The sequence below is a fragment of the Camelus ferus genome, chromosome 33, assembly GCF_009834535.1.
Source record: "Camelus ferus isolate YT-003-E chromosome 33, BCGSAC_Cfer_1.0, whole genome shotgun sequence".
In the NCBI taxonomy this organism is placed as follows: domain Eukaryota; kingdom Metazoa; phylum Chordata; class Mammalia; order Artiodactyla; family Camelidae; genus Camelus; species Camelus ferus.
Window position 1 is genome coordinate 902,101 of NC_045728.1, and position 933,462 is coordinate 1,835,562.

The window sequence follows — 933,462 nt, forward strand, 5'->3', positions numbered from 1 at the left end:
GCCCCCTGCCCGTCCCCAGCGGTGAGTCTGCCCCACCCCAGTCCTCGCCAGCTTGTAGGTCTCTTGTCCTGAGAAGTGCCCCAAGCCCGTGAGCCTTTCTCCTCCGTCTCACACATGAGCCTTTTTGCTGGTCACTGACCAGAGGGCTCCTTCCCGGCTGTGCTGAAACTGCTAGCGCCCCGTCTTCCTTCCTTCCCCATCTCCTTCATGGGCTCAGACCTGCGTGAGGGTCCAGCAGCCCCTCGGCCTCCATGACTCGCCTTTTCCTCCCAGGTGTTTCCCTCGACAAATCGCCTTCGCATCTAAAGCTGTCTCGGCGTCTGGTTTTTTGGAAGCCCCAGACCAAACAGGACTAAGACGTACGTTGCCCTCCTGAATTCGCTCAGTGATGTTCTCAGAGCTATTTTTAATCCTGTCCTCAAAGGGAGGGGGCCGTGAAGAGACAGCCAGAGATTTGCCTGAAGTCACACACACAGGAGGTAGTAATTGGGATTCAGCTCTCGACAGACATCCAGTTGGGCAACGATTGCTATCGTGGGCTTCATCAGAGAAGGGCGTGGGGGCTTAGCAAGATGATTTTGGGGGAGCAGGGTTTTATCTTAAGAGATGGGTGGAAGAAACAATGAACAGAGACAGGACGAAGCGAGCTGCATGTCTGCGTGTGTTTCCTGTGCGTGCCTGAGAACTTGGTGTGCACACACGTGTGTCAGGAGGACCCGACATGCACACCCGGCGTGTTGCAGGCCACGTTCGGAGCAGGGGCACCAAGAATGAGAAAATTCTGCCTTGGATAACCTTCTCTGCAATGTTGTAACATGCAAAATCTGGGAAAAAGCTATTTTAATTTAGTACACATTCAATTCTTCGTTTAAGTTTAGAGCTATGTTTGTGATCAATTTTATACCGGTTTTGTGAACAGGGGCCACCCCAGTCTCCTCCAGGCCTGGAGCCTTCCCCTTCCCAGTCCTGCTCAGCATGCAGTGGGAACAGGAGGGGCTCTGCGTTTTCCCGGGGACGGAGGCCTCTGGGTGAAACCACGGAGCCCTGAGAGGGACTCGGGGGCCCTGTCCCTGAGCACGTGACCTTGCTTTCTCTCCTGTGGGCTGGGCGCTGCTTCCCTGGAGGACTCCAGGTGGGCGCAGAGACCCCGAGCAGTGAGCGGGGGGACAAGCATGCCTTGTCTGTGACCATCTCCATCACGTCTGAGACCCTGTGGACTCCAGGAGGGGCAGACACCAAGCCCCACCCACCCCTGCTCCCCCCCGCTGCCCCCGCTCTGAGCTGCAGCCGAGGCCATGGCGGTGGCCATGGTGGCTGTGGGCCCTGCACCGGCGGTGTCTGCGGGGAGGGGAGGCTGGCAGCTCTGGGCGCACGTGACGGGTGGGAGCCGGGTGGGCGAGGGGAGAGGTGTCGTCACTCCATATGCAAGTCACTTAATGAGAGAGTCTGCATCTGCTGTGCGGCCCCCACCCGGGGAAGGCTGCCAGCTCTGCTGGGGCGGGGGCGGCTGTAGTAAGCCTGCTGGAACATGGGCGAGTCCTCCAGGCTTCCCGGAGCAGGAGTAATCCCATGGGGTGGGGGGCTGGCACTGCCCTCTGGGCCACGGGGATCCCGGGTTCTGGCCCCGCTGGCCCTGGGGGGCCTTACCCCACTGCTGCCCAGGGTCCAGCACTGTGAACACCATGCCCACAGCCACTTCTCTCCCTTTGTTCTGCCAATGGCAGGAGGTCAGGGGGCTTGAACAGTACACCCCCGCCCAGACCCCCTCCTTCTGTGACCCTCACCCTCCACTTTGTCTCCATCCCTTCGTGGCCAAACCTTCTGAGTCCTGGGCTCACCTCCCTCTCTGCCGCCCCAGCAGTCATGGCCCACCCACCCTCTGATGCACACCCACTGTGTCACCACTGGCAGCCCTCCCTCGGTCCCTTCTCATTCTTCCCCAACCCGCGTGAGCCCTGGGGCGCCGCCTCAGACCCCTCTCTCCCCACTGCCCCCTTCTGTGGCCACGTGGCCCCCGAGGGCCTGTCCCTCTTCGCTGGGCACCTCGTGTGTCTCGGCGGGTCCCTCTCCGCCGACCCTGCCCTCCGAGCGTGCTGCTTCTAAGGCCCAGTTCTCTGCCCTCCTTTTACTGCTTTTCTTCTTTTTTTCATGGATTTTAGATGACACTCAGAACATCTGTTCAAAGAGCATTTACAATTTTTTTGCACAAATTTAAAAATACAGAGAAGCACAAAGAACAGCGCACCTCACACGCGTCTCACCACCACCCTCATCAGTACCCAGAGCCAACGGCTGAGGCTTTGTCTCCTTCGCGGCCAATATGCTTTTTTTCTTTTTTTTTTTTTGAAGAAATCAGACATTACAGAGAAAGTGAAGGTAAAGTTCCCTTCAACCAGGACCCCGTTCCCCTCTCTCGCCAGGGGCCCCGAGGCGACACCACAGCTTGTGTTTGTGGCTTCAGGGGCCCAGGCCTCCACCAGCGACTCGCGTTCGCCACCGGCCACTTGGTTGTTCACAGAGATCCGTGTTTATTCCTTTTGATCACTGGCTGCCATTCTGTTGTTAAATACACTGAATTAGGCTGTGACCTGCTGTCCTATCTACAGGCATTTGCATTCTTTCCAGTGTTTTGCTAATAACAAAAAACGTGCTACAGTCAACATCCGTGCATACGTCTCCTCACACACGTTTGTGGCGGCTTCTCCGAGGCGCGCACTCCGAGTGGGATTGCTGGGTCCTGAAGTCAGCGTATTTTCAGTTTTGTAAAATATGCCATTTTCCCCTCTAAGCTGGGTGTGCCAACCTCCGTCCCTGCTCGGAGCCGATGCCTATCGCTTCACCCAAACCCTTTGTCAACACTTGATGTTCTCATACTTTAAAATTTCTGACACCCTGTGGGTGAAAAATTATATCTCATTGTTACTTTAATTTGTATTTCTCTGTTATTAACAATAGCTAACAATTACACGGTGCTTGCTCTGGGCCAGACCCCGCTCTGAGCAGTTTGCGTGTGTCAGCGCATCTCGTCTCCCCCAGGGCCCTTTCAGACGCTGCTGCAGCTCTCCTCCTGCAGACAAGCGCCTGGCCCGCGCCTTCCCGGCTCCCACGCAGCGGTGCCCGCGCCCAGGCCCACGTCTGACTGTCCCCTCCCCCAGGTCCGAGTCCTGGCGAGGCCGGCATCTCCTTCGTGTGCTTTTGGGCTGTTTGTCTTCTCTCTTCCACCAGGTTCCCTTTTTATGTCCTTTGCTATGTTTTGATTAGGTCATTAGTGTTTTTTTTTTCTTTTTCCTTTTTCGCGAGAAATTACTTACATCAATGCTTTTCCTGTTGTGCAGGATGCAGCAATGTTTCCCAGGATGGTTAACCTAATTTATAGTCGTTAAGTGTGGTTTTGTATTTGCAGTTAATTTTTTTTCCCTCCGTGAACCAGTCCTGCTCCATTTCCACCGTGTCTGGTCTGGGGACCAGGCTGATGTCAGCTTCCCATACACGTTCAAGAACTGGTCTTCAGGTGCTTCAGGGCGACCCTGCGAGTACATCCCTGGTCCCCTAACTGCAGACGTCTTGCAGGATCCTTCTCCTCGGTTACACCCTATTCTTATGAATGATGCTCCATCTTGGAATCACTGGGCTGTAATTCTGGACCATTTCTGCTTTTCCCTCTCCTCTGTCTCCTGTGCTGAACCAGGAAAGAAATCACAAAGATCTTTCAACAAACAGTTGCTGTTCCTGTGGCCGGTGTCCCCGCTCAGTTCTGTGTCACCCAGCCCTGCATGCGTAGCAGGCTCCAGGCTGCCGTCCTGAGATGTCGGAAGCCTTCAGCGATTCCCGGTGTCTCCTGGTGCCTCCTGGTGCCTCCTTTTTAGCTCCCCCATGACCTGGTTCCATCACTAACTTACTTCTTACTGCTTTTCCAAAAAAACTTTCTGTTCCAGTCGAGGACGGTGGTCTCTCGCTGATGCGGGAAACTGCCCCACCTCGTTCTGAGGCTTGGCTCAGCCGCCTCCTCTGTCTCCGTCTCTCCTCTGTCTCTGTCTCTCTGTCTCTATCTCCTCTTTCTCTGTCTCCTATGTCTCTGCCTGAGCAGCGCTGTCCCCCACTGTCCCGCTGTCCACCGCTGCCCCGCGGGGTCTTCTCCACCGCTGCTGCGCCTGCTCTTTCTCTGCCCCCGTGAACTCCTCCAGCACCGTCCTTGGGGCCACCCGTGGAGCGCTCAGTCACACGTCCCCTTGAATTGTTATTCAGTGGCTTCATTAAGCTCTGTTGTTGGATCCCGTAGGGGAGGGACTGGGTCTTAAATTTCCTTTGTGCAGCCCTGCACACCTAGCACACTCTGGTGCACACACGCACGCACACGCACACACACACACGACTTTCTGCGTGTGGGGCGGCTGGGGCACAGGAGTGCTTTTCTCACCAAGATGTTGGTGAGTAATTGCATTCTCGACCCTCAGCTCTCTGGCAGGGACGTGGAGTTTTGAGGGCAGTGGGTGGGTGGACCCATCCAGCACCCTCTTCCCGAAGCACAAGGGTGATCAGCGCGATGGGGCTGGGGAAGCAAAAGCCTCTTCTCTTCTGCTGCCTTGATCCCCACTGCGGCCGCCTGGACCCTCACGCTGCCCCTTCACCCAACGCCAGGTTCCTGCACACGCGTCAGACGTGGCCGTGGAGGAACGTTTTATAACCTGCGATGGCAAAGGAGCCGGGGCACCCGGGGCGAGGGCAGGGCTCGGTGGCAGAGCACGCGCTGCGCGTGCACGAGTGCCGGGGCTCCCTCCCCAGCACCTCCATTAATAAATGAATAAATGCAGCTAACCCTCATTATCTCACCCCCACGTGCAGACAAAAAAAAAGTTAAAAGGGAAACATGAGCACCTATTTACGTGGTTAGAAGGAAGCACTGTGAGCCCTTAATTGACTTGCTGAATGAGTGAGAGTCTTTGCTGGAAACATAAATTCCTTTATTTCAATTTTTCTGTGTAGAAAATGAAAAAAAAAAGATTATAATCTCTGCCTCTTTCCTGACTCCGAAAGTGGGTCCCCTAGACGGTTTCCAGGGTGGAAGCTCCCTCCCTCCCCAGCCCGCCCTGTGCCTGTGCGGGGCCCTCCCCGGGGGCAGGACGCCCCCACCCGCCCAGGCCGGGCCTGCGCCCTGACGCCGCGTCACCTGTCTCTGCCTTCCCGTCTTGGACCCTTGCTCTTGTTCGGCACCTGGGCACCCGGCCTCCTTCGTGCGTCCCTGCCCCAGGCAAGCCAGGCGGCTCTGCTGAGGACATTGAGCCTGTAGTCGGTGGCACCTGTGGGCCGGCCTGGCGCGTAGATCCCAGCCCGGCCTCTCTGGGAAGGTGAGTTCACGTCACGAGGGCCCTTAATGAATCCATTTTTGCCTTTTCCCTGAAACATGTTCACACGTACAGACCCCTTCAGGCCTGGACGTGGGATGACGAGGTCCCCAGGCAAGGGACCGGGTGCGGAAGGGAGCTGACCCCCCCCCCCGCCTCTTCCTGCTCTGTCCATCCTGTGCAGCTCGCCTCCGCTGGCCCTGGCAAGGGGGGGGGGCTGCTTCCCTCTGAGGCCTGCTCTCCTCCACCCCGCCTTTCAGCTAAGTGGCATCGAGCCCTCCGAGCCCGGAGACCCCCCCGCAGCTGAGCCAGCGTTTCTGGAGGGAGGAGGGGGCCCCGCGACTCGAGGGCAGCATCTTGCGGGGATGACCCTGGAGATTCTGCACAGGACGCAGCCCTGCGAGGCTGACCCTCGCCTGAGCTGCGGAGGAGAGGGGCCTGCAGTCCCGTCCGCAGTGGACCCTTCTCCCCACTGCCTCTGCTCTGCGTTCGTGGTCCTTTCCTGCAGGAGGAACCGCTTTCTGCATCTTTAATAGTAAAAACAAAATCCTCCAAACAAAAAAGCCCACTTTTTCAGCCTCTTTTTGTGGCTGTTTTGACACAGACAGAGCTTTACACGTCAGTCATCCTGAGAGATGGTAACTTCATTCACACACCACGGAGTGCAGGAGTGGTGTCCTCGCGTAATTCTCAGATAAGCAGGAAGGCACACGCTGGCCGGGTGGTGTGGGGACCAGGGTCAGCAGGACCGTCGGATCCGGGGCAGAGGCTGGGAGACGCACACTCGGCGTGATGCTCGGGGGAGCCACTAACCCGGGTCTGAGGTCACCCACAGCCCGGCCTGGTGGCTCTGAGCAGGTTACAGACCTTGAGTGATGCCCAGGTCACCCAATGCACCACCTCTTCCTCCAGGAACTGGATTGTTTGTCTCTCCCGTCCGGCCAGCCCTGGGCTCTCCCCGGAGGAGACACTGAATAAATATTTAATGTTTGATGAATGAACACGTAAATAGAAACACGGGGAGCTTTTGTTGCTGGCATGTTAAAGACAGGTCGAGGGGCCTCCTGGTCCTGGCTGTGTCGCGAGCCCGGCTGGTCGCTGTCAGCCCCCCAGAGGGTCTGCCCAGGGCTACTCCGTTTTTAGGGGGAGAGTGAACTGGGTGCGGCGAATCACATGCTGATTTAAGAATCTCAAGCTGGAAGTTTTCTTCCCATCCCCTTATCTCTCTGAGAGAAAGGAATGCGGCAGGAGATGGTGACAGAGCCGGCCAGCCGAGGGCAGCTGCGTGGTCCCTTCCCGGCCTCCCTTGCCGCGAGGGCCAGTCGGGTACCTGAGAATTGAATACGGCCAGTAGAAAATGAGTGAAATAACTTACACCACATGCAGGCCAACTCTGCTTAAACAGAGAAAGAATCTCACACTCGGCCCCCGGGTTTCTTCCCGTCTGGCTTGGTGGAGATGCGTGTGGGGCTTCCGGGGTGTGAACTGGGAGACGGGACACAAGCTGATGGGAGCTGGGTCCCGACTCCCCACCTGAAGAAGAGCCGTCTAAGGACCAGCTGTGCCAAAGCGTTTGCTTGGCTGGTTTGTGTCCCTCCGGTCAAAGTCTAAAGAAAGCGCCAAGGTGGGGAGACGGGCACGTGGCGGGTGCCTGAGGCGGGGCTTCCTCCGGACGCAGCTCTCAGCTGATTGTGAGAGTCTGATGCTAATTTGTGGCCTGATTTGGACTCGAGTATCCTGCATCTCTGACATTGGCTTGCAGACAGAATTCAGGACGCCCAGTTCCTTCTCCCACTCCTCGTACCAAGCTGTTTTTAGTCACACCCTAGTAGCCGACAGAGGTTGGTAACTTGGCTGAGTTGATTCTGGTGCTCCTGACTCGGGGCTTGATCCAGACTCAGGTTAGGCCAGCCGGACGGATGCACCTGGGGGAGTGGGTCCTCCTCGCTTGGCGAGACCTGGGTTTGCGCTGGTTCCCTAAGCGATGCCTGGGAACGTGCTGACTGGGCAGGGGTCAGACATAAAGCGTGAAGGCAGAGGTACGCCGTGCGCCCGTCCACTGCGCCCACGCTCGGATCAGTTCTACGTTACGCAGGACGAGGGCTTGGATAGACGATACGAGTGACAGCTTCTCCTTGCGAGGGGCTCCCAGCTGCCGCCCCCACGCCTTGTTACCAGGATGTGCTCACCGTTCTGGAGCCACTGTCCCCAGGAGGAACCCCGCTCTGGGTAGTCAGCTGCATCCTGAGGTCTGGATGGGACTGAGTGTTTACAGTGGAGTGGGGCAGCTGGAGCGCAGGGACCCAGCCTCTGATCTGCACGTCTGTGCACAAGACGAGGCACTGAGACAGAGCGCGGAAGCGGTTAAACACCTACATTAAGTACCTACCGTGTGCGACGCATGGGATCACGTGTGCAGAGGGTGCCCGGAGACGGTCAGGGGACCAAACGCTGTCCCTAACTTGAAGGACCTCAGTGTCTAAAGCGAAAGAACAACACAGAGGCTTATAAAAGAAGGCATACCTGTAGCAATAGAGACACGACAGGGGCTGCTGGATGGATGGGAAGGACTTTGAGGAGGAGGTGAAGCGTGCGCCTGGCGGGACGAGCAGGTCAGAGGTGAGGGCTGGTGGGTGGCGGTGTCCTGCAGCCTTAGACACACGGCCGAGCTTCAGCCAAGACGTGAGATTTAGTCTACATGCTAAGTTATATACATACATGCATTACTGTGCACACGTATGCATATTAACATGGTGCACATTTACAGCAATATATTCAGGGTTTCTGTGGGTTATCTCACTTTTGGGAAATTATATTCTTATAAAATGATTTATTAAATGATTAAAAGTGATTTTATTGAATATAGTATATTTAATATCTTGTAGTAACCTATAAAAAAAGAATAAGGAAATGAATATCTGTATGTATATGCGTAACTGAACTGTTATGCTGTGCACCAGAAATTGGCACAACAGTGTAAACTGACTATACTTCAAAAAATAGTGCAACAATGAGTGACTTTATTTTGCTTTTCTATGATCTCCCAGATTGACTGCTTCAAATAGGGAAAAAAAATGCAGTCCCTTGTCGGTTGACACAGCCCAGTTTGCGTTCAGACAACACGTGCCGTGTAATAACCGCCACGCGTCCAGGACCTCCTGCAGGCCAGGCTCACGCGTGGTCACAACAATTTAACGAATCGTTTATTATTATTGCTATTTTGCGTATCAGGGCTTTGAGGCTCAGAGAGGTCAAATGACTCCAAGTGACCATGCAGCTTAGAGATGAAGGAAAAGAATGGAGAGTCCAAAAATGGACCCACAGAGATGATCTGTGGGCGGGAAAGGAGTCCTTGAGACAAACGGTTTGAGTCGGTTGAGGATGCCTGGAGGAGAAACTGCCAGTTTGAATCTCTGTGCAAACATGGTGACTGGACCTCCCGATGGTCATTGCTGGTGTGTGGGTCCCGCCGATGGAATGCTTTTGACAGGGGCGCCTGGTTTCTCTGTGGTTGTTTGTGGTAAACAAACCCGGAATTTATGGTTTTCTGCTAGAGAATGTTCCTGTCACCGAGCTAATTACTAGGCGATTCTGGAGTATAAGACGGAGATGACTCAGGAGCAAACTCGCTCCCTCTGTGTACGTGGTGCCCTGCGGGCCACACGTCACGTACAAATCCTGTATGTTAATTCTGGGGTGGCAAGCATCCCAGTGCAGCAAGAAGGAAGTATTGACACCTACAACTCTGTGTGTGGCTCTCCAGAAACTATCCTGAGCGAGAGATGCCAGTCTCAAAGGGCACATCCGTACAAGTGCGTTTATGTAACACCTTTTAATGAGAACGTTTCAGAAATGGAGAGTAGCTCGGTGGTGGCTAGAGCTCAGGGAGGGAGGGAGAGAGCCGGGTGTGGTTATGGCAGGACAACATGAGGGGGTGGTGATGGAAGTGTTCTTTATCTTGAGTGTGACGGCGGATACACAAACCTACACATGTAATAAAATTGGACGGAACTAAATACACACAGAAATGAGAACAAGTAAGTCTAGGGAAATCTGAGTAAGGCTGTGGATTTGAGCACTGTCGCGATCCTCGTTTTGACACTGTACTGTGTTTTGTTAAGTTGTTACCTTTGGGGAAAATGGATAAATAGTACAGGGCATCTCGGTGTCATTTCTTGCCACGGCGTGCAGACCCACAGTTCTCGCCGTTAAAATTTCAGTTGAGAAGTCTAAATTGAGTCCATGTTGTACCGTTTCGTACACTTGTTACCTATCATTTCAAAAATGTAGTGACTATATGGCAATATAATTCCATTTACCCAGCTGCTGACTTTGTGCTGCTATTTAAATCCCCTTTCCTTCTGTGTGCGTTATAAATCCCGCCTTAAGACGCGGTACCTGCTTCCAGGCATAGTTTTGACATGCCCACATTTCAGGTATCGCATTTATTTAATTAATCCCACTCTTCCAACAACACAATTTACGTATCAGTTGCCAGTGTATTAAGCGTGAATAATTGTATAAGATACAATCTTCACTCCTAGCTTCCCCAATCACAAGTCGCAACATGATTGACAGGTGCACCTGTGGTTGGTAACCAGCCGTGTCACTCTTCACAGAGTCTGTGATCACGGCCTCTGTGCCTTTGTGCACAGACCGCAAGCGTGTAGGTCTGTCACCTCCTTGTATCCCAGTGACAAACCCACATCACGTGGGACAAAAGTGGGTCATCAAATGAGGAAGTCGTCCGACAAAGATAAATGTGCAGCGAAGAAAGGAAACTGAAGAAATAGTGGCCCAGGGGACTGGCGGCCCTGCCACTCTCTGAGAGGCTCCAGCTGTCCACCCAGAGGACTTGGTGACGACAAAATCACCAGCATAAATGAGGAAAGCGGTTGTGATAAAAAGGGTGACCACGTCTTAGAAGAAGCAATGCCAGCGAAAAATATCACATAAAAAAACCCAAAACGAACCTTGGAGATACTTCGTGCGGTTGAAAGCACGAAGACTTAATCAGAAATTGATTCAAACTTAAAAAAGGAGCTTACTTTTTTCTAAGGCACAGGAAAGTGCTCACTTTGTGCTGCAAGTTACGCGATGGGAAGACGGAAACCACTCCTCAGACGACCCTTGGTAATTTGTGTGTTTTAGGGAGAAAATGGTTCAGTTCTCAATGTTTCTGATGCTTTAAACCATAGTATACCTAAGAGCTATTAATTTTACTCTGTTTTTACTTCCCTAAACGTTTGTATAGTCGGCGGTAAGAGAGTTAGTATTTTGACAAGGAGTTTTAAAGTCAGGGAACCGTCTGAACCTTCCCGTTGGCGGTTAGCAGCACTTTGCGCGGCTTCAGCGTGCTGATTTTCATGGTCCTCGTCTGCCACGGAAAGAAAGGACTGCCCGTAGTCAGGTATTTTTTCAGGAGGTAGTGAAAAGGGAAAAACAGGCACAGTGTTTTATGTTGTTGACCGTTTCTGCCGCTCTCTTGCCTCCGAGAGCTGGGTTTCCACCTGGTACTCTTCCTACTTCTCTGCTCTCCTTGAAGCTGCCGGTGAGAAGTGCCTTCAGCTTTAGTTTATTTAAATGCCTGCGTTTCACCCTGACTCCCAAGGGGTCTCTTCCCTGGGTGTGGGGGTCTAGGTGGCGAGAGTTTCCTCCAGCTCTTTGAAGATGTTCCACCGTCTTCTGGCGTCGGTTGTTTCTAGGTCGGAAGTGAATCTGATAAGTCCGCGTAGCTGCTCCCCGTCTGCGCTGGGCACCGCCCTCCCCACCCCGGAGCTGCTTCAGGCCTCCCTCTCTCTCTGTTTGCAGCAGTTTTGCTGTGCTCTGCCACGCGGTGGCTTTCCTTGCATTCATCCTGCTCGGATTTGTTGAAGTTCTTGGTTTTGAAGCTTAATATTTTCATCAAATCTGGTCAATATTCAGTTATCATTCTTTTCAAATACATTTTCCGCTTCCTCCGCGTTCTCTTTGCTCTCGGCTTCTCTCACGTGCGTGAGACTGCTGGGGTTAGTCCCAGGGATCCCCGTGGCTCTGGTCGCTCGCCTTCCATCATTTTTCTCACTCTCTTCTCAAAACCGGGTGTTTCTCGTTCCTGTCTTTTCAGGTTTGCTGGCTCTGCGGTTGCCTCCAGTTACTCAGTCATTTAAACAATGTCTGTTGTCCTTCTTTCTTACAGAGTCCCCTTTGGTTCTCTTTGTTTGGTTATTATTTATAATTTTCATTTTTCTGCTGAGAACCTCCATCTGTTTTCTCATTAGACACACTTTCCTTGACATTTTAAAGTTCTCTGAACACACTTATGGAAGTTGCTTTAAATCTTTGCTAAAGCCAGAATCTGGGTCATTTGAGGATGTTCCTATTAACTGCTTTCCCGCCTCTGCGATGGTCATAGTTCCCCATTTCTTAGCAATTCCAAGACTTTCTGTAGCTTGGAGGGTATTGTTGATGGCACATTCTCCTCTGAAAAGTGATAATTTTATTCTAGAAGGTAGTTCAGTTACTGACGGATGGGCTTGAACTTTCGCAGAGTTGAGTTTATGCTTTGTTGGGATGTTTCCGAAGCCCCTCAAACGCAGCCACACTGGTCCAGATCCTCTCCCGGGCGGCCTGTGGCAGGGCTCGCGTGTGGACCTGGCGAGGGCGGGTCTGCCTCGCTCGCAGGCTGGCCCTTCATCCTGAGGCGCAGCCTCTCTGGAGTCTCAGCTGGATTCCTGGAAAAGTAACCAGATGGGAATGAGGTCTCTCCGCTCAAGTGGGGCAGTATTGCCAGCACTCCGGGAACTGCGTTCACTTCACTGTCGCTCTTCCGTCCTCAGCCTGCGGAATTCACCCTCTGGTAAGGCCCGTCTTGTCTGACCCCGGGCGCGCACAGCCCAGACTCTGGCTGTGGATTTTCGGGGAACCCCTGTACTCTCCTGGCAACTGTCTCCTCGCAGATGGGCCACTTCCCCGTCTCTGGCGCTTTGCCGGAAGGACCCCAGCCTCTTCAACTACCCGACATCCTGAACTCTGCGTCGTTAGCTCATCAGGGGTTCCGGGCTGTGCTTGGACCCCAGCTTGAGGCGCTAACGCCGGGAGCTTACCCGCAGGCAGGTCTCAGAGGCTCACGAGGCTCACGCTGTGGGTCTTGCTTCTCTCAGAGGTTGGGGTCTGGGGCTGCCTGTGTCCGAGGCCTGAAAACAACTCCCAGATATATTTCACTCATTTTTTATGGTTATTTAAGACGGCAGGGACAGTGCATTACTAATGAATATGTCTCGGTCGAGGGGTGGCCTCCCATTGCGTTTTGAATTGACCAAGGCCTGAAGGCCAGAGGCGGAGTGCACGGAGAAGGAAAGCTAGTTTGGCCTCATTACGGTCCCTGGAACGCCGTCTACACGACACTCCTGACACCGGGCCGTTGATTTTATGCTCAGCCCGAGATTTTCTGAGAACATCATTTTCTGTGTGCGGTGTTTACGGATCTACGTGAAGTCACCCCAGCGTTGAGCGGACCCAGGAAACGAGCGCTGGCTTTCACGTTCTGTGTGGCCACTGCACAGTTTCCTGAGATTATTAGTGTGACAGACAGTGAAATAAACAAAGTCAAACGAAACCATATTCCACGAGCTGTTGTTTTAGTGGCTCTGAAATGTTGATGTGATGTGTCTTACAGTAGAAGTTAATTTTTTTTTTTGCCACCATGGAAAGCTAAAATAAAACCGATGATTTGTCTTAAAACCAATGGAATTTACAATCAAGAAAAGACACTTGTAGGCACCTAGTAAATGGCCCTCCACTCAGTTACTATTTCATTTGGCTCCAAATTTCCAAATACTGTCAAATTCTTTTCCATACAGTGTCAATAGAAATTGCCTCTTTTCTTCATGGAAGATAAAACAATAGGAAATTGATTTTTTTTTTTTTAAAGTCAGTGGATCTAAGGAAAGATATCCTGACCTCAGCGTGGCTCTGAGATGTTGAGATGCATCTGCGTATAAAAATCTAGGGGAAAAAGGGTCTTTTCTAAGTTTGCTTCATTATCAGGACAGAACACGTTGACGCAGGTGGTGATAGACGACAGTGAGTTTAAAGGGGTCTTATCTGGGAGGAAGATTGGCTTGAAGACCCCGGGGACTTATTTCTGAACTCAGAATTCCCTTCCCTAAGTCCTGATTTTAATTCCCCGTCACCAGGCATTTCCTGACCCGAGCAGATTAGCTTGAATGCTGACAGTTTGCTTCGTAAGATTGATGACAGGCGTGCTGTTCACCTACCACGGCACAGCACTTCCTGCCGCAGCCGCGTTCCTTGTTTCAGGGGAGAAATGGTTCTCCTGTCTTGATGTGTCTATCACCACGTGCTCGAGCTAATTATCTCCAGGGCTCAGCGTCACTCTTGAGACTGGCAGATTATTATCATGTCCTGTGCAAACGATGTTGGCCACACGTGTGCAGCCGTGTGCCGGAAGCAGGCGTTTTCTGAGGTCTTCATCTGCGGCGTTTACTGGCAACTGTGTTCAAAAGACCACTTGGGTACGTGGCAGCGTGCGCTAAGACGATACACAGAGTCATCGTGTGTAACAGGTGGCATCTGTTAGTGTCACGTGTGTGTGTCGACCTTGCTTTTTATGTAGCTCAAGGTCAGGGATGATCCCACCAACGTGGTCTCTCAGCTGCGATCTAAGATGTTCTAGTTCTCATCTGTTTATCTCTGATTTTTCTCTATGTCAGGTTCAGAATTTAATAACTCTTCTCTCGTTCTGTCTGTCTTCTAATCTTACCCTTAAGGCGTCTTAGCAGCTAACAGGAGAGGTGAGGAGCAGTCTTTTTTCTGTAACTGGAAAGTTAGGGTGCTCCATTTTCAGCACGATGCCAAAGCTGCCCAAGCCGGCCTGCCGGCGCAGAGACTGGGGACAGAGCGCCGCCGGGGAGGGTTCCACCCGCACCTCCGGCTTCCCTCGGGCAGAACCCGGACCAGCCGCTTGCAGTTGGAGCTGCCGGCTGTTAAGCTTTGGGTGGGAACCAGCATTCAGCCTTCCCACAAATGCTCCTTGGTCCTCGGGTTCCTGTGGACGTCGTCTGTCTTCCCGTCTCCAGGAGTCACACCTACAGCCTGGTCTGGCTCACGTGCTGGATGACTGACGGTGTCCCCAGCCGGCATGACTGCCAGCTGGGAGAACTGAGGCATGTCCACGTGGCAGACGGCCCTTCTGAACATTATTTAAGCTCTATTTCTCTGAAAAAATACTACCAGACCCAAGAAATGTATCTTGGTGCTTTTAAAGACACGGAATGTGGTAGTTACGACCTGTGAAAAATGGGTTGGATGGAGAAGGAGCCCCACAGGAGGCCTCTGGGGCAACCCCAGCCCTCAGCTCTGCCGCCGGCTGCTCGGACGCCATGCTCCGCACGCACGTTCTCCAGGCTCAGAGACCTTTAGGTCCCCTCGCCTCCTAGTTGCTTATATGCTGTGTGTTCTTTTCATCCCCCTGGCAGACAGTGTCTCATACATTTGGAGGTTAAAAGGAAGGGGAAGGAAGCCCTCTAAAACATAAACCCCAAACTGAAAAACACACGTAGTATATGTCGAAGCTGGGAGCCCGGTTACCGTGGCAACTCGGGTTTGCCAAGTTCCCCTCGCAGAAAGCTGGACCTTTGCTCAAATCGCTTGTTTCTCGGACGGGCCTCGACCACTCGCTGTGTGGCCCCAGCCAAGTGTTTTGGAAGGGAAAACTGGGTCTGGAACGGTGCTGTCTCCTGGGGACACCGTCTGCATGAGAGCTGGGGATTCCTTCGTGTGAGTCCATTTCCAACCCACGTCCTCCCTCTGGGGAAGGGAGAGCGGCCAGGCGCTTCTTGGCCGTAGGAGCTGAGAAGAGACTTAAGAAAAGGAAGGAATTATCTGGTCTCGACAGGGACGAGCCTGCAGAGCCCTGGGGAGACACTTCTGTGCTGCTGGCGTTCTCCTCAACAGGCATCTTCGGCATTTTTTCCGGGGACAAGGAACCACACTAGTTGTCAGGAATAAACGTAGACCTTGCCCTAGAAGTCCTTCGGTCCCGCTGGAAAACCACGGCGTGAATAAGGAAGCAAGCGGTAAGCACAGAGCGCGTTTCCGGAGGAGCTGGAAGACATCGAAGGCGGGCGGCGGCGCGGAGCAGCAGCAGCAGTGGGGCCTCCGTGTGGAAGGAGAGCGAGCCTGGGCCCGAGCCGCACCGGGGGGGGGGGGGGACGCAGGCTGGAGGCCAGGCCGCCTGGGCGCCGGGGCTCCCGGAGGAGCAAGGTTCTGGGTTGGGTGGGGGTGGCGCTCTATTCCACGTGCCTCTGAAGTGAGACTGAAGACTTAACGAAGCATCACCGAAGGCTTTCTTAGCAAAGAAGCAGATCGATGAAGTTAAACTTGGAGGAAATTTACCCCGGATGGGGGCCTCTCACACAGAAAGCTGTTGCCAGAGAGGAACCCAGGGAAGGGAGCTCACGAGAGCCCTCCTCCTCGGAACTCTACGCCAGTCTGGACGCTCTGCAGAGAAGGCACAACCATTTCTGAGCCAAGTTCTCACGGGTCTTTCTTTCTCTTCCGTGAAGCAACCTGGAGTCCGTTGGCTATGTCTTCGGTTTGTGTGTCTCAAGATCCACCATCCATCTGTCAAAAACTAATGTCTCCTCTCACACCGATATTATTTAGCTTGGAAGATGGAAGTTGGGCATCCTCTCTAGCAGGAAATTGCGTCTTTCACCCCATTAAGCCCTTTCTCCTCGCCAGCCGTGTGGGAGTCCAGCCTCTCACCGGGAATCGGGCCCCGCTGTGAAGCTCCTTTGCGCGGGACACTGTAGGGCCCCACTTTGACTGTTCAGGAGAAGCGACGTGGGTTCTCCGTCACAGGCTTGTTGCAGATTTTATGCAAAAGAAACATGTTATCATTATGTTATTCCTGTTACTACTAGGGAGAAAATTACAACTCGGTTCTATGATATTTTTTTATTTTCCAAGTACTTCTAAATAAATAATGGAGCTCTCTAAACATCTACCAGTTGTGGTAAGCACCAGTGTGAATGAATGGAACATCTGAATGCTAAAACACATTTTTAAAAAAGAAATGCCATTAACAGGAAAAATCTAATTCTAGCCATCGCTGGTGGGGGCTGCCGTCCTGCTGGGGCGGAGTAGCGGCCTCTCTCGTGTTCAGAGCAGTGTCGCTGCAAGGCCCCCCAAGTAAGTGAGGGTTTCCATTTCAGCCGACATGACGGGCAGGACCAGCCAGGCCCACAGCAGGCTGGGGCTGACGTGGGAGGCCCCACCGCTGGGGGACCTCAGGTCTCCTGGGGGTGCTGTCCACGCCACAGTCCCGGTGGTGTCGGCGAGAAGGTTCCTTTCTCGTCCCAGAAAGAATTCAGAAACACGGAGAGACGCGGAGGTCAGGAAAGCAAAGCGAGGATTATTAAGGGGCAGACAGTTTGCTCTCAAGGGAAGAGCGGGCAGACCCAGGTGGGAGCTGCCCGAGTCCCCCTGGCAGGCTGGCTGTCGTGGGTGTGAAAGCGAGGGGGCAGAAGAGCCACTGGTGGGGAGGGGCGTGGGGTCCTCTTTCCTGGTCTCCATCCCAGCCCCGCCTTCCGGGGGGGAGGGGTTTTTGTCCTTATTTAGTCTTGGTCGGTCGGGAAGTCGGATGAGGTCATAATGACAGACAGGTCATATTTGGGTGGTAGGGATTCCTGTCCTGTCCCACCCTTCAGCCTCCAGGACACTCGACAGCCCAGAATGTCTGGTTTCTTATCAGTTTCTTATCAGAAAAACAGAGGTTCCTGTTTTTCTTGGTCGTCCAAGGACCCCCGTTATTCACAAGATGTGTGGTTTTCTGCCGTTTGGCCCATGCCCCCCTCACTGTGCTCATGTCTAGCCACCTGCCTGCTCGAACTGGTTCCCTGGCGGCTGACATTCTGCGTAGTGTGACCGTGTCAGACATGGCCGTGGGAGGGGAACAGACACAGGGTGAAGCAACAGGAAGGACAGGGCAGGAGCGGAGTTCTGTTGCTTAGCGAGGACCCAGTCCTGGTCCCTCCCGGTTACCCTACACTCGAGAGCATTGCTTTCAAATGTATCCGGCTGTGGCTCAACTACTAAGGACCCTTAGGGGAAGAAAGGTTGTAAAAAAACCATGATTTTTATGACCTCTATTTAAGTACATCATCACTGGAGCCCAGTGTTACAGATGGAAGAGCGGATGCAGAAGGACACCGAGTAACCGTCCGAGATCGCACAGCCAGCGGGTCTGGGGTGAGGATGCAAATGCACCTCCGACGTGCGCCACATGGCTCTGCCTGTTCAGCGAGCAGGACCGCAGAGAAGAGTTTGCAATTAACATCTAAGACGTGCTTAATTAATGCTTCTGAAGAGCCTGGTGAGGCTTGGATAGCCTGTGCCCTCCTGGGAAGCAAAGTATTTCCCCAGCGGTTCCTAATTCAGAGAATGGGAGATTCAAAGCCCGCGTGTCCAGACGGGAGTGTGAGTGTGCGGACTGGGCTGGGCGAGCCATCGTGAGAAGCGGAGGGAGTGCACCTGCTAGGGACGGCGATCCCGAGGCTTTCACGGGCTCTGTGGTTAGAGAGGAGGTTCCCGCTCACGCCCCAGCCTCTGGCTTCTCAGCTGAGGAACGCACAGGGTTATCACACGCATTCCTTTCCATCAAATGCGTTAAAAAGACCGTAACTTTGTGCAGGTGTGAATTCGTCGGGACCAAATCCGAGAAGCCTTTTTGAAAACTGAGGTCCACGGCCATGAAACTAGCTACACTGGGAAAGCGAGCTGAGACCCGGTGCGGCTGGGCTGACGTGGAGAGCCCCGCGCCAGGCGGCACGGCCGATCGGTCATGAGGTTGGCGCCAAGGCTCGGAGCGGGTGGGGTCCAGGCTGCGACGGGAGGCCTCAGTGCTGACAGGGGAGCAGCCTTGGGGTGCCTGAGGGACGGGGCAGAAGCTGCATAAACTTTGGTGGCCAAGGGCACACTAGGCCACCCATGATGATGAAGAAGGAACACATCCAATCTCCTTGAAAGACTGAAAAACTGTCTTAGAGGATTTGAACATAAATACAGGCGCTTACCCCTTTATGAAACCAAAGACGTCAGTCCGGTGGGAACGTGAAACAGTGCGGTCGCTGCAGGGGACCCACGGCCTTGCCCTTGGGTGTGTGCCCCTCAGGGTGAAAAGACAGGTGCTCAAAGGCCACCTTGTCCGTGAGAACTCACAGCAGCTCTGTGCACAGTCGCAGAAGGACAGAGTCCACCCGCACGTCCACCAACGAGCGAATGAGTAAACCAAACTAGACACTTGCCTCCGATGGGTGTCTTGGAAAGGAGCGTTACCCGTGTCGGTGCTTGTGGATAAACGTTGTGCTGAGAGAAGGAAGTCAGGAAAGACTGTATCACCGGCTCCCACTGCTGTGGACGGGCTGGAACTGGTGGGTCTGCAGACGGGAGCAGGTTCGGGGCTGCCTGGCCAGGGTGGTGGGAGGGGGAAGGTGGTCGTGACGGGGGTGAGCGGGGCTTGTGGTGCAGACCTGTGAGCACGGTGGAGACCGCGGACGTGTGCGCCCGGAGTGCCTACCTTGGATGGTAGGTGAACTGTGTCCCAGTAAAGATGTCTTTAAAAGAACGTGGGTGCCACGTGGGTCTCCTGCCGTGTCAGACAGTCACCTCCTCCCTCCGGGCATGTGTCCCGTCAGCTGACCACGAAGATGGCCAGGCTTGGGGCCACCCTTCTTTTAAGGACGTCAGGCAGTTTGCAGACACGGGTTAAGCCTGTGCTGCTGCCAGTTGGAGAACATCATCTCACCTCGCAGACAAGCGGTCAGGAAAGCCACTCGGGGCGCCTGCGGAGATGCGACGGACGGAGCCCGCTTGCCCTGCTCGTTGCCTCTGGGACATCTGTCAGGGTGTAGGAAGGGGTCACACGGCCGGAACGTCCACCAGGAACTTCCTGTAAGCCCTGCAAGCCGTCCGCCTCTCCCACCAACTCGGGCTCCACTGTCCTGCTGTCCCATGGAGGAGCAGGCAGGCGGGTGGGTTCCAAGTGAGAGAGCTCAGCTCCGACTGGCCACAGCTGCCAGGGGTTTTACAAGGGTACCTGACAGCGCCCAGACCACTGGGAAGTTTGGAGCTCAAGGCCGGGGCCGAGGGGGGTGAGGACGCCGATGGCACAGAGACCGCACCTCCGGACCCCACCCGCTGTGTGCCCACCCACTGCGCGCCCACCCACTGTGCGCTCCTGTCTGCCGCTGCAGGTGCTGCAGGCCCTGGTGCTCGGGCGCGACTCCCTGGTGCCCTCAGTAAACTGCCCCAGGACCATCTGACCGCCCCTGTGCTTCCTTACGCCCTTCCAAGAGTCACAGTTCTGAGCCCACACATCTGGTTTGCAAAGCTTAAGTCACACGGCTTCCCAGCATGGCCGAGGGTGCAGAGAGGGAACGTGTCCCCAGTTTACTGGGGAGGGAGGCCTAGCCTGGCCTCCCTGGAGCAGGGGCAGTTCAGGTGCTGAGCAGACGAAACAGCACAGACTGCGTGAAGGCAGGTCTTCTGCGTCTAAGCCCAGGGCTGTTTCTGTCACTGCTCGAGCTCGACTTCATCTTGTCCCCTCTGGTCTCTCTGGGCCCTGGGTGGCTGCAGAACGAGTCCCGCTCTCAGCCCCATCGGGGTCTGGGCCAGTGGAAGAGACCAAGTGTGTGTCTGCGGGGCCAGTGGAAGGGACCAAGTGTGTGTCTGCGGGGCCAGTGGAAGGGACCCAGTGTGTGTCTTCGGGGCCAGTGGAAGGGACCAAGTGTGTGTCTGCGGGGCCAGTGGAAGGGACCCAGTGTGTGTCTTCGGGGCCAGTGGAAGGGACCCAGTGTGTGTCTTCGGGGCCAGTGGAAGGGACCAAGTGTGTGTCTGCGGGGTCAGTGGAAGGGACCAAGTGTGTGTCTGCGGGGCCAGTGGAAGGGACCCAGTGTGTGTCTTCGGGGCCAGTGGAAGGGACCCAGTGTGTGTCTTCGGGGCCAGTGGAAGGGACCAAGTGTGTGTCTGCGGGGCCAGTGGAAGGGACCCAGTGTGTGTCTTCGGGGCCAGTGGAAGGGACCCAGTGTGTGTCTTCGGGGCCAGTGGAAGGGACCCAGTGTGTGTCTTCGGGGTCAGTGGAAGGGACCAAGTGTGTGTCTGCGGGGCCAGTGGAAGGGACGGTGGAGGGAAGGCACCTTAGTCCGTAACATGTCGTGTGCGGGTACCTCCAGGGATCAACAGGAGTGCTGGGGACGGGTCCCGCCACAGACCCCAGGGAGTCGGGGAGGTATGGACCAGTCTGTGGATTTGCTTAGGCCCAAATCTTAGCATCTGAGAAACTCCCTCTCCTGGCGATCACATGGTCTCATCTTTCCTGGTGGGTAGTTGCCCATCTTAGTATATTTGTTATTCTTAATGATAAGGAGCCTTAGAGCAAGAACACGGCGCGTGGCGGCAGGGACGGGCTCCTGCTCACGCAGGCTCCGTCAGGCGGCAGCGCTCAGCCATCCATGCCAGTGTTCAGCAGATATTGCAAGCCCAGGTCTAGGCACTGAGGATGCACAGTAAACGAGACAAAGTGTCGCTGTGTCCTGGCGGGGAAGGCGCAGATGGACAGACAGATGTGCAAACTATGTCAGGCACTGAGTGCTGCGATGAGAACTGAAGCAGGGACAGACCAGAGATGACCTTGGCGGAGTTCCGGCTGCTTTAGGTGGAGGGTCACGGACAAGTGGTCAGTGTCCTTGAGGTGAGACCAGGAAATATTTCTGGCATCTCAGTGGAGGAGGGAGGCCAGCGCTTAGGGCTCTGGTGGGAGCGACATTCCTCGGACTGGGTCAGGTTGGATGTTCTTTACAAATGACATCTGGCCACTACGCATTAGCTACTCTGCAAGTGCCCATGTGGTCCAGGGTGTGGGGAGCGAGGGAGACCAGGGCCAGACACTGGCGGCCCAGGCTCGCCTGTGACCCTGGCGATGCTGGGCACACAGGTTTGCGGGACTCACGCCCACATCGGGCCCTGGGAAACACCAGGTGGGTGTGAGTGGAGGACGAAGGTGGGGCCGGATTTGTGTCCTGAGAAGGGTTCATTTAGTGGCAGGATGGAGACGCTGTTTGAAGCGGGGGCAGGATTGGAGTCAGGAACGCTGGCTGGCAGGCTGCTGCAGGGCCCGGACGGGGGACGAAGGATGGTGAGGACGGGGCGGGGGCGTCCAGGTGGGGTGGGGGGCGCTGTTCTGGCCCGGCTGCTCCGTCGGGTGTGCCCGTGGGCAGAGAGAGAGGCGACAGGACCCCCGTCTATGGCATTTACTGAAACTACAGGAAAAGACAGCCTGCTTTTCTCATGTGGAGACCCACAGAAACCCTAAAGTATTTCAGTGTACTCAGTGATGGTTTTTTCAATAGATTTCTTATTTTTGCAAGCCTCGCCCTGAAACGCTGTCTGAGGTGGACTCTCTCTAAGACTAAAGAGGGGATCTTTGCCTCTCACTCTGCTGTCTCGTGGCTTGTTGGGCCCTAGCCAGAGTCCGGGCGAGGACAGCCTTCACGAACACCTTCCTTTTCGTTATTACCTCTCACAGCACCTTCACCCCTCGGGTGGCGGAATCCGGCGTCCCACCGAATCGCCCGATGGTGTTCTGTCCTCCTGGATCAGAGCTAATTCATTCGAAACAGGTCCCACTCACGAAGCCGCCGTCGGAGCAGGAGGACAGCGGTTTGCAGGGGCTCCCTGGTTCGGTTCTGCTGGAAAAGCAGCCCCCGCTGCCATCACCCACAGCCCGGGCTGTCTCGTGGGCAGCACCCCCGTCCCTGTTACCGTCAGGGGTCACCCAAGCACACTGTGGGCGGGCGAACCTTGCCTCCTTTCTGGGCTGGCTGGGGACGGTCTGCCCTGTTCATTTGGGGCCTGACAGACTAAGGAGAACCCTAGACTGGGGTCTTCTCCTGAGTGGGAAACCCTTGCAGGCTCCAACGCCAAGCTTCTGGCTGTGGTGACTCCTCTCTTCTTTCCTCGCCTCCGTGGATCATGGTCCACGATGCACCAACGTGGCAATAGGCACAAGTGTGCAAAGAAAAGCGAACTTGGCTCCTGCCCTGAAATTGCTCACAGTCTGTTGTTGGTAAAGAATGATAAATAAACAGATGACTAAAATATAGGAAACTAAGAGCCATGGTAGAGATTTATCTTTTCATTTTTGGAAGGTTTTTTAAGAAAAAAAATCAGAGAGGCTTATAAATTTCACTTTAATTTCCTCTTAGAGGGTTTACAGATACATTTTAATGCTGCGCCAACCCCACGTCAAGAGAAAAGATGCTGCCCCAATCTCTGCGCCTCTATTTCTCCCTCAGGGTCAGCCGCCTCGCTCAGGAGCCCGAGACGCACGTGCCTTCGAGGGCCAGGCGGGTGGCGTGACTCAGTGCTGGGCCTCGGGGGAGGGGCGGGGTGCGCGGTGCGCGGGGGACCGCTTCTCTTCCAACGCGGGCAGCTGCTCCTCGGAGCAGGCAGATTGTCGCCGGGCAGAAATACGCTTCTGATGATGCCAGCTCTGAGAATTTCTCAAGAGAAACTGGGTTTTATGTGAAATCCCTGATTTCTAAATGTTAGCAATGAACTCAGATAAAAGAGGACGGGGTGCGGTGCAGTGCGGCTCTCCTGGGGCGGGACTGTCCAGGGCGGCCGTGAGCATAGCTGGAGAAAGCTGAGCCCCTGCCCCCGGGAGGCAGGGACCGCGGCAGGAACGCTGCAGCCGCTCTCCTCACTGAGTAACCCTTTGTTTGGGGGAGACAGCAAGGGGGACTCAAATGCTTGTCACTTGCTTTCTTCTCTTCGTTACCGCGAAGGACTTTGGAACACAGTTCAAGGAAACAGTGCTATGTTTCTCTGAAGGTGAAACAAATCCAGAACCAACCCCTGGAGACTCTGACCCAGGCTGACGGTTCTCCTGCCCCCCCCCCCCGACACCGGCGCCCTCCTCGGCAGAGGCAGCAGCAGGCCGAGGGGTAGTGGCTGTGGCTGTTCTGGGACGGGTCCCTTCTGATGGCAGGTCCACCCCGCCTCCTGGTCCTTGGACTCCAGGGACACTGCCGTCCTCCCACGCCGTCCTCTCCCCCGGAGCTCCGCTGGAAGGAGCACCTGGGGTGGAAGGGGGCCCCCGGAACCGTGCCCCTTCTGCGCCCATCCCCTGACTCTGGGCATCACTGAATGTTCATGTCTGGCAGCTACAGCCCAAGGGAGGGTGACAGGCTCGATCTTGGACTATTTGAAACATAGCGGATGTGACTTTCTTGGAAGACGAGGAGGGTCTCAGCTACTGTGCACAGGGCACCTCCTCGGGCATGGGGTGCAGTGGGGAGGAGACCCCGGCCGGGCTGTGTTCCCCCAACCGCCAGCGGGGGCCAGCTGACCTTTTGCTTTGCACCAGCCAATGGCTATAAATACAGTCACATTTCCCACATACTGTATTTATGTTTCAGAAAATGTCTGCGTTGCATACGTAATGGAGGAGATATAATTATAATATTTCAGAACTGGCCAAATTTCGTGAAATATAAAATAACAGATGGCATCCCACAATATTGGTGCGGTGAGCTTCATTTAAATCATAACTCGGGCCTGAAAACGTTCCAGTTGGTGCGGGTGGGGACGAGGGTGCCGGGAGGGAGGCAGGGTGGCGTGTCCCCCTTCTTTGTCCTCCCAAGCTTCCCTCTTCGGGGAAAGCAGAGTTACAAGGAGGCGCGTTCCCAGGAATCTCAAGCTGGGTCTTGTTGGTCTACCAGCTTTGGGTTTCCTTTCGCTGCAGAATAGAAACTGTGACGTCCAAACTCGAGCTGCGGCTCGGACACAGGCAGCCCGCCGGACAGCGGGGCCCGCGCATCGTGGCTGGTGCTGGCGCCTCACAGCCTCTTACTTACCCACCCAGACGCTGTTACTCACGTTTAAAACCCTCAGATCTGTGTTTTCCGTCCTCGGCTGCGGCCGCACCCGGCCTTCCTGGGCTGGGCTGGGCTGGGCAGCCCCGAGGGTGAGCAGGCACCGCTCTGATGGACTCCATGGCTCACCCCTGCCCTCCCCCAACGCGACACAACCCGAGACCCCCTGAGTCTCCCCCGGCCTGCGGGGCGCGGGGCTGTGAGGCGGAGTGAGCGCACTGTCAGGGGAGCAGGCTTGTCCGGAAGGACGGCCTCACTCACGTCCCCTTGGGACTCAGACCAGGGCTCACAGGGGCGCTGTGAACAGTCCGGATTCTCCAGCTGCGAGCACTGGTCCCATTTCCTTTCCATCGCGCTTTGCAATCCCGTCTCGGTGAGGACGTCCTACAGCTCAGCAGCTTCAGCCTCCTGAGCTGCTCACGATCCCCGCCGCCACCCTCCTCCCTAGCCATGACTTCTCACGGCTCAGCCTTTCTTCACTCAAAGGGCAGCAGAATCCCCAGGGCCTGGGCCTTCCCTCTGGGATCTGAGCACTTTGTCTCAGTCCCTCCTTAGAGCGAGCTACCAAGAACCTTCCTCAGAAGTTAGACGAACTTACAGTGCCTTCCAGGTAACAGCTCAGGGAGGTGGAGGTGGCACCTCATTGTGGTGTCAGTTTGCGTTTCTCTGATAATTAGCGATACTGAGCATCTTTTCATGTGCCACTGTGTGTCTTTGTTGGACAAATGTCTGTTCAGGTCCTCTGCCCATTTTTGGATTGGGTTGTTGGTGTTTTTGTTATTGAGTTGTGTGAGCTGTTTGTATATTCTGGAAATTTAGCTCCTGTCGGTTGAAGTGTGTAGAAATATATATGCATATAAAACTGAATCACTCTGCCGCACACCAAAAACTAGCAGAACGTTGTAAATCAACTGAACTGCAATTAAAAGAAAAGAAAAGAAAAGTAAAGAAAAGAAAAAAGTAGCACAAGGAGATGGGAAGGTGAAGGCGCTAATTCTGTCCCTCTGTCTTCAGAGAACAAACTCCCCAGCGAGGTCCGGGGCGGCCGTGACCGGCCTTCTCTCCGCACACTGGCACGTGCCATTCTCTTCCTGAGCTTCCCTCCCTAACAGGCCCTCTGACCGAAGCTGGGCAGCATGGCTGTTCTGTTGAGCTGCGATAAACTGCAGTGAAGACAGCAGACCACTTCGGTGTGCGTCCCGGGGTGTCCCCCGTGACGGAGCAGGGCCGGTGCAGCTCCAGGGGAGGGGTGGGCTGACTGGGGCCGGGAGGCGGGCTGTGAGTCGTCTGCGTTTATCTGGGGAACCCCATGGAAGTACGTCACCAGAGGGTGCGCTTCTGAATTCTGCGTGCACCTCTGAAGGGAACCGTTCTTCCCGGTTCTGCCCCATCTCAGGTACGTGGGAGTCAGGGCGTCAGGAAGTTGACCTCTGACATGCTACGGTCACGCTCACAGGTGTTACTTGGGGTGCGTTTCAACCCAGTCTTGAAAGAAAAAAAAATTCTTGTGAGCATTGTTCCTGTGAGTCGATGATGAAACAGAGCACGGGGTGGGGTGGGGGAGTTACACGCAGAGTCGAGCTCTCCCAGGCCAGCTGTGAGGTGCGGGCGGGGGGTTCCTTGGGACAGAGACCTCGGTGGGGTCTGGAGGTCGGCCGCCTGCCCAGAGCTGCGCTTCTGGTGGAGCCACCTTCCTGGGTTTGCTCTTTATCCCACGGTGGTTTGGCTTCTGTCCCTTTTTTTCTACAGAAGAATCTTCACCAAGGCAGTTAATGGCCTCCCTGAAAACAGTGTGATGGAAAAATGTTAATACTTGTCGCTCCGATTTCCCGGCAGCCTTCTGCCTTGCTGGTCACCACCTCCTCCTCCAGATTCTCCTTTTGGGTCGTGTGGCCCCCTTTTGTCTTAATCCCCCCCACCCTCGCCCTCGGCTAGTCCTTCTTCAGCCAGGACATTAAACAGGGTTTTTAGGACTCAGTTCTAGGTCCTCTTACCTCTGACTGTTATTTTCCTGCGATTATCTCCTAGACGTCAGTGATTGCTTCAATTACTGTTGGGATTAAAAGGCACAATTGATCATTTCTCTCCTCCACTAAGGTCTAAACCAACTGAGAAAGCCAAAGTCAAGCAGGCATCAAACTCTCCATTTTATTACGGGTGAAGCGGAATCGCAGGGCGCAGCCTTGACTCGGGTCCAGAACGAGCGCCTCCACTTAATACCCTTCTTTTTCCCAACTGGTTTTATTCACTCAGCCGCGGGCAGAATAATCTGTCAGCTGTAGCTGTAGGCCGCCCCCCGCGGAGACAGGACCTGCCTGGGGCCTGGCATCGAGAGGGGAAGGAGCAGGAAGGAAAACACACAGGTGCTGCAGCCAGTCTGGGGGAGGGGTGCGGGCGGGGTGGGGGGAGACTGAATACGCATCAGCCGGGCTGGCAGCACGTTAGCTCTGCAGTGAAGGAACGGGGACTCGGACCCTCATCACCTCTCTAACCAGATAAGCCGGCCTATTCTTACGGGGGAAAAAGAGTTCACGAAGCAGAGACTGCAACTCCTTTTGGGGGGAGTGTAGCTCAGGGGTAGAGCGTGTGCTTAGCATGCACGGGGTCCTGGGTTCAGTCCCCAGTGACTCCACTTAAAAAATAAACGGAATTACCTCCCCGCAAAACACGAAACAAAAGACGACGACTTCCCTAGTACTTTTCCTGGGAGGCAGAAGTTTCTCTGACTGGAACCGGAAGAAGCCCAGAGAGGAGGAAGCTGGCCCCCCAATGACCCTGCACGCACGTGTCCCCAGTCCCCAGTCAGAAGCCCCCCGGAGCTGCAGATTTGTGTATTCAGCATCCTAAGTGATGTCTCCACTTGGATGTCTCCCAGGCAATTGCAATTCCACGCCCCAAATGGTCACCCTGGTGGCCCAGTCCTGACTCCCTACAGGGGCCGGGCGCTGTGCTGACCGCTTATGCAGATGGTAACTCTGGACCCCGTCTGTAGGTTTACACAGGCCTTTACAGGCCTTTATATGCCCTTCGAGTCAGCTCTGTGAGGTCGGTGGGGCTCGTACAACGTCCCCATCTCAAGACAGTCATCGCAGTTGTCACTGAGAACGATGTGTGTGGTCATTTAACAGAAGTCTGTCTCGCTCAGATTTGAAACTTGGGCGGCCGCGGGCCCGACTGGCGTTGCTGTCCACTGTGCGCCACGTGCCCAGCGTAGGGTCCCGCGCGGGGAGCGGGCCCATGAATGCGGATCGCAGCGACTGTAACAGCTCACCCTGGATGGGCGTTTCCTACCTGCCGGTGAGGCGGGAAGCCCCATAAAAACACCGGCAGGACCCCCAGGGTCTCCTGCCAGCACCGTCTGGTTCCCTGGCCCAGAGGCTCTATCTCACTTTTTGCCTCTGAAATGGCTAACTTACACCTAAAATTCTATTGGTTCCCTGAGCTCACTTCTGATTGGTTATTTCCTTCACTCCTGATTGGTTATTACTCTCATTTCTGATTGGTCCACTTCCTTGACTTCTGATTGGTCCATGTGTAGTACTTCATTTGCATGGAGCTCACTCCTGATTGGTCTATTTCTACAAAGCTTGTTCCTGGTGGGTCAACTTCTGTTATACTTTATTTGCATATGACGTTGCAAAGTGTCGAACTGGCAGCCTAAAAAAGGCCTGTGTAAACCTACCGACGGGTGCCACAGCTTGGACTGTTAAGTCTCCTGTACCTGCTGGCATAATAAACCTGAGTTTTCCAGCTCTCCGAGTGCTGCTTGGTCTCTCGCCCGGATGCAGGCTGCTGTCACAACTGAGCTGTGACACATTTTTCCGTGACACCGGGTTTCTCACAACAATGTGGAGGGCGGTCGCATCCCTACCTCCACGTGACGGATGAGGAAGCTGGAGATGGGAGAGGCCTGGCCCCGCCTGGAGCCAGACTGGATTCCAGGTCTGTCTGGACGTTTGCCTGAGGACCTGCTACCTCTGCAGTGCCGACAGCTGCCCACCGCATGCCACGTGCCCAGCATAGGGTCCACCACCGCCTTGCTCAAGGGCTTGGAAAAAGAAACAGTTGGTCGTCCACGAAGTGACCCGACTCTGAATGCATGTGTATCGTAAGTGTAATGTCACTTGACTGCAACGGAAGTTGTCTGTGACTGTGTTAAATGTAAGTTTTCATACTTCTGACTTTTTAACGACTAGAACAGGACAACGAGAAAAACCAGCCGTGGAGCCAGGTCTGAAGTGCCTGAGGGCACACCATGGGGGACACGCTGGGACAGAGCCAGGTCGGAGAGGCAGGTAGCGAGGAGGCTGAGGCTGAAGATGCAAATTAAGGCATAAGGGAAGACAGAGCTGCTCGTCAGCATGGCAGCTCAGGGGGCGTCTGACAAGGAGTTGCAGGCCTGACTCCTTGGGAGGACGTCGGCACAGGGTCGCCGGAGGGTGGGGAGTGGCCTCCATCTGCATTGTGGGCCCGGAGGTCCACCCAGATCTACAGGGTCACCTGAGGTGGGACTGGATGGGCAGCGGGCAGCCGGGCGGTCGCAGGGCTGGGGTCATGATAGCAGCTTCCCTCCCTGGGACACAGAAAGCGGTCTGAGGGTCAGCTCGGGGCTGCAGGCTGACAGCTTGCAGGCCTAGAACACACTCTGTAGGAAAGATGTGGGACACTGCAGGTCTGGCTCCTGGGCCACCTCCTGCGGGCCACGGTTGCGTCCTCAGTCCTTTAATGAAGGTGCCCAGGGACGAAACTCCTGGTAGTCAGAGCTGAGTGCCGGCGTCTCATGGTCCTGATGCTCTGAGGTCGTGGCTGGGAAGTCGTGTCTCAGACCAGGCTGGGGGTGCTCTTCGGCCCAGCTGGACCCCGTGTCCCTCGGCTCGGAACACCGGCCCTGGCGGTTCCTGGCAGAAGGCTCCACTCGCCGCCTTCTACCTGAAAACAGTGTCGAGTGGTGAGTGGGGACAGCCTTGTGAGGGCTTCGGAGGCTTCGAGCACTGAGCTGGGAAGGTGAGGGGGCCCTGAAGGGACACACGGCCACCGTCGGTCAGCTAGTTCCCAAGTGGCCGCTGAGTCCTGAGCAGCTTCCTGGGGGCGGGGGCGCCCCGTGCGGGGCCGGGTTACGCGTGCCTCCTGGAGACGGAGGTGTCCTGTGCAGGGCCGGGTTACGTGTGTGTTTAGCAGCAGTAACCAACCCCTGACCCTGTTTGGTGTTTTGACATAAATTAATGAAGCCATTTTCTCCAGCCGCACATCCCTGGTAAGACGCATGCCTTTGATGAGGCCCTGGAAATGTTCATGTCGGGCAGCGGAGAGGCATCCTGGAAGGAGGCCGAGGGCGTGGAGATTCATTGGCTTGATCACCCTCCTTGCTCTGGAGCAGCCGTGGCCACAGGCCCAGTTTTCCTGGAGAGTCCAAAACCTTTGTTGGTGGCAGAAGTGATGAGGGGCCCACTCAGTTCACGGAAAAGACAACAGAAGAGGCGTAGTGCCCTGGAGACCTGCCCCAGCTCCCCTGGCGACGTCCTTGTGGCGCCTTCTCGGATGCTGGCCTCTGCTTTCAGCAGCTCTGTCTTCCAGGCGTGGCAAAGATTTGGGGGAGAATCGTTCATTCCAGGGGTACCCAGCATGCTCCTCACCAAAGGGAAAGCCCAGTGAGCTAGAGAGTGGTGTTCAGGGCCTGCCTGGCGGGGACCCGGCTCACAGCACGGCCCCCCGCACAGGGGCGCCTGCAGGTGCGTGTCCTGACTGAGGCTCTAGTTCAGCTGAACTCCGAGGCCTCAGAGGCTCCTCCATCCTTCAAGGAAATACTGAAAGCAGAAGCGAGGGTGTTGAACACAGGCACCCAGCGAAGCTTGAGGAACCTAATTTTGCAGGAGGGCGTCTTCACCTCAGTGCTGGGGCTCTGCTGTGTCATCAGTCAGCCTTCCGCTGAGGAGGGAAATCAGATTCATTTCAGTCTCGAGCGATCCACAATTTCCAGGCCAAATAGATGGGGCTGGAGTTTGTTTTTCCCCCTGTCATTACTGCTCGGTCCAGTGTTTCCATTTTAAAAGGCCTGCACGTGGACTGAAGCAAAGCAGGGATTATTTAAAACACTGCCTGCTGATTTCACGTAAACGGCCCCAGTACCTCTGGCTGAGGGTAAGTGCGCTTTTTGTGAAATGCGCAGGGTGGCCGGGCCTGGCGAGTTCATGGCAGCAGCACAGTCATGACCGGGCGTTTGTGTGCCTGCTTCCTGCTTTCCGGGGTTTTCCCAGGTGTTCCTTGGTCTGCTCCCCCTTCCAGGAACAGGTGCAGGACATCAGGGCCGTGGCCTGTCTGCAGGGGCTCAGTCTCCTGTTCGGACCCAGCGTCCTGTCCTGTGTGATGGGCCAATTAAACGCTCAGTAAACATTACTTGAAAATAAGCCGACATGGCCTACGAAGAGAGGCTGACTTAATTTCCCACGTAGAAGGACACGCGTTGAGCGGAAATGATGTCTCACTGAGCACAAGCTCCCAGCCCCCTGCAGGGTCTGCCTGCATCTCTGTGCGGCCTTCGACGGGTGCCGGGTGTGACCCTGGAGGGGGCAGGTGCCTTCCCCGTGCCTGCCTGTTGTCTCTGGGAAGAGGCGAATGTGGGAGTAAGCATCTCACGGCTGGAAACTGTCAGATCCTGCAGCGTCACCTAGGTGTGTGGTTCCTAGGTGCGTGCTTTTTAATTACGTGGACTTTAAAGTTGTCAAGAGCGCCAGGCATGACTCTGGAGTCATTGTCACGTGGCGTCTGGGGCAGCCTTGGCTAAGAAGCCTGCTGGCCTCTCCCGAGCGCCTGTCCTGCAAGAACACTTCCTCGGGTCTTGAGCCTCACACAAAGGGTCAGTGTCAGCTCATCCGTGGAGGAGGGGTGGAGACTGAGACGGGGTCTCTGTGCCGGGCGTCTCGGAGCACGTGGGCCCGGGGCTGCGTGGAGCCGGGGCGGCAGCTGGTGATGGAGAGGCTGGCGGGCTTGGGGGAAAAAGAGGCCCAGTTAAAATCCTCCGCCCTGGCCTGAGCACTGCCCCCTGGTAGCCATGGAGTCAGGGGACGTGTGACTCTGTGTTTCTCTTTTCTTCACTCCCTTTCTCTCATTCTTCCTCCAAATGCAAATCAACAGACGTGTATTCACAGCCCAGCAAGATGTCAGGGGGAGAAGAGTAGCCTTTTCATCCGGAGATCAGGGCAGGGAGGGAGGGGACAGGAAACAGGAGGGGAGGGGACGGGGCGGAGAACAAGGGGGACCGGGTCTGGGGAGGAGACGTGGCCGCGTGGCCTGGTGGGAGCGGTCCTTGCACTCCGCATGCCCCCCCCTCCCCGGGGTGATGACTCCTGCCCCGCTGGCTAGAATTTCTCAGGTCCTGCTCAAAAAAACGTACAATGGGTGACAGTCGGGTGCCATTTTCTCCGGTGATGAGCCGGCATCTGGGCAGGCGTGCTCCGGGGAGGCCTCCGTGGTGGCGTCAGGTTGGGCGTCGTATGTGGTCTTGCGCAGATCAGCCAGTTCTGGGCTGTGTGTGAACCAGGCTGAGGCCCACGTGATTCGTAACAAGAACAGTGATAATAGCTGAACGGAGCGTCTGCCGTCGGGGTGGCTGACGGGAGGACTAAACCACGGAGATGTGGCTTCTTGTCCTGGCGTCTTCCGTGCCTTTCGGTCTCTTGGGACACATTTTCAGCGCAGTCCTCCCTGCTGTCTACCCGGGAGGTGGGGCTGCGTAACCCCCTCTCTGTTACCGCGCTACCAGGCGAAGCCAGGAGCGGCCCCTACCGTTTCGGTGACTCCAGCTTGTGTGGGATGTTGGCGTGGTGTGGAAACAGCCCGAGGCCCCAGGTCTCTGGGAATTTCTGTGTCATCCCCTCTGCTTCTCAGCACTGACTGCAGGGACTGGTATGTGTTAGTCCCGGAGGACGGACCTCCATTTTGGCCTCTCGCACCTTCTCAAATCCCACAGAAATGGAGCAAAGAGTTAAAAAGGTATAAACCCCAAGGACAAAAAAAAAAAAAAAAAAAAAGGAAGAGAAAATAAAAGTGGCTGGGAGATGGGGTTTTTCTTGGAAAAAGAGTAAAATGAGTAGCAGCTGATTGTGAAGGTCACTGGGCCTTGCGGGTCTGCAGAGAGTGAAGCTGGGCTGGCCGGGCAGGCTTGTGTTTCAGAGCCAGGGCGGCCCGGTGGGGACAGGTGCGGGTACCGCGGGAGGCAGGGCTGGGGAGGGGCTGTATTAGACACGCCCTGCCCCTGGGCTCTGCTTCCCCTACTTTTGCATGAGTGGGATGTTTATTTTGCTGAAGGGGTTGAAAAAGAGGCTGTGGGCTTAGCCCCAGAAGAGTGAGGACCCCCCCTCCAGAGAGGCTGAGGGTCTCATGCTCAGTGGTGAGACCCCCCCCCCCCCGGTCTTCAGGGTGTGAAAGCCAGGGTCTTCCTGTCTGGCTGGAGAATGGAGGACTCCTCCAGAGAAACCTGACTGTCTCAAGACAAAAAGACCTACATCTCTGACACCAGGGAGATGGGCCCAAGGCCAGTCACTGTCTTAACCTTTAAAGGGTCCGCCAGTGGACAAACTCCCCTGAGAAACACGGAGATAAAGTCGGGCTTCTATTGCTTTGCTCTTAAGTATGGAAGGAAGACCAGAGGTCACCAGACAGGTGAGGCTTTCCCACCTGAAAGACAAAGATGAAAACAAATGAGCAGAATAAAAAGACTCCGAGGAAATGGAGACAAAAGGAAACCTCGGAAGCTTGGACTGATGTCCTCAGGGAGATGTGAGAAGATGCTGTGAACGCGGAACAAGACCAGGACGCTGTGAAAAATCAGGCCACGGTGGGGCGGGAGGTACAGCTTGGGGGCAGAGCACGTGCTTCACATGGACAAGGTCCTGGGTTCGATCCCCAGCACCTCCATTAAAAAATAAATAAATAAACCTAATTGCTCCCCACCCCCCAAATCAGGCCGCAGGAAGACAGTGATAAATTAATAATTTGTAGTAGAATTTTTAAAAAAAATTAGCAGGGGAATTAGAAATTAAAATCAAGGGCATCTTGATTAAGAGAGTGGAAAATATAAGAAAACTGGAGAACTAATCCAGAAGATTAACATCTGTTTAAAAGGAATTCCACAAAGAATGAATAATACAGAGGACAGACAAATTTCAAAGACATATTACAAAAAGTATTTTTTTAAATCCCAGCATTGGAGAGCATGAATTTTCTATATTGAAAACGTATACTGAGTGTCTGACACAATGAAAGACGAGAGATTTGCATTAGGGAACATCTTTGCCAAGCTTCGGGCAGCTGTGGGGAAGGAACCCCCCAGATGCTTACCAGGACAGAACAGAGCCATTTCACGTACAAAAAAGTGCAAATTGACATTCGACGGACTTTTCAGCAGTAATGCTTAAACTCAGAAAAAGAGAAGTGGCTTCAAAATTTGGGTAGGATATTAATTTTAAACCTAGAATTCTACTTGCAGCTGAATGAACTGTGTATAAATTAAGTGAGATGAGAATAAAGCCATTTTCAAATATGCAAGTCCCCCCCAAATGACCACCTGCGTGTGCTTTCTTCACAGGCTACTTGAGAGGTAGGTGGTATTAAAGCAGGGGGAGCACCGAGGAGGGAGGAACCTAGATCCGGAAAAGCAGAGAGAGAGGTGGGGTCCTGTGTGCCCTCTGCAAAGGGAAGTCCGAGACCGCAGCCGAGGACCAGGCAGTGAGGGTCCCGGACCGCAGCCGAGGACCGTCAGGTCCCGGAGGGGATACTTTTAAAGCACGATGCCTGCAGAGGACTGGATTTATTTGACTCCAAGGAGGGGAAGTTTACAATTCTATGGGGAGTTTGGGGAGATTTAATGAAGTTTAAGCAAATGAAACAAAAAATTAAGCAAATGAAACAAAAAGGCAAATACTATTTCTGGGAAAACCAAAAAGTTGCACAAGAAAGATGATGGCTAAATAATCCTAACAGTGTTGACGCAAAAAGTGGACGTAGTTGAAAACTGACATTTCTCGGGGGTCGACGGAGCCGCGAGACGAGTAGGGGGTGGGGTGATCAGGACTAAGTCCTCCTCTGCTGTAGAAGGAGGTCAGTGGATAGTTTTAAGAACTGTTAAATCAAGAGATCAGAATACGCACATTTTTAGAAAGAAAGAAGGAAGCAGATAGCGGACAGTGCAGCTGAAAGGTGGAAGAGGCTGTCCCTGAGGACGGCGTTTGGAATGCTGCTTCCAGTCACGAGCTTTCAGTGCTGGTAACTTGAACAACATGCACGTAACGTTATTCTGATCAAAGGTTTTCAATGAAGAAAACAAGTGTGATGCTGGCAGCCACGTGGTACGTCTTGATGACGGCGCCATGGAAGTGCACAGGGCGGGGAGGGCATTCAGTCTATGGAGTCGGCTCTGCGTGCAGCCTCCACCCGCCCGCTCTGCGGGGCTGGCACCCTCCTCGAGCGGCTGTGAGATGCGAGGGAGTGATCCACGCACATCAGCCGCCTCGCGGGGAACTGACACTCAGCGGGTGTGTCAGAAATGGTGTTCATCGTTCAAACTCCCATGCGCGTGGCCGAGATACCTTGTGAACATGCTGGAAGTTTGGAGCGTGAGACCGGAGGTGGGTCCCCATTGTGAGTCCCTGGGCTTCAGAGGAAGGGTTACTCTTCGCAAGGCGTGAGCCCATCGCTTACAAACCCCTGCTCCTTTGTGGCTCAGAGGAGTTAACGGCCTTCCAGAGTCTCTGACTTGCTCCCAGGGAGCCACGTAGACCCCGGAGGCTCCAGGTCATTGCAGAATATTTAGAGCTCAAACGATAGAGTCAGATTTTAATCTGTGGTATTTTATCATCTTTTTATCTATTACGGGAAGAAGACCCAGGGTTACGTACATGAACCTGTATCCTTCCTTGTCCTTCAGTCAGGCTCCAGGTGCTCCTGTCCAGCACCTTAAGGCTGTTTACTGTGCTGATTTCAGAGCCAAGTGGTGAACAGGAAACGTGGGAGCCACCAGCGTCTGGCAGGCCGAGTCCCCGCCCGGGGCTTCTGCGTGCTCTGTGCCCGAGCAGTCTGGGCGGCTCTGCTCGCGGGCAGCGCCCACCCCGGCCAGCCTGGAGGCCCCTCTCGGCCGTCTCCCCCCGGTCTCCACCCCTCCTGCACCAGGTGTGCTCCCTTAGTTTGTGCTGTCCTGTCAACCTGTATTTTCCCTCCGTCGCTGATCACAGGGGTAAGCATATGATTAACGGCTTAGTTTGTCCCCCGTACTGCTCGGCGAGCTTTCGGTGGTGAGAAGCCTTTTATCCTGCTTTATGTTACTTCTGTGCAGCACACATAGCAGGTGTTTGCCTGGCCCGTAGTGGGCACACAATGACTGTTTATCCCATGGATGGATGGATGGATGGATGGATGAAGCACCAAAAGGCAGCCTCTTTGTCAGCGTGGCCTTTTGTGTAGACACTTTGAACACGTAGACCAGAGGGAGTCCTTGTGCATCTTACTGAAGGTCGTGCCCCTGGAGGCAGAGAGGCAGGCGTCCCCGTTTCCCATCCGGCTCCGAGAAGCCCTCATCCCAGCCTGGCGTCTGCCCCTGGCCCAGAGGGAGACGCGCAGGCGGAGGTGGGCGTGCACCAGGCCGCCTCCTCGCACCCCTGCCTGGTTTCGGATGGTTTGTTTCCCTACCTTATTGCTATTTAAATACAGTTTTGATGATTTTGTTTGCTTTAGAGGAAGAGAAAAAAGGATTAATAGAAGGTATAAAATTGCATATTATTTATCTCAGAGAAGGAAACACGCCCCCTCGTCAATATGCATTGAAGCCTTTTTATTTGTATTTGTATTTTTTAAGGTGTTTAAACAGACTCAGTGGGCCGTGATGTCTCGTCTCAGAGTTGGGCCGTCTACTGATTAAATATGTATTTATACATTTCTTTCTCTATCTTTTTTTAAAAAATAAAAGAGACCTATTTTAATCATGTAATAGACCTAGAAGAATTGATCAGTGAAAATACATGTTTACGTGTTCCTTTAAGAAAGATTTTATTAGGCACATGCATTTTAAAAACTAAGATATTTCTTGATACACATTGATGGTTGTTAAACCTGAACTTAAAGGTGCAGGGCGTGTGCATGTGTGAGGGACTAGTTTGACTGAAGACATGGGATGTTTTAACACAGATGTAACTGATGGTAAGTAGAGACAGAGCATGAAGTCTGGCGTCAGGAAGACCCGGGCTCCCCTGCCCCTTACCAGCCTTGGAGGAGGAGCCCGGTCTTGTAGAGCTGGCCTGCGTCTTCGTCTGGGGAAGGAGGCGGGAATCCGACAACACGCCCTGATGTGCCCGTGGCTCCCGGCACCGGGTCTGGTCCGGGAGAGGCTGGTAGAGGCCGATTCTGCCCTTCCGTCAGCTCACCGAGGGCAGCGTGTGTGTCCTCCCGGGAGCGCTTAGGGGCTGTGCCCCCCGAACCTGTCAGGACACTCGGGGCTCAGGGATGCCTGCTGAGTGCACGCGTGCTGAGCACACGCTTGGGTGTGGGAGGCCGTGCCTGTAGCCCCGTGGTATAGCCGCAGTGGTGACGGCAGGCCTGGACCTCTGCGACACTGGGGAAGTCGCTTAAACTCTCTGAGGACCGTGGGATAATGGTGCCTACCACACTGGCTGGTTGAGATGATAAACACCGGGTACACAGGCTGGTAGCAGAGGGCCCGGCACGTGGATGAAAATCCCAGGGCTCCGTATTCATCATGTCCTTTTAGGGAGGTGTTCACTTTGAAAAACAGAAAAACCTGGGTTTGAATTTCAGCTGTGTCACCAACTAGCTGTGTGACCTTGAATAAACGACCTAACTGCTCTGAGCCTCAGTTTCCTTATCTTTCAAAAAGATGTAACTACACCTTCTTGGAAGACAAGGCTTGGGATGAAATATGACATGAAGCCCGTGGTCCCCCGGGTGCAGAAATGACCTCTGCTATTTGCATGGGGCCATCAGTCACCAAGCCTCCTGCTCCTGCGCGTCACCATCCACCCTCTTTCCTCTTCCCCAGCGGCCCCCTCGCCCCAGGGCTGCCGGGTCTGTATCTGCCTCCAGCTCACTCCTGCCTCAGTTACCCAGATTCACTTCTGGAAGCTCCTGCCCCGCGTTTGTGGGGCTCCCCTGCTCAGAAGGAGAGTGGCTTCTTCCCTTTTCACTCTGCCTTCCGTCCACTCCCCCAGGTCCTCTCCCGGCTTCTCCCTGAAAGGCTTCAGTCTGTTTCCTCTCCTTGTAGCCTCCACCGAGTCTCCTGAGCTCTCTGACCCCTCGCACCCATCTCAGGCCGGTTCTGTTCTGCAGATGGAGCCACCGGTGGTGATTCTGATGAGCTTCGGTAGGATCCACACGTGAATTTGCTTATGAATGAGACGTTTGCAACCACTGGCTTCGTAGAACTTGACGTTAATATTTAATACGTCCACGTCCTGGTATCTTTCATGTGGAGTCCAACGTATGTTAATTTTTGGAGGGTCTCTTCAGATGTATGGTGTGCCCTTTTCAGACAAGAGAGAATCATGTTCTTTATTCCCAGCCTTAAAAAGAGGACTTTATATTAAGTGCCTCGTAGGTGCCAGGTGGTGAGGCTACCACCATAGTGGAAAAAAAAGCTTCCAGAATTGTTTGTAAGGAGGAAAGTGACTAATTGTTTTACTTCTTTAAAAGCAAATAGGCTTAGTTTTGTGTAAGCTGGGGGGACAGTCAGACCCAGAGAACTCACTCGTAGGCAGTCGGTTGTATGCATAGGTGCTTAATAGCACCCGAGAGGATTCTGCCCTGGGACAGGTCTGGGTTTGAATCCTGCCTCTTTCAGCTGTGTGGCCTTCAGCAAGTTGCTGAACCTCTCTGGACTTCAGTTTTAGCCTGTTAAAGTCCGGGGTGATCGTGGCTGTGTGGAGGGGCTGCAGTGAGGATGAGCTGAATGCTGCCTGTGGACCCCACGCCTGCACCTTGGCGGGCTCTCGGGAAGCATGAGCAATTACGGTGAAGGAGGAGGGCGGCCACTCTGCCAGGGACGGCCACTCACAGACCTGGGGCTGGAAGGCGCCCAGACCACCGCGGGTCCGTGGAGGGGACCCGGGGCAGAAGTAGCTGTGCCGTGCGTGGCCAGTCCCTTCTGCGAGGCCTACCTGGCGCCCTTCTCGCCCGGGCTCTCAAATTTGGGCAGATACAGCCGAGGGCACCGCCCGCAGCGGGCCTGGTGGGGGGACTGCAGGCCTTGGGGGCAGGTGTGGGGCAGGGGGAAATGCTGCCTCAGTCATGCCCGGAAGCACCGTCCACGGGCACTGCTGTTCCAGGGGAAGGGCCGGACTGGGCTGTGGCTTGGAGAAGCAAGAAGTGAGGGCAGGAAGCCATAGGCACCTCTCCCAGTGGCCTCCTCGTCTTGGAGACTGCCAGTGACTTCAGCAAGTTTCCGCCTTCTTGCGGTCTAAGCGGAATGCCTCCCACCCGTGCTGTAGTCAGAGCGATCGTGTGGGCATCAGGGGGGGTCTTGTAGTTTCAGGGTGCCCTAGCTGGGGGCAGCTGGCCTTTTGCATCCTTGGTGAAAAAGCCCTAACACACCCATCTTCCTGCTGGGAAACTAAATCACTTCCAAGGGCTCCTAACAGCAGACTGGGGGAGTGGGCGCAGATTTAAACATCTGTGTGGTCCCCGTGGTCACCTCCCTGCCCGGAGAACAGGAAGAGGGACGGTGCTGAGAAATTGGCGTGAGCATTGGTCACACTACTTTCTTGTCGCGCCCTGAGCCGTGCTGGGGGAGGATGGTCTACACCGACAGTTGCAGCCCCTCCCACGAAGGCGCTCAGGGTGCCCACGGAGCAGCCAGAGCGCCGTGCACACCCTGTGCTCCGGGCGAGGGCGAGGGCCAGTGAGGGCCAAACTGCAACTCCCCCGGAGCCCAGCCTCCCTCCCGGAAAGCAAGTGCCCGCGTGTCGCTCAGGCGAGGGGAGCCAATGTGTGCCTCGGAGGAGGTCTGCTCTGAGCCCCACGCACGCTGGTGCTGATGGTTCTTACCAGCTGTGTGTCTGTGCAAGGAAAAGCCAGAGACGCTGCCTGCCTGCTCCCTCTCTCTTCTGCTCTCTCCCTCCCTTTGCAAACATTGGATTTAAACCTGCTCAGAATTCAGCACAGAGGAAGGCGGCCGCGGCGGCAGCAGCAGCAGCAGCAGCGGGAGCGAGCCCAGCCGCCGAGACACCGCAGCCTCAAGATGCACCACCCTGCCTGGTGGGCCGTCTTCTCGGTGACAGTCGCCCTGCTCTTCATCCCAGGTACCCGGGCGGGGTTTTCGGCTCCTGGGGCAGCTCGGAGAGCTTGGAGCAGGACCGGAGGGAAGGAGGGGAGCCCGGGGAAGGGGGAGTGCGAGATGCCCGTGAGGGGAGAGGTGGGCTTGCTGTGTGCACGCACACGCGGAGGCTCGCAGCAGGGGTTTGGGGTCTGCCCTCCTTTCCACGGTGCATCGGGTGAGCTGGATTCGAGATCTGCACCGTGCTGGGAGGCACTGCCGTTTCTGGGGAAGGTGCCGGCTGGCATTAACCAGTTGTGGTCCCAGGGGTAGGAGACGAGGGGCTTAAACTCCCAGCGATAGATCCTCGCCGCTTCTGTTGGGACCGGCAGGCTGGGGGGCGTCCTGCTCTCTCTCCATCGTTGCCGACTCCCTCCTCTCTGCATCTCCCTGGCGGCTCTGTTTTTCCTGTCTCTCCTCCTTTCTCTCTCCCGCTCCTCTCCTCCCCGCTTCCTTCCTTCGCCACCTCTCTCCCCTCTCACTTAAGCCCCTTCCTCTCCCATCTGTCCTCCTTTGCTCCCGCATCTCTCGTCTCAGCTCTGTCCTTTCTTTCTCCTTCCACCAAATGGGCAGATTGTGCCTTTGAAATTCAGAATCCCATTTCTCCCCCCGCTTCCCCCCGCATCCGAACCGTGAATTTCCCAACAGAATTTGGAATGTTCATACGGGGGAGGGGTGGGGACCCGCGTTTACCTGGCTCTCCTCAGCACCTTCCCTACCTCACCGAATGGTTTAAATGTGGTCCCACCTATCACAGCAGTTACTGGTTTGGGGAACAATTCTGCAGCGACCCAGGTGAGATGCTGCAATCCTGCCCGAATGAGCTCAGTGGAAGTGTTGCAGAACCCAACGCGTTTTAATAGGGTTGATAATTGCACGTGTGTCTTTCGCAAGCAGACAGCTGAATGCCTGCAGGCATCCTTCAAACAAGCTGAAGGGACTGGGCTGGGCTTCTGAGGTTTTAGCAGCACCAGAGGGTCTGTGGGTTTCCATCCTCAACCCCGGGCCAGCAAGAATTTTCTCTTTTTTTTTTTCCAAATTGAGATACATGCGTTTGGTTACACGTTAGCATCAACCCAAAGTCCTGGGGATAAATATGCAGACGTAAACACTAAGGTTCTTAAGCCTTACAAGTCTTGATACAGGTTAAACACAATTTTACGGTTTTATATTCAGAATTACTTGGTTTTCGTTTTGAAGAACGTGAAGCCCTAAGTATTTCTGAGCTACCAAAGTGAAATCAGAAAAATGAAAGTTTATTGGGGAGAAGGAAGAAGAGGACTGACTTAAAAAAAACCTATGGTATAATGTTTTGTAATGCTGTCTTAAAATTGTGCTCCTAGCAGAGCTGGGCCCTGCACAACTACGTTCGGGGCTGTCTGCTTCAGGTCGGGGCGTCGGGAGGGGGTGCTCCCCCCTTCTCCCAGGTTCCAGCCTGGGAGGGGGTTTCAGCAGGATGGGCTCAGAGGAAGGCAGCAGCATGCTCAGTACCTGCTCCTGCCTGGTAGAGGGAGCCAGGTGGGCGCTCCGGGTCCAAGAGAGGAGACAAACTTTCCCGTGTGTGCCAGCCCCTCACCTGGGTGACAGCTCGGGCCCCCCAGCACCCAGCCTCCCCCCTCCCGCTGAGCTGGAGCACAGCCGGCAGAGCAGCAGGGCTCAGACCCCCGCCCCCAGGGGTGCCGGCTGCATCTGCCGTCCTCCTGGCAGGAACGGGAACGTCGCACTTTCCAAGGGGAGGGCTGGGAGTGCGCGGTGAGCGGGAGCTGCATTGCAGTGCATCCTGAGGGGTGGTGCCTGCCTCCTGGAGGAGCCCCGGGGTCCTCTCCATCAGTGGGGAGCGCTGACCTTGCTGTGGGGGGCAGTCTGCACCCGGGGCCTGCTGTGCTCCAGGCCGTGACCTGGCCCCAGCCCCTCGGCCCTCAGGGAATGAAACTCCCTGGGGAGGGCGGCCATCCCTGCTGGGGGTGCTGGGACCTGGCCTGAGCCGCCCAGCGGGAGGAGGGCAGCTGGCCTGGGGGGTCCAGGGAGACCAGGAAAGCACCACTTCCGGAGGGCTCCGGCGGGGAGCGGGGCCGGCCGTGCCCAGAAGTTCCGGCGACCCCGGGGCTTGCTTGTGACTCCTCCTCACAGCCCTGAGCTCCTCTGTGATGTGTTCAGACTTTTCCTTTTGTTTGTAAGGATGCGTTTCCTCCCGCCAGGGGCTGATACCAGCTCGTTGGCCGCTTACTTTTCCTGCGTCTAAAGGCAGAGGCCAGGGTGAGAGGTGGGCCTCGGTGCCCTTTCGTTCTGCAGCTTCTGTCTTTTGGCAAAACACGTTTCCATCCCAGAATGACTTTAAGGCGAATGTTGTCGCCTGGTGCCTTCCGGTGGGGGTGGGGGCAGACTGATGGCCATGAACTGCTTTTCTGGGCAGAGTCTCTGACAAGTGGGACCTTGAACGAGCCTGCACCCAAGATGGGAGCGGCCCCCATTGACAATTTAGTTTCACCCCAGGCTTAGGGCGCTCCTGTGACCCTGAGCACAGAGAGTGAGGGGCGGCTGTGAGCCCAGGCAGGAGAGACCAGCCGTGCAGGAGCCTTTTGCCGCGGGTCTGGGGGCTTTGCAGGAAGAGGAGCAGGATGGGCGAAGCAGGTGGAGTGTGGGGTGCAGATTAAAACGCAGAAACCCTGCCCGCACTCAGACCTGCATTTCCAGCGAGCACCCCAGCTCCTTCTCAGCCCACTTGTCCCTGAGAATCTGCCCCCGCCTTCGAGCCCAGCCCCCCTCCTGCTGCCTCTCCCCTCCAGCCCTGAGGGACGGCAGGGCAGCAGGGGTGCGCGTGGGGGCGCTGTCTTTAGGGCCCAGGCTCAGCTTCTGAAGCTCAGCACAGCCCTGTACCGGCCGGGGGCGGCCCGCTGGTGGGGGTTTGGCTCTCAGTGTGGAGGGCTCTGTTGTCCAGGACCACGTCATCACGTCCTGTTTGTCCCCCTCTCCTCGGCCCCCCTGCTGGGCCGCTTCTGTCCTGACTCCAAGCAGGGAATTGGCTGTGAAGACTGCCCCTCCACCAGGACTGGGCTGTGTTCAGTCCCACACTCAGGCTGTGAGCCTGGGCTCCTCCCACGTCCCACTCAGGCTGGCCTGCTGGGCTCAGAGAGCCCAGGACTTGCACAGACGGCCGTGAGGTGTGGGCTTCCCCTCCCCCAGCACACACCTTCCTTCAGGCAGGCGGGCTGGGGTGCCTGGGGGGCACGCCCTCCCCTGCGGTGTCGAGAAGCCTGTAAGAGGGCCTGGTCTGCAGCAGGTCGGGTGGGAGAGTCCCCCAGACTCACAGCAGAAGAGACGTGAACGGGGCTGGGAGTCCGGGCACCGTCACGGCCTTGTCACCCTCATGACAGACACAGATCTGCACCCACTCCCGCCAGCCATCCTGTGGCCCCCAACCCCCTAAAAATGGCAGACGTGAGAATAGGGCCAGACGCGTGCTGTCAGCACCACCGGGCTGTGTCTCTGAGAAGCTGGGTGTTGGCTGTGGGGCCCGGCGCTGGGCAGTGAGGCTCCGCCTGAGGTCTGTCAGGGACACCTCCTCCCAGCGCACTCTGCTCTCGGCCCCGCTGCCCGTCCTGTACCTGCAGGGTCACAGGAGAGTCCTTACACGGCTGATGCATGCCTGGGCCTGTGAGTCAGCAGCTCTGGGCCTGGCCTCTCGCACCAGCTGCTGGGATCTACGGCTGACGGTCACACAGACCACAAGGGTGGCCCCCCCAAGTCCCAGACGGGGCTGGAAATGGGGCGCTGTGCCCACTCGGAGCCCTCTGGGCCTCAGTCTAGCCCATCTGTGGAGTGGGTTCCAGTGGTGTAGGCTTCTTGTCTCCAGGTGGCCGGAGTAGCCCGAACGTAGGTTAGGTATGGCAGGGTGGACACAAAAAACCCAGCCTGGTCTCCCAGTCACCGGGCAAGAGGAGGGGAGGAGGAGGGTGGGGCAACCATGCCTGCTCCTGCGTGCCAGGTTTTGGGGTGACGTGGAACCTGCCACTCCAGCCCCCGCTCATTCACCCGAGACTGTGTGCAGGCTCTGATAGACTAGTGCCTGGAGCAGAGGGCTCTCCTGGACCCGATGTCCTGGGCCTGCTGACTTTGAGCGTCCTGGGCTGGGGTTCCCTGCACAGCCCGCAGACACGGCCCCTCCGGTCCTCCATGTGGCTTTGCAGTGTCTTTGGGAGTGGGCTTGTGCGTCAGCCTCGGACTGCTGGCACCTCAGGAGCCCTGTCCCCAGGTAGCCTCTGGGCGGGGGCTTCCCTGTCCCAGGCTTGCTGGGCCGGAGCCCGGGGGCTGCGCCCGCCCTGGCAGCTGCCTCGGGCTGCAGGGCCTTCCAGACGCGGGGCCGGGCAGGGCTCGGAGGAAGGAGGCAGGCGGCACCAGCTGGGGTTGGCCCCGCTCCCCTCTGCCCCCTGCTGACCCCCTGAGGGCGCCGAGCTCCGGCCCGTGGGCTCCGGCCCCCCCCCCCCCAGCCTTTCTGTTCTCAATGGAAAACTTAGACTTTGCTTCTCTTCCTGCGAGGCCTCGGTTGCCTCTGCCTTTCCTGGACGGGTGGGGAGGCAGCAACACGGCAGGGCGTGAACACAGTTCCGTTTGCTAGATTTCTACCCGCCTCGACTCTGGGCCCTGAGACGGAGGAGTTTGTAGGGTCCAGGGCGGGACTGAAGGCAATTCTGAGAATGGAGCAGGAAGAAATCCTGTAACCAGAGATATACCTGCAGACAAATGGGCTTCCTGTTACCTTCCCGTAGAGTGAGAGTACAGTTTCCCCCTCTCCTCATTTCCCCGACTCACGTCCCCACACACACACAGACACACAGAGACACACACACACACACAGACACAGACACACACAGACACACACACAAGCACACCCCGAGCCAGAGCTAAGCCACCCTCACAATCACATGTGGCCTCTTAAGGAGAGCAAGCCCCGCCCTCTGGACTTGCCCGTCCGGCCTCCTGGGCTCCCTGCTGAAGCCGCCAAGCCGTGATGCTCCCCTGTGGACACCAGGGCAGCAGACCTGCACGCTGCCCCCGCCGTACCCCGCCATGGCCCCACGTGTGAGTGCTCCCCGGGGGCCACGCAGAGACCTTGCAAGTCCTTCCGCCGCCCCAGAGGCCGGCCTGGCACATTTCCCGGCTCCTCCCTCTGCCCACACCCCTCGGTACAGAGAGGCTGGGGACGCCCCTGCGGTCACTGGACCGATAACTTAAGTGTTTGCAAAATGCTCTGAGACCCCCCCCCCCCGGGCCACGTGCTGGGTGAGTGTGGCAGCAGTCCTTTAATGAGCAGGGACGCTGTGCTGAGACCCCCTGGAAGGGCCCTGCTGAATCCCTGTGTCGGGGTCCAGGCCCAACTGGAGTGGAAATAGCACGGGACAGCGGGGGGCCCGGAGACACCCGCCCATCCTGCTTTTCGAGGTGCAGACTCTCTGACATGGCCTGAGGGGGCGCCCTCGAACATTCATCCCTGGGCATTTGCCCTGGGGTCATGCAGAGTATAAGCCTCGTGGTTTACCTGGAAGATTTATCTTTGGTCTTGTTTGTTCCTCGGAAATCGTGAGATCAGGAGGGCAGAGGTCGTCCAGTTCTGAGCTTGTCTTTGCGTAAATCCCTGTGTAGACGGGGGCGGGTACAGCTTGGGGGTCGAGAGCGGGCCTAGCCTGCACAAGGTCCTGGGGTCGATCCCCCGTTCCTCCATTAAGAAAAAGAAGAACCCTGCGCAGACTTCTGGTTGCCTTTGGAATGGAGTCCAAGCACCCAGCTTGGTCCCCTCCGTGGCTGGCCCCTGCTCCACCGCCCTCATCGCTCTGAGCACAGCGTGCTCGCTCCCTCCTCAGGGGCTTCCCCTGGGAGGTCATCTGAGCCTGGAAAAACCTGGTCCTCCCCTGTGACGTTTCTGGCCGAGCGTCCTTTCCATCCTCCGGGCTCCGCTAAGTCTCTCGTTCTCAGGGGAGCCTTCTGGATGCTCTAAGGGAGGGTAGGTTTCCCCCCTTACCTTGCAAATCCAGGACGCACGGTTTCTCTTTCCCAACACTGTGATCCATGGTTTTAAAGTGATCCTTTGTTTTGTGCCTCTCTTCCTCCCCAGACTGTGGCCCCTAAAGGTAGGGGTCACACACGCTTTGTTCTCCAACATGACCTCAGTGCCCAGCGCAGCGACAGATCTGGAGCAAGTGCTCAAACGTGTTTGCTGAATGAATGAGTGGACAAGCGCACGGGTCACCAGCCCGTCACACAAGCGCTAAGTGTCACCTTGTCTACTCCGTCGTGCTCTCTCTGGGACCCTGGGTCTCGGCCAGCCCACCAGCACCCCCATCTGCAGAGTGAGGACAGGGGTGCCTTCTGCTTACGGGAGGCGGATGTGCAGAGAACGTGTGTAGCGGGTCCTCCCTCCTGGGTTCATGCTTGTCCACAGACACCAGCCCCGAGCTGCCAGCCAGACATGCGCGGCGGCTCAGAGCTGGAGCTCACGTCTCCTGAGGGTGAGAGTCTCTCCATAAACCCAGATGTGGGCCCCGGTGTGAGCTGCTGGCTTCGTGTGAACCCAGTTTCTCAGGAGGTTTAATCCAATCAGGGCCCCAGTTATTTGAAATTTAGGGTCTCGTCTGCAGCGCTGGCAAGTACGCACTGTACCAACCTGGCACAAGGAGGAGCTGTGCCCACAGGAGGAGGAGGAGGATGAGGGCTTGGCGACAGGGACGCGGACAGCCCAGCAGGGGACACTTAAACGGTTCCCTGGACGGGGCCAGATGGATCGGCATATCAGAAGAGGTGGAAGCAGGCTCGCTGTGTCTTGCAGCAGGTCCTGCGTGGCCTAGCCTGTCTCATCCTTGCTGCTTCGTGTCCCCGGGGCCTGCACGGCAGGGATGCCCGTCGCTCGTCTCTGCGCTGCAGCCCCAACACAGTCCTGTCCCTGGTGGGTTTATTGAGTGACTACTATGCGATCCCCGAACAAAAATCCTTATGGTCCTGACTCTCAAGAGGGCTGCTGCCTCGTGGGAGAGACAGACAGGCTGAGATACGGGCGTCAGGGAGGTCGCAGCTGACGTGTCTGCAGGGAGCGGTGTGTGCTGCGTGTTGGCCTGTGGGAAGGGCTTGGTTTGCCAGGGGGGCGAGGCCACCTTCCTGTGGAAGTGACAACTGAGCTGAGATCCCCAGGACGAAGGTGGAAATTACCAGAGCCCAGGGGATGGCCGGGGGAGGCAGACTGAACGGGATGTGCCGAGGCCGCGCAGCAGAGAGGTTCGGGGACGTGTCCCGTGGGGCTGGAGCACGGAGGAAGGCGGTGTGGTCCTGGATGAGGCTGGGGGCTGGGCGGGGCCAGACGATGCCCGCAGCCCTGGAAGCTCATGTCAGCTGTTTCGGTCTTGATTCCAGGAGGGATGGAACGTCACTGTGTGGCGTGGGGGGTGCCGTGACCTACACTCAGAGTCTTGCTCTTGTGCAGTCTGCAGAGTGGGTTCGAGCTGAGCGGTCATGGAGGGGAGGCCGGATGGGAGGCCGCCCAGCTGCTCAGATGGGAAACGGCTGGTGGTGTCAGATCCGGGAGACGTGGATGACGTGGGAGCCTCTGTAGGAAGGTCGTAGGCGCACCAGTGCATCTGAAGAGTCCAAATCTAGAAGTAAACCGCCGTTCGCACTGGTGGCCCCTTCAGGAGCGTGGGGAGGAGAATCTGTCCTCAGGGTCCTGCTCACGAGACGCTTCTTTCCGTGAGGGTGTGATTCTGCCCCGGGACGAGGAAGAAGCTGTTTTGGAGATTCCATCAGTCCTGAAGCCTCATAATCTCAGCCCCTTAACCGGCGTCCTCTCAGGGTCTAACGTGGGAGCTTAGAATTGCATTGCTCGCTCCCCATCCATCAAAACAACTGCCAGGGCCCTGGTGGTGGTGTCCGCCGGACTCTGCCCACGGTGACTTCCTGCTGAAAGAAACCAGGCGTTTTAGAGATGCTTTGATGGGACGCCAGAGTGATTTATGGGGACGAGGACACAACTGTTGCACAAACATCACTGTGATGACGGGGAGGCACCCGTGACCTCCCCCTGGCGCCCCCCGGACGAGTCGCACTGGTTTGGGTGGGAAAGTCGAGGTCCTCAGAACTGAAAGGGACACTGGAGATGGCTGGGTCCCTTCCTTCCATGACACGGATGAGGACACTGAGGCACGGGGAGTCTGAGTGTCTCACCTAAGGCCACAGCGTCAGGTAGGGGCCGGCCCACATGGCAACACAGAGTTTTCAGTAACTTGTGTTCACAGCACATGACGGGCTGAGCTGGGCTCTCCTCCTCGGCTGGCAAATAGACCTGTAGCCTCGGCCACTGCTGTTCCCTGAAGCCCTGTGCCCTCACTGCCCGGGGAGCATGTGGATTAGGGTGACTCCCTGGTACCTGCTGCCCGAGGACCAAAGGGGCAGGTCAGAAACCAGAGAGAAGCCTGTCCCTGCTCAGAGACACCCTCATCCTTTGAGTGACCTTTTTAAAGGAACCGGGAGACTTCTAGATACCAGTTGTTCCTTGCTGTGCAGAAGGGTGTGCGCGGCGTAAACGCCAAATCCCAGATGTGTGTCCGCTTGACTTGTCTGGCCTACACGCTGCGAGGGGCGCCTGCCTGTATCCTCACTCGGCCCTCAACACCGAGAGAAGGTTCCCGCTGAAGATGCACCGTCTGCGCACTGACGATGCAGGGCCAAACGGTGACCGACAGTGTGCACAGTGCGGCCACGTGTGCCCTGACCGCCCCGCGTGACGGTGAGGGGAAGAGCCCCGGCCCCTCCGTTCCCCAGCCCACAGCCCCCGGCCTCCACGGCGGGCTGCGCAGGGGCCGTAGGCAAATGCAGAAAGGGGAGCCGGGGTTCAGATGTGACCAGACACGAACGCAGGGGCGTGGCCAAGGGGGCAGAACTGCCGAAACGTGACCGTGCCGGGGCCAGGCACCTGCGGGCATCTTCCTTCTAGGGAGCGAGGCCTAAGGCAGCCGTGCTTCTCTGAACACGCCAACCTGGTTCTTCTGAAGAGCCCAGTGCCAAGGGATTCCCCAGCTCCTGGAGGAGAGGAGAAAGCTGGAAGAGGGAGTGTGGAGATGGAAATAGCCCATCGGCCTCCAGCCTCCAAGGGAGCTGGCGTTTCCTTGGGAGTCCCCTGGCTGCATCCCATGGGGACCAGAGCGCCCAGTCCTCCTTGGCACAGGGGCGGTGCCTCTGCGTGAAGCCCGGACGGGGAGGGACGGTGAGTCCGCTCTCAGGGTTCTGCGTCTCTGCCTGACGGGCCCGCCTTTGCTTGGGGAGAGGTCCTGGGAGTGAGGGGTGCTGCCGACAGCCACCCCCACGGTGTCCCTGGAGGTTGGGTAGCCCCCTGTTGTGACCCCACAACTCTTTCCTTCCTTCTTTCATTTATTTTTAAAGGGGACACCGAGCCCTTCTGCCGTCAGCTGGTGGGAGCTCGGCAGCAGAGGCCTCGGAAACCAAGACGTGGGCCCCGGCTCTGCCTCTGCGCCTGCGAGCTGGGCGGACCTGCACGAACCTTTCCACGGCTCTGAGTCCTCCCGGTCACCTGGGAGAGGACACTGGTTTACCTGCCTCCCGGCCAGTTGTGAGCCAGCAGGGCTGCGGGGCAGGATGCGCTCCTGTGCGGGCTCGGCAGCTCCGGGCGGGCAGGTCTCACGGCCTCACTGGGTCAGGCTCCTCTCTCCGACCGTCTCGCCGTGGCTGTAACTGACATGGAGAACCTGCCAGAGTCCCGGGAACATGGCTCTGGAGGACGCTCTGTCAGGGATCGACCGCGCTCACGGCCCAGGGTGGAGCAGCGTTCGGTTTGCGTCTCCTGCTTCCACGGAGGGTCCTGGAAGGTGGTCTGTGTTTCCCCAGCTGAGCTGCTCCGGCCCCACCAGGGGACGCGGCCTCTGCTTTTTTGGGTTGATACGAGAGAAACCTAAATGGGGCTGAGAATCGCTCAGTACGGAGGGGCCGAAATCCAGGTGAGAAGCGCCCCTGCTCTGAGAGCCAGGCCTGCCGCCATCTGCCTCCTAAGCTCGCGTCGCTGCTGAAGGTAGAATTTTGGGGAGCAGTGGGGGTGCAGGGGTCCTCCTTGGTGCTCCTGAACACGCGCTGGGGAGGGACCGACTAGCTCTCCCCCCATGGGGTCATCAGTGAGTCCCTGGTGACCCGACTCCCTCTGCTCAGGCCCCAGGGGAACCCCAGCGTCTCACGTGCCCCTGAAGCCTTGCAGCTGCGCTGTGCTGACCCAGGTTAGACCCACCGCCTGCTGTGGGCCTGGGCGGTGCAGCGGGGTGAGTCCCAGAGTTGCGCTCCTGTCTCGTGCCTGCCCGAGTCCGACGTGCCCGGCTTCTCGGGAGCCTCAGGAGGGGCCCGTCCTGAGTGGGTGGGGACGGTGAGCTGGCTCAGGGACCTGAGAGAAGCCTTGAGACCGAGGACTGCCAGGCACACCGCACTCCGAGCGAGCCTCCCTGTCCGTGTCACCCGGCTGCCTTCCGTGGCTCCGGCCCGCGGGGCCCTGACTGTGAGCCGATTACGGGAGGAGGGCAGAGCCGCCTTATTCCCTAACCGCCTGCTGAGTCTTTGTCTCGTCTCGGGCGGGGAGCTGCTCAGGCCCTCCTCTGGAACCAGAGCATTGGTTTTTCATAAGATTTTAATGTTGAAAACCAGGTTTCATGCTGCAGTGGGAGCGTGGAAGTGACGGGAGAGGTCGGGGGTGGGGAGAAGCCCAAGGACAGCAGGGGTGAGTCTTCCCTGCAGGAGCGTCCGGTACTCTGTGTTCTTCATTTTCGATTTTTCACGACAGTTCTTTGTTCTGCCGCTTTCCGTGGTGACACCTGGGAGGGAGTGGCAGTGGGCGGTTTCGCACCAAGAGAAACCTTCAGCTTCACTGTCCTGGACGTGGGCTCTTGGGCCAGTGGGCCTCTCGGCAAGGCTCGTGCTTGGCTCTATTTTGCTCTAAGAAATGGATACACGAGAAATATCTTAATTATTCTCTCACTATCCTGGCGCCTCCCGTCTTGCATTGTGTTGGAGCAGGGTCAGCGTGAAGGCCACCGGCCCAGCTTACAGCTGGAAGGGAAGTCAGGAGGGAAGTGGAACTCGGAAGGCCTGGAGGCCAAAGACAGGGAAGGACATGGGCCACGCACCAGGCCAGCAGGCGAGAGGGGCCGGGGGGGAGGCTGAGGCAGAGGGCGTGGTGGCCGCCCAGCGATGGGCATCGGGAGCAGGGGTCTGAGTCCGATGCTCCTGCCTCGGATCCGGGACCTGCCAGTGCTGAGGTGGCCGACAGGTGCTTCAGGGAGCAAGCTCTGCCACGGGCAGCGCCCCCAGGCCCTGGAGGGCAGGACCAAGCCCCGGAGAGACATCGGAGACCCCGGGAGCCAGCACAGTGCGTCCGGGGGCCCTACTCCCTGACCCCAGCTGCCTCTGACCAGCCAGAGTTCCACTCTCTCTCTTCACTTTCTACCATTTAAGGGAATGAAGACCTGTGTGACGCTGGTCTCCAAACTTTGTTTTCGAGCCTGTGCACACAATGTGTTTATTTATGCAGAAATTGTATATATATATATTTATGCATTCATACATTGCTGTACATACGTGATAACAGAAAGGATAACATGGAAATGAGTAAACAAAGACAGGAACTCTGATATCCCTTCCCTTCACTCAAAGTGACTCTCAGCGCATCCCCGGGGGTGAGGGCCACTGGGGACCAGTCAGGACAGAAATGTCCAATCATCGTTGGCAAAAGGCTCCAGGGGGCCCTGGCCTCACCGCCTCTCCCTGGGGTGCAGCGGGGGGCTGTCCTTGGCCGCAGACCACTCTGGAGGCTGGCTCGGTGCAGTTGCTATGGAAGGCCCGTCCGAGAGCAGCTGGTGGCCTTCAACAGTGCTGTCTTTGTGGTGAGGACGAGGACCATGGCAGTGGTCACAGACCCGCACCACGGATAGTCTCTTGTTTATCAGAAAAGACCATTGAAGGGAAATGAACGCAAGACAGTCTTTGTGGGGGAAGAAGCTGAGCGCAGGGACCCCCCGTCCCCGCTGCGTATGGTCCTCATCTCGAGTCCCCGCCCCGTCCTCCTGCTGTCACGGCTCTTCTCCAGGGACACCTGCTGCGAGGTGCTGAAGTCCTGGCTTGGAAGGTGCCCTCTCCCCAAGGGGAGGTCCAGCTGGGGCAGGGCTGTCATGAGCCCGCAGTAATGGAGACACGGGAAGGAGTAACACAGGAAGCTGGGCAGTGGGAGCGTGTCCCCGCACGTGGTCCCAGCCTTGGCGGCAGCCGGGACCAGGGGGGCCTCGGGTCTCTCTGGCTGCAGGAAACACACTTGGCCAAGGCCCCGGCCTCTGCTCTCTGGCGGCCATGGCTGTGTTGGTTTTGTGGCCACAGAGGGGCCGGTCACGCCTATTCTGGGGAGACACGGCCTCCTTGAGGGGCGACTTTGGCTTGAGGCTCCCCAGGGTCTTTGCCAACCTTCCTTAGAAGGACTCGCCTTCCCAGTCTGCCCAGCCTTCCTGCGGCCTCACCCTCGCGCCCCCCGGGGCCAGAGCTGCACTACAGTCCAGCCTTTCCGGCTCCGTCCCCACCGTCTCTCCCGTTGCTGCACATCCAGTCCTGTCGTGACGTCTCGGTCTGGACGGGTCCAGGCTGACATCGTGCTGCTGGGATGCCGGATGAGGCCTTGCTGCCCACTCCAGCCCCTTCCAGCCTGCACCCCCCACACCCTCCACAGAGCCCAGCGGGTCTCCCGGCAGCGCCAGGAGAGCGACGCGGTCCCAGCACCAGGAGAAGCCTGCGTGTTTGGAGTCTCCTGAACAGAGCGCGGGAAGCCCTCCCCAGAGCCTGGGGAGTGAGGCACTTTTGTAACCGGCCCCACTCCCCTGGCTCCTCACTTGGGCTTCTGGGTTTTCTCGACTGATGGTAAGGAGGTTTCCTTTCTCCCTCGACTTGAACCACATCCGTGTGGCAACGCCACTCACGTCTTCTGCTCGCGTCTCATCTTCCTGGTCTGCGATCTGGGGCACGCTCACCGTGTGGCTCACCAAGCTGGTTCCACCTTCAGTGACGCTTCCGTTTTTAACTGCTGTGGTTGCCTGTCAGCCTTTTTTTTTCCTTTAATTTTTAATGCATTTTATTTTACTATTATTTTTATTGGAGCACAGTCAGTTACAATGTATCAATTTCTGGTGCCCAGCACGATGTCCCAGTCATGCACACAGCACAGGGAACTGCATTCGGTACCTTGTGGTAACTTTTAATGGAAACGAACATGCCCATGAGCTTCTTGAACTCGGTTTCCCTAAAGTCCCCGTGCCACCGGCACTCTGGACCCTTCTGGGCTGTGGGGTCTGCAGGGGGGTGAACTGCATCCCTGGCCTCTCCCCACCAGATGCCAGCAGTACCTCTCCAGCTGTGACAACCAAGCGTCGACAAGTGTCCCCTGGGGGGCACAGCTGCTCCCGGCTGAGCGTCACCGCTCCGTGCTTTTACGCGTCAGGACGGCCCCTGCGCCCCGACTGTGTCAGCTGTCCCTCTCAGCCCCTGAGGGGCAGCCTCCTCTTTCATTCCACAGCTGGCACCGCTTGTCTGCGCTGGTTTCAAGTCCGTGAGAAGCTTCTAATTCTCAGTTTGTTTGTTCTACTGAAAATTCGGTTTATCTGAAACCTGTAGATCGGGTCACTGACTGCCTCGTCAGTGCTGTGTGCTCGCTCAGGAACGCTCTACGGGAACGGCTGACCCGAGGGCCGTGCTTGATAACAACACTGTAGGCACGGGGTAAGGCTGGTCTCCGGAGGGCTCTGTCTGGAGCGAAACAGAAAGGAAGGGTCTCAAGCCGTAACCGCAGTCTCAGTTTAGCCGGGCTGCCCCTCGCTGAGCATGTGCAATTCTTATTGGCCGAGCTGTTTCAGCAACTTTTCTTCAGGGCAGACTTAGAGTTTACTTCGCTCGCTCGAGGGCAGGCTGGGGTGCGAGTGGCAGCCTGGACCAGGCTCCTATGCACGGACACTTGAACCTCAGCTAAAACGAAGTGTCTGAAAATTAGTGGGTTGTGAATAGTGTAGACCGACCCACGAGGACGGCGGTGGAGCTTTGAGGTCAACGTAAAAGCTGAGCCAATTTGAAAGAAAAGTTATTTCCTGCAGCGGAGCAGTGAGAGGGGCCCTAAGTGTCGGGGCTGCTTGGGGGGAGGGGGGGCTTGGTGCAGCTGTGTTTAGGTACTGGCGTGCACTACGCAGAGTTCTGTATACACCACCGGTGCGCCCTGTAGTGAGCCGCAGCTCTAAAGGCTGCACCCGCCACAGTCCTTGTACAACGGGCTGCTTCTTGACGCAAAGGCGGGACCTTTGGCAGGACACTCAGCCCTGCGTCTGCCCACGGCCGTTCTGTGACTGGGACGGCCGGGAGCTCCAGTGCAGAGGACGGGAGCGGACCAGGTGAGCTGGAGTGGAGGTGGCAAAAGCCAGGTGGGAATGTTTGATGGGTCCCTGCCTCTGCCGCCCCTGTTGGAAGTGACTCACGGGCTGAAGCACCTGGCCCGTGTTCTAGGGGCTAGTGCCTTAGGGCTCCAAGCCTGCGGCGCAGCCAGAGTGCCGCCTCTGTCAGCCGCTCGGCAGAAAGCAGACCCGGCGCTGTTCAGCCCCCGGCCCTGCTCTGGCTGCTCGTTTGCCTGCGGCTCTGTGGCCCCCTCCTCAGCCACCCACCGCCAGCGCTGGAGCCCTGAGGCCTCACCGACACCTGGCGATGTGACCCGTGTCCACAGTGACTTTCTGGTGTCCTGACCCGTCCAGGGCACCTGTGCTCCTTGCAGACCGTGCTGTGCGAGCCCCCGACTGCTGCGGGGAGAGCCCTTCCCAGCCCCGGAGGGGCCTGGCGCGAGAGGACGGACGCTTTGGGATGCTGAATCGTATTTCCTTTCCACTGTCAGCTGACCCTGCTGGCCTGATTTCTCTGCTGCTGGGTTGTTGACGACAATAATTTTAGAAGCTAAACTGTTAATTCCTGCGGCCTGGCTCGCTGATTAGGGCCTTTTCATGAGCCCCACTTGTAAACACCAACTGTGGTTTAGGTGAAACTGCGCAGGCAGCAGTTCATTCTTCAAGGTCACACCTGCCAGGGCGTCTGGCCAGCGCCCACTCTGAACCAGGCACCGCAGGCTCGGGACAGGAGGTGCCTGAGCCAGGGCCACTCGGGAAGGGCCGCCCTGGGAACACAGCCACTGAGCTGTGCCCTCCCCAACCAACATGAGTGGGTCTTTTAATGGGAGAGTCTGCCGTGTGGAAGCATCCTGGGCCGGCGGGCCGGCCGCACAGGAGACAGCCAACGACCCGTGTAACCTTGGGCACCTTCCAAACCTTCTGTGACTTAGGTGGGAGCTGCTGCGGTGGATCGTGGGCGGAGGTTCACGGAGGGAGCGTAGTCAGAGGAAGCCTCCGAGGATCTCAAGGCAATCTCAGTGCAAATGCTGAACAGCACTGCCACCACTGCCACCACTGCCACCCTGCGGAGTCAGGAGGGGGTCTTGTGGAGCACAGCCTCCTTCTGCCCCTCTGTCCCGTCGTCCTGACCGGGTGGTGGGAGGTGGTGCCACACAAGACTAGGGAGGCTCAGCCAGCCCCAGCCCCCACGACCACAGCCATCCGCTCCTCCCTGCCCGCTGCCGTGTGCCAGGTGTGTCCGGCACCAAGGGACCAGGCTGCCGACCCGGGCAGGTGAGGTCTGTGGCACAGATCCAGGGGAGGTGACCCTTGACAGCCCTCTGGGAGTCCCTGTCCTCTCTCTGTGTGATTAGGGGGCTGGGGCCAGTTCCCTGCTGGGCCGGAGAGAGCGTCACTCACAGCAGCCCCGACCCCAGCTGATGCCCATGGGCTGGACTCACAGGGCGCCGCAGGGCTCAGCCGGGCAGGGCTGCCGACCCGACCTGAAGGCGTCTCTCTCTCCCCGGACGTGGGCTCCTTCTAAACCTGCCTCACCCTCTCCGGTGGGGAACCGGGGGTGGAAATCTCCCTGGACCACTACACTGAAAGTGGACGCAGAGGCCAGAGAGAGAGGAAGCCAGTGATTAACTGCCCCCGAGGCCCAGCCCAGATGCCTTCTTCTCCAAGCAGCCTCTGGGCACTTCACCCAGGAAGCAGCTCTTCCCTCCTGACCTCCCAGCACGATGGTGAACTTGTCTGCGCATTGGGACCACGTGGGGGGAGCTGCAGACCAGCCCAGATGCCCACTCAGGCCCTGCTCCCTGAGACGCTGTTGTAAGTGGTCAGGGCACAACGTTGGATGTTCAGATTCTTTGAAACCTCCCCTGGTGACCTTGATACTGGCCGTGGCTCATCTGGGATTTTAATGGTTTACTGTCTTGATGATCACTTCTAAGCACGTTTTTACCTTGTCTGTGATCAGGGAGTGAACTCCTGGGGGTCAGGAATCCTCCTCCTGTTCCCCAAGAGTGAGCCGCGTGGGGCCGCCGAGGGGCCACCAAGGGGCTGCGAAGTCCAGACCCCAGCCTCTGTTCTCTCACCGCAGCGCCGGCTGTGTGACCTTGGGTGGGTCACTGGACTGTTCTCAGCCTCAAATGTCTTCTTTACAAAAGCAGTTTGCACTAGAGGACCCGTAAGGTGCCGGCGGCTCTGATGGAGAGCGGGGCTTGATGGCGTTGGCCCGGCCTTGAGGCCCTGTTTGACCGGCTCTGGCCTGTCTCCACCACCCCCGCTTCACAGGGTGAGTGCTGGCGTCTTCACCTCTGAAGACGCGTCTCCTCGGCCGGAGGTCATCCTCTCATTGGGCTTTCCCACCACGCCTTCTCTGATCCCCGTGTTGCCCGGTCCGCACTGCGGCAGGCAGTCCCTCCAGCCCTCCAAGCCGCTGGCCTGGCTGCAGGAGGAGGGCTTCTCTGTCCCGAGCCCCACCCTATGGAGGGATGGGAGAAGCGGGCCCACTTTCTGAATCCAGATTCTCGAGTTTATAGAGGAGAGTGGGAGAAGGATGCTAGTGCAGGAACCAAGAAGTCAGTGCCGGAAGCCTGCTGGGCGTGGAGGGAGGGGTGGGCGCCTGGGGCCCCGTGGGAGGACGTGACGGGTCTTGGGGAAGGCGGACGCCGGCGGTGGAGACGCGCACAGGACGGGGTCGCCGGCCCCGCCCCAGCGCAGAGCGATGGCTGTAGCTTTTGCACAGGCCGACTGAACGGTGACTATTCTGCCTGGGGCGCCAGGGTCAAGGTTTTCTGCTTCTGTGGTTCAGACAACGCCCTTAGTGGCCTCTTGCAGCAACCGCCGTGTCCGGTGGCTGGAGGAGGGCCGGCCCCACCTCCTCCTGCCTTCTGCCGGCCTCCGGCCTCCGTCCCCTTCCCAGTCTTGTCCTCCCACCCAGTTCTCCCAGAAATGCAGCTGAAACAAAACAAAACTCAACCAAACATCCTGCTGACCCATCCACACGGTTCCTGAGGGGTCGTGATGACAGGGCTGTGGAGGAAAAGGCAAAGACAGGCCGCCTCCTGCCGCAGAGGGAGCCAGAGGCTTTGAGGGGTGAGCCCGAGTTAGGGGGACGCTAACAGGGTCCTGACTGTCTCCGCGCTTCCAGATGGGCGGCTCATGCTGGTAAGACGCTTGCTGTGTTTGGGGCAAACAGCAGCCCTGAGCCCAAGGGGAGACCTGGTGCCGCCTTCCCGTCGGCAGGCGGCAGCCCCCGGGCCGGCGGGCTCGCCGGGGGGAAGCCAGCGCTGGCGGGCGGTGTCGGTCCCTGCGGGGAAGGCGGCTGAGGCAGGAATTCAGCCTCAGGTCACGGCGCCTCCGGGGACGGGCTCCACACGGCCTTCGTGGGTGGGGAGGCGGCAGTTAGCGCGCCCGTCCTTCCTCGAAGCAGCCAGGGGAGGTCGTGTTCCCTTCCTTCGGGGCTCGGCTCACACCAGTTGTGGCTCAAGTCCGTCATGGGCAGACGTTCACCAGGGGGATGAGAAACGCAGTAGGTCGGCAGTGTGTGGCCAGGGCCAAGTCCACGGTGCCAGCGAAAGTGGGTGTGGGTGAAAGCAGTGGGGTCGCAGGGCAGGTGGGTGAAGCAGCGGAGAGCAGAGGGACCGGGCGGCGGGGGTGGGGGAGTGGCTGTGCCCCCGTGGACGGTGGGGGGTCGAGGTGATGCTGAATTGTAACCTGAACCTTGTCCCAACGTCCCGCACCTGGGCTCCCTGTGTAACGAGCAGGACCCTGCGGGGCCTCCCTGGACAGGCGCCCCCTCCGTAGCCTCTGCGTCAGCGCCTCTCTGAAGTCCCTGGAGAACAGTACCTCCTGAGTCGTCTCACAGGTGCTCAAATGCCTGCCAAATGGAAGAAATCAACTACTTAGTGACCAGGAGCACCTACCCCCGGACCTGCTGACGCCTAAGGGTGGATACGGTTAACCCAGCGGCCGTCAGCCGACAGGGAACTGTGCACCAGCTGGTCCCTCACGCCGGGGGCCCCTCCCTCACCTGGCCTGTAAAGCTGCCTCCCTGAAACCCAGGGCGAGTTCGCGTGTTCGGAGCGCTGGTCGCCTGGGCTCCTTGCCTGGCGCCTGCAGTGGCCACTGCACTTTCCTTCACTGCGACCCGCGTCCGTGGCCTGGCTTCACTGCGCGGCGGGTGGACCCCCTTTTGGTTTGATGACACTCGCAGGAGCTCTGCCTGTGGCCACAGCTCAGCCTCTCGAGAAAAGCAGCGGCTACCCTGGGAGGATGCCCTGTCCCCGCTCAGGGTCGGTCACCTCTGCCCAGAGGGGCTTCCTGCCCCTTCTCTGCAGGGCACCGTCTTCAGCACAGTTTCCCACTCAAAAGACATTTCTTTCTACTCAGATGTGAGGCTCTTAACAGACGTATAAAAGGTGAGGTCACTTTCTTACCTTCCCAGAGAAGGAACCCTGGGGTTGGTGAGGCCAAGCGTCCTCTCTAAGGCTGCACAACATGGCGGAGGACTCGCCGCCCTGGCCTTGGCGCCCATGCTGTTCCTGTTGCCCGTGTGCGGCTGCGCCAGCTCCATCCATCTCTCCTGACTCCCTCGGGGGTGTCTCAACCTTTCTTAGTCTGTCTCATGTAAGGTCCCTGTTGGCCATTTTTGCTTCTGTATTTTAATGGTTTGGACTAATTTCCACTTTATTTTTGTATTTATTTTAACACAATCACTTACAATAAGGCTAATGACATTTTGTCTCCATGGTGGTGCATTTTAATTTGGTCTCGGAAATGTCAGCGTGATCGGGCAATTTGGTATCTCGGAAACAACACAGGCAGGGCGACAGGCTCCCTCCGCCCCTCCGTCTCCTTGTTACCTGCCGGCCCCTGGGGCCGTCTGCCCCACGCGGCCGCGGCTCAGCGCCGGCGGGACGGAGACAGCAGTGAGGCGTCTCCAGGACAGAGGCCCTTCCCAGCGCGCGCAGCGGACCCGATGAGTCAGACCTCAGCGCCCGCGCACGGCGTGCAAGGCGGAGGCGGGCAGTACTTTCCGGGGGGCATGTTTGTGCCACCCGTTGTCTTTCCCTCCCCGCCAGAGCTTTCTCTCACTTCCCCGTTCTGGGAGACTGGCCGCTGACTCTTTGCTGTGAAGGAAATATTTCAGGCGTTGCGGGCCGCACGAGGCCTCGTCTCAGACTCTTCCTTCACAGCCCGTTAGAAACGTGAGAGACGCTCTTCGCTTGTAAGCCACGTGAACTGCCAGGCGACCTTGGATCTGAGGGTGTTTGGGAAGCGTGTTTGGGCATTTGGATCGGAGGGTCGAATCCCACTTCCTGTAGCGTGAGGTCACCGCAGCGTCTGCTCTGCAGAGCGGAGCCCCGGCGAGCGGCCTGGGCGAGGCTGGGGGAGGGCGGACTTCTCTGATGGCTGAGCGTCGGCAGGTGTCCACTTTGCCTTTGCTCTGACTGTGGAATTCTGGGCTTGGCGGGTTTCCATGTCGTCCCACGCTTGTCTGAAAGCCGTCATTGTTCGGTCTGAGCTCGGGGCTCTCGCTCTAGACCACCTGCCCTGCCCCCTGCCACCCAGCGCCCCCTCCCCGATGAGCCTCCTCTCCGCCTGCTCAGGCCCTGGAAGGACAGACAGCCAGGGCTGCGCGCTCGGCTCTGAGAGCAGCCGCGTTTCTCTCTCTTCAGCACCAAGGCTCGTTGCGTGGAAGCTCATCTTTGAGGAGGAGCCGCAGCAGTGGAGAAATCTTCGGGGCAGACCAGGGAAACTCCGGCCCCACCCCGACGCGGCCTGTGTCCCAGGAACCGCCTCTCACAGGCTTCGATTTAGAAGCCCCTTTGTCAAATCCTTTGCCAGCTTTGCCACTTTATCTTTATAACGCAGCGACCAGCGGGCAGTGTGATATATTTCACTTTTAATAAGGTGTTGCCAGTCGCACACTCTGTGGAGCAATTAGTGTCAAAGCGCTAAGGGATGGCGGGGGCTGGGGCTGGGTGTTTACAGATGGGCAGGATTTACAGCCGGGTTCAGAGGAGCCGTGGCCACAGTGCGGTGGGCGGGGGAGATGCTGACCAGCTGAGGTGACGTCCACTGGCCTGCGTGTCTCTGAGCTCTCGTGGCAGGCCCCCGACGGTGCGGTGGTGTCTGCTCGGGCAGCTGGGGGACCTGATGGTCCTCACGGAGATCCGAGTTTCCAGCTCAACTCTGCCACTTACACTTGACTCCGAGCAAACGTATTCCCGTGAGACTCACTTTCCACAGCTTTAAAAAGAGATGAAAAAATCAGCGAGTCTTGAATGTGGAGGAGGCTCTCTGCGGATTCTAGCCCTCAGGCCCGGCTGGGCTCTTACGCAGTGTGTCACGCCCGCCCCGTCCGTGCCATCAAGGCTGCGGCCAGGTTTCCCAGTCAGCCTGGTTTGCCCAGAACAGCCCTGGCTTTAGGACTGGGAGCCCTGCGCCCGGGGCCCGTCCAGCCCAGGCGGACCGGGACGCTGGTCACCCTGATCTCGTCTGGAAGTGTCCCCCCCAACAGGGGCGGGCTCAGTGTAGCTCAGCACTCAGACCAGGAGTTGTGGCCGTGTGCGCCAGCACACAGAGCACAGGCACAAGGGGGGCGGGGGGTGGGGGGCTGGTCAGCAGTGACGGGCCCAAGGATGTGGACAGAAGTCAGGGGATCTGGCCCAGAGTTCTCAGATCAGTTTCTTCTCTGAACAGGGTGTTACTAGATTGACCCTCGGGAGGGAGAACAGGCACCTGTGTGTGTGTCCGTGTGTGCATGTTTCCTGCTTGCTTCCGCGTGCTGTGGGCGTGTCCGTGGAATCACACACACCTGTGAGCCACCGCTCCGCAGCTGCCCAACACCCGCAGCCCCACCCCAGGAGGGGGAGGGCGGGTCACGCCCTCAGCGCCGTTCCGGGTGGGGCAGGGGTGACGCTTCTCCCGACTCGGGGGGCCTGTGCCCCAGTTGGGAAGAGAAGCAGCAGGGCACCCCACCTGGCCTGGGCAGCCGGCCCCTGGTGCTCCTGTGGCCCATGGCAGGCTCAGGCCAGTTTTCCACACGTGGCAGATTAGGAAACAGACAGGAAAGTTAAAGAAAACCGCAGGTCAGCTGTTGATCAGGGTTCAAGCCCCGGTCTCGAGTCCGGAGGGGGCAAGCTCCCGCCCACTGTGTGGTTTACAGTCCACGACCAGACGCGGACGCCGAGCGGGGCGGAGCCTGGGGGTCAGGGGAGGTGGGGAGGAGGACGCCGGGCTCTCGGGACAGGTGGAGCGGCTCCCGCAGGAAGGGCAGGTAGGGTGCCCAGGGGACGGGGGGGCAGGCTGGAGCCCGTGCCGGGCAGGCACCTGGTGGGTGAGGGAGGAAGGACGGCTGGCTTCTGCGAGGCCCAGGGTGCCCGGTCCAGGAGTCACTGACTGCTGGGGAGAGGGCACAGGCCCGCGAGACTCAGGCTGGGCCTGGTGCTGGAGTTCCCTGGGAGCCCCCTTTCCGTCCCTGGAGGGTGGGGGGAGTGTGGAGGGTAGTTCTTCCCAGTAGCTCCTCATCTAGCTGGTGGCAGGGGGGGCGGCCTCACTGGGTTACTGTTAATGCTGTGTGAATGTCTTTTTCTTAAATTACAAGGCCAGCTTTACTGGACACCTTATTTAAACCGTTGTTTCAAGTATTTCCTGAGCACCTGCTTTATTTGTGTTCTGTGGGGGACAGTATGCCAGTGTAAAAGGTCATGTAATTAATTTCGACCAAAAAGCATAAACTAGCCGGTACTTGGGGAATTTTGACAGAGTTACGAATCCCGGCGTGGGTTTGGACGGCCCAGGCTGTGTGGCACAGGGAGGGGGGTGGGGGTCTCCAAAGAAGCCTGTGGGGAGGTGACCCCCACCTGCCCCAGGTGTGCTTGGCTCCCGTGACCACCAGCCGCCTGTGGGAGCCCCTGGGGCTCTCCTCCTCCATGCCGCACCCTTGGACCAGATCCCTGCAGAGGGCGAGGGTCTCCCTGCAGAGTCTGCAGGCCTCTGCGGCCAGCGGGGGGGAACTGGGCTCCCAGGGCTCTCTGACCAGTTCAGGGCTCGGTGGGGTGGAGCTGGAGTTCTCACCGGCCTGCGAGAACGGTCTCAGGTCCACGCGCCGGCCCCCCACCTGTCTGTGGTCCTGGGGGCCTCTGGGTGGCCGTCTCTGCAGCCGCCTCCCTGCCCCCCACCACCCCCCTGCTCCCCAGACTCCCCCTCTCTTCTCTCACCTTCCTTCTCAGTTTAGTTAAGTCCCCGTCTGTCTCTGGGTTTGTTCTCAAAATTTGGAGGTTTCTATTTTCGCACCTTGGTAATTGGTGCTATCTGTTGAAAGTAACTCTGGAACTCAGCCTGCTGGGGTCAGGAGGAGCTGGACTGAATTAAAGGGAGTAGAAATTGGCTGGAAGCGGGAGGCGGACCTGAGCGGTGTGATTTCTCTCCTCCAGGCGTCCGGCGGCCTGAGCCTTCGGGGCTGGCTGCGGGCTCCTGGCTTTGTTCGCTCCTTGGTGGGCGCCCCGCGGCGGGGGCAGTGGGGGGAGTGAGGCTCCTGCCTGGCCTCCCCCAGCCTGGGAGTGGCACTGAGCACCCAGAAAAAAACGTCATGTCAGTGAAACGACACTGGAGCTACTGAACGTGGAAAACAGCCCCTGTTTTAACAGCATGGTGTCGGGGAGAGGGGCTGACAGGGGCCAGAGTCTCTTGGCGACAGCAGCCAGTGCAGCCCCAGGTCATGGCTGAGCGGCGGCCACGGCGAGGCGGGTCCGGACCCTGATTCGGGCACCTGGATGCGGGGGAGCAGGGGTCTGCTGTTTCTCCTCTGAGGCTACTAATGAATCGAACCTTCGGTTTTAGACAAATTACTATTTTCTGCCAACGTTGTCGACCATCTGTTTTTGACCTCGTGGGAGATTTTCCAGGGCTGGAGATAACCCGTCCACTGCAGGCCACGGGTGTGCGGCCCTCGTCCAAGGCTGTGAGACACTTGTGCTCACCCCAGTGTGTCGCTGGGTGTGCCTCCCGGATGGGGGCGATCTTTGGGTGTGATTCTCAAAGAATCTCAAAGAATGCACTTCCCTGGGGGCCGAGGAAAGTCCAAGGCCGTGAACTTCCGCCGTGGCTGGAGTTCGTGTTCCCGTCCCGCACACGGAGGGCGGGGGGTCATGAAAATGTACACACGTGTGTAAGTTCTGGTTAGGATTGTATCACACGTTGATGGTAGCAGATTTGAATAGTGGGAGAAAACGCGAACAGAACAGCAGTGTTTTCTCGACTGTTCGGACGGCTGATAGAACTCATAGAAGGATACTCGCCCCCCCTCCCCCCCGCGATGTGCTGGCTCCAGAGGCCTCTCTCCACTTCCTGCCAAAGTTGGCGTGATTCCGGTCCAGCAGAAAGGTTGGCGTCGGGAGGGGCTGGCTGCTCTTTGCTCCGTGACCGTGGCGGACAGCGGTGGTCACGCGCATCTGAGGCCGAGTGCCGGCCCTCCCATTGCTGGCTGGGGTCTGCGGGCGTGGATGAGCGCAGGGCTGGCCGGAGCCTTGTTCCCTCACCTGTACAACAGCAGTGGCGCTGCCCCCGCCACTTGGAGCTCTCGTGACATCGGACACAGTGTCCACCGGGCCCGTGGCCCCGTCCGTGGTGACGGAAGCTCCTCTTACAGGGAACATTTCTGCAAGGCCACGCCCCGTCCTGCCTCTTCCTTGGAGGTTTAATTTCTGACACTCACCCCATCGGGTTTCTTGGGGGCCCTCCCAGTTCCTCTCTTCATCCGTGGTATCAAGTGGAACAGAAAACTGGGCTCACGACCAGCTCGACGGCCTCTGGTTTGAACGTCCGCCAGGTGCCTGAGATCCGTCCACCTGGTCTGGAGTAGCTGTTACGCTGCCGGCACATCACGGGGGTGACGGGCGGGGAGGGGACCACGTGAGGCCGTCTGGGGTCCTGGGGGCCCAGGCCGCACGGGAGAGGCTGCTGGTGGGCTGTGCTTTGTTCCCGGTGCTGCTCTGGTCCCAAGTCTCTCACTCAGCGGCCTCGTCGCCTGCCGCTGCACTTGTGTTACTTTTTTAAGTAGACATTGATGACATTGGCACCTCTGTTGTAGTTTTTACCTTAGCGTGTGGGCTCTGTCCCGTTTGTCACTGTTAGCTGTGTGCATGCAGACGTCCCTCCTTTACGCTGGCCTCTCCCTGCTTTTCCTGCCTGGTCTGTCTCCTTTCTGTCTGTCGCTGGTCCTTCCGCAAGTGGCCTTGATGCCGCCCGGGGAGAACGCTGGTTATTCCTTGCGGGCCTCAGTCTGGAGCCCCGCGGAGCGCAGGGGAGCCGGGCGAGCTGCTCTGGGAGCCCTGGCCCCCGACCTGGCCCCGACTCTGGACTGGACTCTGAGCGCCTGGACCCGCTCGGGTGTTGGGAACAAAGAGGGCAGCCCCCCAGCTCCCCGCGCAGAGACGCGGCCCTGGCCCCGCACAGCCTGGCCCCGGGTTTATGCAGGTGCGGCCCATCTTCTCTTCTAAACTGACGGGGCAGAGGGCGGAGCCTGGGGAGCCCGCTGGCCTCGGAGCCCCCGTCCAGGGAACGACCGGCCGTCGTGATGTGCCGGTGGTGGGGAGACGTGGATAATTTATCCAGACTCAGAGGTGACCGGGTGTAATAAAGAGGATTACTGGATTTGAGCTAAAGGTCCTGGCTGTTTCAGGCAGATAGCGGCTTCCTTCTAAGACAGTCTGCAGCTTCTGTTCAGGGGCTTCTCTTCAGGGAAATGGCTCGCGCTGCCTTCTCAAAGGGCCTCCTCCGCCGTCCCTCCTCCACCGACCCGCCTGAGGTGGCCTGCGCCCTTCAGTGTCCTCACAGCCAGAGGCACCGGGGCCTCCCTGTTGGCTTCGGCAACAAAGAGGCCACTTTTATTCGGCCGGTGGCCGACACCACCTCTCTGAAGAGCGTTCTGGCCACAAGCATCCAAAGCTTTAAAAATACCACATACACCCTTTCGCACAGCGAACCGACTTGCAGAACTTTATGCAGAATAATTGAGGGGCCTGCAGAGAGATGCCTGGGAATGGTGACCAAGGGGGCGTCAGGAGGGGAGCAGTTAAGTGCCTTACGCTGCGTTCACGCAACAGGGCAATGGTCATTAAGAAGAGCTGTCATAGAAGCGTTTTGACTTGAAATGTTTGTAAGTTCTAAGACACTAGGCAGTTAAGCTCATTTTTGTGGGGAAGCGTGTGACACGTGTGTGCTCAGGCGCGGGACATGCAGCAGAATGGCCGGTGACGTCCAGCGCGGTTTTGTTCATCCTCACTCCCTGATTATTTCCACAGCCGTGTCACCCGTGTGGCAGGGGCAGCAGGAGAGCCCAGCTCCTCCGGACGTGCCGCCTGCCCAGCGGGGCTCCGGGCACGGCTGCTTCCTCTCCCCTTCCTCCCCAGCGGAGCATGGGTGCGGCTCCCGGCAGGTGGGAGGTGGGGCTCTGGGTGACAGAGCTGCGAGCTGCCCCAGGTGCCAGGTGGGGACAGGCTGGCCTTTCCCAGAGGGAGCAGATCTGATCGAGCCCCGGGCTGGAGCCCCGTGGCTCCTTCTGGCGTGTTCGCCTGGGGTCACCAGTGCCCACGTGGGTGATGCCCCCGCATCCCTGAGGATCTGCTCTGAGTCCAGCAGAGGCTCTTGCCTGTCGTGGACCCCAGCCTTGGTCATTTCCCCCGAGTCTCCACCAAGCACTCGGCACTTCCACGATCCCGCCTTAGCACTCATCCACGATTTTAGTGGGCGCTGAGTCTGGGCCCTCCTGCGGTAACTGCCCGCTCGCTGCTTCTCTCCGATAGTAATGCCAGGGTTACTCTCCATTTCCCCTCTTTGGCAGCTTGGTGTCGTTGTCTCCGGCTTAGTTCTCCTGCAGCCTTGGGGCGTGTCTTAGTCTCTAATGGCCTCTCTCTCTGGGCTCAGGGCCCTGTCTTGGTTTGCCGTCCAAAAAAGTCTTCTGAGCACCGTTCTCCCAGAGATCTCAGCCTTCACGGTGTTTGTGTCCCTCCTCTTTGCTCTTACCCGCTCGCCGTGGCCGACGGTTGAGAAAGGATGCAGAGCTGATTTGGAATGAGCTTGCCTCCTGGGACTCGGTACTGAAAGGGGGGAGAAAAAGGCAGGGCAGGCGGTCAGCGCTGAGCCCCCCGGGACGTGGCCTCTCCTGGCAGTCATGGCCACCAGGCGGGAGGGCACCACCAGCCGTGCCGGCAGCTCGGGGGTGGGGACCCCTCGCCCGCACCCCTCACGTCCACGGACTCCACGAGGGTGGCCTGGCTGGGCGTTTTCTTAGAGCAGGACGGAGGTCATGAGGGCCACCTGCTGCGAGGACGAGCGTATCTGGACACGGGTTGGCTCTCCCGAGTTTTCTGCGAGATGCAGGTTCACGCGTACTTACTGCCGCTCCCCTGCTGCCCCGGCGGTTAGGGGTTAACCAGCGTGCAGGAGCCCGTGAGTCCTGGCAGAAGGACGCCGTGCGCTGTTCCAGGGTTTCCCTCGCCTGAGGTCCTGGTCCTCTTGCTTTTCTGGCCCCATTTTCTCTGGACGAGTCTGTTCTGTTCGCTGACTTGCAAACGCCCGATCCTTCCCCTTTTGAAATGCCTCGCCCATTTCTCCCTGTGCCCGGGCGGAGGGTCATCCCCGGGGGGCTCCACAGCCCACGGCGCTGGGTCACGTCTGGGTCGGGTGGTTTCCTGGGTCCGTGTTCCGTCTCTCCCAGGCCCCCTCCTGTCCGTGATGAAGCGGAAAGGAGGATCCGTGGGAGGGGCACCGACGCGTGACAGTGGGAGCGTTCTGGCCCGGGAGCTAAGCTATAACCAGGTAGTGGGCCTGTCCCCTCCGCTCTCCTCCCTGGAGGCCGTCACAGGGCCATGGGTCAGGGAGGTGCTTTCTCTCCTCACCTGTGTGTGGTGACGCCCTCCGAAGACGAGGGGAGGAGGCCCTTCTTAAACCAGGTGATGCTGGGGTGTGGTGAGATGGGCTGTGAGGAGGGTGGGCCGACAGCCAGCCCCACCCAGGTGGCGAGTCACCCAGGGACCAGCCGAGCGTCCAGGCTGCCTTCTGCACGGTTCCTGCTCCCTCACCTCTCCCCCCCGCCCCCGCCATAAGCCCACCCCCTCCCCCCCACGTTCAGAGCCCAGCTCCCTTTCAGGGCTTCCCACGCTGACCTGCACGCGTCCACTCATCCCGCGAACGCTCACTGACACCTGCCTGCTCTGTCAGCACCGTTCTCGGCACCGGGACTCAGCTCGGTACAAGACGATGCTCCTGCCTTCGTGGTGCCTCCGTTCTAGTGAAGAGGGACCCCACAAAGTTCATACTGGGGAGCCGAGTGATGGTTACTCCAGCAACGGTGGGGCACCTCTGAGGGGGCGGGGGGCGGGAGCCGGGGGTGAAAGTGGACTGACGGGGGGCGACTCAAGGTTGTATTTTAACAGAGATCCACCGGGGGCGCGGCAGGAAGCAGCCTGCCTGCTGCACGTGGGCGCGTGTCTGGAACGTTCGCAGGGGGCCTCCGTGATCAGAAAGAAGCAAGCAAGACTGCACATGTGCTGGCCTTTGTTCCAGCTGAAATGGGAAACAACTGCGTTGCCCGGGTTTGGGATCTTTTCTGCAGAGACGAGGGGGGCTGGCCCAGGCGCCAGCGCAGAGAAGGGACGCCGCACCTGCAAGCGCCCCCGCCTTTCCTGGGGGTGTCCTCACACTGGCTCCACGGCTGCTCTCTGGGGCCTTCTCTGACCGCGCATCCGGCCGCCGCCTCGTCCCCCCAACCCGTCTCGCCAAGTCCCTTCCAAACTTACTTCTTACAGAGTATGCGACGCAGAAGGGGAAACTCAGGAATATAAAACAAAGTTACTGGGATCTAAACACGAAGACTCACAGCATGAGGAAAACACTGAGCTGCGTACAAAAAAAGCAGGTCCTTTGGAGTTAACCCGCCGTTCACGCGTGCCCGGATGGAAGTCCCAGGGGCGCGGTGTCGGCGGAGCGTCACGGCCTCGCACCATCTCGTTTCCAGGCCCCACCTCGGAGCTTCTGCTATTGTGGGTCCCTGGCCCAGTGGTGTGCTGGTGACAGCCAGCTTTCTGAAGGTGGAGAAACAAACCCTGACTTATAATTTCCAAAACTTGGAGGTGACCAAGATGTCCCTCAGCGGTGAGTGAGTGGACTGTGGTCCGTCCAGACAGTGGCTGTTACTCAGTGCTGAGAAGGAGCGAGCTATTAAACCATGAAAAGAGACACGGGAAAAAAAAACAACATAAATGCATATTGCTGAGGGAAGGACGCCGATCTGAGAAGGCCAAATACTGTGCACTCCAGCTGTGGGGCTTTCTAGAACGGGAAACTGCAGCCAGTGAAGGGTCCGTGGCTGCCGGCCGCTGGGGGAGGCGCAGCCCAGAGGGCTCTCAGGGCAGCGAAACTGCCCTGCGTGACATTGTAGCGACGGACGCACGTCCTCCACATCTGTCCAAGCCCGGGGAATACACACCAGGAGCGAGCCCCGTTTAAACTGGACTCTGGGTGACGCTGGGTCCACGCGGGTTCAGCTGCAGCAAACGTACCATCCGGGGGGGTGGGTGCTGATAATCCGGGAGGCTGAGCGTGTGTGGGGCAGGGGCTTTAGGGAAGTTTCTGAATCCTCCTTTCAGCTTTGCTGTGAATGTAAAACTGCTCTGAATAAGTAAGTCGTAAAAATAACCCCTGATCTGAAGCATTTGGTGATTCCAGGGTCCAAACCTTCTTCCACGGCTGATCTTAAGCCACCAACGTACGTATGTGAGGCCCCCAAGGCCCCACTAGCACGACAGTCACTTTGCCGTCCGCCGAGCTCCCACACGCACGAGTCTCTTTCTGGACTGTCACTCAGACGCCATTGATCTGTGTGTCCCCACGACTGAACCGGAGTGCTTGTGATTATGGCAGCTTGGTTAGTTTAATAAATGTTCCTCCAAACTAATTTCTTATCGATCAGCCAAGCACAGGCTCACTGGGATTTGGATTTAGGTTACTTTAAATGTGCACACACACGCACACGCGCACACACAGAGCGAGCATGCCCACCGTACCGAGACTTCCCAGTAAGTCCGCACATCCAGTCGGTGTTTATTTAGTCTGTTATGTGCCAGAAACGGCCGTTGGCTCTGGGACGGGCAAGACCGCCGAGTTCCGGCTCTTACAGACACTTGCGTCCTGGGGCGAGGTCGGGAAGGTGGGGGTGAGCAGAGGGTCACGCCCACTTCGAACGGGGTGAATTCGGCGACGGTGTGTATAACAGAGCAGGGCCAAGAGGGAGTGTCTGCTGTGGGTCGTTCACTCGGAAGCCTCGCTGAGCGTGACGTTTTCGCTGAGGCCTGATCACAGGCAGACACGGAAGGAAAAACCTGGGAGGGCCCGGAGAGAACCGCTGGGCAGAGGCCCCACGTGGGCACCTCCTTGTCGGCTTCGAGAGATTGAAAAAGGCCGGCGGGGAGCGTGTGCGAGTGATCAGAGAAGGAGACAAGACGCACTCACGCAGGGTCTCTGGGCCGCAGTGAGGGGTTTGGACGTTATTCTAAACACGACTGAGAGCCTGTGGAGGGGTTGTGTGAGGGGTGCGGTTCCGTTTACGACTGAGCAGCTCACTCTGGTTTCTGTGACAAGAGGAGGCGACGTGTGTGTAAGGAGAGGAGAGACAGGCATTCAGGGGTGGCTGTGTGATCAGGGCAGAAGGTGGCGGCCCGGGGAGCAGTGGAGGTGAGAGATGCCAGCGGGTTCGGCGTATATTCTGGAAGACGGGCTGGAGAGCTTTCCGACGCACGTGCTGTGGGGAATGAGGGGCCAGGGACGAGGCGTGGCTGCAATGACTTCAGGCTGAGAAACGGCCCCAACAGGAAGATGGGAGAGGGGGGCACAGTCCACCCGCAGTCCTCTGTGGGCGCTGTGTTTGCTCAGAGTCACCATCCGAGCAGGGGCGTCAGGACGGAGGTTGGCGTCCTGTGTACTGGGGAGGGTTCTGCTGGAGGCCAGGGGTGGAGATCAGGGCTCTGAGGATCCTCAGTGCACGGCTGCCCTTAAGCCTCCGGTTTGGACGAGGTTCCCCAGGGAGAGGCCCACGAGGTCTGAGGACGCCCACGTGGAGGGTGAGACGGCAAAGCCGGCTGTGAAGGGTCAGGGACTGAGGCGGGAAGGAGATGGCAGTGCAGCTCTGAGTAAGACGAGGAGGGGATTTGAGAAGAGGTGGCCCCTTAGGGACATGGTGACAGCCAGGCTGGGTGAGAGCAGGGAACCGGTGATGGGGAACCTTTCCCGGGGTCACTGAAGTGAGGTGCTGAGCTCAGAAGCTTGACGGCCATTGAGGACAGAAGGGGCATGACGAAGCTGAGACCCAGCCCACGCTCGCCGGTGGCAGTGGCTTTATTCCGCAGAGTCCCTGCGGACACTGTGTCCGCGACTGTGGGACCGCTGCTCCCGGAGGGGCTGAGGTCACGTTTCTGGGACCCTCTGGCTACAGCCCTCCCTCGGCTGATCCGCACAGAAATCGCACCCGTTTCTGGTGAGGACACCGTATTGATTCATTACCACTGAAGTCACGGCCAAAAGCACTGAAGCTTATACCCGAACGGAGTTATCGGACACACATCTTCTCCAGAAGGCGCCAGTCGGCTTTCTTGCTCTCGGGGACTCTAGAAGGCACTTCAGCACTGTGATTGGGGGCTGTTTTAAACAGTGGAATCACCAACAAACGGCACCAAAATGGGGGAAATGTGGTGCTAAGTATTCTAAGGAAAGGACACTTGCTTAGCATGTGGTCGCTGAGACGAGATGGCGTGAGTCAGAGTCCGTGCTGCTCCGCACGTGCCCACGGGGGCCTGCAGACGTGCTGGGGGTGTTGATTCTGGGGCCACAGGCAACTTGTAGCCAACAGACGGATTTGCATGAGTGGAACCCGTGCATGGCGAGGCCTGGCTGCACTGACCAAAGGCCCCTGTCTGGGGACGTGTTGCTGGAAGGTGTGGCATGGCAAAGGGGCCTTCTTTTATTTTGCTTTTAAAAACCTGGGTGATACTACAGTGTGTTTTCAGGGTGGGAGGGCTCACCCAGGACAGAGAGAAACCTGATGGTGATGCGTGGCCAGCACAGTCTTCAGTAAGATGGGGCGAGGGGTCCAGGTCCTCGCTGCAGGAGGACGCTTTGATCAGAGAAGAAACATGGCAACGTCTGTCACCCAGGGCGCCCTTTCAGTGTCCTCTTGTATGTTTTATAACTTAGTTCACATGGGTCCTTGCATTTCTTACTAATTCCTAGGCATGCTGTATCACTTCTGATGGGAGACCCAAGGTCTTACATTTGCTTTGTTTTGTTGAAAGGTTATGAGCCCCACCCCCTATGACTTCACTTCCCCCCGCCCCTTTTCCCATTTCCTAATCTCAGCCTGTTGAAATTCCAGCGTTTTCTCAGTCTTGCTGCAGACAGACCTCCAATGCTGCACTTGTCGTCCCAGCCGATCGCTCACACCTGGATGGAACTTTTAAATAAACGGTGGTTTCGGCCGAGACCGAAGGGGCGTGGTGTTCCGTGGACTTCTCCGTCGGAACAACGCCCTGGACGGCCTGAGCACTTTGCTTCCTCACTAACGGCTCCGTCGGTTTCTGTGATCCTAGGGGGCGGGTACGATGGGCAGACCGTGGTCCTGGTGCCGGATCTGCTCAGAGAGCTGTGTGGCCGTCGGCCAGTCACGTCCCCTCTCTGGGCTCTGCGTTCTCTGTTACAGGACGAGCTGGTTAGACCCCTCTAAGGACTCGTCAGGCGCTGATGTTATTCTGATTACGGGAAACCCTTTGGGGGCAGAGCAAGTCGTGCATTTTTGCAGCAGAAGCTGTCCAGTGAACGTCTCCTGAATCGAATTAGCTTCATGGTGAAATCCGGGCCCCAGATCCGTGCTATACGTTCACGCCACACACTTAACCTCTACAAGGCTGTTAGCAGCCGTGGGTGATGTTACCTTAGCAGTAACCTCACTCCTCCTGTGACCTGTGTCTGCGCAGCCCTGGCCGGGTCCCCACGTGTCCTTGCCCCCGCGGTGCGAGCACAGGCCCTTGCGCTCTGAGTAACCCAGGGAGACGAGGTGGTGAGGCCTGTGCAGACCCTCAGACTGAGCAGCTCGTTTAGATACGCTATCCAGTCGTCTTGCTCACGTTGTGCCAGCTCTGCTGGGGCCCTGCGGGGGTCATCGTCAAGCTTCAGAAAGACCACCGTAGCCTGAGCCCCTGTAAGCCGTGTGCGGTCAGCGCAGGAGGTCAGAGCGGAGCATCCACGCGTCGCCCCGCGGGGCGCCAATTTAGTGGGGTGATCTTGGGGGAGCGGTGGTGCTGCAGGAAACGTGGTCGGCGAGAGCTCCGTGGGGGTGCCTGTTTACTCTAGACTTGGGGAGAATGTTAGGGTTTTATCCTCAGAAAGAGATGAGAGGTGCTGCCTGAGAGCGTAAGCGCCTCCCGATGAGGGGGGAGCAGTGCACAACCCGAGTCACAGCGAGGACCGTGGGACCAGCTGTCGGCAGGTCCCCGGAGGCCTCTTGGCCACAACCGTGGTCAGATACAGGCGGTGCCAGTACCTGGTGACCTGGAGCCCAGAACAGGTTGGGGCAGGGGTTCAGGTGAGGTTCGGAGGCTGCTGCCGGGTTTGAGGCCTGGGTCTGCCCCTCGTGGATGTGAATGAGGGTGCGTCAGGGAACCACGTGGACCCCAGTCTCCTCGTCTGTACAATGAAGCTGGGTTCAGTGGTGCCACCCTCACAGGACGTGAGAGGCCTCAGGATTGACAGGAGATGCCTGCCCACCCCCGAGGGATCGACAGACAAGCCCTGAGCAGCTTTAGATCCAAGTGACCGAGACAGACCCAGTGATCAGGGTGGGGGGCAGCCAGGAGGTGCTTGGCTACTTGCCTCCACAAGGAGAGGGGTTGGGGTCTGCGTGCGGAGCCCGGGGCGCTGGGTCTTGGGCCGGGGCTCGCAGGCAGGCAGGCAGGCAGAGACCCCTGAGGTCAGGAAGAGCCCCCTGTGGAATGTCCCTCCCTTTCCTGCTGATGCAGTGGCAGGACGACGTCCTGGGCTGGCTCCTGGCGGGGAAGCTTCGGTGTCCCAGGCCTTCCCGAGGCCAGGCCGGGTCACGGGGCTGTTGCTGAGTCGCTGCAGGGTGTGCTTGGAGCACTGCCTCCTGGCCTCTGAGCCCCTGCCACACACGCAGGGCCCTTGTGCGGGGACCCCCCCCCCCCCGCCGAGCACCAGAGTTTAGGGCGTGGCGTCCTGCCGGGCTGCAGTTCTGGTCCCCAGGGCGACACAGACAGTGGGGAAGCCCAGGGTGCTAACTTGCCTGGCCCAGCTCCTCCTTCAGCCCCCTCTGCTCACAACCCAGGGGGAGGTGGGAGAGCCCGGCCGAGAGCGTCCCTTCTGCTTGGTGTGGCGAGCCGACACTGGTGCCCAAAGACAGCTGTGTGTTGCAGTGGCCCTGAGCTGTGCGCAGGAATCATGCTTGTGGCCTTGGCCCTCGCTCTGACCCTGGGGGTCTGGGGTGGTGTGCAGGCGTGGGCCTCTGCCGTCCACCCCCTCGTGGCTCAGGGGCAGGTGGCCACAGGCCACCAGGGGGGGGACGGATGACTCTGAGTCTTGCCGTGGGCCACGCAGTGCACTGAGCTCGAAGTAAGTTACTGTTTTTAATCCTTATGCATCCTTTAAATTGAGTACCGTTATTATCTTTATTTTACAGATTGGGGAGGGGGGAAAGCAGCCAGACAGCCCTGAGGCTTGGGCAGATTAAGTGATTTGCCCAAGATGACAACACCCTGAGTGACAGGCTGGGGCCCGCTTAGCGGGTGAGCCGCCCTGCACGTCACTGCCCTCAGGAGCTGCGGTCGGGGAGTTCATTAGGTGGCGGGGAACAAGGACCAGGGTGAAAAATGGACACGGCTTCCGCTCCCAGGGGATTCACAGTCTAAAACCAGAGGCCCGGCAGAAGTTAAATGAGGAAACATGTAATTGAAATGTCAAAATAGTGTATCAGATGGAAACATGGGGCAGAGATGATTATTTTTTTCCTGGTTTGTCTATAGCTCAGGTCGGTCTCGATGGCCTTTGAAGGTGGGAGATCCCGTACTCCAATTACAGGTCTGTCATATGTCTTACACAACTCCTGGGAGGAAGGTGGCTTGAAAGACATCAGTCACTCGACAACACACAGTGGTCCCTGTGAGCCCTGGCGGCCCCGCCCCCGCGGCATCTCGGACGCCCGCAGGGTCCGCTCGCTGGGGACACTTCCACCTCTCTCCTCCCAAATCCAGGCTGAAGCCCCGCGGCCCGACGGCGGTGGTGTCTCCATCGGCCTCTTCAGTAACGCAGACCCTGGCCTCTACAGGCACCCTGTCTGGGCACATTTGCCCCTTTTCCAATAAAGACAAACCAACATGAAATCTATAATTATCACTACTAATTCCACTTAATTAGTCACAAGCCAGCAGCCAGATTGGCTTTCTCATAATTATCTGATAAGCAGTAAGCACATCTCGTAGATTATAATTAACACTACTTAATTAAAACCTAACGTACGTACACCCTTTCCTCAAAATACATCTAATTGGGTTCGTAACAGCAGCAGACAAGAACTCTTCCTTGGCCCCCCCCCCCAGGATTTCGCGTATCTGTGCTTTCAGCCCCCGGAGAGAACCGAGACGGGTCACAGGCGCTTTGGCTGATGGATTCCTCGTGGCAACTTACATACTTACTCCTCGGGGGACGGAGGAAAGTCGCTGGTCTCTCCCCCTCTCGAAGTGTCTCCCCCAAACTGAGAAATGCCCGGCCCCTGACGGCCACTCGCTGGTTCAGGCCGCACGCCAGGGACACTTCAGCTTGCCGCCTGGGCTTCTCTGCCTCTGTCCTGCCGCAGGCAGCGTCAGAAATCCCTGTCCACCTCTAAACTGGGAAAAAACCCCTCTCAGACTTCCTGGCAAGATGTTTGAAAATGAATGGGGTTCAAAGCTGTTTTGAAGTTCTGAGTGGCGGTGACGGCATCTCCACCCACTTCCATTTCGGGCTGAGCTGAGGGCGGCAGGCGTCTGGGCCTGCGGGCGCTGGCTGGGGTGGGAAGGCGGAGACCGTTCAGCGTCTTGAAAGTGCAAAGACTCTATTCCTGGTGAGAACGCGGGCCACCCGTTCCTCAGAGACGAGTTCAGAGAGCGGGTTCCAGAGGACCCCGACGGTGGTGACTTCCTGGCCTTCGTGAGCTCGTGTGACACCAACGGGGCAGCAGGGAGCCTCGGCCACGCCCCACCCCGGGGGGAGGTGGACTGGGGGACATGGACCCTCCTGGCGCAGTGGCCTGCGCCGAGGGTCCACGCAGACGGGAGGGAGGAGGGAGGTGGCGCCCACCGGCGCCGTGCGCTTCCTAGGCCGTCCTGCCGGGCTTGGCGCCTCTCCCTGTCATCTCCTGTTTGTCTCACTTTTCTCCATGCCTGCTCTGGCACCAGGAAATGGAAGGCAGGAATGCGTGGTTTCTGCTTCGATCCCTGGTGTTGGGGGATTAAGGCTCACGTTTCAGAGTCTCAGACGAGGCCTGGGACAGTCAGCTGAGGTGGGGCGGTGGCAGGAGGACTGGAACCAACTGTCCTCCGGGCGCTCACTGCTCACCCTTCTCCCAGACACTCCTGCCGCCGCGCGTCGCTGTCCTGCACCTGCCCCTCCGGTTCTCAGGGCAGCGCCTGGGTTAGCGCGCCCGCTGCCGGGCCCTCACCCGCTCCGTGCGGTCCAGCAGCTAATGAGTGCCCCGCGTGTGCCGGTTAATGGGTGGACGGATGAATGTCCCATGGCTACTTTCCTGCTGGAATAAAAGGGCAAATTACTGCACAGGGAAAATATTGCATCCCGAACTGAGATTGACGTCATCTTCACGGCTACTAACTTTCTCCCCGGATCCTGTCTTGGCTCAGGAAAGTCTCACCCCCGACAGCGATCGGAGGGGCAGTGTCCGCCGACAAAGTGTCCTGTATTCCTCCCCACCCGCCTCCTTCTCTCTGTCCTCGGTCAGACCATTGGGCCAGTGGGCCGTCGTCGGCAGCGTAGCCTGGCTTTGGGGAAGGAGTCAGATGTCGAGCTGCCCGTTTGTTCGTGGGCCACCGGGAGGGGCTGCAAAGGCCTTGGAGGATGAGCCTGTGTGTTGAAAATTGCCTTCATGGCTTTCGGCCCAAGTCCCATTTTCTCCTTGTATCTTGGGTTCCTGTTGCCTCGGCCAGGCTGTGTGGTGGTGACAGCTGTGTGGACACAGGGAGGAGACTTCCGTCTGGGCCATCGTTTCGCCGGTGGCCCTCGGCGTCTTTGAAGCCTTGCTGTCTTTCATCCTCATCCGCCCCCGCCGAGCTCAGCTCGTGCTCACCGCCCGCCGCCCGGGAGGCGCTGCCCCCGTCTTGCCTCTCTCATCCTGCCCCTCACCCCGCAGGGCTTTTTCAGACCTCCAGTGTCTTGGCTGCAGGCATTCCCCTCCTCTGGGAGGGGTCTCAGGGGAGGCCCTCCGTTCATCCCGCTCCTTTGACTGCAGATGCCTGTGCCACCTCCTCCCCCCTCCACGCTGGGCACTCCGTGACGCGCTGGGCTCGAATAAATTACGTTTCCAAAGGTTAAGACTGGATTTCAGTAGTCGGCTCCCCTCTGATGTCTCTGTTACTTTCGAGAGCTGGTGGGTTTGCGAAGGGAACAGCTCTCTCCGCGGGGTCGCCGCCGGGAAGGGGCTGTTGGGGATTCTGCAAAATCCTGAAGCCCGTCTTCTCCTCCGTGTCACTGCGACAGGGCAGGAGGGCTGTTTCTGCCCGGTGCTTCTTGTTTTGAAAGTCCACGAGCAAGGGACTTGCTCTGTCTCTCTGCAGAACCATTGAACGCTGGAGGGAAGAAATGGATGAAAAAGAAGATGGGGAGTGGGAGGGGGAGGCAGGGGGACAGAGAGGAGGAGAGACAGGCAGCCGCCTCCCCCGTGGCTGCAGCCCCCGGGGAGCAGGTACCTGGGGCGCGTGCGACGTATTTGGCTGGGCGTGTCTGCATTCTCCTGGATGTGGTACTGAATGGCAAAAAGAAAACACCCCCCCCCCAAAAACACAAAAGCACGTCTGAGACACCCAGCTGTGCCGTGATGATGTCATCAAGAGCCGCAGCGTCTGCCTGCACCTTCCTGTGGGAGGGCGGCCGAGCACGGCTCGCCCCAGGGCTGGGAGCCAAGGTGGGGCGTCCCCGGCCGCGTCAGGAGCCTGATGGCAGCCTCGGGAGCTACCTGTGCGCCGCGCAGGGGCAGGTCCTCCCGCGGCTCCTCAGCACCCTGGACTTCATCTCTGAAGGAGGCAGGTGCTTGCTGTGCACACACACAGGGCAGGGCCAGCACGTCCGAGGTCCGCGCTCTCGCCTCGCCCTGCCGTCTGTCCTCCGTGCAGAGAGAGGGTTGAAACACGCAGGCCGAGGTTCAGGCTGATCTCAGAGCTCAGGCAGGGCCACCTGGACCCCGGTGTTTTCAGCCTGCTGGCTTTCGGCTTTAGTGTCCTGAGGGGAGTTTGTGGTTGTGTGGACCGGTGACGGCTCGTGCAGCAGTCAGGCTGCACAGGTAGAAGAACCTCTCGGCCCTGGAGTTGTCGAGAGCGGTGACATGATACTGAGATTCAGAACTCAGCGGAAAGCGCCTCCTCTCCGCCCCTCGCCGCGCTCCCCCCCGCACCGCGTCATCAGTACTGATCCCGTCTCTCGGGTGTTTGTGGAGGCGCTCTGCTCCCCTCCTCACCCCCTGCCCGTATCCTGGTTCACTCCCCATCACCCTTGCCTTGTTCAGGGCAACGTGGTCCTTCCCCGGGGGCCCAGCACACCCAGGAGGGGCGGCTGCCTGTGTCTCTCCCCTGCTGCCATCCGTCAGGGACTCCGGCGGCCTTCGGGGAAGGACCTCCGCTCCAGAGCTTGGCACCTGGTCTGGCCCTGCCCACGTCACAGCCTCGCGTGTCTGCGGTCTCCCCGCCCCCGCCGTCACCCTGAATACGTGGGTTGGACTCCTTGTGCTCCCGTTGTGTCCATGTGTCTTGTCCCTTAGGACCCTGGTTCTGCCGGGCCCCCGGCCCCCCGCCCCGGCCTGGGCTGGAGACGCCTGCTCTTTGCTTCCAGGGCAGCCTTCGGCGCACCTGCCCTGGAACTCACCACGGGGCCTTAACCTGCCTGTTCCCTGTTTCTCTTATACTGGACTCTCATCTCTTTGCGGAGAGCCACGCTCACCTGGAGCAGCAGCCCACGCATGGAAGCTGTCTGAATGCGCGGGCCTGGCAGCCTTCGGGGGTCCCCTAGAAGCAGTGCAGGTCTGATGAGATGACAGAAGCGTGTGGCGGCCTGTGCTTCCCAGGCTGCGCCAAGTCTGGGCTTTCTCATGAGGGCGCTGCTGGGGCTCGGAGATGCTCCCATCCGTAGCTTGAACCTCATGCCACGCGCCCTCGTTCAGGGACCCGCAGACCAAGAGCTCCCGGGAATGTTAAGTTAACGTTTACGTAAAGAATGTAACCGTTTATTCGTAATGGCAAGACAAACCCATTTACTTATCAAACAAAACTAGATTAACTGAGAGCAAGTGGAACAAAGGAAACGGCAGGTGAAGGGGGGCGTCCTCCGGGCAGCAGGGCGGTCTCCGTCCTTAGCTTTGACGCCGCTGCTTCTAGCTCAGCCCGTTTTCAGCGATGTTCATCTGTTCCCATCACGAAGATCACGTTCTTATTAAAGTGTTACTTTCTGAAACGTTGTGCTAAGGACAGTGGGCATTTGTAAGTTCTCACTGGAGGTGGTCTGGGTAAGGCTCGCCCTCCTTGAAGACAGTCCGTCCTCTTGGAGCTCCCAGGACGGCAAGAGGGAGAGACAGTCCCGGAGGACGGGGCGGAGAGAGCAGCCCGCACAGCGCTGCGGCCCTGGGCGGCTGGGCCTCCGGGCCGGGGGCGGGCGGCAGGGGACTGAGGCCGCGTGCCTGGCCCGGGGGGAGCCTCAGGCCGAGGTCCACGGGTGGGGGTGCTGCCGGTCCTCGGGGCCTGCTCGCAGATGTCTTCAGCCGACCTTGGACTTCCACTTTGCAGAAACATGCGAGGACGTGTCCTCACGATGAGGGAAATAAAAGGATTCCTTGCAGGGGGAAGACCAAATAGAGTGGCCACGGCACTTTCTGGAGGGATGGGGGCCCCCTGCGGCTCTGCTGGCGGGCTCAGCGCTGGTGCTCAGCCAGGCTCCCTGCAGGGGGGTGACGTGGCCCTGACAGTGCTCCCCGCCCTCCGAAAACTGAGCAGGGCCGGTGGGGCTCCCCACCTAGGACGGGCTCGGCCGCCCTGGGCCTCGTGGTCACGGCAGGGAGAGGGTGTGGTTCTGAGGGGAGACTGCCCTCAGCTCTGCCCGGGTGGCCGTGACGCTCTGAGGTGTTGTCCCTGTACTGGCTGGGGCCTGCCGGGGGCGTGTAGGTCACGCTGCTTCCTCCGGAACGCACGGCCCCCGCCTCCTGTCGCTCTGCAGTCGTGGGCGGGCGATGGTGAGAAGCGCGTCCTGTTGAAGAGGCCTCGCTGGGCTGCGCACAGTCTCCCCCGAGGCCTGGCCTGGCTTCTGGCGTCCGCAGACGAGTCGAGGGTTTGTGTGGAGAGTTGTGTGCAGACAAGAAGAGCAACGAAAGGCCCTTGTCTCTGGAAGAAGGGGTGCTGAGGGGGTCGCTGCCTTCCTGCCAGTAGCAGGAAAAGACCACCCTCACCTCCATCTCCAGCCCGCCCCCCCAGCCACGTCCCTGGGCCCGAAATAACCTACGTGACCTTGGCCCACCTTCAAGGGCACCCGGGACCCCTTTCTGTTTGCTGCTCTCTTTCCTGGGTCCTCCTGGCACAAACTCTGTGTTCCAGTTCTAGGTGGTGGTTAAGATACACCGACCTTTTATTTTTTTTCTTGTTTCATTCCATTTTTTCTCTTTTTTTTAAACACATGTTTAAAGATTCCAGAGGCAGAGAAGGGATGTGACACACCTGTGAGGGGTCCTTCCATCCCCACGCCCCGGGTCCCCTGTTCCCCTTCCTGAAGTCTTCCCTGTGCTTCCCAGCCTCTCCTGTGCCCGCGCGAGCAAACTCTCTCTCTGTTTCTCTCTCTCTCACTCTTACACACACGCACGCACGGCAGCATGTACCGTACCCTGCTCTGTGTCTTGACCTGTCACTGGACGATATTTCTCGGAGATGATTCCAGGTCAGCGGATCAAGGCCCTTTCACGTGCCCCTTTGATTGCATCTCCCTTCCCTTCTTCTCGGGTTCTGTCCTCGACGCCCCTTCTGTCGTGAAGTCTCCCCCCATTCGCCGCAGCCTCCAGTGGCCGCTGCCTGGCCGAGCCGTAGGTCGTGTGATTTCTGAGTGGCTCGTGCTCCGTCTTGCTGCCCGTGTTAACGTGCTGGGGTCCCAGCTTCCCAGGTAGATGGGGACGTCCGTAAGGACTGCAGCACTGCCCACGTAACGGGTACGGCCTTGTCCGGAGCAGGGAGGCAGGCAGTTTGCTGATTTGACGGGCGGCTCAGGGAATGGAACCTGCCGCCTGTGCCTTGTCAGAGTCTGTGTCCGGGACCAGGTCTGTTTGCCTCGACCCAGAGCGGCTTCCCCAGTGTCTCTGGGGATGGTCGTGCGTGTCCCGAGCAAAGCGAACAGAGTGGCGTGTCCAGGCTTGTTTTCCTCCAGAGCCAGCTGCTCTGCCCACTTTTCCTGCAGAAGTCAGCGGTGAGAGGGTCTGCCAGAGCACAGGGCGCAGAGCAGTGAGACCCGCCCTCTTGGTCAGACGTGCTCGGGGTCAAGGCCCGTCCGTGGTGGCCTCGAGGACTGGCGGATGCACAGCGCCTTCAGGTGTGCGGAAGCACTGTGCTGGTCGGGCCGAGGAAAGGAGGGAGGTGATGCTCTGTGTCCGGGACCCGCCCTGACTCCGGGGAGCGGGGACCGCGGGTCGGGGCGGCTCTGCTGCTCTCCCACCCTCTGGCCACTCCTCCCCGGGGAGAGTCTCCCCCGGGACTGGCCCCAGATGAAGCACATCACTCCGCATCAGCCCAGCGAACTCTCCCAGACTGGCTAGTTCAGGCTCCCCGCTGCATTCCCAGGGGGGTGCTGGTGCAAAGCCGTCAGAGTGTTTCTTTTGCGAGAAAATCACGTTGCTTCTTTCAAGTGGGGAATGCAAACCTGGCTTTTGGGACTTAAAGACAAGCCTCCAGGTTCTCGGTGCAGACGCGGAGTCAGCAGCCCTGGGAAGCGGCAGGCCGGGCTGAGGGGCCTGGGCCGTGCTCCAGAGGCCTGTTGTCGCCTGGTTCAGGAGACAGAAAGGAAACGCAGGCCGACGGCCCGGAGCGATGCTGTCCGGGCGGGCAGTAAACATGCGCACCTGCTGCGGGGTGGGAGCCGAGATCGAGGACTGAGACGATTCAGGAAGTTTCCCTGGGGGTGAGCCGGGCTTTGCAGAGGAGAAAGGAGGGAGGGGGCGGCACAGACGTGTGGGCCGGGGCGGTGGGGGTGGGGAGCGGGACGGAGCCCGGCTTCCAAAGCCAGCTGGGTTCAGACTGAGGAGAGCTACGCTCAAACTGAGAACCGTGGGCTCTTCCCCAAAGTGACCAGAGGGCATGGCTGTGGGGAGGACAAGGTTGGAGCTGTTGTTCGGGGACAGAAGGGGCTGCAGCGGCCTGCGGTGGTGGGGGGGTGGGGTGGGTGCAGCCGGAGAGGGAAGAGCAAAGGGCCAGCTACTTCGGTTATCTCAGGCGATTCGCCCGCCCCCAGGGAGGCACCAGGGACAGACATTTCTGAGAAACGGCTCTTCTCTCGTCATTCTCAGTGTGGGTGAGCCGGTCAGTGTCTCTGCTGGGAGAGGGGGCCATCAGCCCCTTCTGGGCCAGGTCAGGGGCCCGGGGCCAGGCGGGCCTCCTGCCCCTGGGGCCGACCTGCCCTCTGGCCCCACGGGGGAGCTCAGGATTCCTAGCTGTCGATGTCCTAGAGGCACCCTCTGCTCCCCCCGGGAGAGAGAGCTGTGAGCACTTCACCCTGGTCACTTCCCCCGGGGGAGGGGCTGCAGGTGAGTCCAAGATGCGGGGGGAGGGCCCGGGGTCGGGGGGGGGGTGCGCGAGAGTCGTGGTGGAGCATTCTCCCGGGTGCCTGGCAGACGCCTCTTCCTGCTGGTGTCCCAGTGGAAGCCCGTGGTGCCTGGAAGGGCTCTCGGCCAAACGTGCTTTTGTCCTAAGCCCGTTTGCCCTGAGAACGTTTTCTCCAGGCCCCCTGTCACTTGTGGGTCTGGTGCCGGGCGCCCACGGGCAGCAGGCGTCCAGCTCTGAGTGGACCTGGGGCCCAGCAGCCAGCGTTGCTGGAGGCTGAATCCTGGAGGGCCTGGGAAGCCCTGCCCACGTCTCCCAGTCAATCCAGGGCCGCGGGGGGTGCGGGGGCCTGGGAGAGCCTGTGCCGGCGGGGCCCCTCCTCCCGCAGGAGAGGGACGGGGAGGCCCAGGTCGGGGGGCGCCAGCCGAGGGCACCTGCCGAAGGAGCCGAGTGCTGTGGATTCAGTACGTAGCTTTTCACGTGTTTTTGCGAGAAGGGTGTTTCTCAGCTTCGTGAAGGGGCAGGACGAGCCTGGGTTTTGATTCGTGAGCTTTGGCTTTAGTGCTGTGCTGTTGAGTCAAAGGAGAACATGTTGTTAGTTAGTAGTGGAAACTTCCGAGGGGAAAGGTAGGTAATCCTGCTGGGGGTGGGGGAAAGCTAGCCCTGATGTTCCTTTTCTCTCTCTGAGTAAGTGATGGAAAAAGTTGAAATCTTTAAGGGCCGTTCATTCCTTTGATTGGAGTCTGGACCACACCGTCCCTTTTCACAATATCAAAGAAGGGCATGTTGGTGGGTGACAAGTGGCATCTTTGACATCAAGAAGCGTTTTTCTCTGTCCAGTCAAGACAAACGCACGTTTGACCTGCTTCCTAGAGGTCTCCACAGAGGTCATAGTGTCACTTCCCTGGAATGAGTGATCCCTTCCGTCATGGTTGCCGTCAAGACGGAACGTTCTGCTTTCTTCCTCTTGCCTTTTCCCCGTTTAGTCTGCCCTCTGGAATTCAACTGACAGTAATTGATCAGCATCTTAAGACAACTTTTATGCATTAGAAAATAGTTGAGTTCTACCCCAGACTCCTGCTCCCCCAGCTACGTAGCTCCGAAGCCCTTTCGCCTTTTCCAGCCAGTGGTCAACACTCACTAAATATCGATGCCGTTTTTCAACATCCTACGCGCTTTTGACTGGAGGAACTCTTAGCAGCGTACCTGGGTTTGACCGCATTTGTTTTGTTGCCCCTTCAGGGCGGAAAGCGTCCGTGCCCTGTAAGACCTCTCACAAACAGCAGCACAGGGCTGGAGAGGTGCTGCACCGCGATAACCCTGGCATTTGGGGCCTGACCGATGGACACAGCGTTTTCAGCACTTCGTATCTGCGACGTGGTGTCAGTGAACATGTTCCAGGTGAATCTTTAGAGCCCGGAATTCAGGACCCTGAGGCAATTAAGATGCAAACAAAAGGAACCGTGATCTCCAAAGCTTTGCAGCTTTGATTACTCTGGTAGCGAGGCCCCTTAACGCGGCTCCTTGGCAGGAATCCCTAAAATCCAAAAGAGGATTGCCAGCTCTCAGGGTTCCTGCTTGGGGATGTAGTTGGATTAGATGGTTTCCAAACTGCCTTCCACACCTAAGCTCACGTGTTTCCGGGGCCCCCAGGGGACAGAAATTCCGTTCTCCCGCCAGATCCCTGTGTGCGTGGATCTCCTTCCGTCTATATCCGAACACCTCATGAATATCGCCCCTTCAGACACCCGCGTGTTTGCGTTCGCGTGTCTGGCTCTGTCCCCAGTCACTCATATTCGTTTTGGCTTTCTTCCGTCTCCCTCTACACGACAGATTTCCGGGTTAGCCTCGGACACACAGGGCTCCTAACCTGTGGTGCGGCTTCTGCCACATGGGGCACGGCCGTCTGGAGAACATCTGGGGGTTCGGGGATGGTGGCGGTGCCCTGGACCCGGGAGAGACGCTGCGGCAGGGCTGGGGAGGCCAGCGCAGCCCACAGAGGCCCCCAGGACGGCCGGGCTGTCGGCTCGGTGCCCTGAGATGAAACACAGCGAAGTTGTAAAGCACACATCCATTTTTAAGCGATCTGTGTGTTTGGCTTCTCTTTATTTTTGGCAGTTGTTTGTCAGGAGAAAAAAAAAATTTTTGTAGGGAAATTAAATAAATAATTACTCCCTATCAAAGGGAAAGTAAAGTAATAAATTATAAGTCTTTCTTTCCCCCTGTCAGAGTTCAACATTTCAGCATCTGATCAAAAGTTTTAAAATCCCATTTTTAGGCTTACAGTACATTAGATAAATGGGTTCTTAAAATGCACTTACAACAGAACCTCATTCTGATTAAATTTTCAATTCAGCCACCACTCACTTTATTTTTTTATGGGCTTCATTAGAGAGACTTAAAAAAAAATTGTCCGGTGCTCCAAGCATTGCTGGAACTTGGTGCAGGATGAATTGTTGGGGTTTCCAGCTACGATTCTGCTGGCTCTGGATTGGGAGAGAAGTAACCCCGAGGCTGCTTCTCAGCCAGACACCAGTCCAGGGCTCCCTTCAGCCCTTTTCATGAACCACATTATGGGGTCTTTGCAGGGTGGCCGGGGCCTGGGGCTGGGTCTCCGTGGCTCTGGGGAAATCACTGAGGGGACGTGTGCTGGGTGGAGAGCTGGCTGCGTTCAGTGCGGGCGCTTGTGGTTAGTGGGAGGCCTGCGTGCTCATCTTCACTTCGTACTAACTAGTTTGGGGCTGTTGGCAAATCACACCTAGATCTTCAGCGAATCCTGGGAGGAGCTCTGAAGCCAGCCTCACGCTTGGCGGAGGAACACAGCGGTGTCCACTAAGGCTGAGTGCCCCACTGGACGTCGTGGGGAGACGTCTGTGGTCGCGGCTGGGTTTTTGACCCGGTGTACAGCCTGCCTGCTGCCATGCTGTTCGAGCTGGTTGAGCTCCGAGATAGCGCACAGTGACCTGCTTTACAGCATTAGTTTTTTATTAAGAACATAGATGTGGAGTTATTTTCAAAGCTACAAAGCAAATCATGAAAACGATGAAGTGACTTGTGCGTTTTTGGTGTTTGTTTCTGGGCTGAGATCCCCATCGGCTCAGGCATCTTCCTGCCTCTTCTTGAGCGTCGTGACGAAAGATGCTTCCCAGGCCCTGTCCCCCGTCCCTCGTCTGCGCTGTCAGCGGTTTGGTTTTCACCGATGGCCTGTCCTCTGGATCTTGGGCCACGTTTTCCTGTTTCTCTGTAGTCTGGTGATTTTTACCGCGTTCTGGGCGTTGAGGCTGGTGCAGAGTCTAGATGGCCTTGTGCTCTCTGAATATACTGATTTTCCTTAAAGCAGGTAGTCGACTTGGCAGGATTCAAACTTCAGCCTGTCTCCTCTGTGGTGGGCACTGATAAAAATTATCGTTCAGTTCTTCTAGCCTGAGCTGGGTGACTTGTAATCTTCTCTGCGGATGAGGAGTTGAGGGATCAGCTAGAAATTCAAACAGGTTTTTTTTTTAAGGCAGATTTTAGGACTTTTCTTCTGTGAATATCTCTTTTATGGGACTTATCCCCTCAATTTGTAGCTGCCGTGGTCACTCCAGACTCCCTTGCTTCTGCAAGACAGTAAGACTATAGGTGCCCTTTTCGGTTTTAGTAACATCATTCGGTGCTGACTGGAGCTCCCTTCAGACAAAATTTCATGCAATATTGGACATCGAGCGAGCGCCATTCTGCTCCTTTCTGGTAAGCTGAATTCTCCTCCACTGCTTCCTGCTTTAGTTTCTTGCCATCGTCTCCGGGTGCTGTGTTGCTGTTGCTGCCTCTGCAGTTTAATTGTGTGTGTGTGTGTCTGGATTGATTGTTATTATTTGTGTGAAGGTTAATCTGTTAGAAGCTGCTCCTCCATTACCAAAAAGAGGAGTCGACTTTTTTTTAAACAAATTTCTTTCAGGAGTAAATTTTTTAAGTTATTTTCAAGTCTCAGAGTCCTCTTTCCCCTGTTACATACAAATGAACACTCCTAGTATAAAAATGGTAGAGAATGCTATGTTACATACGTTTTTATTGTATAGAATGCAGCCCACATATATGGCATATTTGATTTTTTTCGAGTTCTTGCTATGGGTCAGCAAGGATTTGAGCCTCTTAGTAACTAAGAAGGAGGTACCATAGCCAACCCATTTTATTATTTTTAACACCTCCATTATGGTGTGGTTCCCGTACAGTAAACCGCACGTATTTGAGCTGAACAATTTGATGAGTTTTAACAGATGTATGCACCAGTGAATCCGCCACCACAATCAAGACAGCTAACACTTCCATTGCTCCCCAAGAGGTGCGCATGTTGCACGTTTATGCTGAATGTACGCAGTAAGTATGGAGGACACACATGCGTCATAGTTTTAAGAACATGTGCCGTGGACTGAACGCTCTCTCCCGCTGGCTGGGCTGTCGGCCATTCCGCTTTGTCAGCATCGCTGGAACCTCCCTGTGTCCCCCGGTGACCCAGGGCGACTGGTTAAACCCCCGTCTCTTCTCGCCTCTGCTCTCTCTCCACTTCTGCTTGCCGCTGTGACCTCTTTATTTTTACCCGTGGAAGTTCCAGGATACGCAGGAATTGCTGCCTACCCGGGCTAACCTTCAAAGTCATCGGAGAGGGAAGAAATCTCTCTTTTAAATTTCCAGTTTTACTCCCCCTTTCTCTCTGGACTGTCCCAGTTTTTCTCTGAGAATTGTTCCCATCCCCACAGGGTGTCCCCGGGGCTCTTTCTGCCCTGTCTCCATGTTCTGTCCCAGAATTAAATTTGAAAGGTTGGTGACAGCCTGTTTGCTGAATTGAGTCAGTGTCAAGGTGAGAAAATTTGAAAGGAAATGGGTTTGTACTGGTGTGTCTTCTGTCGCTGGAGGGCAGGTGAACAGCCTCCAGGGTCGCCGTGGCCTCTGGTCCTTGCCTCCTGAACGTGCCTTGTGGAGCAGTGAGGACGACTGGGCTGCGAGTGGCAGGAACCTCACATCAGAGGCTTCGTCAGTAGGAGCTTTATTATCTCCCATGACAAGGAGCCCTGGAGTCAGGAAATAGCAAGGTTGGTCAATTCAGCACCTTCGTGATGTGACGACTTTGTATTAGCGTCCCTGCACTTCTCCCCTTCTCCTCACTCAGCTCTCAGCATCACACTGTCACGTGGTACCATCCAGAGACGGGAGCGAATAGACAGAGTTAGGCCTGTACTTCTAAACAAATCAAATAGGAACACGTTTTTCCCAGCTCACGCAACGACTTTTTCAGTCTCACTGGCCAGATGTGAGTCAGGTGCTCCCAGCTAGATAATTAACGAGCTGCCATTTCAGTTCAAGAAGACAGACACCAACAAAAGTTGGCGAGGGTGCGTAGAGACTGGGACCCTCACACGCTGCTGGTGGGAACGTAAGAGGCTACGGCTACTTCGAAAAGAGCTTGGCAGTTTAACAGAAATTTCAACATTAGCTTGTCTTATGACCCAGCGATTTTATTCATAGGTATTTACCCAAAAGGAATGAAAATGTATGTCCATAAGAAGACTTGTACCCAACAGTTCACAGTAGCATCATTCATACCAGAAAACAACTGGAAACAAGGCAGACGTCTGTCAGCTGGTGAAACAAAGTGTGAGCTGAAACACGTAAACGTGAATGAACCCGGAAAACACTGTGCTATAAAGGGCAGCAGGTGCACGTAGCAAAAGGTGGCATGACTCCATTTTCATAAAAAGTCCGGAGAAGGTGGATCTGTAGAGAAGAAGGCGATTAGGGCTGCCTGCGTCGGGTGGCAACGGGAGCAGCAGCGGGTGGGGAGTCCCGTCTTTCAGGCTGTTAGGAAGGCTCTGAACCTGGCTTGTGGGGACTGTAGCACGACTCTGTACTTTTACTACAAACCATTAGATTCTTCTTAAAGTGAATTGATTTACGGTACGTAAGTTATGCCTCAATAAAATTGTCTAAAAATATATAGCACGGAAATTAAATAACCTGCAAATAGCCGGCAGAAAACAGATTTCGTGCTGAAAAGTCTGTACACGATCTCCGTTGCTCTCTCAGCTAGAAAGCCGATTATAGAAAGGCGAAGAGGAGACAGGATTCTTGTTCTCAGGGGCCGCCCAGCCCTGCCCACCGCTGGTGTGGCTCGAGAGGGGACGCCTGACTCTACTGGCCCCCCACTGGTCCAGTAAGCAGAGTCAAAGGTAAGAATCCTATTAGCTGAATGAGCAGAACATACTTTCATAGCTTTTCTCTTGATTTATCTCTGTACCATCCTGTGAGGCAGGCTGGACGGATATTTCGGGTCCCTTTTAGATCATAAAATGGCAGACCTGTTACTAAGATGAAGTCACGTCTGGCTTTCAAACAGCTTCCAAGCCCTCTTACCTTCCGTGCTCAGCCCCGCCTTCCTGTCTTCCTGGGCAGCTTCGCGTCTAGTACCAGAGTGACATAAAAGTCCTCCTCCTGCTCCTTTCTTTTTCTCCTGAGAGAAGGAACAGTGAGGCTGTATTCCTTTTTATTTGTCTTTTTATTGACGCATAGTGGATGTACAGTGTGTTATTTCCTGGTGTGCAGCCACACATACATATATTTTGCATATTTTTCATTATAGGTCATTACAGATACTGGATATAGTTCCCTGTACTGTACAGTAGGACCTTGCTGTTTATCTCTTTTATATGCAGTAGTGTGTATCTGTTAATCCAAAACTCCTCACTTACCCCCACCTTTGCCCTTTGATAACCCCCCTGTAAGTTCATTTCCTATGTCTGTGAGTCTGTTTCTGTTTTGTAAATAAGTTCATTTGTATCATTTTTGAGATTTCATATATAAGTTATATGGTATCTGTCTTTCTCTGTCTGACTGACTTCACTTAGTATGATGATCTCTAGGTCCATCTGTGCTGCTGCAAATGGCATTATTTCATTCTTTTTAATGGCTGAGTAGTATTCCATTGTATAAATACACCACATCTTCTTTATCCAGTCATCTGTCGATGGACATTTAGGTTATTTCCATGTCTCAGCTATTGTAAATAGTGCTGCTGTGAACATTGGGGTGCATGTGTCTTTTCAAATTAGAGTTCTCTCTGGATAGATGCCCAGGGGTGGGGTTGCTGGGTCACATGGCAACTCTAGTTTTAGTTTTTAAGGAATCTTCTCCATACTGTTTTCTATAGTGGCTGCCCTGAATTACATTCCCGCCAGCAGCGCAGGAGGGCTCCCAAGGCTGTGTTCCTTGAGCAAATCTGTGTTTAAAGTCTGCTCAGGAATGCGCGGAGAGCCAGCTCCAGGACAGCCTTTTTAGCCTGGAGGGAAATCACGCTTCTGAAAACGATTTTGTGAGCTGCCCTCCTTTTCCCAAGCTGAGTCTAATTTAAATTGGATCTGACCATATTCTCCAGACTATGAGTGATGACGGAACCTGGTGCAACGGCCACAGCAGTTCTGAGTCTAGTAAACACCCCACTTGGCCCGTCTCCTGTGCTCATCACTCGGGTCCCAAGGAAGGCACAGCTGTTCCCCTTCACAGGTGAGGGCGCTGGGGCTTCGGTCAGACTTAGCCGAGAAGTGGAGAGTGCAGACTCCACCTGGGCTGTCTGCGGGGCTCTGAGCGCGTGCCCGTGACCCTGACCCAGGACTGACCTGCTCCTGCGCTCGCAGGTGTGGAGGGAGGGGACTGAACGGCATCCCGTCCAGGGGTCCCCTCACTCAGCTCCAGTCAGCTCAGGCTGCAGCAGCAAACAGCACGGACGCGGAGCCTTAACCAGTAGACGCTTATTTCTCGTAGACTGGAGACCCAGGAGTCGAGGTCAGGGAGCCGGCAGGTTCAGTGTCTGGTGGGGCCTCTTCCAGCTTGGCGGGCTGCCGCCTTCTTGCTGTGTCCTCGCAGGGCCCTGAGGGAGAGAGGGAGAGAGGTCTTTCTCATATCTCTTCTTTTTTTTTTTTTTGCTTTGCGTTTGTTTGTTTTTTTTTAACATTTTTTTTATTGAGTTATAGTCATTTTACAATGTTGTGTCAAATTCCAGTGTGAGCACAAGTTTTCAGTTATACATGAACATACATATATTCATTGTCACATTTGTTTTTCCCTGTGAGCCACCACGAGATCTTGTGTCTATTTCCCTGTGCTGCACAGTGCCTTCTGCACAGTGCCATCTTGTTTACTCACGACTCTTCTTACAGTACCCCTGCCCCAGTCCTGGAGTCTCCACCCTTCCCATCTCGTCTGAGCCGCCCCACCTCCAAATACCACTGCACAGTGAACCAAGGCCTCCACACACCCATCTGGGGGACGCAGGCACCTGGGGCACGGCGCCGTGTAGTTCTGGGCACAGGTACATGAGTCTCCACCCACCGTCCAGAGACCACTGCGCACACAGCTGTGAAGGAAAAGCAGTCTCGGCGTTAGACAGAGACAGACAGTGACCGCGGTGTCCTCGGTGTGGTGGCCGGACGGTGTCTGCGAGGCCCCCATGGGCCTCCCTGGGCTCTGGGGGAGGGGTTCCTTGTTTGACTCGCTGCTCCTCATTGAGCAGGACACGTCATCACTCTGTGAGGGCAAATACTAACTTTCGTAAAACCAAAGTCAGTGAAAACGATCTTGTCCAAAGCAAGGCGGTGGCCCTGGATGTCGCGGTCGCCTTGCCCCGCGGGACTCCAGCCAGCATTGCCGCTAGTTCAGCAAGCCTGTCTGAGCGTCTCTGCGGAGCCCGCGCGGAGCTGCTCAGCCCCTGGGGCCGTCCTCACGGGCCTCTCGTTAACAAGTGAGATAAGTCTTTCCTTGGCCTCACTTAACGTTTGCATAAAGGCACGCTAATGTTTTGAAAATCATACTCTTTAAACTCATCAAGAACAAGAAAAGGGATTATTTTTCTACGTGACCAAGTAACCCGTGAAGTTCGCGAAGTGCTGCCCCGTGTACTCCTGCTGCTGACACGTGCTCGGAGGTGGCAGGAGGCGCCCTGTGTCCCGTCCTCTCTGCTGCTGCCGCTTGGAGTGTCCCCTGTCCCCGAGGTCCCGCCTGCAGACAGAGGAGGGCTGGTGTCCGGGTGCTGCCGCCCGCCCCTTTGTTCTCCTAGGTCGCAGGCGTGTCGCAGGAACCGTGTTAACAGGCCCCCGGGCTCCCTCCCTAAGGACAGGGCACCGCCGTGGGCCATGCACACCCCGGCTCACCCACAGGGACGGGCCAGCCGCCTGGACGGCCTGCTCCTGACACGACGTGCGGGTGTAGCCTGCGCAGCCCGCTGCGGTGCTGAACCAGCCTGGTTGCCGTACTTGTGCCGGGACGTAGCCGGTGTGAACCGTGGCAGGAAAGCCGTGGCGCCCAGCTGCTGATGCACACGGGCCCGACGTGCACCGGGATGCAGGGGCGTGCGGCTGGTGACTGCAGTGAGCGGCGCTGTCATGCGTGACGGGAGCCAGAGCCACTCCTGCCGCAGCTCCCTCGGCCCGTCGGTGGAATTAACTCAGGATCAGTCTTGAGTTAAGGATGCTGCGGCTCCATGTGGGGAAGCTGATGGGAACCTCAAACTCCAGTCTGAAGTGCCAGCCGACCTTAGCACACGACTGGGCCCAGCGTGGAGTCCAAGCCTCTCCTAAAGCAGGAAGATGTTGCGAAGTTTGTATAAAAGGTCGATCGAGGCTGTTTTTTAAAAAAGTTGACCAACCCTGGACCCCAAGAGTGGTTCTAGATGTTGGATGCCCCCACCCGGACCCTGGAGCGGGGCATCCCATGCAGCTGTGTCGATGATACGGTGCCCGGAGTCCTCCTCTCCTCGTCCGTGGTTCCTGTGGATTCAGTGTCAATTTCATCACTTTCTTCAGTATTCTTTGCGCTGCTGTTTACGTTGCGTGAGCATCTCACCCTGAAAGATGGTGGAAGAGCTGTTGATGTTGGGTCCCCATGAAAGTGTGTCTTTCTCCCCTCCCTGCCTGCAGCCCCTCCCGCCGTGGCTCCGCTCTCCGCAGGAGCCACCGTGGGGGTGAAGACAGCTGGGTGTGTGTCTTCGCGTTCCTTTTCTAAGGAGCTGCACTCACACGTTCAGACCTTCCTTCCTCCCCACTCCCTCCCTTCTTTCCTTCTAAAAAAATCATAAATAGGGTTCTTTCTGCAACTTTCCGTTTGCAAGGAACAGCAGTCAGGGAGCTTTGCAGTCACTCCGCAGCAGTTCGCGTGGCCTGCGTCATGCTTGCTGGAGGCCGAGTGCTGTCTCGTTGTGCAGAGGGTCCCCGAGTTGTTTACTGACAGATGTGTTGATTCCGAGTTTCTGCTCTTACAAATATTGCTGCCGTAACATTCTTTCTTAAATCTCTTTGACGTATGTCAACTATCTGGGAAGTGGAATTCTTGGATCTGCTTTAAAATGCCTTTGAAGAGTCTGCCTTGCCTGCCCTTCAGAAAGCCTTCGTCAGTTTATACCTCCGCCAAGAACGTCTGAGAATAAACGTTTTCCCTCATTCTTACCAACACTGAATGTTAGCAACCTTTTTAAAAGAATTACACCAACTCGTGGTTTTCATTCATCAATGAAAAAAAATATGGCAGAGGAGTGAGCTGTTTTGGGAGCCAGACTGATAGGGTATAAATTCAGACCCCCCACAGCCAACCGTGTGCAGAGGGCAAGTTCCCCCACTTCCCCGGGCTCCGCGCCCTGTCCTCACCACAAGGCCTTTGATCGTCTGCACAGGCCAGGCCCTGAAGGGGTCGCTGGGCAGCGGCGAGCGCTCAGCAGTTGTCAGCATTTTATTGATTTTGTTACGACTTCATTCGCAGTTATGTATTTACTGGCCACTTGAAAATCTTACTAGAGATACTTAATGTCATTTGTGTTCTGGTAGGCTCTCTTTTCCTTAAAAATTTGGAATGCTTTATGTACACACACATACGTATATGTATGATATTAAATATTTAACTGTTGTCTGATTCTTTGTTAAAAATATTCTCTGGAGATATTCATACGTCCTGTAACGTTGCACAGGCTGTTCTATAAGGCGACAGAAGTGTCTGCCTTTTCCACTGTGATTTGCACTGTTGATGACGAATCAGGCAATCTTCCCCAACCAAGATCTTTGGGGAAAAAAATCCTAAAGACTTACTGGTGGGTTGATTATCTCCTTAATCCTTCTGAAATGCTGACATTCATTGTTAGCATTCAGTGCGAGGTACCTAGTTTTCCTTTTTTAGATGAAACGCGTTTGTGTGAATAGTGTATCTTTTCTGTACTTACTTGAAATGACACCTTTATACCTACTTGTAAGACAAATACCAGAATATCCATGGATGTGCTTCTCCACTCTCGAATTCTGTACCATTTGTGATTTTTTATATTATTACTCCGAGTGCTTTTACAAGTTTCTTTTCCTTTTTGATATGGCGGATAGTAAACGGAGAGAGCAACAGCAACGGACTCCTAGTTTCCCTTCTCCCCCAAACGTCCATGTCCCCGCTGGGCGTCTTCCCCCAGCTGTTCTTACCGGGTGTGGGTGTGTGTGCGCGTCATCATCAGGGTGTATTTTTCCAGCATGTTTTCTGGCTGACACCGTGTGCTGACCTGTGAGGCAGCGGCCGACTCTGCGTGGGGTGGTACTCACGGAACTTTTCTCGTTCGAATCGTCTGTCTGATTTGCATGGTTTGCCCTTAGACTCTGCTGATGCTTCTGGAGGAGGGGGTCTTGCCGAGGAAGATTAGGGCAGCTCTGCCCAGGCCTTCGCACTCCTCATGCCCCTCAGGTGTTTACGTCGGCATTTTCACTGGCGAGGCCTGCGATGCAATGCTGAAAAGGGCTGTCTCTCTCCTTTTTCTTTCCCCTGACTCTAGTAGGAATGCTGCTGGTCAGTCATCTTGCATAGCGTTGCTTTAGGCTCCTGTGAAAGGCCTTTGTAACTCTCAAGACATTTCCATCTATTTCCAGCTTGCCAGGAAGTTTGTTCACTGAGACATGCCCGTTAGATTTTATCCAGTGCTGTTCGGCCATTATTAAGACGACCAGAGTGGGTTTCTCTTTTAATCTGCTATCATACACTGGTATCTTTTTTTTTTTTTGATGTGAAACCATTTTGGTATTCCTGAGTTAAACTTAATTTGTCCTGAAGAAGTATTCTATTAATTCACAGCTGGACTTGATTCATTCATATTTTATTTAGGAGTCTTACGAAAAAAGAAATTTCCCCTTTGAGGTTTTTGCTTGATTTTGGCATCAGAGTTGGGCTGGCTTCATAAGAAGGTCCTATTTTCTGAAACAGTTGGAATTTTTCTGATAAACTGAGGTGGTGTGATTTTGTTGTTTTGTTTTATTTTTGATTGTTAAGGGCAGCTCTGTTCTTCTAGAAAATTTTGAAAGCATCTGAGAAAGTCACGAACACATTTCCATTGTTTCGCTTTGTTTTTCCAGGTCTTCTCAAGGGACTTGAGTAAGTCCCCCTTTTCCAGAATGTTCCCTCTCTCCCTCGGTCTCGCTCCTCCCCTCTCCGTCTCTGTCTCTCTGACTTCAGCTGCCAGCTGTCAAGAGGCAGGTGTGGCGGAAGCTCCTGCCTGTGGATTTTCCAGCCTCTCCTTGTGTTTCCATGAGATTTTGTGTGCACACACACGTACACACTCGTTTGTGTAGATTTAGCTTTGTAGTTTGATGCGTACGAGGTTATGACTGTTGCACCTTCTTACTGGCTCGAACGCTGTATTGATGCTGGATGCCTACTTTACCCTATTCAGTGCTTTCTACTTTGTTTTCGGACATCAGTCTTGCTATATACCACACCATTTTATAATTTTCATTATCATTTGCCTGGTTATATATTTTTGTATCTTTAAAAAAATCCATTTGCCTTTGAATTTCAGTGGGATCCCTCTCACAGTCTACATACAGCTGAATTTTGTTTTTCATAGTTTAAAATGGACATTTTTGGTGACTGTGGTACACTTTGATTATACTAATTTTATTTGTTTCTGTCTTGCCCTTTGCTGCGCTGATTTTTTTACACATTTTGTTTCATTAAGTTTCCTCCCTAGTAATTTGGAACGCGCGCGTCTCTTCCTGTTCTTCCAGCGGTCACACTTACATTTTTAACAACCTCAAGGATCCCGCCAGCAGCTACAGTACCCATAGCTCCCTGTTACATGAGAATGAAGATGCTCGTGTTCTTGCACTCCCCGCCCCCCGTCTGGCAGACTGCACTGCCGAGAACATCTGGGGTTTTAGTTCCAGATGGTTATTTTATACATTTGTAAAATCTCAAGCACCAACAGTTATTTAAACTTCACTGTAGCTTTCAGTGTTTCCTTTGATCGCGCGTCGTCCTTGTATCCTTTTTCTTGGTTTTGTTATTTATTTTACTGGATTATCCTTTCCTAAGTTTTTTTTCAGAAGTATCTGTGGGTGGCACGATTCCCGAGTCTTCGTGGGTCCAAAAGTCTTTATTTTGCCCCAAATACTTGAATGCGGGTTTGACAGGGTGTGGTATCTGGGTTCAAAATCACAACGTCGGTCTGTTTCCTTCCTGCCCCCAGTGTTGCTGTGGAGAATGAATTATCAGTGTGACCCCTGTGTCTTTGTGAATGACCCACTGTTTTGCCTTTGGAACTTTTGAGGATTTTTCTTCATGTGAAACGTTCAGACGGTCCATAGTGATGTTTGAAGTCACGGGCCTTTTAAAACTCGTTCTTTGGCACAGAGTGGGGCCTTTTAACCAGAAGAACTGGGCTTGCCTTCAGCTGTAATAAACTTCTTCAGTTGCTTTGATCTTCTGTTTACTCCTCTTTTCCAGAACTCTTCTCCGTGTCTCTCTCTTTTTTCTCTATGTATTTATGTATATATTTTTATTGAAGTACAGTCAGTTTACAGCGTTGCGTCAATCTGGTGCACAGCACAGGGTCCCAGTCATGCGTATGCAGACATATATTCGTTTTCATGTTCCTTGTCTCTTAAGCTGTCTCTTGGACTTTCTGTTTCTTAAGATTTTTCTGGGAGGAACCATCCACTTGGTTTTCTGGCTGATCAGGTCACTCAGCTGCATCCATTCTGGTGTCGCTCGAGCACTCATCTTACCGTGAAGACCGCGTTTCCTGTCCCAAGGTCTGGCTGTTTCTGACTGGGGATCGGGTATTATTGGGAGTAGCCCTGAGGGTGTTAATGGGATTTAACGGCTTTACCTTTGTTCTCCTAAGTCTCTGGGAAGTGAGCACTGGTTCCCTTCAGGTGCGTGAGTCCCGGTTTGGGTGTGTCTCTCCTGATCTGAGTCTCCGTCTGGTGCTGCGTCTTCCTGACTGTGTTCCAGGTCGTGAGGCTCCCGTTACGATGCTGAGCGTGACGTGCCCGCTGGGGTTTGGCTCTGGGCGCAGGGATCTTCCGTCCTGGGAGAAACCACCCCCGAGGTCTTAACTTCTTGGTGTCTCTTCGGCTCAGTGCTCACACAAACGCGGGGCCGGCAGCCTGCGTAACTCTGAGCACAGCCTCGAGTCCCCCGCTGCGCGCTTTTTCTATAAGCTCTGTGCTCGGGACTCCTTGGGCTTCTCCATCCACAAGCCTTCGCTTTGAGAGGAATGTACTTCGGGACCCGTCTCCCTGGTGTCACCTGTTTTTCACAGCTCTGATCCCAGCTTTGTGCTGTTCAGAGGACCACAGGACACTTCTGGCTCACTGGTGCAAGCCCTGTTCTTCAGGGCTCTCACCGGCTTCCTCCTTCTCCCCCTATGTGTCTTCCTGTCGCCTCACAGGATATGGGATGGGTAAAGGGCCCGCGTGGCTCAGACTCGCCTTCCCAGCCGAGCCTCCGTGCTGTCTGTCCGAGGCGGCCTTCCCCTGAGGAGCAGGGACTCGGTGTCCTGGCCCGAGGCAGAGTGTCTTCCGTTTCCCACTCGCTGACGTTCGCGTGTGCCCGTTGTGGGTGGAGTGTGGGGCCGGGGGCAGATGTCACACCGTGAACCTTTTCCTTCAATGCCAGCCCCCCGTTAGTGTGCTCCTTGAAAAATGCCTCATAGTGCGGAAAGAGTCATGGGAAAAAGGGTGACAGAGTGACAGGACCGTCCCCTGGGGAAGGGGTGGGGGGACCAGCGTGGACACGGCGGCGTTGAGCTGCTGCTGCGAGAAGTCGCAGTTTGCAGTCGGAGAAGGGAGTGGCCTGAGCAGTCCTGGGCGGGGGGCGGAGCGTTGCAGGCAGGAGCGCGTAGCAGCAGGGCCAGAGCGCGTGGTCGCTCCGCAAGAGTCAGGTGCTCTGCTCTGGTCACCCCGGATGTCTGGGGGAAGGCTAAGGGAGGAGCCGCCGGGGGAGGTGAGACAGGGCCCGAAGGCAGGGTCTGGTGGGCGTCGGTTGTCCCCGGGGGGTCTCTATGGACGGACCCGCAGCTTGTTTACCCTGTGGACCCGGTGGGGCCGCTGACTACCCAGGAAGCTCCTGAAAGGGTGTGCAGGCAGTGGGCGGCGGCGGAAGGCGCTCTGCTCTCCGGCTCAGCAGGGCCTCTGTGGACGGGCCGACGGCGGCATCTGTCTGTGGTGCAGACCCCGTTGTTCAGCGCTTCTGTCTGATGACGGCGCGAGGCTCGCCTGACGCACCACTTACCGCCATCTGGGCCCTGGTCGTTGGGCAGCATGGCCTCTAACTGTAAATAAATGCTGACTTGCTGTCAGAGAAATGGGGCATCGCGGAAACGAGACAACTGTGCTAAGAAAGCGAGCGGTCGTCAGACTTGGATGAAGGGAGATGGAGCCGAGAGCGTGTGTAAATGAGCCCACGGCTGGCGCCACCGAGGGGCAGGACCCAGGACTCTGCAGGCAGGCGAGAGGGCTCTCACGGCACGTGCCCTGCTTGCTTCTCAGACGCGCTGTGGCGGCCAGGCTGTTGTCACCTCGCTTCACACTTGAAGGGGCCCTGACGGCCTTAGTAACTTGTCGAGGCGCCACAGGTAGCGAGTGGTGGACCAGGCCAGGGCCCATCTCTCTCTGTTTCTCTGACTTTATGTTCCTCCGTTTTCACACTGTTCCTTGCTACTGGACGCACCGTGTGCCACGTGAGTGTGGGGACTCTCACTCAGATGGTGGCCTTGCGATGACATTTGTGAGCTTTGTGGATGAGAACATTCAGATCCTGAGGAAACTTACCTTCCAGGGAGAGGTGAGCAGGCAAAGTGTCCGCTCACTGGACACGGGAACTGTGACGTTCACTGCACTGCGTGGCCAGCCTTCCCTCAGGGTCGGGGGCTCCACGCGACCCCGCCCTGTGGCCTGCCTTCCACCTGCCCTGTGCCAAGTCAGAGGTAAGCCCTGGTGGAGGCTCCGGATGTGTCACCTGGCTTCCCCCACGGCCACCGCCCTCTCGACGTGCTCCTCGTCTCTGTGCTGTTTCTCTCTGAAAATGACGGGAGAAGAAATGCACCGCTTCGTTGTTCTATTGTTGCAACAGATGTATTAGCTTTTTTTATTTTAGGAAACGAACAGTTCATTCCTGGTTCAGAAAGCCATCTACAGCTCAGCTCTCCATCAGGCGTCGTGAGAGCCCTCGGTGGGGCTCGTGTGTGTGTGTCTGCGCAGGGAGCGTGGGGGGGGGGTTCTTTGCAGCCCGTCATGGGGGTCTCTGCAAGGAGCCACACGGGCCCAGTGCCCTGCTTCCCGAGGCGAGCAGCTGAAACGAGCCCCCTCTACCTGGTGTGAGCAGAGCTGTGGGGCCCAGAACGCCCCCCCGGAGGGCGGGGGCGCCCGTGGACGTGGTTAGTCCTCTTCACGGGGGATGAAGTGGAAATTGAGCTTTGCCGGCCCAGTCAGAGATAATTTCCCATCTTCATTATTTATGGAAATCACTTACTTTATTTTAATTATCTGCTGTTTGTATCGTCCACGTGAAATGCCTTCTCTTTTATTTAAACGGCAAATAATTGCCAGTGGAATTATTCACTGGAAACTGGAATCCACTTTTTTGATGGCTAGAAAGCCTATTAATAATGAATGAGGGTGTTATTTATTTGTTACAATTGCACAAATGGACACTGAAGGAGGACTTCCTAGCCACCGCTTACCCCCCGACTTCACTTCAGTAAAACCACCTCAGAAGCTCAGAAGGACGAGGACAAGCGGCAGAAAAGAGCAGGAGCACTTCCTTATGTTCTTCCTTTTGTCCCTTCTTTCCTTCTTTCAACAAATACTGGTGCCTCGTTACTCTGGGAAAAGCTCTGTTAGGAGAAGCAAGGGAGAGGCGTTCAGTGCCTCCCAGGACATAATCAACATTCACAAAAAACAGGACACTCACAAGGGATACGCCCTGAGACCTTCAGGAATCCTCATGTTCACAAATCTTAACTACAGCATATAATTTCCTACATAAAACGCAATAAAATATAACTGAAAAATTTAAGTGACCCTTTTGGACTCTCAATGATTCTATAAATAAATGACTCAAGTAATTTATAAAGCCATTAAAATAAATTTTGCCTGTTAAGAGAAACCATCCCCTATGTGGCCCTCACGTGGGCCGTTCCCAGCCACCCAGGGCACTTGCTGGAACAGTTTCGTGAGTCTCTTCAGCCAGTTTCCACACAGAATGTGCGGAGGGGTCACTCGAGTCTGAACAACCGCAGAATCTGAATCTTTGCTCTTAAGTTTACTAAAAAAAAATGTTTCCTGGCCTCGGCCGTCACTTGATCGGATGTCTCCCTTGTCTCGCTCTGCTCACCACCAACAGCAGACACCAGTTTTCCTACGAGAAACTTTCTCCCCCCTGGAGAGAACGAACGTTTTGCCGCCTTTTCAGCACGTGTAGGGAGATAAACGTGGGTCAGCGTGGAGACGGATGCCCTGGGCCTCCCCAGCTGCCATCAGGAGCTCCGGGAGTCACTTCGAACACTAGCCCTGGAGTATTGGATTCAGATTCTGGCCTCGGCAAAATTGCAACATAATATCAGTGATGAGACTTTGAAGACTTTGCATGTGGTCAAAGTGTTAACGTCAGTAATCACCAATGAAAAGTGTCTGCTGTAGGTAGATGGTCACTACCAGAAGAGAATAAATCCCCAGAGGAAAGGCGCAGATAAGACTCTAAAATCAGAGCGCCAAGAAAGATCACAGAAGGCTTCCTGGAAGAGGCGGCATTTCCCCCAGACTTTGAGTTACAGGGAAAACTTAGAAATGCGTCAAAGCCTTTTTCAGTGGAGGAAACAGAGTGAGCAGAGGTGGGGGGGGGGTGCGGGGACTTACGTGGGGAAGATGAATAGTGACTCCCTCCTGGTTACAAGGGCCATCGTCCACGTGGCGGGAAGTGGAGGACATGCTTCCCTTCTTTCAGTGACACAGCAGACTCCGCGTACGCAGAAACTCTCCCAACACAGAATATTTTAAAACCCTGGGAAAATATGTTAAAATAAATATGTTAAAATGCGCAGTGATTTGAAAAGCAGGGAAAACTTCAAGGAGCACAAAGCCGTGCAAACTTCCTCCTTCGGGGAGAGGAGGCACTGAGGCCAGTCTCGCTCTGGGGCGCTTCCCGGGCCTGTGTCTCCCGGAGCTTGGATGTGAAGGACGACGTGTGGACTGTGGATAAAGCCTGAGACTGGGGCGAAGTGGGGGGTGGGGTGGTGGGTTCCGTCCTGGGGCCACGAGCCCTAAAGGCAAGACCCTTGAGGGAGAAGACGCGACAAGACCCGCTGTGTAGGTGGAGAGGGTGGGGCCGCCTCCGGCGGGGAGGGGAGAGCGCGGCCCCGGGGACGGAGCTTCACCACTAAACTGCCTTCACAGGCGTCCACGTGCGGGTCACCAGTCCCGTGTGGCTCTCAGAATTTGTAAGGTAGGATTTTGGTAAGAGTCTGAAGAAGCAAATGCAAGCCTGCATCGAAGGAACGTACTTAGAGTCAGACATCACCAGCATTTCCACAAGTCTCTGAGAGGTGCAGCTCGCCATGCTCACGAGGAGACAAACCCGGGGAACAGAAGTCAGCGCAGACAGTGGTGCAGAACAGAACTGCAGAAACTGCAGGGGAGGCGCCGCTGTCGAATGTAAGCGTAAAACGTGTGTAGTTACGCTAAATGTAACAAAGTGACCGCCAGGGTGTAACTAAAGGACCAGCGACAGTTTTCAAATAACCAAATAGATTTTCTAAAAATGAAAAGCACAGTGGAAAGTAAGATTTCCATAAATGGATGGAAAGTGTATGAGTCTCAGTGATAGAAAGAATTAGCGACCTGGAAGATAGATGTTAAGAAAGTCAGATCGTTCGTTCCAAACTCCCTCGGTTTATGGCCCTTGTGTCTCAATGCTTTTTTTTTTTAACGGCACCCCTAGATCAAAAGAAAGGCCTAACTTAAAAATGACCCAGTGTCTAGGCCCGAACAGCTTCTAGTGTTTAGCACGGTCTCCCATGGACACTGGTGCTTCCCGCGAACATTTAAAACTCGGCAGCGCCCGTCCCTGTGCATTCCCTGTGGGTCCCCAGCACTCTCTGACCAGCAGTTTGGCAACTGAGGATGTGAAATGAAGAAGTGAGACTGGAGAATGTTAAAGAGGAGTGAACGCGACTTCACGGGCGGGTCTGACCTACGTCTGAGCACAGTCTGGGAGTCGGAGGGGAAGCGTCACTGCAGGCGACTTTTCCAGTTTCAGATTCGGGAAGCAAAGCAAATCGCAAGCAGGATAAATAAGGTTAAGTGCGTCTCCAGACACGCTGTGCCCGACCTGCGGAAACCAGAGACAGAAAGACCCGAAAAGTGGGATCGACTGAGCTGCCTTCACAAGGGCAGAGATGAGTGCTCTGACCAAAGAGGACCACAGGTACTTTAAAATACTCTCCTCCCTGTGTGAACTGTGTAAATATTATTTTCAAATTAAACTCCACCTGATAGTTTTGCGTCCTGCTCTCCTAAGTTAACACAGTGTGGCTATGTCATTCACCATTGAACAAAGTTTGATTTTTGAATGAATACATAACAGGTGCCAGGCGCTGTTCCAAGCTCCCCATGAATGTCCGTTTACTTAATGTTAATACTGATTCCATGAGGCTTTATTTCCCCCAATTTGCAGGTGAAGAAACGTTGGCCCAAAGACGTTAAGTAATTTCCGCAAGGACCCTCAGTCAGTGAGCAGAGTCAGGATTCAAAACTGGGCGGTCTGACTCCAGATCCCGTGTTCCCAACCCTACGCCACGTTACATTCCATTTTTGAATGCCCTGTTGAACAATTCTAGAAAATGTGAACTTTAATATTTGTACAATGTCCTCGTTTGCATGTATAATAATTAAATAGTTCCTTATATATGGATGCAGTTTTTTTGGCTAATTTTGTTTGTTTTGTTTGCGGGGGGAGGAGGTAATTAGGTTTATTTATTTATTTTACTGGAGGCACTGGGAATCGAACCCAGGACCTCATGCATGCTGGGCACGCGCTCTACCACTGAGCTGTACCGTCCCCGCTTTTTTTGCTAATTTTAAGCGTTACAAATACATGTCCTTTTGTCCACCTATTTGCCTGACTGATTTGTGTATTAAGATGCATTTTTAGAAGTTTAAAAATGTTTAATGTTTAAAACTCAGGAACGTCCTAAAGGCACCAATAGAAACGTCTGCTCTCTGGTCAGATGTTGTCTCTAACCCCGAGACCGCGCCCGCCCTCAGCAGAACCTTGCCAACAGTGAGTGTAAGGGCTTCGAGTTTCACATTCTTCGGATTATGATTTGTGATGGTTGAAAGCTTGTTTTACTGTGACGGTAATTCCTGATTTATGGGTGATTTTGAACGCTTTGCACTGTGTGCTGTAAGTCCGCTGTTTTTCTTCCTGCCTGTGATCTCTGCTGATTTTCTCTCGGCGTCTGTGATTTTTCTTGAAAGGCATCGGTCTGCGTGTCTCCCTGACACGTGCTACGGCGGTCATTTCACATGATGTGTTTGCATCATGTGTTCCTCAGAGAGTTTGACTTTTTATTTATCTCGTGGTATTTCTGGCGTTTTTGCCTTCAAACAGATCTCGTGTGTGCCTCTTTCGGTCTGCTGCGTTTACGCGACCCATTCGCACGCCCGCGTTTCCAGGACAACAGTCTTACAGGTGCTTTAACAGTCTGTTACCTCACATGGAGCCCTTAGAGCCGTCTGGACTGGCTTCTGCAGCGTGTACCGACGTGAAGCTGCTTCAATTTTGTCTTCCCAGTGTTGCACCCTGCCGGGACCCCCAGCTTCCTCCAGCTTCTGCTCTTTACAGGGTTGTCCTAGAGAGACGCCACCTTCTCGTCTGCTTTTCCCTGAGCCTGTCCACAGTCGGCCTTTGTATCCTGTCTTTCCACCCAACCACCTCTTACCACACCACCAGTGAGACCCATGCCTCCAGGTCCGTCGGTCCATTTCGGGCTCAGACAGTGTGACCCGCCATCACCGTGTGCGCGGCAGGGTCGGTCCCTTCCTCCCCCACAACCTCCTCCCTCCCTGCAGCTCCTTCCCCGTCCGTTTTGCTTGTTCCACCTCGTGATCCCGACTCTCAGTCTTGCCAGGCCCCAGATCTCGGTCGGATACTTCCTTCAGCTCAGTCCCCTCATGGTTTCATCCAGACACATGGCTTTGAATAAACCCTGTAATTCTGACTCCCAGACGTGCAGCCTGGACCTCTCCCCTGCTCCCTCCTGTAGGTGTGCCGGGCTTCTCAACATCTCTGCCTGGTGCGGACTCCTGAGCCCCCTCCCCAAACTGCGCCCTGTGAGGTCATCCCAGGGCAGCAGAGGAACCCACCTCTTCCCGTCCCAGGCCACTCGAGGGTCCCCAGTGACCCTCCCTCCCTCCCATTCCTCACTCTCACCCCTTCAGGGTATCCTGTTGGCTCCACCGCCTCCAAAGTCAGCCTTACCATCCTCACTCTTTTCTGTTCGCTGTATCTTGGGTGGATTATGGCAGTAATTCAACAGATGGTCCCGTTTTCATCCTTGTTTCTTCATGGTCTGTTTTTAACTAAGCAACCAGAGTGAACACTTTAAAATGATAGACCGTGTCCTGCCTCTGCTCTGTGCCTTCCAGTGGCTTCTTGTCTTACTTGGGGTAAAAGCTAAACAGTGGCGTAGAAGACCTTTGTATCCCCAGGACCCGCCTGGCCCCATTCCTGCCCCTCCCCTGCCCTGTTTGCTCCGGGGGCAGGTGGCTTGGTCTGCTGGCTCTTCCTGAAACACATCATCCACTCGTCCCTCAGAGGCTTCGCAGATTCCGTGCCCTCCGGGAAGGCTCTCCTCGCCCCTCACTTCATCCTCAAGTCTTGTACCTTCCAGTGACTCCCCCACCCTGTTGGAGAATTCCACCTCCCTCCACGCCGCCCCCCCTCCGTGTCTGTCCCGTCACCCTTAACGTCCAGTAGGTGCTCATGTGTGTCAGAGTAATTCTGAGCGAAGCTCATCCCTTTGACTGGTCTGTCCTCAATCACTGAGCCAAGTAGAATCTGAGTTAATCATCGTGATTCTGTCAAATGTGGTGCGTGTCTGGGGAGGAGAGCCTTCTTTATTATTATTCTTTTACAAAATTCTCTTGGTTTTTCTTAGCTTTTATACCAGCTTAATTTTAAAAGTACTCTGTCATGCTATAAAAAAAAATCAAGTTGAGCTTTTAATTAGGATTTCATAATAGATGGAAATTAATATTTCATAATACGTAGGCATTTGTTTGGAAAAAAATGCCTTTATGGTTTTCACTCTTCCTTTCTGGGATCGTGGTATGTTTTCCCATTTATTCAAGTCGGCTTTCTGTCGTCAAAGTTCTACAGGTCTGTGTTTCTTTATAGTTCCATGTATTTCTCCTTTAACTCATTCCTTTATGTTTTACTGTTTTTTCCTTCCAGTATGCTTCTGTTGTTGATAACTGTTTCCATTATATATTTTAACAGGTTATTTTCAGGTAGATTTAAAAGAAACTGTATCTGACAAGGCTGCGCAGCCGTCGCGGCTTCGGCCGCAGCTTTGACACTGACGCGCCTTCCGCACCTGACCGTGGGGCCGGCTCCTCCACGTTCCGCCGCCTTGGGTTTTCTAAGTGGACGTGGTGACGGTTCCGTCTCGGGCTGCAGCGCCTTGGCCGGGCTCCACGAGGGTGCACGGAATTGCAGGGGTAACTGCCCCTTCTCTCCCTGCCCGCTCCTCAGTGCGGTGGCCGTGGGGCACCTGCTATCATGGTAGGGAAATATCTGTACCCATTTTACTGAAAACTCTTTAGAAAAAATACGGAAGCGCTGAGGATCTCGTCGCGTGTTTTTTGTTTGCATCGGTTCAGTGAATATTACCTTTTGGTCTGATTAACAGATTTCTCAATATTAAACCACAGAACCAGTGGTCCTGAGTGGTTTTAAAAACACACAATTGAATTTAATTTACTGATATTTAAAGAGGACTTTGCATCTGTATTCGTGTCCCTGGTCTACAGTTTTCATTTCAGCGCTATCTTTTGTAATTTGTTGGAATTCGCATTACGGTATTTTTATGAAATAATTTGGGAAGCAATTTATCCTCCACGCTTGGGGTAGACAGCTCTGTGTGTGTGTGTGTGTGTGTGTGTGTGTGTGTGTACGTGTACACAGATACGTACGCAGATATTTGTATGGAGAGTACCTGCTTCTAAAATATTTCACAGCATTTGTTCTTAAAAACCGCTTGGTCTCAAAGCCCCCGAGCCGTTCTGACAACCGGGTGCCCTCTCCCCGCGGTTACTGACGGGTTCCCGTGTTCCACTGCTTTTAAAGGGGGTCTTAACAGCTGCTTGCTTTTGCAGTAAGTAGCTTGTTTCAACTGCGTTTTCAGATCCTGACTGTGGGGTTGCACAGAGCACTTTCTTACACGTAAGGAAGTGTTTTCTGAACCTGCTGCCATGGCCCTTTCTCATTTCTAGTTCTGCTTACTTTTAGTTTCTCCATGTTTCTTAGTTTTTCAAAAGGCATGATGCCTAATTTAAAAATTGTCTTTTTAATAGTGAAGTATTTAAGGTCTGTACCCCACCATTTTGGTAAGTTTTGAATTCAGTCTTTCGTCCCCCAAAACTGGCTTCCGCTTTGGCTTGTCTCTGAGTCTGTGTTCCTTTAGGAGAGTAATTTCTGGTGTCCCGCTGATTCCCTTTTCATCTGCTTCCATTCTTGTTCCGATTTCCTCTTCGTCCTGGAGCGTGGTCAGAGGCTGTCACCGTGCGCTCCTGACACAGAGTTTATTGCAGCTGCTTTGTGATCTGGCAGACTCAGTTTTCTCGTGGTCCAGTGTCCCCTGAAAACAAGGTGCCTCCCTGGCTGTGGGGAAGAACGTGTTGTCAATTCAGTCCTTTGAATTGTGCGATCGTGTTCTCTGTGTCTTTATTTTGGGCGTCGACCCTGTTTTAAAGTGCCGTGGCCCTCGCAGTAGTGTTTCTGCCTGTTTATCCTCATTTACTGCCAACAAGTTATCCGTGTCAGTTTGTATATTCTTTTTTAAAAACTGATTTTTCTGCATAAACCTTCATTAAAAACACCTATTCATTTAGAAATGCACTTATCCTCACTGTACTCTTTGGCCTCTGTGGAGGCGAATTCTCCTTTGAGTGATGCTCATATTTCTAACCCTTCTTTCTGTTTTGGAGCCGTGAACACCAGGCTCCGGCATCTGCTGCCCCTGGGGTCCGAGCTGACATCCCCGGGGGCGCCTGCATCTGAGAGCAGGTCCCTCTGCGTCCGCCCGCGCACCGCTGCTTCTGTTCTGACAGTGGCGCTCTCTGAGCACGCCGGTGGTGCGGGCACCGGGCCGCCTTGCGTGGTCTTCAGTTGTTATGGCTCCCGGGCCCCTGCAGCTTCCCGTTTCCCGTGGGTCCCCCAGGTCACAGCAGACCGCACCCTCCCCGGCTGTCCCATCACGTCTGCTGCTCAGCCTCGCGCCGCGTGGAAGCCACTCCCGGGGCCTGGCCGTGCGGGAAAGCCTGTCCGTCTGCTTTTAGGGGCTTGTTTTGCTTTCCTTTCCATCCTCTTCTCTCCAGCATCTTCACAGGCATTTTTGTGGACCGTCGGTAGAGACATCAGGGGCTGCTAGTTCAGTGAAACAGAACAGAGTCTGCTCCTGGAATGCTCCTCGCAGGCGTGGTCTGTGCGGTCAGCACTGTGTGTTAAGAACTCCCGTCTGGTCAGAGTGTGAGCGCTCACCTTGGGGTCGCTGATGGAGTCGCAGAAAGCCGTCAGTCTCCCGTGAGGGAAAGGAGCAAAAAGCAAGCAGACAGATGGCTACCACGCGGCTGCGCCCGTGGCAGGGGAAGTGCACCTGTACGCACGTGTGCGGCTGTGAACTGAGGGCACGGTGGGGGAGCTCACAGCAGGCCTGAACTTGCCAGCGCTGAAGAGTGAGGATTTCTGGCCGCTTGCTGCAGGAGGAACGGTTTTGGGGAGGAAATAGTTTTTATTACATAGGAAAAAGGTTTATTTGATCTCATAAAGAAACATGTAGGGAAGAAGAATGAAAATGTGGGAAAATGGATGCATTTAAGATGAAAGTATATTTAAAACGGGGGAGTCAAGCAGGCGGGTGTATTAATGTCAATTTCACTCTTTCCTTCTATGTACGTGGAGAACATTTTCATAGTGAAAAACATAAAGAAACCAGAAGTGGGGAAAGGTGACTCATTTGGGGACACCCTCTCTGAGAGTGTGCAGGGTGCTGGGTGCGGAGGAGCAGAGCCCCGGGATCAGGCGGGGAAGGGTCGTCAGTGTCGAAGCTGTGGCTGACGCCGTGACAGGCCAAGGCCGAGCTCAGAGAGCCGCTTCCTGAATATGTAGTGTCTGGCCCTTTGGGCCACTGCACTTAATCCACATGGGTGTTTGAGGATGACTGACATGATGCAGACAGAGGTCCTGCACACCTGCCTGCATTGCACCTCCCTGCACCACAGCTGCCTGCACCGCACCTGTCTGCACGGCAGGCAGGGGCGCCTAGCCAGGGCTCCCATCCCTACAGAAGGTGGTGGGGCCACCGGCTTCCTGCAGAGACCACCAGAAAGACTTGTGGGCTCGGTGGAGCCAACTTTACCGCTTACTGCAGGACGGAAGAAGGCTACCTTTTCAGCACTGTTTCTAAAAAGGAAGGGAACAGCGGGAGTATTCATGGGATTTGAGGCTGGGGCGGGCCTGCTTTAAGGCAGGAGTTTCTGTGAGGGGGCCCAGCTGGGCCCGGGCAGGGCTGTTGGGTAGTTTATATTAGGATCGTGTGTGTTACAGTAGAGTTGGTGGACTCAGAAAGGAGGATTTTGAATCAAGCTTCAGAGTAAATTGGTGATCATAGACGAACAGTCTGTTTCTCTTAAAAGGGGCAATTTAGCCCTGTTATTGAGATCAGCAGATTTTCAAAATGTTCCTAAAACAAAGTTACTTGCAACTTTATTTTCTGGGTCAAGAATTTTCGGGAATAGTGACCTTCTGTGAACGTAGCGCATCAGGCAGTAATGTCTGGTCCACGGCAAGCTGTGTGGCCGTGGACAGCGCCAGGTCACGGGGACACTGTGGTGTGTGTCTGTGGACTGTTTCTACTCGATGTTGGTGTCTGTGGCACGTTGCTACCTTCGCAGCAGATGGATGCATTGTTTGGTGAAGTTTAATGACACTTGTCACCCGTCTGGCAATATGTAGCCAAGGTCTCAAAATAACCTTTGAACCAGCAGCTTAAGTCGCAGGAAGCAGCCGAGACCTGGGTGAAGATGTGAACAAAGACGGTTGTCACAGCGCTTCCAGAATAGAAACGACAAACAAAGTGATCTCAAATGGGCAAACAGAAAACAAGTTGTGACTTAGCCAGGGGGTAGGAAGCGATGTGTAACCAGGACAAAGCACGCTTTTTGTCAGTGTTTAATACTGTGGGGAAACACCCCAAACTAAACTAAACCAGGATATAAAACTACGTGAAATCGTAGCACACGGCTGAATGGAAATACGCCGACTTTCTGCGGGTGGTCGTCTCAGTTGTGAGACGGCTGATTAACTTCATTTTCCTATTTGAACTTTTGTTTTCTACAAATGTTTAAAATGAACGTTTTTCTTATCTGAAAATAAACACTAAGTAATGATGGTGGTGATGATACTGAAGTGATGGAAGGTGGTCCAGCTGCGTTCCAAAGAGGAGAGGCTCTGTCTGTGTCTCAGCAGAGCTAATGGTGCCGTAGAGGCGGGGAGGTCAAAGCGAAGGGCGTGTGGAAAGGGGGGTGGGCTGGGGGCTCACACTGGTGCGCATCCCTGGACTCGACTGTGTTGCTGCTGATTAGTGCGCAGTGACGGAGGCCGACGTGACTGCCTGTCGGACACGCTGAGCACCCCCGGGGCCCTTCAGCCGCGGGTAACGTTGACCATCCATCCCCCTGGTGCTCAGCAGGTTCCCTCTTCCTCCTTGACTCCCCGTCCTCTACCGTCCCGAGCAGGCCTGTTGTTTCCCCGCCAGGGAACTGGGACCCCCCCCCCCCAAGGACTCGTCCTTAGCTGCTCCCTTCTCCGCTCTGCGAGCTTCTGTGACTTCTTGTGGCCGGGACCTTTGTGAAACAGGGCCCAGAGAACTCAGACGGCCCGCCTGCAGGTGCTAGGGTGCAGGCTGCGTTCTCCGGGTCAGCGGCCGTGCAGGGGGCTTACTGTCCCTGCTGCCCGCAGGCAGCCGCAGCCCCTTGGCCAGCTGTGCTGAATGCTGCCTGGGAGCGCGTCAGAGCTGCATTCTTCCTGCCTAAAATGCTGGCTGCTGACATGAAGGAGATAAATAATAAGATAGGAAAACTCCAAAATGAGGCAATTAAAGCGATCAGGGGGATGATTGGGTCCTGAAGCAAAGGATGCAGTTTTTTTCCAGGATGGAGAGACAACTGCCGACAGAAGATGAGTGTTTATAACATGACACGTATAAACCCCGTCTCGGTTCTGGGACACGCTGGAGGCGAGGACTTGGAACGTCAGGGAGGGGAGGGGGCGGGCAGAGCCGCTCGGGTCCTGCAGAGGAGCAGGAAGGGATGGGAAGAGGGGCAGGAAGGGACGGGAAGAGGGGCAGGAAGGGACGGGAGGCGCTGCACACGCCCTCTCAGATGACAGGCAGAGCGTCTTCTGCTGCTCCGGGCTCTGCCGCTGGCGGCCACGTCTCCTTCCCCTTTAGGGCTCGGACTTCTTTGTCTTAATTGAAGTGTAGTTGCTGTGCAACACTCTGTAAGTTGCACGTGTACGGTATAGTGAGTCACAGTTTTTAAGGTTACACTCCATTTATAGTTACTGCAAAATACAGGCTCACTCCCCGTGTTGTGCAATAATCCTTGTGGCTTACTTTGTCCCTAACAGTTTGTACCTCTTGGCCCCTCCCCTACACGGCCCCACCCCCGTCCTCATGACCAACCTCCGGTTTGTTCTGAGTCTGCTTCTTTTTGTGTTGTATTCACTAGTTTGTTGTATATTTTAGATTCCACATAGAAGTGACATCATATAGTATCTGTCTCTGTCTGACTAATTTCACTTAGCCTAGCACCCTCCAGGTCCATCCACGCACTTTGCTGCAAATGGCAAAATTTTAGTCTTTTTTATGGCTGAGTACTATTCCATCGTGTATATGTACCACAGCTTCTCCATCCAGTCGTCTGGTGAGGGGCACTTAGGCTGCTTCCGTACCTTGGCTGTTGTAAATAGTGCTGCCATGAACACTGAGGTGCGTGTAGACTCTCAGATAGAATTAACTGGGCTTCAGAAAGTTTTCTGATCCAAAGTCCTATTTTATAATAAAATGTAAATGTGGCATTCATAATAATAATAATTTATAATGTCTCAAAATATTACACAGACTCAGAACGTAAGGAGGCTTGGGAAGTGTTTGTGAATATCTGAGGTTGCCTGTGACATGTAACAATCATGCGAAGGAGTTCAGTGGTTCCTAACAAGACGTGAGGGAGTGTGGCGAGGCGTCCTCTCCGTCTGTCCCCAGGCGAGGACAGGCACATGGTGCAGCATCCGTCACTGAACCTCTGTTTACGTGCACAGTGGCTTTGGCCTGAGAGAAGCTGCAGCCTAGTGTTGTTTTAGAAGGATGACATGAAAAAATGACTTGAAGTTCTGCTCTCACGCCCTTACCCACATCTTAGTGCCCGGCAGTGATTCCCAGCACACGTGCAGCGAATCACATCCCTCACACCGCTTCCTCGGTGTAAAAATCAGTGAAGAACCAAAGCTTTTTTTTTTTTTTTTTAATTGAAGCACCGTCAGTTACGATGTGCCCATTTCTGGTGCACAGCACAGTGTCCCAGGCATGCGTATACGTGCGTATGTTCATTTTCATACTCTTTTTCATTAAAGGTCATTACAAGATAGTTCCCTGTGCTGTACAGCAGAAACTTTCTTTTTAAATCTATTTTTATATGTAGTGGCTATTATTTGTAAATCTCAAACTCCCAAATTTACCCCTTCCCACCCCTTTTCCCCGAAGAACCAAAGGGTTTTACTTGTTGGGAGCTACAAACCCCACCCCCGCGGCTATGAATGACAGTATAAGCGGTGCTGACTCTAAATGCTGCTTCTTCCTGGGGCCAAAAGGAGCCCTGGCCCAGGGCTGACTGGGGCTGCTCCCGTCAACTGACCGTTTTCCTGGTTCCTACCTTCCACCTCCTCTTGGGCCCAGAACCACTGAGGCTGAAGGCTGGAGCGAGATTTGCCTGGCAGTGTAGTCGCCCCCAGAGGGAAAGGCGCTTAGAAGATATTTGAGAAGCATCACTATTTCAAAAGAAAGATAAAATACCAGGTTGTAGATTTCATCAGAGGCAAAAACGCTAGACTTGGTGAATAAAAATTAAAGTGAGTTTGACAAACAAGAAGAGAGATTAGCAGTTTGAATCAAGAACAAGAAGCATAGAACCCAGAAAAATAGCCAGTATGACAAATATAATAGTCAAATTTAAAAAGAAACTAAATATGAAAACAAATACACGCATGTATGTGCATGGCTGGGACGCTTGCTGGGCCCCAGGAATGGACACGTTGTAACTGACGACACTTCAGTTAAAAAGAAACGTACTTCGATAAAAAAGAGACAGATCTGCTTTAAAAAAAATAAAAAGAAATCACGGATGGACAAATAGAATGAACACCAAGGAATCAGGTCTTTTGAAACAGGAAAGGCAAACACTGGGGGACACAGGTGTGGCTGAGACACGCAGATGGGCCACAGCGATGGCTGAAAAGTGGGTCTCAGAAGGAGAGTCTTTTTAAAGGAAGTGAGAAAATAATTGAAATCACACATTTCTCAAAATCAAAAAATATTATGGATGGAAATGGTTCAAAGGACGTCAAAGGGGAAAGAGAAGAAAAGATCCACTCCTAGAAACATAATGAAATTTGGAAACATTAAAGTCAGAAAATTCCAAAAGTTGACAGAGAAAGAAGTAAGAATCATGCTGACAGTAGATTCGTCCACAACGCTTGCTGCCTGATGACAAGCATCTAAAACCTGGGTGCTTATATACAGCTGAATTTTCAGTCAAATATTGAGGGTATGGTAAAAATATTCTTAAAATTACAGAATACACAACTTTATATAAACAAATATACCTAACTAAAATTCATTTAAAAGGAATTAATCAGTAACTAGTAAAGAAACTGCGGAGGTTAAGACTCTCTCCAGAAAGAAAACAGTATGCCGGTGTGGTTTTGCAGACAGTTCTTTCCAAAACTTAGAGGAGAAATCTCAATTTTACATAAACTTCTCCAGAAAAGCAAAATAAATGAAATACTCTCAAACTTATTTTATAAACATGGCGTTATTCTGTTACTAAACCTAGAAAATAAAGGAAAGGAAAACTAAATGCATTTTATTCTTTTAGATAAAAGCAAAATTTCTGAGCAGTATATTAGCGAAGTAAGTCCCACAGTGTACTTTTAAAAAATTGCACTGTCCCATAATCACAGTGGGTTTATCCCAGGTATTCAAGAATTATCTCTTAGAAAATTCATAACATAATTTGTATTAACAGGTGAAAAGGCAAAAAGCTGTATGAACATCTCAATAGACACGTAAGCGTTTAGTACAGTTCAATGCTCATTGTTAATTAAAAGAAAAAGCTACTAGGAAGTTAGGAGTGTTTGAGAACTTCCAAAACCTGATGGAGTGTGTTAGTGAGAGTTCTCCAGAGATGTAGTGCAATGAAATGTGTTTATACAGAAAATGTTTATTATAAATAATTGACTCGTGAGATTATAGAAGATGGAAGAACTGACATCCGCAGGCGGGCCGGCGGGCTGGAGAGCAGAAAGAGGTGGTGGTACCCGTGAGCCTGGAGGCCGTCTGCCTGAGAGCCCTCTCTCTCGCTCAGGGGACGCTGGTCCTCTTGTTCCCTTCAGGCCTCCAACTGATTGGGTGAGGCCCACCCACATACACAGAGCAATCTGTTTTACTCAGAGTCCGCTAATTTAAATTTTACTCTGACCTGAAACACCCTCACAGTAACATCCAGAATAATGTTTGACCAAATATCTGGGCATCCTTTGTCCCAGCCAAGTTGACACATACAATTAACCATCACAAAGAATATCTAAAATATAAAACGAATGGACAAACAAACAAAAAAGGAACAGAACAAACATTAAAGCAAATGGAAAATGTTAGAAGCATTTGGTTTAATACTCACCTGAGATGAAGACGCTATCAGGACATGTATTCAAAACTGTATTGGCAGCCCTTGCCAGCACAGAGAAACAAAGCTAAAGAAGTCAGAGGCATGCAAATTAGAGCTGAGGACACAGTGTCACTATTTGCAGATAATACAATCATTTATGTAGAAAACCCAAATAATCAGTAGGCCAATTATGATAAATGTTTGGGAGGAGGACTAAAAAAGTAGCTGGATATGAAAATACAAAATGTCTGTTGTCTTTTGCACATCCGTGGCTAGAAAATAGAAAACACAGTTTGAAAGAAGGTAGCGTTTACCGTAGCATCAGAGAATGCCAAGTACCTGCAAGTAAATCCATCAGAAGACGTTCAAGGTAAAGAAAAAGGTATTTAGAAATATTAAGGAAGACCTAAATAATTGGAGAACTGTGCCATGTGGATACAAACACAATACTACGTAAACATCAGTTCTCCACAAACTCACCTGGAAATTCAATACAGTTCAGTTAAAATGTCTGCAGGGTATTTCATCAATTTTGTTAAGAGTTTTCTAAAAATCTGTATGTTTGAATAGAGGTCATAATTAAAAGAGATCCGCTATAATGAGAAATTTGCCCAGTCACAGGATTTATTACGAAGGTATAATAACAAAACAGAGCAGTGTCTGTGCACTGCTTTGTCTCTGAGCCGCCACGGAACGGCTGGTGGGAAACACACACGCTCAAGTCTGGTTACTGCACGATGTTGGATGTGGCTCCCTGGGCTGCACAGTAGGACCTTGCTGGCGATCTGTTGCACATATAGTAGTGTGTATCTGCAAATCCCAAACTCCCAGTTTATCCCTCCCCACCCCACTTCCCTCTGGTAACCATAAGCTTATCTTCTATGTCTGTGAGTTTGTTTCTGTTTTGTAAATAAACTCATTTGTCTCTCTCTTTTTTTTTTTTTTTTTTTTTTTTTTTGGAGATTCCACATATAAGTGAGATCGTATGGTATTTTTCTTTCTCTTTCTGGCTTACTTCCCTTAGGACAGTGTAAAGATACATATCTTTAAACGCACTCCCTGAGGCTGGCCACGCTCTGCAGCTAGTGTTTGTCCCCACATCCGCTCAGCAGCCGGGGCTGACCTGGGGCAGCGGGACCGGACCTTGCTTCCTGGGGCCCTTGCTCTTCTCCTTGGGTCTAGGACCGCCATCATAAGCTTTCTCATCTAACCCTCTACTGGGGGATGCCGGATTCCACCTCAAAGGCTGAATTCAGTTACTTCATAAACCTAGTTGCCAAGCCCTTTGGCGTGCCCCCAAATGATTCGTGGACTGCCTATATTTATCCTTGGTCCACTTGCTGATTGGAACCCAAACTTCCTGATGCTCCCACACCCTTAATCCCATTTCATCACCGAAGATAATGACACATTATAATGTTTCGGTGTTAGTGAGGGAGTAAATAGCGTGTTCATGGCATTTGCAGATGGATTTAAATTCGGAGAAGTTGTTAACACCAGTGAGGCCAGAAAGAAAACACTGAAAGTTCTGAACAAGTAGAAATGCACAAAAGGAAAAAACAAAAATGAAAACAGAGATGCAGCCGACGTAACACCTATTATTGTAATGAACAGAGAGCTAATTTACAAGGACCGACGGCACACTGTCCTGGACGCCGAAAGGAGGAAGGAACAGCAAAGTCTATCCGCAGGGGATTTTATCCGCGGCTCGAAGGACTTTGTACCAGGGACTTCCAAATATATCCTTGGATCTGCACCCAGCTGTGCTGATAAATGTTTAACAAGTGAACTTGTGGCCAAAAAAAAAAAATGTACACAGACAATGATTATGAAGCTTAACTGATGTGAAGGGTGTTGCACCCGACAAGTAACGGAAGTATAATGCTCTTTATTGTAAATTCAGTACAGACAGTTCATTCTCACAGATTACTCCCCTGATTTTTACCAAACTCTATGACCGGAGCCCACCTGGGACGGACAAGGGTGGCTCCGACGCGGGCGACGGTTGTATTTCCATTTCCACCGGATACAGTGAAAAAGCAGCAAAGGAGAGTGTCGAACTTCTTTTGTTTGCAGTGACTTAAGCAACTTCTTTGCTGAGTCAGATAATAGTCTTTGAACACCGCAAGAATGGTTCCTCAGTTTGTGTGCTCTTCACAACGTAATGGCTGTAGACGTGACAAATTTTTTTTTTTAAGGTGAAAAACACTTTTTTCATTGAGGTGGTTGATGTACAGTATTATGAAGTCACAGGTGTGCGGACGGTGATCCCCGGCCTTAAGGCTACACTGCGTTTGCAGTTACTGTGAAATGCTGGCTGTGCTCCCCGGGGGGCACCGTGTATCGCAGCTCATTGTACACCTGGTCATTTGTACCCTTCACTCGCCGACCCCCAGCCTCTTCTGCCTCCCCACTGGTAACCACTCGTTTGTCCTCTGTATCTGTGAATCTGCTTCTGTTAAATTTAATCTCTATTAACTTTTTCTCCATCATTTTCTGAAGTCCAGACAGCCTTAACATAGTCCTAACAAAGCAATCAGTCAGGCTCAAGCCCTGTTGCGTTTCATGGTGTGAGGACGCCCGCCTGGACAGTGTCAGGCTACCCGCCCGACGTGGCTGAGCACAGACCTGGAGGGGAGGCAGGGAGCCGCCCGCTGGGCAGTGTTTTCACACGTGGAGACGGTGGACACAGCTGACTGAGAGCGCAGAGGACAGACAGAGAAAGGGAGTAACATAGCCAGGGAGTGAGGCTTCTGTGTACTCATTGCTTTTAGAACAGTGCATTTAGTAGAAAGTTTATATAATTTAATTTTTAATAATGGTGGTCTTTAAAAGCTGGCTCGTAACATTTCTGGGAGTTTAACAACCGGCCATCACGCGCCGTGTGAACCGGCTCCAGCACGACCCCTGCAGCAACTTGACTCCTGGGACTCAGGCCTCATTTCCAGTTTGTGCTGGACGTTGCAGAGGCAGACTCAACGTGCTCAGACCCAGACTCACCCACCGTCTGCGGGATGCTCCCTCACCCGCCTGACTGTGTGAGCAAGGAGCACGGAAGAGCCCGGCTCCTCGGCTCTGAGAACCGCCGGCCGTTCGCCGGTACGTGGGCACGGCGTCTCTGAGGTGGCTCTTGAAATCCGTCCTCCCCGTTGAACTCAGAACTGCACGTCTCCTCCTGATCGCGAGACCAGCCCCTCCCTCGTGAGCCCCCATGTCGTTCCGGAGCCGTGCTGGCCGCGTCCTCGGCCCGCTCCAGCCCAGGCACAGCGCTCAGTGCTGCCAGGGGACACCCCGTGCCCCGCTCTGCGGGCAGCTGGGCCGCTTCCCTCGTCTCTCATCTCCTGCCGCCCCCCCCCCACATGCCACACCCCGCAGCTCTGGCGGCGCATTTCCCAGGCCGCGCTCTGAGTCCAGGAAGTTCTCTGCCTCGTATGGTCTTCCCACTCCTGCATCAGAAGAAACTGCGTTTGTCTCTCGAGCAACTCAAATGTAAGGCTCTGCTGGACTTTCTGGAAAAAGAGCAACTCGTTCCGTCCTCTGGACGCCCTTTACCTCTGTTCACACTGTTCCTGAAACAGCACATGGAAACGAGGGCGGTCTCGCCCCCCCATCTCCCACTGGCAGGAACGTGAACTTTAGAGTCTGGCCCCGGGGCTTTGCTGGCTCTGTCGTCGAGGGCAAACGGTACCACCTCTTCACGCTTCAGCTTCTTCACCTCAGAACGGACTGGCGACGCTGCCTCTCAGAGTTGCCGGGGAGACAAGCTCAGCTATTTGTGGCAAAGCACCAGGTCCGTTTTAAGTGCCCGATACCCTGGGTCCTCTTTCCCTGGGACCCGTTTCTTCACACCGCGTCCGGGTTGCTTGTTCTCGTCGGCAGGTTTCTCGTAACCGACTTTCTCGGGAGCTGAGGCGCCCTCCCTTCTTGTTCCGTGCGCCCTGCAGACCCAGCAGTTGGTCCGTGCTCCCTGCAGACCCAGCAGTTGGTCCGTGCTCCCTGCAGACCCAGCAGTTGGTCCGTGCTCCCTGCAGACCCAGCAGTTGGTCCGTGCGCCCTGCAGACCCAGCAGTTGTTCCGTGCTCCCTGCAGACCCAGCAGTTGGTCCGTGCTCCCTGGCCGTTCGGGGGGTGAGTAGAGGGGCCGCAACTTACGCCTCCCTCTTGTGTCTGGGCTTGGTGGGCGCAACCTCGAAGTCTGAGAGCAGGTGGAGCGCCCCGGGTGAGCCGGTCACCTGGTGCTGGGGGGGCGTCTGCCGAGCGCCGGGCACGAAGGAGACGGAGGTGCAGCTACTGTCCCACGTGAGCACCGTGTGAAAATCTAGAAAGCGTGGGGCGAATACTGGGTGAGCTCTCCACATGCAGAACGCTTCGCTCTGACAGAACGTCCAGTGGGACACGGGGCCGGGTACGTCCGTCCGGGCCGAGGACATTCAGGCGCTGGCGGAGGAGGCAGGGGCTCAGGGCCTCGAGAGCCCCCTCGGGTCGAGTGAGCTGTTGACGGTTCCTGACCAGCAACACAATGTGATGAAAACCCTTTCGACAAATGAACGTGTCCAGGTTCACACAAGAGTCTGAAGGAATTAGCTGTTTGGAAGGGAGTTTTATTTAAAAAAAAAAAGAAGCCTGAACGTTGTGAGTTGATTTGTGTGCCTCCAAAATTCCTGTGCTGGGGCCTGACCCTCGCTGCCTCAGAACGTGGCTGTGTTTGGAGACAGGCCTTCACAGAGGTGGGGAAGGTAAACTGACGTCAGAGCTGTGCCCTCGCCCCGAACGGCGGGTGTCCTCATAGGAGAAGCGACTCGGACACCAGCCTGAGGCAGGACCGTGTGGGCGTGCGGGGAGGTGGCGGCCATCGGCGGGCCGGCCCTGCTGGCCCCTTGATCTCGGGTTTCCAGTCTCGAGCTGTCAGAAGCCGGTTTCCGTTGCTCAGGCCGCTGTGTCTGGGGCGTTCGCTGACACCCTGCGCGAGGTTGGCGGCCGTGGGAGGGGGTGGGAGCTCTTCTCTGCAGAGGAGCCCTGAGACGCGCCCACGAGACGCTGGGGCTGGGGGGCAGCTCTGGGGACACAGGCTGCAGCAGAGCCAGCAGGAGGCTGAGGCCCTGAGGCCTTGTCCCTCACAGCGGGTGCAGGTCACTTCCTGACGCCCTCCAGCCCCCTCCCCGCCCGTCCCACACTCCTGCCGTGCGCCTCTCTCTTCCTGAAGTCCGCCCAGCTAGGCCTGCCCCCGTCCACCCGGCAGGGCGGCTGGTCCCCGTCTCGCTCCCGACTTCTCTGGTGTCTGGATCTGTGTCCTGATCAGGCCCAGCGCTGATGGAGGGGGTCATTCTGAGGCGCGTTTACAGATCTAGGGCCAGACCCGGCCCGTGACTGCAGCGAGCGCTCCAGACGCGTTCTGGCTGCGACCGCACCCCGGACATGCCTCGCTCGCCGGGAAGCCCCGTGCGTCTCCCCTGATGCCGACTCTGCCTTCACACACGCCTTTGATATGTGACGTGTGCTTTGACGGCATAGCTGATCAGCACCGGGGCGGCTTTATGTCTTCCTCCTGTTGTTTCTTTTGTCCCTTTCGCCACCTCCTCCACCGCTGGCACCAGGGAATCCAGGCTGTCACGGACGGCGGAGTGTGCCGTCCCCCGGTCTGTGCCCTGCTGTCCCCTCCCGTCCCCTCCCATCTCTGCCCCAAGCATTCCACCCCAGGCCGTGGCCACTGGAGCAGTGGACGAAGGTCGAAGGGACTCCCCAGGGTGGCTTGCAGACTTTTCCTTGGTGTCTCTTGTTCGTGGCATTTGGGAGACAGAACTCAGTTTGAAACCATTGTCACACTGAAGGGTGGATGATCGTGCAACTAAGGTTTGCTGGGAAACTGTCATAGGAGCTGGAGACACGGGGGGAGGAACCTGTTGTCAAGAAGCTCAGGGTCAAGGAGGCGGTGGCAGCAGAGAGGCAGCGTTGAACAGCGTTGAACTGACTCCTCAGAAGGCGTCAGCAGAGGTGGGGTCTGAACAGGACAGTCCCGAGGGATGAGGCCGCGGGGATCTGGTTTGGCTGGAGAGACGGTCCTCCCGGTCGGCACGGAGCAGGTCGCTCAGGGGGCAGGTGCAAGGTCACTTCCACCCGTGTCCAGAGCGGAAGCCGCTCAGGAGCTCCAGAGCGGGTGGGGCCGCTTCTGGTCCTCGTGGGACTTTGGCGAGCTCTCCCCGGCGGCTGTGTGGGGTCCGTCAGTGAGAGAGAGAGGCCAGAAGCAGGGTGGGGGCCAATTTTTGCTTTGTTTTGAGGACACAGGAGGACTTTCTTGTACTCGCATGGCAGCCAGACGGGTAGGTGTTCGTGGCTGCAGACCACACACATTTATTTCGCAGGTCAGGAGTCTGGTAGGTGTCAGTGGCTGAAACGAGGGTACAGACAGTGCCCCCTCCTAGACCCCTTCGGAGAGGGCCGCCTCCATGCTCATTCAGAGCAGCTCAGGGCCGTCGAAGCCGCCCCACACCTCATCCTCTGAGCCGACCAGGAAAGGCCCTCTGATTCTGAGGCTTCGTGTGGCCACATCGGACCCACCTGAGTCATCCAGGCTGGCCTCCCATCTCAGGATCCTTCACTGACTCGCATCTGCAAAGTCCCCATGTGGGCTCCAGAGCCCAGGGTGTGGGCTTCTGCGGGGGCGCTGTTCCACCTGCCACAGGGGGTGGCCTTCTGTCCCCCCCCCCGATGACCCACATTGCCTGTGACGCTGTCTCGACTCTTGACCTGCAAATTGACCGCTCTCCAAGTCCTTGCCCCTTGGAGGGTGATTAGAAATGTGAAACTCTGGGTAACACCCGAAATCTAGGGAATGAAAATCAGCCTTTCAGCTGCGTTTCGCGGTTATTCACATGGACTCACAGCTTGAGAAGCACTGCTCTCACTAACTGGGCCGGCCTCAGCTCCTTCTGTGCTTAGGACACTTGCGTTCTTGTTGTCTCGTGGACTTGGGTGGAGAGGGGGCTGATCAGGCAGATACCAAGTGCTGGGCACCCAGTTTCCTTTTGGCTGCTGACCGCCACCACCGCCCGAGGTCACTCCCCACCTCTGCATCTGTGTCTGCATCTCTAGAATCACAGAACCTCCAAGGCCAGGACGTCACTGCCAGCGGAGGGGGAAGGGGGAGGGCAGGAGGCACAGAGAATCCTGGGGGAAGGAGGTGCTTTTAGATGACGTCGTCTGTTCCATCACTGCGCTGTTGAGGCCATGGAGAGCAGGGGGCAGCGCTGTGTGAATCCACGCTGGTAGCTGGGTTTCGCGGGGAGTCCTCAAAGCCTGGGGAACGGCCACATCTGAGAATCTGGGGGGGGGGGTGGAGGCTTCCCTAAATTCACAGGGCCAGAGTGGTTTGCTGGAGGCTTTGTGTAAAGCAGGCTTTATTTGGGGGCAGTGATTTGGGGTTTATTTCCATCACTGCCAAACCTGAGGACCCAGACACGTGTCCCACCAGCCGCAGCCCCATGGGCTCAGCTGGGTGTGGGGTGGAAGAGGGGCTGAGCACCACGTGAAGCGGGTGGGGTCCTCCTCGCACGCCCTGCCTCCCGCCCCGCCCCGCCCTCCTGCAAACGTGCTGTGTCCACGTTTCTGAGAACCTGCGGCATAATTCTAAAAAGCCATCAAAGTGACTTTGATAAACCCCTACCAGGGTCATGCTTGCCAAGGGTTTTCTTTGGATTGATGTTTCGGGCTGCGAGGTCCCACTGTAGGCCGTGGGGGCTCCTGTCGGCGGGGGCTCCTGCCTTGATGGTTCAGATGCTGCTATTCTGGAATATTCCAGCTTGCTCCTGCTGGGCCCGTGTCTCCCGAGGAGCAGAGGGCTCTGCACGGAGTAGGCACCGGGGAGGTGGCTGCAGAAGGAAAACCTGGGAGTGGGTGTGAACAGCTGTGTTCCTGCTGATACTGTGGGGGGGAGGGGAGGGGAGGGGGAGGGAGCACTTTCCTCGATCTTCCGGCCGTGGACGCAGTCCCTCTTTGCAGCCTCTGCTTCTCTCCAGCAGCCATCCTTGGGCTGCCCGCTCGTTGGCCTCGATGCAAGGGACTTTATTAGGGTTCCCCTCACGCCCTGACAGGTGCCATCACTCTTGTAGGTTTTAATTAAAATGTTTAATTAAGCTCAGTTCTAGCAGCAGAAAGTCAGCTCTCCTCCTGGCCGAGTCCCCGGGCGTGGGGTTGAGGCAGGTGCGGGCGGCGGAGGTGCTGGCCGGGCCTGCAGCCTCCTCGGCTGCACAGGAAGCTGGGCGGGGGGCTTGAGTTCCCTTTGTTTAACGTTTATTTTATTTTTTTAATGGAAGATTAGTCAGTTACAACGTGTGACGTTTCAGTCGTACGTGTACATCCATTCGTTTTCATGTTCTTTTCACTATAGGTGACAGCAAGACCCTGAGTAGTTCCCTGTGCTGTGCGGTGAGACTGTGTACCTCGTCTGTGTGAGGTAGTTAGCACCTGCAAACCCCGAACTCCCCATTTACCCCTCCCACCCCCTTCCCAGACACAGAAAGCACACTTACGGTCCCCGGGGGGAGGGGGGGGAGGGTAAACGGGGAGTTCAGGACTTGTGGGTGCTCTTCACTGAGCCCGGCTCCAGGTGGAGCCAGGAGGGAGCCAACTTTGGCCTCTGCAGTCCTCGGCCCCCACTGTTACCCCGTCCCCAGCGGCCGTTCTCCGGAGCCCGCACAGCAGGCTGCTGATTCTGTCCACGTTCTGTGTCCTGACCTCCCCGGCCATCGCTGCCCTCCACGCCCCCCGTCCTTCCCCAGACTCGCCCGTCCTTGTCCTTTTCTCTCTGGCCTCTGATGACCTCATGGTCTCAGCTGTGTTCCGAGCCGGCTTCTAGGTCACTTGCTGGTCTTTGAGGACGACAGACCTTCTGAAAGAAACCTTGCAGGTTCTCTAAGATCAGGGGTTTTAGCCTTAAGGGAAGATAGTTTCGGTCAGAAACAGCCTTCTGGCTTTCCTCAAGTCAAGTCAAACTTTAGAATGTTGTGTCTTGTAGACAGTAGTCACTCAGTAAAGGAGCTGCTCAGACGCCCCATCCCCCTTCCCGGCTACTTGACCCCAAACACAGACGGTAAACCACAGAGGGACCTTGTCCCGGGTCCGGGGAGCAGACAGGGCTGCACGCGCGCCGGGCTCTCTCCTTGTCTGAGAAGCTGGGTGGCGGTAACGAGACAGCCCCATTTGTAGGAGCCAGTCCTCAGATAGAGCCCCGAGAGCGGTAGGGCCCACGATGCAACGAACTGGCAGCGGGCGTTGAGGAGGGTGTTGCTGAGAGCCCTCCACGTCCGTCTCAGTGGCCTGGACGGCGGGCCTGGTGCCCTCCCACCCGCTGGTCCCCAGCTGGCTTGGCCAGTGAAGACAGCGGTGGGGTCAGGAGGGGAGGGCGCGGTCTGGGTACCGGGTCTTCTGATTCCTCCTTCTGAGTAACTGTGGGTCACAGCTGCTCTCAGACAGGCCTTGCCAGCAAGCCCCTTGTTTTAGGTCACTTTCCAGTGACTGTTCCCACTTCGGGCCTGGGGTGCGACGGTGTTGGAGGGGCCAGTTCAGTGGGCTGCACTGATGACACATTTCCTCACCACCTGCTCGTGCTTCTGTGGACAGTCCCTTCACTACCTTTGCCTCAGATGAGCCCACTGGAGGGTGCCCTGAGCAATCCGTGGTGGAAGGACAGGTCTGGAGGGATTGGTCAGTAAGCGGCTGCTTCGGGGATGAAATTCCGGCGAGAGGTGACAGCAGTCCTGCCGGGGGGAGGGGAGACCCCTTCGCCTGCACTTAGGTTGTCTCACCAGCACTGGCGCCGTCCACGTGGAGGCAACGCTGGGAGCTCACAGCAAAGGTGGAGGTGAACCTTCCTTTGTTTCCACCACAGTCAGTGGCAGCAGAGCTGTCGGGGGCTGGCAGACGTCACGCTGGGCCAGCCCCGCCGTGGCCCCCTAGTGGAGCCTCTCCCACACCCGTCCACCTCCGCAGGGCCCTGGTCTAACCACGTGGGCCGCTCTCCCCTCCCCTCCCCCTGTCCCTGCTCCCACTCCCCTCTTCTCTTCCCTTTGATGTCTCATGAGCTTAGGCCTCCAGAGGGGAGGACAGGAGTCTGTCCTGGGATCCTTTGGCCCGAATCACAAACCTCCCCCTTCGGCAAGGAGGCAGGAGCTTGGCGGCCTTTTTGGAACGCGGCTCAGAGCAAACGCAGGGAGAGTAGATCCCAAACAGCGTGCAAAGCAGCTGTTTCCTGGACGCCACCTGCCTTAAAGCAAGGAGAGCGAAGTGCGAGGATGCTTGGGAAAGAATGACAAGCGTTGGGATGGCTTTTGGGGACCAGCCCCGGCTTGGGTGCCCCTCCATAAGGCCATGGGGATGGACGGTCCTAGAGTTTCTAAGAGTTTGTGCAGCTCTTAAATTACTTGCTTGCAGGCCCAGGAAAGTCTTTCCTTTGCAGGAGAAGGGTGATCAGGACGTGTAACACATCCACAAGGGAAGCTTTCTGCTTTAGGGGGCTGTTTAACATGCGCCTCCTCCCAGGCCCGTTCCGAGACCTGCTACTACTCTCTTTGTCTCTCGTAAGCATCAGGAGAGCCAGTGAGAATGACATTTTTTTTCCTTACTGTGTGCTTCCACTCAAGGAAAAATAAAGGCAACAAAACCCCTGCAACTTCTAAATCAGTTCCTGAAATAGATCCAGAGAGAGAGAAACCAAAGCGTGCCCGCGGCCCTCCTCGAGGGGACAGGTGCAGTCTGGAGCAAAGGGCGCGCTGCGGCAGGGCTCCTGGGCGCGGCCGGGCGCAGAGCCCCCCACCCGCCCACTCCCGCCGGCTGCAGGCTCTCAGCACAGCACAGACTCTCCCTGCCCCCGACTCGTGCTTCCCGGGGCCCTGAGGAGGCGGGGGTCTTGGGGGTCTTAGGCTGTCAGAATTCTGGACGCTCACCAGGCCGGGCGGCAGGGATGGGACTGGAATCTAGAGGCGGCCTGACACCCGTGCCCTGGGACACCCTCCCGCAGGCGTTGCGCTGGGCGCTGGCGACGGGCCTGGAAAGCTCCCAGCCGCTGAGTAAACGCTCCCTCTGCAACCTGCGTCACCTCCGTGTGTCGCAGCGTGTGGCCCGCCCGGCGAGGCCGTCCCAGGCTTCCGAGCTCTGTTGCTCTCAGTTTCGTCCTTGCGGGCTGTGCTTGCTGTCCCCACTCCTGGCGCCCTCTGCTCTGGTAACCTCCCGGGGGCTTCGCCCAGTCCCGGGCCGACCCTGCAGGTGCACACATGGCCGACCTGTGTGCTCCCGTGGGAGCCGCGCCCAGACGATGCCGAGTTCTCCGTCGGGCTCTCCCCCCCCCCCGGTCTGCAGGACCCACAGCACAGACGCTCTCTCGGTTTCCCGTCCGTGTTCTGCGGTGCCTCGTAACCACTCCGCAGTTACTTGCTCGAGGTTTGGTTCAGACGTTAACTCCAGAAACAAGAATCCTTGTTCCAAGTAGGCTGAGGAGACGTTCAGACTTCCCGTCTGTGCTGTTTCATCAGCTAGAAATCAGGGACAGTACAAAAGTGTACCTTTTACGATTGGTAGAGAAATCTAAGGGAAAAAATACACAGGGCACCACGCTGAGTACCTGTCACATGGTAGGAGCTCGATGGTAGTAAATATTACGAGGCTTAAAGCGAAGATGGAGGAGAATTTTGTTGCTGTTTGGATTCTTTATTCCCAGTGGGAAACTAGGTGATTTTTGTTTCCATTTATGAAGTAAACATTTTCACTGACAATATCAACCTCTTATCACCTTAATCCAAAGAGTTTAAAAAATTCTCCTCTAATCAAACCATAGCTGCTCTGTCAAGTTGAGTAAAATGCCGTGTGGCCAGCGTACAGCCCCGGGAGAGACCTGGGGGCCCAGCGAGTGAGACCGCGGGCTCTGGGGTCGCCCGCCTGGAGCTGCGAGCGACCGTGTCTCCTGGCGCCTCGGGGTCCTCGTCTGCGAAGTGGGTGTCGCGCTGTGCTGACCGCTTCTTTGGGGGGGAGACCCCTGCTCTGGAGGGTCCCCACTCCGTGTTTTTGGCCACGGAATCTGTCTTCAGAATTGCCCCGTCTAGTAGATACGTGTGCACTTTAACACTGTTTTCTCTCTCAGTGAGTCGCTCTTCCTAGAATAAACTTTGTTTACGCCACTTGCGCTGCAGACAGAAAGTGGAGCTGCATTTTCATCGTCCTTTAGTTCAGAATGTCTTAAAATTATCAGAGAGTCTTTGGACCCACGGGCTGTTTAGGACTGTGTTCTTCCATCTACAGACGTTCTGAGATTTCTAGCAATCTTGCATTAATGCCTCTTCATTCTCTTGTGATCTGAGAAAATGATTTGTAGGATTTCTTCTCTTAAATTTGTTGAATTGCGCTTTCTGACCCACAGTGTTGTCTGTCTCAGTCAAACATCCACCGGAGCTTGAAAATGTGCGTTCTGCTGTTGCAGAATGAAGAATTGTGTAAGTCTTACAAAAGCAAGATAGCAGCTAAAAAATAAAAACACAAACAAGCCGGCAGAAGAACTGCCGGTTCTTTCTCTGGGACACACGGACCTGCGGCTGTCTCCCGCCTGGTCGGGGGCACGGAAGCCGCTCTGGTAAAGCCCCACGGCGGCCGCAGAAGGTGCCCGGGGCTGGCAGAGATGCCTGGGGACTCGTCAGTCGCCGGGGGGGGGGGGGGGGCGGTCGGACTGAAGCTTCCAGTCCTCAGACCCTGTGGTTTTTTTCTGGGGTGGCAGATTCTGGGGCACGTGGCGCGTGTGCGGCATCGAGAAGCAGGCCCCAGCTGAGGTACATGGAAGGGCTCTGGGTTTGTCTCGTCCCGTGGATCCTCACGGGGGGTGGCGGAATTCCCACGAGCCTCAGGCCCTTGAATCCTGGTCCAGGGGGTCCGAGGAGGGTATGAGTTCACGTGTTTTTAAAAAGCACCCCAGGTCGTCTGCTGCACCCTGTCCGACCCAGACCACGCTCCCCTCCGAGGAGAGCCTCCGACCTGTGCAGCTCGCTCTCTGGGGAGCGGCTGTCACGGGGAAGGGGAGCTCAAAGCGACACACCTCCACGCTGTTGGGGCACAGGCGCCCCCGCATGCGTGCTCCTGGGAGACCCATCCTTTGCTGTGGGGGGCTCTCCACCTGCAAATCCCCGGGTGCCACGGCGGACGAAGTGACGGCGTCCCATCCCTTCACAGCGCCCCGCGCCGAGGACTGGAAGGTGCTCCCCCCTCAGCCCACCGGCGGGCTGGGGTCCGCCTCTGTGACGAAACACTCGCAGGCACAGAATGTGCATCTGATGGAGGGTCAGCTTTCAGGGCAGCAAATCCTCGCTTTAGTGCGTCCTGTCACGAGGTGTAACTGTGTCTGAGGACTGGTGACCCCGCTAACCCTCTAACCCTAATTCCTTAGATCAACGTTGGCTGTCCATTCAGACTCTGTCTTCCCGGACGAACCCTAGACTTCGATGTCTTGAATGCTGATAGAAGCCTCACGCCCTAGAATTTGTCCTGTGGCCCCCACTCTCAGGTTTAGGCCCACCCTCCTCAGACAGGCTCGGGTTCCCCGGAAGCGGCAGGTGGTGGGGTTCGCCTCCGGCCTGAAGGGGAGAAGCAGACTGCTTAGCCGTCCAGAGGGGACTGGGGGCTGGCGAGCCCGGCCGCCGTGTGGGTTCCACATGGTTTCGAAGTTGAGTGGAAGGTTCGGGACGTCGTGGCTGGAAAAGCAACCTCTTCCAGGTTGCCTTCCGTCAGGTGGTCACTGATGTATTTATTTCCCCGATTAACGAGCTTCGCAATTTGACCTCTTGGGTCCTCTGCAATTGCGATTAAGGTTTCAAAAAATCACTTAAGCGTGCGTTTCCGCCACTCCCGAGTCAGTTCCAGTTGGACGGCCAGCTCTCTGTGCTGATCCCACCAAGATAGTGGCAGTCTCCTGACCTCTGAATTTACAATTAATTATTGCATTCAGCACCCAAATTACCCCCAGTCTCCACGTGCCCGGCTTTATCTCTCTGCACACACAAGCCTGGCTTTTAATTAAAGGCCCTCCAAATGAAATGAAAACAAATTCAATTATTACATCTCATTGGAACAGCTCACAGCACATCCTGACAGCATTTGTCCAACGGGCAACCGGGGAGGGCTCGGCTCCCACACCTGAGTCGACGTGCCCAGTAGCGACTTTCCTTATCTTTGCTTGAACAGGCTTCTCGCCGCTGGGTCAGCCCAGCTGCGGTCTGCGCTGTCTCTAAACAGACTGCGGCCTGACGCTGCTTCTCTCGGCGCCGTCTTTTCTAATCTCCACTCGCTCTCAGTCACTCCTCCTGCAGGGAGAGAGAATGGTCTCATGTTATGCTCCCTCCGAGGACAGAAGGTAATTGCCCTCTGATCTCTGCAGGTTTGGAGATGCAGCTCAGAGACGCACCTTAAATGCAGATCCTTACCCCGAGCTCTGAGGGGCACACGGGGGGCTGTGTGTGCACCTGGGGCTCCAGGCCGCCCGGAGTCCAAAGGCGTGTGCCCTGGACGGTGCTTGTTGCATGACAGATCATGACGGTAATCAGAGCGGGGGTTTCCTGGGGCCCTCATGTCCCAGGCAGTGCAGACGGCAGCAACGAGACACAGCCCTGCCCAGGGGGCCTGTTCTATTAATAAGCAAGGCGAGACCGAACAGAGGGGACCATAGGAGTGGCCCTGAGGGAGGGTTGGGCAGGGAGGTCAGGTGACTCCCCCTGACGGGGGGCTCAGGTCTCCATCTCGCCGGGGCCATGGAGCTAAGGCTGCACTAAGGGCAATGGTTTCTTTTCGGTAACAAACTCTCCAGGGAGTGGCGGTGAGAAGCGGGGCCCAGGGCTGGTGAGGACGAGGATGTCGGAGTGGCGGCAGGACGCTGGGACTTCTCGCCTCTGAGGGGCTGGCATCATCTGGTCTAGGTGAGGCTCTGGAGTGTTCTGGATGTGGGTGCAAAACATGCTGGCGGCCCAGGCGGCCCACAGTGGCGCCCACCTCTGCTCCCACAGGCTTGAGGCCCCGGCCATGCAGAGCAGACAGCTGAGGGGAGAGGCTGCAGGCAGCGCTCAGGGGTCTGCGTGGAGAGGAGGCCTCCCCAGACCTTGTGGCTCGGGGTGTCTCTGTCCCCACGTTGACCAGATTTGACTCGCACCCCGTGTTGTGCGAGACGCAGTCCCACTGCTGATGGGAACAGAAGGAAAACACACAGAGCGTAAGGACTGCCCATCCACCGGCAGAGCAGGAGCGGGGAGAGGGGCGCGGGCGCGGGTCTGCGTCAGCCCCCATCCGCAGCACTCACGTGCCCCAGGCCAGCCCGACCCCCAGACGAGGCGGCTGCTCCCAAGAAGGCCCCGGCCAGCTAGGTCCTGTGCCTCACACGGCAGGCGTCCGCGGCCTCTCCCGGGCGTCGGCCACCTGGGAGAGCAGGGGCCTCGGGGACAGCGCAGGGCGGGCTCTGTCATCTCTTCCACATCCCTGGTGGGACCAGCAGCCTCCAAGGGTCTTGCCCCGAGTGCGCTGTGTGCAGGGAGGACTGCAGGAGCCTCCGGGGGGCGGGGAACCAGAGAAACGGGGAGCATCTCCGAGGTTTTTGTAATCCGATGGGGAGCTAAAGATACACACACAGAGATTCTGAGAAGTCGGGCTCCGTCCTGCCGTGACGGCTTCGGCATCTCTGCGTGCGTAGTTCACCCCAACACCGCGCGCCCCTAGTGTTTGTTTACACCTTCTCGTTCTGCTCTGGGTGGAGCTTTGTCAGAGCAGGGCCTGTGCCTTCGTTTCTCTTTTGTTTTGTTTTTTAATTTTTCATTTTATATTTCCAAAAATTAGTGCTGCCTCTGGCTTCTGTCTACCTATGACCTGAAGGAAGTGACGGCGTGGTTCAGGCCCCCGCCGGCCCCGCCACGCTTCGTGCCTCTGCTTCTCCTGCTGTCGCTGTTCCTGAGCCAGACCACCCCACCCCCAGCCCTCCAGGGCAGCGCAGGGCGAGGAGGCCACACCAGCACCAGGCTGCGGGGTGCGGGCGAGTCACCACTCTGGTCCTCCCGCCTGCAGATGGTGGGAGGACCCCGGTGCTAGCTCTGCAGACTGGGGACAGGGCCTGGCCCCCGCAGGGCGTCACAGAGCAGTCGGCTTTTCTTATTGCTGCATCCTGGAACGGTGCTCTTTCTGGGCTGAACTCTGTCCTCCAAAAAGGTGCGTCTGCGTCCTGGCTCACAGTGTGCATGAACGGGACCTTATTTGGAAATAGGGTCTTTGCGGGTGGTGGCGTCAAGATGAGGCCGTACTGGGCTGGGATGGGCCCTGATCCAGTGACCCATGTCTGTGTAAGAAGAGGGACCCTGGAACTCAGAGACGTGCGTAGAGGGAAGATATAAGGACCAGACTGACAAGGGTCAACCACGTGAAGATGGAGGCAGAGATGCGAGGGATGGGTCTACAAGCTGGAGAACAGCCAGGATGCCCCTCCCGTCAGACGCGGGGAGAGTGGTGGGGAGCAGGTGCCCTCAGCCCTGCCCGCAAGCAGGTTCCGAGCTGCCTCCAGACCCAGGAGGGAGGGAATGTCTGCTGCCATAAGACTCCCCACTGCGGGTAACTTACAGAATGGCTAAGCTTTATTTTCTGTAAACCACCGAACACAGCACCTGGTGGAATGCTGGGAGGTGGAAGATTCTGGCCAACCAATGCTTGTTGAAATGAATGGAATGAGCCGAAGGGAGGTGACAGTGAGTCCAGGGTTATAGACGCTGTTAGCGGAAGCAGAGCACCCCAGCTTGTGCTGGGCACTTCCTACGGATAAAGGCGCGTGTGTGTCCAACTCAGCGGGTTACTGGTGTGATGACATCACATGCAAATGATAAGAACGGAGGAAAGGAGGTTGCCGTGGGAGGGCGGTGCCCTGTAGGGACCAGTCCTCGGTTTACTGTGTCCAGTCTGCCTGCTGTGGGTTCTGGTCCCTTTCTGCGCCCCGAGGAGCTCCTTGAATGATGACCAGTAACTCCAAGTAGAAAAAATTTAAGACAAATCAAGGTAGTGTGTATGTGTATGTGTAGGATTGCGTTGGTCTTGAACAGGATGTCATTCATAAACGTTTTTCAGGCGGTTCATTGGGTACCTGGCTCTGTGCTAGACACAGACTGAGAGCAACGGTTACCGTTTTCTGAAGCCTCCACCCGGGGCCGGGCCGCGAACCTGTGACCGAGTTGGCGCTTCCAGGGGCTGAGTTAGGTCAGGCCATTTCATAGGTGGTGAAACATGCTTAGTGCGATTTGGACGCTGGCCCAAGGTCGCCCAGTGAGTGGTCGAGACCCAGTCGTGTCCGTGGCGATCTGACCCCCGAGCTCTCCGTCCACTGCACAAAAATTAGCCTCCTCCTGTCCTGCCAGAGCTTAGAGTGTAGCAGTGAAGACACGGGGTTGTGGAAGGAGCGTGAGTGCGGACGCGGGCAGAGACTCTCACCCACGGTGTCCCTGGAGTCCAGCCGCGTGGCAGTTTGGGCTGAGGAGAGGGGCGAGCCATCACCTGTGGCTGACTGGCCACTAGGAATCCTACCCTGGTGTGGCCTCGGGTGTCAGCCTCCGCAAGGGCTGTGTGGTCCAGTTTCCGCGGACGCCTGCTGGGTGCACTCCGTGAGGCCGGGCTTCTCGGCAGTTTCCAGTGAAGACGGGGTTGGTGGCGTCAGCACCCCCAGCTCACCCCAGGCTCCGGCCACTTTCTCACTGAGTCTCGCTGCCTTGTTAGGAACTCCGGGCAAGGCCTGATTTTAATGGGAAATGGGAAAATGCCCCGTGTCCTTGCGAGGAGATGGCCATCCAGGCTGAGACCGTGCTCTCTGGGGGAGACGGGTGGTCCACCCGGCGAGGCTGCCGTCCTGCCCCAGCTTGGTGCTTGGATGCGAAGAGCCTTACGCTGCTCCGTTTCTGGGACCCTTTTCAGTCTTCGTGGAGTCTCTCCTTAGACGTGCCGGCGGCCCCGGTGGCTGGGCGGCTGACCGTCAGCGCCGGCTGTGTCACAGACACTGCTCCCCGCTCGGCTGCTGCCGCCCGGAGACCTTCCTGATGTGGGCGTCGTGTGCTGCCGCGGACGTCCCAGTGGACTTGCCCGGGGACTTGCCTTTGAAAGTCTCCCACTCAGCCATTTCCCACTCACCCAAGGCTTGAAGGAGGACGCAGGCGTCCGAAAGAGATTGGCTGTTTTAGTGGGGAGCTGGTGCTAAGGAGATCGTGGGGCGGGTGGTCAGCCCGTGGGAAACTCGCGTCCTCCCAGCTGCTCTCGAGGGTTTTGTGTTTTGCTTTGTTTTGTATTTGTTGGTGGTCTTATGTTCAGGTGAATCCTCCAAGCCTCGGTCGTAGTAAAACCCGTCCCGTCAGAACTCAGCTTGCACAGAGTTACTGTTGTCTGCGGTAATCTCAGCACAGCGTCCAGAAACAGAAGACCCGGCGTGGGGTCCGCCGCGCCGGGGGAGGCTCCGTGACCCCAGGCCGAAATGCAGACTCTGTGCGCGTCTCCACTGTAAAGCGAGGGGAATCATCCGAGCAGGAGTTTACATCACAGGGTTTTCGGAAAAGTCAAATGAGACGATGTGCGTGAGGGCGTTTTACAAATTGTAGAACGCTGTACGGAGTGCGGTTGTTTTCACAGAATATGCATGTGGATTCTCTGCCCTTTTGAATTATTCATTTCCTGTTTCTTTCTAGTGGTCTGAACCACCGGGCGTTTGACTTTTACCTTCCTTCCTTGGAGCTCTGTGCACGCGCACCTCAATTGCTTCGTTGTATTTTCACACCGCGTCTCTCTCACCCAAACGCGTGGGGTGCGGTTGAGTGTGTGTGTGTGAAATCCGCCAGGCTCTGCCTTCTAGCCTCTGGGTTTTTATTTTTTGGTTCCCTTTCTGATACGAACTTGGGGACATTTTTAAGGGTGGGTGTTTGGATGATTACTCATCAGAGCGGGTCGACTTAGGGACTTCATTTCCTCCAGATGCGGAGCGTTTGTGGCAGGGAGGCAGTCGGGTGCTGGCGGGAGCGCCGCCCTGTCCCGCGGCCACGGCCGGTGTTCCTCCAAATCCCCCGCACTTGCAGACCCCGTCAGGCAGTCGTCTCAGGATCTCACCGCCTCACGGGCCTGACTTGCGTTCTGGTGAAACCAGCTTTGTGAGCGGGGCGGTGGCGGGGTCCAGAGGCCACGCGCGGCGCTCGGGGAAGAGCTTTGTGCTGAGAATCAGAGGCCGCCCCTCGCGGGGTCCGCTCCTTGAGCACGTCACTGCCTTTTACAGATTCCCCAGCTCCCTCAAACGGTGCTTTACTTGTACGTAATTGCTGTGCTAAGACAGACACGACGTGCAATGTACTGCCTTAACCATTTCCAGCTCATTTCAGTGGCGTTAAGTACATCCTCGTTGTGCGGCCATTGCCACCAGCCATCTGCAGAATTGCAAAGGGTTGCTTTTAGAGTAAAACAAAATCACTTCTGGAAAAGCCCTTAGAAGACCGCTAAGCAAAACAAATAAAATGCAAACACTGGGACTCCTTTTGCCTGGGTAGGTCAGCAGAGGGGAGAAGTGAACTTAAAAGGGCTGCTTAACTTCCCTCTGGGTCGAGGAGGCCAGTCAGCTGTGACCCTGGAGGACTCAGATGAGTGGAGATGCCCCGTGGTCGGGGTCGTGTGGACACACAGTTTACGGCCAAGGAGGAGCCATGGGCCACCTGTACACGCGTCACGTCCGACCTGGACTTTTGACACATGTGCAGCCATCACTTCTTCACTTGAGTCTGAATTAGAAGATGTCACTTCCGCCTCCTGGGCCCTGGGAACGTGGGGGTCAGGTACGCGGAGCCCACGGTGCCAGGGCAGAGGTCTAGGAGCAGCGCAGGGAGAACTCTACCAAGTACAGGGTTTCCGCGTTCTCGCAGAGGACGGTCCCTTCTAACTTTGTCCACACCAGCTCTCTCGCCCTAAACTCACAGGAAGGCTTTCCCAGCCTGCCAGGTGCAGCGTGGGGAGACCTGTGCATTCATGAGTAGATAAATGCATAAAAGCATTTCTTCATTCAATGATATATACACTTCGCTAATTGGGTTAAGTTTAGGAAACTGGATTAAAGAGAAGACAAATCTAGAAATTACATGCTGCTTCAGGGAGGCGGAATCCAGCGGTGTGGGTCCCTGTCTGGGGCGCTCTGCCTGGGTTATCTTGGGAGCTGCTGTTCTCTTGTGGAAATTAAATTTGCAGACAGAGCAGGACTAATGGCCACTTGCGTCCGGCCACCTTGTCTTTGCTCTTCCAGATGAGTAGCGGCGAGGTGGGGTGCGCGGCGGCGGAGTCCGCTGGGGTCCCGCTGTCCTGAGGGCGCGTCCCCGGGCGGGCTGATGCCAGGTGCGCTGTGGGAGGAGGAGGTGTGGATGACGGTGGTGATGAAGGTGACAACTGGCATTATTAAGAACCTCCTGTGCACACCCCACTTTGCTGAACAAGTTAACTGTGTTTTTCTGGCCATTTAATTACTGAGTTAACTGAAGCTTAAAGAGGTTAAGGAAAATGCCCGAGGTCCCAGAACTCATCTGGGGAAGAGTGGGCTCGGAGCCAGGCCCGTCCTCCTCCTCAGCCCCAGGACCACCGTGTGCTCTCAGTGGAGGTTTCACAAGGTTAGAGAACAGAGCACGTTCCCTTCTGAGCTCTTCCCCTTTATATTGTGGTTCCCTTTCCTAAGCTTCCTTCTAGTAGGAGGAGGGGTAAAAAAGCAAACCTGAAATCATTTCAGATAGCAAAGGGAAGCAAAGAATGATGTAACAAATGCCAAGATTCCCACTGAAGAGAGTTTCTTTCTTATGCACCAGCACAGGTGCACCCTGCCCCCGGGTGCATCCTGCCCCCAGGGTGGTGCATATAATGAATGTGGGGTTTCTTTGCTGGAGAGAGGTTGCTTTTTGGCAGCAGGAATTCAGTTAGCTTAAAGAGGTCTTGCAGAACTTAAGCCCTATGTTCTTTGGAAGTTTTTAGAACAGGAATTCCCAAGTCACACGGGGGAATCGTGCAAATAGAAACTTAGATTTGGTGAAGATGCGACCACGGTGGGGAGACAAGAAGGAGTTGGTCAGTGTCTGTAGTTGAAAGTGGAGGGAAGGGACCTGGATGGAGAAACATCAGGTGAGTGAGGTCTGAAGAAAGGTTTATACTGGGGTCCCTGTATATGTGTCCCAGAATGTGACAACAAAGATGCTTTAATTGTTTAAAACTTGGTTTTGAACGGTGCATCTAATCTGTTTGCATCTCTTTAGATAGTTTTATTTCAGAGATGTTCATAGTCGTGTCCGTCCCCTCAGATAGAAAGAAGGACCATGATTAGTAAATCGCCCTGTGTCTCTTCCTGGAGGAACAGAGAGGAAGCATCTCATTCATTCAGCGATTATTAAGTGAGTCCGTGCCGTGGACCAGACGCCGTACGGAGTGAGTCCGTGCCGTGGACGGTTACAGGCACAGGGAGTCAGGAGGACAGGTGCTCTCACTGCCCTGACCAGTGTGCCATCCAGTGATTCTTTGAGAGATCGTCCTGTCTTAAGCCAGGCAAGAGATGGTTCACGTGGACCTGATGAGGGCGCTCCTTTCGGAAAAGGCCACACTGGACAGCACCAGGGCAGCTGGGAGTCTCCATCCAAGGTGGAGATCAGAGACAAAGCTTGGGAATGTTGGTCAAATAATCCTGCTTGCCATGGGGGAGGTCTGGGTTCTGTGCCAAAGGGTGCGGTCTTGGTAGGGGTCTGTGTTCCCAGGCTGGCCCCCCTGGTCGGCAGGCCTGCCTCCCTTTGTTTCAGAGGCAGTGGAGGGGGTCTCGTCGTAAACAGGCTTCTGCAGAAGCTTGTCCTCGGCAGCATAGGGGACGGTTTCAGTGTAGGCCTGGGTAGGTGCACATCCATCGTGACCACTGGAAAAGCATCTCAGAAAACACGCCATTCTGATGATGGGCGAGCCGCCCGTCTTCTGTGAGGAGATGCCTCCCCACCCCAGGAGTTACTGCGACGTCCTCCGTTTCTGTGTGAGTCAGTGTGAGACCTGACAGTCGAACCCCATCTTTCTACCACTTATAAAAATGCGGCGGAAGGTGTTTTTTCACCGTGTCACCCAAAGTCTTTTTTGTAAATCCTGTAAATTGCAGCTCCACACTGTCTCTCACAGTAAACTTCTGTTTCAGTTGAGTTCCAGGGAAAATGCTGCCTTGACGGATGAATTTGTGTGCGTTCTGTTTTTAGAGAGACAGCGACATAAACCAGCGTCCACAGCCAAACTCAGAGCCGGCTGTGTCACCCACGTGTCACCTGCTCAGCCCAGGTGCCTGGGCCCTCCCTCCGGCTGCCTCCAGGGGGTCTCTGTCCCGACTCAGCCCCCAAGGACCTGCTCCGCCTGGCGGGGCACCTGAAGTCCACTCATTCGGTGAAGATCTGAAAGCCGGGATGGTTTTTGTGTGTTTCCCTGTATGTTTTTCTCCTCTCTGTCGGGAGGACAGCATAGAGCCGAGTAAAATCAGTCCTTCTTGTGTGATTGGAGGTGGGGCAATGCCTTTCTGGGTCTTAAGGATAAAAGTTACAGGAAATGAAACATTGTTTGAACGTTGGTGACTCGGTCTCTTTAGATGAGGTGCTGAAGGGGCACACGGAGGAAGGAAGAGACTTGGGGACGTTCACCACTGTCTGACAGCAAGCGTGGGTCACACAGCTCCTCACGACTGAGAGGATCCCCCAGAAGCACGTCTCTGAACCCACGGGTGGGCGGCCCCGCTCTGCTCGCTGCTGCGGGGTCAGGACGAGCCACAGAGGTCTCATCCTCAAGACCTGACAGTCCAGGAAGGCGTGAAGACCACCATCACGCTCCTGCGTCAGGGCGGAGTGGGCGCTCCTCAGGAGGAGCAGGGAAGGAGGCCAGTCCTGACCCAGAAGGGCAGGTGGCCGCTTCCTCTCGTTGTTGTTGGGAGATCAGGAAAGGCTTCCTGGAGGAGGCGGCAGGTTGAGGACACAGAGGGGAAGGAGAGCAGGTGCGGATAGTGGTTCAAGGACGGCGGAGGCCCGGTTGTCTGGTGGGCGCCTCCGGGGCGCAGAGCAGGAGGAACGCGGGTCAGGGAGGGCGGCACCGCATCGCTGGGCGAGTTTGTGCTTGATGTGATCAGAGGGGAGCTGGAGCGGGTTCGGGGTCAGGAGCGAGACAGGAAGGCTGAGTTGAGCCTCGGGGTGGAGAAGTGCCAGCAGCGGGGAGCCCGGGGAGCGCTGGTCACAGGGACACAGGACAGACACTACCCTCAGCCAGGCTTGTTCTTGCCGACGGGAAGAGAGGGAAGAAGGAGGAGGGAGGGCCGCCGACTTGATCTGACAGCTGCTGGCGTGGGGCAACGCGCAGCCCGGTGCGGCGCCGCCTCGGAGGGGTGACGGGGGCCGGGGCGGAAGGGGTCCGGGGGCCTCCGACGCGGGGCAGCACGTGTGGCAGACGAGGGGCCTGCGGGAGTTGTCCCGAGGAGAGAACACGCCTCGGCGGGGGGAGCCAGGGCTCCCTGCTTCTCAGCGCCCGGCACCCCTGGCAGGGGTGAAGCAGGGGAGGCGGAGGGGCTTCTCCTGCCGGTGGCACAGGGTCTTGGAGACTCCGGAGCCCGATGTCAGGGAGAGAGTCGGCCAGAGCTGCGGCCGCTGCGTCTCCATTGAACTGGGAGGGGACAGCCCTCCAGAGCCGGAGCTGCTCCTAGAGTGAGCTTGGTATCCTGGCCAAAGTGCACACAGTCTGGGGAGCGTGGAGGAGGTCTGTGGGGGGCTTTCGGGAGGCTGTCCCCAGCCCACGGAGGGCACTGGTGACAACAGCAGCTACAGCAGCCGGGCTGCGCCGACCTGACCTACTGTGCGCCATGCGCCACACCCTTCACCCCCCGGACTGTTGCGGCAGCAACGCCTGCCGGGGGGACTGCCCGAGGCGCGTGCTGCAGGCCCGACAGGTGAGGCTTGCGCGGGCTTCTCGGGGCGGGCAGCTGCTGAAACGGGCCCGGGGCTGCCGGGCGCTGCCTGGGTGGGCGGCCGGCCCGTTACCTGGGTGGCTGCGCCCTGTGAGTCGTCTCAAAGGCTGCGTTCGCGGGCCTGAAGCTCCGCTCCTCAGGGAAGCAAAGGCTTAGGTTCCTGTGAGCCTCTGGGCACATCTTTGCCACCGACCAATGCACAGGCTTGCCGCACGCGCCTGTCTGTTTAGAGCCAGCGTGTTCCTCTGTCCTGTCCGCCGTGAACAGGGCGCTCGCGGCCAGCAGCACCGGGACTCGGCCTGGACAATGCTCGTCTACCACGCGTGTTTCCACGCGAGGCGTGCATAGCTGTCCGGCCCTCGGGGCGGGGGGCGGCCAGCCAGCCCTGCGCGGGGCGGGGGGGTTTAAACAGCGAAACCACCAACAAAAAGCCAAAACTATGATCCTTCAATTAAAAAAATTTCTTTAAAAAGGTAAAATCCGAGGCAGTGGGTCGACCTCAGGAAGGACACAGAAATTCACGTTCACGCAGCCACTCGCGGTTGTGGGTCAGCCGCAGAGCGTGGCGGCGCAGGCTGACGTCTCTCCGTTCACCCGGGTTCTGACCCGTAACCCACCGCGTGATGTCACGTAACTGCCTTAGTCTGTTCAACTTTCGGTTCCGTCATCTGGGGGATGAGGGTGAGAGCTGCCTGCTTGGGTTTTTTGTGACGATTAAATGTATTCATTCACGTAAAGTGCTTGGCGTGGTGTCTGCTGCTTGGTAAACACTCGGTAAGCATTAGCTTTTAGGATTTTTAAAAAAATTTTAATTTATTTTTTGTTTTCCTAATTGAACTATAGTCAGTTTACAATTAGAATTTTATATGAAATTTAAAAATTAGCCTCTCGTTTTTTTCCTCATACAATCTAATCACCAAGAACGGACCTTGGAGTCGGATCACCTCGTCCCGTCTTCTCCTGTCTCTGTCCGAGTAACTTCGGGCAAATTGCTGATTCTTTGAACCTCAGCTGCACGATCGGTTAAAGAGCAGAAAAGAGTCTACATTTCAGACTTTTTACATCGAAGCATAATTGACTTACAATTTTATATTAATTTTATATTAATTCCAGGCGTACAACATAGCGATGCGCTATTCCTATACGTTCCAAAATGATCACCAGGATAAGGCCGGTCACCACCGTGCACACAGTTGCTGTGCACAGTCACTGCCGGGATGCCGACTGCGCTCCGCGTGCTGCGCGGCCCCATGACGGAGTCACTGTGTAACTGGAAGTTTGTGCCTCTTGGCCCCCTTCACCCATTTTGCCCGTAATGCCCCCTTCCTCTCCGGGGCGGCCACCTCCTGGTTCTCTGCATCTAGGAGCCTCCTTGAGCCTCAGACTGTTTTGGGTGCTGAGTGACCTGATGCATTCAGGAAAACTTCAGCCCTGGGTCTGACGCATGGTGATCCTTGCCGTCACCGTGGTTACTGCTAAGGACAGTGTGGTAACTGCATTTCTGAGAGCGCGTTGCAGTTCATTCTGTAGATTTGGGACTGACGCCATATCTTCCTTAACACGCTTTTTTCCGACAAAGTGCATCACTGGAACACACCCTGCTTTTGGATGGGGGTGGTGGCTTGTGTGGTCCTGCTGGGCGCTCCGGGTGGTGAGGGCTGAGGGTTCAACAGGAGAAGGTTGTGTGGAGCTGAGGGGCCGGGGGAGCGTCGTGGCGACACAGCACGCGTTCTGCTGGGAGAAGGTGTTCTGCTTCCGGTGTGTCTGGGGCTCCCGGAGGACAACCGCTGATTGTGTGTCGTGTGTCTGTCACGGGGTCGTAAGATGCTCAGAGCTACTGGGAGACCAAGTGCGACCCCAGGCGGGTCTCCCGTGGGCTTGGAGAAGCAGGCAGAGAGCCAGTGATGTGTCTCCATGGGCACGTCTCACTGCAGGGTGATCCCCCAGGCCGCCCTGTGCACGGCGGCTCGGCAGGATGGCCACGTGCACGCTGCGCCTTGGCATCACGCCATCCGTCACAAAGCCATTGTCATTCACCCCGCACCTGACCTCTCCTCCCCTCTCTCTTCCCCGGACTTCTCCTTGCACAGGTCCCGCCAGTGGGTAAATCTTCCCTGGCTGCACCCCTGTGCTGGGGAAATTGGCTGGCTCTGCTAAGTGTGATTGGAGCCGTTTGTTTTTAAGCTGCACGTAAGCATCGGGTGAGATTTATCGCACTTTCCTTCTTGCAGAATCGACCCACTGGGAACCATTAAAGTTTTATTGCTCTCTGCAGTTGCCTGGCCAGAGTGGAACTGGGGGGACCTGCGGTTGGAAGAGCTTTTCCTCCTATTGGCTAATTCACGGGGAACATGGGGGCGAGGAACAGAGGGGGAGCTTCTTGTGTTCAGTTCCCTTGTTTGGTCCCGATCCTTTCCCAAACTGCCCTGAACGTTCGGGGTGACGTCCCCCCATGTAATTTGTGCTGTGTGCTAACCCCCACCCCCAGGACGTCCCCAGGGTCCCGGCTCTTCCGGGAAGTCTTGTCTTGATCCAGTGAAGGCCGAGGGTGTCCCTGCTTCTCCCCTCAGCCCCCTCGGCTGGGCCCTGGCTGCTTCGCTGTAGGGACCTTTGTCGCAGATTTTGATACTTCTTTTCCTTCTGACTTGCGGCTGCCTCATGTTGTCGGCAAACGCACAGGTGGGCTCGTCATGACCCTCCAGAGGCAGATCCCTGCGTCTGGAGGAAGCACTAGAAGCTTCCAGTTTCTCAGGTTCACGGCATGATGGAGGCACCTCACTCCTGCCCCCAGGGCAGCGGGGCGGCCAGGGCTGTTTCTACTCCAGGTTAAGAAAGGAAAATGCTCGGTGAGGACGTCAGCTGCCTCCCGCTCTGACCGGGCCTTAAATGGAATACCAGACACGCGGACGTGGCCTGGGTTCTGCTGGGACAGGCGTCCTTATTCAGTCCATCAGTAACAGCTGTGTTTACCGTGTGCCGGGCCCCTGGGACGTCCTGGACCACAGACACACAGGCCCTGAAATGCTGTCCCCGGAACAGCACCTGGAGGGAGAGGACGACGGTCTTGTGATCATTTACTCAGATGTGGGGGCTGAGCCGCAAGCGAAGTCGATCTGCAGTGTAGTGAAATGCGTCTAATGATGGCAATAATCACCATTTTTGAGCATCTATTTTATTTAGATTCTACACTAAATGCATAAATCATTTTATTTCAATTCTGATGAAAATCTCCCAAGATGGCTTTCAGCTGTGTGCTGTCTAGGAGAGTAGTGCTGAAAGGGTTTGCTGATGAGTCCAAGGGGCGCAGCCAGCGGGCGGTGGAGCCGGGCCTGGCAGCTGGACTGGGGCCCACATGATCTGATCCCTGCACTGTGTCCTGTGTCTTTGCACACCTGTCTCTGCACACCTGTCTCTCTGCACACCTGTCTCACTGCACACCTGTCTCACTGCACACCTGTCATTCTGCACACCTGTCCCACTGCACACCTGTCCCTCTGCACACCTGTCCCACTGCACACCTGTCCCTCTGCACACCTGTCCCTCTGCACACCTGTCTCTCTGCACACCTGTCTCTCTGCACACCTGTCTCACTGCACACCTGTCATTCTGCACACCTGTCCGACTGCACACCTGTCCGACTGCACACCTGTCTCACTGCACACCTGTCCCTCTGCACACCTGTTGGCTCCAGGAAGGTTCATAGTCGGCGATCCCTCAGTGTGATGTTGAGCTGGTTCCCTCTTCCTTACCTGCGTTTTACAAATGAATGTTTTTGGTGGGTTTTACCGTCAGGGGTAGGAATTTTGACATGAGCACCTTGGACAAGGTCACTCCCCTGGAGGCCTGCCCCATCAGCACAGCGCTTGTGGCAGTGCAGACCCTCCCTGTTTCCTGGGGGGTCACCAGCAGTGTAGCAAAGTGGTAGACAGCTATGTGCTGGGGTCAGAGTTCAGGATTCCATTCTGGCCCCACACTTGTTATGTGCTAGGTGACCTTTGCCCTCTGTGGGCCTCAGTTTCCTCATCAGTACCATGGGGATGACTGGGAAAAAAAAAAAAAAAAACACCTGCCATACACGCGCTCTGTGAGGCCAAATGAAACCAGTACATCTAAACGCTTAGTGCGATGCCTGGCACATAACAAAGTCTCAGTAAATTTTGAGTTTTCATCTCTTTTCAAGTGTCTGAGGTCATCCACACTTACTGTCACGCTAGCCTCATAATCTATCATTATGCAGTCACTTAATTAAGGAGGCACCTCAGTAAGGAAGACGTGTAACAGGTACTGGAGTTTAACCCTAACCCCCAGAGTTGTTGTGACGAGGTGGCCTATCCAGGACTCTCGTGGGCCCAGCGCACTGCGGCCCCCGACCTCCAGGGCCAGGAGCGAGGGGTGTGCCCCCCTTCGCAATAGCTCTCGAACTCGCCCACTTCCCAGGTGTATTGATGAGGGTCAAACTGGCAAACCAGACAAGTAGCGGGAACTCTGAGAACGTAGCAGCTCCTCCAGGTGAGACTCTGTGAGCTGCACAGAGCCCTCTTCTCAGCCGTTGTCACAGTGTGATGATTATGGTTACAGTTTCCGTTGTAATAATGGTCCTGGGCGCCCGCTCCGTGTCAGTCATGACCCGAGGCGGCTTGATCCGGGGGAGGAGGCCTCCCCGCCGTCTTACGGGGCAAGTGCACCTGTGGCCGTTCCCTGAGGACCCCGAGTCAGAGCCGAGGATGGGGTCTGGGGCGCACGCGCGTCCGGCCCTCCGGCCCCGGCCTCCTCCGCCCACCCTGCCGGCCGCCGTCGTCCCCCGCAAACCCGCAGAGCTGCTCCTGCTTCAGAAGCTCTGCACCCGGAACCCCTCCCCCTGGAGAAGCGCCCCTGGAATTCGGGCATTTTTCTTCCTTTTCAGAAAATGTTCTTACTGAAGTCCAGGTGACTTGCAGTGTCGCCTTCGTTTCTGGCGTTCAGCGTGGTGATCCTCGTGCTGTTTCTCCTGCTCGTTCCCACACGCTTTACCACAGGGTGTTGGCTGCAGCCCTGTGTGCGCAGCAGGACCTCGCTTACCCGTGCGCGTCCTCCAGAGCCCGGGCCCCGGCCGGACTACCCTGACCACGCTCCCGAGTCGGCCCTTCAGCTTCACGCGGGGCCCTCTGCTCTGCGTGTCACGCCGAGTGCTTGTCCCACCGTCCACGTCTTCCTCAGGCCGTGCGCCCTGCAGACAGGGACCTTGAGTGTCGCATTCACCCCGAGTTTCTCTCCAGGGAGGTGCTTAGAATACAGCGAGCACTGAGTAAATATTTACTGAATAAACACAGACACCGAAGCGGGTGGCTCAGAGGGGCTGATTGCCCTCCCACACACGCGCATCTGGAGCGGCTGTCGGGTGACGTCTCGTGGGAGAGCCCTGGGGACGCGCAGAGAGGCCGTCCTCCCGCCGTCCTTCCCTCCCGGCCGTCCGTCCCTCCCAGTCATCTGTCCCTCCCGGCCGGCCGTCCCTCCTGGCCGTCCGTCCAGCTGGAGCCACCCCGGCTGCAGCAGACGTCGGGATGGGGACGCAGGTTTCCTGACTCCCGTGCTTGTTACCCCTCGCCCGTCCTGCGGGTCTGTGATCCCTGCCGTCGGCTCAGGGGCCGGCCTCCGGCCTCCCCAGTCATCGGCCGGTTCCTGAGTGGAGGTGGGGCGGAGTGGGGGGAGCCCCCCCAGGGCTCGGGGCATCCGAGCCTGAATCCTGCCTCACACGTAAGCCACGATGAGTCCCTTCTTAGAAATTGTCCCGGAAACCCGAGCCACGTGCTTGAAGGGCGGCTGATGGAGTGTGGTGCAGAGCACAGACTGAGGCCAGAATGTCTGAACGGAGGGGGCCGCCTCCCTGGCCAGCCTAGAAAAAGCCCTTCGTCGTCCTGAACCTCAGCCTCCTCGGATGGGATGTGGTGGGCAGCGGGACCACCGTGGCCTCCAAGGCTCCTGTCTGCTCTGCGGGACCCCTGAATGTCCACGTGGTTCTGCTCGTGGCCCTGCTGGTGCAGACCCGGTGCGAGGGGCAGCCGGCTCATTCTGCGAGGGGCCCGGGCCGCGGGGTGGTGGGGGTCGGTCACCTGCCAACCACCCGCTGCTTCAGCCTGATGTGTTAGGCTCCTTCCTGGACCCAGTTAATTAAGAGGACGTCTCAGAGGGAAGATGGAAGCAGGGGACTGGAAGCCGCGTGTGAATAAACCATTTACAAGAAACTGTGATTGTGGGAAACACCCAACCACGTCTAGAGAGACCCTGCTTGTTCTGGGCGTGTGGAGACCCACCAGGGTCAGGGCAGAGGGCAGGGAGCCCTTTTGAGGGAGAAAGAGGAAAAACGAGTTCCTTGGAGCTGGGAGCTGGCCTGCGTGTCTTCTAATTCAGGTTACTTGTCTTCCCTCAAACTGTTTATGGCGCCCCAGGCTATTAAATGCCCCGCGAGCAGGCTGCTCTCGGAAGAAGTGCATTTGTTTGTCTTCCTTACCACGCCAACAAAAGTCTATGTCTTCCGCTAATTAAGATTGCATCCGCTAATTTAAATGTTAGGCTAATTAAAGTGTAGTTCTGAAAATGTAAAAAGAAGTTAGAAAAAAAGGAAAGAAAAGACTGGGCTGGCCTTTCGGAATTACATTAAATTTACTGCGTTGTAACAGTGCTAAGCTGGCTAATTACTCCATTCACCCCGCGTGCAGGGCTGTATCCACGCTTCGGCGTGTTCTCACACTTCAGCTCATTAACACACACTCACCTCTCCGTCTAATAGGCGTTTTCTTGTGATGGTTTAAGATGAGTTGTGAGTTAGGTCCTTGAAGCGATGTTTAGAATTTCTTCAGCGGGGCCGCCCCACGCGTTGCAAGCTGCTGCCTGATTTGATGCTTCAAGAGAGAAAAAAAGGAAACATCTGGATTTCTGCTTCGTAACCGCTTTCCGGAGCCAAGTTGCTGCCTGCTCCAGCCTCTTCTCCATCCTGCCTAGAAGACTGGGCGCTTTGCGGAAGACAGAGATCGTAACATGTCACGAGACAGAGGATGGCCTTTCTCGGCCAGGTTGGTGCCTGGCGCTTCTGGTCTGATTTGGGGACGGGACTCGGTGACCTCTGTGCATGTCATCAGTGGGCTAACCAGTCACCTCCCCACCCTCAGCTTCCTCCCCGGGCACGTGGAGGTTGCTGGGAGGATTGAAGGTCCTCAGGCTTGTGAAGGCGCCCACGTGGGGCTGGGACGCGGTGGCCCCGCACTTCCTGATGCTGAGGCTGGGAAAGTGGGCTGGAGTTTCCTTCTCAGCCTGGAGTTGGTCTTCCGGGTGATCGAAGGAGCGGACATGCAGCTCCTGCCTCCTCTGAGGCAGCACACACGCAGCTGATTACTGCTGCATAACAAATCCCCCCAAACTTAGTGGAATGAGCAGCCAACACTGATGGTCGCGGGTTCTGTGGGTGAGGATCTGAGCAATTCTCTGGGCGCTTCTGGCTCGGACTCTGCAGAGACCTCGCCGTGAACACGCCAGTCGCGGCTGCAGCCGCCCGTGCCCAGGCCAGGCCTGTGGACCCAGGGCCACACTGTCAGAGGCCACTGACTGAAAGCCTGGCTCCTCAACACACGGAGCCTCTGCATGGGCCCCCCCAGCCAGCCATCCAGTGTGGAGAGGGTGGCAGTCTGTGGCTTCTCTGCTTCACACCCTCGTCCCCCTTCCTCACTCAGTCGCCAAACACCCGGTCCTCCCGCCCGCAGCGAGGAGGGGTGAAGCGGGCGGTGGGGGGGAGCCCGGGAGGCAGCCTGCGGCCCTTCTGGGGGGCGGCCTCCTGTAGGGCCCACTCCCCTTCTGAGGCAGCGCTTTGCTCCGCCTCCCCGGCCCTGTCAGAGGGCTGGGTCTTCAGACCCTCCGGGGGCGGTGGCTCTGGTCCTGCTGGGGCAGCCTGCGACGGGGAGCCTCAGGGACGGACTCTGTCCGACCTGCTGTCCTGGGAGGGGCCCCGTCGCCCGGACAGAGAGGGGTGGGGGCAGCCGTGCAGGGGTGTGCGGAATGCAGAGTTGCGTCCAGAGAGCCCGTCTGCTCTCCAGGCGGGTCTGATGGTGCTCGCGCTGCGAGGTGTGGGGAGAGGCTTGGGAGCAGAGGCCCTTTGAGGGGCAGAGCCAGGATCACAGGAAGGGAAGCAAATGAAGACAAACCAGCATGCGGTCAGTCGGAGCCTCAGGGTCTGAAGGGAGGAAGACCACCCCGAGAGAACGGCCCTTCATTTCGCCTCGGGCGTGGTCGGCCCTGCTTAGCGTCTTCTTGCCAACTCTTGAGGGAGACGTGGCGCTGTCACCCCAAGGCCAGAGTCTCCAGGAGGCCAGCAGTCCCTGCCTCCTCTGGCCTTTGGCCCGGGGGCGGGGGGGGCGCGGGAAGCGGCGGCTCACGGCGGGGCCTTGGCTTCCTCAGGCACAGTGGCCTTTGGCAGGTGTGTTATCTACGGGGCCGTCGGAAAAATTCTGTCCAGAGTCTCCCCAGAAAGCAGACACGTTGCTGTGGATTCAGTCGCAGGGCTGGGCAGCTGGGCCCTTGGGCCGGCTGACCACAGGCTCCAGTCTTCCCCCCTCAGGACACCGGGGAGACGCCCAGGGGGCGAGTTGTTCCTTTCAGAGCAGGTGAGGCTCCCCTGGGGCCCCGGCCACGCGCACCTTCTGTGCGGGAGCCTCGGGCCCGTCTGCCCACGGGTGCGGACTCTGCTCCCTGCTGCCCGGCCGAGGGATGTGGGGACACAGTGCCACTGCCTGTCTGTGTTTGGAAGGAGCAGGGATTCTCACAGTCACTGGGGGGGCTGGAGAGATGAGGTCACCGATGAGCTCTCGCCGTGGTCTGGACAGGACGTGTCCAGAGTCTGAAGTGGGATGGCGGCTGGTGGAGGCGGCGCACGGCTCAGGGAGCAGCAGAGAGAGGAGGTGCAGGATGGAGGCGGAGGGTGGAGGTGGCGCCGGGCTGAGGCCTGGGCGACGGGGTGGCTGCCAGGGTAACTAAGGTGGGGGAGGTGGGACACGGGAGGGGGATGGCGGAGAGAAGATACTCAGCACCTGCATTCTGGGCGAGTCGTGCTAAGGGCTCCTGAGGGTCCCTGGTGACCTGGGCTCCAGCTCCAAAGCGAAGGAAGTCACCCAGCATAGCAGAGGGTCAGGACAAGCCGCCGGGGAGCAGGTTCCAGTGCAGTTGCAGAGCTCCTTTCACACGCTGGGGGGTAAATCCGGAGTGATGCCCTCCTCCCCCCGTGGAGGCCCCTCCAGGTCGGGCTGGGAGGAGAGGGCGACAGGACGTCGATCAGGACGAGACAGGCGGGGGACGCAGGCCTGCTGCCCGCTGGATCAGTGCTCCCCTGAAGACTGCAGCCAACAGGCCTCAAGGCTGGGAGACATTTACTGAGGGGCGAATCTGAGTGTGTGTCTTACTCGTCAGCCACGGGCCTGGGTTTACAGACATGCCCAGCCCTGTCCAGCCCAGAGGCTGCCAGGAGCAGTACATCAGGCCTTTCTTCCTTGGCCGGCTGCCGGGACGAGACGAGGGGACCGGCGACCTCAGGCCAGAAGGATGGAGGAGTGTCGACTCCAGTCCACTGGGGTGGGGGCTGGCCGGGGGCGGGGCGAGCAGGAAGGACACGGCGGGCTGCTCTGGCCACCACCCCCCATCGCACGAGAGACCAGACACGCTGGCCACATGCGTGGGTGCCTCTGGGCCTCTCAGAATTTGGGTGCTCCCCACCCTTCCTGCCAAGATCATTTGCCAGACCTTTTGCTGACAGACTCAGAAGCTATAAATGCGCGACATCCACACAGCTGGACGTTAACTGGTGGCCAGAGCTGATTAACGAGCACTGTGCTCATGTCGGGTCAGGGGGCAGACTGTGTGTAAGGGGCCAAGGCACAAAGCCAAGCCAGTACACCACCCCCCATCCGCCTCCCGGAATCATCTGGCAGCTGGAGGCAGGGGGAGAAGGTGACCTGATGTGGGGGCACATCGAAGTCTGGCCCCCACGCTGCATCTGCTGGGACTGTCCCTGCCGGCGAGGGCAGCGGGCGCCCTGGAGAGGAGCTCCGACCCTGAGCTCATCCCAGGGAGGGGCCGGCGGCTCTGGGGTGGGGTGTGATTAAATGCCCATGATGGACGTGTCCACGTAAAGTGTTTGTGTCCAAACACTGACATGAACTTGGGCAAACAAATCCTGAATCAGCTGCTCCTCGGAAACCTTACCTCGTTCAGCAGGGAGACCCTGCTCACCTCGGCCCCGGGGCTGGCAAGGATGCCCCGCTGTCTCTCTTCCTCCGGTTCCTCCTCCTGTCTTCTGCCTTGAGTTCAGAAGTTCTTGAAGTTCCTCCTTCTTCCCCTGCTCTTTTTTTCTATAATTTTAAGTTGAAAAATTCTTTTTTTAAAATTCAAGTATAGTCGGTTACAATGTGTCAATTTCTGATACACAGCACAGTGTCCCAGTCATACGTATGTGTACATACATTCCTTTTCATATTCTTTTTCATTAAAGGTCATTATAAGATATTGAATATAGTTCCCTGTGCTGTAAAGAAGAAATTTGCTTTTTTTAATCTGTTTTTATATATAGTGGCTAACAGTTTCAAATCTCAACTCTCAAATTTATCCCTTCCCACTCCCTTGCCCCTGGTGACCATAAGATTGTTTACTGTGTCTGTGAGTCTGTTTCTGTTTTGCAGATGAGTTCATTAGTGTCCTCTTTTTTTTGTTGTTTTTAAGATTCCACATATGAGTGATATATGGTATTTTTCTTTCTCTTTCTGGCTTACTTCTCTTTGACCATCTCCAATTTCATCCATGTTGCTGCAGTTGGCATTATTTTGTTCTTTTTTATGGCTGAGTAGTGTTCCATTGCGTGTGTGTGTGTGTGTGTGTGTGTGCGCGCGCGCGTGCATGTGTGTGTACCACCACTTCTTTATCTGGTCATCTGTTGATGGACATTTAGGCTGTCTCCATGTCTTGGCTACTGTAAATAGTGCTGCTATGAACACTGGGGTGCAGGTGTCATTTTGAAGTAGGGTTCCTTCTGGGTATATGCCCAGGAGCAGGATTCCTGGGTCATATGGTAAGTCTATTCCTAGTCTTTTGAGGCATCTCCATACTGTTTTCCACAGTGGCTGCACCAAACTGCACTCCCACCAGCAGTTTAGGAGGGTTCCCCTTTCTCCACACCGTCTCCAGTGTTCATCATTTGTGGATTTTTTAATGATGGCCATTCTGGCTGGTGGGAGGTGATACCTCAGTGTAATTTTGGTTTGCGTTTCCCTGATAATTAGCGACATTGAGCACCTTTTCTGCGCCCATTGGTCGCCTGTGTGTCTCCCTTGGCAAGTTGCTTGTTTAGGTCTCCTGCCCATTTTTGGACTGGGTTGTCTCCCCTGCTCTTCGTGCTCCGTGCCCTCTCCTGGGCCAGGGTCCCCCTGCATGACGTCAGTTACCAGAGACGCCTCCCCAGCGTGCACACCAGGGCCCACCTTCCTCCTGCGCTCCGGCCTCACCCAGGGAGGTGCTGCCCACACCGCCCCCGTGAATCCCACAGCGTCCCTCGCTCTCTTGCTGGGTGACTCGCACAGGCTCGCTTGCTCCCAGTGCAGAGACAGCAGCTTCGGTTTGGGCGTGCCCCCCGACTTCTTACACTGCCTGACACTTCCCTTGATCAGGAAGGACGAGGAGCCGGGGCGGGAGACGGGACGTGCTGGATGGCAGAACCAGAACACGAGTGAGCGAGTCAATGTTGAATTTAGCGGGGATACAAAGTCACCTTTTGCAGGGTTAGAAAACAACGTGTCTAAGATCCTGGGTAGGAAAGGTGTGGTTTGGCTGAATTGCCAGCTAAAGATGCTCTACTCGTAGTAAGTAACTTAACACAATACAGAAAACAGTTATCCAAAAAGAAAACAGAATTTCAGGCAATATTGAAACAGTCTCCCAGAAGCTTGGTGTGAATCCTTGTTACAATTTCAGGCGTCTTACAACTGGAATGTGGTGTTGCACTCAGAGTACCAGACTTCCTGAAGAAATTAGGCGAAAAGGCATGTTTAATGAATATTAATTCAGAAAATTAAAAAAAACCCACAATATATGTGAATTATTGAAGGAATTATCTGCCTCAGTACCCCTTCCAAAACCGAACTGTGTAAGTGACCTTCCCCCCCACCGCCCCTCCGAGGCCCTTTGACATTTTCTCTCTTTTTTGGATCTAAAGGAAATGTCACCTCTTTAATCCTCCCCAATACACTTCGTGTGAATTCACTGCATCCACTTGGATTGTGCCACTGAATTCTGCCTGATTTTCTGGCCAGTCGTGTGTACTTCTGCCTTCTGCCCCCAGACTTCAAGCGATATCTGGGCAAGGACTGTGTGTTCTCATCTTTGTCTTTGGGAAATCAGCACATAATCAGTAAATACGGAGCAGACTCAGGCGCACAGACAAACTTGCCCTTTAAACCAGGACTGTGGAGCTGGGTCTTAGCTGTGTCTCCAGGCTCTCAGAGGAGCCCCGTTTCAAAACTGCTAACACACATTCCAGGAGGTGCTCTGTGGCTGAGCTGGCGAGGCGTCGGGTTAAAGTCGGCGAGCTGGCTTCTTGACCACAGGGTGCTTTGGAGGGTTTAATATATCAGTGTAATGGTGAATCCCCAAAAGCCAGCTTTTGCGCAGGTCCCACCAGTCATCTGACTGCAGAACGAGCTGTCACACATCCCTGTTTCATGTTTCATGGATCACAGTTTGAGAAGTGCTGATCTCAGGGTTCTTTCAGAGAAACGGCACATGACCTGTCCCAGAAGTGCCAGAAATTAAGGTAGAAGCCCCAGAACTGGAAACACAGCTGATGAGGCCAAAGAAGGGGGTGCCAGACCAGACGCGCATTCTAGACGTGCAGACGATTCATACTGAGAAGCTGGCAGAAGAGCTGGCCGTGACGATGGCTGGGAAGCACTGGGACGCTGCACAGTGATCGCAGAGATTCCTGGGAAAGAGGAAAGTAAGTGAAGCTGTTGGAGAAACCACGGCGGGAGCTCCCCGGGGAGCTCGGCCCCGAGAATGCAGTAGAGACGGAAGTGCAGGCTCTGGGGTCACACGAGAACGTGGAAGCGGGGTCAGCGCACCGGCCGCACGGCGGGGATGGCCCAGGCAAAGTGGGTGATCTTAGACAGAGCATTAGTGCGTGAGCTAATTAGCAGGCACCCAGGGACGCTTAAGGGCATGTGAGCAACCGGTTTTGAGAGACTGCTTTGCAAGAGCATCACCCAGATTTTTGATGGAGCCTCTGTTTTCGGTTCTGCCCTGACAAAGCCTTTGACAAAAGCCTTAAATGGCGAGAAGCCGTGATTATCGAACTTGAATTTTGCAGAAAGCAAAAATCATACAGAATCACACAGTCAGCATGTGAACTTAGCCGTTCCCCCAGAAGCTTCCCCCGCCCGGGTGGTCCCTCCCCTTGCCCCTCCTGCTCCCCCAGGAAACACTGTCACTTTCTACCAGGCTGGACCCCTGTCTCCTGGAGTTCTGTGTGGAAGGGATCACGCCGGGCGTGTGGTCTGTGTTCAGCTTCTTTTTGTTGCCGTTGCGGGTGACCATCCCGAGGGTCGCTCACGCTGTGTGCCTTTGGGCTCCACGGTACGGCGTGCCCAGCTCGTGTATGCGTTCACCTGCTGAGGGACTGCTGGCTTGCTGGCCGTTTGGGATTTTACAACCAAGGTTGCCGCGGACGTCTGTGTACTATCTCTGTATAGAGTCTGCTTTGGTTTCTCTTGAGTGGAGACCCAGGGCAGGGCGGTCGCATCACAGAGTACGTGTACGTGTACGTGTACGTTTTTAAATAACCAGCACAGCACTTTTATCAGTAAAACATCAGAACTTAAAGTAAGACGTTAAATGTATTATGATACATGCATGAGACAGAAAACTGTGAAGCCTTTTAGAAATGATTGTGAATTTGCATTTGAAAGAAAGAGGATCTCAACACAAGGGAAATGGCGGGTGATGGGCTGTTGTGTTCGTGGTCATCCAGACGTCAGTGACATTTGCTTTATGTCGTGTAATTTTGATAAGATGTGCGTGTGCTTCCAGGTGTCATTTAATTTGTTTTCAGGGTGAGCAGGAGTATTTCTCACAGTCGCCCCCCCCAAAACTAAGGAGGCTCTTCTAACACTGGAGCTCGGGAAGGAAGGTCAGACTGGCCCCACTAATCACGCAGGCACAGGCGGAGAGGCGCTGTGTGGAGCGTGAGGGTTTGTGAGGTGGGAAGTGGGCGACACACATCACAACTACATTATTCTGGTTTTGTTTTTACTTCTTGAACTCTTTGCTTTTACCTGAAAGAGAAGAACATTACATTTTTTGTTATAGAGGAAGGAAAAAAAAAGGAATGAGGGTTAATAATAGCTTGATTATTTTCAAGCCAAACGCCTAAATAAAGTGACAAATAATGTATAACGTATGCAGATCTATGCAAACGATTATTTAAATTGGAAGCGGAAGATGGAACATTGAGACGGAGACATTTGTGGGATTGTGAATGTGCCAGGCGGGCTCATTGGTGCAAGGCCACGGGAGTGAGGACTGAAGGGCGTCTGGCTGTGAGGAGACCCAGCCCGCCGTGGTGGGGCGATGCTGGGGGCTTCAAGGTTAACCCAACATAATAATCATCCTTCACGAGGCATTTCACCGTCTCTCAGACGCGTGCATGTGCGTTAGCTTGCTTAGCTGGTCCCGTGCAACTCTGTCAGGAGGCAGGAGAGGGTGTTAATTTAGTCCCCACCGATACAGCAGCAGGGTGAGGTCCGAAGCCGTCCAACAGGTTAGCAGCAGATGCTGGGAGAGTGCCTTAAAGACTCACCGAGAGCTTGCCGGGGCTCGCTGATCCCGCAGAACCACCTCAGGAGGAAAGGGGTAAGGGTCTGATTTTCTTCCTCCCCACCCATTTTTCAGATGAAGAAATCGAGCTACGTTAGACCGAATAGCTTGAATGAAGACACGGAGGGTGAACTGGTTGATACCAGATTTGAACGCCAGACTTCAGTTCTAAAGCCAATGTTCCTTAATTCACGCCTGTGGCCACGTCGTGCCTAAAACCACGTGCTGGTGGACAAGGAGCCAGTGCTGATCTCAGCCTTCCGTCTCGGTTTAGCGCTCCTTCCCCAACGCCACGTGGTCAGGGAAGCGTCCGTGCGTGCCTTCCTTGCCTGTCCCTACTGTTCAGTTTACTGCTGGCAGAAAGCTGAAGTGTGCGTGTGCAGTGTGCGTGTGCGCTGTGCGCATGTCGAACGGCAGGAGACTCGGGGACTCCTTCCAAGCCCACGGAGTCTGGAGTGCGTGGCGTGGCCTTGTGCAATGATGTATTGTTCCATTACAGCTCATGACTCCTGTGCTTTGCGACAATGTCTTGAGTCACGATGAAGTATGGTGTGTGTGCTTGGAGAAGTGTAGATATGCCAGCTGGCCCTGCGCTTTGATTCAATTAGTTACTTCTCCTGCTCTCATCTGGCTAAAAGGCTTCCTCCTCCGCCGCAGGGCTCCATAACGCTGATGACTTGGCCTCTGCCTTCCTTTGGAAATTCCTTTCCGGGAGCTTTTCCACGCTGACAAGTTTGCATTTCCCTGTACTGTCGCCTGCTAGGAGTAAAGTCATTGGCTTAACATTAAGTGTTTAGTAAAACATTTCTCATTTGCATTCACTCCGAAGTATTTTTCTACAAGGACAAGACACTCGCACGCTAACATGATAATCCATTTAATTTACGGCACAACAGACTATTACTTCTGTTACAGGCTGAGCCGGGCCCCTGCTTTCCCCTGTTCTTGGAAACAAGAGGGCAGCCGGGTACCCTGGGCGCTGATTTAGTCTTTTCAGTCACTTAAGACTTGGCTGCACCCGATCTGACGGGTCTGAAGGCTTCGAGAGGGGACCTCCTGGCCTCCTGCACACGGTTAAGAATGCCTTTGATCGTTAGCTTCTCCCTCGTTCTAAAAATCCGAAGGGGGTTCTTCCAGAAGTTTTAAATTCATTCAGTGGGAGGGCTGTGTTTGTCTGACAGAGAGCAGTCAAGTGAGGACTCAGATACCAGGACGGAACTTGAGTCTGAACTCAGTCCCTGGCCGAGCTGGACAGCCTGCAGGCGACCAGCAGCCTCGTTCTGCAAGCCGGTCACGGCCAAGGTGGGTGCCCCTTTTCTGCCCGCGTATCTGCACGTCGACTTTCTTAATGCGTCTCAGGAGTTCTGGACTGTTAAGGGTTACAGAGGCTGTCGACCCTTCTCTCTCGTGATCCTGCAAGTGCCCTGCGGAGGGACGTGCGAACCGGGCATTGACTGGCTGGCCTTAGTCTGCCCGTTGCTTTGTAAAAAGTTAATACCCGTTTTGATTAGTTGCTCATTCTTAATTAATCACAGGCTGCCCGCTGCCTGACTATGGCCTTAGCACCAACACTGAAAATAGAGACTGCGGTAAATCAGCAGATACGGTCGGTGCAGGCAAAGGCGCAGTGGGGTCGGTGCCTGGACCCCACGCACTTCTCACCCTGCAAGCGGGAGGCTCACCGCTGGGCGCCCGGAAAACAGAACCCGGCAGAGCCCTCCTGACCCCGCGCGCCCGGCTCCTGGGCAGGCACCGCCGTCGGTGCCGCGGGAAGGCTGGGAAGGAGGTGGCTTGTTTGGCTGGGGCTGGGTATTTACTGAACAAGACGGGCGAAGAAGAGGAAGAGCCCAGCCAGGAGCCGGGTGGGCTGTGGTCCGGGGGCTCGTATTTTGCCTCCCTGGGTGCTCAGACTGAGGGGGGCCCGGGGGGCTGGAGGGGCGGGGCTGGAGGTGCTTCTACGCCTCTGAGGTGCTAAGTTCCCTTCGACCCTCGTGGTTGATCCTGGCCCCCATCCCGGTCCTCCCGCTGCCACCCCCCATGCTCAGAACCTCTCTTCCTTCCCCCGTCTCCATCCCCTCCCCTGCTTTCTCTCCGGACTAGTAAGAACCAAAGGGATGGTGAGTGTGAGGATGTTTATCGCTGCTCCCTGCCTGCGGTGACATCACAGACACCGCCATGCCTGCCCTGCAGGGGCGCCTGCCTCCACGCGCTGCCCAGGGACTTTGCACTAAGTCTCACCTAGTTTGGGGTGGGGGGCGGCGGGAGCAGCAGAGAGTGCGATTTCCCATCTTTGTAGCTGGTGAGACAGGCTGCAGGCGCTGCGGACACTCACGCTGAGTCAGGGAACAGGCCCAGTGTGCACCCAAGTGTCCCCGCACTGGTGCCCAGACGCTGCGCTGCCCCCTCCGGAGAAGCGGCTAATGGGGCGCTAAGTCAGGAGGCAGAGGTCGCCCGCGGGGCGCGGAGCCTGTGGGAGGCGGTGGAAGGAGGGCCTGCCAGTCGAGGGAACAGGAAATAACTGGCCTTCGGTTCTGCGGCGCTCCTCGGGCAGAGCCAGACGGGACCCGCGTCTTAATCGAGCTAATTAGCTGCTGAGCTGGAACCGCTCTTAACTCCGCCACCTTCCCTTAAAAGTGCCAGTTGCCTCAAAAGCCCGATGGTGTTTCCGTGGCTTTTGGCAGAGGTAAACTGAATGTGGGCAAAGATGACTGATTTCAATTGTCCGTTTTTTTTAACGTCAGCTGCTGAAAGAGGCTCCATCTTCTCAGAGAGACAGACGCGGACCCTGAGGGTGGGGCTCCCAGAGGAGTCAGTGAGCTTCGGGTCGGGAAGGGTCACGTCCACCCTCAGCCTCCCTGGATGTGCTGATGGTGGTGGGGGGTGTGTGCACGTGTGTGTGTCTGTGTGTGTGTCGGGGGAGCCGGTAACATGCACGCTGTGTCCTTAGGTACGGCCGAGCTTTTCCTTTCAACCGGAAGGTGCCTTTCTGACGCGTGTGGGGGTGACTAGCGCTCAGCTCCCGCGGTGGGGGGTCCTGGCCCTGCTCCTTGTGAGCTGGGGCTGGACGTGCGGTGGGTGGAACCTCGGAGGGTCGTCGCTTTGTGGTCCTCGCTCAGCCGGGAGCGCGTACCTGTGAACGGTGGGAGGGCCCAGCCATCTCCACACGAGGTTGCTCTGGAAACGGAACGTCACTTCCAGATGCACACAGACCTTGTGGGCGCTGGCGCTGCGGAGTTGGGGCCAGGTCTTTCTCAGAGGGCCGCTCCACCGCACACCTGAGCCGGGAGCCGCGACACCCGCTCTGGAGACGTGTCCGCGTCGTCGGGCCCCCGCCTCGCTGGCTCCTGGTCCCTGGCATGCGGGTGGGGTTGTGCACAGAGGGAGGAGGAGGAGGAGACCCCTGCCGCCTCCTGACGCCCCGGCCGGGCTCAGGAGAACCTTGGCCTTTGTCTTGAGATTTTCCATCATGTTCTTCAGACGCGCTGAGCTCTGCCTTCCCCACAGGGAAGGGGTGAGAGGTTCAGCCTCGGCTCGGGCCGCGCTGCCCCCCTCCTCTGACCCCCTGGACAGAGCCCGACGCCCGTGCTGGTGGCGCTCAGTCACCACTTGGTCACGCAGCCCCGTCCCAGCCGCCCACCTTCCTGCCCCAGGGGCGCAGTGGCCAGGCTCCCGGCAGCTCCAGACTCGCCCAGCAGGGTCGGTGTTTGTGACCGGATCTACGCTTTTCCTTTCCTGCCAATGATTTGTGAGGCATTTGTGGAGAGTGGGGTGGAGGCAGGTGGCACAGTCCTCGGCCGTGCTCCAAGGTTGGCGCACATCGGAAGTAAAGTGAAGGGGAAGAAGTGACAAGGGTGTGGAGGGAAGGGAGCGGGCGGCTCGGGGCTGCGCAGTGTCGGGGGCTTCGCCTCGGTCCTCAGTCTCATGCTGGGTCCTGTGGTCTCCTCCCATCTCAGCCTCCTTGACATCTGCTCTCTGGGCCCCCAGCCTGAGGCAGGGTGGGTGTGTGTGACGGATGCCAGACGCACGCCCACCCCTCTGGCCCCGCTGCGCTCTGTCCCTGCTTCGGCGCTACGTTTGTCTCCATCAGAGAGAGGGAGTTTTCCCGGGGGCCGCGGTGGCTGGACAAGCTTGCTGTCATGGTTCTGTTCTGGGAATAGTTCGCCTCCCCAGGAGACCCAAGCCCACGAGCCTGACCCTCCCTTGGCGTGTCCGGGCTCGGGTCCTGTCTGATGGCCAGCAGGCTCCCAGGGGAGGTGGGGGGTGGGGCTTCCTTCCAGCCATGTGGGCGGGGCCGTGTGCAGCTCAGAGCACTCCCAGTGCCCCGCCTTCGCGGGCATCCTGGAGGGAGCTCGCCCGGCGCACGGCTGGGGTGAGGCTGAGCAGACACATGTCCTCTTCTTCCTTCTGCCGTGACCGGCAGGTGGGAGGAGACGTCAGGCCCAGGATGAAGGGCTGGGGGAGGGGGGACGAGGCTGTGGGGTTGGTAGCGCGTGCAGTCGGATCCCAGCCCTGCTGCTCACTTCCTCGCGTTTTCAGGACACACACTTACCTTCTCTGGGACTCAGTTTCCTGGTATTGACAGTCCATCCCGGATGGGTGATTAAACACGAAACAGGCATTGCGTTTCTAGCGCAGTCCTTGGTGCGCTGTGGTGTGAGTGAATGTCTCCTGGAGGCTGAGATCCCTGGGGTCAGTGCTCACAGTGCAAACTCGCAGCTTCGGGAGTCGGATCACACGGTGTTGTGAAACAGACAGACACAGGAATGAGAAACTGCATGACAAATGAGCAAACGAAAAATCTCTTATGGAAGACGCGTCTGAGGCTGCCACCTGGTTATCATTCTCAGAGTTTCATTTTATTGGCAAGTAATTATTACCAACCCTGCACGGAGTGGCCACATGTTTATCCCTTCCCTGGCACAGATGGTCGAATGAAATTCAAATAAATAACCTGCATTTCTCAGTATAGCTCGATGTGGCCATTCGGTGCCCTTTGCTTTGAGTGGGACTGGCTCCTGGTCTAGTTTGGAGAGAATGAACTCCGAAGATGACAAGGAAGTTTGTTGACTCCTTCCACAGTGAGGCCCTTTGAGATGAACAGACTGTCTGCCAAGCCTGGCCAGCAGACTGTTACACGGGTACTTATTAAAAAAAAAAATCTAAACCTGACCTGGATGAGACCTTGAGGTTCCAGAATTAATACATATCCTGTTCCTGCCGCACCTGCGACACCGTGAATTTGTAACCACACACGGAAACTGCACAGACTCCACGCCAGCCGCGACTTTAATTAAAGCTATCTGGAGGGGCTGAAAGCTAATTTAAAGGTGATTGCCAGGCGGGTTTTCTCAAGTCTGAAAGTGCCCGTTTGACAGGTTGTGACAGTGCAGGGCTTGACTGGCTCGAGGTAAACAAGGGAAAAATCAACAGCAAGAGAGCGTATGCTGGTGCCCCCGTCCCCGCGGGGACGGTCGCCTGAACCCACTGAGGTCCTCTGCCTGGTCAGAGGAGGGGAGGCCGGCCAGCCCACTTCTCCTGTTCACATGTGCGGCGGGACCTGCCGTGACACCACTTGCTACGAAGAGTCGGGAATCCGGTAGCTCAGGGCGTGGACTGCGGGAGGTTACGCGCAAACCCCAAACGCCCCTCCACCCGAGTCGGGTGTTAGTTCTGGGTCCTGACCCGGCATCCAGAGGTGCCCGGTTATGTTTCTTAACAGAAGAAACTTAACGGTGACGGTAGAGACAGAGCCCCCTGCAGAATCACTCTATGAGAGGGATTCCAGCTGGCCCCAGTCATTTCTGCTGGTGCTGAAACTTGCTTTTTGCTGAGTCAGACAGCCGAACCCCTCCCCCCACCAGCCTGCAGACTCAGCAGACTCACCAGCAAAATCAGGTCTGATACACTGGGCGCCCACTGATCTCAATCCCCGTGGCCCTTCCTCTGATACTGAGAGAGGAAGAAAGCTGATTAGTGGAACCGTTAGGAACGCAGGTCCCATCTGCACAGCTAGATTCTGTAAATTGTAGACTTACTACAGCTGCATATTTCTGTAATCTTTAGGGACCTGTACCGAATTTGATGGAAATACGTTTTAAGTGACAGAAGAGTTGGCCACTTCAGAATCCTGTATCAGCTGTCATCTTGTTTTGAGGAGGCAGACTGAACCACTTAAAATATTTCTTGGACCCCAGGAGCTAAGAGAAAGCACCGAGGCCCCGTGGCGTGGCGGGAGGGCCCTGGACCACGGGTCAGCAGGGCTGATGTCCAGCCCTGCTCTGCCACCTCCTTAGCTCTGAGTCCTTGTGCTGACTACTTCCCCAGACTCTCAGCCCTTCGGCTGAGTGCGGGCTTGGCTCTGAATGGCCCTGCCTGTGTTTCTGTAACTCTGGTTCATGGTTGTAAATTTAGCTCATGGGTGGCTTGCATCTAGACCAGTGGATTTCCTATCGCAGTGCTCTCTGCATTCTGCTAGGTAGACATGAGTTATGGCTCTGAGTGTGTTGTTAAACAGGCTAACTGCACAAACAGTTACTGCGGGGCAGGAAAACAGGAAACGTCTGGCAGAGGAGCCCAGCAGAGGCCTCGCTGTGTCCGGTCAGTTAGAAAATGCACAGAGGCTTCCAAATCTATCCCACGTGGGCAGCTGCTATTAGACCTAATTTGAAGAGTCATTGGCATTGACTCTGAATTTGTAGACGCTCTCTGTCAGTTACTCGCAGCACTTAACCTTGTGTTAAGCACTCATTACCTCTGTCCGGGAGGGCAGACCTCCCGACCCTCCCTCACAGGCAGGTGGAACCACGGGCTGGGTGGGCACGTGTGCAGCGCAGTAGCTGGACATCTTCTTCCAGCCCTCCCATCTTGTCCTTCTCTGACTCACTCAGGCTTGTTGCTGGCGCTCTTTAAGAAAGCTTGGAGATTTTTCTACTTTTTAAACAACTTATTTGAGGAGAAGTTATCTTCCTACAACTCCATGCTCGGCGTGCCTGTCATGCTATTTTTATTGCTAAGCATTTGCAAAGCCAACTTACTGAATTGAGTACCTTTCCTTTTGTAAACACACATGTTGTGTCATTCCTGCAACCACTGATCCTGGATTTAGAGAGCATGCTGACCTCTAAAAACATTTCACTGCTGACTGTGCATCTTTCTTCCATGGTTCTCAAAATACCCTGTACATAGAGAGACACTGCAAGTAGGAGGTGACAACTATTACCACTCTCAATGAAGAAATGACAAATTAGAGGTACTTGTAAATTTGACCAAAGTTAAAACAGTCTCTTAGTCAGGAGTTGGTATTCTGGTGTGAGAATGAATAGATTGGAATCCAATAGAACTAAAATGCTCTCCAGCCAAGCAAGTTATAGGACATCTCTGTGCCTCTCTATTGTGTCTGCAAAACGTGGATAATAATGCCTCCTTCATAGACTTGTTGTGAGAGTTATGTTTTATTGTGAACATTCTGTATGTGTTGGTTCTTTTCTTCTTCCCTTTATCATTTTCACTGCTGCCACCATCACCACCACCATCATCACCACCAACATCACCACCATCATCACCATCACCACCATCATCACCACCACCACCATCATCACCACCACCACCATCATCACCATCATCACCATCACCACCATCACCACCATCACCATCACCATCACCACCACCACCATCACCACCACCACCATCACCATCACCATCACCACCACCATCACCACCATCATCACCATCACCACCATCATCACCATCACCACATCATCACTGTCATCTGTTCAGTGATTGGCAGCAGTGCACACGGGACATATATAGCTACTTAAATTTTGAAAAACCAGACTGTGAGTCCTATAGACCTAAATCTGGAACACTCTAGAGACATGGCGGAGACAGACTTTGAGAACAGATTTTGGGCTGCAGCAGAGAGAGACTTTGCTTACACTCTGTGGAAAAAAAGACAATCTGTTCCACAGCTGATAGTAAATGGGCAGGAATGCGACACACGGGATGATTTTTAAAATCCTTTCTGGGGGGTGGGGTGGGTGGAGGGTGTCATCTAAGCCACTGTGCCCACAGGAAGTGTAAAATTCCAATAATAACTTGAACCCTTCCTGGGCTCCTTCCTGGAAAGTTGGGGAAACACCCGGCATAAAGCCAGTAATTTTGCTTTATCTGCGTTGCCCAAAACTTTGCATCCCCTTGATGCCCTGGGATGAAGTCAGTCGAGAAGGACTCTGGCTTGGCGGCGGAGCAGCCGGAAGCAGGAGCAGCGCCCGCCTGCCAAGCGAGGATCAGTGCCAGTTAGACGACGGTGGCAGAACAGATGAGCGAGCTCACTGACTTCCTCGGAGAGGAGGGACCAGAGGATTTGCACAGCCTGGTTTCTTCCCCCTCGTCTGTCTCCACCACCCCCACCGGCGTGGAGACTAAGCACTTAGAACACGCAGTCAGGCCACATGTTCTCTTCCCTCCCTAATGAGAACTGGCCAACATGGGGGCCCATAGGACAAAGGCAGGTGTAGTTCTGAGACAGAGTCTATGGAAGAGGGTGAAGCTGCCCCATTCAGACATGTTTTTAATACGGGAAAGGTGTTTAGACAAACAGCCCATGAACGAGACAGAGTGTCCCAGTGCCTCTTACAGCATAGAAACTGTGGCCATGAGCACTTAACGGGCCCTCACAGTGAGTGTAAGAATTATTACTCTCACTTAAGATGTGAGAAAACCGAAGCCCGTTGTTTCCCCAGATCAAACAGCTTGATGTGAGCTTGGATCCACGATGTCACGGCCACCTCGTCAGGGATCCCTGACTAAGCCCTCGGGAATGGAAGCCGACCCTCCCCAGTCCTCCAGCTCTCCCGTCTCTGTGTCCAGGATGCTGCGTGCATCCACTCCCTCGTTTACTCGTTCATTCATTCATCCACTAATGTAGGATCGCCTGCTGCTCTGCGGGCATAGTGAGTGCAAGGACGTGACCACGAGGAAGTCCAAGTCCTTACCCTCGCAGGGGGCCCCCCGTGTTCACTGATGTGAAGGATGCAACAGACACGCAGACCACGTGCCGAGATGACCTCCTGTGAAGGAGGCAGTGGTAGCAAGAGTCCCTGGTGATGGGCCTCAGCTCCCAGCTCGGGCAGCCAGAGGAGCCCCGTGAGGCCACTCGGAGGAGACAGCTGCGTCGCAGCGTGGTCGTGGTGGAGACTCCGACAGGCGAGCAGGGGCAGGAGGCAGGGGTGGCGCTGAGTGTTGCCTGACTTGGAGGAACAGAAAGGAAGCTGTAAGGTGGAAACATGATGACAACGGGGAAGTTTTAGGAGGTGGGGGCCCCACAACTGACGCGAACCAGGTCACCTAAGGCCTTGTGAGGCCCTGCGGGAGATTTGACGTTATTCTAAATTCAGTAGAAAGGTATTGAAGGTTTCAAGCACCAGACTGAAGGGATGTGCTCTGAATGTTAAAATGGCCCCTGACTGATCGACGGCGAACAGATTTCACCTCGGAAAGAGGGAGGTAGGTGAGAAGGCTGTTTAGGTAATGCAGGTGAGCGACCGCCACAGAAACCAGAGTGGCAGCCATTTCGACAGGAGAAGACGAGGAGCTGCGGTGGTTTTTGGAGGTAGAATGGTGAAGACCGACCAGGGGTTTGCTTACAGAATGAGAGCGAAGGAGGGAGGCTGCGGACGATCCCTCGTATCAGGCCAGCACATCGGTCGGAGGTGACGGTGCCACTTGCTGGGATGGGAGCATCTCAGGGAAGGAGGGGGTGGGAGGCGGGTGCAGCCGGCGTGGGATTCCATCCTGTGTGCGTGTGTGAAGACTGAGAAGCCTGCTGTGGGCTCTTAGAGGTATGCATCTTGTGCTCTGGAACCCGCACCAAGTTGAGGATACAGGCCTGGGCGCAGGTAGGAGACGGACGCATCTGAAACCAGGCTGTTGCACGAGGCCCGTCCCGGGAGACAGTGTGAGGACGGGAGAGTTGAGGACTGAGGACAGAGCCTGGGGACTCCTTTCAGAGGTCAGGGAGGTGACCAAGGAGGAGCGACGGCCTGTAGAACACAGGCATCTCTCTGTGGGTCATCTCACTGCCTCCCTAGTGGACAAGAAGGGAACCAGCAAGCGTGCGGGGGCAGGAGGCGTCACGGATGCCTGGTGAGGAGAACGCCTCTGTTACAGGCTGCGGGGAGAGGGGACACGGCGACATCGGGCAGTTGGGCCGTTTGGTCGGATGGGGCAGCTGATGACCTTGATAAGCCGCTTTGCGGGATGATGAATCTGAGAGCTCAGTTGTGGTGGGTCGAGGGCGAACGGGAGAAAAGGGGGCGATGGGAGTGCAGACAACACTTCCGAGTCCAGTCCTAATTACATGCCGCCCGCGCCGCAAAAGCTGGATATCGACAGAGCTTTGAAAGGCCATTTGCTGTTCCTAAAATAGCTGTGGCCGGTGGGGGAAGCTGGTTTCTGTGGTGCTTGTTTGAAACTCGAGCCGCTTTTAAACAACTTTCATCATCAGCAAGGTACTCCATCTGCTGACCTGAGAGGCTTTTCATCTGGTTTAATTTTATGGAGATGGAGACATACTAAGAGCGTTAGCACCCCGCGCCCACTCGGGCCCCGCAGCCTTTCCGTATCTCCGTTGTCTCCCAGACTCTCCGTGACTCTCTCTACATGACCCCCGGGCGGTCTCCAGACCTTACGGGTGCCCGTGCCCATCCGCCGGGCTCTCCCTTATGGGTCCGCCCAGAGGGAAGGGGGCCTGCTCTCAGGTGGATGTGCCGGGTGCACGGGAGGGGCCCGGTTTTCATTAATTAACTGATTTTGAGTAATTTATCTTTAATCTGCGTTCATTTGCTTAATTCTTTAGAACAATGGTGCTCTGAGCCACTGAGCGTGGAGTCCGTGATACTTCACGTAAAACAGCAGTTTGGGGAGGAGACTGACGGTCTCTCCATCCCCCCCAGGTTCCCTGACCCAGCTCAGACTCCGGCGGGTGGTCCTCCAGGGCTGTCCTTTGCTCTCCTGTCACATTGCGATGCTCCATTTCTGGAAAAAAGAGAGAAGCTAATTTTTTTTTTTTTTTTTACAAATACCTTGCTTTTTCATGTCCTACGGATGTCGTCAACCTAAAAAGAGCTGGGGGTGGGGTGGGTGATCTACGTGATTCTCCACTAAAAGTGTGCTATTAAAATTGTCAATTTCCTGAACTACATGGTTGAAAAACCATCATTTTTCCCCACTGTGTGTTACCCCAAACTATAGGCCTGTCACCAGGTGGTGTTCTGCCGTGTGGGTGCAGAAGATCCAAGCAGCACTTACATTACATTCTCCCTCTGATTTTGAAGACAGTTAGTGCCATTTCGTAGAATTCCCGTGCCGTTGGTTCCACGGAGGAAGGAGCTGTCCCTTTTAGAAGTGTCACCATTGCAGTGACGGAGGAAAAGAAATGAAGCCATCAAAACAGCAGGATTGGCTTTTCCATCCAGATCTTCATGGAATTAAAAGGACGGAGCCATTCTGCCGGCTCCGCAGTGGTGGTCACGGCTTCACACTGGCCCCGGCTCTGGGTAGACCAGTCAGCCCGCATCGTGTAGCCCACCATTCAGGCGCCACGAGTGTCCCAGTGGGAGGTTGCTTCTTACAAGATCGGTGTAGAGGGAAGACATGGATTTGGGGCAGAAAAATTGTTCCTTCTCTCTGGTAGCTTCTAGAGGAGTGTGCTCTGTGTATAAGTCAAAATATTTTTCCTGACTACTTACATGTTCTGTTTGCATTTGGGGTCTTCCTGCCTCAGCCCTCACCTTCAGAAGGAAACTCCAAGGGGAACGTGGTGCCACAGGCTGCGCAGAGACCAGAGGCAAGGGAGGCCCCGTGTCTGGCCGCCCAGGCGTCGCAGATAGATCCTGCAGAGATCACGGAGGTGTGGGCCGTGTCCCTGCGTGAGGAGGGCCCGCTGGCGTGTCCCCGGCCGGCAGCAGCTTCCACCTGTGATGGGGTGTCTCACTCGGGGAGACCAAGCTCAGAGCCCGTCAGAGGACGGGTTTTGTTTGCCTGTACCCCAACCCCAAATACCACTTACGGTTTCTGAACCACCTGGTCCGGGCGCTCCGATTGCAGTACCTGAAGGAGTCCTTTCTTCAGGACTAAGAGAATGAACACGTAAGGAACCAGGACTCAAAACGTTAAACCTGTCCTCGAAACCGCAGACGGCTGAGTAAACAGTTAACCATCAAACACGCATGGCCCGCTTTGCAGACCCACTGGCGTTAATTTCCAGTCCTCCCTCGAGAAGGAGCTGTGAGCCGCTCACCCGGCTGTGGCGAAGGGGACACGGCCTGGGCCACCTGTCGTCGTCTTATCCTCTCGTCAGAGCAAGTGCTCAGGCTTACTGAGCTGGCCGCCATGCCCTTGCCCTGCTCAAAGGCTCGGCGTTCATCGAGTGTGAGGTGGATACTGATGTGCTACTTTAGGTGTTAGAAAGTGGAGCTGGGAGAAGCCAGGCCACCTGCCGAAGTGTCTGGGTCACTGAGGTGCCCGCGTGGGATTCGAACCCGACTGGCCCTGCCTTCAAGGTCCCCGTGATGAAGCTTCCTGCGCTCGCGTGTCCCGCTGGCCCTGATTCTCTCTCGCTGGACTGTGAATTCTTTGATGGTCACGCCCATGTCTTCTTCCTCTTTGCGTGCGGCTTGGGGTGGGTGCCTCCTGATTCAGCTCAGATGATGAGAGGCCCTGCCCCGCACGGTCTGCTTCCCCGGGATGTGGTCTGACTCGTCGTCCCCCTGAATCAGGGCTGTTCTACTAACTGAAAAGGGTTTGTGATTTCTTTATCAGGAAACGCACACAGGTCGGGTTGGAAAATGGCTTTTTTCTATCAGTTACTATTGCCATTAATGCTGCATCCACCACTCATCCTTAGAGCGTGGCAGCGACGCTCTCGGGCCTCTCGGAAACGGTGCGCTGGCCTGTTTGTAAGTGGCTGGCTCAGTAGCAGCAGGGAAGGCGGGGGAGGCAGAGGCCTCCGGCAGGTTGAGAGCCTCCTGAACGCACCTGCTAAATGCTCCCCTGGGGTGGCCTCATGGGCTGTGTTGCCAAACTGCCTCCCTCCGGTGTGGAAGCTGTGCCCTATCAAGCGCCACCCAGCACCTGCTCCACGCGAGGCATCGGACTGGTGCTGCGGGGACTGGCGTCCAGCCTAGTCCCTGCCCACAGGCAGCTCCCAGCTGGCACGCACGGCAGGAGCCTTGGTGGCGTCTGGGCTCTGGAGAATCGGCAGGTCTCTTCTGCAGTCAGGGATCCTTCCGTGAATGGCACTGAGCACACACTGCAGTGACAGACTTCTGTCACGGTGACGCATCGAAGACGACGAATTCTATGGCCTTTCCTGCCCTGAGGCCTCCCTCCCTCCCAGGGAAAGGACAGCCCTTGTCCACTGAGCGTCGGAGCCCACGTACGACTGGCCATTTCATCAGATACAAAGGGCGGCATTTATGTGGGTTTCATCACGCTTTGTGCACTCGGCTTTAAATGTAGGTTGGCCAACCCCCCACGGTGTTTTCAGGGTTCTCCTCTCTCCGTCGTTCCTCTGAGCTCGTCACTGTGTTATGGACACCCACACACTGGGACCATAATAATTCAAGTGATCTGAGGGTCGTTCTTTCTTGTCTTGCCCTGGATTTCTCCCCCAAGTGCATTTACTGCTGAGATGAATGCAACTGCAGCTCCAGCAAGACGAGGAATTTGGCTAGCAGGAGCTCTCCTCTCCCCGTCGAGATAATCTTTCTGCTAATTGGGAAATGAAATTAATAGCTTGTTACTGTGTCCAAGTACAGACAGGGTCTTTGTCTGCTGGGGGCCCCTGGTTCCCATCTGTAGCCTGGATCTCAGAGGTCGCCCTGCGTGCGGCTGCAGTGCACAGCGAGTCAGGCGCTGCACACAGGACGGCGTTTCCATGAGGGCACGTGAGTGCTTCATCCTGTTTTGCTGCTTTTCATCGAAGCCTGCCTTGGGTTTCCAAAGTCCTGTTGGTCCTGTGATCTTCAGAGGGTGTGTCCAGGCAAAGCCACCGGTTGCAGTGGCCTCCAGAGAGCTATCTTTATGATTCTCACGTGTCAGAACAAAGGAGGAGCAGCTCCCAGGAGAATGGCTGTGGTGGGCAGGCCTGCCCTGGACGGGCAGGGTGAGGAGGGTGGCCACGTGCCCCCCACCCCAGCCACAGGTGCTTCCTAAGGGCCTTAAAGCTGGAGCTCAGGTGCAAGCGGGCAATGAGCGCTGAGGAAAACACACACACACACACACACACACACACACACACCACAAGCAACGAGGTCCTGGTGACAGCAGTGACTCACGTAAACAAAGAACACCACGACGCTGTGCCCCCCACGGTGGGACTTGAGCTGAGTGTGTCCTCTCCGTTGCCTCCGCACGCCGTGCACCCCAGAATCCTGCTGAGACAATGTGGAGCCATTCCTTCTGGAGGACTGGCTGGACGGCAGGAAGCACGGTCTTCCGGAGGAGGGATCAGGACAAATCACAGGACATCTGCACCAGAAAGACCTCAGCTGGCAGCCTGCGCAGAACTCTGACGTTACAGATGAGTTTTTCAAGAGCGTAAGTGAATTACCAGAGCTCACAGCAAGTAAGTGGCAAGACGCAGGCTGAAAGCAGGCTTTTGGATGCACGTCTTCACGTTCTTTCTGCTGCCATGATTTTGTTCTGAATTCTCTTTACGCCCACTTGAAGATGGATGTGGGGAAGTGCCTGTCCAGCCCACCACGGCCACGGCCATCCCAGAAAGCAGATGGGGGTCCCACAGAGACCAGATGCCCGCGGCCGCATGTCTTCCTCAGTGCCTTGGTGTGTTCTGGGAACTGTTCCGTGGGGTGCATTTCCAAAACCATATTTGCATTTCCATTCTTCTGTATTTATTTCTCCAGCACTAATCACGTCTCGGAATATTGGCCTGTGTTCTCTCTTCCGCGTTTGAAAGCAAGAATTGCCCAGCAGAATGACGGCGGTTGCCTCTCGCCCGAGGCTGAGTTTCTGGCGGGGTTTGGCGGACTCCAGAGCACCCTCCTGGCATTCGGGGCGCTGTACCTGCTGAGTGTGGGGGAGGGCCCTCCTGGGCAGACCCCTCAGCTCCCATTAGGACGCTGGCTCCTCGCCCGCGACGGCGGTGACACTGACAAGCCCAGTGCGTCCCAGCGGTGCCTAAGTCACGCCTCGTGCTCTCTGGGTCTGCACACATCGTCCAGGGTCTGCACTTAGGTCACCCTTCTCGGGGAAGAAACCAAATTTCGTTTGTCTGGATGAGCTACATAACCTCACCTCTGGGTCCGGAAAGGCTGTAAAGTAGGTAAAATGCCAGGTTGTTCCGGTAGCACCCCCCAGCTTCTTACTGGTACCCGGCGTCCAGGGCTCAGGAAGCGGTAGTCTTGCTTGGGTTTAGGTGTCTGACCAGCTGCACAGGGTGTGTTCGCCGCGGCCTCCGCACCTTATGAGCAATACTGCCAACTGACGAGAACGGAGGAGAAGGGCCAGGCTGGCGCTGGAGCGCAGGCGTGCCGTCCCTGTCATCATGGCGGGCCTGGCCGGCTGTTAGCCTGGGGCTGTGGTTAGAAGAACCCTGGGGACTTACTTTGCATATTTGTGGGGTGACGAGATTGCTCCATGTGCCCTAGAGGACAAACCAGAAAGTCCAAGGAGGAAGTTACAAAGCGGCACATTTTGTGTCCAGTGCAGCCGAGCACACGGTGGCGGGTAAATCACACAAGCGGCAAATTCTCTCGCAGCGGGAGACGCTCGGGGACCAGCTGTGAGCCCGGGGTGATGCTGTGGGGGAGACACAGTGTCTGACGAAGGGTCAGGGCCGCGTGATTTCAGAGGAGCCCGCCTCGTGGAGCTGCGGGAGTGGAGGCTGGACACACACGTTTGGGGAATAAACATACGGCATTTATTCCTGCAGACACGTGGTCAATATTAGGTTAGAAACAGTCAGTGCAGTTGTCTAATTAGCTTATCCTGGCAAACGCGTTTGGTTATTGTGACCGGCTGTTTTTTAAAGTGATCCCTAGTTATACCCTTTGAGTGATGTAAGGGGACTTTGAATACCTCCCTACGAGCTGGCTTCCTGCCCTGAGAGTTCATGCATCAAGAGACCCCAGTTCTTCAGAGCGGGCGTGACTTCGAGGTAACACGGCGCGTCTAGATGGTGTGTTTCCAGGAAGAACCGTTTGCTGCTCAGGGCACGGGGGTTGGCGGGGGGCGGCTTGTTGATGTTATTTGAGATAATCTGATTGTGTAGGTTAATTTGGCAAGAGATGGTGGTGGCAAGGAAGAACGCAGGTTTTAAGAACTGATCTGTTCGAGGACCTTGGTTTGGGGCGCCCTGGGCAAGCCCAGCCACCTGCCAGCAGCATCTCTTTGAGTGCTGACCGGGGCGGCATGGCCCCGGGAGGCCATCCACGGGCCCCCACACACGCCTCCCTCCGCGTGCTGAGGTCTGTGACCCGAGGCCCCGACAACACTCGTGGACGGAGGTGGCACGGTCTGCGGTTTTTCTCTCAGCTGGATCCTCCACATTTTCACTCACGCGAATGACAGGAACGCTCCCTGTTTTCCGGTGAATTCTGATATGCCGAGCACCCCTCTTCATACAGTCACAGTGTAGAAGGAGGTTCACACAGAGAGAGGAAGGGGTCAGGTCTAAGGTAATGGCCACGCGCGGCAGGTGCGTTTGCTCAGTCTGAGGCACGCTGTCCCGGGCACAGTGCGCGAGGTGCTGGTGACACTGAGACGGGGGGCAGGGATGTCCTGACTATCCGAGCGAACTGGGGTTTGTCCTACCGTGTAGGACAAGGTGTGGTGGACAAAGGTTATTTGGGACATTAGGTGGACAAGACAGGGCTGAGAGAGAGGAGAGCTGGAGCCAGTCTCCCCAAGCGTGCACCCCTCTCCATGCCAGAGACCGGGGCTCGGGGGCTCAGCAGGAGCAGGGCACCGGGACTGCGGGTCCTGTCCGCTCTCCCGCCTGCGCGGTGGGGGTGGGCCCACACCGAGCGTGGGGGAAGGCAGGCTGCTGGCCCGCCGAGCCCGCGGGCCCTGACTCCCAGAGCAGCAGGCGGGTGGGACCCAGAGCCTGCAGCCCACCTTTTACGCGTGTTTCCTCACGGGGTTTAACCTTCCGTCGTGAGGCCATTAGGGGTTTCACCACGTGCTGCTCTGGCAGTTAATTCAGAGTAGACTGAGAAACCTGCCGGGACGCGGCTGGGGAGACCTTCACCTTTGCTTTCCAGCAGTTTTTTTTTTTAAGTGAACTAATGGCTGTGTTTAAACTGTACAGGGATATTTATAAAAATGACAAAGCCTCAGGCTGTTCTGAGCAGACGCCGTGCGGGAGGGGAGAAGGGAAGACACGCCAGCTCCCCGACATCAGCCCCTTTTATTCCGTTTGTGGAGTTACTGGGTTTTATTTAGACATGCGTGGTTTCTGTTAAGTCCGCTACAATGCTAGGCAGAGGGCTGAAAATAAGTCAGTGAATCTGCACATGTCGGTGAAGTTTAATCCCACCGCTCCCCATTCTGAAGTGACTCTGCTGGCTGCCAGCAGTGGAGAGCCTGCCCCCGCTCAGGAGGGACCCCCAGGGCCCGGCCGGCCGCCTGCTCTGACCTCAGCACCAGGACACTGCAGTGGGAGGCTTGGCTCTGTTTCAGTACGCCTTGTGGCCTGATCAGGGTAATTGATTTCCATTACCTTAATTAACAAAATTTAATTTTTTATCTCATGAGGGAGACAGATGTGAAGTGGGTAGCCAGCAAGGTGGCCAGGCTGGTCCCGTGGTTACAGGGGAGCAAGGGGTGAGGGGCCGCGCGGAGGACGCTGAGCCACGAGTCCCTAGAGACAGGTGGGGACACCGGTGAGCAGGGCACGCCGCCTCTGAGAGCTTCCCCAGCCTCACTGGAGAGGACTTGGGGTTCCTTACCCTTGGCGATGGTGGATGTCAGAGATCCACCCCTCCTTCCCCTGAGACCTCAAACTAGTGACTTGGCAGAAGTTCCAGGAAGGCCTGAGGTGCCCCTCCAAGCTCCCCGACCTGAGCTCCAGGCCCTCACGCCTCTCACCGCCACCTGCCTTCTCCGAAGCCAGCATCAGAGAGCCAGGCCTGGCGCGGCTGCAGGAGGCTCGGCCTGCGGCCTCTGTCTTGGCAAACGCAGGGTAGGGGTCCTGAGCTGTCTTGTCCTCTGAAATGGCCTCTCTCCCCTCCCTGTCACAGCCACAGGCTCCCGAGTCTGCCCGTCCTCCCGACCTCCTGGGGGTGGTGCGCGTCTGGCCAGGGGGCAGCAGAGAGGGCTGCGCCGCGTTGGTTTGACCCAGCTGTCTGCCGTTGAGGCCTCTCGTTGGGCAGGGATCCCCGTGCCTGCGCAGGGAGCTGCAGACGCCTTCCGTCTCAGGGCCTCAGTCTTCAGTCTCTGACAAGCGGAGACGCAGAGGCCGGGCCGCAGGGATGGGGAGCCAGCACCATGGTCCCAGCCCCACGTGGTGGGCTCCACGCAAGAGCCCCACAGCTCCTCAGCGCCTTTGTTCTCCCCCTCGGGGTCTCTGAGATCGGAGGCCTCGCGGGACAGTTGAAAGGAGAGCAGTGAGACCCAGTGATTAGTTCTGACGCCTTAGCACTCAGCCAGGAGGTGTCACGGGAGCCATCTCTGTCTCCCTGGAAGCGCATTTCCATGCTCCTTAAATTCGGTTCAGACAACTTCTGGGTTCTTCTCCGTGACACCCAAGAGGGAGCCCTGACTCTCGGCTGCAGAGCATTAGCTGCAGGTTCCGTTCATAAAAATAACTTTGCAAAGCCCTTGCAGGGAGGCCACTCTTCCCCCTGCAAAACGAGAGGGCAAGACCCGGGGGCGTCTGCCAGCAGGCGTCCGGCAAGCCTCTCCCTGGGCGGGTTGCTACCACCCCGACCCCGTGGGCGCAGGGACACAGCGTCCCCCAAGGCCACTGAAAGTCCCTGGGGGGGCGGGACCCCAGCTCTCGTTCACATCAAGGGATTCAGGTCGACGTGGGCACGTTGCTGGTCTTATGCAGGGAGCAGCCTCGCTTTCCAGACGAGGGAGGGTCCCGCGGAGAGGAGGTCAAGGCCTGAGGCCCCAGGTTCTGCTCCCATTCGGGTAGGGTTAGCTCCAGGACCCCTGTTTGCTGGTCGTTAGGGTTCACTCGTGTTGTTTAACAGGTTAGACTGACCACTGAGCACTCGTGACGGGCCAGGCAGGCAGAGGTCCTGGGCTTCCAGAAACGCCTGAGATAGATGGGATCTCTGCGCTCATGAACCTTGCACTCTGGGATCTGCATGAAAGCAGAGAGCCCAGTAGTGAATCCCAACAGTGCCAACAGTCAGCCGTGAGAAGGCGGCCGGAGGGCCCTCGTGCAGGGGGCACTGGGGCAATCTCTCCAACACCGCGTTCAGCAGCGCCGGGCAGACGTGGGGGCAGCCCTGTGGTCCTCTGGGGGGAGGGACTGCAACTGAAGAGGTTCTGAATTCATGACTGTTTTTTTGACCGTTCATCACAGAAACAGGTTCTTGGAATTTATATATTTTCTTGTGCACATATTCCGGCCTCTTTCTTCTCCCCGCCTTTCTTGCACACAGATACACACAGACGTATGGTTGGTTAGTGGGCTGGTTGGTTACAGAGGGATCTGTTATTTAAAAAGGGGGGTGAGTGGGTGGAAATGTGCAGGGTTTGCCGACAGTCAGTGGGCCTGGGGTGGGCCTGCTTCTCACGTCCCCCTGCTTGGGGGTGGGCCGGCCTGCAAGGGGACTGACACGGGGTTTCTAATGGCTGGACTTGGCCCGAATCCCACTGTGTGCTTCTGGGTCCTCTGAAGAGTAAGTGATGCTCTTTGGGGCCTGGAAGCTGGATCGCAGTGTCTGTTCCTCATGTGCCCCGAGACCAGGGACCGCAGACCGGGGGAGAGGTGCCCCAGTGTCCCACTGCAACCCCCAGACTTCCCACCGCCTCGTGGGCAGCACAGTGCTTACTGGCACGCGGGGGTGCTTCGAGTTAGGAGAGAAAGCCACCTTTTCTAGCTGCAAACAGAGCCCCGACTGTTCAAGGGAGCAGAGTTGTGTGTGGTTTGATGCAGCCATGAGTGGCGTTAAAGCACAGGATGCGTGGCCAACCTGCTCGTTCCTCCTGCAGCTTCTGTGAGCCGTGGTGGGGGGGTTCTCAGGGGCCCACCCTCTGCTGATCTAAGTCAGCTGGGCTTCTGTCACGTTTCTCATGTTGGCGAGATTCCACAAGGGGACAAAATATTAGACGGCTCCCCCCCCACCTTCAGTGGCTCAGAGTCTCTCCTACCAAGGCAGGGGCCACACAGTGCCTGGGGCGGTGCCGAGGGCCCAGGGAGAGAAGAGGCCGGGGTCCCTGGGGCACGTGGTGGGAAAGGCTGGACTTGAGCACATTGGACGAGTGGGCCAGGTTCAAGTGAGCGAAGGCAGAGCAGGCCCCGTGGGGCGGGGTGACTCTGAGCCTGTCTGTTTTATAGGACAGTGAGGAGGGCGGCCTGAGGGGGGCCAGGGCTCTCTTTGGCACAGAGGGAGCCCGGGTGGAAAGGCTGGGGGGTTGGGAGAACCGGGCAGAGGTTCAGTGTCCAGTGGAATGTTTGGTCGTTAAGAGCGGGGCTGTGGGGTCCACCAGCTGGTTTCGCATCGAGCCTCCGAGACTTACACTGTAGGACCTTGCCAAACTCTGTATCCCCTGAGAAAATCTTTTCTCTTTTTTCATTTTTAAAACGAAGAAAGTGATAACAGGTAATTTAGAAGGTGGTTGTGGGAATTAAGTAAATTAACACACGTGAAGTACAGGCACTAGCACTGGTGCACAGAAAGTCAATAAAGAGTCGTTATGTCAGTAATAAAATCAGATTTTGCTCACGGTGGGGACAGGAGGCGCCGCAGGTGGAGGAACGGAGTGGAGGGCAGGGCAGGGGCAGAAGGGGGTCTCGGTGTCTGAGAAGGAGCCGGCAACCCCTTGGACACCTTCCCCGGCTGGAAGACTCACTGGAGGGGCGGGGACACGCTGAGGACACGCGCGCTCCTCACTGCCGGCCGGCCCAGCCACGGGCCTCCGACCGGGTGGGGGCACTTCTCTCCAGAGCTGCTTCCCTGCCCCCGAAGGGACAGCGTCCCTGCAGGACTCTCCCCAAGGCCCGGCCCAGAGCAGCCCTGCGGCGCGGGGTGGTCCCAGAGGCGGGAGGGGCCCCCTGTGGGGCCTCCTTATGGGGAAACATCAGAGCAGAGTTCAGGAGGGCAGGTGGCGTCACCCCACAGCCCTGATTCCACCCGGTCTGTGTCACGATGCCCCAGACCTCACGGCACAGCCCAGTGGACAAGTATCGCCTGGCTGGGTTCTCCCCCGGGGCCCAGGGTGACCGGAGCTGGGGCTTCTATAGGCATAGAGCGGTGGCAGGCACCTGCCGTTGTCCACGTCACCTCTGAGACGAACGCAGTGTCTGAGGACCCGCAAACCGCAGCCCTCACTGGCTCTCATCCCAGCAGCCGCCCTGCAATCGGGGGGAGAGCGGACTCCAGGCCCCGGCGGCCACCATGTGGCTCTGCAGGGGCGGGGGCTCAGCTCACGGAGATGGGAGAGCACGGAAGCCCTCTCCCCGGTAACCGAGGGCCACCCAGACTGGGCCCTCGCCTGGCGCAGATGGGCCGCCGTGGCCCCAGCGGGACCCGGCGAAGCAGCTGAAAGCTTTCTGGTGGGAGACCAAAAAGGCTTCCGACACCTGCGGGTCTGGACGTGGCTGGTGGGGAACCGTGTGTGGGGCTTGGCGGTTTCAGAAGAAAACCTAGATATTTTTACCACCTTAAATCGATTGAACGTTCTCCCCTTTTTGTTGAAACCCAGTGTTTGCGAAATTCTAGAGCGACGCTGGGGCCTCCCTTGCACAGGCTTTGCTGCGGGCCGAACCGCACCCGGGTGGCCTTCCTCTGAGTTCTGTCTGGAGGCCACTTTGACGTGGAACTTTTGATGGAGAACGGCTGGACAAAGGGCTGGTGAGGCGAGAAGTGGGACTTAACAGAGGCGAGAGCCGGCTTCCTCCCCCAGAAGGCAGCTGACTGCAGGCCAGGGGAGGCCTCTTCCCCCGGCAGACACGGGCGCCAGAGTGACGCTGACTTCCCCAGAAAGCTCAGGAAGCCACGTCACGCGTCGCAAGCTTAGGGCCACGGGTCTTTCCACCCCGTTGTCCTCTGGGCCCCGAAGGTGGACCCGCCAGCCTCCTGTGTGGACCCTCGGTTCCCCAGGCAGCTGGGCTGCTGTTTCCAGTGCTTGTAAGACCAGACAGCCTTTGAGGGGGTGCTTTCGTCAGCACCGCGGTGGGAGAGAGGGCCGGGGTGGGGGCATTAGGAGACCAGGGGAGTCTTTGCGGCTCTGAGACTGGCAGACAGGCCTCAGCAGGTGACAGGTGTGCAGGAAAGCACTGCGGGGTGGCTGGATGACTCAGGGGGGTCACGGCTGTCACGTCTTGTTCTCACATCTCAGGAGAGTGGTCTCACCCCAACCGCCGGGGCTGCCGGAGAGCAGCTTCGCGGTGTCGCGCGAGGGCTGTGCGTGCCTCGCTGAGCCTCCGTGACGCTTCGCCCATGTGAGGTCGTCCTGCGTCAGACGTGCACTTGGATCTGTTGAGCTTAGGGGTGTCACAACCTGAGGAACTGGGTGCTTCCCACTGGCTCTGTAATGAGCAGCGCTTTGTCTCCAGACCCGAATCCAGGTGGGGCTGTGCTGACCTGACGCCCGGCCTCGAGCATCTGGAGAATGGTGAATATCTCTGGGTGCACGGAACCCTTGGATGACACCAAAAGAGGTTAAAAAAAAAGGTCTTTTAATAGCGCGAGGAGGTGCGAGGAAGTGAGGAGGTGAGGGAGGGAGAGCGAGGACGCTGACTAAGATAGAACCTCTGACAGCGAGAGCACGCCGCCCCCGCCCATCTGCCCCCGCCCCCGCCCCGCGGGGCCCGCAGTGAGGCTGGGACGCAGTGTGTTCTCTCTCAGGTGGCTGTTCCCTGAGTTTTCGCTCCATGTCAGGCACTGGCTTTTCTGTTTCTGCTTCCTCATTTGAATTTCCCGACCCCGTGAAGGAGATGCTGTGTTGACCTCCATCCTAGAAGGGGAGGCCCCGCGTCTCAGCGACATCCCAGTCCAGCATGTCAAGAGCGCACGCTGACGAGCGAACTCGTTTAATCTGTTCAGACGCTAGGGTCCAGCCTCACCCAGGCTGCACCCTGCTCTGCGGGGCCTGGGTCAGCACAGAGAGCAGGTCGTGTGTGGGCAGACGGTCCCCTCCGCTCCCCCCAGGCCCCACCCCCAGGCACCCCGAGCCCTCTCCCCGGAGACTGGGAGGACGCGGGCCACCCTCACCAAAGCCCCGAGTCTCTGAACAGCACAGGGGACACTTGTGACTTACCAGGGCGTGTGCTGCAGGCCACCCTGGTCTCTGACCTCTGCACCCCCTGGATTGAGGAGATGCCCCTTTCGCCAGGAGGTTAGGGCTGAGTCCGAGCCCTTCCCCTAACCAGCTACGCCAAGACGGGCAAGTCGTCAGTCCTGAGCCCCGGGCAGAAGACACACTGTCCAGCGGGGCCCCTGACGGATTGGCGCTGAGTGGGAGCAGCAGTTGAAGTCACTGGTTTTACTGTTACTGGCAATGCTAACACCGTTTCCATCCCCGCTGTGAACTGGTGTCGTTTTACCTGCTCGAAGGGAGGCCAGACATCCAGGGCTTCTCCGTGCTGCACGTGTCATAGAACCTCCTGGAAATCTCTTTAAAATATGATCCCCCAGTTGCTGCCCAGTCAGCTGCTTCCCTGGAGGGCCGGCCGGGCACAGGCCCTTTCTGCTTTGGTTTCACTAAAGCTCTGTGGGTGACCTGGATTGAAACGGATTGTTCTATGCCGTAACCCTGGCCTGACCTCCCCGGGAACCCTGACGGCATTGAATGTTCCGATGGACACAGGGCAGGGGTGGGGGGGGGTCTCTTCTGAGGTTCCAGGGACTTTCCACACCAGCAAACTCGCAGGAGGCCCCAGTCGGTGTGCAGCGCCCTGCGGCCCGGCCCCTCCTTATCAGAGGAAGGTTAGAGCTGGTCCAGCAGCTCGAGCCCGTCCAGCTGCCGTGGTTACCGTGACTTACTAACAAGATGCTCCGGGTGTGCCGAGCTTTATCGATTACTCCCTTCACGCTTCTCAATTTACTTAATGAATGAGTGGTCTGAAGTCACATGTGCCAGTGAATTAAAAGCTCCCCCTGCGGAGAGTTAGGGCTTTGGCGAGGACTGACCTGAGGCCTCCCCGTCTCTGGAGCAGAGGGTGTGTGGAGGCCGGTCTTCAGCTGGTTTGGGGGGAGCCTGGAGGAGCCGTGGGAACAGCTGTGTGATGACGCGGCTCCCTCTCTGCTCTGACCCCTGGTTAGGCTCCGTGAGAGCACGGCTCGGTCCGGTTACTCTGGCCTCTGACAGCTGGAAAGAGCCTGACAAAATAAAAAAAAAAAAACAATTACCACTATCACCATGCTTGTTTTGGTTGGTTATTGTAAGTACAAATCAAACATAGGAGAAGTTCAGGAAACAAGGAAAGGGAAAATGTTTTTATACACACGTGTGTGTGTGAAAAAAGTAAGGAAATGGGGAGTTCCCTGCAATTGCTAAAACTGCAAAGAGAAATGCAGCAGAATTTTAAAATAACAGAGCCCCAGTCACCACAGAAATAAAAGGTGAGAGTCACGTAGCACCACGAGGTCTGGAGACGGAGGCTTCAGCGGCCAGCGCGGCGTGACAGTAAAGGGTTAAGACAAACGGCCAAACACGCAACAGAAAAACTCAGAAACGAAGTGTATAGGATTAAGAAGATGAAATAATTTAAAAAGACAGTAAAATTTTTTAAATGATAGAAATAATTGTAGTAGTTTTTTAAATGAGATGTTTAGTTTGGTTTTCTTTTTTTTTTTTCAAGGAACTAGGCTAGTACATGAAAATTAGAATGAGGAGGGAAACAGGCAGCCTCTACTTAGAAGCAGACGTGGGGCGAGGGCTGTGACTGAGGCGGTGGGTCTGGCCGTCCAGCGGAGACGCGGCGTCCCTCCTGGGCGGGAGGCCGCTGGGCCCTGCTCTCCCCTGCACAGCCCGCAGGCCGCCACGTCCGTTACCCGAATCAGGCCTGCGGTGAGGCGCGGAGAGATGGGGTCAAGCCAGAGCCCGTGGAGGTCACCAGCTTGCCAAGGGCCGGCGGGGTGACGGGGCTCCAGGTGCTCTGGCCCCACGTGCCCCGTTCTGCTGCGTCTGCTCTGCGTGGCTGCCTTGCTCATTCTCGAACCTTCTGTGAGAGCTGAAGTCTCAGGAGCCACCAGACCCCGTTCTCTTCTGCTGCCCTTCCTGCCTCCTCACTATCCCTACACTAACGGCTGTGGAAAGCAGACAGGATGCTCTGTAACGGCTTGGACTTGGGGTCGAATCCTAGCTTGTTCAGTCCTGGCTGTGTAACTGTCAAACAAATTCATGAACTTTGAACCCCAGTTGCCTTATTTGGAAGGAAAAAAGGAGAATAAGGAAGGTCTCTCTCTTAATGATGCACAGGCGCTGCTTCCTAGATTGCGAGCTCGTCAAGGCCTGGTCCGTGTCTGATGTGCCCTTGTGTCCCCAGTGTCTGGTGCCCTGCCCTGTGCACGCTGAGCGCTCAGTGCCTGTCTGGTGGTAATGGTATCAAAGCTGATCTAATGATATCAATAGCTGATCATCGCTACCTGCCAGGAATTACGCCGTGCGTTTTACTCTGTTTCAGTCTTTGTAACACACACACATGCACACACACACAGATTTATAATGTTAATATCCCGTTCTGCAAATTGGGCTTCAAAGTTAAGTCGCCCAAGGCCACCTGCCTAGTTGTGAGTTTTTGGCCCTAATTTAATGAATGTCCAGGCTTTCAGTAAGCGTGGAGCTGAGGCAAGGTCAGCGGGCACTGAAGGATGCTGAGAACACCTGGAACACCCTCATCGTCAACAGGGCTCCTCGGCTGTGTCCCCAGAACCTCAGACCGCCTTACCGACACTCACGGTCACAGCCCTGAAGGGCAGCATCCCAGCTTGAGCCCTGAGCTGGATTCATCCGGACCCAGAAGACGTGATTCTGTCTGGGAGCAGATGGGAGCTGTGCCCGTGGGTCCCGGGCCCTCCCCGCCGCCTTCTTCTCCGGCCAGTGTAGAGACCGTTCCCTGTCTGTCTCCCCGGGGATGCGGAGCATCAGTGAAGCTCAGAGAGTCCGGAAGGATGAAATTCAGGCCCTTGGCATCCCCATGTCCACTTGGCCCTGGAGGAGAAGTCCAGTGGACGAGCTGATCGGGTCAGAAGGGACATGAGTGTACATTGAGGAGGGGGCAGACAGCTGTGTGGGGGTGGGTCTATCAGAGCCTCAGAGCTCCATGCCTTTGGGAGTCCAAGGCTGACCCTGCACGTTCCTTCTCCCACCTCCCTGTCTCGGAGTCCGACCCGGGAGGGCTGCTCTGAGCTGCCACCACTTCCGAACAGAACTATAAGGCCATCTGATCCCTGCAGGTCATGTCAGCTGAAGCATAAGCACAGACTGCAGCGTCTGGGCACAAGCCTCCTGCCAAACGGGCCAAGCGGACCTTCCAGTGTGCTAGGACTTTGTGAAGCGAGACACCCGCCTTCCTCGCTCCTGCCAGCACACACGCACATACACACACACGCACATACATGCACACACACACATACATGTGTGCGCACACACATACACATGCACACATACACATGCGCAGATACACAGACAACACACACGTGCATGCACACACATGCACATACACACATACACATGCGCACACGGCATGCACATGCAGACGTAGATACAGATACACAAGTGTGCACACACAAGCACACATGTATGCACACACACATACACGTGCGCACACAGACACACACACACACACCCCGTCTTCTCCTCCTCAGTTGCCCGCAGGAGGGAGGGTCCCCGTCGCTGGAACACAGCTATCCTAACCGTCTTTTGAGGAAAAGAGACGTAGTTAGGAAACAACAGGAGCTGGAGCTGTGAGAACAGGTTTGGGATTGCGCTCAGTTGTGCTGAGGAAAACAGGAAAAGTTGAGAAAGAAATGAGGCTTAATTTTAATGAAGGGAAATTTGCGGCTGAGTAAAGAGATTGCAGGAGGTGGGGGGGCGGGCTTCCGCGGGGAGCAGGGCTCGGGATCTGTGGGGACGGACAACATCTGACTCTTCAAGAAACAGCCTTAGCGCACAAAAGCCTGAGAGACGGAAAATGCCGGGTGTAGACGACAAAACAGAAGTCTGCGCCGCAGGCGAGAAGGGACCCGCTTCCTTCCCAGATGAGCTCTGAGGGGGTCGCTTCAGGACACGCCTTCCTGCCTGGGCGATGCCTGCTTCTCTCGCACGCGAGGCCTGCGCAGGCGGGGAGACGCTGCGGGGCCTGGCAAGGAGCCTCTGCCTCTCCTCCCTGGAGCAGCTTGATCAGACTTTCGCATCTCGGGTTTCCAGGGCATCTTAGAAACTTCATGACCATTTATTGACTAGTCATAGAATTTTTAAAATTACGTATAAACACATGCGTATTCTGATGTACTGAAAGTAGGAAATAGATGTACACGCATATGTATACATATGTGTCTATATAACGTCTCACTGTGTTTTGGTTCTTTCTACATGTTGATAGCTGTTACAGTTACTTCAGTGGGAATGGAGTTTTGTTGGAGTAAAAAGACAAAAGGTGAATTGTCTCCATTTGCTAGTTCAAATTAGTAAGCTAACGTCCAAGCACAATTGACCGTTCGCAGCTGCCGGGGTCTGCGCCCGCAGAGGGTCGGGGTCGGCAGGGAGTCGGCGTCCGCAGGGGGCCAGGGTCCGCAGGGGGTCCGCAGGGGGCTGGTGTCTGCAGGGTGTCGGGGTCCGCAGGGGTCTGCATCCCCTGATGCAGCCAACGGACGGGCATGTGCTGTGTCCGCGGTTTGCGGTTGGTCAAATCCGCAGGTGTGGGCTCTGGGGATGCCGGGGCACTGCCTCTGAGACTCGAGCATCCACAGTGTCGGTACCAGGGGCGGGTCCTAGAACCAACCCGCCGCCGATACCAAGGGACGACGGTGATGACGTTCGTAGGTATTTAAGCAGAATTGGCCTGTTGAGAGAGAGCTGCATATGGAATGACTTCCTCCCCTCACACCCCCAGATAACACCACCCAGTAACCTGATGCTCAGACGGTCGAATACAGAGGGCGGAAAAGGCTGCTTCGGTGTGTATTCAGCCAGGTCAGGGCTTCTGTTGTTTCCCACAGGAGGCAGCCCAGAGTGGAAACTTCTGGTGCTTTTAATACTGGAAATCCCAGGACGTGAGGAGGCACAGACGGAGAGGGGATGTCGCCCTGCGTGCAGAATGTGTGTGCTTACGTCTGTAACACTGTATACTCCATGTGTATCTATGATGCTAGATGTGACTTGATACATAGGTTGAACACATGTGTTAAATACACATATTTACAAATATGTATCTAAACTAAAATTTGATATTTTGTGAGCAAGAAAGGGTTAGCATTTAGTGCCCTGCTGAAGAGTTCGCCCTGGTTTGGGGCGGTCGGTGCGCACCCACCACTGCAGACGTGGGGAGGAAGGTGGCCTGGGGGGCTGGGCCTGGAGCCGCGGGGCAGCCCAGCCGGGGAGAGGCCAGCCGGCTGGGGTGGGGTCGGCTCGTGCCAGCTTCCGAGTGGTTCCTTCTGAAAATGACTTCGTCTCTTCCAGAGCAGTAGTGTTCCGTGCACACCCAGAATCCCGTGTTCCCTTAGAAGTCCTATAGAACTTCAGACGGCAAAGTTTTTCTTCATCTCGATTCCAGCCCTGCGTTCTTAGATAATTGACTTTCTTCTCCTTGGCTGAGCATAGGCAGCACCGTGGTGACTACAGAGGGGTGGCCTGCCATCCTGAAATTCTTTCTTTCTTTTAAAATTCTTCCTGGAAGTGGCTCACACCTTGGATTTGAGCGACGTGGAGGCAGTGTCTTCAGACTGCGGGACAGGCAGGGATCAGACAGCGTCTGCAGTAAAGGGGGGGAGAAAAAGGACCCTCTTCAAATATGCAGGGAGAGCCACAAAATGCTGAAGTAAATCCGTATCAGGAATTTTAATGAGCAAAATAAAATATGAAATCTGTGTGATTAAAATCAAATCTTCCCCCTTCTGCTCTGCTGGAACAGGCTGCCAAACGCCGGCGCAAGGATGGCGCTGGGAGCCCTTTTGTGCTTAATTACTGCCAGGGCTGCTTGGAGGCTCAAAGCGCTCCCCCAGGCCCCGGCGGGGTGGTGGAGGGCTCCAGAGGGCTCCCCTCCGAGTGGTTTAAATCTTGGACAACAGACAGCGCATGTGTTAGCTGAACTAGAGAGAGCCAAGCCAGTTTGGCTTAACATATGTGTCCCTGTTGTGAGGGGTACAGGTAACTGTGGGGGAAGCTGAAAGGTGGACCCCCTGTCTTCTGTGCCAGGACCACCCCTCAGCGGCCCCTCCGCTCTTGTTGCTCTGTCTCCTCCTTTAATCACTCCGTCGTCTCTTTATGGACCTCAACCCCTCAGGCTTGGGCGGTGGGTGGGGGAGGCATCCATCCACGAGCCGGGACAGCTGGACCGTCCTGTCTCCCTCCCCTGCCGAGTGGCGTGGTCGGTGCCCCACACGTTGGGCGGAGCTGCTCCTGTCAGCTCACCTCCTCAGCTCCGGTGCTGCCTCCACGGCAGGACAGCCTCGACCCTGGGGCCTGCTCCTCCCGGCGGTCACAGCGGCTACCTTTCCTGGGTGCCTTTTGGGGGCATGTGAACTTGAGACGCTGTGTCTGCCTTGCGGTTCAGACCACGTCACCTTTCCATTTACATTCAGAGTTATTTCACTTCACCTGTGACTTCATCACCTTTGTCCTTGGCCAGGAACGAGGCTGCTGTGCGTAGCCTTTGAGCTGACGGGACACAGAGGACTGTGGGGACCCCTCGGAAGTCCGCTCTTCTGCTTCTCGGGGAGGGACGTGATAATTGGTGTTTTGCCACCAGGCACCCCCGCTGGACCGGGAAGCTGGTTCCACGCTGGCACACGTGTTTCCCCGGCCGGTTGTAAGTAAGCGTGAACGGGGGCTGGTGGGCTGGACCACGGGTGTGCACGTCTCCGGGCACTCGAGGGGCCGCGGTGCCACTGGAATAGTTCTCGTCACTCGTTTTCAGTCCAGCCCAGGCTGTTTGTCTTATAATTAGACATGTTGTGAGCCTTCATCTCTATAAATTAAAGTGTAGTTGGTTTATAATGTTGTGTTAGTTTTTGGTGTAGAGCATAGTGACTCACTTATGCACATATATAGATTCTTCTCAGATTCTTTTTCATTATAGTCTATTAAAGTTATCGAACGTAGTTCCCTGTGCTGTATCGTAGGACCTCGTTGTTTATTTATTTGATACATAGTTGTGTGTTTTTGCTCATCCCAAACTCCTAATTTATCCTCCCTTTTCCCCTCTGGTAACCATAAGTTTGTTTTCTGTGTCTGTGAGTCTGTTTCTGTTTTGTAAATAAGTTCATTTGTTTCATTTTCTTACATTCCACATAGAAGTGATACTGTGTGATATTTGTCCTTCTCTGTCTGACTGACTTCACTCAGTATGACGATCTCCAGGTCCATCCATGTTGCTGTAAATGGCTTTATTTCATTCTTTTTTATGGCTGAGTAGTATTCCATTGTATAAATACACCACAGCTTCTTTATCCAGTCATCTGTTGATGGACATTTAGGCTGTCTCCATGTCTTGGCTGTTGTAAATAGTGCTGCTGTGAACAATGGGGTGCAGGTGTCTTTTCGAATTAGAGTTTTCTCTGGATAGATGCCTGGGAGTGGGATTGCTGGATCATATGGTAAGTCTGTTTTTAGTTTTTTAAGAAACTTCCATACCCTCCTCCACAGTGGCTGCACCAAACTGCATTCCCAGCAGCAGTTCAGGAGGCTCCCTTTTCTCCACACCCTCTCCAGAACTTGTCATTTGTAGACGTTTTGATGGTGGCCCTTCTGCCTGGTGTGAGGCGATACCTCATTGTGGTTTTGATGTGCATTTCTCTGATTATTACCGGTGCTGAGCATCTTCTCATGTTCGTCAGCCTTCCTTTTGCTTCGATGTCTGTTAGCTCACTTTTGTGTGTAGCAGCCATTGTGCAAGTCATTGTTGAAAAATACCCTGCTTGTGGCTGCTCAGCTGTTTGCTTTCCTGCAGCAGCTGCCTGCTGGGCAGGTGTGGTGTGGCCGGCGCTGTGCCGTCTCCCGGAGCCTCGGGGAGGTGGGGAGATGGCAGCTTGGACCAAGGTGGTGGCGGTGACGTGGGGAAAACACAGACGCAGCTGAGAAGTGTTCTGGAGATGGAGCCAGGAGCACGGAGTGACGGTTGGATGAGAAAAGTCGGAAGGCAAGGGTTTTCTCTGTGTCGCTGGTGTTAGCAGTTGGGTCAGCAGTGGTCCCCGCTGGCCTATGCTTGGGAAAGACAGGACTCTTCTCAAGTTTCTGAACAGCTGACATTTACAACGCATTTGTCTTTAATGCAATAGCTTAACTAGTGCCTCTAAGAATTAACTGCTAAGGTTAAAAAACGTGTTTTAATTGCAATTGCAGGGGACCCACCCCAGTCTTACTCACCAGATTATTTGGATAGTGGGGCCTAAGCTTCTGTGTTTGAAAAAGATCCCCAATTGATTTTTTGCATATTCCCAGTTTAAGAAGACACTGCTGAGACGTTCACAGTCAACAGATGCGGGGATTACGTGTTTGCGGGCGTGAGGCGCACACGTGTCTGTAGAGTTCGGCTGTGATATATTTTTAATCTCAAACTGAGTTCTCCCGATCCCTGCCTTTAATTAATCCCTGCCCAGTTACCGTCCGTCAGTGGCTGTTTAGAGAATGAAAACTGGTTTCCGTGTTGGTCCAAGCAGAGTAAATAAGTGAAGGATGTGCTGAGTGCGGGAGACGCCGGGTGCACCTGAGAGCCGTCGGCCTTCTTTCAAGAGTTTGGACGAGTTTTCTCTTTATCTCTTGTTTTTTTGATTAGCAGATGACTTTCATTCAAATAAATAATTGAACACCGATGATCTGTGTTATTATAAAACCACACGTATCATGTTGAGCACTTTTCCGCAGAAGGCTTCTGTTTGGTGCTGTAGGTTTTAAGATCTGTGGTTTTGGAATTGCCATTGTTTGCACTCCGTGGTCATGAGCACTCACACCGACCTGCGTATTTGAAACAGGCAGTGATTTTCCACAATCACCGCCCTGGGAATCCAGGGAATCGAACGTGAGTCCCTGAAAGGCAGCTGGCATGTGGCATATATGTCTATTGCTGTATATTTCAACTAAGCTGGGGTCAGAAGCTAACCCGCATTAATATAGGGTGACGAGGCGGGTGGGGATCTCCCGCGCAGGAGACCGGGAGCGGGGCCGGGAGCCTGGCTTCGTGCTTTGACGAGACCGAAAGCACAGTATCTCACTCCCATCCAGAAAATGTCTTTTCAGTCCCCTTTAGAGGCCAGATCCCACTGAACTATAAATAGAGGAATTTGGGACCACACGCACATGTGCACGTGCGCGCACGCGCACACACACGCACGCACACACACACAGGACGGGCCTGCGCTCCCCGCCTCTCTGTGCTGACAGCCCGATGCAATCTACCTTCTGAGCGCACCATCCAAACCAGCTATGAATAAAATCAATTTAACCAAAATCGACGCTCTCTTGTAGAGCTGCTTAAAGCCTGAGTGGAGGAACCGGCACTCGCTGAGCCTCCCGAGGCCGCCGGCACCTGTGGGCTCTTCCAGGTCCGGCAGGGCCACACCTCCGTCCCAGGGGCCGGCGAGGAGCTGGGGAACGGGCAGAAAATGGACAAACCGTCTATGGGTCTGTCTCCTTACCACGCGTTTCCTCGTCCGCAGTCCCGAGCCAGCCCGGGGCGGCCGTTGCTGGAGTCTGCGTGTCTGGATATTGAGAAGATGTTACCGTTTTGGAGTCGGTGAAAGTATGGACATGTTTAGCGCGTGAAGGGGGCGACGCTGACGAGAACTAGCATTTCTAGGTGCTTCTCATGTGCTAGGCACGCGGTGAGGCTTTGTGCAAATGACCTGATTTAACCACAGCAAGAAACTGAGTCCGGTGGGGCCATGAGTCCCATTTTATGTGTAAGAAGCAGATAATGAATGTCTCAAAAAGTCACAGAATGAGTGGAAAAGCCAGGAATCTAATCCAGTTCCATCAACCTGGGATCAAGAAAGAAAGGTAGCTCCTACTGAAAGGGAGGAGGTGGAGGAGAAAGGAGAGGAGGCGGGCGGGGAGGGGGAGGGGCAGAAGGAGGCGAGAGTAGAGGAAATGGTCCAGATTCTCTTTCCAAGCAGATTGTCTCTGCCGATCAAATTAACCACGTAACTGGTCCAGTTATAAAACCAAGTGTGTCATTCGGTGAGTCTCGGTACATACTAGGGGCGAGGACCGCTTGTCTGGAGTTAAGCGTATCCAAAACGACCAGGGGCCGTGAGGAGCCCCTCTGCGGTGAGCGCTCTGCCCGCCGGGCGTTCGCTCCCTTCGAGCACCCAGCAGATTCAAAACCAGGCTCCGCGGGGCGTTTCCTGGTGAGCTTTGGACCCAGGAGAAGGTGGTCCCACCAACCTAACGCAAACGCCTTGGGAAGTTCAGAGAATGCAGTTTGCTCTGAACACCTGGCGGATGACTTTTGTCAGCACAGAGGAGTCACACGGCCATTTTGTCGCAGCCCCACCTCCAGGGCTGGGGGCCCTGTGACAGAGGCAGCTCTGTGTTTCCTGCTGTGTGTTTTAATCTCGCGAGACTGTGGCGTTTAGCGCAGGCTCAGACGCACAGCGGTGGGAGCTGTGGCAGAGGGCAGTCCGGGGTGAAAACAGACAAGTTATTTTCTTTCTTTCTTCCTTTTTTTTTGTCTAGTGATTCGAGCACCCAGACAGTAGGGGCTGGAGTGATGCTGGCTGCCGGTGGGTGACGTTTTAATTCGTGGGTGATCTTCCCTTTTGGGAGATCACAGCAGGGTTGCCACCAAGTGCAACAAATTCCAAGCGGTTTTGAGCAAAGAATTTTCACCGCGCTGGGAGCTCAGAAGAAGCCTCTGGCTCTTGGAAGGGCAGTTAGGGAGCAGCGGGGTGGCCTGGGGACGGTGCTGGGAGCCCCTTCTGGGCGGTGCTGCTGAGAAAGGCCTCTGATTTCCCATCCACAGGCTTCTCACCCGGGCTCACAACCAGCCGGGCAGCTTGACTGTCTTGACTTGTCAACATGATGTGCTGTGAATTTTAAAGAGAAGGCGCTGCTGGAAAGGACAGACTCTGATTGCTGTTCTGGGTAAAACGATCAGGTCTGAAGTGCGTCTTAGACGCGTGGCGTCACCGAGGCGGTGACAAGCAAGTCTGTGCCTACAGCACACCTAGCTCGGCCGTCTGGTCCCGTGAGCTTGCAGGCTGTGCGCTTCATCCATGCCTGTCCTGGGTGGGGCCGGGGTCCTGCAGGTGTGTGTGTGGGGGTTGTTCTGTGATGATGCTCACAAAACAGCTAGAGCAAAGCATGTGATAGAAAGTGTGGAGCCGCTGACCCCCACGACAGGCGGGCTGTGAACGTGGGTTTTTAGTCCATCGACAGATAACCCAGCCGGTCTGTGCTTCAGTTTTCTCGTCTGTAAATGGGAATAATAATCATGGAATCTAACTCATAGGGCAGCCCTGAAGCTTGAATGCAGGCGATGTGCTTAGAAACAGGCTTGTTACACTAGCAATTAATTTATAGCAAAGGGTTATGTGGAGCTGTCTGCTCTCCCACGAGTTTGCGGTTTCAGACTAACACACTGGCACCGGCACGCGTACACCCTGCACACGTGAGAGGTGCTGAGGGCACAGGGTTTGGATATTCGGCTCGAAACTACTAATGTGGATGTGAAATAAAGAGGACAGTGCAGGCACGGTTACGCCGTGCTGGCTGCGGTCGACCCTTCTCATCCAATTCCAAACTTCCACGTGGAGTGTGGTCAGGCAGAGGCAAGGGGCAGAGACAGCATAAATACCCCATAAATACGCGGCAGGTCCCGTCACTGATACGATGCTCATTTCTAGCTTCGCTGCCGCGACTCTGGTTAATCGCCGCTCCTGCTGATGATAAGGAAGACCGCCGAGAGCAAGTGACGCCGGGGCTAAACGCGCTGTCTCCCACCTAATTGGGCCAAAGGAAAGGAGATACAGATGCAATGTCTTGCTTTGAGTCAAGGTTAACAAACAAAACTTGTAAAAGCGGTGCGCCAGAAAGAGTCCACTGTGCTGCACTTTGGAGGTCAGGAGAGGAGTGAATGCGCCGTGATCGGTTCATTCACAAGTCTGCAAATTGAACGGCACCTCTGTAATCGTGACCCGCCTCTGGTGGCGTATTGCAGGTTAATTGGAAGTTTTCTGTTGTTTCTTAGAGGATTGTAAACTGGTGGAGTTCTCAGGAATGCATCTTGATTCCATTAAGTACAGTAATTGAGCTGAGTTTAGGAGAAATAGCAATTGAACATCGAAAAAATGTTCGCGTGAATCTGGGTGGTCAAGGCGTTACTTCTCAAATGTGTCTTGCTTTGCCACTGACCCCTTGTGTGCGGGACACACGTGCCCACGCTTGTGCTGTGTTACACCCCACGCATATTGCCATAAACAAAAACGACAAGAAGCTGGGTGTTCAAGGCCGACGGGCAGAATCAGGAGACACAGTTGCGGCTTCGTGCTTTCTTGCCCCCTGGTCGAAGATAACAAGCGCTCCTTCTGTGTCTCCTGTGATGCGTGTGCTTCCACGCTGTCGCTGCCTCCGCCCTCCTGTCTCTCCGTCCGGCCTGCCTGGACCCCAGCCTCCACACAGGCCCACGGGACCTGCCCCGGCCGCCCCGGCCGCCCCCGCCCTGCACACATTTCCTCCGAGGGACCCTAGACCTCCTGCTGGGGGCGCTCTTCCTGATCAAGTGGTCCCTCCCTCCCTGAACTCCCTGCCCCCCGCCCGCACTTAGTTTTCTCTGTTCGGTGTTTGTCGATGCCAAGAACGTTGTCGACAGCACTGATCAGAGGAGGGCTCAGACGAGAGCAAAACATCTGGAATATTTTGTTCTCACTCGCCCCCCAAACCTAAGACGGAGACTCCATGCGTGTTTGTTGGATTCGATCGCTGATGGCTGAAGACAGTGGCTCTGTGCTTGTTTGTGAAACAGGAGGACGAGGCGGGACACGGAGCTGTCCTGAAGTCTCTGCTCTGAGGGGACCTCAGGCGCGAGTGTCGCTCTGGGGGTCTCTGGAAAGGAAGAGGCTTCCTGGCTCAGTGTTGGTGGGTTCTGCCGGGTACCAGTCCAGCCCCTGTGCCAGGGCGTCCCCTCTGAAAGCGAGTCTTTTCCATGGTCAAGGGGATTTTATGAGCAAGGGGGTCTGGCGGCATTGAAGTTAACATAATACCCCGAGAGCGATGGGTCCAGTGCCGGCTGGGCCGCTTGACTTCACTGCCTTCAGATTCCGCTTTAGAAGCTGCACATGCGTTAGGGTCGTGTTCTAGGAGAGGAAAGGCAGACACGTGGCTTTTCCAGACTCCTTTGAAGCCTTCATTTTTTAAGGGTAAATAAATACGAAGTGAAATAGTGCTAGAAAAAGGCTCAGGAGACAAGCATCTAATTTATTTTTAATGAACTTGCAAGGCTCCGCATTCTGCCTTATTCAGCTAGTTTCTGCTTGATTTAGTCTTTAATTCTGTGCCCTACCCGGCACACACGGTCTCGCAGCAGAAACACGCGTGCGCACCCCGAGGCGTGGTTTTCAAGGTCCGATCGTGTTTAACCAATACTTCAGACGCGCTCATCTGTTCCGCTGATTGCCAGGAGCCCTGCACGACAACAGCAGCTCGTGAGGGATGGCGGCTAGGATGACAGCCGCTCTGCTGTCTGCAGCGGCGTTCGGGTGCACGTGGATCTTCCGCGGGGATGCCGGGCTCTCGGGAGCTCAGGCCCCCAGGCCCTGGCCTCGGAGCCGCCAGGCGGCGGCTGGGTGTGGAGGCGGAGGACCCGGGGGCCCTTGGGAGGCGCCGGGCGCGGCCAGGGAGGCACTAGCAGTCAGCACGGGGAGTGCGGAGTCGCGTGAGATGGTGGCAGCATGAACTGTTTTTTCCTTTTTGCTTGTCATGGAAAGCAGCATGGGAAGCGGCAGCCGAGGACGATTTTGGCTCCAGAAAAATTCTGCTTCCCACTGCTTAATGAATAGCATGTGGAAGGCAGCCCACATTCCTGGAACAAAGAAAATCAATGGAGGTTTCAAAGTTTTCTCGTGAGTGCATGTTGAGAAAACAAAGAAAGAAACTTTTACAGCTGGCCCCGAGTTTTAAATCGTCTAATCTTGGCCTTAAGTTTGGGGGGCTGTTAAGAAGGTGGTTTATTGAATCCAATTTTGTTTTTTTTTAATTTGAGGGCAAGTTTCTTCTGATGTCTAAAGCCAGATTCTGGTGGCAAAAGCAGTGAACTTCATCAGACTCACAGCTGGTTTCTGTCGCTGCCAGAGCGTTACCATGAGCTTTGTGGCTTCAAACTGCACGGATTCGCCGCCCTGTGGTTCTGTGGTTCAGAAGTCTGACTTGGGCCTCCTTGGCTGAAATCAGGGCTTTGGCAGGGATGCGTTCCTTCCTGGAATTCTAGGAGGAAACCCTTTTCCAGGCCTTTTCCCCCACCTTCCAGCGGTGCCTGCATTCCTCGGCCCACGGCACCCTTCTTCCACCTGCAGAACCAACAACGCGGCATCGCCCCGACCGGCCTCACTCCCACACCTCTGTCTCTGACCACAGCCTCGGAAGGGTCTCTGCTTTTAAGGACCCGCATGGGCAAACTGGGCCGCTGGGCAACCTGGCATAGCCTCCCCGTGTTTCTGCTCCAGACTGAATCACACCTGCAGTGTCCTTTTGGTGATGTAAAGAAATGCACCCTCAGGTCCCGGGAATTGGGGTGTGGGCGTGCTTGGGGTGGTTCTGTCTGCCAGACCCGGGGCGCTGTTGGCGCACATCTGCTCCATCGTTTCAGGGGTTCATTCGTTCTTGAGGAGTCAGTGTGTCTTCGTGGTTAAGGCGCAGGCTCTGGAGTGTGGCAGATCTGGGTTCAAAACCTGCCTGCCTCATTCATCCATCCATCCATCCATGTCGCCCACGTTCGCTGAATGTCTGACAAATGTAAGCTTTGTTCTGGTCCCGGGGAAATAGCAGTGAACAAGGCCAACTTGCTGCCCAGGGGACATTTGTATCTTAGTAGGGAAAGCAGATAGTATGTAAGTAAAGAAACGTGTAAAGTCAGGTGGTGATTGAACACAGTGAAGGCGAAAGGCAGGCTCGTGGGTCCACGTGCAGAGGCTCCTCAGGGAGGGTCGCCGTGCATCCAGTCATTCATTCGTTCATCCTCTTGCATCAATGTCGCGTGTGTTGTTGGGGTACTTACTGTGTAGAAGGAGTTTAAATGCACATCTCACCCTTTTGTCAACATAAACCTGAGAGAGAGGTGGTGTTTCCTGACTTTGCTGCTGAGAAAATTGAGGCTCAGAGAAGTTAAATGACTGGTGGTCACGTGGTCGAACGTCCCGTGGACTCAGTTCCAGCTGCCATCAGTCTTGAAGCATGTGTGTTAATTCTCCCCCTTCTCTGCCTAATCAAGGAGCAGCCCCTCGTGGACGGCAGACTGACAGGCGGGAGAGGAGAGCCTGGGCTGGGGTCTGAAAGCGTTACTTCCCTCCCAGCCTGAGATGATACGGTTTCTTTGAGCTCCCCTGGTTTTCTTTTGATCGTTACGCGGCTGCTCCACCTTTGATCAATCATTCATTCTGTGTTTACGCAGGCTGAGCCAAGGGAAGGTCTAGACAATCGCCCAAGCCTTCAAACTAATTTCAACAGCCTGTTCAGGGCTCAGCTCGCTCTGTTACGTCATTCTCTCTGCTCGGATACAGCCGCCAGTCCAGACAGGGGGCGGGTGGGCGAGACGAGAGGGAGCGGAGAACCCTCGCAGGACAGGAGTCTTTCTAGGAGGTGCTCTGTGGTTGCTGACGGGGCGGGCGGCTTGCGGGGTGGTCTCCTGCAGGTTCACTAGGTGGGCCTCGTTAGCTGCACACGTGTGTTACTCGAACGCACTTGCTGTAACATTTTGGGAAGGATTTGGCTATGAATGCGTTCTCGGTCTCTGCTGAACAGAGGGCGGGTAAAGATCTCCAGCACGTGCGTGTCCAGCTGGCCTCCTGCCTCGCGCCGTCTCCTCCTGTGATCTGACGCATGGACATCTGAGAGGTCACGGCCTGGCCGGGCCCCGAGCACGGGGTGGGACTCTGCGGTGGGGAGCAGTGGATCTGCGCGTGAATTGCCTGTTTCCGCCCAGCCCCACTTCTGCGCCCGTCCTGCTCTGACCGCTGCCCAGCCCTGGTGGGGAAGCATCGTGACGTTTCTGTCACAAGCGTCCGGCTGTCACACTGTCCTCCGTCTGTCCTGCCCGGTTCTGTGCCCGAATGCCTGCTTTAATGCTCCAGCGGCTCTGAAGCTTGGCCGTGGCCCTGACTGGCCCCCGACGCTGAACCCCACTGCGTGGAGGGGCCCCACCGCTCTGCTGCCTGGCCGCACCGCAAATCCCATCCCAGCTCCTCAGCTCCTTCTGGATCAGGCTGCTTTTGGCCAGCATGACCTGGCTCCCTCCTGAGAGCTCCTTTCACCTCCCTTGGCTGGTACGGCCCCGAGCGCCCATTGAACAAGGCTGGGCCCTTTGCTCTCAGAACCCGGACGCCACACGTGATGCCGCGTCCTCGCTGACAAGCTCTGGAAAGTCTGAGCCAAACTCTCAGTGCTTCCAGCAAGCGGAAGGGAAGCAGCACGCTCTGTAATGAGAACCGAACCGCCCAGAACCCTTTCTTCTGGTTTTGCATCTCCCCCTTCCCTGCTGGCCGCCCTCCCTCCCCGATGTCCACCCCTGGAAGAGCTTCAGGGAAAAAGCAATGAGGGCAGAGGTGATGGATTAACGATCTGCAGCAGTATTTCAAAATGATTTTTTTTCCTTAAAACGTTAGCACGAGAAACTAAACCTGAAAGAGGGGAGGGAAGAACCAACCCCGCAGGGACAGAACCGGATTCTGCACGGGGTCCGCTGCACGGCACACGGAAGGGGCTGGAGCTCGTATTGCCGTTTATATTGCTGCCTGCCATCTGGTCAGCAACTGTGAAGCCTAAAATATTCAGTTAAACGCGATTTTCCCAAGTAGTGCGAGGTAATGAGAATTTTAGCAGCCACTTGTCTTTTTAAATATCATTATATTTTACTGTTTTCCAGAACAAACTGTGTTAGTGGTACATTTGCATAGCACACGGGGAGTTTTCCGAAGGCGCCGGGGAGCGGAGGCAGGGACTCTGCGCTGAGGGGACGTGCGGAGGGGAGTGGGTCCTACGTTCGGTTTGAGGCTGGAGGTCAGGTGGAGAATTCTCAGTTGGTGTGGGCTGAGTCCTTCCCCCCGAATTGTGGCTGGAAACAGTCCACTCAGGGAAGAATGACTTTTCCACATTCAGCAAGGATGGTTGGAGTGCAGTGAGCGCCTGTGTTCTAGACAGGACCCCCCGCAGAGCAGAGGGCTCCAGGCCACGCATTTCCTACTTAAAAAAAAAAAAAAAAAAAAAAACCTAAGACTGTTTCTCGATGGTTTTGCTGTCCTATTAATGTGGTGAGGGAGATAAATAGATCCGATGTAACCTGATTTTACGCTGTATTTGAGGGATCCGTTCTGCCAGTTACTTGCAGTTTCAAACTAGGGAGATGCCTTTTAAATAACACCTGAGATGCAAAGAGGGTGACTAAGACACACTCAGCGAGAGGAGTGAACGTCTGTGGACTCTTGGTCTCCAGGGAGGATGCACTTTCCCCTCCATCCGTTTATGGAAACGGCATTCGCCCTGCACAACCTAAGTGGTGACAACACAGAAATGAGTAAGCCGTGTCCCCTGATCCACAAGGACGGGTAAAGGAAGCCGACTGTGGACAAGAGGGAAATTTGATTCCATGCTGCAGACCCTGTGTCTTCACCCTCCGTGCTGCTCCTCTGTGACCCAGCCCTTCTCACGCCTCTGAGGAGCTCGGAGATGCTGACTGCTCCGCAGTGATGCTCTCTCTCCCTTAGACTCAGGACACACTCATCCAGCTGTCTACCTGGCATGTCCACCCGATGTCCCAGGAGCACCTCAAACTCAGTGCGCCTCAAGGTGAGGTCCTCGCTGCCCTCCACACCTGCGTCCCCAGGTCACCTCCCCGGTGGCAGGCGACACCACCCAGCCTGAAGCCTCTTCTCCCTGACCCTCCGCTGGTCATGTACGCTTTGCCTCCTGTCTCTCCATCTCCAGTCCACGGCCTAGAATTGCTTAACTTTTCTCTTAGAAATAAATTTAAGTTCAGAAGAGTTGCAGCAGAAGTACAGAGCATTCCAAATACCCCGCCCCCAGTTTCCTCTCCCGTCAGCATCCTGCACCGTCAGAAGCTAATTATCGAAACTAACAAGTTCAGGGCTCTGTTAACTGGTACACGGAGCATGCTCAGGTTTCACCAGTTTTCCCAGTAATGCCAGTTTCCTGTTCCACGATCCAGTCCAGGACCCTGTGTTGCGTTCAGTGTCGTCTTAGTCTCCTGCTGCCTGTGACGGTTCCTCAGTCTCTTTACCCTTGGTAACCTTGACACTTTCGAAGAACACTGTTCATTACTTTGTAAACAGCCCACAACTTAGGCTCTGCTGATGTTTTCTCACGACTAGTCCGAGTCGCTGGGGAAGAGCCCAGAGCGTCGCGAGCTGCTCCCAGGCCTTGGTAACAGGCAGGTGCCTGATACTGACCGTGTCAGTGGCCGGCAACGTGGCCACTGGTGCTGTGAAGGTTGTGTCTGCTGGAAGTCCCCTTTGGAAAGTTGTTTCCAAATATTTGGAGGGAGAAACATCCCCTGTTTCTGCCTAAACTTTTGCCCATTAATTTTAGCCTTGAGCGGTGGTTCTTGCAGGAGCAACGATCACTGTCGGCTTCTAACAGTGATTTTGCTGTTTCTCTGTTCTTTTCTATGTTTGCTAATTGGAATTCTTCTGAAAGGAAGACCCGTCTCCTCTATTTGTGTATGTATTCAGTTACTTATGTCACTAGGGACTCGTGGCTGTTACTTCCATCTGTGTTATTTATTTTGTTTCCCAAGTTGTTCCAGCTTGAGTCCTTGGCTGTTGGTGGAGGTCAAGTTGGCGCCTCTAACTTTTCAGTCCAGACACATCCCTCTCTCTCCTTTAGAGCCCTTTCTTACTTGCTGGCACTGGGGAACGCTGCAGACGCATGTGATGTTTTTCCTTGAGCCTGCCTGCTCAAGGAGCCCAGGTGTTCTCACTGGAGAAGCCAGGGGCTCGGGGCTCGGTGTGCTCGGCGCTGCTGTGGGGTGACTGCACCTGGTGGGTGGGGCCGGGAAGGAGAGGGGCGTGCAAACTCCTGCGCGGGACAGCCACGTGCTCTCATCGCTCTATATCTGTGTGTACGTATGTGCGTGTGTGTGTGTGTGCGTGAGGACCCCATGGGCCCGTAATGGTACCCCCAACACTAACAACAACATCTCCCTTTCTTTGTCTGCAACCTCTTCCTGCAACGGCGAGAACCTGGCTGTCTTTGCCTACAATTTATTTACTTACTCGTTCAACCTTAGTACTCAAGTAAAATTACTGCAGAGTTGCTAATCCATGCCCCTGGGAGAGAAAAAAAGTGCCACCTAGATGGAGTATCGTATTTGGGGCTAGTTCTTTTGTTTTTTATTCTTACAATCGTCCGCTGCCTAAACTGAGCCTTCCTCATTTCTCTGCAGCTAGACCCTGACACTGGAATTCCTAGAGGTTTTTTTCCACCTCTGATCCATTATTCACATGGAAGTCAGATTGATTCACCTAAAATAAAAATCAGATTATACCACTCTGCTGCTTAAAATTCTTCAATATCTCCCTTTAGCCCATAAGATAAGGCTCACGTTGCTGGAGTTGCATAGAGAGTGCTTCCCAACGTGCTTCTTATCTCATCATTGGGTTATTAGTTCGTGAGCTCCTTGCACTGAACCTGATTCAGAATTCTATATATGTTCACTGACTGAGAAAAAAAAAACCTATTAAGTCTTTTGATTAATAAGAACACTCTGAGAGCAGTAAGTCCATGATGATTTTCCTGGGAGACAAAACAGAATCGGGAACTTGGGAGTGAGAGAAGAGAAAGAAGGGTGAGTGGGTGTCTCCGGCGGCCCCAGCACTTCCTGAGGGCGCCTCCTTCGGCCTCACTGGTCATGCTGAAGGCGGCACAGCCAGCAGTGCGGGCATTGGAATCAAAGCAGACCTGAGTTCAGTCCCCGTCCGTCCGCCGTCTGCTGCCTGCGTCTGAAACCAAAGTCGACATTACCGCCTTTTCACCACACCCCCTCCTCGGATGGGGTTAAGGTGGGGGCTCAGAGGAGGGGACATGTGACCCAAGTCGGGGAGGATAACGGAGCCTGCTCCGTAGGTGCATGAGCAGCTGAAGGGAGGCTCAGGAAAGGGCGAGTGGACGACCCACGAGCAGGCTCTGTGTTTCAGCCTTTTCCCAGCTGCTCCTGTGTGCGTGTGTTGTGTCCTGCATGCCGCGTGGAAGGAGACTGCGCGATGTGATGTAGCGGAAGGGATACAGAAACCAAAATTGGAAGTTCCATTCCAGTCTCGTCCGCGTCCCTGATGAGCTGTGTGATCTCGGTCGCGGCCTCTCCTGGCCTCAGTCTCAGGTCCTTCCCGCCCGAAACCCTAATGGCTGGAGTCGACGCCCTCACCTCCTCTCGGCTGTGGGAGCGTCACGCGCTTCCTCCCGCCGTGGCTGCCACTGCTCACCCTGCTTTGCTGCCTCTGTGCTTGTTTGCTTTTACTTTCAAAATGGACTTAGACGTGCTGTGAGATGCCGTGCCAGTGGACTCAGCGACGGAGGGGTGGTGGGCGGGGGAGCAATATGCCAGAGGGCAGAGTTGTGGCCACTTGGTGACATGGTCAGCGGCCTCGCTTCACGTCTGCATGATTTCCCAGCTGCCGAGCATCGGAAGGGTATGCCCGGCGCGTCCACGGTACAGGGGTGCAGGGGTCTCTCTCTCTTAGCCACACAAATACTGCCCTGAAGTTGGCCAGTTTTCAGTTATAGGACAACCCATCGCGTGGTCAGTTGTGTGTGTCTCTGTTAAGGATAAAACTGGAAGAATTAGAAGGCCTTTGTGGCAGGACAAACCTGTGCTGACCGTAAGGAGGCACTGACGTCAGGCAGATGGTGAACCAGCATCGAACTGTGGAACCTGCTTCTCCTTCCCCTTTCGTCCTTTAGCCGAACTGCCAGGAGGGAGATGGGCTAGGTCTCCCCCGAGGCCACCGATCCCATTTCATCAGATCAGACTTTTCTGCAATTATGTAACATTCACTTTGGCCATTGTGTGTTCACAAAAGCCCCCTACAGCTCTCACAGCGAAGGGGGACCGCAGCTCACAGGTGCGCTGCGCATCTGGCAGGCTGTTCTGTGTACCTAAACCTCGCGTTTTATAGCAATTCCATGACAAGAAGATTTTCCTTATAAACTGAAGTCAAAGTCAGCTCTGGACTGGCTGAGTCAAAACATCATCAAACGTAAGCACCGTCGTCATTCTCCCAAAGTGATTCTGTTTAGGAGTGGTCCTCGTTTTTTGATATTTTACATTGCTTTTCTTTTCGATCTGTGGCCCTTCTGAGCCACTTCCCTGTGGTACTCATCGTGGACCCGGGTACTGTTTATTGGCTCATGAAACAATCTGCAGAGAGACACGCAGACGGAATTTCAGGACCAAGAGCAGTTCCCATGGGCCGGTCTGCGGCTGCTCAGGTCGCCATTGCGCTGACTGTGACACTGTGACACCATCCTGCTGCGCACGCGGCTCGGCTGCTGCGATTCAGAGAGCAGGAAGGTGCTTCCACTGTGATGCACGGAGCAGCACCCTTTCTGCTCTGAAAGGCCCCTCAGGCATGCCCTGGTGCTCTTGCCGGTGAAATGAAGACGTGAAGGTCCTTATTATTTAAGACTTCTAAATAAGCCAGATTTACCAATGTCAAATTACTGGCGAGCCATTTGACCCCGTATTTATTTCTAATTTCCACAAGCTGTTGGTAAGAGCGGCTGTAAATCAGCTCGCCATTGATCTTGGCTCCTGCTCCTGTAATTCTAGGACGAACTGTTTATGATCAACAGAAAAAGGCCATGGTTCTGAAGAGAGCGCCTGCAGGCGTTCCCAGGATGCCCTGGAGACGCGTGGGTGTGCCTTACCAGGGGACACACCTGGGGGTGGAGGGGGACCGCGAGTGGTGGGATTTGGCCTTAGGGGACGATTAGGGAAGATGATCCGCGGGGTGTAATAGACATCGCTTACAGTGATTGATTTAATTAACAGGGACTGAGTACCCGTGGGCTAGGCACTGAAATGCTCGCAGGCAGCCTCTGGGCCTCCTGGAAGCTGAGTTCTACGCTTTCTCAGCTGGAGGGAAGGGAAGGCTCTTCAGCTCCCGGTGCAGAGAAACGATTTCTGAGCCCGCCAGCCCCCCACCGTCCTGCTCCCCGTGCCGCGTGGCCCTCCGTGAGGGGCGGGGAGCCCACAGGACTGGAGAGCGGTGGGGCAGTCGTGCGCCTTGAGCCCCTCTGAGGCAGGCGCTGTGCCTTTGGCTTCAGGTCTCTTACCTTGCTTAATTCTCACAAGGAGGGTTTTCCTCTTTGGATGGGAACAGGAGCAAGGGGACGAGGGGGGAGGGCAAATTTAGGAATGAGGTTCTGGGTGAGATGCTGCAGGGGGAGGGGTGTTACCCACCTGAGCCCCACGGCCGCCACATGGTGACATTTATGGCCCAGGTCTTGCCGTCAGGGGTCTCCTTCCACAGAAGACAGAGTTCAGGAAATTTGGTTACAAAGCAAATTGCCTTAAGTGAGTTCCGTTTTCCTGTCAATCTCCATTATGTTCTTTAAGATGCATTCTTGCTAGGAAAGACTCCCCACGGGTACTCTGGGGAGGAGGAGCTGGCCGGGGGATCAGGACTGTGCTTCAGGGGACCCCTTGTTTACCTTCATGGCGATGTCTGTGCCCTTCGTCCGCTCTGCTGCAGCAGTGGATTCAAGGACTGGGGCTGTTCATCTTTTGAGGAAGCCTGAGCGTTGGTGTAATGGCTGCGTCAGCGGAATCCAAGTGCACGTTGTGACTTAGAGATGCGCACTCTGGGGGCGGCTGCTGCCTCTGTGGAGTGGGAACCCACCAGCTCCGAGCTCGCGGCCTGCTGTAAAGTGTTCAGTGTTGCGTCTGTTGCTTGCTGAGTTGATTCTGTGAGTTTTGTGGCTTCTCGGTCTTCGCTGTTCCTTCAAGGAAAGGGGCCAGGGCACTGAGTCTCATGAGTGTCACGCGTTAATTCCCAGCTGGTTTCCTCCCCGCTTCTTGTGATCTTAGTGCTGAAGGGCTGAGGGTAGAGTGAATGGCGGCTCCATTTCCCAGCAGACATTTGCCGCACGGATGAGTCCAGACGCGTCCTACCTGCCAGCTGCGGAATCGTACCTCGCGGGCGGATTCAGCCATCTCACCGCGTCCTTCCTCGCGTGAGCGTCTCCAATTTTCAAAGAGCTTTGTAAGATGCAAAGGAAGGCCCTCGAATCTGCCGCCTCCATCAGTTAACAATTTTACACCTAAACCTGACTGAGAAAGAGCTGTGCTCACACGAAGCTGTCCTGGTAGTTACGGAAGTTTAGGTCTACAACTGGGAACATGAGGGAGAGTCCTGAAGTTTCCAGTCTCCCTGGTTCACTTTGACTCTGGGGGTAATGCAGAGAGACTTGCCACAAGCAGTATTCTCCTTGGACACCCTATCCTGCAACTTTCCTTCTCCTCAGAATGCCCTCTTCCTGTGGTTGTTTCTTCATACCTTCTAGAGCTCTCCTCTCCCCCAAATTCCAAGCTGCTCTCTGACCACTAATTTATGCTAAGTTGTAAATGACTGATAGCAGCCCGTCAGTAACGCACCGTCAGTGACAGGTCAGGGTCGCTCCCAGAACTAGAGTGGTGCCACGTCTTCTGAAGGTCCCATCCCACATCCCACGGGACTCACACATCCTTCGTGATGCTCTTATTAACAGGGCCCAGGTCTTCTTTGTTTTCTTGAGTGACATTCTAGCTCCTTTACCGAGTGAAACTCTGAAGAACCCACCTGCCACCAGCCGTGATGTGCAGACTCGGGGATCAGCAGCTGGAGACCAGCAGCTTGTCCTGTGTGTTCTGTGTGCCGTGGGCTGTTGGAAGAGGGGTCCGTGCGGGAGGCACATTTCTGAGCATTTTCTCTTCTCGTGCCGCACGTGGGATTGCCTCCCGGTCGTGAAATCATTGTACGCGTTTAAGTACTTCCCACCCGCCACCCTCCCTGGTGCTGGGGAGTTGTCCTCCCTGTGCACCCCAGGGCCTCGCTGCCTCCCTTTGCCCCAACTCCCTTATCCAGAAGCAGACAGCAGTGCGTTGGCTTTTGGGTTGCATTTTCTTTATTTCTCTCTCTCCCTCTCATCTATTTGTCTATAATCTATCTATCTATAATTTTTATATTTTATATATATATATGTATATATATATACACGTATACATATATATATTTTGCTTTCTTCCAAATGTTTACTTACTGGTGAATGCTTCATAACCAAGATGAGACCAGACCATCCGATGTTCAGGTACCTTGAACAGTAACCAGTATCCAAGCACGCTGCCTTCATGAGGAATGTTGTTCAGTGGAGGGGCTGGCGACTCCAGTGTGCTCACAAATTATCTAATCCTTCCTGCGTTGCTTATAGTTCAGCAGTAATAGAGGAAAGGAAGGGCGCTGGGTGATCTGGCCTAATTAACTTTATTTGAATGAGTTTCCGTTGCTCCACCCCAGCATGTGTAAACGCACATCCCTTTACCTTGTGAGAATTTCATCGAGTCAGCTCAGCTCTTAAGAATTTCGTTTCAGAGGATAAGTTGAAATTTTCATATTAGACCAAGGAATAGAGAGAGTGGGGAGTTTTAAGTTCCACGGGATTTCAGAAATCTGACAACACACCCTCTAACCCAGGGTTGGCAGTTATGGGATAAGACAGAGGTGGCCCTGCCGGCCCTTCTGCCCTGCCCGTGGGCGTTCCCGTGGCGTCCTGTTCCCCTGGGTCAGGCCTGTGCACCTCCCATCCTGGCCCTCTAAGCAGCGATGCAGATCTGTCACTGTGTTCAAACTCCAGCTCAAACCACACGTTGATGAAGCAGTTAGCCATGATCTTAGCTCACAATGGACTGTCCCTTCTCCTCATGTTTCTATAGTCAGTATCGTACGACTTAGAGAAGTAAAGCCTTGCTTTGATCTTTGGTTGGTTGAAGCCGTCACGTCTTTCCCAGCCTTCCGTGTCCCCATGGAATTCTGTGCGTGGATGGGATCTTCTGTCTTTCTCCAGCGCCTGGTGCGGAGGGACTCACGTTCATGCGTGTTCGCTGCTTGATCCTCGTGACCCCGGCTGCGGATCCTGGGGGTATTGTTGGCTGGATGATTGACTTTTGTTTTTAAAAGCATATCCTCCTGCTGTTTCATTTATACTCAGCATCCAGACGAATTGTTTTCCCACCAGCCCCCTCCCATAAACTTGCACAAACGAGTAGCTATTTCCTCTCAAGGAGTCCAGGGGCGCTAAGCTGTGTGTCAAGAGACCATCGTGAGTGGAGGCTGCCAGCTCCCCCTCCAATCTCATCAGATAAGTTTACGTAGACATTTCCTCTGAAGTAACACCAAGAAGGGCTTAAAGCCACATTTACCTAAACACGTGGAACGTGCCCCTCATGCTGTTGCCGGGGACCAGGTTCTTGTCCCGTCGCAGAAAGACTTTACAGACGGGAAGCGGAGGTTAGGAAAGTAAAGTGGGGATTTGTTAAGGGCTGGACGGCACACTCTCACGGGGAGGGCGGGCAGGCTCAGGCGAGCGGCTGCCCTGAGTCTCTCTGGCACGTCGGTTACACAGGGTGTAGAAATGAGTGGGCGGAACAGTCGCTGGGGAGGGAAGGGTCTGGGGTCGCATCCCCTGATTTTCCTCCCAGGTCCCCCTTCCCGAGGGGAGGAGGGATTTCTGTCCCTATTTAGTCTGGGTCGGCAGTGTCACGGCGTCGGTGCATCGTGGGTACCTCTACTCTGCGAGGCTGATTGTATTGAAATGAGGGCACAATGAGCAAGAGATTACAGTCAGACCCTGGAGATTCCTGCCTTTTCCCAGCTTTCTTTGTCAGCCTCCAGGGCACTTGTCACCCCAAAATGTGTGATTTCCTATCCGCCCAGAGGTTCCTGCTTTTCTTTCTCTGCCCGGGGACCCCTGGCGCTCACATGATGCAGGGTTTCCTGCATGTGGCCGGGGCCCCTCCTTTCTGCCCCGTTCCTGCCGTGTGGCCTGCGTCCCCGGTTCTCTGCTCGCACCTAGCTGTCTGCCTGCGCTAACCATACCTACCAGAGGTTCTCAGTGTTACTGATGTTGGAAATCCGGGCTAGGATTAAGACTTTTATTCATTTCAAGACCAACCCCAGATCAGCATTTTTGGGGTGAAGCCAGAAGGAGAAACCTCATCTTTAAGCGACAGGCATCTCTGGGCATGTTCTCTGCTTAGCCAAACAGGGCAGCTCCTTATTTCCAAAATTTGGACAGAAGATTGTCAGCACAGTATTTCTAATATGACAGAATTTTTCCTCTTCACCTCGGATACTCTGCTGCTTGCCTGCCGTAAGCATGGCCTTGCGCTAACTGTACTGAGGACAAAGCAACAGAGATTTAGTACCATCCATGTCTAGTGACCTCGTAACTCACGGCCAAACTAGACGCTGGGGGAGTGAAAGGGAGCTGCCGCAGTCCTGCCGGGACGAGGGGCGTAGACGGGGGCTTCCCAGGGAAGCTCTGGGCGGACGGTCACCCCACACTCTGTGTTAGTTTCTCACGCCAGCTGTAACCGACTACCATAAACCTGGTGGCTTGGAACAAGAGGAACGTCTTGTCTCCCACTCCAGAGGCGGGAGGCCCACCGTCAGCAATGCTGGGCCGAGGTCTGGGGGTTGGCAGGACTGCTCTCCAGGGACAGCCGGGGAGGGTCTGTTTCCTGCCTGGCCATCCAGCTTCTGGTGCCCGCCGGCGCCCCTGGGCCTGGGACTGCTCCACTCTGGTCTCTGTCTGGTCACAGAGCTTCCTCCTTTCCATCTTTTAAGAAAGTTCCCTCTGCCTTCCTTGTATAAAGGAAACCGGTGAGGGCAGGTAGGACCGCCAGGATAACCCAAGCTAATTGCTCAATTTTAACTTAATCTCATCTGCGAAGACCCCCCCCCTTTATTTTTTAATGTAAAGTGGTATTTACAACCCCCAGGCATTAGGACCAGAAGCCACTGTTCTGTCTGCTCACCATCCCTGCCCTCTAGTGTTCACGATGTTACTCAGGGTACAAGTACACCCTCGGGGATTAGAGCCGCGGCAGGAGGTACGCAGGGCTCAGTGCCTCCTGCGGGCACCGGCCGCAGGATGGGGCTGGGGCAGCCTTGCCCTTAAAGAAGATTGACGGAATTTGGAGAACTGAGAATATGCTGCAGACAGACACGGCCTGAGCAGAGGTCTGGGGAGGGGCGAGCGGGATGTCTGGGCGGCATAAAGGAGCCCACTGCCTCGAAAGCAGAGTGTGCATGCGGAGCAGCGGGATGCGTGTGGGGTCTGGCTGACGTCGGAATGTCGGTCTCTCCTGAGGCCGAGCTCCCCACACGCCCCTGCGGGGTACAGGGAGGCTCCGTCAGTTCATCCCCTTTGCATTTCCATGGTTCATCAACTTTGCTTCACGTCCCATCCGAGTCCACCCACCCTGTCCTGCAGGGATGGGGTCTGCGTCTCTGCACCTCTGCTCTTCCTGGGCTTGCTTGGCAGGCTGTCCTGTCACACTGGGAGCTCTCTGAAGAAGGGGTGGTGGTGTTTGTCTGTGTCTCCAGGACGATCAGCGCAGGGAGTGACCTGCGGGAGAGGCTCCCCGAGCACTTCCCGAGTGAGCAGAGCCTTAGACCTGCCCCAGGGACGCCGAGACTCGGTCGGGGGTCGTCGGGGATTGGAGTCGCGCTGGTGGTACTTGGTTTTCGTCAGGTTCTCACCTGCCAAGGACGAGTTTGCAACGCCTCCGGCTCCAGCTGGGCCAGCCCTAGGTTCACCCCTCATCGGCTTGGGGGCAAGTACCAAAAGCGTCAGTGTTAGAAGCTGTACACGGTGTGTCCTTTCTGGAGCTGCTCGGAGGTGGTGATTCTCCTTTGTCAATTTCAAGTTTATTTTCTCACTAAGAAGTGAGAAATTCGTATTAACCCACTTTGACAATCTACCCATTTTCTCTCGTGCCTTCAGGCAGCTGGGAGGTACGGGGTGGCTCCCTTGATCCTGACGGCCCGTGCGTGATGTTGGCTTCTGGTGGCTGTAATTAAAGGCGACTTAAGGAGAAGAAATTAGGCGTCTGCCTGTTAATAATCAAAGTGATGTTCGTAAGTGGCTCCGCCACCCCCGGTGCCCAGACCCGACCCTGAGGGCTGTCCATTAGAGCAGGACTGACCGTCAGCACCGCACGGCGGAGGGGACCGGGGCAGCCGCTCCGTGGGCCCCGACAACAAATTACTTCCGAATCAAACCTCTGATTAATGGCTGCAGAGTTGCGTCTCTGCTCTGCATAATGAAGCTGCACGGAGTGTTACCGTTAAGAGCCTTGCCGTCACCCAGGCAGAAGCAGCCAGCGTGGGTCTGGCCGGCAGCGCCGGGCAGCGCGGGGTGGTGACAAACAGGCATTTATAAGCGGATTAGGTGAATTCCGGGCCATCAGTGGAATAGGCTGTAATTACCTCCCACTAAAAGGCTGTAAAACTACTTCCCCCAGGTCTCTTGTGTTTCCTCCTGCTGATGCGGCTCAGAGACCTCCCTTCCCTCTGCCTGAAGCCGCGGCCTGAGACGCGCGGAGACCAGCGCGGAGCAGGGCGGCTCTGCTCCCCAAGCCTCCAGGGTGTAGCTTGTTTTATGCCATTTACGACGGCTGCGTCTGTCAGACGTGCGACGCAGACGTCGGGTGAGCTTCAGACCCTGGAAGTACCCGGGAAGGAAGCCAGGATGCCGCCAGGGGAGCGGGCACCGCAGAGCACGGCCAGCTTCGCGGTCGGGGCGCGGGCCAGGAGTTAACCGCCCGCCAGCGCCAGGGGCTGAGACGTTACACGTGACCAGCAGAGTTCCTCTTAGAGGTCTTTTTCCCTTTTCCCTGTAGAGTGACATTCCTCTGACCCAGTCACCCCCTTGACCAGCAATATTTAGATGTTAGGGCAGAAGGGCCCATAGTGGCCGCCGTGGGGAGGGGGTCTGGTTCTGATCACATTTCTCTTTGATCAACAGATGTAGAGGAAGGAATAGTGGCAACTCCTCCCGGGGAGACCTGGAGCGTCAGGGTCTGACGCGGACACGTGCATGTCTGTTTAAGGAAGAACTTGCCGCGGGACGTGCGCTTGGCTTCCCCTTTTCCTGCTCGTCTTACTCCTCCGTCTCCCTCCTCCCTCCCCAGTTTGCTCATCCCTCCCTCTGCCTCCTCCTCCTCCGGCTTTTCTCTGCGTTTCTTCGTTTCTTCCTCGCTGCCTCTCTGCTCCGTCTGAAACTCGATCCAGAACGAACAGTGGGAAGCCAGGAGAACTGAGCTCAAGTCCTGAAGCTGTCATTGCCCGCAAGTGTGATGCGGGGCAAGCTGATTAATTAAACCGGGCCCCAGGTTATTCACTAAAATTGGAGGAAGGAGGAGGGAACAGGGGAGGGGCCCACGGGGGGCAGGAGGGGGCGGGGAGGAGGTGATAACACCTGTCCCAGTGCAGTGAGAGGAACACCCGTCCCGCTACAGTAAAGTGTGGCCGTGAGAATCTGAGGAGACCGTGTCTACGAAGGCCTCTGTGAACTGTGTAGAACTCTACAAATGTGACTTGTTTTTTCCAACCTCCTAATAAGTACTTTCAGGAATTTTTCTAGGATTTAGAGCCAAGCATATTAATAAAAAGAAAGAAAGAAAGAAACCGCAGGCCATGCTCTAAACAAATTGGGTTTCTCATTTTGCACTTACCAGGAGGAAAAGGCTGCCACTCCTTGCTAAAAGCCCATTTGTCTTGCAAATTTCTAGAATGAACAGATTTTGGAATAAATGCCACATAATCTGTGATGACAGGCCTCTCATCTCTTTTTTATTAGCTCAGTCTTCCCAGCGTCAGCCACGCAGCAGCAGCACCACTTTGATCACTCAGGCAGCGGGGCCGCGTGCGTCTCCCCCGCTCACGGGCACGGAGCCGGGTCCCCCGCCAGGCTCTCGCTACGTACGGCGCCCGTGTTCTGGCCGCTAAATGCACCTGGCTGGCCGGAAAAGAAAACCAACAGGAACCACACGGCCTCTGCGCCTGCGTGTCCTTCTCCCCACTGACCTCCACCTGCGCGTGTTTGATGCCTGAATTTGACTCGGAGCTTGTGGGGAACTTGACTTGCATGAAACACCCCTTTGCTTAAAACAGGTGGTCTCCGTGGGGCAGTGTGATGCGGTCAGCACTAACCTCTCTCTCCGCCCTCCTCCCTTTTGTCTTCCCCTAGGTAAGTGACGTTTGATTATTGTTTTGAGCGTCTTCGAGAGAGAGCTCAGAGGCCGACCCAAGTCTCAGTTCCCATGGAAGTCTTTGGCCGGTCACTGGCCACCTGCCCAGGTGGCCCCGCGGTGTGACGGGGCGCATGGAGGTATGGCCGTTCACTGCTTCTGGGGTTGCGTCTGCTCGTGCTGAAGGGGCTGTGAGCGCTGGGTCGGTGTCGGGGATGCAGACAGGGAAGTTGCTGGGAGGTGGTGCTGAGAGGCGGGCGCGTCGCCTCTGTGCCTGTGGGGCTCCTGAATTCTGTTGCTCTCCTCACCGAAAATGGACTTCATAAAGCATCTAAGTGAACGAGGATAACTTTAGTTCTGCTGAGGACTCCACAGATAGCGTCTGCCTGTTGTTGGAAGAACACAGGTTCACGTGTATTTTGTGCGTGCACCAGCTGGGGCGGTGACTCGGTCTGAGAAAAATCAGTCAGTTCCGTATTCCCAGATGGTGGCCTTCGGCAGGCTTGAGCATATGGTTGAAACGCCGCATAAAACACGAGGAGAAGTGCAGGGGGCTGTGGGTGATGCAGTCCTTGGGACGACGGTGCTCCGTGCTCCTGTGTCTGTAGCTTCTGCTGCCCTGAGTCAGTGCAGGGCTGTTCTGTCAGCTCTGGGCTCAGACACCTCAGTGGAGCTGTCGAGGGGCCGTGTGGGTTGTGAGTCCCGCCCTAGAGCCTGGAGGGTCTTCTCCGCAGGTCGTGAGGGTCAGACGAGGGCTGGGTGACAAGGGCTGAGTCTGCACCAGGAGAGGCCACGACGGTATTGTAAACAGGCAACCCCCGACCTCGATCTATACACAAGGCAGGTGCAGCTGCAGTGCATTTTGAGAATTTCCACTGGACACCCGCTCGGCCTGCTGAAGTGGTGGGAACCTGAGCAGGTGTGGCTGAGGGAAATCTCTCGCTCTGACTTGAGGGGAAGGCAGACTCTTCCTCATCTCCCTGCATCTCTGCCGTTCGCTGACACCGGTTCACATTCTAGGATCGTCTGTTACTCGCTTTATTGGGCTAAACTCATGGAGCATCCCTGTCTACTTGTTAAAAGACAGAAACGGTAAAATGATGGTTCATGCACAGATAGAAAACGAGTAGTTTCATTTAACTCATTATTCAGAAGGAAACCGGGCCGATGGCGCGTGTGCTTCAAAGCGGAAGTCAAGGAAGTGCAGGCGTACATGGGACGAAGGGAACTGAAGCCAGTTTCCAAATGGACACGAAACTGGCTTTCTCGCGACGTTGGGGGGGGGGGCGGGGCGGGGGAGGGGTCTGACAGACCTGCTCCTGATGGAACTCACTTCCTTGTCTGTAGACAGAATTACTTTGCATTGCCACCAATTATCCGTGATTTACAGAGTCGTGAAAGAACTCAGAAGCTGGGGAAGTCCGGAACGGGGCAGCCCAGCAGGCGATGTCCTGTTTTCCATGAGAGACACCTGGGGGTCTTTTTGGCTTATTTCTAATTTCCTCACAGACTCAAGAGTGTAGGTTTTTGAACAGGAGTTCGTCGTGCACCTTATTTTCAGTTTCTATCTAGTGTCCCTATCGACTCAAGGTCAGGTCTGCGCCAAGTCTGGGACGTCAGACGGTTCAGCCTCCCTCTGACGGAAACACGCCTACCGCTGCATTCTGTGACTTCCCTGGAATGCCCGGCTTTACCGCTGCTGGGAAAGAAACTTTAGTACTTCCCCGAAAAAGTACAGATTCTTAAGAGACATTTGTTCAATGAACGGGATCTTTAAAGCTGAGCATTAGCTAGGACGTCCTTTCTTCTTTGGTTATTGGTTCAAGGACCTCGTCAAAGGGACCCCCCCCCCAGTGGAAGAAGCTGGATTTGGAACTGCCCGTTTGCAGTCAGCCCCTCTGCCCTTGACACACGTCTTGTCCACGTTAATTCATCTGCCTAAGCAGGGCGGTGTCCGCAGGCCTCATGCCGGGTTAAGGTCAGTGGGACTGTTCCTCGGCCGTGGCACGTTGCATCTCAGCTCCGTGACGGCCTCTGCCAGATGTGGACGTGCTTCAAGGTGTCTCATTCACCTGCCTGGGGGCACCTCCCAGCTCCCAGCGGGAGCAGGGGCCAGCGGGGAAGGTGCTCGCTGAAGGGGCAGAGAGGTCCGACTGGCTGGACGCCTCCTCCGTGCAGCACCGTGGTGGCAGCCCCAGTCACAAGCTCCAGGCTGTGGGCGCGATTGCCTCTGGCAGACGTGAGCGGGGGCTCCCCGCGGCCCGTTTGCCTCCGCAGACTGCCTCCCGCTGTCGTCACGGATGGGGACCCGGCGTGGTCCGTCCGGAGCTGGGCCCCGCGTGGACCCACGGTGACGGCGGTGCTCCCCCACCCACAGCCTCCCAGGAAGTCGGGTCGTTCCCCAGTTAGCAGCTCCCTGAGGTCTCCCCCTCCTCTCACATAGGAGGCCCAGCTGTGCTCCTAGGAGAAGTCTGAAAGGCCTGTTCCAGTATTTTTCTTGCTCATACACCATCTGGATTTTTTTTGCTTTCTCTCTCTGAGGTTTTTTCTTTGAGGGCGTAAGGAGGAAGCGCCCACAGAGAGCAGACTCTCAGCGGAGACGTCCCACGGGGCTCTGCTCGGTGGGCGCCGGGCGCCGCCGGAGTCGCCAGGCGGGTCTCTCCTGGAGGACTTGGGAACCGCCCTGAGACAGCTCAGCCTGAGCCCCTCTTCTGCGGGGTAAACTGGAACTGGAAGGTTCCGCTGACTCAGGCGATGCAGTTGGCCAGCGGTGCCGCTGAGCCGGGCCGTTTGCTCTGTCACCTCTGCCCTCGCGTCTCCACGGCGGGCACGACGTGAGGGGAGAGCCTGACTGCTGGTCGTGAACTGGGTTAGGAGCTGGTTTGTCCTGCCCGTCGCATGACGGGCCCCAGATCTCGAGGGCGAGCAATCAGGCATACCCCGGAGCAGGCCCCGCCAGCCTGGCGTCTGGTCACTCTCCCGAGGGCTCATTGCATCTGAGATAATCCACTTTCTGGCTTTAAATTCTTAAACACAAGCATGTTTTGTAGATTGAAACACAAAAGCATGACCAGAGATGCTGGCTTCTTCCTTCGGGTCGCAGAGGGCGTGTCTCTGGGAAAGAAGCAGGGGTTGAAAGAAGGGGGCGAAGGAGAGACGCCCGGGGTGTTTATTGCGACCGTCGTTCTTGCGTGTTTGCTGGTCCTTCCTTCCGCGTCCACCAGCTCTCCCCAGACCTGGAAGCCGCCGGGTCTCTGGGAGACGTGGCGATGCAGGCTGGGCAGCCCCTGGCTGCTGCGAGCTCGCCGCCGTCCCCGTGCTCAGACTTGGTGATGGAGCAGGTGGTCCCCCTGCCCACCTCCTGTGAGCCTGTCCTTCCTCCCTCCTCTGCCCTCTGGGTACCACGTCATGCCCTCCCGCAGCCTGCAGCCCGGAGAAGAGCACCCTGTGTGCAGATTTTAGCTGCAGACTGAGGTCTAGAGCTGGGATGACGAGGTGCACGTGGTTGGCGGCAGGTGAGGGGTGGGACCCAGGTCCTGCTATGACCCTCTGTGGCTTGTTCACTGAACCTCCCTCTTCCTGGAGCCCACGTACTGTGTCCCTCTGGAGGATGCAGTGAGGCAGGGGAACGGGAATCTGGAATGCAGATTACTAAGACATGTTTGGGGCCCGTTCAGGGACTTTGGCCGGAAATGTCCATCCGAGTAACAGGGGCTGTCTTGACTGCTTCCTCTCGCCCCTGAACTGGGCGCCGGGCTGCCGGCACCCCCAGTCCCACCACGATTGTGCTGATGGTCCCCCTCCCTGCATGTGCGCAAGTTGTCCCTTTTTTATTTATTGGGAAACCAACAAAATAATATTGAAGGGACCACAGCACACATCACAGTGTCATACGTGGAGTGAAGACAGGGGCTCCTGGAGGGAGGGAGGGCCCCTTGTGAACCTCCAGGAGGTTTTCTGGGTGCTGGGAAGGAGCTGAGAAGCCACAACGGGAAAAAAGCGACATCCACCCACCTCGCAATGAGCTTTTCCGGGAGCTGCAAATGGCATTTTTACTCTCGTAGAAGAGGGCTCTTTTCTCCCTGCCCTTTTGATTTAGACTTCTGTGAGCCGAAGTGTCCCGGTGTTTAATGGTCGGTTTTAAAGTGGAAAGGGCCCGTCTGTGTCAGAACGCAGGCCCGGCCCAGCCAGCACGGCGCTTTGTTTGATTCTGAGGCTTGTTTGGGATAGACGGTATTTCTATAGCTTCTGCTTTGCTTCAGCGATGGCCGTGCGGACGTGGCCCCCCAGCACGGGCTTAACAAACAGTGGACAGAACCGGAAGCCGTTCTCTGGGGGAAAGTCGCCGCTGTGCCCGCACCGACTGGGAGCTGCACGACCAGGCCGAGCTGGCTCCTCACGGCCGGCCTCAGGCCACTGGGGAGGGGTTCTGGGGTGTGTGTGTGGGCGGGGGGCCTTCAAAAGAGCCAGCTCGATTTTCCTGTGAACCCTTCAGAGGAGCAGCGGCGAGTGAAATGCTGAGATGGCGTTTCATCAGCGTGGTTCAGTCTCTGCTCAGATGTTGTGGCCGCGGGGAGGGCTAGGGCTTGGGAGAGCAGGGGACAAACCTCCCAGGGAAGTTCCAGCCTCTGTGACCTCACCTTCTGCCAGATGAATCCAGAAGGAGAGGAGGGCAGGGTGGTGAGAGGGACTGGCTGGCACCTGGGGTGGAGGTGGTGGGGGGAGGCAATGCAGAGCCCAGCGGGGCCTTTCAGGTGCCGCTTTGGAAGTTGGTAGATGCCAGCACTGCAGGGAAGGATGGGGCTGTGCCCACCAGGGTGCCCAGGGCAGCAGCACCCCGAGGACCAGGGGCACGGGCGGATGAAGACATGGGAACAGTAGATGAACACGGACGGAGGAGGGGGGCTCTGAGGTCTGGGAGGCACGAGGCTCAGCCCTGAGGGTCGTGGAGCGCTGCACCAGGGCACCTGCCCCAGGGTGGCTGCACTGGGGCATCTGCACCGTGGTGGCTGCACCAGGGCGGTGACCGTCAGCAGCTCTGGGTCAGCGTCTACCTTGTTTAAGGGCCATGTATTATCACGATCCTGTAGATGAAGAGGTGCTGTCAGAGAGGATTACAGAATAAACAAGAACAGGGAAGAATAACAACAAATCCCTAAAACTTGCCTCCCGGTGGCGGCACAGCTGGTTAGGGCAGAACACGGCCCTGCCCGGGGGCTCTGTGTGGTATGACCAATGTGCTGTCGACTCACCTATGAGATGCGATCTTTAAACTGGGGGCCACGCCCTTGCCCCAAACCCTCACCATCCAAACACCGGAGCTTGCAGGCTGATGGCTGAAAACACACCTCTCAGTTTGAGGGTTTGAGATTTATTAAAACTCAAAGGTCCCCAAGACCGAGAGCACCTTGAGCTGCTGTTTATTCTGAAAACGCCACCCCTTGGTCACGATAGCAGTTTAAACCAGGCTCTCTCAAGCCCTGAGTGTGGGAACGCTTCCAGAGCCCACCAGAGGGTTCTGGGAACCCAGGGCAAGTAGCGTGTGCCCCGTGGAGCAGGACTCTGGGCCTCTGGGGTGTCCCCTGCGGTGCCCACCTGCTCCCACATGACGGAGGGGGGAAGCCGTGTAGACGCCGCAGTGAAATGCAGAGAAGCTGCAGGCGGCGGGTTTCCCGAGGCCCCCGTTCTAGGAGCGGCCGTCCCCGTGGTGTGAGTGGAGGTACTGCCCGTAGGCTGCCCTGGTGGGTAGGAAGGTTCTGGAAGCTGGAGTCCTGGGAAGGGGGCCTCTGAGGGTTGCCACGGCCACGTCTTGCCGGGGCCTCCCCCACCGGCACAGGCCTGGGTGGTCTGGTCAGGGCAGCTCGGAGGGTGAGTGGGGGGCAGCGCCCGGAGCCTGTGCAGAGCCCGAGTCCTCCACCGTTGTCTTTTGGGGAGAGTGCTGTCAGCAGGCTTCTGTGGACCCTAGAATTTGAATAGCCGAGGACGAGCAAACAGGAGCGTCAGCTCTTGTCCAGCTGGCGCGTTGACTACCTGCGAGGCCTGGGGGACGTCAGCCTGCCTCCCCGACCCGGGCTCCCTCTGTACGCGTGCCTGGAGGGCAGCGGCCCTGCCCCTGCCCCTGAGACCGGACTCGCTGGTAAGTGTGGGAATGAGGGGGCATCACTCAGAGTCAAACTGCCACCAAAACACGAAGGACGAAGAAGCTTGGACCCGTCAGGTGTCTGGTCGCTCATGAAAATTTCGTACATCAGGGTCCATCGTCCAAACGGGCGCAGAAACAGACTGTGAACCTCGCCCTCCTGCTCGTCACACCCTCATCTCGACAAGCAGACGCTGCCGTCCAGGGTGGTTCTGGTCCTCGCTGTTTCTTACCTGTCACTGCGGGGTGTCCTCGCCGGCCGGGCATGCCTCCCACTCGTCTGTGATGGGGTCGGGGGCGGTGGTGGGCCCGGCCTGTGCCGGCCCAGCTGCTGGGGACACGCAGCCGAGCCCTCCACGTGTGCAGCATCCGAAGGCTGCTCTCCTACCTTTTATCCCCGCCCCCCCATTCCCAAGAGAAAGGGCCGAGGGGCCGAAGCCGGCAAACGCACCCCTTCACCCCGAGTCTGGCCTGAACCCCGTCCCGTGCAGGCTGGCCAGCTGGTCCAGGGCTCAGGTTCTGACTCTGGCTGTTTGTGAGGCTCACGGGGAAGATGGGAAAATAAAAACCAAAGAAGAACAGTGGCTCTCAGGGCTGGCTCCGCGGGCTGAGGTTTAGCCGGCCTGGGCAGAGCCTGGGCGTCCCATGTGACAGGAGGCCCCGCGTGGCTCTGCCGTGCCCGTGTGAGCACCGCGTGGGGAGGGTCTCTGCACCGGCCATGCCTGGGTTGGCCCCCGACAGTCTTGGCTTCCTGCTTCTCCCAGGCCGGCGGCCGAGCCTGTCTCCTCTGTTTCTAAAGAACTTGGCTTGAGAGGACATCACCACCCTGGGGGCGGGACTGCCGAGGGACCTGCCGCCTGGTGGCCTGTGGGGATCTGCCCAGGGCTCAGGGCCTGGCTTCAGGGCGGGGCAGCCACGTGCCCTCACCCCACACTCACAGCCTGGTTCAGCCCAGCGTCAAAACTGAACTGTGGGAATCAAGTGAAACCGAGCTCCCCTCTCAGGTGGTGTCTGGTCCTTTCTCATGGCCGGTGGGTGAGCGGGGGTCTGACTGCCTTCCTTCCCTGACCCCGACCCAGCTGTGACCCCCGGTCCCTGTCCCCTCCCTTTGATGGTCTCCACCCTGCTCATCGCACAGGCCGTTTCTCCAGCCCTCAGTGACCTTCTCCCCACACGCCTTCTGCGTTCTGACATTTTCAGTGTCTGTTGCCAGGACCTGCTGTGATCGGAGTGACACGGTCCGCGTGCGGACTGGAGACAGCCAGACAGGCCTGTGACGGGACGGGCCATCCCCGAGCCTGTCTGGACTCAGGGATGTAATGAGTTTGCCATTTGAAAGTCCGGGATCGCAGGTTTCCTGTGGGTCCCTCCTCCCCCCCGCCTCCCTCGCCGACTGATGCAGATTGGCACAGACCTGGTTTTTCTCGGTGTAAGAACATGAGGACATGAAACACTCTCCGAACAGGAAAAGGCCGCCCAGCTCAGCACACTGACCTCTCCTAACGTTAACGGTTTCAGTGATTCTCCGTTTTGCTCCAAGAGCTTTGCTGGCAACTGGCGGCGGCAGTCGGGGTGAGGGTGCTTAGGGACACAGCTTTGGGTACGGGTGGTGCGAGGGCTCGGCGAGGGGGTCAGGCCAACTCCCCACTTCGGGGACGAGCAGGAGAGGCTCCGGGAAGCTGGAGAGTCCTCCCCCAGGCCCCTGGGCGTGCAGAGCTGCTCTCGGACCAGGGGCGGCTTCCTGTCATCTACCAGCCTCTAATGCAAAAGAATACGAAAAGGAACATACGTGTGCACATGCATGACTGAAGCATGATGCTGTGCACCGGAAACCGATGCAACATTGTGAACTGACTGTACATCAATAAAATCAATCAATCAAAAAACAAAACAAAAAAAGAAAGAAAGAAAGAAAGAAAAGGCCTTCTTAAGGCCTGGGGCCGTGTTCACAGCACTGGCCCGACCCGCTGCCCCAGCAACATGAGCCTCGTGGACGGCGGGCGGGTCTCCCCACTTCCAGTTTAGAACTTGTGAATGTGAGGCTCAGCGCTCTCCGTTGACCTGTGTTGAGGGCAGAGCCGTCCGACCCCGAGCACAGTCGGACGTGGCTGTGGTGCCGGCCACACAGAGTGCACCCACGGCTCGTGTCTCCAGGCAGGCTCCCCTCTCTCCGGGCTTCCTGCAAGGATCTCCGGCGCGAGGGGTGACCCCAGGACGGGAAGGGTCTGCGGGACAGACCAGCCCACAGTGGGCGTTTTCTTGCTCAGTCACTTGGTCTGATGCCCCTGGAGAGACTCTTCAGCCACCAGGCTGGCGTAATCTTCCCTAACGGAGCAAAATGCACCCAAGACGTTTAGGAAGGAGAATGCTGTCGGATGGACTGGATGGAGTGGCCAGTTGCGTGTGCTGAGACCTCAGATTGCCAGTTGATCCCAAGTCACAAGGAGTCCTTACTCTCTTAAATATTTGTCACTCTGCACCACATCCCTGGGGGATAGAGTGGATCACGAAAGTTCTAAAACACCACCTTGTTTTTGTGCAACCAGGGTAGCAACTTAACCCAGCAAACCTGTCTCCCATGCACCCCACCCCGACTGCCCCCTCCCTCCTTCCTGAAGTGTGCGGCGGTCGGTCACTCACGCACCGCAAGGCACAGAGAATGCGATCACTCAGACCTGGCACCTCCTAGAGCTGCTGGCCGGCGGGGCCGCTGTTGAGTGGGGTTGCAGAGGGGCACGTGAACAGGAGTGGCTTTGCTTCGTCTTGAACGTGGCGGGGAGCAGAGGCGGCCCTTCCTACTGAAGTGCTCCTGCAGAGCCCCCTGGTAACTGGCATTTCAGCCGAGGTGACAAGACCCCTTCGTTCCTTCAGGTCACTTTCTCCCTTCCCACGGGGGAAGAATATTTCGGTCAGTTTCGGCTCAATTTTTTCTACTGCAACATCAGGTGTTTATGTTCTTAAGTCACTGCCGTGGATCCTCCGAACGGCACGCAGAGTTCTACACAGGCTACTTCTGAAGAGGGAAAAAGGTTGGCCAAAAGTGGGAGTTTACTTGCAAGGCTTAGGCCAGTGGAAAGATGTGTGAGTCCTGCAGAGCGGTTTCCCGTGGGAGCGCAGGGCGGAGTCACTCTTGTCTGCCGACAGGCGCTCACGTGGGGCAGAGCCCTGTCTGTCTCTGCTCTCCCGGCGCCGGTACCGGTTCAGCCGTTCAGGGTCGGTAAACACTGCTCTCCTGTCGAACCCACTTCTCACTGTGGCCTCTCGCTGTTCTGCCTGCTCTTTTGTGTTTTTCTGTGTTCGGGGGAAGGGAGAGTGGCTGGAGGAGAGACACACAGACCCCTCCCCCCTGCCTGTTTCCCCCCAAACCAGCGATTAACTCACTGTGCACCAGCATTTGCACACTTTCAGCTGCTCTGCTGAGTTTTGAGAGAAAATTAAATTTTTAAAACTCTGGACTTCCTTTCTTATTATTTATGAGCAAGGTTGTTTTTCATTTCTTCACCTGAGTAGAGGAAACAATTGAAATGGGGAAGCATTTTCATTTCTCTGCCTGCCGTGGAAAGACATGTTTCGGCAAGGACTGAGATTCTGGGGGTGGAGTGTGGCCGGCGGGCCAGGTGGCATCAGAGGCAGCCGGAGCCCCAGCAGGGGTGGGGGGAGGCCGACAGCTGCGGGGGTCTGTGTGGAAAGGGGTCCTGACCCCGGGCAGCAAGCAGCTGGAGGGGAGAACTCAGCGTGGCTCCGTGGTGGGCTTGCTTGGACCAGGAGCCAGACTCTCGGGCTCCTGGCCCAGACGGCCGCTCACCAGGAACCCTCGGATGGAAGGCAGGAGAGGAATGCTGGGCTGCGGGCCCTGGTGCTCAGATGCCCAGGGCTGCGCGGAGAGCTGGGGACGCTGGGCTCCAGCAGCACCCGCGGAAGGGAGCTCTGTCAGTGCGTCAGGTTAACTGCTCATTGCGGCCCGGCCCAGAAATGTCCTTGCGGCATCTAAAATCATAGCTGCCTCTCTGACCCTCAGGGTGGGAGACGTAAGTTTGAAAGACGCGATCTAAGGCAAGTGTCCCCAGGCGAATTGAGATAAATGACACTCGGGGTTTCTGAGGGAGGGAAGGGCTCCGGCTTTCCCGCTGAACTGCGTTTTCCTTTCATCTCTTGGTCTCTCATGGTGTTGGAGGTGGGAATTCAAGGGACAGGGGAATGGTGGGGTTAAGCTGGACAAATTCTGTTTAAAAGTGTGGTGACTCGGTGCGGTGCGGCACGTGGGGGCCACTGACACTGGACTCTGAGCACCTGGAAACGGGGGGTGGCCATATTAACCATGTGTCCCCCCAGCCTAGCATTTTAGCTCTGGGTCATTTTCCTCGGGCGGCCGTGACAGAGTGCCACCAGTGGGGGCCTAAGCCCACAGAACTGGACACCAGTTCTTGGGGCGGGAAATCCAAAATCCAGGTGTTGGCAGGGCCGTCTGCCTCTGCAGCCTGTGGGGGGAGGGGTCTCCTTCTGCGCGGTTTCCCAGCTCCTGGTGTTTGATGGAAGATCCTCGGTGTTCCTCGGCCCTGTCTCCGCCTCCGTCCTCACGGGGCCTCCTTCCCTGTCTCTGCCTCTGTCCTTACGGGGCCTCTGTCCTCACGGGGCCTCCTTCCCTCATGGGACTCTGTCCTGCATCACCTCTCTTTTCTTGTAAGGGCACCAGGTGTGCAGATGGAGGACCCCTCCCAGCTCTCGAGTGACCCCGTCTTAACTAGGTATGTCCACTGTGATCCCATAGCCAAGTAAGGTCACAGCTGAGGTCCTGGGGGTTGGACGGCAACGTAACCTTTTTTTTTTTTAATTTTTTTATTGACATATAGTTGATTTCCAGTGCTGTGTTAGTTTCAGCAAAGTGACTCAAGTCTGTGTGTTCTTTTCCATTATAGTTTATTACAGGATATTGGACACAGTTCCATGTGCTGCGCACTAGGACCTTTCGTTTGTCAATTTTATATATAGCCGTTTTATATCTGCTGATCCCAAACTCCCAGTTCATCTCTCCCCCCTTTCTCCTTTGGTGACCATAGCTTGTTTCCTGTGTCTGTTAGTTTGTTTCTGTTTTGTAAATAAGTTCATTTTAACCATTTTTTTAGATTCCACATATAGGTGATATCATATAGTATTTGTCTTTCTCTGTCAGACTTCACTTAGTATGATCATCTCTAGGTCCATCCATGTTGCTGCAAATGGCATTATTTTATTCTTTTTTATGGCTGAGTAGTATTCCATTATATAAATACACCACAGCTTCCTTATTCAGTCATCTGTCCATGGACATTTAAGTTGCTTCTGTGTTTGGCGATTGTATAGAGTGCTGCTTTGAACACTGGGGTGCATGTGTCTTTTCAAATTAGAGTTTTCCCCAGGTATCTTTTGGAGAGACACAATTCAGCTCTTGGAGAGCGCTCAGCAGTGAACATATGAATACGTGATTCTTGGAAATGCACCCGTTAGGAGTTGGTTGTGGGCATGACAGACTGAACAGAGGGGTGTGTGCTTTCCTGAGCGCTAAACGTAGGTGTGTGTGTATGTAAATGCATTTTACATGTTTGTATAGCACACGCATATACTAGTTAAAATTGTACTAAAATTTCAGCGTGTGCTTTTGAAAGACCCTACGCACGGGTTCCCGAGCAGTGATGGTGGAACCCGCACGGAGTGCAGCCTCACCCCGTGCCCTGCCGCGTCTCACCCTGCTCACATCTGCCCTTCCTGAGAGGTTCTGCGATGCTAAGTGACCTCAGCTTGAGGGGGACCGTTTCCTCCTGGGACAGTCCAGCGTCCTGAGGCCGAAGGTGGCCTCCAGGCAGGGAGGTGGCGCTTTCTTAGGGAACAGCGCTCATTCTTCCTGCAGAGGGGGGGACCATGGCTTCAGCTGCTGCCTTGGCGGCTCCCCGAGGGACTGTTTAAAGCCCAGGAAGAGTTTTCACTGATTAATTAAAAAGAAGTTTCTGTGGGAGTCTGAGATTTGCAGACCCTAACTACTACATATAAAATAGATACACAACACGGTCCTACCGTACAGCACGGGAACTATATTCGATGTCTTGTAGTGACTGTAATGAAAAAGAACACGAAAGGAATGTGTGTCTGTACACGTGTGGCTGAAACGGGATGCTGTGCGGCAGAAATTGGCACAGCATTGTAAACTGACTAGACTGCAAGTAAAAGACATCTGCCCCCCGCAGTCTTCTGTCTCCTGAACGCCGGTGCTGCGAGAGAAGGAGCATGCGGTCCTCACTTGATCACAGCCTTGACCTGTCCTGGGGCGGCTTCCGTGCTGGGGGTGCTGCTGGACGGGAGTGGGGCCTGGCGGGCGGCGGGGGAGCTGACCCTGGGCCCCCACCCCCACCGGGGTCACTCGCCTTGTCCTGCCAGAGCCCGGGCTGCCTGCTGGTCTTTCCAGGATGCCCTCAGGGCTCCTTCGTGCCCTTGACCCTCCCCATCCTTCTTGCTCACTGCAGGTGCCCGGGGGAAGGTGCTGATGTGTCTGTCCTCTGACTCCAGCTAGAATAAGCTGGAGAGGATGGCCGTGCATATCAGCAAGGTCTCGTTTCCTTGTGTGGCCGCCCCACTGCTGTCTCTTGCTCTGCCCGGCTCTCCTCGAAACCCCTGGCCGCCTTCTGAGATTAAATGCAGAGCTCTTGAAAAATCTAAGCCCAGCAAGATGTCGCCGTCTCAGCGGCAGGCTGAGCGTTCCAGGCTGCCGTCTTATTAAGAGCTAAGGGAAATTTTGATTTAAAGGAAGGCCCTTAATTTCCCAACAAGGAGTGGAAGTGGTTTAACATTTCTTCCACCCCTGCTGACTCACCACTTTGCAGAAACTTGGCTGCACCGTGTCCTGCTCTGTCCTTTATGCTGGGATGTTCTGTCTGAGTCTTCCACAAAGAGACGTTCTTTAATAAGAAGTACGTCGATGCTGTTGAAGGGAACAAATTGGTGGATATTTGTGAGTTTGGTTAAAATAAGAAAGATGTGTTCTCAGCGCACGGTCATGCGTGTTCAGGCCTAGCTCACCTGCCGCCCCCCCAGCCACCCCCGCCCTCGGCACCAGGGCGCCCCCTTGCCGGGCTGAAAGGGCAGGGCCGTGACCGTCGTGTGACCGCAGAGGGCAGCCCGGGTCAGACACACACGCACAATCCCACGGCAGGGAACACCGCTTAAGAGCCGCGCTCTGCGTGTGGGAAGCCTGCCTCCTGGTGGTGCCCCGAGAACAGGATGCTCCGCGGTTCTGGACGCAGCGCATCTGTTTAATCAGTAATCCTACACGATGCTGTCCGGCAATAACTGTAGCGTGCGTGATGTTCTGGGCTGTTAGGAGTTTTTCTTGTTGTTCTGCTAGCAAACTGCATTTATCTTTCACTTTTTTTTTTTTTTTTGTCAGTTCAAACACCTGCTTAAATACAGGCCAGTTCACAGCGCCGTTCACCACTTACCCTAAGTGTCCCGGCAAGAGCATGAGAGCTGAGAGGCAGGCGCCTGTAAGAAGAGGCTGGTCTGTGGGCCGGGAGCTGACGGGCAGGGGGGTCTGGATGTAGAGAGCCCGCTCCCTCAGGGCTGGTCCCTGGGCTCAGAGAGCTCAGACCCCCACTGGTGAGCAGGGATGGGGTGCAGGTGGGTGTCTCGCCCAGGCCTGCCCCGCCCTTCCACTTGCTGGCTCTCCTGGTTTGCCTGAGCGACTTGGGTTCAGGGACCACGCGTCCAATCTCTCAGCTCCTGCGCTCAGCCTGCGGCCCGTGCGTGGGGGGTGCTCGCCGAATTGTGTAGAAAAGCCGGGGCACGAATGAATGAATGAATGAATGAGCAGGTCACTCCAGCGTCAGCGCAGCACATCAGTGCGTCTGAGACTCAGCCTGAGGGGCTTCCTACTTGCTCTCCTCTCAGGAGAGCTGCCGTGCGGTGGTGACACTGCGCGGGGTCGGGCACCAGTGCCGGCGGGGGCAGCTTCTGAGCTCCAGCGTCTTCCTCTGTAAAACAGGGGCGACGGTGCTGCCCTTCCCTAGCGCTGGATGTGCCCAGTGAAGTGGCGCTTGTGACGTGCTCAGCAGGGGCCACCGAGGCAGCAGGTGCGGCTGGAGGAAAAGCTAACTGGAGCCATCGCCATCACTGACGCCCCTGGTGGCGCTCGCTCCTCCTGCCACTTAATCCCACTGAGATTTTATCTCGAGTGTATTTAGGGCCCATCTACCCTCACGTGTTTGGTTTAGATTCAGGCAGCGCAGATCCAGCAAGTGTCAGGCAAAGACCCAGGTCATGAGGACTGCGGAGGCAGGGGTGTGTGTGTGTGAGATTCTTTAAAACCTGAACGTCGCCCAGAGAGGACGACTGTTCACCAGGCGTTTGCTCTGCGCTGGGCTCGGGGCTGGCGCGATGCTTTATCTTTGTCTCCCCTTTACTTTCTGCAAAGTGTTTTGAGGCAGGCGTCATCCTTCCCCTTGTTTCACAGGTGAGGAAATTCAGGCACAGAAAGCACATACAGCTCGTTTAAAACCGTGAATTAAGAGCAGGGTGGATTCGGGCCTCCCCCGGACGCAGAGTGCGCGCTCCGGGTGCTGGGTCACGGCGGCGCCTTGCTCACCAGCCTCACCCTGAGTGACGGGCTGGCGCCTCTGCTTCAGGACGCAGCTCAGAACTGCACGCACGGATCTCAGCCAGGATCCAGGGGCCCGATCCAGTCGACCGCGTCCTCAGGCTGAAGTTCCCGGTGACCCCTCTGGGCCCCTCTGCACCCTCTGGGGGGTTGCAGGCACGGTGGGGATGGCGGCGGTGCACTCGCGACTCCCTTCACTGCCCCGTCGCCGTGGCTCCAGGCTTGGGAGGGTCCTGTGTGTGGAAAGAAGATGAATGAACGTGACACTGACTGGGAGGGAAGTGTCTCTTTTCCTGGCCGTCGGAGGCCCTGTGAGCCCTGCGTTGTTTAAACCTACCCCACTAAACCCAGCCGTTCATAGGGCTCTCAGTCTCTCAGCCAGCGAATTTCTGTATTGAACTAAACAAGGAACCACCTGGGAATGCAGGCATCCGAAAGAACAAACAGATACCGGGCCGCGACTTTAAGTGGAAGCCCCAAATACGTCAGTTGGTGCTCAGTGTTTCTCTTCTAAAATGCTCCTGCGACAGGTCTCTAGGAATCAGGGAACCACAGCCGTTCAGACCCAGAGGAGACCTGAGAGCATTCGCCCAGCCCTCTGGTTTCCCAGATGAGCAAGGAGATCCTTTCTTTTCCCCAAATGCCCCCAAATTTCAGTTAACTGCCGCCCAGCTAATGCTCGTGGCATTGGGACCACGTGGATGAAGCTTTGAGAGCCTCACACATCCCAGAATATGCCAAGTTGTCCCACAGATCAGCTTTGCTCTCTGTTCTCTTTCAATAATCGATAATTGATAATCAATCAATCCAACAACAAAAAAATCCCCATCAAAATAACACCTAAAATTGGGAGTCTGAGGCTTGCAGATCCACAGTGCGACATATAAAGCAGATAAACAGCAGGTTCACAGTGCGCAGCACAGGGAACTGTATTCAGTATCTTGGAGTCACCTATAATGAGAAGGGACGTGAAAACAAACATGTGTGTGCACACGTGTGACTGCACTAGGAATGCTGTGCGCCAGAAATTGACACGACAGAGCAAGCTGACTAAACTTCAATAAAAAAATGCATAAATAGAATGTACAAAACCCTAAAATTAAACACAGAAACGAACCAGCAGCGAGTCTGTCTGGTGTCCTTCCCGTGGTCCTTAGCGCCTCTGCACTGGGAGGGCCGCAGGGCTCAGATGTGAGAACTGGACCCGGCGTCCGTACTCGGAACCCCCAAGTGTCGTCTCTGTTTAAGCCTTGCTGTGTTGTTAACTTACACCTCGTAGTCATCCAGCTTTGGAAATAGGATGTACAGAATCACACCCCCTGAGGAGCCTTCCTTTTGTCCGGTCCTCTCACTGCGGTGAAGGACGTCCTGCAGGCCGTGGCCCGCCCAGACCCTCGTGCAGAGCTCTCCTCACGGTGAGCGAGGGGGCGTTCCTCCCGCTCGTACAGAAAGGGGGTCTCACCCACATGCTCCTGCTCTCACCGCATCTTAGCGGCTGTCCCGGCCCCCGGACGTGGGACGCGGCCCTGTGCACACCTTTGCTCAGCCCTGTTCATGTCAGTTTTTGCCTTTGCCTGAAATGCGGAGCAGGTGGGTTTAAGTGAAATTCACAGTATTCTCCTTTTTTAAAAAACCGTCGTTTAAAAAAAGTAGAATCCAGTCTAAATGGAACACCAGCCGTCGGTGAGCAAGGACCCCGGGGGCCCCCAGCTGCTCCGTCTTCCTGGGTGCTCCTGAGGGCTTTGGGGATAGTGCCCCTCCCTGTCAGGAGTCCCACACAGCTGCTTCCTCAAAACGTGTGTCCCGGTTACTTGGCCCCCCCCCCAGGGAACCCCCAGTTTGGGGGCTGGGAACTCCCGTGTTTGTGGCGTCACTGAAGACTGGCAAGTACGTGGAGTGTTTATTCCTTTCCTCCCAGATAAGTGAACCGTCGCTCTTAGACATAAAGAGGGTTTCCAAGCGGGAGGACTCGCAGGTCTTCACGGGTCCGAGACTTGCATCTGAGCCCACAGAGCTGGCCGTCTCTATGAAGAGGAGTGGACTCGCTTGGTCCAGGGCCACCAGCCTCTCTGCACCCGACACGCAGAGACGCTGCTTACAGGCACCGCAGTGCGAACAGCGCCCCCCAGACTGCAAAACCACGACCTGTTGGTTCTGCATTTTGCGTCGAACGCGAGTCATTGGGGCCAGCACTTTCTACAGGGAGGCCTGAACGGCAAGGCAGGCAGAGTTGCCTTCAGAGGAACGCATGCGTCACTTAGCAGTTTAATTTCTTCCCAAGCCGCGGGAGAGGTTACCTACCCGTATCGCGCTCAGAGCTCTTCTGTCTCGTTCCTGCCAAGTTATTATATTTGGGATCTACAAGTTCTCTTTCATAAAGATGGTGAATTCAGCCTGCTCAACACTAATCAGAGTTTTGGAAATGCCGGTTTTAATATATGTATTACCTAAAAATTATTAATCTATGGTTTTGCACTTTTTTCTGTCAATCTATAATTAAATCAGATGGAAACATGCTGATTTTACATCATTATGATAAAGGTGTCTTCTGATATCTCTGATGCCTGTGGCTCCCTCACATTCTTTCTTTAATTGCCAGACACTTTACTATCAGCGCAGATGATGTTCATCTAAATTAATTGTGAACGTTAATACACTGGGTCTGAAAAGGAAATCAGCTGTCTCCTCCAGAAAGAAGGCTCAGGAAGCTGAATAGACCAATTTTATGCTAACAACTTAATATCCTCCTCCAGTTAGGAGCAAAATCTGAATGTTTAGGGAAATACCCCTTTCAGTTTATAGGAGCTTCTAAATTGTGACGCTAGTCTATCAGCTGGGTGGAGAGAGCAGTGTTGTATCCAACTGTGTGGGAACGGAATTTCTAAATTAATTTCAAGACTGCAAAGTCAGTGGGCTGCGAGCCGGTCCCTTAAATGTGGCCTGAATACCCAGGGCTCTCGCGTGGCCTCAGGCGCTTGCTGGGAGCCCTTGGCTGGTCTGGGAAGGGGGCTCGGGAGGGACGCAGTCCAGGCAATGCCAGGTCACTCACTCGGCATCACGTCAGAGGCTGGGGGCGCCGCAGGCCCACAGAGGGAAGCACATCTCCCGGGTGCACCGGAGAGGAAGGTAAAGATCAAAAGGCCGAAGACGGGCGCGTTCTGCCCTGGATCGGGGCACAACCGACTTGACACAATCTCGTGTAGTCAGTGAAAAAGGATAAAGATTTCTATTCGTTGGGCGTCTGTCACGACTGGAGGAACTCCACAAGTATACCTCATTTTATCCTTATGTTATGTGTGCAAAGAGGGTTTGATCGTCCCCATTTTATAGATGAGAAGACCGAGGCTTAGTGGGATCAGGTTACCTGCCCGGGAGCGCACAGCTAGGGAGCGGTGGAGACAGGACTCCGTCTCCTGTTGATGAAATTATTGAGGCCTAAGTCTGTAACGCAGCGTTAACCTGTGCAGCCCCGTAGCCGTGCTAGGCGGACGCTCAGAGCGACTGCAGCTCGGTCCAAGTCACGCTGCAAGTAAACGCAGGGCTGGGAGGGGAGCCAAGGCCACTCTCATCCCAAAACTTACGCTTTTCCAACACACACGTCCCACCGCCCACAGCGTCCTCTCGGCGATGCCGAACAGCCTCTTTGGGGAAACAAACGATGGCTTTTCTGCTCCAGGTGCAGGATCCTGGTTCTGCCCCAGACGGACCACAGGGCAGACGTGTCTTCCAGGTCTTCATCTGTCCCAAGGTTGGCAGGCCGGTCTCGGGTGGAATTTAAAAGGGGCTTCCCTGGGATGTCTCCGGCCCTGGAACCTGGGGGTGCTCTCCAGCTGGAAAGGGGCCCCGGAGGGGACCCTCCCCTGAAGCAGCAGCGGGCGCCGTGGTGGTGCCAGGATGTCTGCTTTGGGACCTTCAGACTTGCTCCCTGTGTGTCTCACCTGCTTGAGTGCAAGCGTCCTCTAGGCAAGGAGTGTGTCTCCAGCTCCTCAGTCCGCACCTGTTTGCTGAGGTCCTCTGCGTGCCAGGGACTGTTCCCGTCCCGAGCCGCGCAGACACAGTTCCTGCCTGTGCGTTTCAGGGGAGAGACCAACACGCAGTGATGACAAGAGTGTGATGGGAAAGAGCAGCGTGTGGTCGGGGAGGGACAACCCAGACTCAGAGATCAGGGAGACTCTCGAGGGAGGGTCTAAGGGAAGCGCAGAGGGACCGGCCGAAGTCAGGCACGGGAAGCTGGGGCCTGGAAGGAGCAGCATGTGTGAAGGAGTGGAAATCAGCGTTCATGTCAGTGACAATTCAGTGGGAGGGGTCGGGGGGGATGGAGACGGGGGGCCTGGGAGCCAGTGGGGGCCGCCCCAGCTCACAGGCCCCCGCGAAGACCCCTGTGTGCATTTGTGTGTTGGATTTGCTGGCTGGTTTGTTTTAAAGACTTAGGACTTGTCCCTCCCCCTTGGGGTTTGGTGCCCGCTCTTGACCTCGTGTGTGGGCTGCTGTCAAACTGCTGTTTGACCCTTGGCCAGGTGGCCTCACGTCGCTGCGCTCCCTACGGGTCCTGCACACAGAGGTCTGTTAATGCTTTTTTCACAGCGACATTGCTGGACCAGTTACCTGATGCCTGCAAAGCCGTGTGAGGTGACTGGCTCAGAGGCACCCTGACGTCTCGCTGCTCCTCAGAAGCCCTGACGGCTTCCAGCACGTGTCCCTTCTGTTTGGTGGGACTGCGGCAGCTGGTTATCCCAGCGCCTGGTCCCCCGAGTCTGTTACTCCCCGGCCACCGGACAGCTGGGAGGGGTGAGGGCAGCCCCTGTGACACTCAGCCGAGTCCTTCTGACGGAGCTGCACCGGCAGACGGGAGGAGGGACGCTGACCGCCCCGCCGTGCGGGGGACGCGGCCCACGTGGGCCAGAGCCACCTTCCCTCCTCCCCAACCCTCGCTCCCCTGTCTCGTCTCAAGGTTATCAGACCCCTTCCTCTTGCTCCTGGCTGTCACTTCCTTCAATGCTTGTCAGAAACAGCGGTTTTATTTCCCCACCTGTTTTCAGAGGAGAAATGAATAGTTCACATTCAGACCTCTCTCCTGATGTGGCGTTTTCCAGACGACGGGAAACAGAAAGTGGCAGCTCACAGACACTGGAAGATGCGCTTCGCTCAGGGTGAAGGGTGGGGGCATTGGTGCAGGTGACAGAGGCACCGGAGGCCTGAGGAGCTGGGGAGAGGGAGGAGGTCTGTTCCTCTGCTCACGGCCCGTCCTCGGCGCCCCTGGCAGTCTGCTGCTCACAGAGCTGCCGAGTGGTCCTCACCTCTTCCGGGAAGTCCTCTTGAGTCGTGTCATTCAATGTCCCTCCCCAGCCCTGTATTTTTACAGCAGATGGTTTGCAAAGAACACGGCTGGGCTCAGGCCTCAGCCCTCTGATGCGCTCTGTCTGCAGGACCCCGAGCAACTAAAATCTGAGCTTTGCTTCACTCCCGTGAAAAACGAAGACGGGGACACGAAACCGAGAAAGGTGGCAGAGGAATTCTGACACACAAGTAACTTAAAGAGTCCATGACATGCTGCAGATACCGGGGTCCTCCCCCGCTGACGTACTGGGTTTACTTTTTATGTGCTGTTTATATTTAGTTATGATCCGTTGATGACAGTCACATAGCTGTGTACGGTTTTACAAAGACGTATTGCATGTACTTTTTCTGTTGATTTGCAAACGAGTCTTGTGAATTAGGACAGGAAGGTGGTGTTGCCATCTTGATTCCAAAGTTGAGGACTCTGAAGTTTGCGTTGGTTTCCAGGTGCCCTCACGCGTCTGCCATGTGTGTTTCGTTTTATGGTTCCACCAGGACTGAGAGAAGGGCCCCTGTCCAGGAGCCCACAAGCCCGTACTGGGTGCAGGGCCAGACGGAAGGTCTCAGGCCGGCCTCACTGAAAAGACAGGGAAAACCTTCTGAACACTTCCCAGCTTGGACAGTTACCTACTGTGTGACCTTGAACAAATTGCTAACCCTCTCTGTGCTTCCGTTCCCACTTCTGGAACCTGGAGAAGGTGATGATGCTGTCAGTCACACAAGCCCATAAATGTGGGTTGAGGATTAAATGTGTTTACACTTGGAGAGTATTCAGGGCCAGGCCCAGCGTGCAAAACTGTTTGCTGAAGAAACAAACCCTCACGGGGCACTTCCTCCTGCTGCCTCTGGGACGGGCGTCGTCCCCGTCCGGGGCCTCAGGGTCCCCGACTGTGGAATGAGAGCCTCAGGGAGACTGAAGGCGTCCCAGCTGTGATTTTATCTACTCTGAAATTTGAAATCTAAGGTGAGGCTGTCTCAGCGCCAAGAAGACAGATTCTGTGCTTCTGTGTTAATTTAATTTTTACATTAGTTCTGCCCAGGCCTTGAGGTTTCAACTGGATTATCCAGATTTCCAGCGCAAAGCCTGCCAACGCCTTCTGTTTCCCCTGCAGTTTTTCCCGGAAGCGCAGAGCAGATGCCTAGAAGTGTTCTCCGCAGACCCTGCGGGCCTCGGGCAGGGCCCCGGGGCCCCCGGCATCTGGCCCCTTTGGCCGTCAGGCGTCCTGGTGGCTGGGTCACCAGAACTGGGTGGGCGGAGGGTGAGAGGCGGCTGTGCCACAGAAGGACTTTGCAGAAGGCACCTGCCCGCTGTCCCCAGGATGGTGCCGGGAGGCCCTCCCATCTGAGCGAAATGGAAGCACAGAGCCTGGGGTTCCTGCTCCCTGGGCGCCTGTGTCGCCTCGGGAGGATGTGGGCAGAAGCTGAGGCTCTGTGACGTGGGTGGGCTGTCTCCTCCAGGCAGCAGGTGTGTCCCTCGCTGCTGGGATGAACGGTGTGTGTGGTGTGTCTGCACCACACGAGCCCGCAGGCGCGCCCTGACACACAGGGGCCTGCGGCTCCCCACGCGTGCAGACGAGTGCTTGTGTGCGAGGCTCGCCCGCCTCCAGACCCGCCTCTCCTCCTCAGCAGACATGCTTGTTTGTCCCTCCGAGCCCCACTCCTGGGCACCGAAGCACGGTTGCTCCATACGGACTGTGACTGTGACTGTGTGGCCTTCCCAAGCTGGACGGCATTCCGCTGGCAGGGCCTGGGGCCAGTAGGTTGTGCCAATGACCAGCCTGTGTGAGCTCAGGCCTGGGGACCCCGGGGAGGGGCTCTGGAAGACATCGCTGTTGGTGGCTGTCACACGGGCAGGAGCACAGAGGCCTGGGGGCCACGCTGAAGCGCCTGAAATTCTCAGCAGCTGACCACGTGGAGGCCTTCGCTCAGCCCCAGGTGCCATCCCATCGCAAATCCAAAGGCCATCAGTGGGATTAATAGTCCTGGCCTTGTGTCTTCCAGAAGTTGCCCCAAAGGTGTTCAGGTAGATTGGTGTCCATGAGGAAAGAAAAGGGAGGTCGGAGGAAGGAAGGGGAGGAAGAGGAAAGGCTGGAACAGCTGGCGTGGAACAGGTGCCCGGTTCACGGTTGTCCGGTGGCCGAATGCATGGATGACGCAAGTCGCGAGGTGGTTACGGATGCAGGAGTGGGGCCGATGCAGACTCCCCTGGTCACACAGCAGAAGATGCACACTGAGAATCAGACGCCTGGGCTCCCACCTGCCCGCTGCCGTCTGACGGGTGTGCCCCCTGGAAGAACCACCACCTGCACTGGCCTCATTTCTCGCCCATCACGTTAGGGAGTCAAACAGGAAACTCCTACGTCCCGCTAACTAGAGGGGTGTTGGCGTATTCATCTACTCAGCAAACGACTGTCGCGTGTGCACACCTTCTAGACCTGAGATAGGAAGGGAGAAGACACTCAGGGCTTGAGGAAGCTGCAGCCATGTGGACGGGGAGGTGCGGCTGCGGGTGCGAGGGCTCCGGTAGCCCTGGGGCACGGAGGACGGGCTTCCGCTCGCGGAAGCCACCACACCTGCGCGGGGTGCAGGTGCAGAACCCCCGACCACGGCGCCTGCCGTTTGTGGCGTCATGGCAGAGTGGGAGCCACCCCGCAGGGAGAGCTTTTCCTGGAGTTTTGCCCTCCAGGAACCCTCAGCCCTCCCGAAACACTTGGACCCCGTTCAGGACTGGTCACTTCTTACACGTCTTTGAAACTTAAGGTCATCGAGACAGAAACACAGCCTCGAGAGGGAGAAATGGGACTTACTGGCTTCTGAGCGCTGTGTTCATGCCTGGTTTTATCCACTTCCGTTACCAGGATGACCTCAGCAGTCCAGCCTGACACGGAGCTGGTGCCTGTGGGTATGTGGGGGCTGCATGCTGAATGTTCAGGAATTCTGCCGGCCAGGTTAAAGCACCGGCAACATCAGACTGGCCCTGGTGGGAGTATTCGCCTCGCAGAAACCAGCAAACAGTGCATGTAAAGACTTCTTTCTTTCTTCTTCCTCTTTTTTTTTTCAGAGAGCTAGTTTACCAGCCTATTACCGGGGGCAGGTGCTAGTTAATAGAATTTACCCAGAGGAATTTGTCATAACAAATGTATAGAGAAGAACTGAAGCATGCATGATAATAATACGAGAACCCTAGAGCCAGAGGTAAACGGTGCATATACAGTCAGCTCACATTTGACAGGAATTCTCAGTGGAGAAGAGACAGTCTTCAGTAAGTGGTGCTGAGAAAACGGGGTAAACACACGTAAGGGAATGAACGCAGACCCCTGTCTCACATGACCCGTGCAGATTAACTCAAAATGGGTTAAAGGCTCAAGTCTGAGACCTGACTGCCGTGAGACCCCTTGAAGGACTTGTGGGAACAGAGCTCTCTGGCGTAGGTCTTGGCGATGATTTTTTTGTATACGACACCTAAACCACAAACAAAAGCAAAAGCAAACAGGTGGGACCACATCACAGTGGGAGGCTCTGCACAGCAGAAGAAACGACCCGCAGAGTGAAGGCAGCCTGCAGAATGGGCAGGCTGTTCACGAATCACGTCCCTGATAAGGGCTTAATATTCAAAACGTGCAAAGAACTGACGCAACTCAATAGCGAAAAGCCCCAAAATAGTCCAGTTGAGAAGTGGGCAAAGGATCTGGACTGACGTTTTTTCCGAAGAAGATGTATGCATGGCCCACAGGTTGATGAGAAGGTGATCAGCATCACGGACTCTTCGGGAAAATGCAACTCAAACCACAGTGAGGCACCGCCTCGCGCCTGTCAGAATGGCCAGCACCAGGAGGACGTGAGAGAACACGTGTCGGCGAGGATGTGGAGAAGGGAAACCTGTGCGCGCTCGGTGGGAATGTAAGTGGGTGCAGCCACTATGGAAAACAGTGTGGAGACTCCTCAAAAAATTAAAAATAGGACCACCATGTGATCCAACAGTTCGGCTTCTGGGAATGTGTTCAAAGGAAACAAAAGCTGTATGTTGAAGAGATGCCTGCACCCCGGTTCCCTGCAGCATCATTTACAATAGTCCACACGTGGGAACAAGCTGAGCACTGACAAGTAGGGAGGTAAAGAAGTTGTTATAAAGAATTCTACATACACGTTAATTTACTTATATGGTGCGTGTGTGTATATAAATAATTCAGCCACAGAAAAGGGAATCCTGCCATTTGCAACAACATGGATGGACTTTGAAGTTACTACGCTAAGGGAACTAGTCAGACAGGGAAACACAAATGCTGTATGCTCTTACTTACATGTAGAAGCTAAAAAGGTAGCCCCACAAACTCGCAGAGAAGGAGATCAGACTTGTGGTTACCGAGGCGGGGAGCAGGGGGAAGAGGAGTTGGATGGAGACGGCCAAAAGGAACAGACTTCCAGTTGTGAGATAAGGCAGCGCCGGAGACGTGCTGCTGACGCGGTGGCTGTGTGGTGTGCTTGAACACGGTTCAGACTGCGGATTCCAAGGGCTGTCACCATCATCTCCTGAGATGACGGGTGTTGACGAAACTCGTGGTCATCACATCACAACAGATTTGAGTCAAGGCGTTACGCCATGCACTCAAAGCTCACACAGCGCCGTGCGTTGACTTTATCGCCATAAAGTGGGGAAAATACGTGAAAACACAGAATTCCAGTTATTCCCAAACTTCGCAGTTTTTGCCATGTTTGTGTATAACCTGTATCAACACAAAGGTTTTCTAATTTAGTGCTGTTCACCTTTTACTCAAACTTACTTTTAAACAAATGCATATTACAGCTGTAAATGGACAGAAGTATCTTTTGCTCTAATATATTGGGATTAATGAATAACATTAAAATAATCTCATCTGTGTACCTCCTAAAATCATCCCACATTCAGCTAGAAGTGTGTGCAATGGACAGTGAAGGTTATAAAATGAGACCTGTTGATTTTATAGTGTGTTGTCTTTCTTTTTTTTTAATTGAAGTACAGTCAGTTTACAATGTCACGTCAATTTCTGGTGCACAGCGTGTTTCAGTCATACATGTGCACACATACATTCGTTTTCATTATACGTTACTACAAGATAGTGAATATAGCTCTCTGTGCTCTACAGAAGAAACTTGTTGTTTATCTATTTTGTATATAGTGGTCAGTATCTGCAAATCTCAAACTCCCATTTTATCCCTTCCCACCCCCTTCCCCCTGGTAATCATAAGTTTGTTTTCTATGTCTGTGAGTCCGTTTCTGTTTTGTAAATAAGTTTATTTGTGTCTTTTTTTTTAGACTCCATATATAAGCAATATTATATGGTATTTTTCTTTCTCTTTCTGGCTGACTTCCCTTAGAATGACAATCTCCATGTCTGTCCATGTTGCTGCAAATGGCATTATTTTATTCCTTTTTATGGCTAAGTAGTATTCCAATGTCTTTTCTTTAAGGAGTAATAACTGTAAATGTTATGGTGACTTTACTCGAAGGAGGCACCAGGAAATCCAGACACTGTGTGCATATAATTACACGTACAAGTGCATTGGGACATACACTAACTCCTAATCATTGTGCAAATATCCTGTGAGGAAGGGACGCACGTCCCACCGCTGCACAGAAGGAGGCTGAGGCAGAGTGTGTAGTAAGTTCCCAGGATCAGTGGCCAAGCCGGGGGGAGCCCAGGCGGCTGCGTTCTTCATGGCTGCACATCACAACCCTCACCAGCCTCACCTGCTGAAACCAGAAGTCCGCACAGCCCTGGGCTGGCTGCAGCGGCCCTGCCCTCGGAAGACCGGGGAGCTGCCCCGCAGGACTGGAAGCTGTGTGCTTAAGAGTATACATTTATGGTTAAGTTACTCCAGCTTTGGTAGCAAAAAATGTGGGCCGCCCACTGGTGGGTGAATGGCAGCGTAAGCTATGTTGTGTCACGCTAGGAATTTGGAGAGTCTTCTGAAAGGATCATTCAAACCAGGACAGAGAATTTGGAGGGATTTCCGGTGGATTTCCTTGAATAAGAAAAGGAAGACGTGGACAAAGTACGTACATCCATCCTAGTTTTATAAAATATGCCTCGAAATGATCGGTATTAGGTTATATTTAAATCTTCATTATATCCTGTTACCCCCGTGCATTTTAAAAGGTCTGATGTGCTTTGAATCCAGGTGGACTTGTAATTCGGCTTCGCTGCCTGTTGACTTGTCTGCGCGCCGGCTTCTTCCCTTTTCGAACTTGGTGCTGCGTTTAAGGGGCTTGTCAGACACACGGTTAACTTGACGATTCTCGTGAAGGTCCTCTGGGGCCCCGTGAAGCAGTGGACGGCTTATGGGCCTCTGCTTACGGTCACTCCAGACACACCTGCTTCCTGCCAGCTGTCCCCAGATGCCCGAGCCTGGACCTGTCGGCTCTCCTTTGACTCCCCTCCCTCCCCCCACGACGTGACTTGTGGGCCAGGGAGCCTATGGAGCGCCTGTCCTCCCCCCGGTCAGGGTCTCTCGTTCGCACCCTCCCTCCTCAGCCCGGCTGTGGGGACAGCACCGGCTGCCCGGACGCCTCTCCATCCCGGGCTCCCTCTGCTGCCACAGCGGCCTTCCTAGAAAACACACCTTTCCTTTCCCCGTTGAAGAGCCTCAGACGCCTGGGAGATGACACCATCCAAGTTCCTCAGCGCGGCCCCCAGATGACTCTGTTCTCTGACCCCGACCCACCACCGCAGGCTCCTCACCGACTCCTCCCTACCCGGCCGCGAGGCCCCGGGATGCTGAGCGGAGTCCAGGTGCGAAGTGACAGGCGCACGCCCCGCTCTCCGCCGTCGCGGTCTTGGTGGGGCTGCACTCAGATGTCCTTCCTCCTCCTTGTCACCTCCTGTCAGAAGCTTTCCTAACATCCTAGTGACACTTAATTCCTCCTTTTCTGATGCTCTGTGGTCATTTTTAACACCCTGACTCTAGCATCTGCGTTAGTGTCTCAGTGAACTGGGGTCTTGCTGTCCCTGGATGGAACGCATCTTCGAAGGCAGAGCCAACACCTGGGGCAGCGTCCTGGCTTCGGCCCACGGCTCCTGGGACACGGCGTTCCTCAGCACCCGTTTGTGGGAGGGAGGTGGGGAGAGAGGGAGGGAACTTGGGACCCTAAACACGCCCGCCCTGGGCTGAACGCACCGCCTGAGCCCCTGGGCTCCTTGCCTTCCTGCTGTGTTTTACTTGTCTGCTTACTTTCTTACTTGCTTGTGGTGAGGATTTAAAAAGTGACTGGCACTGTGTTGTACGGATGGCGGGCGTCCCAGGGGATGACGTGTCATTGCTGTCGTTCTTCATCGTATTACTGGCTCTAATGCGTGCCAAGTGCAAGGGGAAGGAAGGACTGTCGCGGAGAATCCAGGGTTAACTGGTCTGTGTTCCTTCTGCTCCACGATGGTGGAATCCGTCCTGTCCCACCTGCTCCCCTCCCCGGGGTCGGAGAGGGTTAGGGGAAGGGGAAGAGCTGAGTCACTGGCACGTGAGGGACGGCGGGGGCCGCACTGGAGGTTTTATAGAGCAAAGCCCAAGGGCTAATATTAATGAGATTTCTGGAAGATTTCTGGGACTGAGAACACTCAGGGTGAGGCCGGGGCCCGTCTGAACCGAGAGAGTGAATCAGAAATGGGACCTCCAGTGGGGAGGGCAGCGCTCAGGGGCAGAGCACACTCAGCGTGCACGAGGTCCTGGGTTCAGTTACCCAGTACCTCCATTAAAAACGTAAGTAAATAGACCTTACTCCTGCCCCACCCCCAAATTTAAAAAGAAGAAGAATAATAATACTCATAAAAAAGAAGTGGGCCCTCCAGAGGCCCGCCCGCCTCCAGCTCAGCACCCCGGCCCCCGATCGGGCGGCTCTGGTTCCTGACGGGCGACAGCGTGATTCACAAGAATGCCGAGCGACAGCAACTGTGAAAATCAACCGAATACACACGTTGTCAGGAGAGGGAGCTGGGATTCACAGCTTCCCCGGAGCCCCACCGACCCCATAATCAGGTGATGGCCAACGGCATGGACGTTCATGTTAAACACTCTGAGACGTTATGGGGGCTGAGCTGCGCCTCCTGTCTGTGTCCCTGGTCTGCTTGTCTCTCATTCAGTAGGGGCTGGATTGGTGTGCATGTGTGCCCGCACTCAGGAAATCTCCACCAGGCGTTAATTCTGAGGTCTTCCTAGACTGACCTTGCTGGTACCTGGTATGATTTGCTTAAAAAAATGAAATCCGTTCTGCTGCTCAGATTCTAATGGGTGGCTTTCCTGGTTTCCTTGAAGAGCTCTCCCTGCCTGCGGCTGCAGATTTCCAGAGGGCTCGCTCTGCGGCTTCTGGTGGGAAGCTCGCCAGCACGACAGCCGGGAGGTCAGCCGGGGTTCTCCGGGTCTCTCTCGGACGGAGGGAGGGACTCGCATCCTCCTGGGCGCCCTGCGCGGGTGCTCTGAGGTGACCTAGCCTCTCAGCAGCGCAGCCTTGCACGCCGCCCTGGGCGACCGGGAGGCAGTTTTCTCTCCTCTGAAGGCAGAGACGCATCAGCCCCCTTGTCAGGACCAGAGTCACAACAGCGCCAGCGCCCCGTGCTGTTAGATTCCTCGAGACAGGACGTCAGCAAGCTCTTCTCGGACACGGACTCTTCTGAGAAGGTGTGAGTCCAGCGATCACATTACTTTCTTTATGCAAACCTGAGAAAACTCTGCTGGGGTTTCCAAAAATGTAAAGCCAGGTCTGGTTCTTGTGGGCTCTTGGAGGGTGGAGGGTGGGGAGGACGGTCAAAGCTGGGGGGTCCCGTGGCCTCCTGTCTCACGGAGAGGGGCACAGTGCTCTGTTTCCTAGCAGATTCTGAAAGCCATGCTCCTCTCTGACCATCTGATAGGCGCCAGGACGGAGCCGGTGACCAGGATTTCGTGTCCTCTAACGCCCAGAGCGCAGTCAGCTCTGTTCCTGTAGCTACGGCTGCTTGTCTGTTTGGGGCACAGGGGCATCTGCTGTGTCCCCAACTCTGCCTCCCAGCCCTCGTCTGCTGCCCGGCAAAACCATTCATGTCCAAATTCAGAGCATCTTAAGCAACCGTTACAGTCTTCTGTCATAACGCATTCTCTGGAAACGTGTTTTACTGAACACCTTGAAAGTCCCTGCCTTTGGTGAGGAGTTCCCTTTTCCAGTCATCTTCCAGCAACACACATCTGAGTACGGGATTCCCCGTGTAAACCTGACAGGTTCGCAGGATGCCCCCGGGCCCTTCACTTCCTTTACTTGAAGGACGAAGACTTCACTGGGGACCGTCCCCGCCCCGGAGGCACGCTGGGGCCCTGGGCAGTGGCGGGGTGTCGCGGGACGCTCGGGTGCGTGGCGTTGGCAGGCGCGGCAGAGCTGAGACGTGGAGAGGGAGTCGGTCCAGGACCCGCAGCAGGTTTGAGTTCTCGAGGTCCGTTGCTAATGGCGGTCGCGGTAATTAAATCAGAGAAGTGCTGTCAACTACAGTTCTTCCTCTGCTCTTTAAAAAATGTTTCCTCTCCTCTCAGGTGGCCTTTTTACGAGCTTGAAAAAGTTCTAATTAAGGAAATCTCTCTTGATTCGTTCCTGGTCAACACCGTCTTCTTTCAGGCTCACGGAGCTAACATTAGGGGGGTTGTTTGTCTCTCTTCATCCACTGTCACAATGAGCTGTGCTGAAAAGTGCATTTTCCAAAGGACTTTTTGTCTAATGGCTTCCTTCTTTCTTTTCCTTTCATCTTTCCTACTTCCGTTGACTGAAAATTTATTTATTTCACCCAAACCCTAGATGGATATTTTGCTTGATAGGGAATTACAGCTTACCGCATAAAACACTGAAAACTTCTCTTTTGTAAACCTCTTCTTTTTAAAAGTTTTCATTGAAATGTAACAGAAATGCAGACAAGGGTAGACTTTATGAGTGTAAACCGTAAAGAAGGTTTTTTTTTAATAATTAACTCACATGACGTCAGAGGGACTTGTGGTTACATGGGAGGGTTTACTACTTTGTTATGTTTAAAATTTTTTAAATTATTTTAGAGTTTATTTTTTAAATATTTAAAAAATTTTTGGTTTTTAAAATTTTTTATTATATTATGTTTTCGAGCACCTGTTATGCGCAGGAAAAAGAATGTGCTAACGAGGATGCTCTTTGAGCCCAGCCTGGAGACCTGGTTGGTTCCTGCGCTGGCTCTCGCGAGGGCACCTGGGGCTCGTCAAGCAGTGTCTCCCAGGCTGCGGGCTGGTGGCTGAGCCCCGACCTCGCTCCTCGGCCTGGTCCATTTCCTCTTCTCCACCCTCCTGACGCGTCCTGCTCAGGTTGGTCTGCCTCCTGCGTCATTACGTGGGAAAATTAATCAGCATTATCCTGAAGGGCTTTGACAAAGAGCGAGGGAACCGCGGGACAGGGTGGAGTCACCTCAGGGGAGCTGTCTGGCTCCAGTCACCTCTTCGGAGGGAGGCTAGAGGGATTGACAGCCCTGGTCGGAGACGTTTAAACACATGAACTGTCAAAAAGATCAGAAACGGGCGGCGACATTGTCCGCACTCCCCTCGGCTTCCCCTGGGCCGCCTCCACCCGTGGCAGGATGTCTCGTCTGGAGCGAGGCGTGCGTCGGGTCTGTTAGCGGGTCCGGTGGGGACCGGCCAGCAGCCACTCCTGTGGCGGTTTGGCTGCCTGGCCTCCAGGCGGCCCCACGGAAGGGACCAGCAGGAATGCCTGATTTTATGCCCAAATAGCTCGACCGTGTCAGGTAATGAGATCCTGCCATTTCTGGGACACAGCCACCTCCAAGTCGATGACACACAGGGCATCTGAACGACATCTCCTGAATTCCAGGGACCCTCGCCTCCCCCCGCTTCCGTGGGCCACTCTGCTGGCCACACCCTGGAGCCTGCAGTTGCCTGGGGCGTCTGTGACCTTCAGCTCCACTCTCTGAGACCGTGGCTCCCTCTCTCCAGGGCCCCTGGTCTCCTCTCAAACCCCAGACTCCCGTTCCCGGGTTACTCCCGTCCGTCCAAGCCTGTCGCATCCTCTCCGCTTCACTTAAGTCTTCCTCTCCCCCAGGACACCCTGCACTGACCCTTCCCCACGGAGGCCTTGAAGCCTCGTCCCTGAGCTGCCGCGTCTTCACGCCTTCCTCACAGCCAGGGTCCTGGCTCAGCGGCGGGGAAGGTACTCGCCACGTAGACGGGAATCCTCGTAATGCTATGGCTTTAGGTTGAACGTGCCCTTTGCATTTCTCGGGGTTTCTCTACATTGACAATTGGAACTCTACTCAAGCCGTTCAGGCTTCCTCCGTATCCTTTTTTCATCCCCAACAGATGGCCCCTCCCCACGTTCACAGATGAAATAATCAGGTATAAATTCCCTTACATTCTGTACCCGCCTCCCACTTACAAATGTGTCTGCAGTCTGACCCACCCTGTCCCCCTCCTTCTCGCAGGGAAGCCCTACTTCATGTGAGCCTCACCCCACGAGTGAACCCATGAGCTGGACTTTACTTTCAAAATCATCTCTTTAGCCATTTCCTGCAAAAACAAGATGATGTTCAAGTCTCTCCCATCTTTGCAAAAATCCCCTGCAACTGTGCAGTCCTTGCTCCCGGGCGGTCCCTCCGTCCCTCATAACCCACTGCATGGACAGGAATCTGCCCTCATCCTCCCAGCTGCCCCGAGAGACACAGCCCTTTAACTTCCGCATGTCCAGCCGACTCAGAGTCCTTCCCCCGAACTCCGGACGGGCTGGCACCCGGGGGCCTTCACGTCCCTCTGGCATCGACATCGTCCATCTCCCTTCCCTCTTCCCTTCACAACTCCACAGTCTCCTTCCTAACGTTGTTTGCCAAAACCTGTACACTGATGTAGTTATTTAGTAAATCTCTGCCTCCCACGACGTGCTGTGTACTCAGTGGAGGGAGAACGCGCGTCTTTTCGCTGAGCGTGTTAGCCTAGCAGTGCGCACGTGCCAGGTGTGCAGTTACACTCAGTTAAATGGATGCTTTCGTGAAAAATGCAGCGCCGTCCTCCCCACTCCTGGTGTCCGGGGGACGTCACTTGCGTTTCATTCTTGGTGCCAGGCTTATCTGCTCCGCTCTGTCACTGTGGTGCCACCTCTCTCCTGTGCTTTAGATTTAAACAGCCCACACTCTTCACTTGAATTTCCATAGGCCCCTTAAGCTCCTGCTGCAAAGGCTGAGGGCATCGCCCTCCATGCCATCCGAGTCCCGTGTCATAGTCCGGTCATCGCTGTCGGCATCATGTGCAGTGTCCCACCCAGGATGCCGGGCGGACGCTGTGAATGACTCGTTTTCTTGTCCTCCGGGTTAATCGCGGCTACTCCCGCTGCTGGACCCCAGGAATTCTGCCTGTTAGCAGGCTTTTAGTTTGTCCTCTCCTGACCGTCCCCAGTGGCAGTGTCCTTGTGACTTCCTGCTGGGGAACCAGATTCCTAACTGGGCTGCTTCCGGTTTTCAAACACCCCACTGTCGATCTGTCTATTAAACCGTTAAGTGTTTTTTTTGTTAAGTGTAACAAAATTATAATAATAATTACTTGCTTTGAAACATTGAAACAAAAATGTGAAGACTTCTGGGTACTTTCTGTAAGACACACCTGACCCTGCGTGGCGTTCAGGTCCCGCGTGTTTCCCCTGCCTGACTCCGAACTGCGTCCTCACCTGCCTGGGACACTTACAGGTCCTCACGTGCCCTTCCTTACACAGGCGGCTCCATTAGCCTGAAGTGTGTGGATTTGGCCCCCACACAGCTGTCCTGGAAAATTTCCCTTGCTTCATAATGTGGTTCACGCATCGTCAACTTAGGGAAGACTTTTCTGAGCTGCCGTGGGCTGAGCACCCTCCTTTGCACGTCCAAGGATGCCCGGCGGCTGCTGCTCCGTGACGCCCACACTGCTGTGCGAGCGGTTCACCTCTCTGGCCTTCACTAGACTGAGCACTTGAAGGCGGTGGCTCCACGTCCCTGATGCCTAGGACACACGGTTTCCGTCACATGAGAAGAATCCAGTAAATCTACATCGATTGGCTGTTGAGCGCTTCGTATTTGCGTTCCTATCATGAAACGTTGGGCTGTTTTCCCATTAAGCCTGTTAATTTGGGGGGGGGGTGGACGTGGCATTGGTTTGGGGGTAAAAGAATGAACGCACGTCCTGCCGCTGTCCGAGGGGTGGGAAGGGTTGCTGGAAATCCCGCACTCCTGGGCGGCTCGGACGTGACGGCGGGTGGTTGCTGGGCTCAGACACCTAACAGTCTCGTGTGAACGATGGAGGAAGTGTTGGTGATGCAGGAGTCAAAGGACGCAAAGTCTCGTCTTCAGGGTTCAGGGGAGGCTTCTCTGGGGGGGTGATATCAACACTCCCCAGAAAAGTGACGTCCTGTGTGCCCCAAGCATGACCCCTTGTTTCCCCCACTGAGCATGAGAGAAAAGGGGGGGGTGCGTCTCATCTGCCGACACTGATCGGGTTCCAGAGAGAGCAGAGAAGGAGGAGGTTTGGAAATACTCCGAAGCTCTAAACTGCCGAATAAACGGGGGAGGTGCTTTAAGGAGAGAGCTGGCGGGCTGGATGTGCAGGAGCGGTGAAGGCGGAAGTGGGAGTGGACTTTAGGGTTCCACCTGGAAAGTCGAAGGTCTGGGAACCCTTCCAGTTCTGTGAAGCGGTTTGGGCAGTGACACTGGGTGCGGAGAAGGGGTGAGACGGGAGCGATGCTGAGTTTTGAGGTGACCTGAGTACATGATGAGGCCATTGGAAATGCAGGCCTGGAAGGTAGGGCTTGGCTGGGGAGAAGGAATTGTCCACAGAAGGGGGCTGGGCTCTTGGAGCAAGACTGGTGTTGTGACAACGAGACGCAACAGAGCGCTCCTCATCCCGTTTCTAAGAAGAACGCCGGGACGCGGGACCTGTAGTTCCGTCCCCGCCTGGTGGGCCTGTAACGAGGTGCTTCTGAGCTGCAGGATTAAGGCCGAGTGGGGAAGGGGGAGACCCAAACACGGCTGCCCCGTCTCGTGAGCCGGCGGAAGGAGCCTGGGGGAGACCCCGCAGTGGGGGCAGGGGCTAGAACAGTCGCGGGGTGGCGGGGGAACCTTCATGGAGCGACGCCCTGGCAGGAGGCGGAGGTGCACGCAGGCAAGTCTGGCTTGCCGCCCCCTTGGCGTCCGAGGGTGAGGGTCCGGGCCCCTCCCAGACGGGCTCGCTGCAGGAAGGGGCAGGGCTGGCGGGGCTTCAGCGGCAAAGGCAGGGCTTCCTGGTGGCCTGTGCGGTGCCCACGTATCTGTGCTTTTGTTGAAGCCATTTCCACTTATTTAATGTTTGAATCTAATCATTTCCTTGATTTAGCAAATCAAAGATTTTCTTCCCTCAAGGGCAAACTACCTTCATTTTATTTTCTTCTCCATAATTAAGTAATTTCTTAATTAGTAATGTTCGGCTTACTCAATCCGAAATGACACATTTTATTCCTTTTTATAAAAAGCTTGCGCGCACGCACCCAGCCCCCCCCCCCCACCGTGGGGGGTGCCTGTCACTCCCAGCTCTTTGTGCCCCGGGCGCTCTGCTCCCCCCTCACTTGGTGCGAGGGGTGAGGCCTCTCTGGCCGTCCTTCCTGAGCAGTGGGGCCCCGGCTGCGTCATCACACCGCCTGGCTTCCTGGTGGCTTTCATTAGCATAAAGGAACTTCCCCTCGGAGGGGACGTCACACTGTGGCTCTGCGCCTGGTGGGCTCCGACGTTCTGGCCTCACGCTGGGGGGCGCCCTGAGCAGCCGGGGCTGTGACCTTCCTCCAGGCCTCCGGGCACCTGGCCCCTGAGGTCGGGCTGGGGCCAGGCCGCAGGGACACAGGCCCCTCCGTGCCCCTTTCTGTCTGTGCAGGCTGGCACGATCTAGTGACTAAGCATGGCATCACGTGCCATTTCCTTCTTGTCAACCTGCTGCAGACGGCAGAACATGGTCAGGGGGGCCCAGTGAGGGCGGGGCTGCATGGGACGAAATGCTGCATGCCAGCCCCGGGGCGCTCCTGCCTCTGGCTGCGGCGTCCACCACCACCAGGACAGACCTTCTCCATGGAACGGCTCAGCGCGTCGGCACCTGCTGGGTGCGGTGCCTGCTCAGCTCTGCAGAAACCCTGCAGGGAGGGCAGAGAGGGCCAGGGAAGGTGCTGAATGGTGGCCGTCTCTGGGGTCGTCTTCCAGGGCACCCCTCTTCCGTTGTAGGAGAGCCCAGCCCCGAGTGAGCCTGGCCCTGGCCTTGGCCGGGAGCCCTCCCCACCGACCAAGGCCCCTCTCTCTCTCCCACCAGCTTCTCTGGGCCCGATGGCCAGAAAGATAATGATCCAGCGCCCCAATGAGGCACAATTAACGTTAGGGTAATGGAACAGCCCTGCCTGCCTGCGATGGGGACTTTGAAATCCCCAGATGAAAGGCCCACAGTGGTGCAGTGGCCGTTATTAGCATTTATGTAGCACATTTCATCTTCAAAGCACTTGGCAAATATTAACTAATGAACACAGAACACCCTCCTTCCCCCTCCAGGATTGGGCGGGGCAGCCTCTGATGAGTCTTCACTTAAACGGAACGCCGCTCCTTTGCGTGGAGCAGAGGACACCCCTCTGCAGCAGGGGCTTCAGGCCCTCAGGGAGGGCTGCTCGGACGGCCAGGCCATGGAGCCGCCAGCCTGTGCTTCCAGCCAGACCAGTGCTGCCCACTGGAAGCGCAGTGTGAGCCACATTTCAAAGTGAATCAGTGAAATTAGCTTTAAAATGCTGTAATTTCAGCCAGTAACATAAATTTACTGAGATCCTTTCTTTTGGTACAAAGTCTTCAAAGCTAGCATCTATTTGACAGGGAGATCGCATCTCAGCTGGCAGCCTCGTTTCTCAGGCTGTTGCCGCACGTGGGTGACGGCCACCGTGCAGAGCAGCCCTGGCGGAGACTGACTGTGAGGAGGAAAGTCCAGGTCTCCGTAGCTCGCAGAGCAGAGTGGGGCAGTGTTCAAGTCGAAATTCACGCTCTGATGCAGACTCGCCACCTGGCTGTCAGTTCCCTAAGTTGATGCACCGAAAGTGGCCGTGGCTGGGAGATCGGTCACCAGGGCAAGGAGTCCTTCTGGGTCCCCGGGGTGTCTTTATTTGTGTGGAGCCACAAGAGTGACCTTGCAGGGGGCTGAGGCGGGGTTCGGTTTCCCAGCAGCCTCAGGTCCCCGGCTCCTGGGAGCAGGTGCACGGTGTGTTCTGGTGCTGCCCAGCCGGGAAGCCAGTGCCGACACAGGCCTGCCTTGTTCCGTGGTGGGTCTGCGTGAACACACTCGATGCCTTCCGAGCTGCTCTCCCTCCCCCCTCGCTCCTCCTTCCCCTTCTGCCTTTTATTCCCCTGTCTCCCTTCTCACTTCCCTCCCCCACGTGAACGTCTGCTGCTCGGGTTACATAAATCATCACCTGCCTCAATTTTCGGGAGAGCAACCGGGCCGAGTCCATCTCCTACAAGGGTTCCCGCCTCCAGGAATTTCCTGTGGGGTACTCTGATTCAGAGGAAAACACAAAGGCACAAAATGCGACTGACTGTGCAGAACCGTTATCTGGAGGGAAAGCAGCGGGGCTGGGTGAGGAAAGGATTCTCGGCAACCCCTGCGGCGGCCGGCCAGAGCCGCGCAGCCCCCGAAGCGTGAAATGCGATCGGCTTATCTTGGCGCACAGCTCCCTAGCGCGGCTGTCCATCCGTCATTCAGCTCCCGGGGACCTGATGGGCCACGCATGGCAGTCAGAATGGCCTCAGGGTGGGGCGCGACCTTCCTCGATCAGTCCCACCGTCGAAGGGGCTCAGCCAGGCGACTGGGGCTTTGATTGCTCCCATCAGATGACATGGGCCCCCTGCTCAGCCTCCCCAGGCTCCCTCCTGGCTCCCTCCTCGGCTCAGAGAGCTAAGAATGGCGTGGAGAAATTCCAAGGTGATTAAGGAGTTTAGAGAATAAAACCGCCACGGAAAGGCTAAAGAACTGGCACCATTCAGGAGATGGACTGGGGCGATTTAATGACTGTCTTCATTGCACAGAAGGCGGAGGAGGAGGGGTTGGTCAGCTGCCTGCCCACCCTGGCGGAGCACGGCAGACACTGCCGGGCTGGCCCTTCCGGAGACCAGCTCTGCCCCGTCCCTTAGGTGACCTGTGTGGCCTCGGGTGCCTCCCTTAGCTTTCTGGGCGTCACACCAGGAGGGCGCTTCCCTTCCTGCATTTTTTATGATTCTGAGTCATTAGGTTAAAATGGTGCTTAGATGGGAAAAGGGCAGGTTTTCACTGGCTGGTGTGGTTTTGCCTGGAGACAGAAGAGGCTGCTGAGTTATCCTCCAAAGGGGTTTGGGGGCAAAGTCCAAAGACTTTTGTTAGTCATTAAAAAAATGGAAACTGGGATATTTTTGAGAAAACTGAGTATCTGGACTCTTCAAAGGGTTGGGACGTAGGAGCCATGCCAGCGTCTGTTAAGAAGGACAGGCAGCCAGTGGCTCTGATAAATTTCTTATAACTCTGCCCCCACGGGCTCCATGTCCTCAGGGGCACCTGTCTGGGCATGTTGCTCTTCTCCAGGTCGGTGCTGACGCGGCTCAGCTCTGCAGTCACTCAGATTGTCCAGCGTCGGCTGGGAGTGCAGAGCTGTGGGACCAGCTGCTGGTCTCCATGGGCAGGCCGGTGGTCCGGGTGGGTGATCCTCCCAGGGCATTCTGCTCTCATCTGTAGGGGAGGAGAGCCTTCCTCCACCTCTTAAGTTCTGTGACTAGGGCCTGTGAATTAAGCTGACAAGAGACCCATTAACAGGAAAAAAGCATTCAGATTTTACTTGATGTTCATATTTGTATGTGACCTTAGGGGCTTCATAGACCATTTTAACAAAGAGTGATAAATAGTGGAGACATGACAAGACAAAAGGGCACTTGAACCATGGCTGGTAAGTTGTGGGACGGGGACTAGGACGCTAGCATACGGGGAAACCAGGGGAGGATCTGGGGCGTTCCAGGGGGTCTGTTCGCTCGGGTCCTTTTTGGTGCCGACTCCCAGTCTCTGGTGATAAGGGTGTCCTTCCCGTCCTGGTGCGTGGAAATTTTCTTCCGGGAAATGTCATGTCCTGCTTTTAGGTAGAAAGGGGGAGGGCAGAGAACCCTTCCTGCACCTGCTATTTCTCAAGTGCCTTCAGCTCAAAATACCCGATAGAGGAAAGTGGCATATTTGGGGGTAACATGCCCTGAACCCCTTCACCCCTCCGACAAAGGACAGAGCAGCAGCTGGGGATGCAGCTGCGTCTCCCCCGTCCTGCCTCCCCGGCCCGGCAGGAAGTGCGGCATCTCTTCTGGTCCACACGGTCTCTAAATATATTTCTGCAAAGGTTGCTATTGGTCTTTCATAAAAGAACCTCGGCTGCTACGCTGTCCAAGGTGGTGTTGCCCTCGGTCACCTGCCAGACCAGGCCAGGGGTGGGCCCAGAACAGGGCCCGCATGCCCAGGTGCCCTGACGGTGGAAGCGGGATAGAGGAGTCCCACCTCCAGAGGCACTACAGCCTATTTAGCCACAGACGCCTCGCTCGTGAAGCTGTCGGCGCCAGGCTCTCATGTCCGCAATTTTAATGATGCGTTTGATTAGAAGGTAATTTTGTTCACTTGGCAGCAGTGGGACCTGTTTGGTGAGGCTCCCTTTCCTTCTTCTTTCCCCACCTTTTCTCTCCTGGTGGAAACAGCTATAAACCCCTGATGTCTAAACTATCTAATAAGTCAAGTGATGAATCTACAAAGTAACGTCGCCAAGTCCCCTCGACACCAGCCTCTGCGTGTGCGTGCGTGTGTGTGCGTGTGCGCGCGTGTGCTACGTATAAACAGAATGAAGCAAAGAGTGAGCTTTCCTAATTCCTCGTCGGGTCCACACCTGGAGTCGCTTCCTTTCCAGCCTCGTGTTCTCCTCACCCCGAGTCCTGATCATCGACAGGGCTCCGAGGGCAGCACGCTTTGCAGATGGATTCCAGGTTCTTTTATTTCACTTTGTCTCCTAATCAGCCCGTGAGACAATTACGCCTCTGACGAGGGACCCCGAACGCAGGGATGGGTCACCTGTCCCGGGGACCCTGCCCCCATCAGTAAACCAGGAATCCAAAACCAAACCCCCGTGGGAACCCAGCAGCCCGAGGCGTTATTTTTCTGGTCTCGTGAATTGATCTTCTCCCCATTCTGGGCAAAAATCTTAGCAGGGAATTTTTATGAAATGTCAGTGTTGTCAAGGCACTGCTTTAGAGGCTCAGGTGAGAATATATGTTATGAAATGAGGAAACGACGCATTCACGCGTGAGCTGCGCTCGGGAAGGGCTTTGGGCTTCATCGGCAGGACCGCGCCTTGGGAGCCTTGGAGCTGGTCTGGGAGGGCTGCTTGGAAGAGATAAGAACAAGGAAGGGCCTTCGAGGTGGGAAAACCGGGTTCAGCCTCCCCTAGGCTTTGCGTTCAGAACCACCCTCCCACTGGAAATACGTTGTAACCGGGGCCAACCTTGCCCTGGGCCACCTGGTAGCAGCGACTTTTAACAAGAAAAGCGATTAAGCGCTGGGTCCCTGGGGCGCCCTCTGCTGCCCCTCCTTCAGCCCTGGGCCCAGCGCAGTCCCTCCGTGAAGCCTTTCTCGGCTTTCTGGATTTTTTTCTTGTAAAAAGAGAGCAGGCGTGAGGTGCAAAGCTGAGAATTGTGGGGTGCCACTGGGACCCTTTGGTTTTAAATTGAGGCCTCAGCACATAAAAAGGCTGCCGAGATGCAGAGATTTGGCTTCAGAAATTAAGGGCTGTCACTACAGCCCGATTTCCTCTTCTCCGGGCCTGCTCGCCTGGCCCCGCTGGAGACAGAGACGGAAGAGAAGGGATATTTTACAGTGACAGGTTTAAACAGCCTCCATGTGTGCGGCGCCGTCATCTTTCATCTGAAGCCTCCTGGGCTCGTGCTGAGGGGCCCTGCTGGGTCCAATCTCCCTCCATAAATTCTTGGGAGGCCCCAGGGCTGCCTGGCAGCCACAGCCCACAGGAGGGGCTGCCCAGGGCCAGGGAGGGAGCAGACTCCTCCCACCCCCTCCCTGAGAAAGGGAGGCCCTGCAGGGCAGTGTGCCCTTGGCTCTGCACACACCTGCGGGCCCTGCTGGGCACCAGTGGGCAGCTCAGGCCGGACCCTCCCAGAGTGGACTCTTTGAATGAACTTGAAACTCCTGCCTGAGATTCCGCTTCCCTGGGGCCTAGTGGGAAGGGAACCGGACTCAGAACCAGAAAACCTGGGCTCTGGTCCTGTTTCCTTCTGCGCGGTGCTGGGTGAGCTGCCCCGGGTTAACCTGTCCCACTCGGGCGCCCAGAGCTCCGCAGGGCTGCTTCAGCTGGTGCACCGGGGGTGGCGATGTGGCCATGCTCACCTCCAAGTGCTCCTGGGAGGGGCAGGCTGCCGTCCGTCTGGAAGTGTTCACACAAGGTGTGCCGTGCCGCTGACTGGCCTGAATCGCGCTGTCCCCACAGCGACTGTGGGAGCGGGAGCCTCGATGATGGGGGTAAGAGTCACCGGATGCGCTGTTCTCATGGCAGAATGTGGGTATCAGGCTTCACGGCGCTGACTCCGAGCCATTACTGTAATTAACGAATGGGGTCCCTCCCATCTGAGGGCAGAGGTCCGCTCGTAAAGATAAGAGCCTCAGCTAAGGCCCTGAGGAGCCGGCAGCCCCGGTCTCCAGGCTCAGTCCCCAGGGTCCAACAGGAAATGGACCCGGGGCATGCGGCTCCCTGGGCGGGAGCCTGACCCAGCTTCCCCTGGCAGTGGCCACAAAGCCGGCTCCTGCGCGTGGGGAAGTCTCAGACGGAGAGGTGGCTTCATTTTTTGCCTGGTTCCTGACACAGCTGTGCCCGCTGCTCCTTGTGAGGAGGAGAAAGCTGTCTGGGAGGCAGGTGGCCTCCTGGCTACTGTCTGGCTTTGCTGTGCAGCCGCCCTTCAGGCTGGTGGGGGCGGGACTCACAGACAAACTGCAGGCGACCCAGGCTAGGTGGGGGCGGTGGGGCGCGGGCCTGCCTTTCCTTCTCCCCTTGCTTTAAACTCCTGTGATTTTCCGAGCGATTCTCAGCTTGCTGGCTGAACTTCACAGCCACCGATCTATTTAAACTTTCAGTATTAAAGATCTCAGCTGCCTCTCCTGGGAGGAGATCACCCCCCAGTTCAAGAAAGGCAGGTGCCCCCTCTAGACGGGTGGGGTTCGTGTCCCAGCAAAAACCTCTCTTTTCAAACTGGGGGATGGAGTACACAGGCCTATTATTGGAAACAGATGCATTTATGAATTTCAACATCCTATTAGTGGTGATGATCTCACAAAGTCACGAGAGTGGAGATACGTGGGTGCAGCTGACAGGTGATTTATGTGCTGAGGTGTCAGAGGAAGAGCGCGTCTCCAAGAGGGCCTCGGGGAGATGTGTGGGTGCAGCCGGGCGGCTGGGTCCCGTCAATGTGACCCAGGCTGCTCCCCCGAGTGCCGGGGACCCTGGGGGGCGTCTGCAAGGCAGCAGCAGAGGGGGCGTGCGGAGCCAGGGTGGGGAGGGCTTGTGGGGGGCGTGCCCGCCGCGCACACGGCAGGTCCGTGGCACGGGTTTGGGCTGACACAGGCAGACCAGCCAAGGTAAATCTCTTCTCCTCGATGTCATAATTTAACTGGAATTGATAAAATGAAATGTATTCGGAATCGCTCTCCATGCCACTGAGATTGGATCACGACAGGATGTACTGAGTTATGAATGTCTAAGTGGAGTGGGACTCCAGGGCGTCCCTGGATGTGAGCCGTGCTGCCGCCGTTCGTGGCCTGGCGGGTGCCGGCTGCTCCGGGCCCTGGTGGCCGTGCACCCAGCCCTGCTCCCTCCCCTCCCCCAACCCCACCCCCCACCTCCGTCCCCCGGAGCAGAGTGGTTCCTGCGTTGCCGCTGGTCCGATGCCCTCACAAGCTCCAGCCACGGAGGGGAACTGAATCGGTCCCATTAGCTTGACGTTAGTAGTGATGGAGAAGGTAATGGACTCCAGGCATTTAATCTAGATGTTCATATGTCACACACGATTGACCTACATCACCGCCGCGGCCAGAGAGGGCACAAGGAAGCGGGGTTGGGCATTTGTCCTTGGTGGCTTTTCTTGACAATCACCCTTCAGGTGTACAGGGAAGGGGGCTTTGTCTGGGCTACAATGGACACACAGACGGCAGCATTTTAGAACCGAAGACTGCAGCTCTCCAGGGCGAGAGTCACCCCTGCCGAGATGACTGTCCACCCTCGGGTCCATCCCAGTGCCTGCCTGACAGGTGTGTGGGTGGGGGTGGGCTGGGGGGAGACAGGGGTGGAGATTTGGAAGCATTTGTTGAAGGAACCACAAGTTTGGTAAAGAATTTCAGGTGCATCGAATCTGTCTGTCCCTCAGCCCAAGCCTCCTACTCTCGGAGGGCTCTGTGGGCAACCCAGAAAGTCTCAGATCCCAGCTTTGCCACTTAACTGCTATGCAACCTGGTGCAAGTAACTTAACCTCTCTGTCCAGGTTCCTTGTCTGTAGAATGTCAGTCCCAGTAATGCCTGCTTCATAAGGCTGACTGTGGATACAGTGACTTTGCATGAAAAGCTCTTCGAAGAACGTTTGGTATCTGTTACGGACACAAGTGCTGTTTGCTGTTATTATTAGAGGACGCTCCCGTCCTGCTTCCCATTGCTCTGTCCTTGTGCCTGATTAAGATGTGAAACTTAAACACGAAGGCGAGTATATGTCTGTGCGTGCGTGACCGGCACAGGACACTGTGCACCGGAAGCTGGCACATTGTAACTGACTGTACTTAAATTTTAGAAAAATATACGAAACTCCGCCTAATAAAAATGTTTAATCTATCTGCTATAACATCAGGCTCTCTTTCTTATGCTGACCTCAGAGAGGTGACACAGTTGCTCCGTCAAAACTGCCCTGTGGCCGCGGTCACACTCACAGTCCACGTGTTACGTTGCTGGGCGCTGGTTTACCTGCTTTACTTGGGTAAACTCATCTAATTCACAGTCATCCCATGGAGGAAGTTGAGATTACTGTCTTCACCCTAAAGATGGGGACGCTGAGGCCCGGAGGAGTCAGGTAGCTGGCCAGGGTCACCCGGTCAGTGAGCGGAAGAGCCAGTATTTGGATCTAGGAGACTCCACGGGCTGGTGGAGTGGAATCAGAGCTTCTGTGGTTTTCCTGTTACCGTGGTTTTACGGATCTTCCTGAACGCAGGGTGAGCCTAGAAATCAGAGTATCTGTATTCGGTTCGCTTTATACAGTGACCTGACCTTGGCATCAAAGAATATTTTCCAGCCATAAATAGCAAAGCACATGATTGCCAAATAAATGAGAGAATATTTGCTACCGTGAAGATGGCCCAGCAAACTGAATTATCATCACTGTGTCTTGATTATAAGAAGAAGAATGTGTGTTTATGGAGTAGTTCCTGTCCCCCGAGCACTTCACGGCTGTGCTAATTAGGCAGCCTGTTGACACGTCCAGGAGAGATGGCTCGGCCGTTTAGTTCCATGGAGCTTAGAAGGACCTCGAGCTTGGGATGGGGGGTCCGGGAAGAGCGATGGGAAAGCCGTCAGGGCGGAGCCCAGAGGAATGAGGGAGCAGGATGAGCACCTCGTGTGCCGGGATTCAACCCTGTATCCAATTCTCTCTGGAATGTGTAAATCAAAAGCTAATTACCGGGAGGGCTCCATTGTATTTTTATTGCTCTATTTACATTTTATGAAACCATCTGGTATCATTAATATGCTCAAAGCCAGTTTAGTTTTATTTGTAATTTTACAGCAAAAGAAAAAGCCCCTTCCTTCCCGAGCAGGGGATACCCAGGCCGAGGGGAGGCCGGTGGCTGGTGGGGGTGCGCCTGGGGCTGGGTCAGTGACTGCTGGGTCGGCTCCTCGCGGGGTCCGGGCTGGCTTTGGGGAGGCGGGGGGCTTTCTAGCAGGCTCAGTCTCTTGGAGGGTGCCTGGGCCAGGCGCTCTGAGCTGGGGGATAATGTGCGTCTCTGGGACTTGTTACGAGTTGTGTGGTGACAGGCTGGAGAACCGGGAACAAGCCCACCGGCTGCCCTTTCCGGGCGCCGAGCGGCTGTGAGTTGGGCCAAGGCGTCGCTGTCTCCAGCCAGGCCCAGCTTCAGGCCTCCCGGAGGCCTGCATACACGGAGGAGCCTGGGCGCCTTGTCCTTTTCCTCTGGTCCAGCTTCCCTAGGACTCAGCGCAGTGACCCGCTCGGCGGTGCCCGGGAGATCAGAAACCACCTCCAGCCACGCTTGGCTCAGGGCTGATGGCAAAGGCTGCTTCCCCATCTCAACCCAAAGTGAGCAGCTGCGGGAGGATTACAAGCGCTGGACCTTTTCGTTTTCATTTTAAACGTTATCTCAGCCGGGCAGCTCTTGCAAATGAGGGCAAAGCTCCCTCCTGCTGCCCCCCCCCCGCCCCCCTGCAGCGCACGCGGGCAAGACCAGGGCCTGCAACTGCAGCGCACTGGCTCCCTTGGTGCTGCTCCCAGACTGACTTCCTCTGGCTTAACACTTGGACGCTCATGGCAGGAGCGGGTGGGTCAGATGTGAGGGGACAGCCTTCAAAATCGAGAGGGCGAGCGAGAGTTAGCAACCAGGAGGCTCAATTTTAGGCCAGTTCCTGGCCCCGTAAGTAAGCGGGTGTGTGGGGAGCAGGGGTCCTTTTTTTTTTTTAAACAATGGAAACGTCTTTCTTTCCGCTACAGAAAAACTTGTACCTCGTAACTGTCTGCAGGCCTTCCCTGCAGGTTTCAGAAACACAAAACAAAACCTTCCATTGATTCTGCTGAAAAATAGCCGCCGTTTCTTTCTTAAAGCGCCTCCCCCGTGCGGCTCCCGCCCCCGACCCGTCTCCGTGGTTTCCTGACTCTGCGTCCTTCTCCCTTCAGTCTGTCGTTTCTACGAGACATGAATTGGGGGGAGGATCGGAGGCTTCGAGCAGGAAAGACAAACAAATAAGCAAAGCCGCAGAAATGCTGCTTCTCCCAGAGGCGACCCCGGCCGGGGCGGACAGAGCGCGTCGTCCTCCCCTCCTCCCCGCCCCTGCTCCCTTCAGGCCGCCTTGCTGGCGCCCCAGAACCAGCCACAGACCCTCCTGCGCAGCAGGCTCCTGCCCGAGACACTCCCGCACCGGGCGGGCGGCGAGCAGGATCGGTGGTCAGGCCGCGTGCTGGCTGACCTCGCAGGGCTGAGAACTCCCTTCCAGAGTCGGGCCTGGTCTGGAGCCCCATGCGGGCGGGCGGTCGGGCCCCGAGCCGTCTCCCCACCCAGCGAGGCCCACCCCTCACTCCCGCTGGCACCAGTTCTGCCGAAGGACCCTGCCCTTTGCCCCGATGCTTGTGGTTCTGAGGGAGGGGGGTGCCCGGCCGTCTCCAGGGACGTGAGACTGGGCCGGGGTGCTGATGGTGCTCTCACACCCCGTCCCTCGGCCCCGCCCTCGTCTCCTCCTGCACCGCCCTGCCTGTCTGATTAATGACGGCCCGCCCTCCTGCCTAACACCCCCACCTCACTGCTCCGCGAGTCCACAGGTCCATTTTAATTCTCTCCTTCTTTTGGCATCTAGTTTACTTTGTATATAAACTGCTGATGCAAATGTCCAAAATAAATTATGCTGAATAATAGATGAAGACAGCTACATAATTTAGAACACTGGAGGCCAGACAGCGCGGGAGGGGCCGTGTTTCAGCCCGAAGCCCCTCCTCAGCTGCTTACCGCTGCCGGCTCGCCGGGTGTACAGCCTTCAGGCTGGGAACCAACAGAGCAGGGTGTCCATGGCTCAGGGGCACTTCTCTGAAGTGTGTGTCTGCCCCAGCAGTGGGCCCGTCCATGTCACACAGTCCTGGAAACAGTGTGAGCCACCCACCCCTCGGCCGGGACGCCGCGTCCCTCATTGCCCTCGGGGTAGCCCCAGCCCGGCCCTCACCACCACCCGCACCCCTGAAGCTCCTTCAGGTTCTCCGTTTCACTCCTGGGCCCTGAGCTGTCCCGGCGTCTCCTGTGCCCTCCCTGTGCCCCCACGTGGCGTCTGGTCATCCAGGGGCCTCTGAGTTCACTCAGGCTCCATCTTCCCCGTCTGGTGGCCTCAGCCCTGTGCATCCACAAGCTGTGAGCCGCCTTGCGTCTCTGGTCCTGAGGGTCCAGAATGACCTCCGGCTGCACATCTGGGGGCTTCGTACCCTCGCCCGTGCTGCTCTGACCTCAGGAAGCTGTAGGTCCGGGGGAAGCGGGTGGGGGTAGACCCAGTGTTAACAAAGGGGAGAGGGATTTGCAACCCCTGGAAGCCAGCTCTGCCCTGGAGGGCACGTTCAGAGGGGTCGTCCCATCCCATGTCCGCTCTGATCGCCGTGAGTGTGACGTGGCCGAGGCCGCAGCGTTGGTCTGACTGGCTTGCAGGGAATCTGGGTTGTGTGATTGTGAGCCCAGACTCGCACAGGTCACCTCTCACCAGACAAAGTGTAAAAACAGCATTCTGTAACGGCTTCCTCTGGATTATCATGTGCGGCAACCTGAGTTCCCTCCAGGCCTTGGGTGACGGAGGCAGACGTGGCCTCCCCCCTGCAGGCCTCACTCCCGCCCAGACACCTGGGGGCCTCTGGTCTGGGAGCTGTGGCCCAGGGGCGTGGACGCTGCTCTGGGAGCTGTGGCCCAGGGGCGTGGACGCTGTACTAACAGACTCAGAGGTGGCCGAACGCCCATGATGGCTGAGGTAATGCCCCGGCTTGTGGGTGAGTGTCTGATTCCCAGGGAGGCCAAGCTCCCTGCTCCAGACCCGGGAGCCGAGTCAGACCGACAGCTGTGCTCCCATCCCCCAGCGGCACAGGAAGGAGAGCGAGGGCTCAGGAAGCTGCGGAAAGGGCTGGAGAGCACGAGGCCCCAGTGCCCTCGGGACCCGGGTGCCCCTGGGGGTGCCCACCGCTGCTCCTCGGTCAGTTGTCCGGAGGACAGGACTCCTTCCTCGCCTGAGCCCGTCCCCTTGTGCCTGCACTGCCACGCGGTCGACAGCCCGCCCCTCGCCGCGCGGGCGGACGAGTGTGACCAGGCAGCAGCTGCATCAAGGGAGCCTTCTGAGCATCGTAACGAGGTTTTGGGTCTAAAAACGGACAGTGAGGTCGGGCCATGACAGTCCTTGCTGAGTGAGTTCTGATTCTCATTTCCAACAGAAATGACGGAGGGGCAGTGTTGCCGCGAGTTGTTGTCTACTCTCCCGTCTGTGACTCACCAGCCAGGCCAGGAGGTGGAGGGTGGGAAACGGGAGTCGGGGCCTCAGGACTCGGGGGCTTTCGTGCATTTGGCGGTTCCTGTGTCTCCCTTGGAGTCTGGGGCTTCAACCTGGAGAAGGGCGAGACCGGGCGAGGCTTCAGAGCCCAGATGCACGGCCTGGGGTCATTCCAGACCCTCAGGGCCGGAAACACAGAGACCCCTGGACGCTGCTGTCTGTGAGGGAGGAGGCGAGAAAGTAGCAGTGATGGGGTGGAGCGCTGAGTGGTTCTAAGCCCTGCGGTGAGGACAGCTGGGCGGACAGCGGTGCCCAGGGGGCCTGCATCTCATGCCCCTTCCTGCGTGGGAGGCACGGGGCTGCTCGGGGCCCACCTGTGCTGACCTCACACCCCTGGGCTCCAGGCACCTTCTCTGCTCTCCGGGAGGTTCCCGTCTGACAGCTGGGGTATGAGAGCTGCCGAGGGGCTCGTCCACCCAGAGGTGCAGACGCTGTTCTTTGGGAGAATAACGGAAACCTTGGCCCTTCTGGGTCCTTCTCCCCTGTTCTAGTTCCTAAAGCACTTCTCAGGGTAGCGCCTCCCTCGGGAAGCCGTAGGTCCCGGGGAAGCGGGTGGGGGTAGAGCCGGTGTTGACAAAGGGAAGAGGGCTTTGCAACCCCTGGAAGCCAGCTTTCGCCTGCAGTGTCCCCCATCTCTCTGCCCACGAGCCCTCCCGTGGGGACAGGGCGCCCTGACCCACACTGGCCCTCTCTCCCAGTGTGGAAGCTGGGGGAAGACCTGTGCCAGACTCCACTGCCGGCTTCAACCTCCCAGCTTGGAGCCGTCTCAGGGCAGCAGGGCAGCACCAGTGTTCTGATGCTTGGTCAAGGCTGCAGGGTGACGTTGAATAGAAACGATGTCACCGCAGCCGCCGTAGTGGCCAGAGCTGGCAGGCTTGTGCAGGGAGCAGGTCCCAGCGCTGGCACGCAGGGATGCGGAATTGTGTGATGCTTCGCTGATAGTGGGGGTGCTGTCCCATCCACGGGACACGCACGGCACCCCTGATCTCTACACAGCAGATGCCGGCGGACCCCTGCCCCCAGGTGTCACCACCAGTGATTTCTGCAGACGTCACCCTGTCCTGCATGAGGCGCTGCTGTCCTGAGTGCTGGCCACTGAGCCACGCAAGCCCAGCCCTCTCTGCTGCGGCAGCTCAAAGCCAGGTCCTTGTATCCGCCCCAGCGGTGTCGTCCGGGGCTGTTAGAGGTGCAAGTTTTCACGTCACACGCAGACCCACTGAGTCAGGATGTCTGGCTGGGGGACCCGGGGGTTACGCATCGACAGCTCCCCTGGTGATGCTGATCCACGCGAGGACTCGAGAAACACTGTGCAGGGGAGCCACTTGCCACGCAGTTACTCGAGTCCTTCTGGTTAACTGCATCAGCTAGCACGAAAACGTCAGTTTCTCAGCGGCTCCAGCCGCATGTCAAGTGCTCAGTCGCCACGTGCAGCTGGTGGCCCCAGATTCTGGCTCAGGCGTCGTCATCACTGCGGAGAGGTTGCTTGGGCTGCCCTGGCTTCCACCGCACTGAGGGGCCGGCAGAACGTGGCGCCTCCAAGAATCGTAAGACTGTCCTTCCTGCTTCCGGCCAAGTTGCCGGAACACGTGGCGGCTGCCTGAGGGCAGTCTGTAGCCAGGTACACAAGGGGACCGAGGGAAGCCACATTTCCTCCTTTGTGCTGAGACAGACGTCCCGGCACTCACCTTCCCAGAGCCTGTCCGTGGGAACAGTCAAGGCAACGGGGCAGAGAAGCACAACGGTGGAGGCAAAATACGCAGCACAGAGCAGGCGGGCCTGGGCCTCACCTTATGGCAGTACCTTAGGTGCGGAAGTAAAGGCAATCACGAGTTCATCCTGCCGCACGATGGCAAAGACACAGGGGCTTGTGGCGGCGCGTCCTTCCCTGGGGCCCTGGGCTTTACAGTGGGTGATGGGACCAGCTCGTTCCGTGCCTCGAAGGGCCCGTGACAGCTGATGGGCCCGGATGAACACAATCCCAAAGACCTCTGGGACCTCTCTGCGGGCTTCTTCCTCTATCAAAGCCACAAACGGAGCTCAGCAGCTCCAGAGAAGGACGTGATGATCCCTGTGGCACCAAGCTTGCGGGCAGCCCCTGCAGCAGAGCAGCCCATTGCACGTGCGCCCATACCTCTCCGGCCATGCCAGCTGCAGACATCACTAGTTAATCCTTCTCATCGCTCCCTTGCATCCTGGAGGCAGACAGTACCAATCCATCCGGGCTGGCACTTGCTGGAGGACCGTCTTTGCCTCTGAGTAGCTGCTTCTCTTCCTGGCCTCAGTGCCTTTTGGGAGAGCCTGTACGATTTCTCCTGCAGGGACTCGAGAAGTGTCTCTCGGCTTCCTGAAGGAGATCACTTAATGTTTACAGTCCTCCCTCCATCTCTCTCTTCAAACCCTGTGTTTCAGCCTAAGTGTAATCTGCTCTCTCAAAATCAGTTATCAGGCACCAGTTACCATCAGAGGTGCTCCTGGGTCGGATTTTGCTGCTGCTTTTAACGTGATTCAAATCTGAACTATACCAAGGCTGGAGTCGTTTAGAGCTTACTCTCCACTGAAAATAAGATAAAATAAACTAAAGTAGTGCACACAGCAGTCCCACCCAGACTTGCAGTGGTTCAGCAAGACCTCCTTGGCAGGAACCCAATCTTGGGTGAAGCCGACCGGACGAGGGAAGGTCTTAAGCCTCCTGCCTGACAGCCCAGCAGGTGCAAGGATTTGTCCCGGCCTCGCTCGTCTCCCTGAGACAGGCTGGCCGAAGGCGTCACTGAGCAGGAAAATGTAAAAGGCACCGACCCTCTCGGCCTGCCTGGCCAGCTGGCCCAGCACCTGCCACCCAGGGAGATGGTTCCTGCTGCCGCCAGCAGCCCTGGAGCCGGACGGGGGAGGTGGCCACAGCCGGCTCCTTCCCCCGGTCACATCTCAGGTTCCCGGGTCCTGTGAAAAACATCCTCTTCTCGACAATCCCCTGCCCACTCTGGGCTCAACTGCTTAAGTCAGAAATACCTGGAAGCAAAGACCAGGCAGTGAACCCCAGTCTGCTCATTTGCTGGGGCCCCAGGGGTCCACGGGCTGAGGACAAGATAATGGGCCTCTAATTCTACTCATGGGAACGGGCAAGAAGATGAATGATTTAAAAAATTAGTTTGACTGAGGAGTGGTGGTTTATGGGGGAGCCCAGGGGGCAGTGAGGGCCTAGGGAGGGTGCAGGCAAGAGACACTGTCCGGGTTCCCAAGAAAGTGCAGGTGTCGGTCTGGGCTGCAGCCCTAGGCTGAGGGCTGTCCCCTTTCTCTGAAAAAAATGACCGAGTTCTTAAGAAGAGGAGGGACGTCTGGTCGGTTGATTTGGGTGAAAAAGTGAGTCTTTGACACACTCTGTGGATTAAACCAAGTCAAAGCACACGCGCTGGTCGGCTGTTTCTGAGACTCGCACACAGTATTTACTTCTAGCTACAGACATGTTTATACGATTATTTTTATAATATGTATTTATACACAGACCACATATGCTTACTTGTATATAAATCACCTACATACACGTACATGTGTGCGCGTGAGCACGTGTATTTATTTCTGTATAAGTATATATACACCACGGTGAGAAGTTTTGACTGCAAGAACGTCCATAGAGCCGTATCTGTGAAGAAGTCCGTGCATCGCATTATGACGCGATCACCAGGAAGGCCTAGTCCGTGCGAGACAGTTCTCTCCAGCCCCTGCTCTGTCTCTCAGGGAGGGTGTTCCCTTCAGTGGATCACTTACCTGAGCCTCGGTTTCCCTCCTGGTACGTGTGCACCTGGGACAGATGTCACAAGGACCAAGATAACGCAGGGGAGGCCGTGTTACCGCGTCGCGTCCCTGCTCCTGCCGGTGGGGGCGTGGCCTCGCTCTCGTGGGCGGGGGCGGGCCTCCGGGCAGAGCAGGGGGCGCTTCTGTCTGAGGCGTCCCCAGTTGGTCCGTGTGGACCGCCCACAGGGCTCATAAGGGATTCTTTCCCCCTTTTAACCGCGTTGCTTCTGTTGCAAGAACGACTCAGTCCTGTGTTCTGACTGGGAGCTACTGGAGAAGCCCCGTGCTGGGGTGGCAGCACCCCGGGGAGCAGTGACGGCCATGACACCCGTTTCAGGGAGGTTCGCGTGGATGCCAGGCGCGGCAGCGCTTCCCCGGAAAGCGCCTCTGGAGGGGTGAGTGCCCGGCACAGAAGGCGCTCCAGCCTGGGGGCCCGCGCCACGTGAGGGCTGCGCTGCCCCTCTCCTGAGGTCCCCTGGCCGCGGGAAACCCACGTGTTCTGTGGCTTTTCTAGACAGTGCCCTGAGGACGTGGCGCGCTGTGGACGTCGGGTCACCGGCCCAGCCCCCCCTCCCGTCCCCCCTCCTGGTGGCCTCCACTCATCAGTTACAAGGCCCTGAAGAAATCCAATAGCCAGGAGAGGAGATTACATTCCGAGGAAACATGTAAACTGAAATGGGCCTGGGATTGAACTCAGCCGGGCAGCCAGCTTCATCCAGCGGCCGACGCGACGTCTGATGAGGACGAGGCGGCGACCCAGATGGTGCTCACTGGGGCCACGGGGTGGACGGGGAGGGCTCTGTGCACGGCGCCCCCTCCCCGCCCGCAGCCCCCTTCGTGATCAAAGCAGAGGTCCTGGTGCGGCCCAGCCCCCGCCGGCTGGCTGTCCTCCGGAGGAGGGAGCCTCCCTCCCTGCAGGGTGTCCCTGCCCTGGCCTCACGGAGCCCCCCACCCCCCCACACCCCTGTCTTTGCTCCTCGTCCCCCGTCTGGACCCTGGGAGCGTGTTGGGTGCCCTGGAGGACGTGGAGACCCTGAGCATCGAGATGAGAGCCCATCGGGGTGGAGGGACAGGAGGACCACGTGTGTGGGGAGCATTTGGAGCAGCCCAGACCGGGTCCCCAGACCAGGACCAGGAGGGGCGCAGCACAGGCAGCAGCCACGGGGCTCGTCTTGCGGGAAAGGACGGTTGCAGCCCCAGCTCTCAGTGAGCCCGCCGTCCCAAAGAGGTGGTGCTGGTGCAGGCCTTCAGTCCGCCCCAGTCCCTCCCTGTCCCTCTGTCCCTTTATCTGTCCTACACACACACTCACTCAAAACATGACCTTCTCGTGAACTCCTTGGTGCTTCAGAACCGTCAGCCTGGAACGAGGGGCCTGCTGAAGCCCTTCCCATCCGTAAACAGGCAGAAACGCTGAGAGAGAGCGCGAGGTGTTTTTGTGTCTTCGGCGAGTTCCGAGATGGATGCTTATACGATTCCAAAGGCAGCCTGGGCGATTTTCACATGACAAACGTCACAGAAGTTTGAGCGTCTGCAATTATCTGTTTATGTGCCAGGGAGCCTCAACGAGGAGGCCAGAGACGGCCTCGTGTGCCGGCGGTGGGGCTGCTCATGAGCGAGTGCGATGCGATACCCGCCCCGCGTTGGCTCGCGGGGACGGAAAATTAGTTGTCACATCTGAAAGCCATTTTACATGCATAGGTCATAAACCGGGAGGAAAAATAACCCAAAGTTTCAGGATTCAATTTGTTTGCTCTGAGCCAAATGCAGCCTCTTAAGCTGATGAGAGGAGGAGAGACGGCTTTTAGGAGCTCACTTTAAAAGCTCAAAAGGTGTCTGGGACATTAAATAGCTGTTAAAAGCTCTAGTTGGATAATTTAAGTGTAAATGAGAGTGAACTGTATGGATTAAATTTGCCTTAAAATGCCAGTCTGAAAAATTAAGGCAAGGCTATTGGAGACAAACACAGTTTGCCTTTTTTCAAAACCTGAATGTTTTGAAAAAATAATTTCAGAGTCTCAGGGAACCTAAATGCAGTCGGATTCAACTGCTCCTAATAATCTCTCCATTAAAAGCCGCAGTTCGGCGATAATCACACCCCCGTTAGAGGAAGTGCGTGTGTTTGTACACACGCCGTGTAGAGCGTGTGAACTTAGTCTCAGCTTCAAAAGCCCTTTTCTATCATAAGTGATAAGACATATCCAGAGGAAGCTATGTATATGTGCAAAAATCAGCCTGTGGATCTGAAACTGTGGGTTAGAAAGGCCTTTACAATTTGATTCGCTGGTTCATCTGATCCTTCTGGGCACTGTCTGTTGTTCTTCTGATTAAAATTGGAATATTTTATCTTCATAACATATTTCACCCTCCAATTATGACTTGAAGTCCTCCTTTTGCTAAATTACTCCGTGAAGCGTGTCTGTGTTGCCTCCTGAGGATTGTCGCATTTGAAATCACGTTACTCTCAAATACCAAGTTTTCGGCTCCAGTTGTCACCTGCAGAGCTATATCTCCACATTGCGTTTGTCATGCAGGAAGGTTACACTTGGAAAAGCATCTTTTTAATTATTCATCAATATTATTATCATTATCGCTCTATTAAGGCCATACTTTTCTTGACTTTAATATGGTTTTCTTTAGAATTTAAACATTGTGAGCAACACTTGGCAAAAAATAAAAAAGTAAAATAAAGCCTGTGAGGAATGTCACCTGCTCTCTGGTTTTTAGAACACAGGGACTTTTCTGTTTTCTGAGTCTCCAGGGTGCCGTGGGTTCAGTAGGAAAGGGAGCTGAGCTTGAGAGACGAGAAGGCTGGGGCGTGGGAGCGCCCACGACGGTGCCCTGGGCTGCACAGGCAGCTGGGGCGGGGGCGTGTTCGGCTGTAGGATCATTTCCTACTCTGTTTCCAGGGTTCCTTTCCACACGCCAGTAAAATTCAGTGTCTAGCCCACAATCATCGACATGACTCGGGAGCTGTCGTCAGACGACAGTCTGACGTGAGGTTGAAAACGACGCAGATGCGCACGGGAAGCCGCGGAGGTGCTCGCTGAGGACGCTGGGTCACGGAGTCACCCTGCCTCTTAATGGTTACGGGGCCAGGCTCCGTCCCAAGGGTCTGGAACCTGCCGGGCATTCCTGAACCTCACGCCAGCGGCTCAGGAGGCCTGTGGGGGCGGCTACAGCAAGACGAAGCCCTGCCCGGCCTCAGCCACGCTGCCCGTGAAGTCACGGGTTTGATGTGCCAGCCACCCCTTTACAGTGTTCCCCAAGGCAATGTACGGTTTTGTGTGAATTTCCGTTCCTCCACAGACCATCTAAAATTATTGTGCACGGCAGGTACCCGATTATTTCTAAAACACTGGTCAAGCCTGTTTGTCTGATAGAATATCTTTGATTAAACCCAGTTAAATTCAGCAAACATCAGTCTGCTGTGTGGCAAGATCTCAGTCCCCGCTGGGGAGTCACAGGCGCCGAACACCCATTTCCTGCATTTAAGGGGCTCAGCGCCTCCTTATATTCTGGGAGTGACCCGTCTCCTGTGCCACTTGGGTTTCCTCTGTGATAAATTACTCCAAGGCTTAGTGGTTTTAAGCAGCAACTGACAATTACTTCCCAAGGAACCTGTGGATGGGCTGAGGCGTGTTTCTGGTCTAGGCCAGCCCAGCCGGTCTCCGGGGTCCGCTGGAGGCTCAGCTGGGCTGGCTGGTCTCGCTGTGACTGGCCATTGGCTTGGCTCCAGCCGAGGTCCTGTGGGGGCCTTGGCCCCGCATCCCCCCTCATCCCGCAGGCTGGCAGAGCTCATTCCCGTGGTGGTAGCCACAGTGTCCCAAGGGCAGTAGGACAGCAAGCCCCAGGGGACAAGAGCTGTCAGACCCTCTCCGGGAGCTGGTCTGCTGGTGTCCCGTTGGCCGAAGCAAGTCATGCAGCCAAGCCCAGCTTCGGGGAGTGAAGAAGCAGATGGCACCTGTCATCGCAGGTGGCAGCAGAGTCATGTGGTGCAGCTGCTTGCGCAGGGGGTTGGCGGGAATCCGTGGCCACCTCTGCAGTCTGCCACGTCGCGCCCCCACACCGGGCGTCGTTGACCATCCCAGGGTGGAAATCGGTAGAAGGAACTGAAAAGGGAAGAGCCTTGATGTATTAAGGAGGACCCTGTAGAGCTGACGGCTGTGCATAATGTTAGGAGGACGAGAGGAAGCTCTTTAAGAAACCCGGTGAGAACCAGATCGGGAAGGACAGGTGCGGAGGATCAGGGTCAGGTGCACACAGGAGGGCGGCGGGCAGACGCCACCGCCCTGGGGGGAGGGGAAGGCTGCGCTGCCGTCGGATTGTACCTCAGGGGCGGCGGCGTTCTCATCACTACTGATTTTATTATTATAGGATTTTTATTTCGATTTTAGATTTTCTCTCAACCCCAATAAAAATTAAATATCTTTTTTTTTCAAGTGTAGCTCTGTCTTTTTGTTTTCTGAGTTGTTTTGTTTGCAAGACATCCTTTGCAATTAACTGTGAACATTGCACCTGAGAGGGCTGCTTTAGAAGGAGCATGCAATCAAACCAAGACCTGGGTCCTTTCTAGGCCGCGGGTTCTCAGAGCTGCGTTCTCCCGGGACCTTGTCACTCATCTGTCCCTGTTCGTAAGGCCTTTCAGATGCTCTCCTAACCATAACTTCAGACTCACCCCAAATTGCAGCCGGAGCTTCCATTCTATTACTCAGAGTCCCGAGTGTCTCACGGAAGGGTTAAGTGAGAGTCCTCAGCCCAGGCGTTTGCTCAGACGCTGCTCTGGGCACCTGGACCACAGGTCATGGGCTTCTGGACTAGCAGGAGACAGACGGAAGCAGTGTTTATCGTGAGGAAGGGAGTCACAGAGGCTGTCAGGTGCCACGTGCTTGGGAGAGCAAGGGGACCTAGCGGGCAGCGCGGGGGGCGGGGCGTTTGCAAGTGTCCACGGAGTGTTCAGGGCGGCTTCCTGGGCGAGGAGACTGTTGAGCAAAGACTTGAAGAAGGTGAGGGGCTGGCCAAGCAAGGGGAGGGAGCCTTCCTGGGAGAGGAAGCAGGGCGTGCAAAGGGCGTGCGGCAGAAACGCAGGCACGTGTGCCGGACAGCAGAGCCGTCAGCGCGGCCAGGTGGGAGTGGGGGCTGAGCCGGCGGAGGCCGCGGGGCAGAAAGCAGGCGGCGCCTCCCCAGCCTGGTGGACGCTGGGGCCCCCACGCTGCGCTCTGACGGGGCGGGGTCGGGGGGCGGTGAGAGGAAGACGCTTGCTTCACTGCTGTCCTTGCTGATCTGGTGGGTGGACGGCTGGTTGTCGCGCTGCTGGGACTGGCGGGGGCGTTCACGTGGGGTTTGAGCACGTGAAGACTCCCGGCTCCCCGTGCCCCTGTGCTGACCCTCGCCTCCTTGGAAAGGCCCTGCTCACGGCGACGCGCTGCTGGGAGGGTGACGGTGGGCACGGCCAGGTTTGTGTCGTCAGTCTGCTGTCATCAGAGGCCCAGGGCCCATGGGTACCTGAACGGCTTTACGTCCTCGTCCTCACAAGTCGTAGCGTTATCTGCCTTCTTTCCCTCCCTGCCTGGGTGACCTGGGTCAATGCCTGCACACTTGAGGCCTTAGCTGTGTCTGCTTCACTGGGGTTTTGTGAGCCTTGAAAGCGATGCCGCGTGAAGAGCGTGACGTGCTCGTGTTGAGGATGGCGATGACGCTTTACTGCGCACCCTCCGTGCTCCTGCACAGCCGGGGGGGCGCCCGGCCCTGGGGACGCATTTTGGTGCAAGGTTCCCCGCTGTGGCTGCAGGGAAGGGCCTCTGAGCCCCTGGGATTCCTCCTGCGAAATTCCCACCCTCTCGATGCCACATCAGAGCACGGGCACCAGGCCCGTGAGAGTTCAGGGTTGTCGCAGCCCCCGACACACACAATACACTCATCTCTTCTGCTTATAGGCCGGTCACGTGTGGAAAACATCACCTCCCAAGTTCTGTTTGTCAACAGTGCCTCATTGCCGCGTGTGTGGGGTTGGGGGGCGCCCCTCGCAGGCGCGGAGCTGCGAAGCCCCTTTGTTCCAGGCTTGAGACACAGGAGCCAGGACTTCCGAGGGTCCAGTCGTTAGGGGAGCCAGAAGGGCGCAGTGCTTGGAGGGTGGAGTTCTGGGTGCAAGGAGCTGTGGGCTCCCAGTCCCTCAGATGAGTAACAGCCGCTCTGCTCCCCCGGCTCCAGAAGGCAGAGCCTAAAGGATCTGCACTGAGCTTTCAGAACTTAAAGGGATGTTTGACTCCGATCCGACGGCTGAGGTTGCAGTGGGCAAGTCTCCATTTGGAATGACGCTTGGTCTCTGGTATCAGGGGGTCGTGGCTTGCAGAGAGGTCTTCCTGCATAGCTGCTTTTATTGTCGTTTTCAGCTGCGTCCTCTCTTCCCATGGCATAAGGGAACTGCGGTGGTGACTGAGAGGCTGGGGCGGGGACACGCCATTCGAGGGCATCGGGGGTAAGGGGCCCCCGTCACGCTCCCCGGGCGCGGTTCCTCGTCCTCACTGCCGGCCTGCTCCGTTCCGGGCACCTCAGTGCATCTTCGTGAGTCTCATAAAAGCAGTAAATCCAGTAAAGCAAGTTCAGGGAAGAGACGTGACCCTAGCGAGACCGCACAGCTCGTGGGAGACAGAAGTGGAGTTTGAGTTCCAGTCTGAGTCAGGGACCAGGCTGATTTTCAATAGGAAAAAAAGCTTCGCTCCGCCCCACCCCCTCCCCTGTGGAGAATGAACGCTGACGCAGGTAGAAACCCCAGCTCCTCTGATGGCTGTGCTCTGCGTGCTCCCCTGGGGTGGGGCTGGCGCTGAGGAGCCGCAAAGAGGAGATGCCCCTTGGGCTCAGGCTCCGTGGCTTTGCCAGCAGAAGGAAGAGGACCCGTCACGGCAGCCGGCGACGCACTGGCTTTCCCTGCAGAGGCTCAGAGGCGGGTGCGTCAGAGAGGAGGGCGGCCGCAGATGGAGGCTTCCCGGGGCTCTGCTGTGTCAGTGACGGGGGTCGCGAAATCCCACGGGGCGGGAGGGGGCGGGGCGCTGAGGGGGAAAGAGGAGACAGGAGTGGGGCACAGCGCCCTTTATCGTCCTGTCCGTTCGCCCCATGTCTCCCATGTTCTGTCCCTCAGATGCTAACAGCCCGTTCTCTGAAAAATAAAACCAGCTCGAGCAAACTGAGGGGAATGGCCCTGGAGAGCCCGCTGGCTGCGCGTCCCCCAGACGCCTGGAAATGGACTTCATTTCCCCGTCACTAGCAAGACGGTGCGCGACAGCCTGGCCCAAGAGGGCGCATCCCCGCGCCGGTGTCACCCGTCAGGCCCACGCGGAGAGAGGAAGGCTGTTCGGGCTGGGCTGTCACTGCAGTGCCCCCGAGCATGTGTGCACATGTGTGTATGTGTGTGTACACATGCGTGTGTGTGCGTGTGATGTGCACATGCTCATACTTTAAATTGAGAGACACGTGTTCCTGGAAGAGCTGCTGTTTTTTTTTCTTCCCAATTCATCATAGCAGTTGCTACCACCTGAAAATCTAGTAGGTCTCTGAGAAAAGTTATTTTTATCAGGGAAGTCATTTATTAATAATAAATAAAGGTGAAGCTCAGAAACAGACATATTTTTTTTCCCTGCACCTAATGGGAAGGCGCTTGTGGGTAACTGACTTCTGCCTTGCAATCTGGGGTCATTGCTTTAGTTGCTTCTCTAGAGCTCTCTGGTCCGTTCGTTCATTCATTCAACAAACACTTCGTGACAGTCTGCGCTCAGACCGTGATAGGTGCGAGGTGCCGGCTACGCCGAGTCAGCAGTCTCCCACCACGAGAACTCCTCTCTGGCGGAGACTCCAAAGCCAACTGCCCAGAACACAGTGTGTTACACAGGTTACTGGAACCTTCTGTCTGAGGAATAATATAATGTCTTTCAAATTCAAATTGATGTGTTTGCCCCCAAGTGTCTATTCTGGTGGGTGAGCTGGTTGTCAGAGTCCATCTCAGAGCGTGCACACCCACATTTCTATTTTAATCCTAAAATGTGGATCAGCGATGTGAGCCTTTCATTCGTACACCTCCCAAGACGTAACTTCACACTCATCCTCTCGGCGCAGAACTGCTGGTCCCCTCTGCCGTCCCGGGTCCGAGGCAGATACTGGGGTGCCGGGGCTTCCTACCGCCCTGCCTCGTACAGTTGTAATCTGTCAGGGGAGACAGGCATTAAACAAAGGTCTACACCCTAATTATTTAATTGCAGCTGTGATTCAGCGGCATGACGGAGAAGGGCAGAGTGCTGTAGTGTGTGTGACGAGGAGCTGGCGGAGTCTGGGGGAAGGGAGAGTGTTCAGCAAAGGCCTTCCTGATAAATGAGGTCTGCAGTGAGCGTTAGTCCCGTGAGAGGACAGAGGGCAGCTGTCCTGGTGAAGACGTGCTGCCGTGGTTGCTCTCAGATCGGTCCGTCCTCTTCCTGCTGTGGTGGCTTTGGTCCTGAGGCATCCGTGGGAGACGCTGGGCTCCCCTGGGAGACGTGAGGACACGTAGCCGGGGGCGGCGTGGTTCCAGCGGGTGGGAAGCCCTGTACCCTGCGCTGTAACCTGCTCCAGCCTAAACGTGCTCCTGTGGTCCTAGAGGAAGCAGTGACCTAGGTGAAATGTCTTTACTCACACGGCCATCCTTCTGGGAGGGCCGGCACTGACGGGCGAGGAAGCACGGGGTGCAGGGAGCCTGGGAAGGTGCCGTGCAGGGGAGCGCGTCAGAGGCAGCGTCTCCTGCTTGCTGCTCGGCAGTGCAGACGTGTGGGCGCCAGCCCTGGCGTCAGACTTCTCATGCCCCCCGACGTACTTCATTTAACCTTATCTTCCCAGTGTGTTCGTGCAGGAATCGAGTGACTAAGAGAGGCTCAGTGCATTGCTCTGTGACATGTCCTCTGCCCGAGCTGACTCCAGGGAGACCCACTGGTCTGTCCACTGTGGCTCGGTCGTGATTCTGACCACATCCTTCCCGCGTGAATTCAGCCACTCACGCTGTCTTGTCCAGGGCACCTGCCGCACCGTGGCCTTTGGCGCCCCTGCCCCCAGCAGTCGGGGACCATCGCTGACACAGTTTTCTCTGAATGGATGGGTGGTCGGAATCGGAACCTGAAGGGATCTTGGCAGCTAGTGGGCTCTGCGGGCCCCACCCAGCCCCGCCACCTCACAGATGGAGAGCTGGATCTGGGGCTCATGCAGCTACAGGCCGAGCTGGAGTCACGGCGGTGCCGTCCACAGCCTGTCAGAGCCGCCACCGTCACGTGCGCTGCTCCTCATGGCCGTCCTCTGGGAGACCCCCTGGAGGGTCAGGTGAGCCCGCTGCGGGGACACAGAGGGCAGCGGAGCGTCACAGTGGGTGCTCTGTTCATTAACAGATTTGATGACCAGGAGAATTTTCCAAGTTAGTGCGTTTCTTGTTGTTGTGGCCCCAGGGGTCAAGCATACCGTGACCCAAGGGCAGACGGGGCGCAGGGTAAGAGGACTCGTGACCTTGGGGCGGCCCTGGTGATCTCTCGGAGTAACCCTGGGCACTCGCTTCTGGGCCAGCCTCTCCTCCCAAACCCACCAGCCCTACTCACTTCCTGGCTTAGGATCGTGGGTTCCAGGAGCACGAGATGTTCAGGGAGTGATGGGGAACAGTACCTTCTCCCTCCTGTCTTTACACACCCTGAGCGCACACACTAAAGAGTCATAGGGTCCAGCAGGTTCACAGCTGAAAGGCCCTGATCATCCAGCGTTTACACCTTGCAGCTCAGGACGCTGAGGCCTCCAGCTGGGCGACTTCCTGAAGGTTCCAGGGCTACTTGGTGGCAGAGAGAGAACTGAATGTGCCAGCGTCTCCAAGAGGGGGCAGCACGGACAGACAGGAGTGTGGGCGGCTGCACTCGCGTCTGCAGCTGCTCTGGTCTTTGATGATAGGGGTCCCCCCGTCCACCTGGCGTGTCTGTTGTGTTAGGCTCTGTATGAAGCATTTTTTATGCATTGTTTTTTTAATATATGTATGTGTGTATATATATGTATTTATTTATTTGTGAAAATTTTTATTGATTTATTAAAATAAAAATTTTATTTTTATTGTGCTGTAGTTGATTTACAATGTTAGTTGCAGGTGCACAGCAAAGCGATTCAGTCACATGTACCCATACGTACGTATTTTCTTTTCACGTTCTTTTCCATTATATGTTATTGCAACATATTGAATATATTTCCTAGTGCTATGTCACAAGCCCTTGTTGTTTGCATATTTTATACATAATAATGTGTGACTGTTAATCCCCAACCCCTAATTTATCCCTCCCTGCCCTTGCCCCTTCGGTAACCATAGTTTGTTTTCTGTTTGTGAGTCTGTTTTTGGTTTGTTAGTAGAACTTATATCAATTATTTTTAGATTCCACGTTTAAGAGATACCATATGATGTTTGTCTTTCTCTGTCGCATGATTTTCAAGCCTTAAGACAGCATTCCGTGGTGTAGCCGTGCCACTACCAGCCCTTGTACAGGGAGGAGGTGACAGTGTGAGGTGCCGACCGTGGGCGCCAGGTGCCGTTGGAAACCTCGCCGTGCGCCAGCTCTTGCAGGGCTCAGGACGGTCCCAGGGTCTGCCCTCCCCGACAGGAAGCCGAGCCAGCGCGTGAAGTGACTGCCCCGGCGATCTGTGGGGTCTGGGGTCCGTGCCAGAGCCATCTCTTCCTCTGCCTTCACACCGTGACGTCTTGGGGAGGCAGGATTTGAACTCGGGTCTGTTAGATCCCAGAGCCCTTGCTCGTTCTCTCTGTGCGTGGCTCTAGGTTTTGTAAACACAACATGTAACTTGTACCAGAGAGCATCTTCCTGGGATTCTCAGTCACCAGGGATAACACAGATGTGACGTTTATCTCAGGTCAAAATCAGCTGTCGAACTCTGACTTTCACGCTTGCGCAAAACAGCAGCTGCAGGAGCTCGAGCGTCCTCTGCAGTCCCTCCCCATCGCTCTCCTGCCCTTTGAGAAACTGAGATTGCTTTCGCTCCCTAGGAAGCGTCTGTCGTCCTAAAGCGTGTTCCCAAGCCCCCAGCGTCACCCCACCAAAAATACATGTATGTATAAAAGGCACTCACTCTCCACCTGGTTCTGCGCGTCTGCGCGTTGTCACAGAGGCTGGCGCGGGCCACGCTGCAGGGCTGCATCGGGCCATGGGGGACCGTGAAGGGCCAGCTGCTGGCAGCCTTCACGTCATCCCTGGTGCCCAGGTGTCATAAAGTCCTTCTTTATAAAGACTTGCTGTGCATCGCACGATTAAAAGCCAAGTAATGCAGGCCTCTTCCCTGTGCAGAATCACAGAGGACGGAGTGAGGGTGGACTTCAGGGCTCGGGGAACACGACCCTCTCACGTGAAAATCCAGGCAGACATTTCAAACCTGGCTTTACAGACGATTTTCGTGTTAAGTGACCAGTTTGTTGGCTTTCTTTTAATTTGAATTCAGATAATCACCTTGCCCTCATTCTGCTTGACCTTTGATTTTCAGAATATGTATTTTTGTAGCATTGAAGTACTTCCTAACTGATGATGCCAGTTCTGTTCTGATGAAAGACATTCCTCTTTCCACTGCAACTTTTTAAACTCTCCTGCAATAAATAGAAATTATGTTATTTAAAAGCACGTGGAATAATCTGGCAGGTAGATAGAGCGACGTGTCACTAACCTGGCCTCCAGGAGTCCCATGTGGGTCACAGCTCACAGACAGGTCCAGCCAGAGATGGAGGATGCCTTACCCTTCCCGCTAGTTCCACCTCCCAATCTCGCATGTTCATTTCTGTCGTATTTCACACCTGCCTGTTGGCTGTAATTTGAAGGAGAAAAGCCTTGTGCAGAAAGTCTGTGAATTGAGTAGCGGCCAACAGCTTCTCCGTGCCGAGCTTTCCAGGTGCCCCATGACCTTCACCTGAAGGCAGAGATGCTCACTCTTGGCCGAGGAGACGCGCGAAGGCAGTGGTTGAAGGAGGGAGGAGCAGCAGAGGGAACTCATGCCCAGCTCCCCTCCCCGTGAGGGCTAGCTTCCGGTCCACAGAGAACCCAGCAGGGCCTGTGTATTTGTTCTTCTCAGCACTCCCATTTTACAGATGAGGAAACTGAGGTCCAAAGAGATTGTGTAACTTGCTTAGAAAGTGTATAACTGAAAGCATGAGGTTTGGGGTTGGATGTGGGTTTGCATTCTGACTTCATCACCAGTCACCACCAGGATTTGTGGTCTTGAGGAAGTTGTTCACCCTCTTTCTCGGAGCCTCAGTTTCTGCATCTGTCAAGGTGACACGGCGGTGTCCCGGGTGCCTGCGGCCACACACTCTCAGCACTGGCGTGTGGAAACTACTAAACCAGAGGAGTGAGCTTTAATTGTTCAGGATCACGCTGCGAGTTAGAGACGGAGCTAGGCTGGAAGGCGGGGCGGGGCGGGGGCTAGTTCCAGGGTCCATATGGTTTCCCGACCAACCTCTCCCCCAACACCGGCCCGCAGACAGACAGAGCAGTGTGCGGTCGTGCCGGGTCCTGACGGGGCCCTCGGGGGTGTCACAGAGCATCCTGGTGCCCACGTGGTCACAGTGTCCTCGCTCAGAGGGGCTGAGCAGGCTGTTGCTGGAAGGAGCGTTCCCTCGAGATCACGGAGAACAGACGCAGGGACGCTGTGCCCCGTCCTCTGTCTTGGGAACCTCGGCAAAGCAAGGGATGTAGGGGCCGCCGCCTTCTGCTGCCAAGGGGTCCACAGGGCTCTTGTCTTGTTTGGGGAGGTATGTGGAGGGACAGTCATAAAGATAGCGAGGTCCCTCAGACAGCACCTCACTTTGCAGAAACACAACACTGTAGGTTATCGGTGGGGGGACCACAGAAGCCAACATTTTAATTCCTTATTGTACAGGTGATGAAAGCAAGACAGAGTGTAGAATTATCGCCCACACTCTCCCGTCTAATTGGTGTCAGAGAGGAGAGAATGGCGGAGGGGTTCTGTTGACGGCGGTGGGGAAGGCAGAGCCCCAGCGGTCTCCACACTCCGTCTACCAAACGAAGGAGGAGGGCTTTTGCCGGACCCGGGCATGGCCAACCTCTCACTGCATTCAGATCGCTGGGCAAATGTCACCTCCTCAGAGAAGCCTTCCCTGATGGTTCTGTGCAAATTACTCCTATATCTTTTTCTGTTTCTTTCTGCTTCCCTCTGTTTCTGTATGTTTTCATAGTGTGGAGATGCTTTCAGACTACCTCACAGTGGCTGGCAGTGGATTCTGTATTTGACTCCGTATTAACCATCTGCTGTTTCCTGGAGTAGGAGACCCATCACGGGGGGCTTTGCTTTGATAACAGCTGTGCCGCCAGCACACAGAACGACTCCAGCAGCACAGCCATTTACAAACATTCAACAGGTGTTTCTTGAGTCAGTGAATGGTGTGAAAGCCGACCCAAGGATTTGATAAGTCGGGGTCACCACTCTATTCGGGGTATAATCTGCCCCGTGGGAAAGGGCACACTGGGAGGTGGGTTTCGGGAGGCAGTGAGGAGGCGGGAGAGGCTCCTGTCCTGGCCCCTGGGGTGACGGCCCTGGGGGAGCTGGACTTTCACACCTGCAGACACGGCACAGGGATGGAGTCTTCCACGTTACTGCTCCGTCTCCTCCGCTCCGCGGCCTCAGCTCTCTGGAAATCCGGAAACTCCCACCTTTTCCCAGGTTCCCTCCTTTGCTCCCCGTGCTTGGCCTTCCTTGCGCCCTGCTTCTGGTTTAGAACGCCACAAATTCCAGGTAGTGCACTGTCTGGACTGTCAGCAGCCCACGCACACGCTCCCACCTGCTCGCCTGTGATAAACCAGCACGAGACAGGTGACCTGATTTATCTCCAGAGGAGCTCAGAGCACCCGGAGAGAAATATTCATCAAAACGTTCGCCCGCAGTGAATTATAGGTAGGACCTGGCCACTTATTGGGTGTCAGGCGTTGTGCTAAGCCCCCGGGATGCAAAGGAGATTAAATTGCATAAAATATATGTCCATGCTGGGATCCTATTTAGCTGTAAAAAAGCTTGTGCTTTTTTCTGTGCACACTGACACGGAGAGGTCTGGGACGTGTTGTTAAGTGGAAAATGTGAGTCGCAGCTTGACACGCGTGGATTAAATCGTATCACTGTGTATCTATATCCGCATCCACATGTCTGTGTCTGTATCTGTGTTTGCATCTATGAATTAGACATGCACCCAGGGCTTTTTGAATGCATGCGCAGAAAAACACTTTTGAGAGGACACACCACTTTGACACAAGTGGCCACCTCTGAAAGAACGGGGTCGGTGAGGGTAGAGTGTTTGCTTTATTCACTTTGGTATTTTTCCTAATCATTTTATGTAACGAGAAAAACATTTAGACTTTAAAATCAAGACAGCAACAGCGTAAAGGCTTGTGCAGTGAGCCCCTGCGGGACTGCCCCCATGTGCCTCCAACAGGCCGTGGCCTCTCCGTGGGGAGACGGGCACAGGTGAGTCATCGCAGACCCAGACCTGGGTGTAGACCTGCACACATGCCGAGGGGTGCGGAGAGGGAGGGGCTTTCCTTGCAGCCGTGGTGGGCCATGTGGCAGAGGTAGGATTCTTGAGCTGGGTCTTGCGGAGTGAGTAGGAGTCCGGCAGGCACGTCGGGCCTCCATGCGGATGGAAGCTTGTGTCCAGGCTGGGCAAACGGAGGTCGTCCGAGCACCAAGCGCATCTCAGTGAGGATGGGGTGGGGATGCGCTGGGCAGAAGCAGGAGGCGGGAAAGGTGGGCTGGCTCCAGACTGCACCGGATTAACCGTTCAGGGGGCTCCCTGGGGTCAGTGCAGACAGTGAGGCACTTCATCCTTTAATTTCACACGTCGTTTCGGGGCATCTGCAGGTTTTTACTAAATCTGGGGATTTGCTGATGAACATGAAACATAGGGACTTGGCCTTTTGTGTTTAGAGCATTTTCTTCTTCTTTTTTCTCAAAAAAGACGAGGGCTAACCAGATATGACACGACTTGTCGGCATTCAGCTTTCATTAAGAATCGGGGCCTTAGGCGGACTGAGGTGTTGGTGGAAGCTCGCGATTCGGTCGACGATCAGCAGCAGCTTGGACTCCCCGCGCCGTGCAGAAAACGCGGGGAGGGCGAACGCGTGCAGGCAGAGCCGAGGAGTCTGGAAATCGGCCTGAAGCCGCTGCGCACTTGCTCCCTTCTCGCTGTCCCGGGGGGTGGAGAGTCGTCTGTTCTGCCGGTGCGGACGTCTGCCTGGTGTTCGCCTCTCCTCCGAGTTATCGGATTTCCGTCCCCAGGCGACAGCAGAGCCACGCGTCTGTGCTGGAGCAATAAACCATGAGTCTTCCTATTTTAAAAAAGGATTCTCTTAAAACTAAAAAGAAAAAAATCAATGACCTGTTAAACAGTAACTGAAGCAAAGATAGTTTCTAAAGCCCACCAACCTCAGGTCTCCTGAAGAACTCGGGTAAAAATTCTCCCCCACCCTGCCCCCCTGCGTAAGGTCGGCTCCGGTCATTCTCGTCCTGAATTTCTTCTGCCCTTGAAGACCCAGGTGAGCCCCAGACTCCGTGTAAGCTGCAGCCTCCTGTTCCTTTCAAGGAGCCGGCCTAAAACTTTTTTCTCTTCTCCTGGTTTAAATGCGTTATTTTTCCTCCGAGGAAGAAATCCTGCTGTTCCCCCGTCCATCATGCTGTTCGAACGTTGTGTGTGGGGGAGTCGGTTCTTTATTTAAATGCCTTGAGTTATGTACCTTCTTGTAGCAACTATTTTAAGATACAAAGAGATGAATTCAGAGACTCACATGCTGTCATTACCACAATAAAGCTTCCAGCTCGTTTTTGGCGCTCTGTCCACCGTGCACGCCTTCTACAGCCTTTCCCCCAAGTGCTCAGGAGCCCCCGTGACCGTCCCGAGGACATCCCCGCCGCTCACAGCCAGGCGGCTCAGGAGCTGGGCCACCACCTCCCGGTGAAGTCCACCCACTGACATTGCCTCCACCCCGGAGGCCGCATGGAGCAGGTGGGACTCCACGTGCACCCGGCACCTTCCTCAGAGAGGCAGCCTCGCTGTCTCTCTTGACGCAGCCCTTGTGCACACCTGTCCAGAGCCTGCGGGGCCCCCTCAGCCCTGCGTGTTGTGCGCCCAGTGTCCCTGAGTACACGGGCCTCGCCGACGTGTTGTCCCCAGACGCCGTCCAACCAGAGTCGAGCAGAGGGTGAGTCTTATTTCTCGTGTGTTCCTACTTCACTTTGATACTTAACGTCCCTACTGTGTAAATGAAATGAAGTCTCTGAGCCAATTGACATTTTAAACAGCCCGTTCACTTTCTGAGCTCGGGGCTGGGAGGGTGCTATAAAACTCTTGAGGATTTTGCACACACATTGCTGTGAAAACACACCTCTCCCCTGAGTCCTTAAGTCATCGTGGGAGAATCTGTAACAATCAAAAGAGAATCGGGCTTTAAACAGCTTCCCCGTGTCCAGCAATACACAGATTATGGAAGAAGACCAAGATCTTTTGAACGCATTTTGGAAAGATATTCAAGTGAGTTTTTGTTCTGGGAAAGTTGAAAAATTCCAGCTTCACCCATTTCTCCGCTCATATAAAAAGCGTGGCTGCTTTCTGGGGGGCAGGAGTGCTTAACGGACGCCACCTGGCTGCGGGCAGAGCCGTGTGCCGAGGAGTCTCCTGGGAGAACCGTCCGGGGCGGGCGTGCCTCTTCCCCTCGCCCTGCTCAGGCCTGAGCTGCCCGGAGAAGACACCCGTTCTCTCCTCACTCTCCTGCCCTTGGACCAAGAGCCGATTTGGAAGCCATCCCGCCCGGATGCCGCCTGCCCCACTTCAGCCACGGCTGCGTGATGTGGAGCTCACACAGGCGCCGGGCGGAGGGCTGCTGGCTCAGGCTGCTGGACCTCAGGCTCTTGCTTGGTCAATGCCCCCTGCAGCCGCATGGCTACTGGCTGGGACTCCATTGCCCTGAGCCCCGGGGTCAGCCTTCCAGAGAGAAGAGCCCCTGCAGGTGGCCTCACTCTGGCGGTTAGTCCTGCCCAGCTAATTGCCAGAGGTTTACTATCTTGGCATCTCCAGGCGCCAGGCCCTCCTGAGAAGCAGTGAGGTGTGGACCTGAGCCTGCGCCTGCAGACCTGGAACTGCGGTCGCTCTCTCATCCGCGTCACGTCTGTTCGGCGGGTATCTGCCCTGGATGTGGCACAGAGCTTAGAAATAATGTGAGTAAACAGATTGGAGTTTAGTGACCTTTTGCCAAAGAGCTGATCCTTTCCTGGCAAAGGACAATGTACTGTCAGCCTAGAAGTGAAGTCACACTTCAGCTCTCAACCCCCTCGGATTTCATGGAGCCGAGTTTCCAAGGATCCATCGGACCCTGAGGGCGTCACTTAGGCGGCTAATGGGGAAAGAGGTGCTCAAGTGGAGGGAGAGCCTTCTGCCCACGCGCTGGACTGTGTGTGACGGGAGCACTGTGTGGTGATGGAGTCCGTCTTCCCGGGCAGGAGCAGCTGAACTCAATTTCATTTAAGGCGGTGCCTTTCTGGTCGCGTGCCGATCTGGGTCAGGATGACATGCTCAAGGCAAGTCGTCATAGGCTGACTGACTTCCTCAGCTGGGTGGTCCCCGCGCCGGGCTTTATCGGAAAGGGCGACATGCCCGCTCTGAGTAATGCCAAATCGCGCACAGAATCGCGTCTGCTTCCAGGAGGCCTTTGGGGAGGTCGCGGCAGTTACAGGCACAGGTCCTTCGGCCGCAGACATGTAAACAAACAGCCCCTTTGTGTCTCAGAAGCCCGTCAGTTACGAGCGCCCCGCCTGGGGCGGCGGGACAATCACCGTGCGTCTCGGCTTACAACGTGGGCTTTGTTTTATTTTCTCCAGCGCTGGTGGGGTCTCCAGTGTTCCAGACTCTCCTCGCTAACATTGCCCTTTGCCTCCATTATTCTGTTCTGGCCTCTGCATGAAAAGGAAGAAATAATATTTGATTGTCAATAAAGCTTTCAGTGAGCGGTGCTATTAAGGGCGAAGTATTTCTACTTGAAAGTCTGATTCTGGGCAATGGAGACTTTTCAGAGTTGGTGCCTAGATGACCAAGCTGTCCCCTCCGGGTCAGGAAACAGTCTGCCTGCTGAGAAAGCGAGAAAACAGCCTTCAGCGGGGATCATGTTTTGCCATCTTTGCAACGATTAACATGCAAGAGGCATTTCCATGAGCCTCTGGAAGAGCTGTCTGGTCGGGGGGAGAAAGCCGGTCTTTGGAGTCCCCGCGGAGGGAAGACAGAGTCCGAGCGAGACGTGTCCCTGAATGGATGCTTTCGGCGGGTGTGAAAATCACGAGGTGGTTGAGAAATCCACTAATCACACCTTGCAAGGCTCAGGGGCAGAATCGATTCAGGGAGTTCAGGAGCTCCACACCTGGCTTGGTGCAGTAAACCCCAAAGTCATTATGAGGAATTAGTTAAGCCTCCTTGTTCCTCATGCATTTATTTTCCCTGATCCTATTTGGCACTTTCTTCAATTTGCTGAGACACAGGTGTACACCGATTTCTGCAGCCCATGAATATTTGAAAACTCAACTTTCTAGCAAATACATTTAAAGTCCCAAATCACTGCCTTAAATTTATGTTGTCTGATCACTTAAGGAAGTCTCTGGGATTGCTTCAGTGGAGGGAGAGAAAAGGTAGGAATGTTCTGGTCTGCAATTTTGCCTCCGTAGGGGGCCGTGGCTAATTCGGTCTATGATACACTTCGTCCGTGTAACGAATACTCGCTGAGCATACGCTAGGCATCAGGACTCTGCTGGCGCTGAAAACAGGAAGATGAAGGTAACACAGGTAGCCCCTGCCCTCACGGAGTTCATAGTCTAACGGGAAGAAAAAGACACGTGAGCCGGCACTTTTAGGATACGGTGGTAGACGTCATCCTTTTGGAGATAAAGACCGTTTTCATGATGACTTTTAGTCCTGTGGGTCTGCTTCCCAGACGAGTTCAGTCCTGTGTGGACACTGTGGAGGTGTTTTATTAGCTGTGTGATTGACGACAACGGAACCGTTGGTTGCTGTCAGTGGTACTTGACTGGGTGCCGTGATGAGTGTTGGAAGCAGAATCCAAAAGAATGTCGCCGTGTGACAGGAACGTCTGCCACGTGAGAGAGGCTGGGCGAGGACACGCCGAGATGGCTCATGGGGCACAGACTGTGTGTGTTTTCTCATGGGTGCTCGCCCTGTGTTAGTGATGGGCTTTCAAGGAGCATTTATAGACCACCTACTGTGTGCCATGGACCATCCATGAGGATGTGTTTACATACTCGAGAAACGGTTGTCAGTCTCAGGGTGAAACTATGTAAGCACGTGGCCAGGGTTTTTCTAAAAGGTGTAGATCATAGAATTTCCAGATATTACCTTTTTTCCTCATGGGCGTCCTCCTCACGGTAGCACTAGAATTCAGTGAGTATATTGTAAGCACCTACTCCATGCAGAACAAACATGCACTCCGGAATCTTACAAGGTTCTAGGGGAGAACTGTGTATACATTTAATTCTATACAAAGAAAAACTAAAGAAATGCTACAAAAATGCGATGATTATGATTCCACTGGTGTAGAAGGGAGTCAGGCAACCACACTAAATAAAGGAGCCACAAAGGACGGTGTGAAGGAGCTGACATCTGCGCTGCGCCTCCAAGACGCATCTCAGCGGGAGGTGAGGTGCGTTCCCCACGGGAACCAGCCTGCGCGAAGGAGCCACTGGAGGAGGGGAGCGCGGGAGCGCGGGGGGCGTCAGGAGGGAGTCGGGGACAGAAGACTTAGCGAGGTGCGACGCTGCAAGCGAAGGTGGGGACAGTTCATCAGCACGGATTGAGTCTCGTTCTGCAGGGAACACGTAACCACTGAAGGAGCCTGGCAAGGGGCTCTTGGGTGTTTTCTGAACCTACTTGTGGAGGCAAAGCGAGGGCTGAGTTAATGAGGAGTCTGGGTGTCGGAGGTGGTCCGGTGGTTGTAACTCACTGCAACCTCGTCGCTCTGGGACGATGCGGCCAGAAGTAAACCTAGGGCCGTCCCTGCTGGTAACAGCGGACGTGAGCTTCCGCCGGTGGAGGCAGGTAGGTCTGGATGGACCAAGGGAAGTGGACGGAGGTGGGTCAGCTTCTCTCCTCCCCGAGCTGGACAACCTGCCTCCTCAAGGAACAAACTGAAGTAGATGTTTCTGTCTGGGACAGACCTTGTTCCTGAATCTAGTAACTTAGAAGCACTCATGGAATCCTCCTCTGTTCCTAGAATAACAACACTTGTTACTCTGGGTGTTGTTCTTTCCCTTCCTCCCTTCCTTCCTCCCTCCCTTCCTTCCTTTCTTGTTTCTTTCTTTGTTTCTTTTTTATGGGCCATATAGGACATTGATTATTGCTGTTATTTTAATTCTTAAAATTACATTTTTTTCATCATAAATCAATAGATTGTCTTCCCTCAAGGCACTTCTTCTATTTAAAGAGCCAGATCGATTTTTACAGGCTGTGCCGACAATAAATCTTGAGTCTGATTCCTTCCTCCTGAAGACTTTTGGATCAGGATTATTATTACCATTATTTATTATTTATTGAGTGCTGTCAGTGGGCTCAGCAGTGCACAGATATAAATGGATAAACATCATCATTAAATCTGTTTCCAAAAGGAGCAGGTGTTTATCATGAAAGAAAGTATTTGAATTACCAAAATAATACCCATTAGTGGTTTTCATTTCCTGGAAAATACCGTCTTCGTGGTCATTCGACTCCTGTGGCATTTCTAGCTGAACAGATGGACGCAGTCTCTCTCTTCTAGCTTGTTTCCAAGCTGGGAATTACCTCCTGGGTTTGAAAGCTATCTTTGATTTTGCTGGATCAGGTTTGGCTTGATATCTTCTAAGATTTTCTCTTCTTTCTCTTCATTAGTGACTTAAGCAAAGCCCAGTTCGCTCCTTCAAGGCAGAACGTTTCGCTTGTGTCTTGGCTTTGTCCTCTTGGCCAGCTGAGAAGAACCCAGCCCATCCAGGAGCTGCCTTCTCTTACTCCGTTTATAATGGGTGTGGAGAGGAGGGGGTCCAGCCTGGAAAACGCCGGCTCAGGATTCTTGGTTCCTCCTGCTGTGAGTTGGAAGGAGGCGGGTCCTGTCAGGTGCAGCCCCCATATCTGGCCGCTGCCTCAAGGACCACCACCACTGCCAAGAACACCGTCCTCCATCCTCCTGGGTCAGGTTTAAGCAATGAGCTGTGTTTCCTCAAATTCTCTTCTGTTCTGTGTTAGCAGATAAGGAACAAGGACTAGAAGATGTAATTTATCTCCCAACTATTATTTTAGTTATTTGTTTTGAATTCTTTCCAAATGTCATGCTAACAAGTGCTGTAAAGGGAAAAAGGAAAAAGCAGGATCGGCGAGCTGACCGATTCGAGGCCACCCAGCAGGTGGAGCAGCCCCAGCTGGCACTGTTCTGAGTCTTGCACTTTGCGAGGAACTCTCCCCACTGCCTCAGTTTAAGGTTCACGACAATCCTGGAACTGGGGGAAACACACGTTATGTTTAGCATCTCAAACCTGTAAAAGAGGAGACCGACTCAGAGAGGCTGAATAACTTGCCTCCGATTAAACAGCAAATATGTTACCTACATTGGAGCTCTGTCCCTTTTTGTTACTCGTAAGTGCATATGACCAAGGAAGGACCAATGAGTCGGCACCCAGATGCAGAGACGGAAGACACGTAAGGAGTGAGCTCACCTTCAGGGAGTGAGTGAGAACCCCAGGGGCAGTGGGGTCGCTGCGTGAACGGCTCTGCGCATCCTGCTGCCTTCTAGATCCGTGAGTAAGCCATTGGCCTGATGATCACATAGGACTCAGATCTGTTTGTCTTCCCAGAACTAGATAAGCACCATCTCACGTATACAGTACGACCTGCCCTGGGAAGTGGACCCATCTGTGGCTTGGGTTATCAATCAGCAGACGCGCTTCTGTCTTCGCCCAAATTTGGAAACACACTCAGGATTGTGAAGACGTTAGGGTTCTTGGCTACGGCTTCAGAAGGTCAACGACTCTTTGACCAAGAAGGCAGTAAGTCTTCCCCTCCATCTGTGCTTCTAAATAAACAAAGCCAAGCACTGAAACCCAGTGCCCCACAGAGGCCTCGGGTGCCCTGCATTCCTTCAGCCGGCATTCAGCGAGCACCTGCCCCATGAGGTGATGTTCATTGCCCTTTTCACTGCACCTTACCTCAAAGGACTATGACTTCAGATTTGCCTCAGGACTAAGTAGTGGACAATTCAGGTGGTTCTCTACAGGTCTAAGGTTTTTCGTACTTTGAATTAGTGGGTTTTGACAGGCGGACCGTTCACCCAAAGCCTTACCCACTTACTAACATGAGCAATGACGTGCTCGGGATTCAACATGCAAACGTTTACGGCCATGTCGTCAGGGGTCCGCGAGGCTGTAGATGAGAAGGGTTACACACAGATGCTCTCATTCTCTGGGAGAGGTTCGAATTTACTTTGTTCTATGATTTTTAATGCTGTGAAAAACACATTTAACTTTCTAAATTGCCATCTAAAATCATTAACAAGAAAGCACAGGGAAGGGACTGTTACAACTCTTATTAAAAAGACAACCCAGTTTTTAAATGACCAAAGAATCGAAATAGACGTTTCCCCAAAGAAGACGTACGCATGGCCCGTGAGCACACGGAAATGCTCCGCAGCGCTGATCGTGAAGGAAATGCAAACCGGAACCGTGGTGAGAGGTCACGTCACACCCACTAGGGCGGCTATAATCGAAGAGGTAACAACGGTGTTGGAGGGAGGTAGAGAAATGGGAAGCCTCATATAAACGGGCGCATAAACGTGTGCAGCCGCTTTCAAAGAAGGTCTGGCAGTTCCTCAAAAGTTTGAACAGAGTTCTCACGTGGCCCAGCAGTTCCACCCCTGTGCGTCTTCCCAACAGAGATAAACACATACGTCCACACAAACACTTGTCGTAAAAATCAAAGAGGAAGGCAGCAGGGGCTGTGAGCGCTGGTCGTTCTGAGACATCACAGAGCATTTGCGATGCACGTCGGATTCTCTCCTTCCCTCCCCTTCTTTAGTGTCCAGGATGGTTCTGGAAAGGCAGCAATCACGTCTGCATGTGCCGCCTGGCAAGAAGGAGCCAGGCGGGCTGACAGCGCCTCCATCTCTCGTCTCCTCGGGGACATTTTAGGGGGCGGGGCCCGGTGACCGCTTAGAGCAGACTCCCAGCTGGTCCCAGCGCGTGTGGACGTGGGCTTTCGGGGCTGGAACTGACCAGGAGCTTCCGTGCCTCCTGCCGTCTGTGGGATGGCATCTCTCGTGATCTTGCCTGTCTGTGACCGGTGGGAACTACGTGGGAATGACCAAGCCCTTTGGAATGAAAACTCGGAATCCGGTGAAAATGCAACCAGGTCCCACTAGGGGAGGATGAAGCGTGTGTGTGGAGTCTGCTCAGTACAGGGCGGCAGCCCCTCCTTGCTTCCCCCGTTCAATTAGAAAGATGTTCCACCGCCCTCACTCTAGCAGCCCCCCGGGACACATGTGAAGAAATGACGGCTTTTTCCCAATTACTTAGAAAATTGGTTTACTCTGGAATCAGCCACGAATGGACTGTAGCCCCGCCTGGCGTATATCCTCTAATTTATATCAGAAAGTTGGTAGCCTGTTGTGTGATTTTAGCTGGCAAACGGAATTGGGAGGCCCGGCCCAGCCTCAGGTAGACCAGATGCCTGACATGCTGGCCTATTCTGAAGGACGCTGGTTTATAAGAAGAAAAGGAACAAGAACGGGACCGCATGACTTTTCAGTAGTTCAGTGTTTGTGACAGTAGACGCTGTGGTTACTAGTCGGGTGGGATTCAGCCAGTGCCATGTAGACAGTACCTTCCCATTAAGAGGCCACTTTCTAGGTAGGGGTTAAAATGTAAGAAAAGAATATCGAGAAGGTCAGTAGGCGGCAGAGGTGGCCAGGAGGAAGGAGGGCGCAGCCTTCTCATCTATTAAAACATGAGGATTTGGGCCAGTGAATCTTCAAAGTCAGCCACACACCTAGCATTCAGGTTAGGCAGGTCCATAGAAAACCGTGGTGTTTTCTCTTCCTTTATTACCTCACGTATTTAGCAAGACTCAATGAGCAATTAACTACATGCTGGCCGCAGTGCCAAGAACTGGGGCGCAGAAGTAAGGCTGGTAGACAGAGTCCCTGCCCTCGCGGCGTGGACTCTAGAAGGTAAATAAGAAAACGCACGCATGGCCCGTCCGCGGAGTCGGGTGTTGCCCCAGAGGGAACAGCAGGTGGCGTGGAGCGGGGGAGCTGAGGGGCAGGTAAGGCTGCTCTTGAGGCTGAGTTAGTGCCGGAAGCCCCCTCTGGAGAGCTGCTGCCTGAGTCAGCCCTGAAGGAAGAGAACCGGCCAGTTGTTTGAAGCGTTGAGGGACCCAGGAGGCAGGAGGGAAGTGAGTTCATGGGCCCCAGGGTGGAAGAGGACATCACAGAACAGAGAGAACATGGGCGGCAAGAGCCTGGTGCCCGCGTCAGGGAGGGCTGGGGGTGCCGGGGAGGCAGGCAGCGGGGAGGCCACCGGAGGCCTCGGAAAGCAGGGCAGGCTGGGCGGCTGTGACTCCAGGGGGTGACGTGAGCTTACATTTAAGAGCGGTCACTCCAGCGGCTTTGTGGACGGTGACTTTGGAAGGGGAAGCTGGGCCAGAGAGACCAGCTGGGGGGCTGCGGCCTTAGTCAGGGTGGTGACCGGGTGGGAGGAGGCAGATTTGAAGCACACGTTGAAAGAAGAACTAACAGGGTAAGGTAAGTGGGGAGTCGGGAGGAGGGCAGAGAAGGAACCAGGATGGGCCCTTGACGGGGGCCGGCAGGCGGGTGGAGGTACCACTTTACCAGATGGAAAGGAACTGGGAGGAGCCTGTTTTATAAGGGGTGGGGGGTGGGGGGGCCGAGGCCAGGAGCTCCGTCATGGATGTGCTGAGTCTGTGCTGGTGTGGCCTTGGAAATGCAGGTGGAGACGTTCTGTGCCTCCACGGGCGGCTCTGGGCACAAGTCCCTTGTGAAGGCGGCTCTCCTAGGGTCCGAGGGCGGCGGCAGCCCGGTGAGGAGCGAGGGACGGAAAGGCCGTGTGTTTGGGGTTGGGACAGTATGTCACAGCCTCACTAACGGGGACACGTTAGGGACGACCCCTCTGTGATCTGGGGGAAGATAAGTACCTACTGTTAGAAACAGGAAGTAAAAAATTCTCATTACTTCCCAGTTACTAAATTTCCTTCCCAAACTCTGGGTGTGCAATATTCCTTGTTTTAGAAAATGTTTTCACATTGTGAACCAATATTCTATCCCCTGCACCTGTGACAATTTCCTTTTATCTTTCACATCAGACACATCTTAAATGATTTTTAATCCAATCTTCTATTTTCTATGGAAGAAGAAATAAACATTTCCTCCCTTATTTTTCCCCCTTTTTGAGCGAAACTTGTGGCAGCAGGAGAGCCCTGGGCTTGAGAACAGCAGGGCGGGCCTGAGGCCCTTTCCCACTGTTCCTGAGACTAAATGATAGATTGTCTTATCCTGACCGTTGACTTTCAAGGCCACGTCAATGGTAAAGAGAGACGTGCCCAAAGACGGGGTCTGAACGTTTGCTCCCGGAGGTGGACGAGGCTCCCAGGAGCCCTGTGGTGCGTGAGGGCACGTGGGTGAGGACTGAGCCAGTTCCTGGTGGGAGCTGTGGTCCGGCTTCTGGGGGGGTGACTCCACTCTTTGTTTCTTGACCAGAAAGAAAGCTTCTCTGTGGTGACTGGTGTCATTTGCTCCTGAGAATAAAAGGGTTGTAAGTTTTAGAGGTTGGACACTCGGTGGGAAATCCTTGGAGCTTCAGCTGGGACGGACGTTCTGAACACCTGTTTTCTGTTGTCCCAGAGCTGACTCAGGGCTCTGGAATGCTGTGTTCCAGGAGCAGAGCGTCTCAGAACTGTGTCCTGGCTCCGCCGCTCGTCCACTGTGTGATCTGCGTGGTTTACTTCACCCTGTTCATCTCCAGTTCCTTTATAAGTCAGAAAGAATGTTAAACCCTGGGACAGTTCCATCAGCACAACGCACTTCCCAGGGATGTTGCAGAGGTCACGGGAAGTGAGAGACATCGCGGCCCTGGGACGCCATGCACGGTGTGCGCGTGATGGCAGACCTAGCCCTGGGGAAGGAGGCGCCGTTCAGACCTCCTCCCTGCAGCAGCTGTGGCGGGCGCCGTGGCACAGGTGACAGGTCGCTTTTTGAGAGTGGAAGGCCCAACCTCTCTTAGCTCTGGTGCCCTTGGCGTCTGCCCCTGTCTTCGTGGAGCAGAAAGGGAGGGTGGTTTGGGGGAGAAGTGAGCAGGGGAAACTCGCCAGGTCAGGCAAGCATGAGACTGGGTGGGCATCTCAGCTTGGGGCAGGCAGCGTCTGACAGCGGGAACTCTCCGTGGAGAAGATCAGGGCTGAAGCGAACACCTTGCAGAGCTGTTTCTGAAGTTGGCTGTGACCCACCCAGGACCTCCCTCTGGAGTTCCTGCCGGACACCCCAGGAGAGGCAGTCTTGGTGAGAACTGCTCGTGACGGGGGTGGGTGAGGGGAGTGTGTTTTCAGTGAGACCATGAGCCCCAGTGTGTGAATGTGGCCTTAGGTACATGTCCGAGTGTGGCATCACTTCCACTCCTCACCTGCACCGCCACCTGCCAGCCCAGGGACCATGGTTACTTCCTGACAGCCTCCCTGCTCCTCCTGCTCCCTTGGGTCTGTTCTCAAGACAGAGCCCCAGACAGTGCAAGTCAGATTGTGTCTGTCCTCCACTCAGAGGCTGTGCTGCCTGAGGGCCCAGATCCTCCCGGGCTCTGTCTGCATCATCTGTAATCCCCTCCCTGCCACACAGACACACACGCATACACACATCTGCCCACCACACACTCACTCACACACACACACTTCCCCACCACACACACACACACACACACACACACACACACCACACACACTCACCACACACACACACCACACACAACACAGACACACACCACCATCACCACTGCCATCAGGTCTCTTCGACCGCCTTCCCTGCCCCCTGCACTGTTCCAGCCACGCTGCCTGCCTTGCTGCGAAAGCCCACAGTGGTGGTCATGTCGTCACTGTAATAAGGATGCGTGTCCTCAAAGTGACTGCTTGGGAAAACAGTACTCATGTGTGTCTGCTGAGAACTTAATTCAAAAATCACTATTCATGCATTTTATGGGATCATAAGCTGTCGTGTTTAAGCCCCTACGTCTGTGGAACGGGAGTTAAGACCGTCTTCTCTCCTCGTGGTGTTGATTCTGGAATAAAGTCGTCGTGGGGCCAGAGTCTGCCCTGCTCCTCACCCCCACCCGTTCTCTGCCCCCCCTTCCCCTCGAGTTTTCTCGGTGGATTTAGCCTCTGGACTGTTCTCCGGGCGCAGATGTCTCTAATTCCTCCCGCCCTCCACGTCCCACTGTGCGACCAGTCTCTCCTCCCCCCGGGGTCCGTTGTGGAGTGTCTGCCCTCCCTGGGGCTGGCTGAAGCCCGCAGCCGCTCTGGCACGGGGGCCCTGCTGGCACGGGGAAATGCAGGCGGAAAGCTGGATTAATTTCAGTGGCTTTTCTTCACACTTAGCACTGCTGTTACGGTGTTGATGGTTGGTCATAAAAGACCTTTTAGTGTGGGAAGCCAGATAATCTTACACAAACACGAATGGGCCTGGACCGTGATTATCCTAACGCAGTTGGAGGAGCTCTGATTATGGGTGTCGGTTCGTGTCTTTCTTAAGCTGTCGTGGGCCTCATCTAGGGAGCGCTGGCTGGTGCTGCCTCGCTGAGAGGTGTGGAGTTTATCATTACTGTGTTGCGGTTCTTACCTTGGCGTCTCTGCACCCAAGACTTCCAAGAGTGAGGTTTGAAAGCTCTGTAGTGCTGGCTTTGTAGATATTTCCAGAAGTGTTCTGCAATGAAACCTGTTAACGTCAACATCAGGGGGAAAAACCAAGCTGGTCACCAAACAAAATTTCCACAGGCGAAGTCGGCTTACCCCGCACGCAGGGCCCCGGGGAGCGAAGGAATCCAGACTCGGGAAGGAAATGCTTAGAACGAGGTGGAAATGCGACGTGGGAACAGCTCCCCGCTTGTCACCTGCCCGGGCAAAGACGCCCACCCATCCTGGAGCGTGTCATCGCTCCACATTAAACGAGGGTGCTTAAGGACAGACCTGGGGAGATTTAATCACCTACAATCAGTGTCTTCTGTGAATAGCTGCCTGCTCGGTAACAAAGCCCTACTGTCCCACTGAACTGAAGTGCGGTTCCCTGTCTTAGTTACTTTAAGGAGACGCTCATTTAATGGGCCTGGGTTTGACAGCTCTGTGGACGTGGCTTCACGCGCATGGAGCGGCGGGCCCGCGGAGCGCCCCTCTGTCTGCGCCGCCGGACGCGGCTGCCCCGCCCTGCTCGCCACTCAGACCAGCTTGTCTTGGCTCACCTGCCCCCTCCTCGCGGGAAGCCCTCTCCCCTGCAGCTGCCCCTCCGCTCGCCCTCCCAGACTGCATCTCAGGCACAGCCCCTCATCCTTCAGGCCCGGGAGCCCGAGGGCCACCTCGCCGCGGAGGCCTCATCCGACCCCCGTAAGACGCCAGCCCCTTTGCACTTGAGCATCACGCCTTGCCCTCCAGTGGTGTCTGGGCACTCGATGAAGGCTGGAGAAGCGAGGAAATAGACTGATGAGTGAAGCTCAGACCACGGATGCCGGCTGCTCCTGGCCTGAAGCATCCGTCATTTGAACCCCCTTCCTTCTGCTCCAGGACTCGGGTTGCTGGCTGAGACCTGCCTCCCCCCTCGCTTGTTCAGTCTCCGACCTCCTCCGCCGCGCTGGACAACGGGGCTGGATGGTGTCAAACACGGCCGTCCTGGTGACCGCCGGGGAGGCGTGTCTCCACGTGTGGAGTCGAATGTCATCGAAAACCAAGCCGCGTGTTCAGAGTGTGGACGTGCAGGAGTGCCCTGCGGCCCTGGGGAGTCTTCACACGCTCACTGTCTCTTCGGGGGATGGCTTTCTCTGAGGTTCATGAGCGTTGTAGTTCATTCTGGTACTAACTCATATGCCACCTTTTACCTCTCGTCATGCTTTGAATGTCTGTCTGGTATCTCCACGTAGATTATAAGCACCTTGAAGGCAAAAGTTCAAGCTGTATAATTCTTTGTATCTCTTAAAATAACATGACCGTGGTCTCCTATATGACACATTCCCAAAAAATTAGGGTAGGATTTTTTCAGGTTAGTAGGTCCTTAATCAGTGAATAGAAGAGTGAGGTTGTGCAGTGATTGTTTTTTAAGGAGGTGGTACTTATCTCACAGAATCTGGAAGAAGCTATTTTGCAGTTGTGAGACTGTGATGCAGTAACACAAGTGTCTTATTTCTCAGCTGCTATCAGCCAGGATGTTTTTTCTTCAGGAAGTTCTGCGGGTCTGCGGACCCTCCTTGTGGAGGAGAAGTTTTCCTGGACGGTGAGATGTGACTCTGCAGAAGGAGACTGGATTTAGGGCACAGTGTGAGATTGTTAAGAGTTCTCCCTCTGCTCTCCCCAGCAGAAACTGTGCAGCAAGAGAGCGCTTCCTGTTTGCTTTTGGCAGAGTTCAGGCGGCTTTAGCTCAACACTGATTTTATTCTCAGAGTTCCCGTGTCTGCCCGGGAGTCCCATGAGGCTGGGATTCGTGCGGTTCCCTTTTCAGTAGACACACCTATAATCGGAGCTGTGGCCCCACAGGAAGGTCTCATAATGAGGTTTTGTTTCGCGCTGAAGATGGCACCACGTGGCCTCTTTGCCGGCCCCGTCATGTGACGGGCTTGCCGAGATTAGCGCCTTTTCAGTTTCCTTGGCACACTCGGGCCCTCGCGTTGGCAGGTCGTGGGCTAGACTGGCTAATTGAATTGGTGGTGGTCTCCCCTTTGGTCCTCCAGGAGGAAAGGGTTTCCTTGTGCTTTGCGAGGACAGGGGTCTATGACAGCTCTCAGTGTCCCCCGGCCCCTCCCACACACAGTCTTTTGCTTCGGTTCCTCCTTGATCCCTGTAACGGGAACCTTCACTGGCCGCGGCGCTGAGCAGCACTTAAGCAGGACCTTGGTTTCCCTCTTCACTTCGCTTTCCTTGAAAGCGGGCTGCCCTTTGGCATCTTGGCTCTGAACCCCTCACTTTCTGACACGTGGCTTTGCTGGGAAACTCCCAGCACCTGCATCTCTTGCTGGAGGTTCCTGGTACCTCCTCAGAGACGGGCCGGGCCGCGCTGAGCGTTCCCTTGGCCGCCGCCTTTAGCTGAAGGGTCCCTCCCTCCTTCCTGCTCTTTTGTCCTTGGAGGGCACGGCTGGTGGTCAGGGAGCCCCGGTTGGTATCGGCAAAGAGCAAGAGATCTGCCCGGCTTAGAAAACCACGCAGATTACATTGCTGCACTTCTTCTTTACATTTTAAAGAGGGTGAGGTGTTTGTGTCTCACCAGAAGCGAGACATCGTGGGAATGGCTAATCTCGTGGGCCCTCCTCAGCGCGGATTTCAGCCCTGAGAGATCCGCCATCCCTCGGAAGAGTCCCGTCTTGCAAAGGAAGACTTTTCTCCTGTTCCCTGGGTTTTCCTCCGCGAGCCCCTGAGGGCGCGCCGTCCGCAGAGAGCAGGGCAGTTATTTAGCACTGGGGGGCGGGGGCACATTTCGTCTTGGACGTCCCAAGGTGTCAAACACAGGACGGAAGACACGGGAGAGCAGAATCAGCGCCTTGGGAGGAGGGCGTATTTCAGAGCTTCTTGTTGGGAAGACCCGGGGGGAGGTGGGCAGCGAGAGTGGCCCCGTGTGCCGGGCCGTGTGGGGACCCCTTGGAAGTGTGGACTCCGAGACCCCGCCCCCAGAGACACCCAGACGAGCTGGGCTTTTACAAACCTCGTAGGTGTTGGTGACGGACGGCCAGAGCTGGGGCGTTCCCTTCTTTAACGACCGAAGGACCAGGCTCCCCACATGCTCGTCTCATTCGCTGCGCGTTCTCACTGGCCCGTAGGTTCGCGGGTTTCGCCTACAAAGGAAGACAGAGCTGGGGCTCTCGGTGCGTCCGTCTCATCCTGCTCCCCGTCCTGAGGGGCTTGGTCAGCCTGGTGCCGACCACCAGACACACTTTAACTCCAGACTCCCTTGAAACACACACGCACACGCACACGCACACGCACACACACGCAGTCAGTGAGTTACAGGATTTCCTTCGGGGCGCGTCATCCTTCCCTGTCCTTCCCTTTCAATTCCAAGCTTCCTAATTAAATGTGTGAACAGAGGGACTGTGTTTTTGATAGATGCTGCCTGTCACGGGCTGCAGCCCCTAATGGAAAAGCTAGTTGTTCCGTTTTTTAATTTCTTTCCCTCTCCTTCCGCTACTTGTAAAGCTATACACCAACGTAAGTAAGGTACGAACATCCGTAGTAACGGTGACATAAGTAAGCAGCAGCGGAGGTGACTCGCTGGGCTTTGAGCGAACCCGCTCACCGTCAGCCCCGAAACAGACGTGCCGCGTCTGCACGCGGCCCGGCGGCCCCGCGTGGGCCGGGCCCTTCGCTCGGCCACCTCCTTTCTGGCCGCTGCCGCTTCCCCCGAACCGAGCTGTGGTCGTCCTCCGTCTGCCCTGCGCTGACCCGGGCCCACCCGAGCACAGCCTGGCCTCCTCTTACGGCTGTCAGGCTGGTCCTGCACACCGAAGGTCTCTTCACGGCGCCTGCGAGCTCGTGACAGGCAGGTCCCAGTTCTCCCTCCAGGACTGTGGTGCCCCCCCTGTAGTCTTTGTTAAGACTTCTCTTTTGGTTCTTTTTTCCAGTGCACGAGAAATAGGTATTTATCATAAACACTTAGAGCATAGTTTGATAGACTAATAATAGAGATCAAAATACAGGCAGACATAGTTTTTTTCCCCCCGAAACACACAAAAATTCAGCTGTTCAGCCCTGGGGGATTTTCACTAAGCAGCACTCCGGGAGCTTTCCTTGGCACACAAGCATTGCTTTCTGTGCCGGTGGACGCTCGCATTTCCTCTGCTGCTGCGGCACAATTGCTTTCCTGTCGCTGGGTCTCTGGGTGGTTTCTAGTTCTCTGCTATTACAAGGGGTGATGCTCACAATTCCTTTTGCATCATGAGAATTAAGCATGGATGCATTTTTCTACCTTTGCTAAGAAAACCGTCGTGCCTCTGTCGCAGGGGTGAGGGCGTGTTCCCCTCTGTCCCTGTGAAGCGCAGAGAAGGGTGGTCCTGGGAGAGCACAGTGGCTGCGTCATCTTACCTGGAACCTGGCTTCCCCGTGAGAACCTGTCCTTGTCCCCTCCTCGCTGCGCTGGGGGGAGATGCTGCGAGTCCTGTGAGTCCTTCTAGAATCTTCTCTGGTGCCCCATTTCCTCCTTCCTTCCCTGGTGGTAGGGAGGGGCCCCTCTCTGCGCCAGGGAAGGGGGAGGCTTGGGGACTGAGCCTGACAGCAGAGAAAATGCTGACATAAATTAATCAAACGAGGCATCTCGCAGGATTGAATTAGTTGCTGATTTATGGGTGCAGCGCCGTGGCTGCCAGGCCGTTTCTCCACACTCATCGTCCCTGCCCGATTTATGCCAAAGTCGCAGTGCCGCGGCTGACCAGGGCTCCTTGCAGGGCGGACGGAAGGAAGCGGGCCACTCCGGTCCTGGCCGTCCCCGGTCCAATCTTCATTCCACCCCTCCTAGTGCAGACCCATCCGTCAGCTCCATTATTTGCCTCATAAACTCAGCGTCTGCGTCTTTAGGCTGTTACAATGCCGTGGAAGCTGGGGTAGTGACAGCAGAAAAAATCTGTTTGTTTTTTTTTTAACTTAGAGATTCTTAAACCAGGACAGGATTAGAGCTAAGTCAGTGCCTGTGTCTTGTGATGACTTTTAAGAACTTGCACACCCTGTGGCCGCCTCTTTGAATTACTGTGAATTTTTGTAATGAGGGGGTGATTTGTAAGACAATGTGGTTTGGAAGTTGGTGGCTTCCTCTGAGAACCTATTTACCACGGTGACATTCCTTTGTCCGAAAATGATTGCACGCGGGACACTTACTGCTCCTTCTGGAAATCTACCTGTGTCCGAGAGGATGTGCGTTCATTTTTTTATCTCCTCGTTCTTCTTTTTTCCTCTCAAGTTCCTCCTACGTGCCATATACTGACTCCTGTACTTTTGTCTATATTGGCTCTGAGTCCCAGCCTGCAAGGATTTTGTGGAGATACAGATATAAAACATACTGTCAAATAAATAACCGTCTGATTATAGATGCATGATTGCTAATGATAATAATTCTGATAAGTGAATCCGCACTTACATAAAGTATTTCTGTTTTTTTGAGCACACACTGAAAGGAGTCATCGTCTCCTTTCTAAGTGGCACCGACCTCACACGGGCACTAACAGGAAATGACGTGTGGGTGGGTGACTGAATCACCGTGCTCTGCCCCAGAGATGAACAACCGCACGGTAAATCAACCTAACTTCAGTTAAAACAAGTGAAATGAGGTAACGTACTCAGCATATTTAGCACAATGCTTGCCTCCGGTAGGGGTCTGACACGTCTGTGGTGGTTTTGTTGGTCGCTGGCCACCTGTTACTATTTTATTTCTAGCACAGATATTTCTTCTGTGTTTCAGAGTCTCACATCTTTAAATAAGAGCGCTTGGCTAGCCTACAGAAACTTCAAAATCAGAAAGGTAAACAAATCTACTCCCACCGCTTGCCCCCGGTCAACACACAGCCGCCACCGCCTACACGATGCCCAAGTCAGAAGTCTGGCTGTGGTCTCGCGTTCATCGACCACGTCCCCGTCCCCTGCATCTTGGTTCCGGCCGTACGGAGCCCTTTCCCTCCCTCCACCCTCCCCGGGAGCCTTTCCCCACATGGCTCCTTCTGCCGAAATGAGTTTGTCTTTCCTCATTCTAGCTGTTCACTTCCTGTGCATCCTTCAGGTCTCAAGGAGAAGTCGCTGCCTCCAAGAGGCTTTCTTACCCTCATCCGTCTCTTACGGGCTGCTTCTAAGCGCCCCCTGGTGTCTTGTGTTATTCACATCTAGCACTTGGCGTGTTATATAGTAAGTAACTCCGTATTTTTGTACTGGTCCGTGATCTCTGTGCTTGGGTGACTGTCGTCCTCAGCACACTGTGTCCCCGGGCCCTTCACGGATGGCGGGGTGGCCGCCTGGCACTGCACTGCTGAGCGCATGAGTCTGTCTTCAAAGTCAACTCTAGCAGAGTGGAGTTTCGAAAATAATTTAAAAGATGTTTTAAATTAAGGGAGAGGTGATCTTCCATTGGAGTTCAAAGCGTCTGCCTGTATATGCTATTTCCACATGGGAGCTGATGTCACGCATTCAGATAGGTCCCAGGATTCACATTTTGCAGAAGGAGCAGACCAGCATTAAATCGATTTCCGTGAATTTCTCCAGGAACGATAAAATAAGCCAAGAACGCTTGTAGCAACTAGATCCTCGCCCGGACGACTCCTCAGAGCTATGCCTCCTTCGCCCCTTCTCTCCCTGAGGTGGTTCCTAGAGGGGGAGAGAACGAAGGTTCTCCATGATCCCCCACCTTTGCTGTGTCTCTGCCGTCTTTCGAGTTGTAAAGGGCACTTCCGAAGTTTTGACCTATCTCCCGGGAGACCAGACCTTCAGAAGCATTCTTCACTAAATGTTCGGGAGAAGATGAGCCGTCTCAGACTTTGCAAAAATTTCCCTCCACAGCCTGGCGTCTGCCACAAGAGCAAACAGTGGGAGTGTGTGGCTTCCTGCGGGATATTGATTTTCCCTCCTTGCTGCAGCTTTTTCCTCATCCCCTTGGCATCCTCTGCAAAATGAAAAGCATGAGGTTTGAAAAGCTAAAAATACCGCAAGGGACAGGTTATTCCGGCATCCGCGGGTGCGTGAGGGCCCCACCTGAGGGGGCCGCTGTCACACGCTGCTGCCCTCTGGGGTCGCCAAGTGGACTTTCTGACGGGGGAGCAAATTGAAGTAAATGATAGGTATTAGGGACGGCAAGATAAAAGGCTTTTGGGAAAGTAGCTAGAAAGAGCGTAAAGGAGCAAACCCGGGAGATGATGGAAGAGCAGGATAATGGCCGCAGGGTGAGCAGGTGCCCCTCTCCAGGCTCCACCGCCAGGCCCCGCACGCGGCGGGCGCGGGAGTCCGGGGGACTCGGCAGTGAAGCAGCTCCATGTTCCACTCTGTTCCCTGGAAACCCCGTCGTCAGCTTAGCCAGTGCCATGGACCACCTCCAGCTCTCCATGGTCCTGGCTGGTTGGCCGTCCTCACAAGTCAGCCCCGTCCCCATTGGCTGCGTCCACTCCTGTCGCACAGAAGAGGGGCTCGGGGACTGTTGCTTAATGCTCAGGAACTCTCTCTGCAGCCCCGTTGGCTGGCCAGCTGGCTTTAAGTCAGCGTCCGTTTCAAGGACCGAAGAGAACTCTCGCCCCGGGTGTCGGCTCCCCTCGTCCTCCAGTTCTGACTCCTGAACTGGAGCCTTCCCCGCGCGCAGCAGCCCCCCTACTGGAGCTCATCCCCCTCCTGGGCCTGCGGCCTCCCGACCGGCTGGCGTGTTCGGGCTGCTACCTGTGGTCCCGCCCCCCAGCCACGCCGCCTGCTGTTTCATTCCTTAGGTGTGAGTCGTCTTGAGGTCGTACCGGCTCCCCGCCAGGGCCTGGTGACCTCAGTGGAGGCTCCCTTCCTGGATTTGAGTCCCTTCTGGCTGTGCTTCAACGCGCCTGGACGTCGACACCGGTCTGCCCTGCTTTGCAGGCTGATTGTTTGGTCCATTATTGTTTCAGCACGTTGTCTCCTGACCCGTTTGGAACCGTCTGCTGGACGTCTCCACCTGCACTTGTCCAGGGCAGCCTGACCTCCGTGTCTGTAAGTCTGTAAGAAGGTGTTGGTTTCCTTCCACGTCTGCTTCTCCTCCTCCGCCTGCTCTTTGGTGACTTCGCCGTCTGACCCCTTGCCCCAGCCGGAAACCGGGGCGTCAGGTCTGCCTCGACTTCTCCTTCCGTGCCCTTGCCCTCCGCGGCTGTCCCCGTGTGTCTGTGTACTGTCCACGGGGGAGCCCCTCTGAGCCCACAGCTGTAAGTGCCACCCGTGTGGTAACGCGGTCCAAACACAGCACGGAAGAGTGCGCGTGTCCACCTGACAGCCACGCCTGACTCAGAGATCTGTCTAGCTCACTTCAGACTTACATTCAAAACAGAACCCTTGCTGTCTGACCTTGACCCGAGTCTGCCCTCCCCAAGGCCTTCTCCCCCATCAGGGGGCATCGCCGTGCTGCTTAAAGCCAAACTCCCACAGCTCCCTTTAACTCCTTCTTTAAAAAGATACCCTCCTCTCCCACGTCCCGTCCAGTGCAAAGTCCTCTTGGGGCTTCTCCCCAAAATGCCCAGACCCATCCCCTTCTCTCCGCCCCACTGCTGCAGTCCCGACCCGCCTGCCAGGACCGCCTGGACCCTTTTGTATTTGTGTATTTTTACTGAAGTGTAGTCCGCCCGCAGTGCTGGGTCTATTTCTGGTGTACAGCACAACGCTTCAGTCATACGTGAACAGACACACATTCATTTTCCTGTTCTTGAAACGGCTTCCTACCCTGTGTCTCCGCTCCTGCTGGTCCACCGTCCATTCTGCACTCAGCAGCTAGAAAGGCCTGTTGGTAATGAAATCACGTCGCCCTCTGACGTGAAGTCCCTGTCTCCTTGCAATCATGCTTTAGGTGAAGTCTGGCCGGCAGCGTGCTGTCCTGTCTCAGCCCCGCCTCGTGCGGCCCTCCCGTCCTCGCTGGGCCGCCGTCGCCCTGGCCGCTGCTTCTCACTCATACCTGTGCCCCTGCCAGGGCTTTGTCCCTGCTCTGCCCTCTGCTCCCTGCACCCCGACTCCACAGCCTGGAGCCTGGGTGTCGCTGTGGGTCCGTGGACATGCGCCGTCCCTGTGATGAACCAGCCTGGGCCCGTGTCCTCTCGCTGAGCGCCGCCTTCCCCACCAGCCGATTTTATTCTCCTTCGGGAGGCGTTGCTGTATGAGAAGGTCTTGCTGGGTTATTTATCTTTGAATTAGCTGCTTCATTCCACTGAAAAGTAGGCTCCAAGAGAACAAGGCTTCATCCAGGCTGAACGCTATCCCCAGTGCCCACATACAGCAGGTACTCAGTAAATATTTGTGCAATTAATTGATTGCTTAGCCAGTCCCCATATCGCTGTTTGTGAAACGAATGATTGTTGTCTCTTCCTGTAAGCAACAGATCAGCCGTGCTTAGAATTCTTAGTTTAGCTGTGTTGAGGATTCTCAGGTAATGGTTAAAAGTCCTAAGTGCTTTCTGTTTCCCATTTATCGTCTGCAGTTATCCTAATGAGGTGGGTGCAGGTATGTCCTGGGACATCACTCAGACACCCAGTGACAGTGCCAGGACCCACCCCGAGCCCCGAGGAGTCTGCATCCAGGGTCCCTCTCCCCCAGTCACGGCTCAGCGGCCCGGCTCGGCCCCCGTGTCTCCACCAGGCTGTTGCTCCTTCTAGACCTGGGGGCTTGTGGCCCTGGGGGCCCCGCCTGCTTCCAGTCTCATAGCTTCAGTGGCCTGTGGCTTCCAGCCCCTCTGGGCTGCCATACCTCCTGATTACATGCGAACCTCAGAGAGACAACAAATCAATTTTTAGTGTGTGTCCTATGTGTTTAATCTGCAACGCAAGTTGAATCACACATCCTGTATTCTCATGTGCTAAAGTGGGAGGCCGCCCCCCACCCCGCCGCTCGCCGGTGTGCTTGTCTCCTTTTCTGGCCCACGAGACATCTGGCTTGTTTTCAAGAGTAAGAAAATGCACATTGTTCATTACTGCTGGGTGTTCAGAACGGAGGGCGGGTTACAGCGTGTATTCACTGCAGTGCTGTCTACTTCGTATTTTTTAAAGTGTTTCTCAGCCTTATGTAACTCTTTTCCTCTTTATAAACAGAAAAACTCATACAGTGTCCCTTCATCTTCTTCATGTCACACCAGTAAAAATGATTTTATTTTGCTTTCAAGTTTGGTGCCAACGTAAAAGTAATGTTTGTTTTGCTTTTCAAGTATAAAATTTTTATAAGATGTATTTTTCTCCAAATAACATATCTCGCCATTCTGCCAAGATGAGTCACAAACCTTTTCTTGAAAGTGGGTCTTAACTGTGCCTTCTCCAGGAAACCGTCCCGGTCTCCCTCGGGGGGAGTCCCTCTCCGTCCTCTGGGCCGCCGGGCGCCTCCCGCCCCGCTGTCGGCACCCACCTCTGCATCTGGGGGACAGCTGGACACTGAGATGCTCCTGGCAGAATTTTTTGTTTTCATTTCTATAATCCCAGTCCTTTGCAAATCCAACAAATACGTGTTTTCAACAACCTTACTAATAGTACAAGAATAATGAAGGTCGATATTACAGGAGCAAAACTTGTATCCAGAGTAAGAAAAATCAGCTCTCCAAAGTGAGATTTTTGACTGAAAGCTGGCAGAAAGTCGTGCCAGGCGGCCACCCAGACTTCCCTCATCTGTGCTTGCGACAGGTTTGTTTGGCTTTTGAACCCAGACAAGGAGGGTTGACTCTTCTTCCTCGTGTAGTTTTTGTGAACTAATGTGACAAAATGACGAAGCGGTGAGCCTCTGGACCCAGCGGGCCAGGGCCCACCCCAGACTCCGTCTCACTTCCCAGCTGCGTGATTCAGGACGGTTGCTTCAGGTCCCTGTGTCTCGGTTTCCTTGTCTGTAAAGACGGAGTAGTCACAGCTGCTTTCCCAGGGGGCCTGGTAATAAGACGATGGGTGAGTGAGTGCGTGGAATGCACCTCAATTCCTAGAACGCGGTAGTGAGCGTGACGTGTGAGACGAGGGCCTGCAGGTCTGCGTGGCCCCACTCGTTTGCACCGTTGAGATTTAGAAGAGCTGTTGGTTTCCAAAGGCCTCTGGAAGGATGAGGGCCACGTGCTCTTGTGCAAGACGGCACCAACCAGAGCTTGCTATCGAGCCATGCATCATTAATTTCCCAAATTGTTCCCAGAGTTTGTATTTCCTTATTTTATTATTTAAAGCTCTGTCAGCTTGGCTCGGTTTTGTTCCCAGCCTTCAGCTTCCTTTGGTTTCAGGACACGGTTTTCTGTTGCTCGCTGTTGGCCTCTGCCCACCCCCAAACACCATTTGCTTGAGAACTAGCTCTTTCTGACAATGTAGTCGGAAGAAACAGGACCACACTTCTAGAACCACCTTCCGCACGTCCCTTTTCACTCGCCGACCCTCCTTCCACCCCCATGTCCCTGCAGTTGACTTTTTGGAGGCCGTTCGGCTAACAGCTCTTCCTCTGGCCGCAGAGCGTTCGTGGTCGGGGAGGAACTTGCAGCCCTGGCGTCTCTCTCCGATGCCACTGCTGCTGCCGAACAAGCCAGGGAGGCAACCCACCTGCTGGCCCGGGGAACCAAGAGCGACGTAGAGCATTCTGGCCCCCACCCCGTCAAGTGAGGACTCTTCCCATTTCTCTTGCTGGGACCAGCCCCCAAGCTGAATCCCCTCTCCTTTTTCCATGGGGATTCGTGGGCAAGCCTTCTAGTTTTCATATATATATATTAAAAAACACGAAGAGATAAGTGAGTGTAATACCCTAAGGGGGAAACTTTTTCTGGAGTTTCCTTGGAAGAAGGAGCAAGAGCGGCCTCCACGCGGATGGGAGTGGGGAGGAAGGGGGGCCGGGCAGAGCAGTGCGCGGCTTCTGGCTGAGGAGGCTGGGTGGCGGGGCCGACGCCGGCGGAGGGGGGCGGCGAGCAGGCAAGCCGTGGGTGGACTGGCTGCGTCTGTTCAGCTGCTGTGGGAAGGAGAGGTCTGTGCTCACACGGACTCGGGGTATCCAGCGTGTGAGTGACTGCTGATAACCCCGGAGTGGATGCCATCTGCGTGGAGGTTACTCGGGAGACAGAGCCCTCTAGGTGTGGCCCAGGAGAACACTGAGATTGAACTGGGCTTTCCCAAGGGATGGAGGCTCTCAGGCATGTTTACAGCCCGAGCAAAAAGGAGGAGGAAGCAAGTTGCTGAGAGATCCCCGGCAACGTCGCGCACTGACGGCGTGAGCCACACGTGGGGTTCGCTGTGGTCAGACCTGTGCCCCAGATTAGAAGGCTGTCGGCTCTTAGATCTACTTGGAACGTAACTGAGTTCAGCACGAAAATGGATCGTGTTCACCAGTAGGACCGAACGGGGCCCAGCGGTTTCCCTTATGTTACTTATTTTTCATTTCTCATCAACTCTGTCATTTAGGAAGTATGAATCCATCATCACTGATGAGGGAAACAAACAAATAAACAAAGGCCCGGGGTGGGGGTGAGGACGCAGGTGTGGTCAGTGCCCCTGAGGCTTCCTGCCCCCTTCACCCGGCTCTAAGTCTGACGGCTTTTAAAGAAGACACTGTTCTTTCATGCTTTTTCAGCTCCTCTTCCAAATCGTTTTGAGGCCGTTTAGTGTAACGCCTTTTACCTCTTGCTTCTCTGTGCCACTATTTTACTATTCTGATGAGGACCCTAGACGGATGATGAGAGGACAGGGACAAGAAAACATGGGTGAGAAAAATGCAAGCCTGTTTGCCATTAATCACACCCTTCTCTTCTGGACACCATGCCGGTGACAGTGACAGAGAGAGGCGGTGATCCCAAACAATGCCAATACTCATTGAACGAGATTGCTAAGAGGCTCAAATGCTTTCCCTGAAGAGGACAGGACTGGTAATTGCAAATGAGTTTAATCTGTTACACATCTGAATTATCCTGGGCTTAGTATCCAAATTGGCTCATTTCTCGAGTTCGTCAGGTCTGCCCCCCTGCACACTCTCCCTTGCCAAGGGAGAGAGCGGTCTGGGGAGGACCGGGCACGGCTGGGAGCTGGTCTGCTTGTGAAGCCGGTGTGTGTCGCACATCTCCTCCCTCAACTCAAATAGGCTCTTTCTCCACAAATCTCCTGCCACCCCGCCTCTCCTCCCTGCAGAAGCAACTGCTTTTCCCTCTGCGTTCCACTGCATACGCCAGCGTCACACCTCTGTGTTGCACAGGGAGTACTATGAAGAGGCAAGGGCAGACCCTTCCTGCGTTGACTGTGATCAGCCATGATTCGCTGTGTCCCAGCCCCGTCACTTAGAACACGGGCTGTTAGTGATACCTACCTCACGTGCTTCTTACACAGACTGAACACGTTAGTACCTGAGGGGACCCAGAGCGGCTCCCGGAGCCTCGAAGTGATGGCATGAATGTAGTGTCGACAGTTTCTTTAGAACACTGCCTGCCTCACTGACCTGTGAGAATCCTTTAGGCGGTGGTCGTTCCTGCATCATCTTGTGTTTTCCCCATAGCATGATGTGAAAAAGAGGGGATGCTCAGGTGCCACCGGTGGAGAGAAGAGACCAGGATCTGACTGTCAGCGTCTGACGACTGAGGAACCGCGGGAGTGAGTGAGCGAGTCGTGGTGCGTGGACGTAAAGCCCGTGGGCCAGCGACCGATGCAGGGCGGGCGCCCAGCCTCTCTCAAGGTTCCTCGTGTCCGTCTTCAAGGGCGGGCGCCACTGTCTCCCGACCCCTTTTGTCTAGGTAGTGTGCAGTTGGGCTACACTGCATGAGAGGCTCTGGTGTTGGAGTCCAGGGCCCAGGGACCAGTTGGCCTGCAGCTATCCAGGAGGCGTCCTGGAGGAGATTCCGGGGGAGCCTTGAGGGACAGACAAGCATCAGAGCGCAGGGGCGGGGCGGGGCGGGCGCCGCCACGGCGCGCACCCTCTGTCCTTCTCTTGATGCTGTGGTGAAACAGGCACAAAACCCCGAGTGCACAGCCTCCACCCTCATGGAAAAGGCTGTTGCGCTAATTAGGCAGGAGCTTGGAGGCTGTTTATTCCAACAGATTATTTAGACATGAGAACTCAGAAAACATTTTAGAACTCTGGAAGTGGGGAAGCTCTATGTTCAGAAACAAAGAAGGAGTGAGAAAGGCTGCCCCTCAGTATCTCCAGGAGGCTGGTTCCGGGACCCCACGGATGCCAAAACCTCCAGACACGCAAGCCCCTTCTTGAAAAACGGCAGCGCGTTCACAGAGAACCCAAGGACACCCTCCCCTTTCCTCAGTGGAGGAATAGTTGACTTGCAATATTACACATTAGTTTCAGTTGTGCAAAACAGTGATTCAAACCTTTTGCAGACTACACGCCATTTATAGTTACCATACAATGTTGGCCAAATTCCCTGGGCTGCACGGTACACCCTGTGGCGTGTTTATTTTGTCCATAGTAGCTTATACCTCTTAATCCTTTACCCTATTCCTCCCCCTCCTCCACTGGTAACAACAGTTTGTTCTCTATGTCTGTGAGTCTGTTTCTTTTTTGTTATATCCACTAGATTGTTTTATTGTTCAGATTTTGCATGTAAGTGATGTCATACAGTATCTGTCTTTCTCTGTCTGACTTATTTCATTAAGCACAACACCTTCTAGGCCCATCCACGTTTTTACAAATGCCACAATTTCATTTTATATCTGTGATACAGGTATATTAATGGATTTTGTCCATTTCTACTAGGCTGTCCATGTTATTGGCGTATAGTTGCTCCTAGTAATCTCTGATGATCCTTTATATTTCTGTCTTGTCAGTTGCAACTTCTCCTCTTTAATTGCTAATTTTATTGATTTGTGCCCTCTCTCAAAATACATAGAGTGGCTGAATGGATAGAAAACCAAAACAAATATATGTGCTTCCTGTAAAAGACTCCCTGCTGATCTAAAGACAAACACAGACTGAAAGGGAAGGGATGGAAAAAGGTATTCCATGCAAAGGAACTAAAAGAAGAAGAACAAACAAAACCCCAAATTAATAGGAAAAAAGAAATCGTACATTTCAAAGCAGAAACAAATGAAATACAGAATAAAAAAATTAAAGATTAATGAAACTAAGATTTGTTTCTTTAAAAAGACAAGTGAAATTGAAATGCTGTTAGCTAGACTCATCAAGAAAAAAAGTTTTCAGCTATTAATTCTTCCAATATGTCCTCTCCCCCTTCTCTGTCTCCCCTCCTTCGGGACCCCCATAACGTGACTGTAGTGCACCTGCTGTTGTTCCAGAGGCTCTCATACTGTCCTCAGTCCCTATCCTTCTGTTTCCTGTCCAGCCTCAGTGGTTTCCACTCCTCTGTCGTCCACTCACTGACCTGTTTCTCTGTATCGTTTAGTTTACTGTTGACTCTTCCCAATGTAGTTTGCACTTCAGTTAGTATATTCTTCATCTCTGGTTGTTCTTTATATTTCCTAACTCTTTGTGAAGTATGTCAGACAGAGGAAGACAATTTTTTGACATCACTTGTATGTGGAATCTAAAAATATGATACAAACAAATTTATTTACAGAACAGAAATAGACTCATAGAGATGGAAAACAAGCTTACGGTTCCCAAAGGGGAAAGGCGGAGGGAGAGATAAATTAGGAGTTTGGGATTAACAGATACACAAGACTATATATAAAATAGATAAACAACAACATCCCACTGTACTGCACAGGGAACTATATTCAATATCTTATAATAACCTACAATGGAAAATGATCTGAAAAAGAATTTGTCACTTTACATTTGAAACTAGCACAACGTTGTAAATCAATTATACTTCAATAAACAAGTTTTTAAAAATTAAAAAAAATTTCCTCTTTGTTAAAAATTTCTAAGTGCTTACTGTGTTCATCCATTCTTCTCCCAAGTTGTTCCATTATCTTTACCATCATTACCTTGAACTCTTTCTCAGGTAGATCGCACATCTTCAGTCACTCAGTTCTTCTTCTGGGGTTTATCTTGTTCCTTTGTTTGGAACTTGTCCCTCTGTTGCCTCATTTTGCCTAACTTGCTGTTTTGTTTCTGTGTATCTGGTAGGTTGGTTGCATTGCCCGACCTTGGAGAAGTGGCCTTTTGCAGGGGACGTCCTGTGCATCCCAGCAGCTCACTCCCCTCTCATCACCCGAGCCATGTGCTCCAGGGGTTCCTGCTGTGAGGACTGTGTGGGTCTTGCTGCTGTGGTGGGCTGACCATGGGGGTGGTCCGGTAGGCATGCCTGGTGCCTGGTCTGGCTGGTTGCCAGGTCCTGCCTTGTGTGGAGGCTGCCAGCCCCTGGTTGGTGGGGCTGGGTCACGAGGTGGTTGGCTTCAAAGCCCGTAGGGGCCCTGGCGCTGGTGCTGGCCCGCTGGTGGGCAGATCCAGGGTCCAGGAGACCCTCGGGCTATTGCCTGCCCTCTGGTGGATGAAGCCAGTCCTGGGGCTGGTGCTGGCCCGCTGGTGGGCGGATTCAGGGTCCAGGAGACCCCCAGGCTATTGCCTGCCCTCTGGTGGGTGAAGCCAGGCCTGGGGCTGGTGCTGGCCCACTGGTGGGCAGATCCAGGGTCCAGGAGACCCCCGGGCTATTGCCTGCCCTCTGGTGGGTGAAGCCAGTCCTGGGGCTGGTGCTGGCCCGCTGGTGGGCAGATCCAGGGTCCAGGAGACCCCCGGGCTATTGCCTGCCCTCTGGTGGGTGAAGCCAGGCCTGGGGCTTGTGCTGGCCTGCTGGTGGGCGGGGCTGGAGCCCAGCCAGTCCTGGGGGTGGGCGGGCTAGGTGTGCCGACGGCTGTCATCCTCCAGCGGTGTCCATCCACTGGTGTGTGAGTCTGGCCCAGAGGCCTGAACAGGCTCATTGGTGGGCAAAGCTGGGTCCTGGTGTCTTTTGCTGCAGAATCCTGGGTGTCTCAGATCTAGTGACTGTGCCCTTGTGTTTGGAGTTGGATTCTGGGCCCTCTGGTGGGCAGGCCCGTGTCCAGCTATGAGCTCAGAGGGTCTTAAGGCAGCCTGTCTGCTAGTGAATGGGGCAGTGTCCACACCCCTTCAGTTGCCTGGCCTGGTACGTCCCAGCACTGGCACCTACAGGCTGGTGGGCATGGGTGGGGCCGGTTCTGGAGAGAGGCTTCCAGAAGGGCGCTGGCCAGCACCAGTGCCCATGTGGTAGGACGGGCCCCCCAAAAGGCTGCTGCCAGTGTCTGTGTCCCAGGTGAGCTCCAACTGCCTCCTGCCTCCTCCCAGAGGCTCCCCGAGATTGGCAGGTTGGTCCAACACAGGCCCCACTTGGATTCCTGCTTCTGCCCCGGGTCACAGAGCATGTGAGATTTCGTGTGGCCCTTCCAGAGTGAAGTCTCTGGTCTCCCGGCAGAAGCACCACTGGCCTTCAGAGCCAGGCGCTCTGGTGGCCCGTCTCCCCATAGCAGGCCCCCCGGGACCTGGGCCCTCAGTACTGGTGGGGGGAGAGCCCCCCCCGCAGTTCCAGTTGCTCTCCCGTGTGGGGCTCACTCGCCGGGGCTGTGGGACGTTCTGCCCCAGCCCCGCCCGCCTACCCGTCCCGTCCCTCTGTGGTTCCCTCTTTGTGTCTTTAGTTGTAGGTTCATCGATGGCTGTTCTGTAAAGAGCCACCTCCCTGAGAGCTCAGGGTCTTTCCACCGCCGTCTTCTGCGTGACCCCCCCCCCCGTGAACTTTACGTTCTTTCTAGATTGCTTATAACACCCCATATGGTGTAAATGCCTCGTAAATCGTTTCCCGAGTGGGACAGATTCACGTTTTGCTTTCTGGAACTTTCTGGATTTGAGGGGAACGTTTTTCCACCCGTGGTTGTTGGAGTCTGTGTGTGGAGAGCCCTCAGGCTGCGTTCCTGAAAACTAAGTGAGCCCAGGAGCTTGGTGGCAGCAGACCCCTGCAGGGAGCCTTCCCTCCAGGCTCCCGGCCACCACGCGGGGCAAACAGCGGGCGCCTCCTCTGAGCTCGGTACAACAGGGCCCTCGCGGTCTGAGCAAGCAGACCTGTTTGCGGGGCCTCGGTCGCCCGGCCCTGGGATGGTGAACCCTCGTCCTCCAGCGTCTGCAGGACGGATGCCCGTCAGAAGCCTCTGTGAGCTTTGCCCAGAGCCGGGCCGCGTGGCTGCGGTGGGCTTGCTGGAAGGGGCTCGGATCACGCTGCCAGTGTTCCAGCTGCCACCAGATCCCAAATAGGTTTTGCTCTGAATGTGTCCCCCCTTAATTTTTAAATGTGTACGTATTTCAAGGGAAATTAAATCCATGGGTTTCTAGTTCATTTCCCCTTAAATCATTAAAATGCTGTTTAAGAACATTAGGCATCCAAGGAGCTTTGCGAGCCATTCTCATAAGTGCTTGGGAGACTCCTTTCTCTGCTTAGCAGCAGTTTCATCCACAGCAAATGGATGTCTGCCCGCACCTGCGGTTCCCCAGGCCGGAGTTTGGCTCGGAACCCTGAACCGGCGTTCTGTGTCAGGCTCGGGACCCTAAAGCTGTGAAGTAGGCGGTCCTCTCAATACAGGGGCCACAGCGTGGCTCTGCTCCTCTGCCGGAGGTTTTGCTGTCTATCCCCTGAATTCTTGAGCCACTGGGCTCTGTGCCTCAGTGTCCCTCACCCCTGAGCACACAGGGGAGGAAGTGTCCCCCGTGCTCTAATGAGGCTCAGAGCCATGGGCCCTCTCACCTGAAGCTCAGCGGGTGGTGCTGGGGCCGACTGTCCCGCCTGGAAGGCTCTCTCTCATCCTGCTCACCTGGGGCGCTGTCCTTGGGTTGGAGCTCCAGCTGGCTCTTTAAAGTGCTTACAGTGTGCCCAGAACTTTACCAAATAATGTATTCAGCATTTATTCATTCACTGGAGAGGCATTTGCCACAGGCCTCAGGTCCAGACACTAAGTGAGTTCTTAGCATCACCCGCCAGGCGGGCGCTAAGGTCTCCATTCATAAACGGGGAAGGGACCTGGGCCCGGGGGACGAGGCGGAAGGCGCAGTCCCTTGTCTAACCTGCGAGCCCTCTGTCACTGTGCCCCGCCCTGCCAGACGTCACCACCCTGAGCCTGCTGGTTTGGACGACTTTGCTTGTAGCAGCTTGGCCCGAAGTCACTTAACAAAGGGCACATGGGCTCCTGGATTTGAGTGGCTGGAAGCCGCCCTCAGGAGCCGCAGAACCGTGTTGAGTAGCCGTGTTGGATGAGACATGCATCCCTTATTCGTAGAAGGCGGGGAGCCTTATCGGTTCATTAAGAGGAGAGAATTTATCCGCATCCCATGGACACGAAGTTGAAAGCACACGAGAAGCTTTCAGTCAAAGTCTGGCCTGGGGTTGCTGCGACAGCAGACGCAGAGTGAAGTCCGGGAGAGGGTGAGGGCGCCCTCTCGTCTGCGCTGGGGCCGCTGTTTCTCTGTCTAGCACACGTGCGGCAGAGCAAAAGGATGCTCTGGCTGCCTCGCATAGAAACGGTGGGAATTAAATCCAGTCTTTCCTTCCACACCTGTGCTGAGTGTTGGGGAACGAACGAGGGGCCGGGCAGCAAAGAGACGGGAGGAGGGAGTGGGGACCGGGCGCTGAAAGGGCTCAGGAAGAAGCTCCCGCCTGTCACCTTCAAACACACTCACTCCCGAGTCACTCCCGCCTGGCGGACTTTCCCGGACACGCCCCTCTCTCGTCTCTGATAAGCAGGATGCAGGCAGGGAACAGCTTCGCCTCCGAGCACCGCGCCGCGGTCCGCGAGCAGGTGCTCCAGGCTCAGCAATGCCGGGCTCATTCCGTTTTCTATCAGCCCAACTTTGGCCCTGTGGTCGTCACATTGCAGACTTAACCTTGGCCGGGACAGCGGTTCCAGAATGTTTTATAAACTGGCCTTCCAGGAGCAGGTAGCCAGTACCTTCTGGCCTTTATTGCCCACCTTGGGCTGATTCTCAGCTCCTCTCCCTGGATGGCCGGCAGCTCACTTCTGCTCATCACAAATCAAGAGGTCTGGGGACCCAGTGGGACGTGTGGCTACGCGTCTCACGGAGAAGTTCTCACGGCAAAGTGAGTGTGATTGTGAATTCCGGAAGTCAATAAAACCCCATGGTGACTACATCCTCCCTCCTGTGGGGCTTGTTTGGAAAGTAAGATGTGAGCAAACCAGCGTCCTCCTGCCTCCCCTTGGCCAGCGTGGGCTTCTGCTCGTCAGCTCTCCCCCCGCAGTCTGTGTTCTGCTTCTGCGTCTCTGTTCCTCTGACGAGGCTGCAGCCGCAGGGGCCCGGTCAGGAGCCAGGTGGCCAGGGCTTCCCAGAAACGAAACCCGCTGCTGACAGCTGGGCTCTGGGGCGCTGGGGGTCGGGCGGGGCATGGTCCTGACCTTGCTTGGGCCTGGGCTGGAGGACAGCGCTTTGGGAGGGAGCCCACGCTGGTGGATGTCCTGTCTTCCGAAGGCAGCTCAGTGGTGTCCGCAGACGTCTGCCTTGCTCTTGGCGGGGAGTGAGCGCTGGCTTCCCCGTGGAGCTCGGCGTGGGCACGTGACTTGCTGTAGCCAGTGCGGCACTGACGGTGTCAGCTCCAAGGAGGAGCATTCCCTCGCCACGCCTCTCATCCCTGTAACATGAGGCCGGCAGGACCCCTGAGGGGCAGCGCCGCCCGTCTGGCTGCAGAGTGAGGACTGTGCGTTGACATCAGCAAGAGACAAAGCCTCGCTGGGGACCTCCTCCAGGACGCGGGCTCATCTGTTACCACAGCGTACCCTGTCCCGTCCTGACTGACGTGTGCTGCACCCCAGAGACCTCTAACCCCCTCCCTTTGCCACAGGACACGTGTGGAACGTTCCGGGAATAAAGCACCGCGTTCAGAAGTGCTTGCCAGCACGCAGGGGATGTGCTGGCTGTGTTTTCCAGCGACCAGATGTGTGAAGATGTTTAAAAATCTCCCCTGTGGCATCTGTCTCACCTGGGGTCCGGCACAGACCTTCATCGCCTCCCGTTGGCTTGCGGGGTGGGGGAGGCAAGGAGGACCTGCTGGAATCGGGAAATAGCGCCACTGTTCTTAACAAACCCGTGACAAGTGGCACGTGGCACTCAGGGTGTTCGTGGGCGGCATTGTTTCCTGGTGCGGATCAGATGCACAGGCCGGTCCTCCAGGCCTAGCGGCTGCACGTCCACAAGTGCTCGGCTCCGCGGGACCTCCCTCCCTTTCTAACCAGGGGCTTTCGTGCCTCTGGGAGCTTGTTTTCCAGAAACGAGCCTGAGACACTCAGGAGTACGGTGTTCATGTGCTTCCCCCCCACCTTGTAATTATCATTTGCTGATGAGGGTGGGTTTTGGTGTTTGTTTTCTCATCTAAGCCTCTCATTTACATTTTGTTCTGAGACGCAAATTGTCTTTGGGTACCAGGGAGGGCCTTCATTTCAGGAGTCGAGAAATTAAAATCTGAGAAGAGGCTTGCCTGCCTTTCTGAGCCAAGTGCGCAGGATGAGGGATCTGATAGCCCAGGTCCCGCGAGGGCATCCCAGACAAGGCCGAGCGTCCTGCCCCGGCTTGGAAAGGCCGGTCTCCGCCTTTGTCTCTCCCCAGAGCCAAGTCCCAAACGCTCATGCAAGACAGAGCTGAGCTGTTTGTCTCCTTGCCCCGTGACTGTTCAGCTCCCCGCGGCTCTGCACCTCCTGCCGGCCCTCGCTGGGGACCGGAACGCAGGTCCTGGACAGGCAGCGCCCGTCGGCAGCACCGGGGCCCGTGGGGCTGGCGGAACAACTTGTTTTTGGAGATGTGCTTTTTTCTCTTTTCGCATTTTCTTGGACGAATCTAGAGGGGGCGGCAGTCCTGGGTCTCAGGTTTTTGGAAAGTGAAATTAAATCAGCAAGCCAGGTGGACACACCAAAATTGCACAATTCAGGTCTCATTTTCCGTGGGTTGTTTAGACAGATTGGTACAATTTGAGTCGGCAGTTTGATCCAAAGGGGGAGTTGGTTACTGGCTCTGAAACGAGCTTCCTTCATCCCTGCGTGAGCTGGGTGAGAAGCTGTGTCTAGCAGCAGCCAGAGGAAGCCTGCTACCCGACGAGGGAGGGGAGACGGGGAGGCGGGGAGAGGGGCACCGAGAAGAAGTGGGGAGGTCGTGTGCTGCGAGGACGGGCAGCCCCGCGGGGCCTGCGGGTGATTTACCCAGTGATAAAAGTCAATTCTGGGAGGCGGGCCAACGCGAATCTGAGACAGTCTCCCTTTGCTGAGAATTCGGCAGCCGGTGTTGGTCCCCGCCCGGAGCCCGTAGGAGGCGGGCTGGCCGAGCCAGCGTCGGGGACCAGTCCTGCCGGTCCTGATGGGCTGCAGGGCGCTGCCTACACACGCGATGGGGCAGAAATCTCCTCTGCAGCTCTTACTCCGGAAGGTCTGCTGCGGTTCTCCATAAAGATGACACCTGCCCGTGGTGTCTGCACCGAGCTCGCCCGCCTTCCCTGTCCTTCAGCGACAGCTATTTTGCTCATTAGCTGCAGAAGAGGGAGAAACTGCCCACCCCCTCTGAGGAACTTGCCACTGGGTGACCTGATAAGCAGACTGCAGATGTGCAAGTGGAGCAGGTGGAAACCTCCGCACGGCTGCAGGGGTGCTCCTCCCTACATGATCTCTCAGACGGACCCAGGGGTGAAGGGGGAGCAGGCTGACCGGGGCGCCTGTCGGGGGTGGAGAGACCCGGACTCTCCCAGTTTCTTCATCTGCGCTCTGGTGGGATAGAAATCCTGTGATGTCTGGGTCAGACCTTTTGAGCAAAATATTTGTAACAACAAAACAAAACTCTAGTTTTAGTTTTGTTTTGTGTGTGTGTGTGTGTGTGTGTGTGTGTGTGTATTTTAAATTAGAAAGTAGATTTTCCTGCTTTGGGGATCAAACTAGCCGTTGACCCAAGGACCTGTATTTGGAAGACATCTTTTTAAAATGAACATTGGATTTCTTCATAATTCTTTATAGGTAGCCTTGTGGTCGATGATCAATATTGTGTTTATTTTATAAACAGTTCAACAAGCACTTTATTAGCTCCTAGGATGTGACAGACACTGTACTAAGGGGTACGGAACTGAAGTTCTTGCCCCAAGAAATTCTCAGCCAGTGGGACAGTCAGACGAGCAGACAGAGATGCCTGAACCCGAGCTCTCCCAGAGGCCGCCTCTGGGAATTAGAGGGACGTGCAGAAGGGACCCGGAGGGGCGGTCCTTCCTGCAGACAGTGATGGGAGACTGACCTGTGCAGCTGAAATGTGGTCAGCTAGGTGGGGGGGGGGGTCCCCGTGGGAACACATGCCTTCCGATTGCTGCTCAGATCTTGAGATGGACCGAGGGAAGGGTACAGGTAAGGGGCGGAGCAAAGAGATGCGCACGGGCGTTAGCTGGGATCTTGTGAGAATGGAAGCTCTTCTGCCACGCTAAGGAATCGGGCTTTGGTCCTCCAAAACCAAGGGATACTTTGAAAAAATTTAAGCAGGCAGGGGAGTGAAATGACTAGATTTGCATTTGTGAAAATGCTTTGACAGTCAAGAAAACGGACTGGAAGAAATGAATCCAGGTGGGAAAGCGTGTTGGTAGTGGCCTGTCGGACAGGTTACCTGAGAAGTGATGCGGGCCTGACCCTGGACAAAGACCGTGGATTGGAGGAGAGGGAGGTCTGAGGGCTGCTCCACGAGTGGAAGGGCCAGGCTCCGTTAATGCGTGGGATCGGGGCGACGAGAGGGACATGCAGGCAGAGACGGCCCCCAGGATTCTGGCTCTGCAAACAGGGTGAGGAGCGGTGTTCAAAATGGGGACTGGGGTAGGAGGAACGAGCTGGGAGCAGGCACTGGGGGAAGGTGAGGGTGTAAATTTGGATCCGCAGCGATGTCTAGCAGGCAGCTGAAAAAATCTGAGTTTAGAGAAGAGTTCCAGCCTGAATATAGATGAGGAGATGTGTGGATGGTGTCCAGCAGATGGATCGGCACGGTTGATGACGGGGGTGTGGCGTGGGTAATGAACGGTGGTGGGCGAAGGGACAAGAGCTGGGGAGGAGCAGGGTGTGCGGCGGGTGGGGGGGGCACACATGTGCCGGAAACAGTAGGAGTCACAGAAGACAAAGGAGGGGTGTGGCCGAAGGACTGGGAGACACTTCAGGAGATGATTTCATGGAAACCCAAGCAGGAGAGGGTTTCAAGGACAGAGCGGTCAAAATGGTCACTAAGAAGAAAACAGGTGGTAAAAACTCGTCTTTTAAACGTCATACCCTGGGGCTCCCTGGAGGTCAGCTTTGTGCAGGAGTGGATTCTGGAAGGCAGTCAGATAGGATGAAGGGCGAGGGAGGGAAGAAGAGCCACGGGGTGTCTCCGTTGAGGGGAGGAGGAAGGGTGATGTGGTTGAGACATTAAGAACCTCAAGCACAGGCAGAGCCAGCATCTTCCCTCCCACGGCCTCTCGGTCTTGCCCTCATTCCTGTCCCACGCTCCACTCCGTCTTTAGGGGGCTTCCCGTGGTACAGGAGGCAGCGCCCCCTCAAGGGCACATTCATAGCACGCCTTTTTTAAAAAAAATTTTTTAATATAGAAACCCTCAGCAACCTATGCTAACCAAACAGCCGGGTAAACAGAGTAAGGTCATGTCTCACCTGGGGCACAGTTGTAGAGACACGAGAGACAAGCCGTGCACAGCTCTCCAGGGCAGGAAGCCGGGCTTCAGGGCAACGCGGTGCCCGTTCCCAGAGCCTGCTGGCTCTTTTTTTTTTTTTTTTTTTTTGCAGCGTTCAGCATTTTACTGCCCTTGTGACCGTTCTTCCTTCCTGTTCTCTGACTTCACATGCACCTGTTCTTTCCTCCTCTTCTGCCCGTCGCCCGCCTCTCAGACTGGATGCACTCTCAGCTCCTAACTGAGGCTCTTCAACCTGCTCATGACATTTTCAATAGGACGTTTTTCTCTGATGTGTTGCAGTTGCTTCCCTGATAAGTGTTTTTTTTCCCTTTAATTTTCAGGCGGCATTTTAAGGCATTTTAATGCTGATAATTAAAAACAACAGTAGGCGAGGGACACCTTTTCCCCAATGCATGAAGTTTCCCAAATATTTGGACGTAAAAAATAAAACTAAATTCTATGTGGGTGAATAGTCATAATTGCAGAGTCTAATATAAAAATAAAGAGTTTGCAATGACATGAGAAAGCAAAGAAGGGCTAAGACCACTGAAACCGTGAAAACGTTGTAAAATTCAGAGGAAAAAGTCATGATTAGGAGGCATTTATCAGTCTCTTGTTTCATCACACTTTTTTGCCAGGTCAGCCTTTTCATGGAAAATACAAGTGAGTGACATGGTGCAGGGGGTACGGTTGTGAAGACGGCGACAAATGGGACCGTCTCCTTTCTGGTCTCTGTCTGCACGGACTCTTCCCCGTGGAGCTGGAGCCTGACGGCCGGGGACCCTGGGGTGGCTGGGGCTGAGCATTCGGGCCGGAGCTCTCTGCGTGAGCTGCGTCTGCGTGTCATCTCCGCAGGGCCACCTGGTGACTCCCGGGCCCGAATCAAGCCCCTGCCTCCCAGCGCCCGCTCCTCCTCCCCCAGGTCCCCCAGCCAGAGCAGGGACCTCCTCTTCTCTGCGAATGAGGGAGAGCATCAGCTGGCGAGAAGGTGTCTCCTGCAGAGAGAAACCAGCATTCGTCTGTTTTTCTTCTTGCTTTTAACCTGGGCAGTCAGGAGAGGGGAAGGTGGAGGCCCGAGAAGAAAGGCCCCTGGGGTGGAGCCTAGAGACGTTCCCCAGGTGCATCTGCCTCCTGCTGTTGGACTGATGCTTTGAGGGAAAGAACTGAGCCAGGTGGTCTTGGATCCTTGCTAGAGGAAGGGCCAGCTCTCCAGGGAGGAGGAGGCCGTCATGTGGGCAGGCCTGGGTGTGGCGAGCTTTTGAGCAAACCAGCAGGAGGCCATGCCATCCGTGGTTGGGAATCGGTCTGAGCACCGAGAGGCACTGGCTGATTGTGAGGAGCCCCAGCCCTTGCCTCGGTGTCACTGCAAAGAGCCGGTCACAGCTAAGCCTGCCATTTGGTCAGCTGGCCCCCCTGGCCGGGGCATCAGCTCCCCTGCGGAGAAGTCTTCCTCCGGCTGGAAGCCCTCCCTGCCGCTCGCCTGAGGCAGAGCCTGGCCTTTCCCTCCCCCTCGTAGACAATGGCTGAGGCTGCGGGCCGGCCGGCTCTCCCGGCCCAGAGGCTGCAGGACTCCGTGGTGCCTCTCTCCCGCTGCAGCAGGAGGAGCGTGGGAGGCTTGACTCCGTCCTGACTCAGCTGACAGAGCGGACCGCCCCCCGCGCCTCCGTGTCGCACCTTCTCCCCGCCCTCCCAGGTCAGGCTGCAGGGCCCCCGGGAAGGGTCACCTGCTAGGCCCCAGCCCTCTGGTCCCCACTTCCTCGCCGACGCCTGCCAAGGTATTCAGGCTGAGGGATGAATATTTCATTACCTTAGGAAGGGGAAAGATTAAATTAGTAAAATGACGATTAAAAAAAAAAAAGATAACCTGACTTCAACCCTTTTATTATGCTTCACACAACTAGACAGCAAATTGCGTTCTGGGGCCCCTGCTTAGGTGGCTGTAAAGAATCTAACTTTTGCTTTCAAATTAACCTGTCAAATCACATATTTATAAAGGAATGAAGGGAGGAAAATGAGGGGCCCAGGTAGTCCTACGCACCAATTAGAGGGAAATTAATTACAATTTACCTGCGGTAGCACATTCATACTCCCAGGTTCCTGGAGGGGTGTCTCTGTACCGGGAAGGGAGTCAAAACAGACCGCTCAGTGGGGGGTGGAGAGGGAAGGGGCCACCCTGGGCCCACGGCGAGCGTGGAGGGTGGGGGTCGCTGGCGATGGGGGGACGCTGGGCGCTCCATGTCCTCCCCGGTGTGCGGGGTGCGGAAGCCTCCAGGGATGACATCTTTTGATGAAGCAGCTTCTCCCAGAAGCTCCGAGCTCTGCGGTAAAGAAGTGTGCGTTCACACGCAGCCAAACCGCAAACTCGGAGAAGGGTGACGGCCCCTCTCCGCCCACAGAGTCACAAAGCACGCTTTCCTCTTCCCCTGGGGCACCGGTAGGTGAAAGGTCACAGCAGAGAGGGTGAGGCGGGGCTCCAGAGGGATGTCTCGCCCCGTTTAAGCAGCCCCTCGGTTGTGTGGAATGACGGGATTCTGAAGGCGGGCCGGGGTGGTCGGGGGCGCGGGTTCCGGACACCGAGGTGGAAACAGCCCGTGGAGGAGGAGCCCGCTTCTCAGCAGGTGGTACTTGAACTCCTGGTCTCTGTGCCCCCTTAACTGTGAACAAGGGTCTTGCTTCGTGCAAGCCTCCCCAAGGGCCTCTGGAGGGCCACGAGGAGACGCTTTCATGTCCCCGGGGCCTCGCAGCCGCTTCCAGCGCTGGTTGGGAAGGCCGGGCTCCGTAGCTCTGAGGTCTGCTTTCACCCCCGGGACTCTCAGCCGAGACTGTGCGGAAATCCAGAGACCCCGTCTCCCAGCTCTTCCTTCCAGACGTGCTGACACCCCTGTGATGGGACAGGAGCCGGGGGCACGAGGGGCCCCTGGGGGGAGGGGCGGAGGACCACGTCTGGTGGGCGGCAGGCCCCTGGGCTCTTGAAGGCTGTTCCCTCACCTGAGAAGTCGGGTAACTGAAAGCTGCAATGTGCTCCCTCAGTTCTCCTTCAGAGCACAGTGTGTCCATGAAAACTGTAGACCCGAAAGCGCTGCAGACGTGGGTGCGCGGGCCGGTCGTGGCGGGCGCCCTCCCGCTAGAAGGTGTGCCCGTTGCCAGGCTGGTACACCCTGCCCCGCGTCCTCGCCCATCTTCCTGCTCTCCAGCAGCAGAGCGCGCGCACAGACTTTGCCACGTGTGTGGGAGGCTTGAAGCCCGTTAGATCTTTGTTCTCCTCTTTTTAAAATTGTTCCTTCACCTCTGGGGTTGGTGAATTACTAATGTCTTTGAAATGGTTTCAGACGCCACCATATCGAGAGAAGGTGGCGGGGGACCGAGTGGCCTCCTGGTGGTGCGCCCCATTCTTCTCGGCTGCCCCTCGAGCTGGTGCCCCCACCCCCGTCAGGCTCTGCAGGTGACCAGCCCAGATGCTTCCCGTGGGAGTGCCCGGTTTGTTTACGTGACTCGGACCGCGGGGTCCACTGGAGGGCCCGGCAGCCCTGGAAGGACCGGGCGGGGAAGGAGGAGGCGGAAGGCTTCCTAGGGTGCTCAGGCCTCTTTGCAGAGACTTGGAAGATGGGTGCTGGGATGGGGTGAGGATCATACGGTGTCATAGGTGGCCGGGATCCTGCATTTGGGGGGCTGCTGGAGGCCAGGTGATGCCCCACACACAGGCTCAGGACCGTGCCCGGCTGGGGCAGGGCCCAGTCCCCAGCAGCTGCTGCTGTGCCTCGTCATGAGCCTCCAGTGTGGACTTGAAACCTCTGTTAAGCCGTTTCCTCACGTGGGAGGTGGGGATGCGGAGGGTCAAAACGCCTGGGAAGCGCTGCCGGAGGCCGCAGTGGACAGGTTAGGGAGATGATGGAGGAGAGGCCGGGCCTGGCCCGGGGGGGGGCGGCTGAGCACCTGCGCTTCCCAACGGCGCCGGCCTTCGTCCCACCGGCTGTGCCCCTCCTCAGGCAGGGGTGGGCTTCGCCTAGCAGACAGGCTCTGGGCGGTTCCCTTCCCCGGTGCCGAGTGGAGGTGCGGGGGTCTAAGCATCGAAGGTCCTCACCCTGCGTGTCTTCCCTCCCCGACACTGCCGCCCCCCTACGGCAGCCTCCTCTGAAGTCAGAGGCCGGGCTCCAAACTGGGGTCTGCTGCTCAGGCCGCAGGCCCACTGAGCTGATGGGCTGAGCTCCGGGCAGCTGCGGGGGCCACCTGTGCAGCTGCAGGGAGCAGGCAGGGCCTTCGGTGAGCAAGCAGCTCCAGCCACACCGGCAGGAGGCTCTGATGCTGAACAGACGAGGCGTCCACGGCGGATTGTTAAGCTGAAAACAGGCATTTATTCACCCAGTGAGAGCTGCAGATGTTGGGGTGGGGACTGGGGAGTTTGGAGGAGGCGATGACTGGTGTATCAGTAGAAAGCTGAATCGTAGAGGCGATGGAAAAGAGGAAACAGATTTTGCGAGTAAATTAGCCGTCGCACTTGGGGTGGGAGGGGCAGGGGGCACGTGGCTCCCACACCCCGTGCCTCAGCTCAGAGGTGGGCTGGGGAGAGCAGGAGAGGATTTGGGGGGACTGGGGACGTACGGGTTTTATTCTGCAGTGTTGGCAGTGCAGCGGCCGCAGGCCCATCCCAGCTGAGCACGATGGTGCTAGTTTACGGCTCACACGTACTTGCTACTGTCCAGTAAGTGCTGGGCAACCAGAATTGGCCTCTGTCCTGCTCAGGAGGCGTGTTCTCTGTATTTTAGCAGGTGGGCATTTCTCACCCACCTGTCTGCTCAGAAGGTACCTCCCTCCCCCACCTGCCATGTGCTGGTCAGCCCGGACAGCCCACCTCGTCCTCCAGCCCGTCAACACCTCATAACGCATCAAACCCCGCGCGACCTACTGCCCTCCAGTCACCGCCGTCCTCCCCTGCCCCGTCTGGATGGTCAGCGGGCTTGCCTTCCACACTGGGCTTTGCCAGAGGTACTGAGGCCGGAACCTGCCTGCAGGACGCGACCCAGCAAGTCAGGCGTGAGGGTTTCAGCCTCAGAAACAAAGACTTCCCTCCGACCAGCTGCTTGAAGCGCACACTGGGGAGCGGGGGCCTGGCTCGCAGGGCCGGGGCCCTAGTGCCGAGGGGGTCTGCTCCTTTAGCATCCGAGGGGCTGCCTGGAGACGCTGGTGTAAGGAGGGCTCCGTTCATCCAGCCCCTGCAGAGCAGAAGCGCGCTGGAGGTCTTAGCAGGTCTTAGCAGAGGTCAGGAGGGCAGTGGCTGACAAATTTGACAGCCCTTTTTAGACGTTTAATCTCAAATGAGACTCCCCCCAGTTTGTCTATACTGGACACGGGCTCCAGCCCTGTCACATCACGAGGCCCGGACAGGGAGTCCTCTGGGTTAGCGGGAGACAGACCAGGGAGCGGTGAGAGCTCTGCATTCTCGTCGGCTGTGGCTTCTCCTCCCGGAGCTCTTAGCCTCTTTCTCGCCTGGAGGCCCGCTCACGGCTCATCCCCACGGCCTTACCAAGTAGGCCATTACACGCCATCATTAGCCCCATTTTTCTGTTGTGCAGCCGGAGTCCCAGAAAGGCTGAGGACGTATCTGGCGGCACACGGACAGTGAACGGTCAGCCTGGAGTGAAACGCTCAGGAGTTTAGTCCGCCGTGTCGATCACGAATCCACGCTGACATTTGTAAATGGGAACGGTGCAGCCTCTTCGCAGACCCGCCACCATTAGCGTTGTATGAAGTCCTTGATGCCTTGTAAGGTGTTCACTGGTGTCACGTGGTCTTGGTCGTCTCTTTACAACATATATTTGAAGTTTAGGGCAGAGGCCTCTAACTTGTCGGGTCCAGGAGAAAACACGTGGACACTTGTAAACTTCTGGAGATTAAGGCGCTGACTGTGGTCCTGAATCCTTTCACTCTGTCCATCACCTGCGTCCTAAACGGGGCTTTACAAATTGTCGGGAGTTCTGTGGAAAGCTGTGAGACCTGGGGAGGCTGCACCCGGCGAGACTCTGTCCCTAGGCCGGTTGGTGAGGCTCTCTGAGGTGGGCCATGATGTGCTTGGATGCTGGAGGAGAGAGGGCGCGTCTCCAGGAGTCCACGTCCTCCTGGTAGGGAACCAGCCAGCTGTTGGACGGAAGCTCCATCAGCAAATGCAGCTCACGATCTGTCATTGAAATTCAGACGTAACCAGGTCTGCAGAATAAAGGACAACTCTTCATTTTTTCTCCTCTAATCAATCTGCTGTTAAATTCACAATAGTACCTTCAAACACTTGTCATTTTTAATACCCCCCAATCCATCTCTGTCTCATTTTTTCAGCTCCAGACTCCTGCCCTCATGCTACAGAAACAAATTAGTCTACTTAGCGTGAACACACTCTCCCTCCTCCCCCGGCTTTCTTAATGCCATCCTCCTTCCCCTTGTCACTGTGGCTCCAACTCCTATAATTTTTCTCCACTTCTGTTATCCTCACGCTCAACCAGCCACTGTCTGCCCATCTGGCTCTGCCTTTCAGCCCAGACCTTTCCCGACGCACTGCCAGCAGCATTGCACCATCTCAGGGCCTCGTGGTCCTGCCTCCACCTTCAGCCCGGTCCTCCTGCTCCAGGGCCTTCCTTGTACCACGCACCTTGCACACTGCCTGCCGCTCATCTTCCTAGAACACAGGTTTTGTCCAGTCACTCTTATGCTCACAAGAGCATTCAGAACAAACACAAATGCTTAAGCCTCACATTTAAAACCCTCAACGATGTGACCCTTCCAAACTTTCCAGTCTTCTTTTCAGCAAAGCATTTTCTCCCCTCCCACACCTCATTCCTTTGCTGACCAGTTCAGTGACTGCCTTTCTCTGGTGAGCCGTTGAAACGTTCCTTCTTTGTAACCTCCTTTCCTGTCTTGTGCTGCCAAAGCTGCCAGTCAACATGACACCTCACTCAGGACGCTCATCTGCCTTAAGAGTCCTGTCGTACACGCCGCCACCCCACCTTGATGAAGTGTCTTTCCCCGGCACTTGTGTAATTCCGATGGGCCACTCATCATCAGTCGCGGTCAGCCTTGGGTCAATTAGCTGTAGCTGTCTCTGTTCCTCCCGTTCCTTTCACAGGTGTTGGTGAACAAAGCTCTGGTCACTCTTGGTTTCCCCCTGGAGAATCAGCCAGGCGTAATTCAGGAGCCCAAAACGTGTCTGCTGAAGTGAATTCTCACCTGGCCTTACCTCCACTTCCCGCCGGTCCCCACAGGCTACCTGGAGACCCCATTCCCGTCTGGTCTCCTGTGGTTGCTAAGAGCCCAGGAGTTTTCTTGCCTGGATACCCGAGAAGTGGCTGCTTCCTGCTTCCCAGGAACTTGAATTAACTCCCCTCCCTGTCTGGCTAGCTTCCCTTTGTCTCCCTCCCAGATGCCTGAGGATTGGTTTTGACTTTTTTGCTTGAATTTAGACCCAGAACTCCTTTTATTCACTAGAAAATGGTAGAAGCATGTCTTACTTACCTATTAACAAAGAACACGTAACAGTGAGTGGCCGTTGATGGCGCACCAACATTTGATCATTTGCCTCAGTCTGTTTGTCATGTGATTGGATAGCAGGTGATAAACACACATTTATAGAAAGACGGTAATAGTCATCCATTCACTCATTCACGCAACGAGCATTTATTAAGCGCCAACTGTGTGCCAGCCCCCGGGGTGAGTGCTGCTGGTGGGTAGGAAAGTGCAGGGGGGCTTCCCTGAGCTCACGGGAGGATGCCCCTGACGGGTCTGTCGTGCCCATTCTGGGTTTGGAGGTAGTTGAAACTGGCACACCAGCCCCTTGAAGGAGTGAAGTCACCACTGCTGAGAAAGGCAGAAAGGGGAGGAAGACGGTCGGGGGGGGAAGACGGTCAGGGGAGGGAGACGGTCAGGGGAGGGAGAAGGTCAGGGGGGGAAGACGGTCAGGGGAGGAAGACGGTCGGGGGAGGAAGAAGGTCAGGGGAAGAAGAAGGTCAAGGAAGGATTCCGCGTTGCTGGGTGGCGTTGGTCACAAGCCAGGCTCCACTCAGGATGTGTGGCTGGGGGACCGGACCCTGATTAATCCCCGGCCGCCATCCAAGGGAGTGTGCAGCCCAGAGAGGCGGGCTGCTGCATCTCCCCGTTCCTGCCAGCAGCCCCTCTCCTTCCTGCCTACACGCACGTCTTGAAATTCCCCTCCAAGTCCTCTCGTCGGGAGAGAGAGCAGGATACGAGGAGGCAGGCGGCCCCAGCTAAGTGGCGTCTCTTCACTTTGAGAACCAGAACAAGAACCAGACAAGACAGCAAGTGCGCGAGGGCCCGCCAGCCGTCCCCCGTCTTCTCTGAGCGGCGTCTCGAGAGCCCTCCGCCCCTGTGCTCCTGCCTCTTCCCGCCTCTCGAGAAGAGCGACGGCGGGTCCCCCGGAGCTGCAGGCCGGCGGCGGAGGGCGGGAGGCCGTGGAGGAGGCAACGACAGTGCCCGTGACCGGCTTTCAGCGCCGGGGAGCCTGTGGTGCAGCGGAGAGAGAAGCACACAGGTTCTCCTGCGGAAGTCCTGGCTTCTGGTGGCGAGGCTCGGGCCAGGCACACACCCCTCTCCTCACAAAGAAAAGGGCGCAGTCAGAGTTCTCCCTCCTTCATCCCGGATTTGAGAAGTGCTTTGAACAGTGTCTCTGAGTAACTCTAAGTGTAACAGGGAACAGCCCACAGATCTTAGCACTTCGGGCAAAAACACCTGTGTCTCCCCGCCCCCATGTCACTGTACCCGGAGGGTGATGCTGGGCGTCAGGCCCCTCCAGCCGTGGCTCTGCCGCACTCGGACAGTGAGCCTCAGGGCCGCGCGGCCACTCGACCAGCGAGGCTGGGGGGAGCGCGCCCGGGCCGGGAGCTGCCGCGGCGTCTCGCTCACGCCGCTTTCGGGGGAAGTGATGACGGGGTCTGCCTAGGTTTAAGGGAGCTCGGCCGTGCACCTCTTGAGGCCCCTGCGGACCAGCGAGCCCACCCCGGCTCGGTCACGGCACTGTTCTACTCAAACGTCATCGTCATTCTATCCAGCAAATGGGCGGCCCCGCCTCCTCCAGGCGTCCGTGCAGGACCCGCTGGGCTCTGTGGTCAGACCCACCGCGAAGGCCATCCCTCAGAGCAGGTAACCAGGACACACTGTGGCTGCCCTGTGGTCCCCAACCACGTCTGGGGACTTTAGCCAGCCTGGCCCGTGCCAGGCCTCACAATTCTGTTCACGTCGAAGGGTGTGGCGTCCAGGGGCGTGAAAAGGCCCTTAGTGTTCTCTGCCCAGAGCGTGTCCCACAGCCAGTCCTGGAGAAGAAGGGCTGGGATGGGGGCCTGAAGCCGTCAGAATGCCATCATCGCAGCTGCCTCTCCACCACGCCACCTGCACGTGGGTCCCCTTCATGCCATGGCCTTGTCCATCGACCACCTAGGGTTTCTGTAGAGATAAGCATCTCATTCACCTGTAACAAAAGTCACTGAGCGCCTACTGTGTGCTGCATGCTGACAGGGCCACAGCGGTGAATAAAGTCAGGTCTCAGAACCTCTAGGCTTTGTTGTCTAGAGATAAAAACAATGGAGACAGTATGTGGCTAGCACCAAGTCAGCAGTGCTGATGCAGACACGAAACGGGGCCAGAGGAGGGAGGAGAAGTGACCGCCGGGGCTGTCGCCACACAGCTTTGCGGTCCAGGCTGCATCTGATGCGGGGCTGACCTCGAAACAGCAGAGGTGGCGTGGACACCGGCCCTGGGAGCCGTCAGCCGGTCACCGGGACCCGAGCGGAGCAGAGACAGTCGGGTGAGGGGACGTGCCGAGGGGACGCCGAGTGCCAGGCCGCAGGGTTTTCATTTTATTTATTAAACATTGGGGCAACTTTTGTGGTTTAGATTAGTGAAGTTGTATGGTCAGAAAAGCACGTTGAGAAGATTATTCTTTTGGAAGACACGAAGGATTGGGAGAGATGTGAAGACGGAGAGAAGCAGTAATACCGGTGGTGACTACTGATGCCTGAGAAGGCGCCGTGGGACTGCTCCATCACGTCAGCCGCTCGGGGTGGTCTGCACCACTGCTATTTCGCTGAATTGCTCTAAGAAAGGCAGAGTGTGGGCTCTGACCCACCAAGGCCAGGCTCTCAAACACCAGGAACTTGGCATAGTGATGGGAACAGCCTGACGGTCAAGGTGGTGACAGTGAGAGACCGGGGAAGACGGAAGAGGCAGAGATGGTGCGGGAAGGTTGGGTCAGGCTCGGCGACAGGTCGGATTTAGGGGATAAAGGAAAGGTGGAGTGTTTATCCACATTTTCATCCTGGACGATTCTAGAAGCAGCATATTGTTAAGGAAATTAGGGGGACAAAATTGTAAGGAGGGGGAAAAGGTAATTCTAGCCTCAGGTGTGCTGAGTTTCAGGTGAGAGTGGATGGAGGTGGTGGTCATGCTAATGGTTGAGGAGTTTATCCTCCGGGAGCAAAAGCAGGTTTCAGCTCTCGGCGGGGAGCGCCCAGCTGCAGCGCCCAGGAGGCAGGGACGTTTGGGGCCCCCGAGAGACGTGTGGAGTCGTGGTGTAGAGGTGACGGTTATGGAGCACAAGAGTCGTAGGAAATGAGGGGAGTGGAAGAGAGCTGGGCGTCCTCGTCCAGAGCGGACCCAGGGACCCACGGGGAGAAAGTCTGTGTCGTCCTCAGCACTTGCATACCTGCTTGATCCAGCTCTGCACACAGAGGGTCTGGTCCGAAGGTCGAGGGAGAACAAGAGAGAGAGAGAAAGCACATGTGCGTTTTGCAGGGCTGGGTCCACAGGCAGGAGTGGAGGGTGCCAGTCAAGACGTGTGTGGTGGACGCGCGACTCCAGGGAAGGTTCAGCCAGGACGGGGACCGTCCTTCCCCCCCTCCCTGCCTCCCTCCACCCCCTGCAGTGACACTTCACAGTCTCTCCTCAGACTCACGCTGTTTCCTCCTTTCCTTCGTCTCGCTAAGACGTCCAGTCACCTCAGGAAAACCACGCCTGCCCCCCTTAATCTCCATTTGCAGGGAAGACGTAAAAGCCTGACCGTGACTGGCCTGGGGACAAGCCTTAGCCCGGCACTCGGGTGGGAAAGCAGGCGCAGCAGCAGCCCCCCGCCCACCGCCTCTGCGACACCAGACGCTCCCGTGGAAGGGCCAGCTCACCCGCCCCACCTCTCCCCAGCAGCCACCCGTTTCAGAGTGTCGGCACCCAAACGGAAGCGCTTTTTCACGTCTCTGTGCTCAGCAGGCACCTCTGTAGTGCTCTTCCCCGCCGGCCCACAGTCCAGCTTCACCGCGTGCTGACCATCGAGCACCCGGCGACCGCACCTGCCCGGGGGAGGCAGCACGGAGCCTCGGCCTCGTTAGGTCGGCGGAGGGTTCCATTACTGCGTTTGGAGCCTTCGGACAGGACGTGGCGCGCAGTCCGGCCTGTGTGGGGGTGTCGCTGCTGGTGAGTCAAGCGAGGAAGGTATGATGCAGTTTCTACCCTCAACGAACTTTCGAAGAAGGGAGATTAATTTAGTTCATTGTTTTCTCATGTTGCTTAATTATTAGTGTAGCAGGACTACATGAGAGTCTTTCAGTAATATTAAGGGTTAAATCACTAACAGCCCAAGTCCACACTGTGCTCCGTACAATCAGCGAGCAAATTCCTACGAGAGGCGTCCTTCTGTAAGTTGGGGAACCCTCCACGTACGTAGCATTCAGGGGCTGTTCCTTTGACCAAACAGGAGACGCTTAGGTCGTGGTGACACTCTGTGAGTTTCTAAATGGGAAGAGACTTCCTCCCACTGGAACAGCCCCGGAAATGGTGCAGAGCCCAGCAGAGGCAAGTGCGTCACACGAGCATCTCCAGGAGCGCCGTCGCGGGGGACCTGCCGGCTTCCCTCTAGGGCGTGGCTTTGGAGCCTTACAGCCTGTAGCACCTGCTGGGGTCGGGGGAGCGGTGTTCCCCCACCCATGGGAGGAGAGTCTTTCTTTCAGGCATGAATAGGATGCGGTGATCCAGGTTGAGGAGGAAGAATGGTGACGGAAGGCATGTTGTATACCGTGGCGTCGCAAGCAGAGAACTGAGCAGGTGGTCCTACTTGTCAGATGAAGAGACTTGATTTTGAGAGGTTAGGGAGCGCTCTGCAAATCAGAAGCAAGTCCTAGCCGTCCGGGCCACCACAGAGGATCTGCGCTGCGGGGTCCAGGGTCAGGGGGGCGCAGACAGGAGGCTGCCAGGATCCCCCCTTCACAGCTACCTTCCCTGCACAGAGACACCCCCACTTTCTCACAAAGGACTCTTACAACGAACCTGTTTTAACTTTACGTGCGTGTAATTTTCTGTTTGCAAACCTCTCTAGACTGTTCCCACTTTCTCTGGGGGTCGGTCTTCCTGGCAAACTTAAGAGCTTCTGATGTTGCTAGGAGGTGCGATTTACTGCTGAAGTGTGAGACTTCACCCCAAATGGAAAGGGGAGGAACATGACGTGAGCACACACGCGGGCCTTTTTCCCAGGAGGAGAGAGAATGTTAAGTCGCATGGAGCCTCACTGCAGACCAGGCCGTGGGCCTGATTCGTGGCCCCTTGGCATTCAGAGAAGGTTCCCAAAGCAACGTGACCTGGGAGCGGGGGTGTGTGAGCTCAGGGTCAGGAACCCGGCAGACACGGCCAGCACGACGCGCCTGCGCCCGAGCACCGAGCCGGTGGGAGGCCCCTGGAACTCCCTGACCTGCCTTTCACTCATTGGTCAACCCTCCTTGTTTAAAACACACGAAAAAGCGAAAACATGTCAGCACATTTAATAGTGAAAATACAGAATTATTGTTCTTCTTTGTGCCTGAGTAGAATTCCAGAATAATGTAGACCTCGATTTTAAACAGAGTTAAAAAAATAAATGAGTAAACAGAATAAGAACACCGTTTATCCCAAAGAAGCTCCTTATCCTCCCAGAAGTGTGCGTGCTTTTTCCAGGCAGATAGTCCATCAAACGTGACCTCATTAGGAAAAGCCAAGAATGAGAAACATTTTCCAGGAGAGGCTCAGCTAAACGCTCCATAAAAATATTCCTCTCTCCCTCTTTCTTTTTCTGGGGGGACATTTCCACAAAAAAAGCTTCCTGTTGTTAAATGGGCCCTGAACCAGTGATGACAAAATCATCCTTTACACTAACGGTGCTTTTGGCCTTTTGGGTCCTGGAAGTAGGCAGATTTTTTTGAGGGCTTCCGTCATAATTGTTTTCCCAAAATAGTTTACCTTTTTAGAGGCAGGTTTCTGATGATCATTCTCTTTCACTGAGAAATAATATCCCCTAAAACACTCTCACAAGGTGCCAGCCTCTGCACCAAACACACACACATATGCACACGCACACACGCACACACACGTGCGCACACACACACACACACACACAGTGCAACGGTTTTCCTTAACTGACACCTAAAGCCCACACATTCAGGGTCCTGCGAACTCCAGTCATACCCTAGATTTCCAATGTGTCTTCCAGTGTGGCCCCAACCCCTCCCTCCTTACTTCTCTCTCCCTCCCTCTCCCCTGAGAGCGCCTTCTCCTTCCAGACCGCATGCCCCTTCCTGGGGTACCGTTCCCTCCACCTCCGTCGCCTGAAAGCTGGCCCTGCCCCGAGGAGGCAGCGCTATTACTAGTGCTGGAAGATTCCGTGCTGCCGTCCACCCCTCGTGTGCCGCAGGGCCTTCCGTGACCACCTGGACCTGCAGTGGTGGGGGGGGCGGCGCTCACACACGCCCCACCGCCGCATGCTCAGTCCCCTGCCCTGTCTGAGGTGGGCTTGGGTGTGGCCGTCGGGGCTGGAACCTCCCGTCCAGCGCGTTCTCCCCTTCCTGCCGCCCTCCTCCCTCCCAGCACAGCGTCCCACATCACCCTGCGCCCTCGCCCTGCCTCTCCTCCTCGCAGGAGCCCCCTTCCTGGGTAGAAAGGGGACGCGGCGCTGATTCTTGTCCCCGCTCCCGCTCACTCGGCCTGACACCGCCTCCCGAGCTGCAGGCAGTGAGGCCCTCCCGCCAGGCGGGGAGACGCGCAGGTCTTCTGAGTAAATACGGGTGGGGAGCGAACGATCAGAAGGGGCCTGCGAGGGGGCAGTGGTGTTTCCCGGCCGGCAGCGCTGTCGGGCCACCGCGGAGCTCTCCAGTGGCCGTGCGTGGCTTGCTGCCGTCTGGGTGACCGCGCTCGCTTACCTCTGTTTCTCTCGTCGCTGGAAGACAACTTGTTCCTCGTGTGATTTTCCTAAAGAAAACAAGGAAGGCTGCTTTGGGTGTCGTGTTGGTGGAGGTGTCGGGGCGGATGAGGCAGCAGAGCAGAAAAGGACACTGAGGACAGGGGAGGGGGCACAGCCCTGCCCTGCGTCCTCACGGTGGCCCTCAGCGCCGCAGCCTCAGGTTCTGCGTCCGTATTTTGGGAATCTTATTCTCCATCCTAAATGGTTGCAAGAATCACACAGGACAGGGCAGGTGATCTGAAATACAGAACATTCAGCGGGTCAGGGGCCGCCCGAGCAGAGCACCGCGGCAGGAGAGGAAACCCTCCTTCCGTCCGCAAGCTGAGCCCGGTCTCTCCCAACTCTTAGGAGAGAGCGTCGCTGGGAGGCCGAGGGAAGACCACATGATGCTGTGGAAGGAGGAACAGGGGCCACGGGGCTGGCGCCTGGTCACCCAGCCGCTGACCCGCCGGCTGCCTGTTAGCGTAGGGCCGCTGTGTCCGTCCCCAGCCCCCCAGCAGCAGGCAGGTGTAAAAGCACTTCAGCAGTGATTGGTCATTACGGACGCTGTTGAGAGGTCAGGGGAGACGGCCCGGCCTGGAGCAGCCACTGGTCACGCGCCCTGTGTGCTTTTCTTCAACCGGGAGGAATCCAGCCGCAGCAAGTCAGCCTCACCTGTGAGAGCCAGCCCTTCCCAAGCACTTCTTGCAGAAGTTTCCTCCTGGTGACTGTGCGGTTCTGCCTGCTTCCCCTGATTCTAAAGTGAGCCTGAGGCTGTTGTTCAATAAAGGAAGAGAATTGGTCAATTTTGGGTGAAATGTGCAGTAAAACAATGTGCCAGAAAGAAGGCAGGTCTGGAAACAGAAAACAAAACAAAACAAAACAAAAAACTCCAGAAAGCACAGGTGAAGGAAGGCGACCGTCACTGAGCACAGAGCTGCGAGCCTGAGCCCCTCGCTGCTGTTCCCTGCCCCGTCCTCACGTGGGGGGCCCTCCTGGCTGAGGGACCTTGGGCTAGGGCGGAAGAGCCCCGGCCGAGCTGGTAGCAGGACGCCTTCTCAGCTCCCGTGGCCTCGGAGAAGGTCACACACGGCTCCCAGCAGAGCAAAGAAGGCAGAGGACCAGGGCTGGAGCAGACGTGTCAGGACAGACCTTACGGGCTGGCACGAGCAGAGCAGGAGAGAGGGCTGGGGGTGAGTCTCCAGGAGGGACCGTCGGCCGCCCTCCCCCAGCCCCGTGCCTCCACTTCTCTGATGACCAAGAGCACAGGAGGCCAGTGCACCCACAGCCGCCCGGAACTCCCAGGGGGGCCTCCCTGGAGGACGGCGGCGGCTCACCACTGAAGAGCCCCCTCTGTTATTTGATGTGGATTTCGTTTCCGGGACTCTCGAGGTGGCCGTGGCCCCTGTCCCTGGGCACGTCTGCAGGCGGGCAGTCAGGCAGGCTTTGCGGTGCCGGCTGTGTGAGCAGGAGAGGGGCGTGGGGACCCGTAGGAGGGCCGTGAAAGGCCCGGGGAGCCTTATTAATAGCTGAGTGGACAAGGCTGATAATGGGGTATCCTTTTATTGGCCCAACAGATAAGTCACGATGCACAAGCCTGCAGGCGGCTGCGGTGATTTGTGTTGATACAGTTCAGGCTGCGGCTTCCATTCCACGGCAGGGATGATCCAGGCGCTTGTATTATCACAGGCGGCTGAAAGGACCGCGAGCTAACTCGCCTTCTGCGTGTGCATATTCATCAGCGGTTAGTAAGGTGCTTTGTCCCGGGCGGTGTTGGATGCTTCACAGCGAATCATGAACAACTCGAACAGCTTCATACACACGTCTTACTGATGCGGAAAGTCATTGTGGCCCAGACGTGCTTGCTTTTTCTTTCTTTTCTGAATGAGTGAGTTCTGCTTTACTTAGGATTCTGCAGAAAGCCTCGTAACCTTTTCAGTGCTTCAGGGGTCTTGTGGACGGGAGAGGGCTGCTGTCAGGCCCCCCCTCAGAAGCTGACTGTCCAGTTGAAGAGAAAATGGGTTGATAGATGTTTAAAGAAATAGTCTGGGGAAGGGATAAACTGGGAGTTCGAGATTTGCAAATAGTAACTACTGAATACGAAATAGATAAAAAGCAAATTTCTTCTGTACAGCACAGGGAACTGTATTCAGTATCTTGTAGTAACCTATAATGAAAAAGACTATGGAAACAAATATCTGTGTGTGTACGTATGCCTGAAACATGGTGCTGTGCACCAGAAATTGACACATTGTAACCGACTATACCTCAGTTAAGAAAGAGAGAAAGACATAGTCGGGAGCAGGAGCTCGTCTGTAGCTGCCCCTCAAGGGGAACAGAAGAGGGGCCACCGCATTGCCCTGGGGCAGCAGAAGGGGAAACTGTCCCCCAGGGTACCCGTCAGCCCTTGTAGAAAGGGGCTTTGTGGGAACCCGCTGTCCATGGCGAGGCAGAGGGCCAGAGGGGAAACTGAATGGTCAGCAGCCCGAAGCTGAGTGAAGGGCTCCGTGAAGTCCGGGAGGGAAGATGCGAGAGGACAAGAGGAGACAAAAATGTTCAGCAGCTGACAGTGAGGGAACGCGGGGCTAAAAACAAAGGAGGCGAGGCAGCTTTTCCTGTCTGGGGACGGGGAGAAATGGGATCAGTTAGAAGCCAATTATCTCTGATTGCACAATCAGGACCCGGCTTCCAAACCCGGCTGCAGCCCCACCACCCCCAGGGCCGGGGCCACCTGAGGATGATGTCAGAGCTGGGAGCTGGCACCTGTGAGAGGACTTCAGCCCTGATTAGCGCAGGCGGCATTTGGGGGCCGTCTGAGTCCTAACAAAGCCGAGAACTTCCTGGCGGTGCCGGGCCTCCTTGGCCAGCAGAATTTCAATTTCTGAGTTGTCAGCTGCCAAACAACCTGAAATAAACTTTCTGATTTCCCTGGCTTTTGTTCTCAGCCCTCAAGGAGCGTCCTCAAAAGTGCCAGCCCTAAATCCACCAGCCCCGCTGCCCCCCCACATCGCTGCCCCGAGCACCTAGGTGTCTAGTCTGCGTGAGGCCAGCTCTGTCCTCCACACGTAACCAAGTGCAAATCCCGTGGGGCTGCTTCGGGGTCTGTTTTTGGTTTTGCCTTCTGTTTTATTTTGTTTACACTTTAATTGAGATATAACTGACATACAATAGACCTCCCATACTTAATGGGCACAATTTGACAAGTCACACCAAGTATGTACACCCACCAAGCCATCACCACCGAGATAATGGCCGTAGGACCCCACAAGCTTTGGCAGCTCCCTTTGTAATCTCCTTCTGGACCCTAGGGAACCAATGACTACTTTATGCTTGTAATATTTTTTTTTCTTTTTTCTTTTTTGCAATTTATTGCTAGGAATTTTATCTGATTGTTACAAGATCTGCAAGGGTATATACATTTACAATTGTAATGTCTACTTTTATAAATGGAGTCATGGAGTGTGTACTCTCTTTTGTTCTGGCTTCTTTCATTTATCATAATTATTTTGAGATTCAGCCAAATGTGTCTATCAATAAGCCATTCCTTTTATTACCAAACGGTATCTCAGTGCAGAGACGCACCACACCTGGGTCACCCATCCACTCGTGGATCAATATTTGGGTTGCTTGCAGTTTGGGGATATTAAAAATAAAGTTGAGGTGAACATTTGTGTACAGGTCTTTATAAACACATACCTTCATTTCTCTTGGGTAAATACCTAGGCCAGTAGCTGGATCATCTGATATCCAGGTGTGTGTTTCACTGGTTAAGAAACGGACAAACTGTGTTGTGCCGTTTTCCATCCCACCAGCAGGGCAGGAGCGTTCCGGTTCCTCCGTATCCTGTAGACACAAATACAACGGGTGTCTCTGATTTTAGCCGTGTGAGTAGGTGTTCGTGGCTTCTCACGGCAGCTCTGACTTGCATTTCCACCCTGGTGGCAGGCGTCTGTTCACGTGCTCGTGTGCCATCAGTGTATCTTCTTTGGTGAAGTGGTTTTCAAATCTTTTGCCAATTTTTAAATTGCGTTGTTTGTTTTCTTGCAGTTGAATTATGGGAGTTTGTCTATATTCTAGACGTGAGTCCTTTAGTGACCATATGATATTTGAAAATACTTTTCTGCCAGTTTTTTTGTTGCGTTTTCATTCCCTGAACAGTGTCTGTCAAGGAGCAGCTTTTAATTATAATAAAGTCCAGTTTATCCATTTCTCCCTTATGGATCCTTCTTAAAGGTTTATAGCCTTAGGTTCTGTGTTTAGATCTATAACGCAGTTTAATTTTGGTGCGGGCTGTGCGACATGGTTTGAAGTCCACTGTTCTGCGGAAGGACACGCAGTGTTTTCAGCACCACTTGTTGAAGAGCGTTCTTCCTCCGGGAGTTGCCTTCGCACATTTGTCAGAACCCACTTGTCCGTGTACGTGGGGGCCTCTCTCTTCTGTTCCGCGGACACGTTTCTCCGTCTTTACACCAAGTCCACACTGTCGTGGTGGCTCTGCGATAGTCTTGGAATTAGATGGTGGTAGTTCTCTACGTTTGTCCTCCTTTCTCAGACTTCCTTGGCTGTGCATGGGCTTGCCTTTCTATGTGAACTTTAAAACCAGTTTGTCAATTTCTACTTAAAAGGAAAAAAAACACCTAGCAGGATTTTCACTGCGAGTGCATGGAATCTATAGACCAGTCTGGGGAGAATTGTCGTCTCTGACATATTCTGGCGCTGGGCTTGACTTACAAATTGAGTTGGGAAACGTCCTCTCCTTTTCAAATTTCTGGAAAAAGCTTTTGTGTGGAATTGGTATTACTTCTTTGTTAAGCATTCGATACATTTTACCACGGAAGTCATCTGGGACTGGACTGTGGAAAGATTTTTAACTGAAACTTCAGTTTCTTTAATAAATATATTCAAATTTTCTGCTTCTTCATGAGCACCCTGTGATGGTTTGTGTCTTAGAGGATATTTTTTCCACTTAAGGTGTTGGTTTTATTGGCATAAACGTGTTAATATCTCCCTATTACCCTTTAACCTTTTGTAGACTCTGCGGTGACGTGACTTCTTACGTTACGGGCCATCTCCCTCTCTCTCTCTCTCTCTGTTTTTCCCTCGTCAGTTTGGACTTGATCCTTCGGGGTCTTGCTTTTAAATTGTTAGGGAGAGCTGGAGTCCCGCCTAGCCTACGTTCTTCTGTGTCCTCTGCCCGCTCTCCCGTGGGTCCGGGCTCTTCCAGCCTGGAGGTGGGAGCAGACGCTCTTCCTGGTGCGGTGTGCCGCTCCTGCTGGCCTCTCTGAGTCAGTCTCCCCCGCCGTGGGTCCCTTACACGCACGGTCTGCTCAGCGCTCAGCCAGGAGCCCGGGGAGCTCTGCGGCCCCCGGGCATCCCCTCTCCACGTAGTAAGCCCTCTCCTCTCTAGTTCTCTGTTCTGCAAACTAGCTGCTGTGGTCTCCCCAGACCCTCGACGTCTCTTCAACTCAGACAGGCCTGACGGCTCCGTCAGCTTCCGCAGCCTGGATACTCTGAGGCAACAAACAGCAGGGGTTAGGGTCTTTGTTCTCCGTCTCTCCTGGGTCACTGTCTCTCGTTCCCTGGGGCTGGGGGCCACGGAAATCATCGTTCCGTATGTTCTGTCTGTTTTTGGTTGTTTCAGTCAAGGGGGCAGAACTGGCCCCTGGGAGTCCACTGTGGCTGAGGGGAAGTCCTCTGATGCGGAGAAGGCCGCCAGGGCCCTGGGGAGGGAGGTGGGCTGCGCCTCTTCATGCTGGTTGGCTGCACATTTCCACCCCCCGGCCCTTCCTGAGAGCGCTCCCTCTCCTGTGTCCATGAGAAGCTGGTTCCAGAGACGCAGACTTTCCCAGGAGCTGTGCAGGTGGACCTGGGACCAGCGTCCTTCCCACCCTGGGGTTCAGAGTCAGTCTCAGTCGGCAGAGAGCCGGGCTGGGATGTCCGCCCGGGAGCCGAGCTCTGGGGGGGGGGGGCTCACCCTCTGACTCCCCTCCTCCTGAGACTCCTCCCTCCCTGTGTTCTCCTCACCGCAGGGGCCCCCGCGTTGGGCAGTCCGTCCCCCCAGGAGGGAGAGCCCATTTGATGGAGCAGAGAGCTTAGTGCAGAGAACCACACAGAAAACGTGACTTTAAAAGGAACAAAGGGAACCGTTCTCTGAGGAAGGTTTCCCTTCCTCTGCTCTCTGCTACTTTTTATGTTTGAAAGGGATGGAGAGGCTGAGAAAGGCGTCTGCCAGACCCTTCAGGCTGACTCTGCAAGGCCGGAGCGCGGGCGACCGCAAGAGCAGCAGTGAATGCGAGCTCCGCCTCCGCAGGGGCGGCTGGTAGCTCAGGCTCCAGCGGGGGGCCCCTGACCCCGCTTACCAATTCCTTCCCGCCCTCGGTCTGGCCGTGCCTCTGCGTGCTGCGGTCACCGTGAGATGCTGGGGACAAATGAACGGAAGAATCTGGCATAAAAGAAAGTAGCAGGAGTTGGGGCAGAAACGAGAGTTTATGGAGTTTCTAGAAAAATTCAAAGGGAATTAGTTCTTTCGTGCTAATAGGGACCAGCAGTTACTCACACTCCAGAAACAGCACATCCGAGGACTCACAGTGTCCCCGAGTCTGCAGCAAAGTCCATAGGCGCCCCTGTCTCCCCCGGCCCCGAGGGCTCAGTCTGGGCGCCTCTCCCTCTGGTGCTGAATTAGGTGCCGGTCCGTGATGCTCACACGGAGCCTGGATTTCTGCACCTCCACATCTGGCTGCTGTTGTTGTTTTTTGTTTTGTTTTTTTTTTGTTTTCTCTCAAATAGGTCGTAAGTGTTATGCAGACAGCAATTGTCTTGTTCGGCCATATCCCTGCTATGAGCACAAGCCTGCATGCTGCAGATAGTTGGTTACTATGTCTTAAATAAGTGAATTTTGACTCATTCAGAGGAAATACGACTCTGTGACGTGGGCAGAGGACCTGTGACTATCATCATTTGACAGGTCATGCAAAAAAAGGCCCAAACGGTTGGATCTCGAAACCTTAGAATAAAAACGTTTTAAATTACTAGGGATTCTGAAGAATGTTCACTGTGGGACGTGCCAAGATCCCTGTAAGCTTAGAAGGTACAAGAAGACTGATCAAAAGAGGGAAAGAACCACATCTAAGGACAGTTCAGTGTTTGCCTTCTTCCCGAGTTTCACGGACACTGTCGTGTTCTTGGGAGAATCTGACACTCTTGGGAGGTAGGAAAGGACATGCCCGTAGGGTCGGGAGTACTGTGGAGACGTGGAAGCCACCGCAAAGCCATCCCGAAGTCCAAACACTGTTCTGCCAGAGCTCTGGGTTCCAAAGAACGGTGTCTTTCGTTACCTGCTACCTGCTGAGACGCTCTCTTTTTTAAAGATAATTTTGCATCTTTTCTTTTTCCACCTTCTGTGAGCCTCCCGCGTGTGCATATGGTCCCCCCGGCTCAGAATCCAGGAGGGAGCCAGGCCTCCTCGTCCCGGTTCCTCCCTTTAACTGGGTGACCCCTTGGGCGGGTTCCTCGGCGTAGACACGAAGGAGGCAGGTCGCCTGCAGCAGAGTGGCTGGCTCTGCAGGACTGGGGGCGAGCTTCAAAGGGGGTTGCGACTCTAAGACTCTCATTCCTAAAAAATATTACAAAGGAAAGGAGCAAAATGCAACACTCATTGATTTTACATGCAGGTACCTGAGTATTTGTCCTATGAATGTAGTTCACATACAACCTTGGGGCGGTGCGAGGCCGACAGCACAAACGCCTCACGGAGCTGGTGTAAGTTCGGGATGAAACATGGAGACACCAATGGCACGGTGTGCGGTGTTGGGGCGGGGCCGGGCGGGGGAGACAGAAAGTCTGAGTGGTGACGCTGAGGTGGGACGGCTCTGACCCGTGAGCCACAGGAGAGCTCGGGGCAGGGGCCACCTCACGTAGGGACGATGGAGGCCCCGTGGGTTCTTAGTGTCTGTGCGACACCCCGTGCAGGAGCGAGCCTCAGGCTCCCTGGGTGGGGAGCTCTCGTCGCACACCCTGAACGTTGAGAAGGAAGCCGCCCCCAGCTGTCCTCTGGCAACCAGGGATGTGACCCTGGGTCCAGCTCCCATCCCCAGAGGCTGCCGGCACAACCGAGGGCTCCGACTGCCGGGCGCTTCTGCTCTTACTCGCGTCAGTTCCCGGCCCGCGGGGCTCAGGCGGAGATGCGTGCCTGGGACGCCCAGGTGTGCGCAGCCGTGCGGCGGCTCCCAGCGGGGGTCTGCGGGGAAGACTGTGCTCCCTGGTCTCGCCCGGCTCGTGTGGGAGGCCAGGTCCGCAGGAGTTGAACGCGAGGAGCGGTCAGGTCTTCCTGCTGCCGGTGAGCAGACTGCAGGCAAGGTTACTGTTGTGCGGGAGATGCTGGGGAGGGGAGTGGCGTGAGGACAGAGGTGAGGGCAGCGTCTCAGGCCCCCGAGCAGGAGCAGAAAGGGCTCCACAGAGGCGCATGCGCCCGCCGGGGCTGCAGGAGCTGGTGGGGGGTGTGACACTGAGGGTGACAGCTCAGTCCCAGGGCCACCACGCCGCCTGCTGGGTCAGCGGTGGGGCTCTGTGATTGGAACGGGGACCTTTGCCCGCTGGGGATGCTCAGCAAATGTCAGTCTTTAATGAGATTCCCGCTCCGTCGAGGGCCTCTTGTGAAGTGTGCGCCTCTCACAGCAGGGCGCCGGCTGCAGGTTCCATCACCTGCCACCCTGGGACAGGTGCGCCGAACCCGCCGTGCAGCAGGGAAGGTGTGGAGAGGCCCCAGGCCCCTGGGTGGGCTGCCAGACCCCGGGCCTCCTGTCGGGCTGGGCCTTGCGTCTGCTGAGAGCTTTGCAGAGAGCCCAGCGGTGGGGCTGCTGGGCTGAGAGCCAGCTGTAAATGCCCAACTGCTTAACCTCTCCCTTCAGGAAATGCTGCACTTTAAGAGAATCAGAGAACACACGCGCTTCCTTCAAAGTCTTCTTTTCTTCCTAGAGGGTGACTCAAGCCCTGGGGAGAAACGGAACAATTCTCCCCCTCATTTGCACTCTTCCCTTTGAATCCCCTTCCCTCGGAGACCTTAAGCCTTCGGGTTGCCCACCTGCAGAGCAGAGATAACGCCACTCTCTGTGCCTTGAAAGCCTGGGAGGTGTTGCGGGCATCCCTGTTGAGGGTCAGGCACCAAACTGAGCACCTTGGACGCGGGCCCTCTGAGCCCATCTCACCTCGGGACCCGGCCCTGCCTTCTCCTGGCAGAGACCACTCAGCAAAGCCCATCCCGCATCTCAGTTTTGTTTTCTGAAACCTCAGAGGAGGTAGCAAGGCTGATGTCAATGACATTCGTACTCAGAGCAATTATAATAACACACTAATTAATACCCACAACCCCGGAAAGCACCAGGGTGCTGGCTCTAAATGAAAAGCCACACAGAGAGAACCAGGAGGGCCGTCACGCAGGTCGAGGTGACCTTTTGGCATATGGCGACTCCGGGGTTGGGTGCGCGGGTTTCTAAAGAACTCTCCAAGATCCCATCCATCTGGCCCCCCGCGCTGCTCCTCCAAGCCTGCCGCACTGACCAGATGGCCCCTGATAAAGCAGCTTCAGAGGGGGAGGCAGGGCGCCCGTCCAGAGCAGCTCGCCGTCCAAGGAGGCTGCTGCCCTTGGTGGAGCACGGAGCTCACTTCAATCTTAAAAACTGAAAATTTATTTTTGTTTTGTTTTGGTTTGGTTTCCATGTGTGTATGTGTTGTTGTTTCCACTCGGGCAAACGCGAAGAAGATCGCCCAGCAAATACACGTCTGAGTAAAACACAGAAAGATCCTTGATAAACAAGGATGCGGCCTGCAGCATGAGGATTTCTCCACCCGGGTCTCTGTCTGTTTAATATTCATGATCTTTCTGAAATCTTTCAAAGCCCGCGGAATACAAGGGTATTGCAAGGGCAGGAATCATCTGTCACCCAAACGAGCTGGCTGATCCAAAACCATATACTCAGTAGAGCATCTGGAGCTGAGGGGGTTTCTCACTGCATGATGTCATAGGAGAAGGTTCTTCAAGCCCGTGTCCTTGGCGTTGTCACGGTGAGCACGCTGTCTGAGAGGAAACGGCTTCCATGGCTTGGAATATTTTTTTCCAGGTCACCTCTTAGGCAGAAGTTGGGGAGAAACATCTTTTCTGCTTGAAGAAGCCTCTGAGAAAACTGCAGAGCATCTTCTTTACAGTACTTTTGATGCGTTTTGCTAGTGATTTCCAAATGAAAAGAGGGCCTAACTACCTCACAGGGGAGAGAGCAGCTGGAAAATGGGAGAGGAGCGTGCTGGTCAGTGCTTAGAAAGCCACAGCGGTGCGGGCGGGCCTCCGCCAAGCCATCTCAGAGACAGACGCTGGATTTGCTGTTTACCTCTGGAAGCGGGTCTGTTGGCCGTCCTAGTTGGGCTCCTTTGAGCTGTGCCTGGGAGATGCCAGAATCGTCTGAAAAGTAACAGGGGGCGGGGTTGGGTGAATCAAGGCTGCCTCAGGCTGGGTGAGGAGGAGGGTGGCGGAGGGAAGGTCCACGTGGACTAAAACCTGATTCTGATGGGCTCTCTGGCTTCCACGTCCCCTCTCTCAGAACCACCGTCCAGCTACGCTCAATGTGCAGGAATGTGCTCGACCTAGTAAGCCAACAGAAAGTGAACCCCAGAAGCGCAGGGGGACGCAGTGCTCGTGTCTTGGAGCTGGAGACGCTAACCCCGAGTCAGGGTTCCCGTCCTCGAGCTGTTACTGACAAGCGGGAAGACATGGCAAGGCCCATGTGCATAGATGGCTCCGCTCGGCCCGACCCTCCTACTGGGGACGGACGCTGAAGTCCCAGGAGGCTCCCCACCCCGCCCCCGCCCCCCTCAAGGTCAGGCAGCCAGTCAGCAGAGCCGGAACTGCGCTCCGTTCACGCCCACGTGGTTACCACCACACATGCTCTTTTCAAAAACGTCGCTATGAGCAAGAATGACTCTCTAATCCGCTAGGATTATCTCTGCTGTTACGAGGAATCCTAGCTCCGCTGTCCCCAAACTGCCCCTGCAGGCATCGTGTGGACAAGTGTGAGGACACGGGGAGCCTCGACAACATGCAGCTCAGACAAGCGCTCGACCAGGCCCCGGTCAAGGAGTGCAGCTTGGAAATAGTCGTTGGGAAATGGCACGAGGGTTTTGTCATTTCTGAGGTTAAGACAAAACAAAACATTAGACGTGATCACACTTTCCTGGGAATGAAAATTAGCATTTGAAGTTCCTCGGGGCATTTTTCTGAGACTGCTATTAAATGTATGTGCTCACATAAAAGAATTTTTTGTTTTAATCTTGAAAATTTGAGGCGGTCTTAAGGATTGTTCAAGAAATGAAATGGTATCCACCTGGAGAGCAGGCTGGCAGATTCCAAGGGCCTGAAATGGATAAGAAACTTCAGTGTGATTGAGGGTAAGTTAATAGATGTAGGTGAGTGCAGCCTAACCTGGTAACCCGGCCCCCAGATCTCACCAGCCGGGGGTAAGCACAGGGCTGTGTGGGGGGCGATGAACAGGTCAGCTGTCCTTCCCTGCTTCCTGCTGCCCTGGGCCCAGGACTCCTGCCGCAGTCCTCCCCGCCCCGGGTGTCCCAGGACAGCTCCATGGCTGTTAACCCCGCCAGGCACTCGCTGAAGGGGAAGATGAGTAAATAGCCCAGGTTTTGATGGTTTAACAAAATGGAAAGACTTTCCAGAAAGTCCCTGCCAGCCAGAGGAAGTGACTCCAGTCACAGACGAAGTGGAACGCTGCGGCGTGGTCCTGCACTCCCACATACCAACCGGCCCAGCGGGGCGCGGGGTGGGTCGCAGTGAGTGAGTGGGGCTTCGCGCAGCTGTGAGAGTGACTGACGGTGGCTAGCCTCCGCCCCGTCGCTGGGAGCTCCTCTCCTGGGCCAGACCATCTCGCACCCACGGGGGACCCTCTGGTGGGAAGTGTAGCTGTAACAGCAGAGTCGCCAAAGCAGGAGATTTTGAGACAGATCCTAATTACTGAGTGATGCTCACAAAATGATTCAACCTTCTCAGAGTCTTGGTCTCATCCTTGGGGAGACCCACTCTCTTCCTACTTAAAATGTATTCAGTAGGCACCCTCGTGTGTCTTTCCTACCCTGCACACACTTCGCTTTACCTAGCGTGGAGGTGGTGGTGTTTACCTTCCAGAATCGTGAGAATCAGGGCAGTCGGTTCGTGTAAAATGCTTAGATCAGTGCCTGGTGCGATCCTTCCTGCGTGTCTTCACCTGCTGGGGCAGCGTCGTGACGGAGCAGACTCCTTGCTGATGGGAAGTGCTCAGTGAGGACTCAGCTCTTGTGATTTTTCTGGCTAGATTTTAAACTCCACGACGGTGTGGCCTTTGCTGTGCCCCAGTGTCTAAAACAGTGCCTGGCCCATAACTGTGCTTAGTGAGTATTTATTTATTAACTGAACTCGTTTTCGAAATAAGAACGATACCATCATGTATCCAGATGCAAAACACTTTGGTAACTTTATGAATATTTTATTCACATATGTGGAATATATATATGTATATAGTTCAACAGCTGAACAGCTGTGCCCCAGGGAGACCAGAGGCGGAGAGGTCGCCGGGCCTGGGCTCCAGTTCCCGGAGCTCAGAAGCTCTGAGGAGCAGCCGTGCAGCGGGGCTGGTGGTTCTGCTGCGGCTGGGTCCAGACCTCCAGGTCCGGTCCAGAGCTGGTGACAAACAGAGGAGCTGGGCTGAGAGCGTCTGTTTCCTGGGGTTCCACACGCCTCTTGACAAGCCTGGACTGGTTTCCCAGTGCTCACAGGGACTTCCCTCGCCCTCCTCCAGCGCTGCCTGGACCCTCAGCCCTCGCCCTCCCCGCCCCACCCCGAGGACCTCCGCCTCCCCAGCCCTCCCCGTGCCATCTCTCCTCTGACTCGCACGCGGCTCCGTCCCTCCTCCTGTCCTCGGTGAGAACTTTACCCCTGGAAGTGGCCCCCAGACTCTTCCCTACACCTGTAACCGGCCCGCTGCTGTTCTGAGTAGGTCACTGACCTGGGTGTGCTCAGTGCCTCGTCCTGGGCTGGCGCCGGTCTGGTACTTCTAACATCGTCTCCCCCGAATCAGGGAGTGGATATAATTCCAGATTTATCTTTGAGGCCATACAGACCCACAGACGTGGCCCTGCTGGCTGAGTGCACAACACAGGGCTCTGAGAGGAGCCAAGCGGTGAAGGTCTCCAGGAATGAGCCAGGCCCGCACCTCACATCCCTCCCGCTGAGGTGCGCTGAGCGGGTGTGGGGTCACGGCTCCGCACGTACGTGCTCCCGCCCCACAGTGTCACCTGAATGCAAAGCGAGGGCACACCCAGCATGGGAGCCGCTCTGCGAGTTAACTGGCCCCTATCCGAACAATCGCTAAGGTCCGGAAGAAAGCAAGCTTGAGGAGTGGTTCCAGACCACGGCAGACCAACGGCACTTGGTAGTGGAGTGTGCTGAATTTTTGTAGACTGGCTCCCGAACCTGGAGGTAGAAAGCCACAGGGTATTACTGAAAAAAATTGATTAAATTTGCTTTTAAAGCACAAGATCGTAGTACTAGGTTAACACTCACATTTTGATTTTGAAAATCGTGCTGTGATTAAGTAAAGAACATTCTCAAATCTAGGAAGCAAATGCTGAAGCATTTTAGGGGCAAATGGGCACAGTAGCTCAAATTTATCCTCGATTAATTAGAATAGAAGAGAGTAATGTGCGAGCACAAATAGTAAGGAAAATTAAGCAGAATGTTGGATGAATCTGGGTAAATGCAGGTGGGAGGTTTTGTAATATTTTTCTCTAAATTAAGCTTCTCTAAAGGTACACTTAAAAAAATTGCAATACGGTGACAATTTGGCTAAATGTGTCTCCCCTAGTTTTTGGCCTCAGGGGTCTGGTTTCATCTTTGATTTTCAGTGGGAAATGGAATATTTCTTGAAGTGATGCAGAGGAATGAGCTTCTTACGTCTCAGGCTTACACATGCACATTTAAAAAACTCCGCCCACTTTTTGCCGCCTGAGACCTCGGGTAGCCCTGCGCTCCTCTCGGGATGGGGCAGAGCAGGAACTCTGGGCGTTGGACACCAATCCCGGGGCGGTCGCCTTCTCAGGCACCCTGAGTTGCCTGCAACCCCTTACTCTAGGCTGGATCCGCCGGGGGCTCAGAGCAGGCACTGGCGGGCTGCTGCTGCCAGCCAGGCAGGGTTGTGTCTGCCCGCGCAGCCCTGTAACTGCCCGGCAGTGAGCTTTCACCGTCTCAGACAAAGGTAGTAATTCCAGTCGTGACCAGAGTCAGGACAGCATGTGACCTTGCTGGGTGGCCTCAGACCCAGGCTGTAGATGGAGCAGCTGCAAAGAAGCAGGCGGCAGGTCCGGACGCACTTGTCAGTGCTCGGCCCCACCCAGCCGCACATGAACAGTGTCGCCGGAGGTGAGCGGGGGGGGCCCTCCACGGTCCAGACTCTGAAGAAAGTCAAGTCCAAGGCACGGGGCCTGACCCAGGAAACAGATCGGGGGTGGCAGTGAATGTAACGGGTGTGGAAAGATTCTGGATTCATCTCGAAGGCAGAGCCGGCAGGAGTCGCTATTATGGGTGGGGAATGAGGTGTGAGAAAACGAAGCCACCAGCACCCCCAAGATTTTGGCTGGAGCAACTGAGAAAGATCCTGTTGCCACTTCCTGAGGTTTGGGAGTGTGTGCTGAGGGGGCAGGGTTCAGCTGGGGCGCCTGTACACACCCGCGAGTCCAGGTGAGCTGCTCAGGGAGCAGCTCCTGCTGGAGGTGTCACTGGGCACAACTGGAGTAAGTCTGTCCCGTGAGTTCTCAGTGAACAACACTAAGTAAGTCATGTGGAAATTCTTCAGCATCTGTCAGATGTTGTTCTTTTTCATCTGATGGAAGCAGAGCTTACATAGACCATCTTGTGTGTCGTGGTCTCTTCCCCAGCATGGGTCCAAATTCCCGCCAACGTCACAACATCTAAGATGCTCACTGCTTTTTATAAAAATGAGTATTTTAGAGAGGGGGCAATGCGTTGTTTAGTTTTATGCTGATGAGGGAAGAGTCCAATGTGTCTGAAGCTCAGAGATGGGGGCACTGAACTGGCTAATGACATTCACACTCCAGGACAAGAGTCACAGATGCTTCTTATTTGCGGTGGTGCAACAAAGAAACACCAGGATATTTCTTTGGGGTCGGTTTACGCTTTGCCCTTAGTCATTAGTAAGATGGCCTTCTCCTTTAGGAGAACAGGGAGTTGGTTAGCTGTTGTCGGCATCAGGCCTTGGCCTCGGTTCGGATTTCCTGTACCTTCTTGAGCTATGCTATTGTGAAAAGAGTCGTGAACCGTGAGTCAGAACACCTGGGTTTACGTCCTGGCTCTGCATGACCTCGGAGCTTCACTTCCTTGGGTCGGATGCAGTCTGTCCCTGACTGGTTCTGAAAGAATTCAGTGATGACGCACGGAGAACAAAAGCAGTTCTGCTGTTTCCTCTCCTTCTTCCTTGGTCCTCCCTCTCCTGCTCAATGTCAAAATCCTCAGGTCTAAAACCATCCTCTAGGCAAATAAAAGAGAATGTGACCAGTGGGTTGATTTTTTAAGAGTCTTTTAATGAATTGCATTTGCTGAAAATTCTCCATTCCACTTAATGGGTGATCCCAAGGTGGAAAAAAAAAAAAAAAAAAGAGACAAAGTGGCAAAACAGATTCAAAATCAGGCAACTGGAGAGCCGTCGAAGAAATTTTTATACCCATCCAGTTCAGCTCTGGGCACACAGCGCCAAACAGCGCCTGCACTGCGTGGTGCCTGGGTGCAGACTCAGCACTGCCACTGGGCTTTCAACTAGGTTTAAAAATGCATTTGGTGTGTTTTCCATTTAGCTGGGAGATCTGGAAGATGAAAGGGCATATGTGTTCCATTATTGCAGACAGTCTGCACGTGGGGATTGTAAATCCCAGGACCTGCCCAGGTCTGGCAAGGAGGAAGGGAAGACGTATGTCCCAGCGTCTTTCCTCAGGGGCTGCTGGCCGAGGCAGACACAGTGACGTCCCCCAAAGGGCGGGGGCCGACAGTTCTCTGTTCCTCCGTGTCCTTCACTCACCTGCCCTTGGCCCTCCTAGACGCTCGCCCTGCTCCCGAGACGCCGGTGCAGGGTGCCCGCTGCAGAGAAGGGGTGGGAGGCGGTGCTGAGCCGCGTGCGGCGGGGGACAGGATGCACCTCTCCTCCCCCGCCGCCGGGACTCGCTCAAGCTGGGGACATTGATCCATCAAAGATACATGAGGCAAACAGCCCTCCGCTCAGGCCTGCTCTCGAGACATCTTTTGTTCTAAGAAACCCAGTCTCCTTTTTCCCTCCGAGAAAACAAAATGTCTGAAAGACCAGTCTCTTTGCCCACATCTGGAAAACTGTTTGCAGATTGTCTGATTTGGGAAAAAACAAGACTGATTCCGTGGTATTTTTTTTCTTAATCTTGCTCATTATGAACTAACCTCTTGTCTGTCGTACTGTCAGCATCATAGTAACTGCTTTCTAAGACCAACGTTCATTTCTGTGTAGTTACACTCAACTTGGTTTCCAAGTGATAAGAAATACTTTGTTTCTTTTAAGAATTTTTGTTTCCTTTCTTTTTTTTTTTTTTTTTTTGGCCCAAAGTCAATGACCTAGAATGTAAAGAGGTCTGAGACCTATTCAAAAATTTTAAAAAGTACAAAGAATAATTTTTTTAAAAGATTGGAATGAAACCAAACCCCTAAGATTCATATAAAGAAGAAATAGCTTTGTCTGCCAGCTGCCTATCACCTTATCAAAACCGGGGTGATAGAAGTTCATAGATGCATTATTTGAATATTACTTACAAGCCTGGCAATCTATTTCCTAGGAACCCGCGTGCAGGTGGCTGAGCAGGACAATTTCCCCCGCCCAGCGTCTGTGGGCCCACAGCAACGTCTTAAGAAAAGACATAATATCCTTCACTCCTGCCCTTGAGTGACAGCTGATGAGAAATAGAGTCCCAGACACCGGTGGCTGGCGGTGCGGGCCTCCCCCACGCGTCTCCCAGGTTATTAACAGCCGTCAGTCCCAGGTGGGGGTCTCATCAAGTATCAGCGTGTTTTCCTAAGAGGGGACGGGCCCAATATCGCCTGTGAAGGATTAGCCCTTCCCTCACCCCAAGAAAAACAGAACTGAAAACAGAAGGAGACCCTTTCCTGGCACTGAGGGTGCTTTATGGGAGCCCTGTCAGCGGAGGAGAGGGGTCACCCAGGCACAGTGCTTGCCCAGGCAGGCGGTGCCCCCTGGGTTTAAAGGCAGCCCCAGAGGGACAGATGACGAGGACCCACCCGGGTGAAGCCCGTCCTTCCTGGGCGTTGGATGTGCCCCGGCTGCATGGGAGCTGGCCCTGCCCTGACGAGCACAGGGACACGTGCCAAGTGACCGCTGGGGGGGGGGGGGGCCGGGGGCGTGCGCTCTGGGAAAGCCCTGCTCCCCAGCCACAAGGCAGAGACAGGGACAGATATTTGCCCAGGGACGTTGAGCTTCCATCCGAGCCACAGGGAAGGGACGTGTGGAACCGGCACAGACAGGGACGCCAGCTCCCGTGCCAGGGCGCGTGGGCCAGGGCGCATGGCTTGTTTTCAGCCACTGCACTGCACGGGGCACAGCAGTGTTCTGCGGGGGTTCCTGCACACGTGCGTTTTCCTCACCCACGACCCGGAACGAGGCTCAGCGCTCTCTTTCCTGCAGAGCACAGACTGACCGAGGGAGGAGGACCGTACTCCTCACCCTTGACCCGGAGACCAGATCCCTGGGTTGGGCCGTGACGTAGCTCCGTACTTTGGGGCCGTCCCAAACCCTTTATGTGTGTCATCTCAGTTCCTCCTGCCAACAGACACACAGGGGGTGTTGTCATGACGGTTCCCACCTCCCAGATGAGGAACCTGAGGGTTTGGGAAGTCAGATAACTGCCTGACAGCGTGAAGGCGATGACGGCACGGCCCCAGACCCCCCGGCCGGCGTCTGTGCTCCACGCCTCCCTGCCCCTAGCGCCGAGCCTCACTGGCAGCACCCCAGGGAGATGCTCTTGCACGGCCGGGTGCCCGCCTGGCTCAGAGCCGGGAGCGGGGTGTCAGGGAAAGAGAAAGAACCCTACAGATGATCAGAGCCGGAAGCTACTACCTTTGAGGTCAAGGTCACCATCACATTTAATGGAGGAAGAGGAATCCGGGCCCAGGATGGAGAAGACATAGGTTGTTCCAGATCACATGACAAACTTGTTCAGAGCCCGACCTCCTGACTTTCAGGCCCTTCTCGAAACACTGCACTGCCTTCCTTGCACGGCAACCCAGTTTATGGCCTTAAGAAGAATGTGGCATCACCCACAGGGCCTGTCACTTCTGTTTCGTGCTCAGAGCCTGAGTGACCCAACGAGGTGCAGAGCTCACGGTGTGGCAACGCTGGCGGAGGCAAAGCACCGGTCACGCCTTTTCTGAGCCTGATGGGTATGAGGCTTCCTTGCTGTCACGTAGGCACGGTCACAGATCCTCACTGCTGAGGACACACATTATCCTAAGCTTTCTGCTCAGTGGAGGATGTGTGCTCCAGAACCCAAAACGCAAAATTTACCTTTTTTAATCCCATCCTTGTCTGTTGGCTTTGTGTTGCCTTAATGGACCAGCCAGGGTTTTCAACTTCAGCACCACTGGCGTTTAGACTGAGTAATTCTCTCCAGTGTGGCCTGTCCTGTGCCTGGTGGGAAGTTATTAGCTGCCCGGCCCCTGCTCACTAGATGCCAGTAGAAGCCCCGCCCGAGTCGTGACGATTCTGAGTTGTGTCGTTTGAACATTTCCAAATGTCCCAAGGAGGGCACGCTGCTTCTGGTTGAGAACCGCTGGGCTGGAGGCTTCCCGAGAGTGAGCACCGGGCATCCTGTCGCTCTCTGTCCCCGTCTCACTTCCTTCGGTTCTGAAACAGAAGGGCTGGGTGACGTGAACGCTGACGTAGCTTGCTCCCTCAGATACGGTGTCATGTCTCCTCCTCTCGGTCTGGTCTTGCCGTGCTCGGCGATGCTGTGTGACAGGGACAAGTCAGGGATGCATCCTGGGCACCGCCGAGGGGGCCATTTTACCAGGTGTGCTAAGGGCCCCTGGGCACAGACACGCTGCCGGAAAGACTCCGCAAAGGCTTTTCCCCGCCTGGGTGATTCGTAGGACGAGTTCCACTGTGTATTTAACACATAGTTTCAACCACTGCATAGAAGTGCCGGCTTCGATAGCGTGAGTGATATGAGGATTAATTAAGTACGGTCTCTGTCTCAAGGGGTCTGAAAATCCAGTAAAGGTGCCACATTCGTCTTCAATCCGTAGAAGAGAGTAAATGCAGATCTGAGGAGAGCCTGGCAGGCGCTCAGGGTAGACTCATTACGGAAGAGCCAGGCACACGGGTGAAGTGACTTCTCACCGGGACACCGGCGTTTCGGCTTTGCCCCCTGGACGGCTCTGGTGCAGAGAGTTCCGACCCGGTGGGGCAGCAGCCTGCAGGGCCCTTCCTCTGTCTTCCTTGAGGTGTGATAGGCTGTTGGCTGCAATTTTAGTAGGAAGGGTTAAATTTTCATTCTGAATTCTTAGACGAAAGTCTGACAATAGCCCATCGAGTCAATGTGCAGCCAGATGTCTGTGCGCCTTTAGTCTTACAGCTTAGTGATGTATGTCCGCCTGGAAGAATTAACAACCTTCTAAAGACTAGGTCTGGAAGGAGAGGTGCGTATTAACTCACAGCAAATCCGCCTCTTGGCTCAACCTGAAAATGTGCCTTGACGCTGATCAGCAAACGCGTAGCAGCCTTTTCTCTGAAACTAGAAGACAAAGGAAGAAAGTATTTTTCAAGGCTTATTTCCTTGTTAATGTACTTCTGTCTTGATCTGAAGTGAACCCTCTCCTGCCATAAACAAGAGTAATTTGGCTCCTGTGCTTGGAGCACCCTGAACCTTTTCCTCCAACAGCCTTGATGAGCGTGTGAGGTGCTGTGCTGCAGACCAATGGCCACGCCGAGCCTGGAAGGGAGGTAGGCAACCCAGCCCACGCCATCTGTGGTCTCCGCTAGATTTGTGACATGTCTCCCTGAGCTGAAGCAAACCTCCCTCTGTCTCGAGTACACTGAGAATCAGAAATAAAAAAAATAAAGACAAGTAGGCAAACATTAAAATGAGTTGTTGCAGAACATTTGTGTAGATTCCAATCTTCTGTGTCAAGAGAGCATCGTTGTGCTATAATGGCGTCTTTTCCTGAAAGCCCTCCATGCAGTTAGCCGTAAATAAGCAGCCAGGGAAAGAAATGGTGAGATGAAAATGGAAACTGAGTCACTGGGAATCTCCGTGATCTTTAGACGGAGCGTCTGTGACTGTGAGGAGGGACAGGTGAGCATGAACGATGAACAAGACGAGTTCGCACCACAGGGTCGCTGTCTTGTCCGTGTCAACGGAAAGCCTCTCCCTGGTTGGCTGACAGGTTGTCTGGATAAGCAGGTTCTGGCCAGAAGTGCTCATTTGTGACGAGACGTCCCTCACAGCCTGCGTCAGGAGCTCCCGAAATGCCGACAAGGGCGGTGGCAGCTGTGTGATTCAGTGAGGGCGTCCGGGCTGTCTGAAAAGCATTATCTCAGCTTCTGTCCAGGCGATTTTGAAGGGCTCTCTCCCTCCCCTTTATCAGAGAGCAGCAGCTTTAAATGCAGACAGATCCCCTCTAACACAAATGCAAGCAGAAGTCTTCAGTCCGTGTGAGTTCTGGTGAATGATCTTGTACGTGCCTTGGCGTATCTGTCTAAATTTGGAGCCGTTCATGTACCAGGGACATTCCAAGCCTGGTCACAGGTCTACCCAGGGAGAGGTGTCCTTCACAGCCCTTCCCTCCAGTGGAGACAAGAAGCCTGTCTGAGGTTACAGAAAGTTCTCGGTCCTAAGCCAAGCGTGACTCACATGGAAACACTGGCCCGATTTCCCCCCATTTCCAAGGTGGGTGCTGGAGACTGGGCCATATCACAAGGATTGTATTGCCTACTGAGTCCCAGGTAGCTGTTCTTGGGAGAGTCTCCTCTCCAGGGCAAGGGATAAAGACCCATCTCCTCCTCTGGTGAGGAGGGTGGTCCATGGGCTCTTCCATGTTGCGTGAGCTCCGGAGGGAAGAGGGAGGGACGGAGACGGAGAGGGAGAGTGGCGACTGCTTCTGAAGTGGAGTCATGCATTTGTATTTATGTTTATGGAGCGCATATTTACTTTTTATTTCTGTCTCCCCCTCCCCCGTCCCCAGCAGCTGACTTTGACATGTGCTCCATTGTCTGGTCCTGGGTCTGTCGCCTGTGCTTGCGCTTTGCTATTTGAAGTATCATTAGTTGCTTCCTCATCCTGGCTTTGCCATCATCCCATTTGCCATCTGGATGGAGCACATTGCTGTTAGCGCTGCCGCCCCACATACACAATTATGTAGTTCCTTCCACTGCTGGGGGGTGGGGGGCGGGTTCGTTATTTCTTTAGGAAACAAGGATGTGATATGCATAAAAGCTTTCACTTCGATTTTACCCTCTAAGGCGTTTGATAAACCCTTTGAGACTATTTCTAGTTGCCGTCATCATTTCTTGCAGAAATGTTTCTGCGTGGCGCTTTGCAGGCTGCGACAGTTTTCTAAATGGGCGTGATGCTTGCCTTCTTGAAACCCGCATCTCAAATGGATGGTCCGAGCACATGCTGGTAATGATGCCCACTGCACAAAACATCTTTGTCTCCAGTGAGTTTTTGTCTGGAGTAAATTGGTAAAATTATTGTTCAATTGGTATAAGAGAATATAGGTGCTATTTAGCAATTGGAGCGAACGTTAGAATGGGGAGATAGGAATCTAAGACGTTAAAATCGTTTAGATTGGCCAGACCCATGTGGATCTAGAAAAAATATTACGCTATTTGAAAAGAGCGTCATTGAACATGTTGATTTTTCCACAAAAAATGATTCCTTTTCTATTTATGACCCAATCAATAACTTCAGTTGCCCTGGCTAAGAATCTCCAAATCCTCTTTGAGTCTTTCCTCTTTGTCTTCTACTAAATCAAATCTGGCATCAAGTCTTAATATTTTCATTCAGAGTATGTCTTAACAGACATATTCTTTTCATCTCTATTTTGGACCTATTTCTGAATTTCGGCAGCTGTCTCTCGGGAGATCTCCTTATCTTGGGTTTCTGTTCATTTCAATCCGTCTGCCCATGGACACCAAACAGTGGCTCTGACACACAAGTGTCATCATTGGTTATACAGACCCCAGCCTTCCTTTGCTTCCTGGGCCTGGAAACCCCCTCCTTGTACCATCCAATGACGGACATCGTGTTTATGCTTCATAACCTCTTTGATGAAGCCCTCAGCAACTACACTTGGTCTGAATGAAACTTTCTCCCCCTTGACTTGTGCTTCTCGTCTGCACCATACATAGTTTCATAGTTAATTGTTTTCTTAATTATTTCAGATGTGCATTTGCCCCTCTATGTTAGCTCCAGGTCTTATATTTAATTAATATTTAGCACCTCACCAGGCATAAAGTTGATTGAACGTGCATAGTAGGTGGACAGTGAATCTTTGATTGTTTTTCCAGGCATATCTCTAAGCCATACATTTTGAAGGTATATAGAAAATTCTCAATGTGCCCAACAAACTACTATACATCTATAGCATATAATTTGCTCAAAATTATTTTGGCCAATTAATATTTTGCCTTCTGCGACATTTTGGGTTAGTTGGCATTAATGGCTGAGTTCTGACTGAGACTGACCTTTCTAGGAGAATTATGCCCACAGTTCCTGGTTTTGATTTGGACCTTTAATATTTTTGTCTATACCTTGGTTGTGAACCGTGATCCATTTAATTAAAATCCACTTTTAGGTACAAAAGGAATCAACAATCTGAAGGAAAGTGAAATGTCACGTTCTTCAGCCCTCTCCCTTGAGTGTTCTGAATGTCTTCTTGAAGCATTTACTGAAGGCATTTATAGGGCCTTTTCACCAGAAATAAAACCTAACACCAGCTGAGTCAGAATCGAGATTAATTCAAATCTTGGACTTGTTTTAATTTCAGTGTTTTTCTATCTTAGCAGCACTATAAGAGCATGTTTTAATTACCATATGCATCTAGGATGTATACTTTCCAAAGCATAGAGAATATCAAACCACCACCAAATGGACAATGCCCAAGAAAATGGAAAGCATTGCTAAAGAACTTGTTTTCCGGAAACATCCTCCTTTTGCCAGGATCCTATGAGGTTAGGGTAAGTTTGCTCTAAGTAGGTAAACATTTGGATGTGCTGGAGAACTGGGCTCTGAGCTCCTCCAGATCTGTGGCTCTCCGGCAGCCCCAGCCCCAGCCTGAGGAAGGGAAGGGGGAGGAATTTATGATGACTCTTCAATACCTTGGACAGCTCCTGCTGCCCGCCTGCCATGGAAAAGCTTCATCAACAGATTGCTAATTTCCCTCCTTTCTCCCTGAATAGCATTATGCCTTCTGGCAAGAAGCAGTGTGTTGCATCTATCCCGAGATCTCACCTGTGGACACGCGAAGCTGTCTAATGGCTTCCTGCTTCTTGCCCCACTGGGCTGCGGCTGAGCAGGGAGGCAGAGCTGCCCAAGTTGCTAATTGTCTCAGCCTGTAACTCTTGAATGATGAAAAAGATTAAAAGGGAAGGAAAACAGCTATTATATCTCTTTCTTGAAAAAACTTGCACGGCGAAAGGCTCATTAACATCATTAGTGTTCCATTAACCTCTAGCCAGACAAATAAGCTGGAGGTAATTTCAGAGCATGGGGAGAGAGAAGGAGGGAAAAGAAGGAATTTAAAAATTATCTGGGTGTAGGTGACGTTTTCCAGCTACCTCGATTGAACAGTTGGACAGCCAACAACTTTACTTACTTTAATGCCAGCCTGGTACTTGGAGTGAAGCCAGAACCCTGGCTGCTAGGAAGGGCTGTAGGTAATAGCAAGTGGGGAGACTCATTGACTGGGACAAAATGAAATCCATTTTAACACAACACGTGAAATCTCGCAAAGGAACACTGTGTGATACAATACGAGCTTTAAAAATGTCTACCCCAAAATTATGTTCCATTGTATGAACAAAAGGGCTTTCTCACCTTGTAATTTTTCCCCGTCACATTTTGTTTGATTCTAATCCACACCTCCCTACCTGGCTCTCCTCCTTTGGTCTCTGCTTTCACAAAGTCGGCAGCAAATCTGGAAGCTGAATGCAAAGCATTGTCAAGGCGATTAGTCTTTAGGTTTCCTGGTGTAGAGAGGGCGATTTGTAGGTGGAGACACATCCTGGATTTTGTTCGGGACTCAGTCTCAAAATACGAGGTGGGTTTTGGTGATCTGGTTTCCCCTTCTGTGAGAAGAGTCTGCTTTAAGTTTTCTCAGGTGTTCTGGTGAAATGCAGCAGATGTGTAAAGTTTGATCAAAGTGGAATAAGCAGTAAAACTTAGTTTCACAAATATCTAAGAGAAGACTAAACAAATACGTAAGTTAAAGTGACTATCTCAAAACAGGAGTCCCCAGATCACTGTTTGAATAAAGTGGCATTGTAGCTTATCATTCATTTTAGATAGAGTAATAATTTGCATTATGCCCTTGCTTTTGTATCCAAGAACAAGAGGCCATGACAGTGATTAAGGCACCTTCACAGAGACACTTCCCCACTAGCCACCGACCATTCTTTCTCCTGCTCCCAGGAGAGGGGGTGCTGGCTCCCTGTTCTCCTGCTCCATAACCCAGGGTCATAAACCTGTCTCATTTAGAGAGATTTCAGAGTTCCCGTCTGTAGGGACGTTAGCCTTGGAGAGTCAAACCAAAGTCAGCTTAGTCATAGAGAACGTACTTCTCTGTGCATTTGAGTCTTTCTCATGCTCCGAACAATTCTCTCCGCTTTGATGGAGTGGTTTAACCTTTCTGATTATAATTCAAGGCCACTGCATCAGTAGTTACAGACTAAATCTTTTTCATTCACATGAAAGATAAATTTTCTCCCCTCCGCTGGGTCTGGGAAGTAAACTTTGAACTCATCTCTGCCTTCGGAGACTCAGGGAAGGTCGGAAGCATAAACAGACACACTTCCCTGAATTCCCCTTGTAGCTATTAGGCCCTTCCTTCCACTCCACATGTGTTCACGCATTTTCCCCCTCCCTAAAAGGAGCCTACTCATTATTAGGTATCTTGCAAGACTAATGACATCAACACAGCGAACCCACCCTGGTTGCTCCCCACAACCCAGTTCTGAGATGAGCTCACTTCTCTCTGCCTTCTTACGTCCCACGCTCTTTCTTCCTCCTGGTTCCTCTGGCCAGAGACAGAGGTGCAGTTCAAGAAGCATTTCCATTAAAAAAAAATAGCAATCCTCTTAGCCTCAGAAAATCGGGCCAAGAGGACTGTCTTATGGGAATATGTGGCTAGTAAACATCTTGCTTGTTCGAGGAGGGGATGCATGGCCCTCATTTTGTATTGATTTAGCGCGGCGCTGCCGGCCCCGCTGGGACAGCTAGTTGAGCAGCGTGCCGGTTTGAACCCTGACACACCGCCGCACGTGGATCTCCAGTATCTATGACGCTGTTGCTTTCCCCTTGGGAACACACGAGAGGATGCTCTGGTGTCCGTCCATGCATGCATTATTGAGCTTTGTGTTCAGTGACGCCAACAGCCAGGCGAAGGCAGATTTGCACAAACCTGGTGGTGCGGGACGCCTAGGTAAAAATGCAGTGTGGCCTCCTGATACTCTCTTTACATTCGTGTTTTCCTGAAGTCTCCTTCCCAAGCTCAAACATCTGCTAGATAAATGCTTCAAGACCCTGCTGTTGCTAACTCGTTTCCAGCCTCTCAGGAGAACTTCGAGGCAGGTGTTTGAGTGTGTATGTAAGCATATAGCTCATTCCAGACATTGATCCCCTAATATGTTGTCATTTCGCACCATCATGCTCTCTCCTGCTATTTGAGCAAACAAGGAATCGTCCCTTGGCTCTTGTGATTTGAGCGTCCATCCAGACCCTTGCATCAATATAGAAGGAGCAGAACTTCATTACTAACAAGATAAACAACTAGAAAAATGCTTCTGAGAAACTTGCATTTCTAGAAACCCCACAATGCTATGTGTCATCTGCTGGGGGTCATCTAGCTGAAGGCGTTGCAAGGGCCGGCAGGTGGGAGTGATTTGCGGAGGCTGGTGAAGGTGCCTTGAGCTCTTTGGGGCGACTGTCACCTGATGTTGACAGTGACTTGAAAGTGACAGCTGAACACTTGTGCCTGGTTTTGTGGGTTTTCGTTCCGGAGTTTTCAGCATCCTAAACTTTGTCTCGTACGTTCGGCCTGTAAGCAAACTGACTTTAGAAAGCCAAGTGTGTTTATTGTTGCCTGAGTGCTCTGTGCTCAGCCTTTTCCTGTGACGATCTTCCGGATGGGAACAAGAACCACTTCTGCGTTGAATGAAGCTTCAATCTGAGCACCTCAAAGGCGCAGGGGTGCTCACCACACCCGTCCACGGAGGCACTTGTGGCGGCACCTGTTTTTTCTCAGAAAGTTTACGCCAGATCCAGGTAAGTAGAATAACGTTTTTCTAAACAGAATAAACCTAGTGCTCAGACGCCCCGGGGCTCCCGACTTCCAGCACTTAGACCCCACCTGCAGCCACTGCGCCTCTCCCTCCACCCGTATTCTCGACTTTGAGTTAATTTTATGTTTCCTGTAAGAGAAAAATTAAGGTTTGTCTATTCTGGTTTTCTTAAGTGAATTGAATTGAATTTGCTGAAGTGAATGCAGAGAAGGCATTGCCTTGGGTCCTTTCAACAGCGCTTTTAAGAACTCTAATGGCTGCTGTTCAGAAAGTGAAGTTAGCAGGTCCCTCACTTTGGCAAAAGACCCCGCTCAACATGAGTCTGCTGCTTTCCTGGAAGCAACCTCTCCGCTCCAGTAAATCTGTATTTTTAAAGCTAGATTTAATGCAAGCAAAATAGTCACTGGATTTTGAGATCAAATTGGATTTGAATTCAGGTCCCATCATATTCTAGGAATAATAACAATCTCCTAGGTCATTGTGAGAAGTACACAAGATTCTAATCGTAAACTGTCTTAAGATTGTGCTGGACATGTGACTGGTGATTAATAAGTTATGTTCAGTAGAGTTAGCGTGCATTTGTAAAGATTTTTGGTGGCAAGTTACAGAATCCAATTCAAACTAGCTTAGAAAACTTGTGAGATTTATTGGAAGAACGCTTGATACACCAGACTGTGGGGTAAGAAAGGCACTGGAGACTCAGGTGCTGTTACCCGAACTCATCTCTCCCTCCCTCCCCGCATCTCTCTCCATCTCTCTCATCTCTCCATGTCTCTCCATCTTCTCTCCTTCCTCTCTCCATCTCTCCATCTCTCCCCATCCTCTCTCCATCCTCTCTCCATCTCTCCATCTCTCTCCATCTCTCCATCTCTCTCCATCTCTCCATCTCTCTCATCTCTCCATGTCTCTCCATCTCTCCATCTCTCTCATCTCTCCATGTCTCTCCATCTTCTCTCCTTCCTCTCTCCATCTCTCCATCTCTCCCCATCCTCTCTCCATCCTCTCTCCATCTCTCCATCTCTCTCCATCTCTCTCATCTCTCCATGTCTCTCCATCTCTCCATCTCTCTCCATCTCTCTCCATCTCTCTCATCTCTCCATGTCTCTCCATCTTCTCTCCTTCCTCTCTCCATCTCTCCATCTCTCTCTCTCTCCATCTCTCTCTCTCCATCTCTCTCCATCTCTGTCTCTCCATGTCTCTCCATCTTCTCTCCTTCCTCTCTCCATCTCTCCCCATCCTCTCTCCATCTCTCCATCTCTCTCCGTCTTGCCCCCTCCCTCTCTTTTCCTCGCTCTTGTGCCCTTGCTTTCTCACCTTGTCTTTCCTTTATTACTTCCCATGTGTTGGGTTTTTTTAATTTTGTGCACTGACCTCCTCCACATGGAAAGAACACGACAGTTGAGAGCTCGAGCTTTATTTCATGACTGACTCACATTCTCTGTGAGTCTCAGTCCTAGAGTTTCAGGGACGGTTTCCGTGTTGTCCTGAGCCAGTTAACCGTGGCCAGGTGGCAGGGCGGTGGAGCACACACAGGGACACAGATACGAGCGTACACTGAAGGCCCCTCCCAGAAAGAAAAGGGATTGCTGCTGGATGGCACTTGCCGAGGATTATCCATTATAATGATTTTACAATCTGTGCCTATAAAAATAGCAAAATTAAATCCCTGTCCTCAAATTGCTGAAAGTTATGTGTTGAGAGGTAATTCTGAGAGAGGTGAAAAGGTGAAACTACAAAGGTGCTTCTAACCGTGAGGCGAAGAGGAAGGCAGGGAGGGTCGTGACTCACGTGGAACGCGAGCTGAATGTTGAGAGTGTGTGTGTGTGTGTGTGTGTGCAGGCGTGTGAGCACACGCAACTGTGCAAGGAAGGAGTGCTGGGTTGAGGCATTCCAGGCAAAAAGAGCTTCATTTGTAAAAAGTACAGAAATGTGGGGAATCTGCAGGACTCCTGGCGGTTTACACGCTGTTTATAAGGCCTGTTAGGCCCTGTGGACACGAAAGAGTCTTGGCCTGAAGAGCCGGGAGGGTGCACACTGTGAAGTGCCGTTCCTGAGTGCGAGGGGGCTGCACGATGGGTGACGGAGGGAGGGCCCCGCTCAAGGGTCTCAGCTCGGGGGAAGGCACGGTCGGGTCTGCTGTTTGGAGAGAGCCTTCTGGGAGTGTGCGGAGCAGGTCGGGGGAAGCAGGCGGAGCACCGAGGATGATCTTGTTAACGTGGGTGAAGTGTAATGAGACGCTGAACTCTGACAGGTGGCTCCAGAGACGGTAAAGAGGCAGGAGAGATGAGGCTTGTGGACAAGACTTCGGGAGAAGAAGCCATGTGAGGCGCGGGCACGGGAGGCAGGGGCCGGGACACGGGGACGAGACCCGGATTTAGGAGGGGAAGACGTGGTGCTCATACTCGGGCACGTGGGGTCCGGGGTGTCTGTGCGGCACGGCTCAGCCCGGCCGCCCCACTGACTCCCCTGCAGTGGGCGTCACGACACCCCCCCTCCTTCAGACTTGCCGTGGGGACCTGCACAGACCCTCCGCCTCTGACTGCGCCGCCACTTCCCCTGTTTCTCACCACGTCAGGTGCAACTCATCCCCAAACTGCAGTCTGATAATTATTTCCTCTGGAAATTCTCCCTTGTGTCTCCGTATCCTGTGGTGTGATGGCCACAGGTACCTCTTCTTTTTAAGCTGATCACAGTTATAATTTCAGATTTTGTTAAAGAGGAAAATTCACCAGATGCTGTTGGAAACAGCAAGGAAGACCTGACTCAAGGTGATCGCACAGGGGGTCAAGGCCGTTGGAACAGAGACAGACCGAGCGCGGCTCTAAACAGAGCGGGGCCAAGTCGGGGCTCGCAGCCACTGGGCAGGTCGGGGGGCGGGTGGAGAGTCCCTGAGAGCAGCTGGATCAGCTGTCAGCGTCGGGGTTCCTTCCAGCTGGCTTCAAGGGACGCGTTGCTAAAGCTGCATTTAGCAGGTCAAGGGCGGGGCCAAGCACGGGGCTCAGAGGAGCCCGACTACGTTCTGGTCAAAACGGGGTCCTTGCCCGTTCATGTGGGTGATTTCTGGTGATTATTGGACCCCCCCTCCCCCCAGAACGTGAACTCCGTCAGCATGGAGAACGGCGTGGGCTCAGGAAACATCTGTTATTAAATCATGGAACCTGATATCAGATTTGGGGTCTTCATCAAACTTTCTATCGCAATGTTTTCTGCTTTCATTTCCTTCCCCAGTGTCTCTGTCCAACCATGAGCCACTGGGCTCTTCCCAGGGCTGCTTGAATCCCCCCTTGTCAACAGAGCCTTTGCCGATAGCTTCCGTTCCAGTTTTCCTGAACTTCAGCAAGTAGCTGTTTCTATTTTGCTTCTCAGGCACTTAATCATATTCTTCCTTACTTCTTAGTGGGTTCCGCGAGGTCACAACTAGGTGGTGTGTCCGTGGAGAGCGAGACACTCGTGAGAGCCTGGCGTTTGCCATCAGCACAGAGCGTGTTGTTTTCACTGGTGGTGATCCAGTCTCCGAATGAGTACCTGATCCATTAATTAGTACAGTGAATGCTCAGCCCTAAGGAGGTTTAGAATCAATAAAGAGCGTAGGATAATCCTTATCATTTTACATAATAAATAATAACAGCTCCCCTGTTTAAGTGAGTAAAATTCCCTTCACAGAGTTTACCTTGGGAGGGACACCACTGTTGTGAAAACACTCTCACTGCGCGGATGTGCTGAGCACCCTCCTCGGGCGTGACGCCCGCCGGCTGGACACATTCCAGGTGCCTTCTCTCTGTCTGTGCCTGTCACCTGGCAGCAATGGCCTCAGCAGCCAATCGGTCCTACTCGCTTCCTATTCTCGGGAAGCACGGCTCAAGATCTGCTGTTTATATATTTTTGGCGCTTACCCTTCAAAATTTAATTGGCCGAGATCCAAAAGTTCTGTATCGTGGGTCAGGTAATGCCATTACTTCGTGATGTATTTGGCAATCACTCCGTATTAGCAGGTTCACCCAGAAGCCACATTACTTAATATCAGCCTTTTTATGGGAACTTCCAGAGATTTTTTTCATTGCTGTGATGGACGATTGCTATCGCTCGCTTTGAAATTTTTCTGGTGTAAGATGACAGCGGCCCTGCTGTATGTATTCAAACACAGGGACTTGCTCTCCTGTTATTCCTGCTTTGAAAGCGTTGCCAACGGGACCCGTCACTAAACGGCGGCCGGAGCGTCTGGATCGTGCTGGGGAGGCGCATGGACCACCCGCATTCCAGGTGCTCGCCAGAAACGCATCCTGTCCTCTTCCGTTGTTCCGCTCTCACTGTAAGTCCAAGTGCAGGAAGAGCTGTTTGCCCCGGGGGTAATGCATCCAGCACTCGAAATACACTGAGACAGCTGCACGCTCTAGCTTGGGGTCAAATCGTCTGGCAGTCACCCGCGTGGTGCTATTACCTGGTCCAGTGTGAGCCGTCGGCGAGGGAGAAGGTGCTAGCGGCGGCTGTCCCCGCGGAAGGGCACCGCGGAGGCAAGTGTCCGCCGCGGGCTACAGCCTTCAGGGTGTTTCCGCACTCCCGCCTTCCGGCGGCTCGGTGTTGCGTGTGTGACACCGCGACCTGCCCTCGTGTGGAAGAGGGAGCTGTGGCCTGTAGAGACCGCGCACTTAGCTCAGGTAACCGAGTGAGAGGTAAGGGTGGACCCCCAGCCGGGTCCGCGTGGCTTCAGAGCCTGCGCCCTTGGGGGCTGGTGAAGGGCCGTGGGGCTTTCTGAGGGCGTCAGGACTGAGGCGAGCTGGGGCTCTCCGCGGAGCGGACTCACTTTTGCTTCATCGACGACTGGCCTGGAGGACGGGAGGGCGCTTTCCTCCTAGGCGGCCGGCTGGGCCGGACTCTCTTCCCACCGGTCGCACCCAGGAGAGGCTGGGCAACGTGCACTTTTGTACTTTTTCCGCAGTTGTGTTTTGTTTCTCGTTCCTGCCTTCCACGTGCGCGTGTTTTCTTATGTATTTCCTTTATTGTGCCGTCTCGTGGATCCTTCTGCAGGCTGTGGCAAACCCGCTTTGATGAGTATGGTCTACACCATCGCCTAACAACCCCGTAAGGTGAGTCCTAGTTGTGCAGGTGAGAACTCGGGTCCGCAGAGTGCAACCTGCTCGCACGAGGTAGCCCAGCCAGTAAGTGTGGGCGAGGGCTCGTGGCGTCCGCTGCCAAACCCGGTCCTCCTTTGCGGTGTTAGCAGATGGAAGCCTTTCCCAAGCGCTGTTCTCTGGTAAACGAGGGCCTGAGGTGTAGTCCCAGAGGCTCATAAAAGTCATTTTTAAAAGGCCTGTAGGCAAATAGGTCGGCCAAACTGTGGATCACATGTATCTCTCTCAGGGAGCTGCAGTAAGTGAGCATTTGAACTCTCTGTGAAACCCCGCAGTAAATTAAGCTATTAAACAAATTTATAAACCTGGTGTTTTATAAATTTATTTGGCCCAGAACATTCGTTTTCTTTTCATTTAAGATACCTAGTAACATCTCCCTGAAAATTGGCTATTTTAAAAAGCATGGCTTGGAAAATGTTGGTAAATGAAATAAAAATGTCAAAACAGAAATCCAGGCAGCGGCTAAACGTTAGCCTGAGCGCTCTGCTAACCAGCGCGTGACATTCCTCCACCGCTCACCCCCCTTGGGTCCTAAGTTCATCCTGGGTTAAATTACGAGTTTGACCCCGACGCCCTCCGCTCCTCTCCGTGCTGGCGTCTGGGATGTCTGACTGAGTGCAACGCCGTTTCGGGCGGGTTCGAGTGCACACGGAGGCGCGAGGGCCAGTGTACAGGAAGCCCGGAGACAGCAAGGACTCAGCTCACGGAGACCCCTCGGGGCAGCGCTTCAGCCGCCGAGGGCGAAGAAGAGGGCTGCCGGAGCCCAGCTACGGGGCCAGGGAGCCGGGGCAGCGCTGAGCCCCCTTCTCCAGAACGAAGGCGGAAGCACGGGTCTTCGCGCAGAGTTTGCAGCTGCCAGAAGGCGATGGAGTAAAGAGGAAGATACTTATCAGACCATAAATTGACTTTTTATTGCAAACTGGGAGTTGAATTTATCTGCATTTCTTTTCCTGTTTATAATATCCTCCAAGTTGTGGGGACCTCAGAGTTCGGAAAACAAAAGACATGAAAAAGTTGATGTCCCTTGCAAAGTTAAAAAGAATCACATTTTATGTTAGGCTTTAAAACGGAGGAACAATAGCCACACCTGGAACTGGGAACGTGGTTTGACTGCAGAATCTCTGTTCAAGTAGATTCTACGAGTTCCAGATTTAGAACGTGAAAACGTGTTGATAGAAACCATCGGGGCAAGGCAGGTGGAAGAAGGTATCTGGGAAATCTTAAAGCTGCACCTGAACGATCACCTTTGGGTCTGCAGACTTGTAATATGCTATTAGAAGCCTTTCTGTAGCACTGGTCTGCACCATCTTCTGAAACGTGCGGACGGGCATCATTCACTGTGCTGTTCTCTCTGAGGACGGACTAAGGACAGGAGAGGATCCAGCAGCAGCAGGAGGGAGCTGAGCCAGACGTCACATGAACCCACAGGTTCATCAGCCCTCTCCCCAGGAGGCCTTGATCGCAGCGCATTCGACGTGTGCGCGGTTGCCTGGATCCAGGCAGGGCCCGTGGAGGCTCTCTTGATTTCTGGTTCCCTCCTGGAGTCCCTGTTTAGGTCTGCAGCCGAAATCCCAGCAGTGGCCTGAGGTGCGTGTAGACCTCTGGCACAGCGGCCCGTTCCCCGTGAGGCTCTGCACCACATCGGGCTCCCTCCTCTGGGCGTCCACCGCGGGTGCTCTGGGGCTTTGTCGTGCGCGCGTGTAAACGGAGCCAAGTCGGCTGGCGCTGCCTTACGAGTTAGGTGCCAGCTGCGGTTCGTCCCGCCGAATGGACTGGGGGCCCTTCCAAACCAGCTTAACCCAGAGGGTGTCTGCTTTGGGGCTGGGAATGGAGGAATCACAGAGATACAGGGAACACCGCCCCAACCTCACGGAGCGGAGGGTCAGTGGGCACCCTGGGCACGATGCAGCTGGTGAGAACACAGAGCAGCCCGGAGCGTGGGTGGTGCAGAGAGAGGCAGGCGCTGGGTGTGGGGGTGACGAGCGAAAGCTTCCTGCAGGCGAATTAGCAGCCCTACTGTGCGGCACACCGGCGCGTAGTAGGTACTCGTGAAATGCATCTCATTGCATCAACAACTGAAGAGATGAATATATTTTGCAGGCAACTGCATGAGGGATTTAAAAGGAGGAACAAACCCGAGCGTTCAATAGCGAGTCTGTTTAGCTGGCCTTTGCATGAAGGGAGGTGAAGGGGATAAACCTGGAAAAGTGGGCGGAAACAAGCTATCTGAGGCTTGATGGTGTAAACTATATTCTGAGGTCGTGGTAACAAAGGTGGACTGTGAGCAGAGAAATGACCGATGGAGGCTTTGATGTCACTATTTTTATGTCATGACTCCTCATTCAATCTGTATCGCGTGGTAGGTGATCACCAACACCTGAGTTACCATTTGAATTCTAGCCAAAAATGGCAACATTTTAAGTGGGAAATACGGGAGTCACGTTTCTGAAGACCGCTGTCGGAAGAGGCAGCCTCGCCCTCACCGTAGGGGGCGCTGTGCAGGCCGGCGAGGCTCAGCCGGGGCGCTGGGGCCGGGACCCGGCCTCCTGCTTCCGGGCCGAGCATCGTGCCCCCGACCGCCTTTGCCCCGTGGTCCTTGCACGGTGGTGTCCCGCACACCCCTACGTGGGCTTCCCCGCAGAGCCTAATCTCCTTCGATTCCATTTCAAAGAACGGGAGGCCTCAAGTCTTCAAGCTCAGACACTCTGCCGAGAGTCCTGGGTCAATATTTGCCTCCCAGGTATGAAGTTCCCTGTGTCTAAGCTGGGTCTCTCAGCGGAAGCTTGAGACCAGTTTATGGGAAACCAAAACTTGAATTTGAAAATGGACCTTCATCAAATTTTAATTATGCATCTTTAAACATCGACGTTTGGTAAGAGTGATGAGACTCCAAGGCGGGGTGGCTGCCGAGTGCCTGGGGTGTGCTGGTCAGCGTGCGAGGGTCTGGGGTGGGGGCGGCGTCTGGAGCGGAACCAGTCTGGCGTGAGTCCTGGTTCTGCCACTTCCCAGCTGCTGCTTCTTAGACGAGCCATTCCCCTGAGTTAGCCTCGTTCCTTGTCTATAAAACGAGACTCATAAAATAATAAATTATGAAATAATAAAACCCACTCTCCAGGTCTCTTCTGCGGTTGCACGCAACGTGGAATCCGGTCTTCTTGCCAGTTAAAAATAGCCAAGACAGGTCTCTGCTCTCAAAGAATTTGCCATCTAGTTAGGGAGCCGAGGCAGGAGCGTGAAAAAGTTAATTAGTAACAAAAGATTAAAATAACAGTTCCAGACAACAATAGAGAAGATGTCACAGGGCTGTATAAGATTAATTGCCAAATGAGTTCTTTCCACAATAAGAGTTCAAAGAAAGGGGAAATCGTCTGCTGTTGGGAAGTCTACCAAGTTCATCGTCAGCCCCGTACGTGGGGGGAGCCTTCCCGCACCCACAGCAGGTCCGCCCGGACTCTCCCCGCCCTGCCGGGCCCCAGCCTCCCCCTGAGAGCATCTGGCATGCGACCTGGGGCCCCTTAGTGGGGTTCACCCTCTCGCCCCCCAACATCAAGGGCGTGTGCGAGCTAATCTCCAGGACACTGCGAGCATGAGACACCTGTTCCGTTGGCAGTGCGTCACCAGGTCATTTCTGACTGCAAGTGGCAAAGGTGCAACTGAAGCCAAGCCAGCTTTTGAAAATGTGGATTTGTTGGCTCAGCGGTTGTGGCTCCTGCCTCCAGGCACCCCGGGTCCATGGGGCCAGGTGGCCTCGCCAGGACTCTGTGTCCCTCCATCCATTTGATCTGCTCTCCTCACTGAAGGGGAGTCTCTCCACAAGGCAGAGAGGCCTCAGTTCCCCCATCACAACGGCCAGAACCCCAGGCAGTGAGCGTTTCCCCAGCCTCAGGGGCAGTCCCTCCCAGGACCGTGTGGCTGGCTGAGTGGGGACGTGTGCGTGATGGTCCCTTCAGAACCCTGGGGAGGGGTCTCCAAGGTAAAAGACCCACGGCTGGCAAGACAGCAGTGCGTGTCCAGTTCCTGGTGAATTCGAAGCCTGTATGTTTTCTGTATCAAGGGACAGAGAGGGACGTTTACAAAGAGAGTTGTGGTTTAACGCCTGTGCCTAAAACTCACTGGCACGTGTGAGTGTGTGTGTGTGACGTGGGAGTGTGTGGTGTGTGTGCCCGTATGCACGCATGTGTAGAGCATATGTGTCTGTTATGAGTGTGTGTGTGTGTGTGCATGTGTAGCAGGTGGGGAGGGGCGGGGGAGCCCAGCCCTGGTGGGGAACGTTCCCCCGACGCAGACTCACCTCAGGCTTCTCCGTCCTAAAGGGAAAGATGCTGTAAACTCATGGAGTCCTTTCTCCTCCATCTCTGACCCCTGTGCTGTCGTGAGGAGATGCTAAGCTTGGATGTCCCGGCACCAGGAGAAGCCTCTGGCGGGTGGGAACAGGGCTGGGCCGTGGTGAAGGGGGGCCGGAGGGTGCACGGAGGCCCCCGCCCAGGCCCCCCGCCCAGGCCCCCACCTTGCGCAGCTGCTTGACTGGCTCACAGGGTGCCCGTCCGGGCCGGGCTGTCCTTAAACTCCTCGCTCGTGGCCGTGTTCCTCTCCGGCTGGGGCTCTTGTTGCTACAGTGGGAGCCTGGTCCAAGGCGGATGTGAAGAACAAGGAGCCGCAGAGGTGCCAGGGCAGGGAGCGCGGGCACGCGGGGGCCGGCAGGGCCCGCGTGGGGCTGCAGTGGCCCCAGGCAGCCGGTGATGGGCTGATGAGGGCCCGTCACCAGGGAGGTGTCGCAGGCGTGAAGCAGCCCCCCTGCCCCTACTCTGCGTCCTCACGTTTGGCTGGAAGGTGGGCGACTGAGGCGGTGGTGAGGGACTGCGCAGACGACCGCGGGTGGGAGGGGAGGGTGGCCGGCAGGAGGCCCCGGGCTGTGTGGGCCTCAGCCTGAAGCGCGGCCCCAGGTGGTGAGCAGGGGCTGGGGAGGGGCGGGCCGTGCACATTGCCGGCTCCTCCCGGGACCGGCAGACGGAGAACTAGCCCCCAGCTGCCCCCCACCCCCACCGAGAGCTGTCCTCCTGCCCAGGGGGAACCTTCCCCTTCTGTGGGTGGGGGGTCCAGAGTGCAGGTGCGGGCCTCCCTTGGAGGCGGGAGCTGAACCGCTGTCTGGGGGCAGGGGGGGGGCAGGCTGTCCCCTCCCCTGGCCTGCCCAGGAAGCACTGCGCTGGGCCTGGGCTCCAGGGCCAACCAGGCGTGACCCCGTGATGTGCAGGCGCTCTCGGCAGAGGAGTGAGCTCCAACAAGTAACTGGGCGCAGCACACAGCAGTGAGGCCCAGGGGAGGGGCCCGAGCTGCTCCCTGGGGGCCCTGGGGGCCTCCCGGGGGACAGTGGCACCCGAGTCGAGGTGGAGGATGGGCCGCAGAACCTTCCAACGGGGGGGAAGGTGGCTACAGACACAGAGGGCGGGAGGCTGGTGAGAGGTGGGCTCAGGCCGAGGGTGGGCGGGCGTGCAGTGGGGCCCTGGCCCTGGGTGTGTGGGGTGCAGGGGCGGCCCGTGGCACAAGCCTCTTGCCTGCTGGTCAGCACCACCGACATAGATGCCACAGCGACCCGTGGCCCCCACACTCCCAGCCCCCCTTGGGGCAAGAGGGCAGCTCCGACAGGACCCCGCGCAGGGGTGCCTTCAGGCCTTTTCAAAGTTGACCTGGGAGGTGGGACAGACGCTGCCCCCATCACCCCGGGAGGAGGGGGAGACACCCAAGCCCGTGCGTGCCGTGTGGCAGCCCCTGCCCTCCCCACAAGGTGCGGACCACACCAGCTGCAGATGCTCCAGGGAGCTGGTTACAGCCAAGGGTCTCGGACCCACAGGAGCAGAGCCCCGTGGGGGGGTGTGCACCTCAGCGTGTGGGGGACACCGCCCCATGGCCCTGCTTTTGTCGATCAAAGGTCAGCTTGCCTATCCAGCTGTCCGGCTGTCCGGCTGTCTGCCTGTCCGATGGGGGTGCTGCAGCTCTGCCTGCAGACTGGCCAGTGGGTCTGGCGTGGAGGGTGGGTGAGTGAGGACCCCCTTCACGGCCGGGGTGGGTCTCTCCCCCGGCATCCGTGGGCTCCGGTACCTCTCATGTCGAATTCATTCTTTGAAACTGCGCGGCCAGCACGGCTAGCGTTCACAAGGCATCCCTCGGGGCGGTTTGCTGAGGGGAGGGAGAGCCGCCCTCGGGCCTCTCAGAGGGGCCACCCCGTTCGCCCCCAACGTCTTCAAGGAAGCGCAGGCATCTCCTGCAGCCAACTGAGGGGGAGGACGTGGGAGGTGCCTGGGGCCCCGGCCATCTCCTAGTTCATTCCCAGCAGAGGGTGGCGACTGCATTTAGATCACACGGTGACCTGGTACCAGAAAGGAGATGTGACCCGGGCCGTCCGTCCAGGGCCCCCGTGGTCATCGTGGCGCAGTGCCATCCCTTCCCTGGCTGGCCCCTTAACAGGTTCCCCAGGACAAGCTTGGAGTACTCCAGGTAGAATTTTAAAGGGAATTTAAATTATTTTACAAGGAATCAGATTGGAGACCACAAGTAGAACCCATTAACATTAAAAATTAATGGTGGGAAATGGTTTTAAGTGCCATGGACCCCAGCTGCCCATCAGAAAGGCGGACCCCTTCTCCAGCTCCTGCGTGGTCGGCCTTGAGCACCACCAGGGAAAGGGAGATGGCCGTGCCGTGACCCAGCCCTGTGGTCAGCTCTGACGGTCACTCCTTCCTGCCTCAGCTTCCACGGGCACAAAGTGTGCGTCTGCAGTGACCTGCCAACAGCAGATGCCTTCGTGGGGTGGGACAGCAGCTCAGGAGAACGGGGGGTGGGACAGGCGGGGGCCGTGCTGGGCAAGCAGGACACGGGTTGTGGGGGGAGGACAGGGCATGTTTGAGGGACCCGGGAGGCAGGGCCACCTGAAAGAGGCCGTCTCTCTGGACTTCTCTGAAACCTGCCCTGAATGACGGTGTGCGTGTGCTTCGTGTTTCTCTAGCTGAGTGACAGCCTGGACTGAAGGATGTGGGGCGCTGTGGGGGGTCAGCTCCAGTTTCTGGTCTGATGCTCAGTTTGAAGGGACCGCAGGATGTTTAAAATCCACGGCAGGGAGCGCCCTCTTGTGTCCGAGCAGCACCAATGCAGGTGGGTGAGAGGAGCCTGGCTCAGGGACCCGGGGCAGGTTAGACTGGAGGTGACTTCAAGGGCTGCCTGCCGCCTCCTCTGTGCGGAGCAGACAAGGGGCCCGGGCAGGGAGGGGAGACTCTCAGCTTCCAAACCTGCTGCCTTTCACCGGCTCCTGCTTTGCTCAGGAGCAGGGAGTGACTCTCACACCCTCCTCCTGCCGGATTATCCCTGCTGGTGTGCGCCGGCCCCTCCGGTCCCTGCACCCCTCCCTCCATGTCCTTTCATCTCGCTCCGCACTCGGTCGCTGCTCCCAAGCAGTGGGTCTCGTCCCCGCTCCGGTCACGTGTCTAGTGTGACGTGTGTGCGGACATGTGGCTGCGGTCAGTTTCTGTAAGCGATGCTGTCTGGTACCTCGCTGTTCTGTCTGCCTCCCGGCCCCGGGGGGCTGAGCTTGGGCACGCTGCCCTGTGTGCACTGAGTCCACGGCTTCTCATCCTGCCGTGTCTCCACCTGTGTGTCCACCACCTGTGGCCTCCCCGTCACCCAGCTGACAGGTGACCTGTACCTTGAGCGTTTCCGGTCGCCTTCACTGCAGCAGCACTGCGGGGGGTGTCCCTGCAGACGCCCCGTAAGGACACGTTCATGACTGGGGGCCGATACAGACCCAGAAGTCAAAATGTGGGTCACCAGACTAGTACATTACACGCCTTACTTGGCCGACCGGGAGCTACCAGGCCCCGCCAGGTGAGGGCTGCGTGAGGCCCTCACACCTCCGGTTCACACTGCCCGGCCTGCCCGGCCTTTGCCAGGCAATTATGTGCAAAGTGGCTGTATTTCGCCTTATTGTCGTCTTAATCTGTATTGATTTGATCACCAATGAGATAAGATTCTCTTCTGGTGGCTGACAGCCGTTTGAGTTTCATCCTTAAATTGTCGGCTTGTGTCTTTCAGCCCATATTCTAGTAAGAGTCTCTTCTTTTTCTTAACGGCCTGAAGAATCTCTTCGTGGAAACATAGCATTTTCCCCCGGTGTTTTACACACTGCAAGTATCTTCTCCCCGTAAGTCAGCTGCTTTTAAACCATGTACCGCGTTTCCTTCATTGAGCAGAAAGTCTTAATTCTGACAAACTCAGAGTCATCATTTTTCCTTGTGCTCTTTGCCTTTGAAGTTATTTATAGAAACTCAGAAATTCTCCCCAGTCCTAGTTCAGAAGAGCTTGCTCTGACATTCCCTGTATTGATTCTATCATTTCACATTTCACATTTCCTTTTCTCAATTGTACAGAATCAAGCTTTGCAAATGACGTTAGGCAGGCATCATGCTTTATTTTGCTTTTTTAAAAAGTATTTTTTATTGACTTATAATAATTTTACAGTGCTGTGTATTTTGCTTTTGACTGCAGACTGCTCTCTCTCTGCCCCTCACTTACACAAGTTACCCCACCAAGCTCCCGGGGAACGTGGGGGCAGCTCGGCCAAGCTCGAGCCTCATTCCATGTGCTCAGCGTCCCAAGTCTCGGGAACAATCGGAGCACCTTTCCCCGGACATCCCCAGTCTTCCCGACACCCTGGCAGGCATGGGGCTTTTAGAAGCTCACCGGGCGGTATGAGAAGCTTGGAAGGTGGCCGTGTTGGGCTTCCTTCATGTCAACTAGGGGACCCAGGACTCGGACAGAAACTGTCTCTGGGTGCTCTGGGTGTCCTTACATAAACCAGTGATCCTGTCTGTTGTAGAATTCCCTCAAGGAAAAGGCCGAAACCACCTGCTGTAGGTAGATTAACAGGGAAGCGCAAAGTAAATTACGTGCATTACCCCAGTCCCCCAGCGACCATCACTAAGTCACTGACTGATCACCAAGTATTTCCCCACACTGTCTTTTAAATGTTGTGCCACTAACAGTTCATCAGAGCTGGCAGGAGAATTGGAATCCCCTTTGCTTGGACTTCACCTGCTTGAAGAGGGGAGACCTGGGTGAAGTTTGTGTCAGAATGCCAGTGGTTACTAGTGGAGCCAGGGGATAGGTTTCTTTAGCTCTCATGCAGCCTGAGGACTGAGAGCCACTTAGTGCCTCTGAACCCCAATATCTTTGTGACAGTAATGGTGGCTATGATGGTGGATGACTGATGGTGATGGTGATGACGATGGTGATGGTGATGATGGTGGTGGTGATGGTGATGATGGTGATGGTGATGATGGTGAATGATGATGCTGGTGATGATGGTGATGGTGATGACGATGGTGATGATGATAATGATGGAGATAGTGATGATGGTGATGGTGATGATGGTAAAGATGATGATGGTGAAGATGATGGTGATGGTGGTAAAGATGATGATGGTGAAGATGATGGTGATGGTGGTGACGACTGGTGGCATCCTGCATTCTTACATGATTTTATAAGGGTGATCCTTTGAAGGTGACAGCTTTGGAGGTCGACATAGCACGGGGAAGTGGAAAGAGAATAATTCATTTCAGAAATGACCCTTTACTCAAATACCTGAGTCATTTAGATGGAAGTATTTTTGGAATTGGGGTGGGGGTAGCAAATTATGTGGAAAAGTGAATTGTAATTAGAGGTAGCTAATTGTTTGCTAAATACACACATGTATTGACCTGAAGGGATATCTATGTAATATTAAGTAAAGTATAAAATACTACATATTCCATTAACCTGTCTGTAAAAAAGGTAAGTGCACAGGTTTTATATATGAAAGAATAAATTATGGAAGAATACACACTGTATTTTAAAAATTCTAAAAATTAATGGCATAGGTGGGAAGAGGCAGAGACTGGATTTTACATTAAGTGTCTTATATTTTTCAAGACATTTTGGTGAACATGCATAGTTTTATAAATCAAATAACTGAAGAAATAGGAGAAGAAACTGCAGGGTGACTGGAAGCCGGGGGCAGGTTGACTGCTGCCAGCTCTTCCACGTTCCCCGAGGGCCTTGTCTTTGAGAGGGCCCAGCTCTCTCCAACGCAGAGGGTGCCTCAGACACGGGCGGGGGGGGGTGGTGGTGGTGGCGCATCCATGTGTCCGGGGCTGGTCCTAACTGAAGACCCTCCCCGTCCGGGCCATGTGCTCAGCGTCCCCAGGCAGATGGGCCATGTGCTTTGTTGGCCACGCCTTCTTCACGGGCCAGGTGAGAGGCAACGCTGACAACAACGCGGTCCGTGTGTGCAGCCTGGGGTGTGGTCTCCCGCACAGCTCACCATCGCCCCCCACCTGTCTCCTAGTCCCTCCAGCGGGGAAAACGCCGTCCGCCCTTCAGAGGCGCAGGGAGGGGTTTCGCCTGTTACACAGCCTCGTCCCCACCTGTGTCTTCACGAAGGCGAAGGCTCTGCGTTCCGAGCAACCTAGCGTCAGGCTCCGTCTCTGGAGAAGCGTGGCCTCCTTCTGACCCCGTCATGAAAGGCTGGTAAGCATGACGGCAGATTCCCAAACCAGGCCTGACGCTGTCACGGAAACACGGACCCTACAGTTACCTCTGACATCTGTCAGCGCCAACAGTGGCGTCCTCGCCGCTGCTTTGAGAGAGAGAGGCCGCCCTCACTCTGTCTGACGACACGCAGCTGAGGCTGGCGGGAAGCGGGGCGCTTGCGGGGCTCACATCCCTACCCCTCGCTGCTCTCTTCCCTCTGCTCCTGGCTCCATCCTGAGCTTCTTGCTGTAGACACGCCCTCCTCACCAGCCAAGGATGCCCGAGAGGAAGGGGGTGATGGGCGCCCCGGGGCGGCCGGGTTCTGTGCACGGGTGCGCACATCTGGACCCTCCGTTGACAGGTTTTGAAATGGGCGGGAAGATGCCCCTGCTCTCCAGCCGTGCCAGCGGTTTAAGGCTGAGCAGCTTTTCTTGCAGAGGGACTGGGTGAAGACGAGTGACCACGGACAGGGCCAGGTGCATTGTTGCTCACAGTTTTGTAAGATAAATGAGCAAATTAGATTAGCAGCAGCAGGAGTGTCCTGTCCCTCAGCGTCTGGGGACCAGTCCAGTCTCGCCAGCTCCGTCGGGGCCCCTGGGGGGGGGGGGGCGGGCCAGCGACTGGGTGTCATCTTCTCCACCCAGCTCTCAGCTCCCGTCTTCCTGCAGCTGGACTAGAGCTCGTCTAAGGTCCAGGGATGCAAGTCTGTGCACTGCACCCCGCCAGGCGAAGGCCTTCAGGCGTTCTTCTCCACCTTAAAGGGAGATGGAAGCCCAAACCAACACGAGACACACGGCTAGGAGAGCCCCCGGCACTCCTGGCCGCCCAGCCGTCAGAGTGGAGGGAGGCCCCCCCGCCCCAGCCCCGGAGGAATCCGGCCTCTGAGCCGGGTTCCCAGTGTCACTCCAGCAGGGTGCACAGCCCCTCAGGGAGCCCCTGGGCCGGACGTCAGGGAAGCCGAGCAGCTCTTTACGTGGTGGTCGTGGGAAAATGAAAGATTACCACTTGAGACGAATTCTAGAAAGCACAGATGTTTCCAGGGAGATTTGCATGTTGAGAGAAAGAACTGCGGGCTGACTTGGTCCGCGTGGCCCCAGGGGCCTCTAAGGGTGGAGCGAGCTACCCGGGCAGACGGTGAATGAGACTTGCCCTCCTGGAGTTACTGGCGTGCGGGGCTCGGAGGGCGGGTTACCGTGTGGGAACGTCCGCCTTAGACCAGGAATTTAAGGATAAGTCAAAGCGGTTTTGAATCCTGGCCGTGCCGCGCAGGGTCCTGTGACCTTGGCCGCTTTTCTAAGCCTGTTCCTTTGCTCGTGAAGCAGACGTGGTGAGTCCTCGCTCTCCCCGCCGGGGCCTGTTGTGGCTTTTCACGGCGACGGTCTGTGTGGAGCGCGCAGCGGGGGGGGCGGGGCTCTGCCGCTTTTACAGCCGCTGTTTGTAACGGGTCGGCAGAAGCACGGCCGAGACCAGGAGACCTTTCACTCTCCTGGGGGCCGTGAGTCCGCACCCCCGGCTGCTGACGGGGCCCATGCCAGTGGGCGACACTGCTGGGCACGGGGAGGCTGGGGACCCCGGGAGCAGAGCGGGCGTAACCCCCGCGCTTGCTGCTGCCTGGTCCCTGGGAGCGGTGGTCGGTGGCGGGAGGGGTGCTGTCCTCAGCTCGGGGTCAGACGCTCTGGAGGTGCTGGAGCCCCCCTCCTCCCACACGGCCCCCGTGAGGCCCCGGGTCCCCGGGGTGGAGCCTCGCTGGTCTTACCGTCCCTCGGCATGGCTTCTCTTTGGTCCCAGAGGACCGTGACAATGCACCGTGTCCAACACCTGCTGTGTCCCCACTCGCACCCTTTCCGCCCACCTTTCATTCCAGCCAACGCTGAGGTGAGAAGCTCTCCCAGATGAGAGTGGGGAGCGTCTGACCTCAGCCGCACCTGGCTCCTCCGCCCCAGGGCTTGGCAGGTGCCTGCGGGAACCTTCCAGGCACTCAGACATTAGCCTGCGTGGGAGGCAGGTAACAAGGTCGGTGCCGCCGGCAGGTGGGGACGTGGATGTGGAGGACGTCCCTTCCTCTCCACGCAGGAAAAGCGCAGGTGCGCGACGCGGCTCTCTAAAGCCTCTGCGGGCCTGAGCTCTCCTGTCCCCAGCATAGGTCTGCGGACGGACTTGAGATCTCTGCTCTTGGTCGGCCGTTCCCCTATCCACGGTTCCCTCTTCCCGGCCATTCCACAAACGGCCCGTCTTCGCACAGTGTCTGTCTCCGGCTCTGCTCTCCCGGCTGGGTCGCAGCACCAGAGATTCTGCTAAGTCTGTCGCCCGCACCCTCGTCCCGAGAGCCCAAGGTTTGTTGAGGGAGAGGATGTGTCAGAGGAGGGTCGCCCGAGGGAGACACATCAGGTTGCTCAGCGCTCGGGACCCTGCCCCCTCCGCCGACCAGCTGTGCTCAGAGGTCGCTCTTGTCAGATGCACAGGGGACTGCGCTCTCATCGGCGATTAACATGGTGGCTCCCAAACCCAGCGTGCTGTACATTCGTTTCCCTGGCTCATCCGGCCGTCCCTGGAGTCGGGGGGTGAGTGTGACAGCCCGCAGGTGTATCTCAGGACAAGCTCCTCCTGCTGCGATTTACCACATCGGCTTCTCTGTCTCCTCTCTCTGAGCACCTCTGCCCCTCCCCCAGACCCACAGGGGCGCCTGTCGCCGTTTCCTGTGACTTATTGTACATGTTGAGTCTCCCATTTAGTTTCCTTAAATAAAGTTCTTCAATAGCACTTTGAGTGATTATCATAGTAAGATTTTTAAATTAAAGTAGAATTCACATACCATAGAATTCATCATTTTGAAGTGTGTCATTCAGTAACTTTGAGCATCTTCACAAGGCCGTCCAGCGTCAGCACTGGTGAGTTCTAGGACGCTTTGTCACTATTTAAGAAACCTTTGCCATGAATATTCACACACCCCCACATGCATGCACGCACACGCGCGCGCACACACACGCACACGCGCGCGCACACACACGCACACACGCGTGCACACACACGCACACGGGCGTGCACACACACGCACACGCACGCGCACACGCGTGCACACACACGCACACACATGCACGCACACGCACGCGCACGCGCACACGCGTGCACGCACACGCACGCGCACACGCGTGCACGCACACGCACACACGCACACACGCGTGCACACACCCGCACACGCACACGCACCGCGTGCAACAACACACGCCCACACACGCACGCGCACACAACGCACACACGCGTGCACGCACACGCACGCGCACACGCGTGCACGCACACGCACCACATGCGCACACGCGTGCACACACACGGCAACGCACGCGCAACGCGCACACACGTGCACACACGCGCACACACACGCACGCACGCGTGCACGCACACGCACACGCACACACGTGCACACACACGTGCACACACACGCACACACACGCACACGCGCGCGCACACACACGCACACGCACGCACACGCGCGCGCACACGCACCTGCAGGTTCTTGTCTCCCCGCTGCTCCCCTTTGTTCCCTGTTCCCGTCTGAGTCCCGTGGGCCGGTGCAGACAGCTCTTTTAGGAACAGAGCGACTGGGCACACGGGACTGTCCTGGATGCACAATCTTGACCTCACCACGCCCCAGCTCTGACTCTGGACAAGTGTTTTGTCCTTTCTGAGCCTGTTTCCCGTTTATCACATGAGAGGCCTGGGCCACATCGGGGAGGTTCGCTCTTGGATTTGCAGGATCTTAGAAATAGAAGATTTGCAGGAGGCCCCTGAATGCTAACCCTGCAACAGTTTGAATGCATGTTTGATTGGTGCGTTTTTCCGGGGAAGAGTCCAGACATTTAGCGAAACTGGAAGAGCGTCCGGCTTCCTTTCATCACTTGAGAAATGAACGCTTGACCAGCGGGCACGGCGACCGAGCACCTGCTCCAGCTCTGGCGTCCCCATGCTGCCCCTGGTTCACTCGCGTTCCGGGGCGACGTGGCCCCGTGCCACTGCAGGTGGCAGGGACACACGGACGCGTGCTGACTCCCGGGCCAGCGGCTTTCCTTTACGCCCCTGTGGTTGCTTGGAAAGAATGTGTGTTTTGGAGTCAGAAGGGTCTTTGAGTCTCATCACACCCCTAGACACGCAGCTCGTGCTTGCCGCTTGGGACAACAGGAGGGCTCGGAAAATGGGTCCCCGAAGTAGTAAACACTCAACAAATCGCATTTTTATCCTCATCCCACGTGTGAGACAGGGTCGCGGCTGAGACTTTTACAAAATACACAGCACAAATATTAATATTTATATACGTATAGAATTTTTTCTGGCCGCGCGGATTGCCCGGATGTCTGACCCGACACCGGGCTCCTGGGAGCGCAGCGGATCCCTCGTTGTCCCGGTCACCTGCCAGCTTGGCGGGGCACAGCCCTCCCCTCCGGGGGGGTCTGAGGGCTGTGGACATGCTCCTGCCTTAGAGCCTCACGCACGTCGACTTGGCAGATTCTGTTTTTGCAGAGGAAGCGCATTTCTGCACGTTGACAAACGTTCCCTGTCGTGCGGCTCTCTGAGCAGGGGCACCGCACCCCAGTCTCTCTCCTTCGCTCCCGTTGCAGGGGAACGTCCACGTTCATCCTGAGGGCTGGGAAGGAGCCCGGTTCCCTGGGGAGGGCGAGTGCTGCATCTCAGGAGGTGGGCGGCTGTTTGCGGAAACTCATGGAAGCTCAGGGTAGGACCTCACTGCCCACCTCCTGGTCCTGACAGAGTTGGGAAAGCCAGCCTCCGTCCACCCTCAGCCCAGGTGCCCTCGGCATCACCCCTGGCCTGGTTTTCGTCCTTGTACATTGGGCTGGCCGCCCTGCGCTGACCACCCAGCTGGCAGGAGCCCAGGCAGTGGGAAGGAGATCATTGCGACATTAGCTTAGACACAACATAATTATAAAGGAAACTGCTGCTAAACAACAGGGTTCGTGCCTCCAAACCTTAGGAATTAACCACCGGCTCGTTCCCTCCATGGTGTTTGACAGCTGAGTGGACAGTGGGTGTAGCCGTGTCCTCTTGTCCTCACACTCAAGGACCTTGGGATGGCTTCTCCTCACCCACGTCCCCAGCTGGGGCCCGGCGTCCCCTCCCTCCCGCGGGGAGCCGGGCAGAGGCTGTGAAAGTGTGAGCCTAAACGCACCAGTGGAGAGAACTTAGGAGCCAGCAGAAGCAGGGCCGCGGGGTTCCGGGAGCTTTAGACAAACAGGGACAAGCAGAGAAGCACAGAAAACTGACATTGAAAGTTGCCTGTTTGAAAGACACGGGGCCCCTGCGTGCCGCAGAGCTAATCGTTATGCAAATTTATGCTAATAAGCCGTGCCTCGCATGCTGTCCAGAAGCTGCCTTTTCCAGTTAACAGGGCTGTAATGAGAGGTAGATCTGTAATGCAGCCGCCCGAGGCGATGGATCCTAAATCACTTCAAGGTGTAAAGGAGTCTCTCTGGCCCGACCCGGACACAAGTGTCAATTTAAATTAGTCTTTGCTTTGCATATTTATTGAAGCTTTATTTATTGTTAATATGCACTCAGGACACCAGCTAAACAGAGCCCGGACTTGTTAGAGTGGGATTTCGCGGAGCCGGGTTGGGGTCTGTGCACCCGCGGAGGGTGGGGCTTTCCTTTCCTCCCCGCTGCCCGTGTAGGCGTGGACGGTGTCACGCCGCTCCAGGGTCTCCGACCGGTCGGGCTCTGCAGGGAGAGGGCAGTTCTGCGGTGACAGTCCTCGTCGCCACCGCTTCGAGCGTAAGCCCACCCCAGGCTGCGGAAGCCCCCTCCTGCCGCACCAGCTGTCCCCCGGAGGAGCCACACACACCCTCACAACGAGTGAGCTTCTGGCTCTGGTTCTGGTTCTGGTTCTGTCCCTGTGTCAAAAAACAAAGCGCCTGCTCTGTGCCAGGGCGTGACGCCCGGCGCCTCACTCGCAGTAGCTGTTAGTTTGCTGTCTTTATGCTGTTTGGGGATCGGGAGACTGAGGCTCCGTGGGCCTCAGTGCCCCGCCCGCAGCGGCCCACCTGCTGCGCACGGCAAACAGCCAAGTGTGTGTTGATGAGCCTCCAGAGCGCACGTGCCTTCCATCGCCCCGCTCTGTTCTCTAGCTAATATTGCAGCAAATTGGAGTTAAACGGTCTAAGAAGTTGGATTTGATGATCTCAAAAGTTCTCTGATCCCTCCAGCTCCAAGTTATCTTGTTCTTTGATGTCCTAAGTGATCATCTCCTGAAGCTGATTAACTCCCTTTGTCTGTGACAGTGAATGAGTGACTTGGGTAGGGGGTCCTGACTGTCGCCCACCTCTTCAGTCACTGTGGCTTCGTTCCAGGGCACCTGGCCCTCAGCTGTTCTGTCTGACTCCAGTGTGGAAAACGGGTCCGTAAAGAATCTGGGCTCACTAAACACGGGGTGTGGGTCAGACGCGTTCACTCACGTGTACGCAGAGGCAGGGCTTGCCACGACGTCCGTCTGTCAGCAAGCACCCCGGGACTCGGGTGTCGGGCACCTAACTTTCCCCATTAGCGCAACTCCTTTGAGTCGCGTTATCCTGCGGCCCCTCTGCGAGCACGTAAGTCCACGTGCCGTGGGGCACCGCAGACAGTCCGGGGCGTGCACTCGTCAGATACCAGGGGCTAATAGGGGAGCGCCGAGGGGGGAGGGGCCCAGGATTAGATGAAGAAGTGGGCTGAGAAATGGCTTTGTTTGTGCATTTGGACAGAGAGGAAGATTGCCGCCATCCGTCTCCGATATGTGAGTAAAACTCCTACTAAGGCGGCTTTGTTGCGGGGGTTCAGGTCTATAGGGGAAGCAATCGCTTCGTGGCAACTACCCGAGCAGGGCTCGGGGCCAGCCTCAGCTCGCGCCCGCTGGCCCAGGGCCGAGCCCGGCCCCCGCAGGCCTGGAGCCCTGACGCCCCCTTGGCAGCGCGGTGCTTTGGCTTCAGGAACGTCGCTAGGCTGTCGTGCTGTCTGGCTTCAAAACACAGCCTGTCAGCGTCAGTGTTTGATACTTTAATATAAATAAGCTTATCAGATCAACTTGAGTTGTGACAGTGTGCTGAGAAAAGGCTGAAAAAGGTGTATTATTTCATGTTTAGAAAGGAAATTTTTTTAATGAAAAGCAGTGGACGACACAGGGAAGGGAGCAGCGGAGGTCCCCCGCTCCACCCCCGGCGCTGCCCGGCTCCCAGCACCCCCGTGCCCCGCGCCGGCGGGGTGGGATTTGCACCCGTGCACCGGGAACGTTCTCCCAGGGAGAGCAGAGTCTGAACGCAGGATGGACGGCGCCTCGCCCTGGACACGGGCGGGCCTGGGGGTGAGGCCCACGGGGCTCAGGGACGGCCTGCCGGTCCCTGGGGGGAGAGGCCGGGGGACCGTGGGGTGGGACAGTGGCCGAGGCGGTGGGAGGCTCAGGTGCCACCTCGCCGTTTTGCACTGGGCACGTTGGCCCAGGAGCGCGTTCACATGACTGACTCAAACCCTCCTCCTCTCCGGGGCTTCCTTTACTCCCCGGGGAAAGACGGAAGTCAGACCAGTGCGGCTCCACATCTCCCTTCAGCCGGCGGTTTGTTCCACTGGAAAAAGTAGCTGAAACTCTGCCGGCCCTGAGTCCTTCCAAGGGTTCAGCCAGAGTCAAGCGTGTGAGCTCCCAGATTCGAGAGTTCCTCCTTCCAAACCCTGGGGAGCCCCCCAAGACAGATGAGAATTGATGGCCGTTGAAGAAACAGGAGCAGGGATTAATTTGCAAGAGGAAGACTGGAACCTGGGTCCAGACGGCCCTCTTCAGGTCCAAGGTCACCCTGAACTGCTGTGCGTCCCCCGGCAGAAGGCAGCAGCTTCACCTCTCTGAGCCTCAGATCCCTGGGGAACGGCCCCAGCCGCACATGCTTCCGACGACTGCTGTGAGGGTGGGTGACTGTGTGCCTGTGGCCACGTCTGCAGTTTCTTAAGCACTTGATCCCGTGAATGAGCAACGAGGTAGAGTGAGAGCTGCTTCCTTAGAGCCCAGCGTGGTCACTTCTTAGTAGTTTTTTTGTTTTACTTTGCTCAGTGGTGTCGCTTCGCAGGTAACTTTCACCTGCGTCGCCTCGGTGCACCTGTACGAGGGGCTGGGCGTACGCAGAGCCCGGGGCGGCAGCCTCTGCCGATGGACCACGGCCCGGGCGTCCCAACGGCTTGCACGAGGGTCCACGGGGACTTCCTTTTCGCCTCTTCCCAAGCGGGAGCCCAGGACTGGACTTAGCCTGTCGGCGTGGAAACATTGCAGGTCGCAAAGCAGGGACTCTGAGCTTGGTTCCCTGAACCGACAAGGACCACGGTTGAGTCTCAGGCTCTCTGGGCTGGGGACGTCTTCTGTGAAAGGGTGGGGTGGGGCTGGACCTGGCCTCTCCTAAAGGCTCTTCTCAGCTCCATAGGCTGCTCTTTTGTGTCCAAAGAACGTTTCTGCTGTTTGGGAGGTGGTTTAGGGACCCCATTTGCTGGCTGGTCGTAGGGTTGGATTCCGTCCAGGGGCATGGCCGCTGGTGCGAGTGGAGGGGGGGCAAGCTGGGCCCTCCCCTCGTCACTCACCTGCACAAGGTCCCTCCTGGGCGGGCATGGGCGCACACAGAGCTGCTGGCCCAACAGTGCTCCGAGGGAACAGGGCGCCAGGCCCCTCTGGTCCTGGTGCCCGCACAGGAGGGCTCTTCCTGCCAGGGGGCAAAGAGCAAGTTAAGCTGGGGAGAGAGGCCGCAGCCACAGGAGGGCGCGCACAGACGAGGCGAGTGCCCCACTGCGAGTCAAGGGCGGTCAGGAGAGGCTTGATCTAGGATCTGAAGGGTGAGGGGTTTAGGTGGTTGGAGAGGACAGAGGAGGATGCTCTGGGCAAAGCAGCACAGCTGTGAGCACAGCCGGAGGCAGGAGGGGGCTCGGCACGCCTGAACCCGGGCGTCCTGGGCCTGGCGACCAAGGCAGGGTCTGGGCTTCAGCCCTGCGGTCGTCCGTATCTGTCCTTGTGCATCAACGCAAAGCCCCCGTCCACGCCGAGGGGACACGCAGGGAGAGGCTGGCAGGTGGCCTTTGGGAAGCCAGCTCTCGGTCTGGAGAGACAGCAGACGAGGGCCAGGCTGTCAGGGACCACCCCGTGGTCAGGTGCACCCACGTGCCCGTTGGAGCCAGGCTGGGCCCCTGTGCTCAGAGAGGAACCGTAGCACCGTCCTGCACAGCAGAGACGGCATCCCACACGCACAACTCGTTCTCAGCATCGCCGCACACTCTGGGCCCTCGGGGCTGTGGGCACGCCCGGAGGGCGTCCATCTCGGGAAGGAGGTCCGGTTGGCAGGTCCATGCCCTGGGACATGGGCATGGGGTGGGGGTGCCCTGGTGACATCGCAGCCCCCTCTTTAATTCCACTTCTCCACCTGACCTGCTGAACCTCGCGGGCGTCGCACACACGGCTTAGAAGTGCGGTTTCCCAGCTGTCCTGTGTCTGTGGCTTGAGTTAAGCCTCCTGGCCCAGGGCTCAGCACGGGGCCACCTTCTCTCACAGCAGACCTCACCTCGGGGGGCCTCACGCCTGCTCCTGCGCACCCACCTCTTCCAGGTGTGACACCAGGTGTGCCCATCCCTGGGGCCTCTCCCCACCTCGGACCCATGGAGACCCCTCCTCCCCCCAGTTTAGCGTTTCTCCTGTCCTTACCACCACGGGACATACCTCATATGTCAGGTGGGGTCTCGGCAGTCCGCTGCCTCGGAGACGGAGCGCAGGCTCCACCTGCAGAGGTCGGCGCCTGTTGTTCAGTGTTGTGTTTGGCACATGGCAGGCTTCTGAGAAGTGTTTTTGGAGTAAATCAGTACCTAAACCTTCCCACACCCGCCACCGACTCTACGTCCGGCATCGTGGTCATGGGGGCAGATGAGCTCCCGGCCCTGCCCACGCGGGTCTGCAGTCTGCAGGCTCTTCTCACTCCCCCTCCACCCCCCGGGGCCGCTCACCTGCTCTCCGCAAAGGGCCTGCCTGGGAGCCGGTCCCAGGGCAGCTGCGGCCAGTCCAGACTGGGGGCCTCCCATGGCCACACGGGGGCCCCCGGGAGACACAGGCTCTGCTCCGATCCAGCCTGCAGCCTCTCTCCCCGTTGGTCTCGGCCCTCCGTCCATCCGCAGCCACAGGCCACGCAGCCCCTAAGGGCTTCTCCTCCTGCGGGGAGGGCCATGCACAGGGCGCCTCCGCCGGGAAGCCTGCGGGCGAGGTGCAGTGCCAGCAACTGCCCACCAGGTGGAGGCAGAGCTCCACGAATGAGAGAGACGGGCGGCCCCGGCATCACTCCTGCCGCCACTTTCATTTCAGGGCCCTGCTTTCCTGGTCCCCGTCCCGGGTCCCCTCTGCCCCTCCCTGGGGTGTCTCATCCCTCCCCGGCTCCCCTCCGCTGCTTTGCATCAGGGTCACTTCCTCCCTCTGCCTCAGGCCCCCTCCCTGCAACGGGCCCAGGCAGGAGGGGCTTTGGGAACGGCACCCACGCGGGAGACGGCACCGAGCACGGGCCAGACTGGGTGTCACTTCACTCCCACTCCTGGGAAACATGCTCTAAACCTTTCCTGAGCGCCCCTTCCTGCGGCCGAAGACACCGGTGCCCCCGTTCCACTGGGCTCCCTCTAAGGTTCCACTGAAATTCTCGAATTTTCTGATTCCCACCCCCCTTTTCCATTTTACCTTCTCGTGTCATTTATGAACGGGCCTAAAAGTGCAGGAAGGGAGAAAGAAAAGGAAGGAAATCAAGGGCCCCGCGAATGGTACTTGCGGGGAAGTCTGGGGGCGGGGGGTGGGGCGGGAAGATTCCCCCTGCGCAGCACGTTAAAATAATTTACGGAGAACCTCTCCCTTCCAGCCAAGGAGGTAGTCAAGATGAGAGGATAAGTCTTTACAAGAATAATCTTTCCAAAATCAGGCTCCTTGTCCTCGGATCCTCTGATGTATGAGTGTCAGAGTGGGCAGGACAGGCAGTGAAATACGCGGGAGCCGCCCGTGGAGGGAAGGGCAGCGCGGAGGGGACCTTAGCGCTGACATCAGGGCACAGTTGCAGGACGGGAGGTGGCTATGTCAAAGGCGATTTTGTCCTGTGAGGCTGCTTCCCTCCTGCCTCCAGGACACACCCCACCCCCACCAGGTGTGACACCCCACATCCGCAGTGGGGTTCCTCCCTGTGGCCGTCCGTTTTGCTGACTGCATAGAAGTTGAACCCTCTGGACACTGCCAACCATTCCAGTTCCCTGGCTTTTTGGAGACTCAATCAGACAATTATAAACAGAGAAGAAATTAATATAGAGAGGACTTTTTTTTTGCAGAAGATCAACCAAAGAGGTCAGCCCAAGTGTGACTGCCCCCTCCTCCCGCTCCTCGGCCTTCATCTCTCTTACACACACCTTGAGGGAACTCAGCCATGGCGAAAGCTACGTGGTGGCCCAACAGACCTCGTGGGGGAGGCCTGGCTTGGGAAAGGCAGCCTCTGCAGCCCCCGGGGCAGGGGTCCCACTGCGAATGCAAGCGTGGACGCAGACGGCGTTTGGCAGGAGCCCCGGCTCCGCAGGCAGCCGGTCCAGTCCCTCTCAACAAGCATTAAGCGATGGACGGCTGTGGGCAGGTGTGGGGCCTGAAGGGGTGTGCTTTTGACACATTGTCAGCATCCTTCACGTGAGCTCGGCCTCTTGAATTGGGGGGCTTCCTCCCGGAAGGGTGCCTGCCTTTCTCACCTGGCAGCTTCTCTCAAGCTGCGCCATATTGGGTGCAAGTGTCTCATCATCCCGGGTGCCTGGGACCCGGGAGGCTAAGGCAGGACGGCCGCCTCCCCCCCTGCCGCGCCTGGCCCTCCCCCCGCATCTCCCTCCATCCTCCATCCTCAGGACTGATGTGCGTGCGTGGAGCAGACAGGTCTGAGCGCGAGCCTGCAGGCAGGGACTAAGCTCCGGTTCAGGAGTGGAGGAGAGCGCCTTCGACGTGTGGCTGCAACACAGCTAATTTCTTCTGTGTAGTGAGTGTAGACATCTTGCCGTTTTATTTTCACTTTTTTTCCCATGAAATAATTATCACAATGAATTTAGTGAACATCCATCATCTGATAGAGATACGTAATTAAAGAAAGAGAAAAAGGAGTTTTTGTGTACATGATGAGAACTCAGGATTTACTTTTTTAACAACAGCACAGAGCAAACAGTTGTGTTTATCATGTTAGTCACGCTGTGCGTGACGCCCCTCGTGCTCACATTACACCTGCAAGTGTGCACCTTGCGACCACCTTCATCAGTTCCCGCTTCCCCTACCTCCCACCTCTGGTAACCGCAGACCTCATCTCTTTTGCTATGAGTTTGTCTGTTTGTTTGCTTTTGAAGCATGATTGCCCTGCAGCACTACGTTAGTTCCTGTTACTCAACATAGTGACTTGACAGCTGTGTTCATTTCAAAGCGATCACCAGCGTCCGTCCAGTTATGATCCGTGACCACACAGAGATGTCATATAGCCATTGGCTGTGTTCACCACACTGTGCATTTCACACCTGTGACTCGTGGATTTTGCAGCTGGGGGGTCTGTGCCCTTGATCCGCCTCACCTGTTTCCTTCCTGCCCCACCCTCCTCCTTCTGGCAACCACTTGTCTGCGCTCTGTCTGTAACTCTGTTTCTGTTTTGTTGTTTGTTTGGTGTGTTTTTAGACTCCAATGTATAGGTGAGGTCATGCCTTTCTTGGGCTGGCTTGCTTCATTTGGCATAATACCCTCCAGGGCCATCCGTGTTGTTGTAAATGGCAGATATCACTCTTTTTATGGCTGAGTAGTATTCCATTGTGTAATACACCACACGTCATCTTTGGCCGTTCACCTATTGATGGGCACTTGGGTTGCTTTCATATCTTAGCTTTTGGAAGTGATGCTGCTCCACGGAGCTGTCTCCTCACCTCCGCCCAGTTTCAGGGCATCAGAAGCCCCAGGGGCTCACCTGCCCCCTGCCCTCCACTTGTCAGCAGCCACTGCATCTTCCAAAGGGAACATAGGGGTACATGCATCTTTGCTAATTAGTGTTTTTGTTTTATTGGGAAAAACAACCAGAAGTGGAGTTGCTGGATCCTATGGTAGTTCTATGTTTAATTTTTTGAGGACTCTCCATACTGTTTTCCGTAGCGGTTGCACCAGTTTAGTTTACATTCCCACCAAAGCGTACGAGGGTTTTTCCCCTACATCCTCGCCAGCACTCACGTGTTGTCCTTTTGAGGGTAACCGCTCTGACAGCCACGAGGTGGTATCTCACTGGTTTTAATTTGTGTTTCCCTGGTGATGCTGAGGATCTTGTCCTGGGCTCATAGGCCATTTGTGTGTCTTTTTTGGGAAAACGTCTATTCAGAGTCTCTGCCCACTTTTAATTCAGGTGGTTTGGTTTTCTGATGTTGAGTTGCATGAGCTCTTTGTGTATTTTGGATACTAACCCTTCATCAGATACGCCGTTTGCAAATACCTTGTCCCATCCCGTAAGTGGCCTTTTCGTTTTAGGGGTAGTCTCCTCTGTACAAAAGCGTGTTAGTTTCATTAAGGCCCGTTTGTTTGTTTTTGCTTTTGTTTCCCTTGCCTGAGGAGACAGAGCCAAAAAAAATACTGTTAAGACCAGCGTCAAAGAGCGTCCTGCCTTTGCTTCCATCTTGAAGTTTTATGGTTTCAGGTCTAATATTTAAGTCCTTAATCCATTTTGAATTTATTTTTGTTCGAGATGTGAGGAAGGAGTCCATTCTGATTCTTTTGCATGTAGGTGACTTTTTATTAACGTTAAAGATAAACCAAGAGAGAAGATGTAAAACGAACAAAACAAAAAGCCAAAAAATAAACAAACACCATTTTAAACGGTGCTGGAAAAATTGGAGCCCTACGTGTTTTCACTTTTAACGTTTAAAGTGCTTGGGCTGCGGGTCAGGTCTCAGCTCAACTTGTGCAGAAAGTGGAAGTGGCCGTCCCGCGGCGCCCCCGGGAGGCGGCAGAAGCGCAGAGGGACGCACAGACGGGGGAGGGGTTGTCCCTCTGTGAGGCAGGCGACCTGTGACGTGGGGCATCCCTCTTGAGGGGGCTGGGCTGGGAGGGGACCAGCTTCTTTCTGCTGATGAGGGGAGGGCCAGGACTTGTGCCCAATTAGAAGTGGGGGCACCAAGAGGTTCCCTAAGTCACCCCCGGCGCCGCGTGCCCCAAGGAGCTGTCTCCTCACCTCCGTCCAGTTTCAGGGCATCAGGAGCCCCGGGGGCCCACCTGCCGCCCCAACCCCCCCGCCTCGTCAGCAGCCACCGCGTCTTCCACGCTCCGTCAGGCTCCTCCCCGGTCGGGAGCGCTCTCCGTCTCCTCTCAGGAGAAGCTTCTGCTCAGCCTTTAACCCTCGTGCCGCGTGTCACTGGGTCCCAGGGCCTGCTCTCCCCCGACCGCCTCGGCGTCAGGCGCCCCCTGCGCATCTGACGACTTCAGCCGGGCTACGCTTGACACGGTGCATCAGCGGGGACGGCCCGCGCGGCCTGGCTCGGCCAGCGGCCACGCGCGGGGGTGGGGGTGGGGGTTGGGGGGGCGTCTGCTGAGGCAGCCCCGCCCGCTCCCCGCACAGGCGCCGCGCCGGGCCGGCCAGGAGGCCGACAGTGGACCAGTGGGACGCTCGTGCCCCGGGATGCGTCACGAGGGAGACGGGCGCGCGGCGTTGGGGGCGTTGCCGCTCACTAGTCTGGGCGCCGCAGACGTTCGGAACAGTGCCCTGTGCCGGGCAGGAGCGGGGTGAGGGCGCCGTCACTGTGCCCTTGCGGGCCCGGGGCCCCGCAGAGCCCAGTGGACCTGGAGGAAGAGTGAGTGATGGGGGACTGTTCCGAGATGCGGGCAGCGTTCAGGAAGCAGGTGGCAGGTGGCAAAGGCTGATGCGCGCGGGGCAGCTTTAGAAGAGGAGCTAGGCAGCAGGGCTCCCAGTCCTCAGCACCCCCACTGTCTCCTGCCAGGGCACCCACCTGCCAGGCCACATGGAAGTGGGTGTGTCTGTAGGTCGGTCTCCAGGGCACAGAGCAGGTCAGAAAGGGTGGAGGGGGGCACCGAGAGTCTAGAGCAGAGTCACCAGCCCACGTGGTTAAGCGAGTTTGCACCAGGTCTGGCCCTCAGCCTTGCATAATTCCGACTCAGACTCCATGCCGACTCATGGTCTACACTGCCCTGTCTGGTGATGGAGTCTGTGCGAGGGGATTCCCTTAGGTCTGAGGCCAAGAACTTGGTGTACGATTGTGGCTACCTGCGTGCAGGGCGCAGAACCCGGGTCACGTAAAATTAAAGGCAGAGGGCAAAAGAGCCTGGAACCTCACGTCCCCCCGCCACTGGAGGGGCTGTCCGTCTGTTTTAGGAAGGAGACAGTGTCCACCAGTGAGATTTCACACTCACTGTGCCACAAACAATTAAAGATTCACGTAGCGTCGTCTGAGTCCTGAGCACACCTGAGGGCTTGGCGGGGATCTGGTGTGATCAGAATCAGGTTGGCTTAATCAGGCAATGATGTCTTGGGTGTAGGGTGAAGTCCACTTAAACTGGGTGTAAAGGAACAGCGCCCCACTGTACGTGCAGACGTCTTCCCCAGACGCTTCATATTTGGAGGAACCCCTAAAATTACAAGTTGATGTCATGGTAGACTTGCTGTTTAATGTGTCCTGGTTCACCTCCACCGTCACAGAAAGAGGCATTCTCTCCACTCCTAGAGGTTCACTGAGTCTGGGGGAGATTCGGCACTGAGCTGGCTGACCCCGTCAATTTCCGATTCCTGGAGACTTTAGACTGCGTTGACCGGCACGTTTATGCAGCTGATCATCCTGTAGTCACATGAGCTGTGCCTTTTGCCTATTAAGACACGAGATAGTTCATGAAGTTACAATCAATTTTATATCAGGTGTTCAAGAATGACCACGTGGTTTTTTAGTAGACGTCAAATGCAGCATGAAACTATTAATAACTCACTCACCTGCCAACATTTCCACCCCACAATCCGTAAGAGCTGAGTTTATCGAGTAGCTTGAAGGACAAGGTTTTAAAAATTATTCATCCATTTACAACAAAGGCATCCTGTCCAGGGGGTGGTCACCACTCGGAAGTATGTTCCTCAACTCCAGTTTCCTAGAGCCGAGGAGGGAGATGGTGGACGCCGAGGTGTGAGGAGGAGAGAGAAGACGCAGATGGTCCCCGGGGACTGCCGACAGCTCAGAACCGCCCTCGCTGGTCCTTCAGATCCAGGCCCGTCTCTCATCTGTGCTGTGGGGTCGTGCACCCCACCGGGGAGGGCAGCCAGGCAGCCGGCGAGCTTAAAAAAGAATTCAGTGACTGAAAGAAAGCAAGAGCACAGGGTCCTGGCTCACTCCCCAGCACCTCCATTAAAAAATAAAATGAAACAAACAAATAAATAAACCCAGTTACGAACCCCACCAATAAAAAATTTTAAAAAAATTTCTTAAATAAAGAAAATAAGGCAGAAGCGAGGGGGTGAACAGGGGGAGGGAAAGCGGCGTCTCTGGGCGGCATGGCCGGGCGAGACCTCTCTGGGGAGGTGGTGTTGCAGCAGAGACACGCGGACGAGGGGCCAGCCTTGCGCAGGCGAAGGAGAGCGGTGCTCCCGGCAGAGGGAAATGCAGGAAGCGGTGCGCTGCGTGAGGGCCCGTGCGTGGGCACCGGGTGTGACCAGGGCCACCGGGGAGGGTGGGTGCAGGTGACGGTCGGAGCAGCATGGACGCGCCCGTGGGACGGGGTGATGTCGGGATTTCATCAAGGTGCCACGGGAGGCCCCTGGAGGCTTTGAGGCGGCCAAGGTGCGACCTGACCTGTCCGGCTAGGGGGCAGATGTGACCCTGGTGGGGGGCCTGTGGGCGGCAGTGACATAGCCCTGTGCTGGGCTGCAGGTGGGAGGGGCGGAGCCGGTGAGACAATCAGACGCAGGAGGGGTCAAGTCAGAGGCTGCACCTGCGGATGGACTGGATGTGGTCCTGAGGAGGAGAGGGACCCAGGGTGGTGTTTGGGGTTTGTCTCAAGAGACTGAGAGTGACCATGCCGTCCACCTGGAGGGGCTCCGGGAGGAGAAGTGGGTTTCAGGCCGGAGCAGGAGGCGTTGCCACGTCGGCTTTGTCCGTTGGGGGCCCTGTTAGCCGTCGGGGTGACCCTGTCGGGGGATGGGGAGGTCTAGGAACCGGCCCCGGGGAGAGGCTGGGACCAGAGGCCCACGTTTCAGAGCCACAGGTGGGTGAATGCTTTCCCGGCCGTGGACTAAGCAGGGAGACCCCGGAGCGGGTGCGGAGAGATGATCCTTCTTGGAGGAAGAGCCGGTGAAGACTTGGGGGGATGGCGGAAGGCCGGCCAAGGGAGGAAACGGCTTCAGGAGAAAGGCCGCGCCACCGTGACAGGACGGACGGGGCAGGACAGTGGCAGGGGGCATAATCACCGTCTTTGGCCTGACACAGCGCCCCAGCGACCTTGACAGGAGCGACGCCAACAGCACGATGGGAGCAGAACTGACGGGAGTCACGGGCTCGCAAGTGGAAAGTGCGAACCAGAGAGTACGTGCTTTTTTAAGAAGAGTTGTACTGTGGAGCGGAGCAGCGGACCAGGGCCGTGGCCGGGTTGGGGTGGCGTGGGGAGGGCATGGCGCCCAGGGAAGGTCTTCACGTTTCCGGTGGTGACTGTGATCACAGCCAGCATCTTCGCCGTCGCAGTGGCCACCACTTACTGAGGTTTAACACGGGCCAGGTTCTGTGCCGAGCGCTTTCCACGTGGACTCTTGTTGCTTCTTTTGGCAAAGCCGTGGAGGCTCTGCAGTTGTTGTCAGTTTAGAGGCGCGAGAACAGAGGAACCAGGCCCTGAATCTGGTGATAGAACTCAGCTCAACCTAGACGTGTCCGACGCTAAACCAGAGTCAGTGTCTCAAACACAGTGGATCGGTGTGGCCCCTCTAAGTGACCAGCTGAGGACGAGTGAAGTTCTCGACTGTACTTAGTCAAGACCTGCTTTTGTTTGCAAGGAATAGAATCCCAACTCAAACTGACTTACGCACAGAAAAGTGAGAGCATTTAATGCACGTATCTCAAAAATCCAGAAGTAGATCTGACTTCAGGTACAGCAGGATCCAGGGGCTCAAGCTGGGTGACCAGGTTAGTCTCTGTCTGAACCGCTGGGTCTGCTTTCCTCTCTACTGCCTTTACTCTCAAGCAGGTTTCCCGTGCGTTGGTCTCATGGCTGACTCCCAGCAGTTTGGAGAATGCAGGTCAAAGGGGCAGGTGTGGGTGGTTCTCAGTGCGTCACCTGCTCATCCCTGCAGCGATGTCTGCCCCGGGGGCACCCGGTGACGTCGTGCCTGCCTCCAGAGTCACGAGGACGGGTGCGGATGTAGCCAAAGGAAATGACCAAGTGCCAGGAACCCAGAGAGGGAGGCGGGGCAGGGACAGCACAGAGCCCACGAAGCCGCGACGCCCTCTGGTGGCCGCCCCCTCCCAGTGCCAGATGTCCTCCCAGAAGGTTAGTCCTGTGAGGACAGAGGCGTTTCCAGGCTTGTTCATCAAATACGGCTCCCAGAGGAGTGGACGGCACGTCCCAGGCTCATGTTTAAAACATGCCTTAATTGAATGAATGAGTGAGTTTAAGTGGTGCCCTGTTTCTTTTGACTTATTTCCATGATACTAATTGTAGCTGGAGAGCTCCTCATTGCGCCTGGAATTCATTATTTTTCCAGCCTATAACCACCCTCCCCAACGCCTAGTTTACATGGAGATAGTGCAGTCAGTAAATATCCGATTCTTCAGAACAGTGTTTTTGATGTCTTTTTTTTTTCAAAGGGGAAAAAGTAGCTTGTTACAAAAAAAACCCCATCTCTCTCTGCAACGTCCCTGGAGGGTAAGAACCTGGTGGCTTTGCGGGGACTGAAATCCCCAGGAATTCTAATGAAGCTCTGCTTTGTCTGACCCTCCGGGGTTTATTTCCTCCCCACTGACTCTGGACGCGGAGGTCTGGGGAAAGACAGGTACATGACAAAGCCATCTGGGTGTGTTTGCTTCCACGCTGCAGTGCCTGCGGCACGGCCATCCATCTGGAAAGCTCTCAAGTGGGTGGGGATGTGAGCGCCGTGGCCCTGGGAGGTGACTGATGCCTTGCACTGTGTGGGACGAGGCGGAGGGCCTTCAAGTGCATGAAAAGAAACTTATGTTTTGTGTAATGATTGTGCGGAAGGGCTTACAATAAAGAAACATCAGGAGGGTGGATCTCGTCCTATGTGAATGTAATGCCTTCTCCCCAACGGTCTTTTAGAGGCCTTTTTTCATGGCAAAACCTTATGGGGGCAGATGGGAGAGAAGCATGGCACAGAGTGAGTGTCCTGGGTGGGGTGGGGCGGTTCCCCATAAAGGTCAGAGCGGGGGCTCCAGAGATGCACCGCCTGGGTTCAGACCCTAAGTCTCCCCTTCCCTGGATGACCACAGCACGATGGGAAGGGTCTGCTTCTCGGTTCCCTCACTGGTGAGATACGGGTAATAAAACAGTGCTGCTTTGTGGGTGCTGGACATGGGCCGGTCTGTTCAGAGCATTTGAAACAGCACTTGGCGTTTGTGTTTATTTCTATTGTTGCCATTTTGCACGGGAGAGGTGGGAGTGCAAGCAGGGGTGTGCGTGGAGGACACTACGAGCTTTGGTCTGGATACTCGGAGGAAGCAGGCGTGGTCTGTGTGTGTGTTGTGTGTGTGTGTGTGTGTGTTGTGTGTGGTGTCTGTGTGTGTGTGTTGTGTGTGTGGTGTCTGTGTTGTGTGTTGTGTGGTGTGTGTGTGTTGTGTGTGTGGTGTGTGTGGTGTCTGTGTGTGTGTTGTGTTTGTGTGTGTGGTGTTTGTGTGTGCTGTCTGTGTTATGTGTGTGGTGTCTGTGTGTTGTGTGTGTTGTGTGTGTGTGGTGTGTGTGGTGTGTGTGTGGTGTGTGTGTTGTGTGTGTGTGTGTGTGTGTGTGTGTGTGTGTGTGTGGAGGAGGAGGAGGGAGGGGCGGGCTGGTTCTGAGACAGGTCTCTCCTGGCTCTGTGCAGAGTGTTTTAATGCTCCAGGAACCGAGAGCACCTGTTGGATGTCTCGTGAGTTTAAGAGCAATTGCTCTGAAGTCAGAAATGGAATTAATGTCTTGGAAAGAACCAGAGGCTGATGTGAATAATTAAGCCTCCTAATGAGAGCATTAATATTTCCCCTGTAGATTGATTCAGTGCTTCTCTTGCTGGGACTGTTGTACAAACTTACCTGAGCCGGTCATTTGTCTTGATTGTTCAGGACAATCTGCTCTGGCCCCCAAAATAAATAAATAAAGCTGGTGGACCACCTGCTTTCACAGTGAGAAGCCTTGGAAGGCAGGAAGGGAGCACCGCCCAGGAGACCGCGAGCCCGAGGGGAGTCCCGATGGTAACGATTTCTAGGTAGCCATCCCCGGGCTTCGCCTGGTCATGTTTCTTCATTCTCGTGTGGGGACGGGCTTCCTTGCTCAGCCCGCTCCTCCAGCACGTGATCAACCGGAACCAGAGGCAGCTTCGCCCCCGTCCGTCCGTCCGGTGTCTGGATGGCTCTGGGTGGCGTGTGCTGGCCGCTGTCTTTGGGGGGTTTCTGGGGCTCTCCCGGGGCGGGAGCTCGTGCCGTGGTGGCCAGGAGGGGTCGTGGTGGCCAGCAGCTGCTCTGCCGCCACCCGCGTGCCGCGGAAGCGCATTTCACCACTTACTGGTTAACGGACTTGGCGCACTTGTCTGCATCTCTGTTTCTTCTCTGATAAAAAGAGGAGAGTAAGAGTATTTGCCTCGTGAATTGTGAGACTGAAGATGAGTTAATTACAGAAGGCACCTCGAGCAGCGCCCCGCCCGGAACAAGCCCCGGGAATGTTGCCGCGCTGGCAGAGGGTCGATAACCCTCACTGAATTAGCGGGACGTTGTATTTGGGGAAGGGGTGACTTTCACTCCCTTAGAATCCCGGGGCCTCGACCTGCGGGAAGCCTGGGGAGGGGCTGGGGGCGCTGGGAGCACGGAGACCCAGGGCCTGGGTCCACCGGGGGTGTCCGGGCCCCCTGCCCCACCGCCACACGTAGCCCCTGGGGAGCAGGTTACAGTGTGGGGATGGACACCTCTCACTCCCACGGGAAGCTGGCTGATGCCTCCCGGGGGTTCTTCAGCTTCAGAATTCAGACAAATTGCTGCTTCTTAATTAACAGAGCCCAGCACTCTGTTATCTGTCTTCTCATGGGTCTGTTTTCCTCTAAACCCTCCCTGTCTGCTTCCGAGCTGTAATCTTCTAGGCGCTTCCCGGGGAGTGAGGGGGTGCGAGGGGGCGCGAGGCGGGCAGCGGAGGGTGGCCCAGTGACAGATGCTCGCGGCCAGTGGCCGGCCGGCACCCAGCTCTGCCCCAGCTGCAGACTGGAGACCCAGACCCCAGGGGAGGCTGGCGGCTGTGGTGTCATCCCCACGCTGGGGGTTGTTAAGGGCCTGGCAGAGTTCCCGTGACAGAAACAAGTGGTTGAGGCCTGCAGGAGTGTCTCCCAAACACCCCAGGACTTTAAGTCTCATAGGACTGGATAATAAACAGCCACCAAGTCAGGGAAGCGTGTTTACCGAGGACTTGGGCCCAGGTAACGCAGCCGTGGCTGCAGCAGTCCAGTGTGAAAGCCGGATCTCCACGAGCAAGTCCCCTGTGGCTGCGAGGAGGGCTCCGTCCCCTGCCGCCGGCGCCCCGGCGTTCCCCTGAGGGTGGCACGTCTTGTTCAGGCCGAGGTGCCCCCCACCCTGCTGCGAGGATGACACTCCCGTCTTCACACCGGGCGGGCCGAAGCGGGGGTCGGGGCTCACCTCCCCGAGCATCCTCGCAGGGCGAGGGGTGACGGAGGTGTGAGACATGCTCACCTGTCTGGCCACGGTTTCGGGTCCCACCGACACCCCTGAGCTGTCTCAGTTCCCAGCAAACAGCTGCTTTCCAGCTCCATTCCCGGCGGGGCACATCAAAATGGCTTTTGAGAAAAAAAAAAACGTAAGTTAAAAACATCCCGTTCCATTTGCCTGCTCCTAACTTACTAGAACAAGGCCCAAGGCAGCAGGGGTGTCGCTGGCAGTTCTCCGTGTGACGGGGCTGGAGGAGTCGGTATGTTTATGAATATTCACGTCTCCACGAGGAGGCTCCTGTTAAGTGGAGTCCTTGTTAGTTCTTTAAATCCTCTCATGACGTTCAGATGCTATGGGCCATAATAGGCAGAGGGGAGAATGCAAAAAAGAAGAGATGGACCCTCTGTGGGCACCCCAAGCCTGCCCTGCAGACCCCAGGGCCAGGGGGTGGGAAAGGGCTGGCCGTAGACCCCTGGTGGGCTGCCTTCCCTCCGCTCTATTTTCCCTGACGCATCTGACGTTTTGCGGTGGGGAGGACGCTGGGCGCTGGAGTCCGTCGGCAGAGGACCCGAGGAGGGGGGCTCGTTCGTGCAAGAGCCGAGTGAGGAGGCGGGAAGGCGGCCGTCAGAGAGCCAGGTGGAAGGGGCACCGGGGGCGACGTTCTGGGGTCAGCGAGCTGCTCTGAGGTGGAAGGAGCGGCCTCTTTCGGGCTGTCAGAAACGAGCCTCTGCTTCTTCCTCGCCCGCACGTTCATGCGGTCTCCTTCCAAGGAACTTGAACATTTACATTTTTGGAAAAATGTCAGAGGGGCGGACCTGATACAAAGGAGGCACGATGCCCCACTCAGTCTCCTGGGGAATCTGAGGACGCCACCGGAGCGCACACGGCGAGTCGGGAACGAGAGGGCGGAGGGCCCCCTGGGCTCCTCAGGCCAGGCCCCCCTCAGGCTGGCGTCTGCGACTGCGACCAGGACGGAACCTTGGCTCTTGCACCTCGTCCGCAGGGGAGCAGGGAGCGGCTGTCTTCCCTCCCACGGCCCCCTCAGGGCGAGGGTCCCGATGCTCGTCTGTTAGAGGAACAGCCCACAGGCTGCCGGGGGTCTGGCTCGCCTGCTGCTTGACCATGGGGGCGTGTGAAGCCGGTGACTGCTGAGCCATTACTGTGCCCTAATTTGCAAGTTCCTTCGCAGAGCAGCCTTCCCCTTGGCAGGCCGGCTGCCGCTATGAAGCTGTCTAGCAGTAGGCAGTCTTGTGCACATCTCTCAACTAATTTAGAGAAGCCAGAGTAAATGCCGCTCGCGTTCCAGAGGACGCAGACGTCGCCGGATGCGCCTGTGCAGGAAATGTGGTGCCCGAGCTTAGGGGGAGGCTTCTGGGGGGTGAGGGAAGGGAAGAGAAGGCAGAGGTGACGCACAGGGCACAGCTGTCTGCGGGGAGGGGGCACTGGGACCCTGGCTCCTTCCCTCCCACCTCGACTTGGAGAAACTGGGTTCCCCACGCCTCCCCCGCGATGCTCCCGCTGCTTCGCTGAGCAGCTGTCACTCCGTCTCAGGGATCCAGCCCAGCAGCCGAATGAGATGAAGCCATCAGTCATCAGTGTCTGTTCCTCTGAGATGAGCAGGTCCCTTGTTTATTCAACAAACATTTATTAAGTGCCGGCTGGAATGCAAGACCTGAGAAAGAACTGACCATTGGGTGGAGGAGACACAGGGGAGATGGCTGGGGAAGGATCAGAATCCCACCTGTGAGCAGGCACAGAACAGTGCGGAGTGGATGGCGTAGACTCTCCAGGGACCACAGTCACCAGCCCGACTTGGGGGCGTCTGCTGGCCGGCAACCCCGGGAACCGGAGCCGGCTGGTGGACAGCCGCATGTGCTTTCCTTGAAGACAGCGCATGAGCATCCCTAACAAGGGATGGTATCTCGTTCACAACCACAGGTTGGGGAGCTGAGACGGTGGAACGCTTTCCGGATCATCTGAGGCTCAGGGCTGGCCTCCGTTTCCTCGCTTTGAAGTAAGAGTTATTTCTAAGGCCGTCCTTTCGCTGGAGCTTTGTGATTTTGTGACTGTTCCATTCTTTGGGACTTTCCCAGGCTCCAGTTCAGGGTTCTCAGCCGGGCTCTTCAGCTGCTTCCTCTGTGACCTTGTGCGAGCTCCTTAACCTCTCTGTGCCCCAGTCCCTCAGCTGTAAAGTAAGGATGGCAGTAGCACCTAGCGCTTCTAACAGAGGGTGGGTTGAAGGGGGAGGTTCAGAAGCTGCCCAGCAGGGGCGCAGCCTCACTCCCCATGGGGGCTCCTCCTCGCTGGGCTTCGATCCCAGGAGTGGCTCAGGCCTCAGAACCCAGCTGGCTGGTTTCGCCCCCCTCCCTCCCGTTCTAGACTAACCAGCCGTGTGAGCTGCCCTCCCAGTTGTCAGCTTGCTCCCACGCTCACAAGTCCTGACACTTGACCTTCAGCCTGCGGCGTGCTGGGGCGGGCCCACGCGGCTGGCTGGGCCACCCCTTCCAAGGCCAGTCCCACTGACGGCTCACTGGTGGCGTGACTCTGGCTGTGGAGGGAGGACACACAGTGCGGAAAGGGGCCAACGCTGAAAGCCAGGCTTTCGCCACCCACCATCCAGAGCCAGCTGCTGGACGTTTGCCTGCCGCACCTCCAGCCTGCGTCTCTGACCCGAACATCCAGCAGCTTAAATGCTGCGTCCACGAGCTGTTCCGTGGACACTTGAGCTCAGTGTATCTAGCCCTAATTTGTTTGTTTTCTTTATTCGTTCCTCCTTTGAGTCCCTTAGATAATGGCGCCCAGTCGGTCCTACGGCAGCCGCGGAGCCACCCGCGGCCAGCCCTTCTCCCTCACCTCCCACCTCCCATCAGCCCCAGACCCCACTGGTTCTGAGCCGGTGTGTTTCTTCTCCTTCTCGGCCTCCGTTGCCCCTGCCCTGGGTCAAGACTGCCGTCAGCGATTGCCAGGCCAACACTGTAAACCTCCAAAAGGGTCTCCCTGCCTCCAGCCAAGCCACCTCTCACCAGGGGCACACTCGGCAGCTGGCGGGGTGCTGTCAACACCGCACACCCAGCATGGCACTCCTCGCTTACCTCGCCTCCCCAGGAGGCTCCTCAGGTGCTCCTTAGGGGTGGATCCCTGTTTCCAAACTGTTACAGCTTATAAAGCCCTGCCGGTCCCACTTCCCAATGTCTCTCTGCACACACTCCTCGCTCCCTTCCTCCTCACCTCGAGAGGCAGGGTTTCTATGGGTGTGCACCCACATGTGCACACCCACACTCCCTGGACACCCGCACCTGCACGCACGCACACCTGCACACACGCACCTGCTTCACCTGGCCTGCCTCTACTGACCCCTCTAGCTTCAGCTTACACTGGGCTTTCTTGAGGCAGCCTCTCCTGATCCCCTCCACGTGGCAGCGGGAATCGGGGTTGTCTCCATCACGTCATGTGACTCCCTGCTCCAGAAGTCTGGCCACACGCCTGCATTTCCCGCAGGAGAGCAGGCCTGAGGAGGGCAGTCAGCCTGGACCCCCCACTCCCCCCACATGCACCTGCACGCACACCCCTGCGCCTGGCAGTGTGTGCGGCACCTGGTGCCCGGAAGGCGACCATCAGGTGTTTGCTGGCTAACTGAACGCGCGCACGAACGGGGAAGGTGCGGAGACGCCAGCGGGGAGCTCCCTCCGGCCCTTTGCTGACTGCTCACCGGCTTGCGGTTGCTGGGAACGGCTAGTCTTGGTTTCTCCCCTTTGCTCTCTGTCCCTTTCATCATGCGTGACACAAGCAGCCGTGTGCAACCACGCGCCGCCGGGAGCACCAGCGGATGAACGCACGCGGGGGAGGCTCCCACTGTCAAGCCGCGCACGACCCGCACTGCGGCCTGGGGCGCGGGGCCTCCCGCAGCCAGAGGTCGGCCGAGCTGGAAGCCTCTTCTCCAGGGTGTGCGCAGCTGCCACCTAATATTCTGGGGGGCGGACAGGGGGTTCACGAAGGAGGCAGGAAGGGAAGGCTGGCTAACTTAGGGGCTGAGGAGCAGGGGCCTGGCGAGGTGGAGGCCCCGGGCCAGCTCGGCCTCCTCCTGGGAGGAGAAAATGAGAAGCACGGCCCCTGGTGAGGCGGGAAGCCCCATAAAAAGACCGGCAGGACCCCTAGGCAGGGCCGCTGCTCTCTTCCCACTAGCGTCCGGTTCCCTGGCCCAGGGGCTCTATCTCACTTTTTGCCTCTAAAGCGGCTAACTTACACCTAGAATTCTATTGGTTCCCTGGGCTCACTTTCCTTCACTTCTGATTGGTTATTACTCTCACTCCTGATTGGTTATTTCCCTCACTCCTGATTGGTTATTACTCTCACTTCTGATTGGTCCACTTCCCTAACTTCTGATTGGTCCATTTGTAGTACTTCATTTGCATGGAGCTCACTCCTGATTGGTCTATTTCTACAAAGCTTGTTTCTGGTTGGTCAACTTCTGTTGTACTTTATTTGCATATGGTGTTGCAAAGTGTAAAGGTGGCAGCCTATAAAAGGCCTGTGTAAACCTACCGACGTGGCCCAAAACTTGGAGTGGTCACTTTTCTGGGTCCGGTGGGGTAGTAAAGCCGAGTTCTCCCATTGTTTAAGTGCTGTTTGGTGTGTCGCGCGGATCCAGGTTGCTGTCACAGTTGAGCTGTAACACGTTTTTCTGCGACACTGGAAGATGCATGGCGGGAGCTCATCCGTGTTTTTTTGTGGTCAGCTTTAGAGAGAGGAGTTCAGGCAGGTTTCAAGTCGCAATAGGATTTCTCGGGCAGCCAGAACGGAAAACTGCACCTGGACGCACCGTCCCAGCGGTGCTCTCGCTGGCTCTTGCGTGGTCTCTGGTAATAAAAATGCTTGAGTAAGAGGGTGGTGATGTGGGAGAGGAAGGGGAGCCTGTGTGGGGTTTGTCTGCGCTGTCCTGGCTGCACAGGCCCCGCTGTCCCCACTGCGCGAGGTGGGCGGTGGGGAGGGTGCGTGGAGCTGTGCTCACGGGGAAAAGGCAGGGTGACTGCAGGTACCCTACGGAAAGGGGCTTTCTCTTTCTGAATCTTGTTCTTTCTGAATCTTGTTCTTTTTTTACCCCTTGATAATTAAATTACAGTAAGGAGTGGACACCGACAGAGGGGGTGGCACAAGTGTCTCCCAATTGGACCCATCCCGGGACAGGACATGCTCGGGCGATACCTAGGCGTTCTGCTTCGGGGGTGCTGAGGGTCCCAGTGTGCCCCTGTGCTGCTGGAGGTGCCTCTGACACACTGGGAAACTAGCTGAGGTCTCACTTACCCTTTGGTTTCCCGAAGAAGTTCACAGCAGAGCTGGCCTCGGGCAAGACACAGGAAGAACAGGGCCCGGTGAACCTTGGAGACGCTCACTGAGGGTGTTCCTGGCAGCTTCGAGAAGCCCACGTGGGGCGGCCTTCGGGCCTGTCCCTGAGCCTGCGGCCCCTGCGTGTCTGGTCATGTTGTTCTGGTCCCTCTGGAGGCTCTGCAGCCGCACCCCTGAAGCGGCGACATGACGTAGCTACATGGCCACGTTGCTGGAAAGATGGAGGACGCGTGTGTGAGGGTTTCTGACTCGTTCTGCGCTGGGCGTGTGGTGGCAGCACGGGGTCCATCTGCCTGGGACACGTGAGGCTGTTCCTCCCCATCCAGCTCCTGGTCTCTGATGAACGCTGGACGGAGCCCCGTCATGGGGAGGTGAAGGCTGGGCCATCGTCCCGCAGCTCCCGCCCCAGGAGGAGTGGGGCCCCCTGCACTCCCGGGTCACACAGGAACGTGGGCCTGATGGTCGTGATTAGTCAGTGTCCCGGGAGGGGACGCACGGGCTCCCCCACCCCTCACTCCACACAGCACACCGGCGGGGCGTGGAAAGGTCTTAGCCAGCAGGGCTGGGCATTGATCTGGGAACGAGGTCCCTGCTCCTCCTTGTGCAGTTCAAGCAATGACGGCTGCTTGGAAGACGCCGCACTCCCAGTGGCCACGGGGACCACTGCCCTTTGGGGGCGAGGGGCCCAAAGAAAGCCCCCTAACCAGGCCCAGCTCAGCCTCTGACTGCATACAGTGACGTCACTGATGCTGTGAACTCGAGTGTTCTGTCTTTTTAATAGACTCCCCCTTTTTTCGTCTTCCCATTGTTCACTCATGCAGTTGAGTTCCCGGGAGATGCTGCCCCCGGGGCAGACCGACAAGCCTGTCCATCAAACGGCCTGAGTGGTGCTGTGTGTGTTCTCTGAATAACAGTGAAATGGCACCATTGAGAGCGGAGAGACTGTGTCCCCCTTGTGGGAGAGGACAGGCAAGGACAGTTGTAGACCCAGGCCCTGAGGCCCTTCTTTCCTGGAAGAGGTTCCTTCTCTGCTTCTTGACAAAGTGGTTTGAAGGCAGTTTAAGCACCAAAGGGAAGTGCAGACGGTGGGAGAAGCGACTGGAGCTCATGGAGGCCGGGGCAGGTTCCGGGAGAGCCAAGGTCCCTCATCGAGAGGCAGGTCCAAACCGTAGGGTTTCGCTTCTGTTAGAAAGCTGGTTCTGTCGACGAGAATGTTGCCGTCACCTAAGCTTTGTTGACACGTCAACCATTTGACCGAATGCGACGTGCTCTGTCTGCACCGCCTGGTTTAGTCCTCATACCCCCCTCGGAAGGAGGTGCTAGTGTGCCTCCCACCACAGATTTAAACCACCACGCGCACACTCACTCACACCCACACACCCACGTAACTGCAGTGGACAAAGTCTAAGTAAATTTCCCAAGGTCACCAGCTAACAAGTGCTTGGGGCTTAAGTGAGGAGATGGGGGATGAACTCAAGCTGTCCCCAGAGTTAATCCTTTCATCTGGCTTTTTTTCACGCCAGCTTGCAGTGTTTCTTAGCCTTTTATAACCCAGGCCCCCACAAAGCGCTGTGACTCCTTCCCTGCTGGTCGCTACCAGGTGAGGAGGTGCTCTGTCCGGGTGGCGCTCTGCTCTTGGTGTCGTGAGGTCTGCGAGGGTTGTGTGGTGCTGCACGAATCACTCCCCAGAGCGTCTGCTGAGCCTCCCTTCGCCGTGCTGTGGTTTTTACCCACGTCTTCCCCAGGAGCATCTCCGGAGTTCTTGTGGTTTCTACAGGGAGAGAGAATCACGTTCGTGTTCGTGATGCCCCCAGGGCGAGGGCCCCGGTTCTTGCGGCGGGCAGCGTTCCTGGTGGGGCAGGGCTGCACGTGCTCCCACCCCATCTGCACGAACCGATTCCCCCCTCATCCTTCCACACTCACTCCAAAGCCAGCGCCTCTCTCCACACACACGGGAATTCAATGAAGCGTTCCTAGAGGGACGTAGTTGAAAATCAGTTTGGAAAGACGGGTGGGGCTTCAACCGACAGCAGGAGGAGTTTGGCCTGGAAACAGCAGGACAGGCCGAGGACGTCTGAGGAAGAGAGCGGCCTTCTTGGGAGATGGGCTTGGGCTGCGGGCGGTGGGGCAGGTTGGGTGAATATTAGGAATGAGTTTAGGAAGAACCAGTGCAGGTCGGGGGGTGGCTGGGGAGGGGGGTGGGAGGCACCTTGGGGAGGGGAGTGTTACCGGGGGCAAGCAGCGTGGCTAAGAAAGTGCAGTGAAATTGACACCTGTTCAGCCACGTCTCAGGATTAAGGAGCAGGCTTCGGGTATCGATGAACCTGGACGTGCTTCGTTCCGGGGGGGGGGGGGAGGAGGTGAGGAAACAGAATCTCTTCTCTCCCAGACCCTCAGGTGACCGACGAGCCTTCCTTTGGGTCCGTGAGACCTGCCCTCTAGCAGTTCAGACGCGCCCACGCAGGCTTCCGAGATGCAGGATGTGGCTCATGGCCTGGGCCCCGCAAACCCGCACTCCTGGCTTCCTTGTGCGGTGCCCAGCCCCGACCTCTGAGCTCTTCCCAGCACCCGAACAAGCACCCTCCACCCCTTCGGGCTCCTGGCCAGCCACCCCCACCCCAGGCGATATGGTCCCGTCCTCAGTGACTCCAGAGGAGAGGGCCAGTGTGAACATCTCACTCTAATGCCCCTGAGTGGCGCTGCAGGGCTTTGAAGGTGTAAGGTGAGAGGTCAGGGGGAATTTAGTGAAAACTGCTCCCTCGTTCCCCCCACCCCTCCCCATGCCCGCTGAGGTTGCTTTGGCACAGTGGTCCCAAAGGGCAGGAGGTGGGCACCGGCGCCAGGCTTGCAGTGACTTCTCCACTCACCTGCTCGGGGACACAGCGTGAACATCAGGCTGTGGTGACAATGAAGTCTGGTCTGTTCCCCTCCCTGGCATCTCCCTTCTAATCCTCTGCCTATGGAACTTGGTCTGAAGGCACCGAAAAGGCCTTGGAATCCCACCATCCCTAAACACGGGGGTGCGGCAAGGAGCCCCGGCCCGCGGGGAGGGAGCGGTCGTTTGCCGCTTGGCCGCTGACTGCTCTGAAAGGAGGGAGGTGTGGGCCCCGTTGATTCTGACACTGTCGCAGATGAGAAGCAGCGTGAAATGGCAGGACGGCTCTGTCGAGCTCAGTCTGGCACCCTCGCCAAGATCACAGAGACCGGGGGAGGAGCTGTTTGGCAACTTCGATGCAACAGTGAGTCAGAAGAGTAAGACCAACCCTGGCTATTACAGCTGATTTTTTTTTACCTTGGCGTGTAGTCCTTCAGGCCACGGGAAGCTGTGGGGCCCGATCCCAGCGCTGCCGCTGGCAAGCTGTGTGACCTTGGGGATTGTGCCCCACCTCTCTGGGCCAAAGCGTCACCTGCAATGAGGAGCGATGATAAAACCTCCCACAGAGGGACTTCTGAGGAAGTTATGCCTCTGGCCATGTGCCTGGCGATGCAGAATACCTCTATTCTAGTTGCCAGTATTTAGGGAAAAAATGTTTAAATCATACATCCTTTTATAAAGGTCAAGTGGTATGTGTTGATAGCCACAGTCTACTGATCATGAGGCAGGGAAATGATGGCTTTCTCATGTTTTATAGATAAAGACGCTAAAGCCGAGGATGTTCTGTAGGACGGGGTGAGACGGGGCGAGGGAAGGCTAGGGGGCGGGGTCCTCGCTGCGCTGTGAACGGCCTCTGACCTCTGGGGAGATGCCCCGCTGAGAAACTGGCCCCAGCGCCCCACCCAGGGCCGCCCCACTCCCCGGCCCCCTCCCACCTGGCTGCGTGAGCACCAGACGTGGCGTGAGAGGCGGCCGCAGCCGGCTGGCGGGGACACTGGGCCGGCACGTGAAGTGTGTTCGTGAGGCTTCACACCCCGGTCCCCATCCGGGTGGTTGCGTTCACCTGGTGCTGGGGGTGGGGCAGGGCAATGCAGTCGCATGGGGACAGTTCTCAGGCCCCCCCCCCAACCCCACGCAGCTAGAATGGGCCCCTGCAGAGCGGACACTCAGAATCACCCGTTAAGACCCAGGGTTGCCTTCTTTCCCCCAAACTGCAGCTGTTCCAGAGTCCTGGCCCTCTTCCTGCCCCCGGGGAGCTCCAGCCTGCACAGCCCAGGTGCCAGCTCGCTTTTCTTCGAGGTCGGGGCTACTGCAAGGTGACAGCGACCTTGGCAGCTCAGGAGGGTGATGAGTCAAAGGCAGCTGGGGCTGCTTCTCCTTCAGCAGGGTCTGAATTTCCTACCCGGCAGCTGTGGGAGCCCAAAATTGATATTTGCGCTAAGTATAAACTTCACTAGCTCTCCAAAAAGGTGGCAAAATGAACCCGTTGATGGGAGCTGCACTTCCCACCCCCGCCTGGCTCCTGAGAAAAGAGGGTCCAACTGGGTTGGAAGAGAATCTAAAATCTGGACCCAACTTTAGGGGTCATTCCGGCCTGCCCCCCGTCCAGGGCAAGCACCCCTGTCCCCTCTGCAAGCCCCCAGCCCTGCCTCACGCTTCCAGGAACAGAGGTCTCAGGCCCTGGACAGGTCACCAAACCCAACTTCGAGCGTTTTTTCCCTGAAATTGGATCTCAGCTTTGATTCCCCGTAACTTTCACCCACTGGTGTTGCTCCCCGACATGAATACGGCTTCGCCCTCCGGGTGGGGCCCTGAGTTATTTTGAAGTTAGCTCTGTTGAGCCGAACAAGTCTTGTGTTTTCACTTTCGTTCACTTTTGCATTTATTTGAAAGTGTAGCAAAGTGAGAAAGAGGAGGAGCAGGTGTGGGGCGGGTCAGGGAACCAGGCCGGTCCTCACGCTGACGGTCAAGGCCCCTCCTCTGCGCAGACGGCGGCAGCTGCTGCTGCTTTGTCCGGAATCAGTTTCACCGAATTAATCTTGAACCATTTTTCCCGGAGACAAAGATCTTCCTGACTGCCAAGTCCGGCTGCCTGGGTGTCGACTGCTCAGATTCTCAGCCCCGTGGGGTCCGTGGGAGACGTTCGGATGCGTCCAGCTCCCCTCAGGCCGTGGCTTAAACGAGATCCAGTGAGACAGGCCCTGCGTCCTGAGCACACCCCTGCACTTGGCAGGAGTCAGACAGGCTGAAACACACCTGTTGAAATGTCCCTGAGTGAATGTGGGTCAAAGGAATGACAAGAGGCTGAGGGAGACATGAGACCATCTGATTCCAGCACCAGGACGTGTAACCAGACGCCAACGGTGAAACCGAGCGCTTCCCTCACGGGGTCGTGGAGAGCATCTCGTTGAGCTTGCCTTCTGGGCAGCTGAGCAGTGCCTGGCTCACCGTAAGAGTTTGCTCCGTGTTAATTTTTTTTTTCAGTGAACACACACAGCGCCACACCGCCCTGGGAAGGAGTGGGGGTCAGAGACGCTCTCCACCACGTGTCACTGCAGTCTGGCAGCGACTCCGCAGAGCAGCCCTGATTCCCTGCCCCTCAGCCGCCCCGCTGACAGGCCTCCCCTCTTTCCCACCCTCAGCTTGTAAACAGACGTTGGATTTCCGGTTAATCGGGGTCTCAATGACCTTGACAAAGCCCGTGAGTCTGCGCAGACCGCGATAACAGAGCGCCGCAGGACAGGCAGCTTACGCGGCAGAAGCTTGCCGTCTCCCGCCTGGAGGCTGGGAGCCTGAGGCCGGGGTGTCTCCTGAGGGTCCTCTCCTGCGCTGGCAGAGGGCCGTCTTCCTCCCGTGCCCTCCCCTGTCTCTCCTTGGTGTATGCGTCCCCGTGGGCGTCCCTTGTCTTGTGAGGACACAGTCGGTCTCCGCTAGGACCCACCTTCGTAGACTGAACTCATCTTAACTCTCTAAGGACCTCGTCTCCAAATACTGTCATGCTGTGAGATACTGGGCTTGACACCTCCACACGTGGATTTTGGGTAGACGGCCCAGCCCACAGCAGGGAGGCATGTAACAGAAAGGCAGGCTGGGCCGAGAGGCCCCAGGCGGAGGTGCTGGGTCTGCGAAGGGGCGTTCACACGGGAGTGGCTAGATGATCTGCCCAGACCTTCTCAGGTCCGCTTCCCGACGTCCCAGCCCTGACCTTTGTTGTGGGAGGGGCCCTGGCACCCACTTCCCTCTCATCGGCCTGATCTGGGACGTGCTGCTCAGCTGAGGGCCCCCTTGTCCTTTCTGCTGCACCCTCGATCCAAAGATGAAGCCTGGAGACGGGTTTGCGGGAGCGGCCTGTGGACACGCCCCTGCAAGGCGATCTGTGTGGCTGAAGGGGCAGAGCGTGTCTCCAGGGAGAGGAAGGCTTGCTGCAGGCTCGGCGACTCCTAGGAGAGACGGGCCTGGTGCCCTGTGTGTCCCGGCCCCGCCCGGCTGCCGCAGACAGGTGAAGGTAATCTCTGCGCAGGAGTGCGTGTCAGTGCTGCCCCCCCCACCCCACCCCACCCCACCCCCGCCGTGTAAGCCACAGGGGCTACTGCTTGTGAGAGTGACGCTCCCCGTGAACCCCTGCACTAGTCTGGGGCGCTGTCCACCTGGGTTCCGGTCACATCAGCCTGGCGAGGTGGGGTGGAGGCAGAGGAGGGTACCGGGGTGGTGCTCACTAAACCAGACCCAGGGTCCAGAATGGAGGGTGTTTCCACCTCCCCTAGGCTCGGCTCTCTGGCCTTAGTAACAGTGGACACAAGCAACAGAAGCCCCTATTTATCAAGCACTCGCTGCCTCTCAGTCCCGGCTTGCAGGGCTCCTTGCATCTCACTGATGCTCCTGGCTGTCCGCACCTGCGTCGCTCCTCCTCGAAGGATGCTGGGGCACAGAGAGGCTAAGCGGTGTGCTCAGGTCACGGCGTCAGAGGGACATACAGCTGGCCTTCGGCCCCAGGCAACCAGCCCCAGCCTCTATGCTCCTTGGGGCTGGGCCCCCACGGGTGTGAAGCTCGGGTGTGCGGGGGCGCTGGCCAAGGTCTCGCAGGTAGTGGCGGTCTCTTCCGGGTCAGCGGACAGGCTGCTTTCTCTCTGTTTGCACCCCCACCAAGCCCCTCTTCTACTTACAATGACGCCCCTGTTGTTGGGGTAGCTGCCTGGGCTCTACGCCCCCAAAGAGAACCCCAGGCTTCGGGGGAGCGCGCGGCAGAGGCGTGCTAGGCCCTCGGGACCGGCCGAGCGCATCTTCTCCACCCTCTCCCCCCAAGACGGCACTTTCGCAGCCAGAAGGGAGCAGGGACTCTCTCTCACCTGCTGGACGTGACCTGCTCCTCAGCCAGCCGCAACTAGGTCTGTGCTGTTTGCATCAAGGAGGCAATGCAAGATGCCGCTAGGACTTGTGTTCTCGAGGACGCTCAGACTTGGCCGTCGCACGCCTCGTCCGTATCAGGGCCTCGGCCCTATGCAAATAGGTACTTTACTTATTTTGTGAGCTGCGGTTTCCTGGTCTTGAAGTGGGAGTGTCGTGTGTACCGCAGCACTGCCGAGAGGCGGACCCCACGACCGCACGGCCGGGAAGATGCAGGGGGAGGATGCAAATCCAGACGCGTCTGTTTCCACAGCCATAGCCACCAACTGAATGTGGTACTTCACCTGCTTTTAGGCGCAGTGTCCCCAGTTACAAAGTGGCGTGTGTATTCTCACCGCACTTCTTTGTGGTAACGAAGTGAAATCGCACACGTAAAAGGCAGTCCAACACGAGAGTGGTTCAGCGCGGCGGCTGCCGTGGAAGAATCACCACCAGCCACAAGAGAGGCCGTCTTCCCTGCAAGCTGTACACGAGGAGATACTTTTGTACGATTATCTTCTTAGATCTGCTTCCATTTGTAACCTCCAACGTTTGGATGTGGGGGAGCGTGTGGTTTGGGGCGGGGCTGAGACCTCACAGCAGCCGGGGAGCTGCGCTGACGGGAGGAGGAGAGGAGACGTGACAGGTGTGGGGGGCTGAGTGAGCAGTCTCTCCGCGCCGCGGCCCCGCCCTCTGCGGAGGACGGGTGCCTGGGCTGCTGGGGGACCGAGCTGCCCGCGTGGCGTCGGAGCCAGCAAGGCGCTCTTGTCCCGTCGGCTTGCAGGCGCTCCGTCAGGGAGAATAAACGCACAGAGGGCCTGGTGTGACTCTCAGCCCCTCACCTGGGAGGCTCAGCTCCCGAGACGGCGGGGACGGAACCCAGGCGGGGACTGACGGGGTGGACGAGATGAAAGGCTTTTCTGTGCTCATCTCTCTGCTGTCTTTCTTTTTTATGAATCCATTTTTAGTCCTTGAACAAATGGACATAAATAATTCCAACCATTAGCAGCTAAAAATGGACAGCCATTTCTGCTCAGGAGAGAGACAGGCTAATTACATTAATGTAGAGTAATTAGGTGTATATTTAGGCTCACGTCCGCACTGCACTTCGGAGATAAAATTCTCCTCGGGAGGGGAGTCAGCGAGGTGAGGGAGCCGTAGGCCACAAGGTGGGCATCGGGGAGATGGTGGCTTCTGAGAGCGGGAGGAGTGTCCGCCTTTGGGCCCCTGACTCGCACCGCATGTCGGTCAGCTGAGAGCACTGGCCAGGAAGGAGCCCGCGGCAGGTGACGCTGGGAGATGCCAGCTGCTGTGACAGTCCCGGGGAGACCTTTCCGTTCATAGCTGGGCTAGGCTCTTGGTTTACAGGGTGGAGCCCCACCCCCACCAGGCGCCGCTGTGGGGGTTGCTGCTGGAAGAAGCAGAAGTTGCTTACGTCGAACCTCTGAGCGCTAACTGCAGGGCGTGCTGGACCAGGCTGCCCCGGTTCTCACACACATGAGGATTCCGCCACCAGTGGTGTCCCACAGCCAACGGGAACACGTGACGACTTCCGTTCTCCGCTGAGTCCCCTGTTGCTCTGCAAGGGAAATGTGCATGCTGGGCTGGGCTCAGCTACACGTCCTGCACGATGCCCGTGTCCACCACGATGCCTCCGCATGTCTCAGGACAGGTGCGCGGGTCTGCACCTCACTGCCCCCGTATGGGTGCGGGGGAGCCACCAGGCCTGGGGCCCTGTGGACGAGGAAGATGAAGGATGTTGTCTGATGGGTCAGACTTGGGTCCATCACAGGGGCCAGAGAGACTGGAAGTATGACTCAGCAGGCCTGGGTCCCTGCTAACGAGGTCCGTTCTGTCTGGGAGAGGACTGGCCCCAGTAGAACTGCAGGGGCAGGGGTGGGATGAGAGGATGTCTTTTCAGAGCAAATGGAAGGAAGGGATGTCGGGCAGATACGGCCACTAGCTGCCATTCCTGCAGTCCTTCATCGTGCGATCCTGGGCGGCGAACGTAACCTCTTTTCGCTCAAGATAAACGGTAGTCCGTAGTTTCTCCCTCGTAAGGTTGGAGATTAAATGAGTTAGCACATATAAAAAGCAAAGCACTGTGTTTGGCTGAGAGTGGGTGCCCAGTAAATGTTAATTCTTTTGGTCCTAAATGGATATCTATATCTTAATTCTCTTTAAGAGTCTTGAAGTGCTAATTTCAAAGCTTGGTTCTAATGTTTCTGGCGGGGCTGTGACTGAGGGAAGGCAACAAGTGGGAGAAATTTTTTTCCTGCCACGCCACCCTCTAACTGTCCCAGTAATTCAGAATGTCCCTGGGGCCCTCGGCAACCATCACAGAGGCAGAAACTGGCTGCACCTTCCTTTAGCACACGTGCTCCCTGGAAGCCTCTTTCTTCATCTGTCCGTCCGTCCGTCCGTCCGTCCATCCCTCTCTTCACGCAGTATTTTTTGAGCACCTATTAAATGCCGGACACTGAGCTGAGAGCTGACCACACAGTCACGTTTGAGCCAGAGCCCGTGCCTTGTGGAGCTGGACCGCAGGCGGCTTTGGAACCCATGTCCTCCTCGGCTGTCTTGTAGATGTTGGGGTGGGGACTGGGAGGAATAGGAGAAAGACCGTCCCCAGTGGGAGTCAGGGAAGCTTCTCTCTGTGTCGTTGCCATGGGGCCTTCTTTGGAAAAAGGACAGGTTCAGACTCTGAGCCCAGTGCAGAGGTGACTGGAGTGGTTTTGGAAACCTCTGCGTGGTAGAGAGAACTTCATTCAGGCGAAAGGACGCAGGGGCTCAGGTTTTCCTGGGGAGCTTTTGAAGAGGCCCTGAGCATGGCGTCGTCTCCAAACAGCCTTTAAATCTAGAAAGAACCGTCCTGTCGATTAGACGTTTAGTGAACATTAGAGCTGGTGTATCAGTTTTAGGCAACATTTATGAAGCCCTGGGCTGCGTCTTCTACGCCGCATTATTTTATGAGTGTTGTGAACATTAATGACACCTTGCACTTCCTGTTGTGTGAGTGTGGGTCCTTTTCTTGGAGACTCCTGGTGACTCTGTGAAGTGGACAGGGTGTGTTACAAGTCCGGGGCCCAGGCTCGGAGGCCTAGATACGCGATGCGGGTCGGAGGAGGGGTCGGGGGCCGGGCAGCAGGGATGGAACCTCCTGGGCTGAAACGCCACCCGTTTCCGGTTTGCTGCTGTCACCCCTGGGCGTTGGGAGTGGGTGGGCATACACGTCGCGCGCTCTGGACACCTCTGACTGTGCTGCTCCAACCCCATGTCTCAAGGATTTGCCTTTGCAGCACGTGGTCGGTCATGTCCTAGACGCCTTCAGTGCTGCGACCTTGGTGAGAGCGTGGCCTGGCATCAGAATCGTGTTGTTGCTCTAACCAGGGAGTTCATCTGCCTCGGGGGGACTGCAGATACCCCACTCCCAAGATCTGTTCCTTGTGTTAACGGGGATGGTGGAGTGGATGGAGGTCACCCTGGAGCCTCCTGCGAAGACGATGGGGACCTGGAGGAGTGACTCTCCTCCCCCTGCACCTCTCCTCCCTCTGCAGGAGGAAGACAAGGTGCTCCCTGCTTAGGTGTTTCCGGATGCTGGGCGAGGGTTATCCCCGTGTGGGGGCTGGGCAGTAAAGGTGTCCACTCAGGGGCCGTGCTCGCCCTCCTCCCCCTCCCTCCCTCCCTCCCTCTCCCCCCACCTCCCCCTCACACACGCCCCTAACCAGGTAACTCAGGCCTGTGTACATATTGCAAACAGGTTGTAAATGTTTGCGCCTCTCCAGAAACGATGTGTGCACTTGCCGGGATGTGTAAGACAATGGAGTTGGGATGGGAAGTTACCTCAGGGAATTTCACAAGAGCAGCTTCAGGCGTCGGGGCGGTGAGGGGGCCGCCCTCCAGGAGCGCCTCCCCATCCGGCCGCGGGAGGGAAATTCCGCTGTTGGTCCATTACTCCCTGGGTCTTCGACGTGTTTTCTCTAACGGACGCCCGAGGTGCAACTCTCCTCAGAGAGCAGGTTCTCCAGAAGGACAGCGGTGAGCGGTGCCTAAATTCAGAGATACGGCCGCGAAAACCACTGGTTGAGGAAAGACGGGGGAGAGCTTGCAGCTCAGAGATAAATTCTTCAGACTTCACTTTTGCACCTGAAGGAGGGGCTGAGTCCTCAAGTATCTAGAAAGTTGCTTTTTTCTTTTTCCCTTTTCTTAATTCACGCGCTGGATGTGGGATTCGGGAAAGCACGCTGATGACACCTGCTCGAGTTCTGACTCGGGCTCTGTCAGCCTCCTTCACACGGGAGAGCTCTGGTGGGACGGAGGTGAATCGCACGAACCCCACTCAGGCCGTGAACACTGCAGGGCCCCACACACCACACGCCTCACACGCACACCACCACAGTATTCCGCACGCAGTGCACAGACCACACCGCACACACCCTGCCTGACGTAGGCCCTGTGCGCACGCCCCCGCCCACACACACACACAGGAAGGAGCCGAGCTTCCGTGGACCCTGACCTCCACACTGTCACTTCTTACTGATGCTGCACAAGCCAGGGCTACCTCTGAGCCTCAGTCTCCTCCTTGAGGCATTAGGGTATCATCACCTTCCCCACCTCTGGCAGAGAATGGGTGTGGGGACCAGGGTCACGTGGCAAGGCTCTCTGGAACCAGGGGGCCCCTCAGGACAGCCAGCAGGGTTCTGCCATGAACGGTGGGCAAGCCTCTCCTCAAGGCCCCCACCGGGGCATCCAGACCGTCCACCCTCTCTGCCTGGCCTGGGGCTGGATGTCGGCAGAATGACTGCTTCATGGATGCACAGCCCTGGATGCCAGGGACCCCCCACCCAGGGCCCTGACTGCAGGATAAAGTCCTCGAGGCGTAAGTGCATCTGCCCTGAAGGCCTCCTGTGAGTTAGACACTGTCTCGTTCTGCTTGGACCTTCCATCAGCAAGTCCCTGCAAGCACCTTTGTGCAACCTGCACGGAACGCACGTCATAAAACAAGAGATAAACATCCCTCAGCCCTTTCTTATGACAAGTTATTTCATAACCACCATCATGCCCTGTGCTAGGTATGGGAAGCGGGGCAGGCCGCCGACTGTCTGGGTTTGCCAGGGACTGAGATCGTCCCAGGAGCAGGAGACTTGCTGTGTTAAAACTGTGGCACCGTGAAGTTGGGGCCCAGAGAGCCTGTGTCACTTTCCCAGGGTCACACAGCTAGTCAGTGGCAGAGCTGGGATTGGAAGTACCCAAGCATGTCTGTTGAACATCCCATCTGTGCTCCAGAACCTGTTTCAGCCCTTCCAACTCCCACCGTGGGGAGTTTTTCAAGGTTAATGGTATGCAAATACAAATTAAAATTAAAAATGTATCAAGGTTAATGATGTAGCTCATAAATTATTATGTACATCAGGGCATTCTCATCTATTTGTCCAAACTACCTGTCAAGTAAGAATAGGAAAAATCTATTAAATCTACCCAAAATTTTAAATACAAAGCATAAAGACCACCTCTGCAGGCAGAATATGCAGTCCTGAAAAGGTAAGCTGATTAGACTGAAAATGAATGATGACTGAACACATGGGAGTGCAAAGACCAGGCAGAGAGGCCAGAGGCGGGTGAGACAGAAAGCACCGTGCAGTGTGGGGCCTGAGCTGGAGGGATCCCAGCGTCACCCAGGCTGGATTTAGACGTTTGGAAAGGAGGGGTTTCTCGGTGGAAAAACAACAGGAGAAGGAGCAGCCAGGACAGGACTTACTGATCCAGGGGTTCCCAGTGAGGCTGGAACGGCAGGAACAGGGGTGGGAGCAGAGGGGAGCAGCCTCACTGAAGAAGGGACAGGAGTCTGTGCACCGTCACCTGCCAGATGCCCAGCCTCAGTTCGTGGCCCCCCCAGCACAAGCCAAAACTCCAGGGATATTTTGACCCTTTTTGACATGGATGTATTTGACTATGGCAGGGTTAGGGGGGCTACAGTCCACTTCTATCCTTGGGCTCAAAAACTTCATGGGTTCTAATTTCTCACTACTGTGAAGGCTACCAGAGGGAACTCTAACTCGGAAAGATACGTGAACTCCAGTGTTCACAGCAGCATTATTTACAATAGCCAAGACATGGAAGCAACCTAATGTCCATCAATAGATGACTAGATAAAGAAGCTGTGGTATATGTATACAATGGAATACTATTCAGCCATAAAAAAGAAAATGTCACGTGCAGCAACATGGTTGGACCTGGAGGTCGTGATTCTAAGGGAAGTAAGTCAGAAAGAGAAAGGAAAATACCAGATGAGATCACTCATATGTCAAATCTAAAAAAAAACAAAGACACAAATGAATTTATTTACAAAACAGAAAGAGACTCACAGACACAGAAAAGAAACTTATGGTTACCAGAGGGGAGGAGGGAGTGGGAGGGGATAAATTGGGAAATTGAGATTTGCAGATATTAACTAATACACATAAAATAGATGAACAAAAAGTTTATACTGTAGAGCACAGGGAGCTATATTCAGTATCTTGTAGCAAGTTATAATGAAAAAGAATATGAAAAGGAATATATGTATGTTCATGTATGACTGAAGCATGATACTGTGCGCCAGAAATTGACACAACATTGCAAACTGACTGTACTTCAATAATACATACATACACACATACACATACATGCATGCATGCACACACATACACACACATACACACATACAACTAAAACAACAAAAACAATATTCCAATACGTGGTACTTCCTGTAAGTTTTTATGTGCAGCAGGAAACTTTAACACATTTGCCCAAACTACTCAAGTCATGATGAGGAAAAGAATGACCCATTCAAAAATCAAATTAAACTGGCACAGAATTACCCAAACAACTCACTCTCTTCCAGTTTCCCAACTTGCTTTCAGCTGGGGAGTCCGTGTTCCTGAGAGACGCTGCTGACTGATGTGCCAAACAGCTGAGGCCTGTAAAGTTTGAGTTTCTTAAATGTAGTTTTCCAGACTCGACTTGGAGCTCAGATGTGGGGAGTGCTTTTGCGCAACAGTGTTTCAAGCCAAGAGACACTGAGCCGTATCAGCAAGAACTTAATCACAGCCGTAATCACCCACAGAAATGCCAGCATTAAAAACAGACATCCTGTACTTGGAGGTGCAATTCGCAAGTGAGAAGAGACTGCATGTGTTTGCACAAAGAAAGATGAGTCACATCTCTGCGAGCTGTAGAATGAATGTTCCATGCTTATCTCCCTTGCTCACCGCTGGGCTGTACACTGCAGCCTGATATTCTAATTACTCCCAAGTCAATTCCCCTTTTCTCTCTGTGGAGGGAAAAGAGCTGTAAGCTCATCAGTGCATATTCTGCAGAGAGACCTCAGCTCATCACCCTGCAAGGCTGTCTTGTGGCTGGAGGAGTTTCCGGTGCAGAATCATGGAACTGGGCATTAAATGCAGATTCACAGGACCTGAGCTGAGCATGTAGACCTGTCCGCCGGGGGTCTCTGGGCGCTCTAGTTTGGACCGTCGCAGGCACACAAGGTGCGAGAAAGCAGGTGTCCCTGTCGGCCTCTCGCCCACGGCAGTGCTGGGACCGCGGACTGGACGGCCCACCCTAGACCTCTGACAAAATGGCCTCGCTGACCCAAGTGCGAACACGAGAGGGCTGGCAAAAATGCTTGAGAACTGTCCCTCAGACCTTTCATTGATGAAACGCCTTCACCGCTGTCAGAAGTGTCCAGGGGAAGCATGAGACTGGCTGGGCGTGCTTTGCAAGGTGCAATTAAATATTCACAGGGCGAGATTCACACGTAGTTCTTTGTTGTACATGAGTTAAGGGCCAAGGGGCCATGATCGCCGGCAAACAGCCTTTCTTGAACCGTCAGTCATCGTGGCCGTGGGACCCAGCCCGCTCCGCCCCGTGGGTGCTTCACCTGCTCTCCCTCCGTATTTACACGCCTCCGGAAGCCTTGCCTGCTGGGGCCTTCAGACCAGCGGGTGGGGGTACCGCTTCCCCTGTTCAGAACACCTCCATCCCAAAGCACACTCCCAGCTTCTGTCAAACTCTCAACCCACTGGCTCCGGGAGCCTTCTCCTACTTTGCCCTCCTCCGCACCAGCCCGCGGAAGTCTCTGGCGGGCCCTCGGCTCCCCGCCAGCCACCCTCTGTCCCCAGCAGCACCGCGTGGGGTGCCCCCACTTGCACGCACAGGTTTCTGTACCACGAGCTCCCGTGAGCTGGTTTCTTCTTCCCTTCCCCACGGGCCACACGGTCCCAAGGCACGAGGCCTCCACTGCTTCCGTCCTGGGCCCTGGCGATGCCCACTCAGCCTTGTGCACAGGTAGCTCCGGCCTCTTCTCGGACTGGGCTCGCCATCAGTGCTGCCAGTTACCGGCCCCGTGACTGTCTTCCTTCCCCTCATGATGCTCCGCGACACCCGCGGATAGAAACCCGGCCTCCCCCCAGCGTGAATGTTACAAACCCAGGAGAAGCGAGTGGACGTGAGTCGGCCGGTGTGAGTCGGCCTCCTCGCTCTCAGCACATCCACTCAGGCCGGCTCTCCGTGTTCTCCTTTCCTTTTCCTCCCGTCACAGCTATTATTCAAAATCCTCAGTAAATATGTTTAATAATCAGTTGGTGGGTTAGCATACAAAACCCGTCTTAACTAACTTTGAATTCAATCTTCATTCGAGGCAGTGACGGGCAATATTGACCGCTGCGCAGAGCTATGAGAAAGCCCTGAGCAGTCAGCTCCTGTGGAGCCGGGATCTATTTCTTAAAACTAGTTATTGATTTCTGCAAAGAAGCTTTGCTCGAGGCTCCAGGAGCGCAGGGTCTCCCGGGGACGTGTGGCGGGGTGATGGATAGGTAGGGCGACCACACTCCCCTTTGTTCATCTACATTTTCATTAATAATAATATCTTTCATTTACACCCTCTTTCATCCCTGAGCGCCGGGAAGCGCTTTGCAGGCGTAGTGATTCCGTGTGGGGAGATCTGTCACCCAGCCCAGGGCGAGACCTGGCGGTCGCCTGGCTGCCTGGCTCCGCTGCACCGCAGCTGGGGACATCACGCCCTTTCAAGAAGACAGTTCCAGGCGCCCAGGTGGGCGTGGGGCTGAGCCCTTTGACCTAACAGCCACCAGTGTCCTGATGGGCTCTGCACCGTCCAACAGCCCCGAGTCCCCGACCCCCGCCCCAGGTCAGGGTGGCAATGGAGCTGGTTATTTTGAAGAGATGGCCCATCTAAGGACAGTGCCTAACGTCTCCCTTCCAAAAAGATAGGGAGTAAAACGTTCACTGGGAAGCGGGATGTGCTGGGCTGTGTGGAGGCGTGTCTGCCCTCCAGCCGTGGGCAGGTGGGCAGGCGGGGCCGCGATCGCGTCTTCCGGAGCCTGTGTTCGTGCCAGGCTGGTGGGCATCTCCTCTCCAAGACTTGCCTGGACTCTCAATTGCAAAAAGGCAGACATGGAGGAGTGACGCCCTGGGCTCAATGGGCAAACCTCTGAGGGGAGGCTGAGGTCAGACGGTCCCTGTCACTGGTCGTGTGACCTTGGGCTTCACCTCTGAGCCTCAGTTTCCTCGTCCGTACGAGAGTGACGCAGACCTAACCTCTTAGGGCTGTTTGAAGACTGAATGTGACAGTGTGTGTTGTGTGCTTAGCAGAGTCCCCGCCACGCAGGAAGCGTGAAGTGCCGGGTGGTGTACCGCTGTCACTCCCCAGGTGAGGTCACAGCCCGTCCAACATTGTGGCGCCGTCTTTGAACCCCTGACGATTAATTTTTTATCAAGATCTTTTCCCCGACATTGGTGGATTGCACATTCTAAGTATTAAAAATACGTTTTTGGTTAAAAAGCAAAAGAAGAGGACAGAGGAAAGGTGTGAGAGGGAGAGAATGGGAGAGTCCGTCCTGTCCATTTCCCTCCACGGGAGTTTGCCGTTGGGATGGGCAGGTGATTCTTCCTAGCGTTCATCATGTGGAGTCGTTTTTCGGATCATAGGAACGTCTTCTGAAACCCGCCTTCTTGCTGTCTCTGCCAGCAAGGACGCCGCTGGCCTCTCCCAGGCCGCACCCCGAGAGCCCATGGTGATTCCCTCAGGCCCGACTGCTAAGTAGCACCCCAGACTCTCCCCGCGCCCGGGAACCCTGGGTCCCGGGCAGGTGTCGGTGGCTCTCTCTCATGTGTGGGTGAGTTTAGTAGTTTTACTTCACTGCAGTCTGACCTGCCCACGCGTGTTCGGATCGCTGCACGTGCTTAGAAAGCAGACTCTTGGCGTAAGCGTTCCTCCGCTGTCTCCCAGCACAGGACCTGCACACTGTCGCGTCGTGGGAGACTGGATGCTCACGTGTCCCCGGATGCAGTGGTCCCGGGTGCGCCATCCTCTGTGGGCCCCGGGCGCCGATTATTCCCGACCAGCCCAGCAGCAGCTGTGCGAACAAGACGCAGGCTTAATTACATCTCCTACCACTGATCAGGGCCAGAGGATGGCTGAGCTGGATGCTGAGTGGCACCAGCTGCCACTTCCCAGTTTCTTACTGTCCCCAGTCTTGTCCATGAGAGGCAAGATCAGAAATGACATCCACTGATTGCCACCTTTTCTCCAGGGACACGTGGCTCATACCTGTAAGTGGCCGAGGGAGGAACCTCTGTGCATCCTGCTTGCCTGGTGGTCCTCCCTCCGGCTGAGGCCCAAGAGCCCAGTTACTGCTGAGCAAATCCCACCTGCAGCTGGGACCGTGGCTCGTGGGCCAGGATGTTACAGAAGCTCTGTGGGCGCGCAGATCTTCTTGAGTAGAGGGGTACACTGAGGGCTCTCTCTTGGAGTCCCCACTTGCCTCTTGAGGTTGCTAATAAAGACAGCCTTCTTTTATTTTAATGAAAAAGACCTTATTGCCAAAAAATGCTAACCATCACCTGAGACTTTAGCGAGTCGTAGTGTTTATGCAGTAGAGACATCACTGATCACCAATAACAAATATAATAATAACGAAAACGTCTGAAATATTGCAGAAATCACCAAAATTTGACACAGAGACACCAAGTGAGCCAAAGCCTGGGCTTGCTGGACACGGGGCGGCCACAAACCTTCAGTCTGTAAAAAAACGCAGCGCCGGCCAAGTGCACTACACCAACGCACGGCACAGCGAGGTGTGCCTGTGTGACTGTTTCTAAGAAGATGATCTGGCCTAAAAATTAAGAATGATTTGTTCCAGCATCAGACGTCGGTGACCTCTCACTCTTCTGCGCTCATTTGCTTACACAGTTGTGCCTCTTCCTGGGCTGTAAGCCCCACAGGGCCGTGTGTTCTCCACAACCAACGTCTGGTCTGAGACAGGTGATTGATGGGAGTTTGTAGACTGAGGACACGAGACAGGAGGAGTGACGCCCTCAGCGGATGTGCAGGGACGTTTTTGTGTCTTAGGCTCCAGGTCTGTGATGCCCGCCGGAACCGTCCACACGAGAAGCCTGTGGAGCAGGGTGCGGGGCTGGGAAGAAAAAGACGAAAATCCACTCCTTGCTCAAGTCACAAGTGCGACATTTCCCAAAAGACACAGGAGAGGAAAGAAGAAAATTTCTTAATGGGGCTTCTGGAGATAGGTGTGCATAAATAAACCCACATCTTAGGAGGAAAGCCTGGCTCCTCCTTACCATCAGCCATGCTTTTGACCCTGACATTGCTGGTCTCGGAACAGCCGCCCTCTAACGTTCCCAGGGGCCAGGCCTTCAGAGCTGGTTTGCTTTTATGGGTCTTGAACGCCACCCTCTGCCCACCCTCTGACCCCGAGTCCCCAGAGAGGAGAGGAGGAAGCCCAGCTGCTCGGTCCCCAGCCCCCGGCGCACACAGCGCAGGGCCGGGGAACACCTGCTGGAGAGCAGCGCGCCCAGGGCTCAGACCCCACTCCCTCAGGGCCACTCCGACTCCCTCCTTCTCAGGAGGCTTCCGATGGGCAGCGCCCTTGAAGTCGGACTAGGGACCAGGAACGAGTTGGGTCAGAGGCAGCCCAAGGGTTTTCAGGGCTTGCCTGACGGGCGGCCGTGTGCAGTGTTGGTGGGGGAGGCGGTGGGAGGGCAGGTGGAGGAGGGAGGGCAGCGGAGGAGGCCCAGCCTGTGGACAGGAGCTGCATCCATCCTCACCCGGGCCGCACCGCAGGCCGGCTGTCTCGGAGACGGTCTTCCTGCGCATCCGTGTGTGGAGCGCCCCGTGTCCCTGCCAGGCGTGCTGCTTGTTATTTTGACGGATGGCCGGCCAGTGACGGTTGCAACGGCAGCAGCCACTCATTAGCTCAGACGGGCCAGACAGAAACCATCAGCTCATTCCGGCCACATCCGCCCCTGGAGGTGAATATTCAACAGGAATTGATCTCCTTAATGAGAACACAGCCCGCGCGCTTCGATTAGCGGCCCTGGAATTTTAAACAGTTAATTATGACAGAGACTCAGCCTGTGCACACGTGTGCACCGGGGTGGGGCGTGCGTGAGTGTGAGGGAGTTCACTCACAGAGGCGGGTTGGCACTCGGCCAGCGCCTGGGCTGCCAGCCATGCAGTCCGTCCGGGAGGGCAGCACCGAGCCGCTGGTGGTTGGAGCCAGAGGGGCTGGCCATTGGGGAAACCCCTTAAGGGACATGCCTGAGGCTGTGCCCTTCGCTCTGTGCCTCTGGGGCCGCCTGGGAGGCTCCCCGCGCACTCTGCCCAGAGCCTGCTCCGTGCTCCTTTCCTGTGACAGCCGGCCAGGGGCCCAGGGGATGATGAAGATGGATGCTGTGGTCCAGGAGAGCAGATCTGCCTTCCAAACAAAATAGCTCCCTTTTCTAAAACTTGGCTGGAAGACCTCCCTTCCCAAACCCAAGGAACGTAATTAAGAACTGGCTGAAATGGACACGAAGACACGATAATTGATTGTGGCCTTTCTGCCTGGCAGCTGCACTTAATTAACCTTTAGATTCAAATATCAAGTGGTGTCTGGGTGGGGAGGCTGGGGCAGGAGCCGTCTGACCACACTCATGTCTGCTCGCCCAGGGGCTGGTTCAGACGTCCGCTACCCGCCCCAAGCCCCACCCACCGCTGCTCAGGCACCCAGAGCTTCTCCCCCGGTGCGCCAGGTCACGAGTGCGTCCAGCGTGGGGTGATTCTGTTGCCGTCAGATCCGCAGCTTTTTCCCTTTTATTTCTCAGTGGTCAGTTCACAATGTGTCAGTTCCTGGTGTACAGCATCGTGTTTCAGTCATGCAAATACACCCATATATTTGTTTTCATGTTCTTTTTCATTGTGGTTACTACAAGATATTGAACGTAGTTCCCTGGGCTGCACAGAAGAAACTTGCGTATCAGATTTTGTGAGGATTTCCTTGTGTTTCCGAAGTGAGAGATACTCTGCCAAAGTTCAGTAGGTGTTCCAGGTGAACCGTTCCGTACGTAGGTGTAATTTTTGGTGTATTTGTGGGGGACGGTGAGCTCTGCGTCCTTCTGCTCCACTGTCTTGGCAATCCTCTCTGCTCTGCAGCTTTGAGTCCTGATGCCGGCCAGCCGATGGGAGTCCCTCCTTGGGGTCTTCTTGGCTGGACCCGCAGGAAGTAACCGAAGGCAGAGCGCGTGGGCTGGCTGCCTGTGTCCAGAAAACAAAGACTGACAGTCCCCCTGGTCCTCTGTCTCACGAGCTGCGGGTCACAGTCACTCAGAGGAACTTCTCTGAGGATGAAGGCGAGCAGAGGTGAGGACGGCAGGTGGGCTCAGGGGTGCAGGACTCCGCTCACCCTCACTCGGCCAACCGCAGAGGCCGACGGCCAGTCCAGTGGCTCCTGGGAGCTGGACGCAGTTTGGCTTTGTTGGTCCTGCTGTAAGGGCTGACCCCGGCGAGGCTGCATCTGCTGCGCTGTCTTTGAGGCTTGTTGCCCAGGGAGGACACAAAGTGTGCCTCGGGCACACGGGGCCAGGGGGACGCCCGGTGTCCCCAGACACTCCTGCCCTCGGGGGTCGGGGGAGACTGTTTCCAGCCCAGGCGCGGTTGGAGCTCTTTACTGCGTGGCTTCCTGGGGCTGGGGCGAGGCCAGCAGCAGCACAATGGACTGCCTGACCTCTCGACACAGCTCGGAGCACCATTCATGTCTCTTCCTCCCACCTCACTGGTGATGTGGCTTCAAAAGAGGGCCAGACTTTTCTGACCTGCAGACGGGCTTGTCTGTGCGTTTTGAAGGTCGGTGGTGGTAGCGTTTCTGGCTATGTTCGTGCTGCCCTGGCTGGACACGTTTCAAAAAGAGAGAAGAGAAACAGAGATAAAAAATAATAAGAATAAAAGAAAGGAAAGACACTAGGAAAGAAAGAAAAGGGGAGAGCACAGAAAAGAGCGAAACAGTACAGTTACTCACATTTTTTCCTCTTATTTCCTGCACCCACATCTGGTCCCAGAAGTTTCTCTTAACAGAGGAGCTGTTCCTCCCCCTCCAGATCTGGTGGGCACTCTGTTTTTTTTAGGGTTTCCTTAGTTCGTGGTTTTATCAAGGCAGAGTCAGTTTACAGCGTTGGGTCACGTTCTGGTGCGCAGCACAGCACATCAGTCCTACGTGAACACGCATGTATTCGTCTTCATATTCTTTTTCACCGTGAGCTACTACAAGATATTGAATATAGCTTCCTGCACTATACAGTGTACACTTGTCGTTTGTCTATTTTATGTACATTAGTTAGAATCTGCAAACCTGAAACTCCCAGTCTATCCCTCCCCACTCCGTCAGTTTGTTTTCTGCCTGGAGTCAATCGAAAAAAAAAGACAAACGAACTTACTTACAAAATAGGATTTTTTTTTTAAGTAAAAATAACAACTCAGACTCTTAAGTAAGAGTGTAATTACTTTTAACCACTGGCAGTTTTAGCAGGACCCCAGGGTGTCCCAGACAAAGCAAGATCTCAACTCCTTGGGGACGGTGGTGCCCCCCTTGTCATGGCTACGGTTGTCAAGCGTCCGGGGCCAGTCTCTCCTGGTCTTTGGACCAGTCTTATAGGGGAGCCGAAGGCTGTCATTCAAAGTGACGCCTGGTCGGTCACACTTCATTCTCTCCAAGTCTGTGTGTGGTCACTGCTCCAGCTGCTGGGGGCCGTGAGACTGCGGCGGGGTCAGCTGTCTGCTGGAATCCAGGTGTGAGGAAAAGCCGGGCACCCGCTGCCCAGAGGAACATGGGCTGGTAGCCTAGATAAGCACTAAAGAAAAAAGTGTCCTCTAAAGGGGACAGGGACCCAGAGTGGTGGCTCTCGGTTCTCAGACATTGAACTCCCTGAGAGTCACGATGGGAGCTGGCTCAGAGCATATTGTCAGGTGCCACCCTCCGAGATTCCGACTTGCCATGTGCAAGGCGGGGCGCAGGCCTCTGACCTCGCACTTCAGCAGGGATGCGGGGTGACTCCCGTGAGCGGTGCCCAGGTCTTACGTGGACAGACGTTAGGGGAAGTGAGCATGTGTCCTCACTCTGTCTTTTCTGAGGACGTTTCTCCAAACAGGCCACCACGGACTGGGAACACAGGTCCGGTCGTAAAGGAGCAGGTGGGCTGGGCTTCCTGGCGCATCCGTGTCTGCAGTTGTGGGTGGGGTGTCTGAGCGACCACACGTGGGGCACGCGGGAAGTGCTGACATAAGCTTTGGAGGCCTCCTTTCCTCTCTTCTCTCTTTTCTCTGGATCCTGAAAGTGGTGGGGAAACTCTCCAGCAGGGCCTCCTGGAGATGCTCCATCCTCATTCCCGGTGGCTGTGACCAAGCGGGGACACCTGCCACCCCAGTGATTGTGTTATGCTGTGCAGCACCGTTCACCTTAAGACACAAAGAGCATCCTGGATTCTCTAGGTGGGCCCAGTGTTGTCACATAAACTCTTAAAAAGCAGAAAGCTTTCTCTAGCCGGTGACGGGAGGAGAACTTAGGGAGACTAGAAGCCCCAGGGGAAACAGGCTTTGAGGATGGAGGGTACCTGTACCAGGGCAGGCAGGTGGTCCTTTGGAGCTGAAGAGTCAGGGACCTTGGTCTCACAAACGCGAGGACCTGAACTCGGGCAGCAGCCTAAGTGAGCGCAGAGGCAGATTCTTCCCCCAGAGTCTCCAAGCAAGAACCCAGGCTGCTCAGCACCTTGCCTGGAATCTTGCAGGATCCTGAGCAGAAAAGCTCACCGAGCCCACCTGGGCTTCTGACCCACACACCCATGAGGTGACAGTTTTAAGCCACTACACTGTCGGTAATTTGTCAGCAGTGTAAGATGCCTACACCTGGGGATACAAAATGAAGAGAGGGACTATGACGTCTCCTTCAGGGTCTCATCAAGCCCCAGAGGCCAACAATGCACAGCCGGCTCAGGCAGGGTGTGCTGAGCACTCCTAAAGGGAACTGGGAGCGGGGTCCCCTTCCGGTGTGGCGGGGCAGAGGGAGGGCAGCGGTCTCAGGGGACAGGCAGGCTTTGGTGGGGGGCACAGGTGGAGGAAGCAGCAGGGCCAGAAGCAGAGCGGTCAGCTGGTCAGGGGTGGGGAGGCGGGCAGCCACGCAGACGCCCGTGGAAGTTGGGCAGCGGTCAGCGGAGAGGTTTTTCCCACCACAGCAAGCAGATCAGGCGGCATCTTGCATTTGCAACGGGAAGCTTGAAGATGGCAGGCACGAGGGCGGCTAGTCAGGTCTTTGTTTCTACTGGGAACTCTGAGGCCAGAACTGGCTTAATTGTAACTGTGGTTCACGCCACAGTCTCCCGATTGTTATGCACGCGGCTTCCCCTCATTCTTCCTCCCTCCCTCCTTCTTTCCTTCTTTCCCGCCTTCCTAACATAAGGGAAACTTTTGAGCATCCCCTCTGCGGACGCAGAAGCCCGAACACTGACAGCCTGGTCTCCCAGGGGCTCCCCTCCTGACCTCCAGCTCCTATTTTTGTAATTGAAGTACAGTCAGTTTACAGTGTTGTGTTTATTTCTGTGCACAGCGTAGTGATCCATTTATACACACATACATTCCTTTTCATGTTCTTTTTTTGTTATAGTCTGTTGCAAGGTGTTGGATACAGTAGGATCTTGCTGTTTATCCAACTCCTACCTGTTGATCGATTAACCCACCACTTTTTCAATCTCCCAGTGGATCTACCTTGCAACCGGCCTACCTGTTTTTGCCATTCCTATGCCTATTTCTCAATTGTATACTGTTTAGGTAACTTTTTGTCATTTAGAAGATGTCGTCATGCTGTCTGCGGTCTTTGGTGTTTGCAGGAGCGTTGCTGAGTTTCTCCCTCATGTAGCTTGTGGCCGTAGCGCATTCATTTTGATGGCTGCGTGCTATTCCACCAAGGGTGAACACTGAGATGAAGTGATCCGTTCTTCTCTTCTTCCAGCTCTGGGGACATAGGAGTCTTATGCAAGAGTTCTCTTAATAGAAAATACAGCACTGGAACTAGGGCAGCAGACGAGGGTTGCTGAAGGGAGGTCGGGCTGGGAACGTACAGGTAAACTGGCCATGATCAGTGTTCACAATGGCAGGCATAGGAGATATTTTCTTTCAACTCAGATGAAAATGTTAGACTTCCTTCTCCTGCATCTCCCACTGGACCTCGCGTGCCCACGTGGAAGGATGCCTCGCGTAGCTGAGCCCTGGGTTCCAAGAGAACAGAGCAGAGCAGGTGTCTCGGAGTACCCCTGCCTTCTGTGCCTCGCAGAGGAAACGCCTTGAGCTTTCCCTGCGTGGAAGTACACAAGCCCTCTGTGGCCTGCGGGTGGACAGTGGTGGCAACTGAGTGAGCTGGGAGACCCTCCTGCGTAGGAAAGGGGCCTGTGATGGGACAGCCATCTGGAGATGGGGAAGCGGCCGACGCAGATAGCCCTGCAGCCCAGTGGGCAACAGCTGGGGTTGAATACAGCTCTGTGTTTCTGCCTCTTGCCCATCACCCACTGGCTCGCCACCTGCCTCAGGGGCAGACTCCCCCGTGTGGGGCCGGGAGGGCTCGCGGCTCCCCGCTGCCTGCCGAGTGGCTCCGCAGGGCCCTGGCGACACGCTGATGAGTGCAGCTATGAGGAGGCAGAACAGGGCCATGTTAGACCCTCTATCCTTACAAATAAGTCACAAAGTGGGGTGGTAGAAGAGAGGCTTTTAATTTTTAATTTTTAATAGAAGTTATTCTTACATTTAATTCCTTCTGTCAAATGGACCATTATGCTTACAATGAGTAATTATCTTTATCACCCTAAAATACTTCATCTTCAAAGAAAATGTTCAAATCAACCTTGGTTAGAATGCTTAAATGCGATATCTGCCCTGATTTTCATTTTAATGAAATCTGGCCGTCTGCAGGGCTGGCCTAAATTGGGTGTGTGCATCATTTAAACTAGGTTTTCCTCAGTCCTTGTGTTATTTTAAACATTTCATCTTTGAGAGGTTGTATATTAACCAAAAGTGATTTAGCCTCCATTAAATAAATAAATAAATAAACCTAATTGCCTGCCCCCCAAATAAATAAATAAGTGATTTAGGTCATGATGAAAGGGAAAGTTCTTGTGCGTTTTTTTTTTTTTTTCCAAATTCAAGAAAAGTGTTAGCTTGCAAAATTAACTGCCTTTTGTTTTTTTTCTTTGTACAGCAGGGCCCCAAAGGTGAGGGCAGCAATGTTGGCTTCTCTGGGGAAAATGGCCTTAGTATCAGTTCTTCACAAGGTAGCTGTGTGACCGAGAGCAGCCGCCTAACCTCTCTGTGCCTGTTTCCTTGTTTGTACAGTGCAGGGGGTGGTTGGATAACACTGGGGCTAATTCCTGGGGGAGAGGCCAGTTCAGATGCAGACAGACATCCCAGCCAGCAGGAAGGGAGCCGTCCGGGAGTCCCGGTCAGAGTGCTGAGCCAGCCGGGACGCCGTGGGAAAGCCCGACGGCAAACCTGTCCTTTTCAGCATGAGAGCATCTCTCCACCCCATCCTTAGTTTTAACCTAACTAAACCGTGCACTAGCTTCTGCTGTGTGCGGCATGCAGCTTTATTAAAGAAAAGAGAAATCTTTGAAAAATGTTTATGTTGAACTGTTTTACATTGATTTAAATGACCAGACGGATTCACATTTCCCCTCTTCGTTTGACAAGCGCCCCCACCCCAAGTCTGCTGGGGTTCTGTGGCTGCGTGGGCTGCAGGGGTCAAACGGGGGGTTGAGGTTGCTGCTGAGGGACGGGGGTGAACATGAAGGATTGTTATTTGTTATTATCACCGTCTTTGCGTCTGGACCAGGCTCTCTCCAGCTTGACATCCTGGGTGCTTTGATCTGGGTAATTCTCTATCACAGAGGGCTGTCCAGTGCATTGTGAGGTCTTTAACAGCCTCCCTAAACTCGACCTTCTAGGTGCCAGAGAAATTACACCTCTGCTCCCAGCCGCGGTCACCAAGAATGTCTCCAGACCTTGCCGAATGTCCCCCGTGGGTCAAAGCTGCCCCAGTAGAGAACCATTCGTCTAAGACCAGCTGTGAGCCTGTGTTCTGGCGCCCAGCAGCCGCGGGCTCTGTGGATGGAGCCACGCTGGAACATGGTCATGCCCACCTGTTCACAGTGTCCGCGGCTGCTTTTGTGCCACAAGAGCAGAGCTGAGTCGTTGGACGGAGAATGTACCACCCGCAGAGATGACATGTTTACCCTTACAGACCGGCTTATTGGCCCCGCTCTAGGCGACACAAGGGGGCAGGTGCTTTCCCCGCCCCGCCCCCAGCAGGAGTAGAGCACAGCTCTGTGGGGGAGAGTGAGGGATGCAGGGATGGAGGTGAAGGAAGGAGGGAGGCGAACCAAAGGGCGGCGGCGCTGATGCTGATGCCACGGGGACATCGCTCTTGTGGGAAACCGGTCAGCTTCTCCGGAAGCTTTCAGCACAGGCTGTTATTAAAAGCTTGTTTTTCTTTACTTCTTCAATTGGATGTAGTTTATGTACAATATGTAAGTTCCAGGTATATAGCATAGTGACTCAACATTTGTAAAGGTGGCACGCCATCTGTAGTTACTGTAAGATGCTGGCTGTGTTCCCCGTGCTGGGCAGTGTGTCCTTGCCGCTCATCTATTTTACACCCAGCTATTTCCACCTCTTAATCCCCTCCCCCATTGTGCCCCTCCCCCCCCACTGGTACCACCAGTTTGTTCTCTGTTATCTGCGATTTTGCTTCTTTTTTGTTGTATTCACTAGTTTAATTTTTAGATTCCACACAGAAGCTATATCATACAGTGTCTTTCTCTGTCTGACTTATTTCACTAAGCATGCTCACCTCCAGCTCTATCCATGTTGCTACAAATGGCAAGATTTCATTCTTTTTTATGGCCAAGTAGTATTCCACCGTCCATCTCCTGATGGACACTGAGGTGGATTTCCTACCCTGGCTATTGTAAATAATGCTGCTAAGAACATTGGAGTGAATGTATCTTTTTGAAATTAGTTTTTTAAAAAAATTTTGGATATATACCTAGGAGTGAAATTGCTGGATCACGTGGTAGCTCTATTTTTAGTTTTTCTGAGGAACCTCCGTAGTGTTTTCCGTAGCGGCTGCACCAATTTACATCCCCACCAGTGGTGCAGGAGGGCTCTCTCTCCCCACATCTTCGCCCACGTTTGTAATTTGTGGTCTTTTCAATGATGGCCGTCCTGACAGGTGTGAGGTGATGGGTCATTGTGGTTTTGATTTGCATTTTTCTTATGATTAGTAACACTGAGCATCTTTGTGTGTCTGTTGGCCATCTGTGTGTCTTCTTCGGAAAAACCGTTTATTCAGTTCTTCTTCCTAATAAAACTTGGAACATTTTTGCACAGCAAAGGAAACAACGTACAAAATGAAAAGACAACCCACTAAACAGGGTTGCAAGTGATATGACCGATGAAAGGATAATAATATTCAAGATGTATAAACAGCTCATACAACACAGCATCCAAAAGAAAATCTGGTTAAGAAATGGACATGCTATTTTATTTGACTTTCCGACAACTTTGTAAGATACGCAAAAGAAGTGATACGACCCCGTTTTGCAGACAAGCACGTGGGGCTAAAGGGTGGCTGAGTGACTCGCCACGTCCGGTTAGAACCTGAAGCGTAAACCAAAGCCTCCTGATTGTCCAAAGCCTTTTCGTTTTGCTTCAGAATCCAGATGATTGAAGGGACTTTAAAGATCATTGATTCCAGCTTTCACCACATACAAGGGCTCCTGTGAGAACAACACCTCTGCAGGGAAAGAGAAATCACTGTTCTTTCAGTTTTAAGTAACTTTAATTTTTAGAAGGTATTCCCTTAAATTAACCCCAGCCGTGACTTCTGGAATTTTATAGCATGTTTCCTTCCGGTTAGAATCACAGAATCTCAGGAGCCTGAAAGACCATGAAGTCCAATTTTCCATAAGTCTGCACCAGAGGGTCCCCACCGGCTGTCACTCAAGCTGTGTCTCGGTCCTCTCGTCACTAGGGGAGCAGAGGTCCCCCCCACGGCGGCTCTGCTGGCAGAGCTGTGGCGGCAGAGACACCTGTCCCTTCCGCGAGGCTGTTGCCATTAAGCGCCATTCTGCCACTTACAATCGACAGCTTACAATCAGCAGAAAGAGGCCGACCCTGTTTGCTAGATGCAGATCAGCCAGCTGTCCTCAGCTCAGCAGGAGGAGCCTGGCCGAATGTCCCTGTCTCTGTCGGGGTGGAAACCCCCCTCCTTCCCTCCCGGGTCCCCTGCTGGCCTAGGAGTGAATTGCCGTGAGGCGGATTAACAGGAGAAAAACAAATTCAATGTCAGTACGCATGGGAGTCCATAAAAATGCGAGACTCCAAAAAGTGACCCAAGCAGGCAGCTGTCAGGACTTTTCGACAAAGGAGCAACACAGCGGCGAGAGCTGCCGAGCGGGGCGTGGGTCTGGGGCGGCCGCTCGGTGAGGGGCGGACGAGGACCGTCCACACAGTTCTCATCCCGCAGTTCCCCGGCTGTGCCGTTGGCCGGCTGCTGCCCCCGGTGCAGGGGGACCGCTCCCGCGGGGGGCTGCCCCGGGCGGCCGGCGCGTCCGTCTCGTGGCCACGGCTCTTCCCGTAACTTGACCTCAGAACCGGCCGCGCGCCGCCGTGCATTCCCGGCGCTGTCGCCGCGTGGCTGCTGCTGTGCGCGCAGCCGGAAGCGGCGTAGCCACGTCCGGAGGCTCTGCCAGGGCCGGCGCCGCCCGTCACGCTGCCTGTGTTTGCATCAGCTTTTTGTTAAAGTCGGCTCAGGGCGCGCCGCGGTCATGAGCGCACACGCGCTCGGTCCCGCGCGGGCCTCTGCGGCCGCCGCGGCCCTCCCCGCGTCCTGCAGCTCGCGGGCGCTCGGGCTCTGACGGCGGAGGTGCCGTGTCCCTCCCCTGACGTCGGCTCGGTTGGCTCAGCCCGCAGCAGCGCCAGCCTCTGCGGGCCGTTTGGGGCCTGTTCTGCCTCCCGGTGAGTTTCCCACCCCACCTGGCTTCGGGTCTTCCGTAGCTTTCCACAAGCATGCTTTTTGTACCTTGGCCCAAGACGCTGATGAAGTAGTGGCCGGGACAAGACCAGGGTCCGAGTCATCGCGAGGGCCCTCCTTCCGGTTGCAGTAAGTCGTTCGTCAGGAACTTTGGGTCACGGGTATCAACGTACTAACAGACTCACTGCGTTAACTTACGCGCCAGCCCACGCTTCCTGACTGTGCCACCAGGAGGTCTAATGGCTCTTCAAACACGTGAAGGCTCTTCCGCCCTTGACACGTCTGCTTACTTCCCAGCTGCCCCGCCTGCCTTTAGACCCCGCCCCTCCTGCCTTTAGACCCCGCCCCTCCTGCCTTTAGAACCCGCCCCTCCTGCCTTTAGAACCCGCTCCTTCTGCTTGGTGATGAGGTCACGCATCTCAGTCAGTCAGCAAATAGCCGTGAAGGCGTCCCCCGCGTCGCACCCCCCGCTGGACGCTGGGCCCCACCACTGGGGGAGAAGAGCCGTGCCAGGCGCTGTGGTGGGAGCCCCGAGGGGGACCCCTAGCCCCAGGTGGGGGGCGTCGAGTGTGCCGAGGAGGTAACTTTCAGACTGTCTCTTGTAGAGTGTGAAGGACTCCTCTGGCTTGAAAGGGTGAAAGGACAGTGGGGGGCGGGGGGGAAATACCCCCAAACACTGAAATAGGAGCCGGGCTGTGTGAGGTTCTGGTTTGAACTGCATGGGCCCCTATGTGCAAAGGGGCGAGTGAGGATGGTCCTCAGGGAACTGAGTTTCTGGACCTTCTGCCGTCTGGGCGTCCTTCTCCGTGCCCTCTGCTGCTGGCTGCGGGCCCCGAGCCCACACTTTGTCTTGTCCGCCGGGCGCAGGACGGAGGGGGCTGACACCTTTCTGGGTCTGGACTCCATTTGGCTGAATTCAACCCCCTGGGTTTTTTTGCACTTTGTGAAGCCAGCTTCACCCATCTTCACCAAGCTGATTTTGAGTTGAAATACCAGACTTCCTTAATGTGCCCCAGTACCACCAAGTTGTTACATTTGAACAGACTGTGAGCATCTTTTTTATTCAAGATTCTGCTGTTTCTCACGTTAGCCAGCTCCTGCAACGTGCGTATGCACCGTTACGTTTTGACAAGCAAGTCTTTCATGTCTCTTTATTGCAAAACGTGAAGCTTTGTGAGATGAGGGACTGTATCCATATAGGGCAGACACAATGTGCACATTTTCTTGAAAGGATAAAAAGTCAATAAATGTTCATCTAAGTCCTCATTCCGTGTTAAATAGGACACATCAAAGGATGCTTTTAATCCCACCCGAAACTTGCAGACACGCTGACTCTGGTTAAGTACCAGACTTTTGGTAGAGACGTCCAAGTATCACTCAGTCCACGTCAGGGCCTGACCCACACCCACGTGGAGACTTTGTCCGGTTCTCGCTGGGACTCCCGGTCAGGCGAGTTTATGTACAGACCATTCACGTGAGCCGGTCCCTGAGGGCGGGTTCCGTGGAAGGAGACTCTGCTGCAGAATTGTGAGCAGGAAGTTTATTCGAGGCCGCCTTCAGGACGAAACTTTTAACAAGGGAGGGGCTTGGGACTGGCTGAAGAGAAGGGCGGATCTTGTGCCTTTTGTACTCGGAGCCTCAGTTGTTCCTGCGAGAGACTCTGGTGCTGAGACGGCCCCTCAGAGTTGTCCCCAAATGAGGGAAGGGTGTCACATCTTTGCACTCTCACACGGCCCAGGCCGGGAAGTGGGCTGCCCCCTTGATGTGAGGTGGCCCGGAGGAAGCAGCACGGCCTCAGAGGAAGCAGAGTGACCTTGGGAGGAGGGAGGTGGCTCCGTCCCCTGGGGCAGCTCCCGGGCAGGGGTCAGCAGGTGGGGACCCCCACACCCAGTACTTCTAGCACCGCGGAAGCGGCGCCTCTGCTCTGAAGGGAGACTTGGCAGTGCTTTGCGGCCTCCACCACGCAGGAGGAAGCATCGTGGAGGGAACCCCTCACGGCAGGGGACCCTGGCTCTGCTGAGAGGCTGCTCTGCTCTGGGTGGGGATTTTTTTTGTCACCGCCTGTTTCCTATTTCCGTGGTAATTGTTCACCAGTCAGCAGAGATGCAGGGTGGTGGGGTGGCAATTCCTCTGTCTTACCACAAATTCCAAATTCTCCTGCGATCTGACCTCAGGTCTGTGGCTAGTGGGGTGGCCCCGGGCCTCCCTGGACGCAGACCCCCTGTCTGAGCCACCTTTCTTCCCAGAGACTGGACCCTGAGGCACTTCAGTGGTTGGTGACCCCTTTGTAGGACTAGAGAGCGTGGAGCCCCGTTCCAGGATCCCGCTGACCCTCTGACTGTGGACACAGCGCCCTGGGCACCGGAAGTGCGTGTGGTCATGCGTCTGCCCTCCGGGAATTCTCTGCGTTGCTGAATATTGCAGTAAGGACTGGGGAGATTTTAGGCTGTAATGTTTGCGATAGTATTTCTCTCGTTCTCAGTGATTCAAATGTGACCAAGGCTTCTGTCCTTTGTCACAATAGTGGATTTTCCAGGAGACTGTTTTGGTAAGTGTCAAAATAGGAATTTATGGTGTATTCACCATATTATGGTGTATGTATGGTCAATTCATTTTGAGTTAATATATATATTACAGCAAAAAAAAAAAAACCCATACAATTGCAATAACTCCCGAATAAAGGACAACCTATGCAAATAATAATAATAATAATAATAGTAATAGTAATAATAATAACAACAACAACAACAACAACAACAGCCCATTTTCCCCAGAAGCCTTTGTTCTGGGATAGAATTGCCATCCACGTGCCAACTGAAAAAAGTCTGAGAGAAGATCTGGGCCCAAGAAGGCCGGGCACACCGTCTGAAGTTTCTCTGCCTGGCACCTTGCTCCGGGCTGCGCGGGCCTGGGTCCGTTTCTGCTGGACACTGGATTTTGTGGCAGCCTGATTCCTGCGTCTTCCCATGTGCCTGTCATTTCAGGACAGACTGAGAATAAAAACACAAGATTAAAATGAGCGTGTGTACTTCAGCTTCCGCACACACGTCCAAAGTTTTAAGCTTCAGCCCTTCGAGGGCTCAGATCCCTTTCTTCAAAGGCTCGGTTCCCCACCCTGCCTTAGGGAGAAGAGACTTGGTCTCCTGAACAGGCTCATTAACAAATTAACAGAATAATCAGCAGGGCTTTGTGTGCATTTTAGAGGTAAAAAACTGGTAACAGCATTCTTTGACTTCACTGGGCCGATAAGCATGGGGGATCTGCCCTGTGGCTGAGCTAGCCACACAGGTAAGGGGGGTGGCATCGGTCCTGAGCTCTGTCCCGGTCATTCACAGCTGGAGCGGCAGCTGGAAGGACTCGGACATTGACTCTGGTAACAGGAAACTGCTGAAAGAAAGGCGGGAGGGCGGGGCTGCAGACCCAGACTGAAGTCTGAGGCTGTGTGTGCCACATGGGTCACAGTCTCAGGTCTGGCAGGTGCGGGGGAGGTGCTTCTGGGCTGCTCTTGAACCGTTTGACATCTGATCCGAGAGTGAAGGGCGTTTCTTCCCCTGCCCTGCCCCGCTCCTGCGTTAAACTACGTGACTGTGATTGCTTTTGAGAGTGGAGGGTCTTCATAGCTGAGGCATTTTGCAGACAACGATTAAGCAGGTCTCCTGCTCGGGCTGCAAGCATCCCCCACCCCGGCCGGCTCCACGACAGGTGTGCGCAGGTGCCTGTGTTGCTGGGGACCAGGTTCTTGTCCCGTCGCAGAAAGAATTCAGAGACGGGACGCGGGGGTTAGGAGAGTAAAGTGGGGATTTGTTAAGGGCTGGACGGCACACTCTCACGGGGAGGGCGGGCAGGCTGGCTCAGGTGAGCGGCTGCCCTGAGGCTCTCTGGCACGTCGGTTACACAGGGTGTAGAAATGAGTGGGCGGAACAGTCGCTGGGGAGGGAAGGGTCTGGGTTCACATCCCCTGATTTTCCTCCCAGGTCCCCCTTCCCGAGGGGAGGAGGGATTTTTGTCCTTATTCAGTCTGGGTCGGCAGCGTCACGGCGTCGGTGCATCGTGGGTACCTCTACTCTGCGAGGCTGATTGTATTGAAATGAGGGCACAGTGAGCAAGAGATTACAGTCAGACCCTGGAGATTCCTGCCTTTTCCCAGCTTTCTTTGTCGGCCTCCAGGGCACTTCTCACCCCAAAATGTGTGACCGCTTACTCGCCCAGAGATTCCTGCTTTTCTTTCTCTGCCCGGGGGCCCCTGGCGCTCACATGATGCAGGGCTTCCTGCATGTGGCCGGGGCCCCTCCTTTCGGCCCCGTTCCTGCCGTGTGGCCTGCGTCCCCCGTTCTCTGCTCGCACCTAGCCGTCTGCCTGCACTAACACCTGGGCTCCACCACCCCTGACCAGGGAGGTTTGCAGCATCCTGACCCAGTTACTTGCCCCCAGTTTGTGCCAGGCTCCTGCAAGGCACTGCCCACGTTGCTGGGGAATAGGTTCTTGCTTCATGCAGGAAAGAATTCAAGAGCGAGGCATCGTAGAGTGAAAGCACGTCCATTTAGAGAGACACACACGCCATAGACAGGGCGCAGGCCGTCTCAGAAGGCATGAGGGTGACCACGAGGTGTGGAGCTGTTAGTTGTACGGATTTGGTAATTTCATATGCTAATAAGTAGAAGCAGTATTCCGACTATGCTGGGGAAGGGGCATAGATTCCCAGGAGTCGGGCCCCCGCCCACTTTGGGGTCACCTTTACTGGTCACCCTGGGAACGGTCCTGGCGCCTGTGGGTGCGCCACGAGGCTCAAGGTCTACCGGAAGCCCAGTCTTCCACCGTCTTCGTTCTGACCAGTGCGTCCTGTCCTCAGCTGCTGCGTCCTTCCTTCGGTGGCTGTGCCCGGCCCCCGGCCCACCTGTCTCGCCCAGACCGGGCGGAAGGAAGGGCCTGGGGGCCCGTGTAGGACCCGAGCTGTGCTGTCGGGCCAGTGCCTGGGCTTTTACACCTCATTGCAAAGGAGGTGAAGGCAGGATGCTCGTGGAGAAAGCAACGCACAAGGGGAAGGGCCTCGGCCACCCTCAGGATGGTGGGTGTGGCTTGATCTCCATGGTCCTGGCCGGAGAGGCTTGGCAGCCAGCTGGCAGCTTGCAGCAGCACCCTGTATCAAAACTTGTGCAAAGTCCTAGTTTATTCATTCCAATTGGGTTAGTCTGTGACAAAAGAAAAAAAGTTATGATGATTAAGCAAGACAGAACTCTGTTGCTCATTTAAAAGTTAAGAAGTAGCTGTTCAAGGTCTCACAGTGACCCAGAGTCAGAGAACCAGGCTGACTGTTCTGCTGGGAGCTGCCCGTTCCCAGTGCCACTCGAGGGTCCAGAATGGCTCGTCTCACTCCGTCCACGAGGTTCCTATTCCAGACAGACGGAGCACAAGCGAAAGGGACGCCTTCCTGTGCGAACTTGCCCTGGAAGCTGGACATCCCATCAGCCAGGATTTGGTCATCAGGTCCCAGCCGGCACCACGGACGCCTAGACAGTCTGAGATCTGTGGTTAATGGCAAAGATACAGATAGATACTGGGCAGCCTTCAGAGGTCTCTCTCCCCTCAGGCCAGGGGCATGCCCATCTCCCGAAAGGAAGGAGTTCACAAAATAATGGGACTTAGAAAAAAATGAAAGGTTAAAAAAGTGGGATTCACAGGAAAGATCCATGGGGGAAATCTAGATCAAATGTGCTTGATGTAGCTGGTAAGTAGCTGTGCATTCGTAGCAGTTTCTTCTTGGATTGCTGGAGGTTTAGAATACACCTGTAGTCGCTGACAAAAGGGTCTCTCTCTCTCTCTCACACTCACACACAGGGAAGAAGTATGTCTCCCCCTGGAAATGCGAAGGAGACCAGCTACACTGGTCTTTCCCAGTGTGATCGGTCATGTGTTCCGACAGAAAGAGACAAACATCCAAGTTCTGTGGAGCTAGAGGAGGACGGAAAACAGAGACCATAGGGATTGGGGTGAAAAAGCATGAATTTAGGTTGAAACCTCACTTGTTGGGTGAATTCATGTCACCTTGCTGTCATGTTACATCCAAGCAGTCTGGGAGAAGATTTAGTCATATTTATTCATTTGTTTGTCCCACAAGTAGTCTTTCAGAATCTGCTGTCCCCAGGAGCTGCGGTGGACAGTAGGGTGTGGCGGAGAGCAGGGCCCAGAGACAGCGGCTGGAGAGGCAGGCGAGCCCCAAAGCAGGCAGAGAGCCTCTGAGTTTGAGTTAGGAGGAAGCTTAATGGGGAGCCTTTAAGGGTTTGGGCAAGGGGACGGCACCTGTGGACGGCACCTCTGCAGGGAAGGGATGAGAGAGGGCGGGGGCAGGTGGGGGGCAGTGGAGGAGTGCTCACAGCACCCCAGGTGGGGACTGAGGACTCACATGAGCTCAGAGCGGTGGAGGGGAGGAGCAGGCACTGGAGAGAGAGTCCAGAGAAGTGGGTGAGGGCTGAAGGAGGCAGACACTCTGCACCCCTCAAACTCTGCCTGGGGTGGAGTGTCACCCAGCCTTCCTGATACAAGAGGGTGGCGGGGCCAAGAGCAGTGCTGGGGGAGGAAGGAGATATGGTCTCGTTTCTGAGTCCCTGTCCACCCAAGGGTCGGGTGTGAACCAAGTCTGTAGGAGGTTAACGTCAGCTGACATCGAGGGGGCCTTGAAGCCAGGCTGGTGCACAGGTGTCCTTGCTGCTGACGGGTAGAGCAGAGCTGAGCCCGCTCTGAGATGAGCCATGCCTGTGTGGCTTCTGCAGGGCAGTGTTAGAGGAACCCGGAGGGAAAGCAGCGTGGTGTGGTGAGGGCTCAGCGCCCGCAGAGGGCAGCGTCAGCCTGCCCCCCCACCCCGGGCCACCGCGCACCCCCAGCGCGCCTCCCTCCGCCTTCCCGGTGCTCAGCTGTCAATTACAAATGAAGGACAGGGTTCCAGCCGCCTCTGGGGAGCGCGCGGAACCATTAATAAAACATCAACACCACAGGCATCCAAAGGAGCCCAAAATAAGGTAAAGATTAAAAACCAGTCAGAGAACAGCAAAATCCCACTCTCTTTCCTCCCTGGAGTCTCTCGGAGACAGGTGTGTCCCATGGGGTGCCGACTGCGGGAAGTGACTTTGGCGGGGTGGATGGAGGCGGCCTCGGATTAGACGGCAGAGCAGGAGGAAGACCCACTCTGGGGGGTGCCTGCTGTCTGCGGAGGCGCGTGGGTGCCCGGCTTCCTTCCGAACCAGGACACGGTGGCCAGTGGCCCTGCTCTTCTGTCCCTTCGTCCCTCCTCTGCAATGTGGCTTTGCTGCCTGGCTGCAGTGGTGAGGGATGTGTGCACCAGCGTTGTCGGGAAGTGAAGGGACACGAGTGATCTACTTCAATATGGGGCAGGGGACGGGTGCCGCCAATCTGTACGTGCAGAACGCCCGCCAGGACTGCGGGGGGTCCTGACACCTGTCAAAGTCGGGGGGCGGGAAATTGGAGCACAAGATATGCACAGAAGTCCGCTTAATTCACTTGTCCACCTCTTGGAGAAGTTCTGTTCTGTAAGCGGTGCAGGGGGCACTCTGCTGGTCCCCTGCTCAGCTGTCAGTCAGCTCTGCGGCCTCCAGGAAGACAGTCCAGAGTTAGAGACCTCGATTCACTAGAAGAGGAAATAGAGTCCGGTGTGTTCCAACGCTGCTCCAGAGAAAAAGCGGGGTACTGTGGTGGGGAAAGGGGCCCCACGGTGCTCACATCCTAATCCCGGGGACCTGGGAGTGTTAGCTTCCAGGCAAAGGAGTGTTTCACAAACAGGATTAATGCTTCTAGATCAGGAGTAGCCTGGACTGGGAGGGCCTCAGACAGGGCCATATGCACCCTTCCAAGCGGGAGTGGAGAGAGCTTGCCACCCCGAGGAGAAGGTGGTGTGAAGACAGGGAAGAGAGGCCTGAAGATGTTGCTCTTGAAGGCTGGAGTGATGATCTGGCCATGAGTCGAGGGATGTCAGCAAGCGGCAGAAGCCAGAAGAGGCAGACAGAGGATCTTACCCTGGAGTCTGGGGGTCGGGGGAGCCTGGGCTCACCTGATTCTGGCCTAGGGATGCTGATCTCAGAGGTCTGGCCTCTGGGGCTGTGAGAGAGCACATTTCTGTTGTCGTAAGCCACCAGGTGTGCGGTCATTTGTTACAGCAGCCACAGGGAACTCATACAAAGATCAACTGTGACACTGTCATAATTTAAAGAAAAAAATGAGTTAACAGATAAAATTTTCCTTGTTTTCCACTGCATTTTTCTTCTCAAATAATTGGCACATGCTAGCATTCCCCGATGAGTGAAGAGGTTGTACTCAATGTTTTGTGGAATATCAAAAAAGGCACTGTGACTTCAGGTCACGTTTTCACCCAGTGATGAAAGAAGGTGATACCCGCACCTCTTGCGGTTGTTCTAATCCAAATGAGACCAAGTGTGTGCAGGTGCTGAACGTGTCCAGCACCAGCAGAGTGTGAGTATAAGGTCTTAGCAGATTGGTTAATTTAATTGAAGAACCTACAGTTAACCAACCAACCTCCTCCCTCCCCTTCCCCTTCTTCTACGTCTCCCCCCCCCCACGTACATACATATACACACACATACACATATACACACACCCATATACATACACATACACATGCATACGCACAAACACATACAGACACACATATACACACACACGCCCAATACTGCTGCGTGAAGGAGGACAGTGACATTACAGTTCCATCTCACGTTTGGTTAACAGTCTCGAGTTTACTCAGGACTCTCACGCCCACCGTCCTATCTGCTCCCCACCACCTCACCTTACGGGACACGCACCTGGCGTCACCATCCTCACTTTGCAAGTGGGGAGACCTCCTGGAGGTCAGTGGAGACCAGGGTCAGCAGTCCTCCGAGGCTGCGGTACCCTGTGGACCCCAACTCTGATCACAGACCCCCTGGGGATCTCTACCTGGGGCAATGCTTGACTAAAGCGGACCTGGGGGGCTGATGCTCAAGGCGGCCCCGGACTGTCATTCTCCACCGATGACACCAAGTCTGTGCGCGCTCACCCCTCCGCCCTCCGACAGGTGGTGTGGTGGCTGGGTGTCGGCTGGAAGGGCTGCTTTGTCATGCCGGCTGCGGCAGGCTGTTCGGGGACAACCAGCGGCCACGGTGTTCAGGAAAGGCTGAGGTTTGACCCACACAAGAGGAGCGTCTGCGTGGGAGACACAGCCTTCATCTTTACCTCCTGCTGAAACTCCCTTCTGTCAACTCAGCCTACAGGCCAGGGCCTGGCTTTCTTGTTGTGAAGTCCGTGCTTAAGAAGAGGGAGACGTCCCCTCTCAGGAGCACTGGTGTGCGCGCGCGTGTGCACCTGCGTGTGCGTGTGTGGGTGCAGGCAGGGGTGCGACCTGTTGCAGTAAGGACTTCCACGCTGTTGACCGGAGTCACTAGTTGGTTGCTGTTCTATCGTTTTTAAAAGCTCCCTAACGGTTCCACCTTCTTTTTCCTCACAAACTTCTTCACGTAACTGCAGGCCGTTGGCCTTTCCTCAGACGCAGTGGGTTGTGGTCTTATGTCTCCTCTCTGGCGCCCGCGCCTCTGCGGGGGCTGAGCGCGCTTCCTGGAGGCGGCGGCTGGGAGGCGGCAATTACAGGCTGCGGTCGCCCCGTGCGGGCGCCCAGGGTGGGCGCTGCAGAGCGCGGCGGGCCACTGTCTCTCCAGCACCCGCCTCGGTCCGCGCGATTTTACAGCAGATCCGTGGCTGCGGGCTGGCGTTCTGCTTCTGACACCCCTTCTCTGTCGCCGCCTTCAGTCCGTCGCCCTTTGTCTTAGGGGTGCGTTTACGCGGGGAGGCCGGCGCCCCGGGGCCTCGGGGGCGCTGCGCTGTGGGAGGTCAGGGTACCTGGACGAGGACGGGGGCTTAGGCTCCCGGCCCGAGGCAGGCCCCGCCTCCTTCCGCCCTGCTGCCCAGGGGACCGCCCTCGCTCTCCTCTGCCGCCGTCTGGTGGCGCTTTCTCTGGGGGTGGGGGGGGTCTCAAGCCGTTTAAAGCCAGGCTGGCAGCCCCCTCGGCTCCCAGGTCCCTGGCATTTCTGACGCCTGCCTCTGGCTGCCCGGCACAGGCAGGCTCACCACGTGCAGAGCTACAAGAAGAACCGAAATTTAAATGTTGAAAAGCTTTTGTTCATGACTGGTGGCCTCCCCCCCCGCCCCATTTGTCACTTGGAGCCGAGCTGTGACTCTTTTAATATCAAACAAATAATAAGCTCCCTGTAAAGTGATTTTTCTGACAAGGAGCTCAATATATTAAACTTTATCTATATTTTAATAGCCAATTTCACACCAAACTGCCTTCTTAATAATGTATTTACCACCTGGGGATATTATTCCAACCCATCTGGAAAGAATTGGAAATTAACTGTCCCTAAACTGTGTGTCTGTGTGTGCTTCGCGGTGGAAAACAGTGGCGCATTGCTGGGGGCGGGGCGGGGCAGGGGCGGGAGGGGGCGTCCCCACCTGGGGAGGGTGCGATCTGGAAGAGAAATGATGGTGGGTTCAGAGGCTGGAATTCCTTCTCTGGAGACAAAGCTGATTCAGGTCAGGAGCGGAGGGGAGCCACTGGCAGGCGGGGCGGCGCGGCTGGCAGTGAGGAGCCGTCCGCGCACGTGGGCTCCCTTCACTGCAACTGCGTCTCCTGGGCGTGGGACGCGGTTCTTACGGCCTGACCTTCAGTTTCCTCAGCTGTGGAGGGAGGGGCTTGGCTGGACGCCCTCAGAGGTCTTTGGTGCATGTAAACTTGTATGCACGATGGAGGTTCTGTGCTGTCTCCTGAAAATGCTTCGCTCCTCCCCACCGTAGTGTGGCTTGTCTGGGGGCTGTTGCTTTACCCTCTTGGTTATTAGTCCCTGTGGAAATTGTGGGTGACTCTGTAGACACTCAGGTGAACCAGGAGCCCTTGGAGTGGACAGAAAAGCTTGTCGCTGGGGGCTGAGAACAGGTCGCCAGACCAACAAGTAAACACAGGCTCCCTCCAGTGCTAAGACGGAGAAATGACCAGCTTGTGTGGAACAAAGCATTGAGGGAGGGTCCCCAGATCACTCAGACTGAGCCGGCTGGCACCGTCCAGCTCACGCTCCGAGGGGGAAGACGGCAACAGTCGGTGCCGTGATGACGAGCTGGTTCCGTCCGGGAAGGACTGGGACAGAGCAGGGCGGTGGCATCCTTCTTGGGGACCCAGGGAGGACCGCCAAGGAGAGTGGGTATTTTACTTGCTTCTTGGAGGATGGACAAGTGGCCCCAGGACACTCAGGTCAGACAGTGGTCGTTTGCCCAAGCCTGAGTCTGTGGACTCTAACAGGGAGGCAGGAGGAGGGACGGATGGGGTCAGGCAAGTGCCTGGCCCCGTTTGAATGGAACACGGACCTCAGTGTGCGCTACAACCAGCCACGTCTCAGGGATCGCGGAGGGAAGAACTGCGTTTGTGAATCTGGAGGCACAGCATTTGGGTGCGGGGCCAACCCTGGATAGGCTCCAGGATGTGGCAGATAATAGGTCAAGACTGCAAAGCAGGAGAAGCAGGTAACTTTGTGGGGAGTGAACTGACTGATACTTGTAGGAAACACAGGCTCTTGAAGCAAGCAAATTAAGGCGACGCCTGAGGTGGTTCCCGTGGGCTGGCCCAGCCGGGAGTCTCTCTCGAGATCCCATGGCAGGAGGGGGATGAGGGTCCCCCCCGCCTCCTGCCGCCATCAGCTCCTGCCGTCTGAGGAGCCGAGAGCCTGGTGGGTGCCGTGCGGACGCCGTGGGCATCAGCGCAGCCTTGAGCCCCCGCCGAGGCCGGGCTGTGCGGAGCGGCACGCGCGGGAGGGCGGCGGCGCACTGGCGCGCCTAGAGGGGCAGGCACGTGACTCACCAAGACGGAGCACGAAGTGTACGTGGGAGGAAGACTGATGGGACGTTTGGTGGCCTGGGCTGGCAGCAAAGCCCCAGAAAGCCCGGAAGTGGCGGACGGGGCGCTGCCCTGTCTTCTCATGTCTGTCCTTCCCTGGGCCCCAGGAGCCGCCCTGCGCAGGGGAGGGGCGGAGTGGTGGCCAGCTCCCAGGGCCTGGGGGCCCAGAGTCCCAAATTAATCAGCAAACCAGGAGACTGACTGTGACAGACAGGTCAAGGGGGAGAGGGGTGAGAGGCTCGGAGGACGCGCGACGCTGAGGTTATCTGGGCCCCAGAGATACCGGATTCCCTGATTTAATCAGACAGATAAGCCCGGCAGCCGTGGCGCGGGCCGCACCGGGACCAGGGAACAATAGGGGCCCGCCCTGGGCCGGGCTGCTGGGGAGGTAATGAGCGAGATGGAAACCTGCCACGGAGAGACAGTGATGGATTAGAATCAATTATGTGTTTAAAATAATAGACATCGCGGCTTCCCTACTGGAAGTGATGGTCCGGACTGGCCTCAGAGGTAGTGACAGAAGGGTGACTCTGTACCCGGTGGAAGGAGAGGAGGACCCAGATGGAACTTTCTGGCCGGATCGTCTGCCTTGTGGCCAAAGGAAAGGAAAATCCGCAGAGCGATGTGAGCAGAGTTTTCATCTTGACCCCTCCCCACCGGTCCCACTGGTGACCGTCTTCACGTCCTGCATGCTGGGACCAGGCCAGCGGGAGCAAGCAGCTCTTGAGAAAGGCGCTTCTCCAAGCCTTTATTTTTTCAGGTGTGCAACATACTTAGAGTAGCCGAATCCAGGACGAGGGCTGACATTTGTTAAAAATGTGCCAAGGCTCATGTAGAATTCTCTTCCAAAATGAAGGTGTGTCAGTGAAGGTAGATTTTTGTGTGTTGGTGGAAGGAACAAGCCTATTCTGCCCCTAAGTCTTGTCCCCTCTATTCCCCCACCCTCTTCTTAATCACACGAACACAGCCAATGTCTGAAAAAAGAAAAAGAAAAGAGAGGGGAAAAAAGAGCTTTTAGCTTTTTTAGTATTTTGGATTCCGAGTCCGACTTTCCGCATGCTCCTATATTATTACTGTTACTACTGCCGCTGCTACTGTTGGCAAGAGCCCTGACCCCTAGATCCAAGGTCTTTCTGTAAATGGGACGGTCAAGGCTCATCCAGGCTGCCAGTTCCTCCCTCTGTCCTGTCCACCTAGCAAACTCCTCTTCATACTTCAAAACCCAACTCACCCTCGGTCCCCTTGGCCAGGATCCCTCTGACCACCGTTTCCTCTGGAACATAAACACTCTCCTTTGTGCTGCCTCACCTGAGTCCGCCCCTCTGGCTGTGACCAGGCTTCACAGTGCCCTGGTGGCCAGCAGAGTGGTAGCTGCTTAGGGGCTTGGGGCTCACAGGCAGCCGCTCACTGATTGTGTGCTCTACAAAGAGCTGTCTTTTCAGAGTCTCAGTTTTCCCTGGAAGTGGGTGTTACTGTAACAGCGGGCAGCTCGGGTTTATTGTGCATATTACATGACCTAAGGCGTGTAAAGCAGCTGCGTCTATGACATGCTCACTGAATAGTGGTTGCTGGTGTTACTAAAATTCCTTCTTACTGTGCTTGCTCTGATTGGCCGCATGTCTGCGTCACGCCCAGTAACCTGAGTGTCTTCTGAGGGCAGGGCTTCTGCTCCATTCCACTGGTACAATTCCAGCACAAGGTACGGAGGGTTGAAGTCAGGTCCCCTAATGTCCCCTAGAACCCTCTGGGACTGCAGGTGTGCGTTGACACGTGAAGATCCCTGCCTGGTCCCTGCACCGAGTTTGGGGCCCCCTCCCCTTCCACGTGCCCCTTCTGCTGGGCAGGGCCCTGGCCCTGGTTTCTTCTTCGCCAGCCCGCCCTCTTCCCTCCCTTGCTCCTCCTCTGTGCACCCACGCTGACCTGGTAGATTCAGTCTTTTTTGTGGTTCTGTATCAAAAGTTTAATTAGGAAATCAAGCTTTTTAACAGCCCGGGTTCTGGCCGCCGAGCCCTGGACGTGGTCCCAAGTGTGCGCGGAGCTGCTGGGCGCGCCAGCCCTGGGCGCGCTGGGACTCCTGCCCTGACTCTTATTTACATTCGGGCTAACGACAGCTCCGGACCTGGCTGTAAATAATTTCTGGGGAAGAGTTGTCTGATTAAAAGCAGCAAAGAAAGCACTTTAACTGCGAGGCTGGTGTCCTAATGGATGTGAACACTGGGTGGGGACGGCTTGGGCGTCCCATCCGGGCATTGCCCTGTGGGGGCCGAGATGGCGGGAAGACCCTCCGGGAGATGTCCAGTCGACATTTCATCGTGGAGTGTGTTAGACTCGTTAGAGGCCTCTTTCTCCTTCCATTTCTCCACGCCCAGAGGCAGAGCGGATTTCAAAAGGCAGCTTTGCGGGGTGGCCTGGTCTCCAGGGTCAGTGGGAGAATGGCCTGTGGGTTGTCAGTACCGAATAAAAATCACCTGAACATGTGACTTAGCAAGCAGTGGCATGATTCTTGGCAGGAGCTGGATTTAAAGATGGAGACGGGTGTACGGGCTAGTTCAGAGCCTGTTCCTGCTGGTTGACCTGCCACGTTTCTAGACTCTAGTCTCAGCGGGTGGGGGCTCCAGGTGGGGTGTTCCGCCCCATCTGTCTAAGCAGGGGGACAGGGTGCACGCTGCCCAGAGAGAGTGACGGACATGAAAGGGCGGCGCCTTCCTGACGGCGTCCGGGCTGCTGGGAGCCCACCTGCCCAGGAAGGAGGCGAGCCCCAGGCAGCCATTGTCACTCTGCTTCCTTAGAGCCAGACAGCGTAACATCAGCCAGGTGAGCAGGACGGCAGGTGCAGCTCATTCTCTCTGCGCGCCCCCAGCCTCCTGCCCCTGAGGACAGAAAGGGCCCCGAGCTGGCACAGCAGAGCCTCACTCTCACGTCGTGCAGGCAGCGTGCAGACACAGGCACGGATGGCCCCCAGGGTGCACGCACATCTCGGGGACAGACGCACACGCACACCTACGTCTGGGAACGGGCGTGTTGTTGAAACCAAGTCAGCCCAGCGTCGGAACAGCGTGAAGAGCTGGTGAGGGTGGGGGTCTGCAGAGGAACCCCCTGGACTGTGGTCACGGCAAGCCAGCACTCACGCCCCGCCCTCCCTCCCAGCCAGGCTGTGATTAATCTAATTCACCACTGGATGTCAACGTTGCTCTAGCCAGTTAGAGGCTGAACAGCCATCCGATACCCACTGCCTGGAGGAAGGAAAGTGTGACCCACTGAGGGTGTGAGTGTACTGGGGGGGAGGTGGACGCCCATCTGATGGAGCCCAGAGGGAAGATGATCAGATTCTAAGTTCATCATGTTCCCGTTGGTCACAAACACCAGCCTCCCCCACACGCCTACCCCCCTGCCCATTTATTACCCCCTCACCTCACCCTCCCTGATCAGCCACGTAACAGACCTTTGCTTTGCTCATCCCCTGCCTCCCCCCACCCCTCCCCCACTGGAACATGAGCCCCAGGAGGACGGGGAGATTTTATCTTTGTTCCAGGTGCTGCTCCTCATGCTAAAACCCATAACGCAGGTATTGGATGAATATTTGTGTGGAATAAATAAGTGAATAAGCAAGTGAATTAATGAAATGTGTCCAATAGGTGTGAATGGAGGCAGATACATTGTTTCATTACCAATAAACGTTCTCTTTCCTTCTGGGAAGGATGTTTCGTTGGCTGGAGAACGGGGCACAGAGGCAGAAGCCCTAAGGCACCGAGGATCAGGCTTGGGCGGGACTTCAAGGCAGGCCTCCTAGGATCACCTGAGCTTAATCATAGCTCTGTTACCTCGTGTTTGGACTTGGGAAGATAACCTCTCTGAGCCGCAGCTTCCTTGTCAAAACAATGGGATAATTGTGATAATTTTGGCCCCACTTACCCTTGGAGAATTTTATCAGCTCAAACATCGGTGTTAGTTCAAAGTACGTTTTTCCCTAACTAATAGATGGCAGGCCCTCCCCACGTCCCCCACATGCTGTAGACCCTGAGGCTCTGCACACGTGTTATTGACAATACAGACACTATAATCCTTTCACAAACCTGAATGTGGAACTTAGAAACCTTTTCCAAATAATTCACTTAACACAAAGGCCTTAACTCTCAAGGCAAAGGACAGTGAAAACAGGCATCAAAGATCAATCTTGGGTGGAAAACAAACAGAAGGGACTGGAGGAGTGAGCCTCTCCTCGGGGGCGTGGCCTCGGGTTTGCTCCTGTTTCGGGCTCCACCGGAGGACCGGGTTGCCCCAGAAAGCATCCTTCCAAATCCATGTGCTTAATTTTTAACAAATAAATTAAATGAAAGGGAGCAAAAATAGCTCTGTGGCGTAGAAGCCCTTTCAAATTATTTACCGCGCTGTCACTTCGTGCTCACCGATGCTTGCTAATACTTCAAATTTAATGATAAGCCCCATTTATAAGCTAACTAAGACATTATTAGCGAGATGTGGGCAGGAATGTAAAAGGACACCGCTAAGGTAAGGTGAAAAATGCATTATTGAGTGAAATTTAATTAGCAGGTTTTGTTCTGTTAGTGGCTTGTATATTGCATTTATGAAAATGAATACATGTATGATCCCTGAAATCTTTCCGCTGAGAAAATGTCACTGACAGCCTAACGTCACTCCTACTCTTGACGGCAGGCGCAGGGCGGAAACTGATGTCTTGGGCTCTTGCCAGTCAAAACATTTTCTAGTTTGTGGTTCTAAGAATAACCGAGTCGTGGGGAGAGCCGTCTGTGGAGCTCTGGCAGGTGTGAGGAGGGGTCTGGAGAGAAGCACTGGTGGTCCGTCCTCTGTGGGGGGTGCTTGGGCAGTGGGTCTCAGGGCTGGGCCGCCCTGTGCCTCGCTAGCTGACTGCGCCCTGCGCTCCGACTCCCCCGTCGGGCAGGCAGGGCGGGGCTCGGAACCATACACCCGTGGGTTCAATCGTGTTTACACCGTTTATGAGCTTTCTGCAATTTATTTTCCTAAAATAAGCACGTTCGCTACCTCATCGCATTATTTGTCCCCGTAATTCCACGAGGTTCGTTGCTATTAGCATTATCGTTTTCTAGATGAGGAAATGTTGCTTGGAGAGCCGGGGCCTTGTTCTAGGTCACACCGCTAAGGATGTGGGTTCTCTGAGTTTTCCGTCTTCCTCTCCTTACGGTGAGGTAACGGCGTGCCTCCCTCCCAGGGGTGCGGTAAGTGTTAGATGGGACTCACACTGCGGTGTGCTGACGTGTATTCCACAGTCGGTCTGAACTCCTCGTTTCTGCCTGGTCCCTTCCCTTCTGGACGGCGTCTTAGGAAGGACACGGTGGGCTGGCAAACAGAAGCTTCATTTCCAGGTAGCCAACGCAACGTGTCTGCAGACCTCAGCTCCTTCCTGTGACAGTATGATAACGGAACGCCGCCCCCTCCTGAGGCTGCTGTGGGCGGCACTCGGGTGCGAGGCGCTGTCCTCGGTGCAGGGGACCGTTCCCCGGGTCCTGTGCCGTCCCCGCCAGCAAGCGGTGCCTGAGACTCTGTCCCTCTGGGCAACGTCTTCCAACCTGCTTCCAGTCACTGCTGTGGCCCTGTGCTCCCACACAAAGGTGCTAAACCCTGTGGCCTGTCTCTCAGGAGTCGCTTAACCTCGGTCCTTCTAATCCGTTCGTATCCTTTCACGCCCTTGCTCCTTCTGCCTGTCTTTACTCGCCGGAACCTCAGTAAATCAGGAAAATCATCCCAAGGGTAATAAAATAAATGCATTCGCTAAGGAGCTCCCTAGGTTAATGATAGAGTGGAAGGGTTTTTTTTTTTTTTTTTTCTTTAAAAGCCAACCGTATAAAGAATAAGATGTTTGATGGCTGAAGCTTTGCCTTTTCTAAATGAACCTCAGGTGCGCAGAATGGGATAATTTATAACCATCGGTCCATGAAACTCTCATCAGCATTCGCTGAGTGCCCAACCTCTTCTTTTTCTTTTTTAAAAAAATAATGTAATAAGTAGACACAGGTTCACAGCTCCTCCAAAAAACACAAAGGCCGAGGCCTTGGCGTCAACCGCATGGGCCCCTCCGGTCCCTCCTCCTGCTTCTCTGCTGCCTCAGGGCGGCCGTCACCCAGAACCCTGTGCTCACCGCGGGCTTTCGTTATTATACAGGTTCATCGTGTGTGTGTGTAAAATTAATTTTTTTTTGTTTTCACCTTCATAAAAAGGACATGCATTCTGATATATGTAATTTTGAGAACTTTTTTCACTTCTTGTCATTCTAGGATCGTATGTTTTGTGTTTCGCTCTCGTTCGCTTGCTTTGACTGCTGCGGACGGTTCCAGCTTGTGAGGTACCTCAGTGAATTCACCCGCTTCCGTGCTGATGAGTGTTTAGTTTTAATCCGTGATTCTGTTTGTTGATTTATAAACGAGGCCGCTAGGGACAGATGTGCCGAGGAGAGGAACTTCTGGGTCCCAGAGCTGGGGAGTGTCTGCACAGAGAAGGAATATTCTGGTTTGCACTCTCACCAGCAGCGTCGACGGGGTGGGAGGAACCACGCTTCTCCTGCGCTGAGCAGGGCGGGCGCGCTCCTTGCAGACTGACTCCAGGGGAAGCGCTGCGTGGTCTCAGTCTCAGCTTAGACCGTGTAGACCCTCTCTTCATCTGCGTGTTCTCCCCTCGGCTGTGCCTGTTCATTGGTTTTGCCCATTTCCCTATCAGTTTGCTGTACTCTTCCCACTGACTTACTGTGATGAGTTCTTTAAACGTTCTTGACGTTAATTTTGTCAGTTTTATGAATAGCTGCATTTTCAATCCAATTGAGATAATTAGTCTAGAGCATAAAGGAAGCAAGGAGTTCTTTTATTCTTTGATCAAATAAACCCACGACTCTGGGCCCCACCTTGTCACCTCTCATCCTCGGCCCCAGGATGCCAGCGGGTGGGATGGGCTGTGTCAGAGCTGGGGACACGTTAATGCTCACTAGCACATCCCTGAGGAACAACAGAGCTGGTAGGACTAGAGCGAAGTCTTTATTTCATTGACTGTGAGAGAGCGCCCAAGCCGTCCCCGCAGCGTCTGTCCTGCTTTGGTTAATGGGCCTCTGTGTGCCTTTCCCGTCTTCTCGGGGAGCAGACCCCCTTCCTCCACGGTAATGATCGAGGAGTCACAGACGAGCGTTTCCTCCTTCTGAGCTGCTCTTGGCAGAGACGAGACAGACCCTGGAAAAGGCACGTGGGGATTCATTATTCATGCACATGAGCCGCACCATTCAATAGAACTAATTAGGAAAATGATGGAGTAAATGAGCACTTTATGCAAGTGTATTAATATTAATAAACTCCCATTTTACCCCGAGGCTGAAACAGAAGAGGCGGGGAGCCCAGGCCTGACCAGTGTGAGGACTGAATGTGGGTGCACTGGACAACGGCTATGCTCCCCATCCTATGGAATCTCGGGCCTTTTTTCTTATCAAAAATTGCCCAGTAGAAAGACAGACAGACACGTCTCGGAGTCCTGCCTGGGGCAGCTCTCTCTGCTTTATCATTTGAGCTGCTTGAAAGGAAATTCCATGCTTTCCTGCCCTGTTGACGATGATCACATGGGTGTTCAGATCACAGTTTCAAATCTATTGTCTTATTCACTGCTGCCGGCAAGCTAGGAGGTGAAGTGTTAGCATTTTCCCCTTCTTTTCTATATATATATATATTTATATATATATACACACACGTATACGTATACACACACATACGCATATATATGTGTGTGTGTATATATGTATATTTACTTATTTTTGTTTTTGCTTTTTTGGGGGAGTGGAGAGGTAATTAGGTTTATTTATCTTTTTTTTTTTTTTTTTTTTTTGGTGGAAGCACTGGGGATCAAACCCAGGACCTCGGGCATGCCAGGCGTGTGCTCTGCCACTGAGCTACACCCTCCCCTCCCCCTCGTATTTTCCTTTCTTAATTTAATACTTTTCCCACATGTCTTCAAAGGATTCATTTTCGTATCCGTTCCACGACCACTGTCTTAGCTCCAGGCACCACCCTGCTCTCTACTCTGGGCCCCTCAGATTCATCCTCCAAACGTGGCTGAAGCCATCGTGTGAACCCACAGATCTGACGGTGTCGCCCCAGCCCAGCTGGGGACCTTATGACAGTTCAGTCTGGCTTTCAGACCTGAGTTCGACCCTCCAGCACAGGGGGCGCCTTCCTGAACCAGCCTCCCGGGACTCTGCGTCCTTATCTGTCACTTTCTGTTTCTCCACATGGCTTTCCCAGGGCCATGCGAGGGCCGCCGGGTGTCCGTTTATGTTTCCGTCTCTGCCTTGATCCTCCCTCCCCTTGCTCTCCATCACCTGGCTCCCTGGGCGAACAGTGTGGAAGCCAGTCTTTCCCAAGCACCTCCCTTTGACCCTCTCCCCCACAAAAACAGTTCTCAAAGAGCTGTCTTCTCACAACCCCCAGTGTGCTGCCCACTCGTACTGGCCAGCCAGTCTTCTGCACAGGAGGTGACTTCCTAGCGGCAGGGGTCAGCTCCTGTTCACCGTGTGCTTCCTGGGCATAAAGTGTTGTCAAAAGAAATAAACGAGTGACTGAGAAGATGAATGGATGTGAGTGTGGATGAATCACACGGTCACTCAGAGAAGGAACATTCAGAAACCTGTCTGAAATCCTGTGCTGTCTAATCAAAGCCTGGTCTCCTGGGTTCCCTTTTGGTCCATTACTTTTAGGGCGCTGGCTTGGATCACCTGTAAGATTATTCATTAGATGGAGCTTAAGAGGGTCAAATCTTACAGGTCTCATGATTGGAATTCTTTCTGCGTCTTTAGTAGATTTGCTTAACTTCCCTGCAGAGGGTGATGGAACCTTCCCATTGTTCCTTCTTTCTCTCTGATCATGATTAACTCTCCATGGCCCAGTCTTGTTTTGATATTCCGAATCCTAAACCACATTCAGTTTCCATTTCTTAAATAAAAAAAAACCTTCCTAAAGCCGTACAGATTCAGAACCCTCCAAGCTTCACTCCCTACACAACTTCCCAACTCATTTTTAAAAACAACTCGATTTTATTCAAAAGCTTTTACCACAGCAGGGCCCCTACTGTGAGCCAGGCAGGATGCGAGGCATCTGTTCTAGTCTGGGGATTGGGTCTGGTGACAGTCGTGCCACATCCGGACCCCAGGGCCTCGGACGTGCGGGGCTGAGTGGCTGGGCGGCCCTGAAGGCTGCTGGGACGTGCCGCCGCGTCCTGCTCTGACTCTCAGCGAGTGTGCGGCGTTCGGGGGCGTCCTTACCCTTAACTCTCCGCAGTTTCTCCGTCTGTCAAATGATTATTATACTCTCACTCCTGTAGAAAGTGTGCGACTCCTGAAGTAGTGGGTATTTTTTCTTAGTATCCAGTGAAATATTTTCTGTGATCTCAAGCAATCAAGCCACCGTGATAAGTGAGTCAGTCAGTGTTTATTCTACAATGAAAGAAGTGCTGGGTTAGAATCTGCAAGGAATGCTACTGGAAAACAGAGGCCACGAATCTCCATTGGATGGAGGGGGGAGTGGAGGCAAAAAAGGAGTTTGCGGGGAGAGCTGGTCTTCACTGCGATTTCTGAAGGATGAGCGAATGTGGACCAGAGGAAGAAGAGGGCTCGGGGAAGATGTTCCAGGCAGCAGTGAGCACGTGTTTAAACAGTCTGAGGCGTGATCTACGGTGACCCTTTTGGGGGGGAAAAAAGTAGCTCAGGGCCGAGCACCAGACAGCGAAACCAGGGAGGGCAGGGAGGGCAGGGAGGGCAGCCAGGGACACAGCTGGAAAAAGAGGAGGAAGCGTGGCCAGACGAGCAGAACGGGGTTTTCATGGTGAGGGGGAGGGGAGAGGCCTCTGGAAATTCGGTGCTGCGCGGGCTGGAATCCTAGGAGGTCCTCCTGCTCTCGCCCTCCTCCTGAGTGTGGGGGGGCTTGCTAATGTGCAGGGTCTCATGCTCAGCTCTGGGTCACGGTCAGCGGGAAAGGAGGGACTTCGCATGTGTAGTAAGTAGGGACCTTAAAGTGGGTTGACTTCGAGTTACTCCTGTGGGAGGTTATCGTGATGGACCTGACCCGCTCGAGTGGGCCCTTTGAAAGGGGATCCAAAGTGAGAGATGTCTCCTGCTGGCCTTGAAGGAGCAGCCGGCCGTGCTGTGAGCTGCCTACAGAGGGTCTCCCACCGTCAGCTGCCACGTGGCGGGGACCCGAGCATGTCCTCTAGTGGCTGAGGGGGTGCCTTGCCAACAGCAGCAGGGAAGTGGGAACTGCAGTCCCACAACCACAAGGACCTGAATTCTGCCCCCAGCCAGTGAGCTTGGAAGAAGACGCCAGGGCTCCCAGGAGACCCCAGCCCTGGACAGGGCGTACCTGGGTTTCAGCTCGGTGTGGCCCTGAGCAGAGGCCCCAGATAACCTGTAACAGGACGCCTGATTCACAGGAGCTGTGAGAAGACAACTGTGTGTTGTTTCAAGTTCCTGAATTTGTGGCTGTTTGTTACACAGAAGTATGACGTAACACAGGAGGCCAAGCGCCCTGTGCTGAGGACGCTGCAGTGGAACGATGAGAGTGGAGTCCAGACGGTGTGCTGGGCAGTAAAGGGAAGATGATGAGCTTGCAGTGGGTGCAGAGGAGTGAAAGGAACAGGTTTCTCTCATGGTGGAGGGAGCAGGTGTCGCTGGAGGAACAGAGGCAGGAAGGTGCAGGCTACTCGCAAGGAGGTCGAGCCTGTGGGAGAGATTCCTTATAGCAGATGTGCCGTGGACAACGCCAGGGAACGAGGTGAGGGGTGAAGGGAGCAGGAGGCAGGGTGCCTGGAACACCACGGGGTTGAGAATGTGAGACAGTACAGATGAAAGGGGTTTTGAAATTCAGCAGAGATGCACGGAGGCAGAGGTTGGATATGTGATGGTATTAACTGAACTCAAGAGTCTTACTGCAAATATCACGATGTTTTCAAGCCAATATGGGCAGAGGCTGGAGATGAGCCCTGAGGCTGGCTCGAGTTCACCGTCTGGGGTCCAGTCAGCCATCCGTGGCCTTTGGCTGAAACCTGAGGACGCCTGGTACGGTTTGGAAGGCAGAAGGCTTAGGGACGGAGACCCTGGGGCAGCACGCTTCCACAGCCAGGGTCCTCACCTGGTCCCGTCACCCTGGACAACTCACTTCCCATTTTAAAGCCTTATTTTTCTTCTCTATCTAGGAAAGGAGAAAATCATGGTTAACAGTGGTGGAATATCGTGAGGATTAAATAGGATCATCAATCTCGTGATGCTTCGTAATACAATTATTTATTAGCGTGTATTATTCAGTTTGCCAGTTAGTAAGTGATACGTCTTTGCTCCGCCACGGTTCCCACCCTGGGGGCTGTAACAGATTTATTGAGATTGCATCGTGAGTACTTAGTAAATATTTGTGAAGTGCATCCTGAGTGAGTTACAACCGGGTGGCTGCACGGACTCGAGAGGTCCACTTCTGAAGAACAGTAAGTGCTCAGTAAAACTTGGCTCCCGTTTCGCGTTGTTCGGGGTCTCGGCCAATTTCCATCGTGGGTGCCCATGGTGGCATGATCCCACAGAATCCAGGCACGTGCAGTGGACAGTAGGTTGTCTGCCCTTGACTTGGGCCACCTGGAGCAGGGGCTTAGCCCCCGGGAAGAACCGTGCTTTCCTGAACTTCAGGTCTCTGCAAAGTTCGGCTCTGGGCAAGGCTTCAGGGAATCCAGACGATCCCAAGTTGAGCGGTCGGGGACCCGGGCGGCTGCAGCACACAGTCGTGCATGGTAGGGGGGCCCTACGCAGCTGCTCCGTCAGGCCCTTCCTTTGTCTCCCTTCAGCTTTACCGACAGAACAGTCACGGGCAGTCGACTCAGTTGCCTCAGCCTCAGAGACACGCATGGCCCGTGTGGGCAAGTCATGCTGATATTTTTGAGAAAATATACGTAGATACATGTGCATAGCGCTTTGTGGAACACTTTATAACAAGGGATTTTGCTGGTAACACAGTGGGGCCAGGGAGGAGAAATGTAAGTCCCCAGCCTCCCTCGCAGGGGGCTGGAGCTGGTTGGCTGTTGCCGGGGGCGGGGGCGATGGGAAGGTGAGACCTGACCTCTGCTGGCCAGGGTCCCGCGCGGGGAACCAGACAGGACAACACATGATGACAGCACAAGCCGAGCACGGAGCGGCGACAGCACACAACGCGGGGCTCGTTGCCATCCCCTCCCCCCCGCCACCCGATGGCACTGGCTGCCAGGACCCTGGCTTTTTCATCTTGGGTGGTCGCTGCCTGGTGCAGAGTTGGGCGCAGTAAGAACTCAGTGTTCATTGATCATTTCTCGAGTAGCTGAGTGACTTCAGTTCAGATGAAAACTGGACCCAGCTGGCGGCAGGCCCGCCCCGGCCCAGGGGCATCTGCCCCGGGCTCTGCACGTCCTCCAGCACTGTGGTGCCCTCAGCCTTGCTGCCCTGCTTGGGGAAGGTCCCTGGGCAAGGGCTTAAGCGAGATGCTGACTGGGGAGATGCCGGGATGACTCTCCTTGGAAAAGCAACTTTGGAAGTTAGAGGGAGTGGGCGCCATCCTCCCCGTAGTGATGAAAGACTGAGCAGGCCACCAGCAGCTGGTCAGAGACAAGGAAGGCAGCTTCATTCAAAAAGCTATCAGGGTTTGGCAGGCAGTGCGCCCATCAGTAGCCTTCCCTAGGCGGGCAGTTGTTATGCAGATGAGCCGCAGCCCCCACCCAGGCTGGGAACGGGAGAACCAGCTCTGGGGGGCCCAGAGAGTTCTGGCTCGGGTCCTGCTCTGGGGGTTGGCTGAGCTGTCCGGATGCTGGGCTTCTGTGAACTGGGTTATTAACATTGACCATTGGAGGAAGCTGATTCTTTAAAAAGTGAAAATATTTAAGTTTAATAAGGAGTCTTACCTCCTGCCTGCAAATATCAGAAACCGAATATTAACCCAGACATGGGTTAGGGATTGCCAGGTGTCCGGATGCCTCATATTTTGGAGGAGAAGTGAGTCCAGAGTCAGGCAGGGACTTGTCCCAAGATCCCAGCGTTCTTGCCTCCACGGTCAGCATCATTTTACACCCACCCCGCCACCCCTTAAACCCGCGAGGCTGCAGCACGGTCTGCTTTGTCGTGAGTCCCATGCCTTCCCTTCTCTCCTTTTTCACCTTCTCTCTTTTCCTGTCCAACAAATTCCTGCCATGAAGGAATTATGAAGGTCCCTGGACAGATAAGAGGCCTTATTTTATTCTCAAGAAGCTGCAGTCTGTTATGATGGACAAGACACACACACACACATCACCGCGGTGATGAGCAGAGGGAGGAGGGGAGGGAGCGGTGGGTGAGAGGAGGGGGTGATCGCGTACATTTGAAAGAAACGGAGAACTTCACGGGGCAGAGGGTGTTGGGAATGAGACTTTGAACCTGAACGGAGACCAGGAAGGGAGAAGAGAAGCAGGAGCTGGTGGGAACAGGAACAGCGGGGGGGGGGGGGGGTACGGGGCCTGTGGGAGGAGCAACAGCGGCAGGATTTGCCTGGAACATGAGGAGGTGCTGGAGGGCAGGCGGGCGTGTGTCGGGCGTGTCTGGGGCAGTGAGGCCGGGCTGTCTTGGCAGGACTTCATGTCCCGGGAAGAACCTGGGCTTAGCCTCTCACCCCCACGGGTGCCTGAATATGTGATCTTGCACAGGTGACTGAAGCCTCTGAGGGCCTTGATCGCGGTCCTCCTCACAAGGACGTCGTGAGGATAAAACGTGATCAAAGCGCGGAACAGCGAACCCTGTGGGCATTACCGAGCGCCTGGCACGACCCAGCCAAAAGCAGGCCTCCTGTTGCTTCTTCACCTTGGTTTGGAAATTAGGGTTATCATCGAAGCCTGCCTGAGCCCTCATGGTTTTCTGTCAGTTCTTCTTCGGTGATGTCACTAACTGTTACCTTTAACCTGCTTTCTAGAGTTGGCCAAGTCCAAGTTTACTTCAAAAACCAAGACTGTAATAATTACTGTCCCCTTTTTAAGATCTAATTATTCTTACATGTGAACATCAGCTAACTTTCCGGGCACTTCTTCAGCCGACAGGCAATTGCCAGCTGTCTACAAACGGGCGGGGGGCCAGTCGTGCTCCTTGTACCGAGTCCACGCCCCTGCCCCAGGCAGGCGGGGCCCCCTCCCACCAGCCCATCTCGCCCTCCCGGCCCCCTCAGATGTCTGTGTGTATGTCCGGTGGTTGTCAGGTTGTCCGCAGACGCTGTGAACACACGTGTCTGTCTGTCCGCCACCCCCAACCCAGCTAGGACTCGGCCGCACGGGACCCGTCTCCGTATCTTGGGTGTTGCCGTGACCACGGCGTGGCCGGTCCGCATCACGGCACCACAGTGTCAGGTATAACGGACCACGTGCTGACCGCCCCACCTCGTCGTGTGTGTCTCGGCGCTGCTGTGGGGCTGAACACCCCTCAGATCTGCACCTCTTCTATTTCCTGTGTATCCTCCATGTGCCCGGAACTGGGCAGGGCGCAGAATAAATGCCTCCCACGTGCTTGTGCAAGGAAGTCACCGCGCACCTCCGCATTCACAGCAGCCTCTCCTTTCTTGCCTGCCGGGACACAGTGACTCGCAGGGAAGTCCTGGAGCCCGTTTTCTCCATTCCAGGCAGAGTTCGGAGATCATTTACCTGGTTACCTCTGGCCTGGGAGCTGAGCAGACACGGCCCAGAACCCGCCGAGGGAGAAGAGAGATGGAAACGTGCCTGCTTGCTTAAGAGTCAATTTTCTGGCTAGATTCTGCACTTAAAAATTAAATTTGCTAAAGGCACTTCGAGTGTGTTCCTTGCTAACACTTCATTATAAGGTACTTATCAGTAATAAATCCACAGGGTCTACTTTTTTTTTTTTTTTAAGAAAACAAGGAATACTTGGAACAAGTAAAAGCACCTCACTTTGCTCCCACCCCGGGATTATTTTTGTTCTAGGAGAAATAAGTACTTTCTAATTAAATGGATTGAAGATGTCAGACTATTATTAACATAGTACTTTTAATAATCACATAAAATGCCAGACTTTCCTCTAATTCCTCTTGCAGGAATTTAATATAAACTGGTAATTAAGAGCATAAGGGGGCTTCTCGGTGACATTGCACGTCAGTCTGTGGTGACGCAGGGAGCGGCGCTCTCCGGCTTTCTTTTCCTACTGCCGGGTCATCGCCAGTGCTCAGTGAGACCTCGGGAGGTGGCCTGCCTGCTCCTGGGCCTGTCCCCTGCTCCGTCCTGTTCTCCTCTGTCCCTTCGCAGAGCTCACAGGAGAGGGCGTGCCCTCTCTGCTCCTTGTTTCCTTAAGGTTGCCAGCATCTTCCCAAGCCCAGGCTGGGTGTTCAGTGTTCAGCCTTTAGGCTCCTTGGCCTCCTGGTGACAATTGACAACATGGCTGAGTCTTGTGCTTCAGAGCCCTCCCTGCTCTCACGCAGAATGACCAGCCTCCCTCCCACTGCATCCGCCCCCAGCCTCCTCTCCCTGAGCTCACCTGGCCTTCCCGCTTCTCGTCCATGGTGGCTTCTCCCTCCCTGAGCGTCTCCCAACTAAACGCAGCCAGTCCCCTGGCCTCAAATGTTACTTCCGTCCTGATGCCAGTCAAGCCCACGTTTCCAGCTACCGCGTTTTTCTTGAGTGCGGTGACCTTGAGCAAGCATTTGTTCGGGTGGGAGAGACAGTCAGTGCATCAGCTCATAGATACACAGAGGAAAACCCAGCCTGCTGGGTGGCCGGCCACACGCCCGAGAAAGACCAGGCAGGAAGGGGCGGGGGCGTGGGAGGCGCGTCCCCGTCGGAGAGGCTGACCCAGCGGAAACCTTGGGACAGAGCCAGTCACGTGGGCGTCTGGGGGCGGAGCCTCTCCTGCAGGTGCGGCTGCAGCCTGGAGGCAGGAGTGGCCCGGCGGGGTGGCTGGTCTGGAGCCGAGTGGCAGGGGGACAGGTCAGATGGGGCGAGGGGCCAGAGCCCACAAGGCTCCACTCTCAGTGGAGGGTCTGGGGCAGGGCTGTGACCTGATCTGACTTGCCCTCCACAGGCTATTCCCACCGCTGTTCCGAGAATCCGCTGTGCGGCAGTCAGCGTGGACTTGGGGGGACGGTCTGGAGGATTTCGTGATGACCTAGGTGCGAGATGGAGGTGGTTCAGAGCAGGTGGGCATTGAGGCGGTGGTCAGAAGGGATGGGCTCTGAATGTATCTTGAAGGTAAAGCTGGCGTTATCTGCTGACGGGCTCTGGGTGTGAGGTGTGAAAGCATAGGAACTGAGGACGATTCCAACGTTTAGGTTCTGAACAGTGGAAAAGAGCGAGCTGACATTTGCTGAGATGCGAGATGCGGGAGGGGCACGTTTGAAATGGGAGGAAATAAGGGGTTGGGCTTGGACTCTCCAAATTTGAGATGTTTACTTGAAATCCAAATTCTAAGTAAGCAGAAGAATATTCCAGTCTGGAATTCAGAGAAAGAGCGGTGTGTGATCCGGGTCATCAGCACACGGTGATATTAGAGCCCGAGAGCTAATGAGGTCTCCAGGGAGAGCGGGCTGATGGCGACCGGGGGTTCAAGGACCGACCCCTCTTCCCTCACCCCAGGATCTCCTTACTCACAAGGCCTCGTCAGCGCGATCCCAGAGCTGCCTTTTATTAATACCTCCACAGAGCCACAGCTGCACACCTCCGGGGGCGCCACTCACATGATAACCTGTGGGAAGGACCCTCTCGGGAACACCAGTGTGCCACGACGGGGACCTGTTTGCACACCGCTGTCCCTGCTTCTCAGCGGGTTTAGTCTCGTCATTTTAAGGACAAAGTTCTCCTGATTGGCCTCCCTGCCGCCAGTTCCTCTTCTCCAGTGTGGTAACTCGCATCTGATCACTCCCGCCCCTGCTTCCTCAAAGACTGTTGTCTTGGGCTCCTTGCTGATTCGATGTTACAGGTCAAGTCCTTTTAGAGCCGTCCCAGGGGAGGGTTTTCCTACCTTCACCTCTCGCCCGACTGCTTGTTTTCAATCGAGTGCTGGCATTTCTTTGTACCACCTATACCCTGACCATGACGGCCTCACCTGCCAGGGCTGAACAGGAGTCCCCGTTACGCCTCCTGCATCCGGCGTTCATTTCTGCCTCCACCAGCCTGACGCAGCCTCCCTCCATCCCTGCTCGTTCCTCTGAGTGCCCCCGCATCCGCAAAGTATTTTCGGCTCGGTTCAGCTCCTACGTCTCCCACCAGGACTCCCACGCATACGCTGGCCCATTTCAGCCCTTAATCAACCATGCGCCGTCTCAGGATTCTGCCAGCGAGGTACCTGTGTGCACCTGTTACCTCTGCAGGGAGGCTGCAAGCGCCTTCAGGGCAAGAAACTTGGCCATATTTCCTTCTATGCACCACGGCACTAAGCAGGGGAGAGGCATCTTAATAAATACGTCTTGGAATTGAATTAAATATATTGAAACTGCTTCCTGTTTTAACAAGTTCATAGATCAGGCAGGTCACCAAAGACTCCTATGCGTGCTCTAAATAATGCTTCCTGCCATTGTTGTTGGGGACAGCAGCTCCCTCTGCTCCTGATGTGTCTCCTTTATGTTTACGATTGAAGGGCTGATGACACGGGTTCTGCCAGACTGTATTTACAAGACCTTGCAGAAATACGGCCGCCTGACCGAAAATGCGCGACTCCGCGTACAGCGAGAGGCATGCGTGATTTCCTGTGACCTGGGGAATGCAGACGGACAGACAGCTGTCTGTGAGCCAGACTTAGAAGGCAGCCGGCCCCGTTCCAGATTCTGGGCATTTGGGGGGTACTTTTTGTTATTAGCACAGTTGAGAATTTGGCTCCGAGATCCAGCAGAGAGACGTCTTCCTTAGGGGCCCAGGACAGGGAGAGCAGAGCAGCTGTAAGTAGCTTAGTGATCAGTGCTTCCTGTTTTGAATAAATGTTTCCAACCAGCAAAAAAACAGAGCCCTTCGTAAACAAACAACTGACATCCATCGAGACTGATGGTTTGCAGGACACTTCCACGTCCACTCCTTCACTAGGCACACCGACTGCCTTGCAGATTGGCGGAGGAGCGGTGATCATCGCCCTCCTGCAAGTGAGAGAACGGAAGCCCTGAGCTGCTGAGGACCGGTCCGCGGCCCCCCAGGCAGGGTGCAGCGGAGCCGCGCGGGGACAAGGGCCTTCAAGCTCCAGGGCTTTCTGCGACTGAAATTTCCAGAAGTCGAGGTGGCATCACCTGAGACGCTGCCTTTCTCTCCCCACTCCCTCCTGAAGCAAGGAATTCCATGGAGACAGTCTCACTCATTCATGGATTTGGCAGCAAAGTGAGAACAATGCTTTATTTTTTCCCCTTGAACTTTAAAAGGTAATTTAATAAATAAATGAAAAATAAACTGAGAAGAGTAGCTGAGCCAGGTCTTCTGTTTCTAATAGAATCATAAATGCCAGAAAGGGCTGGGGGAGATTTATTATCCTGTTATTGCCAGTGACTGGGAAGCTTTCAGTGAAGTCCTTGCTAATTTCCAGCAGCTGCATTAAATCAGGGGCCCCATTAGCTATTATACAGTCATCATCCCATTTTTCTGCAAATCAGCTCAAACACCTGATGGGAGCTTGGAGCTGTCTGCTCCTGCGTGTGCTAACCTCATCCTTGGCCTCCAGAAAGGAAATAAACCCAAGTCGGAGGTGGCCTGACACGGGTCACATCAACCGTGAGGGATTCATAAATGACTGTCTACTTTTTAATAGGACAGACTCTTGGTGGAGGAAACAGCTTCCCTCACAAACACCACTTCATTAAGGCAACAGGAACCATGGCATCGTCAAATCCTGTGTTCTGAATTTGAGCCCCCACCCACCTCATTCTCCCCAACCTGATACCTAAGCCCAGCACCCACCCACCCCCTGCAAGAACAGAGCACACAAGCATCTATATATAAATCGTCTGGAAATTGGCAGCACCTCTCCCCTTCCTTCTGATTTGCACAAAAGATTACACCTCCAAGGGCTCGTCTCCCATGACCAGATAGGAAACACCTTGTCTTGAGCAAGCAGTGGGAGTCAGAGGTAGGTGTCGCTCAATCCTGCGCTCCAGGAGGTAGCCGGGCAGGCGTGGGCTGCGTGCAGCCTGATGGGGGACCCGGGAGAGACCCTGCCTGGAAGATAAGCCTGTAGGTCCGGGCAGATCTTGGAGCAGGGAAAGCAGAGCGAGAGGAGGAGGGGCTGCTGGTGGCAGGAGAGAGCTCACTCGGTAGAATAACGTAGACTTTTCAGAGAAGTAACTTTTACAGGACTCAGTCATGGATTGCACATGGAGCCTGTGGTTTCGTGCCTGAAAACCCAGATGGACGTCCCGGCTGGAGGCGCTGAGGGAATCAGCGGAGTCCCAGCAGTTTCGTTTTTGTGATGCGTTTATAGGCCTCTGCACTTACCGTCCCTGCTCGCTCCCGGTTGTCTTAGCTCTGGCTGCTTCCTCTGCGAAGTCCTTCTCCTCCCAGACTTCACGCGGTCCATCCCCTCGCTCTGAGTTTTCGATGCAGCGCTGCTTTGTCAGAGGACGCCCACCACCACGCACTGCAAAACAGTCTCCGTCATGTCTCCTGCCCTGCTTTAGTCTTCCGAGCACTTACCACGTGCTGTCGCGGTGTTTGGCTTTTATCCTGTACTTGGTGCTCTGCGTGCCACGTTGAGTTCAGTGTGGCAGCGCCATCGTGGATTTGTCCACTTCTCGGCCATCAGTCACTAGACCAGTCCCCGGCTGCTGCTGGGCGCTCGGGACCTGTTGAGGGAACGAGCAGGTGAGTCCAGGAGATGCTGAGAGAGACAGAGGGAGAGCGGAGGAGGGGAAGGACTCCGGGCTTCGGAAACAAAGGGCTGAGCCGTCTTCACACAGTTAATCGCTGAAGCCGTAGGCTTGGGAGAAAGAACAGAGTCCAAAGCTAGGAGGGCTTGAGGAGCCCCAGCAGTCAGGAGCCGGGTGGGGGAAGACGCCGCAGGGACGACGGAGAGGAAGGAGCTGGAGGCAGGGAGAAACGCAGGGAAAGCAGTGTGTGGAGGAGGCGGAAGTGCGGGGAGGCGCGCGGGTGTCAGGAAGACGGAGGTTTAAGGAGACCCGGTGGAGTCGCGTGTCTGCGTCCCCAGCGTCCCCGGGAAGAGCCTCTCGGCGGCGTCACGGCCGGACCGGGGGTGCCAGTGTGACCGCGGGCAAACGGGTCAAGCCCGCCTGGAAAGCCCTCTGAGATACTTGACTGAGAGGCCGCGAGAGTGACGGAGGAACAGAAGATGAAGAGCCGTGTACCTAAAAGCCAGCGACGAAGGTGACCTCGAGGTGGGGAGGCTGAGGGCACGAGGCTCAGGGGGTGCGCGTTAGGGCTACTTCCCTGAGAAGCCAGGAGGAGGAATCCAACGCGACCCACAGGGCTGCTGGACGGCGCCCGGGCGTGGCCGCGTGTGGATGGGCTCGCGTGCTCATGGGGGACCTCGGTGCATCCCCAGCGCGGTTCCCACCTCCTCCACGGCTGAGAGCAGGAGGGAGTGAGCGAGACTCCCAGCGGGGAGACGCCGGAGAAGGTGGAAAGGCAGGTGGGGGGTGGCGGGGTGAGCGGACCGCGGAGGGTGGAAAGGCCACGGGACCGGTGCGGCCCCTCACCTGGGGGAGCATACGTGGGGACGAGATCAGCCTCTGCCGTTGTCCTGAACCGCACTCATCTTCCCAGACGAGGCTCGGGGAAGCTGGGTTCCTCCAGGCTTGGGATTTGGTGAAAAGGCTGCGACAGAAAAAGCAACAAGCGAGGGAGTTTATGGTGTTGGACCAGTTGGAACAACAGACCATGAGGTCCAGGCTGGCTCAGGGGGCTGTGAGGAGACCGGGGGTCTTTCCAGAGAGGGTAGAGAGGTCCGTGGTCGGGCCGAAAGCAGCCACAGATGCACTGTGTGCAGGTAGCTGGACGGGCACCTCGAAGGAGTGGGGTCCTTTTACGAGAGTGGGATGTTTGAGTGAGTGATTTGCGGGGAGGCGGGCGATTCTATTTTCTGAGCAGGCCCACTTGCTCAGAGCCAGGCTGGCTTCACACACTGCCCCAAATCCCTTAGAATGAGGACAACATTTGTCTTCAAATCCAAGCCAGCACTGAGCCCCACGTGGGGGTGAAGAGGCCCTTCCAGGAGTAGAAAACGGTTGGCAAGGCGGCCTCTGGCGCTGGTGGACACGTCGGTTAAGAACAAACCAGCAGCAAATACAGAACAGCCCCGCTTGCTGGCACCGCTGGGCCAGAGGGCTGGCGGGAGGCTGAGACCTGGGGACACGGGAGGCTCCCGAGCCGTGGTGCCGGGGGGCAGGCAGCTCTGGGGAGTGACCGGTCCCCTTCCCCATCAAACACACTGCCTCCCGTGGATGTGGATGTGTATGTGGATGTGGGGCGTGAGGCCTCGGTGGCTCAGGCACAGAGTGCGGAGGCGGCGGCTTCCCGCCGAGGCAGCAGCACTTTCTGAGAACAAGGACGGGCTTGTTCCCGGTCCTGGTTTTGTTCGGCAGCAAACAGAGCCTCTTGTCCGCCGGGCTGCCCGCCCACCGCTGCAGCAAGTCCGAGGGAGGTAGAGGGAAATGGAGGGAGAAGACACTGAGGGGAAACTGCCGCCATTTCCAAATGCTGACTTATTTGACAGTTTCTCTTTATGTGTCAACAGCCGCTTAACATGACAAACGATGGCTTTAATAAACATGCACACAAGGGGATACCGCTCCGCAAAATGAACAAGCACGCTCTCTCCCCGACACCTGGGGGTGCGTCCCCCCGCGATGAATGGGTCCTGGGGACCTGAGCCTTGACGGTGGCTCTCAGACAACCCCTGGTAGGTGCCTGGCCCTTGTGTCAGTCGCCTTCCAGCTGCAGAGGGCAGGATGCATTGCGACTGGTATTAGCAGAGAGGTCTTCACTGTGGGACACGGAGTGGCTTGCCCATCCACTGAGGGGGATGAAAAGCACATTGCAGAACTGGGGCCACCAGCAGACCCTGTTTTACAAGCAAGAAGCTGCCACGCCTCCCAGTCAAATCCACCAAAATCAGACAGTCAGGAACGACTATCTTTGGGAAGCTGCCTTCACCAGGAAGCCCTCCGTGCCTGCGGGGGGACCAGCCCCTAAGGACACGTCCCTCTCCCTGTCTCTGGGTACCGGAGACAGCAGGGACCTGGGCCCTGAGCCCCTGCTAGGTGGCCCCGGGAAAAGCCAAGGGCTCCCATGAAGACATTCACCCGGAGAAGGGCAGTGGCAGGTCTCGTATGAGTAACTGGAGCTCAGAGAGTCGCACGGGAGGTGGGGACCCAAGTAGGGGCTGGCGAGACTCGGGGGCTTTAGGATCTCCCAGATCCAGGATTGGGGGGAGGTGGTAAGTCCGCTGCTGCTGTGCTTCAGAGGAGGGAGGCTGGAGAGGGAAGAAGAGAGCAGGCAGAGGGAGAGGGCAGGGACAGAGCAGCCCGCGCTCCACCCGGGCCGCAGGGGACGGGCCCCGGAGGCTCCATGGCCACCTGTCTTCACGCCCACTCCCTGCCTCGTCACCCCCGCGCCGCCACGGCCGGGGAGAAAGCACTTAGCCACTGCAAGTGCCACAGAGGGGCTGCTTCAGGCCACTGTCTAGAGGAGGAAGAAAAGCTAGGATGGAATGGGAGCACCACAGACGAACCAGGAATGGGGCGGGGGGGCTGAACATGTCGGGTCACGGGAAGAAAGGCAGGGTTTGCAGGGGGCTCCGGGGCGTGCTGAGACACTGATGAAGTCATGAAGGTCTGCGCTGGTTTTGTTTTTTTTGCACCTTGAGAGTATGAACATTAAGGGCAGGGAGGATATAGCTCAGCCGTCGAGCGTGCCTAGCCTGCACGAGGTCCTGGGTTCAGTCCCCAGTCCCCCCTTAAAATAAATAAATAAACCTAAGTACCCCCCCACCAAACAAAGCAAAATGAAACAAACAAACAAAAACCTTATAGTTAAATTTTTTTTTTTTTAAAGGTAATGAGCATCAGTTAGTGGAAAGGAACAGAGTAAGGGGGAAAGTGATGCGCAGACGGCATTCCGGCCACTGGGAGCTTTACTCAGTGTTCACTGAGCAGCTCCTACGTGCAAGTTACCCTGATGAGCAAAGGACCATTGTGTCTGTGTCCTCAAGGGAATTAGGACATTCAGTGACTGTGTCAGAGCTGCTACCAGGAGGAGCCAGTCACTGTGTGTGAAGGGTTAGAAACCCTACAGCGCTGTGCTGTAAGGACTAGAAAGACGAGTAAAGAGCGCGTGCCTGCGCCCGAGGAGGCGGCGGTCTGCGTGAGGGGCTGGAACACCCAGCGCAAGAGCAGCGCACACTCGAGTCAGCAAAGACTTAGTAGAAGGCGGGGCAGAAGGAAGGGCCCCTCCAGCTGCCGCAGGGAAGGCGCACGGAGCGAACGCCGTGGCAGCTGAGAGGCATGAAGGACCACTTCAGGCTGGAGTGCGGGAGGAAGTTCTCACGGTGGAGGTTAGACTTGTGCTCCATCTTAAAGGAAGAGCGGAACTGACTCTGACAGGAAGAAACAGAGAGCTTATCCTGAGAAGGGGAAACCACAGGAAAAAGCACTTATGGAAGACAGTGCGTGATGTTCAACCGGAATGGGGGTCGGTCTACAGGATACTCCAGGGACAAAGATTTTATTAAAATAAAACGTTTAATAGCTGGGGGGAAAACAGTTGGGTTCTTATTACCAAGATCCGTGAGCTCCAAGATAAATAATCTGAAACATGTTCTGTGGGCAGCGGGGATGTTAACATTGCAAAGGAGATCAGGATATTGATACCGTCCAGAATCAAGTGTGTGTGACTGTGGACTTTGCAGGGGCATGGTAACCGCCTGATCTCTTTTTGAACTGAAGTAAGAGCTCGTTTTTTGTTCTAAATTTTCTCCCCTTTGTAATTTTGTCCTTGTGATTCTGTGTTAAAACATACCACCCCCCAAATGTGTTTCGAAACCGTGATGGATGTGTGAACAGGAGCTGCTTTGATACACCTGCCCCCTTTGAGATGGAAGCTGAAGGGGCACCACAAACCGGAAACCATAAAAAGGGAAGTGGACAAGTCACTAAACGAGTAAACGAGAAAACAAGACAATCCCGGGGGAAATCAGCATCTAGCGTTGCCACGACGTATTGTCTAAAATATCCAGTTTGCAACAAAAAATTGTGAGACATGAAAAGGGTCAGAAAAGTGCACCCCATACAAGGAAAAATTTTAGGCAACAGAAACTGTGAGAGAGTCCAAATGTTATATTTAACAAAGACTTCAGAGCAGTCATTATAAATATGTTCAAAAAACTAAAGAAAAACAGGCCAAAAGAAGTAAAGGAATGTGTTATCACAATGTCTCACCAAATAGGGAATGGTAAATAAAATATAAAAACTATATAAAAAAAAACCTAATGGTAATTCTATTGTTGAAAACTATAATAACTAAAATAAAAAAGTCTAGTAAAATACCTCAACAGATTTCAAGTAGAAAGAGGAAAAAAATAATTCTTGCACCTCGATATTGATAGAAATTATACAATCTGAAAAACAGGGCAAAAAGAATGAGGAAAAATGAGCAGAACCTTAAAGAGACCCAGGATACTTGTAGGCACACCAACACACATGAAGTGGGGGTCCCCAGAGGCATGAGGGGAGGCAAAGGAGCAGAACAAGGTATTAGAAGAAATAGTGGTTTAAGTCTTTTTAAAATGATGAGAACATTAATCTGTATTCCCAATAAGCTCAGCAAACCCCAAGCACAGTAAACACAGAGATCCATCCCCACACACACCGCAGGAGCCTGACTTGCTGAAAGGCAAAGGGAAAAGGGCAAGAGGAAAATAGCGCATCACGCGACTCTTCATTACAGATGAAGGTCACAGGGCAGGGGGATGCCATACATGAAGGTCACAGGGCAGGGGGATGCCATATTCAAAATGCTGGGTAAATGCATCCTAGATAGATGAAAACTGAGAGACTGCGTTGCTTGCAGACTGCCTGACAAAAGGCTGTTCTTGAGGCCAAAGGCAAGTGACTGCAGACAGTAGACAAATCTCCACCAAAAAGCAGACATCACTGATAAAGGTCACTATGAGATTATAAAAGACAGTGTAAGTGGCCAGTCCTTCTTTCTTCTATTAACTGATTTTAGAAAGCAATTGTTTAAAACAATGTGTATGTAATTATGCTGTTGTGCCCATACTATGTAGAAATGGAATATGCTCGACAACAGTAGCAAAAGATGTGGGTGGGAGCAAAGCTGTACTGGAGTAAGGAAGTGACCCCAGACAGAGACGCACATCCACAACGGCACATAAACAGCCAGAAATGTAAGTTAAATGGTTAACGCAACAAACCTTACCAAGATACATGTGCTCTTTTATCCTCAGCGTCTGTAAAAGTCATAGAATTAATTAAAATAGTAATTTATAACAATGCATTGTTGGGTTGTGACATATATAAATATAGTATGTGTAAAAATAGCATCAAAGTGGGAGTAGATCTATACAGAAGGAATGTTTCTATATCTCAGTGGAATTAGGTTAATTTCAACGGGAAGGAGATTCTGGTAAGTTAAGGTGTGCACGATGAGCCCCAGGCAACCACTAGTAAAATACCTCAGAAAAGTAGAGTGGAACTCATTACAGGAATTAAAATCTTACACCAAAAAAGTCACTTAATTTGAAAGAAAGCAGTAAAGCTGAAGTAGAAGAACAAAAAAGACACGAGACACGTAAAAAACAAAAAAGTAAATCTAATTATATCAATAATGTTACGTGTGAATAGATTGAACAATCCAATCAACAGGCAAAGATTGTTAGACTGAATAAAAGACAAGATCCAACTGTATGCTGTCTGTGGGAGACACACGTTAGAAGCAAATGGAATGAAAGTGAAAGCATGGAAAAGACATACAGAGCAAGCAGGAATTAAAAAAACCTGCACTGGCTCTACCGCAGAACAGACTTCAAAAGAACACAAACAAGCAATATCGATTGAGGGACATTGTATAATAGTAAGGGGCCAATCCATCAGGAAGATGTAAAAATTATAAGTATACGTGTGTCTCACGACAGAGCCACAAAATACATGGAGCAGAAACTGGCATAGTTGATGGAGAAATGAACAACTCAGCAATAATAGCTGCAGCCTTCACAACGCGCCTGCAGGGACAGGTGTAAAGCTGGGCGGAAGGAGAAGCCACGGACAACACACCCGACCAGCTGGAGCCAGCAGACATCCGCCCAGCACCCAGCTCAGCCACAGAGGGGTGCAGCTCACCCCCAGATGCACACAGGTCGTTCCCCTGGTAGATCACACGTGAGGCCACAAAACAAGCCTCCAAAAGTTGTACAGGATTGAAATCCTACAGAGTGTGGTGTCCAACCATAACGAAATGAGCAACCAATAATTTGAAGAGACAATCCAGAAAAACACAAGGGGTGCCGCTAACCCACTGCTTGGAGGTAGATGTAGAGGTGTAAAAGCCTGTATTTAAGAAGAGGAAAAACATCAAGTCAAAAATGTAACCTTCTCCCTTAAGACACTGGGAGAAGAATAGTAAACTGAGCCTCAGGCAGGCAGGAAAAGGAAACAGTAAAGGTTGTAAGCGGAGTTAAGTAAATAAAAATAGTAGAGAAAAATCAGTGAAGCTAGGAGTCGGTTCTTCGAAACATTGACAAAATTGACAACCCTCTGGGGAGACTAGACAAGAGAAAGGTAGAGAATGCCCTGAAGACGGGTGTGAATGGGATGGCGCGCAGCCCCGGCTCTGCAGCTGGTTTGGTGGTCACAGCTGGTACCCACCGCCTTTTCCCTGCACTCCCCGGCTGGGTACCCTCGCCTCCAGGGAGTCCCCCTGCTGCTCTCCATCGCGAACCTGGGGGTGCAAGCAAGCGAGGCTCTCGTCCCTGAGAACCTCTCCCAGGTGGGGGCCTTCGAGGCGAGCTTGGGGGTTGGATTGCATGGGGGACCCTTTGGCCTTTGCAACACAGGCTGACGCAGGGATTCAAATGCGAACGTCCTCCTGGGAAGGGCAGGGCTCTTGCCACGGGCGTGGGTTCACAGGCAATGCCATTTGAAATGGGCTTGGAGATCACCTAGGCCAATGACTGTGTTTTCAGGTGAGGACGTGGAAGGCAGCTTCCCCAAAGTCTGAAGCTCTGGTCCGCTCAGCCCCTTGCACCAGCCCCCGCATGTACTGGTGTCTCCCGCTCTTTGGATGTAACTACGTGTCCTATCGGTGAGCTTCGTGCTGCTCTTTTTCCCTCTCCAAGTCTGCAAATAGCATGTCCTTGGCTCGTCTGCCTTAAATGCCTCCACCCATGCATCCAGCCACAATCACCAGCCGCGTCTGGCACTCCCTACGCTGTTTGCTTCTTTCTCCTGCTCTTTAGAACCACCTTTTCTTTGTGTGGCTTGTCTTTAAAATGGACTTATTCGTGGTTGATGTAAGATGTGACAGTCTCAGGACCTATTCTCCCGTGGTCTCGGCATGCCCAGGAGCACAGGTATTTCAGAGCTGAAAAGACGCGGGGTGCAGCTCGGCGGGCTGTGTGTGTCTCTGCGTCGCTGTCTACATTTCCAAGGCTATTTTTAGAGCGCCCTGCCCAGCACCATGAGTCCGTGCTAATTAAGATGAGGACGATGAGGCTCCTTTCTGGCAGGCCCTGCCACTCGCAGAAGATAGTCACTGATGCCCTGTTTCGGAATCTGGGGAACATTGTTTATTAAAGTGCCTGCTTCCCTCGCCTCCTGGTCCCTGGGTGTCCTCAGCCCCACTGCCTGGTTACAAGGGTGTCTGGCTACAGGCGTGGCCTCCCTTCTCCGCAGAGACTCAGTGGGTCAACGTCAGAGCGAATGACTAGGTCCGGGAGCTGTGGGACAAAGGTCTGGGAAATAAAAGGCACCCTCCCCAAGGGAAGGGGCGGCTACAAAGCAGTGGGTCCTGCCCGAGGGAGAGAGGGGTACTGGAATCAAGTCCTCAGTGTGTTGGGTGGAGATTGTAGATGAAGACCTTCCAGGGGAGAAGAGACAGAGGGGAGAGGAAGGCAAGAGACAGACAGACGGAGGGGGAGGCGAAGGCGCGGAGACACAGCTGCTTTCACATTTCTGCTCCCCCTCAGCTGGGACCACCTGCCTTTTGCAGGGATCCCGTCTCCGCTGCGTGTCTCGTCCCGCTCTTAACCTCCGCCATCCGCAGCCCTGCTCCTGGCCTCCCCCGGCCTCCCACTTCCTTCACAAGAGTTGTGCTTTCCACACATGTGGGGCTCCCGGCTTCTCATCAGGGACTCTCCCTGTGCACAACGCCCAGACTTCCGAGGTCCAGACGAAAAGGCCAGGCTTTAGAGGGAGGTCTTGACCCCTGATGCTCCGATCTGTACCAGCCGCCCTCTCCGAGCCTCAGTTTTCTAGGTATAAAAGTTGGACAAGCAAAATGCAATCATGTGTATGACTCATTTAACTTAGAATCGGGTATGCTGTGTGCATTCAATTATTTTTATGATTATTATTATTATTATTCGTAGCAGCAGTGGGAGCAGTAGATTCTAAATTCTCTCTCTGCTGCTCTAAACCTAGTAGCTCAGTCTTTCTAATAAAGGTAAGAAGCTCAAGGAGTGTGTTCAAGTTCAGTTTTAGGACCAAGACAGCCACATGTTTCTCTATTTCTGTTCCTTGATTGAGGGGTGGACTTTACCAGATGACAGTGGGCCCGCTGGATGACGCCCCTTTCTGGGGCGTGAGGAGAGCAGCCACCCAGGTCCTTTGCGGAAGGACAGCTGAGATCAGCCCGTGTGAGGTCCCACAGGGCTGGGTCCCTCTTTCCTCTGTAGCAAGGCTTTGCCACTACATGTCCTCTCCTCCCAAGGCCAGTTCACCTCCCCAGATGCAAGGCAGCCTCTCTAAACCCGCGCCCGCATGTCGTCTTTCTGTGGGCAGAATTCTGAGTGTTTTCCAGTAGGTCTGGATACAGTGGGGTGTGCGCACACACGACTCTCCCAAAGTACTTTGGCCTCTGTGTTCCGTGTTCTTTCCCATTCTCTGCGGCATCTAGCCCGGGGTTTCTGTACCGCCTGCTTTGGAACCCCTTCCCTCACCTATGAAAGGGAACAGCAAATGGCACGTTCCACAGAATCCGCTCACTCTTCCCAACTGCTTCACAGCTTGAGCTCTTTAAGCACTAATTGGGCTTTGTCTTTTGAGAGGCAAACGCGAGGCATCAGCTTGCTTGTGCTGAGACTGAGGAGGGAGCAGAGAGGCTTTTCTAGGACATTCCTGAAGGGATCAGTACCTGTCTGAAGCGTTTTAGGAGGGTCACTGAAAAGGGCACTTTAGGTGGGTGGTAGTGAATTTTATGTGTCAGACTGGTGGGGCCACAACACCCAGGTACCTAGGGAAAAACTACTCTAGGTGTTCCTGTGAAGGTGTTCTTTAGATGAGATTAACCTTTAAAATAGTGGACTTTGGGTGGAGTAGATTGACTTCCATAATGGAGGTGGGCCTCATCCCAGCAGTTGAAGGCCTTACTCAAAAACTGCTGACTTCCCCAAGGAAGAGGGGCTTCTGGCCGCAGCGTCCACTCTCCCCATAGACTTGGCGTTCCTGGGAGCAGAAGCCAGCTACTTAAAGTAAAGCTAGACAGGTAGATAGATGGATGGATAGACAGACAGACAGGTCGGTGGGTGGATGGATGAATGGATGGGTAGATAATAGACACTGGATTATACAGCCTGTCTCTCTTCTGTCTCGCTCTATGTCTGTGTCTGTCTGTGTGCCTGTGCGTCTGTCTGTCTCTCTACCCTGCTGCTCTGTTTCTCGGCAGAGCTCCAGTGCAGGGTGACTGGCCGCATCCTTCTCTCCCCTGTGCTGCTCCGTCTTCCCTTCTCTACGACCTTCTTTCACTCACTTGCCATTTCCCTTCCTGTCCTCCTCCTGCCCGGAGGGGGAGGGTCGAGAGTGGAACCCGTTTCCTCCCTTCCCACTCCTCTGGACCACATTTCCTGCCACCACATGCAATTTAGAGTCTCATGACCCAGGGCGTTCGTTGTTTTTTGGTTTTGGCTTATTTTGTTTCCTGCCTTGGTCTCTATAATACTAACTCCATCCAGCAAGGTGACTGGAAACTAGAGCAGCTGGGAGGAGAGGAGAGGGAACACTGGAGATTACATCAGAGAAAACATTGGGTGTTGAATTAAGAGGATGGGGAGGGTCAGTAGTGGTGAGGAAAAGAGGCTGCTCAGAGACAACTCCCAGGTGTCAGTGTGGTGGTGGTGGTGGTGGTGGTGGTGCTTAGAGGCCAGCAGAATTTAAGAGACTGTCCCAGCCAATGTACCACAAAAGTTTTTGGTCAAAACCCACAATAAAAAGACATTCTAAAATGTGTGCATGTGTGAGAGCTTGAGAACATGTGCACATAAATGAATGAGAGCTGGACTCTGTAACAGAATAACATTTTCTGGGAGGCTTACTCTTTATATCACAATGATCATGTCAATTACAAGCTGTATTTCTGATTAATATGGTTATGTCTCATTAATTAGAATACTGATGTCTGAAGCCCGTCTACAGTGCATGTCAACCACGTGGCTCAGCCACCTGCCTTCCCACCACGTGGGGCTTCTTCCAGGACAAATAATGGTGTGGGCCAACATCGTGGTGTGTGGGCACAGGGGTTCTAGAGGAGGACACACTGAACCACGACATCCTTGCTCCTCACCTCAAGCTAAACTGCTACCAATAAAATATCATCCAAAGTCCAAATGAGGACACATTTCTTCAATTACCTAACATTCGGAACAGCATCTTGAATAGCTACAGTATCTGAAATTGGAGGGTATGAAATGGAGATTCACAACTATTTTTATTATTAATTGAATAAATATTTACTGAAAATCAGCTATTTTCTAGGAACTGTTATGGTTGCTATTGATACAGCAGTGAACCATGACAGGGACAGGAGAAGATGAGTGGTTTCTAGATTGAGCTCCTAGAAATGACCAGGAGCAATCTCTCTTCTCTGTGCACTAGTTTCTTAATCTAATCATAATGATACCTCCCTCACAGAGATGTTAAAAGGATGGCATGACATAGTCCCTGTGAGGTGTGTACCCTAGTGTCTGGCACATAGTAGGTTGGTGATGATGGTGATGGTGGTGATGATGGTGATGATGATGGTGATGACGGTGATGATGGTGGTGGTGATGGTGATGATGGTCATGATGGTCATGATGGTGGTGATGATATGGATGGTGCTGGGGATGATGATAGTGATGATGATGATGGTGGTGTTGGTGGTGATGATGGTGATGATGGTGTGGATAGTGATGATGATGATTATGGTAACTGCAATTATGTTTTGAATGTTGGTTGGCTGGCTGTCCCTGAGGGGGTCGAGAGGTGGAACTTCTGACCTGAAACCATTCATCCAACACATCTTAAATAATCATCAGCCATGTACAAAATGCTGTGATTAGCACAGGCAAGTCTTGTCTCCAGACATCATATATCAATATTGAGGGCTTTCAGGCCACAGATGAAATAAAATAAAGCACAATGCCAGCCTCCCTCAGACTTGCATCTCAGTCCAGTTAGAACCCTCACTTCCTCCCTCCTCGTTCTGTCGCAGCTTAGCTTGCAAGTCTGGGCCACATTTGCTTTCTCCATCATCCCTCAGCTCCCTGCCTGGCTTCTGCTGCTGTCCCTGTGGTAAGACTGCTTCTGCCAAAGCCACCATTGTCCCCGCTGTGCAGACTGAACACAGGGCCATCCATCCTGCCCTGGCCGGGATTCCCAGCATTAGACGTCATTAGCCACTCTCCTGTTAATAGTCCGGGAGGTAATTGATCTCTGATTTCCCTTCTGCTTTCTGGCCACTGCACAGAACCCTTCCTGAGACCTTCCCCTGCCAACCCTCCGCGTCTGTTGCCAGACTTTGTGCCTCATCCTTCATTCCTCTCCCTGTGCTCCTCTTGCTGAACAACTTCCTCAGGACACAGGGCTTCAGCTCCACCTGCACACAGATGATGCCAAAATCCACAGCTCTCACCATTGTGACTTTTTCAGACTCAGAACATAAATAAATGCCAACAGAAAGCTCTCCTTGGATGCTTCACTGGCTCCTTCCCTTCAACATTCATCATTTATCCCCCTCCACTCAGTATCGACTCTTCTCGCCACTGCTCTGTGATTGGCCATAACATCCACTCAGTTGTCAACACTGGAAACCCAGCGGCAGCCTAAATCGCTCTCAGTCTTTCAAAGCGCACTTAGGAGTCACTTCCTGGGAACAGCTTTCCAAGAACCCTGATTTAGACGGCCCGCCTCTGAGAAGTTGCCTCACCCTTGCATGTTTTACTCTGTCTTACCACACGGTACGACAGTATCTGGTTCACTCGCCCTCCTGGACTGCAAGCTCCTTGTGGGCAGGTAACATAGCCTGTTCGTTGTACCCCCCGGCCCTGTGAAGTGCCTAATGGTCAGTGAGCCTTAGTCAGGAAAATACAAGATGATGGAATGAATTAGTCAGCAAAATGAATATGCAATGTATTTTTTAAAGTTTGGCAAATGAGGGAAGATTGCAAATAACCAACATATAATATAAAATGCAAGTTCTAGGTCCTAAGACCACTGAGAGAGGGCAGATTCATTCACCAGGAAGGGGAGAGAGGGCAGGGGCAGCGTCAGAACTCCTGCCCGCAGGGCACGTGCTGTGTGCCGAGCCCTCTGGTGGGGATCTCAACGCGGCGTGTTCGGTTCTTCAAAAGAAGAAAATGCATAGTGTTAGCCATCTAACGAAGGAGGGAATGTGGGCTCAGAGAAGTCCGGCCCGCTGCCCACAGTGCAGCTCCTGGGCGGCAGGTCCAGATTCACAGCTGGGCAGTCTGGTCTCTGACCAGCCTTCTCTCTTCGACACCCTGGCTCTCGTGTGGGGTTTACTACTTCCTACCTGCGACAGAGGAAGCTGCGACGAGACGTGGGGGGGGGGGGGTGAGACGGTAATAGTCCTACTGAGCATTTAAAAAACACGTTTTATGGCTTAAAGGTCTCAATATAGCGTGTTTTGTTATTTGATTTATAGAACTATATGAGGTGTGACCATAAAGTAATGAGGCTGATTTTACTGTGTGGCCTGTGGAAATTGGTCTCTTTACAGGCGTCCCCAGCCTTCTGAGGAGATGTGCAATGCAGGTGATGCCTTGCGACGCTCCATCAATGAGGGGTTTGAGGGCCGGGGGGGATGAGAGTGGGAAGGCGTGTCCCCGGCGGGGCTGGAGCTTTTCCCTCTGCTGCCAGCTTCGCTGACTTTCCGAGACCTCGGAGCGTGTCCGTCAGTTCTCTCGTGCAGCGGGCGTTTGCTGGTGTTTCCTCCGTGCCAGGCTCCAGGCCATGCCCAGGAATCAGGGGTGAGCAGGGGGACCCTGCGATTCTAACAGGGAAGCCAGGCACAGGCACACCCGTGGCCGAGACACCGCGAAGGGGAGAGGGAGGCCTGGGGGCGGGTCCACGCCAGCCAGAGTCCAGAGCCACGAGGAGGTCGCCCCGTCCGTCTTGGAGAACACCTCCTCTGCGTCTTCTCACGGTGCGTGCCTTGGGTGCCTTGTGATTTTCTGTTGCTATTGTTTCACTTGTTTTGGTCTGGTTGGTCGATGTCAGCGATCTTGGCCCAGGGGAGAGAGGAGGAGTTGCGCGTGCACAGGTAGCTGCCTCCATGCCCGGCGCTGCAAAAGGCGGGAGCATCTTAACTCTCCCAGCAGCCCTGCGGAGAGGCTCTTGTTCACCCTGCTTAGATGAGGAGGTACGGATTCAGAGAGGCTGGTGATGTGCCCAAGGTCACAGAGCCTACAGGAGGCAGAGCTGGATTTTCATTCCTGCCCACTGTTGGGTCCTCTCCCTGGCCCGAGCAAATGGGGCCCAACAGAGAGGGTGTGAGGTGGCCGATGGTGGCTCTGGCCTCAGGCCACCAGTGGACAAGGAAAACCCTCGAACATATATTTGCCTCGAAAGTCCTCATCTCAAGAAAAGCATTCTGTGTAGGGACGGATGTGAACTAGGCTTACTGTGGTGATCGTTTTGCGACATGTACAGATAGCAGATCACTATGCTGCACACCTGAACCTAATAGCCTTCTGTGTCTGTACCACCACAGTGACAATAAGACACACGCATTCGCCTCAGTTGCAAAAAGGCAAAGAGAAACGAGGCTCCCAGTCCTACCCGGCGCCGCTCGCGTGGGCGGCTGCTCGCTGGGGCCGCTGTGGGTTTTACTGTGAACGGAACTTGTGTCTCATCCGAAGTGTTACCTTCTGGTGTGTTCCCACTTCCTGGAACTCCCTTGAACCTGAAAACTGAAGGCCTTTCGTTCAGTTAGTTTTGAGTTCCTACCTCACTGTTCACTAGCCAGTGTCTCTGGGTGACTGTATGTACCTCTGTGTCCCAGGGGCCCGAGACAGCCGGCGTCTTCCGGCCAAGCCACAGTGCCCCCTCAGGTCGTTCCGGCCCCCTGGGCCCCCCAACTGTGGTGGGTTTCTGTGACGTGAACGCACACCACGCGCAGGCGTCTCCTCTGCTTCTCCCTGGTGCGCACCCAGAGCAGCTGGGCAGTCTTCTCTCAGATAAACACAAGCTGTAAGTTGTCCTTATTTATGAATAACACACAGTCTGAAATTGCTTTTACAACTGGATAAAATTTCATTTGATGAATTCAGATATTTCTGTTGGATCCCAGCACCAGGCTCATCTAGGCAGCCCCTCTGTGGCAAAATGAAACCATATTGATACCACTTGGATCCTTAGGTGACTTCTAAAAGCGGGTCTTTAAAGCTAGAGAGATACCCTCTCACCTTCTCACATCTCACACACACACTCACACACACATTCTGGACAGCGTGGGAGCTTCCCTGCCCTGCTCTGCAGCGTTCACCTGCCCGCAGAGCCACTTCAGAGAAAAACCCGTGGTGGGGCGGGGCATTGGGTCTCTATCTGTAGGTATAAGACCTGACATCTGCTGGGTGCCCGCTGAGTGCCCGCTGAGTGCCCGGCGGGATGCTGGCTGCTTTACGCGTGTTATTTCGTTCATCACCCACAAATACTGTGCACATTCCTGAGCATCATGGCCTCTGTGTACAGATGGGGCAGCTGAGGGTGATCAAAGTTAAGGGTTTTGTGTGAAGTTGCTCAGAAGTAAGTTGTAGAGGTGGGATTCAGGTGGACTTCAGCGTCCTAGTTCTGGCCTGACCCACTTCGCAGCAACACGAGGGCTTGTGGCTGGCCTAGGTCATAGCTGGCAGGCTACAGGGGACACAAGACTTCAGCCTGGGTCCCCTGACTTCATCAAGGGTGAATGAGTAGCATTTTCTTAAAAGCACACAGACATAATTCACCCCCAAACCATCCTAGAATCTACTCTCAAAAGCTGAGACGTGACCGAGCAGGGGAAATATGTTACGACACAAACTGGAAAGTGGTGGCGCCGCTAAACTCGGAAACAGCTTAGGGTCTAAAGTTTGACGTGAAGGGGTTTATTCCTACTTTACAAACAAAGGTGGTGGGGGTGGGGCTCTGGATCTGGAGTGAGGTTCCGGGGATAACAGCCCCTCACCACGCACAGCAGGACGAGAAAGAATGTTACCACCTCTTTTCCTGCCACAGCGAGTTTGAAAGCAGGTTTTAGTTGAGACGCCGGTGCTGTGCGCAGTCCTCTGCGGTAGCTCAGCCTCCTTCCTCCCGTGACCAACCCCAGCCTCTCCATCCAGCTGTTTCACTCACTCCTTCGACCCCTCTAAACCCACTCCTCTGGGCTCATTCCCATGACAGGGCACCGTGTCACCCCACACTCCGCGCCTTTCTTTTTCTCAGTCCCTACACCCGAACTCAGGAAGCCGTAACCACTGCCCTTCCCTTTCCTTGTCTCTCCGTCACCGTGGTCACCCCATCCCTTCCTCCCTCTCCCACCCCTTACGCCCTCCCTGCTTCCACTCTGTGCCCTGGCAGCCCCTTCTCTTCATGACAAGGTGATATTTTAAAACTCATCAGGCATGTCACCTCCCTGCTCTGAGTTTTCTGACGTTGTTGCGTTGCCCCGGCTCCAACTTGAATCCTCTATTACAAATCGCCCTAAACATCAAGGCGCGGGTGGACCCGAGTGGAAGCTTTTTACATGGTCTCCCTTGTATCATCTCACGTGTCGCAAACTGTTCTCACAGAAAAATGGGGCTTTGCGTTTTAATCATAATTTATGATCACTAAGAGCTTCTCATGTGCAAGTCCTTTGACAATTATCTCACTAATCGTCACCCTGCATTAATCATGTTTTGGGTTTTTAAAATTCTGTGTTTACGATGCTTTGACATCTTGGCAGCCTGCTGACTCTGGAGAGACTGTCCCTCCCAGGGCTCGCTAATTTCTAGAGACAGCAAACAACTTGCTTCCAGCCTGCTGTCCACGTGCAGACTGACCAAGTAGGAGTCCACATCCTTAGCCACTTCCTTCACCCAGCTGTCACCCCACGCCAGTATTTCCCCAGCCCCGAGTCACCCCGGGACCAGGTACTGGACAACTAGAGCCCACCTCCCGAGTCCAGAAACCACCACAAAGTCCCTGGACCTCAGTTGAGTTTCTCCTTGTTCTTTCTGCTTCCTGGCTTACCCTGGTGCCTCCCCGAGTGGCCCCGCTCTGCTCCATCCTCATTTAATGTCTTCATCTGTGTCATCATATATCCAAGAGGGGTTTAACTGGGGGTGTCCCTAGCATGGTACCCGGCCAAGCATTTCACAGAAATCTCCCGATACAAACTACTTTAGTCCCAGCCCCATCGCAAACCTCACCCCCTTCCCTCTTTCCCATTTCAATCTGGTTTGTCCTTCTAGTCTATACATGGAGATGCTGGTCCCTAGCAATGCCTTGCAGATGAATGAAATCTGCCCCACAAAACTAGAGCCTGGCATGAATTAACACCAAAATCAGACTTCTGCAGTTACTTTTCTGAGTCACTAGCCCATGGATTCACTCACAGATGTTGAATTAGGAAGCAAACCTCCAGAAGAGAAACATGGGGGCCCCATTCTCAGGACTCCAGATACTTATAGTTGGGGGAGCCAGCCCTGCAAAAAAAAAAAAAAAAAAAAAAAACGTTTATTCTCTCCTCACGGGCAGGATTTGTTACACAATGCCTCACTTCAGTCTGTGCCACTTCCTTTCTTGTCTCTCTGGTTCTTTTCCCACCTGGAATCTTGTGTCCTTTCATCTTTCTTTCTTCCCCCATAGCTCTTCCCATCTTGAGGAGCCCTTCATGGGCTGGTTTAACCTTTGGCAGCTGGCCACCTGCACCTCCTGAGAAGCACTGGGACCAGCAGGTGAATGAGTCGGCCGTGCTGTCTGTGCGCCCAGCATCCCAGTGGCGTTTGCTGCGTGATTCATCGAGCAGCTTGACCCAACCCCACTGCTCCCACCCCCGCGGTTCAAGAGGTGAACTCTGTAACTGGCAAAAGTCATAAGCTGAGGCTCACCTTCGCAGCTTCGCACAGGTTAAAGCACCACACTGCCTCTCCTGGCCATTGACAGGAGACCAAAGCCTCTCCAGGTTTAGAGGGTCACATACAACATGCACCCAGAAAACCCAGGAACGCACGGGGCTTCTGGAACGATGTGCGCCATTGCAGCTGGTGGGTGGCTCCAAAGTGAGTTGTTCGGCTGCTCTCTGAGGCCTGGCCTCTCCCCTCAGCATCGTCGCCCCTCCCAGCCTCGCAGCCCAGAGCTCACATTCCTGCTTTATTACTGCCTGCTTTCGGGCAAGGAGCTTCTGTGCGCTTCCACTCTGTCACAAAGGGTAGAACGTGGTGTAACTCGTAACTAGTGACAAGCGTGCTTTCTTCCTGAAGTATGACGTTCTAATTTGAAGCTTTAGACCTAGGATGTACCTGGTTACTTTTTTCACAAGGGGCAGGGGCTAGGCAGTAATCATGTATATTACTGTGTTTATCACGGCAGAGTACGTTGCAGTGTGGGGTTTGTGTCCAGCACTTCCTCACCGAGAGCACGGAGCTCGCTTTGTGCCCTTCAGCAATGAACACCACCAGTGATACGGGTCTAAAGCTGATTTGTGAATTACCTTTCATTGGGACAAGTGTTCAGAGCCCAGGCTGATGTAACAAAAGGGCTTAAGAATGACTACAGTAAAGCAAATGCACAGAGCAACCAATAATGAGGATATAGCGGGGAGGAGCCACACAGCTGGGGTGGCCTTTGCCAGGGGAGCAGAGAGACAGCCTCCCGACAGGCCCAAGGAAAGCCTGAGCTTTTAAATTCTTAACCAAAAGAAAGGAATCTGCGCTCCAAACAAACTGATGGGCTGGGCTCTGTGAGCGCCCTGTCCCCGGGTCCCCTCGCCATACCCTGATGGTGCCACTTCAGGCTGAGACCATAAAGCCACAGATGGATTTTACGAAAATCGGTCCTAGCACTTTTTAAGGATCTCTGCTTGTTCTTCCCAGCTCATGAGTTTCACAGTAAAATACCTGGGTAGTAAGTAGGACCTAGGACCAGGACGATTTGCACATTTGCATGGTAAGACCAAGTTCCGATTTGCCAGTTTGAGGGAGAGCGAGCGAGGCCGCGCAAACCAAGGGCCAGGAGTATTTCCAAGGTGGGTCGCCCGAGCAGAAAGCGTGCTCCACATTTTCGAGAAGGCCCAGGAGAGCTCTGCCCTGGGATGGGACTGTAGCTTGGCCCAGCTGGAGAAGGGCGGCGGAGTCGGGGCGCCGACACCGAGTCAGCCTCCGGGAGTGGGAAGCGCAGCCGAGCTCAGCAGGGCGGGGTTTGGCAACTTCTCCCTCGGCGTCCGGGGAGGGAAGGTGCGAGCCGGTCTTCAGTTCGCTGTCTTCCCCAACTCCCTCTGCCGTCCTTCCCTGCCGCCCGCATGCAGAGAAGCCACCGAGAGGGGCGCAGCATCCTCGGGCAGGCGCGCTGCCTGGGGGAGAGAGCAGCTGGGGAGGTGCGGGGCTCGGCGCGTGCGGCTCCCGGCGCGAGTGGGCGGCGCGGCGGGGGTTAAGGTGGGCGCTCGCGCCCCGCGCCCGCCGCCCGCCGCCCGCCGGGATGCGCGCAGCCCGCCCGCTCGCTCGGCGCCGGCACCGCGGAGAGTGGCGGTCAGTGATGGAGCCGCTGCCATGACAACCCCGGCGGTCGGGGCCCGCGCGCGTCGGGGCTGCTCCCGGGAGGCCGGCGGCGCGGAAGCCGGGGGCGGCCGCTGAGCGTGGCGTCCGCGCGTCCCCGCGCCCCGTGCCGCGTCCCCGGAGAGGCGGGCGCGCCGTCCGCCCGCTCCCCGTGCGCCCCGAGCCTGCGCCGCCGGCGCTCCGCGGGCCAGGCTGGCCGCCAGTCGCCGCCCCGGCTGCGGCGAGGACGCCACGGCTCCGCACCGGAGGATCCCCGGGCTCGGCGGGCTGCGGGTCCCCGCGGTGGAACTTTTTACCGCCTTCGCGTTCCAGATTGGAGACTCGGGCTGGTTTCTAAATACATCTGTACATATGTGTCAGCTAATAAAACACTTCCTTCTCTCCTTGAAGCGGCAGCTTTTTATGACATCTCCTTGGTGCCAGAGACACTTGCCTGGCTTCTTTCGGTTATAAACTTTTGATGCCAGACCTCGGCAGGACGTGCCCAGCTGAATGTTACAGTGGCATCTCGAAGAGAGGCAGAGAAAGAGCAGTCTGTGACCTTCACCCCGGCACCTTCCTCCTTCCTCTCCCTTCCTGGCGGCCTCCCGCCTCCCCAGGGGAGCGTCAAGAAAGCTCTTTTTGGATGCAGGAGGGGGCATCTGGCGCTGCGGGGCTGGAAAGCTGAGGCAGGATTTGAGCAGGAATCGTTAGACTCGGAGCGCCTGGACTGCTTCTCCGGGCCCCTCTCTGCTGCGGGCTCGCTCCAGCCCTCCCCTCCCTCCCCGCGCCGCTGCCCAGCCCCGCCGGTGTGCGGGGCGGGGACGAGCCCCGAGCCGCTGCCGGAGTTCCGGGAAGTTGCGGCTGTCGAGGATGGGGGTCTGTGGGTACCTGTTCCTGCCCTGGAAGTGCCTCGTGGTCGTGTCTCTCAGGCTGCTGTTCCTTGTACCCACAGGAGTGCCCGTGCGCAGCGGAGATGCCACCTTCCCCAAAGCTATGGACAACGTGACGGTCCGGCAGGGGGAGAGCGCCACCCTCAGGTAGGGAGCCGTACTTCGGCGGGGGCCTGAGCCCCTCGGATGTGGTTGCGTGGGGAGGGGCGCGCGCGCGAGACCCGAAGGCTTGCGTGGGGGGCTGGAGCCCGCGAAGGGCCTCCGGAGGCCCCAGAGGTGCCCGCCTGGCGTTCTGCAGCAGCTGCCACCCATTGTCCTGGGCAGCTTCGTCATTTCTGTGGTCCCAGATCTAAGAGCGGACCCTGAGGTCCATCCCTGGGACTCGTCTAGCTGTGAGGCTGTGATGTGTCTAGACTCGTTTTGCCTCCGCACGGGGATGAGAGCAGGGGAGCCCGGCACTGAAACGCTGGGGGCTTAGGCTGCGGTCGCTGGTGCCTTGGTGGCTCTCCCCGTCAGTCAGTCGGGAGCCTATGTGATGAGGGGGGGGGTGTCCTCCCGGGGGGCCGGCCCGCCTCTGCCAGAGACAGGCCTGAAATTTCCGGCTCCGGAATCGCCGGCGCTGGGCCATGGCCCTTTATGAGTCTGGTTAAGAGACAGCCATCCGTGCCAACCCCGCGTGGCGCTCCTGGGGCCCCCGTTATAAATCACGAGGGCAGTTTCATCTTTGCAGGCTCGGGCGGTGGAGACGAAACACGCGGCTTTTGTGCCACGGCAACACTCCTGTGTGAGAAACACAGCGGGAAGGCTTTCTGGTTCACCTCAGTGAGTTACAGGGAATCGCGTACATGCTCCAGGCAGAGGGGTGGCGATTCTTGGAATATGAACCTTTGGGGACCCGGCCTGCTGCAGGAGAGATTTTAATAAAAATGCAGCCACCACTTTCCACCAGCTCAGCAGATATCATCTTTTATCCTTTTAATGAGGCAGTTCTGGTCCTCGGAGACAGATTCGGAGACGTCCCAGCTTAACTCTGCTCACAGTGTACACAGGGTGAATGCATTTGCCCTGTCCGTGACTTTGATGGTTACGGTGGAAATAAAACATCGTGCCCCAGATTCTGCAGCCAAGAAGCCTGGCTTCTCCCAGGAGCGCGTGAGGATGGGGCTCCCGTCCTGTTCTCCCCGTGGCTCTGCTGCTTGAACGCTCCCCACCTAGACCAGCCTGTCCCTGAGGAAGGGGAGTGGGGCTTCTTGGGGCCCCGCTCCTCCTTCCTAAGCCCGGGTATTAAGGTTGATTCTTGCCTCAGCTGAATCTCCCTTCGAGCCAGAGGAGGAGTCCTAGCACCTTGTCTGCTGGTGTGGGGGGCCCTGGGAGGGGAGGGGGAAAAAGAGATGGGGACAGACTCCCTTCCCTGGCAGCAGGAGGGAAGCTCTCCCGGCCACATGCTTGGCCTGCCCAGCCCAGAGGGAGTGTGACGGGCCTACTTCCTTGCCTCAGAGGAGCCCCGGGGGTCTGTGCCCTGAGAGGCGCACGTGCAGTGGACCAGTCTGCTCAGAGAGGCGCAGCCCCGGGGCCACGGCGCACGCTGACGAGGAAATGTTGGGGAGTGCCGGGAGGTAGGTGTGCAGGGACGCTGGCGCTGCCCGCACCCGTCTTCAGAGGGGCGGAGGGGCCCAGCATGGAATAGGGCCTCAGTGATGATCTTTCCAACATCCCCTGTCCATTCCTTGCCCCCTGAAAGTTACACCGGAAACTCGGTAACTGGAGCTTTCTGCTTTCTGGGGTGCAGTCAGACGATTCCACCAGCAGAGGGCCAGCTTTGCTCTGCCTTTTTTTTTTTTTTTTTTTTTTTATTAGCTGCTGGCCTGTTTTCATGATCTTCAATTCTAATGTTTAGCAGCTGGGCTTCGTAATGGGAATGCGAATAAAAAAGGGAAAAGCTGAATAGTTGCTTTTTGTGCTTTGTGGAGAGGAAAAAAAAAACGTCGCATGTTCGACTATGTTATCTGTTACCTGATGGCACGCTTCATTTTTTAAATAGAAAGCCCTTCTTGTGTTGGTTTTGCCTCTCCGCTCCTGGGTAATTTGCCCTTAAGTGGAGACATGCAGTGCCTCATCCACATCTTAGTCCTTCTCTGCCCTCCTCCCTTTACCACTCGCGTTCTTCTCTTTTGTTCCACTTCCCTTTGTTTTTATCAGGTGCCTCTGTTTTATGTGCTTCTGTCTGTTTTTCATTCTCTCCCTCCTTTTAAAATTTTTTTGCCTTCATTACTTAACTCTCATTTCCCCCTGATTTTTCTTTCTAAGGTTCTGACTCCATTACCATCACATTGTTTTTTGAAATGACATGAGTCGCTCCTGCAGATTCCTGGGGTCGCAATGTCCCCTTCCTTCATCCAGACCCCTTTGGGTCAGCAGGCCTGGCTCGGTGAGGACCAGGTTTGTCAGGACTCAGAGGGGAGTCCCTGGACATCTGAGCCTCCACCCCAGATAGATGTATCATTTGTGTCATTATTGGCTTTTGAAAAATTGTGACCCTTAACTGTAGTCACTCCTAGTCTCCCAGAAGGCGTGTCACTGGGAATTCTGTGTTTGGGAATTTAGTGTTCAGAATGCATCAGATGTCCAGAATGCACTGAAAAACTGGAGCGGCCCCCAGGAGCATCAGCCACGGAAAGTCCTCTCAAACGTGGCTTTCCTGGATCAGCATACCCCAAGCCTGTGTCTGAATCTTGAAGGAAGTCGCGTAGGAGGCCAGAAACCTGCTGGCAGAAGCGAAGGAGCTGAGGAAGCTGGGTCTTCCTTGGAAACTTCCAGTGAGAACGTGCCCGGCTCGGAGAAGGATGGTCTCCTTCCGTGAGGCATGTCTTGTTGTGATGGGTCTTTGATGCTCTGAGGACTTTAGGGAAGATGTCCCTGAAGTTTTGAACGTGGATGAAACTCATTTTATATAAGTGAGGCAGTGTTATCTTCCTCACAACTACTTCACAGGGCTACTTGAAGAGTGAAAATAATTATGTGAATATTGAGTTATTTTGCCTTCTTGAGAGAGAGATGATATGGAATATGAAGGTGGTATTCACTGTGTCTGAATTATGGCTTCTATGAATCTGATTTGAATTCATTATTACAAATGGGCCCTCTTGGCCAGAATCATTTCATTACAATTATCTGCTGTTGGGTTAAAAACGTTCTGTGCCTTTCCATTAGATTAGATATGACAAGTGTCTAGAAGTCCTGCATCTGAATCATCGCCCACGTCAGGAAAGGCGCCCAGGACGCTCAGTGTGGTCCGCTGGTGCTATTAGGCGGTTTCAGTTACACGGTGATCACCAGACGTGCCTCCGTCCTCGGCCCCCGTCTTCCCTGAATTCGCTGTCCTTCTTCAGTGTGCCCGCACGATCGATCCGTGTTCGCGAACGTTCTGGGCGGGCGGGGCGCGGTGCAAGAGGATGGAGGTAGGGGTTCTTACTGTAACTGTTCCATAAATGGGAAAAGCTCCCACCAACATACTGGGTGGGTTTTTTTTTCCTTTTATTTTATTTTTTTTGTACAGCAGGATAATCAGTTTTGCTGATCCAGGCTTGCTGATCTGGGATTATGCTTAAAAACTCTCTTCTAAAATACCATTGCATTTTCATTTGGAGCTCGGAGCTAATCCGTTTGGAACCACGTATTGGAGTGTCAGCTACTGCCAAGGAATAATTCCAGCCGCGGGACTTCGCCAAGGCCGCCTGGGCAGCCGGCTCCCAGGGCGGCGCTCTGCCATCTGCCTGGGTGCTTCTGCGTTTTGCACTCACCACTGTTAGCTTTTCTTTTTGTGTGAATTACAGAGTTCTAAACAGCCAGCAGGTCATGCAGAACAAGTCCAGAGCATGCATCTGTCAGCGGTTAGGTGGCCCAGACTGCGTAAGGACTTGGACCAGGCAAAGACTTTGCTCTCAGTCTGGGAAGACGAGGACACAGCCTGAGCCAAGCGCAAGTCCACACGGGCCCCTCCAGCTGCGGGGCCCACCTGAGCCGCTAGGAGGTTACCTGAGATGCTTTTGAAAATTCCGCAGCCAGGATCCCAGGCCGAGGAAGGCGAGCGGTCTGGAGCTGGGTGTGGGCGTGGGCGTTTTAAGGTGTCTCCCAGGACTTCTGGTGGGGAGACCGAGAACCCCCGGCCTAGAGCCCTGTCTTGTCCCACCCCCTGAGCAAGGCTGGTGTCCGGCGGTCCGGCCCACACCACACGGCCCCTGCGTGCGTGCTGCGCCTTACCACTCACGGCCTCTCAGCGCCTGGGACAGAGGGCCGGGCTCAGGGGCGTGAGCCCGCCTGGGTTCATGCCTTAATCTGCCACCCGCTTACTGCATGATTGCCCACACTTCGGTTCGTGTGTGTGCACCTGGGAGCAGCGATGCCCGGCCTGTGCGCCCGGGGAGATGAAATAGATGGCATTATTCTGTTGACTGTGAAGCAGCACAGACGTGCAGGTTGTCCCGCTGCTGAGGAGGACTCCCAGCAGCTGCCTGGACTCTCAGCTCTTCGCAGCTTCGCTCCTCCTGCCCACCCCACGGCCCACCGCACACACAGGGCTGTGGAGTGGTTAGTCCTTTCCCACTTCCGCCCAGCGCCCTGCTTTCCGCTTGTGGTCAGGAATCCCCTTCACCTGAGTTCCAGGAACGCTCGCTGCGGGTCTCGGTGTGAGAGACACACGTGTGGGCTTGTTGCGGGTGTGGCTGTGGTCACACTGTGAGTTCCCGGAGTTTCTCAGCCGTGTCTTGTGTTCTGCGTTCAGGCAGCATCCTCGACACTAAGGATTCAGACAGTAAGTCTTGGCCGAATGCTTTTTCATTCGTCTTAAAGGGGCTCAGCTCCTTATAATGGAGTGTTACCTCTGCAGCGACGGGGTGCTCACGTCTAAAGGGTTTCTGTTCTCTTCAAAAGGCGGCGCTGGGACCTTCAGGAGGGCAGGTGGTCAGAGATCGTGGAGGTCTGAGGGACTTTTTTTCTGCTTAAATCACTTGCCAGAGAGGACAGTGGAACCCACTAGCGGTCCCAGTCTGATCGGAACTCTGCAGACTTCCCCATCTCTGCGGGAAGACGAGGGGCAGGACGGCGGAGCCGAGGGCCTGTCCCTGCGGCAGTGGAGCGATGTACTTGGAAGGGCGGCTGTCTCTGCGGAGACCTGCCTGGCTCCAGACGGAGGAGCCGCCCAGAGCAAGGAGGGGGTGGGGAAGGCAGCCGGCTCCGCGGTGACCCTGCCTGGGAAGTGGGCGTGTGCCGGGTTGGGGCCAGGTCCAGCAGGCTGGCAGAGAAAGGCTGGCTAGCCTGACACTCTCCCAGGTCCCCGATAGGTGTGGGCGTGTCTTCCCGGCACACACGCCAAGGCTGGGGGTGGGAGGAAGAGTTTAAAGCGTTCAGGACACAAGCTCTGTGACTGTCTGAGCCACTCTAGACAGTTGCTCTACACCAAAGAGCCCTCATCTAAGTTCTTTTGCTCATTTTGGCCCTTGGGTCCAATTTAGTTCCTTTGTCCTAAGAAGAGACGTGCCCTTGGCCTGGTTACTCTGCGCCCTGCCTGGCTGGCTCTGGGGGCTGGGGCAGCGTGCGTCACAGATCTGATGGGCCCAGCGGTGACGAGCAGCCGGCGGGAGGAGCCACCTGCGTCCCCTCTGACCTTCCCAAGGGAGGACACTTGACATCCCTTATTAATGGAAATGTCCTTACAGTCATGAGTTGAGAGGAGTGAACTGTGGTCCAAGGCGTGTTTAGGGCTGGCAGGAATGTGCCCTGCCTGCTGAGTTAGGAGCCGCGCGGTAGCCTTCCCTGATCGGTCTTGTTTCTCTAACCTGAGCAGGACGGCACCAGACCACTTCAGGTCCGTTCGCTTGTTTATTATTTTCCCTGCAGGAAGATGCTTTTGTGCTTTCGCCGAGGTCAGGTCTAGTTGAATTGGAGGGGTGGTCGGCGTGGAGGGAGCAGGGCACGGGGAGAGGTGGCTTTCTAAGTCCCCTCCCGCCTGCAGCCATGACACCTGCCTGGAACTTCTTGTACCTGGTGCATAATGTTTAAGATGGGAAAATTGGAGCTGTGATGTTTCTGCCGCTCAGCACTGTGCTGCCTTGATGGGTGTCGTCTCCGTGGTAGAGAAGGTCAGAGAAGGTTGGAGCCTGGTGTCACCCCTCCAGGGTCACGCCACAGACTGCCATAAAATTCCCAAGGGGGCGGAGGTTAAAACAAAAACTCTGTTGTCTGTGATCAGATGTGCGTCAAATGCCAGGCCAGCTCCTTATGGTTTCTTGTAATTTTCAGAATATTTTTATTCTGCTGGGGAGAATAAAAGTGGAAGACATTTTCCACTCCCCTTCTAGGGCCTTCTGCCTGGACCAAAAATCAAACTGATGTGACGCAGATTAACGGGAGAAAATCAAACGTTTAATAACGTGGACCCGTGGGAGAGACTCGGGAGAACCGAGCAACTCGCCAGAAAGGCCCAAACCTTCCCCCTGAAGGCCATCTTCAGCCGAAGACAAAAGGGGGTGTTGGGGGCAGAGGTCTGGGACTTCAAAGGGGAGAGAGGTGACTCGCCTGGAGGAGAACAGGCACACTCTGGGAAACAGGTGTTCGCTGGGCCAGGCGGGGACCGTGGGCCGCGGCGCGGACCCTGATCCCAGGGTTTCCCGCACCGCACCTGGCCCGTCCTCACCGCGGGCGTCTCTGCTGATGCTCTACGCCTGATACGGCCCGCTGCCTGACCTCTCGGCCAGCCAGCAGGAAGGCCCGTGCTGCTTCCTGCGTCCTTCGGGCTTTGTTAGTTCTCAGCTTGAAATAATCCACGTGCCAGAGGCATGTTGGGGTGGCCCGTTCTGTGCCCCTCCGACCCCCAGTGAGCAGGCGAGGAGTCTGAGGTTTAGAAGGTTAGCTTTGCCTTTGGTCGCACGGTTACTGTGCGTCAGAGTCTGCGTTTGCTCCTGGAGCGCCCTGTTTCTTCCTCTGAGTTTTACAGAACCTACCCCGCCCGCACAGAGAACAGAGCCGGTTTCCACGTGCTGCGGGAAAAACAAACACCCCCTCTCTGTTCCTCGCACCCGTATTTGACCAAAGGTCGGGGAAGTCCGCGTTCGGGGGGGCCGCGCGTCTGCTGCCCGCCCCCAGCTGGCCCCCTTGTTTTCTGCTGCTTGACGCCCCTCACCTGCAGGTGAGCAGGCGCTGCTCTGTGCTCTGGGCTGGAAATAATGCAGGGGCGGGCCTGGCAGGAAGGGGCGCACAGGACGGTCCCCGCACTGCGAGCGCTGCCGAAGGTTGTGGGCGCTCTTAGCATTGACCCCGTCCCACACGTGTGCCCTCCGGGTGCGGACCTCCCGCGGCGTGGGCAGCATCCCCAAGGACCCCGCGAGCGAGACAGAGCAACGGGTGGTTTGATGGCAAGAACACCAACACCAGAGCAGCCCTCCGAGAACTGGGGGGGAGCATGTGATCTGTGTGGAAGGATGGGAAGATGAGGAGTTGACTTTTTTAAAAATCCTAAAATCCAAGTCATCTCTATACTCATTTTAGCGTAAACCATCAGGGCCGGGGGAGCGGTGCGCACAGACCCCCCGCTCCTCTGGTGGTGGCTGTGCAGGAAGCATGTGGCCCCTCTTGGCCTCCTCCGTCCTGGAGATGGTGCGTTTTGCTTAAATCAAGGAGACACTGAGAAGGACTCGACCTGGCTTCTGTAGGAGTGCCAATCAGTACGATGTATAAAACTTAGCTTTGAATAGTAAACGTTTTCAGCGGGTCTGAAGATTTATGGTATCTCGATTAACCAAGTTTCCATTGCATAACAGGAGCACAGAGTGTTTTAAGTGGTGGTTAAGTTTTCTGGCTCGCCCACAGAAGGTAATTTAACTCATAATTACCCAAAGTGCTGCAGACCAGCAATGAAGAATAACAGAAAGCAAAGTCGTTGTAGAGAAGTAATTATGCAAAAGAGAAAGAAAAGAGAAGGCGATAGTTTTCTATTTATGGTGAAATGCCCATGCTGAAGAAATGTAGGCATAATTACAGGAAGATAATATGGAAAACATTTTCCCAAAGACATTTCTGCATGGTTTCAAAAGTTTTGCAGTTGGCATTATTGTTTCCACTGTGCCAAATTTAATTTGAAGACGCATAGCTCTCCCTTGATTTGATTGAAGTGTGCATGTGCTGTTCGCTAACGACCAGGGAAATAGTCATAAATATTAATAAAGCAGGGAAGTTGGAGCAAGGAAAGACAGAGATGGAAGGAAGAGAGAAGGAGGAAGACTTCCCCGAGGCGTCAGTGAAGAGCTGAAGGAAGACAGAGGGTCGGAGCCAAAGTTTCACGCACACAAGGGAGGAGAAAGTAGCCAAGGCTGAACTCCCGGGAGTCGAAGGCAGTGGAAGGAGGAGGGGAGGAGGTGGCAGTGCCCCACCTGCCAGGCTCTGGCGGGTGACGTCCCCACCCCCGACGGTCCAGACCATAGGACCACACCCGCACAGGTGCGCCGTGCCCTCCATCCTCAGTCAAGACCCGAGCGGTGTGGGGCTCAGGTCCTCACTAGCTGCTGGAACGTGGCTCTTTCTGACCCCCAGCCCTGCAGCTGGAGTCCCCTAATTGTCACTGAGCCCTGGCCCCTGTCCTGCACCTCTGTGTCGGACCTGCCCTGGGCCCCACGTGACCAGAGCTCCTGTCTTGTTCTGCAAGAGCCTCTTCTAGACAGTAGCTCCACCCTTGACCCCACGCCTCTCAGCCTCCGGGTTCATGGACTGTCCAGTGCTCACCATTTACCTGCCCGCCCGGATGACCCTTTAAGAGCACCTCACGTGCCAGCAAGGTTGTGTGGTCTCGGCCGAGTCGCACGGGACCCTCTGCAGCTAAACCACTGAGCCTCGGTCATTCTCAGGCGTGTGGAAGCCGTGTCAGACATTGTCCACCTTGACCGGGACTGATGGCAGTTGATGCCTTCAGGACGTGGGTTTCTCGCTTGCTGTGGGAACGCCCACGATGGATAAGGGGGGAGCCAGCATTCACAAGGGGTGAGTCGGCGGGTGTTTTACTGGAGTGGCCGCGCCCACGGTGACACACAGGGCCGCAGGGCATCTGCGGAGAGGAGGCATGATGGGCGTCATGTCTGTACTGCCCTGTGCTTTCTGCGCCGTCTTGAAAACACCCCTCTTCCCTCTGTGGTTCTCCTTGCCTGCTGTTAAACGCCTCTCTCCATCTTTGTGTCCCAGGGTCCGGTGCAGCACCCAGCACATGGTAGGGGCTCCAGGTTTGTAGAAATGATGGGTCTGTGTCCTTTGTCCCCGTGTCTCTGTCTGTCCCCCCAGCCCCCTCACACACACACCCCCCGACTTTTTCTAATGAAGGTATTTTCTCACCTGTTCGGAAGCATCTGGGAAGTCACTGACATTGCAACCAGAGACTGGCGTTTGAGTCCTGGCTGAGATAATGATCTCTCCCGAGACAGCTGGTATTTAGCTTGTCCCGTCTACTCCTGCTGATTGTAATTGCAGCATTCGCGATTTCACACTATTCTTAAAGCCGCAGTCAGGAGGTTCTGAGCGGTCACAAGGGAGGTGCGCCAGCCTCCTCACTTTTTATTAAGGTTACAAAATAGAGGATGGCATATTCTGGAAGTGTATCTGCAAACTCTTGGAGTTGGAAAAGAGTCCGTGTGTCGTCGGCTAAAACTGCAGGGGGCTTCTCAGGGTGCGGGCAGGTACGGACGCACCGCCTTGGCCGTCTGAGATGTAGCGGCTTCTGCGACGAGCCTCACTGCGAGGGCCTTGAATGCGCCTCCGGAGCGCGCGCCGTGCTGTTCCATGCTGTTCCGTGTGGTGGGAACAGTTCATAGGATCTTCCTGGAATCAGGATATGCCTACATTTACAGCTGGCTGGTCAGCGGGGGCTTCCTGAAATGCAGTGTGATAACCCCTACCGGGAGGTTAAGAACACACACCCCACAGTCCGAAGACCCTGTTCAGGTCCCAGCTCTGGTTCTCACCGGCTGACTGTGGTCAGACAAGCGACCATGTTTCTCTCAGCTTCAGTTAAAAAACAGGGGTTGGGGGAGCTACGTGTCCACTTCACGGGGATGTTAGGGAGGAAAACATGGCATCTCAAGTTTGTAAGAGCTTAGACTAAATCCGACACGTGGCAAGGTCACACAGCCGCACTGATGTTTTAAGAAATATAAGTTACGACTTCCCAATTGAACCAAGCAGCTTTTTCTGACTGCTCTGTGCCCAGCCCTCCTCTGAGCAGTGTGGAAATTAGACAGTTAAATGAGTCCCAGGCTGTCCTCGTTAAGCACTCACATCTAGTGACTATGCGGGCAGGATAAAGAACCTGTGGATCCGGAGCGGGGAGAACGGAGGGAGAGAGGAGGGAAAAGCGGGGCGGGGGTTCACATAAAATGCGCCGTATTCACAGAGATGAACTGGGCACGCGTGTTCGCCCTTAGAGTAAAAGGCACAGGATGTTTTTAATCACCCGCAAAGAGTTCTCCTGTGTCCTCTCTTTTATTCCGGTCAAGTGTGCAGAGCATGAAATTTACCGTTTTAACCGCTTTTAAGCATACAGCTCTGTGGCATCAAATACAGTCACGCCACCTGCGACAGCTGTCCCTCTGCAGAACCTTTTGCACCTTTCTACACTGGACCTCTGTCCCCCTTAAACGCTGTCGCCCTGTCCCCCTCCCGCGGCCCCTGGCAGCCACCTGCTGCCTGCTGTCTGTGACTGTGACTGCTCGAGGGGCCTCGCACCAGTGGGGTCACAGGCTGTTTGTCCTTTTGCTGCCCATTTCCCTGAGCGGAGTGTCTTCAGGGCTCCTCAGTGTTGTAGCACTTCCAGGATGTCCTTCCTTCAGGATGAGTCATATTCCCTTGTATGTTTATACCGCCTTTTATTTATCCACCCATTGGTTGGTGGACCCTTGGGTTGCTGCTGTGAACAGTGAATGCTGCCGTGAACGTGGGTGTGCAAATGTCCACTCCAGTCCCTGCTTTCAATTCTTTGGTTCCCAGAAGTAGATCCTACGGGAATTCTGTGCAGTGCTGGGAAACCCCCGCACCTGCTCCGCAGCGGCTGCAGCATTTTACGTTCCCCCCAGCAGTGCGTAAGGGTTCCGGTGTCTCCACATCCTTGCCAACACTTGCTATTTTCAATTTTTTTTTTTTGATAATGGCCATTGTAATGGATGTGAAGCGTTATCTCACTGTGGTTTTGATTTGTATTTCGCTAGTGATTAGTGCCGTTGATGGGTTTGTTGTCCGTTTATGTATCTTCTTTAGAGAAATGTCTACTCAGCTGATTGCCCGTTTTTAATCGGGTTGTTAGTCTTTGTTGTTGAGTTACAAGAATCCTTTATACATCCTGAGCATTAATCTTTCATTAGACACGGTTGGCACATGGCTTCGTCCGTCTGTGGACTGCCTTTCCACTCCGCCCACAATGTCTCTTGAGGTACAAACATTCTTAATTTTGAGGCAGTCCATTTTACCGTTTTCTTTTGGTGTCCTAGCCGAGAAATCACGGCTAAACTCAGTGTCAGGAAATGTTTCCTCTGTTTTCTTTGAAGAGTTTTGTCGTTTTGGCTCTTATGTTTGGTTCCTTGATCCATTTTGAGTTCGTTTCTGTAAATGGAAGAGGAAGTGTCCAGCTCAGTTTGTTGCCTGTGGAGACAGTTTTCCCAGCACCACTTGTTGAAAAGTGTATCTTTTCCTCGCTGAGTTTCACACCCTTGTTGAAATTCATTTGAACATACATTCACAGTTTATTTCTAGGATCTCTCTTTTTTGCTGTTGGTCTCTGCCTGCCTGCACGTGAGCACCACACGGTTTTGGCCCCTGCAGCATCGTGGTAGGTTTTGGAGTCAGGAAGGGTGAGACCTTTACCTTTGTTGTTTTTCAAGATTGTGTTGTCTGTTTGGGATTCCCTGAGATTATTACATATGAATTTTGGATTCATTTTTCTACTTCTGCAAAAAAAAAAATCACTGGAGTGTTGATAAGGATTGCACTGAAGATGTAGACGGCTTAAAGTAGTATTGAGTAATATCCTAACAACATTAAGTGTTTCAACACATAAACGTGGGATGCTTTTCCATTAATCATTGTCTTTAATTTCTTTCAGAAACATTTTGTCGTTTTCAGTGTATGAGTCTTTCACCTCCTTGGTTAATTTTATTCCTGGTATTTTTAATGTTATTACTAATTGAATTGTTTCTTAATTTCCTTTTCGGCTTGTTCATTGTTCATGCACAGAAGCAGAACTGATTTTTATGTGTTGATTTTGTTCTCTAATTTTGCTGAATTCATTCATTAGTTCTAACAGATGTCTTGTGGAATCATTAGGGTTTCTTGCACGTGAGATTGTGTCCTGTGCAAATGGAGTTAATGTGACTTCTTTCTTTCCCAGTTTGGTTTCCTGTTAGATATTTTTCTTGCCTTATGGCCCAGCCTAGGACTTCTAGTACTGTACGAATAGAAGTGGTGAGAACAGATGTCCTTGCTTTGCTCCTCGTATTAGAAGGAAGTCTAGTTCTTTATCATTGAGTACGATGTTGGATATGCATATTTCATGTACAGCCTTTATACTATCGATGCAGTTTCCTACTATTTCTAGTTTGTTGATTTTTATCACAAAAAGCTGTTGAATTTTGTCAAATGTTTTTTCTCCATTAATGAAATGATTTTTTTAAAACTTCATCGTGCTAATACGGTGTATTCGTTGACTGATTTTATGTGTTCAACCATCCTTGAATTCCAGTAATACATTTTACTTGTTTCTGGTATATAATCTTTTAATATTCTGTTGAATTCAGTTTGCTAATACAGTTGACCCTCAAACATCACAGGTTTGAGCTGCATAAATCCACTCACACATGGATCTTTTTCAATAGTAAATACTCCTGTACAACAGGATTGGTGGTTGGTTAAATCTGCAGGTGTGAAACTGCTGATAACCAAACCTTGTATGCAGAGGGTTGGCTGTAAATTATATGCAGATTTTCAGCTACAAAGAGGGTCAGCACCCCTAACTCCCACGTTGTTCAAGGGTCAACTGCATGTTCTTAAGGGTTGTTGCATCAATGGTTGTAAGGGACGCTGGTCTGTAATTCCCTTTTCTTGTAGGGTCTTTCTCTGCCTTTGGTGTTAGGATAATGTTGGCCTCATAGAATAGGTTCAGAAGCGTCCCCTCCTCTTCAGCTTTTTGAGAGAGGGTGAGGATGACTGTTCTTAGTTGCTTGAGTGCTCGGTGCGATTCATCAGTGAGGCCGCTGGTCTTGGGCTTTTGTTTGTTGGGAGATTTCTGATTTCTGATTAAGTCTCCTTACTAGTTATATGTGTGTCCAGATTTTCTGTTTCTTTATGACTTGGTTTTAACAGGCTGTGTTTTTCTAGGAACTATCCGCTTTGTTTAAATTGTCCAGTTTGTTAGCATGCTATGGTTCAATGTTCTCTCTTACAGTCTCTTCCATTTCTGTAGTGTCCCTCTTCTCATTTTTAAAAACATTTTATTTGAATCTTATTTCCTTCTTTTCTTAGTAAATCTAGCTAAAGGTTTGTTAATTTTATTAATTTACTCAAATAACTAATTCTTGGTTTTGTTGATTCTTTTTTTCTCTTTTCATTTTCATCGATCTCTGCTCTAATCCTTATTATTTCCCTCCTTCTGTTAATTTTGTGCTTAGTTTGGGTAGCAGTCCAGGCACAGCTGTCTCCAAATGGCACTGCCCTGCAGATGGGTAGAGCGAGGGAGAATAAAAACACCGCGACATTTCGTGTCATTCTAAATGATGCTTTTTTTTTTTGATTGGGCATGTGCTCGGGTTCTGTAATCTTTGACTGATTTCCAGAGCCCCTGTAAAGTTGTTTTTTCAGTTTCTAGTTGTTTGTTTCAGGTTTCTATGGGTAAACAGAGGCCTTGAGCTTCCTGGGCTGCCATCCTGCTGACTTTTCTGCTTTGCCCTTTTGAAGCCAATCTTCCAGCTCGAGGCAGACATCAGTCTCCTTTCTGATACCAGAGGTTAATTTTGTTTGTTCTGTAATTTCATACAAATGGGATAACACTGTAGTATACAGTGCTCCTTTATATCTGACCTTTTTCCTTCAGGATAATGGGTTTGAGACACACGCATGTCATTCATGTAGGTCACCCCCTGTAACTGCCCAGTAGTATTCCTTTTCATGGCTGTACCACGACTTCTCTTCCCATTTACTTGCTGATGGATATTAAGATTGTTTCTAGTTTGGACTCTTATGAATTAAGGTACAAATAATATTTGAGTATAAGTCTTTATAAGGAAATGTATTTTCATTTTTCTCAGGAAATGCCTAGAAATAGAACTATTGAGTCATATGATATGTGTAGATTTAACTTTAATAAAACAGCCAGACCATTTTCCAATGTTATTACACCAATTTTCATCCCCACCAGTAATGTCTTAGGGCTCCAGCTGCTTCAAAGTCCCAACTTTTGGCATTATAGCTCTTTTTAGTTTAGTTTTTTTTAATTTTTAGCCATTTTATTGAGTAAATGAAGTAGTGTGCCACTTGTAAAACTTAACTTTGCATTTCTGTGGGGGTTAATGACATTCAGCATCTTGTCATGTGCTTTTCACATTGGCCAGTCATATATCCTCCCATAGACCATGGGTGATTGATGTATTTATCCATCCATTCATCCAACAAGTGTTATTGAGCACTATATGCCGTGTACTACTTTCCAGGGAGTCATGTAGAAGCAGGGTTGCAATGGTGAGCAAAAGAGACCAAACCTCTGACATCATAGAGCTTACATTCTGGGGCAGACAGACAAATACTAAACATGATAAGCTCACTGAAATAGGATATAATGGTATGCAGAGATGTGTGCTCTGAAGAGTAATGAAGGAAGGAAAACTGAACCAAGACAGACAGGAGGCTCCGTTTCTCCTTCCTGTGGCAGGAACTACTTGTGTGATGAAGTGGCATTTGAGCAGAAAAGTGGCCAGAGTGCAGGGGTGATGTGGGCATGTGCCTGGGGGAGGAGTTCCAGGGGAAAGGAACGAGGAGGGCATGTGCTTGACGTGTTCCAAGAACGTTCGGCAGGGGCTGCGGCAGCGTGAGCGGGAGCATGGCGGTGAGGACAACAGAGAGTCGTGGGCTGAGACTCAGGTTGCCGGTCCAGCATATAAGGAGCCTGGAAGTCATCAGTCCCATCCTCACCAGAGAAAAGCTGAACCCACTGACATCAACAATGCTTCTTAGATCCGTCAGAGAACTGAGACCGCAGGACAAACCACCAACCTGAAAACTGAAGGCAGGTGAATACAAGATCACAGTTTATTCTGAGCAGAAACCGAGGCTATTGTCAGACTCCACGAGCAACATTTAAGGGGAAACTGATTGCTCGAGGCTGAGTGTGGCCTGGCTTGGGAAATTGCTCCAGACGGCCGCGCCTTGGGGCGGGTCCCACGGGTCCCACCCGGGGTCCCACCCTTGTGAGTTTGACCTTCGGGGGCCACAGCAGGTTCTCGGGGTGAAAACATGAGAACTGACGGGAGGAGGTCATCATGCTGGGATGCGCCAGAGCACCCTGCTCTCCTTCACAGGAGCCTGCCCTCAGAGAACTTGTTTCGCCAGCATCAAACCGCAGTGGGTTTGCTGGAGCCTGAACCCCTGGGGGAAGTGACCCACCCAGCTCCAGCCTCCTTCAGCCAAAAGGCACGAAACACAGTTTGAAGAGAATGAGAGAGCATGAGAGCCAGACTCAGATGTGGCAGGGATGTTGGAAGTGTCAGGCCAGAAATTCAAAATAACTATGATTAATATGCTAAGGGCTTTAATGGATAAGATGGATGACATGCCAGAACAGATGGCTAATACAAGCACAGAAATGGAACTTCAAAGAGAAAATTTTTTAAAAAAAGAAATGCTACAAAAATTGTTACAGAAATAAAGACTGCCTCCTTGGATGGTCTCCTTGGGCTGGACACGGCTGAGGAGAGAATCAGCGAGCTCCTCTTCCTGCCTGAAAGGCAAAGAGAAAAAGCTGGGGGAAGAAGAACAGAATAGTCAAGAACTATGGGAAAGTTATAAAAGGCATCATGCACATGTAGGGGGAACACCAGAAGGAAAAGAGAGAAAGTAACAGAAAAAATACTGAAACAATGACCAGATTTCTCAAGATTAACATCAGGCCCCAAGCCACAGACCTGGGAGGTTCAGAGCCCCCCGAGAAGGATGTGCGCCGAAACAGCCACACCCAGGCCCGGGCAGTCAAGTGAGGAAACCCGAAGGCAGAGAGTCTAGAAGGAAGCCAGGGGAGGTGGTGGGGAGACACTGCTTGCAGAGGAGCAACAGTAAGAATCATATCAGACGCCTCTTCAAGTGCCGTGCAAGCCGGAGGAGAGCGGGGTGCAACACTCACTCCACCCCCCGCATTTACAGCTGTAATCAAATCATTTGTTCATTATTGCTCACTCGTGCTCTCTCTCTCTGTCTGTCTGTCTCTCTCTCTCAGACACACACACATGCACACACTTTTTTTTTCTTCAAGTGGATGTTAGTTTCCTGAGAGCAGGAATAGAATTTCAATTTAATTGTCCCAAGTGTCTCGTCTGGCACTGTACAAACAGAGCACGCTAATAAATTCTTCTTGACAAGAGGCAGGTAGATTGCATCTGTCTCTCTGTCCTCATCTCCTTTCTGAGCGTGGGTGCAATCCGACATTTGTGTATTTGTGATCAGAACGGAAGTGGCAAGAATAATGAACACAAGCAACTTTTATTTGTGTAATGATTTGCAGTTTGCTCTTTCTGCTCCAGAGAAGTTCTTTTCCAGCCTCTGCTCACATGGCAGGCCTGACTCGTTGTTCAGCGCCCGGCCTCGGATGTTACTTCCTCTGTCAGTCTTCCCTGGTTTTCCTTAGTCCCTTTTGTCTTCATGGTTTCCAAGCTTCGCAAACCCGGCTCTGCATCACAGTGACCCTGGAGGACTTTTTAGGATACAGATCCCTGTGTCGGCCACAGACATATGGAAGTAAGAACGCTGAGACACATACTCAGGAATCTGATTCTCCTGCAATCAAAACTAGTTCTGTGCAGCAGCCTTTGGAAATGCTGCATCTGGTCTCCGTAGTGCTTCCCGCAGAGCAGGCAGAGGGAGTAACCTGGCCTCCCCTGACTCTCTCATCACTTGGGTATCACCAACCGTCACGTAATCTGTGAAGTTCTCCAGTAGAGCTCACATGGGTCTCCATTCACAGGACTTAAGGGTCAAGAAGGCAGTGAAAATGTCATCTCTGGTGTTCCTTGTTTTGAGTAAAACATAATTTTTTGCCTTAGGTTTTTTTCCCTTTTTTGTTAAGATTTATAAAAGCCCAGTTAAACTATTTAAACAAAAAAGTAGGCTTTGTTATAAGCACAGTGGAACCCAGGAGGAGCACAGAACTTTGACTTCTGAAAGGAGGGAAGCCACTCTGTCATCTGCCTCTTTCCATGCGGCCACATGGTCTTTTATTCCAAAAGTTGGAACCTTTCCACCATGTCTGCTTTCTTTGTCTCTTTACCAGTCAGCTTCCTCCATTTCCATGGGGCGAACGATGGCCATCCTGCGTCTTCTCAGCTCGCTGGTTCTCAGCTCAAGCTAGCTCCCACTGATTGTTCCCCATTTCCAAATTTCCAGGAGATAAATCGGAGTGTCTCAGCTGGGGCTGAGTGTCTCTCCCTCATCCAGTCAAGCCACGGTTGGGGTCGGGGTAAACGTTTCAGATACGCTGCTTTTAGTTCCCAGTAACAGCACAGCAGGGGAAGCGTGTAAACAGTGGTATTACTTACGGTCTCACTTAACGAGGATGCTGGAGGCAGGCACTTTCACGATTGGTTTCCATCAGCTGAAGTGCTGAGGTCATCACCTGTTACGGCTTCGACAAGGCTGCAGCCGCTCCAGACATCACATTCTCATACAGCAAAGTCTAACGTAGCCATTAAGGACGCTCTTTAAAGCATTTCCCAGAAGCTCTCTCCTCGCAGGTTTCCCTGTGGGGTCGCTGGCCAGGATCACAGGACACGCCTAGTCCCTGGATGGAGGAGTGGGCTTAGGAAGTGGGCTTCTGGCTGTTTTAGCCCCTCTAGTGAGAGGCAGGCTCTGTCCCCAAGGTCCGGGCGGGCAGTTGCTGCTGGGCTGGCAGGCAGTTATGTACGCGGTGCCCGTGGCACAGACGCGGCTCCCTGCGGTGGGGGGAGTGGCGGTGGAAGCGGCGTGCGCGGAGTTCCCAGAGCATGGCCGGTGTGGCCGCGGTGGGCCCCCCGGGGCTTGCTATGGGACTTAATTCGCTTGGGTTAAGGGACAACCCGGCAGCGTGCGTCTGGCTGCTCGCCGGGCCAGGCCAGCCTGCTGGGAAGGCAAGCACTGGGGGGCTCACTCTGCGTGGTGGCGCATGTCTGAACCCGTCCGCACCTGGAGGGCAAAAGCCAGGAGGGACCGAGGATGAGGGCCAGCGAGGGCGGGGGGGAGGCTTCCGCAGCCCCTAGCGCTGGAGTCAGGAAAGGAACCGGCCTCGGGGGAAGGAGGTGGCGGAGGAAAAACCTTGATGGAGGGAGAGAGCCAAGTCCCGCGGGAAGAAAGCCTCGGGGAGGACGACGCGCCCGTGCGGCGCTTCTGGGGCTGCAGGGTCAGAGCGCAGCTTCGTGAGTCGAGCGGGGGGACGAGGCCGGCCGGCGGGCGCCGAGGGGAGGCAGGTGCGGGCGGGAGGCGCGGGCTCGGCGAGGCCGGCCGCGTGCGCGCCGCTCCCCAGGCGCCCCGCTCCCGAGGTCGGTTATTTATTTGTTTTGTGAGGGCACCCAACAAAGTCTAACCCGGATAAATCCAGTTACCCGCGTTTTGCCTTCAGGGAGCGCGGAAGATTAATGGTGGTCTTTTGGCAGCGGCGTAAAAATAAATAGGTGGTCGTAAGAGGGAGGCTCGTAAAAGGAGCGGGCATCCCAGACCGCCGGCTCGCGGGGGCCCCTCTCGCCGGGGGCCCTCTCGCCGGGGGTCCCTCTCGCCGGGGGCCCTCTCGCCGGGGGTTCCTCTCGCGGGGGTCCCGGCTCGCAGGGGGCCCGGCGCCTGCAGTGCTGGGAACCTGCGGGCAGCTCCTCCTTCGGGGGGAGTGGGATGGGTCCCAGAGACCCCCTCCTGTGCCCCCAGCAGTCCCGGAACCACGCGCTGAGCCCGAGCACAGACCCCACCCGTCCACGCTGCCCGCCCGTGTTCCCGCTCTGCCTCCATCTCCCGCCAACAATGGAAACCGACCAAGGGTTCCCCAGGAGCTGCCTCCCTCTCTCCCTCCCTCCCTCCCTCCCCCCGAGGGTCTTCACGCCGCCCTGGGCAGTGCGCTGACAGTTGTCATTTCCCAGCCTGAGCTGGGGGGCAGGGCCTGAACCCCCTTCTCCCGACATCTCCTTCCGCCGTCGTGCGCTCTTCCCTGTTCGGCTGGTGGGGAACCATTTTTGGAAACATTAACTCAGGGACAGCAGCGCACGTGGGGCACGTGCCGCACACCTGCTGGCGGCCTGGTTGCCCTTGATGGACGGGCCCAGGGGGTCCTGCAGAAGGAGGGGGAGGGGGGCGCTGCCCGATGGCTCCGTCTCCTTCTGTGTGTGCGGTTTTGTCTGGTTAAGTTTCATTGTCTGAAACCCCCCAGCGTCTTCCCGGAATAGATTTTGGCTCATGAAATATTTCTTCCAAAATGGCTTGCTTGATATTCACACATTTGGCTTTTTTTAAAATGTAATTATTTTTATTGAGGTATAATTCACATACCATAAAATTCACCCTTTAAATTGTACAATTCAGAGTTTTAGTATATTCACAGGACTGTGCAGCCATTGCCACTCTCTGACTCCAGGACATTTTCATCCACACAAAAAGACAGATGTCAGCGGCCTCCCCAGCACCCCCAAAACTCCAGTCCCCTTTCTGTCCCGGGGAATCAGCCTGCTCTGAGCATTTCATTCACATGGGTTCATTCAATACACACACCCTGCTTTTGACTTCTCCTTATTCATTCTTTATTTATTTTGTGTATTTTTATTGAGGTACAGTCAGTTTATAAAGTGTCAATTTCTGGTGCACAGCGTTGTGTTTCAGTCATACATGTGCACACATGTATTTGGTTTCATATTTTTTCCTTGTAGGTTATTACAAGGTACTGAATATAGTTCCCTGGGCTGTACAGTAGGGCCGTGTTGTTTATCTGTTTTCTATACAGTAGTGAGTGTCTGCCCACCTCGGACTCCCAATCACTCACTCCCCCTCTCATTCGTTCCACAAACGTTTTCTGAGATTCTGTCCTGGTTCCAGCGTTTTGCCGGGAATGGTGAGTGGAGGTGAACAAACAAGGTGCTTGCCTTTTTAAAAGCCCATGGCTTTGAAGGGGCGGGAGACAGAAGCCAGCCGTTCAGCACGTGACAGTGGGTCCTCATGGCCTCTGGAAAGGCGCATGTGTGTTGTCCGGTTCTGCTTGATTCTGCCGCTTCTGTTGGACCAGTTCTCATGCCCAGGACTGGCCCCTACGCTGGAGAGACTCCCGTGGCTGCAGCCCGTTGCCCTGGGGCCCAGCCGTTCCCCAGTAATCCCAGCCCACTCCTGGGAAGCAGCCTTCTCAGAACCCTCCTCCTCACCTCTTCCACGTGGGTCCCCAGACTTCGGCCAGGATCAGCATCGTCTGGAGGGCTTGTGAAAACAGACCCGGGGCCTCGGGGCAGAGCTTCCGATGCCGTAGGCGGGCAGGGGGGTCTGAGGTTCTGCATTTCTGACCAGGTCCCTGGGGATGCTGACAGGCACACTCCGAGGGCTGCTGCCTTGGAGCCGTCCTTCCCCTCAGTCTGTCTTTGTCCTGGTCGTCAGCTCATGGACTGATCCCTTCAGAGCTGAGGGGCTGCTTCTCTCTGTCATCTCTTACCGAGGACCCACGCCCTGCGATTAAACCCAGGCTCAAAGCTTAAGGCTCAGAGGACCACCTGCCCCTTCTAGTCTCAAACGTTGCCTGTGTCTGGGCCTCCTGGTCTTGTCTGATGCTGGCTCAGCTCCTATGTTCTGGACCTGCCGCTGTGCATGTCTGCGGGGTCTGCCTACCGAGCATCTCACCAGCACCCACAGTCAGCTCCGAGGCCCAGGCCAGCCTGGCTGTTTTCTCCTGCAGCTAGCTGGGGCAGGACACAGCCTGTGTCCAGAGACAGGACGCAGGTCGAGTCGAGGCGCCTTTGCCATGTTCCTACACACAGCTTCCTGTTTCGTGAGGTGGATACATGAACACACATGACAACGCGGGCAGATCTAGGTTGAGAAGGAGGATACGCCAGTAGACACCTCTTCTGCCTTCGTGGTTTAAACGCTCTCGTGAGCCTGCTTGGACGACGGACAGTGGTCATGGAGCCGTCGTAAAGAAGGTCTGAGATGTTAGGAATTTAGAAAGACCAGCGTCTTCCGCTAAATAGACCAGACGACAAGACTGGGTTATTGGAGAAGCTGTCAAGCGGGCTTAACCGACTTACAAAAATAAAGCGAAGACCCCTGACTTTGACTGACTCATTTTTATTTTTACAAATGAATATTCTCACGCACCAGGGCAAGCACACCGGCTCCAGTTTATTTGACGCTCAATAGCAGGCAAGGCAAAGCGACGCTGGGGGAAGGCAGTGTGGTTGCCTAGCGGTGGGGGGGGGGGCGGGTTCTGAGGGTCCACGCCTGACCCCTGGCGTGAGGGGCCTCGGCATCGCGGGGGAGCGCTTTCCCCTCTGCTGTGGCTGTGGGGACGTGGATGCGTGTGTTTAAAACGCACTGAGCTGAACTCGAGATCAGCTTTATGTGCTCTGCTTTGTGAATGCTGCACTTTGATAAACAGAATACTAAATAAAAGTGAGGCAAGTGGCTTAAAAAGTAAATGTTTAAAAAATAGCACTGTAGGCAAGGAAAAAGGAGCTTTAGTTCATCTAATTAAATTAGCAAATAGAAGATTACAGTGTAATCTTTTATCCTATTATGAGATTATCTTCAAGACCAGTGACAGCACTAACCCTCATAAACTAGGAAAACATTGAAACAACACAAATGTCCACTCCACACAGGGATGGGCTGGAAGCGGACGCGCTTCTCTCCACCGCCGTGGACTAGCTTGTGTCACACCTGGAACGTCAGGGGATCTACAATCTCATTTAATTCATTCCAGGGTAAAGGTCTGGGAGTTGGAAATGCTCTGAGTGGGGCCATGATTCACATTACCCACCCCCACTCCCCGATACTCTCGCCCCCACCCCTCCCCCACCCCCAGCACCCCCACCATCACCCCACCCCCCCACTCCACCATCACTCCCACCCCATCCCCACCTCCATCACCCCACCACCCCACCCCATCCCCAACTCCATCATCCCCCACCCCTCCACCCCCACCATCACCCCCACCCCCACCTCCACCATCTCCATCACCACCAACACCCCCACCATCACTCCCACCCCCCTCACCTCCCATCACCCCCACCCCCCCACCCCCACCATCATCTCCACCCCCCCACCTCCACCCCCACACAACACCTGCCAGACTTGGCAGAGATTGACGTGAGCAGCCGTGTTCTCCACACAGTAAGGAAGTTAGGCAGGTCCAGGGCAGAGAGGTAAGCTCTTCACTCACACTCCAGGGAAGGGTTTTGGCTAACCCAGTCCCGGGTGCCGGGGCAACACGGAAGTCCGCAGCTTCTAGACCCAGAAGGTCTTTAGCGCAAACCAGGCGCCCCAGAGCTCGCTGAGGCTTGGCTCCCTCCCACGCTCCCCGGAGCAGCTCCGGGCTCTGGGCTCCGCCAGCTGTGACCCCTTGGTCCAGGCTCCCCTTCAGGGGCAGCAAGTCTCTCTGGGGCCCTGGAGACGAAGGAGCAAGGCAGGCCAAGCGGGAGACGCGCTAACTACCCTGCCGTTAGCCAGCAGGAGTGCACACGTCTGGTGCCCAGCCTTAAACTTTAATCGATAGATATTAATTAACAGAGAGAACAGGAACTGCCTTATTCAATCAGCAGAGATGAAACAGGTCGGAGCTGCTGCCAAATGCTAATTGTCAGCGGATGGCCCACACGGCTCCCGAGGGTGCGCAGGCACGCCCTGGGGGGATCGCGCGCCCCCAGTGCCTGCCGCGGTGTTAGGTCCTCGTTACGGTGTCTTGGTGATCAATCGGGCTTTTGCGTAGGATATTGGTCTAATTAACTCCACGTCGACACTCAGGAGCCAGCCCCGCTGGCCGCAGGTGATGGGTTAGCTACAGCGGCTTAGACTTGGTTATGGGGGTCGGGGCTCACTCTGCGCCCTGGGGGCTCGTCTCCAGGGTCCAGGGTCCGGAAAACAACTTGGGGTCTGATAAAATAAATAGTGTATGAATGAGAAGACTAACGCCGCCTTGGTTTCACACTAACGTCCCACCTACGGGGAGGGTCCGGTCTCTGGTCTCCCTTGCTGGCCACCTCCCCCGCTCGTGGCCATCGTTGTGGAGGGCGGAGGCCGGCGGAGGGGACGCACTCTCTGCTCTCCGCCCCTACGGAGTCTCAGGCAGCCTTCTGAGAGGTTCTCCCTGCGTGAGCCTTCACGGGCTGGCTCTCCCCTTCTCTTCCACCATCTCACACCTCTCCATCCATCACTTTCCTTCAGCCCCAGGAGGCCTGAGTATAGGTTTACTTTGCGGTGCATCTTCTTTTAATGGGTGTGTGTGTTTACTGGAGGCCCTGGGGTGGGAGCCCAGGCCCCCGTGTGTGCTCAGTGCGCGCTGCCGCTGCGCTGTGCCCTCCCCACGTTGTGCTGCGTCTTCTTTCTCCTGCTCGCTCTGTTGTCTGGATGCCTAGATGGTGCTGAAGTTTCTCCGTCTTCACGGCTGCATCCGGGGATTCAGTGATGTCCTTGACTGTCCCGAGGGCTGGGGTGTGACCAGTAGGAGGAGAGTGGCCACGTAGCTCTGGCTTTCACGTTTCACGTTGGCGTGGCTGCCTGGGCTGTGGGAGCCCAGGGTCACGGAGAACTGGGCCCCGGGAAGGGGGCTGCCAGCACGAACGCCCGGTAACAGGGCCTCTCTCTCGGCAGTGATGTCTTCGTATTGGTGCTGTTTAAATTCCCCGTTTGTAGTATCCTTTCTCAAAAAAGAATAAGGAGTCTTAAATGGGTGTAACGTTATCGTTTGTTATAGGATACGACGACTTACCATGATAAATTAAAAGCTGGTAAGACTTCACCTCGTACTGCAATAAAAAATAAATGGAAGAGAGGTCAGGGAGCTGAGTATTAATATAAAAATTAAATTCTGACGGCATCAGGAAAATAGAGTTTTACACGTACACATAATCTTGGGACTGGGGAAACTTTTTGTTATTAAGACGGGAAACCCAAACGCGATGAAGGGAAAGATGGATATATTGATAGATTGGCCTCATTAAATACAAAAGATCCAAACAGAAAAAAAGAGATCATGTACGCTTTTAAAAGGCAAGTGGTAGAGTGGGGGCAAGATTAGCAGTATTTATGACATTAATATCTGGATTAAATAAGGAACAGCTACAAATCACCAACGAAAAGATAAATAACCTGACAGGAAGTAGACAAAGGATATGAATCACTTTACTGAGATAAAACAGAGCGTAAATATGGGAGAAGGCGCTGGGCCTCATGTGTGGCCAGGGAAATACAAATTAAAGCACGAAATACAAATTACCTCTCAAAACCTAACACAAACACAGCAGTCTGCGTCAGCGAGCTCTCGAGGAAGAGGTGATCCGTGGACATCACTGGTGAGAGTGGAAATGGTGAATCTTTTGTAGAAGGCTGTTGAAAGTTGGAAAATTAAATACCTCCACTCCAGCCTCTGGAGGGGATTTAGGGAACTCTCCCAGAGTTAGTCCTGGCGATCGAGCCCCACCCAGAGTGAGGGGCTGCGTAAAGGTTTGGACACAGGCTCGACGGAGACGCTCCACGGCCTGCCCGGCGCGGGAGCGCTCTCGCGGGGAGCCAGGTATCGCAGCTCCTGGGACGGTGGAAACTCACCCGGCTTCCCGGGAGGCCGAAGAGCCAGAGGGTATACGCGTGCACGTGACGTGTGTGCAAAAGGCATGCCCGGGCGCACACGTGCGCACCTGTACCGGTGGAAGGCGGGTCAGAGACGGGCCTCTGAGGAGGAGGATGAGGGCGCGGGGTCCGGTGCCTGCTTCGCTGTGTGAGTCTGCTCGGTGTATGGGACTGGCTTCATGTAACAGTGTCTGTAGAGAGAGAGGCGGGGGTTAGATACACACAGACACACACACACACACACACCCCAGACAAGAGCAAAGCGGAGGCGCAGGCCGCGTGCTTGGCAAGCCCAGAGGGCCCTGGGGCCCCCGCGTCAGTTGCAGCGCCCAACTCGTGAAGAGACGCCGGCCGCTGGGGGAAGCTGAGCGCTGCTCAGACCACGACCGCGGCGCGGCTCTCGGGGGGTCCCCCGGGTCCGCTGGCGCTCCCCTGCTCAGCCGGCTCCTCTCCTCTGGGCCTGGCTCTCAGCCTCCCAGGAGGACCTCGTGCTCTGCGCACTGTGTTCTCACTCAGTGGCTGCTCTGAGGTTGCACAGGAATCGACCAGCCCACAGGCAGTTGGTTCACTGGTCTTGCGAGGAATCTAGATGAAGGAGAACCTGGCGGGCAGCATCTTCGAGACGGAGACCCAGAGGGGAGCCTGCCTTCTGGAACCTTCTGCTTACCCCTCTGTGAGCAATGGGATACACACACTGAGGCATGGTAACTTAGTTGAATTTCAGTTCACTTTTCGACACACGGAAGCAAGAAACTGAATGTCAGTCGTGCATACCTAGCCACGCGGAGCTGTCACCAAGCTCAGCCGGATAAAACAGTGTTGCCTGGCAGTGGGAGGACACTAACATTGCGAAGCTACGGGCGAGCCCGGGTGTGCACCTGGACCAGGGGCCCAGGGTGCCCGCACATCTGAGGCCCGTCCCTCTCACCTCCTTGCAGAAGAGACTGCTGGGAACTTGCTTCGTGAGAGCAGTGAGGTGGATCATATGGCCCCTGGCTCTTTGAGACGATCAGGTTGTCCTTCACACTCCAAGTGGATGTAATTAACTGCGCTGATAGGATGTTGTGCCAATAGCAACGCAGAGAACACCGGAAAATGAGTCAAAAGGATGCCAGGGAAATGAAGAGGGGGTGGGGTGAGGGACCAGCGGAATGTGACAGGAGACTCGCCTGCTCTGGTGTAGCTCGGAGAATGACTTGGGTTCCATCACTTTCTAAAGCAGACATAGGTTTTTGCTGTTGCAAAAAAAAAAAAAAAAAAAAAAGGAAGAAGAAGAAGGTGCATGCCCTCGGTCTTCTCTCTGAGTTGCAGGTTATTTCAAGAAGGAACTGTGGGCAGGGAAGGGACCGCCCTGGGCGGGGGGAGCTTTGGGATTTTCGTCCCGGGACCCCTTCCACCTGCTGGGCTGCCTCACCGCTCTGAGCCGGAAAGTCTTCCTCGTGAAGTGAGGGGCGGGACCGGGTAACCTCAGCCCGTCCTGCAGTTCCCAAGGCCTCTGGTCCTTCAAAATAACAAGTAATCCGCGCAGGAAGACAGACAGAGGGGACGGGAAGTGAATCAAGTTACTCTCGATGGTATCCCGTTAGTCATTTTGTTTCCTGATGAACCATAATCAGAAGTGATATTTGTAAGCAAAATGTACCAATGTTTACTAACGGATCATCATTTGAAGTAATTAAATACAAGTTAATTGATTTCCTGAATAATAAATTTGCTTTCCAGTAATTGTCCTCCATTAATGGATGTGCTCTTATAAGTGTTTTTACTATAATAAGTCATTAAGATTTCCTGAATAATCTCTCCGAGTCATTGATTTTAAGTTACTTTTGCGAACACAGATACATAAGATCTCATAATGTTGCCATGTATCAATTTCAATCAATGTAGCTATGACAGTTTGTAACTTGTTTATGTTTTACTTTTAAATAATAAAGGAAAGGATAGGGAAGAAAGGAGATTACGGTAGCAGGTAAAGCACTTTCCAAGTTGCATAAAACATCTTTCAGGTTGTGTCTTTGGGCAGCTCGAACGGCATCAGTAACCTCTCCCTAACGATTACACTGAGGGTCGGTTGAGATTATAAACATGCACGCATCAGGCTGTCCCTGACGTGTATTTGGCATCTGGTGAGGAGTTGTCTGCTCATTTGTTCATTTGTTTCCAGAAGGCCCTCAGATGATGCAGCGTGGATTTTACCCTCTGGGGAGTCGCTGAGAGGTTCTAAGCAAAGCCGTGATGTTTTAACAGATTACTCTGGCGGCAGGGTGTGGGAGGTGGGGCGCTGTGGGCTGAGGGTCAAGGGCGAAAGCAAACAGCCCAGCCCAGCAGGGTTGTCCGAACAGTTGGTGCAAGAGACAAAGGCGTTAACTGGAGGAACTTCTTGGTGTGTGTAAGGAAAAGATGGTTATTTTGAAAGCTTCCCGAGGTGCTGATTCACCAACCCGGGTGTCAGAGCGGATCTACCGGTAGAGAGAGAATCTGGTCCCCCTTGAGGCCAGCTGCTGGTCCGATACAGGTCTCGATCCTTAACCTCGTAAGTGCGCATCGGGCGATTCAGTGCAACCTCTCCTCTTGCTTTTCCTTCTCTCCATCCCTCTCGCGCTTCCCAGAAGCTGCTTCCTTCCAGCTTTCAGAGTGAAATGCGCATAGGAGGTTATTCAAATAAATGAAGAGGGAAGGAGGAAGGGAGGGAAATCATGGAGACCAATAAGCCTCCTGGACAAGATGATGGTGAAGGAACGTTGGCTGCACTGACTCTTGGGTGATCCAAACATAGTAGTTAAAGAGTCATGGAAAAAGTTCTGTGTTTTTAGTTTGTGGCAGTACCTGAAAATGCTAACCCGGCCAACCCGTTGTCTCTGAGATTTTTAAAAGCAATTTTAGAGTTTTTTTTTAATTTCTTATATTTATTACTAGTTTCTAAAGATTAATTTGTGTACATAAGTGCTTTATAAAAATACGCGTTGTCCTGGGGAGTGGGGAGGTACTGGATGGAGGTGTCTGTGGTGGAGACAGCAACGACCCGCAGGGATAAAGACGGCGCTCCCACCGAGCTATGGCGCAGTGCACACGAGCCTCGTCTCCTCTGTGCGTGCGTGTGTTTATATTTAAACTTCTCGTAGTGAAAATACCCAATTCCTCCTTCATGGAAATACTTGTAAAAGGAAGTCATGTGATTAGGAGACAAGTTCTAGCTCCTGCAGTAGGAATTGGTCCCCCACAGACGTGCGTGGAGGGTAGCGATGGAGGAATTTTGATGAAAAGGAAGAAGGTGACATCATCCGGCCACTCCAGGGGACGGTTCAGGGCGGCCGCTGTCTGCGCCCTCCCGGGGTGGAAACCTTGGAATTTCTGGGTGTTATTGTGTAATATCCCTGCATCCAGCCCGGCCACTGGCGGCATGAAATTCCGAGACCATCGGCCGTGTAATGAATGTCACATCTGAAAAGTCGCTGCTCCTGGTCCTGCCGTGGCCTCAGGCAGCTCAGGGGCCAGGCCTGCCCCCGTGGAGCTGGGTGGCCCAGAGTCGCAGCCAGGACCCCGGTGGCCCGGAGTCGCAGCCAGGCCCGCGGGCTGCGTGGGGTGTGCGGCTGAGACTTCCCGGTGTCCCGTGGTCTCAGGAGCTGCCGTGAGAAGAGCTTCCGCTCCGAGGAGGGGGAGGGCCGTCTCTCCCAGGATCTGACAGGCGGCAGTGGCTTCTGTTTTCAGTACCACCTCCCTGGATGGAAATCTCTTTCTCCCTTGCTCACTCCCTGTCTGCTGAATAAAAATTCCCCACACAGGGATGGTTCAAAACATCAATTAACTCTAAAACAATTATTATTTTTTGAAATGCCATTTCATAAGTGTAATAACACTACACAATAATCCAGGGTTATTTAACAGAGCATTTACCCTGAAAACAGTCATTACTCTTGAAACGCCGGAGACTCTGGAGCCTCTTAACGTGAAATGGCAAGTCAGGCAGAAGCACCGCCGCCGGAAACCCCGCCTCCGCTGCGTGTTTCAGCCCAGAGGCCTGGGGCTGTCCCGCCCCTGCCGTAGCCGGGGCGTCGCCTGGGCCCCAGGGCGGCGCTGCGCTGTGTGACAACAGGCACACAGTTGGAGGAGGTGTCCTGTGAAGTGTTTCCCTCTCGAGGTCACCCCCCCTTCCACGGGCATGGAAGTCGGACTGGGTGGGCAGGATGGGACGCTTCCTGCAAGCTCTGGGGAACAGCACGTGGCCCGGATGTGGGCCTCTGGCCTCAGCTGTCTGTGTGTGTGTGTGTGTGTGTGTGTGTGTGTGTGTGTATGTGTGTGTGTCTGTGTGTGTGTGTATGTGTGTGTGTGTGTGTGCATGTGTGTGTGTGTATGTGTGTGTGTGTGTGTCTGTGTGTGTGTGTGTATGTGTGTGTGTATGTGTGTGCAGCCGTGTTTCTTAGGAGAGGGCTGGAGACTTTCACCTTTGTTTTTAGCACCGTCTTGCCCTCTCCTGGGCCCCAGGCAGATGCACTTGAAGGACAGGCCTCTGTGCTTTTCCAAAGGTCCTCTTCCTTCTGCTCCTGTGGTTGGTCTCTTGTTTCCCGTGAACACACCACCGCCGAGGACGGTGACCACCATCATCTTTTTGGAAACAGCTAATCCTGGTATCAGACCCCTGACCCCCAACGATTTCAAGAGGCAGACATGGAGCTTCGAGGAGCTCTGTGGGTTTTGGAACTTGTTTGTTCAGGTTTCTTCTGCTGATGTTTTGGTTTATTCGTTTTTTGTGGTCTGTGATGGGTCAGCAGATGTGCTAGGAATGAAACTCCTAGGGTCAAGCAGACAAGGCCTCGACAGGCAAGGAGGTGCCCGTCTAAGGCGGGCGGTCGCATAGCCGCTTGCTGGACGGCAGCGCTGCTGCCGGTGGGGCCGGGAGATGAGCTGAGAGCGGCCAGCGTGTGGTGAGCAGGTGGTTTACGTGCAGAGGCAGCGTGGGGTCGAGGGAAGCGGGGGATCCCGGGGATGGGGTCCCAGTTCCAAGGAGCTGAATTTCTTGAAGTAGACAAGGAGCAGAGTGGCAGGAGAGCATTCCAGGGCAAGGGGACAGCAGGAGGAATTGCACACGGGAAGGAAGACCCACGGAATGACCGGAGCACAGGAAATGGCTTTTCCTGGTTAGAGGGAGTGATCGAAGATGCCGCTGGGAAAGAAAATACAGGGGTCATACTGTGAAGTGAACCGTGTGCCCCTGTTGAGAGCCAGTGACGTGAATAGATCAGAGCTTTTGAAGTAACAATGGGCGATGACTCCTAAGACGTGTCGGAGGCTGTGCGATGACAAACAGGGAGGTCGGTCAGGAGGAGACTGTTGTCCCGTTCTGGGTGGATTTGGATGGTTTGGACAGGAACGGTCCTTAGTTCTAGGAAGCAGACACATTCCAGGTACCCCGTGCAGAGCTGTCATTGCTGTCACTGCTTAAATAAATGCGACTGTCCTCACATCCTGCACTGTCCGTTTGCCTCGGTCCTCACTGTCCCCTGTTGCACGGCACCCCACCAGTCTCACTCTGGCCCCCGTAGGCATCTGGGGTTCAACCAAGGACATTTCAGTGTGGACACAGAGGAAAGCGATCTCTGTCAGCCACAAGGGGTATTTATAAAAGAGGCAGCGTGCTCCTTTCTGGAAAGATCTGGCTCCATCTTTGTCCTCCCCTGAGTTCTCCCAGCCCTTCACAGGGCCCTGCCTTTTTCTCCTTTCTGTGGACTCAACGCCCTTTCCGACAGTGTTAGGAGAAAAGCTCTCGACCCTCAAGGGTGTGGACTAACCAGCTGCTTCCTGGGAAGTGACTCCTAACGGTAGGTGAGCCCAGCGGAATAGTGTTCCTTCCCCTGGGGCTGGGCCGCCACCAAACAAAAAATTCACGTCACCCAGAAGACTGGATTCCCCCAGCCCAGAGACCCCCTGGAAGCCGTGCGCCCAGGCAGCTTTCCTAGCAAACACTCTCGGGGCTGTTCTGGGGGGACGATGGCCCCTAGGGCTGGCTGTTCACAGAGCCCTAAAGATAAAACAAAATAGCTGTATTTAAAGATTTATTTAAGATGTTTTAAAAATGGAGTAGAACATACATTTTTAATACTGATTGATATTATTGCAAAGCATTCTAATGCGAGGCTACCCCAAGGGCCTCTGCCGGCTGCACAGACGGAATATTCCTTTTCATGCCTCGCAGGAGCCATGCTCCAGCCACGGCGGGTATGTTGAGGAAAGGTGCCCTGCTCCAGGGAGTGGGGGAGGGAAAGAGGCCGACGGAAGGCAGCCGGCCCGGAGGGGGAGGGAGGGGACGGAAGGGACGGAGGTGCGGCGTTGAGCCAACCATGGTGCCCTGCGTACTGAGCACGGTCTGCGTGTCAGGTGGTGCCTTCCTGCTTTTACACACATTCATTCATTTGTCCTCAGAACAACCATGGTGTCATTCCCATTACACAGATGTGAAAAATAAGGCTTGGAAGCCCTTGATAGCTTATCCAAGCTTACGTTGCAAGACCTGTGTCGGAACTGGATTTACCAAGTCAGTTTGACCAAAGACCCACTGTTTTCTTTAAACCTCTAGGTTATCGCGCCTCTATTGAAGTCTTCCTCAAACGAAACCAATCTCCTGAGTTTGCATCGTGAAGGTCCATGTCTCATTGCTCCTCAACCTTCCATCTTCGGAAACTAATTACAGGGCACGGTGGCTACACCGTGGGCTCGGGAGTCCGGTCCCAGCTCGGCCCCGAGCTCTGTGAGACCCTGTGCGCGCCTGGGCCTGTCCCCGGGCCTTGGGGACTGTGAATCGGGTGTGGCGTTGCCACCAGCTCCGTGGCAGTGTTGTTGAAACGAGGAGAAGCGTGCGTCCGGGACTCCCCCAGCGCGAGGCCGCGCCCTGGCAGCGGCGGCCCGGGGTGGGGTGGGGGGGGGCAGCGCTGCCCCTGCGAGCGCTGCCGCGCTATCGGGGGTCCGTCCGGAGCGCTTGTCTGACTGCTGAGCGTTTGGCCAAACTCGGTGTAAGAGTTAGGTCCACAGAAAATCCCCAACTCAAACAAACCTGCCACCTCTGAAGGGGCTCCATGAGACAGGTGCCCCGCGCGTGGCCGTGGTCACGGGCCCTCTGACTGCCCGGGGGGCAGGGGGGGCTGCGAAGTAGGCCGGCCGTGCGGGCAGCTCTCCCCCGGGGGGCTCGGCCTGAGCGCACGGCCGTCTGCGGGCTTCTGGGGTGTCCCTGCTTTTGGATCTATAGAACCGTTAGCCTGGAATCCAAACGAAACACCTGGTCATAACAGCTCAGTCAGCAGGTGGTTCGCCAACAATTTCGAAATCTCAAAGTGATCGTAAGTTCCCAGAGGGGTAGCAGTTGTTGTTCGGAAATAATTCTCCAAATTGCATTTATTTCACAGCAGTCTGCGGCCCCAGATACAAGAGCAATGAGAAGTCTACTCCATTAGACCCCTCGATCAAAAGGGATCTGTCAGGGTGACGTCCATCTGACGGGTCGATGGGGACGGAGGAGTAATTCAGCTGCAGCTGTTGTTGTCCCGGGTTTTGTGATTGGAGGCAGGAAGCTGGCGGTGGGTGAGTGCTGGGCAGTCCAAGGCGTCCGTCCCTCGATCAGATAGGAGCGCATCCTCTTCTGTTCGGGGTCCGTGATGCATTAAAGGCCAGATGATGGGTGAAAAGTGTTTTCCGAGTGGGCAGGTAGACTTCTGCCAGGCTCCAAGAGTCTGTCCGTCTCTTCCCCTCTCCCCACTCCCACACTGCACAGGAGGCCCAGCCGTGTTTGCCAGCCCCAGCAAGACTTTCAAGACTCACGGGCTCTACTGGCCCCTGATGCGGTCACCTAGGGGTATAGATTGGCCTTAGAGCGTAATAGATGGTGGGTCTCCTGGAGCCACGCGGACAGTTTCTGAGTTCAGGGAGAGGGTGCCATCCGTCAAAGGCATGTCTGACCTGCAGTTTGGTACCACTTCCATCAGCCGCTGCGAGTGGCAACCACACACACACACACACACACACACACACACACACACGCAGCCCCCTGTCCCTTCCACGGCAGGAGGAGGAGGTGGACTGGCCGTGCCTGGAGCGGTGAGGGGAGGTCATCCTCTCAGATGTTTCCTGCTTTCCCGCTGCAACTTTGTTACGTCCATCTGGGCCGGGAGACCAGTAATGGGTTGACCTTAAAGCCCCAGTTTATTCCCTACCTCCTCTCTTATTTTTCTCAGTAGTGAGAAATTACAACTCATTTTGAAAAAAAACAAACAAAAAAAAGTCTGTAGTGCTGGGCCTTGTTCTTGTGCCAGAAATCCCTGCAATTCTTAGAGCTGGAAGATGCGTTTGCAGTTGGTTGTGTTGGAGTTGGTCCAGCGGGAGAGACCTGGGGCTCGGGAGGCGAGGGGCTTGCCAAGAGCAGGCTCGGGTTGACGGCCGGCCACACCTCTGACCCGGGGTCTGTCTCCTACCACTGACGCCGCCTTGTAGAGGCCACGTACGTTTGACTGCAGTGTCAGGCTTCTCGGGGAACTGGATGAACAAGAAGAGGGAAATGGCAGCTACTTATTAATAGCGCTCAGTGCGCTCTAGTTCACGGCATAAGTAATGGCCAGAGATCTCCTGTCCTCTGGCCACACGTGGGCAGCCTGTGATGCAGCCTTCTCTTTGTAGCCCAATGAAATGTCTAGGATCTCTTTACGAATTCCCTTTTTCTCCCCCTGCCCGAGGTGAGGGCGTTTGCCTGGTCCTCCGGGCTCTACCACTTGGTTCCTGGCGAGTGGCTGAGTCGCAGACATAGCCCAGGGGCACACCCGCCAGGGGACGGCTGTCTCGCTAAGCACTCCTACGAGCTTCTCACCTACACCCGGCCTCAGGAGGGAGTCCTTTATCTTCCCTTTCTCCGTTCACTGGCTCCTTCCCCAGCCTGATGCTCTCTGGGCTACCAGCCTCTCCTGTGACTCGGTCTGCAGTGAAGAATGGATGGTGGGGAAGGACAGGGGAGCTCCGGTGGCTGGGCCTGCCTGCGTGCTTCCTCTGAGCTGGCCTCCCAGATGATGGCTTTCCACCAGAAATTAACATTTAAAAGTGTCTTCATTTCCATAAGCCACACATCCATCTGCCCCAGACTGGAGCAAAAAGGGGCTACACCACACGCATGGTACTTATACCAGGGGGAGAGGTTCGACTTCATGCCGGTGACTCTTTTTCCAAATGGATTTGGTAGAGGGTTCCTTTAAATGCCACGGTTCCCTTGTGAACCCAAAGTGTGGTTCAGTTTACACATATTTTTCAGGAACACATCTGTCATGTATAAATCAAGATACATTTGAATAATCTACTTGCCAATCCTGAAAACCGTTCTTTCTTTTTTCTTTTTTTTTTTAAATTTATTAGAAAATTTTTTTATTGAAGCCTAGTCAGTTTACAAGGTTGTGTCACTGTCTGGTGCCCAGCACGACGTTTCAGTCATACATACACGTACGTATATTCCTTTTCATATTCTTTTTCCTTATAGGTTACTGCAAGGTATTCAATATAGTTCCCCATGCTCTCCAGTATGAACTTGCTGTTTATCTATTTTATACATAGTAGTGTGTATCTACAAATCTCAGACTCCCCGTTTATCCCTTCTCCTGCCCTTCCCCTCTGGTAACCGTAATTTTGTTTTCTGTGTCTGTGAGTTGGTTTCTGTTTTGTAAATAAGTTCATTTGTGTCTCTTTTTTTTTTAGATTCAAAATACACATAATGTCACATGGGTTAGGGTTAGGGTGTTTGTCTGTCTCTGTCTGGCTCAGTTCACCCAGGATGACGGTCGCCAGGTCCATCCATGTGGCTGCAAATGGCGTCATTTTATTCTTTTTTATGGCTGAGTCGTATTCCTCTTTTTCTTTTGTTGCTCTTTATCGTTTCTCCTTCTCTGCCCCTGCTGACTGTCCTGCTGAGGACGCACAGTGCCCATCACTGAGAAGGACTTTCCCGGGGCAACAGAGCCACCACTGACACGCGTGCAGCACGGGGACTCTGGTGGCCCTTCTTTCAAACCAGGGCTGGGTCTACCTTACCACCTGGTCCCACGCCATGACGGGTGTTTATTGTTTCGAGAAATAAGAGTCTGTTACAGGACAAGCACTAAGATGGGCTAGCTGAATGTCTTATTTGTTTTAATCCTTCAAACATCCCTGTGAAATTTTCCTGTCATGCACTTTAGAAAACTGAGGCTCAGAGAAGCAAGATGATTTTACTTGGTCATCGATTTACTTCCGTAAGACACTGCGTTGTGCGTTTGTTCTGTGAGGTGTGTCTGGCACTGTGTCGTCCACGGGGCCACAGGCAGGGCCCCGGGAACCGGAGGTGGGCTTCAAATATTCACACAGACCGAGGTGCAATTGCAGAGGTGCAGGTGGATTCGGTGGAGGGGTCGGTGCTGGGGGAGGGGGCTTGAAAGCAGGATTTGGCGTCGTTAGGGGTGCGGGGAGAGCTGAGTGAGCGGAGTCAGTCTGGCTAGGATGGCTTCATACAGGAGGGAATGCATACTGCCCTTGCCAGTGCATCAGGGCACGAAGCAGGCAGTGTAGACAGCTCAGAGGAGAAAAAGACCATGATACGGGGGGAGGGGCACTTCCCAGAGCTTCATTTTTTATGAAGCCAAAGGAAGAAATGAACAGGAGTGGGGGAGGGGGTTGTTTGTTTACAGGTCATCCTGTCTGCAGCGTGGAGATGGGACATGAGGGGGCCTGCTGCTCTTGGGGACACCTTTGGGCTGCAGTGCCAGTGTTCGGTTGAGGGGTGATGGTGGCGTGGGCTGCAGTGATGGGTGGAGAGAGAGGAAAGTGTGCAGACTGGAACGCTGTGGAGGTAGAATCAGTAAGACTTGGGGGTAGACTGGACACCAGAGAGGAAAGAAAGGAATCTATCAAAAACTGACACCCAGCTTTTCAGCTGCCTACTGAATGGCTCGGGGGCCCTTCACTGAACTAGCTCAGCAGTGAGACCCAGTTGGGGGAACACACTGTGAGCCCGCCCTGAGCTCCCTTGGACGGGGCTGTTTGGAGTTCCTGCACAAGGGCGCACAGGGCCCGTGGTCTGCTGCTCAGAGGAGGGCTGTGGGCCGCTACTGGGGAGGGGCATGTGCACGGACCAGCGGCGGAGGAGGAGGAAGAAGCCACGAACCCCGGAGTGCTTGGGGCAGAGCTTGGAAGAGCTCCCGTGCTTAGCGGCTCGAGCTCTGGTGAAAGAAAGACAAGGGTCGGCCAACAAGTGAACATGAAAGCGAGACTCCTTGTAAGTGAGAAGCCCAGAGAGACGGTTTCAAGATGACGTCAGCTATAGGAAGGTTGTGCTGTTGCTGTTGTTTTTGTTTTCAAGGATGCGAAAATTAGGGTGTAACCCCGATTCCAGCCTGTTTTCTGCTTATATATCATGTTCTATTCAAAAAGGAGCAATCGACGACAGCAGTGCCAAATATTGCCGGAAATCCAACGGATCTCTGCTTTTAAGAACCAGGAAAGGTCCCTCTCTTTAGGACACACATTGAAGTATCATAAAATTCTTTTACGTCCATATTTCTCTTAATATCTTACATGCCCAGCGTCTGTTCCTCACCCCAAACAGCTTTCCTTTCCCTCGCAACCTGGCAGCGTAAGTTCTCAATTCTCTGCTCTCCTCAGTTTACCTGCGGGATCTACTACATTCTCCTGCAAGGGGAACTCTGTCTTCTCCACTGTGAATTTCGCTATTTCGGCCTCTCCACCTCCTCAGCTCCCATTTAGCCCGTTACTGCTCAGTGGGAGGGTGGGTTCTTTGTGGGCGATGATCCGGGAACAGAAACCCTTGCCTCTTAGGAGAAGTGGAGGAGAAGCCCTAAGAACATCCATGTTTAATAGTCTAGCTTTGCTTTGACATGCATATTCTTCCATGTGGCTGGAAAAGAGTGAGGGGAAATGGAGCTAGCAGGGTTGACACAGTGGGTCCTTGAGCAGAAGGACGGGTGGGACCAGAACACCAGCGAAAGGAGGCTCCTCAAACAGGAGGAAGATGCTCCCTTCACTGCAGCAGGGATGGGGCTGGAGGGCACTGGGAGGGACAGAGAGACCGTCTTTGCAGGCAAAATTTGAAGTTAGCTGGTCTGGATGATGAGTGTCTTTCTTTCAATGCAGCTGCCCTACTCATCCAGCTAATAAAAGTCATGAAGACAGTATTTGAACCAAATTAGTGGAGACAAGATTTTGCCCCAGTGGTCGTTCATTCATTCACTTGTCCAATGACTCAGCAAATTTCCATTGAGCACCTAGTCTGTCCCAGGCCACGTTCTAGACACCGGGGGCATTAGAGTGGCCAAGAGTGACAGAACCTCTGCCCTCATGGGGCTCACATCCTCTGAGCCTGGGATAGAAGGAGACCATTTGCCCATAGACAAAGTCAGTTTCAAATATTGGTAGCTGTTTTAAGGAAAATAAACAAGGTGATGGAAAGAGAGAGGTCGAGATGGGGGTGAGAGCTTTACTTCAGCTGCCAGCGTCAGCGAACACCTCCCTGAATGGTCCATGAGCTCAGAGCTGATGCAGAAGAGGAGTGCCTGCCATAGCTGTGCTCCTAAGATACAGCAACAGTTGTCTTTTAAGTTGGCAGATGAAGAAGCCTAGACGCTCTGAGAAATCTAAGATAATCTTTCCCACACAGAGTTCCAAAACTTAACTGCGACAAGCTACCTTACTTGATTCGTTTAAATGTTCTGAATTATGTAAGAGGATTTCTCTTAAGACACGTAACTCTGGACGTTGCTTATAAATTGCATAATCCTACCGAGTGGGGCAGAACCCAGGTGACATCTTGCTGAGGTGCCTTAAGGGAGAAGGTGAGCGCTGGAGATGCCGAGAGAGCGTTACACCGAGATGATCACCCGGGCCTGACTCCATCTTTCTGGGTCATGTCCTAGGGACCTTTTTCTTTCTTATTCTGAAGTCATTTTATCTTCCTCTTTTGTATGCATCTTTTCCAACCCCGTTCAGTCCTTTAGGGTAAGAAGTTGTGGGTATAAATAAATAAATACCATACTCCAGAAGCTCACTGCTTCTCTCTTCTGCCTCTTCACTTCTCTGATCTCCAAATACACTGATGTGGAGGGCTGCATCTGGCTGGCTGAATTAAAGTTAAAGAACCATGGGATTCTAAAAGGTTGGCTCTTTTTCGCCTTGATCCTCCCGAAGCTGAGCAAGACATTGGAAGGCTGAAGGAAGGCGTTGTCAGTGGAGATGGTTCTGGCAAGAAAGACTTCTTTGAAGTGGAAGATAAAATACTTTAATCAAAACGCTGATGCTTCCAAGAATACCCTGATGTTAGAGTTTCCTTAAGATAGATTCTGGGGCATTATTATTTTTTTTTTTTTTAGATTATAAAAAGAAAAGGGCGTAGAAGGTAGAAAAGGACACTACAAAAGCCCTCAAAGATAAAAAGTTGCCTTGTTAATGAGGGTGGAAGCCTCATCCAGAACCCCTTTCCTAAATTAGGGAATTTGAGGTTTTGCCAGTCTCAGAAGAAAAAGAGAAAGGATTGCCCACTCCTGCCGACTGACGTGGTCGGGGCTGATGTCCACCCCCAGTCTGCACAGCGGCGCTAGGCTGCTCAGGGCGCCTGCAGTTCCTACCGGCGGCGTCTCGGGCGCTGTGGCTGTGTTGGCTCGGACCGGCCGCATCCCCATGGGCGCTGAAGCGTGGCGTCCTGCCGGCCCCCTGCGAGACCGCCGCCCCTCTGCGCGCCAGCAGAGCAAGGAGAAGCCCTGGAGGAGCCAGAGGACACAGTGTTGTTGACAAGACGTGTTAATGCCAGCGACACCCCGGGCGCTGGCTGCTGGGAGGAAAGTCCTGTCCTGGGAACCATCGAGAGGGGAGTCTCCTGGTTCTGCTGCGCCCTTTGCTGCTGGCCACTTTAACCATTCGGTCGCCATGTCTCCGAATGAGAGGGCAGGTGCTCGCGGAGATGCCCGGGTCCTCGGCGGGGAGGAGGCAGTGCTGGCATGCTCGGCTGTCGCTGTGCACCCGGGTGCGGCGTCTCCTCCAAGGGAAGAGTCTTCTCCGCGGAGTCAGAGCGCCGGCCTGTCGAGCGGCTGCGGGCTGTGGCTGCTGGACACTGGCAGTGGGCGGACCCTCACCCTTGACCGTCCTGGGCGGCGGGCGTGGGGGTGAGACTCCAGAGCAGCAGGGTCCGCGTCGCTGCAGCCGCTGCCCCCTTCGCCCAGGACGTAGCGGGAGTCGTCTCGAGCGGCTCCTCTTTCTTGGTCTGTCTGTCCTTGAGGATTTCTTTGAAATGGCGTTTCAAGCCGGGGTCCTGAGGCAAAGGGGCAGGTGCTCTCTCTGAGCCCTCGGAACCCACCCGCTTTCGTTCTCACGTGGTCCCCCTCCCTCTGAGCCGGGACACGCCCGGGAAAGCCGTCTCCACCTGCCAGGCGCCCTGTACAGCTCGACGCTGCTCTCAGATAAAGAAGTAAAACGTGTGATTTCTCAGAGTTTAGGACTGATTTGTCCTTTTCATCTATTCTGACATGATTTAATGTTCCAGAACTTGTAAAGGGAACAGATATTTTCTTTTTTTTTGTTGTAAAATTTGTGAATAATTTATCAAGTGACTGCAAGAGCTGCAGCTTTAAATTATTAAAATGCATTTTGGTTTTGAAAGAAGGCGTTAGAGATATTTGCCTTGGCCCATTCTTACGCCTTTGTGCAGCAGCAAGAAGCTCCTACAATTCAGGGAACGGTAAGGTGATTTTCAGTGATTTATGGGGTGACTGAGAAGGAGCCAAAAGGAAAAAAAATAAAAACCAAACAAACAAACGAACAATACAGACAACTTTCATTTATTTAAGACAGAGCCTCTTTCGGAAGCAAATAACCTTTGGTTGCATCTCCGAAGGAATGACACTTGCGTTTCCTTCTGCTGCCTCGCAAGGACAGCAGCTGGGCGCCGGGAGGAACTGCAGTGAATGGTGGGAGGGCGTTCGCAGACCCCTCCTCATCCCCCGCACGGCCCATCCCTCACCGAGCGAGCTGCGGCCCCGCTGCGTCTCCTCCCATTCGTCACACGTCAGCGGTGGAGCAGGGCCGCTGATCCCCAGAGAGCATTATCCATCCACTTAGTCTGACCTAAATAATAAATTTGCAGTGGGCCAGGGAAGTAAGGAGGAGCCTAGGGTACTTCCCAGCTGGCCTGGCCTGGTCCAGCTGTCCCTGCGTTGGGCAGTGGCCTCTGGCTGTAGACCTGGTCGCCTGGCTCAGGGACAGAGCAGGGCGGGTCCCCGGGCCTCTCTGCCTGTGCTGAGACCCAGAGGCCCCAGCATCCCGCGTTCCTTTTTCCGCCCTCTTCCTTTGTCCTCCCTTCCGTCCCTGCCAGCGGCATCTCCTCAGTGGTGCTCGCAAGGGCTGCGTTTTCCTCCAGACGCCCCCCCCCCCCCGTGCCCGCTCTGCGTAGATGGGGCCGTTCGGTCCTGGCCGCAGGCGCAGTGCGGTCTGGCCCTGGACCCCGAGGAGAAGCTGCTGGTGGGACCAGGGTCAGTTGCAGCCGACGCCTGGCGGAGCGCGGGGGGGGGGGGAGCAGGCCCTGCAGGACGGCTGCGCTAGTGCCTGAGACGCTCTCCCGCCAGCCATCCCTGCTTCCCTCCCCGCTGCCCCTTGCTCTGCAGGAGGGGATGGGGGGCTCCACCCCGTCTTCTCCTTTGGACGGTCCCTGCCCGCGCATCGTCGCCTCGCGTGCGAGTTTGGACACGTTATGCCGAGTCGTCCTCCGAGGCGGTGGGCTGGCGGGGCTGCAGTCTCCCGCGGTCGTGTGCCGCTCCCCGGCCTCGTCTCTGGGGTGAAGGCAGCAGAGTTTGGGAGCTTCGAGCTGAGTTCTCTCCCTCCTGTCCTTGTTGCTCCTTCGCAGAGGAAGGAATTGTAAGGAATTCTCTTCTCGGAAGAAGGAATCCACAGGGAGGGTCTTAGAACAATCCAGTTTTATAACTGAAGGGGGCCTGGACCCACCCTTGAAGGACACAGCGGAGGCTGTGCGAGGTTCGCTGCCCTCAGTCCACGTCCATGCACGTGGGGCCTGGGGTCTTCCCGTCCCCTGTGCCTCGGTGCTCTCCAGCAGGCCCCGGCGACACTCTGGGATGCGTGCGTGGGAAATCAGGAAACGTTCTGGAACGAGGGCTCACCTGGGATGGCATGGAGGGTTTTGCAGAGGACGGAGGGCAGGGCGCGTGCTCTTGGGGCACTTGAGGCAGACTGTTCCCAGAGGGGCCGCCCCCTCCTCTCCGTCCAGCACGCTCCTGCCCCAGCAAAGCCAGGGCTCTGCACCCCGTGTTGTGGGCCTGGCCTGGCCTCGTGAGGGGCTCAGACCAGTGGATCGTGGTGGGAGTGACTGCGTGACTCTGAGGCCAGGTTGGGAAAGGCCGTCAGCTTCTGCCTGGCCTCCCACTGGGGCTGCCCACCAGGACGGAGTTTGCCGACCCCGAGACCGGAGACCTGCCAGGCTTTCGTCCACCTGCCAAGGTGCCAGCCGAGTGAACGGAGACGCTCCGGGACAGTGGAGGCCCAGGCGTGCTGGCCTCCCCATTGTCACAAGCAGAGCGAGCCGCCCCGTCCTGTCCTCGTTCCTGACCCGGAGTCCAGGCCCATCAAGTAGGGTTGTTGGTTAAGTTCACGGAAGTCGAGGTGGCGTGTTATGTAGTAACAGAATGGGACAGTAATACATGTTTACAGTAAAAAATTAAATTGAAATAATTTTTAAAAGTTCCATCAGTACAGGACGGACTGATATGGTAAACTGTGGTAAATATGATGGAATACTCTAACCCTTAGAGAAATGTGAAGATGTACACCTGGTATGGAAGGATGTTTAAGACATATTGCAAGGTGAAGGAAGCTGCTTGCAAAGCAGTATGTATGCTTTGCACATTGTTTGTATAAAGGAGGAAAAGGAAATTGTGTGTGTGTGTGTGTGTGTGTGTCTGGGTGAGGCGTATATATGCACAGGAAGATTCTGGAAGAATATGCAAGAAACTCTCGAGCTGTGAATTCTGAACAGTGGGAATGAGGAGCTGGGGGCAGGGAGTGCTGAACGCCAAGACGAATTTTCTTTTCATGGAACCTTGTTCTCTGCTGCTTGAGTTTCTCCTGTAAGTTTGTACTAGTCTGAAAGTAACTCTTCCAAAAATTTTAAGGCAATGAAAATTCTATATATTACCTCCAACAAGGGAGGAAAAAAACATACTGCAGGTGCCAGCGGAAATTGTATGGTTTCAACTGCTGCACAGAGACAATAAAAAAGAATTTATTTTTTAATATTTGGGAAAGCCCTTTATCCCGAACAGTGACTTTATTTTTTGTGTAGCTCAGCCCTGGGTGTCATGCACAGAACAACATAAAATGTGAGGTCTGTGAAACAGATGATATTATCAGAGAATTAATTGTGCTTTCTTTCTGCACCTCCTGACCCCCTACCAGAGCAGTGTAAACAGCATGTTTAACCACAGGGAGAAATTAACTCAGTCACCCAAAGAGAATGGTAATTAGCAAGATGCAGTTTTGGGTTATTGGACACGCCAGCCAGCTCTCTTCTCCTAGGAACCCTGCGCTGGGTTTTGGAGCCATGGAAGTCCTCCGGTTCCCCCTGTGTTAGACACCTCTTTCAAGTGGCATCCACTGCAGTGCCCTAAGGGTAATGTCACAGGCCATTTAGGAAGTGATCTTCGGCCCTGTCTCGCCCGCTGGAGGTCCGTGGTGCGTGGCGGTGGGGTGCATTTGTGGCTCATTGGTGCGTTGATTTACGTGATGGAGAGGGGAGGTGGGGGGCAGAAAGGGGCAGCTTAGGATCCTGGTGGTTTCTATCCACGACAAATGCCCAGGCTGGAGCTGCAGAGCTCGGACGAGGCTGGGGCTCCTGTGTCCTTTCACCAGTGATGAGCTGGGCACAGATTTATGTAACTCAGCCTTTTCCCTTTGGAGATGCTCTCCATTAGAAACTACAGGTTTTTAACTAATGTGTTACCATTTCTTAGTTCCGTGAAAAGCACCTTTGGGTGTATCCATCTATGTTTTAGTCGAAGTAATTTTGTAATGTTCCTGAATTGTGTGTGTGGCCAACATGGGAGACCTTGAGTTGCAGCCACCATTGAAATCTTGCACAAAGATAGGAGGATTGCTCTGAGTTTGTGCGTTGCTGTCAACGGCTTTCCTCCCAACAGCCCTGTGACTGCGACACCCACGCGAAGCCACAGCACACCAGGGTGTGTCTCCCGAATTCCCACTGCACGTGCCTCCCCACAAGCTGTATCTTCTTTCCCAAGATCTGGTCAAGTAAAGAGACCCAGGCAATCGTTCTCACCCCTGGCTTTTGTCTCCTTCCATCATTTTCCTTGTTTCTTTGACAGGTTCTCTCTGAGGCGACCACAGAGCTACGAACAGCCATAGACGATTACCTCGTTTTCTTTGACTTCCTCAAAACACCTAGCATCTTCGATTATCCACTTTTTCTTAACAGTCTGCCGGCCCTGACAGGAGAGCCCCCTTGCTATCTGCTGCCTTTTCTGGAAGCCTCTGCGCTGTGGGCAGTGAGCCTCGTCCGTCCCCTCTGTCCCGAGAGGCGCGCAGACCCGAAGGACGGTCCCTAGGCTTCTAGCACGTGCTTTTCTCTGACGTCGTGACTTCATGCACATCCTACTATGTTAATTTCCCCAAATGGATCGCCGCAGCTTTAGTCTCTTTTTGGAATGCAGGTTCCACGATTAGGTAATTTTTAAGGTTCCTTCTGGCCCTATAAACCTATGATCCTATTATGTCCAGCTGCTCAGCAGACATTTCCTCTGGGATGTTCCACTAGCATATCCAACTCCCCTACCTACGTCTCGGCGCCTCGTGTTTCTCTTCGGGACACGTGAGGCACGTTGGAAAGAGCTGGGCTAGAATCTGGAATGTTCCTGCTCCTCAGCTTATCTGGGGAAATGTGCACTGCCTCCCCGATGTGCAATTTCTTTACCGAGAAGACTGTATTTTTTTCTTCTAAGGGTCTTATGAGGATTAAATGAGTTAAGGGATGTAAAATCAATAGGTCGATCCTGGAAATACAAGTTGGTGCATAATAAATGTTGCTTCTCTTCGCCTTGTCTTCCCGACGTCCCTGTTACTGCCACTCTCCTAGTGACTCAGACTCCAAACTTCAGCAGCAATCGTGTGTGTCACCCCAGCCGAACTCAAATCGCGTTTGATCAGGCCCCCTTCAAATGCCAGTTATGTCTGCATCACATCCGTTCCTGCCGCGGTCAGCCTGGCTGAGAGCCCCGGCCCTGCATACCCGGGCCGTTACAGGGGCCGTGGTAGCCCTCCCCACCTGCCGCCCCGAGTGCGGGCTGGGTCATCCCGCACGCCCTTCTGGAGTCTTCCCAACTCACCAAATATGTGCGCCAAGCACAGGGCCTGACCTGGAAGTTATTCAATGTGATTGTTGCCTCCTCTTTATTTAAAATAAATCATCTTAGTGGCCCCTGTGACGTGTAACCCCTTGGTCTGTCCTTCACCGCTGGCCCTGGTCACGCCGGTGTATGCGTTTCTTGCATGAGACGTGCAGCCCCCTGTCCTGCCTCTGCTTGTGGGGTCTTCCTACTGGAGGCATCTTGTCCTCAACTCCGACCCTCCTGGCTTTAACAGGAAAGTCCCCTCCTCCGTGAACTCCTTCCCCAGCCGTCGCGGCCGAAGCCCCTTTCTCTCTGTTTCCATAAACACGTGGAGCACTCTTGGACCCACTCATCGGACACTCGGGCTTGTGGCTGTGATGTTTTTAAACTTGTGTTTCCCACTGCCCGGCAAGCCTCCCCTCACCTGTGCGGCCGGTGAAGTCCGCTCTCTTTTAGTTTGCGCACCGTGGGACATCGGCTCCTTTTGGAAACCTCCGGTGGCCTCTTCACCCCCGCCTCCCCCCTCAGGTGGCTCCAGGCGTGCGGCTCTGTGTGCGTTCACGACCTTCCACCTGTAGCACTTGCTCTGTCGTCATTACTTCCTCCATCAGTTTTCCACGTGGCTTCTCAGCCGCCTGGGTCTGTATTCCTTGTTCATTTTCATGCCGCCCATCCCCAGTGGGCTCCCCAATAAGTAGAAAGCATTTCATAAATATACATCGGATCCGGTAGAGGGGTGGGTGGGGAGTTAGCCAGGTGCAATGGGCGTGGTCACGGATGTCAACATTCCAGAAGGATCTAGAAATCTCAAGCATCTCTCCCAAGGTGCATGAAGGACACTCAGGGAGCATGGGACGAAAACGAAAGGCCAGAGGGCAAAGACAGCCTTCGCTGGCCACTTGCTGCCTCCTTCGGGGCCCCTGCTGCGTCTGGGCGGGCTTCCCGCCTGCAGACCCGTCCTGTCCACCCTGAGAGGAGTCTGCATGTCTGTGAGAGCCACGACGCCCTGGGTTCGGTTTTCTACTTTCTGTTTTGTTTAAAAGTGATTCACCTTATAATTACTTATAAAAATATTTACATGGTTCATTTTTATTCATGATTTTACCAAGTTGGCACTTAGATTTCTTTGTCAGTTTGGGAAATGCGCAAACTTGCTTCCGGATGAGGCTGGTGGTTCCTTTCTTCGCGCCTTCTCCCTCCTTCTGTAGTCGGGGATCTTCCCTGAAAGGTCTCCAGCCTCAGCACTAAATGACTTCCCGCCCCGAAGGGAATAAGCCAGAAGGAGGAGCAGGAAGTGGGGTTCAGTCTCCTTAGCCCCTCACCGCAGGGCTGGAGTGCAATGACGGTAAAATGCACTAATTTATCTTATTTTACATAATTGGAGTTAGGGGCTATTGAACACAGAATGCAAATATGTGCTGAATATGCAAATCAGCCACATTTCCCAGAATAGGAGGAGGGGGAATGTGGCAGCCTGATGTCAGACGGTTCTCTGCTAACTGTGAACGCAACTCCCCAGCACTCTGAGCGCACGTAAGCGGCAGTCACAGTTGGGGCTGCTAATTTGGAAATCCAATTTGGGCTGATTTGAAAAAACAACGTTTTCGCAATCACTGGTGTATCTTTTTTGATGGAGCCGGTGGTGTCATTTCTTGTTTTCTGAAGATAGCTTTTTTTTATTTTTAATTTTTACATTTATTTTCGAGTTTGGGATCCTGCCCAACTCTTCAGTACAAGGTCTGGGACTAACCCAGACTGGAGAAGACACGCACCGGGAGTCCCTCCATCTGTGGTTGGCTCGTCCAGGTCCCTGCCCAGCTGGTCACGTCCCCTGGGGCTCCCCAGCGACAGTGACTCGGCTCCTTCATGGCCTCACGTGCCCCTTCCCAGGGCAGCTCTATCCGGTGACCAAGCCAGGAGGGGTCATCTGGCACCTGAGGGGACAACCATGATGTGATGGGCACTGTTGCCTCAAGGTCCCACCAGGTGGCCCGAGCCTGCATCCAGGTGGGTGCTTCGCTCCCCAGCGCGGCTGCCTTCCCCAGACATGGACTCCCAAGGAGCATCTCTGCGTCCAGACACCGAGTCTGTCCCCCAGGCCTGCATCCCTTCCCCGTTTTCCCCGTTTGAGAGCATTTGTTCCTAGAGCTAGGCCCCTCCCCCTCTCCCGAACGTCCCTGTGAGCGAGCGGATCCAGTAAATTACTTCCTCATGCTTCCTCCTAACGGAAGTTTAGACGGTGGCATCTCAGGCAGGCTTGACCCCCGGGAGGCGAAGACAGCTCCTGTGACCCTGTTTCACATCACGTCCTGTGAGTGGCCACACAGCTGTGAGGTCGGGCTTGTAACAAGGTTGCTTCTGCTTAGCCTCGTGTTCCACCCTGATGTTACTCTGGCCCAAAGTGGCAAGAGGCCGGCGGTGGGCAGTGGGGGCGGGCAGTGTCTTCTGCAGGCTAAAGCGAAATCAGACTCCTTTTCAGAGGTGGAGGAAGGAGACGTGGAGACCCTGAATGAGTATCGGTTTCAAATTACTATCTGGACTCTGGCAAGAAAATTATGTACAATTACTCGAAATTGATGTGAGGCCTTATTATCAGGAGTGGAATAACGTGGCCGTCCTTCCAGCAGTCTGGCCAGTAATTCGGTAGTCGTCTCCAGTAATTACTGTAAATGCCGACCAGTTCCTTTCCTGAAAGTACATTTCCTCTTGGGTGTTCACTTTATTTTGTACGTTTTAATTGACTTTTTGTAAAATGTGCTAACAGTGCTTCCCATTTGGCGGCCTTACCCAGGGCGGAGAGGGAGACGGCGAGCCAGTATTCTGAGTTCTGTTTTGAGCATCTGTGTAGTCCCTGCTTAGTTCAAATTAATCCCTGTGTGTCTCAGTTATGGTTATAATCAATGAAGGCTTTTTTTTTTTTTTTGAGCACCGAATATCTTTGTGATATTGTAATAGGGGGAAATAAGAAACCAAGTTAATCAAAAGATAAGGTCCACTGGGTTTGCCGTCGGAAGAGAGATGCGGGCGCAGCAGACCTAGGTCTGTAGGAGATTGAACAGCAGGTGACACACGCTCGAAGGGGGCCTGTGTTTAGTCTGTGTGCATGTGCAGATGCGGGAGCAGGTTTCAGCTGTGTAATGCCATGTTCCTGGCGACTCTGCAGATTGATTAGAGAAAGCTCAAGGGGCTGAAAGAGAGATGGAAAGAAACAGGCAAAAGACGAAGGGACGTCTTAAGCCGGTGGGAGGCAGGACTCGGAAGGAACGGAGGCACGGAGGGGTAGAAGGTGCTTAACATCCCCCCGGGAATGGGCTGGGTTATAACTGCAGGTTAGGGGTCGGGGTTGATTCTGAGAGGAGAAAACATGTCTCTGAAATCTTCCTTATCTTTCTGCAAAAAAGGACTCAGGGTACGCCGGAGACCCCAGGGACCAGGGTTACATAAAGAGGATGTGACAGGACCGTGCGTGTTTTTGTTTGTTTGCTGGTTTGCTGTTGTTTGCCCCAGATGACCCAGTCACGCACTGCGGCCTTAGAACGTGTGTCACCGTTACACACATGCAAACAGAAGGAAGAGCTATGCGGTAACCCTGAACTCGTCTTCCAGTTAATGCATTCCATCTGTTTCAGGAGAGCTGTTGCCTAGGACGTGCTTCTTAGCTCCTCAGTGCAGGAGGTTTAATAAACGCTCAGTGACTTCACACTGAAGTCTGTGACTCTCACCCATCTTATTTTTATCACAAAAATGTCACTCCGGGGGCAGCAGCTCCCTTCCCCCAGATCTTTCTCACTTCAATTCTTGCAAAATGCGATTCGGTCCACGGCTGCGACCAATACCCTGCGAAGTCTGAGCTCTACGTGAGCCTTCCTTTCGAATATCAGCCCACTTTGGTTTCGAAACCTGCAGGAGGTGGTGGGTCTCTGCCCGTCTTTAATTTGCTGATTTCTGAGAAGCGTGAGCGGCGGAGGTCAGGGGGCCTTTGGTTCGTCTCCCTGGGCCTTGCGGGTCTCAGGGCTGATGCAGGGCTTTGTCGGGTTGGCTGTGTGCCTTCTGCCGGTGCGTCACCTTGTCCGTATCTGGGCGCAGTGGTGCGATGTCTGGCCTTCCGCAGAGGCTCTGAGCGCACCTGCAGTGCAAACAGAGCCCGCCGTTTCCATTTCGCTTTGGTTTAGACTTTCGACTCCAGTGAGGAGAGTGATGCTGACTTTACTTGGAGAAGTTTCCTACCACTGAGCCGTGTGAAGTGTGGTGTGTTGAAAAATGTTATTCTGACGCCTCCCGTTGAACCTGTCAAGCGCAGACCTGCAGCCCAGGGCAGGGGTCGCCGGCTCCTCAGTGAGCCTTTGGGGGTTTACCTTTTGACCAGAGCATAGGAGCTGGAAAGTGAGGACTTCGTGACCAGACCCTGGAATTTCAGTCCTGCTCCTCCCCGTCCCCATCACAACACCTGCAGAGAGCGCTAGGACTTTCCAGAGCTGAAGGCGACGGTCGGCTCTCGTATGCCGGGCATCATCGCAGATCTGCCCCAGCCAGTAAAGCCACTCTGTGGGAATGGTGCGTCGGCTTAGCGTGATGAGTTACGCTCTCCAGAAAAAGAAGAACGAAATAAATGGCAAACAGAAATGGAACCTTCTCGGTGATGGTCCTGTGGCTCTTTGCCCGCACTCGGTAGTCATTCACAGTAGTCCGGTCACTAGAGCTTGGAGCCTCAGCCTCCTGGAGGAAGAGCTGCTTTGCGTGGCCGCAGCCATGAGTGGGCTGAGGAGCGACGTGTGGGGCAGGAAAGACGCGGCGGGTCTGCCCAGCCGGGGGGAGGCGGCCCGCCACGCCTCCGTCCCAGCCAGATTCCCTCTGGACTTGAGCTCTCCAGCCTCGAGGTCCCGGGACGGTGACAGCTCAGGGTCTTGCTGTTAATTTTCCCACGTTATCTGTTGAGACTCTTAGGGCAACGACTGCTCGTTTCTGCAACTGAGGAATGAAGAACTGGGCAGTCACGTGAACTCCGGAGGGTGACATAATTAATTGGCGGCCACGCTGGGACCAGACTCCCGTGTGCCTGGTGTGGGGGCCGCTCTGCTCCGCCCCGGTCTGATACCAGGCTGGAACCCTTCGTTCATTTCACCCTTATTCAAGTGCAGATTTCATCACCCTTTAAGAAAACCGCCTTTTCGGTGAATGCTTTATTGTCCTAAGAGCTTGATTTTTTTCCTTTTTTGGCTGGCCAGCGTGGTTTCTGTCGGTGATCGCCATCAAAGATGCTGACCGCAAATTTCAGAATGGAGCGATTCGAACCTTCTCTGCAGGTTGAGAAGACGGATCTCGCGTCTTGCCCATCCATCTCTGCAGAACGCTGGCGGCGGCTTCTCACTTTGCGGGGCATAGATCACCCTTAAAAGGCTACTGCCGCCTCCTGGCACACTGAGGAGTGATTGGGCCATTTAGCCGGCTTCCACCGCGTGCGGCAGTCAGAGGAATCGGGGGCACAGCCCCTGCTTCTCTTCTCCCACGAGAACAACCACTCCCAGCCACGTTTCCTTACTTGAAATCACTCCCTGGAGAAAGCTGAGCCTCTCTGTGCTCCGATTGCTTTAATCGACTGTGGCTGCCGGCGCCTCCCGAACCTCACCTGTCTTGAAAAGCGAAAACCGCATCCTCTACCCTCAAAACCCAGACTGGTGGTGCCCACACGCCCTTCCCGCAGCTGGTGTGCCTGTCAGACTCCTTGGAAAGCAGCGGCATGTGTTCCTTTCTGCCCAGTCTTCCATCCCCACCTTCCAATCCATTCTGCGCAGGGCGGTGACAGGGGGGCAGTAGCTGCTCCTCGCCTTTCCAAATATCCTCCCGCTGGCACATTTATATTAGATATTGATTTCTGTTTAATAGAATAAGCCAGGAAAAATCACACTCTTTGTTGGCGTTTAGAGGATAAACCATAAAAGCCATTAAGAAGTCCTGTAAGCAGGAGGGTGATGAATGGGGCTCGAGGTGCAGTCCACCGACTATTTCCAGATAATGTCTTTGAGAGATTCCATGGCTTCTGGCTGCAGATCAGAGCTATTTATTTGCAAGGTGGAAATTCTGAGTAATGATGTTCCCCTCGTCCTGACAGACAGGGTTAAAGACACAACTGGACGGCCCTGAATCAGGTCTTAAAGGGTTTGTGCCAAGGAGTTGCTGGGGTGCAGCCGGTGGTTTTGCTTTGAAAGACGTCCTGTCTGCCCTCAAAACGCCCCTCCTTCTGAGCTGTGAGTCTCGCCTCCGTGAGGCCCTGCTGGGCTTTGAGCGTTCTTGGGGAGAAGTCAATTCGCAGCTTCTGTGAGAGCAGCGTGAAATTCTTCCTTGCACTGGACTTTGTTTGGACTTCGTGGTAAACATCTGAGAGCCGTGCTCTCCTTACTAGGGCCCATGGGAACTGTGGTTTGCATTTTTTTTTTTTTTGATTTAACAGAATCTGACACAAAGCGCTTCAAACTCACCATCATTTCTTATTTTCTTTTATTTGTTAAAATTGATCCCGTCTGTGTTTGTGGGTGCAAATCCCAGTGATTATGTATTGACACCCGTGCCATAATGTGGTCCACGCATCATTCTGACCCAGTCCTTCCAGCAGAGCCATCAGAGGAGCCCAGCCTGTCTCGATCAGTGTGACTCCCTGCCACAGAGGACGGTGTCTGCGTGGGCACTTCCATAAACATTTATCAGGTGAATGATTAGATGGATGGACGGAGGGTTGGGTGAGTGGAAGCTACCACTATTCTGAGCACCTGTAGTGTGGCGTGGACCATTGGCTTATACAGTCAAGGGCACGTCTGATGTTAGCATTCCCACGGTGCAGGAGAGAAAATGAAGACTGAGAGTGACTTGCCCAAGGTGACAGGACAGGCCTTAAATGCCTGACTTTCTCACTTTTCCATGCGGCACAGAGAAGAGATGGGTTCACCAGTGTGTAGCGTGGGGACACACATTTTCTCCTTTATGTAAAGCAAATAGTCATATACGATTTTGCAAAAATGAGAAGTTTTGTGGATTTCAGAGTGCATATCCCTTTTCTTTGGGAGTATTCAAATTGTAATACTTGGCACGCTTCAGAGCTTGCAGGTGGATTCTGCGTCAGGCAATCCCAACATCCCATCAGGATCAGAGACTGTTCCTTAAATATTTACTTGGGCTGGAATTTATCTTAGATCCTTGCTGGTAGTCGGTGAGGGGGAGACTGGTTCTCTGTCGACTCAGAAAGGCGCTTTTCAGTTGTGCTAGGAGGTGAACCCAGATTTCTAACTTTGTTCACACTTTGGCTCACTGTGGAAGTAAGCACCCTGCATCCCCGCCTCCCCCGTTCTCCAGACCTGCGTCGCACCAGGTACCTCACCGGAAAACAGACTGTCGGAGAGGCGTTCCCCCAGCCCAGCATGTCGCTTCCCCCGGCTCACCCATTGGTCTCGCGTGTCTGTTCTGATCAGTCGGAACGGTGTGGGGTCACCCCCTCCAAGACCCAGGGGCAAGAACAGGAGGAGACTCTTTCCGAAGAACGACCCAACGGTCGCTCTGGGAGTGTCCCAAGCAACATACACTTGAACTGTGTTTTCCCGAAGGAGGTAACTTACCCTTTAGGAAAATTAGGGGGAAGAAAAAGCTTTTTCTCAGTGACTCCTTTGGATCATTTCAAGGATAACTTCCTCTCAGCGCTGCTCCTGGTCCCTTCAGAGGAATCAGCAATGCGGTCCTGACATGGGGATGCAGATAGGTGTTCTGCCAGTGCATCCAGGCTCTGATGTTTTGTCACCGAACACAATAATGATTGCAATCATGATGATAACAAAAATGCCCCCCCACGGTGACTGATAAAATGTGCTGTGCAGAAAGGGACGGTATAATTGACTGTGGCCGTTAAATAAAGGGAGGGGTGTGGCCCTGAAAGGACACGTCCCTCTGTTAATAGGGACGACGGGAATCTGACCCTGGGCTGGTCTGAAAATCAGGGCCTGATCCAGAGGGTGACGAGGCAACTAACTGTTTCTTCAGCTACTGATTTAGTACGACCCCACGGGGCGGGCAAGAGCGGTGACTGTGTGGTGCCTGAGCGGTGTTTTATTATTATTATTTTTTTAACAAGTAGATGAAGCTGATGCTTTGACTCCGTTTCGGCTTCTCCATCCCTTCCTCTCTCACTGAAGAAGGCCTTTACTTGCTGTAGTCCCTTCTCAGCTCTTTGCCCGTCTATTTGTTACTTTTCTCCGGCTTTTTAAAGATACACGTTATCCTTCCTCCTCCGCGGCTGTTCCCAGCCTCCAGGTTGATGTCTGTCTCCCTCCGTTAGCTTTCCTGTTCCCCTTCGGTTCTCCTTCTCCTTGGCCCGGCCACCATCTCTCCTCCCTCATCCCGGAACCGCACCCTCTACACCGGGCGGCAAGGAGGTCTGTGTCCCATGGTTTTCTTTCTTTCTTTTTTTTTGCTTGGAGTGTAGTCAGTTACAGTGTGTCAGTTCCTGGTGAACGGCTTCATGTCCCCGTCGTGCATGTATATGCACAGATTGGTGTCAGGAAGTGAGTGGGGGCTTGCATCAGACTCCTGTCTCCCGGGGGCGGGGGGCAGGCGGTCCGTAGGGAGAAGGCGCCCTGGGGGCACATCTGCAGCGGCACCTGCAGGGGCCCTCGGACCCGCAAGGAAACTGAAATGGCTTGTTGGAAGGGAAGCGCGCCCCCCGAGTTGGTATCAGATTCATCACCAAACATTGTTTAAAGCTACTAGGATGCTTCATTTTAATCTGAATGTGCAGAAACGTTGATCAAAAGGAGAAGCAGAAGCTAACGAGTGGAATCAAACGGGTTTTGGTGACTTCTGAGTCCAGCCCAGCTTGCACAGGGTCACAGGTGTCTGTTGATTGGACTCCGGACCATTCCTGGAAGGAAAAGGGGGTCTCTTTCCTGGCAGGGAAGAAGCACCCGCCTGCAGAGTGGTCCCAGCTTCCAGGAGACACGGGGGTGGGGGGTTATACACATGCTCTGTAGGGTGTGGTTTTGAAGAAAACGCAGAGCTTGCGTTTCCTTGCAGGAAGATGCCTGTACACTAATGGCCCCTGCACCTCCGGCCACAGGACCTTCCCGGCCATCAGGCTCTTCCAGGAAAGCAGAGGTCTCCGTCCTGTGCTGCAACTGATGCTTCTGGGCAGACAGTCAGGGAGCATGGGGGCAGGGCAGGAGGAGAGACCGAGCAATGGGGGATGGAAGCAAAATCCGGAATGCGGAGCCCACTTCAGACGTCCCTTTATCCACTTACTGTCATCTCCCAGGTGTAACTTCCGTGCCTAGGAAGCGCAGTGTAGACTTACCAGGGTCCCGTGTCTTGCATCTGACTAGCAGCAAGTTCCCCAGCAGCGCTGGGCCTCCGATCCCTGCCCGTAAACCGGGGGTGGGAGCGGTGCCTGCTCACGGCTTCCTCTGGGGCTGAGGGACTGGATCACGTACCTCTGCCCGGCCAGGTACCAGCTTTGCAGACTGGAGCAGATGGAGCACCTGCTCTGTCTCGGGCTCCTCACCTGCACCGGAGGACCTGGTACCCGGCGTCCTCTGCATGGCTGGCCAGGTCGGGCAGGGCTCTGAGATGATTCCGTTCTTGGCAGCCATGTAGACCTGTGTTTGGTTTACTCACTGTCCAGATGCAAAGCGGCTCAGAGCATCTGTAGGTCCCCCAGCCAACAGGCACGTTCAGAAGGCTGAATTCATGGCACAGCAGAGGATTTAAGGAAAAACAACTCCACTCTCCAAGTGCTTTTAGAGGACACGTTACATTCATTTGGGTGTCTTTAAAGACAAAAAGAAATTAACCTTTGGTTCATCCTCTCAATGTATAACTTTTGAGCACGAACTATGTGCCAGGCCCTGTTGGAGGAGTTCAGACATGAAGAGTGAACAGACCAACCCAACCCCTGCCCTTGCAGGAAACAGATGAATCATTTAGAACCATGTAATGTGCTAGAAAGCAAAGGATGCCAATGAAGGAGAATGAAGTGTGGAAGGAGGGTAGGAAGTTCTGGAAAGACGAGGCGAAACTGTGTCGTCACGAGGTTGCACTTGGAAAGAGCAGCCAGCCAGCGGGAACCAGGCTTGGCAAAGGGAGCTGACAGTCACCCTGCGGGAAGCGGGTTTTGTTTAACGGTAAACAGCCAAACAAAACAGAGACACCCGTGCCTTCATGAGGTGTGCCTGCAAAGTTAGGGGAATCGTGGATCTTCTGGAAGGCTCTGCCCGGCTCTGACGAGGGCAGGGGCTCCTCTGTTCAGACTATACACGGCCACGCCGCGTGTGCTTGGAGCCTGGCGCCGTGGATGGGGTGCCCCAAGCAGCAAGCGCCCTCGTGCCCCGGGCTTCTCCCCTGCGAGGGAGGCGGACCCTGAACAGTGGGCGTGACGAAGAGATAAACGACGGGGTACTTACTGGCTTCATTTCACCGCCGCTGAGTAACCGGGCAGTGTTGCCGCTTTGGGTAGAAGGAGCCTGAGGTCAGGCTGCCCTCCTGGTGGTGACGTCCTCGTCCTCCGTCCTTGACAGGTTATGTCCTGTTCGCTGCCCCCAGGTCAGCTGTCTTCTTACTCAAGTGGCGTTTATACCGTCTCTCTTATGTGGTTGCTGAAGTATTGTCATGTGATGAAAGCTTCTAGTGTGCAGCAGGTGGGAGAGAGGAACGCAGGAGCGAGGGGACCACTGACATGTGCTGCCAGCCTGGTGACGCAGACCAGGAATGGTGACAGTGTCTGCGCTGCTTTGTGTAACACTCAATTGCTTTCCCTGAGACCTTCACCGAGGCTGTTTGCCACACTGTGACAACGGACTCCGGGAACAGGAGAAGTCTGTCTGTGTGCAGACTTGCCGATGCTGTCTGGTATGTTTCTGAGTCTTTGAGGTGGTCAAGTCCCCCGTGGGCATCGTGCAAAGTATGCCTGGGACATCATGAGAGGTGCAGAAAACCGGCCAAATGGTTCTGCCCGGGAAGTTACGTGTCAGTCCTCGTGAGGTCCCTAATACAAGGCAGTAAATTGCACCAGATAAGCGCACAGATAATGCGTGCAGTTTCTTCTTTTTATGGTGATGAAGGGCCAGCACGTTACCAAGTTTTGTTTAAAGAAAAAAGACACGTTGCCCCGCCGCCCCATTTGTACCGTTTCTGGGTCACTCCTCCCAGGTTGTGGGTACTCGTTCAGTGGCACGGGGGCAGCTGTGTACACTGACACACCTGCTGGGGGAAGGTGTTTGCACCTGCTCCGGGCACGCTGCTGTGCAGCACGGTGTCCGCCCCGAGTGCTGGGGAACAGGGCACGGGGGTCCGCTCCACCCGGCCCCTCCCGGGCCTGCTTCGGTGCCCCTCCTCGGGCAGCACCAGGCCAGCCCTGGGTCCCCCTCCTGCGACAGCAGCCCCTGTCTGGTTTAGATCTTTGCCTCGCTGAGCGGTCGCTGCCTCCCGGCCCACATGACACTCAGTTCCCAGTTTTTACAACACGAGGCTGGAGAGACATGAAGGACTTAACTGAGAATCTGGGGAGGTTTCTGTGGAAAAGAGACAGGGAGCCGGCAGGCCAGGGTCAAGTCCTGACTCCAGAGTCTGTAGGAAAAACCGTGTGAGCTTGCGGGGGGTCCTGGGGGAGGTGACCTCCATGCCCTCCTCCTCAGGGGGGCCTGGCCCTCAGGTGTCCATGCCCAGAGCCCACCAGGGGCATCCCCTCTGGTCCCATGGATGGGGTGCCTTCCCGCCCGAGGCCACGCCCCGCGGCGCCCCCAGCAGAGCCCTCCCCCCTCACCCTCCACCCCGCAGCTGCACACACACCGGCTCCCGCCCCCAGGGCAGGCGGTGGCTCTCAGAGGCAGCGGGCGCCTGAGTCCCGCCGGTAACACGGCCCTGTTCTCGCCCTCAGCGCCGCCCGGCCGCTGCCTGCGCCTCGGCTCCGCGTCCCCGCTCCGCGCCCTCGGGCCCCGGTCCTTGAGGCCGGAGGAAGCCGTGGCCCTTTGGAGTGTTTTCCCAGCAGAAATTCAGCAGGAACGTTTCCCACCTGCCAGCCGGAGCAGACTCTCAGGCCTTCACGCTCCCCTCGGCTGCTTTCTGCTTCCCGCCTGGGACACAGGAGGCGGGGAGAGGGGCTCTTCCCAATTACCCACAAGCAGAGACAGACTCACAGACGCAGAGAGCGGACTCGTGGTCACCAGGGGGGAGGGTGGGAGCGGATAAATGGGAGCTTGAGATTCGCAGATGCCGACCGCTGTATAGGAAAGAGGTTAACAGCGAGTCTCTTCTGTGCAGCACAGGGAACTGTATTCGTTACCTTGTAGTAACTTATCATGGAAAAGAGGGTGCGCATGCTCGGGTCTGACGGAGCCTGTGCGGGGCTCCGGAAGTTGACCAGCGCTGTAAACTGACTGAAGAACAATCACAATGGAAGGCATGTGCACTGACGCACAGAGGAGGTGGTAACTCGCCCAGAACCGCACGGCGCCTCCAGGGCTGACGCCGTGTCCAGATCATCTGACCATTCGTGCCCTTTTCTTTTCACCGAATTGGATGCGTCCCACGACCCTACACACATGTAACGCCACCTCCTTGTTGTCTAAGGTCACGACGGCGGTGGAAGCATCTTAGAAAACAGGCAGGTCTCACTGGGCGCTCTGTTTGCATCCTTGGCCTTACCGCCCAGGTGTGAGGTGCTGGGAGGGACAACCGGGGGTGCCTCAGTTTCTCCATTTGCGAAACCGAGAAAATCACACCTCACGCCTCCTGGTTCCCACAGACTGTGGGGGAAGGCATGCTGCGTCAGTGCTAGCAGAGCACTTCGCTTCCCGGAGCATCTTCCTTTGGAGGCATCGGCATATGACCGCGCCTTGTGTTGGTAAGCAGGACTGGCCTGAGCCTGGGGCCCGCACGGGAAGCCACCGCCCCCACACCCCCGCGTGCAGGGATCCCGTTCTCCCGGACCCTCTGCCCTTTGCCTCCAGCACCTACTCATTAACGTAGACAAGGACACCACTTCGTACCTTCCCTCTACCTCGCTTCAGGGCGCTCCAGGTGCCCTGCCAGCGCTGTTACATCGAGCACCCCTGCCCAGAGGGGAGGTGTTACCAGCGCGTTCACTTGGCAGGTGGGTGGGGGGAGGGGACAGAGGAATGGAGCACGTGAATGAAAAACACTGCAGCCAAACCAGTACGCAAAGGACGCTGTGGTCCTCAAGTCATCCGCCACTACCTCCACCCCTGGCAGTGAGAGGAGGGAACTCGGGATGCGGACAGGCAGGCAGCCCGGACTCTGCAGCCACCCCAGCGGTGCTCCGAGGGGACTCAGGAGGGGAAAGGACAGGACACTGGCCCTGGAGAGCTAAGGTGCCCGTCAAAGGAATGATCTCAATGAGCCCAGACCTTTTCGCCTTCCCCTACAAAGAGAAGGGCTGAATTTCTTAACTCGAGGTATCTGGTTCTCTTTAATTAACAGAGATCTTTTGATGTTCCGACTACCTGGTCTTTGCTGCAAAAGCTCGCACGTCCTGGCTTCTAGCTCGCCTCTTTGGATCGGCTTCTCAGAGTGAACTGAGAAGCTGTGTCCCAGGCTTGAGTCCTTAGGAAACGCACTGAGCAAAACATAACCGACATACCTGTCAGCTTTTAGGCTTGCGTTTTATTTCGGTTGACAGGAGGGAGGGGTTCTGGTTCCCTGGGCCTGCACCCCAGCTGGCTTCACGTCCTGCCCCAGGAACTAACACCTCCTCGGCTCGGGGGGCCCCCGTCTTCCTGAAAGCCTGGTCTGAGTGGCAGGAGAACCGCAGCGGGGTCCCGGCGCGCTCTGGTCTCAGCTACTTCCATAAAGAAATCGATTAAGTTTGCTGACAGTCGGCTTCTCCTGAAGGTCTGCTGGCAGAGGGCTTAGCTTTATATCATCTTCCATAGCCCAAAACAAAACAGCCATTTCATTATTTCATCCGCAGGTGAGAGTGATTTCTATTTATCTCGGTGAGGCCCCCATCCTGGCTCATCTGCTCTCACCAGTCGGACCGCCTTTGTTCCCAGCACTGTTTGTCTGTTTCCTCTTAGAGGGAGACTCTGAGCCCTTGCAGAGGGAGCATGTTGTCATTTTAAGGAGTGGAGGGTCTTCTGGCTCCACTCTTCCCCCAGACAATCCATTTCCATAACCATCAAGGTGTCAGATGCAAAATAAAACCCGCTGCACGGAGCACCAGGCGAAGGCCGTTCGGATCATCTCCGAATCCTGGGTCTGGGAGGACTTTTTGAGATTTTCCTCCAATTGGAACAAAATTACCACCGATGACAACAGAGCCTTCGAACCTCGAGGGACCAGAGCAAGTGGGAGTAGGTGGGGGTGGGAGGCACCGTGTGGAGGGGGCGCTGTGTCTGCGCCTGGGCTCGCAGGAGCCGACCGGTGAATACAGATGAGCGTGGCAGGAAGAAGAGGGTCTGAAGTCGGAAGCGTGGACTCGGGCTCAGAGCGGCGTGACCTGAGGACAGCGCTGGGCGTCGCCAAAGCCTGTCTGCTCACCTCTGAACAGAGGACAATGACACTGACTCCGCCTGCCCGGCGGCGTGGAAGCCGTGACGCGTCAGAGCAGCGTTTAAAAGGCCTTTGCGTATTCTTATGTGCAAATGCCCATTATTAACGTTGTTCCTGGGAACCGAACTTAACCACAAGGGAAAATCCACAGGGAAAAACGTGGAATGCACCCAAACCTCAAGCAGGAGAGACGTCTGCAGTCCACAGTCGTCCCTGTCCACCTGCGCTCTCTTCTCGGGGTACGATTTGAGGTGAAAAAGTCAAAAACTGGCAAGACAAGTGGTGAGACCCTAGGTGGCCAGTTGGGGTTCCTCCCTCGGCCCAGTGCTTTAGCAGAGGGGCCCACGGCACTCAGAAAGCACGATCCGAGTGGCTGCAGAGGGCCCGCGACAGCCCCCCTCTGTCAGGATCAAGGCTGGGCCGCTGAGCGGCGAGCTTTACAGCGTCCCCACTGGTCTTGCAAAATCCCCAGCAGGACAATGACTTTGCTCAGACAAATGGCTTAACCTTTTCCTGCCTCAGTTTCTTCATGATAAAACAATTTCTACCCTTTCGTGTCCTTACTGCGTAAGGATCAAAGACAGTTATGCGTGCGAGCAGTCGGAAGCGCTGCCTATAACTCAGGGGCTCCGTGAGTCTGACTCTTGCTTTTCAGGTGCCACCTTTCTTAGGGCGCTTTTTCTCCCGCAGGGCAGAGAGCAGGACGGCACGGGCTGACCCCAGGAGTGCCCCAAGGAGACAGAATTTCTGAGAGTAACAGGAGGCAGTGAAATATGAAAAATGTCAGCCGACCTCCAGGAGCAGACAGGTTCCTGGCAGGAGCCACTGCGAGACGGTGGAGTTGCCCCTCTCAGGAAGCGGTGGCCACACTGACCGCTCAGCTGGAGAGAGTCCTCTCAGGGGCCTGATGATTCCCTTCTACGTTATTGATGAGTTTTGCTAATAAGAATGAAACGGCTGAAATTGGCTACAAGGCTGTAATCACTCATGGAGAGGCTTCTAGCTGCACCGTAATCGCGGCCGGGCCGCGTTCTCAGATAATTACTCTCCATCTGGCCTTGGTCTTGGCGACTCCTCCCGCCCGTTTGCGGCGAGGTCCGCGTCTGCGGCCAAGATAGCAGAATCGGGATGTGCATTACATGCCTCTGATGGAGTTGAGTCACTGTGAGTTTTAAACAGTGAGCTGGGTTCAGGCAGCTTCAGAAACCCCAGGGAGGTGTTGACGTGCAGCGCAGAGGGGAGGGCGCCAGGCCCAGGCGCTCGCCCCTCTGCTGGGCCGGGCTGGTGATTCAGTCTCTCCTGTTTGCTCCGTGGTGGTCAACATTTTTCACGGGCTTTTCACAGTGCTTGCAAAAATGCCTCCTAAGCGAAAATAGAAAAAAAAAAAATACGCTTTCTTCTTTGTGCGGCTTTCAAAAATACACCTATTGAATTGAGAGAGAGAGAGAGAAAAAGTTCATGGAAGAATGGTGAACTTCTCCCCAAACAAACCATATTTGATCCTTGCAAACGTGTTTTTTCCTGGTTATTAAATTCGGTTTGTAAGACGATATAGATACCTATGTATTTCTTTCTTTCTTTCTAAAGCTAAATTTTGGGCGGGGGCTCTGGACGATGTCAGAGATTCTGCCCCCGACAGTGTTGTTTTTAACAGAAATACCGTGTTTAGAATTCTGTGCCCTTCTTGACTTGCCAACAAAAATTCTCGCTTCCAGAATTATGTGTAATAATAATATTGTTATTTTGAAAAGAGGAACTAAGCCTATTTCACCAACATGACGACTCATGGAGAAGAGGCAGTGGAGGGCAGGCTAGAGCTCCTCGCCTTCTGAGGGGGCGGGGGGCGGGGGGCACACCCCCGCCCCCCGCAGCGTGTGACTCTCTGAGGAGGCGCCTGGCCTCACCCACCCTGGCCCTTCCGGCCCTCAGCACAGTGCCTGGTGCACAGCAGACGTCCAGTGATGGTCTAGTAAAGTAATAAGCTCTGAGGGTTTTCCAATTTTTTTTTTTTTAAACAATTCTAGGAGAGAATCTCAAAGAGCCTTTATAGATTTTTTTTTTTTTTGACTCGAGAACCATTTTGAATTGAGAAACCTGTGGTGCGTCCTTACCTTGAGACTCAAGATTTGTGTCTTTTTTTTCTTTTAACCTGAAGTACGCTTCCCTATTTTGCATCACGACCGTAATTCAAATTTACTGAATTCCCGTTTGTAATTTCTGTTAGCGCCTACCGTTTATGGACCACTGGTGGCAGGGAACTTTCAGACCTGATCTTCCCACAATGCTCTGCGTTTGGAGGGCTTTTATCCGCGTGGTCCGCAGCATCGCTCGGACCCTGGAACGCGGAAGCCCAGGTACCGTGACCTTTACCTTAAGGACGAGGGAACTGAAGTAAAGGCGTGGCGGGTGATTTGACGGAAGTGTGAGTTGGTGACACTTGTGACCCTGAAACACATATTCTGACTCCAAATCCGGTCTTGTTTCTGCGACACCACAGCTGCTGGAAGGCAGTTTCTGGCTCTGGGACGTCACACGCACTCTTCACACGGGGCCACCCGCGTGCCGACGTCTGGATGGCAGAGAGCTCACCGTCTCTTCAAGTTCCTGCCGTCTTGAACGGCTCTGACTTGGAAGGGCCCCCAGCTCAAAGTATGAGAAAGTGACTTTCAGTCCCCGATTCAGGACTGTTGCTGGACACCTGCTGGGCACCGGGGGCGCTCCCCCGCCAGTGGGAGCCCGACATCAGGGCGCCTGCGGCGGCCAGTGGGCTTGCTTCCGGGAGCCCTAAAAGCTGTGTCCTCTGAACACTAACAGCAGAGGCTGGGGGCCTGGGAGGGTCCAAGAAGGGAGAGATGGACGAGGGAAAGAGACACGGGAACTATCAGAGGGAGGGGAATGAGCTCGAGAACGCGAGGACCCGTGGGCGGTCACGGGCCTGCAGGACCGGGGGAGCCTGAGACGGATGAAGGAGAACTGAAGGAGTGGAGAGCGGGCAGCCACTTTTGCACAAGTACAGGAAAAGATTCCCTAGAGAGAGTGTAGTCAAAGGACGTGTGGTGTTTACGCCTGGAACCCGCTCAAGCGTATTAATTAATTGGAGTTGTTTTGGTGTCGTTACGGCTGTTCAGTACAGGAGGTTCCCACAGTTCCACTTGCTGTTTTCTTTGTTTGGCCACCAAATCCAAATGCCCGCAGGCCCTCCAGCCTCTGGGTACCAGGAGACCATGTTCCATCGGAGCCCAGGGACAGTCATGCAGTCCCCGGGGGTCACCCCGGGCGGTGGACACCCTGGCCCTGGAGCAGAGCGGCTCCCGTGCCCTGTTGGCCCCTCTCATTAACTTCCACGCGCTACCATGTGGTTCTGTGGCCACAGCCGCTCTCTGCTCGTGGCTGAGCGGGATGTCAGAGTACCGAGCCCCCGCTCTGCTGTGAGGGCAGAAACTGGCGGGCTGGGGAGGAGGGCCCATGGTTCATTCAAGCCTAACACTGCTCTCTGTAGGGACCCAAAACTGCGTCGTCAGGAAGGACGTGAACACACTCACCCTGCTGCATCCTCACCACCATCTCTAATTTCCACCAAACGGAGTAAGTTCACTCGTTCCTCTGTTGAAAGCTCCTGTGTACAGTTGACCCTTGAACAATGTGGCTTGAAATGTGTAGGTCCACTTTTACGTGGATGTTTTTAAATAAAAACACAGTTGTCCTCCTTATCTGAGGGTTCCTCACCTGCAGATTCAGCCAGCAAGGACCGGGTGTTAGGTTTCCATCCGCGGTTGGCTGAATCCCAGGGTGCAGCACCCTCAGACAAGAAGGCTCAGCTCTGAAACTTGAGCACCTGCGGAAGCTGGTGTCTGTGGCGGGTCCTGGAAACTCGGATACCGAGGAACGACTGTGTATATTCATTTATGCCACTGTATTTCTGGTCACCGCCAACGACCAGACTGGATGCAGGAATGAGCTCTGGGGGTTCAGGATTACCTGCTGCAAACACGCTGAAGGCCCGGGGGTGCCCCTTGCAGCCCACCTGCATGCGGCGAGGGTCTGACCTACAGTGAGCGTCCTGTGAAGCAGAAGCTGACCCGCCGCCAGCAGAGGTGCGTGCACTGTTTGCGGGGAGTCATCCTGAAAGGGGGGGGATGCCTTCTGGCGAGAAAATATGTCCTTAACCTCAAAGAAATGTCTTAGTGTCACCATGCAGGCTGAGGTTTTGCATGAAGGGTTAGCTTTACATTGTATAATCTTTTATAAAAGAATAGCCTGGAAACTTTAGGTCACTCTTGTGTCTAAGGATTTGAAGTATTTTAATCCAAAGAGAAAAGCTTTCAGGAAGAGTTTAGCTGTCAGGGGATTTTTTTTTGTTTTGTTGTTTTTGTCTGTACCTCTCAGGAATGAGGCAGGGGAAGGTTAGCATCGCCCAGGAAATGGGCCCCACTAAAATCTTCTTCATACGCCTTGAAGTTACAGGATCGTCCGCCAAATCCCGCATACCCTCGCGGCCGCGTCCTTAGAGCTCTGCGGCCTGGCTGCAGCAGCTGGGCCACAGCAGTGGGAAAAGCCCCGGGCTTGGCACTTGCCTGTTCCTAAATTTAACCCCAACAAGCAGTTTGACCTTTGAGAAGCCGTCGCCGCCCTTTCTCTTGCTCTCAGTTTCTTTACGTGAGAATAAAGGAGTCGGATGTGAAGGGCCTCAGGACCCTCCCACCCTCCCCGCTGTGAATCCTGAGGGGCTTGCGATCCCGCTTTTGTTGGTGGGAACCCCAGATGCTCTGGGATGTTTCACAACAAAGCCAGACTTGAAGTTGACAACGCGCTGGGTGACCCGAACTCGGTCTCCGTCTGTGCGCACACGTATTTAAGGCACACGGCACCTTAAATGGAGAAGTGCCAAGAACAGCCGGGCGCTTTAAAAAATACTAGTATTAAAAGGAATAATTAGTATGTAGAAGAGTTATCTGTGAGATGCGTTGTTTGCTGAAATCACAGTGCCCCCTTGCCGGCTATTTAAAGACCAGATTCTTCTAGGTTCTTGACTGCCTTTGATTGCCATGGTAAGTTGCAAAATTGGTAAACATATGAGTTAGAAGTGATTACTCATCCAGGTTAAGAGTATATTCAAACTGATGTAATTTTACTTGAAGACATTGTTTAAAGAGGAACAAAGGGATAAATACATGACAGTATCCAGCAGAATTAAACTCATTTTCAGACCTGAGTTAGCTAGCCTGGGGGGGGGCAAGACTAGCAAAATGCCATAGTTAGTAGACAGACTGCTCTGCACCGGATTGTGTGACGTGCATCCACACAGACGTGTGTGCGCGAGAGGGCGTGTGCGTGTGCTTGTGAGCACGTGTGCACACGTACGAATACACAGTTACCCTGAATGCTCAGTACAGCCCTAACATATAGGAGTTATTTTCCTATTTTTCAATTAAGGAAACTGAGTCACAGGTGACCACCTGGCGCCCCTCGACTAGGAAGTGAACAAGCCAGAACCGAAGCGAGTGCCTGACCCAGAAGTTTCCTGTTTTCACATTAGACCCCGTGTTCTCAAGGAAGAGCCTGGCTGTGGAACATCCTGGAGGCTGCTGTTTGGAAACTGTTCGATTTAACTTAAATAAGACAAGCAAGCTGTTTAACATTTGGAGCCTTGATTTCCTCAGCTGTAAATGGAGGGGTGAAACTAGCTGCCTCGGGGCACCGTCAGCGGGGCTCCGCGTGATTCAGGGATGAGGACGCCAGGCCAAGTTCCCGGCGGGCCATCGGCGGGGCCGGTGTGTCGGCCGCACTTCCTCCAGCCCCCCTGGACTTGGGCCTTTCATTCTAGAAAAAAAATTGGCTTATACCTCCAAGAAATAAGACAATACTTGCCAAATGCCTTCGGTTGTGTTACAGCTTTTATTTACCGAATTCCAAAGCTGGTTGAGGTAAGGAGTGTGCGATCTTCCGTGGACAGTGACGGTTAACCGTCGAGCTCAAGAATTAGGGTCCCAGGGCCTTCAGTGCTGCCGGGAGCTCAAAGGGCTTGGTTGTTAAATTCAACTCTGGGAAAAGTGCCCCGGAGCTTTGCCTTCCTGCTGCCTCGGTCCCTCCAGCCTGAGCCCGTCTTCCTCTAGGGCCTCTGAGAGGAAAGCCGTCCTCTTGTTGGACTCGCCTTGAATCCAGACGCCACAGACCGCCCCTGCTCTCACCACACGTCCTGTCCCGATACGGGCCTTGGGGGACAGGCCTGCCATGTTACCCTGTCGACAAGGGCAGGAGACTTAATCAGGTTATCACAGTGTGCCTCTCTGCTGTGACTGGAGCACTCCCTTTTATAAAAAGCCACGCCCAACAGTGTCCCATTTAAGACTCAGCTCCCGAATAAGGCAAGTGGGCCGTGAGGCAGTGGACGCTAAGCGGAACTCGAGTCTCCAGATGGACACGGGGCCCGCAGGCCTTTGTTCTGTCTCAGGTTCAGGAACAGGAGGACCTTGCATGTGTCTGGGCGACCAAGGTCTCAGAAGCTGAATGCCGTCACCAGACAGCCCGCCAGGCCCCTCCGGCTCCCGGACAGTCAGCTTTTAAAAATATCTACTTACATAATCATGTCTTCGCTCCCCGACGCTGCCCTGCGTCTGCCAAATTCAGGCTTTCCTGAGTTAATGCACCTGATGAATTAACCTTTCAGGGAGCCTGATGAAGTGCTGTCTGGTGGCCGGCGGCCTGGCTTCAGCGTCTCGTCTGTCTGCACAGCACCGTTCACTTGGATACGTGTTTGAGTGTTTCATGGGAGCTTCCCTTTATCTTTAGAGTCAATGGAACGTGGAACCTGAAAGAACAAGGGCTAGGGTTAGGTGGTGGGGGCCACAGCTCTGGGGGCTGAGGGAGGCGGGCGGTGAGCAGGCACGCCGGAAACTGCACACTTTGCAGAGTGAAGAGCGCGTGGAGCACTGCGAGCCCGGTGCTGAAGACGGTCTGTGCGGCGCGACGTGTGTCGAGGGACACGACGCCGCTTGTGTGGTTTTCTCTCGCAATCACCTCTTAGAAAGAGCAAGCCTGTTTCTGATGCTTAACACTAGGCCTTCTTGGGGGGCCGTTCAGAAAGCTGTGTCTGGCGAGGTGGGGTTCGGTCTGTAGCTGTCGAGGTCCGCTTGCCCTGGACAGTCCAGGTCTTCGCGGGACACAGACGCCGCCCGGGGAGCTTTCCTGCATAGAGAAGGTTGCTCTCATTTCCGAAGCCCAGACAAGTTTCCTCGTGGCTGAAGAGCGCGGGTCGGATACGAGCTCCAGCGGACACGCGCGGTGTGGGTCTGGGACCCAGTTACCTTGGACCCTGCTTCCCTTCCTCAGCACAGTCCAGACAGTTGAATCCTTCACTAGTTCTTGTGTTGGGAGGTTTTCCTTCTGATACAGAACCTGCTTTTAAGCGTGGCGACCTAAACTCTTCCCGGGAGAAGTCACACCTCTGAAGCTCTGTTACCCTTGGTCCTTGATGCTGGTTTCGGACGCACGTGCTCCCTGACTGTGGTCCACGGGGTGACTCTCCCGCCCCCTCCCTCCCCAGGGAGGTGAGCTTTCACGTGTCGTCCTGGTCCTCCTCCTCCTTGTCGTTGTTAGATATTTTATTTTACTTTTTTATTGAAGTACAGTTGACGTACAACATCATGTTGGTTTCGAGTGCACCGCACAGCGATTTGACACTTGAATGCGCTCCGACGTGATCTCCACGGTTAGTCTAGGAACCACGTGTCCCCGTGCAGAACACTGCGGCGTTACTGACCGCACCTTCCTGCCACGCAACACACCCCCGTTTACTATGCCGCGGGAACGTTTGTGCCTGTGAATCCCCTGCACCTGCTTCCCCCTCCCCCACCCCCCTGGCAGCCCCCTGTTTGCTCTCTGTTTCTGTGAGTCTGTTTCAGCCTTGTTTAGTTTGTCCATTTGTTTTGGGTTTTAGTTTCCACGTATAACTGAGATTATACAGTGCTTGTCTTTCTCTGTCTGACTTACTTCTTTTAGCACAGTACCTCCTAGAGCATCCATGTTGCCATTTATTTATCAGTTGCTTTTTTTTTTCCATCTCTCTGATCTGTTCTTCTGTGTCCTGTAATCTATGGGTCCCCCCCCCCCCCGCAGAGTTGCTTTGCTCGTCGGCTCTGATTGGTTCCTCTTCCCATTTGCTAGCCCCCGGTAAACGTCTCACTTGTCCGCTCGTTACTGTCCCCAGTCCTCTGAGCACTCCCGTGGTCGTCACCAGGAACTCCTCATCAGGGCCACGGTGAGACTGCTCACCTCCACTTTGGTTAGTTCTTTCCGTCTGAGGCTTTGCCTTCCTCTTTCATTTGGAACACGGTCCTCTGCTGCTTCATGCGGCCCGGTTCTTTCCGTTTACTTTCATGTGCTGGGCAGGCGAGTCACTTCTGCTGCCCGCGGAGACCTGGTTTTGGCAGGAGACGTCGATGGGACGTGGCGGCAAGCTCCAGTCTGGCCCCCAGGGCTGGTTGTTCCAGGAACGCCCTCTTTGCGGGCTGCGTGTGCCCTTCTGTTGTGTCAGGGCCAGGTGGGTGAGCTGGTAGGCAAGTCACTGGCGTGGAGTCTCTGTTCCCTGTAGCCTCCCGGCTCCCCCAGACGTAAGCCCCCTGGTTTTTGAAGCCTAACGTCCTGGTGGCTCATGTTCACAGAACAAGACCTGCAGGCGGGGTGCCTGCTATGGGGCTCAGGCCCCTCACTCTGCCCTTGGGACGTCCCTCCTGTTTGCGGGTCGCTGCCCCGGGCGTGGGTCCTGCCTAGGGCGTGTCTCCCCCTACGCCCACCGCACCGCGGCGCCGTCTGTGCATCGTCAGCTGTGGGGACTCTTTTCTGCCGGCCTCCCTGTCACTCGCACGACGGCTGCTCTGCGAGTAGCTGCAGTCTCCTGTGCCCTGGGAGGAGGGTCTTCCTCCTCTGCCATCTTGACGCCCCCACCCCCAACATATTATCATTTTAAATCACAAGAATTCAGCTTCTTTACTTAATGTTGTTTCCTAGTGTGGTTCATGCAAATTGAAAAATGAAATAAAGTAAATATTCATATTTCCGAGAGAAACTCAACCCATTAGAGGGAAAAGGTGGACCTATGCAATATTTAAGTTAATCGAAGTCAGATATTCTTGGCCCAGAGAAGCAAGAGGACCTAGAGGTTCTCTTCTGAGTCCCAGGAATGCCTGTATTAACAGTGCTGCTTAGCGCTCTCTGCGTTTCTTTGCCGCGTCAACCCCTAGTCAGACGCGTGTATGTCAGTTATGGGACGGTCACAGTGGCCGCTGGGTTAGGTGTGAGTGCGACTAGATTTGCACTGATGGAGCTTTGTATTCAAAACCACTCATGCATGTACTTCAGTTAACAGGGGAAGAATCCATAATCCCCACGTGTGGATGTTGGAAAGGAGGCTCTGACGGCTAAATGCTGCTGACAGAGTCAGGGCTCGGGTTCAGGGTTCTGAGACCAAAGCCGACGTTCCTCCCGTCGTTGTGGAGGAAGGCCCTGCGGGAAGTCTCCTGGGTTGGGCGGGGCCCCCGCAGCCCTGTGCGGAGGGCCAGAACCTCTCCTTGTGGGCTCCTGACTGCCCTTCCCTCTTTCTCAGCCGTGCTTAGCAACAAATCATCGTTTCCAAGGGCACACGTGCATTTTTTGAGGCAGAACAAGGAAGGGATGGCTGAGGAGGCCGCAAACACCTGCTGTCAGACCGGAGTGGGGTCTGCAGGAGTTTCACGAGGGAAAGAAGGACGGCCCCGTGTCGGGGCAACTGTAAGAGAGAAGGGAATCCGGGGACACTGCCGGAGCTGGGAGGGGACATCCAAGTAGCCGGAGAAGGGCCCGAGCCGGCGCGTCGCGTGGGTCGGCCGTGGATGTGAGTGTGTGTGCTGCGTGCTGCTCTGTGTGTTAACACAGAGAAAACGAGACACGTGTGCCCTTCCTTCCAGCTCCCCTCGGCCGTTGGCTGTTTGCACACGTGTGTGTGCAGGCACGTGAGACCCCTGACTCCATCTGCCTTCACGTAACCCACACTGTCCCCTCAGGAGGGCAGCGCTACCCTCACTCCTCAGGTGCCTGGGCCCAACCCCCACGGCTTCCCAGGAGTTAGATCAGCGAGTTTCCCTCTTGTTGGTCTCAGGGCCCCTTTAGGCACTTAAGACGACTGAGGGCCCCAAAGAGCTTTTATTCGCGTGGGCCATACCTGTCCGCGTGTCCACACTGGAGAGCTGAGGGAAAAATTCACGCCTATGCATTCATTTAAAGTAAAAAATAAGATCCCATTGGATGTTAACCTAGCACGTTTTTATGAAAACTTGCTGTGTTGTGTTCTAGTAAATTGGTGAGGACAGTGACGCTACTTTTTGAGAATCCCTTCGCACGCAGCTGCGTTCTCTAATCTGCCTCTGGGATTAATCTGTTGTGATGTCTCATTTTGTTCTAAGTATTTAAGAGATAATGTTGCTCCACATAGATCACATTTGTGAAGGAAAGAGTATTTGAATAGACTTTAAAGAGAATTGTGGCTCTTCTTTGATACTATACCAAAACTCAGCAAGTGGCGACCTCTGAGAGAGTCCTTGCCGTGTGAAGTCAGCTACGGCGTCTAACCCTGTTACCGTCAAAACCCGCCGGTCTTGTCTGTACTCTTTGCAACTTCCTGTGAATCTGTAAGTACTTTGAAATAAATGTTCTTAAATTAGGCAAACATTTGAACAGACTTTCCCCCACAGAATACGTATGAATGGTAAATCAGCAAAGGAAGAAAGCTCGACATCATTACTCGTTAGGGAAATGTAAGTCAAAATCGCTGTGTGACTAGAACTCGCACCCGCTGGTGTAGCGGGAAGACCTCGGACAGGAACAGGCATTAGGAAGGACGTAGAGAAACTGAACCCTCAGTTATCCCTGGAACTCGGCGCAGCTGCTGTGGGAACCAGGACGGTGGTTCCTCCAAAAAATATGCGTAGAATTACTCTCTGAGCCAGCAATTCAGCTCCTGTCTAATCACTCAGGAGGAACGAAAGCTCGTGACAAAGACTTGTGTGCAGGTGTTCACAGCAGCGCCATTCAGGGCAGCCCAAGGCGGAGACCATTCGAGCGTCTGTTGGCGAGTGGAAGGATAAAATGCGGCCTGCCCACGGCAGCGTGCTCTTTGACAGTAAAAAAGAATGGCGTGTGACACATGGGACGATGTATATGAGCCTCGAAAACGTTGTAATAAGTGGCAGAAGCGAGTCACGAATCACACAGACGTCATCGTTCTGTCTGCGGAAGGTACAGCCGCAGAAGGCTGCCCCGTGGAGAGAAAGAAGGTTAGTGCTTCGTGCTGGGGGCAGGGGTAGGGGGTCACTGTAAACAGGAACGAGCTTGCATTCTGGGGTGAAGGAAGTGTCCTGAAACGAGGTTCTGGTGACAGTGGCTCAACTCTGCACATCTACTTAAATGCACTGAATTGTGTACTTACAAGGGTGAGTTTTACGCCAACTAAATTTCATCTCAGTAGCCATCAGCGGATCTGCCCTGCACTTGGGTGTCTCAGCATGCCCAGTCGTATAAAATCGCAGAGTGCTCGTTTGGGAAATATTGATTGAAAAGTTACATGGATCTTGGAAATATTGACACGTTTCATGATTCGTTATAAACACTCCTTTTAACAGCCCCAGTCTCATCTGAAAGGTCTCTTTAAATATTTGGAAGCTGTCAAGCTCGAGGTGACATATTCAAGTTTCCCCAAATCCTTATTTTCCCCATGAAAGCTCAAATCGTATCACTGGCCATAAATAACACCAACTGTTTTCCTTGAAGTGACACTTCATTCGTTTCTGGGAAAACGCCTGTGAGATACCAATTCTGAATAACCATCGTTTGTCTGTCTCCAGATCATTCAAGGAAAAATAGTGTGTCTTGAAGAATGCAGTAAGTTCAGCTCACAGCTCAAGCCCTCACACGACCGCTTCTCTCCTGCCGCAGTGGTTTTGTTAAAGGCCAGTGAGTAAACGTGCCAGGGCCTGTGGGCCACGCGAGGCCAGGCCGGACGTGGCCCAGGGCCGCAGCCCGCCAGCCGCCGCACCTAGATAGGCCTCGTTCCTGGCTGTGCAGAGGGCTGGGGTGCGCCTCCTCTTTTTCATGCAGACTGTTAAAAATATGTACAGTTGAAGGTCAAGATACATTAAAATTGCTCACTTCCATTGCTTCACCAATTACATTCTTAAGTGATGTGGACATTCTTTTCTTTTTCTTCTTCCTCTTCTTGGTTTTCTCCCCCCGCCCTTTTTTTTAACCGCGCAGGCGTGGCGGTGAGGGCCGCGGGGATGGACAAGACACGTGGGTGCCCCTGCTTGCCTTCGTGCGAGGCCAGATGTGTCAGCCACCGCTGCTTTTCCACCTCTGCTGCGCAGGCTAACACAATGAACAAGAGAAATAATGTCGTAGGATTATTCTGAGCACCGGTGGCCGCACAGACCCTCCGAGAAAGCCTGGGGCCCCCGGGCCAGCAGCCCACACCTGGAGGCTGCGGGTCTGAGCGCCTGTCCCTCCTTCCTCCCCGTCACGTGCCTCGTGGGGAGCAGGCCACGGAGAGCGGCCCCCGGCCGACTTCAGCTCAGAAAGGGCCAGGGCGCTGTTCTTGGGCAAGGCACTGGTTTCGCCTTTCTGAATGTCCCCTCGTCCATCAGGTGGGGGTGGTAACAGTACCCACGCGTGGTGTTGGCGGTGCCGTTTAAGATGAAGTGAGACTTCAAGCAGCACACGTAGCAGCGTGCTGGGGACAGTAACCACTTTGTTGTCAGTTACGCTGTTTTTTTTCTATGTTATGAGTTTGTTTCCTTTGTGCTGTTAATTATGTGCATGGAGGAAACACTATGCTCAGAGTGAACGCTCTTCCTGGTAGACTTTTAGGCACGGGAAGGGGAAGGCAGGGGCGTCTACTGGAGCGGGGCTGTCGGCGCTGGGCCCTCCAGCAGAGGCCCTGAGGAACGGCAGCCCCAAGCCCTCGGAACCTGGGGTTCTGCATCGTATTTTAAGCGCTAGACCCCTTTGACATACACTTAGGATCACAAAGGAAGCCGATTGTATTAGAATGCAGTTATCAAAGTGATCTGAAGGGTGATGGGGCTTGTGCCTCATGATTAATGCATTACATAAAATCTCGCCGTGAGTCTAACATAAATTTGAAGACATGTGGGGTGAAAATGGGTATTTCAAGATATTGGCAACAAGTGAAATACAATGTGAGACTAACTGATTTCTCCCAGTGTTGGAGCCGCGGGCACTGCCCACACGGCCGGGACAGGTCCCCCCATCCATAAATAAGCGAGAGGCTGCACTGCATCAGAGGGCAGGGGAGGAAGTGCATCCCCCGCTGAAACCAACGGACCCCCTTGAATTCTGCTCACAGACCTCTTGGGGGAGGGGCGGTCCCCGGACCCTGGGTTAATAACCTCTATGCAGCGTTACCTCCTTTGGCTGTTTATTTATTTATTTACCTGTAGTTAGAAAGGATATTAAAAGTAGGGGGAAAAAAAGTGCTGGAGAATTGTCACTGGTCTGGCGAATTGTCACTGGTCTGGCGACTCTGGGAACAGCGGCAACTAGCCAGGTCTGTGCTGTAAGCTGGCTTGTGACTATCTGGACGCAAGGCCTGTTTGCTGAATCATCATTTGCCTTCGGCGTAAATTGACGCGCAGTTGCTGGAGGTTTAGGAGACAGCAGACCTACGCTGTGCTTAAGCACAAATGACCAAGTCACAGGTCCACGCCTCCTCTGACTCTTCAGACGGTAGCCGCTCGCTCTGTGGTAGCTTCCTGCTCCAGCCGTGGATTGAACTACACAAACTATACACCTGAGTGATTGTAAAGCTGAGCTGGAATGTAAACACACACACACACACACACACACACACACACACCCTTCCCACGGTGCAGAACCAGAAGGCAGACAGGCTGTTCAGCTTGCACCGCCCTGTCTGGCCCTAACTGGCTCTTCCCGCCCAGCTGTGCGCTGCAGCGTGTTCCAGGCTGGAGCCGGCCACCGGCACTGATCTGTGCTGCCACCAGCTATGAGCTTGCAGCGGGCAGAGGGGGACGGGTCAGGCTGCTGAAGGCGGCTGGGGACTGGGCCGCGTGGCCCTCGGCTGGTGCGCTGGGATGAGCTGGGGCAGTCGCCATGGCCATCGGGGGCAGAGGGGCCTGTTGGCACGCCGTGAGGCGCAGACCGCTGGAGGCGGGCGCTGTCCCCTGAGGGCGCTGGGCTCCGCTAATGAAGGCGCCTCGTTGGAGGGTTATTTCACCGAGAGGGGGCGTAAAACACGGCATCTCAGGTGAAGTGCACGCAGTCTGGGTTGAACGTCCTGGTCAGGACAGAAAAAATTTGTCCTTCCCGTTCACTTTCAGATGAAAGGTGAGAGGGTTTGGGGAAATTATTAACATCCACGGGGTGAAATCGGCAAGATGGAGCAGAGCCCATGACCTCTCGCCTGCTCGAGTGCAAACGGCAGATGCCTCCAGATCCACGAGGCGCAGCCAGGCAGGAGCGAACCTGAGGCCAGGAGACCTGCCCCGTCCGTGTCCCCACGTATGTGTGACCTTGCTCGCACTCACAGTGACCGTGTTTGGTCAGCTGACCCCCGTCGGCCACCCTGCCCTCCCTGCCGGTCCCGGACAGGCCTGCCTGGTCCCCCTGAGGGCTGTGCACTTGCCCTGTGCCCGCTGGCCCATCTGCTGAGGGCCCCGTCCCCTCAGACGTCTGCACGGCTCCATCCCTGAGCTCATCCAGGTGTCTGCACACAGGTCCCCGCCTCGCCCAGGACTCCCTGGTATGCCAGTCGGATGATGCCAGAGCCTCTCACCTGGCCCCCTCTACTTCCCCTTCCCTGCTTGGCTTCCCGTTGTGCTTACCAGTGCGTGGTTGTGCGTTTGTTCATGGTCACCACCTTCCTCCAGAAGATAACTTCGTGAAGGCAAAAGCTCTGCCTCTTTCGGCCATCGGTGTATCTTCAGTGCCTGGAAGAGCTCCGTGGCGGACAGTGGGGGCTCAGAAAGTACACGTCACAGGTGTCGGTGGTCCAGCCTCACAGCCGGGGTCTCTGTATGGCAGTGCTGTTGCCAGGGAACCCTCACCCTCGGATTCCTAAGTTCGTCTCACAACCAGCAGTGGGACTGAGCAGGTTCTTAACCTCTTTCAACATCAATTTGTCTGTAAAATGGAGAGAGGAGCACTGATGCCTTGAGATGGAAAAGAGAGGACAGTGCAGGGGAGGGGCAGTGCGAGCCAGGCAGCACCTTGCCGACTGTCTCTTGGTGGCTTAGCGGACGGGAACCGCAGCCCGGGAGTTCTGATCCCGTTGTCTGGCCCCCACTGTGAGTGGTCCAGGGGGCCTGGACCTGACGGCATTGCCCGACCTCTGACTGAGTGTGAGGACGGCAAAGGGGGAAGAAGGCGTGGGGCTCATCCCTACCGTCACCTCCTTTGCCAGCCCCCGGCCCGCGTCGTTGCAGAGGATGCTGTGGGACAGCGGATCGTCGGTGTGATCCGGTTTGGTTTTCACAATTTCACTGTGAACAAGGAAGTGTCAGCATTATCATCATGTAGGGAACGGAAGACAGGGAGGTGAAGTGACTGCTGACCACACTGCTGATACGAGGCAGAGTAAGGACAATAATTTGGATCTAAGTCAGTCCCAAGGTGCTATTTACTGTGTCTTATCACCTTAAATTGAGAGTATTACACTCACGAAACTCAGTGCCCCTCCAAGTGTGGTCCAGTCATGATGTCCTCCTCTCCTGGTCTTCACAGAGACCACCAGCCGGGCAGGGCAGCACTCAGAGAAATCACAGGTGGGCTGGGAAACGCAGCTCTCCAGCCATCTCAGAGATGCTGCAGTCACAACCCAGGCACCACGACCTGCCCTCGGGGGACACCGTGTGTTCCACACACACACACACACACACACAGAGCAGAGAATGCCCAGTGCTGGGCTTACTTGGGACGCCTTAAGGATGACTTTGCTGTTTTCCAAGGTGAGTGGGGAAGGGAGTGAATATATAATGTGCCGCAGTGGGAACCCTCATCCATCACCTTTGCAGGACTGTCTAAACCATGGTTGCGGCAGGAAGGATAGTCCTCAAGGGTGGCCCCGCACCTGTGAAATAGCTGTGCAGTTTGTCACGGGAGCAGGTGCAAGGTCTCCCAGAAAACCTGGAGTCAGGGCTGTCCCTCAGAAGACGCGATGTCACCTGGAAATGTTGACTGAGTTTTTTGTGATTTCCTGCTGCCCATTTACTGCGGATTGCCTCGGACCCTGCCGTGCTGTCGGCGCCCCGGTGCTGAGCGCTTACACCGGTGAGCGCAGGGCAGGCGGTCCGGTGGGTTCTCAGAGGAGCCTGCACGGGGTGGGGGGAGGTGGTGGGCCCCTCCGCTGTCTGCTCCGCCGCCCTCCCTGCCACCGAGGAGCTCTTTCGGACTGACTGGGGAGCGGGAAGTTGAAGCATCTGGTGCTTATTTATGTACAAAACAAACATAAATAAGAAACCATGTACAGATGCGGTTCTGACAAGTCCCCGGAAACGAGAAGACAAGAAGCATAAACAAACCAAAGGGAGAGGAATCGATACCAAGAGGGGAGAAGAAAAGGAGCAGAACCCCCCCAAGACTGTGCTTCAGACGTTTAAATTCAAGCTCAAGTCCCTGACCCAAGCCTAGCACTTTTTAATGGGGTCTAAGGTTTCTGAAAACCAGTGGATAAGAATTACGAGTTCCCTACTTCACTCTCCCCTCTCCCTCCAAGAATTAGGAGGGACACTCACTCGGAGCAGCTGACGCACAGAAGACAAAACAGGTGCCGGAAATCGCCAACACTGCAATCTGAAGAGGCCAGGCCCCGGCATTCTGTCAGGCCCAAGCCAAGCAGCGTGACTCCCATCGTGTCAGCCGGTTTTCGTCCTGGTAGCGATGCAGAAATCAGCCCAGTCCTGGAGTCCGACTCCAGCAACGTTGTTTAGGTGCTTTGATAAGAAGATGTCCTTCTTATTCCAATGTAACAGGCGTGTATCTGGCTATCAAAAGAAACATTTTAATTAAAAAAAAATAACAAAATAGCGAGGCGTGGGCGATGGCCGGCTCTGAAGGTGTCTTCTTGCCCTGTGTCTCACCAGGAAAATGCACCCACCAGCTCACCTGCAGCCACAGGGTGCACGGCCTCCCTTAGGGCTCACGCCTCAATTCCTGGAGACCGTCCAGGCTGAGCAGAGGCCAGGCTCTCCGGGACGGGGCACGTTACCTATGACCGTCTGTCTGAGGCTGTTATCTCATGCTCTGACTGGCGTTGGAGGATGTATTTATAGATCCTACTTTTTCTGCCCAGTCGTTTGTCAAGAAGGAGAATGAGACCTCTTTTTTTGGAGGAGAGGGGCTTGTATCGCAGTTAGAAAAATTGTACCATGTGGCCGTCAGCGGATGGCGTTAGGGTCAGTGAGCGGACACTACGTGAGCCCCCGAAGTAAAGCCTTCAGACACGCAGAGCGATCCCAGGTGAGACTGGACTATGGAAGTGTTCAAAGTGGAGAAGGAAGGGCTGGTGGGAGTCCCAGTCCTCGTAACCCTGGCATTGCTCACAGTAAGTGAAGGGCGGCGTGTCAGCCATCACCTGTCCCCAGCAACGAGATGCCCGCCGCGCAGGTTGGAGAAGGTGCTCGGCTATTGAACGAGACGGATGCTAAGGCTCCTGTAACCCTCAGAGTCTATAATTCACCTTTTATTTTTTTGTCCCATGTGAGCGGTGCGGTGGTAGAGTTAGAAAGTCACCTCTTGGTCTTGCTGTGTTTCTTGAGAATCTGAGGGGTTTTTAGAAATTGCTCTTTCCTCCTGGAGACTATGAGGAAGCAGGTGCCTGAGAGGGAAGTAAAAAGTGCTTTGTACCAGCCGGCAGCAATGATCCTTTCCCCAAACGCTTCTGACGGTGTTTCCCGGCTGCTAACGTCGTTGACCAGTGGACCCAGGAACCGCTTTGATTTGGTGCTTTCAGGCTGCCAAGGGGAGGTCTTAGGAGAGCAGCCCCGGGAGTGGGGTTTGTCCTCTGCGGCGGGTTAAGTCCCGTCTGGACACATCTCAGCCCGTTGAGGCAGTGAACCCCTGGCTGTAAATCTTGGCGTCTTAGACACTGTTTCCAGGAAGTTCATCGAAACCCTGGGGAGAAAACCCTGAGCAGCAGTGGGTCTGAAGGATGCTATAAATGGATTTGCCCTCAAGTGTTATGATGCTTAATGGAAATGTGTTCTGCCCTTTTCTTTAATTAACTTTTAATTTCCGTGACACTGAGAAGGAGTGGTAGTGACAGAGCCACTGCCGTCAGCCTTCTGAAGCATGAAATAGAAGGGACCAGAGCTGGGAGTCCACGCTGAGCCAGGTGGCGGGGCCCCGCGCAGTCCGCCACGCTGAGCCCCGGCCAGTCGTGGGGGCGGTCTCCATGACCCGGACGGCTGCCCGGGGAGGAGGGCGTGAACCCAAACCATTACCAGGTCTAGAAAGGAAAGCAGGGCAGAGAGGAAGAGGGGGAGAGGGGAGGGTGGGGGCTTCCAGTGTGTCTGCCGATGGCATCCACGAAACTACACGGAGTAGAAGACAGGGAAGGAGTTTCCGGAAGGGTCTGCGGGGTGTGGACAGAGAGAAACTGGGAGTCAGGACCTGGTGAGTGCGTGCAGGGCCCAAGGGGCAACGGCGCCTCCTGCAGGCCCCGCCGTGGGGGCCCGGGAGCCCGTGGGGACTGCAGGCTCACCCCTGCCCAAGTCTGCAGGCAGGAGAGCCGTCGGGGCGGTGACCTGCCCTACATGGCCTTCCGCGTGTTTTTAAAGGATGTTTGACTCTGAAATGTGACGCTTTGCTCCGCGTTTTCTTCCCCAGCGGTGCCTCTCTCAAGCTGTTGTGGAGGAGTTCGCGCTGTCGGTTGCAGGGTGACTGAGGTGGCCTGGGCACGCCGCGAGTCTGGCCGGAGAAACCCAAGTGCCAGCGTTATCGTGAGGCAGGAGCTACCAGTGGGTTTAGCGCGAGCGTGAGGTGCTGCGACTAAGCGGAAATCACTCCCCGCGGTGACTTCCCAGTCTGTTTGCAAGGACCTGCCTCGCGGCTCCTCCGCAGTGGCCTCCCCTGCGGTGCCCGCGTGCCCGTCCCGCAGCGCCGCGCGGAGGACTTGGCGGGTGGCACGGGTGAGCGTGGGCCTGTTGTCTGCACGGGCATCACGCTTTTTGATTCTTTCCCAAATTACAGTGAATTTTTTAAAAACATTTCCTTTTTTATTTGTCACGCTGTCTTTCGTCTCTCCTTGTGCGCAGCAATGAATGGACTACGTAGGGCCACTTCTGAGTTAACATATTTGCAAAGTGACCCAGGACAAAACATTTCCTTGATCCAGACCACAGGTAACAAACCATAACCCAGAGCCAAGCCTGGCTCAACGCGTGTGTTTGAAAATACAGTTTTATAAGGACAAAGTCTTGCTGCATTAAAAAGAAAAAGCCCGTGGGGCCTCTCCAGCTGCAACAGCAGAGCTCAGCAGTCGGGCTGGAGGCAGAGCCCGGCGGCCCCAAGTATCTCCTGTCAAACCCTGCACGGGAATCGTGGGTCAGCGCCAGCTCCGGACTCATCGCTTCTCATCTGATTCCTTACCCAAGTTGCCAAGCTGGTCTTGTCTCTCATCTTCCTGATGTGGAGTACGTTTGGTAGGGGTCCTCCTAAAGCTTCAGTAGGGTGATGCCACTCCCGGCCCACGGCCCATGCGGTGAGCTCCCAGCTCCCTGCCCTGGGGGCCCTTCCTCATGGCTTCCCCTGGGGCAGCTCTCTCCTGTCCCCCTGCGGCCGTGGTCCCCCTCCCTGGCCCGCGCTCCCGCGAGGACTGACTCGTTTATGTCGCATGCCCCCTCCTTCCTCTTCTGGGTCACCCCTGTGTGCAGCCCCCAGCCCAGGCACGAGCCTGCCAGGGAGACCCCTAGTCGCCGTGCGTCGTGTCTCTGTCCGCGTGGCCCCCATGTGCGTCTCCGCAGCGGCGTTTGTCACTTGTGACGCGTGTTGTACTTTGTCTGCTTCCTTGTTTTACTGCCCATAGAGGGTCAGTTGCTGAACCCTGGGCCCCTGTGGCTGTTGTGAACCGCAGTTCCTGCCACCGGCCGGAGAAACGCATGTGACATCCGTCGGCTGATGCCCCGCTCCGCCCGCGCCAGGCGTGTGTCTGGGGGACTCTGCCCACCAACCAGGTGCTTCCTACGCGCAGGTTGCCGTTCGATCGATGGTTCCATCTTCAGCCCCCGAGCAGCCCTTCTTTGGTCCTGCCGTGTGGGTGTCCCTCTCAGACTGTCATGGGGGCTCCGTGCAGCCTGACCTGGCGGGGGGGGGGGGTCCAGGTGCCGCGCAGTCTGCGGCAGCGCCTCTGCCTTTCCCACAGGTGACAGACGTTTGTGTCACATGTGCAGACCTCCCACTGCGACCGAAATAACCATGCTCAACGGTTCAGGGACTGAAGTGTTTTTCTGCAGCCATTGTTCATTCTGCAGCAGAGGGCCTGTTCTGTGCCAAACATACGTGTGTCCTACAGGGACGCGCACGCACGGCTGTTTAAAATGGCATCCGTGCTGTCTCTGAAGCGGTCTTCCTATTGGGGTTTCTGTCAGATTTATTAAAACACCTGTGACAGTTCCGTGGTGTCAGAATCTTGATGGTAGAACTCACTTATTTTGGAAAAAAAGATTTTTCAGTTGAGTTTGAAGCCCATCCGTGATTAAAACACAGTTTAAAATATGAGAAGTGTGAAAGAATAAGGTTGGTCATAAGACAGAGAAGACACGACATTTCTGCGTGAGCAGCTGGAAGCCCCAGCTCCTTCGGCTGGGGGATGTGAGTCGATCACATAACTTTTCTAGCCCTCGGTGTCTCACTCATCACCCAGCGTTTAGGGGGCAGGTAGGTCTCCTGGATCAGCCGAGAGGGCTGAAGGAGAAACGTGAGACGGGCTTGGTTTTAAGCGTGTGTGCGTTTTCATGGCGGCCGCCTGTAGCCGGTGGGTGCCTAAGACCCTCACCTGTGGCCGGGTGGGTGCCTGAGACCCTCGGCTGTGGCCAGGTGGGTGCCTGAGACCCTCGGCTGTGGCCGGTGGGTGCCTGAGACCCTCACCTGTGGCCGGGTGGGTGCCTGAGACCCTCGGCTGGGTTCAGTGGGAGGGATCTTGTCTATCTGCAGGACCAGGAGTTGCCTAGAGGTGGAAAAACTCTAACAGGCGGGCGAACATTAAATCCTGGCGCCGTTCCTGTACTCGGTTAGAGGTGTTTCTTAACTTCCATGGTCAGCAGGGTTCCCCCGCGGGCTCAGAGGACTGCTGCTGTCCTGCAGAACCCTCTGGGTAACGGCAAGGCGGAGGCCAACTGCCTCCGAGCTCTGGGCCTCACACCAGGTCTGCTCAGCCCTGGAGCTTCCATGATGCTGCTGGGAAGAAGCAACGCGGCGGTCAGAGCCGTACGCTTTGGATTCGAGCCGCCCCGTGACAAGGATTTTACCCCGCCCTTTCTCACAGGTGAGGGAAGTGAGGTCTGGGGACAGTGATGCACAGAGGCCAGCTGCACACCTGTGTCCTCGAACTAGGAGGGCTTTCTCTCAGCAGCAGATTTCAAAGCCAAAGTCCTGTGGGGCCAGGGACCGAGAGGAGCACAGGGGCCCAGTGCGAACTGGACCGGGGACTCACACCTTCCCCCGGACAAGAGAGGGGCTGTGGGAAGGAGGCAGGGCTGTGCGGTTTTTCTCTCTTTTTAATTAATTTTAAAAAATTGGAGTATGGTTGACTGACAATGTTGTGTTAGTTTCTGGTGCACAGCACAGTGATTCTGTTATACACAGGATGTGTTCTTTCTCAGATTCTTTTCCGTGATAGCTTATTGCAAGATACTGAGTGTAGTTCCCTGTGCTGCACAGCAGGACCTTGTTGTCTGCCTGTTTTGTATACAGTACTTTGTATCGGTTAATCCCAAACTTCTAATTTATCTTTCTCTACCCACCCCTCTCTCCTTTGGTGACCATAGTTTGTTTTCTATGTCTGTGAGTCTCTTTCTGGTTGCAAATAAGTTCATTTGTATAATTCGGAATGTTTCAAGGGAGTCCAGAAATCTGCATGTTTAAGTGCAATGTCCTGATCTTCAAATGTTGGCTGCAACTTCGCATATTTGACCAAGACCCCAAGGGGACAACACAACACGTGTGCTTGCTGGACACAGTCCCCCAGCCCTCACTCCCAGGGCCTCCAGCAGACCCTGGACCTCCCTGCTTACTGTCCCTTCTGCTGATGTGTGGTGCCTGCCCCGACCGCCACCCCAGTTCCCTCTCTTTTCTCGTCTGTGTCCTCCACTAAGCTGTCCGTTTTCACTGTAAACACCCTCCCTCGAGTCTTCCCAGCCTGTGCCTCCTCCTGGCAGTCAGGACGCTCTGCGACGGAATCACAGGCGGCTGTTTACAAAGCAGGAGGAAGTAGCAGGACCGAGGAGTTTCTGTCCGCAAAGCAAGGGGCCCTCTGCTCAGGCAGTCGACGGACGGAAACAGAGTTGGAAATGATTTTGTTTCAATTAGATTTTAATTAGCTTCTGTCTTGGAACCATTGGCTCAGTTGCCAAATAATTGAAAAAGCAACCGTATTTGCATCTGTTGCTCCTAAGAATAGCAATTTTGCAGCATCTGATCCATGGTTTATTCAGAGGATGAGAAGGAGGAGGGGAGTTTGGTGGCGTGGGTGGGGGAATTTCAGATGAAGCAATCAGTGTCCACAGAAGCCTGGCTGGGTCGGCAGCGAGACTGTGAGCCGTCCTCTGTAGCCTCACCCCGACTTCACCTGGAATTAATACGGGACAGTGGTGGCAGGAAACATTTAATTAGCAGCCTGCACGAGCTTATTACAGAGCTCAGGCCACTCCAATTCCAGCAGGCAGGGACGTTCAGGGAAAGCAGCAGCTGTGGCCAAGTGTGCAGCAATGGGAAGGTCGAGAGGGGCGTCTTGTGGGGGCTCAGGGGGCTGCTGAGTCCTGGAGCTCAGTCCCTGAGAGCTTGCAGGCTCCAGATTTGGTGTTTTTAGGGAGGAACATCCCTCTCTGGTCCTCCCCTGTGACCTGCTGCGGAGCTGAGCCGTCACAGGATGGTGAGTAGGGCTCAGACCTGCCCCCCTCCTTGGCTTCCCAGGGTCCATTCAAGGATTCTGATCGTGGCTTTGCAAGATCTTTTTTTTTCTGACAAAGCAGACAGGGTTTCCACGTCTATGAAGTTGATGAAAACGCTTTCCCCGTGGGAAAATGCAAGTGGACGTCTCTGTGCATTTTCTCTGGAGGAAAATGTGGTGTTAGGGGAGCTAAGCAGTTCATGCCCCTTGTTCCCTCCGGAGACAAGTCTTCTGTTCACGGGAGGGAGTCACAGAAAACCTGCCAGTGACATTTTTCTCTATTTTTATGTGGTTGGTGATGTCTTTGAGTAAATTCTTAAGGATCCCCTTCCTGTGAAACGAACAACCACATACTGGACTGTACCTCCTTCCCCCACAGCCGCCTTAGAGGACGATGGGAAGGGAATTCTCAGTCCTGGGGCGGAGTCACCCCTTCAGATGCTCCCCTCGGGAGCGCGGCTTCCTTAGGTCCCCCGCCCGCAGGTCACACAGTTAATGCCTCTGATGTCTGAAGTCCCTCTCTCGCTCGCTCTGTGTAGGTCTGCGGTGTCTGGATCTTCCGCAGTGGGATGAGTTCATGTAGTACCTGCATAATACCAAAATAAATTTTAAAAAGTCTGTTGCCTGAAGATAAATCTAATACAGCAGGTCGTGATTGTGTTAAATGCAATCAGAAATAAAATCGCACTAATAATACTTTCATGAGTCCTGCACAACACAGTTATTAGTCCATTATCACGACTGCTACCTCTGTCTCCCGCGCGGCCACTGGACAGGTGGTTCTCCTGTGATCGTAACAGTGCCCTGTAAGTAGGATCTGGCTGCTTGTTCAGGACAAATGCCAGCACAGCACACATTCTTTTAGAGCTGTTTTCCTTGACCACCCCCTGCAGTGCGGTCCCCGTGCCCCCTGCGTTGTGGCCCCCGCCACCCCCTGCAGTGCGGTCCCCTCCGTCCCATTAGCTCCATCCTCTTCCTAGACGGTGTTACTAAAAGAGCCGCGCGTTCTGTTTGCCTGCTGGATGCCTCACTGTTCCCGGATGTAGCCTCCTGAGGCCGGGACCGTTTCCCCAGTGCTGGGCTCACAGTCGACTTTTAGTAAGTATTTATTTAGTCACTTGATACTGTATTGGATATTTCTAGCGGCCTCCCATTGGGCCTGCCTGCTCTAGGCATGGAAGTCCGGGAGCGAGCATGAGAGACGGGTTCCGTCTCCCACCCGGCGTGCTAGCCAGGGAGGGCGGGGCTCGACACGCAGTCAGGTGGACAAAGAAACAAGAATAAACCAGAGGCGCAGCAAAGATCAGCGCGCGTGCTAAGGAGAGAGTGAAACGGGGCCACGTGGCCGCATCTCTCACTGCGCTTGGGGAGCCGCAGCTTCGCGTGCCAGACTGGGGGGGTCGGGCCCCACGGAAGGCCGAGCTGGGGAGAGGGGCAGAAGGAGGCAGGTGTCGGCACGAAGGCTCGTCGCCTCCGAGGCTCACAGCTGGACCGTGACCGCGCTGCCCCCTCCCTGGACCGCGCTCTCCGCCCAGCTGCCTCACGGAGGGCTGATGGGCTTCAGACCTCAGCTCGGGAACCACCCTGTGAGGTCTTCCCTGGTCCCTCCTCCAAGGGGACGGACTCCTGACCTTTGTCACGGACACCCCGTCCCCGTCACACATTTATAGGAGCGTCTGTCACCCAGCCTCTTTTTCTCTCACCTGTTCAGGCGTTTTCCTTGATCCTCTATTGAATAAGCCCCTTGAAGGCGGGTCCTACCACTTCCCCCCCTTATGCCTACAGTTCAGCGCAGACCCCAGCATCAGCTTTGTGATGACTGTTCATTTGATTCATGGCTGGGCTGGGACATGTAACAATGGATACCTACATAAACGGAGGAATTAGAAAGCTGCTGAAAAGCTTTTTTTTCCCTTTTTAGGATTTCATGATTCCTATTTTGAAAACGTGACCTTCTCCGTTCCTCCGTCTCACCAGTCCTTCCATGACCATTGACTTTATTTTCCGCGGCTCCTTCTGTGTTTGTGTCCATAACGGGTCCGCAGCTGTCCTCAAGGGAATTCTAGAAACTCCTGGACTCCACCTGTGCCTCGGACGGCTCTGTAGCGCCCCCTCCCCACCCCTTCGCGCACGGGCGCACACGCTTTGTCCGGGCCAAGGTCTAGGTGTCCCTCCCCCATTGATTTTCCCGCTAGGGCGGACATAAATTGCAGATCTTACTCGGCCCTGGCACGCACTTTCCTGCTTCCAGCTCTCAGTGGTAAATCTATCTGTCTTTTGATGTCTGTATTAATATAGAGCAAATATTAGCAGATAATGTATTGGTGGCCAAAAGATGAAAGAGGGCTCGGGCTAGGGTAATGTTCGTAAAGCTCTTGATTTGAACTGTCATAATCCAGTGGGGCTAAATTTATCCTCAAATAGATGAAGGAACATCAGAGGTTCCTTAAAAGTTATAATATCTTAATTACTGCCATTAAAACCTCATATGCACACATCACATACATCTTGAACTGCAGAGTCTCGAAACAGACATGTTATTTCTCAGAGGATCCTGGGGGGACAGAAGTCACGTGGTCCTGCTCCCCCTGCACAAATAATTCCCGGCGGAGAATCTGATGTAGCAGCGCGTTGGTTCTCCCCGCACCGACGAGGCGCAGCGCAGTGCTTCCCTGCGTGTGTCTTCTTTGTTTGGGAAAGGCCCGCATGATGTTTATCTGTGGTCTCCGTCTGCCCTAAGGTTCCTGTTAAAATGTGAGCGGTTAGTGTTCTCACTGCTAATCCTGCACTCTGAAGTACACCCCTCACGCCCACCCGGGTCCGGGAGCCGCGTGCACACGTTAGGACGGAGTTGCAGACAGCAGGTGCCTTCACCCGTACACTCCCAACCAAAGAGGACAGAGGACATGGGCCAAAAACGCTGGACATGTGCTGTAGACAGTGGACAGTGCACATTAAAGTCCACCTGCTTCTTGACAGGGAAAGACAAGACATAAAGGAGAACGTTTTGCACTTTTTTTGGGACGGGTGCTTTGCTGTGGAAGTGGTGTCCCCGTCAAAGAGGGCGAACGCAGAGACGGAAGAGGTGCAGGCAGGAACGGCGGCTCGCATGGGTGTCAGGGCACTGCGTTGGAGCTGGATGTGACCACCTGGGGGAAGGTGGTGAAAGGTGTGGTCTGCGTGTCTGGGGCTCTTCTGGGCCTGGGGACTGACAAATGAGCATAACTCACAGCCTCTCACAGGGGCAGTGACCTGTCAGGGGACAGAGATACACAAACTCCCAGCTCGTAGGCAAACAAATGCAAATGGCAGGTGCTGTTTGGAATCTACAAAAAGCAAGCTCAGAATAGGAACGCGTTCCCGAGCCCTGGCGCTGGCTAGGGAGAAGCAGACCCTGGTTCGAGACCACCGGCCTCCATCCAGGAGCCTGACCAGCAAGCATCATCAAGTCCTCCCTGTGCGCTCAGGTTCCTTAGGGCCTTAGTTATCCTGTTCCTGAAATGGGGACTGGCAACTCCATCTGCAAGGGCGAACTCGGTGGTATCCCTCACGGCTGTTCCTGCCTCCTCTGGTGCTGGCCCCACCCTGCACAGGTAGCCTGCCCACCTGTGGCGTGTTGTCCCGAGTGAATTCGCCAGGAGAGTCGCGCGCACAGTGCGTGCGGCCTCCCTGCTCTCCGCCTCCTCGGTGGTAATGAGTGTGCTGTCGTGCTGGCTTATAAATCCGTCTTCTGTCAGGTCGGTGGGCATGAGTCAGTGCTTGAGCTGATGGGATTGATGCTGTGACCCTGCAGACTGGACGACCTGGTCCTGGAGACGTGGTTGCACCCTGCTTACCCCCTTTCCAAGAGCTGCCAGCCAGGGGACTCTGCCTGAAGCGGCTGATTGACCTCTTCCTGTAATTACCAGGGTCCCTGCGGCGCCATTTCCACTTCAGAGTTGTCTTTTTAGTGTTAATGTCATTGCACCAGTAAAATTTTCAGCTAATAAGGTGGTAGGGGCTGAATCGCACCCTCCCCCGCCCAGATGTGTTGACGTCCTAATCACTGTTATCTGTGAATGTGACCTAATTTGGAAATGAGGTCTTTGCAGATGTAATTGAGTTAAAGTGAGGTCATTGGGTCAGAGGTCCTAATCCGAGGTGGGTGGTGCCCTCATAAGAAGACGGGAATTTGAACACAGACCCACAGAGAGGGAACACGGAGTGAAGACGCGGACACAGACGACGCCTGCGTGAAGGAGGAGGTGGAAACTGGATGTTTGCTGGCACAGGCCGAAGACGGCTGGGGCTTCCAGAAGCTGGAGGAGGACAGAGAGGGACCCTTCCCAGGTGCTCTGGGGAGAGCAGGGTCCTGCTGGAACCTTGCTTTCGGACCTCTGGTCTCCAGGACTGCGAGAAGGTCAGCTTCTGTCGTGGGGAGCCCCCGTCTGCGGTGCTTTGTTGCGGCAGCCGTGGGAAACCGTCAGAGGCTCTGGCTAGCTTTCACCTTGGACTTCGAGCTCACTTAGAGTTTGGTTGGACCTGGGTTTTTTTTCCCCATGTGCGTTTTCTCAGGAAGGGAAAGGGTAAACTTGAGTCCTAAAGACCCAAAGGCGTTTGGGTCTAACTCCTGTGACTGTCAGTGTCTCCCTGCCCTTCGCCTGCTCAGGAAGAAGCCCTGTTGTTCCTTGCGTGGAATGTAATCTGACGTCAGACAGCTTCTCAGGAAGGGGCTGCGAGCTGGGAGTCGGTGACCTAGAAAACGCGAAATAACGATTCATTAAATCTCACAAGCTTCACTCGCAGGTTACCTGGGAGCAGGTTAGCGACTCTGCTCTAAATTGTTGGCTGTGCCGGATAAGCAGGCAGTTTGGCCTTACATACTTCGTTTATTTTTCAGGTTAGATCCTGTTTCTCCAAACTATAGTTCATCCTAAATATTCTTACAGGGTTGCCTTTAAACTTGTGAAAAGTCCTGTTCGTGACAAATTATTAAAACCATTCAGGAAGGAATGAACAGGTGTGACCCACTGATTCTCAGGGTTTTGTTTGATTTTTTTTTAAACATTGACTTCTTTGAGACTCTGATTAATGCTGATTTTATATGTATATGTTTGTATAATATCACATATGTGTCTATGTGTATGGAATGTAAGTTGCATACCGTTTCAGGAGGTTAACAGACATTGTCTGAGCTCTGTCCGTGGTCCACGTGGGCTGAACAACTGTCCATAAATGGAGGGTGTCTATCCTTTGACTGGGATGAAGGATTCAGCCAGAAATCATACGTTAAATTTTAACACGGGCTGGGTCTCTTCCAGTCATGATTTGGAGTTTGGGCTTCTGGCTTTAAAGAATGTTGGTTTGCTCTCCCCTTCCTTTATTTTGGACTGTTCTTTCTGGAATTCTAAGTGGTATGATTTTTTTTCCCATCACAAGCGAAAAAGAAGTTGGGGATGAACATGCAATTAGATGCTTAATTGCCTTTTGATGAGGCTGAGGGTTGTGGAGTTGGGGCGTGTGACTAGGGGTTCTTTAGCGACTCGCAGCCTCGCAGAAGAAGGCTGTGGCCCAGCAGAACCAGCGGATCCCCGGCCCTTCTTGGAGCCAGTGCTGTTTGAGCGATGTTGTCATGCGGTCAAGGTCCCACAGGAGAGGTAAGCGTGGTGGGAAGGACTTGAGGCGAGCCCGCTTGTCCTTGGATGGAGGGTAAGAGGGTCCTGGAGACCAAGAGACGGCAGGAGTGAGAAAGGGGAGTGAGGGCAGACAGGAGGGGCACTTGGGAAGACAAAAGGATTGCTGCTTCACGACCGTATTTTGTAGGACAGGACAAAAGGGAAACCTCAAATGGCAGCCGGGGCACCACTGTCCCAAGCTTTGTGCAGGGCTCCTGGTGCCCACACAGATCTGACAGCCTGACTCTGATGAGTGAAACGCGCCGGGCGGGAGCAGGCGGGGGCGGTTGTGTGGGGGGCTTGCGTGGTGGGGGTGGGAGGCAGGGGAGAATGACGCAGCGGTCCTCTCCGGCCCTCCCACCAGCCCTGACGGACGGTTCTGGAGAGGCAGGAGGGGCAGCGTCTGTTTAAAGATGGTAGTTAAGAAAATGTGTCTAAGCAGAGGGAAGGCGGCCGCTCTGACTCGGCTGTCGGTGTGTCTGGTGAAGCAGGACGGACTCACCTGCGCGCTGACACGCAGCTGCGCCAACGTGGCTGAGAACAGCAGCCCCCGTCTGCACGGCGGCGGGGGCTGCGGCCGAGAGCCCCTGGGCGCCTGCGGGCTCGTGCATGCAGATGATGCCCCCTTGACTGGAAGTCATTCCTCTCCGGTTTCTTCCAAGGGGGTTGGATCACTGCCTCCCATTGTCTGCTGCACCAGCATTTAAACACCAATTTGTTGTTTGGAGTTTGGACCTCTGTTCGCTGGGTGATAGTGAGGTGTATTAACCTCACGCTTCTGAAATTTCCTCTTGTCTTCTGTGTGGATTTTTTTTTTAATGCCAAGTGTAATTGCTGTGATTTGCCCAATTGCTTTCGTGTACCTGTAGGGAGACAGGTTTATGACACCGGGATGTACGAGTCAGTGAGCAAAATTAAGCCTCCATTATCTGAGTCCATGACTGTAGCTCTCTTACAGAAAAGAAATTGTAGGTGGGATAAATCTGATGCTGAACTTCGAGAGACCTTGCCTCGCGCAGGCACATTCTAAATGTATCCTGTTGCCTCAAAGGCATTGCATTTGGTTCTGCTTTCTCTGCACTCTCTTTCACCAGCTGCTGCTGAACATCGGGGCTGCTGCTGTGTAAAGAGATGCCCCCCCTGCAGCTAAAACACATTTCCACTTTTCACTCAGAAGACAAGGCCCACGCGTGTCTCTTGTCCTTAGAAAGCAAGACACACGCGCGATTAAGGGGCCAGGTAGAGACGCAGAACTCATTAGAGAAAGGTGCCCCCCACCCTCTGTTTCTGCTGGTTAAGCTCTGCAGGCACACCTTCCTGGAAACCCCCTGGGTTCCGTCCACGAGCCGGCGCCTCATGGCGCTGTCTGTGATTGGGCTGTCGTGACTTTGGGTCCTGGTCCTGTTTGAGGGCAGAGCACAGGCAAAGGGGCTGCTGATGAAGAGAGAGTTTCAGAGGGGGTCCTGGCGAACCCACACTCCAGGTAGGCTGTGCGCGGGCAGGAGGCTCGGGCTGGGAGCTGGGTGATCGGACCCAGGCCTGTCTGGTGCTTCACACACAACTCCAGCCCCGTTCTCACGGACTGAGGTAGAGATGATGCCACTTCAGTGGGAGGTAGAGTCCAAAACACAAAACAGCTTTATGGATACGTTGAGGTGCAATTACAAACCACATCCGTACCATCTGGGGAAGTCTGAACGCTCAGCGGGGCCCTCGCGTGGTTCATGGGGTCCCTGTAGCAATCGGAGGGGACGCCAGATGTGCAGTCACCTTGTGGGCAATTGACGGAAAACGCCGCACAGTCTAAGTTAGTGAACAGAGAGGAGGAGGCGTGCGTGAGCCAGTAAGAAGGCAGCGTGGGCGCGTGGAAGGCGCACAGACTGGGAAAGCGGGGACTCAGCACAGCCTCTGTTCTGCCGTCTCAGAGCAGCCGTTACCCACACCCTGGCCTCTCCAGGCAGTGGGCCCTCCTGTAAGTGTCCTAGAGGGCGTTTCACTTCCCTGCCTGCAATGCTGCAAGTCTGGGCTGTCAATGCACAGCTCACATTATACTTAATATTAAATGCACATTGTTAATGTGTAGTTAGTGTTATACATGACGTTGGATGTATATTGTCCATACACAGTTACCGTGAACGGGTGTAGACAGATGGGCCCGGATGCACGGGTTCAGACCACTTCGGTGGTGCGCAGAGCACAGTGGGGTCCGTGGGCTCCGCCGCCAGCCGGGGGCCGCCCCAGGCAGATGTGAAGGAGGCAGTGGGAGCCGAGCTGGAAGGCTCCGACCTGGGCCGGCGCCGGCTGAGCAGGCGGGAGGCTCGGTCCTCAGCCGGCGGGTCTCTGAGCTTCCTGCTTCCCCTCGGGGAACGGGTCGGCAGGGCGGAGCCGAGGCCCTTCTCGAACTCCGTCTGCACGACGGGGTGGGTGCGTTGTGTGGAAGCTCCCCGGCTGGTGCTTTTTTCTGGGTCTGTCCCGCTTTTCCGTCACGCGTTCACCGACGCGTTCAGGGACGCTGGCTCGTTTCTTCATAACCAGGGCCGCCGTTTGCTGCAGGTCCGCCGCTCACTGGGCTTCGCGCTGACGCTCTCCGACGCTTCCTGGGTGCACAGCCCTTGTGAGGTTGTCCTGTTTCAGCTTAGTTTCCTTACCCACCAAATAGAGGCGATAATCCTTTCTCGGAGGGTTGCAGTGAGATCTAGAGGCGCTAATCCGTCCGCGGCATTTAGCACGTGATGAGCACCCAGCATACACCAGCTGCCCTCGTTCTCACAGCGGATTCCCATTTGTGAGGCTCCGTGTCCTCACCGTTAGGGGCGACCGTGGCCCCTCCGGGAAGGCCAGGCGGCACTTGGGCTGGCTGGCAGCGACAGGTGTCGCGCGGCCTGATTCTTCCAATACCGCGACTAATAGCGTCCTAACTACAACGCTTTGATGGAAGCAGGTGCGTTTTGAAGTTGGATTATTCTGGATTTTTAATGTCAGTTATTCCAGTTCCTCACTGTGCTGCTGGGAAAGTGACTTAAGCTCCCCGTGCCTCTGTTTCCCTGTCTTTCAAAGGAGGATCTCTTTACAGGGTGGTTTTATGTAGACAGCAAGGCCACAGACTGCGTCCGACGTCTGGCCTGCTGTCCAGCGCACGGTCAGCTGCTGAAATCTGGGTCCCTGCCCAGCACTGGCTGCTTGCTTAGTCATTTGGTGGGGAATTCCCTGAGCACGCTGTCAGTCATAAATAGCCAGATAGCCTAGGGGTCATCCACGTTGGCCCTGGCTTTCTTTGGGGCAAGACAGGATTTCCCCAGCTTGGATGTTCTGTCTAACATTTACCATTTGCACAGGACACGAGGGCAAAAAGTGGCAAACAATAGGGACATTTTACTTGTGGTTAACAAGAACATAATTTTGCTTTCTTGCTCATGGAACTTTAAAAACAAATTAATAGAGATTGTATCTTGGAGTAGTTTTAGGTTTACAGCAAAGTCAAGCAGAATGTCCAGAGGGCCCCCCACAAACCCCGCCCCAGCGTCCTCTGCCATTTGCATCCTGCCTCGGTGCGGTCCGCTGGTCACAGTGGGCCAACCTCCGTCGACGTCATTATCGACAAAGTCCACGTTTTACATTAGGGTTCACGCTTTGTGTGGTACCTGCCGTGGGCTCACAAATGAGCAGTGGGCTGCACCCACCACCAGAGCCTCACACGGCGTGGCTCCATCTCTCCGTCCCTCCCTCCCCGGCCTCCTGGCAACCACTGATCTTCTTACCGTCTCCAGAGTTTTGCCTTTTCCAGAATGTGTTAGAGTTGAAATTGTACAGCATGTGGCCTTTTCAGATGAGGCTTGATAGCTCATTTCTTTTTAGCACTGAATAATATGCCGTTTTACGACTGTGCTGGTTTATCTATCCAATCAGCTATGGGAGAACATTTGATTGCCTCCAAGTTTTGGCAGTTATGAAGGCAGCTGATACAAACATGGTGAGCAGGTTTTTGTGTGGACATAACTTTTCAGCTCATCTGGGCAAGTGCCAAGGACCACATGTACGAGACTGTACAGTAAGAGTAAGCTGAGTTTTGTGAGAGACGCCAAGCTGCCTTCCCACCAGCCGTGGAGGGGGGTCTGTCGCTCCACGTCTGTGTCAGCGCTCGGCGCTGTCCGTGCTCCGGAGCGTTGTGATAGGTGAGCAGTGGTGTCTCGTTGTCCTGATTTGCGGTCCCCTAATGAGAAACGATGTTGAGCGTCTTTTCATATTCTTGTTTGCCACCTGCAGATCATTCCTGACAAGCTGCCTGATCTTCCTGCCCACTTTTAATTGGGTTGTTCGTTTCTCAGTGTTCGGTTTTAAGAGTTGCGTCTGCAGTTTGGAAAGAAGTACTTTATCAGCTGTGTCTTTTGCACACGTCTTCTGCCGGCCTATGTGGCTTGTCTTCTTATTCTCTTGCTGGTTCATGGGACTTTAAAAGAGTAATTTCCTGTCTTTAAAAAGGAAATAAAAGTGGAACAAGAAAAATGTTTCTGTTAAATTGTGTTGTAAAGTGTTAAGACAGATCTGATGCTGAATGGACCAGTATTTAGAGACTTACTGGTTTATTTCCCCCTTTTCTTTAGTCCTCTCTTTGCCTCTCATGGTGGCGAGCATGGTGGTCGCTGTTCTGGCGGCGAGCACGGTGGTGGGCGAGTTACAGTCCCTAGAAGTGTCCCCCTAAGTCCTTGCTGGGCGAAGCCGCCCCGGGGGCTGTGTCTTCCCCTCCCTCTCACCGGAGACGGAGCAACTGCGATGCCTCCTTCCCTAGGGCCCAGGCCTTCTTAGCCAGAACCCAGACTCAGACAAATCTAGCCCAAAGCAGATAAATCCTGTGCGAACAATGTAGTAAGAGGTAAGTTAAGAGAAAGATCTTCCTACCAGACAAGTGCCCAACTGTGGATGAAAACAGCTGAGGCCATGCTGGGACGCGCTCTGGCCAGGCTTTGTAAATGAGCCTTCTCTGCTGCTCATAATAGTCTTGGGACAAGGGCCGCGTGGCTGCTGGGCGTGCCCGTCGTGGCAAAGGCAGGTGCTTTTGAGTCCTGCCCCGACTCTGCGCGTTCTCTTTGTGGCTGCCATTCCCGGGGGTCCCTTCACTGCCTGTGTGCAAGGGGACCTGCCACCCCTGCAGGCAGCCTGGCAGATGGAAAGTTCGGAGGGTGAGAAACCCTTCCCGGAATGGAATGCACCGTGAAATGTGTTTGAAAACAAAGGTGTTAATGACAATGGTCATCAAAACCCTGCCTTTTCAGATGCATTTTTTTTTTTTGCGGTTTCTGGACCCAAAAGTGCTCGTTGTGTGTTGAAATTTCAGGTGGTTGGCTGACCGCGTGACAGGCGATCGCACGTCTTGAAGTCGTGCAAGCGCAGCTGGGCCTGAATCTGCCCGTCCGCCCCCTGCGCGCACCCCAGGGGGAGGCAGGCCTCACACGCCCTGGAGCTGCTGCAGACAGGCACACCTCTGGGCCCGGCTTTTGTGGAAACCGCCCTTCTGAGAGGATAAAAAATAAAACACCCTAAGAATAAAAAACAAACAGACCTGAGTGTTCAGGAGGCGGTGGGTTCATTGTGGACGAAGAAGGAACCAAAGAACTCAATCAACGTGAAGAGTAAGAGAGAGTCGTGGGAGGGGCGGTGGCCCCCAGCCCAGCCCAGAGGTACGTGCCCTCCGCGGCCTGAACCCTCCCTCCACTCGGTGAAACTCACAGGGACTCCGCCCATTGGTAATGCGTTTAGGTCAACAGGCTTCCTCTGGGGTGGCTGAAGGGCCAGGAGTCATTCACATGCTCTCCCAGTGGAAGCCGGGGTCGCGCACCCCGAGGACGGAAGAACGGAACGGCCCAGACTGAGAGCCGGGCTGTGCCAGGCCGGGTCGCTCTGTGAAATCTATCCCATTAACCTTCACGGTAGTTTTTCAGAAAAGGAATTATTTTCTCATTTTACTGTTGAGAAAGTGGAGGCATAAAAACTTGTCCGGGGACACCTGTCAGAGGGAGGAGGTGGGATTTAAACCCAGGTCTGTTCTGGTCGTGAGTGGGAACGTTGAGGTGGAGAGAGCTGAACAAGGTGGTTTGGGACGGGCATCCTTGAGGCTGGGCTCCGCACATCCTTAGATCACGGGGTATATAGAGGCCCCGTGCAGCCATAATGTGATTTATTCATTCATTAAATAAATCAATTTTGTTTGTTTTTTAATGTTTATAATTTTTATTGAAGTATAATCAGTTTACAATGTGTTAATTTTTCAGCATAATGTTTCAGTTATACACATATATGTATTCCTTTTCATATTCTTTTTTCATTGTAAGTAATAACAAGATATTGAATGTAGTTCTCGGTGCTGTACAGGACTTTGTTGTTTATCTATTTTATATATAGGAGTTAGTATCTGCAAATCCCGAACTCCTAATTTATCCCTCCACCCTCTCTACCCCACTGGTAGCCATAAGTTTGTTTTCGATGTCTGTGAGTCTGTTTCTGTTTTGTGAATAAATTCATTTGTGTATTTTTTTAGATTCCACATGTGAGCGATCTCATATGATATTTTTCTTTCTCTTTATGGCTTACTTCACTTATAATGGCAATCTCTAGGTCCATCCATGTTGCTGCAAATGGCATTATTTCATTGTTTTTTATGGCTGAGTAGTATTCCATTGTATAAATACACCACAGCTTCTTTATCCAGCCATCTGTCAGTGGACATTTAGATGCTTCCATGTCTTGGCTGTTGTAAATAGTGCTGCTGTGAACATTGGGGTGCCTGAATCTTTTCAAATTAGAGTCCCCTCCCGATATATGCCCAGGAGCGGGATTCCTGGGTCATATAGTAAGTCTATTTTTTAGTTTTTTGAAGGAATCTCCATACTGTTTTCCACAGTGGCTGCACCAAACTACTGTTCCCACCAGCAGTGTAGGAGAGTTCCCTTTTCTCCACAGCCTCTCCAGCATTTGTCATCATTGTGGACTTCTGAATGATGGCCGTTCTGACTGGTGTGAGGTGACACCTCATTGTGGTTTTGATTTGCATTTTTCTGATAATTAGTGATAGTGAGCATTTTTTTCTTGTGCCTCTTGGCCATTTGTGTGTCTTCATTGGAGAATGGCTTGTTTAGGCCTTCTGCCCATTTTTTGATTGGGTTTTTTAATTTATTTTTTGTTATTAGGTTGTATGAACAGTTTGTATATTCTGGAAATTAAGTCCTGTCACTCGCATCATTTGCAAATATTTTCTCCCATTCTGTGAGTTGTTTTTTCATTTTGTTTACAGTTTCCTTTCCTGTGCAAAAGCTGATAAGTTTAATTAGGCCCCATTTGTTCATTTTTGCTTTTATTTCTATTGCCTGGGTAGACTGCCCTAAGAGAACGTTGCTAAGATTTATGTCAGAGAATGTTTTGCTTATGTTTTCTTTTAGGAGGTGTATCATGTCTTGTCTTTTATTTAAGTCTTCAAGCCATTTTGAGTTTATTTTTGTGTACGATGTGAGGGAGTATTCTAACTTCATTGATTTGCATGCTGCTGTCCAGCTTTCCCAGCACCATTTGCTGAAGAGATTTTCTTCTTTCTGTTGTATATTCTTGCCTCCTTTGTCGAAGATTAATTGACCGTAGGTGTGTGGCTTTATTTCTGGGCTCTCTATTCTATTCCATTGATCTATAGGTCTGTTTCTGTGCCAACACCACATTGTTTTGATCACTGTAGCTCTGTAGTAGTGTCTGAAGTCTGGGAGGGTAATTCCTCCAGCTTCATTCTTTTTCTTCAGTACGGCTTTGGCAATTCTGGGTCTTTTGTGATTCCATACTAACTTTAGGATTATTCTAGTTCTGTGAAGAATGTCCTGGGTAATTTGACAGTGATCACATTAAATCTGTAGGCTGCTTTGGGTAGTATGTCCATTTTAATGATATTAATTCTTCCAATCCAAGAGCATGGGTTATCTTTCAATTTCTTTGAATTGTCTTTAATTTCCTTAATCAGTGTTTTGTAGTTCTTAGCATGTAAATCTTTCACCTCCTTGGTCAAGTTTATTCCTAAGTGTTTTACTTTTTTGATGTGATTTTAAAAGGACTTATTTTTACTCTCCTTTTCTGATATTTCATTGTTAGTGTAAAGAAATGCAACAGATTTCTGCATGTTAATCTTGCGTCCTGCTACCTTGCTGGGTTTGTTCATCAGCTCTACTAGTTTTTGCGTGGAGTCTTCAGGGTTTTCTATATATAGTATCATGTCATCCACATGTAGCAACAATGTTATCTCTTCTCTTCCAATTTGGATCCCTTTTATTTCTTCTTCTGGCCTGATCGGTATGTTTTAAATTAGACTGTACACCAGGTACTTTTTAAATTGTTGGGAATATGGAGATGGATAAAGCAGGCAGGTGACGTCTGTCCTGAGGCCGAGGGTCTAATAAGGGTAGACAGAGAACAACCAAGTATGTAAGTGTTTTAAGAGGTGATGTCCAACGAGGACAAAGGCAGGTGGACACAGGCGGAGGTGGGACGAGCTGCGTCTCCAGACGATGCGTCTGAAGAGCCCTCTCTGATCTGAGACCTGGAAGAGCGAGCATCTTCCCAAGCGGTGACCTACGTACAGGACCAGCCTCCCCGACGCCGGGGTGAGAACGCGCTCCGGCTTCAGGCAGGTGGGGCCACCTGGCGAGTGTGATGGAAGCACAGTGAGGGCGGGGGCACGACTGCTGCAGGAGGGAGGCTCAGCAAACATAGAAGGGGGTTTGATCCCCCCCCCCCCAGTTGAAGATTAAAGCCACTGGAAGATGTTTTGAAGGCAGGTGCTCTCTGATTTTCAGATCAGAGAGGAGGCTGCTGGGCGGGGAGTGTATGCACACAGGTGAGTGGAAGCAGTGAGGCTGGTTGTACCATCACAGCATCCACGTGAGACCCAGGTTTGACTCAGCCTGGGCAGGGAAGCGGAAGGGAAGGAGAAAAGTGGCCGATTTTAGGTGCATGTTGGAGCCAGAACAGACAGGCAGCCGATGGGCTAGATGTGAAAAAAATAGAGAGAGAAACCAGGGGTGATGTTTGGGATTTTATCTGGAACGGCTACACCAGTGGAAGTCTTAATTCGGTGGGAGAGTGAAAGCCAGAGAACGAGGGCCAGTGATTCTTGGAGGGGGTGGGTAATGGTGCAAAAGCAAGGTTTTGGATACAATTGGAGATTCCTATTAGACATCAGGTGGGGAGGTCCAGGAAATGTCCAGCATCCTGGCTGAGATATAAGTGGAGGTGGGTGAGTCTCTGGTGAACAGAATGTCTGCTGATAACACTGCTGAGGTCAAGGAGGGAGGGTGCAGGTCAAGGAGGGAGAGGAGCTTCAGGACTTAATCCTAAGATGCGCCAACGATCAGTCGCCCAACAGAAGGACACAGCGTAGGAAGTCAGTGAGGCAGAAGCAAGAGTCACAGCAAACACAGGGTGTTTTTCAAGGAGAGTGTGGGGTGCGGCCAGCCCGTCATGGAATGATTTCAGCAACATGGAGGTCGTCTGTGACCTCAAGGAGCAATTTCAGAGGAGTGCTAGGGATGAAGGCCTGACGGGGTGTGTTCAGGAGAGAATGGATTGAGAGTAAGTGGAGACAAAGAGTGTGTAACACTCCTTTGTGAAGTTTTGCTGTGTGACAGAACAAAGAAATGAGGTGGAAATGGAGAGAGCCGTGAGTTAAAGGAGAGCTTCTGTCTGTTCCGCCGGCTTCTCTACAAGGCGAGGCATCCTGGATGGTGTTTGGGTGCGGACAGGAAGGATGCAGGAGAGGAGCACGCGGACGATGCAGGAGACAGGTGAGCAGCACCGTCATGGAGCCTTGAGCAGCCGGCAAGGGGGCTGGACTCTTGGGCTTGTAGATTCTGGGAACCTAGGAAGGGGTCGGCACTGAGAGTGGTGAGACAAGTGGTCCCTTTTAACCAGTGGGAGGGAGAGAGCATGGGGATAGGTGCTCAGGGAGGTTATGAGGTGAGGGTTTGCTGGGAGGGAGGGGCGGCAGGTGTGTGGAGGTGTGAAGGTTTGAGGAACCCAGGAGGGAAAGTGGTGTGGAGACGGGGTGAGCGCATGTGTCAGCACACCAGAGAAACCAGGTAGGGTGATCAGGCAGAGGAGGGTGCCCATCGAAGTCCTAAACATAGGATGTGGTGTTCTCACAAAATCATTGGCAGGCTTACAATCTATGAAGAAATGCCTTCCGAGATTAAAACCCAACAACGTACATACATTGTGGTGCAAAAATAATGAATATTCACCAAGTGCACGTGGAAGGCATTTTTTCATTAATCCTCACAAATTCAGGAGATGGGTACCATTAAATCTTCATTTACAAAGGAGGTCATTGAGATTTGGAGAAGTAAATGGACCTACAGAAGGTCCCCCAGCCAGGAATGAGGACGGGCAGGGCAGAAACGGTCTCCCCAGTGACAGAGAGGTGCCCTCGCTGCCTCCCTGGAGCACAGCTGGGCTGTTGGTGAGTGAGAGCTCGCGCATTCGGTACCTTTATGGCATTAGCCATCTCGGCTGTGTGCCACAAAACGGCAGCAGGGAAAGAGAAGGCCTTGGGTTTGGGTTTTGCGTGTTTCACTCTGCCTTCAGTGATCTGGGACGGGGGGAGGCTGGCTGGGCCCAGGGCAGCACACATACACACTTCTGTTCTCTTGTCATCTGTCACGGATGAAGAGCCTTTCCCTTATGTTTCTCTCTGTAATCCATTTGCTGCCTCGGAGAGTCCTGATTTCCCAAGGGATGCCCCAGGTCTGCTTGGTGTCCCTGAGAGCAGAATTTTGCATCCATTGCAAGAAGTTGTCCCAGGTGTTGACAAATGAGAGGAAGAAATATGGAACCGCATCATCCAGTGGGGAAATCTAGGGGAACCAGGGACTGTGGCGAGTGGCCAGGGCGAGGGTGGGGGTGGTCCCTGAGATCCTGGGGGCTGCAGGGTCCCTGGGCTGTGCAGCTGTGAACAGGCTCTCCCAGCCTCTCACGCTCTGCACGCCGTCTGTGTCGTGGTAGCCGTCGTGGAATCCCAGCACAGCGTACTGTTCCCAGTTCTGCAGTCCTGCCCTGAGCCAGGCTTGCTGGCCTGAGGGTGGAGCACAAGCAAGAAATCGTGAATAAGAGATAAGTCTTTGCTTGTTTACTCTGCGTTTTAATTAATTGGCTGATTACGTTCCATTTTTATTTGGTTTCACTGACAATCAGATAGAGAGCTGTAATACCCTCTCGCACCTTGTAATTACCATTAATTTCTTCCCTTTTCTCCACGCAGTCAGGACGAAGTTGGCAGAGAAGCCATGGGAGGTTGAATCAGACTGAAGTCGGATGCATATGCATGAGGCTGGACCAGCCAGGGCTCTGGGGAGATGCTTGGGGAGGGGTGGGAGGGGCGGAAAGGAAGAAGGCTGAGAGACTGTGAGAAGGAAAGAGGGGAAAATACCTTGAATTGAAGACAAAGGCAAATGGAGGAAAACGCTGGAGTCAGCACGGCAGCCTTGCGAGCTTAATTACCATAATGATGTAAAATAGCCCAATCAGCAATCTGGGGCTAATCTTTCATGTATTACAGGTCTCTCCGTCGTAGAGCTTCACAGCTTAAATGCATTTTTAATGAAGATATTTGAGGCGAGCAGATAATTTCCCCGTCTTTACAGGAGGGAATCAGAGCACGTTAAATCCGCGGCTCCTCTTGCCTGGAGCTGTCCAAGGTCCTGGCTCTGTCTGGCGCATGGGAGCTGGTCCTCTTCCAGAACAGGTCGCTCTGCCCTCCCACCCTCCTTCTAGAGGCAACTGGGGATGCCCGACAGGACCTGGCATCCAGGCAGGGCTGTGGCTGGTCCCAAGGGGCCACCATTTTGTCTTGGTGCCTGGGGATGTCTGGATCTCCTCACTGGGGATGAGAGTGACACTGACGCCAGGGACCTCAGCCAGCAGAGGAAGCTCAGCTCATCTTGTCTGTGCTATGCTAATGGTCCAGACACCACTAGAAATCACTGGAACATGAGGCTTGGGCTGAAAATTGCATCTGAAGCACCTACCTGTGACCTTTTAATGTCAGCTTGGGCAAAAGAGTGGTCCAAACCAGCAGCCCTGAACTCCCCCCCCCCCAACTAGCCAGTGCAGCAAGGTTGTCCCAGCACCCAGGGACTCACGGCTTATAGTAAGTTTAAGTGACCCCCAATTTGACTGATTTGGCGAGTGTAGTCTTTTGGTTCAGCATTTAATGCTGTTTGGTCCAGAAGCCTTAAAAGTCCAGGCTGAACATACATGCTCACTACATGATAGGGCTCCCTCAAAAGGACAAGGTCGGGGGAGATGGGGGAAAGAACTCACCAGCTACAGACAGTGAGTGTCCTGGTAAGGCAAGGGCAGGCGAAAAATGAGCTCTTGCTTTATAATTTGGGGAAAGCTTTAATTGTCTTATTACTAGCCTTTCCTCCTGTCACCGAACGGTCTGAGATATAAATTTAACTGTCAGGTAGTGAGTTCAGCAGAGTTTCAGGAACCGTGTCTCCTCACCTCCCCACCCCAACCCCACCATATCCCATTAACTCCCTGGTCTCCAGTGGAGCTCATCTCAGTGAATTAGTGTAGGGCAAAGTAGGGTGCAGCACTGGACATTCTCAAAACCAGACCCTCTCTCTATCTCTCTGTCTGTCTGCCTATCTATCTATCTGTCTGTCTATCTCTCTATCATTTTTAAGCCTTTTGCTTCCTTAAGGTAGCAGCGTGAACGTCTGTCTAAGTGCCTGTAAGACACTGGATAACCTAATCAGATTCAACCTTGCATATCCATAACTGAAATAAGAAACGTTTTGGTTCTTTTCTTACTTTTGTGGTTCATGGAGTGATGACCAGGTAGGCAGTCAGAACTTAGAGTAAAAGGGTTGTCAGAACTTGCATGTGAAGGCAGGGTCCTCACTGCCTAGGGGTTAATGGTCCTGCCCGTTGCAGTCCCCTGAGGACTCAAGTCAGCAGGAAGGAAGCTCGCGCCACACTTCATTTCTTCTCTCCTTCCTTTGTTTGATTCATCTGTTTATTCAAATTTCGCTGCGCACAGGCTGCGGGTAGGACTGTCCAACATCTCCACGGGGGGTTGCAGATAGGGATATCACCGGAATGAGAGGAGGGACAGAAGCGTGTTCAGAATAGCCCCCAGACTCTGCAGGCTGTGGGCTGAGGAACACCACGAAAGGAAGTCTGATCATGTCAGTCGTCTGGACCATCACGAGCAGCACGGCCGCCCCGGCTACAAACACGCTGTGTTATGTAAGTTGTTTGGTGGTTATTTGGGAATTCAGATACACTTAAAATAGCTTATTGATGGTAGCTCTTGTTATATTTCTTGGAAACTGTAATTAAAAGAAGAAAAGTAAAACTCACTCATCCCACATCTTGAACTAAAGACTAGTATCTTATGTGTATATACATATATAGTGTCTTCTTAACAAAAGTGAGAATGCTGTATACAACTGCTTGTAACCCACTTTTTCACATTACAGAACATGCATATTTTGGGGTGATTTAAATCTTCTTCTTCCAGATGATTTGCAGTGGTTGCATAATAGTTCATCATATGGCTATACTTTACTTCAACTGATTAATTCCTGAATATATTTTTACTAATATAAACAGCAAGAAATAGCCTTATAATGAACATCCGTTCACATTCCCCGGCCCAAAAGCCTACTCAACACGTAAATACCCGAAGTGGACGTTTGTGATGAAAGTCTGAGGAGGGTTTTTTCAAATGTGTATTTTAAGGTTTTCTTATTGATTAAGTTATTCTACAAATACTGGTTTTGTGCCTACGGCGGCCGCGCTGTTCTGGGGAAGGCAGAAGTAAGCAGAGTGGCAGAGTCTCTCTTCTCCAAATCAGTTAGTAACTTTATTTTTCCAAATATAACTTTCTCATTACATTTTCTTTCTTCTAACAGACAACAGTTTTTCAAGATTTATCTGAAATATATCCTACGGACCTGTTTTAGTGTGACGCTTCAGGACGTGTGTGTGCTGTTTTTATCACGTCTTTTTTTCTCTCTCTTTCCTTCTCCCTGTAACCACCCCCTCCCCTTTTCTCTCTCTCTCTCTCCAAATATTGCCTGCCATGCTTCTAGGGGACTTTTTAATGCCCGTTTCCCTCGTGGAGGTCAAGGGCCTGTCTGTCTTTCTCACCCTTGTCTGCTCAGTGTTTTACATAGTGCGTGGCATAGGAGAGGCACACAGTAAATACTTGCTAGATTAGTAGATGAATGAATAAACCAGTGCCTGTTTGCCACTTTGTTTTAGCAAAATACCACACACGTCACGTGCCGACGTGAGTGACGTTAGTCTGCACCCGTTAAACCCGCCTCTTTGATCTTCTCTCCCGATGTTTCCGTCGTCCTGCCCTCCTTCATTCCATTCCCTCCTCTAACAAAACACATCAGACTTTTTTTGTTGATATTAGTTTTAGTTTACTGTATCATTTCGTTTTACTTCAATAGACAGTAGAGCAAAACTTCAAAAGGGACACCATAAAAATATTGAAAAGACTCCCCCTGCCCCGCCGTCTTTCAGCAGCCGAGTTCCTGGAGATGGTCTGTGCCTCTAGCTTTGGGTCTGGCATGTGTTGCCAGAGATGTTTTAGTCATCGGAAAATGTACTTTCTCTTTCTATTCCCAAATGGTAGCGTATTGTACAAGGCTGTTCTTTCTTATCGGTTCTTCAGTTTGGATGTTTTCTGTCGGCCTGCATTCCAGTTACTAATTCTGTACCCAATGCCCCTTAAACCCACCTGTTGTATTAATGATTTTGGATATTGTGTCTTTCCGTCCTAGCATTTCCATGTGATATTTTTCTAATAGGTTAAAACACTTTGTTAAAGTTCTCAGTTGTGTCATCTATTCTGTCTGTTTGCGCCTGTATTTCCTTTACTAATCAGAGGTACTAAAACCTTGGCTGACCACGCCAGTGTAAGTGTCATCCGTGGGTCTGCTTCTATGTCGCTGTCCTTTTTTCTTTTTCTTTTTGGTCTCTTGATTATCAGTCATGTTTCCTTCCCTCTAGTGATTGCGTCTTGACCGCCTGACGTGGCGCGTAAAGCAGCCACCGAGGCTGCAGGTTTCGTTTTCCTCCACAGGAGTTTTCTGTTTTTTTCTGTTGTGCCCCAAATACCTGACATTTCTATGTATCCACATGCATACGTGTAAGGTGCATGTACATGTTGTGTGACGATTAAGGACATGTGACTGGGAGTCCTGAGGAAAAAAGACAATAGGAATAGTCCTAGTTACTGGATTTAGTAGACAAGGATTTAAAAATAACTGTGATTAACACATGTGTAGTCAGTGTTTTCCAGAGAAACAGAAACTATATGATAGGATGTGTGTCCACTATATGTATGTATGTAACAGATATACATAGAGAGAGAGGTTGATTGGTTGATTGGTTTATTTTAAGAAATCATCGCACATGATTATGGAGGTGGGCTAGTCCTAAATCTGCCGGGCGGAGTGGCCGAGTAGACGTCCAGGGAAGAGCCAGTGCTGTGGTCCACGTGCAAAGCTCATCCGCTCCAGAATTCCCTCTGGCTTAGGGTAGGTGAGGTTTTGGTTCTGTTATGACTGTCAACTGATCGGATGAGGCCCATTTGTATGACGGAGGACAATCTGCTTTACTCAGAGCACACTGATTTTAATGTTAATATTACCCGAAAAGCACCCTGTGAATGTTTGACCCAATATCTGGGCACTACAGCCTGGCCAAGTTGACATAAATTAACCATCACATTATGTTTAAGAATTAGACTAAACAGATGAAAGGATGCAGAAGGTCAGCAGAAAAATTAAATCTATAAAATGAATCAAGGACCTGGAGAAGGATGTTTTATTCACAGGCACCCCAAGACTGCACAGAACGTCACTTGGCCTTAGAGGAGCTTTTGAGCCAGCTCTCCAGCTTCCCGTGCAGCCTGGGACAGAGCAGACATCCCACGGCGAAAGCTAGTCATGCATTTGAGTGTCCAGAGCTCTCCCTCCATTTGTCACTCCTTGACCTCCTAGTGAAAGCTCTGTTGATTCTCTTTTTCTCCGTGGGGCTCTTCTGCCTGAACCAGGCCCAGTTTCCAGCTGCAGGTGAGGGTCGTGAGGAAAGAGATGCTTACGATCCCCTGAGGGGTCCTTCCTCTCGGGAATTAACTTGTCCAGTCTTTATATGCCTGCAGCCCTCTGGTACCTTTAAAACATACTTCTGTAATTTATACAGCTTTTAAAATTGTATTAGGAAGAACATTAGTCCATTATGACTATTACACTGTACCCAGAAACAGAAGTTCTATGCATTTTTTATTCGTCTAATTCAGTGATTCTTGCCTATGACTGCTCATCAAAACATGTATATGAAATGGATGAAAAATGCAACGTCCCAGTCACACACCTGAATGCTCCCGAGTTAGAATCCTCAGGTTAGCTGGCCGATCGCTTACGGTGTTCAGCCTCTTTTCTCGAGATGCACCCATTTGGTGCATAAGTTCATGTCCTAGCTGACCCCCTCCCGCCTGCCCGCACCCACATTCTGTGGGCTGTTCTAGCAGGGAGGACAGAGCCAAGATGCGTTGGTCGTTGGAGTCCACCATGCTTTATGTTCCCTCCAAGTTTGATGCACAAATCAACGCTTTTTTGTTTCCCACTCGACTCGGCTTCTCAGTCCCTTCTTTTTCCTTGTCCATTTATCTAAACAAACATGTATGAATACTTTTTACAAATGTCTTGGACAACAAGTTTAAGGGAATAGGTAACAATAAGACATGCAACTCGGTCTGGCTTAGCTAGGGAGCTGGCTGATTAACAGGTGATCACGAAAGAGAGTGTTGAAAACAGTTAGTTGGGTGTAAAAGGTTGGATGGCAAGGCGGGAGAGCGTGAGGAATCTAGCCATGGGTGGGGATGGGGAAGCAAAGAAAGTTCTGCAGAGAACACGGTTCTTTAGGCTGAGTTTGGGGGTTTCTTCCCCCCTCAGGCTCAGAGCGTCTGTTTCAACTGTTAGTGGTTGGTCCTGGACCCTCCCCTAGTTCTCAGCACGGCCCAGTGCTGCGACTGGGGCTCCAGTGATCACGAAATGCCTATTTTCAAGTCGATGGCTTCTTAGTACAAAACGCCCCCCTCCGCCTGCCCTCCACTCAGGCCTCACTTCAGAACGTGCTCCGCACTTGTGCTGCGGTGTTACGGTCACCACTGCATCACGTCTTGGTGATAAGTCATTTCAGTTTCGTTTATCTTCACACGAGATTTTGAAGTTCACTCTGTGTCTTACAAAGGCTCCACACCTCGGTGTGTACAAGTCTGTGGCCGCAAGGACTTCCTCCTGGTGGTGACTCGGCACTTCCTTTGTTACATTCGGTGCGTTCGATTTCACTTATGATCATCTAAGAGTGCGGTTTCATCTAATTCCAACCACTTTTGGCTCCTGGAATTTAAATTCGAAGCCCCCCCTGTAAAGCTGCGTCGCCTCCTGCCGAATTCATTCTCCCGTCTCGGGGAATGATGAGGTGATCTCTGCCCTTGTCGTGGGATCACCTCCGTGAGAGCACAGGCATCTTTCCAGAAAAAGCAACCCTTGTCTTCCTTTAGCGTCATCTGCGTATCCAGCTGTCTGCTCTACAAATCCTGTTTTCTTTTCCAAAGACAAAAAAAAGAAAAAAAAGAGAGAGAGATGAAAACACCACCTGCAGCCCCAGGTCCTTCAGTTTCCTGCCGAGGGCTCCAGGGCCCAGAGGTGCAGAGCAGGCGTCCCTGGAATTCTCCATTAATGATGTTACATGCACTGGCCGCCACCGGCGTGGTGCATTCGAGTCTTAGATAAACTCTATTTTTTCATGGAGAATCATCTTCAAAAGCAAAGCAGTGGCCCAGCTCCCACCCCCATCCGTTACTGAACCTCCCGTTGTAGCGTGACGTGATAGTTTTTCTTTAAGATTGAGTATGAAAGCCACAGCCATCGCGTCAAGCCACAGGTCAATCACAGGCACCACACAGAGAAAGCCGCCACTTGGCTGCACCCGTCACCTGTGGAGGTGCTGCCGTGTCTTCCACCGCCTGCGCCAGCACCCTTGCGCCGCTCGTTCCCTTCCCCAGTGGGTCTGCACGTCAGCAGAAGGGTCTTACGCTCCCTATTGGGAGAGGACAGGAGCCCGGAAGTGTTCTTGTTGGGGGAGCCTGTTTCTCTCTAGCCCTGGAGTCTCTCGACGCCAGCTCCCTGCTCACCTGCGATTTTCATGACGTCAACCCAGACGGGAAACTCTCCTGCCTTTCTTGTGGACTCACTAGATGCACCTCCCCCGTCCCACTGATTTCGAAAAAGAGGGATGTAGGCGTGGACAGAGGAGGTTATCAGCTAGAGCCCAGGACGGAGGAAAACGCAGGCCGCGGGCTGGTGCTCCTGCCGGGTCACGGGAACGCTGTGATGCAGCCTCACAATGGACCGCCCGCTCTCTCCAGCCTCTCAAGTTCGCTCTGTGAGTTTCAGGTTTCTTCATCTCTTACGAGCAGTCGCCTTGCTCCCGGACACCCACGTACGAGGTGTCTCTTCCTGCTGTAAACAAGGAGTCTTGTCTGCAGTTGGAGGTAAACACACACGTCTTTTGTTCGAAGGTTCAGCCGTGAGAACTGAACGAGAAGTAAATGGAATGCAGGCTGACTAAATACGTGTGAGGGTGGAGATGTGTCCACAAATAGGAAAATGACTTGTGAGCTTCCTGAGAAAGGTCAGCGAGCCACGGCCCGTGGGCCAAATCTAGCCGCTGCCTGTTCTGTGTCACCCATGAGTTAAGGATGCTTTTGCTTTTGTAAATGACTGAACACAAATCAGAAGAAGACAACCTCACAGCCCACGACAGGTCATGCAGAACGTGTGTTTCAGTGTCTGTAAACACTGTGTGGTTGCTGCATGCTTGTTCCTGCGTGCGTTGTCTGTGGATGCTCTCGAAAGGCCAAAGTGAGGACTTGCCACCCAGACCGCTTGTCCTGTGAAGCCTGAAGATTTACCACATGGCCTTTTCCACGGACAGGTTCCCAGCCCGGCTCCAGAGCAGAGCTGGCCCAGGACAGACTGCCCGTCTGCGGTCCTGTGGGGTCACAATACCATGCTGCTGGCATCCAGCCCATCCTGTGTGGCTTCTCATGACGCTTGGAAAGCCTCTGATCCTCAGTCCAGTCCTGGCTCCTCTGGCAGCGCAGCTCTCCCAGCCTCGTCATCCAGACCCACCTTCCCTTGTCACCCTTCACGCTCTCACCGGCTGACCCCATGCTCTGCTTCTCACAGAGGAAAGTCAGGCCGTTGGGTGTGAACTGCCTCCTGCTGCTTCCTCCTCTCCTTTTACGAGCACCTGGCACCATCTTGTCTCCCTCCACACACCTGAGGTTAGCACTTAAGACGTGTCTCTCTACCTACGTCTGTTTCTTTCTCCTCCAGGATTTTATTACTTTACTCCATCAAATATCCTTGTCCTCCTCCAGATGTCCGCCCTCCGCTGGCTTTCTGTGTCACAGCAGATGCACATATGAGCACGTATGTTCAAGCCCACGTCCTTCAGCCACCGCCCTCTCGTTCTCCTCGCAGCTGACCTACAGGAACGAGGATCTGTACTCGCTCTCCTGAACCATCCCCCTCGCCCCTCAGCCAGTGGAAAGCTTAGAGAGGCGTGAAACAGCGTGGAATATCGGGTGGAGAAGAATCTAAGGTGGGGGTAGGAGTCCGGTCTAAAACGACCTTCAATGTCATGGCTAAGGACTTTGAACTTGATCCTGGAGTGAAGGCAGTCATTGGAACATCTCAGCCTTTATCCCCTACCTATTTTTTTTCTGATGGATTACATGGCCGTGTGCCGCTATGACCACATGCCTCATGAATCCCTTCCACCTGAATTATAATACAGGCTCCTGCAAATACCCAGGGGACCAATAGGTCAAAATACTGAGCCTTGTATTCTCCTGGGATGACTTGAAAATCCTGGTGGGTCATCACAGGGAAAGACATAGCCTGATAGATGTTTTAAAAAATGACTCATGAAAGAACGAGGAATGAATTTCATTTGGCGGACCTGGAAGCAAAGAGGAAGGTGGGCCGTGCTGACGGCTTGGGCCAAGGGCTTCAGCTTGTAGCGGAGGGTTTTATGAGAGTCACTAAAACCAAGGAAGAAACGGAACAGAGCACTTCAGGGAAAGATGCTTTTTAAGTTCACAGTAAAGACTTCACAATGATTAAGTACAACCTTTTCTCTTCCTAAGGGGTCACATTCCACTTAGCTGGGCGCGTGTATGAGTGACTGTGTGCCGTTGGAGGCGGTGTCTTTAGGCCCCTTCTCATCCTCCAGTGAGAAACCCTGCCTGTCGTGGAGCTGTTGACACAAGGATCCTCTGTTCCACTGGAGTCTGAAGTCCAAAACCCTAACTCCCCCAGAGTGCCCCACCACCGACCCTGCGACTATAGTCTCCCCTCGGCAGGCAGTGGACCCAGCCGTCGCTCTGCAGTGCCTGGTATGCGTCACTCCAGTGCCTTGAGTCACTAGGTCCACAGCAGACGTTCAAACGTGTTTTGAATGAATGAATGAACAGAAGAACCTATGAACTTGGAAATGACAGCTGTCATTTATCTAACACATGTATTAATTATCGATCAAACACACACTTTGTGGTCAGAACTGTTCTAGACACTGGGACGTGAGCGAGACAACGACAAACTTGCTGTTTTTAGTGGGAGTAAAGGCTAGTTTGTGGAGGCAGTGCCGATGCAGTAGACGTTCATCTGAAAGGCTGTTATCAGTTCACGTAAAACGCGTACCTACTTCAGAGGAGGGGGGGGATGCTGGCTTCCAGAATGAGATTGCACTGAAGCTGAGGCTGAGGACAAGTACGGATTAGCCGAGGGAAGTTAGGACGGCCAGAGCACTGAAAGAGAGGAAGCCATTAGAGGCGAGAGAGAAGACTGTGGGGGTGGGAAGCAAGTATAAGTAGTTCAGTGTTTCTGGAAGGGAGAGTTCAGTCAACGGTGAGAGATGCAGCTGGAGAAAAAACAGACGATCAAGGGTTTCTGTACCGAGACGTCTGGGCTTGATACTGTGGACCCGCAGTGGGGAAGATTTAAAGAAGTTCGCTCCAGTTTAGATCGGATTCAGGTAAGAGTGAGATTTAAGATGAGGATGCAGAAGAGAGGGGAGAGCGCCTGCTACAGGTCGTGGTCCTGTGGTGCTGAGGATGCGGGCGTCTGAGGATGACGGTTGGATTTTTTAGTGTATAATCTGCAATAGAATGATTATGGCAGGTGGTTAGCATCTGTCAACGTGCTGATAATTCTGTAGACTTAAAGGAGCTTTTATAGGGTCACTTGACAAATCAATCTAGTCTCTTAATAATCTTTCTATGGGAAAATATATTCTGAGTTCTAATTACCACCTTAAGCATGGATTTCAGAAATAGTCGTGTGTAATTACAATTCAGAATTCAGGCATTATTTCTAGGTAAAAAAATAAAGTAATAAACAGATGGGCATGATCTGTGAGCTACATAAAATCAGAACCAATATTTCCTTAAGACATCAACACAATGTAGAGTTATCTAAAAAGAAACATGGGCCAAGTTCACAGAAATTAAATTCAAAAGCAATAAAATTATTAAAAAAAAAAGAACCAGTATGAGTCAAAGGGGGAATATTTTTATTGATTTTCATAGAAGTTTTAAATTAACTTGAGAGGTTCTTTCTTACATAGAGCAGCTCAGCATTTTCAGGGGGGCCTGATTTACTAAATCACAGATGGGCGACGTCTAATTATAGGGCTTCCTTGAGGATCGAATCTATCTTTCTTTCAACGAATATTTTTTGAGCACACACTGTGTGCAAATCTAGCACCGTGCTGAATGCTAGGGACACACAGAAAGGTCTTAGTGAACGTGGACTGCTGCCCACAAGGCACATTTAAGTTAGTGAGGATGAGACACTCAACTAGACAACCGGTAATCCCGTCTCTGCAGTGACGGAAGGGAAAGAATTCCACGGTAAGAGAGTCGGGACCATTGTAGTTCTGAGGCAGCAGTTAAATTCGGCTGGAGTGGAATGTTAGTTGACTTCTCAGCCTTGGGTTTACTTTCAATGGTCAGAGGAGAGGACGGAGAAGACCGTCCGGCCTCCTGCTTCATCACGTGGCTGGGACGGTGCCCTGCCAGCTGCCCTCGCTAATCGTCTCTCCTCAGCTTTCAGCTCATTCCCATTTTGCAGAATTTGACTTTAACACTTCCTCCACCAAGGCTTCCGTGATGGTCGCTTTCTGAGCGCCAGCGGGGCGCTGGGTTCTTTGGTGGGACTTTCGTCCCTCGTGCGGTGATCGGGGCCATTTAGTGCCGCGGGTTGCGTCTGCTTATTCCCGCCTTGTACCGGCTCCTGCAGCTCATGCTCGCCCCTCAGACGTGGCCGTGAAAGCGAGGAAGCCGGCCTGCAGTTTGCAGTGGCCGGGGAAGGGCAGCCCCGCTCGGCTGCTGGAGGGTGGGGCGGGTCAGCTGTCCTCCGTCTGCCACTCAGGGGAACCCACAAAACCGAGCGTGTTCCTCCCCGACGTCAGTCACTCGTTATGAGCCTGCACCCGTGAGGCTGCCTGTGAAGGGCCCCAGGGTAGCTGGCGCGCAGCTGGCAATGGAAACTTTTAGGGTGCGTTTTGGAGATCCCTTTCCGTGCAGGCGTTTTTGGCCTCAAGCCACTACGTCTACGTTGGAGAAGTGAACTAGACATGGACAAGATGGCAGCCTCGCGGCACACGGCACGTCGTGTCAGCAGCGGACTGCTCGGCGGTTATGGCCCTTCAGCCCGGTGACCAGCTGATGCTTCAGTCCGCCTGCCTGTCGGTAGCGTGTTCTCTGTAAGCCCACGGGCTGTTGTCGTTACGCTTGTGGAACGGGACGTGGTTGTGCTGCTGTGTCTGCGTTTGAACCCTTCGGGGCACTGACCTCCCCGGGCTCTGCGTCACTAAGGCTCTTGTTAACTTCCCGCAGGGACGGGGCGCTCTGGGGGGCGCAGGGTGGGGGTTCATTAACACCCGGGGCTCTGATTAGCTGGCGGAGGGTTTGTTTCTGTCCTAGTTCTGAAGTGTAACAAAGCCACAAACAGAGACGCACAGGAGCACACATAAAACCGCACCTGAAGGAAGACACGTCCAGGGCGGATCCTTAAACCCAAACAGCCGCCCTGTTTCCTCCCTCACGCTCTCCGGGGTCCTAATCAGTACCTTCCAGAAACCCGCCCGTGGGAGGGATGGCACAGTGCGGGAGAAGCCTGGCGGGGTCTCGGCCAGCCCTGGAAATAATGAGTGATCAGGTTATGTTGCCAAGTCCCTTCTGAACCTGCAGGTCTGTGAACAGCAAGGTAAGGAAAGGTACAAAGTCCTGAAGTCCCTGCGTGTCGGAGAAAGACGGAAGAACGTGTAATAATTGTCTTTGTGTCTGGGTAGGATTTTAATGGAGAGAATAATGACCGCATTCTCCATTTCCTACACGAGAGGGGAAGTGAGTTTAGATTGCAGCTGGGAGCAGTTTGTGTGCCTAATTAATATTTGGGGGGGTCTTTACGAGATACTAAACCTTGCTCGAAGAGTTGGTAGGTAGTTAGCGCCCGGCTCTTGGGGGTTCCTAAGACGGTGCCAGATGCTGCCATGGGATCCCTTCACACTGACGCTGAAGATTTGTAAATGCTGGACTGAATTCCCAAGCACGATGCGTAGTGTCCTCCCCACTGAAGCTCTTTACAAGCGAGAAAGAAGTCTGTCCGACTGAGGATTAAGGAGCTGGGTCGTTGAAATGGTGCTATAAAGAGCCACCCTGAGGACAGTGACCCTCCACCGCCAGATGCAGTGCGCTGAGGTGCCGAGAGCAGATGCTCTGAGAGGCCGGCACCTGGCTCTACGTTCCTCGTGGCTCTCGGTCTGTTCTTTGCAGCTGAGTCCAGACACACTGGTGTTCAGAAGTCCCCATTGCCAGAGCCCATCCTTCCTTTCCACACCCGAATCCGCCTCGCCAGGCTTCCTGGGGGTGGGAGATCTGACTAGCGGGTTCCCAGGGCGGAGCTGTGCTTGAGGCCAGACCTGCCGTTGTGCTTCCCAGAGTTCCTGGTTTCTCCTCCCGCACGTCTGGCAGCTACACAGAGGCGTGGCCTCGGGAGCCCATTTGAGAAAGGAGGGTGAGGGGCTGTGCACCTGTTACCGCCCCTGAGAGAACTCAGCACTCAGACCTGGCTCCTTGGCCCCCCCGTTCAGAATCTGTGCAATAAATGGGGGTCAATATGCACCATTCAGAGACCAGTTTTCATAGAATTTAACTGCAAATCATAAACAGATACCCAGAGATGGCATTTTCTTTAATTAAAGTTTTTAAAAAATTTTTTTTAAGATGACATTTTAAATAAATAGGCTATCAGTGTATTAACCCTAGGGAACATTTAGAAACATTATATTAAAATGTTGTTAAGATTTACAGTCAAAGCACAGAAAATAAAATAAAATAAAATAAATAAAGTAAGAACTAAGCCGACATGAACGTAAACGAAATCATCCTAGCAAAGCGTCTAGCGCAGCGCCGCATGCACGGCGAGGATGCCGTGAGCGGGAGGGCGCCGTGAGTGAGCGGTACTCACTGCAGGGAGCGGCTGTGTCAGTCGGCCCTGATCCCGGGGTTACGGGGGGACCAGGGCTGGGCTACCGGCCCCTCCCACTGGTGCTCAGGACTTCCCACCTCCCCCTCCCTCACTTGGGCGTTTACTGCCTATGAACACGACCGTCCAGTGGACACGGGAAATGCGTCTTTAGTCACATCTGTTGCTTTTGAGCTTCAGTGAATAGTTCAGTAAAGAAGACAGTTCACCTGGTTGGCTAAAGCCATTTTGGCCTCAATGTTTGCTGCTTCTGTTTTCCTTTTAAATCCCAAGAAGGGGCGCTACTTTCTGCTTAAGCTCTGGACAGCTTCTTTTTGGGTGGCTTCTCGAGGCTGCCAGGGGGCCGAGGGCACGAAGCTCAGCTTCTCTCCTTGGACTTTCTGAACGACGAGGCACTGGCATCTGAATTACATGCGTCACTGGGAGTGCACACTTCGGACCGCTCAGAACCCTGGCTTGGCCAGAGGCCCTGGCATCACTCAGAGACCTTCTCAAGGCGGGGTCGAGAGCACGTTAATAGGGCAATCAGTGATGTGTCTGCGTGTGTTAGGAGAGTGCTTTCAGCTGTGTGTTTCTGTGCGCTTTGCCAGGAGAAATTCTCTGCAGTCCCAAGTTGCCTCAAATCTGTCCCAGCGATCGCTCAGCAGCAAGTGCACTGAGACAGAGTGAAGGAAGGAGGGCAGTCCTGCTGCTCGCAGTCCCGTCTGGTGTTTACTGACTGGTGACGGGGACGCGTCGTTGCTTGGCTGATGCCCGAAGATGGAAGATCTTATCACAAACTCACCACCAAAATTCTTTGGCAAAAAATGTGGTGACCTTCAGGATGCAGCCCCAGCCTTCACCACAGCATAATGAGCCCATCACAGTTCTCAGTCATCTCCCTTGGTTTCATATGCATCAGCCTTTTCATGCGTCTTTCCTCCGGGTCTGCTGGCCGAACCCCCACTCATATTTCACGTCGGGGTGGGGGGTCACCTGGGCACCCGTTACAGTGCCTCATCCCACTGTCTTCCCAGTGTTTATCTCAGTGGGTTGTAAACCTCGGTGTGGACACCTGTCCACCTCCTCCACGTTGTGACCCTCCTCCCGCAGAGAGCTAGATTTGGCTCCTTACTGTGTTAAGGTTCCCATTCAGGTTCTGGAATTTACTTGGACTTCTTTGATGGTCAAGGGTGTGGCCTATCTTGGTGAACATTCCATGTACGCTTGAAAAGAATGTGTGTTCTGTCCCCGCTGGGTGTCGTGCTCATAAATGTCGATTAGATCAAGTTGCTTTGATAATGTCGCTGAGGCAGTCTGTCTCCTGTCCTTGTTTTTGGTCTGCGTTCTCCTGGTGATCACTGAGTAGCAGAATTGAAACCGTCAGCTTTAGTGGTGGATTTCCCTGTTTCTCCCTTTCAATTCTGCTGGTTTTTGCTTTATGGATTTTGATAGTCTGTTGTTGGATGCATACACGTTTACAGTCAGGGTGCCCTCCAGGGGAATTGCTCGCTTTATCATGTACTGTTTCTCACTGCTTCTTGTAAAACACTGTTTCCTGGTGTCCATTTCTATGCTGTTAATATAGCCACGTCAGCTTTCTCATGCTTGCTGTCTGCACAGCATAGAATTCTCATCCTTTTACCTTCAACTTGTCTATAGCTTGATATTTAAAATGCAACTTCTGTAGATAGCATATAATAGACTTTTGCTTTTCTATTCATTCTGATAATCTCTGCGTTTTAATTATGACATTAATTCCATTTACATTTCCTGTAATTATTGTGGGTTCAACTTAAGTCTACCATATTGCTTTTTGTTTTTATTTGTACTTTTTTTTTCCTTTCCTTGCCTTCTTTTATGTCAATCCAATATTTTTTGAGTTACAATTTATTTCTTCTATTAACTACTTAGTTATAACTTATTTTTGTTGTTTATTTATTTTTTCAGTGGTTTCTCTATTATTAACAAAATGCATCTTTGAGTTTTTGCACACCTGATGCTTCTTGACAATCACTTCCCACTGTCCATTTTGTTCACTTGTCCCATTTTCTGTGCTGTTACCCTGTCTTATTTCTGCCTATGTTGTGACCTTCACCTTATACTGTTATTATTTCACTTTCAACAGTCACTTGCTTTTGAAGTAAGTGATGAGACGTAAGTGGACTTGGTCATTTATGTTTACTTCCTCATCTGCCTTTCCTGATGCTTTTCATTCCCACCTACAGATCTGAGCTTCCATCCAACTTTCCATCTGGCGTCTTTTCCCTTTGAATTTAAAAATATCTCCTAACATTTATTTTAGTTCAAGCCCGCTGGCAACAAATGTTTTGAGAGTTCATTTATAGGAAAAGTCTTGCTTCACTTCCGCTTGTGGGATGTCTGCTGGACACGGGTGCGGGGTGGACTTTGCTTTTCCTTTTAGCAATTTAGAGAGGCTGCCCCGTTATCTTCAGCGCTCTCTGTTGAAGTCAGAGTGTTGTTATTGTTCTTACCTGTGTTCAGTGTCTTGTTTGTTTACTTTTGTTCGTCTGGTTTCCAGCAGGCTGCCTGTGGCCTGCCATGTGCGGTTGTTTTGTGTTTGGCTTTTTTGATGCCTCCTGTTCTTCCTGAATCTACAGATTGGTGGGAATTTTAAAATAAAATTTTACAAGTTCTCTGCTGTGATTTTCAGATATTTGCCAACTATAACTCTCTTGTTTTTTGGGACACCAATTACACATAAATGAGCCCATCTGATAATGTTCTCTGTGTCCCAGAAGCTCTATTTACTTTTATTAATATTTTTTAAATGTTTGTTCTTACAATCGATGACTCCCAGTTATCAGACCTCCAGGTCATGGGCTTCTGCTCGCCGCCTTGGACCTGCTGTCGAGTCCATCCAGTGAATTTGTCACTTCAGTGGTACACTCTTTAGTTCTTGAATGTCCCTTTGGTTCATTTTTTAAAAAATCATTTCCATTTGTACACTGAGATTCCCGCTCTGCTTACTCATTTAGACCATGTTTTCCTATACTTCTGTGAATAGATTTTGTTTAATTCTTTGAATGTATTTATAAGAACTGCTTAAAATACGGTTGAAGAGTCCAACATCTGGGTGTCTTGGGTTTGTTTCCTATTGACTTTTTTATTCTTAAGTATAGATTACTTTTTTTGTTTGCTTTTTTATGATGATTGATTTTTGATTTAACATTGGAACGCTGGGTAATACACTGTAGAGTCTCTGGATTCTGTTACCGTGCTCTGAAGACGAGTAATTCTTGTTTTAGAGGCAGTTCATTCACTGGCTGATCACATTGATGCAATTTGCCAAGGCTCAGCCTCCAAACTCTGCATCCACTTTGGATCTTACTAGGGCTTCGTTTTAGGCTTTGCTGAATGGGCCTAGGTTTGGTCATGTTCTAGGTGTGGTTCTTATTCCCCAGGGCCACCTTTTTGGTGTCTTGACTAGAACCCAGAGTATTCGGGAGTGTTAATTCTTTTGGCACTGGTTTTCCCCCAGAAATGCCTGTTTGACCCACATTCTGTTTTAAAGTCCATGGGAGCTGCCATCTGCAGACGTCTGGCTCTCTAGCTCCGTGGGGGACCCCGCAACCACAAACTTGTAGGGGACCCCAGGGAGACTTCTGATGCTCCCCTTCTGCACCGTTTCCTCCTTTCCAGTTTCCCGCCTTGTTGACCCCAGTGTGTCCAGCTGCCCTGAACTGCGGGCTCTGCCACCTGAGCAGGAACACGGTGCTCTGCCGGGGTACCAGCTCCCAGTGGTTGGGAAACCGTCCTGAGATGGAAGCGTGGCCGACCGTGGGACGCATCCCCTCTCAGCCATTGCAGCCTGTGCTGCCTGTTCTCTGTTGTCTGAAAACAGTTGTGTCGTATGTTTTATCGCTGTTTATGGCCATCTGTGCGCATGAGCTAATACGGTTACTCCACTCGGGCTGGAAGGGGGACTTAATTGCACAATCGGTGTCGGGTATCCTTGTTAGGAATCGCAAGTTTTCTTCTTAATGCACACACCAAATAATAGTAGTTCATGGTTAACTACATGCAAGGCGTTGTTTGGAATGCCTGACCCATTAAACTCGTTTAATCCTTACAGCAGCTCTCTCAGTTAGGTAATATTAGTGCCCCTATTTCTAAGTAAAGAAATTGAAGTACAGACGTATGAAGTAAGCTGCCTAAACTGATACATTTTCAAAATCGTTGAGTCCCTGCCTGGGTTTAGCTCCTGTGCCCTAACGACTGTGCATTCTGCCTTCTGGTAGAAAGTGGGTCGTGACTAAACGGGGGGAAAGGACCAGGGTGAGACGCATATTCAAACTCACGAGCAGAGGGGTGAGCGTCAGCACGTGAGTCGTAGCACGTCTGAGCTCGGGCCTTGGCTCCCTCCCCCCCTGGAGCACTGTGACCCCTTCCCGCCAGACCGTTCTGTGCTCGCCACGGGCACCACACGCATCCAGACAAAGTGCCTGGAGCCCCAGTGAGACTCATTCTTATTCTCCCCCACACCCCCACTCACTGCTTTCCTGCTTCTGGCTTTGATGTGGGCTCATAAACGTGCCACCGGCAGAAGCTCGTTTGAAATGTAAACCTTTGGGTGGAATAATATACATGAGACCGGCCGTTTGATCTGTCGGTGACAAGTGCTAAAACGCACGTGCGTTGATTTTTCTTCGAGGCGCGTATTTCTAAGGGTAATTTAATGGTGGTATTGAGCACAGCTTTTACTGGTGGGAAGGAGGAGGGGCGAGCAGATGAAGAGAGGGAGCTGCTAATGGCATTTTCCTAATGCAGTTGCTTAGGTCAGTGGAAAGCTGTCACAGCTTAACGCGCTTGCTGTGTGAGGATGTGACCGCGTACAGCACGAAGCCGCTGCAAGACACGGAAACGATGGCGGCTCGTTAGGCTGGGAGCTTGTTAGAGGCCGTCTGTCCAGCCGTTATGATCATTTGAAGAAAGGAGTTATGGTTCTTATTCTTCCACCTTTATTTCTAAGTCACATCTAAGCGCTAGGAAGAAAAAGCACTTACTTATCAGAAGAGAGTGGGAGATGGCCCCCTAAATTGCTTCAGAGACCACTCTCGCCCCCCCCCCCCCCACCTGTGGAAATCAGATTTTATTTCTGGAGGGAATTAAGGGATTTGGCCCTAATACGTTTCTGGAACCAGGAGACTGTTTCATTTCTGAAATATCTCTGACTTGGTGTCCTCTCTAGCACTCAGGATCGGAAGGGACACCCTTCATTGAAAATGTATCTTCTGATGTCGGAAATAATCCAGTTTTGGTATATATTCTAAATGCGTGTTTATTTTCTGCAGTTGATTTTTATTATGTTTAGGGTATACAGTTCAGAACATCTCTCTAGTGAGGAGATAATAATTAAGATGTTGTAGTTGGATCACAAAGGTTTTAGAAATCATTTCTAAGAAATCCTTAAGGATCAGTTCTTCACACGTTCCGTGAAGAAATGCTCAGTGACCAGAGAAGGCCAGTGAGCACGGAGCACATGGAGGACGTAAGGGGCCACCTCACAGTGCAGCCAAAGGCCCGTCGCAGGCAAGACTTTAGATCTAACTTAAGGTACAATGAAGACACGAAACGCTTTGGGGATGGGTGACATGCTCTTATTTACATTAACTAAAGATCATTCTGAATTCTGGGTACAGAATGGACTTAGGGCAAAAGAGGGAGGAGGGAAGAGTTAAGAGATCAGAGATGGTGATGATCTGGACTAATGAAGGTGCAGAGAGGTGGACTTTTATTCCAGATAAAAAATTTGACTTGGAGGCAAAAAGATTCTCTGGAGGCCATGAAGGAAAGGGCGTAACCAGGAATGGTTTCTAGGATTTTGGCTTGAGTTTGGTGATTGCTGGTGCTATTTATTGAGATGGTGAAGTCTGGGTTCAGAGCAGTAGGGGTGGTGGTAGTCAGGAGGTGGGTTTAGACAGAGAGAAATCCGGAGTAGCATTCGGGAAATGTTGCTTTGGAAGTGCCTTCAAACACAGAAGGGGAGTTTCCAAACTGGGAAATTTGACTCAGAACAAAATGTCATTGCTTTCAGGGCAGGGCAGGGACATCATCTGTCCTGCAGACAAACACCGGGCGTAAGGGGTGGCACGTAACAGCACACAGGAAACATCCTCTGAAGTAGTGAGCCTGGAGCTCGGAGGAGAGGCTGGGATCCAAATGTGAGAGACGTTAGCGTCTGCTTTAAACACTGGAAAGAGAAGGCTCAAGGTAAGGGAAAGTTACCTACTCATTCCAGGTCCTTCCCTTTAAAAAGCAGTTTCAAGTTATAACCTCAGGGCTTTCTTAAATGTTCCTATTCAGGGCAATTTATTTATTTGGATTAGAAAGTTTCTTGGAATTTTGAAAAAGAAAAAGACGACTTAAGTAGTGTTCTTCTGGTTATACTAGGGATTGGCTGTGTCTCATTGTGGTGTGCAGTGAACGCAGAGAAAACAGGTATCCTCGTCCTGGAAGGCCCGATGTCCTCGACAAACACGAATCCTTCGGACTTTTCTCAGCTCTGACATAAAAAAGCTCAGATAGAAGTCTATGTCAAAAATCTTTCTAAAGCAGAACTACCAGCTGGCTCTTTAAAATGTTAAACAAAATTAACAAACCTTTAGTTAGGCTAATCAAGAGGAAAAGAGAGAAGACTCAAATTACTAAAATCAGAAATGAAAGAGGGTGCATTACTACAGAACTTGCAGTCCTAAAAAGGAATGTAAGGGAGGACGATAAACAATTGGATGCCTAGAGACTAGACCATTTAGATTAGACAGAAAAATTCTTAGGCACATTCTGCTAAAATTTATTCAAGAAGAAATTGAAAATCTGAGTAAACCTATAGCAAGTAAATAAATGTAATTAGTAATAATAATAATAGTAATAATAGTAGTAGTAATCATCATCATCATCATCATCATCATCATCATCATCATCATCAAGTATCCACAGAAAAAAGCCCATGCCCAGACGGCTTCACTGGTGAATCCTACCAAGCATTTTTTTTTTGAAAAAGGAAGGTCAGGGAATGTAATCCAACTTATTCTATGATGGCATTAATATTCTAATTAGCCACTAGGTATTAATTCACTTCCAGTCCCTCTCAGATCCCTGGAGGTAGGGAGTGGGGGCCAAAATGCCAACCTTCTAATCGCACAGTTGGTTCCCTGATGACCAGCTCCCTGATCCAGTGGTTATCTAGGGGCTTTCCAAAAAATCACCTTATTTGTATAAACTCAGGTGTGGTTAAATTGGGCTTGTTACGAGTACAAAAGAAACTCGTTTTTCCTTTATCCTCTGCAGCTATTTTGTGAGAGAGGAACAGAAACTAAGTTATAACAACAGACGGTCCTCTGGCTCCTACCGCTTAGGAAGTTACAGGGGTTTTAGGAGGAGAAGACACATGCTAAGAAAAAATATGTTGTTTCTCATTATAGCACAGTTTATCATAGGAAGATGAAACCTTCCTATATATGACACCAGAAGCACAAGTGACAGAAGAAAAAAATAAATTAGGTTTTTACCAACTTTATAAACTTTTGTGCATCAAAGGACACCATCAAGAAAGCACAAAGAAAACCCACAAAAAGGGAGAAAGCACTTTCAAATCACGTGGCTTTGATAATGAACATTTATCTAGAACATATAAAGAAGTCTTACCCCTCAATAGCAATCAGATAAACGTTGACAAAAATTAATCAGTCAATCTGAGAAAGAAATGGAAAATTTTATTTGGGCCGAATTTGAGGATGATAACCCGGGAAGAGCATCTCAGAAAGTGCTGAGAACCACCGCTGGTTAGAAATCAAGGCACAGGTTTATACTTTTTTTGAGACAGAGGGCTGTACATCAAATGACATTATTGACAGTTTATGGAATCCAGATCTACGCCAGCATCCTGGTGGGTCACGTGACCCCTGACAATATCAAGAAGGAAGGTTGTCTTTTAAGGAGCCGCCTTGGTGACGCTCAGAGAACGTTGCTCCTGACAGTGGAGCAGGTGTTCCTGCCGCTCAGGGAGGTTTGGTCGAAGCCTACTGCAGATACGTGATGCACAGTGCAGGGAGAGGAGGCCAGAGGGATAGAAGAGTTTTTATGTTTAAATTCTTCTTGACTTGCTGTAAAATATGAATTGCATTTCACACAAATGTCCAGCTGAAAAAATGGTCTAACAACTTGAATAGCTGAGATATTTCTCCAAAGAAGATATGCAAATGCCAACAAGTTCATGAAAAGATCCTTGAGTTAGCCATCGGGGAAAAGCAAATCGAAACTACAATAAGACGCCGCTTCACATCCAGTAGGCTGACTGTAATCATAGAGACAGGTCGTAACAAATGTTGGTGAGGTTGTGGAGAAGTTGGAACCCCCATGTACTGCTGATGCTGAGGTAAAGTGATTTACCCTTTTTGGAAGACAATCTGTCAGTTCCTCCAGAGGTTAAACATAGAATCACCATATCACCTACCGATTGCACGTCTACGTGTATATTTAAGAGAAATTAAAACGTATATCCATACAGAAACTTGTACATTAATGTTCATGGCAACATTACTCATGAAAGGCAAAAAGTGGGAACAATCAAAATGACCATCAGATGATGAACGGATCAGAAAAGCTGACACATGCTTGCCACTCAGTATTATTTAAACATAAAAGGAGATTAAGTACTGATACCTGCTGCAGCACGGATGAACCTTGAAAGCAGCATGGTAAGTGAAGGAAGCTGGTCACCGAAACCCCCACATACTGTGTGATTTTATTTATTATATGATGAAATATATATATAATAGAGAGAGGAAAGAGGGAGACTGAGATGTGAAGACACTGTCTCACGTGATTTTCCAAACCCCCCAGGGTAGACCAGCAGGCTGGAGACCCAGGGGAGGGTTGCACTTTGAGTCCGAAGGCTGTTGCTGGCAGGATTGCCTCTTCCGCAGAGGAGGGCAGTCTTCTTCTTGAGGTCTCCAACTGATTGGATGAGGCCCATCCACGTTGTGGAAGGCAGTCTGCTATATGCAAAACCCACTGATTTAAATGTTAATCTTTTCCAAAAATTTACTTTATGAAGGTATCTGGAATATCATTTGACCAAATATCTGGTTCGTGTGGCCAAGTTGACCTGTAAAATTGACTGTCTCATATGTTCTCTGAGAATTTATGTGTTCTTATCCATATGACTACAATTAATGAAATTTTATATAAAATTTTCTTCTGCTCCCATTTGCTGTGGTGTTTTTACCGTACAGGCTTTATTCTTAGTGAAGTGCTGAATGACCGAAGTGGTGGCTCTCATGGTCTCCTTGTACCTTCACTTTGAAGAAATGCTTACTTTTATTGTTTCACTATCAGGAGGACATTTACTGTAGATTCTCGATAGAGATGCTTTTCTTAATGGTGGAGGGTTATTTAAGGATGACTCTTTGCATTTCTAAATGGCTTAAGTGTATTTTTATTTTTAATCAATAGTTGGAATTTATTTTTATTGAATTCTTTGTGTCAGTTGGAATTTTTTATGTTTTTTCTTCCGTAACTATCTGAAATAGTGAAATATATAAAAAAATTTCTACTGTTTAATTACCTTTGCAATCCTAAAATAAATTCCCTTTTATTTACGACCCACCTTACTTTTACATGCACACGCATACATATATTTTGTGGGCTTTGATACACTGATGCTCTACTTGGGATTCTTTAATTTCTGTTTGTAAGATTGGCCAGTATGATCTCTTTTTCTCTATTGTCCTTTCTGAGTTCACATATCAAGTACATACTAATTAATCAGTTGTCCATTGCTGAGTATGTTACTCATCAAAGCCACGTGCTTTAAGATTGGACATAAACATTTAAAAATCTCTCCTAATTTCTGTAAGTCAGAAATTGGGGAGGAGCTTGGCTGGGCAGTTCTGGCCTGAGCCTCTCCCAAGGTTGAAGTCAGGATGTGGCTTGGGGCTGCAGTCACCTGAAGGTGTGAGTGGGGCTGGAGGGCTGCCCCAGGCAGGAAGCTTCAGCCCCTCCCCAGGTGGCCTCCCCTCAGGATTGCTTGTGTGCCCTCATGACAGAGTTTACAATCCAAGACAGGAACTCCATGTGTTTTCTGGCTGCCCTTAGAAGTCTCGTAGTGACACTTCCACACTTGTCCATTGGCCACAGACCAGCCATGGCTCACGTGGGAGGGGCCTTCCACCGGCCGGTGAGGGGCATGCGGGCATCCTGGAGGCTGGCCCCCACCTCCCACACAGTGTGTGTGCTCTCCTGTCACCGTCTGGAGGCGCTTGCATTATGTGGATGTTATTGCTGTTTGAAGAGTCCCTGAAGCCCAGTAGGAGAGTCATCTGGTGTTTTGTTGTGAAAATGATGTGTCTTTTTATTCGATGTTTTGCTGCTGATAAGGCTAATCAGGTTTTAAGATTTTTTCTTGAGTCAATATTGATCATTTAACATTTAAATAAAATTCGCTTATTTTATATGTTTTGCATAATAGGCATCAAGACAAACACAGTGTCTTCTTATGATTTAAAAAAATCAATATTGGATTTCTGCTGTAGACAGTCTTTCAGTACTAATTTGCTCGCCTTCACTTTATGTTTTGTTTTGATCAATGTTGTAAAAGTCATTTCCTTTTTATTGCTTTCAAGTAAATAGTTTTATTGATCCTCTAGTTTATTAGTTTTTGTTACATAAATAATAATTATATAGTACCTCTGTAAATAAATTACATTACAAATATAAGTACATTTATAATATGAATAACATATACATAAATAATGTTTTTACCTTAATTTCCTTCCTTCTGCTTTCTTCAGATTTACTCTACTGTTTTTTCCCTAATTTCTTGAATTAAACATTTATTATTAATTGTGTCCTTCTTTTCTAATGCATACGTTTAAGGCTATCCATTCCCTTTTATACGGTATTCAAGTAGTTTTATACATACAGTTTCTATTGTCATTGAAGCCTATGCATTTTATACTTTTTATTATAGTTATTTTGAGGCACAGATTGTTTAAAATTTTGTAGTATTTAAACATAAGCTTGTGCCTTATTTTTCTCACCAATTTTTACTTATTTATTAGCAATTTTATTTCATTTTGTTTACATGGTCTGCAGGGTAGTGATTCTGTGGTGGTTTTTTGAGATTAAGCTTATGTCCTAGGATGTGGTCAGTCTTTTTAAACATGTCAGATGTGCATGAAGAAAGTAAGCAGTTTCTAAATTCAGGGTGCAGGGTTTCAGATGAGTTTGTTTGGTCAAACGTTTATTATATTTTGTCTGCCTGTAATGGTTTCTGGCAGAGATGTTCTAAAACTTACACTGCAATTTTGAACATTTCAGTTCATTCTACAGTTCTTCTAGAATGTACCTCATATGGTTGCCTTGAGTTAGTGAGTAACTGGGCTAAGAGTGGCGTTTGACACATTGTCAAGACCCAGACATATTAGTTGTTTTAGCTAATTTCTTTGTTTTATTTAGAGTAATGTTTCTGTACCAGATTACTTTTTAAAACTTATTTGACTCTTTCCAAGCTTAAAAAAACAAACAAACAAAAAACACTTTAGTATCTCTTTTTATATATACATCTCTTGCAAAAGCTTACTGCTGGATGTGTTTATGTGTATGTAAAATCCTTTTCTAGTGAACATATTTAAGATCTTTTGCCCAAAATTTAGAGAATATATATTCTTTTCAAACATATCTAACACATTTTTAAACACTAACTACACTCTAGGCTACAAGTTAAGTATATATATTTGTAATTTATATGTATATAAAATTGTACTATAGTAAATAATAATATGAATCTTTGGCTGAAATTTTAAAGTTAATTGATGTCTCCATTATTTTGCTGAGCCTTATAATGGACCACAGAACATTTCAGTTCTTACCATTTTTTTTCCTAGTCGGTCCTTCTTTATGGATCCTGGTGTGGCTGCAGAGTTCTTCTTGGATCACCACTGCCTACATTCTATCTTTCATGCTGTGTTCAATTTCCATTTGTTTTGAAGTATAACGTTCAGTGATGGTCTAAAACTTAACAAATGTATTTATTTTTCTTTTTTAAACAGCTTTTTTTCTGATATAGTGCATGTATCATATAATTCATTCATTTAGAATGGACGGTTCAGTCTTTTCTTGGCCTATCCACAGATATGTGCAATCGTTACCACAGTCCACTTTAGAACCTAACCTGTAAAAGGAACTCTATACCCCTTCATTCCTGAATCTCACCACCACTGCCACCCACAACCCTGAACAACCACTCATCTGTATTCTGTCTTCACAGATTTCCCAGCTTTGGATTTGACTATGAATGGAATCAATATAAAATGATTCTATATTATATATTCTATATCATGTAAAATGTAGTCTTTTGTGACTAGCTTCTTTGTCGGTACTTTATCCCATTTTGTAGCTAAATAATATTTCACTGTATGGATTTAAAATTTTGTTGCTCCATCCATCAGTTGATAGACTCCTGGGTTGTTTCCACCCTTTGGCTGTTATGGATAAGGCTGCTATGAACATTCACACACACGGTATTGTGTGAACATATGTTTCCATTTTTCTTGGACTTACACCTCGGAGTGGAGCTTTGGGGTCACATGGTACCTTTATGTTTAACGTTTTACAGGACTGCTGGAACGCTTTCCAAAGCACTTGAGCCAGTTCTGTTTCTACCAGCAGTGCCGTGGGCTTCAGGTTCTACACATGCTCTCCGGCACTTGTCATTCTCTCGATTATAGCCATTTTCAGTGACTGTGAAGTGGCCTCTCACTGTGGTTTCAACTTGCATTTCCCTGTTGATTAATGATGTTTAGCAACTTTCCTAGTGCTCTTGACCAATGGTATGTCTCCTTTGTGCCTATTAAAATCCTACGTCCATTTTTAAATTCGTGTTGCCTTTTTATTGTTGAGTTATAAGTGTTCTTCGTGTATTTCAGATACAAGCTTGTTACTGGATGTATGCTTTGCAAATATTTTCTCTCATTCTGGGGTTGATTTTTTTCACTTTCTTGATGGTGTCCTTCGAAACACAGGAATTTTAAATTTGATGAATTTCAATTTAGCTATTTTTTTCTTTAGTTTGTACTTTTGGTGTCACATTTAAAGGTTATTTTCCAAATTCAAGGTCATGAAAATATACCCTGATATTCTAAGAGTTTTGTAGTTTTATCTCTTACATTTAGATCTGTGATCGATTTTGAGTTCATTTCTGTATACAATACGAGGTAGGAGTTCACCTTCATTCTTTTGCATGCAGCTATCCACTTTTTCCAGCACACTTTGTTGAGAAGACCACTCTTTCCCCATGTGATGGTCTTGGCACCCTTGTCAAAGTTCAGCTGACTGTGGCTATAGGGGTTTATTTCTGTACTCTGACTTCTGTTTATCTGTGTATCTATCCTGTGCCAGTACCGTACTCTCTCGGTTATCGCTGTTCTGTAGTAAGTTCTGAAATCGGTGAATGTGAGTCGTCCTAATTTATTCTTTTTTAATATTGCCTGTGTCTCTTGTAATCCCATATGACTTTTAGAATAACCTTTCAATTTCACAGATCTATTCTTTGCCTGGATAATGGGAACGTTATTCAGGCTTCTCTCATGTATATAGCTTACTGAGTATAAAATTCTAGGTTGACAATTTTGCTTTGTTTTTAAATTATCTTACTATTTTGGCCATATTATTGATGGTTTTCGGCCTTCAGTTTTTGCCGATAAGAAATCTGCTCTTATCAGTCTAATGCCTGTTCTTTTTAAGATATTCCATGTTTTTTCTCTTGTGTTACTTTTAAGGTAAATATTGTGTCTTTGATGTAATGTACTTTCATTATGATATATCCATGTTAAGATTTCTATTTTTTTTCCTACTTGGAATATCCTTCATGAGTCTGACAGCTCAAGCATTCCTTCTGAAATTCCCAGGAGTAGTATGTTTGACCTTTTCATTTTATTATTTATTTCTTTCATATCCACTGTTCTTTATTTATACTTTCCTTTTTTTTTAAAACATTTTTTATTGAGTTACAGTCTTTTTACAATGCTGTGTCAATTTTCAGTGTAGAGCACAATTTTTCAGTTATACATGAACATACATATATTCGTTGTCACATTTTTTTTTGCTGTGAGCTACCACAAGATCTTGTATACATTTCCCTGTGCTCTACAGTATAATCTTGTTTATCTATTCTGCATATGCTCATCAGTATCTACAGATTTCAAACTCCCAGTCTGTCCCTTCCCACCCTCTCCCCCTTGGCAACCACAAGTTTGAATTCTATGTCTATGAGTCTGTTTCTGTTTTGCATTTATGTTCTTTTTTTTTTTCTTAGATTCCACATATAAGCAATCTCATATGGTATTTTTCTTTCTCTTTCTGGCTTACTTCACTTAGAATGACATTCTCCAGGAACATCCATGTTGCTGCAAATGGCGTTATGTTGTCATTTTTATGGCTGAATAGTATTCCATTGTATAAATATACCACATCTTCTTTGTCCAGTCATCTGTTGATGGACATTTAGGCTGTATTTTCTATGTCTGCATCTTCCAATATGCAGTCTGGATCAATTCCTCAAGTGTATTTTCCATTTCTGTACTGTTCTCTTCAACTGTATCTAATCTTCTGCTTAGCTATTGAGTTTTCATTTTAATGACTCTCCTTTTTATTTCTGAAATTCAGCCAGCAAGGATCAAAGGAACACTGTCTGTAGCAAGACAGCCTGGGTTCAAATTCTGGCTGTGTTACTTAACAGCTGTAAGATCTTGAGTAATATTTAATCTCTCTGTTTTAATCTCCTCATTAAGAAAAAAAAAGGAATAGTAATAGTGATCTATTTCAGAGGATTGCTGTAAATATTAAAAGGATTAGATGAAATGCTTACCACAGAGCCTAGCATTTGGTGAACACTGAACTATATTTTTTTAAGCAATGCTGTCTATATTCTTTTTAAAATAGCCTGCCATTATTTCTATTTCTTCCTTTGTTGCCTTAATTATGTTAAACGTAATAACTGTGTTTTCTTTTGCCTCTGGTTTTGGTGTTCTAGCACTCCGTTTTGTTTCGTCCATTGATTCATGGCAGGATGTTTCCTCAATGGTTGTAATTTTCACTGGCATGCCCATTTGGATGTTTCAATGAGTATTGCTAATTTCCTTGTTCCCTGTTTCCTATGGGCGTCTCTCTCATGCACCCTGGGTTGTGTCTGTTCTTGGAGGACATATTTTGCATTTGTTTTATGAAGCCTCAGGTGTGTCAAAGTTCCTGGACCAGAGTTTATGTGAGATTTTAGCAACATGTGATTTCAGAGACCACATTTACACATGACGTAAGTTTTTCAAGGATGTGATTTCTCAGTTACTTTTACACTAAGTCCAGGGCAGACAGACTCTATTTTTTTTCTGGTTTGATAGGTGGAGTTTTTTATTCCTTTTTTCCCCCCTATGACACTGATAAGTCTTTGAGAGTATTATCTCCTTACAAGTCTCTGAGTTCCACCTTCCAATTTTATATGGACCCTTGGCCACATCCGTTTCTGTGTGGATATTTAAACCATACCTTCCAGCCCCAGTGTCACTATCTAGGCTTAATAGCCTCCCACAGCATCAGCTCGCTGGAATGCTCTGGTGCTGAGTTCCCTCTTGGGTTCTTTTCCTGGGATTAGGGAATTCTTTTCCCTGTTGAAGTCAAGTGGATATTTAATTATTTTTTGTCACAATGTATATTATATTGTATCTGACTTTTCCATGGTTTTGTCTAAGTCTCTATTACCTGAGTCTGCCATGTTACCGAACTGTATTTTCCCATCATTTCATTTTTATGGTTCAGTTTGTTGAAGTTCAACAAACACTGGAGTGTCCACTCAACTAGCCCTTCATCCTGCAACTGTGAAATTGTCCTCAGAGGCTCTGAAGAATGGGAGAGGGAAGTCAGCACTCACTGGCCATGCCCCGGGCTAGATGTTCTACTTGTGTTTTCAATGCATAATATTATGACTGTTCCCACCAAGAAGGGAACCTGAGGCCAGCAAAGATTGAGCCTGACCTTACAGTCTGTGCTCTTTCCATTTGTCATTCTGTGTCACCTTGATGCAAAACTGAACTGACTAAATAAGATGTCTAACTCTCCAACTACACTTAAAAAGTAAAGTTTGTGATGATGTTGAAATGCACATCCTTTTCCTAGCTCAGAACTCATTCTCATTGTCCTTGAATGGTGCGGTTGGCTTTGCATTACCTGTGGGTACCCAGCAAGGTACAGCTTTAAACAATGCTTGTAAACAACAATTTATTCCATCTTTCATTTGTTTATTCTTCCGATAGTTATTGAGCTCTTCTTGGATGCTAGCGGTGGGCTAGGATTAGAGACAGCATTGCCCTGGCCTGGGTAAGAGGGACACCATCCTGGAGCCCCCAACACTGCCTCCTTCAGTTATGTCTTTCTTCTTGATAGGACGAATATATAGATCCAAGGACACAGTCATCTGGATCTTGGGGTCTCCCTTTATAAAGTAACCTGGGTCCTGAGATCGCAGCTTCTCCACCAGCACTGTTTCCGGCCCCTTCCCCAAGGCTGTCCTTCCGGGACAGACGCTCCAGCCACGTGTGCACCTCTGGGCTCCAGCAGTGATCATTTGCAAGGGCTGTGGGCAGAGCCTGGCAGTGTGGCCTCTGGTGTCCCCACGTGTGCACACAAGTCCTTCTCAATGTGAGGTAGATCCAGGGGTTAAGAGAGGACCAGGAGCCAGGACAGCTCTCCTGGTGGGTCCACATTCTGGCTCAGAGCTGTGAGGAATCCCAAGAACCTAGATCTGGACGTGGCCTTGGTTGCCATTAGGAAGGAATATTTTTCAAGATCTGAACATAGAATATATGTTAATTAACAATTTAACGGCTTGATTTATAACTTTAAAGTATTTAGACGTGGTATGGGGGCCTCCATGGGCATGCACGCCCTGGGCCCTGCAGGTTTTAGGAGGACATGGAATTTGGTTCTGGTATCGGAAATAGATTCTTGAAGAAAGCCTTAGAATAAACATGGTCACTGCCATGTGTCATGGGGACGGGGGGGACAGACCGCTAATTTGGTGCTGGCTTCCACGTTAAGGAGTTTTCCTGGAGACGGAGGGGGGATTGGGGCTGGGGATACCTGCCGTGGAGCAGACAACAGCATGTCCTTGGAAATGACACAGGGGACATGAGGGGCGGGGTTCAAGAGGAGGTGCATCGTTAAGGCTAAATCTGTAAGCAAGAGATTCAGAATCAGTTGGAAGAGGAGGCTGCTGTGGGAGCTGGCTCCCCCCGAGGGGCTGTGGCGGCCTTGTTCCAGTAGCTGACCACTTCCCATGGGCGCAGGGTGGCTTCCTGCAGGGCTTCCTGATGCCGTAGGGCCGCGGGGGACAGAGTTTGACCCTCAAGATCTGAGGCTGGGAGACTTTGACAGGAAGTTGTTGGTGGGAAGGACAGGAGGTGATGTGGGCTGACCCAGGCAGTGGGTGGTGGGACCCAGAGGTGGGAACAGAGCTGAGAAGTACGAGGAGGTGACGCTGGCATCGTGAGTGTGTGCTTGCAGGGTCGGGCCGACAACAGGGCGTGTCCTCGGAGGCGACCACCTTTCAGGCTGCATCTAAGTTAGAAAAATAGAATTGGCATCTGCCCTGAGAGCAGCAAGTGCCCTCACGTGAGCAGAGCTGATCTGACCCCTTAGTTGGTGCTACCCCTGCCTCCTTCACAAACGAGGCCCATCAAGCCACAGGCCCATCAGATGCGTCCGTTCGGCTTTAAGGACACAGGGACAGAGGCAGAGCCTCCAAGAGCTCCTGCCTTGGGATGTCTCTTATATTTGACGAGGAGGCCGTGTAAATGTTTTCTTGGGCAATAAACGTGCGGATCCAGGACTATGAATTGGGAGTGAAGGACGGGCTATTCCTCTGGATGGATGACCTTGGGAGAGGCACGGGGCCGACCTCTGGTTCCCTCTGACTGGGGACCCTGTGCCTGGGGGGCTGCCTCACCTGTGGGGGTCTCTGGTGGGGGGGTTCTGGTCAGGACAGGAAGGGCCAGCAGCCAGCTGACTCTGATCAGTCCCCCTCCAGCCAACACCAAGAGGGACCCCTGGCCCCTCTGCCTGGGGTGGAGGAGTGACAGAGCCAGGGACGCCACCTGACTCCGGTCGATGGGTACCCCTCGCCTCTCGTGCTGCTCAGCCCTGAGTCGCCCCGGCCTGATCTCCTGATCTAAATTCCAGTGTCTGCTTCGTGTAAATGGTGCTTGATCCGGCTGGAAATGTGAGTCCTGTCAGGAGTGCTGGCCCGTCATGCTTGTCAGAAACACATCATCGGGTGGGACTAGACGGAGGCTGGTGCTACGGTGCTGTCCGCGGCCGGCGAGTGCTGAACGATGGAAACTCCACGGGCTGGAGGCAAGCGCAATGGGCGGGCGGGGTCGCAGGAGCCCCCTGCGCTCGGCGGTGTGGGCGGCGCTGGGGCCCCCGGAGGGCTTTCTGCTCTAGTCACTGGGGCTGCGGCCCGGGGGTGGGGGCCCAGGTAATCCCTCCACTTCCGTCCTGGCCTGCTTTTCTCGCTGATCTCCCATGCTCAGCGAAGGCTGCGCCTTACAGACCCTAAGGAGCTAGAAGGGCAGAAAGAACTTGGACAAAGGCCCAAACCCTCTTCCATGAAAACAGGTGCCTGGGGTGGGCGGGGGTCAGCCGTGTCCCTCCTCTGAGGGGGAGCAGGGCGGGGATTGCTAAAGGCCTTCATTGCTCTGAACTTTACATTCATCACTTCTGCTCAGAAGTGAGTTGGCTTTCAAAGAGGTGGTCAAAGTTCTCAGCATAATGAAGTTTTTACCATGAATGGATGAGGGTTGATTTTAGTCCGTCCCCCTTTCGTGGGCAGTGAGGACCGAGGCGGCGGAGTGGCTGGGGCTCTGAAGACAGCCACGGCTGCAGTGACCGTCCCTCACTCCCCAGAAACAGTGCCCTTCGTTCTCAGGCTGTAAAGGTCGGGTGAGCAGAAGTCACAAAGCCCGGTTTTAAAGAAAAGGGAAACAGAAAACCAAAGACAACGAACAGGCTCCAGGGCGCAGCTCTTGTGACCAGGTGAGGCTCGGGGAGAGGCGGCGTGCCGTCCCGGGCAGACCTGGCTTCGAAGTCCGGCTTCTGTTCAAGACTCGTTGCCCAGTCATTCTTTTATTTAGCAAAAACGGGTGCTATTATGTGATAGTTGTTGTGGTGCGTGCGGGAGCCAAGTGCACCCGTCACCTGCCCTGGGAGCTCAGACCCGGGCCGGTGCAAGGGCGTCTCAGTAAAAGCTGCATCCGGGCCGCTCTGCCGAGTGGGGTCCAAGCTCAGGCGAGTGGCCCGAAGGAAGCGTAGCGCAGCTGGAGCGGCTGCGGTCGTGTGTCCTGGGCAGGCTGTCTAGCCCAGGCCTGCACCCCTTGTCTGTCAAGTGTCATCGTCACCAGCTCAGGGTCCATGAGACCCAGTCGCTCCCCGTGGGCCAATCCCAGGGTGCTGCAACACCACGTAAATGTAAGGAGATGCTGGCAGTACCCCACGGCTCTGCTGCCACGTTCATACGCTCATCGCTGTCATAGCGTCACAGCTACAGGGCTTCGGGACGTCTTCACAGCAGAGCCAGAGTCAAAATCTCCCTTCTCCCTGGCCCTGTTTTTGGCGTCATTTCCATGGAAGGTGACACTGCTCTCCACCAACATAAGCAGAATGTCGGGAGGGAGCTGCTCTGCTCAGCAGTCGAAGCTGGGCCTTGTCTGAATGGCGCGGCGGGGCGTGCGTGTGTGGGCCTGGGTTGGGAGAGGAGGGACGGGGCTCCCCAGCCCCACCGCCCACGGCAGCCTTTCCCCCCGAGGCTCCTGCAGATAGACGCCAAATCCAGTTCAGTGAGAGTGGGGGGCCTCCCTGCATGGCAGAGACCAGCTCCCACAGTGGCCACCGCACTCTTCCATCAAGGGGAGGAGGACCCAGAATGTGTGAAGGAGCCAGCGAGGCCCCGGCAGATGTGAACGCAGCCCCTGTTGCTCCCCGGCATTTGGGCTGGCCGCTTTCCCGTTCCCCACGTTTATGGAGGGTTTGGGGCCCACGGTTTGATTCCTTGCACGCCGTCTGAGGTGCCCTCGCGGGGGATCACGATGGCGCCCAGGGCGAGGCTGCAGTGGTTGCTCCGGTCCAGCGTGGCTCCGAAGGCAGGGCTCGGATGGGCGCTTTGGGAACAACGTGCCTGCAGCCAGACCAGGGGGCCGAGGCGGCTCTGGGCTGAAGACACTTTGAACAGCCCAGGGGGACATTGAGAGCTTCTTCTGTGGGTGTCATTTCAGATGCCCTTCTTCCCAGCTCATTTCATTCTTCGTCTCCGTCCTCCCTCCCCACAGGAAATACTGTTCTTGCCATGTGGTTATGAAGTCCAGCCTCTGGGTTTGGGCCTGGGTGCCCCCTGGGGCCACTCTATCCCTCTTGGTCCGTTTGTCCAGAGGGAGCGCACGTCGGGACCTTCCTGAGGCCCCCAGTGAGATCAGGATCAGCTCTGTCCTCCTCATCTTCTGTGAGAACCAGCTGGATGGATGCTTCCTGTCGGTTCAGCCTCTCCTCATCGTCCGCTTGCTCTGAGCACCCGTTGCCCCTCCTGGCGCCTTACTTCCCCACCTGTGGGCCGCCGGCTTCTCTGTCCTCCATGCTGTGTGTGTGCTGTTTTCGCCTGGGACCTTGGTGTCCGCAGTGCCCTGGGTTTGTCAGATGCCGCCTGGTGCCTGGGCAGTGGTGGACGGGGAAGGCTCGGCTGTGCCCTCCGAGGCCAGACACACGATAAACCACCGCAGACAGATTATTCCCCCCACTGTACGAGGTGAAAACTGAGTTGGGCTGTGTGATTTGCCCTCAGTAAAGACTTTGAATTGTCTGTGGGAAGTGCTCATAAACTGTTTTTTGTTTACGACCCAAAGGATTCTCATGCTTTGCTTATGATTCATAAAGCAAACAAATTCTGTGGTCCGTTCACTGGTTAGCTCACTAGCTGCCCATTTGCATTTCAGATGAAGACGTGTGGGCTCAGAGGCGCTGCTCCCACCATAGAGCCAGGCAGACGGCGAGGGCTCACATGACGGGTGCTCGTGCTGAACTGGGGGCAGCCCGTGCCTGGCATGATGTGCGCGAGAGTGAATAGCCCCAGTGGCCAGAGGGTGCTGGAGGTTTATTTCATCCAGGCCACTGGTCCTCAGAGTCTGGTCCTCAGCGTAGCAGCAGCAGTATTACCTGGGCACCTGCAGGTTCCCAGGTGCCGCCCAGACCGAGTGAATCCGCAGCTCTGGAGCGAGGCCCAGCAACCTGCGCTCAGCAAGCCTTCCAGGTGGGTCTGAGGCTGGCCGACATCGGAGACCAGACCGGCCGAGACCAGACGGACTTCCGCTGTGGACAGTCCGTCCGTCCTCTTACCGAATAGGCTCCCCACGCTCCCTCCCACCGGACGAGCCCCTACGCTCTCTGAGGAACTTGGGGTTTAAAGGCCTTGAAGCTTATCTGTGTAGGTGGAGACCCACTTCTGAAGAATGATGAACACGCAGTGTTTATGCAGAAGAAGTGAGACGCGTTCACTCTGGCGGGCGATGTGAATTCCTACCGTACGCGCGTCTGCTGACCGAACACAGAGACACCTGCGCGCCACAACCCAAACCCACACATTGCAGCACCGGCATCCGGTTGTAAGAACGTCCGCTCCCCAGTTCAGCATTCTCATGATGATCTCAAAGTCTTTTTAAAATATTAATATTCCTGAGAGGCACAGAGGTAAATGTTATTACCTTCGCCTTCCAGCTAGGGTAAGAAAAGGCAAAGGAATCACACCGAGAAATGCCAGCCGTTGGAGTCAAAGCTATTCATTTTCTTTGGAAGTGACAGTGAAGTCACTTACTGTATTTGAGTTCCCAAACGATATCATCCCCGCGTTTCTTTTCATTTTTATTACCTTAGATTTTTGTCCTATTGTGCGTGATTTTAAATTAATTATTATATTAGATTGCCTAATTTGGTTAGTGCTTTAATTATGAGGTTATTTTAGCTTTTAGATGAGTTACAGCTGAAGTTAATGAACAGTATTTACTTTCATTAATGACAATTTTCATTGCTCTCCCCTTCCACGGTCACCACACTGTGAAAGCTTTCAAAGCCAGAAGAAAAATCCAATAAAGGAAAGATTCTGCAGGTCCCGCTGGTCTCTGAGGAGAGCAGACAGAGACGGAATGGGACAGACACGTCATGATGTTAGGAAGGAGGGCCAGTTTAATTTTGTTTAATTTTGTTTACTATGGTTTCGTGTTCCCATCCTCTTCCATTGACCACGTGAGCAGTGACTACCACCCTAAGCCCAGAATTCTATCAAACATGGACATTTGAACTTGCAACCCTGTGTTTGCATGACTCCAAACTCCCTGGCTGGAATAGCTCTGCGATGTCTATCAGCCCGCTATGTGCTCTCTTTATATGATTGAGGACAACTGTCTATTTGGGAAGTTTAGATCCGAGGCCCGCATCCCTCGGCAGACATCAGGATCATCCGTGGAACTTTTCCACCAGGTGTGCCCACCTGACTCATGCCCCGAGGGGGAGCGGACGCCCTGGAGACGGGTGTGGCCCGGCACTCCGGTGCTTGCAGAGCTGGTTGTGCGAGAATACGGACACGAACTTTCTCTTGACCCTTTACAAGAATGTTTTGTAGTCTGTAGACAATTTTTCTTGCTCATTATATATTTAATGGGGACTATTATATTGTATCTGGTTTTTGTTGTTACTGTTTCTTCTAAATGAGAAAAAAAAAAGATACATTTGCTCCAAGTTTATGGAAGCATTTCTGCAAAGTCTCTCTTTCTCTGGGCTTCTCCGTTTACTTCAGGCCAGGACAAGCCTCCTGGATTTGCTGCTGGAAGCTTCCTTTGTTGCTCACTAGCTGGTGACACTGAGCACCTGCCAGACCTCCCAGGCCCCAGGTGTTAAACAGGCCCCCGGGGAACTCCTGTCCTGGGCTGCGTGGAAAGGAAGTGGTTGAACGTGTGTGGAGCGCTCTGAGTGGCTCTTGGCACGTGCGGGTCGAGACGGCTTTTGTGCTGCTGCATGGCAGTCACTGTTAGGACATTAGCGTCAGCCTGGTCCTTATTTATAAGTATGCTTCGTGGACTCGGCTTGGGTTTCCCTGGGCACGATGTAAGAAGAAATTATTCTCTAAGCAAAGAAATGATGTGTCCATGACATTAAGGATCCACTTAAAAGGAAATAAACTTTTAGAAAGAAAAGATCATTGAGGAAATAAACAAAGACTCACCAAATGAGAGCAAACAAAGGCTGTTTGCTCAGAGCCTGCTCCAGCGAGGGGGTCAGCCCCCGTCACTCGTGTTCGGCAGAGACGCAAAGCAGGTGGAGGGGTGGGAAAGCTTTAAGGTGGGAAGGAGGGGCGGCGCCAAGCCTGTGCCCACTGGAGGCTGCCGGCAGGCGAGTCCGTAGTTGGCTTTCTCTGGCTGGTCCAGAGCTGGGAGCAGGGGTTAGAGTCAGGGACGCTGTCAGCTGTTCATCTTGTCCTGGCCACGTGGGGCCAGTTGCTGGAGGGGGTATCGCTTGGCCTCCGAGTTGTTGTCAGTTCTTACGAGTCTGCCCCACAGCGCGGGGTTCACTGGGCGTCACCGTGGGTGCTGGGCGGCTGCCCTGGGCGGGCTGCTGCCGGCTGTGGGCCAGAGGTCTGCCTTGGTACGTGATCCTGGCATTCAGTCTCCTGTCGTATTCAGTGTTAGTATGCAAATGATTTTTGCTTCTCAGGCTTAACTGACCATTAAATCAGCGTGGGTAAAACTTCTAGTTAGAAATTCTGTAAGATCAAAAAGTAATAAAGTTGCATTGACTTTTTAAAAAAAATAGTCCCGTAGCAGTTGCTAAATGAGTAAGTATTTCAGACGGAATTGATTTCAGAGCTTATTTTAATGCGTGGGGGTCTGTGTCCCACGGGTTTTAAGTTTTATTTAGGTTCACTTGGATTTTTAATAAATTTAGCCAACAGATCTGTCCTCTTAAAGTAAGGGATGCTGGTACATCGGAACACTTGAAACAATCTATTTTTAGGAAGTAAATTACTAATGCTTTGGGGAAATCTTGTGTCTTTGTTTTTCACCTAGAGTTTCGGTTCAGGATGCATTTACAGGACCATTTCATGGTTGAATGGTATTCCTGGAGAACTTGGATAGAAAGAGAATTCTAAAATGTATTAGTGGACAGAAATTAAGTTGTTTAGGGTAAAATTTGGCAAGATGGAAGCCACCTAAGAAAATCAAGAGTTAGTTGCTTTGATACAGTGGTCCACTGCAGAGTTGTTACGATGTGATATTTAAATACGGCCTCTTGCGTTACAATGTATTGCCCTTTGGGGCATGAGTCTGGCCTGACTCCAGCGAGGCAGAAGGCTGGGGATGCTGAAGGCGTGCAGAAGTTATGTCACGTGGAAAGTGTATATGGCTCTGGTCACCATGAGGACAGACAAGGCTGGGCTTGGTGACCTGTTGTCACAGCGTATCCACTAAGCACTGCGTCCCCTTGTCTGGCTCTGTCATCTGACTTGCCTCATATAAGAAGGGACTTGGAGTCATTTGGAAAGGAAAGAGATTGCAGGGACAACTTCTTCCAAAACTGAGGTTGAAGATAAATGAACTTCATGTAGTAAATATGTGTACGGACATGCACAGCACATGCACACACACACAGCCACATGCGCACACGCACAGCCACATGCACGCACACGCACAGCCACATGCGCACACGCACAGCCACATGCGCGCACGCACAGCCACATGCACACACATGCACAGCCATGTTCACACACACAGCCACATGCACACACGCACAGCCACATGCACACACACGCATAGCCATGTGCACACAGCCATGTGCACACACACACAGCCACATGCACACACATGCACAGCCATGTGCACACACACAAATGAAGTTATTCTCTGGACTCTTTGCCTGCCTATTGTCATAAAGAAAAGGAAGAACATTTTCCCCCATCCTTAGAGGAAAAATCTTCAGGAGAAAGTGCTTGCTTTCTTCTGAGGAGATGTCAGGGTGGAACTTGGCAAGGCATTTGATCTTTATATCTCCCGATTCTCACCAGCAACTGCCCCCCCAGCCAAAAGAAAAGGACAAAGAGTGGAGAAGCCAGGAGCGTGAGCTCATGTACAGATGATGTCGCATCTTAATGAAATGCCTTTCCAGAATTAGCTCTTCTCTGGCCAAGGCGACTCACTGCTGAGCCCTCACTTTGCTAAGAAACATGGATCCTGCAGCAAGGAGAGGAAAGATTGAACCTGTGACAGTTGCAGAAAAGTCAGCCCTCATTAGCATAATCCGTCTTCTTTGGTGAGTGTGGAGATGCCAGGAGAGGGGCTGCTGGACCGGCCTGGGTACCAGTGTGCAGCGCTGTCTCCATGGAAACTCAGCTGGCAACAGGGAACCAGGTCTTCACAAGGAGGCAACGTGCGGCTCTCAAGTCTCAGTGCATTTACTTCCTCCCCTCACTTCATTCACATCTTTTTATTAAATGAGTCGATTTGTCACCACCAACTCTCTCAGACGGCAGCCCGAGGTTCTGATCTAAGGGAAAAGGAAAACTTCCAGCTCAAAAACTCGCAGAGACTCAGAGCAGTCAGGAGCTGCTGCAGACGAGACTAAGGACATGGCAGCCGTCTCGGCGCTGAATGACTTAATTATTCCGGCTGTTCCTTCTCTGGATGAAAGATAGCAGGACCAGCAAGCTGTCTGGGCCATTTCTGTCACTTAAGTCACTGACAGAAGGAGCCCTCGGACACTGCAGGGGCGTGTCCGTGGTCTCTAGGGTGTTAGATCCGTGCTGGGGCCGGCGTGAACGCCTATTTAACCTGAAGATTATTTTCCTGCTGGCTTCAAACACATTTCCCAGATGCCTTTTTTCTGTAAAACCTTCCTGTATTATGTTCTGAAGAAATAAATGCTGGTCCTCCCAGGCCCCGCTGGGGGTGAGGACCCCATGGTTAGTTCTTCTGTCCCTCTTGGGCGCCTCTTAGTTTTAGCTTCTAAATAGTCTCAGCCAGTAGATGGTACTTGATAAACTCCCTCCAATCCTTCACGTGACAGGACAGAGCACAGAAAAGTGGAAACATAAATACGCTGCATGCATGTATGTATATATGTAAAGTGTTGTCCTTCACAATGTTTGCAGCTTGTGTGTGAAAGTTGTCCCACTGAGTCTCGGTCCGCAAGCCCCGTCCGTAATCAGGACTTCTCAGCATACAAAGTAGGCACCTCTTTCCTTGTCTACCGGCTGAGAGAGTCATTTGCAATTAATTAGAGCCACTTGCAGAGTTTCTGAAATTAAATAAATAAAATGATCCAGCCCCTTGCACACTTGCCAACATGTGGCAAAAACCAAAATGATGCTGAACACAGACACACTCACACCCGCCGTCCCCGTCTCTGCGCGGAGCTGGACCGCTTACAGGGTTCACAGAAATCCTTACCTGCGTGCAGTTCCGGGCTGCGTAGAGCCGTCCTGAGCCCACTCAGCTCCGGGCCTAGGGACCAAGTGAGGGAGACTAATGATTTTTTAATCCATGTTTGCCCTGTCATTTGCTTTAAAAATCCTCCAGCGTCAGGCATTGGTCATAGCACTTTTCCCGATACCGAGCTTAGAAAAGGGTGTGAAAGGGACATTTAGGGAAAAAATCTGAAAGGGAGGAAAACAGGCCACTGTTCAGAGTGAAAGCCCCCGAATGTCCCATCAAAAAGCTTCTGTGCTCGGTCTCCCCGCTTCTGGCACCTGCTGCTCCCACTTAGATGCCTCATTCATCAGAGGGAGCGACTGCCGTCCCACTGTCTCACATGCGGGCAGAGGCCTCGCTGCTGAGCAACGCGGCCACCGATGGGCTCAGGTCCGCGGGCAACGGCTGGAGCAGCACACGCGCCTCCGCTGTTCACGGAGCTTCAGTGTTTGTTTGAGGCCTGATCGTGCTTTTTGAGGAGTGTTGTGGCTGCAGGTTTGGACTTCGGCAGCATTTGGACTTCTCTCGGGAAACACACACACACACACACACACATTCTGTTTTTCTCACACACTGCACGAACTACACCAGAATCAGAGCAGCACTAACTGAATAATAAATTAAACTACCAAAAAAAAAAAAAAAAAAAAGGGAAGAAGAAAGGAAAGCCGGCATGCATGGAAACAAGCTGAAAAGGTTAGGAGCAAAGGAGAATCCTAGAACAGTTTCGGTCTGTTTGGAATGAATTAATCAGACCATTAAACAGATCTTTTAATCTCGAGCATCCCTGTCGTTTCTGTCCCTGTAAAACAAAGTGACGGAGCGTTGACGGCAGAATCTGCCACGACTCCTCGTCTGTATTGCACAGGGTGGAGTTCTGGCCTCATTAACATTCTGCTGCAGTCAGAGACCACACGTTCGGGCTGAAAGCTGCAGTGGGGCGTCGGGGGCCCTGAGAGCTCTCCCAGCTTGGTGTGAGCCCCCCGGAGGAGTCTTCCTCTCTGGCTGTCGATTGCCACCTGTGTCTCGGGGAATGCGATTCAATCTCTGAAAAGCTTCTTACACCCCATCCCCCCAGATTGTACCTAAGGCTGTACGTTCACATTTTGAACACAGTTTCTGGGGGTGCAGGGCACCCCACATCCCCATCCAGGGACTTGAAGTTAAGGGGAGGTCAGTGTCGTCCCAGGGTAGGGACCGTATCTCCAGGTCCTGTCATGGGACATACATCTGGCACCAACTTAAAGAAATGCACGATTCAGGCGCAGCTCCCAGCGTCACTAACTGTACATCAGAAATAGATGAAGAAAGAGTCGATTAAAATTCACTTCTGTTGTTTATCGACGGGCGCACAGGCAACAACAGCACTGAGCCCGGGGCTCGGGAAGCCCAGCTCAGTCCGCCTCTTCCAGGAACTGAGGCTCTGCGTCTGGACGGCGCATGTGATTCCTCTGACCTCGGTCTCCCGGCCTGCGAGGACCTCCCGGGTCCGTCTCCGCTTTCGTTCCCACGCTCTTATTTGCTGGTGGCACCGTAGGGAGAGAATCACAGGGACAGCAACGTGGACATATACGTAGAAGCACAACAGCGTAGCTGCCAGGACAAGGCTGTGAAAGTCCACAGAAGAACCAGGATGTGAAATGCGCGGGAGCTCGGGCCGCGCGAGTGACGCTCCTGCCCGTGGGGTGGCTGCTGCTCCGCGCGTGGTCTTCGCTCTGAACCTTAGTTCCTCGAGGCTGTGATTTGTGTTTGCCTCCTTTTGTTTTGTTTCCACCTCCTTGTCTCTTAGTCTGATACCTACTGCCAAGTAGGTGCCCAAGAAGTATTTCTTGGGTGACTGTTGGAAGCGCAGAAGGGAAGGCGGGCGCCTGTGGCGGGGAGGGCCCGGCGGGCACAGAGGCCGCGGAGGCCAGCTCGGTGGAGTTCTTACAGAAGTCAGAGTCAGAGCTCTGTGACGAACGCGAACGGGGGGCGCGCGGCAAGCCGGATGGCCAAGGGCACGGCAGGCAAAGCCTTAGTGACTCAGCAGGCCTCTCCCCTTGGTTTCTCTAGTCACACCCTCACTACGACGCCACTCCCGCCCCGGTGGGTCTCCCAGCCTCCCGGGACCGCAGGAGCCTCTCTGCTTCCAGAAGACCGAGAGGGTGGCGGGCTGAGGTCTCCCCGGAAGTTACTGCTCAGCCCAGCCAGAGCAGAGGAGCGCCAGATGGAAAGACAGAGCTTTATGTCCCTTGAAGAAAAGGAGGAGAGGGAGGTTTACCCTGTTACATGGGAACCACAGCGCTGGGCGCCCTTAAACACTCACCGGAAGCCTCACGTGGGCGGCCGGAGTCAGGAACAGGAGCCCCTCTCCCAGGCGGCCAGCGCTGCCCTCCGCTTCCTCTTCTTCCCGTCCGCCCCCACTTCTGATTCTAGCAAGATTAAGCGGCCGATTTAGCTCCTCGGCGCTGAATTTTAAAGGGAACAGCTAACTGTGTGATCATATTATTAATATTTATACCTTATCACTGAATGTTGACAGATTAATTATGCAACATAGTATAAAAATCAGAAGGCAGCGTGGGTGAGCTGTGGCGAAATTCATTTATTAATGACTCAGCGGGGTGGCTGGCACGTGGCCTGGTGACTTCGTGCCCCCGGGGCTCCAGGTCCCGGTTCCTCTCGTGGCGCGGCCCCGCTGGCTTCATCTCACGCCCCTTCCGGGTCAGTGTGTCGTCTTTTCGGACACGGAAAGTAGCGCTCATGCAGCCTTCCTTGCACGCGCTCTAGCTGTGTCCCAGGGAGCTGAGCGCCCGAGCTGACCGCGACACAGCCGGGCGTCAGTGGGACCCGTGCTGGGGCAGAGCCAGCCGAGGTCAGTAGGGGACACTCCGTGGCCTGAGCTCTCAGTGAACGGGGCTCCTTTGCTCAGGCTGTAAGCAGTGCACGGCTGACTGGGGAGGACGCTTGCTCACGGCGCCCTGCGAGGGGCTCACAGGCAGACTCAGCAGGGGGGCTCCGGTCTTCCGCCGGCTCTTCATTTAGTCGGGGAAGCGAGGCTTCGGTTCAGAGGAGCACGGCCGCGGGGGACGTGAGACACGTGCCCAGCCTCGCAGCTAATGGTCGTCGCTCTGCCCGTCTGGACCTCAGGCCCCTCTGGTGGCGATGATGCTTTCACAGACTTAATCTGCAGGACCCAGGAGAGAGCGGTAAGGAGCTAGGACGTTGCCGTCACAGAGCTGGGACCCAGGGCCGGCCAACAGCTGTGCGGTCTTGGGCGGAGTAGGTGACCCTTCTTAGCTGCAGTCTCTGGGGAGCAGAATCACTCCACCACCGGGGTTCGCGATGCAGGAGGTGCGTGTGTGCGTGACGGCCAGGGGCGTGATGGTCACAGTCACGTCCTAAGATGCTACGTAACGTGAGAGATGCTCCTGAAAGAGGCAGGATGCACTGAGCTCGCCTGGCGGCCTCTGCTGCCTTAGGCTCTTCTGGTCTGTGGTGGTCTCTCCCTGAAGACGTCTGCAGACGAGAGCCGCGTTCTGCGGGGAGCCAGGCGGCCGGCAGCGTTCCTGCCAGCGACACAGCCAGCGTCCCATCATCCATCTCTCTGCAGGACCACGTGGTGGTCACTTTGACAAAGGCCAAGTGGCTATGCTGTTCTCTGCGGGGTCTGCAGGGCACACAGGCCCCGACTGTGGGCGTCCCCGTGGGTGCTGAGCGTGTCCCTGACGGGGAAGCAGGGGCTGTGATGGCACTCCTGGTGGCAGGTCCCCACACACAGGAGACTGCGGTGAGGACCTGCTCCGGAGCGGGCGGTGTTGCCTCGTCTCGGGGTGCAGGGACGCGGGGGTGACGGGTGCTGCTCGTGGACAGCCTGTCCCTGTTCCTCCGGGGGAATTTGCGTGTGTGCGTCCGGTGGTTGTTGAAGGAAGATGAGGAGGTAATTCTGCAGAGAAGCTCACTTGAACCCATCAGGCATCAGGTCGCATAACAAAAAGCTGTTGCAATCACAACACACCACATCCGCTCGGGAGGGGCACACCTGATAATCCGCAGTGCAAATAACCAGACCCAACAAGAAGCAGAGCTCCGCCCTGGGAGTCGCTCGGATGGCCTGAAACCGGCCCTTTCCCTCCTGCTCGGCGACAGCCCCCGGGCATGTTCCTCCCAGGCCCAGGAGGGCGATTTGGCGTTCCTGGAGACACGGCTCCGGTTAGCGGCCCACCTTTACTTGGCAAGGCAGCTGACTGAATGAGCCATTTAGTGACATTCCAAGATCATGCGTGAAATGCAAGGAGAAGACACCAGTTGTGTGTGTAAATGCAACGCTCTCGTCTCCACTCTGACAACAGGCCTTCCCGGCGTCCCCCGTGCCGGAACCTCGTTAGCGGGGCCGGGTAGGGGGAGACGTGAGGACTCCACGAGGTGCCCTGCCCTCTGAAGTGAACGCGGATAAACAGCAGGCGGACAGTGCGGTGCGGTGATCATGGCGCCGGGTCTGTGAACCAGCAGGCGTCTGCTGACCACCTACGTGTGCCCATCCCTTCCGTCGCCCACAGCCCCAGAGGCACAGGAAGCAACACCCCTGCTCTGCAGGGACTCGAGTCCGCTGGGGACACGGGACAGCGGAGGCCGTGGTGAGGCCACGAGGAAGGGGATGCAAGGTGAAGTCGGAGAGGGGAGGCCAATTAACCCTGAATCCCGGACATGAATTTCTGAACAGCTGAAATCTTGTGCGACGTGCTTGTGCGACAGACTTTGAACCTTAACTCCCCTTTGCAAGCAGACGGAGGACCCGGGGTGGAAGAGGAGCTGTGGAGGGAGCTGGGCTTTGGGGTTTCCGGCACAAATGTCCCCCCTCCTCGCCTGTGTTACATTGTCCTTTCTCGTCGGCCAGAGCCCGTAGGATGAAGACGCCGCCCGTAAGTTGATATAAAGTATTGGGGAGGGAGTTCAGGGCTTTGGAATCTCACTTGGCGCACTGGTAATAGGTTGAAGAGTTAAAGGGAGTGGGGGATCGCCTCGGCGTGCGGCCCAGAGCGGCGGGGGAAGGCAGGCAGCGCTCCACCCGCACGTGCGGCCTGTGAGCACTGGGTTTCTGGGTGTCAGTGACCTTCTAGGAGGCACGCCTTTTAAAATGGACCCGAAAACAGGCTCAGCACAGAGCACAGTCTGCCCCAGGTGACCCGCACTGCAGGTGAATTCGACCACGTGACACCAGGCTTATCCAGACAGGCTGTGTCGTAGGGCACGCTGGGGGCCCAGAAACCCTACAAAGTCAAGTCCTGACTGTTCGGCCGTGACTGCAGACTAGTGGGTGCTAAGAACGGAGCCTCGTCCCTCTTCCCCTTTACGAAGCTCAGTTAAAATGTGCGCGTGCAGTCGTCTCGCCGCGCCGCGCTCCCGTGGTGATAGGATAGAGTTATTTCCGAGGGTGTTTAGGCTCAGGGAAATCGCTTAACTCGTTGTGGGACAGCAGAGATGCGGAAGAGAAAGAGGTGATGAGACTGAAAAAGCCAGAGGAGGCAGGTGACACCGGGAAGAAGGGCTGCCGAGGAGGAAGCCTGTGTGCACGGCCTGCAGGAGTGGGACAGGCTGGGGCTGGGTCCTTGGCACCGTGCTCAGCGCCGTTTTCAAAAATGAGGAGACTCTGGGTGCGGGGTGAGGGGCAGTTTTTGATGCAAAGCTCACGGCGTGTTGACCAGCTGGAGGCTAATCGTGAGGCAAGGACATGGCACCACGGAGGCTGAGGCTTGCCTCTCGCCGCTTTTTGTCGGCATCTCCGGGATTCCGCAGGCACAGAGAAGGCCCTCTGATGGGCACGCGGGCAGCCCACCTTGCTCGCCGAGACCCGGCAGGTGTTAGCCGCGCTGCCAGCCCTCCAGACCTGAGGCAATCAGAAGCCCTGCTTGATAGAAATAAATCGAGATGTGCCGGGAGTCGGGGAGGGCCTGCGGTTGGCATTTCAGCTCCTGGCAAAGCCCTCCGCACATCAGACCCCTGCACAAGGCGGGTGTCAGCCGAGAGGCCGAGGGGCACCTGCAATGCCGAGATTAATCCCCTCTTGTTTCCTTTCGAGTCTGTCGAGGCACCGCTGAGGGGAGGAATTTATGCTGGCCCCCTTCCTGGAAGGGCACTGCGGGCGGAGGAAGGGGGCCGTGGCATCATGTGTCACTCCTCTGCGTGCCTCTGCGCCTCGGTCCGCCTGTCTGCCCCTCCCTGCCCGCCGCATCTTCCTTCTCTTCCCCGGGACTCCCTTTGTGCCCTGAATTCTGACCTCCCATCAGAGCGAGGCAGCCGCTGTCTGACGACAGAGCCCTTTCTCCGATGCGAGACAGGCCTTAGGTGACGGAGGGGGACTGAGCGGAGCGCTGATCACAGCCTGGCTTTGAGCCCAGGTCACGCAGGTGTCTCTGGCCAATCCGCTCATGGCTGCGGGGGACAGGGGGACACCCCCCCTCGGGGATCAGCATGAAATGTTGGGTGACTCGATCTCAGTGGACCACAGCGATTCTGTTTAAGCATCAGAGCCAATTTCTTTTAGAAAATAAAATGTCATTTATAATGTCAAGATGTGAAACAGATGGAGGTGTAGATGCCTGGACTGCAAGGGGTGGCGGGGAGGGCAGGACTGTGTGGCCTCAGCCCCGTGAGCTGCTCCGCCTCCTGGACCCCGGCCACCACGGCACACGCCGTTGGGCCTGGAGTGTCAGGGCCCTGGGGTCCCTGAAGAACTTGTTGCCCCGAGGTCTCCTGCTGTCCCGTGTTGTAAGGTCGCTCCTACTAAGCCCTCACAGAAGAGCTGCTTCCTCTCCTGGTGACCGTCTGTAGTGGCCGGGACGGACCAGGCACTGTTCAGGCGCGTCTGCTTAGCACGGGCTTTTTTCCAGGCGGGTCAGAACCAGGACCCAGTTTTAGGTCTCGGCGCTTTCATAGCCGGGTTCTCACTGTCCCGGATAATGATCTGGGACACGTTACTAACTAGCCTACTTTTTGCTGCATCAGGTGACAGAAAAGGTGAGTTTGTCCCAGTGTCTCCACTGGTGCTTCCTCCCTCAGCCATCAGAACAGCGGGAACGTTTGGATCTAAGGACCACTGCTCAGGAGAACGGTGTGTCCCCCACGACGGCCGAGCCCCGGGTAGACCCTGGGCTCTGTGTGGCTCACGTCCGGGGTTTGGGGGGCTGTCCATGGCTCGGGCCCCAGTGGCCCCGACCTCCTGCCCAGCCGGGCACAGTGATGCTTCATTTACAGGAGGAGGCAGTGCGAGCTCCTGTCTCCTGTGGGGTGAGATAGACAGACGTGACCCCTCTGTTCTCAAAGCACAAAACCCCCTCCTGCAGAGCCACGGGAGGAGGTGTGGCCTCTGACGCAGTGGCTGGCTGCCTGGCCGAGTCAGGGAACCGCGAGCCCGACTCTGAGTTTACTTCTGAGCGTGTTTTGCACTGGGCTTACGTTCTCCGCGGCTTTTTGGAGAATCGCATTTCCTCAGGTGCGAGTCGCACAGACTGACCAGGGGTGCAGCAGACGCTGAAAGCACTCTGTCCATGAAAGACGCCCGGCCCCCGAGCGTGTGTATCAGCGTGTCCCTCGGGGGTCCCAGGAGCCTCGGCGTAAAGGAGAAGTAATGATGACGGGGCTAACTGCTCCTCCCCCATCTCGCCGCCTCCTTTCTCTGCCTTCAGAGTCCGTAGTAAGAGCCACGGTCTGTGTAACGGCACTCCTTCTGCTGAGTGGCCGGCTGACTGACTGCAGGCGGGGCCTCTGCCCTCCCTCTGCTCAGCATCCCACGGTGAGTTTTGTCACCTTCTCTGGCATGTTTATTGCGCCCGCATCGTGCCAGTAGCTGGAGACGTGGTGCTAAGCAGATGGGGAAGTGCGTTCTACAGATGCCAAAGCTTCGCGGCTAAATGTCGGTCCCCCCGGAGGTGGATGGCCCCCAGGACCCTGGCACTTTCTGAAGCAGGCTCTAAGTAACCTGCTTTCCGCGTGAGCACGGGGCTCGGCGGGTGCAGGTTGTCTTCAAGCAGCCCTCAAGGTTAAAGTAGGTTGCCCTTCCAGATGGCTTCTACGTGACGCTTCGGATTATGACATTGAACCTCCCTGCGATCAGAACGCCCAGTGCCAAGAATATCAAGGGGTGGAAGCCAGCCACAGTGAGGGCTGCTGCTCGGAGGGCGTGCGGAGATGTGAGGGTCAAGGCCAGACCATCTGGTCCATCAAGGCCCTGCTGCCATAACCCCGGGAAACGGAGAAAACTCGCAGAACCGCTCATCACCCCCGCTTCCTGTCGCGCCCTCACCGAACCCTCAGAGCCCCTCCCCGACTCCTTCCTGCTCCGATCTTTCCCACAGGCTTCCTTCTGCAGTGGCCGGTTTGGTTCCAGCAGCCACGGTTTCCAGCAGCTCCTCAGGAAGCTGGTTCACGGCGGCCACGTGGTCGAACAGGACAAGGAGCTGAGAGGGCTCCTAGGTTACCGAGTCAAGGGTGAGATGTCAGCCTAACATGGAAGCAGGTGCTTTGCATGCAGGGGCCTCAGCCCCCTGGCAGGAAAATCTGGTGCAAAATAGTTCGCCAGCGGAAGCCTTACCTGTTTCCGGGTGCAGGTGGCCTGGAGGCGACATGGGAGATTTGCGCACAGAGCCCTGGGGAAGTGGGGACTTATTTCGCTCTTTCTTTTCTGTTTTCTTTCCTCCTTTTTTTTTTTTTTTTAATTATTCTGAAGGCAGTTACTGCAGCACAAAAGTTAACTGACTTTGAATGCTTGCCCTGTTTTCAGCAAGACTACAAAGAGGTTCTGAGCGCTCACTCACGTGTGCGCTCAGGAAGGCAGGGGTGTGTGTGTGCGCGGCACCGCAGCCCCACCAGCGCCCAGAGCCGCATGTGGAACAAGCTGTGTGTCCGGTGAACACCTGCTGAGGTCCGAGTGGCTGTGCAATATTTGGGAACCGACGCTGACTCTCCCAGCCTTCCCTTCCTCTGGCGCTCTCCCACATTTCTGGTCTGCCGGATCCTGCTTTGAGGTCATTTAAAACTGCTGTCATTTCCTTACTGTCCCTGGAGTCGCTCTCGACGGCTCAGCTGCCCGGGGGGGGACGTCTGTCCTGGGGTTGCTCTGGTCCCCCCTGTCCTCCCTTGCCGACTTCCCCAGAGCGTCAGGGGGACGCGGGCTCGCATGGGCGGCGTTTCCACGGGCGGGAACGTGTGAATTCCCACGCACGGTGTTCCACATTCTTTCTCTCCTTGTAGATGGTGGGGAAACGGGAAGAAAGCAGAGTGTGTCCCTGGCGCGGGGACAAGACGGGACCCCCCTCTGTGACTTGCAGAGGGCGCGCTCGCTGCGGCGGACACGGCCGACTTCGCACCTGCGCAGATACTTGCTTTCAGTCGGCTTCCCCTTTAGGTGCCGAGGGTTCACGCTGCTTGGTCAGACCGCGCGACTCTGGCTCCTGGAGGCGACGTCCGCGGTGGGGTTAGGGACACATACGGGAAGGAGAACTCCGTCTGGGGGACGGGGAGCAGGTTTGCCATGGGAGGTGCCCAGCCTGAAGCCAGGGAGGGCGTCTCTTGTCAAGAGAGTGCGGTTCCGGCGTTAACTCACCACTTCGGCCGCTCCACTCAGACTCGGGTTTGCACAGACGCCTGCGCGTTCCCTTGATGAAAGCCACACGGTCTGTTGGTCACTTCCTTGGCCGCAGAGCCCACGCCCGAGGCCCCTCCCCGTTCCCAGCAGCGGGGCAGCCGGTCACCCGAGGGAGCGCTTACGGGGCTGACCTTACGGAGCGGTTTCAGCTCAATCGTTCGTAACCCTGACATTTATTACTTGGAGAGTCTTCCTCCGCAGTATAGGCTGCTCTTTACCGTTTTATCAAATAAAGTGCTGCTTTCGTCAGCGCCCCACGCTCTCCCCAGGCTCCCTCCCGCTGCCGATGCGCCCACTCCCCGGGGCTTCGCCTGGGGCAGAGCCTCAGCTCAGGGACCTCCCGCCCTTGCGGAGCGGCAGGCTGGGCGTGCCCCTCCTTCCCGCTTCTTTTACTGGGGCAGCAGGTTAGTGGGAGAGGAGCTTCTTCCACCTTGAAATGCGTCGGCTTCTGTCTGGCACGTTCTAGGCCGCCAGGTCAGACCCACACTTAGAGCGAACCGAACAGAAGCCCCCGGAGCCCCCAGATCGTGAACAGAGTCGTTCCCGGGCTGAGGAGCAGGAGGACCCGCCGCAGGTCTGCGCGGTTGTATCATCGTAATGAGCGGATCCCCCCGTGCTGGAGCGCTCAGTGCTTCCTGTCGCGAGTTAATTGAACTCCCATTCTGGGACATGGTAAGAGTGCTCTGGAGGCAGGAGAGGAGGTGACTGGATCACCCCGAGCCTCCGGCGTGTTAGTCAGTACCACCGTGTGTGGGCAGAATCCGGGCGCAGCGTCCCCGATTCCGAACCGCAGGCCGTCTGTTGCGTCATCTAAACCCGCGGCGCGGAGCCGTGGGGAAGGGGCTGCCCAGCCCTTTTCATCTCAAGCAGGAAGAGCAGGCGGTTTGTGGTCAGGAAAAGCTGTGTGCAGTGCGATCTATCGAGGAAGACATAGGAACCTTGTAAATACGCCGAAGCGTGAGAACATGCCTTTGTTTGACTTTTGACGGAGCCAGTCCCCTTCTCTGAGTGGCCTGATCATCACTCACGCTTCCTGCTTTGGGTTTACTTAAGGTCCAGCACGAGGGTGGACGTTCTTGCTCTGAAGAGTCTGAGAACAGAACACTTTTAGTCTTTTACGACCCCCTCCTGGTCGATGACAGCTTGTTCCCATGTCTAATGCAGTCGTTTAAAATACACTTGCTGTTACTGAATCTTTCCAAATAATCTACTTAGTTTTCATAGAAACCACAATTCTCTTTTCCCGCTCATATTGTATCAGTTTATGAAGAATTTTGGGAAATTACGTAGTTATGTGAAAAAGTACATCTGCTGAGAACAGATGAAAAGACACAAGTGACTCGTGGTAAGCGTGCATCGCAGCTAGTGGGCACGTGAGTGCCTGGGTCATGTGCGGGGAAGGGCGGAGATTCAGCACCCTGGACCTCGCGTGGTGTGGCTGACCCAGAATGCAGAAGGCCAGTGAGCCCAGCGTGCCAGTCCCGGGAAGTTCATCAGAGACTAGTTAAGAGACCTTGGAGGGCACGCTTGACTTGGACTCCAGGTTTCTGAGTTCATGTGCTAGTAGTAGTCATTGACCTCAGACGAATCACGTAACCTCTCTGAGCTCAGCTTATCCATGTGCAAAATGAGGACGTTACTAACTAACTTGAGTGTGCACACACAGCACCACCGCCAGAGGCCCTTTTGAGAAGATCACATGAACGTGTATGGTTGCTCTGGAAACTGTGAAAGTCTACAAATACGAACTTTCTCTCTTTTTGTTTTGGAATAATTTCAAACTTATAGAACAATTGCAAGGATAGTACAAAGACGCTAACCTCTCAATGTCACATTTTGTCACATTTGTTTTACCATCTTCTACATGAGTGACTGGATACATGGATGGATGGATGGTAGATACATGGATGGATGGATGGATGGATAGATGATGGATGGATACATGGATGGATGGAGGGATGGATGGATGGAGTACATTTTTGTGAATTAACATTTTTCTGACCATTTCAGAGTAAGACACAGACATCAGACTCTGTTACCCCAACACTTCAGTGCTTATTTCCAAAGAGCATAATGTTCTCATACAGTTATAAAAACTCAAATATTTAACCTTAATACAGTATTATTATCTGATACACTGTTACTATTCAAACTTCTCCAATTTTCCCAATCATGTCTCTTATAACATTTTTTTCCCATCAGGGACCCAGGACAGTGTCACACAATGCATTTAGTTGTCACGTTTCTTATGTCCCTGTAGTTTATCCTCCCCTTCCAAGGCACTGGTGTTTTTGTGGAACACCCCTCAGTTAGGGGGCTTGACGGGACCTTGTGCCCAGACACAGGAGCACCATACATATGACGTGTTGTTCTCACGCTGGGGTCCCGTGATGCTGCTGCTTCTCGTTATTGGTGTAATCATTTGGCTAAGGGTTCATCTGCCAGGATTTTCCACTGTAATGCTGTTGTTTTCCATTAAAATTAGTAAGTAACTTCTGGCGAGGTATGTTGAGACTCTGTAAACAATTTGCCCTCATCCCCTGTTTACCCACTGGGTTTCATATCCGTGGATGATTCCCACCTAAGTTAACTGTTACTAGTATGGTCGCAAAGTCACGATTAAAAATATGCCGTCAATTCTGTATGTTTCTGAGTCGGTGTTCTGGTTTAAGGAGGAGCTCTCCCTCCCCCATTTCTTCAGTAGTTTGTTGTTAACCATTAGTATAGAATCATGGTTTTATTTGAGTCAGTGGATTGTACTCTGTTTATGGTGCGTCTTGATGTCCAGATCATCCTAGATGGGCCAGTCTGTGTCCCGTCAAGCTGGCTCCTGTGTCCTATGACCTGTTCTCGTTGTTTCTGGCACACATCCTTTGGGAACAACATCTAAGGGTCATCTTCTGTTTTTCCTGCCGCCGTCCTGAAGTCGGCCATGTCTCTGTGGGACCTACTCCTGCTGAGTGGGGTGTGGCGTCTAGAAGCCAGGGTCGGGGTGATAGCTGTGCTGGATGCTCCGGGGGCGTCACGTTTCTAGACAGCAGAAAGAGGGGAACACAAGGTATCTTTTAAAATCTCCCTGGCGTGTTTTTTCTTCTTTTTATAACTGCGTTTGCACTCATATTTCTCATTGATGAGAAAGCTTGTTGTGAATTCAGGTTCTGCTCCTGTCTAAGCCTAGAAAGATAACCTCACAGTTCTGGTTCCTTCTGAGAGCTCAGAAGGAAAGGCTGTCCCCAGGACAGGGGAGCAAACAGGGTGAGAAGGGGCTCGTGTCAGGACTTACGGGGAAGATCTAAGCAGGGGCCGTGACAGAAGGCATTTGTAACATCGTCACTCCCCGTGCCCCGGGGTCCACAGCACAGCCCCAGCTCAGAGACCCCACATTAGCATCAGAAGTTCCTGGGAGGATTCCTCCCTTAGAAGACACTTTGCACAACAAAACCATTATTATCAACTACTGATAATAGTAATTATGTGGAAGGCTGTGCTCTTTCTGTTCCATTTATTACTCATGTCAGCCCTGCTCTCAAAGGTCTGCCACAGACGCGGGGCTGGATGGGGTCAGAGCGCAGTCACGGCCGGGGACTGAAGCCCGGGCCCCAGCGAACGGTCGCCGAGGGGCGTCTTAGGCCCAGCACTGCGCCACCAGACGCTGGAGCCCGTGACCTCCGTGGGGAAGAGCTGGGCCAGGCAGGCAACGGGGAGGCACCCTCGCTCTTGCCTTCGGAGTAGAGGGCTGTTCTGTTTCCCACCCCATCAAGTCCAAAGAGGAGGGTGGGCATGAAGGCAAGAGAGGCTTCCCGACCGGCATTGGGAGGCAGGCGTTGGGCCCTCGTGGTTGTGCTGGCCTCACGGAAGCCCAGGTGCGCGGGCGAAGGCAGCCTGGCAGGAACATGGACTTGGCAGAACGAGGGAAATACCAAATGCCCTTACATGTGGCCCGAGGGATGCCAGGCTGTCGCCCACCAGTGAAGTCACGCCTCCTTCATTAGGGAGGGGCCCGTGAGGGGTTGGAAGGAGGTACCAGATGTGTTAGCCGATCTGCTTTTCCCGCTAAGTGGAGCGAAAGTCCTGCATGGAAAGAGGGGCTGGAATTAGAGCCACTTAGTTTCTTTGTGACAATAATGGAGGTGATGATGGTGATGATGGTGGTGATGATGGTGATGATGGTGAACATGATGGTGATGATGATGGTGAAGATGATGGTGATAATGGTGGTGATGAAGGTGGTGAAGATGATGGTGATGATGGTGAACATGATGGTGATGATGATGGTGAACATGATGGTGAAGATGATGGTGATGAAGGTGGTGAAGATGATGGTGATGATGGTGGACATGATGGTGATGATGATGGTGAAGATAATGGTGATGATGGTGGTGATGAAGGTGGTGAAGATGATGGTGATGATGGTGGACATGATGGTGATGATGATGGTGAAGATGATGGTGATGAAGGTGGTGAAGATGATGGTGATGATGGTGGACATGATGGTGATGATGATGGTGGACATGATGGTGATGATGGTGGTGATGATGATACTGTCAACAATTTATTATTGAAGAAAATGTAATCCTGAGCATGTATGTGCCCATTTTGTGTCTCTTTTTGTCACAGCTGCCAAAAACCCGTATTACTTTCATTGAACAACAGTAACTGTTTCATTACAAGCTCCTCTGTTATTTTTCACCGTCCCATCACTTCTCTTTCTTTGTCCTTAATTATAATGATCCTGCTCAGAGAGTTTTAATATGCGGAGCATCTCTAGTATCAAATTATTTCAAGAACTAGGTGAGAGGGTGCACACACACACCCCTCCACCCACGTACGTAACATACAGCTAGCACCCTGAGGGCACGGCGTTCATTTAGTTGATTCATGCAGCTGATTCTTGGGAGAGCCATTGAGCCCTCTCCACCATGGCCACGGGGAGTAGGTCCTGACCTGCATTTGGACCACAGCATCTGACTAAAACTAATGCCCCAAGCAGGGCTTTTACCAGCCCACTCATAGGGTCTGGAAGACGGGTTGGTTTGCCAACTGGCTAGTTAGACTGGGGACGAGGTGCTCCCTGCGTCCGCCCAGCAGTTGCACAGACTTCTGTATGTCGCCTGCCATCCTTCAAGGCACCGCTGCACCTTGGCCGCCTCCCTGTAGCTGAGAAAGACACATTCCTCCTCAGAAGACCTGCGCGCCAGAGACGTGCGGACACCTGTAACCTGACGCTGCCTTGTATCTGTGTGGCTGTCTTGGTGGCGGTTGTGGTTTTATTTTAACTGTGCCAAGGACGTAGGTATTGATACATCACTGACCGACTGGGCGATCGAGGGCAAATCGTGAAACCTTCCACGTCCCAGCGCACCTAAGGGTGGTTTTAGACTGTGTGTACTTCTTATTTCATGAATGAATCCATTAATCATACAAATTATTCTGCCATTTAGAATACACCAGGATTCTTATTATATAAAGAAAATACAGTAGCCTCAAAGGCTTTGCCTGAAATTACTGTTTTAAAACCCCATTTACTTAAGAAATATAATAAGCACATGCACCCTGGATCCAAATTTGAATAAATCACGTGTAAAATATGTTTGCGGTAATTGGGGAAGTTTGAATCCAGGCTGATGATTAGGTGAAGGGGACACTGTTGGTTACACTAGGCGTTGAGAACTGCGTTGTGTTTATGGGGAAACACATCCACTTTTTAGGGACGCATTCTAAATATTTGTGGGAGAAATGCCGTATGGCCAGGATTTAAACACATTTCTGGGGAAAACGATGAAACAAATGTGGTGAAATACGAGGAGCTGCGAAACCTGTGTAGTGGATGTAGACGTGCTCATTGCGCTGAGGCTGAACCATGTGAAACTGCCTGTATCAGATAATTTTTGACCAAAAACCAGCAATTTCATATAGTTCAGACTTTCACTGTCTCTAATTTTATGTGTGTTTTAGTTTTTTGTTAAAACAACAACAGAAATTTCTAGGTGTCTACAGGAAAACTTCCAGGCGCCTCAGTGTGGTGCAGAAGACAGTCCGTGGCCTGGTCTCCACCCCACCTCCCCACGCACCTCCTCGTCCCGACGCCCCGCCCCACGTGCGGCGGTGCAGCTTTCGTGGAACCTCTGTGTGGACTGCTTGGTCTTCCTGAGGGCACCAAGTCTGTCCCGTGCCTCTGCTTAGAGCGCCCCTCCGCCCAGAACATCACTTCCACTGACCCCTCGGACAGCGACTCACGCTCCAGACTCAGCTCATGGTCCCAGGACTGTGAAGCCATTCCTGAGCCTGCCCACCCTCAGCGCTTCCTCTCTGGGGCCCTGCCACCCCTCAGCCTCTGCTGCAGTTGAATTTCCCATGGCGCATCAGGCCTCATTGCACCCATGCCTTTCAAGGCCTGTGTCCAGGAGACTAAGCCCCCGGCGGCAAGCACGGCCCCTTGTCAGTCTCCACGTCTTCAGGAAGGACTGCCTGCTGCCCACGTTCAGGAGGCCGAAGCCGGACGGCGGAGCGTCCCCCCGCGCTGGGCGGGCCGGCCGCCCTCCACACAGCCGGCGGGCTCGGCGCCGCCGCGCAGGATCCGACCCTAACGGGGACCGGCCGTCGACCAGAAGCGCGGAGGCTGGGCTCTGAGCCCAGCTGGTCTGCCTCCACCTGCCCCTTCGCGTGGCTCTTTCCTTCTTGTTGGAAATCAGATTAAAATCAGCAGCCACGGGGGACGAGGCCCAGGAGGACAGAGAGGCAGACGTGCCACCAAAGGCCCCTGGGGATGCAAACCTCTTCTTCCCAGTGCCTGCGGCGAGTCGGACGCAGCGGTCGGAGCCCTGGCGGGCGGACAGCCGAGCAAGAGTTCTGGGGTCCTGCCGCAAGTCCCGCTTCCTCGATGGAGGGGACAGGGCCTTCCGCTGACCACGCCGCCTGAACGGCTCGACCTCCTGAGACGCCGAGCTGCGTGGGCCACGTAGGCACCTTGCCGACGTGCTGGGCGCCGGCACTTGCGTCTGTATCACTCAGCAGACCGTGTGTTCCGCAAGGGCAGCTTCCCACTTGCTGAGTTTGATTCCTCACCGCGTCCGGGGCAGCGTTTGTCTGGAGGCGTGGCCTTCGCTAAGAAAGCCGCTGACGCGGACACGGCAGCTTCTAGGGCCAGGCACCTCGTTCGTGTTTTGTGTATGTTAGCTCAACTCGCCTTCGTATGCTTTGTGGGTCAGTCACGATTACAACAGGTGAGAAAACTCAGAAGGGGACAGATGATTGGCAACTTGCCCCCTATTGTTATTCAGCTGGAAGGGAGCAGAGGTGGAGTTGAGAAGCGGACAGCTTTATTGAACATGTGCACACATATATACACAGCTAAACAGGGTTTGTCTGCAACGGACACTACATTTGTGTGGCCCGGATAAGGAAGTGAATGAGGACGATTAATTATGTTTTCAACGGCCCTCTCCCCGTGTATTGTTCTGCATCCCTCACGATATTCGGGAATACATTATGAAAATGCATGTGAGTGAGGGAAATAGGCTTTAAATTAAATGAATTAAAATAATTATTTAATTGCTCACTGTGATAAGTGCTGGGAGGGTGCACCAGCGGGACCCCGGAGGTAGACCAGAAGCCCCGGAGAGAGGACGCACCCTGCATGGGGCTGCAAGAAGGTCCCAGGGCGAAGGGGTTGGGGGTGGGGGAGAGCAGGTGGGCCGCACGATGGAGACTCTTATAGGGAGGGTGACGCACCATTTGTCACGCAGACTCGTCTCATCTCGTATCCATGGAATTTGGGTGCTATAAATTACCGCGCTGCAGCCACAAATACAGAGCAGATGCGGGGAGCCGGTGAGGCGGCGCCTACAGGGGTGCCGAGGGAGGTGATTAGTGGCCGTGACTGCAGAGGTGGCGAGGGGACCAGACGGAGCAGGCACATCTGATGCATGTCAGAGGTCGCGTCAGGAGGGCACCGAGCCCAGAACTTCTCAGGGAGGGGCTTGTCTGTCCACCCGTGTCTCTCGGTCTAACCTCTGTCTTCCTGTAAAAGCTGCAGTTATGACACAAATTATTTAACAGACATACCAGTGCGAGGAGAAGACCCCATCCAAACTGACACTGCAGCTGAGGTTTTAATGCATTCAGCAGGCTGGGAGCTGAACGCTTTGCAAGGAGTTAGACGGAATGCCAGTGAGTCTCCTGCCCCGGGCTCTAGAGGGTCGACTTTTACAGATTCTTTACCTTCTCCGGGATTTGGTGAGGGATGTTTCTTCCCATTCAGCTCCATGGCAGTGAATTGCATTCCTCTCTCAGGCTCCTCAACAAACAATTTACAGTGTAAACATATTTGTTGGCATGCAAATCACTCTGCATTATGAGTCCTGATTAATATTATAATGTGTTGATGAAAACCTGTAAGTGGTTCTTGGAACTGAGGTTTCAGACAAAGACGACGTGCTGTTTGGGTGCAGAGTGTTTGTTGAATATTAGATTAGGTTTTTTGTTTTGCTTCTCGCGCGCTCTCTCTCTTATTTTAAGGAGATGCTTGGTATGAAGTGGTAACAAACTTCAAAGTGCACAATTAATTAACACAACCGGTCTGTCACCCAGACTGCACAGAAGCACGCCTCCCCCCGCACGCCTGGCCGCTGACCCCCAAGGCTGCCGGGAGGCTGTGGGCCCTTCGGCTGAGCTGTCCAGCCTCTTGCTTCTCGCCAGCGTCCGTCTCTGGAGAGGTATTGCTCTGTAGGGTCCGGGGCCTTTAAGTGCTGCGCGTGCCTGTGGGTTGATTAAACCGCGTGCCCAGTTCCCAGCCTGCGCGCTGAGCTGCAGAGGTGGCGTCACTGGGCTTTGCTTCCGTGCGGACGGACCCCTCCTCTCACTGGCTCTAAGCACAGACGCCGAGAAGCAGAAATGGTCGACTCCCCACCTCCGGGGATTCAAGGACTGACTGGAGCGCCCCTTTCGCTCCCAGCGTGAATAAATAGCAATTCGGTGGGACGCTCACAGACTCGGGAGGAGAGCTGTGACTGAGAGCGTCGGGCTTCGAATGCAGCCGGAACGTGGTCTCAGCCCAGCTCTGTCGCTTAACAGCCGCCCGACCCCTGGCCAAGGTGTATCACCCCCGAGGGTCAGCTCCCTCCTTTGGAAAATGGGGCTAATCGCTTCTAGTTCTTAAATTCTGAGTGAAATTTAAATGAGATCATGGATTTGAAGTGCTTTCCTCGCCAAAAAAAAAAGGAAAAGAAGTTCTTTGAATGGAGGTTCTTGTTGAAACATCCTCAGCCATGGTCCACCAGAACCACGGCTGAATCTGGTGTTTGAGCGAACCCTCCTCGAGTGTTGTGGACTTCATCACGTCCTGTCATCTCTAAGTGCTCACGCCCAAGATGCGGACTCTGATCTGTACTGCGCCCCGTTCCCAGGTGCGCACCTGGGGTTTCACGTCGGAGTGTCTCAGGGGACATCTCGAGCCTCTCAGGAACTGCTCCCCGAATGGGTACCCAGAGCCAGTGCTGAAAGCGAGCTCCAAACACAGCGAGGGGCCACAAAGAACAATGAAAGGGGCACAGAATGACGTGGGGCGGAGGAGCCCTGCTTGGTAAAGGAGGGCACGTGGCAGCTGGACTTGGGCTCCAGCTGGACGCTCAGGGACGCCCTGGTTCTGCCCTTGCCTCGTGACCCCGAGCGAAGAGGCAGCACTGAGAGCATGTGGGCCCCGTCCTCTGAGCAGCTGGCGGGTCAGTCATGTCCCCTCAGAACGAATGGGAATTATCTGTTCAGAACTTAAGAACTGTACTGTGTCGCCGCCCCGAGGGCGAGCCGGGGTGGGCGGGCTGGTGGGCAGACCGGCCTTTCCCAGCGAGGACCTTCTGTGTTGCCAGGTGGGTGCCCGTCAGGAGGGCAGGATTATTGTTTCCGCAGGTCAACATCTCTTGTTTTCCTCTTTTCATTAAAACCTTGTACACGAATCTGTACAGGGTATTCACATCCGTTGCTAGACAAATAGGCGTGTATGCAGAAGTGAAATTCAGTGAAGTGGTCCTCAGATCACCAGCCTCCCCTTTGCGTCCTCGTTCTTGGCTCGTTGCCGTTTCACTGAGAATGTGGCTGGCGTCGCGGAAGCGTGGGCACACAGCCTAGCCACCGAGCGCGCCAGCCTGGTGCTTGGCCTTCCCTTCTCCTGAGCAGACGATCACCAGGTGCGGCTTTGTCGCATCCCCAGGCCTGAGACTCCGGGGATCGTCCGCCGAGCATGGCCCATGCCTGCCCTGCAGGGCGGTTCTTTACCTCACGCTTCCTTTTAACTTCTTAGAGGGCCAAGCCTCGTGCAGCAAATGCTTTAAAAACCAGCTTCTGCGATGCTGCATCATTGAAATAAAGTCAGTCAGAGGAGGTTACTTATCCGGGCCTGTCCCGCGTGGGAGACGGCGTCCCAGCCGCTGCCTTCGCTGCCCTGTCAGCTCTTTGACGGGGAGGCCGGGGGCGAGCAGGACCTTACTGGGGCTTAGGCTGACCTGGGACTGAGCCCGGCTCTGGGAAGCTCTGGGCCCAGGGCAGACGACTCACCTGTGAGAGTTAGGGGTGGGCGGGCGGAGTGAGCGCGGGTGCACGCAGGGAGGGCGTCCGCTCACAGAGTCGCCGTGGGAGCGAGCGCGATGTCACGGCGTGACCTTTAGCAGGATTCCTGACGCGAGCGCTCCGCGTCTGTCTTTCCTCCGCAGCAAAGGGTCTTTAGCCATCGGTTCAGGAAGGGCCGCTGCTCTGACCTTTGCTGGCTGCGGCTTTGTTCCAGGGGTGACAGGCGGTCCTGTACAACATCAGGTTTCTCCTGTAGGCTTCCCGGAGCCGGGACGCTTGGGGCTGGTGAGACAAGGACGTTTTCTGTTAGTGAAAAAAAAAAAAAAAAAAAAAAAGACTTCACGGAAGGCTCGGGGAGGCAGGGCAAAGTGTAGGTTCCAGGCTCCACATCCTTGAACCAGCTGCCCCGCACAGCCCACGCGGCCGTCCCCAGGACCAGAGCCCCTCCCCCGTCGCCTCTGGAGCTTTCTCTCCTGGGTGGCTGCTGGAGGCCAGTGTCACTGCCTCTTACACATGGCTCCTCCTAAGGTGAGAGGCCTGGGGGGAGAATGGGGGCTGTGCTGAAGCTCTGTGGCTGTGTTTTAAGTGCTGTCCCTCCCCAGCTGCAGGGCCTCTCAGCTGACCCTGCACGTCCGTCTAGCCACCATCTCAAAGAGGCGGCTCCTCCCCAGCCGGGCACCCACCTCCTTCGCGACCCCATGGCTGCGCATTCCCGGTGAGCGGCCTCGGAGCGCGCAAAGCCTGCAAGGCCTGGGGACGGAGCTGGGAAGATGGAGGGAGACCCCGAAGAAAGAGACAAAGCTGAAGAGCATGTCGTCTTTTCTCTGCACGATAGCAGTGCCTTTCGCAGACTTCCGTGGTTGCCAGGGAAACAGCGAGGGAGAGGAGAGAGGCTGCAGACAGGCTGGACGGAGCCAGCGCACTTTTCACAAACCTCAGCTGGCAAGTGCTTGGGACGCTGGGGGTTCTGGGAACATCTCATTCTCAGCGTTCCCCTTCAGAGCCTCCAGTACCTTGATTAGCATCATTATCAACATTCTAATCATTTGGGAACTATAATTCCTCTCCATCAGAGGCTTGTGCTGGTGGGTCTCACGGCTCCTGGCCTTAGGAGCCAGCTCTCCTGGCTTCCTGGGGATGAAGGGCCTGGCACACGGGGCCCCGGGTCCAGAGGCCTTGGCTTCGAGGAGTTTGACTCCGAATCTCTGGCCTCTGCTCCCTGTAAGCAGGTGCGCAGTCGCTGAAATTCAGCCATACGCCCGGACGCCTGTGTTGGTCAGCCTCAGCAGGCGTGCGTGGCCACGTGAGTGTGAGGGTGGGGAGACGCCGGGTGGGCAGGAATGCTCGGTGTGCGCGCGGACCGGTCAGCCCGAGGGCGTGTGTCCGGGGCTGAGATTCCTCAGGGAACCGTCTGCTCCTCCGCGCCCCGCCTCCCTCCCAGGCTCGTTCCTGTTGGTGAGCATGCATGTGAATTTTGGTTCGAACTTAGTTTCTCCGTGGTGGCCCCTAGTGACTGTTTGCAACTCTGGTCTCCAGAGCGTGGCCCCACTTCATCTTTTCTGTGTCCCGTGGCATCCGTTTGTTCAGTTTGCACCGTCTGGGTTTGCACACGCTTGCTTATGGTCTTGGGTTCTTAGACCTCGGTGTGTTTCCCAGTCGAGTCACGTGTGGCCCCTCTCCCTCCAGTGGTGCCCGGAGAAGCTCAGCTTCCAGCAGCGAGCACAGACGCTGGGTGCCTGCTGCGTGCCACCCGCACGCCGCTGTGCCCGCCATTTCCCGGGAACCGGGAGAAGAGACTCCACTTAACCGACTGGCCCTGCAACCTTCCACACAACTGTCTTGCCCCCGTGCTCACGGGGCCTGGCCTCTGCACTGGCTGGAAGGGGACCAGACCCAACTCTCAGGTGAGGGTCGACCCCGAGTACCAGGAAGGACACAGCCAAGAGGGTGCAGGTGGACGGAGGAATGATGCTGTCAGAGTTCAAAGCAGGGAGGCAAAAGCATCTGAACAACCCTAACAAGGGGCAACTTCAGTGAGTTCTGGGGAACTCGCGCTGTAATTCATGGAGTGACCAGAGAGTGTAAGAGACGGGGCAGGAGCACGCTGGCCGGGGAGGAGCTGCGTCGCTGGAACGCATTTCCCGTCATTAAATTGCTTGCTTACACTCCGCTACCTCTGCGAAAGCCGCGCTGTAGTTTAAAATGCAGTGGATTTTAACAGTGGGCCGACCAGACAAACGAGGCTTCCGTACCCAGACCAGAGCGAATGGCGAATTGCAAAGCTCACTTAGCATGAGGGGATCTCCGCCGTGTACGCAGCACAACGCGTTGTCTGCACTGCACACCACGTGGCAAAGACCTTCTGTCCCAGAGGATCGTCTTGTCTTGTCTCCCAGAAGACGAGCTGGGTTTGTAGCCGGACGGGGATGACACACAGATACACTCTGTCCCTGTGTGTCACGTCGGTGCTCCTGTGGCACCACGGGACACTCTTCAGGCTGCTTTCAGCGTGAACACGGGGACGCACTCAGCAGGAAGCAATTGTGAGTTAACCCCGGGAAGACGCCGCCTTCTGAGGAGTGGGGAGTGCAGCGTGAGACCAGGGTGTGCGATGATGGCCTGTCTCCTGCAGAAACTCGAGTTTTCCTTTTGATTCCAGGAGGAGCAGTGTTTGTGTCCTTCCCACCGGCTCAAGGAGAGAGAAAGGATGATTTATTTTTGGAAAACATTTTCAGGGAAGAAAATTCCGTGACACCACTGATGATTTTTGTGCAATTTCTGAAAATATTTTTCAGGCAGGAAGGTCTGGCTGAGATCTTGAATTGCAGACCGAGAGAGAACCTTTCTCTTTCATCGCTAGCACAGTAAGTGCTCTGTCCGTGGGGGCTGACTCCTCGTTTGAGGCCTGGCGCTGCGCTAGTCCTGCTTTGGAAGAGGTCAGACACAGGCCGCACAGTGATATCGCCGGGAAGCGCAGGGGAAGATGGAGTGGAGCAGCAGTGCCCAACACCGCCCTCCCCGCGGTCTCCCCTTGGAGGGAGCCGGCAAAGGATTGATGGCGGGGTGGGGCGGGAAGCATCACTTTATTATTGGCTGTTCCAATTCCCAATAAACCCCAAGCTGAATCCGGTAGCATTAAGCTGGGGTGTGCACTTCCTTAATGGGGCCTCCTACCTCCTTTTGAACCTAAATCTTAAGTATTTGCCATTTGCCATATGGTCCAGCAACTGGAGGTAATAACCAGCAGTATCAAGCAGGGAGAGGCAGAGACCCCCAAAAAGGCCAGCGCTCAGCTTCCCGAGTCCTGAGCACACACGGTGGGGGGGATCCCGGTCCAGGTGCACGACGTGTGGCGGTACCAGAACCCTGCCCGTTAGGAACTCAGCCCATCCGTGTTTTACAATCAGATCAGTCACACGGATGAGTTTGTTTGGATTCATGATGGAAATAGGTGTCTTAATACATAATCTTCTTGCATCATTGCATTTTAATTCAGTTTTTCAGAGTCCTTAGCTGTTTAAATACATATGTACATACATGCATATATATATATATATATAATGTGTATAAAACCCGTGACCGAGAGTCATGGCAGTGTCTGCGCCACCGGTCAGATCGCGGGCACGTCTCTGCAGGGGCCTGCGGGGATCTGCACCTGCGGGCTGCGCTCCCAGGATCACGGGCCAGACGTTCACGGCGCCGAGAATCACACCATTGTCTTGCACCATTCACTAACGCAGGTCGTTTTTAAATTGTGACAATGGCGTGATTTTTAAGTGGATGATCATCTTAAAATATATGGAGAACAATGCCATTGTTTGCACACTTTTAGTGAGTCGAGTCAAAATCATAATCTTATAATAACGGCTTACGTTATTGTATGAACGGAGGAAAGGACGTTTGTCAAATAACTTCACCGTGTTTGGCACTATTTTAAGAGCCTTACGTGTATTCTCACTTAATTCTCGTAACAGTTCTAAGAGCTTAGAACCGCCCTCCTTTCCTGGGAGGAGAAACCTAGCCGCGGTGCCTAGTGCAGACCCCGCGGAGCTGGCATCTGAGCTCACATCTTTGTGACTCCACGGATCGTGTCTTCCTGATATCCTAAAGCAGCAAACACGTTTCCGGGTTTCTGACTGCGGTGTGCTTGGAAGAAATGAGAGTATTCAGGTGAAGGAACTGGCTGACTGATGAGGGTGTTCGGTTTGGCTTTGGGGTGCCTGACTACAAGGCTTGCCAAGTGGCAGACGCCGGAGACACCGCAGTAAAGGTCGAGTGGGCCTGGTCGCCTGAATTCCGGAGCCTCTGCCACAGACGTGAGACCGTGGGACAGGGCACGTTCTGGGAGGCTCGGGAAGCGCGGGGTTGCTTCCATCAGACGCTTCCCGAGGTCTGGCTGGTGATGAGGAACGTAGACACAGGGCAAAGGTGAGAAGTACGGAGAACGTGCTCTGTATCGCTCACGCCCACTTCCAGCCAGGGCTGGGTTTGAATCTTTGGATTACAGACCCGACTGTATCCCCATCCGTTTAAACCGGCGCCTTTGGCGCGAGGACCAGGACTCCACGTCGTTGCGCCTCGAGCCCCCAGTGTAACGTCTGACACAAAGTAAACGCTGAATAAATACTTGTTGCAAAATAAACAAATGAATCAATAATTGCCTTGGAATGAACACAGGCCTCTGGTTGCCACCTTCCCTGGCAACACTGTATTTTCAGATTGTATTCTTGGTTTTATTAGCCATTCCCTTCCTGGGCCACGCTTATTTTAAAAACTTAAGTGGAATGAAACTTAATTTTATTTTGAGCCTATTTTAAGCTGCGAAGGCTCCACAGAGACACTCGGAGATATTAGGAAACAAACTTGGGGACATCGCCGACCCAGATACAGCGCCAAGGTGATAGGTGCTACCTGACGGTAATAAATTACACTGAGAGCGTCCCCAGGCCTTTCTCTCCTGCTAGTGCAGATGGGAGAAATAGTCTGCAGAAACACTCAAGAATGTCTCGGGGCAGAAAACCTTCACACCTTGGGCTGCTTTTTCTACCCATATTCGGGTTATTTGATTTAATACAAAATGCATTTATTCAGCAAATACAGGCTGATGGAATGTGTGTATTTATGACGAGCCGGACACAGGGTGAGGTTTTGGGAACGTAGCAGAGAACCAGGCTCATTTGGTCCTAAGCCCACGGAGCCCACAGAGCGGGGACAGGGGAGCAGCAGACACTACGTAAGTGATACAGACGCAGGCACGCAGCACGTGTGTCCCCGCGCTCGTCACGTCTCCAGTTAGGACGCAGGGGGGCGGCAGGTCTGTCCTGCTCGTCGCACCTTTCCTTTGACACGGGCTTCCTTCTCTTTCTGCGTCTGAGCCCCTAAGTACCATTAAAACAGAGGCGTGAGAGCGTATATCGAACCACTGATCCAGCTGGGTTTTTTGTTTTTTTTTAGAGGAGGACAAATAAAAATCAAATACAAAATGCCTGCCTTCTTCCCAATTGTGCCCCTGCAGTCAGAGCTGAATGAGCGCTCGTCGAGGTTAGCTGCCGAAGCAGGAGGGAGCCGCGGCAACTGGGCTGCGCCGTCGCTCGGTGGCAAAGCCGGTGTGTGCAGAGGACCTCTGATTTGGGTGGCACCGCACTGTTTACAGAGACTCAGAGACCTTCTTGGTGATGAGGATAAGCCAGCTTTGGGCTCTGCCTGCTCGAGAGAGAACACTGTTCCGTCTTCCTAGCACCCGACCACCTCCCCCGCCTCGCCCCCAGCACCCGTCTCTGTCGCCTGCCCCGAGTCGGCGGGGCTTCCAGGGGGCCGTTGTTAGGCTGGTGTGGTTTCCGTGCACGGCGTTTCCTGCATCCGAGGCAGCATTTTTCTTGGCTGTAGCTGATGGGTCTCTGCCCGTGGAAGCTCTCTCCCACCATCACAGCTGCTTGTGGAGACGATTCCAGAACAGCAAGTAACCGTTCTCAGCGTTTTCACCTTCCTGAGAGTTTGGCACAAGACGACGCTCCACATGCTGTGATGGGGCGTGTGAGTGAGAGTGTGTGTGTGTGTGCGCGCGTGTGCCAATGAATGTAAAATAGCTGATCCAATGGAAGAATAATCATGGGCTTAAAAGCAGACCGCTTTCAATAAAGGACACGTCTGCCATCTTCACGAGGCTGGAAGCGATAAACAGCTCCAGGATAACAAGGGAGCCTGTGGTCCACGGAGAATGCCGGGGAGCTGCCTTCCCGCGCCGCGCAGGGGCCGGGCACACGGCCCCCCGGAGGAACAGGCCAGGCCGGCGGGGGGCAGGCCGCGGGCCTCCCTGTGAGGGTCGCACTCCACGCTGCGCTCTGCCTCGTGGGCCGGGGAGCAGCCTCCGCAGAATGAGTCGCTGAGTCCTCCTTGGGCGCCTCATCTGGAGACAAGATGCGAGGGTTACACGTATGCAGGGCATGGAGGGGAAGAGGGCATCTCACCTTCTCAGGCCAAAGGCTAACGTCTACGCCTCCACAGGCTTGTAGCTTCTGACACGTGGGAATTTTCTGGTCCAGAGCGTGCGGTAAGAGGTGCCAGCCTGTACTTAAAATCATGCTCACTAGGAAGATGGGAAAATTGGTCCAACATTAAAAAACAAAACAAAACAAAACAAAACTCTAGAAAGAACCTTGACATAAAAACACTTAGGTTTTATTTTCAGTTTGGCTGGGAGTCAGGAGTGGCGTGGATTAGCTGTGATTATAAGGCCCTGAGCCCACGGGCTTGACGGGCTCCGAAAGAGCAGACGTGAACATCGAGCTTTGCCTCTGGCTTCACTGGTTCTTCAGCATTCAGAATAGGCCCCCTGCTGCACTCAGCCCCTCCTCTTCCCTTGGGGAGGGGGTGTTCAGCTCCAGTGGGGTGCCTGCCTGATGGTAAGGGCAAGCCTTCTTCCGAGTGGTGTTCAGGACGGTGATCCGGGGACCCTGCGGGACGCAGCCGAGTTCTCACTGCTGCGGCCCTGATGACTGATACTGACGTGATGACTGATGCTGAGGGAGGGTGGGAGGGTGGTGCCAGACCAGAGACGGCTTGTCGAGGTGCAACGTAAGGCAGCTCCCCAACCGCATCCTGAGCGTTGAGGTACTGCTGGCTTTGGTCCAACAACGGTGGCGCAGTTTCCACCTTTGATCAGTGGGAGAGCAGTTTCGCAGGTAGTGATTTTATGATGCCCACTTCTCTCTTCCCTCCTTCCCACTTTGGTGAAGCCCCATAGCGTCTCCTCGTTTATTCTAAATCTAGACTGAGAGGAACAGACTTGCCGTTTCCAGTGGCCGAGGGACTCTGACCCAGTAATTTCCCCCGTGAAAAATGTTCATGAGGAAATAACTCCAAATTAGGAGGGAGCTCTCTACACAGCGTGATTTTTAATTGGGTAAAAAGTAGAAGTCAGCAGTGTGAGAGTGGCGAAGCAAATTATTCTACATTCATTCAAGGCATGACTTTAAGTAACAATCACGGAGAACATACAGTACTATAAAACATCGCAGCAGAGTAATCGGTTGAAAAAAAGAAAGTGTGCATTTTACTTGTGCTGTAACCAGGGGGTTATTCCGTTCGCATATCCACAAGTGCTAACCTGTGTAGGGTCTAAAAGACCATACGGTGTGTCCACACCTTGAGCCTGTGTGACTTGTCATCCTCATTGTCATTGTGGTCACTATTATTGTAGTTGTGAGGCACTCAGAATCGAAGGCATAAGCATTGTGGGGCACAAACCTTCATTCCAGGAATTAGCCTCTTGCCCTTGTAAGGTCAAAGAGGGGGGAGTCAGCAACTTTTGAGCTTTATTTTGCTCTGCTTTTTGTCCTCATTTTTACCGATCTTGACTTCCTGGCAGCTCGGCCGGGCACAGTGACTGAAGAATGTGTGAACTTGGCAAGCGTACCCTTCTGTCCTAGGTCACACCGCTATCCACGGGACCGCAGCGCGCGTGTGGGGACAGCGCCACGCTCTGGCTCGGCAACCTCGTCTTCAACTCCAAGGAACACAATCTATTTCACATTCATCGTTCCTTATCGATTGCTGTATAACAATTACTATGAAAATTAGCACCCTGACATGACAGTAAGCATTGACTATTTTAGTCCTTTTCTGTGACACAGGCACTCGGGAGTGGCTCAGCTGGGTGGTTATGGCTCAAAGTCCCTCAAGAGGTCTCAGTCGTGATATTGGTAAGAGCAGGAATCGTAAAGGCTCGGCTGGGGCTGGAGGGTCAGCTCACCAGGAATCTGGGAAGCTGGTGCCTGGCTGTTGGCGAAGACGTCGTTGCCTTACACCACGTGGAGCCCTCCACGAGGCTGTCTGAGCGTCCGGACGGCGTGGAGCAATCCCAGAGAGAGGTCATGGTGGGACCCGCAGGCTCGTTTGGGATTTAGCACCCGGGGTCACACGCTGTCCCATCAGCGGCAGCCCCCTGGGTGCACAGCCCGCCAGAAGCCAGCGTGGGAGGCCTCTGTGCAAGGGCAGCGTTAGCAGGAGGCAAGGATGGTTGGGGACGCTTTAGGAGTTTGCTGCACAGCTCACCCTCTGGGCCGAGTTGTGAGGACGCTCACCCAATTACAGCGTCAGCTTGAAGTCCAGACTCTCATCATCTATAAGACGCAGGTACACGTGAGGATGATGGCCACCTGGTACGTTCCTTTGCACTTCACTCCCAGCTGCTCTCAATCTGAAGCTCTATAAAGAGGCAGTTGTCGCCCGCCACACCTGCACACACGCTCACGTACATTCAGCACCCAGTGGCGCATTAGCCACTGGCGTAATCAGTGCAGGTTGCGCTTTTTAACCAAGATACGCAAGTGGGCGTTGCTGGCTCACAGCAGTTCTGAAATTTAGCGACGTACACGTTGACCATTCCTCGGTGTGGACTCAAGGCCTGGGAATCGTTCTCTGGTTCTTGGCTCTGCCCTCTAGGCTCTTGGTTTTACGTTCTGAGTTATCCTTTTTCAGTAAAGGTCACTTGTGTTTGCATCTGAGTACTTTTTTTCGGTCTACTTCTTGTGTGTAGACACTTAGGCATCCAAAGACCCCTTTCATTTTGCACTATCTCTGTCCTGTTCAATCCAACCTGGCAGGACGTCTGTCAATAAAGTTCTTTTTTAGAATGTGTGGGTCCCCTGTGGGTCTTATTGGGTTCATTCTGTTGGATGAAAGAAATGCTCAAAAATCTCTCCTAGACAAGGCTCTGTCTTCCTTGGGCTTTTGCTGAGGGACCACGCTTTCAAGCTTCCTGGAAGCCCTGTTGTTTCACTGAATGGTTCTCTGAGGCACCAACATAGATGTTTCTGAGATCTTAACAAAGGTTTTTACAGCCGAGCCCTGAGTTTCATCTTTAACGTCAAGTTTTCCCATCCCTTACATTTCGTTTTCAGTCCACCGGCCTCTCCTGGACTCATTTCTTTTTCCTGCTCAGCTCTGATCCAGTGGTTGAGCACCTCAACTATTTCTCAACATACCTCCCTCCCTTCTCTTACCACAGTCACCACAGTGCTTCAACATGACAGTCAGATTATCTGAGCTATGTCACTGATCACAGCTGAAGACACGCTCATAACACTCTTTGTGGTTCGTGCCACTACAAACAGTGTGGCCTCCATGCTGTTGGTATATTCTGGAAATTAAGTCCTTGTCATTCGTATCATTTGCAAATATTTTTTCCCATTCTGTAGGTTATCTTTTTGTTTTGTTTATGGTTTCCTTTGCTGTGTAAAAACTTACATGTTTCATTAGGTCCCATTTGTTTATTTTTGCTTTTATTTCTGTTGCCTGGGGAGACTGCCCTAGGAGAACGTTGCTAAGATTTATGTCAGAGAACGTTTTGCCTGTGTTTTTCTAGGAGGCTTGTTGTGTCTTGTCTTATGTTCAAGTCTTTAAGCCAATTTGAGTTTATTTCTGTGTGTGCTGCGAGGGGGTGTTCTGACTTCACTGATGTGCGTGAGGCTGTCCAGCTTTCCCAGCACCACTTGCTGAAGAGACTGTCTTCTCTCCATAGTATATTCTTGCCTCCTTTGTCGAAGATTAATTGACTGTAAGTCTGTGGGTTTATTTCTGGGCTCTCTATTCCGTTCCATTGATCGATAGGTCTGTTTTTGTGCCAGGACCACACTGTTTTGATGACGGCAGCTCTGTAGTGCTGTCTGAAGTCTGGGAGGGTTATTCCTCCAGCCTCATTCTTTTTCTTCAGTATGGCTTTGGCAATTCTGGGTCTTTTGTGATTTCATATAAATTCTAGGATTATTTGTTCTAATTCTGTGAAAAATGTCCTGGGTAGTTAATAGAGCTTTGGGTAGTGTGGCCATTTTACCGATAGTAATTCCTCCGATTCAAGAGCATGGGGTATCTTTTTTAAAAACGTCTTTAGTTTCCTTAATCGATGTTTTTATTTCTCAGCATATGTCTTTCACTTCCTTGGTCAGGTTTATTCCTAAGTTGTTTTTTTTTTGTTTGTTTTTTTTTTTGATGCAATTTTAAAAGGGATCATTTGTTTTCATTCCTTTCCTTTTCTGATGCTTTATTGTTAGTGTAAAGAAATGGAACAAATTTCTGTATGTTAATCTTGAATCCTGCTACTTTTGCTGAATTCTTTTATCAGCTCTAGTAGATTTTTTCTCCTACTTTCTTTGCCTCTTAAGCCCTCTGCTCTTTGGTTCCTATTCCTCATGTGACTTCTTCTGAAGCTGCTCCTGCAAAGGGCGTCACCACCCTCTAAATACTGCATCCAATGGACACATTTCAGTCCTTATAGTTCAAGACTTTTCTGCTTTACTTCATGCAGTTCCGTCACCCCCTGTCTTCTCCTTTCTTACAAATCAATGTTTTCTTGTGGTTTTTTATTCACTTTGGGCCTTTCATCTGTGTCTCCCTCATAGACTCATCTCCCTAGAGCTGCCCCATGCACACTGGGGCTCCCCAGTTCCATCTCCATCCCCTCAATATTCTGAGACCCCTCAGGATTCACACTTAACCATCACAGCTTTAACTCCTGGTTTACGCTGATGACCCCCATATCTGTGCCTCCAGCCTAGACCTCTGACTCGAGATGTCTGCATGAAAATGTCTCAGACAGGAGCCACAATCTCAGTGGGTTCTAAATAAACGGATGAAGTCCCCCGCCATCCGCTGCTTCATCTACAGCCCCTGTTTCTCTTAATGACACCACAGTCCCTCTCGGTCCCTTCGGTCAGAGGCCTGGGGCCTGTCCCCCACAGCTAAGGCACCACTGCAGGCAGGAGACTTGTGTTTGCGCATATTGTTTGAGTCACGCACCTCTTCTCCAGGTTCCTGACCGATGGTTTAGTTCAGGTTCTTATTGTCTTTCATCTGAGCTTTTAAAAATATCACTTAACTAGGATATCGATCTGTAAACATTCTCCCACCACCCCAGCCATACCTTTCCGTGCATCCTCACTTCCCCCACAAATGCAGAGCTATAATTCTCTTTGTGCACAGAATGATCCATTTAAAATAAATCTTATTAAAACCACACATCGCTTCCCATGCTGCCAGCAAATTGAAGTTCATTTCCCTGGCACGTGGGTGCTCAGCCGATCACTGCCCGTGAGTTTGTGGTCCTCACCCTCCTGCTCTCCTCCTCGTCCCACCACTTCTGCTCCTGCTTAGCACACCAAGCTGCCTGCCGGCTCCTGCACGTGCCTGGCACTGCTCCTCTCTCAGTCACTGTTTGGACTGCGTCCTAGAAGCCCCTCCCTAGTACCCCTCCCTCTCTAGCTGCCTTCTCATCTTCAAGAATCAAGTCAAGAGTCACATTTGCTGGAAAATCCTTCCTTAATTTTTTTTTCAGAGTTAGAGACCCTCCTGGACACCACCACCGCCCACTCTGATCATCTCAGACGGAACATGAGGACGTGGAGCCTCTCGTGGCCTCATTCCGTGCCTGGGGCATGGTAGATGCATCCAATAAACACGACAGTGTTGGTGAATGAGTTCACATTCACAAAGATAGCTCAGCTCTCCGTCTTAGACTGGCCTGTCTTTTACCCTAGATGGACAGTGCTCTGCGGCTCATTTCTTTGTCTGGGGCGTGTCTGAGGAAACCAAGAGCTTTAGATCCTCAGGCTGAGGGCGACGGGCTGGCATCACGGCCGGCTTTGTCAGGAGTGTCAGACGTCCTAGGAACGGTTTGTGTCTGCTGGTGTTTGGTCCGTGTTTGTCTCTGAACCTCTCGTTGCCCTGAGTTTCTTGGATGCTGTGGTGGTTCTTGACCCTCTGCCTGTGTGCTGTCTAATACAGTAGCTACTAGACATGGGTGGCTCTAAATTTAAATTAACTAAAATTACAAAGTCAACTCTTTAGACACACGGCCCGTATTTCAGGTACCCAGTAACCACACAGTCGTGGGACAACGCAGTTTACCGAGAATCTCATCACCGCAGGCAGTTCTGTGGGGCCACACGGCTCTAAATGTAAACAACAAAGCAAACCAAACAAAGGAACACACCAGTGCTCTTCCGCCGAAGGCTCCTTCCCTGGGTTTCAACTGTCCTGAGCTCATCTGTCCAAACTCCTCCTTGGCACGCTGAGTTCTCCAGACCTGCACTCACCAGCTGACCCTCTCTTTCTGCAAACACGAGCTTCCTGCGACGCTGTAAGCCGGCTTTAGGTTTCTCATCCTCCTCTCGCCCTCGGTGCCTGGGTCCTGGAGTCCCGTTGCCGGTCAGGCAGACTTTCAGCTACCAGTGTCTGTGCCTTGTGCCCGGCTCCGGGTTTGGGCTGAGGGACACTCAGAGCTCCAGCTTCTCTCTGGAGCGAAGAAAACATCAGCTCTTGTCCCCAGTCGACACCCCTCCCTCCGCTCGTCCAGGTTCCCACGTCAGTTCTCCCCGCAGATTCCCTCTGACCGTTTGCCACATCAGGCGCTCCTCCAGGGAGGCCGCTGACCACAGTTTTCATGCCATCGAGGTGGCATCTGACAGAGGCACGTCGAAGCCGTCTGTGCTTTGTTGGTTTGGGAGCATTTTAGCCAGTGTATGCCTTTTTAGTAGCAGGAGAGAATTTGTTTGGTTTAATTTAGCTGTTTCCACCATTGTGGAGCTAATTAACATTAGAACATAGTCCTGAATTATGTTTATTATATGGATATTATTAACATCTATTTACACTATAGCATATATATTATTTATCAGCATTCATTGAATTAGTCAGCTGCTATCTGTCCAAATAATCTGCGTGGAAGTCATAATGGCAAATCTGGGCTCTCCAGGAACTCACAGGCAGCCCCTTGGTCTTCACGGTCGTGGCTCAGGATACACGGACCCGGGGAAGAGCCCATCTGATACCGTGGGGGAGACGTTCTCCTGGACTTTTGCGGGGAAGTATCTGGTCTTTTCATCCCCTTTGCAGTGTATCAGGGCCTGGTTCTTCCTTCATGTGGGTCTGGCAGCCACCCTCACTCATCCACCAACAAGCGGTTTTGTGCTCTTCCGACGAGCCCCATGACTGCCGTCCTGATGCGGACCACAGGGGCTCATCTCTAGCGGCACAAAGAACCCACCTGCACCCTTCCTCAAGCCGGACCCCCTCTGATTGAATAGATGGCACAGCTCCAAAGTCTTTCTCCAGTGGGATAGTGGGATTAAACTGTGATGATCAAATTTTGGAGGTAATAAGGGGGGCAGCACATCTGCCAGGGAGACCCCAACTACACTGGGGTCACAATTAGACTCTTTGGGCACTCTGCTCCTGGCCCCGGCTCTCCCTTGTCAAGCTGTTTAACCTTTGTACGACCTTGGGCGTGTGTGTATGTGAGTGTGTTTAATCTGTGCAGTGAGACCGCTCAGCTTGGGTTTATCACAGCTCCGAGACAGAACGAGATCCTGCAGGAGACTGCACGGTTGCTATTTTAAGATTCGTCAAATGGCAACACATGAAAAATTTGAAGAGAGGTACCTGGGTCTGCATGGGGTGTGGTGCTTCCACTGAGCTGGGTGAGAATTCCGTTATGTAGCATTCTCTCTGTGCAGTTTGCACCGACAAGGAGCTCGGGTGAGTCAGCAGGAAACTCGCCCGCCTTTGCTCACGTTTGCTCTGAGGCGGTTCCTGTCTCTCCGCCAGGGGCCTCTGAGAGGACTGGCCTGCCGTAACTCCCTGATCAGCAATTCCCCTCACGTTGCGCTCGGTCCCTTTCCCTCCGCTGGACTGTTATCCCCCCACCTCCCTGCCCGGCACACCGTCACCTCTGCGGCTTGGTCCTTCCCCTACGTTCCCCTGGGGCGCAGCACTGGGCTGGTGGCTGGCGGAAGTGAACGGGACCCCTGCTCTGCTGTGCAGTTACTGCGTGCTTTGTCTTTGGGGGAATTTGTGTAACTTTCTAAGCGTGTCTCCTCACCTCTGAACGGCATCCGTAACGTCTACTTTTTCCAGCTTATTACGAGGGTTAAAGGAGCTAACGGGGTGCACGGATGCTGCGTGGGGAACGTCTCACTCAGTTAACTCAGCAAATGTTTACCAGCTCCTTTGCTGTGCTGGTTCTGTGTGCCCCGCCGGGGTCACGGCGGACCAGCCGCAGCCCTGTCACCACGGAGGCCGTGCTCCCGTGGGCAGCACATAAATCCCGCCGTCTCGGCAGCGGGGAAATGCGAGTGAGGAGCGCGACCAGTGGTCGTCGCTGTTCTGGGTTGTCAGCCTGCTGGCCCTGCCCGCCCTCCAAAGGCCGGCCCTTCGTGCGTTCCTGCCACTCTGCAGCCCAGACCACGCCTTCCCATTGATTCCGGTCCCGGGCGGCCGACCTTACTTGGCTTGAAAGGGAGATCAAGTGCAGGGAAGGGGTGGCTGATGGTGCTTCTGCCGCCCGGGCAGGGCATCCGCACATCCCCGAGTCCGCCTCCTCGCCCTTTTTGCCCCGGGCGCCGGGAGCCTGGCGGGGGCCAGGAGTTGGGGCAGGCCAGGGGGCTGCTACGAAGGAGCAGTGGGGGCTCGGGCGGGTCACATGCTCTCATCTTTCACCGGTTCTCCCTCAAAATCAGACTTCGCTGCTGTTCTTGAAGACCCCACACGGGCCAAGCGGCAAAATTATTTCTTCCTCCTTCTCGGTCCTGGTAGGAGGTCTCTGAAGGACAAACTCCACCCCCTTCAGCTCAGACATGCTGTCTCACCATCACCCATCAGAGAGGACCGGGGACCGGGCTCCGTGCATGTGGGGCTGACTCTGGGCGCCCCCTTAGTCCGCAGACCCCTGCTCTCAGCCTCGCTACCCCTGGACTTTAACACCTGGCCTATCTTTCTATTCAGTGGGTGAGATCTTTAAACACAGGAAACTAGTCCTCCTCAGGAGACAGTCTCACAAGGACGTGGAAGGATCAGCACCTGCTGAAGACGTCCAGGTGACTCCTGGGTCGAGGTCAAGGGTGAGGACAACTGCCAGTGGGCTCTCAGGCCTGGGGTCGGCCTGGGCACCACTGGGATGACAGGAGAGGCCCTTCCTCCTGGCGAGAAGAGTGTCTGGCACCTCCAAGGATGCAGTTCTTATGCGTTGAGTGAACGGACAGATAAAGGAGTTTGCAAGTTACTGGAGAAGCAGGGGTGGGAAGGTCTGCGAGAACCAAGCTGTCAGTGCAGGTGGGAGGCTGTCCCGCGTGGATGTCAGCCGCAGGCCCTGGGCTCTGGCCGCTGGGGCTGTAGTGCACTGACCATAGCTGTGTGGCCTCAGGAGAGTGACTCCACCTCTCGGTGCCTGTTGCCTTCGCTGTGAAAGGAGCTCTTCATGGCACCTCCCTCAAGAGGAAGAGGAAATTCGTTGACAAATGTGTGTATGAAGTGCTCATGACAGTGTGCGGCGTGAAGCGAGTCCCCGGGAAACGTTAGCCGTCAGCGTAGTGATGAGTGATGACCAGAGCGCGGTGTGTCCGGGAGGCTCTGGGGGGAGCGGGGATGACTCTGCCGGCAGTTGGGAAGGTCCCCGTAGGAGGGACATGAAAACGGGGTTTCCCTGTAGGGATCCTTCTAATGGGCAACCCAGGGAGGGGGAGGGAGGCCGTTCCAGGCGACGGGAGCCGTCCACGGCCTGGAAGTCGGCTGAAGGACCTGTAACCTAAAGGAGCAAAAGCAGGAATTTTCGATCATGAGGGTCCCGGTGCCTGAGTGGCTGCTTCCTCCCGTGTAGCCCCGCGTCTGGGCCACGGCGGGCGATCCTCCCGGCCTGGCCTGCCAGCCCACACTCACACTCATCTCCCCAATTGCCTCCGTGGTTCTGCGAGGATCGAGTCAGGATTTCTTCTGCACTCGGAGAGACTCCCACAGGCCACAACGTAGGCTAAGGCTGCAAAAGTGTCACTTCATTATTGTTTCCATGTTAGTACCTGGACTGAAGGTCTCCACTTTGCCTGGGGCAGCACCCCGGCAGTTCAGAACCCACTGTGTCGGGTCAGGGTGGTCTCCCCACCCTCCCAGGTGACCTTCAAGCTTTGAGGCACTTCCTCAGTGTTGGGGAGGGTGTCATGGGAGGGGGCTTATGGGCATCAGCTGTCCTGGAAGATGCCCTGAAACGTCCTTGTGCCCGTGTGGTCTTCACTCGTTGACCCATCCATCACGTCCCCGAGGGAGGCTGCAGGTGCGCAGGTGGGCAGGTGCGGCTCACACGTACAGCCCAGGACGGTGGGGCAGGTCTGGGAGCTCTGTGTGGCTCCGCCCTGCATCCCATGGCACGGGCGGCCGCTGCTCCGTACGCCTCCTCTGTCTCCCCATCAGCCACCCTCCGGCCAGTGGAATCCTCACTTCCTCTGGGGGGGGCCGAGGGCTCCGCGAGGAGTCTTACAAGCACTTGATGCAGTATGTCCACTTCTGTGTCCAGAGACTAAACCCGTGACTTAAACTTTGTTAATTCTCTGTGCATTTCTGATCCCAACAACCATCCCAGAGGGCAGTGAGCCCAGAGCCCTTTGCAGCCTTAGGGAAGGACTGAGGAGGAAGGAGAGGAGAGGAGCCAGGTGTCACAGGGAAGGAACGTGCAGAATATTCTCAGACCTCCCCCTCCCATGCCTTTCACAATAAAAACATCACAAAACTTATTGCGTGTGAGCTGTGCTATTTCTTTTTATAATTTCTATTTTTCATAATCACCATAAGAGACAGGTGCATTCTGGAGGAGTTTAGTAGTGATTGTTTCGTCTGAGGTGATAGCTGTGGTCAGTGGCAGAGCCTGGCTCCCACCCCGAGGCGCTTGGTTTGGACCCCTGTCGGGTGATGCCTCACCTCTCCTCGGGTGGGATGTGATGCAAAGAGAGAGCCGATAAGAGTTGTCACGAATGCTGCCGAGCAGCTTGGCATCAACACACATTTGCTGGTAAATAAATGCATGATTTGCACGTGCTGTGGTCATTCTTGGCAGAAGAGCACGCTTGTGGTGGCCCCTTTGAAGGCAAATCACCACGTCCTGATTACCTGGCTCTTTGTTCTGTGGTTGGTTAGACTTTGCACATCAGATTTTCTTTAGACAAGGTGCTTTCCAGGCTCTCTCGGGTCTGGAATGTTCCATTCTCTGTAATTTAGTGGCCGCATCTCCACACCGTCGTTTCCGGGGGCAGATTTGATGCGATCCAGTCGGCCTCGTCCCTCGCGGTTCTCTTGATGCGTTTTCATTTAATGACAGGATGCTAAGAGCGAGCTGGGATGTCTGCATGAGCGCAGGGGTAGTGCACGCAGGGACAGGACGCGTTAGTGACACCTGAGTGACGGTGCTGAGACTCTCCGCCCTGGGGTGCGAGGGGAAGGCTCGGGGTCTGCAGCGGAGGACTTGCCTCCCGTTCCTGCCCTTGCTCCAGCCTCGGGGAGGCTCACAGCCAGCTTGCACGGTCTCCTCTTCCCGCTAACGACTCCGGGTAAGAGGGCAGGCGGCGTGATGGAGAGCTGCCATAAAAGGCAAGTGTATCAATTAACTCTGATGTTGCAATAAACCCGTGTGCTCTCTGCTGGGAACTCTGTATTTCTTCCTGGGTCTGGCCTTCTCTGGGGCTGGTGCTGGCTGTCCTTCAGCAGTTCCTACATTTCAGACATGAGAGCATCCTAGGCAAGTGGAATTGTTTCTTGAAATGCTCTGTTTTTAAATAAAAGAAGACAATTCTTTTTTTTTTTTTTTAATAAAAGAAGGAAGCACCAACCATTTTAGATTAGCATGGCTTTTTTAAAATGCAGGAAGTGTCTCCACCGGTGTGTACCCACTCCGACAAACAACTTTATAAAGTGAATGTGATGCAAGTTTAGATACTCGTTAGAAAGAAAAATGAAAGAGAAGATGCATTCTCTTGGCTTCCACACATAAATGTCTCCCATCTTAAAAAAAAATCCCCAAATACCTTGAAATAGGTGCCCCGTTCCAGGCACTGAATTCTCTCTCTCCTTCCCTTCACCCTAGAGTGTCTTGGGCGCCCACACTGTTTTCTTGTTCCTTATTTCCTATTCAGTCCTCATTTACTGTGACCCAGACTCCCCCCAGCCCTGCACGGGAACAGGCTGGCTGAGGACTTCATTCCGTCCCACGGGCGGGCGTCCCTGTTCCAGTCCTGTTTCCCCTGTGCTCCCACCCTCCTTCCTGCCTCCAGAGGAACCCTTCCAGAATGCAAGTTGGATCAAGATACCTCTCACCTGAAAGTTCTGCCCAGGGTACCTGGCACCCAGAGATGCACCTGCAGCCCTTGGCGTGGCATCCGAGATGCTTGCCCCTGCCCCCAGGCATCCCTGCCCTCCACACTCTGCCACTGGACGCTGGTCCTTCAGCTGCAGTAACTCCCTTCGGAAGCTGTTCTCCGCGCCCCTTCGAGGCCTCGCCTGCCTACTGACTCTGCGTGGCGTTCACGTGCTCCCCTCTTTGCTGGTGGGCTTTAAGCCCCCCCGAACCATCCCCTCTTCTGTGAAGTTTCCCAGCTCCACCCACCACACCCGCCACACCCACCTCGAACATGCATGGATTATACCTGCATCACAACGAGCTGTGTCCCGCCAGACACACACTCCAGTGTGGCCTCCTTGAGAGTGGGGACAATGTTCATTTCTTACTTTTCTATCTCCAGGGCGGAACCAAGTCTCTGGCATATAATGTTCAGGGAAGGGGTGGATGAGTAAAAGAATGAGTAAAATCAAACCGTGTTTTAGATCCGAGGGTGTAAATTTGTATGGGATAATCTCAAGGAGAAGAAATAAGGATTTTACTCGAGGGATCTGGAATTAAAACTAATTTTTAATGATCGCTGATTAAATTATCCACGAAGATGATTTCGATTGATTTATCCAGAATTAGTTATAATTTTGCCTTATGTTTAAAAACTGTACATAATGCTATTAAGAAAAAATAACAGACATATGTTGACTTGTAGTTATAAAATAATTCACGTACGCAAGGTAATAGTATCATTGTATGACATTTTATGAAGAATTTTATAAATAAGTCCCCTCTGACTATGCATGTCTGCAGCTAATTTCCTTGCCGGCTATCTCAATGATTGGATCCTAGGTCAGTCTCCAGCCGTGTAAGAAGAGGTAAAATAAAACGGACATTTAGAAACTGCATCACCGTAACTCCATCCGGAATAAATTCGCGGGTAAATAGTGAGCCAATTAGAGAGGTGTGTATGTGCTCATCAGGTTTTGAAAGCCTCGCCAGTGAGCCAGCGGGCTTTTAAATGCCTGGATCCATCAGTGGCTTTGAATGGACTGCTCTTTTGGGAAAATCCAATTTTTAACTGTAAGTAGCTTCCTCCAGAGATTTTTAAGAAGAATGTTTGGAGAAGTCAGTTCTGAATTTAAAACGGGTGATCATTTATCTGTTCTGGCTCTAAGTAGAAATGGCAAACAGGCAGGCCGGAGGCAGGCGTGTCAGAGTCCCAGGCAGACAGCCCACAGCCTGCGCGGGAGAAGGGGGTGCGGCCGGGGCTGGGGAGCAGGCTGACTTCACGGAGCCAGGACCAGTTCCTTTGGACCATGGATGTCGGCTCAGGGCCTGGTCTTTAGTCTTTTGGGGGCCAAACCTGATTTAACAACATGGCCCGGAGCTAATGGGTGCCTCTCCCGTGGTCTAGACTCCCGAAGGGCTCATTCGTTTCTTTGTCACGGGCGGCTCCCTTCCCGGGCCGGGGCTCCGCCCTGCAGGCACACTCAGCACAGAGCCTTGTGTCCCCGATGCCCCTGCTGTCCAGCCAGGCCTGCTCCTTGCTGACGCCCACACGGTCCCAGCCACTTCCAGCCGGTTTCCCAGGTCTGCAGACATCTGCGTGCGCCAAGCCCCAGCCTTCCTGGAGCTGCCGTGCTCTGGGACGCGGGCTCATTTCACCACGTCCCTCCCGGCCTCCCTGAAGGGTTACGTTTGATGAGCTTTTGTTAGGAGAATACAATGGGGTTTCCAGCTTTTTGTTTCCATGTAAAAGGATTTCCCAGAGACCCTCCCTGCCCACCCCTACCCCACGGAGAAGGCTGCCGGACCTCTCCCAGGTGAGAAGGACTCTGTGTGTGAGGGTGGACCGCGCCGCTTCTGGCCGGCAGCAGCCTGGCCTCAGCCCCTCCTGGTCTGCGTTCTGCTGCTGCTCCGCGGGAGGCCGGCCTGTGACCGCAGGTTATATGTATGATACAGATGTTCCTTCACATCTGGGATAAAGAGGGCGCCGGACCCTTGTCACTATAGCAGGTTGCTATGGCCTGCTATTACATCAGGAACTCCGTTGCCCCGTTCATCTCTGGTTCCTCTGTCTGCCTCGCAGTGAGCTCCAGACTCTGCAGGGGGAGGCGTCACTTATCCTCATCCCCGCCCCCCCCAACAGACACACACACACAGACACACACATACAGACACATACATACACACGCACACACACACAGACACACCAGACACACAGACACACATATACACATATACACATACAGACACACACATACACGCACACACACACAGACACACACACAGACACACACACATATACACATATACACAGACACACGCAGACACACACAGACACACACACAGACACACACACACACAGACACACACACACACAGACACACACACACAGACAAAAGCAAACACAACACCCAGCGTGCAGGACACTCCTGCACAGGACAAGTGTGGCTGCGTCTCCGTCTCACCAGAAAGGTGGAGAAGATGCTTGTCTTTCTCCGCTGACTGACCTCGCCTACTATGCCAACCTCTGCCTAGGGTAGAGCGCAGGGAACTCTGCTTAGTTTCTTGTAATGAGCTGTAATGGAAAAGAATCTGAAAAAAAATTATGTGTGTGTGTGTGTACGTGTAACTGAATCACTTTGCTGTACACCTGAAACTACCATTGCAAATTGACTACACGTCTATAAAAAATAAGAATTAAAAAAAAAAGAAGGTGCAGAAGAACTCTGCTCCCTCTGACAACCAGAAGGCGCACAGAGGAAGGGTCGGGCGGAGTCCCCAGGACAGCGTGTCCATGCCAGCAAGCGGGCCACTCAGCCAGGACCCTCTGCCCGGCTCTCGGGGGCCTCTGCCTGCAGGGCGGCGCGCCCTGCGACCTCAGGGCTGAGAAGAGCCTCAGTGCTCCCCGGACGCTCTCCGAGGGCATCCTTCCCTGTGCTGCAGCGGGGCCCCTCTCTGCCCCCTCCTGCCGCCTGCTGGTCAGATGGAGTGGGTCAGGTCGGGGCAGCCTAGTGAGGAAAATGGAGCTTAGTTTAATAAGCAGGCACTTCCGTGGTGCCCACGCCTTTCCTCCCACTGCGAGGTCACCACTGTCTCCTGACTGGATGACCCCCAGGAGCGTCCTCCTCCGTCCAGTGCGGCTCACCCAGCATCCTGCTGGGGGGTGGTCGGGGAAATTCACCCTGTCTCCCTGAGTGTCACCTCACAGGTGGAGGAACCAGCCCGCACACACACCATGTCAAAGCAGAATGTCCCTGCCTTTGGGAACACACGCAGTAACGCAGCGTAGACGAATGCCGACACCCCCGCAGTGCTGCCGCGTGTGTGGCACACGGGGCTTATTTGATCCTTCTCAATACTCATACTTAACTTAGGGCATAATTTTCCACGCTCTTCTCCTGGAAGAGCCCTGCCCCCCAAATTTTAAACACTTCAGAGATGATAAAACCGTGAACCCACCTGTGGCGTCAGGGATCCTAGTTAACAAAGGCGCATCTGTTCCACTCCTGGGGCTAAACGGAGACCCTGCTTCCGAGGTAACAGAGATTCAGCGCCACGCCCCGTCCGGGGGCTCAGCAGGACCCAGGCGAGGAGCGTCACCAGGTAGGGGTGGAGCCCCAGGGCCCTCGGAGCCGGTGGGCTTGAGCGCACCTGTGGCCCGACGTGGCCGTTGGGTCTGTTTCCTTTCTCCGACTCACCCGCTGGGCTGGGAGGCGCGACCGGCCGTCCCTCTGCCTCGCGGGAGGCACGAAGAGGTGGGCTTCCTCCCTGTGGCTCCGAGGGCAAGGGGACTCTGTGATGACACCTCTCTGCAGGACCAGCCACCTGTCCTTGTAGACTGGACCGGCTCGTGGACGTTGGTCTTTATCATCTCAGGAGAGTTCCAGACTTCCATGCTCCCAAAGTCCAAACTTCATTGCTGTCACACGGAGGCAGGCAAACACTCGTAGGGAGAATAATCCATTTTTGGAGCTGTCTCATTTAAATCATTGTATTTTCTGAGGCTTCTTCCCTTTTCTTTATTTTCTGAGTTTGTTGATTTGCTTTGGATGAGAGAGGATTTATAAAATTAAAAAAAAAATTAAAATTATATTAAGGTACATGTTAATTGTACAGAATTTGAAAACATACAAAATATGAAGAAGAAAAAAATGTCCAATAATTTCACCTCCCAGAGATAAACCACCTTGAAAATTCTGACGTGTGTCCTGCCAGGCCTGTTTTATGCACGTGTTTATTTCTTCTGCATGGTGTCAGTGGCACGTGTATACTATTTCGTGTCCTGATTTTTTTTCCACTGTTAATTCTGTGAACATTTCTCAGGTCGTAAGATATTCTTAGAAACCCCAGCTTGTGATGCCGTGTGATATTCTGCAGCAGTGACGTGATTTCTTTAGTGCGCAGTATTGAATAGGGTTTGTTTCCTCTTTTCCTCTATTAGAAATTATACTCTGACATCATTCTTGAATATCAATCGATATCCTCACCTCTGAATTTTTCCTTGTAACGGATTTCAAAACATAAGACCATCAGGTCGAAAGCACCCAGCAAGCCTGAAGCTGGTGCTGACACTGTGTGTGTCTGTCGGCGTGAAAGCTGGGGCCGGTTTCACAGAGCCCTTCTAAGTGCTTTGCAGGATTATTTTTATTTTTGTTATCTGTTCATTATTGTTTATTATTGTAGCGTAACAGATGCCCAAAATATCTTCATGTTTTCATTTCAGTTATCTATTCATGTGTGAGGTTGCTGTTTTTAGGTATGTTTATAATTATACATTCTTTCTGTGGAATTTTTTTTCATGCCATTTTTCCATTTTCTATTGGGGTAGTTTAAAAATATTTATAAGAGGTAACCTCTTATCTCATGCCTTGGGGACATTTTAAATGCTTTTTATGTCAGGCACTAGCCTTGTAATTCCCAGTGCCAAGCCTGGACTGGGTATTGAATAAGTGAGCATTTGATTTTATAGATACCTGAAAAATTAATTTAAAATTATGGAATTAAACTTCAGAGTACTGGAGTTTTTTTTTTTTAAATGGAAATTACATCTACCTCTGTGTTGAAAAAAACTAGGTATTAAATGTCAAATAGAAAGAAGTGCACATTTTGTAGGGAAATTCTATTAACTGGATTTTCTAGAGAAGTGATTTAAAGTAAAATTCCCTGATAAAGTTTATATATATATACACACACAACCCTTTAAAGGGCTCACTTTTTCAAGGACTTTCAGATTTGGTATTAAGGCCATTATAGATAGAAAGATAGAAAGGAAGGAAGGAAGGAAGGAAAGGAAGGAAGGAAGGAAGGAAGAAGAAAGAAAGAAAGAAAGAAAGAAAGAAAGAAAGAAAGAAAGAAAGAAAGAAAGAAAGAAAGAAAGAAAGGAGGAAAGGAAGAAAGGAAGAAAGAAAGGAAGGAAGAAAAATAAGGAAAGGGAAAGAAAGAAAGAAAAGACAAGTAGATAGATGATAGATAATATATAGGTGATAGATAATAGATACAGATGATGATATATGGACAGATAGATCACTGATATCATAGGTAGATGATGGATGATGGATGGATGGATGGATAGATAGATGATAGGTAACATATAGGTGATAATAGATACAGAAGATAATAGGCAGATAGATGATAGATATAGATGATGGATGGAAGATGGATGGATGGATAGACGATGGATGGATGATGGATGGATGGATAGATGATGGGTGGATGATGGATGGATGGATAGATGATGGATGGATGATGGATGGATGGATAGATGATGGATGGGTGATGGATGGATGGATAGATAATGGATGGATAGATGGATGATGGATGATGGATGGATGATGGATGGATAGATGATGGATGGGTGATGGATGGATGGATGATGGATGGATGGATAGACGATGGATGGATGATGGATGGATAGACGATGGATGGGTGATGGATGGATAGATGATGGATGGATGATGGATGGATAGATGATGGATAGATGATGGATAGATGATGGATGGATGATGGATGGATAGACAGATAGATGATAGGTAGTAAGGTGGTTTTCATCTCCCCACCCCTCCAGCATGGAGCACCCTCACTGAAGCTCAAGCTCCTTTAAGTCTGCAGCCTGCTCCCTAGACAGGACTGGAGAGTCTCTGGGACTCGCAGGTCAGTGACACTGTGGTCAAGGTTGTGGTTGGAGTGAGCGCTCTGCCGTTGCCCCTCACCCGGGCGGTGTGGGCTGCAGCAGGCCCTCCCGCTGGCTCCAGGAACACCTTCTCCCCTGGTGGCCCCGCCCCTGCTCCTTGTTTTTACCAGTAGATGTATTTGGTGCTCTCAGCTACCTCCTAGAAGATGGACATCTGTCATTAACTGGCACTGGGCGTTCTTCTAAGAAACAACTTTGGGAATTCCGATGGGCCTGTCATTTGAAAAAACGCCTCCTAGGGAGTGTCAGCCGTGTCTCATATACATCACACACGTGGGCCTCCGTTCCTCCCACTAGTGCGTAAAGCAGATTTCAGCATCCGGCTTTACAGGATGAGGAAATGGGGGCTTAATTGTTCGAGCTCGCCACGAAGGCAGTGGCAGAGCCAGGAACAGAATGTGAAGCTCCCCAATTTCGAAGTCGTGTTCTGTTGCTCGAGCAGACTGCCGCGTCGTGAACAGCTCCAGGTGGAGGTTATGTCTAACTTCCCTGCCTACCTGGGGCATTTAACGTGGTGGTTGGCGTGTGGTGGGGGCTCAGTAAGTGTGTGTGGCTGGATCAGTGAGTGGCTGGGTAAATTAAGCCAGTTGTTGAGCTAGACTGTCGACTGTCGTGTGATCGAGAGGACTTGGAGGTGGGGGAACAAGACGGAGCGGCAGTAAGACTTTCTCCTGCTGGCTGCCCGCCCCTCCCTCCTGGGGCAGGGAGACCGCGGACCCCAACACAGGCCAGGAGGATGCGCGGCCTCTCCCACTTCCGCCCCGGGAGCCCTCCCTTCCTTTGCTCTGAGAGCTGTTTTCTGCTCCATTTCCTCTCCAAGCCCTCACATCACGCTCAGAGCTCTCTCCTATCCTCCACGTCGTCCTCGCTGGAATAAAATATAACTGTGTCTGAAGAGCACAGAAATCAAAGCTCCCCTTGGGGACGTTTTTCTGTATCACCTGTCGAATTGAAAACCGGTGTGTCCTTGAAAAGATATGTATTTCAGGCCGCAGGGGTGCTAATTTGCAAGGCCCATTACTCAAATCAAACATTAAAACCGGCTTCGATAAGCCAGTGCTCTGGGCCTGTTTCCACTCCAGCACCACTACCACCAACTTGAATTTCCCTGTCAAGCTTCAGAGCCCAAAGTCGAGATTTATCCACTGATATTTTGACTTAACTTTCACACTTTGATTGTGTCCCTGCATTGCAAGCTTGGCCACAGCTCTTAGCGCTTTGCGGGTTTCTCATTCCTGTCCTTGGAGCTACCGCAGAGGAAGGTGGGGTTTTGAAGCGTCTTCCCGGGTCCTCAGCGTGAAAACTGCCCTGTGGCCAGCATGCTGTTCACACATAGACTCATTTACAGGCAGATGACCTTTCAGCAGACGTGATATTTGACGTGTGGCAGCAGGTCCGGCATCGAGGACAGCTTTGTAACGCTTCCTACTCCGAGTTCTGAAAAATTAGCAATGTCTTCATTAGGTATGTCTCCATGTCTTCAACAAAGGGCAGAAAGTACACAGGAGGAAAGAGGACTGGGCACTGCTGGCCACCCCCGTGGGCGGGAAGCAGGTGATAGTCTGCTGGCTATTTTTTCAGTCCTGTGTTGGATTTTTGCAGGGTCCCAATTTATGCCTTTGTGCTATAACTTGAATATTCATTTCACGAGCGCAGGCCTGTGCAAAGGGAGCAGGCTGGGGTGTGGGGCGCACGTGTGGGCCCCGGCCTGGGGCGCAGGGTGAGCTGTTCAAAGGCTGCACTTGAAGAGGCAGACCCGTGTCCCCTGTGCCAGTAATGAAGAGACGTGTGCTTTGAGCTGACTTGGGCAGTAGGATTTAAAATTGTACTTTTAGACTTTTTTTTTTTCCCTTTGGTAAACTGCATGTCATCTCTCTTCTCATTCCCGGACTGCCAGGCTGCCCGGTGCCTGAGCTCCACATCAAAACTGGGAGGCCTGCACGAAGCAGGAGCCGGAATTGCTTTTTGGGGGGCCCGATTTCATGCTGAGCGGGGAGCGGCGGCTCGGAGATGAACTGGAAGGCCACGCTTGTCAGGACTGAAATGTGATGAACCTCAGACATTTATTGACACGCGGCGTGGAGCCGGCAAGGGCGGCTGGCGTGGTGGCTCCTGAATCCCGTGTTCTCGAGCTGGGAGTCTGACCCGGTACCTTCTGCTGGAAATGATGCATATTTATTAGACGATCCAGCTTAAAAGAGAGAGGGGAGTGTGCCCGGTGTCAGACGCTGTCGCAACCAAACCTTCCTTTTATTAAAATAAACACAATCTCACTGCGACAGCTCACCCGCCAAAGGAGAGCTTCATTCAGTGGCGACCTGCATCCTCTCCCTGGAGACGGGTGGGCGCGTGCCGACCACTTGCTGGGAGGAGGCGGCACCTGTGGAACGTTTTATGGGTTTTGAGAAAACCAGCCTGAAGTCCTGAGTCGTCTGCAGTTCCGCTAATTAGATCCATCCTCCCGTTCGCCTCCACAAAATCAATTGCAAACAACATCCCATCTCACTTTCCGCGGTGCATTTCTGTGAGCTATGGCCGCCCTAGCAGCCCCTTCCTCCTCTCCAGGAATAGTCACCTGCCACCGCCTTGTGGGACGAGGGCGTTAAGAGTGAGGGAATATTCAGGGTAGTTACAATACAGACAATATAATTCTCCTGGATTTTTTCAAATAGGCTTGCAACCTGTGAGAGTTGGGGGATCTCGTGTATTCAAGGTAGACTGTTGTTGGTATGTTGGTTGAATATTTGTTCTTTAAGCTACAACTTATGTGAACCATTATTGTATGTGTATTTTGTTGTTTTAAGGGGTGATCTCTTTGCTTGTGGACGTGTATATACGACGTGTGTGGTGTACACATTCACATCTATTCACACATCATCTCTCTCTCTCACACGCACACACAGCGTACACACACCCCACACACAGTGGTGCTGCACGGTTCAGTGGTTCCCACTGGACATGACCTCACGAGACCTGTCTCTACCAATTGTTAGCTCTGCTTTCCTGGAGTTGCTGATGTTCCTGGAGCCTAAGTTTCCTGTAAAAGGTAACGTGAGCATCATATCTAGTTCTAGGGACGAACGTGGGAATCAGAATCAAGTTAATCATTTTGAATTGAGGTGCACCTTTGGGTCAAGTCCTGGAACCCTTTTTCATACTCATGTGCAAGGCTCAATCCCCATTGTACGCTGGGGGCAATTTATCTATCCTTGAACGGAGCTCACTTGTATCTGTTCTCTTTGAATGTCATTCTTTTGGGTTCTTCCCATTTATTCCATTTGCAGAGATCATTTTGAATCTTCCTGTAAGTTCATCGTCAGTATTAATTGAGGGTCCTTATCTGCAGAGGAACATTTCAGGGTTTGTGGAGAGATAAGGGCAGTAAAGGATGGACTGGCTTTCCTAAAGCACCCTTGTCACCAGCCTGTCCCTTTGATGCTCTCTTGTTTGATCCACGTCAAGTTCAGATTTTGTCATCTGGCTTTCCACGTCCTCCCAAGCAAGTCTCACTCAGCCGCCCTTGTCTCTGTCCCTGGTGCTGAACACGCCTTGACCCTTTCGCTCTGGCTCTTCCTTCCTCTTCCACGTTCGCCCCCACCAGCCACCCTCTACCACGTTTAAAGTCCATCTTCAGCTGTGCGTCCTTCATGAAGCTGCCTCTTATCTCTCCTTTCCTGATTCTTCAGTTACTTTTCAAGTCAGCCCAACATTGACCATTTGACAACCATTCAGCAGTTAATGAGCTGTTTTATCTTGCCAACCAGACTGTGAGCAACTTTGGGCAGAGCCAAGTGTTCGCCATCCCCATATCTCCTCTATAATGTATGTTTCTGCACCGAGCGCAGTCTGGGCATTTTACGTGTTGATTATTTGAGTGCAAGACAGCTCCTACCTTCAGGAAGTTTGTATGCAAATAAACATCATAAACCCTGTAGTATAGCTACTACACTATTTTATATTCTCTCATTGATTAATTTTAATTGGAAAAAAAAGGGACTCTCTAATAAGTAACTCTTTCTCACCATTGGCTTTTACATCAGATTCTAGTCCACCTAAATACGTTCCAAGTACACGTTCAGCAAAAAAATTTGCAGCCCAGGTCTCCGCATGTTTAATAAGCTCCCTGTGTGGCACCAGTGCACATCAGAGTTAGAGGACCACGGCGATCTGCTCATGACATCCTGGGCTGCACGTGGGGAACCCTGTGAGATCACTGGTTCTGCTACAGATATTTAATCAGTAAACAGTAAGCATTTGTTTCTTCACTGACCTCATTTTATATGATAATTTATTTTAAAAGTGTCTGTGTATCCCATTAAAGTAAATTTGTGTTAAAAATAATGCCTGCTTGAGCCAAGGTCCACTAATGAAACCTCAAAACAGTGGGCAGAGCTTGCAGGAGCTACAGGGTATCTGCACAGCCTTTGTGTATCTTTTCCTGGTGCATACAGGGAACCACCATGCTGGTTTCAGCAAATCGCAGGTTCTTTGCTATTTCTCTCTCCCAAAAGTGGAGCTCACGGCCCCTCCCTTTGAGTGCGGGCTGGTCCTGGTGACTATCTTTCTAATGAATAGACTGTGGAAAGGGAGACATGGTAACTTTACAGTGGAGAGGCCTGACACATACCGCCTTACCAAGTGACCAACGTTGACATCACAAGTAACTTCACGTGGATTTCATGTTCCCCCGGATACAATGCGGTGAAAAGGATCATCAGCTCTACGGTATCCTTCCTGGGTCTAATCGTGAGGAGATGGCAGGGAAATCCAAACTCATGGACATTCTACAAAATACCGGGCCACTACTGTCCAAAGTCATGGAAGACAAGGAAAGATCAAGACACCATTACGGATTAGCAGAGACTTAGAAGACAGGGCTACCAAATGCAGTGTGGGTGGTGCGTGCAGTCCTGGGCATCAGTGGGAAAACCGGGGAAACGTGAGTACAGCCTGTAAGTCAGTTAATAGCGTGGTACCAATGCTATGTCTTGGTTTTGACTGTGGTGCCATGGTTGCCTAAGATGTTAAGTGAAGGGTTGACAGGGGCTCTCTGTATTATCCTTTGCAACTTGTCTATGAATCTAAAATTATTTTAAGATAAAAAGTTGCGTTATTTTTCAAGAACGTGAAAAAAAAAAAACAATGCCTGCTCGAAAGGCTTCATCTTTTGTCACAAAGTAGGCTGAATGCCGACCTGCTTCCATCAGACGAGTGAAAAGCAGGGAAAGGTGCTCCACACCTGCAGGTGGAGACACAGGGTTATTCGCTGTGTGCTGTTGATGAATAACACTGAGGGAGGTCAGAGCACAGCTTGTCAGAAAATTCGGGGAAGGGAAGTGACAACTGGTGAGGGTCCCTTTATGTTTCTTAAATACCTGCCTTTCTTATTTGAAGGAAAGTGAAGCTATATGACCCACCAGGCTAAAAATAAGGAACTTGAGTCAAGGGACAGATGGCCGTTCCATTTAAATATGCTCCATATGAAGTGAGAGGAATTTGGAAAACAGGAAACCATGGTGTGAAAGTGTTAAGCTTTCCTCACTCTGTTTTCATAGCTTGTAATACTGGTGGCCATATTGTTTGTGCAAAGAAAAGGTGTTACTTTTGTGCTTAATTTTTAGAGCTATCTGGAGCTGCCTTTTTTTGATTCACTATTTCCTAGTTTCACGCCGTCTTCCAGTTACTAAGCTTTCAGTGTTTCCCGAGGAGCCAAAATTGCATCACCTTCCCTGACCCTTTCTGTTGGTAAGATCTGAGTAGATCACGTGTACCCCAGTGACACCGGCAGAGTCAGAGACATCCAGGTGGGTTTCACCTCTGTTCCCTACTGTGTCTGATCTTCAGTGTTTGGGTTAATTGTTCACTTTGTCCTTCAGTCATAGCTGAGTGTAAGGAAATAATAATGATTGTTTTCGCCTCCAAATTACATCCTAAATAGAGAGATCTGCACACATGGACATGTGATTGATTTCAAGAGGTTTTTTTTTTTTTTCCCGTATTTTTCATAGACTTATGCAAATAGGGTACTCCCACTATAGTTAAGGGATTTTGAATTACAAAGGGAAGAAAGATGGCATGTTTGGGAAAAAAAAAAAACAGAAAACGCTGATGTCTCTAAGTGAAATCATTAGCCTTGTGATTTTGAGGATTGGAGGTCACAGAATTCTAACTTAAGAGTCAGGAGGAACGAGAGAAGTTCTTCGGTCTCCCCATGCAGTATAGAAATCGGTTTCCCAGTGCTTTTTGCACAGATGTTCACTTAAAAATGTTCTGTGGCAGGAGCACACCATACATAGTCGTGCTGCAAAATACGAGACACGTTTCGTCACGGCGCATCTCCGCAGTTCCATGTTGGCCATGCGTTAGTACGCGGTTTCCGTCATCCTGGAAGCTCTACCTACTGCTTTCCCTCATTTCCTCTGACTATGTCTTCTTTCCCGTCTTCTGTTTGAAGAGAACTGTCACACCCACCCCAAGCTGAGTCCTCAGCTTCAAGGACATCTCCTGCCCCTTTATCGTTCCTTCTGAAACACGGTCCCTAGAAAGAGTGCTTGTGAAAAGTGCTGCCCAGGACTGAACACAGTCTGCATCGTCAGCCGTCCGCATGCAGTGCGTGTGCACGTATCAGAACTGAGAGACGCACACGCAGCGCACACCAAGGGAAAGGCCTGTAAGGTGTGCTGCAGCTGGTTGTGTTGGGGCAACTGGTCTCCCTTAGTTAAATAATTCTGCAGGTTGGTGGAAACCATGTCTCGGCCACCTCCCTAAATAATGTAAGAAGGCGGCGCTACAGGCAGTCTTCCCGGTGTGGGGAGACCAAGGAGGTATCATTTGGTGCATCGTGAACAGCTGACACATGCCGTAGGAGACCCGTCCCTGCGGTGCGGAGAAGAATGCTGGCAGAAACCAGCTCTTTGCTGTCTTCCCCCTTCCCTACTCTGTCCTGAGCATTCGTTCCCGGATGCCCAAGTGCCTGCTGGAGCTGAGGGAAGGCTGGAGCGCATGGGTCTGCAGCTGCCGGCTCCTGGCGCTCCGGCGGGCCCTGGCCCTGAAGAGCGTTCGTGCGGTGCCATGTGCTGCTGAGCCCAGGTTCTCACCCAGACAGTGCATCATCCACTCCATTAGCTTTGTCCACTTCCCTCCCATCTCTCCCTCAAAAACCCTTGATCCTTTTACCTGTGGAAACAGTAACTGACTATTTCATCATTTGGCTATTTCAATTAAATTACATTAAAAAAAAGCATCCAGGAAGGTTAAAAATGATCACTATATCACTCCAACTTTCTTCCATCCCCAGAAGGTTAATTGAAAGGCAGCCATCTTGGCGACGTTTAGACAAATGAGGATAATTATGTGTTCTCCAGCTCTTTGAGAGGTTAATTGCTTAGATGTACGAAGCCTTGAAGAACAAAGAAGGAATAAATCAGAAGCAGGACTATGATCTGATCATGTAATTTGGTATATTCATGTACAGCTCAAACAAATAAACCCCTAATTAGATGACCTCATTCAGTTGCATGGACACACTGCCGGTCTACCAGGGTCGGCACCCCAAATCTACACACTTTATTCAGAGGCCCCTGGGGGGGGTGCGTGAAGGCCCTGCTGAATTAAAGTGGGGGCTCCCAGGGCATGGAGCAGGGGTCGGCACAGCGGAGTCTTGCTGTGTTGCGTGGACACCGCAGCTCCCACCTGTTCCCTCTTCGTCTGAGAGCTGAAGCGCGGCCCCTCAGCACTGCTTCCCTCCGTGCCTTTGGGAGGCATCGCTCTGCACGCCTAAGGGGAAGGCCAGGAAGAGGCATGAAGAAGACACTCTGAAGCTCGGGAGGGGGCACTGTGCGGGGGGGGGGGGGCGGGGGCTGAGGGCCCTGGGGCTCTGCTGTCCTTCACTGGCTTTCCCTCCGCTCTTGTTCTGGGCGTGTATGGGGGCAGCTGATGGACGCTAACAAGATTTGCACAACATGCTCAACATTTTTTTTTCTTTTTTATCAATGCAATACACGCACACAGTCAAATAAGTGGTCTCCCTCCTCCCTGCTCGGAAGACGGAGCTGCGGGCACCAGGGCAGCCCTTGGCCACCCTGCCCTCACCGGCTCCCAGACTCCGTCAGTGAACATTAACCTCACTGGCTTTGCCTTCCGGTTTGTAACGAATTTCACTTTATGTGTTTGGTCTCTAAGATGATTCTAAAGAGTTCAAGCCAATAAAGAATATCTGACTTAGTTTTGTAGACGGCGACTTTCCCTCTCGATGGCTTCAGCGTGACAGTCTCTGGCCACTTGGAATGTTCTTATCAAATGGTCAAGTGGACTGTCATTCCCTACTTATGATCAACTGCTAACTTTATTCCACATTCCTCTCTGCTCCATATTTGAACCTTACCTTTTCAATCTTGTCTGTTTATTTTAGTTTCTAAATGATCTTTTTCTTTCTAATGAAATAAATATATGCATTTTCAGCACATCCTGAATGCCTTCCGTTTATCTGCGTAGCCCATTCAAAGGCTGAAGCCCACCTACTCTTCCTAAAGACATTCTGGGGGGCCCACTGGCGTCTGTTCTTACCTGGACCACTTGTTTTCCGAGCCTGTCGTGGCGCTGTTAATTTAGGACTTATTTCCGTTAGTTCCTAGTTTAATTTCACCATTTCTTTCATCCCACGTTATCCTTCTGCTCAATTTTCAATTGTGCTTAGTTCTAGGTAGACTTTCTTTATCTTAACCCTAATTTGGCTTTAGCACATGCCCAAGTAGCTTTCTCAGGAAGTAGACGTGTGGATTAAGTTTCCTGGGTCCTTGAATGCACCTCTGATTTTTCCCCCCTCTCGTTGCATAGTTGCTGAAGTCATTTTGACATATTTAGCTTCTTTCGTCCTGGATTCAGAATAAGAAACCTGCTGTGAGCTGAAGGTTGAGCTCTCGTAGAGGATCTGTACCCTCGAGCAGGCGAATGTATTTATTTTTTCAGATGGCTTCGGGATATGGTTTTAGTCTTGATCTCTCACTCACATGATGTGTCCAAGTCCCTGTTACCCACTCTGCTGGGTAGGTAGCCAATTAATTGTTTGAAAAAAATTTCTTCCCTTATTTCTTCAATAATTTCCTCTTCTCTCCTTTCTCCTTGTTTAATTCTGCAACTTCATGGGTCGATGGCTTCAGTCTGACAGTCTGGCCATTTGGAATGTTCTTATCAGCTTCCTGCGTGGACTGCTTGGGCTGACTGTGTGTGTGTGTTTGCGTGAGTATGAAAATTCTATAGGACTCGCTAAGTAACAGCAAGTATTCTAACCAAACCACTTACATTGACTCACTCGTCTTTGCGACAAGCTTAATTCAAAGATAAGACCATCGAGGCACAAGGCATACGGAGAACAGTCTAGGTCCCAGCTATGAAGTGTGGGCAGAATTCCATCTGTTCTCCTAACCGCTCGGGGGACTGCCTCCCCACACACACTTTTTTTTATCACTGTATGTTCTGAAAGATTTTCTCCACTTTATCTCATACCTTATTAACTTCATTTCAATGCAGCAATAATATTTTAATTTCCATGGGCTTGTTATTTGTTCCTGATTATTACTTTTTCACAGTGCCTTATTTTATTAGTATCATATCTTAAATCTTAAATCTCTGAGATTACAAATTGGAGGTATTTAAAAACATATTTTCTCTTTTGTTTCCTGTTTTCTTTTTTTTCCCTGAAGCCAGTTCTCTGTGTTTATCTTGGCATTTGTGGTTGTTGTCTTTAATGTGACTGACTTTCTTTTGGTAATTGTCACGTGGACTTCATGACACACACATGCTTATGAGGAACTGGATTGACACTGCGGTGTAACCAGGGTGGGTTTTCTCTGCTACGGCAAATGGAGGTCTCTTTCCCCTTAGCTTTCTCCACGAAATCCGAAGTTCCAGGGGCTGCATGTGGTTAAGCTCATTTTCAGGCAGGTCACACACCTGTTAGGACGGATGTGGAGGTGACCCGTACTGTCAGAGCTCCCAAGCGCCAGGACGGGGCAAGCTCCCTGGCAGCTTGTGCAGTTTTTTAGAGAGGAACTATCTGTTGCCTTTGCCTGGAATACTGCTGAGGTGCTTGCGTTCCGTGTGCACAGGGAGGGAAAGGAAAGGCTCGGGAACCCATCAGCACGCTTGCTTTGTGGATGAAAATGCCCTTTCTCTGTTTTCAGCCCCACTTCTCCCTGCCCTCCATACCTCTGCCTTCAGTCCCAAACCACCGCTCTGGGATTCTGCTTGACAAGCTCGCTTCAGGGAAGCCCTCCTAACATGTGGCCTCCACTCTGGTGCGCGCCCTCCTCCCCGCGCCCGGGGCCCTGCTGACATTCCTGGGATGCCCTCCCCTCTCCTGTTCTCTCTGCCGCTGCAGGACAACTGCTTTCATTTTTTCCTTCATTATCACTCTAATTTTAATGGAGCAGCAAGAAGGAGAGGTAACCCGTGCCCATGCTGAGTGAGCTCACCTTGATCCAGAAGCTCCTAGTTCAAGTTTCCATAGCTTGTCTGAGAGACAGATGCCCTGCATTCCGTGCGTCATTGAATAGCTGCACTCTGGATCTGACAAGTCCTTTTCCTGGGCATCGACTGCGCCTAGGTTCGACTAATGGGGTTGCTCAGCCCTTCTGGGAAACCGCTCTGCATCTCACTATCGCCTTCAAATTAAAGCCCACACTCGCTGTGTGGTGCACACGCTGACCACTCGCGCCCCCGCACCCCCTCCTCTCCCCGGCCTCGTCACCCACGGGCCACCTGGAACTGCACGCGCTCACAGGACTTACTCTTGCTCTGTGTCTCTGATCCTGCTGAGAACACACCCACTCCTCTCCCCTTTTCCATCCCCGGACCCAGTGTTGTCGTTCATGGACCACGCAGCACCTGATGTGACCTCTCTCAGTCTCGCTTTTTCTCAGCGTTTTCCCGAACGTTCACTGTGTATCACTTTGACCGATTCATGTGTCTGTCACTCCCTAAGCAGCTCAGGTCATGGACCCACTGCATCCGTTGAGGCTGGATTTGGCTGCAAGTAACAAAGTCAAATCCTATGGCTGAACCTGACGGGAGCTGATTTTTCTCAGCAAAATTTCTGAAGGTTGCTTTGTGGAGCTGGCAGAGCCTTTTTAATGCCGTGAATGTCCCAGATACCACCCCATTTTCCACCTAGAGTCTACAGTTTTATTCTAGGTCTTGTCATTTCCTGGCCCTCGAGACGCCTGCTCCACATTCAACCTTTATCTTCACTCTGAAACAGAGCAAAATCAAGGAAGAAAGCGGGGGAGTGGTAGCAGCTGTCTGGAAAGTAAAAATTCATATGAAATTCGGGTAGATGCTGCAGAAATGCCTGCTTTCCTTGGCTGACTTCTGTCTACCTCTCATTAGACAGAGCTGAGTTATGTGGTCATCTATGGCTGCAAGAAAATCTTGGAAGCAAGTCCTCCAGTAGGCACGCTGCCACCTCGGGCAAGACCGGGATGCGCTGAGCAAGGAAGGGGGGAAAGCGAGGTGAGGAAGCAATTGCCAGCGTCTAGCACGCAGGGGCTGCCTATTTTTACGTCTTCTTTACTAAGCACAGCAGCCGGCACAGAGCAGGCACTCACTCAACATTTACAGAAGGAGATGTCGATCTTACATCTCGGGGGGCTCCTTGTCCTGTAGCACAGGGAAGCTGAGCTCCAGGGAGTGTAAGTGATGTCACAGAGGTCCAGCGCTCCGTGGGGCAGGGCTCTGAGAATTCCGGGGACCCAGCAAACCTCAGGCTCCGCATCCTCCCTGCAGGGAGTTCTGTTTGCCTTCCAGTGCAAGGGACTGACGTGACGTGGTCAGCTAGGACCCTGAATCACGTGGGTCATCGAGTTTGAGCCTAAGGTTCTTATTCTTGGGTCACAACCATTTCCAGCCAGACATACATGACTCCTATTTTCGTGCTGAAGACAAATCACTCAGCAGCTCGGCCTCAGGGGTGCCCGGCTCTCTCGCTGCTGCTGACCACTCATGACTCCTCACCCGGTAGAAGGGACTGCGATCTCCATTTCTGAAAGAAAATAAAAACAAATTATAGGAAACCGTAGCGAGAGGTGGTGGCCTGTCACCACTCCACTTCCGCAGATGGGTTATTTGATTTCGCTTAATTGTTGGTGAAATTTTCTCAAATTGGCAATTATAATCTGGGGTTGATTGCTTACCCAGGTTAATTTACAGATACCTCGTCTGGCAAGGAGGCTTTGGAACACTTCCCGTGATGCTCGGCTGCACCGTCTTTCAGCCGATCTCTTTGTGGGAGAAGTCTTCGTCAGAAAGATGTTGCTACTTCTGCCCACAGGAAGTCGAGGCAGTGATTCTGTCAGCTGTATGTTTCTGATGAAATCAAGTGTGGTTTTTCTCTTTTTACAGTATATTTTAATCATTTAGGGCCCCAGTAGAACTGATTAGGTGTTCCCTGAAGCAAAGTAAATAATCAGATGGAGGTAGAGGTTTATCAGAACTGGTTGCAGAACGGTGACAGTCAGTTGTGCTGATTCGGTCCTGACGAGGGATCCCGTGAGGTAACTGCTAAGCTGTCTCCGTCCGCCTTCGAGTTTCAACACCGGATCCCACTCGCTCCCCTCGTCAGCCCCGCCTGGAATCAAAGTCTCACCACCCTTGCGTTCCCTTGTACCCTGCGTGAGGGTAGAGTTTATCCAGTAGGCCAGCTGTTTGGAAGATAATTAGGCACGAATTCAACCTGCTGTAAGATGATCCTCTGGGCAAAAAGCTGGGAACTGAGGACACGTTCTCCAGGGACCCCAATTTCTCCACCGCTTGAAGGAGTCACAGATTTTCTATCTCAAATCAACTACTGTGAATTGTCCTATCAAGCTAAGGGTTCGAATGATAAGGCACAGTTTCTGTTGTTAGTAAGTATCTGCTTTAAGGGAAAGAAATGTTATTTCCATTTTGGGGACCTTTAAAGTCAATGGAAAAAGTTGATTTATAATAAATTTTAATACAATAGTCAAAGGGCATTTTTGTTTCATGAAAAAAATAAATAACCTGAGTGGGAGAGGGCGTTCTGCACGTACGTGGTGGTGGTGTCCGCTCTGCTTAACGATTCACTGAGCAAACAGTCCTGGGGCTCCTGTTACGAGCCAGGGGCCGTGCTAACCACCCGGGATGAAGTCGTGAGCGAGACTTAAGAGTCGTTGCCTTCAGGAAGCTTAAAATTTAGGAGGCTTCTTTCCTGGAGCAGTGCAGCCCCTTCCCGTGGGTGAGTGGTTTCCTGGTTTCCCAGTGAGGCGTCCCCCGGCTCCGGGTCTCAGCCTGACTAGAGGGCAACGTATTCAGGCCCCGGTTAATCCAGCCTTCTGGTCTTGCCTGTCCTCTGGGCTCCATGCGGTAGCTTAGAGGAAACCGGCCAAGCCCCCAGGACGGCTGATCCACCGGAGGAAGAAGCGAGTGGCAATGGATGTTGATTCCCGGCACCTAATCACCGCGCGTTTCCTGTGGCGTGACTGCGGTGCTGGGCACGCCCGGCCCTCGCCCACTTCCTTTGCGGACCACAGCTGATTCCGCCCGAAGCATCGCCTCGGGGAAGGGGAGCGAAAGGCAAACCCGACCTTCCTGTCGAGCCTCAGGGTCTTGAATTTTCAGGTCTGCCAGCACTGCCTGCAGTAAGGGCTGCTTTTCTTCTGCTGCTTTTGATTGAAGAACACTAGAAATCAGTCGGGGAGCAGGTGCTGCATTGTGTTAGATTAACGCTGATTGAATCCTTACACAGGCAGCTGATTGAAGCACGTGCCCTGCAAGCTTATGATTCTGCCAGCACTGGGTTGCAGCCGGGAGGGTTGTTTGCTGTATCATGTCCCTTAATCAACACCCTCAAGTCCATCAATACTGTCAAGGGAAGCAGAGTTCCTCGGCCCCGTCTCTGAAATCGCACCCTAGGCTGGCCGCGAGTGCGGAAGTGGATCTCTGGACAAACGGGATTCTGCTCCCTTGTCAGGCTGAATAGATGAACATTTAAGTTGTGGCGATCATCAGATGCTCATCAGACTTGGTAATGGCACTGGAGGGACGTGGGCTTGATTCTCCATTTAACAGCATCCCATTTGCTAACAGGATGGAAAAAAAAATACGAGCTATTGGCACAAAGTGCTTGGAACTCCCGGGGTAGCGGACCAGGTGCTGTCGGCGGGACAGCCCGGCCAGCACCGGCCGGACGCGTAGGAGAGACTCAGTGCCTGTTACCCGACGTTCTCAAAATGCGAGCTATGTGAGCTCTGTGACACTCCACGGGCCACCCTGCTGGGCAGGGAATGGAGTGAGAGGCTGGGGGACGTCGCTCAGAGGCAGGTGCAATTGCGCAAAGCACTTGGATAATCCCCTGAAAGCCAACAGACCATTTTCCACAAGGGCTGTCACCTGGTCTTAAATTGGCTCCGAGGGTCCCCAGCAGGCTCAGGAGCCGTTCTGGCTGGGGAAGAGCAGCATGACGGGCCGTCAGGAGCAGTCACTGGGGTGTGAAATAGCTTCCCGCCATGGAACGCGTGCTGGTCCGTCATTCATTCAGTCATTCCTGCAGTTCCCGTAGCCGCATGTTTTCCTCAGTTGTATGTTGTATGGCACAGACATGATCTTAACAGTAAAGAAAAAAATGATTTGTGTCTCGGTTTCTTTGCACTTAAGCCGGGATTCAGATAGCACCTTACCTCCTGGGGTGGCCGTGAGGCTAAGGTGGCTGAGGTGTGCAGATTGGCGTCTGTCACCTAGTGAGCCCTGTCCGCGTGTCCGACGCCGTGAGCGCTCTGAAGGGGGCGGGTCAGCCTGAGAGGCCCTGCGGGGCTGATTCCTCTCCTTGGCGCTGCAGACACGCTCTTCCCCACGAGGTCTCAGTCCCTCGTGGCATCTCCCTCTGCACTGACAGCTGCTCTTCAGCTGTCTGACAGCATCGTTCAGACTCCTGGCTTGAGATGACGCTGGAACCATCATCGCCCCGGTGCCATGGCCCTTTCTCTCTCCTCCGGTGCCACAGCCCCAGATCAGTGCTATGCCTGGTGGGTGCGCGCACACACACACGAACTCGCCACGCACACGTGGTATTCGGGTGATTGAGGAGTGACGTGCATAACCAGTAGAAGGAGGAATGGCTTGGCACACCGAGCTCTCCATTTCTCTTCCCCTGCCTGGAGCACGGGTTCTCAGGGAAGAAGGAGGAAGCCAGTCATTCCGAGCAGCGAGCGCTCCCGTCTTCCCTTTGACGCCCTCCGGTCGTGATGTTGTCACAGTGGCAGGCCCTGGGAGGTCTCGGCGCCTTGTCTAAACTACGGGTCCTCAAAGCGTGCCAGTCACACCAGCGTCAGCGCTACTTAGGAACTTGTTAGAATTACCAGTCCCAGGCCTCACTCCAGCCCTGCTGGTCCAGAAACTCTGCAAGTGGACCCAGCAATCTTGCTTTAACCGGCCGGCTGGATGATTGCGATGCTCCCTGGGGCCTGAGAACCGCCGGCCTGGGTGGGGTCTGACCCCACGTCCTGACCGACGCACTGAGCCCTGGCCGGCTGACCCAGCGCTGTCAGAAGGCCCCGAGAGACTGGCTGGGATCGTTGCTTCAGTTCATGCACCGGTCACACGCCCCAGGACACATCCTTTCCTCTGCAGGAGCCCTGAACACTCCTGTAAATACCTTTTTTCCTTCAGAGGTTCCGGAAGGCACTCTGCAAATCTGAATTCTCCCTTGACTTCTTCGTTAGCTGAGCAAACAGGGGTCCTGTACCCTGGGACATTTCCCACGGCTTATCCCCTGAGACAAAGGCCCTGTAAGCGTCAGGCTCTTGTGCAAGAGCCCGCAGGCAGGTGGACGGGCAGGCTGCGTTTAAACGCAGGTCTCCTGGCTCACACGCTGTGGTCTCCAGTCCCGTGTGATTCTCTCCTGCCCGCGCCTTGCTGCCCTCCAGAATCTGGTTGTTAAGTATCATTTTCTGAAATTGAACCATCTCTGTCATAACTATAGCAAAGAAGATTTTCTTCTGAGCCATTGCCGGCTCTGAGTCTACTTTTGAACTGGGAAGGTTGCGTGCGTTTGTCTCTTCCAGTACCCTGGCTAGGAAGGGGATCGGTGTGACGTCTAGAATCACGCTTTTGTCTATAAAGAGAGAGTCTTTGCCCCAGCCTGCAGGACAAAACCATTGCCGTTAACTGCCAAATTTGGACTGTCCGTCATCCAGACAATCTTTGCTCTTTGTAAACTCATTCCAAGTCGATGAGAAAACAAAGGGGGGTCTTACCCCAAGTGAGGAACCCTAACGACAAAGTACATGAAAAGGACCTCCTCCTTCTGGGCCGGATCTGTTAGACCATCTGTCCTTTCGCTGAAAGTGAAGCCTGGGTGTGCGTGGTGTAAGACTCTCCAGCGCCAAGTCCATCGGCGTGGTGATACCGTCATTCTGCTCAGGCTGCATTAAATGGAGCATTGTTCCTTGAAAGAGGTTACAAAGACAAATTCTAAATGACAGCCTCTAATGCAAAAGGCCTCGGCGATCGTGGTATCTACCTCTCTGGTAGCTCAGATTGGACAATGAGGCCCAGAGACACTCTCTGGTCCCCTAAGGGCACACAGCTCACCTGTAGCAAAGTCAGGACTAGATGGCGGCCAGCAGTGCAGCGACCTTGTCTCAGTCCATCACTGAGGCCGGTCAGAGGATGAGTAGTGAGAAATATGCTCCTTCATTCAGCCTTTTTCTTTGTAGGAAATTTTATGTTGTATCTTTAGTGGAGAGTTTTTGAAGTTTAGTTTCTGATAAGAATCTTAAAAAAATATGCAATTCCTCAACAAAAAAGTGATAATGATAATTATTATATACATTCTTCATACAAAAAGGGCAACATTTTCAAACACCGTTTCAGGGACTCGCGGACTTGGCTTCTGCAGAAGCAGCAGGAGGTGGAGTCACCATTTCCCGTGTGGGAAGAGTGGACACCGGAATGGTTAAGCGGCTTTGTCTGAACGGCGCAGCACGCCGTCTGTGGGTTTTTTAAGTCTCTTACAGCGCGTTGCACGCTAAATCACAGAGAACTCAATTTGCAAAGCAAATTAGTAGAATATCTGTTTTATATCAAACATTTAACTTAAAAAAAAGTCTAGCCCTCTGCTTCCCAGAGCGTGGGAGCGCTTGCGTGCGAAGGGAAGTTACTGATGTAAATCAGACCCAAGATACTGCAAGAACCAAATCGCCTTCTAAGTACTCGGCATTTAGTGCTTCAATTTGGGAGTTGATTTGTGACAAACAGGAGAGTGCCTTTCAGATGGAAAACACTGTGATAGGACATAAAGCGGTGAGATTAAGATGGAGTAAGCTGATTTAAATATGAGTTTGAGTAGTTGGTTTTAATTCCCTGAGTAGCTGAGAGATTAAAAAGAAAGAATAGAAAAGAAATTTAAATAATTAGGTTTTTTTATGCTGAAGAAATGGTGTGTTTTAAGTTTTGCGGAGGAACATGGGATTTATATCAGGGATCTCAAATTGCAAATCAATGCTATGGGACTTCTTGCTGTCTAGATTAAAGAAAAGTATCTATATATGTAGCTTAAGGCAGAGCAGTTTAAAAGAACTGCACAGACTGAGAAATAGATGACCAAGCCTTTAGCAGAGTATTCAAATCAACGTACAATTTAGGACGGCAAAACTGGCCTTAATGGGATAAAGCTAAATCAAGAAAAACGTGGTCTCATGGTGAGGGGGAGAATTCTTAACAGCAATACATAAGAGAAATAGAATAACTTCCTAAGGGAATTCTTCTCATTACTCAGTGCCTACTCAGGCATTATCAAGTGCCTACAACGTTCATGGTGGATCATACTTTAGACAGGATTGGAGTCTCCGCCCAGTGAGCCTCCCAGCGTGGGGACCACCTTGTCTGCGATGCAGGCGTCAGTCAGCTCGAAAAGCCCTGGGGCACGACTGAGCATTGTTAGTGAGATGCCCCTGGAACCCAGGATGGGCGTCTATTCTCCAGCAAAGCATTCTGCAGACCCGCTGGTGGGGCTGAGTTCCACGGCCTTTTGACTCTGATTTCCTTCAGGAAGAAGTGATTCCTTCTGACGTGGGGTTTGAGTGTGAAGGAAGCCTACCTGATGGACTTGTGGGTGCGGAGTCCAGATTAGAGCGTCCCAGACATAAACATGAAAGGACAGAACAGACAGGGAAACCAACTGTTAACGGCTTAGACGTTCCGGCTACATGAACAGCTGGAGGGACCTTCTTGGGACCCTGGGGTACAGGAACAGGAAATGCTCCTTCTGAAGACTTTCGAGCAACAAAGGAATAGGAGTACTTAGAGGCATATGCTTAGATGATTCTAGAAACTTCCTGTGCTGGCCATCAATTGAAACTCTCTGTATAAAAAGTAAAGTTCGCTGTTTGCAACAGCTTCCCAGTTGCATTGGATTCGAGGGTGGGGAAGTGTTGTCCAGTGAAGCCCACGAGATGCTACCATTGGAAAGTTAACGCGGGGTCGGCTTCTGCAGCCTGTAGCGTGCTTTTCTCCACCTTTTTCTGGTGAAGACAGATGAGAGCTTCACTGACTCAGCCGGTCGTGGCTGAGAAAGCCTGGAAGATCGGTGCCCAAACTCCATTTTCCAGCACGAGGCCCTGCAAGTTCTGTCTTCATTTTCGGTGTTGCCATGTTTGGAGCCGCCCCGTTCCCCAGGGGCGCGAGCACAGGCTGAGTTAGGACGGACGCCCCGCACGCATCTGCTTCAGGGCACCTGGGGCCAGCCCCCGGAGGACGGCCTGGCGCTGAGCAGCCGGAAACAGACCGGGAGGCTTGGAGACAGATCACAGGTGGGTCAGAATAAGGGAACGCACGGCCCTGTGGCTGGGTGGACGATAAAATGACAGCGGGCAGGAAGAGGCACTAAGGGAACACGCCTCGTGCCCGTGACTCAAAATAAACACCAGCTAGAACAGTCGTGGGGGCCTGAAGGAAGTTGCTAAACCCAGAGTTACACGCCACAGATGCCACGGACCCGGGGCTAATTTAATGATTTACATTGTTGAGAAAGGATTAGCGGAGCCTCCCACCTCATGGCCTGCTCCTCATTTGCATCTTCAATGAGGTGGGCTCCAAGCCAGGTTCCGTCCCTTTGTGTTTACTTCGCAGGAACTGTGATTGTTTCTGATAATTACAAATAAATCTTCCTTCCTCTTCTCAAACTGACTGGATAAAAGATGTGGGGAGTATGTTAACTCCAAAGCTGGAATAACTATCAAAACGGAAAGAAGGAAATCCAATTATAGCGCCTTCAGAATATGTAATTAATGCTTTCTTCCCGACGAGGGTGGTTGCTGCATTTCATTTTAAAGCCTGTGTCTTCTTCTCTGTAGTTCCTTGCAGCCCGTCTAAGAGAAACTTACACCACAGGGAGCAGGGACTCCAACCCAGGATGGCATGACCGAGATGTCATGAAAAATGATGGGACCGGGAGAACGTAGGTTAGAGGGAACCAAAGCCCAGACTTGAAATTTGATAAAGAAGTTTTCTGACTTATCTTCAAAGAGCTCAGAAAACCAAAACAAAACTCTCAAAGTTGACTGATTTTAAAGGTCTGTCAAAGAAGCAAGGCAGAAATGTCAAATGTATTTCGCTGGCACAACTCAGAAGTATTTAAGAGCCATTTCAGTGACCACTGGAGCCGGAAGGGAAAGCCCGCTCTCATCTGTCCCCGAAGACCGCTGCCCGGCGGGAGGCGGGGTCGGGTGAGGCCGTGCCTGCGAGGGCTCTGCGGAGCACGTCCGGCCCCAGAGCGCTCACTGAGAAGCTCCGTTGACAATAGGGCATTCAGTCCGATTTGGGCATTAATCGTGATATAAAATTAAAAATCAGCCCCATGTGAATGATTATCGTGAAGACAACTTCATTATCTTTTTTGCTAGGTCAGGGTGGCTTAATCAGAGAGCTATTACTGAGCAAGGCTCAGGGAAGGCCGTGTCTCTTAACTGTCTAACGTTTGCACCAATCTCGGGCCCAAACTTCTGCTTTTTGATGGATGAGAAATTCAAGAGAAGAAAGTCAACCCCGGGGAGGCATTCGTCATCCGGCACGGGGGGACCACAAGGTTATTTGTCTGTCTGTCTGCGGGTTGGTTTCTGAGAAGACACACGCCCACAGCAACGTCCTACAAGAGCAGAGACCTCTGCCCGTTTCCCCTGGGGGCCTCCCTCCGTGGCCGGCGTGCAGTGCAGAGCGGGCACTCAGACAAAATTGGCTGGACTAACCAATCTGTTGGTTTTATAAGCATCATCTTTATTTTCAAAGCAGGACCAGGTCTTTGTTTTTCTATTGAGATAGAAAAGCATAAATTAAAGCCCATAGAGGCCAACGAGGAAATTTAATTAGACCGCATCTCTTTGTGCCCTGGGGACGTGACTCAAGCCCTCTGTGTGTCAGTGTATTTTGCTCTATATTCAAGTCGTGAGGTGTGATTTGACTACTCAGGGATAAAGGCATGAGCTTTCTAGTCAAACTAGCTCCACCACTTACTAACTTAGGACCCGGCACATCTGATCCTTGCTGAGACTCAGTTTATGATTCTGTCAAATGGGAATAATGTCGTTCTCTGGTCTCAGGTGTTGAGGGGATGAATCACGCACCCTGACACCATGTCTGGCAGGTACCTACCCAACAGTTAAACAGCGAGAGGAGCTAATTTGATTTTTACTATGATCAGTATTAGGCAGCTGGTCTCCTCTACAAGCTTATAAATTCATTGAAGACAGGGAGGGGCCGTGCTTTATCTTCAGTCTCTAGTTCACTTAATGTGAACAAAAACTCTTCAGCTCCTTAGCTCTAAGTTTGTATTACACTGGTGAGAACATCCTCTCTGGAACCGGAACACACGTTAGGGGCTTAGCTCCCCGGAGTGACCTTAAGGCATCGTCTGGCCTCTACCCCGCAGCATGCAGGACAGAGAACCTCTGCAGATGGTGTCAGGGAAGAGTGGGAGTGGCAAACGGCCTCCCCGTGCCAGGCATGGGTACCCTCAGGGCACAGTGGGAAAGAGGGCCCCTCGCCTTAAGGGCCTCGGAACAGAAATCAGCATCCAGCACCTGCCGCATCTGTAAAGGGAAGAAGGTCCTAGTGGGGAGACGTCTGTTTCTACGGTTCCTTACGGCTGATTTCTGTCGGCCACGCAGGTCCTGGTCCAGGGAGCGCCCTTCTCTGCCTGGTCTGTCTCTCTCGGAGCATTGGCTGCAGCTCTCTGCAGCTCTGTGAGCACGACCCCCGGGGGAGCCAGGGGTCTGGACACACCCTCAGTGTGCAGGTGCTCATGCTTAATTCCCCCCCAGGAATGACTGCTTTCTCTTAACAGGTGCTTTAAAGAGGCTGGCCGCTTTTATACCTTACAAATGTTGGGGGGAAAAAGGAGCAAAAAGTTTTTAAAGATGATATGTGATATACTGCAGAGGGGATGTGGGTTTTTCCTCGGGGCCCCCTCCTCCTGCTCGACCCACCGTGGTCTCTGCTGTCTCGTCAGTGACTCTGTCAGCTCCGGTAGGAAGCATCACCAGAAAAGAAGACTTTGGGGGCAAGTCGTTCAGCATCAAAACTTGATGGAACACCCTTAACACCCTTTGGCCTCTCTTCCGGTTGCCTTGCCCTCCAGACTCGGGAAGGACCCACCGGCTGCCCGGCACTCCTGGTGACGGAATCCTGCTAGTTTGAGAGATCACTTAGCAGCTTCAAGGATCCTCTGTGTCACTGAAGCCCGGCTGGCCCCATGCTTGTCTGAGAGCAGAGGCCGCTGGGTGCGGAGAGGGAGCGGGCACGGTGCAGGTGAGAGAAGCAGGCCGCCCGCTGCTGGACCCCCCGTCCCGGTCCCAGCAAGCTCGTCAGTGTCATGAACGCCGCCAGGCGCACCTGTCAGAGTGATTCAGGTGGGGGCCTGGCTAACAGGCCCCCAGAGAGGATGCTGACCGCCGTCTCTACTGGAAAACAAAGAGCGTGTCAGCCGTGTTATCCATATTGTTGACACTAAGTAAAATGATTCCTTGGGAAACTTCAAAATTAGCATTTAAGAATGAAGAATCATTACAATTAGGGCCGAGGTGGCGCGGCCGCTGCTGCCCCCAGCTCCGTCCCTCATGCGTCTTCTCACCTGACTGCACTTGGAGCCGCAGCCCCGGTCTCTTTAAGGCTCCCGAACCTCTCATTTGTATCCTCTGGCCCTGGGCCGGGTGCATCAGATCAGCCTTTCTATGGGCCGAGGGGACAGCCGGCTGCATGGCAGCGTTATCTGTCCAGCGCCGCGCCAAGGGCTGCTTCCTCCTCCTATCTGGGGTGAAGCCCTGCCCATTAGGTAACGCTGACAATTGCCCAGAGAGGACACCTGCTGAGACCTGCAAGTTAGCTGGGAGGATGTGGGTTAATGAGAGGGACCTATGCTAAGATGGGCATTAGCTTGGGCTGGGGTCACTGAGCATCTGCAGCCAGCCCTGCAGGGGTGGGTGGGAGGCACGTCCCCCGCACGAGGGCTTGGCCAGGGCCGTTCAGCTCCAGGGATGAAGCAGAGAGGTTCGCGGCAGCCCAGGTGAACACAGGTGCCTGTGAGGGCGCAGCCCGTGGGCCCCAGCGCATTCTGAAATACTCGTGGGTTTTCAAAGTGTTCTGAATCCACAGAGGAAAAGAGAAATCACAGGAACTGGAGTTGGAGATGCAGCTCTTCTCTCCTGCCGTGGCCACTAAAGTCACCTTTCCTTGAGGATGTGAGTCACCTCTCACCCCCACCCCCATGGCCCCAAACATCAAACAAGACTGATGCGTTCACAACCATAGCATGAATTTTGATTACCTAAGGGTCAAATTAATAAAGCAATGAGGATATTCATTTCAATAACACCTGCTCCGTAGTTTAAGTTTGCCCCCCTTTTAAAATAGCAGCTTGGTTGAGGTGGAGTCCATACACCATACAATCCACCCACTTAAAGCGTTCACTTCAGTGCTTTTTAGCATGTTCACAGACTTGTGCAAATCCATTTTAGAACACTTTCATCACCCCCAAAATCCATGCCATCCCAATTAGCAGGCACTGGCCGTTTCCCCCGACCTTCCCTCCCAACCCCAGGCAGGCAGTGCGGTCTTCTCTGTCTCTGGGGGGGTGTGCCTCCTGGGGGCGGTGTGTACAGACGAGGTCATGCAGTAGCTGATCGTTTGAGACGGCTTCTCTCACTCTGCACTTTCCCTCCGTTTTCAAGGTGCCATCCCTGTTAGAGAGAGCATGTCTCAGAGCTTCATTCTTCTTCACGACTGAGTAATATTCACCGTGTTGCATTCAGTGGCCCTCGAGGCTGCTTCTCCGTCTTCTCTGTGATGAGGAACGCTGCATGAACTTCCGCATGCACGCTTGTGTGGGGACAGAGGCCTGCGCTTCTCTCGGGTCTGTGCCCAGCGGCACTGCTGGGTCACGTGCGAACTCACATGTAACCTTCTGAGGAGCCGCCACGCGGCTTCCCCAGGCAGCGGCCGCGTTCTGCTTTCCCGCCAGGGGTGCACGGGGGCCCCAGCCCCTCCACGTCCTTGCCAGGACTTCTTGTTCCCCTTTTCCTCTTTTTTCTTTTTCTTTCTTTCTTCAATTATAGTCCCCATTAGGGGGCACAGAGGTGCCTCGTTCTGGTTTTGCTTGGCCTTTGTGTGATGACTACGGACGCCTTGCTGTTTTCACGGGTCTGCTGACCGCTGGTGTGTCTTCTTTGGTGAAATCTCTGTTCAGGTAATTTTAAAAATTGGGTTGTTTCTCTTTTTGTTGAACTATCAGCATTCTTTATATATTCTAGAAACAAGCCATTTGTCAGATACCTGGTTTGCAAATACCTTCTCCTATTCTGTGGGCTTCCTTTTGCCTTCCTTGGTTGTGCTCTTTGAAGTACAAAATTTTTAATTTTGATGAAGTCCATTTTCTTTTTGTCACGTGTAAGAAACCAACGCCTAACCCACGGCCACAGAGTTTCACCTGTGCTTTCTTCTAAGAGTTTTATAACGTCCACTGGTACGGAGGTGTCTGATTCACTTTGAGCTGATCCTCGTCCCTGGTGTGTGGTGAAGGCCCGGCTGCATCCGCCTGCACGTGGTGCCCAGCTATTCCAGCGTCGTTTGTTCAGGAGCCTGCGCTTCCCCTGCTCAGGTGTGTAGGCTTCCTGGTCAACACTCGGCTGCCTGTGAGCGTGAGAGCGCTTCTGAGCTCTCGGTTCTCCTCCGCGCGTCTGCACGTCTGTCCCTGTGCCAGGATCGCGCTGTTAGATCAGCGCGGCTTTGTGGCACGTTTTGAAATTGCGAAGTGTGAGTCCTCGAACGTTCCTCTCCTTTTTATGAGATTGTTTGACTATTTGGGGCCCCTTGAATTTCTGTCTGAATGTAAGGACTGACGCGTCAGTTTCTGCAAAGAAGCCAGCTGGACTTTTGATAGGGATTTAACTGAACCTGTGGATCAGTTTGGAGACTGTTGCCATCTGAACGATATCAAATCTTCTGATCCACGAACGTTGGATTTTCTCCCTATGTAGTTAGGTCTTTAATTTCTTTAAACGAAATTTTAGTTTGTAAAGTATAGGCTTTACCCTTATTTTGTTCAATTTAGTTCTCTGTGTCTTAATCTTCTTGGTGCTTTTGTGAACAGAATTGTTTTCTCAATGTCATGTTCAGATGATGTTGTTGCTGACGCACAGACGTGCGGCTGACTCCTCTGCATTGCCCTCGTGCTCTGAAATCCGGCTGAACTTCATCCATTCTAATAGTTGTTTAGTGCATTCCTGAGAGCTGTCTATACAAGACTATGTCACCTGGAGAGAGAGTTTTAATTTTCCTTTTCCAGCCTGGGTGTATTTTATATCATTTTCTTCCCCAATTGCCCTGGCTACAGCCTGCCATACAATACTCAGTACAAGTGTTTAAGCAGCCTTTTTGGTCATAATGTGCTTAACTACACAACGGAACACAGAATTGGGGGCTGGGGGTGCGACTCAAGGTGTACATCGTGTGTGCGCGTGTGTACCACCAAGCTCCCCGTCGGCGGTCGGGGCGTGCTCCTCCATACCATGGCGAAGCTGGCGTCCCGTCTGCGCGTCCGGCAGGGCGTTGGCGTGAGGCTCGTGGACGTGCTGTCGTGTCTCTAAGCCCGGCGAAAATTAAATCATAACCTGTACCTGCTAGTCTGTTCCTAATGCGACTCAGCTTTCGAGCCTGGCCTCTCTTCTTGCAGAGCGGCGTTTTTAACCACCTGTAGGAAAGGATGTGTGAAAACTAGATTATTCAAAGATGCTAAGCAGAAAAGCCTGACCTAAAATGAGACAGCGCAGAGTGGATAATGCAGTTTTCTTCCTCTTGGGGGAGGATGGCCATGGCGAGAGCACTGGCCTTGTCTGCACTGCGAGGGGAAGAGACAGCACCATGAGTGCCCGCGGGCGGGGGGCTTCAGAGACGTAGCTTGCAGCTCAGTGTAGACCTTACACAAGCCCCAATTACTCCACATTAGAATGAACTTCTTGTTGGCCTAATAGACTCCTTTTTGTAAGCTTCCGAAATCATCTCTACAAAGTGAAAAAAAAATTGCACTCAGAAGTATTATGATCTGAAGAATTTAATAAACTCTGATGAAAAAAGCAGCCATTGTTCACCCCTCTAAGTGACTAGCAGGTGTCTCTGAAATGAGTTTAATTTTTTAAGACAAGGGCCACCCCGCCTTGGGCCTCTTGGAGCGCACACGTGGATGTGGGGTGATGCTTCCTCTTTGCCGAGAGATCAGCACCTCAGTCAGGCCGGTTTTCCGTTTAAACAATACAGAACACACTACATCTGATTATTCACTGGGGCCTTCCCCCTGCCAAAAAAAAGTTCAGCCCTGAGCCACGGTGCCAGGTTTCCTCCCAGGCCATCTGCTGGGCCTGGCTTAGCTTCCTGCAAATCCGAACGCTTCCTGTTTCAGATGCTTTTGAATTTCCACCCTTTCAGCTCCCTGGACGGCCCTTCCACCCAGTGCGGAACCACAGGCCTCGCTGGCTGTCTCTCTGCCTCTCCTTGCTTTGCTCTGACACTGAGGTTTCTCGTCTGCATTTGCGACAATAAAATTTCTTTGGAGGTGAATGTAGTGCCTTGAGGAGAATGTTAATGTACATTTGCCTTTGTTCTTAATTAGGTTCCTTCAAGGGAAACCCTCTTGGCCCGGTTTATCATCTAGCTTTGTAAGAGCTCTTCTGCTTTATCTAAACACCTTGAAGACGTCTCTTCAGCCACATACCGCCTGGACACTTACAATATAGGTTTTCATAATGCTGGTCAATTGCAAAAACGTAGAATGTGGACAGAACAGATAAAGGAATGCTTTAGGGTCAATTGCTAACGGCTGAGAGGGACACGGGTGGAGCGAGGGAAGGAGGGGGCAGGAAGGACGAGAGTGAAGCTGTGTGGAACTGCAGACACCACGACCCCCGGGGGCACGCTGTCCAGTTATCATTCAGTGCTCGGCCCCAACTCCGCTTCTGGGAAAATTTAAGATTGCTGTTTTGACAAGTCATCACAAGATGAGAAGATATAGGTGGAAACGTTTTCCCAGTAGAGCTTTCCGTCGTTAGTGACAAATGTTGCTTTCTGTCTGAAGCCCAGTTCCCAGTAGCTGGTGGCCGCAGCCGGGTGTGGCCACCCTGTGAAGCTCTGAGGACCCCCACCTGGTAAAGGAGGGCTGCCCTTCCTTTCTTCAGCCTCCCCAGGAGCAGGAATGGAGCTAAGAAACCTGGATTTAGTCCATTAGCTGAATATTGGCCCTCGTTCTGGAGGGGCACCTAGAACTCAGGTTCTTAGTCCCTGCTGTTGACAGACGTCTCTTGGTTCCTTCCCTGGGGTCTGAGTTCAGTTAAGTAGACATTTTCAGGTGACCACTGTCCCACCCAGCCCGGCTGTCTGTGGCCTGTTCGCTCACTGTGTGCTTTGCTTTCTCATCATCATGGCCACCATCATCCATTCCCATGTTTTGTTCTGTTTCATTTTGTTCACGAGCCTCAGTTCTGTCTTGGCCCTGTTCTCTAAGGTCGAGCCAAAGGTGCGTGTAGACCGTTAACCGTCCCCAGTGTCAGGGAGGATGGCACTGCTCAGCGGGGGAGGGGGTGAGTGTCTGGTGCAGACCATCTTATTTTAGGTGAGTAGCATCGACCTTGTTGTCAGTAAGCGGGAATGACTGGAAGTTTCAAAAGGAAAATGACAATTAGGACTCCCTATTTTTTAAAACTTGGCAAGTGAAGACCTAGAAAGAGTGAAATCTCGTGTTTCTTGAAGGAGTGAGATCGAAGGCCCCAGGCTCCCTCCTTCCTGTGTGCGTTCACCCTGGCGCAGTGCGACAGCAAGGCTCCTGGCGAGGGATTTCTGACCGTCGCAATGTGTTTCATCCCAAGCTTGAGCAGATGACAGTGACAGTGACGTCTCGCAGGGGCAGGGAGAGACCAAGCTAAGTGCGCTGTCCCTTCAGGACTCCGAGTCCTCCCTCAGCAGAGCTGGGCCAGGACAGTGAACATGGTGGGCGGAGGGTCCCAGGGGAGCTTGACTGATGTGGAAACGAGTCTCACTCTCTTAATTGCCTCCTGAGGACGTGGCAGAAGGGAAGGGGAGGTCCCGCTGGGCTCATCAGGTGGCTTCAAGGGACCTGGAGCTACAATCAAATAACAAATATGCTGTAAACAGCCGCCGCGCTGCGGGGGGGCTGCGCACACAGAGCAAAGCGGGGGGTGGAAGTGTCTCTTCGAGCCTCTTCTTTCCAGAATCCCCCCAGCCACCCCAGTCCTCACTGAAGGGAGGGGACGGGGCTTTGGGAGTGCCTGAGCAGTTGCAGGGGCCCGACGTGCCAGCTGCCTCCCACCCGCAGGACAGCCCTGATTCTTCCACGCACACGATGAATAATTCACCAAAAAGCACATGTAAGGATGTCTTTATTACTCATTATAATGAGCTCAGACAGGAGTAACTCTCCACTCTGCTGGAACCCCCTAGGGTGGAGTTTACCTAGACTGGGCTGCTCTCCCGCAGCTAATTTGAGTGGAAGGAGCCGCTTCTTCCCGGACCCGCAGCCTGGCCGGGACCGGTGCCGCTTGCGGCGCGCGCCGGGAAGGCGGTGCGGAGCCCGGAGCCACGGGCGCGCGGGCCGTGTGAGGGCGGGCGCTCAGAGCGCCGACGGCAGGGCTGCTGGGAGCCAGGTGACCGAGTGCTGCCAAGGGGGCGTCAGAGACAGCAGGGCCTGGCAGTCAGCGTGCGCGCAGGAAGTGCACGGCTATCTGCAGCATTCCCCCGCTTAGAGCACAGTGAGGGAGGGGCACCCACCCGCCGCAGAGTGTGGATTATGCTTTCCAGCCAATCTAAAGGTTTATTCTTTCTCTTTTTCTTTCTTTTTAGATCTTCTTTTCTTTCCCTCCCTCCTTTCCTTTCTCTCTCTCTCTCCTCTGTCCATTTATTTATTCAAGAGTCCATGGTAAGGAGGCCCAGCCGTCCCACGTTATGATGAGCGATTGTGTTTTCACGGTGTTATCAGTCTCAAACCCGCTCGGTGACAAGGCTCCGTGAATGTGCAGAGTCCTTGCGTTTCGTCGCGCTCCTGCCCTCGCGAAGCACGATGAACTGGGGGAGGCTGGGGACGTGCGGGCTGCTCCCGGGCCAGCCGTCCTGCCCCTTTGGGTCCCTCTGGGCAGCCCCGAGTCCCAGGAGCAGAGAGAGCCCTCTTCCTCTCAGCCTGGCAACTGGTGACTCCGGACTCCGGACTCCGGGTGACATAAACGAGAAGCAGCAGCTCCCTGGGCCCGAACTGGAAATATCTGCAGAATTAACCCTGTGACTCTGTTGCCCCCAGGGCCTCTCCTCCTCTGGGCTTCTCGTGGCCCAAGGACAGAGTTTTGCCTGCCTTCTGTTTTATTTTGTCAAGGGGAGACAGTTGGCATAATCTGTATAAAATAAGCCAGTATTCTGGAAAGGATGATTGGCTTATTAAAAATATATAACATATATTTTTAAACAGGTCGGGCTGACATTCTGCAGGAGAAGCACTCGCAGGAGCAGAGAGGAGCGGGTGCAACTCTCATCTCCCGTCCCTCCTCCCCATCTGTCCCTGCCCATCTGTCTGCTTCGTGAGGGCTTTATTTTTAAAACTCAGATAAGGTTTGGTTCAGACATGTAGTCTGCTCAGGGCGGCACGGGAGGAACAAGCCGACTTACTGGCCTTCTGGTCGACCGTCGCACATGCTGTCCTGGAGACGGCTTGGTCTGTGGGCTGGGACCCAAAAGGTGGATTCCCTAGTCAGTTTTCCGAACTCTGTAACTGGTGAATGTGTGCGCTGGAGAATGGCGCTAAAGGAAGGTCAGAATCTTTATAACACTTGGATTATCATGAATCCTTAGTTCTGAGCCATCACAGACATGGACTAGCGCACATTTATTGAGTGTTTACTATGCTCTCAGAATGTGCAGACGGTGGGTTTAAATGGTTACTGAATATTCACCACAAGCTATGCCTTTGAACACGTTACCTCCCTTTTACGAATGAGAAAACTGATTCTCACAAAGGATGGGGAGTTTAGTAGACGCCAGACCTGTGACCGGAACTCGTGGGCCTCTCGTTGAAATGCCTGTTCCCTTAAGCAGTACACTCGCAGAAATCCTGCAGACAGGATGCAGGCTACTCGATTCTCAGCGTGTCTTTTGGTTTCATACGTAAATCAGTCCTTGAGCAGCTTCTCATCAGTGTCACCTGAACCCAAAAGGGGACAGGTTTGTTTACGCCCAGTTCTGCAGAAAGAAGAATGGCCTTCGAGGGTTCGCCTGTGCTCCGGGCTCCGTGATCCCTCACGCGGTCTGTGGGACGGTGTTTGCGGGGAGTCCGGGGGCTGTAATTTCTGCACTGCCAGCGTCTCTGCTCCCACGACACTCGTGCTGGGAGCCCGTGTCTGACTTGCTCCATTCTTCACAAAGATATCAAGCTCCCCAGACTCTCTGCTTTTAATTTAAAATTTTAATTTATACTTTTCCATGGATGATACTGAGACAGACACGGCCGTGAGTAAATATGCCAGGATAATCTATTGAACGGCAGGAGAGTGGTGTGTGCCTGGGAACCATTTTAATTTCCTCTTGCTCACTTCTTTGCCAACAATAATGAACAAATCATCGGGAGGCTGAGCGTTAGAGCTGTTCAGGGTGTGGAGGAAGGGACGGTGGAGTGGAAGCCGGGGACAAATAAATCACGTGGATTGTTCTGGGTGGCTTCTCAAGGCAGCCCTGGCCAGCCCCAGGGCAGCTTCTGAGACAGCAATGCCTTCTAAGACAAAGCTGCAGAGGAAGAATGTGGGGAAAAGGAGGATTCCCAAAGCTGCCTGTGATTCCAAATATGAGGGGACCATCTGCCAACGACTGGCCGGGGCATCGTCCTGCAGGCAGACCTCGGCTGAATTCTGTGCTTGTCCCTCATCTGCCCGAAGATGCACCCTTAGCCTTGCGTCGCCAGCTAACGGTGTCTCCTTGGGTTGGGCGCGAGACCCTTGGAACAGTTTTCACTTTTCCTTGGTGCCCTGTAGCATGTGTGCAGCCAACGTCTCTCAAAGGGACCGAAGCTCCTGACCTGAAGTCATCCCTCCAGCTGCATCCAGCCCCCACGGTCCCACTTCTCTGAGCATGGACACAGTTTGCACTTGATCTCAGCGACGGCTCAGTCTGCCTGAGGATGGGACGTTCCGGGCTCTTCCAGGAGGAGGGGTGTCCCGTGTGCACAGGGAAGCCGCCCAAGACGAGGACGTGACTGCGTGAGCTCCCGGGGCCCGCTGGCCGACAGAACTCTCTCCTGGGTGTGGACAACCGTACTGATTGATCTCTCAACTATGTATTTTTAGAAAGACAGCGTTTTACCCACTCCTGGTCATCCATCCTGAAGCCAGACCATCAACCACTGTGTCAACACGCTGTGAACGGAGCCTGATCAGAATACAAGTTAAAGTTGTCTCCACGGCTCTAGCCGAGGAAGCAGACCTGAGGGGGAAGCAGAGTCCGGCGGCAGGGCTCTGCCTGGTTCCAGCGCCGAGCGCTTCTGAAGAGCGGGAGTCTTGGGAGAAAAAGGAAACCTTGGGTGTGAAACAGCCCGGAGGCGGACCGGGGCAGCCCCGGCCCAGAGCGCTGAGGATGCTGAAAATGCCGGTCATCACCTTGTCTCTGACTTATTAATGAGCAGAATAACCGCTCTTGAAACTAGGCTCAAGCTACCCTCAACGAAACTCCATCCTTCATATATTTGCAAACGCAGAAAGAGAAGGCCTCAGAGCACTGGCGAAAGATAAGCCAGCAGGTTCAGCATCGCTTGGCTAAACTAACCTGCGCTCCCAGGTAATAGGGGTTGAATTATGTTTTTCCGAATGCGGCGATGGAGCCCTCCGAAAACAGCACCAGGGCAGGTTCCGTTTGAGCGCGGTTACTCTTCTCCAGGTGCGCTTCTGCCCCTTGTGCCTGGACTGTTTCCTGGTGACGCCGCATCGTCCTCCTTGCAGGTGGGGAAGTGGAGGCTCTGCGCTGTGAACCACGCGCCTGTCAGTCTGTAAATAGCGGAGCCCCTGTGTGTCTGAGCCAAGGCCCCTCCCGCGCGTCACAATAGTGTCACTACCTCTGTAACATTCAGTTTACACACGTCATCAGTCCATACAGAGCCCCCAACTCCCCCCGCCATTCTGACCATCGTCAAGCTCCATCCAGACTGCCCTCTGGCCTGGGAGTTAGTGTGGCCCCTCGTGGACGAGGGCCACCACTGCGCGGTCACCAAGTATGCCTGCTTTCCACCTGTGCGGCCCCTTGGCGCCAGCCCGTCTGCCCCAGGACCTCAGTAGGACCTCCAGGCACAGAGCCCACTGGGCTCTCCCTGCCCATCAGGGCCCCTGCTTCTCTCCTCTTCCTCAATTATTTCCCGATTCCTCTGACCCTTGGCCGCTTCTCCCTTGCCCCCCTGCCCCGCCCCCATGCTGGAGGAACCCAGCCGCCCACGTTCTCTGCACCTGCATCACCCTCTGTCCTTGGCCAGCGGCTCTGTGTGCGGCCTCAGCACTGCCTGTGTCCTGGGATAGTTCCCCGGCGATGTCGCTCTCATCTCCTGAAACTGCTACTTCACTTTTTCTCGCACCTCCCTTCCCCATCTCCTACTCCCCTGTTTACCCTCGCCTGGCAACTTTGCCCTCTGCTTTGGAGAGGATGGAAGCCATTGCTCCGTGGCCTCCTTGCCTCCCCGTAGCCAGGTGCACAGCCCATTTGCACTGCTGTCGTTTTTTCTCCTCTTGTGACACAACAGGTGAAGCTCCCTGCCTTCCTGTGCTTTAGATCTTTTTCATCCTCCACCTTTGCTGTTTCACCACCTTTGGGAGCCCCCCCACCCACCCCCCAGCCTGCGCTGTCAGTTGCTCCCAGTGCAGAAGATCAGCCCCATCAGTGCATAGTCGTGTGTTAAGCATCACAGTGAAGACGTGTGATGACCGAAGAGGGCCAGTCCCCCTCGCATCACAGGTGCGTCTCTGGTGCTTGAAACTGGGCTCCTCCACGTGCCCTTCCGGCACGTCAGCGTCGTCACAGAACTCGTTAGACCTGCAGGACTGCGGTTCACGCCCAGACCCGGTGACTGAGCGAGGTGCACGGGTCATCTGTGGGCATAGCAGTGTTTGAAAAGCCCTGGCACCCAGTGGATAGTCAGTAAATATTTGCAAAAGGAATAAATACATTCCCAAGTGTTTCCACTCTTAAAATGAGCAGAGGTGCTCTGGAGAGCCCGTGACCTTCTGGCTGTGTCCTCCTCCCCCCTCAGCGGCAGACATGCTGCTGTCCATGTTTCATTACCATTGGCCCTGCATCCCCGTCCTCCGCTCTGGCTCCCACCCCTTCCTTCGCCTGCAGACCCCCTGTCTCAGGACCCTTGTCTCCCATCTACAGGGATGTGACGGTCTCCCAGCTGGTCCTCACGCCTCTTCTCCTGCCACACACAGTCCCTTCTCCAAAGGAAGTCCAGTATATTCTCATAAAAAGCAGAATTTGCATCACAGCCTGTTTCTACTCCAGCCTGCTCCAGGATGCCCCGTTACACCGAGAACGGGATGCAGACTCGTTCCGATGCGTGTGTGCACCTCCGGCCTCGTGGACGCTACCCACTTCCCCGTCCGCCTGGCCCGGGCCCCTCCGGCTTCCCTCCCGCTCCTCACCTGAGTCAGCTTTTGTCCCAAGTCCTGCGCATCTGCCCTGTCTTCTGTCTAAAATACCCTCTGCAGCCAACACAGCGCCTGGCAGTCAGCGGTCACATCTCCAGAAAGACCTGTCTCCAGACCCTCTGAGTAGGGCCTCCCGGGCCACCGCCGTGCAGGGCCGTCCTGGTGGCCGCCCAGCTCAGCTGGGAAGGGTGCACGTCTTCTGGAGGTTTCTCCGTCACCCGTTGTTCTCACAAATCCGGGGGCACCACGGGGGTAGAGGCAGTGGCTCTCCTCCCAGCCTCTTACCCCCGGACTCTAGTGGAATGCCTGGTGCTCACGAGGCGCTGACTCCACGTTTGTTGAGTGAATGGGTGAACTTACACTTTCTTAAAAAGGCGGCCTTTTTAACGCGCTTGCAGGCTGCCATCCTCCCAGGAGCCTGAGAGTTGTGAGGGCAGGCTTTGCCTCTTGTGGTGGCTTTGGTTGTTAGTTTTTATGTTTCCCTGGTCTGTTTCCTTGAGAAACTAAGAAAGTTATCTCTTACTTTCCTGGCAGGGGCCGGGGGGAGGTAGTTAGGGTTATTTATTTATTTATCATTATTATTATTTTTAGTGGCGGCACTGGGGCTTGGACCCAGGACCTCACACATGCTAAGCACGCGCTCTGCCGCTGGGCCCTACCTTCCCCCCTAAGAAGGTTGTGTTCCCAACACACATGTGAACTCGCAGCGGCCTGGAGTCCGGCTCGATCGCCCACTGCTTTGTGCAGAACGTTCTCTCCCTTCACAGAGCTCCCAGAGGCCGCGCCAGCCCCTCTCCTGGCTGTAAGGACTCCCACCTCTTTGTGGGGCCGTCTCTCCATGGGATCGCTCCCTCCTCCCCTCCCTCCTTGCAGAGGCTCCACCTCCCTTGGGCTCCCGGGGGAGAGTCTCGTCCTGTGAGGTGGGGACGTAGCCCCGCCCTGTGCTCCTGGGCTCGGGGAGCTCCCTCTCCTGCCCGGGGACCCTGAGCCCGGCTCCGCTGGCTCCCGCATCATCCGTCGTGGCTGAAAGCACAACACGTCATCCTCCTGCCACTGACTTACTGCTCCAGGTGACCCCGTTTTCAGGGCACCCGGCACCTTCCTTGGTTTTGTCTCCAATACTTTATTTCCTCTAGAGCCCTCGTCCTGCATGCGTTTCTGTGTGTCTTCTGCTTTTCTCTGGATCCCTCCCCAACATCCCTCTGCCACCTACACACACACACACACCCCCCAGCACACGAGACACACATCCTTCCTGTGTGTGCATGTGGCTCCACATGCCAGCTGCTGTTAACACGACAGTCTCTTCCAATTAGGAGCCATCTGCAGATGTCTTGTATCTGGCAGTCTTCGAAGTCGATGTCTGGCTCTCCTGAAGGCCCTCCCTAAGCAGCTCCCATCCCGCCCCCTCTTCTGCGGAGGCTTTCGTACATATTCTCCACCAGCACCTTCTCAGCAAATGTTAGCACCGGCAGGGTTGCTGTTCTCGCTGAATTAGTTGGATTTGTGCCTCCCTGAGTCATAAAGTTGCCCTCGCAGAACCGAGGGCTCTTGTTGGTGTTCTAGGCTCGGCTGTGCGCGCGGCTCTCGGGAAGTAACTGAGCAATTGAAGCTCCCCAGGGAACAGCTCGGTGCAGGTTAGCGTCCCCTGGGGGGCTGGTCTAAAATTACTTTCTTCTTCTTGCCTCCTCTCCTTTCCTTTAGAACATTCGTTTCTTATTGGTCCTTGAATTCTTGCAAGCAAGGTAGCCTTCCTCCCATTTTCTGAACTAGCGTCATTAATGTATTTTGGTATATGTACGGGTTTAAACTGAAATTCAGTTAACTCTCAATTTATGGGGAAAAAAAGGCAAATGACAAAACAAAAGCAAAAAATACTCATGTCGTGGGTAAGTTTAATGATGAAATTCAAAGGAATGCACTCTGGGGCGTCAGCAGTCAAGCCTGCTGCCTTTATCGGCGTTTCACAAGCAGACAGCTTCCTGGAAGGCGTTTTAAAGGCAGGGGACGGGGTGGGCAGAGGCAAGGCTCCCAGGATTCCCAGTGGTAGCATTATATTTAAAACCTTATATACATAAAATCATAAAGCTAGGTATAAATGCCTTAACCTCATGCCTCTATATGACTCAAAAATTCAAAATTATAAGTCGTACAGAAATATAGCTGCTGAAATTAAAGTCTGTAACGTTAACAGAACAGGTGCTGCTTTATTAAAGTTAGTCTCCGGGTTGCGATGTGAATAGGATGCCGACTGCCGGAGGGGGGCGGCTGTGAGGCCCCTCATCGGCTGTAGCATGTGCCCCGGGATGCCTGGGTCTCCCTCCCAAGTGGGCGCGCTCCGCCGTCGGGAACCCCTTGCTCTAGTGGGCCCGGCGTCGTGCAGGTTCCCCAGCAGGATGCACTGCTGCTGACACGGCAATTCCTCAGCCTCCGGCGATGCGAGAAGAGCTCATGGTGCCGTTGCGATGAGGGACCCAGGTCTGAACACTGACCTCTAACTGTGGTCATACCACGGCCACAGCAGGTACAGAGGGTGGGTTTCCAGATTGGTGTAAAAATGAAAACACTAAATTAAAAAGTGCACGTAGAGCACCTGTGTGTGTGTGTGTGTGTGTGTGTGTGTGTTTGTGTGTGCGCGCGCGCGTGTGCGCAGATGACTCCTGGGGAGACACACACATCCATGTATCTCCAAGGACGTCCACTGCACCTCACGTGGGTTCCCTTTTCCAGCCTTACGGCGACATAACTGACATACAACACTGCGTAAGCGTAAGGCACACAACATGCTGATTTGATCTTGTATTTGCTGCAAGACGTTACCTTTGTAGTATAAGCGATCACGTCCATCCCATCACGTAATGAGCGTTTCTTTTGTGTGTGTGTGTGTGTGTGCGTGTGTGTGGTGAAAACTATTTAAGGGTGACTCTGTAGCAACTTTCAAGTATGTAACGCGGTATCATGAGCTATAATCTTCCGTGGGTTCTTTGGAGCCGGTTGGGAAAGCATCATCTTCCATCTCTTTCATTGTGATGAATACGTGTTGATCAGCTACGAGATGCAGGGGGACTGTGGGAGGTCCTGGTGATTCACAATGAAGACCACTGTTGTGGTTCTTACCCGTGGTGTTTCCAGTCTAGCAAGTAAGTGTGTGTATAGTTAAATCCAATGTCGTGAATTCTACGAGGAGCAGGACCTTTGCCGTTAACACTGCGTTGCAGAGAGGGTGAGGGTTTAGAGTGGCGTGTCTGTATTAGAGATTAGACTGTATTTGCCACTGTCTGTTCCTTAAGGCAGAGGGGCGTGCGGCATCATACAGATACCACCCCAGGCACAAGGACGCAGATACCAAGGCACTTCCAAGTTAGCTTCGGTTTCCCAACGTTCCAGCTGTTAGTTCTTTGAACACAGAGCCCGTGAAGCTGCCCACGGAGGAGAGGCACCACGCGCTGTGCGGGTTTGCAGCCTTGCTCTCCGGCTACTGAGACGGTCTGAGCTCCTGCAGCTGTCTGTGCGTGTGAGGGTTATTTTTAGTCTGTGTGTGTGACGCTTACTTTTAATTTAGACTTGATTTTCAGACATGGATTGTCTTGTGCTCAGACTTAAGGTGACAGAAAGCCTCAGCATTGGGCGCACAGACCGCAGAGCAGCGCTCCGGCCACGCCGCGGTCTCAGGTCCCCGCGGCGCGTGCCAGTCCTTGCCCGGCTTTATTCCCACCGCTTGTCATTCTCTGAAACCAGCACACCTGTTCCCCTTGGTGCCTTTGTTGCAGCGTCTGGGGTGTGACCTCTGTCTGCCTCTTCCCGGTGTTCTCAGCCACCCACAAAGCTGCCTGGGGCACGTCAGACACTCACTAACCACCGTGTCAACCGTGGCACTTTTCCATTTTGTATTTTCAGAGGCAAAATATAAACATAAGAACAAAATAACAACCACAAACAAAAGCAAGAAAGCTGGCCAGTGTCACTTTTCAGGACGACTTTGTTGCCTTGGTTGAATTCCCACCTGTCTTTTGTCCGGTGGCCTTCAGGTGGTGGCTCTCAGAGAGGAGTGCCCAGACCAGCCGCTCTGACCGCGCCTGGGAACTGGGCAGGAGCAGAATCTCAGCCCACCTCCGGCCCGCAGAATGGGAGCACTTGGCGGGCAGCTCCGCCAAGAGCTCTCTGGGAGCCTCTGATGCACAGTGAAGGCCGGAAGCCACTGCGCTGAGGCCTGGGCTCCCCTAACCGTGCCTCTCCCTCCAGACGAAACCAAAACACGCTGCGCCTTAGCCCCACGCCACTGCAAGCGTCCCTCCTGTCCCCCTAAGCTGTTTGCTCTCACGAGAAGATTAAACAAGTGCCGTCGACCTGAGGGCAGCTGGCTGGCTCGTTCCTCGGGCTCTCGCATCGCAGGCACTTTCCGTACAAAGGACAAGAGCCACAGCCCTAAGTGCAAGGCCGCCTAGGTTGGAGCCCCTGCCTGCCTCGTAGCGCCCGCCGTGGACGTGAGGGCCCCCGGGCTTCCCCGCGTCTGTTGCCCCGCCGTGCGAGGTGGGCGAGGAGAGGGCAGCTGTCCCACGGCAGCCGCGAGGCCGAGTGCGAACACGCCGCAAGCCCTTCCGCGGTGCCTGGCGCGGCTCACGCGCCGCGTGGCTGCAGACGGACGGCGGAGTGGGCTCAGCCTGGGCGTTTTTTAATACCCGGCAGGGTGTTCAAGAAGTCCGAAAGCTGTCATTAACAGTTCTTGACTTTCCTCCTGGAGCCCCTTGTTCAATACCCAGGACCCTCCTTCACGTGCTTCTCGCTAAAGGGAGCCCCAAACCTTCCTACAGGCGAAGGCGGGGAGGAGCGGGCTGGGAGGAGCTCCAGGGGAATTCTGAGCCCGCCCTGAGCACTGCCTCCGGCTGCGCGGAGCGCGGCGAAGGGCCCTGCTGGGGTTGGTTTGTATTTTTTCGTTGACGTTTAGTTGGTTTACAGTGCTGCATCAGTTTCTGGGGCAAGCATGGTGCTTCAGATACATATGTGTATATATATTCCTTTTTATTATAGGTTGTTATGAGATAGTGAATGTAGTTCTCTGTGCTGCACAGTAGGACCTTGTTGTTTATCTACTTTATATATAGTAGTTCGTATCTGCTAATCCCAGACTCCTAATTTATCCCTCCTGCCCCCCTTTCCCCTTTGGTTCCCGTAAGTTTATTTCCTGTGTCTGTGAGTCTGTTTGTGTTTTGTGAGTAAGTTCATTGTATCGCTTTTTAGATTTCACATAGAAGCGATAGCATATGGCACTTGTCTTTCTCTGTCTGAGTTACTTCACTTAGTATGACAATCTCCCGGTCCATCTGTGTTGCTGCAAATGGCATTATTTCATTCCTTTTCATGGCTGAGTGGTATTCCATGTATGAATACACCACATCTTCTCTAACCGGCCATCTGCCGATGGACGTTTTGGTTGCTTCCACATCTTGGCTGTTGTAAACAGTGCTGCTGTGAACATTGGTTGGGGGGGGGTCTTTTTGAATTCAAGTTTTCTCCAGGTATGTGGTGAAAGGGCCCTTCTGTGATGGAAGAAGGCAAGAGGCACTGGAACCACGCACCCTTTTGAAGCATGGAAGCGTTTCTGAGGCAGGGAACTGTCCTCGAGCCACACCCCCTCCCACCCAGGTCCTAGTCATTCCGTAGGTTCCAGGCGTGCAGACTCGGCGAGGCAGCTCTGCCCCGTGGGGAGATGGGCTTACCTCTCTCTGTTTACCCTCCGTGCCCACTGGTGAGGCCCAGGCTTGTGTGCAGGTAAACTGGCCCCAGGTCACCCATCTGGGGTACCCCAGGGGTACACGAGGCTTTCCGAGGGCTGTGTGGCGGGGCGCTGAGAGTGTGCGCTGCCCTGGAGGGTGGATTTGAACGGACCTGTTTCAGAGTGAGCCCCTCCTGGACCGGCAGCAATTTGAAGTGGTTCCGTTCACCCCCAACCTGCGGCTGTAGGTCTCACACAAGGAAATGTGTCCAAGGAGATACACTTTCAAGGTCCAAAATGTCCTAAAACAGATCTGCCCAAGAGAGTGCCCGCTTCTGCTTCCTGACTGCTCCCACTTTCCCAGTCGTCCAGGGGAGAACTTCCCTGTACTTTCTTTGCTGCCTCCACCACTGTTGTCCAACTATCATCAAACAGGGGGTCAGTCTTGAAGGAGAGCCCCACCAAGGCAAGCGGGGAAGTCGTGACGGGAGCAGCACAGTTTCGCATCAGCAATGAATTCGTGGCAAATCCCGTGTCTTCTCTGTCTTGGAACTGGAACCCAGAGAGATAGAGACGTTTTCTGACAGAGGGCAGTGTGGTTTGGCATATTAAAATAAACAGTATTTCAATTTCCCCACCTTTCTCAGTGTACTGGGTTGAACAAAGGGCTTCGAAGTGACAGAGTAACACATCTTTAATAGTCATTTGATAAGGCCTAGTATAGTGTTAGCAGTATGCTGTCCAGATATTGAGAAATTGAATGAATTTAATACTGGGTTACAAAGCCCTTTGCAAGTCAGGTATTTTCCAATTCATTGCTTTTAAAGAAATTGAAGGAGGAGTTAATTGAATTGTCAGCTGTGAGATCATTAAGATAATGTTTGAAGCTGTATTACTATGCAGGGCTTTGGCACATATCTTGGAAGGGGTTCATAGAATTGAGTGGCGTTGCTATAGAAGGTTTTCACTTCTCCTTGCTCACATGAGCGAGGTTTCTTTCAAAGCAAAAGTAGGAATAGAATTGATCCTGAGTTCTCGTTCTAGTGCAATGATATCTACTGTCGTTGTGATAAACGCCTGTTCTGTCCCGTGAGGAGCTACGTTTCCAGTAAAAGTTTACTTTTTATGCTTGATGATTACTGAACAACATGCACAATTTGTGTGTGTTGTCTTGTCAATATTATCCTCGTAATGATAACTCATTCTGAAAGAAAATATTATTATTCAGAAATTCATGGCCGCCGAGCATGAAAGAAACTTACATTTCAGCCTCTGTATAACATATACATTATCGCAGATGAATGTGATGGCTGGTCAGTAAAAGATTTTCAAGCATAAAGTGTTGTATGAGGATAAAATCTGCAGCTAAAGAGACAGAATCCAGCAGAGGACATGTAGTGGAAACCCAAGTTCAAGTTTGGAAAAGGAGCCGTGCACGTTTCAGAGACGGTTAAGTAAGAGCTTGTTCATGAACTTTTAAAGTAGACAATCACGTGTATCAAATCACTGTGGCATTTAAATTCCACCGAACGTGTATATGTAGAGGAACATTATGACATTTTAATTTTAAGACATGAATATTCTCTACAGACCAAAAATGCATCCTTTGCAACTCTAATTTCAAACCAAACGCATTACGTTCGTTTAGGAACGTGCAAAGTGTTGCATAACTGACCACAATGAAAGCGAGCATGTTTGTCTGCACTGTCACCTGGGCGTGTGCGTCCAGGGACTGAGAGGTGCTGCTCTTCCTTCTGCCCGGACACGCCGTCCACTTCCAGGCTCGCCGGCTCCTGAACCCGTACAACCGGGATCTAACCTTGAGGAGTCAAACAAGGATTTGGTCCTTATGAAAACCCAGCTGTTATTAAAAAGTTTGCACCTTAACCTTTATCAATGATTTGCGACTGAGAGCAAATAAATGAGTTTATCATATTTTTCCCTGAAGAAATGCTTTTGCAAGTGGAGAGCAGGGAGGGCGCTGAGGGCTTTAGTCTTCTTAGGGAAATGGAAAGTTGCCGTAGAAGGAAAAAAAAAATGCACAAAAAGTGAGGCCAGGGCCCCAGGGCTGTGGAGGAGACACCATGGCTTCAGCTTCCCTTCATGCCATATCCGTGAAGGTGGGCAGGAACCCTTGCAGGATCCCTGAGTAGCCAGGACCTCGTGGTGAATGCAGCTGGGCCCCCGAAACTCATCTCACTGGTCTTAGACTTACCTGGAAGCATAACAGAGTCAGACCCACAACGACAGGTGTGCCCGGATGCCGGTGGCCAGGTTAAAATACAAGCCTCGCAGGAACGTTAGCGTCTGACTCTACTTCAGGTCCAAACAAATCAACGCAAGCTGTACGGCTGTGAGTAGATGTGTTAGGAGTGAGGCGAGGAAGAGGCGGTGGGCTGCTGGACGGACAGGGAAGGACTGGCTTGGTCTCTGGACATCCTGGTGGTGTGTTCGTCCACGTGTTTAAGCAGGTTCACTGTGCTCGGGGCTGCCCGCACCTTCCGAGTGACAGGTGTATCAACGCATAGCAGACCTCTGTGACTGGAAGCTGATTTTATTTTTTTAAATTTTTTATTCATTTATTTGTTTTTCATTGAAGTATAGTCAACTTACAATGTGTTAGTTTCTGGTGTACAAATAGTGATTCATTCATACATATATATATATATATATATATACATGTATATACATTCCTTTTCATATTCTTTTTCATTGTAGGCCATTACAAGGTACTGAATATAGTTCCCTGTGCTGTACAGTATAAACTTGTCATTTACCTACTTTATACACAGTAGTGTATATCTGCAAATCCCAAACTCCCAATTTATCTCTCCCCAACCACTTTCCCCTAGCAACCATAAATTTTTTTTTCTATGTCTATGAGTCTGTTTTGTAAATAAGTTCATTCGTGTCCCTTTTTTTAGATTCCACATATAGGTGGTGTCATATGGTATTTGCCTTCCTCTGTCTGACTCACTTCACTTAGAATGATGATCTCCAGGTCCGTCCATGTGGCTGCAAATGGCATTATTTTATTCTTTTTCATGGCTGAGTAGTATTCCGCCATGTACATACTACGTCTTCTTTATCAGTCATCTCTCCGTGGACTTTTAGGTTGGAAAGCTAGTTTTATTTCCATTCCTCCTTCCCATCAGGGAGAGGACCTCGCTAGACTGGGCTCTTGCCCCTTCCAGGGGAAGCTCCAGTACCTTTCTGTTCCCTGGACCGTTCAGGCTGCGTCAGGCTGGTCACTTTGCCAAGGGAGTCACATGTGTGACGTACACCCACTGTCTCCTCCACCAGCAAAGTCCTTGGTGCCCCCATCCTGAGCTCTGTCAGGGGGCCTCTGCCATCAGTCGGTCATGATGGGGTCAGGAGTGGGGAGGTACGGCCTTGTTGGCTCCCTGCCTCCTCGCCGGGAGGGGCTGGGTTCATGTGCCTGGTCTCCAGGAGGCCCTCCTTACAGCCCCTCTGCTAGGACGTCTGGGGAAGCAGCGTGTAGTTTTGCCTTTTCACTTGCCGAGTCACTGAAACTCAGGCTCTGACTAGAGCGCGGAGGAGCGGGTAGACACACCTGGGGCCTGTTATCAAAAACCCCGCATTTGGAAAGGATCCTCTTTTCTCGGGCTTCTATTCATGCATTCTGAGTTCCTGGGGCACATATGCAAATTGTCCTCCTGACCAACAGGTGTATGTATTTCTGCATTAAACCTACTAGCCTGTAGGTCACACACACACCAAAAAGCAAATTCCATTCGCTCGTGGCCTTCATTCAGAGCCTCCGTCTGTTGGGAAGAGCAGGTGAGGGTATGGGGGTGGAGGCCAGCTGTTTACCTTGATGACAACCAGGTGACATGAGCGATGCTGTTCTCGGGGGTGGGGGGAGGAGGAGGAACGCTGCCTGCCGTCACCTTCTTCCCTCTCCTGAAAGCTTCAGCGGCAGCCGTGACCTCCTCAAAGACGGCTGGCTTTCTCCAGTGAATTTCAGCAACCTGGGTTATAAATTGAGGTTTGAGGGCTGTGGGCAGCTTAGGGGTGGAGGAGATTCTCAACACGAGGGGGGTCTGAAGGTAAATATGTCCAATTTTGACTTAACAGCAAGCTGAGCATTTGCTGTGTGGATTATCTGTGACCTACTTGAAACGCTGATCCACTTTGCTCGCCTCTGCCCCGGGCCCCTTCTCCCTCAACAGGGGAGATGTGCTGGGAAATGTAAACTCATTTTCGTAGGAGCTGAAGGGAAAATAAGCTGGAAAGCAGATACACAGCGAAGACACCCCCATAATATGCTCCTGAGTCGCATGGAAATGATCTTGTAGCGTCAGGTCTTCGGGCGACTCAGGCCACTGCTGCCCTATACTTAGGAAGTTTTGTCAGTAATTGATTGTTTCCTTTTAGCATGGGCTATGTTATTTCCTTTATGGCTTGAGCTACAACAGCCACATTTATCATGTAACCTCTCAACGCTCTCTTCCCCCTCCTTCCCCTGCCCTCGCCCCTCCTCCGCCCTCCCTCGCAGGTGCACCATAGACGACCGGGTCACCCGGGTGGCCTGGCTGAACCGCAGCACCATCCTCTACGCCGGGAACGACAAGTGGTCCATAGACCCTCGTGTGATCATCCTGGTCAACACGCCCACCCAGTACAGCATCATGATCCAGAACGTGGACGTGTACGACGAGGGCCCGTACACCTGCTCCGTGCAGACGGACAACCACCCCAAGACCTCCCGGGTCCACCTCATCGTGCAAGGTGGGCCGGCCGGCTGGGGGCTTGGCGTGCCCGTCAGCGAGGCGGTGGGAGGGGGGCCTCATCTCAGCTGCGCTCCGGGTCGTGTCGGGAGGCACAAAAAGCCATTTCCTCTGCAGAGGCCGGAGACTGAGTGTGTGTCCTGGGTTCCTCCCATCTGCTGAGGTCTTGACTGAGCCCTGAGTATCTTTGCGAAGTTTCTCGGTTTTGTGTCCAGTCGTTCTGTTCTCATTGGTAGGTTGTCTGGCTTGTCGAGCTGTGGGGCAAGAGATGCGCTGTGTTACACTGGGCGCACATGGACATTTGGTGACCGCTGCCCTCTGGGGCTGGGGCAGGGTGTGCCAGGGGACAGACACAGTGCTGCTCTCCGTGCTTTTATTTTCCCGAGGCTTTGTCAGGGTAAAAGCTTCATGATGCCGACGTGAAGTCTTGCGACTGTGCTTGCAGAGTTGGCGGCTCTGCACGTTCCGGAAGGGGTCTCTCTGCATTTGGCGCTCTCTCTTTCAACCCCAGTGGAGCTGAGGTCAAGAGGGACATTGGTCAAAAAGTTATCTCCAGGTCTAAGTTGGAAAAACATATATGTAATTACAAAGGTGGGTGGGACGGAGAATTCCTAACATCCTCTTCCATCCTCTCTTAAAAAATCTGAATTAGTATAACCCACGCATCGTATTTCAGATTTTTTTCATTTGATTTTTACTTTATAGGAAAAAAATGTGGTTGAAGAAGTGTCAGAGTCTCAGATATCAACTGTCAGATGTTAAGAATTAAAATCATGCAGAGAGCATTTGTGAGAACTGGGGAACCACCTTAGAACAAGGCAGCAATGCAGGAAACTCACGTTAAACTTCCCCCTGCCAACACCCCCATCGCCACGCGAAGCAGCTGCTAGCAGGTGCTGATCCCTGGTGGTGGCGAGGCGCTAAGCGGACCGGCTCCCGCCCCTCGAGGGCACAGCCTTCCTCCGCCAGAGGGGAGGCTGGGTGGACCTTCCTCAGTGTCTCCTGTGCTGGTGTCTCGGGCTGAGGCCCTGCGTGTCACGTAGCAACAGTAAGTCCCTTTATCAGATCCCATCTGCAGTACATCCCACAGGTTTTTTTTTTTTTTCTGTTTCTGAATGTGCCTGGCATCCTTGCCTGGCTACTGTGGATTCCGTCTTCCTTGCCTTTCTTAACATATATATATAACTGTGCTCCTCCCAGGCGGTTTCATGGGGAGTTTGAGCAGGGGTTGGATGCGCCCATGCTTGGTGATACCCGCAAAGCAAGGTGCCCATTCTTTTCTGGCAGCGGGAGCAGCTCTGTGCTGGCACAGCGCCGGGGCTGCGGCTCTGCGGCCTTTGTGATTCCCGCGCTGGGCCGCAGGTCTGTCTGCGGCAGCCTCTGCTCCCCGCCAGGTCCCTGGTCCTGCCATGTGGCTCGAGGCTTTGCCTCCGTTCAGCCTCCAAGCCCTTTCCTCAGCCACAGGCTTTCAGACATGCGCACCTGCCTGCTCCACGGGGGTGTCTGTGCTCTGCCCCTTCTGTTCCCCACACATGTCCCGCTGGGGTGTGGCCTGGTGCTGATCACTGCCTCAGAGCTGAGACAGCCTGTTGTCTGGGGATGAGGACAGCTGGCAGGTGGGGTGCTTCCCCTCAGAGGCTGGTGGGGGTGCTGATCTGAGACGAGCGGGTTTGTGCTCAGAGAACAGGCCGTCTGCACCCTCGCCGACTGCCGGCCACCCGGTCTCGGCTCCGGTGGGGCTGAGATTCTCCGCATTGGAAGTGACGCCGCGGCGGCACCTCCGTGGCCTTGACAGCCAAGTTATCGTCAATTTCAGGGAATTCAGCTCTGAAATAAAAAAGAACTGTCAGGCACGGTACAGACACAGACTCAGACAGAAGGAGGCCATCACTTTTCAGGAAATAAGACAGCTTGTGGGAGCTCGTCAAGACCGATACAGGCCGCGAACGGCTGGCAGCCCGGCGCTTCGGGGACAGTGTTGCACGTGAGGAGCCTGGGGCAGTTCCACAGGCTGGAGGAGGAAGCCGGTCAGGTCTCCCATGGGCCTCAAGGCTCTGGGTCAGAAAGTCTGGGCAAGGGCAAGACCCAGAGGGACGGAGCCTCAGTCCCCGGGTCGCGTCCTCAAGGCTTCTCTCTTCAGGCCGAGTGGCTTCTTCGCCCTGGCCATCGAGGCGGCCTGCAGAGCCCAGTGAGGAGGCCGGGAGGGCGGCGGCGGGAGGCAAGAAGCCTCTCTAGGAGGACTTAGCGGACTGGGCTTCACGCTTCCCGAGGGCTCCAGGGGAGGGGCCCGGGGAGCTGCCTGCCCTCTGGGTGACCAGCAGGCCGCCTCGCTCTCTCATGGAGACCAGTTGGCTTCCCAGTGGGTGGCAGCAGGGAGCCCCGCGCCCCCCTTCTTCCCGGGAGCGACTGGCTAGTGTCCGGTCTACAGATTAACTCTTCAGACTCGGTGTTGGTTCAGGTCAGAGAAAGATAATGAAAGTTCCCTAATCCTCTTGAAGATTTATCTGACCGAGTAGAAGGCTCTTGGAATACAATAAGGCGTGTATAAAACTGAGGCCTAATCTTGCCTTTAATTTCAACCTGCTGATGGGTATTGATTTTGCAATGAGAAAAACTGAAAAATTTCCGAGCTGCAGCTTGTCTGCTTATATAAATTTTAAAAAGATGTTTATTTATCTTCTGTCCATTTGAGAATGTTGGACTCTTTATCACCCCTACCAGGCAAGTGCCGTTAGCAGGTGGGGGTCCCCTGGGCTCTGGGCTGCAGATGGGGGTCCCCTGGGCCCTGGGCTGCAGGTGGGGGTCCCCTGGGCCCTGAGTTGCAGGTGGGGGCCCCCTGGGCCCTGGGCTGCAGGTGGGGGTCCCCTGGGCCCTGGGTTGCAGGTGGGGATCCCCTGGGCCCTGGGTTGCAGGTGGGGGTCCCCTGGGCCCTGGGTTGCAGGTGGGGATCCCCTGGGCCGTGGGTTGCAGGTGGGGATCCTGGGCCCTGGGCTGCAGGAGGGGGTCCCCTGGGCCCTGGGTTGCAGGTGGGGGTCCCCTGGGCCCTGGGTTGCAGGTGGGGATCCCCTGGGCCGTGGGCTACAGGTGGGGGTCCCCTGGGCCCTGGGTTGCAGGTGGGGATCCCCTGGGCCGTGGGCTGCAGGTGGGGGCCCCCTGGGCCCTGGGCTTTGCTGCTGCTTTCTCCAGCCGTGGGAGTAACGTAGAGACGCTCTGTCCCTAACCTCAAGGCCTGCCCTCCCCTGTTCTAGGGTGGCCTTGCCACATACCTGATGGGATTAATTTCCAAGCCCTTCTCTTTGAGAGAAGAAGCTGCACTCGTTACAATAGGGTCACTGGTCCCCGAGGCCCCTCTTGGCCCCTGAGGGCTCACGTGGAGGAGCCGCGCGATGGCGTGTGATTGTGTGGCTGAGACCGGACACCGAGGCGTTAAGGAAATCCAGAGGCAGGGTCTCAGGTTAGCCAGGGAAGGCCATCTGGCAGCCCTGTGTGGGTCAGGGACACATGGAGAGATGCTGGAGGCTCCGAGAAGGGCCGGAGGTCCCACCGATCGCTCAGAAGGTGTGAGCAGAGCGGGCTGAGGGTCTGCCTGTAGGCGTGGAGAAGTTCCTTCAAGAGATTTTGTCCAAGGGGAGTTGAGAGGACTGATCCCCATGCCTGGGGGAGGGAGAATGAAAAGGCCTCCCCTTTCTAAGTTTGGAGAAGTGTTGGATGGACTCTTGAGTGACTGTGGAGTCAGGGCCCCCAGCCCCTAGGACAGGAAAGCGTTAGGCTGGTGAGGTCGAGGGATAAAGAAAACACAGACATTGCGCAGACGTTCCAGAGCTAAGAAACAGGTGTAAACTCAAGACGGGAAGGGGTGTTTGAGATTCATCGTGAGTTTACTAGCGTGGGTGTCGGTAAGTTTCGTGAGGTTAACTCTTCCTGGAGAGCAGCAGGAACCCCAGCCCAGAGCGCACTGTCTGACGCACCCCAGGCACTCAGCAAACCTTTGTAAGATGAGCGAAGGCTGGGCTGATCCAGCCGACGAGGTGGCACAGGCGGCAGTGGCCATCGAGTCCCTTTAAGCAGATGGGACGGGGGGCGGGGAGTCAGACCACCCAGGTGGCTTGGCGAGGACTGAAACTGGGATGGAGCTCTTCCACGGAACAAGCTGAGAGACTTGTTATAACAGGGTTGATATGCGTGCCACGGCTTTATTTAATACTTTACAGCCCTGGTTGCGATCTTTGTCTCCTGTGACCCTCACAACACGCCCTGGGAGGTCTCGGGGCCCTGACTGTTATCTTCATTTTGCAAATTAGGTAACTGCAGCTCTGGGAGGTTGAGAGACCAGCCAGGGGGCCCTGTGAGCACGGAGCAGAGCTGGCCTAGAAGCCCAGCCACGTGACTCCGAGACCAGTGTCTCCCAGCTTAGCACCCCACCCCTCCACTGCCGACCTCGTCTCAAGTCAGTTCTCTAATCGAGACCCATGGGGACTTTCCAGTCATCCTTTCTTTTCCCCTCTTTTTCCTGCTACTGAAATTGCATTGCATCAGCAGAAATTGAGGACAAAGCTCAAGAAAGGAAATCCGCAGTGGGGAGCAGGGGTTGGGGTGCCAACCCTACAGTAGGTGGCGCAGAGCGGTCTGAAGCAGAGGCAGAGAGGAAGATAATTAATCTACCAGCAGCTCACCCCCCAGGGATGCGCATCCTAAATGTTCCCTCTTTACCCTACGCAAGACCTGAAAACGCTGGCCCCTTGGAGAATCCGGAATCTAGTTGTCATTCTGATTGTCAGGACCCGTCACCATTCCAGAAGGGTGTGGGTGCCCTCCCGCTGCAGGAGTTGGTGTCACTGTCTGGGAAGAGAGGCAGGAAGGCCTGGCGCATCCTTGCCCCTTGGATGCTGGAGTTCTCTGTCTGCTCTCTGGGGTAGCTCAAAACTCTGTTTACTACCAGACACTTCCTCTCATGGAACAGATTCTTGTTCAGGCCAACTTTAGACAAAGGGCTAGAAATTTTAGACACCTGAGACTTCCCAGCAAGTCTCTGTGATTTCTGTGTCTGCAAAAGACGCTGGGGCTTCGAGCCTGGAGTCGGTTCGGGCCCAGAGTCTGGTTTAGCAGGAGAAGTCTGACTCTCCCGCGGGCCCGGCCCCAGGCCTGTGAGGGTCAGCCAAGCCCTGCACGGGCTCAGTGAGTGTGAAGACCCCGGCCGAGCCCCGCAGCAGCCCGCCAAGTTCCGCCCAAGTCGCATCTTGCAAGTAAGGAGACTAAGGCTCGGAAAGAGCGAGAACTCACCCATGGATGATGGAGCCACCGAATGCTTTCATTGCCTTCGCTGGGCTTGTCTCTAGGGAAAAGCCGTCAGCATGCACACAGCTAAAGCCTCTGCAAGCCTCGTCTCGTGATCATTCTTCAGAGGTGCCCCGGGGGAGGCAGAGCAGAAAGTCCCCGCGTTGCAGGAAAAGAACCCAGGCTTCAGGGAGTGGACGAGGTTTGTCCCTGTTCCACGGGCTGGCGGGTGGCCAAGCCTCCACCACCTGACGCCAGGAGATTCTATTCTGGATCAGTGTTGTGTTCATAGATTGCTAACTCGTAGCTAAGTAAAGGGACAGGTAAACGCTACCCTGTGTGGAAAAGATACGCACGTTCTGAGGTGCTCCCGAGAGGAGGTGGCCCTCAGGAGAGCGCGGCGGGCCGGGGCGGGCCGGGCGCCGGGGGAGCTTTCCAGCAGGCGCGGGGGGGGGGGCGCGCCTGGCCAAGGCCACGCTTCTGCCGAGGGCCTGCCTATTTCAACACTTCCTTTGTTACTGACCTCTTTTTCCTGCTATTCCCCCTCTCCTCCCAAATATTACACAGTCATTTAAATTAACATGCATAATTGTGGGCTTAAAGGAAAGCGGGCAGTCAACCTGAAATACATTTAATTTATTCGGCCTCTATTTTAAATTATAATTTTAAATTATAATCACAATTGCTCTTCCCAGGGCAGGGCAGGGCGGGGAAGTGGAGAAAAACAACGCTGAGCGACAAAAAACTCACTCCCCGGCCTGAGCTTTGCCCCGCGCACCCAGGCCTGGGGCTCGGGGGCGTTCCGCCCCTTCTCACCCTGGGGAGAAGCATACGGCTGAATTAGTCGCTTTCCCTCAGGTCCACACACGCACACCTCAGTCTTAGTCCTGTGTGTGCGCGCGTGCGCGCGTCTGAAAAAAATGGTCGATAAGCTGCAAATTCTATGCATGGATGCAAACCAAGTGCACAGGCCGGAGACCGCACAGCAGCACATGAGAAGCCCTTCTCCGGGCTTCCGTCCCTGGGTCTGAAGGGGAAGGGGTGCTGGGCTGTGAGGAGGTCCCCTCTGTTTGTGACACTTCACGGTTTGTGAGTGTCGTCTCCCTGGAGGGTTTTGTAGAGCCAGGCGTCTCGGAGCCCGTCCCCCACCCACGGGGCCATCAGAAGGTTTTCTCTCCTTCTCGTCCTGATTCAGACTTTCCCTGGAGCCTTTGCTACTGGCGGGCCTTTTTGGTGACACCACTGTTTCCTGGTGACTCGCCCGCAGGCGTGTGGTTCCCCTTTTTGTTTGAGGACAGAGAAGAAGACATCTTCTCCGTCCCTGCTCCGCTCGGACGTGTGTGCCCTCCGCACCCCGCAGCAAAGGGTGTACGTGTACCATGGCCCTCGCGTCCCGGGTCAGGGCACCAGGAAGCGACTGCGGCCGAGAAGGGGTCAGGAGTGACGTCGCTGCCCTGGGAGTGCCCTCCATGCCCAGCAAAGGAAGGCACGCCGAGGGTCATCCTTCACGAGAAGGGCGTCCCCACGCAGGCCCCCCCCCCCCAGCCTGGCCTCAGGGTTGGAACGAGGACCCTCCCTGTCTGCCCCCACCTCAGACCGTGTCACTCAGACGTCGTCTGAACTTGACACACGGCGAGGCCGGGACGGGAGCGCTGCGCATCGAACCCCTGGGTCGCCCTGTCTGCCGTGACGTCGTGTGTGGTGGCCAACGGCACGGGATGAACCGCACTTTGTGGGAAGAACATTTCTCCTTTTATCAAGTCTCCACTCCCACTGTCCTGAGGAGAAATAGGGGCTTTGTTCTGCTCAGCGTAGAGGCTAAGATCATCACACACACACACACACGGGGTTTCACGGGCTCCGTAACTACTTCTCCCGTGGCCCCTGGAATTCCCCCCCACTCTTCCCCCCACTCTCCATCAGACACGTAGGCCAGCCTCCCTCCTCAGGGGCGGGAGGCTACGTCCTCACTGCCTCCTGTAACGCTTACAATCTTTTAATCATCAGAATAGGAAGGGTGAGGCTTTTCCAAGTTGAATGAGACCAAAGCAGAATGTGACGCTGGGTGAACACATCGTCGGGGCCGAGGATGGTTTGACCCCAGATGCCAAGAGGGCACCGATTCTGTGCGAGGGGCCCGGCTTGGATCGGGTCCGTCAAAGTGAGCGGAGTGTGTGAGACGACAGCAGACCCTTCCACGTGGACCAAGGCGGTGCTGCCCGTCCCGGCGCCTGGCGTGGGATGCACACGGGAGCCAGAAAGAGAAGCGGCGGGGTCTCGAGCCCTCCTTTGCCTCATTTGCAGTAGAGCTAAGTCAACAGAGCAGTCACAAAGTCCATTCTCCGAATCATCGCCGATGTGGAGGCGCGGGAGCAAATGAAACGCCTGTTACGTGCTGTTCAGTTTGCACGAGGATCTCGGCTTTTGTCCCGACGGTCTAGTCTGTCAGTGGCTCAAGTAAATACAGAGCGATCCTCCCTCTCGCTGAGAGCGGGGGGCAACCACCCTTTAGAAGGGGGGTGAAGTATCAAATGTTCACGAATTCTCCTAATAGTTTAGCGTTCGCCCTGACCCCCACGGACTCAGGGTCCCACATACGATCTCAAACTCCCCCACCCCCAGGACTGGTCCGCCCCGGCTGAGCGTCAGGCTGCTCTGTGAGGTTAGAGGGGCGGCATTTCCCACACGCAGCCTGCGTCCGTGCATTTGAAGGGTGTGACCTGCACCCCCAAACCCGGTTTTGAGTCTTTCATTAACAAATGTTAACCTGAGACGCAGGGTCCTGGTGACAGCTCCTACCACTTGTACTTCTCCTGACTTGGGCTTCCCACGAAGGCGTCAAAAAGCCTTTGAGTATTCTCCCAGGAGTAATTGTCCTCACTCATGACCCTCCTCTGTAGGCCGAGAAGTCGAAGAGCAACAGAAGGAAAATCATCACAAGGAAAGCGGCAAAGATTTGCCTTTGAATGATTACAAACCATGGCTGACCGTGCGTGGGCACCTAGCATGGCCGCCACTTCACGGACACAATCCAACTGTATTTCCCAGTTAACCCAAGAAGGTGGAACGTGTTCTCCTAGTTTTCTGAGTGAGGAAACTGAGGCTCAGAGCGGCTGAGAACCTCACTGTAGGCCGTGACCTGAGCCTCCAGGATCTGCAGTCTGCACTCCGCCTTGTCTGCAGTGAGAGCCTGCATGGAGCCTCTCCATGGAACTTCCCCCTGATGCCACCTTTTTTTCCCGTTTTTTGGAAGTATAGTTGCTGTGCAACATTATACTTTACAGGTGTACAACCTAGTGATTCACAGTTTTTACGGTTGCACTCCATTTGCAGTTGCAGAAATACTGGCCTGTGCCCCCGTGTGGCGCAATGACCCTTGTAGCTAATTTTATACCCAGCAGTTTGAGCCTCAGCCGTCTACCGCTCCATCTCCCTCCTCCCTCCCACTAGTCTGTTCTCTGTGAGTCTTCCTCCCACTGGTTCTCTGTGAGTATGCTTCGTTTTTGCTACGTTCACCAGTTTGTTGCATTTTTTAGATTCCATGTAGAAGTGATGCCGTATGGTGTTTGTCTTCCTCTGACTTACTTCACTTCTCATGATGCCCTCCAAGTCCTTTCATGTTGCTGCAAATGGCAACATGGCTGCCTTTTTTATGGCTGAGTAGTATGCCATTGCATATACACACCACATCTTCTTTATCCAGTCATCGGCTGGTGGGTGCTCAGGTGGCTTCAACATCTTGTCGATTGTAAATAATGCTGCTGTGAACATTGGGGTGCCTGTGTCTTTTCAAATAAGTGTGTTTTTGTATTTTTCATATACATACCCAAGAGTGGAACTGCTGGGTCGGTCTGATATCTCACAGTCAGGCTCCGTCCTCAAGCCTTTTTCTCTCCTCCTACTCTATGTGTCTTAGTGATTGTGACGTCCTCCTGGGAGTTGACCTAAGGTCTGCATCACTGACTCTGAAACCCACATTCCCACTTCTGATTTTCTTCCCCTAGCTCTAGTGTCTAGGTTTCTGAGTCTTTCCTGAACTCTTCAAAGTGGGAAGCCCATAGGTGTCTTCACGCGCCTCACATTGAGCTTACCTTCTTCACGCCAAGACCTGTTCCTCCTCTTTTGGGTCACACTTGTGTTCGTGAACGCAGCATCCTTGTATAAAACCTTGGCTCAAGCACTGACTTTCTTTCTCTTTTGCGTCTCTATCACAGCAGGTGCCACGTGCAGTAAAGTCATCCTCTTCCTTTTTGTTCCCCGACCACAGCCATCAAAGCGCAGCATCTGACTCTCCGGTGACTCTTCCCTGTCACGTCCTAATTGCTGCCCAACCCCCAGTCTCTGCTCCTTGCAATTCGCTGTAACACTGTTATCTCCACATTCTGGGTGCGTACATCTGATGGTGTCACTTCTCTCTGCTATGATTTTAGCAACTCCCTGTGGACAACACGATAAAGCCAAAACCTCTTAGACCACTTTCCCAAGTGCTGAACAATTCAGGTCAGACCTCCTTTTTCACTCGCACTTTTTATTCTTCCGTATTTATACCTTACACACAAATTAGCCAAACTTTTTCCTGTAAAACCTCAGCCACCAGCGCCCTGCATTCTTCTCTGCTTCTCAAACAGACTCTTTGTCTCGAACGTCCTTTCCTCTGGGCGTCCAGATTCTGCCGATCCTTCAGAGCAGGGCCGTCCTGGGGCCTTTCAGTGATGGGGAAGTAAGTGCCCTGTGTCTGTGAGTCCAGCGGGGTAGCCATTAGCCACGGGGCTGCTGAGAACGTGAGATGTGGCCAGTGGGTTTTCACTGTTATTTGGTTTTAAGTAATTTAATTAAAAATAGCCACACATGCTAGTGGCTATCATATTGAACAGCGGACTTTTACAGTTGCTTAAATCCCCAGAGCCAACGACTTTCTTTGGAATTCCAGACTCTCAGCTGCACCTCCTCATGCTCTCTGTGACTTTCCCTTTTGAACTTCAGCTGTTAGTGGACCTAACGTTTTGCCTCCCTTAGGTGTTTCCTTGACGGCGAGCGTCAGCGTCGGCTCTGTAAGTTTTCATCCGGGCACAGCTTAGGGGCTGTGAGCTGAAGTGCCACTACCGTGTAGGCAGCTCTTTAACAAGCTTATATGAAGTGTTACTGATCCATAAAAACAGTGGCAAATGTCCTGGTTTAGCGGTTACTGGAGACCACACCACAAAACGCTGCCACCCACCTTGGGGTCGCTACCTTCTCCCCGAGCTTCGGACAGAGTGCCGTACAAGTGGTCCCCAAGCCATTTCCGCTGAATAAAGAAGTTCTTAGCAAAACCTTTAAAGCATTCCATAATTTTGAGCTTCCAGGGAAAGATGTGACCCAGCCACACCTCTTTAGTGACACTGGAAATCACCCCACACCGGACGCCCCAGAGGAGGCCCTGGCAGCGGGCTGGAAGGGCACACACGCGGCCTGCTGCGACCCGTGGGGTGGGCGGGATGACCTGCTGGGATTAGCCAGCAGACACGAGTGACCGGTTAGCAACTGTGTTTAGGTCAATTAATTTATATTTGTGTTTTGCAAACTGAAAGTTGCCCTGTTAAATTATTGATTCTTTGTCCCGTGTTCAATTTGTTTTTAATTGCACCATTGCTGGGCCAAGCCCTGCATCCTGGCAAGCGGGCCGTAAATCTGCCCCCATCTCAACAGTCAACAAGAAACGTGTCTCTCCATGGCGTTATCAGCATGCCCCGTGGCTGGTTCATCACCACACTCACGGTGTGTCGGCACTGGGTGGCTCGCGGCCAGGAGGATCCCTTCTCCCAAGGGCTGGTTTGCCGTGGTGGGACTGATGTTCTCGGCCTGCGTGTGTCTGGGGGAAGGGGCCTGGGGAACGAGCTGCCTGCTCCGCTCTTTGTCATAAACAGCTTTAGGAGAAGGTGCCGTTGGAAGAGATTTGTACCCTCTCTTTCAATGCTTTCCCGTTCTTCTCACTTCTTTTCCTTTTTTAATCTTCTTAACTCCTTCTTAATTTCTGTTCAGACAGAGTTTTCTTCCCTTCTCAAAAACAACACCTGCCTGGGTGATTGAAAATCCCCGAGTAAGTGAGCCGTGAGTCCTCCGGGAGCTGGAGTTTTATTATTGGTTTATTGCTGGATTGGAAGCAGAGAGGAGTCCCCTGTGCTTGGTGTGTGCGTGGTGATTAACAGAGACGCAGAGATGCTGGGCTCAGAATGTCACCCTAATTGGGGTCAGCCCTGAGCAAGAACAGGCGCCGTCTTGTAAGAGAGAGAATCATTAATTAGGGGGTTGCTATTGGCTCTTTTGGTTACTAGAATTTTTCAGGGGGAAGCACAGATTTTAAATGAACGTATGGGTTGGCAGAAGAGATCTTCTGTGTCCCAGATATGCCACACGAGCCCCCTACGTGCAGCTACGAGTGCTTTGTAAAACCCCACAGTGGCCTGAGATCGAATGACCGTCCACCTGTTTGCCATTTTCAAGGCACAGGTTGCTCCAGGACATGAAATTTGGCTTCGCTCAGATACAGAGTTAATGGTCAGTTTTGGCTCAGAGTATAGATCTGACGCCCGGTGCGCTATTCTCAATACCCACACGTGACTTCCCCGCACAAAGCTTTCCAGAGCAGATCTGAGCTTGTTGAGAAGGCGGGCTTTGCGCGACACCTGTCATTTCTCTTGGTAGAAGTTTAAGTGGCCCAGGGAAGTGGAGGGCTGGGGGCTGGGGGCTCGGGCCAGGACAATTTAGGAGGGAAGGTGGCAAGAGAAAGATGAAGAGCTGAGGATGCCCGCAGAGGGCCACTGAGGTGCAGATGGAGGATGCGATGAGAGGCAGAGAAAGGTGCAGAGGGGTCAGGAGAGAGAGAAAGAGGAGACGGAGGAGCCCAGCCCAGGGCTCCCTGGAGTGAGGACGCCTCCCCTGAGGGAGGAGGGGAGCCTTCTCCAGGGCAGGCCCCCTGCACGGCAGTGCCCAGGACGCCCGGGGTGTCTCCCCCCGGGGCCGGTCTCCACTGCCCGCTGCTGTTTTCCTTCAGCGGGGCCTCCACAAGACGTGGGAGGAAACTGATGCAGCTGCTGGGAGACCCGCGGGCTCAGGCAAGGCTCCTGACCCCACCGTGTCCCGCCTCCCGCCTCCCTCTGCACCACCGGTGAGGAGGGACCACGTCTCTGGCAACTGATGGCTGGGCTTGCGTTCTCCACGTGCTGTAATATCAAAGCTGATCCAACAGGAAAGGCAGTGGTACTGATAAGCAAAGCCTTAATTCAAACACGTACAGAAAAGAAACCAAACGCACTTACTGGGCTATTTCTAGGTAAGAGGCGTGAAAAGTTTTCCTCCTGGTTTGCCTGCTCGCTCTGTGACCTCAGGCGAGTCACTTCACTCGGGCTGTCTCAGCATCTTCATCTGTCAGTTTGGGGAAATCCAGCCTGCCCTGCCTCCCTCTCAGTGGTTGCTATAGGCTAAGCGAACAGCACTCTCTCTGTTACTTGGTCCTGTACGATGGGAGATACTAGAGCTATTTGTCATTTTAGGCTGCTAGGTTAACTGCAGACGTTAACCTGCCCTCTGAGTTTGCATGACAGGTGTTGTGCCAGGCTGACGCATGAAGACTTGGAACTCTGAGCCCTCTACTCACTCTAGTGTAGTTTTATGATGTGAGAATGCAGCCACTCGCCCCACCTTGTTGTAGTAAATGCTGCTGGATTTTGTGGATGATGATGGAAGAACTGTGTCGCCGTCTGCGTATTCAGGAATGTGTGTGATGGCCCCTGTCCTGAAGTCTTAGGTCATTCTTGTCACTTTTAAATATTCTTCTCATCACTACTTTTGACATCATTGTCGTCATTTTAGAGTCTCACATCCAAGAGGTACTTCTGAAAGGTATTTACAACTATGCCTTTTGAGAGCGAGTTGAGAGGAAGTAGACAGCTTTGAATGAAGAGGGAAATAGCCACCAGGGCATCATCAGAGGCTTTGTTTTCTGTAAGAACCTCACATCCTCACAGAAACGTGCAAAAAAAAAAAAAAAAAAAAGAAACATGCAAACCTTGGAGCTCTTCCTAAGGCCCCATCTTTAAGGGGACGCCACTATATACGGAAAGGCGTAGCTTCACTTGTGCTGTGTATAAAACAGACAAACAGCAAGTTTCTTCTGCAGAGCACAGGGCACTGCAGTCAACATCTTGCGGTCACCTATGATGAGAAAGAATATGGAAACAAATGTGCGTATGTGTGCGTGTGACGGAAACACTGCTGCGCACCAGAAACCGACACGTTGTCACTGACTGTACTTCACTTAAAAATATATACACATATGAAGAAAAGAAAAAGAAAAACGTATGCTCCAGTATCACAAGGAAAAAAGGCCTGGCTGCAGCACAAGTGCCCGCCTTTGACGCCCCACAGATGGGAGCGTGAGGGAGGGGCCCCGAGCCCTGGCCGTGGTTAGTCCGAAGCACCAACGACGAAGAACAGAATCAGAGAAGGCAAAATAGCTGCTTGAGGAGCAAAGCCTCGCAGCCCTGGGTTCTGCGACAGCAGGGTGGAAAGTGAGGGGACAGGAAAACCAAAGTTCCTTAAAAAAAAAATGATCACCCATAGAGGCAAAATGTCCCCGCAGCAGGAGAGAAAGTGGAAAACACACCAAATCAATCACCTTAAAACACGAGGCTTAAAATTTCTCCTACTGGGGAGGGGAGAAGGGGCCAGCAGCTCGAAAGGCTTTTGTTCCACCGCGAGCCGCTGCCACGGCAGAGACAGGGAGATGCAGTTAAGGCCGGGCCATTAAAACGTCGCCCAACGAGAGCTCTGAGCAGGACCGGGGGCAGTCTGCGGGCGCTCGCTTGGGAAACTCACCTTGAAAAAGTGCCAGGCGGGGAAGAGCCTCTGAAGGGACAGCCCTGAAGTGAGGCCCCGACCCCCAGCAGCCCCCTAAGAGGCAGGAGAAAAGGGGGGTGACGGTTCCCCCAGCCCCAGCTTCCTTCCCACCGCAGGGACCTGTGCCCCTATTTGGGGAAAGATGTCCCTAAGTTGGAACGTTCATGGTCACGAGGGGGCTGACACTGCCAGTGCAGCATCACCTGGGCGTCGCTCTGGGTCCGAGGTCGCCCTTCCGGTCCTTCAGACCCGTCCAGGTCCCAGTCCACCTGCTGACGCTGAAGGGCAGGTGTGGAGCCCGGGCCGTGCGCCCACCCCTCCACTCAGGAGGAGGGACCAGGCCGCGCTGAGCGGCTTTGGTACTGCAGACCTTGACTTCCCATTAGAAGCTACAGAGACACCGTGTGCTTAAGAGAAATCTCTGGGTCCAGGGCTTTGCTGGGTGGTGGGGTGTGCCCGGCCGGTCACGGGAAGCACGGGGTGACGGTGACCACCCCCTGCTCCCTCCCCCTCAGAGCCACACTGGTGCCTCCCTGGTCGGGGGCTGCCTCCCTGTATAAACACGCAGAGATGCAGCATGAGCTCAGGCCCCCCAGGGTCACACCAACTGGGTGCTGTCACCGCTGGTCCCACATCTGATTTCCCCACCAAAATAGAAGCCCCATGAAGATGGGGACAAAGGTTTCACCTCCCTGGGGACACAAACGTTTACCTCCCATGTGCGGCACAGGACTAACGTAGATTAGCTGCTAAACGTGCTTATTAAACGTGTCTGGTGTGTAATGAACGACCAGGAAGTATTAAATGGCAAGACGAATGGAAGTGTTCGGTGGAGGGGAAGTGAAACAAACTGATCTCGGCGTGTGTGTGCAAAAATAAACCACAATCACACACTGCAGGTGCGGCTGCCCTGGGAGGCCGGTGCTAACCGCCAACTCTTCCTTCCTCAAGAGTCTGGGTCCAGCAGTGGGGAGGACAGGGTTTGTCTCTGCTCCTGCCTGGCCCGTCTCTAACCTGGTGCAGATGCGGGGCCCCCAGGTCCTTCTTCCGTCCCATGTCGGCCCCGCTGTCCCACCCCAGGCTCTCCTGTCCTCTTGCTGGAGTGGCTGCTAATTGCTGTGGCTTCCCAGGTGCCTCCACTGCTCAGCCTCCAAGCCTCTCTGTTCCCATCTGCTGCTGCAGGCATCCGGGGAGCGGTGGCCAGGCCACCGTGCCAGACTGCCCGGGCCCCTGGAAGCTTTCTAGCAGAAACAGCATCAGCGACAAAGTGCGCGTTGTGGCCGCAGCAAACGGGTTTTATCAGCTTCTCTAACGTCAGGAAGGGGGAAGTAATTGCTAGGTGCGATAGGGTTTGGAGCACGCTCCTATCTTCTCCAGGAACTGTTGCCTTGCGGTGATCTTCTGTCTCTGGCGGTGAACGTTCCCAGGGCTGAGCTGCTGTGAATCGAAGCAACCCCGGTGCTGGCTGAGCAGGGGCTGTCGCTGGGTCATTTCTCGCCTCCGTACACGAGGGCCATGCTGACATCTCCCTTCCCCACTTCACTGCTTCTGAAGTTGTCCCTTGTTCCCTCTCCGCTCCGCTGCGCCCTCCGTCCTGCCCTCCCGCGGGTGGGCCTGCTCACCTGCCTCTGGCAGCGGGGAAGGCCTGGGGGCTGGCGTGGCCGGTACATCTACACATATTTGCATCTCGTTGGCCTGCAAACGGGGTGGTTATGCGCAGTTGTGCTCTGAGCACTGACAGGATTCTGTTTGGATGCGGGAACTTTGGATTACACGGAAGGCAGCTAGGGAAGAGAGGGGTGCAGCTGGGCCCTTCCGCAGAGGTGTGGCTGTGGCGACTGGGGAGGACTGACAGGACCCGTGTCAGTGGGGTGGCTCTGCCTTGCCGTGTCCACGTCTCCCCGAGGGTCACTTGCCCATTAGATGAAGAGCTTGGACGCTGCTTGTCAGGTTTGGTGAGCGTGCCCTCCGGCCAGCTGCCTGGGCCGTCTCAGTCAGCTCTCTCCGTCCTCGGCATCTCTTTTTTTTTTTCCGTAAATTCAGCACGTTTCTGCTGCAGTAACTTTTCAGACCAGCAACTTGCTGTTTCATCACGGATTGAGAGCTGTCCTGGGGCGCTGGTCCGTTTTGTTTCTTCTGAGCAAGGCAGGGCCCTGAGGCGGGGCCACTGCCAGCATTTCCACTTGTAGAAAACCATCCCGTGGATTTAAGAACACTGTGGGGTGAGACAGAAATCTAGAAAACCACGTCGGGTTCCATCACTTACGCTGGCTGAGGCGCGGGTCGGCTTCCCTGGGTCTGCCTCTTGTTCTACAAAGTGAGGGGGCGAAGTAGACGGTCTCTGAAACTCACTCCTGCTCCGAAATTCTAGATTTTTATTTCTGGGATTATATGTAAATATATTTTTGTGTGTGTGTACATACTTCTTGTTCTTCCACAGATGGTTTTATACTGTCGTCTATCCGCCGGTTTACTTGTCTACGTACCGAGTGTTTCGCACCTGCGGTGTGAACCGCCTTCGGCGGCCACCGCTGAGGGTCATACCTGTCCCGGGCGCTGAGGACTGAACGAGGTGGCTGCCCCGTCAGCCATTGTTGGACGCTTTCCACGCTTCCTCCCACTACGTTCTGAGCCCTGGGGGGGGGGGGACGGCGCGTGCCAGCCCGAGCGCCTAAACGTGTGCTGGCGCTGAATAGCTCTCAGGTGCCTGCTGGATGGAATTAAATCAAACCCTCAAAGTTTGCCCTACTTTTACGATTTGAATGGGGAGCAGGGCGCTGACAAGGAAGAGAGAGTCACAGTCAAATTACGGAGTCTTCTTTTTTATTAATTAAAAGGATGCTTTGGGGAATGTTGTGGCAGGTGAATGGCTAAACTGCCAGTCTAGTCTTACACGAGAATTTCCAAGATCCTCTGGATACAGAGAATCACTTCTCCACTTCTTTAAAAGGTCAGGTAACCTACCTGGGCATTATTGAACACCAGTTATATTCATGAGCTGTTAGACACTCTGGGGAGGAGATGAAAAACCCCAGGAATGTTTCCTTCTTGAGGGGCAGAACCTAACCTCACAAAACAATTATAGACAACGTTTAAACTGAGGAAAACGTACTAGAGCTTGGCTGGCCAGCGTTTAACCAGTTGGCCAGCAGGCTGGGAGGCCTTTGGGGCCCCTCAAAGCCAACATGTCCAGAATGGAACCCACACCTCCCCTACCAGTGTCCCCTCTCTGAGGTTTGGCACCACCGTCCATCTGGCTCCACTCCGGATACCTCTCTCCTCAGTGTCTGCAGCCAACGGTACCTCCTCAGTCCACTCGCACGTCCTCGTGAAGTCCCACAGGAGGTGGGGAGGGTTAGCGGCCGACACCCACCTCCACACAGTTCTGGACGCGGGAGCCTGAGATCCGGCCGTGGAAGGCGCCTGGCCTGGAGTATTCGGTGCAGTTGGCTCTTCACCTCTGACCTTTCACACTGGCCTGAAGGCGACAGCTGAAAAGGCCTGACAGCGCTGGATGGTACCAGCTCAGACAGCCCCACATCGCTGCTGGGGGCCGGCTCGCCTGCTAAACCCACACCTGCGTCTGCTGTGTGCCCCCAAACAAGCTTCTGGGACTTGCCCAGCAGAGATGTGCGTATGTGCACATTAAAGGGCGTGAATAAGAAAGTCCACAGAAGCTTGTTCATAATCCCCCCAAACTGGAAACGGCTCAGGGTCTGCCAAGAGGGCAGACAAATAGACTGTGGGATAAATACAGTGAGAAGCCACACGGCCGCGGAGAGGTGGCTCAAGACGCTGCACGTGCCTGCCAAGTACGCAGGAACCGCACAGACGTTATAGGAGGTGAAGGAGCCCATGCGTGAAACAGCACGTGGTATAGAATTCCGTTTGTGTGAAATTCAAGACAATCCTTCAGAGCAGGATTAAGTGGGAAAGGGATGGAAACTTCTGGAAAGAGGCTGTGTTTTATATCTCGACCTGTTCACCTGCAAGTTGACATAACTGTGCATTTCAAATCTCTATTCTCTGTTGTGTCTAAGTTGTACCTTAAGCAGGCGCAGCCCAGACCTCTCCCCTCCTGAGATGCTATGAAGCAAATCTCGATTCTACACAAACGCGTCGGCACAGAGCAGCAGAAGCCGCAGCTTCGGGGTCTGTGCCCTAAACCCTTCGTTTAGGGGACTTGGAAGCCGGTTGTCCTCCAGTTTGTAGGAAAGGCTTTCAGTTACTGGAAAGGGGCGACCTGGTGCCTCCTTCCACCCTCCAGAGCCCTACCAGCTGCAATGAAAAGAATGAACATTTAGATCCAAACACAAGCCACCAAATGGATCATGGAGACGGTGAAGAGATACGTCCTTTTTGCTCCAAGGAAAATGATGAAGGTAAAAACAAAGTGACTCACAAAGAAAACGCAGAGTGATGATACGTCTTCAGCCCAACAGAAAAGGTCAAGGTTCTGGTCCCTGGAGCAGACAGAAGGACGTCAGGGAGGCTGGCAGAGGGCGGAGGGGAAGGCGTCCTCCACAGGGGCCTCGGGCCCGCAAAGACGAGGGGAAGGAGGGCCCCTCACGGGAGCCCCACGTGAACAGGGGGAGAGAAGCGTGGCACCCGTGACGAGGCCGCCAAGGAACGGAGAGAAGGACCTGAGATGAAACATAGAGGGGAGGCGCTGAAAGGAAGGGCTGACAGAGCAGAAGGAAAGGGACTGAGCGGCTGCTCTGAGGAGAAACAAGGCTGTGCGGGGACATGGCTGTTTTCGGGGCATCGGGTCAGGAGGCTGGGCCACCCCTGCTCAGCCACGACCAGGACGGCCCTGCAAGGTCCAGCCCAGGACCTCCATGGGGAGGACCAAGGGCTTCCTAGAACCTGTGGCCCTGGGATGAGCCCTGTGTGCTGGTCAGAGTGCGCTCTCCTTTCTCGCTCTCTCCCTCCCTCCCTCTCGCCCTCCCTCCTCCCTCACTCTCTCTCTCTCCTCTGTCCCTCCCTCTCTCACCCTCCCTCCCCTCCCCCTCCCTCCCTCTCTCTCCCCTCCCTCCCCTCCCTCTCTGTCCCCCTCCCCCTCCCTCCCTCTCTCTGTCCTCCCTCTCTCCCCTCCTCCCTCCCCCTCCCTCTCTCCCCTCCCCCTCTGTCCCCCTCCCCTTCCCTCCCTCTCTCTTTCCCTCCCTCCCTCTCTCTCCCCTCCCCTCCCCCTCCCTCCCCCATCTTCCTCCCTCCCTCTCCCTCTCTCCCCCTCCGTCCCCCTCCCCCTCCCTCCCTCTCTCTGTCTCTCTCTGTGGTACTGAGCTGCGCTTTGGGGTCTGCGCTGCCCTTGTCTTCTGTGGAGGCTGAAAGCGTGAATCTGATTTCACTCGTGTTGGGGCAGCATCTCCGTACCGCCGAGCGAGGAACAGACCCAGAAACCTGGGCTTGAAGTCTTGCCCCCGCAAGGGGCCCAGGCAGCCCTCTTTCCCTCTGAGCCCAGCCTGCCCGGCCGTGAGCTGGGGGCCGTGCTCCCTCCACAGCCCTTCGGAGGGATGAGTCTAGAAGGAGGACCTCCCGTCCCTCCCGAGGCACTGCAGACACTTCGGGAGGTCACAGCATCAGTCCCGCCACTGGGGGACGTGAGATGGAGACCTCGCTCGTAAAGTCAAAGCGGAACAGCAGGCGCGTCGTGAGGAGATGTCCTGGGCGGAGCGTGTGCTCCACGGGGAGGATGCTGGCACCCGCGTCCAAGCTCCGCCCGAGCCAGTGCGGGAGGCGCGGGTGGCGGCACAGAGCTGCTCGGGACGAGCCAGGCCGGGACTCCCCGGCTCCGCCGGCCCCCGCGGCCGCGCCTGCCCGGTGTGGCTGCAAACTGAAGCAACGAAAACAGTGGCAGCGCAGGGCTGATTAATTACTGCAAAAGCTGTTTTGGGGGAAAGAAGAGAAAAGTTGTTGTTCTATTCCATTTCTGAAAAGTGAGCGTTTTATTGCTTCTCCAAATTGCTCCCCAGAAAGTACCTTCACTTTCTAATTGTTCATAAATTTACTGACAGGTGGTTACACAGTAGGTGTAACGTCGGTGTTTTCACGTTATCATATACGCTGTGTTGACGAGAAAATCTGGAGGGGCTGCGAGTCATCCGCCATTCGATGTGCCCTGAACGCGGGCGGCTGGGCCTCGGGTGGGCCTGGTCTGGCCGCCCTCCCGCGGGGTCGGTCGGGGCGGCTGCGACTGGTTAGAGCACATAAGGTGGCGACAGTAAAAAGAAATCACTTTTTTATACTTACTCCTTTGCTTAACAAAAAAAAAAAGATTCAACATTTCTTTTCACATTCTCTGACTGATCTGTCTCAAGTGTTCCCTGCCAGGGACAAAACGAATTTCAGAGTTTATGAGTTTATATATATACGCTGAAAACTTGGTGTTTGATGACCAGTAGAGGCTTCGGACAGGCTGCTCTTTTCAGTTGAGCAAATTTGGGCACCTGCATTATAAACGCCTAACTCGGTGACGCCAGGGTTGGTTTCAGCAGTGTTTGGCATACCTGTAGCACTCAGCGTTTTCGCTAGATCACAGCCGGCACTCGATAAAGATTTGCGATTTATTGTTCCGTTATTCATAATTCATTTGCAGGGCTTAACATAGCAATTAATAAAATTTCCCTCTGGTGGAAATCGTAACCTTATGACTTACATCAAGGCAACTACAGGCAGTTGAGTTCAGCAGCACGGCTCACGTGTTTAGGAGAACTGAGGCGGTGGGGGGGCACGTGTAATTGGCTTCCACCCTCACCTTGCAGGAGCCACGCGTGACAAGGTTAGCGCTAACGCCCAAGAAGCTCGCCTCATTTCTTCTCGCACTTCACCCCCTGGTGGACGTTGAATCTGCTTGCGTTCTCTCCTGAGAGAAACCCTCTCGTTTCCAGGACGTCCCTCACGCCCCATTGTCCGTGAGCCCCTCTCACTCCTCACTCCCCTTCAAGGATGCCTCGCCGCTGTGCAGCCTTGCCTGGAGGGGCCCACGGGGTCTGGTCCAGGCTCCGCCTCCATGCAGCCTGCACACCCTTATACTGAGCTCAGACTCCGCAGTCTGCGTCTGCCTTGACCCCCCTCCACGATTGTCCACCAGACACGAGCCCCTGAGTGTCCCGTCAGCTCCCCCAGCAGCCCTCCGTGACCCCCTCAGCTTCCCCCACCTTCTGCTCCTCCTCTTTCTCATCTAGATCATCATTCAAGGCCCCTCTTAGAGCTGCCGGGTCCAGCAGCAATGGTGACAACTGCAGGACACCCCGTTACGTGTGAACTTCAGATGAGTAACTGTTCATCTTTTTGGTATGAGGATGCCCGCTCAATGTTTTCTTGCTTTTTTGACTTTCGATTTTTTTCCAGCATCGTTGAGGTACAATTGACGAAGAAAGATTGTGTGTATTTAAGGAGTTCAGTGTGACGACTTGGTACACACGACACACCCATTGCCTCACGTGGTTACTGTTTCTTTTTTGTGGTGAGAACACTTAAGACCTACTCTCTCAGCAAATGCCAGGTGTACGATGTATCATTATGCTGTGTTCATCACAATATAGTATAACCTTAAGGTATTATTACAATTCAAAATTATTAACTCTACTCACCACGCCAGACATTCGAGCCTCAGGGCTTACTCATCTAATGGCTGAAAGTTCGCACCTTGGGGCCACACGGTTCGAGCTTTAGTTCGTCATGGGTGTCCAGTGTTTAATCTGGTAACTGCAGCCCCTACACACCCACCAAAGGCTGGAACCAAGGGACCACCTTTGCCTCTTGCCTCTATCTTGTTCCTCCAAGTGCAATCACCAGTGTGTGGAAGTCCCCGTTTCTAGTATTTTTAATTACCTGAATAGTATACACACACACACACACACACACACACACACACACACACACATATTTGAAACCAGTGTCTCAAGACAAGTTCTTACTCCTTCTTACCCGGCTCCCCCCGGTTCTCTGTTTGCCCTGGGTCTCTGCCTCACCAGACCGTCCTAGTGGCCTCTCAACATCGTGTTGTCACACGAGCGCTGACGGGCACAGCCGGCCTGGCGGCGTTCCCGCGCAGCGGGCTGTGGGGAGATGTGCTTTCTCGCGTCCCCTGCGGTCTGAGTGGGGCTGGGCGACGCGGGGACGCCCGCACTTCCTCTCCCGCCAACTCGGAAACCAGCCTGGCTCTGTGCTGCCTGTGAGCTGGCACGGTGACCGCCAGGTCGCCGAGCCGGGGCAGAAGGACCCCTGCTCGTCCCCTCCGAGTGCACGTCGGGTGTCGTCTCTGCAGGAAAGCCTCTCTTAGACGGGGAGACGAGCTGGGGTGCCTCTCCCGTGCGGTGCCAAGCCCCGGACACACGCGCCGTCAGAACCCCTTCAGAGCCAGACCGTGCGCTGGCCGGGCTGGGAGGCAGACGCGAAGTGTTTCACCGCCACGTGCTGGCACGCAGCACGGCGTCTGGCATCGGGGAGCCGGACGCGTGAGTGTGGGGTGAATTTAAACGAGGGCAGAGGCCTGCCTGCCTGCCGGGGTCTTTCCCGCCCCCGCGCCGCTGTGGTCCTCGGAGGCCTCGGGCCCACCTGAAGCGCCCCGAACCAGCCGCTAGCGCTGCGGGCCGTCTTCTCCGTGCGGGTGGGTGACACGTCTCTGTAGCGCTTACTGTGTGATGTTTATGTGTTTAGTTGCCTGCCTCCATGTGGGTTTTCTCCCAGCAAAAATGTATTGAGCTCCTCCTTGAGGTCGGCGCCAGGTCACGTGCAGTCCCTTTCTTCAAGGAGCTTGTAGTCTTTGGTATCAATAAATAAACAAAGATGTCAATAGACAGAGCATCTCGGGGTTTATAAGACACGTATGAACAGGATGTGATGGACTCTAGGAAAGAACACGGTCACCCCTTCCCAGGGACAGCTGGACACATTTTAAAGAAAGGTTGACAGTAAGATTCTGGGACGATGATTAAAAATAAAGCCAACTGACAAAGGAGGACAAGCCCTGCGGGCTCGGACCCGTGGAACCACACAGCCCGCTCGGGGAGCTCCGAGGAGCTCTGGGTGGCAGCGCGTATGGGCAGAGATAAAGCCGGACAGAAAGGCAAGAGTCAGGTGCTGTGCGGAGTTAAGGGCAGAGATAAGGAATTTGGAAACCACAGAAGGATTTTATGCTGGGATGGAAATATGATTAATACCATCAGATCGGGGTTTTGAAAACACACGTACCGTATCGTGAATGCAGATGCCGTGTACAGAAGATATGGGGAGGGCCTGGCAAAAAAATGAAAAATCAGCTTATCTGTATGAATAGGCTTTCCTCTTGTAAATAATGACCTCCTAAGGGCCTCTTGACGTGGCCTAAGTAAGTGGCTGCACCACCAGAAGAAGGGGTGGGTCTAGGATTCAAATGAACTGGTTCATTGCTGCGTGCTGTGAGGTCTGTACGGGAAGAAAGGGTCACTAATCGGGCCGCCTGGGGTTTGGACTGTGTGTTCTTTCACATTTTTTCTTTTGCTGGAAATACCTCAGATATGCTGAACCCTTCTAAGGGAACATTCTAAACACACACACACACACCACCATACACACACACTCACACACACAGTGTCACTCTTTTAAAAACAACCCTTTTTACGATACATTCAAATGATGAAACATCACACCTGCCAACACTGAAGGGCTATAAATAGAGTGAAGCATAAATCCAGAGGGGAAAAAAAGTAAACAGATGCATTATATATCTGTTGCAATTAAGGGAGTATTTTGGTGCCAGACTACAGAGAGGTGATTGAATTGCTTAAATAACTTAGCAACAGGAAATACAAGCTACATAATGACCAGAAGAAACAATACATCTATTGAAAGGATTGTGACAGAAGCAATACAGGTTGTCTAATAACTCTACCCAACGAGTGAATTGATTGAATTTTCTTAATCTGTAGGTAGGAAAAAATAATAATAGCTCAAACCAGATTACTGCAGCCGCCTTTACTGCAGGAATGCCGAGGGCAGGCGCTGTACGCAGGATTCCCTGCCCTACGTGTGCCTGCTTGGGGTGTACAGCTCCTCCTGTTTACTTACAGCCTAAATGCTCACACTTCGAGTGGAGGGAGGGCGCCTCCTGTGTGCTCTTCACAGGCTGCCTGGCCGTAACAAAACATGGCTACATAGCCACACCTTTTCATTACACCAACAGAAACGTCTTAAAATGTCAGAAACATCTAAAAATGATTTTTTTTTTTTGCTTTATTTTGCTTTTTCTTCATTGGCCCCAGGTGCAGCATCGAGTGCATGATTTCTTCAGTTTATATGTCATCTCTGCTCTGTGGGAAATTGTTCTATTTAAAACAAAATCAAACAGTTAAGAAAACTGGAAAAATTATTGACTGCAATATGTCCAGCATAGGGTTAATATCATTATCCTCTAAATAGGGAATAATAAGTGATTTAAAGAAAATAAAAGGCACTAATAGATTAAAAAAATAAGAATAGCTTATTTTAAAAGAGGACATGGAATTATTAACATGAGAATGTACACAAAAGAAACTAATTCACTTACACTTCAAAATGCCAGTTTTCAATTTTTATATTGACACTAAAGAATTGTGGGAAATTTATGGTGAAAAAGTCACTGTCATGGCTTATTGGTGGGATGTAAATTATTTTAGAAAGCCATTTGCCATCTGTACCTGAGACCATTGAGACAGTCGTCCCTTAAGCTAGTGATTACACACCTGTTAATTTTGACTAAAGGAATGACTAAAACCCAAATGTCAATATATAAAGATGTTCATCACGTCGTTATTTATGATAGCGAGAACGTTATTCTGATTAATAAAGAAATGACGGCTTACATGTAGTTGTGTTTGTAAGATGAGAGAGTGTGTATGTTACAGTGATAAGTAAAAAGGCCGTGGGGGTCCGTGTTCCCAGAGTGGGGAGCACGCACCGCTAGGTACCTGCTAGGTGAGTGGGAACAGAGAGACTGGTGGTGCCAAGTGTCGGTGAGGATGCCGAGCTGCTGCAACGCCGTACGTGGCTGGTGGGTGTGGAAAAGTACAGTGATTTTTTTTAATTGAAGTCTAGTCAGTTACCATGTGTCGATTTCTGGTGCACGGCATCATGTTTCAGTCATATGTTTACATACACACGCTCCTTTTCATGTTCTTTTTCATCATCGGTCACTGCAAGACACTGACTATAGCTCCCTGTGCTCCTACAGTACAACCTTGTTGTTTATCAATTTTATACATAGTAGTTAGTATCTGCAAATCTTGAACTCCCCGTTTATCCCCTCCCACCCCTTTTTTGGCTGGTAACCGCTAGTTTGTTTGCTGTGTCTGTGAGTCTGTTTCTGTTTTGTAGATGAGTTCATGAGAGGCCTCCTTTTTTTTAAACATCTGGAAGTTCCTTGTGAACTTCAGCGTCTCCGTCATGACCCAGTAGCCCTGCTCCCTGCTCTTTACCTGAGAGAAATGAGAACATGTGTCCACACAGAGACTTGTATGCAAACTTTGTCACAAAAAACTGGAAACAACCCAAATATACATTAATTGGAGAACGGATAAGCAAACTGTGATGACTCGTACAATGAAATACTACTTAGCAAAAAATGAAAAAGAATGAACTACCGGTTTATGTATCATAGAGAAAATTTTCAGGAGCATTCAGAGAAGAGAAGCCAGTCACAATGGCGCGCTTTACGTGAGGCCTCAGAGCTGACACTCAGACGGGCGAGACTAGCCATCGATCTAAGTCCTGGCTGCCGATGGGAAAAGTCTTGCGGGGGCTTTAATGGGAAATAGTCTACTTGTCTTCGATGGTGGTTGCCAGCGTACATAACTTCTTCAAAATGCTTCAAATTATACACTTAAGAGCTATGGTACATACGTTTTATCTCAATAAAGTAGTCTGGATACATTTTTTAAAAAATGGATTAAATCCCTCAATGTTTTAAAATAACAAAATAACCTCGAAAGAACATTTATGACCATGTACACGTAGACTGTATATATATATACACATTCCTAGTTTTAGGAGCATATTTTTTAACCCCAAACATCTAAAAATGTTTAAAAAAGGAAAACAAATCATATTTGACTTTGTTTATTTTAAAAAATTACCCTATGGCAAAAGTATTAAAAAGTCAGTAGACTAAGACGGGAAAGAAATATGTTTAAAAGTGTCCCAGACAACGTCTAGCACCGTCACGGAGTGAGAGGGCCACGGAACACTTGTTAGGCGCACAGGCCACGTGACACCACTCTTGCTGCCGCTGTTTCTGTTGACGCCCGAGACGCCCTTGGAGGCTGAAGGGCCCCGTGTGGACGGGCGCCGAGTCGCCAGGCTTGTCCGGGTTTACAGTTTGGTGACGAAGCACTTCTTCAGAAATGCGCATCTGCCAGCCACGCCCAGCTGGGCTGGGCTGTTGGAACGAGTCCCTCCTGTAAACGTGGCTTGGATAGGGAATCCAGGTCCGGCTGAGCACGGCGGGGGGCCTGGTGTGAGGCCCCGCGCAGACACTCGGGCAGCACCTCCCGGGCCGAGGGGAGCTCCGAGACCCCCTCCCGCAGCTCTGCCAGCGGGGCTGGGGGAGGGGGAGGGGGAGGGAGAGACCGTAAATCTGCGGGACTGCCCGCAAAGCCACGGGTGACATTTATTTCCTCGTTAACTCATCAGCCCTTCACCACTCTGCGCCGTCAGGAGAGCAGGCAGTGCCGTTTCCACGCTGAGGACGGAAACACTGATATTCAGAAAGGCCGAGTCGTCTTTGGAAGGCCGGGTGTCCTTCAGTCCCGAGCTGGGAGGTCTGTCTGTCTCCGTGGCTGCACTGTTTCCAGCGCACCGCCTTATCTGCGGGGCAGTGCCGTGCAGCCCCGGAGAAGCATCTGCCTGAAAGGTTCCGTGATTTTCAGCCCCCGAGTACTGATTTCTTTCTGTCCTCTGTCTCCCCACGTCCAGCAGGCCCAGGGAATCATTCTTCCTGCTGCGCAGAACATCGGTCTCCTCTGTCATAACCGCCTCTCAGTTGTCACTTGGCCAAACTATGCAAATTCCACCATCTTCTTCCCTCCATGTCTTTCCAGCAGCCAAGCTGTTGCTCAGCTCTGGACACCTTCCAGCGGTTCAGACGGGCAGGGAGGGGCTTCGCCGCCAGAGGAGATGAACCAGCATAAGCGTTCAGCCTCGTTCGTATGTCTGCGGCATACCTAACGAACGGCGTTCCCGCCGTACTCCCAAAAGGCTCTGGGATGGTGAATCTAGGCCCAGTGCCTTCCTGACAAGTCAGCCAGAGCCCTGGCGAGCAGAACCACGTGTGCGCTGGACCCTGAGCGCGGAAGGCGGGGAAGCCTGAGGAGGTGGCGCCGTTCCAGCCTCTTCTAATCAGAAGATCTGCGCAAACAACATGACAAGCGGTGTCCTGCTCTGAGCCACAGAGCGCCAGCTCTCTGCATCTGCGGAGCGCTGCCGGTTACACCTCTTCTCCCTGCTCGGGTTCAGAAAACCTCAGCAGGCGGGCAAGGAGGAAGTGGGTAGGCGTGAACACAGCGCCTTCATTTCTGGTACAAACTGAACGCGGATTGTGTGGTTTGCACCTTCAGGCAGGTGGACATTCCAGTCCCAAGTCTGAAAACGGGAGGCTCACGTCCCCGTGCACAGGAGCGGCCAGGAGAGCCCGGGCCGGGCCTGGCCTCCCCGCGCAGCAGCACGGGGCCTCAGGCAGGGGGCCACTCCCAGCAGTCGGGAAGGCTGGTGCTTCCTACCAGGTCCCTCAGCAGATTCAGATATTCCTCGCCCCCTGGGGGTGGTAGCCGCCTGGGGAGCTCTGAGAAACACCCAGGGTGTCCCTCAGGGGGAAGGAACGTCCGAAACGGCTCCGAGGCATGTCCTTCCCGACAAGAATTCAGTCTAAACAATGAAGGCATTTATCATCCCCCTGGGAAGTCAGAGAGGGGGTGGAAATCAGGGCTGTGATGTAGTCTCCGGACCCAGGCTCTTTCCGTCTCTTCTCCGTGTGCGGGTTTGGCCATCAGGTTTGAACCGTCGGACTTTTTAAAAGGTGGCGGCAGGATCTGCAGACAGACATGGGGACACAGCAGTATTCAGGAGAAGCCAAAAGGAAGGGGGTTTCTCCTTGTCCCTTTTCACGAAGGAGGGGACGGCTCTCCAGATACACTCCCTCGAGCTCACCCTCAGATTCTGCTAATTTAAGATGAAGGTGCGATGATCTGTCGTGTCCTGGCAGCTGAAGAGAGGCTCGGAAAAGCGGGTTCTGTGTTTGAGCGTCTTTAGGGAAGGTGCTCTCTGTCATCCCGGAAGAAGGGTAAGAAGGTGGTGTTGATGGGAACAGCTACTGAGCCGGTAACAGGGACGCCACCCTTAACTACACATGAACGTTGTGCAAAACCCATCTGCAGATACAGGAAGTCCTGGCACGGTGGGCACCACGCAGGGCTCCTGGGAACGCAGCACGCTTTTGAGGTCTTGTTACCTTTTGTCAAATAAAACAGGACCCAAGGGGATCCAAACGTAAGTGTTACGTCGTTCTTGGACCTGTGCCCTGTTGCTGGCTTCAAGAGAGAGACCAGACCTTGAACAGACTGGGAGAGTATTAGATCTGGACCTCGATGGTTGCTCAGTTCTGCTTCCCCTACCTCCAAGGCTGTCCACGCCAGGCTCCAAAGAGGAAGTCACTTTTTTTTTTTTTAACTATCACCCAGCTTCTTAGTGAGGATTATCTGGGCCCAAACACTCAGGGCCAAAACACAAAATCCGAACTCAGGTTTATGTGCAAGTAAAGAATATAATACTCTCTTGTTTTTACGTAAGATCTTCTGCAGAGAAGCTCCTGTTCAGGGATGACCCTGTTCCAGGAAGGCCTGAGGGCTCTTATGAAAAGTCCCCGCTGAAGCTCATGATTTGGAAAGAAAAGTGACTTTCTTTCCTTCCAGTATATTTTGTCATTTTTTTTTTCTTTCTAAAATGGAGCCTTAAAAGAATAGAAGCGAGACCTCATCATGTAGGTTGTGCCTAACAGAGAAATTTTACAAAAACAAAAAAAGGTGCTGCCCAAAACCTGGCTGTCAGACATACTCAATCTATTATCTTGATAAGATCATCTTCAGGGAAGATCTCCGACTGCGTTGCTGTCAGCGCTGGCTTTATCAAGCAGGATCATCTCCGCTGTCAACAAGCAGGACTTTCCTCAAACTCCTAACATTTCTTCAGTTCCCCCCGACTGCCCTTGGAAACCAAGGTGACAAGACAATTAGGATCATCTGTCATCACTTAGAATATCTCCGAACAGAAGCAGGCTGGCAGCTTCCAGACCACAGTCACGTTCAAGGAAGAGGAAGCTGGAACGCTGCGTTTATAAAGGCTCCATGTTGGAACGTGACCCCAGGGTACCGGGCGTCCATGGTTTGAAGTCACCAAGTGCAGACGGAACCTACCTTCGCCTGGACACTTGGGCACAGCCTCCCGTAAACGCCCGACTGTGCGTGCAAGTGTGTGTTTGCACACCCAGTTAGCTGTCCGCTATATTCACAGTTTTAGGGTCGGTGTAAGCTCTTTCATTACTATTTTTTAATAAAATTGTTCTCAATTGTCTGCAGATGAATGATGCTTTAGAAAATTGTTATTTCCTTTCAAATCCAAATTTAAACAAGCCTCTCCGAAACCTTCCCGTGGGCAAACCTGTGTCAGTGAGTGGAATGCAGAACTAAAGCGATTGTCTGGGTGGACTGAGGTAAGCACCCCACCGTGCATGGATTCGCCATGATGTTCTGGTTTGTGGGTAGAAGAGAGGGCTGAGCGCATCGCAGCCACACCAGCGCCAGGGCCTGGGAGCCCCTGGCAGCTCCAGCCTCTCCTTAGAGCAGATTCTGGGAAACAGATGCGGCAGCATTGCCTCCCTGTGATCATCTGTCCCAGTGATAAGCCTTCCACATCGTGCGTCCGGACCTCCATCTATTCCGGCTTTTCTCAGAGCAGAAATAGCGGATGTGGGGATACGCTAAATTAAGGTTACCAAGCAGTGAGTGGAGAGGAAAAAAATCTCTGAAGAATTGTCTTGACACTGCATTCAGCCCCTTCAGGACCCACGGAGATAAATCACTGAAGATTTATTTCAACGAGTGAGAACCTCTCTCTGTTCCTCTGGGAGATGGCAAGGGAGACACTGGGAGGCTCAGCGAGAGTTTGTATTTATCAGGTAGAGCGCTGTCTGCTCGCTAATAAGCTTCATAAATATTTCTCCCTTTTCCTGAAAAGAGCTAAAAAAAGATCCAATTTTGCAATCTAGAAAAAAAAAAAAAAGAAGAAGAAGAAAAGAAAGAACCAATTTTCAAAGGTTCTAGTGCCTTAGGAGAAAAATGGAGCTGGGTTCCTGGCTTCTTGGCAAGACTGTCTGAATATCCTTCAACTCTGATCCCGGCGCTGGGAACACACCACCAACTGGCAGAGTTGGTTGGTGTCCCAGGGGCAATTCGCTGAGTGCTCTCTTCATTTCTACCCAGCTGCGTGGGACGCCCCTGCCCCTTCAGGGGTCATCTTCACCCTTCACCTCCTCTCCTCAGAGCGCTCTGCTTTTCTACGGTTTGTGATTGTGGCTTTTGCTCTCACCAATCTCCTTTTTTTTTCTTTTTCAATCTTGGCTGCTCATCTTCTCATTGTTGAAATACAGCCTTTGCATAAACCTCTTCCCCTCTGCAGGCTGCAGCCCTAAAGCCAGCAGCAGCCTGCATGTCCTGAGCGTTCCCAGTGAACTTCGCTAACCCCTTTGCATGCACTACCTCACTGAGTCCTCACATTGGATCTTTGCAGACAACCCCGTTATTAGCCCCATTTTACAGATGAACAAACCAGGATTTAGACGGCTGAAGCGACTTCCCAGGACCCCGCCCCTAATCAGATGGCAGAGGAAGCACTTCCGCAAATTCCAGTGTCCCTACCACTGGTGGTCGTGGCCCCTTCGCTGCAGTGACGCACTCAGAGCCCACAGCCATCAGCTTCCCGGACCTTCGCGGAGGCCAGGAGTCCTCTTACACTTTTCACACTGTTCTTTTTGACCTATCTCATCTCTGCCTTATTAACAACATAGTCAAACAAAGAAAAAGAAAAAAGAAAAACAGGGTAAGCTCGTTGAAGCTCAAAGACTGGTTTTTCCATTTTTTATAAATTCTTTGTAGAATCTAATGGTTCCTTGAGTAAAATGTATGAACATTATTCACACGTGCAATAAATGTGTCATATTTTAATTTGAATTGAATACTTCAGTTAATCAGCCCCTTGGCAATAAAAAATGTCAAACACTCAGTACCGCGGTGGAAGCTAGGAAATGCTTGTTAGAGTCATCAGATTTAAAACGGAGATGAAAAGGTAAATCTCAGTATATCATCTGACTTTCCAGCTCATGAAAATGAACTGATACTTTTCATACACTGGTTTCTCTCAGCTATAACCTCTAGCCTTGAAGAGCTCGAATCAGATTTTACTGGGGGAAGCATGTGCCTTTGTAGAGATTTTTCCTTTAGCTGTAGATGGAATTTGAGGGAAAGATTTATTTTCTCTCTATTCATCTCAATTAATTAGACTCACATGTGCAAAGGCCTTCCTCGAAGTTTCTCAAGAATTCAGCATTTCAGACCTTGTTCTCCAGAAGGGCATACTTGCAGCGAGAAAGCAAGGCCTGTGAGGATAAGAAGACGGTGTGCAAACACGCACAGTGCGGGAGCGTGTCAGTGCAGAGGCCGGGGAGGGGCGGGGAGGGAGTGGCACCCCGCAGCTGCGCTGTCTCCCCAGCACGTCCACTTCCTTGGGGCTTCAGGTTTAGAAGATATTTAGTGAGGGGTGTGGTTAAAAGTCACTCAGAATTCTTCCAACTCGAGAGCAGTAGGGCTTTGCGATGCCAGTGTTCCATCCAGGAAGGGGCTCACTTCACTTAGAATGCCCGTCTCCAGGTCCACCCATGTTGCTGCAGGTGGCATCATTTCATTCTTTTTTTGTGGCTGAGTTACACACACACACACACACACACACACACCCCACAACTTCTTTACCCAGTCGTCCATCGATGGGCCTTTAGGTTTTCGCTTCCATGTCTTGGCTGTTGTAAACAGTGCTGCTTTATCAAGTCAGCTTTAAGGTGCATTGAACTTGCTGCCTGCCGATCTGGACACTGGACGGAAAACCTGTGTTTGGAAACATGCTTACCTTCTAAAACGGTGCAGCTGAGGACTCAGCAAAGTCCTCAGTGCACCCGCAGAAGAGGTTTCTGGAGACCTGTGGGCCTCACCCTCCTTGCAAGCATCCCCACAGACCATGTGCCACCAGGAATTCCACCAGCAAGCACTGTTTGGTTTCCCAGAGTCCTTTGCCCAGCCGTTCAGCAGGCTTTGATTTTATTAATGATTTCTATTTTTCTCAAGCAAAAAAAAAAAGTGTCTGTTCTCTGAGTTCAGTGCTCCCTCCCCGGCCCCTCACAGCCCGTCTGTCTTTATCTTTCAGTGTTTGCAGGGGTGCCTATGATTGTTACATGAGGAAGTGGGGGAAACATCCGAGACTCCAGTTTGTTTCCTGGGCGTTCTTCAGAGTGTGCAGGGGCAGCTTCAGCGGCTCGGCAGAGACGGCGCTGAGAGTGCTCCCGCGGGGCGGGGGGGGGGATGCCTACGCACCTGGAAACGATGAGCAGCTTCCCTTTGTTTGCTGCATGTTTGGGTGCAGCCCCTGCCACACCCAGGAGAGGGCACTGTCTCGGAGGGTTGCTGGAATGGATCCAGGCTGCAATGAAGACGCTGTGATTTTTCCTGAGCCCTGAGCTCCTTTTGCAAAAGGGTTTGCTTCCTGCGTGTAAGCGGGCGGAGGGTCACCTGAAGAGCTGCCCTTGTAAAGGGCAGGACCAGAGTGCCTCTTGCTTTTCTCCGGGATGACAGTCACCGGCCAGGAGGCCCAGCCCTGGCAAAGCAGCCTGTCCTGGGCACCAGCTCACCCCATGCCGTTTCCCTGGCAGGAAATGGGGCTTGTTTTCCTCCAGCTGCTTTTCCATCTCTCCCGCCCTTTTGGGACTGGGATGCTGTCCGGGTGCCGGCCCCCTCCCTGCAGGGCTCGGTCACAGAGCTCCTCTAACCGGCTCCTGGGCGGCTGTCTGGAATGAGCTGAGACTGAGGCTTGAAACCTTGACGTGAGAAGCCACTTCGGGAGCGTTTCTGGCTCTCCAGGGACAGGGTTTCCTACCCGAGGAAGAGCAGAGAATCGGCGACCAGGGAGCAGAGCCCAGCCACCCGTCTCCCAGGGCTGCACCTCAAGTGGGGTCCTGCCCCGCCGAGGGCACCCTTGCTTCTGGCTGGACCTTCTCTGGCCTCTGAAGTCTCTGCTTTCGCCGTGGCCACTCGGTCCCGCTGCTGTGACTCATTTGACCTCCCCAGCGTTTGTCTTCGGCCCTCGCCCACCCCACCCCCGTCTCTGTGACGCCCCCCCCCCACCCCACCTCCCTGGTTCTGCCGGATGCAGCGTGACTGAATTAGCGCCTTGAGTGAATCCCCAGGATAAATGAGGTGTCGGAATCTGCTGTTCACAAAAAGCTGGAGAAAAACAAGATGAGGGAGGCTGGCTGGGTTTGTAACATGACTGGAGCCCAAGACTGGACGTCCTACTCATGTCCCTGGCGCACGTCAGTTACTTGCATCACGAACTGGTACTTGGTAAGCGCAGGTTCATTCTTGAGCCCACGATGAATCGATGTAGAAAGTGGATGCCGCAGAATTTAAAAAAACATTTTTTTTTGGATGTGGACAGCATGTTTTATTTTCTAGAAAATTTAATGTCAGGATGTTCTTGAACTGCAGCCTAAACCCTTAACGAAACAGAAATCATCCCCAGTAATTCTGCCTTCGTCCTCAGTAAACACACAAGCAGCCGGCTCACGTGTCCTCTCAGGGCCAGAGGGGAACTTGGGAGAAATGATTAAAGGCATTTTCGACAGTGTACGTGATCAAACGTCGAGGTCAGAAACGCTCTCAGGAAGGGAGACTCACTGTGCACAAGCAGGGCTGCCCTCTCCCGTCCTGGCCCCCAGGCGGCCTGGCCGGCCTCTGAACTAGGGCCCCCGGCCCCCAGCCCCCGCGGTGGGCAGGTCAGCAGCCACCACCGGGTGCGGATCAAGTAGGACAAACAGAAGTCCATTATGATGCCCCCAGGCCGTTAGCTCTCCAGACAACATGCCCTGTATGAAGTCCACCGTCAGCCTCAATCTCTCTTGCCCGCCAGCACGACAGATGACTTTGTGGGCTCAAAACTTTTGTGGACAGGAGGGAAGCCAGCTTCCCGGACGCCGCCCCGGCGCTCCCCTCTAGGGGCCGTGTGCAGGAGGGTCCGCGGTGGGTGCTGTGCGGAGGCTGCAGCCAAACCCAGACTTTTATTTTTCGGTGCCCCTGCTCCTTTGCCGTGGGGCCCACTTCTGATTGTGGCTAAACCACGTTTCACTGCGACCTCGCTCCGCAAAGCCGCGTCTCCCTCCCTAGCTTTGCGTCCCGCTGCACTCTTGAATGTTTCTTATGCCAGTGAAACTAGGCCGCTCGACCCTTGACTCTCAGAGGAGCCCGGGGTCACCCTCCTCCGGCTTTGTGCAGGCTGCGCTTCCCGGGGGAGCCCCCTCCCCCCACCGGTGGAAGTAAGCCTCGGGCTTGAGTTGGGGACCAACTCATCGAGGTTTGTCTGGACCTTCCTAACTCCAACGCCAGTCTCCTGTCCCGGAGATCCTTTCGCCCCAGGCAGTTGTCGCCCTAGTCTTAGTGTAGCTCCGGCCCCTCCCGTTAAATTGCTGCCTTCCTCTCACGTGGGTCTGTGGCGCCCTGGGCTCTTACGGGTCATCCCCCACGTCAGGTCGCGGCCCTCCCTCCCGCCCACGCCGCCGTCACAGAAAAACGCTCTGAGGGACTCCTTCCTCTTGTTAACGTAGCGGGCCTTCCAGGGCCTGCCGTCTGCTTTATCAGGAGCACGTTGTCCTCAAGTTGTTCCAAGCTTCTCTGGGCAGAAAGGAGAAAGGAAGTGAGCGCACCCCATGGTTATCAGCCATACGTGCTATGAGAACATTCTGGGGGGTAAAACCTTAGGAAATCCTGTAGGGGGCAGGGTGTGATTCCTTCTAGTTATGGGTGTCCTGGGAGGCTGTGTGGGGCAGAGGGGATCTGAGCTGAACCACGGAGGATCTGGGTTAGTGAAGTGGGGTTGGGGTCCCAGGCGGAGGGAGCAGCCGGCGCACACAGGGGTCTCCCCACGCTCACGTGTGTGTCCTCTCTGTGGCTAAATCTAGGGCCCCGCAGTTCTCAGGTGTACCTGTCCAAGTACAACGAACACATGACATTTTTGGAAACTGCAGCCACCGCCGCTGAGAATGATCAAAGCCTCATACTTCGCCAGGTCTCCCCGGAAGCTCAGGGAAATGTTATGGAGCTCACGGAATTGAAATCAGAGCCTCGTGTCCAGGTGATTTCTCAGCTCTGCCCCTGGAACTGAAATCAGTCTTGAGCACCTGGCGTGGGAGGGCCAGCGAGCGGAAAGCGGCTCCCACCGGACCTGGTGTCTTCACCTGGGAAGTCTCCCGGAGGTAGAGGGGGGACCAGAGGGCAGAGCCACAAGGAAGGCAGAAACTCGTTTTAAATACCGAGCGATCACAGCACTTCAATTTTCTACGTACAGGTTTTTATTTTTTTCCCAGTGACTCAAGGAGGTTGAACTTGATAGCTTCTCACAGGACAGATCACAAATTTGCAGTCATCCTTTGCATTTGAGAAGTAATTAAACATTTGTAAAATGACAGTTTTCAAATGAAATGTCTGCCCAGCGTCTCCTTCAGGAATAATGATGCTCTTGCTTTGGCGCCGAGTGATGAGACACGGCAGAGCCGAGAGGCCGTCCCCGCCGCGCCCTCTACTTGCAGGCGGCAGCCTTCGCCGGCAGGCACGGAGATGCTGCCGTCCGCGCCCCTCTCCCCAGCGCCGTTCAGGGGCCCGCCCTCCCGGGAGCTAGGGTGCTCCCAACACTCGCTTCCTGCCATGGTTTCACGCCCCTCCCAGCGCTTTGTGGTAAAGGACGGTGTCGGTGGAGCCGGGGACCCGGGAGTTGCACAGCTGAACGGTCCAGCTGGCAGGACTTCCGTCTGTCACCCTGTTTTGGGAAAACTTGAGTTAAAAGTAACTGGCAAGGGAGGTAGACCCGTTATCTGTGTTGTGCAAGTTTGATTCCTTCTTCAGTGCTGTTGGCAGAGTAGCCTGGCTGATCAAAGAAAGCTAACAGCTCCCCCTCGCGCAGATGCCTGCGAGCGTGGTCCTAAGTGCCCCGGGGACAGCCTGCTGTTTAGCTGGCTGCCAGGACAAGTGTGATCATCTGAAGCTGGGGTATCGAGTAACCGATTCTTGCGCACGTGGGTGGATGCTGGAGTCATAGAAAACTGCTTTAGCGTTTTCCTTGTCAAGTTTACTTTTTAAAATGTTAGCTCCACCTAACCTGAGTTCATGAGGAGGACAAAGTATTTTTTGCGATGTTCACAACAGAGATAGAACCATGTCAGTACAAGGAGAAGAATAATTTCTGGTATTAATCTTTTATTTTCGGTTTGCCCTCATTCAGTGAAGTTGACTTGAGCTCCTTCCGTGGACCCTGTGCTGTGCTGGGTGGCAGAGACACACACACAAGGGTCAGACGGTCCCCAGGCACTGAGTCGGGAGGACAGACTCTGTGAACAGACGCCACGATGGTGGAGCGTTGATACAGAAGTGAGGGCGGGCAGAAGAGTGGCTGCCACTGTAAGGCAGCTGAGAGGAGGGATGGGCAGTTTTGCCCAAGACATAAGGCGGGTTCCCCAAAGGCGGTGTGTTCCAGCTGCTCCTTCAAAGGAAGAAGGGAATGAGATGAGGCCGGTATTAATGGAGCGCTAGGCATACGACAGTCTGGACAGAAGCTGGAGGCCGGATGTCTGTGTCCTGGGTCCTGTGCACAGTCTGGTGCGGCTCCGTCACAGCGGGTGAGAGGGCAGCGGGGGGTGCAGTGAGGCTCGACATGCTGACTGGCGCCTGGCAGGAGGAGTTTGTGAAGGTCTGGTGCAAAGAGGACAGTCTCGGGGGTCAGACAGAGTGCACGTCACTGCTCTGAGGCCCACGCCGTGTTGCCAGACCTTTCTGGTTTTGTTTCTGTGAAGAGGACATGAGAACAACGAGAAAACTTACGTTGTTGCATCGCTGCATTAACTTCCTGGCGCAGTAGGCAGCCCCAGAGCCGGCTCTCTCCGGGACCCTCCCCTCAGCGGGCCGTCCGCCTGAAGACTGGCAGCTTATTCCGCGTTCAGCAGGGAGGCAGTGAGGACCCGAATCACAGAAGTTACGGGGTTAGCACTTGGCTTGTAACAAAATCACTCTCACACTAGCGTGAACGAAGGCCTGCATTTGAGTGAGACGGGAGACAGGCAGACAGCTGGAACGCTGCTGCAATATTGCAGAAAAGAAGAAGGGTGTGAAGCCTGGCCTAGTGGTGGTAAGGACGAGAGAGAGAAAGGTCCCAGACATGTTGGAATTCATGACAAAATGGAGACCTCTCACGGAGCAGGAGGAATGGGGTGCTGGGGCAGTTCGGCGGGGACCCCAGGCCTCCCTGGAGTCACCTTGCAGTCTGTGTGGAATGTCCAGACAGCCCTGCACAGCAGGCAGCCTGCCAGGAGGCCCAGGGGTGCGGGCAGCTGACTCCCCAGCGGCTCTGCTCCTACGTTATCATCGCTGAGTGTTTCTGCTGCAAATCGTGTTTGCAAAGAGCAACAGAGCATGTTAGCGTTAACGCTCCTCCGCAGCCAGATGCTGGTCTAGCCCGCCCGGCGTCTCCAGCCAGGCTGGGGCGAGGGCCCTGGGGTCTGCAGGCAGCCCACCGTCCTCCTCTCTATCACCTGGGCTTTGCTGTAAAGCCTCACTTAATTAAAATCAAGAAAACAAGCTGCATGGGCAGGGCTGGAACGGCCTCCTGTGTTAGGAGGGAATAAAAATAGCAACCCACTTGCTGGACTGACCAGGATTATAGGAAGGGGACGTGGCCCTGTGTCTCTGAGCAGGAAGCGGGTCTGGTGACGCAGGGAGCTGGCTCCTGGCTCAAGGGACCTGCAGGTCCACGATGGCATCCACACACCAAATGGGATGTATTTGAACACAGGCTTCCTGCTAGGCACTGTGGCCCACGTTTTACGTAAATTGGTTTATTTAACCCTTCTGATAAGTCTTTATTTAATACCACCAGTGGCATCGATTCACATTAAAAAAGAAAAGTTGGAGCTCGGTGAGATTAGGTCAGCAGCCTACAATCACACAGCTGTGGGATCCCGGACCCAGAGCTGGCACCCAGGTGCTACTCCAGAACCCGCGTCTGCACCGCTGTCCAGGGTGCTCCCGGTTTAGGGAAGCGAGTGGTTACAGCACAGGAGAGTGAGTTTCTATCACCAGTTCCTTCTGGTGAGCGTGAGAGACGGAACTCGGGGATGGAGAGACCGCGGACCTGACCCGACGCAGTCCAGCCCGACCAACGTGCACCGGGCCCCTGTGCCGCTCGCACAGGCCGTGTTTGGCCCTTCCAGGACAAGCTCCTTCAGAAAGGTTCTGACCCCCGTACTTTGTGTCTTCACCACGTGGCCTCCCGGGGTGGATCAGCTCCAGGAGAGCCCCTGGTCACACGTGGGGACCGGCTTTGCCGCCTGGGCACCCCTTCATCCCAGAAAGCGCTCTCCATCCTGGCAACAGTGGAAGAAGACGAGGGCCGAGCTGACTTTTGAGCTACTCCGCTCCTGGTCATGCTGTGGTCTTCAGAGTAACAGAACAACACAGTGCAGTGCTCACAACAACGCTGGTGCTCATTGAGCGTCTACTGGCGAGTCAGGCAGCGAGCCGGGAACTTCAGTCACACAATTAGTGATGGGATTGGAATTAAAACTCATGTTTGCCTGGAAACAAAATTCCATGACAAGTCAGAAAATAACCCTTGTCTTTGAAGTTACTAAAACCTGACGACATCCCCAGGCAGCCGTCGCTGCCCACCTCCTCTCCATGCTGGCTCGGAAGGTTTTAAAAGAAACACTCCAGTTAGAAGGGGGTCACTCATTCCCTTTCAGCCCAGTGCCGAGCCCAGAGAGCCGTCCTCGTTCTCTGTCTCTTCATTCCAGTTCTCAGCACCTCTGTCTTCCTTTCCTTCAGCTCCCGGGTTCGGGCGTGTCTCCTGCTTGGCTGCGGGACGGCATCACAGCCCCGTTGCTGCAGGAATGAGAACAGGAGACGGGCCCGGAGGCGGGTGTGACGAGACCTGTCGGGGGCTTTACTCGTGGAGGGCGGGAGGGCGGGCAGTGGTGAGAGCGGGCTTCCTGGGCTCAGCCCTGCAGGAAAGGGCTCTGGCTCCGGGCCTTGTCCTCCAACTGACAGAGCCCCGTCAGCCAGTCATTAGCCCTTGAGAGGAGATGCTTAGATAAATGAGGGGGACGTGGGCTGCGAAGGAGCGAAAGGAGCAGTGTGGTGGCAGGGAGAAGTCAGGGCCTGTCTGGAGGCCGGGGCCGGCTGCCAGCGTCAGAGCAGGAAGAGTGTCGCCCCCACAGGCAGTTACAGGCCCGCTAATTGCCCATTTCTGTGCATATATCCGGCTTGAGCAAGGGCACCTCTGTCCAGAGAGAAACCCCAAGAGCTGAAGGCGGATGGAGGCAGATCCATAAAAGTAGATGAATAAATAAAGACATTAACTTGTGAAGTCGATGGGACTGAAGCATCCTCCTTACCTTATTTCTTGAAGATACAAGAGGGAATTCCTTCTGTCAATTTGAGCAGCTTCAAAGTGTACTCGAGGGCACTTGGGAGAAGAAAAAGGACCCAAGTGCCAGGCAACATCCCTTGCAGGTGCCCCGGGCAAGTCAGAGTGTGCGGAGAACTGGGGAAGTGTGCTGACGCTCAGATAGCTGCGAACCCAGCTCAGGTCGAAGCAAAGCCAGTCACCGGCCAGCTGCGGCCGTGGGCTCACTCGTGAGCCCACCCGTTCATTCGGCACGTGCTGAGACCTTCCTCCGCCCTGGGTGCTGGTTGTGCCTCGCAGATGCAGAGATGAACAGCCATGGCTTGGCTCTCGGGGAGGGTGTGGTCTAAATGGATGGGATGTGGGAACAGCCCCCTGCGGGGCGTTGGCTGAAGGTGTCCGGGAGCAGTCCCCATGTTCTTTGGGGCTGAAGGTCAGAGCAGCCAAGAACCCAAGGAAGCCCCTGCCTCTTGGGAACCACTCTTAGCACCATGTCACGAGTTGCTGAGCACCTCAGACGTGCTCCTGAGAGCGTCGGCTCTGCCCCACCGGACGCTCCTATGACAGACGTTGTTCAGTGCATATTCCAGGGAGGACGCTTAGCTCAGGGACGCTCGGTACCCTAACAGAGCCGAACGGGAGCAGGACCCTGCGCCCCTCCCCCCCGGCCCCGCCTCTTGTTTGTGGAAAAGCTGGGCCTCCCGGGCCTCACTGAGTCACAGCAGAGCGGTCAGGCAGTGGATGAGGACAAGCCTGCAGGCGCCCGGGCGGTGCAGCGACTCTGACCACCTGCTCATGATTGACTGAGATGATTCCTTCATTTCCTTTTAAAACTTTCACGGCTGAACAGAATATTTAGAAACTTTATTTTTCGGTGTGGGGGGCGATCCTGGGCCCACCAGGTTGCAGGTGCTCTGCTTGAAAGCAGCCTTCTTTTTTGTTACTGAGACTGTTGCCCCCAGGATCACACCCCCGCCCCTCCCTTGACTAGACACCAGTCACTCTTGTCTGAGTCTCAGGAGGCGGCCGCAGAGAAGAAGCCAGAGCTGGGTAGACCCCGCCCCGTCCGGGAAGGCAAGGGTCTGACTCCTGCGGACTTGGCCTCACTGCACGCTCATGTCATGTGCTAGCTGCTGAGTGACACACCCACCGGCACCGTGACAGTTGACGATTGCCATGACAGCCACCGGAAAAGCCCACTCGGGGACTGAAAACTTGACAAGGACTGGTTGGCTCCCTCACGCCTGGAAGGTGGACGTGATGGGGGAAGCCTCCCATTAACGTCCACGTGGCCCGACCCGGGCCGGAGCCGTCCCTGCCGCCCATCTTGGCGGGTGGCTCCCCGCTCGGGCACCTCTTCCTTCCCTCTCCCCTTCTGAGCAGTAGAGCTGGTGTGCACTTCATCCCTCTGCCTCTGCTGTGTGAATGCTTTCACAGCAGGCGGGCGGCGAGAACCCACACTTTGGGGGGCTCCTAATTCAGGGAGCCCCTCATCTGCTAATGGAGTCACACAGCTGGTGGATAACTGAGCCCTGATCCTTTGTAGTGTGATCCTTACATAGTGCCCCCTCACTGCCATTCTAACCTTCCGAGGTCAAGGCCAGATTCATGTTCACTACGACTCATTTCTTGTAACTGTACAGCCACCTAGCTTGGACGGGTTCCTTTAAGTGAATTCCCGGCGCCACAGCCTGGAGCACGTCTCTGCGGCGCCCGGCCCGGGGCTCGCCCTGGTCTCGCGTCCCGTCGGCGCCATGGTGCACCCTCTGCCCCAGATAAGCTGAGCTACTTGTCACGTCCGAAAGCTCCGTTAATTCCCCCACATCCGTATTAATTAAAAAGGCTGTTGTTACTGATTAAATGTAGGAGGCACCGAAGAGGAAGGTGATAAAGGTGATTCTGCGTTTTCTAAAGCTGAGTGATTTGGAATGTAGGTGTCACCAAATAAAACAGGGAAGTCCTCAGGAGGGGCGGTTTCGGGGAAAGGATAAATCTTGTTTGAATGTCCTGTTTGAGTTGACGGAAGAGCGCTCAGGAGAGCAGACTGGCCTCCAGCGAGGAAATGGGCTCAAAGTTCAGACGGGCAGGTGGTGCAGGGTGTGGAGATTTGGCATCTTCCACGAGGAAGTGAGAGGGGTGGGCGTGGGATGAAGACAGTGACCCGGAGAAGCGAGTGGACTGAGAAGAACGGGGAACCCAGACTAGTCTCGGGGAACCCTCAAGAGCCTTGATTAGGGCGGGCGGCCAGGAGCAGGGGAGTGACAGGGGAAATCAAAGCAGAAGCACAGACTCCTCCCAGCGTTTCTGGAAATCAGAAAAAGAAGCAAGAGAATAATTAGCCTCCAAACCAAGGCTCCCCCGTGCACCTGCTTACTCTCGGGGACTCCCCTGACTCTAGAGGGTAGAGACACGGACAAACACTGTGCGTGAATCTGAGCTCACCTTCATATTGTAGACCTCACTTGCTAAATGAGTATTTGGAAACACTGGCTAACAAAAATGGGCACCGACCAGTGTTCCAGACACTGGGGGGCATCGGGGTGACAAGATAGAGTCTCCGCCCTGATGAAGTCGGCTTCCAAGCTGACTGCATCACCGGCAAGTTCAGTGATGGAGCGAGCACAGAGCGCCATGGGTGTTGGGGGAGCTCTGTCACGGAAGGATCTGGAGCTGGATCTTTAAAGATAAGGAAAGTCCGCTAAGTCTGACATGGAAGATGTGACTGAGTTAATTAGGGAGGCAAGGCGCAGTAATTAAAGAGACACTGAAGGAAGCACACTTTTGCACAGCAAAGAAGCCATCAACAAAGCAGAAAGTCAGCCTACAGAATGGGAGAAAATATTTGCAAACAATGCCACTGATTAGGGGTTAATTTCCAAAATACACAAACAGTTTATACAACTCAATATTAAAAAAACCAACAACGCAATCAGAAAATGGGCAGAAGACCTAATTAGACATTTCTTCAAAGAAGATATACAGATGGCCAATAGGTATGTGAAAAAATGCTCTATATCGCTAATTATCAGAGAAATGTAAATCAAAACGACAATGAGGTGTCACCTCACGCCAGTCAGAATGGCCATCATTCAAAAGTCCAGAAATGATAAACGCTGGAGAGGGTGTGGAGAAATGGGAACCCTCCTATACTGTTGGTGGGAATGTAGTGTGGTTGCAGCCATTGTGGAAAACAGTATGGAGATTCTTTAAAAAAAAAAAAAAAACCTGAAAATAGACTTACCATATGATCCAGCAATCCCACTCCTGGGCATGTATCCAGAGGGAATTCTTACTCAAAAAGACACATGCACCCCAATGTTCATAGCAGCACTGTTTACAATAGCCAAGCCATGGAAGCAACCTAAGTGTCCATTGACAGATGACTGGATAAAGAAGCTGTGGTATATTTATACAATGGAATACTACTCAGCCATGAAAAGAATGAACTAATGCCATTTGCAGCAACATGGATGGAGCTGGAGGTTATTATACTAAGTCAGTCAGACAGAGAAAGACAAATTCTATACATCACTTATATGTGGGATCTAAAATATAACACAAATGAAGCTATACACAAAATAGAAGCAGACTCAAGGAGATACAGGCTACAAATTTATGGTTACCAAAGGGGAAAGGCAGGGAAGATGGGATAAATTAGGTGTATGGGGTTGACAGATACAAACTACTATACATAAAATAGATAAGGAACAAGGACTTACGGCATAGTACAGGGAACTACATCCAATATACCGTAAGGGAAACAATCTGAAGCTATGTGTATATATTCTGAACCGCTGTGCTGTACACCTGAAACTAGCGCAGCACTGTAAACCGACTGTACTTCAATAAAAATAGTAACACATGTGCGAGGCCCTTCAGACAGCTCAGTGTGCTGGAAACCTGTGCTCCAGACACGCGTGAGACTAGGGACCAGAGCAGAGGCCGGGAGTGTAGCACCACAAGGAGTTTTGATTTTCTCGTTCAGATGATAGAGAAACCACAGGAAGATTTTAAGTTGGACAATTACATAGTTATGATTAGGGTTTAGAAAGATGTTGCTGGCAGATAGAGGGTGACTTCGGGACTGTGGACACAGGGGGACCCTTCAGGAAGCTGTGGTAGTTGTCCGGGCAGGGGATGGTCAGGCTTTGAATCCGGGTGGTGATGGCAGAGGTAAAGAAGGTGTAGATCTCAGAACTCTCGTGGAGATGATACTGCTTGAACTGGTGATGGACTGGACGTGGAGGACAGAGCCAAGGGCCATGGGGGACACATGCCAGCCTACGGGGTGACCAAGGGGACGGCGGCCCCAGGGACGGGTGCAGGCACGGGAGACGGAACTGGCTCGGAGAGCAAGGTACTGAGGTCAGCTTGGATGTGACAGTCCCTGCGACGCATCAGCAGGAGACCCCGGCAGACATGTGAACACAAGGGTGTAAATCCTGACAAGGTCTAGGCTGGACATTAGATTTAGGAGGGAAAGCGATGATCCCAGAGCAACGCCAACATTCCTGGGGCACCCAGAGGAAAAGCAGACTATGATGGAAACGGGAGAAGCTGTTGGGAAAAGGCTAAACTTTCTGCAAAATTCATAGACATGAGGAGAGCACAGATTCCTCAGAAGGAGGGATCATGTTCCCGAGAGAGCAGAGGGGTTCATTAAAAAGAGAGCTGAATTCAGACGTCAAAGTAGCCGGTGGGCCTCCACGGAGCAGCCTCCACGGAGCTGCGGGGGAGGGAGAGCGAGCGTGTGCGGGCCTCGGAGCGCTGCCTGGGCGCCGTGAGGTGCCTGCCACCCCTTCCACTGCGTATCTGGGCTCCGAGGGCACTAGGTTTTTCTGTATCTCGCCACGGACTGCGTTTAATTTAGGAGGGAAAAAAGTACCCTTCCCTCACAGGTGCGGATGAATCCACGGACAGCGCAGAAGCGTCCACAGACAAGACCAGCTTCCGTGACGCTATAACAGAGCGGGAAGACCCCTTCAGAATGAGACACCGGGACCCCGCGGGAAGGAGTGAGAAGGCGCTGCCAGCTTTTGTTTTGCAACTGCTGATCATGATTATTCGTATGCGTGAGGGAAGCAAACTCCTGCTTCCTGGGACTTAATAACCAACATATTTTTTTGTAGTAGTGAAACCTGCCCTGGCGTAACACTTGCTGCGTATAGTAACCTCCGAGTCCAAGCTGTTGCTGGAATTCTGGGGGGGGGGGGGATGAGGCGTCTCCGTCATGGACAGTGTGGTATGAAAATCTACAGGTTCGGGGAAGGTTTCTCCTTTTATTTCTTTGAAAATAACACACCTTGTAGGTGAGAATATATGATCAAGATGGTAATTGCTTTTTTGCTGGAGCTACATTTTCATCCTCCTCCCCCTCTCCTCCAATATTAATTATCAGGACTAAAAATAGCCCGCTGTGGGATCTGAGTGTCCTCCGGCAGGCTCCCGCGGAAGCCTGGCATCTGTGCAGGAGGCTCCGCTGAGACGCGCGGCTCTGGGAAGCTGTCTGCGCTCCGCGCGCTCAGCAAACACCGCGCGGTGGATGCCGAAGTGTCCGGCTCTCACAGCGGCTGCGCGCGGCCTGGGAGAGCGCGTCCTTCTCAGCAGGCGTGCCTCACGGTGCCTGGAGGGACTGGAGGATGGATGGGATATTTATGATTAAGGGCATTAATGAAGACGGGGGAATACCGGTACAGTAACACAGCGCAATGACGCCGCTGTTTGCCAGCAAAATGCCGTGACGCTTCGTAGTTTCTCATTGTGCGGGTACCTGTAAGCAGGCCTACCCCTCCCACCTCATCTGGAGGAAAATACTACAGGGAAACTTGTAAAACAGAAGTCTTAGCTCACAGAGAAAAAAATGTGACAATGAATACACGTATGTTCATGTATAACTGAAAAATTGTGCTCTACACTGGGATTTGACACAACATTATAAAATGATTATAAATCAGTAAAAAATGTTATATAGTTAAAAAAAAAAAAACAGAAAAGTCGGAGAGTTGTTTGCACACACGGCCGGTTACGGTGCAGTTAGATGGGCACTACCAAGGGCCCCGCGGGCCAACACATCCCCGCTGGACTTAGAGACGCGGCTTCGCCGTAAGCGTCCTCCTGCAGAACAGCCACCGCTCGAGTTCTTTTCCACTGTGTGACGTTTAATCGCATCAGATATTCTTCAGCTGTCTTTTTGGAACGAATGGTAGTTTTGATGGGGTGCAAAGTGACCTGACGGAGGGAGGGGTGTCTTTGTGGCATAAATATAATAATACAATGGTTGTATTTCCTAATCAAGGTGTGTCTTGACAAAGGAGTGTATTCCTGGAAAAGTAACGTTGATTACTTTCAAACTGGCTGTTACTGAAAAATCTAAGTATGAGGTCATGTGACGACGGGGAGCATCTTGTGAAGGAGTCTTGGGCGGAGTTCCAAAGCGGGGAGCTGCCTGCTGGAGGGTGGGCAGTGCAGCGTGCCGGGAGGGAGGGTCAGGCCGGGGGGGCCACTGCACCGCCCGTGGGAGGGCAACATCCTGAGCAGAAGGGCCGATTCCACCCCTGGGCGCACGGGGAGGGGGGGTGGCTTGCGGCTGCCGGAGCTGGCCATCTCACCGTCGGCCCTTTTGAGTCGCTTCCTGCGTATTATTTAACTCCCTTACGTTCTTTCAATCATGCACTATCTACTGGCAACTGAGAGGCATTTCGTTAACATTAACTGACTCGGCAGACTTCTGAGTCACTGGAAGTCACAGAGTATGCGGTGCAGTTCAGTGTTGCAGCGTTTACCTGTGGAAGAAGACAACCACCCAGGTGTTCATGTCCTCATAATTTCTTATTTAACAGAACAGGAATTAAAGGTGCATTTTAGTCCCAAATCCTGCTGTGGCCGCGATACATCGGGGCTGCTGGCTCTTCTTTTTCGATGTTGTGCGTAGGAGCTGAAAATGCACTTTACCTTGAACCTAAGGCGAGCATCGTTTAGAAGACAAGTTTGTTACAGTAAACAGTGTCTCACAGTCCATCTGCAACCACATGGCCTCCAGGCACTTCTCGTCCTGAGCAGTAAGAGAGGAAACCTGCACAGAGGGGCTGGGAGCCCCGCCCGGGCCCTCAGCCCTCCCACCTTCATGCAGGTGCGACGTCTCTTCCCTGGACGTTCTTTGGGACTGTGGGTGTCTCCAGCTGGAAGCAGACAGACTCCCACCCCAGCAGTGCCTTCTCGCGTCTCTGGGCCGGGTGGGCAGATACCTTCACTGCTTAGAACAGACACTCAGCAGGCTTTTGGTCCCGGTCCTCTAGGTTTTCCGAACCGTGTTGTGGGAACAGCAGGGTTTGGTTGGGGTGGCTCAGAGGCTGCTGTGGTAGGGTGTGGAGCAGAGCAGCTTGGGGAGAGGCCCCAAAGCTGAGTGGGGGGGCTCCAGACCTACACACGCCCCTTCCCAGAACTGAACTTTGACTAGAGGAAGTCTTTTATTTACAGTGATCTGTATTTGGGAGAGATCCATAAAATTCCATTTGAAGATAAAAAGTGATGACACTTGTCCTTTGGTATCGGTGGAGGATTGGTTCCAGGACCCCTGCGGGCACCAAAATCCAGGATGCTCAAGACCCTCCCATGAAACGGCCGAGTCGGCCCTGGGAACCCCTCGGTGGCACCTTGAGCCAGGGCTGCAGAGGGCTGGCTGTGTTCAGTCACATAAATTTGAAAACCACTGATTGAGATTATCCGTAACCACCTCTGAGAACAGCGTAACTGTGCACGTCAAGAGGAACGTTCGAGTGCATCGTGGCTCCGAGTTACCAGGGATGCGGCACGGCAGTTAGGAGGGATCAAAGAGGTCAGTCTGCTCTTACGTAGGGAGATGTAGTGATACTGTTAAGCTTTGAAAGACAAGTTGCAAAAGCAGACTTAGAGTATGGCCTCATTCACGTAAAAGTGCGTATGGACAAGACTGTAGATTGGACCCCTTGCCTACAGCCGGGCGCGGGGTGCTTCCTGTCAAGTCGACATTTCCGGAGCAGAATAAGCGAGACCTACGGAAGCCTGTCTGGAAAAATGAACTGGGAACCCGTCACATCGGGGTTTTTCTGGGCTCAGGTTTTTTATCTGCCAACTAGCAATTAACTTGATCACCAAACAAGCAAAGCCCCCTCCTTAAAGCCTGGTGCAAGGACAGAGAACCACCTCCCAGTGCAAGTCAGGTTACACTGAAGCCCTTTTAAAAGATTGCCTGTAGTACAGAAAGAAACACAAACTAGAAAATGCTCATGAACATTGACCAAATGATGGGAGAAGGAATATTAAGGGGCTCAGATTTCCATTTACAAAGGATGATCGATCCTTGTATTAAATTCAGAAGCAGACCACTCTCACTTCGCTTCTCTCCTGGCCTCTCTGAGAAACAAATTACAGGGCAAACGTATTTTTTCTGGCACACCAGACATGATGTACCAACTTATTCCTGATTAATATTGCAGTGTGTTGATGAAATTTCCTAAGCACTGCTTAGAGCTGAAGTGAGAGGGTTTTTTTCCCTTAAATAAAATGTGTTGATACTTGTTTTCATGGTAACATCACTGCATATCCAATTGCACGTGCATGGACATGGTGTGCTGCGAAGTGCTTTAATAGTCAGAAGTACTGAGCTAACACGTGTCTCCCCTGCCTCAGGTTTCCTTTTTTAAATTTTGACTCCTACGTATTTGTTGAGAGCCTACCATGTTCCAGGTAGGATGCAAGGGCTAGAGAATGCAGGGACAATTTGATTTTAAAACCTGTTCCCCAGATCCAGAACGTGGCTGTCTAGTAGGTGACGCAGACACGCACACTACAAATTGCAGTAAAACGTGGTTCTAGCAGAGGTGGGCGCACAGGGGCGGGGGAAGAGGGTGCCGGGCTGAGCCTCCCACATGGGCAGAGACCGGCTGGGGTTGTTTTTGTTCAGCCTTGTATCTCCAAGCCCCTAGCACGTGCCTGATACCTGGTTTATGTTTAATAACTATTTGTTGGATGAGAGGACGAGAGAAACCGTGGCTGCAGTGAGACTGGTTGGAGCCGGCTTCACAGGAAGGCACGGTCTTTACACTTGGTCTTGAAAGGAGATAAGAAAGGAATAAAGTGATAGAGAAACCAGAGGGTATCCAGGCAGGGACTTGGGGACACTTGAAAAAGCTTGTGCCAAATGTATGGAATAAAAGAAAACGGTGAGACATTGAAATGCATTCTGTAGCCTGTGAAGTGACACGCACACCTACCTACGTATAAAGCGTATCCGTGTTGTATCTGTGTTACCTCTGTAGGTTTTGTCCCAGTGCGTCGTCACCGATATGTACAACCTCAGAATTCGGCGGCGGTGACGCCATCCCTTCTGCGGGTCAGGCTTCACCTCCTCGCCGTGCTCTGTGCAAGCCTCATGCTCTGCAGCCCTCGCTGCGAATCACTTGTGCAATAGTCAGCGGACACGTTGTAACTGGCTGTGTTTCCATTAAAAAAAAAAAAAAGGCGCTGCCAATACTCACCACGAACCCTTTCAGGAGCTCGAAGTCCCGACTGGAATGAGAGCTTCCCTTTTCTTTGTCTTGGTTCTGATCAAGTTTGGGGCTATTTTGAAGCCTGTTAGCAGGAAGGACTCAAGAATAAGAGGCCAGTACGAGCCCCCGAGTCATCACAGGGCAAACAGGTGTGTACAAGCCAGAGGACCCCAGAGATAGCTTAGGTACAGGCTCTGGTAGGCGCCTCGACGCTCGCCTCTTTTATGTCGGCTTTATTCAGGCTCAACAAAGGGAAAGTGTGCCTGTGTTATTAGATGTCTCTGCATATGACATGTTGTGAAAAGACATAGTATCGGTGAGTCCACATCAAGCTGCTATAGAGCCAGGGTGGCTGAGAAACGTCGCTGGCAGGAGAGAAGGAATAGCAGGTTAGACTTCACAGACTAAACGGCATGGTGGCTCTTTTTCTGTCTCTGATTTGATGTATCATCAAACATTTGACTAGACATCCCGTGCGTGCTATGTTTAACGAAAAGGATGATGCTTCAGTAAATGCGGTAGGTGCGAGGTGCGGGGCACAGAGACGCTCTGTCAGGGAGAGGCAGCAGGGCAGCGTGGAGGGGTGGGATGCAGCCCCCCAACTTTCCGGCCACTCTCGGGGGGAGGTGGGGGACAGCCGTGGGAGCGAACCCGCCAGCCGTCACTCTGCTGCCAGGGAGGAGGGACTGCAGCCGCCGGACCTCGCCTGAGCGTCTGGCCCACTGATGGCTCAGCTCTGTCAACGGGAAGTCGAGTCCCATGGACTCACTTTGTTACACGTTTAAACCAAATGCTGTTTCACATGCTTTGGGAAAGATACGGTGCTTCGGGCTTGAGAGTAAAGGAGATAGTCCCCCAAGACAAGGTGACATGTCTGCTCATCACAGACACAAGAAACTGCCCTCGCCTCCTGGGGGTGGTGCCCACAGCTCGGCTCACACAGCTCCCTGGGGGCCAGACACCACCCGCAGCCCCTCGCCCCGAGAGGCGGTTGCTCTGGCCCTCGGGGACCGCAGGGGGCAGTGGGTGTGGAAAGTCCCTCTGCTTCTGCGTCATCTCCTCTTTCCAGGTGGCTTTCCTACCGGCCCTGACACAAAAGGCAGGGGACGTTTTGCTGTCCTAGAACAGCTCTTGTCTAAGAGCACACCTGTAGTGCAGACGCAAGCGGGTGGTTTTTGTGAAGAAGAAACAGAAGGAAGAGGGAGACACAAAGGAAAATATAGACAGAGGCAGACGTATGTTTCTGGTCTCTTAGGCGTTTTATGCAATACTTTGTCCAAATGTAGCCATAGTAATAATAATAATGCCCCGGATTTGTCGATCACTTAACTGGTTCTTAGGCCCTGTGACAAGCACCTTAGAAGCATTTTCTCACGTGATCTGTACAAGCCATGGACGCACATTTTTGTGCTGAGGTTACGCGGGTGAGAATCCAGTCTTAGAGGCTGAATCACTGGCTTGGCGTCACGCGGCCGAGGGGTTGAGTCAGGGTCCGATCCAGATTTAGCTGATTCCCAAGCCACCTCTCTTCACTCTGACAGTGTAGCATCTACTCCCTGAAGCTACAGCCAAACCCAGCAGAGGGGCAGCACCTGTTAGGAAAAGCTGTATTTGATCCACAGCCAAGTCAGGTGACACAGGGCCATGCAGGGCTCTGGGCCGACCCGCCCTTGTCACCTGTCACCCCCCGGGGGAAGCGGCGTGAGGGCGGGGGAGACAGAGCCCCGGAGCGCCGGCCAGCCCCAGACCCTGAGCCTGACTCCCCTGTGCTGTCCTGCTGGGGCTCGGAGCCGTAACAGCCTAGGGGCTAGTGTGCGTTTCCTCCAAGACCTTTACATGTCGGGGAGGGAAATTTCCGCTGTATCTGTAGGCGCAGGTCCTAATTCTGCGGGGCTCGTGCCGCGAGCTCATACCCCGACTCCCCCAGCCCTTTACCTCTCTCGTGCAGCAGTTGCTTGTCTGTGCTCAGCTCCCAGAGCTGAAATAGGTTTTAGAATCTTCAGAGTTTTCATTAATGGAAACCTGCAATTCAGCAAAAAGAAGGAAAAAAAAAAAAGAAGTGAAGGTTTGTGGTGCAGACAGGTGTTAGGGAGAACCATCTGCTTGTTAATAACCTGCCCACAGATTCTCAGCCGCGGGATGGGGGCACATTCATTACATGACGCTCGGCCCCATTCCATTTCACTATCATTTTTGTAGAAATATTATTCCTTGCTCAACGTGCCCTATTTTTTAATTTACTTCTTAACATCCTCCTCTCCCTGGATCGTGTTCTCAGAACACTTTTCTCCTGCTCCCCCGTCTCCTCTTCCCATCTCCTGATGCAATTCCTCCTTCCCGGCCCTCCTGCAAACCTCAGCTGAGGCCACCCACGGACGCCGTCACCAAGAACGGCCCCTCAGGCTGCTGAGACACAAAACTCGGATTATACGTTGAACATGGAGTTTTCCAACGGAGGTCAAATTGATCCCAACCATTTCAAGGAAAGGATTTTTTTTTTCAGTTTTCATTTAATTTTGTTTTATGCTGACATGCCTTGAAATAGATAGAGTAGCAGCGATACACTGGGGGTTGGGAAACCCGAGCTAAGAAACATCGCGTGAGGCTGGTTCTGCGTCCACCTCGCCGTGCGGGCCTGGGTTTGATCCATACGATGTGTGCTCTGGACTAGGTCGGTGGGTTTGTTAATGAAACCATTGAACAGATACTTACGCTCTGCCTTCCCAAAGCCGCACTCCGTGCCAGGGGGCAGGTGATGACAGTCAAAGGTATGGGTCCTGTTCTCAGGGTCTCGCTCCCCAGGCGAAGCAGCAGACAGTGCAGAAGTGATGTGTCCACCGTTGTGACTGAAACCCGCACGAAGGACACAGAGAAGAACGGGTCTAAGCTTCTTCAGGCTGTTCCTCCTGTGCTGGGATTTGCTGTGACGGCATCTGCGCAGCAGCAGGACGGCAGAGCCAGACCTTGCCATCTTGGCCGACATGGTGACAGTGGAGCCAGGACAGGTCTTCTTCGGACCCTCAGCGTTTGGTCAGACAGAACACCCTTTTGGAGGACATGCTGATGTGCCTCTGAAATGAAGGCTGGTTCACGAAATCAGAAATGGCGCTGTTCCCTCCAGACCTGACCGTCCTGGACGTTCACCCCTTTCGTGGACTTGGTGAGGTAGCTCGGTGTTTAACCGTGACCAGCAGACCCTCTGGGCTGAGCCAGCCCGCCCCTCTGGGGGCCGACCCTTTTTCTCCCTGGTCCTGGCCATGCAATGTCTGTTCTGCATCTTACTTCATTAGACTTTTTGAACAAACATGATAACTCATGATTTGACAAAGATTTTTCCTCAATTGGAAATTTAGAGATACGAAAATCCTTATACAGGTGTTCTGGTAAATTCATATAAATGGTAACTTTTAAATTATAAAGGCATATGTCTCAACATATATTTTTTTTAAATATACGAATATCACCCCCCAGCCGTCTCAGCTCCCTGCGTTTCCCTGGCTGGTTTCTCTTGCGCGTGTGTTGGAAGCAGCTCAGTGATCACCGGTGTCGTGGGACGGTTACCGTATCCTCCTGTCTGTGCCGAGAGGGACGGTATTCTACAATGTTTCCGACAGATCAGCAGGTGAAAACTGTTACCTCGATATTCTCTGAGTTCCATTTATTTGTGTAGTTGTGCCCCTGCCTCTCTTAACTTGCCTTGTTGCGCCGAGGGTGAGGAATCTCCAGCTCTAAGTCTGCGTTTACTCCTGCTGCCGTCGGGACACGCAGCAGCGTCGCGGGCTAAGTGTAGGTGGAGACAGTGTAGAGTCACCGTTAGGAAACAAGGCGGAGGTTCCCATACTTAGTCCCCTTCTTCCTGTTTCTGGGGCGTCAGTAAAGGCGGCTAACGTCTGTCCGCTTGCAGAGGTGGGGTGACACGCGGCGCTCTCCGTTACCAGTACGAGGAAACTGGATGGGAATGTGTTTACACAGTTGGCACGTTGTTTAGCGCTGGCAAATCCTCTTAAAATGTTAACGATTCTGATCATCATATATTTTTCTTTAATCTAATAAAGCTGTTTTTCTCTTAGAATTGATTTTTCGTGGCTCCGGGACAAGCAACATTAATGAGTCAATTCGACATTTTCATCAGTAAACAATGAATTGTTCTTGGTTCAACTTATCCCTAGAATTCATCTTGAGTCTCCCCCACAAGCCCCGAACCCTGAGACCCAGTCAGTTGTTGGTCCCTCTGGCTGTGCCTCGAAGCGTCCTCTCAAACCCCACCTCTGCTCTCCCACAGCTGCTCTTGCCATGGTCCCCCCCCCCGCCCCACCCTGTCTCCTCGCCGGCCTTCCCTTCTCTGCGGCGCCCCCTGCCCCACCCCTACGTCAGTCCATCCCTAAGACTGCAAGTTGGTGTCCTCTTTAAATACGAACTGGGCTGCATCGCTTTGCAGAAGAGAGATTTGAATGTGGCCTCACTCGTTGCATTTGAAATGAAATGCGAAGTCAAGTGGCTGTGGAGGTCTGCAAGGTAGCAGTGATGCGTGCTCGCCTCCTCCCACTTCATCCTCTGCGGCCGCGTCCCCGCCGCGTCCCCGCCGCACCGCGCCCTCGCTGGCCTCAGGCCCGCCGCGCCCTTTCCGTCTGCGGGAACCCCGACCTCGGGCTTCCGTCCGCCTGGAACGCACGCCTCCCAGGCCCCCACACGGGCGCTTGCCCAACGCCGTTCTTCCCGAGGCCTCCCGGCTCCCACGAGCCCTCAGACACCGCGCTCCTTCGCCTGTGCTTCCTCACTTGGCACTGTTATCCAAGATGGCTGCCATTTCTGTGCTGTTCCGCGTGTGTCCCCTGTCGCCCGTCCTCCGGAATCCCATGAACAGGTTGCCTCCCTGAAGGGAAACCTGCTCTTTACTTACCACTGCGTGCTCGGCACCCACAGAGCCATCGGTAACCATTAGCTCAATGCGTGAGCAAAGGCGGGCGAGCCCGCTGCATGGGACACACAGCGCGCCTGCGTCCTGGCCAGCTGTCCGTGTGTGGTTCCGGTCAGCTGCCCTCGGTCTCTCTACCTCCTGGGCCACTTCTTTGTTTTGAGAACCAGGAAGTAAATGCAGGAGGCGCTGGTGCGACGGAGGAGCGTTGGCCTAAGAATCCAGGCTGCGTCCAGGAGGCCAGCTCAGGGCCCGTGAGGGCGGCCGCGGGGTGGGGACAGGGAGGTGCGGCCAGCTTGGCCGGCTCTCGTGAGAGGACACTCACTCGGCTGAGGACTCGCTCACCCTCCGAGGGAAGCCTCAGTTTACCCACATCAGTGACTCAGGGCCTGATGGTAACGAGCCTTTCAGCAGGTCAGGGCCCCTGGCCTCTGCTCATGCCCGTCACGTTACGGGAAGTTTGGGTCCCCGAGCTCTCTGTCTTCTCTCCCGACGCGCACCAGGCCCCCGGGTCACCCTGGGCTGAGTTACTTCCCCGCGGCCCCCGCCCTGCCCCCCTGCAGCGACGTGCGGGCCCAGGTGGCAGTCATCCCTCCGGACCCTGCCACACGCAGCGGGCGTCTGCACAAAAGGAACACCGGCTGTGGAAAGCAGCTCAGGGCTCCTGCCACGTCGGGACAACGTCCCTTCCTCGCACAGAGCGTGGTGAGGGGTCCGCCCCTACTGTGGCCGACGGGCTGGTACTGCCCCTCGTGCGGCTCTCGGGTTGGAAACAACGCTGTCTATAGAAGTGCGCTTTCGGTGTTTCTGCACTCTCGTTTTCACTGTTAAGGGCACTTGCCTAGAAACAGAGTCTGTTCTCTTTCAAGCATTTCACTTGATTGCTGCTGCCTCGGAGTCCCGCACGTCCGTCCCGCACTGCGTGGTGTCAGTCTGTTTGCCCATCTATCTTCCTTCCTCTCGCGACACTCACACAAAACAGAAATGTCCCCGTGGAATGTGTCTGGGCTAATGCTTCTCGGAAATGCAGGAACGATACTTCCTTATATTTTTCTGATAATACAGAAAACATACCTCGCAGTTCGGGAACATCTCTCATATTTAAAGCAGTGACTCCTCTGATACCCAGAGAGACGCGGCGGTGACTGTCCCCGCCTTAGAGATGAGGGGGCTGAGGCCTGAGATCGTCAGACCACGAGGCCAGGCGTCGGGCCTCTTGGAACCTGGAGAAGCAGGCGTTGGACGTTGCTGAGGGAAAGCGACAGAAAGGTCAAACACAGGAGACGCGAAGAGCTGGTCCTCTTTTGCTCTGCAGGTAATGAGGCAGATCTTTCAGGGCTTAATTTCAGAACCGTTCGGTGCGTGAAATACATTTCTCAAAAGGGAGAGGGAGAGAGACAGCGATTCCATGTCGGCTCCCACGCTCCGGGACTGAGGGCGCCTGCCTGGCGGGGGGCCCCTGTTCTCCGAGCGCCTCTCCCCACCGCCGCTCCTCTGCTTCCCAAACGCACCCCTTTGAGTTCCTGTAGAAATGATTACGGCATCTTGGACGGGAGATTATGTGACCTGCAATCAGGGATAACTGGCCGGCAGAGATGGATTACCTGGAACCGCAGTGTGGCTTTGTGTACATCTGAATAGGAGGGAAGGGGGGCAGCGGGGGGGGGGGGGCAGGCAAGCTGTGATCTAAGGACACTGGTTTTAAATAGGTTGTTTTTTACAGATTTCTGGGAGATATTGGTTCTTCCAGAGAATTATGGAAAGCACCGAGATAATTTCCTTAGCCTTATAAACTTAAAAAATACATAGTTTTAAAAAACATGTTCAGCATTCGGCAAGCTGTCAGATGCATTACCAAGGAAACCAGAGGCTCCAGGAGGCCCCCAGGGAAAGGGTCCCCCACAAGCAGAGCACACAAAGGCACATGTGCTCCTGGACGGTGGCCACCCTGTGGCCCTGGTCACCACTCCACTGCTCCGTCGTGGGTGCCAGGACCCAGTGTGCAGAGAGAGCAGCGTCTGTCCGGCCAGTTCACTCAGAGTCACCCCAAGAGCTGGGCTTTGGAGGCAGGGAAACCTGGGCTCCACCGGCTACTGGAAGCCGGTCCCTTTCCCTCATCTATAGGGTCAGAGTGTCACCAACCTCAGGTTCTTGTGAGGCTTCAATGAGACAAGGCAGGTAAACTTTGAGCACATTGCCTGGTGAGCCACGGACACTGAAAAATTCTGACTGCACGGGTTCCTGCCAGGGTTCGGACCAAATGAAAACAATAGAAGGTGCAGCTGTCTGCTCCCAGAGCTCACGCCTCTCCCTCAGGCCCTGCGCACCCCCGTTCCGCGGACAGCATCTCCAGAGAGGCACTGTTTCATCTATCCATCTATTCAATCATTTATTCCTGTGCACATCATCCTGAGAAACATTTGACATGACTTTCAGAAAGATGTCAGATACATTAGATTTTTTTTTAAAGATGAAGAGATCTGGGTCAAGAAAAAGTGAAATTTGAATAGTAATAACATTCATAGTTCACACATTGAAATACATTTATAAAGCCTTTCACAGCCAGTCAGCTGAGACACAGTTCAGCTGTGAGCATCCTGACTGCCAAAGTGAAGAGGGCAAGCAGATGGTTAGACAGTTTCCATTGTCCGTAAACAGGGACACCCCCGTCGTTCAGGACAGGGGCAGCGAGCCAAGCCCAGCAGCCAAGTGCAGCTGCCGCTCGTGAGCCCAGAGGCCTTTGCAAAGTGCTGTTTTCAAAAATGGGAAGTAGAATGTGTGCCAGAGACGGCTGTGGCTCTCAAAGACTACAGTGTTTACTCTCCTCCGGTTCTCGAAGGAAAAACGGCTCATCCCTGGTTCAGAAGAAGCGCAGCTTTTCCTGTGAAAACGCCTATGAAGAAGGGCTTCCAAAGAAAGGGTTTTCACCTAGACCTCATCTTGCCACTTCTGCTGTCTGTGCCCCAGACTCCCACTTCCCCCGACCTCTCTGCCAGGATCACACAGAGACGCTTTTCCCGAGGACGCTCCACCAGCCCGGACGCCACGCCCCGCTCCTGCCCGCCCGGCCGCCAGTCGTCCTGCAGACCTCCGCTCCACGGTCCTGCCCTCAGAGAACCCCCGGATTCTCGTGTCTCTGCCCTCCATGGCACCCTGCTCTTTTCCATCGAAGCAGCGATGGGAATCTGGAAGGCTGCACTCATTCACTGCCTTAGTTCTTCCTGAGAGTGGGAACCATGACTGACTATCCCACGGCCAGCCCCATATTTGTCACAAAGTAAACTGTAAACACGTGTGTGTTGAATGCAGAAACGGCAGGTTCAACGGACCATTTTGGTAGCATCTCAACGCAGGCTGGAGGCAGACACAAGTGTGTTTTTCAATTGCAGCCAGTTACAGTTACTGGTGCACAGTGCAACGTGTCCGTCACGCGTGTAGGTACATACATTTGTCTTCGTACTGTTTTTCATTATAGGTTACGACAACATATTAAATGCAGTTCCCCGCGCTCTACAGAGAAACCTTGTTTATCTACATACCAGCTAATATTTGCAAATCTCGAAATCCCAGTTTATCCCTTCCAATCCCCTTCCCCCCGTAACCATAATTTGTTTACTGTGCCTGTGCTCTGTCTCTTCTAGGACCAAACGTCATTCCTGAAGTTGCTTTGTGTCTCGGAGATGGCCTGGCCTTTTCCAAAACCCTAAGTGTCTTTGGGGTGATTCTCTGTTGGGACTTGCCATAAGCTCAGTCCCCGTGTTGGACGGCACGGCCCCATAAGGCCTGTCAGGCTTGTGGCCCATGCATCAGGGCTGCTTGCAGGCAGCCTGGACTTGCTACGGAGCAGCTTCCTACTCTGGGCCTCGGCCAAAGCTGGCAGCCTTCCATGCCCCACGATGTCACACAGTCAGTGAATCAGGCAGGGATGCCCGAGCGCAGAGTGCGCACCTGCAGGGGGCTCCCGAGCCTGGTGCCTCTTTATTAGTGGTGGGAGGTATGACACGCAGCCATCTGTTACTGTCGAGAGGATGTCTCTGTGTGTCCAACTACTGAGTCCCTAAAAGTGGCAGTGACGTGGATCTCTGAGTGGAATAAATGCATCTTTCCAGAGCCTCCGATGTGCTTGCTAGTCCCCGCTCTTCTGCTCTAACGAGCAAGACGTCATCAACACGGACAAGTGGGATCTTCTTCAGAATGTCCAGGAAATCCAGCCCCTTTGGCATATTTTGGAGGCTGGAAGTTGTCCTAGCCAGGGCAGACCATAAATGCACATATAGTGTTGTTCATCCCATGCACACACTTCTGATTCTCTTTCCTGCTGGGAAAGGAGATCAACGTGATCACTAGGTCACCGGCCACATCCCCAGCCCCTGGCGCAGCAGCCAGGGGGCCATGACCGGTCTGGTGTGCGGCACGGTCTGGTCCGTCTGGCTTGTGTGAGGGAGAATCCGCTGAGTAAATGGAGGTTCGGCAGGGAACACTCACGTGTTCTGTAAGTCTCTGGAGCTGAGGATCTCTTAGCACACCTACCGTGCAGTTTTTCACTTGCTATTTTGGGGAGAGGGGGACAGAGCTTCCTACTTAGCATTTCCCAGTGTAGCAACTCATCAGGCAACAGACCAACAGACCAAACGTGAGGGCTCTGTCACTACCAGGTGTTTGCCCTGCCGCGCGCTGGAGGGCTGGGGAAACGGCCATCACGTGGGCATTTGGACCCCGTGCTCCCTCGGGGCTAGGCACGGGGTGGGGACCACTTACCCCTCTACAGCTCCATTCTAAGGGGCAGGCACTGTGCTGTTTTGGGTCCTGGGTGTCATTTTTATTTCAGACTCAGTGTCCAGCAATTTGCTTATCTCCAAGTGCATGGACATCTAAGCCCGTGGCTCCAGGTCATTTGAGGAAGACCGAGAAAATCACTTGCCAACATGTGACGGGGACCCTTCTCGCTGGAAGGCAGGTCTCTTCCCTTCAGCAGACTCTGAGCCTGAATTTATTTTTCTAGAAGCTGGGCAAGAGATAGTGCCTTCACTGTGGTCACGAGCCCTGGACTCCCGCTCATGTGTAACTGATTTCTGGTAATTGTGCGCATTAAGCTAAACCTACCTGTTTTTAAATCACAGTTTAGTCCCCGCCTCCGTGGCTCTTGGAAATTTGGGTCCCCTCGTTGTCACTTGAATCTCATCACTCATTGTAGTGAGGTGTCCCCCATCTTTCTGTCCCCGTCTTTCTTTTGATTGATCACTGTGTGTGGCCTCTCTCATTCGGGAACCCCGTCCTCTGGGGTCTGGCCGTCTTCGCTGTCACCAGGGAGCCCAGGTCTGTAACGATGTTTCGTCAGTCACCCTGGTCTGCAGAGAGCAGTGTGCGCACACGAACAGAAGCCAGCTCCACAGGCTGATGGATTATTCTGTTTTATAGAATTGAAACCATATTTCAGATTTAATAAAAGTATTAATGCACTTCTCATTTGCATTTATCAAAAAAGGAGGAAGAAAAAGAAATTTAAGTGCAAATAAGGGACAATTGACCTTCCAATAAATATATGTAAGTTCTTAAAATATCCGTCTACCGTTAAGGAGATACAGTGGCCAAGATCGCCAAGGAACCGGCTCCACCGTATCTGCTGCAGTTCTCTCCCCTCTGGGGCTGCCCCTGGGAAACCTCTGGGACTGCTCACGCATCTGTTCAGGTGTAAGGGCTGCGAAGTCGGGCAGGACTGGAAGCTAAGCCTCTCTTCTCTGCCTCCGTGCTCAGCCCCATCCCCACTTCTTAGCCATCCCAGGTCAGCCAAATAGTTCGCTTTTCACAATAATTTTTGTTACCTTGTATGTGAACCGAGTGGGTGAGATACACTTCCTCCGCCTTTGGGAAGCTGTCAGCCCGTTGGATGGAACTTCCTACGTAATCCCAGATACACCAAAGCACAGGAGAGGGCAGCCTTTGTGATCTGACCAGCTCTGCATCCTGCTGGACTGACAGCGTGCATAGACTTGAGGGGACGGGGTATGGGAGCGAGGTTGACTTGTCTAGTTTTGTTGAAGCTTGACTATTTTTGATACTAAAATATAGATGGGTGCACATCAAGAATAATGCAATAAGTAACTTCACAAACATATAAACAAGTGATTTTTGCTTCACCTGTGTAATGACCTGTAGGAAGCCATGTATAATTCTCAGTTTGAGAAAAAATATTTTCCTGAATTTGAACAAGTCACACATAGTCCCTGCTCTAATTGCATCTCATTAAAGCCTTTCTCTTGTAGAGACTCCAAATGCTATCATCCCAAATGTGTGGTCCATGCACTAGCTTCCAAAGCACATCCAGAAGCCCCTGGACTCATCCCCAGTCCCCTCGACCCCGACCTGCTGGAAGCGGTCACTCAGAACTTGCCCTCGTGACAGTTATTTTTAGAGCATTATTTGAGAGAAAAGCAAAACAAAGTAAAATAAAACAGAATGATGGAAAGTTTCCCCATGGAGCTGACTCTTCCCCCAGAACAATATATATCAATTTGGTTAAATTAACCTTAGGTTGCACAACAACCAGGTCTATCTCTTAAGTCACTGAGAAGTGAGCAAAGTCGTGGGTGTAAGAAATATGTTGTCTTCCCTCTCCAGCTGTACTTGGGCTGCAGCTTTGGGGAGAAAATTAGATGTGTGCTAAAAATATTAGTGTTAGATAATGACTCACCAGAAAAGGCAAAAGGTGTTAATAAATTAAGTTAGCTCCTGGTGCCCGTGGTTTATTAAAAATATATGCCTTAAGAATATAATGTTACAACAGTGTTAAACCTAATTTGCAAAATGGAAAAAAAAAAAACCTACATCATTTCTTTCTTCTAACGTAACTGGTTGCAGCCTCACATGTTACCGTCCCGTCCTGGGCACTGCAATTCCATGGTTTTACATCTGTTCCGACAGGGCCATAGTTTACACGTTCCTTGAACACTGAACATAAATATTCCCCATTTCTTTCTATTTGGTCTTTATAATGATCGCTGCAATAGAAGTCATCATATTTCATCCTGTAATTTACCAAACCGTCTCCCTGTTATTGGATAATTAAGTTGTTTTCTGTGGAGTCGTGCAGAAATGTGCTCCATGCAGCCACAGTGGGACAAAGACACGGGGGAAAACATACTTTCAGAGAGACAGTGCCCGTGTGGTACCCCAGGACCACACGCGGTGTCCTCACTGGCTCTCCCCCACTGGCTGCACTGCACAGGTGGCCTGATTCCTAAGGACGCGGGTCAGCAGATGTGGAGTGATGGGCCCTGCGGGGTCCGGGGCGAGCGGGGGCCGAGCTTGCCCTCGATGGGAACTCCGCAGGGAAGCCATGAAGCCCTGCTCTTCAGCACTCAGCGGTAACCACATTTTTCACAAGTTGCCAGCGCACACTTCTCATTTTTGGATTGCTGGTTTCCCCGTAAGGACTAAGACCATCTCCCTTTGCTATAACAGACTGTACTTCTATATTAACGTGTCAAGTTGCTGTGAGATTTACTGCCTCGCGGGGCCCATTAGACTGCGGAGATTCAGCGCTGTCCTCCGCTGTCTCAGCTCCCAGAATAGCTCGTCCCCGGGTGCCACTGTCCTGAGCAAGGGCTCTTAACGGGGTGAGTGCAAATGAATCTTCAGGCTCTAGGAATCTCTGGGGACAGGAGGATGCTGTCTCCTTGAGGCCCTGGGCAGGCAAGGTCTCTGGCCTCCAAGAGGCGTTTGGTTAAAGGTTTGCCGGGAGCTTCCAGATACCGCCAGCTGTATTGTTGCTTGACCATAAGCTGTTTTGTTTTTTTAAATTGAAGTATAGTCGATTTACAATGTTGGGTTAATTTCTCATGTACAGCTTAAGAATTGTTATACGTATATATAATATATATATATATTCCTTTTCATATTCTTTTCCATTATAGGCCATTACAAGGTATTGAATATAGTTCCCTGTGCTCTATAGTAGGACCTTGTTGTTTATCTGTTATTGTAGTTAGCATCTACAAACCCTGAACTCCCAATTTATCCCTTCCCACTGCCTTCCCCCACTGGTGATCATAAATTTGAGTCTATCTCTGTTTTGTAAGTAAGTTCATTTGTGTCCTTTTTTTTTTTTTTGATTCTACATGTAAGTAATATCACATGGTATTTTTCTTTCTGTTTCTGGCTTACTTCACTTGGAATGATGATCTCCAAGTCCATCCATGTTGCTGCAAATGGAAGTTTTATTCTTTTTTTATGACCGAGTAGTATTCCATTGTATAAATATACCACAGCTTCTTTATCCAGTCATCTGTTGATGGACATTTAGGTTGTTTCCATGTCTTGGCTATTGTTCAGCATTTGTCATTTGTGGACTTTTGAATGATGGCCATTCTGACTGGTGTGAGGTGATACCTCACTGCAGTTTTGATTTGCATTTCTCTGATAATTAGTGATATTTAGAAAACCCTAAAGACTCAGTGCAAAAACTACTAGAGCTGATAAACAAATCCAGCAAGGTAGCAGGATATAAGATTAACATATAGAAACCTGTTGCATTTTTTACACTAACAATGAAATATTATAAAAGGACAGTAAAAAATATCCCCTTTAAAAATCACATCAAAAAAATAAAACACTTAGGAATAAACCTGACCAAGGAAGTGAAAGACTTATACACAGAGAACTATAAAACACCGATTAAGGGAATTAAAGATGACGTAAAAAAATGGAAAGATATCCCATGTTCTTGGATTGGAAAAATTAATATTGTTAAAATGACCGTACTCCTCAAAGCAATCTACAGATTTAATGCAATCCCTATCAAATTACCCAGGACATTTTTTCATAGAACTAGGACAAATAATTCTAAAATTTATATGGAATCACAAAAGACCCAGAATTTCCAAAGCAATACTGAAGAAAAAGAACAAATCTGGAGGAATAACCCTCCCAGACATCAGACAACACTACGGAGCTACAGTCATCAAAACAGCATGGTGCTGGCACAGAAAAAGACATATGGATCAATGGAATAGAGTAGAAAGCCCAGAAATAAACTCCCACACTAAAAAGGTCACTTAGTGTTCGACAAAAGAGACAAGAATATACCATGGAGAAAAGACAGTCTCTTCAGCAAGTGGTGCTGGGAAAGCTTGACAGCCTCATGCCTATCAGTGAAGGTGGAGCACCATACACAGAAGTAAACTCAGAATGGCTTAAAGACATAAATAGAAGACAAGGCACCACAAACGTCCCAGAAGAAAACACAGGCAAAAACATTCTCCGACATAGATCTCAGCAATTTCTCCTCGGGCAGTCCACCCAGGCAACAGAAATACAAGCAAGAATAAACAAATGGGACCTAATTAAATGTATACTGCTTTTACATAGCAGAGGAAATTATAAATAAAACAAAAAAGACAACCTACAGAATGGGAGAGAATATTTGCAAATGATGAGACCGACATCATTAATAATTATCATCATAATTAAGGGAGTAATGTCCAGAATATACCAACAGCTCACACAACTCAATAAAAAACAAAGAAACAAACAAACAACCCAATCCAAAAGTGGGCAGAGGACCCAAACAAACATTTCTCCAGTGAAGATACACAAATGGCCAATAGGCACGTGAAAAAAAAATGCCTGTAAGATGTTTATCCCCACCACACTGGGAACTGCACCTGGTCTGCTGCCGGTCTGTCCATCCCCAGCCTACACACACACACACACACACACACACACACGTGCACATACACACACATGCACACACACACACAGAGACACACACAAATACACACACATGCACACACACACAGAGACACACACATACACACACATGCACACACACACAGACATGCACAGACACACACGCGCAGACACGCACACTCATACACACGCACACACACATGCACAGACACACACACACATTTTGACATGCCTGCTGCCTTAACAGTCCACCCAGGTCACATCCATCTGTGGGCTGGTCGTCATGAGGAACACCACCTTCTTGGGAGAATCCAAAGTCCTGTAGAACGTTGCAGACAGTGGACAGAGCTCTCGACCGGAAACGCTGAGGGCTCCCCTCGACACTGCGGTTCGTACTGAAGTTTCACAGGTTCGCCCGACCCGGTTCGTACTGAAGGTTCACGGGCTCGCCCGACCCGATTTGTACTGAAGGTTCACGGGCTCGCCCGACCCCTACCGGCCCCCGCTCCATCCTTACCGTCCGCCCTAGAAAAATGGCCTGAGGTCAAGTCAGGGTGCATTTTAGGTTCCTTGCTCTCCTTTTGAAAATAAGCAGCTCATTTTGTTACCTGAAATTGGCTTTTTTAAAAACCCTTCCTGGGTGGTGGGGAGGGGCTGGGGACAGGGGCTTGCGGATCACGGGAGGGGCAGGAATCAAGCCTGCAGAGTGATTTCCTCGGAGCAGGACCCACGCGTGACCTCACGGCCTCGTTATTCCCAGCCGCGCATCAGCTGTCGTCGGGCCCTGGACGCGTGACGTTGTGTGTGATGACGCTCCCTGATGTGCGTTCCAGACAGAGTCAGAATGTACAGCAGCCGGCGTCCCCGGTGTCGTTAGCGAGCTCAGATGAGCAGTGTTGTGTTCCTTATTCAAAAATCATCTCTGTGGCTTCGGCACAAAACAGAGCTCTTGGTCCAATTTTATTTTTTAACATCCTGAACCTTGTAAGCCTAGTGAGCTGTTTAATATGTTACGTTCAGCAAGGCTGCCCTATGCATCACCAAGGCTTTGGAACTGTCCCGCCTCAAAACGAACACAAGTTGTGCACAAAAGCTTCTTGCCACAACACTGCACAAGTGCAGACCAGCTGCCATTAGGACTTGAGAATGAACAGGGAGTTACTAGTCTTTTATTTGTATTTTTCAATTTCCTGCTTAGTGACGGATGTGGACTTTCCCATCCTGCCCCTGGCGGAATTTATGGCTATTGTTTTCATTCCAGCTCTTGCTACAATGAGTTCTTGTTTTATGCTTTTTTTTTTTCTGCCTTGGGATATGATTTGCAAACTCAAAGCACCAGTTGAAGACTCTACTTTTCACTTAGCAAACTCTATTCAGAAAATAACTTTCTCTAATTGCACTCGTAAACACATGTGGGAGACATCACGGCCGAAGTGGGTGGGCTGGGCGTGTGCGTGTGGACGGTGTAATTAATTCATTCTGGAAAGCCCAGAAATTCAAGCTCCAGAGGAGTTCATGCACACGTAAGACTCAGAGACTCGGCCGTGCCCACTCTTGTAAGACGGAGTGAAACACCAGCGTGAAGGTGCACGTTAGTCTTCCCAGCGTCTGCGTGCAGGGCAAGCTGCTGGACTGTCAGGACACGTCCCCTGTCTCATCACCTGTTACGTACTGGTGTGGCTGAGACCATGAACACGGCTAAGTCACTGAGGGATGGCCCTTCAGACATTAAGGTGGGGACCAAAGGGTCAAACCTGAAGTGCAGAACTTGAGGGAAAAAAGAGAATTTATAAAGAAACAGAACTCTGGCATGGGTTGACCACAGCTGACCATCCCTGTGGCCACGTTCACAGCTAATGGCCGTCCGCACGGCAGAGGTGGCCTCAGTGAGCTCCTACCAAAGGGCCGGCTGGGCTGAGCCCTACGGGGCGAGTCTCATCTCCTGGCATCATCACCCATTTCACCAAGGGGATGAAGGGACCTGTAACTCACCAGTCCGGGCACCCCATCCCGTCTCGCGGGGCGTGCATTGCTTGGCTGGGTGCTGCGTGCTGGGGCCGGGCAGGTGTTGCTGTTGAAGTGTGATGCCTGCTCTTCCAGTCTGCTGTGTGCGCGCACGTGGCCTTGCGGGCACGTGGGGCTGGCCCAGTTGCCATTGTGCTCTTCTGTCATTTTTAAAGTCTTATTACTTAATTCTGAGAAGTTAAAAAGTGTTTAAAATGATAGATGACCGTAAAACCAAAACATTAATCCCCGTACCTAGAATTGACAACGGTCGATGTTTTTGCTTAATCTCTTCCTAATGCGGGCAACTGAAATTGCGTAGAAAAAGACAGTTTGAAAAGGATTCTATTTTCTGTTATTTTCCCTGTTTCCTTTTTTGACTTTCTACTAATTTATACAGCTTTTAAAATGTAAGTCTTCCCCCACTTCTTTGAATTTACATGTTTAAAGATAATGTATTTTGTTCCTATTGTTTTAATGTTTACCTTTAAGGCTTTAAAGAGTTCAATTTATAGCTTTTAATGAAATTAAGGAAAATCAGCGTATGATTCCTTCTCCCAAAAACGAGGGCATCGGTAAACGTTCACGTCCACGCGCACACTCCCTCGCAGCCTCGTCTCCCGTCATCTCCTCAAAGCCGTGCATGGCACTGGGGTCCGGAACTCACTGCAAAAGGGCCAAGCAGCGACTACCTTCAGCTTTAAAGGCCACAGGGTGATCATCGCAACAAATCAGCTCCGATGTTCCAGCCCGGACGGAACCGCAGGCAGCTCGTGCAGGAGTGAGCGTGGCTGCGTTTCAATAAACCTTGATTACGAAAGAGGAAGGAAGGTCAGGTTCTGCCTGCGGGCTGCAATTTGCTGGCTCCTTATTCACAAGTTTAAATTCAGGTGTTTTTAATATGAAAATTATGATTGCAATCAATATTTAGCTTTGCCTTATTTTACTGATTTATTTTCTTAGCCTCTGCTGATACACCAGTTGCTTTCATCTGAATTGATTATTTTTGTCTGTTTGTGTTCACTGAACACAGCCCTTAGAACCAAGGGCTCTGGGTGGTTAAGTCTCTCCTTCCTTTCGTGTCTTAAGAGAACTTTATCTTCCCTCCCTCCCGAGTGGCCCTTAAGCTGGGTACACGGTCATCAGGCTGGCTGTGACCCTGTCCTGAGCTGAGCCCGCGGGAGCTCGTCTCTGTCCCCACCACTAAGAAATCCGCCCACTGCCCTTTCCCTGCAGGTAATCCGACCTGTCTGTCTGCTAGCCCTCAAGCCTGCTTCCATCTGCACTGCACTCTGAATGTTTGTGTCCCTGCAAGCATCATATGTTGGTGGGATGTATAAGCAGGTGGGGTCTTGGGAGGCGACCACAGAGGAGACCGCAGGGAGCCCCCGCCCCTTCGGCCATGGGGGGGCACAGCAGCTGTGGCTTCAGCGACAGACACCTCTTTTCTCACAGCTCCGGGGGCGGGAAACCCAAGAGCCAGGAGTCAGCAGGCTGGTCTCGCCTGAGGCCTGTCTCCTTGGTTGCACACGGGACGGCTGTCTTCCTCCCGTGTCTCTGCAGGGCCGTCCCTCCGTGTGTGTCTGTGCTCTGACTTCTCCTGGTAAGGACACCAGTGATACTGGATTCCGGCCCACCCCGATCAGTCCTCGGTGCCTTAATGACCGCAGTACATTCCTTATCTCCAAACGCAATCACATTCTGAGGCCCTGGGGGATCAGGACTCAAACTTGTGAATTTGGGGAGGACACGGTTCAGCCTTCTCACTTTCCTTTGCGTTTTCAGTCTATTGTTCTGTTCCCTTCTGATCATCTCCACGGTGTCCTAATTTGCTCATCTTCCTCTAGCGCCTCTTGTGAGGGTCTCTGCTTCCCCTCTCCACGCCCCTCCTGGCTCTGAGCTGCACTGCCCTCCGGGTCCTGCGTGTGGGACGGGGGTCACCCCTGTGGGTCGCCCCGCACACACGGAGGTCCGGTTCTGGGTCTCATGTGGATTTTCTGGCTCCTTCCAGCTCAGGGACGAGAGCGAAGTCCCTGCCGTCAGCTTCCTGCAGGGACCCGGTTCTAGCCTCTGAGAAAATGTGGGCACGACCACCGCCCAGTCCTGTGAGAGTGCTCGCCCATCCGCCCTCTGTCCCAGGGGGCAGAATCCATCCCCTAATCTGGGTGTTTCCTATCATTGCTCCCATGATGTTTTTCTTCTATTTTTCCATGTATTATTTATTTCTTAACATTAACAATATTTCCAGTATCTTATCAGGCATCTTTATTCATGCTGCCGTGGATGAAAAATCTGTAAACTTTTTTTTTCAATTAACGTGTAATTTTTGTTTTGCTATTTTTTTTAATAAAATTAATTGTAATGGCTCCACTATTACTTCGCTAGGACTGACATGAAAAATCACCACCAACTGTGTGGCTTAAAACAACAGACACGTATTTGCTCCCGGTTCTGGAGTCTGGAAGTCTCCAGCCTAGGTGTCCTGAAGGCGCTAGGGGAGGAGCCTTCCTTGCCCCTTTGTCTGGCGGTGTCTGGCGACCCTGGGCGTGCTGCGTCTCACAGCTGCGTCCCTCCAGCCTCTGCTCTGTCTGCACTTGGCCGCCTTTCCACTGAGTGTGTCTACTGTGTCTGAGTTTCCCTTTGTTAATCAGGCCACCAGGTCACTGGGATCCAGTAGCGCTATGCAGGCAAAGGCCCTGTTCACAAATCAGGTCGTAGGCGGAGCTTCTGTGAAGGGCGTAAATTCTGCTGTTCAGCCCAGTGAAGCTGTGTTCTGTCTTACCCTGTCTTCTGGAGATGACTCACTTCACCACGCCCAAGCATCGAAAATACGGGTTGCTTCTAAGTTTTTGTTTGTTTGTTCCTTCTATGAATGCCACGGGGATAAACAGCCTCGCTCACGGGACTTTGTGCACGCCGCTGGCTCTGTCCCTAGGATAGTCCGTGGCACTGAAGTCACTTGATTAAAGCCGTCACCCTTAGACTCTCTGTCGGTCTGTGCCTCTCGGCGTTTGCATAGCTCTGCGCTGCATTTCGGTTTTGAATAGAAAAGCCTTTATTGTTTCCCCTTTGACTAATCAAAACAAAAGAGACAGAGGAGCAGAGAGACGAGGACGGTGGAAGTGAAGTCGCCCTCCCTTCTTCCGCCCGGGCCCCCTTCCGTGTGCCGTGCTGGCCGCCGGCTCACCCGCCCCGCGCGGCCCGATCCCGCTGCCCTCGGCCCGCACAGCCGCTGTGGGCCACGCGGGCGCGGCCGGAGGCAAACGGCTTGCATTGCGTGTGCGGCTCCGCGGCCCACGACTTACTTCCCACCCAGTCAGCTCAGGCCAGAGCTTTGTAGCCGCCTCTGACCCATCCTGTGAGCCACAGCAAGAGCGATCCTGCCAAAGAGCACGCCGGGCGTCACCTGCCCCTGCGTCCAGCTTCAGAATAAATGCAGACACTGCCTGACTCCCTCCGTGCCTGGAACGGTTTCTCCTTACCCTGGGGGAGAAATATACGTTCACTTAACCAAATTTTCAGTGCTTTTCTGACCCGGCCTCCCCTCTAGTAGTGCAATAAGCTCCAGGATACAAATCACAGCCACAGCTGACAACCTGACGCTCCCTGTGGCGGAAGGCCCCCCTGGTGGCCTCTCACTCACAGTGTTTCCCACTTTGCAGCAAAGCCCCTCCCGCCCCCGCCTGCCTGGCCGGCCCCACGCCGGCCCGCGTGCCCGGGTCCCAGCGGGAGGCCGTGTCTGTGCGCCAGAACCCTCCCCGTCTGTCCTAGACTTATGGACCGTAGGTACCGCCCGCCCTGGGTTAAGGCAGCGACCTCTTTTCCTCAAAGCACTTGAAATCGGAGCTGTTTTTAACGGTGGCTGTCGGCAGTGATGACTTTTCACCATGTGAGCTGGGGAGCTGTAAAAGCGTTTTTAATCACGAGAGAGAGGAGGGATGGGGTGAGAAGCAGAGGCGAGAGATGGTGAGAAGGAGGGCTTCCTGGATCCCTGAGGCGTCTGCTCCTGCCCTTGGAATCTACGACACCAACCTCTAGCCTTGCTTAGAAGTTCTGCTCTTTGCTTAAACTTGCTCGAGCAGTCACTTACCACCCCAGGCACGAAGCCTCATTGGACACAACTGCCCTGCTCACCGGCCTCTCCCCTCCCTCTGAGCTCAGCACATGCTGGTCTCTGCACCTGGGACGCTGGCCCTGTTCAGTGTCCCCCGTCACCCACCCGGTTCCCTCCTGTGGTGACTGCTGATTTTCACATTCCACTTAGACCTGGCTTCCCTTCCAGGAGACATTCCTTTGACATCCCGAGACTGGCTGGGTTTTCCTCCTGCTGAGCCTCCGTGGCCCCGTGTAAACGCTCCATCAGGACACCTCGCAGGCAGTCCACAGCATCGCAGCGCGACGTCGCGCCCTGGCGGCTCGTGAGCCTCTGTGGTCTTTCCCACCGTGGTCTCTGCCCAGCGTGATCACCACGTCTGGAGCAAAGCGCTCCCTCCACAAAAATTGCTGACTTAAATTGAATAACTCATTAGAGACAGTCCACATGTTTCCAAAGGGCCTGTCTTCAGTCTCTGTGATGATCCGAAAACATTTTAACCCAGCGTGTCAGTCTATTAACAGGTAGCATCTTCCAGCTGTCTGCTTCTCTCGGTGTGCTATTGGGGTGATTTGGGGCAAAACACCTATAAAAAGAGCTACACAGAGGGGATGGAAGTCATGACTGAAAAGGGTTCAGACCCCTTTCTGGTCTATGCTGTCTACACTCACAAAGACAAACCAATTCGGATTTCAAACCCCAGTGTTAGCCCTCGTCTCCTTCATTATACACTAACCGAGCTGTTGTCTGAACTGGGACCCACGTTTCTTCAGCAAAGGATTAAACAAAGAAAAAGAAAAGCTTTTTAGTCCATTGCTCCAAATGATTCACACACATCCCTGCCTTTCTCCCTCCCAGATGACTGCTCCCTGCGATAGCTCGCACCGGGCTTTGTAAACATTCAAGACTTGACGTCCACAGGAAACGGTTAAGCAGGTAACAGCAGTCAAGCCCGCCCGGGCAGAGCAGCAGAAGTAGTCAAAGCGGGAGGCGCCCTGGTGTTCCAGATGCCCGAGGAGTTAAAGGCCAGGAGAGCGTCTCACACAGCTGGGAAACGCCAGTCACAGCCTCGGGGTGGCTGGGGCACCGGGATTCCTGTCGTGCAGTCGTCAGCGGCCAGGATTAGCGCCCGGGTGAGGGTCTGCACGGGCGCGGGGATGGTGGTTCCTGTGAGCCCCTGGAAGGCGAGCGGGGGCCTGGGAGAGCTAACGGCTGGGAGAAGGTCGAGCTGGGGGATGGGAGCGAGTGGACTTGAGTCCTGAGTTCACATTCAAGAGCGGCGTGCAGTCAGATCGTGGTCCACGTGTGGGACTAGCCGTGAAGTCACCAGCGGGTCTTCAGGGCGCGCGTCAAGGGCACCGGCCAGCGTGGGGAAGCTGAGCGTGAGCTCGTTTGCTTTGGAGACACTGACCACGTGAGAGAAAGGGAGCTTGGCCACAGTAGGATCTGGGGAGTGAGGAAGGAGACAGGCTGCAGGGGTCTCCAGGGGCAGAGCAGTCTACTTTCTGGACGTTCTAAGTGGCACCTGCTGCTTCTGCCTTTTGACGGTGCAGGTTCAGTGGGTCGCGGCGCTCCGGTGTGTGCAGTTCGCAGCTTGTTATGTGCGAGGTGCACAGAATGGTTTTCACAGCTCTCAGAGCCCTTCCACTCCGTCTTCTCACTGGGGTCCATCACGGCGCTTCCCACCATCGTTTCCTTTCCGCGGAGGGAGAGACGGCCCTGCAGCACTGAGCCTTGTGCTCGGGACCCGGTCGGCCGCGGCTGGAAGGGTCAGGGCTACACCTCTAGGCTTTTGTCTCTGACTTGTATGTGTTTTGCCGGCTCCAGCCCGCTGGCTTTTCCTCAGGACCAGGAAACCTCCTCAGCTTTCTTAGTGTGTTTGACCGTGCACGTGACACACAGCCATGACACCAGAATCTCTGCCTTTTTTTTCTTTCTAACACCATGGAGCACATAATGTGTAAATGCATGCACATGGGGGGAAGAGTCCCTTAGGAGGAGTGCAAATGAATTCCTTCACATCACATCACATCACAGGGCGAGCCAGCTTTCTCAGTGCCTGTCACACTCACTGGAGAACCTTGGGGGGCACAGTGGGATTGCTTCCTCGGTGCCATCAGTTCCCGCTGTGCTCCCGAAACGGTAGCCTCCACCAGTCGGCCGGTGAACCATATTTTCTGAGCCCTTCCTGCATAGAACACACTGTGCAGAGATTCAGAAGGAAGCAAAGATCTCTCCACGCAGAGGAGCAGACAGCCTGGGAGGCAGCCTGCGAACCACCCGCCCTGAGAAGGCGACACCACAGCAAACCCAGGGCCTCCCGGCGGGCCTGCAGGTGGCGAGGCAGCAGGGCTGTGTCTTACAGGAGACTCGTTTCACTCAGGGTCAAGGTCGAAGCAGAGACGGAGGGCGTCTTGGCTCTTGGAGACTCTGTTGGCTAAAGATAGGAGCCAGGGCCACCAGCACAGTCCGGTCGAGCTTGCCCAGGTGGGATCCATTGGGAGACCTGGCTCCAGCTACCTGGACTGTCGCCGACGTCCTGTGGGACTTTGGCCAAGTAGCCTCATGTCTCTTAGCCTCGGTTTCCTCATCCGTCACATGAATCAGTAGATTGATGTTCCTCGACAATCCCGGGCTGTAAATCTCCCTCCTTAGCTGGTGGGAGTTGATGACGGCGAGGTCATCTCAGCTCACCCACCCGAGGCATGTCTCCCGTTCGGTGGCATCAGCATTTTGGAGGTGAATCCTGCACCAAAAAAAACCAAGTTTGCACCCATTTAGAGACTGCACAACAGAGGGGCTTTATCACAATGCAAAGGCTGACAATAGTACTTCAGTGATTTAAAATAAACTTGTGAAGATGTCCTCTGCAGATTGCCTACAGAAGGGCTACGTGGGCACTGAAAATAAAACACCGCAATCAAGTGAGTTTAATTATGGAAGGACTTTGGAGAAGGGGAATTAAAAAAAATGTACTGAGGTGGTATTTGCATAACATGGAATTAGCCATTTTAAAGTGAACGCCTCGGTGGCATCTGGGACTCCCACAATGGGCAGCCACCGCGCCTGACTATCCCGCAGCATTTCCGTCCCTCCAGGGTAAGACCCCTGCCCCATTAAGCAGTTTCTTTCAAAGAGAAGATCAATTTTGAAAAGGCCAGAAGCTGGCCCAGAGGGTGCGGCCCCTCCCCAAACACTCTCTCACACAGACACCCTCCGTCTCGCCCTTCCTCTCCTCGTTCTCACTTGCTGCTACGAATTGACGAACCTAAGGTGGGTTCTTTAAATCAAAGTATCCCGGCGTGGCGCTGCCCCACAGCACGGCCGGGCGTTAATGGGTGCACGCCTTGAGGTCAGACTGCCGTCTTCAGATCCTGACTCTGCTCTGACCAGCTCGTAATCCTCATCTCTAGGCCCGGGGTAGTAACATGTGTCTCAGAGGGACATGACCCTCAAAGGGGTAAGTGTAGGCAATGATCCTAGGGAATCAAAAAAAAAAAGAACGTTGGCTCTTCTCAACCAAAGGAGGTCTGTTTGCCATGAGGCACGTTCCGCGGACGCATGAGACGCAGCAGGGAGGTCCTAGAGCTGCCGCCGCCGTGACCTGGCCTGCTACTCACGTGCTCAGCTCACCACGTGCGTGAAGCTGTTCCAGCCGGAGGCTCTTCCCGATGGCGTCTGCGCTTTGCCAGCCCCTGAATGTAGTGTCTGTTAACCAGTTTGTTTAAATTTGCTCAGACGGAGACAGATTCTCAGCCCTGTGATGAAATGCGAGCCCCGACCAAAAGGTCTCCCAGACGTCGCTCCCCGCGGGGGTCACTTCCGGCCAGGACTCATCCAGATCAAAAGCTTCTGCTTCGTGGACCAGTTTCCCTCTTCCCAGCGCCTCATTGTCTCGCCCTGATTAGGTCCTCAGGCGCCCCGGGCTAGTGGACGGGCAAGGCAGTCCTGGGAGTTACCTGCGGACTGGATGTGTGTGGGCACGCAGCTCTGGTCTTTACCATCAAGTCCAGTTCCACTTTCCCGTTCCAACCAGAGCCTGCCGTCAGTCGTTCTGGACTATAAGGAAAGACAGGTCTTCAGTTTGGCCTACACACTCCCTCGTAGTCACACAAATGTCGCGATCCACTCTCTTGTCACCAAGCCCCTACAAAACTGCTCCCCTGGGCGCGCCCTAGGATTTTTTTTTTTTCCATATTGGCCTGTCTTTTTTGCTGAGAGTCCTCGTCTCCAAACAGTGCTTCACAAAGTATCACGCTGTCCCTGCTTCCTTACTCCATCATTTCTCTTGAAGCTGTAAGTAATGACGGGCTGTGGCCTGAAAGCATCTCTTTCTGTTGCTTTGATGCTTTAACTGAGAGGGACCCTTGTGGCCAGGCCCTCCTTCCAGGCGCTAGTCGTCTGTGCTGAAGCAGGAGCCCACGTTGTAACCCAGACACACCCGTCTCTGACTCTGTCCAGCCCCTGCTTTCGGTACACGCTTGCCTGGGGGAAAGGGTATTTACTACAACTCCTCCGAGAATTCTCTTTAACCCTGGGAGCCTTCAGCTTTGTCCGAGCCAAACGTGACCCTTCCAAAAGTCCGTTTGTGTCAAATAGTTGCCGTGGACAGTGGCTGTGCGAGCACTAGGCCCGGAGCTCCACAGCCCAGTAGTTCCAACTGCAAAGGGAAACCTGCCGCAAGATGGGCCATGATTTGTTTTCTATTTTAGCCTCAGGACGTTGACTTGGCCGCCCACGGCCCTGCGCACCCAGGCTGTCTTGGTCACTGAGCTACACGTGGTGTTCAGTGGTTATATCTCTTTCTAAGTGAGCTCATGACTCAGAATTTAAATTCACAGGACTGACTGCGAAAGGCATGAATCCATTTTATGGCGCTGCCTTGAATGACTTCTGCAGCGCCCTGGCGCACAAGCTGTAGGATGGCTTCCAGCAGCGCAGTGAGGCGGCGAATCCCCAGTCCCGGCCGTCCGCGAGCATCTTGGCAGCCCCTGTCTCCCCGGGCACAGCCCCTGTCCTGCGGGCACCCGTGGACAGGACACAACTCCGGCCCTCAAGGAACACAGACCCAGTGCGATGAGCACACGCTCCTAGCCCAGGCAGGTGCGGGAGCCGCGCCGCTGGCGCCTCTGCAGCGGCCCCCGGGGGCGCAGCCTCGCCCTCTCAGGGGGTCTCAGGGACAGAGTCCCGGAAGCCAAGCCCAGCGGTCTGGCTGCGTTTTGGAAGTACGGCGTCCTCCGCACCGTGGGGGATGGAGTAGCGGCATCTCCACGCCCCCAGCTAGGAGGGGTCGAAGTAGGTCAGATAAGAAAGGGTAGGAGCCCCAGCTAAGATCTCGGAAGTGGCGATGAGGAGGGAAGGAGAACTAGAAATCGCTGTAGACTGGTGAGTACTGCGGGACGCAGGGACCTGTTGGCTGTTGGAGTTAAGAAGTCGGGACAAGACAGAATGGACGCCCGGGGTTCGGGGCACGAGTGAGCGATTGGGTACTGGGCTGGGTGGAAAGGGGCACAAGATTCTGCTGAGAGTCTGCTGCAACTGTGAGGCCAACACCTTTTAGGCAAATGGAGGAGGAGGACCGAGTTCTGAAGGTGGCCCGTGCAGACTCACAGCACCGACCCCGAGTCCCGGGAGGAAGCTCCATCACCTCGGAAGCGGTGCCGAGGCGGGGCTGTGTGGGCGGGGGGCCGGGGCGCAATCATCGGTATTATTAACATTTTTAGCGTTTCCACAAATATGCACATATGAAGCACCCGTTGATTAAAACCTATATTTCGGACGTGCACATTTGTGGGGAATGACACCAGCTTTACATAAATGTGCTTCAGCGTTGGCCGATAGCTAAATCACCGCTTTTATGTGAAATGGGGGATCCTTGTAAAATGGCTTCTGCTGATTCTTCCCTGAAGCTTCGAAGCCTCTTAAATGGCTCGAGGGTCACAGTCTGGGCTGAAACCAGGCGGCGAGCGCTGCCTTCTGTGGGTTTTAGCCAAAACTTAAGAGCTGCAGCCACGGATGTGAGTGGCTCCGGGAGGAACGAGACATTTATCCCTGCAGGTGTTCACATGTTGTTTTCTTTCCGTCTTATCTTCTTGAAATAATCTCTCTCTTTGCGAGTTGACACATGGGGTGAAGGTCCCTCGTGTGTTAATATAATCTCTAAGGGAGTCAAACTCCCATTCCTCCAGCTTTTATTAATCTGTTCCTCATCATTCCAGTGATGTGTTCAGATAGGGTAAAAAAATTAGAGGAGAGAAAGGAAAAAGAAATAATAATAAAATGCAGAATGCCCCCCAGCGGCAAGCTGGTGGCATCCAGAGGTTGCAGATAATGGATTAGCTCTTACCTATTTCCATAGCAACAGCTTAGCTGCTCTTAAACACTTCTTTAAAAGCTTCTGATAAATGTATCTTGTGACCCTGAAAACTTTCCCGTCTCCCTCCTGACTTCTTTCATCCTCAACCCCTCCTTCCCCCTTTGCCCCACGAAAACATCAATTATTACCCATAACCTCATAGCCCTCGCCTCGGTTCTCTGCAGACCTGCTTCCTCTGAGGGCCTGAGGTGGATCTGGGAGACCGGGTGCGTCTCTCCTCCCTCCCTTTTGTCTTCTTCCCTCTGCCTCCTCTTTCCGCCTCACTTCTTTCTTCTTTGTCCCTTTTTCTCTCTTCCCCTCTCTCCTTTCCCATGTCAGTTGGGTTCTCATCTCTCTCCTGCCTCCTAAAGTGGGTATATGGGAACCATTATCGTATGAATCACTGATTGAAACCGACTTGGAAACACTCATTGAGCATTTACGTGTGGTCGGCCACGAGCGAGGCCCTGGGGTGGGAGACGGGGGGCCTGAGTAGGGTAACATGGAGTCTAACGGGCCGTCCTTACTGGTGCCGGCCGCACCGAAATCAAGGTTCCGGTTGAAGAGACAGGACAGTCACAAGTGGGGAGCCATCAGCCAGGATCATGGGCGACGGATTAGGAATCTGAAGGCAGGGCACCTGTTCCTTGTGGCGCAGAGCGGTCGCTGGGGTTGGCTTTTTTCCATCCTTAGCTGCTTCCACGGGTAACCTGTGAGAGGGGGAGTTACTCTCCAGAAAGACGTAATATGAGACGTGAACAGGTTGATTCGTGGAAACACACTTGTCTCTCACTGAGGTCAATTTTATGTGGTTTTTTTTGTTGTTGAAGTCACTGACTTAATGACTACTAAATTAATAAAATAATAATAATAATAAAATAATAATAAATAAACGAGGCATGTACATATGGGCCAGAAGTATCACAAAAGTTTTCACTGACAAGGGAGGGATTTACGTTGGGTATGAGAAGATAAAGATGGTTTGCATCTGTGGCCTGGACGAGGAAACTCGAGGAAGAGCAAAACGCATCGGGAGGGGAGACGGCGGCAGGAGAGCTCCGTCCTCGGCCTGCACGCCCTGCGCATCGCGGACTAAGTCATACTCCACACGCGTGCGTGCGTGCGTGTGTGTGCGCTTTCCTTTTGTGTCATTTGTTCCACCCAGTAGAAGGACTTAAAAAAAAGCCGGAAGAGTGGCTATTTTAAAGTAATGAATTCAAACTATTTATGGACAAATTTGTTCAAAAAAGCCACGCTGTCCCCTCCCCTGGGAAGTCCTCCTGGTCCCCCAGGGACACGTCACACCCACCCTTCCCATCGATGCCTCTCACGGTCGCTCCTGAGGAAGAATCTGCCGCGGGAACCGAAGGCCGTGTGTCTCTGTGACCGCCGTGCCTGGCCCGGCGCGTGGAGGTGGCGGGGCGAGCCACGAGTCAGGGGAGGCTGATGAGGAGGGCTTTCTTGCAGGGTTGCACTGGGAGCTGGATTTTTGATAAAGGCTGTGGGTTGGCATAGGGGTTGCTCAGCCACCAAGAGCCACCGTCGACGCCACGTGGTGCCGAGCACGCCCTCCTCTGAGCAAGGAGCTTGGCGGCCAGAGAAACCGTCCTCTGCCCTGGGTGACTCTTCACAGGGACAGAGGGGGCCTTTCTCTTTCTGCCCACAAGTGAAGAGGGGGCCACAGGAAGCCAGGAGTTCCCAGCGCCGAGCCTCTGTTAGTTTACGTAGACGCCTCGCCAGCTCACTTCTAAGGGCGCGCGTCAGCTTCCCTGTCACGGCTGAGGGGCCGCGGCCCCGGCGCGGGGCCCAGGGATGGCTGCTGGCTCCCCGGGAGCTCGCCCGGCGCCTTCCCCGGGCGCCGCGCTGACAGCCACAGCTGTTCGTAGTAAGACCATAAAAAGGGGGGAGTGTTCTTTCGTCTCCGTTCTTGTCTCAGACGCTGATTCTAGCGGAAGAGGAACAGGATTCCGTTTTAATGACCTTTTGCTTAAAATGAATTCACGCACAAAACGGGGAGCTCGTTCTCAGCCAGGGGATCGCGGAGGCCTGATGGCCACGGCTTCGTGAGGAGTCGGAGCGCCCTCCTCGCGGGGCCCGAGTGGGTGAAAGGCCGGGTCGGGGTGGAGTCCGGGCCCACCCCCATCGCTCTCACCCCCATCACACTGCCTTCCCGCCCCGCTTTGTGCGGGGAGCTCCTCTGAGCGCAGCTCTGAGAGGAGCCGGGTACACGGAGACGCTGTCACAGAGGTGACCCTGAGCGATGGGCCGCTGAGGGCGGGGTGGAAGCAGGGCGGGCGGGCGGGCCCCCAGCTTCGTCTCCGTGCCCGTGGGAGCGTGCTGTTTGTGGGCGTTGCTCCGTTTTCCCAGCAGGAGCTGGCGGAGCAGCCCTGCCCTCTGCCTCCCCAGGTGGATTTGGCTCAGAAGCTGGTGAAAGACAGGAGATTGCACGCACCGCGCTGTCTGTGTGACCCCGGGCGCTGCTCGCGGCTCCATGCTGACCCCCCACTCACACGCTGAGCTCCTAACCCAGAGCTGGCGGCGCTGGAGCAGGAGGCTGTGGGGGCTGGCTCAGCCATGCTGGCGGGGTCCTCATGATGAGTCCACTGCTCTTACGCGGGGGACCCCGGAGCGCTCAGCCCTTCCCACCACGTGTGGCCCCAGCGAGCGTCTGAGGCCGGGAAGAAGCCCTGGCCCCGCCGTGCTGGCCTCCTGCCCACACACACCCAGCCCCTGAACGTGAGAACTACATGCCTGTTGTCTGCAAGCCACCCAGTGGGTGGTACTGTGTTGCAGCAGCTGGGATGGACTAAGACAGACACACGTCCTCGCCTGGGCCCCCAGTGTCCCCCTTTGTGAGCTGAGGACATTGGACCTAGGAGATTTCCAGTGTCTCCTTTTGCTCGAAAATTTCATGATTCCACAAGTTGAAGCAAAGGCCCAAATGATCCTCTTTTGATGCTTTTGAAGAACGCTGAGTAGGGCTGCAGTCCCAGGAGAAAACTCAGCTGAGAGCCTGTGTTCCTTGTGAAGGATCTTAGCCCGTTCTAGAATGTGTGTGTTCTGGTGCCTTTCCTGCGGGTAACTATTTTTTTTTTTATTAAAACAAGGACTATTTTGTATAGTCATTTAAAGTTCCTTATAGTCTCTTTGAAAGGAGACCCTCTTTTGCTTATCTCACCTCACAACAGCTGGCGTCGTGCAGACGCACACACGGCAGGTACAGAGCTGATGCAACGAAGACCAGAGACCGTCCCTCGTTCGGACGGATGGCACATGGGCCGGGAATCCCGACGAACAAGGACCAAGATGGTTGAAGGGGCAGGTCCCTCCCAGTCTTCCCTTCAGAGCTGTGTGCTCCTCGCCCTCCCCTCCCTGCTTCAGACTCGCGGGTTGACCATCCATGAGACTTTACAAGCCTTTCTAGAAATCAGACCACCTCTCAAGATAGACCTAACGTACCACATGTTGGCTCGGTCCCCCCGACCAGCAAGTTGCATTCTTTCTCTCACTGACGCATCCAGCATCACCTGCCGTCCTAGCTCCGGGGCTCACCCCTGGCCTCTCAGCCGGGTCACACGTGTCTCGACCAGTCAGCGTTCCTTCCGTTCTTTCTTGGAGCCGTTGGCGCTTAGGGACTCATCAGAGTGTCTGCCAGACCGAAGGGTCCATGTCAGGAATAGAGGTCCCATCAGGTGCTTTCCAAGTAGGTTCACGGACAAGTCGCAAATAAACAGAGGAGTCTCAACAGCAGGGCTGTCTGAGCTGCAGAGGCTGAGGCAAGAAAAGCATACGTTAGGCCGTGCCTCCTCCCCTGTTTAATTTGTATTTATTTTTAGTGGAAATCGTTTACAACCAAAGATAAACCCTGTGACTGAGTGACAGAAACGCTTGAAGAGAGACGGCAGGGTTCTTCTTAGCGGACCCCGGCTCTGAGGCTCGGAATACTCAGGACTTAGTGGATCACAAAGCTCAGGGTGAGCCTGAAGACCCCGGACGAGGGCGCTCCCGGGCGGCTGGCGTCCTCGGGCTGGTGACGGTGGACCTGGCGGCGCCCTTGTCCTCAGCTCAGCTCGGCCAGGGCAGCCGCTGGTTGTGGGTGCGCCGTGGCGCTCAGGGCTGAGCTGGTCCCCAGCCCCTCCGTCAGAAGACCTGATTGGAAGTGGTGTACTTGCTCTCCACTCCGGCATCCGTTCTCATCCTCAGAGTCTTTGACTTGACATGGTTTTGAGTTGAGGGCTAGGTACCAGGCTGGAGCCAGGGTCTGATGCCTTTGGGGTGAAGTGAGAACCAATGACAGAGTCAGTAGCTTTGGCCTAGAGTTTTGCCCAAACTGAAACGAGACGAAGTTTTATAAACACAGTTGGACGTCTGTGGAACGGCCCTCAGACCTGGAACCAAGGAACCAGCAGATTCGGCTGATAACGTGTCGGTCAGAGCTGGGGCGGCCAGCGGTCCTCCCCCCGCTGACCAGCATCATTTCCGGGGCACAGCCTGCTCCCCCTTGGTCTGATGGACGCGGGGCAGAACGTTCCCTCAGAGGCCCCTCGCAGGTCTTCCGCGGGCCAGTTGTCCAGGGCCTTGGGCGCCCCCCCCCCACCCGCCGCCCGGCTGAGGGGGAGCAGGGCCAGGGGGAGGGTGGGAGGAGGCCGGGCTGGTGGCTTCCAACTCAGTACCTTTCTATTCTCATTCTGTGTGCAAACCCAAACCCGGGGGCCCGGCTCTGCCGCAGGCCCGCTCATCTGTGGAGTCAGATTGGCAGGGAGTTTGGGGCGAGAGAGCGTGGCCCATCCGGGAAGGCGCGGAGGCGTGCATCCTGCGTTCTGCATCATCAGAGCCCGAGATGTTCCAGATGAGCAGATCTGCTCAGCAGCCGAAACTTCCTTGCTAAACGTTAAACCTTCTTTTAAATTTTAAACTATTTTTGTGTACTTTGCTAAAAGTGCATTGTCAGCATCTCTGTCTTGAAATAGAATATCTTCCTTATAATTTAACCGTGTCTTGCTGGCTTATCATCATATTTTAAACAGCAGTTAATTACGTTTCTCTGCCTCCCAGAAATGCCACCCAGATGTGCCCCCAGTGGCCCCACATTTGGAGCTCTTTTTGCTGGTGGGTCCGCTGCCTCCCTCCCTGGGGGTGTCACTTGTCAATTCATCAGCTGAGAGCAGGCTTCCCACTTCCTGCTTCTAATCTTTTGTCCACAGTGACTTAGGAGTAAATGGATGTCTTCAGGGAAAAGCAAATAGCCAAGCCTATTAAATCACCAACTTAATTTTCTGCATGAGTCCGTGGCCACCGTCCAGTTCAGACCAGCAGTCACCGCGTCTGTTAAGGGAGGACGCTGTGCTCAGAGCTAGGGATCAGGAAGAGCGGCCCTGAGCGGTTACCACCCTGTCAGGGAGGCGAGGGGGTGCCTCCCACCTACTGGGACTGTCGCGCAGGCGAGGACCCTGCGTCCCGGCCGTCGCGGGAAGCACGTCGGGGGAGGGGACGCAGGTAGGGAAGCGGAAGGCGGTGCTTCATTCGTTTTGGTTGGAGAGGGCCCAGGAGGGCTTGAGGGAGGAAGTGATACCTGAAAACAGGTTTTAGAGGATGGGTAGGAGTTCTGCAAGTGGAGAAGAGGGAGACACATATGTTCTAGACACAAGGAACCAGAGCCGCGTCCGTAAGCTGGAGCTGCCGCCTACCTGCAGACCTCCCAGAGAACGGAACACCTGGGTTGGGTGATAACACTGTGTACTGTATTCAGGCTGTTTTTCTTAAAAAAAGAAACCTTTCCTTGTTTTGTGAACAAAATGTCAAGTGACTGCAGTTGCTGTTAGCTACAGACTTGCAGATAAACGCAGGGCGTGTTGGAGAGCAAGGCAGGGGCCTGCTTCATGAGGGGGGAGCCGTCCCCCCGCCTCTGAAAGAGGCGGAATCTCTCGTATGGATGGGAAGTGGTCCCACGTACCATCTTTCCAACCAATCCGAAGAAGGCTACACTGCGGGTCTCCAAAATGCGGTCCCCAGACCCTTGGCGTCTGTGTCACCTGGGGGCTTGTTAAAAAGGGAAACACTCTATTAAGTATTAAAGTATTTACAAACTCAAGAGATCTCAAGGGATCTCCCTGTGTAGGAGGGACACCTACGCCCTGCAGAACTCCTGCTGAGACCTGCCAGGCTAGACACTGGGGGGGTCCCTGCCACCTGTGCTTTCCCAGCCCTCCGGGGACCTTGATGCCTCACTGCTGACAGATCAACGGGCCCAGACTCAGGGGGACCCCGACTCAGAGGGGGCCCCGACTCAGAGGGGACCCCGACTCAGAGCAGGCCCTGACAAGTTGAGATCCGACCGGCCACGCCGGGCACAAAGCAGCTCCTTGGGTCGCCCTGTGCGCCTCTTGGTTCTCAAGGCTCAGGAGCTTTGTTCTGTGGGGCACTGAGAACGCCCGCCACCCGGCGCACAGTCAGGCTCTCAAGGCGGTTTATCGACTTGCAGAGGAGCCACACCCACAATGCGCCCAGCCCAAGGACTCTCTGCTTTAGTCCTTTCTCTTCTTACGCGAAGTCTAAATGGGAAGCTGAATTTAAATTAGAAGGAGGCAGATTCATGCAGTCGGGACATCATTGCCCAGTTCACATGTTTCACGGTGCCCCATCATTCTGGTGCAACGCCCCACCCCCATTCCTAGAAATGATTTCTGCCGCAGGAGCTGGCCGGGGCGGTCGGCCTGTCGGGCAGGCCTCCCCTCGGGCAGCAGTGGGTGAAACACGCAGCCCCGTCCCTTAGACTCACCCTCTCTGCGGCCGGATTTCTGGGCACGGACACCATAGATCAGGCTAGTGACAGGTCGCATCCTACCTGCCCTGCGAGCCGTTCTGTGTCTGCGAGACGAGTCTGTGTTTGTGTGAGCTCCCCCGCTGTGTGTGACATTTATTATCAAGCTCACGAGGGGAGAGGGCTGATATTGTCCGTCTGTGTATAACCAGGAACAGTGCTGAATACGTCTCTGTTCCAGTTACACCAGGCACTGTTTGAGGCTGAAGAAGGAGAGATAAAACAAAACAAAACAACAACAAAAAATGGCATGGCTAAAGACGTACTTTGGAAAACAGATAAGGGATGAAGCTAAAACCTTGCTAAGTGATTTTAGCTTTTAATTGGACACCATTCAAGCCTTGAAAGCTTTTACTTTGTCCTTGGGGAATTAGGTGTTCCTCCTTAACCAGGAGGTCCCTTGAGATCTTTCGATTTTTCAAAGATGTTTTAAGGGCCTCGGGCGGAGGAGAGTCTGTTCCTGGCTGCTTCCCTGTGTGAACACTCTGCTCCACACGTGGTTGTGATTGTTAACACTGTTGTTGCCCCATTTGGCTTTTAGCTGGCACTGAATCCGGGGGTAAAGTGAGCAGATGAATGTATACAACCCTGCGTGTTGGAGAGGAGGTGGCGGACCTCTGCCCTAAGCATGCGCCTGGGAGCCCGCGCCTTCCAGTCTCCTTTGCTTTTAGAGCAGGTGTGTGTGCACGTGTGTGTGTGTGTATGTGTGTGTGCTGGGGGTAGGAATCCGGTTCCTGTTTCTGAGCTCTGAACAGTTCTTCAAAACACTCCCTTTCCTTCCACCCTATTTCCTTTCACGCCTCCTCTCCCTCTTCTCTCTAAGTTCCCCCTTATTTCATGTGCCCTCGGCCCCCACCCCCCGCCCCTAAACCCACCCCGGCCAGCTTGGCAGGCTGGTCAGTCTGGGCCAGAGTCAGAGGGAGGGAGCCGGACAAGCTTTCCGATTCTCTCTCGACACTGTCTTTGCTCTGAAGCCCCCCAGATGCTTGCGTCTCTGCTTCTGGCGCTCTCAGGGGTATGGCCTCTAACTAGAGCGAGCCTTCATCACCTTGAGAAGTGCCACGGCAGGTTCCGGGTCCGAGCGCTCGTTTTCACACGCCTCGGGGAAGCGAGAGCCATCGGAAGTTAATCGTCCATCGTGGGAGGGCTCCTGTGGGCCTCCTCCCCCTCCGTCAGTACATGCCCCTGGGCACCGTCTCCAGGGAGGGAGGGTCTTCCCATGCCAGTGTCTAAACGTGGGGTCCCCACTGGTGAGACAGGAAAGAAGGGGGCAGGGCACAGCCATTCAAGAAACAACGCAGCAGTTGACACCAAAGTGGCGGAAAATTCAACTCCCAATGGGCCTTGAGGCCCAAGATGGCGGGAGATTTGACCTCCAGTGGACCTTGAGCTTCGTTCTGTGCTCACCGTAATATGTGAGCATGGGAAACAGCACCCCCACAGATGCCAGGGCAGTTCCGAGCTGACCATAAAGGGTCACAAGGTGGGCGGTGACTGGATTCCTGGGAACCCCAGCCCCTTCCCCGAAGTAGCTGGAATAACCTTCCCACTTGTTAGCATGCGGAGTGACCGGGCCCATGAAACTAACAGCCCACACCTCGTGGCCTCTCTCCGGCCTTCTGAGACAGCCTGCGCTCCACGCAGTGTGCCTCTCTCTAAACACATCTGCCTTTACTCAGCGGTGGCTCGTTCTTGAATTCTTTCCTGCGCGAAGCCCGGGACCCACACTCGGCGGGGGGCGTCCCAGGGGCTCCGCCTGGGCCTGGGGCACGGCCTCCTCTCGCCCACGTTCACTTTTCCTGTGTCACTAGGGCTGCTGGCTGTGTCCGAAAGCTCTCTCCATGAGGGCTTCCACATTCTGATTCGGCAAAATTAGGAGAGATCTAATTTACGGATTAGAAAACTATTCCAGTAAAATGGACGGAACGTCACTGCACTGATCTCCCTGAGAGAGCAAGTGTGATGGAGGCCGTGCCGTCACACTTGTAGGGAGGCTCTCATTTCCTCCAGAGGCAGCACGCCGTCTCTGCTGCACTGGGAACCCAGCTGCTGGCCTCGCCAGACTCCCCGTCTCTGCCTTGGCTGAGACTCTCTGGGAGTAGCCATCTTCTCCGCCTGCCACCCCAGATCCCTGAAACCAAGGCCTGGGGTCCCTCCCGTTTCCCTCCTGAGAGATGCCCACCGGCCCTTCCTCTCTGATCCCCCCACCCCTTATCTGACGGACGAATGTGGTTAGGGACCCGGTAGATGCCTGTGTGTCCTGATCCACTTTGCCAGCCCGGCCCTGCCCGGCCCTGCCCGTAATTACCTCATCTCCCCTGGACACATTTTAGTCTTTCTTCTCTTGCATTTTCCAAAGAAGGAAGAAGGAATTTTACCAATTTTAGCTCCAAGTGAGAAAAGTGAGGTCTCACTCCCCGCTGAGCCGGTGCAGGCGCGACTCTTCCCTCCTCGTCTCACTGTGTCCCCCCAACCTGACACGTCCCTGTGACACGTATCTAAGCGGCCTGTGTGCTTGGCGCGCAGGCTTGTGAGACGTGCGCGTCGGCCACAGCTGTGTGTGCTTGCAGGGACTAACGGTCAGACTGACTCTCACCAAGTGCGTCTGGGCCCCGGTCAGGCCTCTCCCCTCCCTGTGGCCTGGGGGAGTGGGCAGGACCACCCTGCCGTCCTTTGCCTGGTGGTGGCGCAGGCCAACGGGTCCAGTCCACGAGGCAGCAGAGAACTCCTTCGGGGGGGCTGGAATGAACAGCCCCTGAGGCCGGGGCGTCTGACCACCCAGCCAGCTCTGTTCTAAGCACTTGATGCCGACTGCGCAGGTAACCCTTGCAGCGCTCCGGCCTGCTGGGTACGGCTCGTGGCTCTGCTTTATAGACGGAAAGACAAAGTGAGGCACAAATGGGCTGCTAACCCCCTGAAGCCACACAGCAGGAAGCCGTGGCAGCGGGAAGCGAGGCAGGCCGCCCGCCTCCCGGGGCCCAGCTCCCACCATCGCGGCGAATTAGCTCTGACTGACGTGCTTAGAAAGATAATTTATTAAAAAATAAAAAAAAAAAAGAAAAACACACAGAGACTCCCAGCAAGCCCAGGTGAAGGACATGAAGGGGAGGTTCACAGAAAACCATGCAAACCGTCCTCAAAGAATATGAAGGAAGACTGTGTGTGTGACTGAATCGCTGTGCTGCACACCAGAAACTAACGCACATTGTGCCTCCACTGTACTTCAGTTAACAAGAAACGCAATCAAAGCACACAGCAACACCAGCCTTCACTGACCGTGCTGGCGGCAAGTCCCAGGGCGGCGCGCCGCACGCCGCGGAGGAGGCGGCTGGGGGCCGGCGGACGTGCGCCACGGCCAGGCCCGCGGGAGGAGACCCGCCGGCGACCAGCACGGCCGTGGCCGTGTCTTCACTTTAAACCACTCCTTGCTTGGGGCTCCATCCCATACGTGCACATGCGTGTGGTAAAACACACACACACACGCACACGCACACGCACACACACAGTATTTTGAGTCACCTTGTAATAGTGGAAAATGGAAATAGATTTTAACTCACATATCTGTGAATAGGACACCAGTCAGACAAACTGTAGCACATGAACACAGAGGAATACAACGCGGCTCTGAAAATGCACCAGGCATGCTTTTGTAAATACGGAGCATTCTGACACCTTCTGCCTTAGGAAGGGTGATGATGACATATTGTTGCTTCTCATGCTCAGTAAACACTAGATAGATAAACACAATGAGACGGGTTATGGGCTGTGAGGTCACGGAGAGCAGGGGTAAGGATGGGAGTCAAACTTCTCTGTGCCTCAAAGTAGGGTGTTGTTTCAATCATGTAAATATGTATGAATATTTCAAAAGATTGCATTAAGTCCTTTGAAAATGGGATACTATGTTTGCAGAATCCTGGGGAGCTCCGAGCGTCTGGCTGTGACATACCTCCCATGTACAAGCAAAGGGAAGGACGTTCTCTGTGCAAAAATAAACGTTCTCCATCCAAGCCCTCACCACATGACCCAGACCCTCTGACACCACGCCGTGGGAGTGAGGCCTCCTTACTGCTCCTCTTCCCCATAAATGAAGCAGTGGGGGGGGGGGTGTTCCTTCCAAATGTCCCCACTTCAGAGCTCTAAAATCAAGTTCAAGGGTAGTGACATCACGGCTGCCTGACATACCTCGTCGAATGCTCTGGAGCAAAAGACGTGTGAACGGGGTGTCACAGGCTCCCGTGCGATTACAGAAGATGGATTCTCCCCTCCCTCAACAGTACATATGCGACCAGTATGTGGGAAGTGAAGTGAATAAAAGTGGACAGTGTCTCATACTATCACATACAAAGTGCATACACAGAAAGGACCTCCTGTACAGCACAGGGAACTATATTCAACTTCTTGTAATAGCATCTACTGGAAAAGAACCTGAAGAGGAAATATTAGACGGTGTTTAGTAACATGATTGGAAGTATTATGAGAAGACACATCAAATTAAAGCCTGCAAGACTCAAACACGTCCTGAGTGTGCCATGGACTCACTGGGACTGCAGCTGATGAATCCCTGTAGGACCTGGACTGAGGCAACCTTTTCCTGCTCAAGTCAATTGTTGCTGTAAGTGTCCCCAAGTATAATGAGAAGCGTCTGGCTGGGAGCCTTTTCTCCCTGCTACCTGGTGCCGGCGTGCTGAATGCAAGGCAGAGCAGAGCAGTTTACACAAGTAGAATGTGGGGACCCAGTTTCTTCTCTTTCACACACCCTGGAGGATCAGGGAAGCCCAGAGAAGAGGTTTTCTTCAGGAAGAGAGGTCTCCTCTTGCTGCTGAGCGCACTGAGTGAAGCCAGGGTCGTGAGTATCCGCGCCTCTCCCCTGGCGCGCTGGCTGAACCTCATTAACCGGAAGTTTCTGGGCTAGTCACTCGGGCCCCTCTGACAACCTAAAGTCGGCTGCCTTGATACTTGATGTGCTTTGAACATGTTTGGCACCACTGCTTTCGTGAAAAGGCTTTGCACCGTATTTTCAGCCTGAGCTGTCCAAAATATCACAGAGCACTTGTAGCCGGGAATAAGGTTTTCGTGATAAAGCGCCTGCATCGCGATGACGTGGCAAACGTCTCAAGATAGTTTCGGATGTGCTTCGTTTCTGAAGGGAGCAGGAATGTAAACTGCTGGCGGGTGAGTGGTGAGCAAAGGCGATCTGCCCCCCGGGAACTGCCATGCATCACTCCACCGGGAGCGCCCAGTGACGCTGCCATCTGGGATACGGGGGAGCCACATTTTTTTTTCCTAACGTGCTTTAATTGCATTTTGCTGGGGCAGGGGATATTTATGGGTTAGGAGATTGCCGAGTTATTTATTAGATGGAGTGTCTAGGGATAGACTAATATAAATCACTTAGGCTGGCATTGAACACACCAGACACTCAGTAATTTAAAAAGCTTTAATAAAAATGCTAAAATATGAGACTTGTCTTTGGCTGTAATGAGACTCGGTTATCATGTTTTTATCAGCGATGTTCCGTCACGGACCCCCTCCCCCTCCCCCAGAGTAAGGCAGTGCGAAAGCAGCCCTGATTTCCAGACTCCAGATCTGTTGGGCTTGAGAGAAGTTTCAGAGATTTGCTGAAGGACTCATGCAGGAACAGTCCTGGGCGCCTGCTGGCTGGCTGCCTCCCAGCTCAGAGGTGTTGGCATGTTCTTTTGCATTGGGAACCTTGTCTTGTGTGGGTCTGTCATGGAAGCGAGTTAAAAGGGAGTGTGTCAGGAGGTGTCTGGGGCAGGGAGAGCTTCTGGGCTGTGAGTGGTAGATGACAGCCAGCCCTGCCCCCCAGGACAGAGGCCCGGAGCCGGGCTTCTGTGTTCTCTCACGGGCACGCTGAATTAGAGGCACGTGCCACAGCGGGCTTTAAACTGCACTTACTTTTAGGATCTCGTTCAGTCACAACTGGAAGTTTTGTAGGGAAGTTTTATCGTCCCCACGTTACAAACTACTGAGTCGGGGGTCCCGGTCTCCCCACAATGACTGGGCAGGAGAGAGACCCCAGCCGCGGCCCCGCCCTCTTCCCTCCGTGCCCCGTCCCACTGCGGGCGTTCTGGGCAAGCACCTGCTGCCTCCAGATTTTCCAGGTCCCACCTTCCTCCCAGGGCGGAGGACCCTGTGGACTTGCTCCTTCAGTCCTGTCTCACACCTGGGCCCACGTGCCTGCATCCTGAGCACAGGGTGAGGGCGACGGCCTCCTCTGGGCAGCGCGGTCGGCGGCAGGGGAATTACTGGGCCGAATCTGGACGGATTCCTGGCGGACAGTCTGAGGGTGAGGCCTGTGGGAAGGCGCGGCAGCTCAGCTGACGTTCCACCCCGGCTCCAAGGTTGCTCGGTGCAGGGACGCAGCACATCAGGGACATGCAGCCCACTCCGTCACTGGAAAGCTCTGGGTGGGACGTAGCTGGCGCAGCTGGGGCAGGAGCCGGTCAACACCCCCAGGTCGCAGGTGCCGCGTGAGGGTGGGGCAGGTCAGGGAGGCTGTCGCTGGGCCTTCCAAAGGGCTGCAGACCCAGAAAACTGGGTGTCAGGTGGCTGACTGGACCAATTCTGAGGAAGGGACATGGGAGAAGCCCATTGCCCCCACCGCGCCCCATTCAAAAGGAGGCCTTTTGTATTTGGGGCCGGGAGCAGCACACCTGAGACTAACATTGTAAATTAACTGCACTTCAATCAAAGGTTTTTAAATGAAAGATGGACACACAAAGGTGATATCAGAGAGCACCTGCTGACAGGTTGTTGGGAAGAAAAAAATCAGGAAGGTCAGGAGTTGATGGCAGGGTCGGAGGTGGGGCTGTGAAATCCCGAGTGTGGACACGTGTGTCCTGTTCTCAGCCCAGGTGTCCTGCCACCTGCCCCAACGGGCAGGGCTTCGGTCCAGCAGAACCGATGCTGGAGACTGGCGGCACCGGCGAGTCTGCTCAAAGGCTGGACAGCCGGGATGGGCACACACTGGGCAGGGCTGGCCCTTCTCAAACTCCTTTATGCATGGATATCCTCTGGCCCAGGAGAACAAGATGACGGCCCAGGAATCTGAGGCAGGAACCAAGAAGAGGCTGGTGACTAAGAGGACACCAGAACGTCACCTGTGTCCCTTATCTGGTCCCATCTCCTACTAAGCATGGTGGCACCACCTACTGTTCCGGATAATCAGAGGAGGGCCACACCTGCTCCACACCCTACACGGATCCCCCGTGACCTCCACACCGAGTGCAGACTGAACAGCCAGGAACTGGGGGGCAAGGACGACGCCTTTCGGGGCCAGGCGGGTGAGGGCCGCTTCCGGCTGTGGTCTCCAAGTCCTGAGTCCTTGGGTTCTGAGGTCAGAACTGGGTACACATCTCAGCTTCTCCCCTCCTCCTCTGTCGCTGTGTGACATGAGCAACTTGTTTAACCTCTCTCTGCACCTTTACCGCCTCACTGTTAACATGGATTTTCACAAGATGAAATAAGTGGTGTGTGGGGGAGAATTTGTATGGTGGTGCCTCCCGAAGCTCATGAAGTTCTCGAAAAGTGAGAGTTGCTGGCCAAAAAAATATATAAATAAATAAATCTAGAAGTAGAATCAAAGAGCCCATGATACTGACATTTCTCAGTGGCAGGCACTAAGATTAAGCCACTTAATATTCACTTACCACGGGCCCCTCCCCGGGGCCCGTGAGTGGCCTGCACCACCACCCTGCTTAGCAGTCTGGGAGATGGAGGTTAGAGACATTTAGTCACATGGTCAAGAACGTGCTGTGAATTAGAGGAGGAGTTCAGATTGCACAACCAAAGAAGTTGTGACCAAGCTGAAGAAGGGGAAAGGTCTGAGACCAGCGCCCGGGGCCCTGGTGTGAGGGAGAGACTCGGTGAAGAGGCCCTGGGACTGTCTGCGCCTTGCAGCAGATACTCGGCAGAGCTGGGACTGGAGCGAGTGTTTCCTTAGCTGCAAAATGAGGAGGTTGAGCTGGGTGATCCCTAAGGTCTCTCTCTGGCTTAGAAATTGTCTGAGGTAAATTAAACCCTGCGATTCTGAGTGTGTGTGTGGCGAGCAGAACTCTCAGGGGAGGCAGCGTGTCAGAGAGGAAGGGACAAAAGGAAGCACCAGCGGGAGGCATCTCCTGGCCCCAGAAAGAGGCAGATGGGATGAGAAAGACTCCGATGGTGTGGAGTTCCTCTGATCGTGGTCAGTTACTTGAATTGTGCAAATTAAAAATAGGAAACGTGTATTTTAGTCTATAAATAAATCCTGCGAGAGACGGGGTGGAGTGGACCATCACAAATGGGCTCAGCAGAGCTAGGGTGGCTGGCGAAGTCCCTGCGTGTGTTCATGTGTAATTCATCACCCTTTGTTCCCCTTCCCTACATTTCTCTCATCAAAGGAGAAGCAAGAAGAGAAAAGCAGTCCAGGTCTTGTGGGTCTAATCTTACCCAGGATAATATTAAACCCCATCATGCCAAGGCATGTAGGGAGTCTGGGTTCACACTGAATTTGTGAAACTGAGTAACCTGGATCTGGCCCTCCCTCTTAAACATTAGGATGTGACCTCAGGCAGTTTGACTCAGTCCCAACTCTCTAGCTGCCCCACCGGCTCCTGAGAACTTGTATTTTCTAGGAAGTCTCCTGGTCATACCAGCTAAATCCAGCACACATGGGTTGAGCACCTGCTAGATAGATACCAGGCACTGAGAGGCCCCTGGGAGGCAGAGATGAGTGGTAGCTGTCCTTGAGGACCAAGCCTCATGGGTGAGAGACAGCCGGCAACAGAGCACTGAGAGAGGTGCTTTAACACTTCACACACACGCTGTCCATCCCCAGGCTTGTTCATTCTGCCTCCAAAACGTCTCTCCCGCTCTGCCCATCTCTCCTGCTACCGCGCTTGTCCCAGCTGCCACCACCTCCCTGCTGGACAACATCCGCGCCAGTTCTCCCATTCCCACTTCTGCCCCTGTTCCCAATGCTGGTCTGTCCCGCCCCTAACACCCATCACCACCATCACCATCATCATCCCCATCACCAGCATCATCACCACCATCACCACCATCATCATCACCACCATCATATCATCACCACCATCACCAACATCGCCACCATCATTACCATCATCATCACCACCATTGCCACCATCATCATTACCATCATCATCACCATCTTCATCATCACACAATTTAATGCCCCCCTATCTCTCTTACCTTAAGATAAAAATCTTAGCATTTCCCCCAGCAGTCTATGAGTCCTGGCTCCTGACTATCCAGCCTCCTCTTGCATGATTTGACCCTTTTCACTGCAGCCACAGTCACCCAAGGTCACCCTGCTTCCTGTCTCCGCAAAGCCTTTGCATATGCTTATCCCTTTGCCCAGAAAATGATCCCCACCCTTCACCCAGACTCTCTGGGCAGGACGGACCCTGTAATAGGCCTGACCTCATAGCACACCCACCGGTCAACCCCACATTGAGTCCCAGGATCGTGTCTCAGTGTCAGTGTTCCCCTCTAGACACCAAGCTCCACAGTGTATGTGGCGGGGGTGGGGGGGTTGTCTGTCCACTCTTCCACCCCCAGAGGGATTCTGGGACATGCTAGGCACTCAGTCATTTTTCAGAATGAACACATCACATCATCTTGCACAGGGAGCCAGGGAGCGTCTATCCACACTCACCTCTCAGACGGGGAGAGATGATGGAGATTGTATCTCAGTGTCAGTTTTCAAGTCCACAGAGGACTCGAGCAGATGGATGCACGGGGAGGAGGGCAGGTGGGCAGAGGATGCCGCAGAGGTGACAATGTGGAGTTGCGAGGGAGCATGGAGCGGTGTTTAAAGCATTGCAGATGGGCCGACCTGGCCGGGGCATGGCTCGTTGTCTCGAGAAGGAAGAGGAAACAGTGGGCAAGTAAGGAGGGATGTGGAGTTCAGCGGATGCACTGAACTATTAATACACGAAAGAGCTCTTTTCTGAGAAGCCACACGTGGGAGGCTGCCTTCCCTCCTCAGTGCAAGAACTTCTGATTCGACTTCTCGGGAGTTGACAGGCCTTCTTTGTTTTTGTTTGTTTTTTTTTTAATAACATCTTTATAGGGACACTCATTTACCAGAAAAATCCATCCTTTTAAACAAGTGTGCAATGCAGCGGCCTTAGTACGAGCACAAGGCTGCGAAGCAGCCACCACCACCCAAGTCTAGAACAGCCCCTTCTCCCCACAGAGAAGCCCAGGCCCGAGCTGTTGCCCCTGCTCGCCCCTCTCCCGCCCCGGCAAACAGTGGGCGCCCGTCTCTGCAGAGCTGCCCCTTCTGGGCACTTCATGTGACTGGAACCATGCTCCCCCTTTGTGTTTGGTTTCTTCCACTTACTGTTCTCGAGGCCCATCCACGCTAAAGCAGGCAGCAGCGCCTCGTTTCTCTTTACAGACGAGTGACGCTCCGTTGGCGGATCCGCTGCGTCTTGCGCGTCCATCCAGCTGTCGATGAGCCTTTGGGTTGCGTCCACTTTTTGTCTGTTTTGGTTCATGCTGGTACGAGCGCTGGCGTCACAGGTGCCGTATGGACGTGTTCGCTCCCCTCTTGTGTCCACGCCTACGCGTTGAGTCGGTGGATCGCATGGCACCTCTGTCTTTGGTCTTTTGAGGAACTGCCAGGCTGTCTTCTAAGGTGGCTGAACTGCCTCACAATTGCACCAGCAATGTGTGAGGGTTCTCATTTCCATGCGCCCTCGCCGATTCTTGTTCTCATCTGTCTTCTTGATTATAACCATTCCAGCGGATGTGGAGCGGAAACTCATTGTGGTTTTGATTTGCATTTTCTTAATGAATAATGACGCTAAGCGTCTTCTCGTGTGCATGCTGGCTGTTTGTGAGTCTTCGTTGGGTGAATGTCTATTCAAATCCTTTGTCTATTTGGTTATTTGTATTTTATTGTTGAGTTTTTTTATATATATTTTGGATACTAGTTCCTTATCAGGTACATTATTTGTAAAAATTTTCCCCCATTCTGTTTGTGTGGGTTTTTTTTTTTTAACTTTCTCAATAATGTCCTTTGAAGCACAGACCTTGCTTCAACTTGCACAAAATTAAAAGCTCTTAAAATTTGAACGATGTCCAATTTACCTAATATTTTTTCTTTTGTTGCTTGTTCTTTGGGTGTCATATCTAAGAAATCTTGCCTGATCCAAGATCAGAAAGAGTCACACCTTTGTGTTCTTCTATGATTTAGTTCTTACCTGTAGGCATATGACACCATTTGAGTTATTTTTTGTGTGTGATGTGATGTGATGTGTGGGGGTCCAGCTGCATCATTTTTTCTGTGAGTATCCAGCTGCCCAGAACCATTTGTTGTAAAGACTGTTCTTCTGTCATTGAGTTGAGCATAAAAGTACGGATGTATTTCTGAGCACTGAGTTCTGTTCCACTGATGCAGACGTCTGTCCTTACGCTGACCGTTTTAATAGGGAGTATTTGCTAGGGACGTGTGGAGGAGTAAAGGAGGCAACGTGCACGGAGCACTTAATTCCGGGCTCCGATAAATAAGCACGAGCTGGTTTAGTATTGCTCCTGGTGGTGTGACCACTTTGTTCCCCGAAGTAGCCGCCTTGAACCTGCACTGCTGCTGGAAGATCGTTAACTCACAGGACCGAGACCAGAAGGGACCTGAGGACTCATCATCCAACCTCCTCATTCAACACTAACCAGACACCACCACTCACACGTTCACACGCCTGAGCCAGAGGGGTTAACTGGTTTACAGACGAGCACACAGCTAGAGAGGAACCACGATGAGAGCCTGCTTCTGGCACTTCACGTGACGCTTTCTGAACCGTGTCATACAGTTCACGGGTGCAACATGCGGCCCGGCCCAGCCTAGCACGCGTACCGCTGCCCCCGAATCAGTCTTCACTCTGGTTTATAAAATAAGCTTCCTTGTTAAAATGCAAGATAGAAAGTAATCCTAGAAGAATAAAACAGTGAGTCTTTAAAAGTCCCTACTGTGTTATTTTTATTAACTAGCCTTGAGTGTCTGAAAGCGTAGTGGAAAGCATGTCATACTGCTGTTGGCTTTCACGTGGTCTGCTAACGTTTTGTTGTTCTCTGGGGGTAATAATAATAATAATAATGTGAAACAACAATAATAGTCGTTTAAGTCTCTTTGAAATCTTCATCTCTCGTCTCATCTTCACATCCCTGTGAGGCAAATACTTTATGCCCATTTTATGGGAGAGGAAGTTGACACTTGAAGGGCTTCATCGCACAGGGGGTTGTTGGAGAGAAGTGGTGGTCGCGCGTTAGCCACTGTGGCTCCAAGTTACAGGAGTCTGTTCTCTGTAGGTTTCAACTGGGCCGTTCAGTCTCAAATAAAACAGTTAAAACAGGATTGTCAAACACCGTGACCGGGCAGGGACAGGCCATCGTTGTGACGCGTGGAATCACTGCCCTTGAAACAAGAGGATGTGGTGCTAAGGGTGTGGCTCCTGCTCTTTCCAGAAACAGGAGCAGAAGCCCCCTCAGAGGAAGTAGGCAAGAAAGAGCCAGGTGAGCTCTTTACGTAAAAGGGCTCGGGTTGCTCTGTGCGTTTGCTTAGGCTCAGAACTCAGACTAAGAGGCAGAAATGAGCAGTCACTTACCAAAGGCTTCCTTTTCACTCTGGAAGCATAGATGACGAAAACTTGCCCCAGCTCTCCCAGATGAACGCCACCTACAAGCTTACAGCGGATGGAGCTGAGACTTAGAAAATGAGCAGTTAGGCACAGATTACGTCATCTATCAGATTCCAAACAACATGTGTGCTGTTCACAATGCGTATGCAAAAATGAACACGCGCCATGAAATAGGATGAGCTGAAGCCACCTGCAGCAACGTGGATGCACCTGGAGATGATCATACTAAGTGGAGGAAGTCAGGCAGAGAGAGACAGTTATCATACGACACCACTTTTTTTCAGTGCAACCTAAAAAAAAGAAATGATACAAATGAACTTATTTACAGACCAGAAATAGACTCACAGACATAGAAAACATACTATGGTTACCAAAGGGGAAAGGGTGGGGAGGGAGAAATTAGAGGTTGGGGATTAACAGACACGCATCACTATATATAAAGCAGATAGACAGCAAGGTCGTACTGTACAGCGCAGGGAACTAGATTCAGTCTCTTACGATAACGCATATGGAAAAGAATCTGAAAGCAAAACATGTATGCAGGTACGTGTGTGTGTATAACTGAATCACCTGGCTGCACACCTGCAACTAACATGGTAAATCAACTACACTTCAATAAAAAATGAACAATTTTATTTTAGAAAGAACAATAGCAGCCAACATTTATTAAGTACTTACTTAATTGAAGGCACTGATACTAGCATGATATGCACACTGACACTCAACTCCTACAACAGCTTAGAGAGAGAAGCTCCATCGTCTTCATTCTACACGTGCAGGAGCAGGGGCTGGGAGGGGAGCGGCTGAGGCGGTCCGAGGCTGCACAAGTCTGCGGGCCTGCAGCGCTAGGCCGTGGGGCACGGCCTCTCCTACACGGTTTCCACCAGGTCATTTCCAACTGTGTAGGGCGGGGCCAGAGCCAGGCAGTTCAGTCCCCAGGTACCTTTGTGCAAAGGGGCATTTCTGCTCTAGAAAAGCGTCTTCTGTTCCAGGCTTGCTCTCTGACAGTCACACAGCAGTGTGTGCAGCACGGGTCACAGGCACTTATTCATAGGAACCATTTCTACTGAGCACCTATCGTGGCCACGCATCGTCCAGCACAGGGGACTATGGTGGTTTCTGAAGCCTGTAGTCCCGGGCCAGACAGACGTTAAACAAATAATCATAGGGATGGAGAGAAAAGCACAAGGTATGTAAGGATTACTGAAGACAATTTAAAGGGCGAGAAGAGGGCCTGGGACAGGTGGAGGGGAGAGGACCAGGGTCACTGGCCAAGTCTTCTCCGAGGAAGTAACCTTAAAACCGAACCCAGCAGGAAACAAACGTGAAAGCATGTGCAAGGGTATTTCAGGGAGAGGAAAGGTCAAGTGTCAGGTGTCAGGGGAGGACACTGGGCGGACTGTCAGACTCCCACTATGGAAACCTGCACGCCCATGCTCTGCGTTTGTGTCAGGCGCGGGCTCACGCAGTAGGAACACGAGGGCCAGCGCAGCAGAGCCCGTCCGCGGGACAGCTCGGCTGTGAAGACTGCTGGCGGGATACAGGCATGGACAAGGACGCCCGGGAACAGGGAACGAGCGGCCAAGGCGCCCCGAGGCGCCCGGCTGGCGCTGAGCGAGGAAGGACGAGCGGCTCAGAGGGCGCGGGCGCGCTGAGTGCGGGGCGCGGGGAAGGGAGGGCGACGCACCCCTGGGGAGGCACGCGGGGCGCCCGGCCAGCGAAGGCCACGCCCTGGGGCTGCGCCGGACGGTGGGGGAGGTGCCGGGCCTGCCGGGAGGCTTGGAGCCCGCGTCTCCGCCGGGGGCACAGGTGGGGGCTCTCGTCAGACCGAAGCGAGATCTTTCAGAGGCGCTGCAGCGGGCGTGGGGCTTCAGGCACGACACGGCGGTTGGCGGAGAAGCAGGAGACTCGTAACAGTCGGAGGAAGAGGCCCCGGGCCTCCCAGCTACGCCGGCGGCCGTGCGGCTGGAGAGGAGCGGCCGGGTTCACGACGACTCGCACGCGTCGGAGCCGGCGGCCAGGGTGGAGGTGAGAGCGTGCAGAGACCTCATGCAACCCGAGCCCCGGACGCGTGCCCTCCTCGGGCTACCGACTGCCGTCTGATCGGCTGTCCGTCTGCCTCTGCGCGTGTGTGTGTCCACACACACACACACACACACGCGCGCGCGCGCGCGCAGCACCTTCTCTCGGGCCGCGTCCGTGTCCACGTCTGTGCAGATCTAGGCGTCTGCCTCCCCGTCTGCATCTACCGAGTGGCACCCTCCTTACCCGTCTGGCCGTCTGAACGGCCACAGTGGGAAGCCCTTGTGGCTGCGCATCGGCCAGTGCGCACAACCACGTGGGGAGGCGTGGAGACCCACCGTCGTCGCCGAGACGGTGTGGGATGCGCGCCCTGGCGGCCGCGGAGGGCCCGCCCGTCTGCACGCGTGACCGCGGGCGCACCGCGCTGTCTGCAGTCCTTGAATCAGCCCTTGGGCTTTACCTTTTTCTCGGAGTAATTTCCGCACCTCTGCTGAGATTGTTGTACTTCTCTTGTGTGTGTATGTGTGCTCATGAACACTAGCGACAGCTAGCTAGGTGGACAGATAATTAGGTAGATAGATGGATAATAAGCAGATAGATTGATTGACTCATTTGCCAGATACGTCTCTGAAAATTGAACAAAGCTCTCCTGTCAAAATAGGAGTGTTTAAAGTCATTTCCAAGTACTCTTTTCTTCAAAAGGTATTATGGAAACAAGGAGAGGACTGTAATAGTACTGCCAGATTCAATTCAGATTTAAAACAAAATTAAACGGGCGGGGCGGGGCGGGGCGGGGCGGGGCGGGGCGGGGCGGGGCGGGGCGGGGCGGGGCGGGGCGGGGCGGGGCGGGGCGGGGCTGCAGCTCAGTGGTAGAGCCTGTGCTTAGCGCGTGCAACGTCCTGGGTTCAGTCCCCAGTGCCTCCATTATAAATCATTCAGTAAGAACCTAGTTACCCCCTCAGTAAACTGAAACATAATTAAAAAGTGTTGAGAACCTCCGTTGGCAAGCACGGCACTGGAGAAGCCGGGTGGGCTGAGATGGCCCCCCTCCGCGCAGGCGGGGTGCTGGGGACACGGTTTTGTTCAGGGTGGGGCGTGCTTGAGGGGAGATGCAGTGGGAGGGGTTCTAAGCAGAGAAAACAGGAAATGCAAATATAAACCTTGTGTGTGGGGGGAGCTCTGACAAGAGGTTAAACAGAGGTGCTTAGCACGGTGGGAAAAATTCTGCCCTTTACCAACCACGTGACTGCCAGCAATTTAGTTTTCCCTCCCGACGCCTCCGTTTCTTCATTTTTAACAGTGAGAACCCTTGTTCTACTTCCCTCATAGCCTGTGAGGAAGCCATGCCGAAATGCGCTTGTAAGCAATTTGAAAACAATTAGGTTGTGCGTTAACAAGCAACATGTATTATTACATATTCCACACGAGTATTGACATGACTGAGAACAGGAAGAACTTCCTCTTCTCCCAGTTCACTCTCTGTGTTTCCTGTCTGGCTGGTGACCCACGCCCTTGGCACTGCCCTCACCTTCCCTCCTTGGAGAACAGGACAGAACACTGTGCACCTGCAGAGGTCAGGGGGAGGGTGCTGCCTGGGTCTTGGCGAAACGTTTGGACCAGCCTTCACGATTCCCCGGCAGGAAGCTCCCTCCTAGTGGGTGACACTGACCGAGCACCTGGGGAACGAGGATGCCCCCAAATACCCATAGAATTTTACCAGTAGCTCTTCATCCAGAGCCGTTTAAACTATCAGTGGGGAACACGGCATGTCCGGACTGGCAGCTCTGAGCTGAGGGCAGGGCTGAGCCATCTGTCCTGCGTACCACGGCTGCGTGTGCTAAATCATCCTCCACTGACCGACTGTCCCCCACCGCCCACCCCCACTGCCCGCCTCACAGCCAGGGAGGCTCCTGGGTCTAGAGATAGAGGACTCCAGGCAGCCTAACGCATCCAGCTAAAGCAGACATTATTCTGAGAATTTTTTAGAAGGTGCACTGGAGTTGCTGCTTTGTAAAACTGAAACAAAGTATTGACATTTCTAAGCCCAGAACTATTTTTTAACAAGCTGGAAAATACTGAAAAACAGGTAGCAGTTTTCTCTAGAGAATGGAGTGTAGTTACAAAGTACACTGTTTTTTGTTTTTTGTTTTCCCTCCATGTGTATTTTGGAAAAATACGTGCCATGAAATTTCAGGCCAAATCCGAATGCAGAAATAAGCCAAAATGTGACAGATTTATAAGCCAGGTAATTTTTATTTATTTGCTAATGTGGATTCCCTTAAAAACTCAGATATTCTGTGTGTTACTTATGGCTTCTTGAAAGACTTACCTCTGAGGTGTCAGCTGCATGAAACTCCGGGCCGCAGAGTTGTCTGAGTCAAGCATCAGTCATAATTCTCCTCCGTCTCTGACTCAGGGTGGTTTGCAATCTACTAGCGCTCTCCCTGTCTGGTGATTAATAATTCATAATTAAACTGGCAGTTGGAATAAATCAGTGTGACTCTAGCTCGGAGCCCCCTGTCTCCACCGCCCTTCCTTTTATTTGGAGAATCTGAAAGGAAATTGAGAAGAAAGATTTAGGTATCAGAAATCCTGCATGAAAAGCTTTGTCCCCCTCTTAGTTTTTTGGACTTGTTCCGTCTGTTTTTTGGATCTTTCTTTCAAAGAGGAATTAAAGCAGGTCCCCTTGTCAGCCTTGCACCAGACCCCGAGGAGACAGAGGTGTATGGGGCTCCATCCTCATCCCCACGCACCTCACCCTCCAGGTAGAGAGACAGGCGCATAAAACCACCAGCTCTACGTACGACGTGTTCAGTCCCCTCCCCGAGGGAGAGGCGGGGGCTTCTCCTTTCAGGATTCGGGGAGCAGCTAGGGGAAATCTGCAAAGGGGAGGTGACCTCTGAGGTCCCTGAAGGATGAAGGGTATCTACTCAGGTAGGAACCAGAGAGAAAAGGCGGAGCGGAGCCCTGGACCGCCGTGTGCTTCTTCCCTGCTCCTGGGAGAGCCGGTCCGAGTCTGCAGGGAGCTGCCTGGCTGAGGGCGTGGCCTGAGGAGGAGGCTGGCCCCTGGGTTGGGGTCATGAAAGGAGGCTGTGTGTTAAGCCTGGTGGGCCATCGTGAGCTGAAGGAGCAATTAGGGAAGTAGTTTGATGAGATTATTGCCTGAAAAGGACACTGTGGCCCCATGAGGGACGCAGGTTGGGGAACCCACACCAGGCGGCATGGCACGTTCCAGGCAGGAGGCTATTACAGCTGGCCGTGTGAAAATCGGTGAGAAACTCAACCAGGACGATGGTGACGAGAAGCACCTTTAGAGAAGGAACCTTGCTATCTTCCAAGCCGAGCTGCAGGCCTGGAGGCAGGACAAGGTGGACACAAGACCAGGGCTCATGTCAGCCTTTGTGACGCTGCAGGTAGACACCCGGCCAGGAGAGGCTAGCTGTCGCTGCTGACAGATGGCACCACTGCTGCCTCCCTCCTCATCAGCACTGTCACCTTCGCAACTGCCACTCACTCCGTGCTTCCTTCCCACCAGGTGCCCTGCACAACACAGTGCATTTAGCTACCTCGATCATCTGTATTTCACAGGTGCAGAAGCCAGAGCTTGAAGAGGTGGCCCCAGATCCCTCAGCGGGCAAGGAGCTGAGCTCCAGAGCTCTGCTCCTAACCACTAAGATAATGATGCCATTGAAAAGGAATTCTATGGTACAATCTCAGGGTAACTGCAATGGCTGGTGGGGTCTGGGGAGAAAGCAGCTAATCCCCATTGACAAATCGGTGAAAATTTCACCAAATTTTAAAGGATGTATTTTAAGGAAGGATTGAGAATTTTCAGGAAAGGAAATGTGCAAAAAAAAAAAAAGAAAAAGAAAAAAATTCCAGGCTGGAACAACCTGCATGGAGTCAAAGAATTAGAAAGTCTGGCGTGCCCAGGACATGGTGGCTAACTCGGGGCGGTTGGCTTTGTGAGTGACTTACTGGAAGCAGAGGCTGAGCTCGGGGCTACCGATGGTTCCTACACAAGCCAGGGTCCACCGGAAGGAGTGAGCACGAGAATAGAGAGGAACTCTTAGAAAACTGCATTCCCAACTTCGGTTCTACCTCTCTGTCCACAGTCAGTGACGCCTGCTTCAGTTATCCCGCTGCCCCCGCCGCACACACACACCTGCCTCCTGCCTCAACCAGACGCTTACAGAGCCGCTCCCTCCCTGAGTGCCCTGTACGTGCTGTGCTGATGGTCACACCCTTGGCAAATCAGGCAATCTGAAATTATTATTGGGAGCAACATTCATCTAAAAACTATGCTCTATGAAGATGTACAGGCTGGCACCTCCTCTTTATTGAAGTGTCATTAATAATTCACAATGTCGTGTTACTTTCCAGAGTACAGCACAGTGATTCAGTCATACATATCTATACGTGTCTTCTTTTTCATATTCTTTTCCATTATAGGTTGTTACAAGCTATTGAATATCATCCCCTGGGCTCGGCAGTAGGACCGTGTTGTTTCTCTATTCTGTACACTGTAGTTTGTGTCTGCTGATCCCAAACTCCTAATTTATCCCTCCCCCACTATCCCATTTGGTAACTGTAAGCTTGTTTTCTGTGTCTGAGTCTGTTTCTGTTTCATAAATAAGATCATTTATGTCATTTTTTTAAGATTCCACATATAGGTGATATCACGTGATACTTGTCTTTCTTCGTCTGACTCACTTCACTTAGAGTAACGATCTCCAGTTTCATCCACGTTGCTGCAAATGGCATTACTTCATGCTTTCTTATGGCGGAGTAGTATCCCATTGTGTAAGTACACCACGGCTTCTTTATCCAGTCATCTGTTGACGGACAGCTTCCTTGTCTTGGCCGTTGTAAATAGCTAACACTTCGTTTGGTGTGCAAAGAATCATTCTCATGTATTTGTTTTCTCCTCTGTCTCCTCCCAGTTCCTCCCCAGATCATGAACATCTCCTCAGACGTCACCGTGAATGAGGGGAGCAGTGTGACCCTGCTGTGCCTGGCCATCGGCAGACCAGAGCCAACCGTGACGTGGAGACACCTGTCAGTCGAGGGTAAGGCGCCCAGCTGTAAGAGGGTTTCAGAGTTCGTATATTGAAGACTCGCTTCTAGTGCACAGCAAAACTTCAGGAATCAGAAAGCAATGCAGAGTTTGTGACGTAGTCTGTAAAAGCAAGCAGAGCGCGTGCGTCAGTCACTGGGCGCTCCTTTCCAGAAGAAGGATTTATAGAGACATTTTACCGAATTATTCGCAGTCCTTTTCGTGACCTTAGATGGCTTTCGTTTTCCCAACTGTGAAGGGCAGAGATGCCGTAAGAACAACGTCCAGCAAAGATACTGATGTCTCAAGGTGGAGATGATGCGTGGGGTGGGTGGGTGGTTTGTCCCTTCCTGAAGGAGAGAGCGAGGGAGCTAGAAATGCTGGTGTTACTGTGCATCCAGGGGACAAAGGGTCTCCTCCTCCGTGCTTTCAGGACCCCTACCCCGAGTGGAAGAGGGATGATGGAAATGCTGGGCGTACCTGGGCGTGCCTGTGCTGGGCACTCGGTGGTTGGTTTGAAACAGTAGCTCTGATCACCCCCAGCCTGATAGGGAGGGAGCCAGAGGACAGCGGGCCTCACCCTGTTGGAAGCAGAGCTCGCTCCACGCTGAACTTGAAGGGGTGGGCAGAGGCCACGAGGCATGTTTACAGCCCGATTAGAAACTGTGACTGATTCCAGAAATGATTCAAGAGGCAGGCACTTTCTCGGGCATTAGAAAATCTAAGCATGAAGCCCAGGGAAGAAGACGGCATGTGGACTGTGCCTGTGTGTGAGGTAGGAGCCGTGCAGACCTAGAGGAGGACCTACGGGTAAGCCTCAGTGATGCTGAGGGCACGAAGGTGGCCAGGTCGCTAGAGGCTCTGAGTGTAAAAGAGAAAAGGGCAAGTCTGGGTTTGCATCATTTCTGTGTGGTTGCCATAACAAAGTGCTACACGTTTCCTGGCTTAAACAACAGAGACATATTTCCGCGTAGTTCTGGAGGCTGGAGGCCCACTATCAAGGCAGGAGGACGGGCGCCTTCTGAGGCCTGTGAGGGGCGTCTGCTCCACGCCCCTCCCCTAGCTTCCGGTGGTCGTCTGGTCTTCGGTATTTCCCCGCTTACAGGTGATCACCGGACCCCCGCCTTCATTGTCACATGCCCTTCTTCCTGTGTGCATGTCTGTGTCAAAGTTCCCCCTGTTATAAGGGCATCAAACCTACGGGGTTAGGGCTCACAGTAACGGCCTCGCATTATCCTGATCGCCTCCTTAGAGACCCCATTTCCACATAAGGTCACATTCTGGCGCACTTTGGTTAGGACTTCAAGGTACCTATTTTTTTCTATTTTGTTTGGTTGGAGGGGATGAAATGCAGCTCATAACTGGCTTCATCAAAATTAAAAACACCATTAAGAGTGACTGCAAAGACAGGCCACAGACTGAGCGAACACAGACACATACAAAGATCTGACAAAGAATTCACATCTGCGCTGTATAACGAGTTCTTACACCATCACTCTCAAAACCCACCTTGAAATACAAGACATTTCAACAATTTACAAAAGAAGACGAATGGAATGAGCACATGAAAATATGGCCAACATATTTTTCACAGAAACGAAAATTAAACTGTGATGACAAACCACCAGACAGCTACTAGAATGGCAGAAATCGAGAAGGCGGACATCAAGTGGCGGTGAGGGTGTGGGGCAGCTGGAGCTCCTGTACGTCGGCTCTGGGGCTGTAAGATGCTGCAGGCGCCGTGGAGAGCAGCTTGGCGCTTTGCTGTAAAGTGAGACAGACACTTGGCAGGTCACCCAGCAGTGCCACTCCTAGGAGTTTACCAACGATAAGTGAAAACACACGTCCAAGCTTCACATTGCATAGAGGCGCTCACGGCAGCTTCACTGAGCGTGGCCTCTGACTAGAAACAGCCCCAAACCCTCAACAGGTGAGCAGTTAAACTGCGGTGTGTTTAAACACGGAAGGCTTCTCAGCAGTTACAAGGAGCAGACCGCGGGTGCACGTAGCAAAACCGATGGATCTCAAAACATCACGCTAAGGTACGCAAAAGAGGCAGAAAGTTACGTAGTGTGCGGTTCCAGACGTCTGGAGCTCTAGAACAGGCAAAGCGAGTCTACACGATTGAAGCCACGTCGGGGTTACCCAGGGTAGCGGCCTGGGGTGACTGACTACAAAGGGGCACAAGGGGCTTTTGGGGGTGCTAGAAATCTTGAGCACGGTGGTGGCTATTTGGTGCTTGAATTAGTGAAGAAGAACTGAACTGCACACTAAAAACAGGTGCATTTTGTTGTTTGTGAATTCAATTTCAATCAAGCTTGAAAATTAGGCCTATAGAGATGCAAGAAATAATGGCCTGAAAATGCCCCCCTAATTTAGGGCATCAGTGACGCGAGCAGCACTCACCACACGAGAGAGGCTGGATTTGTTACTGGGAGCATCATGCAAGCGTTCACTGTCTCGTGTCCTCCAGGGAAACTGAGAACGTGTATTTCAACCCCCGCCTCGCTATAGGAGAAGGAAACGATAATAAATCCACCAGACATCCTTTGCACGAAGACCTCGGATATTGAAACCTAAAATGTCAATATTATAAAGTAATATTAACAAGAATATTAAAACAGACATAAGGGACACCACAGAGCTCAACTTTAATATAAACACGGCGATAGTGTGTGTTCCCAGAGATAGAAGCTCTTGGAAATTTTGCTTAAAGTCAGGGAGAATTTTGATTTACATTATGCACAAAAATATGTCTAACCGTCAGACCAATTTCTACATGCTTGGTAAAGTCAGATGTTTATAAGTGCTCGGAGTCCCAGAATGCGTTTATTTGATCCTAAGCACATTGTTCTCTCAGCCTAGGAATCTTTTGAAAGGCACTTGGACTTGGTGTAAGTGTTTTAAAGCAATCCTTTACAGTGGCTCAGCGGTACAGGCTCCCTCAAAATAAGGAAGACTCATCCATATTCCTAGTGTTTTATATCACATAATAGTTGCAATTCAGCCTCAAAAAACCCCCCAAATCCAAAATTTACATTCTCTCTCCCTGTAAGTCTCCCACCCGGGCTCCATGGTCAAGATCCCCTTTGGTTTTTTCCAGCGCTCTGGCCTTCACTTGGGGCCTCTCATTTCCCCCGTTGTTTTCCCCCCACTTCGCTCAAGCTCCAAGACATTCAGACTCAAAGCGTTGTTTCCCAAGTTTGAAAAGCCCTGGAAGCTGGAGGGTTTGCAGGTTTCAATCCGTCCCTCCAGAGTGATCAGCAGTGTTTATTTTCAGGAAGGGCTCTCCTCCTCACTTGGTCTTGAGGCGACTTTGGGAAGTTGTTTTGAAGGTTTAGAAGAGCAGCCAGCGTAACGTGAACACCAGGTAGCACTTTTAGGGCCATCGGCTGTATCAGGGGCAGCAAGCAAGAACAAGGAATAGAAGCCGGAACGGCACGTCCTTTGAAATCCCAAGACTGTGTCGGAGAGCACAGCTTACTGGACAGCTGCGTTCCCCAAATGCGGATGCGGTATTTGAAATCTGTGGCTGAATATTTAGGGATCTATATAATAGGAATCAAGAAATAAGGTTTCACTTAGAGAAATCATATTTTAATGAGCAGATTACTAAAGAGTAAGAATAGCAGTTATGGTTAAAATGACAGACCAAGCATGTTCCGCCAACCTCTAGAAGTTATAGAAAAGGGGTAAAGATAAATGAGCCCAAAAAATCCATTATCACACTGGAGAATAGTAATGGTTTGTGGATCGGAAACGATGAGGAGCCTCTGAAATATAAAAAGAACGTAGACATAATAGAAGAAGAGCGTGAGGCTCAGAAACCAGGAGCAGGACCTGTGCCTGAAGTGACCATTGGAAAAGGAAGGATTTTAGGTCATGGTGCTGGAAGATGTTGACAACTGATTGGGGCTGAGGGGAGGGAGTGCGGTGAAGCCTGGTGGCATTTGCCAGTTTCCATGGTGTCAATATTCAATATAAAATACAATATACAAGTAGTCTTTTTAGGTTTTCATTTCCTCTTTAAAGCAAATAAACGACCAAACCAAAAACAAACCCTTCTTAGGAAAGCAGAGGGATCTTTTTTAATCGCCGTGATTACAGATGTAAAGGTCCGCAGTGCTTCTGACCTCCAGACAGATGTGCAGCTGGGGTCCTCCAGGCCTCCCACCTCCTTTGTGATATTGACAGACGCGCCAGGATCCCCAGAAACCGGGCATTCGTCCCCACAGGACATGCGCCTCGCTTCCGAGGAAAGCTGGAGGTCTTTACAGGACTATGATTATTAAGCATGGGAAACATCTCAAAGAAAAGTGCTGTGTACACACACGTTCGTTGTGCGTTTGACATGCAGACCACAGGGCATTTGACGAAGTATTTATTCTTTAGCCTTAGATATAAAATGTTATGCTAAATCTACTTTCAGTAGCAGATAATGGGTTTTGAAAAAAAAAATTATTCACATGGATTTGCTAGAGAAGATGGTGCTTGTTTAATAGACATCACACACACACAGAGTTCTGCCCTGAGCGACCTACAGCTTAGAAGCTAGGATTCTGACCTGACGGGTGGCAGGCCAGCGAGAAGCGGGCAGGTCCTGGAACAGGCAGGCGGGGCGGAGCAGCCAGGAGCCAGTGGGTGGAATGCACGGTGCCACCGGTGGTTCCACGAATGAATTTATTTTCCCTTCTTGAAGGACAGGAGAAGCAGCCCTGCGCCAGCACCCCATGAATGTAAAAATATAAATAATGTAGCAACAATGCTGGAAGGAGGGAGTGGAAGCAGAGACCACTCACGCCGCTGCGTTGGAAGGAGGGTCCTCCCTCCTCTCAGGGCGCCCTGGGGACCCACCGCAGGGCCCACTGCCATTGCCCACGCCGCGTTTGGAAAGACCAGATGTTTGGGGACGGTGATAAAGTCTTCTCTTCCGTTTCCTCTCCATAGAGGTTTCGGGATGACAGCAGTTCACGTGGGAGGGAGTGGCTGCTGCGATGGACTCTCAGCGATGCCTCCGGGAGCAGGGGAGCGAGTTATTTCAGAGAAGTGAATTTTCCAGGGAACCGAAGCTGACTCCACGCATTGGCCTGAGTTGGTTTTAATGGAAGCCGTTTAAAATGAATCACGTTTCTCCTCTGTTTCCTTGAACGCGATGGATGTCGCTGGGCTCATCTTTAAAATGCAGTATCAACATCGCGCACATCGACCGTACCTCAGCGTGTGGGGACTGGGGTGACAGGGGACGCGGCCCTAAAGTCCTAGTCGAAACTCTTGCTTCTGTTTTTTGATGGTTGCTCTGTCTTCCCTTCCTTCTCTCAAATCACTCTTGTCAGGGCTTCCCAAAGCCCAGCCGTGCCCTGCAACCGCCGCATGGCTTCTGACGCCCTGGTCTCGTCTGTCCTGAGCGGGACTCCACGGACCGGGCTGGTGCGTCCTGAGCGCGAACGCGGTGGTGGGAGAGCGCCGCCTCCGCGGAAAGGCCGTGCGCTTTGCTCCACCGCAATGGGCTGTGATGCGCGGCCCGCGTGCTGGGGGCGGGCTGGGTGTGGGAGGCCTCCTTCTAGACGCGGCAGGTGGCCAGGTGGGTGAATTCCACGGCAGGGAGGAGAGCTAGTTGCGGGAGATGGGCAGCCTCGGTTCTGAGCGGGCTGAGCAGGTCTCTGTGCCGCCCGCTCACCACGCCGGGTGCTGAGGCTGGGAGCTGTCCCGCCCCAGGACGGCGTCGCCTACAGCTGTAGACGTTCCTGAGAAGGCAGCCCTAAAGGAAACTGCCGAGTCCTGGACATTCCAAAGAAAAGAGGCGCTACCTCCCTCTCCTGGGCGGGTGTCAGTTCCTTGGGGCTGGCAGTGTTGGCTTAGACACAGAACTAGACCTCGGGTCCTCGTAGACCTGGAATTGAAATCTGGCCGGAACAGCTAACAACCTGAGTGCCTTTAGGAAAACCACTCCGTCTCCGGGATCCTCGGTCTCCTAGGCTGCAGAGCGGGGCTGTTTATGCCAGATTCCTCTGATTAGCATCAGGGCCAACAGAGGGGCGCGCACGGCTTGTCGTCCAGCTGGACTCACACGGAGGAGCTGTCCCGCAGCTCTTTCCAAACTGCGTTGTGCCAGTGTTTCAACTTGAGTAAGTACTCAGGCCTTGTCGCAGCCTTGAGCCAGCCTGAGATCTGCCTATGATAACGTCGTGATGCGTGCTTGCCGTGTGCCAAGCCCTGTTACACACCTTACGAGTCTAATCTGATGCCCCAGCAGCCCTGAGAGGAGAGCGCTGGCACTTATCTCTGTGCCTTTATTACCGTTTATCCCTATGCCCATCCTACACCTGTTCCTCCCTTGTCGTTGCCTCTTGGTCTTTACCGTCTTGGGTCATTCGTGAGTGATTCAGTCCTAAAAGTTCAGAATGACACAGCAGTTTAATTTGTAACAGATAAACTTGGAGACAGTCCAAACGGCCTTCCAGGGGGGCCTGGTTAAACAAACTGCGTCACATCCACACCTCAAAATGCGCTTCAGCCGTAAAGAGCGATGCAGCACTGGCACACTCAGCATCCCGGAGGGGCCTCAGAGGGCTGTGCGAGTGCACAGAGTCAGGCTGCAAAGGCGGCCTGCTGTACGATTCCGCTCGCAGGACATCCCCCAGAACGGAGCAGTCATAAAGCTGCAGTGGGGCCAGAGCCTGGGGCAGGGGAGAGGAGGGGCCGCACAAAGGAGTGCTTTGCAGTGAAGGAAGAGCTCCACATCTTGATCGTCGTAGTGGCTGGAGGCATCGATTTGCATGATGCAATGTTAGAACTGTACACAAAGGCATAAAATCAGGTACAGACGCTGGTGAGATCTAAGGAGGCCCCGTCACGTGGTGAATCACGTCGCGCCGTGTCAGTCACCCGGTTTTGAAAAGGTGCCTTAGTTATTTAAGATGCTGCCGCTGGTGGGTGGTGGGGCAGGGCCGGTAATGACCACGTGAGGCCCCCCTCTGCTATTTTTGCAGCTTCCTGTGAATCAATAATTATTTCCAAATAAAAGGTTAAAAATAGGAATAATAAGTAAAACGAACGTCAAGGTTCCCACTAATAACATGCTTACGTAACGATGCTTTGTTCATGAAATATTTTTACAGTGCATCGTTTCAAGTGCCTCTATGGCAACTCTCTAAAATAGGTCGGAGAGGAAATATTCTACCTATTTCTTGGGCAAAGAAACAGGCTCGGAAAGGCTCAGCGACTGTGAGCGCCCCCCGGGGAACTGCAGTGGCGGAGGTCTTGAGAGAGACCGCAGCCCTGGTTTTCAAGTCTGTCCAAAGGCGGCTCCCATGGCGCGAGGCTGGAACAGGAACTGCCTAACGTGATGTATTTGATCCAGTCCTGCTTGTTACCCCTGGCTCTGAGCCTCACGGTTGCTCCTGCGTCCCCGTCCCTACCCCCACGTTGACCTCCCTGCGTCTGGACAGTTTCTGGCCACCGCTCAGTCTTGGGCGACCAAGACCACAGCCTCCAAATGAGGGCCGCAGCCGTGCCGCTGTCGGCGGTGGCTCTGCTGCTTCTCGGCTTCAATGAAAAGCAACCTCAGCTCTCTCCTGCGCCTCCCTAGGGACAAGTTCCAGCCGCTGGGGGACCCAGTGCATCACTCACTGAGGCTACTCCTCGGTCTCTCTGCAAGGCAGTCAGGGTCCTCGTTTCTAGTCTGAAGTCGTGCTTAGAGCCTAATTAACCCCCCGAGTGTGCGAAGGAGGCGCCTGAGATGAGAAATCAAGGTTACCCAGATCTTGCTCAGTCGAACAGTTATGGGCAAACAAGCTGTTCCTCTCATATTTTTGCAAAGCAAATTTATGCTCACTAACTTTGGTTCTTGTTGTAAATGAGAAGTGTGTGAAGGGCTAGCAAGGCGCCTTCACCATATGGGTCCCCATATGTTTTCCTCCTGTGCTTGCGTACATTTTCGCTTTGGCACGCACATGTGCCTGTAGTTTTGCAACTTAACAATATTAAAACTAATCCCATTTATGCTCCTTTTGGGCAAGTTGATGGAGTCATAAATTCCTGAGAATCTCTTCTTTGGGAGGCGGGAGATCTTTCGTGTGAGTGGAGGGAGGGCAGAGTGAGCCCTCCTGGCAGGACGGACGCAGGCAGCCAGCATCGCGGCGGGCCCCGGCCTTGGCTCCGAGGCGGGGATCGGAGCCTGGAGCGCTCGGAATGTAGGCTCGCCAGGCCTCGGTGGCGTCCCTGTCTCTTCCTCCCCGGGCGGGGAAAGCCCTCGCTGAGAAACGGATAACGATCCCCTAGGGGTCTCGTTCTAAGAGCCCAGGTGAAGTAACTTGCCTTAGCACAAGCATCATGGCGTCTGGAGATGTGGTTCTTGAGGTGTGACTAAATGCTGCTCACTTAACGCCGAGTCGATAAACCACATGTACCAGAAACGGGGCAGCTAGGAGTCAGGGCTGCACGGAAGTAACGCTTAGCTTGTTCACTGGGTTTTTTTTTTTTTTTTTAGATTATAAAAATAAGAATGGATATTAACCTGTATCATGCCAACTAACTCAAAAGTAAAATTAGAATTGGAAAGGCAACCAGTGCTGCCTGCCGTCTGCCGCAAGGCTTCCTCTCTGCAGCTGCTCTTATCAAATGATGCCGCTGAAATCAGCTGGACACTGGTGAAATTGAGACCCGCTTCACAAGGACTGTAGACCTAATTGGCCTCAGCGGTGGGGCCATGGTGATTTTGCTGCTGAACAAAAATTGTAGGCTTCAACAGGGAATAAGCAGCCTGGCGCCACACACACGCACCCGGCCTCCTCTGGGGATACTGCACTTAAATTCAGCCACTGGAGCTCCTTCATCTGGGCAGACGTGGAAGGGACCTCAGAGAGTTTGTTCCCTCCCTCCCTCCTGGGCGCGCAGCCTTGATGGCCGACTGGAGGGACCTCCAGGCCCAGCTGTGCACCTGCAGCTCCTGGTTATTTCCTTTTCCACAGTCATTCACGTCTCTCTCTAAAAACCTCTCCGTCTCTAGGACAAAAGTTCCTATAAACCACCTTTTCTTGCTCCAGCTGCTTTTCCTTGGGGTTTTAATCACTCACAGCCAGTGACCTGACTAAATTCACCACGAATGTGTAAGGCAGGATGGAAGCGAGGTGAACAGAGCCCCGTGCCTGCTCTGAGCCCAGAGGAGAGTGGGGGAGGGACGCGTAATCGTGACGAGGCCACAGGGTGTGGTTGGGGCCACACCACCTCTGAGAAAGCCGCTTTCTACATTGGGCCCAACAGAGATGACGGGGCTGCCTGGGGTCCTGATAACTCAAGGCCGTCGTCTGCGTTGTGGGCTGGGGAGACCCTGGGGGTGGACTCAGGAGCGCTGGTGGGTGATGCTGAGGGGTTCAACCTCTAAGTCAGCTAGAATCGGGCAGAGACAGACACATGGACTCTGGCTGTGGGCTGTGCAGCCATTAGTGGGGGCCGGGGGCCATCACCACCCCAGTCCATCGAGTGCTCAGCAGTCCTCCAGGCGAGCCCAGGGGTCTGGCGCGGGCTTAGATGGCAGAGGCATTGAGGATACAAGAGTGGTGTCACCCAGCCCCTGCCTGCCCAGCTCTCTCCCGACTCCGGGAGTCGACACATGGTCAAAGTCACTGCCTCACGGGTTCACTGCCTCTTCCTGGAGATGCTGTGCTCCACCCCGGCCAGAGGAGAGCCCTCTCCCCTGCGCCACGTGAATCTTTGCGATGCTCTCTGGCACCTGGAGCAGGGCTTTGTGATCAGACAGGACCTGCTTGGTGAAGGCATGCTTCTCGGGCAATCCTGCGTCTCTCTTCTAGACCCACAGGAAAGCCAGAGGGAGAGCAGTAGGGATCCGCCTGGCCGGGCCTGCAGACCTGGGAGGCACTCTGGGCGGCGGAGGGGTTTGGTGGGTGGAGTGAAGGCTGTGTGTGGAGGCGCCCGTCTCTGTACTGGGAGGCTGCGGGAGCTCACAGGCTTATCTCCAGAGCACCCTTCCCCCTTGCCCCGCCGTCTCTCCTAGTCCATCCTTCTCTAAGACTGCACACTGAGCTGGGCACCAGGTGGTCTCCCTGCTCAGGCTTCTTTGTCCCACATCTTCACCCACTTGCGAGGGTCCTACCTGACGACGTCTCCAGATGATGCTGAGCTGGGGTCTGGAAGATGTTCCTCGATTCCTGACCCATCCTGTCCTCATGGAAAAGCTCTGACTTGTGCTGGAAAACTCATTAGCTCCGTAAAGGGGACGCGTGCCCAGAGGTGGGACGACTCAGCACACCCAGTCCCGTTTGGACCAGTCGTGCCTGTGACCTCAGCACCTCACGCTCCTGAGTTTGTCTGGGTGACACCACAATTCTGAGCTTCCTCCCTGCAGGCGCGTCCTTCCTGTCTCTCTTCTCAGAGCACCTGCCATCCCCGGCTTCCACGGTGCTGGGTCTCAGCCCCTCAGGGAGGAGGTTGAGGTGTGGCTCTGGAAAAGGTGGCAGAGGGGGGAAGTTCTTTCCTCCTTCATTTATGGTAGCAACCATGCTTAATGAGCTGCCTCGTCCTGTGAGACTCAGAGGAGGGAGGGAGAGGGGGAGGAGGAAGGTGCTTGGAGGATTTAATTGGAGTGGGGCCCTCCAGCCTTAAAAATGGTCCAGCCTCTGAGAGGGAACCCCCACGGGACACTAGTGGGACCCAGGGGAACTGATCTCATTAAGCAAAACCAGTTGTCACTTTGAATCTGGGCTTCCCAGCTGGAGGCTGTGATGTTCGCACCCACACAAACAGGGCTGTGGTGAGGGAGGCGGGGAGGGGGTCTGGTGTCCCGTGGATCACCTGAAGCGTGGCCCAGGGGCCCCCACTCCCCTTCCTCCGCAGCCCGCGAAGCCTCATTAGTGAAAGGAGGCAGGCGCTGAAGCCTTTTCCGCCTTTTCCTTTTGCTTTTCCTTTTTTTCCTTCTCCTAATTTTTTTGTACTGTCCAGTTTCCCCACTCCAGAGTCACTTATCGGTGGGAGTCACCCACCCTGGGGTGCTGGATATGGTGTTTTTAATGGTACTCTGCATGATCTTGTGTCCTGAGAGTCATGCTTCCTGCGGTAACTGATCTGATGAGAGGCGGTCCCCCGCTTCCGGCAGTTCCTTCCTTTCCCCACAAGCTTTGCTCGGCTCACCCGGGCTCCCCACACCATTGCCGTCTGGAAATGCTTTCATCTCAGGACTCTCTGGGGCCTCCTCCCACTCTGCTAGCCCGTGCCTGCACGACGGGAACCGGATGCAGTAATTACTGCTGCAGTGAAAGCGTCTGTCTCCCTCATGGGCAGTAAGGATGCTACCAGCACTGCTGATGACAGAAGGAGCCTCATTTTCAGTGCCGTGCGGCTGCAGGGCTCTGGGACCTCACACAGAGCGATACCTGGAGCCGCATCCTCCTGGGCAGGGCGGTGCCCCAGAGCGCTCATTCTCGCCCCCCCACCCCGGCATGCCTCTCCTGCTCCGACTCCCGGCTCGGCTCAGACTCCCCACAGCACTCTGGACAGGCGTGCGCAGCCCTTCCTGTCCCTGAGGGCGGGGAAGCAGGCGCAGAGGCAGGGGGCCTTGGCACTTTGGGTCGTAGTTTAAGAGTCTCCCGACACGTCCAGCCCCTCTGATCGCAGCTCAGGTGGAATGTTCCTAAAAGCCGCAGGCGCCACCTCCAGCTGGAACTGCGCTCCTGAGAGCCCAGGCCGTCCAGGTCCCGGCAGGTGTTCACAGCAAGGACCCCGTGTCATCCTCTGCGCTGACACGTGGGCTGGCGGCCCAGCCCCGTCTGCTGGCGTCCCTGCCCGAAATCGCTCAGCCTGCACCTCGCACCCCCCTGCCTCCACTCTTGAGACCTGCTGACCCTCTGAGCTTCGTCTCCCTGGACAACCCCCATGGCGATTTCTGTTCCTTGGCACCTGCCTGAGACTTCCCTTCTTTCTGGACTCTCTGGACTTACTGTTTGCATACTTTGACTACACGTTTCAGTCGTTTCAATCCTGCAGAACACTGCCATGACACCACCATCACTGTCACCACAATCCTGCAGAACACTGCCATGACACCACCATCACTGTCACCACAATCCTGCAGAACACTGCCATGACACCACCATCACTGTCACCACAATCCTGCAGAACACTGCCATGACACCACCATCACTGTCACCACAATCCTGCAGAACACTGCCATGACACCACCATCACTGTCACCACAATCCTGCAGAACACTGCCATGACACCACCATCACTGTCACCACAATCCTGCAGAACACTGCCATGACACCACCATCACTGTCACCACAGTCCTGCAGAACACTGCCATGACACCATCATCATTGTCACCACAGTGCCTGCAGAACACTGCCATGACACCATCATCATTGTCACCACAGTCCTGCAGAACACTGCCATGACACCATCATTGTCACCACAATCCTGCAGAACACTGCCGTGACACCGTCATTGTCACCACCGTTTTCATCATCATCATCCCTTAAATGTAGCGACTTGCTACTTTGATCTCATTTGGCATTCACAAAGAAAAATGCAATGCAATGCAATGCAATGCAATGCGATACAAAGGCAGGGACTAGCGCAGGCACTTTTCAGAGGGAGAAACAAGCCTGGGCTGGTTGACTTGATGGCAGCTGGAAATAGCATTCTTCCAGTTATTGACTTATTTATGGGCTCGTTCAGTTATTCAAGAAAGAGTCAGGAGTGCCTATTACCAGTCAGGTACTGTGCGTGATGCCAGGGTTAGAAAGGTAAACAACAGTGTGATTTTCCTCAAGGAGCTCACATTTAGCGAGAGACACCGGCGCAGCCGCATGTAATTACAGCACAGGGTGGTGCATGCGTGGTCATGGGGGGGGGGTCATTTCACTCCAACTGGGAAATATGGGAGAATCGGGGTGGCTTCTCGGAAGAGGTGGCTACTCATACGACTCTTAAAAATCTGTTAAGAGTTAGTCTTGAGAAAGGGAACAACATGAGTGAGGTGGAGGAGAGGAGGGCTATCCCGGGCAGTGGAGACAGCGAGATAAAAGTCATGGAAATGAGAAACAACCTGGTGTAACTGGAAATGTATAAGCAGTTTAGTGTTGCTGGGGCGTAAACTGTGAAATTTGTGTCACCCCAATAAATTGCCAGACCACTTGGGGCTGGTTCAACCAAAACGCTACATTACAAGGAGTCGGGTTTGGTCACAAGGAGAAAACAAAAGTATTTTAATGAAAGCTAAATCTTTACCAAAATCTTTCAAAGTGGCCCCAACATGCGGTACATAACAGACAGTACGATAGCTGGGTGACGCTCTTTTAAGCAGTCTCTCCTCGATGTTCACCTCCATGAGAAGTCGAGGTGACCGCATCTCTAACCTCCCCTGCGCTCTCTGCCCGGTCTCTTTCGGCGGTGACCTGCTTGGTCTCCTGAGGTGAATCGCCTGAGCTGCTCGACTTGCTCGTTCTGCAGCTCTGTTCATCATCCTGGTCAACACGAAGCCTCAGAACCAAGAGAACATCTGCATTTTGTTCATACCTGTATATGTTGTTGTCCCCACGACACTGATGTGAGCAGAGGTCAGGTGGGCTGGGGGACGCACACTGCAAGTGCAGAATGGTCAGTGACTGGAAGGGAAGAACGCGGTCTTTTTCAGAAGATCACATTTTCGGTCTTCATCATTTACGTAAAATGAAATGCACCCATTTTTCAGTGTAGATTGGTGAGGGTTTTCTCCTCCCAGCTTTATTGGGCCATAATCAACAGAAAGCCCTGAATAATTTTAAGGGGTGCAGCATAACGACATACATATACTGCAAAACAGTTGCCACAGTAAGCAGTTCACATCGATCCCCTCATGGAGTTACAGAATTTCTTTTTCTTCATAATGAGGACTTTTAGGATCAGCCACTGTCTTAGCAGCTTTCAGTATGCCACACACAGTGCCAACTACAGCCGCCGTGCTGTGCACCCCGTCCCCGGGACTGCGAGCTGGAAGTTTGCACCTTTTGACCCCCTTTGTCTAATATCCCATCTCCCCATCCTCACCTCTGCCTGGCAACCGTGAGTCTGATAGCTTCCTACGAGCTGGTTTGTTTGTTTGGAGTCCATATGTGAGTGAGATCGTACAGTACTTATCTTTCTCCATCTGACCTGTGACTTAGCATCGTGCCCTAAAGGTCCGCCCATCTGTGCCCGGGGATTTGGGACAAATGTGTACATTTCTGTAACCACCACCACCACCAAGACATAGCCCATTACCATCTGTTCGACAATCCCCTGTCTTCACGCCCAAGCCTTATCCTCACCCCAACTGGACACAAACATTGATCTTTTTGGCTGCTATATGTTAGATTTTTTTTTTCCCTAGTGTTTCATACATACATGTACACAGAGTGTATTTATACTCTAAGAGATATACAAAAGTTACGTAATCTGAGAATATGTACTCTTTTGTTTCTGACGTCCTTCCCTCGGCTGCTGAGCTGCACTCGTGTTTCTGCATGCACGTCTTTCCCTCCCATTGCCGAGGGGGTCCCAGCGCACGGACACACCAGTGTTTGTCTTCTCATTTGCCAGTTGACGCCCTATGGTTGCTTCTGCTTTTTGTCCACCACGAATAAAGCTGCTATGAATACATCTGTAGCAGGACCGCCCGTGGACACATACTTTCATTTCTCTTGGGTGAATACTCAGGGGTAGAATTGTGAGCCAGGCAGTTAGTTTATATTTAACTACGCAGGAAACTGCCAAGCTGCTTTCTGCAGCGATGGGCCCACTTTGCGTTCCTGTCAGCCCTGTATGCGCACCCTAGGCATTTTGCACGCTTGCCAAAAATGGTTTTCCCTTTTTCAAATATTATCCTTTCTATCAGATATGTAGGGGAGACACTTCCCAGTCTCAGGTTGTGCTTCTCTGATGATTAATGACATGTGCTTATTGGCCATTTGTGCATCTTCTTTTGTGAGGTGTTTGAAATCTGTGACTACTCTTAATTGCATTGTTTGTCTTCTAATTATTGTGTTGTAATAGTTATTAACATTTTCTAGATACAAGTCCTAAGTCATATATTTGCATTGAGGATACTTTCTCTCAGCCTGTGTCTTGCCTTCTCGTTTTTTGATGGTGCATCTCAAAGAGCCAAAGGTTTTAATTTTGATGAAGTCCAGTTTATTAATATTTTATTTTATAGTTCTGGATTTTTATGTTTTATTTTAAAAATGTCACCCAAGGTTACCAAGGTTGTTTCCTATGTTTTCTTCTAGAAGCTTTAAAACTTTAGCTTTTTTGTTTAGCTACACAATCCACATGAGTTAATCTATGTCCGTGGTGGGAGACTAGTCTTAAAAATGAGATTCATTGTTTTTCTATATGGCTATCCAGTTAATCCAGCACCATCTGTTGGAAGCATTATTCCTTCCAAATGAATTACTTTGGCTTCTTTGTCAAAAATCAATTGATTATTAGAATTGAGTTTCTTTCTGGACTCTCTTTTTTTCTCTTAATCTGTATGCCACTCTTTATGCCAACATCATACTGTTTTGATGACTATAGATTTACGGTAAGTCTTAAAATAAGATAGTAAAAGTCACCAACTTTGTTCTCTCTTAAAATAACATTCCAGGCCCTTGTATTTTACGTTGTTTTAGAATTAGATTGACAATATCTACCCCCAAATGTTGGAGGTAGATATTGCTGGGATTTATAAGGCCAGGGTTACACTGATACCAAAACCAGACAAATAATGTTATAGACCAATAGCATTTATGACAGGAGATGTAAAATTTTTAACAACATATTGGCAAATGCAATCTAGTAACACAAGAAAGGGATAGTATATTACGAACACATGAGGTTATTCCCAGGCATGCAAGGTTGGTTTAACATTAATAATGTTAAAAATTTAATCATGCTGCATGTAGATAATGCTGGGATTTTGACTGGAAATACATTGAAATTATACAACAATTTGAGAATGATGACATCTTTTTTTAACATCTTTTATTGAGTTATAGTCATTTTACAATAATGTTGTGTCAAATCCCAGTGTAGAGCACAATTTTTCAGTTATACATGAACATGCATATATTCATTGTCACATTTTTTTCACTGTGAGCCACCACAAGACCTTGTATACATTTCCCTGTGCTATACAGTATAATCTTGTTTATCTATTCTACATATGCCTGTCAGTATCTACAAATTTTGAAATCCCAGTTTGTCCCTTCCCACCCCCCACTCCCTTGGCAACCACAAGTTTGTATTCTATGTCTATGAGTCTGTTTCTGTTTTGTATTTATGTCCTTTTTTTTTTTTTTTTTTTTTTTAGATTCCACATATGAGCAATCTCATATGGTATTTTTCTTTCTCTTTCTGGCTTACCTCACTTAGAATGACAATCTCCAGGAACATCCATGTTGCTGCAAACGGTGTTCCATTTTCAGTTTTTGTGGCTGAATAGTATTCTATTGTATAGATACACCACTTCTTCTTTATCCAGTCATCTGTTGATGGACATTTAGGCTGTTTCCATGTCTTGGCTATTGTAAACAATGCTGCTATGCACATTGGGGTGCAGGTGTCATCCTGAAGTAGGGTTCCTTCTGGATATGTGCCCAGGAGTGGGATTCCTGGGTCATATGGTAAGTCTATTCCTAGTCTTTTGAGGAATCTCCATACTGTTTTCCACAGTGACTGCACCAAACTGCATTCCCACCAGCAGTGTAGGAGGGTTCCCTTTTCTCCACAGCCTCTCAAGCATTTGTCGTTTGTGGACTTTTGAATGATGGCCATTCTGACTGGTGTGAGGTGACACCTCATTGTAGTTTTGATTTGCATTTCTCTGATAATTAGTGATATTCAGCATTTTTTCATGTGCCTATTGATCATTTGTATGTCTTCCTTGGAGAATTGCTTGTTTAGGTCTTCTGCCCATTTTTGGATTGAATTGTTTGTTTTTTTTCTTATTATGTCATATGAGCTGCTTATATATTCTGGAAATCAAGCCTTTGTCAGTTTCATCATTTGCAAAAATTTTCTCCCATTCTGTAGGTTGTCTTTTTGTTTTACTTATGGTTTCCTTTGCTGTGCAGAAGCTTGTAAGTTTAATAAGGTCCCATTTGTTTATCTTGCTTTTATTTCTATTGCTTGGGTAGACAGCCCTAGGAGAACATTTTTGAGATGTATATGAGATAATGTTTTGCCTATATTTTCTTCTAGGAGGTTTATTGTATCTTGTCTTATGTTAAGTCTTTGATCCATTTTGAATATATTTTTGTGTATGGTGTAAGGGAGTGTTCTAGCTTCACTGATTTACGTGCTGCTGTCCTGTTTTCCCAACACCATTTGCTGAAGAGACTGTCTTTATTCCATGGTATATTCTTGCCTCCTTTGTCGAAGATTAGTTGACCAAAAATTTGTAGGTTCATTTCTGGGCTCTCTATTCTGTTCCATTGGTCTATATGTCTGTTTTTGTACCAATGCTGTCTTGATGACTATAGGTCTATAGTATTGTCTGAAGTCTGGGAGAGTTATTCCTCCAGACTCTTTATTCTTCTTCAGTGAGAATGATGACATCTTAACAGTGCTGATTTTCCAACCCATAGAATGTATCCTTCCATTTATTCAGGTCTTGTTTCATTTTTCTCAGCAATGATTTTAGCTTTCAGTGTATAGTTCCAAAATATTTCATGTTTTTGATTGCTACTGTAAGGAGTATTTTAAAAATTTCAATTGCTCATTGAAAATATATAGAAATGCAGCTGACTTTTGTATGTTACCATGCATCCTGTGACATTTCTAAGTTTATTCATTGATTCTAGTAAATTTTTTTAGATTGCCTAAGATTTTTTACGTAAATGATTTTGTCTTTTGTGAATGATGGATTTACTTCTTCCTTACCAATCAACATGTTTCATTTCTTTTTCTTGCCTTATTGCTCTGGCTAGGTCCTTCACCAATATAATGTTAAACTCAAATGATGTTGGCTAGCTTCTTGGTTAGAAGAAAACTATAAAGGTTTTTTATGTTTACTCATTGACTAAAATGTTATCTAGGTTTTTCATGGATGGCCTTCATCAAATTGAGGATGTTCACTTCTGTTACTAGTTGGTAAAAGCTTTTTTGTTTTTGTCTGTTTCATTCTGTGTGAACTGATGTTGTATTTCCTCAAATGTTTTGTTTGGCATCTATTGAGATGATTATATGACGCATTATACTGAATTACTTATTACGTGAAACCAACCTTGCACTCCTGGGAATAACCTCTTGTATTCATAATATACTATCCTTTTTTGAATTCCTAGACTAAATTTGCCATTGTTTTGTTAAAATTTTTGTATCTACTTTCATAAGGGCTATTGGTCTATAATATTATTTGTCTGGTTTTGTATCAAGGTAATTCTGGCCTTATAAAAAAATTGTTGGGAAATATTTTTTCCCTAATTTATTTTCAGAAACAGTTTGAGTATAATCATCACTATTGGCATTTCAAAGCAGTATTTAATAATAGTAATGATTAATGGGATCCACGTCCTTTTCATCTTTGCAGTAGAAATATTTCTAGTGCTTTTCTGTTACGTATGATGCCTGCTTCAAAGACCCTCTTATCACATTAAAGAATGCTCTCTGTTTCAATAAAAATACTTAGTTCCCACAAGAATAGGCCTTATCAAATTATCTTTTCTGACAAGTTATGGAAATAATTATACATGTTTTCCTTTGATTAACATGTATATAAATAATGATATTACATTTTATAATATTGAAACATTCCACTTAATATTTTATTTATTATTTTTGCATTAATTGTCAAAGTAGGAATGTCTGTAGTTTACCAAATGCTTAAGAAACTTGTAAATATTGTTTGTAGGATCATAGCCAAATTAATTGGTAAACTTTCCATGTTTTTTGTACTCTGGATTATTTACATAGAATAAACAATTTATATCCCTTAAGTGTTTGACAAAAATTGGCTATCAACTTATTCAGGTCGAGGCCTTGTTTGTGGGTAGTTTTTTGGCAATCTTTTGTAACATGTTGCTGATTCAGAATTTTTACCTCTTGAATTAATTTTGAAAATTGATGTGGTCAATTTTGATAAACGTTTTATGGCTGTCAGGTTTATAAATATATATGTTAATGTGTGAGCACCCAATTATAGGTATCATATAAACATATGTACAACACAAATATAATTGGATACATATACCCACACACAGCTAGTTATGTATAATCATATAATATAAAATGCTCCATGAATACCATATATTATACATATATATCCACACTGAGAGATAATTCTGTTATTCAGATTGTGTATGGCCATATTGAATTGTTGACCTCCCCAAATTTGTGTAACCACAAGTGGATGATACCAGATTTTAATAAAGTATTTTCATGCATTTCTGATATTTTTTGCTTTATGTATTTCATGCATGAAGTTTAAAAATAATTAAAACTTCACTATGCATCGTTCCCTTTATCAATATAAATGACCCATTTTTTAGAACTGAATGATTTAATCCTGCATTTAACATTATCTGACAATATTGTACTTCTTGCTTTGATTTTATTAACGTCAAAAGTACATTTGCTCATCTTTTTTAGAAAAACATACTTGTATTATTCTGATTTAGGTGTGTCTTTTGTAAACAGAGCAGAAATATATTGTTTCCTTTTTTTAATCCGCTCTGAGCCTCCCTTTCTTCTTCACAGGGAGTTTAACCCGCTTGCAGGTGTTATTAAAGCTGATGTGTTTGCTGCTTGTCATCTTTTTGTTTTCCGCTTTTGTTCTGTCTAGTAGTCTTCATGTTTTATACCTTGTGCTGTTTGAAACACACCTCTTTTTTCGCTTTTATCCTCTGTAGTTTTTTGAAGTGAATATATCATGTTTTTATTCATCCTAGTCCTTTCGTTTAAGGTTCTCAGAAGTATTTTTAACCTGTGTGAATCTAATTATTCAGGCTGAGTGAAGCGTTTTTTCCTGTGCTCTCACCTGAGACAAGACTGGCAGTGCCCTCCCTCCCAGCTCGCCCTGCGCGAGTGCTCTGTGCTTTAGCAGGATCGCAGCCTGAACCTGTAACCCAGACTCCGGGTACTGAGCCACGCCTGCTTGCACTTAGCCTGGCTGTGCGGTTGGTAGCAGCTCCTTCGTCTCATCTCCTTAAGTCGGGCTCCCACGAGCCCTGTCACGCCTCCCTTGTAGGTGCCCTTTGTTAGATCGTGCTTTTGTTTCTTCTCTAAATTATTTAGAATACATGTCAATGAGCTTTCCAAAAAGATGAGGGAGTGCTACCTTTTCTGATTCTTAAGATATTTATTTCTCCTTCCATGTGATGTGTATCCATGGAAAACGCGTTTTGCCGCGATGGCTGTGGTAGTGCTGGGGACAGGGACAGGCAGAAGCGCCAGCCTTCGGGGGGTGTCTCTTAGGAATGTCCTTTTCTTGACACCAAGTATGAGATCCACAGGTCACAATCTTTATCCTCAAAACTCCTGCAGTTACCATCCCCCCAATGTCTGGCATTTGGTGAGGAAGCAGAACTCTCTGTGGCTTTTCTGATTCTTGTAACTTTATGACTAATTCATTTAAAGCTGTTTATGAAAGGTGGAAAGGCCTTCTTTTATTTACCTGGGGGTTTACAGCTCTTTGCTAGAGGTGTGGAAGTGTGTCTCCTAACCGATTTCGCCCCCTGTGTGAGGCTCCCACCGCCAGACACACAGCCCTTCTTCAGCACAAGGAAGTGAGTCTTTACTAAATCTCCATTGTTGGGTTTGTGTGCTTTGCTCTGAAGAAACCTAATTATACCCAAGTTGACTCTCCACCCTTCTCCTTCATATTAGTCATCTTTCTCTCCCTCTCTCATTCAATTTTTCTGTTTCTTTTTCTGTGTATCCTGGGAGTGCTTCTCAGCCTTGGACTTTATAGCATTGATTCGGTTTTTTGGAGCTTCACGGCTAGTGTGTTTAAAATCCAGTGTAAGGAGTGGGTCTAGCTCAGTGGTAGGGCACATGCTTGGCATGCACCAGGTCCTGGGTTCAGTCCCGAGTACCTGTGTTTAAAAAAAAAAAATAATGATAATAATAATAACAACAACAACAACAACAATAATAATAAAAAACAAACTAAATTACCTTCTCACCGCCTCCCGCAGAAAAAAATGACTTAAAAAAATCCAGTGTAAATTTTAAGCTTTATTTTTGTTTGAGACCCATCTTGTTCTCCTAATCTGGCTACTTGGACTTTTTGGTTCATCTTACTGACTTCTCGGATCTTGTGGCATTATTTTTCAGCTTTGTCTCCTGTAAGTCTTTTCATGAGATCATCTTTTCCTGATTCTTTTTAGGTTGTCAGTTACTTTTCTAAAATTTTTGTTAGGGCCCCCGAAGTCAATTATTATTAATTATGGTAAAATATACACAGCACGGAACTTGCCGTTTTGGTCACTTTACGAGCACGCGTCAGCAGCACGGAGCACGTTCACAATGTTGCGCAACGGAAGCGATTTTTTAGCTGGGCTCTTCCTGAAATTCTTGTGTCTTTCCCTTTCCTTTTTTTTACCTGCAGTATTTTCTCAACACATATTCTCAGAAATGGCCTGCTCTTATAGTAAGTGGATACCTCGTCGCTCCTGACTCCCTGCCTTTGTGTAATATTAGGATCACCTTTTGGTTCCATTCCTGAAATACGTATTGGGACGCAGAGGTTCACTTCCCAGTGTTGAGCTGGCTTCTCCCTGGTTTGTTTCTGTTTTATTGACATGATGCTGTTTTCATTGTCCTCTGGAATTTCTGATGCGTGGTCATGACTGAAGAAACTGAGTAAATGACATGCAGGCATGTTTATTTGCTAATCTGCTTGGAAGCTGCTTTGATGTTGCAAGCCTGTTGTGTTTTCAAAGATAATCTGTTATGATAACCGCCTCCCAGAGGCCCTGATGTCCTCACCTCCCAATATTCGGGTCCTCATGTAGGCTCCTCACCATGCTGCATCAGCATCCGTCTGGATGACCTTCGCTCACAGCCAAGTGGTGGCACGCGGCTCCTAGGGCTACACCATAAAGACATCCTCGCCCCGTGTCTTGCCTTCTCTCTTGGACAGCTCACTGTGAGGGAGACCAGGTGCCCCAACGTGAGGTCAGGGAGGGTCCTGCCTACAGTGGGTACTGACTTGCCATGTTGAAAAGGTGGCTCCTCCTTCCCCAGTCAAGCCTGTAGGTGATGCAGACCCTTGACTGCACCCTCATAAAAAACGCTGAGCCAGAACCACCTAGGTAAGTGGTTCCTAAATTCCTGACATACAGAAATGGTGTGAGACTATAAATATTTACTGTTTTAAGCCACCACGTTTAAGCGTATCACTGGGAACTAACTAACCAACTAATTAACTACCGTGTCCGTTCATTTGAGTTAGTGCTGACATTACAAATGGCTGCTCAGTCCTCTCTTGGTTGAAGCCTTATCTGTGCAAGGAGACAGGAACGGAGGATGTAAGCTTCCTTCCTGCCTCCTTTGAAATCTTTGTTTCAGAAAGATACGTTTTGCCATGAGTTGAAGATATCTCTATTTACTCAGTCCAGCTCAATTTCCCTTACACATAGTATCATCTCTAGTTAATTTTAGGAAATAGATTATTCCTCAATGAGTATCATTATTCTTTTTTCTGAATTTTTGGAAGTTATTTTAGTAATAAATTAGGGAAGATGCATTTGGCTCTTCTAGTTTGATACATTTTTTCCTAAACTGAAAAAAAAAAACTTTAATACAGTTTTGAAGCAGATCTCTCTCCTTGCACTTCACAGGGTACATAAAAGATATCTACATCTTTAGCATGCTTAGTTACTTAAAAAAATCCAACTCATCTGTATATCCTTCAGTTTTTCAAATAAGGTAGAATATGTACCATACTTGGGTTATTAAGATAGAAAATAGTTTTAAGGAAAGATGGCTTTTGTCTTATTCTTTGTGTATTTCTTTCACTCCTTTTCCTGTCTCATTGCATTGGCTGGAATTTCAAAAACACGTTGAATGTTGATGATTCTGACTGGCATTCTGTGTGTTATTTCTGCCTTCATACAATTGCCTCTTGGTTTTTCCATCAAATATACTGCTCGCATCTATTTTCAGAGAGATCTCACTTATTGAGAGATCAAAATTAAATGTTTAATTTTTTATTCATTCATTCTTTTAAGAATTTCCATAACTTCACACTTATAATATTGGCACACCTTTTATTCTTGGAATTAATTTTAGAAGAATTTCATCTCTTTAATGCATTGTTAGCTTCTATTTGCTAACAGATTTGCGCTGTTATAATTAAAGCACTGTATGCAATTGTGGAGACAGAAAAATGTACACTTCCTGACAAACATAGATGATCAGTGCATCTGAGCAGTGGAAGCAAGGATCATTACCACCTCAGTGAAGGCTGTGGATTATATTTCTTCAGCTACGACAGTGGTTCAGAGCACTAATAATGGCACAAAGAAGAGCCTTTGAGGTAGGGTAGCAATTTTCCTGCCACCAGGCTTATTCCCCAAAGTTGCAATTAAATGCCGTCAGCAAATGGAGGTAGAGACGTTACTTTTTTACAGCTCAGTTTCTTCTCTTTGTCTTTGTAAGCTAACCTTTCTCGTTGGTGCCGAGACCCCAGTTCTGGCCGTGTCGAATAGGAGAAAGAGGCCAGGTGCCTCTATTACTGACCAGCGAGATCTTGAATAAGTTCCCTGCGGTTTTGAGCCTCCAGTTCTCGTCTGTAGGTTGGAGCCAGCCAGTCAGCCCTGTGTTTGTTTCTCAGACTGTTGCTGTGAGGATCAGATGTGCTCGGGGGAGTGAGGTGCCTCTGAGCCGGAGCCCACAGCACACACACTAGCCAGTCGGCGTCAGCGCCCTGAGGCAGGCGCCCTGTTGAGCGAAGGCTCTGCTGCCCGCTGGGAGCCGGGCCCCTTGGCTCTCACATGCGGTTACATGCTTCGTGAAACACGGGTGTGCATTTCAGTGCTGCTTAATTACCCTGCCTCATCTCCCAGCCATTTTTACATTTAAATAAAACTCTCATTTCACTTAACAATAAAAGGGCTAAAATTTGCATATTCAGTGTGAGTCAGTGCCATGGATATCTAATTAAAACCTGCTATTTTTTTCCTTTTTCCCCTTTTCATTTTTCTCCTCTGAGCTGCTGACATTATTGTAACCGTATTCGGTGTCCCCATTCTGTCAGCCCCGTGTGTTCACAGTGAAGCAACTGAGAAGCGTATCGGGGAGAGCAGGAGCTTCAGAGAAGGAAGGGCGGGCGGGCAGGGGGGCCAGGGGCCCGGGAGCAGAGGACGACTCCGGCAGCCCAGCAGGGATGGCACAGAGGGGCGCTCCTCCGGGAGAAGAGGCACACGGGCGGTGGCTGGGGGAGGCTCATGGTTTTAAAAAAAAAGAGGGCGGGGTGAGGGAATGGAGTGCCTGAGACATGGAAATGTACCAGGAAGAAGAGAGTATAAAAATAGAAAGAAGGACCAATGACAACATGGTGGGCGGAGAGGAGCCCATGACTCTATGGGGAAGGGGAGGCTTACTAGGGAGCAGGTAGTTCAAGGGGTTAGAGCAAGTGGCTGTCAGCCAAGCAGAGCCGTAGGTCAAGGCGCCAGATCACCTGTCTAGCTCCACGGAGTGCTCGCCCGCGCTGGCAGGGACAGGCTGCAACAGGGAGGCCGGCTGCTGGTCTGGCTTGAATATCTGTCCCCTCCCCGTGCACAAGCGTCTGTGCTGTCATTTAATAGCCCACGTCCTCTCCCTTAGATTTCCTTGTTTTTCCTCCTTAGAGTTCAAACAGAAACAAGACTCGGTAACAGATTTCTCGAAATTTCGAGATGATCTGCGTATCTTGGAGATGTAACCAAATGTGAGCGTCTTCTGTCTCCTCGCCCCTCCCTCAGCAGGAGGACCATGCTAGTGTCATTAAAGGAGGACGTAGTCAGAGGCACCTGCCCGCTCTGTGCATGTAAGCTTATAGGATCCCAGTGTTTATGGAGGGGCGCAGTTCCGGGCGCCTGAGCCTGGGAGTCTCGGCGGAGCCGGCGCAGCCTTGCGCGCCCTGGGCCTCCCTCGGGGGCGCGGGCTGGGGCCGGGCCCTGGGCGCGGGGCGCTGCCCGCCGTCCGCGTCCAGCTGCCTGGGCGGCTTCGGTCGCGGTGGCCCAGAGGCCTGGCTGCACTGAGACCATTAGGGAAGCGCCAGGGCCCCCGGGGAGCGGCAAAGAAGAGGCGATGCTGCGCGAGTCCAGGCCCCGCAGGACAGCGCCAGGCGCCGGGCTCCAGTTAGACACGGACAGCGCGTCAGCCTGCAGCGCGCGAGGACGAGGCAGCGGCAGCCAGAGCCGCACCGGCGCGGCGTCCCCAGGCCCTGCGGCCCGGCCGGAGGTGGGGTCCGAGGCAGGGCTCGGGAAGCAGTTCCCGGGACTCGCGCGTCGGGGCCGGTTACCACCCTCCTGCTGTAGCGGCTTCCGGACTGCCTGGTCGTAAGAATTTTTCAGGCTCTTGTAAAATTATACATTTCAGGTCCCACCGCAGACCTATCAAATCAGATTTCCCAGTAGATCCCCCTGAGGGTCATGTATTTAAGGAACAAGCAGGCAAGGTTGGTAAGTGCCCACCTTTAGAGCAGCTGAACAGTCCTGGGTTGGGGGTGCAACGGGGTGCGGCCCCGAGCCACTGTCTGAGGAGGAACCCTGGCTTCCCTAAGCTCCCCGAACAGCCTCCTGCTTTTCCCGTGTTTAGTTCCCTCCACAGCAGGGTCCTGACTCGATTTCCATGCGCTGTACGAGGTAGTCAAGCAACTCTGGACCTGAATTTCAGAACTGAAGGCCATCCTCTCCCCAGCTCCTCCAAGCACGGCTTTGAGACAAGATCTGTAGACGTGAGCTTGGTTCCTTTGGTCCCCTGAACCCAAGACCGCGCCTCGTTTTTTCTGTTCTAATTGCCCAGAATTGGGGTACTGTCTCTGGATGTTGGCTGAGGGCTCTCATGTTGCTGCCTATGGGCAGAATGTGCCCTCGTGCTAACTGCCTGCAGTTGATATAGAAGTCTGCAGGAACTGAGCGCGTCCCGTGTGCCAGCGTAGCCTTCAGAGTGAGAACCACCTGGTCCTCAGGATAAACCGATAGTGGAGTTACTGTTCGTGTCCGGTGCTTCGGTTAAGGATGCTGACGTACAGAGAGGAAAATCCAGGGCCCTCAATCGTCCGGGCAGTAAGTGGGGCAACAAGGTTCAGACCCCACAGGTCCAGGGTTTGAGTTTTAAACCTGAAATCATCTGCCTCACCTGACCCGTCACTGTGTAACCTGTGTGACATGCGCTGGCTCCCCCTCCACAGACAACTAGTGGACTTTTGTTTTGGGGAGGGTATCATATGGTACCAGGCTTGGCACGGTGACCATGGCACAGTACCCAGGCAGGACCCCCGGACCCCTGACAAGCCCTCCCTCTCAGCTTCCCTGAGGGAGCCAGGGTGGCCGTTTTGAGCATTGTGCCTGGTCCCAGTGACGGTGGGGTCACCGTCTCAGCTGAACGTTCACTGCTTCTGCAGATCGCCACCTGCTCTTTGCTCCCGTACCACGTCTTGCCTGGAAGAGGGAAACTTCCCCGTCCCTCCCCTTACACCTGGGGACAGCCTGTCCATTAGCCCGTGGTGGCCTTGTCCAGTTCTGGTCCCTGTCCCTTCCTTTCCTGGCCCTCCTGCTCTAAGTCCCCGGCTGCAGTTTAAGAGGTGCTACCACCGTGAGGGAAGCAGACTCAGATTATTCTGGAAACATGGTTTTTCCTTAAGACTCCAGAAGGACCAAGAGAGTATCTCCATCAGAACTGTCCTCACCTCTGAATTCAAATCCACTTGTGTAGCACGTACCCACTGCCACTGGCTTTCATTTCTTTCTAAGATTTGGAACCACCGAGTTTTCTCAAAATACACGTTTTCATTCCTTTTCATATGTGGAGGGTGTCCCATTACAGAGAAAAAAATCCACTGCATCTTGGTACACATCATTCTGATACATCAGGACCCTCTTCAGATTCCCTGCTCAAGTACCAAAAACGGAAATTCAAGCCCCCTTTGTAGCGTGTGGATGGGTCTGGACAGGTGCAGCGTCTGCATACATTGCTGTTAGACTCTCTCTTGGGTGAAAATCATCTAATTCTGTCTTAAATTGAATAGACAAATCGGGAACCGGAAGCCGTGTTGTGACTGGTGGGTCTCCAAACATAACGAAAGCCTGGGGAGAGTCTGCTTATGATGGGATGGAAAATACGGAGACCTCGGGCGTGGACTGGGCTGTGAGATCCGCAAGGACCAGGAGGAGCTGGCTGGTGGCCGCTGTCCCTGACGGCTGAGACCTCGGCTACACTGTTGATGCTGCCACATTTCCTGGCTGATTCTCCCCGAGCCGCTAAGCAATGTAAATAGTCAGTTTGAGACGTTGTTTAAGTCATGCTACCAGTAATTTTCTTTTGATTTGAAATGGAATTATTGAAGTGAAAATATTTTTTTCTGTCTCCTTTATAACTTTAAGGTAGAAGGGTAAAATGAAATGTATAAAAACAGATGATGTATTCAGACACATAACTCATGTTCCCCAAAACCATGAACAGCACTTCCCGCTCCCATCTGATCAGAGGCTTGGAGTCCCAGGCAGCGTATTTTGAAGGTTTTCAGAGAGATCGGATCATGCGTGTTGACTACAAACAGGGATATTGAACCACCAGCATCGGTGTTTGTAAAAATATATGTGCATGTGTGTTATAGTTACATGCATAAAAGAGCGGAGGGTTTGGCCTTCCATTCGGGAATGCTACTGTAACCTCCCCCTGTGTCTGCAGTAGCTCTTTCAAAAATGACAGAGTAAAAGCCAAAGGTCTTCAGGGACCTGGAACGCCCGGGTCACTTGGGTTGGTTCCCTCCCTGACCTCACCTTTATCGTTGTTCCTCCCCTGGAGCCAAAAAGGGCCCCTCTCTGTCCCCCAGGCCTTCCAGGCGTGGCTCCCCTGCAGGAGCTGGAGCTGGAGCTCGCCTCCGCTTGGGCAGGCCTTGCTCCCCCCGAGACTCCTTCCTGACCTGAATCAGGGAGACCTCCTCTGACCGCCTTCCCGAAGCAAGAGCCCCCACCAGCTCGCCGCACTCCTCGCCCCTTGCCTGCTTTACTTCCTCCATCTCACACACACGCATGTACACAGGCACGCACGTACACGTATACGCACGTGCACACACGTGCACGCACACACGTACAACCATACGCACACATACATGCACACACATTTACACATACACAGGAAAAGATACACACAGACACGTACGCACACTCACACACTGAGCATTGTCTTTCCTTACCTCTAGCATCTGGAAAAGAGCCAGGCAACTATGGACATTCAAGAAAAATTTTCTGTATAAATACAGGACACACGGCTGTGTTTGGCTGCAAGGAGCAGACAAGCAGGCAGTGGCTTAACTAACAGATTTGTTTGTTTCCTGTCAGGACAGTGGGGAGTCCCAGGAGTGCGGGGGCAGCAGCCCTCCCTTCCGACCTCCTTGCTGCAGGCTGGCACTGCCTTCCCGCCGTCACGCCCACACTCAAGCGAAGAGAAAGGGGAAAGGGGGCCAAGAGAAGGGGTATTTTCCCCTGGGGCTGTGTCGTTTTGTTCACGAAGCAGGGGCCTCCCGGGCCAGAGAGGCTGGGACTCCCGGCTGTGCTTTCCTGGAGCACAGCTGGTGACAAAGGGCTGGAGGTCACGTGTGGACTAGGCCGCGCCCATGTCACCGCAGGTTCCGGGGAACCAGCGTGCAGTCTGCGCGTGGTAGCCACTGAGCGAGTGCAGACAACTGGCCAGCCTCGGGGAAGGCCCCGTGGGGCGCCGTCAGAGCTCTCCAGAGACCCGCTCCGTGAACGCCTCAGTCTTCTACGTCCGTCTGCGGCATTGTGGTGACATTTTATGACGTTATCCTGAGACTTCGTGTCAGAAATGTAGAGCCTGACGCTGTAACCTTGGATTTACTTGGTTTCATAAATTAACAGATTCTGAACATAGCGAAGCCCCAGATTCTTTTCCTGGTTGTATTTCCATGATTCCGAGCTCATTAGGCGGCCTGAAGCTCTGTTAGAGCCTGGGTTTGGAACTGCTCGGCCCACGCTGACGAGAGAGAATCTCTCACTGGTCAGATTCAGAGTTCCCAGACTGGTGTGTCTCAGCTTGGTCTCTTCATAGCTCAAGAGGAAAAGACAGGGGTCTCAGGAGGATCCGAACTATTTCCCAATAAGAAGTAGGAAGAATTTTCAGAAAATACATATATATGCACACCACCACTCTGACACTTGTCAGAAGTATAGCTGCAGATAAAAACGCTTTTATAAGTGATGCATTTCAGCAGCGTGCTCTGAAAGGCCTGCAGCACTGATCGTAGTAAACCTTCCCCCTCCGGGCGTTCTGCATGTGCTAGTCCCTGTCCCCACACAGCCTGCAGAGGCCTGACTCCTCTTCCCCCACCTGGAGGCTCTGAGGAGTGTGGCTGGCACTGCCTCGGGGCTGGGACGCAGAGGGGCACTCAGATACCTCTTGATTAAAAGGACATTCACCCTCAGCGACAGGGGCTGTCTTCCAGTCTTCAAGTCTTCAAGACTCTGCCTCTAGTGCCTGTCGGAGCACCTGGCACAAAACTGAGGATGAGTAAGACGCCGTGAAAGGAATCAGTGAAAGGAGATCTGAGTCACCCGCCTAACTGATCTCCTAGAACACTTATTTCCAACCAGTGTATTCAATATCCGTCCCACATAGGCCGTCGCTAATTTCAAAATCACATGTGAGTGTGTCCTTGCAAAATCTGAGTGTGCGAGGCTCACCTCCCCCTGAGCTATCCTGAAGGGAGTTGATAAACATATTCTAATTGGATGCACTCTTGGATTAAAGCTTCACTTTTACGGATTGAATTTCTGAGCAAAAATCTGCATTCTGATTCCTCCCACAGCCTACACACAGCTGTTTCAACCTCCTCCTCTTAATCCCCAGAGTATGCTTTGCACATTTCTTTTAAAACATTAACATTCTATTTGATGTTGTCATCACCTTGTGACAGTCATCCATATCAATGTTATTGCCCTTGTCGCTTGACTTAATTGAGAGCGCCTTAAAGTCAGAGGCAGTCCTAATGGATGCGTGCTCGGTCACTGCTTGCCAAGAGAAATGGAACAGGACGGAAAAGAATGGAAGGGATCGAGAGGATTGGAATAAACTAAATGCAGTTTGCAAGCCCAGATAATCTGCAAAGGGGACTCAAGTGTGTGCCTGTGATGTAGGGCACTGAGGAGAGCTCTCTTGCTGGAAAAGAAAAAAGAAAAAGGTGCCCAAAATCACTGAGTGAGAAAATTCTTTTTAGTAGGAATTTGTTCCCTATAGTTTGCGTTCCACCCTCAAAACACAAGTTATTTGAAACTGAGTCAAAGCCAATTACGAGCTTCCTCTTGTTTCTCCTAAAGGAAGATACCCAAGGCTCTTGGAAAGTTACGAGTCATCACGTCGTGTTTCCCATGGGGCACATCCTGGCTGGTGCTGTCCAGAGAGACGGGGAGGGATGTTTCTGGAAAAGAAACAAAAAGGGCTTTAAAAAAATGAGATTATTTGGTCTTTGACTGGGACCCTTTCATAGAATTACCACAGCAACGACAATGGATTTAAATTATGCGTCAAAAAAGCGTGGAACTCTTCTAAATGAGAAGTCTGGCGTTCATCTTCCCTCCCGCTGACTGAAGATGTCAAGTGTTGAGATTTTTGTCTCTCTTCCTCATGCGGAACCAGCTTATTCAAGAATTGTTAGGGTTTTGCTGACATCGATCCGGAAGGAGACAGGAAGGGAAAGAACATGGGAAGTGAGGGGGAAAAAAAATCCCTGTTTCTCTTATGCTGTCAAAAAAGAGAAGAAAAAGAAATACACTAAAATCAGTTTTTACTTGAACTCACTCTGTAGAAAGAAACAAAGTTGATTTTGTACTTTTGCAAAATCCCCAACACTGAGAGCGCTACGGAAAACAGGAGAAAAATATCTATTTTGAAGACATAATGGTTGCAGCTTGACAATAGGGAACAGCTCGTGGGGGTGGGTGCAGGGTTCAAGGCCAGATGGAAAGACAAACCCAGCACACATCAGCCCCCATTTTCCCTCTTGCCTCTGCAGAGCTGGGATTGACAGCAACTTCTGGGATTTGAAAGAAAGCTGGCAACAGGCACTGCGACTTCCAGGGGCCAAGGTGGCCCCAGCGAGTGAGGGACGTAAAGTAGGCGGCGAGGCAGGGGGCTGGGGCGCGGGGCGGCCCCTGCGGGAGCACAGCTGGCAGCAGCCGGGACCCTGCTCCCAGGAAGCTGAGGCTGCCAGCGCCGCCACGACCAGCTGACACTGTTTTGCACCCGGAAAACAAAACAGATGAGAAAGGAGGCACCCAGGAGCAGAGGGGGAGCAACCATCCCACGATTTGTGAAGCACGAGATAAACAAGTGCCTGTGCCTCGCGTCCCAAGCCCTCTGGATCCGGGGAAAATTGATTCCAACAAAGCAACGATGTATTATTAATGCCAGTGCTTCTTTTAAAGATTTGAGACGGGCAGGCACCAAACATTGCGGTAGAGAGGAAAAGGCTCTTCGAAATTGGCTGTTCTTTTTCTTCAGTGCTCTCCCAGTTGGATGCTGTCTGCCCCTTTCCTCCCCTTTTCGTTTTTCGGGGAGTTTTTTGAACAAAGAAATGGAGATCCAGGAAGGAGAGGAGAAAGGAATCGGGGAGGCAGACAGGGAAAGGGAAAGGATGACCTAAAAACCGCAAAGGGATGTGGAAGGGGAAGCAGAAGGCAGAAGCAGCTTGAGAAAAACTACAGAGGAGGGAAGAGGAGCGGCGCGAGGCACCGCTGTGCTTCTAGAAGGCTGGCCTCGCGGCCTGTGGGGCAACGTGCATTTCCCAGGTCTGAGCTGTGTTGCCAGTAGACATGGCCGGTGTCCAGGCGCTTGTCCCGTCACAGAAGGAATTCAGAGACGGGACGCGGGGGTTAGGAGAGTAAAGTGGGGATTTGTTAAGGGCTGGACGGCACACTCTCACGGGGAGGGCGGGCAGGCTCAGGCGAGCGGCTGCCCTGAGTCTCTCTGGCACGTCGGTTACACAGGGTGTAGAAATGAGTGGGCGGAACAGTCACTGGGGAGGGAAGGGTCTGGGGTCGCATCCCCTGACTTTCCTCCCAGCTCCCACTTCCCGAGGGGAGGAGGGATTTCTGTCCCTATTTAGTCTGGGTCGGCAGCGTCACGGCGTCGGTGCATCGTGGGTACCTCTACTCTGCGAGGCTGATTGTATTGAAATGAGGGCACGATGAGCAAGAGATTACAGTCAGACCCTGGAGATTCCTGCCTTTTCCCACCTTTCTTTGTCGGCCTCCAGGGCACTTGTCACCCCAAAATGTGTGATTTCCTATCCGCCCAGGGGTTCTGCTTTTCTTTCTCTGCCCGGGGACCCCTGGCGCTCACATGATGCAGGGTTTCCTGCATGTGGCCGGGGCCCCTCCTTTCGGCCCCGTTCCTGCCGTGTGGCCTGCGTCCCCGGTTCTCTGCTCGCACCTAGCCGCCTGCCTGCGCCAACACTCAGGGAAGAGCATCTCGGTGGTTGGCTGGAAGGAGGGACTTGCTTCTTTTCAGAGCCTCCCTTGTCCCAGCTCTTTGTTCCCATCCCACCAGAGGGCTGTCCCACAGAGCGGCATTTGTCATCACCCCCGGGGGTCTGCAGAAATTGTCATTCACAGCACGGTCCAACCGCTCATCTGCCCAGTTTCATGCAGAGGCACCACGACAGACCCACAATGGCCTCAGAGAGAAAGACAGAGCTGAAAAGGTGACGTTGTGTGGCATTTGTTCTCCAGTGTGGTCCCAAGAATGGGACGTCCAGTTCTTTCCAGACCGCCTCTAACCTGCCGGCCGTCCAGCTCATGTTTACCGAGCAGCTGGTGTGCTCACCGAGTGCCTGCTGCTGTAGGCCAGGCACCACGCCGCCCCTCCGGGGAGCATCCTTCATCCGTTCATTCAGTGGGGTTGTAGATCAACAGCTGAGTGCAGGCGCTGCTCTGGGAACTGGACACGGGTCAGCACAAAGCCCCCGCCCTCATGGTGGAGCCAAAAGACAATGCATAAGTGCAGGGTCACGGGCCAGACCTCCCCCCCGAACCCTGAGTCTGGAACCCTATATTCAGTGCTTCCTTGGTGCTCCCACTGGGACCTCGATTTGGGCATCTCGAGCTGGACACGTTCCAGATGAAACTTGATTTCCTGGCTCCTCCTCCACTCGTTCCTCCTCAATTCTTCTCCCTCTTAGGAAAAGGCAACTCCATCTTCCAAGCTTTCGGCCCAAAATAAACAGAAGGAGTGATCCTGGACCCCTCTTCCCCTCACACCCAACACCCAGGGCATCCACATTCCTGCTGCGTCTACCTTCAAAACATAACTTGAATTTGAAAATCACTCTATTTACGCCCACGTCTTCAGTGCAAGAGTCTGTCATCCTCCGGGTCCCCATGCCTCCGGGTCCTCCGCGGCAAAACAAACCTCGTCCAGTAGGGGTGTGGCCATGCCGCCCTCTGTGCAGGGCCTCAGGGACCCCCTCTCACCAGAGGAAGGCCGGGACCTCACAGGGGACACTGGGTCCCATGCGGCCCAGGTCCTGCTGCCTCTCCGACCTCACCTCCTCCCCTGTCCCCTCGCTTCTCCTCTAGACGCAGGAGACCTTGAGGGTCCTGGATGCACTGGGAGCTGCCGCCTCCTCTGATGTTACCTCCCCTCCCTGGCCGTGTGCCTGCCTCACACTCTCACTTCCTTCGCCGTCTCTGCTCCAGTGTCCCCTCACCTGTGAGTCCCTGCTAGTCCCTGGACACCTAAGCAAGCCCTCAGCCCCACGCCCCATGTCTCCTTTGCCCCACATCACCTCCCCTCCAGCACCTGCAGCCCCGCACATTCCGTATTTACTTGCTGGCTCAGTTATGATCGTGAGGTCCTGTGAGCAGAGTGTTGTGTCATGATGGTCGGTGTGGCTCCTAGAGCAGGGCTTCACTGAAAGTAGGGGCACAACACATATTTACTGAATAAATGGATGAATGGATGAATGAATGAATGAGCAAATTCAATGTATAATAGTTTCAAGCAGTGGTCGACGCTGTGAGAGGAGAAGAGGGAGCTGGGATCTCAGTTCAGATGCCGTGGTCAGAGGATGCCCCTCCGAGGGGGCGGTTCCTGAGAGAGCTGGTGAGTCAGCGGCGCGCCGGGTGGGGTCTGGTCCACGAGGGAAGGACGTGCAGGTCTGAGCAGCGATGGGCTGGAGGTCTACGGACAACCCCGAGGAAAGAGACCTTGTAGGGCTCCGTGCCCTTAAGGGGTTTGGACCGTGTTCTAAGTGAGCTGTGACACTGTCAGTGGATTCTGAGCAGGAGAAGGACCGAATCTGACTTACACTTCAAAAGACTCCGTCCCTGCGCCTCCGTGCTGGACAGATAGAACCAGAGCCGACGGGGGCGCGGTGTCGCTGGGGGAGGTGGGGCTGGGGCCCCGTGGGAGGCGTGGACGCCCCGACAAGGCTGGGGCCTTCAGACCAGACAGGACGTGGGCGGACGGGGGTGTGGCAGAGAGAGCGGCGTCACAGAGGGGTCAGAGGTTTGACTTGACGTACCCGGTGAACGATGGTGACTTTCACTGAAACAAAGGAAACTGCGAGAAGGGTGGTTTGTGGGACAAAAAGTAAGATCTTGGTTCATACAGGATAAACACAAAATGCCAATAGACACTGGTAGTTTGTAAGTCTGCGTTTCAGAGGGAAGGTCTGGGCTGAAGACTCGAGATGGAAGTCGTTTGAGTATAAAGCGTGTCAAAGCCACGCACCTGGCACACGACCCCTGGAGGGGCTCAGAGGGGAGGGCTGAGCCCTGAGCCCGACGTCAGCGCCTGAGCCAGGACGACAGGGTCATCCTGCAGCGGAAGGTGAAGAGCCCCCGTGAGGCAGAGGGAAAGCCGAGAGGGTCTTCTCCCCAGCATGTGGAAACCACGTCCTTCTAAGGACAAACGGTGTGAGAGGACACAGAACTGATTCTCAAGGTGCCCGTAGACGTGGCGTAAAGGACTGCAGTCCGGCAGGAGAAACCCCAGCAGGCATGTGAGCAGAAGCACGGCGGTGACTAGTTCTGGGTTATCTTTGCCGGGAAGGTGGGCGGGCGTCAAAGAATGTTTTGCACTCGTTGTCGTATTTTAGCAAGACCCTCAGGAAGGATGGACGACTTCTGAGTGAAGCAGCCCTGGGCTCTCCCAGCAGGGGGAGGAGTGTGGGCAGAGGAACGTGGCGGGGAAGGTCATGGGGGCTGGGGCGTCGTGTCAGGGAGCGGGGCGGCAGGAGGTGAGGCTGGAGACACAGGGCTGAGCCCGCCTGTGGGACTTCTGCACAGGAGGCCGGGAGGCTTCAGTTTTATCCCGGGAGCACTGAGGGGACAGCAGAGCGAAATAAAAAATCTACGTGGAGAGCCGTGCTCAAAGCGTGCAAGCAGTCTGCGTGGGGAGCTAAACTAAAGGCGTGTTAGAAACAGCCACGTGGGCTCTCGCCTGTTAAGCGAGGAATCACATCACAGCCGCTCGTGGTGACATGCCCTGGCCCGTGCCTTGGTGGCTCTGACCCTGAGTGCCCTTACAGGACCCTGAACTGGGAGATGGCTGAGCTCTCTCCTAACTCAGACACATTTCTGTGTCTCTTTCTGGTGAGCTCGTATGATCAGGGACTGTTTCCTGGAAGAAATAAACCCAACACTGGGCCTTGAGGGCAGAGGAGAGCGTGCACAAGCCAAGAGGAAAGGAAGGAGGTCCGTGGTGGGGGGGGCGCCGTGAGCAGAGGGTGATGCGGTGGAGACAGGCGCCACCTCCTTCATCACAGCTTGCCGTCTGGGGCCTGATCAACAGTTGGTTCTGGAGAAAAGGGTGAATGAACGAAAGGGGGTCCACTGTGGTTTGCTGGAAACTGTGGCAGACGATGCCCCCGGGCCTGGTGGGACCCCGTGGTGGGAGACCGGGCCTGAGGGTCAAGGAGGGAACACGCCATGGAGCTGAGAAGATCCCTGCGGTGGGGTTTGTCCCCAGGGGCGTGATGGGCTCTCTGCGACCCGAGACAACCTGCTTCCTTCTCCCTGTACAACTGTTTCTGCTTCAAGGCGAAGCATCCCCACTGCAGACAAGAGAGCCCAGCTGTGTTTGGGTTTTACAGGCCGTCTCAAGATTTCCCTCAGATGTTTCGGTTTGTGGCAGAGTTGAAAACACAGCATCATCGTGATCATTAGCGCCATTATCATTTATTCAACTCCTGCTAATGATTAATGTTTACCAAGTGCCAGTCGTGCGCAGTGGGAGTCAGACTTGGCCTCTGTCCCATGGGCTTGTGTAAATAAGATGAAAGCAAACAAGCTGGCGCCCAGACTTTGACCTCTTTAAGACGGATCTGTTTCACGAGCTCCCGTTGTTTGCACTTTGTAAAACTGACTGAAGTCAGGAAATCTGACCTCAAGCTCGCCGTCAGTGTTTCACACTCACATTTCCCACAATATGTTTTGTGGGAAGGGCACTGATAGATGGCATTTAAAAAAGGACGCCCAGACAAAGCTGGAAGACAGCGGTGCGAAGAGAAGGAAACACGCTCACTGCTGACGGGTTTCGCCGGCACGTGAGTGCGCTAACGCGCCTTGAAAGCACCCAGGCAGGGAAGCAGCACGTAGCACCTTCCAAGCTTATGTGGGCATGGACTCATTCTCTAAGAGACTAAGAAAATGCAGTTTTTAAAATCTGTTCTAAAATTCGGAATGATTTTTTAACAATGAAATAATTGTACTTATCAGGCTGCTTTGCTAGCCGCTCAAGTCACCGAAACCTTGGAACCACACTCTTATTGTGGTGGAGGAACGACTGTGGATCAGCTGTTGGTCCCAGAGCCCTTCCCCAAATCCCCGGAATCCCCACAGTTCTGGGGCCCCCCGGGCGACCGGGCGATACAGGAGGGCGGTGCCTTCCTCTGCAGGATGAAGATCTGAGGACCACGCTTGAATGAGCATTAAGACAACTGGAACCCGTGACACTCTCTGCAGTGGCTAAAATAAGAAGACAATACGGCGCGTTGTGCGGGTGTAGGGTAATTGCGCCGTCCTGCACTGAGGCAAGGCTGGGGGTGTAAAACGGGGCAAACGCTTTGGGAAACTGGCACCTTCTGTGAAGGAAAAGCCCAGCTGGGCTAATGAGCTAAGTCACAAATCTAAGTGTGATAAGTGTCCGTTTACTGATCTAAGTTCTGCTGGTCTAACTCATAAATCTGAAGTTTAGTGTCAGTTTACTGGGCTAACAGGCTAACTCGTAAATCCAAGCTCAACAAGTGTCAGTAACGTGATCTGTTCCAAGTTGACAAGCTCCAGTGCACTGATTCCTTGCTTTTTGTTGTTTGAACCTATTGGCTAATAGCCCATACTTGTAATTAACCCTATAAAACCTCATGTGCATGTCTTGGAGGTGTTCAGAGCTTTGGAGCAGAAGCCCCTCTGAGCCCGCCGGCGTAATAAATCTGAGTACTCCAACCCTCCGAGTGGTGCTTGTTTCTTGGCTGGCCTGTCATTTCCGTAACACTTCCTAGGAGGTTAAACGGTGTGCTAAGACAGAGCAAGTCCCTCCTAAGTATCCATTCAAGGGAAGCGAGTGAGAATGCCCACAAGGAGTCTCAAACGAGAATATTGTATTTATAAAATCCATAAGTGGAGAGTGTTGTCCATCATGAAAAAAATTAGGCTAGGGGAGATGTGAAATACGGAAGATTACATATTGTTTGATTCCACTAATTTGAAGTTCTCAAACGGTCAAAACCGATTTACAGTGATAGGGGCCATGTTAGCGGTTGCCCCCGGTTAAGGGGTGCGGGCAGCAAAGGGAGAGGAACCCGGCCGGGAGGGCCTCAAGGGAGGCTCCCGGGTGAAGGAAGTGCGCTATTTTTCTGTTGGAGCGGTGGTTACAGCGGTATTTACAGTTGTCAAAACTCATCAAACCCAACACTTAAGATCAGTGCATTTGATTGTGTGTAAATTAAACCTCAACAAAAACATGGAAACAAAATAATTGGAACCACCTTTCCAGGCAGAGCAGCTCCGTATGCTCTGCCGGCAGGTCCCAGTGCTGAGTTCCCAGGGAAGCACAGGAAACGCCAAGCAGCCCGCGTGTCCGTCTCAGGGACAGTGTTCGTGCTAGTCTTTGGGGGTGAGTGGTCATGCCCCAGAGGCTCTTTGCTGGGCCCGCTCGGGCGCCTCTCCTGAGAGCTGCAGGCAGAGCCCATCCCAGGGGTGCTGCTTGCAGGTGCTCCCGCGCCCCCCTCGCAAAGGAGCACCTTTAGGACACCCGCTCCACTGGTGAGCAGCCCTCTGCTTCCTAATTAAGGTCATCGCTTAATGTAACTCACACGTCTAGCCCCAACTGTACTTTCTTCATCTCAGCATGGCATTTTGCTCATTCCCTGGTGGATGCCGGCCGCAGCCAGGCTCTTCAAGCATCCGCTCGGCATTATGAGCAAAGCCAATTAACCTTAGAAACTAAAGACTAAACACAGGGCAAAACAGTGGCTTTCCTGGGCTCTCCCAGGGTTGCTTTGATGAGAAGGACAACAGCCATCAGTTACGGATTTAACAAGTCATTAAGCTGAGAAGAGAAGGGTCAGCACAACCGCCGTCCACTATCAGTTTACGATTGATGAGTAATTCTATATTTGGGTTTTTTTTTAAAGATCTTAATTCCCTCAGTGTTGCTCTTAAATTCTCAACCTGGACCAACAAAATTCTTGACCTGAGTGGCTCTTTCGGGAGCAAGTGTCCAGGAAGAATTTATGGACCCGTCTTGTCCATCTCTTCACCCTGCCTCCTCCTGCCCCTGCCGTCACCGCGGTCCGCACACACGGAGCTCTGACCGTGCGCCGGACCGTGCTCTGCACCGTTACTTGTATCATTCCATGTAATCATTTCTCACCTCACTGCTAGAGAGGGTATTTGTAACCCATTTTGCAGGTGGGAAGTTGAGAAGTAGAACCTCGTGTCACTTACGGAGGAACACGGAGCTTAGGCTTGGAGGCGTGTTTGCTCCCAGGGCTGTGTGAGTCCAGCCGCGTTCTCACTCACGCGTGAGCCCCTGCGTGTGCCGTGCCCTTCATCCTGGTGCAGGCGGCGTTCCAGCGTGTCGGTTAGCATTCTCTGCACTTGCTGGGTTTCCAGCCGGCTGAACTTCTAAATATCTGCCATTATTATGGGTGTGTGTGTGTGTGTGTGTGTTTAACTTAGAAGTCCTCCAAGCATTTAAAAAGGCATCAAACAACGAGTCAGCAAATCATTTTATGTCACCTCAGACATAAGTGTACTTCATTTGCTACAGTATTTGCATTTTAGAAATGTTTTCAGGGAGTCCTCATTTGTAAATCAAAACTTTTTAAGTTAATTACACTATGCATCCTAAGAAAGTCCACAATTAAAAGGGAAAAAGATAGACTCCTCTCTCCTGAAGCCAGTGATCGCCTGACTCCAGCAGCCACGCTTCTTGTCCCTGTGCATGCTGCCCCCACCGCGGCCGCTGAGAATGAAAAAAGGACCGGCGCCCTATGCGCCGTGCACTCAGGTAGGCTCTCCTCGGGCGTGCCCCCTGCCCTGCACCTGTCGGGTGCTGTGCGCCTTGTGTGCGGTGGAGCCCTCCCGGGAGCTCAGCGTCCACGCGCGGCTTCCTGGGCCAGGAGGGGCCCTCGGGCCGCCGGGACCGCGTGCCCCAGGCGGGTCCAGACGCTGACGTCGGCTTTCTCACCGCCTGGAGGCTCCGGTCCGAGGTCGGATGCGGCAGGGTGGGTTCCTCCGAGGTCTCTCGCCGTCTAACGTGCTGCCTCTCCACCTGGTCTCTCCCCCTGGTGTCTCTCTGCGTGTCTTAACCGCCTCCTCTCAGGGGCCCCATTCAGCGTGGACTAGGCCCCCCGAGAGGCCTCCTTTTAACGTATCACGTTGTTAAGGGTCCCCTCTCCAAACCCACTCACTTCTGGGCTTCCGGGTCAGGGTTCCAACATGAGAATGGGGGTGCGCAGTGACACGGTTCAGCGCATCTCAGGAAGTTAGTCAGTTTCTCTGATTTGCTCTTCAGAGCCACGTGCGTAAGACCGATTTCAGAACCCCCCCCCCCAAGGAACAACTGTGTAAACTCAGTGACCCACTTACTAAAATGCAATAGGAGAAACACTTATCTTACTGGCTGGGGTTTAGGGCTGGGGCCTTCTGCGCTTTCGCACAGGCTCCTCCAGAACCCGCCGTGGGTTCCTACCCTGCGGACTCGGCTGTGACTCAGGCAGGGGCCCCAGGGCAGGTGGGCGGAAGGGGGTGAGAGCTCCGGCGGGCCGGGGCTGTGAAATGAAGCAGCTGCGTGGCAGGAGGGAGCAGCCGCCCCAGCACGGCGAGGGCACAGGCTGGGGCGGGGCGGGGCGGGGCGGGGCCTGGCAGGGGCAGGGGCACAAATCTTCACTTCTGGGCGCAGCTGGGGCTGCCGGAGACCGGCCACGGGGACACGGGGATCTGGCTGGTGTCTGACCTAATGTTTCCTCCGTCCCCCTGGGTTTTTCCTCTCCTTTACGAAGAGGTCCACTTCCTCTTAATTTAATCTCTCCTTGACCCCATGTTTTGGAAGGCATTCTGGTGCCTTCTCACAGCAAATTATAATACACACGATAAAAACTGGGCCAAGGAATTCACTCTGGGGAGCAAGGCTGCACAGGCAGAAGGCGGGCTTCCTGACCCCATCGGTCTGTTGCCACCTGGAACGCTTCTGACTCTGTGACTGTGATTCTATGACCGTGATTGGTGCGCCAGCGGGAGGCCTAGGTGGGCCGCCCCTCCCGCGAGCCCCCTCGCCGGCGGTCACCCCCTCTCCGTCCTTCCCGCTGCCCGTGCCCAGGACGAATCCGCCGCACGCACGTGTGAGGCCTGGTGCGCGCACTGATGGCCGCTGCCCACAGCTGGTTTTGGGTTGCAGAGAGCGTTGGTGGCGTCTCCAAACTCGGGGTCTGGTGTGAAGCCCCACCTCACTCCTGCTTTTCGGGGCCCTGGCAAAGCTCTCTCTCCACGTAGTTCCAGACCAGGAACCCACCTAGTCCACCCCTGGGCGATGCGTCCCTCTCAAAATGCGATCTCCTTGTCAGTGCCATAGCTTTGTGCAGACACCGGAGTCCACGGTCAAATCCGCCTTAGCAGCACCGACAGGGAACAAAGGGGGTCGGTGGGGGCCCCCAGCGGGGGGCAGCTCTGTCATCCGTGCGGGTCGGTGAGGCCGAGTGGCCCACAGAGCGGGGCTCTCCTACTACAAGAGGGGCTCTCAGGAGGCGGGCTCTGTGTCCGGAGCTGCCCAGGGCTTTCCTGCCCTTCGTGGGGGTGGCCCCCTCTGTGTGAATTCTCACGAACGCCTGGCATTGGCTGAGGACCTGAGAATGGCTTCCCTTGTCCGCTGCTGCTTGGCGCCCCTTGCCCCCGGTGGAGCAGCTGACTGCCCTGCACGGGAGGCGTTCGCTGTCCTGATTAAACAGCTTTCCTTCTAACCAGGTGCTGAATCCGTCTCCCCCACAGGCCCGGGGGGAGAACGGACTCTAGCTTGCCGAGGGGTACATGAAAGGAGCTCCCTGGCGGTTTGGGGTAAAATCTCCTTCTTTAATGTTCAAAATGTAAGAGGTATTTTTTTTTTAAACTGGGCGTGGGGGCAGTTGATGGACCGAGGCCTGCTGCTTTGCTGAGGCCGAGCCCTCGAGGCAGCGCTTGGCGGTGGGGAGAGGGACGTGCGGGGCGGGGCCTCACCGCCCGGCGGTGCGGGTGCCGGTGCCGGTGCCGGTGCCGCAGCCCCCGCGCTGTGCGCTGCGGGTCCCCTGGGGAGAGGTGGTTCGAGGCGAGCCCCGCCGCAAGGCGCGGGTCCTGCTGCTCCAGCTCACCTCCACTTGCTCCGTTTATCTGACAGCCTGGCTCGGGCTGCGCGCTGCTGTGACCCGGTTGCCATGGAGAACTGGTGTATTCTTGGCTTCCTTGCTGCTTTTACAGGCAGAATTACAGAAAAGAATGTCTTTGCTGCTAGGAAATATAAATATTACAGAAAGATGCTCATTTTCTCCCTCTGTGATGCTTATTACCAACGATATGCAAGAAGACTTCATTACAGAGCATTGTCCTTCGTAATGAGCCCGACAAGGATGGATCAGGTGGCGGGAGTGGGTGTGTTAACCCTCGACTGTCTGCTAGATAGATACGAGCTGGAAGCTGGAACTCTTTGCACTTTATTATGTGTGAGGCCCTGGGAATACAGAAAAAAAAGATACTGCTTTGCCTTCAAAGATCTTATATACTAGTAAAGGAAAATAGAGCTGCAAACTGAAAAAAAAAATTTGTTGCAGTAGACTCCTGTACCAAATGCAAAGAGGCCAAAAAGAGGGAAGGAAAAATATAAAGGCATATATATATATATATATATATGTTTGCTGGGGATTTTGTCAGGAAGACACCCTGGAAGAGGCAGCCCTCGCACTGAGTCTCAAGTGTGGAATCTTTATTGACCAAGAAGGGGGAGGCATCCATCTTTAGCACATAGGTTTTGCCCTCGGGGTGTAGAGGCTGCTTCTCCAAACACTGTGTCCAAGTTGCAGGCAGGGAAAGGGGGGGAGGATGAAGGCAAGAGGCAGGGCACGTGTCCAGGGAGCTGCTGGCAAATTCCCCTGGAATCCCCGTTCAGAGACGTGACCTCCTCAGCTGCAGGACAGCTGGTTGCTCGGTATTTCCAGTGGTGTGTGGATATTCTGAACAAAACTGAGTTTGGTTCATAAGGTGTGGTAATCACATGGCTACTGCGATGGCCCCCACCGTCTCCAACTCCCAGTATTCGTGCCCCCGTGCAATCTTCTCCCACCTGACAACAGGACACAGAGCAGGGATGGTGTGTGCCTTTCAAGGCTGGGTCATATACGCCCTTGTCGCTTCCTCCTTGGTCTCTTGCTGTGAAGACAATTAAGCGGCCTCCGGAGAGGCCCGCGTGCCGAATAACCAATTTCCGGTCATGCAAGCGAGCCGCTTTGAAGTAGCTCTTCCAGCCACAGTCAGCCCTCCGACGACTGCAGCTCCAGTTGACATTTGACTACAGTGTCAACTTCATGAACGACCCCTGAGCCAGAAACACTCAACCAAGACACTCCCCTGACCCACAGAAACCAAGAGACAAGAGAAGATTGTTGTCCTTTTAAGCCACTAAGCTTGGGGTTCTGCGGCCGTGGAGAACTGAGCAATGAGAACCGGAACGCCAGCCAACGACCAGGCGGCCAGAAGGATGGACCACCAGCCACACGGCCTGGACACCCGAACACCCTGCCTCCCCCGTTACCTGGGCAGAGGCTGCACCTGCTCCAGACGCCTCCTCCCTGTGGCATGTTTCTGGTCCCTCTGCCCCTCATTTTCTCGAGGACATCACCACTCTGCTGAACAACATTCACCAAGGTCCACACTGAACGGTGTGTTAGCGAATCCATTGGTCCCTCTCCAGTTCAATATCTACGTGAAGCTGTGACCATCACCTTCTTCCTGAATTGCTCTTCCTAACATTCAGATCGTTCACATTCTCCTGGGTCCCGTCCTAGCTTCCCGGAAGCCCTTTTCCAGTTTCGTTTGAGGTTCTTTTTATTCTGTTTCGTTGCCAAGCCTTGGTGTGCTGGAGATCCAGGCCCTGGGATGACGTCTCTAGCCATGCCTCCTTACAAACAATCCCAACCACTGGCTTTAACCACCAGCAATACGATGATTCCCAAATTCACAGAGGGAGTTTAGTGTGAGTGTTCAGAGTGCGAACTTGGAAACCAGACAGCCTGGGTTTCAGTCCTAAATCTGTCATTTGACGACTGGGTGACCGTCAGCAAGTTGCTGGCTCTCAGTGTCCTCACTTCTGAGCTAGGATAACCCCGGGGTCTGTCATCAAGCGCGAGCCGCTCCTCCTATTGCTCGCACTGCCAAGCCGTTCTGTGAGTGCCCAGTGGATGTTTAAATGTGCTCAGGTCCGAACAGGATGCTGGGTTTCTGTGGACCCCCACTCTCCTCTCCTGGGTCGCTCTGCCTCCGGGGAGGACACAGCTGCCCATCTGGTCATGGCACGTATATAACCCTGGGCGCCTTTCTCAGTCATTTACCTTCCTTCATCCAGGTAACCCCTTAACGGAAGCCCTGGTGTTGCTGCCTCTGGACTGCACCCTAAGTCCACCCGTGTCTCCATCACTCAAGCTGCCACCTTCACCCTAGCGGCCGGCATCTTCTGCCTAAGCTGTGAAAGTGCCCTCTGCTCTGGTCCCTGTGTCCTCACTTTTGCATCCCTTCCTGGATAATGCATTCTCAATTCAGTAGAGTTATCTTCTTAAAAACATACATCAGATTACACCTCGTACCTGTTCAAAATCCTGAAATGCCATCTGATTTGGCTCTTAACACAAAATCCAAACATCGCCTCTATATTTGCATCCTTAACTACATCACCTGGTAACCACTGCCCCACCACAAACACACGTACCCCCCACCACACACACACACACAATCCCGCCCTGCCCTTTGCTCACTCTGCTGTAGTCTTGCAGCCTTCTCCCTGGTCTCTGTCATCCTCAACCCCAGACCAGGGCCTTTGCACGTGCTGTTGCTTCTGCCCGCAGTGTTCTTCCCCTGCGTCTGTACACACTTAACCCCTTCTTGGTATTCAGGGTCAGCCTCTCTCATCTTCTCACCTAAGGTAGAATCTAGTCATTCTCTAATACTTCATCTTGTTCCATTTCCAGCATCATGTATTTCATTTTCCTACATTTTTTCTTGGCATTTTGTCTTTATTTTGTTTCTAACTCTCCCTTCTAGACTATGTAACCCATAACAACATGTGTCTTACGTCTCTGATTGACTGATGTACCCCTGGCCCTTAAACCAGAGCTCAGAACGGAGAGGTGCTCCATATCAGTTTGTTTAAAGAAGAAATGCTGGTGAAACCAGTGCAGCCGTCTGGGAATGTCCCCAGAGTTCTGACTTGCTATCTGGTTTCGGCAGTGACTGCGTTCAATAAGATAAAGAAGACAAGTTAATTGGAGGGGAAGTAATGAGTATAATTTTAGATATCTTGAGTTTGGGGTGGCGTAGGGTGTCTGGACGCGATTGGCTCAGTATGCAATTAGACCCATGGCTCTGGAGGGCTGGAGAGTTCTGGGAGGTACATATAATTTTGAGATCCATTTGCATTTACTGTAAATGATCGAATTCAATGTGAGACTTCCCCTAGGATTAGTCCCCAGGGAAAGGAAGAGCTGTTTTACCTGAGAGCCCTTGCCGGGCATTCCGTAACCCAAAGTGCTCTCTTAATTACTTATTTAGGGCAACAGAGCCGTGTTTGGGAGACACGTTAACCTGAGACACCCCAACCAGTGCCACTTTGGGACACTTAGGAGGCTGTCTGAGAGAATCAATTAAAAAAAAAAAAGAAACAGTCACAGATTTTTAACACTTATTTAAATAATTTTTTGTAGCTATGACCTGACAAATACAAAGGTTAGGTATTATTCGGAACATATTTTTATAAGTCATTTTCAAAAGCAACATAGTAAGTGGAAATCGCATGCGTATACAACTGTACAAAAGACACAACCACCAGCATTCTCTGCAAACTGGTGCTAGACGCTCAGGGCTTCATTCCCATTTATGGCCTCATAAGATGACTCCAGAGGTCGGTATGTGCTCTAGGCCTACCGCTGGGATGAAGGCCTGTGCCTCGGAAAGCTGTGTGGGACGAGCCATTACTCCCTCCGGGAAATGGAAGAGCCTGCTGGCGTGACGCCCAGGGAGGGCTGAACTGACCACCGGGATGGGGGGGTGGGGGTGGGGAGCAACAATCCTAGATGAGCAGGTCAGTTTAGTTGTATGGTCTTTAGAATGTGTACGTTTATCTAGGCGAAAGGATTCAATATGATATATAAACATTCAGTGATTTCATCTACCTTCCGAAAATGTTTCCAATTTTTTTTCTTTTTAAAACATTTTTTTATTGAGTTATAGCCATTCTACAATGTTGTGTCAAATTCGTTTTGAGTCTCCTCTTTGAGGAGGATCGGGGGGATCGACGGGCAGGGTCGGTTGCCTTATTCTGAGCTGCACGGCTGGTGGTGGTTGAAGCCCCGAGAGAGTTTCACGGGGCAGGAAGGCAAGCGGGCTGAGGACAGGGTGGGTCAGGACACTGAGAGGCTGGTGGGGGAAGGCGTCTGTGTAGAAGGCAGGCAGGAGTGCGAATTTTAGGGAGGAGGAGAACCAGGGAAGAGACGTGCGGTTGAACCCAAGAGAAGAGATCACGTCGAAGATGAGGGGTTTTAACAGTAATAGTAACAATGTGGATTGATCTATGGTGTCCCTGACCTTGACCTTCCCACTGAGAGGTCAAGTGAAGGCAAGGCTGGAAAGAGTCTTGCATTTATGTTGTAAACCACTGGTCGCCGCGGCCGGGGCAGTTTAAATGGAGTGATAGAGTCAGAAGCCTGTTGCAAAGGTGTGAGGAAGAGAAAGGCGGAAAGTGTAGACAGAACATGTGGGGTTTTTACAGTTAGTTTGACTGTCAGGGAAGGAGTGGCAGGTACCGTGGCTAAAGGGGGATTTACGGTTTAAGGAGGTGTTTTTGTTTTTTTAAGGGGAGGTCATTAGGTTTTCTTTCTTGTTCTTTAATGGAGGGACTGGGGATTGAACCCAGGACCTCGTGCGCGCTGAGCCCGCGCTCTGCCGCTGAGCTACACCCTCCCCTCTGCACAGGAGTTGTTTTTAATGAGAGGAAAGTATTGGGCATCTCTGTGGGTTGAAGACAAAGAGCCAGAGGAGACAGAACAGTCTGGAGACTGAAGACGGCTGATGGTACGAGCCAGGTCCCAGCAGGGGGAGTTCACGGCGAAGTCGGAGGCCAGATGGGAGGTTAGTCTTGTCCGCATGAAGGAGCACTCCTCCCTTTGGGCGAAGAGGTAATGAGATGAGGTACAAACACCAGTTTACGAGCACGGAGGCCACTGAGTAAAGGGATGTCAGTGTTCTGACCTCGGCAAGCACCTGGATGCCAAGTACCTGGTTCTGAAGTTGTCACACTCCTGCCATTAGAAGCAGGTTGACCAGTGGGTGGGAGAGTCTGCGCTTTGAGTTTCGAATCCTTGACGCCCATCCAGCTGCGCAGAGCCCTGTTAATAAGGTCTGAGAGAGGCTGGGATCTCCACGGTCTTGCAGCCCTTGGCTCCCTTTCCACCTGACCCAGAAACCCGTTTCTCGCAGGGCTGCCTGGGGAGAGGGAGGAGAAAGCTCTTTTCCCCGCTCAGCATTCTCCGGCGAACGCACTCTCCACGGCTCTCTGGGCTTCAGCCTCTGACGTGAGAGCGTTAAGCTGCGTCTCCAAGCCCCCTTCCAGCGCCGACACTCTGTGTGACTATGAGCATTAACACACGCCATGCCTTGAATATGGAAACAAGACAGGACCCAGTTAAGGGTCGCGATGAGCCGTGCAGACGCTTTGTGCCGTGAGCAAGTCTTTTTAAGTTGACTAATGTGGCATTGTTCTCAAGGAAAAGAAAACTTCAGCATTCTCTTCCCAGAGTTACCCTGAGCCCAGTGAGGGCGTGGGAGTGTGAGGGGGGAGGTTTGGAAAAGGCCCAGAGCAGCTCTCAGGTGATGGGAACTCTCACTGTCCTTTGAGATCCTGGGGAGGCCAGAGGAAAGGCCTGCGCGGCCCGGCTGGCTGGGACCTGCCCGCCCTCACCCTCAAGCTGAGTCCCCGGCTCCGCCTGCGGAGCAGTGAGCCTTCAGGCCAGGGGACGGTCTGTTATCAGCGCCCGGCAGGCGGGGAAGTAATCTCCCACCGCTCGCGGCCCTGGGCGCTGTATCTCAGGCCAGGTAATGAGTCCTCTTTAAACTGCACCAGCTGGATTTTATTATCCTTCAGTTTTACACCCCTCAGCCTGGAACAGCCTTATCTTTCCCTCTTTTTGTTGTTCTTTGGAGCCACCTCCGCCTCCACAAAGGAAAAGATAGTAATGACCTTTCTCCTTTCCTTGCTCTTCTTCAAACTCGAAGACACAGCATTATAATAAGCCTCTATAAAAATACACGCAGGGGCATGCATCATTAAAATGAACAGCCTCGTTTCCTCTGTGCTAGCACCAGGCCCAGAACAGCCCGGTGTGCACCTGCTGCATATTGACGAGGCAGACTCGAGGCACCAGCCCTGTGCCGAGATCGGGGTCGTGCCCTCTGGGCAGGGAAAGGCCAGCCCCAGGGATGCGCTGCTGGAGGCGCCTCCTGCGCCAGCTCAGGGACACCTAGTACCACGAGGTCCCAGCTGCCAAGGCCAGCCGTCTCCACGTTGCTGACTCAGTTCAAGCCGTGAACTCGCCATTTCAGTTTATCCTGTTTAAAAGTCACGTGTTGTTCCGACAGGAGCTGAGCAGGCTGGACGGGGGTTTTACTCGGGCTTTCTGCTCTGCCGCTGCGTGCCGCCTGTGAAGACTGTGCACGCGTCGGGGGCAGGAGGCCCTCGGAGGGGAAGGAAGTTGGCATCCTTGAGATGATGAGAACGTCTCTCTCTGGACGAGCGTGTGTGGGTGGGGGCCAAGCCGAAATTATTCCTAATTCATGAGAAAGAAAAGGACAGAAACGTGGAACAGTGGGCGGATATGTGAAATTAGTCTGCAGTCAGTCTCATTTTTTCATTATTAAAGACGTGTACGGGTTAGTGGTAAAAAACAAAGAGTTTGGTTTTATTAAATAAAGTGTTTGAAGAGTTCAAAAGGACTTCCAAAAGGAGTTAAACGTGAAAATGAAAAAGCATGAAACAACACATAAGATGTTTCTGTGACCTTGAGTTTGGGAACAACTTCTTAAAGCAAGATTCACGGTACAGAAGTTGTAGAGGACAAGGCTGGCAGATCTGGCGACGTCCAAACATATTACAGTGAAAGATAGACTCATAAATGAAATTAGAAGATAAAAAGCAACCTTGAAGAAAATATGCTCAGTATCTATAAGAAAAAAATGAACCAAACACAGACTATGCATAGATTTCTTATCAATCTAATGAAAGAAAAAAAAAGACAAACCAATAGAAAAACATTGAGTGAATAAACAGGAAAAATATTGTAGGACAATGGAAATGGAGAATAAATGCTAAAAGGATTGTTTGTTTCACAGAAATCAACTCATTGCAAATTATGACACAATATTTTAAAGCTATGGGATCAGTAAAATGTAAAATAAATAACATTTGGTTCTGGTGTGGACCAGAGAAGTGAACCGCACGTAGGTGAGGGGCAAGGCTGGTAAGCCCAGCGTGAACCAGTGTGGCAACGCGGATCAGACTTTAACTGAGAATTTCTAAGGATCTTTTCCTAAATAAATTCTTGTTGTCTGACCACGTAGAGGTGGGGGGGGGGTGTTCATGGTCACAATAGTTAATTGAGAAAAAATTGAAATCACTTAAGTTCCCATTAAGAGGGGAGCATTTAAATAAAATCCGGTATATCTTTTTCTGCAGCCAATAAAAATAATAAGGAAGGGGCCTACAGGCATGGAAAGGCATGTCGTGAAAAAGTCGCAGAATGACATGTACATTGTTATCCCATTTACATAGAAAGTGGTCGGTGTGTGCGCACATACCTCTACATGTGTGACCGCACCGAGAACGTAACGTTAGGATGAATGCCAAGTTGTGGACCGCGTTTGCCTCTGGGGAAGGGAGCGGGGAGAGGGCAGCCGTGGGCGGGGACGACTTTCACATCTTATCAACACCCCTCTCCATGGTTTTACCAATGAGTCTGCTCATTCATTAATTGTATAAGAGGAAAGAAATAAAAAAAAGCAGATCCCTGCCATATGGTTAATTGATTATTAATGAAGGGGTTTGCTCTGTATGGAGTTAAATTTCAAAACTCCGAGAAGCATCAATTTTTTTTTTCTCATATGGAAGTTAGGAAAGGCAAGGGCCATCAAAACAGGAAATAACTAATGAAAATAGAGATATTTGATTAATTTTAATTATGGAAAATCTATTTGCTCCTTCATTCATTTAACCAGTCAGGGCAGAGCAGCATTCTGAGCACCAGAGACGCAGCGAAGAGGAAAGCCAAGGGCCTGCCCCCGTGGAGCAGTGACTCCAGGGGCCGGGCGGGGGCCGTGGGGGCGGGCGGCAGGCTGGCCGGGCAAGGGCCGTGGGGGAAACAACAGGAATCTAACGTCAGGTGGTGGGGAGCCTCTGACACAATCAGGGCAAGGTGAGCAGGCTGGGGGCCCAGTGGTGGGGGGCATTTGTGTCTCTGTGAGCCGTCGTCAGCCAGGGTCAACCTCCTGCAAGAAGAAAGGTCCAGACAAGGGGCAGGAAGTGCAGAGGCCTTGGAAGCGAACCTTCTGGATGCATTGGAGATTCAGGGTGGGAAAGAGGGTTAGGAGTTCAGGGAAATGAGTGCTCCCTCTCATTCTGCGCTAAGTGATTTACATCAGTTATGTAAGTTATCTAGTCTTCCAAACTCCAGGGAGCTGATGATAATATTTCCATGTTCAGGATCAAGAAACTGGGATTCAAAGCGGTTAAGAAACTTGCCCAAGGCTACTTGGCCATCAGTGGCCAGACTAGACTTGAGCCCAGGTCTCTGAGTTTGGGAAATACACACAGTTCTCGAGCAGCAGGACCCAAACCCGTCTGCATTTCAGAAACTGTGGGTTCAGAGTCGGCAGGAGACGGGCCCAGGAGTCTGTGTTTTTAGAAGTTCGCTTAAGTGATACAGGTGACTGATCAGCCAAGTTTAGGATCTAAGTGTCCAGCCTGAGCCCGGTCCTCGGCCGCTGAGGAAGTGGGTATCCTCAGTGGCTGAACAGCCCAGGAGCTGGTCCACAGGCTGGCAGAGCAGACCCCGACCCAGATCCCCTGACTCTCAAACTTTCTGAGGCTTTGAAGTACAGTGGAGCAGGGCTTCTCCAAGGGGACCGGGCCTGAGGGCCACCCGGGGTCTCGGGAAACCACAGGTGCCGATCAGGACACCTGGGTGTGGGGGCCTCCAGGGTTTCACTCCCTAACGGTGCCTGTTCTGCTGGTCAGAGACCCCACTCTCGGAGTAAGAACTGAGTTTCCTGGGGCGTTTGTCAGAGCTGCCTGGGTCTCAGCCCCACGCTTAGAGGTTAGAACTGAGTGTTCTCACGTGACTGGTCAGTGGTCAGTGACCAGTGACCGTGAGACACTGTTTTTGTGCCGGTGATAGCGCCCACGGGGAAAGAAGCCACAGTGGGAAGGGACGTGAAGGAACTGTGGTGGGCTGGAGATGTAATGAAATCCCCGTGGTGCGACTTCCCGATGGTATTTACACAGACACTACGAGGGGAAAGTCGAGGCAACTTCTGCAGGTAACTCGAGTCCAGTGTCCCCAAGTTCTGGCTTCACTGATCTGCATGAGTGGCTATTTTGCAACCTGATTACGCCAGATAACTGGTGTGGGGGAAGTTCTTTAATCACTTCTTACCCTCATCCCACTGGACAGACGTTGCAGAAGCCGGTAGAAGAGGACCCAAGAGCCGGTCTTGTTGGAACCGTGGGCCCTCTTTGCGGGATGGCTGAGAATTTTGCCATCTTTGCTACCCCAGTCCCTCCTGCTGTGTGACCTTCAGGGACAATTTCCAGCTGCAGATCTGAGCACGGCTCTCCAGCAAAACCTAGTTATCTGGGCTTGGTCACCAGCCACCCTCTCTCCGTGGAAATGCACTTCCCTGCCGTGAATTAAGTGTTTGCCTAAGAGGTGGGTCTGGCCGATTAAACATATTGTCTTGATTGCCAAACGCTGGTTCTGTCTTCCCTTCCGGAGAGGTCGGGATGCAGTGTGATTGAATCTGTGTTCTCCTGCATCTCATGGAAAAGGAACCTGCTCTCGGGGCCCCTAACAGGGAGGCTCTGGCCAGGACACGAACCCAGCTGCATCATTTAGACATTATAAGTCACCATCTCTCCTTCAGGGCCTCCAGCTCCCAGCTCAGAATGACTGATGCGCAGGATCATTTTCAAGTTCCTGAACACCCAGCTTCCCAGGCTCTCCCGGGCAGGGCTCCAGCGCTCAGAGATTCTGAGGTTTTTAATTTCACAGGCGGTGTGAGAGAGGCCGGCACAGCCTCAGGACGGGGGTGTGGGAGGGGCAGGGGCTTGGGACCCGAGACCCGACCCACACTCCGTTTCCCTGCTGGTTCACTCGGCACCCCCACGGACGTCCTGAATCTCAGCCAGCCTGACTGCCCATCTGTGAAGTAGGCTGAGTAATCCCACCTCATTTCATGGCCGATTATTTAATTACTGAGACGCCTTGTTTATCCATTCTCAGGAATAAGCCAGTCCACACAAGCAGACACCTAAATAAAACCCCAAAGCAATTTTTAAATTTCAAACATTGTTCTGGATGTATTTCCAAGGGACTCTGTTAAGGAGAAACCTTTCCTTTCCTTGGCTTCTTAAAGATAGCATGTCTGAGATGTTTTAATCTTGTTTTAATGACTCAAGGTCTTCACTGTGAACAACATTATTGAGCAGGGCTGAGCTCGGTGACACTCTCCGGAGGTGCTGAAGTGCCTGGCTATTTGCCCCTGAAAAGACAGCCCCCAGATGCCACGCTGCTGAGTCCAGGTGTCTGCTTTTTATAGTATTTTCTTATCCCCCTTGCTGTCAGGATACCGGTCATCAATTTTTGTTGCTGGAATTTCATTTATCTTCAGTCAACACACATCTTCCTCCTGCATTCCATGCACTGTCTACGTCATCACATCTCAGTTTCCATGATAGCAATTTTTCTCGAAGTGTGATTCATTGACCCTGTGATCCACTGAGTCCCCAAGACCTTCCAGGGGTTTTGTGAAGTCAGAACTCTTCTCATAGCATTGCTAAGACATGGCCTGCTTTTCCCCTATGTGTTGGCATTTGTCCTGATGGTCCAAGGCGAGGGTGGGTGTACACACTGATCTCAGCACGAATCAGGGAGGCACCGTCCAGGCTGCCAGTCTGCCTTGTCTTCCTCACCACTACACACGCACATTTAAAAAAATTAACATAAAGGAATAGAAAGCCAGTTGCATGCAGGAATGTTCTTGTTGAGGCAGCAAAATTTAATTTTATTGCATCTCAACACTTGAATACACGACTTTTCAATGCCCAGTGAAAGGGAACAGAGGTACGAACAAAGCACAAAATATAGCACTTCCTCCAGGAGAAGTCACTGTCAGATGGTTTGAGTTGCGAGCGAAAGTAGCCCCTTCTTTTTTCAGAAAACGGAATTTTTACTTGAAAGAACAGTTGGCAGGCACACTGTGGTTACCCAGACTTGGTCATCCAGCTGTCATTTTCTTGAAAATGAATAATCATACAAGCCTGTCACTCGGAGGGAAAAAAAGAAAAAAGCTGATAGTACTTATTACCAAAAATAGAATTTGAACTTTCCCAAATTTGGGGAAAGTGGAAAAAAAAAGTCACTATCGTGACCTTAGTAGAGTCCCAATGCCTAAGACTTTTCTGATGAGTCTGGCAGTGATATTAACAGATTTTTTTAATGAAGTCTGTCGTCATTTGGAAGATCGACACAAATCAGTGAATGCAGATTTTCTAAATAATCACGACGTGATGTTCCAAAATGACGCATGGATGGAAGAGCCATTCAGAGGGAAAGAGAGGCCAGTGGGTTTTGAAGTAAAAGAATACAAAACGTTCACTTATCAATGTGGTTTCAGATTCCACATTGAAATGAAGCTTTCAGAAATTACTTGTTACATGTTGCTGTGGATCAAAGAAAAATGTCTGCAATTATCTGAAAAGGCGACTACAGTACTTTCTTTTGTGACTATGTCTCTGTGCGGAGCTACGCTTTTTTCATGTCCTTCAACCACGGCAACCTATTACAGTGGGTTTCAGAAGCAGCTACGGGAACCTAAGCTTGTTCTGTTAAGGTAGACGTTAAGGGTACTTGTCAACACGTGAAAACGCTTCTCACCAACTTTTATTTAGGAAAATAGCTGTTTTCCGTAGAAATACGTTACTTATGTTCAAATGTAATGAGTTTGTAATTATTACTCTAAGGAAATCATTAAACATTGTCTTTCTCAGCTCAGTTTCTAGTACGGTAAATGTTGATAGTCGTAGTCCACTAAAGCAAGGTCTTGCGGCCCTTGGGAATTAAGGGGCGGCGACTCCTGAGACCCAGAAGTGTGAGGACGCCGTGTGAGCACCATCAGGCAGCCCTCCTCCCTGTGGTCGTCGCCTCCTCAGGGCCTCACGGCACACGTCACGCGTGTGAGGTGAGCTGATAGACCGTCGCCCTCATCTTCCTGCGGGGGAAGCTGAGGCATACGTGACTTGCAAATCAGATTAGAATCCACATCTCCCAGCCCCCCGGGGGCGGGGCGCACTGTGCTGCAGTTAGCCCGGAGAGCAGGGCGTCACCAGATTTACGCGGCTCGCGTCTGGGACGAGGCTGTGGCCCTGCGTCACTGGCCCCGCGTGTGTGACTGGCTCTCCTCGCTGGAATCCAAGTGTCTGCTCTGTTCCCCTACATGACCCGAGCGTAGAACTGTGCCTGGCAGAAAGGAGGCGGCTGATATTTGTTAAGTAAAAGAACACCTGTCTTGAGATGTTTGGGATGGGTTTGAAACCAGTGGTCTGGCCAGAGAAGTCCGCGCCGGGGGAAGTCCCGGGTGGCCCTGTGCCGCCCTCCTCTGAGCCCCAGTAGCAGGGATTTCCCTTCCTCTGCAGGAGAACTACAATGTGGGGGAAGAGCCTCACTGACTCCTCCCTGAGCAACCATTCTGAGCCTCAGTTTCTCGAACCGTTGCAAGATGTCATAGACTGCGTCCCTAGTAAGCAGCCTCTGAGCGTGAGATGTGAGTTCTGGGGAGAGCTCTTGGAGACAGCGCTGTGATGGTTTGAGGAAGCAGGTCGGGGCGTGGAGAGGTGAGGGGAACAGCTACTGTAACCTGAGTCTGGGCTCATCCCACGGGGAGGACCCTGGAATTGTCCCTGGTGGAGGCGAGGGGCCCAGCATCTGCGGGAGCAGTCTCTGAGTGCGCGCCACCCTGGGTGTTGATGTGGGATTGCCTGGGGCAGCTGGGTGTGCAGACTCCATGGGGGACCCAGCTCTCAGCGCTCCGGTCCTGTTTGTTTCTGCCCCGTTGGAAGTGACTACTACTCGCAGGGAACCACCCAGCCTTGGTCTTATTGCAGGATTCCTTACTCCCTTCTCCCAGTGTTTGGGTGACTAAAGACTGGGGCCACAACCACAAGGGGCAAAGGTTCCTTTGCGGCCAGAGTGAAATATGCTCTCAGCAGGGCGGGGCCCAGGCTCTCGGACACTGGGTGATGCAGAGAGAAGTTGCTTTCCCGCTGGCCAGACGGCAGCTGGTGAAGCTTCTTTTGCCTGCCTCCCCTCCCAAGCCCTTGACGAGTTCTGTGCACAAGAGTGACCTCAGGTACTCCAAGGGCAACCCCAGGGATGGGAACACAGGTGGGGCCAGCCCTCACTCCTGGGGCATTTCTCTGGGAACAAGATGGCTGAGTTAGGGGACCCCTGCTGCCCACCACGCACTCCAGCCTCCTTTGCCCACATTTCCAAGGCACCCACCTGACAAGGGTGATCATTTCCAGCACAAAGAGATGCTGTGGTCCTGGGATTTTAGTATCAAGTAGAGATGAAGTGAGAGAACCCAGCGAAACTCCTTTCCGGAGCTGGTGTCAGAAGCACGGGGTTTAGATGGGGCCATTTAAGAACGTCACCGTTATGTTCGAGGAGAAGGGCTCGACCTGGAATATATCCCAGTTTATGTGACGCCTTCTGTTATAATGGAGCTGCACTCTGTTCATAAAATTACAAGTGTCTCCCAGGAAGAGGGTGAGTCGGATGCTATGCCACACCGTCCCTGACAAGTTTATTTTGGTCCAGGTCAGAGCATGATTATTATACCCTACTGGAAAAAAAATAAATTGACATTTTAGAGTGGAAATCACATCGTTTCTGGGCGGTATGCGTGCTGGCTGTGTGCAGATATTATGTGTCCCTGCAGTCACGAAGCAATTTACGCGCTGGGGTGGGGTTCCCACAGGGTAGTGCCCGGCGCTCCCCGGAGAGCGGCTTGATTGGGTGTGAAACAGCCCTGCTCCCTGGGCGCCATCCGGCCCGTGGGACTGGTTACAAAGCCACAGACCCCGCCCCATTCCAGGGGCAGGGATGCTGGGCCACACCCCTCCAAAGCCCTGGGCCCGGCCCCCTGCTCCCTCTGCTCTGTCCTCGCCCCAGACCCCTTCCCCGGGCAGGCTCGCGGCCACCTCCCTGTGCCTGACCGTGTGTTTTCCTGCTCCGATAAGACAAAAGCCTGGATGGCCATCATCCTCTGCGTGCCTAGCAACTGCTTTAGTCCCCAGGACCCAGAAGCCATCACCCATCCTGAGGCGAGGCGTCCAGGGCTCGCAGCGCCTGGCTCTCGGGGTCAGGAGAGAAGCCCCTCGCTCCTCCAGTTCGAGACGGCTTTGAGCACAATTCACAGGGCCGCTTCTCAGCAGGCCAGCCTGTCGTGTTACAAAGCGGGGAGCGAACCCGTGGCAGCTTTGGGGGGATGGGAGCCTGTCCTCACTGGCAGGGAAGTCCAGCAGGGCCGGAGTGTTCACAAGCGGACGGCAGAGGAAGCTGGAACACAGAGAACCGGGCCAGGCACTGAGCTGACGGGGCTTTTTACGGCGACCCTTGTTGTCACCCCAGCACAACAAAGGAGCACCCAGAAGTCTTTTTTGTGCCATGTCCTCCACAAATCTACAGGCAGTTCTGATGAGATGATCGGTCAATGCTTTCCACCCAGGCTTGCAGGGCTGTAGACTGGGGGGCCTGACAAAGCCAGCAGCCAGGGGCACCCCAGACCCCCAAGTGCGGGCCCCCTAGTAGCCAGGCGCCGTCCCAGCACTGCTGCAGCCGGGAGGAAGCGGGCTGTCAAGCAGGCGCTGCTGCTGGCTCGTTTCGCCCGTTCACACGCTGGCTCTCTGCGGTGAGAGCCCCACCCGCGGGGGCACAGCCGGGCGCGAGCTGACCGCGGGGCTCCTCCGGGGCCCTGCGCCTCCGTCTCAGGAATTGACCCGGCTGCCTCCTCCGTCTCTGTGCCTGCTTCCCCACCGTCTCATCGGTGTCCTTGCTAATTCGACAGAGTTATTACCTGATTAATATCCCCTGTGATAGAAGCGTTCCTGGCTGAGCTGTAGCCTCCATCGACAATCTGCAGGTGATGGAAACATTATGTTCAGTTCAGTAGCAATTGATGGAAATGGTCTCTTGTCTTCTGCGGCTGATTGGCTTTGTAATGGCGGCTTAATAATGTAAATATCACTTGTTTTCTTCTCAAGATGAATTGGCTTCTGATTTGCTAAGCCCAAGGCTCTCCGGGCTTTTTCATATCCTTGTCTCTTCTCATGAGATTGAAGGTGAGGTGTCCTTATTTTGCCATACTTTGCACGTGCACACACGCACGCACACACGCACACATACACACACAGGTTTCGAATCAGTGGTTGAAGAAAACACATTATTCTTTCAACCAGCTGTTGATTATAAAAGATGAGCGCTAACACTTCTTAAAAATAATCTAATCTAACCCCTAAGTAGTACTGGTGATGAAACAGGCAGCCCAAGGCAGTTAGTAAGTAACTTACTCACATGCACACAGAGAGTCAGAGATTTCGGAAGTTTGAAAAGAACGGCTCTGATACTGGGATTCATGAGAAGAAATGTCTGGCCCTTGTCCAGTTCCTGGCACCTGGTTTCTGTGGCGAGTGAAGAGGTGTCTCTTGTGATGTTAATGCGGCGATTTGGGGATGGCACTGAGGGGTGGTGGCTGCTTGCGGGGCGTGGGAGCTGGCGAATCCTGTGATTATCAGGTTGGAATTTTCATGGAACTTTCAGTCTCCCCCGTCCCACTGTCACCTCCTGGGAGGGGCCAGGGCTGGATGGAGATCGAGTTCAATCACCAATGGTCAGTGTTTCAATCATGCTGCATTAAAACCGCCATTAAATCATGCTGCCAATCAAGCCGCCATTAAAACCAAAGAGGAAAAAAAAAAGCGCAGGGTTCAGGGAGCTTCCGTGTCTGTGAACACGTGGAGGTTCACGGACAGCGGAGACGGTGGGCACAGAGGCCCTGCCTCGGCTTCTTTGCACCTTGGTCCTCACAAGTCTTCCAGTTGGCTGTTTCTGAAATACATCTTTTTGTAATAAACTGGTGATCTCTCTGCGCATTGTGAGCCACTATAGCAAATTAATAAACCCCAGGAGGGGTCGTGGGCACCTCAGATCTGGAGCCAGTCAGTCAGAAGCACAGGTGACAACCCGCCCTGCAGTTGGCATCTGAAACTGGGAGTCGGGGACAGTCGTGTAGGATCTCCAGGTAGATCGTGTCAGAATCTGCGGGACACCCAGCTGATGTCGAACTGCTCGGTGTGAGAAGAGCCCACCAGCGAGAGTTGGGTCAGAACCGTAAGGGCTCTGCAGTTTTCCTTCTCTGCTGAGGGTTCCTCTCCTGTCGCGCGTGCACGCCACGCGTGTATCTGGGTGCAATACGCAGAGTGAGACACACACCGCACTGTTATTTACGTTCATTCCAGGACTCACTGTCTGCGTCCACTGGGATGATGGGGTGTTTTGGGCCTTCCTTTTATTGATGTGGTGTGTCACCCCCGGACTTGCTGCCAAGGTACAGTGCTGTGAAACTGACGGACCCACCCTCTAGGGCTGAGTGGAAGTTAAGTAAGCTCGGGGCCACATGACAGGGTGGCCAACACCCTCCTTCCCGGCCGGTTCTCAGAATCTCCCTCTGTGGGCGGCCCCACCTGTCCCGCCACCTGCCACCTGTGAGCTCCGGGCCCCTGCCCTGTGCGGTGTGGGTACCACAGCCCCTCCTGCCCTCCCCATGTCTGTCCAAAATCCTTCGATCCAGGCTGGCCCCTCAGAACCCAGCCACCCTTACAATTCTCTTCTCTTTTATATTCTTGTCCTCTTTTGTCAAGAAGGCTGGGGCTCCTTGCCTCCCAAGGTAACAAAACCAAAACTGACAAACCAATCTGAGCCAGTAGGAAAAACCCAGGACTTCTCGGACTCTCACTGCCCAAATCCTTCCCAGCCAGAGAGCAGAGCCTGGGCGGTGACCACATAAGGACGAGGGGGTGTTTGCAGGGAAGGCAGCAGTGGTGCGGCGGGCGGGCGGGCAGAAAGATGGAGAGGAGCGTTTTGCTGCATTTGGAGCAGCCCCTCGGCCCCACGCCAACGGGCCTGGAACCATATAGTGGATGCTGAGTTATGCCTGTAAGACATTCTTCCAACCTGCCCATCGAGGGGAGGGAAAAACAGCTACTTGTCAAAATCTGCATGAACAGGAGTCTTGGAAGGGAAAGGCAATAATTAATTTCCTCCATTAATACAAGACATTACCCACAGCCACACACGGTCCTTCATAACTGTCAAACCCCTCTCCTGCCCGTCACCAAGCAGCCACAGCTCGGTGACAGATGGGAGCCATCTCGGAATCGCACGGTGTCTCCAGTCTCGTGTCTGTCTGTCCAGACCCCAGACAGAGCGCGGGTGGGCGGCTGCAGAGAGCTGCTTCTGTCTGCTTAGGGGTCAGCGGCCGCAGGCCCCGGGCTGGACCCCTGCCCGTCCCCGCGTGCTCATCAGGTTCCGGGCCTGGACCGTCTTCAGGCCTCCTGGGTGCGGACGGGCTCGCTAGGTTACGCAATTCCACAGGCGGCCTTGGAGACCATCGGGAGCAACTGTTTTACTCGATAGGGAGGGAGAGGAGCCGGCGCTGGGCAAGCTAAAACCGCGGACTCAGAATCGCGCAGCACGTCAGTGGCAAAGCGGAAGTCAGGCCCCAGGGCACAGCGGTTTCCCCCACTTACTCTCATCGCCGTAGGAGGCCGTGTGTGATGTGGCTTCCATGGTGACGAGGCCAGGAAGACAGACGCCACTGGTGAGAGTTCGGCTCAGTAAGAGGCCAGGCTGGATGGTAGGAGGGACGTGGACCTGCCTGGAACAGCACGAGGTGCAGGTACGAGGGTCCACGACAAGGCAGTTTCCAAAGAGAGCCCCGTGACATGACCTGCTCCTGCCCCGGGCAGAGGCTGCTGCGCACACGGCCCCTAACCCGCTCCGCCCGGCGTGCCCCGAGCGCTGAGCACTGGGGCCAAGCCACCTCCCCGGGACGCTCGGGAGCCCAGGCCGCACGCACTGCGACGTGTGCAGGGCCTTCGGCGTGGCCTGCACGCCAAGTGCTCTTGGTTTGGCGGCTCCTCCGCCTGGAAGCTACTGTGAGTGTCAGTGAGCACGGCTGGCGAGGACCACTGCCGCGCGCCGGGAACTGACGTGGGGTGAGGGTGACGGGAGAGGATAAAAGGGAAGGGAGGAGAGAGGAGGAGGGGTCAGCCTGCATCCTGGCCTCGTCCGCAGACACCGGCCTGCACTCTGCCTCCCAACTGCTGCTCCCCAGCAGCTTCAACCGGGCTGCTTCACAGGGTGCCAGGCAGTCCAGAAGGCGCAGGCCCGGCGTCTGAATGCTGGGACTCAGGCCTTCGAGCCCCAGCTGGGCTTCCTCCCTGGGGGCTGCAGCGCCAACCCCGCCCTGGGCGGCTCCAGCTCCAGGCTGCCCTCTGCTCTGTCCTCCCAGAGAAGACATGGCTGGTGCGCCCAGAGCCCCAGGAGAGCTTAGTGCTTGGGGCCACGCTGACCCTCGTCCCACAGAGCTCAACAGCCGAGGACCACGCCCCATGTGGGGACCAGATCACTGCCTTTGGTCCCACTTGGTGGCCAGGACTTTCCCTGGGAGGGAAGTACTGGGGCCGCGTGGACTAACACCCAAGCACACTGTTGAGACCAGAAGGAAAGCTGGTGTCCGCTGAGAGCTGGCTGTCCAGACAAACCTAACCGCAAGGTCACCTGCCTATAAAAACAACCAGCTTTCTGGGCATTACTCTGCAAATCCACGATCCCCAGGGGTCGGAGCCATCGCGGGTTATGTGGAAGGAAAGTTTTAACTCCCCAAAGGCAAGCAAGAGGCCACGCATTTGCTCTGATGTTGCTCTGTGATTAGACATAATGTGAAGCTTTTGGAGCCACTTGCCTCCAACAGATTCTGGCCCTGAAGGTCTGCCGTGTGCTCAGAAGTCAGTTTTCCAAAGTGCCCTCGGGGAACTGTGGTGCTGGACGCCCACTGGCCGGACGCACGGCGGCATCTCCATCCGTCCCTAGTCTGGTCTCCTTTGAGGAACGGGCCTGGGGCACGGGTCCAGCCTGCTTGCGCTGACACCGGCAAGGCCGGGCCGCGCTCGCTGAGGACCTGTGTGCAGTGGAGGAAGCAGTCTCTGTTCAGTGCCTTCAGCAGCACTTTTAAAGCAGTAGTTTATTTAGGCCAGAGCACAGACTGCATTGCACTTTGTCATTGTTAGTAGAGAAATAACCCTGTCGGTTCAGAGTACAGATAACAGTAATAAAGGAGGAAGACAACGAGATTAGTGAAAACGCTTCAAATGCCCCAAACGTTTTGTAAATAACATTGCTGTTCAAGCTCTGCTTTTGAAAGTCATTTTCTGTTTTTCTTTGTTTTTTCCTTCAGCCTCTGTGTTTTGGTCTGAACTGTTTGTGTCTGTTTATAGTTAGTGCTTTTTAGAATGTTAAGTGTCAGCTCCATCTTTAATCTGAAGAGACCAACCTGTTCTCCAAATGGATGTAGGCGTCTGTCCTCAGCCGTCTGCCCGCCTGGGTGTGGAATCCTGGCTTTCCGCTTTCTGCATCCTCCTCCGCGCCGTCCCTCCCTGTCTGTCTGTCTCTGCCCGCCTGCCTGCCTGCGTCCCCCTCCTGCCCTCTCCCTCTGGCGCACACCCTGCACTTTCTCTCAAGGGGAGCGTGTCACGTCCTCTCGGGGACCCTGACTCTGTCACTCACTCAGGTCCCCTCCTTCTGGGTAAACAGTATCGTCTGGAGTCCAAAAATCCCCTCCTACTGAGCCCATCTGAGGAGGAGAACGTACATGACACCAAGCTGAACACACGTCTTCTCTGTGCTTTGGAAAGAGGCTGCCCGGCCTTCACGCCCCGCTGGGGGCCCGGGCCTCCCTGTCCACTGCGGGCCGAGGAAGGGCAGTCGGCAGGGCCCCGCAAGCCCCGGCTGTCATTGCCTGCCGCTGCGCCAGGGGCCCGTTTCCGGCATCCCCTATGGACACGATGGATGTAGGTCCTTCATGGAGGCCGGCGACCGTCCACAGGAGGCCCAGGGCACAGGCTTGCTGGCTGCTGGGCCTGAGCGCCTTCTCGGCAGAGGAGGGCCGGCAGCCCACCCGTGGAACGGGGCTCTGGGAGAGAGGGGCCGCAGGAGTCCTCGCCATGCTGACTGCGCTGTCCTCCTGGCTGTGAATGGCAGTCCCCGAGGAGGTTTGGGACGAAGCTGAGGCAGGGCCCCCGGCCAGCCCAGCCAGGCTGAGCAGGAGCCCAGGGTCTGTCTTTCCAGTGCCCCCGGGCGGCCCTTCCCTGTCACTGGGGCAGCCATGCCAGCCCACCCTGCCTCCCAGACCTCCCTGCAGGGGCACTCCTCCATGTCTCCTGTCCCGTCCCTGCCCCACCCGTCCTCACGTCCCCTCTGTCTTGGCTTTTGTCCTCCCGGGAAAGAGAGCCCAGTGTGTCAGTCTGTCCTTCTGGACAGTCCTTCTGCACGAGTCACCAGGGTCCTTCCCATCTGTGTCCTCCTCTGCAGTCCCGTCAATAACGGGGAAAGATTTGGGAAACTCACCACTGCCAGGGATCTCAGCAGGGCCCCCTGGCACCCCGGCCCCACTGGAAGCCCAGTCCACCCTCCCAGTGGCACGCTGACCCTGTCGCCAGCCAGCTCACTTCAGCCGCCGGGAAGGCTGCCCGCAAGCCCGCCCAGGTGGGGCAGGCCACCCCTCCCGTGGGGAAGGTCCCAGCGGCCCCAGCCTGAGAAAAGTTTTCGGACTCCAAGACAGAGAGCTTCTGTCACCACCAGCAAGTAAGATGTCCACTCGGAGGCTCTGACCCAAGCCAGGCGGCTTTAGCGCAACCAGGTGCTCGTGTTAATTACGGGGCATGAAGCGGTGGGTCTGTCGCACCCTGCCTTGTGCTGAAGGGGTGTCTCCGGGGCTGGGAGCCAGCAAGGAAGGGCTGGGCCGCTGTCCGCGCCCCGGTTTAATTAAGGAGGGGGCCCAGGTTGCTCGTGGCCAGCAGGGTTCTGAGGAGAGGCCGGGGCGGGGAGGTGCGTGTGCACAGGAGACTGGCAGAGAGAGAGAAGACTGAAAGGGGGGAGAGTTGTGGGGGGACTCGGGGTTCCCAAACCCCAGCCGTCACACAGAGTGTGAACAAACCCCATATTTTAGCCTCCATGGACGCACCAGGGGACCGTAAAGCGGCGGACGTGACTCCTTCTCGACGTGCTTACAGTTGAGAGAGCGGTGAAGTCACACGGGCAGCAAGGGCTAACAGCGCAGGGCCACCCTATCCCCAGCGCAGACACCTGCCCCTATTCCAAACTCAGGCATGTTCTGAGGTTTCTGTCTTTCGAAAGAAGGAGGCTCTGGTGTCCGGGGGTATGTGATGGAGAAGATGCCAGGGGAGCTGGAGGAAGAGGGGGACCCTATTCCCAGCCCGCAGATTCCAGACAGGGGCAGGTAGCTCCCCTGTGCTCGTTTCTCCGCGCCCTCACTCCTGCCCCCCCCCGTGGGAGGTGGGTGACCAGTGTGACCGGTGAGGGGATTTGCTCAGACAGCCGTGGACCTGGGGAAGCAGGGAGAAGGCCACCGCCTGCCCACAAGGGAGGCTGGTTCCATCACCCTCCCCTCCTGGTCCACTCGCTTGGGTCCTGGAGGTCCTGCCAACCCTGGACTCTCCGTCAAGGCAGCCCTTGCTCTCAGGTCCAGTCTCCGGCCTGTGGTCAGTCCTGGAGCTGAGTCCTCCCACTGCACGTGCCCAGCTGTCCTGAGTCCAGAGGGAGAAGGCCAGGAGCCCTGTCCTCTCGGACGCCAAGCCCAGCCTGCAAGCCAGCTCGACAGCAGGGAGGCTGCCGCTCTGACCTGCTGGTGACTCACTATATGTGATGGTGATGGCGTCTTCTGGCCAGAATCCTGGAGAGGGAGGGCTGAGCAGCAGGGTCTGGGCACACATCCCTACCTTGTCCTGGGCACCTCGAGGGCACAGAAGCAGAGGGAGGGGCCCGCTTCGGACACTTCCTTTCCTTGGCCTTGACCGGCTCCAGACCTTGAAGGCAGGATTTCCAGCAAGTACACAACATGCCGATCAACCCACACTTTTTTCTAAGCACACAGCACCTTCCTTACAGGAGTAAAGCCAGTTCTTTGATAGTGTGACTGGCTGCCCAGCTTTGGTGAGTGGGCGAGAGACCATCCATCTCCAAGGTCGATCACAGAGCCTCACAGGTTGGCAGGTGTGCATGGTCCTCTGGGCATCTGATTCCAGGTCCAAGGCCGGCACCAGTAGCAATGGTCTATAGGAGCGCCTTTGGCTGGGCAGCAGGGCACTCATTTCTTGTCTTTCCAGAAGCCCTGCCCCGCGCGCCCACGGCCCCTGGGTGACCCACGCTCCCCGCCCCCCCGGCTTCCTTCTGGCCGTGTCCTTCCTCGCTCACCCAAGTTCTGCTTCCTTGGGCCTTTCTTCCCCAAGCGCTCTCGTCTCTGTGCCGGCGCCTCCTGACCTTCTCAACCCTTCCCACCCACTTCCCCCCGGCACCTGCCCCTGGCCTGTGTCACCGTGACTCACCCCTGACAGGTCCCCTGGCAAAAGCTGTGACAGGTGCCAACCTTTCACCTCACAGAGCATCTTCCCCAGACAGAGCAGCAGCTTTCGGTGGCTGATGAGGAGGGACGGAGCGGCCGGGCACCTTGCTGGCGAATTTTAATCCTTCCCGAGGGAGGAGCCAGGCAGGGCTTGGGTCCTTGGGAGGACAGGGTCTCAGATGACATGAACAATCTAGCGAAGGAACGGGCCTCCCCTGGAATTGTCCCCGGGGACCGTCGCGGGGGGGGGGGGGTGGAGTCTGTCAGGGACAATTTTCCCAAAAGGTGGAAGGCTGAAACTGTTGACCCTTCAGGGTACTTCCAACTCGATAATTCTGAGGAATTGGCTGAGGAAAGGAAGGGACAATTGGGCTGAGAAACAGCCGGCGCAGAGGGACAGGACACGAAGGGAGAGTGGGGAAGAAGGTCTGGAAGGGCCCAGATCTTCCCTGGACTTCCTCGTCGCACTCTTCATCCCCGATGCCCGGGGGCTCCTCCATCTCCAGCCCCCAAGTCCGACCCGCCGTCCCTCACTAGAGGGACCTCAAAACAGTTAAGAATGGAAGCAGAGCCTGGGGGAGGGAAAGGTCAAGTCCCCTGGTTCCAGGCCCATGGACTGCGGGCTCCCCACGGTCAAGGCCCTGGCCTCCCGCTGCCTCTCCAGCCCACAGCGCCCAGCCCAGCCCCTCCTCATGGCAGGGGTGAGTGAAATACCCACAGGGGGCATCGGGGACAGCAGGTGGGGCCAGGGAGCCTTGGTCCGCAGGAGTGGGTCTGCCCTTGGGCTTCTGACATGGAGCTGACCCTGCTCCCTACGTTCTGTGACTGTCACACCAGGTTGTGCATCCCTGCAGGGAGGCCCCCCTGTGCCCACCGGGCTCGGCCCAACCCCAGGCACGCACCCTGCACCCGAGGGGTCTTGGTCCAGGGACCTCCCACAGCCCCCAATAAATGGCCCGTTTGTATCCTTGCAGAACTTCGTCTCACTAATATAGTGGATCGAACCTGCCTCCTTCTAAGCCTCCTCTGTGGGAAAAAAGAGCCCCCGCTTTTTAATATATTTCTGCCAGGGATTCAGAGCCCACTCACTTCTGTCTCTGGTCGCGCCGTTCGGGGCCGTCTGAACGCGCAGCGCACGCTCCCGCGCCTCTGGGTGACGGGCTCATGGCCAGACTTGTCCTTGTCACCGTGAAGCAGAACTGGGGGGCAGGCCTGGAGCTCCTGCTTTCATACGTTTTCTCAGGAAAAAAACAATTATAGTCTTATAGTCTTTTTTAAAAAATATCCCTTTTGAATGTGTTTTCAGAATCTGCTGTGATCCTGAGGGCATCTTGCCTGCACCCCGTCTGCCTTTCTGTCCTTCCTCAGCCCCGTGTGATACAGGAACATGGGGCGTGAGAGGACGGCCAGGTCCCAGGTCCCAGGTCCCAGGTCTCAGGTCTCAGGCGAGTCCCTGGGACGCACCCTGTCGAGTGAGGGTCCTTGGCTTCACACAGGGAAGAATTCAGGAGCGAGCCGTTGTAGAGTGACGGTGGGTTTATTCAGAGAGATGCACGCTCCACAGACAGCGTGCGGGCCGTCTCCGAAGGGCAGAGAGAGCCACGGGCTTAGGAGATGCGTGTTTCGCAGGCAGAGCGTGGGCCCCCGTGGCAGGTGAGAGGTGGCAGCCTCAGCGCTGGGGCGTCTAGGACGGTGAGATGGGCCGTGAGGTGCGGGGGTGTGTACTCTTCATGGGCCCAGTGATGTCACGTGCTCACAAGTGGGAGAGTTAGGCCAGCTACTTTCAGGAAGAGGCTGGGGTCCCCGTGAACTGGGCCATCACCCACTTTGTGACCCTTTATGGTCAGCTCAGAGCTGCCACGGCGCCTGTGGGAGGGCCATTTCCCATGACCGTGTGTTACGATGAGCATAGGATGAAGGTCAGGGTCTCCTGGGAGCCAGACCTCCCACCACCTTGGTGCTCATGGCTGCGCGGTTCCCTTAGTGGCTGTGCCGGCCCCCTCCCTCCTGTCGCGCCAGCGCCTTCCTCTCCTCCCCCTCCCGTCCTGCCCCGTGGTCGGCCGCCGGCCTTCCTGGCAGCAAAGAGGATTCAAACGTTTTCTGCTTCCTGCGCTTTGTCGGCAGCAGACTCAGGACTTCACGCGGCTGCCAGACCTGGGGAGGGCGGGGAAGGCCTTCAACCCGGCAGTTTCCCGGGTCTCCAGGCATTTAGCAAACTAGATTTGTTCTGCTTTAAAACTCTCACCTGGTATTCAAAGCAGTGAAGAGAATGGCATGTTGGCCCCCTTCCCTGGGCTCAAGGTGGGGAGGCTTCTCAACAGCCTTTCCTAGCAAAGGAAACTGTGTTTGAGTGAATGCACATTTTACTGTAAGATCGTGAAGACTCAGAGGAAACTTGAGCTTCGAGGGTCCAGACCTTCAAGGGTCCAGCCTGGATGTGCCCTGTGAAGCTCTGCCCTCCAGAGAGAGGGTCCCAACAGGAGGGGCACTCAGGAAATGGGGCCGACCAGCTGTCCACAGGCCCAGAGCCCTGGGGAACCAGGTGCGGGCTGCAGGCTGTTGGCAGAGCGGGTGGGGCCGTGCAGCCTCAGCGACCAGAGTGTGCGCCCCAGGCCAGCGGCGCAGGCATGCTGGGACACTTGCTAGCAGTACAGAAGGCCCGGTGCCACGCTGGACCCCCGCGTCCAAATCTCTCTCTGTATATGTATGCATGTGTATATATACATATATACACATACACAAAATGTCTCACAAGGATTTACTTGCAAATTAAAATTCAAGATCCACTTAATTTATAGAAAGACTTGAAATTCATTTTCTCACTCAGTGAGGTGGTATGGTCGTAGCGACCCCCATTTTGTGTGAAGCAGTCTGTTCCTTCCCCTCTCTTGGCCGTTGCAAGCCATGCAGCCTCTGCAGACCCAGGATGTTCTATGAATTGCAAGCTTCACAAGCACCTGAGAATACAGCCATCAGAACATCCCACGAAGCCGGGTAATCAACCCATGTTAGCGTTGACTTTCCACTGTGGAGTAAGGTTACCAGGGGTCTGTCCTTCGGGGCTCACAGGTTTACTTTGTTTGCAAATGTTTACTGAGCACTTGCCCCGGAGCAGGCAAGAAGGGCTTTTCATTCATCATCCCCCACCTGCCTCCTCCAGGACAGTTTGAAACCTACCAGCTGCCTTGTGCCTGTTTGTATTAAAGTGTTAGGAGGTCGCCTGTTTCTCCCACAGGTGGTCGGTCGTCTGTATTCCGCCTGCAAAGGCATCGCTACGTAGTGAGAAGTTGGCACGCCCGTGCTAAATGCCCTCACGTCATCCCCTCACTTTTATTATATTTCTGATCGTGACAATTCTCTTTAAGAGACTATCAAAGCGTAGTAACGCGCTGTGGTGTTTCACACGTGCTTTCTTAGTGAAGCCTCATAGTAGTCCCATCAGGAAACTAGCGGGGCCCCTTTTATCAAATAGTCTAAGAAGTTAAAGTCACGCGGACAAAAAAACACATTGATTCAACCCTCAAGCAGGGAGTTTCTTTCTTCCAGCGCCAAATGTTGAGGCCAACCCAGTGTCTGTCATCCTTGACTTGGTGTTCAAACCCCCCCCCCTTTTTTTTCTAATTTTTTTTTAATCACACCCGTTTTTGATGGCTCTTTGTAGACTTTCTCCTGTAAGCTCTGGACAGGAATGCAGTCAGGGCCCTGGTTTCACAGTTTCTCGCCTGTTTCTGCCTGTCTTTCCCCCCAGAGGGCCAGGGCTTTGTGAGCGAGGACGAGTACCTGGAGATCTCGGACATCAAGCGGGACCAGTCCGGGGACTACGAGTGCAGCGCCCTGAACGACGTGGCAGCGCCCGACGTGCGGAAAGTGAAAATCACCGTCAACTGTGAGCCGACAGCGGCTGGGGCTCCGCGGGAGGAGGGCGCCCGCGGGAAGGGGCAGTGCCGCATCCCGACAGACCCGGGTTGTGCCCGGCAGGAACGCACTTGACCAGACCGCCGGGCCCACCACTGCTCAGAGCCACATGTCCCGGGCCTGCCTGCCCCTGTCAGAGCTTTTCCCTAGTGGGGAGAAGGGTTAGCTCTGGGTTAGTTGGAAGCCTTGGGGAAGATGCTGGGGTCAATACCATATCCTCAAGCAAGAAGTTCTTTTGCCCCAAATAAATGGTGGTTTAACCGGGAAGGTGGGGTGTCCCAGTGTGCCCCTCCCCTGTCCATGGACTCACTCTGCATCTGCCCACAGACCCTCCCTACATTTCCAAAGCCAAGAACACCGGCGTCTCGGTTGGCCAGAAGGGCATGCTGAGCTGCGAAGCCCCTGCTGTGCCTGTGGCTGAGTTCCAGTGGTTCAAGGAGGACACCAGGTACCCACGACGTGGAAACAGGGCGCATCTGAAGCAGGGCTGGGGGCCTTCCCTGCACAGAAGGAGGGTGTTGCGGTCAAGGGGGAAGATACAGCAAAACCAAAATGGTTACAGCCTCCTTCGTAATAGTCTCCTCTTAGAACCAGACAGAAACAGAGGAGGCTGGGAAGTGGGCAAAATGGATCGACCTTGTTTCCGAGTCGGAGGTTAGCTGTAGACACGGCTACCTTCTGTGACCAGGACCCAGGAAGCAGCCTTGGAGCCTGGGCGCCCTTCCCTCTCCGCTCCTGGTGGAGGCCGGGGAGCTTGGGGTCTGAGGTAGACAGACTGGGTTAGCCAGAGGGAGGAGCATTTTGTGTGTGGCTTCATCTGGGGGACCTCGAGTCCCCCAGTGCCTCCTGTCCGCTGTCTAACTGTGTGTGTGGACCAGACCCGCAGCATCTTCTCCTTACGCAGACTGGCCACCGGCCTGGAAGGCGTGAGGATCGAGAACAAAGGACACATATCCACTCTGACCTTCTTCAACGTCTCAGAGAAGGATTATGGGAACTACACCTGTGTGGCCACGAACAAGCTTGGGAACACCAACGCCAGCATCACACTGTATGGTGAGTGCAGGGCGCCCGGGCGTGGGGCGCGGCCGCGGGGGCGCGGGGACTCGGAGGGAGGGGGCGGGCGCCATCTGTGTGGCCGGCGTCCATCGTGCTGCTCACCCCGCCGCCCTTAGATCCGCGCGCTCCCACTCCCAACATTCCCCCGGCAGGTGGCACGAGGGGTTCACCAGGTCTCCTGTCAAGTGAGGTTCCGTCTCACAAAAAGAGCAAAACCAGCTCTGAACCAGGCTGGCTGGTGGCTGCTGTAAATAAGACAGAAGCACGGAGCAGCCCCGCTGTAGCGCTCTCTGTTGGTCTCGGGGTAAACTTGGGTGTAATGTGGAGATCGCCTCCACCAGAAGAGCCTACGATTCTGGGGCAATGTTTAACCAAGCAGCTGCTGCCATCTTGATTCCCGTGTTGACGGTCGTGCCATGTTCTTGTCGCTGGAATGAACGGAGCAGGGGTCTGTGTCCTCGTCAGGGCGGCTGCTCTGTCCCAGCTGGACCGTCTGTCTCCTCTCTGAAGGTCTTCCCTCCCATGCGGGTGGAGAGGCCTCCAGAGCCTTGACGGCCCCCTCCGGGGAGCCCTCATCCCGCCCTCGCTCAGTTCTCACCCTGCTGTGTCCCTCCCCGTGTGCCACATGCCACCCCGCGGGCCAGCCCAGCTTGCTGTGACAGTCCGTGTGTGTGTCCGTGTTGATTTGCGGAGGCTCGGTCGGAGGGTTGCATCTGGTGAGGAGGACGAACGGGTGTCCCTTGTTCACGTGTCCCTCAGACCCTGAACAAGCTTTCCGCGTGGACGTGAACTGAGCTTTGTCCACCAACCATCTGAAATGTGTGATCTGTGTCTTCTGTTTTCTCTCCGCATTGTGTGTGCATTGTGCTGTGTGTGTCTTAGAAATAAGCCCCTCACCAGCCGTGGCAGGTGGGTAAGCATGTTCCTTCCTCCCCCTCCTGCCTGAATGCCGATGCTTTTGATTTTCAGCCTCCTTCAAAGACAGGCTTGCCTGCCCCACTCCCTGATGCATTTCTCCTTAGCGGTTAGACTGCAGGGGCTGGTGTGCACCGTTTAGGGGACAAGCATGTGGAGCATAGTGGCTTCCACTCGCATGCATAGGTCATACCGCTGTACATCTCAGAGGGAGGAGTTTTCTGCCCCCAAAACAATAAGCTTCTCCTTGGTGGCCTTTAGGAGGAGTGGGTGCTCCGCTGTTTCTGCACACAGAAGCGCCAGGGGGCACCCATCCCAGACACCACAGGGATTATCAGATGATCAGGTGATCGTCTCCATGGAGAAGTCACCTTAATACGAATGTACAATTCTCCCAGCCCAAGGCAAACAGGGCTAACAGCTTAATTCCGAAAGCTTCATTTTGAAATAGAAGCACATGGGTGATTATTCATAATGATCCTAATAACACCTTCCGTTCACCCAGTGTGTACTGGCTTCTGGGCATGCTGGGCTGTGCAGGACAGGTTATGGCCCCATTTTAAAGACGAGTAAGAGGAGGACCCAGGAGGCTAGGTGATGCTGAAGGGAGCATGCGCGGCTAGCGAACAGGTGTGATGAGACCCGGACCCAGACCCCTCCTCGGACACCGGTCTTTGCCCGGAGGGTGGCAGGGGCGCCAGGGGTCACACACCCACGCTCACTCTCAGGCCGGATGCAGCAGCACTGGCCCTTCCTCTTTTTCCCGGGTACCAGCCTCACAGCTGTCCTTGCCAGGGTCAGTCAGCCACGCAGAACACGGCTGGACCTGGAATCAGCTCGGCAATGGTCACTTTGCACAGCTCTGGCCCCAGACAGTCACAGGCCACCAGCTCTGCCCCTGCCTTGGCATCTGTGAACACCTCTCCCTTGGTCCTGATAAAACCAAGAGAGAAGTGCGAAGTCAGGCTGCCACTCTGCCCCGGCCCCGCCATCACCCCCTCACCCCCCAGCGAGGGGACCCCCGGGACTGGCCACTCCATGATCCACGTGCCCGTCCGTCTCTCCCGTTAACTGAGGAAGAGGTGCGTCACGTCAGGGAGCAGCGCACGGGCCTGCCCGGGCGGTCCTAACAGTGTCGTGGGCTGGGGGTTTAGCCAACAGAGTGTGTCTTCTCAGTTTTGGAGACGGAAGGCCAAGGTGCCAAGATCAAGCCGGGAAAAGCTACCACCTGTTTCTGATGCGGGCTCTCTTCCTGGCGTGCAGACGCCCACGCTGTCCTCGCATGGCCTTTCCTCTGAGCACCGGCAGAGAGAGAGGGCCGCTCCCCAGTGTGTCTTCTCACTGGGACACTAACCCTATCTCATCGGGGTCCCCCCATCATAACCTCATTTAACCTCTACTTCCGGACGGGCCCAACTCCAACACACACTGGGGGTTAGGGCGTCAACGCGTGAATCTGGGGGACACGACTCCGTTCCTAGGAGACACAGCTTCCCCAGGGAAGCGGCCCCGTGAAACCCGTGTCTCCCGTCAGCCTGTCGGAGCCCGTCTTGCACTTCGGTTTCCTCTCTTGGCTACCCAGTCCGCCCTCGTCATTTCAAGGGACGGTTTGCAGACGTACAGCCCGAACGCTCCCACTCCCCAGGCTGCTCGGCAGGCCCGCGCTCCCAGGCGCGTGCTGGCGTCTGCCCTCAGGGACCAGAGCCCTGGTTGCCGGGGACCCTTGGGCCCCGTGAACCCCTCACAGCACCCACTCCTAGCAGGCCTCGCACACGGACCCATCTTCCATCTACTTCCTGCCTCCGCGCACAGAACAAAGGCGAGTGCGATGAAAGCGACTTCAGGAGGAGGCAGCGGACACGGAGGCCGGAGGCAGGGGCGACGTGGGAAGCGCTGGGGCGGAGGGACAGAGGGCGTGGCGGCGGAGGGACTCGGCGGGGGCGGGGGCGGGGCTGCACCAGCCGCGGCCCCTCCCGGACCGCACGACAGGGGGACCGCGCGGCGGGGCGCCGACCCCCGCGGCATTTCAGACCTTTACGCTGCGTGCCTGTCCTAGTTGACGGCAACCGCGGGACGTGAGAGGCAGCACACGTGCCCCGCGGACCCGTCCCGGGACGCGGAGGCGGCGCTCCTGTGCGGACTCCGGTGCAAGCCGTGTGCTCCGTTCCGGGGCTGCCGTGAGACAGACCAGCAGAACGACAGCGTCCCGGCCTGCTTCCCGGCTGCCTAGGGCTCTGTTCTGAGCTCGCAAAGCAGAGGGAAGGCAGGGCTCCGAAGCCCGTCGTCCGTGGCCTCGGGGCTGCGGCGGGCGCCCTGCGTCCTGGAAGCAACCTGCTCGAGCACCAGAGCACTGGCCCGCCTTCCTGACGGGCGAGGCCTCCGAGGGCCCTCCTGAGCCCAGCATCCCCGGGTCCTGCCCGGCCTGCGTGCAGCCGGGGGAGGGGGGAGTCGGCCTGCTGGCCACCCTTGAAGGCCACTCTCTGTCTCTGGAGTCACCAACCCTCCGCCTCCCCTGGGTCTTGAGCCAGAGGCCCCGACCCTGTCCTTGGGCTTCTGAACTTGGTGACATCCGGCACCAGCACCATGGAGACATGGGGCGCTCAGTGAGCTGTGTGAGCATCTGGACTCCTGGAGCTGCGGGGGGAGGGACTGAGCAGGCAAACAAAGCCAGGAGGGGAGAGGGGACGCTGCGGAGAGAAAATCCAGCTTCTCGCGCTTTGTCTGTGAAGCTGCAGCGGCGCAAATTAGTTCCACGAAGAGTTAAGGACCAGGAATGGGGACAGCACGTAGGCATCTTGTCATTGCAAACAGAAATGGCAGACTGTGCGGGTCAGGGTGGCATCCGGGCTGCAGAGTTTTCCTCAGGCAGAGCCCCGGCCCCGGCCCCGCAGCCGCAGCACAGCCCTGCAGACAGTCTGCCTCTGCAGCCCCTGGAAGACAAGGGGACGCGATCTGTCTTTCTTTTGCTAAGGGCCGTTTCTCCAGAATAAACAGACATACCAGGCTGGCTCTTCAAACGGGCTTTTCTTCAGCTAGAGGGGCCCCGAGCGGCTCCTCGCATCCTGCACCCTTTGGGGTGAGTCTGGATTCTCCAGGTTGTGTGCCCTCGGGCTGGAATTTGTTCGTATTTGTTTCTGCATTAAGAGGTGCAGCCCTGTATCTGGCGGTCGTTACTGCCCGGTGCACACTGGTTGGATTAATAAATGCATCTTCCAGTTGACGGGGGCATCCGCACAGCCTCTCTGCAGGGGAGCGCCTCACTAACCAGAGGAAGGCCCAATACCCAGAGGGCCTTGCAGTCCCCCCCCCCCCCCAGGGAAGCCACATGGCTACTGCCCTGATGCGTCCCCTGGCGCTCCAGCCTCCCGCACGGCCCGGCGCTAATTTGAAATTTAGGGCTTTTCCCCTGGGTCTTTCTTGTGAGGGAGACTCTATCAGACGTCCCAGCAGACGGTTTAGGAAGACGTCCATCGCGTGATTTCTTCCTGCAGAGACATCAAAAGCTGCACATGCTTGTCCATTTCCTGCTGATAACGCATATGATTTTTATTTTCCAAATCCACAGTTTAAACCCAGGTGGGAGGGGATGAGTCAGAGCAGGAGACGGAGGCTTTTGGCTGATGACAGCCGCGCAATCACTCTTATTTTCTGCAACCTGCAAAATGTCAACATATTAGGAAAATAAAATATGCAGACATTTCACATTTCTCTCGTGATGAGACTCCTGGTCCCCCCCGCGCCCCCACCCGCTCTGTCTGAGTCACTGCCATCCGGCCGTCAGCCGGAGTGCTCGGCTCTGACCGGGGCGCCCGGCGGGGCTGACAGCGGGGCTGCTGCTCCGGCGCAGGCCGGGGCCTCGCCGCTCCCGGGGCCGTGATGAGCCGGCGGGCTTGCAGTGAGCCTCTGGTACTAACTTCTAAGCGATGATCTTTGTGGAAGAACAAAACAAAGATGGCTGCGTTTTTTGTGGGGTTTTTTTGCCTCTTTATCTGCACGTCTTCCTGGAGATGTGAAGCCCGGTTAAGCCTCCTTGTTCCACGACACAGCGCTGTGTTTGCCACTGTAATTAAAGACAGTGGAGGAGAAGGTCCCTTTGACGGGGAACGAGGCGCCTTCATCAGCCGGCACTGCTGCAAATAGGTTTACGTTTCACCAACAAGTGTGAGGCACACGCCCTCTAATTAGATTTCCTCTCTCCTCTTTTAATCACCAAGAGCATCATTATCCCTTTGCTTCCTCATTAGGAAGGTCGCATAGTTCATATTCATACTTGTAAAACCCATCCAGATCTCAGAACAAGCTGCATCCGCTTAGACGTCAGACGCCTCCCTGATCTTGCTGTGTGTCACCGAGTTCAACTCGCCTGTGGGCTTTCTTTTCTTTTCTTGATGTGATGGTCCCTCCACCTGCTGCTGTAGGATGTCCGCTGGACCGTCGTCCCCCTTGCTGAAGCACTGGGCTGTGTTTTCATGGACAGGAAAACGGTGACATCTCGGTACCTTCATGGCTTGTAATGTACCCTCCACATTTGAGCTTCAAAATCCCCTGCAAGGTGGGAGTTCACCAAAGCTTCTGTATATTTCTGGGGGCTTTGTGCTGAGTTTGGGGACTTTGATTTTCAACACCTGCCACTCCCGAGGGCGGGCGGCCACCCCTGTAACACGGCGGCCAATTCTTGCTTCCAGGAGAGCTAGGCCCGCAGGTTAATTCCATGTTAAGCCCTCAACCACATCTGCTTTTAAAAATAGTCTATAATGTGCAGCATATTTAATTGAACAAAGTAAGTAGCCTCTCCAAGTGGACTTGGCTTTCTTCGTCTGCTCCCCTCTTTCTTTGCTTGCTTGCCCACCCCGCCTGGGCCTCCCGCGTGGCTGGAAGCCTTCCCCGTGGCCCGGAGCACACCTGGCAGCGGAGGAACTTGGACAGCATTTCTCGTTCCTGGAGTTTTCCCCATGATCGTTTCCGTCCTGTACCTCCGCATTCTGTATTTACTTTCATCTGCGTGTCTGTCCCCGAGGTCTCTGCTTGTCGTTGTTGCCATTCACAGTTCGTCTCCTGGCTTTGTAGCATCACGCAAGCTTTTCCCTTCAAGGATGCTCACCTTCAGGCGTGAAGGAGGTGATGCATCTGTAGCTTTGAGGCGGGTGGAGGAGGAAGGGTGTGGTTGTCCCTGAAAAGTATTGAATTAAGTCTGATGCTTGTAACAAACACACTGTTGGACTGAGTCGTGGCCAACCATGAATAAAGATCCCTTAAACGTGGCGATTGCCCGCAGAAAGGGCTGGGCTTCTAAACCCAGTTTCTTGGAATAACCAGCCTTCCTGGGAAGACCTCATCTGTGGTCAGAGCCTCCTCCGGCCATGCCAGGAGCGACCTGGTCACTTGCTTGCTAAGCCAGAGCCACGTCTGCTCTCAGCTGGTGTTTGACAATTGTCCCTGAGAACCTGGTATCCACACGGCCTCTTATTTAAAGCAGGATCCCCACAAAGGGTGCTGTTTTAGAGACTGGCAATTATTATCTTGGTTCTAATTCACCCAGAGTTTATTCATCCTTTACTTATACTCAGGGATTTTAGGTACCATCTTAACTCATCCTCAGAGCAGCCCTGTAAGGGGAGGTAGAACCATCCCCCCACATATTTTGGACTTAAAAATAAAACCTATATCAGAAAAGTTGACCGTCTTCTCCAAAGCCGTTCCTCTAGTGAGAGCAGAGTCAAAATTCACACTCCATCCTCCATGCCTCCTGAATCTTGTCCTCTCAGACTATCCAGCAGGTGGGGTGTTCCTGAGATCAAAGGAATGTCCATTGTTCTATTTCAAAGGGCTTTCTTCTCAGAATCCGTGAGGGCTTAAAAAACAATTTGTTGTGTGTTTGCTTATTGATTTAGACCAGGGCAGAGTGTATTCTAGGCCCTGACGGTGTGCAGGCTCTGTGGTGTGGGAGACGGTGTGCCCCCTTCTTTCTGGAGCAGAGCCTGGCTGGGGCAGGCACCAGCACAAGCCTGCTGAGTGGACGGCCTGGCTCCCAAGGCCAGAGTGGGGTCGGTTTCCCTCTCAGACTGGTCCCTTGCCCTTGGACTTGCTACGAAGCCTGGCTCTGGACCTTCCCCCTGCCCCCGCTCGGTGGCCCGTGCCCTCCTAGGCCCTCACGGCCTGCTGCCTCTCTCAGCAGCAAGCCCCCATCTCCCCTGTCTCTCCTCCTCACTCTTACCCACCAACACTCACCTCAGGCTCAGAGTATTTAGAAAAGACTGAAATAGGCCAGTATTAGCCTCAACTAAGAAGTGGACGGGTGGGGCGTGGAGCGGCCCGGGCGCCAGCCCCCATGGCCACACGACCGCTTCCTCCACACTCCGTCCCGACCACCGTGACCCTTCACCCTGAGAACCCCAGGGCGCTGCCCCTGCTTTCAAGGAGAAGACTCAAAGAGCTCTGTCTGAGAGCGCTCGGCCGGCAAAAGCCGCAGAGCCAGGACTGGCGCCGACGCTGCAAGCATCGGCTGCACTTTCGTGGCGGTCAGCGACCTCTGCCCTGCAGGGTTTAGGGCTGCAAAGTCAAGGCAGCGAGGCCAGGGCAGGTGGACACAGCGAAAACCCTTCCAAGGGCCCCTCTCAGGTGTCTGTCCCAGCCACGTGCCCACAGACACCGCTTCCTTGGCCTTTCAACGTCATCTTCAGTCATCCTCGTCCTCGATCCCGGTGCCTGTCGGGTGAGTTTCCTGAAGTGGAACCCAAGCTGGAAAGTCTGCCTCCCGTCACAAAGCCTGGATTCGAGATTTGAGACAAGAACCACCTTTCTCCTTAGTCTGTGTTTATTGAGATTGAAACTTGTATTGTCCTGGGTACCAAGTACCTGGGGAGGCTCACGCAGTGGTTCCGTGAAGCAACCACGGGAGAGGGAAGCCAGACTCAAGCTGGCACCTGAAGACCTGCGTCCCAGCTTTAGGGCCGCCCTCGCTGCCCAGCTCAGGTGAGGAGCCCCTCCAGGGTCTTGCCCTCCCCGGTGGCAGATTCGTGGAGCTGACACTTGCAGAGCCTCCTACCGGCCCAAGGCACCACAGGTGAGCCCTGGTGAGCGCGGGGCAAGATCGCGTCGCTAAGCAGCTTCCTGTCCACTGAAGCACGAAGGAGCGGCTGCCCAACGAGGGGCGTGGCCTTGGCGCCCAGAGCCCTTCTCTCCTCTCATTTCTGGTGGAATCAGGCTTGTGGAGAAGATGCTGCTGAAGAATCAGTTCATCCCCGACCGCCTTTGTCTGGCGTCCCTCCAGCCTGGCGTGCGTCGCATGTGGACGTGAGCCCCTCTCTGCTGCTATGAACAGAGCCCCCCCGTGGGCTTCTCGCTGGCCTGGCATTTGGCCCACCTGCCAGATCCCAGGAGCATCCGGGATGCCGACGAGGAAAGCAGGGCTGGTTTTCACCTCCAGCCTAGTGCATTAGATGAGCCCCTTGGCCAGAGCGGCTCAGCCCTTTCCATGCGCTGATTAGCCAAAGGCGCTTTGGCGGTGACGTGCTGTTCCGTCCGATGGCGTAAAGCAGGGCTTACCAGACCCGCTACAGAATAAAACTTCCTGAAGCTGCACAGAAAATGAGGCCACGGAACAGGAAACTAGGGTCTGGGCCTGCCGGTGCCCTCGTGCTGTCTCAGGAGACGGCGCTGAGGCACGAGAAGCCGCACGGGAAAGGCCGTCTGGCCGCTCAGCAGTGTCCCTTCTGGCGCCAGGTGCGGGGTTGCCCTCTACACAGTCACTCGGCGCTGCCAGGAGGGACCCAGAGGTCGTCAGCCCCAGCCTTCTCTCCTTTGGCGGATGGGAGGGCGAGGCCAGCCAGGGACTGCCACCCCCCAGGAAGCGCAGAGTCACAAGCAGAATCGGGGTCTCCAGATCCCAGGCCGCCCTTCCTCTCGCCAGAGGATGAGGTCTCTGAAAAACACAAAGGACCGTTTTCCATCGAGGGGAAGGGGAGTCCTGATGAAAGGGCGCCGGCTGTGTAGACGGAGTGACTTGGTTCTCACCCTGCTCATCTCGTCCCGCTCTGTGTCTTGTGTGGCCCCAGGCAGGGTGCCGAGCTGCTCTGCTCTTTAGCTCCCCGTCTATAAAAGAGGAGTGCCACGGGGTTCAGAGAAGACTCGGTGGGTTAACAGGTGCTCGGATTTAGAGGTATGCTCGCCACGCAGAGAAGACCCTCTAAATACTCGTTATCATCACCCCCATCCGCGGGCTGAGCAGGCGCTATGCCGACCCCCACAGGGCCCCGTGCCTTGGCGCTCCCACCTGGGGTGAGCCCCGGGGGGCTGAGAGCCCCCTGCCTGACGAGCGCGGACATCTCATGGCAACTGCCACCTGCCTCTGCTCTGTGCGCACCTCGCACCTTTATGCTCTGCCTTCCCAAATCCTTCTACTCTCCCTACGTTTTAGCTGCATCCAGCCTCGTGCTGGTGGCCGGGGATCCGGAGGGACGCTCAGTCCACTGGCAGAACTCGGAACAAGGCGATTCGTCTCCGACTGGCATGGAGCTCATTCAGTTGTTTCTCAAGTAGCTATCAATACCATGAGTTAGACAAAAATGCGCACACACCACACCTGCACGTGTAAACTTGTACAACCAGCTATGCACGTCGTATACTTTATACATATACTGTGTGTCTTTATGTTTTAATATTCTTACATTGCATACTTCGTATTTTAAGTATTCCTTATAATATAAATGTTATATATGTTATATTTTATATTTTAAATATTCCCTATATATTAATATAAACTTCATATTACACATACTTTATAATATGTGCTTTATATACTTCATATTTTAAATATTCTTTAAAGAATAATGTATACTTTTTATTTTAATATTCTCTATGTTACAATATAAACATATATACTTTATATTTTAATATTCATATTTTAATATAAAGTTTATATTATATATACTTTATAAGATATATTTTATATTTTAAATATACTTTAAGGAAACATGGGTCTTGCAAATCTGCATTGCTCACTTCCTTATAAACTCATTTAAAAATCTAAATCATTCATGCTCTGCAAAAGAGCATATGATTACCTTGAGCGTCACACGGCCTTTTCCAGCTCCGTGCATTCTGTAGCCAGGGTGACTCCCTAGGACGGGGGCCCGGCCGATGGGGCCCAGAGTCAGGCGACTTTCCGTAGGTGTTTGTGAAACTCCCACGGGGACCACAGCGATGGGCTGGGGCCTGGAGTCTGCCCTGTTCTGTGAATAGTCTGTACGGGAAGCACAGGGAACCATGAGCCACACTCTAAAGCTATCATGTAGATATGAGTTTTCAGTAACTAGGAGAACGGTCCGCACTGGAAGTCAGAGACAGAACAGGTATCGCGCTGAGGTCCCCGGAGCCGAACAGCTGGGTGCTCTGGAGCGGGAGACCCGTTCTGCCCCTGGCCACCCGTGAGCCCCGTGCCCGCCCAGCAGGGCCGGGACCACGCCGCCGCACCTTCACGTGGACACGCAGGCCAAGTGACGCGGGGTCTGTCGCGGGCGACCCCACTCCACCGACACTTTTTAAATAGTCATGCTTGTTCAGCAAGCCGACTGACTACGCAGGAGGCAGCGAGTCCCGCCCGGGAAGCTGGGTGAGGCACGCCTGTCTTGTCCGCACCCCTCCCTCTGTCTCTGGGCCTCCAAGGACGCCTCTCGAGGGCGTCTGTCCACTGGGCGCACTTGATCTTGCTTCCCCTGGAGCACGCTGCTCGCTGGCTCTTGCTCCTGACCCTGAATTCTCACGGCTTTTGCAGCTAAGGTGACGGAGGGGCGCAGGGGCAGAGCTGGAGGCTGACCCTTCCGCCCCGGGCCTTGGAGCAGGCGAGGGCCGTCTTCTCGCGGTGGCAGACGAAGGGGGCGGTGCGGCACGTGGGACTCACAGTGGAATGTGACCGGCTCCCTAGGGCTGCGTCTGGGGGCCAGGGAGAGGGAAGAAGGGGGAGGCCGCAGGAGGACGCTGCCAGGCGGGGCGTCCGGTGGCAGGTGGGGCTGAGAACGGGCCGCCCTCGTCGTTGCCCTGGAGACGCATCGCGGACCGCTGGCCCAGACCCGTCCCGTCTTTAAGACTCTGGGGTGTGATTGCTCGTTCTCCCTCAGCCGCTTCAGAAGTCACCACCACATCCCATTACACCAGGCGGGAGGCCGGCCACAGCAGCTCCTAGACTCCTGGGTCTCCCACGCCTTCCCTTCCTCCCCCCCCACAAAATGCGGATCTCCGCTCCGACTCGCCTCCCCTCACGCCTACGCCCTGCCCTCCCTCCCCGTCGGCCCCGGACACTCTGTCCAAGGGTAGCGCCCAGGTGGGGATGCAGCGCAAGAAGGCCCTGCCCTTGCCTTCAGCCCCAAGCCTAACCAACTGCCACCGCCTCCCTCTGCCGCTTCTACCCGCGAGCCCCTGTCTTTGGAGCAGGCTGCCGGCTGCCGGCGCCCCGGCGAGTCTCAGCACTCTGGCCGGGCTCTCCTGCCGGACGCGGACCCGGAGGCTCGGGGTGGGCTGGGGTGGGGGCGGGGCGCCCACGGAGAAGCATGTCTGTCCCGTGCTTGTCAGGGGTGAGCAGGGTGCCCACGGGTGAGCGCTAAACGTCTGTCTCTCTCTCCCTACACAGGGCCTGGAGCCGTCATTGATGGTGTAAACTCGGCGTCCAGAGCGCTGGCCGGCCTCTGGCTGTCAGGGACCCTCTTTGCCCACTTCTTCATCAAGTTTTGATGAGAAACCATAGGTCTTCTGAGCAATGCCTGCTTCTCCACATCACAGACTTTACCTGCACTGCGGAGGGCAAACCAGTCTGGGCTTCTTTTTCGTTTCTTTTTTGTCTTCTCCTTCTTCTCGATTTTTCACTTTTATTCGTTGTTTTGTTTGTTTGATTTTTCTTTCCCAGTTTGAACGAGCGGGGCTGGGGGGAGGGGCGAGCAGGGTTCTACTATGTGCAGGATGGTCATTCGTGGGCGTGGCCAGAAGTAGAGTCCGTTCCTGCCAGCGCGGCCCCTCCCCTTTCCTCTGCTCCCCCCCCCCACCGCCTCCACCCCCCCCCACACCAAATCATAAGCTCCATTTGCGCAAAAAATGTGCCTCATGATAAACACCCTGAAGACACGACTTGGCTTGTAACGTAGTGCACAGCGAGAGCTCTGTCCAGGCGTCCTGCGATCTGTGTCTCTTGAGCTTTGGACCATTCTCCTGACTCTAATGTACATATCGCTGCCTCCACGTGTATTATTACCTAATTACACGAGGGTTCACGGCCTTTCTTTCTGGGAAGTTCTCTCTCTACCTAAACCATCTCTTCTAGCCATTCTGCCCTGTTTGCTCTCCACTGGGGATTCGAGGTTTGGGGGTATGCGCACAGCCCAAAACCAAAAGTTCAGAGTTGCGTGACCAAAAAAGGGGGAGGTGTTCTGAGAACAGTCCTTCTCTTTAAAAAATGCCGTCCGTGTCATGAAAAATGGTCCACACGTGGCTGATTATTTACATTATATCAAGCTCTCCGTCAAAGTCATCATACAGTTACCCATCTATTCACCTGTCCGATTCATCGCCCCATCCAGTTATCCACCTGCCCGGCCCCCTCTCTAGCAATGTATTTACTGTATTTATCAGTCCATCAGTGTCATTTCCTAGCATTTCTTTCTGTTTATTTCCCCACGACTCACCACCTGTCCATCACCATATCAGTCTCTAATCATTTTGTGTCTGTCCCCCCGTGTTCATTTCTCCCCCACCCCCAGCAGACACTGGCATCTCCAGAATTACCTGTCAGCTTCGCGTGTGAAAGCCAGTGAGCTCATGGGTTAACGACACAGACAAGCACTACGTAAGGGGCTCTCTGGAACGCGGTACCCCGTCTGCCCGGAGTCGATGCTGGTAACAGACGGACCAAAGGAGCAATCTCATGAGCAGTCACTCACGGTTCCCGGAAGAGACGGTGTTTCCAGAAGCGTCTTCCTGGGAAGCAGCCCAGCCTTGGGGAAGCCTGGATTGCTAGCGTGCTTTTTTTCTTTGTCACTGGAAGGACTGAGGTGCCCGTCTTCATGCTTCTCAGCCCTTCGAGAAAGCCCACGTCAGGAACCTAGGGACCGTCCTTAGCGGCAAGACAGGAAGAGAAGGACACACGTCTGCGTCTGCAGAAAGAGGTGCGCGGTCCGTCCGAGCGGGGCGACTTCAACTCCCGTCTCCTCTGGTCCAGCTTTGGTTTAATCTGTTTGAAAACTATCCAGTGAAAAGCTGATGGAAGCCAATTACATGGCGGGTGTGTTGTTAACATGGTATTTGCTTCAGGAAGCTCTTCTGAGCTGAGGGCACTTGAGCAACTGACTTAATTTCTGAGCACTTGATTATGCCACACGGCAAGCAGGAGGGGACAGTGCAAGGGACACAGGCTGTTTCTCCGGTGGCTTGGAGGGCGAAGCCCTCAGCTCGCCACGTTCAGGGCGGCTCCAGCACACAGAGAAGAGCTGACCTGTTCTTTCTGCACCGTCTCCCGGGACGAGAAGGGCTCAGCCAGCCAGGGTGCCTGTGATGCGAAGAAATGGCCTTGGAAACCACGCAGGGCTGCGCCCTTTTCCGGTGCCGCAGCGGGTGAGCTGCGAGGGGCGAGAACCACGGGCGCACAGCCCGGAGGACCGGGAAACTTCCAGCCCGCAGGGTCCCGCGCCCTCAGTGCTTGACTGGGCTTCCTCCTCTGCGTGGCCCCTTTGTTTCTGTGCAGGATGCCACGTGAACACGACCTCGGAGTGGGAAACACACACACGTGCACGTGCACACGTGGCATACAAAGAGCGAGGCACTTTGGTAAGAGTTAGAGCTGGTGTAAGTGAAATTAATATTACATTTGCTTGCTGAAAACAGACACCCACATTTCCGAGGGAGCTGCCAGGAGACAGATTTGGGGACCAGAAATGATATGCCGAAAGCAGCGTGTGGATTCCACGTTCCAGGGACAGTCTCGAGCCAGCACAGAGTCAGAATGCATGGTCAGACGGTCAGTGCCTCAGCTCTGTCACTGTGGGCACTGGATGAGAATTAAATGTGTCACCTGAAGTTCCTCCTGGTAATACAGGTGTTAGCTTGGGGTAAAATAGTGCGGAGGCCAGGCGGCGTGGACGGTTTTGGAGAACAGTGTGCTTGCAACGGACAAGCTGGGTGTGTCCTTCACTCCAAGGCTTGATCTAAAGGTGTCCGTCCTCCTTCGGCTGGAAGATCCCAGAACCTACTGAGCACAAGGAGACTGGGTCTCAGCGTCGCTGAGGACACCGTGCTGCCCTCTCCCACTGGACACCAGGAAGGACGTCTTTAGTTACATGTTCCAGCAACGTTTCAGAGGGAAAAAGTCCTACCGTCCATCCTCCCCTGTCTGGGAAGAAGAAAACCAAGTAAGACCCAAGGGGCACCGGGAGAGGAACGCCTTCTCCACGGCGGACGTCCTCCAGCACACGTGCTGTGTGGGCTACCTTGGTGGGGACGGCTCCCCAGGACAGTAGCCTTTTGAAGCACATAGAACAGCCAACGCTCATTCAAGACGGTCTTGATTCTCACACTCTTTCCACTTTATGTACGGAGAGCAGGTGCATCAGTCCTGCTGGAGACTGTCTTAAAGGTGCCAGGGGTGGAGGTGGCAGTTAGGGTGAAGGAGGGCAAAGCACTGGGTCCCTGGAAACCTGCAGCTCGGCACAGGTTTGCACACGGGGAGGAAACCAAACAAGGCTTCTCAGGGGATTGAGTGGGAGAATTCAGCAATGCAGGTGCTCCGAGAGCCCCCCCCTCCAGGACCAAGCTCACACGTGTGTCCACCAAAGTCATGCCCATGAACGTGCGAGTGTCCGGCTCCGGCCAAGCTTGGTCTCAGTGGTTTACTGTCAAGTGCCTGATACAGTCTCCTGCAAGTCTAAGCAAGTGCGTTTCGTCTTCCTCGTTCCTGTTTTAGCCGGGGGAGGGAGGCCTTGCAGGCGAGCGGCGGCCAACCCGTGCACCTTTGCGCAGGGAGGATTGTGTGCGGCGGTTCTGATGCGGCTGTGCTCAACGGAACAGAAGTCAAGAGGAGACTTTGAATCAGAAGTACGCCTGGGGCTCTTGGCCCCGAAACCCACACCGCATACCAGACAATGCATTTCAGGAGCTGGACAATTAGTTCTCACAACCTGGGTGGAAGCGTGCCCTGGGATTCTGGGAACTCCACCACCGAGGGTGAGTTCAAGGGCCTGTGTCTGCACCAGTCCAGTCAGCTTGCTCCCAACGTGGAGGGGTTAGCCAGCTCGACGTATGCCGGGAAAACCCACGTGAACAGAGGAGAGAACTTACAGTGGGAGCCGGTTTCAGAGAGAGCCCTCGGCGGCACTGCGTCGGGAGGGGCTGTAACATGGCGGGGGCCGCCTGTGCCGACGGAGACGCTTCCTCGTCCGTGACTGTGTGTGGTGTCGCCAGCATCATTAGGAGGGGAGGAAGGCCCAGGGCCAGGCGGGGTATGAGGGCGACATCGACTTTCCCAGTTTGACCCTGAGTCCCCACCGGAGAAAACCCGGCTTTGCAGTACCTGGAACCAGCTCACCCCCGCCCTCCAGAAAGCCCAACATTAAAAACAAACAAACCAAAAACTCCAAAACAAAATGTAATCTCTTTGGCATTAGGGGAAGTAGAGGAAGCAGGATAAAATGTTTCTTGCTGGCAAAGTTCATTTTTCCTCTTTTTTCCCCCAAACGAGAATCAGCTTTTTTTGGTCTCGTGTGAACCCAACTCCTAGAAACTTCAGTCCGGCTGCCTCCCCTCCGAGTACCCAGAGCTTCCCTGTCCTTTTATTCTAAGACAAGGAAGTTTGAGCAGTTGCAGCAGAACGTCAGGTGTGTCGCTGGGAGGGCAACGTTTGCAAAAGATGCTGTGTGATGAGCACTGATGATCACTGAGAGCAAACAAATAAAAGCGCCAGGCTCATTTCCCTCGCTTCTTAGGAGAAGACAAGTAATGAGAGGAGGAAGCAGCAGACCTGCGATGAAAAGACGTGGAGAAAAGATAGAGCTGGACCAGAGCAATTCAGCCTTCAGGTGCAAGATACAGCCCGAAGGAATGTGGAGTGGACTTATTAGACGCGATTGTCTTCATCCTGGAAGTGGTCCGCGAAGCCTCATTTCCTGTAGTTTAGAAGAGATTCCGTTTTGTTTCTTCCCACGGTGCCCTTTTAAAGGCACCGCGTTATTTCAGTTGCTCCACCACAGTGAGTGGGGAAAGAAAGGCGGTGAACCCTCTGCTATCTTTTCGGGCCTGCATTCTACGCTATCGGCAGATTTATAATGGTATCCATAATAGCAATGATGTGTAATCACGCCTGCCCTTGTGTTAGTTAAAGGGAGCGTTTTTAATCATTGGAAAACTTGTGTGACGTGTACAGTGCAGTTGTGAGGAATGTGTGGGTGTACGAAGATGTGTCTGTCAAGTCCAGAGTCCTCTAGATTAAAAAAATTTTTTTGACTTGTCAATGGTGCCGTTACAGCTGTGTCAGACAGGTGCGCTCACTCCCAGTTATCCTTAAAGCAAATCTATGTTCAAATGCTTTAAAATTTTATCACATGATACAAGAGTATAACTTTGTCAGCCTTCTAGAGTTTTTTCCTTCTATTTTCTTTCTTACATTTTCCTTCAAAAATCAACGGAGACTTGATTTCTGTCAATAATTGTATTAAGGGTGAATATACTACCTGAATTTTGTGCATGTTACATTGTAGTTGTAACCTTTTCTAATTCAGGATGGATACGAGATGGTTGTGATTGTGCAGTGTACCAATAAAGTTCAAAGAAATTTGTAACTTTTGGGGGGCTATTTATTAGGACATCTCACTGGGTTTCCAGGAATAGAGAAGGGCTAGGTAGGCTGTGTGCGTTTTCAGCTCTGGGGAGTCGATGCAATCAGAAAACTGGGTTCTCTCTCTCTCTCTCTCCCCCTACCGCTTTATGCACATATGCACCCACACACACACGTGCACCCACACGCGCACAGAATGCTAGGCAGTTTGGGCACTGTCATATTACACTTGTGTATCACAAATCTATGCCATTTACAAGTAATATAAAGTGCAGATGATATAAAATGCAGCTGCAGCCTCGAAGTCTAAATTATTTGTTGACCTAGGCTGAAGTGAAATCAGGAGAGAAGTTTCAGGAGAAGGATGACCAGGTACTGCTCAGTCTGGGCTTTCCTTGGCAGTTCCTGCGGCCTGACCCGGCTGAGTTAAGCACCACTTGGGCAAGAGTAAGCCAGAGAAAATACAGTGACTGTGCTCTCCGTTTGTTCTTTACAGTGTATGCCTTTGGATTAACTCTTCTCCGGCTTAGTTTACTGGCGTGCTCGTAGGGCAATGGAACCATTGGATCAGTTCTCCTCTGTCTTAGGTCCACTGTCAGACACACAGGGTAATAGGGCCGTTAGGTTAATCGCTCTCCGTCTTAGGTTTACTGTGGCACTCACAGGGCAACAGAACCACAGGCAGTCACTGTTCTCTGTCTCAGCCTTCCTGTGAGCTCCTCGGGTAATAGCATGAGGAGGAGACTGGGGAGCCGGCTCCGTTCCTCTGATTGCCTTTCCCAGGACACCTTTCTCGTTCAGTAAAGCTCCATCTCCTCCACCTTCGTCGCACATTCGTATGCTCGCTGGAGGAACGGGTATTGACCACTTTCGTGGAACCCAGCTTCTCACCAACCGTGTGTGCGTCGGCTGCTATTGAATAGACGTGTGGCCTGGGACCGGACTGGCCCTGCTAGTCTTTGTTTCCTCAGCGCTACCACTGGTGAATTTACACCCCTCAGTGTGTTCTGTCAAAACTCTGGGCAATTTTTGTTTCTTTTTCAACCACTGGGTTCCTCAAGACTGCCCCGAATAAAGCTTAGGTCCGTGACTGTTACGATTTGGGGACGCAGCGGGAAGTGGGTCAAGATTCTCCATTTGACTGAACCGCTTCCCTGGCCAAGACCCGGAGCTCGAGTGATGAGGCTCGTTTCGAACGGCTTCCTGGGTAGACGAGGGCTAATCTCTGGTCTTTCGTGACTCTGTTTCCCCCACAGGGGATGGAGCACAGATAACTGGATAGACTAGATCGTGTTCTTTGTAAATTAAAATACCATGGACGCGGTAGGAACCAGTGATTGAGAGTTTCCAATTTCCTCACACTCATTGTAAAATCATGACTTGTCGAGGAAACGGATTTCCAGTCTCACATCTTAATGCCGCTGGTACTCCCTGCTACCCTCCCCTTTTCCCTTCTTCCGTTTAATCATCCTCTCCGCATCCCCGCCTGACCCTGTCCCGCTCCTGTTCACACCGCAGCACTCGCCCATCCATCTGCTCGCCTGCTGGCACGGGCGTTTATCGGTCTTCCGCGTCGTCTGGCCTCTCAGCTCCATCAATCATCAATGTACCAATTTATTTCTCCATCAGCTCACCACTCACCTATTCATCCACGTATTATTTCCCCATTTATCCACCCCTCATTCCATCTATTCACTCATGCACCTCCCTCATATGACTATTCCCCACCTATTTATTTAAACCATCTATCCATTCTTCACCTGTCAACCCATCCAGCAAGCATCCGCCAACCAGCCTTTGTCAGACTCCTTATTTACCAAACCACTTCAGGGTAATGAAAATCTTTGCTGTTATCTTTCCATTCTTCAGGGGAGGCTTATCTAGTTATTCTTAAGCATGGCAGCTAAATGACTGGGTGCATTTTCATTATCTTTGCCCAAAATGCACCCCATTAAAACATACACATAGAGAAGTGCTTTTGGAAACCTGTTAGGGACCTACTCCTTCCTACCAGGATGTACTGCTGTAGGCAGAGGACGGAGAATTGGGGGTGTGGTGGAAATGCCCAGAGAAGGTGCTGATGTTCAACTTTCTGACACTAGGAAGGCAGCCATGCAATGAGCACAAGTGACTGAGGAAACAGGCAGGAGGGACCTCAACCGGCAACCGTTCCTTCCTTTCTGTTTGATATTCTGTTGAATAAATTACTTATTTTGATGACGACTAGGGAATGAGACTAACTGGAACCAAATCCTATGATCAGTTTTAAAAACCAACACCCTCAAGCTATAAAGGATGCCACCTTCCGTTAGTGCTGTCTTCCGTTCATTAGGAAATCTTTTTTTTCCTTGCCATGTTTTCCCATCTATTCCTTTATTCATTCACTCATGCATTGAGTTTAGAGAGGAACTCTCATAAGGATCTCATATCTAAGATGGGAAACAACTGTATAAAAAGAAAAAAAAATACAGTATTCTCTTGCAACTCTTAGGATAGAGATGTAAGAAACTGGCTGCAGAGAGAGCAAATATTGGGAGCTAATTAAGCAGCTTCTTCCCCTGCCCCTGCTCGAGGGCGAAAGGCTGGGGTGTAGACAGCTAATTTAGGTGGCAGACATAGTGAAAAGATAGATCACTACACAAATAACTGAGGCACCAGGGCCACGGCACATTCCACGTTCAATTATTAACCGGTAGGGTGAGTAAATATTGTTGGAGGAATGAGCACCATGAAAGAGTTAAAACTGGAAATGTCCAAAGGGCCGCCTTCTGCACTCGGTGATACCAGCTGACCCAGACAGGCCTCCTGGAGGGACCGCATGCCATCTAGGACGTCAAATCCGGTCAGACCAGGAAGTTTTTTGGGGAGATCACTGAGCATCTCTCATTGGCTCTCAAAGCTCCGTAAGCCTTTCTGATGAGGGAAGAGGAGGCAGTGACTGGGACCAGGGGCGGAGATGAGACTGGAAGGCTGAGCAGCAGAACTGAAGCGTGGGCCTGCTGAACGGTGTCCTCTAAATTGAATTTCTCCAGTTAAGACTTGCTTAAAACTCTGGAGTTTAAGATGAAATACATGGCTTATTTGCATTTAAGTGTTTATTTTAAACACCTTTTATTTCAAAATATGAATGTTTCAGGTTTTTATCTCTCCATTATTTGCTATGTCCTATAAGACATACTTCCTTCTACTTAAAGTTCTCAAACTAACCATTCTGTCTTCAGAGACATAGTACGACAGCCTCTCTGAACTTCAGTCTCAGCTTCATTAGCACAGCGGTAATAACGCGCCAGAGAGAACTGACCATGAGAATTACTAGGCGTGAACAGGTAAAGATGTGTGACGTACTGCCTGGCACATGTTAGTTGCAAAATAAACATTAGTTGGCTTTTTCCTTCTTCCCTCAGCATCCCCTCAAAGTCCTCACTTACATGAAATTCTATAAGATAAAATCTCAACTGTGTTTGCCTCCTTCAAAAAATTTAAAAAATATATATTTCATATGTTATGTCTTTATTGATGTTTAAAAAGAAGAAATACATCTTTGTGTATTGGGTTATGCAAGGACACAAGGTTGGAAAGTGGGAAGATTTTTGGTAGAACTCCGCAGGAATGCTGGAAAAACAGAGAAGAACTTACTTTTCCACTTACTAATGAAGTATCGATGGCTAATACATGACAAGTTCTTGGGATTACAAACATGAGCGGCAGAGCGACTGTCCGGGAAAACCCCAGTCTGGTGGAGGATTTAAAATGACAGCACAACATGGGAGATGCTGTCCACGGGCTGGAGGGGCCCGGGTGGGGGGCACAGAGCCAAGCAGCAGGGCTCAGGATGCTCTTCCAGAAGATGCGATGCCTGAGCAAGACTCACCTTGAAGGAGCGGAAGGAACCAGCCAGGAAAAGGCAGGCGAACAACTAAACCATGGCAGGTGCTCGCCCCTGAGGAACCCAGACAGGCGTGAGAAGCACCTCGAGGTCAAGAACGTCTGAGTGCGGATGATCCCGAGAGAGGCGAGGTGAGGGCAGGGGGCGGGGGCCAAGGCTTGACATCTTCACAGCGGCGCTGAGATGTGGGACTCGTCCTGAAGGAGACGGGGAGGCACAGGAGGATGTGATCAAAGCGTGGCTGGATCGTATTTGCAATTTAGAAAGATGACCACGGCAGGAGGGTGGGCTAATGGGTACTGGTCAAGCTGGCGAGAGAGAAGCAAGTTAGGGGTAATTTCAACAATTCGGGTGAGAAATGATAAGGATTAACAAGAAGCAAGCAAGTCGGGGTGAGTTTTAGGGGGTAATCAAATGAGAAGGACTAGAAAGAAGCCTAGGGTAACGGAGGATGTGAAATATGAGGAATATTCCAGGTTTTTGAGTTCGTTCACCAACTGGGGAGAAGACGAGATGATTCCACGGTTCTGAAAGCCCTGGCGGACGATGAGGTCCCATCCAGTTTTTGATTTACTCATTTGCAAACATCCTGAGAACGTCCAGGCGGAGCGGCTTTAAGCACCGTCAGCACTTTCCTGAGTCATCTAATTGCATCACGTCATCTGCAGGGGGCGCCTGATTTCCTTCCTCTGCCGCCCATTCAATTGCAGGGGACGTCGAGCTCCTTGGATCATCTGCGGTTCATCTCTCACCCTCCATTTCCTCTGAGTCTTGATTTTGTTACGCAAAGTTATTGCCTCTGGCGCTTGTTGTGATGGAAGGGTAGGGAGTGGTCCTCGACTAGGCAGTCAGGAAGGGACATGTGATTCAAGTGGGACGGGACTGGCACCGCTGCCCCACCGCCCAGGAGGGATTGGACAGTCTCAGCTCTGATGCTGAGGAATCGCCGGGCACTGAGAGTTCATCTGCTCCATGAGGGAGAGAAGGCAAGTCCTCTTTGCCTTTTCACCGTATTGTTTGATGCTCACTTGCTTGTGAACTAATTTCAGGAAGGTTCGTAAGCTTCCAGCTCTCATCAGAGAGCTACTTCCGACTAAGAGGCGTTCACTCCGCTTGAACGACCAGGACTACAGCTGCACGTCTGGCTCTGTTCATTTTCCCCGAATGATCCCAGAGAGGCCCTTCCAGAGCTAGGGAGGGCTGAATCTCCGCAGGAAGTGAGCCGATGGTGTCCGGCTGAGTCTCACGGGTGGCCATCAGTACGTGTCCACACTCAGCCGCAGTGAGCCTGGGGGTGTGATGCGCTGAGGGGAGGCGGCCGGATCTGCAAGCTGGGAGAACTGAGTTGTGCCACTTACAGTTGTGCCCGTGAGTTTACAGCAAAGTCCCCCACAGCCACGGCCTCCTAGTCTACAAGGTTGTATCGACGACTGTGGGGCCGGGCAGGTGTGGTGGGAAGGACAGGCAAGCGCCAGGGGATGCCCGGCACAGGGAGGTGGCCACGCAGCGAGGGCAGTTCCGTCTCCCTCTGCTCTGTCTGTGCCCTTTTCCAAACCACCCCCACGCCTACCCCACCGGATGGCCTAGAGGACGCAGCGTGAGGAACGGCTCTGCTTAAACGCCGTGTTCTCACACTTGTCGTCAGGGTCACGGGGAACGAAGCACGTTCCCGGCCCCTCAGTGTTGTCACACCCACCTCCTTCTCCCCTTTCCCGAGGCCTCCGCGTGGTCACTGGCCTGGAAGCAAGCCACCTGCAGAAGCAGGGAGGGTGCCCTGAGCCCCGGCGCCTGGACCCCGCGGGGCGGGGGGCTTTCTGGGCTGGCTGGCCCTGAGGAAGGATGTGGGCTGGCGCCCACGGAGCCTGCTTCCTTTCTCACTCTTGGCGTGGCTCCAGTTACGAGACCAAACCACTCCAGTTTCTGTCTCTTCGTGGGTGAAGGTCTCAGGGGAGCCAGCTGATGTGGCGGCAGAGCAGCTCGGGCGGCAAAGGGACGCGTCGGAGGCCCTCGGACCAAAGGCCCGGGTCTGCTCTCGGTGAGGGTGTCTCCATCTCGGTGCCACGCAGGCTGCCCAGATGTCCCTGTCTGTGATCCTCCCATTTTGCGTCTTCCTCCCTGTGCGGTGATGCTTGCTCTGGTGCCCAGTCAGTTTGCCAGCCAGACGTGTCCTCTGTGATGTCACTTCCTTGTGGAGCTGCTGGCAGAGGTCTGCGTGGTCGCTGCTCCGCTCTTGGTGGCCCTGATCTCTGGGCCGTGGGCAGCCTCGGCGGTTTCCTCCACCTGCCCCTCTCCTTCTCCTGAATTCCCACCTCGAGAAACTTGAAATGGCTGAGGAGGGGAGTCAGACAAGACATGGAGGGGGCCGGGGCGATGAATAGTCCTGTCGCGTGCATGTGCGTTTTGTCTGAGCGCAGGGACGTCCGCAGGGACGCTCGAGCGAGCCTACCCCTTGCACAAGAGCGTTACGATAGCTGTGACGCGTGTGCAGGGGTGGACGCGGGCAGGGCTCAGGCGGAGAGTAAGGGCCAAACGCTGCTGACTTCGGTGTTTACGGAAACCACAGTGGAGTTCAGAGCTTCCACATACACTAAAAAATTCACGTCATATTCACACAACCTAAACGTGATGGAGGTTGGTGGGGCTGGAATCCACCTCCATCGTGGCCACACGGATGCGACATTGTGTGCTCATCCAGCTCAGCCCCGAGGCCCCCCTTTCCCCGGGGCTCTATTTACCCAACACGAGAGCAGGTCACGAAGCCTGTGCAAGTCTGCCTTCTTCGTGAGCTTCCAGAAGGGAAGGTGGAGTTTGCATCTCTTGAACAAAAATGGCACCAAGTCCCCAGACACTTTCCTGGCCCCAAGGGTCAGGTCTAGAGGATGTGCCCTCTAGGCTGACCCTGTCCCCTTTGCTGTTGATGAACAAGCCCCCGGTAGTGTTGGCTTATTTGTGTCTGACCCTAAACCAGGCACAAGTCTGAGAGCCTCGGAGAAGCCACACACAGCAGGGGACCCATCGAGCCTACAGAAAACCCACAAGAGGAAAGAGCTGAATTCCAGGCTCCCAGGACACAGCAGAGAAGCACACGGATAGGACCAAGTGGCTTCTCTTTGTTCTCTGGTTTGGATGAAACAAGACACATCACCAGAGGTCACAGCCCAGGAAGACAGGTTACGGCTGATGAGACATGGACTCTATTCAGCCAAACCCGACTCCACTCGGGGCTGGGAACCATCGCCTTCAAATGCAAATAAGTGTCCGCGTGAGCATTTCTCTTCCCCGTCTCCTCATCTCAACCCTCTGTCTTCCTCTACCGCCCCCAGCCAAGGACAGCGGGCCGTCTCTGCGCTCCCTGTATCTCGGACACCGACAGCAGGGCCTGGCATGTGCTAAAGCTCGGTGACCGTGGAGTCAGTGCATCTGGGCCTCCTGAGCTGAGGAACAGCACGGTCAGAGCAGCCCGCAGAGCGGGGCCGTGGGAGACTCCCCGGACGGGGCGGAAGGGAGGACGGTCGTCACCCGCAGGCCGGGGAGAGCCGGGGCGGCGGGGCCCGCGGCTGTGGGCTGCGTGGGCGCGGGGGGGCCTGGGTTGGAGAGGGTCGTACAGAGACGAAAGGTAATGAATGCGGTGCTGAGCGGGGACGACCCGCGGGATCTGCCTGCTCACTTCCGTCTGAAAGGAAGCGGGTCTGGACCAAACAGCTGGCCTCTGCTCATTTTCTTTCTTTTCCCCCTTGTTTCAGTTGTTTGCTTGCTTGCTTCTCTTCAGGGGCAAGGCTACCCTTGCGTTTATATTCGTGTCCGTTTTCTGAGACGCTTGGGTTTCACTGTTCACAGTTTTCAGACACAGCACCTCAACCCAGAGGCCGGGAGCGTGCCCTGGGTCTCCCAGCTGGTCAGCAGCCGGGCGGGACACAGGGATCCAGGCCCCCTTCCCTCTGCTGCCCCGCTCCGCCCTCCCTCCAGCACCACAGCGTCTCGCCCCCCCTCCTGCCCTGGGAGGCCGCACTTGGACTTCCTCGCCATACCTTTCCTCTCCGTCATGGGCAAACCCTGTGCCCCCCTCACTTCCACCCAGCCCACACTGCACCCTCAGGTCTCAACAGGGAGGCGTCAGCAGGAGGCAAACCTTAAACTGGCTGCACTTCCCGAGGGCCCTCAGGAACAGGACTGAGGACAGTGATGCGATGGGGGGGTCAGACCCAGGCCTCTGGGCCAGTGGGTCCCCCACATCTTGGCCCCCTTTCTAAGAGCCCGTCCTGGGTGTCAGCTTCTCATTAAGTCCAATGAAGACTCTACTGGCATTAAATGTGGTCCCTGCTGCCAGGGAGTGTGGCATAGAATTAGGAGGGTGCCCCCCCACACGCACACACACCCTCACACACACACACCACACACACACACCACACACACACGCACGCGTACACACACGCGTGCACACACACACTTGTGACCAAAATGTTAAATGGCGATGCACAGACCTCAGAGGTCACGTCCCACTGGGGGAAGGTCTGGAGGGCGATTAAAGCCCAGAAATGACTTTAGATGCAGAAGCGCCCCCGCTCCTGCACCGGCTTTCGCACCCAGTCAGCCCAGGAACCATGACCTGTGAAGTGAAGCTGAGGCCAGACCCCCAGCTCCCCACCCAGGTCCCACCGGCAGCCCCGGGTCCACAGCTCCCCTCCTGCACGAGGGCCCCCCCGGGCGCCCACACTCTGGGGTGAGGGGGGCGCCACGTCAGTAAACAGCAGCGCCGCAATCAATTTGGCTTTTTCGATGAAGACAAAAGCGCAGAGGAAGCCATTAGAAGAGGCAATAAAGGCCCTTCCCGTGCAGTTAATAGAGAGCCTCCTGGATGGAACCAGCCCAGCTGTTGCTGTGAAAAATTTACTTCTGTTTTCAAGTTCAAATCGAGACTAAAACATTATCTTCGCAGGAATTGATTTTCCGTCTTCCAAACACATATGCCACCTTAATTGTGATTTGTGTGATAGTTCAGCTGCTGAAAGCTTTCGTTTGTCTCTACCTGGTTAAACAACTTTAAATAATAACAAGTCAATATATCTGTCTATTGACCAGGGTTCTCCTCCACCCCCAGAGCCCGCCGCGGAAGAGAAGAGCGGGCACCCCTCGCGCCCCGGGCCCCGCCCACATCCGCTTCTCTGTGCTCGATTTTAGGGGCAGATAAAGTGTTCAGAAAACGGGGTGAACAGAGCTCGGCTGAGGCTGTCTGGCTGCCTGTCTTGTTTGCTCTGAGCTGCAATACATTCTTTCAAGGGGAAAACAGTCTGATTTTTATCAAATTCTTCAGCACTAAATGTCTTCATTCACTTTACAGAAACTCTGCTTTTGCGTGGAGCTTCAGAAAATAATATTAAAGATGGCAGCTTGGTCCGAAAGACTCACACAAACAAAAAGTCCATGGCTCTCCATGATGTTTCTTACGAGAGACTCTTGTTTCCTAGAAGCGCTTGGTGTTACTGTGAGGCGTGGGGCCAGGGCGAGGGGGCGTTTTATTCACATGAACATAAGCTAGAGCGTTTTGGAGAGTGAGACTGTGATGGTGGGGGGGTAAAATTTGGGGTTGTTTGTTCGTTTTTGACACACGAACCAAATCGTGTGTCAGCCCAAAGCAAGCCGAGCGTGGTGCAGACCAGGGTCTCGAGAGCTCATCCAGCCACTGCCCAGTCCTTGAAGACCTGCCCGTGAGGCAGAAGTTGGCCAGCCAGCAAGTGGCCGTCCCCTTGGCAAGGGTCAGCGGACCCTCCTCCATCCAGTGCGGCCCGCTCCCGCTGCGAACTTCCCCTCCGTGTCAGGGGTCAGTGATGCAGGCAAGGGTTTGGGTGTGTCTCCCCCAGGCGGCCCCCTCGTTTAACCAGAGGCGGGGAGAGGGTGCTGTCCGATCTGACCCCCCGTGTCTGTCCGTGGGACCAGCCCTGCCCCCCAGCCCCTTCCTCCAGCGTTGACCTTGCTTCTGTAGCACAAGCCAGTCGGGGTGCGTGTGGGGGGGGAAGAGATTGCATGTGTGTCTGGGTCCTGGGTAGACGCCGCCTGGCGTCAGCTCAGCATGGGGCGCAGCGGGGACCAGCGTGCATTCACGGAGGACACACATGCTTAGCCCTGGGATGGGAACCGGGGAGGCCGCTGCTGTCCTGGGTGAGTTCAGGATTGATTCAGATGTTACGGTTTTGTTCCAAGTTTTCACAAGCTCTATTTCAGGGCTCTGTCTTCCAATTGGTATAATCCTGATCCATTTAAAACACACTCCTCCCTGCCACGTCCTCCCTGTCTCCTCCCCTCCCCCCTCCCAGAAGGACCCGCAGACCCAGAGTGAACACTGACAGTAGCACTAATACCGCTCGAAACTGACAGGTCGCTTACAAACAGCGCAGAGAAGATGGGAAGCTGTCATTAGTGGCTAATTAAGAAAACACTTCTCTTGGGCTGTGTTCACCTGATAAAGAACATTTCTGGACTCTTCTGTGTTTGTTCTCCTTGTGTTTTCCTGCAGGGCATGAAATGTGTATTAATTGTCTGTGTATCTTTAGCCGTGAATCACTGACTGACTGATTGAACGAATGAATCTGTTTATTAACTTTTTTACCCCACAGCCCACCTCCCTGGATGTACGGACGGCCACCTTTAGTGCTGGTGTGGAAGTGGCCTCTGTGCCAGGACTTTCTAGACGCCGTCACGAGAGTGACGCTGTGGCCCCCAGGCTTGCGGTGCCCTGCGTCTCTCCCCGCCTTCTGTCTCCACATCCTTGTGAGAGTCCGTGTGTGTCTCATGGACAACGTTATAACAATAAAAGCTGCCCACTCCCACCTTCCAACATGCCATCAAATCAACTCTTGTCTTATATTTTTTGTTTTCTGTTTCTCTCCGGGCCTTGTCTCATATACAGGCAGTTTTACAGAGATGCGCGCAGAGCAGAGATGTAATCCCGCATTACGGTCACTAAGATGCAAGTGTGTGTCTTCCCCCAGTTACTAGGCAGCGGGCGGGGAGGACTGGGGGCAGCACACCACTCGGCACACAACAGCCGCTAAACAACTATGTGTTGATTGAATTAAAGGAACAGGAGAACTGCTCATCTCTGGGCAGGGGTGAATGTTCTTGCATGGGCTCAAAGGCTGCAGTGGGAGGAGCCTCAGTGACCAACCCCTCAGTAACCATCTCCTCCGTCCTCTAATCTCCATAAACTCTCTTCCCCCTTAAAGCACCCACATTCCTCCTGACTCCCCACGGGGAGGGACAGAATGAGGGGCCACAGGGAGGGGCCAGGGCCCAGGAGGGAGCAACCCACACCTGACCCCCAGGCCGACCCCAACACCATCCAGGGCTTGTTTTGCAGATGGAGAAACTGAAATCCAGAGAAAAACTTGCCCAATAAAACAAAGCGACAGCAAAGCCCCCGACACCCCCAGCCCACACGCTGACTCCCAGCCCGGGCCCTTCACCCGGAGGGAAGGAGGGGCTGAGGGACGGGCCGCCTTGCATGGACCCCAGGGCCCTTGAGACCCCAGGAGGAGCCCAGGGCCAGAGGCCCCGCTGCGGAAGGAGAGACATAAGAGCAAGCCCCTTGCGCTGGGCCGGGACATCTGCTCAGTTATTTGTTCTTCTGAACAAAGGGGCCGGTTCAAAATTTGGGCTTGGGGGAGTCGCCCTGCAGCACCTGCTCGTGGCGAAGGGCGCCCCAACGCCTGCGAGGGCTCCAGTTCTCCCTCTGGCCACCGGGGGGCACTCGCGGCACACCGGCTCCGCAGCCGCCGGGGGACTTACCGACACCCCCTCCCCGGAGGGAGCAGCGCTGCTGCCACTGAGCCCGCGCTGCACTGCAGGCTGCTGGCCGGGCGGCCCAAATGTCACCTGCTTCAGGACACAGGCCTCCGGGGGTCAGCCCCGCCCTCCCGTGCTAGCCCCGCCCTCCCCGGGCTAGCCCCGCCCTCCCCGGGTCAGCCCCGCCCTCCCCGGGTCAGCCCCGCCCATCGCTCCCTCCAAATCCCACGTGGACCCAGCGCGCAGGTCAGCTGGCCCCTTTCCTCTACCTGTACCTGGAACAGGCTGCGTTCTGAAGACTCCGTAGGTCTTCCTCCTTGCCCTCCCTCTGTGCAAAGCCACGCTGGTGCCGCTGGAGCCCTGGGTGCACGGAGGGCCTCCGGGGACCCGGGGGCGGGCGGGGGACACCCAGCTTGGAGCCACAGGACGGGAATTCGGACGCTAACACTCTCCATTGCCCTGCAACCTCGCTTCGCTTCTCTGTGCTCAGTTTCGTTACCCGTGGAATTAAGAATCACAGCCTCGGCACGGGGCTGTTGAAGAATTCACAAATGCAAATTCTGTGTGAGCGCCTGGCAAGGTGCCTGAGCACAGATGACACCCTCCGACTGTCCCCCCCGGATGCAAGAGGGGTCAAGACTGTGCCTTCTCTGGGCGCCTGTTTCCCTGCCGTCTGTGTGGAGCCCCCTGTGCTGGGCCCCCGTGAGGGCCCTAAATAAGACACAGCTCTGCTCTCCAGGTTTGGGGGGGGACCCCACCTCGAAGAGGGAGCAGGAGCCGGAGGAGACGTTAAGGACCCTTTTTCCCCAGGCCTGAGGCCACTGAGATGCAGTTAAGGAGCAGGTGGCCAGGCGCCCTTCTCTTGTTTCCCGGCCCCCAAAACCTTCCAGACAATGGAACTAAGACCCAGAGACCCAGGCTGGCCCTTGCGCCCCTCTTGTCAGAGCAGGCAGTTAGCTGGATATGAGCAGAGAGCAGGGGACCCCCTATCGAGAGTTATTTACGCCTCCCTCCCGAGGCTGGAGCACAGAAGGCGTGGGGTTGGTTGATGGGAGGTGCTCCCACTGAGGTCTGCAGTGACCAGGGTGCCTTTTCTCTCTGGGATTATTTGCATTTTAGAATGATGAGCTCTGCTCACCTTGTGACTCTGTGAGGGGTAGGGTGTAGTCCCAGGTCACGCTGAGCGGGAGGTGCGGGGTGTGCTGCCGCCCGTTCCGTCGTTAGAAGAAAGCCAGGCCGTCATTTGGGTCCTCACATCTAACGGGCAGCTTGTCTAGTCTTGACGCTGAGTCTCGGAAAACTTAATGCCCTTGTGGGAAGATCCCTGTCTTCTCTCTGACCACCTTCGCCTTCTGGGGCCCCCCTGCTGGGCTGAGTTTTGAAGAGAGAACAGCGCTCGACTCTAAATCGATGTGAGCGAGCGCTCGTACTGTTCTCTGCCCCAGATGAGCTTCTTAGTTTATTGAACTCTGTGCAGCCCCACCCTTCTTTTTACATGACCCCTGTGGGTCAGGGTCTTCCCCCCTGCCCCTCCCCAAATTTAGGAAATACACTCTCCCTGTAGAAAAGGCTCCAATTTATTTTGAGGGACTTTCATGGCCCTGTGGTTGACCCTGGTGAGCTTGAAATGAGGGTGTCGATCTTGGTCTGACCCCGTCCCTCCAGATCCGTGTGCTCTTCATGCTCCTGGAATTGCTGGGGACGGGGACTGTGACACAGCCAGTTTGTGGTTTTATTCCACAGCCACTCAGACACACGGGCGGTTTGATTACGAAGTAAATTCCGTCGCCTACAGCTCAGCTGAGCTGCGGAGAACTGGGGGTGTCAGAGGCAGCACCACACCTTCTCGTCCTCAGTCCTCTCCCTGGGACCCTCCGGGAACGGGATCATCTCGAAACTGTCATCTTTCTGATGAAGGTTCCCAGCCGTGACTGGACTCACCTCGTCCTCACCTCCCCCCTCTAGACCGGCTCTCCTGGTCTCGGCTGACAGGCTTTCGAGCGTTTCTGCTGCTCCCTCTGAAACCGCCCCTTTAAGGATGCCAGGAGGAAGGGGTGCCTTTTCTGGTTTGCCACTATCATCACGGCCTGTGCTGGATTGAGCAGTGGTCCCCCCTGAATGACAGAAATGATATTCACCTTCCAACTCCTGCAGTCTGCGAATCCGCCCTCAAACAGAAACAGAAACAGCAAAACAGGGGTGGGTTTTTACAGTTAAGAGTCTTGAGATGAGGAGGTATCCTGGATGACCCAGTGGCCCCTGAATGCCATCACGTGGATCCTCGTGTGGAAGAGGCAGAGGGAGACGGGACACACGGACAGAGGGTTATGGAACGACAGACCAGAGAGAGATTTAAAGGTTTGGCTTTGAAGGTGGGAGTGACGCCACCCCAGGCCAGGGACTGCTGACGTCCACCGGAAGCTGGAAGGGGCCCGGAGCAGGTTCTCCCCAAGAGTCTCTGGAAGGAGCGTGGCCCTGCCAGCACCCTGACGGCAGCCCGGTGACACTGATGCCTGACTTCTGGCCTCCAGAATAGTGAGGGAGTGAGCGCGCGCTGTTTCAATGGCCAAGCGCGTGCTCGCTTGCTACGGCAGGCACAGGAAGTCGGCCCAGCGTCCGGAACTCTTCTTGGGCAGCCGGCCGCGCTTCCTGGTGCCAGCTGCCTCTGCGCGCGGTCACCGCAGCCCCACCTGCTGCACCGCCTGCGCGTCAGCGGCCGCCGTCCCTGGGAACCCCTGAGCCTCCGACGCTGCCCCAGGTGTTCTCAGATGGCGCGAGGGGCTTCCAGGCCAGACTGCGCTGAGCTACTCCGGGAAGCCCCTCCCACTTCAAGCACATGAAACAGCAGGTGAAATGCATTTTTTAAAGAAATCAAATATGTAGCCAAGCTTGGACATGAAGAAAGGACTGGCTCCATCTTCCAGAGGAACGATGGGCTGCATGGAGGCAAGAAGGCTGTGAGGGCAGAGGATGTGCAGGAAAACGGGCAGGAGGTGCGCCAGAGGGGCTGACGTCTCTGAGGGATGGACCTCGGCTGCTGGCCCTGCGGGGGGTGGGAGGGCAGCTGACGAAGCCAGGGGCCTGGGAAATGTGGCGGCTGGGAAACATCTCCACTTCCTGGCCTGAAGAAAACAGAGAAGCACTGCTCCAGCCGGACCCCAGGGCAAAAGCGATCCAACTACAGCAATCAGAGAGGCCTGGTCTGAACTGCAGAGGGGTGTAGACCCAAACTGATGCATTAGATGTTACTGGTTTGGAACCTGCAACACTGGTAACAGTTTGACAGAAGCAACAAGGAAAGCGACTTCCGTGGACGCTTCCGTGGTCCACAGAACGCACGAACCCACACAGAAGGAGATGTCTGAACGGTGAGCTCGTGGTCCCAAATGCTGAAGTATGTGTGGAAATCCAGCACCACAGTATTTAAGATAAACTCTACAACAGTGGGGAGAAACCTCAAGTTCCTAAAGTAAGATGACATTTTAAACACACACAAAAAGGACAAGTGGTTTAGATACAGTGCTGGGGTGCCGGATGAATAGCACACTGTCACGGCCTCTGTGGACCTCGTTTTCTAGTGGGAAAGGCAGACAGTAGGTGAATGCGTAGGAAGTTGGCAGTTGGCGCTAAGTGCTGTGAAGGGACATCAAACAGCCTGAAGGGAGATGGACCTTAGATACCAGCAGAGATCTGCGTGTCGTGAAGGAGCAGGCTGTGAGGGTCCTGGGGAAGAGCATCCTAGACAGCTGCAGCAGCCGGTGCAAAGGTCCTGGGGTGAGCACAGGTTAGGGAGTTGGAGGAACAGCAAAGACGTCAAGCTAGATCTAAGGGAGTAGGGACTTGGCAGGTGAACTCAGAGAGGTAGCCAGAGGCCCAGTCACATAGGACCTTGTAAGCCTGATAACATTTAAAACAATTTTTTTCCCTGTGTGAGTTGGGGAAAATCTCTGGAAGTCGTGAACGAAGAATGACATGCTGTGAGTTATGTATTTTAAATAATATTCCTGGTTGCCATGAGAACAGTGATTTAAGAAGCGAGAAGGAAGAGAGGTCAGCTGGAAAGCCGCTGCGCTCGTCCTGGCTGGAATTCAGGTGGCTTCTCGTAGGTGCTGCTGGTGGAGCATGAGGCACGTCTGGGTCTAGGGTTCTGGGGAAGACGCTGCCGGGAGGACTTTGCTGGCGGCAGGCGCGGGGGGCTGCGCGGCCAGGGCGTCTGGGGGGGCCTCCCAGGCCCCCTTTCTCCACTCCCGGAAGGGGGGCAGGCACTGCTGGGTGTGAGTGGAGGGGTGTGTGTGCACGTAAGTGCTGGTGTCTGTGTGTCAATGTGTGTATGGCCACGTCTGTTCATGTGTGCATCTGCATGTGTCCACATGTGTGTCCGTGTGTGTCCCTGCATGTATATCTGAGTCCATGTGTGTGTCTGCATGTGTCTGTCCATGTGTCTGTAAGTGTGCGTCTGTGTATATGTGTGTGTGTGTCCCTGTGTCTGTTCATGTGTGTATTTGTGTGTGTGCCCCTGTGTGTATGCTTAAGTCCAGGTGTGTGTGTGTGTGTGTGTCTCTGTGTGCGTCCATGTGTCTATATGTGTGTTTCCGTGTGTGTGGCCCTGTGCAGGCATGACGCCTTTGAGGTTTCTGTCCTGCATCCAGGTGCCCAGGAGTGGATTACATGAGTCCAGAGCTTAGGGGAGAAGTTGGAACTGCAGACACGAAGTTAGCATCTGTCAGGGTAATGGGTGGGCTTTAAAGTCAGGAAGAAGCTGCAGCTGGAGAAGGGAAGAGGTCTGAAACCCAAATGTAGAGCGAGAGACGGGAGCATCGTCAAGACGTGCGGCCGGAATGCCCTGCGCTGAGGTGGGAAGGGGCAGGGGAGGCGGCGTCCTGGGCACCGAATGAAAGAAGTCTCTGAAAGCAGGCAGCGAGCAACGGAACCCAAATCTTGCCAAAGGGGTAACAGGTCAGGACTGAGACTTGCAAGGTACTTTGGGGGGAATATTTTTTGAAAGGAAGGACATTGATGTGCAGTTTTTGTGAGTGAAGGACTGAGGACAAAATCCTGGCAGACGTTAAAGCAATAATAGATGAGGACGGAGTGGAGAAGACAGTCACTTGAAGGAGTGTGCCACAAAGGCCGGCGAGAAAGTAAGCAGTGGCTGCAGGGGCGATGCGGGCGCAGGATGGAGCTTTAAGGGTGGGGGGCGCTGGCGTGTCTGTGATCTGATGGGGAAGACCCCGTCGCGGGGACGTGCAGGACACAGAGGAAACAGTAAGGCAAGGACTTGAACCCAAGTGAGCAAACAGGGGTTGGATTTGAGTATCCAAGGAGGGTTGCCTTCAAATAGAAGTAGAAGCGACTTGTTTGTCAGAGGAGAAAGAAGTGAGCGCTCTGTGTGCAGGCGAAGGCTCGTCTCTTAGCCAGGATTCCTGAGAAACTAGGAACTGCTGGTGCTTCATTTGGGTAGAGCAGACCCAGGGCAGCAAAGAGGGGGAAAAGGTGAAATGCAACAGTAGGAGCCTTAATAAGCAAAGCACCGTGATGCTTTACTGCACTGGCCACCGCTTCCTGGCGAGCCCAGCAGTGGGGGGACAAAGCTGGTGGCTTAGCAGTCGCTGCTGCTCGGCGCCCGTCTCTTTTAGACGGTGTGCGTGGGAAAGCCATGCCTTGGCCGAGTGCACAGGAGAGAGGAAAGGGGGGTTTACTTTCCCTGCCGCATCCCCTCCCTTGCCTTCCGTTAGCTCAGGTGTTCTGTGCAGTGCAGCGTCTCCTGCATTTCTGGGTTGCATCATCCGGCCCCTTCGACGGCCCCTTGGGGTACGAGCCCCTACTGCCGTGCAGCGAGGTGTGTCATCCACGTCTGGAAGGCCTACGAGGAGCCGTCAATGCTAAGTGTAAAAGCCGGGGCACGGCGGCTGAGGGGAAGGGCTGGGCGTAGCAGAGGCAGGGAGTGCGCCACGCACCGCGTTCAGCTCTCTCCGGCACACTGGCGTGCGCGCAGCGTGCAGTGTGAGAACAGCGCCTTCGCGCCTTCTCCAAACGGTAGGGAGTCGGGGCGCGGGCGCAGGCCACTTTCAGAGTCTCCTTTACGTCTCTAGCCGGTCCTGACCGCCCAGAATAAACCCTCTTACTCATTGAACACTCCCTCTCTGGGCAGCCTCCTCCCGGCCCCTGGGAACCACCAATATGCAGTCTCTCTCTTTGGGTTTATCTATTCTGGATATTTGGTTTTTTACTTTTTTAATTTACATGCAGGTACTGTTCATTGTTTCTAATGAGAGTTTAGAGCTTTAGCTTTTTAAACTTAGGTAGTTATCAAAGGAGTAAAGCCAAACACAGGGTAAGAGCCACACTGATGCAGGAATCCAGTCCGCTGTCCAGCTCTGTAGCTCATCCCAGCCCGGCTCTGACGCCGCCAGGGCCACTCCCCTGCCTGCTCCCCAGGGGCTCTCCCACTCACGTACAGGCGGAGGGGACAGCTCGAGCGGCAGAGCGTGTGCTTAGCAGGCACAAGGTCCTGGGTTCAATCCCCAGTACCTCCTCTAGAAATAAATAAACCTAATCACCTCCCCCTCACCAAAATGAAAAAATAGTAATAATCAAATAATACAGTAATAAATAAATAAAATAAAATCATACTTATAAATCACAAAATTGATGCCAGAAGAAGTAGAAGCTATGAATACACCCGTGAGCATGAGGAGATTACATCATGCGTCCACATCGCCTCCCGAGAAAAGCATTAGTTCTAGGCGGTTCTGTTGATTTCACTGAACCCGCAGGGAAGAGAAAGACAGGGTAACTCCTGCCTTATTAAACTATTTTAAAAAAGAATATTTTAAGGCAAAACTACTCAACGTATTTTAAGCAGCAGTATAATGGTGACCAAAACTGAAGAATGACAATACAGAAAAGTATAAGCTTGTATGATTTATAAACACTGAAATGATCATCTTAAAACACGATAAGTACCGTATAAAAAGTCACGCCTAAGTAGTATTTGCCCCATGTGTACAAAGCCGTTCAACAGGAAATAAGCTAGTCATGTGCCATTGATAATAGAAGAACATGCTATGGCCATCTAAACAGGTCTCTGAGAACGGGATGCTACAGTCTAATGCTCAGTTATGACTAAAGGCAGCTCCTGGCGGGGCGGGCGAGGAGGGCCCGCCACGACTTGATTAGAAAGGCCACGTTAGCGCTGTCTGAACCAGGCCCCCCTGCTGTGTGCTCGCCTCGCTTCCACTTACTCCGGGGCATCGCTTCTCAAAGCCTCTTCTTCGTCTCCTACGCCACGTTTTCTCTTGCTGGATGTTTTTCATCAACACATAAACAAGCATTCTCTGTGTCTCTCTGTGTTTCTCTTTGTTTCTGAGGCTACAGCCTCAGTTTCTGCTCTCCATTCCAACAAAATTCAGAAGAGTTAGTTACCTGTTTTCACTGTGTCAGAGATCTCCATCCTCTCTTCAAATCCCCGCAACAGGGTCTGTCCCCACCATTCACACGAGCATGAACTCACCCTGGTACTGCTGGCCTCCACGTGTACATTCGGCAGTCAAGTCTCACCTCCACCCCACCTGACTCATCCGCAGCGTCTGACACCACCGTTCACTCTCCTCCTGTCACACAGCCTGCACTTAGTCTGTAGGATCCCGTAGTCTCGGTTTCCCTCCTAACCGGCTGTTCCATCTCCCTTACCTTTTTTGGTTCCTCATCTCCACTGTCTCTTAATTGTAGAGTGCCCCAGGGCTCAGCCCTCGGTCTTCATGGTTTCATCTAGCTCCATGACTTTAAGTACTTTCTTTTTATCAGTGCCTCTCAAATTTACATCTCCAGCCAGACCTCTCTCATACACGTCAGATTGACCATCAGGTGGCCACCCCAGCATCGCTCCTTGGATGTCTGATTGTCAGCTCACGGCTTCCGAGGTAGACTCCTGGTCTTCTGCCCCCTTGATCTGTTTAACCCGTCTTTCCCTTCCCGATGGAGAGAACACGCATCCTTCTGTTTGTTTAGGACACAGACATAAGAATCCTGAGAGCTTACTTTCTCTCAAGCATCACATGCAATCCGACAGAAAACCCAGAATTCAGTCACTTCTTATTTGTCACCTTCTCCACTGCTTTGAAACTTGGCAGAGAATTTCCGTCCGTCTCGGGGGGCTTCTTCCCCAGATATTTGCAAGGAGAACCTCCTTCAAGTCTTTCCTCAAATGTCAGCTCATGAAGGCTGATCCTCGTGGCCCTGCTTACACTTGCAGCCAGCACCTCAGCAGCCTGCGCCCTCTGGTCGGGCTTTATATGCTCCTTAGAGCACTTGTAATTGTTTAACATGTGTATTTTATCTTTGTTTCTTGTTAGAGTGGAGCCTATATCAGTAAAACAATGGTTTTTGTGTTATATACTGTGTTTTGGAAGCATCTAAACGGAGTCTGCCACATGGTAGGTTCTCAGTAAGTATCTGGGATATGACTGAATATTAAGCAATTTACTGAAGGTCCTAGAAAACAGCAAGACAAGGAAGAGAAAGAAAAGATGTTTTAAAACTGGAAAGGAGTAGCTATTCTTTTTGATTTATTTAAGAAGTAATTGCATACCCAAAATTCCAGAATAACTTCTAGACATAAAAAGTATGGTTGAGTTGCAGGACATAATCTGAGTATGTTAAATAATATTCCTCTTTTCCAGGAATGATCAAAGTATAACAGGACAGAAAAACCTCATTTGCAGTAACGACAAAAAATTATAAAGGGTGTTTTGGAACTCTCCAACAAAATACGTGCTGAACTGTTTTGGAAAGAAATAAGAACTCAAGAACAGCATCAGGGATCTCAACAAATAAAGAGGTAGCCGTTATTCTGATAGGAAAATTCAATGTTGTAAATATATAATTCTTCCAAGTTAATCTTTTCGTGCAGTGAAATTCTAATCGCAATCCCAAAGGACTTTTTGTGAAATTTAAAACATGTCTAAAATAAAATAGTAAATGAATAGGAGCAGCCAAGTTCTCCAAAATAACCGAGAAGAGAGACACACATGACTGTTTGTCGATGTTCACTTTAAAGTTATAATAATTATAAGACTGTGGTATTAGTCTAAGAATAGACCAAAAAAAAAAAAAAATTAACAGAGCGAAATAGAAAACCTAGACCAGAGCCAAGCATTTAAAAATACGGATACCTTAAATAGAGATGGTTTTTTTAAATCAGTATGGAAAGCAGAAATGGTTAAAAGTGCATAAGAATAATTTCCTTTCCACGTAGAACAGTGTATCACCTTCCCTTCCTCCTTATACCCAAAACCCAATTCCACAGGAATTTAATGCAAAACCAAAAAATTATTTTAAAAACATATATGTAAATATCTTACAAACTTGGAAGAGGAAATAATTTTTTAAACAAAGAGTGAAACAAGAAAGAAGTCCACATGTTAAATGAAAAGATGGATTGCATGAATTTACATCACAATGAAAATTTCCATATGGCTAATATACTATGACAAAGTAAAATGCAAAAACTAAGCTGGAGGAAGTATGTGCAACATTTATTAAAAAGAAGAGGTAAATATTCATATAAATAACTTTTTAAAACAATAAGAAAAAGACAAGCAAGAAAAAGACAAGAAAAGCAAAGAAAAAGACAAGAAAAATGTGCAAATGTTTTTTGCAGGAAATTCAGGAAAAGTCCACATGACTAGTAAACACATGGAGAAATACTGTGTCTTACCAGCGATCAGTAAGATGCAGATAAAACAAGATGCTATTGTCACTTATCTTATTAAAATATATACTAACATGTATTATATTTTAATTTTTCATAGTTTTCTTTATGTAATTTTCTGACTTTTTAAAATGTTTGTTTTACTCCTTAACCCTACCCTTGGCTGAAAAATAATCAAGTATTTGTGTCAGGTGAGGAAATTGAAACCCATGCATTGCTAGTAAAAATTTAAATTATCATTGCTATTTTGAAGAGCTAGCAATTTCTTGTAAAACTGAGAAAATGCATAGGAAACAGTAAATTAAATAACTGATTCCAGCTCATATCCTCATATGTGCACAAGGAGACCAGCACAGAGATCGTCATAGACGCAGGGCTGCTGTGCGGGATCCGCCCCAAGTGTCTACTATGGGGGATGGGGAAATAAATTCAGGTTTACATATATGCAGGAATTTTATATAGAATTTAATGTATATTAGTCTCATTGAATAAAGAAAAAACCCCTATCTAAAGAAAATATGCACTCGCCTGCATATATATATATAATACAAGGGGACAAGCTTGAGCAGAGGAAATACATGCCAGCGTTATGAGAGTAATTGCTAAAAGGAAGTGACAAGGAGAGTGGGTTTGTGGAGACGTCCGCCTCGTCTGCAATTCTCTCTTGTACCGAATGATCTGAAGCCAACACGACATTAAAGTCTTGGTGTTGGGTGCATGGATGTTGGCTGCGTTAGTCTCTGTATGTATATTTTTTTTTCCCCTGAAATAAACTCAGCCTAAGATGGGAGAGATTAGAAACAGCTGGTAACACACCATCCGAAAGGTTTAAACCGACCACATATTTGGGTAACGATGCTGCAGGTCAGCTGGTGGTTATCTGGCTGTAGGATGACGTCATCCTGGTTCATCTCTGCTGGATGCTGGTGACACTGAGGTCAGTGGGCGAACTGGCTGGGTCTGGGAGGTGCAGACGGGCTCGCCCATGTCTGGCAGTTGGGGGGCCTGTGTCCAGGGCACCCACCGTGGGGTGGCCGGTCTCAGCGTCTCTGCGTGTGGCCTCGCACCCTGCAGCCGGCCAGCCCAGGCTGCTCACAGGGTGGGCGGAGGGTTCAAAGTGGGGGGTGAGAGAGGTCAGACCCAGCGGCCCAGCGCCTCTAAAGCCGCTGCTTGTGTCATGTTTGCTGACATCCCAGAGGACAAAGGAGTCCCAGCACTGATCCCGGGTCAAAGTGGAGAGTCCCTCAGAGTCACACATCTCATGGTGGGGTGGGGGGCGCTGCAAGGAGCAAAGAAACCGAATTATCTTGGAAACCTACCACACGCACCCCAACAATAGTGTGTAATGACGAAAGAAGAAAAACACTGAAGAGCTATAAATATACATACATCCAAACATACAGGTATAAATTTTAAACAGAAAGAGAGACGGCTATAACTACTTTGGATCTGGGGAAGAGGGCCGACTAAGGCGGTCGGTAAAGAGGGAAAAGGCTCACTCACAGCCTTTGGAAGAGCGCTCTGTGACGTTCCTAACGTGGTTACGGGTTTGGTGAGGACACGATGGGGGAAGAGACACATGGGCTGAGTTCTTTCTGCTTTCACCTCTGGGCTCACCGACCGGGAGTACTTCTCAGGCAGCAGGGTTTTCCTGGGGGTGGGTACCCAGCTCATACTTCACATGCTTGATGAAATGAAGCGAGAAAACACACTTACTTGTGGAAAAGCAAACTGCACAGCAGCACAAGGTGGGAGGCGCGGATGCATGGAAAGAAACCGCCCAGGGCAAGCTGCCACTCCCTCCCTGGGGTGGGGGCTTGCAGAAGCAGGGCTGGTTATAAATATCTCTCAGCTTCCAGCCTTGCTACAAACTCTGAACGGAACGTCCCCTGTTCTTAAAATCTGTAACGATAGAGGTTTCATATCCTGCTTTGAAAACCCGCTCTGCATCTCACCGCCCTGGCGATCAGGGAGCCTTTCCTTAGATCTAACCTGTGTTTGTGTTGCTGCGACTTGCTAATTTCCTGCGAGGCTGTGCCCTCCGTGGAGATGGTGAACATAATCCTCCCTAAAATCATATTCTTGCACAGATCAGATAGAATAGACTGAAGCCCTTTCACAGTCCTGCACATCTCGCTTGAAAGACTGAGATTCAGGCCAGACATAATACAGGGTCTGACCGGTAGCACAAGCTGTAAAAGGATGAAAGTGTTGCCGGGTTTTGCAGGCAATTCACACACTTATTAGCACGGCTGGCTTTTCCCTGGGATTCTTTTATAGCACAGCCATAGAACACCCTCACTGGTAGCCCATGGTCTCTCCGGCGTCAGACATCCTGGCTGTAATCTGGGGGCCACGGAAAGCCAGGCGGAGAGATCGCGGTTCTGGGAACCAAATACCCCAGTTTATGTTCAGGCTCTACCACTTATGGGTGGTAAGGTCTTCGCCAAGGGGCTTAAAAATCTCGGCCTCACTTTCTTGCCAGGATAATAAGACCTACCTCTCACCCTCTCACCCTTGATGGAGGATTCAATAAAATAATGTGCCTGGAAAGCACCTTGAAGACTGGAAACCGACAAAGCTGCTGTAACGCACTAGCCGTGTTTACAAACGCCTGACCACACGGCTGCCTCATCCCGGTTCTCTAGAGGAGGCTTGAAAAAATGTCAAAACCACAAAAATTTTATCCCAGTGGAGTGTGGGCTGTGGATTGGCTGGGTTTTTAAAGTGTGTCTCTAAGATCATTATTCATAACTTGGCATATGTTTTCCATATTTTTCTCTGTGAATAGTTCTATGAACAGGAAACCCTCAGGCATCTCACGAAGTTTGCTTTCACTAAGTGAACAGAGAGCCCCCACTGTGTCGCGCCGCCTTAGATACAGAACACACAAAGATGAGCAGACAGTCTCCAGCCTCAGAAGTCCACGAAGGAGAGACCCCAAGAAGCAAACGATCGTGTAGCATGCAAAACGCTATGACCAAGACGTGCTCGGACGCTAAACCATTCAACTGCCCTTCACTGTAAAAACAGGAGAAAGACGGAACTCCTTAAAGACGGCAGAGAGGAGGATGACGGGAGGATTATGCGCACCGCCAAAGCTGGATCTCCGTGCCCCCTCTGCATTTCCCCTCCCCGGTGTCCTGGCCGGTGGAAATCATGTCCAGTCTTTGGAATGAATGAGCTGCTCCTCCCCCGACGCGCCCTCCCCTGAACCTCCTATAGAGCAGTCATGTGTAATTCAAGGCTGAGCTGAGACTGCTTCTATATTTAATTACATTTTCCTTCTCTGTTGGCCCCTGCCACTTCTTGAGCGCCCCCCCCCCCGGCCCAGACATAATGCAAATACAGAAGCAGGGCTTTGGGTGAATTGTCCTCCTGGAAATGGACGATGGCGTAGAGAGGCTGATAGTAAAGCAAGTGCTCGAACGCTAATGAGCGAGGGGAAATGACCAGGGGTCAGCTGACGGGGTGACTCGAGAGGGTGGGGTGGACACAGTCAATGACCTTGACTCCAGAGGCTTGGCGACTGGGAGTGAGAGGAGTGAGAGGAAGCAACAGGGAACCAGGGGTGCAGACCCAGAGGCGTTTGGGGGTCAGGGAGAGTGGGCAGCCAGCCCCCACTGGAGAGAGGAATGAAGGCGGTGGGTCCTCCAGGACAGTTAGGAGGCACGCACAAAGCCACTTCTGGGGACGGAATTCGGGGCGAAGGGGGATTTCTACTGACAGGCTCTAAATTCCAGGCCAGAACGTGCTGGAGAGAAACGGGAGACGGGGCTGGAAGGCAGGCTGTTCAGGGACGGCGGAAGGACTCGGGGGAAGGAGGCTTGCTGGGGGGGGCGCGCACCGGGGCTGCAGTCGGGAGAGCGGGAGCGCGGCGAGTCCGCTCGGGCCGTGGCCGCACCGGCTCCGACGCCCCGGCCGGAATCGCCCACTGCGTAGCCCTGTTCAGGCTGAAACTCAGAACAGGGGTCAGTGCGCGGGTGGCGCCGTGTGCCACGTGGGGGCTCGCGGGCTGTTTGTCGCTGCTTCCCGTGCCGCACGGAGGGGACTGCCCTGCACTGAGAGCACGTCCAGCCTGCAGGGAAAGCAGGCATGAAGGGCGAGAGGGTCACAGGCACAGAAAACAAACCATGGCCGCCAGAGGGAAAGGGGGCACGTGAGGAGTCTGGGGTTCACAGACACACACTCTGTGTATAAGGTAGGTAGACAGCGAGGACCTGCTGTGGAGCACGGGGAACTATGCTCAGCGTCTTGTAACAACCTACAAGGGAAAAGAATCCGAAAAAGAATATATATGTGTGTGTGTGTGTGTGTGTGTGTGTATAACTGAGTCCCTTTGCTGTACACCTGCAACTAACACAGCGCTGTACATCAACATGTCAATTTAAAGAAAGAATCTTTTATGACACACACTCAGCTGTACGACTACAAAACTCAGCTGGTCTTAGCAATTTGTGGCACGAACGTTTCTGAGGTACCCCCTAAATGACACTGCAGTAGACACCAAAGGTACAAAAAGCAGAGCGCCGCCTGGAGGGGCTGCTAGCTCAGCGTAGAGAAGGAAGCAGCCGGCCGCTTGCTGTGCGGTCTGGTGACGGCTGCGGTGCGGGTAACAGCCGGGGCTTCCGCAGAAGGACAGGAGAACGCCTGCACCCTCCTGTAGGCGCTCCCGACCCACCGAGAGAAACTGCTTTCCTACGTCAGCATTTATTTGTTCATAAAACTTTTGTAGGGATTTGAGAGGAAAAGAATAGAACCTCAACCGCAGTTCCCAAACGTGTCTGTTCTTTAGAATCTCACACACATGCACACACGCACACACATGCACACACATGCGTGCACACGCACACACACACGCTACACAGGGTGAGAGGGGCCTATCCCGGGGACACCGGCGTCCAGCCCCACCCCTGCTCCTGGAGTGACACAGAGCTCACAGCAAGTCCCTCTTCTTCCCCAAACTAATTCAGTTTGGCTCTCTCTCCGTTACAACCAAAGAAGTCTTAACACATTAATCTAATTTATAAAGAAAGGAATCACTGGCAAAATCTGCTCCTTTGTTATTGCCCACAAATTGCTTGTGACGTGCCTCAGAACTGACTGTGACGGCGCTAATTAGCACAGGCTGCTGGGAGCCACTTGCCTGCAACGCAGGGGTGGGGGCTCCTGCCTCGTCCCCGGAGCCCAGCCCTCACCCCCTTCTCTTCCGTCTCCTCCGGGCCACACCGGGCTCCCGGGGAGAGAGCAGGCTTCCTGCTGTCTGTGCCACTCCTGTGTGGGGCACGTGTGATCGGCGCCCGCCTTGGCGTGGTGGGCTTGGTTTCCCACTGAGGCTGAGCCACTTCCCGGTGAGGTGCCTCGACCTGGACTCTCCTGCGGAGGCGCAAACCCGCGTCCCTCCCACAGCCGCCCTCCCCGCCAGCCGCTCTCGCGTTGAGGGGACTCGGGGCCGTGCTGCTCCTGGTCCGCCGTTCCCAGAACCGCTGGAAGTTACTCTGGGCCCAAAGCAGCATCCTTGGCCTTCCTACTGCACCCAGCACCGCCCTTCTGGCGCGAGTGCCACGGGCATTGCCCACCAGTCCCCGTCCTGGAGACGCTGTTTCCGGGCCCCCCTGGCTGGCAGCCCTTTTGGCAGCAACGAGACTGAGTGTGGCAGTGTTTGGTGCTGGTGGCTGAGTGTGGTTTCCTAGACCCGGTTCTCCTGATCCACTGTTCTGGGTTTTACGCCAGCGTCTCTGTGCCCCACAGGATCAGGGAGGGCCCCTCGCCCCACCCTCAGGCTCCAGGGGCTCCGTAATAATCACGGTCACGATGAAAACAACGCGGAGCTGCTCCACCTCTGTCCTGAGAACACACTGAGCCCCGGTTCTCGCTGCCCGGTTCTCGCTGCCTGGTTCTCGCTGCCTCTCAGGGGCCCACTCACCTGTGAAGGAAAACCACAGCTCTCAAGGAAGCGGTTTCTGAACTCCCGCACTTGAAAGGGACACGGGCTTCTGCCTCAGCCCCTCTGGTTTCCGTCTTCCGTCCAGGCGGACATTTGCTTCAGAATCACCAAGGGCATTTGGTCAACATTGTTTCATTCTGTTCAATCCAGCCGCAGCGGGCTGTGCGACGCCTCCGGCCAGTCCCTGAATATTTCCACGTCTTAATCCCCAGAACTTGTGAATACGCCGCCTTAGTGGCAAAAAGGACTTTGCTGGTGTGACTAAATTAAAGAACCTGAGAGGAAGAGCTCACCCCAGGTCGTCTGGGGCCCGGGGGGTGCAGGTGATCACAGGTCTCACAAGAGGGAGGCAGGAATGTCGGGGTCAGAGAGGGCGACGTGGCAAGCAGCAGAGGTCTGGGAGTCGGGTCTGAGGCTGGGGCGGAGGCCGGAGCAGAGGCACGCGGGCGTCCCCTAGAGCGCGGGACGGCAAGGAGATGGGTCCCCCCGAGCCTCCAGGAGGAGCCAGCCCTGCTGACACCTCGGCGTTAGCGCAGTGACCTCGGACCTGCAGAGCGCAGAGACGACACGCCCGCAGTGTTTTGGGTCACCGTGTACGTGGTGACCTGTTACTGCAGGACAGGAAAGGGGCACACCTGCCTGACTCAGCAGGGAAGCCGGTGCACGCACACTCCCGGGCTTCCCAGAAGCCCTCCCCGCGGAGAGCTGAGGAGCACGTCCTCTTGAGCCGGTTGCGGGGGCAGCTGCAGGACGCCTCCCCTCGAAAGGCTGAGGCCTGGCTCTCAGGCTCCTTCCCAGACCTGCCCCCCGAGACCGCGGGGGCTCCCTGGGCAGCTCTGCCTGTGTCCGTGCCCCCTGCGGCAGCAGAGCCGAGCGCCTGTTCATGCCCAGGAGCCCCGCCTGCAGGACAGGCTGGAGGCAAGGCTGCCTGTGCTCCCTCACACAGCCGTCGGGGTGACGGGCAGACCCTGGGTGCTCTGACACCCGTGTCAACCCCACCCCCTTGGCCCGGGCTGGGCCTCCAGCTGCATTCCCTCGTCGGCCCCCGCACTGAGCGCTGGGAGGTCAAGGCGCAGGATACGGCCTCAGGTGCCCTCCGGCCCGCCCCGTCTGCGTGGCCTCCTGCTGGTCCCTCCATTCCACCCCTCGTGTGCTGCCTTCTCCACTGTGTCTCCGGGTACAGAAAGTTGACCTGCCGGGCCCTGCGGCCTCCATGTGACCAGGTGCTGTTGAAGGGCAGCTAAGCCCTTGGTGACAGATCCTGCGGCATTGGCTGCAGGTGAGGCCACAGGTGACCGAGGGTGCCGGGGCTTGTAGGCATTCTGAATCCTTACCCTGACGGCCTCCTTTCCAGGCGCTGTCACTGCGCCTCGTCCCATCTCCTGCAGGTGGGCGCAGTCTCAGGGCCTGGCTCTGGGCTCCACCGCCTGCCATGGTGCCTCCACCGGTGTCCCTGCAGTGTAGACACAGCCCAGTGTCCTCTTGGGACATGTGCCTTGGACCATCCTTCTAGGCAGAGCCAAGTCGTCTATAGTTTCAGAAGTGAGTTGTACGCAGACACCGACTTACGTGTCACCTCCCAGGACTCTTCCTCCCCTGACTCTTTTGAGACATTTAAACATACTTTCCTACTTTAGAGAGTTCATTAAAAAAAATCGCTAGGTCCTGTTCCCTGCTTGGTGAATCCCGTTCTAATGAGACATCAGCCGGGGCACTGATTCCAGCATCAGAGCAGATCCAAGACAGATCCTCTCCTCTCGTGTGACACACCGGGGCCCGGCTGCTGACTGAGCCAGGGCTTCGGCCAGCCCCTGGGCACTTGGGCAGCTGGGATGGAAGTGTCTTTGGCTCTACTCCGAAAATCGCCGTTAGTGGTGATGCCAGTGGCCGCTGTCGCTGTCCCAGAATCCTCCCGGTCTCGCGTGCGCTCACCCGGGATCACCCAGATGACCCCAGGCCCCACCCTCGGGTCCCGTGAGTTCTGGGACTGAGCGCCGCTGGCCCTCCCTCCGATCTGGGTAACTCGGGACCCCACCCCCACCTCGACGGCCTGACCACACCATGCAGCTCTCCCCGGGCTGCTGGCTTTTCTCTCTCAGCTCACAAGCCTCACTGAGGCCGGCTGCCGGTCCCACAGCATCAGTCCCTCCCATCCCACACCTGGGGGGCAGCAGTCCTGGGATCTCCCCTTCGGGTCCCTCAATTCTGTTTATCCGGGACCTGCTTCTTCCAGCAATGGAGATAAACATGGAGGAGGGGTTGCAGGGTCCCGGGGGCCCAGCTGGACCCCAGCGCACCCCTGCCGGCCAGCCGTCTGCGCTCCATCTGCTCCCTGAGGACGGATGCTGCCCTGTCCCCACCGCTCTTTCTCCGTCTGCGCTCCAGCAGCCTGGCCCGAGCTCTTGCTTCGCGGTGTCTGCACGGAGCCGACCCCTCTGGCCGGAGGGTCCCCTCGCAGCCGTCTCCACCTTTGCCTGATGAGCCCCAGCCCACGCTTACATGCCACTTCCCCCAGGAGGCCTATTCTGGTCCCCAAGAGCAGGCGAGGCCCCTCGCTGTCCCCCAGTTCGCACTGCGTCTCCTCCGTGACCCTCAAATACTTCTTATCACCGAGGCTGGGCGCCTTCACAGTGCTGTCTACGGACATCGACTCATTTAACCTTATCAAACCCCCATGTCGTCGTGGGCAGGACAGTATTTAAATGACCATCAGAGCAGCCTGTGGGTTAACTCCAGCGCCCTGCTGGAAGGTGAACACCCCGAGCTGCTGGAACCGACAGACACTCTCTGACTGCAGGAAGGAGTAAACCACAGACCATGGGCCGTTTTCTAGTTTCCATCCTTTTTAAACCGAATGCCCTTCATGGACAAAATTCACCCCTCTATCTCGTTCCTCTGTCCTCACTCAGCGCCTAGTCCAGCGCCTGAAACACAGTGGACGCCCAACATCTGTCCCTTTGGTGGGGAAGGCACGGCCGGGCCCACAAGGTCTCCAGACAGCCCTTCCTTTTGCTTTCGACTCGGGAGGAGGGGGCCCCTGCCTCTCAGCCCGTGGCTGTAATCCTCTGCCTCGCTTTGACCCATGTCCTGTTCCCTGGCCTGTGACTGGTCCTCCTGCCCGCCGTGTGCACACGGGGGCAGGCGGGTCTGGCGGGAAGGACTTAGACCAGGCAGGAGGAGGCGCGTGCGTGCTGTCGGGCAGTCAGGCACCTGGGCGCAGGCGTCCGTGGGAGACGCCTCTCTGAGCGTCCCTGGCCGGAGCCCAGGCCAGCCTGGGGGTGGGCGGCTGAGCTGCAGCCTCTGAAAGCCTGCCCCAGGGCCGACCCCTGATGTCACGTGGACGAAAGTCCACTTCTTATTTTCTCACAGGTCTGTGTATGCAACAGCCCGCGATCACGCTGGGCTCAGAGCCCCTGTGGGCCAGTGCTATTAATAGACATTCATTAAATGCCCAAAGCGTGCTAGACATTGTACCAAAACAAAGAATTAGGTAAGGTCTCTGCTGTAATACAGGCCCTTCCTAGGGAGCAGAGAAACTAAATTCATTGAGTTGGTGACACACACACACGAAAATATATATATCACGGTTAAAGAACAGAAATGCACTCAGGGTTCCGACCCTTTTGAGAGAATTTCTTACATGTCTCCTTTATGTATGTCATGGTTTTATATATAGCGTGCGGCGTTCACCTTCCTAAAAGGATTCGTAAACGTAGCCCCAAAGCCTTGCAGACAGGAAGACGAGAGCGGGCCATTTCATTTCACCTTCCTGAGTCCTGGTTTCCTAATTTGAAAAGCTAGACAGAAGCAGGTAATGCTGTGGACGGGGTGGACAGGCAGTCAGCCCCCACCTGTGTGGCTGCAGGGCTGCTCAGAGATGGACACACACCTTCAAAGTCTGGTGCGAAGCCCCTGCTGCAGGGCCCTGAGTGCCCCTCTGGTTTCTGGACACCCCGCGCCCTCCCTTCGGGCCTCTTGGATCTCTCCCTAATCAGGCTGTGTAGAATCACTCAGGAGTTTTGCAAGAAGCAGGTCACATGCTCAGAAGGGGGTTTGAGGAGAGGTTAATGGTGGGTTCAGGTACAATCATGTGTTGGGGGGTAAGGAAAACCGTCAAAGGATGGAGAGACACTTCAACCCAGCATCAGCGGAAGCTTCTGCCATCCTTCCGCCTGGAAGGTCAAGGGCGTGGAGTGGTTGTGAGAATGTGGCTAGCTCTATAGCCACGGAGAGGCTGCCTCGTGGGAGCTGAGGCCTTGATGAAGGCACACGGCCCCTGCCCACCTCGGCCCCGCAGGGAGGGGCTCAGTGACTGGGACCCCACCCTCCACTCCCTTCTGGTCCCCTGTGGGTGGCCCCACGAGCTGACTCCAGCCTGCAGCTGGACAGCAGGGGTCCCAGCTGAGGCCAGCAGTCAAGGCCGGCCTCCTGGAGCAGAGCAGGTGGAGGGCGAAGGAGCTTGGTGCAGGGGGGCAAAGGGAAGAGACTCGACACTGAGCACGCAAGGCCTGGAGAGGCGGGCTTCCCCAGGCCAGCTCCCACCGGGCTGGAGTCTGTCCTGGTCCGTCCACGTCCTTGCCGCAGCAAGTGTGAAGGGTCTATTTGTCTCCCGGGCACCGGCTTCTTGTTAAAGCACCAGGTCTTGGATGCATAGCCCCCCTTTTCTCCTTTTCATTGGTTTTTTATAGTATTTTCTTCTCACTAGAACTTACCATCTCGTAGGGGAGAGAGAGGCAGGCTCAGCCTAAGGAAGCACACAGGAACCGACTTCTCCAGCTCTCAGGGCAGCACGTCTCCAAGCACCAGACGGCAGAGCTGTGACCACAGGAGCGCCCGCCCAGCGCCAGGCCTGGGGGCCTCCCGGGGCTTTGCCGTCAGAGCAGCAAGCTGGGGGCGCTTGTCCCTGCGCCGCGACCGTCTCTTGCTGACGTGCAGTAGGGGACGCCCAAACCGAGCAGCCCTCGGCCCCTCCGCCTGCCCTCCCAGCAGACAAAGTCTAACCGCTCTGTTCACGTCCACAGTGCCGCTTCCCGCAGGTGGCTCCCCGCTGGACGCCCTGCCCTCCTCGCTGCCCAAGTCCGGTCTTCCTGCCCCCACTCACTGGCTTACCCTGGCCGTTCCGGCCACCGCCCCACCCCCAGCTCCTTTGAGCACCTGCCCTCCCGAGAATCGTGTAACACTGGGATGTCCTCACACTCTGCTCTCTTTTAAAATAATCTGTGTTGTGTGTCAGTGCTGTTGTGTGTCAGTGCTGTAATGAGGAGGCTACCTGGAGGCCAAGACCATGAGCGGAGCCCCCGCCCCCGGCCTCCGGAGTCCGTGGTAGGCTCCCCGAGTAAAGCATGTCCTGCTGACCGACGCTTCTGGGCTCCTCTGGTGCAAAGCCACCCAAGCACTGGACGTCAGGAGCCTGCCTCCCACCAGCCCGGCAGAAGCCATTTCTCCTCACATCCCCTTTCGCCGGATGAGGCTGGTGGGGATGTCACGGTGCAGGATCCGCTCCCTCCACTCAGCCCACCCTTTCCTAGCAAAGCACACACTGGCCCCTGGCACTGAAGGTGTGCTGGGGGTCTCGCACACCCCGACACCGGGCACGAGCTGCTGGCCCCGAGCTTCGCCGGATTCCACACTGGGTCCCCGCGGCGGGGGACACGCGGGTCCAGAGGAACGGCGACTCCCCGTGCTCACTGCCTTTGCAGCACCAGGCAGTGGAGGTCTAAGCCTCGTGGAAGCAGCCTCGCGCCAAGTGGAGCGCTCGTGGCAGCTTCACTTCAGCAGGTGCCGCTTTGACTCCGTCCGTTGTCTCCGTGAGACTCCGTTTGCTTAGCAACAACCTCAGCTTTTCACAACAGCTCCTCCCGAAGCCTCAGCAGTGCCTCTGGAGCTGTCAGCAGGGTGAGAGCTTCTTGGATTTAAATAGAATTGAAGGCAAAAACTCCCAGAGGTTCGTGGGCTCCTGGAGGCTCTTAGAGCCTCTGGCGTTACAGCTCTGTTTAGGGGCCTGGCCGCTAGTCCTGTGTGACACAAAGGGCGGGGCCACACACCCTACGGATGGGTTCTAGCCGCCTGCTCTTGCGCCACGGTGCCCGGGTGGCCGCAGTGCCTCGCTCGCCTAGAGAACCAGAGACGTGCCGGATCCCTGTCTGGCCACCGGCGGATCCCACTTAGGAAGTCCATCTCAGCACAGGCGGCGTCTGGGAAAGTCCTTCTGGGTCACAGGAGACGCTCAGGCAGCGTGAGGGTCGGGCGGGATGTTCTTGCTCTGAGTCTTAGTTCCCCAGAGACCATCAGGTCACTTCTAGAAATTTCCCAAAGCCCAAAGCCTTTTAAAGCCCCTGGGCTGGCATGGAATCTCCAAGAAAGAGGAAACGTGTGGACTTGGATGCTGAGTTCATTTTAGCATCTCTGTTGCAGAAAGATGCAGGGCCCAGCGTAGTGCCACTTGGGCTGTGGGCTCCACCCACGGCCCGTGGAACCTTCTTCACAGTGGACTAGGGGCAAGGGCGCCCGAAAACCTGGTCAGGGGAGCGGGGTTGGAACCCAGACGGAAGGTTTAACCCACCGCAAAGTCAGCAGTGCCTCCACAGCGCCCCCGCCCCCGTGAGTCCCAGGACACGGAGAGCACGCGCGTGGCCTTCCAGGCGCATGGACCGGGCTGCTGGCAGGAGGTGCTGTGGCTCCGGGTCCCACTGCCCAGGCCCTGCCCTGTGGAGTTTCTCTACCTCCGTCTCTGTAGGCTGGGGGTCGCGGAACCTGTGTCGCCGGCTCTCGTCTGCAGTCGCCAGCTCGTCACCACCCAGAGGGGCACGTCCAGAGCTGCTGGCTCTCTTGGTGCCTCCTGGGTTAATGCGTGTCCTTGGGCCACTCTAAGCCATCCTGCCAGGGCCCAGAGGGAGATACAAGTGTGAAGCTACGGCGTGTGGAGGGCTCTCCTTCCTCAGCCCCGGGGACCATTGCGTGCTGGTTAAATGAGACAGTGTGTGAAAGCACTTTATACGTTGCAAAGAATAGGTGACTTTTACTTTTAATACCATTGCCAGCGCAGGGTTGCGCAGACAGCCATTCCTCAGGCGCTGAGCGTTCTGCGCAGGGCCCCAGGTGTCCAGCCCAGACCGTCCACTGAACCTGAAGAGTAACAAACTCGCAGACCGGCCGAGATGGCGTGAGCCTCGCGCCTGCCTCAGGGGAGTGTTTTTGATTCTAACACAAGAAAACACTGAGCTTTGTTTAGACGTGTGACTCACAGAGAAGTAACGATAATGGTGACCAAAATTAGGACCGTCTAGTTCAAACCATCTAGAATGATGGAAAATGGGGTGAGTGTAATGCCTGTAAAAATCTCACAATAGCAGTTTGGAAGGAATGTCTGAGTCTAAATTCTTAAGTCATCGGGAAATGTTAAACAAAGCAGGGGTTGCTCTAATGCAACTTTCCCTTAGGCTCTTTTTGTTAAATAAATTAAAATATAATTAATAGGAGCCATAAATAACTGACGGTAATAAAAATAGCTCTGTAGGTCTCTGCAGGCTTCCTCCGAGATACCCAGCGTGCGGCGTCCGGCTGCTGCCCCGAGGCGCCTCCCGCCCCCACCGCCCGCTCACAGCCCCGTGTTTCACCAGCTCCAGAGGCCGGAGGCTGTGACCACAAGGGAGGATGATGCAGTTACACTGGGACGTGCCTCCGATTGCAGGCCACAGCTCTGAAGAGCTCAAAGTGAAGAAAATGCCCATCTTAGAATTGAACACAAGCGGTGTTTATTAACGGTCCCACAGGTCAGAGACTAAGCGTGCAGGTCCCAGCGCCAGGGCCCTGGTAACACTCCTGCTTCGCCTCAAGTGACCCTGAGTGTCCCTGTGTCTGAACTTAGGGGTCTGAAAATCAGTCAGAGCAATGTCCCGAGTGAGCACAGTCAGATTCACCGATATAAACTGCGTAGGGAGCAGCAGTGCTGTGGGATGATGGTTGTTGTGTGTGTGTGTGTGTGTGAGAGAGAGAGAGAGCAGCTGTGTGGGGAACGCAGGCCACCAGGGGCCAGGCGGGGGCCACTGTGGAGGAGTTAGGGGACCAGTGCAGGGCAGTTGGATCCGAGGGGGCTCGGAGGAAGGTGGGAGCGGGTCTGAGGGAACTGGACACGGCTGAGACCCAGGCAGGAAGTGTAGGGTCTCCCGAGGGGACGTATGTGGGTGGTGAGGGAGAGGAGCCAGAGAGCAATCTGAGGTTTGGGGTCGGAGCCGTGTTTAATGGTGCTGTTTACAGAGATAAAGAAAATCAGAGGAACAGCGTGTTCTACTTGGAATTCACTCCTTTTGGGAGCCCCCCCGGGGGCCTGTTCTGGAGGACCCAGCCGTGGCTTCCCGGGGGAGACTAGCTGAACGGGTGTCTCCCCCTCCCGACTCAGCTGTGCTGCGCTTGGGCTCGAGGACAGTCTAGTCTTATGACACCCAGAACTTCTACATAAAGTTCACGGGCACTTGTGTCAAATGTGTGTGTGTAAGAAAAAAGGCGGTTGTGCTGGTGTGCATTCAGTTCTGTGTGTGACGTTTCCCTGTAGCTGAACAAAGCAGCGACCAGCTGAAACGAGGGTGAGAGTAAGGCCCGGGCGATGGCCTCCCTGTGGTGTGGGGCCTCCCTCCCCTCAGGCCCGGGTACCTGTGGGCGCTGCGTCCCTCTCTGCCTGCCCCACCTGCACAGGCTCCCTCTCATCCTCGCTCATCAGGAGACCTTCTCAGTCTCGCGGAAAGTGCCTCGCCGTACATGTGTTCGCAGCACCCTGCACAGAGCACATTTACGTGTGTGCATGCGTGTGCACACGTGTGTGTGTGTGTGTGTGTGTGTGTGTGAGATGACGTCATTACTAGCTCTCTCACCCCCCGACGGGAAGCGTCTCAGGGCCGGGCAGAGCTCTGTCCGCACACCCTCTCATCCCCAGCGCCCAGCACGGCGTCGGGAATGCACTAACGCTGAGTGCGTAACCAGGCGCACGTGAGTACGTGTGGCTTTTCATCTGGTTCCCAGTGTAACTGCTTTTCTCAGTCACCATGGCAGCTCATTGACTTCTGGAAAGGTCCTTGTTTGCTCTTAGGAACACGTCCAGTGGAAAGAAAATAACGTGATTCAGAAACATAAGGAAAACAAGTGGACTGAAAAAAGTGTCCTTACGGAAACTTTGAATGTCAATGACAACAGCAAAAGTCCACTGAACTCCCCTTCCGCTCTCGGCGGAGACCCGAGGTTCTATCAGTGGGGTTGTAGGTCCCCGCGTAGTGTTGGTGTTGGAGTGACAGCTGTCAGTGAGCCTGGAGTGAGTGCCCCTCACGCCAGGAACCGCAGCCCCTGGGGACTGGGGTGTAACGTGACCCCCTCGTTCCCTTAAGGAACAGCCCCCAGCTTTCTGGAGATATAACTGACATATAACATTGTGTCAATCTAAGGAGCACCGCGTGGTGACGGGACACACTTCCACATCACGGGGGTCACCACAGTAGGGTGGTTAGCACCTCCACCACGTCACATGATTACAGTTTCTTTGCGGTGAGAGCATTTAAGATCCACTCTCTTAGCGACTTCAAGCACGTAAGACGGTGTCGCTAGCCACAGTCGGCACGCTGCGCGCGAAGTTCCCAGAACACGCTCATGTGTCACCGCTGGGTGTTGGGGCCCTTTGACCTGCATCACCTTCCCCCCAGCCCCCAGCCCCTGTAAGCCATCGTGTTGCTCTCTGTCTGTGAGGGTTCAGCCTTGTTAGATTCCACGTGTCAGTGGAATCTAACCACGTCTCTCTCTGTCTGACTTGTTTCACTTAGCACGACGTCCTCAGGGTCCGGCTGCGACGTCCCAGATGGCTGGGCTTCTCTCTCGTGGGAGAATTTCATATGTATGTGTGTGCGCATGTCTGTATGTATATACACACACACGCGCACACACATATATGTAAAGTGCATTTTATACAAAAGCTCACTACATCCACACATACGACACGTCTGTCTCTCACATCTCTTTTATCCATTCGCCCACGGAGGGCCCCGTAGGTAGCTCCCACGTCCTGGCTACTTGAACGACGCTGCGGGGAGCGTCGGATCGCAGGTGCCTCTGAGACCCTGATTTCATTTCTTTGGACCTATGCCAACAGCTGTTCTTGTTGGACTGCATGGTAGTTCTGTTTTTAATTTTTTTGAGGCACTCCCCACACTGTTTTTTTCCATGGTGACTGCGCCAGTTTGTGTGCCCCCAACGGGACGCAAGGGTCTCCTTGTCCCCCATGCCCGGCCACACTTGTCCCCTCTTGTCTTCTGGATGACGGCTGTTCTAACACGTGTGAGGTGGTATCTCCCGGTGGGTTTGATTTGCATTTCCCTGACGATTCATTACACTGAGCACATGGACATGTACATGTTAGCCATTTATATGTCTTCCTTAGAAAAATGTCTATTCAGTTCCTCTGCCCATTTTTAAAACCCAGATAATTTTTTTTTTGCTCTTTTTTACGAGTTCTTTATTTATTCTGAATATTAACCTGTTATCAGATACACTGTTTGTAAACGTGTTCTCCGTTTTGCAGCCTAGCTTTTCATCCTGTCGCTTAGCTCCTCTGCTGTGCGGGTTGTAGCTTTTGGACGTAGTCTCGCTTGTTTATTTTTCTGTTGTGTGTGCTTTGGCTGCCACGCCCCAAAAGAGTGTTGCCAAAGCCAACATGAAGTCGCTTCTCCCGTATGTTTTATTCTAGGAGTTTTAGGGTTTCAGGTATTACATTCAAGTCTTTAATTCAATTCCAGTTACTCTGAGCGCTGGGAGATACGGGGCCAACTTCATTCTCTGCACGGGGTTGTCCAGGCTTTCCAACGTCGTTTATGAAGACGGTGTCCTTTCCCCATTGAGTGTTCTTGGCACATTTGTCAAATGTTAGTCGACCGTATTTGCAAGGGTTTTTTGTGGGCTCTGGTTCCTGGTCCGTGGTCCATGTATCTGTTTTCATGGTAATACCATCCTACTCTGATTATTATAATTTTGTAACAACATTTGAAGTCAGGAAGTGTGATGCCTCCAGCTTTGTTCTTTCTCAAGGTTGCTTTTCACTCTTTGGGGTCTTCCATGGGATAAAGCAAAATTTAGGATTGCTTCTTGTATTTCTGTGAAAAATGCCACTGAAGTTTTGATAGGGATTTCACTGAATCTATACATGGCTTTGGGTAGTATGAATATTGTAACAATATTAATTCTTCCAATCCATGGAGAATCTCTTTGTGTTTATCTGAGTCTTCTTCAATTTCTTTCATCACAGTTTCCAGTGCACCAATCTTTCACCTCCTTGGTTAAATTTATTTCTAGGTATTTTATTTTTTTTTATGCTATTGTGACTGGGATATTTTCTTTATTTGTTCTTCAGATATTTTGTTGTTAGTGTACATGGCTTTTATTATATTGAGGCATGTTTCTTCTGTACCCAATTTGTTGATAGTTATTATCATGAAAGGATTTTTTTTTGTATCCATTAAGATGATCATTTGGTTTTCGTCTTTCATTTTACTGTGTGGTTTCATTTTACAATATTGATTTTCATGTGCTGAGTCATCCTTGTGTCCAAGGCATGAATCCAACTGGATCATGGTGTGATTTTTAAATATGCTCTTCTATGAAGTTTGCTAATATTTTATTGAGAATATTTGCGTCTATATTCATCCAGGAATGTTGGCTTATGGTTTTCTTTTCTTAGTGTCCTTATTTGGCTTTGGTATCAGAGTAATATTGGCCTCATAAGATGAGTGTGCGAGTTCCTGCCCCCAGTTTTTTGGGAGAGTTTGAGAAGGACTGGATTTAATTCTTCTTTAGTGGTTTGGGACAATTTGCCGGAGACCCCGTCTGGTCCCGGGCTCTTCTCTGTCGGAACGTTTCTGGTGGCGATTCAGTGTCCTGACTCGTTATTCATCTGTTCAGATTCTGTGTTTCTTTATGACGTGGTCTTGTTAGGTTGTGTGTGTCTAGGGCTTTATTCAGTTTTTTACTATCCAGTTACTTAGTGTCTAGTTGCTCACAGTAGTCTCGTAATCTTCAGCATTTCTGTGGAATCAGAGGCAATGTCTCCTTTTTCATTTCTAATTTTATTTATTTAAGTCTTCTCCCTTTTCCTTAGTTAGGTCAGCTAAAGGTTTGTCAGTTTGGGCTTTCATTTTTTTTAAAATCTCTCCTGGGGCGGAATTCCTCAGCTTGGATGCTGGCCCTTGATCCTACGAAGCACCAGGCCAAGTGCTGACACCGCCCTCTTGCTTTCCCAAGGGTGGGAAAAGCTCGAGCTTGTGGTCTCCCATGGCCAGTGGACTTGGGCCAGCCTTCTGCATATGCTGGCTAGTCCTCTAGCAGAGTTCGCCCCTGCCTTGTCAAGAGCAGTGCGCAGAGAGCTGGCCGCAGGAGGCAGAGGTGTGGAGGGGAGGCATGTGGAACTCTGGGGGTGGCAAGTGGGCCAGGTGTCACCCGAAGCTCATCGGACGGCGTCTTGATGGAGCCTGTGCCTGGTTGGCAGGCTCTGCATCCTTTGTAATGTTCTCTTGGGGTCCTGTCTGTCTCTCTCCCCGCCTCCCCCAGCCTCTCCCAGCCCCAGAGTGCTCACGCCCACAGTCCTACCTCCCCTGCGGAAGAAAGCGTCGTCTGAGAAGGTCTCGTGTGGCCCTGAGCTGGGCTTCTGGGGGGTGGGCTCTGCAGGTGAGGTCGCCTGGTCCTCCCACCCTTTCCAAGGCACCCAGACTCCTGCTTCCAACTCGAGTGCTGTGCTGGGCCTTCTCTGTTGCAAACCTGGACCTCCACGAGGGCTCTCGAGTTCACAGTGGACAGGCTAAGACACTGTTCTCCAGGGACCCCTGGAGCGTGGCTGAGAGGGTCTGGGGCCAGCTCACGGGCCAGAGCAGGGCACAGCCAGGACCCAGGTCTGCATGCTGCCACTCAGTGCAAGTCTCCTCCCAGCCCCTTGGCTTGTGGGGCTGGGTCCCACAGCACCCACGATAGACAAGGAGGTGCTGTTGTGGGGTCAGGAGTGGGGGCCAGACAAGGATGTCTTATCCACCGTGTTGCTGACTTCGCTCCTCAAGGAACTGATGGTTCAGGCCATGTGGTTCATCTGGGTATTTCAC

The 933,462-nt window shown here is 53.9% G+C and overlaps 1 protein-coding gene and 5 long non-coding RNA genes across 12 annotated transcripts; 5 read left to right on the forward strand and 1 right to left on the reverse strand.

Moving 5' to 3' along the window:
* Positions 1-39,154: 39,154 nt before the first annotated feature.
* On the forward strand, positions 39,155-911,175 carry OPCML (opioid binding protein/cell adhesion molecule like). Of its 5 annotated transcripts, none has more exons than XR_004316937.1 (11): positions 39,155-39,576; positions 475,649-475,733; positions 703,099-703,331; positions 806,280-806,405; positions 875,075-875,212; positions 875,569-875,689; positions 876,146-876,297; positions 877,183-877,209; positions 887,840-892,222; positions 895,517-895,520; positions 911,165-911,175. XR_004316937.1 is itself a non-coding variant. In XM_032472534.1 (9 exons), the coding sequence occupies exons 1-9, from the start codon at positions 39,312-39,314 to the stop codon at positions 887,938-887,940; spliced, it is 1,248 nt and encodes a 415-aa protein (XP_032328425.1). In that variant the 5' UTR covers positions 39,155-39,311; the 3' UTR covers positions 887,941-893,024. The 5 variants fall into 5 exon arrangements, 3 of the variants coding, with proteins under 3 accessions (XP_032328425.1, XP_032328426.1, XP_032328427.1); XR_004316938.1 differs by lacking the exon at positions 911,165-911,175 and adding an exon at positions 896,723-896,732; XM_032472534.1 differs by lacking the exons at positions 895,517-895,520; positions 911,165-911,175 and having other exon boundaries at positions 887,840-893,024.
* LOC116661165 lies at positions 86,366-105,569 on the forward strand. The gene is made up of 4 exons (XR_004316943.1): positions 86,366-86,460; positions 89,271-89,275; positions 104,280-104,284; positions 105,560-105,569. It is a non-coding gene; the product is annotated as an uncharacterized LOC116661165 (long non-coding RNA).
* LOC116661164 lies at positions 398,568-404,031 on the forward strand. Of its 3 annotated transcripts, none has more exons than XR_004316940.1 (3): positions 398,568-401,289; positions 401,481-401,671; positions 401,950-404,031. It is a non-coding gene; the product is annotated as an uncharacterized LOC116661164 (long non-coding RNA). The 3 variants fall into 3 exon arrangements; XR_004316942.1 differs by having other exon boundaries at positions 398,568-400,287; positions 401,086-401,289; positions 401,481-404,031; XR_004316941.1 differs by having other exon boundaries at positions 398,568-399,231; positions 400,099-401,289; positions 401,481-404,031.
* On the reverse strand, positions 418,254-427,394 carry LOC116661166. The gene is made up of 3 exons (XR_004316944.1): positions 427,298-427,394; positions 420,382-420,384; positions 418,254-418,263 (listed from the first exon to the last, which is right to left on the reverse strand). It is a non-coding gene; the product is annotated as an uncharacterized LOC116661166 (long non-coding RNA).
* Positions 607,386-611,183, forward strand: LOC116661168. The gene is made up of 3 exons (XR_004316945.1): positions 607,386-607,396; positions 609,296-609,299; positions 610,582-611,183. It is a non-coding gene; the product is annotated as an uncharacterized LOC116661168 (long non-coding RNA).
* Positions 771,732-791,090, forward strand: LOC116661169. The gene is made up of 3 exons (XR_004316946.1): positions 771,732-771,742; positions 775,037-775,039; positions 791,010-791,090. It is a non-coding gene; the product is annotated as an uncharacterized LOC116661169 (long non-coding RNA).
* Positions 911,176-933,462: the final 22,287 nt, after the last annotated feature.

Bases quoted from the DNA above. Each gene is read 5' to 3' on its own strand.
- OPCML (XM_032472534.1), top strand. From the start codon at position 39,312: ATGGTTCTTACCAGCTGTGTGTCTGTGCAAGGAAAAGCCAGAGACGCT. The intron at 703,332-806,279 runs GTGGGCCGGCCG...GTCTCCTCCCAG, and splicing joins GGTCCACCTCATCGTGCAAG to TTCCTCCCCAGATCATGAAC. The intron at 877,210-887,839 runs GTGGGTAAGCAT...CTCCCTACACAG, and splicing joins CCCCTCACCAGCCGTGGCAG to GGCCTGGAGCCGTCATTGAT.